General features: G+C 32.6%; 13 protein-coding genes and 15 non-coding genes across 35 annotated transcripts; 11 read left to right on the top strand and 17 right to left on the bottom strand.

Moving 5' to 3' along the window:
- Window positions 1–3,353: 3,353 nt before the first annotated feature.
- On the bottom strand, window positions 3,354–5,163 carry LOC140433299 (uncharacterized). The gene is made up of 3 exons (XM_072521330.1): window positions 4,897–5,163; window positions 4,250–4,662; window positions 3,354–4,192 (listed from the first exon to the last, which is right to left on the bottom strand). Exons 1-2 carry the CDS (start codon window positions 4,989–4,991, stop codon window positions 4,257–4,259), a joined length of 501 nt encoding a protein of 166 aa, XP_072377431.1. The 5' UTR covers window positions 4,992–5,163; the 3' UTR covers window positions 3,354–4,192; window positions 4,250–4,256.
- Window positions 5,164–10,479: 5,316 nt separating this feature from the next.
- On the top strand, window positions 10,480–22,847 carry LOC140433298 (uncharacterized). Its single transcript, XM_072521329.1, has 5 exons — window positions 10,480–10,614; window positions 13,695–13,845; window positions 13,940–14,168; window positions 16,512–16,743; window positions 22,652–22,847. Exons 1-4 carry the CDS (start codon window positions 10,598–10,600, stop codon window positions 16,736–16,738), a joined length of 624 nt encoding a protein of 207 aa, XP_072377430.1. The 5' UTR covers window positions 10,480–10,597; the 3' UTR covers window positions 16,739–16,743; window positions 22,652–22,847.
- An 8,614-nt stretch (window positions 22,848–31,461) lies between these two features.
- Window positions 31,462–62,573, top strand: LOC140434515 (uncharacterized). Of its 2 annotated transcripts, XM_072522842.1 has the most exons (5): window positions 31,462–31,656; window positions 33,347–33,518; window positions 50,043–50,267; window positions 55,782–56,076; window positions 62,358–62,573. In XM_072522842.1, exons 2-5 carry the CDS (start codon window positions 33,357–33,359, stop codon window positions 62,405–62,407), a joined length of 732 nt encoding a protein of 243 aa, XP_072378943.1. In that variant the 5' UTR covers window positions 31,462–31,656; window positions 33,347–33,356; the 3' UTR covers window positions 62,408–62,573. The 2 variants fall into 2 exon arrangements, with proteins under 2 accessions (XP_072378943.1, XP_072378944.1); XM_072522843.1 differs by lacking the exons at window positions 55,782–56,076; window positions 62,358–62,573 and adding an exon at window positions 40,035–40,431 and having other exon boundaries at window positions 31,466–31,656; window positions 50,043–50,179.
- Window positions 62,574–69,425: 6,852 nt separating this feature from the next.
- Window positions 69,426–100,185, bottom strand: LOC140434514 (uncharacterized). 2 transcript variants are annotated; one of them, XM_072522840.1, is made up of 5 exons: window positions 99,979–100,185; window positions 88,184–88,356; window positions 75,764–75,995; window positions 69,858–70,135; window positions 69,426–69,657 (listed from the first exon to the last, which is right to left on the bottom strand). In XM_072522840.1, exons 1-5 carry the CDS (start codon window positions 100,013–100,015, stop codon window positions 69,484–69,486), a joined length of 894 nt encoding a protein of 297 aa, XP_072378941.1. In that variant the 5' UTR covers window positions 100,016–100,185; the 3' UTR covers window positions 69,426–69,483. The 2 variants fall into 2 exon arrangements, with proteins under 2 accessions (XP_072378941.1, XP_072378942.1); XM_072522841.1 differs by having other exon boundaries at window positions 88,184–88,350.
- On the bottom strand, window positions 95,073–99,794 carry LOC140434513 (U3 small nucleolar ribonucleoprotein protein IMP4). The gene is made up of 2 exons (XM_072522839.1): window positions 98,940–99,794; window positions 95,073–95,361 (listed from the first exon to the last, which is right to left on the bottom strand). The coding sequence occupies exons 1-2, from the start codon at window positions 99,690–99,692 to the stop codon at window positions 95,179–95,181; spliced, it is 936 nt and encodes a 311-aa protein (XP_072378940.1). The 5' UTR covers window positions 99,693–99,794; the 3' UTR covers window positions 95,073–95,178.
- A 259-nt stretch (window positions 100,186–100,444) lies between the features above and the next one.
- l(3)72Dn (UTP4 small subunit processome component l(3)72Dn) lies at window positions 100,445–102,720 on the top strand. The gene has a single exon (XM_072522832.1). It carries the CDS (start codon window positions 100,591–100,593, stop codon window positions 102,667–102,669), a length of 2,079 nt encoding a protein of 692 aa, XP_072378933.1. The 5' UTR covers window positions 100,445–100,590; the 3' UTR covers window positions 102,670–102,720.
- A 553-nt stretch (window positions 102,721–103,273) lies between these two features.
- Window positions 103,274–107,846, bottom strand: Ciao1 (cytosolic iron-sulfur assembly component 1). The gene is made up of 2 exons (XM_072522838.1): window positions 107,282–107,846; window positions 103,274–105,721 (listed from the first exon to the last, which is right to left on the bottom strand). The coding sequence occupies exons 1-2, from the start codon at window positions 107,741–107,743 to the stop codon at window positions 105,173–105,175; spliced, it is 1,011 nt and encodes a 336-aa protein (XP_072378939.1). The 5' UTR covers window positions 107,744–107,846; the 3' UTR covers window positions 103,274–105,172.
- A 13,640-nt stretch (window positions 107,847–121,486) lies between these two features.
- LOC140434511 (peroxisomal acyl-coenzyme A oxidase 3-like) lies at window positions 121,487–250,984 on the bottom strand. Of its 4 annotated transcripts, none has more exons than XM_072522837.1 (11): window positions 250,960–250,984; window positions 166,161–166,310; window positions 155,000–155,161; window positions 153,432–153,581; window positions 132,575–132,722; window positions 132,267–132,438; window positions 129,781–130,075; window positions 127,284–127,406; window positions 126,501–126,855; window positions 122,037–122,476; window positions 121,487–121,766 (listed from the first exon to the last, which is right to left on the bottom strand). In XM_072522837.1, exons 2-11 carry the CDS (start codon window positions 166,293–166,295, stop codon window positions 121,647–121,649), a joined length of 2,100 nt encoding a protein of 699 aa, XP_072378938.1. In that variant the 5' UTR covers window positions 166,296–166,310; window positions 250,960–250,984; the 3' UTR covers window positions 121,487–121,646. The 4 variants fall into 4 exon arrangements, with proteins under 4 accessions (XP_072378938.1, XP_072378935.1, XP_072378937.1 ...); XM_072522834.1 differs by lacking the exon at window positions 250,960–250,984 and adding an exon at window positions 240,341–240,605; XM_072522836.1 differs by lacking the exon at window positions 250,960–250,984 and adding an exon at window positions 201,928–202,018.
- Window positions 220,007–220,438, top strand: LOC140433669 (uncharacterized). The gene has a single exon (XM_072521649.1). The coding sequence runs from the start codon at window positions 220,007–220,009 to the stop codon at window positions 220,436–220,438; it is 432 nt and encodes a 143-aa protein (XP_072377750.1).
- Window positions 250,985–251,481: 497 nt separating the features above from the next.
- TRNAF-GAA (transfer RNA phenylalanine (anticodon GAA)) lies at window positions 251,482–251,554 on the bottom strand. Its single transcript has one exon. It is a non-coding gene; the product is annotated as a tRNA-Phe (tRNA).
- A 26,981-nt stretch (window positions 251,555–278,535) lies between these two features.
- LOC140434510 (uncharacterized) lies at window positions 278,536–304,413 on the bottom strand. The gene is made up of 8 exons (XM_072522833.1): window positions 304,031–304,413; window positions 303,857–303,969; window positions 301,168–301,434; window positions 300,309–300,403; window positions 294,725–295,891; window positions 290,011–290,240; window positions 286,158–286,369; window positions 278,536–280,572 (listed from the first exon to the last, which is right to left on the bottom strand). Exons 1-8 carry the CDS (start codon window positions 304,193–304,195, stop codon window positions 280,422–280,424), a joined length of 2,400 nt encoding a protein of 799 aa, XP_072378934.1. The 5' UTR covers window positions 304,196–304,413; the 3' UTR covers window positions 278,536–280,421.
- Window positions 304,414–359,364: 54,951 nt separating this feature from the next.
- On the top strand, window positions 359,365–898,722 carry RhoGAP100F (Rho GTPase activating protein at 100F). Of its 2 annotated transcripts, XM_072522830.1 has the most exons (23): window positions 359,365–359,552; window positions 364,467–364,575; window positions 624,913–625,029; window positions 637,226–637,309; window positions 698,911–699,168; window positions 708,677–708,918; window positions 717,987–718,325; window positions 752,287–752,481; window positions 757,222–757,401; window positions 779,919–780,050; window positions 787,301–787,410; window positions 817,709–817,851; window positions 824,733–824,865; window positions 847,355–847,561; window positions 849,803–849,970; window positions 850,087–850,154; window positions 850,946–851,144; window positions 855,211–855,329; window positions 860,570–860,705; window positions 867,964–868,244; window positions 874,590–874,824; window positions 890,049–890,260; window positions 897,366–898,722. In XM_072522830.1, exons 2-23 carry the CDS (start codon window positions 364,492–364,494, stop codon window positions 898,398–898,400), a joined length of 4,677 nt encoding a protein of 1,558 aa, XP_072378931.1. In that variant the 5' UTR covers window positions 359,365–359,552; window positions 364,467–364,491; the 3' UTR covers window positions 898,401–898,722. The 2 variants fall into 2 exon arrangements, with proteins under 2 accessions (XP_072378931.1, XP_072378932.1); XM_072522831.1 differs by lacking the exons at window positions 890,049–890,260; window positions 897,366–898,722 and adding an exon at window positions 882,316–882,468.
- Window positions 898,723–959,617: 60,895 nt separating this feature from the next.
- On the top strand, window positions 959,618–1,078,287 carry LOC140434507 (pancreatic triacylglycerol lipase-like). The gene is made up of 9 exons (XM_072522829.1): window positions 959,618–959,874; window positions 987,695–987,963; window positions 1,012,942–1,013,182; window positions 1,015,167–1,015,279; window positions 1,016,745–1,016,865; window positions 1,059,759–1,060,058; window positions 1,065,082–1,065,196; window positions 1,067,741–1,067,941; window positions 1,078,173–1,078,287. Exons 1-9 carry the CDS (start codon window positions 959,679–959,681, stop codon window positions 1,078,267–1,078,269), a joined length of 1,653 nt encoding a protein of 550 aa, XP_072378930.1. The 5' UTR covers window positions 959,618–959,678; the 3' UTR covers window positions 1,078,270–1,078,287.
- Window positions 1,020,077–1,020,148, bottom strand: TRNAD-GUC (transfer RNA aspartic acid (anticodon GUC)). The gene has a single exon. It is a non-coding gene; the product is annotated as a tRNA-Asp (tRNA).
- On the bottom strand, window positions 1,021,071–1,021,142 carry TRNAD-GUC (transfer RNA aspartic acid (anticodon GUC)). The gene has a single exon. It is a non-coding gene; the product is annotated as a tRNA-Asp (tRNA).
- TRNAD-GUC (transfer RNA aspartic acid (anticodon GUC)) lies at window positions 1,027,921–1,027,992 on the bottom strand. The gene has a single exon. It is a non-coding gene; the product is annotated as a tRNA-Asp (tRNA).
- TRNAD-GUC (transfer RNA aspartic acid (anticodon GUC)) lies at window positions 1,032,896–1,032,967 on the top strand. The gene has a single exon. It is a non-coding gene; the product is annotated as a tRNA-Asp (tRNA).
- Window positions 1,039,140–1,039,211, top strand: TRNAD-GUC (transfer RNA aspartic acid (anticodon GUC)). The gene has a single exon. It is a non-coding gene; the product is annotated as a tRNA-Asp (tRNA).
- On the bottom strand, window positions 1,039,533–1,039,604 carry TRNAD-GUC (transfer RNA aspartic acid (anticodon GUC)). The gene has a single exon. It is a non-coding gene; the product is annotated as a tRNA-Asp (tRNA).
- TRNAD-GUC (transfer RNA aspartic acid (anticodon GUC)) lies at window positions 1,041,770–1,041,841 on the top strand. The gene has a single exon. It is a non-coding gene; the product is annotated as a tRNA-Asp (tRNA).
- On the top strand, window positions 1,042,393–1,042,464 carry TRNAD-GUC (transfer RNA aspartic acid (anticodon GUC)). The gene has a single exon. It is a non-coding gene; the product is annotated as a tRNA-Asp (tRNA).
- Window positions 1,047,485–1,047,556, top strand: TRNAD-GUC (transfer RNA aspartic acid (anticodon GUC)). The gene has a single exon. It is a non-coding gene; the product is annotated as a tRNA-Asp (tRNA).
- TRNAD-GUC (transfer RNA aspartic acid (anticodon GUC)) lies at window positions 1,048,172–1,048,243 on the bottom strand. The gene has a single exon. It is a non-coding gene; the product is annotated as a tRNA-Asp (tRNA).
- Window positions 1,071,569–1,071,640, bottom strand: TRNAE-CUC (transfer RNA glutamic acid (anticodon CUC)). Its single transcript has one exon. It is a non-coding gene; the product is annotated as a tRNA-Glu (tRNA).
- On the bottom strand, window positions 1,072,177–1,072,248 carry TRNAE-UUC (transfer RNA glutamic acid (anticodon UUC)). The gene has a single exon. It is a non-coding gene; the product is annotated as a tRNA-Glu (tRNA).
- Window positions 1,077,459–1,077,530, bottom strand: TRNAE-UUC (transfer RNA glutamic acid (anticodon UUC)). Its single transcript has one exon. It is a non-coding gene; the product is annotated as a tRNA-Glu (tRNA).
- TRNAI-AAU (transfer RNA isoleucine (anticodon AAU)) lies at window positions 1,077,967–1,078,040 on the bottom strand. Its single transcript has one exon. It is a non-coding gene; the product is annotated as a tRNA-Ile (tRNA).
- Window positions 1,078,288–1,088,690: 10,403 nt separating the features above from the next.
- On the bottom strand, window positions 1,088,691–1,095,356 carry U2A (small nuclear ribonucleoprotein polypeptide A'-like U2A). Of its 2 annotated transcripts, XM_072522828.1 has the most exons (6): window positions 1,095,060–1,095,356; window positions 1,094,214–1,094,334; window positions 1,094,015–1,094,162; window positions 1,093,603–1,093,955; window positions 1,091,392–1,091,523; window positions 1,088,691–1,089,333 (listed from the first exon to the last, which is right to left on the bottom strand). In XM_072522828.1, exons 2-6 carry the CDS (start codon window positions 1,094,293–1,094,295, stop codon window positions 1,089,302–1,089,304), a joined length of 747 nt encoding a protein of 248 aa, XP_072378929.1. In that variant the 5' UTR covers window positions 1,094,296–1,094,334; window positions 1,095,060–1,095,356; the 3' UTR covers window positions 1,088,691–1,089,301. The 2 variants fall into 2 exon arrangements, with proteins under 2 accessions (XP_072378929.1, XP_072378928.1); XM_072522827.1 differs by lacking the exon at window positions 1,095,060–1,095,356 and having other exon boundaries at window positions 1,094,214–1,094,418.
- Between the last annotated feature and the right edge of the window lie 58,077 nt (window positions 1,095,357–1,153,433).

Raw genomic sequence — 1,153,433 nt, 5'->3', positions numbered from 1 at the left:
TGCTCCGATATTTGTTATTGATTGCAGCAGACAAAATGAATCAATTAAATCAGGAAGTGTCGATATGAGAATAGAAATAGAAACTAATAAGAATATACCAGCTAACACAACTGCTTATTGTATAATTATACATGACCGTATTGTTAAATATAATCCTCTAACCAATGTAGTTCAAATGTTTTAACTGTAGTTCATCTAATGAAGCAAATCTGTACTTTGGGTTTTTAAGTATAAATAAAAAGTTAAAAAAAAAAGTTTACTCTTATTTAACACCCTGTACACAATAAATATTTTCATAACCTTGTTGACATAAGTGTCTAATTGGGGGCTAGACTAGTACCAAATCTGAAAGCTGTTCAAGACCTGTTCGAGACCTGTTCAAGACCTGTTCAAGACCTGTTCAAGACCTGTTCAAAGCTGTTCAAGACCTGTTCAAGACCTGTTCAAGACCTGTTTAAAGCTGTTCAAGACCTGTTCAAGACCTGTTCGAGACCTGTTCGAGACCTGTTCAAGACCTGTTCAAGACCTGTTCAAGACCTGTTCAAGACCTGTTCGAGACCTGTTCAAGACCTGTTCAAACCTGTTCAAGACCTGTTCAAAGCTGTTCAAGACCTGTTCAAGACCTGTTCAAAGTTGTTCAAGACCTGTTCAAGACCTGTTCAAGACCTGTTCGAGACCTGTTCAAGACCTGTTCAAGACCTGTTCAAGACCTGTTCGAGACCTGTTCGAGACCTGTTCAAGACCTGTTCAAGACCTGTTCAAGACCTGTTCGAGACCTGTTCAAAGCTGATCAGGACCTGTTCGGGACCTGATCCAGAGCTGTTCAGAAGTTAAGCGAATACCTACATTTTACGATGAATAAAGATTTGAAAAGACAACTTATAACTAAACGGAGAAACATCCAAAGTAAATTAAGACAATTAAAACAAGGACAAATAATCCAAGAAGATTTATTTAATCCAATTACAAAACACTTGAAAAATATCGAGAACAAGTTAAATAGTTCACAAAATTCCAGTCCAGAAAATGAAACACAAAACGATGAACCTTTAAGGTACATTAAAAACGATGATGACGATAATGAAACTACTGACTTTGAAACAAGTGAAATTAAACAATCGATATTGGACAACATTGAAGTGGATGATATAAAAGAACAGATTAAAAATGATAAACACTCTGAAAATCGATTTGAAGATATTGCTAACCAGGCGCGTGTAGACTACTGGGATCAATATGATCCATTGCCTAGGAAATATATTACAAATATGCACGCTGATGTTCTAAACAAAGAATTTGATCATAAATATGGAATTCGATTTGATGAAACATCTGAAAAGCTACTGATTGGGAATTCTGAAATAGATTTAGATGGTGCTGATATTCTTTTAAAAAAGAAAAGGTACAGGGGAACACCCGGTTTATATGAGCTTTTGTTTAAGAAATATCCAGCTAGTTTTACAGATGAAGATGAGAATAACTATAAAAAGATAGTTGTAGCGACGAATGCTCACAGAAGGCATTACAGATCAAGTAAACAGATAGATGGTAGTAGATTAGAAAAATATAAAAAAATAATTGCACCAATAACAGAAGGTAAAGGATTGGTTATGGAAGTAAACAACAATAAAATCGATTACGTCCACTGGGATGATCCAAATGAACTTGTAGAGCGATTACGTTTATTACTATCTTCACAGCTAGCTGGCCATACAGGACATACAAATGAAATAAATTCAATTATTGAAGAACTAAAAGAGGCAAACATTATAGAATAAATATCATGTCTGTTAAAAGAGATATCGTTAATGAGTTACACAAACCTGCAAGAATTAACTTTAAAAGACGAAGAATTATTATAAAATCTCTTAATGATTTGTTCCAAGCCGACTTGATTGATATGCAAAAATATTCAAATACAAACAGAAATTTCAAATATATTTTGGTTGTAATAAATTGTTTTTCAAAATTTTTATGGGCTTTACCACTAAAAAATAAATCAGGTGTTGAAGTAGCCAAATGTATGGAGTATGTGTTTAAACAGCAAAAACCAAATAATCTTCAAACAGATATGGGAACTGAATTTTTTAATCCACATATGAAAAAATTGATGAAAAAATATAATATAAATCATTACAATGTATACAGTGAGAAAAAGGCTGCGATTGCTGAGCGAGTTATTCGCACGATTAAATCAATGATTTGGAAACAGTTTAGTTTCAACGGTACCTACAAATGGATTGATAATTTACAACAAGTTGTTAATGAATACAACAATAAAGTTCACAGAACAATAGGAATGAAACCAGTGGATGTTAAGAAGAAGCATGAAAAACTATTGTTAAACACTGTATACAATCATATTAAAATTGTCGATTTGGAAAGTCAAAAATTTCATATTGGTGATCATGTACGCATTTCAAAACATCGAGGAGTTTTTGACAAAAAATACAATCCAAATTGGTCTAATGAAATTTTCACTGTTTATAAAATAAAACTGGGAAACCCTATTACATATTATTTAAAAGACCATAAAGGTGAAGAAATTCTTGGGGGATTTTATAAGGACCAGTTACAAAAAGTTAAACATAAAGACAGTTATTTAGTTGAAAAGGTATTAAAGAGAAAAGGGAATAAAATTTTTGTCAAGTGGTTAGGTTTTGATAGTTCTCACAACTCATGGATAGATAAAAGTGACGCAATATAATAAAGAGGGGATAGAAAAATATGTAAAAGACGTTCCACTTGCAAGATTTTGTTTGTTGTTAGAGAATATCGAGAGAGTGAAAACATGTTCATTGTGGATATCCAAGGTTTCTCTTTTCCTGGGGAAGATGTATTTCTTTGTAGGGAAATTGCTATTTTAGATCCTACTACAGAAAACATTATACACAGAATGGTTGTTTTACCAGTAACAGAAGCAATGATAAATAAGTCATATATAAAATGTATCGAACAACAATGTGTTCAAAACCATGGTTTAAATTGGCAATCTTGGCATTTTTGTGATACTCATCTAAAATATGAAGAAATTTCAAAATTTTTACACGACAACGTATTAGACGAAACAATATTGGTAAGAAATCATGAAACAAAAAAATATTTGGAAAAATTCATGGAAAATCGCATTGATTGTGTAGAAGATGAACCTAATATACTTTCCGATGAGACTATGAATCATATTTTTAAATCACATCCATGTTTTCAACATAATAATGAAAATTTACAATGTGCTCTAAACAATGTATTTAATATTCATTATTGGTATAAATATTGTAGAAAGTGTTGACAATAAAAAAATAAAAATTAAAAATAGTCTTTTATTAATAGATACACACAAGACATTTATTTTTAAATTGATACCAGACATGAAGCTTGTAAAACAAAAGACTACGCTTGATGTGGAGAATAATTTATTGGAACCAATTGAGAATAAGTTTAAAAAGCATGGAGTTTTGTTCCCTTCAACTATTCGATGTCTTATAGTTGGCCCTTCAAATTGTGGTAAGACCAATGTGATGATAAGTCTATTGGAACATGCTAATGGATTAAAATTTGAAAATGTGTATATTTACTCAAAATCATTAATGCAACCAAAGTACAAATATTTAGAAACTTTGCTAGAACCAATTAAAGGAATAGGATATTATACTTACAGTGGAAGTACGGATATAATGCACCCATCTGAAGCGAAGCCCAATTCAATTTTTATCTTTGATGATGTTGCTTGTGACAACCAAGATGTTATTCGAGAATACTTTAGCATGTCTCGACATTCTCAGGTGGATCCATTTTATTTGAGTCAGAGTTATGCAAAAATACCTAAACACCTTATAAGAGACAATGCAAATATTTTAATTGTATTCAAACAAGACGATTTAAACCTAAAACACATTTACAATGACCACGTCGGAACAGATATGACTTTTGAAGATTTAAAAAAAATATGTTCGATATGCTGGAAAGAGAATTATGGATTCTTATCAATTTTTAAAGACAGTGAAATAAAGAATGGTCGATATAGAAAAAAAATTGATCAATATTTTTTATTAGAATAAAAGTTGTAAGTAATAAATAAATAAAGAGATATTATTAAAAAGTATTTTATTATAATCTATAAAAATATATACACAGATATACATACAAAAATATTTTCCTCTCGCTCAATCTTCATTCCAATACCAACACATATCTGAAATAAAATATATACTAGTTACCTTTTTTCTAGTGGGAAGCAGAAAGCACTTACTTGTTTATTATGTCCTTTGACTTAGAAAATGATCTATATTCAGATCATTCTCATCACATTCTTCTTCTATATGTACTATTGTACTTGGAGGAACCGTTCTTTGCTTCTTGCTTGATGTTGAGGCAAGAGCCTCATCCGGTGCCTCTTGTATGTATAGTGGTCTCTTCAACCCAAGTTGCTTTTGGACTTGTTGATGTCGCTCAAACTCTTCCAATTCATCGTCCAACAAGTTAAATCTGTATCGTTTTACGACATTCTCTAAAATTTGGAATTCTTGCTCTGTCTTTACTTTGGTCCTCATATACCGAACCGGAAGATTCCCAAATTTCTTTTTAAGACTTTTGCTATTGGGTGTATAGCTGAGACTCACAAATATTTTACTTCCCTTAAGAGACACCTCTTTGACACCATATCTAAAATTTAACGAAATTAAACAATCATAAATAAAAATGTTATTAAAATACGATCATTAGAATAAAAAATACATAGATAGAATATAGAAAACAGAAATTAGATACATTAGTAAAATATCAAGAGGTAAAACAAAATAAAATTATTATAAATATTTAGATAAACAATAAAATCAAATGCAAATATGGTGAAATAAACAAGGAAAAAAGTGTATAAATAATAAACTCAATACTTACACAAACAATTCCTTTATAATAAGGAAAGCCGTTTCAATAGGAAAATGAAGCGGATCTTCAGTTAAAATTACCAACTGACAGGGTACTGTTGCCATTCTTGATGTTGTTTGTTCACTGCTTGCTACTTACAATTGGATTAGTCTTAAACGACTGTCTGTATTTATAACAAGAAACTGAGAAAAAAAACAATTTAACATTAAACTGACTTTGTAATTTTAAAACATTGCAAATAACTTATTTACATCAGAGTTAACCCTTTTGACCCATAAAAATGCAGTCACGTTGAACAACATCTTATTTGCGTCAGATTTAATCTTTTGACCCATAAAAATGCAGTCACATTGAATAACAACTTATCTGCATCAGATTTGATCTTTCTGACCTTTAAAAATACAATCACGTTTAATAACAACTAGTTTGCAGAATTATTGATAAATTTAAACTTTTTGATCCTAAAATATAATCACGTTGAATAACAAGTTACAGAAATACGTCAATTGATTTTTTTTTACTGGATAAGTATAAATTGGAGAGCATCCTAATATTTGGGTTTTATTTGTGCATTCGAAAGTTACCAAGTTAAGTTGAACCAGTTACTAGTGAAAAAAAAATGAGTCAGCAAGTAGTCGATGAACTTTCCAACCAGATTGTAGAGAAGATGGAATCGGTAAGTAGATTAATTAAGAGAAAATCTGATTTACGAAACGTAATAAGATATTTGAAAAAACAAATTTTTATTTTGAATAAATGTTTAAAGAATAGGGTTTCTTGTGTTAAAAATTTTCACTGTATAGAAGCAAATTTAACTATTCTTAAAACATATCTTGAAAACTTTAAGAACAGACTAAATGCTAGAAAAACTCTTAAAAGGTGTTTATTGTGGCAGGATGTGGAATCTTGTTTTAATAGTAGAATAAAAACAGGGCTAATAGTCAATTTAAAATATAAAGAACCCAAAATATTTTTGGAAAAAGCTTTTAGGAGTTTTTCAATTCAAATTAGAAAAAGTTTGTTGTCGTGTCTTTTAAAAGTTAATTTGATTTTATATGGTGTTTTTATCAAACCACAAAATGGTGAAACCTCTATTAAACATTTTTCAACCAAAAATGTAACAATTGACCAAAATACAGACCTCAAGGATTGGTATAAAATTAATTGTATTAATGTGATTTTAAAAAAATTTGAGGAATTTCAAGAAAGAGATAGTGGTTGGGCACTATCACAGATTCTACATTTAAAAGTTAATATAAATAGGTATAATCCAATACTGAGTGGTATTTCCACCTATGTTAAATTACCTAAATATATAAGCAATACAAAGAGTGTAATTAACATTAAAAATTCTGATCCTTATTGTTTTCTCTGGTCAATTGTTGCAGCGTTACATCCTGCTAAAATCAATGTTACACGAACCTCATCTTATCCTCATTTTAGTAAGATATTAAAGTATCATAATATCAGTTTTCCCATTGACATAAAAGATATCCCTAAATTTGAAAATTTAAATAAACTTTCAATAAATGTTTTTACAACAAAAGGAACAGGAAAGGAAATTTTACCTTTGCTATTAAGTAAGACTAGTTTTTCTCCTCGTATTAATTTACTTTTAATTCATTCTCAAGATAATAGTACAAATAATAATAGTAGTGATGAGGATGATGGTCCTTTGTGTAGAAAAGATCTATTTCATTTTGCTTATATTAAAAATTTTTCAAGATTAGTAAATCAACAAGTTAAAAATGTTAGAAACAAAAAATGGTTTTGTGAAAGATGTTTTAATCATTTTAGTAATGATGCACTCTTACAAAATCATTTAGAGGACTGTATTAATTCAAATTCAGTTAAGATGGTTTTACCAACAGAAAAGAATAATATTATGAAATTTAAAAATTTTAAACATAAAGAACTTGTTCCTTTTGTTATTTATGCTGATCTAGAAAGTATTCTTATAAAATGCATTGACAATAACAATGATCCTAATATAAAAACTTATTTGTCTCAAAAGCATGAAGCTTTTAGTATAGCTTATTATTTTAAATCTTCTTATAATGATTCCTTATCATACTATAAATCATTTACCGGTCACGACTGTCTTGTGTGGTTTGTAAGAGAACTTGAAAAGATAGCAAAGAGAATAACTAGAGAAAATTTATTGCAAAAATTCAACAAGTTAGGTCCATTAACTGATAAAGAAAGACATGATTTTAATTTGAGTTTTGTTTGTCATATTTGCACTAAACCTATAGTCGATCCATTGGATAAAGTTAGAGATCATTGTCATATTACAGGAAAATTTCGAGGAGCTGCTCATAGATCTTGTAATGCTAATTATCAAAATACACATACAATTCCCATTGCATTTCATAATCTCTCTGGCTATGACGCACATTTTTTAATTAAAAGCCTTAATAATAACGTTAAAGGTAATATATCACTACTTCCTCTAAACAAAGAGAGGTATATATCATTTACCAAATACATTCAAAATACAAATATTAATTTTAGGTTTATAGATTCGTTTCGATTTATGTCTGATTCATTAGATAAACTTTCCTGTAATCTAGATGATGATCAAAAACAAATAACGAGAAGGTACTTTGAAGATGATTTTAAATTTAATTTAGTTAAACGAAAAGGTGTTTTCCCATATGAATACCTCGATAATTGGGAAAAGTTGCAAGATACTTGCTTGCCACCTATTGATAGTTTCTTTAGTAAAATTAATAATGAAGGAATAACTCATGAGGATTATCAACACGCATGCACTGTTTGGAACACGTTTGAGATAAAAAACTTGCAAGAGTACGCGGAATTATATTTAAAAACTGACGTATTACTTTTAAGTGATATTTTTGAAAACTTTAGACTGATGTGTTTAAAAACATACGGTTTAGATAGTTTGCATTATTTTACTTTACCAGGGTTAGCATTTGATGCCATGTTAAAAGTAACAAATGTAGAATTAGAGCTTTTAACAGATATCGAAATGGTTTTGTTCTTTGAAAAAGCAAAACGAGGAGGAGTGTCACAATGTAGTAACAGATATGCAGAAGCGAACAATAAGTACATGGGTGATAAATATAATCCTTGTAAAGAGACCTCTTATACAATGTACTTTGATGTGAACACTCCAAGAGGGACGAGCCACTTTTGTCATTTTCAGAGTACTTTCACATCTCATGGTGACTGTTAAAATGTCCTACGTATATGGCTGGGTGTTTGTATATATGTGTAGAACAAGTGAGAGCATGGGGTTTGCAAATATTAGCTAATGTGATATCACCGATTTTCACAGTTACCTTGTAGATGTTTTTCTAGTTTTTCTAGGTAGAAGTGGAAATTAAGGCTGCATTTTCTATGTTTATGCACACATATGTTGTGACACCGTAGACTCCATCGCAGATAGCACTTAGTAAATCATAGCATTGAATTTTTTCTCTTGAGCCCAATTGGATTTTATTTCCTGTATGCGTTTCTTGTATTGCAACCAGGTAAATATAATTTTCTTTTAATAATCTGTGCAGAATTTGACAACATTTTGCAGTGCTTATGCCTTCTATATTATGTTGATAAACTACTACACTGTGGCTGAGTTCTTTTGTCAATTGGTCCTTAGAACGTTCATTTGTTGGCAATATTATCTTTAATAACTTTGAAACCTGTGATTCTTTTCTGCCAGGAGATCTTGTGAAGGATTGTTTGGCGCCTCTTGCTATGAACTGGAGGCTATGATTTTGGTTTTTGTCATTATTGTTTTCCTGGAGAATAATTAATGCAGTAGTTTCTCCTTGTTTTCCACATCACAGTATTGTGGCTGGATGAATCAATATGTGCTCTCGAATATGTGTTAAGACAGTTGAATATAGGAAGAGCTAATCTCCTAACAAATAAATGAAAATATATTGCCGCCTATGCCGATGACATCAGCATTATATCTCGCAGAACGGAAAAGGTGGCCGAAATATATTCACAGTTAAAAACAGGGGCTAAAGCGGCCAGATTTGAAATAAATATTCAACAGACAAAAACTAACACGGGCAACAGCTAGGGGAAACAGACGCACAGTTAAGTTAAAGGGCAATATTGAAAGTTTCACATATCCAGGAGTTGCATTAAACGCGGATGAAACAGAAGAACCAGAAATTTAAAGAAGAATAGTAAAGGGAAACAAAGCTTACTTTTCACTTGCCCATGTGTTCAGCTCTAAAAACACACAGTGAAGATCGAAAATCAGTGTCTACAAAACTATTATCAGACCAATAATACGATATGAATGTGAGACATGGGTGGTGACATAAAATACAAAAATAAAGATAAAAGTCTTTGAGATAAAATCCTAAAGACTAAGGAGATCTGCGCCTATTAACGAAAACGGAGTATGAAAATCCATCCATAGGTATAACCATAAACTCTACCAACTGTTCAAAGAGGCACCGATCTCAGAATTCGTTAAAGTTCAGAGACTTCGACGGGCTGGTTATGTAATGAGATTCTTAGTATATGACCATAAGCGGAAAGATTGTCGAAAAGAGCCTTAGATAGTAAAATGCAGAGTGCAATACCAAAAGGAAGGCGCGGAACGGGCGCGTGAGTGTCTGATGTCAAATCTGCTATAGATCGTTATGAGTAATATAATATAATAAACTAAATTTGTAAACTATTTCTTACAAATTGATCAATACTTCATAATACCTACTTCTTCTGCCTCTATATAAGAAATTTGGTTGTTCATTGGCTAGTTGTTGCCTTTATCGAAGATTGTCACTCCAACTCTTGCGCGGTTGAATATACTTCTTATACCACGTGGTGATTTGTCTCTTGCTATTTTAATACCTCTTGTTCTAAATTCTACTAATATGATTCTTCCATTCTTTTTTTTTTGGTTCTGATCTCGTCACTCCTTATTCGGTCTCTCAGTGTATTTCCTGTAATTCTTCTGAATATTCTTATTTCTGCTGTTTCCAGCATTCTCCTTGTTTTGGCTATGTCGGGTCTTATTTCTGATTCATACGTCATTATTGGTCTTATACTGGCCTTATAGGTTCTTGATTGCATGTTACAGTTAATGTGTCTGTTTGGCCATATAGTATTATTAAGGCATCCTGCTAATCTATTTGCTCTTTATATTTGATCTCTTACTTCCTTTTTAAACTTCTCCATAGCTGGCCAGTGTAATCCCTAGGTACTTTATTTATTTCCATGCTTTGTTGAATGCTAACTCCATCGACTTCAAGTATGCATCTCATTGGTTCTTTACTGATTACTATTGTTCTAATTTTCTGAGTTGAGATCATCATGCTATGTGCCCCTGTATTAAATCTATGTACTTGATTTTAAAGGCTATCTTCATCTTGGGAATAATAATTCTATTAGCTTTATAATTAGCACTTGTGAGATCAATACATTTTATATTTCTAAAATAGTATCTTTAACTAGAACATAATGATAATAAAAATATATTATAATAAAATTAAAGAATCTCCGGAACTTATTTCGATTATTTATCTACATATCCTGATAGTTGCATTATTAGTTAGTATTCCATATCAGACTTAAAATATCCACAGGAATACCATAGAAACATATTTGACATTTTTTAACATAAATTAAATGTAATACTTCAGAATAAATTTTTTTTGTATGTTTAGGTCAATTTACAAAATTTTTATGTGTATTTCTATTTAAATTTTTAGCTAGAAAAATGGCTTGTGGTGACTGGTAAATAACACTTTTCATATTTATTATTTATTACTTTCGTTTTACTAAGGAATAAAAACGTATAATAGTGGTATATACCATGGTATTACTCCAGTTAGTAGTACCCAACTACAAAACAACTGGTTTTCACTTTTATACAGAATAAAATATTTCGTCCAAGGTGATTTACTTATAAATTAGAGTTTATTTTAAGTAGCCAATTATATTTAGTCCTGGGTATCCTGAAAGTCAATTTTTGGCCAGGTATGTCCACTATCTTACGTTTTTTATTAAAAAGCGTTGTTTCCTTGAAGTAGTATAGTTCTTTACCCAATAAATATGCCATAGGAAAAGACTTGTAGAGTCTTACGTTGCCATGTTATCAATTCCACTGGTAACTTTAACATCTTTACATATAAGATCGAATAATGTAACCTTTTAAACTAATAATATTTAACGGGTCTTTACCCAAATATTTAGTGGCTCAAAACATGTACACCTAGACACACTGATGATGGAATATAGATTCCGAAAACGTTTTGTGATATAGCCCGATTGAGTGTTTTAATTATATACCTTTTATAAAGGATTTTAAATAAAAAAAATTTTAAACAGAATGATAGTAGCCACCGCGAACTAAACATTCTACAAAGCGCTAGCGTTTTGTGTAGACCACGAAGTTTTAAAAGGAACTCTGATCGTTATTTCCCCTGGGCTCGCGACCTTCATCTTTTTCCACCTTGCATTCAATCTTCTGACGTTTTTTTAAGACAATTCTCATCGTTATTTCCCCTTGCCCTTACACAGGCTGATAGTACTCGTTTCAAGCCGACAGATGGCGCAAGAAGATTAAAATGACCAAAAAATTGACATTCATCGGTTGTCCCCCTGACCCTTCGTATTGTTTTCATATTACATTTTTAATCTTATTACGGCCATAATTAGGTTTTAATTAAGTTTTCCAGATGTATTTTTTATATCTCTTTATTCTTCGATTTTATGTTGTCATTGTTTGAAGATGGCTCTTTTCTTTTCAACTTATTGTCTTATAAATTTAGAGATATTATTTTTTTTTTATCTTTGTCGGATGCTTCAATTTCCTTTAGTATTTTTACCAGCACTATTTAGCTAACTTCGTACCAAGTTGTCTAAGTTAAGTTTTTCGTACAAAATTGTTAAGTCTTGAGTCTATTATTTGTAGCGTCTCCAAATTTTTTTTTTTTCAATATCCCCTGCTATTCTTCTTTTGTATTAATGATTCTTTCTCAATTTTCTTTATTTTTTATTCTAAACACATTTTTCCCAATTTTCTATTTATTTATATTTTTGCTTTAACTAGGCATTGGGCTCTTCCTGTATTAACCATTTTGAAAGATGATTTTTCGTAGTCACTGGCGATTTTGTTCTGTTTTTTTTTATGTAGAAAAATAAATTCATTGCATATATTTTTATGTAAATTACGTTTAAAAAAAACTTCATCTATCTTTTAGAGAGAATAAAAGAATATATCGATAAATCTTTTAGAACATAGACATGGACATAAAGGTCTACATTCTTTCAGATAACCAAGCTGATTGAAATATTCTGAAGTCTTTTACTCGTGAGTTAAAGTTCATTCCAGAATAAAAATAATATCTTATTAAATGAACCGTAACAGTCAAGGCCACTTTGATATCAAGTTATAAAAGTATCCGAAAAAATAAGGACGTTAATAAATGGATAAAATAAGAAGCAAACCCACATTTTTTAGTCACGAATTAATTTTGTGGACAAAGTAGACAGATACTTGTGTCTACGACTAATGTGTCTGCGACTAATGTGTCTATGATAATACTAAGAGTATAACATTCCATTACTAGTGTGAAATTTGCCTGATCGAGACCTGAGTTTTCCTGGATGGAGTGTGTATACTTTTAATATTCCACGTAGAAACTTTCATGGCTAACCCGGAGCTTCTTAGCACGCTCTGACCAACTAAGGCCTGTCGGCAACTGAAGGCTTGTGTAAAAGTTTGATTAGTTATGATTAATTTGACAAGGAAAAAATAATGAAATGATTTCCGTTGCTTTCGTTGATTTCTTCATCGCAGTACCATAACTCGTTATGCTATATCTGCTAGAGTCACACTCATAACTCTCCAATAATGAACCGGTCCAGAAATAAGTTCTTTATACTTCACCTTGTAAATAAAAATAGCTGGTGCTCTATTTAATTTTCTTCTAATCAACCCTAAAAGCACAAAAGATGGAAGCGGGCTGCCACTTCCGTCATTGACGCTGAACCAAAGATTTTTCTTTTTCCATCGCCGTCGTTATGGTCTTCACTCATAACCCTGAGTAGAGATCCATGTTACATCCCCCGAAGCTGGACCCCAATCTGAACGTAGCCATCTCTTCACGCTGACTAACTAGAATAAAAGAAGCCCACTCCCGCGTCGTGGATTGTCTATACTGGAATTACCAGTATTAGCAACAGAGGAGGTGACTCTGTGCTCCGTGAGCCGGGTTAATTAGCATGTGTAATACCATGCCTATAGGCAATTTTATTTGCTAAAATCTAAAAGTGTCTTCTCGAAATAAGCAAAAAGATATTAAATTAGCAAAAAGTGGACACTGAACTTTGAAATGCCACCTGAATAAGCCGGTGCTCTACTGCAAAACTAATAGCAAGAGCTGTCCTTTATGTGCAAATTAAAAGGAACAACAGACCATATTTATATTAGTGACTGTTTTTTCTATATCTGGCATTACTATCAAAATATTTACTTAGTATTTGTCTCTAGACATTTCATTAATATGTTCTTTTTATTTTTTCTTTTATGTATATTAAGATATTACATCTTTGCTTTCAACAAATGTCGAGTAACTCGTTTTGTTTTATCTGTTGTTTTAACTTCTGTAGAAACATTTAATAAATATATACATAATACTAGTATTCTCCTTTTTGACATTATAAGTTAAGTTTAAAAGAAAGTGCAAGATTTTCTGCTTATTGAACAACTTACTTAAGCGTATTTTTAATCTAATTAAAATAAATCGGCAATATCCATAGTTATGCATGACGTAAAGGAAAATAATCATTAAATATAAATATGCTTACAGCGGCTCGTGCGGACCATGTTTCACTTCTCCATGTTCTCCACCAATATATCCCCATGCTATATGTTGTATGTCATGTCCTCCACCAATTCTTCTTCCGACTAAACCAGAGCCAGTAGAACCTCTTCAAATGCCGTGTCCTATAATTAAAGATGTAAGTACTCTTAATCTATTATATCGTTTTCCCAAACAAAAATAAATTGTATATATTTATGATACTAATAATTAAATATTTTAACAATGTTTAGGAATGTATACCGGAAGAGGTGGCATTACAAAAGCGTTACCACAATTTTTACAATGCATATAACGAAGATTGGCATTGCATAACACCTTCAAATCGTGGTCCAAAGCAAATTCCAGAAAGAGGAAAAAAGCCTCGAACTAACTGTGAAGATTATTTAAGAAGACGTAAAAGCCCTACAAGGGGATGTCCGACTGGTTTTCAACCATGTTACATGAAGTTATCACCACCATGTAAGATTATATTCTTAGAATATTACTAAAACACGAATTCTTTTCTGACTAAATTCCTTTTTATGATGTTCATCATGATTATAAATGCTTACTCTGTAGAAAGCTGTAGAATTGAGCCCTTCTCTGAATGCTTTTAAGTTTCTGTTTCTTATGCAGTTGCAATCCAGTTTTCTGTTATTCTGTCTCTCTGGAAGGTGATCACACTTAGTTCCTCCCTAATTTCTATTTTTCAAAGTGCGTTTTGACTAGCGCATGTCCACTAAGGAAGCCTATTAGGACTCTGAGCTGGTTGCTACTTATTTTCCTCAGCACTTCGTGTTTGATGTGTTTGATCGGATATTTTTTCCAATCAGAGGTATGTCCACGGGAGATGCTTTCTGGCACTCTTAAAGCCGGCTCTAGATCAAAGAATATTGTAGCTGATGCTCTTCCAATAAGTTCATCAGTTTTTTAATTTAATTATTAAGAAACCGATATGGGCCCCCCAAGTTCCTAAAAACCCCTTTAGTGCTTACAAGGGCCCCCATGGCTGCTTGTCATCTGTACATATATTGTACAGAAACTCTATATGAAATATAGAGGAATATTTTCCAAGTGGAAATGTTGAAATTTTCACCACTAATGAATATTTCTACACCTGATCTCTCTGCAATTTTAGACCTGTCTATGTATAAGGAATAACTCTGGGAGAGAGGTCAAGTAGGACCTAAATAGCTGCCATTGTTATGCTTTTCATAGCGCCTGTGTTTCCAAGACAAGCAAGTATTTTCACCTTGCTTAGATTAGAGATGGCATTTGTTTTGCTGCATTTTGATGCCTGTCATTAACGTAGTTACCACTTTCTCAGATATTCGTTCTATCTTCTGATCCCAAGAAAGCCTTGAGTTTAGTATTGTCCCAAGATACTTCACTTACCAGATTTAGGTGTGTGCCATTTAGACTTAGAGAATCCAATCTCTCTAAATTCCTTTTTCTTGTAAATTTCATGATTTTGGACTTCTATTGGCTTATGTTAAGTCCTACATTTGAAGTCCATTCTGCGAACAGCCTTTGGCTACTTGTGCTGATTCTATATCCCCAGTGACGTTGCATATATCACACAGCTCCTCAATCTATCCATCTACAGCTTGCTTCATCTATTCCTGAAGTCCTAAGTGCAGCTGAAAGGTTTTTTCAGCGACTCTTAACCATTCTTAGACCTAAATGCTTTTAGAATGGCAGAATACCTACCCGAGGTTCCTTTGGGAGAACTTTATGGAGCCTTGACATTTCTGCAGTCTGTTTTATCACCTCGTAATGCTTTCTTTAAGATTTTCTTTTTCTCCTTCTCAGTTTCTTATTATAATCAGCCAGAGCTTTGCAATCGCCCCACTCACCTGATCTTCTGGAGAAAACCAATTTCCGTCTGACTTCTGTCCTTTGATTTGTAAGGTTGTCATTCCACCAGGGTACCTTCCTATTGGAATTCTTTTCTCCAGATAATTGTCTTCGAACGCTGACGTAAAAACTTCTTAAAATTGTTCTGCGGCCATAATCATCTCATTAATTCTGCCTAAACAATATTTTAGATGTGTTTGATATGCTTACTAGTTTGTTTTACGAAGATTACAATAAGTTTTCTTGATAGACGCATTACCTGTTATTCCAAAACAGATGTGCCAATGTATCTGAATAAGGATGATCGTCTGACATGTGCCATGTTTTATATATATATATATATATATATATATATATATATATATATATATATATATATCACCTCCTTTCGTCGTGAAGTTACGAAAGTTGGCGTATTCTCTACGTATAGTATTTCTAAATCACGTTTCAAGACAAACTGTACTTCTCTGTGACACCTCTTTTATTGGTGTTTATACTGTCCTAAGTAAAATGGCACGCATTCGCATCACAGCCGATGATCAAATGCAGTCCATTTTGAGGTATGCGTATCCGAAATTTCCTCCGACCTTAGTTTCACTATTATTTTTTTTTTCTGGTTGTACAAACTTCTTATTTCCTTTGGAATATGTAAAGGAGTTTCTCCAATCTATGAGTTTCCGTATCTTTGAGATTTCGAATTCTAGTAATTTCTTTGGAATCTTTTGATTGTGTAGACATAAAATGAATAGTTTTGGTATTCGACTTAATAATGCTACTCTTTCAAGTTCTATGTCTATGATTTATTCTGGTATATTAAGTATCTGCATGATTTATTATCCCTTTAAAATTCTACGTTTATTTGCCATCTCATCCTTAATTTTCGTAATTTATCTTTGTAATTTTTAAGTTTTTGAAAATTTATATTTTACATTTTTTTTGTTTGTTTAAAAATGTTTGATATTTTAGGTAACAATCACCCTTGTGGAATTTGGGTTGCTGAAATTCAAAAATGTCTCCCAAAACCATTAAAATCTAATGAATACGTGCCCGGTCCGTGTACAAGGCCTTGTTGTATACACAAACCATGTTCGGAACAATGTTGCTGTTATGATTTTCCATGTAAAGCTCATTGCTATGATCACCCTGTGGGAATTAAACCAAAACACCCGTTAAATGCTTATTGTCCTAGATAGTTTTAGTAAGTTTTATTCGAATTTACTATATATTAAGTACCTACCATGTTTTAAGTACAAGTTGTAAAGTGATTAGCTAATTTAATTAGAAAAAATCAATCGGTTACTGCCACAGCTTTTCAAAATTATGTATTAAGTCTGAATTTAGCTATAGTTAAACTCACACTGAGAGTGCAGTACGGTTAAAATAAACATGCGCATTTGCAGGATTTCACGCCATGTGCTTGACTGCAAGCAAGTTCAAGTAGTGGTCACGTACAGAACCATCCAAAGATCTTTACGAGGCTCTATTACGAGTAAAAGTACCTTATTGGATTTTAATTTATAATGCAAATTAGAATAAAAGAGAAAGAATTTTAGATATTTATTATAAAATACATATATTTGGAAATAATTGTTTTTAAGTAGTCAAATATGAGGCATACATGTTAATATAAAGACTTAAGTTTTTAGCGGGAATTTTATTTTAAAATTGTATACTTTATTAAACTAAAAAACATATTTTAAATTACATTTTTTGATAGCTCTACAGGGTGGGACCACCGGGAATTGCATCAATCGGTTATGGAAAAACTATAGTTCGTAAAATTTTCGATAACTAATAAATTTCGTGTATCATATCCTAAAGCTAAGTTCAATTGTTTTTTACTTATTGACGTTTGAATTGTGGCCATTTTTATATTATGGACAGTTGTGACATCCAAACGGTTTGACTTAAAGCGAAGCAATTTGCACACTCCTATTCCAACTTTTCATAAACTATCGAAAAGCTTTCCAACGGAAAAATACCCAAAAATACTCGATTTCTGTGCATTCAGCCCAATACCCGAAAAACTTGTACTCTGATTGGATTGATAAGTACGTTTCATTGGTTATAAGAATAATCAAGATTACTCACAGATATTCAATTATACTAATGGCGCCCTCTACATCCAAGATGTCGGATTCGCTTTCGCTACTCTCTCCTGCGTTCGTGTATATAATTAATTTGTCTACGTCATCTTGCAGGTTGTCCGCGGTCCACATTTCAGTTTTCGTTTTCTCAATGTCACAAGTGACATAATTGCGCCAATTTTGCTTTGTTACGCGTGCGAAACGGCGAAACCATCGTCGATCAACTGGCGCACCTCTTCGTTTTTAATAGTGGTATTATGGGTAACTACATATCGCTTAACTTGGTTCCACACCATTTCCATAGAATTTAATTCGCAATGATATAGAGGAAGCCTTAAAATAGAAACATTATATTGTGTAACATATTCAGCAAGATTATACTTACTGTATTGATCTTAAAAGTACGCGCTGTTTCTAATAGCTCGGATTTCAAATAGCACTTCTCGAAAAAAAAAAATTCTTTCCACTAGACATCCCTTGATTGCAGCTTTATTCCAGGAATTGTTACGGCGTCTCTCTTTACGGGAGTTAAACGATACATTGTCCACTACAAGGACATTGTTGCGACCATTATTTAACGTCTCTTTAAACCAGGACTCATAATATGCGACATCAATTTTATCGTGATAGTCTTCATCATTTTGCCAGAAAGGAAACCTCCTGAAAAACCTGCAAGCAATAAAACAGATCGTGGACCTCGTTTGGTAGGTGCTTTTACACCAGTATCAAACCTTTGAAGCATCGCGACTGTTTTGTATAGTAGCATCGCACCATTCGTAATTAACAAATTGTCCAACAATAACCCAAGATTCGTTCAAATATATTGCACTGCAGTATCTCTTTGAAAATGTCGTATAGTTCTCAAATAATTATGGCACCAATAAATAATATCCTCTCACTCCACCATGAAGCTTCTTTAGTCACGTTTCTTATAAACAAATCAGATTTCTTTCAGAATCCCGATAATGTAGCAAGAGACAACGACGGTATATTCTCAGTACCTTGTATAAAGTTATGTATACGCTTTAAGTATTTAAGTTTATTTTTTGATATTGTAAGTGTTTCTTTCGCTAACACACATCATTAACGAAGTACACCTTACAGCAATACCCACATTAAGTTGCTCCGTATTTTATAAACAAAAAAGACAAAATATTCAACACTACCAGTTTAGCGCAACTATTTAATGATTCACCGGATTTACATTTATTAAATGTAAAAGTAAATGTAATGACTCTGCTCAAAGTCAACCTAAATACTAAAATGTCGTTTCGTTTTCCAAAGACGCTTTCGACCATACCCATCCGTAATCTGGCCGATATTATGGTGGTATTTACTTTGTTATCAGATCTTCCGTTTTTCTGAAAATCTAATGAACTTTCTTATTGCAAATGGATCACCCTGTATATTTTTTGCCTTTTAACGTTCTTAAGAAATACTAGTTATTTTTTATGTAATATTCCCTATACCTAAATGCACAATAACAACTTTGACGTTTCAATAAATAAGTATTGTTGGTGTTGATTTAAAGTCACAACAGATCGTAAATCTGAAAACGAATGAATTGAGATTTCAATGATATTAGTATATGGTGATATGTGTGAAAGTCAACGAGAAACGTGTAATATCTTTAATAATTTATATCCTTACCGAAATTCTATAACAAGATACTTGTCAGTAAATTAGTAAAAAAGATTAACGAAACTGGTTCAGTAAAAGATTTATCCAAATCAGGGAGCAGAAAAATTGCATTCACTGAAAACAAATCTTTGGATGTTTAGACGATCCACACTTGAGTACTAGACAAGTATCTAGGGAACTTGAGATTGTACAAACATCAGTAATGAAAATGTTGCTATTTGGATAGAAAATAAATTTCATCCATACAAAATAGGATTAGTTCAGAGCTATCAGATGATGATTTCGATTGACGTGAAGAGTTTGCAGACATAATGATAAAAAATGTTACAATAAAAACGATCCAATTTTTTTAAGTAATGTTAACTTTTGGGATTAGGCATAATATTGTAGATACTGCTCACGTAAAAATCCTCGTTGGATGCGTAAATACCACATACAGTATCCAGAAAAACTTAATTTATGGGCTGGAATAATAAACGACAAAATATTTGGTGCCTTCTTCGTTCACGGAAACTTAATTGTTCCGGCGTATTTAGATTTATTGGTACCTAAATTGGCTCAGTTATTTTCAAATGCAAGTAAGAATTTTCAATTATATTTTAATGTAAAAATTTCATTATTCGAAAAATTCAGACAACAATATCCCAAACGACAATATTTGGCTGCAAGAAGATTGTGCTAGATGGTACTCCACCTCATAATGTGTTTCCCAGAAGATGGATTGGAAGGTGTGGTTTTATTGAATGGCCCCTCGATCATCCTTCATGAATCCTTTAGATTATTTCCTGTGGGGTCACTTAAAAAACATCGTTTATAAAACAAAACCTGCCAATATTCAGAAATTAAAAAATAGGATTACGGTAGAGTAAGAAGAATTGAGCAGTCAAGAATGTTGCAAAATATATGCAAAATTTTAAAAATCGCATGATTTGTAAACGGACAACATTTTGAGAATCTGCTGTAATCGCCTTTACTGGTTTTCTAAAATTCCTAATTTTTTTACTACTCACGTATTGATATACATGAATTGGTAATTTGGCAAACAAAAGAGTTTGCTTTACAACACTGTTCATTATTTATACCGGTGTTTGAATGGCGCGGGAATATAGCCAAAACTGATGCACTTTCCTCTGCATTTGGCTAGCAACTTAAGACCACACACTCGGTCGACATGTAACGCCCTTATAAGGCACTTATGAGACAAATGCGGAAACGTTGACCATGACAAGGAGAACAGTTCAAAAGATCCGTGTGTGTCAGAGGGCGATGGAGCGTGCTTTGTTGGGCGTTTCACTACGAGACAAGATCCCAAATCGACAGCTACGACAAAGAACAGGAGTGGCTGATGCAGTAGAGAGAGTAGCAACACTGAAATGGAACTAGGCAGGTCACGTGCCTCGAATGACAGATAGATGGACAAAGCGGATACTGGAATGGAGACCAGAAGAGATGATACCTACCGAAGCAGAGGTCGTCCACCAACACGTTGGACTGACGATCTAAAACGTTGTCATAGGAATTGGATGCAAGAGGCACAAGATCGAAATAGATGGAAAATTATGAGGGAGATCTATGTCCAGCAGAGGATAAGCGAAGATTGAATGATGAGACAAATATTGTGTGGCAAGAAATACAGTCTGTCACATAAGATTCAAGCCAATATTTGTGAAAACGAAAAATCAACTAATATTAATAACTTGTTGTTTTACAACACTAGGATTAGGTTAAAACTTTTACTGCACGTTTTATTAAACTTCTTACTAATTTATTGACAATAAACCTTGTCACACAAGAACTAATATTTAACTTGACAGTATTTCGGGTTGAACCGCGTCGATTATCATTGACAGGAGAACCATCCACATCAATGTTCAAACCCACATGTTGGGCTACGATATGTTGACGATACATTCGTCATTTGACTCCATGGCAAGGATGCTTTGGTGTCTTTTCAAGACCATCTGAATTGTATACATCCAGTTCACGATGAAGGTGGAAATTGATTCATCTCTACCGTTTCTCGAAGTTATCATAAAGAAAACTCAATTCTAAGGTTTTCATCACTCTGTTTATCGACGACCCACCCATACCAATCGTTACTTGCATGCTAACTCCCATCAACCACCTTCACAAATTAATTCAGTCATCAATACCCTTGTCTCCAGATCAAGACGCCTTTGCAATGCAAGTTGACCCGCTAAGCTCTCTAGTTTAAAATTAGCCCTCACCCAAAACGGTTATCGCGAAAATCACTTTAATAGGAGCATCCACAGACATCAATTTCCTACTCAATCTCAATCCAAAGATTCAGACTCTCATCATATGAAAGCTTTTCTTTCTAACATCAAAGGTGTCACTGACAAAATCGACAAAATTCTTAAACCAAGAGGAATAAAGATAATATTTAACCCCCAACAAAAACTTTCATCTTTGTCCGATCAATCAAAGACAACATTTCAAATGAAAAACACGGAGCTTATGAAATTTCTTGTGTAAACTGCCCCCAATCTTATATAGGCCAAACAAATCGTAGAATCCAAAATAGAATTTATGAACATTCCATTTCTGTTCGTAATTCCGACTCAATTTTAGCTCTAGGTTAACACCATCTTCATACAGGTCACAAAATTGATTTTGAAAACTCAAGAACCATAGCCCCCATTCGCTTCTATAAACCAAGAATTATCCGAGAAGCCATAGAAATTGAAAAAATGCCAAATTTTTCCAATAAAAGAGATGACGTCATACGGTTACCTTTGACATGGAGACCTCTTATAAAGAAAATATCGTCCACTCCACTCGCCAATCAAAATCCTACTCTGTCAGACATTCGCGTCAACTCCCACGCCAATCTCCGCACCAATCCCCATGCTTACTCCCACGCCAACCTCCATCCAAACCACGTCACCATCGACGGTATAAATGAACCGTCCTCTGTTCTCAGTAGCAGTAATGCATTGGTTATTGATCGGTTTACTGGTGTCTGGCGGCTTGGGAGACTGAGACCTCGGAAGCACTAAAGAAGACATCAAAGAGGATGTCGAAAGCTCGGCGCATTGATAATCGACGCGGTTTAACCCGAAAGACTGTTGAATTTATTATTACTTCTTGTAATAGTATTAAACTTAGCTCTAGGTTTAACTAACCACGGAAATCGTTCGGAACATTATATATATATATATATATATATATATATATATATATATATATATATATATATATATATATATATATATATATATATATATATATATATATATATATATATATATATATATATATTACATTATTTTTAATCCAAAAATCAGATTTTTTAGAAGACTTTTTCTTTGTTATAAGAATTTTTTATCATAAAATTTCAGTTGTAATATTTTTTAGGACGCTTTTTCAAGAGCACGGTAACTGAAAGTTACATAATGAGAGTTGCAGATTCCTAGTCAAAAATAATAATCACATCATCATGGAGAACTTGTAAAATAAACGTTTTTTTTTTTTTTAATTTTGAAAAATTACTTTGGTATAACCCTATATATGTATTTACAAGTTTTAAATAAATAATTTTTTGTTTTGTAAATTCAGTAATGTTAATAATAAATTTCAAACCAAAATGGATCCTTCCATGCTTCCATACTGCCCATGGTACTAGATCAGCAGTCTTTAAGCAGACATATAATTATAATAAATCTTACAGCCTAGGTCAATATACAACTGATGAGTAATTATCAAAAGAAATGAATAGTCACTAAAGGACAAATCCAGACTAAGAAATTAATCAAGAATATTAATAAAAAACTCTTGGACAATTTGATGAACCTCAATAAACGAGAGATCAAAATATGAAAATTGTCGTTTAAGAAAACACATATACAAACTACGTAAGGTGAATGAAATATGGTGCAAAAAATGCTAAATGGAAGATAAGACTGCCATACACATCATATGTTATTGCAATGTGCTAAGCGATATGAGACAAGAACTCACTGGTCAACTGGGGATTGAACCAGAAGAGATTCTAAAACTACCAAAAATGAAACTGGTGGCCACATGACTTATTAGAGTTTAATGGAAAAAACAAGATATGGTACAAATGTCTTACGATCAAGTGCCAGAGATGAACGAGTTTCGCCTGAACTAAGAAGAAGACAACTATTAAACATACTATAGGTACATTATATTAGATTCATCATCATCATCAACTAGCCTCTAACGTCGACTGCTGAACATAGGCTTCTCGCATGCTTTTCCACTTAGTCCGATTTTGCGCCATATGAATCCAATTTGTAGTCACTTTTTTCTATGTCATCTGTCCATCTCTTTGGGGGTCGACCTCTATTTCTGTTAGCTTGTATTCGGGGTCTCCATTCGAAAATTCTTTTTGTCCACCGGTCATCAACTGATCTTGCTACATGACCTGCCCAGTTCCACTTTAGTGTTGTTATCCTTTCAATAACGTCTGCTACTCCTGATCTTTTGCGTATAGTAGCATTGGGTATTCTATCAAGTAGAGAAATCCCTAACATTATTCTCTCCATTGCCCTTTCCGCAACTTGTAGTTTACTCACTGTTGTTCTTGTGAGTGTTTATGCGCCGTAGGTCATCACTGGCATATTAGATTATATTATATTAAATAATATATACTGAACTACTACTACTATATTAATATATAAAATATACAACAAAAAAAACTATGCTGGTAAAACCTCATACAAAGAATGAGAGACCATCGATTACCAAAAAAAAATGGAATAGAAGCCTCCTGAAAGAGTAAAGAAGGTGAGATCTAAAACGTTGTGAACTAGTGGAATCAAAAAGGCCATGTCGGAGAAAAATTTAGTTTCAGAGATGACAGAGTATAGATTAATTGTAAATAATTTTGTTAAAAACTATTAAAAAATTGAATTTTTTGAGTTATTTATTGCTAACAGGGACATGAGATTAAAAGCTGGTAACGCATTTACTTTAATTAAGTTCCAATATAACTCATTACTTAAACCTTAACACTTTGAACTTTGAACAAACACGCAGTTTTCTTTTGGGACAATTTTCATTTGGCTTTAATGTTGAGGCTAACAAACATGTCTAAACTCCTTACTATAACAATATATTTACGTTGAAAATTAAAATCAGTATACCAATATGGCTGGGAATACTTGTTTAAAGCAGTGTATACCTCGACAGATTAATAAGGTAAGACTCCTTCCAGTAATAATTCCATCTATTTTTTTTCTTTTTTTTTTATTATACCTAATAAGTTAACAATCAGAATAAAACAATGTATTCTATAAGTTAATGTGATGAGTTTAGGTCCAGTCCCTTGTTTCTGGCTTGATGTGGTTCCCTCCAGTGAGAGAATCACGGGTCCATGTTACTGGTCTGTTGGCCAAGGTAGCTTTAGTCTTCTGATAACTCGATGTTGAGCTATTGCGGAAATTAATGGATTGGAGAGTGTGTCCACTTTTTGAATGTATTGTAATTTCTTTTGCTGGTATACTTCTTTCACTGTTGAGATATTGAGATCCTCATAGATTCTTTGGTTGGTTACGTACCAGGTGCATCAAAAATTCCTCATAAGATTTTTGATTGGCATCTTTCCATAATAGCAATATTAGATTTACTACTACAGCCCCACAGCTCTATGCCATATGTCCATATTGGTTTGATAACTGTTTTATAAATTAGAATTTTATTATTTATTGACAGCTTGGAGTTTTTTCCAATTAACCAATTGATTTCTTTTTGTCTTAGTTGTATTTGTTTTCTTTTTTTGGTGATGTGTTCTTTCCAACACAGGGTTTGGTCCAGGTGTAGCCCTAGGCATTTGGTTGTTTTAGTCCTGGGTATTTCCTCATTGTTGATATATATTGGTGGTGGTGTTTCTCGTCGTAAAGTGAAAGTTACGTGGGTTGACTTGTTTTCATTAATTTTTATTTTCCATTGTTTTAGCCAATTTTCAAGCTCACACAAATAGTCTTGGAGTTGTTGTGTAGCTATGTTAATGTGTTTATGACTTGTAAGTGCTACTGTGTCATCTGCAAATGTGCCAATTGTTACGTTATGATAAGTTGGTAGATCAGACGTATATAATATATATATATATATATATATATATATATATATATATATATATATATATAATAAAGGTCCCAGGACGCTGCCCTGTGGAATTCCCGCCTTAATGGGATGCATTTTGGATATTTCTCCATTTACTTTTGTTCTAAACTGTCGGTTTTCCAAGTGTGATGTAAGTATTCGAAAGAATGGTGGTAATATTTGTTTAATTTTATAAAGAAGTCCTTTATGCCAAACCTTATCAAAAGCTTGACGTACATCTAGTGATACCATTGGGCAATATTCGTTTTCTTCTAATGTGGAATTGATTTTATGGGTTATTCGGTGGCATTGCGGATAGTTGAGTGTTCTCGTCGAAATCCAAACTGATAATTTGGTATCCAATCTGCGCCTTTAAAGTCTGGATCTATTCTTTTTATTAAAAGTTTTTCTAGTAATTTGGAGACTGTTGATAACAGACTGATAGGTCGATAGGATGATTCACTTGGATCCTTTCCTGATTTTGGGAATAAAAATATTACTGCAATTCTTAGATTGTTAGGCCAATAATTACATCTTAATATTGCGTTAAATATATATGTAAGGATTACTATACCCTTTTTTGGTAATTCTTTTAGCATTTTTGGTGTTATTAGGTCAATTCCTGGTGACTTTTTGATATTTTTAGTCTTAAGATTTCTTCTTTAAGTTCTTTGGGCGTTTTTAATTTTATTGGATTTACTGATGGTTGTTTTGAGTTTAAATAATTAATAATTTCTTGATCTTCTTTATTGTTGTGTGGTTGGAATACTGTTGCTAAATCTTCAGCAAATAATTCTGATTTTTCTTTATCGCTTCTTGCCCATTGGTTCTGTGTGTCTGTGGTTTTTCTTACTGGTGGCAATATTGCTTGAGGATTCCATCTATGAGTTTGAGTTGAACCTCATCACCAGAGAGTGTTTGCTGATAGGTGCGTAAGCCTGGATAATTTTTGGGGAATATTTTTTATTCAGTTTGTAAATTAGATATACGACTCTTGTGCTAATATTCTTAATACTGACAATATTTTCGATATGTTAATTGTTCATTAAAACCTCTACACCTTTTATAAATGTATCTTCTTCTATTTAGTATATGAGTTTTCCGTAATTTAATATTAGTTGGTTTTCCCCTTTACTTCAGACTTCGCTTATACCTATTATGTCTCATGTAATTTTCTTTATTTTCTCTTCTAATTTTATTAGTTTTTCATCTGTTGATAGTGTTCTTATATTGTATGATAAAATACATACTGCTAGGCATCCACGCTTGCGTGGTTTGTTTCTGTTCTTTGGCAGACAAGAAGAATTATTTTAGGGACGGGGTAAGGGATATGTTTTTTAAGTAGGAACATAGGAAATATTATGTCTACCTATGGTGAAGGGATTAGAAAGAAAGGCATGGATCGCGTGGAGGGGGTCGCATCCTTGAAGTAGAGTTGACCTCTATCGGGATCATAAAGAATTGTCTACCAGCTACCACAGCTGGTACCCAGGCTATCATATATTAAATATATACTAAAGTAATTAAAGCTTATAATAAATGGATAACTATGAAGTGTCATAGAAAGCATATAATAACAATAGTTTCTGGGTAATTAATCGAAGTGTGGTTTCTAGTGCACTTGGATAGAGTATATTCAAATATTTTTCCGTATTGTTTTTAAAATAATAAAGATCTACTATAGGCATGTACGTATGTTCTGCTTTAAGCTTTTCAATTAGTATGGTTAAGTGGACTATTAACGACAATATGCTACAAGAAAATAGCTTCAGAACAATATAAAGAACGACATAACCGCAGTATTTAGGGGACGAGTACTTAGATGGATGGATATAAGAGAGCGATTAGAAAAATAGATTGCTAATTTAAAAACTTATTCTCATATATATGCAGGCTGAGATATCTATTTTACATCGCACGATTTGCGTAGTAGATGATTCAACACAACTTAAACTCAGGGAACCAGAAATATCAGGCTGGTGAGGTTTGAGTATTATGTATGTATGTACAGCGTTAACAGGCCTTTTCGGCCCCTTGCTGGATGGATAATTTCCATCGTTTTCTATTCTTAGCTAACAGCTTCCAATCTCTGATTCCCATCTCTCTGACATCTTCCATCACTGCATCTCTCCATTTCTTTCTTGGTCTTCCTCTCTTTTTTTGCCCTCAGGTACTCTCCAAGCAATATTCTTGACTAGTATATTACCTTGCATTCTTTCTAGATGGCCGAGCCATTCTAGTCTACGTTTTTTCACCACATTTGTTATTGTAGGGTTAGCATACAACTGATACACTTCTGAATTAGTTCGTCTTTTCCATTCTCCTTCTACTACTTTTCCACCAAATATTCTGAGAAGTATCTTTCTTTTCCATGCTTCCAATGTGTTCTGTACGGTTTTGTTCATAGTCCATGTCTCGGCAGCGTATAGCATTGTGGGTCTAATTATAGTTTTGTATACTCTTATTTTTGTATTACGAGATATATCTTTGGCCTTAATTATTTTGCTCATGGCTCCAGCACACCTGTTGCTCTTGGTCAGTCTCAGGTTGATTTCAGTTTCTTCTTTACATGTCTGATCAATAAGAGTACCTAAGTACATATATTCATCCACCTTCTCGAATTCTACAACTGATCCATTCTCCACCTCCAATTTAAAACTCCACTTTAAAAGCAAACTCAGATTTCTTACTGGAGAAAAGACCTTCATCAACGATGACATGACCGAAAAAGAAAGACACATGAGGAAGGAAATCGTAAATAAAAGCAAGGAATTAAGAGCTGAAGGTAGAAATGTAAAGATAGGGTACAGAAAACTAACTGTGGATGGTATAAATTGGGTATGGGCCGGAAATGGTACTTAGAAACGAGAAAAATCTAGAAATATGGACCCAAAAAACGGCATATAGTAGTGGAAAAAGAAAAAGATGGCCCATTATGCCAACGGACCCTAGCGATGAACAGGAAAATGAGTTTGAACATAAATAGCAAAATAAAAAATAAGAATATGTACCTAAATATTGCGACATGGAATGTTCGAGGAGTATACGAGGAGGGAGCATTAATTAACCTAATAGAAGAACTAAAAAAATATAAAATACACATCTTAGCAATACAGGAAACACATTTAACTGGAAACAACGTCGAAAAGATTGGCCCATACACGTTTTATACAAGTGGAGGCAATAATAGGAATTTTGGAGTGGGTTTTCTGGTACATGAAGACGTGGAGCAGGTAAAACGATTCGTAGTAAAATCTGACAGAATGTGTGCAATTAGAATTAAAGGAAAACAGAACATGATATCGTTGATAAATATACATGCTCCAACAGAAGAAAAAGAAGAAGAAGTGAAAGATGAATTCTATGAAGAATTAGAGTCATTGTGTGAAGAAATGCCCAGACAAGACACTAAAATTATTATAGGCGACGCCAATGCAAAGGTCGGAAGAGAAGATATATATAAAAACATAACAGGGGGTGAAAGTAAACATTTGAATACAAATGATAATGGACAGAGATTAATCACATTCGCAATTGAAAACAGGATGAAGATAATGAGTACCCATTTTAGGAGAAAAAATATATATAAAGGAACGTGGAAAATTCCGGGGTCAAATGGAGCTAATCAAATAGACCACATCTTAATACAAGAGAAGTTTGCGAATTTAATAACAAATGTGAAAACGTGCAGAGGGGCTGACGTAGACTCAGATCATTTTTTGGTTAGAATTAATATGAGAGAAGCAATAATTAAAAACCATAAACGGAAAAAGAAAGTGCAACGTAAATTTAACTTTGAAAAACTGCGAAAATTTGAGGTAAAGCAGGACTATCAAAAGGATATACAAGAAACCTACGCTAAACAAGATAGTACTACTGTGAGTAACATACAACAAAAGTTCTTGAAAATGACAAACACTATAAAGGAAGCTACGTCGAAGAACATACCAAGAGCAAAAAGATTTAGAAAAAACCACTGGTTCAATGACGAATGCAGAACAGAGTTAAAAAAAGATCAGATTTGAGATTAAAAAGTTTACGTTCGCAAAAACAAGACGACCTAGAAAGGTATGCCGTACAACGAAAAAAAGTAAAGAGAATCCTAAGGGAGCGGAAACGAAAGTATATGGAGAATAAAATTAAGCGCATTGAAGAAAATTACAAGAAAAATGAAATAAAAATTTTTTATAAAGAAGTAAAATACATTAAAACTGGGTACCAGGGAAGAACGATGAATGTAAAAGATAAGCAAGGAAACCTGATAGTGGATGAAGACCAAATATGTGAAAGGTGGAAAGAATATTTCGAAGAGATACTAAATGACGAAGTGACTACTGAAGAAAATTGTTATGTTCCTAGACCTCAAATAGTAATAGAAGAAATACCAAAGCCCACAAGAGAAGAAATTGAAGAAATAATAAAAGATAAAAAACCAAAAAAGTCCCGGGGAGAGCGGCATTGTGGCAGAGAACATAAAATATGGAGGAGAGGTCTTAATAAACAAACTTGGTGAGCTAATACTAGAAGTATGGGATGCCGAAGAAATGCCTCAAGAATGGAATAAGTCGATTATAATTCCTATACACAAAAAGGGAGATAGAACTGAATGCACAAACTATAGAGGAATATCCTTATTAGAAGTAATGTATAAAGTACTCGCCATACTAATTAAAAAACGATTAGAAATATATATATATATATATATATATATATATATATATATATATATATATATATATATATATAGAGAAGAATCTAGGAGAATACCAGGGATGATTTCGGAAAGGAAGATCAACAACCGATCAAATTTTTATGCTTAAATAAATCCTGACCAATTGCTATGAATACAACATTTCAGCACAAGTACTTTTCATTGATTACAAAGCTGCCTACGATACAATAAACAGAAACAAGTTAATAGAAACACTAAAAGAATTCCAAGTGCCAGAAAAAATAATAAGATTGGTAAAAATGACAATTAGACAAACCATTTGTGCTGTGAGATGCAACGGTACAGTCTCAGAAGAATTCGAAGTGAAAAAAGGTGTTCGCCAAGGAGACCCGTTGTCTACATTGCTATTCAATATAGTTCTAGAAAAAATTGTAAGGATTAGTGGGATAAATAGGTCCGGTACTATTTTATACAAGGAGCACCAATGCTTAGCATACGCTGATGATGTGGTTCTCATTGCAAGAAATGGAAAAGAACTATCAAATATAACAAAAAGACTGATTCGGGAAAGCTCTAAAATGGGACTGAAAGTTAATATTAATAAATCGAAGTACATGGAGATTTCGAGCAAAAAAGGAATTAGCACCAGGGGATCCTTTAAATTGGAGGTTTGAGTATTATACGGTATTTTATTACTGGTTACAATATAGTTGTGATTGTAGTTGCTGTTAATTTAGAGCAGGTCGCAGTTGTGTTTGACAGTACAGTCGGTTCCATGTTCAGTCTCTGTAGGAAATAGTCTCCTGGTCGAAATTCTTTAATTTATTGTTTTTGTAAACAGTAAAGACTCATTTCGTATCATATTACAATTTAGCCGTTATTGTTTCAAAAAGAAATACATATATTTTAAATACGTCCGCTTTCAAACGATGTTCGAATAAGATTTATATTTTATTTTTCCTTATAGTATAACCACAGAATATAACAACAGAATGCCCACTCTCAGATGCCGCCTTTGAAGTGTGTCAGCACGCGGTCGCCATATTTTAAACGGAAACATGGACTCGAATTGAGAAATTTGTGACAAGCTACGACACAACTGTAATTTAAATTTTTAGAGATTAATAATTTAGTACATTTGAAATAATTTAATCGATTCTTCAACTAAAAGTACGAATAAAATAGTGCATATTATGTCTATGGTTGCCGTAAAAAAATTAAACCGGGTTAATTTTTCTATGCACAACAGATCAAATTTCACTGAACAGCACTGGTTCCGACTAAAACATGGCTGATTTCGTCTACGCGAACGAGATACGCGTACTTATTTTTTCAAGCAGAGGGCCATTCTGATTGTTTATTATTCTGTGGTATAACATAAGATAAGCACTATACCTTGGACCAGACAGGGCCAAATAAAAACAAAAATATCGAAATTGTTGACAGTAAACAAAACTGTCAACAATTTTTAATTGAACATCAAAACTTTTAGGCATGCATTTTAAATTTTAGTTCAAGTCCTTATAAAATTTGCAAAATTTTAAATTTTTGTGAAGATATCTTGCTGTGACGCTACCTTAATAAAGCAACTCCAAGGTATTTTAAAAGGAATAGAAGGACTGTAAGTATTTACCACTTTTACGTATTTAAATGGTGCTAATACTAATTCATCCTTTTTCCTATTTTATTTTTTATCCTATTTTTCTATTTCTAGTTATAGTTTGTTTCTAACTTTATCTCGACAGTACCGTATAGCCACATTTCGAAAGCCTCCAATTTTTTACAGATTCTGCTTTCATAGTCCAAGCCTCTAACCCATATAGCAGTTGCGACCATACATAATATTCGATGAACCTCAATCTGATAGCCATACTCAATTACTTAGTTGTAAACATTGACTTGTATTTTATAAATCCTTTTCGAGCTATTTCAATTCTGGTCTTTATCTCCTCATCTTGATCTAACTGTGAGTTTATAATTGCTTCGAGGTATTTATACTTCCCGACCCTCTCTAACGGTTTATATTCCAATGCCAGAAGTATGTTGTCAACAGGGGTTTTCGAGATCACCATGTATTTGTATTTATCTATATTCATTGTTAGTCCCATCTTTTTGCTTTCTCTGTTAATTAGTACTAGAAGAATTATAATTTGCCTATAAGAATTTGAAAAGATAGCAGCGGAGGAAATACCAAACTACAATTTAAAACAATAAAAAGTCACAGAAAACCACTACAAGAAGATCAGGAGGTATTGAGAATGAAAACGATAATATTTTATTTCCTAGCACATAAGTTATTAGTAGATATATTAAATAGTACTTTCTAGATATATTAAATGATGAAAACGAGGAAACTACAGTTGATAATATAAATAATAATGCTGCAACGGCAGAAACGGCCAAAACACAGATAGGTAATTAAATGGGAAGGATATTAAAAAGCAATAGGAAACTTGAAGAATAACAGGGTTGCAGGACATGACGGCATTAAAGCATGAGTAAGTAATGGAAGAAAAATCAAGTTATGTTTTATTTAATATTTTGATGGACGAAATTGCTAAGATATGCAAAAATACAGTCAATGAAACTACAGTTGGATGTAGATTTCTAAGCTCATAATATATGCATATGACTTATTAATGGTTACATATTCGGAAAAAGTTATACAGAAAAATCTACGAAAAAATTTCAGTAAGATCAAAAATGCTAAAAAACTGAAGTTCTAATGGTGTCAAACAATATAAAGAAGTGATATATGGTTGAATGCTCGAATAAATGAATTTTAATCAAATAAAAGGCAGATATCGAGTACAGATTTTTATTAAATCTTGCCTAAGTACTTTCGCTCCTAGAATATTTTCAGGGGCATCTGAAATAAACCGAGAAACGTTTTTTCAACTGAAGGAAAATTAATTAACTTCAAAAAAAACTCGAAGTTGATGGTTGATAAAAAATTTGTAATGTAACGTTTTAGACTTACTTCGTCAAAATTAGACTATCCAACAATTTTGAATGTCATAAACATTAACTGATACATTTACACAACACGAGACAAAGGACAAACAATTTAAAAATTATTTTAAAGTTGAAGAAGCTAAATATTGGGTGACAGTATGACAGGAGGAGAGAGAATAGCTCCTGGTCTTAACATACTGGTGTTATTGTTACTTGGGTGTTTCTTATGGTCAGCTCCATTATTCTTGTTAGTTACTTTTACTTGTTTTCATTCAAACCATTTAAGATTTTACATTGTTCTGTCGAGTAACCTTTATTAAATTTCACATATACCGAAAACGTATTTGTATTTTTAGTAGTATAAATATGACTGGCAGTCAAGCGTGCTGCCCTGCGGCATGTCAACCATGTGCCGATTGCCCAATGCCGCCTCATCCCGTCTGTTGTATGTCTTGTCCGCCACCGATTGTGTTGCCCACTGTTCCGGAACCTGTCAAACCGTTAATGATGCCAGTTGAAAAATGTGAGGTAAGAGTGATCAAATTTTCTGAGTTCGTGCTGACCTGACGTTATTTCATCAGATTGTATTATTTATAAATATGTAATTATAAAAATATTTTACTTTTAATTCATATAATTAGTTAACGCATAGTTATGACCAGACAAATGGTATTAAATGTCGTGGTATTTTCAAAACTTATTTTATAGCCCTAGAACGTCAACGTTAATACTAAATTACGGAAATTTACTTTTTGCTTTTTGAAGATAACATTTATCAATAAATCAACTAAATTTTTTTGGGCGTTATTAAGGTACTGTCTTCGCTTAAAGTTTAGTGATGATCTTGATTGTTTATATTCACTTACTGCTGCTTTAAAAGGTCGGCTGGACGAGTTATTAAACCACCATCTAAGATTGCGTAGCAATAAAATTTATCTGTCTCCAAAGCTACGTTTACCTAGAGCCTTTTCCTGCATGATAATTTACAGAAGCTGGAATTTTATCTTTTCTATTGCGTAACCATTCCATTATCAGATTAAATATTAATAGGCTTAGCGAATCTCCTTGTCTAATTCCTGTTTCATACTTTACAGATTGCGAAACTTTTCCTTCGAACCTTACCATCTCAATTCTTACCACCGAATCTTACCATCGCAATTCCATCAATTATCTCGTGCATCATGCATTAAGTGATCAAGTAGTTTGGTGGGTCATGTTGCCGGTCCCACGCCAGGATAAAGGAGGAGGGTTGTAGGGTTAGATTAGCAGTCTGCCATACATAAAGAATTAAAAAACGCTTAAAGGACCGATGAACAGCCTCGAATTGGGACGGAAAACATCGTAACAACAACGGCGAGAAAAAGGATGACAAACTGGCAAACGAAAAATATAATGAGAGTGGCTAATTTGGAACATTTATTATATTATATATATTATATATATATATATATATATATATATATATATATATATATATATATTATATATATATATATATATATATATATATATATATATATATATAATCGAACACCTCTCTACCCTAAGGTATAAGGTAATTTTTTGGAACATAAAAAGCATTAATAGCAGATATCAGGAAATAGAAAAGGAGTTAAGAGAAAACATCAAATAGACGTTTCGAAATGCCGAAATCAGGAAAGGTAAAGGACAAATGATGATGAGAGAATATTTACTAATATACAGTGAGGTTCTAAAACAAGAGAGAGCAAAGAAAGGTGTAGCAAGAATAACGTTTCCAAAGTTGAGGTTCTAATGACCGATCGTTAAACTTCCAAGAGATTTTTAACACCTTCTACAGGAAACTGAAAGCCTTTTGTTTTTGTTTCAGTTCCCATAAGTACCTTTTTATGGTTACCACTCTGCCGTTTGTTGTCTGATTTACAAGCAGTGCTAGTTTTAGTCTACCCTCGGTACTACTCATATATTAATGAGATTTCCCTATCCACCACTCACGGACTAGCAATCCTGCACTGATATGTTCTTATAACATAATTAAAAACTTTAGTTTGTTTATAATTTGTCAATAACTGTTCAGTTGCGTTTTTCTTGAAACGGCAAAAACAATGTTTACGTGATACGTTCCAATAATTAAAATAAGTAAAAAGTTTCATTGAAAAAAGTTTCGACTCAATTTCATCCTCAGGAATTATGTAAGTGGTGTTCCCTATAACAAAATGTAAAATAACACATGAAATAATACTTCTTGTCTAAAACTATGTCTTTGTGTCGATTTTAGTACCAATTTATAGATATACAATGAAATTTTTATCAAAAAATGAAAAAAAATTAACTTTCTTAAAATTTAACTTAACAAACTGTATTTTTTTCACAATAAACAATATAATATTAATGTAAAATTTACATACGTTTACCTCCTGAGGCTACACATTTTTATTATACAAGGTGTCCAGAAACTTTCGTGACAAACGAAGTCCGCAGAATCCTCAGGTAATTTTAAGACAATTTAACCCAATTCACTTAGTCCGAAAATGCTCCCTAAGGGAACTAAAGCTAATGATGGCGCCTTGTAATTAGTTTTTTTTTTTAAATACCTCCAGAACGCTTATATTTACAAAAACGAAAACTGGTTGAATTATTTATCCTCCAGAGTTGATTCGATTCCGTTAATTGCAAATGTCTAGTACCTGTCATAGGCTTCCGCTTTCGGTAGGTCTCAACTTTTTTGTCTTTAACTATTAAGCATTTGTTATACTAGATTATTTTTTCAGATATTTTAGTATTAAAAGGTATTCTTATTCACATTTTTCGTTTTTTCGTCATGAAAGTTAAATTATTAGGTATCTTAATTAATTTTATAAATTATCTTTTGTTTCAATAAATGCAGCAAACACTTCGTAAAAAAGTTTGGGAAGAGAAGCAATAAAATCAAATTGAAACCAAATTTTATTTAAAGGTTTTTAAAAACAAACTATTTATTACGATGGAACGAACCTAACACAAAAGAACAAGTATCAAAGTATGATTTTGTTCTTATGATCGCAATACACACATCAACCATGTTCTTAGAAGGTGGGTATGTGTGTGAGTGAAAGATATGGCACGGAAACAAGTTCATCAGCCACAGAATGTTTTATTTATGTTTAAAGATATTTTTTTGTTCTTGTTTGTTATTTTTTTACACATATGTATAAATCACTGAAGTTATACTAATTTATATTTCTACTTTTACATCTTTAATAAAATTGATTAGCAATTCTAAGGTTTCTCTATTAGCAATTGCCACAATGTGTGATAGACTTAATGGAAGCAAATATTTCATTTCAATAAGAGTTTGAATTAGTTTATTACATTTTTCTAAATATTTGTTGCATTCAAAGAAAATGTGGTTAAGATCTCCGTAAGAACTTATATCACAACTGCAGGATGGTGCAGTTATTATTCCAAGCTTAAATAAATGCGACAGGAATCGACCATGATTCGTTTTACACTTGCCGAGAAGAATTTGTTACTTAAGGAATTGAATATGTATTGGGCAGGTAGTGGTAAAGTGGGGTGTATCTGGAAATATGTATTTTGCGAGTTTTTGACCATATTCTCCCATGGTTGTTCCCGTTTCAGCCTTGTTTTATTTTTTATTGAGTTAAATATTTCCCTTACTGTATAAATATTGCAAAAAACTCCATTGTGCAATTGCTTCCTTAGCTAGAGTATCAGCTTTTTCATTCCCTGGTATACCTACATGGCCTCTAACCCAAATAAATGTTATATTTAAATTTGCAATTATGTTTTTTAAACAACATAACATAGGACACTTCATTCCTTCAAATTTTGTATTTTTTATGGTTTCTTTTGCTTAGAGAACGCCAAATTCTTGCAAAAATTCCAAAGTTATTTCTTAATTCGTGCAAGCATTTTGTACCCTTAGCCATAGTTGTGCACGATTTTGTATCGGAATAGAATAAACAAATGCTTTTATGTATCCCCAAACACAATATCGTAAGAATTAATCCTAAGTAACTGGACCACCTCTTCCAATCCAGTGGTCTTGTAGGTTCCTGCTAAATTGGACCGGACAGCCGTCATGTAGAAACCATAAGTTTTGCCAAATATTTAAAGACACATTATCTAAAAAATCAGGTAAAACATTTTGCAGGAAATGTAAGTAATCAGCACCATTTAAACGAGCAGGCAATTCCACAGGTCCAAGTAGATAATCATCAACTACTTCTATCCAAAGGCTTATGATAAACCTATGTCGATGCATAAATTCTTGAACAACCAACGTGGGGATTGTAACCAATGTACGAATAATATTGCATTACGAATAATAGTACATTATCTTCATTAATTCCATTTTTTTTAATGTAGCTTCGTCGCAAAACAAAATGTATCTGAAAAAATCTTAATTTTGATTTTTCTAATTTTGTAACCATCTAGCGAATCCTTCACGAGCCGGAAAATCTCCTTGTAGCAGTGCTTGTACCTTTGTAAAATGAAAAAGATATAAATTTCCGTGGTATAAGATATTTCCAACGGAAGATTTTGAAATTTTGGGATACGTGGCAGATAGGCATATTAATAGTTGATGAAGAGCTGTAAATGTTGAGTGAGTGGGATGCTCACGAATGTGAAATTTTTCAGCGTATCTACGTTGTGCTGCTCGAGCGTTACACCTTATTTCGCTATAAACTAAATGCGTATCAGCGTATTCCCCATTAGTAAAAATCATTTTTGATAAATTGAAATTGTTGTGTTTGAATGCCACAAAGTAAAAAACTAAAAGATAAACTTCGCGAACTGACAACAATTTGATAAACTGTCTTGACGAAAAAACGAATAATTTTTAAATCGATTTTTCTAGAAAACTGTGTATTCTACTGACTTAAAGTAAAAGTACCATAATTTGCAATTAATGGAATCAATTCAATTCTGAGGGCCATCTTCAAAGAGCTTTAGCTCCCTTTTTTCGGACTAGGTGAATTGCATCAAATTGTCATAAAATTATCTGAGGAATCTCCGGTCTTCTAATGTCAGGAAAATTCCTGGACACCCTGTATATTGTTTTAAAAAGCCTCAACAAAGTACTAAGAAGAATTAATCCAAATAAAGTATTACATAATATATTATTAAATAGATCACTTTTGAAATCAGTTAGAGATTAATATAAGGTAAGTGCGCCAAATATTGCCATGCTCCTAATATTGCCACTCCCCATAAATTTAATAATTTGTCCCTTGAATCACAGATGGTCATGTAAGCTCAAATATCGAATTAAATCAACCACTCTAAAAACGTTATAGGTGGAACCAGTTAGTATTGGTGTTCACGGCAAAGCAGCGTGTATTTCGTGCGATTTGTTTATAAAAACGTGGGTAAACTGTAATGATTGTTATAAGCTATGATAAGCTATGATAAGTTCATAGCTAATACCGACTATAGAAGGGTGAGAACGTTATCAGGTAGGTACATTCAAGTACTTTATTAATCCATATTGTGTGTAATTAATATAAAAGAGAATAAAACATAAATCGCCATTTTTTCCGCAGTAGTAATGATCCTAATATTGCCACATGATATTGAATATTGCTATGGCAATATTTGGAACCTAACATGAAAATTGACTTTTTATTAATAAAAACTTTCAAACAGAATGCCGAATAGAAAGAGAGCCCTGTGGTCTGAGGCGAATCTCATTGCAGCGTTAGAAGAAATAAGAGCTGAAAGCAGTATAAGCCAAGCTTCATTACGATATGAAATATCTAGAACAACACTTGGACTACATTATCGCAGCCAAAATTCGGTTAAACGACTTGGAAAAAAAAAGTATTTTAAATTTTGAACAAGAAAGAGACCTAGTTCGCAGAATTCATAAACTAGCAGAGGTGGGCATGCCAATAACTAGTAAAATAGTAAGAAGAAGTGTATTTTCGTATGCGATGATAATGAATATTCCTAATCCTTTTTCTGATATATTTAAATTAGCAGGAAGGAAATGGCTGAAATTATTCTTTGCAAGACATCCCGATGTGGCTAGAATGAAGGCTCAGCAAATGAATCCAGCAAGAGCAGAGACACAGAAAATGAATCCATTTATTGTAAAGGATTATTTTAAGAAATTGGAGGAAGTATTCATTAAGTTGGAATTGTTTGATAAACCTGGAAACGTGTACAATATGGATGAGAAAGGTTGCCGTCTAACGATCCATAAACAGCAAACTGTATTGGCCAAGAAAGGTGCTAAACGTATCCACTTGACAGCGCCTGAACATGGTGAAAATGTTAGTATTGTGGGTTGTGGAAATGCCCTGGGGCAAGCCATCCCACCGTTCATTTTTTTCAGAGGGAAGAGATTGAAGCCTGAATTGAATGATCATCTACCACCAGAATCAACTGTAATGTTGACACAGAAAGGGAGCATGACAAATGAGGCATTTATTTAATATTACGGTAATGAAGACCGCCAGCCTGACATAAGATTATGTCTTGCATGTGGCCAATACGTACATGAAGAGTGTGTGGGTCTTACTAAACATGATAAGCATAAATTCATATGCCCCAATTGTTCTCAAAAATAGTAAATGTCTCACATTAGTTTTTTTAAATGTTAAGGTTCAATATTATTACTTATTTTTATTAACAAAATACTTGTTCCTTTTATTACCAGTACTGTGGCAATATTAAGGGTATAGGTTCCAAATATTGCCAGTTGGCAATTGTTTAAAAAAAAAAGAAGAATTTACATTTTTTTGATTGTTTTATTTTTATAATTGTTTAGAAATTAGACTATAAACATGTTTGTTACTTGTTTAATAAATTTACAGGATATTTCAAATAAATTTGTATTTAATAAAAAATAATAAGTCTTAGCATGGCAATATTTAGCTCACTTACCTTATAAGAAAGAAAAAAGTAAACATAAGGAAAAAATAATCAATCACTCGTAAAACTTCCCCAAAACAGAGCTCACTTTTCAAACTGTTATCTTGTCTACAAAATAGGACGATATACTTCTAACCTATCAATAGTAACTATTAAATTTAAAAGAGCTTTTCTGTTTTTTAGAATCGTATGACAGATGAAGAACAATTTCTGTACCGATTTGCCAATTTCTACAACAACTACAACATCGATTGGAGGACAGAAGCACTGAAATGCAATGGTCCTCCAGCTCCAGATCCAAGAGCAAGTGTAAAGTGTAAATACGGTGTAACCGTCGACGGAAAGAGTCCTTACGTCCCTCGAATACACAGAAACGAAAACTGTTGTACAGATAAAGGCTGTCCGACTGGTTTTAAACCGTGTGTAGTGAAAATGTGTCCGCAACATAACGGACATCCCTGTGGATTGTGGTGTGCTGAAGTACAAGAATGTGCACCAAAACCTGTGTGTAAAACGAACGCTCAGCGACCCTCTGCTAGAGGATGCACCATTTGTAGAATCCATTGTAATCCTAAAAAGTGTACGGCTTTATGTTTTAATCGGTAACGAAGTTACCAATAGCTCCATGCTAAGTGTGAATGTCCAAATAAAAATATTACATTTTATTATATTTTTTATCATTTTTAAAATAATTAAGATCAAATAACGTCAGGCCCTTAATCATCAGCATGTGATTTCATTCTCCATCCTGCTATTTTTTTTTTTTTTCAAAAATGTTTACAAAATTGAAATTTTTATCCGAACAGTATTATAAACATCTCTGAATTAGGAATTCACAATTTGGCATAACAAGTATCATAAAAGTTTTAAATTTAAAGCAAACTACTTTAAATTTGAACACTACCATACGAATACATCATTGCTGATTTCGAAATGCTCCAATATAAAAGTTACCATTAAATTTACACATACTTAAATATTACAACAATCGCTCGTGAATATCTTCTTAGAGCTCTCTTATTGTATTATTAAACAATAATGAGTATATGGGCTTACCTTAAAATTATTTTCTCCTTTCAAATAGAATTTGGTAATCTACCCTTTATACAGGCAATTGTAAATTATCTTTTTAGAATTTATTTCTTAGATAACGCTCACCACATTCCTCTAAAGAATTTAACATGTGTTTTGAAAACACAGATAATTACCTTAGATATAACAAAGATCATTTTTGATGTGTTTTAAACCGTGTAATTTAAACCACTTATTTAAACAGAATTTGTTAAGATAATCGTTGCAATTAAGCAGTAGCGAACGTAAGTTTGAATAACCATCTAGATGACAACTTTAATACCGAGGTACTATCAATCATAATGGGAGACCTGAATGCAAGATTCCTAAATTGGAACGACGGAATAACCAACCGAAATGTAAAGTTCCTCAATTATCTTGATAATTAAGATAAGATAAAAGACCAGAATCAATTGTTATGGGACCCGCAGATTTTTTTTTCTGATGAGACAGACTACCGCATTTTTTTAGGAGACAAACTACCCACATATCTAGATATAGCCATAATAATAATAAAAAAATGGAACTTTAAACGAAAATCCAAAATGTGGATGAAGAAGAAGGTGACCACAACCCAATAATACTAGAAAAAAGGGACTGGAATATAGAAAATTCAAAAGTACACTACAAAAATAGAACAAAATGTTGCACTTTTAGAAATCATTCAGTAAATATTCCAGAAATAAACAATGAAAACGAATTTCACCGAAAAGTTCAGCAATTTGAGCAGGCAATAACTAATACATTACAAATTACTACTACAACTCAACAGACAAAACCTTCAAAGAAATATTTAACACATTGCGTGCCGCGTCGTTCATATATGAGATTCACAAATATTGTGCCAGGGACCACGTCGCTTATTTTTAATATACAACCGTAGATATCAAATATGAAACCCGGCAGGGTGTATTTTAAATGACGAATCGTGAGCGTGACCCCCGGGGAAAGTTATGTGAATCTCGGTTTGAACAAAATTGGAAAAATAAATTTTGTAGACCAAAAAATTTGAAATATTTATTTTACCGAAAATAAATTTATTTTTAGATTTCTAACATAATAGCAACTAAAAGTTTATTATAAAAAGCTCATTTTAAGAACTTAAAATATTTCCGAACATAAAGTTTTTTCGAAATGCAACAGAAAAAAAAACATGGAAAGTTTATTTTTTTCTTTTTCATTGAAACATGTAATACACATTTGTGGCTCTTCCGGACACTTGTTGCAATAATTGTATGTTAATTTTGCTTTAGATTTAGCATCTACAAGTCCTTATTCTTTTTTAATTTTTGCGTAGCAGATCGAACACCTACGGCGGATTTTTTCCATTTTCCCGACTCTCACAAGTAAATGGTGGTGATCTTTGGGTTTCTCTGGCAACCGCTCTTTTGCCAAACCTTCGATATCAAGTAGCTCTGCTGTTAAGATGTCACGAGAAGCACGGATTTGGATTTTCTTTTTGGTGACCCGTTGGTATAAAACCCATGCATTTACTACCGATATTCCCAGAAGCATATCCATTCCTAGCTTCTTATACTATTTCACGCTCTTTCGAAGCGTAGAAGCATAAGATGCCATCTAATCTGACAAGTCGTTCCCAGCTTTTTCTTTATTGTAAGCCAGAATTGCAAGTAGCTTGTCTTCTGCCTTTTGGATTTTCTTTTTTTCTTCACTGGAACTGGTTCTTCTATGTTAGTGGTTCCTTTTAGGAGGTCTTCGGAATTTTTCAACGGGATAAGGCAAATCATTACCACTTGTTGATGCTTGTACATGATGTTCGGGTCCTTGGTTTCACCTGACGGTTCCCTTGTAATCCTGGGGCGAACTGGCTTCATAATTAGGGCATGCTTTGTTGACAGCAACCTAACGTCTCACGTGTCTCTCCATTTCACAATTACTGTTCCGTTTTCTTCCTCGCGGGACACCATCTCTCCCTTTTTTATCTTTCCCTGAAGGACATATTTTGGAACATTTTTCTTATTTGCTCTCAGGGTTCCTAAAACATGTGTTTGTTTTTCAAGCATGATTTTAGCTAACTTATAGGTCGTATAGAAATTATCTATGTATAGAGTTCGTTCTTGATAGAGAAGCTTTTCACATAATCTCAAACACACATTAGTTGCTAGTACAACTTCCCGTTCCCCTGTTGCTGTCTTTTCCGCGTATACTTCAAGAGCCCTTCGGGGGAGGATCCTTCGGTTGAATACAGCTTAAATAACTTAATAACATACTTGTGGGCCTTATTTGGTATATATTGCCTAAAGATTAGGCGGCCTTTTGGTTTATGACTATGTCTTCGTCAGGATATATTACAGATTGAAACTTATTTTGAAGCATCTCTAAAAGAGGTTTAATTTTTCGGATACTTTCATCTTGTTGAATTGTTTCATTATTATTGAAATATAAGTGACTTACCAGCACTTGATATCTGTTCCGCGACATAGTTGACCCGGGAATATTTTGACGATAAATCCCCTTTGTCGCCCAATAATTTGATAATGAACCTAGTCATACCAAACCCTTTCAAAGGCTTAACCCCAGAAACTTTTTCATTTTTTCCGGATTCGTCGGTTTCGATTTTTTTATTCGCGCATTTTTTTTGCTTTTGTTGCAGGCCATTGGGACCAGTAAACTGGAAATCTTTGTGTCGGCCAACATATTTGGTTAAACAGTCGAAGACCCTGGCGTTTTGTCATCTTCTTCATTTTGGTCACTCTCTTTATTTGGAGTCTCTTTCGTCAAGAAATCTAGAAGAGCGTCTTTAAGATCTGTGGTGTCTTTGTTATTCTTTTCATCAGATGACTGGAATCGGTTCTGTATAATTTCAGGGTTATGGTCAAAATCCGGATCATTAATAGAGTCATCGAAATTAAAGTTACTCTCGTTACCGATTGCAGAGTCAATCTTGTTAGCGATTCCAGAGTCAATCTTGTTAGCGATTGCAGATACTGCTTCTTCCAGTTCGGTCTGTTTTAGACGTCGATGATGATTAACCATAGTTTCTAATGCAGATAGTTCAATTTCAAATCCTTAAACCTCCAACAAAGGAGAGAAAATATTTGTCGATCATATTTGAGAGGCGTGGCCACCAACCACCAACTCTTTTTCATTAGTAGGCCACGTCACTGATATATGAGAGACACAAAAAAAATAAAATCTAATAACTAAAAACTACTAAAAAGCACAACATATCCAAAGAGTTTTTATTTTACTAAAAAAATACAAATATCACAAACATATAGTTTGACCCCTGAGGCTATTATCCCGATTAAAGCGTGGCCCATAATGTGTTTTAAGATATTAGTGAAGAACTAAAAGAGAAGTAAAAAAATAAGAGAAAAACCGAATAACACGAAGAACTAACAAAACCGTCAACAACTAAACATAAACAAAATAACATAAAAGAACAATCAGAAATAGCACACACAACACTACAAAAAGTCAAGGAAACAATTCGTAACAAATCAACAAAAAGGTACCAGTACGAGACCTAATAACAAACAAAACCCTGAAACATCCCAGCAAGAGCAGTAGTACACTTAACACATCTAATCTACACCATGTTATGATACATAATATTCTCAGAACGATGGATAATGATGCACATATGATAATGAATATGAAACCAGAAAAGGATGCAATCTTTCCACAAAATTATAAACCGATTAACGTACTATCAGCCATAAGCAAGATTGCTGAACGAGTAACACTAAGTACATTAAAGGTAGAGACAGAAACATTAGGAACACTTGCGAAATCGTAATTTGAATTAAGATCCAGAAACTGGCTCTTAAAACTGAGACTAGCGGAATATATTCCCAAAGATTTCACTAACAAAAACTGACAAAAATTTACTACAAAAAAAAACATCATCATCGTATTTCGAGTCCTGAAAGAGGACTTCATCCAAAGTCACGGCTCAACGTACTAACACACACACACACAACGCGACTTCATGAAGATAGAGCAAAGGCAGAAAAGGGTCTCAGGCTACTCCAAACGAACAAGGAGATACAAGAACAAGAATGTGTCATTGCCAAAGTAGAAGTCCTCCACGGTAACACCGTACGTGTGGTGGAAAGGATTTATCTCTGGCTAACACAGGTATCAACCTTCCTCACAGGTAATGAATATCCGAATGATTAAAAATAAAATAAAATAAAATAAAATAAAATAAAGTAAAATAAAATAAATTAGAATAAAATGGAATAAAATAGATCAAAATAAAATAATATTAAATACAATTAAAACAAAATAACATTAAATAGAGTAAAATAGAATAAAATAGAATGAAATAAAATTAAATTAACTTAATGTAATATAATATAAAACGAAATAAAATAGAATAAAATAAAATGAAATAAATAAAATTAAAATAAAATAAAATTAATTAGAATAAAATAGATTAAAATAAAAGAAAATTCAATTCAATTAAATTAAATTAAAATAAAATAAAATAAAGGAGATAAAAGGTCTTCTACGATCTTGCGCTTCCATTAATTTTCCATTGTTGTACCCTAATCCTAGATAAATCCTTTGGAAGAATATGTGGTACCTTATATGCATTTTCTGGACGAAAATTTTCTCCTGATGCAGGATAATACTCGGCCACACGTAACCAGAGTTACAATGCAATATTTTACAGATGTTGGTATTCGGGTACTAGCGTGGTCTCCTAGAAATCCAGACTTTAACCCCACAGAGCATTTGTCGGTCAACTTTGAATTTTGCAGTTAGGTAGTAAAAGTTATTTTGAAACTGTGGCAAGTTTGAAATTGTGGTAGCGTTAGGACAGGCGTTGTTAAATCAGTATTAACAAATACCGCAAAACAAGATTGCGGTTTGCATCCAGTCTATGCTAGAAAAAATGAAAGATATTATTCATATTTTAGAATTATTTTATGTTTCTGATTTGAAAAAGTCTTATTTTGGAATATAAAAAAATTGAAAACTTTTATTTGTTGTATTTTGTAACATTTTTTTTATTTATGGTTTGTTCTTAAATATAAAAAAAATATTGTGATTTGTATTTCTAATACTTTTTAATTTTATTTAAAATAAACTGACAGGTTAATATTGTGGGGCAGTGTATTTATATTATGATCATCATCATCTTTCAGCCTTCTGCGTCCAAAGTTTAACATAGGCCTCGCCTAATTTCTTCCAGCTCTGTCGGTCTTGAGCTTCCTGCAGCCAAGTCCTAGCGATTTTTTACGTCGTCCGTTCATCGTGTAGGTGGTCTACCTCTGCCTCTTCTGTTTGCTCGTGGTCTCTGTAACACTTTAATTTTTTGGGTCCATCGCCCGTCGTTCATTCTGGTCACATAACCCACCCAGTTTCACTTCAGTCATACTATGCGCTGTCCTTCTTATTTCTTCGTTTCTAAACCTGTTTCGGCGCCGTAAGTCATGACTGGAAGAACACATTGGTCGAACGTCTTCTTTTTTAAAAAATTGGCGTCTTGTTCTTGAAGATGTCTAATAAAGCTCCATATGTGGCCGATGCTAAAGTGATTCTTCTTTGGAGAGAGAGCATTTCGCCGTCGACCTTAATTCCTTTGGCTTAGCACTTCAATTTTTTGAAAACATATTCCAGAACTGCCGTAAGGAGTTTGGGAGATAATGTGTCTCCTTGTCTGATTCCTCTTTTGATTTTTACACAGTTTGTATCTTTATGTAATCTTGCGGTCATGATTGCATTATTGTATATATTTGCGATTTGGAGTACCAATAATCTATACGACTTCCCTCCAACGCTCTCATTACGCTGTTAATATTTCTATTGTATCGAATGCTATGCGAAAGTCTACTAAAGCCAATGATCGGTTGTATTCGATTGATTTTTCTATAATCCCTTTTATGCAGTGAAGGTGGTCGTTGGTGCCAAAGTTGTTCCTAAAACCTGCCTGTTCCCTAGGTTGGTAACATCTAATTTTGTTTTCAGTCTATTTGTTTTTATTCTCGTGAACAACTTATAGAGGTGGTTTAACAGGCTTATGGGTCAGTAATTCTTGAGGTCTGTTGGATTGCTTTTGTGTAATAAAATAGTAAGTGCACTATGCCATCTTGTAGGTGTTTCACTTTGGTGCACGCATAAGTTAAACAATTTCTTTATATTCTCTAAAAGTCTGTCTCCTCTAATAATTGGGGCTTCCATAATGATATTATCTTCTTCTGGGGCTTTATTTCTTCTCATTTTATTCAGTGTGTATCTTATTTCATTTATGTGTTGATATATCAGTCATAAATTTTGATCCTTGAGTGACTAATCTCTTTCCTAAATTTTTTAATTTTTCCGTTAGTTGCTAATCACGGTTTTGCTGGCTTCTATATAATTCTATATAGAAATTTTCTATTATCTTTATTCATCTCTGTTGGTGATATGTCCATCTTTTAATTTCATTACTTCTTTTTTTGGCCATTATCAATTTTCTCCTTAGAACTTTGAGACTTTTGTTATTTTCAATCGTTTGTTGGATTTGTTTACTTTTATGCTTTCGATTGTCCATCCTAATAGCTTTTTGTATTCTTTTACTTATCTCTTTAAATTAATGATGTTCTTTGCTTCTATTACTTTGCATTTTTCTCGGCTCTTCCATTAATGCTTGTGATTGGGGAATTCTTTCGTTATATGATTTCTTTTGGCAGTGTATCTTCTGGCTTTCCTTTAAAGCTTCTTTCATAATGTCATTCAGAGTGTTGACATTTGGGTATGTGGAAAGGTTCGAACGTAGATTTGAGGTTCGAATCGGTTTGTAAATGCCCCTTTGTCCGCTTCTTGTCGATCGACGATGATAGGTATAATAAAAGGTTGAAGTTGTGGAGTAAAAGTGTTGATTTATTGACAGCTACTGGTAATTACACAATATGATGTTCGTTAGGTAACTACTTATGATTGACTGTACTCAAATGAGCTCAAATCCCCAATTTATAATCTCACAAATATTTCATACCTAAGCACAGAGGTTATTGCTTCCTATCATACCATACCAACAAACTTTGCTTACATTACAATTTAATCTAGACCATCATTGCAACACTTAGGAAGTTCAATTAGAAACTATATTATTCGGCAATTTATTTTGTTGTAGGTAAATGAACTAATTTTTAAAATATTATACGATATGGTTTTACAATGTCACTTATAATAGATTAAGAAGTTAAGAATAATGTGAGATTACAAATTAAGGGGTTAATTTGTGATTGAACATATGTATTCTTATTGCTTTCGAGAAGGCTGTTGATATGTTCTTCAAATGCATTTTAATTATTAGGCTCTGTCCATGTATGTGTAGACTTTTTTTAATCATGTGGTATCTCTCTTTTCCAAGGTCTATTTCTATCGACGCTTTCACCATTCTGTGGTTGCTACCTGTTAAAAACTGGTTCAGGACTGTAACATATTTAAAGATATGTCTCTTGTCAGTGATGATAAAATCGATCTCGTTTCTAGTTTTTCGATTCGCTCTCTGCCATGTCAATCTTGATGTTTTTTTTTTGTAGAAGCTGCTCATTTTGAATAGATTTTTTTCCAGCAGGAAACTTTTACCGCGCTCTTTCCTATTTCCCAAATAAAATTTTCCCAGTGATGTTTTTGTCTCCTCTGAATTTCTCCCAGTTTTAGCGTTGAAGTCGCCACATATATGATAAACAATGCTTTTGTATCGTTTAGGGCTAAAGTAATGTCATCGTAGAATTCTTCTATTTCGTGGTCCACAGGGCCACTTGTTGGGGCATATACTTGTACGATTTTTAAACTATGTATTTCACTTAGTCGTAAGGTTAAAGAAGCTACTCTAGTAGAAAAACTTTTTACGGATATAATGCTATTTTCTTTGTACAAAGAAGCCAATGGCTCCCGTTGTTTCAGTTTCACTGCCGATCGATCAAACAAGTGACCTGATTTTAGTTTTTTCAAACTTTCAGGCAGTACTTATATGCTTTAATATTTATTACATTAAAAAAACTCCTAGCACCACTAAACTGTGGTATGTGCTATTCGCTCCGTGCGTGACCATGGTAGGGGTACCTTAAAACGATGCCAGCGTGCGTAGCGGCGAAATATGACAAATTTGGATCTTTTGGATCCATAGATAAATAATATAGTATATAGAAATTTTTTTGTTTTGGATCTTTTTAGGCATAAATTTTATCAAAAATGGGTGCAAATACATGTTGCGTATTTAATTGTGCTAATAATAGTAAAAATAGTGAGTGTAGCTTTTATAGGTTTCCAAAGATTACATATAAATTAGAGAAAAGAAAAAGATGAATTCGTGCTATTAATATGAAAAAGTAAATATCATATAATTTCATTTTTATCCAACTGAAATAGGAAAAATTTAAATAATTTACCTTAAATGATATTTCATTAGGCTTCGAGCTAACTGCAGCCTGCCAGATGACTTTAGCTTTTATATCATCTTCTTCTTCTTAAAGTGCCTATCCGTTCCGGACGTTGGCGATCATCACGGCTATCTTCACTTTGCTTATTGCAGCGCGGAACAGTTCAGTGGTAGTCGTGTTATACCACTTTCGCAAATTTTGAAGCCAGGAAATGCGTCTTCTTCCCGGTCCTCTCTTACCATTTACTTTCCCTTGGAGAATTAGCTGGAGAAGGCCGTAACGTTCTTGATTTCTCATTACATGACCTAGATATTCCAACTTTTTAGTTTTGACGGTCATGAGAATTTCACATTCTTTCCCCATTCTACGCAGGACCTCCACATTAGTAACTCTGTCAACCCAGGATATACGTAAGATGCGCCCTTTTATATCATAATTTTTATTATTATTGTTTTTAATTACAGGCTCTTCCACATGCAAAAACTGGATTTGCCAGTACTAGATTTTCCCTTTCTTTTCCGTTTGGGGTTGAAAAGATAAAGTTGATGAATTTTTAGAAACCCAGTTTTTAATACTAAATTTATTTTGTACATAAACTGCAAAAATATAATTCAAAAACTAATTATTAATACTTGTCAATTTCGTATGTATTTAACATATGTTTAACCTCAAATTGGGAGGTCCAAAACTGTCAGATGAAGGTGGTAGATGTATGAATAACATAATATGCTTAACTTTATTTTTTCATTATTCAAATACCTACTATTGTTTTCAGTGTAAATGTTCAAATATCGAAGCATTTAACGACAAACAGACGAAAGAAGAATACGATAGAGGTAACTTTTATAATAATTGGAATATCGACTATCGGAGCCAAGTCAGAAAACAATATGGACACTACAAAGAACAAAGGTGTTGTTCTAATGATATCACACTTAACGGTCAGCGTGCATGCTGTGGTTGTGAATATAAGTCTAGATCTGAAGACAAACAAAACGAGGTAGGTACATTATTGTTTCAACAGTATTTAGTAAAATATGTATATGTATATACAAAAATATGTATAACAGATTATTCGTTTTTTACTATTAAACAACACACACGAAACAACACTTCTCAATACGTCAACAAACTGCAGTTTTTATAGGTTGACAGATAAACTATTTAGAACATGGCGGATTGTCACAGAAATTTGGATTGCGAAAAAGCCCTTCGTTTCGCTTCATGTTGGATGATGTATTCTGTGGAAAAAGAAATGAAAAGCAGAATCATCAAACTAATAAATCCTTCATTCCATAACAACAACCTTAAAATGCTAAACAACTTATTTATCACCAATTCTTACTTAAGCACATTAATTAATAAGATGTTGTTTAACACAGTCCATAATGAAGACTTAACACCCTCCCTGCGATTAACACTGATGAACCTGATGGCTCCAGCAATGACAGAGTCTCTAATATTCCAACTTTAAACAGATATTTCTCAATACCTTATATCAAAGATATTACTCCAGGGTTGACTAGAGTACTGAATAATTTATAAATTAACACTAATAATCTTAGCTTCAGGACAATATGAAGTATTAACACTGTAAAAAAAAGGTGTGTGGAACTCTGAAAGTTACCGACAGAAGCAACGCTTTGTCTTTACCGAAGAAAAGTGATTAAAAAAAAAAAAGATTGTAAAGTCGGTTCGCTAATCCCAGTCTCAACAGTCTAGTGAATTTATTAAATTTTTTTTTGCTAAAGTTCATTCGTTTACCAAATTCCCATCAGTAAACATGAGCACGTGTTGATATTCGCCGTCTCATTCGTGAAGAGGATATTAAATATAATTTATTACCTTAAGCGAGACAGTTTCTCATATTACAGATCCCAACTTGCCAGCATTTTAAATTCAAATTGTATCGTGTTGATTTTTAAGTTAATATATTGTGTTATATTTATGTTATAGTTATTGTTAAGTTATTTACTGGTCGTGTTATTTTTAGAGTTTAGTTTAATTGTGATACAATGATTAAATTTCAAGAAATTCTTACACTAACAGTTTCAAAAGTAAATATTTTTAAAAATCATATGATACATAGGTCGTACATCAGTACGACCCTGTTTGGCTTACACGTGGTTCTATTGACGATTGGGAATTTGTAAAATGAATAGGGTTTAAGTTAGTTATATTTTCACAGACTAGAAGTGGATAGCTGGAAATTACTACCCAAATCAAGCATACGTGCTCATAGCCAATATATTTATTGTTAAGGAACATTAATTCACATGCAACTTATTAACAAAACAAAGCTGTATAAATTAAAACAATAAATCAAAGGCTTAATGTTTTATTTTTAAGATTGTATAATCGTTTATAGATTTGTATATACAAATTGAAAAATTACTATTTCGAAAATAGTTTTCGTACCATCACCATTTTTGTTTTGTGTAAATATAATAAAAAAATAATAAATAAGATAAAATTTTAACAATAATTAACTCCATTCAATATTTATTTATTTACAAAATATTTTGACGAAATAAATTCCACAAAATTAGCAGTCAATCAGAAAAGGTAAGACAATGTCACATACTTCATTAAGTATTTTTAACATTTGTGTATGATAGAACTAACATAAACTTTGGTTTTTTTATCTTACAAAATAAGTATAATTCGTATGGGTCTAGTATACACTCCCACTATTTAATAATTTAACTAAAATATTTAACTAATATATTTAATTAACTACACATATGTCCAAAAGTTTGGAATATTGGAATATTTCATCTTTTTATCGATTTTTATATATAAACTCTTCTGAATAGTTAAACATCATTTTGTTTTAATTCTCAACAATACTAAATAAATCTTTAAACCAGATAAACGATAAGCAAAAAAATTATTTATTCTCTTGGAGTGAAAAACTTACAATGTACAACTTACATTTAAAAATAAATTAGTATAAAAAAAAATAATTTTTAATAAAACTAATAATTAATATTTCCTCCATTGGCCTGTATTCATTCCTGTAGGCGATTTGGCATGCTGCCGATTAACTGGTCGAGCTGTGCTTGCGAAATTCTCTCCCATTCTTCACGTGCAGCTTCTTTTATTTCTCGAAGTGTAATAGGGGGATTATTTCGCTTCTTAATGCGTGTTTTGAGAATGTCCCAAGCATGTTCAATAAGTTTCATGTCGGGGGAATTCGAGGGCCACTGTAATGTAGGTATTCCTTCTTCTTCCAGATAATTTTGTACTGCTGCTGTTCGATGAGGAGGTACGTTGTCATGTATAAACACAAATTCATCACCTACTGTCCCTCGGAATAGACGTACGACAGGATTTAAAACTTCCTCGATGTACACAGCACCATTGGCTCTTCTCTCCAGAACCAGCAGTGGCGTCCGTGTACCACTCATAATACCACCCCAAACCATAATACTGCCACCTTCAAATGGGACACGCGGTTGGGCTGTTTCTAGTCAGGCTTGTCTTTCTGGGGCACTCCAAACCAGTATTTTTCGCGAATCAGATAGCAAGCTAATTTTTGACCCGTCAGAGAACATCACGTTATTCCAGTTAGGACCATGATACACCATTTCTATAGCTCATTGCAACCTTACTATTTTGTGTTGGTAGGTTAGTTTAGGAACACGTAGCGGTCTTCTACAATACAAATTTACCGCATTTAGTCTGCGTGTTATTGTTTGCCGTGAAATATTCAGTCTTTGAAGCCTAGAAAGTTCTCTGGATATATTCCTTGTAGATTCCAGACGATTTCTGCGATCTATCAATGTTATTTGCCCGTCTTGAGATGATGTTGTACATCGACTTCTACCACTTCTGGGACAATCCTTTACGTCATTTGAATCTTGGAATTTTTTTTTAATTTTCGATGCAGCACTCTTAGTAACATCAACAATATTCGCGATATAATTTTGACTCAAGCCTTGTTGTAACCAAGCAATTACTCTAGATCTGTCAAAATGAGATATCACGTTTCTAGGCATTTTTAAACGGCTCAATTAAAATTTAAACAAATACTGAAATAATGCGTAAATACGCTAATCAGTTAAATGTGACCAAAATCATACAAAAGCGATTCAAATTTTTTATCATTTTCATTCAAAAACGCTCTAGAATGAATATCAACAACACTTTTAAAACAACTATACGCGTAGATACATTATTTGTACATATTCCAAACTTTTGGACATGTGTGTATATATAATATATTATATATTTAATTAACCATAAGTTTGTTTGAGCTGTTAATAGTGTGAGGTAGGAATTTTTGTGTTGTATGTTTCCGAATATGAATCTGTCAAAATATTCCCGAGCTGAGCGAAGAAATATATATATGTAGGTATGTTATAAGTTGTTTGTGAATTCTCCAAAGGGAAATCAGGTCTTTTAAGAGCGAAGTAAATCAGTAACTACAGTCGTTATATTATTATAGTGGATTACTACGTTATACTTGCTCTCATGTTTCATGCCGAACATATAAACCGAAAGTTTATTACCGGGACCACCAATCAATTCAGCACTTGTTTTGATGTGATTACAGCATGGCACAGAATATATGAACCATCACCTAAAAGGAACTTGGTAACTACTATGCTTTATGCTATTTACTTTGTCAACAGTTGATTACTGCCCAGGCAAAGGCCTAATTTTCTTGTTTTAACCGCCACAAACTACGTCTTATTTTTAGGGCATTTTTTGTACCCTTTAAAATAACCCGTCCGTAGAATGTGATTAGTTCATCATACAAACAACAGAAAGTGCGAAACAATCATCGGAGACGATCAGTTTGGATTCAGAGCCGGCATGGGAACGAGAGAAGCCCTGTTCAGTTTACTAGTTCTCGCACAAAAATGCTACGACCAACAGAAAGATATATTTATATGCTTTATAGACTTCGAAAAAGCATTTGATAGAGTAAGACACGACCTACTATTAGAACGTTTGCAAGAAGTCGGTTTAGATGGAAAAGACATCAAATTCTTAAAAAACTTGTACTGGAACCAAAACGCCAGAGTTAGGATCGAAGGTTCCACATCCGCAGAAGTAGAAATTAGGAGGGGAGTTAGACAAGGATGTGTTCTGTCGCCTCTGCTGTTTAATCTTTACTCCGAGTTTCTATTTAAAGAAGCATTGGAGGATTCCAAGGATGGAGTCAAGGTGAATGGCGTAAATATCAACAGTATCAGATACGCCGATGATACAGTGTTAATTGCGGATTCCGACGTAGGTCTACAACGACTCATCGACAAGACCAACTCGACCTGTGAGCAATTTGGTATGAAAATAAACATTAAAAAAACCAAAGTGATGTCAATCCGAAAAAATCAAAACGTACCTCAACCTTGCACAATAAATGGGCACATTTTAGAACAGGTCAATAGATTTAAGTACCTGGGATGTTGGATCGATAGCAGCCTAAATCCTGATCTAGAAATAAGATCGAGAATAGAACAGGCCAGAAAATCTTTCGAAAAAATAAAAAAACTGCTTTGTGATTCTCGAATAAAACTCGAAATTCGACTACGTTTATCAAAATGCTACGTCTGGTCGACTCTTCTATATGCAGTTGAAACGTGGACCCTAAAAACATCAACCGTAAATAAATTGGAGGCCTTTGAAATGTGGATCTACCGGAGAATGCTCAAAATTTCATGGACATCGCATACCTCAAACGAAGAAGTGCTGCATAGAATAGGCAAGGAAAGAGAACTTTTTAACACAGTAAAAGTTAGAAAAACATCATACCTAGGCCACATACTGAGAAATAATAAGTACCAATATGCCCAACTTATAGTGAAAGGAAAAATCGAGGGAAAGAGAGGCCTAGGAAGGAAAAGACTATCGTGGCTCAGAAACATCCGACAATGGACAGGGCTAAATTTTGAACAGCTAATAAGAACAGCTGAAGATAGAGAAGATTTTAAAATTGTAGTAGCCAACCTCCATTGAGGAGAGGGCACTTTAAGAAGGAGACATCATACAAAACTCTACTTGATTCATAACAATCTATAAAAACGTGAGATTGTTTTGCTGTTCCTCTTGAGGGTTGGTGTATAGACATACTTTGTTATGCCATTTTAGTGCACTTAACGCTCTTTTTTCCAAAAAATGCCCCAGTCTTTGGGACCAACACTTCATACTTACAATAGTCACTGCGAGGAATATAGTAGATCCAATGCACTTAGATTCCACCATTTGCACTCTTTATGATTCGACCCAAGATTGTATTAGATCACTTGGAAGTTCTTGATTATTTTTTATCTTTGCAAAGAATCGGAGTCAAACATTCTAAGTACTAGGTAAATATTATACAATTTAAGCTACTAGGTCAGAATTTTCTTCTTTCCGTCTTTATATTAATGCTTTTAGCCAATGTTTTTTCTTTAATTCCTTATAATTCTTGAGAAGCTTCATGTTGTTCAATTGTTGGTGTTTGGTTTAAGATATATATCCTAATTTTTATTCTATCATAATTATATTTTTATAAATATTTAAGATACCTAACGTAACGGGATGTTGTTTTGGATACCAGCCATGCATATTAAAACTGATTCCTCCTGCAGATGAAAATCCATGCGGCCCCTGGTGCGCCGAGTTAAAATTACCGAGGCCAGGTAGTACCGTTCGCAAAGATAGAAAAAAAGAAAATAAAACTGAATCAAAAACTTGTCTAAGACCATGTTGCAAACATTGGAAACCTAAAGAGGGGGAATGCAAATATGATTTACCTTGCAAAGCTCACTGTTTTAACCACCCAGTAGGAATGAAACCAAAATACCACGTACCAACAAGTAAGCTTTACAATCATTATTAGTTATAAGTTATAAAAAAAAAGAGTAACTTTAACCTCCTGGGGCCTAGGGTGATATATATACAACATAAAAATCAAACATTTCTAGTGACGTCATCTAGAAAAAAAACTACTTCACTTTCTTAGGGTTGGGAACCTGTATAAGTAACTGTGAAATATAATAGGTTAAAACAGTGTATAACAATCATCGAGCAAAAAGACAAAAGAGGGAATGTAAAGGTAGTAGGGGCAAAAATATTGTTAGACAGGAAGTGCCATCTTGAGAGGCCAAATTAAACAAGGAAAGAGAGTCTTTCCTTGTTTAAGAAATCAAATAGTTGGGTTATGTTATTATTTGTCCCAACTGTCACATGAAATCTTATTTATATTGAAGTTTTTTAACAATTGTTTCACATTTTAGACTGTTATCGTTAATATTTAATTAAAATTTTCTCGTCTAAGACACATTCTGAAAACTATTTTATAGCTACTGTTAATAAGTGTCGGAAAATTTAAATTTGGCGCATTCGCATTTCCGGATATGTCCGCCATCAGAGGCCACTTTTTTGGTCGCCTTTTCATAACGATTAGATTCCCTCTTTTGTCTTTTTGCTCAATGATAACAATATAACAAATGAAGCATGAAAGATGGCCTACCGTCCTCATGTTCACGACGTAAGTATTCATAAAATATTAATGTCATCATATACTTTTTATACATATTTTTATATGTGTTGTGTATCTAGATGATCAGTTTTTGCTACCCGATCTTTATTTTGTAAATTCATGAGGACATATTTTGAATGTGGCAGGTAATAGTTTTATGTGATATAGGTGTTACGTGGGGCCTCAACCTTTATTGTTAATTTTATTTTGTCATATAAGTATTACATAGGGTCTTATTGTATACTAACAATTTTGTACGATTTTCAACACCGTAACAAATGTTTCATTTGTTACGTTGTTGAAACAAGAACAAGAAGAGACTTGACAAGACTCAACAAGAACTTGAAGAGCTTTTTTACGAATCGGATCTAAACCTTTCCGATGAAGAAGATTTGTACTTATTTGTCCTTATTTGTACTATTAGACGTAGATCTATCAGAGTAAGTTGTAGTCGTGGTGTCAGAACAAGAGTAAGACGTAGTGGAGGTCGCCGTAATGATACTCCAGTACCACTACCTGTTTTAACTGATGCATGGATCGGTAATTTCTCTCCCCTAGAAAGACCCCTTTACCAGCCAAGGGTATAAAGATGTGGATTGTCAGTTATGGACTCCTGAAAATTTTTTTAAGCAATATAGTGATGACCGCATATTGGAAACCATGACTGTAGCAACAAATAGAACATACCTTGAAAGAAAAGGAACAGAGTTGAAATTGACAAGTAGAGTTAAAAACATTTATTGGTGTCCTATTCGTTATGAGTGCTATAGAGCTCCCAAAAATTAGAATGTATTGGTCGAGAAATTATGGTGTCCCAATCTTCAAACGACTGGGTAAGATCCAAAACAAAAGTCGAGGACATAGCAACAAAAATTGCCAAACTTACATGGAGCTTCGCGGGCCACACTGCTAGACAAAAAGACCAACGTTGGAATACTACAATACAACATTGGAGACCTTACGAAAGTAAACGACCAAGAGGAAGACCACAGATGAGATGGGTTGATGACATTAAAAGAATAGCCCGAACAAATTGGAAATATGTTTCTCAGGATAGACACCGATGGAAGGAGTTGGGAGAGGCCTATGTCCAAACATGGACGACAGAAGGCTAAGAAGAAGAATCGTCAAAAATGCTATGACGCGAACCCGATTTTTTAAAATCAGAACATCTCTAAAGGTTGTTTTTGATGATATCGATAAACAACAAAAAGTAAACAAAATTTGGAAAGTCTTACCTCTGTTCAACAGTATATTAAATGGTTATCATGCTCAAATAAGATCTGATAATATAAGTATAGATGAAATGATAATACCTTTCACCGGTAATTGAGGAATTCGTCAATTCAAGGAATACGAAATGGTTAATAGATCTGAGGTGATCACGAACTACAATCAGTTCATGGGTGGAGTTGACCTTGTTGACAGAATGTTGGCAGTCAATACAGAGCAGTACAAAAGGAAAAACATATACCAGCCAAAAACATTCCTCAACTGAGATTATTCGAGTTAGAAATGGGGAATAAATGATTTTGGACAACACTCAGTCTTCCGATTCTGAGACCTGTGGCGACTACGAAGACCTGAAGCCAAAACATAAAAAATGAAGAGTCTAAATTCAACCTATACCTGCCGAAGTCAAACAGAAAAGGCGATGGATAGGAACGACTGGAGAAAAATTCTTGGGGAGGCTAAGACTCACACAGGGTTGTAAAGCCAAAATGATGATGATGAAGGTCAACTGCATTTTATATAAAATGTAAGATATTTTTATGTAGTACACGGAAACGAAATTGTTTTTTGCAGTTTCTTACCAAAGACTAAGTTCTAATACATTGTTCTGTGTATAAAAATAATGAATAATAAAAGATTGCTTAAATTTGAGTATTTATTGTACTGTTTCTTTCTTATGTTTAAGTTTATTTTGGTAACAGATAGACCCAATATATATGACATTGAGAAAAGCCAGATTTTCCATTGCATATTTTTTTTTTCTAAGTAGGAATCAACTAAAAGGGTAAAAAAACAAAATAGTTTGAAAATATTTAAAAAAATACTCTGGGTCTTAGGAGGTTATCCCTATTTTTTGGAATATACTTAGAGTATTTAAACGTATTTAAAGGATGCGCGTGCATTACTACTACGTACACTATTTAGGTACATGAGTCAACTTAACATAACAGCGCAGTAGTAATAAATTGTCTTAATAAATACGTTGCGCAATTTTTGAAGTGTATAATTGGAATTATTCAAAATAAAATAAGATATAAACAATAATTATTTAAAATTATATTTTATAAATAAGGCTGACTCAACACCTAAGAAATTTAAAAAATAAAATTCAATATTGTATCATAAAGAGAAATATTGAAAAAATATGTCATACTTAAATTCTATCAATTTGATTTTTTTAAAACAGCAAAAATATCGCAGATTTCATTGGTGAAACGTCCGTTCAAAATCTCATGGAACTTTCATTGCTTCTTAAGACTGTCTATACCCCTCTAAACATGCTTAAAACTAGTGATCGTATGAACTGTCCAAATCTTGCCAATCTTACGTGCCTCTAGCTGAGAATCACTAAAATTAAGTTATGGTTTAAGACGATCCCAAATTTGTCAGATTCTATTAGTCTACTTAACAACACCTAGCCACTCCACTACTGCTCAGAATTAGACAAAGAGATTTCAAAAGATCCAGATCAGTCTCAGAATACAAGAAACAGACAATTATATATGCAGAAATAATGATTTTACGAGCAGAAGTAGAGAAGGCTCTCAACCAACTAAGAAACAAAAAAACGGGTGTGGCAGTCCAGTGGGACTGCCGGTGGAAGTTACACTTCTACACACGCATTCGCCGTTACAAATTTATTTGGGAGTCAATCTGCACAATCATTACATATGTAATGCTATAGGTAAGACATAGCAAAAAGAGAAACAAAATTAATAACAACTTACTAACAATTAATAAACAACTTTTGACCTGTAATAGGAGTATAGTAAATGAAGGATTGAATCAACATTTTGATGAAAATGTATATTTTTATTTTCATATATGTATGAAAGGAGTTGAATGCAAAATTTTTTACACATACTCTGCAGTAAAATTAATTGTTTATTTTGTTATTAATATAATAATACAATACAAATTAAAATGCAATATTCATAAGTATTTAAAAATGACAATAATATACATAAAAAAATACACTACAATACAGTGCAACATAATTCCATATAATAATACAATACAAATTAAAATGCAATATTCATAAGTATTTAAAAATGACAATAAAATACATAACTTTTCTACTTACGCATATATGTTTAATTTACCATGTAATAATATTAATAAAAAAGTCCTCCCCGACTGGGAATCGAACCCCGGTCTCCCGCGTGACAGGCGGGGATACTGACTACTATACTACCGAGGACATGACACAAACAAATTTCAAAATTGATAGTTTTGGATCATACAGTGATTTATTGAGGTTATTATTTTGAAATACAAAAGACTAATATAATTATGAACATTTAATAAATAATACAAAACATATCACATAAATAATAATATTAATAAATATTATATATAAATATTATATGTATATATCTTTATATAATATATATAATATTAAATTATATATACAAAAGGAACATTTTTATATTCGAGAGGAAGAGAGAGAAAATATATCTTCTGTCTCTCTCTTACTCATTATCTTACATATGTAATGATTTCACAGATTCACTCCCATACAAATTTCCAACGTGGAGCGCGCGTATAGAAGTATAACTTCAAAAACTCCAGGGATAGATGGCATAGCTGCGAAAAGCAATGGGCGAGATTGTCATAGATGTAATACTGGATATGTTCAACATGATATGGATCACAGATGAATGGCCTGATGAGTGATGCGAATCAACCTTTATCCCTATCCATAAAAAAGGATCACTAACCTATGAAGCAATTAATAATCATTACCATTATTTCGAATGTAAACAAAATCCTGTTACAGATAATCGATGAATGGCTGAAGAACTTTCTACTTCTAGAGATAGCCGAAGAACAATGCGAATTCATACCAGGAAAAGGAACGCGTGAGCAGATATTGAACACCAGACAGATAATATAAAAAGCGAGGTAACACAGTGTACCAATGACCACCTAGTTAACCTAATAAGAAATCTGTATGATAAAAACTCAGCCAAAGTTAAAGTATACAGAATAAATTCAAATAATTCAAAACAAAGAAGGGAACTAGACAGGGCTACATACTATCACCATTATTATACAACACAAATGAGGAAAGTACTACACGAATGGGATGTAGGAATCACTACAGGAGGCAGATAAATCAGTAACCTGCGATACGCGGATGACACACTTATACTAGCAGCGAACGAAGTCGAAATGATTTATCATCACCGAACGACTAAGCCGGATAAGTAAAGAATTCAGACTTAGATCAACACCGGAAAAACAAATAATGATCGTAGACAGGGCAAATATTAATCTACTGCACATACACCAAGCGGCGAATTTCGAAGTAATATACAGATTTGTATCTGCTAACCAACAATGGGGACAGCTCCTCAGAAATCAAGTGTATACTAGCAATGGCCCGAACCGCAACAGCTAAATTAATTAAAATATGAAAAGACCGACCAATAACAAAGGATATTAAGCTCAGGTTGGTCAATTTCCCTATTTTTCCTATTGCTACATACGCCGCTGAAACATGGACTCTCAAAAAAAAAATTATAGAAGATCAAAGCCTTCGAAATGTGGGCCTACAGAAGCATTTATTGTGTATCCTAGACAAAGCACAGGGCCAACCTGTCAGTTCATAGACATTGTCCTTGAATAGCCTCATATAAAAACAGGCTATTAAAAAAAGTAAACCCAGCATACCTAAATTACTTCGGCTACACAGCCAGAAGAATGGGAACTATGGAACTCTTGGTAGTAGAAGGAAAGGTAGAAGGCCGAAGACCAAGAGGAAGAGCTCCGACACGATGGGCAGACCAAATAAAGACTCTGGTGGGAAAATCCGTACATGAAGCCGTTCATCTGGTACAGGATTGTATCCAATGAGGACAGCAACCTAACAATATTTAGACCATGCACCATGTAATGACAAAAGCTCAAGGAATTGTGAGAAGCCACTCTATAAGAGTTCCCCTAGCACATTGTCCATAAAGGAACGTTTCCTTTATGTTAATTATGAATAGTGGTCAATTCGGAGGACAAAACAGGGATATTAAAATGTCTCTATTCTGTACTTACATTATACAAACAAGATATCAAAAGTGAAGCAAATTGACCATAAATTTTTGGTATTGGGGCATTCACATTTAGCCTGTGACCGTGACTTGTGAGATCATAAAGAAGAACAAAAAAACTTTTAATGATATAAAATATATTTTATGCAAAAACGCATTTTTTTTATTTATATAATGTTGTGCAATACTGGCCTACAATTTTTTCCAAAAAGATTTTGAAAATTTTACTTTTGTGTGATGTTAATGTGAAATAAAAGTTACTTACTTAATTTAAGGTGCAATAAATCAAATATTTAATATAATTTATAATTTAACAATAACTTTATTTTTATTACAGTTGATTACGACCTTTTAAGAGACCTTGGAGAATGCATGGATTTAAAATAACACAAGCTTATATATAATAGAGGAAACAAAGAAACACTTATTACTTGAAGCAGTTATTCTATAATTTTTATAATTAAAAACACTACCAAATTTCCTAAAACTTTAACCAGTACTTAAAATATTAAAGAAAAAATTATATAATTGAAACTATTTTCGTCTATTGTTTTGATTTATATAGACTGTTGAAAAATCAACCAAACACATTGAGCACGGCGTGAGACCATACAGATGCCACACAGATTTTCCATGTGGTCGGCGTAACACCATTGGAATGTCACACGACATGAATGGAATTGTCTACTCTATAGTGTACACTAAATTTTCACCCAGATGAAGATATAGACTTCATAGGAGTCGAAGCACAACGAGAAAGGCCCGAGGAACCTAACGAAATCATCCCTACAACATCACCGGAGGAGATAAACGAACTACTCAAAAACAGTTCATCAAGGAAAGCACCTGGACCAGAGCAGATCACAAATAGGGTTCTGAAAAACTTACCGACGGGAGCCATATTATTTCTAACACACATAGTCAATGCGATGCTAAGATATAAGCTCTTCCCAAATCGATGGAAGGAGGCCCATGTCATTGTGATACCAAAACCAGGAAAGGAAAACACGTTCCCACAAAACTACAGGCCGATAAGCTTACTCCCGGCAATTAACAAGATTGTAGAGAGTCATCCTCAGCAGACTCCAAGCAGAAACTGGCAGGCGAGGAATAATACCAGAGGCACCATTTGGATTCCGGTCAGAATACTCCAGGTTATCAGAGTACATAGCAGCTGGATTTACCGACAAACAATACACGGGAGCAGCTTTCCTGGACGGAAGTAAAGCTTTCGATAGAGTCTGGCATAAAGGGCTAATCTACAAAATGAGAGAATATGGATACAATGGAGCAATGACAAGACTAATATCTTCGTACTTAAGCAACCGGAGCTTCAGAGTTCGGATAGGACAAGTCCTCAACAGACAATCACCATCAGTCTTTGATCAGCATGACCAAAGCTACCTCTCGGCAAATTTCTGTCAATTTAACTAAACCACTTTTACATAATAAGTATGAAATACACCAGGAATATGGGCACGAATACGACAACTATTGAGGCTTATAGTTGAATCTTAAGTCACGTTTTATGGTGTCATTTTGAACATTTTTTGTAGCTTTGTGCCTCAGTTTTTGAGAAAAATTTTAACACCCAGTATCTCCGAAAACGAAGTATTTGCGGAATACATTTATATAGCAAACTGTCATTATTTTTTCATGCACAATTACTCCTTGAAGTTTGTTGTACTTATTTACTAACACTTTATATATTATACAAATATGTATTATTCAAATGGAGAACCTCTGTAACTGGAAACAATTGATTTCTGAGTCTTGGGACACTGAGAACTTTTGATCAGCATGGTCGAAGATACGTATCTGCGCAAAGTTTCAGCCAATTTAACTGAAACCACTTTTACATTGCCAGGGTACAAAATTATCTTTATTTTCTGGTAAAAATATGATAACCTTTTCCATTTTTTAATGTTTTTGAACAATCTTATAATTTAAATACGTAATGAATGCATAATAATTATTTATTTTCCTTATCCGCTTGTCTGTAAACATTATTTACCTATTTGTTTTTTTCTCACTCTTTTATTGCAATCCGTGTCATATTAGGAGTAATATTTTAGTATTCTATAGAAATAATCCTTTCTAAATGGTCTACATCATCGAATGGTTCTCGCTGATAAACCTGCCGTTTTAAGTAATCCCATAACAAAAAGTCCAGGGGAGTTAAATTAGGAGACCTGAGAGGCCAAAAATATCTGATTACCTGTAAATCACCTTTCCATTACACATATATTCAAGGAGTACTCTAACGTTTACGGTTATATGAATGGAGGCACTATCTAGTTAAAATTGACTTTTCATACGTTCATGTAACGAAAGTTCGTGCAAAAAATCAAAAAACAATGTGCGGCATTTAAGGAATGTCGAAAAAATGGGTACAATTAATTTATTTGTGTAATCATACGTTTATTACTTACAAAATTTGGATTACTCTTGAACCATTGGCGACAATTTTGAAATGAGACGGTTCCGTTAGAACAAAATGTTGCTTCATCGGAAAAAATTGTCTTATTTTAACTCTCCTTGGATCAAAGCGCAGAATTCAAATCGAATATTGTAATCCCTCGGTAGCTATGTGTGTCCGAACTGCGGTTTGTATGCATATTTATTAAGTTTTCAAATATTTGCAAGCGTATCTGTATTTAGCGAAGTATTTGTGATTAAAGAAACTCTTTCGCGTAAAGACATTTTTACACTTTACTCTTGAATAAAATTGATATTTTTTAACAAATCTCGTAAACGGCTTAAAAAATTAATATCCCATGGTTGCATTTTAAGTTTTGGACCATGCACAACTTTTATAAAGAAAAAATGTTCATAAAAGCGATATTAAAAAAGTTTTCCATATGGTGCTAACTTAAGTAGACATACTGTATATATGAAAAAACTTTTGATACAATTATAGAATATTAAAACCAATAAAAATCTCTATATGTCTAGCCAAGATGGAGCAAAAATAAATGTAAGATTCACTGAGTCGAATGAGTAAATGATGGCATCCGACAAGGCACGCCTTACAAGGTAAAAATGACTGGTATATCATGGTGGTAAATGGTAGATGTGTCTTGTACTATCATGCTCCTTCTCCGCTGTGTGAGTGTGTACTGCGTGTGACCCTCTATTCAACTATATTATACAGTATATGTATTTAAAGCTTTCATCGCTTTTATATACAGTAACTTTCGTTTTAATATTATTGTTTAAAATTGATCATTAGGACAATGTTTCATATACTAGGTGACTAGTGACTGTCCCAATATTTTTAAAACATCACAGATAAATAACAGAAGGTGTTTCTATAAAGTACCTTTAATGATCCTTAAATGTACTATACATTTGGCAATTGGACTAAAACCATTTCCTCCATAACATAACTCATACACTGACATACATAAAATTCACATAAAAACTTATATAAAGGACTTAAAAACTAAAACTCCAATCAATGGTAGGTCGCTTAGGTCATAAAAAATAAATTTATATACAAACAGTTTTTCGTACATTTAACAGTCTGCGTTGCTTTTAAAATTTTAATACTAACACTTTAAACTACATCTTTACACCTCTTCATTCTTATTTTTAATACAATCTTAATAAGGAAAAATAATTTTAAATAGGTACACCATTGCTATTTAAACGATAGGCTCCACCCCATTACAGAAGAATATGTAGATTCTTTCAGAACTACAAAGGGCGCATTATGATCAGGTAAGCTCATACTGGAAAAAATACAAAATTGTTTTTCGTGTTAACCACAACGAAACGTACAAGATCGTATGTAGCTTGTATTGTTTCGTACTAAGAAACGTCACTAGTACGGAATATAATCCCAAGATCATTGCTGTCTACATTGAAACCATGAGCGTCTTACCGTTGAGAACATCATGAATGTTTTAACTTAGGACATCTCTGTGTTATGCATTAAAGTTATAAATGTCATAACGCTGGGAATATTATACGGATTTCAATCCAAGAGTTTATGACCGAAATTGAAAACCGAATAAGAAAACTTATCTTTTGAATTCGCGCTGGTTCGAACATAAATCGTTTACGTGACATTGATTGAAACCGTAAGTTCTTTAAGCCGAGAACATTCTGTGGATTAGAACCCCAGATATCTGAAGGAATTAAATTGAATTGGATTCGAAGCCAACTGCGTCTTGGTAACGATTGCTATATAATGCAATACTTGTATAATGCGTTTTGTATTTTACAGTCAATTACAGTCAATTATATCCGACTGACTGACATTTTTTAACCTTGTTTAAGCTTTGTGCTTCTTCAAGGATGGTTTTTAATATATTTATTAATTGGTGCTTATAGCTTGGTTGGTTCGTGCGAGGACTAAGACCGGGTGCCGCCGCTGTAGGCAGGAGTGTCAGAAGAATTGTATCCGCGACCGACAAGAAAAAGCAGCTGGGAGCCGTGTGGACCAAGCCCGCCACTAAGTACAAGTTAATGGAAAACGGTTCTTTTCAGATTGTTTGGCCTTTATTGGTTTGTTTGGAAATCGCGTGGAGGATAGCTGTGGCTGTGTCCTCACCTAGGATCAGGTATCATTGTGCAGATTGGGAAACCACAGAAAACCAATCTCCCCCTGTCCTTGTTATTTTATTCGACTCTTAAGGAGTGAGTGTGGTGCTCACTTGTGTGGTGTATGTGTTTGGTTTGTGTATAGTATGTTGGATGAGTTTCTATGTTTGTGAATTGTGTTGGTGTGAGCGTGTTGGTAAAGTGTAATGTGTAAATGATAAGTGTATGTATTTCTGTTTGTGTGTATAGGTGTGTGCATGTGTATTTAGGTGCGGAGTTGGGAAAATGTTTGGTTTATGCGATTATTGTAGTGGGAAGTGGTAATGGCATATACATATAGTGAATTGGAAATTTGGTTAATAACTCGGATGGTTACGCTTCTCTTTTCAGGGAAGACGTTGAATAGGGTCATGGATATAAAGTGAATTAGGGATTTCATATCAGAGGAAAGGTCGTATGAAGGGATTTGTTTAGCAGTATATACTGGTTGGGTTTGATCGTAGTTGTTGGGAAATATGTTTCGGTGTGGGCATCTTGGTGAGAAGGCGGGTGGGAGCCGCTACAGTTCGGGCATTTAGGTTCGGATATCTTGGGGCATGCAGATGACCTGTGATTTTGTCCGCAATATGGACATGTATAGGATTTTTCGGGGCATTCGTTGTTGAAATGTTCTCTTTTACAACATTTCGAGCAGTATTTCGACCGAATCGGGACGGAGTTGCCAGATCTTGGGATCTCGCAATTTAACCGTTCACCCTCGATCTTAATAACGCTCGAAAGTGCTTCGGCGAACTTAAGTTCAGAGTTTGTGAAAACTTTGATATAGGAGGTGGGTTGGTTGGTAGAGCGGGCTATTATGCGAATTATTTTTGTGTAAGGAAATTGAAGTTCGGATAGATTATCCTCGATGTTTTCTAGAGATAGGTTTTTCCGACGCCGGCTATTATGAATTGATAGATCTCAAAATTTTTTGGAGCGGGAGGTGGATTTTGGGATTTGCTGAATTGACGAGCAGTGAGTAAGATGGTGTCATCTCGAGTGGCTTTTCGGAGTTTTGCTGGATCGGATGATGTCGTGGATGTTAAGGAGCTTAGTGGTTCGCAGGGCGGCTGTCTTTTGGGAAGGGAGTACTTTCATTGAATCCAAATTGGGAATGAGATTTTGTTCTTTGATAAGTCGGTAGAAAGGTCTCTGCTGGCAGATATCCGAGGGGATTTCCTCGATTCTGTAGCTATAGGTGGATGGTGGTTGTTGTGTGTTCGGGGTATGGGATTGAGGGATTGTAGTTTGCTGGGATGTGGTGGGTGATTGTGCGGGTGTGTGTATAGGTGGTGGTGTTTGTGCTGTCGTGATTGTGTTTTGTGGTGGTGTAGGGGTGTGTTCGGTGAGGTTGAAGGTAGGTGGATTGTAGTGTGGGATGTCTGCTTTGGATGTGGAAGGGGTAGGGTGGTATTGCTCTGTGTGTGTGTTCTTTGGTGTTTTCTCTGGGGCTGCGAATGTTCTTGGTGTGGTTTTGTTTGTGTCAGGCCCGTTGTGTATAGGATGGCCTGGTTTTCGGATGCTTCAGTTTCCAGGTCGAATGGGATATCTTCGAGGAGATTTTGGAATTTGAGGGTTCTAAGAAGTTTTCTCTGACTAGAAGAACTGACTGAACTGACTAGAAAACTTCCTAGGGATTAGTGTGATGTAGTATCTGTGTGTGTGTTATGTTTGTTTGGGAGTAGGGTGTTTTGGTTTGGGTGTGGGTGGTCTGGAAGGGGGTGGAGGGGAGGGAGGAGGTATAGGTTTGGATGGTTTAGGAGGAGAAGGGATGGTGGGACGGGTGGTAGGTTCATGGTATCAGGGGTAAGCGGACATGAAGGCGTTTAGGATAATTTTTTTGATGGCTTCAGGAGGGGATGTTTTTTCGGTTTGTTGGTTTATGTTTTGGACTATTGGTGTTCGGAGGCCGCCTCAGGATTTTGGGTGCAGACCACTTCGATGGCCTGTTTCCATTCCTGTGGGATTAGTAAATGTGTGTATGTGTTGGTGTGTGTGCTTTTAGTAAGGTTGTGTATTGTTGATTGGTAAGTGTAGGGATTGTGTTGGGTGTGTGTGTTGATTAGTAAGTGTAGGAATTGGAATATGTGTGTGTGTTCTGATGTTTCTACTCACATTCAACCGTAGAATCGGTGTGCGGTAGCAGTGACCTTTTCTTCTTGAATGTCTCGAGCAGAGTGTAATTGTGGTGTGTGATTGATATGATTGATGTGTGTGTGTATTGCTTTTGTGTGTGTGTGTGTGTGTGTTAACTTTACCTGGGTGTCACTTTCGGATTCGGTGGGGCTCTACGGCGATGAGCTCCAGGACAGCACCAGTGTCAATATCTCATTGCCCCCTTATTTTCCAATAACCGGTTTGCAAGTATTTATCGACCGGCTGGCACCACACCCGTATTCGGTTGATGCTAGATTGCCAGTTTTGGTACCTTACATGCACAATTTGTACCTCCACGTGGCAATTTCGCATTTATTGTTTGTTTCTGGTGGTCCAAGTTACCAGAACGCGTCCCGTCGGCACCGTGGTTCCGTTCACGGGTTCACTAGGATATCGCGACCGTTGGCACACGCGGTTGCCGTTTTCGCGCTCTTTTTAACGGTTGAACCTTGTTTCTGGAACTTCATTTCACTGGTATACGTTCACGTTAAAGGTTTGTACGAGACTATTCGAATTATATCCAAAAAAAATGAAACAAGACAATTTAATGGATGCGTCACAAGAAGTGTGACAAAAGAATAGATTTAACATCAGCGACAAGAAGATAACCTATTTTGTTATCTTATTTTTCCAAAAGAAAAAGAAGGTATATAAACATATATTTCTAATATTACCAATAAACTGTACAATTTTGTGTATCAAAACTATTCAACGTCCCACTAAAGTCCCGGCATGATAAACGCAACATTATCGAGAGTGCTCATTAACTCTTCTGGAGTACAACAATTTTCCTGCAGCTCGGGGATCTGTTGTGTGAGACAAAGTAGAGGTCCCAATGCGCACAAAAGGGAATCTAAGAGAACTGATAAACTTCCTGATACAGCAATTTGTCCCTAAAAGCAAGCAAATAAATCATTAGACAGTTTTTTTACTATTTTAAAATAATATATTAATACATAATACTTTCAAGTAGACTTATTTATTGTTTAAACTTGTCGCTGAATCTTTTAACAATTAGTAAATTTATGACGAGTTAAGTTAAGGAGATTGGTTTATAAAATTATATAAAGTGTTTTGGGTATAAAGAGTTTACCTCATGCTCTTTGAGACGCTCTCCTATAATCGTCAAACTTTCACCTAGAAGCTTCAAATGGGCAGCAACGTCTATAGGCTTAATACCGTTTACTTTAAATGGTGAATCCTTTCCTCGGGGACTAGGTGGTGAAACGTTGATATTTTCATAGTTCGGTAATCCAAGCTGAAAAGGTTGTAGAGGACCAGGAGGAGTTTTGTTCGGCACTGTCTTCTTACTGAAAGTTTTCATGGGAGTCTTCGACGATGCTAGTGACTTAGTGAAATTTGAAAATGTATCTATAAAAAAGACAGTATTATGTGTCAATATTTTAACAAATATCTTATATTTTTCCTTTTTTCAATTGTTCAAAAGTATGGATCATTTATCGGTCTGGAAATATTCTCTAATATACAGTATCGGAAAGAATTTAAGGTGGGTATGTACTTTAAACGGTAGGAAGTTTGAGAAACATATTTAAAACGATATAGCGATACTAGTAGGCGGGGCCACCAAACCAATTCGTTCCTAATGTTTCTGTAACGCAGCGTTGCCAGGTCATCGAAGTCAGAAAATCGTATGCCGTTGTTAAAATTATCGCCTTTTATAGAACATATTATCCTATGTACTTATATTCTTTCTATGTACTTATATGAATCTTTCAAGTAATCCCCATTCTTTTTGGAGGTATGTTAGTGCTACACGTGGGTCTAGTGCTTATCCTAATGTAATGTCTAATAAAGGTGGGGATGTAATAGCTCAGAATGGTGATGAAATAGTCAACCTATTTGCCAGTTATTTTTCAGGTACATATAATGATAGTGAGTATAATGTACCTAATTTTAAATTGGACTATAGTGTGGATTTCCAGATTCTGAAGTTTAGTCTGACTGATGTTTTCGAGGGGATTATGAGTTTAAAAACTACATATTCTTCAGGGCCTGATGGTATATCTGCAGCACTTATTAAGAACTGTATTTTTCCCTTTGTAAACCTTTACAACAAATTTTCAATTTATCATTGTCATCATCTGTGTTTCCACAATATTGGAAAAATAGTTTTCTTACACCTATCTATAAATCTGGCAATCGTGAGTGTGTTAACAATTACAGAGGTATAACTATTCAATCAGCACCCCGAAACTTCTTGATAAATTGGTATCGATAAATCTCACCTGGGCTTGCAGAAACATAATTATTGATGAACAACATGGATTTTCTAATGGGAATTCAACAGTAACAAACTTTGTCAATTACCAAAAATACTTGTTGGGTGCATTCGAGAATAAAATTCAGGTCGACAGCATTTACACTGATTTCTCAAAGGCCTTTGACGAGGTTAATCATAATCTTTTGGTCCACAAACTTCATGCATCTGGCTTTGGTGACCCCATTGTTAATTGGATTAAAAGTTTTCTGATGGGACGTACACAGCAACTTCGTATTAACAATTATATTTCAAAAGAATTCCATTGTTATTCTGGTGTACCACAAGGGTCTCATTGTGGTCCCTTGTTTTTTAACTTGTTCATTAACGATATTGGTAAGGCTATCAAAAACTGACACTTCCTGCTATTTGCTGATGATTTCAAGTTATTTCGTTGTACACATAATAAATCGGATAGTGATCTCGTGCAAGATGATGTAAATAATATATGTTTATGGTCAAAACAAAATGGTTTAAGCTTAAATCCAACTAAATGTTCTTGTATTTCATTTGGTCGTATAAATAATCTAATAGCTAATAGATATGTTCTTAATGATGTACTCTTGGATTCAGTTACTGAGATTAGAGATTTGGTTGTATTATTGGATTGTGCATTGACATTTAGAAGCCATTTTCTTAAAATTAAGGAAACAGGATTTCGTAATCTTGGTTTTATTTATCGTAACAGTCCTGATCTCTCACCTATTGTATTCAAATTATTGTATTGCTCTCTGGAACGCTCAGGTCTTGAATACTGCTCTGTTGTTTGGTCTCCATTTCATCGAGTATACATTGATGGATTGGAGAGCGTTCAGAGTTCATATTAATCTATTAATATAATATTAGTATAATAATATATTAAGATTATTCTATAATAATGTCTCAATTTAACATTGCTACATTGAAGAACCGCAGGTTGAGAGCTGATATATTATTTTTCTTTAAAATATTAAACAACGTTATTAATTGTCCCTCGTTATTAGCCAATGTACACTTAAACACAATACATAGAACTCGACACACTGCACTCTTTTATGTTCCTTTTCATAGCACTGATTATGCTCGTCATTTTCCCTTGTCGAGAATGCTCAGCTGTTCCAATGACCTCCTATTGGATCCTTTCTGACCAAACATTAACGCTTTCAAAAGGCAACTTAAGAATCTAATTATTAATCTAGATATGTGATATATTTTTTTTTTTAACTTTTGTGATTTGATATACTGTTTTAATGTACAAATTTTAACACTTTACTTGTTTCTAACACTTTGTTACTGTTTTGATGTTTGTTGTACATGATCTTTACTTTTTACTATTTTTTGTATTTTATTGTAAATGGTTCTACCGTTGAAATAAATAAATAAATTTAAACCAATTTTTAAAAAATTTAATGAAGTTTCACCTTTTACATTTTCTACACTGAGTCTATATCCAGTAAGAGTTTTATTTATTTCATACTTTAATTAAATATTAACATTTAAATCATCAACAATTTGATAAACAAGTTTGTTCGTGGTCAATTGATTTACAGTTAGCGTAAATTACATTCTACATATCTTTTTGTAATTTAGATATACCATTTCCATAGTTGTATATTTTACCATCTCCCACTGTTGCTTCATTGGTCTTGAGTAATGCTATGATATTTTCAATTTTATAGATTTCCCATTGACTTTAAGTTTGACTGAACCGGTGGTATAACACTTCAGTTTGCACACTTAGTTTTCAACTTTAATCTTTATTAATCTAAGTATTTCTTGCATTCAAACTCTGTATCCACTATATTTGCCCCCAAACTAATCTTTATTTCTAGGTATTTCAATATCTTCTTTTCTATAGTATTTCTTGCATTCACACTCTGTATCCACTATATTTGCCCCCAAACTAACACCTCGGTTATTCTTAACAGGTTTTTTGAGTGTGAGATCTGGATTATACAGTCTACATCTAGTAATCAATATAATTTCATAATTCATCTGGTGGCTTCTCCTATATTACTGGTCGGTTGTACTTGTGGTCGATGTTAACTTTACCATAGAGTTTTTGAAATGTTTGTCCTTTTGTCTAGTGTTCGTTATTTGTATAAGTGTACTTAAATGTCTATAACATTCATTAATGTGCTGGATAGCTAAATTGTTGACGAAGTAAGTCTAAAACGTTATATATTTTTTATCAACCATCGAGTTTTTTTTAAGTTCGCTACTTTTCTTTCACTTGAAAAACTTCTTTTGGTTTATTTCAGATGTTCCTGAAGATGTTCTGAGAGCGAAAGTACTTGGACAAGATTTAATAAAAGAACTATGCTTGATATCTTCCTTGTATTTGAAAATTTCATATACTCAGGCGGCCCAGTAAGTACCTAGCCTACAAAAGAAAAATGAATCTTTGGAAAAGTGGAGATTTATTTCTTAGCATAGTCTTCTTTTAGCTCGACACACGACCCAGCGATACTTTAACTTCTTCAACCCGTCTAAAAAATAAGTTTTCTCGAGGTCTGCAAAGTAGGCTTTCGTGGCGACGATGACCTCATCATTATATTTAAATTTCTACCCGGCGAGTGCCCTTTTCAAGTTTAGAAACAAAAAAAAGTCACACGGATGGGGCAACAGTTCGCAGCCCAATTCGACCAATTTAGTCATATAGAAGTCTGCAATTCTTTGTCGAATCGGCCCAATAATTCGGCGTAGTAGAACCCTGTGACCGTTTTGCCCATCTCTAGGTAGTCGATGTAGATCACTTCTTGTGAATCCCAGAAAATGGTGGCCATCACGTTTCCGGTCGATAGGATAGTCTTCGTATTCTTCGGAGCAGGTCGCCGGCTGCCATCCACTGTTTCGACTTTTCTTTGATCTACGGTGTCCAGAAGATCTATGTTTCATCCACGGTTAGGAGACGACGTAGAAAATCCTTTGGATTACCCTTAAATATAGTCAAGCACTGCTCTGAAGTGGTTGCGCTTGTTCTCCGGAGAGCGCAAACGCGGCACCCATCGCGCGGACCGCTTTCTCATGACCAAAATTTCATGCAGGATATTACATACGCGGTAATTTGAGATGCCTCCTGTCTGTCATCTGGCGCACCATCAGTCGGCGATATGCCAATACCAGATCCTAGATTTTTGTCACGTTACTAGTTTTGTCCGTGGTAGCCATTTTCGGGGCACCAAGGCGTCGCTCATCAAAAACCAAGGTGCAGCCACGTCGAAACTCGTTAAACCAAATTTTGACGTTTGCCATCGATGGAGGATAGTCACAGTACACAGCGTCAAAGCGCTCTTTGATTTCCCTTCCAAAAACAAAAATCGATTCACCGACCGATATTGCTCGTTTTCCATTTTTCTAAAATCCGCGGAATACCCCGCTTTCACACGTTGTCAAAACAAAACTACGAGTCCGATTCGGTTGAAATTTTGATATTATTTTTAAGAGAAATCTATTTTGTTAATAGATTTCTCTTGAAATAGTGGCGCCATCGTGCGGTGAGGCTAAGAACTTATCGGACCGCCTTATATATATATATATATATATATATATATATATATATATATATATATATATATATATATATATATATATATATATATAATTTGGATTTAGAAATGGATTGCTAACGCCAGAAGCTCTGTTTTCTTAAACGTACTTGCGCAACCAACGATACAGAAATATGATTGTAGATATATACGCTTGTTTGATTGACTATCGGAAGGCATTTTATCGCGTTGGCCATCAAATGATAATTAACACATTGAATGGCGTTATCAGAGTACTCTACTGGCAATAGATGGCAACACTCCAAATAAAACAAATATCACCGGAACATATGGGTGAGCCCAAAGTGTAATCAAAATCCGCTGGACTACGATAAACAACATCAGGAACGCGGACGATACCGTCCTAATAGCAAACAGTGTCCAGAGCTACAAAACAAAACATTCCGGAGTCCATTGTAGCGAAATGTTCGACTTACATCAAAACATATCCAAACCCTAAATGCTAGTCTTTTCAAAGATGCCAATAAACACATATCTACATGACAAGTGTCAAAAAGTAAAACAAATAACCTTTATAAACCAAAATAGACTTGATATCAAGAATTGAACAAGCGAGGAAAATATCCATGAGCATGAAGTAATTTTTTACAAGATCAAACCTTAGTCTAAAGCTTAAAACTCGAATGATCGCACGCCACATTTTTTCTGCCTTACTCTATGGATGCAAAAGTTGGACAATGGACTCAGGAAAAAGAGTAGAGGCCTTCGAAATGTATGTATACAGAAGGATACTGCAAATTGTGTGGATAGAAAACATCACCAACGACGAGGGTCTCCAGCACATGAGTAAACAAAAATAACTATTTAACACCACCAAAGAAAGAAAAATGCAGTACTTGGGTCATGTATTAAGAGATGAAAGATACGAGCTACTTTGACTCATAATACAGAGTAAAATACAGGATAAAAGATCAGTAGGAAGACGTCAGAATTAATTTTTAAAGGACCTATAAGTGGTTTGACCGTTTATCTGCAAGAATATTTCGTGTTGCAGTTTCCAAAACTACAATTAGCATATGGATCGGCATCCTTCGGAAGAAGATGGCGTAATAAAAAGAAGATTACGCGTAGAATACTAAAAAATAAGGAAAAGCAAAGATAAAATTTTCTCGAGGAATAGAGGTATAAATCAATTCAAAAAATACAAAATAAATCTACCAAACAAAAACGTACCTTTGTCCTTTCCTTTTAGTTTGTCTGGCTTGATTATTTTACCATCTTTGATGACAAGCTTCTTCTTTGAAGAATTCGCATCTAATCTTCTGAAACCTTCATTATCTTCGTAATCACTATCAGATTCCACTGATTCGTCGATGCTGGATTCAGTAGCATTTGCATTCGGCTCGTACTCACTGGTATCAGAGCGACTATCATCCATATCGTAATTATCATCTTTCTGGTACATCTATATTATTAAAACAAAAGTATTTTTACCAAGAAGCGATAGTGCTTGTAAAAAATAAATATATCTGTACAGGGATACGGATATTTTAACTGATTGCGCTTATTGCTGCGCCCGCCCTGTTCAGGGTTGTACTCTGACGCGACTAACATGTTTTTTAAATAATACTTAAAACTACGTAAAATTTTTAGCTTAAGCAATGTACTGAGCAGTGGCGGTTTTTGGGGGTGGGCAGGATAGACCGGGCCTACCCAATAATTTTAAGAGCTTTAAAATTGAAAAACATATATTCAAAAATTATGTTAATGCATATAAATAACTTTTAAATGTACTAAATCACTCAATACATTAGCGTCCGTTAAAACAACTATGTTATTATATTACCACATAAAGCATCGAATCGTATTCAGGCATTTTAAATATCATTAATAGGCCCGATCGAAACTGGCCTACCCAGCTCACATAAGATCCCCGTACAAAAAGCGTTTGAAGTTAAGCAGCTTGCCGGACAACGATTTATATTGTCGTGTTTATGCTTGCTGTTTAGGCACCAGACGATCGGGCCTGAGCCGACCATCGTTATCACTTGCAACGTAATAATCGAATTATAATATAAATTTTCTTTTAAATTATGATAAAAAAATATGTAACATAATCTATAATTGTAACATATTTTTAAACAAACAACACAATTGCAAACAAATGCACGGTTGCCCAAATAAATTTTAAAAAATTCGTAAAATTCGAAAAAAAAAAAAAGATTCCCATTCTCACACAAAAAAAATATGCATTAGACACACTGGCGGCTACAGAAATTTTTTTGGGGAGGTCATGGATCTTGAGGGTGATTACTTTTCTCTGATGCAAGGTCACCTTTAGTCTTACCACCAATAGGATAAGTGGGTTTTCAAATATTTTTAAGGGGGGTCATGACCCACCCCGTGACTCCTCCCTCTGGATCCGCCACTGATTACACATAGCTATATGTAATTTGCTGGCTTGGCCTACCCAAAATTTTACCACACCAGCCGCCACTGGTACTGAGACGGATTTTTGGTAGTTTTGTAAAGTTTAAAGTTTTAATTATTAAAATTAAATTTATTGTTATTCTAAAAATATCACATAATATGAAATTTAGTTGATTAAACATTTTAATTGTACGAAAATTATACAATTTTTGATTGTGATTGACTTTGAAACTTTCATGTTGAAAATGAAAGATGAATTTAAAGATTTATTGATAAAATAATAATAAACAGAGATATTTATTAACATATTCAAAGAAAATTATAATGATATTATAAATAAGGATTTGTTTGTAAATGAAAAATGTTTAGTGAGCAACATTTATGTGACAGAACCTTTAAAATACAAAAGAAATTCAAGTGAGGAGAAAAGAGGGGCGTTCAGGTTGTCATAAAAATTTTAGAATCAATTTAAAATCAGAGAATAATCGAAAATCACGCAGTTTGAGATGTGTAAAATGTACCCAGATCAAAATAAAAGAAAAGCGTAAATTCAGGTCGTATAAAATTTTACAGATTATTAATAAAATTTCCATGGAGATGTCAAGTAATAATTTGAAGCTGCTGCAATAAAATTTATAAATTTTAGAATGCTGGTGCGAAATTATTGACTGTAATTATAAAAAAGTTTATATTATTGTAAAGACAAAATTTGGAATTGTGGAGTAAAATAATCGTATAAATACACAGCTTTACACAAGGCTGATTATAATGTAGAAAACATTATATATATATATATATATATATATATATATATATATATATATATATATATATATATATATATATATAAATATATATATATATATATATATATATATATATATATATATATATAAATATATATAAATATATATATATATATATATATATATGTATATATAAAGAGCGTCTATATTATCCATTTTAGAGTTAACAATTTGTTAGAGTGTGTGAATTAAATAAAATCTGTTTTAACATTTAAAAATATTCATTTTTCCTAAACAAGTTTCTAAAGTTATATATTTATTAAAGCTAAAAGGAAAATTCATTCCATAGTTTTAAGTGATCTTAAATATCTCAATTTCAGAAGAATAAATCAAAATGTCATCCTAAATTTATCTCAGTGCTTAATGTATAGTATTTTTCATATAAAAATGCGTGCACGTCACAATTTATATAAAGTGACGTCACTTAGATTTAAAATTTCCAGAACGTCAACCTTAGAGTTCAAATTTTCCTAACACGGCTAATAATACGAATGCTCTAAATAGAGGTAAGTTTAAATTTTAGAATATATAATTTTGTATTAAAATGTTTTCTTATGTATTTTAGTGTGTTGCAGTAGTCTTAAAACTAAGTGTATTTATTGTTATATAATAGTTTGAAAATAGTTGCCATTTTAAAAATTCCTCACTTACTATTCTGATGTTTTGGCAACGCTGTGGGGTTCTGACGTCGTAAATCTTGAGTGACGTGCACGCATTTTTATATGAAAAATACTATATATACCATTTTTCATATAAAAAGGCTTGCACGTCACAATTTATATAAAGTGACGTCACTTATATTTAAAATTTCTAGAACGTCAACCTTGGAGTTCAAATTTTACCTAACACAGCTAATAATACGAAACCCATACGGAACTGCTCGATCTTTCATAGGCGTCAACATGGTGTAATAATAAGAAAAATAAAATCATCATTATATTGGAAATTTTAGAATTATGTTGATTAAATAACCAAAAACATTTGTTATTATTAATAATATAAACTTTATGAAATAAGTCTTTAAGTCTAATATTCCACAAAATAATAATTTTAATTAAATAGATTAGACAATTGTACGCAACTGATACAGGAATACTTCAAATTTTATACACAGTTCAGCGTGTGGCAAAAGTGTATAAAGTGTTGGCGCTTTTTTAGAGTAAGAATTTTGTTTATGTTTTGATTTCTTGCACAATTTGATCTTAATATAATATATATTAATAAATTGTATTTATTATAAATACATATTAAATTTAGATTAATAGTTTTAAAAACTAATTATTGTTGTGTATTGTGATTGTGCTATGCCAAAACAAATAAATAGTCTGTAGAAAGCTGATAAGCTTTCATATAAGATAGATTATTTTAAACAAGAAATAAAGACGGGACGTTTTTACTATTAAAGCCCTAAAAGAGGCAAGTTTAAAATTCAGAATATATAATTTTGTATTAAAATGTTTTCTAATGGATTTTAGTGTGTTGCAGTAGTCTTAAAACTAAGTGTATTTACTGTTAATATAATAGTTTGACAAATAGTTGACATTTTAAAAATTCCTCACTTTCTAACTATTCTGATGTTTTGGCAACGCTGTGGGGTTCTGACGTCATAAATCTTGAATGACGTGCAAGCATTTTTATATGAAAAATGCTATATAGTTAATTCTTCAATGTTGATAAGTTCTTAGTCTTAGAAAAATACAAACAGTTTAAAGTATTCTTACAAGGATGAGGAATAACTGCAACTGACATTTTCACTATTAGTACCAATTTTTATAATCAGTGGTTCCGCTATGACCTCCATAATATTATCGAGTTTCCAGAACTTGTGTTTTCCGTATTTTTAACATACTCCACACACTTTTTCCATTTTTCCGGGGTAATGTTGGTTAGGGCTTCATCGAAGAGGTTCTTTACATCTGCGAATTTAAAAATTTTGTTGCCAGCAATGGGGCCACTAATTGTAAAAGTTCCACTTTTAACATATCGTCATTGAAATGAATATCTTTTGAGAGTTGTTCCATGATGTAGTAGGTACTTTTTCAATTTTTCGAGAATGTTAACATGCATTATCAACAACTGTCACACAGTCATCTTCTAAACGGGGCAATGTACTTGCAAACCACCTTTCGAAACTCTCAGCGTCCATCTCTTGTGTTTCACTCCCAATGTGTGTAATAATAAGTCATTTACCTTTGGTCGATGGATTTTTAAGACCTGTTGAAAGATCAGATAAAAACGCCTGCCTTGAAGATTTGACCGTTTCGTCAACCCACACATGGGATTTTATATGTTCTGAATTTACTCATGTTTCGTCTAAATAATAAATTTTTTATCATCTCGATCTAACAAAGCACTATTTCTACCCCCTCCATACGTATTTACAATCAAGTGATTCGACAAGCTTTTACGTTCGTTAACAGCTAAAAGAACTTTATGTATAGTGGGTATTTCGTTTGTGCAATGGACAGATTTATCGGTATCATCAATTTTGTCTAATATAGTTTTCCTGGGTTTAGTTTTTATCGAAGAAGAAAATGTTCCTCTGCTCTCTAACAATTCTGTACACAGAAGCTTCACCTATTCCACAAGAAAAAGCTGTCTGTTTCACTATTTCCGAAACCAAAGCTTTCGCATGCGATTCTATTGTCGATGTATAAACATTATAAATAACACTTTTTTCCGTACTACTAAAAGAAAGTATTTTTGACCCTTTTTTGGGGTAATTTCTTCCGCAGAATCTGTAGAACTGGGAATTTTAAATTACAAATTAGAACTCACAACCTTGAAAAATTTTAATAAAACTAAAAAAATTCTAATTTAAATTACTAAAAACTAAAAAAAACTAAAAAACTACTACATACACTTTAAATTAACAAACAAATAATTATACACGCAAATAGAATATCATTCATTAGAACGAAATGCCATCTTAATGCAGAAAGAAACGTTAAGAAAAAGTTATACGCGGCTACTCGACTGATACTGAACAAAACAAGTCCGGTCCTGAGACAATAGACCACGTCTTTTTGTTCACATGGACTATCGCTTCTCAATAAAAATATGAGTAAACTGTTTATGACTATTCAGAACTATGAGTCGTGATTCATAGTATAAAATCAATAATAACTTGGTTTGGTGCTAAACCCACACTGGTACTTTTTATTTATTTATGAGCACTTTCATAGCTAAATTTTTAGATGCCAATTGCGTGATAAAGTATTTTCCACCTAAGAAGACCGCTTTGCAATTAAATGCTGGTAACTTTATTACTAGCGGACCAGATAAGTGGCGATATATTTTACACTACCTTTATGAATAACATTTTACTGCTCTGTTATTTCAATCAGCACTGCTCAACAAGTTATCGATTATTGGTTTTAACATTTTATTGCGATAGTACGAGTACGGAATATTTAATTACTATTTAAATGGGAATAAGCCACAATTAAAGGTTAAAGTACGTTTATTGACGTTTCAATTTCCACTTCGGAAATTGAAACGTCAATACACGTACTTTAACCTTTAATAGTGGCTTATTCCCATTTAAATAGTAATTACTTTAAAATGCCACAAGAAAATAGCTTCAGAACAATATACGGAATATTTATTTAAACAGTAAATTTATTACATGTTAATTTTTTTTTAAATTTCTTCTGACGTATCGTATAATGTAGGTTTACCCAATAATCAAAATTATGCCTTTACAAGAACATATTATTTGAAAACTAAGGAGTACCATGTGTCATAATAATTGTAATCTCCTTTATACACACTTTAAAAATTTGTTTAGTAATGTATTTCTTAAATCCACACAATCATTGAAAAATAATTCATGCTATTTAAAAATATCTTTCTGTTAACGACACTGTTAGCGACAAAGTAGATCAAATTCAAACTTGTCATCGTATTACACTTCTGTTTATCGTTAAAAATTAATTGATGGTCGTGGATTGTATTGGTGTTATTTAATAATTTAGCAAAATACATAATCAGCAAAAATCTTATTTAAAACATGCAAATGGTTTTTGCAATCACAATCAATGCAGTGTTTATGCTTGTTTAGCATTGGCTGTTAAATAATTTGTGTTCGATTGTTTCGTCTGTTGTACAATCCTCGTCCTTTTTAGGGTGTAGTAGTTGTATATAAGTACCTATTTTTTTATAGTAGTGTAGTGAAGCAGTGCTTTAAAGTAAAATGAGTAATTTGGAAGAAAATAAAATACAGTCGAAACGTAGAGTGTTATCTCCAGAAGACCGGCGTTTAGTTCTGAAAGTCGAAAGTTATTTCAATTTGGAAAAAAATAATATGGGTCCATTGACATCTGTTATGGCAGTTCAGGAACGCACATGCGATGCTTGTGGTATCTCAAAGAGGACATTCCGAAGAATTAATAACATGAGTGAGGATGAAATAAATAAAGTAAGCAAGAGAAATCGTAGACATCCAAAAACTTTAGATTTGCACCAGTCAATTAAACTTGCAATTAAAATTATATATAATATATATAAAGCCAAAGAACATGTAACAATTAGTGTTGTCTAACAAAAAAAAAAACAAGGAACTGTGTGATATTAGTTTAACAAGTTTGTGGAGAGTGCTGAAACATTTAGGTTTTCTATATAAAAAGACAAATAATAGACAAGTATTGTGTGGACTCTCTAATGTTGTTTCAAAACGGTGGCATTTTTAAAGAAAATACATGAACAATAAAACGTGTGATAGTCCGAGGTAAGTTATATTTTTAGATGAAACTTGGATTTTCGCTAAAGAAAATATGTCAAAATCATCATGGCAAGATGGCACCACGAAATGTTATTCTTCTAGTCGTTCCGGTAATGGTAAACGTTACATCATACTTCATGCTAGAAATGATGAGGGTTTTATTCCTAACGCTAGTTTAATTTTTTCGTCCACAAAGAATACATGTGAACATAACAACTAACAAAGGTAAGACAGGGATTTTTCAAATAGAAATTATTCTTCAAGAAGCTTCTTCCCTAGTTATTCCAACGTTTAAATATAACATTTATACAGTGCTTCTAAAAGTCCCCGCTAAAATCCAAGTTAGATTAGCGCAGACTGATTAGAGAGTATAGAATACTCTGAGATCCTCTCGACAACAAAATATAATATAACCACCTGTCGTCTTCGATCAGACTGGAGATCCACACGCTGAACTAACAGCAGTGGATGCAAGTAACCTCTCTCCTGGACTACCGTGATGGTGGCAAATTCTGGAACAAATTCAAAGTCCTAATCAGACAAAAGTTCATTCCCGTTCACATATTCTAGTAAATAACAATATCTTGAGCACGAACACATAATGTAGACCGAACACCGAGCAGATAGTTAGTAGTACGAAATATTCCTTATTGACTGAGCAGCAAACTTCATTTCACAATCCATCAGCGAATTAACATACTCGCTATCGGCATCTTCCTCGATGTCCACAAAGTTTTAGACCGGGTCTAGCACTCCCTGATCGAGAAACATCACCAGGCTGTATTGTCTGAGAATCATCAATTTCTACCTCTCTGACCGGATAGTTTGCGTCCAAGTCGCTCACAAACTTTTAAAATCCTTAACTCCCCAAGCAGGAGTCATACGAGATTCAATACTTGCACCGATTTGATACACAATATACTATAACAACCTTCCCAAGCCGAATATCAAATCGGACAACACACTCCTATAAGCTGATGACACTGCCCTGTTCTCTAAAGTAACTCCTTATCGCACTACAGACAGCGATATGTATTTGATAAAGCTCGCATGCACCGAACAGTTCTTTCTATCTTTATCTTTTTCTACCTTTCTATCCTGCCATTCTCCATCTATAAGGTCTCGTTTTTCGATGGTTGTGTCCACTTCATCCCTTTCATGATCTTCGGGACTACCTCTTTATCTCTATTCTATTGGGCTTCAATCCGAAATATTTGATATCCACTTTGTATGATCTGCTCTTCTCACATGTACATACCAAATAAAACGTTTTTCTACAATTTATTATAGGATGTTTTGTTCTACTGTGTCCTTTTTATATTATCATTTCTAATAAGGGTCAGTCTTGTTACTCTACAGTTTCTTCTCATGAACTCTATTTTGGTTGGTGCAATTTTGAACTTGTGTCGTTTGTTTATTACCCAATTCTCTGCTCCGTAAGTGAATACATTACGTATGTATTAAGGTATGATATATCCTCTTCTTTGTATTTCTGGTAATCTGTCTATCACATAGTATCCTGTTCATTTGTTTGATACATGTTCTTGTCTGTGCTAATCTGCTGATCATCTCTTGCTCAGTGGTTCCATTCTTTGAGATTAGGAATCCTAAGTATTTGAATTTTTCAGTGCCTTTAATTTCCCTATCTTGGTTAATTTCCAAGTTTTTACTTGTTCTTATTCTTTTGTTAATATTCAGTATTTTCTAGGATTAAGTCTTCACGTATTCCCATACCATCACATTTCCCTTTCTATGGCTTTAATATTTGTTCTATATAGCTTCGGTGACTTTAATATGGCGTCAGAGCTGTAGACCATCTCTGCAGTAAGCCTTTCATGGTCTTAAATTCGTTCGAGTATTTATTGCCAATTTTAACTCTTAGCCTGTTTTTGTTGTATAGGTTTTTACAGCTTCGATTAAACTGAGCGATCCCGATTTACATCGTTTTCCCTAGTTTCACCGACCTAGTTGTGCGTTGAATTTTCTAAGACGCTCAACTAGAATACTGCTATCAAAAACACCTTAGGGTGAGACGAGGAGCCAATCTGCTAGGAGCACTAAAAGGTAAATTAAGCAATACTTACCATATCAACAAAATGTACATAAGACCTATGATCAACTACAGACGCAGTGGTAAACAAACGCCAGATTATCACGCTTATGGTAGAAGAAAGAAAAAAAAAATGGAGAGAAAAGACGCCAGGATTATCTCTCAGCATGCATCCACCTATTGGCTCTAACATCTCGACAATTTAAAGTCGAATCTAGTCTCTCGGCAAACGATACGTCCTGAGAGTCATCTCATGAAGTCTCAAACATCTGAGCAAAAGAGGTTTTTCTTAAGACGTTCCGACATTCAAATCGGAAGCACTTGTCAAAATATTCATGATCAAAAATTAATTCCATTAAGTTAAAATAGACGTAAGGACAAACAGGGTATGGGACTTAAAAGTAGAAATGACTAAAAATAATTGCAAAAGAAAACAAGTTACATAAACCAAAGCTTTCTCTCTTCAGCGTTTTAACCTCTTCGGTGATTGTACTGGGCTAAATAAAGACGTCGAATCTATAAAAAAAAGAAGAGTACGTGGCTAGACCTTTATAGGAAGTTGTACCAAAGACACTACTGTGAGAGTATAATTTGGATGTCAAGACTCTCTAGTGCAGACACGAATGAAGGAGCCGATGTCCTTGCTGGGCCTTTTCTTTGACTATCGTTATATAGACCTACTCTCGAATATAATACGAAAAGGCAACAACATCTCTCAAACAAATGCAATTGACTAAGTACATTAAAATAAACCGTATAATCAGACATTAAGATATCATACCGCCAAAACAATTTAACATATCGTTAAAAGCTAAACTAGAACATCCTAAGTATTAACAAAAACGGATAAGCGTATACTATCTAAACCACTTGCGACATTCTAGTTACGCGTAAATTATGCAACTACATTCATTCTACTTATATCTTATATTATTTCAAGAATTTCAAAAAATGGCTGAGGATTTGAATAAAAAATAAAAAAAAGTGGTATTAGGTAATTTTATAGGGCAATTCATAACTCATCAAAGCAAATCAGAATGAAGAAATAAAAAAAAGAGAAGACTAAATAGGACGGCATTTTTTATGGTACAACGATCGTTTTCTTTAACGAGGTATTAAAGGAAGAGCATTATTTAATTTTATAAATGTACAGATGTATATACAGGGTGGTCCTTAAGTAATTGTACAAAAAGAAACAGTAGATTCTACATTTTAAAATATTATGATTTAAGCCAAATTGCTTAAATAAAATGTTGATTATTAAGAAAGATACAGGGTGTCAAAGTGCAAATTTAAAATTTTATTTTTCGCCATAACTTTCGTGTTTGTAAATATTTATGCATAAAAATTTACAACTGTGTACTTTTAAATATGAGAAATTATAATTTGATGCAAACTTTAATGTAGCTGATAGAGGGCGCCACATATGCCACATATGCTGCATAAATTTGCACTTTGTTTTTTTGCTCTTTGAGTTATCTGTATTTGTGACTAAAAATATTAAAGATACATTATTTTAACAAAAGAAAGGTATATTTGTTAATAACTTCAAAACTCAACAGTTTTCGAGATAATCGCATTTTACAAATCAACTGCATAATTCTGATTTAAGGCAATTACTCCAGGAAAAGAAGGAAAAATAGACAAAAACATTAATAAATCTAAATTTTGGTATAAAATACCTTTAACTAAAGTTAACAGTTAACGAAATATTAAATAAAATAAATATATCAGCAGGATAACTAATAATAGGATTTGACAAAAAACAGAATAATAGGATTTTACATCAAACATTTTACGTTTTTTGTTAAATTAAAGTCATAATCAAAACATTTTGTTTACAAACCATATTAAGAAATAGTTAAACTAAATAACATAACTTTTTGTCAAAGTAAGTGTTCGATATGTCCGCCATTTTCTTTAAATCATTTGTCAATATATTCCATAAAAGATCGTCTCATATTAAATAGCATCATTGGTTCTAAAGAAACTGCTGCAGTATTTATTTCTTCCCATAGTGGAATGCGAATGTTTATGGAATTGTTTTAGATACGTTGTTTTAATACGCCCCATACACCAAAATCAAGCGGAATAAATTCTGGGGTACGAGATGGCTATAATGTATAATGGATGAATATATTCTTTTGGATATATATCCAAATCTTATGGTATATTATGGAACTACACCTTATTTTTCACTGAGATTAAATAATGTATTAAACTGTGATGTATCTCATGCATTGGTTACTTATATACACACGGAATAACCTATCGATGACATTACTTATTTATATTACGTTACAGCTTACGACTAACTATAATTACATCTCGAACAAATAGACTAGTATGATTCACTAACGAACTAATATTATGCTGAACTAAATTACCTGTGTGTTTACTATATTTATAACAATATCGGTTATTCTAATATAAATGCTGAGTCTTTAAGGTTAGATTTGTAGCAAAAGTATTATGAAACAAGACACATGTGTTATTCAATACCTGTGCTTTAGTTTCTAATTGTCCTAATAAAAATGGGTAAACAATGTACGTAATGAATAATAATAGTATTAAGTAAAATAATAAATATTATTTTGGGATTTTTCATAAATTAAATAATTATATCAATATCTCACCACCTTGCCAAGGAATATGACTGCCACGACCAATCCAACGTTCAGAAAAGTTATATTTAAGTATGTTCTCACTGCCTTCTCTCTAGAATGTGGTGGTGTACCATCTTACATAAACCACATATTTTGGGTTTTTAGCATTTTACAATAGGGAAAAAGTAATACAATGCCAGTAGGTATAGAAACTTAAGAAGCGATATAAAAGGGAAATTGTAAACATGATGACGGCCAACGTCTGAAAACGGAGACGGCACCTAAAGAAGAAGACGAAGAATATTTTCTCCAATAAGACATTTAACAGCCATAGCAAAAATTTTGTAATGTTACATTATCATCTATAAGGTGTTTTAATAAGAATAAACTATGAATTATGCCTATCTATATGTATTCAGTGCTTTACCGCACAAATATCACAACTAAGAATTATTATGCAGCTGACTTATAAAATGCGATTATCTCGAAAACGGTTAAATTTTGAGGTTACTAGCAAGTATACCTTTTCTTTGTAAAAATAATGTATCTTTAATAATTTTTAATAAAAATAGAGTTAACTTAAAGAGCAAAAAAGTTAAGCGCAAATCTATGCCATACATGTGGCGCCCTCTATCAGTTACATTAAACGATATATAAAATTATAATTTATCCTACTTAAAAACATCTAATTATAAATTTTTGTCCAAAAATATTTACAAACGTAAAAGTTATAGCGAAAAATAAAATTTTAAATTTCCACTTTAACACCCTGTATCTTTCTTAATATCAACATTTTATTAAAGCAAATTGAATTAAATCGTAATATTTTAAAGTGCAAAATCTACGGTTTCTGTTTGTACAATTACTTAAGGACCACCCTGTGTATTACGTAGGCAAATAAGTTTAATTCTAATGAATTACTGACAAAAATTTTTTCTTGAAAAATAGTTATCCTCTATTATAAATTTAGTTATTTAACCGTCAATAACAAATCAAAATATTTGTAACAAGTATTTAAAAATATAACTATTACCTTACCTCATCATATTTTTGTTTCTTAGGTAAACCCTCAAAATTTTCCTGTTTTCTCTGTATAACTGGTGACTTTTTATTAAAATTTCTTTCTATTTCATCTGGAGATTCGAAGTCCATTAACTTTGAAGATTTTTTCCTGACTCTTCCACTTCTAGATATTCCTGTTACTTCTAGATCTAAAACAATAGTTTCTGTTTAAACATGATAAAATAGTATTAATATACTTTTAGTGATTCTTGTGTTATATGATCACGTTAACAACTTGAATGGATGAAGCAAGTGAACAATCCGTGAAACAAACGCATACATTTTCAGTCTTTCAGTCAGATTTAATAGACTGTTTGATTTGACTGATTCGAAGGAATTCTACTTACTTTTCGGCACCTTTGTAAATAGTACATTAACAAATATAGAATAGGAGGGACTATTTTTTCTGCAGTGGCCGGCCTGTCTACAAATAGTTTGACTTTCGATTAGATGAAAAGACTAGGTGCTGGATTGGCAGTAGATGTAATTTTTGTGTGGTTTGTTTGTTTTTTAATAGATTGTAAAAAGGCCAGACTTAACGCATATTTGATGCTCTCTTTTGTACTGATATAAGCGCTTATGAACAGCATCTTTAGAGGCAATTTTATGTCCCCCTCACCGCTTCATTTGCTAAGATTTAAGGCTAACAATATGTGGAGACTTCCTAATGATCTATCGAATAACCACACAAATATTACTGAAATTGTTCTTTAGAAATCTATCTTGCAGATAAACTTAGAGATGATGGCGCCAGAAATTATTTTTGTCCAAAAGTTTAATGGGGTTTTACCAAAAAAAATTTACAGCATTGGTCAACACACTACAATGTTCAAGGTTGAAGTTATTACGTTAGTAGCCTGTACCGATGAGAAGGGAGGCTACAAAGTGAAAATAATTAATCTTTTTGGTGATGGTTGCAAGATGTTGGACGTTGCAAGATAAGAGTTCAAAAATAGCTGGATAGGAGTCATTTAAACAAACGGGGGGACAAATCCATACAAGGAAACTAATAAATAGTATCGATAGAAGACTCTCCAGTAGCCTGACAAACCTCAGTAAATGGCAGTTAAAAACAGACACAGAAGCAGTGACTGGGGCACTGTCGACTGAGAAAGCATTTATACAACATAGGTATTTAGCTGAATGAACCATGACATGCTGCTCAAAATGCAAATAGGAAGAATAAACTACCATTCACATCATTTGCAAATGTAAATTGCTTAGTGATCTGAGGCTGGCATAATCAGCCAACCAAGAATTGAATTTGAAGAGATCCTTAAACACCCAGTAAGTATGTTGATGGTTTTCATTGAAGTCTCAATATTTTTTGGTATAGTTGGAAGGATATAGTGCGGTAAAATGGTCTTAGTGTGCCATGTGCCAATTACCACCAAAAAAGAACCGTAGCAATACATTTTTGAGCGACAGAAAATATTTGGACATTTTTCTTGATAGATGAAAAAACATGACTTCTTTGCAATGGATTTCCTTATTTATAACAATTTTAATATATAGGTACTGTGTCTCAAAAATTTTTATACAAATGGAGGAAAAGCTTATCAAAAGGTCACAAAAAAATATTCTTTATAAAATGCTCTGCTTGACCTGGAAATCTATAATCAAGTATGAACATTTCAAAGCATTGGCTGGAATATAGTGAAAATAAACAACAATGATTTGTAAATATGTGAAAGTAAGTGAAAATAATGTTTAAATTCAAATGAAGAGAAAAATGTTCATTGAAATTGTTATATACCTACGTTCAAATTCTAGGTGTTTCACGATCATGAGATTTAGAATTTTCCCATATATATCCATATATAATGGATACTTGGATAAATGTAACATGGCACTAGGTGTTTTTTAAATCATAAACAGTTTTTGCTGTACAGTAAGTTCTGCATTAAACAATTTCATAGAATTTACAAGAAACACAAAATTTAAAGAAACTATGATTTGCACAAGAATTCTATGATTATAAGTATTTTGAATTGTGATTTAGCTTCAAAAATTAAACAATCTGAAATAGATGAAACTTCTTTGGTTTGTGGTGCTATAAAGAGAATGCACAAAATATCATGGAATAGAACAACGAATGTAAGATCATAAAACTGATTAAAATTAAAAAACTTTAATATTTGTTTCATATAGTGGAACGGGAGAAATATGCATTACTTAGATTGATTATGCATGGGAAGATACAAGGAACGGGAAACCCGGGCAGCTGTAGAATGTGTTAGCTGAGATATCTAAGAGTGATTTGGTTGCAGCTCATTCGAACTCTTTGGTAATGCAGCTAATAAGGTTAAGACAGTGATGATAGTTTCCAAACTTTGATAGGAAGACTCAGGTTCTTTTTATTTTTCAATTTATTTGCTAATTAATCGCTTTATTCAATGTACAGCTTATATTTGTACTGGCTCTATAACCTGGTTATTTGTTCTTAAATTCTTATTTAGTGCAGTGTATTGGATATTCGATTTGATTATAGCCATATATGTTTAAATATTTAACATGAATCTGTGTTCTTGGCTCTCTTACCAAAGTTAAATAAGTGAATAAACAAAGCATTTTTTTAATTTATAATATTACTTATTACTTGTATAAGATATTGATATTTTAGAGATTTATCATAGAGAGTAACAGTTAGACAGGTAATGACATGATATCAAAAAGAAACTGTGGTTCATTAATAAGTACAATAGCTTAAAGCAAAATGATGATCTTCATACTAAGAATTTTTTCATAACCCACTATACCACATCTGTATTTCAAGCAAAATATATTTTTACTCATTGAATATTCGATATGTTATATTTCTTGTATATTGCCAATATTATAGTCTCTCTCTGAACTAATTTTTTTTCAATGTTCTATATTTTTACTATGTCAATAATGTTTCCTGGATTACAATATATAACCATTTGTAAAAATAAAGTGATTATTTCAATTGGCCATTTATTGTAGTACGAGGGGTAACCAAAAAGTTACATGGCTGTTGAAAAACTATTAATTAGAAATATTATAAATCATTCAACATGATCCCCTTCTAATTACTTCCCTTGTCAGCATATATAATTCTCCACTAATTATGAAATTAAATAAGAATTGTTTTTGTGTAACTTCGTTTAGCCTCTCCAACCATATGTCTTTAATTTAATTAAATGAGTCAAAACCCTGTATTTCAAAAATCTCTTGAGTTTAATACAGTAAAAAAAAGTTAGTTTGATAAGGTTTGATCACCATTTAGCATTTCAAGAAGTTTCTGACACTAAGATTATTTTTGTTCTTCAGTAAACAACCAGATGGTGCATGTTCAGTTTTTGGATTAAAAGTCTTGGCATGTACCAAACACATAAAATGTTACATTCTTCAGCCATCTCACCATTAGTTAGGCAGTGGTTGGACCACAAGACACTCTTCGCTACTTTTGAAGATATATTGCCTGCTGAAAAGATTCACCCTTCTTTAAACCACCTGAATCACTAATAATACTGTAACTAACTTGAACATTCATTCCCAAATAACGCTTGTAGCAATTGAAAACTTTTTGGTAGATGTTTTAAGCAGTTTAATGACAAAACTTGATATAAATAGTTATAGAATTTAAAAATGCAAAACATGTTTAACAGAAACAGCTGTAACTTCTGGAAAATTAATACAATTAAGCATCAGAAAAACAACTGGGCTGAGTCATAGTAAACATTGCTACCAACCACACTTTGCTCTGTTGCGACTTTATTAAGGCATTTAAAAATTCCTGGAACCTAATGATCAGTCCTTGAACGTCCATAAGTGATATAATTAATTCAGTATTCTTTTCGAAGAAATGTTAAATCTTCCAAAAACCAATTCAGAACAACACATGACCAGGACAGTTATCTTATATGTATGTGCATTAAGTTGGGAGCAAATTTGTTAAAAAAAATATAATTTGAAATCTGCTTATCAAACAGCATTACTAACAAGATGAAATTAAGACATCAGTTAGACCAAGTCTAAATAGACATATATACATGTATGCTACAACTGCAAATAAATTAGTATATTATGACTTTAGCTGTGGAACTTTATTTCACAATGTTCTCCTATGTGCAGGAGACTTTTGATAGCATATGCAATACACTGATAGCATATGCTAATACCAACCAGATATAAAAAGAAGCAATGGATGACGGAAGAAATTTTAGATTTAATGGAAGAAAGACGTCAATAAAAAAACAATGATAATCAGATGTAAAAAAAGTGGATAAACAAATAAAATACAGAATTAAGAAAGCGAAAGAACAATGCGCAGAAATAGAAGAATACCAGAAAAGACATGATAGTTTTAACACACATAAAAAAATTAAAGAAAATTAACTCACAACAATAGAACAAGAAAACCGGGAATACTGAAAGGAAAAAAACCGGAAAATACAGATGGAGATAGAATTAGAAGATAAGAGGATATGGTTTTAAAGATATTAAAAGAGGAAATTAAAATGGCATTAAAAAACAGCAAAAATGGTAAAGCAGTAGGTCCAGACCAAATCCCTATAGAAACCTTAAAATGCATAAATGATGAAACCTTAGACATTATAGTAGACTTATTTAACTCAGTATACAAAACAGGACACATACCGAAACAATGGTTACTCTCCACCTTTTGTGCTATACCTAAAATTACAAACTCTAAATATTGCAGTGAATACAAAACAATATCACCAATAAGTCACATTCTCAAAATATTCCTGAAAATAATACATGTTCGTATAAATAAAAGACTGGAAGAAGGAATAGATGATAGTCAGTTTGGGTTCAGAAACAAACTAGGAACCAGAGAAGCGTTATTTGCTTTTAATGTGTTAGCTCAAAGATGCATGGATATGAATGTTGATGTGCATGTTTGTTACGTTGATTTTGAAAAAGCATTTGACAAAGTCTTCTTCTTCTACTTCTTGGAGATCTTTCAATCTGTTTAATTCTGAAGCTGCATCTGGTTAATTTCCTGGGAGGTAGATTGCCAACTATCCCTCCATCTTTTAGGTGGTCTTCCTGGAGGTGTTGAACCGGTCGGGTTGTTTTCTAGGCCAATTTTTGGGAGTCTATTCTCATCCATTCGTCTTATATGACTGTACCACATCCTTTTATGCTGCCTTCCCCATCTTACAATATCTTAAATTTTGCACTGCTCTCTAACGTTTGTATTTCTCACCCTGTCCTGTTCTCTTCTTGTTTTGTCCACTATTGTTCTTAGGGTTTTCATCTCGGCAACCCTTAGCATCTGTTTCGTTTTGTTGGTATCTTCGCGCACTTCTATGCCATATGTCATGAGCGGTCGTATGCATGTCTTGTAGATTCTAATTTTACTATCTGTGCGCATATACGGATTTGACCAGACTATCTCCCGCAGACATCCCGACAATGCGGATGCTTTGTTGATCTGACTTCTTAGGTCCTTTACTGGGTCGTGTCTGCTTGATATATCTATGCCCAGATATCTGAATTGCATCACCTGTTTGACAAAGTAAGACATGAAAAATTAGTCCAAATTCTAAAGACAAAAAACATAGACCATAGGGACTTACGTATAATAACAAACCTCTACTGGAATCAAAGAACACAAATCATAATAGATAACGAACCCAGTCCAGAAATTGAAATCAGGAGAGGAGTTAGGCAGGGATGTATTATGTCCCCATTATTATTTAATGTATATAGTGAAGTCATTACTATCTCAAAGTGAAGGAATAATAATTAACGGAAGATCTATTAACAACATAAGATATGCAGATGACACCGTGATTATGGCGAGCTCTGCTGAACAACTCCAATTACTGCTAAACAAAACAGTTTCTGTGAAAAATATTGACTAAAAATGAATATAAAAAAGACCAAATACATGATAATAACAAAGAAAACAAATATACCAACAAACATACATTTGGGAAATGTACCGATAGAAAGGGTTAATAAATACAAATACCTAGGAACCTGGATTTCAGACAATAATGATCAAACAACAAAAATAAGAGCCAGGATAGAAATAGCAAGAAATGCGTTTGTAAAAATGAAAACAATTCTCTGCAACAAAGACCTTAGATTAGAACTGAGAGTAAGAGCACTGAGATGCTCCATGTTTTCGATACTGCAATATGGACTTGAAAGCTGGACATAAAAGCAAGAACACATAAATAAGTTACAGTCCTTTGAAATGTGGTGTTACAGGAGGATGCTTAGAATAACATGGACACAGAAGAAAACTGACACGGAAGTATTGCGAGAAATGGGCAAAGAATGCGAAATAATAAACACAATAAAAATAAGAAAGTTACAATATCTGGCACACGTAATGAGGGGACAGCGATATGAACTGCTAAGGCTGATAATACAGGGAAAGATAAGAGGAGGAAGGAGTATAGGAAGAAGGAGAGTGTCATGGTTGAAGAATTTAAGGGACTGGTTTAAACGCAGTTCTATAGAACTCTTCAGAGCAGTAGTAGATAGAGTAAAGATAGTGATGATGATATCCAATCTCCGATCGGGAGACGGCACTTAAAGAAGGAGATGCAATACACAGAAATGAACTTTTGATAGCATATACAAGACACAGATAATGCCAAATAGTCCCGTCCGCAGATACTGAGAAATAAGAAAATTGTTATTGTGTGTTAAATGTAGATTATTGCTAAATGTAAATAATATAAAAATTAAAGTTTTTTAGTAAATACTTGTTAGTATTATTAAATATATGAAAGTGATAATTTTATCAATAAGAAGCCATTACACATTTGGAGGCATTTGGAGATGCATGAAACAATGCATGCAAAGTAATGATTTACCAAAGCCTAAATGGTCAGATTGTCAAAAATGATAAAACAAATTCATACAAAACATTTATTTTGTAATAAATTAACCTACAAAAAACAGTAGACAATATCAAAGTCTTATTTATAAAAAAATTATTTAACAATAAAAATTAAAACATTTTATTCTACGTCATCATCTTGTTTCCAACCATCTTCATCACTAAAGAAACGCCTTTTAACTGTAGTATTCATATAGGGCCTTAGTGCCCATTCTGTATCTGCAGAGTCAATAGTATCCAATGTTCCTAATTTAATCTCATAAAGCCTTAATTGGAATCGAGGTCCTATTTCACTTAGTTCCAGCTAGAAAATGGTAGATTTATTTAATAATTTTATATTAGTTTTACCTAAAATTTATAATTTTAATCTTTAAAGTTACGATATTATATGGGCAAGAACTGGAAGAGTTGGTTTTATTAATTATATTTCCCTATGTTTCTCACATCACATCAATATTATTGTGACATTGACGCCAATATTATCAGTAAGTAATTCTCAAATATAAAATAGTTATTTCTCTTATTTCCTTTTAACTGCCCAAAAATTCAGTGCCACACATCACACAGGTATATCATTAACCTTATAGATTTTTCCTTTATGATCCATTTATTTTAATAGGACCCAATATATCACCCACTTTCTCATAGCAACCTAATAGTCATCCAAAGTGCTTAAGACTACTGTATACAAAGTGGGTTTGCGAGACAAAACTCCATCTTCAGAAGAATATTATTATTTGATCTATATTTAATTTTATTGTCATGAATAACTCTTATATCAGTTATTTTTGTTTTATAATAAATTTATATGGTTTTGATTTTATATAAATATGTTCATTTATTTTATAAGCTCCATCAATATAATCAAAGGGATAAATCAGGAAGTATATAATTATAGAAAACATCTTGAATTATTAACGTTGTTTCCTTAGTATCAAGAAAAACAACTATACTAATACAAAAATGATGTATGTCACTACATCTACATAAAATAAGCATAAGTACTCAGGTAGACTTTAGTGGATACAAAAAATATTGTAATAGAAAAATAGCAGGTTGTTTCAAAGATTCAATATGACCTACTACATATATGGTATTACAGTGGAACCTGCTTAGTTCGAACTTCGCTAATTCGAAATCTTCTTTAATTCGAATATTTATTGTGATCCCTAGCAATTCCTATATAAGTAATGGTAAAAAATAGTGAATAATTCGAACCTTTCTACGAAATAAAAATTGACAATTTCATGCTTGGAATTTCCGCGAAAAGAGGTAGTATTCTTTCCTGTCCTAACGTGCCACTTGTTTCAAGGCATTCAAGGCCATTGTACATTGTACCCGTACCTGGCACTTAAATTCTCCCCCACTTCATATTGAGCGAATAAATGTTGAATATACAAAACTTTGACGTTATCGGAAAAAATAGCGGCAATTAAAGAAGTGAAAAGGGGATGAAGAAAAAATCTGAGATTGCCAAGGACTTTGGAATTCCTCCTAACACATTATCCACTTACTTGAAGAATAAAGAAAAAATTCTCAACAGTGAAAGTGAGTACGGTAAAGATCGAAAAAGGTTAAGGGAGCCAGAAAATCCAAATTTAGACAGTTGTGTATTAAAATAGTTCAAATGAGCCAGGGATAAGAAGATTCCTGTGGTCCCCTTATAAGAAGCAAAGCTGAACAATTTGCTATTAAAATTAAGAAAAACAATTTTAAGGCGAGTACAGGGTGGCTTGACGGCTTCAAAGAAAGCAACAAAATTTTGTTCAAATTTGTGGAGAAAGTGGGGCCGCTAATCAGCAAAAAGCCAACCAATGAAAAAAAAAAATTCGAGGAGATGATTCAGGATATAGATGAAAGAGATATCTTTAATGTCGACGAGACGGGTCTTTTTTTAAAATGCACTCCTGACAAAACACTGGCATTTAAAAATGAAAAATGTCACGGAGGAAAACTAAGACGGATCAGAAAGACTGCATCTACTGACGATTGGCAAGTTTGCTAATCTGCGTTATTTTAAGAACGTCAAGTCAAAACCAATAAAATATGTAAGCAGCGCAAGAGCTTGGATAACTAGTGATCTTTTCGAGAAAAGGCTGAAAAAATTAGACAAGAAGTTCATAAAAGAAAAAAGAAAAGTTATTTTGTTTATTGACGACTGTATGGCACACAACACTATCCCACTGATGAAAAATGTAAAAGTTTTTTTTTCCTGCTAACATGAGTTCAGTTCTCCAGCCTATGGACCAGGGTGTCATAAAAAATCTTTTTGCAGACATTTTTACAGACTTTTTTGGTTGAAAACATATTGACGGAAGATTGCAACTCCTTTAAAATAAAGTTAGACATTCTATAAGCATCTCGAATGTGTAAGAAAGCTTGGAACAAAGTAACACCTGAAACGATCAAACACTGTTTCAAAAAAACTGGTTTCATAAAAAAAGAGATCGCAGATAACACTTTAACAGAAGAGCTGCTTTCAGTTGACTGCGGGTACGTCATTTCTGATCCTGCCATCTCTTATGAAGAATGTGTCAACGTGGATGAAGATGTTGCAGTATGTGGTTAAATAACCAATGCAGAGATCATCGCTGAAGAGCTTAAGGACAACGATGAAAAACAAGAGATTGATGAAGACGATGTATCATCAGTTGCGGGAGAAATACATGTTCCGAGTGGGGCCAAAGCAACAAACCATATTCTTTTGTCATTGCCGAGAAGCTAAATTCTAAAAAGCAGCTAAAAACCAGATTTTTTAGAAAAAATTAGTCTTTTTTTTTTTTTTCATTAATTGTAATCAATATGTCTTTTTATTTTCAATACATTCTTTGATGTCACATTTTCAATAAAATTTTTTATTGTTTTAATGATGCATTCTCACTGGGCATTTTTTATCAGCCGATTGTTTTGGCCAAAATTTGGTCGAAAATACCAATGATAAAAATCGACAATAATTATCATTTTTTATAGCTTGCAAATGTTTTAATTGGTATTCTAGGCCAAATTTTGTTGGCCCATTTTTTTCTGTTGGCAAAATTCATGCAAGAATAGAAACGAAAACACCTGCAAGCGATAAAAATGATCAACTATTGTTGACCATGTTTTGAGCAGATGTTTTTATAGGCATCTTTGTTTTTTGTGGATATATTTTTAATTCGAATTTTTGGATAATTCTGCATGCAATAAAATATTTCTGCATAATATATTTCTGCAGAAATCATCCGCAAGCGATAAAAATGGTCAACTATTGTTGATTTTTATGGTTTTCATATGTTTTTGTAGGCATCTTTGTTTTTTGTGGATATATTTTTAATTCGAATTTTTTGATAATTCTGCAAGCCATAAAATATTTCGATATTTCTGCAGAAATCATTGGCAAGCGATAAAAATGGTCAACTATTGTTGATTTTTATGGTTTTCATATGTTTTTGTAGGCATCTTTGTTTTTTGTGGATATATTTCTAATTCAAATTTTTTTAACAGTCCCCTTAGATTCGAATTATCCAAGTTTCACTGTATTTTAAAATTTTATAGTTTGTAAATGCACTTTGAAAACAACAATGTTAAAAAAAGTACATAAGTAAAGCAATAGAAGAACTAATAATAGAACAATAAGGCCTGATAATACATATACTTCTGAAGGCAGCCCAGGCACATCCAAGACCTAATAGCTTTTAGAAAACATAGAAAACAAAAGTCCTAGATCAATAAAGTATAAAGACAAAAATAAGCTTGTAATAGTCACAAGAGAAACTATCACTTTGAATTTATTAAAAAACAACAAAAACTAATAAGTGTTAAATAACTTAACACTAAAACCAGAATATCAACCCACTTCCACTCTTGCCTTTTACTCAATTGATAAAAATAAAAAAAACTCACCTGTCTGTCCACAGTTTTGTATGTGTGATGTCTAAAACTGATATAATCATCATGATTAGCAAAAGTTATAACTCGTTTAGAATCCTCCTTTGGCACTGGGAATAAATATTTCAAAATATTTCCTGTTCGTTCTGCTAATTTTGTTTTGAAGTTATGAAATATCAGATGTGGATACTGTTCAGATACAGTTCCAAGATCAGGTATATCATGCCTCATTACTACATCTGACATATTAAAATATGCTGTGGGGCCATAAGGTAAATGACAAATAACTAGACTATCAGGTACACCCCTATGTTCATGAACTACAATAAAGTCTGTAACATCATTAGCTCTACATGCCTGAATCAATTGCTTCATTTCATAATTACCGCGATTCATTCTTTGAGCATTAGGAAATAATAACCTAAGTTCTTTTGCAAACATTTTCAATCTAGAACTGGGATCTCTTGAAGTAGTAATTACAATTTTTGGGTCTTCTACACCTGCATATCTATATTCATCATCCTGTGAATTGGCTACAGCACCACCACTTTCACCCCCAAGGAGAGTTGCAGCTTGTGGTCCTGAATCTTCCCATTCTATTTTCTTGGCATAATGAAGTGCTTTCTTTTGTAGATCCCCATGAATGATGGTGTGTTGATCAATGCTATTTTTTATTCGGTCTTTTTTATCCTGAATTGACTTTTGCCTATCTTCAATCGTTTTTCTATATAAATATTCCCTTCTTAAACGGGCCTGCCTTCGAATCATTTTTATATTGTTGAATAATTTGATTTAGTTTTAAAAATACAATCAAATCAACCACATGGGACACAAACAGTTATTTAACCTCAAAATTAAAATTCATTGTCAACTGTCAAATTATTTCATTTTGACATTTAAGCAATATATAAATAAATAACAAATTTATTTTTAGAAGCCGTATACATAATAATGCATATATTTTTATACATTTCCATTTCAATGTACTACAACAATACATAGATGTGCATATAAAATTAAAAAGTCATAATAAACAGGATTATATAATATTTACCTTCAGTTTTTGGCTTTTTCGACGAAAAGTTATCCATTACTGCAAAGCCTCACTAAAGCCAGTTAATAAAATATTACTATTAAAAACTGAAAATATTAAATAACACTAAGAAATAAAGAAAGTATTTAATGTATGCTTTTTGAACAAATTAATGCATTCATCCTTCAGAAAACGCGGTTATATATTTAGGTGTGAAGTTAGAAGCATTACGAGTTACGAGCATTACATTACATTTCTTCTATTCCCAAGATAATAAATTACTGCGTTCAGACACTTTCTATATGGTTATCTTTTTTGAATCATTTTGAATACATCACAAATTTCAATGGTTTTTTTAAATATATATAACACCTTGTCTCGATTTTGCTTTAATAGGAAAATATAATACATGCTATTGACTATTACTTCGTTTTTTCGTTTAGAGGTAAACTATTTAACCATAAATGTAACGCCCAGCTGCGGATTGTCCATTTTAGAAAAAAGTAGATTGTGAAGAAGAAAATAAAATAAGCATGTGCTAATTTGAGGTTAAATAAAATATTCATAATAATCAAATGCTAAAAGATTAAATATAAAGAAGCAATACTTTCAGTGATACTAAAAATAATTAGAATGGCACACTGTAAAATCCATAATATTAGATTCTATAATCCAGAACCACAAGCAATTCGATGTATGAAGATTCACAATTCCACTAAAAAACTAGCATTATGTAGAACAGACGCAACAATAGAAATATGGAACCTACAGAATACGTGGTTTTTAGAAAGAACTATAGCACCTAGTACGGAGAATTTTAGTATAGAAGATGTTGTGTGGTGTGATAATCGACTTTTTAGTGTAGGACTACATGGACTGTTAATTGAATACAATTTGTCTAAACTTTGTATAGAAAATCGATGGGCAGTTACAGGTGAGGCAGCGTTTTGCTTAGATATCAATAAAACTGGTTCCAAAATTGCTATAGGAACAGAACAAGGATATTTGAATATATTTACTGTAAATAAAGATGGTGTATATTTTGAAAAATTCTTAGACAAACAAGAGGGACGAATAATGTGTCTTAAATTTGATGCCACTGGTGATTTTATTGCAAGTGGAAGTATTGATGCTATTAGAATATGGAATGTACAGTCTGGCCATGCCATTCACAAAATGACAACAGGAAGAGCAGAAAACAATAAGCCAACTATTGTGTGGTGCATAGATATAACTGATGACTTTACAGTGATTACGGGAGACTCTAGGGGAAAACTGTCATTTTGGGATGGTAAAGTTGGCTCTCAAATAGAAAGTTATCAGTCACATAAGGCTGATATTTTAACAATTACGTTATCTAGTGACCAAAGTTCTTTATACTGTGCAGGAGTTGATCCAAACATTACCAGTTATCAAAAAGTCACTATCAAGGGTGGTACACAAAAGTGGGTTAGAAGTATCCAAAGAAAAATTCATGAACATGATGTGAATTCACTTGTTTTGTTGGATAACAAACTCTATTCTGGAGGAGCAGATAGCTACTTAGCATGTAGTTATCATCCTCCCAAGACTCTCCTTAAACTACCACCATTACTTCAAAATCCTTGTGCTCAGGTTGCATCTTCTTCAAATTATTTATTACTAAAGTTTTCTAAGCATATTGAAATATGGAGTCTTGGTAAGAGCAAAAATGTTGATGTCAGTTTTAGGGGATTAATTCCTTTGAAAGAAGAACCAAAAAAACTGTTAGAATTGAAAAGAGTAACAAAGAATTATGATGGTGATGAAGATAAAGAAGGTATAATCTCGTGTGCTATATCTAATAATGGAAAATGGATAATATATAGTACTGCAAAAGGTGTAAATCTATTCCAATTTATACATGACGAAGAAACACCAAATCTTATAAAAGTAGATGATCTTGAAAATAAAAATATCCCATGTTTATTAGTAGCCTTTGCCCCAAACAATTCACAACTAATTGCATGTCAAAACACAGGAAATATTGTTATTTATAGGCTTTTAGATCAGAGAGTTTCCATATCCCAAGTGATTCAATGTGAAGAGATATTTACATGTATAACATTTCTACTTATTAGTTCATGTAGTAAATATATAGTTGTTGGTGATGTTGAGAGTAATATAGTAGTTTTTCAATGGAATGCAAAGAAACAAGAATGGATGCATCACTGTAAACTTCCGAAATACAGATGTCCTCCTACTGCTATGGCCATTCATCCCTCATCTACAAATTTAGTGGTAGTTTATTCAGACTGTAAATTAATAGAGTATAGCATTGTTAAAAAACATTTTACATCATTTTCAAAAGATTTTGAAAACAGTGAGTGGAAATCTAGGCATTACCCAATCAGAAATGTTGCTTTTGATCCTAGAAGAGAAAATATTATCATACTACAAGATGACAGTAATATAATAATCATCAATAAACAAAAAGAGACTACTGAAAAGAAACAGAAGGAAACTACTGAAAAGAAATCCAAAGTTTCAAAAAAATATTTTGCAGATATTAAAAGAAATGGTAGTCTTGATGTGTCCAAAGAATTTAATTTTAATTCAATTAAAAAGTACAAGCATTTGGCATATCTTGAATGGCTTCATGAAGATGAGTTGGTGGTTATTGAAGTACATCCTTTGAATATAATAACACAACTGCTACCAGCATTTGAGCAACATAAATTTGGAAAGAAATAAGTATTGTATTAGGATTTTTTATTAAATATTTTTAATAAATTATTGTTTTAGTTTTTGAATTTTTGTAATATATATATATATATATATATATATATATATATATATATATATATATATATATATATATATATATATACATATATATATATATATATATATATATATATATATATATATATATATATATATATATATATATATATATATATATATTATATATATACCAGGACCCTAAATGTTCAAGTTTAACACTTGTGGGAAATTGTAGTTGAAAGTTTTAATTGAAATAAACTAGGGGCTTAACTTAGCAGTTGTGAACATTTTTCTCGTAGTGTGAGTTAGAGGATTTTAGGAAAATAAAAGCTTGTTCTTAAAGTTCTGTTTTATCAATGGTTGGATTGCTTCCTCTATCTCCTTTGCCTTCCATAATCAACTGTAGCAGTCTGTAACTTGATCCTCTCAAGCTATGTCCAAAATATTCAAGTTTTTGCTTTTTAACAGTTTTAACAACTTTGTCACTTTTATTAACTCTTCTTTGGACTTCAATATTAACTTTGTCCACTATATATGCAGCATTCTACAATAGCAGCAGCGTTCAAATGCCTCTAACTTTCAAAAGGGTTTCAATCAGGCCATGGAAAAAATGACCATGTGCAGTGTCTTAAAGTTGAAACTTAAAGTCTTAAAACTCTAGTTGAAAAGTATTGAATAAAATAGACCCATGTATCTTATTTTTGTTGATTTCCACAAAAATTTGACAGATTGGAAAGAGTCACTGTTTTAAAAGGAGTATCAGAATGCAGAATAGATCACAGGTATACAGATATTATTTGAAATATATATGAAAATGCAACCAACTGTAAACCTTCATTGCATAACAGAAGATAAAAATTAGTAGAGGAGTGTGGCAGAGAGATACTTTGCCACCAAATCTATAACAGCCATTATAAATTTAATCAATTAGAGTGGAACTCAAAGGGTGTTAACATCAATGGAAATCATTTCCAAAAAGCTGATGACATTGTTCTTATAACATACGAGTTAGGAAAAGCCAGATTTGTGCTACAACAACTACAGCAAGTAATACAGAGTCAGTTTAAAGATTTACTATGGGAAAATAAAAATGATGATGAATTTCATCAATGAGCTAATACAAATGGAGAAATCGCCTATAGAAGTTGTGGAAAAATGTGTAGTTAGACCACGAATAAGATTAACACGAAATTACCAGACATGTGAGCTACTCAGAAGAGTAAGTTAGGTTGGGCTGCATTCAGAGAAATGAGTGATATATTTATAACAAATGTTCCAATCCATTTATAAAGGAAAGATTTTAGAACAGTGTGTTCTACCCGTCCTCACATAAAGACCAGAAACCTTATGTGAGGCCACAGGCAGACAAGTGAAGACCCTCCAATGTGGTGGAGTGACGACTTCAAAAGAATTGTGAGCAATTCGATTGCAGAGGGGCAGAACAGAAATACCTAGAGGAGATGTATGTTCAACAATGGAAAAATCAGGGCTCATTGATGATGTTGAATACTTTCTTCATATTTACAAATTTGACTAGCAATTTCCATACCTTTAATTATTGGATCTACATTATGAGATATCCAAGTTCCCAAGAACTTGTATCTGTTTACTCTTTCTATTCTACTACTGTTGCTATGTAATGTTTTGTTATCTCATAGATGTTTTGTGATAACCTTGAATTTTTCTCTTCATTGGGTTCATTCTGATGTCATATTTGTGAAAGTTTTCATTAGGAAATAATATATCTGTTAAGCCTGTAAGGTCCAAGTGAATTTGACTGTCATCTACATGCCTCAGTTTGTTGTATTCTGGGTGTCACATGACAATAACATATGCCGCAATTATGTAGGCATTCACTGATGTTTTGCTGACTACCATATATTTAGTTTTTAAAGGAGTTCTTCCGCAAAACTCACAAACAACACATTATTAGACTGTAGATCATTACATCAACATCAACCCTGGAAAGTGCCACTTTAAGAATATGCTTGGAGTTCAGATTAAAAAGCAATTGTGATAGATGTATGACTATCTAATCCCATGGAGAATATCAATTGATTCAGAAGTATCTAGGCCAATTCTGATATTTGCTAGCTGGTAAAGTTATAGATAATGTATACTATGTATGTATGACTCTATGCTCTTCGTATGTACTACAGTCCTAAGCTAGGCTGTAGTTTTAAATTTTTAAATATATTTGCAGTACAATTATTATATTTGGCGTACAAAATACGCCAGCATGTGTAGTTAAAGGTTAAGAAGAAAATAAAATGGTTAATTATTTCTGTTATTATGAAATGATATAATGTATATTAGATTTAAAAGATAAATGAAAGGAATTGAGAAGCAGCCAGCTTCTGGTTTAGTGGTTTTGTCTAATGTTTTTGTTTGTGCATTATTTAATAAAAAAAAAAACACTTTTATAACATATTTTTTATACTTAATATTTATAAACTATCACAAAATCATATCATTCCCTAAATTCCCATATTTTAATTTCTCCATCATCACTACAAGACGCTAATAATCCAGGCACTACAGGATTCCAAGTTACACAATTAACATCTTGATTATGTGCATTATCAACCACACAAACTAAATTAAAATTGGGACTATTAGGATCACATCCTTCATCTTCTTTGAAAATTCTAATTGCATCATCTCCAGATGCTGTAACTATAAAACCTGTTAAATGGCACCAATGTATATCATATATTGTTCTCTCATGATGTCCTGACAATGTACAAACACACTTCCATGTGGAATCCCCATCCTGTGTAGGAATACCTTCTGGATTACCTGGTGGGTATTCCTTCCATATTTTAACTGTATTATCATCACTGCAGGAGGCTAATCTAGAACCAGTTTTATCAAAACTTATACTCCAAACTGTTGATTCATGACCTGATAGAGTTCCACAGCAAACCCAATCACCATCATTGGGATCATCGCGGAAGAGCTTGATTGTATCGTCATAAGATGCTGATGCTAGTAGATCTTTTTCAGGATGAAAAATTACCTAAAAGTACAACAGATATTGAATTGTGAATTTAGAGGTCTATTATAAAACATTTTTTTATGGTTATGAAAAATATATACTTAAAATATCTTTATTATAATCTCAAAGAAAATAACAATAGAAATTATCAAATTAAGCTTGTCACCAATATACTGATAACATATTTATGTTAACTCTAATAAATCCATAAAGTGTTAATATCTAGTATTCAGATATGGCAGTAAAAAACAAATAACTGGGTTTGTAGCTACAGGGATACCTCTTTGCCCTCCAAAGTCTGTTAAACACAGTAGAACTCAAAACATAATACCAAATCAGCAGCATCACAAGATACAAAGGATTAAGAATAAATACACAATAAAATAATTCTCTAGCTGGACTCAGAACTAGTGTGACTACATATGTCTTGTGCAGCAATTTAATTAACAGTAACAATAATGCTAAAATTATAAAATATGGGATATTAAGCAAGTTGACAAAATAATGTATTTGAAATTCTAGAATAATAGCCATAGAGCAAGATTGATTACAGTGGAACCTCGATTATCCGTCTCTCTATTAACTGTCAGCGTTCATACATAAGTTATATTGTCTATATACCGTCTGAAGCCGGTATGCTGCGAAGTGACGATGGAAATATCACATGCTCTTTTCTGCCTTCGAATACAGCATCATTGATACAGCCAATGGATCAATCGGTCATTAAAACATTCAAAAAAAGATACAGAAAAAAATTTATTCAAAACCTAGTTATAGAAGAGGAATATTCTTTGCCAGAACACTGGAAAGCATACAATTTAAAACATGCAGTCGACAATGCTGTGGATGCTTGGGCTGATGTTTCGAGAGTAACGCTGAAAAGAGTGTGGAATAAATTATAGCCTGAATCAACTCCAGATGAAAATGCTCCCGTGACAGCCGAGCGTGATGCGGTAACAAATGAAGTTATGGTTGGATCAAATGTTTTGTTTTCGTTGCTTAAAGATGACATAAACCAATGACAATGGATGAAATCGTTGAAATGGCAATAGAGGCGGACGAAACATAGAATCTGACACAGACTTTGACGGTGGTGATGTTGATGATGTTGTTGCAACTCATAAAGATTTGCGTAAAGAAGCTAGAAAAGCTGTATCGCACATACAAGAATTCATCAAGTGGTATTCTCGGCAAGAAGAAGCATATAAGGTAGGTTTGATGATTTTACGTCGATTAAGAAATCCATCCGTTGCAAAATGTGAAGTAACAATAAAACAAAGATTTCGGAATATTTTAAATCAAATTGAGTCGACTGTACTAACATAAATCCCACTTATATTTTGTCAAATAAAACATACAAATAAAATTTGAGAGTTATACTATGATTTTTTCTAATGTTCTGTTAATCGTCTTTTCGATTATCCGTCATACCCTCGGTCCGGTGCCCTGACGGATAATCAAGGTTCCACTGTATTATGAAAGTGATCAATAATTAAAAGTCATAATACCAATAGTAATATAATAATTTGGATCATACTCTCCAAACTATCATTTTTATTCCTGAATGAACCAATTATTTACCTTCTTAACATCTTGGGAATGGGCATTTAATACAGCCGCACAGTCATATTCATCTTCATCTGCTACTTCCCAAACCCAGACAGATTTGTCTCTGCTGCATGTAGCTAATAAATGTCCCGATTTCGACCAAGCTATACTTTTAACTTCATTCTCATGTCCTTCTAATGTTGCATTACATTCAAATTCACCACTTTTCTTATCCCATATACAGGTTGTTGCATCAAAACTTCCAGAGGCTAAGTAATTGCCGCAGGGTGACCAAGAGACCTGCCTTATTGTACGTTTGTGGCCATCTGTTAGGACTACCCTATTGGACCACTTACCAGTCAAATCTTTGGTCCATATTCTGATGGATTTTTCTTCACCACAGGAGGCTAGACTGTCTCCTTTAGGATGCCAGTCGAGATTCCACACTCTACCGTTATCTTTTTTTAGAGTTTGTACTAATTCTAATTTACCCATAACTGATTCTAATTTATTCTTATTTCCATATAAAACATAATATTTTAGGTTATATCAGGTTAATTAGGTTGGTTATTTCAAACATGACAAATGACAAGGATGAAAATCTCATGTCATGACAATTATTTTTCTGTTCACGATTCATCCATATTATATTATTATTCGCGATTGAAACTGAATGTAGAGGGCAGCTCGATTGCAGTGTCATGGCCGATATAAATGGTATAAACAAACATAACAGTCTAATGTTTACCATTGCTTTTGGATGTTTAGTTTGGTTTAAGACGAGTTATTTTTATTATTTAAAAATGGAAATTAGCCTAATGATATCGTTGAGTATTGTGGTGAAGCAAAGAGACCATTGGTTGAAGGGGAAGCAGTTTTCAAGTGATGAATTCTTAAATTTTAACTTTAATGGTTGGAACTGGCTTGTGTATTGGTGAATTTGTATATTTTTTGTATAAATATTTTGTGTATACCTGGGAACCCATAGTATAATGTTCTGTGTAATGTTTGTCTTATTAATATATGCATTATAAAATTATGCCTAATGTTTTTTATATGTTAATTTTTATTTTATACTATTTTTTGACATATGTAAGGACTTTATTGTATATTAACATAAATAAATAACTTGAACTTGACTTTATTTACTTTATTTAGTTATTTATAACTTTATTTATTTATTGACTTTATTGTAAGATAGTTCATTTGATTACACGAAATCAACCTTAACTTAAGATCACCTGTCAGAAAAGATCATAGCACATGATTTGTCTTTAAAAGATTCCATAATAAATCATGAGGAAAAAACCTCATGATACTATCCCAACATGGTAAGTATTTGTATTTCTGTTATTTAAGAAAATAAATTATGTATTCTCAATATGTTATTGACTAAATGATAGCGGTATTTTCTTTTTATTGATTTTCTCAAGTTTTCCAGTTTCTGCTATTTGTGTGATATTAGTTTGTATTCAAGTTAATTATTAGTTTTTTGCTAAACTTTACTAATTATTTTCCAATGTTATGCTTACTTTGAAAATTTTTATATATATTTTGTTTCAATGTAAATGGTATACCCGTTAATAAATAAATAAAAGTTTAGGAAAGAGAAATAGGGACATATCTTTCCCTATTTCGCAATAGGGGAGGAACAGAACAATATCGATTTGATTTAAAATACTTTAACGTAGTCATAATGCTGAAATTTACTAAAAAATTTAATATTTCTATTCAAATCAATTGCTGTCTGGTTTGTTTATACCACTTTTAGTAGTTTAAATTTATTCCGCCAGAGGTCAGATACTTTGTTTTCAATCGCGAATTATATCGATGGTTGACATACTAGATGTACGCAACCAATTATACTCTCAATGCTAAATATTGTATCTATGCATCCCGAATACAAAATTATTTGTTGTTTTAAATAGTTCTGTTCTACTCTGTTCCCTATGCTGTGTCGTGTAGGGAGAATATTCATATTTTTAATTCTGAGTATTTAAATGACTCGGACAGAGGACCATATAGTCATATAGAAATGATTCCAGATTTTAATGGGAATCATGAATTACTTTCTAGATTTTTAGAAATTTGCGAAAAATTAGAGACGTAACAGGAGCCCCCGCTGCATGAAGCTTGCGGGTGGCCCCTAATATATTAGAGGCCTCATCTTGTCGTCTGATATATGTAAAAATGTGTTATTGTTTTATTATTTTACGCATGTATACGCAAAGTTTTTGGACAGAATATACCAGGAACCTGATATCGTAAAACATATTAAGATAGGACGTCTGAGGTGGGTAGGGCATGTAATGTGGGTGGAACAAAATGACCCAGCTAGAAAAACGCTCCTTGATAGACCCATTGAAGAGAAGAGAAGGGAGACCCAGAACAAGGTTCCTTGATAACATCGATGAAGACATGAGAAATATGGGAATACGTGTTTGGCGGAGGAAAGCGGTGGATAGGGACGACTGTAGAGAAATTCTTAAGGAGGTTAAGACCCACACAGGGTTGTAAAGCCAGAATGATGATGATGATGTTGATGACGAAACGTGTTTTAAACAGTGCATGGAAATCTTCAAAAATTTCCCTCGATTTAGCAAAAACGCGGCCCGTTCTGGTAACAGTAAATATTCGGCAGTAGTTTCTTATATCCTTACATTGTTTGGTTGTTTGCATTTTGTGTTGTTTTACGGTTATACAGTATTACAGTTTTATTGTAGTATTGTAGTTGCATCAATTTGGTACGCACTTGTTTATCAATTATCGACGACTTTTCTTGTGTAATTATTGGACAATCTCTTAACAGATAAACGGTAAGATAAGAAAAAATTATAACACTTACACTTGTACACAACAACGCTCTCATTGTAATATATCTGTAGGAGACAGAATGAGTTCTAAAAGGAGGTAAAACAATGGTTCAGAAAAGCGAAAGATACGTGCTCAAAAATCCGAACAAAACCAAAATTACCAAAAATTTCTTCATTTTTTGTGACAACTGGTGAATTAAAACAGCAGCCTAGTGAAGCTGGTGAAGCATCAATAGATCCAGTTAGTCTAAGCCAGGAAACAATAATTACTAATCTTACTCAAAATGAAATGACAACCCAGAAGTAGAGTTGGACGTCGAGCAGATTAATTACGCTCATTGTAGTTCCAGGTAACTTTTTATTTGGGTAGATAGACTAATTAAAAAAATGCTTTTTAGTTCCCATGAAGTTAATCACTGTTCCAATAAGGGGTTTTATAATGACAATATTGAAGATTTTGCTGTAAAAAAACAAATGCTACATCAGGGGCCATCTAAAGCTAGGGCCATTCCCAAACGACGCCAATAACCGTTCTTTTTCGAAAAACTTTTATATTTTAAATCTCCTGCTTGAACTGAATTACCGCGTTACCTACTCGTTGTGCTACTCTCGAAAAACCGATGTTGCATATTAACCTTGCTGGATTTTTGCCGATAGAACAGCAAAGTCATACAATTCCGCATGGATTAAAGGAATGAAAGATTGACACGGTATTTCAAAAAAATTAAGGTTAATTAAAAATCTTTAATTCACCTCCACGCCTCGGTTGCTTATGACATGAACAAAAATAGATTGGAATGCGAAAATTGGGAAAGGAGAATGTGGCAAATGGGTTGGAAAATATGGTCTCGGCCAAAGAAATGAAAGAGGCGATCGGCTGTTGCAATTTTGCCAGGAAAATAATTTTATAATTAAAAACACATTTTATCAACTACCAAGAAGACGAATATACACGTGGAAATCTCCTGGAGACACTAAAGACATATTATACGAAATCAAATAAATTATATAACCATAAACAACAGATATAAAAACACAATCGAATCAGTGAAAACGTATCCAGGAGCAGATATAGGGCCAGACCACAATCCAGTAGTGGCACAATTCCGAATAAAACTTAAAAGAGTACAAATACCTAAGCCCAAACAAGTAATAGATATCAATCGTTTAAGTGATGAAACAAACATCAGGTGGAAACAAGCATTCAGGCAAATCTTGAAAAACTTGAAACGTCAGAGAAGATCAGAACTAGACATTAATAAACACTGGGCCATTATTAAAAAGAACTTGCTGGAGCCCGCTAAAAATATTCTAAAGAGAGAAAAACCAAAGAAACAGAAAGAATGGATGAGTGACGAAATTTTGTTATTAATGAATTCTCGAAGACTATCGAAAGGAAAAATGAAGAACAGTATAAGCAAATTAACACAGAGATCAAAAGAAAAATCCGCGACGCTAAAAACCAATGGTTACAAGACATGTAAGCAGATTGAAAAATTGGAAGCCAAATATGATTCGTTCTATCTTCACAAGAAACTTAAAGAAATGATCAACAATAGAAACAGGAAGCAGACAGTACTTATAGACCAACAAGGGAACATGATAATGGAAACAGAGGAGAAACTAAAACATTGGCAGAAATACATAGAAGAACTGTTTGACGATCAAAGGCAGCATCCTTGTAATAATTTTCCAGAGGAGACAGGTCCAGAAATAGGCAAAGAAGAAGTAATGCAAGCGGTGAAGTCATCAAAGAATAGCAAAGCTCCAGGACCAGACGAGCTACCAGCGGATATACTAAAGTTGATAGACGAAGATCGAATCCACTTGTTAGTAGACTTATTTAACAAGATTTATGAAAACAGTATAATTCCCGAAGAATGGCTAAGATCAACGTTTGTCCCTCTACCCAGAAGGCACATGCTAAGCAGCGCAGTGATCATCGCACGATCAGTCTGATGAGCCACACCTTAAAAATATTCCTCAAAATAATTCATAATAGAATTTACAGAAAATAGGAAGAAGATATCGGAGAAACTCTGTTTGGATTCCGGGAGGGATATGGAACTCGCGAAGCATTATTTGCCTTTAACATCTTGACACAGAGGTGTTTGGATGTGAATCAACATGTATTTGCTTGTTTCATTGATTACAACAAGGCGTTTGATAACGTAAAGCATTACCAACTTTTAGAGATCTTGGAAGCTAAACAGTTAGACATTCGCGATATAAGAATAATATTTACTCTGTATTATAATCAGAAAGCAGTCGCACGCATCGAAAATAGCACAACAAATGAAATTCAAATTAAAAAAGGAGTTAGACAAGGGTGTATTCGGAAGAAATTATGAAGAAAGCATTGGAGGAAGAAGAGATTGGGATAAAAGTTAACGGCCAACCAATTAATAATATTAGATACGCAGATGATACGGTTTTAATGGCGGAGACAGTAGAAGATCTGCAAGCCATTTTAAACAAGGTAGTCACAGCTAGTGAAGAGAAAGGGTTAACAATGAACGTTATGAAGACGAAATTCATGATTATTTCAAAAAAACAAAGATTTAATACAAACCTGTACATCCACAATAACGAAATCGAACGGGTGCACAAATATAAATATTTGGGAACAAGCCTTAATAACAACAATGACATCACAGAAGAAATAAAAACTAGAATTGGAAAGGCTTGAGCTGCTTTTGTTAATATGAAGGACATTCTGGGAAGTCATGATATTAACTTAAACCTGAAAATGAGATTGGTTAGATGCTACATCTTCTCGATACCGCTGTACGGAGTAGGGACTTGGACTTTAAACAAGAGCAATATTGATAAACTAGAGGCCTTCGAAATGTGGATATACAGAAGAATTTTGAACATACTTTGGACAAAGTAACAAATAGTGAAGTTCTTCGAAGAATGAACAAAGAACGGGAGCTGTTGATCACCATCAAGAGAAGAAATTTGGAATATTTTGGTCATGTGATGAGAGGGAAAAAGTACCTATTGCTCCAGTTAATTATCCAAGGAAAGATTCAGGGCAAACGAAGCGTGAGGAGACGACGTATATCTTGGCTGCGCAATTTAAGAGACTGGTTCCAGTGCACATCTAACCAATTATTTAGAGCAACAGCTTCAAAGATACGAATATCAATGATGATTGCCAAACTCCGTAGCGGAGAGAGCACTTGAAGAAGGAGAAAGGAGAGGGAATTTAGAAGAGAATCTTTTTGGAGAAACATTTTAATTAGGATAGTAGGTAGATATAATTTTAAATTTATGAATATACAATAGAGGACATAGTAAAATAGTTATTGATGCAAAAGTGGCAATTTTCTATGAATATTTAATTTATTGGCTAAATACGACCAATTTCTTAGGCGAACTAATACAAAAACCGAAATATCAAACAATACATTTAAGTCCAAAAATTCAAAATGAATTATTAAGTTTATTAGGAAATATTACGTTATTAATTAAGTTTTTGTTACACAAGTCTCAATTAGTAATTTTTTAAAGACGGCCCAATTTCCAATTCTGCAGGGGGGCATGACAAAGTTTGTTACGCCACTGTACAGATGTAAATGATTTTCACGATGAATGATTTAATGTACAGCATAACAGCAAAAATAAAAAGCAAAGGTTTAAATTAATATTCACTTTTAACATCTCAAAACTTGGCAAGACTTAAAAGATACCGTCAAACGGGGAAACATTGGCCCAATTTTTTAATTTTTTTGGTAATTTTGGCTTGTACTAAAGCACCTGGTAATCTCTATGGTGCGTAATTTTTATTTATGCATGATAGTGGATGTTTCCTAAGATTTTGTACTTTAGATTGTCTGTATAATATATTATTTGTCAAAAAAAAATTTCAAGTGGGTCAAAGGTTCAAAGTACCTTGAACCCGGGAAACATTGTCCCGTACATGTTAATTAGGTCTTGGGTTAAAGTTACACTGAAACATAGTGGGTTAAATTGATTGCAGGTAACTCGAAGCTGAAAAAAATACTGGCGGTATTTCAAGTAGACAATTAACTGAAAAAATGCAAAATTTACAATAAAAAAATTATTTCAACGAAATCTATTGCAAATAATCTTGTCCACTCATAACCAGGCAGATTAGCTTTGAACAATGAAATACGTGATCCTTTTTTGTCTAAGTAGTCCATTGCAACTACAGGAAAACCGAAATCTGCCGACTTGATAAGATGTTGTTCAAAATCATCTTCTTGCGCATCCGAAAAAACTCGAGATCGGTCAATATTTTTTGAGTCTTTACCCTTTAATTTATTTTTTGATTGTAGACCTAGAAATCCCATAAGTTGCGGCAGCAATTCGGTGAGACATCCGACCTGATCTAATTTCTTGTAAGCATTCTTCCAATTTTTCAGATGTATAATTTGCATAGGGTCTTGATCCAAGGCGTTTTTTTTTGGGTGTCGAGGCATTATTAATCACCAAGAAAAAAATATGAATGTAAAATATTTGTTAGTACTTGTTGGGATAACATTGGCCCGGGCCAATGTTGCCCCCAAATATGGGACAAAGTTACCCTAAATCATATTTTGCCGCCCAACAACAAAAAAAGAGTAAATATTATAACTAAAAAATATGTTATAGACATATAGATATGTAGGTAGAACTCTATTGGTTTGTGGTCTGTAAGTTTTGCAATTTCTTCGTGAAGTTAAGGATAGTTCGAACTTATTGAGATCGTTTGGATTTGGCACAAAGCAAAAAAAAGTAAACTACAAACAGAAATTGTGCATTCCTAAATAACTTACCTATCCTTCTTGTATCAGGCTTCTTTTGGTTAGAACTAGGACCTACAGTAAATTCTTTGCAATTTTGTGTTTGTTTGCAAATTTTACCTTTTTTTCTACGAGACTCATATTCACTACTGCATGAGTCTGAAGAACCATCAGTAACATTTTCATTGTACACTGGATCGGCCTCGGAATCATAAAACGTACTTTCAGGCATACTAATATCACTAAAGTCACTCTCCTCAGCAATTCTGCGAAGTTCGTCTTCCGATATTCGTTTATGGAAGATTATCTTCTTTTTAGTTCCACTTTTTAACAAAAAACTGAAGAGAAAATAGTCTTAGCCTCGTTAGACCTTCAAACCGATACTGACTGAAGTCTGTTAGAAATTATAACCTAACCTGTTTGTGAACACGTGGTTTAACTCTGATTTAGTTTACCACAGACCGTTTACACAAATTTATACATAAGAAAGCACGGCAAATGACTTCGAAGACTCGATCCTCTACGAGCCACAGCTTTAGGAACACGACATTTCGCTGTGGCCTGATAGGTACACACGGTCCCAGATAAAACTAGAGTGTGTGCCAGTGTGGCATACATGGGGCTTAACGTGTTAATTTTAATGTCCAGGCTTCAACTTCATACAGTTACTTAGTTTTCGGTTATAGATAATTTACTTCTATTTATTGTACATGTTCCTAGCCTGTTCTATTCGTATTTTTATTTCTATATCTGGATCCCACTTATCATTTAGTACTACTCCTAAGTATCTGAATTTGTGAAATTGTTCTAATTGAGTGTTATTTAGCTCAATTTGACAATTTTCATCGGTTTTGCTAATCACCATTACTTTAGTTTTTTGAAGATTTATTGTCAGTCCCATTGCTTTACTTGTATTATTAACAAGTTATTATTTTGTAAGTCTTTTTTTTTTCTGCTATCAGAACGGTATCGTGTGCATACCTGATATTGTTACATGGAAAGAATACTCCAGTCGCAGTCGTCAGAGACTAAACTGCCACTCAAACCCCTAAAAATCATGCAAATAAGCTGAATTTTAATGAAAATGTCAGTTTTAAGAGCTCAAAAGAGATTGAAAAAAGTTTGCCACTCCTACTCCCGAGCTTCCTCCTAAACCGACACCTCACAGGGGGGGGGGAACATGCATTTACCAAGAATCTGTACAATGTTTCAAGAAATGTAGCTGCGATAATGAACAAAAATAGTTATGACTTTTCCGTAGAATGAACCTTCTCTCTATGAAATTCCGTAGAATGAACACGCGTGTTACGCGTGTGAAATAAAGTTTTTAAATAAAATTTGTATCAATCTTACGGTAAAAATTTGATAACTTTTGATTAGAGTGTCCTATCGATAAAAATTAAAATGGATTTTAAAGGTAAATGGTGCAGCTTTTGTATGCAATTTTTGCGTTAACAGTAGAAAACTTTGAAAAACCATATCTTGCTTAAAATTAGTCCTAGAGGTCTGCACAGTAGACCATTTTTAAGGAAATTATTTTTTCTTTCTATATAATGTACCATTGCATTAACCTAAAACGGCTTAGAAAAGATTTATAGAACAATTTGTGAGAAAAAATAGGGAAAATTGCCCAAAAATGGTGTGAGTTGTAAACTTTGAAAAATCGTATCTTTGATACTGTGGAAGACTTATATTAAATGTCATTTTAAATACGAAGGATAATAATTTTTTTGTGTGAAGCAATGCCTATAGCCTTGGACTCCGTCACTGGTACACGAACGAGAAAGACGTGGTTAAAACGGCTCCGATATTTAATTCGAAAATTCGGGTAATATCGAGTTTATTTATCCACAAAGTGTTTTTCCTGCGAAATAGTGTCTGTGTGAATCGAGTGTCATTAGAAAATTGTGAACTAAATCGAGATTTTTAAAAAATCATAACAAATAAACTAAATAAACAATCAGTGCTACAAGCTCCGATCGGTTGAAGAGGCGAGTAGCGCGGTGCGGGGAACCTTCACGATAAGGACAATAATTAGTGATTATTTACAAAACAATACATTGGCGTGTAAGTGAGAATTATAACGTCAAAACACTGTTCGGAATAAGGTAAGAGATTTATAATATTTTTAACAATATGGCCGCGAGAAGAGGATTAAATCAATGGGATAGTGAAGAATCTGACGATGGTAAGAGAAAGAGGGAGGAAAAAAAAGAAGACGACCAAGATGAAAACCCTTTCATGAAAAGCAGAAAGTTAACTAGGTCTCCACCTAAGAAAGATTGTGATAACACCGAATTGAAAGAAATGATGATCGCTCTTATGAACGAAGTTAAAGGAGTACGAAAAGACCAGCAGATCTTTCAAGAAGAAATTTGCAATTTAAAAAAAGAAAATCGTGAGTTGAAGGGAAAGATAAATTTCCTGGAAAGCAGGATCGAAAAGATGGATAAACAAATTCGGAAACAAAACATTGTGATCAAAGGACACGATTTCAAAGAAAATGAGGAACTGGAAGATGCCACCAACTTTATAGCAAATCAATTGAATTTGAATGTGAAAATAAAAGATGTGCAGAAAATAAGAACCTCTCAAGGGAAACCACCAGTGGCGATAGTAAAAGTAGATACAATGAAGGATAAAGGACTTATTATGAAGAATAAGAGTAAATTAAGAGGAACGCGGTATTTCATTGAAAACGATCTAACCCAAGCCGAAGCCAAACTACAGAAAGAGCTAAGAGATATGGCGAAAGAAGAAAAAGGAAAAGGTAATGAAACAAAAGTCGGCTATCAGAAAATATGTATAAACGATGAATGGTGGAAATGGAACCATAGTACCGAAAAACTAGAGAAAATGAAAAAAAACTGAGTCTACACAGGCACAGTGGTCAGGAAAATATGGAAACGAATAAAGCGCGGAATAGGATGATGATAGGACAATGGAATGTTAGAGGGACTTTTGAAGTAGGAGCACTAAAGAACTTATCAGATACGTTAGAGAAATATGAGATAGATATTGCAGCTATACAAGAAACTAAACAAAAAGGAAATTTTACCATGGATGTGGGAAACTACGTGTTTTTCAACAGTGGAGACAATGAACGTGTATTTGGGGTGGGATTTTTTATAAAGAAAACATTTGCCAATCTGGTGATAGATTTTGAGGCAGTCACAAGCAGATTATGTAAAATAAGAATAAGAGGAAAATATAGAAAAGTAACCCTTATAAATGTGCATGCACCAACAGAAAATACAGATGAAGACGTTAAAGATAGCTTTTATGAACAATTAGAACATATGTTTTACAAAATACCATCATATGACATAAAAATAATTGTAGGAGATTTGAATGCCAAGATTGGCAGGGAGGATATATACAAACAAATAACAGGGGGAAAAAGTAATCATAGAGACAGTAATCTGAATGGAAAAAGAGTAATAGAATTTGCTTTCGAACATAATATGCGAATTATGAGCACTTATTTTGATCACAAAGAAATTCATAAAGGTACCTGGGTATCACCAGATGGACAAACAGTAAACCAAATAGATCATTTACTAATAGAAGCCAAACATATGAGAGCCATAAAAGATAGCCGAAGTTACAGAGGTGCTGATGCAAATTCGGACCACTTTTTGGTCAAAGTTAAAATGGAGCAAATAATACCCACAATTAATAACACTAGCTGTAAAAAAATAAAAAGATATAACGGTGCACTACTTCAGGAGGGAGAAGTTAAGAAAAAATTCAGGCAGCAAATTGAAGAGAAACTGAAAAGCCAGACAACAGTAAATGATATAGAAAGCAGATGGGTACAACTAGAAGAAAAAATTCAAGAAGCAGCCGACTCAGTATTAACAGGAAACAGACAATGTAAACAAACGGATTGGTATGATGAGGACTGTAAGAAAGCCATTAATGACCGAAATAAAGCTAGAATAAATAGTATAATAAGAAATAATGAAGAGAATAAAAAAGCTTATGCCGCAAAAAGACGGGAAGCAAAGAAGATTTGTAGAAGGAAGAAGCGGTCAAGTTTAGAGCAGAAACTAGTTCGTATTGAAGAAGATTTTTTACATAAACAAGTAAGGAATTTCTACCAAGAAATAAAACGAGACCGAACCCAATACAAAACCACATCAAGATATTATAAAGATGAAGAGGGGAATCTGTTAGGTGGAACAGATGAAAAATTAAGAAGGTGGGCCAATTATTTCGAGAACATATTATGTACGGACGACCAAGATGAAAGAGAACAAACGCAACTACAACATGAAGAAGTAAGGGACCCAGATGTAAATGAAGAAGTACCTACCAAGGAAGAAATTATAGAGATCATAAAAAACTTAAAAAACAACAAAGCACCTGGTGAAAATGGTATCATTGCTGAGTTTCTAAAAGAAGGTGGCGAAATGGTGCAAAAAGAAATCGCTGAGTTAATACGCGAAGTGTGGATCAGAGAAAAAATACCCAATCAGTGGAAAGAAGCAATCTTATGTCCAGTGCATAAAAAAGGAGACGTTACAGAATGTAAAAATTACAGGGGAATAGCTCTACAAGATACAGTGTATAAGATTCTGGCCATATCAATTAGAAATAAAATTAAAACAAAAGTTGAAAATTGTCTAGGTGAATATCAAGCAGGTTTCAGAGCAAACAGATCGGTAATAGACCAAATTTTTACAATGAAACAAATTTTAGCTAGCTCATATGAATTCAACCTAACATTACACATGCTGTTTATTGATTTTAGACAGGCATATGATACTATAAAAAGAAATAGAGTATTCGAAGCACTGGAATATTTTAAATTTCCACCAAAAATAGTAAGACTGACTAAATGCATACTCAATGATACTAAAAGTAAAGTCATGTTAGAAGGACGGGTTTCGGATAGCTTTATCACTAATAGAGGTCTGCGACAAGGTGACCCGTTATCAACAGATTTTTTCAATTTGATCTTAGAGAAGATTTTACGAGAGTGTAACATCTACACTAGAGGCACAATATATCATCACAGGCATCAATGCGTAGCATATGCAGATGATGTTACCTTAATAACAAGGAGACCTGCAGAATTAAGAGAAATCTTTACTAGAATAGAGAGAAAGGCCAGGGAATATGGTTTAGAAATAAACGAAGAAAAAACAAAATATATGGTGATGAGGGGAAACGAAAATCATCAAGGACAGTTCTTTAAGATACAAAGCCCAAGTAAAGAATATAACTTTGAAGTTGTTAGCCAATTCGATTACTTGGGAGTGACACTAACAAATAGGAACGAAGAGAACCAAGAAATCATAAAAAGAATGGCCAAAGGTAGTAAGAGTGCTGGGAGCCTGACTAAGATACTGAGGTCGAATATAATATCCAGAACAGCAAAAAAACGAATATATACAACAGTTATCCGACCTACAGTACTCTATGCTAGCGAGACCTGGACACTAAATAAAGATATGGAAGTAAAATTAGATAGATGGGAACGAAAAATTCTTAGAAGGATATACGGAGGTGTAAAAGAAGGGAACATCTGGCGAAGAAGAACGAATGAAGAAATAATGCAAATATATGGGCAACCAAAAATAACAAGACTTGCTAAAATTCAAAGATTAAGATGGCTCGGACATATAGCAAGAATGAAGGAAGGAAGAGTTCCCAATGAATTAATAAACACGGAGGCTGGTACAAAAAGAAAAAGAGGCCGCCCCCGAAGAAAATGGCTGGAGTCGGCAAAAGAAGATCTGAAGTCGCTGCGGGTACAAGATTGGAAAAACTTAGCACAAGATAGAAAGAACTGGAAGAAAACCGTTGAAGCCTTGGGCCTTTGAGGCCTGTTGAGCTGAACTATATATATAATGCCTATAGCTATAACCCCGTAGAAATTAGTTGTGGGTCAAAAAAGAAAAAGCGCGTGTTTTTCAATTTTTTTTTACTTTAAATGGTGATATATTGATAGGAAATTTAATTTTGAACAACTTTTCTGTAGATATTGTACGAAATCTGCATAGAATTTACCCAATGCACCATAGTTTATAGGGCCAAATTCACTCCTTTCTCAAAAACTCACCCCTTTAAATGGTAGCCCTCCACGGTTTTTTCATATCAAACCCCTTTAACGTTGTAGTTCCTTTCTAAAGTACACAATCAATAGCCTATGTGCTCAATACATTTAAACATTATCAAATCGAGCCCTACGACTTCGTAGAAGTGTTACCTAATGCCATAATAGACACTGTTAAAACCATAGACATATAATACAAGGTAGACTGATCGTTGCAATACCAGCCCGTCCCCCAGTGCGATAGAGAAAACTGACGCACAGCAGTCCCTGCATCTCTGTCTAATGGCCTGGGTTTATCGACCACGTGATCTCCTCATAGGTCATTTAGGCTTTGCGTCAGTTTTCTCTGTCGGACTAGGGGAACGAGCTGGTATTGAAACGATCAGTCTACCTTGCCATGTCTATGGTTAAAACGGTTAAAGCGCCCACTCATAATGAACCTAACCTAATCTAATTACTTATGGGTCTGCTAATTTTTTCATTTTTGATATACTTTACTTATACATTACTTGCTTTTTTATACAGAAATATCGATTTATCGATTTAATAGTCATTTCACATTAGGATTTTTTTTTGACATATAATTCCGTGCATCAAATAAAAACACAAATAAATGGAGACTATTTTATTTATATTTTCTCATGTACATAATACAAAATATAATTACAAAAATATGTATATATTTCGATCTATGAAATAAATGCTTTTGTAAATATAAAGTTTCAATGTGCAGCAATAACGAAGACATTTTTATTCACGATTTGATATTTTTACAATTTGCTATGGAATTGCGATAAATTCGAATGTTCGTAAGCAATTTCTTGCCACCAAGATGGTCTGGACAGTGATTGTGGATTACCCATTAACAGTTTTTGGAGATTTTGGTATAACTAAAAAGAGAGTAAAAGATTTTTAGATATAAAAAGTCCTTAAGAAAAGTTAAAATATAATGTATACATAATACGCTAAACTCCCGTTCATTATATATATATATATATATATATATATATATATATATATATACACATCTATCATAAGGAGGAAAAAATCTGTGACGCAGTCCCTTTCTGAAAGATAACATTTGTAACACGGACTTTCGTGCAGATTTTTTAATTAACAATGGATATTATTTATTTAACAACCAAATAATATCTACTTACTTTTCCGTCAGATGTGGCTAAAACAGAATGCACTACATAATCTGGTGGAGCAAGTCCATCAATAACAGTCAAAGCATCAGGTTTTAAGTGCTTGCATAGATCTAATATTGCCTCTTTTATGTTCTGAGAAAATTCAGATTCTTTTGTATATTCGCCTTGATAAAAGTAAACTAGATTTTTATCTAAACATGATAGACCATATAAAAGTCCAAGGTTATGTAACACAGCCTGCAAACTCTTGTCAGCCTTGGAAACTTTTTCCCAAAAATAGCTGAGAGCTGTATATTCACCGTAAGCTTTAGAAAGCAACGCTGCTTTGTAAACTTGCGATTCGTTACGTGCCGTGAATTTGTCCAGACCTCTACGAAGAATTTCCTCTTGTTTCTTGTGAGTTTCATTAACTAGGTATATGATAAGCCATTGATAAGAAGTCATTACAACTGAAAACAAAAATAAAATCAATAAATTACAATGCTTGTTAAAGAAAGCACATTTTATATTCAAGTTACTATATATACTACATTATGTAAACTAAAAATTATGATCTCTCATCCGATACGAATATTATGTGTCACTTCCACTTCCCCTAGGAGAATGCCACCGAGTAACAAGTAGATTATATCTGTGATATGTGCTGATAGATAGGTTAAACCACCTGAACCAGTAAGGTTACTAGCTGTTACTATGGATACATTGGATATATTCGAACAACATTGAAGGATTGTGTAAGAAACTCTCCTCACAGATTTTTACCATGCGCAGGTTGGCTACTTTTATGAGTCGAGATATTCTTAAGTCAATTTATTTTGGAATGGTTCATATACACTCGCGATCATAAAATCCGGGTCACCTTGAAAATCACCGATATTTCATTTTTAACGAGCTTTATCGTTAATAATAATAACACAAATACAAACTAATGCATTTTTCTGAAAATTGTTGCGGTTTCCTTTGTAACAAAAAATTTCAATAGTGCCGATTTCGCGGTAAAGTGCACACTTCCTAAAATGAACGCTACCTGTAACTCCGCTTGTTTTAAATGTCTCGTTTGTACTTCGACTTTCTGTTCAAATGCAACGGACAAGCGTTTATTATTGCCACCATTAGTGTTTATTAGTGCCATTATTAGTGTTTATTCTTTGACAAAAATGCCTTTGACTTGTTGAAACGGCACAAATTGTTGCACTTGTGGAAGACGGTCACACTCAACGGCAAGTCGCAAAAACTGTTGGCGTAAGCCTTTCTACGGTTCAACGAGTGCTTCAACGCTTTCAGAAGGCAAGTTTTCTAACCAGGCGACCTGGCTCTGAACGAAGAAGAACGCCCAAGGCACAAGATGACTGTTTCCTTGTGTTTCAGGCTTTACGAAACCGGACCTCAACTGCGGTTATGCATCAAAATCGTCTAGATGAAGTACGAAATCGCAATTTTATTGTTGCAACAGTCAGAAGAAGACTTCGTTCTTCTTGACTATCTTCTCGGGTAATGGCTAGAGGACCGCCACTTCGCCGGGTGCCTCGAGTTGCACGACTAGCTTTTCCTCGACAATACGCGCATTGGGGAATTAACGATTCTAGCAAAGTGTTATTCTCAGATGAATCCCGTTTCTGCCTAACTAGATCCGATGGACGTGTAAGAGTTTGGAGGAGAACCGGTGAACGATTTTCACAAGCTTGCATTGCTCCAAGAATGCCATTTGGTGGAGGCTCGGTCATGGCTTGGGGAGGTATATCTTCCGACTTCCACACAGAGTTACCCTTCATTGAAAATGGGCCCCTAACTGCACGAAGGTACATTACGGAGATTCCGGAAAAACATGTTATGCCCAACATGGCAGGGCTTGGAGAAAACGCCGTTTTTATGCAGGACAACGTGCGACCACACGTTGCCAGGATCAGTATGTAATACTTGGACGAAGTTGGAATTACCAGCCAGCTAGGTCTCCGGACCTGAATCCCATCGAACATCTCTGGGACGATTTGAAAAAACGTATTCAAATCCATACACCTCCTCCTAACAACGGACAGGAGCTTAAGGATCTGTTAGTGAGAGAGTGGAATAACATACCACAACATCTAATCCGGAGAAAAATTGAGAGTATGCCCCGTCGTCCGCAAGAGGTTATTAGAGCAAGGGGAGGCAATACACGATATTGATCATTGAAATTTCACGGATTTTTTACCACGTTCTGTATTTTCCATTTTTTTCGTATGCCTGTTTTATCAACAATTTGATTTGTTTTCTGTTTTTTTTTTTCAATAAAAACAATAAAAAACCATTTTTTTCTTTCAAGACAAACATTGATGACAAATAAAAAATACATTAGCCAAAAAAAGGTTATTACTGCACCAGAGGCAAAAATATTTAAGAAACTTGAAATTTTCAAGATGACCCGGATTTTATGATCGCGAGTGTATTATAGTATCATAATTGTAGTGAATGACTCATATTTTCAATGTAGACCTTTTAGGGTCTGAGGAGAAAGGAAATCGACGAGTCGTAGGCGTGCGGTTATTCTTAAAAAAAATCAGGATTTTAGAACGAATTGGTAGTAATAAAAATTATTTTCTTATTTTATACATGCCTTAGGACCCTGTTATACGTCTCGTTACCAGTCGCGTGAACGTCGGCCCAATCGGACAATGGCACTATTACGGAGTAAATTATACGAACGACATTGCCATACACACAAATTTTGGGAAAATACTACATAATGTACATTCAAAAACATTTCCGATCATGGTTTTTTCTTCGCGTGTTAAATTGTGACGTGTCTTAGTGATTCACGGTTCACTATTATTACTGTCGTCATATTTATTATTTGTCATCAAATTGAATTAAACTAAATTACTCATAATTCTCAAACAGTAAACGTAAAAGCGCCTTCCAGTAATAACACTACAAACAATTCTGTTCTCTGCTTTATGAAACTCCTGTCAATGCGCTTATGAAACTGACTTACAATAAAAGAACTACCCGAACTATGGCGTTGTTGCCAGTTACATCGCTTTAATCTGCGACAAAATTGTTGATCTCGGACCTTATCTACCGTCAGAGAGATATAAACTACAACATTGCAAATAACTTTAAGTTGAATCATACACGCTGACAACGTTACATTTTCCCTAAAACCCAAATCTTTGCGAAAATATTTGAACAGTTTAAAAATAGACCAGTCAAATTATTAAAATGTATTTAATATAAAATGAGTTCTCTTCTATCTGAACGTATATTCTTTGAACAGCCAGAAAAAGAAGGTTTTTGTCAATTTTTAAGAGATTAAACAGATTTTGCAATAATCCACTAATTTGTTTATTAAATAATAGTTACATTTTCTCCTTTTGTCGGAACAAAAATAATTTTTTCCAAAAGGGTAAGCGTACATTTTTACTGGCCTATAAAAAACTAATAAAACATGAGTCACTCGCTACAAATGTGGTACTTTACTATAGTATACTGAAATATTGCATAATCCTTCGGGGAAACTTGTTCTATGCATACAAAGTTTTCACTCTTGAAAAACCAGCAATTTCAATGATTGATTCAGCAAAATATCACGCCAGCTTCAAACCTTTTTATTAAATTACTAAATTACCTTATATAATATATTTGAAAGTTTATTAGTTATTCATAACAATATGCAAAAACTAACAACATATGCTGATCAACACCAGTATAATATAAGGAACAAAAGTCATATCATATCATTATGCCATGCCATATTATAGATTGTATGTTAAACAGCTTAATAAAATAAACTATGTACAATTGTTTTTTAAACCTAAACAAAAATATTGATATTAAGGCAATGAATTGTAAACAATTTTATAAAGTAACGAAACACTTCTTGTAGGAAGACCGTTTCTATAGTATCCAGGAATTTCTTTGTTTGAGCTCCTAGTGTAGTCGTTTTTATGAGAACTGTTTTTAAACCTAACTGTTAATTGTTTTTATTCTTTATTTTTCATTGTATCCGTAATATTATATGTTCTTGTATTATTTCTTAATTACTTTCAATGTATATCCGAGTCACTTATTTGTATATGGAGAACGTTGCACTTACTGAGTTATCAGCCAATAGATTAAGAACAACACAGAGGGTCATCGAAAGAACTATGTTAGGAGCTTCCCTGAGAGAACATATACGAAATGAGGCCTGCGAAGCAGGTGGAATTATACAAATGAAATGAAGCTGGGTACGACACGTAGCACGACAAAACGACAAAACAGCGAAAGATGGATGAGAAACGTTGTACGCTGGAGACCACTAGAGCACAGTCATAGTAGAGGAAGAGCTCAAAAATAGAGGCCAGATGACATAAAGTAAAAGTGGGGAAAAACTGGCACCAAATAGCACAAAGCAGAGAATAGTAGAGAATTCATGGGGAAGCATTAAAAAAAGAGTTAAGAGTTCTTGTAATGTTATTTGTTTACATTGAAACTTAATTCCAATTAAATACTTACATTCTTTGGTTTGTACTTCAGATATACTCCTAGCAATACATTTTGTACTCATAATTTTCTTATGATCAAGGAAAAATTTACAACTTTCTAGAGGTGTAGACAATCTATCACCAGAGAGAATCGCCTGCCATTGTCTCAACAACCAATTGCTGGTTTGTTGCACTAGTACATTGTTGTCTCCCTCGTAAGTTACACATGGATCTATGATACTTCTTAGTTCTCCTAAGCGCGAAGCTTTTAAGAAACCATGTCCTCCGCAGGCTTCTCTGCATTCTTGCGTTGCATCCCGACAAGTCCACGTCATTAATGGTTTTGCGCTTGATACGAGAGCATGGATTTCAGATACCATTTCACTCTAAAAAATGAAAAGCAAAGTAAATCAAACAACGAATACAATTTTCTGTACAGTGTGCTGGCCAGTCATTACTTAACATGTCTAAACTATAATTTGGAGATTTCAATGAGGCTATTATTATTGTTTAGGGTAAATTTAAGATCGGAAACACAGTGAATTGTTTCCATTATACAATTAAACAAATAGCTGTTGTGAAACATAAAATGTCCATTGAATTATCTAAATAATTTAAGTGTATTTGTCTCCTATAATTAGGCCTTGATGGTCGACCTAAAGATAGACCGCTATATGATTTCTGTTCGCTTCACGTGATCTCGTCACTGTCAAAATTTTTATTCTCTTCACTTTACAGCACATCTTTCACTTATTATCTTTTTATTTAAATTTTTTAATGCAATTATTTTTTGTTAATAATTTGCTATACTTACTAAGTTTTCTAATTCGATTGAGGTTGCAGATTTTTCTACTACAGTTAAGTAAGTCTCTGTAAAGCCGCTGACAAATACTCTTAACACAGCTGCTGCTGCCATGTATGGGAAGAGTCTCCATTGCTACAAACATAAAAATTAAAATATAATTTACTATTGTTCTATGGGTTGAAAAATATCCAATTTAGTGGAATAAACATTTTTGAGAAACATAACCTGTAACCTGTTTGTATATAGACATATAACACAAATAGACTGACTGTTGCAATACAGGCCAGTTCTCCCAGTGCGACAGAGAAAACTGATGCAAAGCAGTCCCTGCAACTCTTTCTAATGGACCGTGGTTTATCGACCACGTGACCTTACCATTGGTCACTCTGTCGTTTTCTCTGTCGCACTGAAGGAACGGACCTGTATTGCAACAATCAGTCTATTTGTATTATATGTCTCTGGTGCGTAACGGTACTCTGATAGACATAATACAAGATAGACAGATCCTTACAATATCAGCCCGTTTCCCCAGTGCGACAGATAAATCTGACGCAAAGCAGTCCCTGCATTTCTTTATAATTTGCCAGATTTATCGATCACGTGACCTAAATGACCAATGAGAAGGTCACGTAGTCGATAAATTGAGTCTCTGAGAGAGGATTCTCTCTCCTGTTGCCGACAAGAATGTAGCGTAGAATCTTTTTAAATAATTTTAAACTGTTTGTCCTTGTTCTAGTGTAGTGTTATGTACAATTTATGTTTCAATTTCATGTTTATTACATTCTGCGCTTGCTGGATAGCCCAAATTTGACGAAATGCCCCTAATGATGCTGTAGAAAGCGAAAGTACTTGGGCAAGATTTGATTATTACAATTGTGCTCGATATTTGCCTTTAATTTTTCAAAGTTCTTAATATTTGTTGTCGCCAGAGTGGCCAATCAGAGCAAACATTGTTGAGTTGCAAACAAGATATTCATAAAAAGGCAGTGAATCTTCCGATCGGGATCAAGTCGGTCTACATCTGGACTTCAGCTAAACCTTATTGGCCGAGTGCCTTAACTATTTCTGCGTTTATTATTACCCAAGAGTGAACACTTTTTCAATCAAGAAGACTTCGCTTGAAGAAGAGTCCGAACACCTTTTTAGTGTGTAAATACAAAGCCTTTATGATTCGTCGGCTACGAATTATTTAAACCAACAAAAGGGTATAGGAACCGGTGTTCTATCTTTGTTGGTCTATCTTTTGTCGAGGTGAAGACAAGTCCGCTAATCGAACTTATAATCACCTCACGAAAGCAACTAACAGCTCGGAGAGAATGCTCCCTGTTCGGATAGACATTGATCCTCGAAATAGCAAAAGGTCCACTCGGTGGCCGAGCTGAGGTAGCATTTCGTCGCTAAAATGTTTCGACGGAAATAATCAAAGTCCTTACGGAACTTAACGTTGTTTCCACGAGAGGTGGCGGTACGGCGTGAAGGACCAACGAACAGTCAACACTACGCCGCTGTTCCTATTCACCTTGTGGAGTGTGTACTTGACCACACGTTGAAGCGTGAAGGGCCAGCATCTCTATGAGATCCAAGGTATACACCGTGATCAGAATACCAAACATTTTGTAGATGTAAGTTAAAATTATTTATTATTCACGTAAGAAACATTCGAACTGCATTGCCGGTGGGCCCTTGTTGACTACAGAGCCACCGGTGAGCTTCTCGCCGAGTGTGGAACATGAGCACGCAAATTCCACGAGGAAGAGGATGGAAGAGAAAAACCTTCGCTCCACCTCCCGAGCGGCGGTCGAGATGCATCCAGAAGCATCGAATACCTCGGATGATGCTCCGACCGTACGACATTCTGTATATTTACAGTGTGTCGTGGAGGACTGAACAATGCACTATCTGAAAGAGAACCATTTCAGTCTTCTATGCTAACACTAGTTGCTTGTATGTAGTGTTTTCTAAATTCATTTGGCTGAAGGTGTCTTATTGATGATCTAATTATAATGCAGCTCCTCCGTGTACAATGCTGACCGGATGTTCGGTATTCTGTATGAGATAGTTTGGAATTTTGGGATAACTTCGATTTTTATATGTTAAAACATTATGTCAATGTTGTGAATTGATATAATTGCTGTTACGTTCTGAGTATTTCATGAAATTATGGTAACTCTAGTAGTGAGAAGATTTTAGCATTGTTCCCATTTGTTTCATTAATGTTTTTAACATACTTTTTTTATAACGATAGAGATATAAAGAATATAAAGGATATAAAGAATAAGACTAAGTCGAAAATATAGAGAAAAAAGCTTCGAAGAGGACACGTGGATGATAGAGGAGAGTGTCGATGGCATGTCGGTCGACTTGTAGGACGTAAATGTTACTGACATAAACAATACTTCCTAAATGTTCTAGAATTTTTTTTGAGTATATTGTATTTAATTATATATGCAAAATATTTAAATATTACGTTTGCTATTAAAACTTTTTTATAAATGCATTAACTTACATGTAAGGGATATTCAATAATAGGTAACTCGTTCATATTATTATTGCCTTCCCCATTTGGAGCAAATTGTTTCCTAACGGCCGCATACCTTAATGCTATAGTAATAGCACAAATGAGATTATTCGAGCTTTCTTGCATAATTCCCACTCGCCCCATGGACAAATTTTCTAAAGCTGCTCCCAGAATTTTTCCGGGATCAGTAAATGAGCTTTCATAGTCTCCACTAGGCGTTACGTCTGCCGTTCTGTTAAGTAAGTTTTCTCTTGGTATCCTGAAGTTCTTGAACATTATAAATCTAAAAAAGGTAATAGATATTAATGTGTGGATATAATTTTTACTAAATAACGTGTGCAACTCAAACCTTCAAACTACAATACTTATGTTATTGTTTAATGAATATGACAGACGCGAGGGCAACAAGACCGTTTTTTTAAATTTTCTCCACATGGTTATCGTTGAAAGCTGGCAGTTATTGTTGGGATTTTAAATCTCACATGCTGTATAAGTATTTTCCTACTTATTAGAAGCTTGCATAAGGAGTTCCATGAAAACGCGGTTGGCAGAATGGATTGTCGTCACTTACTGTCAATTGTCTAAGATGGCATGCGAAAAATAAAATAATAAATTAATTATTCTTGGCACGTTTTTAGTTTAATACTAATTAAATGCTATTCAATGCAGTAATTCTAAACAATCAAATTGGTATTTCTTATGGAAACTCTTAGGGTATTCGGCGAAATATCAAGAACGCTGAACTTACTACAGTATAAATATAGAAGTGTAGTTATTCTTCTTGTGACCTGCTCGATTGGCGTTCGTTGGCTATCAAATTATGAGATATTATGAGATATATGAGATATTAAGGCTCATAATGCAAGGTAAAATCAAGGGTAAAAGATCCATAGGAAGACGAAGAATTTCCTGGCTGAGAAACCTAAGAGATTGGTATAGTTGCAGCTTAGTAGATCTTTTTAGAGCAGCCGCCAATAAGGTACATGTGATGATAGCCAACCTCCGATAGGAGAAGGAACTACAAGAAGAAGGCTATCAAATTGGTTATACTAATTTTGTTGACGGCAGCTCGGAAAAGGGATGCCGAGGATCTCTTAAAGTCTCATATTTATTCGAAACTAATTTCTTAAAGGATATCATATTCAATATTTACATGTCCGATAGCCAAGCGGGCCACATGCGGTCAAATCGCATTCACTTCACTATAAAAGATCTAGCAGACGATGGTTCAGGCTCTGGCCAGAAAATAACAAGGCTAACGTACTAATTTAAAATTCTACATGAATTTGTACTTATACTGGAATACTGTCTACTAGAGATTACAATTTAAGAATTAGTCGATAATATAAATTTGTACGTTTAAGTAAATAAGTGTTTTAAATTAATTGTGTTTTTAGTGTTTTAAAAGACTGTAAATAAATTAAAATAAACATAGCAATACGCTGGTGTATCGGATTGAAATATGGATGAACAGTACGTAAAGAGATTCCTTTAAGAGTATATATAATAGAATTACAATAATAAATATAGATTTGTCGTATTTCTTAGACCTCAACAAGCTGATATAGATGATGATATAATCGTTTAGTAGTGGCAAATCAATAGATCCGCATTATTGTAATATATTTTTCATTGTAGACAAAGACATAGTTTGTCTAGTCTTGGACATATGCTTGTAGGGGCATCATATATACACGATATGACCTCCAGCTTTTTTTGGACTCAATGTGGGATATGTTGATTAACTCTTACCATATTAATATTATTATCGAAGAATAAAAGGTGGCATTACGAGGTAAACAAGAAATGAATTCAACAAAATGAGCTTAAATAGCAAGAACAGCAAGATATTACAGACATATTTGTAGCCTTTGAACTATAGGATTCAAAAAGAATACTGGTGCATCAGAAGGCCCCAGTATTCTATAGATGAGAATAATCTGGGTTAATTGAGTCACAAATGTTGAGGTATTTAGAACAATGAAAAAAGAACAAGAAGTTCTGTACGCCATTAAAATTAGAAGTATACAGTAAATATAGGCAAGAATACGTATTGCCGTGATGATCGCCAATCTTCTTAGACGAGATGGCACCTAAAGAAGAATTGTAAGTCTTAATAAAATACGGAGATCTGAAGTTATCCCCACACCTTATATTCTGAAGCATAAAACTAAAATTAACAATTTTCTAGATAACTAAACTAAGTACCCTAAATTTAAATTATTTTTACGATGCTTCAGTGATGTAACCATTTTGTAAGATAACTTCGAAAGGAATCAAAAATTTTAAATCATGTACGTGTCGTTGAATAGGAATTAAAACGAGCTTTCAACTAAGATATCTGCCATATGATCCCATTAACAATAATGATAAGGTGCTTTATTGACATACCTAGATATTTAGTAATTTAAGTTCAAAGTTATGGTTAAAAAAATAGTTAATTAACAGTTCAGTAAAAAATTTAGAAAACTTACCCATTATCAATACCATTCAATCCAATCTTTTCACCCATATCTCCTACTGTAATACCCGGATATGGACTCATTGTTTTAGGATTTCTAATTGGAACTATAAATGCATGTAACCCATGACATTCCCCTTTGGTATACAGTTGGGCAAAAAGTAGTGCGTGCGTGCATTGTTTACCTGAAAATTGAATTATTAAACATCTGTACTAAAAACATAACAGTTTGTAGTATGTGTAGCTGAACGTTTTAAAATAATTAATAATTTAAATTTCCAATTTTTTTAAACATACAATTTCCCTTGAACTTTATTTTACCTAAATTTCCTACCCAGCACTTTGCAGCTTCAAAATCTGGCGTGTTTATTACAAATTCTTGTGTTTGTGGGTCGTATGTTGCAGCTGTTCGCATCTGTTTCGTGTTGCTTCCATGTGAGATTTCTGTTAGCGCTAGACATGACAACATCTAAAAATAAATAAAAAACATTAAATGAATTTATAATACCAACGCAGCATTTGGTTCAAAATATCCTAGTCATAAAATAAACAGCACTGAAAAAAAATTGAATCTTCACAGTTTTTTTTTCTGGTTCATGAACATTTGTTTACTTGCACTAATAAAAAAGAAGAATGCACAACAATGAGAAAAATTGTCTAAGAAATGGAACACGATTTATTACCAAAAGATGAATGGACAAAAGATGAACCTAAATCACAACTCCAAAATCAAAAACTACAACTCCGGAAAAAAATTTAAGAGTTACCGAAGTACTGATACATCAATGATACAACACTCTTAAGAAGTACAATTAAAATCCAACCAGCGAAACCCTGTAGAAAAATGGGGGACCACACCGAAAACCCAGAACAAATAATTGTTTTCTGTTCTGTGCGAAGATGAGAAAATGACTAATGGTAGGAAGGTGTATTCAGTAATTAGTATGGGAACAAAATAATTTAAAATGGCTTCAAATTAGAGAAAATGGGAATAGTGTATAATAAAACAGGTAGAAATATGAATTAAACAGAGAGCAAAACACAAATCAATATGGAGCCGACAGAAATGGACCAATTGAAGAAACATGTCCAGAATCTAGCAACAGAAGAACGACCTGAATTAAACATCACCAACAGGATAAGTATAAACATAAGTATAAGACAGTGTAAGCTACAAGAAGTTTTAAAATAGGTACAAAGAATGAAAAACAATCAAGCATCGAATCCAGTGAGGATATCCGCCGTCGTGCATATTAAGTATTCTCCATTTGTGGTAATAGATATATTGACTGAAATTTCTCGTAACTGCCTCCTAAAAGAGATCTCTTAAAAGAGATTTAGTCCCAATCCCAATAGATATATTGACTGATATTTCTCGTAACTGCCTCCTAAAAGCGATCTCTTAAATGAGATCTAGTCTCAGCTTCTTCTTTTAGTATCATGCACAGTGATCCCTCTTCCTATTTTCCAATTACAGTGCTGACATCAAATAAGCCAAATAAGCCACATCAGTTTCTTATCAGTTTCTAAAACATGAATGTTGCTTATTCATGTTTTATAAAAAAAAACTATGGTAGTCGCTAGAATTGTGGATTTTAAGACAAAAATGTTCTTTAGAGTTTTTTCGAAGTCAATATTTTTTGAGTTATTCGTGACTGAATGTTCACAAATTACACGTCAAAAAAACATGTTTTTAAACGGGTTTTTGTTTAGATTTTATCGCGAAAACGGTTTGGATAAAAAATAAAGCTTATAAAACAAAGACATTTATTACCATAAATTTAATATCAATAAAGTTATGGCTGTTCGAATTAGTGGCGCATCCAGAATTTTTCTGAGGTGGGGTTTTGAAATTTTTTTATGCTACCTCGATTTTGAGTCCCGAAAATTTGGGTTTTAGTTAAATTAAAGTACCAAAGATATAGCAGTGCCAAAGATTCAGTGTACTTGTAAATAAAATACATTTTGGAGAAGGCTATCGCCGTATTCCCGTTCTCCTCCGCCAATCCTTCCGGTCCAAGGAGTGCTCCTCCTCCAAACCTCTCGATTTCATTGCTCTTTTAATTCCTTCATTCTATGAGTGTCAGGGTCTACCTCTTTTTTTTCTTCCAGGGGCTTCCATTTATGAAGTTTTTGGGGCCAACGTTCGTCAGGCATTCTCAATGTGTCCAAACTATTTTGAACCTCTTCTTTCTATTCTGTCAGCATTCATGTTAATTCTTAAAGATTCGTTCCATAACAAAGAACTGGTTCAACCATGGTTAGCACTATTCTTTTTTTGTTCCTTTTGTTCCTAATGTTGCGATCCTACCATAAGGAGTTCAGACATTCTACAATTTTACGTCCCTGATTAATTCGGTGTTTAATTTCGGTTTCTCCCAAGCCGTTCTTAGCAATGAATGCACCTAAATATTTAAATTTGTCCACTTGTTTGATTTCCACATCCTCGTCTATCAACACTTTAAACTTTGCATCTGAATTGATAACTAAATATTTTGTTTTCTTCGTGCTGACTTGTAACCCCCATTTTACATATTCTCTGTTTAGACGCTTTATCATAAATTCTAGGTCATAAGAATCTTGAGCTAGGACGACTTTTGGATGGCTGCCTCAATATATACTCAGTGACATTAGAAGTGTTACACCCAGAAGGAATAATTTCTTGAACTTAATTTTTTGACAACATGGTAGATTTACATCAAGAATGAAACGATAACGTTGTCAAGAATTTTTATTAACAAGTAATCAAAAAAAGTTAATAATGTGTTTGGCGACCCCGTAGCTGAATACACTCCTGTATACGTCTAGGCATTGAAAAAATGAGATGATCAATGTCTGCTTGTGGCACCTCGTTCCAAGCAACTTGAACTTCATGTATTAACTGTGCCAGAGTCTGTGGAGGATGGTGCAAAGTGGACAGTCTCCTTCCCATCATACCCCATACATGTTCGATAGGATTTAAATCCGGAGCACGGGATGGCCACGGCAAAACATTAACGCCAGCTTCTTGGAGAAAGTCCATAGTTTGACGAGCAATATGGGGACGCGCGCTGTCTTGCTGAAAAAGGACATCTCGACGGCCGTCGAGATAAGGCAGTAAAATGGTTTGTAAGATGTCATTAACATAACGCGCAGCTGTGATATTGCCTCGAATAAACACAAGTGTTGATCGGCTACCATATGCAATACCCCTTCAAACCATTACTTAAACTGTCCTGTGTACATGTCTCTCAACAGCAAACCCGATATCTCGTCGCTCTCCACGGCGGCGTCTTACCATCCTACGACCATCATGCATTCCTAAACACAATCTTGATACATCGCTGAATGCTACATTATGCCATTCTGCCACCCAATGGTGCCGTTCTCTGCACCAATTCAAACGTTGATGATAGTGATCCGCAGTCAAAGGAAGCACTAGTCGTGGGCGAAATGAAACCAGTCCAAAGGCTCGAATGCGACGATATAGTGTACGCATACGAACAGGTCTACCTACTACTCCAAACCATTGGTCAGCAATTTGACGCGTAGTAGCAAAACGGTCTCGCAGAGCAAGTAATCTAAGGCGCCTCTCTTGACGCTCTGTGGTACGCCTCGGTTGACCAGTAGGTCTTCTTCGTCTTCCTCTACCTTCGTTTGTCTACACACGACAGACACGCATAACCGTCATTGCCGTACAATTAACACGACGGCCTATTTCGCGATACGTCAAACCCATATCTCTATACGCAATAATTCTGCCCCTGTCAAAATCGCTTACATGGTGGTCATTTTGATGTCTTCGAACTCGAGGTATTTTCTTACACTGAATACAATTAGACTGAGGAATAATAACTAAAAATTTCTATACAAACCGGTTTTTACAAATCGGTATCTTCACAAAAAAATTTAAAGGTAAAACTTTATTTTTACAAAAAGTAGAAAAGATAAAACATTGATATTGTTATCATAGCATGTTTTAAATGTTGTCATTCTGTTGCCAAAAAATTAAGTGTAAGAATTTATTCTCTCTAGGTGTAACACTTCTAATGTCATTGAGTATATAAATTAAACAGTAAGGGTGACATACTGCATCCTTGTTTTAGTCCTTTCTTCTTCTTCAGGTGGCATCTCCGCTACGGAAGTTGGCAATCATCATAGCTACTTTAATTTTTGAGGCAGTAGCTCTAAATAGTTGTTTTGAGCTGCATCCAAATCATTCTTTCAGGTTCTTAAGCCATGAAATTCGTCTTCATCCGATGCTTCTTCTGCCATCTATCTTTCCTTGCATTATGAGTCGCAGGATGCCATACTTCTCGCCCCGCATCACATGTCCGAGATACTATAGCTTTCTTTCTTTAATTGTAAGTTCAACTTCCTTCTCTTTACCTATTCTTCTCAGTACTTTATTGTTCGTAACTCTATCTACCCAGGAAACCCTCAAAATTCTTCTATAGGTCCACATTTCAAAGGCGTTAAGTCGTCTCATTGTGTCTAGATTTAACGTCCATGATTCCACTCCATAGTATAGTACACTGTATACGTAACATTTTGTTATGCGTACTTTAAGAGATACGTCTTTGCCACATAGGACCTTTTTCATTTTCATAAAATTAGAACGTGCTTTTTCGATTCTGATTTTGATTTCTGCAGTGTAGTCATTATTTTCTGTTATAAGTGTTCCTAGGTAAGTGTACTTTTTTACTCTTTCGATCTGCTGTCCCTCTACTATTAAGATTTCGTTAGTATTATGGTTGTTTTTACAAATTTTCATAAACTTCGTCTTTTTGATATTGAGCGAGAGTCCGTACTCCCTACTACACATTACTATTTTACTTATGAGTCTTTCTAGATCTTGTAAATTATCGGCTCTTATTACTGTATCATCTGCATATCTGATGTTAACTAAGACTCCATTTACTCTTATGCCGACTGTTTCATTTTCCAGAGTTTCTTGAATTACCTCTTCAGAATAAACGTTAAATAATAGAGGTGATAGTATGCAGCCTTGCCTGACTCCTCTCTTTATTTCCATTTCTTCAGATGTCTCTTTTTCAATTCGTACTATTGCTCGCAGATTGTAATAAAGGTTTGTTATTAGCCTTAAATCTCTTTCATCTAGGTTTGTATTTTTTAGAATTTCCATGAGTCGGTCATGTTTTACTTTATGAAACGCTTTATTGTAGTCTATAAAACAGACGTAAAGAGGACGGTTAACATCCAAACATCTCTGCGTTAGCACGTTGAAGGAGAATAGTGCCCCTCTGGTACCCATACCATTGCGGAACCCATATTGTGTGTCACTAATATCCAGGTCCAGTTTAGAGTGAATTCTGACATGGATAATTTTCAACAGAATTTTCCCACAGGTTCGAATGTAGACTTTTATTCATCGAATACAAATATACAAACATATGATGTTGAATAACCGGAAAACGTTAAGTTTTTCATCGAAAACTTTTTAAAACTTTTTTTAAAGATCTTAAAAAAACTTTTAAAATGACCACTGGAAAAACTAATTTGCATAAAAATTAAGGTAAGTTATAGCTAAAATAAAGAGCCCTTATATTTTTTGTAACGCAGAATGTAACAAACTCACCTCCGTCAAAACTAAAAAAGAAAATGGTCTGAAAAGGAGAGTGCTAGAATTCATGGAGTTATACGAAGCTGAATAAGCATTATGGAATGTACGGATAAAGGAATATAAAAATAAGATGCTAGACGTGCGGCATTTTTTTTCTGTTCCTTTTTTCTGGATCTCAAGCTCATGTATCAACATATCAGAACACCTTCCACAATCATTTCCCCTATCTTTACAATGGTTATTTGACATCCAAGTCATTTATCCGTGGCAAACAACTTGGTACAAGTCCACTGGGTCCAAGTTGGAATCCAAGCATTTTTGAATCCCCCGCCTTTAGGACCTTAAACGTTGACTGTAGCACAAAAATCAAAATTATATAAAATATAAATTCTCTCAATTTTTGTAATGTACTTTTATGTCGTAAAGTAAATAATAAACAAGTTAATTAATAATTTTACTTAGTCACTATTTTTCCACATACCTCGGAAAATATCGACCGCACGAAAAAATTTACAAGAAAGAAATTGTAGGAAATCGTTATTACAACAATTTAAGTTTGTACGATATTGTCTTGAAAATAGTTGAAAATGGCCGAGATGTTGAATAAAAACAATTCCTATAAAACCAATGCAAGGTCCGACGTTAGCGCCTTTACTGACTGCATACGTACGACCACAAATATATTTCAGCAAAAAAATGAAAGAAATCAAAATTGTATAAAATATAATTCTCTCAATGTTTGTTTATATACATTCATGACTTAATAAGCGATATAATTCAATAATTATGCTTCCCGTCCTCCTTCAACTATTTCCTCCTTAACTTGGAAAATATGGAGCTTAGGAAAAAATTTGTAAAAAAGAAATTATAGGAAATTGCATTTGTAACAATTTCATTCCGTACTATTTTTGACGAAAAGTTGAAAATGGCGCAGATATTAAGCAAAAACAGTTCTCCTTTTTAATTTTCAAATTTAAGATGGCGGCTAACGCAACAGTTTGATTCAGTGACGATTTTAAATTTATGCTTGATCCTTCCCCTTTTTTCATCTAAACCGACTGGACTATATGTCAGTATCTGATATTCTAACAACGCAACAATTAATGATAATTTAATTTACATGCCATTTTGACATTATTCACATTTAAATTAGTGAACATATCGCTTTTTGGCAATAGACCTTTAAACTTATTTTATCAAAAATTGGGTGAAAGCAAGCTAAAAATACTTTTTAAACCAACAATTTATATGGAGGATTATAAAGAGTTTACTATATACACTAGTTGGAATATAACATCAAAATTATTAATTGATCATAAATGAATATAATATTAAGGGCCGATTGTGTAACACTAATCAAAACCTAATTGTAATCAAATATTTAATTAAAATCAAATACGTCACATTTTGTGGTTATGTTGACTGATTTACTTTATTCAATCTTATTATTTTGCGTTTTAAGTTAAAATAAACCATAATTAAACTCTTTCTGATGTTAATTTCATGTTTTTATTTACAAATCAATAATAATAATAAGCAATTTTTAATAATTTTGACAGCTGCTGTGACGTACTTGATTGTAATTAAATATTTGATTACAATTAGGTTTTGATTAGCGTTCGAACAATCGGCCCTTAATTTAATAACTTTAATAATGTAATGTATAAATCTGCTAATTTTTTATTTTAGAATATTATCAGTAAAAACGCATTCGGTTAGTTTCATATTTTGTTTGAGGAGCTTTTTGGTCAAAATATGAAAGCAAAATTTTTAGACAAAATTCTTAAAATTAATTAGAATTATTTTAATGGTTTGTCTGATAAGTAAATTTTGGAAATGATAAGAATGCTATAAAATTTGTATACACTAAATTTTAATTTGTTTTACATTTGTTAAATTAATTAAAACTGTAATTAAATTATGATAACAATGATGCGTGGGCTAATTAGTAGATAACTAATTTGTGTTTTAAAACTTTAGTCAAATTATGCAAGACCATAAATTTGGTGATAACATTATCTTATCTACGATGTAACCGAATAATTTGTTCTAAAATTACTGGAATTCTTGGTTTAACGAAAAGAATACGAGGGATGCTCTGGAAATTTACATAATAAGCCATATATATATATATATATATATATATATATATATATTGTTATGATGTGTTTTTTGTTTGAATGATGAGCAATGAGTATTTTTAATAATATAGGGTTTTTATCGCGGTTCTCAAAGAATTAGTTTGTAAGTACTTTTTTAAATTATCTTTATTGTAACTATTATGAAACACACATATATATATATCTAACCTAGCCAATGTAAATTTAAAATAAACTATCTTTAAATTGATATTCTTACAAAACTAATTAAATTCTATAGACAATCTAAAATTTAAACAAACTATCTTCAAAATTGAAATTGTTATGACACTAACTAAATTATATTAACAAATTTTTGTACCTTTCTTTCACTGAATGCCTAAATGAACTGTTTTCTACTATATAGCTTCTAATCACCACTGAATGTCTTCGTACTTCAGTTATCCTTGTTTTTTTGTGAAATTACTTTTTTCAATTATCAGCTTCTACCAATTTAAGATATATTTTTCTTCACCAGCATCTATACACCACCAACCAAACCAGCAAACAGCATTTATATTTATTCTTCTTTTCAATATACCAATATCCAATTATTATAAGTTGATTTATACTAATCTCCAACCATAATATAATTTAATTTCTTCCAATATACCTTTTTTTATCTTCAATAATTATTTGTGTATAATTATAAATGTGCATTAAATTATATGCATAATTTTTAATCTTCATTTAACTCACTATATTAAACATTTTGACTATTTGTACTTGATTCACTGACTCCAACTAACTTTCATAATAAACTGCTTGACTTCTGACTAAAAACTTCAAAAACTGCCTTCTTGAATCCAAATCACGGGTATTTATATGTTTTTGGATTTCTAGAACCATCTCGTAAGATATCATGTTCCAATTTGTTCTATTTCTACTTGTCTGAATTTTCTGGAACAAACCATTTCGCAAACATGGCCATCTCTGGAGATCCAGAGAATTCCATTCTTTTCTATTAATAATTTTGTTTACATTTAGGCTTTTCAGATCAGAATATATAATTAAATTAGTAACTAACACTCTAATTTAATAAAATACACATTTCAAACAATATATTATATAACCCCACTTTTATTCGTAATTATGATTCTTAATTTGACACTTGGAGTATGTATAGTTGGTTGCCTAGGCACATGGCTCACTTAAATCTATTTACAACATTAAAATTACTAAATACAACTTTTTACAATTATTATATGCTAATTTATTAAAAATGCCCTCACATAAATATATTTTTATAAAATTCTCTAGTATATAACTTATTTAAAACAACCAAATATCTAATATTATGTAGTATATAACTTATAAATTATTTTCTATAAACCCTAATCGTATCAATACCCCAAAAATAATATTTAAAATAAATAATTTACTTATTATTTTTTTAAATATTAATTTTCTCATACCTTATTAAATTTAATAAATCAATTTTTTTTTTTTTTTTTTATTATTTAAAATGTGTTAAATACATCCCTGTTCGCTGTCTATGTCAAAGCAGAGAACAACGGATCACAGTTCGGCTATTCTATGGTCAAACTGTCATGTCAAATGGAGAATGGATTTTATCAGAGAATAAAATATAACCTTAATTAAAAATATAATCTATATTGTGTTCTGTTTATTTATAGACAAAATCTAGGAATTATTTCCATTCAAAATAACTTCATCAATATAAATTGGTAAGTTTTACACTTTTTATAAAGACATTTACACAATCAATTCTGTATCTAACCCCAAATTATGATTTTTAGGGTACCAAACAATTTCCATATGTACAAAATTCAACAAGTATGATGTCAAATTTATTCACAACAAAGAAATCTACCATCTATCTATGAAATGGATCTATCAGTAAGTTTTTTTTTTTTTTTTTTTTTTTTTTTTTTTTTTTGAAATTCTTTTCTTTGTTTAGTTGACATATTGGGCATTGATTAGTAATTTCTTTTGCTATACTTATGTCATTCTTTGCAAAATAATTGTCCCTAAATAGCATCCATAGCTTTCTTGAACCAATATGCATATAATTGTTATGTAAATTTTTCAATATTTTCTTTGCTAAAGTTCTAGTTATTACATATACTTCTATGCCATTTATTATTTTATAATAAACTCCATCTTTCCTAAGGACTTTTTGTTTTTCACTCAAATTGATCTGATCTCTTATAATTTCTTCTTTAGAATATAATCCAGTACTTTCTACTAATTGATTTAATCCAATTTTTATTGTTCGCTGCCCTTTTTGTGGTGTATTTTCTAACCTTGATAAAGCATCTGCCACTATATTGGATTTTCCAGAAATGTATTTGATTTCAAAGCAGTATTCACTAAGTATTAGACTCCACCGATGTATTCTACTGTTTCCATATTTGTTATTTAATATAGACGTTAAAGCTTGGTGATCTGTTTCTATTGTAAATTCATTACCCAACAAATAAAATCTTAATTTTGTGACACAGTGTATTATACTTGCTAGTTCTAATTCTGAAACTGAGTAACCCTTTTCATGTGGCTTTGTAATTCTTGAAATGAATTGTATTGGGTATTCGACCCCATCATGTATTTGTAATAATACCCCTGATAATCTCTCTATTGATGCATCTGTTCTTAATATGAATGGCTGTGTGTAGTCAGGATAGTATATTTTCAAATTTGACAGAAAAATGTTTTTAATTTCTTGGAATGCTAGTTCTCTTCTCTGATCCCATCTCCATTTTACACCTTTTCTCAGTAGTTCAAGTAATGGAATTTCTTTTATACTTAGATCTGGTATCATCCTTTTATAATAATTAATTATTCCAATAAATCCTCTTACAGTTCTTAAATTGTGTGGTGTTTTATATTCCTGAATGACTTGTGTCCGTTCTGGATCCATTTCGATTCCCTTAGTGTTAAGTTTATAACCTAGATATATTACTTCTTTTTGAAAAAATGTACATTTTTCTTGATTTATTTTTAGTCCAACTTTGTCTAATCTATTTATTATAATTTTTAGGTGTTTCTCATGATCTTCAGCCGTTTTAGAAAAAATTAAGATATCATCAATGTAGTGAATTACAAAATGTTCATATTGATCCAAAATATCATGAAGACATCTACATAGAGCACTGCAAGATGATTGAAGTCCAAATGGTACTACTTTGAATTGATATACTACTCCATCTATCTGAAATCCTGTATACTGTCTACTTTTTCTTTCTAGAGGTATTAACCAGAAACTATGCTGTAAATCGATTTTAGTAAAAAATGACATTCCTGTAATTCTTCCTAATATTCCATCTATACTCATTGGTGCTTCAAATTGCTTTTCAGTGATCTTGTTAATATTCCTTGCATCCAAACATAACCTGATTTCACCTGATCTTTTTCGTACTACTACTATGGGGTTGATAAAACGTGTATCTGCCTTCTCAATGATTCCATCTTCTAACATATTATTAATTGTTTTGTTTACTTCTTCTCTGTATTTATATGGTATTGGGTATGATTTTGTTTTAAAATCTTTTTCTTCTTTAACTTTTATACTATGGATATAATTTTGTGCAATTCTATTTTCTTTATTGACAAGTCCCTTGTGTTGCTGCAATATGGAAATGACTATTGATTTATATTCTTCAGGGCAATTTAAAACTTTTATCATATCTTCTTCTTTACAAATAAAATTATTCTTCATTATGTACTCATTATTCCTTGCTTCCAATTTTACGCACTCCGCCTCGTAGGCATCCATCTGCTTAAAATTTCCATTCCTTAAATATTCACTACAATACTTATTCTTTACATTCTTTTGGGACATTTCCCTATCATCAAAATACATTTCTTCTTCATAAACATCATTATTTTCTTTTAATAATATCCTATCAACTCTTATTCCTTCTTCTACCTCATCTTTCTGCATAAATTTAATTATTTGCCCTTCCAAAGTTACCATTTTTTTTTCAAAATCTATCTTTACTTTCTTCTTTTCCAATTCATCATTTCCCATTAATATATCAACACATAAATCCTTGACAATAAATCCTTGCATATTAATTTCTTTATTAAGAATATTAATTTTAAAATTGGCTAGTTTATCAATTTCACCCAACTTCTTATTATTTGCACCAATAATTTTAATTTTTGGAATCTTTATTATATCTGATAGTTTTAATGTATTAAAAATAAAATTCTCCGAGACTAAAGTACTTTCTGAACCAGTATCTATCATAATCTTAATCATTTTATTTTTGGCCAAAGCATTTATATAAATTAAATTAATAGATTCAATAATTTTATCTTCATCTAAAGAAATAAATTCAGAAGGTTTTTCATAATAGCAATGGCCTAACTTGTAATTCAGAAAGTTTACTGCACAAAATTTTGATTATTAGAATTGTCAGATTGTATCTGACCACTTGAATCTGATGTCCTATGTCCTTCCCTACTATGACTTCTACTCACATTTTCTTGCCTTGTACTATTTCGTTCCCTGTCTTCGCAGCTTCTATTCCTTCGAACACAATTTACCTGTCTGTTATAGTTAGGTCGCTCTGTATTTCTTCTATTGTTAAAATCTTGTCTATTATTATTAGTACTGTTATTAAAATGTTGTCTATTATAATTAGTATTATTATTAAAATTTTGTCTATTATAACTAGTATTATTATTAAAGTTCTGTCTATTTGGATTACTGTTAGTATTATTAAAATTTTGTAAACTATCACCATATCTATTATTATTGTTTTTCTTGTTGTTATTATTACTTGTCATATTGCCTCTTTGTATTCTTTGAATAAAATTAATAAAACTATCTATTGTTTGAATATTTTGTACAGTTACGGTTTGCACAACATCAGCATCAAAATGTCTAGATACATTTAAGACTGTTTCATCCTCTCTAAGTGGTGGTTCTAAATATTTTGCAACTGTTATCAATTTCAATGCATAATCTACCATATTTGATTTTAAATTTTGATTATACTTTCCAAAATATAGAATTTCTCTAAACTTGGCTTGCTCTAATTCACCCCAATAATAATTTAAAAATTTATTTTCAAATGTTTGAAAATTATCTAAATCATTCTCAATACTAGCAAACCAAGTTGCTGCATTGTCATTTAATGTCATTCTAATATAATCTTTAATATCATTAATATTATTCACAAATCTTAATTTATGTTTTAAACTATTTATGTATACTCTAGGATGCAAATTTTTTATATTACCAGAGAATTTAATCCCAGTCTCATTTGTTAAATTTAAGTAAGGTCTCCCTATGTCTCTCATTTGTGAAATATCATCTATTCTCTGTTCCACATTTCTTATTTGATTACTATTTATTTGGATATTTTGTTGTATATCGTCTAATTTTTCTTCTGTGTTTCTCCTGTCTTCGTTAATTTTTACTTCTAAGTTACATTTCTGTAACTCTATTTTCTGTTCTATATCTATCTTATTATCTTGAATAATCCTCTTTACTTCTGTCCTCTCATTGTCTATCCTTTTCTTGTAGTCATTCCGTATACTTTTTATTTCATTTGCTACTTTTTTCTCTGCAGCTTCAAGTTTTTTATCCATTTGTTTTACAATTTTATTATTATTATCTTCTATTTTCTTTTCTAATTTTCTATAATTCTCTTCCAATTTCTGTTCCATTTTTTTCATGTCTTCTTTGACTTGTTTTGAATTCTCTTCCAATTTTTTTATGTCTTCTTTGATTTCTTTTGAATTCTCTTCCATTTTTTTCGTATTCTCTTCCATTTTCTGTTCCATTTTTTTCATGTCTTCTTTGATTTCTTTTGAATTCTCTTCCATTGTCTTGTTCATCTGCATCATTAATGACATCAAAGCTGCCATATTGACATTTTCCTCTCTTTCTGGATTCATTTCTGCAGTATCTTGTGGAACTTGAACTAAACTCTCCTCTTGTATAGGTTGTGTTTCTACTTCCACATCTTCTTCATTCTTTTTGCTTCTTGTACCTTTCTTTCCTTGAGACATTTTGAGACTTTACTTGTTCAAATATAATTAAAATTAAAATCTATACTTTTTTCTTTCTACTGATAATTAATTTAATTATATGAGAGCACTTATCTTCCCAAACTAATTCTTTTAAATAGAGAGCCACCGCGTTGGGTGCCAAATTGTTCTGATGTGTTTTTTGTTTGAATGATGAGCAATGAGTATTTTTAATAATATAGGGTTTTTATCGCGGTTCTCAAAGAATTAGTTTGTAAGTACTTTTTTAAATTATCTTTATTGTAACTATTATGAAACACACATATATATATATCTAACCTAGCCAATGTAAATTTAAAATAAACTATCTTTAAATTGATATTCTTACAAAACTAATTAAATTCTATAGACAATCTAAAATTTAAACAAACTATCTTCAAAATTGAAATTGTTATGACACTAACTAAATTATATTAACAAATTTTTGTACCTTTCTTTCACTGAATGCCTAAATGAACTGTTTTCTACTATATAGCTTCTAATCACCACTGAATGTCTTCGTACTTCAGTTATCCTTGTTTTTTTGTGAAATTACTTTTTTCAATTATCAGCTTCTACCAATTTAAGATATATTTTTCTTCACCAGCATCTATACACCACCAACCAAACCAGCAAACAGCATTTATATTTATTCTTCTTTTCAATATACCAATATCCAATTATTATAAGTTGATTTATACTAATCTCCAACCATAATATAATTTAATTTCTTCCAATATACCTTTTTTTATCTTCAATAATTATTTGTGTATAATTATAAATGTGCATTAAATTATATGCATAATTTTTAATCTTCATTTAACTCACTATATTAAACATTTTGACTATTTGTACTTGATTCACTGACTCCAACTAACTTTCATAATAAACTGCTTGACTTCTGACTAAAAACTTCAAAAACTGCCTTCTTGAATCCAAATCACGGGTATTTATATGTTTTTGGATTTCTAGAACCATCTCGTAAGATATCATGTTCCAATTTGTTCTATTTCTACTTGTCTGAATTTTCTGGAACAAACCATTTCGCAAACATGGCCATCTCTGGAGATCCAGAGAATTCCATTCTTTTCTATTAATAATTTTGTTTACATTTAGGCTTTTCAGATCAGAATATATAATTAAATTAGTAACTAACACTCTAATTTAATAAAATACACATTTCAAACAATATATTATATAACCCCACTTTTATTCGTAATTATGATTCTTAATTTGACACTTGGAGTATGTATAGTTGGTTGCCTAGGCACATGGCTCACTTAAATCTATTTACAACATTAAAATTACTAAATACAACTTTTTACAATTATTATATGCTAATTTATTAAAAATGCCCTCACATAAATATATTTTTATAAAATTCTCTAGTATATAACTTATTTAAAACAACCAAATATCTAATATTATGTAGTATATAACTTATAAATTATTTTCTATAAACCCTAATCGTATCAATATATATATATATATATATATATATTGGAATGACAATAACCGATACTCCCTAATATTATTCAAAGTTTGTAGTATAATTTGACCAACTATCTAAGGTACTTTATATAAATAGGGAAATTTTACAAAAAATGTAATCACACGTGTAAAAGGTATTTTTTTAGAAAAGGGGGCTCCTTTTTTAAGTGTTTTCTGTGTGTTTTCTGTGTGTCTTAAAGTGTCCTCAATTCTAATTTTAATCTTTTAACTTTAATTATTGGACTTTACAACTATTTGCCACATATTACAGCAATACTTTATCAAAGAAATTTGATATTTACAAGTTAATAGAATTGCACACCCACACAATTTGTACATCTAATCTCATTCATTGTCTCACAACAGTCACCTTCTAAAATAAAATCTCAATAAATAACACATATTTCATAAATATATCTCTAGAATAAATATAAATAACTTTTAAACAACTCAATGGTATAGAACATTACTTTCATCAAACAAACAATTACATTACACCTATCTCTACTTCATTGGATAAAATCTGTCTCCTCAAGAACTTCCCCGTTTACTGTCAAACAATTACAATAGCAGACTTGAGTTCTCCAAACAACAATAGAGGATAGTTTGAACCATGTTCTTTCAACCATCAATTAATAGAGTACCGGCATGTAAGTAATGTTTTATTTATTTATTCATTTATTAATTCATTACAGTTTAATAGACTATTTTACCAATTTGTGGGTCTTACCTTGTCTGCTTAAACATTTTATTCATTTTGATAAACCACAGACATGTAATATTGGCATAATTACTGTAATTTATATAATTTATATCATCTATCTTTGTTTATCTTTATTAGACAACACCCTAATATGGGTTTATTATTTCAGCATTTATTTAACTTTGTATCGAGACCTGAAGATGCTTTGCATATTTTAGAAAGCGAAACCGGTCGTCTGGATAGTTAAATTAAATTGATTGTGAGTAAGTCTAATTTATTATTTCTTTTACCTTTTGAAATGGACTCACACAAGCAACACATTCATGATATAAATACCTTTCTTGGAGATAAGATTAGTTTCATTTAATGTGGTTTTAATCGTTAGGTATATATGCCAATCATACTTTTCGTGGACCCTGAACGTCATATAAAGAATTGCGGAATAACCATGTAGGTTTTAACTATAATTATCGTGATGTCATTGTAAGTTAATATTGCTGATATACTTCATTATTGTCGCTGTTGAAGCATCGCAACGTTCGTCTTCAACAAAACATTTCGATATAATAGTGCATGCCACGCATAGTGGAAGACTAAGAAACTGATCAATATGAATTTGATGCCGATGAGTTTAGTCATCATATGTTTGTAATTCGCTACACTTTATTTCTATATTTCTCTCGTTATTTACTTTCACATCCGTCTGTTTTTAATTAATTTTTTGCCTTTTGTCAATTTAAAAAACACACATTTCCTAAACCCCTTTCACGTTACATAGTATGCAACTTTCTCTAAATGTCGAGTTTCTAAAAAAAAGAAAGTCCCTTTGACTCAAAATGGTCCCCTGGGCATTTAGGTCTATTCTTGCATACATCCGAAAATCCCCCTTCTTAATCGAAAATCTAAGCCCTAATAAGAATATACACTTCTCCAAGAAATTAACGCACCACTTCAATAAATCAATTTTATTTGTAAACAGGCAAAGAATAAAAAATAAAACTTCACCAGATTTATTCTACATTTTATTAGTAATTATAACAATGTGTCTAATCATCAGAAAAGTACAGGAGAAAAAAAAATAAAACGGAAAATTCTAAAAAAATAATGATAAGTAAACTAAAATATGAAAAAAGTCTTAATAACGAGTGTTTCCACCTCTACTACGTATAACAGCCTCACATCGTTGGCCCATACTTAAAATTAATTGCCGTATTTCATTTTGGTCTAGTTCTCTCAAAATCTGGATCAGCCTCTCTCCCACTTCCTGTAAGTTGTTTGGTTGGATCGGTGTCGCTCTTAATCGCCTACCAAGGATATCCCAGAGATTTTTAATGGGATTTAAATCCGGACTATGTGCTGGCCATTCCATAGTGTTAATTTCCACCTCTTCTAGATAATTTCTGACGATCTGTGCAGCGTGAGGTCTGGCATTATCTTGCATTAGTAAGAAATTTTCACCGATATAAGGAGCGAATGGTACTACATGTTGCTCCAGGATCTCCAATATGTACCTTTCAGCTGTAACAATACCATTTTGTATGACCACTAGGTCCGTATATACGGTCAAAGAAATACTACCCCACACCATAACGGATCCTTCAACAAAAAATGTGGTGTGAGAAGATACACTGAGCATATCGTTCGTTAGGTCGTCGCAACACACGAACACGTCTGTCGTTATTGTACAAACAAAATCGGGATTCATCAGTAAATAGCACTCGTTCACAGTCAGCCTCTAACCAATTAACGTGTTCTCTGGCAAAATGTAGTCTCCCCCTTCGATGCTCTGCAGTTAATAGATGACCTCGGGCGGCAATCCTAGGTGTTAAGTTGTATACCCTAAGTCGATGGCGAACAGTTTCAGTAGTAATTTGTATAGAATGCACATCTCGAAGCTGAATTTGTAGACTTCGATGTGTTAGAAAACGTTGTCGAAGAGCAGGAATTCTTAAAAATCGATCTTGAATAGGGGTAGTTGCCCGGTTTCGTCCTTGCCCTGGTCTGCGAGTATGATCCCCTGTTTCGAGGAATCTTTCTAACACCCGTGAGACGGATGTGTGGGACACATTAAACCGACGACCACTTCTTCGATAACTCCAACCTTCTTCCGACAGTATCACTGCTTGGGCACATTCATCTCGGGTTAAATTACGTGATTGACGCTCCATAATAAACACAATTAACAATAATCAACAATTAAACAGTAGCCGAATAAAATTCGTGAACACTTTTTTTTGCTTCTTTTTGTTTTGTTGCAAAAAAATATAGCGATAAAACACAGTCAATAAATATAGTGTACGAATAGCATACACAAGGGGCTTGCAAAATATAACATTACAGTGGAAATTTTTATTAACGCTAATAAAATATTTTAATATTTCAAAGTGGTGCGTTAATTTCTTGGAGATGTGTATTAAAGTTTACTTCACTTGTGTAACAGTTCCCGTATGAGTCAGTTCAACTTGGCCGGTAAGTGATTTACTCAATATCATTTATATTGTAACTGCCCAGCTAATTTCAAATATGTATTATTAATTAATTACTGCAATTGTGTACCGTCTACGGCGCCTATTTGCAGTACCGAGAAATTATCTACCTCCAGCCAACACGCTCCTTGTATATTTGTACGCTCAGTCAAGTGTTTTATGATTGAAACACTACCGTTTAACGGATGTATTAAAGTTTTCGGAAAAAATAAATATGTATTTTCTAATTGCAAAATAGAAAAAGTTTATTTTATTAACTAAATACAGGAAATTAAATCTACATATTTAAGGTTTATAATGTTTTTTTTATGGAACAGAAAGAGGTCCATGATCTTCGATGGCACGTAAATTTGGTCTTGCATGTGCAATAAACCTTTGGATTGTTTCTAAGTCGACCTCACGAAATTTTTGCAAACTTCTTCGCCTAAGCTGACCTACAGTGATCAGTATTTATAAATTGAACAAGCTTTGTAAGACACTTGTCAACGTAATTCTCAGCGTTGAGAGCTTCACCGCGAACACGCCCAACAAACGGCTGTGAAACACCAGCTTCTGAGATGCACACCATACCAAAATTTTATCGGCAAATTTCACTTTTCTCTTAAAACTAACTTCGTCTGGTGTATCTTGTACATTGCGTGTATAAAATCCGTCGTTGCCCTTCATTTGGGAATTGGATAAAGTAAAATACTTTTCATCATCAATAATGAGAATATTACCAGGAAAATGAATATGTCTCAATGCACGGCAACATCTAGGAATTTTTTCTAACTGGGCTGGTGTGTACTTAGGAGATTTTTTTTTCTTTTAAGTATATCGTTTTAAATTATTTCTAGAAATTGTTCTACTTACAGTCATTCGTGAAACATTATATCTTCGGCCAACATTTCGCAAAGATTTTCTTAATTGGTTCTCCATACTCTGAATTAACCTCTGTTCCCGAACAGGAGTTAAAACTCTTGTCCAAATTAAGACATGGTATACAATTTTCGCACTCTTTAATTGTCTGGTAAATCGTTGACACAGAAATATTTTGAGCACTAAAAATTCTTACAAAATCATGTTTTGGTACATGTCTAACTAAACGATAAATACTTTGACGAATATTAAGTTTGAACGACATCTTAACGAACTGTATTTGTCAAAAGTGACATATATCGTTTAAGTTGTTTACTAACTTTGGTTTCCAATGGCAACTTGATCCAATGCTTCCTACCAATAATACTTTTAAATCTAAAATTTTCCGAAAACTTTAGGGACATACGTTATAAAGATACAAATGATACCGTTCTTACAGACTTCACTCAGAACGCTATTTATGTATAAATAACTCCAGAAACTTATGGACACAAATTCAGTGAGTTTTATTTTTGAAGCGAAGCTTCTATACTGGCACTGTATTAGTTTTTTCTCTATCGTAAAATGTTGAGACGAGCGTTACACAACTAGCACCACGAAGAGAAGGCGTCACGGGTAGCGTCACAAAATAGCGGTTCTTCACATCGATTCTCTAGTCTCAATTAATTCGTTTCTAGTCATCAAATATTTATTCTAAGTAGGTTTAAATTATAAACAGCATGAAAAATGAAAAATAACTAATAAAATACAGACACTAAATGAAAAGTATAAAATTAAAAGATATATCAATGAAAGATTCCATCCAATTAATTAACAATAGTGAATTCCCTGTTAAATTTTTTAAGACGCTTCTCGTTTTAAAATATTTTCATGTAAATATAATTATTCTTTTTAAACATCTTATTTAGTTTATGTAATAATTAAATTTACTATTAAATGATATTTTATTATTAATTTAATATCTCGTCTGAATTTGACAGGTCTGCCAGAAGTAAACAACGGGTGCTTTGTTAATACGTTATCAGGTGGCGTTAGGAGCAAGCATAAAAATTTATTCAAATATTTTAATATAATATAATTTGTTTAAAATATAAATAATAAAATAAATAATAAAGTTACTGTATTTAATTTTAAAAATATTTATATTTTTATAAATATAATATATAAAGCTTCGCTTTACATTATGTAAATTTTAGAATCATTTTAAATTTATTAACCCTCAACTTAATCAACTTCCGAGATATAGTTTCCTACATTTTCTTGAGAATACTAACCTTCGTATTACCTTTAAATATGTAAAATTCTAATAGTAAATACGTGAACATAATTTTTTTTGTATCCCTATTGTGACATTCGGCAGTGTTATTAGACTTTATTAATTGATCTTTTTATGTATATTGTATACATGTCGTATTTTTAGTGTTTACCGCGGGATATAATTACTTACTCCTCCCTACTCTTTTGTTACCGTGTAGTAATCATCTGATATCGTTCCCGTTATAGTTCTATCGTTCAAAATAGGTGGTACCCAAAAATTTTCTTCTCTTTCGTGTTCTCTATTTTTTTGTGTTCTTTTTCTTCTTTTTGTTGATGTGACTCGCGAATCTTGTTGTAGTCAAGATCTTCACTTCACTTCTCCACAGCCCAAATATGGTAGCTATTTCCATATTACATAATTAAGTAGTATTTATGTGTTACTCGTCCTAGGACGAAACCGGTATTTATGCCCGCAATATTATATATTGTGAATGTTATATTCGCTAGTATTGTGTGTATGATTATAATGAAAAACGGAAAAATGAATCGCCTAGAGATTATAGAGAATACAAAGAAGTTATTTTACTGCTCAAATCTAAATATTTTTTGTTAAAAAAAATCTATTAAAATAAATTTTAAAAATCTTTAGATAAGAACAATAAAAATGAGCGCAGCGATTTCTAAATGTAGTGCTACCCACCTTATTACCTGCATAAGCATATTTGAAATGTCTCTCTGTTCCTAATGTGACTATTGTATTAGTAAATAGACCTTGGCCTAGGGCTAATTTGATAGAGACATCTGGAAACGTTACAGCTATTGCCTGATTGCACGCCAGTTGTATTCGAGTCTGCAACAGATAAAATAAATTTTAAAATAATAATAAAAAGAGTTAATACAGTTAATTTAAATTACAGGATCACAACGCTCCTTAGAATAAATTATAAATTAATTTCATTTTTGTGGCGGTTTTTAAATGGAACAGTGCAATTAGTTTCTTGCAACACTACTAAGAGATATATTATCCAGGAGTCGTGATATGACATTTTTTGGTTAGTATAGAAACAAATAGACAGAAGTCAACAATGGACCAGATATTTGTTCTGCGACAGATCCTCGAGAAAACAAGTGAATATAACATCGACACACATCATCTCTTTATAGACTTTGAAAGCGCATATGACAATATAAACCGAGAATTCCTAATAAAAGCAATGAAAGAATTTAATATACCAACACAACTAATAGAACTGATAAAAGGATCTCTAAAAGTAGAAAGTAGAATCCGGATACAAAATGAATTAACGGAAACAATAGATGTGAAAAAGGGATTACGCCAGGGAGACGCTCTATCATGCATCTTGTTCAACATCGTACTCGAGAAAATACTGAGGGACATAACAGTCAATACACGAGGAACAATCATTAATAAAAGCGTGCAAATAGCATTTGCAGATGATGTTGACATAATCGCAAAATCAAAAAGAGAAATGATAGAGGCATACAACCAAATAGAACGAGCTGCACAAAATAGTGGTCTTAAAATCAATCAGACCAAAACAAAATATATGCAGGTAAGTAAAAACGCAGAAATAAGGCAGCCACAAAATATAACAATAGAAGAATACAACATTGAGGGGGTAAAAACTTTATATACTTGGGATCCCTAGTCACGTCTGATAATAACGTTACCGAGGAAGCGAAGAAGCGAAGATTTATTGCAAATAAATGTTACCATGGCTTCATTAGACAACTAAGATCAGAAAACGTCGCAAGAAAAACAAAATGCCAAATATATAAAACCCAAATAAGACCGGTACTCACATACGGCTTAGAAACCTGGACACTCACTAGAAGAGAGGAAACGTTGTTAGCCACCTTCGAAAGAAAAATCTTGCGACACATATATAAGGGCACAAAAGAAAACGGAATATGGCGAAGAAGATACAACTCTGAACTATACAAAATATATGTATATTTTTTGTTTTATCTAGAAATATATATGTTTGTTTACTTAATTACGCCTAATAATGTTGTTTTCTATATTACACATTTTGTTTTATGTAAGTATTATGTATGAATAAGTTTTTTTGCTCGTTTATACCTAATAAACCCTTTAATATTTTGCTTTTCTCTTCAAATGCTACATTTGTTTTTCATTTATTTAAATTTTTACCTATACTGGTCCAATAGACCATGTTTCGCATTAGCAATAAAAGTACTATGTTTCGGGTTAAGGGTTAACAAAATTATCTCGTAGTTACTTACCCTTTTTTTATATGGTACTTTATTTATATCTGGGTTTACAAAATTATAATCTATATATTTCTTCAGCTGCAACGCTGCCATCCTTTGCTTTTCGTCTGTACTTATTTCAACCTGAGGTCTTTGGAATAGTGGATCTGCTTCTAGCGTCTTCCATACTTGAATCTGAAATAAATCATATTTTATGTACAAGGTTGGAACTCCAATAATTTAACATACAGATACATCTTGCAACGCCGCAAAATATTAAACGTAGAATATTTACAGTAAATATTCGAACAATGTAAAAAAATCGGTAGACGTAGTAGTAGTATCACAGCTGACACAATTCAATGAAGATCGTTGTTTTTAAGAAACCAAGACCAAACATTCCGCTTCCGATTCACTTTCCATTCACCAGACAGTCCTACGAAACAGCTTTAGAGGTGAAAATTACTCTGTCAAAACTACCGAGAAAAAGGATGTCCCTTTAAACAAAAATCGACGGTTCCGTTTTTCCAGGACGGTGTGTTTTTAAAACAGTTCCAGATTAAAACTGTTTGTTTTCGTTTGGCTACCCAGTATATTAAATGTTGCCTAAATTTTTAGATACTTGCCAATATCATCTATGGATGAAAACAAATGATGTAAAATTTAATTTCAGAAATAAACTCAAATTCAGTTATTTATTTATTAAGCTTTAGCATGATCTGTTGTTTTGCTTCTTTTCCTTTGCACTATTGTTTGTTCAAGTATTCAGCATCGTTGTGGAACATATTGGTATTTCATAAATCCTAGTTTCTAATTATTTTTATATTTTGCAATATGATAATTTTCATACATGTTTATATACCATATCTATTTGAATATTTCGAGAAATATGCATAAATGAAATGCTAAATCATGCTAAATGTTTTTGTCGCACGATTAATTAGCATTTACATTAGCTTTTATATTCCATGATCATTGTCACTTAGTACAATATTATTAAAAAAAGTTATTTTCTTGTTATAAGGCTGCAACATCTCATACTATCATTTCTAAGCATTTGCCCCTAATATGCTGTTTTTCTCCATTAAATAGTCTCCAAAAGTTCTCTGTCTCTTTCCATTCTGTGCAACACCATTTTGTTCGTAATATGATCATGGCCATAGTATTTTCAAAATTTGATATGTTTTCTGACGTTGTAACGTTCGTCATTTTTTAATTATAATTTAAACATCAATAATTACTATTTAAATGGGAATAAGCCACAATTAAAGGTTAAAATACGTTTATTGACGTTTCAATTTCCACTTCGGAAATCGTTCTCAAAATACAAACATTAGTAAATTAAACAAATTTTGTTTTTTGTTACTTAGTGAAAAATTCTTCTAATAATTTAATTTTATCTGACTATATTGACAATTCAGACATATCTTATACATTTTAAAGTAGACGACTTTAAAATGATATTGCCAATATTGTTGAGTTGCGTTCCTGGAACGACTTTACTTATAAGATAGTTCATTCGATTACATGAAATCAACTTTAACTTGAGAATATCCGTCAGAAAAGATCATAACATGTAATTCGTCTTTAAAAAGACAAATACATACCATGATGATAGTAAAATTCTCCTGTTAGTGATTCCATAGTAAATTATGAGGGAAAAACCAGAAAAAAACCTCATAATACTATCCCGACATGGTAAGTATTTGATCGTTCATTTAGTTTACCTTCAATAAACACCAAATTCCGATTTTATATGTTTGTTATTTAAAAAACATAAATGATGTATTCTCTATATGTTACTGACTTACCAATACTGGTATTTTCCTTTTAATAACTTCCTCTTTCAATATGGGTAACCAGATCCTACTACATTCTGCCGAGGAATTCGCGACACAATTGGTCTCATTTAGCATAATTAGAGCCGCTTCTTTGATTTTTCTCTTTTTACCATCCGTTTCTTTTAGGACTATATTTGAATCATTCCATTGAACCCTATGTTCATTATCCCATGCGTGTTTACAGATTTGAGATCTATCAAATTCTTTATTTTTAATATAGGATTGATGTTCACTTATTCTAACATTTAATGGTCTTGATGTTTCACCTAAATAAAACTGATCGCATTCACAAGGTATTTTATAAATGCAATTCTTTGCCCTTTCTTGTTCATTGTTAGGTTTGGTTTTGGACAAAATAGATCTCAACGTGTTTGTTGTTTTGAATGCTGTTGAAATGTTAAATTTATTTCCTATCCTTTTAAGCTTTTCCGATAATCCTTTTATGTATGGTATTGTTATTTTCCTGGTATTATTCCTTGCATATGCTGTAGGTTCTCGTTCTAAGTTGTTTTGTTCTATTCGATCGATTGTTGAAAATTCCTTATTTATAAACGATAAAGGATAATCATTTTTTAATAAAACAGATGTTAATAAATGTTTTTCCTCCAAGAACGAATTTTCGTTAGAACAAGTAATTTTGGCTTTATCGTATAAGGATTTAATAATTCCCTTTTTTGATTTGATTTGAAATTTAAATATCTGTTGGTGTGTGTTGGTTTTCTATACACCTGAGTTTCGTATCCAGTATCGTTCTTAGAGATTAAAACATCCAGAAAAGGTAATGTGTTATTATATTCTTTTTCCATGGTAAATGTTATTGTCTCTTCATTATCGTTTATATCATTAAGGAATGTGTCCAACAACTCTGATCCATGAGGCCATATTGAGAATACATCATCTACATATCTCCACCATACTGAGGGTTTAAATTTTGTTTAGAAATAATATTTGTTTCAAAATCTTCCATAAATATATCGGCTAATAATGGAGATAAACTAGAGCCCATTGCTAGTCCAAAACTTTGTTTATAGAATTCATTATTTAGTTGAAAGTATGTATTATCAGTACATAATGTTATTAACTCCATTATAGCTGATATATTTAGTCTTGTTCTAGTTGCCAATGTATCATCACTTTCTAATTTTGTCTTGACTATATTTAAAGTCTTATCTAATGGCACATTCGTAAATAAACTATTTATGTCAAAACTTACTAAAGTATTATTTGAATTAAATTCAATATTTGATAATTTATTTAAAAAATGTTGTGTATTTTTTATAAATGTGTCATTTTTATTTGCAATTGGTTTTAACATATTTAATAAAAATTTTGATAGTTCACTACAAGGAGAATTCATGGTACTACAAATGGGTCTAAGTGGTATATTCGTTTTATGAATTTTCGGTACTCCATAAAAAGTATTTTAACCTTTAATTGTGGCTTATTTCCATTTAAATAGTAATTAATTTAAAATGCCACAAGAAAATAGCTTCAGAACAATATTAAACATCAATAGTCTTTTATAAGCGCCAATAGTTAGACAAACAATATTACAATAGGAATTTCAATTTCATAAATATTGTAGAGTATGGCATGTGTGGAGCGAAAGATTAGTAGCTGCCTAGGATCAGGGCCCTGATTCTAATTGAGATTTCGACTCGAAACATGTCGAAATTAATATGGCGACGTCGAAATGCGACTTTGCGAGCCTTGCGGATTTCAGCTGAACTAACCAAACGACGTCACTAATTTTCGATTTATCGAAATTAATTTCAACTTCAAGAAAGTGGGTGAAATTTCATTTTGAGTCGAAATTAATCTGACATGACTGGCTGGACTGGGAGAAGTGAACTTAAGGTCGTATGACACTATGCATTTTCTTGTATCATTTCTTATATCGTTTCTGATATAGAAAGTTATTTCTGTTTTCTTGTATCGTTTCTTGCACGTACATTTTGTGCTCTGTATGACACTATGCAAGTTCTTTTACTGGATATTGTATGTGATTCGTCACATGATTGGTTGAAATTTTGACATCTATAAAAATAGGACTGCAGTACCTGAGGACCCCAAGACTGATGCTACTGATTATTCTTTAAAATACTGTGGTGCAAAAATGAAAGAAATAAAATGTCCCAATATTAAAAAAATCGGAAACCACAATTTTTGAAGATATTCAACAGGCTGTAATGGAAGACAGAAAGAATAAATAATTTGGTTGTAATAATTTGTTTTTTTTTAAATTATGTGTTGGAATGGCATGCTCTTGAAATTATACTCTCTTATTTGGAGATATAAAATAATCTTTAAACTCATCACGAATGTTTAGAGCGGCTATGTATTGTTTTTAGTAATACATCTCCTCCTACTTTCAGTACCGATGCTATTTGATCCAATCCCTGTGATTTATTGTTTTTCAATTTGGCTACTGCTGTTCTAATCTTGGTTATTGTTGGTGGGCACTTTTCTCTAATGTTTGCTTGGTCTAATTGTATATCAAAGTTCTCCTCCAGCCGCCATTACGACAGAAGTTTTACGCTTTTGCTTTTGCGGCTTTGCGCACAAATTAGTGCATTTCTTGTACAAGAAACTGCAGTGGACACAAATTCTTGTATTGTTTCTGATATAAGAACTATACGCTTCTATGACACTATCCATTTTTTTGTTATATCAGAAACGATATAAGAAATGATACAAGAAAATAAATAGTGTCATACGGCCTTTAGGTTCAGTTTAGGTAGGCGGTGTTGTGTTTTGATTCTTGCAAGGAAAACTGAGGCAAAAAGTATTAATATGGCTGCGTTTTACGGACATTTGCTGGTTTTGGAGGAATTAGAGAGGATAGATATCCGACGCTCACAACGGAGGATAAGAAGAATGTTACGGGATACTCAAAATCCTTTTTCACTAAGTGATGCTCAATTTAGGCAGCAATTCCGGCTTAATAAACAAGCTGCAAATTATTCGATAAGGGTATTAAAACCATATTTGGAGGAGGGTGTTTATGCCTCTAGGATCTTCTTCATCCTATGCCGCCCCCATTAACGGAGGTTGGCGACCACATTTTTAAAAGCTTCTCTGTCTTTTGCAACGTGGAATAATTCGTCTACAGTCATGTTTGTCCAGTCTCGAATATTTCGCAGCCATGACTTCCTCTTTCTACCTATTCCCTTTTTGCCATCGACTCTACCCTGCATGATGACCTGCAGAAGACTATATTTATTATTTCTTAGTATGTGTCCAAGGTATGCAGTCTTGCGTACTTTTATCGTTCTCAACAATTTTTTGTCTCGACCCATCCTTCTCAGCACTTCCTCATTGGTGACCCTGGCAGTCCATGGAATTCTCAACATTCTCCGGTATATCCAAAGTTCAAAGGCTTCAATCTTTTTAACTATTTGCGCTTTTAGTGTCCATGTTTCTACCCCGTACAATAGTTGCGACCAGACGTAACATTCAACAAACCTCAGTCTCAGCGCAGTATTCAGATTTTTGTCACAGAACAATTGTTTGAATTTTAAGAACGCTGCCCTTGCCATTTCTATTCGTACCCGGATCTCTTGGTCTGGATCTAATTCTGTGTTGATGTAAGCTCCCAGATATTTATATTTTGTCACTCTCTCTATTTGCTGTCCACCAAGAGTTAGTTGTTCATTATTTATTGGACTCCTTGATACTATCATAATGAATGCATTCCCATTTGAATGCATTCACTATTTATTGCATCTAGTAAAGTTTGTAGTTCTTCTATACTCTCAGCCATAATTACCGTGTCATCTGCAAATCTCATGGTGTTTATGATTTCTCCACCAATTCTTATTCCCTCTTTTCTTTCCCATAAGGCTTTTCTGAATATGACCTGTGAGTACTCGTTGAAAAGCGTCGGAGACAAGACGCATCCTTGCCTAACCCCTCTCGCAATCTGTATATTATTTGTTTCTATATCGTTCACCTTTACTACTGCTTTCTGGTTCCAGTATATAGCCTTAATAAACTCAATGTCTTTTTTGTCTAAATTGATGTTTTTCAATTCAACTATTAACTTCATATGCTGCACTCGGTCAAAGGCCTTCCTAAAGTCTATGAACCATACATATGCACTCTTGTTATATTCCCGACATTTCTGCAAGAGTACAGTCAACGCAAATAATGCCTCTCTTGTACCCATGCCTCCTCTGAAGCCAAACTGAGTTTCATCTATCTGCTCCTCACATTTCTTATAAATTCGGTTTTGAACAATTTTCAAGAGAATCTTTAAAGGGTGGCACATTAGACTTATCAATCTATAGTCATTACATGATTTGGGATTGTTGTTTTTTGGTAGAGGTAAAAATATCGATTTAAGCCATTCTTCCGGGATGTTGCCCTCTACATATATGTGGTTGAGAATTCGGGTGAGTCTCTTTATATTACCGTCATCTAAGGCTTTTAACAGTTCAACTGGGATTTGATCAGGACCCGGTACTTTTCCTTGTTTTGCATTCTGTAGGGCATTCTTTACTTCTGAGGGTAAAATTTGTAGGTATTGTTTTTCTTTACCTATATCTTGTTCATTTTCTCTCTCGTCATGGAACAGATGGATTATATATTGTTCCCATACTTCCTTTATTTTGCTCTCTTCAGTAAGTATTTCTCCATTATTATCTCTTGTTATGAGTGTTTTTCTTTGTCTGGTGTTGCCTGTAAGTTCTTTTATTTTTTTATGTAAGTTTGAGATGTCATGTTTGTTGCTGAGTTCTTCCAATTCCTGGCTTTTAGTTCATCTATTCCTCCTTAGCCTTTCTGATTTCATATTTGATTTTATTCTTGATGGTTTTATATTTATTTTCATCTTTATTTTTGTATTTTCTTTTTTCAGTTATTAGCTCAACTATTTCCGGTGCCATCCAGTCTTTTTTAGTGGTTTTCTCTTCTTCGCCTAGGACCTCCTTTCCCGCTTTTAGTATGGCTTTTTTCATATCTGCCCATTCAACGCTTCCTTCAGTTAATTTATTTATCTCTGCGTTTAGTTGCTGTTGGCAGTTGTCGTCTTTTAGGTTTTTGATGTTAATTTTGGTGGTTTTAACTTTTTTCTCCGGTTTCCTGAGTTTAATGTTGACGTTTGCTAGTAATAGATTATGATCCGTATCTGCATCTGCGCTTGGATAGGTTTTTGCACTTTGTACTCCATTACGAAACCTTTTGTTAATAGTTATAAAATCTATTTGTATCTATTTTGCCTCTAGGATACCCAAAATGTTTAGGGTAAGTATTACTAAGCTGCAGTAAATTTAAAAATATATTAGAATATAACCACTAAGTCAAATCTTAGTGGTTATATTAACCTTAGACTATGGCTCCATGAGCGACAGATTGTCGCTAGCAGTAGCAGTAAAATGTAGCTTGATAAATGAAAACAACAGCAGTGATACTGAGTGGCTCCAAGTCCACGCGCTGTAGATTGTCGCTTCGTTTCGAGACCGAGGCGCGTCGTCAAGGTCGTGTCGCGTTCGAATAGATCCGGACCATTTTTTTTTAAAGTAATTTGCAGCGCCTTTGTGGCTCCACTAGCAGTAATTTGTCACTTGTAGGTAATTGCCATTTAATCGGATATTTTTGTTCTTGTTTGTTTATTTTTCTGTGTTTGTTAAGTTGTTTCTTTGTTTTTATAAATTCTTTAAAGTTTTTTCATACAATTTTGTGTCTCAAATCATAACAAAAAATTATAAGTTCTAAGAAAGAAATAAATCCAATATTTTCTTATCGGTATTCTAGATAATAAAAATCAATGGATGGTTTTTTTTTAATCCCAATTAACCGTATCAAACTGTACTTTATAATAGATGTCATTATTAAACAAGAACAAGTTGAATAGAGAGAATAAACAGTTTTTATTGATTTCCCGAAAATCTATTTTTTGGATTTCCTTCTTCGAACTGGTGATTCCTTTCTATATAAGTGGTTGTCTAATCATGTCATATAAATAAAATTTTAATAATTAATGTTTATAGTAAAATTTTATTATCCTTCAATACTAATGTTTCGTTCTCGATAGCTCGGCGTAAAATTAATAAATAAAAGAATGCAACAAAGCAGATTTTAGGTCGCATCAGAATTTTTTAAATTATTGTAACATAAAAAAGCAAGTTAGATATTGGAAAAGGAAGATTCATTACATCAACCCAATATGATAAATAGAGAATAAATAAGAAAAATACAGAATACGCAGTGGCGGCCCCTTTTTATTCTAATGAAAGTTAAATAGTTAGGCTATCACGCATTGATGTATCCTGTTTTCGTATAACATCTTCTATTTCACATAATAAAAAATTAAAAGAAGACACTGACATCCTGTAATATTCAAAAAACTTGTCAGGATATTCTTTTAATTTGTTGTGTAAAAGAAAAAATTTTCCCTCTGTCTGTCTAGGCACTAGAACAGGGTGAATCCACCATTTCCGTTGTTTTTTGACCCTACGTCGACGGCGCAATGCCAATATTAAAGCAATTTTTTGTTGAAATGATAGATTATCCATACTATATTATTGTATTATCGGTGTGAATTTATTTTACTTATTTATTTATTTATTTTATCTGCTATATAAGTACACGGACATTATATAAACGGACAAGATACCACTGATTGTAGCTGCGTCATATTAACGCTCATGGAGCCACTACAAGACCAAAACTCGGCGATATGTGCGCTGTAAACTGTCGCTCGTGGAGCCATGATTTTACTGCTTTACTGCCGCCGTAATTTTACTGCTACTGCTAGCGACAATCTGTCGCTCGTGGAGCCATAGCCTTAGTGGTTATAACTTAAGGATCTCTCACATCACATTTTTTCTCTCCTTGCCATCTTTTCTTTCAATTCAAAATATAGTTAAGAATGGCCACTATTTATGATTTAACAACTCAAACAAGAAAAAAAGACGTTCACGTAACGTAAAGAAAACAAACATTCAACAAGCGTAGTGCAGTGTGCAGCCAATAAACAAGAGGGCCAACCCAAATTTTCAACAGTGTCAAAATGATAAAGTAAATATCCCCAGTTTTAACTACAATCGAAATGAATGAGAATCGCTAGCGATTGCGACTGTCATGGCGTAGTCGATTTTAAATTTCGACATCAAATTATACGGATGGCGGGTCAGCTTGTGACGAAAAGTTTTTGTTAAGAATTTATTTTAATTTAAGAAGATTTATTAAGTTGGAGAATATTGTTTTTTTTATTTATTAGAAGGGCGAAAGAGTGTATTTTGGTTTGGTTTTTCTTGGTGAAGTCTATAAGTAACCCGGTAAGATATAATTTTAATATTTAATATGCAGCCAGTTTAAAATCTCCTTTTATAAAATCTATGCAACAGCCAAAAATTAAAATGTTTTATTATATCATGTTTTTTGTTTATTTCACGGATAATCTATTAATTTCCTATTTATTAAATTCATTGAATGTTCCATGCAGAAACTCAGATAAGTGTTTGAATTTATCCAAGGTCTCAGTAAATTTCAATAACCATTAACGTTTTTACTTGACTAAATCAATTTTTTGTCCAAGCCTTATCTTTATACAAGATTAAAAACCTTGGGTTTTTCTTTTTCTCACTTTCTTCTTTCTTTCTAACGAAAACACAAAATAATAGGGTCTATATTTTTTTAGCCATCCTCCAATATAAATAATTTCTACATACTGGAACAATTAGAAGTCACAGGGGCTAGAAGCTTTATTGAGTTTATGGGTTGGTCTTTTTTTGGATTCATTTGGGATTGGAATAGTTGAGAACTACACCAGTGCCGTACATACCATAGGATTGGAACCAGTCGTTGGACCCCAACCTCATTATGTGTTGTTTAAATATTACTTTTTATTTTTGATTAATTTTCATATTTTAAATTTTAGTAAATGACTTCCTCTTCAAGGCATCAATATTTTTTTAATATTAATTAATTAATTTCTTCTAATAATCATTTATTTATACATTTAACTATTTATAAGTGGATGCTGTAATACCCCCATAATCTCTCAAATTGTCAGGTATTTGTGTACACATATAACCGGAGAGTTAGTAACATTTTTTTCTTCATAACATAGATATACCTTTGACATTTATCCCGTCAGGAAAATGTCAACTTGTTTAGACATTTTAATCGAAAGCCGAAGTGCAGAAATACTCTTTCTATAGGCGAGTAAATTACCTTTTTTTAAATAATTATTCAATTTAGTATTAGGGTATACAAATTAGTTGACCGGGTTATTTTTTTTAGTCAGGTATTCTACAAATTGTAAATAATAGGTGAAGGGTAATATAGGTTAAATTTATTGTAAATTGTATATTTTCTATAACAAAGTACGGACTAAATTGGGTTGTACATAATATGTTTTATTAGTATATTTTTTCCCTCTTATTTTCATAAATTAATTAAAACAACTCTTACAGCAATAAAATGTACTTTGGGAAGTAACCTTGATACTTTCCTGGCACCAACAATTTTCTTTTTAGTTCGTTCTTTATTTCAGTACTCTTTTCTTGTCCAATTATCCTTAATTCTATCAGTTGGTCATATTCATTTCCAGGTAACTATATTTTAGAGGCATGCAAATTGGCGGAATCCTTTCTGAGTTTAATTGGTCATCCTTTGGCACAGCCTGCTAGCCAAGCTGCATTCCCACAATACTGTGTTGTGAGCACATCTCTTCCATTTTTGTTACATTGGCCACTACATCCACCAATCCCCTATTCTTGTTAAATTGGTGTTTACATTAAGACCACATATACAATTTTTGTTATAACGTATTTTTTATGTCTTTGAGAGAAATGTTAATCTAATGTTTAATTTAGTTAATCGTAAATTCCTTCATGAGTTTCAAGTTAAAACTCATTGGCGCCCATTTTGTTTTGCAGTTTAGCTGTATTTATCGTTTCTAATTTTTCTTTTGTCAAACTGTTTTCTAATTATTATCTACCTTTAGTTATGTACCTGTCTTTGATCTGTTATTTTTCTATTATCTATATCCTTAAACACCCTCAATGAAGCTCCCAAACTGAGCAACGTGGTCTTCGTTAATTCTTGGTAAACGATCAGCTTGTGGTTCATCTACTTTTGTGAGCTTTTTCGTTACACCACGACATTAAAAAGAAGGGAAGGAATTCATCACAGAAGCTGTAGTAGATAAATTTATTACATGAATTTATCACACCCACAAAGTATTGAAGAGTAAAGAAGTTAGTTTTGGATAATGTTATTTAAAATAGTTTTATATATTTTTATGTGTATTTAAGGAGTTTAATTACTGTCCCTGCTGGAAGTTAAATAATAAGTTGGAAGTACAATAATTTAAACCAGTTTAAATATTGTATACCGTTACTTACTTGCACTTTTAACATTTCTGCATCTTCAAAGAATAACTTCAATTTTCTCCAATCGAATTTAGATAATTTTCTATAAGGGGTAAGTGGTCCTACGGGCAATTCTCTGAATACCAATTTGTTATCTTCGACATCCATTGCTTATAAAGTTTTCTGAAAAAAAAGGAAACAATTAAAATAATAGTTCTGAAACCATTTTATTGTGGCATTTTCAAAGAGGGCATCGAAATCTCAAAAGAAGCATATTTTCAATTAAAATTGTTGTTATGTATCATTAAAAATAGTAGATAACATTCAAATTATATATGAAAATTTGTAATATCAGCGTTTAGTAAATAAAAAACCTGTGCAACATGTTCAACGTTTTAATGCGTCCTACAACCCGTGTCACCAATATACCGTATTGGCAACCAAATTCATAGAGTATTGTATACTTTTGTGGGTTGAGTATTAGAAGGTAAATTTGTAGAAGGGATAGTGCCGAAATGGCGAGCGCTTTAAAAAAGTAATGTGCATTTTAGTGTCTCATATAATTTACCTAGTTACATCGGTTGATCCCAATTATAACCTAGAGAAAATAAAAAGGCGGATTATAATGGCAAATTAGCATTATCATGGTTTATCAAAGTACTTAGCTAACACACTTTTATCTTAAAAAACTCGTATAAGACTGTATAGAACACTGATAATCCCCATTAATAGGTACATGTGGATCAGACGCATGGACCCTAACCCAAACCGACGAATTATCTCTATCGATTTTTGAAATTTGAAAGGTACGACGCAAAATATTCGAAACGGTCTGTAAAAACATAATAGGGAGGCGTAAATATAACTTTGAATTATAAAATATACTCATTCAATAACCTGGTAAAGATCCAAAAGATGTCAACTCCTACCGACCGATTAGTTTACTCCCAGTCATTTCAAAGGTTTTTGAAAAACTTCTGTTGAGAAAAATCAAACCAATATTGGACAAAAAGGGTCTTATACCTAACCATCAATTCGGATTTCGTAACCAACACGCTACAATAGAACAAGTTCACAGATTATACATAATAAGAACTAGTCTCGAAAACAAGAAATACTGTGCTGCAGCCTTTTTAGATGCCTCTCAAGCTTTTAACAAGGCGTGGCACACGAGACTTCTGTACAAGTTAAAGAAAAACCTACCCTACACTTACTTCAAACTACGTAAATCATACCTTAAAGAAAGAAGATATCTAGTAAGGTATAGTGAAGCGCACACAAAACTCTGCCCCATCAAATCTGGTGTACCTCAGGGTAGTGTGCTTGAACCGATCTTGTAGCTGTTATATACGGCTGACTTACCAAGAAGCAATAACCTTACGCTTGCAACTTTTGCAGATAATACTGCTTTCCTAACATCTCGTAGTAATCCACTAATAGCATCAGAGATACTGCAACTACATCTAAACAAAACTAATGAATGGTTTAAACTCTGAAGAACTAAAGTTAATTCCTTAAAGTCCACACACATTACATTTAGTCTAAGAAGAGGTATATGTCCACAAGTTAATCTCGATGGATATTCTTTACTCCAAAAGGATGACGTAAAATATCTAGGTATTCATCTGGACAAAAGTAACATGGGCCAAACATATAGGGAAGAAAATACTACAACTAGGAATTTTATATAGAAAAATTTACAGGATGCTGGAAAAAAACTCACACCTATCGATCAACAAGCTGCTGATATACAAAGTTAATAACAAAACCTGTTTGGTCATATGGTTCGCAGCTCTGAGGATCTGCTAGTAAATCTAATGTTATGAAGATACAAAGATTTCAATCCAAAACTCTAAGAACAATCGCTAATGCCCCTTGGTATATCTAGAACGACGCCTTACATAGAGATCTCCAGGTACTAACAGTCTCTGAAGATTGCAAAAGAATTTCTGAACAATATCAAAACAGGTTGGGCGTGCATTCTAACACCCTGGCATACAATCTTCTCCACAACCAACAAGCGAAGAGATTAAAGCGGTATGATCCCTTGGACCTACCAAACCGTTCCTGACAACGATAGAAGGATGATGTCGAAGCATATTTGTTCAGCGAAGCATATATCGTAAAAGATGGAGAGCGATGATGCGACTAAGAGACTCGCCCTAAGTTATGAGGCCAGAAAAGAAGAAGTTAGTTTCCGTTAACAAAGATTATTATTATTCAATGTTAGTCTTGGATAACTCTCAAACTTAACGTCATCTATCAGTTTAGTATTGTTGTACGGTCATAGCATCCACAGAGGTATTTTCTGTATCTGGATGTAATTCGGCCTGCGTTCGTGAGGCGGAGCCAAGGTTCTTTGCGTCCATCCTCGACCTCGTGGTTACTTGTGTGTACCACGTGAAGTTCACCGGCGTCTCTGTAGTCCCCGAAGGCCCACCAACGATTTAGAATACTTTAACAGTTCGAAGGTTCTTACTTGACAGTGGTTTATTTTCTTAAACGAATATGATTATTCTAATTGCGGTGTGTGCCCTGGATTTACAGAGATGTCGGCCCTTCATGTTTCAACGTGTGGTCTAGCACACACCCCACGAAGTGTATAAGAACGCCGTTGACGTTGGTGCTACGCTTTAAGTCTTGTAAATGCGTTGATTATTTCCGTCGAGAAGTTTTTCTAATAGCGAAGCGCGACTTCAGCTAGGCCACCGAGTAAGGGGCGATTCTAAGTCCAGCTGGGACTTTTATTCACTTCTATCTGTCGGTGGTCCAGTGGAACATTGTGCCAGTTCGGCTCGATCTGAGATAGGTATAAGGCACACTGTCTTTCCTATTTCAAAGATCGATGCCTACCCAGGCAGGGAATGTTCACTCCGAGTTGATAGTTTCTTTCGTGAGGTGACAAGTTTAATACTAAACTTTTCTTCACCTCAACGAAAGAATAACCAATAGTCACTACTCCGGTTCCTATACCTTCTTATAGGCCTGAATAATGTCGTAGCCCACGACTTCGTATTTATTCAAACACTAAGGAGCTTTTGTAATCTTCTTCGAAGTCTTCTCCTTAAGTCGAAGAAATGTTCACTCAGGTAATAAGAAAACGCTGAATGGTAGAAAATGCACTTGGTCAACAAGGTCTAGCAGGGACTAGATCGGGTATTCGACAATAGGCACTGATTCCTTTGTTACTAGGAAAGGTTTCTATTTAGCAAATGATAGATAAAAAGAGCAGGAAACATTTGGCGAAATATTTCATTGTTAAAAAAAGCGTGACAAATCGCTCGTTGCTTTTGGGTTAATTTTAAGGCTTTTAACAAAATATATAGACATAGGAGGCGTGAAAGTAATTTCCTAAGGAGAATAATTTAAAGAAATTCTAAACATGCTTCAATTCATAAGCCAGCAGGATGCATGCGGGTCAGCAAATGCAAGAAGTTTAGTTGCTAGTTTGTTACTATACAAGCGGAAATCATTGTCGTAGCTTAGTTAAGCTGTGTATTAGCCTTGAAGAATAAAGTGTTCAAACCTTGCGGTACAAAATAAATTTCGATTTATTTCTTATCTTCTCTTTGATATTGGTTGAGTTACCCTCCTAATAAAAAAGGTAAATTGGAATGAGTTAATCCAACATCACACTCTATACAAGCCTTGGATGAAGAAGTAATAATCCACTGTTTTTGAAGGGCACGATCTTTTCGAATTTAAAAAACATATTGGTATTCTGTACGATAGTCTCCCGAAAAATCACTCAACCGCACTGTGCATGATCTTCCAATCCAGGTTTTCTTTCTAGTACGACATAGTACTAGGTGAAATGGCACACCTCACTATTTTTGAAATAACCTTTTTTGAAAAGGTTTATTTATTACAATCAATTATGGCTTAACCCCATATAAACATACTAATTAACTTACATATTCCACAAGAAAACAGTTTCAGAACCTTTTTGGAGGCATAGCTTTCTTATCGAGGGCTACGGACGGAATGCAATGGATCGCGCAGAAGTGTGAAAAAATAAAAACAGAAGAAACTCGATGAAACGACAGATCATGCAACCACAAACTACGTGGAGTAGTAAATGCAGTCCCATGTGTATTTCTTAATAAAATAAACTAAACTGAAATAAAATAAAATTAAAATTAAAATTAAAATTAAAATTAAATTAAATCGAACCGAATCGAATCAAAGGGAATCGAATGGAATCTAATAGCATCGAATCGAATGGAATCCAATGAAATCGAATTGAATCTAATTGAATCGAATTAATTCAAAATAAATTAAAAACCATCGCTCCGTTCGTACACGATAAGAAAGCTATGCTTCCCCTCCTCGGTCACTGCCGGAGTGCCATATCCCCTATTAAAATCAAACAGTGCCTTATCTTTTTATCATTTTTAAGAATATGTCTTATCTTATTAAAGTACTTATGTTACATTACCAAATGATTATCCAAATATGCTCTTATACTTTCAATGGCACTTAATAATAATAGGAATTGTTTACTTTTTAAAGATATCTATTTTTTCAATCACTTTTTTAAGTATCATCAAACACCTGATAGACCGTAAAAGAAAATTTCATGAGTATCCAATTCATTGTACCGTGTATACACTAAACAATCTTGATAGGAGATGGTGTAGTGCGATAACCCATTGATTTACTATTCTGTGAATCTTTAAGAGATCTATTTTAATTCGAGCAGAGATGCTCTTACAAACCATTGAAAAAAGACGTAACAGGAGAAAACTGCAAAAAACTTCGTCGGTTACAATGTTAGTCACTCCTCATAATTTATAAGATATATATAGCCATAGACATCATTATAATACAAATATATTGACTGCTGCCATACAGTCGCGTTCGCCCAGTGCGACTGAAGCAAAGCAGTCCCTTCATCTCTTAATGGGCCAGGTTTATCGACCACATGACCTTCTCATTGGTCATTGTGGTCACATGGTCGATAAACCTGGCCAAATTAGAAAGAGATGCAGGGACTGCTTTGCGTCAGCTTTCTCTGTCGCACTGGGGGAACGCGACTTTATGACAGCAAATGTTTTGCACGGGTTCGAAATCCTTTTTAGTGTGACTCGAAAAATCAAGACTCGTGTAGTAACCTTGCGGTATACCGTAAAATACATAATATACATACATTATACGCTTATTATAATTTTATATAATATATTTTTTTATAACAACTCGAGGACGGTTTGGCTAATTTTGATTTTAAAATATTTGTATTAAATAAAATAAAATAAATAAAATAAAATTAAACAAAATTATTAAAAATTAAATGAAATTATAAATTTTCATGTGATCTTTTATAATAACATGGATAAGAAATTATAAAAAAATGAATGAAATAAAATAAAAAAATTATAAAAAATTAAATAAAATTAAATAGAATTAAATAAAATTAAATAAAATTCAATAAAAATAAATAAAATTTTATAAACAAATAAAATTATAAAAAGTTTTAAAAATTTATAAATTTTTTTTAAAAATTACATAATATTAAACAAAATTAAACAAGATTAAGTAAAATTAAATAAAATTTATTAAAATTATGTAAAATTATATAAATTTAAATAAAAATAAATAAAATTACATAAACTTATTATAAAAACTTAAAATATATATATTAAAACTATAAAAAAATACAATTAAATTAAATAAAATTATAAAAAATTATAAAAATCATAAAAAATATAAAAGGTTATAAAAATTAAATAAAGTTAAATATAATTATATAAAATTAAAGTGGGTGGCCAAATTATTAGGGACACTACATAATAAAAATTGGCAACACCTGTAGACTGCTTATGTATGAAATAATAATTTCTGTTACATCTCAGTTCTCCTCCTCGTTCTCAGTTGGCCATCGGCTGTTATCGCAGCTTAAAAATATTTGCAAGTTGTTTAAAACTTATTTAAAGTGTTTCTGTTAGGTTGTCGTGTCAGATATATTTAACAGGTAAGTAATATTTGTTATTTAGTCATTTTTGCTGGCTTTAATGACACGATTTTATTTAAAAACATTGTTCAAATCAAAATTATTTTTATGTTACTGCACTCTACACTTTCTCAAAGAGTAATATCAACTACTGCAGGTGTTTCAAAGTCTGTAGTAAATCGAATTAAAATAAAAATTGATTCAACCGAGGCATTGGAACCAGACAGTGTTGGAAAATGTGACAGAAAAAGGATCACTACTCCTCGCACTGATCGTAAAATCAGGGACATTTGTCTCAAAAATCGTAAAAAGACTGTGGCACATCTGACTACGATGATAAATACCGAAGAAATTAATGTTTCCAGAAGAACAGTCTGACGAAGACTGGCCAAAGAGAATCTGATATGTCGCCGCCTATGAAAAAACTACGGCTCACCGAAGCCATGAAGAGAAAGAGACTCCAATGGGCCAAGCAGCACCGAAGTATGACCGTTAAAGAGTGGAGTCGAGTAATTACAACTTTTTTTTAACGAATGGTGTTCTTGAACAGCGAATATTTAAATTTTTTCAGGTAGGTATGCTGCTCCGACGAATAAACATTCCAGATTTTGGTGGACAAAAGTGCGTCCGTCCGACGACGTCCTGGAGAGCAGTTCCATCCAGATTGCATTGTGGAGAGGGTTAAACATCCGGTTAGTATCATGGTGTGGTCTGTAATCTCGGCCAAAGGTATGGGACGCTTGAAACAGGATCAGTATAAGCGAATACTTAAAACTCGGCTACTTCTCCAGCTCAAAGAATGGTTCCCTGGTCAAAACAATTACATTTTTATGCACGATTCTGCACCGTGCCACAAAGCTAGAAGTGTAATTGCATTTCTGTCTAAAGAAAATATTGCAGTTCTACCCTGGCCCGGGAAAATCACCCGACATGAACCCCATAGAGAGTATGTGGGAGTTAACCGGTGATCCTTGCCAGTACCATAGACGAATTACAGCAGGTAATGGAAAGAGTTTATTCAGTTAGTGAGGAATACGGCCTGAGCCTCAACTTCAAGAAGACAAAGTGGATGCTAATAAGCATGAAGCAACAGCCTGCTCGACAGTTACGGATAAGTAACATACTAATTGACCATGTAGAATCTTATGTGTACCTTGGCACCAACGTAAATGCAAAATGGGAACAGGCCACAGAAATTAAGGCGAGAATAGAACGAGCTAGAGCAGCATTTAGCAATATGAAAAAGCTCCTCATAAGCAGGGATTTGTCTCTTCCCCTAAAACTACGTCTAGTTAAATGCTACATTTTCCGATCTTACTGTATGGTGTGGAGGCCTGGACGCTGACGGAGACGCTCACGAGAAAACTAGAAGCATTCGAAATGTGGGTGTACCGACGCATTCTTCGTATATTATTGACCGAACATGTCACCAACATAGAGGTAATCCAAAGAATCGGAAAGGAGAAATAAATCGTGAATACAATTAAACAAAGAAAGCTTGAATATCTAGGCCACATATTGAGACACGATAAGTACCGTCTACTGCATTTGATTGTCCAGGGAAAAATAGACAGTAAGCGAGGGTCAGGCAGGAGAAGACACTCATGGCTCCAAAATCTGAGGAAGTGGTTCGGGCTCACATGGGTCGAACTATTCAGAAGCGCCGCAAACAAGATCAGAATTGCCATGTTAATAGCCAACGTTCGCAACGGACAGGGCACTTGAAGAAAAAGAAGGGAGTTAACCAAACGGGAGATCGCCAAAGATGTTATTACAAGGAAGCGGCAGTCGATTGAAGCTCTTATTAAAGAATGGCTTCTTCTTCTTCTTCTTAGTCGTTGACCTGATGCAGGTATCGTGATATCATGAAGCTATTAGCTAAATTTTCCAATGTTCCTCCACGTTTTTCTATCTTCTGCCATTCTAGCACATTCTGACAATGGAGCGCCAATGGTAGCAACAATATGGTCAGTGTATCGTGTGGGAGATCTAACTCTATTTCTTTTGCCTTCTACTTTTCCCTGGATGGTAAGTTTTTCAAGACCATTTCTTCGAAGCATATGTCCAAAATAGCTTATTATTTGTTCTGATATTTGTGTTCTTAGTCTTTTCTTTATGTTTAGCTGGTCCAGTATGGATTCATTTGTTCTTCGGGCCACCCATGGTATCTCAGCATTCGTCTCCAGCAGTACATCTCAAATACATATATGTTCTTTTTGTCTTTCTCAGTAAGGGTCCAGCATTCCGATGCATAAGTAAAAACTGGAAAAACTAGACTTCTTATTAGTCTCATTTTTGTATCGGTAGTTATTTCATGGCTTTTCCAAATTTTTGTTAATTTTGCCATAGCGCTTTTTGCGAGTGCTGACCTCCGCTTTATTTCTTTAGTACAGCCTCCTTTGTTGGTTATTAATGAGCCCAGATACACAAATTTATCTACAACAGCGATATTGTTTATCATGACCAGATGATTTTGATTGTTGTTAGCTCTGTCAATTATCATGATTCTCGTTTTATCTCTGTTTATTTTAAGGCCCATTGTTAAGCTTACGTCTTCTATCCGTTGTAGCAGGTGAATCAATTCAGCTTCAGAACTAGCGAGGATAGTAGTATCATCTGCATATCTAAAGTTGCAAATCTTCTTCCCGCCAATGGTGATGCCACCCTTCCAGTCCTCAGTAGCTTTCCGCATTATCCATTCACCATAGATGTTAAATAGAATTGGGCTTAGTATGCAGCCTTGTCTCACGCCCTTTGTGACCCTGAAACTATCGGTTAGTTCCCCATTTATTCTAACTCTGGCATAATTGTTATTGTACAGGCTCTTAATTAGCAGTATCAGATGATTGGGGACTCCCATTTCAGACAAAAACTGCCACATTTTACTCCAGTTGACCAAATCGAAAGCTTTACTATAATCTATGAAGCACAAATATGTTGTGATGTTGAATTCTCTGGATTTTTCTACAATCTGCCGTACGTTTAAAATTTGTTCTCTAGTACTTCTGCTAATCTGCTTTATTTTTTTAAACATGTCTCTGGTCTCAGTTTTGGTTTTATGCCCTTCTATTTCCATGCAGATTTTGTTCAAGTGTGTGTTCTTGTCCTTTTTGCAGAGTCGTTTTATTTGACCGTTCAGCGCTTTATAGGTCTCTTTATCACTTTCACTGTTCAGTCCTGTGGCTTTTAAGCACTTCCTCTCCTGTATTTTAGTCCACGTGGAGTCTGTTATCCATTGTTTCCTTCTTCTTCTCTATCACTCTTAATGTTTTTCGCAGCATTATGCAATATGGATTTAATGATTGTTTGAGGTCACATAGCTTTTGCATTGCGGCTTTTTTGTACGGATCGTTATATCTTAGATGCCATTTAGTTGTTGTATTTCGTGTTTTTGGACTGTTTCTTAACTTCATGCGGAATTCAGGTGATAAAAATTGATGGTCGCTATTACAATCTTTTCCTGGATAGGTCTTAACATCCTTAACAGCGCTCCTCCAACGGGTTTTTACCAGTATAAAATCTATCTGATTTCTGTATCTATTTCCTGGTGATATCCAAGTGTATAGTCGTCTTGGGTGATGTTGAAAGCCTGTATTAGTAACAAACAGGTTGTTGTCTATACAAAAGCGTAGCAATCGTTCTTGAGAAATGGCAATCATAAAGCCATTGAGCAGTAAAGAATGGCATCATAACCCAAAATTAAAACACAATGCAGAAGTTTGTATTCAGAGCATGCTTCGACGTGTTGAAGCTGTAATTTCAGCAAAGGGTGGCATCACTAAATATTGAAATTAGTGATTTTATTTTTGCGAAAAAAATAAATGGTTTTACTAACAGAACTCATTGTTTCTGTGACCTTAATACCACACTCTTTTATAAAAAACAATTGATGTAAGCCTTAAAGGCAACAACTTGCTAAAAAAATTAAACAGTTAAACTAGAAAATTAAGAAATCATCTTACTGTCCTAGTAATTTGTCCACCCACTGTATATTTAACAAATGTTAAAAATTACTAAAAGCATTAAACAAAATTTTTAAAGAAAAAATTAGAATTTTTAAAATTTTAAAGAACTTAAATATGTAGTGTTATTAAAAAAATATTAACAATTCAGTAATAAGCAAATATAAAATTTCACTAGCCTGCATATAGTAATAACACGTTATAAGAAGTATTCACTTCTGCCGTCACTTCCCAAGTGCCATGCTCTTTTTTTATTTTGTGTATTTTACCAAAAACCTATACCTATATTTACTTATATTTCTGATTTCTCCAGATTTTTCCGTAAAGTACACCACCTTCAAACTTTGAAAATCCCGAAAAACTGGGTTTTTAGGGGGTTTTGCGTATTTCCCCCATTTTATGCGCTTCAAAATAGATCAAATCAAGGTTTTTTTATATAGGTATATATAATTTCCCGTAAAAAACAATGAGTACTTTCGGACATTTAAAAATTGAACGATACACGTTGAAACCCCAAAAAGTACGTTTTTCAGGGTTTTTTCAATTTCAATTTTTTTTTTTACAAAATTTGGTGAAAACTTGCCTTAGTATCATGAACCAAACACACTGTAATTTTTTGGAATTGAAAAATTTATTTTTTTACCTGATATTAATTTAATATCGAACAAGCACCCTAATTTTCAATCGAAAATTCATGCGTCAAAATATCAGCTTTTTTAAAAAGGTCGGTGGGCTTTTTGTTTGTTGAAATCTCTACTTTCCGATAGTGTAAAAAATATATACATTACTATGGCAAACATTGCGTTTTTTGAGAACATTTCCCATAGTAATGTATATATGTTTTTACACTATCGGAAAGAAGAGATTTCAACGAACAAAAAGCCCACCGATTTTTTTAAAAAAGCTGATATTTTGACGCGTGAATTTTCGATTGAAAATTAGGGTGCTTTTTCGATATTAAATCAATATCAGGTAAAAAAATTAATTTTTCAATTCCAAAAAATTACAGTGTGTTTGGTACATACTAAGGCAAGTTTTCACCAAATTTCGTAAAAAAAAATTTTTTTTGTAAAAGATAAAAATAAAAAATCAAAAACTTAGTTTTTCGAATTTTCCACAAAAATTTTGAGGTTATGTGAAAAAAGTGTAAATGCAAAAGTTGTAGATCTTTTTGTTACCTACAACTTGGCCATTTAACTTTTTTCCATAGCACTTGTAGTTTCGCCGAAAATCGCGATAAACCGATTTTTACCCTTAAAAACTCACCTCCTCCCACTTCCCGACCTCGAATGGAGTGGAATTTATTTTTCTTCCATTTTTAGCATATTTCCTTTTCCAATAGGTTTCATTCTACTATAATTTTGTTTGACTTTTTACCTTTTTTAAAGGCTTCGACACTGGTCTATTAGAGTTTTTTGTGCATTTGTAGAAAAGATATTATTAATTTTCAAAAAATTGACTTTTTAAGCTATTTTTGCATTGATTAAGCAAGAAATTAACAAAAATAACTTAACAAACTCTCATTTTAAAGGATTTTCTATGCTTTTTCAGTAAAATTGTGTCACTTTACCATATAATTTTTATAATTTTACCGGCCTTTCAGTATTTAAATTCAAATAACATATATATATATATATATATATATATATATATATATATATATATATATATATATATATATATATATATATATATATATATTATATTTAAAAGTAAAAAATGACGTTTAATCTTTTGCATATATTGTTATCACCAAATTGATCAAAAGCCGTTGTTAGATATCTGTATCAAAGAGTGTCACGAAAAAGGCCTTTTATTTGCTAATTTCTGTGGTCAAATTTTACTTTTATAGTAGAGGATTGCAGTATTTATGTATTAAATATTAAAATAAAATAATAACTTACCTAAAATATAACTAATTCTCTAAACGGATATTCCAGCGATTTTGTCAGTTTTATATAACAAGAATATTTACGAGAAATAAGAAACCTCAAATTCTTTTGGAATCACTCAGTATTAGTAGTTTCACTTAAGTAACTAATGCGAAAACTTCTTTCCGTACACTTGTGTAAAAATCGATAATCTTAAAGCTATTAAATGCGAACTATAACAAAATATATTATCTTTTATGGAATTTTTATATTACAAATTCCGTATTGTATGAGCTGACTCAACGTTCTATTAGATTATGTCATTTGGCAAATAAAGAGTAATACTTACTTATCAGGTGCAACGTAATATGATGATTGCTTATAGTGATAAACAATATAAAATTAACCTAGATGATAACAATAGTTAGATTTAAATATAATATATGCAAAACAATTAAAGACAGACAAACTAGTAAAAACGTCATTAAAATACAAAAAAATGTGAACTTTTTAACGAAGAAAACAATGCATTTTATTCATGATGTCCCAAAGACGAATATATTCTTTTGACATCGTTGACTACATATCTTTGTAGGGAGTTATTTTAAAGATCTTACTTATAGGGTGATCAACTTTTGTGACTAAGTACATTATAGGAGATATAGGCGATTGATTATGTTCAAAAAATTAGGGCTAACTACAACGTTAAACGAGTTTTGTTCTTTTATATGGCCAATGGACCCCCAAGTATGAAAAAATGAGAACTGGGTAAATTAATGACTTTGCACTAGGATGTATTTGGGCTAATTTTATGCAGTTTCGTACAGATACATCTACAGAAAAGTTGTTCAAAATTAAATTTCCTATCAAAATGTCATCTTTTAAAGTCAAAAATAATTTTGTTTAACAAAGATATATTTGAAAAAGAAGCAACAAAAAACAGGAACACGCCCGATTTTTCTTTTTTGTTCCATAACTTTCTTTAACGAGGGTATACGGTACATTCAATCAACCTACACCTCTAAACGATTAACGGAATTCGCAGAAAACCTTTCGTTGTAATAAAAGGCACGGTAAACTGCACTGGAGTTCTCCATAATGTTTAACACTTTGCTAAATTTTAGGTATAAAATAAATATATTATGTGTCATTAACCCGTTGTTCATAGTTTTGCTTATTTTGTTTAATTTTTTTTAATAACTAGTATTCTTGCAAATGTTATTTAACGTAAATTTCTTTCATCTACTTTTTTAATAATTTTTTTCTGAAACAAATACTACCGTGGTAAGGATAATTTATTTTCAAAGTAGTAATACAAAGTACTAAAATATCACTTTTAATTTTTGTTAAAAAATACTTCGGAGTAAACTCGAACATTTTGTCAATTTAAATAGTGGTGGTTAGATTGACCATATGTCTGTTACGAGTCTACCGTTTTTGAGACGTCTGCGATTACGGGTTAAAGTTACGGTTTTGGTAAACACATTTAACTTTTTATTTTCAAAAGAAAATCCTTTACTACTAAAAATAAAATAATTGTAGGAAACATTTTAATTTGTTTATGTATGGTTTCCAACCATTTCTAAACTTTTTATCAAACATAATTAAATTACAATAAGCATTCCTAATGATCATTAGGCTAATTTGTTTAATGTGTTTAGGATCTTTGTAAGCGGTTATATTATATTTTACCTCTCAAGCACAACAGTTAGAAAGTTTCTGTCATATTGATCTAAATTCAATATATTGTAATTCAAACGTGCAGTTTCAACTGACAATCATGCTTAGACTTAAGTTGGATATTGATGGATTGATTGCAAATGTGCATAAATACTTTACCATGGAAAGAAGCAATGGTCGACCTTTAAAGTTATTATTATGTATAAATCAACGCGTTTGTGACGCACTTTGCAAAAGCAAAACTCAACCCACTCAGATAAAAATAGCTGCCTCGAATGTGAGAAGTATGTATCAGTCGGGAAAACTACATAACGTTATCAAAGAGCAAGATATGCTATATATAGACATACTTGGTGTTAGCGATGCACAATGATCAGGCAATGCAGAAATATCAATAAATAACCAAGATTGTATTACACTGGAGGAGACAAAACTGATCATCGATACGGAGTAGCGTTCATCAAAAGCAGCACAATTAGAAAATCAGTAGTAGGTATGGTTCAAATCTCAGAAAAAAAATAATGCTAAAAATTCAATCACGGAATTGCAGTATTAATATGATCCAACTATATTCTCCCAAAGCTGATAAGACCGAATATGAGATCGAAAAGTTTTTTTCAGAATTGCACAATACACTGAAGTCTAAGATATTACGTACATTTTAGGAAACTAATGCAAAAATTGGAGCAGGTATAGTTGAAAATATAGTAGGACAGTTAGGATTAGGAACTTTCATGAGAGTTATGCCAAGAAAAGAATATGGTAAATGCCAATTCTTTTTTTCAGCTTTCTAAGAGAACTACACCACTGTATAGATGGACGTCACCTTCACATACAGAAAACCACATTGTCAGAAATCAAATAGATTTTATACTCGTAAACAACAGCTATATAAAAACTCTATAACCTCAGTTAAAACTTATCCTGAACCAGATGTTAACACACCACAATCTCTTTTTATTTTCACGACAAGAACCAAAAATTAACATAAGAACTGACACTAACTGACAAACAAATCATCGACGTAAACAAAAAGTGGAATAATATAAAAAACATATTACTGAAACAAGCTCAAGAAAGATTGACAAAACACAGGTCGGAGACTAAAAAACAATGGATGACAGAAAAAATACTACTACACATGGAAGAAAAAAGGGAATATAAAGGAAAAGATCTACAAAAGTATAGAGAGGTACAAAGAATAATTAAGGAGAGGATCAAAACAGCTAAAGAAATGTATTTGATGAAACAATGTAAAGAGATAAAAGAACTAGAAACAAAAGAAACACAAAACAAAAAAACAAAGATTTTTTGAGACTCGTAATACAAGGAAAGATTCAAGAAAAAAAATCTGTTGGCAGAAGGCAGAATTCTTGGTTGAAGAATCTACGTGAATGGTATCAATGCAGATCGATTGATTTGTTTAGCGTAGCAAGTTCAAAAATAAAAATAGCCATTGTGATTGCCGACTTCCGTAGGGAGCGGCACTCTAAGAAGACGGCACTCTAGAAGGTGATGTAAAATACAGTTATGTATTTAAATATACCGATCAAATAATGAATTTGTATTTTGAATGACCCTGTATTAGATTTAAGATTTTAGAGTAATTTAAGATTTTGGAGTATTAAAGAGTTTATTTGCTATTAAAGTAAAATCAGACATTTTTATATTATATTTATCATTTAAAAATTATGGCTACAACAGGTCGTTGCTTTTTTTACCTCTTTTGGTTAATACGGTGTTATGAAGCTATAAGCTTCATATTTTACAGTTAGGTAACTAACTGTAAAATATGAAGCTTAAGGCGGGGTCCCACCAGTCGCGCTATTCTGCGCTGCTCTGCTTCGAGCAGCGCGGAGCAGAACTACACAGAGCGGCGCAACTTTGCGCATGTGATTCTAGAGGAACAAATAAGTTCCAGTTTTTATTTACGCGCGCACGATGGAAACAAAATTAGCAATAGCATGTGCTGCTGTTATAGTAATTAACCATTTTTTATAAGAAAAACAAAAGACCCAGAGGAAACGTCGTTATTGGGTTACACCAGTATTTAAAAGTAGACAAGTTTATAATGGAAATAATCTTTTAAGTAATTTAGTTGCAGGACAGTTTCAAAATTTTTTTTCGTATGTCGTTACACGATTTCGAGTACCTGTTTACAATGATTGAACCAGTAATAAGAAAGAGATGAAACAAAGCATTTATCAATGTCTACTGAAATTAAAATGTAAAATTAGCTTTGCCTGTGTCCATTGACTTTTTCATTTTCACCTTTTCTCTTTTATATGAAGACAACAAAGACGTCATCTTTGTTTTAGCTTCAGCGACGGAACAACCGATATTGTCTGCAATAAATACCCATGCATCATATTTCTTACTTTTTATATGATAATTATTGCTTTTCGGATTCCACAATTCCGGTTTGTCTCTGTATGCCTCAATAAGTTTTTCAACTTCTTCATGATTCCACTCAAAACTCATTGCGGAGATAGTACAGAAACACAATAATCTGTAAAAATGGTCTTCAATCACAAACACCGTTCCAACTAAACGCGCACTTTTCTTTGATCTACACTACTTTACCGACAACCAACGGATAATGTTCGTTCTTGTTTGAACTTGCACGGCGCAGCGCTACTTGTCGTTCCCACTAGTCGCTCAAGCTCGCTCCGCGCACAAATAAACCAAAACAAACAGCGCGGCGCAGCACAGCGCGACTGGTGGGACCCCGCCTTTTTACAGCTGCCTCCTTTTTTTGTAAATAAGTTTTTGGTATCTCCTATAATAAAAGATATAACGGACTTTGTTACAAAAGTTGATCACCCTATATATCGAACAACTTAAGGGGGATATCAGTCTAAAGGCCATGATCGACGAGCGAGTAAAACTGCGGTTTTGTGGATCGTCGGTAAAGCTCGTCAGTGTATCATTGCAATACCGCGGTTTTATATACCTACGAGCCTGGCTCGCGGCTCGTCAGTTTGTTTTATTTTTTACTTGGCTCCTCATTTAAAACCGCGCGTGTATCACTACTGGTGAGCAAAACCGGCAGTTTTCAGCGACGGTTGAAGTGAAAAGATCAGTTTTTAATCATGGATATGCGTACTCTCAGCCACGACTTTTTATTAGAATTTATATATTGTTTACGAGAATGTGTTTGTTTATGGAAATGTACATCGCCACAATACAAAAACAAAACAACTCGACTTAACGCATGTTAAACTTTTAAATACCCAACGTCTAGGACGTCTCCGCTTTTTTTTGTTGTAATTTCGTAGTATGCTATAGCGAGGTAACATAAAACTTCACTTTCAGTTGAACACGACATGTTAGCTGTGGACGGTTGACAATGACTGTTTTGCTCGCTAGTCGATCAGCGATATTATGGCTCGCTCGTCGATCACCCACTTAAAAAGAGACCCGTTATTTTTGTAACTAACTGTAAAATATGATGCCTCCTTTTTTTGTAAATAAGTTTTTGGTATCTCCTATAATAAAAGATATAACGGACTTTGTTACAAAAGTTGATCACCCTGTACATCGAACACCTTAAGGGGGATATCAGTCTAAAAAGATAAAGTTAGATAGAATTGAAAATAAAATTTGTCATATTTTTATTTTTCTTATGTAGCACAGTCTGTCCATTTTAATGATTGCCTCTAGTAGCTTCTTCCGCAGTGCTTATCTCTTTGGATTTTGAAGATCAATACGAAAATTAATCTTATTTGCAGCTACTGTAAATAGTTCGTTTGTTGTAAGGGTAAATCAATCTGTTTTTTATTCCAAAAGTAATTTTGCTTTGCTATCTGCAGACTTTTTATTTTGATTTATTGAGCTATCCTTTCGGCAATCCAGCTGTCCAAATATTTATATTTACTTACTCTCCTGATACGTGTATTGATTATTGCAACATTTCCTTGAACATTATATTTTTTTTTTGTGTTTATCGTGAATTTATTTTTTTCGACGTTATTTTTTAAAGCGTATCCTTTACAATTATTATTTAGTCCAGTGTACTCTAAAAGATTTATGGGTATTTAAGATTATCTGGGTTACGAAACTTTTAACATAAATTAAAAAAATAATTACGCCGTGCATGGTATAGAAATTCACGCAACCATGGGTTTTATCTTTGTTTCACTAAAATTTTCCATTCGACGTTTGTTATAAATTCTAAGAAATATCAAAAATACCGTAGTCTCGCGGGCAATGGTGTCATGGTGCCGGAACGCGCCGGAAAACCGTTCCGGCACAAGAAAAGAAAAAAAATAAATAGAGAATTTAGGTTTTGTAAATAAAACACGGATTATAGAAAACGCTCCCTATATTTCGACATAGTACAACTGCTTTTAGTTTGCATTTGCAATTGCACAGTAATGCAACCAACGAGGTTTTAGTCTCATGAAGCATATAATGACTGATTTGTGAACTAGACTCTTAACCAGACATGTTTCAAGCCTTATGTTTATAAAACAACATGGACCAAGTATAAACGAGTGGAATGTGGAACTCTATGTGAACATCTGGTTGAGGAGACACCACACAGCAGACGACACTAGGACACGCACGGCAAAACCTTGAAGAAAATCCATTTGTTCAGTTTTTGTAAATTGATTAACTTTTTAAACCCAATTTCTTAAAGTTAAAGAAAATTAATATGTTCAGATATTGTAATTTTGAATGAATGTAAAACACTTTCCTTTGTATGCTAAACACCACCTTTCGTTCCTATGTTATATTGTTATGTAAATAATAAAACTGTTCTATTATCATTGTGTGGTTTAATTTTACAATAAATGGTTACGTTTGTGTCTCCAAAACATTTAAATTAGGTTATGTTGTCTTCTTTTCTAACAATTAAATAAAATAAAAAAGCAACAATTCCAGAATTTAAATATTTTTGAATTAAGCAAATGCATGTACTTTTTAAAATATGCAGACGTAACTTGTATTAAAAAACATAGACTAATATTTTACTTGTAAAAAAGTTAAGGAAAGTGCGTTCCGGCACTGCTAATTTTGCCATGACACCACTGCTCGCGGGGGCGAGTAAGCAGAACATAGGATTTTCCAAGCAAAGTGAAAGAAAGAAGGAATTTTAACTCGAGAAAGAACAGTCAACAACTACCCTTCGCATTATGTGGTTAGTCAGCAGTCCAAATTTAAAATGAAACCGATCACGTTTTCATTGTAGCATGTGAAAGAAAACGACGGAAAGAACCGAACATTTTTTTCGAAGTCGCCTGTTGTAAATCGGTTGTACTGTAGCCAAGTGACTCATTGTAAATCTTCCATTCTTTTATGATACCCATTCCAGAATTCTGGTACCCTACACCAGTCTGTCTAGACTGCAGAGACCGAAGTATTATAAACAATATTTATTGCAAACAAATTGCAGCTGTTAGAATTGGGGATCATTTAACAGACGACATAAAGATAAAAAGAGGTGTGCGACAGGGATGTATACTGTCCCCAATATTATTCAACATAAATTCAGAGCACATTATGAAAATAGCACAAACTGATATAGACGAGGGAATACTTATAAATGGAGAATGACTGAACAACATTAGATACGCTGATCACACTGTCATTTTTGCAGACAGTCTGGAAGGTCTACAGACGCTTCTCTCCGGAGTAGCAGAAATAAGTAGCAGGTTTGGACTTGATTTTAACATAAAAAACGAAATACATATATCACAAATCACCAACTTTTACTATTTGGGTGCAAATTTGAACAAACAGTGAGAAAATAATCGGAAATTAAGATAAGGATCGAGAAGGCAAGATCAGCTTTTGTCAAAATGAAATCTTTAACAGTCACGATATAAAATTGGAAATAAAACTTCGTTTATTAAAATGATACGTATACTCCGTTCTTCTATAAGAAGTGAAGTCTAAACTTTAACTAAAGCATCACTGAAGATACTAGAAGCATTTGAAATGTGGTGCTCTAGATGCATGTTGAGGATTTCCTGAATAGACAAAGTTACCAACGAAGAAGTTCTATACAGAATGGGTAAGAGCACGAACTAGTCATAACCATAAAACGTCGCAAACTAAAATATATGGGCCATATAATGCGTAATGAACAACCACACGATCTACTTCGGAGCATACTTAAGGTAAGGTTCATGGAAAAATAGGTCCAGAAAGAGGATGAATATCCCGGCATCATAACCTATGAAAATGGTTTAACTTGACCACTTAAGGACTTTTTAGGGCAGCAGTAATCAAAGTCAAAAACAGCCACGTTAGTGTCCAACAGATAGGCGATATAAGAAGAAGAAGATACCAGACTGTATAGATGTAGTGGAAGGGTACCAAGTCACTTGGTAGTCTCCAAAAAGTGTTTGCCACCTGCAATCTAATGGTTGACTGTTTCAGGTTGTCTAGTGCAGAATACTTCTAATCCTGCAAGTTACTTTAACCCTATTAGAGCATGTCCATTCAATATACATTTTGCCATGTCGGGTGTACTTTCCAGTAAGAGTCACAATGTGTTCTGATCCAGACTTTTTTCGGTCACGAACAGTGCTTTGTGACAGTCCAGACCGAAGTCTTTTGTAGCTGATACTCCTCTGGCAAATTCATCAGCTCTTTCATTGTCGTGTATTTCCCAGTAAAATGGAACCCATACCAGTGTGATACTATTATGTTCCGCCAGTCTGGCGAGTTCTTCTCGATATTCCCAGACCAGCCTAGAATCTACCTTAGAGCTCCCAAGATCCATTTTTGCTATGCCTTTGGCCACCATACCACTGCACTGTAATTTTTGGTTTAACCACCATGTTATAAATCCAATATAATCCCTTTGTATGGGGTCTTGTTTTGTTCGGTTTCTGTATTCTGTTCTGGGCAGTAGAATTACTTTTATAATTTCCTCCGTATCCTGCTCCTTTCTGGTTTTCGATTCTATTCTTTCGGTTCGGTCTAGTTTTTCTTTCATACATCTCATCTCCCTATTCGATATATTTCAATAACTCATTCTATTTTGTCCTACTTTGTTCTTCAGTTTTTTTTGATAATCTTATTAATTTTGGGATAATCTACTGACTCCCTTTTTCGTTGCTCATAAGTCATCTTTTTTTTTAGTGAGTACTTTTGTATTACGTGATATAAATATATTGTAGGCGGTCATTTCTTCCCCATGATTTAAGACATCCAATGGATACCCTAAATAAACAACGTTAAAATTTCCGTGATAGCATTAATCAAATTTAGAACATAACGATGTATCATAATTTTAGTATTTATTTTAACCAGTTCTGAGTTCTAAATATTTATATAGTTTAATTTCTACTGCTTAGTTTATATACACAGGGTGTTCCAAAATGTTTTTAACAGTATATAATTCAGGAAGTAATGAATATTTTTATTTCAAAATTGGGAAATGTCAATTCGACCTAGAATACTATCAATATTGATGTATACAAGATATCTGTGACGTCATAAGGGGCGCTCTGACGTCATTACGATGGAAAAAATTAATCGGATCAGGGCGATGAAGGTTAGCTCTGATTAAAGGGCTTTTTATCCCAAATTCAACGGCGCATCACAATGAGGGTCTTAATTTAAATAAGTACGTTAAATTTTCAACAATAATCAATAACATTCAAAGTGTGAAATAATTTTATAAGACATGATTAAAATGACGTGCTTCTGCTTCTATACAAGCGTCTAAGCATTTTTTTTACGTGTACATGCCGCATCTATCATCTTTGGCGTAATCAGGGTACACTCTTGCCTAATTTTAGTTTTTAAATCGTCTGTATCTGTAGGTTCTTCGTTATAAACGATTGTAAATAGCCCCATACAAGGGTTATAGCACTGGCGATTTTGGAGACCATCGGACGGGTCCGTAAGTTCCAATCCATTTATTTGGAAATTTGGAACTATTAAGGTAATTGATTACAATGCCACTGTTATGTGGGGGTGCGCCATCTTGTTGCCATACCATAACTCCTCTTTCGCGTACAGGAATATTATCCAGAAATAAAGGTGTAGGTAGCACATTTTTCAGAAAATTCAGATATCTCTGACCATTTAAATATTGATCAAAAAAATAGGGATCTATTAAACGCCCATTAAATAAACCACACCAAACATTAATTCCCCATCTAGTTTGAAGGCGAGTTTCCCTTAACCAGCGTGTATTTTCCAATGACGAATAATGGGAGTTATGGCGATTTACAATCCCATTATTATGGAAACGAGCTACATCACTCCACAAAATTCTATTTAAAAAGTCATGAGTGTTTTGCATCATCACTTGCATTATGGCGATTGCAGTCACACTATTATCCTAATACGCTGATCAGCTTAAGTCACTAACTTCCTAATGTCCTAATCAGCTTAAGATGGAATACTGGTAGTTCTGTTATGACATTGTGAAGTCACACTCAACTTCTAATACGGTGATTGGCTTGGGTCACTAATTGCCTTATATGGCCACGAGTAGTTCGGTGATGACAAATAAACACAGCGGAACGAGAGATAATAATTTGGTGTGATTTAATTATGACCGTTGTGAACGAGTTTGATTTAATTTAATAAAATAGCTATATTTACGTAAATACGTGTTTTAACTATTTTAATAGACGCTACTATTTTAATAGACGATATCAGAAGTGTGTTAAAGAACCTACGGTAGAATTTAGTGAACTGTTTTTAATGTTAAGTGATTGAAAGTGTCCAAAATGCCGAAAAGGAAAAAGTCCAAGCGAAATAGTAGTTCCAGTAGTGAAACCACAACAATTTCGTCTACCGATTCTTCGCCGAGAAGGGAGTCAAGGTATACGAAAACGAAAAGAACACGTAAGTCAAGAAAAAGATCTAAACATTCAAAAATAAATAGAACCTATACGTCTTCGCCTTTGCTTCAAATTAGAGAAAATGCCACAAAAATAAATTCACCATCTGCATCTTATAATTGTACGAATAGAAACATTGAATCCGTCAGTTTTATTCCTGAATTTGATCCACTAATTGGAGAAATAGATCGATGAATTGAAATAATAGAGCACAATGCTAAGACGTATAGTTGGTCTGATAACTACATTATATGTCAAGCGATTTCTAAGCTTAGAGGTACCGCTAAAACATGGTACGCTAGTTTTATTGAAAATGAAGTTGCATGGTCTCAATTTTCTTGGGCAGAATGGAGATCAGTGTTAGAAAATACTTTTCAAAGTACACGAAATACTTATGATCTTTTTATGGACGTAGCCCATCATAAACCAACAGAGGGTTCTTCATTATATGAATTTTATTTTCAACATTTAGCAAAAATTAATAAACTTAAAGTAAATTTTTCCGAGTCAGATAAGATTTCTTTAATAATTGGTGCTATTGGAGACGAACATAATATTAAATCTGCTATTGAAGTTGCTCAAATCAAAGATTTCAATTTATTGGCAGTTTATTTAAGAAATAAGCTTTATCACAAAAGTCCAGAAAAATTGCCTGATTTAACAAATCCAACTGTTTTTTTTCCAAATCAAAATTTGTACATAATAACAAATTTGTTAATAACAAATTTAACAAGAATAAACCTTGTATGTGCTGTGGAATTCAGGGTCATTTAAAAAAAAAGATTGTCACCACAGAAAGCAAATATGCAGGTTTTGTAAAATTAAAGGTCATATTGAACAATACTGTTTTAAAAAGAACAAAGAATGTCAAGAGACAAAAGTAAATAAAACGAACAAAAATTTAGAAAAAAATAAATCTGTTAAACAAATACAGTTTGATTCTTCCGAAAATAAATTTAATAAAATTATTTTCTTAAATGAGCACAGCCATACTGCATTCATTGATTTTGGCAGCGATTGTTCGCTAATTTCAAAAGAATTGGCAGATAAGTTTAAATTAGAAATAAAATCATTAACTAAAGATGTAAAACTTTCTGGATTTTTGGGAAATTCTTTTTCAGTTGAATATTATGTATTTGCTAAAAGAAAAATCGATTTTGTAGAACCTTCTAATAGGAAGAAATTTTACAGAAGATGTAAATATTATGTATTATAGGATAGATAATAGTTTGTTTTAACATTTAAATATAAGAAAGGCTTAGATAAATAAATAAGTACAGGAAATATATCTAAATACGAGAAAATGATGTTGGAAAATATTTTGCTAAATCACGAGGACTGTTTTTATACAAATTTGAAAGCTCTAAAAAAATCGCATTCTGTTGTTATGAGAATCGATATTACAAGTTCAGATGTAGTTAAGTTTCGTCCCTACAGAACACCTGCAGCTGACAAAGAAATTTTACAAAAAACAGTACAAGAATTATTGGATGCAAATATTATTCGAAAGAGTAATTCATCGTTCGCAAGCCCTTCTTTTCTTATTGATAAAAAAAAGATGTAAATTGGACATGGACATAAGAAGAAACAAAAATTGTTAAAGAAATAAAGAAAGTTATAGTCTCAGAACCAATTTTAACAATATTTAATCCGAAACATGACATAATAGTTTACACGGATGCAAGTAGAGAAGGATTTGGAGGCATAATAACTCAAATTGTTGATGGTCGTGAAAAGTCAATTGCCTATTTTAGCAAGCAAACCACAAAAGAAGAAAAGAAATATCATTCTTTTGAATTAGAGCTTTTGGCTATTGTCAAAACCTTAGAAATATATAGATAATATTTAGCAGGAAGATCTTTTACTGTAATAACAGACTGCAATTCCGTTAAAAATGCATTAGTAAAACAAACAATAATCCCAAGAACAGCAAGATGGTTTTGTGTTTACAAAATTTTTGTTTTGAAATAAAACATAAATCAGGAGTACAACTACAACATGTAGATGCCTTAAGTAGGAACTTTGAAAGAACTGAAGCAGGGGAAAGTCTTGAAATTAAAGTGATGCTCATCAAAGAAGACGACTATCTAAGAGAAGCACAGGATACAGATACGGAAATAAATAAAAAAAAGATTATTCTTTTGTCAGGAGATCAGGAAAATCATAAGGATACTTTCAAGAAATATGATTTAAGAGGAAACAAAATTTATAAAATAACGGAATATGGTAGAAGATGATATGTGCCTAAAAATTGTCGTTGGCAAATTGTCAAAATGAATCATGACGATATTGGACATTTTGCGTTGGATAAAACAATTAAAAGAATAAAAGAACGGTATTGGTTTCCACGAATGCGAAGATTTATTAAGAAATACATTTCGGCTTGTCTTGCCTGTTTATACCATAAATAACCGGGAGGAAAAAAGCCTGGCTATCTACATTCCATTCGAAAATATGCTAGACCGTTTCATACACTCCATGCCGATCATTTAGGGCCATTTGTGTTAACGAAATCTCAAAATAAATACGTCTTGGTTTTGATTGATGCCTTTTCTAAATTTGTGTTTGTTGAAGCTGTCCCAGATACATCAAGTAAACATGTTATTTGTGCTTTAGAAGAAATTTTTAAAATATTTGGTAACACCAAACGAATGATATCAGATGCAGGATCAGCTTTTGTTTCAAAAGAATTTTTGAATTATATGGAAGAGAGAGGAATTAGAGTGTTTACAACTGCAGTAGGAATGGCAAGAGGCAACGGCCAAGTAGAAAGGGCAAATAAAACATTACTGGATACCATGGCCACAATGGGTGCAAAGTTTGAGTCCGATATGTGGGATAAGAATTTAAAAAACATTCAACAAGGAATAAACGGAACAAAACACCGAATAACTAAATCTTCTCCCAGTGAAGTGTTTTTCGGGTACAAATTAAGAGTTGATGGAGACAAATACATAGATGATAATGATATGGACATTATTGGTGTAACGTCATTGAGAAAGGATGTAGCTAAACGATTAGAAGAAAACAGAATCAAACAGAATAACGAATTTAATAAAAAAAAAAGATGCTCTCCAGTGAAATATGCTGTTGGTGACCTGGTATTGACAAAAGTTACAAGTTTTCCAGCAAACAATGAAAGTAAGAAGCTTTTAGAAAAGTATAGAGGGCCATTCAGGATTGTTGATGTTCTACCAAATGATAGATATCGTGTAAAATAAGATGTACATTCATCAAGAACAAGGCGTCCTTATGAAGGAGTTGTTGGTGGAGAAAACATCAAGAGATTTAAGATTCAAAGATCTTAAAATTATTCAGGTTAGTTACATGATAGTGTAGTCATTTTGTAGAATGACATAAAGATATTCTATTGTTTAAAAGGAATTTGTTTGAATAGCTGGAACTAAAAAAAAAATATATTTTAATTGTCATTCTGAAAAATGACAACAAAGTGTTTCAATGATCTGAATGGGTTTATTTGAGTAGTTCTGACTATTTGAAGCAAATTTATTTTATTCGTCATTCTGAAAAATGACAAATAAATGTTCTAATGTTCTGAATGGATTTTCAGTTCGTCATTCTGAAAAATGACAAATAAATGTTTTAATGTTCTGAATGGATTTTCAGTTCGTCATTCTACAAAATGACAAATAAATGTTTTAATGTTCTGAATGGATTTTCAGTTCGTCATTCTGCAAAATGACAAATAAATGTTCTAATATTCTGAATGGATTTTCAGTTCGTCATTCTGCAAAATGACAAATAAATGTTTTAATGTTCTGAATGGATTTTCAGTTCGTCATTCTGCAAAATGACAAATAAATGTTTTAATGTTCTGAATGGATTTTCAGTTCGTCATTCTGCAAAATGACAAATAAATGTTTTAATGTTCTGAATGGATTTTCAGTTCGTCATTCTGCAAAATGACGAATAAATGTTTTAATGTTCTGAATGGATTTTCAGTTCGTCATTCTGCAAAATGACAAATAAATGTTTTAATGTTCTGAATGAATTTTCAGTTCGTCATTCTGCAAAATGACAAATAAATGTTCTAATGTTCTGAATGGATTTTCAGTTCGTCATTCTGAAAATGACAAATAAATGTTTTAATGTTCTGAATGGATTTTCAGTTCGTCATTCTGCAAAATGACAAATAAATGTTTTAATGTTCTGAATGGATTTTCAGTTCGTCATTCTGCAAAATAACAAATAAATGTTCTAATGTTCTGAATGGATTTTCAGTTCGTCATTCTGAAAAATGACAAATAAATGTTATAGTGTTCTGAATGGATTTTCAGTTCGTCATTCTGAAAAATGACCAATAAATGTTTTAATGTTCTGAATTTATTTTCAGTTCGTCATTCTGAAAAATGACAAATAAATGTTCTAATGTTCTGAATGGATTTTCAGTTCGTCATTCTGAAAAATGACAAATAAATGTTTTAATGTTCTGAATGGATATTCAGTTCATCATTCTGCAAAATGACACCCAAATATTTTAATGTCTTGAATGAGTTTGTTTGAATAGCCGTAGCTATTCGAAACAGATTTATTCACATTGTCATTCTGAAAAATGACAGCCATATGTTTTAATGTTTAAAAATGAGCTTGTATGGATAGTTGTAGCTATCTGAAACGAATTGATTTAGACTATGTCATTCTGCAGAATGATGGAGCCTTTCTATAAATTGGCATTCTTAATAATAAAGAACATATTATTTTTTTTAATAGGTGTTGTACGATCGAGGACGATCGTGACGTCAGGATGGTCGAATGCAGTCACACTATTATCCTAATACGCTGATCAGCTTAAGTCACTAACTTCCTAATGTCCTAATCAGCTTAAGATGGAATACTGGTAGTTCTGTTATGACATTGTGAAGTCACACTCAACTTCTAATACGGTGATTGGCTTGGGTCACTAATTGCCTTATATGGCCACGAGTAGTTCGGTGATGACAAATAAACACAGCGGAACGAGAGATAATAATTTGGTGTGATTTAATTATGACCGTTGTGAACGAGTTTGATTTAATTTAATAAAATAGCTATATTTACGTAAATACGTGTTTTAACTATTTTAATAGACGCTACTATTTTAATAGACGATACGATGAAGATTAGTTTTCGATCCAAATCGATGGATCATTATTCATGAGCCAAACCCAGTTTAAATGGATGGTAATAATGGTGTTTTTTTTTTAAATCCTTTGAACTCCAGTTTCTGTAGCAATTAACCTTATGGAGACATCTGGATTAATCGTTACATATTCACCAAGTTTTGTTCGGTCTGTACCGTCCGAAAATGAACCTTGCCGCATCTTTCTTTCAACCATAGCAAAAGTTACATAGGATGGTGTTCTTCTTTCGGGAAAGTTTTCATTAGGTATGAATAGGAAAGGCATTTATCCTACTGGATGAACTCACGATATTTCAAAATTCTGTTTTAAAATCACAATGAACATATTAGTGAGTGAACACAAGAAATGACATTAGATGTTACTATTTGTAGTTATCCAAAAACGATTTGAATAAAATTTCAAGGTCAATTTGCTTTTTTTGTGAATTTGTAAAAACTATAAAAATATGCTAGTTTCAGGTTAACTCTGACATGATAAATGCACCATTGAATTGGAAATGTAGCGAATTTATTAACATTAATACCCTCATTGAGGTACACCGTTGACTTTGGGATAAAAAAGACTTTCGTTTGACATAACCTTCACCCTCATGATCCATTAAATTTTTCTCGTTATAATGACGTCACAGCGGCAGTGATGACGTCGCAGATCTCGTGTATATATCAACTGATAGTACGGTAGGTCTAATTGACATTTCCCACTTTTCAAATAAAAACATTCATTACTTCCTTAATTATTATAGGCTGTTAAAAACATCTCGGAACACTCTGTATAGTAAAATCCATTATTCGCGTTTGGCATGACTAAAATATATTAACGAATATTCGTAGAACATTTATCAAAGATTATTATCAACATTATAAATACCTTGATGAGTAATTACGGAAGAGATAACAAAGATGCTAAATACGGGTATTTTTGGATAAAATTATGTGGTTATGGAAAAATCATGTATATTATGGATATGGGTAGTAATAAAAAAAAACTAACGACACCAGGCGGAAATAAAATTATACCAAATAATTATATAAAAAAGTAATAAATAAAATTTAACTTTCTGAAACTTTTTTAAGTGAGTATTTGTGAGAATTATCAGATAAATTATAATGTAGAACTATTTAACCGTACGATATTTTTCCTAGAAGATATTAAAAAAAATACATTTAACGGATAAACAACTTTGGAACAAGGTTGAAATAATTTCTGGAGTATCTAAATTTTGCCAGTAACCGCTTTATTTTTAGTTTCTTTAAATTTTGCATATGTAAGAGGTTATTTTAACAAAACAAAAAATGTTTAATAGAGAACAAGAGTCTTCTTTTTTAAGTGAAGAAAACGAATATGATGTAGGTACTGTTAGCTACTACTGAGGAATCCCACATCAGCACTTACGAAATTTCACGTCAAATTAGCTTTTTGCCAATGGTCTCAACAGCAACGTGCATAGCGATCGATTTTTTTTTTCGATTATGTGCTTTTTGGAGATAAGCCTACATTTCACAAAAATGGAACAGTGAATCGGCATATTTTTAATTTCTATAGGTACATCTAGCATCCCTACTTTATTAACAGTCATAGCCAAACTAGGTGGTCTATAAATGTTTGGGGAGGTATTGTTGGGGACTATATGATTGGCAAACATTTTTTTGACGGCTGTGTTACTGGGGCTATCTATATTAGATTTTCTGAATGTTCATTTGCCATTACTACTGAAAATGTTCCACTTAATATTCGACAAAAATGTGGATTTTACACTACTGTGCTTCAGTTCATTCATCACATTGCTTTTATTCGCAATCATCTAAATAATAACTTTCCTGCGATGTGGATGGGCACAGGAGGACCACCGTGATCATTGCAATTGTCAAAAATTGATTTTTTCATGTGGCGCTATATAAAAAAAGAGAAGCTTTTAATAATATTGACGTTTATATTTTGTATTATTTATTTATTGAATAAAAATAATTTTGTTATATTATTCCACAAGCCTAAGTTATTTCTACTTACAAAAATTGAAGGTACCTATTCCCAAAATTTGAGGAAAACTAAAACTATATTGGAAAGTCATGTCAATGCAATGCTTCATAAAATGAAAGAATATTATGAATGAAATATTTTGAAAAAAATAAAATATAGGGTTGTACATTTAAAAATATGAGAAAATGGTAATTTTTGTACTAAGTACATATTGTTTACCTTGTTATGTAAAATTAATAATTATTCATATATCCCTTCTTTATATACAGGATGTTTATTTCATTGTGATATCGAAATAAAAATGGTCATAACTCGTTAAATACCCTGTATAGTAGTGTGCAACTTAATATTGTGAACATTTCCCTTCTTCTTGATGTGCCTATCCGTAACAAATGTTAACAATTATCATTGCATCTTTATCTTGTCGGCAGCAGAGCGGAAAAGCTGCACAGATGTTGTGGTGAACCAGGTTCTGAGGTTCTTTAACCAAGATGTTCTTCTTCTTCCTGGACCTGGCTTTCCAGATATTTTTCGTTGCAGGATGATTTGTAGGAGGGCATATCCGGATGCATTTCGCATAATGGGCAAGAGGGGCAATTTGTCGGTGGTAGTCAATTTGTTACTACAAATAATTGTAATTCTATTCATTCATTGTCTCCCCTTTTTCTACTGACAAAACAGTTTTTTTTTCGTCCGAGAAAACCGTTTTGATCCGAGAACCTTTACGTTTCTTTTATTTGTAGTTTGTAGTGTTATATGGTTTTGTATTTATAATGGTGGACCTAGTTTTCATCAACCGTTATGACACAGCGCAAAAAGTACTTTCAATTGTGGCGGAAATGCATCAAAAAGTACCCAGAAATTCTCAAGCTCTCAGTTTTTGTTCTGGTGTGGATAATCTCCACACCTAACTTGCCCAGTAGTAGTCCATTACGAATTATGCAATTAAAATGTTGCACACATGATCATTTCCTATGCCCAATATCCCATATAAAGTGTCTCATCTTAAACGATATATCCAGGACAGCAGTAGTTACTGCGAAATCCAATGATTTTGTATGGAACTCGGCTGATTTTCAAACTAGCGTACTTTATCACTCATATCAATTAACTTTATACTACTGTTAAAAAAATACGAGGGTATTAAATTTTGAGTAACCTCATTTTATAGAATAATAGGAAAATAAAGTTTCTCTGAATTCGGGACAAATATGTGTTAAACCACGCTGCTATTGAACTCTCTTCGCATAATAGGGCAAAAAACACATAAAAGAAAAGTGAAATATATTATATATACATATATATTAAACAATAATTACAGCTACAACATGACCAAAAACTTTAAGAATGAAAATTTATCACAATGAAAATAACAATAATACGCTAAGTTGAGGCCTGTACTTTGAAAGCGACGAGCGGCATGTAGTACAGAGCTCAAACCTTAGGAGAGTAAAATGGACCACCAGAAGATTTTCCTCTTCTCAGGTTCAATGAACCGGCCAACCTCTAGACTTTCATAATCATCATTATGGTGTTACAGCCCTTAAAAGGCCTCGATCTTCTCAAGCTTTCTGCATCATTCTGATCTGTCCCTTGCTTGGATTTTCCAGTTGGCAACGGCATGGAACTTTAAAACGTGGAAAACTATGAATAGCATAAGAACGGCGGAAGCTCCAATAAAATCAAACGTAGCACAATGAGAGAAAATAGACCAAGATGATGTAAACTGTGACTGTAGAGAAATAAAAAATATGGGATATTTTCTGAATACAGAAACTGTTCCAATCGGTGTACTCTAGAAAACTTGTGGCTCGCCAACAAAGATGGAATCGACGTAGCCCGATACTGGGCCGAAATTATATAAATGACATGTGCGGAAACGATAAAGTAAAGTGTACTTAGAAAAGCAAGTATTGAAGAATATCATCAGAACGAAGCAATGGGAAGATGCGAACTAATTGAGACTACAGTTAAAACATGACAGTTACAAAGTACACAAGCAAATTAAAGAAGTCACAATTGTATGTCACGAATGTACTTTAATAAAGTACATTCATTTAGCAAATTCCCATCAGTAAATATGAGCACGTGTTGATATTTGCCGTCTCATTCGTCAACAGGCTATTAAATATAATTTATTACCTTAAGCCAGACAGATTCTCATGTTACAGATCCAAACTTGCCAGAATTTTAAATTCAAATTGTATCGTGTTGATTTTTAAGTTAATATATTGTGTTATATTTATGTTATTAGTTATTGTTACGTTATTTACTGGTCGTGTTATTTTTTAGAGTTTAGTTTAATTGTGATATAATGATTAAATTTCAAGAAATTCTTACACTAACAGTTTCAAAAGTAAATATTTTTAAAAATCATATGATACACATCAGTACGACCCTGTTTGGCTGTCACGTGCTTCTATTGACAATTGGGAATTTTTAAAATGAATAGGGTTTAGCGCTCTTTGTATATTATAATTTAGAACAATTAATATTGGCATCTAATTTACATAACTCATAAATGTTAAGGTAGTTATAATTCAAAAATAGTAAATTGTCATTAAGAGAAAAAACGACAATAAGAAATATAATTAAACTACTTTTTATTTCAAAAATTTTCTCAGCTACATTTTAAATAATTACCTGCTGTTTTATAAGCCTGCATTACTTAAGGAAGATATAAAAGTACTCTAATGAGGAAGAGAAGATACCGAAGTATATAACTATTATAATGAATTGGTTTTTTGAGTAGAATTTAACAAGGATGTATTTTATCACCTTTACTATTTACTTTATAACTGAAAATTATATTTAAAACTGTAATTAATCTCTTACCAACGTTTTAATGCGAAAAGCAATCAACATCTAGCCAAACAATGTCATGAAATTGAAGAACTCGAAAATAGGTACCACAAGTTTAACATGTATAAAAAAAGTAAAAGAAATGGTTAGTATCTTCAATAAAAGACAAGCTGTATTGTTAAAATGAACATGGTAAAGTAATATTATGTTTGGTAAGATAGTTTCGAAACAAATTCAGATTTCTGCTTTAATCTGAACCTTCTATAAATGCAAGGTATAACAGACGTTGATAAAGATGTTAATAGAGACATGGGGAATCTAAAATTTGCATTCCACGACATGTCTATCAACTAAGCAGAAATCCGTAACGAATTTGTTTCTTGTACTCATACCGAGTAGATCCGAATAAAATGAAAAAGACAGCAAAGATTTGAATTTCACGTTCAAAGCGTCTATGTATCTGTTGATACGTATTTCGACTTAATAAGTCTCATCAGAACAGTTATTCATAGCCATTCTTAACGTGAAAAATAATCTTCTCTGTCTTTTAGGAAGCAACAATAAAATGGCTTCGTTATGGACGCAATAGCGACATCTGATAGAAAAATCGGTAAGATAGTTTCGAAACAAATTCAGATTTCTGCTTTAATCTGAACCTTCTATAAATGCAAGGTATAACAGACGTTGAAAAAGATGTTAATAGAGACATGGGGAATCTAAAATTTGCATTCCACGACATGTCTATCAACTAAGCAGAAATCCATAACGAATTTGTTTCTTGTACTCATACAGAGTAGATCCGAATAAAATGAAAAAGACAGCAAAGATTTGATTTCATGTTCAAAGCGTCTATGTATCTGTTGATACGTATTTCGACTTAATAAGTCTCATCAGAACAGTTATTCATAGCCGTTCTTAACGTGAAAAATAATCTTCTCTGTCTTTTAGGAAGCAACAATAAAATGGCTTCGTTATGGACGCAATAGCGACATCTGATAGAAAAATCGGTAAGATAGTTTCGAAACAAATTCAGATTTCTGCTTTAATCTGAACCTTCTATAAATGCAAGGTATAACAGACGTTGATAAAGATGTTAATAGAGACATGGGGAATCTAAAATTTGCATTCCACGACATGTCTATCAACTAAGCAGAAATCCATAACGAATTTGTTTCTTGTACTCATACAGAGTAGATCCGAATAAAATGAAAAAGACAGCAAAGATTTGATTTCACGTTCAAAGCGTCTATGTATCTGTTGATACGTATTTCGACTTAATAAGTCTCATCAGAACAGTTATTCATAGCCGTTCCTAACGTGAAAAATAATCTCTGTCTTTTAGGAAGCAACAATAAAATGGCTTCGTTATGGACGCAATATCGAAACTATCTTACCGATTTTTCTATCAGATGTCGCTATTGCGTCCATAACGAAGCCATTTTATTGTTGCTTCCTAAAAGACAGAGAAGATTATTTTTCACGTTAAGAACGGCTATGAGTAACTGTTCTGATGAGACTTATTAAGTCGAAATACGTATCAACAGATACATAGACGCTTTGAACGTGAAATCAAATCTTTGCTGTCTTTTTCATTTCATTTCATAATATTATGTTATGTGAGTGTAAGTACGGTCCTGTAATATCTCGAAAATTCTACCTGGTGTTCTATTAATGGTTTATTCGCGGTATCTTCCTGGAATTTCGGTTGAAAGTGCTGACTCGACTATCAGTGTGATAGTCGCGCAAAATGTAGAAGTTTTTCACGTGACTTAGTTTTTCAAGTGAGTTAAATCAAAATATTGAAGAGGATAACTAAAAATCAAGTGATAGATCTTACAAGAAGAAGGAAGAAAGAAATCAAGAAAGAAGGGCAAAAAAGAGTAAAAAAAAATGTGTTTACAAAGTCCAAAAAATAAAGAAAGATAAAGCAGTTGGGCCAGATGATATACCTGGGAAGTGTGGACAACATTAGGAGAGACAGAAACAAGTTGGCTAATCATCATCATTCTCTTTGCCTTTATCTTTATTCCCTAATTACATTTCTCCATAAGTTTTTATATTGGGTCATCAATATTAATAGCCTTTACCGACATGTTCTGCCTAAGCGTCTCCTCCCAGGTCTTTTTTGTCTTCCCCTCCTACTACTTCCAGAAACCCGCAGATCAGCAATTTTTCGTATTGAGTGATTAAGGTCTCAACGTTGAACATGGCCAAACCATCTTAACCTATGCTCTCTCATTTTGGCAACAATTGTTGCCATCCCTACACATCTCCTAATATACTCATTGTTAATTTCATCTTTTTTTGGTCACTCCACTCATCCATCTAAGCATTCTCATTTCCAGGTTTATTTAATAGAATTATGGAAGTGGGACAAATGACAGACGTGTGGAGAAGCAGTATATTAGTATCTGTTTACAAAAACAAGGGAGGTTATAAAACAATGTACACACTATAGGGCCATTAAACTTCTTCGTCACACCATGAAAATTTGAGAAAAAGCAATTGATAGACAGATACGTGATGAGATCAAAATATCCAATAATCAGTTTGGTTTTATGCAAGGCAGATCAACAACAGTTGGAATTTTAATTATAAGGCAGTTGATGGAAAAATACAGAAATCAAGAAACAAACGCTCACATGGTATTAATTGATCTTGAGAAACCATATGATAGTTCCTCGAGAGATTCTATGGTGGGCACTCAATAAGAAATAAGTCCCCGGTGAATATGTAAAGATTGCGATAAACAACGTATGAGGGACTAACAACAAGTGTTAGGACAGGTGTTTCGACTGATTGTCGGTAAATTAGAACTATTTTCATTAATAAAACCTCTTTCCATGATAAGAAAAAAAAGCTTCCTAAAATCGGTATTAAAGAGGTCTTAATAGTAGACTAAAGGTAGACTTCGAGGTAATTGCACAAAAATTAGTACAATATTAGCCGAACAACGTACAGCATAGTCACTGACAGCGATGATGGTTGTGAACAAGTGACGTTAAGCAATTTGATCTGTGTTCGTTGTCACGCGAAAAATAAAAAATACATTCTTTAAAAATAACGAAAAATATTGTTTTTGTTTTATTATTAACGGAACTACCGTTTTGGGAGAAAATTATATTTTTAGTTAAGAGTTAATCAAAGTGGCAGAAAAGTTTTAAAAAATCGCATATATTTTAGAAATAAGAGGGAAGCTGAAACTTAGATAAATGGACAGAATTTTTATTATTACCATTATTTTTCTTTGTTTTTAACACTGCTTTATTATGAGTTCTTTTAAACTATGGTATACAGCCAACCACTGGGAATTTCCCTTTTAAATTTTATATAGAAAATAATATTCCAAGACAAACATATTTAAATAAGACAATGTCTTATGCTGGTGTACAAATTCAAACGATTAAAGAGCGGTAAATGTTAAAATAAATTAATATTCAGTAATTAATATGACAGCATCAAAAGATAAAGGCATGTAAAAATATCAAAGATCTATAATAGAAAGATCATATTAAAAAAAAAAAAGAAATCAAAGCAAATCTGTTTTTGTATAAAAATATAACTTACATCAAAATAAAGCAACGTAACACTATTGTCTACTTACTTTATTCAGAAATAACTCGAACAATGGCTTTATGCCCTGCACTATGACGTGTACGTGTTTATATTTTCATATTTGTCAAACTTCCTACTTATTTTTCAATCAATTATAATTGTTTTTACGAGCGTTTTTCAATGTATACTTCATACAAAAAATTACGATTTGTTTGTGACCAAAGCAGGGTCTGACTAAGGGTAAAGAAAAATATTTTATAGGAAGAAATTTACCACATATTTTATATTCCAAATAAATAATGCATTGAAGAAAACGATTTTCTACAGGAAGCAGTTCATACCATAAGTATTAGGAATATTTTTTTCTCATTGGTCATTTAGATCACTTGGTTGATGGGTTTAAAAAGACACCAAAGCATCCCTGCCATGGGGCGAAATGACGAATGCATCGTCAACATATCGTAGCCAACATGTGGGTTTGAGCATTGATTTGGATAGTGCTCGGGTCTCGAAGTCTTTCATAAAGATATTGTCAATTACTGGAGATAGTGGGGAGCCCACTGGGGCAATTTATTTGTCTTCTCTACATTGTCTCCATTTGTTTTCTTCCAAAATCAACTCTGCAGACAAACAAATGGTGCCCCAATGGGCTCCCCACTATCTCCAGTAATTGCCTATATCTTTATGGAAGACTTCGAGACCCGAGCACTATCCACATCAATGCTTAAACCCACATGTTGGCTACGATATGTTGACGATGCAATAGTCATTTCGCCCCATGGCAGGGATGCTTTGGTGTCTTTTGAAACCCATCTGAACGCTATACATCCCAGTATCCAGTTCACGATCGAGGTGAAAACTGATTCATCCCTACCGTTTCTCAACGTTATCATAAAGAAAAACCAATCCCATGGTCTTCATGACTATGTTTATGGAAAACCCACTCATACCAATCGTTACTTGCATGCCAACTCTCATCATCCACCTTCACAAATTAATTAAATCATTAATACCCTTGTCTCCAGATCAATACGCCTTTACGATGATGCAAGTAGACCCGCTGAGGTCTCTAGTTTAAAACAAGCCCTCATCCGATACGGTAACCGCGAAAATCACTACAATAGGAGCATCCACAGACATCAATATCTCACTCAATCTCAACCAAAGACTCAGACCTTTATCATATGAAAGCTTTCCTTTCTCGCATCAAAGGTGTCACTGACAAAATCTACAAAATACTTAACGGAGTTTATAGAATTCCTTGTGCAGACTGCCCCCGATCCTATATTCGCCAAAAATGCCGATTCAATTTCAGTTCTAGGTCAACACTATCTTCTTACAGGTCACAAAATTGATTTTGAAAACTCCAGAACCATAGCCCCCATCTGCTTCTATAAAACAAGAAATATCGTCCGCTTCATCCGCCAATCAAAATCCTACTGTCAGAAATGTTCGCGACAATCTCCACGCCTACCTCCACCCAAACCTCTTCACCATCGACGGTATAAGTGAGCCGTCCTCTGTTCCCAGTAGCAGTAATATATTGGTTAGTGATCATTGTAGTAGTGTCTGGCGGCTTTCGAGTCTGAGACTTCGGATTGAAATGCGTCGAGCTTGCGACATTCTCTCTGATGTCTTCTTCAGGGCTATGGATACGAAAATATGTGCTGCGGCGGCGACATCTGTGAAGATCATTTTTTTTTATTATTTATTTAATTAACAATGCCCCTGATCGTAAAACTAACCTGCATTTTAAATTTAACCTAATCTGCTACTTTACTGTCCTAAGTATTCACAATGGTTCACCTTGGAATCTAATAATTATTGTTCACCTCACTGTTGTGGCTCGAAGTTCACTGCCCGAATGTAAACTGATATTTATATATTTATCACTATCACACAGGTTCAAAAGGTTTGGTGCGTTTGAGCCTGTGAACTAGGTCTTGATTATCTAAAAGTTTTAACACTCCCCTGTTTGTATGTGTAGCCTCGGTTTTCATGACCCTTGGCAATCATCTTTACTTCTTCTTTAATTGTTGTTCCCATGTAGGTCTTTGTTACGGATATGCCACGGAGCGTTGTCTGTTTCTTAGTATTCGGTTTTGGACTCTTTGAAGGCAAGCATAGTTACTCTCACTAGTACAGCCCCATAACTGTAAACCATAGGACCTTACTGGCGTGAGTAATAGATTTATTTTCACAGGTGCTCGACGTTTTAATGCGTTCATGTTCGCTTTTTACTATTTTCATCGAGATTTTTAAACAGTAAGTGAATATTTTTCTGCATTTATATCAGTGATATACCATATTCTAATATAGTATAGTATTTTGATAGAAATATTCCTGATTTTCTAGTAATAACCCTAGTGGGACAATAATGTCACAGTGGTGTTTTTAAGCTGGATATAACCTATTGGTTTTTTTGCCAATTTAGCCAATAACCTTTCAGACATTGAAAGTGAGCCGGACCCTTTTGAGACTGATGACACTATGAGACAGAGACATCTTCTGTTTCGGATGATCAAGAAGACGAAGAAGTCAACAAGGAAAATGAAAAACTTTCTGGAAATGAAGCTGAAGATCTCGTAGATGATCAAGTGCCGGAGCCGATAACAAGTCAGGATCGGGGCACCAACGAGGAAAATATAATATGCCGACAGCTGACAGCTTTCCAGATTCCTCCAATAAACATCCGTGAGGTAGATAACGAGGTAAAAATATCTTTGAAACCAATAGATATTAAAAAAATGTTTTCTCCCAGTTTGTTTATTTTTATACATCTGCCAATGTCAAAATTAAGAAAAAAATCGTATGCAAACCAGTTTGCGTAACTTAATTACATACAAAAATCATGAATGTGTTGCTTGTGTGAGTTCATTTCAAATAGGTAATCATCATCATCATCATCTTGGTGCTACAGCCCTTAGAGGGCCTCGACCTTCTCAAGCTTTCTACGCCATTCTATTCTGTCCCTCGCTTGCATTTTCCAGTTGCCAACTCCGATCTTCTCGGAATCTTGTGTTACCCCGTCCATCCACCTCAGCTTTGGTCTACCCCGTCTTCTCATTCCCACGGGTTGCGCTGTTAGAATCTTTTTTATCATGTTTGACTCAGGGGCCCGGGCTACATGTCCTGCCCACTGCAGGCGGTTTCGCTTAATTATAGTGGTAATATCTTTACCACCAAACGTATGCTTGTAGATATTCTGCAGTTCAAAGTTATATCTACGCCTCCATATTCCGTTATCACAGACCGCTCCGAATATCTTGCGTAGCACCTTTCTTTCAAAAATGGATAGAGCGGATTCATCTGTTTTCGTTAGCGTCCATGCCTCTGATCCATATGTGAGAACGGGGACTATCAGTGTTCTATACAGCCTTATACGAGTTTTTTGAGACAGACGTTTGTTAGCTAAGTACTTTGATAGACCATGATAACACCTGTTTGCAATTATTATTCGCCTTTTTATTTCCTCAGATGTGTTATTAATGGGGTTAACCGATGTCCCTAGATATATGAACTCTTTGACTGCTTCGAAGTTTTGGTCATTGATGATTAAATTTGTGTCAAAATTTCCAGCTCTTGTGTTTGTGTTAGTCGCCATGAATTTGGTTTTATTTTAATTTATCTGTAACCCCATTTGTTCTGCTGCTGCTACTAGCTCGGTTAGGATTTCCGCAGTTCTCGCCCTAGTTCTTGTTATAATGTCCACGTCGTCTGCATATGCTAGAATTTGGACTGATCTATTAAATATTGTTCCCCTGCTATCTAAATTAGCGTCTCGTACAACTTTTTCTAAGGCGACATTAAAAAGCTGACACGTCAGCGCATCTCCCTGCCTTAACCCCCTATGTATTTGAAATATGAGTGACGAGTCGTTTTGAATTTTTACTGCTGATAGCATCTTCGCCATTGTCACTTTTATCAAACATATGAGTTTTTTTGGAATTCCTAACTCATTCATAGCGTTGTAAAGACTTGGTCTTAAGACACTGTCATATGCCGCTTTAAAATCGACAAAAATATGATATATATCTATGTTAAACTTTTACGCTTTTTCGAGGATATGTCGTAGTGTAAAGATCTGGTTAATGGTTGAACGTCCACGCCTGAATCCTGCCTGATATTTTCCTAGAAACATTTCAGTATAAGGCTTTAATCTATCGTGCAAAATAAATCAAATAGGTAAAAGAAATAAAATTAGACTTACTCACAATCCATTTAATTTTACTACCAAAACGACCGGTTTCGCTTTCTACACTTTGCAAAGCATCTTCAGGTCAAACGGTACAAAGTAAATTAAACGATGCCGGTACAAGAATTTTTAGATAATGATTCGTGATACCGTGATTTGTACCGTTTGACCCGAAGATGCTTTGCAAAGTGTAGAAAGCGAAACCGGTCGTTTTGGTCGTAAAATTAAATTGATTGTGAGTAAATCTAATTTTATTTCTTTTACCTATTTTACATACAAAAAGTTTAGAAATTACGATTTCAACTCCGTTTATTTAAGTAACAAAAGTGGGGCTGAAAGAGTTAAGTTAGATATCGCATCTCGCTCCTACGTCGCTCGAACTTCAAATGTGCTCGTTATGATATTCCAAATGTTGGATCACTTGTAAGTAAATATCTATTATATTATTTTTTAAATAAATAAATTTATAGACAGTTCTTTACTGTGTAATTTTTATTTTTGCTTTTTACTATTTTTTTTAATTTGCAATAAATTTATATATTCTTGTATGAAAAGGCATCAACTATTGTTTTGCAAGTCGCTCAAAATCCTAGAACCGACCCTGAACATGAAAGCTATTAAACAATCAGCATCAGCTTGACCGGAAGTCAACGACGAAATATATGTAAGATTTGTTACAAAAAAAAGTGAGGTACACGGTCGTCAGTAAGCTATGAACAAAAGTAAAAAGGTAAATACATTTTGCAAACGCTATGAAAAGAAATATTTTCTATGCATGTATTATTTTATTGAATTAAATAGATTTTAAATTACTTTTTTATTAGTTGTTCTACATGAATTCATTTTTCTGTTGTGTATAAATAGGCCTATACTTTAGTAAACATTATCTCACAGTAATAAATGCATGTTTTTGTTTAATATGGACCACATTCGTCGTACTCCATAAATGGTATAATTACTTATTACTAAATAAGCATCAACGGCTCGGTGCATTTCAGAATAAATGTTAGTCTCCTAGACACAGCCTATTATTGAAAAACTTTTATTGTTCCCATTGAACTGAAGTACTGAAGTAGCTTGTTTAATCAACATCAGTGATGGTAATTCACATTTAATTAAAGTGGCAGGTAACCTGTTAAAATTTTGAGAAATAGAATAGACGTTTATTTCTCATTATCTATTAAAAAACCTGAATATGATAACTTAAAATCTTTTAATACATGTAAACGATCTTTTTAATCAAGGCACGTTAATTTAAACAAAAATCCACCTACACATAATCGCGTCAGTTTCGTTGTAGGTCATAGATATAAAATTTTTATCTTTATTATGTTGGTTCCAAAACTCCAGATGTTCGCGTTGTTATGCAATTTGTTATCGTACGTTATCCGAATAACTACTAAGTCGTATAATTGGTCTAATTACTCTACTATATTATTCAGCATCGTTCAATAGGAGGGAATCTGCTCCTCTGACCTATGGAGATCAATTAGCGAGACATTCCGATCATTTGTGTAATTTATTCCATTCATTACATAAACCGTTTAGATTACGATGTGTGAAGGTTATAGTATTAGCTAAAGAGCCGACGCATAGTTCTTAACACTCTTCATTCAAATTATGGTTCGATAGGACTAATAAATTTGTGTAAATCGCTATACTATTATTTAATGAGTAATTTATTTTTTGAGAATCACCGTATTTACGTCTTATTTATAGATCTTATATATAGATTTTATATATAGATATATAGATTTGTAGATCTTTATATATATATATATATATATATATATATATATATATATATATATATATATATATATATAATATATATATATATATATATATATATAATATATATATATATATATATATATATATATATATATATATTATATATATATATATATATATATATAATATATATATATATAATATATATATATATATATATATATATATTATATATATATATATATATATATATATATATATATATATATATATATATATATATATATATATATATATATTGTTATGATATGTAAAATCGAGAAAAATATTGGTTTGTTTAAAATATTTCAAAATTCAATAACATTAAAATAATTCAGATAAGTAGGATAATATCCAACAAACATTTCGAAGAAGGAGAGTTATTAATTTCTTGAATTACCTGTACTAAACAAAATGTAAGCTTTGCATAAATTATTTCTTTGTTATACTTGAGTGACCCGCATAATTTTAAGTGAAAACAAAAAGACAATTGAACGGGGTTTTCCAAAATACATTAATGCAGTGATTAGAGACAAATAGAAGAGATTTTAGAAAGAGGTTTTTGTTAGTTTTTAAGAATTATAGAAAATATTATTTGTAAATAAGTTTTAGGAAATTTTATAATTATAGGTAAAAATTTGTTTGTTATCGAAATGAAAAAATGGGGGAATTGTGACGAGTTTTGATTGGCGGAGATTGAAAAAGGTGGGATAAGTATGTAGGAAAAAGTTTAGCGAGATGGAGGAGAGAGAAAAGATCAGTTGGTTTCCAAGTCTGGGAGAGGAACGGTGATTGTTCTCTGGCGGTTCCTGAAATGTAGCAAGCAGTAGTGGAATGTTAGTGAGTTTTTGTGGAGTTAGTGTATCTGACAGAGCTGAAGCAGCAAAATATTGTAAGTCATATTTCTCTACTTATATTCCAAGAGTCACTGTTCAGGCCAACGAGAGATTCAGTTTATCGAGAGGAGAAAGGCTATCATAATTTGAATGATTTGTGCTTTTGAAGGAGATCATTAAGGACGATATACTTGCAACAATCTGTGTAAGATTGCTGTTTACATAGGGAGCGGTTGAGAGGAGATAATATAGTCTACAAGGAACAAGGATTTGGACCACTCATCATCAGAGAGAGAGATATTTTTGTTTCTGCAGTTTTTTTTCTTTTATTGATAACACAATTTTTACACGTAATTTAGAAAGGATATAAATATTTTTATTAGGAGAGTTAGAATAGTTTGGGATTTTGAGTTTTCAATTAATATTGTTTGTACCATAAATTTTGATTGTTCACGTACGGAGAACAAAATTTTGAGAATCCTTATATGAGATTTGTTTATTGAAAACTTTTGAGTGTGAATTATTTCATTATTTTTATTTCAATATATAGTGTTAGATCATATGTGTTTTTTATTATTCCGGTATTCTCTGGACCTTACCTTTCACATGTAATAGCATAGATATTGAAGCACGAATTTAACCCTGAGATAAAAGAATTAAAAATTGTGATAGAGTCATAATCATATCATTTAAATAATTTTAATTAATCAAAAAAATTAATTAGCTAATTATTGCTTGGCGCACCAAGACTTTAAATATCACAATAATATATATATATATATATATATATATATATATATATATATATATATATATATATATATATATATTATATATATATATATATATATATATATATATATATATAGATTTATAGATAGTATTATTTATACGAGGCCCTTCCCATATCTGTTGGCTCACCTATGGAATTTGCAGTTAAAGTCGATTACCATAAACAAATTATACTTTGTATGTTTTTATAAGTTCCCATATTAATTAATATGGCATTTTTATTAATATCTATTAAAAAATGATTCTTATGATTTTTTATTTATTTTCTACAATAAAAAAATCAAATCAAAACAAGAATATTGTCAGTTAATGTCAAATGTATTTTGTAGTATTGTAAAGCTTTTTGCCGTTTATGGATTGTACAATGGGTCGAGGTAAAGTTATCGATGAGAAAATGTGTTCAATCATTATTAGATTTGTTAATTCTGGAAAATCCAATTCGGAAATCGCGAATATGTTGGAATTGTCAGACTATAGTGTAAGAAATATACTCAGAAGATACAAAACTACAGGTTCGGTCGTCACAAAACCTAAAAATGTACGAAAAAGTAAAATAACCGAAGCAGATCGGAGGGAATTAAGACGCATTATAGTGAAAAATCGATGAGCAAATTATATGGAGTTAAGCGTTTTATGGAGTGACGTTATTGCAAGACACGTTTTTAGATCAACATTTTACCGAGAGACCCGCAAAGTAGGATTTGGTACTTACAAAGTAAGTTTTATAGTTGAAAAAATTAGTACGAATTGTTTTTAATAAATTTCCTTTTATTTTAGGCTAATGAAACGCCACTTTTAACATTACAACAACAAAAGAAAAATAGACTAAGATGGTCAAAAGAGCATAAAGATTGGACTCAGTCGTAATGGGATTCAATATAATGGAGTGATAAGTCCAGATGGAGACAGTAGGAGTCGCGTCATCCGTAGGAAAAATGAAGCTTTCCATCCCGACTATCTGAAGAGAAAAGTCAAATTTCCTGCATCTGTCATGATCTAGGGTAGCATGTCGTCTAAAGGTGTCAGAAAGTTACATTTTATAGATGGGATTGTAAACACGGACAAATATTTGAATATTTTAGAAGAATCTCTTTTACCGATTATCTTCTTCTTCTTCTCATTGCGCCGTCTCCTTTCGAAGGTTGGCGATCCAAATGGCAATTGTAGTTTTGGAAACTGCTGCGCGAAAGATCTCTGCGGATGAGCGGTCGAACCATCTCCTCAGGTCTTTCAGCCACGAGTTCTAGCGTCTTCCTACTGATCTTTTGCCCTGTACTTTTCCTTCCAGTATAACTTGAAGTAATTCATATCTTTCGCCTCTCAGCACATGACCCAAGTATTGCATTTTCCTCTCTTTGATTACTCTTAGTAATTCTTTTTGTTTACACATGCGACGAAGTACCTCAACATTAGTAACTCTTTGTACCCATGGAATCCTCAACATTCGTCTGTATATATACATCTCAAAGGCATCTATTCTTTTTTCTATTTCAGAGTCCATTGTCCAACTTTCACAGCCATACAGTAAGACAGAAAAAACGTAACATCTGATCATTCGGATTCTAAGCTGTAGACTAAGGTCTGATCTTGTAAAAAATGTTTAAATGCTCATGAATGTTTTCCTTGCGTGTTCTATTCTTGATAGGATTTCTTTTTTTGGATTACACTGACTATTGATATTTATTCCCAAATATTTTATGGAATTTACCTGTTCTATTATTTGACCCTTGGCATACACCTGTACGTTTATTGGTGTCTTTGAAAATACTAAAGGTTTAGTTTTGGAAACGTTTAGATGTAAACCGAACATTTCGCTGTGGTGAACTCCCGCATTTATTATGTTTTGTAGTTCTTGTGCCTTGCTTGCTATTAAGACGGTATCATCAGCATATCTGATGTTGTCTATGCTGATCCCGTTAATCTTAATTCCGCCTTGGACCTCGTCTAATGCTTCTCTGAATATAGACTCCGAATACAAATTAAAGAGTAGCGGTGATAAGACGCAACCCTGTCTCACTCCTCGTCGGATTTGTATGTCTTCAGATGTTGTGTGCTCTATTTCAATTGTTGCCGTTTGGTGCCAGTATAGTTCTGAGATAATTCGCAAGTCTTGTTCGTCAACTCCAGTTGTTCTCAGAATTTCGATCATCTTTTGATGGTTAACGCAGTCAAATGCTTTTCGATAGTCAATAAAACATGCATAGACATCTACATTCATGTCTCTGCATCGTTGCGTTAACACATTTAAAGCAAAAAGAGCCTCTCGTGTTCCCAATCCGTTTCGAAATCCGAATTGAGTGTCACTCATCTGGATTATTGAACATCGTATAACATCAGCCGAAGATTTTGTCTTCCAACAGGACAGCGTAGATTGTCATACCTCAAAAAAGAGTTTAAAATATATTGAAGACCATGGCACGCCACTTCTGGAATGGGTTTCTAACAATCCCGACTTGTCCCCGATAGAGACTTTGTGGCGCGAAATGAACAAAGCTTTGAGAAAACATCCTGCTAGGTCCGTCAACGAATTGAAGGAAAAATTGCAGGAAATATGGGATTCTTTACATTAGAATGTCTGAACTTGGTAAAAACTATGCCTCGAAGAATTGTGGATGTTATTAAAAATAAAAGGGATGTAACTTCACATTTTTTTTTCGTTAATATTACATATTCCATGTGTTTTTTTTTTAATTTATTATTATTCTGTTTAATCAATAGTTTTCATTACGTTATAAAATATTTTATATAATATATATATATATATATATATATATATATATATATATATTTTATAAAATAATTAGTAAATTCAAAAATGTTGTTCGATGCATTAAAACTTCTAAAATTAACGCTGCGCTTTTATTTTTGTTCTCTAAAATTTAATTTTCTTATCAATCTAACGTTGGGCCAACTGATATGGGAAGGGGCTCGTATACCTTAATTTCTCTATATAAAATCTACCGATTGCGTGGTGTAGTGTGTTATGCAACACGACTAATAGTTCCTGCCGTTCCAGGACGCTTTTTAAAAACGATTTATTTCAATTAAAATTACTAATTTCATATTGCGAGAATTAAATTATTTATTTGACTTTCTTAGACAAAGATTAATATCAGACTGACTAAAAAATATAAAAAGGTTATTATTACAATTTGGAAAAATATGCAACGCCAGTAGCTAGACACAGGTCGATCAAGAGTTCAAAGATAATGTTGCGGAAATGGTGTCACGAGCGTAGTTGCGACAGTATATATTACTCATGTCAAAATGCCTTTAGATCCAATTGTTATGGAAACCTACGCAATGTTGTTTGACTAAAGTTGAGAACAACGCGAAATTAAAGGAATTCTTGGTTAAAGCCTATAAGCTGTATAAAATATGTATTGACTCTTTAAGCAAACCTGCCTGATAACCACAAGTCTATAGTCGATCCAGAATAGATCATATGCATATAGGAGGCGCTGGCGTCGGGGTTAGGTATTAAAACATAACCGTATTTTATTTTGCCATTTATTTACATTGTTTGGTACTCGTTTCCTAATTGTTTTGCAATGTTGTGAGTGATTTAAGTTTTAATAAGTTATTTGGGACATTTTAATTGTTCGACACTTTTACTAAAACTTTACAGTATGCCTTACAATTATTTTTGTGTGCCACAATGCAGTTCAGTTTCCAATAAAACTGACAATGTTAAGTTTCATAAAATCCCCTTGAATAAAGCTTTACAAAAGCGATGGTTGATTGCTATCAGGTCTGAAAAAAGTATCAGCAAGCACTTTTCAGATGAGAATTATATCGTTACAAGTTTGGGTAAGTTTTGTTTTTCTAGGACAATGGAGGATCCTTGAAAAAGATGCAGTACCTTAATTAAATTTACCAAAAAGAAAGTTAAAGACTCCAGTGAAGGACTCTGGGAGAAGTGATAGATATAGAAAAAGACTTTGTGCAGCAGTATTGCCACCAAACAAACAAAAAGGTCAAACAGAAACCGAATTACTACAAACAATTAAGAATGATACACAAAAGTGTGGTTCAACAGAGACACATGCTAATGAAAATAAATCAAAGAGTTCAAAAACATGTATTACAACTCAAACCGTGATAACATGGAATAGAAGTCATTTAGTGTCTTATGAATTTTTGTCAGAAGGACAGTTGAAACATTTTATTGGTGTTTCAAGAAAATTATTTACATTTTTTTTTGAAGAGTTTGAGACAGAAAATAAAAAACTATGGCTAAAAATCCGTAAAAATTAATTGAAATGTATGTGTGAATCTGAGGAATAGTATGAGGTTATGATTTAATACCAAACCTCGACGTAAGCGCCCCTTACGAATATTATTTTAACTGACTTATGGCATGTGATCTATTCAGACAATCAAACCACTCATAACTAACGAAGTCTCATTCTTTGACGACTTTATGTACAAGGCAATATCCTCGTACACATACTTTAATCAAGGCTCTTAGCGATACTCGTAGTGGAGTTTACGTCGATCGAAGTTTCTTGATTGATTGATTCTAACAACTTATCTGCTTACGTCTTATGAGTACTTACGTTTTTACATTCAAAAGATTTACACATTTATTTTTATTTCACTGTCCCTTTGTATATTTCCTTTCGAAAGTTACTGATGTCCATTGTTATAATATAACCCCGCTTTTTCTGTTCTTTGAAACAAACACAGTTTGTTACCTTCGAGATATGTTCTCTTTGTTTCATTCCTTTTTTTTATTCTTCAGATGACACTCGTTCAACTTTTCTTCTTATGTAGCTACCATTTTCTGTTACACTTTAATTTACTTAACTATTCCCTACTTAACTTCTTCTTTTTAATACTTACTTAACTTTTTCTTATTTACTTATTCCATAATTAATTTCTACCTAACTATATACTTAATTATTTACAATAATTACTTGGAAACGTCATGTAAGGTTTACATGGTTTGGTAGGATCGGCATGTAAGGTGCCAAAGGCATGTTCTTTTCAATGTTAAATAGTTAAGGTTGAATAAGAATCCACATCTTCACTGGAGTCAGCATACGTTTATTCTTTGTATTTGTATTTGTAAAACGAATGTAAAGTAGTGTTACGATAAATATGACTCATGTTTGGCCTGTAAACATTTTGTTATTCTAACTTGTGTTTTCTAGTATATTCTCCTACCCGCTAGAAACCTGTCAGGCGTTCCCTTCCGTTCGAGACAGTTCAGGGGTCAGCACAGGTCAACATTCCTCCGCTTCGAAGGGATCCCAGAACAACGGTTAATAAATATATATAGAGGAATTCTCATTGTGTGGGTTAGTCTGAATAATAATATCGAGTCGAGTTTTGAAATGTAACGCGCGTATTGTCGGGAATATAAATTGTAATAAATGTTAATTGTTGTAGTAAATAAATTATATAATTATAGTGTGAAATAAATTAGTGTAATACTGTACAAATAAAGACTTCAATAAACTAAGTGTTGGAACATTTTTATAATAAATAAAGTTAATAAATTAGATTAATAAACTCAGTTTAGTAGACTATTCAAATCACCCTATGGCTTACTCAGCATAATCTTAATTTGGATAATCAGTACATTTTACATTTAGGAATAGAAACAATAGGTTGATATTTGTATAACACAAAATTTTGACCTAATTTAAGCATAAGTATTAAATAGTATGCAAAATATATATAAAAACAAAGGAGATGTTCAACAATGTACAAACTACATAGCTGATGGAGGTATATATATAAGAATAAATAAACCAACGCTCGTTGTGGTATTCGTTGACCTTTGGAAAGCATATGATACGGTACCTCGGGAAGTTCTGTGATGGACATTAAATAAGAAAGAGGTTACTGCTGAGTATGTGAAGATTATGAGAGATATTTCTGGTGGAGTAACCAGTAGTATTAGAGCAGGTGTTGTAGAGACTGATAAATTTCATATGAACACAGGATGGCATCAGAACTCAAAGCTGAGTCCTTATTTGTTCTCGTTAGTGTTACATCAGATAAAACTTAAATTTCGAAGTGACCTTCCTTGCTGTTTAATGCTGATATGTCGTTGGTAGTACTGAAAGGAAATTAAAATAAAGGCTGTACAGTGGAGGCTGTAAAAGCGCTCGAAGAAAAAGGTTTAAGTTTAGTAAGATAAAAACAAAATACCTAGAATTCTCGTTCAAGAATGAAGTTATTACTACAAATAATATGTTCTTGTTGAAACTATTGTGTTAAGTATCTAGGCAGTCCGTAGCGTTAGAGCGGGATTAAAAATGGAAGAATTCCGTTGTTATATTATATTGTAATAGAAATAAAACTCAAGAGCAACTTCTATAAAACTGCCATAGGACCAACTATGATGTACGGTATTAAATATTGAGAAGCTGAAATGAAAAGGTAACAACTAATGCATGTTGCAGAAATAAGAGTGCTTAGATATATGAAATAGTGAAAAAAAATGATAGAATTAAGAATGAATTTTATGGGAGAATATAGATGTGGCATAATTGATGCGAAAATGACAAACCTTAGGTTCAGATGGTTAGGGCATGGTCACGCGGAAATACTCGCTGAAAAACAAACGTTTCTGGAAAGAGTAGGAGAGGAAAGAGTAGAAGACCAAAGAAGACTTGGTGCAATAGTCTTATGGCGGTTTTCCACTAAACGGACAGTTGAGTTTATGTTTTGTTTATGTTTTCTAAAACTTAAAAAAAAAACAGATCAAACTGAAACAACCCCAAAACTCTTGTTTCCATAGCGGACTACATTTTGTTCGAGTTTTGTTTTCGGTCTTTTTCCACTGGTTATCACGGGGAAGTCAAAGTACACTTTTTTCTTCAATAACCAACTAACATGTTTAGGAAAGAAGAATTTTTTTATTCTTAGTTGTGTCTCGTCGATCATGTAGCCCTTGGAAAAGGGCTTATTTCTGTCATGCATAAAACTCATTGCATTATAACCAAACCTCGGGAATGTAACATGTTGTCCAGTGCCAGATTTTTAAATTTTTTAATTCTTTCTTTCACGTTGATATTGTAAAATTATGTTTTTAATTTTGTGCAAAATAATTATGTGTCAAACAATTAGGCAATTTCTTTGTAGGGTATTGTAGGGTTTGTCCATTTTTTTTGGGTACCACAAATTTCTATTTTCCCGGAAGGCATCTATTAAGGTACATATTTCTTCAATAGTTCACTGAAAAACTTTATCAAATTGTACCACTTTCAGGCATGATCTATTAAGTTTCACTATAACGTGTGACGTGTGAGTGATGTGGATATATCCCTCGAACCAATACCATAATTAATTTGGTACAAAATTCGTATTCAGACTAGTAAGGCAATAACAAACACAACATGACTGTTTTAAAAAAAACAGACTCGAGTTTCAAAACATGTCGAAACCCTTTGATGTTACCGCTTCCGAGTTGGACCGGAAAAACAAGCAAAACATGCCAGTCTTCAAAAATTTTGCGGAAAGTTGCAGTTTTGTTTTATTCGATACGAGTTTGTGTTTTGTTTTTGTTTTATCCGCCTAGTGAAAAACCAACATTAGACACGCCTGAAGGGTTTATGACCCCCTTCTAGATCATTCGTATAGAAAAATATGGAGACTTGTAATTAGAGAAGCCAAGCTCGCATGGGGTCAAGGCAAAGGTAATAATGACAACTAACGATATAATTTCAAACATTTTACTAAAAGTACATATTATTGAAACTGAGAACCTGACACTACGAGTATTATATATACCATAATTATTATTAGGTTATTTCAATTTAAACGTTTTAGTTCCGCCTCCCGTATTATAGACTTCAAAATGAAGTCTAAAAATAACCAATTCGATAATTCAGATGAATATGGGAAGTGGTTGAATATCAATCCGTAATTTCAGGTTTTACACACCACTGACATAATTTTAGATAAAGTGCACTAAATTTAGTTTATTATGAACATTTGTAATGTAATAAAAAAATAATATCATATTCATGTCCATTATTTTCTATAATTAAGTTATTATAGTTATATTGAGCAATTTAAAACTATTGATATTTTTAATTTTAGGGTGTAAAGTATAGAAAACATAACAAATTATAGTTTATTAAATTTAAAATGACAGTGACACTGTATTCTGACAAATTGCATGAATGTATTTTTTATTTCAGATAAATTGAGGTTATAGTAGAAATATATTTTGACATTTTAAAAAAAATCGATCCTTGAGTTTTGTGCGGTCTATCTGTCCATCCAGTATTAGTGCAGCCAAAACTGTAACATTCACAGAAATATTGAAAAAGTTATGTATGGGAAAAATATGAAACTAGAAGTTTTTACTTGCGATTTCGAGAAAGAAAATACAAATTTACTCGAAAACTGTGATAGCTAGCATAAACTTTGGTAAAAGTTAATATTGTCGCTCTTTTATTTTTATGTTACGTGAGATTTGTTTACATTTGAGATATTAAAAAGAATTTGAGCTCCAAAGAGAGGGCAGTCGAAAATTATCATCAATTGAGTTGTCTATTATTGAGTGAATTAAAGTTGATTCACACCAACAGTCACGGGATCATCAGACAGATCACAGTCAAATACACTACAGTCAAGATTGCTTTTGTGTTTTTTAATGATGTAATTCCCGTAGTCACGTTCACGATACAGTCAAGATCACTGTCCGTCCGATCAAAATTGACTTGATTTTGACTGGACCTGACTGCCGGGGTGGTGTGAATAAGATACAGTTAGTCAGTATAATTATACCATATATATTATACCACATTTTCGTTATTTGCTTCATCGCTTTCGTTTAGATTTTCAATGGAGGACGAAAAATTAATTGAGTGCGTTTGTAAATAAAGACTACTACTCTACGATTTATCGCATCCGTTGTACTCTGATTCTAAGCGAAAATTAAAAACAGCAAGAAAATACTAAAATAATATAACTATTAATATGTTTATTAATATTTATTGATATGAAAGAAGGCAATAAAAAATAATTCCAAGTAAAAGAATCGTTTTACATTACAAATGAAAAATGTGTTACATTACAGGTTCACGTTCTTTAGAAAACTCGAACGGAACAGCATACTCTTCTATTGCGATTCCAATGTGGAAAACATTCAACTCTAAACGTATACGAGGACATAAAACTGTTGAAAGTGCTAATGCAGTTATGATGAAACACCTTTTGAAAGAAGAGAAGAATGAAAAAGAAGACATTGACTTTTTCTTTGACAAAATGAAGGCTATAGTGAAAAAAATTTTTGCAGGAAATAAACTTTTCGGTATACAAAGAGTTTTTGGTGTAATCAGCGAACTGGAAGAGTTTAATTTGAATAAATTTAACTTGAATCATCATTTTTATACAATAGAAAATTTTGAATCATGCACATAATTTTATTTTTTTACCTCAAATTTACAGCAAGCTTTTTGGCTGGAGTTACTGCTCTTTTTTAGGGAGTGTCCATCTTCGTTATATTGTCTTTAATCAGACACAGCAAATTAAGGAAATCGCATTGCGACATGCCAAAGTATGTACCTACTTTTCGAGACTCCAGGTACATATTATGTGTACCACTATGTTTGCATACGAGTCTAAAATAATTTTTTGCCGTTAAATTATAATTTAAAAATGCTCCAGTCAGTTGTCTATGGTATCGTTTGCGTCACGTACACGTGTAGCCTCGTAAAATATTTTAGTTAACCTCAAATTTGCAAGTTTTAGATGTGTTGGTTGGTGCAGTCGGCATAAATATATTGTTTTTTGATAAAAATAATAGTTAAATTGAATTATATCATTTCACAAACTGTTTGTTTTTGTGTCTTTTTATAGTAAGTATATTTAGATTGTTATTTATTTATAGAAAAATAAACATTTGACTGTTTATAAAGTCTATGGTACTAATAAGTACCAATAGTCTTATAGTGCGGTATGTAAGTGTACCATTAGTCTTATTTATGTCATTTTTAGATATGGATAAGAAAAGACCAAGTAGCGATGAGATGTATAAACCTTCTGATGATGAATTGGAATCAAACGAGGACTGCCAAGATAACTTTCACAAAACTTCTGATGAATAATCAGAATCAGAGAGCCAGTTAGAAGTTCGAGATACACAGGAAACTTTAGAAATAACTGCCACACCTAGTAGTTCTTTTGTGTTGTGGTCAACACCAAATAAAAGTTTTGCTCCGAAAAAATAAATTTCAAGTCAACGTAGTTGTACACTGGATGCTGGCATACAATCTAACTTGTCGCCATATCAATATTTCAAAAAGTTGCTTCTACGTTCTTTGTATACGTATATTGCTCAATGTACTAATGAAAGGATTGAAATATATAAGTAGCAGTCAAGAAGAAACGCTCGCCTGAAAGAAACTGACTTAGGAGAAATTCAAATAGTTCTTGGTTGCATGCTAGTTATGTGCTACAACCGTGTACCAAAAATCAGTAAATATTGGTCAACACATCCTTCACTTGGAAACGTCTCGATTCAAAAGGCAATATCCCGTGACAGATTCAAAGTTATATCTTCAAAAATGTATTTTGCATCACCAAGAAAACCAACAGAAGCTTTAAAAACGTATTACATTGATGACGTTGTACAATGCTTGAAAGGTATCTTTCAAAAATATCGACAAGACAACAGTTTTCAAAGTATCGACGAGTCCATGACGAAATTCAAAGATCGATCGTCACTCAAGCAGTATATGCCGCTAAAACCAGTAAAAAGGGGAATCAAAATGTGGCTTAGGTCAGATTCGTTTACTAGAGATACCTACGACTTCAACATTTACACAAGTCGTGACACTGAATATGTAGAAGTAACTCTTGGGGAACGTGTAGTGAACAAACTTATTTCCACAGCAAAAGAAAGAGATATAACCTTTTGCTTTGATCGCTTTTTTACTTCGGTTTGTCTGTTGGAAAATCTACAGTACGCAGCAATAGGTATCTGTAACCAGAATTGAAAAAACTTACCAAAAATAAAAGATAAATTGCGATGAGGTGAATGCTTATTTCAGTGCAATGAAAATGGACTAATGTTTGTGAAATGGCAAGACACCAAGGAAGTCTTGATGCTGAGTAAATGGCCATAATGACAATGTTTCATCTATCAATAAAACCATGAGAGATGGCTCGAAAGTAAATGTGCCTTGCCCAGAAATGATAGCGTGCTACAGGAAAATTATGGGTGGGGTTGATCTAACGAACTAAACGGTAGGATTGTACGATTTAGATCGTAAATCAAACAAATGGTGGAAAAAAGTATTCCATCGTTTACTTATGATGTCAGTTGTAAACTCATAGATTATTTGTAATGAAAAAAATAAGAAAAAATTTCCTCTGATACAATTGCTGGTACCTCTGGCAGAAGAAATGATTGCTGAAGGACAAAAAATTTCTGCTATACGACGTTTATCTAAGAAGGGAAGAATATCTATAAAAAGAAAACGTTTCGAGAGTGTGTCATTAGATCTTCCAATTGAAGGAAACACAAGAAGACGATGTAAAAGTTGCACTGATAATAAAACACAAACACGTACAAAAACCATTTGCGAAGAATGTGACATTATTTTAATTGTTTTATATTTTTGAGTAATAAAGTAATAAAAATATATTAATATTTTTATGTAGGACTGTTGGTACACATACATACCATTACACAAGACTAATGGTACGTATATATACCACCACCCCCACTAACACCCTAACGTTTTTATTAACATGTTTTGTCAAAAAACGATATAATTGTGTATATAAAAATAAAAAACCACAAAAATATGTTTTTAAAACCCGTTAAAGAAAACCGCCTCGAAAGGATTAAGTAATTTTGTCTCGTCGTCCAATAGTTGTGAGTACAATTTTGCGGAATTTACTTCTCTCTTCAATAAAAATATGTTGTGTACCCACTCTCGATAAGACCTCACTTCTTCCAAAAGTAACGCTATTTTGTGATTATTTTTCTCTTAGACATGAGTGTTGATTTAGACCTATATGCTGAAGTAAATTGACGGTGATCTGCCCGGACGTTTTCGTTTTATAGTTTTGCCCGGACTGTGCGTAAATGGGTTGCAATTGACTTGACATGACAGGGATTTGACTGTAATCTGATCGTCTAGTGACTCTTAGTTTGAATCAACCTTTAGTTATAATGAAAAACTAGCGCACTAATGTTTTTAATAGTAACTTTCTTTTTACTACTTGGCAAATTTCACTTTGTCTCTGAGATGCGCAAATTAAGAACGGCTTGTGAGTGAGCGAAATAGCAAAAAGTGAAATTCATTTACCAAATTTTTTATATCAATACAGTACAATTTCTCTTCACCGGCAGACGAACTAATCGATCTGTAGATCCTGGGAGATCCCGAACCGAACTATAAACGATCGTTGATAGCTAGGCTTATTTTGTCGTTTTGATCAGTTTAGTTTATTTTTGTTACAATTTCAATAATGAGTATAAAACGCAAACGAATTGTGGTTTCGATGGATACACGTTTAAAAGTGCTAAAGGATTGATAATGGTGAATCCTAGGCAAAAATTTGTAGCGAATTTAATATTAGAAAAGCACTGTAAATGATTGGCAAAGAGATAGGCATTCGATTTATTGATTAGTTTTGCTCTAAAATGGAATCTGATAAAAATCTGAGTAGCCGTTACGAGAAAACCGATTTGCGAGGTCGTCGATGAAGCTTTCTCGATCTGGTTTTTTCATTAACGTCGATTCGGTACACCGATTGTCGGCCCAATTTTGATAGAAAAAGTTTTGGCTATCTACCATAAAATTAAGAATGTAGGCGAATATGTGTCAAGTTATGGTTGGCTTAATCGATGGAAGAAGTGACACGGAACTCATTTAGCACACATATAAATGGAGAAAATATATGCTGATACTTCTGGTGCAACATAATTTAAGACTGAGTTTGGTAAAATGGTTAAAATACAGGAATTATCCCTTGAAAAAGTTTATAAAATAGTTAAGACGGGGCTAAACATTAAAATGTTGCCAAAACCAACTTTTCTAGACAGTCATGAACAGTCTGCCTCTGACTTGAAAAATAACAAAGAACGTATTACGTTGGTCATTTATGTGAATGTAACGGAGACTCATAAAATGCCGTTTTTCTTGATGGACAAGACTGCTAAACCACGGGCGCTCAAAAACATAAATTCTTTCTACCTTCTGGTCTATTATCACTAACAAAAATCTGCGTGGATGAATTCAGACTTTTTTCAGTAGTGGTTTAATTTAGAGTTTGTTCCCAACAGTTCTAGTGTTAGATAATGCTGCAACACATCCTCATGGCTGCGATGTAGATGACATGAAATTAGATAATCACTAAGCTGCTCATTAATCTGGTGAGCTTAGTGCAACCGATGAACCAAGGAGTGATCGAAAGCTTAAAAAGACCATACAGGCATAAACTTGTTTCTAAAATTCTGCAGCATTTGTAGAGTGAAGACAAAGGTCTTTTAAAAGTCATCAAAAAGATGAATATCAAGTACGTTATCTATCTTGGCTAAAGCGTTTCAAGAAATGCCCTCTTCAATGTTTGTTAAATCTTGGAGAAAACTTTGGCCAGATGTTGAGAATCTAATTCTGATCTCGAATATTGCAGAGACTAAATAAGACGAAAACAAAACAATTCTACAATATCTGCAAAAGTTTTTGAGCAATGAAGCATTACAGCCATATGATGTGGAAATGTGGATGATAAGATGTGACGATCACCTTAAAAATGAATTTTAGAATGACGGCAATGACGGTAGATTTGGCAACCAAAAAACCAGGTAAAAATGAGGAAAGTAGTGACGGTGAGAAAACGGTTTCTCATGAAGGAGGAAGCGAAAAATGCAATGGAAATTTCATTACAATACATTGAGCAGTAACATGAGTAAAAAGCATTAGACATTTTTGTGGTGAGAAAATAGAGGGATATCGCACTCAGAAATTTGCTAAAGGTGTAAAAACAGAAGATCACAGAATTTTTTTAAAAATAATTCAACTTATTATATATGTATACAAAAATTTTTATACACATAAAGGGTGTTTTTTTAGATAGAGATGTAAGTTGGTAACACTTTTTTAACTGTCTGCCATTTTGGCAAGCAAATAATTCGATTAACCATGGAAGGTTTTTACCACGTTTGCTCTAACTGATAATATACATCCACAGATACGTCGTACAGTGCGTACAGAAGAAATTGTTGCTGCTCTAGAGCGTAGCATAAAAGTAGAACCGAATCAGTCTATCTGCCGTAGTAGCAGCTGGATACGTGTCCATCCACTTTATAGAAGATTTTGCGAAAGATCTTGCTTTGCGTGCTTATAAAATCCATCTCATGCAAGAATTGAAGGTATATCATCACCTAGCAAGGCGTAGATTCGGTGAGTGCGTGAGATTGCCGCTGATTTCGATTTTCATAAGCGAATTTGGTTTAGCGATGAAGCTCACTTTTGGTTGAATGGCTACGCCAACAAACAAAAACTGCCCTATTTGGAGTTAAGATAAACCTTAAATGTATGTTGAGAAACTATTACATCCAGAAAAACTGACTGTTTGGTATGCTTTATGGTCTGGTGGAATCATTGGACCGTACTTCTGCAAAAACGATGCTGACCAGAACGTTACAGCGAATGGTGACCGCTATAGAGCCATAATTAGTGCCATTTTCATTCTCCAACTGAACAACCATGATGTGCTTGAGTTGTCGTTTCAATAAGGCGGCACAACATGTCACACAGCTCTTGCCACCAATGAGTTATTAAAGGAAACGTTTTGGTAACCGCAAAGTTTTACGTTTCGGACTTTGAATTGGCCTCCAAGATCGTGCGATTTAACACTGCTAGACTATTTTATGTGAGGAAATGTGAAGCTACGCCGATAAGCATGAAACGATTGACCACTTGGAGGACAATATTCGCCGCGTTATTGCCGATATACGGCGAGAAGTATTGGAAAAAGTGATCGAAAATTGAATCTCCAGATTAGACTACGTCAAAGCCACCCATGGCGGTCAAATGCCAGAAATCATATTTATATTGTAATGCCAAAAGATCATCTTCAAAGTTCTATACCGCTGAAAAAAACCCTTTACATACATAGGCTATGTAATACTCTTTACAATAGTATTAACCTCAGACATATCTTTTCCATCCTAAAATCAAAACATACATATACATGTAAATATTCACATAATGAATATGTTATGTTATACATATTGTAAGTACAAGTCGGATTAACCGGCCAGACATGCAGTCCCGAGGTGACCGGTTAAGAGGAATTGTACTGTATTTATGTATTAAAAGGATACGGAAATATTTAAGAATATAATAAATAAACAATTTTAATTACATTTAGAATGTACACAGACAGTATTTGATGAATGTTGATTTCGAAATAAAAACAAATAATGCCTATTCACTAATTAAAAATGCAGTAAGAATTGACACAAATAATATCAGGTATATTTTAAGTCTACATGACATATCTACAATTGCTTCCGTAGTACAATATCAACAATAAAATACTGTTTTTAAATTATCGGAAATAAATTTACCGAGTTAAAGTCCTATACCAAAATAATTGATTTTTCACTTTGGTGAGCTAAAATATTTGTTTATAATCGACTGCTATGAATCGCTATCATCGAAATCAATATTTTTACTTTCAGAACTAATAATAAAATCATCGTCTGAATAGTCATTTTCAAGACTCATAATTCCTTGAACAAGGATAGGAATAGCAATAGTATCTATCGTTGGTTGCAAATCAAAAAGTTCTTTTTCAAATTTGAGTATATGTTGGTAGCGATTGTGCCAATCATTGTGGTGAAAAATTAATTTCACAAATTTTCAACACCTGATAATAAAAAAGTGGTGTTCTGACTTCCGACATATTGTTTAGGAGAAGCCTAATCAAGGTCAGGATTAACATCCGATTGATAAGATGTAACCTCAAAGTGTTGTAATCATGTTCTAGGATTCTATCAACTTCATATGTTTCAAAATTCAGTGTTTGGAAAAGTATTTAGTATTTATTTAAATATTTTGTTTTTATCTCTAATTATTTTCTTATTTAATTATATATTCTAATCACTTATTTCATTTAAAAAGCTATTTTCATATTTTTAATTTCTCACATTCAAACTGGCTAACGTTAGTATGTCGTCATATTCTGCGAAACCACTTGTCTAAATCCGCACACATTTTCGGGACGCAAACTATTAATTTTAACCCCTAAAGCACAAAACTCAGGAGTATAGAACTTCAGTGAAAACGCTCTATCGGGTTCTATTTTGCGCTAAGGCCTTCACCTCATTCCAAGACTTTCCTTGACCTCTTATCTCGTCCATGATGGATCTTCTCCAAGTTTGTACTGGGCGACCTCTTTTTCTTCTTCCTTGGGGATTCCACTCCAGGGCAATCTTTGCAAAACTGGAATTATTTTTTCTGAGTGTGTGACCAATCCTACATACAGACAAACAGGGAAGTACGCAGTAGTTAACACGAGCTGGAGATGTTCACATCTAGCGTCGAAGATGCCACTTCTCCACATTTAACGCATCTACAGCGGTCATGATCTTCTTACAGCATCGCGACGCCGAAACGTTGACCATAATCTGTCTTTCATCTTTCTGCCATATACCACATTCAAAAGGTAAGTGAGTTTTTCTGAATTAATAGCGATTTATGAGTTACGCCAAGTTTTTTCTTATTTTCAAGCATATATTTTATTTCCTTATTTATTATTTCAATTAATAAACCAGCTAATTTTTAATACGTCCTACTCTCAAGAGGTTTATACATTTTTATAATGGTGTACAAATCAATGTACGTTATCAATAACAACCACACTTCGTGGTGGAAATTTAAGTCTGCCGATATTTCTTGTAGTTGTCATGTCCACGTCAACATGAAAATCACCTGACTCGGAATCACGGTTTTCATAACCCTTCGTTAAGCCGCGTTTACACGATGACAATTGGCGAGACAATTGTCATTGGACAATTGTCATCACGTGGTTACGGATTGTCGGAGGCCAGTCCAGTTGAACGAAAATATGTTTATACGGGGCCAACTATTGCCATTGCAGTAGACAGCTAAAAAATGGCCGACTGCTCGTCATCTGTGGTGTCCGGTGAGGGAACTGGCAAAAAAACAAGACAGCACTACTGGCCTACACCGTTCACACTGCGCCAATTGTCGCGACAATTGAGATTTCGAGTAGTGCGGGGGCTCACTGAACGCAGCTCATTGTCCTCAGTCTACTCCCGGAGACAACTGAATTTTGGGCCAATTGTGAGGGCAGTTGGCAAGGCAATTGGCCTGAAGTATTTGGACGAAGACAATAATTTCATGCCAGTCACTTGTCTTCTGATAATGGTCTCGCCATTGTCATCGTGTAAACGCGGCTTTACTGCTATCAGGCCAAGCTTTTTGAATATGGAAGGAATGAATATACGTTTTGTCCATACAGATAATTGGTTGACTAGCCCTTCGCATTGTTTTCTTTCTTCTTCTCCTTCTAAATGTGCCTATCTTCTAGAGATGTTGTCGACCACATTGACCCATCTTATTCTATTCACAGCAGCTCGAAATAGATCAGTTGACGTTAGACCAGTCCATTTCCTAAGATTGTCCAGCCAGGATATACGTCTACGTCCAGGGCCTCTCTTATCTATCTAATCAAATTTATTCTAAATCTAATGTAATAAATATATCTATCAAAATAAATCTAATCTATTCTAAACAATAGAATATCCTCTACGTATATATGCCAATAAAGGAAGTTCTTGTTATAATAATACGATATCAAAAAACTTCTCTTCTAAAACCTACTCCTCTGAGAAAGGAAGTATTGGTTTAATATTTCTTACAATATCTAATCTGTTGATAATTATAATTATTGCCGACGGGATTTTTATGAAGAACACCCTCCTCTTCGGGATGTGACAATCTGAATAATTGAATAAATCATAAATATCTTTTAAAATTCGTAAACATTCACTCGATATTTTTATCTAGTGTGTTTTCAGTGATATTGTGATGTTTATTTTTAGTTTTTTATTTACCGTCTTCTGACACTTATGTATTTTAATTTATTTACAGTCTTGTAACACTAAAAACACAATTAATTTATAACATTTATTTACTTCACGCTAAAAATATATTTATGGAATAACTCTAATTGTAATTTCTCTATATATTGGTGCGCCTATGCTTCCAGAAATCTCTGGATAGTTCGACCGATTTCTACACTGTAGTTGAATTCTCACGTCAGGGCACGTGCACTCGAAATCGTCGAATTAAGTACATTTCATCATGGGCGTAGCAATGGCGGGCGTAACAATATACTCAAGTTAAAATTGGACAGAAAATACAACTAACAGAAATACAACATAAAATGCAAATGAGCAAGCCTTAAGACTTAAGAGAAATATAAAAATGTTAATAAGCACATACCTCTATTTATTATATAGGTACCTAAATCAATATATAATTCTCGTCTGAATTGACAGGATTATCATTACTACATTCGTCATTGATTGAAGAAATTGGCTCTATTATTTGTTCTATAACTGTAAAATTAAGGTACTTCTAAAGCAGCCAACCTTTGAGTAACCTCAAAAAGCAAAGTATGTCTTAAACGTTGGATCAGAAGAGATTCTTGAAATCGCCGATGACAAAATAAAAGTCAGTGAAAATTCTGTTTAACAAATACTTGTACGAATGGGCAATACCATCAACATGGTGCAACTCTGAAGTAATTGTGATCTTCAAAAAAGGTGACAATACAAATATCGAAAACTATAAAAAAAATATCTCTTTTATCCCACCTCTATAGAAACTATTTATGAAAATGTTCTCACATCATTTAACCAAAAAACTAGACTTCTACCAACCGGAAGAACTGGCTGGTTTTAGGAAAAGATTCAGTACAATCGACCACCCACTGTACGTGTACGAATACTAATCGAGAGATGTAACCGTTTCAAAAGTTTCAAATTATTTTCAAAGTTTCAAAAATTTATTAGTATAATTTCTAGTAAATATTTAATTTATTGTTGCTCACTCCACCTATCCGCCGAGTGCGGAATCATCTAAATTACCTCTCAAAGATCCAACTGTGGTTCATATTAGTTCCGATTTTGGCCTCAAAAATCTGAGCGCTGGTCTTCTTCTTGCAGTACCGTCTCCTATCGGAGGTTGGCTACCATCACAGCAATCTTTACTTTGTTGGCTGCAGCTCTGAGCAACTGTATTGAACTGCACCCACACCACCCTTAAATTTCGCAACCAGGAAATCCTCCTACGTCCCACATTTCTCTTTCCCGAGATTTTTCCTTGGATTATGAGTCTAAGCAGAGAGTACTTTTCTCCTCTCATTATGTGGCCCAGATATTCCAGTTTTTTCGTTTGTATGGTTTTTATGACTTCGCATTCCTTCCCCATCTTCAGCAGAACATCTTGATTTGTTACTCTTTCTGTGCATGGTATTTTCCACATTCTCCTGTAACACCACATGTCGAATGCCTCAATGTTTTTGATGTTTATCTTTTTCAGTGTCCAGGCTTCCATGCTGTACATCAGAACGGAGAAAACATAGCACATTAACATTCTCGTTCTTAAGTTTATATTTATGTCCCGGCTGCATAGGAACTTTTTCATTTTGACAAACGATTGTCTCGCTATCTCTATTCGCCTCTTGATTTCTCTTGTCTGGTCATTAGTATCAGTGAAGCAAACCCCTAAATATTTGTAGGACGTAACTCTTTCAACTGGCTGATTATTTATGGTTAAATTCACATTGGTGTATAGCTTCTTTGTTACAATCACGAATTTAGTCTTTTTGATGTTCAGTTTTAGACCATACTTTTTGGTATGGGTGTTTATGTTTTCCATCAAAAACTGTAAACTTGCTAGGTTATCTGTTACTATTAGCGTGTCATCAGCGTATCGTATATTGTTAATTAACTCTCCGTTAATGTTCATACCAATGTTTTGCTCTAGGAGCGCTTCCTGACATATTGTTTCGCTATATATATTGAATAATAGTGAAGAAAGCATACAAACCTGACGCACACCTCGACGAATCTCAATTTCTTCGGTTAACTCATTATCAACTTTGATTTTTGCTGTTTGTCCCCAGTACAACCTGGATATGATGTTAATGTCGCGACTGTCGATGTTTTTGCTTCTTAGGATTTCATACAGCTTTTGGTGTCTGACTTTATCGAAGGCCTTCTCAAAATCTATGAAACCTACGTAGAGGTCTTGGTTTACATCCAAACATCTTTGCATTAACACACTCAGACCAAACAAAGCTTCCCGTGTTGCCAGTCCACCTCTGAATCCAAACTGTGTGGCGCTTATGTCCTCTTCTAATTTATTAAATATTCTTTTGTGAATTATTTTTAAAAATAATTTTAGTGTGTGGCTCATCAATGCTATAGTTCTGTGGTCTGAACACTCTCTGGCGTTATTCGTCTTCGGGATTGTGACAAAAGTAGAGGAGAGCCATTTCTTTGGTATGATGCCTGTTGTATAAATTGTGTTAAAGAGGTTCACCATTATTTCAAGTGCGTCGTCGTCTATTAGTTTCAACAATTCTACAGGAATTTCATCTGGTCCTGCAGCTTTTACCCCCTTTTGTATTCCTTATAGCATATTCTACCTCGCTTTTTAGGATTTCAGGCCCTGTTGTGTCGTCTGTAGGTTCTGCCAATGCTATTTCTGGTCTTTCGTCTGCAAAAAGTTCTTCAATGTATTCTGTCCATCTTGCCAGTTTTTCACTTAAATCTGTAATTATTTTACCTTTTTTGTCCTTATGTGAGCGCTGGTCATCTTCCTGCAATTCTTCTCTTTTCTCTCTCTGAACGTCCAACCTACAGGACGAAATTGTTTTGAGTGGTCTCTTGACGAGGTAAGCCGAAAAATTCTTTTTTTTCTTTTATATTTCAAATAAATATTTATTTTAGACCCTTACCGGGAGTACTAATGGTTGCCAGAACTGTTTATTGGCCCGATGTTATCTTAATAGCTATGGATTTATGGTATGTGTTGTCAAGCCAGAATGTACAGTTGGCCGCCATTAATGACATCCTCAACAATTTGTAGGATAACCGTTATTTGGTATAAGTGCCTTTTGTGGAATATCCCGTTTGCTTAGCCGCCCAATCCTATTGAATACCTAGTTGGTAAAAATTATATCCTTTCTACAAGCCACACAATCGTTTGGATAATTCAGGATACAACAATTTTATACTTTTTTTTTATTGAACAGTGAGTATTATCTATGAACTAAATAACAGTGATTTGATTTATTATTGGTGTTTTAATGACAAAAATATCTATATAATATTTAAATATCTTCTATATAATAGAAGTTTTTTTTATGTGAACGCATTTCGAAATTTGGGATAAAGTATGATTTTATTTTGATATAAGTATTTCTCATTCATAATTTAATGCCGAGATCTAAAATGTTTATTTTCTTTCTATATAATTTTAATTTTAGTTTCGTATAAGGACTTCTCATTTGTAATATAATATATAAACAAATAATGTTATATTTCTTTTCCAAGATGATGTAATTCTCCTAGAATCTTTTAATAACTTTTTGTTCGTTACAAAATAATAAAGGTTAGCTTTGTTTTAAAATTTTCATTTTATTTCTCTGTCTGAGCTCGTTTTCTTACGAGAGTAAATCACGATTGACGCCGAATTCATTTTAATTTTAAAGATAATACAAACAGATTGTATATGAATTTTGAAAGAACCACACTCAATCTCTTCCCGACACGAGCAACGGGGCCTAGAATGTTTATGTAAGTAAATAGTTTGCCTATGTTACAATGTACCGAATACAACTTACCGCTACACTTGACTTATAGATTCTCAAAAAGCCTTCGATTCTATTCAAACCTGATCAGTTATAAGATCCCTAGAAAATGCAGGAATCATCCCTAGGTACATACGGCTAATAAAAAATATAAACAATTCCTCAATGCTTGTTGCAATAGATGAAAAAACCAAAATTAATAAACTAACAGTAAATCGGGGAGTTAAACAAGGAGATACTATATCGCTTAGATTATTCACGGTAGCACTCGAATATGGCTTTAATAAACTAGAGTGGCACATGAAAGGATCATACTTGAACCACCTGAGGTTTGCAGATGCCATAGTTCTGATGGCAAGAAATGTAGAAGATCTATCTGAAATGATAAAAGAATCTCCATAGATAATATCCTATTGGAAAAGTCAGCAAATACATATATCTAGGCCACATCAAATTTCTGAATTAAAGTAGGAAGGAAAAAACACAAATCAGAAATTACAAAACTTGTAATAATATACTTGTATTCTATCATAACAACTATCTCTCAAAACAACAAAAAAAGCTACCAAACGAACAAAGCTTAATATCTTCATTGAGAAAAGAATTAGGAACGAGGAAATCGAATCGAAGAAGAACAAGTTACATATAATGTAAAAGAAATAGGTAGGATGAAGTGGCAGTGGACAAGTACACAGAACAAAGGTGGACTAAGAAAATCACAGAATGGAGACTAAGCGCGACGAAAAGAATTGTAGGGCTCAAAATCGAGAAACGATATAAGAGAAATAGAAGGTAAACGTGAATATGAATCGCGTAAGATAGAAATCAATATAAGGAATGGAAGAGGTCTATGTCCAGAAATGGGTAGATACAGAATGAAGAAGAAGGAGATTTCTTCTATTATAATCGTGTTTCCAAAATTTTTCTTCCTCTACTGTAACATGTCTTATAGCTTTTTGCCAATTTCCAGGTGTAATTTTTGGTGTTGAGTCATTTAGTATCAAGTTTAAATGTGGTATTGCTTCTCGCGACATATTCCTTCATTTGAGCCTAAATTAGTTTGATGGGATTAAGTTATTGTTAGTTAAGTGATTAAAGCTTAAAAGCAAGTAAAGCAGCGGAATCTCTTAATGACACAATCTAGAAGAACAAACACCTAAGACAAGACACAAAAACAAGAATATATAAAGCAGCAATTAGATCTATATTAACATACACGGCGGAGACAAGACCTGACACATCTAAAACGAGACGACTACTAGAAACAACAGAGATGAAAATACTCCGACGAATATCAGGGAAAGTCTGTTGGATAGGGAGAGAAGCGAAAACATAAGATGAGCATTCAATATAGAAGACATAAATGGATGGGTGACAAAACGAAAACAGGAGTGGGACAAACACATTAGTAGAATGGCAGATAATAGGATAGTACGAATAGCACGAGATAAGTCACCAAATGGACGAAAAAGTATTTGCAAGCCAAGAAAAAGATAATGCGATAATTTAAACAATTTAGCAGGCTAATATTGAAGAAGAAACAGGCTTTAAAACCTACATACAAGAAGGAAGAAGAAGATGAAGAAGAAGAATTTTGCAATTGATAATGTGGTAATCGCAACACCGTAACTCCACGTTCTTTTGCTACTTCATCTACAGCATATTTCTTAAATTTTGGTATAATCAATTTCTTCGCGGTTATTTAGTCGGATGTCAAATAACCGTCCTTGGCCGTTCTAGTAGTGCCTAAAGCACGACCGTTCTGTGTTAAAAATCAATTTATTAGAAGTAAATATAGGCGTGGCAGAGATTGATGCCTTAATAAAAAATATTAATGAAGAGCATGGTTTAAGCTTTTAACCCCGAATTCATATTCCCCTCGTACAAAGATTGGCCATGTCTCTAATAACATCTTTATCAACGTCTATTTTGCCTTGCAATTCTTAGAAGGCACAGATTAAAGCAGAATTCTGAATTTGGTTTCGAAAATTAGTTTACGGATTTTATTATCAGATATTCGCGTCTATACGAAGCCATGTTAGAGTTGCTTCCTAAGACAGAAAAGATTTATTTTCACGTTTAGAGCGACTGCCAAAGCCGTTGTGATGAGGCCTATTAGGCCGAAATACGTATAAGCGGATGCGCAGGCGCCCTGTACGTGAAATCAAATCTTAACTGTCTTTTTCTTTTTATTCCGATATACTCTGTACGAAACCAATTCGCTAAGAATTTTGCTTAGTTGAGGAGATATGTTGTGGAATGCAATTTTTAGAAGGCAAAGATTAAAGCAGAATTCTGAATTTGGTTTAGTTTACGGATTTTGTTGAAATTTTTTGCGACATTACCTTTGAGTGCATTTAGTGCTGAATGCATTCTCTACTTGGAGGAGACATAAAATTTGGCTACGGTCAACTATGGCTGAAGAGAGACTTGGTTGGCTTGACACTGATGAATATTCATTATGATAATTCATATGGATCTCGATAAAGTCATCGATCACATTTTGTACCAAATAAATACTACTTTTTTATTTTTTTATCTATTATCAATATGTTATTATAAATTAATTAGATAAAATATGAAATGATTTAATTTTTGTATGTAAAATTTAAAAAAATTAAATATGAATGCTTGTGTACTGCCTACATTTTTACGTATATTTCAAATGTATGAATATATTTGTGGATGATGCAATATCTTGGTTTTCTTCGAGAAATAATCACGAACTCACAAATTTTTTGTCGGTATCTACTACATGAAATACAAAAAAATGGAGCACTGTGAAAGCCTGTAAAAAGAACCACACCGGACCTGTTGATGATCCATAAAGTTAATGAATATTTAACGAATGACAATATCACATTTCTTCAGTATTGATTTGATAATGGAAATGAAAAACTTTTTAATAATACAATTTTTCCATTGTTGGTTAGTACATCCGCCCTATCACGATTATCAATTCAATCTATAATAGTTAAAAATATTTGAAGAAAATACACAACATTACCAATTCAATTTAGTTGAATAAATTAGAAGTAAATATACACCGTTACGACAACCATATTTTACACAAGGGTTATAGTAAAGCGACAGTTTAGAAAACATAGCAACAAGTATTTAATCCGGTCACTCCTACTGATATTTAGTAAAAAAGTTTATAATAATCTCGTCTCTTTGACGAGGGACAATTAATAATATAAGTACGGTGATAATTAGCCGATAATGCCGTTAATTAACCGATATATATTTCGATTACGACTAAACTATGGAGTATATAAAAAATGTTTCAATCAAAACTGATATAAATCAAAGACGTCTACGATTTAAAATTATTTTCGATTATAGAGGGTCAGTCAGAACAACGGAATGAACCAAACTCTTTTTTTTAAATATGAATAAATTATACAAAGTTATTAATTTTCGAAATATTTACACTTTTCTTAAGAAAAATTGTAACACTTAAAGGGCTGCGGATTACGTTTCCTAGGCAATAAAAATGTAAATGGTATGCCAAAAATTTTCTAGTGTAGTGTTATTTTTAAATAGGTAATTTAATATCCTTGAAATTCAGCTATACAACAAGTATACAGTGTGATGACTATTTTCAAATGCAAAATTTTCTAATATTTTTTTAATGGAGCACTCTGTATATTAGTATTGTATTTTTGTAGAAAATAGCACAACCTTTCTTTTGGTTTCAGGTTTTACATACCTATAATCTATTTCTAATGAGTGTAGAGTAATAAAATCTCATGAAGTATTCAAAAGCGCTACAGGGTAATCCGTCAATAATCCGTCAATAAATTCCGTCCGCATTGCAAAATTCTGTCGTTTCATAAAGAGCAGGTAGGTATCACCCTGTTTTAAGGGATTAGTCCATTGTTATCGACAGATAAACACTGAGCCAGAGGCGCGCTAGTGGGTTAATTGACAAAAGAATATGCATTCTTAAAAATCATATTAAAGGAAATAAAAATGTAATACAGCAGAACAGTGTTATTAAAAAAATATAAAATGTAACAATAAAATATATACGAACCGAAATCGGGAAATACTCACAAACACACACGAATGAACTTTACATATTGAAACACTTGTGGGGAGTTTAAATCAATTTATTCACAAAAACTACAAAAACTTTACTGGATACGTTATTACAATTCTATATCACTATAGTCTTCATCCGAAGAACTGTCATCATCCCCTGGTGTTATAATTATAGGGTCAACCACCTGATCGACCAAGTTGTCCAGTTCCCACATTTTATCTTCCTCTTTTAAAACATGCTGGATTGCTTTTTGCCAGTTTTCTGATGTGATTTCCATAATGGCTTGATCAAACAATACCTTGACATCTTTCATTTTAAATGTGGTATTGTGCCTTGCAACATATCCTTTAACTTGTGCCCATATAAGTTCTATGGGATTTAATTCGCAATGATATGGCGGTAGGCGTAGCACAGTTACTTTATACTTTTCTGCTACATCTTCTACGGCATATTTTATGAAGCGAGATTTATGTTGTTTTACTACGGCTAGTAGTTCCTTCTTTATTGAATTCGTCTCAAACTGAATACCTTTATTTGACAGCCAGTTAATAATTTCTTGCTTTCTCCAAGCTGAAGTTGGTACCTTCTCTATGCGCCTTGAATGGTAGCTTGCATTATCCATAACCACGACCGAATCAGCTGGAAGAAATTTTAACATTTCCCCGAAGTAGTCTTCGAAGACATCCGAATTCATGTCCTCATGATAATCTCCCGTCCGACACGACTCAAAGCTTAACAAACCTTCTTTTAAAAATCCTTCTTCGCTTCCAATGTGAGCAATTATAAGCCTCTTCCCTTTTACTTGCCACATTTTTTGGACTATATAACCTTCGTTTATCCACGTCTCATCAAGATAAAAAATTTTCTTGTGCTCTCTGCGGTACTGTTTTATAGTTCTCAAATATTTTCGTCTCCAGCAAATGATTTCATCACTTTCCAGTAATAGTGCCTTTCGATTGTGCTTTTCCCAGGAAAAATTCATACTTTTTAAAGTTTTCCATAAAAGTTTTCTGGATATCAAAGGAATATCGTTATCTTGGCTTATCTCCATTAGTATTTTGTCAAGGGTGGGTATTTCCTTTTTAAAATAAAACGAATGAACTTTTCTTCGAATGTCACGTTTGGTGTCTTCACCTAAGATTTTTATTGGTCTTCCTGATTTTCTCTTGCATGGACTTAACTGGCCTGATATCTTTCTTTCTCGCAATAATTTAAAAATCGTGGACTGTCCAATTCCAGTCATTCGGGCACATCGCTCAACACTTTCTTGCACAGACAAACTAGGGTGATCGTGTTTTATGCAATCATATACATTTAAAATTATAACTTTTTAACTAACAGATAGCGGAGAATTTTTTACACCTCTTTTCTTTGGAGTAAATGTCGCCATTTTATAACTTTTTCACTATTTCTATATCACAATATTACTGTACGTTTAATTGGTGTAGTAACAATTACTAACTCGAACGTCGAATGTCGAATGATAATAATAAAATAAAAGAGGGATTATAATGAAAGTGTAAGTAAAACCTCATTACGCGTTATTAGTCTTCATGTTGAGTTATTTTAGTTCTTAGTAATATTAGGAGGTGCGTCATACCCTTATCAGTTTCTTCTAATGCTTTTATTCGTTCAGTAAGGAAGTGAATTTGTTTTTATAAATAAAAATGTAATTAGCTTTAATGACCATATAATGGAATACGAGTTTGAAGAATAAGTTAATCGAAAAATTAAATAAAATTGGTTATCACAAAATATCCAAAATATGATATTTTGAGGTACATCAATTTTTGACGACGAAGTTGACATCCGTCCATTTGCCTACGCCCATGACGACACCGAAATTCAGGCAAATTTTATGACACTTCATGATTTATTACTCTACACTCATTTGAAACCAATTATAGCATGTTTCGCTTTGTAGATGTTTAGCGCAGAACTATAGATTTTATGTTTCGGCAGATTTATTATTAATAAGTTTTGTGTTCCTACTGAAAGATAACAAACAAAAATTATAAAAATATAATTTTATAAACATAAATCCAAATATCAAAATTAAAAAAAAAACACGTATGCTAGTAAAAATTAGTGGAATTCATCACTCACAAACCTCATAATGTTGCAAAATAATACACTGACCGTCAAAAAAAGTGGCCACCCTAAAAATTTCTGAAAATAAAAATTCATTGGAAGTTTTATGCACCGTTTCCATGATGTTCCATGATATTTGCAGACGAAAAGTCAGGAAGAGATAATTCCAGATCACGGCTTTATAAACCCGGAATACAATGTACTAGCAGAATAATACAGGAAAGTAATTTCTTGATGATTCGCATGAGGATTTTTACGACAGTTATTGTGACTCTAAGATGCAGTTTACTTATTATTTTGTATTAAATACGTAAAACAATGTAGGAATTTTTATTTTGTTCTATTTTACTATACTTGCTAATTTTATATTCTACCAAATAAAGATGAGTAGTAGTATGTATATGGTATTTTTTGAAGCAAAGTTAGAATGGTGAATTTGTCAAAATCGCATCGACGCAATTATTTAATCCTGTATTCTGTTTACAACAGTTATGAATAAGGATAGTGACGACAGTAAATGTAACTGTCGATATTATGATCTACAATATCGTTAACCTTCGAGCTATGTAGAATATAATGGTTTTCCTTATTAGAAAAAAAGGAAAATTAAGTTATTTCGTCGTAAATAGGTACTATTATAATAATTGATAAAAAATTGAGGAATTTGTACTATTGTTCTAGTTTGGTGCTACTAATTGTATATCCCATTACTTAAATAAGTAGGTATAGAGCAGTGGCGGCTGGTGTGGTAAAATTTTGAGTAGGCCAAGCCAGCAAATTACATATAGCTATGTGTAATCAGTGGCGGATCCAGAGGGAGGGTTAACGGGGTCATGACCCCCCCCTTAAAAATATTTTAAAACCCACTTATCCTATTGGTGGTATGACTAAAAGTGACCTTGCATCAGAGAAAATTAATCACCCTCAAGATCCATGAGCTCTCCAAAAAAATTTCTGTAGCCGCCAGTGTGTGTAATACATATTTTTTTGTGTGAGAGTGGGAATCTTCTAAAGACCGTACCAGATGAATCGTACCTGGCGTGTGTTGGATTCAGAGTAAACGGAGTACATCTGAACGCAGTTCCCCCTGGGTGCCTTGCCTTCGGATACATCCGTGTTACAATGCCTACCAACTAAACTTCAGTTCTTCTAGATAATGACGATTCCAATAGTGAAACAACAATGTCCAAATACTCACTATCAACATTACTATTACTGCAACCTGGTAAAGCGTCAGAAAAACTCATTTTTATGTATCACTTATAAAACGATCTCACTATTACAAGAAAAATTTTAAAAAATCAACCTCAATCGGCCAAACAACTAGTGCAATAATAACAGATAACAGTGAAAATTGAACTAATGCTCGGCGACAATGTTGCCATATATAAGTTGGATACAATCAGGCGACATAGAAATCATGCAAATGTGATTTCTTTTTCGAATTTTACGAATTTTTTAAAATTTATTTGGGCAACCGTGCACTTGTTTGCAATTGTGTTGTTTGTTTAAAAATATATTACAATTACAGATTATGTTACATATTTTTTATCATAATTTAAAACAAAAATTTATATTACAATTCGATAATTACGTTACAAGTGACAACGATATAGCATAAGCACGACAATATAAATCGTTGTCCGCCAAGCTGCTTAACTTCAAACGCTTTTTGTACGGGGATCTTATGTGAGCTGGGTCGGCCAGTTCCGATCGGGCCTATTAATGATATTTAAAATGCCTGAATACGATTCGATACTTTCTGTGGTAATATAAACATAGTTGCTTTAACGGACGCTAATGTATTGAGTGATTTAGTACATTGAAAAGTTATTTACATGCAGTAACATAATTTTTGAATATATGTTTTTCAATGTTAAAGCTCTTAAAATTATTGGGTAGGCCCGGGCTATCCTGCCTACCCCCAAAAGCCGCCACTGGTATAGAGTGCTTCAAATATTGAAGAAATTTACTATTATCCTTATCAGGATATAATACTCGATGCACACATTTAAGCTCTAAACAAAACATTGAAATGAAGGTCTGATATAAATTCATGTTTTTTAGTTGCCACCTTTTTATTTGATCGAAAGCTCGTTTGAAGTATTAATACTCTACTGATAGGATATCCGTAATGAGAAGTACCTAAAGTCTAAATTACGCAGAATAATAAATCACCAATAAGGATCCGAAGCATATCCAAAATTCCAATTAAAATTTCCATAGAATAAATTATAAAATATAAATTTTTCGAGTTGGACACCTAAATGTTAATAATAAAGTATTATTATTAATACATAATTTGCGGTTTGTTCTCATGGAATATTGTACTTAATATATTATATAAAGATTTGTTACCATTAGGCCAAATACTTGACTAAAGCTTTATTCATTTCTTGTTTATTATTATCTTTATGTATAAAAATATATCTTTATTTTTACAAACCATGACTTACACACGATACTTTACTACACGATAAAAATAGACAATTTTTATTGTGTAGTAAAAACTACAATAAAAACTAATAAAAAATAAGCATGTGACAAAAATGCTCCTTTATTGCAAAATTGTGATAGTGTGGTATTTTTTTTAAATTACTGAATTCCACATGTTTTGAATAAAATACTTCCGGCGTCCAATTATTTATTTGCGATATTTTACATAATTTTACTCACAATAATGTGTAGCTAAAAATAACCATAAAATGAGAACCAAATAAATTCTACTACATTTAGATAGAATGAATGAATTAGAAATCATCTTTATTTTTAGCCTAAATCAGCTTTGCATTCCGATAGATAACAAACAAACTGTGATTCTCCTCAGTTTACCATCCCTCCCTCCAAAACCAAGTGCACAATAAAATACCAGACCAGACAGACTCACCTGATTTTTCCTTCGCATGAATCACAAATACCACGTGTTGAAACGAGCTGTTACAAAATGTAACTTGTTGCCTTTTAAATTCACAAAAAAAATCACAACACGTTACTTCCCCGAAATGACCAATTAGGATATTTAGCGAGTAGGTATGACACACTACACAACGCACTATTAGTTACCTACTGAATAAAAACCAGATAAAAACTAGTGTAGTGATTATTTGTACGAAACACGAAACGCAACGGGATAGAGTGACATAATGGAACCATGCATTGAGCTTGCGGCTTGCCGGCTTTCAGTCGGCGAAGAGAGGTTATTTAACGTTGCCGCAGGGCCGGCTTTGAACCGTTCTTTTTACTATTGGAATATAACGAAAATGACTCATGGAAAAACCGAATAATCTAGTATTCTCATGTTGTGCAGTATTGACTGTTGTTGAAAAGCTAAATTCCTTAATTCGGTCACGTCTCGAAATAATATTACAAAATGAAATAATGCCTACTCAGTTTGTTTTAAAAAAGTCGCTGCCATTTCCTTCCTGCTATACTTTTATGTCATGTATACATACGAGTATCTAGTCGTTTAGAACCAGCTGCAGACTGTGGTTCCGACCACAAAATGTTACAAGCAGAATTTCGCATTAAGTTACACAGTAAAACAATTAAAAATAAAAGACAAAAATTGTTTCCAAAACAACCGGAAAAGTTTAGAGAAGCATTAGCAGAAGTACCAGTGACTCGGAGACCCTGACAAAACGTGGGAATACACAAAGAAATGGATCACTGAAGTCATCAACAATACTAATCCCAAAGACAAAACAGCTAGGAAAAAACATTGGATAACTGAAGACTCTCAATCTTGTAGAAGAAAGACGAAACGGTACATCAAATTCAAAACAAAAAAGAAATAGAGATACGCACCATAAATACAACTATAAAACACTTGTGCAGAAGGGACAAAAATAGTTATATTAAAAACATATGTGTACAACTAGCGGAACATGCTGACCGCCAAGAAGCTAGAGAACTTTTCTTAAAAGTCAAGTATCTAGCGAGAGAATTCAAACCGCAGACACAGATCATCAAAGATAATAGTGGAAATACCATAACAAACCCAGAGGGCATCGCAGAGGTGTGGAAACAATATTGCGAAATACTATTCTCTAACAACGACCCAGACAATAATACAGACAAAAGAAGTTATGAAAAAGAACCTCCAATATTGAAATCAGAAATTGAGGCGGCAATGAAAAAGCTAAAATTCAGAAAAGCAGGAAAAGATGAAATAACAGCTGAAACACTCAAAGAAATGGGATAATTAGGGACGGAAGTAATGCTTAGAATTTGCAATGAAATCTGTAATACCGGAAAATGGCCAAATGACTGGGGTAAACTCACGTTTATTCACATATATAAAAAAAGGTTAACCGACAGATTGCAGTAATTACCGTACAGTAGCATTGATATCACACGCGAGCACAGTACTTCTAACCATCATCAATGAAAGACTAAAATCAATTCTCTTACCATAAATTCCATAAGATCAATGCGAATTCGTCTAAGGTAGAGGAACAAGAGTACATATTCTTAATATTCGTCAAATTATCGACGAATATAGAAACATATTTATGCTGTGTTGACTACTCCAAGGCCTTCGATGTCGTAAAATGGGATAAAATGTGGCATATACTTAGAGAAATGGGTACGCCAGAACATCTAATCAATTTATTATAAAAACTATATGTAAATAATACTGCTAATGTAAGAGTTAATAATGTGATTTCGAAAACCTTCAAATTAAAATCTGGAGTTCGACAGGGATACATAATATCCCCTATTCTATTCAATATATATAGTGAACATATTATGCGTCAAGTTTTTGATGAATGGCAAGGTGGAGCAACGATAGGAGGAAGAAAATTAAAAAACCTACGTTATGCTGATGACACTGTTATATTGGCGTTATCACCAGAAGAACTTAAACAAATTATGAATAGGCTAGGCACGGTGAGTACGGAATATGGTTTGAAAATAAATATGCAGAAAACCAAAGTGATGATCATCGATAGAATCAGAAACAAACAGGCAGAGATAAGAATCATGGCAAGTTATGAAATGGTCAGGCAATTTAATTACATAGGCTCCGTTATTACTAATAGTGGAGGATGCGAAGACGAGATCCGTCGAAGCATTACAATGGCCAGATCGGCAACAGCCAAACTCACAAAAATTTGGAAGGACACTGACATCACAAAAAACACAAAATTACGCCTTGTTCGAGCATTGATATTTCCTATCGCCACCTATGCTTCATAAACTTGGACAATAAAAAAAGCCGATTCAAAGCGTATAATGGCATTTGAAATGTGTGTCTACCGTAGAATGTTGCACATACCCATGCCCATCGCACAAATAACTCAATTCTAGCAGAACTTAACATAAAAACTAGACTCATCACAACTATCAACCAAAATATACTAAGATATTTGAGATAGAGACAAAGATTCTGAGGCATGCAGCGAATGATAGTTGAAAGTAATTTAGCGGGTAAAAGATCCAGAGAAAGATCTCCAGTACGATGGTAGGACCAAATAAAGGAGATGACTGGTTACTCATTCTCCGAAGCAAAACAACTCCCACAGGAGAGAGATAATTTTACAGAAATAGTCAAACAAATTACATGACGCCACTACATCCTTACGTAGGACAAAATATTGAGGAGGAGGAGTCGTTTAAAATCAACATGGAATACACATTCCATGTGCATATATTGAAAGGCTTAGTCCGGCTTGTATGATACATATCTATTAATATTTTCATCGGTGAGAAATCATACACTATTTATAATGCTCGTTAAAAGCAAAAAAGCATCCAATTATGTAGAAATCTGGCCGTAATACATGCGTTACAAAACGATCTAATTAATTAGAGATACAGAAAACATATAAAGAAATCAAAGGATGGAAAAGGGAAGTATTTTTGAAGTATGTAAAAGATTTTAATTCCTAGCTGATCGCAGATATACTCTATCTGCTGCTTCAACTCCAGTAAAAAATGGTCGTGTTCCGACGTAGATTTCTCTCTAACGACGTAGATTCTTCCGTAAGTTCCTTCGAAGATGATAAAATCTTTTACACATTTCAAAAATACTTCCCCTTTCCATTCTTTGATTTTTGATTTGTATACTGTCTTGTTGTTTAACTACAACAAAAGTATATGCAGGAACCAATAATAACCAATGTAATACGAAACTTAACAAGAAAAATATTTCCTTTTTTCACTAGTGTTTTACAAGTCTGGACACTTACAAAGGTAAACATTGATAAAATAAAAGTCCAAATAGCATTGGAAAGAAAAATTTTGCATTGAAATGTTAAAGCTTGAAAAAGAATGAATTAATTAGAAAACTATCCAAACTGAGATACGTTATAGAGCAAGTAGTAAAATTTAAATAAAAATTTAGAGAAGATGCCGTTCAAAATGATGATAGATGAAATATTCACATAATATACTGTCGATTATGGAAATATAAGGCAGAAAGAGATAAACTTTAAATGAGATGAAGCGATCTTAAGAAACAAGCCAAAACAAGACGGGTGATAACTGTATAGAGGTTAGTGACAGAGGTTAGTAGCGACAAAGGGAAGGTTTATATCCAAAAATAATTAATAACTTTACCGAATATTGGCCTTATCGCAATATTTACACACGGACATAACAATGATAAGCGCTAGGCGAACTACAAGAAGGCGTATTAGGCGTATTAGTCAACGGAATACGTCTAAACAACATTAGATATGCCGACGACGCAGTAGTTTTGGCAGATAATCTGGACGGTTTGCAAAGAATAATGTCGCGTATATCAGATATAACTAGAGAACACGGACTTGATCTTAATACGAAGAAAACAAAGTACATGGTAATCAGTAAGCGCGAAATATTAAATACACAGCTTTTGGTTAACCAACATCCAATTGACAGAGTGGACAGCTACACATACCTTGGTACCAACATTAACAGCCAATGGGATCACTCCAGTGAAATAAAACAACGCATAGGAAAAGCGAGATCGGCGTTCATAATGATGAAGTCTCTTTTCAGAAGTCACGATTTACCACTTGCTACCAAAATCTCTCTCATTAGATGCTATGTATTTTCTACGTTATTATACGGAGTAGAGGCCTGGACACTTTCCGAAGCTTCTTTAAGAAAACTCGAGGCATTCGAGATGTGGTGTTACAGACGTATTTTAAGAATTTCATGGGTGGATCGTGTGACTAATGTTGAGGTCCTACGTAGAATAGGCAAGTAATGCGATATTATTAACACCATCAAAGAGCGCAAACTAGAATATCTTGGCCATGTTATGAGGAATGAACAGAGATACGGCTTGTTGCAACTCATTCTTCAGGGCAAGGTATTTGGAAAGAGAGGACCAGGGAGAAGAAGAATATCTTGGCTTCAAAACCTGAGAAAGTGGTTTAATACATCGACAACCGGACTATTCAGAATAGCAGCAAACAAAGTTAGGATAGCCATGTTGATCGCCAACATCCGGAACGGATAGGCATCGTAAGAAGAAGAAGATAACAATGATATGTTTCATGTTTCCTTTTTTTAAAAAATATATATTAAGTGCACAGTCTTCCACTCCAATGACCTACATCTCTTGACCGAAGGTTTACATCAGCTCTGTTATTCTGTTGCAAAGATAAGAGCTCCTGCCATTAGTAATTCTATAGGAATATTTTTAGGACTTGAGGCTCAGCCTTCTTTTATTCTGAATGGTCCGATTTTAGCTTTCTCTATACTTATATTTGCATTACTATAATGCTACTTCGTTAATAGGTGATTAATATTTGGATGTGTACGCCGGTCTGTTTTCGATTACCAGATAATTATAACATGGTTCTGAAGCTCTTGTCTGCTATTTGGTTGTGTATTTGCTAACAAAGATAACAGATGATGTTCACAATGTTTTTTCCATTGTGGCAAAGGAATTAGATCAGAAACGACGTATTCAGATGGACAGATAAGTTATATTCAACATCAACCAAAAATGGAAAAACACGAATATAAGGAAAAATACTAAGATGAACCTCATACGAATACTTGTTTACAAATCAGTATTCAGTTATGTCTCCTAAACTTGGATCACTAGAACAGATAGGGAAAAAATGGGCGCATATAAGATATAATGATTGAGAAGACGCAGAAAATGCTTCGAATTCCTGGGACAGCCGATAGGACAAACGTATCAGCCTTTAAGGTGGTCAACAACCCAAAGCGTCTCTTTAGCTTTGTACAAGGATATTAACTTTCCTTGCTCATATAATCAGAGTCAACAATATAGAGAGGCTAATGGTGTGTGAAAAACCGGAGGGAAAGAGAAGTAGGAGGCGATCATCAACCAAATGAACACTATTCCAGTAGACAGGAAGATAAAGTCACAGCGTAAAAAGAGCAATAAGACTCATGGAGGAACATCCTACAAATTGAATTCACAAATATTATCGAAGATATATGTACTACATGAATTTTCTTCTCTAGGATGTGAGGTTGTTTAATTAATTTTTTAATTCGTAGACACTTCTCATATTTTTAAAGGCATCAAAATTCTAATACATGCACCTTGTATTCTACAGTCGATTCTGAATTTTCAAATATTAGGATAAAATATTTTAAGCCTCCTCTGATAACCCCAAATTTGCACGTGTTTATTTAAGTCACGTGCTTTATATACAATGCAGGACGTATCGGCATCTTCCTTCTACTCATCTGCTTCTCCGTTTCCCGTTAAACCAGGAAATCTTCTCCACAGTGTTGCCAACTTCCACATTTATTCAACTTTAAATAATTGTAGGAAAAATCGCCATAGTACAGGGGATTATTATTCGTTCGCCGTCAATTCCTAAGCAAGAATTTTTATGATTTTCACGAAAAGAATGAAGTTTAAATACCTTATGAATCACACGTAGAGGTGTATTTAAGTCAATAATATTAACAAAAAAAGTTGCTAATTTTTAATATATTCAAAGTAACTACTTGTAAGTAATAGGACTAAAAAATCTATTGTAAAATGTAACTCAATCCAAGTAAAGAAATTTAAATAAAAAGATGCAAGAATACAAATCATTAATACAAAAACTGATACACTTAAGTGTTGTTTCATTCATGCAAGAGCTCAAACAACACAGCCTAATGAAATCATTTGTGAAAATAAAGTCACCTGACGAACGGTAGTGCTCTAATTGTTTTTCTTCTCGTTGAGTTTGTTGTGTTTTAATGTTAGTAATCCAGTTGTTGCTAAAATTAGTATTATATTGAAAAAAATCAAGACCAAGAAAATCTACGAAAAATTGGATATCCACAAATTAAAAGCTGAAAACATATGTCGAAAAACAAAAGAGCAGATTAATTATAACTTACTACAAATCAAAGGAAATAACGATAATATAGACAAACGATGGAACACAATTCAACAAGCCATTTTATCTACAACCAGAGAAAATTTATAACCGATGAAAACAACGAAAAAGAAATGGATGACAATGACAGACCAATTATTGACTCTAATAAATAAAGAAATAAAAAACAAAATAAGAGAAGCAAAAAAGCCAAGGTAAAAGAACAATGTGAGGAAAAATGAAAATATATGAGAGGAAATACGATAGCCTTAACGTACAAAGAAAAGTTAAAGAAATAACTGAAATAAGGAAAAACCAACAGATCAGTACCATACATGATGCAGATGCAAATATTCTTACAAATGCCAGAAAATTATACAAAACCTGATATGTAAAAAATTAGATATAGAAATAAGCGAGACTCAACTGAGATTCAGAAATCGAACGAACACAAGAGAGGCGTTGTATGTTATAAATGTGCTAATGCAGAGATGTATGGATGTGCATCAAGATATATATACATGCTTTATTGTTTTTGAGAAAGCACTTGATAAGGTTAAACATGACAAATTTATTGGCTTTAAGACGGAAAGATATTGATAAACAGGATATCAGAATAATTACGCATTTATACTGGAACCAAAAAGCCAAAATAAAAATGGATAATAAACTATCAGAAGAAGTAAAAATGTTAAAAGGAGTTAGACAGGGCTGGATATTGTCTCCCATATTGTTTAATATATATAGTAGTACGTATACGAAACACGCAGAACAAGCAAAAGAGATAAGATGCTGTATACAAATAGCAAGAACCACCTTCTTGAAAATGAAAAAGCTGCTAAACAATAGAGACACAGCATTAGAATTAAGAACGAGGACATAACAAGGCCATGCATTCTCCATATCCATATATGTATATCCAACAGCATGGCTGTTGGAAAAGCGAACCTATATAAATTAGATGTATTCGAAAAATAGTACTACAGTAGAATGCTACATATACTGTGAATAGACTATATTTAATGAAAAAGTGTTGCGAAGAATGAAAAAAGAACAGGGAATAAATAATACGAAGAGTGAAAAAGAGAAAACAGGAGTATTAGTCACATAATTGGGAAACCAGGGAAACCATGGGGAAATAATATAATTAAGAGAAACAGCAAAACTATAATTTAACATAATTAAGAAGCAAAAAATTGATACTATGTAACTAAGTATTTATAATCAAAACATAATAAGCTATAATTCAAAATAGTAGATACACACAACCAAACTTATATGGAATCGCCATGTATTTCAGACCAATATTATTTATTTCTTTTGAAAAAACTTGTTATTGTTGCAAAGAATAAAAGTTTTTGTTGAAAATAAATAAACATATAAAACAATCAGATAAGACATCACCGTGTAAACAGTTACAAGTTCCCGAGTTATCCAGGCAGCACAAGATTGATTGCATAAATTTACTGCAGATTAGTCCAGTCGTCAGAGTGTTGACCCCTAAAAATCATACGAACAAGCTGAATTTTGCAGATGATATTAATTTTGGGACCCCAAAAAGGATAAAAAAAAGTTTACCTCTTTTACCACCGGGCTTTCCTCTAAAACCCTTCTCACAGGGGGGTGAAAACGTGAAAAAATCGATTTACCAAGAATCTGTAGATCGTAGAAAAAAATGTTTCAAATAAAAAATGTAGCTAAGATCATGTTAAATAAAAATGGTTATAAGCTTTTTTTGTGTAGAATGAACCGACCGTCGATTTTACATGTTAGTTACGCGCGCGTGAAATCAATATTCAATAAAATTTGTATCGGCTGGATGGTAAAAATTCGATATCTTTTGATCCAAACGTCCTATTGACAAAAATCAAGATGCGTTGTAAAGGCAAAGAGTGCAGCTTTCCTATGCTGTTTTTGTATTTTGCCAATTCCAAAGTTTTTTAAACATACTTTAAATGCCTCATATTTTTTGTTAAAACGTAAAACTAAAATTTCATGCTATAGCTTTTAAAGGATAGCCTCTAGTAATCAAAACTTCATGGTAGCCAGTCAATGAAAGGGATATATTGTATTGATCTCGTGAGAATCATAAAAAATGGCAAAAATCGCGCCACGTTTATTTATTTAACACCTGTATAAAATCTGAGTTTATTTTCGGCAAAATACAAAAACTGCATACAACAGCTAAACTCTCACCTTTAAAAAGCATCTTGATTTTTGTCGATAGGTCACTTGAATCAAAAGATATCGAATTTTTACCGTCGAGCTGATACAAATTTTATATTGATTTCGCGCGCGTAACTGACATGCAAAATCAACGGTCGCTTCAAGCGTTGTTTCTAAGAGAACGGTTCATCCTACAAAAAAAAATGGTTATAAATATTTTATTTAAAATTCTCTCAGCTACATTTTTTATTTGAAACATTCTTTTCTACCGTGTACACATTCTGTATAAATCGATTTTTTTGCGTTTTTACCCCCCTATGAGGGGGGTTTTATGGAGAAGCCCGGGGGTAAAAGTGCTAAACTTTTTTGCATATTTTTTGGGGTACCAAAATTAATATTCTCGGCCAAATTCAGCTTGTTCGTATGATTTGGAGAGGTTCAGTGGCATTTTCGTCTCTGACGACTGGAGTAGATCTGTTCAGATATAAAGGAGCAAGTGTCATGTTCTGGTGAGGCATTATGATCGGTCAAAAAAACTCTGGAGAGGTGCACTGAAAAAAAAATTATTTTCATGCATGATAATGCACCTCAACATAACAGTAGAGTGACTACGAACTTCCTTGAAGCAGAAGATATCAATGTTCTGGAGTCTCCTGCTTGCTCATCCTACCTTAACCGTATACAGTATACTTGTGAGATATGCTTAAAAGAAGAATTAGAGCTCGCCGGGATAATCCACAAAACTCCGCACACCTAGTACAAGTTGTTCTTGAAGAATGGTACAATCTACCACAACAAAATTTTGACAATTTAATTAGGAGCATGCCCACGGAAATTGAAGCTTGCTTAAGGGCTAGGGGTGGTAACACTGACTACTAAAGAAAATCATCAAACAAATAATAATAAAATTGAATTTTTTTATGCTATTGACTTTGAAACAAATAGTTTCAATTTGTTATTTCAAGAATTTAATTTTTTCTTTAATCTTTATGTATTGGTGATTAAATTTCTTTAAAATTAATATTGCTTGACCTCGTATGTTGTGTTTTTTAAATTTGCTGGAAATAATAAGAAATATGAGCTGATTCCTTGTAAGTTTTGTTGTGTATATATCGATTTCAATATCTATAATATGTACATGATTTTAACGCTAAGCATAAGCGTAGCACATAGAGGTGCGTGCTGTTACGATAAGTAGATACATAGGAATAATTATTGAACGATTAATTGAAATTAAAAGAAGCGCATTTTTCAAACTTAATTTCCAGCCTTCTAGCATAGATCTTGAACTAAGAACACGGTAGCAAGCTTGTTCTTGTTATGTTCTTCCAGACTTCTAGATAGCATCGAATAGGGATCTTTAATAATGCAAAAGAAATGGAGACGATTTTCAAATAAATATATTCTAAATATTGAACATTCAGTGGTCTATATTATATTTAGGAGTGAAACATATTCGTTATCATGGACGGCAAGAAGAAAAGACAAGAAATCGTTAGAAAAATGTTTGGTAAAGGTGCGAAAATTAAACCCATGGTTTGTGAATATTGAAAACTTCCAGATAATGTTTTAGGAGTTAAGTACAAAAATTTAATAATTGGACATTGTTCATTACGTTTAGCTTTCTGGATAGGAAATCGTATTTTTTTACACCTGGAAATCTAAACAGCATATAAACTATTTCCAATTACATTTCCGGATAATTCTTAAAATATCAAATCATTTAAAAAGCAAAATAAAACAGGAAAATATGTTCAGAATCATTTTTCAGATAAAGGATTCGAATTTTCATTGATAAGAATGTGCACGGCGGAAGTTGTTTACTATATAGTGCAATAGAATACAGTTAGATAGAATATTTATTAAATATTTTGTTAGAAATAGGTCTAATTCTAGGTCAATTTTTATTTAGATTCAGCTGGCAACACCACATGCCTCCACTTCTCCTTTTGGAATGGCCCATATTAAGGTTATGGTGCGGTATTTAAAATTCTATCTTGGAATTTATATATATGGTCTTAAATTACAAGACTGGATTGTTGATACTTACTGTAATTAAATACCATCATCAACGTAATTCTCTTGCAAATGTTTTTACACTCCACCGTGTGACACAATTTAATCAACTTTGTATCTAGTTTAAGTCTCACATAATACCAACTACCAAAATAATTGGTTGCTAACGTAAAAATAACATTTTTAACGCGTTTCCAATGATTTAGATATACTTAAATAAAATGGATTCACTGACAGTTTACGCCCATAAGAATATTTTCCAACTGAACTTAATATTAACCCCAATGTCCAAAATTAGGTCAATTTTCACCCCCTATTGTATGGGTGTGGTGCGGAGCCGTGTCGGTGGCGACTTTTTAAGGGTTAGGTCAGGTTGTTTTTGTGCAGAGACGTATTGGGACATCTCTATACCTATTTGTTACATCTAATATTTTCCTAAATGAATTAAATGAGTATGTAAGAGAACAAGAGAAGTAAAAAATAAAATTAAAATATAAATTTAACGTACGTAATTGATTACAAATTTGATTAAAGAAAATAAAAAATTTAAAAAGATTGCCGAAACCCGGGATCGAACCAGGGACCTTTAGATCTTCAGTCTAACGCTCTCCCAACTGAGCTATTTCGGCTGATAATGAGTTTAAGTTACCATAATAAAAATCGTAAGTATTGGTTTTTATTTTAATATATTTTTAAATATATCTCATTAAATTTTGATGTAAAAGTTAACCAGTACGTTAAAATATTAAATTATATGCTTCATTTCAGTGTAATTTTTATTAAAATAAACCCTCTACCTACAAAATTGTTTAATATTTTGCACCGTAGATTAGGCAATCATTATTACACTAACAAATCTAAAGACATCATCAAACATTAATTTTATTTGGCACTAAGATTCGGAATGGGTCATAAAGTACATACACAACTACAATGGTAAATTTTTCTCTTTTTGAGATCAAAAAATGTTTCATCTTAAATCGGCACTTCTTCCCATACCGTTTTTGTTGCTTCATGAACTTTTAAGTTTGAAATAAATAGGAAGTAATCCACATTATTAGTAGGTACAAGACCTGCCAGACCTGAATCCTCTTTGTTCTTTATCCTGGTAACTTCAGTATTCTCTTTCCATATAAACGACTAAATGTACTAGTTTCTGAGATGCCACGATAATTATTAGGGTCTTTTTTAGAACCTTTTGTGCATTGAGGAGTTGTATGTCTCTTTCCATTGCTTGGGAAGGGATATCCATTTATAGGTACACATATAAATTTTTGTGTTATTATACACATATTATAACTTAAACCACATTTGAGGAGTTCGGCATTTATCGCTTCAGGACCATTTGCTCTGTTATTTTTATAACATTGCGCTTTTCTTAGTATGTTTTTGGTCATGCCTGCTTCTTCCTCTTGTATGTAGATGTATTCTTCGGTTGCCATCTTATATTCTCTTTTCTTTCTGTTGTTTTTGACTCAAAACATTTCCCCACTTCTGTGTCTCTTCGACGCCCTATTTAGATATTGATTTACAGACATTTTCTATCCCACAATTTATTTTTCTACCCTCTAACTGTTCTTCTGACATCATTTTCTTTTCGATATATCTCCTTCTGTCTCCTTCTGATTTTCTGAGCCTCAAGTAGATACAATGTATTTTTTTGAATAGCTGTTCTCTATTGCCTGTCCACAATTCATTCTTGCTTTTTTGTTTATATTTTTTACCCAGTGCTTCTTCCGTTTCTTCATTAATACTCTTCATTATATTAATATATCTACCTGAAAAAATTTATTTGGATCCTCTATACGCTTTTCATCTAGTTTTTTTATGGTAAAGTAGACATATTTATGTAATGGCGAAAAACTTTCTCTTTGAAAAATCAAAGATCCCTCATTGATTTTTCCCTCATAAAATTTTCTTTTAATTAATTCTTTAATCGTCGAGTTTATGTCATTATTTTTTAATTAATTAATTAAGACTTAATATGTAAATTAAAGGTTTTTAACCTCTTTATTATATGGCTGCACGCATGACATATTCAAAACTGACAGTCGATTGTCCGATAGAATTATTCATGACTTCATCGTTCATCTGATCGTTCATCAACGTTGTGAACTTTCTGGATTTTTTTTTATATTTAAACATACAGCCATTAAAAAAAGGAAGCTTTTATATTTTTTAGTTGTTTATCATCGAGTTACTTGTTTATATATTATGGTTATACAGCAATCCTCTGAAAATTTTCCCATATAGGTGAGGCAATGAAGCAGTAAAAAGACTAAAACCTAGCAAATTTTTGCTATTGAATGGATCTCAATGAAACTTTTTGCATCCGATTCGGAAAATTTTCAGTAAATTTATTGAATAAAAATAATGGTGTAGAAATGAAAATTGCATTATTGAACAAGGAAAATGCATTTTCCAAAGTACATTTCAAAGTGTAGAAAAATGAAGTTTGTAATTCCGAAAGAATTAACGGAAATGAGTTCAATATTACTACTCGGTGGTTTTTTGGAGTCACTGAATACGAATATAATGACGGCGATGGTACCTGAGGCACTTGGTGCACCTGGGCCTCGTCTCCTGAAGTTTTGTAAAAATTAGGTACAAAATCAGTGCAAACTTTTTACTAAGGGCGTTGTGGGGTCGTTGAACATTAATGTTATGTCAGCGATGATGTGCGAAGAACTTGGTGCCCAGGACGAGCCTTGTGAGCTGGAGTTTTGTGAAAATTAGACACACTATCAATCTCCAATACAGCCCGATGCACAACATCCAGGAGACGAGGCCTATCCTGGGCACCAAGTGCCTCGGAGACCATCTCTGACATATTTCTGTTTAGCGGCCTCAAAAAACCCTGAGTAACGAATTTGCACTGATTTTGTATCGAATTTCCACAAAACTCTGGGAGAGAGGACCGTCCTGGGTACCAGGAGACGAAACCCATCTGCACCAGGTGTCTCGGAGAACATCAAATCACATAGAAACAAAAAAAAAACGTAAAGATACCGACTTGATAAGTCGAAAAGTCTATACCATGTAAGAAGAGCAACGCATACCTACATTAAGAGCTCTGAAGCAACGGCATAATGTTGACGAAACCCAAATAAGCTGTAGCCTCACCAGCATATGGAAAATTTTGAAAAGTATGGGCTTTTGATATCGTATAATTGACAAAAGACAAGTAATAATGGAATCTCATAGATTACAAAAATGGCGCTATGAGTATATATCTTTGATAAGAAAATTCAGTTCTAAAAATCGTCCGATAATTTACCTCGACGGGACATGGTTTGAGACACATTCAACGCGACCTAAAGAATTTCCCGACTGCTCCGGTAAATGTAAGACAAAAGCTCCGTCAAATAAAGGAAAAAGAATAACGATATTACATGCTGGATCAGAAAATGGTTGGGTTCCAAATGCCCTGTGGCTTTCTGCAAAGAATATTAAAGACTCCTGCGTCTACTACCATAAAGATATAACGGCAGAACTTTTTGTAGAACGGTTCAAAAATAATCTTATGCCAAACATTCCTCAGAATAGAGTGATAGTAATGGACAATGCAAGCTATCACAGTCGCCAACTAAGTAAGGCTCCAAACTCGAATAATACTAAATTGGAAATTCAAAATTACATGGAGACGGATGCTATGTATTTTGAAGAATGTTACACCAAATAAGAGCTTTTAGAAGTTTTAAAGGCATTTTCTATAAAAAAAGTATATGTTTGTAATACATTGGCAGAGGAAATGGGACATACAGTGCTGCGGCTTCCATCATAATATTGTATGTTTAATCTCAGTGACACATATGGCACGAATTAAAGTCTAACGTGAGGTCACAAAATATTTCTCCAACGTTAAATAGTACTGTTGTAGAGTTAATAAAAAAATATGTCAATGATATTCTTCCAAGTAGTTGGAGAAATCCAGTCCGACACGTAATAAGTAAAGAAAATTCATATGTTCATGTAGATCATAATATAATTGAATCGATCATAATTAATTTAGATGAGGATAGCGAAAGCGAAACAGAACTATGTGTGGAGTGATACTGTCGTCAAATCTACAAATGTTACGATTAAAAAACGGTTCTTTTCAGAACCACAAATTATTATTAATGTATGTTTTTCTATAATCTTAGCAATTAAAATATATTTAACTTATTTTAAAACTCATTTGAAAACATTAATTTCAGGTATATATTAAGGCAAAGCAATATATTTTACATCCGTTTTTTTTTTTGTTTTTGTCGTCGTAATTATTGTAAATTTTGTGGATCCTTTGCTTTATTATAGGAGTACCATCTAGTCAGTGTTAGTTATTGTCAAAAGACCAACTCTGTCTACCTCGTTTGCTTATCGCTCCGGACCGGTCTTAACAATGGGCCTATTTAATATATAATAATATTTACGATCCCACTAAGTGAAGTCAACATTTTTTGCTAAACAAACTTTACCTAATAAATATAAATCTTTTAATCTTATAACACTAGGTGCGCAAGGTGTCTCGACCCTCCTTTACAATTAGGTAATTAATGTAATAGACATAATAAAATTATTTCAATTTAAATATTGCTTACCTGGTAATTATTCTGTGAAATATAGTAATTTCATTCTATTTACTAAAACTCAACTTGATTTCAGTTATTTAATATAAAATATATAAATATTAGTTAGCAAAGAGTAACATTTCAGAATGTACCCGAGTAAAGGTCCCGTCATTTCGGAAGGCATCTAATTTGAATATTATCGCACTCGGCAGAGGTCAAAATTTGAAATTTCTACCTAAGCCACGCCTTAGCAGTAAATCATTTCAATACTCAGTAGCGCAGCAGTGCAGTTGAGAACAAGTTGTGTGTGTTAAATATTAGATAATTTTCTTTTCAAACACTTTTTACTTTTAATTCTCAATGTTACTTATTTGTCAATCTTTTATACTCTGCTCTTGTACCCCATTTTGCCTACCTTCGCTTCTCTTTTGTATTAGGTGTGTCGAGAATACCATTTTCGACATATTTCTTTTTTCATTTCTTCGATGTGTCCTAAATATCGTATTCTCTGCACTTTCGTTACAGTCGTTATTTTTAGCTATTATTACGTTTACTTCGTTATTTTGTTTACTACTTCTTGGTCTGTAGATAGTTCTATTACTATGTGATCATCTACAATTCCATGATGTGTTTCCATTACTACTTCATTTTTATTTATTATAATTTTTTGTAAAATAATAACCACATTTACTGTAAAATAATTTTATCAAATTATCATTATTCCCCTAGCTAGTTCATTTAGTAATAGATCGTCATCATTTTTCATATGTGAAGAAAGAGTTCATAGGCTCTTGTTTTCGTAGAAAGCTATTATTTATTTATTTTTTAATTTTCTACTATCACTTTGAGTTACTTCTCAATTTACTTTTTTGTTTCTTTATGTGGTATGTTTAAAATTTGAAGAATTATTCCTGCAACATACCAATCATTTTGAATTATTATTTACTTCATCATCATCATTATCAATGGCGTTACAACTCTTCGTGAGTATTTGCCGCGTTTACTGCCTTCCATGTTTGTCGGTCCTGTGCCCCTATTTTGTTGTTCTTCTTTGAAACATTCACATTAGTTATATGAATTTTTAAATAGTATGTATATGGAGTTAATTTTATATCTTTAAAGTTTTCATTTACAATTTTAATGTGCATATATTTTAGAAGGACAGCAATATTGACGGTAGTCTTTATTATATCGTTAATATATATATAAAGATCGTCTTTGGAGCTGGACCTACCCAGTCTTAAATCGGGTAGGTTCATGAAATTAGGCCTTTCCCAAAGACAGGAATATTTATGTTTACATGACTTTATTATATCACTAAAAGGCTTCCAGGAAAATAATTAAATCAGGTAGAAGTTCTAGGTACATGTAATTGGGACCATGCATTAGCATATAATTATCCTCACTCTTTAATATTTTGGTATTGTATTGGTATTTGATATTTTGGAAAGTACGCTTGACAATTAATTGCTATTTTAAAAATCCATTTTGTTAAACTCATCAATATTCAGAATTTAATAATTCTTTTGTACAATAAAAATAGTTTGTTTGTTCAGGTAAAACGTATTTCGAAGGTATTATTGTTTTTGTCCCATCACACTGATAATTTTTCAAATGTTGGCTATATGTTCAAAATTATTGAAAACTAAAAAAATCGCCTTTATTCAGTATAACATGTTTTAGCTGTATCTACTAAATAGTGTGCGCCACTGTAGTTTAGTTAAAATTTCAATAACCAATCACCAACTTCAAAGGCGGTTCTTATACAATTTCGACATGCCTCATAATATGCAAATTAGATGTCTTCCGAAATGACGGGACCTCTACTTATATTGAACTCATTTCTGTCAATTATTTCCGAATTACAAATTTATTATTTTTCATCACATCGAAATACACTTTGGAAAATTTGCATTTTCCTTCTTCAATAATGCAATTTTTTACTTTCACATCATCATTTTTGTTGACAAAATTTCCCGATACTCTTACGACTCAAATGCAATGAGTTTCATTAATCAAGACCCGTCCAAATGAAAAATTTGGTTGTTTTATTGCTTCAGTGCCTCGTATAATAGTGATATTATGAACTTTTTAAGTGTTTTTGGTAGAATCCTTAAGTATGATTCAGAGTAGATATAATTAACATCAACTATTTTGAAAAATTTAAAAACAATAGGTGCCGATAATTTATTACTCTACATGTTTTTCGCAAAATCATGCTGTGGTATTTCGAAATTTGCAGATATAAATACTCATAACTATTAACGATTACTACAGATAATATAATTCGATATTTAAAATGTTTGATGATTAACTAACCGAAATTTTGAATTGATAAAAGCTTCACTTGGTAACTAATGTCTGGATATAATACCAGGAACCCAGTGGCGCACCGAGGGGGGGTTTGGGGGCTAAAACCCCCCTCATGACCCTATTCCGACACTGTTACTTACACATAATATTCCGACACTGTTACTTACACATTTTAAGGACTCAAAATGGAGGTAACATCATAAAAAAAAATTTGGTGACCAACCAAAACCCCCCCCCCCCAGAGGCAAATTCTAGGTGCGCTACTGCAGGAACCAACGCTTCCTTGGGAGAACAGTGAGACAACAGTATCTTTTTGATTTATTATTGTTCAAACTAATAGACAGTCTTCTTAAATCGAAAGTTTATTGCTGTTTTTTAAGACTTGTTACAAAAAGAGAAGAAACACATTTTGGATCACTTATACATACTTTAAGAAATAGTATCAGTTACTAAATTAACAAAAAAATGACGCCCTCTGGTAAAATGCGGTTCTTTTAATATTTTAACAATTTGACATGCAGAAATAGTACAAATGTCCGTGACATTAAGAAATACAAAAAATTTATTGTTTTTTGAATTTTTTCTCATAAAGTTAACTTCGACAGCCATAATATTGTGTTTTACAACTTGCCCCACAAAATACTTTTTCACTGTTTTATTTTTGGCATCATAATCAAGTCTAACCAATATGAAATCTTTGACTTGAATCCTTGAAACTATGACTGGGTCAACTGTTAAATTGGTAAAATCTTCTTCGTCATCATCTGAATTTTCAAGGCCCATTGAACTATCTGAATTATGAACTGAAAATTTTGAAGAAAAAGAGTCATCATTTTTTCCTCTTTGGAATCATTAACAGTTGACAATATATTTATCTTTTTCAATGGCCGTCTTCTTTATTCTAATTTTTTGTAGCTCGTCTTTCTCTGGTGTATCTGTAGCGATTATTGTCCTTCCCTTTTTTCTTGTTTTACGTATTGCTGGTACGTTGGCTTTCTTTGGATATCCTCGTATTTCCACAGGACTCACAAATTGTAGTTTCATATCTTTTTCTGGTACCTTTTTCCTTTGTTCGTCAAGTTGATGAAGCTGAAGTTCACTAGTAAAAGTAAAAGGTAATTCTTCCAACGATTCTGGGGGAGATGGTCTATCCGTCACATGACTCGCCAGAAAATCTCCTTTGTTAAAGACATGCCGATCAAATGGAAAAATAGCTGTCTTCTTGAAAGCTGCAGCTATGTTTACAGGGGTCATTGCTCGGGGATAGGCCACTCCTACAAATAATGCTACATTATATATAGTTGCTGGTGTTGCTAAATTAGCTTTATGCCACGAACGTAAGGCGTCATTGTAAAAGATATGAAAAGGTTTTAGAAGACCTACATCAAGCGGCTGTAATTTGTGTGTACAATGAGGAGGAACTGTCAGGATTGTAACACCATTCTCTTTGCACAAATTAACTCCTTCTATTGAGATGTGACTCTCATGATTGTCCATTATTAAGAGCGGGTTTTCTTTTGAACTTAAGGTGTGTTTGATAAAATTCTTCAATACTTCTATAAAGCACTGCGTGTTCATCCAGCCGGCTTTCGTAGTCAGTCCTAAGGTACCCGGAGGAGCTCCTACCAAACATATGACTTTAAAATGCACCCGTGGAAATACCGTCACAGGTGGCACTGCACTACCACAGGCGTTTACGATGCAGCACGTTGTAATTAATGTTCCTCGTTCGCCACTTTAAATTGTCGAAAATTGCTTGACGCCCTTTTGGGCTAGAACCTTAGTTGCCGTTTTCGAAATCCTTTGTAACAATCTATTGATGCTTGGCCTGACTGTTTCCAAATGTCCGGTGTCCATAATATTATTAGCTTTGGCCAAATCATAGGTTAATTTGCGACAGTCGGTTACAGTTAGCCCATAAAACATCTTTGAGGAAGTCACAATGTATTAAACAAGAACTTCTTCTTCTTTTACATATCTGCTTAAAGTTTGGAAGCTTAAGTTTGTTTCCCTGGCAGCACAGCGCATTTTTATACCATTTGTAACTAAAAGTACCGCCATTACTTTGACAATAACTGAACACCTGACATCGACTAAGAACAAAATGCTGCAAACTGTCACTGCTTCTAAAAGATCAATGTCGTAGTCATACCGCCAACTTAGTTTTTTTTTTAGTGGTGCCAACATTCGAAATCCATTTTACCTGTTCCCTCTGTCTCACTGCACCCTCTTTTCCCCTACATAAGATCGCTACTTGATTTTAAATACTAAAGGTGAAGACCGAAAGGAAACTTATATAAAAAAGTTACACAATTTTACTAAAAAAGTATAGAAAATCCTATAAAAGGAGGATTTGTGAAGTTATTTTTGTTAATTTGTTGTTTATTAATTGTAAAAGTAGCTTCAAAAGTAGCTTTTGAAGATTATTAATAACTTTACTAAAATACACAAAAAAACTTTTTCTTTTTGCATTTAAATATGTACGGACTTATTCACGTTATAACTCTTCTAAGTTGTTGTGCTAAATTCATGGCAACTAATATTTTGATTAATTTTAAATCGTTCTGTAGCTTTATTACATGATGAAAATTTACTATAAATAAATGTAGCTTCTATAAATCCAGGCTTAGTACTACCGTTCATGCCATAATATCTGCACGAAAAGCATAAAGCTGCATCTTTTGTTGGACTATATTCCAACCAGAAGTTTGAATACCAAGTGAGTAAAAATGACCGACTTCTCATGTTTTTCCCTTTGCCTGTTATTTTGGTTGGAAACTGTTCTAGTTTTGGTTGGTTAGGACCTCTTACTATTCTAGAAGATCTTTCTAATCTTTCTTTTGGCCATTCTAAGCAAGATTCATCGGGCACAGTATTATTGTTTCCTATCATGTTTGAAGGATATTTTCTATCCTTTCTTAACTTACGTACGCCTATCTAATAGAGATATCTGATTTTAAAATAGTAAATTATAAATAAATCCCCAATAAAAACATTTAAAATTATGAATGGAGGTCTCCTGCATTATGTATACAGCCGGAAAAATGAAAAATTACCCATGAAGGATCATATCAATCACTTATTTTGTATTTGCTGTCTTTTTCTCTAAATAACAAATGTTTGTTATAGAAAAAGACAGCAAATACAAAATAAGTGATTGATATGATCGTTTATGGGTAATCTTTCATTTTTCTGACTGTAATTAATTTCAGTAATAAGGGGATAAAATCTATTATAAAATTAATTATGAACAAAATGAAAACTGATTAAATAGCTGAAACAAAAACGAGTTGAACACTATAAATAATATAATTACTTTTGATTAGCTTCATTTTAATATAAATATTATTTACCTTCGAGGTGTAAAAAATTATTAAAAGGCCTCTGGTAAATTCATATGTATATTTTTTAATTGTTTCGCGTTTATGAAAATTTCTTAATCTATCGCTCTCAATATTTTCTTCGACCAAAATTTTGTATCCCCGCGTTTAATTTTAAAATACCAACGGTGGCCCGTATTAGATATATCTACCTTTCTAATTGGTTAGACGAATGGATCTAGTATCTGTATCTGTAGAGTAGGGAGGGCGAGTTAAGTTCCACTGCACTTAGACCATAATTGACCCATTGTGCAGCCTCCCAGGGAGGTGTCGTCCTTAACTCATTGTCCATCCTGCCATTTCTAGGAAGGTGGACAACTCACCAGGAGACATCTCCCTTATGTGGGCAGGTGTGGGCCAGGACTCGCCGAACACGTACTTTCGTATTAACGATAACTCCGGGCATTCACATAAGACATGCTCTACAGTTTCGTCTTCTCGCTCACACTTCCTACATAGAGTGTGTCTACTAGCCCCAGTGTGTGGAGGTGTTTGCTTAGTTGATAATGACCAGTTAAAAAACCAACTGTCAAGCGTAGTATTTTCCAGGTCATTCCCAAGTACTTCTTTGATGCTGACTTGTCAAGGTTACTTAGTGTTACCCTGGCAAGTCTACATCCTTGCCCTTCTTCCCATCTTTTTACGATTTGCGTATGGGAGTGACATTTGACGATTTCCGCGATTGTTGTAGTTGACCAACCAAAAAGATCCCCAGGTCCAAAGAGTCCTAGACCTGCCGCCTTCCTAGCCAATTGGTCATATTCCTATCGTGTCCTTTAACCCACCTCAGGATGATGGTATTACCATCCGAAGCTTGAGTTAGTGACTCGTGACACTCCATTACTAACCTTGATGTGACACGTGGTCTATTCAAAGTTAGTAGCACTTGTCTGCTATCTGTGCAGATTATTATAGTTTTCCCTGCTATACATTTTTGGGTTATCTCTTTTGTGTCTATAAAAATATCAGCCAGTTCTGTCTGAACTACGCTGGCATTTTTGTCCATACCCCACTTTATTCTTAGGTTCAGTGATCTGGAGTATATCCCACATCTTGAGCCTTCTTCCATTTTGGAGCCATCGGTGTATGTGCGATAGGTATTTGCCACGTCTTGTTCCCCTGTCTTGTTTCGATTTTGTAGGGTTTGTCAAAGACAAACTTTAGTTCAATTAAGTCGCAACCTGCCTGTAGTAGGGGTAGCGCATCCAGCTCTCCCCGCCAGAAACGAGTTCTTAATTGTCCCATTCCTACATCAAGCTTTGCACCAGCTGAGCGCAGTCGCATTGTCGTTGGTGTTGTTTTTATGGCACCTGTTATATTTATGGAAGCCATCCGTTGAATATGGTTTAGTTTGTTAATCGCTGTTGCCTGTAGCACTTTTGGTACCCAAGCAATAGCTCTGTAAGTTAGCATTAGCCTAATGACAGCAGTGTAGACCCAAATAGCTCTTTTAGCTCTACCATCGAAGTGTGAGTTCCATGTTAACTTCCTGTCAAAGGTAATACCAAGGTACTTCACCTCGTCAGAAAAATTTAGGCTGTAGTTTAGAATCCTTGGGGGTATTAAGCACGTGATTCTTCTTTTCCTGGTAAAAAGGACCATATCTGTCTTCATATAATTTATAGATAGTGAGTGTCCCTTGCACCATATGCGCAGTCATATTTCCAACCACACACACACATGTAACTTTATATAATTGTTAACTAATTCTTTACATAAGTTTTACTTTTTAGAACGATACCAACGTTTGCGCCCCTAGTGTATAGGCTAGTATATTATTGTAGCTGAATATTATCAAACTTGATACCTACTTAATACTTACAAATACCTTACGCAAAATTATAAAATTTAAACCAATATATTCAAAATATTTATTTATTATCAAGAACACATTACATTAGGACTTCTATTTTTTTTAACAGCAACCTGAAGTTCCGCAAGGTCCACAACAAAGTCCCGGTGGACAACAACCGGGAATTACGGGAGGGGGACATGGACATGGTATTTGAGGATAAATCGGAATGGGTCTTATAATTTTTGTAGGACAAGATGGTTGGCCTAGTGGAACACAAGGTACTGGCAATGGAGGTGCGCATGGACAACTTGCTATACATGGAATGGAGCAGCAGCCTGTTGAGCATGGATTTGGACAACAATTAGCCATCTTTTATAGGTTTACGATTAATTTTCTTTGATTTAAGTACCTAATTCAGTTACTAACGATTTAAACTTTGATGTTTGTATTTAGACCTTTTACTGATATTTTGTTTCTATGTTCACAGTTGCCATAGATACTGAAAATTGTCTTCTTCATTTTTCTGCGAACGCCTGTCTTCCACATACAACTATGATAACTGAAAACATAACATTTTAAGATTTGTCAAATTCTTCTATCAATATTAGTTACAGTTCGTTTCATTCTTTTTGGTCAATTTTATATTGAAAACCACTGAAGTAAGATGAAACTGTCAATCAAAATAACCAATGGCGAAGAGAAATATATTCTTTATGCTAAAAATGCAAGACTAGAGCCTGGAGAAAGAATAGTTCTTACTGACTAGTTCATAAAAACACTAATGTTGGGCCAAAATTGTGGAGGGCCTTTTTAGTAAAAAATACACTCTTTTTTGTAAACTAAACTTTGGGAAAATTTATTTCTTTTAACAGAACATCAAAACAAGATTATAAATTAGTTATAACATCAATAATTGGAAAAACATAAAAACAAGATAAAAATTTACATGCTGATCGCCAATATTCGTCACTGATAGGCACATAAAGAAGAATGCAGAAAATGCAGTTCTATTCAGATACATCAGCGAATTGCGGACGCTTTAAAAGTCATTGTTATCTTTAAACAAACGCCCGAAGTATCAAATACTGTACCGAAAATAACAGCTCAAGACGTCAGGGATGCTGTAAAAGGAACAATTAGAAACGTTGTTATGATATGAAAGTAAAGGCCATACGTTACAATTCCATCGGTTAAAGTAGACCTGAAAAATGAGCAAATATAAAACGCTTCTAATACAAATTTGTACCGATCTTTAAAACACTGTGACCTTGTACCCAAATGGCGAATCTCCAATGCATATTGGATTGGCTTCTGCTCGTATCTCGAAAAAGAACTTCCAGTCCTTCCTCTGTCTGATGACGTAGACGAATCTCCGAACTTTCTTATATATTGCATCACCTCTGCAGCTGAACTACATATTAGCAATACTTCCGTATAAAGGTTTTAGAACCTATATTCTTCCGTATATAGGTTGTAGAAGTTTTGCCAATATAAAGTTCAGCTGTAGAGGTGATGTAATATATAAGAAGGTTCGTAGATTCGTCTACGTCATCAGAAAAAGGAAGGACTGAAAGTTCTTTTTCTAGATACGAGCAGAAGCCAATCCAATATGCATTGGAGATTCGCCGTTTGTGTACAAGGTCACAGTGTTTCAAAAGTCGCCACAAACTTATATTAGAAGCATTTTATATTTGCTCATTTTTCAGGTCTACATTAACCGATGGAATTGTAACGTATTGCCTTTACTTTCATATCATATACAATGTTTCTAATCGCTCCTTTTACAGCATCCCCGACGTCTTGAGTTTTTATTTTCGCTTTAGAAGACTCGCTATCGTCTTCTAAATTTATGATAAATTCATGCGCTTTATCCATAATGAATTCTCGGCTGTAATACTCTTCTTCAGTTTTTACAACATGCTTGCAAGTATTTACCCATATCTCAGGTGATTTTATTTGGCTTTTTACAAGTGGCCAAGTAATTTGGGAAGAACTTTTCCTTTCAATCATTTCATAAAATTCTGGTGATTCATGTCATCATGATAATCACCAGTTTTTAGTCTGAACTTGAAAATGAGAACAGCGTTTTCAACAAATCCATTTTTAACACCACAACGTAAAATAATCTGTCGTTGCTCTTTAGATACAGGGATTTTAAGCACATATTCCGCCCATCATCCCAACCTTTTGGAACTATGTATGTAAGTCTCATCACTATAAAATATTTCTATCTAGAAAAATTGTGAAATACTTTACAATTGTTTAATAATGTTAATGAATAAATCTCTTACTTTTAAATTTGTATTTTTTAAGATTTGTTAGAAATTCTGTTCTTTTGGCCCTTATGTCAATTTTTCCATAATAATTCCTCTGTTGAGTCCAACTTTTTTTCATCTAAATGCCAATTTCTTCACAATTTTTCTAAAAGAAGAGTTAATCAGTTACAATTCCTTTTTTTCTAACAGATTCGTAAACAACGTTCATGGTACGTCTTATTGTGTGGATATTAGCAAAGATATAAATGGTATTTCTTATAATGTATTCCTCAAGTGGATTAACCGATGACTTGGGATTGCAAATGCTTCTTTTGGGTGAAGCAAATTTTGAAGTTTATGGTTTGTTTTCACCTTCCTTAACACATTCGCGACCAACCTATTTTTAGATCTGTCCAGTCAAACTGATTTTGGTTAAACATGAAAGAAACATGCCAAATCCACCATTTTTGGGGAGGAGTATTATAATTGAACAAGGATTATAAAAAAAATGTTTTGGATAATGTCACACATATGTGACACTGGTCTATAGTAATAAAAATTTGAGCATAACCCAAGTGTCACAAGTATGTGACATAAACATTTTTAGCTACTACTTATAAAAAATCATTTATTTATTCAATATTAACAAAACTAAAAATTACTTCAAATAAAAAATAAAACATATTGTATAAGTTTAATTGTCTTTTCTGTGCCACTCAGCAAAACAGGGTGTAACACATAACCCAATGGGCTGTCCATCACTCTTCTTACATTCCTGGCATGTGTACCAGGTGACAGCCCTTTTCTTGGTTTCACTGCACTGCCAACATCTTTTCCGCTTATTTTCTTTTTTCAAGTTGTGTGCCGCAACAACGTTTTTTCTGCTTGGCCGTTCTGTTTGTCCCAGTAAATGTTTGATCACTTCCTCTCTAAACTGAAGGTACGACATTCTTGTTTTCTTTGACGTGTTCCTATTTTTATTCAACAACCAGTTGCCATTCCACATGCAAATATCTAGTAAGTGAAAGAAAACTTTCATGTACCATCTCAGAGTTTTTCGTGGTGTGCCATAATATAAAGTCATCTGGTCAATTCTGTCAATTCTCGACATAAAGGAATTGTAGTCACGAATCATTACTGGCTTCAACTTTTTCTGGCCTCTACGATTTTCAACTTCAACCATTTCGGAACCATGCTTGGATGAAATCATTATTACATTTCTCTTATCTTTCCATTTTAATACTATGATTGGACCTCTTCTTTGCCATACGACTTCTCTTTTCTTTAATTTTTTTGTAATAACACTCTTTGGGTTACTTTTTCTATTTTTTCTTAATGTTCCACAAACGTAGGTCTTCTTTTCATGTAAAAACTTGGCAACCTCATAACTGTTGTAATAATTGTCCATGTAGATAGTGTGCCCCTTCTCTAAATATTCAGTAACAAGTCTGTGAACTACTTCAAACGCATGCCCATTTTCATTTACTACTGTCCCCTTGCCGCTGTAGATTAGGAAATTTAGTAAAAATCCATCAGAGCTAGTAATCTCATAAATTTTTATTCCATATTTACTAGTTTTTTTTTGGCATATACTGTCGGAATATTAACCGCCCTCTCCACAGTAAGAGGGCTTCGTCAAGACTTAAATTCTCTCCTGGATAGTAAACTTTAGAGATATTATTTAATAATATGACTCGTAACGTTTTTAATTTTCTAAAGTCGATCTTGAACTTCTACGTCTTCCGGCTTGTAAAAACAAATATTTTGAAGAATAGCTTCAAACTTTGATCTGGGTATAGTTTTTCCAAATATTGAAAAGTGATATAGTGGATCTGTGCTCCAGTATAAACGTAAGGAGGGGAGTTTAATGTTTCCCATTAATATGCACAGACCCAAAATTTTTTTTAAGTCGTCAATATTTATATCCATCCAGCGTCTTAAAAAGGAATATTTGTTTAAAGTAGGGTTTTCTTTGCGCGAAGCAGCTCTGTGATTTGTCCACTCTACGATTTTTATCAAAAGCTCTTCATCAAATAGTAATTAAAAATATTGTATAGGTGTTGCATCAACAGGAATTTCTACTTTTATATTTTCTTGTTCAGTAAACTGATTTATCTCAATATTTTCCTCTACATCAAGCCAGCCCGTCTCATCATTTTCTTGTACCACATTTTGTGATATACCACTGTGATAAACCGTGGTAAAATTATTTTACATTTCATCACGTAAGTTCGGTGTCACACATATGTGTCAGCAGTCCTTACGAAAACTTCACCGTCACACATGTGTGACGGTTGGTCGCGAATGTGTTAATTAACATCTTTACCGTCCTTTCTGGGACATCAGTTGCTTGAGTTAATCGCTCTATTAGAGACACATATTTTAACTTACATTCTTAGCATCTCAATATAGAAATTACTGTTAGCAGAAAAACAATAAATACATCAACTATTTTACTAATACAAAAACTCTGTCTTGCTGTGAAAACGTACCGCAGTAATGTAAGATTTCATCGTTTTGTTCTAGATTGACGTCACCAAGTCAGTGAGTCAGATTCACGAGACTTTGTACGTATTCTACTTTTCTCTTGTACATTAGATGTATCTTTTCTAATATTTAGTCAGGTTGGTTTTTTAATTTTCTATAGATTTCTTCACTTACCTGACTAAAAATAAGGCATTGTCACAGGATTGCACTGATGAATCCTTGTGCGTTTGATATATTGAGTCTTTTTGTAAATTTGCTATTACTTATTTACTCTTTAATATTCTTCGAATCTCTGAGGTTATTTTTCAATGTATAAGGATATAATTAGGGACATAAATAAATTTAAACCAGTGACAGTAGTATTATTCTCCTTTTTATTTTAAAACTTCAAATGGTAAAATCACAGTCAACTTATTACTATTCAGTAGCTTAACTTAGAAATACATAAATGTACTTTCGAAAAAAATTACATTTTTAAATCGATATAAAAATGACCTAACGAAACTTTAGAATTAAAAAATATCAAATAAATAAACTTCAACTAATCGATCTTAAAAAATACCAGAAATATCACCGAATTAAAGCTTTAGTTATAATCATGTTCAAATATTGAACTTTAAAGAAAATGAACAATGTCTTTTTATGAAAAATCTGAGTTAGTGCCTGAATACCATCTTGAACAAAATTAAAAGCAAAATCGTTTTGGAAATTGCTGTTTTTGTTTCTAAATGGGCTTAAGTTACTAATAAGCTTTGTAGTATAAGGTTGTAGATAAGTAATTCCGTCGAAAAAAAGTCAATAATAACAGAAAAATATGACAGGGGGCATAAGAAGGAATAACCAGTTAAAAAATATTAAAGTTTCGAGAGGAATAGCATAATTCATATGGAGGAAATTTACTATACCAGAAGTGGGCAAACTTTTTACGAGGAGGGCCAGAAAATTTTATAAGCGAAAATTTATTTTTGATTGTAACAACATATCTATCTATATGAAATGCTCGGACAAGTCACGCTGTGTCCGGTAGGGTAACTACGCCACCTAGGAAAGAAATCTGAACGACCAACTGACATTTCAATCTACTCAGTCAATCATTTAGTTCTTGAAACAATACGTTTAATTAACAGTTGATTCTATAAGGCAAGATTGAGGGCAAGAGAGGCTCTGGACGTTGACGTATATCGTGGCTGGTCAATATTAGGAAATGGACTGGTCTAACGTCAACTGATCTGCTGTGAATAGAATAAGATGAGTCAATATGATCACCAACATCATAAGAAGATAGGCACCTTTAGAAGAAGAGAAATTTAATTGTAGATAGTCTGAAATATTATGTCGTGAAGTAATAAACAAATTGTATTATAAATTAAGTAGTTGCGTTTTAGTATTAGTGTACATAAATTAAAGAGTCTTAAATTAACTGCAAAATAAAGACTGTAAACACAAGATAATAAAAAAAATTAACATGTTAGACATAATGTTGTCAACAATAAAAGGAGTTTTTGCCGACAATTTTACCTATCGACATACAAGAAATAAGTTAGGTATGCTAATTAATGTTTATAATTAATTTTTATTCTAGCATAATTCGCTCGAAATGCTAAGAGAAGGGGTCAACAACAATACAAGTGTTTTTTTTCTTCTGTTCTGGCCCTAGCCAGAAAAAGTCCTGAGTTGAAACCCAATGACAATCTACAGGTCCTCATAGTTAAAAAGATATATCAAAGATTCTTTAGATCGGCAAACCGAAGTGAACCATGAAAAGTTGTTGAGAACGCTTGGAAAGAGCTCATAGATTAGTACATCATACGACATTTAATTTTGTCCGTGATAAGAACATTGGAAAGTGTTCTGTCTGCCAATGGCACTACAATAAAATATTAATAAGACTGACAAAGCTGGGATATTGTTATTTTCAATATTCTCCTTTCCATTGGCTAATAACAGGCTTAGAAGAACTCAGTAAAAATCTCATGAAACCAAAGTGTACATATTTGTGTTGTGCCGGCTAAGTTCTATACTATACAATACTTACTAAGTTCTAAAATTTCTAAATTTTGTTTGTTTTAAACGAAAAAGTAATTGATGTCCACTCAACAAAAAAAAAACGAGATACTACAATTCCCATATATTCACAATGTTGGTGAATGAAATTTGCAAGTTTTTATAACAAAAAAAATTGATAATGATTATAATAAATAAATAAATATATCAATATACCACGCCCGGTATGATCATTTCCACTTTTTGACATATAAACTATCATGATACATAAAAGTTGTAGTCTAATATAATCTGTAAAAATAAAAAAATACATTGAGGATCCACTTCTGAGAACTAATTTCCAAGAAAAAGCCTATTGTAATCCATAATTTTACATATTCAACCTAATTTACTTTAACTGATAGTTTTAGCCTGAAGAAACTTTTTTGCCTCATAAAAAATGTCATCCCCGAGTCATTGTATTGCATAAAGAAAAAGAAACACGTTTTGTTTTGAATTAATCATCATGATATAGACACGGGTGATAAATTGGGATCAATCCCGATTGGGGGCGTCTTTTAATAATAATTTTATTTTGATCTGCCAATACATTCTTTATTTTTATCGCTACTACAATCAACTAACTATTATTTTTCCACTGTCGATCAAAAACAAGATAAAGGGCACTGAAATTGTAGAATCAGAACTTAGAAACCTCAGAAAAGCAATCAATAGTCCCTGCACCACTGTTTTTGACCTTTATATTGCATGCCAGATCAACTAAGTTTGGCTACGTCGCCGACTAGACCACTCAACTCAAGAAAATCGTAGATGAAGCTGAAGTATTCTGACTAAAGATCTAGAAGTTATAGGAAGTTACTTTCAAAATTAAATACTTCAACCTAACCCCTCCAAAAACCGGGTCAAACAATACTCAACGTCTACTTTAAAAATACGCAACGTAACCATAATACGTAGGTGTGATTTAAGATAGAACATACTTTAGGAAGCGTTTAATATAAAAGTTGCTGAGAAATTAAACACGAGAAACTCTGTCCTTCGACATGGACAGCATCGGCGTCCTCATTCAGGTCTTCAGCATTAGTCCAGTATGGCTTAATAAGGTTCATGTACAAAAGGTTAATCGCAAATTGAATAACACCATCAGAATTATTATCGTAGTAATTAAATCTACTCCAACATAATGGCTTCCAGTGCTAAGCAACCATCCACCACACCGTCAGCTTAAATTTGCTTGCAAACATATCAATTGCGACAGTAAAATTTTATTCTCTAATGGCAGCCGAATCAGAGAGCGATTCGTCAGAAATCACATGGAGATTGTATTAAAATGCAGATGTGGAAACACACAGAATTATTTTGTAAGCAATGTATTTTTTGTCCATCAATTTACTTTTCTGTTTTCTCCATAACTTCCTTTCGTTGCATAATTTCTCAAATTGGTCTTAGGTTACATTTTTTAGGGGTTTTAAGTTCCTAACAGCAAAGTAACCTAAGGTGCAAACAGAAAGAGGACAGACAAAATACGAAACGAAACAATCAGACAAAACCTAAAACTAGAACCAATAAACGAAAAACTAGTAGCGGGGGAACTAAGATGGTTCGGGCACGTGTGTAGAATGTCGAATGAAAGATTAACAAAACGAGTATTTGAAACGAGGGTGCAAGGGAAAAACAAACGAGGAAGACCAAGAGTTAGGTGGGTAGACGAAATCAGAAAAGAAGTTGAGAAGAAAGGATTGACATGGGAAAGTGCACGAAATCTAACACAAGACCGGAAAGCATGAAGACAACAGTGCAAAACTTAACTCCACCAGCCTTACACCTAACGGTAGAAAGGCTTAGGACTAAGTAAGTAAAGTAAGTAAGTTCCTAACTTTAACAATAACGATTTGATTTTGATAAAATTTACTGAAAAAGAGGCTGGAACAATTTTATTATCAGTTTCTGCCGTTCGTGAAGTAAGTTTTAAATTATTCTAAAAAGAATAGTATTCTAAATATCATATATTTTAGCGTGTTGCCGAGGCGTTAGGAGTATCTGTACCAATGGTAAAAAGATTATCAAATGAAGGTATTCAAACAGATGTGGCAATGAGTAATTCTGATTCTGGTGAATGATTCTGTGGCAATGAGTAATTCAGTACTAATCTTGGAACTACATTAACCAATAAAAATATGAACATATCATCAAAACTTTAATTTAATTTTGAAGAAAAGTACTTAGTTCAATTTATAGAAGTATATATGTTTGGTAACAATACAAGTTTGTATGTTCCTTACAGGAACATTTGCTGTGGACAATTCTATTAATGACAGCTTATTGCATGCTTAAAATAATTGTTCCTTGAGGTTCATTTTCTGATATTGTGAATTCACCAGCTATACTGCATATTGTGAAACAAATAATCTTTCGTACAATGTTTAACTATGTAATTGTTTTATACTCTGAAAAAGCAGATAACATGTTTTGCCACAACACTACTGAAGTATCACTAGTGTTTTTACATTTTTTAACTGAAAGATATAGACGAATTTACCATTTCTACCACTTCAATGGGTAGGGTTTTAAATGGGTATGAAATTCAGATGGTTAAATTGCAACTGGAACAGTCACATGTAGAATATCAACGATTGCAATTTTTAAAATTCAAAAAAAGATGAAAATGATTTTGAGCCGGTACAACCAGGTTTCTTAGATGAGACCTGGATATTCAGCAAAGGAGGATTCCGCAACAGCTGTCAAGATGACAGTGTTAATGCTGTTAGAAAAAGGAACGGAGAAGGTGTACGATATATTGCCCTACATGCGGGTCCTGAAAATTACTGCCTAATTTTAAAAAGTGGAAAAAAACTGGTGACTACAGAAAATTTTGAAAAATTTTCGGTTTGAGTATAAACTTTTGTAAAATTTAGAAGAAAAGTGGAAAAAATACCAAATTAAAGTTAGACCAAACACTCTTTAATAGAATGGTTATAAAAGAGGCATATATATGTTTCAACAACAATGATGAAACTTGAATTAATGAAGATTTTAAAGAAATATCTACCAGATAAAATTGTTAAAAAGTATGTATTAAGACATCTTTAATAAATGGGGTTATATTTGTTTTATTTTCCAAATTGTCTATCGAGTGTTGAGATTGCCTCCATATCATTGCCAGTTTAATTCAATCAAGAATGTTTGGTCCGATTCTAAAAGCTAAAATGACTTCTGCAGGTACTGTACGCTATTCAGTATTTGGAAAGAAGCATTACAATAGGTAATTCAAGAGTACTAAAATTCTTAGATAATAATTATGGTTAAATTTAAGATTACCACAGAAAAATGGAAGAAATATGTAAGGCATGCAGAAAATATTATAAATGAATACTGGGAGACAGCCAAAATAAATGATGCGAGTCACATATCACCCGTAATCATTGATTTAAATCAGATCATTGTGAATTCAGGAATGATATGAAGGAAATACCTTAAAATATTTCTGCTAATAGATGTTGTATATGTATTAAAATGGTTCTCATCACAACCACAACATTTTCTTTGAATATGCGATTGTTATATGATGAAACATTAAAATTTATTTTTTTCAAAATACCTGTTCAATCTGTCCAATTGTGTGTGTAACGCTTTATATAAGAAATCACTGCTGCTCAATCCCTCCTAGAACATAACTTTTTATAAATACAATAAACACTATCGATTTGTTTTTGTTCCAAATTGCAATAAAAGTGTTAAAAAGCATTAAACTTTTCATTATTACGATTCTGGCAAATGTCAAATTTAACTAAAATATGCAATATGCTAAAAATATTTAACAATTATTCAGGCAATTCTTAAAATCCTATATGACGTCAAAATTAATGACGAGCTGAAAGAAGGGTTTAGTTAGAACTATATTTACATATTTTCAAAATGATATATTTCAAGGTCATGCGTATATAGCATATTTTTCTTCAGAATAATGTTTTGCTATTTTTTCTACGCAAACAGGTAAGATTTCAGAAATGTTGTTGCATATGATACGCTATAATGTTTGAGTATAATAAATGGAAATGACCATACGCGCTGCAGAGCGTAATGACCGCGGGTAAATTTTAACTCTTAAAATCAAGCATTTTAGTACGCAACCTTATAAACTTACTTAAATACTAATATAACACCTACTTGATAATAAGTAGATATTTACGTTTTCGAGATTTCGGTGATATTTCTTCAGAAATTGCGAAATTAAGTGCTGGATGATCTGAAAGTACTGATATGCCAACATAAACTTATTTTTTTTATTTCAGGTAAATACCTTAAATGTACTACTATAATAAGAAATGATTAACAATCGACTTCTTTCTTTATTTTATCGACTTATTTCAAAAAGTCATAAAAATAATAGTCCTTCTAATTTAAAATTTTTGAACATATAGCAGGGTAAAAGTAACTTTACACCAAGACAATGTAATGCAATAATTCTTATACATTCATTAATGCCAGTCACTTGACAATGAACAATGCGACGCTATAAAACTTTCTATAATAAAATATCAGTGTCACTTTTCACAAAAGTGAAAAGTTACCTAATGACAGCATTTAGTTTGCTTTGTTTGCAAATTATTTTAAAAATATATTTTTATATCAGAACTAGTTTCACTAAGTGATTAATTTTTAAATAAAATATCAATAACTGAAAACAAAACTTTAGTAATATTACAATTTGATACTGCAAACAAATCAAAATCAATGATAAATGTCAAAACAAGAATAGAATTATATATAAACCACAAAACTTCAAATGAAATATTAAAAAGAAATTTATTGCCACAATGCAAAACAAATTTTCTTTCAAGAATTGTCGCACTATTAAAATATAGTAGTGTCGTATATTGTATTGCCGCAGTGTAGAGTGGCTTTAAGAAAAAAATACAGAAACCGCTTTGTAAGTGAATTCTCTTTTGAATGGATATTAAAAAACCGTGGGGGAAACGATAATTATAAATAAAATAAATTACATTTGGAATTAGTGAGTAAATTTTTTTATTCGTGATTATCCAGGGTTAATAGGTGTCTACCTAAATTCCCATTTGGATAATTTCCTTAACATAACGGCTGATTTTCAACGTTTCAACCACATTTCCTGTTTTTAATTTGCACATACTTATATTTGCACAACGTGACAGCTTCTTCAGAAGAATGATAACGTTAACTATGTCTGTTTTGTTTGATAATTTATTCTACATCGCCAAAGATGACGAAAATATATGTTTTGACAACATTTTGTGTGCAAGGGACATAACATTAAGACTACCACCTGGCAACATGATGTATTTACTAAAGTGGAAGAAGAGGAATATAAGGAAACAATATTCTTTTTTTAGGAATACAATTTAATTTAATTTAATTCAGTTCATTTCAATTCGAATAATTCGATTTGATTCCATTCGGTTCAATTAAATTCGATTTGATTATTTTATTTTAATTTATTTTATTTTACTTTAGTTTATTTTATTAAGAAATATGCATGGGACCGCCTTTACTATTCCACGTAGTGTCTGGTCACGCGATCTGTCGTTACATTGCGTATCTTTTGTTTCTATTTTTTTCACACCTCGTTGTGATGCATTGCATCAAGCAATGCATTCTGTCCGTAGCCCGCGATAAGAAAACTATGACGATTTTTCCTTGCATAACTAATTAAAGCACATATCATCTTTCGCTCGTGTAATATGTCCCAAGTATTGCATATCTACTTTTCTTTTTGACTAGCTTTTCAACTCGGGGTGAGTCTTCGCCGCATCCATCATAGCCTTACATCTTATACGATTTTGCGCCTCTATTTCCCATTGTTGTACCCCAATCCTAGATAAATCAGCTTCAACATCATCCTTCCATCTTTTTCTGGGCGGCCTACTGATTTTCTACCGTCCGGTCTCTCAAAAACACTGTCTTTAACACTCTGTCTTCCTCTGATTAGGTTTTCTACGTTTGACAAGTAGAGTTACCAATTCAGCATTGTGGCGCCTTCTCCACTCTCCTGTCAATTCGTCTCTGTGAGGTCCAAATATCATTGTGACAACCTTTTTTTTCCAATACGAGCAGATTATTTATTTCCCGCTGATTTAGAGTCCATGTTTCACTTTCATATTTAACAACTGGACGAATAATTGGCTTGGACAGTCTTAATTTAGATTCTATGCTTTTTCTATGTGCACTTTAATTTCTTTGGAGCAATCATTCCTGTGATTGATTATGGTGCCATGATAGTTGCAATTTTCTTCTTGTTCAAGAGTTTTTTACGCTAACTGTTAACATTCATTATTATTTTGTGATGATTTTGAAATATTCATAAATTTTGTTTTCTTCTGTCAAAATAACAATATCGTCCGCATACCTAATGTTGTTAATTGGTGTTTCATTGATCTTTATTCCAGCCGTTTCTCCCTCAAGAGCCCTTTTAAAAATTTCTTTAGAGTATGCATTGAAGAGAAGTCGTGAAGCGCACACAGCCCTGTCTCACCTCTCTTTTAATTTCAATTTCTTCTGTGTTTTCATTGATTCGTACTATTGCTAGTTGTTTAAAATATAGATTTTTTATGATCTGAAGGTCATTGCAGTCCATTTGTTTTGCTTTTAAGACTTCTATAAGCTGTTTGTGACGAACTTTATCAAACGCCTTAATGAAGTTATACGCGTTCGACGTTGGAAATTTGTACGGGAATGAATCGGCAAAATCATTACATATGTAAGATATAGGTCAGAGAGAGACAGAATATATATTTTCTCTCTCTTTCTCTCTCGAGAATAAAAATGTTCCTTTTGTAAATATATTTAATATTCGCCCATTTTACCTGCTGCTTTTCTGTTCTTCATTTTTTCAAGTATTTTACGTGTACATTTATATTAACTTTAGTAAGGGAGTAACTCCCCGTATATTTATATTAAGTTCTTCAATTGTGGTAATTTTTGATATTTCTGGTTCTAGCGTAGTTTCTTATTCCTCTGAATATAGCTTTTTTAGGTAGCCAATGCATGTACCCTTTTCTTGTGTTTTGATTCTATTAGTTACATTACCTCCGTTCTTTGACCTCTTATAAAGCGCCATATTTCCTTTTGTAGACCATAAAAATCATGTTCAAGTTCTGTCGAAAAGCGTTTCCAGCGATCCTTTTTTATTTTTATTATAAGTGCATATGTTTCGTTTATTATTATTTTGTAATTATGGTATGCCTCGTGTGTTTTGGTTGACATATATTTCAGGTAAACTTTTTGAAGTTATACTTCTATACGCGCGTTCGACGTTGGAAATTTGTACGGGAGTGAATCGGCAAAATCATTACATATGTAAGATATAGGTAAGAGAGAGACAGAAGATATATTTTTTCTCTCAAGAATAAAAATGTTCCTTTTGTAAATATATTTAATATATATAGATGGCAGAAGAAGCATCGGAAGAAGACGAATTTCATGGCTTAAAAACCTGAGAGAATGGTTTGGATGCAGCTCAAAACAACTATTTAGAGCTACTGTCTCAAAAATTAAAATAGCTATGATGATTGCCAACCTCCGTAGCGGAGATGGCACCTGAAGAAGAAGAATATTATTATTATTGTTTTATTAATATTATTATCATGGCAAATTAAACATATGCGTAAGTAAGTTATGTATATTGACATTTTTGAATACTTATGATTATTGCATTTTAATTTGTATTGTATTATTATATTGAATTATGTTGCAGTGTATTGTATTGTATTTTTTTATTAATTACAAAATAAACAATGAATTTAACTGCAGTGTATGTGTAAAAAAAATTTTTGCATTCAACTCCTTTCATAAATATATGAAAATAAAAATATACATTTTCATCAAAAATATATATTGATTCAATCCTTCATTTACTATACTCTTATTAAAGGTCAAATGATGTTTATATACAGCAAACTATGCACCATATACCTATATACCTAATTCTGTTTCTCTTTCTGCTATCTCTTACCTATAGCATTACATATGTAATGATTGTGCAGATTGACTCCCATATAAATTTGTAACGGCGAACGCGTGTATAGAAGTGTAACTTCTACCGGCAGTCCCACTGGACTGCCACACCAGTTTTTATAATGTATAAAACAGACGGTACATATCTTGGTTAACATCCAAGCATCCCTGGATTAAAACAGTGAATGTAAAAAGAGCATCTCGTGTAAGCTTTTACGAAATCCAAACAGCGTTTCCTTCCTCTCTCTCTCTCTCTCTCTCTCTCTATATATATATATACATATATATATATATATATATATATATATATATATATATATATATATATATATATATATATATATATATATATATATATATGTTAGTTTTGATATTTCCGCGGGAGCTGTATGTTATATCAATGGTATTCCGGGTTTAACTCCGCGTTAAATGTTGTTGGTTTTGATAAAAACCATTTTGACGACGTTTCGGCACGATCTCACTTGCCATTTTCAAGTCTCTCTGGATGGTCTGCCTCTTGTCGATGTTCGAGTGGAAGTGACGCTACGGGTGTTAGGCAGCTGGCTTTTGTAGTTACTGCGTGTTGCGCGCGCTCTTGTAATTGGTCCGGTGCGCAGGTCAGTGGGCGGGGTCTTGGTCGATTCCGTTCTTGCGTTATTCTTCGGGATAATTGTTTTCCATGTTTTGCCAAACATATATATATATATATATATATATATATATATATATGTATATATATATGTATATATATATATATATATATGTATATATATATATATATATATATATATATATATATATATATATATATATATATTGTGTAAGGTAATAAACGCCACATGTTTGTTATTTTTCTTCCAATAATTATTTGATTTCAATTTTTTTGAGTTTATTCATTTAATAACTTTCTCTTTTATTTGACTATTTTTCTTCTAAAAATAGTTGACGCTCAACTCTTCAATCAACTAAATATTCTGTTTAATCTTTCACTTATTTCGATTCTATTCGTCTTATAGGACCCCATATCTACTACATTGTATTCTATGTCACAGACATATATAAAATGTCTATGCCCTACCTCAAGTCGACAAAATATGTTTATCAGTTGGCAACTCCGTACTGTCATGTCAGTTTTCGCACCAATAAAAAGGGGAACTTGTTTTTATAACATTTTTCATCTACTTAACTGATGTCTTAGTGCATAAATTCATTTATATATTACATTTCTTATCTGGGGTGTGTACAACTCTTTCATATTTGTAGTTGATCATTTTTTTTACATATCTGCCTTTTTATAATTTTCTGTTTTTGACTTGTTTTATACATAATCTAATTTCCAAACCAAGCTTTTCTTTATAGTGATCTTTATTTAAATCATTTTAACTAATTATATTCATATCCTTGACATCAGCTACGTCCTTTCAGAACAATTGTTTTTTCTATGGCAAAGAAATACTTAAAACATATGCAGTCGCTAACACAAGGTTTCTCATTTTAGTTTTTTACACTAAATAAATTTTTCTTGTTCCCCTTTGTTGGGTGGAACTTTCTGAAGCATCGTAGTGCACCACACATTGGGTGACAAGTGCAGCAGCATAGCAGATACCATGCCAAACTCAATAGCTGCTTGAAACTACAACGGGTTCAGCTAAAATCCATCCAACCAGCATCTGCAGCCATCAGCAAGTTATCCTGTCAACTACATGAAGCCATAAGCATTAATTTCAAATTTGTGCAAAGCTATAGGCAGGATTTGCTTTGTTTTTATTTAATATTAAAACTTCATTTTATTTTTTAAAGTGCAATAAATATGATTAGTTAATATTATGTTTTATTTGTCCCAGTCAAGCTCATTTTTCAAATTTGTATTTACGATAAGACGTTCTCACACCTGAGAGACCGAGCTAGATGGAGCGAAAACAATTGGCTCCCAACTTTCAAAGGGTGGTTTTTAATGTATAGGAATATTGCAATTAAAATGTTACTAACATGATCCATCAAAAGAAAATGGAAAAAAAGAGTAATATAAAATTCTCGGAAAAACTGCAAAAAGATATATAAAAACATTGACAATCTAGTTGTTGACAAAATTGGTACAACGTTGGAGCTAATATATGAAATACCTAATCTCCATTAAAGATCGCCAAAAGAAATAGAAGCCCCGATCTTGTTCAGGGCAATAAACAATATATATATATATATATATATATATATATATATATATATATATATATATATATATATATATATATATATATATATTAAACTTATAAACCATTTTTAACTCATTTCTTCCTTTTTTCGACCGATTCATTATTAATTCTTAAAAATGTATCAACAAGACGATCTACATAGTCTTATTAATCGAACCATCGAGGAAAATCGTAACTAGAGTATATTCTGGACTTTGTATGTACTAATCTTGGTTGGAAATTAAACTACTTTATAAATCATAAATATTAGTGCTAGATTTTTTGACATTACGTATATAAAAGTTATATACTTAATGTGTATATAAAGGTTATTTGTAGACACACATTGTTGAAAATAAAATGGTAAACAACAATATTTTTCGCTGGAAGTAGCTAAAATCCCAAACCACGTCATTTTTATTCCCTAGACTGCTCTAAGTAGATTTTTTTTCGATGGCTTTATATTTATCTAAAAAGTACTATGTATGTTGGCATATCTAGTAATTCAATGTTTTTACCTATACTTATTTAATCACTATCACTAGAGCTTGAGTATTCTTGTATTACGAAAATCGAAATATTAGCCGGGCCCAAACAGATTTCGTAATAATTGTTAAAGTCCCTGAGATTTGTCTTCGATGTAGTGTAACAGTAATCCATAACAAGAACTTCTTTACACCTATTAAAAATAAGTTGATTAGTACACTAAAAAACATATGTATGATCGAAGTAAATAAATAACATTTTTTTACAAATATATATATATATATTATTTTTTGCCTCTTTTTGAAAATTATAAAAGAAGGCAAAAACGTTTTGAAAAATTGTAATTTTGTTGGATAAATTTTTAATAAAATAGTATACCATCATACACCAGAAGTTTTTACTTCTTTGCAAGTTTTTTAAAACTATGATATAGAGCCAACTACTGGGATTTTCATCTTTTGCTTTGAAAATAATATCAGCGGATTGACATAAAGCCAGAGACACATTATCTACAATTATATATACACATACATCACCGACACTTATACATAATATATACAACACACAATACATGAACAGAAAAACATTAACACGTAATTAATAAACACAAAATATATAAACAGACAAAAGAATCTGAATTTCATATCATCCTGAAGGTACAGGCATCACTCTCAGAATTGTCAACTAGAAGCATGGCTTATATGCCTAAACGATCGAGGCCAAGTAAGTTAACCGTCAGTTGTTAGAAAACAATAATAATCACCAAACAATTTTTGGAAGCGTAGATAGAAGAGATATTAGAATAATAAATAACTTATACAATGGTCAGGAAGCCGTAATATGTGTGGACAAACTGAAAACGGAAAAAATTAAAATCAGACGAGGAGTTAGACAGGGGTGTGTTTTATCACCATCCTTGTTTAATCCATATTCCAAAAATATATTCTTCTTCTTATGGTGCTCTATCCAATTAGTGGATATTGGCGACAATTCTGGCATACTCCTCTCGGTGTTGTATGGCTCTAAAGAGTGCATGGGCACCGAGGTTTATCCAATCCCTTATGTTTTTAAGCCATGAGTATTTCTTTCTTCCGATGCCCCGTTTTCCTTCTATCTTCCCTTCCATAATACGCTTTAAGAACTGGTACTTGGGATTTCGAAATATATGACCCTGATAAGCAGTTTTTCTTCTTTTTATTATTGGCAGCAATTCTCGTTCTCTGCCCATTCGATTTAATACTTCGACATTTGTTGTGTGATCTGCCCAGGGAATTTTAAGTAGTCTTCTAAATACCCACATTTCAAAGGTCTCCAATCGGTTCATCACATTGGCCTTTATGGTCCAGGTTTCTACACCATATAGCAGTATGGAGTAAATGTAACATTTTACAAAGCGATATCAAAGCGTTAAGTTAAGGCTGCTGTTGCTTAGCAAGGTTCTCATATTAGTAAATGCTGTTCTGGCTTGCTCAATCCTGCTACGTATCTCTATGTCTGAATCTAGATCTTCAGTTATCCAACTACCGAGATATCTGAACTTGGAGACCTTTTGGATGTTCTTCAAGCCCAGTCGTTCTCCTTCAGTGTTTATTCTACCTATTAGTCGTTGTAGCGCTTCTTGGCTATCAGCTATTATGACTGTATCATCAGCATAGCGAAGATTACTAATAGTCTGTCCGTTGATTTTGATTCCATCTTCAGTGTCACTTAAGGCTCTATCGAAAATTATTTCAGAGTAAAGATTAAAAAGGAGGGGTGACAGAACACAACCCTGTCGTACACCTTTTTCGATTGATGACATCAGTCCTACTCTCACAGATGCCACTTGATTCATATAAAGGTTCTTTATGATTTTAAGGTCATTGTCATTAATCGAACGTTCCTGGAGCAATCTTACTAATTCTGAATGATTAACACAATCGAACGCTTTCTTGTAATCTATAAAGCATAGGAAGACATCTTTTTGCTGATCTCTGCATTTCTGAAGTACGACAGTTAAGCTATAAAGTGCTTCTCTTGTGTCAAATCCTTGTCTGAAACCGAACTGTGTGGGGCTAATGTCTCTTTCACATCTGTTGTATATTCTTGTGTGAATTATCTTTAAGAATAGTTTTAGGACCTGGCTCCTATATATACTCCTCAATAATATATTCAGAAAAGCACTTTTAGATGAAATGATTGGTATAAAAATCAATGGTGAACCCGTATGTGATATCCGATATGCGGATAATACAATAGTAATAGCAGGGACAATCACTGATCTTCAAAGAATTTTGGATAAGGTTGTTGCAAAAAGTGAGGAGCTCGATCTGTCATTTCATAATATAAAGAAAACTAAGTTCATGTAATTACAAAGAAATATATTCCAAATATTAATCTCCGTATGAAGAAAGAAGTTATAGAACGAATACAAAACTATAGCTATTTGGAGACAAACATAAATGAATCAGTGTGACTATTCAAGCGAAACAAGAATAAGGACCGAAACAGCAAGAAGCGCATTCACACACATCAAACGAATACAATGTAGTGGAGACCTAAGCCTGTACGAAATAAAGAGTATGAATTTTGTGGTGTTATATCTTTCCGGTTCTGTTGTATGGTGCAGTCATGGACTCTTAATAAACGTTATCTGAATAAATTGGAAGCCTTTTAAATGTGGACAAACCGAAGAATTTTAAAAATATCTTGTACAGCAGTGAACAATGAAGTTATGCGCAAAATAAACAAAGGCAATGAAATATTGTATGTCAAAGTGAGAAAACTTCAATATTTGGAACATACAACATGCAATGAAAAAATGCAATGTAATGAAAAAATACAACATCCTGCAGTTGATAATGCAGAGCAAGATTCAAGGTAAATGCAGCATACGACGAAGAAGAATATCCTGGTTAAGAAATCTCAGAAAATAGTTCGGATGCAATTCAATACAATTTTTCCGTGCAGAAATCTTCAAAGATAAGGAGAGCAATGATGATCGCCAATCTCCGTGACGTAGAAGACACGTGAAGAAGATTAAGCATAAATAAATAAATATATACTATGATTGCATATAGTACATGTGCATTACCTAATTCAAGTTCATTATTCTGTTAGATCGTTTAATTATATGAAAAGAATAATCACGCCAGTCTTCACCTCTTCGGGTACAGTCGGCTCATGTCACTGAAGAGCTGCGACTGTTGTTTAATCACACCTCCAAATCTATGGTAAGATGTTTTTTTTTCTAAATATCGTAGGCCCGACCACCTACATACATTAGATCATCTATATGGACAAAAAGAGAAAATTCTGACCCATCAGTAAACAGAAAATTTCGCTAGTTTTCTAGAGATCATTGTAATTTGTTCCTGTAATCATGTTCTCTTGCTTAGTTTCGTCTTTAAACTTTATGCAGCATCGTTTACCTCGGATGTCTCGTAGATCCTTTACTTCTCAAATTAAAATAATGGTGGCACTTCTTAATCGCGGAGTAAAGTGAAACACTATTTCTTATTTTTGGACACTTTATTTTTGGTGCTATCAAAATTCGACGATTACCTCTAGCCGCCACATTCATGACGCCTACTGATATTTACTGTCGATGTAAAATGTGCAACAGTTCTATTGTCTACACTTGAGGAAACCGTAGGGATATTAGACATAGATCTCTGCGATTATTTATTTGTATGCATTTACAAATCATCCACAAATGGGGTAGCTCCCTTTAATCCATACTATGGTTTTTACTACAATTAATGCATGTTTTTACATTTTTATACAAAATACCTTCACTATGACTCCAAATCATACTTATTGGTTCAAGATGATAAAGATGTACCTGGTGGTCCAATAAGCCGATCTCCCGGCTATATATCAGAAACTATTCATGTTATAACTTTAGAAGAAAAAATTCCTTAGTAAAAGAGGCCAAGAGAAATCGCTGGAAATAACTTTCAAGTTTCTGGGTTAACCGCTAGGGGGCGTAACCTGTGAAGAAAAATTTGAAAACCAGTTTTTTGTGAAATATGCCCAGTTATACCAAGTGTTAAATAAGTAAACTAGAAAGAGGCCTAAATTCCGCACAAAGTTGTTCAATTACTTTTTTTTTATTTTTTCAAATAAAGGGTGCGAGAGAGTGGGAAGTATTTGTGGATAAATACCTATAACTTTGGTTTGGATCAACCGATTTTAACGAAATTAGTGTCATTAGAAAGAGTGTGGATGATTTAATTTACATCTACTATAAAACAATTGCATTTAGTTTTAATTGTCATGGGCAGAGGGTTCTTTTCGAATAGAAAAAATTAAAATTTGTTTTTCTTCAAAATGTTTAATGAAAACACCTTTTTATTGTAAATTATAATGGAACTGGATTAAATTCGTAACAAAATGGCGCAAACTGCATGTTGATAGCTTCTGTCGAACTCGAGATATGAATAAAAACGCATAGACATAAGTAAGTATAGTATTGACTCACCCTTTATTATAACTTAAAATTAAATATGTGAAAGATCATACAAATATATATATATATATATATATATATATATATATATATATATATATATATATATATATATATATACTCTACTACGTCGTTTAAAACAAGGACGATGAAAACTCCAATCATATCATACAATCTGCATTTGATAGGTATACTCATCACGAATTATTAGTACTGATAATTAATTACTAATACTACCAATATTAATATCTATTGAAAAAAGTGTAATCTTCAATTCGAATTATAATATAACACTTCTTAACAATGTTTTGACTACTGTCAATAAATAAACAATATGAACTCCCCGTCAAATTCATTGTCGTAGCCTACTTAGTTTCGAAAAACTATTTTTAATCATATGAAATAACAATGGTCAAAATAGGTATCCACATTAAGATTCTTCTGCTATAAAAAAATTGAAAGTACCTACTGACTTATTTTTTAATTTAATTTATAATACAGGGTGAGTCAATACTATACTTACTTATGTCATATCTCGAGTTCGACAAAAGCTATTAACATGCGGTTTGCGCCATTTTGTTACGAATTTAATCCAGTTCCATTATAATTTACAATAAATAGGTGTTTCCATTAAACATTTTGAAGAAAAACAAATTTTAATTTTTTCTATTCGAAAGTACCCTCTACCTATGACAATAAAAACTAAATGCAATTATTTTATAGTAGTTGTAAATTAATTCATCCACACTCTTTCTAATGACACTAATTTCGTTAAAATCGGTTGATCCAAACCAAAGTTATAGGTATTTATCCACAAATGCTTTCCCACTCTCCCCCACCCTTTATTTAAAAAAATAAAAAAAAGTATTTGAACAACTTTGTGCAGAATTTAGGCCTCTTTCTAGTTTACTTATTTAACACTTGATATAATTGGGCATATTTCCCAAAAAACTGGTTTTCAAGTTTTCTTCACCGGTTACGCCTTCTAGCGGTTAACCCAGAAACTTGAAAGTTATTTCCAGCGAATTCTCTTGGCCACTTTTACAAAGGAATTTTTTCTCCAGAAGTTATAACATGAATAGATTCTGATATATAGCCGTGAGATCGGCTTATTGGACCACCCGGTACATACGAACATTTCAATATTGCAGTATTAATCTTTAAAATCATGAATTTAATAAAATTTGAAACAAATCTCATATACTTATCCTAATGTACCACTTCAATTGATGCACATAATAAAATCATTAAATTGAACTAATATATTCCTCAAATATGTTAGAAGAATGTTAGAATTCTGTTACAATGCATTCATAATCATTTCTTACCTAGGAATATCATATTCTGGAATATCAACCTTCTCGTGAGCAGGTACCAGCCTGGTCTGTTCTTTGCTCTCTATGACGTCGAATGCGTCACTCTCAATACTCCACGTGAACAGAAAGTGGGCTGAAAAATGCTCGACAGTGGGATAAGGATTTTTTAAAGCACCTATTTTTATAATGGCACGGCAAATTATATGGCCGTTAATTGGACAAATCTGAAAAAAAAAAAATTAATAAAAATTGGTCCGCTAACAAATATTTTGATTGAACACTAAAATATTATCCTTACAATACACACGTAAATATAAGATAATGTAGTTACATTTGCAATCCTTTATTACTGTTATAGTCTTAACATATGTCACCAATAATCGCTCATTATTTTGTTACTATTATTAATAAAACACGAAAATATATTCTATTATTTTCGATATATCTCAGCTCAAACAAAAGGAGTTTTTTACCTCGTTCGTTTTTCCGTTAAGACGCCTGTTAGAAAAGCTTTTTCTTTCAGTATCTAAACACTCTTCGATATTACGTTACCGCCAATTCTCCTCTTCTCAATTTAAAAGTTATCATTTTTACGACCACAACTGGTCATGAATGTTTTGTTCTAGTACCAACCGCTTCGTTAATTCATTTCAAAAAACAAGTTTTTTGTCTACCAAGAATTAGGTTAGCATGTTTATTTGTTTTGGGAACTCGTAAAAGGACAATAAATCTTTTAGTTTTATTCTTTTATTATTCTGCAGTTTCTTCGTAAATGTATAGAAAAAGTGGCTTATTATAATCCACCGTTGAAACGTTTAAAGTTCTTTGAAGACGGTTGAAATTTGGCGGGTCGTTCTTTCCTATAAAACGTTGTATTGGAGCGACATTCAAAGACCCCCTTCTTAGTGTCTGTACCTGACAGTAGATACATACCGGCCTCTCAAAACTCCTTTCTAGGTTCTCATAAGAGACAGTCATCCCAGCGGCATTTAAGGACTACTTTTTCGGTTCCCGTGCCGGACAGTAAAATTTCAATTCACTTCGCGAATACACGCGCTCTACGTAAATTTTCGCACAGCAGAAAAATTAAAATTTTTAAATTAAAATATCTTTTGTAACAATGCAAAGTAAAATAAAATGCCTTTAAATTCACCAAGCATTATTATTACCATTTAGACTTAAAAAATTGTTTCGACGAAGGATTATTTAATCAAAGTCTACATACTTAGCCAGTTTCAACGTCTGGCCCGTTATTTGTGTTGTAGAAAGGAGACAATTCACAACAAATATATTTGTAGATCTTATTAGCTGTTTTTAGCATTTAGCAATATGAAAAAGCTCCTCATAAGCAGGGATTTGTCTCTTCCCCTAAAACTACGTCTAGTTAAGTGCTACATTTTTCCGATCTTACTGTATGGTGTGGAGGCCTGGACGCTGACGGAGACGCTCACGAGAAAACTAGAAGCATTGGAAATGTGGGTGTACCGACGCATTCTTCGTATATCCTGGACCGAACATGTCACCAACACAGAGGTAATCCAAAGAATCGGAAAGGAGAAAGAAATCGTGAATACAATTAAACAAAGAAAGCTTGAATATCTAGGCCACATATTGAGACACGATAAGTACCGTCTACTGTAATTGATTGTCCAGGGAAAAATAGACAGTAAGCGAGGGCCAGGCAGGAGAAGACACTCGTGGCTCCAAAATCTGAGGAAGTGGTTCGGGCTCACATCGGTCGAACTATTCAGAAGCGCCGCAAATAAGATCAGAATTGCCATGTTAATAGCCAACGTTCGCAACGGACAGGGCACTTGAAGAAGAAGAATTAGCTGTTTCCAGTTAGCATTCTCTAGCCTCTCCTACTCAATTCCTATCCTCATCTCCACGAAGTGCGGCTTGGGCTGCACAGGTGAACCCTGGAAAACCTGAGCAACCTTGCTGGAGATTGGGTAACCAACCCCAGTGGAAGGTAGGGTCAGGGCTGACGAGGAAGGGAGAAATGGTCCTCCGAAAAGGGGGTTGATGAGCAAGGTTAGCAGCCTACCTACTGTCAAAAAAAATCAATGCTCAGAGAACCGAAGAGAAGCCTGGAATTGCTCGGATACATAGATGACGAACCACGCAAGAAAAAGGACAAAGAGACCAAATAATCTACGAATTGGCACTTGGAACATCGCATCGTGGAACAAACGGGAACAGGAAGTTGTGCAGGAATTGGAGCTCCATAAAATTGATATATGTGCCCTGAACGAAACAAGGAAGTGCCAATAGAAACAAATTTATATCCCTGTACAGCGGAGTAGATAAAAGCAAACTGGCTCAGGCAGGAGTAGGCCTCTTAATGCACAATAAATATAGTAACAATATTCAAGAAATAAGATACATCAACGAACACATGATTCTGGTTTGCCTTAAACTTCACCAGACGATACTTAATATTATCACTGTATATGCACCGGATAACAGCAAAATCAAGGAAGACAAAGATGCTTTTATGAACAGCTGCAAGATCTACTGGACACCACAATAGCCGGTAGTAAAACAATAATTATCGGCGACCTAAACGCCAGAGTAGGCAACATACCTGTGGCTGGAGTTACACAAAGATTTAACGAAGAAACGCTCAAGTCAACGGAGAAAGACTTCCTTCCGCCAATGTAGGATCCGACCATGGCCTGGTACTAGGAAAAATAAATATAGCAATCACCACACAGGGCAAGCGAAATACAAAAGTAGAAGAAAAGTTAAACATAGAAAGCATAGAAGAAGAAGGGACACAAAACTTGTATAGAAACAGACTAACAGAAAAGCTAAACAGCCATAACCTAGAGACTAAAAAGAATATAGAAGAAACCTGGAAAATTATTAAAAAATGTATCCTACAAGCAGCAAAAGAAGCTTTAGGTAAACGAAAAGTTAAGAGAAATAAACGGGAATACAAAACTCTATGGTACGACGAAAGGGTGAAAGCACTAGCAAATGAAAAGAAACAAGCTTTCCTAACATACAAAGGAGTGAAGGCACCGGAGAAACGAGAAGACTACGTAAGAATCAGAAATAGAGTAAACCAAGAAATAGATAACATCAAAAAAGAACACTGGGAGAAATTTAACAAAGATATGAAATACGACCTCTATGGTTCCCAGAAAAAGGTGTGGAAGATATTAAGGAGACAAAAAACAGAAAAGAATGAATTTGTACGCATAGATAACATTACGGAGGAACAATGGACTGAGCATTTCACGAAATTAAAAGGAAAAGGAGAAGAAGAGAACAGAGAAAGAATCATTAACGAAACTCACAAGAGAGTACTAATATCAGAAGAAGAGCTACAAGAACGAATAAAAAAATTAAAAAACAGAAAAGCACCTGGTCCTGATAAGATAAACAATGAACTGCTAAAATATGGAGGAACAACACTACGCAAATGGCTCCTAAAATTATTCGTCGGTATAACAAATACCGGAGTAGTACCAGCGGAATGGAAGGAAAGTCTCCTGCTACCGATACTTAAAAAGGGAAACTCGAGAAATCCTGAAAATTATAGAGGCTGATGGTACATTAAAATTGTTAACGGCAGTCATAAAAGATAAAATCGAGGAAAAAGCGAACATGGCAGATGAACAGCAAGGCTTCCGGAAGAACCGCAGCACAATAGACGCAATTTTTATTATCAGACAAATAATAGAGAAGTCTATTGAATATGGAAAACCAGCATACATGTGCTTTGTAGATTTAAAAAGTGCTTTTTAGCCGTACGAAGAATAAGAAGATCTTATTAGAGTGTATTGCGGTTGTATAGTTAGTATCAACAAATTTGTGCATAATCTACAATGTGATATAAAAATTTAATTATACTTACATGTATAATTTTAATATCATAATCTTCACAGTGCATAAATTCCAACTGTGCTTCGGAACAAAGTTTCTGAGCCCTACGCTGAACGAATTGTTCACAGTCAAAAGATCTCTGTGTCACAATCAGGTGTATTTCGTTTACTTGATCTACTTTGAAGTCCGGTACGACATCTAAATGTTGATCGGTGAGATTTTGCGCCAACAGAGGTATTTCTATAGGGATATTATAATCATCTAAAAGAAAAAAAGAACATTACCAATTTTCCGAACAACATAATTTATTTAACAAGGAAAGTGAATTCCTGGGCTGGCTCTATACCAGGAATAACAAAAAAATTTTATCTAAAAAAATTTCTTTATAAAAGGTTCTTATTATTAGTATTCTCTTAGTGGCTAAGCGCATGTACTAGGGAGCCAATTTTACCATACCGTCAAATTAAATATATCAATATTAATTCTTAAATTATTAAATTAAACATATCAATTATAGCTTTTATAAAGGAATTATTTTAATAAATATTTTTTATAATTTATCTGGTTACGTTTATGTTGAAATTGTGGGATAAAATATAAAATTGCGTAACATAATCCTGGTGACACGTAAATATTAATTAATTAATCACGCAGGATCTGTCGAAAAGCAGACCATAATCTACATTTTCCATAGGAGTCTATTTTTTTTTGCTGGATTCATTTCAGGATGTACCTTGTATCAATAATCACGATATGCGCCAGTCAAAGACCTTGTGCTTAATTTTTTATTTAACACAAACTGAAAAAATCGAAAATTTTTGTCTTTTGCGGCCATATTTTTAGGTTATAAAAGGTAAAGGTTTCGTTTTTCAATTTTACATATTTAACTAAATAGAAATTGAAAATTTAATGTTTATTGTTTAAAAAATAGTATTAATTGGGAAAAAAAAAGTGCAACAAATTGAGTTTTTCCTATTAACTTAAAGTCCAAATGTTTTCGGACCCTTAAACATAATTTACAGCCTTCATATTCTAAAACGTATGCTAAATTTTGTTAGGATCGGTTTAATAGTTTTTGAATAATACTTTTTCAATCCAGGGCCAGCAAAAATATTGCAAATTTTCAAAATTATGCTGTACCCAAAATAAACACTTTAAACAGTCAGTCGAATTCTTTTTACATACAAAAAAAGGATTATTCTTTCAAACGCACTTTAAAAAATTAAAATCAGGAAACTAATAGAAAACTCTCTTCTCAACATCTCTTCATTATGTAATTTGCAAGTTTAGAAACAACAACTGCATACAAAGAAAATGCGATTATTGAAAATATCATATTTGAAATTCTTGTCTTCTGGGAAATTTTTATGAAATTTTACATATTATTATATTCGGTAGGTCTGGAAATAGGTCATAATATATTTTTCATACCCCTAGACCGAATTTTATGAAATTTTATATGTATATCCCATAGGTCTGAGAATCGGTTTTAATCTATTTGTCATACCCCTAAGGGGTAAGGGTGGTTCACTCCAAACATTTGTTTTCTAATTTTTGGACAATATTTTTGTTTTTATTTTTTTTATGATGTGGCATTCAAAAATACATACAGCCCTTAATTTTCTCCCTTTTATCACTAACCCCTATTTTTAATAGCTATATTAGTATCGCAGAGTTAGTTGCCATACTTATCCAAAACCAATTTATCGATTTTTATGAAATTTTACATATATATTCGGAACTCTTAAGAATAGATCGTAATATATTTTTCATACCCCTAAGTGATAAGGGTGGTCCAACCTTAACATTTTTTAAAAATATTTTGGATAACATTTTTATTTTTTTATGATGTGGTATTAAACAATACATACGCCCTTAATGTTTACCCTTCTATCACTAACACCATTTTTTAATAGCCATGTTAGTTAGTTGCCATACTCCTTGGAAACGGCTTGACCGATTTGAAAATTGAAATTGAATATACAAATCTTAATTTTCTTCCAAGCAAGTTGTTTTCCTTCAAATCAGTTGACACAGTCATAAATAAGAATGACGTAGTCAACTATCGTACAGAGTTTTTGTTGAACACAAAAACTTGTTTGCAGAATTAACTTAAAGTTTCCGTGTTTCGTGCACAGAAAATTATTAAAATTATTAATTTATTATTTAAAATTAAGCACAAAGTTTGCTACTGGTGCGTATCGTGATTATTGATACAAGGTACATCCTGAAGTGATTGTCCTGAAATGTCCAATTCAAAACAAATCCCGTCTGGTAGTCCAGTCGTCTGACTTTTGAACTTTAAAAATCATACGAACAAGCTGAATTTTGATGAGAATGTCAATTTTGGGACACCAAAAAAAGTTTACCACTTTTACTCCAAGGCTTCCTCCTAAAACCTCCACTCGTAGGTGGAAAAAAACAGAAAAAATCGATTTACCAAGAATCTGTACTCCTTAGAAAAAATGTTTCAAATACAGAATGTAGCTGAGATAATTTTGAACAAAAACGTTTATTAGAATTTTTTTGTAGAATTAATCGTTCTCTCAGAAACGACACTTGAAGCGACCGGTGATTCTCAATGTCAGGCACGCTCGTGAAATCAATTTTAAATAAAATTTGTATCAATTTGACGGTCAACATTCGATATCTTTTGATAAGATTGTCCTATGGACAAAAATTAAAATGCGTTTTAAAGGTGAAAAGTGTAGCTTTCTTATAAAATTTTTGTATATTGCCGCAAATGAAGTAAGTTCCTAGAAAGGTGTTAAATAAATAAATGTTTAGCGATTTTTACCATTTTTTATGATTTTTATGAGATCAAAAATATTTAGTAATTCCATTGACCGGTGCCTATGGAATTTTTATTATTAGAGGCCAGTCTTCAAAACATATAGCCTGAAATTTCGATTTTGAGTTATTGAGATCGCATATCACAGGAAATGCTTCCACGAAAAGAATATTAGGTGGAATTTGTAGCTGAAGTTGTGTCCTTACGAAAAACGTACTTGTGTAATCAAAAGAAGCAGTTAAACGTTTGTAATGTGAAAGTTTAAATTTAGAATTTTTAGGCATATTTCAAATGCCTCACATTTGCAGCTAAATCTCAAAACCAAAATTTCAAGCTATATGTTTTGAAGAATGACATCTAATAATGACAATTCCATAGTGACCGATCAATAGAAATGATAAATATTATTGATCCCATGAGAATAGCAAAAAATGGTAAAAATCGCTAAACGTTTATTTATTTAACACCTTTATAGAAACTGTCTTCATTTGCAGCAAAATCCAAAAATTGCATACAAAAACTGCTTTCTTCAGCTTTAAAACGCATTTTGATTTTTGTCAATAGGAAACTCAGGTCAAAAGAGTTGATACAAAATTTTATTTAAAATTGATTTCGCGCGCGTACCTGACTTTGAAAATCACCTGTTGCTTTAAGCGTTGTTTTTAAGAGAACCGTTCATTCTACAGCTAATAAACATTTTTGTTCAAAATTATCTTAGCTACATTTTTTATTCGAAAATTTTTTTTCTATGGCGTACACATTCTTGGTAAAACGGCTTTTTCTGTTTTTTCTCCATTAACATTATTAACAAAATTCAGCTTGTTCGTACGATTTTTAGAGGTTCAGTGGTATTTTCATCTCTGACGACTGGAATATGGACTAAGAATAAAATATAGTCATTTGATCCTGTTTTAGGGAAAAAAGATTAACGGCAGTTAATCAGTTACAGAAAACATCAACTTTGGCGAGGTTGCAGCTGATTTCGCGAATGACGTGTTTTGGCATCGAGTCACATTGGCGCAACGATGGGAAACTCGGCATTCATAAATTGGCGAGTCTGTAAGGCGTTCTTCATTATTAACTGCTATTCAGACAGACTTGTGTTCACCATAGTTTCGTTGCCGTAAATTACTCTAAAGATAAAATAACTACATTTTAAAATTGTTTTAAAACCTGAACTACCAAACTTCTCCATAATTGTTGTTTGCTGTAATATAATCATTGTTTCTCATAGGGGGTATGACCGAGACTAAAAATATTTAACTGTGAGCAAATATTATTTAAAGCATAACTTTCTCATCACACGCTACGGAACGGTGGATCGCACTGAGGTGTAAAAAAATTAAAACCGACTCTAAAAACTGTCGCAAGTTTCACTGGCTTTATTGGCGTTACACAACGCGCGACCACACACTACATGGAGTAGTAAACACAGTGTCATACGTGTTTATTAATAAAATAAATTACTATTTACTATTTTTGATGGGAATAAGTCACAATTTAAATTTAAAATAAGTTTGTTTTTATATATTTTATAAAATAAAATACAATCGAATTCAATACTATCGAATCGATTATCGAATTCAATCGATTATTGAATCTAATTGATTATCGAATCGAAATTGAATCAAATATCGAAACAAATAGATTATCGAATTGAATCGATTATAGAATCGATTATCGAATCAAACCGAATCTAATCGATTATCGAATCTAATCGGATTGAATCGAATGGATTATCCAATCAAATCGAAGCTATTATCAAATCGAATCGATTATTGGATGAAGTCGATTATCGAATCGAATAGAAGTAAAATAGAATAAAATAAAACCATCGCTCATCGCTTAGAAGATAACAGTACTATGCTTCCTCTCCTCGGTCACCCCCGGAGTGCCACATCCCGTTTTTTATGTACTATTAATTAAACAAAAGTAAAATATATATTTTGCTTACCTCTACTCTGTCCTGACACCAGAGATCCATTTTCAAAATCACCATTTGAATATCTCCGGACAACTTTCTTTATCCATTTGGGTGTCTCAGATTTCGGATCTACTATTAACAGTCCTGAATTATTAAACCTATTATCACCTGAGGTAGACAAATTACTGGACGTTCTCATAATCAGCCTTGAATCAGAATCCGAGCAGTCACTGTCCAAACTAGGAGAATAAACGTAAAATTTCCTAGCAGATTCTTTAGGACTTATGGGAGACTTGGAATGGTGTGGGGAATTGCGCAAAGAAGGACAGTATAGATTTCGAGCACCACTGGGGGAGAACTGACCATTCTTAGATTTGGGTGATTGCATGGGAGATCTTAAGCCACTAGATCTGGGACTCAAGAAAATGGAATTGAAATCCGGCGATTTTATACAACGATTTTGTGATCTGTACAGATACCTACGTTCGCGGCGTAATGAGTTAAATGGTACAATATTTTCACTATTGTCTTCTGAGAACTCATATTTCTTTTCCGCCAATCGCTTTTTTCTGAACGAACTAATTTTTTCATATTTCTCATTCTCTTCAATAAACTCATATGCTTTCTCTGCGATTTTCTTATCTATTTTTGATTTTTCTAAAGATTTCTGAGTAGTTGAACTTTGAGGTACTGAGAATAAGTACTCTTTACTATTGGTTTGTAACCTTTTTACTCTGGGATCTACAATATTTTGAACTAAAGTATTATGATAGCTTTTACCGGTAACATTCAAAGGTTCACAACTTATGTTTAGTTCGTGAAAAGGTTTGTTACATTCGTTGGATTCCAAGTCATATTCACTAAAGTCTTCTAGTATGGCATCTACTACACTACTTGTACCGAAATGTTCACTAGGGGTTTCTGATACCTCACTTAAGGTGTCGTTAAATGTATGTGTGGGAGTATTTGTTAAGAGTTTGTCATCGTCTTTTGTTAAATTAAGTAATGAAACAGTTAGCTGAGGGGGTTCTGAGGTTGAAACGTTTAATATATGTATATGGTGACCAGTATTAATAACCAAGTGATTAGGATAGGCTAAGGAAATGCTGGGATCAAAAATGGGCGTTGGCTGGGACATGGAAAACATGTAATGTACTATGAATCCGTGTTTGATGCACCAACCTTGATTTATCGATTCTGAAAAGAAAAACAATCTAATGAAATTGTTAATGGATTTAAAATGTTATAACTATGTAGATACACTTAACCGCAAAAGTTTGGCATTACCAAAAATTTTGCTCATTTTGATAGTTGATTTTTTCGTGAACAGATTATCGGATTCCGCCATTTTTTTATTATTTTAGATTTTTTCTTTGGTATTTACATTGTTGGGTAAATGTTTTCCTAAAACTTTTTTGGGTTTATACTGGGTGGAAGAAAAAAAAGGTTGTACAGTAGGCGGTACTGTAGTAGATCAGTGCGAAGCTTTATACTTTGTTTTCTGTATTTTTAAATAATATTTTTAAAATTAAATAAAATAATTGTATTATTTACTTATTATTTTAATTACACGTGTAATTTTAATAAACACGTGGTGAACCTTTAGATGATTAAAATAAACATATGATTCAAATAAAGAAAAAAACTATGAAACATTTCGAAAATCAAAAGAACAAATTATGGTCAGTTTTGATTTATAATATTTTGCACATGAATTATTGATGAAATATTGATTTATAATATTTAGGGGAGCTTCTCTATCATACAGAAGATGTATTACATCTTTGAGTCTTACTCTGTCAAACGCTTTCTTTAGGTCAATCAGACACACTCTAGTGATTTCTCAGTAATTTGATTTATAACGAATATTACATCTGTACACGATCTACCACCACGAAAACCGTGTTGTTCATCTGCTAAACTTATCCTCTGATTTATTAGCACTTGTAAAATTTTAGCTGTAAGCTTTAGCGTAGTATTTAACAAGTTTATACCTCTGTAGTTTTCTGGCTGTGTTTTATCTCCTTTTTTGAATAGTAGAATTAGTTTCCTGGTTCTCCATTCTTCCGGTATTTTATTGTGTTTTATTATTTTATTAATTAATGTTGTTAATTGTTCTGTCATTGCTGCTCCACAATATTTTAGTAATTCGTTTGGTATCTCGTCTTGACCTGCTGCTTTTCTGTTCTTCAGGATCTGTTCTATTAGGTTCTATTAATTCCTTTACCTCCGATCTTTGACCTCGTGTGAAGCGCCATATTTCCTTTTGCAGACAGTAAAATCATGTTCCATTTCTTTCGGTTCTCCATAAATCCAAGGTCCAGAAGGAGATTCAATTTCTGGGAATTTTGTAATGGGCGGGAGCCATTTCATGTATGGATTTTGGAGCCAATTCGTGTAGGATTAAAGTGGTTTTATAGAGTTCGGGAGCCAGTTAAGGTGCGTCGCTGTATAATAGAGAAGTTCCCCTAAATATTATAAAAACTATCGAAAACATCTACCAAAACAACAAAATGGAAGTCGGAATAGATGGACAACTTAAAGAACCTATGCTCTTCAATTTGATCACGGATGAAATCATCAAAAGCGTTAACAAAGGAAGAGGATACAGAATGGGAAACAAAGAAATAAAAATAGTCTGTTACGTAGATGACGCAATATTAATAGCCCAAGACGAAGATAGTCTGCAACGACTGGTCCACAGATTTAACATAAGAGCAAAAGAATTTAATATGACAATCTCATCTCAGAAAACTAAACCAATAGTAGTCAGCAAAGAACCAACCAGATGTAAAATAGAAATTAATGGCATCAGTATTGTTCAAGTAATGGAAATAAAATACCTGGGAATTACACTGTCTAGCTATAGACATGAACAAAGAAGTGAGAGATCAAGTAAAAAAAGCAAATAGACTGGCAAGATGCCTTAATAACACTATATGGCGAAACAGACACATAAATACTGAGATCAAGTCAAGAATTTATAAAGCCAGTGTAAGACCAATAATAACATATGCCTCAGAATCAAGACCCGACACAGCCACAACAAAAGGCTACTGGAAACGGCAGAGATGCGAGTACTGAGAAGAATTACAGGAAATACGCTAAGAGATCGGAAGAGAAGTGAAGACATTAGAAGAAAATGTAACGTACAGTGTATAAATGAATGGACACAAAATAGAAAAAAAGAATGGAATAACCACATAAGCTGAATGGAGGAGACCCGTGTCGTCAATATATATATATATATATATATATATATATATATATATATATATATATATATATATATATATATATATATATATTATATATCGTGGCTTAACACCCCACACGGGGTTACGCCGCTTAAGCTCTCTAGATCTAAATTTTTCCTGTTATTTTTCTCCACTGTTTCCTATCTCTGGTTTTTCTCTCCATTGCCGTACGCCCGCCCTGTTGAGATCATTTGTTATTTGTGTCGTCAAAATAGCAAGAGATAAGTCACCAATCGACAGAAGAAGTATCGGAAGACCGCGCAAAATATGGAGTGACAACCTTCCATAGAGGTATTAATCCGCCCATGAACAAGCAGAATTGCTTTTAAAGAGGAGGAAGAAGAAGAAGATAAGGTGCGAAAGGAACGAAGTATTCAAAGAAACAAAATTTCTGTAATGTACCTTTCGGTCTTTAAAAAGTCTCCACGTAAAAACACCAAATCTGTTCTTGCTGCCCAGGAAATTCCACGTATCTCTTTTGTTGCACGGTGTATACTGCTTATCTGGTCGATGATTGACTCTTAAGCGTCGATCAGAACTATTATTAGAAGTAGAGGAGGAAACACGCGATATTAGTTTACGTTTTTTCTATCTGTTTTTAAAGTTTTGTTACTTGTTGTTATTTTTATTGTTAGTTTAGTATTGTTTCAGTTAAAATACATGTTAAAGAATACAACCCTCTATTTGCTTTGTTTTTAAAGATATCAGGAAAATTAAAAAAAAAACAAAATGTTCACAAAACATGAGACTACAACCCTTATACCTTGTCTTTCCTATAGGGTGTCTCAAACTTGCATACGAAAAACATTTTTTTCTTCTATCCGGTATACGCCCGAAAGAGAAGTTTGAGTATACCTTTGCCAAACGGTGTAAATACTAAAGAAAAAGTGTAAAGTAATAATAAAATAAAATTAGCGGAACTGTTAATCCGTTTACGAGAAAATCAACTATCCAAATGAGCATAATTTTTGGTGGTGTAATACTTTTGCGGTTAAGTTTATTTTATATATGATGTCGCTGGTATATCACATAGTGTAGGTAATGATTTATTAATGAAAAGTAGGACAACGATATAATTCCAGTAAATTGTGAATGTAAATAACTAACAGTACACAATACTCAGCTGAATCAATAATATACTATAATATACTATTACCACTTTTAAAACTACAAAACTACAATTATTAAAACATTGAGACCTGTGTACTTATATTTTACCATGTCATATAATGGGTGCATATGCAGAGGAACTGAGGAAATTAATAAGATATACTACCTGACATTCAAAATGCAACACTCAATAAACATTATAATAAAATGCGTACATATAGTGTATCCATTGATTAAAATTTTCGTGACAATTGAAGTAGTCCATAACCTTAAATTCAGTAATAAATTTGAGCTCCCATTTGGTAATGCACTCCTCTACTATGTGATACATGCTTAGAATGAAGTGATTGATGTCTTCCTGCGGTATAGAAGACCACACATACTGAATCTCATTCCGAAGGTGCAGTATGTAAACTCAGAGTTATGGAAGTACCATTAAATGACCATTGACAGAGAAATACTAAAATGACAGCATGGCCAAAATGGAGTTTAATAGTTTTCACAGATAGGGCATTATAACAGGTTCAGAGATAATATGAATGTAATGCCGGGCCTTCATGTTTCTTTTAAAAAATGTCCTGTTACTGATTCCAGTCATCCCATTCTCAACACCACTGCAGCCTTGCTTCCATATCTCTTTGGTTAATGGCAAGTTGATGAGTGGTCAGTAGGACTGAAAATCAAAAGACCTTATTTGCCTGGTCTCATACTGAGTTGTTATCCTGTAGCAGCCAGTCATTCATTGCAAATTGATCTAGTGATGTTGAAGAGGTCCTTAAGAGCATTTGTTCTTATTAGGCGTTCTTCACGGTAACTGGTTTTGTGAACTGCTCCATTACCTCAATGATGTCGATGTCTGTGTTGTTCTGTCCAAGTATTCCAAAATTGAATTACAGTAGCCACATTCTTACTAACTCCATTATCGATTTCCCAAAGAGCCATTCCAGCTCCTCCCATCCCTTTTATTTTCCTTTTAAATTTACCTAATTGAACAATGTTTTGAGGGCAGTATCAAGAAGAAAACTCACTAAAAGTCAAACTGTCAAAGAATAGCAATGCCAAAAAGTGTGATCTTTTTAAGTTACAAGCAACAGCTACTAGATTCCTTTTCAGATTATTACGAAACTTTAATCCTTTAATGCACCCTATGAAGTCAGTTATAGGTATTGCTATACTCGTTAAAACATTAATACTTCAGATATAAATGAAATGTGGTGGTCGATTGGTATTTTAAAATATGAACTTACCATCTGTCTGTGAGAAATTCTTGGAGCAATGTCTACAATTTTTTGGTGCTGGCAAGGTTAATATTGATATATGAACTAGATCTGGATTTGTAGCTCTGAAAGACCAAGAAAAAAATTTAGATTAGATCATACTAGAGACTAATATATTAGTTCAGATATATGTATAATTTTCATTTTCTGTATTATGTTATATTTACTATCCAGTTGAACTGCATCAAATTTGGGTACACCAAGCTCTTGACTTCCTCTATGAAGTTGTATGAGTTTTAATGAGGTTTGTCTCCTGAACCCCCAAATCTGCTGCTTATAATTGGAGGCGTTCATCAAGATTGGTGATGTGGTTCACTGACGTGGTATTTTTGTGTGAGTTAGTGCTAAGAAGGTGGGAACTGGATTTGTGGATGGAGCGGATATTTTATTATTATTGAGAAGAGGTTTCTATGTGGAAAGCAACTGGATGCTGTCATGTTTTATTGGGACAATTTTGACATGTTTAGATCTCAATGGATTCTCTGATAATTCTTCGTTTATAGAAACGGATGAGGAGAATCTTCAAAATCAATCTTATGAACTTTATGGAGATAATGCTGGCCTCGGGCTGAATTGTCTTTGTAAAAAATGACACCAACATTGCATGATAGCATTAAAAATCGCAAAAAAGCGTTGATCAAAGCTACATTTCTGTAGTACCCCCTACTGTACCGTTTATAATAGACTCCACATTAAAGAGCTTAATAATCATCTTCTTTTAATGCACTTTGGCTTGTTATACAACACTGTTTTGGTAGAGCTATCAAATCAGCGAAGTTAATTTTAAAATATAGAACTATTTAAAATTTGAACACAATGTTATACTTACGTTAGTCCATAACACACAAGTTTATACAAATCTCTTGGGAATTGCATAAACATTACTTTATCTAGTACGTCAGATGAGCCTTTAAGGTGCTTAAAAATTTTATGTTTTGATATAAAGTGAAGCTTCTGCCCAGGAACAAATCTCCATATATATAAATCATATTCATAATTCGTATTAAAACTAAGAGGGCCCAAATCCTCACACATCTTTTCAGTGTAGCTTACAAAGTACTGACCACACATTGTAAATCCCATATATATGTGGTTGCTGAAAGATAATAAATTTATGACATTGGTGTAAACAATACTATACTCATTTAAGAACTAGCATATCTATAAAAAACAAATCAAAATTATTACTAAACTAACCATTGCATACAATTGATTTTTGAAAACAAGTATTAATCCTCTGTATGTTGTAAAGGTACATTGTCAACAGTGGAAGTATAGATTGATTATTGTTTCGTGGAGTATAACCATTGTAACTCAATACTTTTCATAGATGTTTCAATTCTTCTCCAAAATATTTACAGTGCAGATTCTAAATGTGCCGGTGGGAGATGGCTTCTATGCGCTGTATTATAGTTGATTTATGAGAGAAAGTTTTCAAAATAATGAAATAACAAATAATAATATAAAATTTGTTATTTCATTATTTCGAAAACTTTTTCTCTCATACACCAACTATAATACAACGCATAAAAGCCATCTCCCACCGGCATGTTTAGAATCTGTGCACTGTAGGTACACATATTCGGGTAGCACAATATATTAAGGTATTTACTCTTTTGTTTAAGATGGTGATTAGAGTTGTTCAAATAAGGAGTGTTTTGTGAGTTCTCGGTATACTCTCTGTCCAAGTTTTCCAGAAAAAGCTTGTAATGTATTCTAGGAACTAATGTATTATAATGTCTCATCAACAAGACCATAGTAAATAATGAAACCATGTCGAAATTTGTTTAAATATCATTCAGTCATAGTGTAATCTCCAATTTTTCAATAAAATCTGTAGAATCTTTGACACAGGTATTAGACAAGCTGATAGATATTTCGCAACACCAGAAGTGAATTTTAATGTTATAGTTCTTAGATTTAAGAATGAAAATGACATTCTCGTTATCAACAGATTAAATTAAAATCATTTTGTCAGCATTTATCTGCTCTTTTTTCCAGACTTAAATCTGGAATGGTTACAGATTTCCGAAGTCATTGAGCAGGTTGCTATAGCAATTGATACTGATATAAACTGCTCTTTGTTGGAATCAAAACTTTAGTATAAGTACACTTAACTTTCTCAGAAACATTAGACAACCTTGCCTTAAGTCTGTCCAATTTTCTACTGCATATTATTCATGACTTATATTGGAGCCATTCCATGTGACAGTATAGGGCAGTTAATGCCACACTAACAGCCTGCGTTCAGATCTTGTATATCTGCAGCTTTTTTAACTGGTTCCAACAGAATCACTTCCTAATTGCAGACAATAGTTTTATGAATTTAGTTTTAAAAAAAAGATTCTGAAACAAGTGATGCCCCAATATTATTTAGTACCAACAATTGTACACCCACCTATTTGCATCACCCTTAGACAAGATCTAACTGTTAAGACTTTCTTAACTTTTAAGGAATTTTAAATTTGCAAGTTATGACAAAATTGAACTATTTCAAGATCAGTTTAATTGGGATCTTTTATTTAAGGATAGAACACTTTAAAACAAACACAAAATAAGTTATTATAGGTGTAAAAAAGAAAAACAGTGCAGGATATGATGGCATCCCTATCAATATATTTTTGTCTTCCTGATAATGTTCTCACAATCTTGGCCGAAGCTACATACCAATCTTTTAAATCAGGAGTTTTCAGTGACTGCAGGAAATTAGCTACACAAATTATCTGCATAAATAAAAAATAAATTAACTTTGAAGACCAAATGACTTCTATACTTTTCATTGTAAAAAATAATTGAAAAACTGTATAAAAATAAAACATTGTTTCTCCTTAATAAACATGATTTACTCTTGATAAGTCAGTTTGAATTACATGAAAAATAAAACTCCAATGACATAATTTTCAACCTCCTATAATAATTCTACTTAGCTATATGAGAAAAATATGGCAACAGTTATATTTTGCAATATAAAGAAAGCATTTGCGTATGTAAATCATGAAATTTTCCCAAAAAATTAGAAATATATGGATATTCCTCTAGATTCTTTAAGGATCTGTTATAATTTTTTTTATTAACTTTATTAAGTATTAACCAGTATTTTATTGCTTAACTTGCTGATTATTTCTAGTTATTTAAAACTTTTATCAGTTGCTTATAGTTCATCAGCAATTTAATGATGCTTTCTGTGTGTTCTTGGACTCATGGCTATTTTGTTTTATTGGTATTTAACCTCATTAAATTTTTGTTGTATCTGTGTATGTAAACATATAAATTATTTGGCAGATTATATCTGCATACTCTTAGAAAAAAAATTTATTCAATATGAGAGAGTAATAAAGAATAAATTGAATGAAAAAACATCAGTAAATAATTGGAAGATATAGGTATTTAATCTAATAATCATTATTAGCAAGAAATGGTCAGGAAATTCTTCATATCACACGGTTACTTCATTTCTTAGGGCAGTTTATTAGACTACAACTACACTTATTAATGCTGGAAAGAATGTCAATACTTACAAATATTCTGGATCATTTAATAATGAGCTTAGTGCAAATCTACATTTGGGATGAATATCATTTAACACCCTTTCAGTCTTAGCTTTGGGATTATTGGCAAACCGACCATATAACTAAAACATAATAAACATTATTATGTACATAAGTAATTTGGAGGTTAAGAATTGTTTCTACCTGTCTATTAAATACATTATTAACTAAATTCCTGGTTTTTTCCTGTTTAATTGTAGGGGTAAGGGTATTATCCCTTTTTTCACTAAAACAATCATCCCATGCTATTGAAAATTGGGAATCATCAGAAAAATTATCAACTAAATCTTCTGACAGCACTGACGCCATGTTGTTTACTTTTCCATCTTTATTTCCATTATAATGGGCACAGATTATACATGTCTAAAACACAGGATCCAAATCTGAAAAAAATTTATATAATGCCTGGACAGGTACACTACAAAAGGAAAGTGAGAAACATGATTGGTCCATTTCAATTGTCAAATAAAAGAATATCACCAATATTAGCTACGAAAGATGGAAACGAATAAAATATTTTAAGTAGCCGAAATTTCATTATATAAAAAAATGTAAATAAGTAATTGGTATAAAAAATTTAAATGTTTTTAAAATTTATTTCTAAATATACAACTTTTAGTTCAGCGGCATCAAACGAGTTGCCTATTTTGACACAAATACGAAAAATGCAATTTAAAAAAACCTTAAAAAATTTATATCATAAAAACATTACCTGTAGTCAGTTATTGTGTTTAAAATATGAATTTAATTTTTTTTGGTCTTGCATGAATATTCATTAGTTGTTAGTTAATTAATATGAGCATGATATTATTATTATACAGGGTGTTGCAAAAAGGTAGGTCATAAACTAAACGACATACACATTTTGAGGCCAAAGATAGCTCGATTAAATTCAACTTATTTTAATACTAATGTGCCCATAGATGAAAATGGATTTTCTTCCAATATCCCGTGAACAGTTTAACATTTTGTAGTGAAATGGACACATGGCTTAATTATGGTACGAACATCTTTGAAAAAATAGCGAATCTGTTTAGGTACAGTAAAATAACTATCAAATTTTATACATAAAAAAAAATTAAATTTGGCAACAGTTTTCGCACAAAAATGCATTGCATTTTCTTTCAAATCCAGCACAACGTTCATTCACAAAATTTTTTCTCAGCCGTATAATGCATCTCTGTCCTAATTGGAGCCTTCAAACCGAATTCTTTTAGCACGGCTGAACCGAGATTTCTTCGCAGTTTTATTTCGATTTTTACCTAATATACCTAGGTAGGTACATAGAATTGTTTTATCTTCAGTTATTTTTCCTTTCATAAATTTCTCTCTTCCTTTGGCTTCCTTAAAACCTTCATTTTCGACTTCCTTATAACAAAGCTGTATAACCTCCCTTCTTCCTTCCATTATTCCTATGATTACCTATAGATATACGAGAATTGGGGTTAATCTTTGTAGGGCTGAAGAAAAATGCTCTGTTTGTGGATAATACCTTTTATATAGTTTCGTAACTTTACTACTCGACGGTCCACCTTACAGGGAACGGGGAATGGTAACCGTATCTGTTGTGGCAACTCTATAGTATTTGCTTATACCTATTGCTGACATGGTATGTGATGAAAATTGCATTCGTTACCTCTGCTGAAGCAAAATGTTCTTTTAAGCAAATGCTTTCAATTGAGTGGTTGAATGACTATTAATTGTGTTAAGAGAAAAAGTAGTTTTAGTTTTCATGTAGGCTTCCCCAAAAAGACGACTTAGCTGAAGCTCGGTTACTATTTTACGTGGGTAATTTCGTGTTAAGTAATTTTTCGACTCTATCCTCCCGTGGAGTTGGTGATCGTCCTTGACTTCTTCTTCCTCGGATTTTCCTTGGACTACTAGCCTCTCAATATATTGGTAAACGTTATGTATAAAAATAATGTTAATATTTTTGAAAAAACGATACTGGAGGAACGTTGTGGATTATTTATCTCTGCAATAAGCGATGTATTTATGTTTCTGGCTATCTCATAATATATTCGAAGAATTCTTCTCCAATATCATATCGATTTGGGTGCAAATGCATCTGTTGTTCGGATGGTCCACGTTTCAGAGGCATAGCTATATGTTGCAAAACCTTGTTGATTGATCTTAGTGTTTCTTTATGTGTGTTTTTTCCATATTTTCGTGAGGTTGGATATAGCGGTAGATAACAACTTCCATTGATATTGACGGTTCTGCCTGAAATATGGGAATACGTGCTTGACGGAGAAAGGCGATGGATAGGGACGACTGGAGAGAAATTCTTGAGTGTAGGACCCACGTAGGGTTGTAAAGCCAGAATGATGATGATGATAAGGAATATCTGTTTTCCAAACTTATGACTGATTCATTGTTTACGCATATACTTTGTAGTAATTTATTCAGATGATTTTGGATGTTCACATTAACATGGATTGGTCAAAGAAAATGCTATTTACGAAACCGAGATACATGGGGACGTTGTATTCTCTTGATTCTTCGATGAGTTGTGGTAGATTCACAATTTTTTCTTGTGTTACCCTTCTGTTTGGCGGGTTGGAAATTGAACTAGGGAAAGTGGGGGTAAAGTGGAATAGCTAAACTTTGAAATTAAATAAATTTTACAATTTTCGAAATTAATTTTGTACAAAACATATTTTATTCATATTACCCCCACCGACTATTTCACTTTGTGTGTTTGTGAGATGTAGCTAGCATATTCAAAAAATCTTTATAATGAAAATGTAATTAGGAAAAATAACACAAAAAGTGTCTATTCTAATATTGGTTACAAATGATAATTTAAAAATAATAAAAACAATTATGAAAATTGAATTATTCCATGGCGAAGTGAAGAATAATTGATGAGAACTCCTACAATTTCAGTTTTTAAAAGAACACTGTCGTCAGGTATATCTGGAAACATGAATGAGTCCTGGTGGTTTCTTTAGTTTCTCAGGTAAGTTATATCATATGCTTCTTCCTCGTTAATATTCTCTAAACACTGTCCTTTAATTTTTCCAACAAATTTCATTACTGTTTCCTTTCTTATCACTGTTAAAGTTACCACGACAAAATCGTCTTTTTCAATATTCTCCTGTATTAAAGTAAATTGCTTTTCTTTTCGACGAAGTAACTCTGTTGTTTCGATTTCATCATCTAGTAAAATAAGTTCTTCTGAATCAGAATCCTTAAATCCTGGCATACGCTTTCGATTTTCCGTCGATGTTTATCAGGACTTCCTTATCTTTTTAGCTTTACTTTTAACATTTTCTTGACTCAAATTTCGTGCGCGTTTCGTAAAAAACATTTTTTACGGCTTTTGGATTTGGTTTTTCGAAACTCTGCTTTAGGTCTAACAAATATGGGGAATATGTTATAATATATACCAGTTTTACTATGACTACGTTTTCCACCCCTTTTTGTCGGTTTTGGATTGCCTTTAGCAATGGAAGAATATCACCAGAAGATCTTAATTCTTTTAAAGAAGATCTGTGTGAGCTATCGAAAGTGTCGACTCTTATCTCTTTGTTTTGTCTTGTGTCTTCTTTTTTTTTTCGTTATAACCTTTATTGTGGAAAATAAATACGTAGTGTGCTTTTCATACGTCTTTAAATCTTCTCTCTCTCCTAAGGCGTTACAGCTCAAATCGAGCTTTGGCCTCCTCCTAACTAAGCCTCCAACCTCGCCGGTTCCGCGCCTGTCTTCTCGAGGTTCTCACGTCTAGCAAATTTTGCGTCCTCTGCCACTTCATCGTTCTACCCTATCCGTGGCCTTTCTTCTGTTCCATTATAGTGCTATTATAATAGAGACATAATGCTATTGTCATCGGCATAGGCGGCAATCTGTATTGATTTATTTGTTAGGAGATTACCTCTTCCTATATTCAGCTGTCCTGTCACATATTCGAGAGTCAGGTTAAATAGGGTCGGTGCCAGCTCGTCTCTCTGCTTTAATCCTTTGATTATTAAAAAGTTTTCAGTGAGTTCATTGTGTACTTTGGCAGTTGCTATTGATGAGTCCATTGTTGCTTTTACTAGTCGGATGTACTTTTTGGGATGTTAAGGCTGTGCAAGCTGTTTGAACTAGGACTATGTTGTGGACGTCAATGTCGTATTCCAACGATTCGTTTAGAATTTGTATCACTGTGGATAGCTGATCAGTTGAAGATCTTTCTTGTCAAAAACCGGTTTGGTATTCCCCGACAATATTTTCAGTTAGTTGTTGGAGATAGTTTGTAAGTAATAACTTTGTACGCTATTGAGCATATAATCCCGATTTTCCAGTCGCTAAGGATCTTTTCATCATTGCAAATCGTGTTCATAAGCATATGCATTTGTCCTACTAGGTGTTCCTAGTAGGACACCTAGTAGGACACCTAGAAGCCACCTAATTTATATAACTCATAGTGGATGTTGTCAATACCTGGAGTCTTGTTATTCTTTTGTACTCGTATTGCTTGTTTTACCTGTTCCATCGTCGGGGGTTCTATATTTTCAGTATCCCCCTCAATGTGATGCATGTTCATATGCTCTTCATTTTCTTGCGTCCATAGGAGAGTTTGGAAATAAGTTTTCCAGACTGATTTTATTTCTTTTGGATCACTGGATATTTGCTCTTCTTGATTTCTGCATTGATTTGTTCGTCGTTTGTACCCTTCTCTTAAATTTCGTAGATATCTATACGCTTCTTTTGTATCGTTGCTTTGGAGATTATCTTCCATTTTCTGTATATTACCGTTTTCGTATTTTCTTTTATCGGTTCGGCATATTTGATCGACCCTTCGTCCTGCATTTTCGAAGCATGCTCTTCTTTTTCTGATTCTTCTTTTCATATATTTCTTGTGTTCTTCACCTCTTTTCTGTATGGCCTTTTTACACTCGTCATTGAACAATTCTCTTTTTGTTTGTTTCTTTTTTTGCCTATGATCTTGCCAATTTTCTTCGGAACATATACTTCCTGTATTTGTCAGTGTTTGTGTTATTTCTGTCTCACAGTTTTGTTGGATATCTTGTCTTAATTGTTTTTAGTTGTTCTGTTATTTGTACCTGCCTGTCCCTCTTGGTTATTCTGAATTCTGCATCTGTATTTTATCTGTACTAGGAGATGGTCAGATCCGCAGCATACTCCTCTTCGGCTCTTCACATTTTGTATGTTTGTTGAGACCCTTTTATTTATCAAGACATGATCAATTTGGTTGACGGTAGTTCCAGGCATAATCTATGTCGATTTGTGTATGTCGTATTGTGGTAAAAAAAGTCTAGTTTATGATCATTTTTTTTTTTTGACTGGCAAAGTTGATAAGTAATTTTCCATTTTCATTGGTGTTTTGATGGAGTGAATGTTTACCAATGGTTCCTAAGAAAAAATCTTCTTTGCCTATTTGAGTATTCATATCTCCTAGGACGATCTTTATGTAATTTCTCGGCGAGCTGTCGTATAGTTCCTCTACCTTTTCGTAAAAATCTTCTTTTATTTCCATGATATATCTTTCCGTTGGGCAATGTATGTTAATGATTGAGAGTTTAAAGAATTTTATTTTTATTCTTAGTTTACATATTCTCTCGTTCACTGCTTTAAAATTTAATATAGCAGGTTTCATCTTATTGTCAACTATGAAGGCTACTCCGAACTCTTTTTTCCAACATTGTATTGTATGCGTTTTTGTGTCTTTTATTCTGCGCCCTAGTCGTTTAGTTTCTTATATTACTGCTATTTTTATGTTGTCTTTTCTGAGCTCGTTAAGTAGTGATGCACGTGCTGCTAGTTTATTGAATGTCAGGACGTTCCAGGTACCAAGTGCATACCTAGTCCAACCCCCAATCTGGAAGACCAGAATTTTCTGTTAGGGTTTACTTTCTTAGCCAATATGTTCCAGTTTTTAGGCGCCACATACTGGCCTTTAACCCCCTCGTGTCTGCTACATGACGTAAACTCATTGTTGGTAGAAGCTGAATTCTATTTCTAGAACCCCCGACTCTTTTGTCCCAAACAGTGCACATTACTCGGAGTTTTGTTACAGTATGAGCATCAGCAAGCGTATTTCCTCCAAGATTCTTTACCAGCCTTAAACCACCTTCTCTAAATCTTAAAAGACGTTTAATGTAGATAATTCAGTATACGGAGTAGTTCTATGCACTTTTTTTTTGCATTTACACAAATCTCCAATTTTCTTTGGTTCTTTTCCTGCAATATTTTAAATTTAAATAGTCATATCCCAAGTTTCGACGTTTCTTTGCTTTTGTTTTCTTTCTTTCTTCAATGTTAACTTTTCTCAACCGACTTGGCGGAAGTTGTCTGGGGTCAAGATAATTGTACCTCTGTTGCCTTTTACTTTTACTTTACAGCAATTCCACTGTGATATTGTCGACTCCTCTAAAAAAAGATACCCAAGTATTTTAGTCAAAAAGGTGACAAGGTAAGACCCATGTGGGTCTTACCTTGTCTGCTTAAACATTTTATTCATTTATAAAACCACAGACATGTAATATTGGCATAATTACTGTAATTTATATAATTTATATCACCTACCTATGTTTTATCTTTATTAGACAACACCCTAATATGATTATTATTTTCAGCATTTTAACTTTGTATCGTGACCTGAAGATGCTTTGCATATTATAGAAAGCGAAACCGGTCGTCCGATTAGTTAAATTAAATTGATTGTGAGTAAGTCTAACTTATTATTTCTTTTATCTTTTTTAATAAAATACATATTTATTGTCGTATTCTGTTTTTAAGTTTTTCTTTCCTTTTTATCTATTTCCATATTTAATAATTTTTACATTTCCATAATATATATTTCCATACTGAATAATTCTAAGTAACCCTTAACTTTTATTTAAACCTTCTTTATTATTTTAGGATATATCTTTATGTGTTTCCAACGTTAACCCATTAAGCTAACACGAAAACATATAAATAACTTCTTTCTATTCCCACCTGTTCTAAAATGTCACATTTTGTATCTTTAAAATAATTTCTCCATTCGCAGGCACTTCATGAAACCCTAGGGAGGAGACGAGTGGCCAAAAATATTTTGTGATATATGACAGTACTAGAGTCCATCCCACGTAATGTTTTTGCTCCAGAAGACTAATCCCTCACCGTTTAATGATCATTCCTGTCGCACTTTTCATTTCTGACAAAAATGTATTTGATGTTGGCTGTGTAGCCAAGCGTAATTGAGGGTGTCCGAGGTGGGTAATACGAGATGTTAAAATATGGATTAAAATATTTGCCCTTTTATTCTCCTACACAGACAAACTTAATTATTATAATTACCAGGTTTTTGTATATTTTTTATCTAATAGCTAATAAAAAAATAAAAATTGAGAAACGAGAAACCATGAAGTCAATATAAGGTAAACCGACCTAATAACGGACCAGTTAAGGAATATTTGACGTAAATATAAAGGAAACGAAATAATAGAGAAAATGGATTTAAAGTATATTTAATAGCTTGATGTTTTCTTTATCAAATAATCAAATAATTAATAAAAAATAATAAATGTATTTTTATTAGCCAAATAACAATTTTTTTTCATTAAAATGCAAATAAATTTAATTCCGGCCTATGTTGACAAATTAGTGGTAATTCCGGCCTGTATATCAAAAGAATTGTCTTTTTTTTTTGTTTTCAACTGTACACACAATTTTTTGTAAATATGTATTTTAATATTTTCAAAGTACGTATAAAAAATACAGAAGCATAAAAACATCATCTTTATATAGAAGAGGCATAAAAAAAACTAAATAAAATAAAACGGTGTACATACGTAATGCATTTTGAACCTAAATTACTTGTTCTCGAAATAAAAAAAAAAAAACAACAAATACCTACAAATTATTTATCTCAGGTACAGAAAAAAGACCCCTTTTATTAATGTGCTGAGGCGGTGCAATTAAACAAACAATTTCCACTAGATCATACCAAATAATATCATCTGTCCATGGCCATCTTCAATGGTATACTATTTTTCCATAGTTTTGATTTTGAATTTATCTTCTGTTATTTCTTCTACTACTCTTGGAAAATGTTTCTCCTCGTAAACTATAATGACGTAGTGACCTAGCTCGTAGTCGCCCACCTCTAAATCCATAGAATTGTTAGCTTTCGGCTTTCTAGTTGTTTCACCTGTTTTTCTGTCAGAACCAACATTTTTTTAATTTAATCTCTTTTTTATTTGCTCCATCTATCTCTCCTCTTTGTTTTTCTTCATTCTCAATATTTAGGTTTAATTTGACAGCTTTCAACATATTAATTTTTTCTGTTTTCTTCTCTTCGTAATGTTAGGTGTTTTTTTCTTCTTCTTTAAGATTTTTTTTTTAAATGAAAAAGACAGTCAAGATTTGATTTCACGTACAAAGCGTCTATGTATCTGTTTATAAGTATTTCGCCTTAATAAGGCTCATCAGAACAGATATTCATAGGCGTTCTCAACGTAAAAAATAAATCTTTCCTGTCTTTAAGAAGCAACACTAAAATGGCTTCGAAACGGACGCAATAGCGACATCTGCTAATAAATCCGTAAAATAGTTTCGAAACACAATTCAGATTTCTGCCTTAATCTGAGTCTTCTAAAAATTGCAAGACAAAGCAGACGTCGATGAAGATGTTAATAGAGACATGGGGAATCTAAAATTTGGATTCCACGACAGGTCTCCTCAACTAAGCAGAAATCATTAGCGAATTGGTTTCTTGTACTCATACAGAGTAGATCCGAATGAAATGAAAAATACAGTCAAGATTTGATTTCACGTACAAAGCGTCTATGTATCTGTTTATACGTATTTCGCCTTAATAAGGCTCATCAGAACAGATATTCATAGGCGTTCTCAACGTGAAAAATAAATCTTTCCTGTCTTTAAAAAGCAACACTAAAATGGCTTCGAAACGGACGCAATAGCGACATCTGATAATAAATCCGTAAAATAGTTTCGAAACACAATTCAGATTTCTGCCTTAATCTGAGCCTTCTAAAAATTGCAAGGCAAAGCAGACGTTGATTAAGATGTTAATATCTATTTATGTGATATTAAAAGTCAGAGGTGCGCCAAGCAATTAATTAGCTAATTAATTAATTAATTAAACTTACTTAAATGATGCAATTATGATTTTATCACACTATTTAATTCTCTTATCTCAGGGTTATATTCGTGCTTCAATATCTATGCTTTACATGTGATAGGTAAGGTCCAAAGAATACCGGAATAATAAAAAACATATATGATACAACATTATATATTGAAATAAAATTCACACTCAAATATCTTCAACAAAAATATCTCAAATAATGATTATCAAAATTTTGTTCTACGTACGTGAACCTTCAAAAAATAATGTTATATACAATATAAATTAAAATTTCAAATCAAAATTGTTGTTCTAAATCTCCTGATCAAAATATTTCTATCTTTTCTAAAGCAATTAAAAAAACTTTGTTAATAAAGAAAAACTGACGAATGGTAAAAAACTATCTCTCTGATGATGAGTTGTCCAAATCCTTGTTCCTTGTAGCATACACTATCTATTCTTAGCAGTTCCCTAGGTAATCAGCAATCTTACAACAAATTATTGCGGAGCCTCTCGTCTTTAATGATCTCCTTCAAATGCACGTATCGTTCAAAAGATGCTAGCCTCTGGATCAGCTTCCGTCAGATACACTTACTCCAAGAAAACTCACAAACATTCACTTCTAATGCTTACTATCACTTGGGAAACCACGAGAGAACAACGACTGTTCGCCTTGCACCCTTGGATACAACTCATTATCTTTTTCCCTCAAAAATCTCGCTAAACTCTCATTCCTACATACCTATCCCACTTTTTTTAATCTCCTCCAATCAGAGTTCGTCACACTTATTCCCATCTACCATTTAGATAACAAACAACAATTTTACCTGCAATTATAAATTTCCTAAAAACTATTAACATATTAATCGGTTTCTACAAATTCTTAAGAACTAACGGAGAAATATAATTTCTAAATATTCTATTCTATTATCTTATTCACTGTACAAGTCCATTTGGAAAACCCGCTCGCATTGTTCATGACTTCACTTAAGCTCACTCACGTCACTCGAATATATTTTAAAAAGAAAATAATTTATGAATATCTTAAATTTTGTTTACTACAGGTCATCCAGGATAATGGATTTTCCTTTCTTCGAAATATCTTTTATAGTTTATTAGTTGAATTACTTGAATTATTATATTTTGTACTTTGAAATATATTAAGAGCAAACCAATATTATTTTCTATTTTTTATATAGCATAACACTATATAATAATTTTGTTTTTTCCTTGCTTCCTTTTCATTTTTTTCAACTTCTACTCTTCGCTGGTACTCCATGAAATCATCAGCAATTGCTACTACAGGTGTTAATTTTTTTGTAGGCTTTATTTGAACGCTTGAGATGTTTTCTGGGGAAATAAAATGCATTTTCAAATGGCGTTGGAAATTTTGGGGGAGTGACAAAATAGGATTCAGCAGAATTTATGGGAGACTGATTTTGCGTCAGCTCTACTGTAGATGTTTTTGATGGTAAGTTCTACTTAAGATACGAAGTAATAAACATTTTTTCAAAATCTGGAGTTATAGAAGGAATATTATTTTCTTTTGGTTGAAGCCAAATTGTAATTTTTTTCAAAATTGTTGGAAGTTGATATGTAAATTTTAGCGGGAGAAGTTTCTTCACCATATATATTTTCAAAATTAGATAGATGTAGCAATTTATCCGGGATATTTTCTTTATTGCTAACTGCATCTTCTACATGCCAGGTGTTTGTTTTAACATTCAAATGTTCAATTTTCAATATTTTCACGTTGCGAGTGTTTTCCGCCACATTGAAACTTGTCAATATTTAATATGTCTTTCTTATATAAATCCAAGATAGTGAAATTTTCGTTAAGCTTCATTGGAAGTGGAAGCACTCCCTGACTGAATTTTAAGTGGAATTGAATTGTTATTTTCAAATTTTTCAATTGGGCATTTTTTTTCCGGAAATCATACAGTTTGTGATATTTTGAATCTTCTTGCCACGATGGAGCTGTATTAGAACTAAATGCTTTAATTGTCCCCGGAGGCAGTTTATCTTCAAATTACTTCATAAAATGTTCCTAAGTTTCTGTTTTAGTTTCTGGTTTCATCTTGTTTTTCCTTTTCACTAGTTTTTGAAATGGCACGTTTTCCTCATTTACATTTAAAAGATTTTTTTATTGTTTCAATCTCAAGTAGTTTCAAGAGTAGAATCAAAGAATTTGACTAATGGGGCAAAATCAGTGCGCTTAAATTTTTCGTTATTGTTTTTTGTTTTGAAATCATGAACTGTTTTGTGTCATGTCCATCCAAAAATAACACGACAGGTCGCTTAATATTTTTTTGTTCAACCATAAAAAACAGTTTGCAACATACTCATAAAACGTGTCTGTATTCATCCATCCACTTTAATTGTATTCGATACCCCAGCCTATTGGCATAGTATCGGGAAACAAAATCAGTGGTTGTGGCATATCTCCACTAGCAGATATTGTTGCTAATACAGTCAGACATTCTTTTTCGTCGTTAGCAGTTCTGTTATATACAGTTTTAGACCCTCTTTTAACTAACACCTGTTTGTCCTGTAGAGCCATGAAAAGGCTGTCTCGTCTCAGTTGAATATTCGGTTTGGATCTGTGGAATATATTTGTGATGCCATTTTGACTAAAATAATCATATACTTCCTTAAATCAATTTCTTATCATTTTCTCTGAAATGGAGGAACGGCTAACTGTTAGATTTTGCTATACACGAGGTTACTTCCGGATGCCGGGTTAGGAAACATTCGTACCATCTTTTTCCAGGAATTTCATTCTTAGATTGGCTCTCTTTAAATTTTTAATGAGCACTGCGATGGTGTTAATTATCTGATTGCGTGCCACGGGAAAACCCGCGTCAGCCAAAAAAAATATCCATCAGTATTTTCTCTTAATATTCCTCTCAAAAGCTTTTAGTTGCTCTTTTTCTCTTGCTGTTAATATAAATGTCTTATTGGTCTACTACAACTATTGCTCTTATGGTCGTTTTCTAGATTTTTATTTTTGTGTTTCGACTTATCGTCTTATCTCTAAACATTTTTTTATTTCTACGATATCTACACTTTCATTTCTTCTGTTGAATAGTATTCCCAAATATTTAAACGTTTCAAAATCTTCGAAACTGTGTACATCTATTGTCAATTCTGTCATTTGTGTCTTCTTTTCTTACTTACTTTAATGCGTTTTGTTTTCGCTTCGTTTTGGCTTCGTTTTCTATTTCTTGGAAAATTTCTTTTCTTTAATGCCCTTTTATCTATTGCTAATATGATTATATCGTCCGCATATCATATTATTTGTACTAAATTTTTACTTATAGTTCACACGTTTGACAGCTTTTTTATTACCTTGTCTAGTAATAGAATAAATAATACCGTTGAGAGCGCATCTCCTTGTCTTAGTCCAGTTTTTATTTTTATTTGTGTTCTTTCTCTTCCGGTGTCTATTGTTGCTTGGGATTCTCTCATTGTCATTTCTATCATTCTTATAATTTTATTTGGTATATTACCCTCTTGAACGTCTTAGATCGTTTGTCTTCTGTTTTCTCTCTCACTTATTTTAGCGTATGTATAGCGTCTATCGTGGATCTTCCTTTTCTGAAACCGTACTGGTAATCTCATATGCATTTTTCTGTGTATATTATTAGTCTGTCATTACTTTATATGTTATATTCAGTAAATAAATTACTCGTTAGTTTTTATATATTCTACGGTCTCCTTGTTTTGAGATTGTAACTATAATTCCCTTCTTCCATTCTTCGGGCATTATTTCCTTACTCCATATATTCTGTATTAGTTCCTAAATATTTCTGTATAGTGCATCCTCACTGTATTATATAGGTTCTGCACATATTCCGTCTTCTCCCTCTGTTTTTCCATTTTTAAGTTTGCATATTTTCTCTTCCACTTCTGTATAGGTAAATTCTTCTTCTCCATCTTGTTCCGTGGTCATTATTGTTTTTCTTTCTTCTTCTATATCCGTTTCTTCATATATTTCTTTGAAATACTTCTACCATTTTTCTGCTTCTATAGCATATTAGCTATCCGTTTTCGGTTACCTAGTTTTAAGTATTGGTACAATGGTTTTGAGTTGTGTCTTTTATTTTCTGTTTCTATTTCGTTTATAATATCTATTACTTTTAATTTTTTCTAGATTTAAACAATTTCTTTGTTTTTGCCTTTGATCTTTGTATTTTTCTCTTTCCTATTCTTTCTTTGTGCTGAACGATTTCAATCTTCTTTTATTTTTTTCTTTCACAGCTAATTTGCACTCATCGGCAAACCAATTATTTCTTCTTCCGTTTTACATTTTGCCAACCACTTTTTTTGCCGCTTTGGTTATTCCTTGTTTGATTTTTTTCCAACATTCCTTCATTTTTTGTTGTTTATACTGCATCTGTGCATTTATTTCTTTTACAACTCTTCTTTTTGCTTCAGAGTATAACTAGCCATAATTCTCGCTGGAATTTCTTATTTTTATTTTGACTAAAATAAGAATTTCTTATTTTGGTTTCCTGGTGAATGTCGCTTCTAGTTATTGGAACCTTTCTACTTCGAATTTATATATTTTTCCTTTTGTGATTATTGTCAGGTGTTGGCTTTGTATATATTCTCGTTCCGTCTATTCCATATATTTGGTCTTTTCTTCGTTTATGTATATCCCTTTCTTCCTCTCTGTCGCTTATAGTCTTTTTAGTATTTCTTTTATTTCTGACTTTTACTTCAGCTGGAAAAACCATCTTTCCTCAATTGCTAACAAATCTAATAGACGCGATTGAACCAAATTTTCAAAAAAATTTTCAAAGTTCATTTCGCGCAACTGGAATTTGTCATTTTGACCTACATGAAGTGCTAAAAAAGATGCCAAATAAGAGATTTGCGAAAAGAGTAAGCTTTGAAATTATTAATGCATTATTAAATTTTTTACAACAAAAAAAAGGGATATCATTAAAAAAGGTAAGAAAAAGTTGGTTAATACTGAACACGCTCAATCAGTTCAACTTATCGAATTTGATCAGAATCATGAGGGAAGTGGGAACGAGGATTTAGGAGATGAGATGGATATGAATAACAGTGACGATAATAATGGTGAGAAGGTAGGTGAATTACATGAAGAAGAGCAGGATAAAATTGTTGAAAGTATCGAGTCTGATGAAAATATCAAAGTAGATAGAAATAATGGTACTTTTATTGTGGTCCAATTTCTTACAAAAAAAAACAGTTAAACATTTCATCCGACAATACGACGACAATACATACTTCACCGTAAACTTTTTAAGAAAAAATATAAATGGTTTTGGCAAGTGAATTAAAAGTAGGTGAGCAATGTTTAACTTTTCTGGGGCAACTTTGCCCACCTTGAATATATATTTTTTTCTCAGCTGTGTTAAAGATTGTGATTAAAAATAATAAGTATATTTTCTGTTAATACCTCGCAAGTTCTCAAAGTAATTTTTGTATTTATTTATTTATAGTATTTATACAGAAAAAAATATTTAAACACAATTGAAATATCCTGGGCAAAGTAGGCCATGTATACGGTATGTGTTCTTGTTCTCATATTTCCTTCAGCAAATTTTCCAAATGTTTAATTAGTACTGGTTCTCTATATTTGAATATTTCAGCTGTTACCTCATTCTTTTCTGTGCTCTTATTTTTCTTTGGTATTAAATTAATAAAGGTATAGTATCGTATATTCAATTAACGTCGATGATGAGAATAAAGTCCTGCAAAAGACAAATATAAACCAGAGATTATTTAAAGATATTTAAAATGTATATGACCAATCAAAAACTTATATAAAAGTTTGAAAAAAAAATACCAGAACGTTTTACGACAACCAAAGAATTTAAACAAGGATATTATTACATGACACACACTTTTTTAAATCTACACCACAAAAGCGCAACTGTTATAAAACAGCGGTTGAAAACTAGTCCCATCTGCAATCGGTTTACAACCAGTTTACAACCTAAATGATAGTGATAGTGACATCAAATGCTTGCCGTACTGTTCCAAACATGATAATTGAATAAGAATTATATAAGAAGAGTATAAACTCCGACTCAAATGACTTTCCTAAGAGTAGGTGTTACGTCCCTCCACACATATTCTTAGTTTTTATTAATAATTTTTATTATTTTATTTTTATATTTAATTCTTTAATTAACGCGTGTGTATGTCTTATAATCGTGAATTAATACGGCCCTGTACAGTCCGCCCCTAACAGTCTTAAGAGAAGCGAAGCTACAAGACACTCCAGTATTTTTTGTGTAAACCTGACGACGCGGCTTTAAGAAGATTCTGGCCCCCTGAGTGCCCCCCAGTGCACTGTGGAAGAAGAAGAAGTGTTAGATCAACATCACAGGTACCGTAATTTGATTGCATACACACACAATATTTATATTAATTGGTAAATGTACATATAACATATAACTTATTTTCGCATAAAAATAATACCAGCACCTAAATAAACAATTATGAGCGAGTGTTTCTCTTATAGAATTTACAGTTGTTCAGTAGGTATGCCTGAAAGCGAATACAGCCGTGTCTTAAGTGTTAGAAGGCAAATATTTATCACACTTAGAAAATATGTCTATTTCTAATTCTTTCATCATCTGTCATGACAATACCAATTATCAATTATACCTTTCTATATAAGGATTTAACTGTACAAAATGCAAGACTATTGGTCACCAGGAAGCTGAATGCTCTGACCAAGCTAATCCCACTACGTTTATTGCACACCCAGAAACTTCCCAAAACATATTAATTACAGTAAATGCATCTAATAACCAAACAGAATAAATTATAGTAACTGACGACAACCTGGCAGGATGAATAAATAATAGACGTAAACTATCCTCCTTAAAAACCCCAACATCATGAATCTCAAACAAAGCACGTGGTGTTCGTGTGTATTAAGGTATAAAAATGCTTATTAAAAGCTTAAAATTTTTTTATTTTAAAGAAGATCTTTTCAGAATTAAATCATTCCATCATCAGTTTAATAAAAAGTTGTTAAAAACATTGTATGGCCACATAAAAAACACAGTGGAAGGACATCCGTATTAAAATATAATCCTCATGGTATTTATCAAGGTAAATGCAATAGACTGTTAAATTTTTGATTATTAAAAACTGAAAATGGGGGCATCTTACATGACCCCCTGTAGCTGGTGAGGTTTTATCGACTTACATTACCTCTGATCTGTTCTGGAGTCTTGGGCTAACTCAAACAACATCAGCAATCCTACTCTAATAGAAACAACGATATCTCCAATTATTACAAACGTCTCTAATCAACTAAAAAGTTTCTTGTCTTTTCCAAATATTAACGAAAATACTCCAAAGACCGATTCACAGATATTAACTCCTGCTGTTGTAAACAAACCAACGAAAAAGTCAAAGACGTCTACCAGAAATTCACGCGAAGAATATTTATTTTCTCTAAAGTGAATTAAAGACAAAATAGGAAACAGATCACCACCATTTATCCTAAACTATAATAAAATATGTGACTTTCTGGAAAACACACTATTTGCTAAACATACTAAAATAATTTCAAAAGCTGCTGAGCTAATTGAGTTCTTTAATTTTGTTCACGCTTATACGAGCACCCAAAATTTAAAATTAAAAAAGGTAAAAAAAACTAGACCCCAATAATCTCTCTTCCACAGAAGAAACAGATGAACCACTATCTCAGGTAGAATTTTAACATGTCCAATTCCTTTATTTTACAGTAAAATCTTAAGAAACTCATTTTAAACAATCTAATATAAATCTTCGAAATTATCAATGTTTTTCAAAAAATAGAATAGCACACAGTCCAGTAGCTATCTGCGTAAGAACAGACCTAGAAGCTAAGCAAATTGCGTAAGTACTAGCAAAGAATGAAGGAGTTTAAGGGAGGCCTATGTCCAGCAGTGGATGTGACAAATGAAAGCCGGATGATGATGATGATGATGACTATCACGAAGCTGTAGCAAAAAGATATTAATATATCCAACATTTACTTACCACATCCTAGTGAGCTACACCTACAAGAACTAGATAACTTGCTTGATCAAAATCCACACTCAAAAATAATTTTAGAGGATATGAAATGTCATCATCCTGCATCGGGAAGTCCTAAAACAGACAAATACGGCAATTTAATAAAACATTTCATTGACTCTGCTGATCTACTATTACTTAATACAGGGGAACCTACAAGATTGAACTCCTATAACGGCTCTTTTTCCGCTATAGATTTATCACTATGTAGTCAATCCTTATCAACGTTTCTCACGTGGAATACTTTAAAATTGTTATATGACAGTGATCACTTTCCTATCTGTATATCTTGAAATTAAATTCAATCTCCTAACTTTCCAATCTATGAATCCTGGCAATTAAGACTGCAACCTAGTTATCTTATCAAGTCGACGTTTAAAGGAAAATTAAAACTACCATCCAAGTAATAATATAAACTAAAATATTACGTCCTTAAACCACAAAATTATAGAACCAGCTCTAAAAAATATGGGTAAAACGAAGCTTTGCAAAATATCACCAGTACCTTGGTGGAACAACGAAGTAGCACGTGCTCTATCTTCTAGCAACCATGCTTTTAATGTACTAATGTATATATATATATATATATATATATATATATATATATATATATATATATATACCTTAACACAATAATAAATTAATTACTTGCAAAAATACAATCGTAGAACCTGTCTATCAACAAAATTCTAGCGATAAAAATATTTCTTACGAATCTCTAACATACAAGAAAAACACAGAAGCTTCTACAATCCTTATTAACAACTCAGACAGCCCCTCAAATGCTCCTATAATTCTTCAAGAGTTTTTTCTCTTCTTCTTCTTCATGTACCATATTACGAGTATTTTGGAGTACTTTGGATTTCCGTATGTTCAGATCCAGACCTGCCTCCCTACAACTCTCAACGACACTATCAAGTAGTGTTTGCAGATCTTCTTGACTAGAAGCTAGGAGTACTGTATCGTCCGCATATCGCAAATTATTAATGACTTCACCGTTCACAAGTATTCCTTCTTCTTTTTCAGAAAGTGCTTTTCTGAAAATTCTTTCGGAGTAAACGTTGAAAAGCAGGGGTGACAAGAGGCATCCCTGCCGTACTCCTCTTTTAATATTAAGAGCCTGTGATTCCACACCATCTACTAAAACTGATGTTGTTTGATTCCAATATAAATTTGCAATTATCTCTGCCGTCCAAGCCAATGTCTTTTAGAGCTTTTTTTTTTCTCGCAAATCTAAAAATTACATCTGCAGGACCATCTGCAGGACTAGTCTTCATAGAAAACGTACCATTCGGAGCCTAATTAATTTTGTTAGATTTATTTAATACATGTTTCCTTAAGCATGAATTCCTAGAGCTCTGGTCTCAAGCATTAATCATTCTCATCATTAACCTTAACAAACCAAAAGAAAACGTTACCTCTTACTGACCTATCTCTCTTATAAATATATTGCATGTGCCAGTTACTAGAAAAAATTTTAAACCTCCGCCTTATATGGTACTTAAAAAATAATAGTTTTCTTACTCCCTTTTAAAGTGGTTTTCGAAGAGGTAGATCACGTTGCATTACAGACTTCAATTAATAAAACTTTTGCAAATAACCTAAAACTAAGCAATATTTTTTGATATAACCGAAGCCTAGGATAGAGCATGTAGGCACTGTATTCTACAAACATTGACAGACAATGGAATTCAAGGTTACATACTCGAATTTATAAAAAACTTCTTAAAAATCGCTCATTTCAAGTTAAAATAAATGTTGTTACAAGGTAGCCCAACCAAGATATTAGACAATGGAATCACGCAAGGTTCAATTCTTAGACCAACTCTATTTTTATTCGCTTTAAATGGTATTGTGGATGTAATTAAAGCACTTATTAAAGCTAGTATTTACGCAGATGACATTCTTCTTCCTACTTTATAAATAGGCAAAATGTCTGTTTTACTTCGGTTTTTAGCCTCAATTGACGTTGTCTGACCTTCTTTTCCTCGGTCGTCCCAATGATCTTCTTCCATTTGGCGATTTGTCTCTTGCTATTCGTACTATTCCATTTTCTGTCATTCTTTCGATGTGTTGATTCCATTCCACTTTTCTTCTTTTGGTCCACGCATTTATTTCCTCTATACCACATCTCGCTCGTATTTCCTCACTTCTTACTCTGTCTTTTAGAGTTTGGTTTGTTATTTTTCGCAAGACTTTCATTTCTGTTGTTTCCAGTAGTCTTTGTGTTTTCGCCGTATCTGCTCTTGTTTCCGCTGTGTACGTCATTATCGGTCCTATTGTTGATTTATATATCCCGGTTTTAGTTTCTCCAGATTGTGTTGTTGAGACATCCTGCTGCTCTGTTTGCCATGTTCACTTGTTTTTGTACTTCTTCTTCCACTTGTTCTATTATTTTGTTATTTACGACTAGTTTACATCGTCTCGGTTCCGCTGATATCACTATCGCTTTAGTTTTCTCTGTTGAGATCTCCATGTTGTATATGAGCGCTGTATCTTCGAATTCTTTAATTAATCTTTGTAGGTCATCTTTATTTTCGGCTGTTATTATGGCGTCGTCGGCGTAGCATAATAACCTTATTTCCTTTTCTCCCATTCTATATCCTCTTCTTTTTTAACTTTCTTTATGATTTCATCCATTATCAGATTAAATATTAATGGGCTCAGCGAATGTCCTTGTCTAATGCCAGTTTCATATTTGATAGGTTGCGATAGTTTTCCTTTACATCTTACCATAGCTATGTTATGTTTATATATATTCTCAATGGCTTTTACTAAATCCAGTGATATTCCCTTTTCATATAATAAATGTATCGCGTCCCAAATTCTCACTCTATCAAACGCTTTCTTCAAATCTATCAGACACATATATGCTGGTTTGTTGTATTCCAGCGACTTTTCTTTTATTTGTCTTATTACAAAAACTGCATCCGTGCATCATCTTCCTGTCCGAAATCCTTGCAGATGACATTCTTGTTTATAGTTAATCAAATAACGCAATGACAGCAACTAAAATTATACAAAGTTTCCTAAACCTGCTTCAAAATTGACAGCCTCAACGGCTACAAGACGCTCAAGCAGATGATCCATGTATAAAAAGAGTATTGGCATGGATGCCTCGAAGTAAAAGACCTTCTTGGCAAGACATTAGTGCATGTAGTCCAGAAGTCCAGTGTTACTGGAGCCAATGGAATTGCCTGGTGCTAGAAGATGATCTTCTGTATAGAACCTTTGAGAACGATGATGGTACATAATCTAAGCTCCAGTTGATAGTGTCAGAAGTATTGCGTCAGTTGCATAACCGTGCATCAGGTAGACACTTTGGTATTACGAAGACTCTGCAAAAGGTTCAAGAACAGTTCTATTGGGTGATCTGTAGAGATGATGTAAGAAGATGGTGGACACGTGAAGTGTGTGCAACCAGTAATGATTCAGTTAGTAAAAAGGGGGCACCCATGAACCAGTACAATGTTGGTAGTCCTATGGAAAGACTAGCAATCGACATTGCAGGTCCACTTCCAGAGACGAATGATGGAAATAAGTATATTCTGGGAGCCATGGATTATTTTACGAGATGGACTGAGGTCTATGCGATACCAAATCAAGAAGCTGCTATCGTTGTAGAGGTACTTGGAATCAGATGGAATGGTCGAGAGGATGAACCGAATGATAGGTAAACAATTGTCTAAAGTTGTATCAGGACATCAAAGAGATTGGGATCAGCACATTCATTTATTCTTAATGGCCTACCACTTAGCCGTGAATCAAACTACAGGCCAGACTCCAACCTGCCTGATGTTAGGTCGTGAAGTTCGTTTGCCCTGTGGCATAGAGTTTGACTGCAGATCTTCCGAAGAACATGTTGCAAGCGAATATTATGTCGACCGCCTGAAGTTAAGAATGAACAACATTCATGAACTTGCCCGACAACACACCCAGTTAGCCAGTGACAGAATGAAATATCAATATGATTCACGATGCAAGAATGAAAGCTATGAAGTAGGTGATCTTGTTTGGCTTTATAACCTACAACGTCGTCCAGGCTTGTCTCCTAAACTGCAAAGACAATGGGAAGGTCCGTATGAAATTAAAAAAGAAAATAAATGATGTAGTATACCGAATTAAGAAGTTGCCGAAAGGTAAACCAAAAGTAGTTCACATAAATCGTCTTGCACCATATGCTAGCTCAAATGAAACAGAAGAAGCACGAACCCTTCAACATGAGATCAAAGATGACCAGTGACCGGCAAATTACGCAGAGAGAAAGGGTGATAGATTCAGCGTGACCACAGAAGTTCAGGAGGCTCTTTTTAGTGTTCTGCATAACGTCTCTCTAGCCCACTGTGTTGCTCAAGATCTTGAGGTGACTAAAGGAATCTCATCCGTATTTTCTAAGAAGTTCGATCGTTTGGACGAGTTAAAAAATCAGCAGCCTTAAGTTGGAAGAGTATTGAGATTAGAAGATGGTCCTCGATCTTTGCTGTATATGGTGACCAGGACGTCGTATACAGACAGGGCAAGCTACGAGGGTATATGGCGTGCTCTAACTAATTTGAAGGAAATCGTGCGCAATTATGACATCAAGAATTTGGCCTTACCCAAGATAGGCCATGACTAGAAAATCTGGATTGAAAGATTGTCAGAAGCATGCTTGAAGTGATCTTCCGAGAGACCAGCGTAGGAATTACTGGGTGTTGCATTAATCGGAAGAGATCGTGTCCTTCAAAGATAGTAGACTTTTATTTCTTTCTGAGGGTTTCATGCAGAGCTGGAAAGTCCTGTAGATTCCGCCATCCTGGGCCTACATAAAGAGTTGCTGATCGGAAAGCTCAGATCTAAGAGGGGAGCAGTGTCACGAACATGCATTCGACGTAGCCCATATAACGGTTGCATCTCTTGAGATGACGATAAGCTTCCAGAGTTTACTCCAGATGATTCTAGAATAATACTTTTGGTATATATATGTAACGATGTTATAAATTGAGTTAGTTGATAAGATATTTTCGTAACACTGCTCCCCTCTTAGATTTGAGCGTCCCGATCAGCAACTCTATATGTACGCACAGGATGGCGGAATCTACAGGACTCTCCAGCTCTGCATGAACCCCTCAGAAAGAAATAACAGTCTACTGTCTTTAAAGGGCACAATCTCTTATTTAAATACGCTACCGTATTATTAATACATAAATGCAAACTTTCCCTTCGGACAAGCCGCCAATTAACTATTGACTTAACTATTCAATGGAATTATAGACCACTAACCTAACTATTTAAAAATCTTTACCGAGTCCTCTAAAATTCCTAATGGTCACGCTGCTGCCTACTACTGTACAATGTAATGTAGTAATGAAAACTCGTATAGCATATCGATAGCTACTTACTTCAGTATACCCATATGCTAGGCCACCACTATTTTGGAAGCCCTAATCTTCTCTTTACAAAGAGTAGAACGATGAAGTGCATTATCATAACGGACTCACTAAATACATTACTGGGATTGAAACACATAAATACCAACAATCCTATTTGATAGACTATGAAAAACGAACTGGAATCATTAGGAAAGAAAGCGGCTTTTATTTGGGTACCTTCACATACAGGTATCTACGGAAATAAAAAAGCAGATTAACTGACAAATAAAAGTCGAACGAGCTCAGACCACACTGCAAAGTTGAAAGCATATCCTTCTACCGATCTAAAGAACCTGGTTAAAATCCACTGTACTAATACATGGCAAAATCATTGTGAAAAACTAGGTACAAAATTTAGTGTAATCTGCCCAAAAATAAATTCTGTCCTGGAGAATCCTTCAAACAGAACAAAACGTTATTATTAACCGTCTACGAATTGGTTATACTTCATTAATACACAAATATTTAATAACAAAAGATTCACTACCAATCTGCTCAGTTACTCTAATCCACTGACCGTTAAACATATCCTGCTTGATTGTTCGCAAATAATGGAAGAAAGAAGATTCCACGGAAGATTCCAAGTTATACAATTCTATTGAACGTAATCTTTTTTGTGTTTGTATTATTCACTAATAATTCTGGGCGGGTAATGTGGTTTTTGTATTTTGTATAAAAAGTTTTTTCTGGTTAAACAATTTGATGATCTGGTTTAAATGTAGTTCCTTTGATTTGTTTAGAGCAGCGGCATCAAGCATACAAATTACCCTGATGATTGCCAACATTCTTAGAGAAGATGGTACATAAAGAAGAAAAACTATACATCTCAATATTTATAATTCATTGAAAATCTTGTTTTCACTACGATTATATTAATTTCTCATTTTTTAAGTTTTTATTTGCTAATTTTCTTTGATTTTTTGCCATATCTCTTTATCTATAATTTTTGACGTATTCGCTTTCCTTTATTAAATGTGAGTATATATACTTTTTACAATTTGTTCAATAAAAATACAGTAAATAACCTGTTGTATCCCTTTCGACAAATGTACCACACAATATATTGTATTATAGAAATTACAACATAACTAAGGTCTCGCGATATGACCACTCTGTATGGCTGCTGATAAGAAAGAGCGAAGTCGCCGTCTCTTCCAGTCGACCTCCATCGCTCCCCTAAAGAAAAACCTCGCCAACGCTCGAACTCCAACCCCCGCAGCTTGTACGCACGCATCGCGCAAGCCCTCGCGCTTTTCCCGATTTTCCCCGCCGCCTCGGTATCTTCCGGCAGAACTCGTGCAGGGAGGGGGCCGAACAGTCAAGCCATCGGGGCTGCTCCAAATTTAAACTAGACGTTTTAAACGCATTCGACTTAATTATTAACTAATTAGATGGTGATTAGAGAGTCATGAGTGTTTGTAAGCTTCGTTTAACCCGTCCATGTTCGAATAAAGTTGTTACAGCGCTTTCCGCGATACACCTTCGGGCTTTTTAACGCCATTTTCCATCTCAGGAATTAATTTTTCTCCCCTTTAATCGACATTTTGTAGCTGAAGGAGGTGATTGTGACAATAACCCAAAGAACTCGAGGCTTGCTAATTACTTTACAATTCGACGGACTCTTTGAATAGCTCCTTGGGCTGCTGAATGTCGTAAAAAGTCCTGACTGGAAATATTGATTGGTTAGTGTGTACAACCTACTACTACGGGACCGTTGATAAAATTCGGCGAAAATGCAGCGAATTCGGTTTAATGTAAGATACGGAAAATTTCTTAACAAAATATTCAAGAATAGGTGATTATGAATATACACAGGTAAGTTTTTTCAACAATTATTCCTTTCTCCTTGAATTAAATATGCGTAGTGTTTCATTCAATTCAAGGTTTGCTTTAAGAGGAAGTGTAGTAACCTGGTGTAAGGTTCAACGGGGATCATATCGATTTTTGGTTATCATTAAGTATATAATGTTAGTATTAAACATAAATCCAGACCTCTGATAAGAATCTCATGCCAATAACTGTATGTAGGGAACAATTATACAGGTGGCGGAAAATTAAGCTGAAAACCAGGTAACTACACTTTTTTTTAATATTAAATTAAACGAAATATTTATATTGGGTGTATTTTATGTACTTATGTTAAATTGGGTCAGATAAATTTTGCTGCAACATTTGACGCTTTGTCTAAATATTATTAAAAAAGCGTTAAAAAATATTTAATTTAACCATACTGTGTAAGTATACTTATATCACATAAAACATTAATAGTTTTTTTTACAAAAATGGAAGATGATTAGATAAGTTTGGTTTAAGATCGCTTTTAGTGAATCTACTACCATAATTGCATTTAAAAAGAAACTTGAAAGTATTAATACAATTAAGAAGGATTACTAATGTTCCATTTTAATGTGTCTCTAAATAACAAATAACAAGTAGTGCTCTAAGTTCATTTCCTTCATGTATCGTTAAATTTATATTTGGCCAGCACATTCAGATAAATTAACATATATATTTCTTCTCATTGACATTGCACTATTGCATTATTTTTTTCGTAGTTTAAACATTTATGACATGTTGTTATAATATGCTCATTTGGAATATAATATAGATGATTAGCAATGTACCTTAAAACACGGGCACAGACTAGTTCGTTCCGGCGGCCCGATTTTAATACCATGCAGAAAAGAGTCACAGGTAAATTCTCTCTGGTCATATATTTCTTTGAAAAGCTAGTTTAAAAATGCCTTTAGTAGGTATACAATGAATAATAATGAATAGCCAGGATCAGCGTAAATAGAGAATGTTGTCTTCATAAAGCAAGTACTTTGATACATTTTATTAATAAAATTTTTAATAATTATTTCTCAAACTTTGTAGTTACTTAAATACAAAACTCCCAAAGTTACTTCTTACTTAAAATTTTGGCACTGGCACTAAAACTCACTGCAGAAGATGTACATTTGATTAGAAAAATATTTATGGCAGAAAATAAGTTATTCCCAAAATCCCGAATTGCGTGTACTAAGTTCATGACTCATTGAACTCTGTGTAAGTGAAAACCAATCAAAAGAAACAATTTTTATTTAAAAAGTGTTTCAGTACAAAAATTTATTGCTTTTCTTGTGTCTCTAATTTAACATTTTAAGCAAATTAGAAGCAATTTATCTTGATGGAACATTTACTGCAAACAATTTTTCACTTAACTATTTACAGTTTTCGTACTCGAAAATGGACACTTGTTAGCAAATTCATATGTGACTCCCTTAAAGTGCTTAAACTAGGAGAGTTAAAAATTGAACCTAAATTTTGGTCCTAAGATTTTGTAAAAAGTGATGCATGCAGCAGTAATTGAAGTGTTTCCATCTGCGAAAATAAGACGATGTAGATTTTATCTCGGACAATCATGGCGAAGAAAAATTCAAAAATTTAGACTGGCTACTGAGTATTGAAAGGACAATGAAAATTTATTAGTTCTTTAAGCGCACCTTCATATAAGGTTCCTCTAACATCCCATGTTACTAACTGTATTTTATCCTTCTTCCGCTTTTCTCTTTTATTCCTGTCTTGTTTTATTTCGTTTCAATAGTTCACAATCTTTTTCTTCCCATTGTTTGTCGTTATTTGTTTTCTTTTCCTGCTGGTGCTTAGTTTTTTGCTTTGGTTCTTCCCGCCAATGTTTGTTTCATGTCATCCCAGCGCCATCTTTCATGATCGCGGTATATTATCTTCTACCCTACTTTCACTTTTCTTCCTTTCTTTCTTAGTTCTTGCCTTTTCTGTCTGTACAATTCGGTCTTTTTTTGATAAGTTGTCGTTGATATAAACTAGGTCATCTCTTCGATTTCTCAAATTACTTTCGATTTGCATGATTTTTCTTTTATCCTGTATCTTGTCGACTTCAGACAGACTCTTTCTCTTAACTTCATAGCCTTCCCTATTTAAACATCTACTGCTAATTCTATCCGCATAAAATTTTTCATTGCATTTTTTAGAGTATCTACATCGACATTAATTTGTGTTCACGTACAATCCCTGTATAACTATATTTTTTAAACTTTTTCCATTTTCCAAACTTTCAAGCATTTCTCCTATTAGAAAAACTACCTATTTTAAAAGAAAAGACAGTTAAGATTTGATTTCACGTATAGTGCCTCTGTATATTTGCTTATATGTATTTAATTCTACCAGCAATCATCAGAGCAACTAGTACAGAAGCTCTAAACGTGAAAACAAATCTTTTCCGTCAAAAGAAGCAATAATAAAATGGTTTCTATATGAACGCTATAGCGATATCTGATAAAAATCACGAAAGTACAAATGCGAAGATTTCTTTTGACGAAACCAAAATTCAGATTTTTGCTTTAATCTGTACCTTCTATAAATTGCATGGCAAAACAGACGATGCTAAAGATATAAGAGAGAGATATGGAGAACTTAACAGTTACATTCCACAACATATCTCCTCATCTAAGCAAAAATGTTTGGCGAATTGGTTTCCTGTACTCATAAAAAGTAAACCGAAATTAAAGAAAAGACAGTTAAGATTTGATTTCACGTATCGTCCCTCTGTATATTCCCTTTAGTTTAGCAGTAAAGTCTATGCAAAATAATAAAGCTGCTGGTCCAGTTGAAATACCAAGTGAATTGCTAAAATTGGTCAATGAAAAAAAAACATAGATCTTTTAGTCGAACTACTGAACACAATCTATTTCACAGGAATCATTCCACGCGAAATGCTGACATCAACATTTATTTAAACGATCAGTCTAATGTCACATACCTTAAAAACCCCGCTAAAAATCATCCATAAAAGAATACACGCTAAGCAGGAGATGGATATTAGTGATTCCCAGTTTGGATCTCGGAATGGAGTGGGCACAAGAGACGCACTATTTTCTTTTAACTTGCTGACCCAAAGATGTTTGGATGTTAATCGAGATCTTTATGTATGCTTTATAGACTACAACAAGGCATTCGATAAGGTAAAACATGACCGACTTATAGAAGTACTCAAAAACAAGAATCTGGATGTGAGGGATGTAACATTGATATCAAATTTATACTACAGCCAACGATCAAATGTGAAAATTGAAAGAGAAGTGCCAGAAGAAGTGGAGATAAGGAGAGGGGTCAGACAAGGTTGCGTACTGTCGCCGTTATTGCTTAATGCTTATTCTGAAGAAATCATACAAGAAGCTTTGGTAAACGAGACAGTCAGCATAAAAGTGAACGGAAGTTTAATTAGCAATATTAGGTATGCCGACGATACAGTCATAATAGCCGACAACTTGGAAGACTTAGAAAGAATAATGAACAAAACATTAAGATATAGTGGACAATACGGACCCTCTCTTAACATCAAAAAAACCAAATTCATGAAAATTAGCAAGAACAACAATACAAACAAAATATTAACGGTAGGCGGCCAGCAGATTGAGAGAGTAAAAAGATATACTTACTTGGAAACGATTATCACAGAAAATAACGATTATACTGCAGAAATAAGAGTCAGAGTTGAAAAAGCACGTGCCAACTTCGTGAAAATGAAAAAGATTTTATACAGCAAAGATCTGACATTGGCCCTCAAAATAAGGCTAATTAAATGCTATGTACACGGTGTACTCTACTATGGAGCTGAATCATGGACATTAAACCGGAATACAATAAATCGACTTAACACGTTTGAAATGTGGACATTTAGAAGATTGTTAAGGATTCCATGGGTAGATAGAGTCACGTATACAAAAGTGTTAAGGAGAATAGGCAGAGAGAGGGAAATGGAAAATACAATAAAAGAAAGGAAATTGCAATATCTCGGACATGTGATGAGAGACGAAAGATACATCTCGAGACTCATAATTCAAGGAAAGTAGAGGGTAGGAGAAGCGTAGGAAGAAAACGCGTTTCCTGGTTGAAGAACCTGGGAGAGTGGTTTGGTTGCAGCTCAAGGCAATTGTTTAGAGCAGCTGCCTAGAAGGTCAGAATAGCCATGATGATTGCCAACCTTCGTCGCGGAAATGGCACTTAAAGAAGAAGAATATTCCCTTATACGTATTTCATCCTAGCAGAAATCATCAGAGCAGCTATTAAAGAAGCTCAAAACGTGAAAACAAATCTTTTCCGTCAAAAGAAGCAACAATAAAATGGCTTCAATATAGACGCTATAGCGACATCTGATAATAAATCACGAAAGTAGAAACGCGAAGATTTCTAACGACTAGACGAAAATTCAGATTTTTGCTTCAATCTGTGCTTTCTAAAAATTGCAAAATAAAACAGATGCTAAAGATGTAAGAGAAATTTTGACGGAAAACATTTGTTTTCACGTTTAGGGCTTCTGTATAATCGGTTCGCTATTCCCAGTCCGAACTGTCTAGTAAATTTAGTAATTATTTTTTGCGAAGTTAGTTACTTTTTGACAGATCAGAAGTAGCTAGAAATTACTGTACAACCAAGCACATATGCTCATAGCCAATATTAATAGTAAACAAACGTAAATAAAATAAGACTTTACGGATTACCGAAAATTAATATTTATTTATTTACACCATATAATGTATTGATAACAAATATTGTACAAAATAATAATATTTTGAGGACATAAATTCCACAAAATTAAGCAGTCACCAGTCAATCATAAAAGGTCTTATGGCATACTTAAGTGTTGTTGACGTTTTACTAGGATGAAATTAACATAAACTTTGGTTTTATTATCTTACAAAATAAGTATACCTCCCTATGCAAAGAGGATTTAGCAAAGCAAATACATAATATATTTACTATAACAAACAAAGCAAAGATCAGTCTCCAACCAACCCTCAAAAATAACAGCATCCATTTCTCCATGATATTATCTTTTTTGGAGCCCAATTGATCCCTTTATAAATCCATTGTCTGAGCTTGTATGTAAAATTATGTACCTACAACACAAATAATTCGATCTAATAAAAACAAATTCTTTATATGCAATGAAAATAATATGCCCTCTGCAAAAAAATACAGTTTGTAAGTTATTTAGAGACCTGGAATAGAAAAAAACCACTTAAATCAGCTAATCCAATTAATTCGCCTTGTAATTTAAGTGCATCCTTCCTCCTCCTTAGTCCTGATCCCTTTTGGGATGTGGTGACACCATCAGGTCTTTACAGTTTTTTCACAATTTCCCTCCATCCTTCCCTGTCCTGGGCTAGTTGTTCGGCTTCATGTAACCCTTGGTTAATCAATATTTTTGTTTGATCTACCCAACGGCTTGGAGATCTTCCCCTAGGTCTCTTTCCTTCAATAATAACTGTTCTAGCAATAGTCAACCTTCTACGTATCTTTCTGTCAAACCCTCCGTCATTTGTTATTAGGGACCCCAGGTATATGAAACTATTTAATGCCATAGATCTTGACAATATTTTCTCCATACCTAATACGAATTTCTTTAATGTGTTGAAGATTATTCCGAGCTCTGTCTACTGTCATGATCTTTGTCTTACTCCTATTTAGCTTTAGTCCATATGTTTTGATTTCTCCTCCAGACATCTCATTATGTCTTCCATTCCTTCTTGATTTGCCGCGATTATTAAAGTGACATCAGCATATCTCAAGTTACTGATTTTTTGACCTCCTACTGATATTCCACCCTTCCATCCGTCTAGTATCTTTCGCATAATGTGTTCGCTGTAGATATTAAACAGAGTTGGCGAGATCATGCATCCCCGTCTGACACTTGCCTCTGTTCTGAAATAATCGGAATGGGTGTTGTTTATTTTTACTGTGCACTTATTATTTTCATATAGACTTCTAATTAGTTGAATTAAGTGGTGGGGTGTTCCCATTTCCGCTAGTATGGACCATAGCTGCTGCCATTTGACTTTATCAAACGCCTTTCTGTAATCTACAAAGCACATAAGCATAGGAGTATTGAATTCACGAATTTTTTTCGATTAGCTTTCTGACATTAAGGATGTGTTCTCTTGTGCCTTTTCCTGGGACAAATCTCGCTTGTTCTTCTGATATCCGAGGCAATAGAAAAGCTTTTATGTATTACATGAAGTAGAACCTTGCTTGCATGGGATATTAGGATTACCGTTCTGTAGTTGCTGCAATGTAGCGGAGTTCCTTTTTTGAATATAGGGATGAAAGTGGATCTTGTCCAGTCGTTGGGCCACTTTCCGGTTTCCCAAATCTTTTTGCAGATCATCTATGCATAACATTTACTCCGACATCTCCAGTCTCTTTTAAAACTTCTGAGGTGATCTGGTCTGCGCCAGGAGATTTTCTATTTTTTAACTTTTTGATTGCTTTTTCTACGTCTGACTTTAGAATTTTTGGTTCTCTCTCTGCAGTGAACTCGTCGTGATTTGCATTCTGGGGATCATATGAATATAGACTTTGACAATATTTTCTCCATACCTCCGCAATCCCTTTCTCGTCATTTATAATACTCATTAGATGAGTAAGTGCATCCTTACTCATCTAATAAATATTAACTCTTAAAGAACATTTATTATACTTATTAAAGAAAAACTTACTAACGTATTAGTTGATGGAACAAATAGAACTAGCAAACAATGACACAACAATAAAACAAACAGTCTGATTAATATAAATATTTACGGGAATATGTTAAATTATAACAACTGAAATATATTTTTTAAATATATATATATATATATATATATATACAGGGTGGTCCTTAAGTAATTGTACAAACGAAAACCGTAAATTCTACACTTTAAAATATTACTTATTGATTTAAGCCAAATTGCTTTAATAAAATGTTGATATTAAGAAAGATACAGGGTGTTAAAGTGCAAATTTAAAATTCTATTTTTTGCTATAACTTTCATGTTTGTAAAGATTTATGCATAAAAATTTACAACTGGGTACTTTTAAATATGAGAAATTATAATTTGCTACACACTTTGATGTAGCTGATAGAGGGCGCCACATATGCCACATATGTGGCATAAATTTGCACTTAACTTTTTTGCTGTTTGAGTTACCTGCATTTTTGATAAAAAATCTTAAAGATACATTATTTAAACAAAAAAAAGGTATACTTCTTAATAACTTCAAAACTTAACAGTTTTCGTGATAATCGCATTTTACAAATCAGCTGCATAATTCTGATTTAAGGCAATTACTCCAGGTAACGAAGGAAAAATAGCAAAAAACATTAATAAATCTAAATTTTGGTATAAAATTCCTTTAAGTAAAGTTAATAGTTAACGAAATATTAAATAAAATAAATATATCAGCAGGATAATTAATAATAGGATTTGACAAGAACAGAATAATAGGATTTTACATCAAACATTTTACGTTTTATGTTAAATTAAAGTCATAATCAAAACATTTTGTTTACAAACCAAATTAAGAAATAGTTAAACTAAATAACATAACTTTTTGTCAAAGTAAGTGTTCCATATGTCCACCATTTTCTTTAATTCATTTGTCAATATATTACATAAAAGATCGTCTCATGTTAAATAGCATCATTGGTTCTAAAGAAACTGCTGCAGTATTTATTTCTTCCCATAGTTGGTTGAGAATGTTTATGGGATTCTTATAGACACGTTGTTTTAATACGCCCCATACACCAAAATCAAGCGGATTAAATTCTGGGCTACGTGGTGGCTATAATCTATAATGGATGAATATATTCTTTTGGATACATATCCAAACCTTATGGTATATTATGGAACTACATCTTATTTGTGGCAGAGGTTAAATAATGTGTTAAACTCTGATGTATTTGATTCATGGGTTACTTATATAAACACGGAATAACCTATCGATGTCATTACTTATTTATATGATTACGTTACAGCTTACGAGTAACTATAATTACATCTCGAACAAATGGTCTGTTATGATTAACTAACGAACTAATATAATGCTGAACTAAATTACCTGTGTGTTTACTATATTTATAACAATATCGGTTATGAGGCCAACGATGATGTTTTTGTAAAAATGCTGAGTCTTTAAGGTTAGATTGGTAGAAAAAGTATTATGAAACAAGACACATATGTGTTATTAAATCCCTGGCTTTAGTTTCTAATTGTCCTAATAAAAATGGTTAAATAATTTACGTAATGAATGATAAGTATTCTTTTGGAATTTTTTATAAATTAAATAATTATATCAATATCTCACCACATTGCAAAGGAATATGAGTGTCACGATCATTCCAACGTTCAGAACAGTTATATTTAAGTATGTTCTCACTGCCTTCTCTCTAGAATGTGGTGGTGTACCATCTTACATAAACCACATATTTTGTGTTTTCAGCATTTTACAATAGGGAAAAAGTAATACAACTCCAGTAGCGATAGAAAAGGGAAATTGTAAACATGATGACGGCCAACGTCTGAATACGGACACGGCACCTAAAGAAGAAGATGAAGAATATTTTCTTCAATAAGACATTTAGCAGCCATAACAAATTTTTTGTAATGTTACATTATCATCTTTGAGTTGTTGTAATAAGAATAAACTGTGAATTATGCTTATCTACAGGTATTCACTGCTTCACCGCACAAATATTTCAACTAAGAATTATTATGCAACTGACTTATAAAATGCGAATATCTCGAAATCGGTTAAACTTTGAGGTTGTCAACAGGTATACCTTTTCCTTGTAAAAATAATGTATTTATTATTTTTTAACACAAATAGAGCTAACTTTAAGAGCAAAAAAGTTAAGCGCAAATATATGTCACACATGTGGCATATGTGGCGCCCCCTATCAGTTACATTAAAGTTTGTATAAAATTATAATTTATCCTACTTTGAAGCATCCAATTATAAATTTTTGTCCAAAAATATTTACAAACGTAAAAGTTATAGCGAAAAATAAAATTTTAAATTTCCACTTTAACACCCTGTATCTTTCTTAATATCAACATTTTATTAAAGCAAGTTGGCTTAAATCGTAATATTTTAAAGTGTAGAATTTACGGTTTTCGTTTGTACAATTACTTAAGGACCACCCTGTATATATATATATATATATACATATATATATATATATATATATATATATATATATATATATATATATATATAATATATATATATATATATATATATATATATATATATATATATATATATATATATATATATATATATATATATAATACCCAAAATTTTATGGGTTTAGTATACACTTCCACTATTTCTAATAATTCTTCTTTCTTCAATGAAAGAAGTCTGTAATGAAACTTTATTTAAACCGTTAATACTGTGAGATTGGAACTTTTGTGTTGTAGGTTTCTAGCTATGAATCTGTCAAAATATGCCCGAGCTGAGTGAATGGACCTTACCAGTAGCTCTGTTGATTCCTGCTAGGATGAAAGACGTATATAAGCTAATATACAGGGGGACTATACCTGAAGGATTTTTGCTTAGTTGAATAGATATGTTGTGGAATGCCACTTTCAGATTCTCAATATCTTTTTCTTTCATCTTTAGCATCATCTGTTTTGGATTATAATTTATAGAAGGCACAGACTAAAGCAAAAATCTGAATTTTGGTTTCGTCAATAGAAATCTTCGCATTTCTACTTTCGTAATTTACCTATTTTAACTTTGTGTTTTCTTCTCGTAACGTTACATTCTCTTGTGTTAACTTCAGTATTTCTTCTCTATATTATTTTTGCTATCCACGGATGTCGCTGAGTTTATTTGATTCTTCATCGATCTTTTTACTCACTCCTGCCAACATTTCCGTAATATTTTATACGTTTTGCTCTATTTTCTCCGTTTTATATATAGGGGATCTGTCTATTGATCGAGTTTTGCTAAGAGCACAGAAAAAATGTTTTCATTATAGTGTTAATATATTTCTAAAACAATGTGTATTTAAACAGTTTAATAGTAATAGCTTATTCCTGTTATATGTACCGGGTTTCTCATTATATTTTAACCTCCACTTATTTTCCTTAATTTCGGGAATACAAAAAAAGTTTTAAATAAAAGTTGTATTATTTTATCTGTACCGACCAACAATGTAGCAACAGACCAAATTTTGTATACAGGGAGTGCCCAATAAAATGCATCTTCAATATTTCAGATGGGACACCCTGTATTTTTTATAGTTTTGAGTAACCCTGCATTTCCTCATTACCAATATATAATATTGTGTAGCATTAGTTTTGTTCTATAATGGCATATTACTACAAACGGGTAACCATAGGTGGCTATGCAACTGACATTTCAAAATGAAACAATTATTAATTTATTATAAACTGTCAGTCTTCATACCGAAATGGGTCATACTGCAGATGGAAAAGTAGATATATTCTCAATTTATGTAAAAAATAATAAAAACAAGCAAGCAGCCAGAAGAGAATATAGGCTGATTTATCCAGATCGACAGACTCCTTCTGCAAATACATTTTTATATAATTATCGTCATGTCATAAATGAAAAAATGTGTGAACGGAAGAAACGTGCTATCGTAGGAAATGATGATGAAGATCTTAATACTTCGCTTTACTTTGAAGGTAAAAATTAAATACTTAAATAATAGATTAAATCCATAATAACATTTTTATTTTAGAAAATTCCGAAACTAGTCTAAACAATGCTACTAATGCATTAGAGAAAAGCCGTGCGACGATACATAGAGTTTAAAAAAAGCACAACTATTCGCTCCGTGCGTGATCATGGTAGGGGTACCTTGAAACGATGCCAGCGTGCGTAGCGGCGAAATATGACAAAATTGGAGTCTTTCTACGCATAAATTTTATCAAAAATGTGTGCCAATACATGTTGCGTATTTAATTGTGCTAATAAAAGCAAAAATAGTAAGTGTAGTTTTTATAGGTTCCCAAAGATTACATATAAATTAGAGAAAAGAAAAAGATGGATCCGTGCTATTAATATGAAAAAGTAAATATCACATAACATCATTTTTATTGAATTAAAATAGGAACTATTTAAATAATTTACCTTAAATGATATTTTATAAGGCTTCAAGCTAACTGCAGAGTGCCTGATGACTTGAGCTTTTATATGATAACTTTTACTATTACTGTTTTTAATTATATGCTCTTTCACGTGAAAAACTTGATTTGTCAGTACTAGATTTCTCCCTTTCCTTACCGTTTGGGATTAAAAAGATATGATGAATTTTGAGAAACCCAGTTTTTAATACTACATTTATTTTGTACATAAACTGAAAAAATATAATTAAAAAGTTAATTATTAATAATTGTCATTTTCGCCTGTATTTAACAATGTCAAACATATGTCATATGTTTAACCTGAAAATTGGTAGGTCCAAAACTATCAGATGAATGCAGTAGGTGTCGCGTCAGTCACGCACGGAGCGAATAAGCCGTACAAAATATTACCGGTACTAGAACTTATCGATGTTCATAAGAGAAAGCGTTTACAGTCAAGACATGTTTACAAATTTGAACAATGATCCTAATTATTTTTATAACATTTTATGGACAGATGAATCAAATTTTTCAACTTCAGGCATTTTTAATAGAAGAAATATGTATTCGTGGGAACAGAAAAATAATAGAAAAAGAAAAAATAAGCAAATAAAAAAGTCAGGAAGAAAATCAATAAATGTGTGGTGCGGAATATTTCAAAACAAAATAGTTGGACCATTGTTTTATGACTATAAATTAACTGGGGAATCATATTTGGACACAGTCATTACAGAAGTGGATGAGTTATTAAATCAAAATTATACACAAAATCAATTAAGTAGTATGATATGGCAACAAGATGGAGCACCGCCACATAATGTCGTAGCCGTTTAAGAACATTTAAATAATCAATTTAATGTGTGAATCGGCAATAAGGGTACCAGTACATGGCCACCAAATAGTCCCGACTTAACACCATGTGATAGCTTTTTATGGGGGCTTTTAAAAGAAAAAGTGTATTTTGATTCAAATACAAATATTAACACTATCACGGCAAAGGTTCGCACGGAACTTGAAAATTTAAATGGTTATAATAACACAATATCTGACGTATTAGAAAATTTGAGACGAAGATATTACTTGTGCATTGATAAATGGAGGACACTTTAAGCATCTATTGTAATCTTAAATGTAGTATTGTATCTTAAATGTAGTATTGTAAGTTATTAATTTTGTTGACTTTCTAAATATATTTTTTTCTTATCTTAGTATAGTATAGATACCATATGCCATTATAGAACAAAACTAATGCTACACTATGTTATATATTTGTAATCAGGAAATGCAGGGCTACTCAAAACTATAAAAAAATACAGGGTGTCTCATTTGAAATATTGAAGATGCATTTTATTGCGCACTCCCTGTATACAAAATTTGGTCTGTTGCTACATTGTTGGTCGGTACAGATAAAATAATATAACTTTTATTTATTTGAAACTTTTTTTTGTATTCCCAAAATTAAGGAAAATAAGTGAGGAGTGAAAATATAATGAGAAATGTATATGCATATTTAAGTGCATATTATTTTCATGCTTTTTAATGTATATCTGCATGCATATTTTATCAATATTAAATGCAGAATTATCCGGACACTAATACTGATAATTACAAAAATGTCAGCCTTTTCTTATTTAATATTTTTTTCTTAATTTCTTATCTTGACTATTCTAATTTACCTACTCCAATATATTTAACAGGGTAACATTATTTATTATAAGTAATTTCTCATTTCCCTTTCAAAGAACCCGATTTTCACAAACTTCCAAATCTCCAGCCCCGCAATAAAAGAAACCTAATTTTCTTTTAGTATTGTTCTCCCCTCATTCATCCATTTTAAAAACCCCTTACCTTTTTGTTTTCAAGCCGTATAATAGGTGTTACTTTAAATGAGCTATTATGTTGCATTATACACGGTAGGGGAAGTAATTAGATGCTTTTTGGAAATTTTGTTTGATGGCAATACTATAAAAATTATATCTAGCTAATTAAAACAATCATTATCTCTAAAAGACTGGACTAAAGATTGATTAGAAGGATTCTTTATATCTATTGAGTAATGTTTGTGTGAATAAGAATTATATCTTGTTATAGGGTGGCTACCTTTTGTTTTCATTATACAATAATAATAACACCAACATACAGTAAAGCTGGTAAAATTTTGTTATTATATTTTCTGACAAAATTTATTAAAATATACGAAATATAGGTGTATTACACACGGCAATAACTAATTTTGAGCAGAGATCGGATCGTATAGTAAGGCAAAATAAGCATTTTTTTAAGCACAAAAAGATTGTGCAAAAATAAGCAAGTTTCCAGAAAAAAATTGCTGTAGCCAAATAAACATCGATATAAATCTGGGTATACAACAATTATACACACTTCTTCTTCTTAAAGTTCCATCTCCTATCGGAGGTTGGATATCATAACGGCTATGGTCACTTTGTTGGCTGCTGCTCTGAAAAGTTGTAGTGAACTACAGTTCTACAGTCTCTAAGGTTCTTCAGCCAGGAGATGCGTCTTCTTCCTATGCTTCTTCCTTGGATCCTTCCTTGCATAATAATTCTCAGCAGCTCATATTTTTCTCCTCTGGTTATGTGACCCAAATATTCTAGTTTTCTTCTTTTTATGCTGTTCATAATTTCTAACTCCTTATTTAGACGTCGTAGTACCTCAGCATTGGTAATCCTTTGACCCGACTAAATTTTTAATATTCTTCTGTAACACCACATTTCTATTTTCCTTATGTGTTGTTTCTTCAATGTCCAAGCTTCCATTCCGTATAGTAAGATAGAAAATATGTAACATCTTAGAGCCCTCAATCTGAGATGCAACTGAAGGTCTCTGTTGGTAAGCATTGTCTTCATTTTCACAAATGCTTGCCTTGCAGTTTCAATTCGGACTTTGATTTCTCTGCTTTGGTCATTTTTGTCATCAACCCAGGTTCCCAGATATTTATATGTCTCTACTTTTTCTATTTGGGTTTGCTCTATCATTAATCTTTCATTTCCATGTTGCGTTTTTGAGAAAATCATAAATTTAGTTTTTCTCTTATTTATTTTTAGTCCGTATCTAATGCAATAATCGTTAATTCTATTTACCAATTCTTGTAGCGATTCCAGGGTGTCTACCATTATAACGGTGTCATCAGCGAATCTTATGTTATTTACTATTCTTCCGTTTACAGAGATTCCATCACCCAGATCCGCTATCGCTTTCTGGAATATGGCTTCACTGTACACGTTAAACAGTAATGGTGACAGAACACAGCCCTGTCTTACTCCTCTCTTTATATCTACATTTTCGTACTTTTGTTCTTCTATCTTTATATTGGCCTTTTGATTCCAATACAGATTGATAATGATTCGTAAGTCTCGTCTGTCTATATCTTTGTTTCTCAGTATTTCTATTAGTTTTTCATGTCGGACCCTGTCGAATGCCTTCTCGAAGTCGATGAAACAGGAATAAATATCTAGGTTCATATCTAAGCATCTTTGAGAGAGGACATTAAAAGCAAACAATGCCTCTCTTGTTCCCAAACCCTTGCGGAACCCAAACTGAGTATCATCCATATCATCTTCTAGTTTTCTATATAATCTTCCATGAATCACCTTTAAAAATATTTTGAGGGTATGGCTTATTAGTGATATTGTCCTATAGTCTGAACAATCTTTGGCATATACTGTTTTTGGTATTGCTACAAAGGTGGACACCAACCATTCCTGTGGGATTTTTCCAGTTTTATATACTTCATTAAATAGGTCCAGAAGTACAGAAGGACTTCTGGACCTAATTATACACACGCATAATAACAATTATTAACAATAACATGTTTCTCAAAATTTTCCTAGAAGAAATTAAATCTCCTAACTGTAACTGAACTGTCTTCTTTTTTTTATATAGACATGACTTTGTCTGTTTTTCTAAGTGCCTCCAGTAAGTTGTCGTTCCATCGTTTTCGTGATCTTCCTACTGATCGTCTTCCTATTGGGGAACCGTCTCTTGCCATCTTTACTGCTCTATTTGTTGTCATTTGGCTTATATGATCGTTCCATTCTACTCTTCTTTTCTTACCCAGTTCTTGATGTTCTCTACCTTGCATCTACGTCGTATATCTGTACTTCTAGCTCTGTCCCATAGTGTCTTACCATCAATTTTTCTAGGTGTTTTCATCTCTGCTGTTTCTAACATCCTTTTTGTCCTATCTGTGTCAGGTCTTGTTTCTGACGCGTATGTCATTATTGGTCTGATGACTGTTTTGTAAATTCTGCCTTTCGTTTCTTTCCCGATATTTTTATTTCTCAATATTGTTTCATTTAGGCAGCCTGCGGCTCTGTTTGCTCTATTTACTTGATCTTCCACTTCGGTTTCGAGCTTTCCGTAGCTAGATAATGTGATGCCTTTTTGCATAATAATATATGTATGTGCATAACAATTCGTAGCAAAAGCGAAATGATTTTACGTAGATCGTGGTGATTGTCGTGGAACTTGATGTTGTATGGTCAGATTTCTGACTGATAGTTGGAGACTGTCCCACTCGGGACGTGAGAACGATGCCTTGTTACCGCTCAGAAGCAGCAATTTATAGGGAATTGTAGCAAGTCTGTAACGGTTAAACGTGTAAACGGTTTTTACCGAATCTTTAACGGTCCGTTTAAAAAGCTTTTTAGTTTATAAATTTAAAGCAATAACTCGTTTTTATAATCGACTTTTTAGAAACCTTGTAGAATTACACAAAATACAGATGAGTGATTTATGGCTTCAAGTTGCACATTAAAAGACAGGTGTCATATCAGGTTACAATGCAGGCGTCAAGGATCGGATCAAATAACTTGTGTTTTTTGGGGCGATTCAATTTTTTGTAGAGCTTGACCTAAATCAATTGACGATTCAAATATCTTCAAAAAGGATTTTGAGTTGCAGGTGTATATTGAAAACAATTACAGATATTTACGAGACATTTAACGATCTATTTGTTGACCTTTTTTTATAGTAAAAGAAAATGCAATCAGTCCAGTATGGGAGCTGATAGACCTGAGATATAAAAACTGAAGAGAACAGTTTGGTGTTGATAATTAATAGAGGAATCTAACTTGAAAACAGAATAAAGGCCGATAACCCGCTGAAACACACGAGAGCTCTCAGCATGTGGTGAGATTTGTAAACGACATAGTAAACGGCATTTGAGAGATAACTTTGACAGAATGGACCAAGAGTGATATAATTTCAATTAGAATCGTCAGAGATTAAATATAACAGAAAAAATTGAAAATATATAAATGAAAGGACTTTAAAAAATTCCATGTTTGTTAGACTTTTTGATGTTTCTAATTTTCTTAGTTTAAACAACATGACGACATTTTGGACATTCTTAAATCTTATAATAGTATATATTAACGAAAATAGAGACAATTCGAAAATTTAATACCTAACAATTTTTTTATAATTAATTATAAGAGTAGACAAAGTTTTTTAAAGCAGTCCAGTTTTTGCTGGGTATAAATCCGAACATGGACGTTTTAGTCTCTAGGGTTGACGGCTTTGAAAAGAGCAGCTACAGCAGAGCATTGTTAATTAAAACAAAACACTGGACAAGCTTGTTCTTTGTTGAATTAATCTGTGGATGTCGGAGCAGGCTTGTTTGTCATCTGTCTCATTTTTTAATAATTTTCGCAGTGCTGGACGTGTACTGATTGCAGAAATTGTTTGTGTATTGTACACGTATATGGTAGATGGCGCGATGAAAAACTGTTTGAATGACTAAAATTTCAATAAGAACCTAATTCTAAAATATTTTCCTCCAGAGTCGTGACGGGAAAGTGTGATAGTATATCAGTATTAATGTATGTAGATAGGCAACGATCTCCTAATCTAGTTTGTTTAGGAAGAGCTTGTTTATTCGATTGTTATCTTTATTATAGCCATTATTTATCAAGCAGAGCAATTTATCCCGTCAAACAGAATTTATTTAATAATTTCTAACATCATTTCGACATTTAGTTATAGCAGTTGTAACTTTTAATGTTAAATTTTAAAGTCGTTATCTAGCTTATGACTATTCTAAAGTAGAATAGAGCAGACATACATACATAGACCCCTTTTTAAGAAAATTTATATAAAAATCCAATAAACTTACGTATTATACATTCTTATACTCTTTATTTTTCATTCTACAGGGTGTCCCAGAAATAGTGCGTTCCTTTAATTATTGTTTTCCATATACCTAAATTTTTATTTTCAGAAAATTAAATAATCTGGCAACGTCATACGCAGTGAAAGCGCTTCTATTCTCCGTTCACAAATTGTTGAGAGCACGAAATGTGCCTTAAAGTCATAAAACGGTCGTAAAATTTGTATCATCATAGGCGTTCCTAAGGTGTTTATTCATTAAATAAAAATATGTTGTTAAAATACTGTTACTATACTATAATATTAATACTATAATATTAATAATGTTTTAATACTAAAATATTTAGTAAAAAACAATTAAATACCGTATAATATAATATAGGACAATATACCTACGAACATATACGCACCTTTCGCTCGTGATCGTTTTGTTGTTGCTTGTTTTATATATAACAATAATGTTCTATACTCGGAACATGATGTTTTCTAGAATATTCCCATAAGTCTGCCCAACAAACCTGTCATTAATACACCATACTATTCCCATTCCTCTAGATGAAATCCATCCCTATACAATGGCGATACAATGACCAGCTGCTCGATATCTATCAACATATAGAAGATTAAATCTATTATTATCTGGTCTATACACCCCAATTTTCCCCTTTTTAGAAGATTGAAAAATTTTCTTATCTGTAAATATTACCCTGTCCCTAAAATCTTGATTTTGTAGCTGATGGCTTAAAGCAAATATGTCTTGATTGCTTCTGTTGTGATGTAAGAGCTTGCTACTTTGCTGCAGTTCGGTACCTAAGCCGCGGTGCTTTAATTCTGTGAAAAGTTGTTGTGTTTCGTCCCGGAAGCTGTGACATAATTCTTGCAGTTTTCGCATCTTCAAAAGGATTCTCTTCTAATCTCTCCAAAAGCGTATAATCTTTATGAGCTGTCTTCCAGAACCAGGTCTTTCTTTCGAGAGATTCTTGTTCTCTCCATCTCTTATTAATATTAAAAACTGTTGTTCTGCTTACGTTAAAATGGTTCGCTACGTCTGATAGTGATTAAGATTTGGCAGTGACAGTATGTAAATAATAAGTATTTATCAAAATACACTGCTCAATTTTCTACAAAATACGCTTTAAGAGTCGTATCAGTTTTTTTAGGAACCAGCTATACCTTTGTATCCGTAGGTCGCTAGTTCACATCCGGCTCAAAGGACCAATGTATAAACTAGAATATAATATAATTCGAATATAAGTTCGAATACTCTATGTCCAAAATTCTCAATTGACGATGTGAAATAATTCGAAGTCATTGAGTAAATAATTGATTGGTAGCTAATAAATACATACACTCGACGTAACTTTAAAATGACCTATCGTTCTTTATTGCGGTAAATATTCTTTAGACTACTAACTCACAAACGTACAACCCCAATTTATAAGCTGACAAATAGAACTACAATTCATCAAAGTACAAGGTACATTGCCTTGTACCATGTAATTTGTACCTTTGTATCCAGATGCTTTAAAAAATAATACACACACACACACACACACATATATATATATATATATATATATATATATATATATATATATATATATATATAAAGGTTAAATACAAGTTAAGGGTTTAATTTTTGATTGAACGATCAATCAAATTTCAATTGAACGAAGAATAAAAAACTTTTCAGTCCATCACTGTATTATGCATAAGAGTTTGTCGCCTTATAACAGTTTTAGTCCCTTATTTTATTTTAAAACATGTACCCCTAAAATTTACACCATCAGTCAACATTCCGTGTTTTTAAAATACAAAATTCGGTATAAAATTTGACATCTATCGACCGACCCCGCCTAAATTTGTTTCAGATACACCCTTGTCTGTTTCGGCTGACATCAATCATCCAGATAGAAGCGTATATTTCACATGCAACAATAAATTAATACACCAGTGTATAATTATTTATCGCTTCTACGTAACAGAAAACATCATGAAGGTAAATTGCATCGCATAATATTTTGCATAAAAAGAAGCAAAATGGTATGCCGAGGACCGAATAAAATTACCTGAATAAAAGGGTTAAATATTAAGGCGAATGATCCAATTAAAAATCAACTGTGGAAAACTTATTCCTTTTTTAGTGAACTGCAAACGCTTGTGGGCTTAAATCACAATTGAATTATTTTAACCGCTCAACTGTTATTTAATAAACGTTATTCATTCTAGATTATCATCGTTACCGAGTGGTTTATTTCGATTCTTCTTCGTCTCGGTTTCGACAATCTGTGGCGCACCCCTGGGGGGGTTTTGGGGATTAAAACCCCTCCCCCCCAGGACATATAAAGTAAACAATATAAAAAAAATAGTAGGAAAATGTAACTTGTCTTTCTCACATAATACAAAAAATCCAAACCGCTGATTGAATAATTAAATTACCACTTTAAATATGTAGAACACAATAATTATTGTATAAATACAATAAAAAAGATGGTAAGAAGAGTGGAACAACAGGGAAGATGTTGCTCGGTGAACAAAGATGCCGATCCCGAGCCTAAGGGACTGGGTAGATTATCTGTTTTGGGGCGTATTTTCATAGGTTCAGAAAGACAGATACAGATAAATGCCTGTACTGCGAATATTCCGACATTTTTACTCACACAATGCTGGAGTGTTAGATGTACAGTGAAGAGAAACAGAATGTATAAAGAAATAGGTATGAACCCTGTGAATGTAAGAGAAATGATCGTGAAGATGACGGGAAATACGAAGGGATGGAATAGTGTTCACGATTACATCCAAGCAGTCATTAAAAGAAAGAAGAAGAAGAGAAATACCAATCGAGCTAACTACAGAGATAAGATCTAATTACTATTTTAATGGGAATAAGTCGCAATTGAAAGTTAAAATAAGTTTATTGACGTTTGAATTTTTGATCTTTGATCTTGCACTGATAACTTGTTTATACTCCAACAATTAATAGAAAAAAGAATAGCGGTTGGTATCGAAGTATATCTAGCCTTCATCGACCTAGAAAAGGCGTATGATACAGTTCCAAGACTTAAATTGTGGCAAGCTTAACAACAACTCGACATTAGTCCATACCTTTTAAGAATAATCACAGAAGTATACAGGGATAACACTACTTACCTAAAAATCGGATATATCAGAGCCAATAAAAGTAACTAAAGAACTAAAACAAAGATGTAGTATGTCACCCTTACTGTTTAATTTATATATTGAGACAGCCCTCCAAAATTGAAAAAACCCCCAGGGAATCGGAATCCCCATATGAACAGACGTACTGTTCTCCCCGAACTTAGCGGATGACCAAGTCATCCTAACTCAAGATTCTTATGATCTAGAATTTATCATAAAAAACAGAATATTTACTTAGTTATCAATTCAGATGCAAGGTTTGAAGTGTTGATAGACGAGGACGTGGAGAGCAAACAAGTGGAACAATTTAAATATTTAGGTCCACTCACATTGCTAAGAACGGCTTGGGAGAAACCAAAATTAAACACGAATTAATCAGGGACGTAAAATTGTAGGATGTCTGAACTCCTTATGGTGGGATCACAACATTTCCAAAAGAAACAAAAAAAGAATAGGGCAAACCATTGTTAAATTAGTTCTTTGTTATGGCTCTGAAGTATGGACAATTAATGCAGACCTGAAGAGAAGATTGTTGGCAGTTGAAATGGATTATTTGAGAAGAAGTGCTAGAACATCAAGGCAGGAAAGGAAGACCAACGAATCTATAAGAAATGACATGAATGCTACAAAAACGGTCATTAACAGAATAGAAAGAAGAGGTTCAAAATGGTTTAGACATCTATTGAGAATGCCTGACGAACGTTGGCCCCAAAAACTTCACAAATGGAGGCCCCCTGGAAGAAGAAAAAGAGGTAGACCTCGACGCTCATGGAATGAAGGAATTAGAAGAGCGATGGAATCGAGAGGTTTGGAGGAGGAGCATGCTTTGGACTGGGAGGATTGGCGAAGGAGAACGGGAATACGGCGATAGCCTTCTCCAAAATGTATTGTATTTACAAGTTGGATTAATGTCAAACGTCAATAACCTTATTTTAACCTTCAATTGTGGCTTATTCCCATTAAAATAGTAATTACTTTAAAATGTCACAAGAAAATAGCTTCAGAACAATAGATAAGATCTAGATAAGAGAAGGGAGTGTTCCAAAAATGTCGTCAGCTTTACAGTGGCCACCCCACTTTCGGAGTACGGTAACCTACTCAACAATACTTTGCAGAAGAATATATCGTCCGATCTTTACAGAAACATTGCAATAAAAAAACTACCATTTCCTGAGCGAATAAACGTATTGGTCTTAATTTAGAACAGTTTAGTCTTACTATGCATATTCATGTAAATTTTCCTCCTTGGATGATTAAACCTCCAAAAATAGACACGTCTCTAAAAGAACTCCCGAAAAATTCTACACATCCTTTCCTTATACAGCAAGCTTATAAAAATGTAATATCCAAATACCCAACAACCCATCAAATCTTTACTGATGCTTCCAAATGTGATGAAGGACATGCTGCAGCTTACATCTACGAAAACGTCAAGTCTACCATACGAATCCCAACAAGTTGTTATATATATACCGGAGAACTTACGGTAATTCACCAGGCCATGAAAAAATGTGGTTCTATCAATGAAAGCAAATTTGTTATCATCACCGATTCAATGAGCGCATTACTTGGAATAAAACAGCTATATACAACTCACGCCATACTTCTCAAGATCAAAGAAGAGTTATCTTATTTACAGACTCAACAAAAAGATATTTCCTTCATCTGGGTACCTTCCCATATGGGAATAAGTGGTAATGAGGAAGTGGACTCTCTGGCAAGCAATGCAACAACCGACCAAAGTATTGCTATCATAAATCAAATGCCTTGGACTGATCACAAAGTAAATATCAAAGCCCACATGTACACAGCGTGGCAAACTACTTGGGATCACACTGCCAACAAACTCAAGGAATGTATAAGTCAAGTAGGAACCAAACTCATCTTACCAAGTAATAGAAAAGACCAAGCCATCATCAACCGACTCCAAATAGGACATACTTTCCCTACCCACAAGCATATCTTCAACCAGGAGGCTGCTCCGATGTGTACCAAGTGCAACACTCAGTTGTCAGTGAAACATTATAATTGTCGAGTGTCCAGTGCTTCTTCTCTTAAAGTGCCGTCTCCTCAATGGAGGTTGGCTACTACAATTTTAAAATCTTCTCTATCTTCAGCTGTTCTTATTAGCTGTTCAAAATTTAGCCCTGTCCATTGTCGGATGTTTCTGAGCCACGATAGTCTTTTCCTTCCTAGGCCTCTCTTTCCCTCGATTTTTTCTTTCACTATAAGTTGGGCATATTGGTACTTATTATTTCTCAGTATGTGGCCTAGGTATGATATTTTTCTAACTTTTACTGTGTTAAAAAGTTCTCTTTCCTTGCCTATTCTATGCAGCACTTCTTCGTTTGAGGTATGCGATGTCCATGAAATTTTAAGCATTCTCCGGTAGATCCACATTTCAAAGGCCTCCAATTTATTTACGGTTGATGTTTTTAGGGTCCACGTTTCAACTGCATATAGAAGAGTCGACCAGACGTAGCATTTTGATAAACGTAGTCGAATTTCGAGTTTTATTCGAGAATCACAAAGCAGTTTTTTTATTTTTTCGAAAGATTTTCTGGCCTGTTCTATTCTTGATCTTATTTCTAGATCAGGATTTAGGCTGCTATCGATCCAACATCCCAGGTACTTAAATCTATTGACCTGTTCTAAAATGTGCCCATTTATTGTGCAAGGTTGAGGTACGTTTTGATTTTTTCGGATTGACATCACTTTGGTTTTTTTAATGTTTATTTTCATACCAAATTGCTCACAGGTCGAGTTGGTCTTGTCGATGAGTCGTTGTAGACCTACGTCGGAATCCGCAATTAACACTGTATCATCGGCGTATCTGATACTGTTGATATTTACGCCATTCACCTTGACTCCATCCTTGGAATCCTCCAATGCTTCTTTAAATAGAAACTCGGAGTAAAGATTAAACAGCAGAGGCGACAGAACACATCCTTGTCTAACTCCCCTCCTAATTTCTACTTCTGCGGATGTGGAACCTTCGATCCTAACTCTGGCGTTTTGCTTCCAGTACAAGTTTTTTAAGAATTTGATGTCTTTTCCATCTAAACCGACTTCTTGCAAACGTTCTAATAGTAGATCGTGTCTTACTCTATCAAATGCTTTTTCGAAGTCTATAAAGCATATAAATATATCTTTCTGTTGGTCGTAGCATTTTTGGGCGAGAACTACTAAACTGAACAGGGCTTCTCTCGTTCCCATGCCGGCTCTGAATCCAAACTGATCGTCTCCGATGATTGTTTCGCACTTTCTATAGATACGATTATGTACGATTTTTAGTAGGACTTTTACTGCATAACTCATAAGGCTTATCAGACGGAACTCATTGCAGTGTTGTGGGTTTGGCTTTTTTGGTAGTGGGATGAATATTGACTCAAGCCAATCTTGGGGTATTTTACCTGTATCATAAATGCGATTGAATAACAGGACAAATATTTCGATATTTTCTTCGAGGATTAATTTTAACGTCTCTGGGTATATTCCGTCTGGACCTGGGCTTTTATTTGTGTTAAGATGATTAATTGCATTTATGATTTCAGATTTCAGAATTGTTGGCCCTTCGTTGTTATTTTCCAATCTTGGTTCTTCTCGTATGTCGTGAAAAAGAATTTTAATATAGTTTTCCTATTCTTTCAGTTTGTCTTCCATTGATTCTAGCAGTTTGCCATCCGTGTTCAGCATGGTGTGAAAAGTCGTTCTCTTGGTAGTCGATGTCAACTCTTTTACCTTTTTATGTAAATTAAAAAAATCGTGCCTTTGTTGTAGTTCTTCTATTTCCACGCATTTTGTTTCCAGCCATTTATCTTTTGCTTCGGTTATTTTTTTTCGAATTATTCTATTTAGTCTTTTGTATTCTCTGTCCTTGTCATTTTTTCCTTTAGATTCTCTTCGTTTGTTCATTAATTGTAAAATCTCTTCTGTCATCCATTCCTGTTTGTTATTTCTAGGTGTTACTTTTAGATGTTTTTCTGTTACATTGTTCATTTGTTCTTTAATAGTTTTCCACAGAACGTTTATGTCACCGTACTCGCTAATTATATTGTGGTCGATATTTCCTAAATTTTTGTTTAATTCTTTATTTACTGTCTGATGTATGGTGTCGTTTTTAAATAATTGGATGTCTAATAGTTGGTGTTGAGGTTTTTGTTATATATATATGTATATATATATATATATATATATATATATATATATATATGTTATATATATGTTATATATATGTTATATATATATGTTATATATATATATATATATATATATATATATATATATGTTATATATATATTTATATATATATATATATATATATATATATATATATATATATATATATATATATATATATATATATATATATATATATATATATACTCAAACCAGAGTTTCACAGATTGTCGAGTTAATTTTGTCTTTGGACTTATTTAAAATCTTCCTTTAATCTATTCATCTCGATATCACGTATCATTAAACTTACATGGTATGTACTAAAATCCAAACTCTATTTGAACTACCAATAATCAGTTATATAAAACCAGAAATTTTGTTAATTTTAATTTGTGTAAATGGAGAAAAGTCCTACTAATATTCTCTGCATGTATTTTCCCACAATATAATCAAAAGCTCGATTACCCACAAAGGAATATCGAACAACAGACTTTTTGATTTTTAACAACAGAGTAATTTTGTTTTATTATTCAACAGCAATTGTGTTTTATACAACAACACCCTTTATGTGTGTTTATATATTTTTGGGATACTTGTATATTTCTGTTCCCACATAAAATCGAATTCTCATCAATCATCTAGTTCAGCTTTTGTAGAAAAAATTTATATAAGGTAAAATCGACAGCATGTGATGTACCTTTTAATCGCAGATTTTAATGGAATCTGTAATAATTAATTTTTTTTTTGGCTTTCGAGAATTAACAAATATAAAAAATTATTAACTGAATTTATTTTCGCAACATCTTCTTGTTTTAGTAACCTGTCCGATTATCGAACGGTGGCGATCATATTGGCAATAATAACTTTGTTTACGGAAATCAGATTAGCAGATGTCTTTTAATATCACTCTCGGCGATTTCGGAGCCAGTATGTTTTTCTTTGGATGTCTCATTAGTTGGCCCAATTATTGTAACTTTCGAATTTTTATTGTTTTTGTTATTTCTGTGCTCTTCTTCATTCGGTGTAAAACTATTTCATTTGTTATTCGATCAACCCAACTTATCTGTAATATTCGCCGGTAAAGCCACATCTCAAACGCCTTATGTTTTTTCATTATTATTTCTGTAAGAGTCCAGCTCCCTATAATATATAGCAATGTGAAGAATTACATATTTTCACAGAGTATTAATCTGATTTTAAGGTTTAATGTAATATCTCTATTAATCAGAATTTTTTTTTAGTTTATAGAAGGCAGCTATGGCTTTTTCAATGCGAATTCTTATTTCGTTACTTATATCCCAGTTATCGTTAACGATGGTGCCTAAATAGGTAATATTGTGGATTCTTTCTTATTCTAGTCCATGCACTCTGATGTTCATTGGTTGTAACTCACTGTTTTGCTGACAACTATAAATTAGAAGTGTTTGGCTTTAGCCCATATTCAACACATGTTTCGGTTACCCTGTCGCAACTCTTTTTCATTGGATGCAATCAGTACCGTATCGCCTGCGTATCTGAGATTATTAACATTAATCCCGTTGATTTTAATACCTGCATCTTCATCTAAAGCTTCTTTGAAAATAAATTAGGAGTACATATTAAAAAGTAGGGGCGATGGAATACATCCTTGCCTCACTCCACGTCGTATTTCCACTGCTGTGTTGTGTCCAGATCGTATGTTTGCACATTGATGCCAATACAAATTTTTGATAATACGGAGGTCTCGGTCATCAATTCCCACCTGTTGCAAGACTCCTATAAGTTTGTCATGGTTTACTTGGTCAAAGGCCTTTTCGAAGTCGATAAAACACATATATTTTGATTGTTCTATATCCCTATATCTTTGAACCATGACCTGCAAACTAAAGAGTGCTTATCTGGTTCCGAGGTTGTTTCTGAAACCAAATTGTGTTTCACTTAGTTGTACTTCTATTTTGTTGTAAATTCTCGACTGCAGTAGTCCTAAGAAAATTTTAAGTACATGGCTCATTAGGCTGATAGTGCGATGATCCCTACATTGTTTAGCGTTTATTTTTTTCAGTATAATTACAAGTGTTGACAGTAGTCAGTCTGTTGGTATATGTCCTGTTTCGTATATTTTATTAAAGAGGTTTAAAAGAGAATGTTTGCCTTTATCGTCGGGTAGATTGATTATTTCGCTGGGAATTTGATCTGGACCGGTTGCTTTCCTATTCTTTGATAGTTGTATAGCTCTTTCCATTTCATTGAAGGTTATGTTTGGACTAGTAGATACATTTTTAATTTGTACTTCTGTTCTTTCGTCATCAAACAGTTCGTCAATATATTCCCACGACGGCTCCAGTTTTTCTTGTTCATTGACTATGATATTTTCTTGTTTATTAAGTAAACTACATGAAGTTGACTTATATGGTCCAGTTATTTCTTACACCTTTTTGTATATATTAAACGTTTCATTCTTCTTCTGCAGTTCTTCTACGTATTTCAATATATTTGCTGCTACACCATTTTTCTTTTGCATCCCGGATTTTCCTTCTGGTTTCGTTATTGATTTTGTTGTATTCTTCAGTATTTTTATTTTTCGGTTTTCGTCTGTTTTTCATTAGTCTCAATCAGTCATCCATTGTTGTTTGCATTTATTAATAGTTTTATACTTTTTGGTTGTTTCCTGCATGATGGTTCTGATCTGATTTCAGTGGTCTTCGATGTTATGTGTTTCTTTCGATTTTTCGAACTTTTTTTTTATCTCGTGTATTACTGCTATGTTATGATCTGAGGGGATATCTGCCCCAGGTAGTGTTTTAGTTATATTGATTGAATTTCGATATCTTTCAGTAATTGTTATATAATCGATATGATTTTATCTTCAGTATCTGTTGGTGACTTCCAAGTGCATAAACGACGCTTGAGTAGTTTGAAGAATGTATTTGTCGATCTCCTCTGTCATTACGTTGTCCAAGTCCGAAATTGCCTACCATGTTTTCTTGTCTACCTTTTCCTACTTTGGCATTGAAGTCCCCCCATTATTAAAAAAGGTAATGTTTTTATTTTTAAGATGACTTATTACTATCATCTTTATATTATCATAAAATTTCTCTATGTCATCTTCACTACTGCTCGCTGTGGGAGCATAAACTTGGACCAGAATAATATCCATCGGCTGTGAGTTTAAATGCATCATGATGACTTTGTCCGAAATGTAACTTACAGATTTAATACAACTAGAGAGGGTTTTTTTATGTGCAATGAATACCATGCTATTTCGGTGGTTATTGCCTTCTTTTTCGGAGTAGAATACGTCGTGGTCGTCTAACTCCTCTCCTAATTTCTACTTCTGCGGATGTGGAACCTTCGATCCTAACTCTGGCGTTTTGGTTCCAGTACAAGTTTTTTAAGAATTTGATGTCTTTTCCATTTAAACCGACTTCTTGCAAACGTTCTAATAGTAGGTCGTGTCTTACTCTATCAAATGCTTTTTCGAAGTCTATAAAGCATATAAATATATCTTTTTGTTGGTCGTAGCATTTTTGGGCGAGAACTAGTAAACTGAACAGGGCTTCTCTCGTTCCCATGCCGGCTCTGAATCCAAACTGATCGTCTCCGATGATTGTTTCGCACTTTCTATAGATACGATTATGTACGATTTTTAGTAGGACTTTTACTGCATGACTCATAAGGCTTATCAGACGGAACTCATTGCAGTGTTGTGGGTTTGGCTTTTTTGGTAGTGGGATGAATATTGACTCCAGCCAATCTTGGGGTATTTTACCTGTATCATAAATGCGATTGAATAAAAGGACAAATATTTCGATATTTTCTTCGCTGATTAATTTTAACGTTTCTGGGTATATTCCGTCTGGACCTGGGCTTTTATTTGTTTTAAGATGATTAATTGCATTTATGATTTCAGTGTCCAGTGCACCAGAACGAAAGAATCTCGTGTGCCCTTAATGACAATTTAAAAAGTGTACTAACGTCAAACTTACAGTCTTTATTAAGTAATCTTAAAATGACTAAACTATATACCAGATTGTAAAAAAAAGCATTTTTCTTTTATCTAACAATATGTATCTTACTGTTTGTGTATGTCTCCCCGCTAATAACACTTAGTGGTTGATGCGGGTATATTTGTTTAAATAAGAAAAAATTAAAATAAGTAATTACCTTACAAAAAGAACAGAAATCTAATCACTTTATCTAGTAGAAACTTATTCAATTCTTGTGTATTTACACCTGATGGTTCCTTAGGACCCAGTTAAACATAAAATTCACACCACGTCGATATAGACAACACTGAATTACTAGACAGTACCGGCGAAATGAAGCACATTGTATTGCAAAAGACTACCGAAACGGGGAGTATCCAGTGTTCTTAATAACGAAAATAAGGAAGTAAAAATATCCATTTTTACAACAGTAACACAATTAATATTAATGGAAGCCCCATTATTATTAATTCAACATTACAATCTTCTGTTCATAGATAGCAACAATGTCCTCATGTTAAATTCAATAAGTTTCTCCCATGCCTGCCCAATTGCTTATAGTTTAAGTCTATTCCGTGGCCTAAGATTTCTTTCATTAAATTCCTTTGTCAACTTTGTCCACCCATCTTCGATGGGGTTAAGGGTCTGGACTCCGGGAAGGCCACGGAAGAACATTAATAGTTTCTTCCAACCATTATCAAACAATTCTACTAGTGTGCACCGGGCAATTGTAATGTTGGAAGATGAAGTTATTATTGGGGAATCTCTGGATCACTGATGGCAACATTATGTTCTCAAGAATATGTTTGTAATATAATCCTGTTAATTTTCTTCAAACGCCCGGGTATTAAGCACTCATCTATTCCCATACATTGATCGAGAATCTTCCACTATTTCTCGTCTTATAATCTCTTATTCGACCATTACTAGGTTGATTTGACTTTTTTGACTCCATTTGACTTTTCCCGACTGTCTGAAGGGAAAAGTCAAATTTCCTGCATCTGTCATGATCTGGGGCAGCATGTCATCTAAAAGTGTGGAAATGTTACATTTTATCGATGGGATTGTAAACACGGACAAATATTTGAATATTTTAGAAGAATCTCTTTTACCGATTACGGAACACCGTTTAACGGTGAAACACCGATTAACATAAGCGGGAGATTTTGTCTTTCAACAGGACGGCGTAGGTTGTCATACCTCAAAAAAGAGTTTAAAAGGGATCGAAGACCATGGCATAACACTTCTGGAATGGGTTTCTAATAGTCCCCACTTGTCTTCGGCGCGAAATGAATAAGGCTTTGAGAAAACATCTTGCCAGGCCCGTGAACTAATTGAAGGAAAAATTGCAAGAAATATGGGGTCCGTTTACATTAGAATTTTGTCAGAACTTGGTAAAAATTATGCCTTGAAGAATTGTGGATGTCTTTAAAAATAAAAAGGAATGTAACTCAGTGGTAAACTTTCACAGTTGTTTTTTGTTAATATTAACATATTCTTTGCGTTTTTTTAAATTTATTATTATTCTGTTTATTCAATAGTTCTCATTACGTTATAAAATATTTTCTATAATTCATCATCATTGGCTCCACAACCCATGGTGGATCTTGGCCTGCTCAAGGATGTCTCCATTCTCTCCTATTCTTCGCCTTGGCTTTCCAGTTTCGTACTCCAAACATTTTCAAGTCTTCCTCCACCTGATCCTTAAATCGTGCTCTGGGTCTGCCTCTCCTTCCCATTCCACTATTATTTGGTTATAAACATGTTTTGGCGGCTCCATATCATTCATTCTCTCTATGTGACCTAACCACCGCAGCCGGTTTATTTTGATGGACCTAATAATATCAAGTCTGTCATATAGGCGGTAAAGTTCGAAATTATAGCGTCTACGCCATAAATACGTTGCGATTAATAATAATTCCTCTGGTTGTTATTCCAGATTCTCTTATCGCTTTCTCTAGTACAGTTCTATAATTAGGAAGTTTAAAAATGTTTGATGTATTAATACTTCTAAAATTTACGCTGCGCTTTTATTTTTGTTCTCTAAAATTTAATTTTCTTATCAATCTAACTATGGGCCAACTGATATGGGAATGGGCTCGTATACATAAACTCGAAAAGCATTACTCCTTGCTGGTTTAGTCCGGTAAAAAATATATAATTTTTTCTATGTACTTTTTCCCAGACAAGGGGGTTTAATTTCACCTCTTTGCACCCCGATGCCGTCGCCCATGTAATAAATACAAAATAGAGTGGCATAGACAATTTCATTACAATTAAAGACTCTTTCTGGTTATCAAATTTTTTAAAACTTAATATTTTATAGGTACATGTAATAAGTACTATTTAAAATAGGTCAAGTTAAATAATGTGTGTTTGTTTACACTGAAGTGAGTTAAACATATCAATAATAAATAAGCAAAATGTCAGTATGAGTATTATTGTCATTTTGCTTATTGCTTATGTTACACAAAACCTTGATAAATGTAAACACTGGCAATAAAAATTTTTACTATAATAATTTATCCATTCTATTGCGGTAGATCTAGTTTTATTTTAGAAATTTTATTCGTTAGTCTAACATTTGAAATTTTTTATTACAAACACAATTTTTACCAATAGACAATGTGCGGGGTGACCTTAAATGTATGTAGTGGTCGTTTTTATTTTGTGTAAATTTGTAATGAAAATTAAAGAAATGAGAAAATTAGGTGAATATTTGAAAATGATTAAAGGGAGTTTGTAAGTATATTTGTAATAATAATTTAGCTTCACGAATCAAGTAGGCTCATAAGTCATAAATCAGTTTTCGCTTTTTTACTTATCTTTATTTATTGCAATATTTTTTCTTCTTCTCTTTACTCTTGTATTTTTAATAGAACCTAATTCTGATTAATATGATACCTAGCTCTTTTTTTTAAGCCCTTTTCTCTATTCGGATTGCCGAATATAGGCCTCTCCTCGCCATTCATCTCTATTGTTTGTAAGACGTTTCCACATTGGCTCTGCAGTTCTTTTAATATCGTCGCTCCATCGCATTTGCGGTCTTCCTCGTGGTCTTTTGGCTTCATATGGCCGCCAATTCCCGATTTCTTTATTCCATCGGCCATCCGTAAGACGTTCGTTATGTCCAGCCCATTTCCATTTTAGTTTAACCGCTAGTTCGACAGCATCTTTTACTTTTGTTCTATTACGAATGATTTTATTGGTTTTATGGTCTTTGAGTGAGATACACAGCATCTGTCGTTCCATAGCTCTCTGAGTTTTTCTGATCTTCTCCATATTTATTTTAGTGAATGTCCAGGTTTGAGCTCCATATGTAAGTACAGGTAGGATACAGGAATTAAATACTTTGGTTCGCAGTCTTTGAGGTATATTTTTATTTTTAAGTATGTATGAGAGTCTTCCGAATGCTGCCCATTCCATTTTTACACGTCTGCTTATTTCGGTAGTCTGATTTTCTTTGTTTACCTTGACATTTTAACCCAGATATGTATATTCATCTACGTGTTCTATCTCTGTCCCTTCGATGTTTATCATAGGTTTGTCATCTTTGTTTGACATTAGTTTAGTTTTGCTGAAATTCATTTTCAGTCCTTTTTTTAGGGATTCTATGATAATATTCAGTTTTTATGTTATCTAGTTCAGTTTTCTACATAATGATCTTTTATCTATTCGTTTCACATTTATGTATTTTTATAATTTAGTTGTTTACTCTTTCTTCCGCGTCTGTTCTTGGATATTCTCGTTGCTTATTCTATCTCTAAGAGAAATGTAATAGAAAGACCATTCATTCGTATAAAAATTACCATTTACCATAAGTTCGCTCTGATGAAGCCATGAGGCAGAAATATGCATATTCGCGAATGGTGGTACGCTGTGACGAAATAAAATCTTAACTGTAACTTAAAATAAAAATTTTATTTTTATTTACCTACCATTTACTTCCGATTTATAGTGGATACTTTAAGGGCCGATTGTTCGAACGCTAATCGAAACTTAATTGTAATCAAATATTTAATTAAAACCAAATACGTCACATTTTAAGGTTATGTTGTCTGATTTATTTTATTCAATTTTATTATTTTACGTTTTAATTTAAAATAAACCATAATTAAACTCTTTCTGATGTTAATTTCATGTTTTTATTTACAAATCAATAATAATAATAATAAGCAATTTTTAATAATTTTGACAGCTGCTGTGACGTATTTGACTGCAATGAAATATTTGATTACAATCAAGTTTTGATTAGCGTTCGAACAATCGGCCCTTAGATTTCCAGGTTTCAGTACCCAACGATATAGGAAATATATTCAGGCCCTCATTTTTGTTTTATAGGATAACAATTTTAATTTTTTACCAATTTCTTTATATTTTTGTGAAGACCTTGCAAACCTTATTGCATTACATAGTGCATTCTGTTTAAAAAAAAATTAAGTTCAAAAATAATATTTAATAATATACAAAACGTCGTGCTTTTAAGGACTTTTACCACAATGCTCTAAATATGGCCCCCTTCTGTCCCCTAACTAAATACAAAATAAATATTTTACAGATACCATTTATTGGCAAAAATACACATTTTATAACATTTATTTCCAAAAATCACAAATATAATTGTCCTGTTCTGCGCCAGAACATTGTTCATGTGCCATAATCGGCATATGAGACAATAAATCCACAGCTCTCCTCCTTTGTCTTCTGAAAATAAACCATCACAAAACATGCACTCTATGTCATTGTTTTCTGGAATGGGACCTATTTCTTCTAAATCATCGTCTTTGTCAGCTGGTACTAAATCTTCATCTTCTTCTGAATCACTTTCAGGTTTTTTTTTTGTGTATTTCCTGACTATTTGTTTGCTAATTCAGAAGTGGAAATGATCTTTCTTTTTCGTTTTCCATCGTTTAATCCGAGAGCTCTAGCAAACGAAGTTTCAGTTGGCATACATATTGACAAAATTGTTTTATGCCTCATCAAAAACGAGTGTATCTAAGTAGATAGATAGAGTTCCTACTGTTTCGTTTTTAAAAGGATGTCTTATTCTATTTCTCACAGCTAATAAGTATGCCATAGTACATATGTACTTTTTGGTCAAGCCATAAAAGACTGTTTATTTTGTTTGTCCATATCGGCTATAGGATTGGTTTTTAAATTTGGAAGTTACTCTTTATTCTAGATTTCCTGTCGATTGACCAGTAGATTCGGTGCAGTTTTAATCCCAATTGTTTGCGTTTTGTTAAGATATGTGTTCTCCATGTTATTCGTCGATCTAAATGCACATCAAGGTACTTTACGCCATTGGTTTGTTGAAGCTGTATACCATTCATTGTGACTGATGAGCACGTATCCTTTTCATTGTGAAGGTTATGTGTTTGGATGTGGCTTCATTTGCTTTCATTTTCCCTTTGTTTAGTTAACGTTTGATCTTGTTGAGATTGACTAATGAAAAATGAGTAAAAATTGTAAGATTGGCGAATGGATTTAGTGTCCGCATATAAACCCAAACAAACAGCAACAATCTTGTTGAGACAATTTTGCAGGTTTTTCTTAGCAGTGCCTGTATTTTGATGTGATGCTAAAATTACAGTATTATCCGCGAATGTACCTACTGTCATTGAGTGTGTTGCTGGGAAATTCATGGTGTATAGTAGGTAAAGCACAGGTCCAAGAATACTAACTTGCGGTACAACTGATTCAACTGGGTACAAGTCAGTGCATTCCTCTAAGTGTCTAGCTAGGAAGTATGTGTTAGTTAGATAAGATTCCAGCATACCATACAATCTATGCGGTAAATGATTTTTGATTTTATAAATTAAAGTATTATCTTTATTATAAAATAAAGATTATCATATAAAATAATAGTATGATCTCTACATCTGATATTATTGATCAGATTCTTGTATACTTTTATGCCACAAGTTTGGTCTTCTGGAGCTTCTTTAATTTTGGTAGAATATAGGTCTGAGTCCTGAATAAAAGTCTGAGCGTTCTCCATTTTACATTACCTTCTTATTTGTATCCTAAGATCTCTGTATTTGATTTAGCCATACGTCTCTCACTTCCTCTAAGGAACAAAAGTACTTATTTCAGATATCTACGACATCAAAAGGATTTAGATTTGGAGGCCTTTTTCCGTGTTATCAAGCCCCTATTCATTCGAATAACTTTAGTAGTAGTATGTCTAGATATCTGTACTTGGCGATTTTTCAGTTTTATTCAACACGCAGACTATTTTTGTTAGGTGTCGACATATCAATTACAAGTGTTGCTTGTCTAGTTAGTTTATTAACTAGTATCGGATCTGGCCTGTATCACATGCCACTGGTTAGCCTGTGATGAAGGTGTGGTTCCAGTATAATTTTCTTCAGTGGTCGTTCTTAAGTCTCCATTAGATATTCTCAAGCATACTTATGCTTGATAGCATATATACAAAGGAGATGTTTATTTTGGAAAACTCAGAGTTTGTTAGCTATCTCTTGTGATGAAGGTGGAGTTCCAGTATAATTTTCTTCAGTGGTCATTCTTAAGTCTCCATTAGATATTCTCAAGCATACTTATGCTTGATAGCATATATACAAAGGAGATGTTTATTTTGGAAAACTCAGAGTTTGTTAGCTATCTCTTCATGAAGAATCTTGCCTACTAAGTTATGCCGTTCCTTATATTGAGTTGGACTTATCCACACAAATATATCGTCATTTGTCATTTTGGACTTAAGGGTCTTTATCGATATGTTTAAGGTAATTTTTGGTTAGTATAACTTGAACCTGAATGGCGAGTAGAGAGTATTGTCTATAAACCAAATTTAAGTCTCACAAAACTCACTTATATAACCAGACACGTGGTGTACTGTGTAAAGACTGCTAAAATTCCTTTGAATTTTCAGAACGATCCATCTGTTTAATGTTTTATCAATTTTCATTTAATCCATTACATTAATAAATACGCAACTAACGAAACTTATAGTAAACACATTAGAGATTGGTTACGTGGAGATGGTGTAAATATGGTCAGCGTTTTTCAGATACACAAGTCAGTTTAGTGCGACTGGTATATTGAATACACTATAGCCTTTATTAAAGTTAGGCATCTTATTTTATATGAATCTTATTCAGACCATATCGGATTTACGTTACAGGATACTGACAGTACACACACATTTTTGGATTTACTGTACCTATAAGTATAAAATATCTGCATTGTCCAAACTATTACTATTTTTCCTACTGCCTTTCACTCCTCCACATATTCTCTTCCCTTTTTGTAAGAAACAAACTGCTTCGTGTTGTTATTTTATAGTTTAATATTATTCTGAAGCTATTTTCTTGTGGCATTTTAAAGTAATTATTATTTAAATAGGAATAAGCCACAATTAAAGATTAAAGTAAGTTTATTGACGTTCAATTTCCACTTCGGTTTAATTTACTAATGTTTGTATTTTGAGAACGATTTCCGAAGTGGAAATTGAAACATCAATAAACTTACTTTAACCTTTAATTGTGGCTTATTCCCATTTAAATAATAATTGCTTTATAGTTTAAAGTTTAAATCTGCGTAAACTACTTCTACCACCTGTGAATTGCACATAATGCACTGACGTGTACACATCATTCAAACCTAATAATGTAATAATGCTTGCTTTAATTTCAGAGAGAAAACCCAGCGCTGATCTGGTATGCAGTGGCGGAAATTGGCGCGCTCGAAGATCTCATCCGGTCGGTCACGCACGCGCAACATGCTCTGCTGTGGCCGCAGAAAGGTAAGTCAAAATTAAGAAAGTCATTAAATAAATTAATGTTTGCGTCGTTAGTCATTCGACTAATTATGTATATACTTAACCCTATGTTGAATATAGGTTATTTTCTACCATTTGTGCAAAATGGTCAACTTATTTTAATATCTAAACCCAACAATGACGTTTCCAAGTCATCATCTTATCATCTAATAAGCTTTTTACCATCATTTAAAGTTATTTGAACTGATTTTATTACAAAGAATTAATTTTATGATCGATAAAAAAGTCCTGATATAAGTTTGGCTTCAGGAAACAGGACGGAAAAATTAAAGGATCGGTCAAGGAGCAAGAGGTACACTTCAGGAAAGAAAGAAAAAACAGCAGAAAAGGTTCAGCCTTAATATATTGATAGTTGTTCTTCGTAATAATCAGATCGATCCTATTGCCCAATCGTTTAAATAGTCAGAATAAATATCACGTCTTTTTACAAAGTACTTTACCGGGTTTATTGGATGATCTATGGTTTTTGCATGATGGCTACCTATCCCATTATAGTAGAATTGTTCGTACTTTTTTAGATAATAATTACCGTGACTGATGGATCAGAAAATGTGGTCCAGTAACTTGGCGAGCAAGGTCTCCTGATTTAAATCTTTGTGCTTTTTGTGTGCGTGGATACCTAAAATCAATGATTTATACACAACCAATAAAAATACGATTTTTTTATTTGTACGGAACTCTGTTTTATTTGTATAAATGCTTTAGAGATTTAAGAATAAGCTTCTCCAGCTTTTGACTGTACTTTGACTTGTACTGCTCCTAGGGCTTTTATTATGTATTGTTCCGGGCATAATTTTGTTAATGACCCCATTAGAGTATTAATATCTGCTACCTTATCTATGTATATAGGAGGTTTGGAATAATTTGTTTTCTCAGTGGTCGTATCACTGAGATTGTTTTTATCTTCAGAATTAAGATTTTTAAAAATGTTGCCGTCTTTTTTGTTGGTACCTTGCAGATAATCTTTAATTTTAGGTTGTCTTTGGAGTTTGATGTTTTTTCCGGGCTTTTTAATCTTTAATTGCCAATTTGCCATTGATAGTTAGCTTGTGTGGAATATTTTGTTTCGCTAGTAGATGGAATAAATACTGGATGTATAATTGTGTGATGTGTTTCTTCACCTGATATTGGTTGGAGGTTTGATGTAAATGTTTGCCGTTATTGGCACGGTAGCATGGAGGGGATTGGATCGATATTTGTTGATATTTGCTGTTGATAAGAAGTCAGCGTTTGATTTATCATCAATTGCCCGTTTTGGTCATAGCATATAGCGGGATTGGTTTGTATAAATTGAACTCCAGTTTCATTGATCATATTTTCCATGTACACAAATTATTATATATAAGTAAAATAATACTTTTTTTAACTAACATAACAAAATATGTATTTTTAAAATTTACTCCTAATAATGCTGTATTATACTAGTTACAGGAAATATTTTAAAGTAGGGGAAACGTTTGTATTGACTATCTATAATTAAGTTCTTTAAAAAATGCTTGCACTATATCAACACCTGACCTACCGATTAACAAATCAACAAAACAACAGTTTTACACAACTAACTACTGTGACTCGACATTCGACGGAGCGAAAAAACAAAGTGCGTGCCTATTAGGCCAACCTACATGCTGTTCGTTACGTGCACACTCGAATATCACGCGGTGACTTCTGTTTATTCTGTCAGCTTGGGGTTGAATTTACTGTAGTTCCTCCCCAAATAGTTTCTTCAGTCCAGTAAGCTTACTTTTACTAGTGAAGGTTACTAATTTATTTTTGGAAGGTCCACAGAGAGGTTCTCTTTTAGACACCCATTTTCCATGTAATGAAGAGCATATCGCATCCGATTCGAAAGAGTACTAGAAAATTTTCCCCTACTTCCTATTACAATGTCATCTGCGAAACCCTGGACCCAGATTCCTTGGCTGCTAAGCACTTAATTCAGGTCATCAACGATTATATTCCATAAGGTTGGACATAATACACCCCCTTGAGGACACCTTTTAGTTTATGGCCCCTTTATACATACCTGCGGATATTATTTTGCTCTGAAACATCTGAATATTCTACTTGTTGATTTCTTTCTTTACCAATGCACTAGGTATTGACGCGATGAAGGTATTACCAAATGCACTTTATAGTCTAAAAATGCAAAAAGGGCGACTTCTTTCTGGTGTAAACTCCCTTCGAGTTTCGACACCAGATTGTGCAGGGCAGCTTCACTTGATCTCGCTGTTTGATACGCCCATTGCCACTGGTTCAGTGGGCTTATATTAAGAATATATTTTTTGATCTATTCATTTAAGATTTTATCCATGGTTGTCAATGAATGAAGTCAGACTTATAGGCCTGTATGATTTTGCTAAGGTGTAATCAGTTTTTCAGAAATCTAAGCTAAAAAGCCAAAAAAACCAAATTAACAATATATAAATCAATTATCGTACAGTGCTGATATATGGATATAGAAACATGGACCATCTCCGAAACAAATACAAACCGTCTGCTCGTCTTCGAGAGGAAGATACTACACAGAATCATGGGCGCAATCTGTGAGAATGGTATTTGGGGAAGGCGATATAATTTTGAATTCTACGAGTAGTATAAAGAAACAGTTAATGAAAGATATGTAATATCTTTCATAAAAATAGGTAGGCTTAGATGGGCTAGACATGTGTTGAGATCAAATGAAAATTATCCCCCAGACCAACACTATTAGCGGCACTAGTAGGAAATAAGAGTAGAGGTAATATGTTTTTTCTAGTTTGGCAATAAACGTCACACTCACTCTTCTCCAAACTTTGGGAATGTATCCCAGATCATGGCTAGGTCTAAATATTGTAGTCTACGAATCTATAATTATTTCCAGTCCTTCTTGGAGCAGCCTAGGAAATATGTCATCGTTGTGAAAACCAACGATCACATCAGAGGTCAGCCAGTCACTTATGATTGGGCTAAAGTTTGATTAATAATTATTAAAAGGAATCAAGTACGTCTATCCTAGGAAGTGAACACTTAAAAACCTCCTTTTCTTTGTCCGTATACTTCCCATTGGCAATTTAACTGACATGATCAGCGTTATAACTTATCTTTCATATTCGGTGAACATAATGAAGTTTTAAGTGAAACTACATAAAACCGTTTGAAATAATATTCTTTTATTCTATTTTATATTTTATATTGTAGTGTTTTTTATTTCTTTTTTTCTCAATGTAGGTTCCCTAATGTTATCCCCACTTTTTGAATACACACACATCTTTTTGTCTACTGAATATTTTTTAAAATGAGGTTACTATAGAAAAATGGCAAATAAAAAATCTTTTTACCAAAACCCAAGTTTGAGAACAATTATGGAAATACGAGTATAGACCTCAGTTAAAATATTATCTCGTTTCAACAGTGTGCCGTTTCAAATTTAATTACCTTCGAATCTGTCAATATACCTTGTTTACATACACATGCATTACAATACAAGCGATTAGTCACTTTATTGCTAATTTTGATTGTTTGACAAGTAACTGAACATTGCACCTGTTTATCAAACTTGTTGTCTGTGTACAATAGTTACAGGAATACTAAACGTCAGCGTAAATTAAAAAAAGTTAATACTGCACTAATATAAAAAAGGGTCTGAAACTTTTTTTTGTGGCATGCCTAAGTTAAATATTATGTTTATGTGAGAGTAAGCCATAACTAATTGCAATGAAAATTACATTTTTAAATAATGTTGAACGTTTCCATTTCCAATACGGAAACCGTTTTCGAAAAAGATTATTTAACACATTGAGCTAAAAGTTAAAGTTGTTAAGTTGGGTTATGTTTTTCAAAATTGACAATTGACTTACTTGGCCTCGATCTTGTAGGCAATATCCTTCTTTTGGTCGACAAAAAATCAGAGGGTGGTATTTTTACTCTCGGAATATCAAATTCTGACTGTTTTGTCTATTAAATTTGAGTCGCCTATTATCAAAGTCGCCAATCGCCACCTTGACCAATTTTAGAGGAACCGCAAAATTCTGTAGTAGCTTTATTTCGGTTACGTTTTGCCTAATTGTTATAATTTGTTGTAAATATGTAATGAGGATTTTGTTTTTATAGACTTTCCAGTATCTACTGAAAAAATTCAAAAAAAAATGTACATTGGCGATTGTGATACTAATACTGTAACTTTGGTAACTTTGATACAAATTTCGCTGCCTCCAAGTCATTTGAGATGGGTCTAGTTAAATCAAAAGTCATTATTGTCAAAATGCATCATAATTTTATTTTAACGAAATTTTAATGAAATTACACAGATAGTGCTATATTTTCTTCACTTTGTGGACCACTGAGAGTCTTCGTGGTTAGGTACCTACGCTTGGTAGATCCATGTTCTGTAAAGGTGCTTTGTAGTATTTCAACCTTAGGTTTTGGAGCCAAGTATCTCCAAAGTACATTTTAAGCAAATTCTTGACGTCTTTTAACTTCTCCCGACTGACATTTTGTATATTGTTGGCTTCAAGTATGGTAAGATTGATACGAGATAACCTTTCTTTATTCTTGGTTAAGCTTCGAAACACTCCAGTTCCAACGTTGAAATTTGGATCACCCTTCACCAAAATATCTTTAGGTTTTCTAATGAATCGCTTCAGATAAAGTCGGTTAAAAGTTTAAAATGCCACTGTAGCTTTAATGAAGCTATCAGCTTTAGTCTTCCAGTCGAAAAAGTTAAAATCGTGGTCAGCTAACAAAACAGTGGTATAATCTTTCATTTCATTGTAATATTCTGCAGAATTTGCTACAACTTCAAGTTTTTTATTTCTCTTTCAATCAGCCCAAATATTCTATCGGGAGGGATGAATAAGTGCCCACTAATAGAGAATAATAGCACCATTGTCTTTATATTCACTGCAGTCCGCTTTCGTATCCATGTCAAGCACAATCCTGTTCTTATTTTGACCGCCACATCAGTCACACACAAGTTTCACAGTAGTGACCTTTGACATATCTGTTTGGCATAAACGATGCCAGATTGCAGAGGCTACATGATTTAAAAAGATTTCCCGTATTGGTCCTTGGTCCAGCAATAGCTGAATGAGTTCTGAGGCCCCAGTGCAACCTTTTAGTATCCCTGAACGACAGTGAGAATATGTAAATAAAGCTGCCTGCTGTAATATGCTTGCAAGTCTGGTACTTGTGGTAAGGACAGGTTTTTCTAAAGGTCGAAGGAGAAAGTGTTGGTATTTTCTTCCTTCACTATATTATAGAATGTCCTGGCTCGTAGCTTATGGATTCTTATTTGACATATTAAATTAGCTTTCTCTCCTCCGTCAGATCGTTTAATTTTTTCCTCTAGTGATAAACATGTGGAACACATATCTGTCCGTGACAGGTTCTCTTGACAGGTTCATTTGACGGATCACTTGAGTAAAAACGGTAGAACTTAGTAATATTTAAGTTTCAGACAGATATCTCCGTTCGAATTTGCCACGGCAATAACGTGAATCAATACATTTTAGCTTTATTATAAAAGTCATAACACTTTGCTTCTTAGTTAGAAATTGTATTGTCTTTCTATCTATACCCCTTATTTCAATAGGTACATTATTGTCCTTTTTATAATTTTCAATGATTGTTCTCTTTGTCGTGTAATACGAAATATATTCATAAATACCTTTAGGCAGACATTTACAACCGTATTATCACCTAAATTAATAAGTATTTGCACGACTTTGTTTTCCTCCCTTCTTGCAATTCTTGCTGCTTAACGTCGTCTTTTTACATCCCCTATTTCAATAATATTTAATATAAATGCATCTTGTGCAATCTTTGTTGAATCGGAGTAGATTTGTTTGTTGACTTTTGCAAGTTTACTTAGTTTTAATTTTCTGTACTCAAAAGCTGTTGATTTATGCTGGCACTGCGGTAGTTTTGGTACTTTTCCGATGTATCTGAAATATTTAAATTCAAATAGAGGTTTAAGCCATACTGTTACAAATAGTACACTTACCTGAGACATTACTTAATATTACATTGGCATTTTTCAGGTTGTCTCATTCTTTTTCTGCATTTAGTTGGTGTTACTGGCACGGGTAAAATATCCATTTTTATGTATTAAGTTCTTAAATTACGATTAATGTGCTATTAAATGCTAAAAATTTGTAAATAACCACGCACTAATTAAAGTGAATCGGCCATGTTTCTTGTTTACGATATTCAGGTTACGTGAATGAAAGAAAGTGTCTTGATTTGAATACTTTGAGTTTGATTTGAAGGCAAACTTTGTAATTTTTTTAGGCAAAATTTTGGCTGGCGTTTTTGGCAATTTTGATACTAGGCGACTCATTTGTCTGTATAATGTATGTTTAACGTAGATTATATATTTGTGTATTGTGTATTTCATATTCATTGTGTATAATTATAGATGGTATCTGTGACTTTGTTCCATTTAGATATTGTGGTATGTAATTGCTTCGTCATGTTGACTTTCTGATAAAATTTGTAGATAAGTGTTTCTTGTTACGTTTTCTATTTTTACAGTATGTCTCCTCTTTCTCCCAATATCCCAATCGCAATTCCCAATCTAGTATTATTGCCCTTTCTTTCTTCTTAGCCTTCTATCGACCATTTTTGAATATAGGCCTCTCCCAACTCTTTCTATCGATCTCTATGCTGAGCAACATACTTCCAATTTGTTCCGGCTATTCTTTTTATGTCGTCTAGCCATCTCATCTGTGGTCTTTCTCTTGGTCGTCTACCTTTGTAAGGTCTCTAATGTTATATTGTTGTGTTCCAACGTTGGTCTTTTTATCTAGCAGTATGACCTGCGAAGCTCCATTTGAGTTTGGCAATTTCTGTTGTGATATCCTTAACTTTTGTTTTTGATCTTACCCAGTCGTTCGTCTTTTAATCTAATAGTCGTATACCTAACATTGCTCTTTCTGTTGTGGCTAGTTTATTCACATTTGCCTTGGTTATGATCCCAGCTTGACATCCATATGTCATGATAGGAAGGATAAACTGGTTGAACACTTTGCTTCTCAAGTATTGAGGAATTTTGCGGTTTTTAAGTATCCAACTTAAGTTTTCCAAATCCTGCACATGCCAGTCTTGCCCTTCTAGTGATTTCCGTACTTTGGTTTGTCAAGTTTTAGAATTTGGCCTAGGTAGATATATTCCTGGACTTGTTTTATCTCACTGCCATTTATAGTTATACGTCTGGGGTCGTCATTGTTTTTGTTTTTGTCATATTCATTTTTAGGCCGACGTATCGGGACCTGTCTGCAAGTTCCTTCATCATAATTTGTAATTCCTAGAATGTGCTCGCTATAATCACGATGAGGTCAGCGGCGAATATAAGGTGGTCTAACTTGTTGCCATAAACTTTGATGCTATATGTCAACCAATTTGTAGTTTTGAACACGTCTTCTAGGGCTAGATTAAAAAGCTTTGGAGATATTACGTCGCCTTGTCTAACTCCTCTCTTAATGGGGATGAGATTCGTATTTTTGTCGTGTACTTGCAATTATAAAGACATCTATTAAATAGCTCTGTTAGTATAGAGCTCGGTAATTATACCGTCGTGTCCTGGAGCTTTATTATTTCTTAGTTTTTTAAAGCTCTTTCTATTTCGAATCTCTCTACATTTGGTAGTACCTCTGATCTCACTTTTTTTATTTTTATTTTGACGTTTTCCTTTTGATTAGACTAGCTTTGCAAGCTGTACAAGGTTTTGTAGAATTCTTCAACTATCTTTGTAATTGTAGATTTGTCCTCTTCTTTATTCTTGGTGTCTTTATTTTTGATAATTTGTTGGACACCCAGTGTTGTTCTTATACATTTTAGGCCTCTGTACTACTACATTGTAGTATCCTATGTACCTTCAGTATCATTGCCTAGCAATCTAATTTTCTATGGACACACTACTCGTATGCTTAGTATTTAGTTGCCGAATATGGTTATGTTTATGGTTAGGAATATGGAATATGGTCTTAACTCCACCTGTCTATTTAATGTTAGTATATACCATGTACCCAATTGCATCGTCGGTTTCGGCTTCTTTAACTTTCGTAACAAAAATTGTCTATAGGTTTGATTTGTTAGCACAAAGCCAAACTTGCAACTTGCAGTCCCACTCATTTCGAGGTTATTACACCTTGCTAGAAAGGTTCCAGTTTTATGGTGCCGAAACTCTCCTTTTGCCACTTGAAGACGATAAGGAGGTGATAGGAATATGACTTACAGGCACCTCCCTCTGGCTAACAAGTTAGTGTTCACACACTGTTCTATTAGGTGTTTCTTAGTTTTTGTGCAGCAATCAAGAGCAGAATTTTTGATGATGAGGAAGTTTCTGAGTATCTAAAGACTTAACCTGCAAATCCGATATCGGATGGTAAAATATGATATCTACTCTATTCTTATTTGTGGCGGCGAAGCTTAAACCATTAATCTTAACTTATTGAGAAAGTTGGAAGCCATTAAGATATGACTTTTTACGAACAAAATAATGTTGCACAGAGTGGAAAGCATTTGATTGCTATTAGAGGAGAAATACATCATATTTAGGGCATATACATATACATGAAAGTACGAGTTCTTGCAGCTAGTTACTAAGGGTGAAGCCGAAGCAAAACGGAGTCCTGGTAGACGAAAACTATCGCGGCTGAAAAGGGTTAAACACACATACACTTTTAAGTGAAGTAGAAGAGACGAAGTTGCAATGGTTACAGCCAACTTTGATTAGTGGAGTCGGTACTAGAAGAAGAAGAGTTTTGGTACACTTTACGCATCAACAAAGGTGTATAACACCTGAGAGCTGTTTTCTTCTTCTTCCTGTGCCCTGCTCGATTATCGTGCGTTGGCTATACTAATTTTGTTGACGGCAGTTCGGAAAAGGGACGCAGAGTTTTTAAGCTAGGACTTCGACCTGGTCCCCATCTTCCATCTATTTATTAAATGTAGTATATTATATCTCTCTGAGTGATGCATATCATGGCCAAAATATTCTAGAACTTTTCTTGCATCCACTGCAAAATAACCTAGTTACGAACTCTGAGAGCTGTGCTAAACATTTACTCTTAACCATTAAGTATTAGTCCCTTGTCTCACTCATTTAACTGAATGGTTGGGTGTCACATTTAATCCTTGGTAATTATCTTTGATTTATGGATGTAAACTATTTGAATTTTATTTGAAACTTATACTAAACTTTATGGAGTGAGCTTACATATGTATGTTATTTGATTATAACTGATTTTATCATTTTTATCGGAAGTAGCATGAATTCAATTTTGTTTAATACTACTGTTAAATATTGGACATTTTAATTTTTAAACGAAACCTGGCCACGCCCAATATTTTTAATGTCTTTCCAGCTCAAGACGAGGGTGAACGCAGACAGTGGTAGTGAAAAAATAGACGCTTACAGACTTTCCATTTAACCATGTGTAATTTTAAGCTTGTCATTTTGTATTGTAAGGTCAAAATAAAGTTTACAGTTCTTGTGTGAATATAATTGCTAAATTAATAGGCCTTAAGTGGCAACAGAAACAACTAAGTATTATAAATAATATTTATTAGTGGTGAAAGACTCTGTAATCATTTTACATGATTCTACACGATGTTGTTACATGTTTGATTGTTTGTTATTTCGATATAACGCACCTTCAGAACTATAGAGCATTAACTGCAAATAATATCTTTGTGAGATAATGGGAATTTAAAAATATTTTAACACTAAAAAATTTTTTACTCTTAAGATATTAAATGTTAAACCAAAATTTTTGGAAATAAAAATGATCAATTTTAAGGAGCTTTAATTCCCAAATAATACGTATTAAAAAAATGTTTGATTTTTGGTAGATTTTACAAATAATTACTTATAGCTCTGAACTGAAATAATAAAATTGCACATAATCAAATCAATGGTAACTTTATTACAGACAAAAAATCAGTATGTAATAAAAATTACAAGCTACACAGAAAATGAAAACGTATCTTCAGACAATACAATAATATATTATACATACTTATATCGCAAGTATCATTAATATTATGGTGAATCATTTCCAACTACTAAATTATTAAAAAGAATCATGGTATTGGGGTTTAATTGCATTTGTTTCGCATAAAGATAAGAGCTCTCTCTTTTTAACTGCAGTGATACCTGGTGCAGTATCATATGCTGTCTTTAGTTCTAAGTTTTCTAGTTCAGTTTTCAAATGAACCCTTAATCGGCGACGCAGGTTTATTGTTTTGAAGGGTCCTTCAAAACTAGTCTTCACTTTGAAGGAAAATGGCCTGTTCTTTTCTACCTCCAAAACTTTAATATCATTCCATGTGATTTTGTTTCCGTCTTCATCAATGTTGAAATTGTTGCCAATCATTGAACATAAGTGTTTAAGGTCATAAAATCCATCAGTGCACATTTCATTTATTTTGAATGGTGGTCCATTTTTCTTAGCTGACTGGATAACGGTCACCCATTGGGCTGGTACATAAATAGGACCTCCTTTAAGAACTCGCTTTCGTTGTTTTTCAATGAGGGAATTCATGTTATCTCCCTCGTTCTGAGAATGTCCAGTAATCAGAAATTTATGTGTTATTTTAGGTATATTAAATGTATGCACTGCGTATACGTATAAGACGAGTATAAACTTATTTTTGTTCTGTCCGGAACAATTATCTGAATAGAACACCACGTTGGTGCCGTTTCCTATGTCTTGCAGGTATTGAAAAAGGCATGTTCCAATTTCATTGGGATCACGATGAGCAATGCCCTCATACCAAATAAAACAATGTCCCAGTCCTTTTCCGATATCGAAAATTGTGAAATTAAATGTAGAAAGTCGTCGCTTATAATAAAAGCTTGATATTTCACCACACGGAGTAGGCAACACAGCTTGTAAATCGAAGCATGCTGTTATGCATTCTTCAGATTTTGCTAATGCGGCGTCTTTGGTCTTTTCCTTTCTACTTAATTCAACTTCGTGACGATGTTTCTCAAATTCAGATCTGAGAACTTCTTTGTCGCTTGCATTTTTGTATGACTCACAAAGTGAACACTGATCCTTTTTCGGTGTGAAGAATCCTATATTAACTCTGTATTAAATATATCTCTAAAGATGTGGTAATTTCCATACTTACGTTCTTGTGCGATTGATTGAGAAACATAGTCTCTGTGAAGGTCTGCTAACGTTTTTTCGCCACTTATAAATATTCTGCTTGTCTGGTTTCTTAAGTAATGCGATTCAACTTTTGGAATTTCAGTGAAATAAGTTCGAATCCTTTGCTTGATTTCGTGCCCTACTTGCTTATGATTTTGGTGAAAGCCTCTTTGGTATTTCTGTATCAAATTATCCTGTGTTTTTAACTGAATGTTTCTGATAAATTTATCACTTATGCTGAGAGTTGACATAAAAAATGTTTTGCATACTCCGTACTTGTTATCTTCAATCTCAAACTCATATTCATAGTTTGGTGCTCTTGGACGATTTCCTACATTCACTCTACGGTATTTAATGTTAGTTTGTTTCATGCATTTTAAAACAAAATTTCTTTGCAACATGAGGTCTCCAAAGCTCCAATATTTTGTAAACAGCTGGATTCTCTGTTCATCTGTTATTTTATTGCATTAAAATTTACATTTATTTTCATTGCACCTATTTTTCATACCTCTAGCAGGAACTTGAACATTTTTGGCATTCGTATAAGCCTGTCCTAAATTTGTGTCTTCCTCAAATTTTTCTTTCATTTTTCTGGCTGGCGCTTCCTTTTCCTTGTATTTTTTTTTTCCTCTTCATCCATTGCATTGACTGACATATTATTTTCTGCATTTAAATCTTCATTCACTACGCTTGCTCCAACTTGTAAGTTTTTATCAACATTTTTTTCGATGATGGCATCTTCTTCGGTAATATTTTCACCGCTTGATTCATGTGGCAGTACCGGCCACCATGTTGGATCATCAATGCTGTCATCGCTGAATGCTGATAATAGTGAAGATTCATCCTGTAAACTAAAATAATTGTAAAAAGCGAATATTACTGTGGTTAGTACTGGCAACATAGGTACTAAGAATGATAATGAATGACTTAGGTATTTACAATTGTTTGATAATCACTGCCAGTTCGATGGTCTTGATCTAGGTTCACACCACTACAGCCAGCAAAACTACTGGTGATCTGAAATAAAACAAAAAGTTTAATATCCCGTAACTACAAATAAAATTAATTGTAAACATCATATCATGGCACTAGTTTTATTAATTTAATTTTAATTAGATATTATTCCCATTTAGTAGCACAGGCTTCTCGCAATCATTGGGGCAGATGATCGATTATGAAATTATGCTTCTACAACAATAATCAACTGGAGTAAAAAAACTAATATAGAGAGGCCATCAATCCAGTTATTTAAGTAGGAACAAATATTGAATTCTAATAAAAAAGAATGCGCTACGAACATACCTCAGAGGCTATTTTTGCTTGGAACAGCTCTTCTCCACGACTTGCAGCTTTGTCAGTTAACATTGTTGATGGATTTCCATTCTTCCACTCTTCCTCTCTCTGAGATTATTTCTGTAGGACTATCTTCTTGGCCAACTCTTTCAAACTCTGAAATTTCTGTTTGAATTTCATTTTCTCTTGAGAATAAAGTCCCTTCTTTTAGCAAGGGTGGTAACTGAATTAAAATTTAAACTAATTAATTATCAATTTAAACTACCTATATAACTGTGCATTCATTGAAACTTGACATACTTAATTATTTAAATTTGTGTTGCTAAATACCCAAATAATAAATAAATAAATAAAAAACACTCAGTATTAGTCGTTCCTAGGAAGGCCACCCATCAGAGGAACAGTAAGTAATTATAGGTTATAATATTGGTAATAATAATCATACTTACACGTTCAGTACACTTATTTCGGAGATCTTCTAAAAATTGCAGTCTTCTAGCACACATTTTTCATCAATATCAAACTTTTGCTACAGATTACTCAAAAATAAAAGCTACACCAAACGAAATCAAGATGTAAATCAATAACGAAGGCACAACAACAGATTAGTCGGTACTAACGTACTTTACTTAAAGACAAAACACGCCTTTATTGGCAGCTCTTGATTGATGCATGTGTAACAGTGTTGCCAACTTTACAAACTGTAGGCAATTATGTGCAAATAATGCCTTATAGTTTTGACTACGTGAAAATAGTTTAAGTAAAATAAAGAATTATTTGCAAATAATCCTTTACAGTTCCCAATTATTTTTTTTAATTAACCAATGACATACAGCATTTAGGGGTATAGAGTGCAAGTATTAACTAATGCCTTATAGCCCCAAAAAGAGAATTTTTTTTTAATAATTCCTCATAGTTAACTCAGTTTAGGATTTTTTTAGCAGTTAATGCCCTATAGTTCTCAAGGTGCGAATTAATACTGTCGAATTTGATGCTACTATGACCATGCCGCGTCGCGTAGGTATTTTAATCTTCTTAATAATACAGAATAATTAAACGAACAAACATTAGGTTATTTGATGTTTCCACGGTTCTATAAATTTTAAATTTTAGCGTTCGCTGCATTCATTCAAAACTAATTTTAAAACAACATATTTTACTTCCATCATGTTCTATTTAAAATGAAACGTGAAATAAAATATCAGGCCATTCATATTTCGCTAGTTGAGTTTTGTCATATCTGTCGGTTGTAAGCAAATATTCATATCGATCAGTATGAAGTGGCTATTATATCTGTAAATAGAATAATAAAACAGGAACAAAGTGACAACAGTGCAAAAAGTTTCATGTAAATAACTCTACGGCTAATGTGCAATCAACAAATGGGAGTGAATAAACACGGAAAGGTGCAATATTATACCATTCACTGGTACCCTTTTTTCCGACTTTATTATGAATGTATAACCGTCACGTGAAGCGAGTCGCGTACACATGTCACAGTAATTAAAATAAAACTTTACAACTCTTAATTGCGACATTGCCAAGTTATCTAGATGTCTGAGTTATCTCAATTAAACTAATTTAGCATTGCATCCATGATCTAAATAACTTTTTTAATAAATTGGAAAAATAATATTAAAAGATTATTAATACAAATTAAAAAAATTCAAAAAACGAATCAAGTCACGTAAAGGAAGGTACTACAGTTTCGCAGAGCTCTAATGTTACAGAGTCTGACAAGGTTGTCGTCTTGTACCCTCTTTATAAACAAATGGGAGGTTTACACAAAGAACGATATTAAAGTCAGGGATTCATTCTGTTAGAGGTATCTTAGTCGGGGTTCGACAGGACTAGACTACAGAAGATAAACGAGTGAGATGGGGAAATAAACACCAAAGAGAATAGAATTTTGGGCACTACCCTATTTTTGAAAGGAATAGGGAAACTTAATAAATACAGGAGCTAAAAAAAAAGAAAACCAGAACGATAACGAGAAAGATAAGGTGTGATTATTACACTACACTACACAGTATCTTCATTATTAATAAAAGTATACCGACATACGAGGTATCATAGGGCACTATAGATAAAAATAGATTTACTGTAGAAAAATTTTTATTTATTGACTTACAAAAGGCCTCTGGCTAAGTACAAAATAAACAACTAAACAAATCCTAACATGCGACATAGCAAATGAAAGAGGAGGATATAGCGAATATATTCAGATAGAAAAAACAAACAAGGGGACTACCAAAAGGGCACTACACAGTAACTTCAGTATTAATGAACATAAAGCGACATACGGGGTATCATAGGGCACTATAGATTTACTATAAGACAAATTTTAATTTATTGACTTAAAGAAGTCCTCTGGCTGAATACAAAATAAAAAACTCATCGAATCCTAACATGTGACGTAGCAAATGAAAGAAGATGATATAACGAATATATTCAGATAGAAAAAAGCAAACAAGACGACTACCAAAAGGTTACTACACTGTATCTTCATTATTAATGAACGTATAGCAACATACGAGATATCGTAGGTCACTATAGATAAAAATAAATTTGCTATAAGACAAATTTTGATTTATTGACTTAAAGAAGACCTCTGACTGTAAACAAAATAAACAACCAATCGAATCCTAACATGGTAAAAAAACAAACAAGGCAACGACCAAAAGGACACAACACAGTATCTTCAATATTATTGAGTGTATAGCGACATATTACATATCATAGGACACTATGGATAAACATAGATTTACCATAAAACAAATTTTGATTTATTGACAGAAGGACTCAGGCTGAGTACAAAATAAACAACTGATCGAATCCTAACATGCGACATAGCAAATGAAAGGAAAGAAGATAACAAATATATTTAGATAGAAAAAACAAACAAAGAGACTACCAAAAGGACACTAGATATCGTGTTCGTTATTATTGAACGTATAGCGACATACGACATATCACATGGCACTACGGATGATAATAGACATGTTGACAACAATAGAAAAGGTAAATATAAGATAAATTCGCTTTATTGACCTCAAAAGGGCCTCTGACTGATTACAAAATAAACAACTAGCCCAATACTAGCATATGATACATCAAATCAAATTAAATCAAATCAAATCAAACGACGTGAGACCTATAGTACATTATAATATATATATATATATATATATATATATATATATATATATATATATATATATATATATATATATATATATATATACATATGTAAAATTAAATTAAATTAAAACAATAAATATTAATTGTTATTGTAATAAAAAAGTTTAATTAATATAGGAAAATGACAAAGGAACAGGAAGCGAAATAGATACAGATGAAGAAACTAAACGCAAGAGAAGAGACCAGAATGAATATTTTAGAAGAAGTAAAATGACAAAGCGTACACCTTCTAAAAGTGACACGGAGAGAAAGGAAGAGAAAGAGGATCTCATGATTAAAATGATGCAACAACTAATGGCAAGAATTAAGAAATGATGAATGAAACAAAGCAAATAAGAAAAGAACGAATGGAAAATAATAAACAACTACAAGAGATAAAGGAGGAAAACAAAATAAAAAACGACGTGAAACAGTTACAAGCCAGAATGTAACAACTGGAGAAAACAAGTAAAAAGAAAAGTTTGATTATATTGGGTTTAAAAATAGATACAAATGATGATAAGAAACTAAAAGAAAGTATGGAAGCATTCATATCACAAGAACTGCAGGCGCAAATAAAACAGAGGAACGCAACAAAAATAGGAGAAACAGTCTATGTCATAGAAACAGAAACTTTCACAGATACAATTGAGATACTAAATAGGAAAAGTAAGTTGAAGTATCATAAAGATCGCATCTACATAAATAATGATCTGACAGCAAAAGAAATATAAATAGCAAAGGAAGAAAAAAGTAAAGAAAAACAGACAAAAATAGGCTATAAGAAGTTGTTCGTGAATGGGAAAGAATGGATATGGAATAAAGAAAAAGAACAACTAAAAGAAAATATCAAAGAAAAATTGTTAAAAAACTAGTAGAAGAAAAACAACCGAGGAGATATGATACCGAAACAGCAAGGCAAAGGAATACGACCATGGAAAAGGAAAAATAAACACAAAAGAAAGGCAACACTCCAAGGATATAATGAAAATTGGGACTTGGAATGTGAGAGGTACTTATGAGCAGGGAGCTTTAAGAAACTTGGACCAAATTATGGAAAAATATAAAATAGATATCCTTGCCCCGCAAAAAACGAACCAACTGGGAAATGAAATAATAAAAATAGGAAAGAGCACACTGTGCAAGAGTGGGGGAACCTAGAGATATTTTAGAGTGGGATTCATGGTGAAGGAGAAAGTAAACACAGCAGTTGTAAATTTTCAACCAATATCAGACAGAAAATGATACTTACGAGTAAGGGGAAAGTATAGGAAGATAAGCATCATTAATGTACATGCGCCCACTGAAGATAAAGACTTAGAAACCAAAACAGAGTTCTACGAAAAGCTAAAAACTCTAATAGGGAATATACAGAAATACGAATTTGCTCCAGAAAACAAAATGAAGATAGCTAGCACAAGGTTTGATCACAAAGACATTCATAAGGTAACATGGACTTCTCCCGATGGAAAAAAAATCAGATAGATCAAGTCCTCATTGAAAGCAAACATGATAAGGCAATAATCGATTGCATAACATTTAGAATAGAGCTATAGTACTCAAACTTTGTTACGTGACTTTTAATGTTCTAACAATATTTTAAAAGTGTATTATTATAGATTATTCAAATAATGTGAATTCATGTTCATACTAATCTGAATAATCATTCGAACAACTAGTAGAATTTTATTTAAATTTAGCTACACTGATATTATTTAATGCGATTTAATCAGAGTTTGATAAAAGTGGAAACATGGTTACAGCAAATTTCATTAAACAAGCACAAACATTTTCTATAACCGCCATTAAGTTTTCAAAAAGCTTTTAATTTGAAATACATCCGTTTCATTAAGGCTGTGTGAAACTCACATTCATTAAATTAAAACCAGCCATGGGTATAATTTAATAGCACTAGTTTTTATACGAAAAGGTATTTTGCGTTTTTATTTCGTTGGATAGATATTGATGTAAAATATCATTATATTATATATAGTTATGTGACGTATACTAGAAAACGGAAATTAATTATAATACTAATGAGTAGTGAATGGTTAGTGAATGGTCTTCTATGTTGGGTATTGTTTTTACAGTTTTTGACAGTTTTACATGATTTAACATAAGGAGAATACCATCCATGACTATATTCGTGTATCCTTTCTTCTGTAGATAACCCTCCTCATTTGTTCTGATTCTGACAGACTAATAATACCTAAAATCTGAAATCTTGTTGTGCTGGGATATAAGTTCTTCATATTTAGTTTAAAGTTATTTTGTTAAATGTTGCAAAATGTACTCAGTATATCTCAGAATCTGCAATTCATAAGAGTGTTCAATTCTGAATATAAAAAGGCATACGTAAGGAATCGCAATCCTCTCGTTTCTTTATTCACTCTTATTAAATGTAGATATTTCAACTAACAGTTGAAGCAAGCTTTTATGCTTTATTTATATTTTTTTATTAACTCCAATTAAAATTACAAGCTATTCAAGAATAAAGAATAATAAGCAATTTGTTTGTTTACATAACGTGTGGAAGCCTCTTCCAGTGGAGAGTTTCTTTTCTTTATTTAGTAACCTGTACATGTCACTAATTTATTTTGAATAGTTTAAAGTATGTAAGTTAAAAGTAATAAAATAATAAAACACAATCACAACTACATATCACATAATTAAACATTAAATGGTTTTGCTTAAACATTAAATCTTGTGGCATGTTAAAGTAATTACTATTTAAATGGGAATAAGCCATAATTAAAGGTTAAAATACGTTTATTGACGTTTCAATTTCCACTTCGGAAATCGTTCTCAAAATACAAACATTAATGTTTGTATTTTGAGAATGATTTCCGAATCATCTATTAAGATCTATAAATCAAATACCCTTTGAATGCAACAATTTTTATGTTGGAGAAACTGCAAAACCACTAAGTGTCAGGATAAATGAACATGAAACATCAAAAACAGAGATTTTAAAAGGTCGCATATATACAAACTGCCTGGGTCAAAGAGCGCAGAGTACAACAAAGAGATGCGTTAATAGTCATGAAAGAAACAGAGACGAAAAATAAAAAAATCAAAGAAGCAGCTCTCGTCTTACTTAATGAAGAAAAATGTTTTACAACCCCATCAGCAGAATGTAGCAGGCTCTGGTTTCCAATACTAAAAGAAGAAGTCCGGCATAAAAGAATATACCGGCAATAATAGGTCAGAGATACTTCATCTATATACAGTGCTAGTCAAAAGTCCGTTCCGCCCTCGTATCTTTTGAACAGTTAATAAACAGACGTAGGCTTCTCAGCTGGTCATAACAGGTGACGTAATAGTGACAGATGACGTTACAGCGCCACCATGACAGATAATTTTAATTAAAACTTTATGGCAAGTGATAACTCGTTTGAAAGGTATTGAAAATAACTATTCAGTCATAATAATTTTGTTTGAGTTTAATCTCATTTAGATGAACAAATTAAATAAATACTAAAATTGTAGCTTCTCATTTCATTAATAAACAGTTAACAACCAGTTCTTATAGTAAGTGTTCAAAATGTGCTCCATCTACTTCCTGACAGTAATGCATCCTATTTCTAAACTCTTGCCGTACTCGTTCAAATGTGTCGGGGGAAGTTTCCTAACATTCTTCAACAATTCCTTGTTTTAAAATGTCAATATTGTCGGGTGCTGTAGCGTAAACTTTAGGGTTCAAGTATCCTTACGGAAAAAATTCTAATGGTGTGAAGTCCGGTGACCGTACTGGCCATTCTACCGTACCTCGTCGTCCAATCCATCTACCACGATATTACTCATCTAGGTAACGTCTTACTGCAGCACAATGGTGTACAGGAGCACCATCTTGTTGAAACGTTATTTCCAAGTTGCCGGATTCATCTGGAAAACGGCGTATCTAGGTCACATCATGCGAAATGAAAAATACCAGTTCCTCCAACTTATAATCGAGGGTAAAATTGAAGGCAAGAGAGGAATGGGACGCAAGAAAATGTCCTGGCTCCGAAACATAAGGCAATGGACAGGGATTAACGACATACAATCTCTGATACATATTGCAAGAAATAGAGAATTAATGGAAAATGTGATCGCTAACATCCATTAGTGGATTTGCATCTAAAGAAGAAGAAGAATTCATCTGGGTTATCCTCCAGAATTTCCAGTATTAACGGTTCAATTGCATTTTGTGACACCTCCAGATACACTTCAAAGGTTAACTTAGTATTTAGAAAAACAGGCGCAACTATGTGGTTTCCCAAAATACCTGCCAAACATTTATTTTTTTTTGGAAATTGAGTATGTGTTTCACGAATAACGTGAGGATTTGTGTCACACCAATACCTCACATTCTGTGTGTTAACATTTCCATTGAGAGAAAAAGTAATTTTGTCACTAAAACAAATTGTTTTTACGTCATCGGGCTGTTGGTTAATTTTATTTGACATATTTTCACAGAATTATAGTCTTCGATCGGGGTCATCATCTGAAAGTTGGTATACAATTTTTAATTTGTATGGATCAAATTTGTGTTTAGCCAACATTCGGTGTACTGTCTATTGACTAATTCCATAGATAGATGCAACTTGGGCTGTAGAAGAAGTGGGGTTCACTACCATTTCTGAAATTATGTCATTTTTTTTGTCATCATTAATTGTTGGTCGACCAGATCGTTTGACATCTTGAACACTATCTGTTTGTTTAAACTTCCGAAGAAGCTTCCTCAAATAAGCTCTCGGTGTAGGGCGATTGGAGTACCTCTCATTAAAAAGACGTTCCGCTTCATGGAAATTATTTCCACATTCCCCAATTAATAACACAGCTGCTACTTTATCGGCTACAGTACGTACCATTCTGCAATTTGTAAAAACAAACGTCTCGTTAAACAATAATTAAACTAAATATTAACTAAAAACAACTTGACTAAACTTGAATTGACTAAACTAAACAACAACAGAAACTAAATATTCAGGTATAAACTAGTTTGCAAACTAAAAATAACTAGAGAATTGACTAAACTAAGCAGAAATATAATCTAAATATTGAGCTATAAACGTTTTTGCCAACTGAAAACAACTAAAGAATTGACAAACATTAACTTTTTTGACAAATAACCAAAGGCGGACGTTAGAATTTTTATTAATTAAATGTCAAACCAGAATTTTAATGTTTATTTTCTTTATTTATTCGTCAAAATCATCTTAAATAAAAACAAAATTAAAATGATTGAATAGGTATATTAAAATAATTGTAGTTTCGCATTTAATTAATAAATATTCTAACGTTCTCTAGTTACTTGTCAAAAAAGTTGTTGTTGACGTACAAACAATTAGAGAATTGAAAAATATCAACTTTTTGACAAATAACCAGTGGCAGAGGTTTTAATATTTATTATTTATTCATTAAAATGAGCTTAAACTTAAATAAAATTAGTATGGTTGAATAGGTATTTTCAATACCTTTCAAACGAGGTATCACTTGCCATAAGGTACTATTTAAAATTATCTGTCACAGTGGCGCTATAACGTCATCTGTCACTGTTACGTCACTTGTTATGACTAGTTAAGAAGCCTACGTCTATTTATTACCTCCCTCCAAATTTTACTATTATAAGTAAAACCATTGTTTAAATAGGACTAGTTAGACAATCCTTATGAAACAAACGTTTGACTTTTAGTCTGCCGTCATGTGGCGGCCTCTAGTCATAAATTTAAAAAACTATTAACAGAAACTTAATTCTCTGTAGGATTCTATTCGAGTATATTTTTACCTGTCTCATAATTAATGCAAACCTGTACACGGATGCCAGATTGTGAAGAAAATATAAGACTTTAATAAAATTCTTATTGTTATTATCATTGTATGCGTCTAGTGAAAGATAACTTGACTATTTCGAGCAAATATTTCAAATTGTTTTTATACTTTGAGACTTGCTAAATCTAAATCGGTTAGTAATCTATTTAAATGAAGTAGGTAAATGCTGCCTTTTTTAAATTTTTATTAGTTTACCAGATATTTAATTTGGTTATATGATTTGCTAGAAAAGGATTAAATATTTAATTGAAATAGACTCGATTGCTATCGTCTTAGAACACTAATGCGGAGGTTTATTTTTTAGTCAAGACGTAAGTTTTATCATTGTTAAAAAAAAATCTTTTTAAACAATGGTTTTATGTATGTTGTGAGAAAATTAAATTCTCAATCTTTTAATCTTTAAAATGACGTTTGAAAATATAGTAAATTTATGGGTATGGTTTTTTGATAATGTTTTTGATACAAATAAACACATCGATATGCCACAACAAGAGGCAACACATATTTAGGGAAAAATTAATCTATGTGTTGGGATAAAAGGAATAATAATTAACAACACTTTAATAAATAGTATCCTTTATTTTATTTATTTATGTATTTTACCATTTTTGTATTTCTGTTTACATAAATGAGAATGTTTTTTTCAATCAACTCGCTCGATTTGAGCTGTTTATTAATGAAATAATTTTAAATGACAAAGTGATAGATATTGCAAAAATTAAATTCGCATTATTTTAATAGTTATATACCACTTATCAAAATTCTAATATCTACACATAGACAATATTAACGAAATAATAATTCAAGGTAAAAAAAACAAAACAAAATTGTTTACATTAATAATTATAGAAATTGATTGTAACATTGTGTTCATGAACTAAAATAAGCAATGTATGTAGTGCGAAACACTATTTTCACTGGTTGAGGTTGTTTTGCTATCGAATACGTATGAAAAACGCGTGGTGTCGTTTACAAACCTTCCTCTTCTACCTCACTATATTTTTTTGGTTTGCATTTAGATATTTTTGGACAAAATGCTTACTGCATAGAATTTTTTTTTTAAATCGGGTAGCTCCAGACTTTCCAATGCAGCATTACCTACAACAATATTATTATTAACACAACTGAAAAAAAGCAACTTTCTGCACAATAAAGTAAAAAAACAATTTAAGTTCTGTATTCAAAATATAAATAACTTGGCAGTTATGCCAATATATGTTTATATATATATATATATATATATATATATATATATATATATATATATATTGTTATGATGTGTTTTTTGTTTGAATGATGAGCAATGAGTATTTTTAATAATATATAGGGTTTTTATCGCGGTTCTCAAAGAATTAGCTTGGAAGTACTTTTTTAAATTATCTTTATTATAACTATTATGAAACACACATATATATCTAACCTAGTCAATGTAAATTTAAAATAAACTATCTTTAAACTGATATTCTTATAAAACTAATTAAATTCTATAGACAATCTAAAATTTAAACAAACTATCTTCAAATTTGAAATTGTTATGACACTAACTAAATTATATTAACAAAATTTTGTACCTTTCTTTCACTGAATGCCTAAATGAACTATTTTCCACTAAGTATATAGATTCTAATCACCACTGAATGTCTTCGTACTTCAGTTATCCTTGTTTTTTTGTGAAATTACTTTTTTCAATTATCAGCTTCTACCAATTTAAGATATATTTTTCTTCACCAGCATCTATACACCACCAACCAAACCAGCAAACAGCATTTATATTTATTCTTCTTTTCAATATACCAATATCCAATTATTATAAGTTGATTTATACTAATCTCCAACCATAATATAATTTAATTTCTTCCAATATACCTTTTTTTATCTTCAATAATTATTTGTGTATAATTATAAATGTGCATTAAATTATATGCATAATTTTTAATCTTCATTTAACTCACTATATTAAACTATTGGACTATTTGTACTTGATTCACTGACTCTAACTAACTTTCATAATAAACTGCTTGACTTCTGACTAAAAAACTTAAAAACTGCCCTCTTGAATCCAAATCACGGGTATTTATATGTTTTTGGATTTCTAGAACCATCTCGTAAGATATCATGTTCTATTCAGTTCTATTTAATACATGTCTGAATTTTCTGGAACAAACCATTTCGCAAACATGGCCATCTCCGGAGATCCAGAGAATTCCATTCTTTTCTATTAATAATTTTGTTGACATTTAGGCTTTTCAGATCAGAACAAACATTCAAATTAGTAACTAACACTCTAATTTAATAAAATACACATTTCAAACAATATAACCCCACTTATATTCGTAATTATGATTTTTAATTTGACACTTGGAGTATGTATAGTTGGTTGCCTAGGCACATGGCTCACTTATATATATTTACAATATTAAAATACAACTTTTTACAATTATTATATGCTAATTTATTAAAAATGCCCTCACATAAATATATTTTTATAAATTTCTCTAGTATATAACTTATTTAAAATAATCAAATACTTTTTTATATCTAATATTATGTAGTATATAACTTATAAATTATTTTCTATAAACTCTAATCGTATCATATATATATATATATATATATATATATATATATATATATATATATATATATATATATATATATATATATATATATGTATAAGAGTAAGAAAAAAGAAATTTTTAGATAGGAAAAAAAAAGATCCCATAGGACTACCAGAAACAAGTTTTTGGTAGTCCTATGGGATCTAGTCTTTCACCCATTCTAAATAGCTATGTCATGGATGATGTTATCAGTGATTGTATCAACAATTGCACTTTTTTCATTCCTACAGGTGAGAAAGAGGTAGACAATTCTCTAGTTCCTTAGAGTAGGTTTGAAGGCAAACTAGAATTTTAGTATTTATTTAATTTATTCGTCAAAATCTCTTAAATCTAAACAAAATTGGTATCATTAAATAGGTATATTAAAATAATTGTAGTTTCGTATTTAATTATTAAATATTCTAACGTTCGCCTCTGGTTGATTGCCAAAAAAGTTGACGTTGACGTAAAAAGAATTAGAAAATTGAAAAACGTCAACTTTTGACAGGTAACCAGAGGCGGAGGTTTTATTATTCATTAATTAAATGCGAAATTTATTTCATTTATTCATCAAAATAAGCTTAAACTCAAGTAAAATTAGTATGATTGAATAGGTATTTTCAATACCTTTCAAACCAGGTATCACTTGCCATAAGGTACTATTTAAAATTATCTGTCACAGTGGCGCTATAACGTCATCTGTCACTGTTACGTCACTTGTTATGACTAGTTAAGAAGCCTACGTCTGTTTATTATCTCCCTCCAAATTTCACTATTATAAGTATAAACGTTCAAAAGATTCGAGGGGGAACGGACTTTTGACTAGCACCGTATAAATAATAATACTTAGGCCACCTGATGAGAGTACAAAAGTACACATTCCTACAAAATATAATGCAAGGAAAAATCCAAGGACGCAGAAATCCATGCCGTAGAAGAATGCCCTGGATGAGAAATTTAAGAGAGTGGTTTGGCTGTACCACTAACGAATTATTCAATACAGCAGTAAATAAAATTAGAATCGCCCTAATGATATCCAATCTCCGATAGGAGAGACACTCAAAGAAGAAGAAGAAGTATAAATAATACACGGTATATAAACACATAACACATAAATATACAACAAATCATAATTTTATATCAACTCTAAGGTAAAACAACTTAAAACATGGCTCCCTGCAATATCGGGGCCGGATGAGTCACCTGTCAAATTTGGTCAAAGCGCGAACTAATATACAGCAGGTGTAATAACCTCCTTATTTAATTTTAAAAGTTTTTTCTTTTTTGAAAATGATTTCCGGAGTGGAAGTCGAAACGTCAAAAACGTATATAAATTCTTTGATATAAAATAAATATATTTTCTGCTTCTTATTAAAATCAATTATGGCATACTCCCATATAGCTCGCAAAAGGGAAAAAATAATAAAATATGTATATAAGATGGAAGGAACGTATTTCTGACTATTTGGGCGACAAAATATTTATTAGTACTTTTTTCTGTAGAATAAACAATTTTCTCGGAAACAATGCTTAAAGCGACTGGCGATTTTGAACGTCAGTTAGGCGCGTGAAAATTTTTTAAATAAAATTTGTATCAACTCAAAAATTTCTTGGTCAGAGTATCGTATCTACAAAAATTAAAATAGGTTTTACAGACGAATAGTGCACAATAAGTACCGATATGTTTAACTACTAAAGAAAGGAAGGATCATGGGAAAGAGAGAACTAGGAAGGAAAATACTATTATGGCTAAGAAACATTTGACAAGGGACAGGGTAAATTTTGAACAGCTAATAAAGACAGATGAAGACAAAGAGGAACATGCAATTGTAGTTGTCAACCCCCATTGAGGAGAGGGTACTTAAGAAAAAGATAGGATATTACTAAAGCGTTTCATTACTCATTATTTGCGGAATCATTGGATTTTAGAATAAAGAAGTCACTTTTCAATGAAAAAGACAGCAACGATTTGATTTCACGCACAAAGCGTCTATGTATCTGTTGATACGTATTTCGACTTAATAGGTCTCATCAGAACAGTTATTCATAGGCGTTCTCAACGTGAAAAATAAATCTTCTCTGTCTTTAAGAAGCAACAATAAAATGGCTTCGTTATGGACGCAATAGCGACATCTGATAGAAAAATCCGTAAAATAGTTTCGAAACAAATTCAGATTTCTGCTTTAATCTGAACCTTCTAAAAATTTCAGGGTAAAACAGAGGTTGATAAAGTAACTTTTCATTGATATTGATAATCAATTTGTCGGCCAAGATTTTGAATAATTTTTTTCTGTTTTTTTTATTATATATCATTGTTTCCTGTTTGTGACCTTTATTAAGAGTGGATGTCACTAATACACTATCACGAATGTGTTATTTATTATAAAACAAACATCATTTGGTTCTAAAGAGACAAATCACAATTATGTACATTTTTCAGTTGTAGCTATAAATGTTTACATTTTCCAACATCAAAAACCCGATCGATATTTTTTATATTTTGCTTCTTCATAATTTATTCAACTTATTCCTCTGAAACAAAAGGTCAAACGAAAATCCGGGAGAGATAAAAGGTCGACTAATGAAGATGGAAGGGGATCATTTCTCATGATATCCCGGAGGACGTGTAGGTGGCGAGAAATTTTAAGAGGTCATGATGTCAGTTTAACCAATTTGTGGATAAAGTTTAAACGTTTCAAATATTTGCGAATATTTTTCAAACTTAAAGTATATTTGTTTTTTTTTTAATTTGTATATATTTGTATATACAGTGTGTAAAAGCCAAATGGAATAAATTCATTATTTAGGTTACTGTACATATTTATAAAAAATCCCGAAACACGTCAAATTTAAATTATAACTTGACATTCTTTAACGTGAAAATGCAACCCTTACCTTCAACCCACGTAGAATGACAGGTACAACCTCCTTCTTCTTCTTCTTCTAATAGCGCTACAACCCTTTGTGAGTCTTGGCCTGCTTAACAATGTTCTTCCATTCTGCCCTGTCGGATACTTTCCTTCGCCACTGCCTGATGTTCATGGTTTTAAGATCCCTCTCTACGTCGTCTATCCATCTTTTACGGGGCCTTCCTCTTGTTCTGTTTCCTTGGGGCTTCCATCTCTGGACTACTTTTACAGCTCGATTATCTGGCATTCTTTCTAGGTGACCAAGCCAGTTTAGTCTTTGTGATTTTACAAATCTGACAATATCTGCGCTCTGCATTAGTTCATCCAGCTCGTGGTTCATTTTAATTCTCCACGAACTATCGCTGCATTGGGTTGGTCTAAATATCTTCCTTAGTATTTTGCGCTCAAATATTCTTAGTTGATTTTCATCAGTGGTTGAGAGGGTCCACGTTTCACATCCATATGTGACCACTGGTCTAATTACTGTTTTATAGATTCTCAGCTTAGACTCACGATTCAGTAACTTACTTTTCATTAAGTCTTTGTATGCATAAAAGCACTTATTACCGCTAAGAATCCGTGCTTGTATTTCTTGACTAATGTTGTTGTTGTCATTTATTATTGAGCCTAGGTAGGGAAAAGTGGAGGCATATTTGTAGGTATGGTTGTCTACCTTCAGATTCTCATGTTCATTCGATTTTGTGCACTCCATATATTTTGTTTTGTTTTCATTTATATATAGACCAAACGTAGCAGCTTCTCGTTTCAGTTCTATGACTTTTTCGCTCAATACCCTTTTGTTGCGGCTTATTATGGCAACATCATCCGCATATGCGCATATTTGCATAGATCTTGTATTAATACAGCCGTTTACATCCAGTTTTCTAACAACAGCTTCTAAAGTTAGATTAAAAAGTGTTGTTGATAAGGCATCCCCTTGTCTAACTCCATTTTCAATATCAAAGGCCTGCGTCATATCTCCATCTATTCTCACCATAGCTTTGGAACCCTCCAGAGTCATTCGTATAAGTTTAACCAACTTATTGGGTATCCCTAACATAGATAGTTGATTTAACATCTTTTGTCGATCTACTCATCAAACGCCTGTTTGAAATCGATATACAAGTTGTAAATAGGTATGTTATATTCAACACATTTTTCATGTATACCTCTTAACATATGTATTTGGTCTATAGTTGACCTCTTTGGTCTGAAGCCACATTGGTATTCACCAATAATCTCCTCCGAAAACGATTCCAGGCGGCTATATATAATTCCTGATAATAGGTACAACCCCCAATTTTTAAAATAGGAAGTATAGGCTTGTGATATATCGTTTGAAAGGTCTTTTCATTCTCCATTCAAAAATGTTGTCGCTTTCAAGTTTATTAAGATTAATTAAGATAAAATAAATTAAAATCATGTGGTTACCGAAATTCGCTACAATACAATCAAAAACTAAAATGTAGAACACGAAAAAGAACTATGAATGATAATGAAGTACGCGAACGTTCCCCATAAAAAAAATCTAATAATGTAAGATCAGGTGATCGCGCTGGCCATTCAGTCGATCCTCGCCTCCCTATCCACCGATTTGGAAATATTGTATCGATGTACTGCCGGACATTAAGTTGGTAATGTGTTGGTGCTCCATCCTGCTAAACATATCGTATTCGCTGGAACTTGAGGGTTTCCTGGATCAGGATATAAATTTGCCAACGTTGGAATGACATCATTTTGAAGTAGTGCCAAATAATTGTTGCCATTCAAGTTGCCCTCAATGAAAAAGGGACCCATGATATTCCCAGCCCAAACATTAACCTTGAGGGTATTGAGTGTGTTCTTCTCTCATCCAGTGAGGATTTTCCGTGGCTTAGTAGCAACAATTTTGCCGATTAGCATGACCGTTAAGTGAAAAAGTACACTCATCAGAAAACATAACGTCTTCTAATTGGATAATATTGTTATCCAACATGTCCATCATTTGCTCACAAAAAAAAGTTCTCCTACCAAAATCGTCTTCCATGAGCTCCTGAGTAGGTATCATCTTATAGGGATGCAATTTATTTTCTTTTAATATGTTTACTATCGATGTATGGCTAGCATTGAATGTAGTGGATGCCTGTCTACTCGATGTATGTGGATTTTCCTGAAACTCAAGCAACACATCTAATTTGAGTTCATCACTCAGTGCATTGGCAGCTGCTTCTTTTATGTGCCTTACATGACCAAACTCGCGAAACTGCTTCTCTATTTTACTTATTGTTCCTTGGGATATAGGCGGTAAATTAGGAAATTTCTCATGAAATAGGCGAGTTACTTCCTGTTGTGTTCGGGTGTTATCTCCGTAACCAATACTCCGTAAAACTATTATTTTATGCATTTCCGTTAATCTAACCATTTTTAAGAATTGAATTGAACGAACTTTTTACTTAAATTAAAATACTGACAACTTAAATAAAACAATTTACTAATGCGTGTTAAAATAACGTTGCCACGGAAATTCTTTAAAGTTTTTTAATGGTTACCATCTAAAAACCACATTGCTATGGTTTTTGTTCACTTTCTCATTATCAAGACCTAGACGGGAAATAAGTTTTGAGTATATTTTAGCGAATTTCGGTAACCACATGATTTTAATTTATTTTATCTTAATTAATGTTAATAAACTTGAAAGCGACAACATTTTTGAATGGAGAATGAAAAGACCTTTCAAACGATATATCACAAGCCTATACTTCCTATTTTAAAAATTGGAGGTTGTATCCGTCATTCTAAGGAGGTTGAAGGTAGGGGTTGCATTTTCACGTTAAAGAATGTCAAGTTATAATTTAAATTTGACGTGTTTCGGGATTTTTTATAAATATGTACAGTAACCTAAATAATGAATTTATTCCATTTGGCTTTTACACACTGTATGTAGATTACTGGTAATGCTTAATACGCTAAATATGTACGTAGTTAAATTGTTTCTTAAATGAATTTCAATAAAAGGATACAAGTCCTTTTATTAGTTGTTATAAGATTTTATTCTACTTTAATTTATATTAATTCGATTCTTGATGTTTCATCCGCTTGCATCCTTTTTAATAATTCTTGTTGATTTGGAATTTATTCATCATTTTGGCTTTACAACCATGTGGCGCCTAGCCTCCCCAAGAATTTTTCTCCAGTCGTCCCTATCCATCGCCTTCCTCCGCCAAGCACGTATTTCCATATTTCTCATGTCTTCATCGATGTTATCTAGGAATCTTGTTCTGGGTATTCCTCTTCTTCTTTGACCAATAGGTCTATCAAGGAGCGTTTTTCTAGCTGGGTCGGATTGCTCCATCCGCATTACATGGCCTACCCACCTAAGACGTCCTATTTTTATGTGTTTTACGATATCTGGTTCGTGGTATATCCTATAGAGTTCGAAGTTGTAACGTCTTCTCCAGACACCATTTTCATTTACCGCTCCATAAATGCGCCTTAGGATTTTTCTTTCGAAACATCCTAACATGTTTTCATTGCTTTTTGTTAAAGTCCAGGTTTCTGAACCATATGTTAGGACTGGGCGTATTATTGTTTTGTAGAGTTTTACTTTTGTATTTCTTGATATAACTGTAGATTTAAAAAGGAGATTAAGCCCAAAATAGCATCTATTAGCCGTGCAAATTCTGCGGTTTATCTCTGCGGTAGTGTCATTTATTACAGAATAATAATTTCTCAATTTTTCTTAAACTCTAAACTTCTTTTTGAACATCTTTTAAAAAACTTAGAATATGATTTATATGTAAGTTCAACTAATGAAACAATTATAAACAATTTGGGGTACGCTGACGATATCATTTTAGTCGCAAGACTGTAGAAAATCCTCAGACTTGTTTAGCCCGTCCGCACACAGACAGCGATCAGGCGTTCCGAGTTCTGCGTTCAGAGTTCTGCGTTCTTTTTTTGGAGTTCCGAGCGCACACATGCGGCGGACAATTAACATCGTTCCAGTTTTTTTCAAGCATTGAACCCAAAAAACGTTCTCAGATAGCTCTTCTTCCGATGAAGAACCATTTCTTTTGTTGAGCTTGGAGGCGTCCAAGCAAAAAAAGGAAATGCTGGGTACACTGAATTAACAGCAAGCGAAACGATCAGGCGTTCCGAGTTCTGCGTTCTTTTTTTGGAGTTCCGAGCGCACACATGCGGCGAACAATTAACATCGTTCCAGTTTTTTTCAAGCATTGAACCCAAAAGACGTTCTCAGATAGCTCTTCTTCCGATGAAGAACCATTTCTATTGTTGAGCTTGGAGGCGTCCAAGCAAAAAAAGGAAATGCTGGGTACACTGAATTAACAGCAAGCGAAAAGATCAGGAAGTTAATTTTTCAATATAATATTTATATTAAATAAATATTATTTTTTACTTATTTTTGTATGTCAATAAATACCTTCAATAAATTGTATAATTTAAAAAGGCATGATATAGCAAAATAAGATACCAACTGGAGGAAGTCCATTTTTCGAATAGTAATTCTTTATTTTAAAGGATATACATTAAGAAATTAAATTACATAAATATAAATATATATTTCTAAAAAAAATTTAATTAAACACTATTTTTAAAAAAATTACCACTAAAAAAATATTACTTAATTTGGTAAGTAGGTAAAAGAATCATATAATCTGTACCTAAATTTGAAATGTATGTACATGCTACGATCACATCATAGAAATTGTCGAAAACCCGCAGAATGTAACTTGCGTATATCTTGCGAGGCCCCTTCCAAAACGGAGATAATAACAGCTATCAAATCTCTGAGAAATAACAAGTCTCCGGGAATTGATAACATTGCTGCTGAAATACTTAAAACTGATCCGCATCTAACTGCTGAAGTTTTGCTCCCCATAATCCAAAAGGTATGGGAAACAAACCGCATTCCAGCGGGCTGAAAAAGGGGTAAATTATTAAGCTTACAAAAAAGGGTAATGTTACATTTCCTTGCTTTTCTTAGATACATCTTAATAAGATATTATAATAATAATACATAAACAATATAATATTTAAAACATTTTTTTAAGTAATTAAGAAAAATCTTAAATAATAATATTACCCTAAACTGGGAATTACCTTCATTTTGTTACACCAATGAACCTTAATGACATTATAAGGAATCATAAGAACTACTTTGACTTGCGTATGCGTTCTGGTAAAACTGAACCTCACATGTGAACTTTCCTACAATCAGAAATTTATTTATTGACGACAACTTAAAGAATTAAGTCTTTTCTCTTAAATGTAGTTGCATTAGTTTTTTCGGTTCAACCTTGGGTATACCTTTGCGTTTCAAGTTCATAGCTACCATACATTTTCAACGATAACTTTTTTCACATAGTAACAAAAAATGTTGTTACTAGTTAAGTTTTTTTTTTTTAACATCCTAACTCTACAATTCTAAGTTACGGTAAGATCTCCAGTGTTTTTTAAATAGATATATATATATATATATATATATATATATATATATATATATATATATATATATATGGTAACTAATTATAATTTCTTTTCCTTCAGCCCTGAAGAAGCCAAATTAATTATCTTTGGCGAAAACGTTCGACGAAACAATTGATACTTATTAGAGTCTTTCTTGCAGATTTCCCCAATATTTAAGAGTTTACTATATATATATATATATATATATATATATATATATATATATATATATATATATATATATAAGTCGCAATTAACACTGTATCATCGGCGTATCTGATACTGTTGATATTTACGCCATTCACCTTGACTCCAACCTTGGAATCCTCCAATGCTTCTTTAAATAGAAACTCGGAGTAATGATTAAACAGCAGAGGCGACAGAACACATCCTTGTCTAACTCCCCTCCTAATTTCTACTTCTGCGGATGTGGAACCTTCGATCCTAACTCTGGCGTTTTGGTTCCAGTACAAGTTTTTTAAGAATTTGATGTCTTTTCCATCTAAACCGACTTCTTGCAAACGTTCTAATAGTAGATCGTGTCTTACTCTATCAAATGCTTTTTCGAAGTCTATAAAGCATATAAATATATCTTTCTGTTGGTCGTAGCATTTTTGGGCGAGAACTAGTAAACTGAACAGGGCTTCTCTCGTTCCCATGCCGGCTCTGAATCCAAACTGATCGTCTCCGATGATTGTTTCGCACTTTCTATAGATACGATTATGTACGATTTTTAGTAGGACTTTTACTGCATGACTCATAAGGCTTATCAGACGGAACTCATTGCAGTGTTGTGGGTTTGGCTTTTTTGGTAGTGGGATGAATATTGACTCAAGCCAATCTTGGGGTATTTTACCTGTATCATAAATACGATTGAATAAAAGGACAAATATTTCGATATTTTCTTCGCTGATTAATTTTAACGTCTCTCGGTATATTCCGTCTGGACCTGGGCTTTTATTTGTTTTAAGATGATTAGTTGCATTTATGATTTCAGATTTCAGAATTGTTGGCCCTTCGTTGTTATTTTCCAATCTTGGTTCTTCTCGTATGTCATGAAAAAGAATTTTAATATAGTTTTCCCATTCTTTCAGTTTGTCTTCCGTTGATTCTAGCAGTTTGCCATCCGTGTTCAGCATGGTGTGAAAAGTTGCTCTTGTTGGTGTAGTTTTGGAAACTCTTTTATGTAAATTTAAAAAATCGTGCCTTTGTTGTAGTTCTTCTATTTCCACGCATTTTGTTTCCAGCCATTTCTCTTTTGCTTCGGTTATTTTTTTTCGAATTATTCTATTTAGTCTTTTGTATTCTCCGTCCTTGTCATTTTTTCCTTTAGATTCTCTTCGTTTGTTCATTAATTGTAAAATCTCTTCTGTCATCCATTCCTGTTTATTATTTCTAGGTGTTACTTTTAGATGTTTTTCCTTTACATTGTTCATTTGTTCTTTAATAGTTTTCCACCGAACGTTTATGTCATCGTATTCGCTAATTATATTGTGGTCGATATTTCCTAAATTTTTGTTTAATTCTTTATTTACTGTCTGATGTATGGTGTCGTTTTTCAATAATTGGATGTCTAATAGTTGGTGTTGAGGTTTTTGTTATATATATATATATATATATATATATATATATATATATATATATATATATATATATATATACTCAAACCAGAGTTTCACAGATTGTCGAGTTAATTTTGTCTTTGGACTTATTTAAAATCTTCCTTTAATCTATTCATCTCGATATCACGTAGCATTAAACTTACATGGTATGTACTAAAATCCAAACTCTATTTGAACTGCCAATAATCAGTTATATAAAACCAGAAATTTTGTTAATTTTAATTTGTGTAAATGGAGAAAAGTCCTACTAATATTCTCTGCATGTATTTTCCCACAATATAATCAAAAGCTCGATTACCCACAAAGGAATATCGAACAACAGACTTTTTGATTTTTAACAACAGAGTAATTTTGTTTTATTATTCAACAGCAATTGTGTTTTATACAACAACACCCTTTATGTGTGTTTATATATTTTTGGGATACTTGTATATTTCTGTTCCCACATAAAATCGAATTCTCATCAATCATCTAGTTCAGCTTTTGTAGAAAAAATTTATATAAGGTAAAATCGACAGCATGTGATGTACCTTTTAATCGCGGATTTCAATGGAATCTGTAATAATTAATTTTTTTTTGGCTTTCGAAAATTAACAAATATAAAAAATTATTAACTGAATTTATTTTCGCAACATCTTCTTGTTTTAGTAGCCTGTCCGATTATCGAACGATGGCGATCATATTGGCAATAATAACTTTGTTTACGGTAACTCGAAACAGGTTAGCAGATGTCTTTTAATATCACTCTTGGCGATTTCGGAGCCAGTATGTTTTTCTTTGGATGTCTCATTAGTTGGCCCAAATATTGTAACTTTTGAATTTTTATTGTTTTTGTTATTTCTGTGCTCTTCTTCATTCAGTGTAAAACTGTTTCATTTGTTATTCGATCAACCCAACTTATATCTGCAATATTCGCCGGTAAAGCCACATCTCAAACACCTTATGTTTTTTCATTAGTATTGCTGTAAGAGTCCAGCTCTCTATAATATACAGCAATGTGAAGAATTACATATTTTCAGCACCGTATTAATCTCATTTTAAGGTTTAATGTAATATCTCTATTAATCAGATTTTTTTTTTTAGTTTATAGAAGGCAGCTCTGGCTTTTTCAATGAGAATTCTTATTTCGTTACTTATATCCCAGTTATCGTTAACAATGGTGCCTAAATAGGTAATATTGTGGATTCTTTCTAACTCTATTCCATGCGCTCTGATGTTCATTGGTTGTAACTCACTGTTTTGCTGACAACCATAACTTAGAAGTGTTTGGCTTTAGCCCATATTCAACACATGTTTCGGTCACCCTGTTTATAAGTACTTGCAACTCTTTTTCATTAAATGCAATCAGTACCGTATCGCCTGCGTATCTGAGATTATTAACATTAATCCCGTTGATTTTAATGCCTGCATCTTCATCTAAAGCTTCTTTGAAAATAAATTAAGAGTACATATTAAAAAGTAGGGGCGATAGAATACATCCTTGCCTCACTCCACGTGGTATTTCCACTGCTTCCGTCGTGTTGTGTCTAGCTCGTATGTTTGCACATTGATCTCAATACAAATTTTTGATAATACGGAGGTCTCGGTCATCAATTCCCACCTGTTGCAAGACACCTATAAGTTTGTCATGGTTTACTCAGTCAAAGGCGTTTTCGAAGTCGATAAAACACATATATACTGATTGTTCTATATCCCTACCACTTTGAACAAGGACCTGCAAACTGAATATTGCTTTTCTGATTCCAAGGTTGTTTCTACAACCAAACTGTGTTCCGCTTAGTTTTACTTCTATTTTGTCTCAGTATTCTTAAAAAAAATTTTCAGTATATGGCTCATTACGCTGATAGTACGATGATCCCTACATTGTTTAGCGTTTATTTTTTTTAGTATAATTACAAGTGTTGACAGTAGTCCGTCTGTTGGTATATGTCCTGTTTCGTATATTTTATTGAAGAGGTTTAAAAGATAATGTTTGCCTTTATCGTCGGTTAGTTTGATTATTTCGCTGGGAATTTCATCTGGACCGGTTGCTTTCCTATTCTTCTTAGTGGATACATTTTTAATTTGTACTTCTGTTCTTTCGTCATAAAACAGTTCGTCAATATATTCCCTTCACCGCTCAAGTTTTTCTTGTTCATTGACTATGATATTTTCTTGTTTATCAAGTAAACTACTTGAAGTTGACCTATATGATCCAGTTATTTCTTACACCTTTTTGTATATATTAAACGTGTCATTCTTTTTCTGCAGTTCTTCTATTTAAATACATTTGCTGCTACACCATTTTTCTTTTGCATCCCAGATTTTCCTTCTGGTTTATTTATTGATTTTGTTGTATTCTTCAGTGTTTTTATTTTTTGGTTTTCGTCTGTTTTTCATTAGTCTCAATCAGTCATCCATTGTTGTTTGAATTTATTAATAGTTTTATACTTTTTGGTTGTATCCTGCGTAATGGTTTTGATCTGATTTCAGTGATCTTCGCTGTTATGTATTTCTTCCGATTTTTCGAACTTCTTTTCTATCTCGTGTATTATTGCTTGTAGTCTAGGCGGGATCTGTTTTGGATTGGACATTTTCCATAGGAAGCTATTTTTTTGCTGGAATCCCTTCAGGATGTGGCCAATATCGATAATCACGATATGCGCCAGTCGCAAACCCCGTGCTACATTTTTTATTTAACAAAATCTGAAAACAATTGAAAATTTCTCATTTTTTTGCTCCTATTTTCGTTTATAATTCGGAAAATATTGATCCTAGAGAAAAAATTATAAGACGTTAAAAGTTTCGTTATTCAATTTTACACAATATTTCGTTAGCTAAAAATTGAAAATTTAATGTTTATTGTTGAAAATACAGCAATAATTGGAAAAAACAGTACAAAAAAATGAAGTTAATCCTTTAAATGTTTTCGACTTTCTAAACTTGACATACAAGCTCCATATTCCGCCTAGAAAAACCTTTTAATATGTTTAAAACGTGTGCTAAATTTTGTTAAGATCGGTCGAATAGGTTTTGCATAATAATTTTGCAATCCAGCCTACTGGAAAAAAATCCTGGTGTCTGGTCTGATAGCCTGTCCGAGAGCCTTACTGGAGAGCCGTTTGTTGATCTTTAGCTCATTTAAAATTGCATTATTTGTTTTGTGGTCCGTCCACGGAATTGTAATATTCGTCGCCAAAAGAACACTTTAGTGGCTTCTATCATTCTTCTTTCTGCTTTTCATAGTGTTCCAGATTCACATCCGTTTGTCAGTATTGGAAATATAAAGCATGATCAATTTTTAGAGTTCGTAAAATTTAAGAGACCTTTCATAATTTTTTCATCTTTTCTACAGCGACTTCTGCTAGATCACTTCTACTTTTGTCCATGGATGTTTGTTTTAAGTATGTGATTCCCTCAACAACAAAAAAAAATTTAAAATTAACATATTATACACATTATATGCAATATTTATATTATTTAAATATTTATTTATTAATAAACTATATCTGCCATTGTTTATAAGTTAACTAGGCTGCAATTTTAACATAAATTACAATTAAATTAACGATAGAACTTAATAATGTTGTCTATATATAAGTTGTACATCCCTAGCGGCTTCCAGCTAATATTAAAGAGCTATATTTAACAAAAAATGATAATGTTTAGCAAACACCAATATTGAGCTATCAGACGAGTGTATTTTCTGCTTTAATACTGAAAATTTCAAACGTATAAATAAGCCGTTGGCTAGAAATACAAACTAGCATTAGTAGTTAACCAACTGTGAGTATCAGCTTGATTTTACACATACAGCGACATTATGGTTGCAGTACTACAAACGTAATATCATTTCGAAAACTTTTAAACTTTAGACAACAAACAAAACAGAATTACCAACTGTTTGTGCTAAAATTTTGTCAATAGTAGCCTAATTTTCTACTTGCTTTATATAGCAGCATTAAAATACAGGATGTTTATTTGATTTTGGTTCAAAGGACTGACTTCTTATTTATTAAAACTAACAATAGGGACATTTTTATTTATTGTTTTTCTTCTTGCACATTTTTTATTGTGGTTCTTTGTGTTTTGGTATGACAAAACAAAAGCATTTTAGTAGAACATTCTAGTTTTTTAATAAAACAGATGTTAACAAATGTATTTCTTCCAAGAACGATTTTATGTTTCAACAGGTAACTTTGGTTCTATCATATAAGGATTTAATGATTCCTTTTTCAACAGTGATGTGTAATTTAGATATCTGGTAGTGTGTGTTGGTTTTCTATACACCTAAGTCTTATAGTCAGTATCCTCCTTTGAGATCAAAACTTCGATTAAAGGCAGTGTGTTATTATATTCCTTTTCCATGGTAAATGTTACTGTTTCTTTTTTATCGTTTATATTATTTAGGAATGTGTCCCACAACTCTGATCCATAAGGTCATATTGAGAACACATCATCTAGATACCTCCACTATACTGTGGATTTTAAATTTTGTTTAGAAATAATATTTGTATAGATATCTTCCATAAATATAATAATAATAATGGGGATAAATAATAATTTGGTCTAGCAATGGGCTCTGCTTTATGCCATGCTATGATTTTTCTGGCGGATATTCTTAAGTTAAAGATTTCATGTAATCCAATGAACTATCTTACAATGAAGTGGTTCCAGGAACGCAACCCAAAAATATGTGTATAATGATTTTAAAAACATTTATTTTAAAATGTTATACATATGTCAGAATTGACAATATAAATGAGTCAGATAAAATCAGATTATTAAAATAATTTTTTACCAAGCAACAAAAATAAAATTTGTTTAATTTATTACTGTTTTGTGTTTTGAAAACGATTTTCGAAGTGGAAATCGAAACTTCAAGTAAAATTGTGGCTTATTCCCAACAAAAATAGTATAATCCATAAAATAATGTTTAGTGCAGGGATGAGTATACAAAAAAAATGGACTACTGATATGGTGAGGACTGGAGGGCCAAGGACTGATGAACCAATTATAATGACCTGGAAAAAATCAAGACATTAAGACCAAAGACGGGTTTTAGAGATTTATAGAGTTAGAAAAAGAGAGTTATTATTATAGACTAAAGATTGAAAAAATTGGAAGATCGGGGGGAACGGCAAATCCTAGTCTTCTTGATAGACAAGGTTACTGACAAAGCAGTAAGGGCTGCTCTTTTTAAGACATATCACTTAAAAAGTATCTTTTAAACCAATCAGAGGACCCGCCAAATCTGAGTCCTGCAGGCGATTCCCCAACATAGTCAGGTAGCTTCGCCAGAACTTACTCTTGCTATGTTCAATATAGCTTTGATATAAGAGGGTCAAATAAGAGGCCTATCATATATTGGTGGAGAGCTTGTACAGTTCATCCCAAACCCTTCTTTCAGTGCGTCACAGTTGATCGAATTCTCTCTTACGCATTAAGCTAGAGGTGACAGAAAAAAACGTGAGTCTGTGATTATTATACATAGAACTTGGAAAATTATGTATCGTTCAAGGGTATTTGCATATTAAAGCGAATTCTACTTACGAATATATAATTGGTTGGAGTTTAGAATACGCTAAATAGATATCCAATCAATGATGCGAATAAATATAATTTGACGCAGATGGTCTCGATAGTGACAGTACTTTGACAATATCAACTGATAAAATGATAATTGTCATTCCAGGTTAGTATTTTCAGACATTTTACAGTAAAAATTTAATTTTGTATTTATTGTCATAAAAATATTTTAAATATGCCGAGATATACCGAGAATGAACAAAGACTAATATTAAAATTATTAAATTATTTTCAATTAGAAAAAGAGGCTGGGACAACTTTATTACCAGTTTCTGCCGTTCGTGAAGTAAGTTTTAAATTATTCTAAAAAATAATCATATTAGTAGTTTAAATACTATACATTTTAGCCATAGTGTTTGTAATAAATAATAATAAATACATAAATAAATCTTAGCTAATTAAGCACTTTCCTTGGAATGTATAGAATAGGAATTATGACAAACTGCCGTTTCAATATAATGCGCAATAAAAATTTTTATACAGGACGGGACCTCTAATATGTAAATTAAAAAAAAATTGAATTGTTAAAGTTTTTACTACACATTTTTAAAAAATAACCTTTTCACATTAAGCGCATTTAGCCGATTACGATCCTTCAACTGTCAGATTTAACTAAAATGTCATGCAATAATTCTCGACATTCTTAAAATCCTATATTACGTCAAAATTTGTGACGCACTGAAAGAAGGGTTTGGGACATACTGTATATAGCCGGTCTGCCAAAATGACCTATATAATAGTCAAATAACATATTAAAATACTGCCGTTGATGAATTTCTGTTCTTGTGATTTACTGACGGTAAAGATGAAAATCACACAGGAAGTGAGTATAAGGAGATAATTCTTGGATCAGCGTACGTCCCATACGATGATCCTGAACAACCAACAGCAAGTGAGGTAAAACAGCTAGTAAGAGGTGGCAGAAAAAATGGACTACAATTGCCAATTAATATAACAGTGTTGTAATTACAACTATTAAAAATGCATCATATTTGTTTTGGAACAGGTTGTAACAGGTGATGAGCCTATCAAGCAAACTTATTGAAATCCTCGTAAAATGGATAGCATTATAATTTGCAGAATTGACTAGTGTTGACGATGATTAATACAAAAATTTAAAACAGTTTGAATCTGTCTTTCTTGTGCTAACCATATATTATATTTTAAAAAATTGAAGTATTTGCTTTTCAACTAAAAAACTTTTTATGGAAAAACGTCTATGGTACCCTACGCCAACAATCATTCACATTAGATTAAAATAAATAGATCATCTTCTTCTAGTTCAATGACCGTTATTGATCGTTGGATATCATGTTGGCTACCATATTCGCTATCGTGACTTAATTAACAGCAGCTCTAAATAATAATGTAGTCATAAAGGGCCACGTTTACCTTAGATCTTCCCCTTAATAATTAGATGTAAAAGTTAATATTTTTTAGGGTTTTCTATAATGTGAACGAAGTATTCCTGCTTGTGTCTCTTTATTATATTGACCAGTTGTGTTGTTTAGTTCACGCGTCTGAGGACCTCGTCATTTCTCATTCTGTTGACCGCGCTTATTCGTAGTAGTCATCTATATAACCACATCTCAAAGGCTACCAAGCGTTTAAGAATCACCTCACTTAGGATGCACGCTTCCACTCCATACAGATCATATAAAATATAATGTAACCCACTTGATATTTCAAAAATGAGATATCCGAGAAAAGAAATAAGTATTATAAATTTCTAGCATCGCATCGTGCCAAAAAACTAGTAGGAGAGAAAATTTAAAGGATATATTTCGTAGGGCAGTATATATATATATATATATATATATATATATTAGATTCCAAAATAGGTAGCATAAATTTGAAAAACATAATAAAAAAGTATCAAAAATTATCTCTCCCTAGCATCAGCATGTCATTACCAAAGTAACTAAAAAAGAATTTTCCATCGTATTCGTTTCCAGACGTATAACTATAAATGGCAATGAGAGAGAACAAGTTCAAGAATATATTCGTCTAGGCCAAATTCCGAAATTTGACAAAGAGGACCAAAGTGTGAAAATCACAAGAAGAGCAAGATTAGCATAGACAGAATTTGGATAAAAAGTTGGATACTGAAAAACGACAAAATACCTCAATACTTGAGGATCAAAGTACTCAAACAGTGCACCCTTCCCCTTATGACATATTTATGTTAAATCTAGACCCTAACTAAGGCAAATATAATCAAACTAGCCACAACAGAAAGAGTAAGGGAAAGGGCAATGCTAGGTATACGACCATCAAATAGGAAAAAGAAAGGTACAAAATAAAAGTCGATGATATCAAATAAAGCTTCACAGGCTACTCTGCTAGACAAAATGATCAACGTTGGAAAGCTACAGTATAACATTGGAAACTCTACAAAGTTAGAAGATTAAGAGGAAGACCACATATGATATTGGATAGATGATATAAATAAAAATAGCCCAAACAAATTGGAAGTATGTTGCACGAAAGAGATCGATAAAAGGAGTTGGGAGAAGCGATAAAAATTAAGAAAAATAAAAAGAATAATCAAGGATTCGCAACCAGGGCGGATTGGTATAAACATTTTTAATTAGGAAGGATTATTGTAATTTTCTGAAACATTAACGAAACAAGAAAATAGTAGTTGCCGCTATCTTACAAATGGAATGGTTTTACAGGATTTTTTTTATTGGCATAGACTAGGTGTCAATAAGCCAGTTAGCTACAACATGACTAATACCTTAAACATATAAATTTTACGACCGTAAAGTCCATAAAATTGCTTTAAGAACTAAAATTAAAATAAGATACAAGTTAAATATAGCATCTTTTCAACATCATCAGTGTGTTCAAAAAAACGGTACACATAATATGATTCAAAACACTTTTTTTGTATTATCTCCCTTTTATCTATATTTACATACAAACAAGATGATGAGGTTCTCAGAGTTCCACAGCAAACTCTTGAGTAGCTATCTACTCAATCCGACAGCTGCTTTGCTATGGACTGTCCAAGTTGCTTACCACAATTTTGCATATACATATATTTGTTTGATAGTAGATACTACAAGACTATTTTGGTACTTGACAGAAATTTTACTAATGCATTATAAATTATCTCATTTCCATTAGCTAAGAGACTAAGGATATTACACGGGGCCTGTGCAATAAGATCCTGTAATTGTTGGACATTTAAACTTTATAAAATAGAGTATCTTAAGGTATATTCTTTGGGACCTGTTTAGGATAATGTCCAATGACTTTTGTATATTATATATATATACATAATATATATATATATATATATATATATATATATATATATATATATATATATATATTGTTATGAAATTAAAGCTCCTAAACAGTTTTTTTTTTATGAATAGTATGAACATAAAACAAAATGACAATATTGAATATACCACATATATATTTAACTCAAACAATTGTATTATTGTTGTTAATTTAATAGTTGAAACTAGATTCAACAATAAGAAAGAAACTAAAAGCAAAAATAAGCAGAATTCACAGACATGTAACAAACCAATAAGGACTATATTGTATCACCAGATTTAATTAATGTTTTCAAAATAATTTTATTATTATTATAATTAAAACCAGTTGGTTTATTATAAACAAATTTAGCATAATAGAAATAAGATTCTTTTAATACGTGAGTTATTATAGCCACTGAGTTATAGTTGGTTGATAAACACTTTTCAATTAAAAAAAAAAAAAAAATATATATATAAAAAAATTAAACCAAAAACAATTGTTGATCATGAAATTGATTATGATTTAAACTTAAGTTATTGTTCGTTATATATATATTATATTATTTATGTAAGAGATACTTACAGAATAAGCCAATATAGCCACAACATAAAGATACAAAAAGCAAATATCAAACCACTTCGGATCGAGTGGAAATAAAAACCATAAATTTGTATTTATTAATTAATTACAATTTTTATTATAATCCAAATTCTAATATATACAAGTCAATAGAATCTTCAACAGTCCTAAAACAGATAAAATATTTAAGTCATTTATTCACAAAGTAAGAAGTTTCAATTTGTTAGTAAACATACAGTTAACATGGATAGAGCTCGGAAAATAAAACGTGTTAGGAGGTGAAATAGGATATATCTCATAAATAAGAGTTCAGAATGATATAATCTTTAATGGACAGGTAATCTGAAGACAATTCTCAGTGATTCAATATCAAAAATGCTTTCAGATAGCTTTAAAATTAAATAAAAGCAAAATAAAAGCAACTAATTCATGTTAAAATTGGTGTATGTCAAATTTGTTAGTAAAAATTTTAATATTTAAATTATAATTTGTTGTAGAAATTATATGTCAAAAGAATGCTTAAATTCTCTAGTATTTGTTTCAATTCATTTCAAAAGTCAATATAGTTCTCAAGATTTAACAATTTATGAAAATTTAAAATATTTTTTATTTTAATCATAAATGTCAAAAATATACAAAAATCCTGTCAGATCTTAAAAAACATTGTCAAAATGCTTGGAGATCTGGTAAGCAATGAAAAATAAAAGATAGAAAATCAATAGTTACGAAGGGGCAGAAAAATTTTTGATTATTTTTCAGCAGTCACAATTTTTCAAAAGTATTTTAAAAAACCTTAAAAAAGTCCTGAATTATAACAAAGTATATTCAAATTACCTTGCCGATAAGAAACCATCGTTTCTGATTAAATTTTAGCAAAGCCTGCAGATTAACAGTATATTTTCCGATAAGGGAATTGTTAGCAGTCATCATAAAGAGGTCCACAGCTACCAGAAAGGTGAGTTTTTACACTCATTTGAATTCTCGCTGAATAAAGAGACCGTTTGGTGTTTATTTTTGACTGAAGATCATTTAAAATTCATTTTGGGTACTTATAAATATTTCTCAACCATTGGAGAGATAATTCTGATAGTTTTGCGGCCCTAATCCATTAGAAGACGTCACTGAAAGATGCAATCTTTGTTATTGAAGATTTCCATAAAATTTTTAGAGAAGGGATTATCTGAAAGACGAAAGTGAACTTTAATAAAGTTAAACGCAAGTTTTGAAATTTCTTTAGAAATAATCTTACCTTTTTTTTTAAACAGCCTATATCATTCTAAATCATCTTTGTGTTAAAAAAACAAAATAATTTGAAGTCAAGTTCACAAAAATTTTATTATCGCTTTTGTAATATTAACCAAATATAATTCACCGTTTCTTGTGCTTACTAAAATCATTAAACAAAACAGTTAAACTAAAAAAATTGAAGGATTATAAACCTTTGTTTTCGCTCTAAAAAGATAGTAAGTGAGGTTATAAATACTTTGACAGGCAAACGCGTATTAGATCTTAGATCAAGTATTTCTTGTTGCAACTTCACAAAACACTAATTTCATATACTTACTTCAATATTGTATTACGTCATAAATCTAAATCCATTCATATTAGTATTAAACGGTTAAGTATTGGCTTATTTATTGGAAGAATCTTAAATAATTTTTTTATATATTATACAAGATATCGTTGTGTAATATTTAATTGATCACTTGTGAATAATTGCACAGTACATTAAAAATAAAACTTCTTGTGTGGTGATTTTTGCTTTATATAATTTTATATAGCTTTATCAAGCAGTACAGGTCACAGAACTCGCTTGAGTTAAGAGTCTGCATGTTCTAAGACAAATAAGTAAAAAAAATTTAAATTCAAAATACAGATTTAGAGAATACAAGGTGAGTAGAATAAATGTTTGTCAAATTTTTTTTATTTTCAGGCGTTCAATAATTTTTATTAAAAGCATTTCTAAATTTAACAATATTACAAATTAATCAACTTAAAAAAAATTATTTTTATCTTCATAAAGCTAGCCGGTAAATAAGAGCAACTTGTAGTTTTCTTGCATCGAATTCACATATCATAACAATTTGGCGCCCAACGTGGGGCTGTGTATTTGGACGGTGACAGGTAGTGCATTATAACAAAGTATTAACCAGTGGTGTACCTTAAACATTTAATAACATAATATACAGGGTGTTAAGAGTATAATTTGTGTAGATAATAAGTTTATTGAGTGAATTGAAATTAAATAAAAATAAACATGGACAAAAGAAAGACTAGATCACATAAGAACGTAGAAGAAGAACAGGAAGTGACAGACAGAACCGAAGAACAAATTAAAGAGACTGAAGAAGTACAGGAGACAATGGAGGAGAAAAGACAGCCAGAAGAAGCACAAATGGAAAGGCAAATGGCAAGTGGAGACCAAGCTCAGTCCGTAAAGAAGGATGAATTGGACTTTCACAAGATGATGGCAATTTTGTTACAGGAAATAAAAAAAACTGAGCAAAATATAAACCAGAAAGCAGAAGAAAATAAACAACATATGACAAAAGAACTTGAAGATACAAAAAAAGAAATAAAACGGGAAATAACACAAAATTTTGATGACAAAATACAACAGATGGCACAACAGGTTGAGGATAAGTTGGGAAAGAAGATAGAAGAAGTAAAAGAAGAGTTAACCCTAGAAATGGCCAAGATGGAAGAGCAGTGCAAAGAACAAATGGAAGTGTTATCGGCACAGCTGGAAAAGAATAATGAAACTCAAAATAAAAAGATTGAATTAATGGAACAAAATTTGAAGCTAGAACAACAAAATAACAAAAAAAAGTTCGAAGATATTGACGAACAAATGGGAGTGTTGGCAGTACAGCTGGAGCATCATATTGAGCAGAAGGAAGAGATATTTCGACGAGACATTAATGAACAGTGGAAGAAAAAAGAAGATGAAATAGATGAAAATATGAATAAGACCAAAGAGATAATGGAGAAAGAAATTGGGAGAGTACAAGAGTCTCTTAAAGAAGTGACACAGAAGGAATTGGATGCAAGGCCGGTTGTACAAACGGTCGAAAGAGATTGTAAAATCTATTTTAGTGGAAGAATAAAACAGCAGCATCCAGTACCTTTCATGAAATTCCTTAGGTACAGATATGCATCTTACAGAAATTTCGAAGACTTTAAAGAATTCATCAGAAACCAGATGACGGATGAGGCGTTACTATGGTTTTCGAACAAAGAAAATGAGTTGGTGGATCTGGAAGACTTTGCGACCAAATTCAGTGAATATTTCTGGGGTCAAGCACAACAGCGTTCAATCAAAAACGAGCTGTTAAGTGGCAAATACAACCCAAATCGTAGCATGTCATACCACCGGTACGCCATGCAAATTTACAGCACAGCTCAATACTTAGACTGTGGTTTTAACGAAGAATACATTGTGGGTTGTATCGTGCAACACTTTGATCGGACATTGGAAGATATCATGATGTTATACAACTTTAAAGAAATAGACAAACTGTGCCAATTTTTGATGATGCATGAGCAACGAAACCCCATGTATCAAAACAATGACCAAGCAAATAATAATAATAATAACAACTTCAATGGGAGCAATAACTACAGCAGAAACAATAATCAGAACGGCAATAATTTCAATAATCATCGTAATTTTAACAATAACTATAGACAAAATAATGGTAACAACAACTATAATAACTCGAACTTTAGGAATAATAATAATAACTACCGCAACCAAAATAATCAGAACTTTAATCGCCAAAACTATAATCGTAACAATCAAACTAACAACAATAACTATGGAAATAATGGACGGTATCAAAACGGTAATTACAATAATCAAAACAACGGAAATTTTAACAGAAATAATTACAATAATAACAACAGAAACTTTAACTCCAATGGCAATATGAATCATGCATTTTCAAACAGTGCCATTCAACAGAATCAGACAAACAATTCACAACAACAGTCAAATCAAAACTACACAAACAATCGAAACCATAACACTAGAAGTCTAGAAGATATAAATAGAAATAACCAAAAAAGACAAGTGAATTTTCTAAGTCACCATCAATCATACACCGACGTCAGTCAACAAGAGTCACCAATTGAAACACTCAACACATCATCACCATCACAACCCTTTGACACACAATACACAACAGATTCACAATCACCAAATTTTCAATAAAGCACCTGCTAAATGCGGCCGTATGTCACTATGAGCATCCAAGGGAGTTCATAACATTTGGGGAAGAAAAGAAAAATCAAAATTTGCAAGGGTTAATTTTAATTCAGGGTAAATTCTTTCAAAAACAAGTTAAAATTTTAATAGACACGGGTTCTGAAGTTTCACTAATTGACAATAAAGTTATTAATGAATTAAATTTTCAAAAATATTGTTATTCAATTCCAAAGGTTAATCTAGTGGGTGCAAACAACAAAAAACTATATGAAGCAAAGAAGGGAATAGTGGGAAAAGTATTATTTGATACAACCGAATATAGTATGCAATTCATAATAGTAGAAAACATGAGACATGATATTTTGATTGGGACAGACGAAATGGACAGAAATGGAATGGTCATCGATTATGTAAACAAAACTTTACAAATTCAAGAAGAAGTACTGAAATTTGGAAATACAGAAGACGAGGAATCAAAACAAGAGGAATTAAAGATAAAGGAAATTAACAATATTCAAAATCATACAAACTACAATTTTATAAATAATGAACCAGAAGAAAGTAAAATGGAATTGGAAGAAAATTTAGTATGTGCAGAAGAATGGAAAGAAGATGTAGGAAGATTGTTGCAAAAATATGATGGTTTGATAAAATCCGAAAACCGAGTGGCTGAAAAGTACATGCATAAAATTGAGGTAAAAGGAATAGAAAATTTTAAATCGAAGACATATCCAATTCCTTATAAATACCGGAAAGAAGTTTCAAAGGAGATAGAGAAGATGTTACAAAACGGAATAATTGAAAACAGCAATTCAAAGTACATAAACCCTATAGTGGTAGTGAAGAAGAGCAATGGTGAGTTAAGATTATGCCTCGATGCCAGGAACATTAACAAATATTCAACACCACAATATGAAGCACCACAAAGTGTAGATGCAATCTTTGGAAAAATAACTAAATCAAATTATTTTACAAAAATTGACCTGAAGCATAGCTTTTGGTTGATACCATTGCATAAAGATAGTAGGGATTTTACAGCCTTTTCGATAGATGGGGTAATATATAGATTTAAAGTAGTTCCATACGGTTTGCAAAGTGCATGTTCAGCTCTTGTACGTGCTTTACATCAAATTCTGGATCAATACGAAGACTTTATTATACACTACATTGACGATATTCTCATTTATTCTCACACATCACACGAACATTTAACACACATAAATATTTTGTTGAATGCATTGAATGAAGCAGGATTAAAAATTAACTTAAACAAATGCCAGTTTTATCAACAAGAGGTCACGTATTTAGGATATAAATTAGACAGAAGTGGTATTTCTATGGACGAAGAAAGAATTGAGAAAATAATGAACTATCCAGCACCGAAAAATTTGAAAAATTTACGAGGATTTATAGGCCTAATCAACTACTTTAAACGATTAATTCCAGACTTGAGTGAGAAAGAATTACCATTAATTCAACTATTGAAGAAGGATCAAAAATGGAAATGGAAAGAAGAACAAAACCAGGCCTTTCAAAATTTAAAGGACATATTTCGGACTAATCTAAGAATTTATCACCCCAGGTACGATTTGCCATTCATTCTACAGACAGATGCTTCCATGCACAAATTTGCAGGAGTGTTGTTACAAGTCCAGGACAATGAAGAAGTTCCTATTTCATTTGTGTCACGTGTAACCAGAAATTACGAGAAGAGGTATAGTGTCACCGAATTGGAATTTGCTAGCATACTATTTTGTGTAACAAAATTTCGGTATTATTTATTAGGATCAAAATTTTATATTGAAACTGACCATTTATCGTTAATAAATATCATGAATAACAAATTGCTTAATAATAGAATACATCGTGGGACTTTACTACTTCAAGAATATAACTTCGAAATTAGACATATAAAAGGAAGAGATAATGTCATTGCAGATGCCTTGACAAGGATCGAAGAGGAAGGAACAAGAGAAGAGAGAAAAATTCAAATCGGATTAAATATATTAAAAGAACAGGAGGGAATGTACTCAAAACAAGCCATTAGAGAAGATCAGCAAAATTTAACACAGAAAGAAAAGGAAAGATGTATACTGAAAGATCAAATTTACATTAAAAGAATTGGAGAGCAAGAGTTATATTACATCAGCAAAAATTTAGCCGAAGAAATACTGAAGGATTTACATGAAAAGAATGGACACGCGAGTAGTAAGAAAATATGGTTAATGTTTCGAGAAAACTATATCACCAAGAAGGATACAAGCATAATCAAAAACTTGACTAGAAAATGTCATACTTGTCAAAGACAAAAATCGAAGAATTTTTCAAATTGGAATACTCCCAAAAATATAATAGCACAAGAGCCCTTAGATATAATAGCTATAGATTTTTTGAGTGACTTGATACAAACGGAAGGAAATGGACATAAACATATCATGGTAATCGTAGATTTATTTTCAAAATTCATCAAACTTTATTCCAGTAAAAATACAAAAGTCAACACTATCATAAATAATTTAAACAATTATTTTGAAGAAATAGGAAAACCTAAACAATGCATACTGGATAATGCCACATATTTCCAAAACGACCGATTCACAATTTTATGACAAGAAATGGAACCAAATTAAGTTTTACAAGCATCAGACATCCTCAATCAAATCCTTCGGAAAGATATATTCAAGAAGTGATAAAATTTTTAAGAATATCAATAGAAAACAAACACACTGTATGGGATCAACATTTATTAAGGATAGAACAATACATAAATCAGTTACCAAACACTGTGACTAATGAGATACCACTATTTCTAATGAAAAGGATAAGACCAGAAAGACCTTGGATTATAGAAATAGAACCTGAATATGACCAAATTTGTCAAGATGTAAAACTAAGAATCATCAAGAATGGAGAGAAATATTTGAAAAGACAAAACAAAAGGAAGATGAGAACAAACCAAAAATTTCAAAAAGGAGAACTAGTATTAATTAGAGCACATAGGGTAAGCAATTATAGAGATAACATTTGTAACAAACTTTTACCACCATTGGAGGGACCTTATGAAGTTGAAACAGAAGATGGAGAAAATAGTTATTTATTGAAATATCCTGAGAGTGGGTATCTTAGAGGAGTTTTTAACATAAAAGACATTTACAAATATGAACAATAAGTGAAGAAATAAGAAGACATTATTAATTTTAAGTTATATTTATAAAATGAAACATTTTTTTTTTAAGTAAAGGACATGAATGGGATACAGAAGATGGAATAATAATAATAATAATGCTGCTATTTATGAAAAATGATGAAATATGAATTATTGCGGATATTATGATTATGAATATGATATATAATATAATATGAATTATGATGAATTATGAAAGATTATAATGATATAATTATGCAGTATAATAATAAAACTTGGAATGGAATTACAGAAGAAGGATTGGAGAGGAAAAATTTGAAACGAAGATGACAGAACTCTAAGAAACCAAGGAAGAGAAACAACTATAAAATGGATTCAAAAGTAGAATATAAACTCAACCCTCAACGAAAACTTATTAAAAATAACCGAATGATAATAAAGTCACATTCAAACTAGCTTACACTCTAACCACAAAATGCAGCTCACACGGGCTTAAATAAAACTTAAACTCTATATTTTTTTTATATATTCAAAATAAAACATGCATTAATAAAACAAACTAAAGCAACTTAAGCTTACACATGCAAAATTAAAAGAACAAAACTAATTATTATTTTTTTTCAAAGAGAGCATTCAAACTATCTGCAGCATAATTGTATACCATATATATGCAACTGAATCAAAAATTTAATTGTTTTTAACCATCACACATTCATAAAATCACTGAAACATACACTTGTGTCGACGTTCAGAGAAACAATCACACAACTTGAAAAAAACCAGTCAAAGAAAAATGAATATTTGATATTTGCCAAAAAAATTGTCAAATATGAAATATTAATTTTTGGAGAATTGTTATGAAATTAAAGCTCCTAAACAGTTTTTTTTTTATGAATAGTATGAACATAAAACAAAATGACAATATTGAATATACCACATATATATTTAACTCAAACAATTGTATTATTGTTGTTAATTTAATAGTTGAAACTAGATTCAACAATAAGAAAGAAACTAAAAGCAAAAATAAGCAGAATTCACAGACATGTAACAAACCAATAAGGACTATATTGTATCACCAGATTTAATTAATGTTTTCAAAATAATTTTATTATTATTATAATTAAAACCAGTTGGTTTATTATAAACAAATTTAGCATAATAGAAATAAGATTCTTTTAATACGTGAGTTATTATAGCCACTGAGTTATAGTTGGTTGATAAACACTTTTCAATTAAAAAAAAAAAAAAAATATATATATAAAAAAATTAAACCAAAAACAATTGTTGATCATGAAATTGATTATGATTTAAACTTAAGTTATTGTTCGTTATATATATATTATATTATTTATGTAAGAGATACTTACAGAATAAGCCAATATAGCCACAACATAAAGATACAAAAAGCAAATATCAAACCACTTCGGATCGAGTGGAAATAAAAACCATAAATTTGTATTTATTAATTAATTACAATTTTTATTATAATCCAAATTCTAATATATACAAGTCAATAGAATCTTCAACAGTCCTAAAACAGATAAAATATTTAAGTCATTTATTCACAAAGTAAGAAGTTTCAATTTGTTAGTAAACATACAGTTAACATGGATAGAGCTCGGAAAATAAAACGTGTTAGGAGGTGAAATAGGATATATCTCATAAATAAGAGTTCAGAATGATATAATCTTTAATGGACAGGTAATCTGAAGACAATTCTCAGTGATTCAATATCAAAAATGCTTTCAGATAGCTTTAAAATTAAATAAAAGCAAAATAAAAGCAACTAATTCATGTTAAAATTGGTGTATGTCAAATTTGTTAGTAAAAATTTTAATATTTAAATTATAATTTGTTGTAGAAATTATATGTCAAAAGAATGCTTAAATTCTCTAGTATTTGTTTCAATTCATTTCAAAAGTCAATATAGTTCTCAAGATTTAACAATTTATGAAAATTTAAAATATTTTTTATTTTAATCATAAATGTCAAAAATATACAAAAATCCTGTCAGATCTTAAAAAACATTGTCAAAATGCTTGGAGATCTGGTAAGCAATGAAAAATAAAAGATAGAAAATCAATAGTTACGAAGGGGCAGAAAAATTTTTGATTATTTTTCAGCAGTCACAATTTTTCAAAAGTATTTTAAAAAACCTTAAAAAAGTCCTGAATTATAACAAAGTATATTCAAATTACCTTGCCGATAAGAAACCATCGTTTCTGATTAAATTTTAGCAAAGCCTGCAGATTAACAGTATATTTTCCGATAAGGGAATTGTTAGCAGTCATCATAAAGAGGTCCACAGCTACCAGAAAGGTGAGTTTTTACACTCATTTGAATTCTCGCTGAATAAAGAGACCGTTTGGTGTTTATTTTTGACTGAAGATCATTTAAAATTCATTTTGGGTACTTATAAATATTTCTCAACCATTGGAGAGATAATTCTGATAGTTTTGCGGCCCTAATCCATTAGAAGACGTCACTGAAAGATGCAATCTTTGTTATTGAAGATTTCCATAAAATTTTTAGAGAAGGGATTATCTGAAAGACGAAAGTGAACTTTAATAAAGTTAAACGCAAGTTTTGAAATTTCTTTAGAAATAATCTTACCTTTTTTTTTAAACAGCCTATATCATTCTAAATCATCTTTGTGTTAAAAAAACAAAATAATTTGAAGTCAAGTTCACAAAAATTTTATTATCGCTTTTGTAATATTAACCAAATATAATTCACCGTTTCTTGTGCTTACTAAAATCATTAAACAAAACAGTTAAACTAAAAAAATTGAAGGATTATAAACCTTTGTTTTCGCTCTAAAAAGATAGTAAGTGAGGTTATAAATACTTTGACAGGCAAACGCGTATTAGATCTTAGATCAAGTATTTCTTGTTGCAACTTCACAAAACACTAATTTCATATACTTACTTCAATATTGTATTACGTCATAAATCTAAATCCATTCATATTAGTATTAAACGGTTAAGTATTGGCTTATTTATTGGAAGAATCTTAAATAATTTTTTTATATATTATACAAGATATCGTTGTGTAATATTTAATTGATCACTTGTGAATAATTGCACAGTACATTAAAAATAAAACTTCTTGTGTGGTGATTTTTGCTTTATATAATTTTATATAGCTTTATCAAGCAGTACAGGTCACAGAACTCGCTTGAGTTAAGAGTCTGCATGTTCTAAGACAAATAAGTAAAAAAAATTTAAATTCAAAATACAGATTTAGAGAATACAAGGTGAGTAGAATAAATGTTTGTCAAATTTTTTTATTTTCAGGCGTTCAATAATTTTTATTAAAAGCATTTCTAAATTTAACAATATTACAAATTAATCAACTTAAAAAAAATTATTTTTATCTTCATAAAGCTAGCCGGTAAATAAGAGCAACTTGTAGTTTTCTTGCATCGAATTCACATATCATAACAATATATATATATATATATATATATATATATATATATATATATATATATATAAATATATATATATATATATATATATATATATATATATATATATATATATATTGTGACGATTAGGGTTTATAGAAAATAATTTATAAGTTATATACTACATAATATTAGATATAAAAAAGTATTTGATTAATTTAAGAAGTTATATATTAGAGAATTTAATAAAAATATATTTATGTGAGGGCATTTTTAATAAATTAGCATATAATAATTGTAAAAAGTTGTATTTTAGTAATTATAATGTGGTAGATACAGTTAAGTGAGCCATGTGCCTAGGCAACCAACTATACAGTAAATATTTGACAGATAGAAATTAATCATAAGGGAATATAAGTGGGGTTATATTGTTTGAAATGTGTATTTTATTAAATTAGAGTGTTAGTTACTAATTTGAATGTTTATTCTGATCTGAAATGCCTAAATGTCAACAAAATTATCAATGGAACAGTAACGAATTCTCCAGAGTGCAGAATTTGACCTTTGTTGACGGTCGAACATTCTGGAATAATGATTATGTCGGTGGATCAAACAGATATTTTTCGAGAACATCTATATAGAAGTTAATAGAACACAATGGAACATGATCTCTTACCAGATGGTTCTGGAATGTCAAGAAGGATATAAATACCCGTGATTTGGATTCAAGATGGCAGTTTTTGGAAGTTTTTAGTCAGAAGTCAAGCAGTTTATTATGAAAGTTAGTAGAAGATAGACACAATTAATTAGTGAAGTCAATTGTTCACAGTTTTAGTAAGTCAGTCAAGCAGTTTTATAAGAAATATGAAAGTTAGTTGGAGATAGTCCAATTGTTTAATATAGTGAGTTAAATGAAGATTAAAAATTATGCATATATTTAATGCACATTTATAATTATACACAAATAATTATTGAAGATTAAAAAAAAGTATATTGGAAGAAATTAAATTATATTATGGTTGGAGATTAGTATAAATCAACTTATAATAATTGGATATTGGTATATTGAAAAGAAGAATAAATATAAATGCTGTTTGCTGGTTTGGTTGGTGGTGTATAAAGGCTGGTGAAGAAAACTATATCTTAAATTGGTAGAAGCTGATAATTGGAAAAAGTAATTTCACAAAAAACTGGATAACTGAAGTACGAAGACTTTCAGTGGTGATTAGAATCTATATAGTAGAAAACAGTTCATTTAGGCATTCAGTGAAAGAAAGGTACAAAATTTTGTTAATATAATTTAGTTAGTGTCATAACAATTTCAATTTTGAAGATAGTTTGTTTAAATTTTACATTGTCTATAGAATTTAATTAGTTTTATAAGAATATCAATTTAAAGATAGTTTATTTTAAATTTACATAGGCTAGGTTAGATATATATGTGTGTTTCATAATAGTTATAATAAAGATAATTTAAAAAAGTACTTACAAGCTAATTCTTTGAGAACCGCGATAAAAACCCTATATATTATATTATTAAAAATACTCATTGCTCATCATTCAAACAAAAAACACATCATAACAATTTTGGCGCCCAACGTGGGGCTCTCTATTTAAAAGAATTAGTTTGGGAAGATAAGTGCTCTCATATAATTAAATTAATTATCAGTAGAAAGAAAAGATTATAGATTTTATTTTTAATTATATTTGAACAAGTAAAGTCTCAAAATGTCTCAAGGAAAGAAAGGTACAAGAAGCAAAAAGAATGAAGAAGATGTGGAAGTAGAAACACAACCTATACAAGAGGAGAGTTTAGTTCAAGTTCCACAAGATACTGCAGAAATGAATCCAGAAAGAGAGGAAAATGTCAATATGGCAGCTTTGATGTCATTAATGATGCAGATGAACAAGACAATGGAAGAGAATACGAAAAAAATGGAAGAGAATACGAAAAAAATGGAAGAGAATTCAAAAGAAGTCAAAGAAGACATAAAAAAAATAGAACAGAAAATGGAAGAGAATACGAAAAAAATGGAAGAGAATTCAAAAGAAGTCAAAGAGGACATGAAAAAAATGGAACAGAAATTGGAAGAGAATTATAGAAAATTAGAAAAGAAAATAGAAGATAATAATAATAAAATTGTAAAGCAAATAGAAAAACAAATGGATAAAAAACTTGAAACTGCAGAGAAAAAAGTAGCAAATGAAATAAAAAGTATACGGAATGACTACAAGAAAAGGATAGACAATGAGAGGACAGAAGTAAAGAGGATTATTCAAGATAATAAGATAGATATAGAACAGAAAATAGAGTTACAGAAATGTAACTTAGAAATAAAAATTAACGAAGACAGGAGAAACACAGAAGAAAAATTAGACGATATACAACAAAATATCCAAATAAATTGTAATCAAATAAGAAATGTGGAACAGAGAATAGATGATATTTCACAAATGAGAGACATAGGGAGACCTTACTTAAATTTAACAAATGAGACTGGGATTAAATTCTCTGGTAGTATAAAAAATTTGCATCCTAGAGTATACATAAATAGTTTAAAACATAAATTAAGATTGGTGAATAATATTAATGATATTAAAGATTATATTAGAATGACATTAAATGACAATGCAGCAACTTGGTTTGCTAGTATTGAGAATGATTTAGATAATTTTCAAACATTTGAAAATAAATTTTTAAATTATTATTGGGGTGAATTAGAGCAAGCCAAGTTTAGAGAAATTCTATATTTTGGAAAGTATAATCAAAATTTAAAATCAAATATGGTAGATTATGCATTGAAATTGATAACAGTTGCAAAATATTTAGAACCACCACTTAGAGAGGATGAAACAGTCTTAAATGTATCTAGACATTTTGATGCTGATGTTGTGCAAACCGTAACTGTACAAAATATTCAAACAATAGATAGTTTTATTAATTTTATTCAAAGAATACAAAGAGGCAATATGACAAGTAATAATAACAACAGAAAAAACAATAATAACTTTCAATATAATAAAAATGATAATCAACAATCTAGACAATCATATAACAATAATACTAGGTATGGTAATAATTTACAAAATTTTAATAATAATAACAGTAATCAAATTAGACAAAATTGTAATAATAATACTAGTTATAATAGACAAAATTTTAATAATAATACTAATAATAATAGACAAGATTTTAACAATAGAAGAAATACAGAACGACCTAATTATAACAGACAGATAAATTGTGTTCGAAGGAATCGGAGCTGCGAAGACAGGGAACGAAATCGTACAAGGCAAGAAAATGTGAGTAGAAGTCATAGTAGGGAAAGACATAGTACATCAGATCCAAGTGGTCAGATACAATCTGACAATTCTAATAATCAAAATTTTGTGCAGTAAACTTTCTGAATTACAAGTTAGGCCATTGCTATTATGAAAAACCTTCTGAATTTATTTCTTTAGATGAAGATAAAATTATTGAATCTATTAATTTAATTTATATAAATGCTTTGGCAAAAAATAAAATGATTAAGATTATGATAGATACTGGTTCAGAAAGTACTTTAGTCTCGGAGAATTTTATTTTTAATACATTAAAATTATCAGATATAATAAAGATTCCAAAAATTAAAATTATTGGTGCAAATAATAAGAAGTTGGGTGAAATTGATAAACTAGCCAATTTTAAAATTAATATTCTTAATAAAGAAATTAATATGCAAGGATTTATTGTCAAGGATTTATGTGTTGATATATTAATGGGAAATGATGAATTGGAAAAGAAGAAAGTAAAGATAGATTTTGAAGAAAAAATGGTAACTTTGGAAGGGCAAATAATTAAATTTATGCAGAAAGATGAGGTGGAAGAAGGAATAAGAATTGATAGGATATTATTAAAAGAAAATAATGATGTTTATGAAGAAGAAATGTATTTTGATGATAGGGAAATGTCCCAAAAGAATGTAAAGAATAATTATTGTAGTGAATATTTAAGGAATGGAAATTTTAAGCAGATGGATGCCTACGAGGCGGAGTGCGTAAAATTGGAAGCAAGGAATAATGAGTACATAATGAAGAATAATTTTATTTGTAAAGAAGAAGATATGATGAAAGTTTTAAATTGCCCTGAAGAATATAAATCAATAGTCATTTCCATATTGCAGCAACACAAGGGACTTGTCAATAAAGAAAATAGAATTGCACAAAATTATATCCATAGTATAAAAGTTAAAGAAGAAAAAGATTTTAAAACAAAATCATACCCAATACCATATAAATACAGAGAAGAAGTAAACAAAACAATTAATAATATGTTAGAAGATGGGATCATTGAGAAGGCAGACACACGTTTTATTAACCCCATAGTAGTAGTACGAAAAAGATCAGGTGAAATCAGGTTATGTTTGGATGCAAGGAATATTAACAAGATTACTGAAAAGCAATTTGAAGCACCAATGAGTATAGATGGAATATTAGGAAGAATTACAGGAATGTCATTTTTCACTAAAATCGATTTACAGCATAGTTTCTGGTTAATACCTCTAGAAAGAAAAAGTAGACAGTATACAGGATTTCAGATAGATGGAGTAGTATATCAATTCAAAGTAGTACCATTTGGACTTCAATCATCTTGCAGTGCTCTATGTAGATGTCTTCATGATATTTTGGATCAATATGAACATTTTGTAATTCACTACATTGATGATATATTAATTTTTTCTAAAACGGCTGAAGATCATGAGAAACACCTAAAAATTATAATAAATAGATTAGACAAAGTTGGACTAAAAATAAATCAAGAAAAATGTACATTTTTTCAAAAAGAAGTCATATATCTAGGTTATAAACTTAACACTAAGGGAATCGAAATGGATCCAGAACGGACACAAGTCATTCAGGAATATAAAACACCACACAATTTAAGAACTTTAAGAGGATTTATTGGAATAATTAATTATTATAAAAGGATGATACCAGATCTAAGTATAAAAGAAATTCCATTACTTGAACTACTGAGAAAAGGTGTAAAATGGAGATGGGATCAGAGAAGAGAACTAGCATTCCAAGAAATTAAAAACATTTTTCTGTCAAATTTGAAAATATACTATGCTGACTACACACAGCCATTCATATTAAGAACAGATGCATCAATAGAGAGATTATCAGGGGTATTATTACAAACACATGATGGGGTCGAATACCCAATACAATTCATTTCAAGAATCACAAAGCCACATGAAAAGGGTTACTCAGTTTCAGAATTAGAACTAGCAAGTATAATACACTGTGTTACAAAATTAAGATTTTATTTGTTGGGTAATGAATTTACAATAGAAACAGATCACCAAGCTTTAACGTCTATATTAAATAACAAATATGGAAACAGTAGAATACATCGGTGGAGTCTAATACTTAGTGAATACTGCTTTGAAATCAAATACATTTCTGGAAAATCCAATATAGTGGCAGATGCTTTATCAAGGTTAGAAAATACACCACAAAAAGGGCAGCGAACAATAAAAATTGGATTAAATCAATTAGTAGAAAGTACTGAATTATATTCTAAAGAAGAAATTATAAGAGATCAGATCAATTTGAGTGGAAAACAAAAAGTCCTTAGGAAAGATGGGGTATATTATAAAATAATAAATGGCATAGAAGTATATGTAATAACTAGAACTTTAGCAAAGAAAATATTGAAAAATTTACATAACAATTATATTCATATTGGTTCAAGAAAGCTATGGATGCTATTTAGGAACAATTATTTTGCAAAGAATGACATAAGTATAGCAAAAGAAATTACTACCCAATGCCCAATATGTCAACTAAACAAAGAAAAGAATTTAAAAAAAAAAACTTACTGATAGATCCATTTCATAGATAGATGGTAGATTTCTTTGTTGTGAATAAATTTGACATCATACTTGTTGAATTTTGTACATATGGAAATTGTTTGGTACCCTAAAAATCATAATTTGGGGTTAGATACAGAATTGATTGTGTAAATGTCTTTATAAAAAGTGTAAAACTTACCAATTTATATTGATGAAAGTTATTTTGAATGGAAATAATTCCTAGATTTTGTCTATAAATAAACAGAACACAATATAGATTATATTTTTAATTAAGGTTATATTTTATTCTCTGATATAGCATCCATTGCTTCATTTGACATGACAGTTTGACCATAGAATAGCCGAACTGTGCTCCGTTGTTCTCTGTTTTGACATAGACAGCGAACAGGGATGTATTTAACACATTTTAAATAAAAAAAAAATTTTTGATTTATTAAATTTAATAAGGTATGAGAAAATTAATATTTAAAAAAATAATAAGTAAATTATTTATTTTAAATATTATTTTGGGGTATTGTGACGATTAGGGTTTATAGAAAATAATTTATAAGTTATATACTACATAATATTAGATATAAAAAAGTATTTGATTAATTTAAGAAGTTATATATTAGAGAATTTAATAAAAATATATATATGTGAGGGCATTTTTAATAAATTAGCATATAATAATTGTAAAAAGTTGTATTTTAGTAATTATAATGTGGTAGATACAGTTAAGTGAGCCATGTGCCTAGGCAACCAACTATACAGTAAATATTTGACAGATAGAAATTAATCATAAGGGAATATAAGTGGGGTTATATTGTTTGAAATGTGTATTTTATTAAATTAGAGTGTTAGTTACTAATTTGAATGTTTATTCTGATCTGAAAAGCCTAAATGTCAACAAAATTATCAATGGAACAGTAACGAATTCTCCAGAGTGCAGAATTTGACCTTTGTTGACGGTCGAACATTCTGGAATAATGATTATGTCGGTGGATCAAACAGATATTTTTCGAGAACATCTATATAGAAGTTAATAGAACACAATGGAACATGATCTCTTACCAGATGGTTCTGGAATGTCAAGAAGGATATAAATACCCGTGATTTGGATTCAAGATGGCAGTTTTTGGAAGTTTTTAGTCAGAAGTCAAGCAGTTTATTATGAAAGTTAGTAGAAGATAGACACAATTAATTAGTGAAGTCAATTGTTCACAGTTTTAGTAAGTCAGTCAAGCAGTTTTATAAGAAATATGAAAGTTAGTTGGAGATAGTCCAATTGTTTAATATAGTGAGTTAAATGAAGATTAAAAATTATGCATATATTTAATGCACATTTATAATTATACACAAATAATTATTGAAGATTAAAAAAAAGTATATTGGAAGAAATTAAATTATATTATGGTTGGAGATTAGTATAAATCAACTTATAATAATTGGATATTGGTATATTGAAAAGAAGAATAAATATAAATGCTGTTTGCTGGTTTGGTTGGTGGTGTATAAAGGCTGGTGAAGAAAACTATATCTTAAATTGGTAGAAGCTGATAATTGGAAAAAGTAATTTCACAAAAAACTGGATAACTGAAGTACGAAGACTTTCAGTGGTGATTAGAATCTATATAGTAGAAAACAGTTCATTTAGGCATTCAGTGAAAGAAAGGTACAAAATTTTGTTAATATAATTTAGTTAGTGTCATAACAATTTCAATTTTGAAGATAGTTTGTTTAAATTTTACATTGTCTATAGAATTTAATTAGTTTTATAAGAATATCAATTTAAAGATAGTTTATTTTAAATTTACATAGGCTAGGTTAGATATATATGTGTGTTTCATAATAGTTATAATAAAGATACTTTAAAAAAGTACTTACAAGCTAATTCTTTGAGAACCGCGATAAAAACCCTATATATTATATTATTAAAAATACTCATTGCTCATCATTCAAACAAAAAACACATCATAACAATATATATATATATATATAATATATATACTTTAATTGTTTCTAGATATGTAATCAGTATGCCATTATCAAACTAACTAAAGAAGAATTTTCTATCTTTACATAATACCGTATTTATCATAGATCCGTATCACAAAATGGTCTGCCATTCCGCAACGTATCTCAATTAACGATCATTTGAGCTGTCACTGCAGATAATACATTATGGTTTACCTCGCAATTTCTTAATTATATCTAAGTAATCTTAAGGTTCGTATCAACGACGAGTACTTTGTCTTTCTGGAAGGGGTTGATTGAAAGTTTTCGTCAGGGTTAAAGATTTATTTCTCTGGGCGTTTGCACTTTTTACACTTCGTTACGCTCTATGAGGCATGGCGATGATTTGAGCAAAATAAGGGCAATGGACTGAAGGGCACACGTATATAGAAAAATAAATTTTACTAAACAATTTATACGATTGACCTATGCAGATAAAATAATTTTAGTTTTGTATTAGATCATTATCTTTTATATAGTTTGTATGCCTTATTCTTTTTTTTGATATTCTTTTATATTTGCATCTTCACATGCAAAACAATTCTGTTAAATTTATTTAATTTGATTCTTATCGTATTCATAGGGAGTGTGTGTTGTCTCAATTGCACTAGTGCAAAAGTTAAGTAGAGATGGACGCACGTACCGAAATATATTTTATCAATTATTGTATTGTTGACAGTTAACAGTTTTGTTTCTAAATTAAAGGGAATTTTCTTTAATAAAGATATATTCTCTCATTACTATATGAAGTGTAAAGTTAGATTTTTATGGAGACATTTATAAAAAACTTGAAAATATGAACTTCTAGATAAGAGTGATACAAACACACAAGACAAAAGTGAGAATGTTTAAAATATCATACTGGCCCAACGGTCACTTGGGTCACATTTCCATAAGTAAATCATATGAAATGTTTACGTATCCTAACTGTACAACTCGCGCCCTATTGGTATACAGTGAAACGTTAGTTGAGCCACCTTAAAGGATATGATAAAATGCCACCTATTGTACTACCTATCTGAATTATACAAAAAAATCAGTTGGGCCACTCTGCTTCTGAGAGACCCATATATGAACTAGTTTTACACAAAATGAAAAAGAACACACAAACTAAAACGTAATATTATTCGAAAGTTGGAATATCTCAAACATGTGATGCACCTCAAAAGAAATATAACCCTCTACACTAGTGATGTCAAACTCGCGACCCGAGATAAGCATGCTTGCGACCCAATCAAAATATAACAGAAATGTGAATTAGAAACGAAACCAGGGTATCAAATTACAATATACTTTATTTATAAAATATATGGATCATTTTAAATTGTCGCGCGAAAATGTAAGATTCTAATTGCCTGAAATTGAGTCCGTTTCACTCTAAGCTTTCAACCATAGACGTAATATATTAGCATATATTAATATAATACATCTATGCTATCAACACCAAACTGCTACGCATGAGCTGTTGTAACAAACCTAATAAGACGTAGTGAAACAAATATTACAAGTGGTTATGATAATTTTTTAATTTATATTAAGATAAGTTTTCGCGCTCATGCCATTTGTGCAAATTTATGCATGCCAATTTGTGCAAATGAAACTGAACGATTGCGTCCATTTTCACGGTCAAGTCTCGTGCACAAATTTGTCTACACTACAAGTACAGTTCAGATTGTCATTGAGCAACGATGGACAGCGAAGACGAATTTTTATCAGCATTACCTGTTGTTTGTTTAATTAAAAAGTTAAAAGTGGTAAAAGACAAAGAACCAAGAAGAGTTGGATTAAAAAAAGAGCCACTTACTCTCATATTAATGTAATAAAAGAATAGTCATTTATTAGATTTAGTTACACCATTAATAAAAAAATACTGATACTGTTCTGAAGTATTCAATTACACATACATACAACACAACATAAACACATTTATACACATAAGCCATTATCTGAAACTTTGAGGTTTTTAGCGACGGGGAGAACATATGAAGATCTCAAGTTTTCTACGTGTATTTCCAAATCTGCTCTCTGTCCTATGATTCCTGAAACGTGTACTGCCATTTATAGTATATTAAGGAAAGAATATTTAAGAGTAAGCAAAATGTATATTAACTATTTTAGAACCATGCTTCAATCAGTGGTATTAAAGTTTGGTTAATACGTAAATATTGTTTGCGAGTCACTATCAGTTAGCCTACATAAACAACCTATAAAGGCGTTGTAAAGCGTTTCTGAATTACATCCAGAACTTCGTCACATCTGTCGATACGCCTTTTTGCTGTTTTAGATGAAGCTTGTGATATTGGCCAAAATGTAAGTGATTCAGATATAACTGAATGTGGGGTGGCTGGTTGAGACTCATTATCTACTTCGGACTGAAGTTCATGCGTCCCAGAATTCTAAAAAAAAACTAGTAAATTATCCGCATACTATATATAAAAAATGTAATTAATAGCTGTGCACATCAAATTAATTTATTTTATAGTTTCCGAAAATTACAATTGAATGGAAGAAAATATAATTTGATTTTCAAGAAAGATGGAATTTTCCACATTGTTTAGGCGCTGTGTACGGAAAAAATGTGCAGATTACAGCTCCCCCAAGAAGTGGATCATATTATTTTAATTATAAGAAAACCTTCAGCATAGTTTTAATGGGAATTGCGAGTGCTAATTATGAGTTCATATATATATTGTGATATTGGTACAAACGTTCGAGTATATGATGGAGGAGTCATTGAAAACAAACACCAAATTCATGAAGTATTTGGTAGCGAATGAACTTAATTTGCCAGCACCAGAGATAATTGTACCCGGTGAAGCACCATTGTATTACGTATTTGTAGGAGACGAAGCATTCGCAATGCGACAGGATTTTTTAAAACCGTATAATGAAAGAGAGCTGGACTATCAAGAAAAGAATATTTAATTACCGTTTGTGTAGAGCTAGACGAATAATAGGAAACACTTTTGGCATTCTGGCTAATCGTTTTAGAGTATTCCATACATGTATCAATTTTAAAGTTGATAACATTGACATGGTTGTTTTGGCGTGCTGTGAATTTGGCGAATTCATATACACCTACTGACGTATTTGACGTTAAAGATACATCTACTGGTGTCGTTACAACGGGACTGAAAACAGAATTACAGTTTGTTTGATCTTTCAAGCAGCCACAATCGCCATCAAAGTACCGAAGCAAAATATGTGAGGAAAAATTATGAAATTTATTTTAATAATTCTGGTAGTGTTCCAAGGCAACATAAAGTGATTTCTAACCGACGTAATTAACGACACTATTACTAATGAATTAATTAATTATTATAAGGTAAACAAATAAATAAATATATGACTAAATAAATTTAATTTACCTGCTATTCGTTGTCCTTGTCCATATTTTTCACAGTAGTTCTTGATAATTCCTGGTCCCGTAAAAAGCTCATTAAATCAAAGTACCACAAATATGATATATATACATCGTCTGCACCGGACTTCTCAGAAGCGAGAACTTTTTTTAGTTCTTTTCTGTATGTAGTTCTATGGGAATTTATTTTCTTTACACCAGTTTCTCTATTTGCACTCTCTTCAACTTTGCGCATCTTTTCAACCAGAATATCATACGCCTGTTTGGATGTAAACTTCCAAAGACAAGGAAAGGATTTATAAAGCTCAATCAACTGAACTATAAACTAATTTTCTTTGATTGACATTATTACTACAAACAAAAAACACAAAATAACGTACAATACAGCCTATCTATGCAGGCAGTTCTCTGCACAAATTATTAGTGACTAAAAACCCGAAAATTAAAGCAACGTGCACATCAGAACAATAATTATGTTTACTATTATTCACCCACTACGCATGCGTGGAATTGGTGTGGCATTTACAGGTTCATGCATTTGCGCCAACCACATGCAAATTATTTAACCATCCAGATTTTCCCCAAGAAAAGGTTTGTGGCTTGCGCAAGTGAACAGTTTCTGTTTTCATGCACCAATTGGCATGCACAAGTCAATTTGCGCAAATTGCATGAGTGTGAAAACGTACTTTTACGCTTGATTTTGTGCAGTTATTTTGTGTTTGAAAAGTCGAAGATAAGTGGTAGTATACTAAACGAAAAATCGCCGATGGACATCGAATATTCCAATTAAAATGTCATAAAATTAATAAAATATTAATTACTATAAATTAAAATATTATTTAGTAAAGTATCGCAAGAAAATAAAAAAAGGCGGTAACTGCAATTTACGTCTTGTCCGAGTTGATAGCTAAACACTAGAAGCCTTTAACGAAAGTTGATTTCACCAAGAAATGTCTAATTAAAGCTGCAGAAAATTTTGAAGTTATACTTCTATACGCGCGTTTGACGTTGGAAATTTGTACGGGAGTGAATCGGCAAAATCATTACATATGTAAGATATAGGTAAGACAGAGATAGAAGATACATTTTCTCTCTCTTTCTCCCTCGAGAATAAAAATGTTCCTTTTGTACATATATTTAATATTTATTAATATTATTATTTTTCCCTTCTGTTCAGATTTGTCTTGAGCCTCGTTAGGCATGTTAAATTATAAATTAAAACTTGTAAATATCTCAAGAAAGTTCAAATATGTACTTACACAACAAACAACAATTATATTTTATATCTGTCAATGTCAGACAAATTGACAGTTGTATCACGAAACCATATTTTTTATTTTATTAATATTATTATCATGGTAAATAAAACATAAATACGTAAGTAAGTTATGTATATTGTCATTTTTAAATACTTATGAATATTGCATTTTAATGTGTATTGTATTATTGTATTGAATTATGTCAGTGTATAGTATTGTATTTTTATATTAGTAACAAAATAAACAGTGAATTTTACTGCAGAGTATGTGTAAAAAAATTTTTGTATTCAACTCCTTTCATACATATATGAAAATAAATATATACATTTTCATTAAAATATTGATTCAATCCTTTATTTACTATACTCCTATTACAGGTCAAATGTTGTTTATATACAGCAAACGATGCACCATATACCTATATACCTAATTTTGTTTCTCTTTCTGCTCTCTCTTACCTATAGCATTACATATGTAATGATTGTGCAGATTGACTCCCATATAAATTTGTAACAGCGAACGCGTGTATAGAAGTATAACTTCTACCGGCAGTCCCACTGGACTGCCACACCCGTTTTTTTTTCCTGAAAACTCGAAGACTTTTCAAACAATTTTATTGTCTCGTAATAGAGTTGTGGAAAGACTTACCGATTTGGCCGCCAATTTAAGTGATCAGATCAAAGCAAAAATCGTCTAGTTTTAACAGGTTTTTATGGCCAGTGATGACAGTGCGAATATTGGGGACATAGCTCAATCAGCTGTGTTTCTTCGTGTAAGGATTTAACCATTTTTGAGGAATTATTGGAACTAATACCGACGCATGGTACTACTACAGAATACGATATATTTAATAGTGTTTTTCAACTTTTGCAAAAATACAATCTGCCACTTTAAAAACTTTAATAATACGTTAATTTCTGAGGTTTCGCAATTTTTCTTTTCATTCTCTCATCGTACTGGATGAGGCTATGCAATTTTTTATATTCGATTGAAAGACTTCTTGGTGTGCCTTTATAATACACACGATAAGTTCGTAAGTAAGTCTATATGTCCGTAAGTATATATTCTGTATTAAGATACGACATTTAAAAAAACTGATAATTTCTGAAATTTTGTTGATGGTACGTATTCCCTGGTATACTGATGCGAAATACAGCGTGACACAAAATGGGATCAACAGTGACGAATTCGACGTACTTACTGTAGTTAGACAGGGATGTCTATGTTCTCTCCAAACTAGACTCCGACACAAGAGGGATACAATGGACGTTAACCACACGCCTAAGCAATCTAGAATACGCGGACGATATCTGCCTATTAGGTCAAAGGTTCCCAGATCTGGCTTACCAATTGGAAACACTTTCCACTGAAGCCAATAAAATAGGTTTGAAAATAAATATTAGTAAAACCAAGTCCATGAGAATTAATGCAAGGAACAACACGCTATTTACTATCGACAATATGCAGATTGAAAATGTGGAAAACTTTACGTATCTTGGAAGTGTCATAACAGAAAACGGAGGTACAGAAGACGATATTCGTATGAAGATACGAAAAGCCCAACAAGCTTTCAGCACGCTCAACCCTGTTTGGAGATCTGGCGAGTATACTACAAGGACAAAAATCCGCATATTCCGATCAAATGTCATGTCTGTTCTACTCTACGGATGTGAAACCTGGAAGGTTACAAACACCCTCACAGACAAACTGCAGGTCTTTGTTAATAAATGTTTACGAAGAATTGTTCGTATATTCTGGCCTAACACCATCAGAAACGAAGATCTGCTACACCTGACCGAACAAAAGAGGGTACAAAATGAAATTAAGTCCAGAAAGTGGGGTTGGATCGGTCACACACTCCGAAAAAATAGTTCCAGTATGGCAAAGACTGCCCTAGAGTGGAATCCCCAAGGGAAAAAAAAGAGGTCGCCCAGTACAAACTTGGAGAAGATCCATCATGGACGAGATAAGAGGCCAAGGAAAGTCTTGGAATGAGGTAAAGGCCTTAGCGCAAAATAGAACCCGATGGCGCGTTTTCACTGAAGCTCTATGCTCTACTTAGGAGTTCAAGAACCTTGTATATATATATATATATATATATATATATATATATATATATATACGTATTCCCTGACACAAAGATAATTCCTGTTAACCTAACATTCCATCCTGTTTTCTGATTTGTAATATTACTACTGTTATAAGCAAATCTAAAGCAATACTGAAGCACAAATTAGGTGTAGAGATTGCGATTAAGTCATTAGCATATAAAGCGTATGTCAATAGGTTACATTTGATGGCACTCATTAAATTAATAACATCTCACATTGTAATCTATGGTTATCGGTAATTTTAGTATAATATTAAGTTTAATAAATGGGTACTATATTTTAACACTTATTTAATTACCATTTTATTTATTTTATTAACCGCCACCTAAATGCCATTGTAACCGTTGGGTCTCTCAATATTGTAAATAATTTAAATAGATAGGCGAATCATCCGCAGATTTCAGAAGCTATTTAAATGGTAATACTGTTTTAGCCGCTTTATCTATGTCAAAAATTATGCATAGATTAATCGATTTTGAATAAATCAAGAGAACATTTATCGAGGAAAGTGAATTTAGAATGAAGCGTTAATGCATTCTCTATAAACTGAATAATTTTACAGTGAGTAAAATGGAAATGTGAAATGAGCAGGGAAAAACCAATAACAGGTATGTGAGTAGAAAATTAACATAAAAAAATTGAATCATCTGATTTCTGATAAAAATTGTTATTTATTTTTATGTACAAATCCTTTTAAATTAAGGTTTATTATATATATATATATATATATATATATATATATATATATATATATATATATATATATATATATATATATATATATATATATATATATATATATATATATAACAAGAAAAAGGATAATGCGAGTTAATAGTAAAATAAAGGTAAAAGATATCGGCATAGCTCGCAATAAAAAGAGAAAAATATATTAAAATATGTGTATAAGATGGAAGGCAACCGTATATACGTATTTCTGACTATTGGTCGTCTTCAGTACGGTGCAGCCAAGTTAGAAAAGGAGCATATTAACTTGGGAAAGGATCACTACAGGAGCAATGCGACCAATTTGTGGCAATAATGTTAGAAGACTCTGAGGTTTCCAGAGCAACAACCAACACATCCACGGAGGAAGCTAAGCTACCTGAAGAAAGAAATGCCAAACGTTTAAAACGTTTCAAACAACAAGAAAAAGGATAATGCGAGTTAATAGTAAAATAAAGGTAGAAGATATCGACATATCTTTCTTCAGGTAGCTTAGCTTCCTCCGTGGATGTGTTGGTTGTTGCTCTGGAAACCTCAGAGTCTTCTAACACTATTGCCACAAATTGGTCGCATTGCTCCTGTAGTGATCCTTTCCCAAGTTAATATGCTCCTTTTCTAACTTGGCTGCACCGTACTGAAGACGACCAATAGTCAGAAATACGTATATACGGTTGCCTTCCATCTTATACACATATTTTATTATATTTTTCTCTTTTTATTGCGAGCTATACCGATATCTTTTACCTTTATTTTATATATATATATATATATATATATATATATATATATATATATATGTATATATATATTATATCTAATTTTCGATAGAGAATTATTAGGTGAATGTCAAATTTAAAGATTATTAATGGAGGCTATTGAACGCTGCTAGGAATAACCTTTTATGGACACACAACCGACATGCATCTACAGTTCACTCTTTATCTTTTTCATTATTTAAAGACATTAAAATGAAAGTAAAATATTGCATTTCATTTCAATTTGTTCACGAAGGAGATGAAAACTAAATCATATCTAGCATTCCTCGACATTCTTAAAACAATCCTAAATTTATCATCACTCTGTATACTGAAAACCCACCCATACCAACTGCTACTTGCATGCCAACTCTCATCATACCATTCGCAAGAACAATACGCATTTGCGATGATTTAAGTGGATCCACTGACCTTTCTTCTTTAAAACGCGCTCTCAGTCAAAATTTTTACCACGAAAACCATATCAATAGGAGAATTCGCAAGCATCAATTTCCCACTTAGTCAGAATCCAAAGAAGCCGATTCTCATTATACGAAAGCTTTTCTTCCTTACATCAAATGTGTAACTGACAATATCAACAAAAATCTTAAATCAAAGGAAATAAAGACAATATTTACCCCTTACCAAAAACTTTTCTGTCTTTTCCAATTTGCCAAAGACAACAACCAAATAAACAACACGGAGTTTATGAAATTCCCTGCACAGATAGCGTATAACATAGGTACATAAGCCAAACCGATTGTAGACTCCAAAATAGGATTTATGAACATTCAATTATGAAAGCCGCAGAGATCGAAAAATGCCCGAATTGTCTCAACGAAACTCGGAGGTTCCGTTGCTTAATTGTTGTAGATGATGGAAAAAGTCATTTGGTGAGGTGAAAAACACGCGAAAGACATACATAAAATAACACAAAAGAAAAGAGAAAAAACAATTCTTTACAAAAAATATATTTGAAATAAAATATAAAAAATATTTGAATGAAAAAAATCAAAATTTATACAAAATAAAGACAAAATAAAAGGGCCACAATAAATGACAAAAATAATTGAAAATATTAGCAATATATGGACAGATTTAAATAAATCTTTTATAGCATTTTCACTTTCATTAGAATTGAAGAGTGGAAGTTTCAAAAATGATAAGTATACTCGGCGAGGCTGTTGGACGGATGAAGATCCAAAAGGTACCTTGCATAGATGGAGTCATGCCGGAGACAGTAAGACTCGCAGCACTAAGATACCCGAAGGTTTTCCTAAGATTGCTAAACAAACTGCTTGAACAACAGCTGTTTTCAACAATGTTGAAAGAAGCTAAGGTTGTCCTTATCCCGAAAGATAGAGGTGAAGAGGAAGACGTGCGATTTCGGCCAATTTGCCTTCTTAATTCGATAGCTAAATTGTACGAGCAGCTTGCAAAAGGCCGCCTTGAGCGAGAGCTAGAAGAAAAGCATGCGCTGAGCGACCGCCAATATGGTTTTAGGGCCAAAAGGCCCATCATAGATGCGGTCACAGAAGTAACCTCTTTAGTTACGAAGGATACAAAGAGATGGGTGGCTCTCATCCTACTTGACGTCAAGAATGCTTTTAACACGGCATCATAGGAAAAAATCATGTCCAGGCTGAGAGAATTGGGCGTTAGTGAGTACCTGGTCAATGTAATTAACAGATACTTTACTGACAGATCCATAAGAGAAAAAGATACCAGCATCAGTTTGCACAGTCCCATCCTGTGGAATGTCCTGTACGACGAAGTGTTGAGGCTACAGATGCCAAGTGGATGCACTCTTGTAGCTTATTCCGATGATCTTGCATTGGTTGCAAAGGCGAGTCAGAAAACGGACATGGCTAATGCGGCTAACACAGCCCTGCGTCGCATTAGTAGGTGGATCAAAGAGAACGATCTACAGCTAGCGCCTCAAAAAACGGAGGTGTTAGTTCTCAAAGGAAGCCGGGAAAAATCCTCTCTTCGCTTCGTGGAAGGTGTGGAGGTTGCACCGGTTAAACCGATTAAGTATCTGGGAATCTAGTTGTCGGAAGGACTAAGGTTCTGAGTACACAACCAAAAGACGGTAGAGAAGGCGAACCGAAATCTGAAGGCGTTGATACGGCTGACGCCAAACATTGGAGGCCCAGGTAGCACCAAAAGAAAGGTGCTAAATGGTGCTTTCCAGTCGGTGGTAACCTACGCTGCCCCCGTGAGGTGCAGTGTACTGAATACTGCGAAAAACGCTAAGCTGATGGATGGTAAAGGCGATGCTCGTCAGGGTATCTAGCGCATATAGGACGGTTTCAAATGAGGCTCTATATGTCGTTGGAGCGGTGATACCGATCGTTTTGTTGTGCAAAGAGCGAGGGAGGGTGAATACGAGGAAGATTGATGGAAATATAGATTAGAATGAGAAAGAAAGAACGATAGTAGAGTGGCAGAGAGAATGGGCGAATGATAGCGGAAGGACAAGGTGGACGAAGGAGCTTATTCCCGATCTGGGGCGGGAATGTAAGTTCAGGAAACTAGACTACTTCCTGACGAAGTTTCTGACCGAACGGAGTAGTTTTAGCACCTTCGCAAATAGAATAGAGAAATCTGACTCGGCAGACTGTACTGTTTGTGGGGTACCGGACGCTCCCGTCCACATTTTTAACTGCCAGAGATGGGAAAATGAGAGGGGAGATTTCGAGAGGCGAATGGGTTTCGGACTGGATGAAAGAAATATGGTAAACATAATATTGAGAGGAGAGAAAGAATGGAGAAAAGTACACTGTCTGATTTCTGGGTGATGAAGAAAAAGGAGAAGGAGGACAGGGGAGGAAATTAAACCAGGGATTTGAAATTTATGGTTAATATTATTTATTAGTTTATGGCCTAACGTCTGAAATATTTTTTAATTTACAGTAATAGGTATGGGTATTTATAAATTTTTAGTTTTTTATTTTTGTTGTTTATTTTTAGTTTTAGTTGTTTAGTTGTTTAGGAACACGGTTAATCCGGCACTACCCTGGGATCTTCTGGCCTAGTATCTTACTCGGCCGAAAAATGCCAGGGTGTCTTGTTCCGTGACGTAGATGTCCAAAAAAGATTTCCCCTACCGTTGTCTGCCAGAATTCAATGGATACCTTCTTAGGCTCTTACTGGAATCTTACAATATGGCAATTAAAAAAAGTGCTAAAACTTTTGATTTTGAATTTTTGCCATAGAAAGGTTTTATGTGCCATGCTCTACGTACTAACAAAGGCGCTAGGTGCCCTTTCTAATATTAAACTTTTTATATTGACTGTAAGATGGCGCCAGCGGTATGTGCTTGATATGTGCCAGATATATGGTTATGTGCCAGACTGTCAAATTTCTGATTAAAGGGTACAGTTTGTTGCAATGAGTAAAGTGAAAACTCAAAAAAGTAATGCTACTGGCAGTTTTCGCAAGGAAAAACACAACTTAGGGAGGCTGGCAAACATATAAAACTAGAAAACGTAAAAATATAGTTGCAAAAACGTTGCCAACGCAGGAGGTTTGTAACATATCCTATCATGTTTAGGTGATTTGTAAGTGCAAATTTAATTGTACAATTATCATTTATCTATTAGGTTCTGAAAGATAGTAGACGTCAAACAACAGTTAGCTACACCCTACCCAATAAAGATGGAGCCTTTGCTCAAGTGTGTAAAAATGTATTCATGAATACCTTAAGAAAAACGCTGAAGGTTCTTGTAAATAAAAAAACTTAAAGAAACTTCTTTCTCAGATAATAGAACGTCTTATAATAAATCGCTATATTCTGAAGATGATCGCTGTGATATGAAAGAGCACATTAGTTCAATACCTCGCGATGTTGGTAATTATACGAGGGAAAACTCCAGTAAAGAATACCTAAGCCCGGACTTGAATATTAATATACTGTTCAGAGCTTATCAAGAGCGATATCCAGATACTAAAGTAACTTATAAATTTTGTAGATCTGTTTTCAAACGCGAATTTCCAAATTTGTCTTTTAGACGACCTCGAATGGATACATGTCACACCTGTGATAGATTGTACTGTATGTAAATCCATATAAACAAAGGTAGTAGCCATCAGTCAAAATATAAGCCAGAACTTTACCAAAGAAAAGCCGAAAAATCAAGAGAACTATTCAAGCAAGATACAATAGATTCACAACAACCTGGTAGCAAGGTTTGCTGCTTATCCATGGATCTGGAACAGGTCACGTTTGTGCCAGCGTTAGTTCGCTCAGATATGTACTTCTTGTCACAGCTTTCCTGTTTAAACTTTGGAATACATATAGAGGACACAAATAATGCCTCCATGTTCCTGTGGCACGAAGGATTCTCGGGACGTGGCGTAAATGAAATTGCGTCGTGCCTGCTACGTTTCTTAAATAGTGACTTTACTAACAAGAAGGACATCATTATTTGGGGCGACAACTGTGGTGGCCAAAATAAAAATAAATTTATTTTGTTTGTGTTAATGTTTTTGGTTTCTAATGGCATTACGATTCTATACACCAAAGATTTTTTTTTAGTGGCCACAGTTTCACGCTTTATGACAGGGATTTTGCCCTAATAGAAAAACGGAAAAAAAACTATGAAATAATAACGTTTTGTCGTAACGATCATAGTCGTATTGTGCGAAAGGAGTCTAACGAAAACGTGCCGTGGTAGACGTAGTCTGCAATGTGAAAATTAATTGGCCGGAATTCAATAGCCGACCTTCTTGTAGACAACTTGCTAGTAAAAAATCTCTATAAACAACTTTGTTCCCGGGACTTTTGGCACATTTTCAACAGTTCGTCCCACTGTGTGCTTGGGTTTTTGACCCTTGGTGGTCAATAATGATATTTTGCCGGAATATAGCGGTGTTTTTTAAATTTTATCAAGAGTGGTCCAAAATAAATATTCAACGGGATTTCTCTAATATTCCAGAACTAATATCGTGAGAAATATTCCAAGAGAAATTAATGGTTATATTGGGTGATTTACAAAATTTAGAAAAATAAAAAGAAAATAAAGAAAAAACAAGTGATCATATTTTTTATGACGTTATAGTGATGTAGACAATATCCATCTTTATTAATTATTTTAATGAAAAGGTATTCTTCTTTATTTACTGAATAATTTATTAACCTGATCAGAAAACTTGTCTGAGGGGATAGTTAGGCTGATTGAATAGGTTAAAGACACATCTCAAAACATTAATAATAATTATAATTAAACTAGTAATTATTATAAACATACTAGTCACCAACAATCTAGTTGAACAAGTGAAAAGTTTAAGTATCTAGGCTGTTGGATACATGAAACCTTAGACCAAGAACAAGAGGTTAAATGTAGAATAGAACAGGTAAGAAACACCTTCTTAAAGATGCGACAGTTACTCACTACCCGTAATCTTGATTTGTCCCTACGATACCGTATGATAAAGTGTTATGTATATAGTGTACTATTACATGGCGTGGAAGCTTGGACGTTAACAGTCAGCTCGTTACGACGTTTAGAGAGCTTTGAGATGTGGGTATTTCGTCGTATGCTGAAAATTCCATGGACCGACCGCGTTAGAAATGAAGAAGTTTTAAGGCGTATGCATAGAGAACGTGTACTCACAGAAATTGTCAAAAAGCGTAAAACGTCTTATCTTGGACACATATTTAGACACGACAGGTATAACTTCCTTCAGCTTATTATAGAAGGGAAAATAGAAGGCAGACGCGGCCCGGGTAGACGACAAATGACCTGGCTGTACAACATCAAAGATTGGACAGGATTAGACTTTCAAAGTTTAATAAGGAAAGCCCAAAATAGGGAAGACTTTGCAGAGGTCATCGCCAACCTTCGCTAACAAGACGGCACCTAAAGAAGAATAATTAAACTGAATTTAAGATAACTATTTGATAACATTTGAGCATTTGATTAAATGAATTAAATGAATTAAACTGAATTTAAGATAACTATTTGATAACATTTGAGCATTTTGAGCATTTAAATATCCTTATCTAATTAAAGGTTATTATCCGAATACTTTGTATATTTTTTAAATATTTCTTTACGAAAGAAACCACTCAAATGTAGCATAAACCACAGCGATATAATTAATAGTGCGGTTTTCGAACACATCTAAATCCCAAACATCGCAAAACTAAGTAATTAATATCCTTCTATTTCAACGAATCTTTAGTATCACCGCAAAACTTCAAAACATTTCAGCATTAAATTCATAACGTAAGAAAGTCTCGTCGACATCAAATAGATGACCCTTTTGTATAAGCCCACACTAAACTCAAACTCTGAGTTCTGAGCCTTTGAAACTGTGGTTATTATTTATTTTTGAAGCATTAATATGGGCGCATTCGAGTTGGTTTGATATATGAGTTGCTAGGGTCTGTTTTCGGTATAAATGTATGCGCCGCTTTACTGTTCTTAATATCGATTTCGTGTCAAGAAAAATGTTCACCAAGACGATTAACTCAACATAATTCATTTTTTTGTTACATATTTCGACAGATGGTAAAACCACTTTGTAAATATCTGCTAAAGCCGAAATTTTTACGCATTTTACTTTTTATCAAAGAATAGACGAAAAAGATCTTTTATGCTTTTACATTTGTGATGAAATCCAGATCTTTCTTGACCAAATAATAAACAAGATGTGGGTAGCAGAAAGAGATATAATATGTACAATATTTCTTTCTAACTGATAAAATATATATCAAATATAAAAAGTGAATAGTATTTAAATAAAAAAAAAATATAAATAAATAGAAAATAAGTTTTAAAACAAGTACAGTTCGTTCGCTGTATCTTTGCACATGTATGAAATTATTCAAGAACTATTTTTAAATTTTGTCTCATTTCTACTCACAGAATATAAAAGGTTGAAATTAAGCCGCTTGTCCAACATTTAATAATACATCAGACAAAGATAGTAATATAACAACAGTCTGTGATAAATTCTCATCATTGAACCTGCTTATTGTCAACTTCACAGCGTTGTGGTGTTTACAAAAATTTAATTCATATTGTTTAATTTTCCATTACATTTTCGTGCCTTGAGTTTCTAAATTTTCTCAAAAGAGTTGTTATAATGACTAACTGTTCACGTAGTGTTGGATTTCTTGATGTAAGTATAAATTTTGCAGGGAAATATAAAACATTATTTGTTGTCATAAATATCAAACAAATATCAAACAGAATATTTTTTCAAGGTTTTTATTTTTAGAATATGCCAACTCGTGCTGAATTTGTATAAATATTTTGAGTTGGAAAAAAGGAACGGCCTTATTGGCATTTTTGGCTTGTGTTCAAGAAGTATTGTAATGAATTGTATGTTGTTTAATAATTTATTTATCATGACATTGTTTTTAATTAAAGAGGGTAGTTATTGTCTTGAAAATATCACGGCGTACAGTATGTACAATTAAAAAACGAAAAGAAAGCAATCCTGTCCTTTCAAGTCCAGGCAAAAGTAGACGTCGTCGTAAAAGCAAGACAACTGATCTGCCTGAAGGAACTAAAATGGCAATACGAAACACTGTGTACAATATGTACCTGCAAATTAAGTATACGTTGATATTGTACAAAATAAAAACGATCTGGTTTATGCCCCAGCCAATAGATGTTTCACATCAAAATTAACACTTCTAAAATAAAGTTTCACTATTATTACTAGTTTTTATTTTTGTTTTAGAAAAGCATGTTAATCTACAAAGTTTGAAATATGAATTGGAGGAAAAAGAAGTTGTTACTATGGGAAAACATCCTTGAGCATTGTACTAAGAGATATAGGATTTAAATATAAAAAGGATGACAATCAAAGATCAATATTCGAACGAACCAATATTGCTGCTTTAAGAGCAAAATTCTTTCGTAAGTACTTTGAAAACCTGGAAAGTGTGCATCCAAGAGAACTTGTTTTTTTGGATGAAACATGGATTTATTCAAAAAGAAATAAAACAACTGCCTGGCAATACACTAGTAGCAAAAGTACGTAAACCAGAAGGTTTTGATGGTAAACGTTTCATAATTGTTCACGCTGGTTCTTCTAAAGGATTTGTTTCTGAAGCAAGTTTTTTGTTTTGTTCTAAGTCTAAACCTATTGATTACCATGGAGATATAAACAACGACATTTTTACACAAGTAATTCCCAATTTAGAAGAACCATCGTTGATTGTAATGGATAATGCTCCATATCATAGTGTTCTTTTAGAAAAGCAACCTACCACTGCTTCAACGAAAGATGAAATTGTTACCTGGCTGACAAAAAATAACATCCAATTTGACCCAAAATTTACAAAACCTGAATTATTACAAGTTGCAAAAATGAATAAAAAAGAAAATGTGTATGTTATTGATGAGTTACTAAGAGAGCATGGTCATGAAGTGTTGAGACTACCTCCTTATCATTGCGAATTCAACGCTATTGAATTAATTTGGGCAAATTGCAAGTCATATTACAATAAGCATATTGGTAGGGACAGCTATTCTGATAGTGCTGTTATAAATATGTGGAAAGAGGCGCTTAATCAATGTAATGGAGACATTTGGGAAAACTGTGTAAGACGTACTCATAAAATTATTCAAAAGTGGTATGTCCGAGAGCAAAATATAAATCCTGGAGATAGCTTGGATTCTAAATGTGAAGGAAATATATAATTTTGACATTTTGTTTTTTTTTTCAATTTATTTTAATAATTTAGTCATTTAGTCAAATTTGTGAAAATAGGTTGTAACAAAGTGATTGATCCATTCTTTAGGCTAAAACAATGAAACCTTTTACACATAACTTTCCAGACTTTATTTTGGAAACTACAGAGAAGTTCGATACAAAAGTAAAAAAAAAATTGATAAAAACCAGCTAGTATAAAAAATAAATACTAAGTCTCTAGGTATGCGACATAAGGAAAGTCGTATTATTTTAGCCTAACAGATTGAGCACTAATTTGTAACACCCTTAAGTTTTCTACAAATTAATGTATTTTCGAAATTTTTCTTTTTCCATTGTTTTGTTTTGTAGAGTTTAATTAATTTTTTTGTGTTAGTAACTTAGTTCGAAAAGCATGCACAAGAGTTTTTTATCTTTTAAGGCATTTTCTTATGCTTAAGCTTATAAATTGAATGTCATATGTATACCATATAAATGTTTAATATTGTATTTTGGATGAAAACTTTTTTTTCATCCAGTAACTAGCTCCGGCTGTTGGATGCTTTGGTGTATAAATAAATGAATAAATATGAGAATTTAAGCTGTTTGATCTTGGGTCCATATCTCTCTACTACAGAATTTCAAATAGAGCATTTCTTCCAATAATCATAATAACGTTGAATATGTAGAAAACTCAAAATTACGTTCAAAACAATTCTATAATGAGTTTTTAACATCCAGTACAATAAATAAACAAAAACAATCAGTATAAATACGTTTAATGGGATATTAAACATTTTCTAATTATTTCATGAATCTAGAAAAGACTTACGTTTGATTTAAACGCTTTGATTTAATTCGTACAACTATGATGTGCAAAGATACAGCGAACCGAGTTTACCACAGGAGTTTACCTACCATAAGTAAATTATTCCAACCAATACTTTATATTAGTAAATTTCTGAGCATATTTAGGTAACAAAATATTTCTTGTTAACCGGTTAACCTTTAAAAATTATAGTTTTCCAACTGTTTACAGTTAAACAATACTTCAACCAATGTTTTGTTTAACGGCTTGCAGATATTATATATATATATATATATATATATATATATATATATATATATATATATATATATAAAGTGATAATTTCGACCAAAACATAACTTATAAATACGTTCGAATTATCGAGTAAAGTGGTCTGTAATGAAAATCTTTCTTTTTTCTAAGATACTCAATATTTCGCTATTTATTTAATAGCTTCCTCAGGAGTAAACTAAAACAATTTGAACATTACAAAAAATGGCGTACAAATACATTTTTAAAATGTATTTGTACGCCATTTTTTGTAAGGGTTTGCTGGTGTGTTCCTATAAGACGCCAAAACCCACCTTTCACCCTCCTCCTGTTGCTATATAATGTACTCCCATAATACAAAATATATTGCTGGGGACAATGCGACTTATGTCTTCATGGAGGTAGGTGTTCGTTGCAATACTGGCTGAAGCTTTAAATCATCTGTAACCCATTCATCACTATCAGTTAGGAATTTACCGGAGATTTTAATGGTTTGCTCTTACCAACAAAAGAATAACCTCTATAAAAAATACCAACTTTCAATCTCCAACGTTTATATATCTATATACATATATACATATATAGTTTTCTAAAAACATATATATGAGGAGACGAATATAAAATAATTAAAATTTCCCGTTAGAGGGTAAAAACGTTTAATAGTTGTTTACGATGAGAGCAGGAATATAAATAATCCAAATACATTTATATTTCATTTCATGTGATTCACACTTTAACATAACGAATAATCAAAATATATTGCCTTTCTACAACTCTATAGACAGCTGTCAATATATTTTAACTCTTAGAATATTTAAAAACTAATAGAAAAATATTATAAAATAATTTTTTAAATATTAACATGCACGCCTCAACATGCATTGACATCCATCTCAAGATAATCAGATGTAAATACATATCGTCGCTAGTATCTGAAGGAATCAACAATATTATTATTTACATGGTTAATCTATAATCCTAGAACTAACGTATGGTATACGTAGACTAACTTTTGTGTTGACGTGTAGTTAGTGTTATATTATAAGGAAATATCAGATAATCTAGACTAGTATTTCAAAACAACACCTTAACTTTTTCTTCGATTTTGTGAATAACCTGTTATTAAATCAATTGGTACAATATAGTCTAGTCTAGTAGTGTATACATAATCTCGTCAAAAAGTGCTGTGATAACTATAATGCGAAAAATCGCAATACGTTGTGTGAATTGTATGAAAACTAGATACCATGAAAGATGCATCCAATACAATTAGTATGGACACTATGTACCTACTAAAAAAATAAATACAGACAAACATGTTTAAGTAAATTTAATATAAATAAAAATGAACAAATGTCTTAAAGCATGTTTTGCCAGTATTTAAAATTCATATTTCAACTTTGGCTATTTTCATTAATTGAGTTGCATGAGTTTATTTCCTGGCTCTTGTGTTGTTGACTTTAATTTCAAATAGTACTTAAGTTATCATGACCAATAGCTTATCTTTATCCTGAACCACAAGTTCACCTACGGCAACAAGAGATGGCTGGTATCTGCAGATCAACCCCCAAATGTAGCTCTAGTTCCGAGTAGGATTCCTGAAAAGTTAATTCTTTAATAATTAAAAATAGGTCGTTGCTTTTCATACCTTTAAGTATCTAATATATAATTTAAACACACCCACTGCTTGGTGATGGGGTTATTTAGCAAGTACTTCAAAGTTCACTAAAGATGAACCGATAAAACCGAAAACGTTCGTCCTGAAAAATTTGAACAATTGTAATCCATTTGGATTTTTAATATAATATTTAATTCAATATCTACTAATTATCCTATTCTAAATGTGTCTATCTTCTAGAGATGTTGGCGACCACATTAACCCATCTGATTCTATTCACAGCAGCTCGAAATAGATCAGTTGACGTTAGACCAGTCCATTTCCTAAGATTGGCCAGCCAGGATATACGTCTAAGTCCAGGGCCTCTCTTACCCTCAATCTTGCCCTGTAGAATCAACTGTGGCAGTTGGTATTTATCATTACGCATGATGTGGCTGAAGTAAGCCAATTTTCTGTTTTTTATCATGTTAATAATTTCTTTGTATTTTCTTTCTGGAGAATAGTAATGTTATTTGTGTGGTGTATATATGAGACCCTCAACATACGTTGGTAGCACCACATTTCAAATGCCTCCAATCGTTTTATGACATCTTCTGTAAGGCTCCAGCTTTCTACTCCATAGAGGAGGACACTAAAGACGTAACATCTAAGAATAATTCTTATGCGTATATTAATACTTAAAGATAAGTTGCAGATAATCTTCCTAAGGCTGTTGAAAGAGCTTCTGGCTTTTTCAATACGAGTTTTTATTTCGTAGCTGTGATCCCAAGTATCCTCAATATTGCAGCCCAAATAGCATATTTTTTCCACTCTTTCTAACGGTATATCGTTAATTGTAATTTGGACGTTAATGCCGATGTTCTTACTAATGATCATTATTTTTGTCTTCTTGCAATTTAGTTTTAGGCCGTATTTGTTACATGCTTACAACGTTATCCATCATCCTTTGGAGCACCTGCGCACTATCTGCCATCAACAATGTATCGTCTGCATATCTAATGTTGTTTATAGGTTGGCCATTTACAGCAATCCCATCTTCTGATTCGTCCAAGGCCTCTCTAGAGACGTTTTCAGAGTATATGTTAAATAATGTCTGTGACAATATGCAACCATGTCTAACTCCTTTTTCTACTGTGAAGATCTCGGACAGTTCATTTTCTAATCGTACCTACCAATTATACTAAAAGTTTTTACTTCATTATAAGCTTTTTCAAGCTCATAATGCTTAGTGCTTTTAATGTCATCGAATTTAATGATTCCACTTAATCTATTCTTCGTCGCGATAATGATTGGACTAAAAATAAATTTAGCATTTTTTGCAAATAATGATGTTTTCTTGGACTTTTTCCCTCACTACGCTACTGTAAAAACTCCGAGACCAACTCATACACACTCTGCAACTCACGAACTACCAACAAATAAAAGGAAAATACAAATGACTGTCGGGCAAGAACTTCTCTCTAGCTGCCAACGAAACCGTTTGCGTTTTCCAACATCAAAGTGGTCACCATGACATTCTATTTATTTTTCCGCCGCGTGTGTGACGCTCACGTTTGCGGGATACGAAAGCTTGTTAGAAGACTTTTAAAATGCTACTGAAATTCGACGGTTATTTCTTTTAAAACGTTGTCTCGATAAATTATATAAGAAACGAGATCTTATTTAATTGCAAAACTTTTTTTCTTGTTATTAGGGTTCAATGGAAATCGACTGAATGTTGTATCATTTCGCCTTTCTGCTACGTCGTCATAAATTTCTTTGGTCAAATTCTTATTTTTCTTTGAATTGACCATAATAGGCTTGAGAAATATAAGCTTTGTTTATAACACTCAGATACTTATTATGTTTATTTTAGTTTGTATTTGTTTATAATAATTTAAACTACCTAAGTGGTACAAAAATCGATGCAAGAACTTTGAATATAAAGCAGAAGAATTTGTCATAATATTAAACTTCTCAAATAACTTCTAATTTTGGAAAAGTAATTTGAAAAAATAATAGGCATAATTCAAGAAAAATTAACACGCATAGATTTGATTTTCAAATAAAAAGTTATTTTTTTGCAAAATTTATTGATAAAACATGTTATTTATAACTATAATACATAAATATTTAGGTTTCGTATTACTTTATCACCTTTTCTACTAGTAATAAAAGAAAAGTAAATTTTTCCAAAATAAATATTTATATTAAATTGCTTAATAGACTACTCGGTTAAATAAACAACTCACAAATTAGTTGCAAAATAAGAAATTTTTATAACCAATGCCACAAGGTACCTTAAATAAAAAACATCAATTTTCGTTGGCTAGAACCGGAGATATTGCGACTTATATAAATTTGAATTTATGAATTCAGTTTTTGGAATATTAAAATTGCTTTACTTTATCTTTGGCGCATGGGCGGCTTATTTTTAAAGGAATCCTTTTTAAATTTTTTGTCTAATTTTAAACTTCTAATCTTTAAAATAAGTTTTTTTAGATTGCTTATTGTTTATCGACAAAGTCTCGGTGAATTTTTGGAAAAAGGGCTAAATAAGGTTTTAAACCATTCATGGGCGTGAGCAAATTAAAAAGTTTTAAACAATTTTCTTTGACTGGTTAACAATTATATAACTACTCCCAATGATTAATAGTATCAAAAAACATTTTGCCCCTTCCACTATTTTATTAGGATGGTGGGAATAATACTTACTAGTGCCCATAAGCAAAAAATGTAAATACAACAAATAGAACATTTTAAACTAACTTTATTTAGAACCCATAAAATACTCAATATGTATGCATAAACAAGTAAATACATCTCATTAACACGATATTTCTTAAAACAGGGTGTTATGCATAATGGAAGATTGCAGTAGGTGCAGATATACCGAGTCGTTTTCTCATTTTGCTTAGTAATGCACATCTTACATCGCCTGTAATTTTTCTCCTTGTTTGGCATATGACTACCAACTTCCGCTAATCTCACTTCATTTGGAACTAAAGATTTATTAGCTAAAAATTTATTTCTACGTTTCCGTGAAGTAAAGTCCGAAATTACTGTCTTGCTAAATTTACGCGAAATGATAGTTGGTCGAGTTTCTTCTCTCTACTTATCTTCATTAGTATGAACAAATTGATTATATCCATATCAACTAAATAGTAGAAAATCCTGAACCACCAGATGGCAGATCTTTGTCCAAAGGAATATCTTTCGTAATATTGGTCAAACAACTTTTCGACACCGTCCATTGCCTGATTATAAACGCATACAGCTTTAGGGTATGACACATTTTTGTTGTGGAGCCATTTTCATTTTTAAGAGTGACAAAATCTGTATCTAGTGGAGAGAAACAGTTGCTCAAGATTTTGACTGGTTTATTATTCATCCACTTTATTGCAGCTAGTTTTTGTTGTGTAAAAAACATAAATTCTCCACAGCAGATCTTCGTTTTACTTTTATAGATATCTGGTAATCCCTTTCTCTGTGATCTCATAGTACCAACAGCATATATCTTATCACTCAATAACTTTTTCATAAGAGGAAAGGATGTAAAGAAATTATCAAATGCTATCAAATATCCCTTGTTTTTTAGACAACTTGCAAGGTTTATAACAACCTGTTGACTTAGGTTTTTTGTTCCGTCAACGTCTGCCGACTTTCCAGTGTAAATATGGAATTTTTATATACTGGGTGTTTCAAAACGATATGTCATAAATTAAATCACGCATTCCGGGGACAAAAATAAATTGACTGAATTCAACTTACCTTTGTACAAAAGTGTACACAAAAAAAGTTACAGCCCTTTGAAGTTACAAAATAAACATTGTTTTTTTGCATTATCTCCTAAACTACTTGATATTTTATAATAAAAATGGATACGTTACATTCTTGTTCTGAAAGCATTTTTCATAAAAAAGAAACAACAAAATCTAAGCGCACAGAAAATTTTTAGGGAAGTTGTGCTGCCCTAAATCCCCCCAAACTTTTGAGTACGTTCAAATAAAATAAATTTTGTGGCATCATGAGTTTAACACATTATTTTTAAAATTTTTTTGCCTCATCACTTTTTTCAAAAAACAGTTTTTATTGAGTTACGGCCCTTTTCATCAACCTTTCAAAAATTACGTGCAACTAAATAAATGGCTTAAATGAATTAACAAGTACAAAAAATGTCTATAACCTCTATAAATATAATATTAGAATAAATGTTCAAAATGACCGCCATTTTCTTCAATACACATTCGGTATCGTTTTCATAAGAAAAACCGAATGCGCTGAAAAATCATATTTTTCTGAGAATTGCAGCTTTAATTATTCTAACCCTTAATTGTTGTTCGTCCTCTATTGTTACAGAATACACTTTTTTTAATAAACCCCCAAAAGCAAAAGTCTATAGGGTTAAGTCCTGGACTTCTGGGTGGCTAAGAAATAGGTGCGTCACGTCCCCTTCCTATCCATCGACCAGGATACTGCCTGAAAAGGTATTTTCAGACTTCATTACTGTAATGCGGTGGAGCGTCATCTTGTAGAAACCACATATTTTGCCTTATTGCAATATTCACTTCTTCCAAATACTCGTGTAAATCGTTTGCCAATAACTGAAAATAATTATCACCATTTAAATTGTTGGGAAGAAATACTGGGCCTATTAGATTGTTATCCATAATTCTTGCCCAAACATTAACTTTGAAAGTACTTTGGTAATGAGTCGTTTTTTTTTTGAAATGAAGATTTTCGAAGGTAGCCTCGTCGGTAAACAAAATATTTCTAATAAAATTAACATTTCGAGTGTTTTCCATTAATAACCAATCGCAAAATCCAATCCTTATAGAATAATCTTCAACCAATAAAGCTAGATTTATAGTTTTACGGACTGTAGACGTAGACGCACTGGAGACGTAACAAACGGACTGTAAATATTATTTCAATTTATAAATCGACGGAGTGGAATTTTTGCGCATGAGTAGAAACAGTTTCTAAAGTTGGTGACCATGATACTATAATATCCTTTTATTATTTATTGTTATTATTTTATAAATTCTTAACGTCCATTGTAACAAATAATCAACAAAATCAAAATTCGAATATGTTGATAAACAACTTTACAAAATGGTGGAAGGGCCAGACATTTCACCAGACAGTTTACTTTGATTGGCAGCACAAAATTCTTCCTTTTGATTGGCCAGACGCAAGTAACGCACTTTAAAAGATGAAAGTTGGCCAACTCTTCCGTTGTAGTGCGTTTCACATACGTTCCGTCATGCGTTTACGTTCATGTTTAGGAACATTGAGTTGAGCAGCTATTACCCTTGTACTTGCTCCAGGGACTTCTTCAATGATTTCTAAAATGTCTTCAGCAGTTGAATCCATTATAGGACGACCACTATTGCCAGCAACTTGCGGTTGGAATGTACCCGTTTCCCGTAAACGACGATCAATGGTCAGAAATAATCGTCTATCGGGTGTATTTCGATTAGGGTATTTTACTGCATAACGCCTTGCAGCTGCTGCACTATTTCCTTAACATTCACGTACGATAATCCCGATAGTTTATTAAAATCATAATTTAATTTGATCCAACTTACCCAAAGTTAAATGGATATATGCCATCTCCTGAAATGTATAGGCCATTGTAATATCAAAATTTTTAATATTAATCTTATTCACACAATAAATGATAGCTTCAAATTATTGATTATTATTGATGGAACTGTAATTATTGTATCCATAGAAACTAATTGTAATTGGCCAACTAGGAAAAAACTAGTTTTTCGAAAAAGTGATAAGAGGCAAAAACTTTTAAAAATAATGTGTCAAACTAATGATGCCACAAAATTCATTTGATTTGAATGTACTCAAAAGTTTGGGGGAGTTTAGGGCTGCACACACCCCTTAAAATTTTTCTGAGCGCTTAGATTTTATTGTTTCTTTTGTATGAAAAATGCTTTCAGAACAAGAAAGTAAAGTGTCCATTTTTATTACAAAATGTCAAGTAGTTTAGAAGATAATGCAAAAAACCTATTTTTATTTTGTAACTTCAAAGGGCTGTAATTTTTTTTTGTGTACACTTTTGTACTAAGGTAAGTTGGATTCAATCAATTTATTTTTGTTCCCGGAATGAATGATTTAATTTATGACATACCTTTTTGAAACACTCTGTATAGCCTGTAATTGAGACTGCCAAAGATTATACTTTATAGCCTCGTTTGACAGACTTCATGGGTATAAATTGTTTGAGTGATGATCTGCCCTTGAAGGCTATCATCGATTCATAAACAACTAAGTAGATGAGTGGTTATACGTAGATTGGATTGTACTGTTTAGTTTTTCCCATCGAGCAAAAAGACAAAAGAGGGAATCTAATCGTTATGAAAAGGAGACCAAAAAAGTGGCCTCTGATGGCGGACATATGCGGAAATGCGAATGCGCCAAATTTAAATTTTCCGACACTTATTAACAGTAGCTATAAAATAGTGTTTAGAATGTGTCTTAGACGAGAAAATTTTAATTAAATATTAACGATAACAGTCTAAAATGTGAAACAATTGTTAAAAAACTTCAATATAAATAAGATTTCATGTGACAGTTGGGACAAATAATAACATAACCCAACTAAATTTGATTTCTTAAACAAGGAAAGACTCTCTTTCCTTGTTTAATTTGGCCTCTCAAGATGGCACTTCCTGTCTAACAATATTTTTGCCCCCACTACCTTTACATTCCCTCTTTTGTCTTTTTGCTCGATGGTTTTTCCACAAGTGGTCTCACCTCATGTAATTGGTCATATCCATGTTTTCCTCGAGGCACTGCATTTTCATTGTTGTTTAGGTGTAAATTTTTAATTAGTTTATTATATCTGTTAAATTAAAATACTTGCGAAACTACTGATACGTCTCAATATGGATAAGTGGACCAGTAATTGGAAAGCTGAGGAAGTGTATGTGTTTCCATTATAATCATTACTCCAACTAGGGCCTTCATTTTCTCTTGATTTGTATCTTGCCAATTATTAGATGGACCCGGTTGATTTGTCTTATTAACCCTTCTAGGCCAATTCTGCTTTGCACATAGATTAGTCTGATAAATTATTAAATCAAGAATATCTAAATAAAAAAAAAATCAATTTTTTGTGTTCAATATTAAAACTTTATGCAAGAAAAAACATCAAGTGCAAGGTTGTAAAGGGAATATGTGTTTTGATTTCATTTCTCTTTATTATCTTCATATTTACTACCGATGGTTAAAAATGTAACGAAGATATAGGAAGAGAAAAATTACATGAATATTGAGCATGTGAAGATTCCAAACAAGCTGTATTCACACCAGAAGAATCTGAACAATTATCTTCTAAATTTTCAAGTTCTTCAAAAGCACCTTCATATGATTCTTCTTCAGAATATTCCTCATTGTCATGTAAAGAATATTAATAAGCTAATGCAGCCTCAGCATCTCTGGGGTTATCTAGATAAAACGTTTCTAAAATAAAATAATAAAGATGAACAACGAGGATGGGCGCTGGAAACCATATATTCCACTTACAAATATAGATTAAGCATATGTCAAATACGTTCAATTACCATTGTTTTTATATGAATGTCTGTATAAAAGTCAAAAGAATTCAAAAATTTAAGTGCTTAACAGTTAACATAATTTTCGTGTAAAGAATTATTATTTATTCTATAGGTATACTTATATCACTACTAGGTGGCAGCAGCCTCAAACGGTGGGAAAATCTGCCTATACTGGTACACTGCCTATAGACGTGATATTATATAGTGGGAATTATACTTCCCACTGTCTATGAGAGTGTTAAGGGTTGTAGGACATTATAATTTTTCTAAATCCGTGTAAAAGAGAACTTAGAGGTAAAAAGAAAAAGACAGTCAACATTTGATTTCACGTACAGTGCGTCTGTATATCCGCTTATATGTATTTCACCCTAAAAGGGATCATCAGAACGGCTATTCACAGTCGCTCTGAACGTGAAAATAAATCTTCTCTCTTTAAGGAAGCAACTCTAACATGGCTTCGTATAGACGCAAATAGCGACATCTGATATTAAAATCCGTAAACTAATTTTCTTTCTAATTTAGTTAAAGTTATTTTAATTATTTATAAGCTTAAAATCTCATTTTTTTGCAAACCTATTTTACAATATTTAACATAATTAATTTTTTAATCGAAAATAATTGATTTTGATAAAATAAGCCCTTTTCTTCAATTTGGTGCCGTAGACATCTAAAATATGTAGACTCAATAGTTTACGCATACTAACGTTATAAATAAATGCTTATTGAGATGAACAATTTTAATTTTGCAATAATTATTAAGTAAAACTTCTTGAAAATTATAAAACTGAATATTTGTGATACTGACCGCGAGATTAAAGGTTTTTTATGCATTTTTAGAAAATATGTTTATCATTTTCAATAAAATTTTTCTTCTGAAGCTATTTTTGCAATATTTAAGCAAAAATTTACAAAAATAACTTTACAAACCCCTTATTTTAAAGGATTCTATCCTTGTTATTCAGTAAAATTGTGTCAGTTTTTCATATAATTTACCGGTCTTCACTTTTAATATTAAAAATCAAATAGCGATCTTAGATTGTTTTTATATTGTTTATAAGTAAAAAATAACCTTTAATCATTCACACATCTTGTTTATTACATATTGTTATTATTAAATTTATTAAAGGCAGTTGTTAGTTTGTCCAGGCAGTTTGTTCCTATAATTGTCTATAAAGACAATTATAGGAATTTTTTCCTAAAAGATCAGACGTATTTAAAAAAATTGTTAAAAAAGAGTCTGCCAGGAGTGTTATTCTAAAAATAAAGTATAAAAATCTTTTAAATTATGTAAAATTAGAACTACAACTTTAATGCCTTAGTTATGTTGTAAACTTTGTTCTATAATATTATAATTCCAGAACTTATTTTGCAAAACCTTTTTGAATTTATATGTCCACGTCCGCGTTGTGCGGTTTTTCAGAGCTCTGGAAAACTTTTAATTATTTGGATTCTCACGGACTCGCTCGCCTTTTGTGACCGCTCGCTGAAACAAAACCTCATTAAAATTATTATAAAAAATAGGTAGAGAGATTACAAAATGAAAAGGTTTATGAAATAAATCGGTTTTGTCAAATTTTCATAAAAAGAGATATAGTGAAAAACCAGGCATACATCCATTTAAACTACGAATCATACAAAGCATTTTAAAATTATTTTATTTCCCAATATGGTCTTCTTCTTCTTTAAGTTCCATCTTCTATCGAAGGTTGGAAATCATCATGGCTATGTTGACTACCGCTCTAAAAAGTTCTCCACTACTGCATTCAAACCATTCCCTTAAGTGCTTAAGCCAAGATATTCTTCGTCTTCCCACATTTCGCTCGGATTTTGCCCTGCATAATACGTTGTAATAATGCGTATTTTTGTCCTCTCATCACATGTCCTAAGTACTCAAGTTTTTGTCTTTTGATAGTTAATATTATTTCCGCCTCATTTCCTATCCTTCTAGTTACTTCCACATTTGAAATTCTTTGAATCCATGATATTCGTAGGATTCTTCTGTAACACCAAAATTCAAAAGCGACCAACTTATTCGGATGGACTTGTTTTAGTATACACGCTTCCAAGCCATAAAGAGTAGAGAACACGTAACATTGAAGCATTCTCAGGTGTAGTTCTAACCTTATATCCCGACAACAAAGAAACTTTTTAAGTTTAATGAATGATGCACGTGCTATTTCAATGCGTGTCCTAGTTTCTTTAGTTTGGTCTACATCTGATGTTATCCATGTTCCTAAGTAGTTATAGTTATTAACACTCTCAATTGCAATATCTTCAATAGTCGATTGGATATTTGCATGTGCAGATTTAGTACATATGGTCTAAATCGTACATTATACAGACATGCATGTGTACTATAGAGAATCTGGTTCAAAAAGAGATACTTTGTTTTCCTTACATGACGCATCAACCATGCAGGGTTATTACTGTGTATGAATTGTGATACAGAATTCATCATCATCATTTAGCCTATATTTGTCCACTGCTGAACGTAGGCCTCCCGTAAAATTTTCCACCTATTTCTATCTTGAGCTTCTTGCATCCAGTTTGTGGTGATGCGCTTGATATCATCCGTCCATCTAGTCGGTGGTCGTCCTCTGCTTCGATATGCCTCTTGCCTTGGTCGCCATTCCAGAATCTTTCTGGTCCATCTATCATCCGTTAATCTGGCAATATGTCCGGCCCAAGCCCATTTAGCCATGGCTATTTTTTCAACTGCATCTGTGACTCCTGTACTTCTTCTTATTTCTAGGTTTGGTACTTTATCTCTGATGGTAATACCTAATATTGATCTTTCCATAGCGCGTTCTGTAACTTTTATTTTTTATTTTATTTTATCTATTGTTATTTTTGTCAGAGTCAGTGTTTCTGCACCATATGTAAGAACCGGTAAAACGCACTTGTTAAAAACCTTTCTTTTTAAATTAACTGGGATAATAAACTTGAAAATGTTATTTAATCTACCAAAGACAGCCCATGTGAGACCTATCCTTCTTTGTATTTCAGTTGTCTGATTATCTCGGCCTAAGCGAATCTCATGCCCTAGATATTTGTAAGCTATTACTTGGTCGATGCTATGGCTCTCAATCAGAATTTTACCGCTGACTACAAGGTTGGTCATAAATTTTGTCTTTAATTTTAAGACCAATTGTTTTTGACACATTATAGAGCGTTTTCAGCATTTTTGTAGCTTTATCAACTCTATCAGATATTAAAACGATGTCATCGGCAAATATTAGGTGGTTTAGAAGGCTACTTAGGGTTCTCTCACAGAATTAGAACTTAATAATAAAATACTTACCATAGCAATACATAATTAGAAATAGCCCTAAATCGATACAAAGTAAAATATTAGGTTAAGCATATATTTAATGTTGGTGGTATTTTATACATTTTGCGTTGCACATCATACTTGGGATACTGCAGTAAACAATGTTTGGCCGTTCAGACACTTTTACATACGTCAAACACAGGTTTATCAGCACGTTTTATTAGGTAGTCGTGTGTTAACTGAGTATGACCAAGCCGAAGGCGAGTGAAGGTTACTTGTTCTCTTCTTTTGGTTAATTTTAGGATTTTATGATGGGTAATATTAACTTCGTACAGCTTGGTTGGGAAATTCTTCCATGTATCCTGCTATATTGTATTAATCTTTTCTTAAAAATATGCATTCAGGTTGGCTGGTAGAGATTTCATATTCTCTTCTGCGTTTGGGTTAGTAAGTGAATTTTTTACTATTTTGTCGTTAACCTTGTTACCTTCGATTCCAGTACGTGACGGTACCCAGATAAAATTAACTTTAATATTTATATTTTCTGCATGCTTTAGTTCCTTTTTACGAAAAGGAGAAGTGGATGATCGCATTAGAGCTGGTTTAATGTCATTATTGAGCTGAGAGGATCTGTAATATTGACATTTTTTTAAAATTTTGTTAACTCTTAGAACTATTGCTTTTGAAGCACAATTTTTTTCTTTAAATATCGAATATTAAATATATAAAAATTTATTTGATACGGCAATGGGTGATACTGTTTACTTGCCGAATCGTCTAAAAACAAATATTAATTGTAATTGGCGTAATTGTCAAATTTGACCTCGCCTAATTGCGTTTTAATTTAAATAAGTTCCCACAAAAATTAAAAGACCCAGAGCTTTAAGGTTCAATTTCATATCCAAGGCATCGCAGAAGAGGGATCCGATTGGCCACGATTTGAAATCTGGTACGACAATAAACGATTTTAACATAAGAAAAAAAAAAGAGCAATGGAAGCGACTGAGTAGTAAGGTTCGTTTTCGTAAAGTTTTGAAAAACCGGCAAAGTTTCCCTTAATTCCATGAGTTTTAGTGAGAAGAAGATGAATTAAGCTTAAAATGTAGTATGGAAATTTTTGTAATGTAAGTTAATCACTGTTTGTTGGGAGCTGTGTCCGGTGGGAAGGGATTTGATAACAGCGTCCTGAGGGCTAAGTAGGCCGACATGGTTTTAAGGGGAAAATAAGCAGCCCAGTTAAAAGAATCACATATTGTTATCATCCAGGATAACCTGAATCCCAGTATTGGTATTTCATTTGATTTCTCCCAGGATTTTTCCAACCTCCATTTTGTGTCTTTTAAAGGTCAGATTTTAATTGTGGGACAATCTTTCTTGTTCAAATCTAAGGAAAGATAAACACTAAACCTTTCTGTCTAACCAGCAAGAGGATTTTTTTAAACGGAGTCTAATTTTAAATAGTTTAGATATCTACTTGTATAGTGTTGCCCAGGACATCTCTTTTAAGTAAGTATTTCTTAATTTCTTTTTCGTAGTTAGTTCTTCTAGTATCAAAAAAGAATCCTTATTCACGACCTGACTCTTTAACCAAAACACAAGTAGCTGTTCGCAAATCTTTCAATTTTTTTGCTTACCCTATCTCCAAGTCCAGTAATTGTTCAGTCCCCCTTCTAGCCCCCTATAAGCAAATTCTATTGTTACACTTTTAGTATGGCAAATAGTTCTACAGAGAACGTTGTTGTATATGAAGGTAATTTGTAAACTTCTCTGTAATCTGGTGAGTGGATTGTTGCCCCGTTTTCTTTTTTCGTTTTTGGAAGAATCGGTGCAAACTTTCAAACAGTAATTTAAAAAATTCTTGATTAATTTGACTTGATAGCGTTTCTAATTTGTTTAGGCGCAATAAGCTGATATCAGTAGAGGGAAGGCGAATTGTCCAAGGGGAGGGATTTAAATTGTGGAGATATCGTAGGTGTCTGAAAAATGGATAAAAAGTAGGTTTGTAGGCGGTAATGGAAAGGGTGATCAATTCATTTTAAATTTTGAGTGGTCAGCGAATATGTTGTGTATAACTGCATTATCAGAATTAGATGATACTGCAGCGGCATACGAAAGACTTAGATATTCTCTTCTAAACGCCAGTGAGATCCCTCTAGGCTTCCAGTATAGGAAATTCCTTAAGGAAATTCGAAGATCCGTATTTTTAATCACATCTATTGTTTTTAAGTAGGTTTTTTTGAAGGAGTTGTTAACGATTGAGCCGTAATCAAATTTGAAACATACTAGGGCTCTGTAGATATTTAGTAATGTAAAAGAGTCGGCACCTCATTTTTTGTTGTTTGCCAGTGATCGTAGCAAATTTATTTTGGTCTGACATGTCTCTTTTAAATATTCTAAATGTATCTTCCAAGTTAGTTTTTGTTCAAAGATTATACCAAGGAGTCTAACTTCGTCTACATATTTAAGTAGAAATTCTTTGGTTGTATTTGGTGTTTTTTCGTAAAACACACTGCTTTGGTTATGAGGCTATTGAAATAAACTCCTCTTGTGAATGACTATTCTTCAATATGATTTATGGCTTTCTCGACATGGTTATGGATGGCTGTTAGGTTCTTCGCTCTAAAACTATAACTAAATCATTTGCATATAGCCTAGCTTTTACAGATTAAGTAGTGTTTAGTTTAGTAGTGTTCATAGCTACAAGAAACAGAGTAGTACTAAGAGCTCTGTAATATACCATTTTCTTAATTTCTTATTGAGGAATATACGTCGTCTACTCTGATTTAAAACTGTCTATTTTTTAATAAGTTTAATATGTATCTGAGTATGTTACCTCTAATTTTCCATTCGCTAAGTGTTTTTAACATTAAATATTTCTAATACTGAATCAAAGGCTTACTATAATATTAAACTAATATACTAATGTCGAAAAATATTTCGATACAGTGTTGTTTAATTGCTAGATATTTCTCATATATTTGTCCATAGTAGAACAATGTTTTCGGAAGCTACTTTGTTCTGGTATAATTAATTTCTTTAATTCCAAATAATACATGAGTCTGTTATGTAATATTTTTGCTAGCATTTTGCCCATACTACAAGTAAGAGATATTGGCTTATATATTTGGGGATCTGATTTTGATTTACTTTGTTTAGGAATAGAATAATTATTGAATTTCTCTAGGATTTTGGAATAAATTTTTTTGAGAAGATTAGGTTGTAGATGCTGAGTAAGTATTGGCTTCATTTGCGGCAAAATACAAAAATTGTATACGAAAGCTGCTCTCTTTGTCTTTAAAACGCATTTTAATTTTTGTCAATAGGATACTCTGATCAAAAGATATCGAATTTCTACCGACGAGATGATACACATTTTATTTAAAATTTATTTCGCGCTCGCAACTGACATTCAAAATCGCTGGTCGCTTCAAGCGTTGTTTCTGAGAGAACGGTTCTGTCTAGACAAATTTGATATTCTCAACAAAATTCAGTTTGTTTATATGATTTTTAGAGGTTTAGTAGCATTTTCGTCTTTGACGACTAGAGTAAAACTGTTTGTGTTACTTTAAAACGCAAAAAACTTTCATACATTTTTTTTATTAAACAGTTATCAACGAAATATTTGTGGTAATTTTTTTATTTTTACGAGTGAATCCATACCAATATAAGTTAAAAAAATCCATATGACTCAATAACAAAATAAATAGAACATATATTTTGTTAACGATAACGGGGATAAACGAGCAAAAGCTATACAGCTATAAAAATACTAAATGCCTCATATAAAATACTGGCAAACCTCATCAACCAGAAAATGAAAGTCGACAGAGAAAAGATCCTGGTAGATTATCAAAATGGCTTTAGGCCAGAAAGGTCAACAAACGATGCTATAGTTACACTGAAATAAGTTATCCAGAAAGGAGAGAAATATAACAGAGTCGTTACACAAGACTTATTTATTAACTCAAAAAGATTGTTTAAACAGATTTGTTGTATAAGGTTTATAACAAATTATTAAAATAGTCAATTAGGTGAAATATTGATGTATAAATAAATTAACTTAATTTGAAATAGTGGTACAAATAAATTATATTTAGATATTGTTTTTTACTTCTTTAAAAATCTAGCAAATAAAAAGCTAGCAAAAATGTCTTAAGAGAAATGAGGTTATAACAAATACTGAGAGACTTAACTTAGTACTAATTGATGTAGATCACATATGATTCGACATCTACAACCACAATTTGAAATCAATAAATAAAACAAATTAAGATCAACAAACCATTCACTAAACAATATAATAATAAATTTTCCAACAAGAGAATTACCAACGACTTTTGGATCACAACAATCTTTTTTGATTTAACATCAAAGCTTATAAAATTGTTTAAGGACCAACGCTTTAAAAAATTGCTATAAAAAGACAATCTTTAACTTATACACTAAAACTATGGATCCTTGCACATAAAAAGCTTTTGTGTTTGTTATTTTGGTGACCATTACTGTTGCTGTGCCTGTTCGCTCAACTAGCTTTCTGTCAAAATATTCATTCAACAAACTTACTTTTAACCATCAATTCACAATTACTTTTAAGATCGTTTTTTGCCATCCTTTTCGTGAACTAATATGTTATTACATTTATCTCCGATACATCTAATCTGATTAAAATCTTTTGCTTTCTTTGCTGAATGTTTGGCTATTTTATATATCTTTGCTTCACCTTCTCTGGTATTAAGTTGACCGTGTAGATTTGTATAAGTTTTTGCTTTAGCTTTTACTACGAATAACTTTGGTTTCTTTTTGTTCATCTCATAATTTTGATTACATGAAACCTAAAGGACGTAAGGGATAGTGATGCGCAACATACAGCCCCTCTCATCCAAATGTCCACCTCATCTGCCCGTGTGATGATCTTGATTTTGATCATCCACTGCATGGTGCCAGATAACAAACGAGGCTCTAATGTCCGTCTGTGTAATTGCTGATATAGCCAATTCCCCACTTACTGAACAACGGCTTTGAGCGTATGAGTTGGTAAGTGATAGGACACTATTTTGACCCGAGGTTGAGACATCGGTCCCTAAGGTGGATAAATAAACAAATGGTTAACGGCATAAGAATGCAGAATGCTAAGGAAAACTTTCTTCTTTATGTGCCGTATTCAACCGAAGGTTGGCGACCATCAAACGATAGGTTTCTCTGTTTTGTGCCAAATGTATTATGTTCGTAGCTTCTGGGATTTGAAACCATTCTTTTAAGTTTCTCAGCCAAGATTTCTTCTTTTTGCCCAAACCTCTTCTACCTTCAATCTTGCCTTCCACGATAAGCTATAGCAGACTGTACTTATCATTACGGAACACATGGACCCGGTATGACACTTTCATCCTTTTAATAGTTGTTAACAATTCCACCTCTTTACCCATTCGTCTTAATACCTCTGTGTTGGTCACTTTGTCTGTCCAAGGTACCCTCAGTATGCGTGATACAGCCACATTTTTAGAGCCGCTAACTTCTTTATAGTTGCTGCTGTTAACGTCCACCCTTCAACTCCGTAAAGTAGCGTAGAGAGTACGTAGCATTTCGTGGCGAGTCATCGGAGGTTAACGCTTAGGTGACGGTTGCTTAAGAGCTTTCTCATTTTGATGAATTTGGATCTTGCTATTTTAATTTGGATCTTATTCTCTACGTCTGCGTTCCACTTATCATTTACTGTATATCCCAGATATTTAAATCGGTGTACTCTTTCAATACGTTCGGCTTCAATATTCAGGTCGATATGCTGAATGTTATTTTTACTGATCATCATAAATTTAGTTTTCTTTCTATTGATCTTCAGTCCAAATTGGTTACCAGTTGTATTTACTCTATTTAGCGTCATCTGTAAATCTTCGATGTTAAGGGGAACCACTGCATTAAAAAGATTCATAGAGTACCCTAAGGATAATTACCATAGAATTGATACCAACATACAAAAACTTCAACGTTTCCAATCGAAAGTTCTGCGCCGCATCTGCAATGCCCCTTGGTATATCACGAATCACAGATTACACCACGATTTACAGCTACCAACAGTTTGCGAAGCAATATCTGCTGTAAAGTCTGTATACAAGACCAGACTATCCTGCCATCCAAATCCGCTGGCCACGGATCTACTCCACATTTCACACGTAAGAAGATTAAAACGACCAGACCCTTTGGACCTCTAGTAAACCAGGTGTCATGGTGCGGTGAAATAACAAGTTTCTATTCTGGTGTTTTCTAAATCGTTTCTTAATTTGTTTTTTTTAGCCTTGTAAGACTCATATGTGTGTCAGTGATGTTTATCTGTATTAATCTTTGTTTGTTAAGTGAAAGTTTAAATTAATTGTTATATCATAGATTATATTTATATTATGTCTTACCTGGGTGCTCGCCACTGGGCAGCTTCCCAGTATGTTATTGTACATCAATTATACATATTGGTTATTGTTTGTAATGAGACAGATTGCAATAAATATTGGATGTTAAATAAAAAAAAGGTCTTTTAACAATTCGTATACTGTAATCTTAAGTGGTACATTTGACACAGTTAACCTTACAAAAATATGCATTTAAAAAAATATATTCTTTTCATGAAACAAAATACCGGTAGCGTTATTTTTATAAGATAAGGTAAGGGTAAAAATACATAGAATTTTAAAATGTAGAAAACTAAAATACAAAATCAACCCTTTCCATCTTTACCTCCGAAAATAATTAACTTACCTATACGATAATGGGACGTTTTCAATTTGAGTCTCATCATTTCCCTAAATATATTTGATGGTTTTACAATCATCATAAGGACGTTGTGAGACTCGAAGTAAAATTAATTTAAATTAATTAATCTCTTAAAACTAAACTAATAAAGAAAGATGAATTTAAAAGACTATTCATCAATGGCGATTAAAGTTAATTGCAAAATACGAGTTTGCTTAAAGCTATAAGACGATGTTAGGAATACCTTTATACCGATATTATATCAGCAGTTTACCCATGCAAATTGCCACTATAAGAAATGATAAGAATTGTGAAATGATTAAAACATAAAACATATATTTAATTAAGAAGATGAGTTGTTGCATTTTATCAGATATAGGATAAAACTGTATGATATAAATAATATCCCATAGTTCAAGTTGATGAATTTTGCTGTCTATATACGATTCCTTAATTATCCTGGCTGTCCATCAAAAACAGAGTAGATCAATCATACCTTAGATAGTTTGGTCATGTAACAACAAGAATAGAAGTATTGGAAAAACTGATTATAAAAGGGAAAATCAATGGAGCGTACGTACGTATAGCTTTTTTAAGCTTTAAGAAAGTATTTGGCGTAATAATTTTTGGTGAATGCACTCATTTTATACAAAAGTTTTTCGCCAATTATGAGATTCGGAACTGGATAGAATTTGAGTGTGGAAAATTTGAGGACCTTTTCTTAATTATTGTTATAAGCTGAAATATTAATATTCTGGATGTTGCCGAAAACTCTATTTTTTTGTAAACAACACATACACTCATAGCACTTTTAATAACAAAGTGGCAAAACTCAAATTCTTAAATTTTGAGTTTTAGTCATAAAACGATCCCTCTACATATCATACATATCTACGATCAACATTGTGCCCTCTATTAATTTAATACTAACGTACCTTAAAATTGTAGTAACACTCTTATGCCTAGATTTCTAAGTTGGTCAGTTTAATACCGAACTGTTTCATTTGGCGGTTTAATTATAAACTAAACCGTTTTAATGTTATTGAAAGGAATAGGGTTGTCGTTAGTTGAAACCTTTAGGATTATGTCAGTTTATTACTTAAGAGCGTAGGCGCAAAATTTCGGGCCAATGATTTTTAAATGCATTCTTTTTTTTCGAATCCTGAGAAAACTAATAAATATTTTTGAAAAATTTAAACGCAAAATGAAAGGATACATTATTAACGAGGGCGGAAAGTCCCTGAAAACTTCTATAATGTTTATTTTAATAAGTTACAGGGGTGAAAAAAAAGGAGAAAATTTAGTGTGATTTTTAATTTCAAATATGTCATTCAAAAAAACTTTTTATTTATTCTAAGGGACTTTAGGCCCTCGGTAATAATGTAGTCTTTCATTCTGCGTTTAAATTTTATAAAAATATTTGTTAGTTTTCTCAGGATTTAAAAAAAATGAATGACATGTTTGAAGTTGTGTCATTTTATTGTTTAAAATCCTTTATATGTGGTACATCTTTTGTGAGTTGTGTCCGTATATTATCAAGTATTGAGATAGTTTGTTTAAATTATTTCGATAGACATCTTTGTTGTAGAAGTCAGAATATTGCTGACATTTGATTAAAGATTAACCTGGCAACATCACATTAAAGAACTTAAAGGAGTTTGTGAAGAAGAAGTTAAAGAACTTAAAGTAAAAAGGTTAGATGTAATATAATTAATCTCACATTATCATTAGAGTGCGAAAGAAACTACGTTACTTAAAGTTTACAGATCACTTATCCGTTCAAAGCTCGACTATGGATGTTTTATCTATATGTCTGCAACTAGATTAACTATGTGTCTTAAATTTATTAAATACAGTACACAACACGACAATCCGCCTGTGTCTGGGAGCATTCTAGTCTGACAGAAAGGCTTTACTGTGAAGCTAATGGACTTCCTGTATGGCTTAGGCGAGAAAACATTCTTCTCTTTAATGCTGCTGCAATTTCTTCCAATTCCAATTTTTACAACTGTAATTAAAAGATATAAATTTGTCTGAAACCAAAACTCTACCATTCTCCAATAATCCCTATTTTACTAACACACTCTGACATCATGATATTTCTTTCAACAAATTTAACAAGGAAGATACCACTATTAATAGATTAAGATTTTTCTTTCTAGAACTTATAAACAAAAATACATTTAACATAGTTCTTTGCGCTGACGCACCAAAGATAAAGTGGTAGATATTCTGTAATCACTGTACAACATCCTATCGAACTTTATAAAATTTCTCCTTGGTGTAGTATCTCCGCTGGTTAACTCTAGCTATCTCACGTGCTTTAAAATATGCCCAACAATATCCAAATACACATAGCCATATGCACTCATTTACTTTCCTCTATACACTCCATTAATGCTATATCCATCAACCATCCTCTCGTCCAAGATATTTATGATACATATCAGCTTTTTATAAACTAAAATAAAAGTCACTTTAATATGGACACCATCCCAGTTCGGGATTTGTGGTAACGAAAAAGCCGCGTCATCCATGGACACCAATATCAATATACAAATCTGCAACGATGAAAAAGCTAGACTAAAAAGCTTGATCTATCCACCTGACAGATTCACTGAAATTAAGTTACTTCAGAGCATCATGAAATTAAACCCTCAGTGAACCTACTTACCTACTCTAGTTTATTTAGAAAAAATATGACAATCATACGGAGATTGCGTATAGATACCCGTCTAACACATGACTATCTGATGACATCATCTCAACAACCAAAATGTCAGCCCTGTAATACGACTCTCTGAATAAGACATATACTTATCGAATGTCATTTTTATACAAAAATACGCCAACAGCTAGGCATCAGTGCTATCTTCCAAGAGGTCCTAAACAGTACTAACCAAATCAACAGGGTTATTAAATTCCTCGAGAAAAGTCAAGTGTTAAAAAAAATATAAATATTTTGTAACGTTTTTATTTGCTTTCTTTATGTTAAATGATAACTATATTATTTTGTATTTTATATCATATTACCAAGTAATCCGTAAATTTTAACTCGTGTTTATGATCATAGGTGCCACATACACGTTAATTTAAATGAAAAAAACATTACCATCCTAAGAATAACTTAGTACTGAAATTATATTTAAACCACCGAAACTATTTAAAAATACTTTTTGTCAATACCAGTGATTAAATTTTTTTTAACGAACTAGGATTGCATGATTGTCACATTGTCACATAGCTGTCTTCTTCTTTGAGTACCGTGTCCAAGTTTTAGGCGTGGGTAGCTTCCATGATGATTTGCCGATATCGTTCTCGATCTTGCGCGGCATGTAATAATTTATCTGCTGATAGGCCAGTCCATTGACGAAGGTTTTGGAGCCATGAGTATTTCTTCCTACCAATTCCTCTTTTTCCATCGATCTCTCCGTTGAGCATCAACTGCATTATCCTGTATCTGCTTCCTCTCATAATATGCCCCAGATATTCGAGTTTTCTCTTTTTTACCATCTTTATTAAGTAGCCTTCACCATGACCTACTCTGTTTAAGACTTCTCTGTTTAAAATGTGTTGAACCCATGATATTCTGAGCATTCTACAATATAACCACATCTCGAAGGCTTCTAATTTGTTCATCATGTTAACCTTCATAATCCAGGTTTTACATCCATACAGTAATACAGGATACACCTAAAATTTTAGGAACTTAATTCTCAGCTGTAAGTTCAGCTGAGAATTGCTCAGAATAGACCTAAGTTTCATAAATGCTCCTCTTGCAATTTCTATACGAGTTTTAATTTTTTTATCCGGATTTAGTGTCTCGTTTATCCCACATCCTAGATATTTAAAATGGTTAACTTTTGTTATCGGTTCATTATTGACAATTAGTTGTATAGCGCCGAGGTCTTGTTTACTAATCACAAGTAACTTTGTCTTTGTTGTATTTATGCTTAATTCGTTATTAGAGCATTCTCTAGTGACTCGATCTATAAGGAATTGAAGATCTTCGATACTTTCAGCCATAAGCGCGGTGTCAGCTGTAATCCATAATAATTACTAAGACCTATACAGCTTTATTTAAATTCGAAGGGAGAATATTAATTATATCAACAATTAGAGCAAGTTGGAGATGTAGTATGACCATGATTTATGGAGTTGTTATTTTACCGAATTAAATTATCGCAACAAGATGGCTACTACGGACTTAAGAATAACGATCTCAAATCATAGCATTAGATAAACGAATCACAATTAAGTATTGGAGAGGCGAAATATTAAATACAAGTATACTCTAATAAATTTTTGTATAAACTATAGTACCAATATGGGATTGTCTCTTTTTAAATTTTTATAGGATTAGTAATATCTATTTTGTAATTATTGAACATATAACTTTAACAGTTAAGATCAAATCTTTAAAATAAAATATTTATTTGTGAAAGAAACCTAGAAACATTCATTATTCTCTTATACCTTGTATATTTGCTATTGCAATTTTAATTTAAATTATTATTTTGACTTAAATATCATTTAAAATTCCTTGGCTATAATGAATTGTACAGTTGTTCTAGTTTGTCGGGTAAGCATCTTTCTGTAGGCTTTATTTTTTTTTTGTTACATTATTGCATTCATCGTCAAACCAATGATTTTTACGGGCGAAAATTTCTGTTCCTATTTTTTCTTTCGCTGCTGCTTCAATGTTTTCCTTTATTCTGGTCCAGTAAAAGTCTTTATCTGCCTGGTCCTCCTCATTAACATTTTGATTCCTTAGCCTGTTGGTAATGTTTTCCAAGTACCGTGTTGCAATTGTCGTATCTCTCAGCTTTTGCACATTCCATTTCTTTGTATCCATGTATTTTCTTTACTGGTGTTGGAAATTCTAGCCCTTCATGTTGAGATCACTAGGCAATGATCTGAGTCTATGTTTGCGCCTCTATTACTTCCGCAGTTTATTACATATGTTCCATGTCTTGACTCTATTAAGATGTGATCAATCTGACTCGTTGTTCTTCCATCAGGAGAGGTCCAGGTTACCTTGTGTATGTTCTTGTGTTCAAAATAGGTGCTAGTGACTGTCATATTGAGTGCTGCTGGTCTCAATAGGCTTATCAGTCGTAATCCATTATGGCTACTTATGTTATGTAGGCTATGCTTTCCTATCGTGGGCATGAAAACTCTCTCGTCTTATGCTTGCATTTATGTCACCTAATACAATCTTAATGTCATTTCTAAGACATCTTCTGTAGGCTTGCTCTAGGTCTTCGAAGATCTGTTCTTTTATTTTCTCTGGTTTTCATCAGTTGGTGGCATGTGCATTAATCAAACTGTAATTAGAGAATTTTCTTTTTAAGCGCAAATAGCACATTATTTGACCATAGGCTTTAAAGTTAATAATAAGGTCTTTTGTTCTTCGGATTACAATAAAACCCACCCCATGTATGTGTTGGCTTTCAGTGCAGCTATAATATATGGACTGGGTTCTCTTGTCAAGAGTGCCAGTTCCCGTTCACCGCATTTTCTTCAGTGCTAAAACATCTACTTTGTACGTGTTCACTATGTCTAGTAAAGATGTGAGTGCTTTAATTCGGCACAGAGTTCGGGTATTCCATGTTCCTAATCTCAATTACATTTTTCGTTTGTAGAGTCGTCGTCGTGAGTTACGTCCAGCTAATAGTTCCCAAGGTTTAGTAACATTTGTTTTTTACAGTGTTTTACTGTGTTTTACAGGAAGAGGAAGTCAGCCTCTAGCCCAACCCCCAACCTGAAGGACCAGGGACTCTTCTGTTAAGGTTGCCATACCTTAGTCTTACCTTACCTTACCGTAGTCTGTTTTGGTTCGCGGTTGGTATTTTTATATCCCAACTACCCACAGGTCCTATAAACGGTTAGGGCGTTCCCCTATCCAACACCTGGGGACGCGTCCGATGGAAGACAGACTCCCCACGTATAAATTAAATATTACATCCTATATATTTCCATTCATGAAAAATATTGTTGGCGTCATCTATTTGACAGATCTCTATAAAAAAAGCCAAGGAATCTTTTCACTTTGTAGGCTGTGAATATTGAACGGTCGCTGTTTTCAAACTGCATTTTATAATATTTTAGGAATATACATAATATATAATCCCATTTAAACAGTACTTTAATATATTTTGTACTATATAATTAAATAAAAACAAAGTAAAATATTTTTTATCTAAGAATTTATCGTCCTATATTGATTATTAAAATGCCCTAGGTCACTTGCAAAGCAATTTAAAGATATTACTAATTGACGCTCAACAAAATAATAAAATACTGAGAAAAATAAAACAACCTATTTTATTCCTAAGCTTTACTTATTTTATAGGTTTCCATTTTCCTCTTCGTTCAGCGAATAAGATACATAAACTTATTTTTGCAAGCTACATATATAATAAGAAATAGAAAACTCACTACAAGCTTTCAGCTTTCTCATATTTTAAAGCTAGTAGCAATTTGCAGAAATACTAAGAAAACCAAAACCAATATTTTATAAACTTTATTTGTATATGTTAAAATAGATAAATAGATTGAATTTATATATATATATATATATATATATATATATATATATATATATATATATATATATATATATATATATATATATATATATATATATATATATATATTGTTATGATGTGTTGTTTGTTTGAATGATGAGCAATGAATATTTTTAATAATATAATATATAGGGTTTTTATCGCGGTTCTCAAAGAATTAGCTTGTAAGTACTTTTTTAAATTATCTTTATTATAACTATTATGAAACACACATATATATCTAACATAGTCAATGTAAATTTAAAATAAACTATCTTTAAACTGATATTCTTATAAAACTAATTAAATTCTATAGACAATCTAAAATTTAAACAAACTATCTTCAAAATTGAAATTGTTATGACACTAACTAAATTATATTAACAAAATTTTGTACCTTTCTTTCACTGAATGCCTAAATGAACTGTTTTCCACTAAGTATATAGATTCTAATCACCACTGAATGTCTTCGCCCTTTAGTTATCCTTGTTTTTTGTGAAATTACTTTTTTCAATTATCAGCTTCTACCAATTTAAGATATAGTTTTCTTCACCAGCATTTATACACCACCAACCAAACCAGCAAACAGCATTTATATTTATTCTTCTTTTCAATATACCAATATCCAATTATTATAAGTTGATTTATACTAATCTCCAACCATAATATAATTTAATTTCTTCCAATATACCTTTTTTTATCTTCAATAATTATTTGTGTATAATTATAAATGTGCATTAAATTATATGCATAATTTTTAATCTTCATTTAACTCACTATATTAAACTATTGGACTATTTGTACTTGATTCTAACTAACTTTCATAATAAACTGCTTGACTTCTGACTAAAAAACTTAAAAACTGCCCTCTTGATTCCAAATCACGGGTATTTATATGTTTTTGGATTTCTAGAACCATCTCGTAAGATATCATGTTCCAATTTGTTCTATTTAATACTTGTCTGAATTTTCTGGAACAAACCATTTCGCAAACATGGCCATCTCCGGAGATCCAGAGAATTCCATTCTTTTCTATTAATAATTTTGTTTACATTTAGGCTTTTCAGATCAGAATATATAATTAAATTAGTAACTTACACTCTAATTTAATAAAATACACATTTCAAACAATATATTATTATAATAACCCCACTTATATTCGTATTATGATTCTTAATTTGACACTTGGAGTATGTATAGTTGGTTGCCTAGGCACATGGCTCACTTAAATCTATTTACAACATTAAAATTACTAAATACAACTTTTTACAATTATTATATGCTAATTTATTAAAAATGCCCTCACATAAATATATTTTTATTAAATTCTCTAGTATATAACTTATTTAAAACAACCAAATATCTAATATTATGTAGTATATAACTTATAAATTATTTTCTATAAACCCTAATCGTATCAATACCCCAAAATAATATTTAAAATAAATAATTTACTTATTATTTTTTTAAATATTAATTTTCTCATACTTTTCTCATAATTTAATAAATCAATTTTTTTTATTTAAAATGTGTTAAATACATCCCTGTTCGCTGTCTATGTCAAAACAGAGAACAACGGAGCACAGTTCGGCTATTCTATGGTCAAACTGTCATGTCAAATGGAGCAATGGATGCGATATCAGAGAATAAAATATAACCTTAATTAAAAATATAATAGATATGGTGTTCTGTTTATTTATAGACAAAATCTAGGAATTATTTCCATTCAAAATAACTTCATCAATATAAATTGGTAAGTTTTTCCACTTTATTATATTAGAAAGACATTTTTATAGCAATTATAGTATCTAACCCCAAATTATGATTTTTAGGGTACCAAACAATTTCCATATGTACAAAATTCAACAAGTATGATGTCAAATTTATTCACAACAAAGAAATCTACCATCTATCTATGAAATGGATCTATCAGTAAGTTATTAGTGTTATTATATTTGTGTTAAAGGTATAGAAATCATTATTCAATCTCTTCATGATATTGAAAAATGTCGTTGATATGAAATATGCCTCTTAGTCTGTTCTCTGCATCTATTAACACATAACTATTTAGTCCATTCTGATTTTCAATTGTATATGGACCTTCAAACATTGGTTGTAATTTCTTACAACGGTTTTCTTTAACATTACTTTTTCTAAGTGAACGAATTAACACTAGGTCTCCTTTTTGAAATGTGATTGGTTTTTTTATATTTCGATTTTGTCTTCTGATATATTTTTCAGCTTTCCTCCTAATTCGGTTATTCACTTTCTGCATTACTTGTTCTAACATATCCTGATTATATTCACTAATCCACTTTCTGTTTCCTATATGGCCAAACATTAAATATTCTGGTACTTCCTCTGTATTCAAATTATGTGTATTATTTAAAAAATACTCTACTTGTGGTATATGTTGCTGCCAAGTTTCGTGTTGATTTTGGCACAGTATCCTTAAATATTTTATAACTTCTTTAATATATCTTTCTGCAGGATTTGCCTGAGGATGTCTGATACTTGTAAAATGAATGTTGATTCCCTTTTTCTCACAAAATGTCCGAAATTTTTGGTTGTTAAAATATGTAGCATTATCTATTATGCAATTTCTAAATGGTCCTATTTCTTCGAAAAATTGATTAATATATAATTTTAATGTTTTAACATTTGTTCTAGAGCAGGGATATAGTTTAATAAATTTTGTATATAAATCAACTATCACTAGTATATGCTTTTTTTCTGTTGGACTGAGAACTAAATTTGAAATAAAATCCATGGAAACTGTATTTAGTTTTTCATATACAACATTAGATTTATATGTGTTCTGGTTTTTGAAATTCTTTTCTTTGTTTAGTTGACATATTGGGCATTGGGTAGTAATTTCTTTTGCTATACTTATGTCATTCTTTGCAAAATAATTGTCCCTAAATAGCATCCATAGCTTTCTTGAACCAATATGCATATAATTGTTATGTAAATTTTTCAATATTTTCTTTGCTAAAGTTCTAGTTATTACATATACTTCTATGCCATTTATTATTTTATAATATACCCCATCTTTCCTAAGGACTTTTTGTTTTTCACTCAAATTGATCTGATCTCTTATAATTTCTTCTTTAGAATATAATCCAGTACTTTCTACTAATTGATTTAATCCAATTTTTATTGTTCGCTGCCCTTTTTGTGATGTATTTTCTAACCTTGATAAAGCATCTGCCACTATATTGGATTTTCCAGAAATGTATTTGATTTCAAATGAGTATTCACTCAATATTAGACTCCACCGATGTATTCTACTGTTTCCATATTTGTTATTTAATATAGATGTTAAAGCTTGGTGATCTGTTTCTATAGTAAATTCATTACCCAACAAATAAAATCTTAATTTTGTGACACAGTGTATTATACTTGCTAGTTCTAATTCTGAAACTGAGTAACCCTTTTCATGTGGCTTTGTAATTCTTGAAATGAATTGTATTGGGTATTCGACCCCATCATATATTTGTAATAATACCCCTGATAATCTCTCTATTGATGCATCTGTTCTTAGTATGAATGGCTGTGTATAGTCAGGATAGTATATTTTCAAATTTGACAGAAAAATGTTTTTAATTTCTTGGAATGCTAGTTCTCTTCTCTGATCCCATCTCCATTTTACACCTTTTCTCAGTAGTTCAAGTAATGGAATTTCTTTTATACTTAGATCTGGTATCATCCTTTTATAATAATTAATTATTCCAATAAATCCTCTTAAAGTTCTTAAATTGTGTGGTGTTTTATATTTCTGAATGACTTGTGTCCGTTCTGGATCCATTTCGATTTCCTTAGTGTTAAGTTTATAACCTAGATATATGACTTCTTTTTGAAAAAATGTACATTTTTCTTGATTTATTTTTAGTCCAACTTTGTCTAATCTATTTATTATAATTTTTAGGTGTTTCTCATGATCTTCATCCGTTTTAGAAAAATTTAATATATCATCAATGTAGTGAATTACAAAATGTTCATATTGATCCAAAATATCATGAAGACATCTACATAGAGCACTGCAAGATGATTGAAATCCAAATGGTACTACTTTGAATTGATATACTACTCCATCTATCTGAAATCCTGTATACTGTCTACTTTTTCTTTCTAGAGGTATTAACCAGAAACTATGCTGTAAATCGATTTTAGTGAAAAATGACATTCCTGTAATTCTTCCTAATATTCCATCTATACTCATTGGTGCTTCAAATTGCTTTTCAGTAATCTTGTTAATATTCCTTGCATCCAAACATAACCTGATTTCACCTGATCTTTTTCGTACTACTACTATGGGGTTAATAAAGCGTGTGTCTGCCTTCTCAATGATCCCATCTTCTAACATATTATTAATTGTTTTGTTTACTTCTTCTCTGTATTTATATGGTATTGGGTATGATTTTGTTTTAAAATCTTTTTCTTCTTTAACTTTTATACTATGGATATAATTCTGTGCAATTCTATTTTCTTTATTGACAAGTCCCTTGTGTTGCTGCAATATGGAAATGACTATTGATTTATATTCTTCAGGGCAATTTAAAACTTTTATCATATCTTCTTCTTTACAAATAAAATTATTCTTCATTATGTACTCATTATTCCTTGCTTCCAATTTTCCGCACTCCGCCTCGTAGGCATCCATCTGCTTAAAATTTCCATTCCTTAAATATTCACTACAATAATTATTTTTTACATTCTTTTGGGACATTTCCCTATCATCAAAATACATTTCTTCTTCATAAACATCATTATTTTCTTTTAATAATATCCTATCAACTCTTATTCCTTCTTCTACCTCATCTTTCTGCATAAATTTAATTATTTGCCCTTCCAAAGTTACTATTTTTTCTTCAAAATCTATCTTTACTTTCTTCTTTTCCAATTCATCATTTCCCATTAATATATCAACACATAAATCCTTGACAATAAATCCTTGCATATTAATTTCTTTATTAAGAATATTAATTTTAAAATTGGCTAGTTTATCAATTTCACCCAACTTCTTATTATTTGCACCAACAATTTTAATTTTTGGAATCTTTATTATATCTGATAATTTTAATGTATTAAAAATAAAATTCTCCGAGACTAAAGTACTTTCTGAACCAGTATCTATCATAATTTTAATCATTTTATTTTTGGCCAAAGCATTTATGTAAATTAAATTAATAGATTCAATAATTTTCTCTTCATCTAAAGAAATAAATTCAGAAGGTTTTTCATAATAGCAATGGCCTAACTTGTAATTCAGAAAGTTTACTGCACAAAAATTTGATTATTAGAATTGTCAGATTGTATCTGACCACTTGGATCTGATGTACTATGTCTTTCCCTACTATGACTTCTACTCACATTTTCTTGCCTTGTACGATTTCGTTCCCTGTCTTCGCAGCTCCTATTCCTTCGAACACCATTTACCTGTCTGTTATAGTTAGGTCGCTCTGTATTTCTTCTATTATTAAAATCTTGTCTATTATTATTAGTACTGTTATTAAAATGTTGTCTATTATAATTAGTATTATTATTAAAATTCTGTCTATTTGGATTACTGTTATTATTATTAAAATTTTGTAAATTATTACCATACCTAGTATTAATGTTATATGATTGTCTATATTGTTGAATATCATTTTTATTATATTGAAAGTTATTATTGTTTTTTCTGTTGTTATTATTACTTGTCATATTGCCTCTTTGTATTCTTTGAATAAAATTAATAAAACTATCTATTGTTTGAATATTTTGTACAGTTACTGTTTGGACAACATCAGCATCAAAATGTCTAGATACATTTAAGACTGTTTCATCCTCTCTAAGTGGTGGTTCTAAATATTTTGCAACTGTTATCAATTTCAATGCATAATCTACCATATTTGATTTTAAATTTTGATTATACTTTCCAAAATATAGAATTTCTCTAAACTTTGCTTGCTCTAATTCACCCCAATAATAATTTAAAAATTTATTTTCAAATGTTTGAAAATTATCTAAATCATTCTCAATACTAGCAAACCAAGTTGCTGCATTGTCATTTAATGTCATTCTAATATAATCTTTAATATCATTAATATTATTCACAAATCTTAATTTATGTTTTAAACTATTTATGTATACTCTAGGATGCAAATTTTTTATATTACCAGAGAATTTAATCCCAGTCTCATTTGTTAAATTTAAATAAGGTCTCCCTATGTCTCTCATTTGTGAAATATCATCTATTCTCTGTTCCACATTTCTTATTTGATTACTATTTATTTGGATATTTTGTTGTATATCGTCTAATTTTTCTTCTGTGTTTCTCCTGTCTTCGTTAATTTTTACTTCTAAGTTACATTTCTGTAACTCTATTTTCTGTTCTATATCTATCTTATTATCTTGAATAATCCTCTTTACTTCTGTCCTCTCATTGTCTATCCTTTTCTTGTAGTCATTCCGTATACTTTTTATTTCATTTGCAACTTTTTTCTCTGCAGCTTCAAGTTTTTTATCCATTTGTTTTTCCATTTGTTTTACAATTTTATTATTATTATCTTCTATTTTCTTTTCTAATTTTCTATAATTCTCTTCCAATTTTTGTTCCATTTTTTTCATGTCTTCTTTGACTTCTTTTGAATTCTCTTCCAATTTTTTTATGTCTTCTTTGATTTCTTTTGAATTCTCTTCTATTGTCTTGTTCATCTGCATCATTAATGACATCAAAGCTGCCATATTGACATTTTCCTCTCTTTCTGGATTCATTTCTGCAGTATCTTGTGGAACTTGAACTAAACTCTCCTCTTGTATAGGTTGTGTTTCTACTTCCACATCTTCTTCATTCTTTTTGCTTCTTGTACCTTTTTTTCCTTGAGACATTTTGAGACTTTACTTGTTCAAATATAATTAAAATTAAAATCTATACTTTTTCTTTCTACTGATAATTAATTTAATTATATGAGAGCACTTATCTTCCCAAACTAATTCTTTTAAATAGAGAGCCACCGCGTTGGGTGCCAAATTGTTATGATGTGTTGTTTGTTTGAATGATGAGCAATGAGTATTTTTAATAATATAATATATAGGGTTTTTATCGCGGTTCTCAAAGAATTAGCTTGTAAGTACTTTTTTAAATTATCTTTATTATAACTATTATGAAACACACATATATATCTAACATAGTCAATGTAAATTTAAAATAAACTATCTTTAAACTGATATTCTTATAAAACTAATTAAATTCTATAGACAATCTAAAATTTAAACAAACTATCTTCAAAATTGAAATTGTTATGACACTAACTAAATTATATTAACAAAATTTTGTACCTTTCTTTCACTGAATGCCTAAATGAACTGTTTTCCACTAAGTATATAGATTCTAATCACCACTGAATGTCTTCGTCCTTTAGTTATCCTTGTTTTTTGTGAAATTACTTTTTTCAATTATCAGCTTCTACCAATTTAAGATATAGTTTTCTTCACCAGCATTTATACACCACCAACCAAACCAGCAAACAGCATTTATATTTATTCTTCTTTTCAATATACCAATATCCAATTATTATAAGTTGATTTATACTAATCTCCAACCATAATATAATTTAATTTCTTCCAATATACCTTTTTTTATCTTCAATAATTATTTGTGTATAATTATATATATATATATATATATATATATATATATATATATATATATATATATATATATATATATATATATATATGTTTGTTTTGAGGTTTCCGCGGGAGCTATATGTGCTGTCACTATTTTTCCGGGTTTGACTCCGCGTTGTAAAATGCTGGTTTTCTTGAAAACCATTGTTTTGGCGACGTTTCGGCAAGGTCTCACTTGCCATTCTCAAGCCTGGTGGATCTACTTCTCGTCGTTACTCGACAGTACTAATCGAGTATTGAAGTGAATACTTCTTATTGCTAGGTATGATGTTTTTGCACGGATCCGAAATTATATTTAGCGTGACTCGAAAAATCGAAACGAGAGCAGTAACCTTGCAGTATACCGCAAAATAATAATATACTTACATATTATACACTTGACGTTATTTTAATTTTTTTATAACTTTTTTTTTTTATTTTTATTTTTTTATAACTTTTTTATAAGAAGTCGAGAACGACTAGATCGATTTGGCTAAATTTGATTTAAAAATATTTGTATAAAATAAAATAAACTAAAATAAAATAAATAAAATGAAATAAAGTTAAACACAATTAGATAAAATTAAATAACATTAAATTAATTTAAATAAAATGACATTAAATGAAATAAAATTAAATAAAATAAATAAAATTAAATAAAATTTAAAAAAATTTAATGAAATTAAATAAAATTAAATATAAATAAATAAAATTAAATAAAAGTAAATAAAATTTAAAAAATTATATAAAATTAGAACGAATGAGATTAAATTAAATGAAATCAAATAAAATTAAATAAAATCCAATCGTATCGAATCGAATAAAATAAAATGAAATAAATTAAAAACCATCGCTTTATGCGATGACCATAAGAAAGCTAAGCTTTAACTCCTTGGCCACTTCCAGAGAACCACATCCCGTTTTTTGTTTTTTTAAATATATAGTGATAAGCAAAATGAAGTATTTAAACATAATAGATAAATAATAATGAAATTATAAATATTAAATAAATTCTATATTATATCGTAACAAATTCTAAAAATTACAAAAATTATTAAACAACATTTTCAAAGTAAAAAATTAAGATTCTTTTAATTTTTGCTTTTGCCTTTGCCCTGGTGTATTAAACCAGTGTAATCTTAGTTGATTGAGTTCCCAGATCCAGAGTTTTTCTCTGATGTGGCTTTTGGATAGTCCACAGAAGGGGTCTGGACCTTGGTAGGGAGTATTAGCTCCTTCTTTTGCGAGACTGTCAGACTCATCATTTCCTGCAATTCCCTTGTGACCTAGCACCCACATCAAGGTTACTTTGTTACATTCCGCCCGCTTTTTGAGGGATCGTTTACAGTCCCAAACCAATTTGGACTTACAAGTAAATAACTTTAGAGATTTCAAGGCGGCTTGGATGTCTTACAAAAAAAAAAAAATACTTTTGACCTACGAGTGTCCCATTTGAGACATTTTTGGGCACTAATGTCTATAGCATGTATTTCTGCCTCAAAGATAGTTGGGGAGTTTTCCAAGAGATTTGGATAGCATGAAATTGGGCCAGTAACTTACACTCCTACCCTTTCATCTTAGATCCATCCGCATGTTATACGAGTGAACCTTCTTCCAGTTTTGGTTCAACTTCTTTACCCATTTGGTGGTTTTTTATGACAAATTCAATGGGTATTTCGAAATTGAATTTAACTGGTATGGCATCTGTCGGCCTGTTCTTGGAATCCAATGGAATTTTTTCCAAGATTTTAAGGTAGCCAACTAGATTTCCAGGTTTTATTATTTGTGTCTGTCCAATTTTTAAGATAGTAGTTACTGCCTTCCTCATTATGAAGAAACGCAAAAGAGGAGAGTTCAGCATCACCTCTAGAATTGCAGTGGGGCATGTTGACATTGTCCTTGTGATTTGCAGACTAGCTAGCCGCTGCACTTTTTGCTGCTTGGCGTTAGTTAGTGTTTGTTATGTCTTTGGCCACAAAAACGAGTGATGATTATGCGACCATGGGCCTAATATCTAATCGTTTTTTATTTGACAAGAGGGTTGTTTTCAGGATTAGGCCCAGGTCTTTCTTTTTAAATGCCTTGCGCCAGGTTCAACTTGCCACCAAAGCTCTGGATTTTTTCAATATGAGGTGAGTCTCCACGTAAGTTTTTAATCTATGGTTACCCCCAGATATTTTACTTGTTTGAAATAGTCTATATTGATGCCATCCATAATTGGAGCCTGTAAATTATATTTACGTCACCTTGTGAAATGTATCAAAGTCATTTTGCTAGGTTTGAAATTAATAAAATAATTGTGGATAATTTCGAGTTGTGGACATAGGGACGAATGAAGCAGTTTTACAGAGTCTAAACAAAGAAATAGAGTTTCTGAATACCATACAAAGGAAAAAATTGGAGTACTTTACCGAGGTGATGAAAAATCCTGAATATAAATTACAACATGTTATCCAAATTTAGGGAAAAATAGAAGAGAACCATAATCCTGGACGACGAAGACTGTCCCGGCTCAAGAACCTCCGCCAGTCGTATGAAGTCCACACCACGACACTATTTATCATCATCGTTAATACAAATAGTTTTCTGTAAGTTCTTTTTGTTTATAAATATATAATCTATATTTATGTTAACATATACTATTGATGAATATTCGAGAGATAATATGTACATATTCTGAATTAACATATCTTAATATTAAAATAATCAATCAGATATTAAACAAATAGCAAATGTATATAGTTTTTTACACATATGCATCAAAAGATCCTTATGGCACAGGTACGGCTTTGATTGCCCCACTGCAAGTTCAACGCACATTTAAATTGAGTAAGAAAATATCCATTTTTACAGCAAAAGCTTTGGCCATTATAAAAGCTATAGAATTTATAATAGAGAATAATACTACATACTCCATAATATTTAATGATTTCCTTTCAGTTTTAAATGTAATTGATTCTACAATCACATTTACAAATCAACTTCACATATAACCATCTTTACATAGCCAAAATAAAAACGTTGCTCTCGTAAACTCAAGAAACTAAAAAACTGATTTTTGTTTGGGTAAAAGCACACTCAGGCATCACATATAATGAACAAGTTGACAAAGTAGCTAAAGATAGCATACAGTTGGGAGAAAAAGTTACACCCTTATTAACATTGAATGAGAGAATAAATATAGCCAAGGATAATTTAGATTAAAAATGGTCTAAAGAATACAGATATTTCTGTTTGATAAAATGCATATTGCTAGAACCCGACATTTAAAAAGCTACTGGTCTGCAAATTAAAACTATCCGAGAAGTTTTATCACAACCATATCTCAAATGAAGTTCGGACATGCTTGCCATCTGGCACATTTATACAAAATAAATATAATTGACAACAATCTTTGTGATATTTGCAAAGAAACGGTAGATTTGGATTATATATTTTTTAATTGTAGTAAGTATACACATTAGTCAGACATCCTTAGAACAAATCTAAGGAGTTTAAACTTTTACGGTGCTTACAATGTTATGAATCGTTTGGCACTAAATGATAAACGTGTTTTAGATTTTATTTTATTTTTCATATTTCAATCTAAAATTAAATTATAGAATAACTATGTAGTTTAGGCTTGTAACATTAAATGTCTTTCCTTTTGTTTATATACCTCTCTTGCCGTGGTCTACCTAGTATTTGTTAAAAAAAATGGTCAGAACGTCCCTTGGGCGAGCAAAGTGTGACCCTTGTCCTAATACCAAGGTGTTTATTGCGATTAATCTTCCCAAATGAAAATAAATTTTTGATGAAAAAAATCTTTGTTTTAATCATAAAAAATTGGTCTGTTAGACTGAGATAACCTAAAAACAAAAAGCTGGTAAAAAACTTAATACTAACTTCGTTTCTAATTGCAAAGACTAATCCTTAAGCCAAAAAAGACTATATGTAAAAATTCCACATATTTGTAACAGAAAATTGTTATAAAAACATAAAATAAAATCGTTAAAAAATATCCGTTCTCTGGAATATAGGTTTTATATGAAAATATTAGGTTCTCAAAGTGACGTTTGAATGTGAAGTTTGTGTTAGGTTGGCAATCTTATTGGGTATTATTGTGTTGGTGACAGTTTTATTCACTCAATAATTTCTGGGCTTAGCTACTAAAACAAATTTTATACAAAACTCGACATTATTCATGAAAGTTCAGGCTACTGTTTACTTGATCGACTACGAATTTGATTTCGGAGTGAAATTGTAGATCCAAATTTCATTTTCTGTCAAATACCGATGCAAAAATTCCTGTTTATTGCACTAAAACAGTTGCAAACACCGATTTTAATTGTCGACTCATAAATATTTTTACGAATTGTGAGCAAATGCGGCACTCGATTTGAATACAGTTTTTCAGTGGCAAATATTCATACAAAATAATAAATACTTTCCGTATGATATTTTTAACTCTTTTATTATATCAAGCAACTTTAATTTACGGTCGGCTTAAATCATTTTTTTAGTTTTTATGCCCAACTGCAGAATTTGGGCAACCAGAGCGTCCAGCATCGATTAAGTTTGTACGATCGCATTTAAGGTCATCATACTACTTCTTTGTTAACCAATGTTTCAACAGGAAGAGACTAACACAAAATTGATATACTTTAACAATAAATTTTTATAATAAAATAAAAGTTGTTGTTTACATAAAATATAAAAACTAATTTCCTAAATTTACTTTTACCTGTCATATCGAAATTATATGAAAATGTACTCAATCAGACTAAAACTGATTATAGAGGAACAAAATCCAATTCCTAAGAAAGCTACTTAACGATAGATCAGATGCAGAGGTTAACGAATATTATAGAAAAAGCTCCAGAAGGGGGAAAGTCTGTTCAGCAATTTTCCTCGATATAGAGCAGTTTGTTGACAAAATGTGCTGATGGATTATATTACAAAATGAGATGCTGCTTACCAAAACAAAATTCTGAACTACTAGAATCAATATATATATATATATATATATATATATATATATATATATATATATATATATATATATCTTCTTCTTCTTCTCATAGCACTACAACCCGGGGTGGGTTTTGGCTGACTGCACAACTTGCTTCCATCTTGAACGGTCGTCCATAATAGTTGGGTCAGTGGGCAGCCCCATTGTTCTTAGATCTGACCATATATTGTCTCTCCATCGCATTCGTGGACATCCTAAGGGTCTTCTTCCTGTGGGGGCTTCCTCCCATATTAATTTGGTAAGGCGGTTATTAGGGAGTCTATGGGCATGGCCAGCCCATCTAAGACGTTGGGATTTAATCTCTTGGACTATAATATATATATATATATATATATATATATATATATATATATATATATTTTCATTTCGCAAAATGCGAAAAGCATTTCCTTTTTTTTAATTGTATATATGCTTCTTAATATTTAACTCGACAGTATATGACGTATATATATATATATATATATATATATATATATATATATATATATATATATATACGTCATATACTGTCGAGTTAAATATTAAGAAGCATATATACAATTAAAAAAAAAGGAAATGCTCTAGTTCCACAAGAAAGTGTCCTGGAACCAGTACTATAATTTCTCTATACCAGCGAGATTCCAACACAATTGCGACATTTGCATGAGATGCATGCATTTTAACAATCGGAAAAATCAATAGAAGGAAGCAACCAAACTACAAACTTCTGTTGAATAAATTAATATCTGGATCATACCATGTGTGTGTGTGTGTGTGTGAAAGATATGGCATGGAAACAAGTCTATCAGCCACATAATGTTTTATTTATGTTTAAAGATATGGCGTATCAAATTGAATGAAAAAAATCTAAAAAATTACTAACAGAAGGGAACAACATATTCTAGTCAGTATAGCAAATAACTTATGCAAATACGAGAAAATATTTGGGTATGACACAAAAAAGAAGAATTACTTCGAAAAGTAGAACTAATTCTAAAACACTTTGATATTGTTGCGAAAACATTGGCAGTAATTTTTGTCAATGTTTTGTGTTTGTTTCGAAGCATCTTTATGTACAGCAAAAAAACTGAATAATTTTCATTGATATTGATTTTCATAAGGGAATAATTAATTGATTTTCATCAGGGAATAATTAAAAGAGTCCGACGAAAATCACCTGGCAACAGAATCCCATAGTTTGCTACACCAAAAATGCATTGGTTGTCATGAATATCTTGCAAAATTTTGTCTAGTGCCTCAAATGACCTCTTATGGGCCATCGCACATTGGTACCAAACGATTGATTTGTATACATGTACAATTTTAGCAATTGCTCTATAGTTGCCGATATTGCAAACTGGTGGTAATTTTAAGATAGAATGTGTAGTTTGTCCGCCTTCTAATAAAGCAGCTATTCCAGATGAAACCCACACAAAGCTACTTGATTTTGTGCTAATGACAATAAACTTGGGAATGTTTTTTCTACCCTTTCTCTGTATAACGCAGAGAGCCACGGTTAAATTAGATCCAAAAGTGAGCAGGCGAGAGCCGCTTTTAAAAGCCTACACCAGAGTGTTTTCTTACTTTATGGTGTCAAGTCTAGGACTGTAAATAAAAATGATCTAAATCGCCTTGAGGCTTTCGAAATGTGGTGCTATAGAAGAATTTTAAAAGTTTCTTGGGTGGAGAAGATTCAAAACTCCAATAATACGGAAACGTCTCAATAAGACTACTGAGATTATAAAAAGCATCAAGAAAAGAAAGCTGGAGTACTTCGGACATCTAATGAGAGGTCCCAAATATAGATTGGGACTACAATATTATGCAAGGGAAAATAGCAGGCAAATGCAGTCCATGACGAAGTAAGAGATTGGTATGTTATTGATAAAAGCATGCTATTTCGGGTGGCAGTGAATAAAATAAGATAGCTGTGATAGTAACCATTGTTCTGAAAGGATATATATATATATATATATATATATATATATATATATATATATATATATATATATATATATATATATATATATATATATATATATATATATATATATATATATACATATAAATAGGTAAAGATATACAAGCTTCATAAAAATCTCACAAAATTTATGTGCTTTATCAGGATATGCTAAAGTTTAAAATTATTTTTCCAGTAAAGGCTATTCTATAAAATTATAAAAACTTGCAACATGAACTTGGTCCATAAAATTTTTATCACAAAACATTAAAATTGTTAGTCTACCAACAATAATAATGTTTAACTTTTATTAATTTGAAAAAGTACGTTGATAAATAATTTATTTTGAAATTTAATTTATGTCGGGACAAAAAAACATACATTGCTAAGAAGGCATTACATCATATCTCATTTGTTATTGGTCCGATTGGAGCATGTGATACGTTAAATGAAAGGGAAGGGTATCACAAATATATTAAAATAGAAAAAACACACAAGGCAACTACCTACAAATTGTTTTGTAAGTATGAACCCTGTTCGTTTTTACTTATATTCTAATATCATTATTTTTTTCTAGAGAACTGAGGATGCTTTAAAAAAATAATAAAAGCGAAACGTATTCTAGTTAATCAATGAAGTAGTTGACGTCTATACCATTATATATATATATTTATTATATATATATATTTATTATATATATATATTTATTATATATATATATATTTATTATATATATATATTTATTATATATATATTTATTATATATATATATATATATATATATATATATATATATATATATATATATATATATATATATATATATATTGTTATGATGTATTATTTGTGAATGATGAGCAATGAGTATTTTTTAATAATATAGGGTTTTTATCGCGGTTCTCAAAGAATTAGTTTGTAAGTACTTTTTTAAATTATCTTTATTATATCTATTATGAAACACACATATATATCTAACCTAGCCAATGTAAATTTAAAATAAACTATCTTTAAATTGAAATTCTTATGAAACTAATTAAATTCTATAGACAATGTAAAATTTAAACAAACTATCTTCAAAATTGAAATTGTTATGACACTAACTAAATTATATTAACAAAATTTTGTACCTTTCTGTCACTGAATGCCTAAATGAACTGTTTTCCACTATATAGATTCTAATCACCACTCAATGTCTTCGTGCTTCGGTTATCCTTGTTTTTGTGAAATTACTTTTTCCAATTATCAGCTTCCACCAATTTAAAATATATTTCTTCTTAAGCATTTATAAACCACCAAGCAAACCAGCAAACAGCATTTATATTTATTCTTCTTTTCAGTATACCAATATCCAATCATCAAATATATTATATAAATTTAATTTTCAATTAATACTTCTTGCATTATCCAATCACCATTTATACATAACATAATTTTTAATCTTCAATAATATTTTCTTTATACTGTTTCTTAATCTTCATTTAACTCACTATATTGAACAATTGGACCTTCTGTCTGACTATAATTGATCTGACTTCTATTTCATGCTAACTCTAATTAACTTTCATACTAAACTGGACATCTAGTAACTGTAACTCATAACTGATTGACTGACTCTAACTAACTTTCATACTAAAACTGGCCTCATAGTAACTGTAACTCATAACTGATGCCTTGAATCCAAATCACCGGGTATTTATATCTTTTTCCATGTTCCAGAATCATCTGGCAATAAATCATATTCGATTTTGTTCTATATATGAATGTTTGAATTTTCTGGAACAATCCATTTCGCAACAAGGCCATCTTTGGTGATCTAGAGAATTCCTTACTTTTTTATCGAGAATTTTGTCGACATTTAGGCTTTTCAGATCAGAATATACACTTAAATCAGTAACTTAACATTCTAATTTAATAAACTACACATTTTAAACAACATATTATTATAACCCCACTTTATATTCGTAATAATTATTAATTTCTGTCTGTCACTTACTGTATAGTTGGTTGCCTATGCACATGGCTCACTTAAATATATCTTCAATATTATATTTAATAAAATACAACTTTTTACAATTATTATATGCTAATTTCTTAAAAATGCCCTCACATAAAAATTTTTATAAATATTCTCTACTATATAACTTATTAAAATAACTAAATACTTTTAATATCTAATATTATCTAGTATATAATTTATAAATTATTTTCTTTAAACACCAATCATCTCAATATATATATATATATATATATATATATATATATATATATATATATATATATATATATATATATATATATATATATATATATATATATATATATATATATATATAAATTAAGGATCACTCAGACGAGTGGTGGGTTTTTTCGGTCAAAAGGTGGAGAAAAAAGACAAAGTTGATGGCTACTTCATCTATTTATTGAAGACGTTTCGCTTTCTTAATCAGAAAGCATCATAGGTTCATCTAAAAAGAACAATATGAAAAAATCACACAAGCATGGAAAAGTTGTTACATGTGTTACCTTAAAAAGATATGTAGCAGTCAGTGATATTAAAGTTGTAAAGACGCTTAAGTAAATGGACATTATATACGATTACGATGTATAAACAATAAATTGAACTAAATAAAGTTAATAATTTGTTCAAACTAAGCACAGCAAAAAGAACATGTGGTTATATATATATATATATATATATATATATATATATATATATATATATATATATATATATATATATATATATATATATATATATATATATATATAAAATGGTATCACGAACTTTCCAATCGATGTGTCGTGAAACAGTAAAACCAATTATTAAATCGTAAATTATTCCTATTACTCCGGAATAGTCCCGTTCTAGGAAAGTGTAAAGATTTTCTATCGCTCGAAATCGAAAACGGCTATCAATATTGTAGGAAGTAAGAAAATAAAGTGGGGAAATGCGTGACCGTCGTAAAGATAAAGTCTTGGCCCGGCATCAAGATTACCGTAGACAAGGGGAGATTCGAAGCTGGCGTTATAGAAACTAGTTACTATTTAAAGGGACAATGGATTATTTTTATTATTCATTAAAACAATTAGCCTAACGTGAGTATCACGGTATTCAAAAGTAAATAGCTCCAAAAAATAATAAGTGCTGTTATTAGTTCCATTGGAGGCGGATAAATTACTAAGAAAGTCTATACCTTCATAAAAATAATAAAAACATAGTTGAAATCTTTATTTATACCTATAATCTATTTATTCTTCGGAATATGCTTTCCTACGATGTATATTTGCACTTCCATCTCTCAATGTTTTAAGAAATGTTTCTGACGGTCTACGAGCGGGTTTGTCTTTAAAACTACCTGCAAAAATTGTTTTTTCTTATCCATTTTATACGTTTATACTTAAAACAACGTTACCTGCTCTCGCTAACTATGTTTTCCATTTCACACCTAATTTATTGTTTCTTACTTATAACTGATAGTCTTTACTAGTATTTATAGCTCTCAAAGTTTAATTTTAATCAATCTCAATATTCTTTTCGTTCGTTTCGTACCTAATATGGACTATCGTATATCATATCTAATATGTAATAATATACTCACGAAAGGCATCGAAACCCCCTGTGTCATATCTGTATTTCTTTAGACAACTTCTCTCAGACATCTCACAGTAGCTGCAGATTTGTTTATTTTGTGTTTTATTTTGCTTACAGGATCATTTCGGTTTTATATGCAAAAAATCTTTAGCAAATGTCGTTGAATTTTGTCTTTATTTATGATTATGAATTATGATTATGTGTTATTGTCCCGCTATTCGGTAAAATCGATTAACTTGCCGTTGATGGTCATGTTCGGTTCCGTGGTGCTTTATCTGTTAGCAAATCATGTTCACCGAATTTGTCTAGTTTATATTCCATATTAAGGAAGGTAACTTCTGTTATTTTATTAATAATTAAATTAACTAAGAATGAGCTAAGGTTCTCTTTTATGCCAGTCATCAGAGATTATCGTCAAACTTAATATTTCGTTGTAGAATATTGTGAGTTTTGTATTAAGTTCTTATCCATCATATCCTAAAAACTCATAAGGTGTGTCATCTAAAGAAAATAAAGGACTTTTCGCTTTAACTTCTTTAGTTTTTGCGTAATATCTAAGGTTTAAAACTATAAGCATTTATCAAATTCTTCTTCAAAATTAATTTTAGATTATGTTATGTGTTATACAGAGCTCTAAAATATTCTTTCAAAGTGTTCATGGAGATTATATTTGTAAAAATTCATTGATTATGGCAAAAAAATAAAAAAGATCAAAATTGTATAAAATATAATTCTTTTCATTTTGGCTTGTTGTAAGGTTAATAGTATATGAGATACTTCGATAATTATGCTTCCCCTTCTTTCACAATTTTTCTCCTTAACTCGGAAAATATCGATCACACCAAAAAATTAAACAAAAAAAAATTAATTATAGGAAATTTTATTTGTATTAATTTCAGTCGGTACCATTTTTGTCGAAATGTTGAAAATGGCTGAGATATTGACGGTTGTTCTTGTCCAACGGTTAGATTCAGTCACGATTTTAAATTTACACTACTATTGACCCCTCCTAAGGGTTAGAATAATAAATTTGGGGCAGCTCGTCATGCAAGGTTAGGCCTTTTTTGTCTAACCCTACTGGACTAGAGATACATGGCAACACATCACAGCGTTTTGTAGTAAATTATACAATAACATTTTAAAGTCACTTTCTTATTTAAATTTAGTACTTAATGTCATTTACGTTAGTTTGACGTTTAGTTTGCGGTTATTGACGAATTTTTTTAATCTTTAGTAAAATTACCGACAAAAACTATACAAGATAATTAAGTTAGTGTAGTTAACTGGTATTGAATATTGAAAAGTACAGCAATGATTTCGGACAGGAAAATCATGCACGGATGGAATTTTTGTAATAAGACAAATAAAAGAAAAGTCGCTGGAATACAACAAACCAGCATTTATCTGCCTGATAGATTTGAAGAAAGCGTTTGATAGAGTGAGAATTCGGGACGCGATACATTTATTATATGAAAAGGGAATATCACTGGATTTAGTAAAAACCATTGAGAATATATATAAAGATAATATAGCCATGGTAAGATGTAAAGGAAAACTATCGCAACCTATCAAATATGAAACAGGTATTAGACAAGGAGATTTGCTGAGCCCATTAATATTTAATCTGATAATGGATGAAATCATAAAGAAAGTTAAAAAAAGAAGAGGAAATAGAATGGGAGAAAAGGAAATAAGGATAATATGCTACGCCGACGACGTCATAATCACAGCCGAAAATGAAGATGACCTACAAAGATTAATTAACGAATTCGAAGATACGGCGCCCATATCCAACATGGAAATCTCAACAGAGAAAACTAAAGCGATAGTGATATCAGCGGAACCGAGACGATGTAAACTAGTCGTAAATAACAAAATAGAACAAGTGGTAGAAACTGAATACTTGGGAATAAAATTGTCAAGCTACGGAAAAGTGGAAGAAGAAGTACAAAAACAAGTGAACATGGCAAACAGAGCAGCAGGATGTCTCAACAACACAATCTGGAGAAACAAATACCTCACAACGGAAACGAAAACCAGGATATATAAATCAACAATAAGACCGATAATGACGTACACAGCGGAAACAAGAGCAGATAAGACGAAAACACAAAGACTACTGGAAACAACAGAAATGAAAGTTTTACGAAAAATAACAAACCAAACTCTAAGAGACAGAGTAAGAAGTGAGGAAATACGAGCGAGATGTGGTATACAGGAAGTAAACGCGTGGACCAAAAGAAGAAAAGTGTAATGGAATCAACACATCGAAACAATGACAGAAAATAAAAAAGTACGAATAGCAAAAGACAAATCGCCAAATGGAAGAAGATCGTTGGGACGACCGAGGAAAAGATGGTCAGACAACGTCAATTGAGGCTAAAATCCGGAGTAAAACAGGCATTTTGTCTATTTATAAAGTAGGAAGAAGAAGAAGAAGAATATTGAAAAGACTTTGTTTAATTTCATAGGTAAGTTAAATTCTAATATCTTTATAAATATGTATAGCGTGGAACGTTTTAAATTCTATTTATTTTTAAATGGAATATTCCAGTCGTCAGACAATTGACCTCTAAAAATCATACGAACAAGCTGAATTTGGCCGATAAGGTCAATTTTGGGATCCCAAAAAAGTTTAAAAAAGGTTTACTACTTTTACCTCAAGGCTTCCCCCTAAAACTCCCCATCGTAGGAAAAAATCGATTTACCAAGAATCTGTTCGCCGTAGAAAAAAAAAACATTTCAAATAAAAAATGTAGCTGAGATAATTTTGAATAGAAATGTTTATTAGCACTTTTTTCGTAGAATGAAGCATTCCCTCAGAAACAACGCTTAAAATTACCGGCGAGGAATCAACTTTAAATAAAATTTGTATCGACTCGATGGTAAAAATTCGATATCTTTTGATAAGATTGTCCTATCGATATGTGTTTTAAAGGTAAATAGTGCAGTTTTCTTATAAATTTTTTGTTTATTGCCACAAATGAAGTCAGTTTTTATAAAAGTGTTAAACAAATAAACGTTGCGCGATTTGTGCTAATTTTTAATAATCCTTATAAGCTCACTAAAATCTATTACTTTTATTAACCGGTTAGTATGGAATTTTAATAACAAGAGCCCAATCTTCAAAATTTAAAGTTGAAATTTCAATTTTGAGATGAAGCAACAAATGTGAGGTATTTGAAATATGCCCAAAAATCGCTGAATTTAAACATTCACATCACAAACAATCGCACGTCACTGGAAATGCTTCTACGCAAACCAATGTATTTTTTGCAATGCAAAATTTATCACACAATATATAAATTTTAAACTTGAAGCCTTGGTTTTGATGAGAGCTTGTAGTCCTCCATACTGTCCAGACATCGCTCGGGCACCATCCGTCACACACTTACACAGTTATCCCAGTTAATATTATTTTCAGCCATATATGAGTTTAATGGGTTTAAATCTCGAATAAATCAATAGCTTTACAACTGTCACATATTTTTCTGCAAAATAACAAATCCTCACATATATTTGTTTCTTGTATGTACCGTACATAACATATCAATTGAGCATCATCATTACTATCAGTCGCCTCGTCCAGTTGAATGGCAAATAAACCTGAAAGTTTCCCCACAATTTGTTCATTAATATAAATATGAAAGAGGTACATTTTTATTATGTGGTATATGGTTTTATATTTGGCAACATGAAAGAGGCGAGCAATGCTTTGATAGGAATGGATGCTCTTGAAACCAAAGCCGTGGTCTGATGTTTTAGCATTCGCAATTTTCTTACAAAAAAGTCTCTTGGCTTACCTTGTAAATGACTGTGAGTTGATTCCAAATGCCGTTTTAGTTTATTATGAAGCATACTTTCAGCCGCAACACTTTGTGACAAACAACACATTGTGGAAGTTTTACATTCCCTTTAGTAACGCAGGTAAATCCAAAATCCAAATATTGGTCGTCATATTTCCTATATTTCTTCTTTTTAGTTAAATTAACATTACTGCTCTAGCCTGATTCTTCACTTTGTTTTTTATCTATATTAGTCGGCACTCACTCGACTCCAGTGTTGCCATTTTCCGGATAATCATCCGATTTTCGGGTAATTTCGTGGACCATCGGATAATTTCCCGATTGAACAATTTTTTGAATAATTTCGGATAATTCAAGGGTCTATCGACGTGATGTTATATTTTTTATTTGATTTATTTATTAATACATATATTTTATACTCACTTAAAATCAAATAAATATATTTTCTGTATTAAAAGTCCACATTGACACGCGACACCCCAGGGCGTCGCGACGCACAGTTTGAGAAGCCCTGATTTAACTGATGGATTCGACCGTTACTTGATGGAAATTCATTTTATATAACAATAAAACACTGAAACTTTGTTTTCAAAACTTCCACAAAATTTATTATAATAATTGATCACTACAGCTGTTTCGGCAGAGTGTGTTTCTCAAGTGATCTATTTTTGGATGTGTCTACAATTTTAAGTCTTTAACGAAATAGGTTGAGGAGGAAAGAACTGTTTGTCTTAAGTTGGTCATTCAGAATTATATTACATACGCACTTCACCTTCAAGATCATAATCATTCTTTTAATGATGAATTTCAAATTCTTCACATCCAAAATAAAGGACTTAAGCCAACTTTATTAGAATCTATGGAAATTAACAAATTAAAAAACACAGACATAATTCTGAATGACCAACTTGAGATAAACAGTTCTGCCCTCCTCAACCTATTTCGTTAAAGACTTTAAATTGTAAACACATCCAAAAATATATCACTTGAGAAAGGCACCTACCGAAACAGCTTTAGTGATAAAATATTATAATAAATAAACTCGGAAAGTAGTAACCCACCCGTTTGCCAAACCAACCTAGTAACTCCAGACCAAATAGCTACGCACATAGTGTCAACCTCTAGGGCACCTCAAAATCGTTTACATACAATTAAAGTTAAAAAAGACCTTAAAACCATAAAATCTAGTCTTGCACACTCAACAGAATATTCCAACCCATTTACGAATGAAGAAATATCGCAAGCCCTAAATGAAATAAAAACAGGAAAAGCGCCGGGTTTCGACGCCATTCACACTCAGTTCCTCAAACATAGCGGCAGATTCACTAGGCAATGGCTCGCAGAAATCTTTTCTGACATCCTTCAAACGGGAAACGTCCCCCACCAACTCAAAAATGCAAAAATCGTCGCCATTTTAAAACCAGGGAAAATTAGTAATTCACCGAAAAACTACCGCCCCATCGCACTCTTAAGTATGGTGTACAAATTGTTCGAAAGACTGTTGTATAATAGGATCAGCAAAACCATATTCCAACACTTACCAGTGGAACAGGCAGGATTTCGGCCAAACCGCAGCTGCACAGACCAGGTACTCGCCCTGACCAATTATGTGGAATCAAACTTTTAAAAGCAATTAAAAACAACCGCTGTCTTCATCGATCTATCTGCTGCTTACGACACTGTGTGGCGACAAGGGGCAATATATAAATTAATGCGAATAATCCCATGCAGAAAGACCACTGAAGTTATTAACGCCATGCTATCCAACAGATGTTTTAAAGTTATAAAGACAGAACGCTAAACTTTAAAGAGCATCTTACTAAGACTGCTGCAAAACTCCGAACTCGTAACAACATCCTGCAAAAGCTCTGCGGCACTACATGGGGCTCCTCAGCAGCCACACTTAGATCGACAGCATTAGGACTGGTATACCCCGTAGCGGAATACTGTGCACCCGTATGGATAAACAGTCCACATACTCACCGTGTTGATGTCCAACTGAACCAAGCCATGTAAACTATATCGGGCACAATCAAGGCCACGCCCACTTACTGGTTACCAGCTTTGAGTCATATAGCTCCACCACCCATCCGCTGGGAACATGCACTTGTCAGAGAATTTACAAAAATCAATACTGATCCTGAGCTCCGCTCCCATGTCGAAACTTCCGCCAGAGACATAAATAGGCTCTGTTCAATACACCCGCCTCTAAAAACAGCAAAAAGGCTAGTAGATCAAAACTTTAATGTAACTGAACGGTGGAGAGAACAATGGGAGAATAACGCTGCACCAGCTAACTGGAACATGCCATGTATTACAAGCAAACCTGAGGGCTTCAACCAACCGAGACAAATTTGGACCACACTCAATAGAATAAGGACGAACTATGGAAGATGTTCCGACTCACTTTTTAGATGGGGAAAAATACAATCACCAAATTGCGACTGCGGCGCCGAAAGGCAAACAGTAAAACACATGGTAGAGGAATGCCCGATTAGATCCTATAACGGCAACCCTTCTGATTTCCTGGCTGCTACAAAAGAGTAAATCGAATATATTTATAATCTAGATGTTTGTTTGTAGAATAATATTTTTGTATTTACTGTTGTTTGTAATTTATATAATTTATATATATGTATATATATGAACCTGTGATGTAGCCATACGCCAAATAAATAAATAATTATAATAAATTTTCAGGAAGTTTTGAAAACCAAGTTTTCATTGTTTTATTGTTATATAACGTATTCTTTGGTTTCGATACCTCATAGTATAAACGCCAGTATATCATGAGTTAAAATACACCAATGCCTATATTTTCTCTGCAAAAGTCTGTCGTCGTTCATTCTATGACATAAAATATCTCGTGTTTGTTTGAGAACTTATTACCTAAATATAAAACTCTCGCTCCTGCTCCCGCTCCCACTTAGTAGTATCATTTAATTTAGACGACAGAAAATATAAACCACTCTCAGACTTTAAACTCTCTTGAGGCCATATTAAATATTTGAAAAATAACCGAAACAAAGTTCTGAAATTAATTTTATAGACAGCAGCATATTATGCGCTGAAATAAATCCTTCTCTTCTTCCCTTGCACTCAATTACTAGAGATTTGCGATCACTAGATCAAAATCATTTATATTTTGCGGTACACTTAGTAATTGGTGAACGTTCATGCCTGCGTTCTAAGCTCTGACATTTCAAAGCCATGACATTGTTCTTCTGTCTACAGTAAAACCTCGATATACTCGGACTACTTGAAAGGATGTTTAAAATATGTTTAAAATAAATAAAAAAACTTTTGAAAATATATATGTACACTGTATTTAGATATATATATATATATATATATATATATATATATATATATATATATATATATATAATACAAAATACAAACAAAATTCTATTTAATTGTCTGCGGACATTCGTCGTGAAGTGACGTTGCTGTAGATATCGACGCGCTTGCTGTCGGTAATCCTGTTTTTAAAAAGGAATTAAGTTTCGTTTGCACTTTTGATGTTTGCTGTATTTTATAAGAAACTTCGAAGGTAAAATTATTCTCGACTTAAGCGAAAAAAAGGAAGAATGGACCAACTACATAAAAGAGCTTTTCCTGGATACGAGGTCACCACTTAACACCACAAAGTATACGAATACTGGGCCTAGTATTTTAAAAGCAGAAGTAGAGAAAGCCATCAAACAAAGCAAAAATGGAAAATCTCCAGGCCATGACCAAATACCATCAGACTGGTTCAAACTTCTAGACGACGACAATGTCTCAGAACTAACAAACATTTATAACCACATATACGAAACTGGAACACTGCCACGAATATGATTGGAGTCTACATTTATCCCACTTCCAAAAAAACCTAATAGACACAAGGAAATAAACAATTCGGTTTCAGAGAAGGATTGGGAACAAGAGAAGCTTTGTTCTCAATAATAACACTACTTCAGCGATCACGGGAAGTACAGAAACCAATTTACGTCTGTTTTATAGATTTTGAGAAGGCTTTTGATAGGGTTCAACATGGTAGGCTGTTCGAATATCTAGAAATGATTGGAATAGATGATAAAGATCTGAGACTTTTACAACATCTATATTGAAATCAAGAAGCTTCTATTCTGGTAGACGGCAAAAAAACAGACAAAATTTGTATTCAAGGAGGTAAAATTATTTACTCAGAAATAATTTTTAACGAAGCCTTGGAAGGGCAATGGGGGGAGAAACTATTAACAACATCAGATATGTAGATGATACAGCGATCATGGCTGAAAGTATCAAAGATCTTTAATTCCTTATAGATCGAGTTACTAGAGAATGCTCTAATAACGGACTAAGCATAAATACAACAAAGACAAAGTTACTTGTGGTTAGTAAACAAGACCTTGGCGCTATACAACTAATTGTCAATAATAAACCGATAACAAAAGTTAACCATTTTAAATATCTTGGATAAACGAGACACTAAATCCGAAAAAAGAAATTAAAACTCGTATAGAAATTTCAAGAGATGCATTTATGAAACTTAGGTCTATTCTGAGCAATTCTCAGCTGAACTTACAGCTGAGAATTAAGTTCCTAAAATGTTATGTGTATCCTGTATTACTGTATGGATGTGAAACCTGGATTATGAAGGTTAACATGATGAACAAATTAGAAGCCTTCGAGATGTGGTTATATCGTAGAATGCTCAGAATATCATGGGTTCAACACATTTCAAACAGAGAAGTCTTGAACAGAGTAGGTCACGGTGAAGGCGACTTAATAAAGATGATAAAAAAGAGAAAACTTGAATATCTGGGGCATATAATGAGAGAAAGAAGATACAGGATAATGCAGTTGATACTCAACGGATAGATCGACGGAAAAAGGGGAATTGGTAGGAAGAAATACTCATGGCTCCGAAACCTTCGTCAATGCTTATCAGAAGATGAATTATTACATGCCGCGCAAGATCAAGAACGATATCGGCAAATCGTCATGGAAGGTACCCACGCCTAAAACTTGGGCACGGTACTCAAAGAAGAAGTTTTTAATGATCAACTATATAAAATTTCGAAAATGTGTAGAATACAGTTGAACCTACAATAAACGTTATTAGATAGTCGAGATGTGATTCTACTTGATTACTTCATCTTTGGGCAGTGTTGTTTTGTCGCCTTCTTCGCTATCTTAACTTCCATCTTTATTTTTTAGGTTCATAACTACATCTGCTATTTCACCTTTAGTCATGATGTTACAACCAGAGTCACCTTGATTTACTTCTAGCCATTGTAAAACATCTTCCTTAGCTACATGTTCTCCGGCATTTTTATGTATTATCCTACATAAATCAGTAACATTCAACCCTTCTAAATCTATGTCTGGCATCTTGGCCATCAAACAAATTCTTCCAAACATTTTTTAATGTTTGCTCTTTTACCTGGTACGTTGCCTTCTTGTATCTTATTCATTATCTCCATCCTGCATTACAACCATTACTTCATCTAAAAATTTTCTGCGATATATTCGTTTGGTTGCCAAAATTATTCCCTGATCGATGGGTTGAATAAACGATGTTATATTTTTTGACAAAAACATAAAGCTAAAGTTGTCATCATCTGAACGTAGAATATTTTCACAGGAGTGAGCAGAAGCATTGTCTAAAAGCATTAAAGATTTCAGCTCTTCTGGCGGTATTCACAATTTGTTCTCTTGAAATTTTCTCACTGAAAATACAATTTTTTTGAAAAACCAATTTTTGAAAATATCTGAGGTGAACCATGGCTTCTTAGAGCTACAATATGAAACGTGCAGATGATGCATTATATCTTTTAAAACTCTAGGTTTACGAGATTTGCCAACCATTACAGAAGTCAATCTATGCGATCCATCGGCGTTAGCACAAAGCAGTGCCGAAATCCTGTCCTTGCTGATTTTTCTTCCAGAATTCGATTTTTCATATTTGGAGACCTGTGTTTCAGGCAAAGTACGCCATAATAAACCAGTTTTGTCAGCATTGTAACTCTGAGATTCTAATAGCATTTCGTTACTTATATGTTCTACTAATTTTTGCCTAAAAGGTTCTATTTTTTCTTTTGGTGCACTTGAAGCTTCGCTGTAAATTCTTTTATTTATGATTCTGCGCCTATTGCGAAAGCGCCAGAGCCATCCATCACTTGCTGTGAATGGTATGTCAAAATGGTGGCAGATTTCAATTCGACCGCCCAACCACTAGAACGTTGTTGGCCGTGCCATAATATGATTGCTTCTTCCAGTGAAGTTTCAGGAGCCAATTTCATTCATTTTCTGAGATCGCTGTTTGCTCCTACGTCACACATTAATTATAAATTTATTTAATATGTTTTTGTTTTTTTTCTTCTGTCCGAAACAGTTTGATTTTTTATGCCATATTGATCACATATATGAGACACAGACGTTCCAGACTCCTAATTTTTGTCTAATCTCTAGTTTTTGATTGATCGTTAGATTGATTCTTGTCCATTTGTCCATATTTAAAGTGTGGGATTGCGAAAATTTTAACTTGCTCGCTGGTGTACACTGAATGTGTCCATTCACAATAAATAAATAAGTCAAACTGCTGTAGAGTTGCGTGAATCCTCGGCCAGCGTGGTAAACACTCATATAATTATATAAACCTATGCGTAATTATATCAGGGAATCTCCTAATAATATGTGATGTTCTCACTTTCCGTCTCTTGCTTACAAATGTGTAAATTTATATTTTATGTGTTTAGATTCATTATAATGTTTATGATAAAATAGTATGTTTCTCTTACAAATGTTTAATTTATTTATTCTTTAGCAAATATATATATATATATATATATATATATAAATATATATATATATATATATATATATATATATATATATATATATATATATATATATTATATTACTATTAGAAATGTGTCCTCTTTTGCTAAGTTTTATTGAAATTCTTTGTAAAATAAAGTGGTATGGGATGAGTTAAGCATGTATAATATAAACAGTAAAAAACAAAAAAAACAAAATTTGTTTAATTTACTAATGATTGTATTTTGAGAACGATTTCCGAAGTAGACATCAAAACGTCAATAAATTTATTTTAACCTTTAATTGTGGCTTATTCCCATTTAAATAGTAATTACTGTAAAATGCCATAAGAAAATAGCTTCAGACCAATATTTTATTTTTAATGGTAAATTTGCAATATCAGCATCTAATGGATCGATTTTAATTTTCCAAGTTTGTTTGGTTTGTTCTGTTTTAAGAAGAAAAACGTCATGTCACAAAATGGTATATTTTTATTAGTTTATTATTTATAATCATTTAACAATTAAATTGTTAATAACAAATTCCTGCTCAATAATTCAGATTATCATGTTCTTGAGCAGAGAACTATCTCATCAGCAGAGTATGGGCTACTTGGGCCAGACGGTCAAAGTCCAGATCTGATCAAGAGGCTCACGATTCAGTACCAGGTAGTCATAATCGAAACCACAGATACTTTCCCTCTGACGTCAGCTGCTTGATGTTCTGTTAAGTCTTCTTGTTTTACGTATGCTATTCGTTGAGCCCTGGCGTGAATGTTGGTAAACATTTGATTTGACTAATCTGCGACGGTTAACTTGGCACGGTTCAGGACCCGTTAGAATTGAAACCATAGACGATGACCACATTATCACTTAAAGAATCAAAAAGCATAGAGTATAAAGTCGAAAAAGTGTAAGGCCTTAAGATTATACTGAGTAAAAGCGCAATGTGCGTAACGAACAATATTATCTCTCCAGTAGAATTTTCAGGTTTTTGCTCCTACACTAGAGCTATATGATTTCTTTTATTCTGCCAACTTTTTATGATTTTTAAGTATAATTTCTCAAATGAAATCATCTTAAGCCCCGACCAGTGCATCATAATTCAGATCATATGCAGTTGTTAGTTTATGTTCTCTCATTTTCTCAATTTTATTTTTATCGGCCTCTTACTGATTATGGATTTCTGTGAGCATATATTCTGTTAAATAGTTCATAAATGACCTCGTGTATTTTTCGGCTTAATATTTGTATGTTCCAAGTTCTAAAATTTATATTCGTCTTTTAGGACGGTTTAATATGATTTTTAAATAGTGTTTTGTCGCATTTTAAATACCTGTCACTAATTTGTTTTTATTTTTAAAATACTGATCATTCTTTTTAATCATTAAGTTTAAACATAGTTTTTACAGGTCCTCCCTATATGATTTTGTCACTCGTTTTAAAACGTGAAGTTGAACATGCAGAATACTCTTTTATTTGTTTCTAAAACGAATCCTGAAAATTAATTTTTGATGATTGTTACAAAAAGCGTATAAAAACTGTTTTAAAAATGTTATTTCAAACATTTAAACAACGTATAGCGTATAGCACTGCTTGAAGACCCTTTTAATGTAATATAAACGATCGCTCATTCGTTTTGACAACTGACATGACGTGCCGGTGCTCTTTATGACACAGTTTTCAATGAAAATGGATCGTGTACACAAAAATAAATTCGCAACAGAAATCATTAAAAAAATTCACAGGAGTTAAATTAATTGAAATGTTTATTTAAAAAAACCGTTTGAGCCGCCTTTGGAGTTATGTAACGTAGCAAAATAACAAAAATGGATATAAATAGAGAACGAAAAAAATAAAATGAAAAATTATTAAATGGCATTTAGTATTTTTTTAACACTAGATATTTATCAAACTTAACGTCTAAATAAAAATAACATCTGTTTTGACCTGTAACTTGTAATTTTTCTAGTTTTAAATTGTTAAGTACGGTAGATGTATATATATATATATATATATATATATATATATATATATATATATATATATATATATATATATATACACTCATGGACAAAAATATCGAATATTTTAAAATTTTCTAATTTTTGTTTTTTCAAAATAAATTTCGGTCAATCAAGTCGTTTATTGTAAAATAGAGTTTATTTTAACAATGTTTAATGAACAATTTTAAGTTTTTGTGCGGAGAAAATTGCGAAAAAAGTAAATGTTTAATATTAGGTAAATAAGGTTATTTTACTTTAAACTTAAATGATAATTTAAATTGCTTAAACAAGTCGTTTTAACTTAAAGAAGTGCATGATCAGTAACGAGTATTCCCCCCTCTAGCTCTTATTACTGCTTGCAACTTTCTCGCCATGCTTGCAAGTAAATTTTGGACATATCCTTGGGAAATTTCATTCCATTCATCCTGTGCAGCAAGCCGAAGCTGCTCTATCGTATTTGGAACGGGATTTCTTTGTCGTATGCTGCGTTTAAGATGATCCCACATGTGCTCTATTGGATTTAAATCCGGGCTTAACGGTGGCCAATCCAATCTTCGAATTTGAAACTCATCAAGATAATTACTCACTATGGCAGCAGCATGTTGTCGAGCATTATCGTGCATTAACGTGAATCTTTTATATCCAATGTAACCAACATATGACAAAACATGATCTTACACGATGTTTTAAACGTAAGAATCACCAGTCATTTGTCCAATCATTTTCACAAGTACAGTACGTACCTCCCAACTAATACCTTCCCAAAGAATTATGCCATCAACTCCAAAACTAACAGTCTGGGTGAGACTGCAGCTGGCGAATTGTTCTCCGACTCTTCTGTAGAGGTAGATTTGACCATCTGGCTTCCATAATAGGATTCTGGTCTCATCAGTAAAAAGAACGTTTTTCCGGTTGTCGATATTCCACTGAATATGTGTTCTTACAAATTCTAAACGACGAGCTTTATTATTTTGGAGGAGACGTGAAACTTTGGCGGGGCGTCTGGGCTTTAAGTTTGCTTCTGTTGATCTTCGTCTAACTGTTTGTGAACTCACATTACCTTGTCTAACATTTAAGCTTATTTCTCAGGTGCATCGATGTAAATGAACTATTTCGTGTAGAATTAAAAACCAAAAAAACGGTCATCAATTGCGCTTTCTGTGCATATCCTTTCTCGTACAAAATTATAATATGTGCTACTTGGGCTTCATCGCAGTGTCGAATTGATGGGATACTTGTTTTAAACTTAGTTAAATCAAGACAATATTTAATTAAACTTAATAAATTAAACTAAAAATAACCGAATTAGTATGATTTTTCTTTTATGTGAAGAAGGTTTTTTACGATGAAATGTACGAATGACACTAACCACTGAATAAACGTCATAATAAACATCAAAATATCTCAAACCAATTGAGTACATAACCAGTAATCTAAAATTATTTTAAAATAATAGTGACTAAAAAAAAATTGAAAATTCCAAAATATTCGATATTTTTGTCCATGAGGGTATATATATATATATATATATATATATATATATATATATATATATATAAATATATATAAAAGTGAAAAACGCATGGCTCGCAAAACTGGAAAACAAAAAACAACAAAATAGATATATCGATGGAAGGCAGATATATCGGTGCAGCCAAATTAGAAAAGAAGCATGTTAACTTGGAAAAGGATCGCTACAGGAGCAATGCGACCAATTTGTGGCAATAAAGTTAGAGGACCCTGATGGTTTCCAGGGTAACAACTAACAATAACCACGGAGGAAGCTACAGCTACTTAAGAAAAGGAATTCCAAACGTTGAAATGTTTGAAATAAAAAGAAATTGTTAATAGTAACAAGTAGTAATGATAACGGTACGGTGCATGCAAGTTAGAAAAGGAGCCTTTTAACTTGGGAATGGATCACTACAGGAGCAATGCGACCATTTGTGTCATTGAAGGTAGAAGATCCTGATAGTTTTCAACACAACAACTAACAATAACCACAGAGGAAACTGCAACTACCTGAGGAAAGGAATTCTAAACTTTACAACGTTTAAAACAAATAGAAAAGGTTAATGCGAGTGAATAATAAAAGTAAAATATAATGACATGTCTAGCAAAACAGGAATTAATAATGGCATTCCTTTCCTCAGGTAACTGTAGCTCCGTGGTTATTGTTAGTTGTTGTCCTGGACACCATCAAGGTCTTCTAACTCTAATGCCACAAATTGGTTGCATTGCTTATGTACGCAATGTTACAAAACCAAACTGGGACGCATAAATTACAATATCTTTACTAGAATGAATATTCTTTAGGGACATATTTTAGCAAGTTTCTATTTTATTACTTCCACTGCATTATTCTGAACTCCAAGCCACTGAAAAGTAACATTATTCTTTTTTAGTAATTGATATAGTAGGCTTGCAATCTCTCCTAATTTCTGAACAAACTTTCTTACATAATTTACCACACCCAGCAGTTTTTAAAGCTCTTTCTTGTTTGACTGGTATTTTCATACCATCTTCACTAAAAATGTGTCCCATATATTTCACTATCAGCTGTCTAAACTAAAATTTTAATTTTTTAAACTTTATATCCTTTTCCCGCACTTTTTTAAGTGTTTTGTCATGCTCCTCCATGAAATCAGATGCAATTAATAGATCGTCAAAATATATAAAAACATTTTCAATGTCTCCAAAATTTTTACAATTTAATTTTTAAAAATATTCTGAAGACAGGTTTGGACCGAACGGTAGGTAATCTAAGAAATTTGTAACACCCAAATGTAGTTGCAAATATCGTTAACGAACTAGACTTTTCATTTAACTTAACAAAAGGCGTCTTTAAAGTGTAATACTAAAAAATATTTATTTGCTGATAGTTTGAAACTTATTTCCTCTTAAACTAGGGATCTCGAAATATTCCCGAACAATCTTGAATTCTTGAAGGTCAGACACAGACGCAGTGAACCATCTGGCTCTTAACTATAACTATATTATCAACCCATTTTATGCTTTTGTTACTTTGTTTATAATATTTTCTACTTTATAATTTACCTAATTTCTCTTTTAACCTATTTTTTTTATAGTTAATGGTACTCTTCTAGCTGGTCTAGCTACCGAAACACTATTATTTTATAATTGTATTTTATTCCAAATGTTATTCCAAAAACCCGTAAATATGCCCATTCCCTCAAATACATCATTCATGCTCTAGTAATAATTATTGTTCCTTATTATTGTGTTCCTCATCAACATTCACACTCGGTGTTTCTTTAATTTAGTCAAAAGAATAACATGTTTTTAAACCCAAAATTGGCTGACTTTTAAATCTACAATGTAAAACAAAAATTACAAAGTGTAAAAATTCACGATTTGAAATAACAAAAATTGGTTAGGCGAAGGGATCTAGTAATCCGCAGTCATATTTTCAACCACACACACACAACTAAACATTCTAAATTATAATTCCTATTTATTCTCTTACAATTTAGAGTAATTTTCACTACAGTTATCAATCGTGTACCTCGATAGGCTTCTAACACAGTACCACACTTTTTAACTTTGTACTTACTATTTCTGAATAAAAAATTTAAAATACTCCTAGCTAATATATTTCTTTCCTATCTTGTGTCCATCTTGAATATAATGTCTTGGTTGTGTATGTTGACTAATTCAACCCATTGAATTCAATTTGTACTATTGATTGCCCCAATTTCTTTTACTGAATGTACATATACATACATATAGAACATACATAATATGAATGTATGTTCTTGTTATGTCTTCTAATTTCTTTAACTTTTTTAACATTTTGCCTTTTTTATCTTTTGCCAGTTTTTTCACACAAGATTTAACTCACTTTTTGTTTTATCACTTTCTTGTCTATTTTTTAATGTATTTACTTCAAAACTTTCATTGTTTCTTTCAGATTTTAATTGCCTTTTTATTATTTCAGGATTTCTGCACATATCTATTGCTGTTTCAAGTGTTAACTTTTGAGTATTTAACAATTTTTCTTAAACTGATGCATTACTTGTTCCTAAAACTAACATATCTGTCAAAATGCTTTCCTCCCGAGTTTCATATTCACAGCTTTGTATCAACCTTTTTCTATTACTAAAATAACTATTATAGGGTTATATGCTCCTTGAATTCTGTTATTAAATACAAAACGTTCATATGTTTTATTTTTTCTGGGTGTACATTACCTACTTTTTAAATTCTGATATAACACTATCAATTTTTATTTGGTTTTGGTATTTTGAGAATGTTATATTTATCAACTCCTTCAGATCCAATTATATTTAAAAACAAAGCAATTTCTACTCTGGCCGCTTTGTCATCTTTCTCAGTTGCGATGAGGTACACTTAAAACTTTTGGTATAACTGTACTTTTGACTCTTGTACTGACTGCGCCATTTAATAGTACTCATTTATTGTTAAATATTATATTTAATAAATATACACAAAGTAAAATCTACATGATAGGTTCTAATCTCGTGCTAACTCACGCTTCTTCTTTTTCTTTCTAATGGCCTATTACTACAGCAGGCTCTGGTTGCCAATACTAAAAGAAGAAGTTAGCAACTAGGGTATATCAACATTAGCGGAATAATAAAAAAGTCAAAGGCAGATCATCATTTATAATTATGCATAATATATAAACAACACACAATACATATCTAAACATATAATACATAAACGCAAAATACATAAACATACAAAACAATCAGAATTTGATATTATCCTGAGGGTACAAAACACCATCAACAAAATTTTTAACTGGAAGCATGGCTATTTGCCTACAATATCAAAGTCAACTAAGTCAGCTGTCAATTTGGCAAACAATCAGTTATAATAACAATAGTATTTTAAAAAAATTTATAAATAATCCTTTTTGACAATGATTTCCACTCTTGAAATCATAACACCAAATATTAATTATAAAACGCAATTTTCATTAAAATCAACTGTGTTAAACAGTTTCTTTTAAATATGCCGATTTGCCGTTTTGTACTGCTCATTATGCCCGAGGACTCATTTCTTTCTTTTAAAATTTCCCATGAATGTCTAATCCACGTCCAGACTATCATATCCCTATAACCCCCACTCTCACCCGTACGTTACAAACACACATACGCCCGCATAAAATATCCCCATCAATTAAATTTTCCACGGTGATCCATCAGACTCGCATGTCCACGCTATATCGCCGTATGTACCGCGAATCCACTACCCAACTTGAATTGACATAAGAGATTTGGCGCGTACACTTTTCGGCCAATAGTACGGCGTATAGTAAGTGCGCACGCAGTGCTACTCGCATCCTACGTCATTCGAGATCAATAACCGAGTAGCAAATCCAAGTTGGCGCCGACCAATTTCACGATTTTAGTTTTATGTGTGATAAAAATGGTAAAGGGTGCTTTTTCTCAAGAAAGGTAAATGAAATGCATGCTAAAATAAGCTTCAACGTGTAGTTATCGCTTTGATTTTTTAAATTTCCTGTGTTTAATTAAGTGGAAGAGGGTGATTGTGGTTGACGTTGCCAAGCACCCGATTTATGCCTTCCGAAACGTCTATTAGACCGATTGGGGTAATTTATTAAGTTAAAAGTTTGCCAGAAACTGCTTTTTATTGCTTTATTTATAACCGTATTTTTAAACGATTTTGCACTGTTGTAATATCAGGGTGAGATCGTATTTTTTTGAACTTGACCTGGTAATCACCTTTCGTGTCGCAAATGAATGAAAGTACTTATGTGCAATCAATGTGTAATGAGGTAGAAAATAATTTATGTGTTTTAACAGTCAACGTTATATATTATTTTGTTATTCCGTTGTCACATTATTAATGTTGCATAAAGTTAAATTTTGTTATAATTTTTCACATGACTTTAAAATTGTATGTCTAAAACGCTTCTAATAATGCTGTAGTTCTAAGTTCATTCATTTTGGTAATTACTCCTTTCTATTTATGCATCGTATACCTACATATTTTCTTATTATTTGTAAACTGAAGTAAGAATTAAAAGTGTATTGTCTATACGAGTACCCAACATGTTCCACATTAGAAAACCTTTTAAATCATTATGTTATTCCTCCTAAGTGTTGTTATAAAAAATTCCTCAGCTTGTTATCAATTGTAGTCCAAATTTTGTGTTAACACAAAATATGTTATATGTCAAAAATATCATTTTGACGTTTACCTGGCGTGTCTATTCCAAAGACCAAATAAGTCATGCTGATGTGTATTGTTAATCAGTGTTTACAATTTTCATTTATTTTTGCCTTTTCCTTGGCAGTGATTTCATTCAGGTACTTCTGTTTTTGATAACAAAAATTGTTTGTGCTTTTTTCGTTCAATTTTTTTCACATTGCTATCATTCGTTTAACCTTAAATTTAGTTTTTATTAAATTTAACACATTTTTATATATGTGGACATGTTTTATTCTAGTCTACACTTTTTAAGAACTTTAAAGTAGTAAATCAATTTGATTTTATCGATCTCCGATCAGATTATTTGGCTTAAACCATGGCTTTTGGACCAAATATGACCATAAGATGTTGCCGTTGAAAAAACAGAGTGCGTGAAATCCTTTTTTTTCGTTTTTGATAATTATAACACTTTTAACTTGTTATCAAAATTGGCAGAATAGAATACTATTTAATTTATTATTGAAGCGAAGCTTATATGCTGGCGTGGTATTACTTTTTTCTCTATAGTAAAATACTAAGGCAAGCGTCACGAAACTAGCATCACGAGAAGGCGTTACGGCTAGCGTCAGGAAATAGCGGTTCTTCACATTAATTCACTACTCTCGATTAATTCGTTTCTAGTCATCATATATTCATTCTTAGAAAGTTTAATTTAAAATACAGACATACAGATTAAATGCGAAGTAAAAAATTAAAAGAATATGTTAATAAAAGATTCGATTTGCAACGATTGTAAAAATTTAAAGGTCATAATGTTATGCAATTGATAAACATATTGAATCATCTGTTGATTTTATGACACTTCTCGTGTTAAAATATTTTTCATATAAATACAATTATTATTTTTAAACATTTTATTTGGTTTATTAGTTAATTATTTAATAACTAGAGTTACTATTAAAGAATATTTATTTATATTTTATTATTAATTTAGTATTTTATCTGAATTTGACAGGTCTTTCAGAAGTAAACAACGTATGCTTTATTAATACTTTAACAGGTGGCGTTATGAGCAAACACAATAATTTATTGAATTTATTTAAAATATAAAAGAATACATAAATAATAAAATTACTTATAATAGTAAAATTTGGAGGGAGGAAATCAACGGATGTACTTGTAGGCTTCTCAACTAATCATAACAGGTGACCTAATAGTCATAGATGACGTTACAGAGACACTGTGACTGATACATTTAAATAGAAATTAGTATTTATTTAATTTATTCAATAAAATCAGCTTAGAAACAAAATTAGTATGATTGAATAGGTATGTGTAATATCTTTCAAACGAGATATCATTGGCCAGAATGTTCTTGTAGGGGAGAGAATGAGGTATCTGGTTCGATGATTTCAAAGAAAATAGTTTAAAAACTTTATTCTCACCTTCCTACATTTGGTAGATAAAAAATAAATACAGCTCTCGAAGGACCAGCGACCAATATTTAGCAAAATTTCAGATTAATTATAGTATAGTAAATAGTAAAATTGAATAGAATTGAATTGAATAGAATAATTAAAATGAGGTTTCCGGTAGAAATATTTTTATTTTATTATTTACATAAATAAATAGCAGTATCGGAATGGCGATTAAATCACCCTTTTGAATAATATTGGAATATATAAATGTTCTTAGAATACACAAATGTTAACATTAACCTTCATAGGACGTGCCTCAAAATATTACACAAAAGACACCAGTAACACAAAATTTTTATAGTATTGAACATTTATTCGACTAAAGCATACACATTACTACAAAATACATTCTACTGCTGACGCTAACAGACTAGAAACAACTTCATACTATTTGTACAATGTACACAAACTATCTCTGATTTTGCGTGTTCTAGACATACAAAATTGTTACATTTTACACATATTTTACTAATAGGTCATAAGTTTCCGGAATTCTGTATAAAATTTGTCAGGCCCTACAGTTTTACCATCTTTAGTTTTTCTAATAGCTGCCGTGACGTCTTCAATGGTAATCGGGGGTCCTGTTTGGCATTCTATGTCTTCAATGGCAATCTGCCTTTCATCTGCAATTGTTACTTTCACATATTTCTTCCAAGTTTCTAGTCTCTCTTTCACACTTAGTAGTGGGTTACCTTGGTTGAGTGCCAAACATCCAACTCTAGGCTTGTATAAGCCTGCAGCTTCTTTAACTTTTTTGTGAATGAATCGTGTTTCTGTTGTAATAGCTGTATTTCTGCACATTGTTCTCTCAGCTGTGTGTCCTTAGCCATTCTGATTGCTTTTTTGACCTCTTTGTCTAATCTTTTGCATAATGTCTTGTCCTGATCTTCGACCTTTCGTCTCTCTTCTATCATATCTAGAATCTCATTTGTCATCTACGATTTTTTTCTAATTTTTGATGGTTTGAGGAATTTTTCTTGTATGTCTTGTGAAACTTTATGAAATTTGAAAGTTTGACATCAGTAAATGAAATCAATGATTAGAGTCGTATGTTTACCGTTCAAATTTAAATCGAGATTATTATTTCATTTGCTAAATACTCGTTAATTATATTTTGGATAATCTATCACTACAATGTAAGAAGAAAAATGGGTGGATGAAGAATGAATCTCCAGTGTATTTCTCATTCTTCTTCTTAATGCTTCGGGGTATAAAATTGAATCTTAATAATTATTCATTTACTAAAGGTTAGCGAAAATTCTGGCGTACTAGTTTCGATCTTGCATTAACTAATATGTATACAGCCAACTGCCGGAAATTATATCATTTTAATTTACATTATATTCCAATTAGGATGTTTTTATTGGCTCTATAAAATCAAAAGTATTTGTCATCCTATCAATATAGTAGCATGAGAGTTGGTAAATTTTTTTAATGTTTTTAATTCACTCGGCTTTATACTTTTTTGTTAGTAAAAACTTCAAAATTAAGATATTCCTTGACTATAAGGCACAATTTGTTGCTCCTCAATAAAATGAACCATCAACAACAGATGCTGCGTCATTAATTATATAAAATCTTATCTCCGACAACCTAGAATGAGAAAGAAGTCATAAAGAAACAAGAAAGTTGTAGACATTGTGAAAGTCTGTCGTTTAGTTTTAAACGAGTGTCTACTAAGGTTTTTAAAAATATGATGAGATTGATTTTGCTGAAAAACAGTTAAAATGGTTTAAAGCTTTTGGAATGGTAATGAAAACTCTACAATTGATTTTAATTTTTGATTGCAGCTACGACAATCAATCTATTCAAAATTATTACAGACTTTACTAAAGATATAAAGAGATAAAGATTTGCAATAAATGTTTAATAAAATACTAAATACGATTATGACTAATAAGATCAAAAGAAACAATATTTCATCAATTATGGAGAAATTATGGTAGTTTAATTAAATTGTTCTTTTGATTTTAGAAAGTAAATAACAAACATTTATTTTTGTTATTATCGGTAAAAGCTTTCAATTACGTAGAAATTGTTTTAAATAATTACGACATAATGTCCTAAATAAAAAGGATGACTTGTTTCTTTATTTTATATTTATATATGATATTATTACGTTCTTCTATGGGTTCAGGAATTAAGTAAAGTAAACGTAGTTTAACTAATATTATTTAACTCACTTAACTACAAAAATCTCACTAAATGACAAATATATCATTAAAAATCATAAATACACTTCGCCGACAATAATATGGATATCACTTAGAAGAAAAATTGATATAGCCGAGCAGTTTATATTTTTATATACATGAACATCTGTTTTAGCGTTCCATCGAAGGTATGCCAAATCAGCACTTTAACATGATATTCTAGAAAAATATAGATAAAGACTTCAAGAACTTTGATAAAGTGGTTGATTTGACTTCGTGGCGGCATTTAAAGCATTGTACCCTATAAAATCTCTCCCTTATTTCAGGTACTTCGCCCCGAACAGTATCTAAGCGAACTTGGTCAGTGGATTTTGTCCTTCATAAGGACACAGTCTCTCCAGGTGGACAACCTTCGGCTTACTTTGTGGCGTCAGTTGCACCCTATATACAAGGTTGTTTATCTTCTTAGTAACCAGGTAACCCTCCCAGGGACGCTGCAACTTGGGACTTAGACCTTTCCTTATGGTTGCTTGTTAAAGCCAAACTTCATCACTTTCTTTAAATCTAAGGAGAGTGGATTTCTGATCGAATCTAACTTTCATCCGGTCACTGGTAAGTTGTAGCCTATTACTGGTGAAATCGTGGACTTTAACCAGTCGATCTTTAATTAAGGTCGCTGACATACTTGGAGAGTGTCTTTTGCTCGGCCTCTCAGCATTTTAGATTAGATGGCCATATATGAGATTGATAAGAAGCTTTATCTCTCGACCAGTTATTAACATTGTTGGAGTGTAACAAGTTGCTTCATGATGGGAGCTTCGGTAGGCTAGTAGAAACAGAGACACCAGGTTGTCCCAGTCTCTCTGATTTGCATGTGCAAACAGGGACAGGTAGTTGTTGATAGCCCGGATATATATTTCTACCATGCCGTCAGACTGAGGATGAAGGTTCTGGTCTTCTTAATTCCGAGCAAAGCCATCGTGATCTTCCAAGCTTCCGATTCGAAGATGCGCCTCTAGTCAAAATAAAGCAAAAGTGGAACCATATCGGGAAACGACATTTCAAGCAGGGCCTCACCAACTGTGATTGCTTCTTGGTTGGCTAGTGCAACTTCTTCTGGCTATTTGGAAAAATAGTCCATAGCAACCATCAAATAGTTTCCTGATGTTACTGAATATGGTCTCAGAATGTTAAAAGCAACTCGTTCCTATAATACCTCTCACAGACTCCACCCAGAGTCCTATTTATCCCAAAATGTCCCCTGGAGCGGCTATCATGGAGTTCTGCAGGCACGTTGTTAACACATGACCTTGGGAGAACAACTTGGGGTACTGCCTACTGGCTGGGTTACTACTATAGGATACTACGTCATCACTCGTAAATGGAAGAGTCCATCTAGACTCTCCCATTTAGGAGTGATGACGTCATCTCGCAAACACAAGGAGTCCCACTGAAGCCAGTAGTCCTTCACTGCTTGCGCATATTTGGCAATCTCCTGACACTGTAGCCTAGCTTCACTTTTCAGCTACCCACGGACTATCTTTAGATCTTAATCTTTTTTCTGCTCATGGTCTAGCTTTAGATCTAAATCTTTCGTCGGCTCAAGTACCAACTTTACATATATCTGGATTTTTCTTCTGCTCACGGATTAGCTGTAGATCTGGATCTTTCTTCCACTCACAGACTAGCTTTAGATCTGCGTCTTTTTTCTGCTTACAGACTAGATTTGGATCTGAATCTGTATTCTGGTCAGCTTGACGACGTTTCTCTTCAACTTTCTTTTCTTCCTGACGACATCTCTCTTCAGCTTTTTTTTCTTTCTGACGACGTTTCTCTTCAACTTTCTTTTGTTTCAGACGACATTTTTCTTCAGCTTCCTTTTCTTCTTATTACATCTCTCTTCAGTTTGTTTTTTTTCTGACGACGGTTCGCTTTAACTTTTTTTCTTCCTGGCGACGTTTCTCTTTAACTTCTGTTTCTTCCTGACGACGTTTCTCTTCAGCTTTTTTTCTTCCTAACGACGTTTCTCTACAGCTTATTTTTCTTCTCTTCGACGTTGTTCCATTGCGGCAATCATATCTAAAATTTTCTTTATCTTTGTCTCACTTCTTGGTTTGACCATAAAAATTCTTGACAATAACTTCTTTTTTTGCCGATTTGCTAAAAGGGTCAAAAATCAATGTTTTTTTCAATAATCTTTTTCAGGTATTTAAAAGCCAGTTGTAATCTTAAAAATTTACGCAGAATTTTTTTTAAAATAAGAAAACACTACACAAAATTTCAGCAAAATCGATCAAGTAATTTTTGCAAGATATTTTGCAATCCAAATTTTTGAAAAAAGTTTTTAATTTTTAATATTTTGCAGAGCCGACACAAAAGTTTTAAATAATAGAAATTAAAAAAAATTGTAAAGTATTTTTTATATTAAAAAGACTTTCTGGATTAATGTTGAAGGTTCTATGTGACCTTTAAATACCTGAAAATTATTATTGAGAAAACATTGATTTTTGACCTTTGTTAATGATTTTTGCTAATTTCACAATAATAATCATTTTTTCAATTTGAAATTATTTTTGCCTTGAAGGAAATTTAATTGCAAAATTCTTTTGTCACAAAATTTTTCTAAAATACTGGGCTGCCGAGAGATATCAATGAAAAGAGAAAAAAATAAATTTTTTTCCCAAATTGTTTAATAAAACATTTAGAGCAGCTTTTTGAAGTGTCCCCATACTGAAATTTTTATTTCTACCTCAACTCAAAACTGATACCACCTGGTCTATAATTATTTGTTTGTGTTATAGTTTATATTTTAAAGTCGTATTACCTGTTGATAAGCAGTACTAACTTGTATTTAATTGATTAGTTAATTTGTTTGGGTGACTTATAGCATATCCTAACTACTTTTATTAATTGTGTTGTATATGCTATTATTCACGGTTATTCTATGAAATACTCAGATATGAAAGCAATTGTTTTGTTTTTTATGCTGTATATATTTTTATAAAGAAATATATCTACTTTCATGAAGGATATAAAAAAAAACGGGTGTGGCAGTCCAGTGGGACTGTCGGTAGAAGTTATACTTCTATATACGCTTTCGTCGTTACAAATTTATATGGGAGTCAATCTACACAATCATTACATATGTAATGCTATAGGTAAGAGAGAGCAGAAAGAGAAAAAGAATTAGGTATACAGGTATATGGTGCATCGTTTGCTGTATATAAACATTTGACCTGTAATAGGAGTATAGTAAGTAAATTAAGGATTGAATCAATATTTTAATGAAAATATATATTTTTATTTTCATATACGAGTATGTATAAAAGGAGTTAAATGCAAAAAAATTAAATTTTTTACACATACTCTGCAGTAAAATTTATTGTTAATATTGTTATTAATATAAAAATACAATACAATACACTGAGACATAATTCAATGTTATAATACAAAACAAATTAAAATGCAATGTTCATAAGTATTTTAAAATGACAATATACGTAACTTACGCATATGTTTAATTTACCATGATAATAATATTAATAAAAAAATAATAATATTATATATATAAAAGAGTATGTATAAAAGGAGTTAAATGCAAAAAAATTAAATTTTTTACACATACTCTGCAGTAAAATTTATTGTTAATATTGTTATTAATATAAAAATAAAATACAATACACTGAGACATAATTCAATGTTATAATACAAAACAAATTAAAATGCAATGTTCATAAGTATTTTAAAATGACAATATACGTAACTTACGCATATGTTTAATTTACCATGATAATAATATTAACAAAAAAATAATAATATTAATAAGTATTAAATATGTTTACAAAAGGAACATTTTTATTCTCGAGAGAGAAAGAGAGAGAAAATATATCTTCTGTCTCTCTCTCTCTCTTACCTATATCTTACATATGTAATGATTTTGCCGATTCACTCAATATGTACGAATACACACAAATTTCCAACGTCGAACGCGCGTATAGAAGTATAACTTCAAAAAATGTTTGTGTAAAAATAAAAAACCAACAACTTGGATTATGTTGTAAATTTTCATTTTATTTTAAAATTTAGCATTTTTGCGTATATAACATATATTTAATAAGACTAAAGTGGGGTTTTTAAATATTTCAAAAATAAAAAGGAAATTCATATTGGGATTCGAACTCACATATACCAGCGTATAAACCAAACACGTAAGAAATTTGCTAATTAGACATGACACTAACTGATTTCAAAATTGACAGTTGTCGGTCATATAGTGATTTATTGTAATTATTATTTTGAAATACAAAAGCCTAAAATAATTATGAACATTTAATAAATAATACAAAACATATTACATAAATAATAATATTAATATATATTATATTATATATATATATATATATATATATATAATATATATATATATATATATACATATATATATATATATATATATATATATATATATATATATATATATATATATATATATATATATATATATTAATATATATACAAAAGGAACATTTTTATTCCCGATAGAGAAAGAGAGAGAAAATATATTTTCTGCCTCTCTCTAACTCATATCTTACATATGTAATGATTTCACCGATTCACTTCCGTGCAAATTTCCAACGTCGACCGCGCGTATAGAAGTATAAGTTCAAAAACAATTACCATTAAAATTGTATCGCAGGATTAGAAACGACTTATATGCTTTACTGAGATTACTATCAATTATTTTAATTAATTTTTAAAAGTCTCTTCAGGATAAAATAAATTCTTTGTTGCAAAAACTTTATATCAAAAAAATATTCAAATAGCTTTCTTATACAAAAATAAACTTTAATAGGTTTCATTATAGATTCTGGTTATCGCGAGTGCCCTATATCGATATCCAATCTCTTCCTTTGAAGATTAGGAAAACTTCTCGAGTGAAATTCTTTGGAATTTTTTAAAAGTTGTAAAAACGTCGTTTGTCAAGTATCGGAACTTTCCGAAAGTTAATTACGTGTAAATGAAGCGATAATTAAGAATTTTCATTTAAATTTAAGCATTGGAAATTTCACATTTCCTTTTCGAATATAACATTCCTTAAACGAGTTCGATAGGAAAACGGTTTCATAACTTTAAATTGTTTTGGGATTTCCTAATTTATTAATATAAAAAGCTGTTTCAACGATGTTTAATAAACACTGTATCCAGTAGCATGTTTGTTTTTTTTTATTAAATTTGCAAATTTACAATCTGCTATTACAAGCTATTAGTAAATGTGAGTATTGAAAATACATGAGAGGAGAAATTATCCACTGATAACACTCCCAACACTAACCTCTTCAATCGTCGTCTGACTTCTGGTTGGAGGTGTAGTTGTGTTGCTTCCTCGTTGGGGTGGCTGGCTGATGTTCTAAATAATTTTTTGTTAGTCTGCTGATTTCGTCTTTAACGAACGGTATAACAGAGTCATCATGCAGTGGTTTGTTATTAATGTATCACGGCGCGTTGAAAATCATTCTGATTATTTTGGATTGGATCGTCTGAATGATTTTGGTATTAGAAGGCTTTGCACAGCCCCATAGTTGCACTCCATATGTCCATATAGGCTTTATTATGCACTTATACAATAGAAGTTTATTATCTGTTGATAACTGTGATTTTTGGCCTATTAGTCAATTCATTTGACGTATTTTTATGTTGATTTGGATTTTTTTTGCCAAGATGTGTGCTTTCCAAGTGAGCTTTTGATCAAGTGTCATTCCCAGGTATTTGACTTCCATTTTTACTGCTAGTAATATGTTGTTTAGTCTGATTCTCGGACATATGATGTTCCTGTTGGTGAATATAATTTGATTAGACTTAGTATGGTTAACTTTGATTTTCCATCTATTCATCCAGTCTTGTAGTAGGTTCATGTGTATTTGAAGGTTTCCTGATGCTACTTGGGGATTATCATCGATAGATATTATGGCGGTGTCATCTGCGAACATGGCTACTGTGGTCGTATTTGTTGTTGGGATAGCAGCAGTGTATATGAGGTACAGGAGGGGACCCAGGACACTTTCTTGAGGGACATCGAATTTTATGGGATAGTAATGAGAGGTTTCTGTAAGGAATATGACTTAAAAGTGACGTTCTGTGAGGTATGATTTTAAGAGTAGATAGTGAGGAGTGGGAAAGGATGACTTAAGTTTATACATGAGACCGTCAAACACGGTTGAAGGCTTGTTCTATATCCAGGAAGGCAGCAGTGCAATTTTTTTTCTCTTCGAGGCATATATTATTGTTTTTAACAATCCTATGACACTGTTGTAGAGTTGAATGGGCTTCGCGGAAACCAAACTGGTGTGTTGGGATCACTGAATTAATTTCGATGTCTTCTGAGAATCTTTAGAGCAGAAGTCTTTTTAAGATTTTTGACATTATTGGAAGTAGGCTGATTGGTCTTTATGAAGTAGTAATATTTGGTGGTTTATTTGGTTTACTAATCATAATTATTTGTGCGAACTTCCAATTAATCGGGTAGTAGACTAATCTTATGATACTATTATATATCATTGTTAGTAGGACAATTGCTTTTCTCGGTAATTTTTTAAATATTAGCCCAGTAATCATGTCATGTTTGATTGCAGTAGCTAAGTTTGTATTCCGTAGTTTATTTAAAGTCTTCGTTCATCTAGTTGGTAATTGTCCTATCTTCCATACTTTTAATACTTTCCGCACTACTGATATAATTTAAGAATATCAGTATCCTTGTAAAATACAGAGCTAGAGAGAGATTTCTTATTTTTTTGAATCTCTAAGGTATTTAAAGTATCCATCCCAATATAAAAAGTGTACAATTTTCTTTAATTTGGTGTTCTATAAATGCTATAAACACGTTTTTTGACAATAATATAACAGAAAATAATACCCCAGTAACCAAGATTAAAAGACCAAGAACGGGATGGAGTTTATAATAAGCAGTAGAAAAGGTAATGTTCGGAATGTAGATCTTCTAAAGAGATTCTTTACCGGAAGTGACCATTGGATGGTAGGAGTAAAAGTGTAGATAAACATAGAAAAAAAAATGAAATATGATGATTCTTAAAAAACACCTTTGTCAGAGAAAGAATGAAATAAAAAGGACTGACTCTATAACTGAACTTTGATGAGCTATAATGATTATGATATAATAGTATCCCATAAATACTATCGCTGAAAAGAGCGATTGAAGGATGGGCATCTCAATAAGTGGCCGAAAAATAAACAAACTACGTTTTGCAGACGACACAGCTCTTTTTGCAAATAGACAAGAAGAGTTAAATAATAGTATGTGACTGGTTAAAAACAAAAGTCCAATTTTTGGCATGCAGTCAAACATATCAAAGACAAAGATCATGATAATAGATAGATTACATAACAATCATCCACACATAACCACGATTGGTTTGAGGATGTGAGCTTATATTTATATCTGGGATCATTGATCACAAACACAGGGTCACTACAGGAAGATCTAAAACGTAGATATGATCTAGCAAATGAGATTAATCAACTGCTTAATATTACCAATACTGACATACAATAAGGAGATAACGAAAAAAAATTAGATAACAAAAAGACAACAGAATGCGATTGCGATTAAAAATGCAATGAAAGAAAATAAGACTTTAATGGTTCTACACATAACAATGTAAATAGGACGAAACACGTGCAAAAACATTCCGAAGAGAATATTGTGACAAACAGAAATAATAGACTAGGGAAATAAGCAAAAAAAAATACCCTGTTTGTGACACTCGTCCGGCCAGGCAACCGCCAGTTGTTTTGAGTAGTATGGACCATTGTAACAAGAACCTATATGTTTCCTGCAGTGGATTTTTTGGGCTTAATTAATTATTAACAAATTACGGTCAAAAAACGGGGAAAAAAAAACTTATAAGTCATATAAAAACCTTCACGATGCCGTTTTCTTAATATTCTTATTTGTTGCTCAGAAAGTTGGAAAATCATTCAAAAATTTCGGTTTTCTTTTCACAATGTTGGGTCTTGTGATGCTTAAAATAAGTTCAAAATTTCAAGTTGATTGGTCATTGAGTTTAAAAGTTATTTCATTTGTTTATCCCAAATTAAATTTTTTTGCAACAATATAAGTCAGAAAATTAAACAGGTATATTAAATATACGGATAGATTTTAAAAGAAGAAGATTTATTTTATTAATATTATTTAAAAAAAATATTTGACAAATATTTGGCAAAACCATGCCAATTTTCTGCTTATAAACAAATAGAATAATTTTTTAAACATTGACTGCAAAATACTGATTTTTTCATATTTTGATAAACGAAAAAAATTTACCATTTTTTGACCTTAATTCGTTATTAATTAATTCAGTCCAAAAAATCGATTGAAGGAAATATATAGGTTCTTGTTATAGATGTCCACACTACTCAAAACATCTGTCGGTTTTCACGAAAAAAAGCTTATTTCCCTGGGCTTTAAGTTCTTACAGAAAATGGAGTTCTTCTACAGAAATGTTTTTCATACGTAATAAAAATTACGTATGAGAAACTTTTAAACCAAAGATCAGAAGATACCAGATAAAATTTTAGTCTTAGGTAAAAGAATAACATGTGCTGTTTCCATTGTGGGAAACATTGAATTTGTTAAGCAAAAGTTAATGATATAATTATGTGTGATATAAAGTAAAAGAAATGGTAAGATTTTATAATAAATTTTGTGGAAGTTTTGAAAACAAAGGTTTCAGTGTTTTATTGTTACATAAAAGAAATGGAATACACAGTTGCGGCGTTAATATGTTAATACCATCATCACCAATAGCTTTACTTTTTATATTATTAATAGTATGAAAATATTAATTTCAGATACTGGTATAAACGTAAGAAAATAACTGAGGAAATACTTACATATATAACATAATGACGGTATTAGATTTTTGTTTTGATACAGGACAGCGACAGCCGCTTATACATATTTCGACCTCTTTAGGTCTCCTCAGAGCGGTATAGCCACTACTCTGAACCAAAACAAAAATCTTTCCCGTTCTAGACAATAGTTATCAAAATAACTATATACGGACGTAACTACGCCATCTAAAAACAAAAAGAGAAATCAAACGATCTCTACCTGGCGAAACCGAATTCAAATTTTTTTTTTGAAAAATAGGGTTAGGTTTATCAAGGTAGAAATCGTTTGATTTCCCTTTTTGTTACTTACATATATTTTCATAGCATATTTGTGTATCAATGGTAGTATATAATATATCAGTAACAAAAAAAAACAAAATTTGTTTAATTTACTAATGTTTGTATTTTGAGAACGATTTCCGAATTGGAAATTGAAACGTCAATTAACGTACTTTAACCTTTAATTGTGGTTTATTCTCATTTAAACAGTAATTACTTTAAAATGCCACAAGAAACAAGCTTCAGAACAATGTCTGCTTTGATGTGTGGTATAACTTCAATAAAGTGTTTATTTATCTCATTTGCATTTCACACGTTTTTTATTTCGAAGTTATTTTTGGTTTTGCAATCATTTACCAAATATTTGAAGGTATTCTACATATCTTGAGAAAATTGAGCATGTATATTTTTAAAATACGATTTTTTCTACCTCATAGTCATGGCTGTTACTAAGTTACGTAATACTTTATAGTCATTCCATTGATTTATATTTTTAGTGAACTTATAAGCAGTAATATCATCCAAGTTTATGCTCCCACTGCTGACGCAGATGACCAGAATATTGAAGAATTCTACCATCAAATAGAAGAAGTGCTAAAAATAACAAAGAAACACGAAGCAATAATAATTATGGGTGACTTTAACGCTAAAGTTGGACAGAAGATGACGCAGGGCATCACCGGAAAGTTTGGCTTGGGAGAGAGAAATCAAAGAGGTGAACGTCTAATAGAATTCTGCCAAGAAAATGACTTCGCCATTACAAATACCTGGTTTCAACTTCCAGAAAGGCGTCTCTACACGTGGAAATCCCCTCAAGATGGACATCAAGACAGAATAGTACGGAACCAAATATACTACATCCTATTGTACACCTAAAATACAAATTAAATTAAAGAAATTAACAAAGCTAACTAAGCCTTGTAAGATATATCTCGACCCCCTGAAAAACCCTCAAACGCGCGAACACATATCACAGCAGATAAATAGTAAAATACACAGAATATCAAATATACCAAACGAAAACAGAACCGTTAACGAATGCTGGTATGATATTCAAAACTCGATTTTAGAGAACGTTCAAGAGTCTTTGAAAATACCTACCATGTTGGCAAAAAATGAGTGGATGACACAAGAAATTCTAGACCTGATGGAAGTTCGACGGCAACACAAAAATAGAAATATTATCGAATACCGTGAAATCAATAAACGCATAAAAAGAAAAATTAAGCAAGCCAAAGAATCCTGGCTTGAGAATTTATGTAAAGAAATAGAACACCTCCAAAAAAAGCATGACAGTTTCAACCTCCACAAGAAACCTAAATATACTGCCGGAATTAGAAAACAGAAAAATGCTCACATACTTAAAAGCGCGGACGGAAAAATTTGTGATCACGAACAACAGTGCAAAGAATGGGAGAGATACATCACTGACCTTTTTGACGATGCTTCTAGAGAAAATGCTCCAAATACTGCCTGTGACAACCAGTTAGACAGAGGTCCCAGTATACTGAATTCGGAAGTCAAAAAGGCAATACAGCAAGCCAAAAACAATAAAGCACCTGGACCAGATCAAATCCCTGCTGAGCTACTTAAACTTTTGGATGATGAAAGCATTGCCTGCTTAAACACTTTCTTCAACAAAATTTACAACGAAGGAAAAATACCAGATGATTGGTTAGAGTCACTGTTTATAACATTACCAAAGAAAAGCAGGCCCACCAAATGCAGCGATTTTAGACTAATCAGTTTGATGAGTCACACACTGAAGATACTCTTACGAATTATACAAAACCGAGTATTCCTTCTATGCGAAAGTAGGATGGGTAATAAGCAATTTGGATTTAGAAACGGTCTAGGAACTAGAGAGGCACTATTCTGTATGCGCGTTCTATTACAAAAAAGTTGTGAATTCCGAAAGAATGTTTATGTTTGTTTCATCGACTTCGACAAGGCGTTCGACAGAGTACAACACGATACACTCTTCGATTGCCTACGGGCAGCAGGACTTGATTACTATGATATAAGACTGCTGAAATACTTATATTACAATCAAGTAGCCTCTATCCAAATTGAAGACAGTCCCACTGAAACATATCCATCAAACGTGGAGTACCGCAGGGTTGTGTTTTGTCACCTACTCTTTTTAATCTGTACTCTGAAGAAAACTTTTGGGAGGCTTTGGATGACAGACAAGAGGGAGTAAGACTAGGTGGAGAAGTAATCAACAATAATAGATACGCTGACGATACAGCCATTCTTGCAGAAAATTTACAAGATCTCCAAACATTACTAAATCTAGTCAGTGAAGCAAGTTATCAGAGAGGCCTAAAAATCAACATTTCAAAGACAAAGTGGATGGCAGTGCGAAAGATCAATATAGATCAAGGTCTGATTTCTCTTAATGGAGAGGAGATCGAAAGGGTGAATCATTTCAAATACCTTGGCAGCTGGTTAAATGTAAATTGTGACTCTGATGAAGAGATAATAACCAGGATCGAAATATCACGTAAGGCTTTTATGACCTGAAAACCAGTTTTATGCAACAGAAACCTGTCGATAAATATTCGTAAGAAGGTCCTGAAATGTTATGTGTGGTCCATCCTATTGTATGGTTGTGAGACATGGACGTTAAAAACCACAATGCTAAACAAGTTAGAAGCATTCGAATTGTGATGCTATAGACGAATCCTAAAGATATCGTGGGCTTCGCACACTTCCAATGAAGATGTTCTTCAAATGATCAATTCAGAACGTCTGCTCATAAATACCCTAAAGAGGAGAAAAACAGAATACTTCGGCCATATAATTAGAGGACCTAAATACCATCTACTTCGCCTTATAATACAAGGAAAAGTGGAAGGAAAGAGATGGATTGGTCGAAAGAAACTTTCATGGCTGCGTAATATTAGACAATGGTGCGGTTCCACAGTAGAAGAATTATTTCGCGCAGCAGCCAACAGAGAAAGGTTTCAGGAAATTGTAAACATGATGACGGCTAACGTCTGAATACGGACACGGCACCCAAAGAAGAAAATAAGCAGTAATCCCTATCTAAAATTAATTGTCTAATGGTATCAGTTAATCATGGAGAATATTTACTTGAGATTTTAAAAGTCTGATGTAGAACATAATTGTCAAGTAGAGTAATAATATTTTTAGAGAGAAAATCGACTTTACTATCTATATCTGGTAATTCATATATTATTCTCCATGGTATATATTCTAGATTTGATTTAAACTGACTGTAAGTTTTTGACAATTTATTAATACAAATAAATTTATTACTAGTGGTAATAAATTTATTTGTATTAATTTATTTTGACATCACAAGCAAATTTTAAAACAACCATTTCATGATCGCTTAGTTCTGATATATGTTTTACTTCAAAATTTTATCCTCAGTAGATGTGATTACATAATTAAGCAGAGTCGATGTGAACTGCGTTCATGATTTACCATCTGCTTTAGTCCACGACCATCTAATATATCTGTAATGAACTGTGAAATAATTATTGGTATTTAACAGATCACCATTAAGTCTCTCAAACAGAGGAAATGATCTACACTTGGCAGTACTGATGATAAAACTGTCCAAAACTCCAAAGAAAGTTTTTTAAAATGCTCCATAAGGATTATATAAAAACACCAACAGCTAATGCGTCATATCGAAGAGAGTGTTTTAATCATATCTGTTCAATTTCATTCGATGACTTAATCAGCACATAATTTATATTTTATGTAAAGACCTACACCTCCACCTGCGCCATTTTTATTCCTGTCGAATCACTCAAAATTATAACCAGGTATATGTTCTTACTGGATATTGATTCCTTTAATCATGTTTTACTTATACCTAAAATATCTAAATCATTTTACAGAATAAGCTCTTTTACATCATTAAAATACTCAACTAGCAATCTAGAGTTTATATGAGCTCACTTTAAACTACTTATGTTATGCTTAAATTAGATCCCTACTAAATTACTGCAAACGATTATGTACATAATTAAGCATAGGTTGAAGATGATTATTATTTACATAAACAGTATTTCTCATGTAATGTGTCAACAGTTAAAAAAATAAATTAAAATTACCTTTGAAATCAAAACACGATATAAACTGAGGATTACTTATTACTAAATAAATTAAGATGCACAGTTGAATTTTAATTTAAGCATAAAGAAAATATCCTTCGCCAAGTTCAAACAATTAAAGCAATATTTGAAAAAAACACATTCCTAGACCCATTTCGCGATACATATATTTTACCTTGATATGTCCAGCAGTTCTTGGCATTTATAGATGTCCTCAATTTTTTTAATAATTTCTGAAAATCAGAAGAGAGCATTTCACTAATCACGATAGTACTTCTTTTAAGTTTTTTCTTCCTATTAAATACTTTTGTTTTCATCCATTTGGTCACAAACACACCGGCTACCGGTCTTGGCATTCTATCATAGTCCGGTTTTTTATCTAGTCCATAGCAATAAACTAAATTGGGTGGCAAGATCGGTATATTAAGTTTATTCTTGATTTGATTTGTAAAAATACCTAGTCGGTCTTTCTCTTTCTCATCAATACCAATAATAATAAGGGATTTAAGACGTTTGTCTTGTTTTAAATGAGTTGCTTATTATCAAAGTCACCAATCTCCACCTTGACAATTTTACAGGAATCGCGAAATTTTATGGTAGCTTTATTTCTGTTACGATTTACCTAATTAGTATAATTTGTTGTAAATATGTAATGCATACTTTGTTTCGCACACTTTTTTTATAGTCTATCAAGTATCTACTGAGAAAATTAAAAAAGAAAAATAAACATTGGTGATTGTGATACTAATACTGTAACTTTGGTTACTTTGATACAAACTCCGCTGCCTCCAAGTCATTTGAAGTAGGTCTAGTTAAATCAGAAGTCATTCTTGTCAAAATTAATTTTATTTAAATGAAATTTTAATGAAATTACACAGATAGTGCTATATTTTCTTCACTGTGTGGACCATAGAATGAATCTTGGTTAGGTACGCTGGGTAGATCCATGTTCTGTAAAGGTGTTTAAAGGTGGAATTTCAAGCAAATTCCTGACGTCTTTTAACTTCTCTTGACTGACATTTTGTATATTGTTGGCTTCACGTATGGTAGAATCGATACGAGATAACTTTTATTTAATCTTCATTAAGCTTTGAAACACTGCAGTTGAAACTTTAAAATTTGGATCTCCCTTCACCAAAATGTCTCCAGGTTTTTTTATGGATCGCTTGAGATAAAGTCGTTTACATTTAATAAGTTTAAAAGACACTGCCTTGTAGCTTTAATGAAGCTATCAGCGTCGGTCTTAAAATCGAAACGTTCAAATCTTGGTAAGCTAACAAAACAGTGGTATAATCTTTCAGTTCTTTGTAATATTCTGTAGAATTTGCTACAATTTCAAGTTTTTTTTTTATTTCTCCTTGAATCAGCCGAAATATCCTTCTGGGAGGAATAAATGAGAGTCTTCGTACAGGGAGTGATAGCTCCATTGTCTTTATATTCACTAGAGCTCGCTTGCATAACCATGTCAAGCACATAGTAAGCACAATCGTATTCTTATTTTGACCGCCACATCCGTCACACACAAGTCTCACAGTAGTAACCTTTGACATATCTGTTTGGCATAAACGATGCCAGATTGCAGAGGCTATATGATTGGAAGATTTCCCGTATTGGTCCAGCAATAGCTGAATCAGTGAGGACCAAGTGCAGCCTTTGACTATCCCTGAACGACAGTGAGATTATGTAAATAAAGCTTCATGCTGTATTAGGCCTACTGGTCTGGCACTTTTGGTAAGGACAGGTTTTTCAGAACATTAAAGGAGAGAGTGATTATGTTGGTATTTTTTTCCTTTAGTAAATTATAGAATGCTTTGGTGTCATTATAGCTTGTGGATTCTTTTTTGACATATTAAATTAGCTTTCTCACCTTCTTCAGATCGTTAAATGTTTTCCTCTAGTCATAAACGTGTAAAACACATATCTGTACGTGGTGTACGAAAGCTTAAATTGAAATTTTTGTTGAACACTACTCTCTTGACAGGTTTATTTGACAGATCACTTAAGTAAAAACGGTACAGCTTAGTAATGGTTAAGTTTTCGGACAGTTATGTTCGTTCGGATTTGCCACGGCAATAATGTAACTCAATACTTTTAAGCTTTATTATAACACCCAGAACACTTTGCTTCTTAGCTAAAAATTTTGTTATCTTTCTGTCAACACCACTTCCTTTAATAGGTACATTATTGTCCATTTTATAATTTTTACTAATTGTTTTAACTCTGTCGTGTAATACGAAATATTTTTAGAAATGCCTTTAGGCAGATATTTACAACCGTATTACCACTTAAATTAATAAGATATTTGCACCTTGTTGTTCTCGCTGATCTCATGGACCTCCCTTCTTGCAATTCTTGCTGCTTACGTCGTCCTTTTACATGTATTAATGAGACCCAATCCAGGGGAGTACATATCTTAAAACTGGAAAAGGGCGTTTTGGCGATATTGATACTAGGCGACTTAAATATTCAATACTATTTTGGTTTTGTAGTAGTTTTAGTACCTTAATTAATTTTTCTTTGACGGAATTAAATAATTGTAATATATTTTTCTCAAAATTATTTGTAGAATCTATTTTGGTATCTGATACATTACTGGGTACTTAAGATCTTAGATCCTTCATACCTTGTTGTAGAGCTTATTCAAGTTTATCAACACACACCTTAGTGTTATATTTTAGTTATAAACTAACTTACCGTAATTTTCACACAACTCACTTTTACCAGTGGTCATTTTAAAGGTTTTTAAAGATCTTTAAAACAGTTTTTATAAGTTTTCCATGAAAAATTTACCGTTTTCCGGTTATTAAACATCATATGTTTGGATTTTTGTATTCGATGAATAAAAGTTTACTTTAGAACAGCCATATTTGTTAATATTAAGCTCGCGGTAATAATAAAAAGCAAATCTTTTTATTTTATTAGCTTCACTTTATATTCAAGCAGTTTTCCAGACAAATCTAAACTTTTGGAGTTGTTCGCGCAAGATCAACCATGCTTTTTTGACATGTAATTTAAGAACTTTCAGTCACGAATAACTCTTATTTCGAATATTGAATTCTCGGAAAGATCTCTAAAGCACATTTTTTCCTAATATTTACTATTCTACCGACTACGATAGTTTATTTTTGATAAACTTGAGTTGGGAGGTTAAGGAAGGAAAAGCACACACACACACACACACACACATATGTATATATATATATATATATATATATATATATATATATATATTTTTATATATATATATATATATATATATATATATATATATATATATATAAACTAAGGTACACTCGAAGAGTGGTGGGTTTTTCGGTCAAAGTGGAGAAATAAAAGACAAAGAAGGTGGCTACTTCATCTATTTATTGAAGACGTTTCGCTTTCTGCTCAGAAAGCATCATCAGTTCATCTAAAAAGAACAATATGAAACCAAACATCCATAGAGAAGTTACAACAAAAGTGTGTTACCTTACAAAGACATGTAGCAGTCAATGATGTTAAAAATATGAAAAAACTTACGAAACTGGACATTCAGAGTTAACGTTGTATAAAATAATTAATTGAAACTAGGTATAGTTTGCAATTTAACAAAATTAGCACAGCAAAAGAACATGTGATAAAAATACATGTATAAAAAAGTTATTATAAAAACTTAAGTAAAAAACATTAAGGTTTATTTTAAAGTGTAAAGAACTAAAAAGATCATACGAATGCACTTCCAACAAATTTATTTAATAAATTAGATTTTAATTTTAACTTTAGGTAACATTATAAGTTATTTAGATTAATAGTAATAAGATAAAATGAAGTTACCAGTCTTTAGCTTACTGAGTCTTGCCGATAAATGAATTTACAGGTTTAACACCCACGAAAACACGTGAAAATAGGTGGCCTTGAGGTCAAAGTGACATAAACAGCAAGGCAACCTACCAACCTCTATATATAAGGCGGTATATTCAAAAATTGTGATAAATTTGGTTGACAGCTTGTCGTTAAAAAACCAAACAATGAAAGGAAAAGGTGGTTAAAATCACCACTCACCCTAACAGTGATTGATCTGTCAACAAAGAACAAAGCATCCGAAGTCAATCCAAAATATCATATATTATAATATTATGACGTCACTAGTTAGCCAGCTAACAGGTGAAGATTAATACAACTTCCACAGTCCAAAGGTTCAAACATTTAGGACCGTAATGAGAAAGATTCTATGAATCAATTTCAGTTTAAGTTTATCAAACAAGTTTATCAAAAAGAACAATTACTTAATTATGTAAAAGTGATATTGACAAATATTAATAAAATATAAGTTGATAAATCTAAGTTAAGGAAGGAATAATTTATTTTATTTTATTTTTATTTAAATTTATTATATGAAAATGTAATAACAAAACCCCAATGTGGGACAAAATTTAAGTAAACAACATATCAAGCCTAATTCTGTAAAATTAATGCATGATAAATTTGACTCAAATTACTAATGTCGGTTCTCTTATTAAGGGTATTAGGATGTTTTAATATTGAACACATTTCTAAAAACTGTCTTTTTACGAGATTGCGTTAAGTGCCAAGAATTTTAACTTCATTAAAGTTTACTTCGTGCTTAGTGTCGATAGCATGTTGGGCAAGAGCACAAGTATGCTTAGATAAATTAAAATCACTGCGGTGAGTCGTAAGACGCCCTCTCAGTGATCTCCCTGTCTTACCGATGTAACATGAGTCACACTCAGCACAAGGTATATGATATATTACATTAACTTGTTCCAGAAGGGACAGAGGTGTTTTAGTTTTAGAAAACAAATTCCTGACAGTCCTGAATGAGAAGAATCAACAATGCAAAATTTTTAACTGACAGCTTATCTAAATCTTATAAATATAATAACAACTTTAATATTGTTGATTCTTTTCATTTTAGTGAATTTATTAATAATTTTGAACTTCCACAAGGTTACATTTTAGTGAGTTTTGATCTGGTATCTCTTTTCACTAATTTACCTCTTTCTAGCGGTATTACCTCCTTAAGAAATCACTGGAACTCCATCCACCCTAACTGTCCTGTATCCTGGGATGTATTTGCAGACCTTTTACAATTAATATTCGACACTAATTTTTTGGTCTTCAATGACAAATATTACCTTCAAATTTTTGGGACACCTATGGGTTCCTAAATCTCTCCCATCCTGGTTAATTATGTACTGGATGATTTAGTATCTGACCGGCTTGGTCGTTTAGATTTCCAAATCCCTTTTATTAAACGGTATGTTGATGACTTATTACTAGCCTTACCTCCAGACAAGATTCAGGCCACCTTGTCTTTATTCAATGAGTTTGATCCTCATTTACAGTTCACTGTTGAACTTGAGGACTCCAACACAAATAGTATTCCCTTCTTAGACATGCGTGTCATTAGAATGGGAGATAACACCCTTACTACAAGTTGGTACAGGAAACCAATTGCCTCTAATAGGTTTCTCAACTACCACTCTTGTCATCCCTTTAAATATAAATTAAACCTTATTAAAGCTTTAAGCTGCAGGCTAAATAGACTGATACATCCGATTAATCGAAGGGAATCCTTTCAATTACTTAAAAATATTCTGATTGAGAATTCCTATCCATCCTCCCTTATTAATAAATACCTTTATACTCAAAGTTATGGTTCTTCTTTAAATGACATACCCAATGGTGACCAACTCAGAACAATATCAAATAATTCAGTTAATAACACTGTTCTGCCTAATACTGTACTTGGAAATCCAACTACCCATTACTCATCTTTACCTTATTTTCCTCAAGTTACTGAGAAACTCGTTAAACTGTACAAACATAACAACGTACCGGTTAAAATTGCTATTAAGAATGCTAAGACTGTCAGGAATTTGTTTTCTAAAACTAAAACACCTCTGTCCCTTCTGGAACAAGTTAATGTAATATATCATATACCTTGTGCTGAGTGTGACTCATGTTACATCGGTCAGACAGGGAGATCACTGAGAGGGCGTCTTACGACTCACCGCAGTGATATTAATTTATCTAAGCATACTTGTGCTCTTGCCCAACATGCTATCAACACTAAGCACGAAGTAAACTTTAATGAAGTTAAAATTCTTGGCACTGAACGCAATCTCGTAAAAAGACAGTTTTTAGAAATGTGTTCAATATTAAAACATCCTAATACCCTTAATAAGAGAACCGACATTAGTAATTTGAGTCAAATTTATCATGCATTAATTTTACAGAATTAGGCTTGATATGTTGTTTACTTAAATTTTGTCCCACATTGGGGTTTTGTTATTACATTTTCATATAATAAATTTAAATAAAAATAAAATAAAATAAATTATTCCTTCCTTAACTTAGATTTATCAACTTATATTTTATTAATATTTGTCAATATCATTTTTACATAATTAAGTAATTGTTCTTTTTGATAAACTTGTTTGATAAACTTAAACTGAAATTGATTCATAGAATCTTTCTCATTACGGTCCTAAATGTTTGAACCTTTGGACTGTGAAAGTTGTATTAATCTTCACCTGTTAGCTGGCTAACTAGTGACGTCATAATATTATAATATATGATATTTTGGATTGACTTCGCATGCTTTGTTCTTTGTTGACAGATCAATCACTGTTAGGGTGAGTGGTGATTTTAACCACCTTTTCCTTTCATTGTTTGGTTTTTTAACGACAAGCTGTCAACCAAATTTATCACAATTTTTGAATATACCGCCTTATATATAGAGGTTGGTAAGTTGCCTTACTGTTTATGTCACTTTGACCTCAAGGCCACCTATTTTCACGTGTTTTCGTGGGTGTTAAACCTGTAAATTCATTTATCGGCGAGACTCAGTAAGCTAAAGACTGGTAACTTAATTTTATCTTATTACTATTAATCTAAATAACTTATAATGTTACCTAAAGTTAAAATTAAAATCTAATTTATTAAATAAATTTGTTGGAAGTGCATTCGTATGATCTTTTTAGTTCTTTACACTTTAAAATAAACCTTAATGTTTTTTACTTAAGTTTTTATAATAACTTTTTTATACATGTATTTTTATCACATGTTCTTTTGCTGTGCTAATTTTGTTAAATTGCAAACTATACCTAGTTTCAATTAATTATTTTATACAACGTTAACTCTGAATGTCCAGTTTCGTAAGTTTTTTTATATTTTTAACATCATTGACTGCTACATGTCTTTGTAAGGTAACACACTTTTGTTGTAACTTCTCTATGGATGTTTGGTTTCATATTGTTCTTTTTAGATGAACTGATGATGCTTTCTGAGCAGAAAGCGAAACGTCTTCAATAAATAGATGAAGTAGCCACCTTCTTTGTCTTTTATTTCTCCACTTTGACCGAAAAACCCACCACTCTTCGAGTGTACCTTAGTTTATTTTGGATTGACGGTCGTACTCCTTTTCTCTCTCTCTCTCTCTATATATATATATATATATATATATATATATATATATATATATATATATATATATATATATATATATATATATATATATATATATATATACTTCTTTGGCAGGTAACCTTCGGGAAAGCGTCAGGTGAAGGATTGGCTAAAGATGGTATAAGTTCGTTTGGTGATAAAGTTTATTCTAAATGTGAAATTTTCGGTGATAGGCTGATAGGCTTTCGGTGATAGTGATAGTCATCAGCACCTAAATGGAAAACTTATTTAGTACAAGTGGTGGAAGTTAACACCTAAAACTTACATTGAAAATGTTCAGTTAGTCCTTGTTTCTATTACAAATTTCTATTCTTATCTACACTAAATCTTATCTTAAATTACCATATACATTTTGTTTATAATGATATCTTAAAATTTTATTCCGATGGATCTTTTTATTTATTTTTTTCTTTGGTTGGGAAAGAAAAAGTATGACAATATATATATATATATATATATATATATATATATATATATATATATATATATATATATATATATTGTCAAAATTTTAAGCCTATACATGCATATAAAAATAATTTTGAGCAGAAATCCTAGTTAAATCCTAGACTATAAAAAACTCGGTGAAATGGAGTGGAAGGATTCTATCTATGGATCATTATATTTAAAATACAGAAGTTTTAGTCAAGTTTTGCTATAACCGGCAGTGATAGAAGGTTTAAACTATTTTAGAATACTTGGGCATATTTAGAAACTTCTCATTCTAAATTTTCAGATATTAATTGTGTCAAATTTTTCTAAAACATCTAATTGAACTCCCAAAAATCACATTGATCTCAAAAACACGACGACTATGTTTTGTTGTCCATTAAAACAGGGGTGTTGAAAGGGAATAGCTATCTCCCTACAGATGGTCTATTGTGGTCAATACATGTATGGTAGGTTCGGGATATGTTTTGTTACATTTTATTCTGGAAATTGTGTAAAATAAAATAAATTATTCCATTATCGGGATTATTCTGTGTGTGTAAAATTTCGGGCATAGCAGGCTTGATAAAAAATAGATATAGTGAAAATCCATGTCAGCTTAGTGAGCCAAGTGGTCATCTGATATATTTTTGTAAACTATTCTCTTTTATACATGAAAAATCTTTTAGTTAATTACTGCTTATAATTTCGGTGAAAAGTTATATGCTTAACAAATTTTTCATTTTGAAGATTTTAATACATTTAACCGGTTTGAATTATTTGGTCAATTTATTAATACGTTTCTTTTTTTTTCAGGTAAATTACATTGATTTAGTCAACAAAATTTCAGTTGTAAGTAGAAACAGGTATATTAATAATATTTTCGTACATAATAATGTCAAATTTGGGATTTGCTGGAAACATTTTAAAGTTACTTGAAAGGTATTTAATAGGTAGGAACCAATTTGTATGCTATAATGGTTTCATATCAGAATTAATCTTTACTACATCCGGTGTTCCACAGGGATCAAATTTAGGTCCATTGTTGTTCCTATTATATATCAATGATTTATTTTTAGATATCAATATCTAACAGAAAATTGTGTTTTGCGGATGATCTTAAAATATACTGTGAAATTAAAACAATTGCTAACTGTATATATTTACAGAACGATTTAAATTATATAGATACTTGGTGTGTAAAAAACAAACTTTTTCTTAATGTCAATAAGTGTAAAGTAGTAAGTTACTCCAGAAGGGAAAATAAGTTTGATTTGAATTATGTAATTCAGGGGTCAGATCTTGAAAAATGTAATAGCATTAAAGATTTAGGAGTTATATTTGATTCAAAATTAACCTTTAGCAACCATATTGAGCAGTAAGTATCCGATGCTATGAAAATTTACGTTTTTATCATCAGAAACTGTAGAAATTTTAGCGATATAAGACCGATTAAACTGCTGTATCTATCGCTGGTGCGAACAAAACTAGAATATTGTAGCTTAATTTGGTATCCCATTTATAAATGTTATATGCAACAGATTAAAAAGGTACAACGGAAACTTTTAAAATATTTAGCTTTTAAGGTTGATGGAGTATATCCTGTCCATGGTTATGATTACGATTTGTTATGTAACAGGTTTAATATTGTAAGTTTAGAGTTAAGAAGAATTATATTTTCGGTTTTATATAAGTTGTTACACAACTGTATTGACTGCAGTGATATATTAGGTCAAATTAGATTTAATGTGCCAAGAATTACTTCCAGGTCGGCTATCGTGTTTACTTGTCCACGTGCGAGAACAAATATGTTACTGAAGTCACCCATTTATATTATATGCAATAATTATAACAAAATATGCAACCATTGTGATATTTTCTCATGCTCAAGATGCTTTCTAGATTGTTATTTTTTTTTGTGTATTTTTTTTTATTTCTTATATACTTAGTGATTTGTTTGATTATATTGTTCTCACTCTTTATTTGTTTTCACCTACTTATTTTTGCACTTATTTTTTTTTACTTGATATTTTTGTATCACCTACTAATGATTGTATACTAATTAAAATGTATCTTAAATTTTTACCCTAGAAATGGGAAACTGTTATGTAATAAAGCTATTATTTATTTATTTATTTATTTATAAGAGAGAAAATTTTGCCCGCAATATTTTCGACTGGTATGAAAGTTTGTGGCCTCGCAATTTTGTCGAATTAAATTTTGACAGTTAAATCTCGAGACGTTAGTCAAGTGATTTTGTCAAAATTTCATCAGCGAAAATTGCCAAAAGGTAACAAACTTAAATAAAACCAGAAAAAAATTTAGCCGGTAAATAACTTTCTCTCGAATGATATTCGGTAAGACTATTTCACCGGACAATTAATGCACCATGTCAATGAAACATAATCTTTATTTATTTGATAACAATATTAAATGTACAATTATTATAAGCTATAGTAGTTTGCCCATTATTTTCTACCAAAGCATGATTTTGTGTATTATTGACCTGTAGCATTTGAGAACTCGAAGGATGAGCTTCATTTGTTGTTCTAAGATTTTCGATCAACTTCTAGTGGTGACTGGAATCCAGCTGCAGATATGGTTTTAGAGAGCTTGCATTTGAGTGACCCTTTAATTTAATTAACTCCTATTCAGAAACACCTTGCTTAAACAAGGTTGACACAGCTGAAGATCGATGAGAATGGTTTGTAATTTTATGTTATTTTGTGTCTATTCCATTTTTTTCAGCTGACATTTATGTCCTCCTAGATACGGTGTTGATTCCAAGTGGACAGTTTTTGAACCAAGATCCATTCTTCCAGTTGGCGTGAACGGTAAGAAAAAGTGTGTCCAATAAAATCTTTTGTCCCCTTTTTTCCATTAATTTCAAAATAATCTCCTTCTACTTAGGGTGCCTGTCCGAAATTCCGAACGTTGGCGATCATTCTGGCTATGATGACTTTGTTGGTTGCTATACGAAATAGCTGTGTTGAGGTATTTCTATACCATGCTCTCCCGCCGCACAACCGTCGGGCGAAAGGGAATCCGGTTCCTATTCCGGAACCCGGCAGCGGAACTGTCAAAAAGTCGGGCCCTCGCAAGAGAGTTCGTCGGAGTTGCAGCGGTGTCCGGATCTTCCCCTCGGACCTTGAAAATCCAGGAGAGGGCCACGTGGAGGCTCGCGCCGGTTCGTACCCATATCCGCAGCAGGTCTCCAAGGTGAAGAGCCTCTAGTCGATAGAATAATGTAGGTAAGGGAAGTCGGCAAATTGGATCCGTAACTTCGGGATAAGGATTGGCTCTGAGGATCGGGGCGTGTCGGGCTTGGCGAGGAAGCGGGTCACGGCTGACGTGCCGGGCCTGGGCGAGGTGAAGTGAGCCTAATTCTTACGAGTTGGGTTTCATGGATCCGAGTTCGGTCCCGTGCCTTGGCCTCCCGCGGAACCGTCTTGCTGCGAGGCTCCGAGTTACTTTCGGGTGCTTGGATGTCCTCTTCGGCCGCCATTCAACGGTCAGCGGAACTGGTTAGCAAGCCAGGATATTTTCCTCGTCCTGGGGCCCTTTTTCCTTTAATTTTACCTTGCAAAATGCATTGAAGTAGCTCGAATTGCCTTGATTTCTCATAATCTAACTGGCCATAAATTTTCGTTTGATAAATTTCTTACTAGCCATTTGCTGCTTAATAAACTTCTCGAACCGGCTTGATTTGTTTTGGAAAAAATGCTGTTGAATTTAATTCGGCCCATACGTTTCCCCATAACATCAAATTCATTCTGAAAAAAATAAATCTTGCAGTTTACGGCCTTATTGCCTCTCCAACCACGTTCAAATAAGCAAAGGTGAAAAAACTTTTTTTGTCCTCCATCGGGGGTTTCCTCGTCGTAGCTTTGGACGATTTTTAATAGTTCTTCAGTGGATAATGCTTTTGAACTGAGTTTTCTTTTTTCTTGAACACTTTCAAGCTGCCTCCGCTTGGTATCTCTGGCCAATCTTGCACATTTGAAAGATATAGTGAAAGGGTCGATTTTTGATTTCGTACTCTGTAAAATATTTTTCTTTCACCATTTTTGCTGTAGTATTCCACATTGACTTTACAGACGACTTTTTATAGTCTTCGCTATTGTCTTTATAGGCATAGTCCTCGAGAATTTTTATTAGTTTCGTTATGGTAGTATATCTTTCAAGCGTAAAGTTTCTCACCCGTAGGAACGCTGAAAATTGGGTCCAAATAGAGCTTCTGGGCCTCTGCGTGTATAATGGGACATTTTCCGAAATCAATTTTTTTATTTCTTCACCTGCCTACATCCAAATCTTGATTTTTCGTTTAGATCATCGAGTTAGAATCTATGGAGAAGCTATGAGCATATTAACGTGTGTATTAAAAACGGCGTAGGTAGGCGTGGCTAACGATGATACCAATAAGGCGGTGGGATCATGGGCGGACTCAATAATATTTAAACTACTATAAAAATATGACTAGTTATTCAGAAGATTTAATCATAATCTAAAAAAGTGCAATACATTTTTAATAAACTATGATTTATTTATCCCGCGGTAAACACTAAAAACACGATATATTATACATAAAGATAAATTAATACAGTCAAATACTATTAATTTATTCTCTGAAGTACGGGCCATTACTTTGTTTACATATTTGTATACTAACCTGTAGAACGTTATTCCTGAAGATTTTTTCTTAACATTGCTTCTGCTACTGCAACTACGTTGAGAACAAGAAACCATTATTATGCATTATATTATAACATCACAATATATTATTACAGTTTCTATAAAAGTATTATAAAACTAAAAATATTCGAAAAACAACAAACGTAGACAAACATATACGATCTGTCAAACGTGTCAAAACAATCTTAACAATATGGCTAAAGTGAGGTCGTTTTTAGTTACGTGATGCCCTCTTCATAGATTCTAACTCGATGGTTTAGATTCATTATATCTGTCTAAAATTGATTAAGCCTCAATGACGTCAAACTGACAAAACTTAAATTATCAGACACCTTCGTGATGGATCTGTCATAATTTTGTCGCTGAGAAATCACGGGCAGGAAGGAGTTTTGTCAGTAGGAAATGTGGCGTTGCTATGACGTTTTATCAGTTAAAAATAGACTAGTGAAATAGTCGAAATAAAGCACTAATAACATTAGAGAATATAATCAGTAGACTTCGGCAAATATGCATATTGCATATTTTGCATATTGTGCATATTTTATGCAAATATTTCATATTTTGGCATATTTGTATAAAAGTTTGCATAAAGTGCATAAAAGTTCAGATTTTTATACTGTATTTGAAAATTTTTAAACATACCAATTTATTTCAATTCTTTTATAAAATTTTGTAGTCATTTTAATCAAGAAATGATCTAAGTACGTAATCTCTACAGGTACAAAACATTTACAATTTCAAAGAAGATCAATTTAAGTAGCCCTCAACATTCTTAGAAAGTCTCGGTCACTGAGGCATTCAGTTATTGGATAATCGCTAAGGGTTCGCTCATTTGCATTTTATGATCTAATCCCCAAATCTATCTACAATTTATTGTATCTTAACAGCAGGTAAACGGCTAATAGTTTTGTTCCTAATTTAGGGATTTTCCAAAATCTCCCAGTTTATTGAATTAGGTACCTAAACATTTCTAATTTGATGCTCAGATTTGTAAATCATTTTTGTTTTGATATTCAAAGCGTAAACACTCGTTGTGCATAATAAAAAGGAAGATTGTGATTTTATAATGCCTAAAACAACCAGTGCTCAACTTGGATTAAACCTTATAAAGAGCTGTCTATGGATATGGGAAAAATCTACTGTTCAGTCTGTGGCAAAATTGTAAGTATCTAATATTTTCTATTAAATATCTAATATTTCATACATACAGGGTGTTTCCAAATGACACATACAACGTTTGACTGTAGATACTTTTCGAAAAATTGAACAAAACGATATAGTTAATGAGGGGTCAAACTTATTTACTTTTCGAGATACAAGGTGTTAAAATTAAAAAAAAACTAAATTCTTTTAGTTAATAACAACAATAACTTTAAAACCAATAAACGTATTTACTTGAAATTTAGTACTCGTAGGTTGTTTTTAAATGAAAAATAGCTTCCTTTAGTGAGAAAAAATTGTCCATGGTACAATACAATGGTGTGTATTTAGAAAAATTTTTCACCTTTACTTTTTTTTATGAAGTCAGCTATTCTAAAACACAATTATTTTTATTGTAATTGAAATACCAAAAAAAAACTTTTGTTGAATTTTAAAATAAGTTATATGATGTACTAATGGTTAGTAACAAAAAGTAATTTGTGGATTAATACTGCATTTAAAACACTTAGCGAGTGTTTTTTTTTCCAAACCAGTTATTTGATTAACCAAAAACACCTTGTATATTTTTATATTTTAAAGGTTGGGTTAAAATAAAGGTTTTTATTTTTATTTATAGATAGCATGTGAGAAGAAATTTCAGATAGACCAACATGTGAGAACTGCTTCACACATTGCAAAAAAAGGAAAAATAGGAGGAAAACCTCAAACTTCAATGGCTAAATGTTTCCAATCTACTTCAAAAAAATTAGATGAGCAAGAAACTTTTAATGAAGACTTGTGTCGCGCATTAGTGTCTGCAAACATACCGCTTTCAAAATTAGCAAATGTAAATTTTAGTTCCTTTCTAAAAAAATATTGCAAACTTAATGTTCCAAGTGATCGGTCTCTAAGAAGAAATAATGTGAACGGGCTATACTCGTGGGTGTTAATTAATATTAAGGAAGAAATTGCAGATAATTATTTTTACATATCTGTAGACGAAACCACTGATTCCTCAGGAAAGTATATTGCTCACTTATTGATTGGTATTCTTAAAGAAGATACCTTACCAAAATCTCATCTTATTTCATGCCAGCAACTTGAGAAAACAAATGCTTTAACAATTTCGCGTTTTATACAAGAAACATTAGCAACTTTTTTTCTTCCGACAACTATTCCTTCTAATAAATTACTGCTTATTTTATCGGATGCTGCTCCTTATATGGTGAAAGCAGGACAAAATTTAAAAATATTTTTCCCAGATTTAATACATGTTACTTGTGTAGCGCCTGGATTAAACAGAGTTGCAGAGGAAATACGAAAAAAGTTTCCTCTTGTAAATACCATTATATCCAGTGTCAAAAAAGTATTTCTTAAATCTCCTATAAGAATTCAACTTTATAAAGAAATGCTACCTAACATTCCTCTTCCACCACAACCTATTTTAACGCGATGGGGAACATGGTTAGAAGCAGCTAATTTTTATGCAGATCATTTTGATAAAATAAAGAATATAATTGATACGTTAACAGATGAAAGTTCCCAATCTCTTTTGGATTCTAAACAAACTTTTCAGAGTAACTTGCTTCAACAAGAACTTTCATTTATAAAATCAAATTTTAGTTTTGTTCAAAAAACAATTACTCAGTTAGAATCACCAAAACTGTCATTGTTTAAAAGTACAGCATTAATAAAAGAATTTGCGTCATGTTGTCGGAACGTTAGAGGTAATATTGGAAAAGATATTTTAAAAAAATTTGAAGCTACTATGGAAAAAAATAAAGGTTACCATATTCTTTCTGAAGTAGTCAGTGTTCTAGCTGGAAATATTTCGGAAACAATTAATTTAGAACCAAATGTTTTGGTTAGTTTGAAAAATGCTCCCGTTACATCAGTTGATGTTGAACGAAGTTTTTCCATATATAAATATATGTACTCAGACAGAAGCCACAAGTTTTTGTTAGAAAATTTTGAACACCACTTGGTCATTTATTGTTACCATAATTCTAAATAAGTTTATTCATACTTAAAAATGATGTAGTTACTTAAAATAAATGTAAATCTTAATGAATAGTAGGAAATATTTAGTTATGTACACTTTTTTTTTAAATAAAATTGTTACTATTTTACGATTTTTTTATTTATTTGTATGCATATTTTGTAAAATATTTGCATATTTTCGGGTAAACACGTGCATATTTATGCGCATATTTTCTACATTTTTATTTGCATATTTGCCGAAGTCTAATAATCAGTAACATTATAATTATTAGTTACATAAAGTTCGTGTAGGTAATACACTACCAAGCATAAAATTAGGGTCACCCCGTAATTTGAATTTATTTTAGAAATTATTATTCTGTTTTAACTATTTTCAGTTGTAACATAGTTTACTAATGGATTTCTTGAAAAAAAAAATTGTTGTCGTTGTTGTTTCGACAAGCGTTTGAGATAAAAAGGGCCCCTTCGCCTAATTCCTAAAAACCATTATCAGCACAGTTTTTGTTTCTATGGTTTTAACGTCAATTGTAAATTGTTTGTGTACTGTTATCACTGTCAGTGTATTGCAATGAGCATAAATTCTGTTGTGGCGGCAAGAATTGTGGCGGCGTTAGAAGATGGCCACGGTCAGCGCGAAACTGCGAGAAACGTTGGTGTAAGTCTCTCGAGTGTGCAACGAGTATGGCAAGTACGAAGAGACCGGTCGGCTTACTCGAAGACCTGGTTCAGGTCGAAGCAGGATTACAACAGCTAGAGATGACCGCTTTGTCGTTTCTAGTACTTTGAGAAACCGAACGGTCACGGCAGTTTCTCTTCGAAATCGTCTGCAAGAACTGAGAAATGTAAACATAAGTGAATGGACAGTTAGGAGACGACTTCATGCTGCTGGTTTATCTTCTCGAACTAAAGTAACTGGACCGCCGCTTTCCCATGAACACCGAATTGTTAGATTGCATTTTGCACGAGAACACTTGGCTTGGACAATGCAGGATTGGAGTCGTGTATTGTTTTCCGATGAATCGAGATTCTATCTTACGGGCTCAGACAAACGTGTAAGAGTGTGGCGACGTCCAAGCGAGAGATATGCTCAAGCATGTGTTGCCGAGCGTCTTCCATTTGGTGGAGGGTCAGTTATGGCATGGGAAGGCATATCGTTTGATGCTTGCACGAAGTTAGTCTTTATCGAGAATGGGACATTGACAGCGCATAGGTACCTGACACAGATTCTGGAAGACCATGTTTTACCGTTTATGGTTATTCTTGGAGACGACGCAACATTTATACATGATAATGCACGGCCTCACACTGCTAGGATAGTTACTGAGTATCTTGACGAGGTTCAAATCACACGATTTGTTTGGTCTGCTCGCAGTCCAGATATCAATTCCATAGAACATGTTTGGGATGAGATGAAGAGACGTTTACGGAGTCATGTACCGGCCCCCAGAAATTCGAGAGAGCTTCGCGACATATTGGTGCAAGAATGGAATAATCTTCCGCAGAATGTGATCCAAAATCTGATCCAAAGCATGCCCCGTCGTTTGCAAGCTGTTATCACTGCCAGAGGAGGGAATACTCGCTACTGAAGTTCTTAAAATTTCTTTTTTTTCAACAAAAAGCACATCAAATTAAAATTGTCCCTTTTCAATATTCTTCATTTCCATTATTTTTATTAAACCATAAACGACAAAAACGTTGTTTTCTTTAAGCAATCCGTTAGTAAACTATGTTACAACCGAAAATAGTTAAAACAGAATAATAATTTCTAAAATAAATTCAAATTACGGGGTGACTCTAATTTTATGCTCGGTAGTGTATATTGCTGTAGTTAAAAAAGTAAAACAAGACAATAAAATTCAAAAATAATTTAATTCCTTTAAAGGGGTAACCTTATAAATTGATTTATATTTAGGAGAAACCAAGTTAAATTAGTCTTACAGCCTACACAGCAACCTTCTATGAGCCACTAATCACCCCCTTATTAGATGTCCTTAGAATTGGCAAACGGTCTTTAGCGTAACAACTAAGAGGCATTATCTGATGGACTTGTATAAACAGAGTTCTTCAAACAAAATTAAGGGGCTACGCTTGCAGCCTGATTCCCATTATGAACCATGAAAGGGTTCATCAATTTTGTAAACACCTCTGCAATATTACGTAATCCTGATGGACCTAGAAGATCGGGGTATAGTTTCAGTGTTAGGTTCATGGGCGTACATGTGTACGAACTTCTTTTTGTAAAAATGAATGTTACTAATTAATTAAGTATAATAACTTTCTTATATGTATTATAACAACATCAAAAATAATTTAAAAAATTCAAAAAATTATATTTTTGCACTAGGTAAAATTGCACTAGGTAGTAAAAATTATTGATAGCAATTGAAGACCTTATTGCAACATGATGGTGAGCCACAAAATAGGAAATCTGAGATATTAAGGTTATAAGGGTATACAGGTAAAAAAAAAAAAAAGAAAAATACTGGTTTAACTTTAAAAAACCCTAGCTCAGATATTTTGTTGTGTTAATCATCAAAATAATTTTTTACAGAAAAAAAAATATATATTTATAAAAAAATGGGATTTAAAAAAAAAATCGGTTGCCTGTAAAGTCGGTTTTACGGGCGAAGATTTTACGTGACAACGTCTTTTTCTCGGTAGAATATTTATTGATATGAATATTATTAAATTGCACAATAAGAACAAGGAATTGCCGCTATAAACTCAGTTTCTCAACTTTTGTGTCAATCTAACAATTAATCAATCAATCATAGTTTACGATAATGAAATATTAGTGTACAATTATTTACCTTTATTGTTGTAGTTGTTGTAAATGACGAATCTACTCACGAATTGAAGACAAATCTCACGATCTCACGATTAAGGTCTTACATCTTACGATTTTTAAATTTTTTTTAAATTTCAAGTGTTTCTAATAAAATGCATGGGAGGAAATCAGCTTTTTTTAGATTGTCACCTTGAAATATCCATAAATTGACTGTATTTTTGTATCAAAGTGGGCTACTCCAATTAACTCAATTAATATACACAAAATAATATAAACAAAGCTTAAAAGGTTCTTTATGCTTTGAAAGTGGTTTATAAACAACTGAATTGTAATGTATATTTTACCGCCTTTAATAAATATGAAGTATAGACTAAATTTTGTGTAAAGAACAAACATTCAACAGACCTAATAGTAAAAACATATTGATTTAAGTGTGAATTTGAGATAATGTGCTGACAAAATGTTAAATCCTAAGAAAACAAAATTATGTTTTTATGTATATTCATTATACTTAATACTCTTGGGTAAAATACCTCATATCATATATGTCTTTAGACACAGTTAATAATTTTCATTGAAGTTTAAACTATAAAGAATGTTTACAATCATTGCTCAATATTAAATGGATAAATCCATAGCAATATTATAAAAGAATATAGGTCCCTAGGTAATTTCCTAAAATTATATCTGATACTGGTGGTTCCCCCTAAAATAGGACACTGTAAGCACTCCACATTTTCCCTACAGACACAGCTGACGATACTTTCAACGATTTTCAACTTTAGCGATTCAACACGCCTAATTCTCTAGTGCCGCGCGCAGCGGACCGATCATGTTTGAGTGGGAGAGAGACGCAAGGCATTCGCCGGTCCGGCGGGCCTCTCTCTCGTTCGGTGACTCACTGTAACAGACGTGAGCGGGCGTTACACTTTTTCTTAAATGACTCCGAGCCACAACCTAATTTAAGACGTTGTCACGTCAAAAAATAAAAAATTATGTTACTATAATTTCCACTTCTTCATTAACATTGTCAGAAGCTTCTTTTTAGCTGATTATCAAAAGGGCTTACAAAAAATGTAGTTGTACTTTTTGTGAATGTTTGATAATTCTATTTTAACAGGTTTGCCTTTTCTTAAGTCATTATCTTCTTAACATCTTCATAATCTTCATTGACACTATTTTTAACAAAAAATTATTTTGTATTATCTGAGTAACAATAAAAGATTAATTTAATTTGCTTTTTTAATAATATCTATCCAACCTGTTGCCAAATAAATAACTGCTGCACGGTTTCTCCGGCGCTTCTCAATATGAGTAAAATCTCGGTCTCATGGCATAACAGAATGACCACTAACAAGAAAATGATGTGTTATTTATTTAAATTTCTTTTCCTTGACTAACTGCAACCAAAAAGCCATTCAATGTAAGTTCTTGTTCCGATCTGGATAGTTACAGGTAAAAACCACGAGCTCTTCATCACCTGACTTGTTCCCTAAAAATTTCATCTTAACAAAAGTAATATCATCCACTCAACGCTTAGCTTGATCTTCGGTTCATATGTACATGTATTTCTTATCATTGGTACGGTCCTGAATCCATAAGATATAAAGCCAAATTGGTCTACAGTAAAATGTAGGACCAGTGGCTATTATTGGCAGAGGCATACTCTGCTTTAAGTCAAAGTAGATAACTAATTTTAACTTGTTTGTAATATATTTGTTTTATTCTATTTTTTTAGCAAAGTTTTAGCGTCAGCTCGAGCTAAGTGTAGAGTCAATGTAGTTAACTTGTTTACTTGATCTGCGTTTTAACGTCTTTCACTTCTTTAATAAGGATGAACGGCAAATAGCGAATACAAATACTTGGAAACCCTCATCAATGAAACAGGTGACTAAAATCACTAGATAAAAAGACGTATTGAAATTGCCAGGTCTACCTTTATAAAAATGAAAAAATTATTTTGTAATCGTGATATTAGTATTCAACTACGAACTAAAATGTTAAAATGCTATGTATTCAGTACTTTGCTTTACGGTGTTGAGGCATGGACTCTTAAACAGAGGAATGTTAAAAATCTTGAAAGCTTTGAGATATGGTGCTACCGCCGTATACCAAAAATAAGTTGGGTGAATAAAATTACAAATTAAGAGGTAATACGCAGAATAAATAACGATCCAGAAGTTATACTGAATATAAAAAAGAGAAAACTTGAATACTTAGGCCACCTGATGAGAGGACAAAAGTACACATTTCTGCAAAATATAATGCAAGGAAAAATCCAAGGATGCAGAAATCCAGGCCGTAGAAAAATGTCCTGGATGGGAAATTTAAGAGAGTGTTTTGGCTGCACCACTAACGAATTATTCAAAACAGCAGTAAATAAAGTTAGAATCGCCCTAATGATATCCAATCTCCGGTAGGAGAGGCACTCAAAGAAGAAGAACTACTTTAATCTTAATAATCGTCTTATCATAAGTCTTGCAAGTATCAGGCCGAGTAGTGGTCGTCTAAACCCTATGTTAAATTTAGTATCAATTATTTTTCTATTGGCACTTTCTTTAACTGTCGTAATATTCAGTTCTCTACACCAAGGCACATAAAAATATGTATACGGTCCTGTAGTTGTTATATCGCAGTTTAGATATTCCTTCTTTATATCTTTGGCTCTGCTGTACTGACTTTGGTATTTAGTAATATGTACATTTATTTTTACAACTTGTAACGCTATCAACGTCACATGCTTGTTATTTTTCTTTAAATAATAATTTTATATTAATTTTTTCAATTTTATTCATTTATTTTACTATTTTTATTCTAAAAATAGTTGGCGCTTAACTCTTCGATCAACTTTCAATTTACTAAATCTTCTCTTATAATCTAGATTCCAATTTTAATTTTCACTTAACATTCTAATTCCTTTATTCAGATCGTTTTTGTTCTACACTTTATAACAGCATACATTATTTCTCACTTCAGTTGACAAAGTATATCTGTCAGTTGGCAACTCTGCCGTGTCATGTCAGTTTTATTTAATGTGGAAGTGGAATATTTTGTAAAACATCTTTTGTCTATTTAAGCTGTATTTCCTACTAATAAATTCATTTATATAGTTAAATCTTTTCCTGGGGTAAGTACATTTCATATTTATCGTTGCTCAATTTTTTATATCCTTCTGTTTATGATTTCATATTTGACTTTTTATACATAACCTCCAACCCACGTGTATCTTTCAAACCATGTGCAGTTAGTATTTTTCATATAATTTAACTAATTCATTTTAATAATAACTATATTTATTTAGTCCTTGCCAATTTGCTATTTTCTATTTCTTTATATATATAATATTGTAATTATTTGCAATGCCCGTATGGCATGGAAATATTTTAAAACGTATGCAGTGGGAAATTCAAGCTTTATTATTTTAGTTTTTGCTTTAAAATGGATTTTTCTTGTTCTTGCCTGTTAGATGGAACTTCCTAAAGCCTTGTGGTGCACCACCCATAGGAATAACAACTGTAGCAGCATAGCAGATAGTCAGAAGTCAATAACTGCCTAGAATCAGAACGGGCTCGATCTCGGCATCACTACCAACTTGAAAACTAGCTCAAACATCCAGCATCAGAAGCCATCAGCAAGTTATCCTGTGACGCCATAAGTATCAATTTAAAATTTATGTAAAGCTATAGACAAGATTTGTCCTGTTTTTAATTTAATATAAAAATTTCAATTTTATATTTTTTATGTATAATAAATATGATTAGTTAATATCTTAGTATATTTGCTCCAGCCAAATTCATTTTTCAGATTTATTTCTAAAATAAGACGTCCGCACACCCGAGAGACTGAGCTAGACGAGGCCTAACAATTGGCTCTCAAAGAAAGTTGTGAGTTTCATTGTTACACATTACCTCCCTATTTTCAGAGGTAGATATATTGTTACCCATTTGCCACTCACCGTTTCTGATAGGTGGTTCGAAGGATACAAACTACAAGGCTCGCCAATTTCACGTAAAATAAAAATCGTCTTAGTTTTTTTCGCAGAATATTGCTCTCCGGAATTACGGCTTCTTTTTCTTTCATTTTGATAAACGTTTTCCTCATTCATTGTTTACTTACTACATCTGGTTGGTTTTTTCTCCTCTGGATTTACCTCGTTACTTCCGGAAAGCCTAGGTATTTATTCCTATAACATTTTTATACCAATAACTCTATAAACTACATAACATATCATATTTTTCCATATAATATAAATGAAATAAATTTATACAAAATTTGGTAAGCCAAAAAAATAAGGAAAAATGCCTACCTCACTAGACTTGGACGAAAAATCATGGCTACTAGATCTACAGTCTTTTTTTTTTATTTTCAAAAAGCCGCATCAACCGTAAAAAGTTATTAGCGGAAGTTTATTACAATATATATATATATATATATATGGTAGTGTACATATTATAAGGTTAGGTAACATAAAAATTTATCAACTAAAAGAAAAATTACATTTTTTGAAATAGGTTAATGTCCTTAAGATATTTGATCGTATTGGTTAAGTTACAGTTTATTATATTTTTAAGTTGACCTGGTTCTCCAGAAATGTTGTTGGTGCTTCGTTCATATGAGTAAAATGGACAGTCTGTAAGTATGTGTTGGACTGTTTTTTGGCATCTACAGTATGAGCATTCTGGTGGTAGCTGCTTCGTTAATAAGTGTTGATGGGTAAATGTTGTATGACCAATTCTAAGGCGATTTATAACCACCTTGTCTCTTCTTTTTTCTGGAAGTTGGAGCCGGACACCGATAGAGGGTTTAATTACTTTAAAATTTGAGTTATTTGAATCCCAGCATCGCTGCCAAACTTCTGTACAGTATTGTTTGATATTAAGGTAGATATCTGTGACTGGAATCTGTTTAATAATATCGATGCTTTCATTTGAGGTTGCTTTAACAGGCGTCAACAGCTAAGGCGTCAACCTTTTCATTACCTGAAATACCTATATGTGATGTTATCCAGAGGAAGTGAATGTTTACATTTTTGTTTTGTAAGTAATGAAGCATAGATTTTATGTTTTGGATGATTTTATGTGTTGGATAGACTTGTTTGATGCTTTGGAGTACAGATAATGAATCTGAGATAAACAGAAGATTAGTATCTGTATATTTTTGACAAAATTCAAGTGCTTTTAAAATTGCAATAGCTTCACCAGTAAATACGCTGCAAAAAGTAGGTATTCGTATAGCATATTCGATATCATCTGTTAAAAAGGCTGCGGCACAGCCATTTTTGGTTTTTGATGCGTCGGTGAAAATCTTAACATAATTGTCATATTTTGATAGAAATTCTTTATATAATGTACGAACGAGGGTAAGATTTGTGGCATTCTTTGGGTCAGCTACTAGAGATGTATTAATAGTAGGAGTATTAATTGTCCAGGGGGGTTCAGTTGGGTATGAAGATAGCGAGTATGTCAACAAATTGGTATTATATCCACAATTCATTACAAGTTCTTTAAATGTTAAATATCTTGATTGTGTGTTACTTTTGTGAGTGGTGTTATTTGTATGTAGAAGTAGGTAGTTAGGGTTGTTAATATTGCTATATAGTTTAGCAGCATATCTTAGTGTGGTATATTGTCTTCTTATAAACAAAGGTGGTTCATTTAGTGCAGCTTGAAGACTTGCCACCGGACTAGTACGGAAGGCACCCAGCACAAGTCTCAAAGATGCACTTTGGATAACGTCTAAGACTTTAAGAATTTTTTTACTAGCAGTGGAATAGCACATTGCACCGTAATCTAATTTACTACGGATGAGTGATTTATATAAATATAGCAGAGTAGTTGTATCAGCACCCCAATTTCTGTTAGAAAGTATTTTAAGGAGGTTTATTTTTGGCTGACAGGATAAGGCTAATTTTTTAATATGGTCTGTCCATTTCAAATGACTGTCGAATCTCAACCCTAGAAAGTCTGTTGAATCTACTTGTTTTATGTTAATATCATTTAGTAGGTTTGCTATTGTTTTTATTTTTACTAAAGATAATAAAATAGATCATTTCACTTGAAAAGGTAAAACTACTTTTGTGGGACGATATTTCCAGTTTGTGAAGAAATGCCTGAAGGATTTTTGTCGCGAGAGAGATATTACAACTTCTAGTGTAAACTATTAGATCGTCAGCATACAAATTTGCTTTTAATGGTAACTCTATTTCTTGTGCAATATTATTAATGGCTAATAATAAAAGTGTAGGGCTTAGAGTGGAACCTTGTGGAATTCCATTTTGTAAGTGCTCAGTCTTTGAATTGATGCCATTAACACGAACTTGAAATGTTCTGTTACTCATAAAATTTTTAACAAAGGCTAGAAAGTTTCCTTGTATGCCGCAGCTAACCATTATTTTCAGAATGCGATGTCGCCATGCAGTATCAAAGGTTTTTTTTTATATCGAAAAATATGGAAATTACTTGTTGATTGTTTCTACAGTCTTTGTTTGCTACACTGGCATAACTACCAGCAATACAAATTATATTTAAACTGCTGTTTTTAGTTAAAACCTTTGTCAATTCAGCACATGTACGTGAAGTCGGCGCAATTTTGATAAGGCTTACCACGTTTTACATGAAAAAGTGAACAGAAACGGGTGATTGCAATAACACGATACAGCAATAATTATGGCATACAGCAAAAATTATAATTATTTTATTGTATTCCGACCTTGTCAGGGTGGTCGTAGTGTGCTATTTCAAATCTAGTGTTTATATATTTGTCAAATCGATATAACTAAATTTAACTAGTCAATATTTTAACAAAAAATCAAATTAATAAAAACTAGAAGAATTGATTTATGGTAAAACATTCAAAAAATGGTAAAAAATTTATAAATAATACTTACGTATATCTTCGGTAGCTTGGGTAGTCGGTAGTTTGTTTTAAAGCATCGTGATTTTGTGAAATCTCTTGTATCGTCAGATTACATTTGCCTCGATCTCCGCTTCTTTTATCGATTGTCGTAAAGTTTTGGCTGTGATTTTCGTAATAAGATCTGTATATGTGGTTAGCAATCTTCCTTAGATTTATTTCCTGGGAACCGTACTGTAAGTCTATCCAAACCATTTCTTCTAATAATGTTGCAGAAAAACTTGAAAATTATTTTAGTTACAATGGTACGTAGTCTCTTCTTCATTTGGATATGTTTTAGGATTGATAAATTAGTTCTTTTCTCAGTCCAAGATACTCAATAAATTCACTTTCCACCTTGACGTGACCACTGTTATTGTTATACAGATTTTGCGTTAGTAGATCAAATGATGGAGCACACCTAATGCTAGGAGGATGCTCCACAGTTGGTGCAGAGCAGTCGAACGTCAAATGACGAAGTTTTATGACGAATAAGAAAAATCAACGGGAAACTACTTAATGTAATTAGATATGCGGACGATACAGTAATTTTATCAGAAAGTACTGAAGGTCTTCAAATTCAGCTTGATCATATTACGAAGTAGGAGAGGAAATGGCCATTAAAATAAACTTAAACGAAACTAAATTTCTAGTCTTTAGTCGTAACCTACATCCAGATGCAGAGCTTTAATTAAATGAAGTCCAAGTTAAAAAATTCACAAAATTACATTATTTGGGAACTGCCATAATGGTCTAACTAGATCCAGACATATAAATAAAACGCAGAATAGCAATTACTAAAACTACTTTTATGAAAATGAAGACATCTCTTTGCAACAATCATCTCAGTTTAGAACTAAGACAAATTATGATTAAGTGCAATGTTTGGTCTGTACTTTTGTATGGAGCAGTGGTGTGGACACTTATAGTACCAAGCACGAACAAAATTAAAGCATTGGAAATTTGGATTTATCTACAAGTGCTAAGGGGGCATTAAACAGCAAGAAAAACTAATGAGGAAGTAAGTAAGGAGGGTAACAAAGACAGAGAATGGCTAAAGTTTGTTAAACACCGGAAAATATCCAATCTGAGATATATAGTAATATAGGGAGAAATTGATATAGAATATTATAATTAATTTTGATTGAAAATTTGATAAAATTGAAGACTGTAGAGGTATAGGAAGAAAACAGATTTCTTGGTTAAAAAATATTCGCGAATGACTTCAGATATTAAATGTAGGACAATTATTCCATGTGACAGAAGATTGAGAACCCTAAGATTAGCAAGACCGGATACAACAGATTGCTGGCCGTAGCAATGCTCCTCGGTGAAGAACATCCGTGATTGGACATGATTCAATTCACATACACTCCTAAGAACAGCGCAAAACCACACACAGTTCACCGAAATTGTTGCCATACCCTACTGATGGAGACGGCACTCGAAAAAGAAGTAAAATATTTGATAATTAAGTAAGAATAATATAAACAAAACAAATGAGTTTTTAACGTTTTTTTAAGAAAATATAAGGAACTTTCTAAAGAAAAATGTGCGACTCAATATATTACTAATATCTCTTTGACTTTGACTTTGTACAAAAAAGAAAAACAAATATAATATGTAGTAAAAAATTCTTGGTTTTCTTTATAAACATAAACAGGTAAAATATATAATTTGATTTTATAAAATTTAACTTTTTACAAACTCTCAAGGTTTCTAAAAACAAAAACAAAAAATAAATTATAAAGTCTGAAGTGATATTAGAAATTAAGTTTCATAAAATGAAATACCCTTAGACAAGACAAACGTAACAATTCAAAAGTTTTAATTCAAGTCTACAAAATTAAGTCCTAAATCTGTTCTTAAGAAGCTTACTTCTTGTTACTTTTCTTAAATATATAGTCAATGTTTTATTGAAAAATATTTAGAAGCTCTTGTTTTGAGATTGTTTACTAACCAAAATTCTCCAGATAGTCCAGTCGTCAGAGACGAAAATGCCTCTGAATCTCGAGCAAGCTGAATTTAGCTAAGAATGTCAATTTTGGGACCCCAAAAGACATGCAAAAAAGTTTGCCACTCCTACCTTCGGCCTCCCCATAACCCGACCTCGTATGGGAGAGGGAGAGGTACATAGATTTACCAAGAACTTCTACACCGTAGAAAAAAATACTTCAAACAAGAAATATAGAGATTATTTTAAACAAAAATATTTATTAGCAATTTTTCTGTAGAATGAACTGTTCTCTCAGAAACAACGCTTCAAGCGACCGGCGATTATTAATGTTTTTTCAATTCTGTGTCAATGTCAATTTTTTAAATAACATTTGTATCAGCTCGACGGTAAAAACTCAATATCTTTTGATTTTAGTGATATCCTACCGATAAAAACCAAAATGGGTTTTAAAGACGAAAAGTATAGTATTTTTATGACACACAACACATCGCCCTTGATAAGTGCCTTTTTTTTTTTTTTTTTTTTTTTTTTTTTTTTTTTTTTGTGGCATTGACTTTCGTCATTCAGCCAGTCTCGAAAGGTTATAATATATTCCTTAAAAAAGTATAGACAGATAAGTGCAGATTATTTCTCTCAGACAAATGCACAGCGATATCCCTAAATCGAAATAGACGAATAATTAATAGAGGAACACGTCGAAGGAAAATACAAGGACACTCGCTTCTCGTCTAGGGGTCCGTCAAGACATTTATTTTAACAGACAAACAATACTGGACCACGGATAAGGTATTGTTACATATAGGATAAACAAAGGGTACAAGTCTAATCCTATACACGCTCATGAAAATTTTCATGAACGAGTACCAGATTTATAAATCTATGCATGTGTCTGACAAAAATTCTATAATTAAATTATATATTGTTACAGAACCTATGGCTAACAAAGACTGTATATTATATGGAGCGTATGTATTGCATTTAGTTAATTTTGTATACAGGGAGTTTGAATGCTGAATAAATTTAGGACATTCAAAGAAGATGTGATCGAGGTCACCTAGCTTGCCGCAATGTTTGCAACTATCATCATCGATGACTTTAATTTTAAATAAATGGCATGGATAGCATGCATGTCCAAAGCGTATTCGATTTATAGTAGTAATATATTTACGAGGAGCTTTGAAATTCTGAAACCAGGTTGTTTGAGGTAGAGTTGGTTGTAAAGAGGTATACCTTTTAGAGTTTGTAGAACAGTAATGTTTCCATTGCTCTTTCCATCTAAGTTGCTGATTTTTTTTGAAAATCGTAGTAACATCTGATGTGTTAAGCATATATTTCAACGTAGAGCCAGTTGTTACACTCATTTTAGCCAAGTGATCTACATATTCATTGTGTTTGAGACCAATATGTGCTTTGACCCAAATAAATTTTATGTTGACTCCAGTCGATGATAAATGATACAATCGGTCTTTTATTTCAAATATGTAGGGGTTGCTAAATGTTGAGGGTAATTCAATGTTTTTTATGCTCTGCAAAACTGAAAGGCAATCTGACAGAATTAAGATATGTCTATTACAGGTGTTTTTAACATATTTTAGAGCTTCAAGTATAGCTATTGATTCCGCTGAAAAGATTGAAAATTCATAGGGTAGTTTATACTTGAAATCTACGTTTGTAGCAGGTAAAAAGTATGCGCATCCCGTCCCTTCTGTTGTTTTTGATGCGTCCGTGTATATTACTGTGGCTTCCCTATAATCCTGCAATAGAGATATTAGAAGATTGCTACTCATAATGGTGTTCTCACTATAAGTGGGTATTATAACCTGAGTTCTGTGGAATAAAGAATAGTAGTCTAAGCTTCTGTCAACCGTGTCAAATTTCTTGAAAAAAATAGGATTATTTTGTAATGCCATGCATAAAGGCGGGGAAGGTTTTTTCTCCCAATATTTGTTTGTAAGATCTGACTCGTTAAGTTGACGGACGCTTGAGAATAACTGGGAGTTAGTTAATAGAATTTTAAGAAGGCTTTTTTCACTTAAAAAATTTCTTCTATTTTCCAGGGGTAGCTCAGCGGCTTCAACATATAAGGGTTGTATAGGGGTTGATCTCATAGCACCCAAACATATCCTCATAATAGAATTTTGAAACGTGTCGATTTTTCTTAAAAGGTTCTTAGAGGCGGAACCATAAAGAGTAGCACCGTAATCTAGAATAGATCGTATATACGCGCGATAAAACAACAAGGATGTTTCTACATCGCAACCCCACCACGTTTTAGTTGTCATTCTGAGGAAATTGCTGCCTTTTTTACATCTATCAAGCATGTACTCTATGTGTTGTCTCCAAGTTAACTTCTTATCCAAAATAAGGCCTAGATATTTGACATGATTTTGAAGCTTAAAACATTGATCGTTCAGAATGATATTTTCATTTGTAGGAATGTTGTGTCTTGTGAAGATAGATACTACTGATTTTTCTATAGATAAATTGAGACCATTCTCTAAGAACCATGAAAAAAGGGATTCACATACTTTGCTAAGGCTTTGTATACAGGTTTCATATTTTTTGTTTTCTGTATAGATGCAGAAATCGTCGGCATACTGTACGATTTTGAATGAACTGTTATTTATTTGGATGTTATGTATGTCAGAGCTGTATATATTGAATAAGATTGGAGATAAAACTGAGCCTTGTGGTATACCTTGATAATTATATCGCGGTCCAATTAGCTTTGTGTAAAATCCAATTATTGTATCCACGAATGCGATTGGCATATGGAATACATTAACCATTTTATTTCTTAAAGTTGACAAGCAAACTGATTCGTATGCTCCCTCAATATCCAAGAATAGTCCTGTTAAATAGTTGTTTCTGGTTAAGGTATTTTGTACATCTACCACAATGGTTGTTAGAGCATCTAGTGTTCCAAAGCTTCTTTTATAACCAAACTGATTTTCTGGTAGCAAATTATTTTTTTGTAACCACCAATCCAGTTTAAATTTTATGAGTCTCTCTAGAGTTTTAAAAACACAGGAAAGTAACGATATTGGTCTGTATGAATTTGCAATATTTGGATCTTTACCAGACTTTAGGATAGGAACCACAATGGCGTTTTTAAATGAATCAATAACGATGTTATTTTGAATGATGTCATTAAATACCTGCAACAGCAGATCTTTAGCGGCTCTTGGTAGGTTGATTAACATAGGGTATTTGATTTGATCAATCCCTGGGGAGGTATTATTGCAATTTTTGAGAGCGAAATCTAATTCAGATTTAGTGAAAGGTTTCAACAAAAAGTGATTGGATTGGTGACTTTGTTCGGATTGGTTAGAGAAATATTGAACCCAGGGAGGAGAAACTTTATTAAAGAAGTCATCTAAAACTTCATTGCTGAAAGGTTTTATACTATTCTGCGGTTTTCGATTCATTTTGTTGGCCTGTGACCATATTTGCTTAGCAGAGGTATTTTTGTTTAAATTGGAGCACCATTTGATCCAACTGGATTTAGCTTTTTGCTTCAACTGCTTTTTTGTTCGAGCAGTAACTTCCTGACATTTTAAGTAGTTATCAAAACTCGATGAATGTTTGTAAGCTTTTAAAGCCTTTTTTCTTTCATTAATTATAATATCACATTCAGGGTCCCACCATGGTGGTGGGGGACGATTTTTGAGTTTAAGAATTTTATATTGAGGGATAGATTTTGAAGCAGATTCATTAATACAATTAATAAGAAAATTATAATTTTCGTAAGTGTTTAAAGAGAACATGTTTTCTATTAAGGATGTATAAAGTGACCAATTGGCTTTATTGATATTCCATTTGCTTTTTGGATAAATTGTTTCATGTGATGTGTTAGTTGTGGAAAGGTTCATGGTTATAGCAAAATGATTTGACCCTAAGGTATCTGAAGATACGGACCAGGAAACTTTACTGGCTAGATTAGCTGTACAGAGAGAAATGTCAATCATAGATTTCTAAGTACCATATTTGGAAAGATATGTGGGTTCCCCATTATTCAAAATAATAAGATCTAGGTCCTCGACACTGCTGACGATTTGATGACCTGCAGCATCATTGTGCAGTGAGCCCCATAAAGAGTTATGAGCATTCATATCCCCTCCAATTATACAAGGTGATGTAACTTGAGAAAAGATATTTTTCCAATCATCTTTAGAAGTATGGACTTTAGGAGGCCTATACACAGACAAGAAACTTAATTCTAAATTGTTAAATTTAACGGAGATGCCACAAACTAAAATTTTATCATTGAAATTTTTAGTAATATTCACTTGACAGAATGAGATAGAAGTTTTAATCAAAATTGCTACACCGGCATATCCATCGTATCTATCCTGGCGGATTATATTATAACCTTTAAATATATAGTTTTGATTTGGTTTGAACCATGTTTCACTTAACAACGCTATATCAATGTTTTCAGCTGTTAAAAAATGAACTAAACTATTTTTATTGGATGCAACGGACCTTCCGTTCCATTGTAAAATTCTCAGAGTTGTTTGTCCTTGGAAAACCTTATTTACTGAAGATGTCCTCCAACATCTGATTCTAACGAATAAGTAAAAAGTTGTATAATAAAATAAGTGAAAACATTCATATTTGTTTTTTTAATAGTGCATTTTGATCTTGGATTAATGTTTAAATAAGAAATACTGCCAGAAAAAAGTTCCATTTGAATTACATAATTTAGATAAATAATTTTGATTTTGATATATGCTAAGAATTTTATTTCAATGTTTTAGTACCCTCCAATACTGAAAATATTTTTTGATTTATGCTCTCATTATCTACAGATTTTAAATCCTCAAGTGTGTGAATATTTTTAAAAAAATTAATGACACACTCCGTCACTGCCTGAGCAATATCTTTATTATCACCTTCTGTGGGTTGAAAGGTAGATTGCTTTGGATACTGGGGAAGAGGATGTGATGGTCCAAAACGGAAGTTAAACATGGGAGGGTTCTGTAAGTTTGGGGATGAGGGAGAAGTAGTGGCTTTACGTTTTTTGTTGTTATGGGTTAGTGCCATAGGTCTGCTACTATCCGAACGTTGAGAATTTGTAGGTTGTGGCTGCTGGAAAGCATGTTTATTACCAGAACTATGAGGTAGTTTCGGGAAATCTGCCTCGTAGTTTGTTAAGGCAGAAAAGCGATTGTTCGTTGTTATTTCTGAATATGAAGATTGAAAAAGCTTTTTGGCTTCTAAAAAGGATACTTTCTGTTCTATCATCAAATTTTTAATACGTTTCTGTTCCTCGTAAATTGGGCATAGTTTGGAAATCGATGTATGCTGTGTACTCTTGCAATGTATACATGATTTATTAAATTCAGAACAGTTATGTTCTTCGGTTTTGACAGATCCACATAAAATACAATGTTCTTGGCTGCTTTTGCACTGTTTTGATATGTGTCCGAATCTCAAACATCTATAGCATTGTGTGACCCTGCCTATAAACTTTTCCACATTAAAATAAACAAAATTAACGGATATATGGCTGGGTAATATGTTTCCTTCAAAGCTGACTACAATAGTCTTCTTAGGTACATACTCAGCTGTACCATCTTTTTCAATTTTCCTGTGCATTCGTCTGATGTCTACAACCCTTGAGTTTGAATTTATGTTTTGTTTTAAATAATCAACGTCGTAACTTGTGTCAACGTCTCGGATCAGACCCTTGACCTCTAAAAGGTGATTAGGTATGAAAGCTTTTAAGTTTAATTCTTTTAAATTTTTATTTGTGACCAACTTATTAGCTTCTGCTATTGAATTTAATATTACTTTAACGCGATTTCTACCTATTCCCTTAATTTCCTGAATGTTTTGTACTTTTAGATTTTTGTGTAAAATATGTCCTACAAACATAGGATGCAAACGACCTAAACTTTGCTGATTAGTTTTTTCAACATATACGCAATAATTATTTAACAAGTACTTATCTGGATTTATCGAGTCAAATAGTTTTGGTTCGTCCTCCTTAGCACCTATTGTTCCCGTTTCCATGACGGCAGCAGTACTTTCCATATTGGAAAAACTATCACTTTCACAAATTACTCCACTATCACCATCTGGCGTCTATTTTTTACGCTCCCCATGGCGGGGGCGAAGTTTTTAAAATCTAACTTATTTAAATTGTTTTGATAAATTTAGCAACACGAAAAAACAAAAACTTGAACACTAATTAATAACAAATCGGTAAGCCGGTTATTGTTGTTTGACTTCTCTCTTCGAAGGTTCAAACGAAACTGGATAAGTGCCTTCGGAAATGTGATTTATACCGTCAAATTTTATGTCGCTTAGAACAGGGACAGATGGACCGCCTTTTCTTTTTCTTTGACCTGATCCTTCTTTTAAAATGTGCTAGGGCAACGTTTCTGCAAAATTCAAGGTGCGTTATATTAGTTGCTGCATTCACGTGTTGAAAAAAGTGAAAAGATGCCATAACAGCCAAATTTAAAGCTTGAGCAAACAAGGTTCACCACCACTTTTTTGATCTAAGTCGGGAACGATAAGAAACAGCTAAATGATCAAAAAGGTCAACACTACCCATTCTAATGTTATACTGTCTTATCAAATTTGATTGAGTTACATCTTTTTTATGTTCAGACTTAACTCTTCTGGTTATATTTTAAACAGGGGTTACTACAAAATGATTGCATGCCACTATAATTGAAGCATTTTCATTCCATTTGACACAAATAATATCGACATTTGATTTGTAATCATAGATCCCTCCATCTTGTTTTTTGCTGGTTGGTGATGAAACTTAAGGTCATGTGCTGGTCCTATTTTCTCGAACTGTACCGTCCGTCCGTCCAAAAGTCCGTATACCTTTTTGTGATAAGAATTTTAGAAGAGAGTAGCTGATAAACAAAATATTAAAATATACAGCATGCCTGTTCGTATTTTGTAAAATCTGTAACATATTATTTACGACTCAAGTTCCTAAGAGAGTTACTTTACGAGTTTCCGCAGTAAATGTCAAAGTTATATAGATATTTGTCATTTCCACAGAGAATCCATAGTTTGAGTCCAAATCTAATTGGTTTATTTTTGATAAACATTTTTTCTGAGTGATGACCATGACGTGGAACCATTGATTCATCAATACTTACAGGTCTATAAAAAACTCCAAAGTGCAGATTATTAATTTTCAATTTTTCGAAAACTGGTTAAACTTTAGCTACTTTGGAGTTTGCTAAATTAGAGTTGTTACAAACGTGAAAATACCTTTTTACTGTTTTGAATTTTTCACGGCTTATTGTTTTCGTAAAGATCGGAGCCTGCATGTCATCCGCCTTTGACCAGTAGTCATTTTTAGAGGAAAGTTATGGTATCCTACAGGACTGTATCTGCGGCGGATTTGTAGACTATCACGGGTTGTATTCCTCTGCATGTGTTAACATTAGAAAGGAGACATCTCTATGAGAGAAGAGAATATTTATCAGCAGAAATAAAAAAAAGCAAGAAGAAAGAGAAAATCAATAAAAAAAATGGCAAGAAGAATGGAACAACACGGAAGATGTTGCTCAGTGGACTAAGATGCTAATCCTGAGTCTAGAGGACTGGGTGGACTGTGATCACAGACAACTGGATTACTTCCTGACGGAAGTGCTCACAGGACATGGGTGTTTTAGGATATATCTTTATAGATTCAGAAAGACAGATACAGATAAATGCCTATACTGTGAATACTCTGACAGTGTTACTTACACAATTCTGGACTGCTGGTGTACTAGATGGACTATGGAGAGAAACAGAATGTATAGAGAAATAGGTATGAACCCTGTTACTGTGAGAGAAAAGATCGTAAAGATGACGAGGAGTAAGGAGGGATAAAATATTGTACATAATTACATTCTAACAGTAATTAAAAAGAAACAAGAAGAAAATAAACACCAGCCGAAACAACGATAGAGATAAGATATAGATAAGAAAAGGTAGTGCTCCGAAACTGTTGTCAGCCCTACAGCAGCCATCCCACTTTCGAAGTACGGTACGTGCGACAGTCAACTGCTCACAAGTAGGAGAAGGTTTCGGGTACTCTTCTACCCTGAATCCAACACACGCCAGCTATCCCTAGGGATGGGTTAACCTGGTACGGTTTTTTTTATAAATTTCTACTCTCAGAAAAAAAAAGTTATGGTATCCGCCAATCTGGAGCAAGCCAATAAGCTAACAAATATCTTTATCAGAAACCGTAAAATTATGAAAATTTTCATCCATGTGAGCGTAAGTTTCGCTTTGATTACGTATAAAAGTAATAATTTCTGGAGTAAAAAACAAAGATAATATTTCGTACTCCGTTTTACCTATATGTTCGGCTCCTACTTTAGTAGATCTTGAGTTTCTTCACCATCATGAATTTTTACCTCTCCAGAAACCTCTATTGGCATATCAATCACATGAAAAATCTGGTTCTCAAGAGTGTCCTCGTTTCTACCAATACTTCGGTCTTCTGAAGTGGGAGGAAGTCTTACAACATTAATGTTTGAAGGAAGGATATTGAGGATTCCACATCTTCCGAAGCCTCCCGTTATAGTATGTGTTGACGTACGGATTTCTTTAAACAATGCAATATCTAAGAAAAATTGTTTCTAATTGTAATTGAAAAATAATTTGTATAAACATTCTGATTTTCTCAGCGTAAATGCAGATAGAAGCAAACCACGTCCATATGTGTCGTTATTCAACAGCTCTGATCGACCGTTTGTTATTCTTATTATCACTTGACCATTGTCTTAATTGTTATTTCCCTTGAAAACTTATGAGCTTACAGAGACGACATTATAATATTGTATATTTTTCTTCCTCTATCTTTTCTCCTTCTTAAGGATGTACGGATGGCGTCATGTACTTTGTTTGACTATTTCTGTCCAATTGTCTCTCTCCTGTGCGTCTTGTTTTGCTTCGGAGAATAAGTAACCAGTCATGTCCTTTATTTGGTCCGACCATCATACTGGAGATCTTCCTCTGGATCTTTTATTCGCTATGTTACCTATGTGTAAAATATCTCAGTATATTTTGGTTGATAGATGTGACGCCTTTAGTTTTTATGTTAAGTTTTGCTAGAATTATTTATGCGATGGGCGGTTCATGGAATGCGCAACATTCTACGGTAAAACCACAATTCAATTGCCATTATACGCTTTGAATCAGCTTTTTTTATTGTCCAAGTTTCTGAAGAATATGTGGCGATAGGAGATATCAATGCTCGAACAATGCGTAATTTTGTATTTTTTGTAATGTCAGTGTTCTTCCAAATTTTTTTGAGGTTGGCTGTTGCCGATCTGGCCATTGTAATGCGTCAACGGACCTCGTCTGCGCATCCTCCACTTGTATATTAGGCACTCAATATTCCGACGACAATTTTTTTTAAAAAGTAGTAAAATAATTCAAGCGCTCTATATACTATTTACTAGGGTAGTCAATTGGCTATCTTACTTGAAAAAATATTAGTATTAGAATAATTTTTGCCGAATTGATGACAAAAAATGCATAATGAAACATAAAATTGATTTTTTGTGCTTTTTACTTTTTTTTAAGAAAATGAACCCACATCTAAGTAAAATTTTTTGATAAACTAGCAAGCTCCTAACCTTTACAAAACATATGTAGTGTGATTTAAAAAAATAATTGAATACATTACCCTAAAAAAAAATATAATTTTAATAAGTATTCCCAGAATGAGAACGTTGGCAGTTAAAAGGATATAATTTACTTCTGATCGAAATAAATATTGTTTGTATAAAAAACCAGACCGTAGATAAACAAGAAGTAGCAAAAGCTATTAACGTGATAATTATTTAAGTAACTAAAACTGAAGCAACTTTACTGAAAAATAAAAGATGAAAAATACTTTATTTCTTTAAAATAAACGTTTCTTTTGAAATGCAACGCCTACAAGATACCCAGTAATAAATATTTAAGGAAACAATCTGCATAAAGCTTTCTTGGTTTTATATAAGAGAGTTCGCATTTTGGAGTTGTGACATCAACCCTAATATTCATTCTTCTTTATGAATCGTAATAAGTTTCTACCATTCCGATGTCAAATAAAATTTTGGATTTAAAATGAATTTCTTAAGACGCCGCAAGGATACGGAAGTCTATTTTCAACTCCCTTTTGGGCAGAGTAGGGCTGGGAATGTAATTGTTGAATATGAGTTGATGTTACTATTTATTTCATGCATTTTGTTTATATATTATTTATATTTAAATATTCCTATATCCCGTATCGTAATATTATTTGATGATTCTGTCTTACTTATTATTATTTAATAAATTCAAAATACCTCTGGTATAAGTATTTATAGATTTTCACAATTCGTTTGACTTGGTAGAACTAAATGGAGCAATTGAGGCATTAAATGAAAGTCGTGTTGATAGCCGTTATTCCAGATTACTATTCAATATTTATAGAAATGCGACAAACGTATTAGAATTGCACAAAAACAGTAACAAAATAAAAATTCAAAGACGTGTCAGATAGCGTGATACACTATCAACAAAGCTTTTTAAAACTGCCCTAGAACGTGTTTTAAAACCTTTGATTGGGATTATAAGGCATAAGTATCGACTTATGCTGCGTAATTAACGCCAGTAACTAAGACTGCGCCACCTAATTTATGCTGATAATATAGTTTTGATAGGAGATGACCTAGGCGAATTCAACACCATGTTAGAAGAACTGGAAAGAGTACTAAATCAATTTAAAAATAAATATCCCCAAAATAAAATACATGATGAACGTCGTATCCAGAAACAAGTCAGAAAAGCGATGTAGAACTTAATAAATACATATACCTTAAAGTTAAAATTAGAATAGGCAAAGGCAACCAAACAGGTGAGGGATACTGTTGCCGAGAGGGGGCATTTGGGCCTGTAGGACCCATCGCCGGCTCTTCGGACTTTTTCCTGTCTCCGGAATTGGAACGGGTGTTTACCATCTTCGTTTGTCGCTAGTGAAATGGGTCAGTACTGTTGCCGTTACAGAATAACCGTTACAGCGACAAGTATCTGTTACAGGTAACGGTTCCAAGGAACAGTTACAAAATAACAGATCAAAAATGGAAAACAGAACAGGTAAAATAATCTAAGTATTCCTTGACTTACGGAAGGTATAACTTGGTAAACAATAAAATAAAATGGTATGATAAATGTAGTGCAAAGAATGTGTTTCTAAGTGTTTCTTGACTTACGGAAGAAACAACTTAGAATGAAAAGTAAAAATTTACAAGATCAAAGAATAGAAAAATGCAGAAATATGAGTAAAAATACACAAGGTAAAAGAATGCAGAAATGTTCTTAAGTGTTTCTTGACTTACGGAAGAAACAACTTAAGAGAGGAATATAAACAAATGAAATAATTAAATATAAAACAATATGTGAAAATATGTCTAAGTGTTTCTTGACTTACGGAAGAAACAACTTAGAACAGAAAAACAACAAGAGAATCAAATATGCAATAGAAGAATATAAATATTTACAAGTGTTTCTTGACTTACGGAAGAAACGACTTGTAATATAGAATAGACAAAAATAAAATGCAAAAATAAAAATACAAATATTTACAAGTGTTTCTTGACTTACAGAAGAAACAACTTGTAATAGAAAATAAGAAAATAAAATGCGGAAAAGATATAGAAATATAGCTAAGTGTTTCTTGACTTACGGAAGAAACGACTTAGCGTGAAAATGAAAATAACAGAGACAAGTATACGAAATATCAGAAATAAGAGTGCGAATATGGAAATACTTCTAAGTGTTCTTTTGACTTACCGGAAAAGAACGACTTAGACACACAATGAAACACAAGTGAAATATCAGAAAAATATTTCTAAGAGTTCTTTAACTTACCGGAAAGAACTACTTAGACACAAATACAAGAAATATAAACAATCAAAAATAATCAAATAAAATAGTAAATAAATCAATACATGAACAATAGTAATATTCTAACCTGAAAAGGTCTGAATATACGACAAATGCTAAAATAAAAAGGTACACAGGAAATCAGACATAAAACAATAGCTCAAGTTGATACAATAAAGCACCGACTAGGTCTACAGTAAGAAGAGGCAAGCTCGACTGACTGATGAGAGAAATTCCATCTGCTTTTATATAAAACAAATCCTTTGTTTTACGTAGCAAAAGTGGAATTTCTCTGCATCGAGTCAATTAGAAATTCGGATTTGCCCAAACTTGGAATTTCCAAGTATTTCTCCGAATTTCTAAATGCGTCCGGCACGGTTGTCAGCTTCTGCCTGACACGCCCCCGGAGACAATACCTCACCTGTTTGGCATCTTTAAAAACATTTTTAAGAGCTGCATATGGAAACCCATATGCAGCTTAAAAATGTTTTTAAAGATGCCAACCTATCGATTAATCTGAATTGTTAAGTCTTCGATTAGTGTCTTCTGTCAGTAATACCAACGGTACGGAAACATTGTCCCTAACAAAAACAGTGCTTTAAAACTAAGAATAACACAAAGAAGGATTTAGCGTTTAATGATAGAAGTAACAATAAAAGAAAACATCACAACCCAAGACCTACTAAACGGAACCAGACTTACAGATGTTGTAAAAAGAGCTTGCAGATTGAAATGGAGATGGACTGGTCACGTCTTAAGAATGAATTATGCAAGTGGACACGCAAGTTAACTGACTGGAGACCAAGAATAAATAAACGAAACACAGGAAGATCCCCTACACGAGGGTAAGATGATCTGCGAAAGATGACGAAAAATTGCATCGATACTGCAAAAGACCGTGCACTGTGGATACAAACAGGGGAAGCTTTTGTCCTCCAGTGGACCTAAAAAGAGCTAATCTGATGGCACAAAAAAACCTATTATATTTTTAAGTTTTAAAAAAATTATTACTAAACTAACTAAAACACTAATTTGTTGATTTTGAGTGGCGAAATTAGCACTAAATTTTTAAATCATTGATATAATCTAAACAACTAATTTTTTGAATGTTTAAAATTTAGCAAATTCTTACCAAAATATTCATAAGCAAAATCTGCACAAATTTTTTGAAATAGAAAATATTTAAACCGCTCTAAGACGTCGTGAGTTAAATATATAATTTCATTAAAATTACAAAATCAGACTTTTTTACTTTTTTAATATTTATTTATATGTTCATTGGCGGATTGATACCTCTATATACCTCTATATAGTTCTCGTCCGATACTTCTGTCGATTATGGTGCATCCTGGCGATCCTGGTTATTCCATTCTTTTTTTTTGTTTAGTGTCTATTCGCTAATACACTGTACGTTAGATTTTCTTCTGTCTTTCATGTCCAGTAGTCTTTGTGTTGTGGCTGTGTCGGGTCTTGTTTCTAATGCATATGTTATTATTGGTCTCACACTAACTTTATAAATTCTTGACTTCTATTGTTGACTTCATCTTAGTATTGATATATCGGTTTTTCCATATATGTTATTTATGCATCCTGCCAGTCTATTTGCTTTTTGTACTTGATCTCTCACTTCTTTGTCCAGGTCTTCATAGCTGGACAAAGTAATTCCAAGGTATTTTATTTTCATTACTTATTAAATACTGATGCCATCGATTTCTATTTTACATCTAAATGGTTCTTTGCTGATAACTACTGTTTTAGTTTTCTGTGTTGAGATTGTCATATTAAATTCTTTTGCTCTTATGTTGAATCTGTGGACCAGTCTTTGCAGACTATCTTTACCTTGGGCTATCTGTGTATGTAAATACTCTGTGTAACAATGTCAATAAGTTTTATAAGTTGACCATCTATTCTGACTTCCATTTTGTTGTTTCCGTAGATGTTTTCAATAATTTTTATGATATCTAGGGTAACTAGTTTATTATACAGAATACGGATTAAAGATGTAACGAACATCTATCTTAAATTGTTGCGAACTTGTGTAAATTATCCAAACAATGTTTGTTATTTATGTCGAACTAAATTTTGAAATCACAAAGAAAGAATATTTCTCCTTTGGAAAAAGGTATGTAAACATTATTTTGTTTGAGTAATCGATGGATTATATTGGGATCAAATGGCGTCGACCAAAATAGACCATCGTCTGACAGCAGAATGGTCAATAAAAAGAGTAGTTCGTCAGGGCTGTGTACTTTCTCCACTGTTATTCAATATATATTCCGAAAAGATCTTTTAAAATGCCCTCGAAAATATTGAAGAAGGAATAAAAATCAACGGAGAACACGTAAACAACTTAAGATACGCAGACGACACCGTCATTATTGCTGACAGTGCTGAGGGTTTACAACGACTTTTGAATGTCATAACCAAAGAGGGAGATAGCTTGGGACTAAATATAAACACAAATAAAACAAAAGTAATTGCTGTTACACGTGCACCAAATGTCGATTAATATTTGTATCTATAACAAACATATAGAACCAGTACAAAGATTTCAGTATCTAAGTTGCTGGATAACAAACGATCTTGACCACGAGGTCGAAATACGTGCTCGTATAAAATATGCTAGGTCCGCATTTCAACGAATGAAAAAATTCCTAATAAACTCTACATTATCGTTGGATATCCTATACCAATTTGTAAAAATGTTTATTTATTCCATATTGCTATACGAAGTGGAAACATGGACTCTCTGAATTACAAGTATGAGGCGTATAGAAGCCTTTTTTATGTGGATTTTTCGAGGGATGCTGAAGATCTCTTGGACAGAGCACGTGGCCAACAACGAGGTACTAAGAAGAATTGGTATTGAGAGAGAACTCCCAAATATTGTAAAAAACAGAAAAACGAGTTATCTAGGACATACTGACAGAGGAGAAAAACACAACTTTCTACGATTTATAATGGAAGGGAGAGTGGAAGGAAGAAGAGGTCCAGGAAGAAGAAAATGCTCCTGGTTGAAGAATCTAAGAGACTGGACAGGCATGGACACACATTCGATACTAAGAACAGCTCAAGATAGAGAGCAATTTGCTGTAGTTATAGCCAATCTTCAGTAATGGAGAAGGCACCTTAATAAGAAGAATCGGTGGACAGAACAAATCTTGGGCCCTTATATTTCCCGTAAATCTTATATAATATTATTTAATGTTTGACTAATATTTCGCATTTACAAAAATGCTAGAGTATCAAGCAAGACCAAGAAAGCCGTTAAATATCCTAACTTGCTTTCCTATAGACCATTTACTCACAATGATGAACTTCCAATCCCAGTCCTACGTGAGAATTAGAATTTACAGACAGAAATCATCATAATCATCATCTTGGTGCTACAGCCCTTAGAGGGCCTCGACCTTCTCAAGCTTTCTACGCCATTCTATTCTGTCCCTCGCTTGCATTTTCCAGTTGCCGAGTCCGATCTTCTCGGCATCTTGTGTTACCCCGTCCATCCACCTCAGCTTTGGTCTACCCCGTCTTCTCATTCCCACGGGTTGCGCTGTTAGAATCTTTTTTATCATGTTTGACTCAGGGGCCCGGGCTACATGTCCTGCCCACTGCAGGCGGTTTCGCTTAACTATAGTGGTAATATCTTTACCACCAAACGTATGCTTGTAGATATTCTGCAGTTCAAAGTTATATCTACGCCTCCATATTCCGTTCTCACAGACCGCTTTGAATATCTTGCGTAGCACCTTTCTTTCAAAAATGGATAGAGCGGATTCATCTGTTTTCGTTAGCGTCCATGCCTCTAATCCATATGTGAGAACGGGGACTATCAGTGTTCTATACAGCCTTATACGAGTTTTTTGAGACAGACGTTTGTTAGCTAAGTACTTTGATAGACCATGATAACACCTGTTTGCAATTATTATTCGCCTTTTTATTTCCTCAGATGTATTATTATTGGGGTTAACCGATGTCCCTAGATATATGAACTCTTTGACTGCTTCGAAGTTTGACAGAAAGCATCCAAGGATGAAAATATTCAATTAAATATTTTTAAAAGTATAAATCTTTAATTTCGTTGTACAAGCAAACTACGCCTGTTACAAAAAAAATTGCTTCAAACCTAAAGTCGGAAGACAGTATTTCATAACCACAGCAACTTTATTTAAAGTAACAAATAACAAATTAAATTTTATCTGTCAGTTAAATCTTTACGATAACTCGAGACACAATGTGATACTCGTAATCATGCACTCGATTGTATGTTGGAGAAAGACAATAAAACTTAGTTCGTCTCTGCTTCGTCCGAAGCTTTTATTATTCAGCTAAGGGGACTTTGCAAGAACACCAGACATATAAATTCATTAAGAAAGATGCGGAAGAATGGAGATAGACCTTTAGAGCAGAAATAAAACTAAATTCATTTTTTTTTAATATTTTAATTTTTCTTGTTTTGCGCAAGATTTAGAAAGTGTGACTAATGGATGTGCGGAAGTTTTCAGTCGAGAAAATCTACTTTATTTCAATATTATGTTTTACATGGGAGTAAGCCACAATTGATAGTAATTAAAATAATATTTTTAACTAAATAAACTTTGGCGTTTAGATTTACACTTCAGAAATCACTTTCGAAAAAAATTATTTTTTGGAAAGAATTTGGAAAGAAAAGTTTAACCCCCAAATTTACCCAGAGCCACTGGGTAAATGGTTAATCGGTAAAAATGTTATTTAAAACATGCGAACAGTTTTTGCAATCTTTGTGCTTAAGTTGTCGTTGTTATACGATATATTTAATAACGGCTGTTTATGTTCAATTGCCTTGTCTGTGTGTCTTTGAATTTGTTATTGTTAAATTAAAAAGAATTTAAAATATTAAAATGATAGTAAAAATCATATAGTTATTGCCTTATTTAAACATTTATGTTAAAACTTGAAATACTTACCAGAGAAACAATGAAACAATGAAGTTTTCCAAATAGGATATTTGAAAATGAAAGTACAATAAAACCTCGATATAACGGACCTCTATTTAACGGACTTCGGATATAACGGACAAAAAATCCGGTCAAAAATAAAAACATACTATTAATATTACACATGCGTCTCATATATGTAATCAATATGGCATAAAAAAGCAAACTTTCGGACATAAAAAAAAACAAAAACAAAATAAATAAGTTTGCATTCACGTGTGATGTAGGTCAGCATAGAAATCTTGGAAAACGAATGAAATTAGCTCGTGAAACTTCACTGGAAGAAGCAATCTTAAAATGGTATGGCCAACAACGTTCTAGTGGGATCCTGGTCCGAGCAGTCGAATTGAAATTTGCTGCAATTAAATTAGCAAATCATATGGACATACCAGAGCAAGTGATGGATGGCTCTGACGCTTTCGTAAAAGGCACGAAATCATGAATAAAAGCATTTACGGAGAAGCTTCAACTGCACCTAAAGAACAAACAGAACCTTTTAGGCAAAAATTAGTAGCACATATAGCAAGTAAGTAACGAAATGCTATAAGAATCTTAGATTTACAATGTTGACGAAACTAGTTTGTTATGGCGTACTTTGCCTGAAAGCGCACAAGCCTCCAAATATGAAAAATCGGATTCTGAAAGAAAAAACAGCAAGGACAGGATCTTGGCACTGCTTTGTGCTAACGCTGATGGATCGCATATATTGATACCTGTAGTGGTTGGCAAATCTCGTAAACCTAGGGTTTTAAAAGACATAATGCATCATATGCCCCTTTCATATTATAGCTCTAAGAAGGCATGGTTCACCTCAGATATTTTCAAAAATTGGTTTTTCAAAGAAATTGTACCTTCAGTGAGAAAATTTCAAGAGGAGAAATTGGGAATACCGTCAGAAGAGGTGAAATGTTTATTGCTTTTAGACAACGCTCCTGATCACGCCTCTGAAAATATTCTACGTTAAGAAGATGGAAACTTCAGGTGTATGTTTTTGTCAAAAAATACAACATCGCTTATTTAACCCATGGATCAGGGAATAATTTTGGCCGTCAAACGAATATATCGCAGAAAGTTCTTAGACGAAGTAATGGTTGTATTGTACGATGGAGATAATGCAGAAGATACAAGAGCGCAACGTACCTTGCAAAACTTAAGGTCTTACAATTTAAAATCAACAATTTTTAATTTTGCTGCAGCATGGGAGGAGGTGAAAGAACAAACATTAAAAAATGGTTGGAAGGATTTGTTTGATGGCCAAGATGCAGACATAGATTTAGAAGGGTTGAAAGTTACTAATTTCTGTAGGACAATACGTAATAATGCCGGAGAACATGTAGCTGAGGAAGGTGTTTTACAATCGCTAGAAGTAGATGAAGGTGACCCTGGGTATAACATCATGACTGAAAGTGAAATAGCAGATGAAGTTATGAACCTTAAAAATGAGGCCGGAAGTAAAGATAGCAAACAAGACGACAAAACAAGACTGTTAAAAATGAAGTTATCAGAGGTAAGATCGCATCTCGACGATCTAACAACATTTATTGATTATTAAATTAAACTGTATTTAGGGAGTTGATCATAGAAAAACAGCAAACATGGAAAGAGCAAACGAAACTTTTTCAAAACGGGATTACCGACAGCAAGCGCGTCGATATCCACAGCAACGTCACTTCACGACGAATGTCCGAAGACAATTATTTAAATAGAATTTTGTTTGTATTTTGTATTTTTTATATATATCTAATTACAGTGTACATATATATATATTTCCAAAAAAAAGTATTTTGATTTATTTTAACCATATTTTTATATAACGGACTTTCGGCTTTAACGGACACCCCCTCCCCCCAAGTAGTCCGTTATATCGAGGTTTTACTGTATTTTAATCGTATTGTAATCTTAATTATCTATTGTTTGGTAAATATTATATTTCAATTAAATCATTGATTTTGTTATCCTTCTATGCTAAGCTTTTTATCAAGGAAATTTTTTTTTTTGTAAAATATAAGATAAACTTTTTTATCATTTGTATAAAATTTTTTGGGACACACTATATATCATACCTTAACAAAAATCATTCTATCATCCTTTAAGACATTTAATTGTTGTGTAAATTATTTAAAACTCATGTTTTTAGATATCATACTAAAAATACCTAATATTACTGTGATCATCCACATATTGACAACATTATAAATTTTGTAATATCTAACGAGTGTCTATCAAGCTGTACAATGTTTGTAGATGTGCGAGTAAATTCCATCCTTTTCTGGCCGAATTCTTTCTCTCTCTGCGCACTGGAAGCTCCGCCTTGTCACGAGATTCCTGTTTTACAGTACCTTAAGGCGGGTTGACACGATCCAAGAATGCTTGGATTCCAACTTGGACCAAGTGGACTTGTACATGTGTACTTGTACCAAGTAGGTTGCCACGGTTGAATGACTTGTATGTCGAATAACCATTATAAAGATGTTTTCTTAATGTTTCCTATTCCAAAAATAAACACTTTGAAAAATAAGTACTTTGAACTTACAGATCATTTAAACAATACATAATTAAAGTAAATTGTATAGCGGTACCGATTAATTTCATTTGAGGTGCTGATTAGGGGGTGATTTTCTCGATTTTATTACCAAAAAGGGACCAACTTAATTTTGAGCGTAACTGGCTTAGTTTTTTTTTTGTTATTTCGTGATGAAGTATTCTATTTGGAATTTAATAAATAAGAAACCACTTTTATGAGCTACAACTTCGTTTCTACTGGGTCTACAAACTTTAGAAATACACCGTTTTTAAATTTTATTTACAAGCTACATTTTGCCAAGAATATTTTCTTATAAAATACTTACTTTTTGAGATATTACTGCAAAACCGTCAAAAAACGTGTTTTTTTTTAATTAACATTTTTACTCGCAAATAATTTATAAAGTAATAACTTGAGAAACTCACTTAGTAAAAAAACTCTATAAAACAAGAGTTGCTTAAAATTAGTCAGTTTATCTATATTCAGTCTTATTTTGAACGAAATTTTTTCACCCCTAAGAAAGGGTAACTTTTACCCCCAAGTAAAAGCAACCCTAGGCTCAAATCTAAAAGTAAAGTAGAGGGTAAGAGGAGCCAAAATCCAAATTTTCAAGCAAAACTGTAGTGACGTGGAAAATTACACACCAAAACGGTCATTTACTGGCGTACAACGAGTTGTTGATCGGTTGATACCTCTCAATAACTCGTTGTTGGTTATTCCCACAGACTGCGCCATGGAGCCTGTTGTTCATCTAGTTAAGACACGAGTTCACGTTTTTACTCTTATTAGGCTAGTAAATAAATTAATAGGCATAGGCATTGTGAGGATGTGAACTTTTGCGAGCATTTTGGATATTTAAAGTGATTATTTTAAATCATTATTCTCAATGGTCTAAATTTACATATTCTTTACATGTAAAGTGATTTATTTCTCGTTTTAACACATTTTTCTACTCAACTTAATATGTATGAGTTAAAAATAATAAGTTCTTTTAAAATTTGCAAAAATGTACGCGGTGTCCCAATTAAATTAAATAAGTTTAGGGTATTTTCGGTGAAACCAGAAGGAGAGTATTAACAAAAATATGGCGTCAGATGCGTTATGTGTACTTGCATATGTAAAGTTTCATGAATGACGTCATTTTTGTTTAAAAGATTTACGTTTATTTCATACTTTATTCTTCATAAAACATACTTTAAAAGTACCTACTGCGTGAAGTAATACATTAGGAGTTATTATAAAAAGTTAAAGGAGGATATTAGTGAGACGTGGTTCCGGTTTCAAAACGGAACAGATACTATTTGCCATCAACATACTGATTCAGCGATGTCGGGATGTAAACGCTGACCTTCTTCTTCTTTTAATACCCTGTCCGATTATCGAACGTTGGCGATCATATTGACAATAATAACTGTTTACGGCAACTCGAAACAGATTAGCGGATGTCTCTTGATACCACTATCGGAGTTTTGTAGCCAGGATATTCTTCTTCCGGCGATCTTGCCCTGTATTATTAGTTATAGAAGGTTATACCTCTCTGGATGTCTCATTACATTGCCTAAATATTGTAACTTTCGAATGTTTATTGTTTTTGTTATTTTTGTGCTCTTTTTCATTCGATGTTAAACTATTTTATTTGTTAACACGTTGACCTACACTTGTGTGCTTTGTTGACTACAAAAAAGCTTTCGATAGAGTTAGATATGTGGAAAACTACTTAATACCTATGAATAAGCATATTGACAGTAAAATCTTAAAGATAATTAAAACATTATATTGGAATCAAAGTACCGTAGTTATAATTGATAAACAACTGACGAGATGTTAGATACAGATACGTTTTATCGCCAATTTTGTTTAATCTATATTCTAAAGATATTTTCAAAAAAAAATTAATAATATCAAAGAGAGAGTTAACCGTTAACGGAAAAGTAATTAACAACTTACGAGATGCAAATGACACTGTGGTCATTACAACGAGCATAGAGAACCTATATCTAATCGAAAGCTTAGGTAGGAATAGTGTTGAGATGGGAATACAAAATACCACAAAATACACAACAATACATATTGACAAATAATGGTAAAGTGATAGAACAAATTTGAAAAATACCAATACTTGGAAACTTTGATCAATGAGACTAATGATCATACTACAGAAATTAACAGGCGGATAAAGATTTTCACATCAGCATTTATACGAATAAAGCCACTCCTAACGTACAAAAATGTTAATTTGGAAATCAGATTATTTACCATTTGATGTTATATATTTTCAATACTTTTAAATGGAGCTGAGACATAAACATTAAAAAATGCAATTTAAAAAGAATCGATACTTTCGAACTCTGATTACACCCCAGAGGAATAAAAATATCATGGACCTATAGAATTACAAATCAAGACGTACTGGAAACGGTTGTTACAAAACAGAATCAATAACCACAATACAAACAAGAAAACTGAAATACCTAGTCCACGAGATGATGGGACCAAAGTATGACATTTTGAGTCTCCTAATACAGGAAAAGATTCAAGGAAGTTCTGCTGGCCGAAGGCATAATTCCTAAATAAAGAGTCTACGTGTTTGGTATCAATGCAGATTAATTGATTTGTTTATAGCACCAAGTTCAAAAACAAAAATAGCCATTATAATTGCCAACCTCCGTAGGGAGACGGCACTATAAAAAGATGATACTCTATCCCAACCCCGTATATTTAACTTATACTTTTATGAAATATTCATACAACTCCTGCTTACTTTTTGTTTTTCAAAACCATTCCGACTTTCCCTTTCAGAGTTATACATTTTAATTTATACAATTTTTCCTTTTTTCCTTTAGGCAACTTTTGTAACGGTAAAATGACAGTGTAGCAAAAGTAAACGAACAGAAATTATGCTTAAAGCAACCACTCCGTACGTGGGTTGATGCGTACTTAATCATATAAAATAAATAATTCGTTAATTAGCAACTGAACTCCTGAGGAGTTTTGTAACAAAGTGTAGGCATTAGGCCTAAAACCGACAAAGAGAATTTATAAAGTTTCAACGTATTTTAAATTATCTGAAGAGAAAAAGTTAAATTATATTATGAAATAATATTGACATTTGAAGTAAGTTGAAAAAATTTGAATATTAAGGAATAAAAATTTTTGGCTTATTGGGGAAAAATAAACATAAAGTTTAAAAATGTCTTTACAAAAAATATTTCAACATTATTAACCAAGATTATTGACACTAATTTTGCTATTTACATTCACTGGTAGACTGCAAAAACAACACATTCAAAGAAATAAGAAAAATAATGTAAGGTAAGTGTACCCATAATGGGAACCTTAAGTAAACAAACTTATTTTTCTCACCTCTAGGTATTGTTGAAGCCATGATTTTTTTTTATTTATTAGATTATCTTTATTTTAAAATATAATGTGACTTTAGTGGTAAAATATTCCTCGATATATTTTAGAAGAGGAATTATATATGTTGCCCGTCTTGCTTCAATAATAGACACCCAATTTTTAACTATGTTGGGCACCCCTATATTGGGCACCCAAATATTGGCACCTATAAAATGTAATTTAAGGTGGAAATTATCTTATATTTTAATAATACCAAGGGATATAAAGTATTAAAACAGAAATATGTCTAGCTTAATCATAAAACAATGATTTATTTTTAACTACTTCTTAAGTATTCAAGTAAGTAATATTGTTAAACAGAATCACAAACTTTGCGATGTCTAAGAACAAGGTAATAGCTGGAACAAAATTTCCCCATAAAGATATACATAAGGGAACTTAAAAATCTCCTGATAATTAAACGATTAACCAAATAGATCATAATAATCATTTATTAGATGTTAGGTCTTTTAGAGGAGCAAACATAGATAGTGATCATTATTTAGTTAAAGCACGATTTAAAGAGAGAATATGCAATTAAAATAGGAGATCGAGGGAAGGAGAGAAAAAATCGACATTAATAAACTAAAAGATCCCAACATTGCAAATGTATACAGACAGCAAATAGAAGATTAAATAAGGATAAAAAACTAAGAAGAAGAAGAAGATATTAACCAACTATGTGAAAATATACGTGATATTGTGTTACAGATATCCGTTGAATTATTGGGCAAAACCAAGTCAGAAAAAAGAAATCATTGGTTTGATCATGAGTGCGAAATGGCCACAAATAGAAAGAACGCAGCATATCAAAAAACCATTGACGCAGTTTGTACACGGAAAAAAAAGAAGAGTATAGACGTCTTAGAAGAGAGGAAAAACGTATCCATCGGCGTAAGAAGAAGGAATACGAAGAGAACACTCTCAGTAAAATACAAAGTTTATTCGATATAAATGAAACGAGGAAATACTACAAACCCTTAAATACTAGTCGTCGAGAATTTACACCACGATTAAAAATTTGTTAAGACACCAACAATGAAATTCTACATGATAAAAACTCAGTTCTTAACAGATTGGCACAACATTTTAGCGAACATCTAAATATAAACGATATTGAAGGAAGTTACAACATAGAAATTTAACAAAATCTACAACGTCAACTACACAGTGAAGACCCAACAAGAGAAGAAGTGTCAAATGCGATCCTAAAACTCAAAGACAATAAAGCCCCAGGAATCGATGAAATCTGTTCGGAAATGTATAAAAAAGGTGGTGATCAACTTTTTGCAGCAATCCATAAACTAATAGTGCTTATATCGCAGAATGAATGGGTACCAGAAGAGTGGCTGAAGGGAATAATATGTCCGCTGCATAAAAAGGGTGATCAACTGTAGTGTAAGAACTATAGAGGCATTACTCTAGTAGCATCTGCGTATAAATTCCTTGGCAATGTATTATTTGAAAGACCTAAACAACTTACAAAGGACATTGTTGGTCAATATCAATGCGGATTTACTGCTGGAAAGTCAACTACACATTAAATTCAAGCACATAGGCAGATTCTAGAAAAGTCACTAGAATATATCATAGATACACTCCATCTCTTTATTGACTTCAAAGCAGTCTATGACAGTGTGAAAAGAACTGCATTATATAATGCAATGATAGACTTTGGGATCCCATCTAAGTTAGTTAAGTTGACTCAACTAACAACGCAAAACGTAAGCTCATGCTTTAGAATTGAAGGAGAAAACTCTACGTTCTTTAACATTAATAATGGTTTATGACAGGGGAACGCATTGGCGTGTCTCCTCTTCGATATTGCCTTTGAAAAGGCAATCGGACAATTAAATATTAGAACATTAATAATGGTCTAAGACAGGGGGATGCGTTGGCCTGTCTCCTCTTTCATATTGACTTGGAAAAGGCAATCAGACAATTAAATATTAGAATGAATGGAACTATTTTTAATAGATTGACGCAAATTCTTGCATTCGCTGACGATATAGTTATAGTAGGCAGAAGTATGAGAGACATGGTGCAGTGTTTTTCAAGGCTTGCTGACGCAGCTAGTAAATTAGGACTTGTAAACGAGGAAAAAACCAAATATATGTTATTTTCTAAAAACCCTCGAAATATCTAACAGAGAATTCAAATTAACAACCATACGTTTAAGCAAGTCAAAGAATTTACATATCTTGGGTCGCTAGTAAACGGAACAAATAAGACAAGCGACAAAATAAAAAGACGCATAGCAATAGCAAACAGAATTGTTCACGGTCTCCAGAAACATTTAAAAAATAAAAATATAAAACGTGCAGTAAAGCTTAATATATACAAGACCTTAATAAGATCGGTTTTGATATATGGAGCTAAAACGTGGACCTTATCTCAAAATTATGAAAGACTTTTTGGTATTTTTGAGAGGAAAATTCTTAGAAAGGTTTTTGGGGCCGTAAATGAAAATGGGCTATGGCGTCGAAGATACAACTTTGAACTATATCAGTTATACACCGATCCAGATATTGTGAAATTCGTTAAAGTGCAAAGACTTAGATGGGCTGGACACATTTCTATGATATCAGATCAAGAATACACGAAGAGATTAAAATTTTCAAAACCAGAGGGCACAAGAAGCAGAGGACGACCACGAATGAGATGGATTGATGATGTGGAAGAAGACCTACAGATTCTGTTGAGGGGTTAGAAGATGGAGGGAAGTTGCCAGTAATCGACAGGAGTGGCGACTTCTTTGTGAGTAGGCCAAGATCCACAACATATTGTCAAGCCACTTATGATGAATATTGTTAAACAATAATAAAAAAACCTATTCACAAAGCTATTTTTTCAATACACTTGTCTTTTCAACCACCTTTTTCACTTTTCAATATACAGTTGTCTTTCTCCACAACCTTAAAAAGTTGTTTGGTTTCGTCTACAGATCTTAAGTCTTGAACAACAAACTTCTTTTTAATTCATAAAACTTTTCAGCTTTCCGTAAGGGGAGTTCTTTTTCAATATTTATTTTCCGCACATCTTCTGGATCGTTACAACTAGCTAATAAAAATCATGAATGTGTTGATTATGTGAGTCCATTTTAAAAAAGGTAAAAAAGAAATAATTAGACTTACTCACAATCAGTTTAATTTTACTACCTAAGACGACCGGTTTCGCTTTCTAAAATTTGCAAAGCATCATCAGGTCGGTGATACAAAGTAAATTTAATGCTGAAATTATAAAAAGCCCATATTAGGGTGCTAGCTTATAAGGATATAGATAAAAAAGTTATAGATCAAAAAAAGTTTTAGTAATTATGCCAATATTACATGTCTGTGTTAATTAATATGCATAAATTGCATTAGCAGACAGAGTAACAACCCACAAATTGGTAATAGAAAAAGTCTATTGAATTGTGATACATTAGAAATAAACAAAATACTACTTACATTCCGGCACAAGAATTACTGTATAGTGATTGGTGATTCATAGTCCGAAGATCACTCATTATCAGTAAAAAGGAATAGTTTTTTTACCTTTTTTAACTAGCTAATACTTTACTTTGATACCGATGGCAAGCACCACATGTATCACTTCTCGGTAAGCCAAATTTAAGGTTAAATTTGGTATGGAATATAAAGAAGACTTTACACCAGGATGTTCTACTACGAATATTTTATACATCTTTTTCACAGATAGCGTCTCAGGATGGTAGTAGGTATTTGGATTTTTTGTTCTTGAATAGTGAGACTGTCGATTTTTAAAATATTTGATATGGCTCTTAATCAAAGCCAATGTATTTTCTGCCGTTTTAGTTAGTCGGTTTGAATGCTTGCCTCATTTATCCTTTGGTGCTGATCCACCAATAAAGACATGTTTTTGTAGCCTTCGAACCCTTTCGTATGTTATTCCATGAAGATCGCAAAAAGCCTTTACACATACTGGTTCTTTTTTTTCCAACCTTATTTTATAATTATAGGCAGCAGAATGTTGGTCTTTGAGCGTTTGCCGAACATTACCTTGGCTTGGCGCATCATTTTCTACTTTTGTTAGTAAAACATCCCTAATTTCAGCGTTTTTTCGGCTTCTTTTTTGCTTTGGAATGTAATAAGATATTAGCCCTACAATGAAATATACTTGTTAATATTTTAATTGTTTAAATAAAGCGATTAATTTTACCTGCCAAATAACTATCTTGCTCGTTTTTAGTTTACAAACCATAAAAGTGATCGAAAACTCGAGATTTCTCTTCATCAATAATTTTAGAATAACATTGAAACGTGAACACCTAAAAGGAATATAAACGTTTCACTCATCATTTTACAATTAATATGTGTAACGTACCTGCAATTGGGACCCATTTGTACTTGTGCTTTTTCTGTGCCCTTATAATTGATATAAAGATGTTTTTGTCCCTTCACTCTTGCCTGTTTTATCTCTGTACGTCTCAGCACCTTTCGCGTCTTTCAGCGTCTCACACAACACAACAATTCGAAGGAACGTTAACCTATAAAACCCTACTGACACCCAAGCGATAAAGTTTCCTGCAAAAACATCAATAGTCATTAACAACTGTGGTTTTTGCAGGAAATTGCGCTTGATATGTGGGGTTTATGCGGAATCGCCTATATTTTGGTAGCTTATATTTTGGACTACTGTGGTTTTAATGGAATTTTCTTACAAAAGAAACGTAGGTAATTAGTCCTTCAATTTATAGATGGCGTAAGTCCATTTCCGAAAAAAACTGACATATGGGGTTTTTGCAAAGAAAGCCTCATTTTTAACATAACTGTATCCGCCATTACTTTTAATCAAAACTTGTCGCGCCACACCCTGTATAGCACGTGGAGATAATATGTCATACTAGCTTAACAGAAAAGTAATTCCTTCCGGTTTCTTTGTTATACTTTTTGTATCTGTTGATAATTATTGTAAAGTGTAAACAAATCTGTTTTTCGTTAATATTTAATAAAATTATCTTGAAATAAGTTTTTTTACAAAGGTCGTTACAAAAGCATTGTACTCACAAATCGTTGATAAAAGTTACAATAAAAAATAGAAAATTTATATGACTTTATTAAAAATAAAAGCAATACCTACCTGTTTTTAATTTAAATAATTTTTACTACCTCTTCATTTGATTTAGTTTTATTTACAGCCAAATATTTCGAAAACGCCTTGAATAAAATAGTACTTTTGACGGCTGTTTGTAAAATGTAGAATTTTTAATAATAAAAAAAGTAAACAAAAACAATCATGTAGACTAATTAAAGTTCGCATTCAGCAATTTATTTTGCACGAATATCACAGAAAATGTCAAAACACAATTCATATTTGTTTTTCTCCGTTCCTAGCCGCAAATTCTGCGAAATGCATTAATTAAACTTCATTTGTTGTTTTGCTTCGTGTTGTTACGTATAGTAAATAGTTGATACTGGGTCCAATGCGAGCAATAAAAATTCATGAAGTTTTATTTAGTTAACAGAATTGACGAAACATATTTACCAATATCACTTTTTAATTCAGGGTACGCAACGTGTTATAATTTTTAATCTAAATTAATATGGCTACAAATTTAAATATTTATTATAACAAATGGAATTTCATAAGACTTTTCATAAAGACCAATATACTTTTTAATCATTTGAACCAATTTTCGGAAAGCTTGTTACCATGAACCATTAAATCCAAAACGTGACTTTGAGATTACAAATCATGTTTATTTTTAAATATACTAATATCTAATGTCACTACGTCTATCTACAATAGCATATATTTTTATAAAAGATAATTATTTCAGTTCTGCAGTAAGTCTGACTAAATTATCTGTATACTTCTAGTGATCTAAATACTTTTTGCACCACTATAATAACAAGCCCACTCATAGCAAACCATCATTACAATATAGATTTACGTTTTTCATATTACAACATATTATATCTAGAGCTCTGTGATTCGCTAATCGCGATGAATCACAGCAGGTTCTTCTTGTGTATTGTCACATTTTGTTGTATAACATTTTTCTTTCACTCATTTTGATCTGTTTATAGGTCCCTCTAGTTTTTTACTTTCAGGATTAATATGTCTCTCATTACCAAGTACTTTTATCTACCTCTAGGTCGTTTTTCATTTTCTCTATGTGTTTCAGCCATTTTAGTCTCAGCGTTTTAATAAATCTTACTACGTATTTTCTGCCTTCATTATGTCTCTTATTTTATGGTTTATTTATCTTTTTATTTCCTTATTTTCTATTCTTATTGTGTCCATAATTCTTCTTAGGATTTTCCTTTCAAATATTGTTAAAATTGTTTCATCTTTATCTGTTGTTCATATCGCGACTCCAAACCGAGCGGATGAATGTCGCCTTTTCACCGTGCGACCGGTTCTCGAATTGAACAGATAAATGTTAATGTGAAGTGATTAAAAAGCAATCAATAAATAATGGACTTGAAAACAATCTATAATACTCATCAAATTTTTATAAATTTAAAAATAATTCACTTAATTATTGGACCAACTATATAGTTAGTCAAAAAATGCAAAAGGTAAACAGCCAGCCAATGCCAATCCAGTATCCATTAAACTAAATAAATTGTTACCCACTAATGTAGATCTTAAACAACACACAGGGTTATCCTCAAATCTCCTCACAAACGCCATTCATGTACAATATGCAAATAAACCAACCTACAACATCTTCCACCAATATTATATTTCCCCCAAATCAGGAACAATATATAGATTAACAAAACGCGCCACACAACACCAATATAAATAACAGAAATAGCCAGCAATATTACAGATTGTCATAAACAAGCGATGACGAACCAGAGACTGCGAATATGTCAACATTGGTATTATATTGGTATATATATACATATTGGCATCAAAAAGAAAATACCAATATTGATAAGTCAGTAACATATGGAGAATACATCATTTATATTTTTTAAATAACAAACATATAAAATCGGAATTTGGTATTTATTGAAGGTAAACTAAATGCAAGATCAAATACTTACCATGTCGGGATAGTATTATGAGGTTTTTTTTTCCTGATTTTTCCCTCATAATTTACTATGGAATCACTAACAGGAGAATTTTACTGTCATCATGGCATGTATTTGTCTTTTTAAAGACGAATTACATGGTGTGATCTTTTCTGACGGATATTCTCAAGTTAAAGTTGATTTCATGTAATCGAATGAACTATCTTATAAGTAAAGTCGTCCCAGGAACGCAACTCAACAATATTGGCAATATCATTTTAAAGTCGTCTACTTTAAAATGTATAATGTATGTCTGAATTGTCAATATAGATGAGTCAGATCAAATTAAATTATTAGAAGAATTTTTCACTAAGTAACAAAAACAAAATTTGTTTAATTTACTAATGTTTGTATTTTGAGAACGATTTCCGAAGTGGAAATTGAAACGTCAATAAACGTATTTTAACCTTTTATTGTGGCTTATTCCCATTTAAATAGTAATTAATTTAAAATGCCACAAGAAAATAGCTTCAGAACAATATTAAGATATATGAAAGGGAAGAACTTTATTTATCACCCGTATCAACCAAAAGAAGAAAGATAGACTCGTAATTAAGTATCTTCACCATTCAGATGCAACAGAAGATATCAAAGAAAAACTGACAAAATTGGGTCATAAGGTAAGAAACACCATTAATGCTGAACACAGAATTACAAAAGAGCCAGTAAATATGTTCTTTGTTGACCTTGAACCGACAGACAATAACCAAAATATTTATAAAATTCAAAAAATTACACTGTAATATACAAATTGAACCAATAATGTATTTAATATGTATTTAACACTATGTATAACGTAACAGTATGTATTCGTGAAATGTGGGGGGCAGCTAATTATAAAATATGCAACTATTATCGAAATTTAAATAGAAATAAAAATAACGCACAAACTAAGTTTAATAAGCATTTAAATATGTCACGTAATATAAACTTTATACCTAATATAGTAAACCCAATGTAAGCTATGTTAATGTAGCAAATAATAGACAACCTCCTGCTGCTTATAGATAACTTGTAAAAACATTATTCCAATATAAAGTTTGGCTTTGTCGATAACTGTGCTTAATAAATGTAAAATAGAAGAAGCTAAAGAGATTCTGACGAAAGACCTAGAAGTTATGAGAAGTTACTTTCAAAAATGGAGACTTTGCCCCAACGCTTCTAAAACCAAAGTAACCTGCTTTCACCTAAACAATAAATTGGCGCCAAGAACACTGAACGTTCACTTTAATAATAACGACTTAACCACAATAAACATTCAAAATACCTAGGCGTGACTTTAGACAAAACGTTAAGCTTCATTCAGAAGCTCTGCAACATAGCATGGGGGACATCGTTATCCACACCAGGTCTTCAGGCTTAGCTCTTGTTTATTCTGTAGCTGAATATTGCGCACCAATAGGAGTTAACCGTGCTCACTATCAAAAGATTAATGTCCAGCTAAATAACACCATGAGAATGATTGCTGGATTTATCAAATCCACACCAAACCATTGGCTACCAGTGCTGAGCGACATTTCACCACATCTTCGTCGACTAAATTTTCTAACCAAAGAATATAAAAGGATCCTTAATAACAGGATGTTGCCAATTCAGAAATATATAAAAGATACAACCAAAAGTCGACTGCGCTTCAGAAAATCTCCCATACAAGACCAGAAACGACCGCAATCACCAGGTTCAACTCAACCACCAAATGGACTTATGAATGGTTGGAAGCTTAACTGAATACAAGACACTTCCTAGATTTGACCTACTACGTAAGACGTGGTGCACACTTAACCGTATCAGAACTCTACATGGTCGATGTGCGTATATGTTGCACAAATGGAATAAGCTACCATCTCCGTCATGCAGCTGCGGCGAGGTCCAATCTGTCAAGAAACTAACAGAGGAGTGTCACCAGCGATCCTACGGGGGCAGTTTCTAAGATTTCCTGTTTGTGATGCCCGAGTCGATTAACTACGTAAAGAATATCCATGTTTGACTATAAATTGGATGTAATTAAATATTTTTATCTATAATCAATTTTAATTTAACTTGTTTATTGTTTATTGTAATTTCATAAACATGTGTCGAAATAACATCATATAAATAAATCTGATATAAAATTATCTCATAGTTATTTCAGAAAAATTTATTGAGGTTTGGAATAAGAATATTTGGACAATTTTTTATTGGGATAAAAATCTAATATGTTATTAATCTTATTTTTTCATTGGGTGAATTTTTACTAAAAAACCAGACATTGTATCATGCTCAAGTGACTATATAATATCTATATTATTAACTATTTCTTTGCTTTAAGTTTCGGAAACAACTTAAATCGGGCTATTTGATATAGTTTATTTACCATTTCATGGGAAGCGTTTCTTCTCTTCAATCTTTCTTTGGCTGGCCTGTTAAATTGGTGCAATAGTCTTTGCAGAAGTCAAATAAAACATAAGGATGGTTTATTTGGCACAATAAATTTTTCATTAATACTGTTATGTTTTTATTAATTCCAATTTATTGTTTTTATTGAAGGTTCTATTTATAACACTTACAAATTTATTAAAGCCTTTATTATTAATTTATCTTACACTAATAATTATATAATTTATTATAATACTTGCCTTACCTTTTAAAACGCGGCGCGATCTTCAAAAACTAACCGTTCTGTTTACAATAAAATTCCTCCTTAAATATAAAATCCCGTTATTCGAGAATTGCCGCGATTTCCCATCGAAGACCCCAGAAGGTCGCTCAGACTGGTTTTATTTGGCCTGGAAATTTCAAGTCGTGGGTGACTCATCATAATTCAGGTGAACAGGTCTTTTAACTGAGCGCCGAAATAACTAGAACAGAAAAGATATTAGCAATAAATATGTTTACATAGTAATATGACACGTCATTATTTATCGTAACAATACATATGAGGACAAATGTGGTATCCGTACATGTCCTATCTAATATTAACCAGTATTATTGTTCATTTTCGAAAGGTACTAATTTCATTGTTATAGTATTAGTTGTGAATTTTAATTTAGTGCTTAGTTAGTTGATCCTCTGTAATTTTTGGTCATTTTCTTATGACTTTTTGTAAATATAAAAATAATCATATTTCTCCTCCATTCATCTGAACTAATATTGTCGACTGTTGAAATAACCTTTGTCTCCAGTATTTCAGTAATTCTTCTCCCATTATTTTAATTCTGTATGCATAATTTTATGTTAGAATTTAGATATTTTAAATAAATAAGATTTTAGGTATATTTCTTATTTCTTCTATCATCTCTCTTATGTCAGTAACTTAACGTGTATAAAATTAATCAAGTCATCCTTAACCCTTTCCCTGTCCTGTGCATTGCATGTGATACACAGGGATTATTTTTAAAACGTCTGTGCATCGTATGTGATGCTCAATCAATAGCTGATTTATAGTGAAATATTTCTTCAAAGCGCATGAAATATATTTATTCGGCTCTGGTAATCGTATCATTTAAAAGTATATTTACGACATCCCTTATGATATTGGCTGTACAGGTTATGTATAAGAGAGGAAACTCGATATCCATATTACCTCCTGAATATAAAGATATTTATAATGTGTGCTGTTATTTTAGATTACTATTGAAAAGAAAATCAACAATGATTGATATTTATTGATTAAAAAAATGTATATAAATTCCAAATTTTTCATCACAAAAAAAACTTAAAAATGACTAAAAAATAAAAAGCAAAAATTCAAATTATTTTCGTGAGTTCCATTGAAACATGGTAGCCAAATGGTTTCTCGCAAATCATACATTCCATAGATACTTGTTTTGCTTCTTTCAGAGCTCTTTTACGATTGTGTTCCAGACTTATTTTTTTATAACAACCATTGCAGCGTCTGCGTTGAATTTTTCCATTTTCTTTGCGTACAATGTTTGTTAGTTCATGAACTTTTCGAATGGGCTTTTCTATTTTCTGCTTGGTATCGATTTAAAGTAAAGATTCCGCCAAACATGTGGTAAATGAAGCTAGTGGCATTGTTTTATTACTATAAAATTTTCTATATAAGACCCAACTATTAACAACTGCAATACTAATACATTTAAAAATGACTTTCCTATACCATTTGACACTTTTATGAGCAGGACTGTAGTAAGAAATCATTTGATCTGAAAAGTGTATACCACCTTTAATCCTATTATAGTCCAAAACTGAAGTAGGTTTTCTAATTATTTCACTTTTGCGATTTCTTCTCTCAGTTTCCTTCTCAGATCCATGGAATGTTGAAACCATGTAAATTGTTTTCTTATCTTGATACTTGAATAGTCGAATTTCGTTAGTATTTATTGCACCTATAATTTGCCCTTTGTCTAGTTTCTCTGTTTTGACTTCATTTGGGATACCACTTCGATTAACCCTCACTCTTCCACAGTATTCTGTACCAGTTGTTTGCTACAAGAGTGCGACCTTTGTCAAGTATTGGCTCAGATAAAGAAACAACAACAGACCCGGGGTGGTCTAATCCAGGTAATATTGTAGAGGTACCATGGTCGCAGTATATGGAGAAATTCTATATATATCCTGAAATCTCGCATAGCTTAAATATTTATTTCATATTTATGAGACTTACCGGGATTATATTGTCGAAATAGTAGTCTTCCTCGGTGAGAAATCATAGTTTCATCGACACTTATTTCTTCCCCGGGGGTATAGATCTTTTGAATTTTTTAAATAAACAACTTGATGAAAGCATCTATTTTGTATAATCTATTGTTAGGTTAGGCCGCTCGGTGGCGGTCTTAGCTTGCGTGGAGGAGGAGCTCTGAACTGAGTAGGGGTTCTTCTGTACTTCACGGAAGACAGACTGGGTGGGGGATGTCCTCAACCTCGACACGGCGCGTCCCATATGGCTGATAGGGAAAGTTCCTACAGATATGCAGGACAGGTACGACTAAGGAATTGCCAAATAAGTACCAGCGGATCAACTGAGGATATGACCTTAGGTAGCAGTAATGTCATTACTGAATTAAGGCTATGGAAAGTAAAAATTCTGTAGGCTTAATTCCAGATACTCACAGGCGTCACTCACATTATGAGTTAAGCGGCTATGATACTGCGACAACAGCAGCGTCTGATCCAGAGTGGGCGGCTGCAAACAGCGTCTGTTCCTAGAGTGGGCGGCTGAAACACACTTACCAACCCGTCTGGCCAGCGTGGTGAGTTCACGGCCAATCTACCCCCCCTTCTTATGACAAATACACGTAAGAATTGGCCCTCAGTCCCCAGCAGCTCCGGAGTCACCTTCCAAGGCAATTGTAGGATCGAGGAAAGAGCAGAGGGTGCTAAGAATCCCTGGGTTTTAGAAGATTGCCAGAAACAACGAAACTGGATATTGCAACTTATCATGTCAGATCACTGATGAGAGACGAAAAGCTAGCTGAACTTGAAGAAGAAGTAAAAAAGATGAAATGGGATATACTAAGATTAAGTGAGATAAAAAGAGAAGATGAAGCCTGTATGAAGTTGGAATCCAAGAACGTACTATACTATAAAGGAACTGAAGAAGAATCATTAGCTGGTGTCGGTTTCCTTATTTCTAATCAGCACGTCCATAAGATTAGACAATATATTGGAATTTCAGAAAGGATCGCGGCTCTAATAATGGACATAAATAAAAATATATAAGTTTAAAGATCATACAAATTTACGCCCCTACATCATCACATACGGATGAAGAAGTGGAGATATTCTACGAATCATTGACACAAACAGTGAACAAATACAAAAGCACCTACACAATCATTATAGGCGACTTCAATGCCAAATTAGGGAGAAAACTAAAAGAATCAGAAAATAAAATCGGCAACTTTGGATATGGAACACGAAACGAAAGAGGAGAAACATTGATGAACTATATGGAAACGAACGGTCTATATGCGATGAATACCTTTTTCAATAAAAAACCACAGAGAAAATGGACGTGGATCGCACCCAATGGTTCAACAAAAAATGAGATTGATTACATCCTATCCAAAGAAAAGAACATAGTACAAGACGTTACAGTCATAAACATGATTTCCATAGGAAGTGATCACAAAATTGTTAGAGCCAAAATCAAAATTAACGCCACAACAGACAGACAAAAATTTAAAACATCTAAAAAAGAGATAGATACAGAACTTCTTAAAGAACGCAAAGAGCAATACATAAACCAGCTAAAAAGAAGTGACATATCACAGCTAAAGGGTTTGCAACTAGACGAATTAAACGATAAAATAACAACAGAACTACTAGAAGCAGGCCTGAAGATTGCTAATAAACAAAAGCGAAAACAACAAAAAATTAGCACTAAATCACAAGATATGCTAAAAAACGACGACAGCTCCTGAATGATAAAATAGAAAAAGAAATACAGTGGAGTTTACCGAACTGAACAAAACCATCAGAAAATAGATAAAGAAAGATTTAAAGAAATACCAAGAAGATCGCATTAATAAAATCATAGAGAAGAACAAAAGTTTAAAAACAATGAAGACAAATATAGGAAAAAGAAAACTAATCATGCTTAAAGCTGAGAACAATGAAGAAAGAGATCTAGGAGAAATAATAAAAATCACAGAAAGATATTACACAGACCTATACAGTTCTAAAAATGACCCACCACTATCATCTAAACAGAATCTCTCGAGGAAAATACAAAATGTTGGCTCAGAGATATTACCAGAAATAACTAAAGATGAAATCGAAAAATCCATAAACGACATAAAAAAAAATAAAGCTGCCGGTGAGGACAAAATACTGGCGGAACTGCTAAAAGAAGGAGGAGACACGATAAAAAAAAATGCTAAAAATACTGTTCAACAAATGTCTGTTTGAAGGTAAAATACCTAAACAATGGAGAAATGCCAACACAATCTTAATACATAAGAAAGGAGACCGAACAGACCTAAACAACTACCGTCCTATTTCCCTTTTGTCACAACTATATAAAACCTTCACAAGAATAATAAACAACCGACTAACCGATAAACTTGATAACTACCAACCAGTGGAACAGGCCGGATTCAGGAAAGGATACAGCACAATCGACCATCTACATGCGCTTAAAATTATAATTTAGAAAACCAAAGAATACAACCTTCCGCTTTACTTAGCATTTGTAGATTATGAAAAGGCTTTCGACAGTTTTGAACACTGGGTGGTGGCAGAAGCTCTGGTCAATAGTAGCATAGATTTAAGATACCGACAATTGATACATGATATTTACCAAAACGCAACCATGACCCTAATTCTGGACGACAAATTAATAACGGATAATATAAAAGTTAAACGAGGAGTCCGACAAGGCGATATAATTTCACCTAAACTGTTTACCTTGACCCTCGGAGATATAATAAAATCAACAGATTGGGAAAACAGAGGAATATGTATTAACGGAAATTACCTAAATCACCTTAGATATGCCGATGATATACTCCTGATCTCCTCGGAACGACAAGAACTAGAATTAATGCTGAATGAACTTCATGGAAAATCACTGCAAAAAGGCCTAAAAATTAACTTCAACAAAACAAAAGTAATGACAAACACGGAAGACCAAGAGGCAATAAAAATACAAACAGAATAAATAGAACAGGTAAATGAGTATATCTATCTAGGACAAGCAATCAGAGCTAACAGAGAAAATCAAACAGCCGAAATATCGAGACGAGTAAGAATGGGATGGGCAGCGTTCGGCAAACTTTCTTACGTTCTAAAAAATCAAACAATCCCTCTATACTTACGAAGCAAGGTATATAACTCCTGTATAATACCGGTGCTTACCTACGGAGCACAGACATGGACATTTACACAGGCCAATTTGGATAGGATAAGGAAGGCACAAAGAGCGATGGAGAGACAAATGTTGGGTATATCACTTAAAGATAGAAAACGTAACCAGTGGATCAGAACCAGAACAAAGACAGCAGACGCGATAGAACAAGCAGCAAAACTGAAATGGAAATGGGCTGGACACAATGAACGTCTCCAAGACGGACGATGGAACAATATCATCGGAAAGTGGCGTCCATACAATGCAAAGAGAGGCAGACCACAGATGAGGTGGAAAGATGACATCAGGAAACAAGGAGGTTCCACATGGCAGAGAACAGCTCAAGATAGGGAAAGATGGAGAGAACTGGGGGAGACCTACATCCAACAATGGAAGGATAGAGAATAGGTTCAAAAAAAATTGTTAGGTTGAGCTGTTAAATTATCACAAACGTGCCAGTTTTTCAGTATCAAAGAGAATTTATTGTAGCTCATTCCAATTTGGTGAAACATTGGATGGTAAAATAAACTGTCTCGTCGCCAATAATCTTCTATGTTCGGGTATTGGATAAGTCCAGTTACAAGCAGAATACCTAAAAATTTTTTTATCTCGCATAATGTTACATCGACCCATTTCTTCATTCTAGAGGACCTTCTTAGTGTAGTAAATCACATATGATACTCACATCGTATGAGAAAGAAACAATTATAAAATTGCTTTGCGTATCACATGTAATGCACGTGGTTTTTGTGCTTAGTATCGCACCGAAAATCGGTTAGACTGGCAATGGGTTTAGTATATTTGTGTTAGTTAACTTATTAATTTCTTTTTATTGCAATTCAATAATTTTCAATATTTGTTTTTAAAAGCCATAAAGATATTTTTCCATTATTTTTAAGAAGGTTTGTAAATACTGACTTTTCTCGTAAGTATTTGTAAGATCAACTTCTTAAAAAATTAATAAATGACATTACTTCTTTTGTTATGTTTAAAATTCGTTTCATGTAACTTAACCCTTTAAACCCATATTCCATATAATTAAATTTCTCACAAAACAATCGTAAAACACCTTATCTAAACTGAATAAAACTTCAACAAACTTTTGTTAAATAAAAGATCTTCTCCATAACAGCAATAGATTTCAGAAGCCGACAGTGAAACGTATTCAAATATTTAATTAACTAAAACAAAAACTGACTAAAGCTACTAGCCAAAAGGTCTCATTCAACGTGACTTTTTCTTGTTTTGTGCCAAGTTGAAAACTCTGCGGAACGTAAACTTTCTTACTTACGATCTTATTTTCTATGAAAGCACAGCTTCTTTGAACAAAACTTTTTCTAGGAGTTTGCAACTTGGGAATTTTAATTTTAATATATAATCACCAATAAACATAATAATCTTGCATACTTTTTACTCCCTAAACAATACCATGCGACGGGAATCCAATAAATTTACATCTACAGTCAGTCATTAAATTTTTAAAATAATAAACTTTTTGCATATAATCCAAGTATTACGGACATATAGTATACATTATATATACTATACGTCTCGCGTTGTTTGAATTGATGTATCATATGCTAGTTGTTTATTTTGTCAGAGGTTTTTTTCAGGTCAATAAAGCTAATTTACCTTATATATACCTAATGCTTTATATATAAAACAAATGTGCCTATTATCATCTATAGTATCATGTGATATGTCGTATGTCGCTATACGTTCATTAATAACGAAGATGATGTGTATTGCCCTTTCAGTAGTCTCTTTGTTTTTGTTTCTATTTAAATATATTCGTTACATCCTTCTCTTCTTTTATTTGCTATGTCGGTTGTTAGGATTCGATCAGCTGTTTATTTTTTACTCAGCATGACGCCTTCTGTAAGTCAATAAATTAAAAATTGGCTTCTGGTAAATCTATTTTTATCCATAGTGCCCTATGATATCTCGTATGTCACTATATGTTCATTAATATTGAAGATACTGTGTAGTGCCCTTTTAGTAGTTGCCTTGTTTGTTTTTTTCATATAAATATATCCGCTATATTCTTCCCATTTATTCAACGTATCACACGCTCCAATCGGACCAATAATAAAGGAGATATAATGTAATACCCTCTTAGCAATGCCGCAATGGGTTTTTGCTGTCTCAACATATTCCCTACCCCCTCTCCTTTCCAATAATGTATCATTCGTCACGATTCGACGAACTATTCTAAACCCACCATAAAACGCTCAAAAATGAAGCAGAAACGGTATAGCAGCGTTTTGACAGGTATATTTTTTACTTAATTGTATTGAATTTTACTTAATTTTATTTAACTGTTATTTAATTCTACGTAATTCTGTTTAAACTGATTTAATTTTATTTAATTCTATTTATCTTTATTTAATTTTATTTAATCTTATGTTCTATAACATAGTGCTATATGTTCAGTTGTTCTAATATTGCCACATTTGTTTTGTTGGTAGTCCAAGGAATTCTCAGCACACGCCTCGAGTGGAACATCTTAAACGCATCTATTCCCTTTTTGTCGATTTTCTTAAGGATCCGATGTATATAGGAAAACTGAAAAGACTAGGTGTCTGACTAGTCAGATTTTAGTCCCTACACTGATTTCGTAGCTTCTCCAGATTTTAGACAATTTTTTAATTCACAAAAGCCATAGAAAGCTTTTGCTTTTCTGAGAGATATAAACTTTTGCACATTTTGTACAGCCCAAAGGACATAAAAAGAGATTATTAAATTGTCTTTGTTTAAAGATATGACATCTTTAAAGAGTAGCATCTAAAATGTAACCATAAATATGGCATCTTTGTAAGCTAACCCCTTAATGTGGAAAATTAGCAAAAAGACATTCTTTGGCCTTTACTTGTTTGATTTTGTATCGGCCCGAGTGTCTGACGAAGCTTGGATGCTGAAATTACGCCATTACACTTTATCGATACCGATTCAAATATGGGAAGTTTGACGATTTGTCCTCCCTGCGTCATATATTTGACTTTTTAATTCTATATATAGAATTCTATATATAATTCTATATATAATTCTATATTTAATTCTATATGTATATATATATATATATATACAGGGTGAGTCATGAGGAACTTTACATACTTCTACCATATGTAGAGTCCCTCAGGGAGCATATCATGTGGCCACTAAAAAATGTCAACTCCTCTTCTTTATTAATTAACAGGGTGATTTGTGTAATTGACCATTTATTTCATTTTACTGTAGTGTTTATACGGCTCATTTGATTTTTTAAATTTTTGCATGATACAGTACACTACTATCAAGCATTCGACTGGTATTAGCTAAACTAAAAAATTCCAGGACTGGCTTTGGAAAAATTAATTTAGGGATTCGTATTAAATATTACACCCTGTATAAATTTTTTTTTTAAATGCAATAAGTGATTTTCAAACTACATAAATAGTCAATGAAAACGACATATGCGACAATGTTGTCGCACTTTTATTAAATTTTTAGTGAACGATCAAATCTTACCAAAAATAGAACAACCATAATGAAGTATCAAATTATAAGGTATTAATTTAAACAAATGTTATAAATTTCAAAAATTTTTAATTAAAATGAGTTCCTACAACATAATCTAATACGTAGAAAATTAACATCTTTACTGTCACTTTCTATTATCTCTACGATAGAATCAATTGTTTTTCAATTTTAAATTTTTACTCATAGATCGTATTGGGGCATTATTTTCGATAAATAATAAATTAAATTGATTAAAAAGTCAAACCTCTTGTATGTGTTAGTTTTTGTTGATTGTAAATGATTAAAATTTTATGTCAAATAATATTACATTGCATCAACTGTACTAAATAAAAATAAATCTAAAAAAGTTTAAAATGAAGGTTGGCGTTGACTGTTTGACGTTTCTTGATATTTTATACCCATTGTCATTATTGTCATTATCAATTGGTATTTATGTGTACAAGAATACATATTTCTTCTGACATATCTACGTTAAGTACATTGTGTTAGTTTTGGTAGAGCTTTTGTTACTTTCGTTCAAAATGCCACATCAGTTTTCGACCACAGAATATGTAGACATAATATTTATTTATGGATTCTGTAATGGGAATGATAGGGCTGCTAGTAGAGAATATCGCAGGAGATTTCCTAATCGTCGAACTCCCAGTCATCCAACATTTGGGTCAGTTTTTCATTATTTGCGAGAAAATGGCACTTTTCCTAGTGGAACAACAGAGCAACATGTAGATGAAGCGCAGGAAGATGACATTATGGACGCCGTTACTATGAACCCTACAATAAGCACTAGACAAGTAAGTCGAGAACTCAATGTTACTCAATCAAAAGTAAGTAGAGTCTTACAAAAAAATAATCTATACCCATATCACATTCAAATGGTTCAGCGACTACATGCTGGAGATGAGATCGATAGGTTGGAATTTTGTAGATGGATTAACAATAATCGACCAACGCTATACAAGACACTATTTACAGATGAAGCCTAATTTACCAGAGTCGGGATAAATAATTCACGAAATTCACATGTGTGGGCAGAAGAAAATCCCCATGCTATTCAAGAACGTCGTTCTTAGTTAAGGTTTTCGGTTAACGTGTGGATTGGTGTCATAAATAACCAATTAGTAGGTCCTCACTTTTTTGATGGTCCTTTAACAGGGCAGGTCTATTTGAACTTTCTACAAAATATTTTGCCGAATTTAAAAAGGTAAAAGAAATAATAAATTAGAATTACTCACAATCAATTTAATTTAACTATCAGACGACCGGTTTCGCTTTCTACAATATGCAAAGCATCTTCAGGTCACGATACAAAGTTAAATTAGAAGATGCTTTGCATATTGTAGAAAGCGAAACCGGTCGTCTGATAGTTAAATTAAATTGATTGTGAGTAAGTCTAATTTATTATTTCTTTCACCTTTTGAAATGGACTCGCACAAGCAACACATTCATGATTTGCCGAATTTGCTTGCCAACGCGAACGTTGCTATCCGAGGGATGTATTTTCAGCATGATGGGGCACCCCCACACTTTTTACTGGCAGTGAGACAACATCTCAATAATGTTTATGGCAACAGATGGATAGGACGTGCAGGTCCTATTTCGTGGCCTTCAAGATCCCCTGATTTCAATCCCGTTGATTACCATATTTGGGGACGATTGAAGCAACTAGTTTACGCAGTGAATATTAATAACCGACAACAATTAATTGATAGAATTATACATTGTTGTAATACTATTAGAAACGATCCCCAGAGTATCCGTAATTCAATACGTCAATTAACAATTCGGCAACAAAAATGTGTACAGGCTGCAGGCTATTTTTAGTTTTTTTTTAAATTGTTCTTCGTTATTGTTAGTAGTTACTGTTTTTTGTTGTGCAGTGACTCAGTTTATCATTTCAAATAAAATGTTTGAAATTTATAACATTTGTTTAAATTAATTACCTTATTATTTGATACTTCATTATGGTTGTTCTATTTTTGGTAAGATTTGATCGTTCACTAAAAATTTAATAAAAGTGCGATAACATTGTCGCATATGTCATTTTCATTGGCTATTTATGTAGTTTAAAAATCACTTATTGATTTTCCAAAGCCAGTCCTGGAATTTTTTAGTTTAGCTAATACCAGTCGAATGCTTGATAGTAGTGTACTGTATCATGCAAAAATTAAAAAAATCAAATGAGCCGTATAAACACTACAGTAAAATGAAATAAATGGTCAATTACACAAATCACCCTGTTAATTAATAAAGAAGAGGAGTTGACATTTTTTAGTGGCCACATGATATGCTCCCTGAGAGACTCTACATATGGTAGAAGTATGTAAAGTTCCTCATGACTCACCCTGTATATATATATATATACATATAGAATATATATATATATATATATAGATATATATATATATATATATATATATATATATATATATATATATATATATATATATATATATATATATATATCTTGGATCCCTGGATCACTAAACTAACCATAAAACATATTAACATTAATTTTTAATATCCCTATATGACGCCGGTATAAATACAAAATGGTTAACACGGAGAAATAAAAAAGCAAACACAAAAAGAAACTTATACGCCTTTTATTTCTCTGAAAAAAATTAATTTGCTGTCTTCCATCGAATGAGCGAACATTTGTAATATGTTTTTTCGATTACTTCTGCGTCTTGTTTCCGGCTGAAAGGATTAATGGGAGAAACAAGTGGACATTGGTGGTCTGTTTTAGGGGTAAGAAATTGAGAAGATAAATAAAATGTAAGTGTATTAAACGTTCCCAGGAAAAAATATTGTAAATAAAAGCTACATTAATATAGAATAAAAAATGCTTGGTTCAACGGTAAAATTAAAATAATAACAAAATTTAACACACGAGGCAATTTTTTTTTAAAATCAGTCAAAAACAATAAAAGCAATTAAATGTTCGTCCTAGATCACTCTTAGATTACAGAAAGGTGGGAAAGATATAAATATGAGTAAATATATTTAATTGATCAATCGTATTGTGTAAATAATAGTGAATAAAAATGAAAAAGTATTAGAAGAAATGAATCTACAGCAACCATCGCTAATTGATGGATACCAAACACATGCACAGAAGTAGACAAAAATATATTTTTTTCAAACGTCACAAAAGTATTCATTTTTGTACCGTATTGACAATATAAAAATAGGCGTTACTTTTACGCCTAGATACAAAAGTGAAGCAGTTTTAAGCCTACGTACAAAAGTGTAAAAGTCAGAAGCTCAAAAGCTTCGTAAACCGCAAAGGATTAGGTAGGCAACAATGCTTCGTTTACAGTCTTTGAAGTACATAAAATATCTGGAGATTTACAAAACCGAAATTTTTGGAAAAGTGGAGAATTATTTCTCAACATAGTCTCCTTTTAGCTTGATACACTTGAACCGGCAAAAAAAAGTTACACGGGTTCAAATCTGAAAAATACAGTGGATATGACAACAGTTCGCAGCCCAGTTCGACCAATTTAGCCATATCGAAGGTTGAGGTATGAGCCAATGTGTTGTCATTGTGGAAGAATACTTTTTGCTTCGCAAATGGGGTCATTTTTTCTGCAATTCTTAGTCGAATCGGCCCCATTATTCGGCGTAGTACGGCCCTGAGACCGTTTTACCCTTCTTTAGGTAGTCGATGAAGATCACTTCTTGTGAATCACAAAAAATGGTGATCATCACCTTTCCGGCCGATAGGACAGTCTTCGCATTCTTCGGAGCGCACGTTGTCGGGTGCCAGCCACTGTTTGGACTGCTCTTTGATCTCTGGTGTAGACTAGTGGATCTGTTTCATCAACGGTTAGAAAACGACGTAGATAATCCTTCAGATTACGCTTAAATATAGTCAAACACTGCTCTGAAGTGGTCTTACGATTGCGCTTGTTATCCGGAGTGCGTAAACGCGACACTCATCGCTCGGACCGCTCCCTCCTGCTCAATATTTCATGCAGAATATGACATACGCAGTCTTTTGAGATGCCTACTGTCTCATTTGTTTCGCGCACCATCACTTGGCGGTCTGTCAATACCAGATCTTAGATTTTTGTCACGTTATCCTCCGTGGTAGCCATTTTCGGGGCATTTTCCTTCTAAAAACAAGCTCGATTTCCGAGCAAGACTGATATTGCTCATTTTCCATTATTATGCCCGCTTTCACACGCTGTCAAAACAAAACTACGAGTCTGATTCGGTTGAAATTGTATCATTAGTTGTTTATGATAATGTATTATACGAGAGTAGATTTCTCTTAAGATAGTGGCGCCATTGGGAGGTGAGGCTAAGTACTTATCGGACCGCCCACGTATGTATTTTTAATCAAGGAGACATTAAAGTGTTTTTCTCCGAGGATTTTAATATGCAATTCGAATGTTTAGAAAAAACTCTCTTTCGAATATTTGTAAGAAGCAATTAAAAAGACCAATATTAGAACCGGATTCATTTGTGGAAACTTTTGTTTCTATTGTCTGAAAATAATTTACTAATTATGTGCACACACTCTGTTTTTCTTGTTAACTTTGGTTATACTCTTCTTGTCCAGTTTATATCGTCGTATTTATACAATTTAACTCTTTATCTATGTTAGTTGTGTTGTTTATCTGATGTTTTATATTACTGAGATATTCGTTAATTTTTTTCTACACCTCATGTAAACTTGTTTTTAATTCACCTTAACAAAGTTAATACAATTTTAGATACCACATAAAATAGCCTTAGAACAACACATCCAACAAATTAAATCCTGTTTGGCTTAAAAAAGTATGCAGTATAAAATTCTAAAAGTGTACCCTACAATTCTTTTCTGGTTTAATGTTTTTATGTACAGTCAACCTTAAATATATGCTGACAAGTGGATCTTTTGTTTTCTATTGTAGGCGTGTTTACAAATTTATGATCGTTATAAATTTGCTTTAAAGACACCATTTTATATTTTTTAAAATGGGTTGAACTTTGTGTTTAAATTGATATTTTTAGAATCTATTTAAATATACATCTTTACTATATGGAGCAAATTTATGAAACGTTTGAATTTGAACCTGCTAATTAGAAGTGATTATTAGGATAATTAATAAATTTCGATTGTTTAGTATCAAACAACGTTAACTTAAAAAACATGAAGTGGCAGAAAATGCGAAAAACTATTTTCCAAACGTAATACTGGCTCACAAATTTGGAATTACGGTGGCAAAATACATTACAATAGAAATCTGTAAGTTTATATATTATTATTAAAGTTCTATTGACATATTCTAACAATTATTACAAGTTGTTGTTATGCTACAGAGAAAAAAAAAGGACTTTGTTTTTATTAATGGCCCAATAACGTTTTTTGATATTACCGACACATGTTTTTTGTAATCGTTAACGTCGCACCTGATAATACAAGTTTTACTACATTGTTAGTCCTGTTACTTAGTACAAAATGTAATTTCCCTAAAATGTTGCGAAACATTTCCTAATATTTCCCTTGACAGTTCTGCTTTATCTTAAAGTCGCTTATATTTTTTAAATTTTCTAGGATATCCAGTGCAGCACTACCCCTGTTTTATTAAAAATGTATGTTGTGTATTTAAATAAAAAAACTATATTTTTTTAGTAACATACACATATTAAACTTATGGAATGGCTAAATACTTATACCATCTTTAAACGTCTTTATCTTCTAAAATATTTTTATTATGATGATCACTTCTTCCTTGAAGATTGTAGTTAAAGAAGTGATATTGTTCTTAAATTATATTTTGCTCACAGGGTTCTACTAAACCTTTAAACTTTTTATCATCAATTGTTAAAGGCTTGTATAATTTTCTTCGTGGCATAAATGTGTTATTTGAAAATGTTTGACAAAATTGCCTCCTTTGTATTTTAAATCTCGTACAGTTGACTAATTTAAAATTATATTTAAAATAAATATGTTCGGTGTCTTCTTCTCTATATTGTAGCCAAACTTTGTTCAACTATTTGACAACATTTCCTTCCGTTTCAGTTTTTGTATTTTTTATTATCATCATTCTGGCTTTACAACTCTGCTTCGTTCCTAGCCTCCTCAAGAATTTTTCTACAGTCTTCCCGAAGACTCCATCGCCTTCCTTCGCAAAGTACGTATTCCTATATTTCTCATGTCTTCATCGATGTTATCAAGGAACCTTGTTCTTGGTTTTCCTCGTCTTTTCTGACCAATGGGTCTATCTAGGAGCGTTTTTCTAGCTGGGTTATTTTGTTCCATCCACATTACATGCCCTATCCACCTCAGACGTCATATCTTAATATGTTTTACGATATATCAGGTTGTTCAATAACAAATTAATCCCTTAATTTGTAATCTCACATTATTCTTAACTTCTTAACCTTTTATAGTTTCACCGTGTATAATTGAAACATTGTGGAACATATCGAGTAACATTTTAATAAATTGCCAAATAATATATTTTCTAATTGAACTACCTAAGAGTTGCAATAACGGCCTAGATTAAATTGTATTGTAAGATCATAGTTTGTTAGTATGATAAAAGCATTAACCTCTGTGCTGAGGTATAAATTATTTGTGAAATTATAAATGGGGAATTTGAGCTCATTTGAGCGCAATCTATTCTAGATAGTTACCTAACTAACATCTATAGTGTAAGTATCAGTAGCTGTCAATAAAACTATAATTTTTACTCCACGTCTTCAACATTCTATCGTATTACCATCGTCGATCGAGAAGAATCTGAAAAAGGGGCATTACAAAACAATTCGATCCTGATATTTACGTCGAATCTGTCCACAGGTTGCTGGTATATTCTATATAGTTCGAAGTTGTATCGTCTTTTCCGCACTCCATTGTCATTCACTGCTCCATAGATTCACCTTATTACTTTTCTTTTGAAACATCCTAACATGTTTTCATTACTCTTTGTTCGAGTCCAGTGTTAGAGTCCAGATCTCTAAACCATATGTTAGGACTGGGCGTATTATTGTTTTGTAGAGTTTTATTTTTCTATAGGTAAAAGAAATAAGAATAAGACTTACAATCTATTAGTCTTAATCTTATTTCTTTTACCTATTTTAAATGGACGCACACAGGCAATATATTCAAGATTTATATTTTTGTATTTCTCGATATAATTGTGGATTTAAGGAGAAGATTAAGCCCAAAATAGCATCTGTTGGCCATGCAAATTCTGCGGTTTATCTTTGCGGTAGTATTATTTTTAGTTTTCAGAAGCGCTGCCAGGTATAAAAATTCGTCCACTGCTTTAATGACGTCGTTTTCTATAACAAGTGGTCGTAGGATTTGTGGTTGTGTGCTGATTTTCATATACTCCGTTTTTTGTATTTATTATTATACCCAGTTTTGTACCGGGTTGGTTCTATTAAGGATACATACGTTTCTCGTACAGCGTTTTCCATTCTCCCAACAATATTGATATCAGCATAGGCAAGGATTTGCACTGATTTATTATATTTTGAAGAAGAGGTGTGTGACAGGGATGTATATTTGTTTAAAAAAAAATGTGCGACAGGGATGTATATTGTCCCCATTATTGTTCAATACATATTCAGAGCACATTATGAACCTAGCGCCAACGGACATAGACGAGGGAATACTTACAAACGGAAAACGATTGAACAACATAAGATACGCTGATAATACTGTCATTTTTGCAGACAGTTTTAAAGGTCTGCAGACACTTGTCTCCAGGGTGGCAGAAGTAAGTAGCAGGTTTGGGCTTGATTTTAACATCAAAAAAACTAAATACATGGTTTGCAAACTTAAATGAACAGTGGAACCAATCGGCGGAAATTAAGATAAGGATCGAGAAGGCAAGATCAGCTTTCGTCAAAATGAAAAAAATCTTTACAGCCATGATATAAAATTGGAAATAAAAGTTCGTTTACTAAAATGCTACGTATTCTCCGTTCTTTTATATGGCGTGGAGTCATGGACCTTAACTGAAGCATCACTGAAGAGACTCGAAGTATTTGAGATGTGGTGCTATAGAAGCATGTTGAGGATTTCTTGGATAGACAGAGTTACCAACGAAGAAGTACTACACAAATTGGGTTAAGAGCGCGAACTAGTCATAACTATATAACATCGCAAACTAGAATTCCTGGGCCATTTAATGCGCAATGAACAACCTACTTCGGACCATCCTTCAAGGTAAAGTGCATGGGAAAAGAGGTCCAGGACGAAGAAAAATATCCTGGCTGCATAACCTGCGAAAATGGTTTAACTTAACCACTACCGGACTTTTCAGGGCAGCAGTCAACAAAGTCAGAATAGCCATGTTAGTGTCCAACATCCGTAACGGATAGGCACCATAAGAAGATTATATTTTGAATCAATGGTTGTAATTTGTAACATACGTATTACTGTTTCCAGAGCCAGATTGAACAGTATACAGAAGAGAGGGTCTCCCTGGTGCAGCTCGTTATTTGTTTTAAAAGGTTCAAATAGTTCCCTCTGACTTCGTACTTTACATTCAACTTTTTAAAGAGTTAATTTTGTTAAAATTACCAACTGATTTGATATTCCTAGCTCTTAAATTGCTTTGAACATTTATTTTTTATTCACAGAGTCGTAGGCTGTAGTCTATAAATATGTGATTAGTATTAGTGCCATGTTCCAGTGTTTTACCTAACATTTGTTTCAAGGTTACAATGTGATTAATTGTCGATTTACCATCTCTGAAACCAGCCTGGTATTTTCCTACCATCTGTTCTGCATATGGTGCTATACGGTGACATAGTACTGTGAAAAATATTTTATATGCTGCATTTAGAAGCGTAATTCCTCTATGGTTAAAGCATTTAAAGATAACTCAGTTTTTGTGTATGGTGCAAAGTATTCCAATATTCCAATCATTAGGGAGGGATTTCTGTGTCTATATTACTTTTATAAGCTGCTATAATGCCATTATGGTATCGTGGTCACCTTCTTTATATAGTTCAGCTGGGAGATTTTCTATTTCGGATCATTTGTTTCTAGCTAGTTTTTTAACTGCATTTTTAACTTTAAGAATCATTGGTGATTCATCTTCTCTCTTGTCTATTACCCTCACCTCATCTTTTTCTTCTTCCAGATTTTCTTCTTCTGCTTCTATATTAAGGGACTAATTAATGTATTCCACCCATCTATTTGTCTCTCAATGTCTCATTTAAAATTTCTGCAATTTCTGCTTCAATTACTGCAAATAATCTTTCTACTCCCGCTTGGGCTCTTCGTTGTTGGGTTATTTCACTTGATATTATCACATTCTTCTCTGTCATACCTTTTAAGTTTTTTCTTGGTTTCAGTTAGCACTAGGAAATTTCTTTATTTTCTTTTAATTCTTTTTATAAGACGTATTTTATATTTATATATAGTTCATTTGGATCTTTGTTATCAAGATAAATAACTTACAGGATAAAGTGTCAAAAACTTCATTCAAAAATTTAATTTCTTTTATCTAGTCTACAAAAAAAATAAGGTTTATTATTTTATTTTCTATAATACTGGCCCACACATTTCATGTTTCTCCACTCGGTTAATGGCACTTTTATAGATCATTGGAGTTCAATACGAAGTTCGACCACGATTTTATCTCTAGTGCCTTTTTTTGTACTGAAAATGTCACATAAAATGAGGATATTTAGAGTTGAATCAGTTAAATTTTCCCAATATTCCGCAACTTTTGCAAGGTAAAATTTTTCGTTCTAACGATCTGCCGGTATGCCTTTTTTGCAGGTTCCTTATCTTGAAAACTAACAAACTTTCAACTGGAATGAAGGAAAAAATCAAAGATATTGTCTTAAAAACATTACATGTTTAGGTCATAATTACCATCCTTAGGGCATCAGTAGCCGTTATGTTAACATTTTTAAAAATAAAATAAATTTTCCTCAATCGATTCGTAAAATGACGTAAGGGAGAATTTTTCTTTACAAAACATAATTTATTTTTTAAAAGAAAATTAATTTTCACGAACAGTTTCCCAGGAAACCACACAGTTTTAACATATTTTAATCTCCTTGATTTAATCTTACAGTAGATATAAAATTGTGGACCAACTTCGTCGGAAAATGGACGGTCTATTAAGTGAAACGGTGCTGCGTGCGAGAGAAATGTGTGTTTTAGATATTTAATATTATTAAATAATTCATATACCTTCTTATGCATTCGTGTTTTATTGCCACAACCAAGCATTATTAAAACTTATATTCTAGGTTTTCCGATAAATGCTTCATAATGACTGTTCATAAAATGGAAGTAATAAAATAGTAATTTGTGACAGGTACAGCTTGTCGGCTATTTGATTTTATGCATTAAATATGTTAACAATTAGGTTTCTTGATTTTAATGCTGTAAAAAAATACCAAAGTTTTTTTCTGCTAAAAAAATCTAAAGTAGTTCTGCGCTTTAAATTTTTTAATACCACAAAACATGTAGTATTAATCATATATTAGGACAAAAGCTAGTAAAAAACTGAATCCTTGCAACAATCCAATCAGCACTATAAATATTCTTAATACATTTCCTTTCACACTTATTTTATTTAGGGTTATCTAAAATAATGGTATTAGTTTTTTCTGTGCTTAGTACAATTAAACCTAGAGCTCAGATTAATACTATTACAAGAATTACTATTAAACTCAACAGTGTTCAAGGCAAGTTCTCAGACACTACTGCACTGATCACTAACATGCATTACTGCTACTGAGATCAGAGAATGGTTCATTTATACCGTCGATGATGACGTGGTTTGCGTGGAGGTTGGCGTAGGGATTAGTGTGGAGATTGACGCGAACATTTCTGACAGTAGGACTTTGATTGGCGGATGGAGCGGACGATATATGAGAGGTCTCCATGTCGAAGGTAACTGTATGCCATCATCTTTATTATTGAGACAATTTGACATTTTTTAAATTTCTGTGATTGTCTTTGATTGATCGGACAAGAGATGACAGTTTTTGTTGGGGGGTAAATATTGTCTTTATTCCTCTTGATTCAAGAATTTTGTCGATTTTGTTAGGGACACTTTTGATGTAAAGAAGAAATGGTTTTTGCATGATAAGGGATTGAGTCTTTGGGTTGAGGTTCAGTGGAGATTAATGTCTGTGAATGGGCTTGTTAATGATAAGGGCTTATTTTAAACTAAAGAACTCAGCGGGTCTACTTGCATCATCGAAAAGGTATATTGATCTGGAGACATGGGTATTAATGACGAAATTAATTTGTAGAGGTAAATAATGAGAGTTTTCATGCAAGTAACGATTTGTATGGGTGAGTTTTCGATAAAAAAAGTAATAAAAACCTTGTGATTGGATTTTTTATGATAACATCGAGAAACGGTAGGGATGAATCAGTTTTCACCTCCATATTTCGGATCCATCTTCCATGAAATATCTACTTGCACTGACTAAGCCAACGTGGTTTTGCCGGTGAATGCGCGTTAGGCATTTAATTCCTGGCTGTAGCGGTTTGTTCCGTTACCAGCCGGTTCGGTCAAGTAACCGCGTACCTTTAATCGATATTGCTTGAAATATAAAATATCTGAAACTATATATAACTATTATAATATATATATATATATATATATATATATATATATATATATATATATATATATATATATTACTATTACTAATACTAACGTTACAAGTTATATTACTCTTTAAAACACGCGACCGCAATAATTATGAAAACTATCGAAGTATCATCAGTTTATTGAAAAAAATTTACAAAATACACTTTTCTTTATTAAAATAATAAAAGATGCGAACCGCAGATAAATAAAACAACAGGACAAGTTTTATTATCTAGACTAAGTTAAAACAGATAAATAATTGCTTTGCTAATTGTTTGCATAAGGTTTAAAATGAACTCCGATGTAAATAGTAGAGGTAACTGTTTACCTATTTGTTTGCTTTGTTTTGAATCAGGATAACATCAAAAGGTTTTACATGCTAATACCAGTGGCTACGTTCATTAAAACGCAATATGTTTCTCGTTTTATAAATGTTTTATTCAGAGAATAGATTGTATACTATATTGGATTATATATATATATATATATATATATATATATATATATATATATATACATAGAAGGCTGGCTGTTCAATAAGTTTTGCGGTTTGTTAATAGAAGGAGATGGTACTAGTCTAATATTTTTTTTGTTATGTTAATTCGCTCTTTGTATGATCATATATAAAGTTTTATTTCAATCTGCTAATTATTCACAATACACACAATATTAAGAAAATTTGAAATACCGTTAAAACTAGTTAGGTTTATCTGAATGAGGATGACTGACACAGTGCCTCAGAGACAGATACAGTATGATATGACAGACCGATTTAAAATAACACAAGAATTAAAAGAGAATGATGGGCTAGCACCAAGATTGTTTAATTTAGCACTGGAATACGTAGTTAGAAAAACATCAGAAGGTAAAAACAACACATTTATCAATAAATCAAAGCAACAAGTGAGAATACGTATATGGATCTTATATCACATACTAAATAAATAGGTCTGTCAACAAAAAAAAAATGGAAGTGGATAGCTTTATCTAATCAGGATTGAACATCATAAAGGACAACATTGACGATGCAGGGAGGAACACCATAAGATGGTAAAACACACACTTAAGTAAAACTGTTAAATGCAAGAATGCAGTTAAAGAGACTTATTGAAAGACCAAGAAAGTGATAGAAGGATGATGTGGATGAGGACTTAAGAGATCTCCTTGGCATTGCTGTAACTTTGTGCCCTCCAAATGAAAATTTGGCTGGACCTTGGTCTACCTGGTCTTTTGGCATACGAACGTAAGCGCCTCCACTGCCCCTACGAGTTCGACACCAGAATGAAGGTACACGACGCATACACATACGCGTACACATCGTGAGGCTCCACCTCCACCATAGTATCTGTGTTGCAATTACCTCATTTATCCGTTATCCCCTCCTATGGGCGGACAGGTGACGCAGGCAGAGGAATTTCCACCTCGCACGTAGACAGGTCGCCGCCGAGGATCTCTCCTCTACCACTCTTAAATCTCCCGGCGGGTACGTGCCGGGACACCCACACCACGATTGGTGGTGTAAGGCCAAAAGAGGTGTGTACGGAATAAGAGGAGAGCGGTCCCCGAGAGTCTCGTCTCGGATACTAGGAATGTAGACCGGTGACCATGACGTCTAAACGTCTCGAGTGCGTTTCTACAAACCCGACACCTCAAGCGACGGCTCTCCACCTCTCGATTTCTACCCATTAGTCGCCTCTTACGACAGGCAGAGCCTTCTTGCCTCGGCCGTATTCTTATCTCCGCGAGCCGAACGGAGGATGTCCTTGACAGTCGATCGTGGTGAAGCATGCCAACAGATCGTGAAGATCGATGGAGAGGTATGCCGAGGGAGGCCAGGGCCAGAACTCGAATTGGGCTGTAGAACTATAGGATGGATAGAGTTAAATTAAAATTTATTGTTATTTTAAATTAAGTAAAGCTCATCAAATAATATTTAAATAAAAAAGGAAATTGGATATTTTGAAATTAGGAAGCACATAAGTATAATATTTTTTGTATTTTGGTAACAGGTGAATTTTCTCAATATTAAAATCACACAGGTTTCTTCAGCGGTAGCAATTTTCCTCTGTTTCAGCGCTTAAATTTTATTATTAATAGTTGAACGTAATAAGATCAGCGTTTAAGAGTCTTTATAAATGTTTTGGTGGATGCGCTTAGTTTTGGTGAAAAATGAAACGGAAAATAACCGAAATTTCATATAAACAATTTGGTTCAAATTTAAATTAATAGTCAGTAGTATCCATTACAGGATACTTTTAAACAATCACAGTAAATACAGAAAGCTTAAAATCATTAGAAATTTTTCTAAAAATAACTAGTTTCAAAAAAAGAAGGAGAAATTAAGTTATTTGGGAGTCATAATAAAAAAAAATCATTAAAATTAACAATATAATAAACTGAATAAAGTAATGAGAAAGTTGATCAAATAAAGAAATAAAAATTATGCAAGATTATGTAAAAATAATAAGTTTTTAAAGAAATGTTAAAAGGTAATAATAGGTTGGATAAAAATAATTAAATTTGAAAAACTCAGAAATAAGTGCCAAATAAACAGTGCAAAAGAGCAGAAAAGGAAGACCACAACAAATATGACATTATATTTTTTGATAATTTTTTTGATTAATATTTAAAAATAATAAACAAGAAAGATAAAATAAACGATGTAAAGAATAAAAGAAAATAGAAACAAGTAATACATAAATAGAGGTTAGATATTTTGTGTAGAATAAGGTCTAAAAACAAAACAATAATTTTTGCTTTGTGCTTTATAATATATTTTATTTGAATTGATGGATTCGACCGTTTCTTGATGAAAATTTATTTTATGTCACTATAAAACACTGAAAACTTTGTTTTCAAAACTTCCACTAAATTTATTTTAAAATCTGAACACTACAGCTGTTTCGGCTGATTGCCTTTCTCAAGTGATCTATTTTTGGCATGCGTTTACACTTTATAGTCTTTAATGACAGGAAGGGAGAACTCTCTGTCTCGAGTTGTTTATTCAGAATTATATCTGTGTTTTTTAATTTGTTGATTTCCATAGATTCTAACAAAGATAGCTTAAGGCCTTTATTTTGAATGTGATAAATCTGAAATTTGTCATTAAAAGAATGATTATGATCTAGAAGGTGAAGTGCGTATGTAGAATCTGTTTTTCTATTATTAAAAGCCCTTTTATGTTCTGCTATTCGTTTATTAAAATTTCTACCAGTTTGACCGATGTAAGTTTTTGGGCAGTCGCCACATTTAAGTTTGTATACACCACTGTGTAAGTGCTTTTTATTTTGGTACTTGTTGTTTTTAATATATTTGCCTAAGTTGTTATTTCTTCTAAAAGCTGGTGTTATTACTTTCTTTTTTATGTGTTTGGCTATTTTTGTTGATATTTTGCCTGTATATGTAATCGTGCAGAAGGTAATGTAATCGTGCAGAAGGTATTGGTTTTTTTCCCTGGTGGTGGGAATACTAATTTCGGGGCTTTCTTGTGTAGTTTTTGATTTAAAATTTTATTAATGCTATTTGCTTAATAATATTTAATTCTATCTCAAAGTTGTATTTTGACCTCGGAATTTCTGTTAATCTATGTAACATACTATGATAGGCTGCCAGTTTATGTTGTGTAGGATGGGATGATGAATTGTGTATAGTAGTGTCAGTATGAGTAAGTTTATGAAATATGGAGAAGTCATGTTTGTATTTAGGTCTGATAATTTTTAAATCTAAAAAATTTATGTACTGATTTTGTTCTGTTTCTATTGTAAATTCAATATGGCTATGAAGTACAGTAATATACGATAAAACTTGGTCGAGTTGCCTGTTAGTTCCTGTAAAACATACCAGTACATCGTCTACGTATCTCCACCAATATACAAACTGTTTGAATATGGGATGTTTGTCTAGAGACAAAGATTTCAAAACATCTTATATTGCTGCTGACTTGAGCAACGTGGTCTTCGTTAATTATTGATAAAAGAGAAGCTTTTTATTATCTACTTTGGTCAGCTTTTTCGTCACAACATAACAAATTTAAAAAAAGCTTTTTTCACTTGCTAGCATTGTATATTTGTTCTAAGAAGAAATAAAATACCACAACTGATATGTGCTCTATTAGGGGTATTGTTTTGTATAAGGTGCATGTATAATATAAAATGTTTTAGTTTTAATTCTATTAAAAATGCTACTTGTATACATGTTTTCTAAGTTAGAAAAGTTAAAAGTAACTCAATTTAAAACTTTATAATGACAATATTCTCCTTAACGGCACTATATACCTAGTCTCTTGGGGTTTATATTTTGTGTTTGGTAATTATATTTGATTTACGGTTGTAAAATATTAAATATTTTAGAAATTTTGCAACTTTTTAAAGTTTGCTTTTACAGTCATCCTAATTAGTTATTAAATTTGATTAACAAATAATTTTTCTAGATTTTACGACATAAGATGACTCTATAACTATAGAACTATCTATTAGAAAGTTGGGAGACAATGTCTAATATTAAAACTCCAACTTACGTTGGGAGCCAATTGTTTAAGGTTTTTGGATTCTCTCAAAAATGAGTTTTTTTCCTTTTCCTGACGGTATTTTTAGTACCATACAGAGACACTTATTTCAGCATAGGAGCCTTCTTCACTTTCCTGTCAATTTATCCCTTTGAGGGCCAAATATTATTCTGAAAACCTTTCTTTGAAATAGTCACAACTTATTTATTTCCCTTTGATGTAGAGTCCCTGTTTCACTTCGATATGTAACAACTCTTCAAGTCATTGACATGAACAGTCTTAATTTAGATTGTCTTTTTAGCAGCTTAGATCTGAATCATAATGATAGGGAGTAATGTTCTATTTTCTGCAGCTATCGTTGTTGCTATTGCTGAGACCTCTTTTTCTATATAGTTGTCATTTTTGATTATCACCTCCAGATATTTAATTTATGTTGTGCCTAACATTTGGCAGAACTGGACTTTTGGTCCAAAAATATTGGTCTTGGATTTTTAGTTACTAGCATGTGTTTCGTCTTCTCTTCGTTTATTTAAAGACTTAGATTACCTGTTTCCTTCTATAGTTATGAAACCCTCTCTTATGTCTCTTGTAGAACAAACAACTGCATCTAGATCATCAGCAAATGCATATTCAAGGCAAAATTGAATAGAAACAGTGAGGGATCTCCTTGTTGAAATCCTGATGTTTTACTAAATGGCATTAATGTTCTGTTTCCAATCTTAATCTGTGCATATGAGTCTGTCACGCACATTTGAGTTAGCTAAAATAATTTTCTTTGTATTTATGGCATTTTTAGCAATGGTGTGCTTCTTTTTATCGAATCATAATGCTTCCTGAAAATCTACTAAAATTTGGTGTACATCTCGGTTGAATTCTCAGTTTTTTTCCAATATTTGTCGGATCGTAAACATTAGATCTATTGTTGATCTTCCAGTACAAATCAGCATTTATAGTCGCCTAGAATATCTTCCGAATACGGAGTAAGCCTCTTTAGCAGGATAATTGATAGAACTTTTTATAAGCGTTATCCCTCCATCTTTATATATTAAAAATGAGTTTGACAGAGACAAATTAAAGAGGGTATTACTTAATCATAATTTATTATACAGAAAATAAATATAATATTAAGAGAAAAACAAATCAAATCCTGCCTAAAGCTTTATAAAAAAAGTGAAAATAATACCTATGGCATTTTTGTTGCATATTGTTGTTGTATATGTTGGCTTCATACAGATAAATAACTTGTTGAATATAGTTAGTGTGGTTATTGGCTTCAGATAATTGAATCTCTTGAATGTAAACTGAATGTGTAGGTGGATTGTAATTTCAGGCAGATGTTTTTCATATTTGCGGTCATGCTACTCCAGTTTATTCCCTACGGTCGACCATGTGGTTGGGAAAATCCATTCCGAACAAGTAATTAATTAAGGCAAAAACCTAATATAAGAAAGCTTGTGGTAGTAACAGCATATATTTTAAACATTTCTTTGCCAAAAAATATTAACATATATATAAAAAATATATAGCAAATGGCAAAGATTAAATACATATAATAATTATTGAACAAATTGGTTAAATTAAATGAAGATCCTACATGCATATATGATTCATAAATTTCAAAAACACATGATTTCGAGATCAAGCATAAAAATGAAGTTAAAAATAGAACATTATACAAGGTCACTGAATATTGGTGAAATATTAAATATAAAGAAATTATCAACTACAAATAGGAAATGATATCAATATGTACTCACCCCAAAAGAGATTTAAAGAAGAAAAATTTATTTTGGAATTGAAACATTTTAAATAGATAAAAGGTATAAATAAAAATAATTTCCCACTTCTTTATTAAAGTAAAACTGACATGGCAGAAGTTAAGAATTGCCAACAGATAAATAAACTGTAGATAAATAGACTTGGAGTAGAGAATAGACATTTTGTATACAGGGTGATTGATTTGTGTGATAAAGCTCAGTAGATCCGCTATAATAATAGATAGCAATAAAAGTCAAGTTAGTTTCGCAAAGTAGGAAATTTTAGGATTCCTAGTGTTATTATTAGATGGCGTTGTAACGAAATTAAATCTAATTTCTTCTTTCTGTTTTAGTTCTTTTCTCGGTCTCGAGTACCAAAAACTAAATTCACTAAAAATTTTTAGCGTGATGAACGGCATGTTTAATGCAAATTATAGATTCCCTTGCCGACTAATTTATTAAGCTGTCTGCTAAGCACACTGGTAAAGATTTAAATTTAGTTTTGCCAGGTAGAAAATCTTAGGATTCCTAGTATTGTTATTAGATGGAGTTGTAACGTATGTAAATAATTATTTTTATAATTATTGTCCTATGACGGAAGATATTTTGTTTCGATTTAGAGCAACTGCATATGTCGCTCTGCTGAGACATAAAGAGGTTGAAATACTGTTCGGATTTGATCCAAACTGACAACAGCGCTCCCGCGTCCTACCCCTGACCACTCTTTGGTATAGACCAAAATTTGACCTGCGAAAGATTGTACAGATCTCGCCCTCTTTTACGTTCAACTGCCTAAAAAGACAGACGGCTCTTAATTTTTAACTGCCGCATTTTGTGAATCATCCGATCACGTGTTAACAATTGTAAGTGATAATATTTCTTATATAAGGCAGACCAAATAAATGGTAACTGTATTATCTATTGAATGATTTAAAAGTATACTGGTTATAATTGAAAAAATACATTTCTACTGAGTAAGAAGTACTTTATTTAAATACACACAACAAAAGAACCACCGCTCAATGGAAACACACCAAAGTCGAAGGATAATCCGAAGTAATTTAACTTAATTACTTGTACCCGGCCGATACATTTATTCGGCTACACTTGGACGGTGCAGAGGAGTCCTGCCCGTGCAAATAATTATGAGCGGCTTGAAGATGTCCTATATCGAAATTAAATCTAATACCGTCTTTTTGTTAAAAAAAAAAAAGATTTAATATTGTATATAAATAAAATTAGACTATTTCTCTACATCTGTGTACTTTATTATACAAAACTGGTTAACAACATTCTACAACAAAATCTCGATATACCCTTTGCTCTAATTTTATTTTAGAAGAGGAAGTTGACATAACCATATAACTAAATATTACACATCACCCAAAAACTAACATTTTAGTGTAATATGCCAACAATAAATCGTATTATAAATTTTTCCTACTTAACCCTTTGATGACTGTCGGTATGCTGAGATGACCACCTTTACAAACATTTCTTTTAAAATCCACAAGGAAAATAATTCCTGCAGCTGGCTGTATACCACGTGTCACAAAAAGGGGTTAATCTTTGTATATGGGCATATTTTATAAAAACCATTAAAAGGGCTACATTAAAAACACGAACGTTTTCGGAACTAACTAGTTACCAGCTGAAGTCCGTTTGAAGAGGTTTACTCTCCAGACACTGGAACTCACTTAAAGCATGGGTGTATGTTACCTGAAGTAAAATTTAATTAAAATATTAAACATCAAATAATATTAACAACATCATGTACAATCTTTGGTAACATAATATATTTTAAAGGGTTTTTACCCAAATATTTTGGTGGCTCAGGCATGGTAACCTGTATTTTTAACCTGATGATGGAACTGTTGTTCGGAAAACGTTCGTGTTTTTAATGTAGCCCTTTTAAGAGTTTTTATAAAATATACCCATATACAAAGATTAACCTCTTTTTATTTCTTTTAAACTTCCCAGCGGTTTTACAGTTATAGCAGTATGTAATTTTGGTTGCTTATATTATATCCTAAGTGTCCAATCAGTTAAGAACCGATTTTATTGAATCACATTGACTGGATAACCTAATTAGTCAAGCACACATTTAAAGCGGACGTTCGGTGTTGACAGAGCTACATATTTCAATTGTTTTCTTGTTTTATTATTTATTTATTATTTTATTATATTAAAATATTACTAATTTCAAAAATTAAGGATAAGTAATATTTTTAAAGTCTGTTTCATACTAAGTACTGTTATTTGCATGAATACATTTCAATTTTTTTGTAAATCACTCTCTTTTATGTGGTATTCTGGTACAATCACAGGGAACTGTTTATATGAATTCTGCCAATATGCAAAATCAAAAGTAAAGCTTTAGGCTTTTGGAAAATATGTCCAAAAATGAGGTTGATGCCTTATTGGATGAAATTCTAAGTGACCAGGAGTCAATTGTCTCTGATATTGAAAGCGTTTTGGGAGATGAATTGGATGTTGATGAATTTCGGCGACCAAATAATGGAGATATCTTTGATATTGAAAATCTGGACATCGTGTTTGAAGACCCAATTAACAATCAACATGAAACAACCAATATTTCACATTATCAAATATCGGAATCGGATAGTGAAGACGATATACCGCAGGCAGTACGGCTAGCAAAGCGAGATAACTCTATATTTTAGTCCCAAAATGAAAGTTATATAACACAAACTAATCAATGAGACATTATGAGCCATTTACTTAAAACATTTCTAAAGGTCATTCACAAAAGAATATATAAAAATGTGAGGAACAACTAACAAGAACACAATTCGGATTAATGCTCTGGGAACACGGGAGGCCCTTTTTGCTGTACAGGTGCTTTTTCAGAGATGCAGGGATGTGAATTGTGACATATACGTACGCTTTATAGATTACCAGAAGGCATTTGACAGAGTAAAACATGACAAATTAATGACTCTAATGCAAGAAATTGGAATTGACAACAAAGATCTTAGAATTATCAGAAACATTTACTACAATCAAACGGCCAAAATCAAAATAGAAGACCAGTTAACTGATAAAATTGCAATAGAACGTGGAGTACGACAGGGCTGTATTTTGTCTCCATTGTTGTTCAATATTTGAATGGTTGAATAACATTAGATATGCAGATGACACTATAGTTTTTGCCGATAATCTGAATGACTTACAGATATTAACAAATCGCATAACAGAAGTCAGCAACAGATACGGGCTAGCTCTTAACATAAAGAAAACCAAATTTATGACAATTAGGAAAAAACCAATAGGTACTAAACGCTCAACTTACAATCAATCAACAGAATATCGAAAGAGTCGAGCAATATACATATCTAGGCACCAATTTATATAGCCAATGGGACCACTCAACAGAAATTAAACAGCGAATAATAAAAGCAAAAGCAGCATTCGTTAGAATAAGAACCATTTTCAACAGTCGAGACATATAATTAAAAACAAAATGCTGTCTATTGAACTGCTACATATTCACAGTTCTGCTCTACGGAATGGAAGCATGGACACTGACTGTTGCATCTATGAATCGGCTCGAAGCTTTCGAAATGTGGTGTTATAGGCGCATCTTACGTATATCCTGGGTTGACAGAGTTACTAATGTGGAGGTCCTGCGTAGAACGGGGAAAAAATGTGAAATTCTCATGACCGTCAAAACTAAAAAGTTGGAATATCTAGGACATGTAATGAGAAATCAAGAACGTTACGGCCTTCTCCAGCTGATTCTCCAAGGGAAAGTAAATGGTAAGAGAGGACCGGGAAGAAGACGCATTTCCTGGTTTCAAAATTTACGAAAGTGGTATAACACGACTACCACTAAACTGTTCCGCGATGCAATAAACAAAGTAAAGATAGATGTGATGATCGCCAACATCCGGAACGGATAGGCACTTTAAGAAGAAGAATCAATTTATTAAAACTACAGACCCAAACATTCCAAATTCCCCAGAAAACCCCACAGATGTGTTTTTGGAACTATTTTCTGAGGATCTAATTCACCTAATTGTATTTAAAATCAATCTATATTACGTTTAAAAACACGGAGGAGGAAATGGATTTACACCTACCATAGAAGACGAAGTCAAAACATTTCTTGGAGTAAATTTATTAATGGGTATAAAGGAAATGCCCAGTTACAGAGATTATTGGTCGTCACGTCCTTTCATCAGTTCGGCTATGTCACGTAACAGATTCGCTTGGTTATTAGGCAATTTACATCTGGTTGATAATACAGTGCAGCCAAAAAAAAAAACTGATCCCGGATTTGACAAACTTTACAAAGTGCGATCTCTATTGGCCATTCTCACGGAAATGTTTCTTGCAGCACTGAATCCACATGAGTTTCAAGCGATTGATGAGTCTATGATACGATTCAAAGGTCAAAACAGTATCCTATAGTACATGCCCAATAAACCTATAAAACGTGGTTACAAAGTATGGCTTAGAGCAGATTCAAGCGGATTCATGTGCGAGTCAGATATATACCGGTAAAACAGGAAATTACACCGAAAAAAACTTAGGACAACGAGTCGTACAGGGTTTAACAAGGGTCTTAGTAAATAAACACCACCAAGTGTTCTTTGACAACTATTTCATCTGTATTGATCTTCAGAGGTCTTTATTGTCGGACTGAATTTACGCAAGTGGAACCGTTCAAAAAAAGGAAAGGATTTACCAGAGTTCAAAACTGACAAATAAACGAATTAAGGATATTCAGATTACCGTATTTCAACAAATGAATTATCTGAGTTGAAGTGGATGGATCACAGAAGTGTGATTATTTTAGCAAATCACCAAAATCCAGCAACAAACGAAGTTGTAAAGTGGAGACAAAAAGACGGTTCTCTAAATGAGGTTTCATGTCCACAAATTGTAGTGATCTACAGCTAACATATGGGATATGTTGACATACTGAAAAGTCTTTATGAGGTGAAACGTAAATCACATAAGTCGTGGCATAGAATATTTTTTTATTTTGTGGATGCTTGCGTCGTAAATGTATTCATTCTATTTCAACTTAGAAGTCAATCCAAAAGTATGTCTTTAGAAGAATTCCGGCTCTCTGTGATAAGAGGCTTTATTGGAGCTCCAGAATAATTGAAAAGAGAAAGACCATCAGCAGAAAAATCAGTGAGTAAATTCAAAAGACATATTTCCTTGGTACTGCGCCATTCAAAGTATTCTCATATGCCACACAGAACTACTTCTTTGAGATGTGCCAATTGCAGCACGACAGCAAATGTTAGCAGAACACAGTGGAAATGTTTATCTTGCAATGTCGGGCTTTGTCTCAAATACGACAAAAATTGTTTTGCAGAAGACTAGAAAGAAAGAAGTGCTACCTGGTTTTTATTTCTCATTTAATTTTTTGTTACGCTCCGTCCCTGCTGGTATCTTGAGAATACCACATTTTGCAGGATAAACTTCAGGATCAGCATTGTTTATTTTGACTGAATTTGTTTTAAGAATATACTAAAATAAATAATTTTGACAAAAATCCTGTTTTTTTAAATTTAATAAAAATCCGACTTCAAAGCATTAAACAACTTCTCACAAATATTCTTAATCGAGAATTATTTCGCTTACGAAAGGAAATAGAGCATCTCCTTCTTATTTTACTCTATAAAAAAAAGCATATAATTTTAAAATAAATAAAACGATTCGCAACTCCACCACTGTCCATCAAATATTACGTACGCTCTTTCGGCTACGGAATATAAAAACTTAGGACTTCCTTCCCTGAATAATAATTAAATAGAACATGATGCCGACGTCGAAGCGTTCCTACAGTTTTATCGATTACCATAAAAATGTCCTGGAAATTTTGTTTTATGGAGATGATACCCGAATTCTTGTCTCGGCTTATACAATTTTTTGTTTGTTCGAAAATTTTATTGCTGGAGGGAATGCTGTGCAGTAAAAGTTCGTAAAAAATGTATACGATAATAGAAAAATATAAAACTAATAACTAAAAGATTTTAAACTAAAAAAAAGAGAAACAAAATCTATAGAGTTCATGTACAACAAAATAATATCGAGCCATTAAAAAAACTTATTGTATGGTCATGAACCTACTCATGAAATAACGTGACTTTTTTATGGTTTGACACACAGAGTTCTATTAAATAACCTATAGATCGAACTCCCTATGATCTTATTAACCCTTTAAGGGCACTAGTCCATTACAATAGACATACTCTTAGTCACCTTTTATGTCTCAGTTAAGAAATGGTGGTTACCTAGAGATTATTTCTGTATATTGCTTGATCTTCACGCAATGATTTACTGAACACATATGTGTCATTTGCTACTTTTAGTTAATATCATTGGTTTAATTTTTTTAATTATCAAAGCTGCAATACGCCATAAACGAGGTATGTATAATTGATTGTTTTAGAGAACAATAAATAAAAATTTGTAAACCAATCATTATAATAGCAACAACATTGTCATAAACCGACCATTGTAATGATGCAAAACTGGATAATTACCATAATATGCATAGATTCTCTAAATGCAATTTACGTGTTTACTGAAATGAGCAATTGGTCTCAATTATAAAATCTTATCTGGTTATCACATAGGTGATCTAGTTAACCAAGAGAAAGTGAAAATGAGCAACAGGATGAAGTGCAAAAAAGTAGAGAATAAGCTGAATCAACAAAGGTGAAAAATACATATTTATACCCAATTTTTGGTGACTTATTGTCTTTTAGATACAGCAACTGGTGACACAAAATATTTGAGAAATCAAAACAAACAAGAAAAAATAGTATTCAGTGAAAAAAAAATTGTTAAAAGTTAAAAAACGAAAATTACCCATAGATTGGCAAAAACGGAGATACGCTGCCCAGCATAGTAGAAAACGTTGTCAGACTTTTCGGAAAATACTTGAAAACCTGGAAAACAGAAAAGCAGCAGGTAAAGACGGGATACCAAACGAATTATTGAAATATTGTGGAGCAGCAATGACAGAACAATTAATCACATTAATTAATACAATAATTGTAAAACACAATAAAATACTGGAAGAATGGAGAAAGAGCGAACTAATTTTATTATTTAAAAAGGAAGATATAAAACAGCCAGAAAACTATAGAGATATAATCTTATTAAATACTACGCTAAAATTTTAGTGCTAAAATAGCACTAAAAAGTGCTAATAAATCAGAGGATAAGTTTAGCAGATAAACAACAGGGTTTTCGTAGTGGAATATCGTGTACATATGCAATATTCGTTATAAAGAAAATTACTGAGAAATCACTAGAGTATAAAAGACGAGCATTTATGTGTCTGATTGACCTAAAGAAAGCGTTTGACAGAGTAAGACTCAAAGATGTTATCCATCTTCTGTATAATAGAGAAGTTCTAAATATTATAAAAACTATCGAAAACATCTACCAAAACAATAAAATGAAAGTCAGAACTTACAGAACATATACAAATAGGCAGCGAAATAAGACAAGAGGATTTATTGAGTCCCATGATCTTCCATTTAATCATGGATGAAATTATCAAAAGCGTTAACAAACGAAGAGAATACAGAATGGGAACCAAGAAATAAAATTACCCAGACGACGCAATATTGATAGCCCAAGATGAAGATAGTCTGCAAAGACTGGTCCACAGATTTAACATAAGAGCAAAAGACTTTAATATAATAATCTCATCTCAGGAAACTAAAACAATAGTAGTGAGCAAAGAACCAACCAGATGTAAAATAGAAATTGATGGCGTCAGTATTGAACAACTAATGAAAATAAAGTACCTGGGAATTACACTGAGTTGAAGTCAAGAATTTATAAAGCCAGTGTAGTACTCAGAAACAAGACCCGACACAGCCACAATCTAAAGGCTACTAGAAACTGCAGAGATGAGAGTATTGAGAAGAAGTACAAGAAATACGCTGAGAGATCGAAATAAAAGTGAAGACATTAGAAGAAAATGTAACGTGCAGTATATAAATGAATGGGCACAAAATAAAAAAAAAAAGAATGAAATAGCCACATAACCAGAATGGAGGAGGCTCGGTTCGTCAAAATGGCAAGAGATAAGTCACCAATCGGCGGTAGAAGTATCGGACGACCGCGCAAAAGATGGAGTGACAACCTTCCATAGAGGTATTAATCCGCCAATAAACAAGAAGAATGGCTTATAAAGAGGAAGAAGAAGAAGAAGACTTATCTATTGTCCATTGGTAGTAAGTCAGGTACTAGATATTTGCATGAAAAAAAAATGGATTATTTTTTTATATTAAATTAGAAATAAATGTGTGCATTAAGTGATTAAACAATATGAAAATAACTAATACATGTTTAAATGTAGCAAATATGTATTTGATTTTTTACAAAGACACTATTTTTGTTTTTGGTTTTTTGTCTTTTGACAGTTTCAAAACTTTATAAAATGTATCAAAATGCAATAAAATTCGTTTGATATTACTTTTATCATCTTCTTATAAAATTTTGTTTACAGAAAATCTAGTTTTAAAATGTTCAACTTTAATATTTTTTATAAAAATAATTAATTAAAAAATAATTCTTTTAGTATTATTTTCAGTTCTGTGACGAAATCATATAGGCAAAAATAAAAAGTTTTAATTACATAATAAAGCTTGCATATACCATGCACGGTTTTCTGTAATCAATTTTCCAAGAAAAAGTTTTCATGTTGATGTTCATTTATTTTATATTTGTGTGGGGGATGTAATGCGTGCATTGAACCGACTAGCTGCAATAATGACGTAATAAACAAGATTATGTAAGGATCGGGTAGTTTGAATAACAGCTAATGGTGTTTGTAAGAAACAATAATCCTGACATTTGTAATAAAACTTGTAATATAAAAAGTAGTAAAAATTAAGTTTTAAGTGTACGAAAGGAATTGCAATCAAAAAAATATATACTATTTTTTTAGTAATACAGATGATGCTTATTAATTTACAATTAATAAGCCCCGTTGAGGTTTGAAATAATAATTGACTTTAAAGAGATCAGTGCAATGATTGGACCTCTGGTATATAGCAAACATAACATGCTCACAATATGCTATGTACATACACTTCACATTTACAAATTTTTTTAATATATACACAATTACCGTGATTTAGAACACTTATTTAGAAATCATGTATAATGAATTTTTAGTTTCAGTCTTGAAGTTTATTGACTGTTATCAAGCAAGTTTTCTAGACATTTTAGGTACCGAGTACTACCCTGAACTATCACGTCACTGGTCGTAGATGTTTCTAGATCACAATCAATATCTTTAGTAGGACACGAACCATGGGGCGTCTGTTATGGAGCGTAACATTTTGGATTGGAATCTTTTCATTACAGATAAGTTGGATTTTGCTGCTGTATTCCATAGCTAGATTCCACGGGCCAAGACCGGTTTGAGTATTGTATATCAACAGTTTGTTACGAATGGGCAAGTTCGATGTTCTGCCCAGTATCCAATAACGTTTACGAAATTTTAAGTTCAACTGTTATTTTTTTCCATTTATGGGTTCACCATGTCAAAGTTTTGTCCAGGTGCATTCCAAGGTATTTAACGCTTTCAACTTGTGTAAGTGCTTTGTTATTTATTTCTATACTAGGCGGTATTTTGCGACATTTTGTAAAGATGATATATGTTGTGATTTAGATTCGTTGATCTTTATGCACAATCTCTTTGTTTACTTTTCATTGTCCCTAATATGCCTTTGAAGAGATTCGGTAGCTGTTGCAGGATTATTATCTGTGAATAACATAGCAGTGTCGTCTGCGAATGTTGTAATTGTTACATTTGAACTCAGAGCACTACCTTAAGAGACTCTGGATCGTATGGGGTAGATTTTTGATGTTTTTTATTCATACTTAACACGGTAGTATCTTCCTTCTAAGTATGATTTTAGTAAAGTAGACATTGACTCTGAAACGTTACTTTTTATTTTGAAAAACAACCCTTCATGCCAGATTTTATCAAAAGCCTAACTGCCATCAAGAAAGAGTGCAGACCAATATTCTCAAAAGTTTTACTCACTATATCAATGACTATATGTACTTATTCTATTGTTAATTACTTCTTCATAATCTTCATAAGTCTTGTTGCTATAAGCTTCTCAAATAGTTTAGTAATTACCGGTAAAATACTAATAAGCTGGAGATACGCATGCCTGTTACTAGCACAATGGCATACCAGTACCTAAGAATTTGATTTTTCTTGCTAATAGCTTACTGTGAGATGCAAGATGCGTGGGGAGTGTCCCTGGCATGTGTGAACGCGCGCTACCTCTACGGGCATGCCAGTAGCTAGCAGAGAATTGTCAGATTTGTTGTGTTGGTGATAAAAAATTAATCCTTTTATTTTTAAACTTGTTAATTTAAAAAATGTTTCGTTGGGTTGGGGTGATGAACAAACCATCAAATTTATTGCTATATATAGAGAATTGGAATGTATTTTAAATTCTTAATCATCCCCATATAAAAATACCATAGCTCGTGACAATGCACAAAAATTCAAGAGGAAATGGGTGAAAGTATGACTATAAAAGAGATAAAGGCAAAAATAAAAAATTGCTCCAAGATTTTCCCGCTTAACAATCTAATTTCTCACCCAAATTTTTTCTTTTTTGAGTTCCGCTTCGGATTCATTATTAAATTTCTAACAATATCTGTGGCCATCAGCAATATTTGCTGGATGAATTGATTCCGAATACCTTCATTGGATATTTTTTTTTGATGAAAACTCAAAAACTTTTAATTACAAAACAAGTACATTAGTTTCAGATGAAAACCACTCGATTGTTTACTAGCACTAGCATATGTAAAAATCTACCCTGCTTTTTCACCTTGCCAGTGTAGGCAAGCGAGCTACTGGCATGCCAGTTACTAGCAAATATGTTTTGTGCTTGCGAGTTACTGGCCCATGCTAGCAACTGGCATGCCAGCTACTTTCCCAATTTACTGGAATGTGCGTACCCGGCTATAAGGACGATAATAGGTATGTTTGTGAGGCGGTTTACCAGGTTTGTGGATCATTATTATATCAGCAATCTTCCATTGAGTTGGTAAAATTTTGAGCCATAGTGAGGCATTGAAAATTTGTGTTATTCCTTTATCTGGTAACTATTTTAAGACAGTTTCTGTTATAAGGTCAAAGCCTGCAGCTATTGGAACTTTTTGGATTTTATCTATATTTAATAGAACTTTTTACTTCTATTTTTGATACTAGTTTAAATTTCTTACCTGTTGGATTGCTTCTAGACTTTTGTAAGTATCTTCATCCTGTTTAGCACTGACAGAAGGTAGAGGTTGAAACAGTTCGTCAAGATATTTTTAAAATGTCGCTCCTTTTTCTTGATCTGTTCTCGCCCATGAACCATCTGGGTTTATTAATGCTAGGATAAGTTAACAGGGTTGTTTTAATTTCCTGGTAGCGTTTTAAAGTGAATAATCGGTATCTGCTGATGGTGTTAATTTTAGAAGATAATTTTCAACGTAGGAGTTTTTGTGATTACTATTATATTTTTTTAGCTGCCTAGCCTCCAATGTAATTAGTTAAAAACACATAATTAACATTTTTTATGTGGCTTGGCATACTATGACAAAAAGAAAAAAACACTTTTTGATATACATGAAAAAACTAGAATGATGTTATTCCAGCAATTCTCCTTCACCTTCTTCATTTTGGTTAGGCTGAAGGGATTTATAATAATGGTGATATAGGGGTGGTATATATGGCAATAAAGTTTTTATGTTGTTTACCTTTTTTTTCTCGAAATTTTGACAGGCTCTTTGTATTTAAGTGTTGACAACTTGAGCATTAACAGTGCCGGCCCTCCTTTTTTTAATAAATTAACTTCCTGGTATGCACCATTAACAGCGTCCTTAACATAACAAGCATTGGGAGTATTAATGTTGAACATAAATGAAAACACCCCTGAAAAATCAAGTTTGTACCGTCGTCAGTTTTGGTCACTTTTTTGGCATTCTGTTAGTTATGTTAATAATGTGTTTCATTTTGTTCCATTATTGTGAACTCAAAAGGATTTTTTTATTCGATTTTTTAATAATATACCAGTTTAATGGGGAATATGTATTAATGGAGCATATTTTCGATGGTGTTTTTCTATGAGAGCAAAGTCCAGATTTGAAGGTAAGTACGTGTGGCAGTTAACCAGGCAGTGGTGGGTAATTTTTTAAAATTTTCTTTCTTTAACCATTTGCAACCAGAAGGCAATTAACGTCCTGTTTATATTTTGTTCCGGACAGTTGTCAGCGAACAACACCAGTTCATCAATGCCTGACTTATTAGATAAAAACTTTAAAACAGCGCTTCCAATTTCATCACTACCTCTTTTAGCTGTGTCTTCCGTCGATACAAACATGTGCCCCCTTCCCAAACCACAGTCATGTATACCAACATCAAAGCCATACTTTTCTGCAGTAAAAAGCTACTCCTGTAGTAATTTTCGGTACTGGCAGGGCATTTTGTAAATCAAATGTTACAACTAATTTTTTATCATTGGTTTTTGCATTAGCAGTTTAAGTTTTCAGCAAGTCTTGCATTGCTTTTGCCCGTGCTTTGTAAACATTTGTATTTTGCTGCTTTTATTTTATTCAGCTGCTATTTTATTTTTCTATATGTCGATGCAGAAGCAGATGGTATACCCTTACGTTTACACTATGGAACATAAAACTCTTTATATAAACGAGTTACTGACATATCACTAATTAAATAAGTCTTTCCCAGATTATCAGATCGACAATAGTGACTCTAATGCTTAGGAATAAGGTTAATATGGTCTTGAACATACTGAATAGCTTCATCGCTTATTCTGTTTGATTTATTATTATGTTTTTCATGACCATCCATTTTGGGCACAGGAGTACCTAAAGCTAAAACTATTTTCTCGATTTTCGTTGTTTTGTTGCACATTGTCTAAGGTAGTCCAATTTCTCGATCTCCCATCACTTTGTTTGTACTTTCACTATAACATTCCTGTCGCTTAATACTATTTACTTTACTTTGGGTTCTTTTGTATTTAGATGATTTTCTTCTTCGCCAACGGAATCATTTTTTTTTTCATTTTCGCCTATTACGTTTTCTAGATTATAGCCTTTGGAAATGTTGTCACTCGAAACATTTTCCAAATCATCCTGAAAAAAAAAAAGATTATTTTCAATATGCTATATATACACGATAAGGTTAACAAAGAAAAATGTACTACAAACATAAGTAAAAATCATAATAATAACTTATTAGAATAATGGTTTTCGTCATTCTTATTATTTTTACTATGTTTATCATTATTGCTGTTTTTGCTATCTACTTGCTCAATATTTTCACAAAAGACACCGTTTTTATCATCATAGGTTGTCAAAGGCGAGTAGGCGGCGGCCATATTAGAAATTGGCTTGTCATTATCTGCATAAAATATTTTACAGCAACACCACTGTGCAATATAATGATACGCTTCCTGTACTGTATCTGTGGTTTGATTTCATTTGATGTCTTAGCAATATATTTGTTAACAGAATAATTTAAATATCCAGAAAATGAACAAATGTAGCTTGTCAATATATAGCAATAAGCCCTTTAATTAGGTAAAATATTTAGGTACTTTTCTCCAAAGCCTTTGTTTACAAAGAAATCAAGACAGTCAGAAAGTTTACTGTGGTCAGTTGGCCAGCAGGTAGGTGTGTAATTAGATAAGTATTTGAGCTGTAGTTTCGGCATCAGTTGAAAAAGATTCTTCGTCTTCCATGTGAGGATAGCCGAGGACCCCAACTTACATGTTTTGCATTATAGCCAGCGCCGGCAAGATATCTTTTACCAGTCAAAAAAACTAGATACCAATTAGGTATTAAACTTTGATACAGATATTAATCAAAGCGTTACTGCTAAATAAATTAAAGTAGATAAAAATGTTATAAATAACGACTCTGTATATATTTAATGTGTAATATAAGTTTCCAAACTTTCAATAAAAAAATTAATAATTATTTTTATCCAATAATTAATTCCTTCACAAAAAATGCAAATAAGGTTTTAAAGGAAATGTCAAAACCAGTAAGCGTACAAAAAGAATAAAACATGTTTACAAAAGATGATAGTATTTACATCATACTGTACTTATAATAATTGTCCAATATGACAACTGATTAAATAACTAAGGATTTTACAAAAATATTACTACTTGAAATAATAAAATGTTTCTTTTATCTTTAATTAAATCAAATTTTGTTAATATCTAATATTAACCAATTTTTTTTTATTTTTTCAGGATAATGGGCGTGAGGCTTTGGATCTCACTGCGTCTCCACTGCGAGCTCCAGCGGCAGCTCCTAATTCAAGAACCTCACACCCTCCGCCAATGGTCATACAGGGAGATTTTAGAAAGGTATACTAGAAAAACTACTTATGTACTCTTTTAAATTCGTGAAATTTAACTTCCTTAATCAAGGAATGTTGTAGCCAAAGGATTTCTAATAATAAATTAATCAAAACAAAAAAAATACTATATCCCATTACAATGAATGACTATATTATTCTAAAGCTAAAATGATGTATGTTTAATAGATATGTTATTTGGTTACTAATGTTGGTATGTTATTTTAATAAACTTTTCTTTTGAATACCGGTTACTATGGTTACAAATCCTACTACGTTCTACCGAAAAATTTTAATTAGCAAAATAATCTTCTTTAATATTTGTCTTCTTACCATCTGTTTCTGTTAGGAATATAGATAATTCGTACTACTGAATTATATATTTACTTTCCCATTCATATTTATATATCTGAAATATATCAAATTCTTTATAATAAATACAAGATTGGCGTTCACTTATTCTAACATCTAAAAGTCTTAAAGTTTCACATAAATAAAAGTTTCAGGAGGTTCTCAAACTGTTTTCTTGTGGCATGTTTAAGTTAAATATTGTATATTATATGATATTTAGAGAACAACACTTACAGCTTTAGAAGATTTGCGTCAACGAAAGCCGACGAATTACTCCGCAAATGCTTCGGAATCTCAGAAAACGTTTCGAACAAAATCTTTATCATTGTATTGACGCTGGAGATCATCAGTTTCAATATTTGGTAAACTAAGAAGCAAGTATCGAGTTAAAAATATTATTTTTAAAATTTTCTCTTTTTCTTTTTTCTAATCAAATAAAAGACCGAATTTTAAAATTTAAAAAGTGCTTTAAAACGATATCTTATTTGACGCCGATCTTATATACTAAAACGCTAAGCCCTTTTCTTGTCCACCACTTTACTCAAAAACCATATTAGATAATTAAAATATTTTTTCGGAATATTATTAGTATTACGTATGAGATTGTCAAGATATACTTTTGGTACAAAAATTCACTTCCGGTTTTGAGATGACCGGAAGTTAAAATTTACTTTAAGTTTTAGATCCCACAATGTATATATGGATCGAAAGGTTTCGTCGAGACGAATCTAGATATGTACTTCCGGTTGCGATCCGACACCGGAAGTGACCCGAAACGCGCATAAAACGTCAAGATAGAGCAAATCTGACATCGGATTCGTGATCAGCATGCAAAATTAACTGCTAAATGATATCCATGTCGACATTTGATGAACTAAAAATTGCATTCAGGTTTTGAGGTCGACTTCCATAATCACTTTTTTTTTACTTGTATTATTATTGATGAATGTTATGTATATTCTTGCTTATATTGTTTGTATTAATCTCTTAATTTTTCTCGCAAAATAAAAATTTCATTTAAAAAACTCGATGTCGAGTTGGTCCGCTAGTTACTATTAAAACATTAAAGAAGCCATAGATATGTTAAATGAATTGTACTTTGCATGTTCGAAGATGGAAATCAGAATGAACTTGACCAAAACTAAGTTTATGACAAATATGGTCCCCAATAACCATTTAACTATTCAAGACAAAATGGTAGAACAGGTGGAGAAACATACGTATTTGAGCTATGAAATGAGAATCAGCAGGGATAACCAAATATGCGAAATCCAAAGACGAATTACTTTAGCGTGAACAGCCTTTGGAAAACTGCGAGACACACTTGGGGCCAATATACCAATTAGCCTCAAAAGAAAAGTATTTGACCAATGTATATTACCGGTCATGACCTATGGGGCGGAAACTGTCACTAACCAAGACCACGGCTTCCAAATTGAGAGTGGCATAGAGAATCGGTCTATGCTGGAAGTCACGTTGCGGGACCGAATAAGAAATGAAGATCTGCGAAGAAGGACAAGTATTGCTGATGTTGTGGAACGCATACCGGAACTAAAATGGAACTGGGAAGGCCATGTAGCGAGAATGCACGACTCACGATAGACGAGCAAAATTACAAATTGGAGGCCAGGAGCAAACAAAGGTAGTAGATGAGGACCACCTACAAGTTGGACTGACGACATCAGGCGTATCACCAAAAATTGGCAACAAAGAGCACACAATCGTAAAGAATTGAGAAGTTTAAGGGGGGCCTACGTCCAGTAGTGGACGTGATAAATGAAGGCTGGGTGATGATGGTGATGACTATTAAAACAATGTTGTGGTGGATCTTACCCTGGCTTATGAGTCAAAGTAAAAAGTCATCTCAGGAACGCTACTCAAAAATATTAACAATATCTACATATATTATATATGTAGATATATTATATATATCTACTTTAAAATGTATAGTATATGTCTAAATTTTCAATCTGAACTAGTCCGATAAAATTAAATTTTAAGAAGAATTTTTTTATCAAGTAACGAAAACAAAATTTGTTTAATTTATTAATGTTATGAATTCTGAGAACGATTTCCGAAGTGAAAATCGAAATGTCAAATTATTAAGTAAAATTCTGGCTTATTTCCAACAAAAATAATAAATTGCAATAAAATGTCACAAGATTTTGAACAAAGTAAAATAATCGAGATTACCGGAAACGTGACCTTCTTTAATTAAAAATCCGCGTGTACCTAGTTTTTTCAAAAATGTCGCAGTTTCCGATAATGGCGCTTTTTGTTTTTGTCCTGTTACTCTGTATAAGATACTAAGCCGATCATTGGTGACATAAAGGTGGGAAACATAGATTATTTATTAAACAGATGCAAATCATCTATTTATCTTCGAACGAAAACTTTTAATACTAATATTTATTTTTTAAGAAAGAAGATTTGCTATCATTAACTGCATGATAGTAGATATGCATCTACTGCCGTACATAGATCTTCATTAGCTCTTTTATCTGTTTCTGTTTTGTGGAGCTTGAATTGAGTTACTGCTAATACGCTTCAGATCGTAAGTACATCTGGTTGGTGGGCAGCCTTTGCTCCATAGTGATTCTTGTCTTGGTGTCCACTGGCCAATATGTCCTCTCCATCGATTATTAGATAATCTGGCGACGTGTCCTACTCAATTCCATTTTATCGACGTGATTCTGGCGATAGCGTCTATTGCTTTTATTCTACGATGTATTTCTTCGTTTGAGATTCGGTGAGATACCCAATATTTGGGGCTCCGTAGCCTTCCGAGTCACGCGAATCTTTTTTACTATCTTTTTTGTGAGTGTTAATGTTTCCGTTCTGCAAGTGAGTACTGGTAGCACACACTGGTCAAATATTTTTCCTTTGAGGCAGGTAGGTAGGCCTATTGGGTATTTGTACGACGCAGTTTGCTCAATATTCTTTCCATTAACAGCAATATTACGATTTAGCACCAAATTAATTATTATTTACGTCTTGATTATGTTGATATTTAGTCCGACCGCCAAGAAAGTATAATATAATTTTCCAACATTATTATTGCATAATCCATACGATGGGCTATAAGGACGATATCGTTTGCAAATGTCAAATGACTGAGCTTCTGTTCATTTAGGTTTATACCAAACTCGTTCAAATCTGCTTTCTTAGAAATATGTTCTAAATAGCTTTAGACTATATTCAATCTGTGAAAAGACATCCAGAGAGGACAATATAACTTTAAGCCCTACAACAAATATAAAGAAATAGTCGATGGCAGGGGTGTTATTCTCATAAAGTAGTTATTGAAGACAGAATGATTATAATTATTAAAATTTATTTTTTGAGCGCACATTTTTAAAATTCTGTTCAGTAGACCCTCAGTATACTTCTTTGTAAAACTTGAAGATATGTTTTAAAGATAAAGAGTGCAGCTTTCGTATAAAGTTTTTGTATTCTGCCGAGAATAAACGCAGTTTTTGAAGGTTTTAAATAAATAAACGTGGAGCGATTTTTGCCAGTTTTTAGGATTATCGTGAGATCAATAAAATTGATCACTTTCATTGATTAGTCGTAGTAAAATTTTTATTTTTAGAGATCAATCTTTAAAACTTATGACATGAAATTTCAAATTTAAGTTGTAACAACAAATATAAGGATGCATGGATGGCCGATGAAATAAAGAAATCGGGAATTGGCTGCCATATGAAGCCAAAAGACCACGAGGAAGACCGCAAATGCGCTGGACCGACGATATTAAAAGAACTGCAGGACCAATGTGAAAATGTTTTACAAACAACAGAGATGAATGGCGACAATTAGAAGAGGCCTATATTTGGCAATCCGAATACAGAGAAGGGCTTAAAAAAACAAATATGATGCATTTGAAATATGAAAAAAAAAACAGAATTTCATGTTTTACATTACAAACGAGCGCACGTCATGAGAAATGCATTCAAGAAGACGGTTTTGGGTGTAGTTTATAGCATAAGTTTGGTTCTTTTAAAAAACGTACTACTGTAATTGAAAAAAAAAGTTTTAAGTGTTTTAGATCGTTTATCATGTGAAAGTTTAAATCCAGCCCTTTTAAAGCATATTTTAAATGCCTCACGTTTATTGCCAAAACTCAATACTAAAATTTGATGTTATAGGTTTTAAAGGTTTAGTAATCGAAACTTTACAGTGACCATTCAATGAAAGGCACATATTATATTAATCTTATAAGAATCCTAAAAAATGGCAAAAATTGCGCCACGTTTATTTATTTAACACCTTTATAAAAACTGAGTTTATTTTTGGCAAAATACAAAAATTGCATACGAAAGCTGTACTCTTTTTTTAGCTGATTTTTGTCGACAGTATACCTGAATCAAAAGATATCGAATTTGTACCGTCGAGCTGATACACATTTTATTGAACATTGATTTCGCGCGCGTAACTGACATTCAAAATCGACGGTCGCTTCAAGCGTTGTTTTTAAGAGAAAGGTTCATTCTACACAAAAAGTGCATATAAACATTTTTGTTTAAAATTAACTCAGCCACATTTTTTATTTGAAACATTTTTTTTAGGGTGTACAAATTCTTGGTAAATCGATTTTTTTTCGATTTACCCCCCTAGGAGGGGGGTTTTAGGAGGAAGCCCAGGAATGAAAGTAGTAAACTTTTTTGCATCTTTTTGAGGGTTTAAAGTGAATATTCTCGACAAAATTCAGCTTGTTCGTATGACTTTTAGGGATTCAGTGGTATTTTCGTCTTTGACGGCTGGCGTATTATTTGTTTGTGTAATGTGTGTTTATGTTGATTATATATTTGTGCATTGTTTATTATATATTTATTATATATAATTGTAGATAGTATGTCTGCGACTTAATTAATCCTCTGTTGTTGGCATGTTCTTGTTGTTGACCTATTCTTTTAGCATTGGCAACCAAACCTTGATACATTCTGCTGATGAGTATTCTACACACCTCTATTCATTAAGTAGAATGAGAGCTGCTTCTTGTAAAATTCTGCGAAAATGTATAACCGACAAGTTGTTAATAGCCTACTTGGCCTTAATCTTGTAGGCAATAGTCTGCCTTTGATTGAAAAAATTTGAGGGTTGTTTTTTTGCCTCGGAATATCAAATTCTGACCGTTTTGTGACTTTTTTTGTATTATCTGTTTGTTTCATGGGTGTTTACATAGCTTATATATTTGTTTATTGTGTGTTGCATATGAATGGTGTATAATTAAAAATTGTACATAGTTGCGTATAATTTTTCACATATGTATATACCGTTAAACTAGTACATATCGTATAACTTTTTTAAAACAAGAGTCTTTTCATTATTATACTTGTTGTCGGAATGGTAATTGCACAACAGAATAGTTAACATGGAATCACTTAAAATAATCATACACTTAATTTATTTTCTTTCTTTTCCGTAATTACTATTTTAATGGGAATAAGCCACAACTAAAGGTTAAATTACGTTTATTGACGTTTAAATTTCCACTTCGGAAATCGTTCTCAAAATACAAACATTAGTAAATTGAACAAGATATTGTAAGTATTGAAATTTACTAATGTTTATATTTTGAGAATGATTTCAGAAGTGGAAATTAAAACGTCAATAAACGTAATTTAACCTTTAATTGTGGCTTATTCCAATTTAAAAAGTAATTACTTTAAAATGCCACAAGAAAATAGCTTCAGAACAATATTTCTCTTCCGTAATTACTATTTAATTTATTTATTATTTCTCTTCCATATTGCATATCCATATTTCTATTCCATATTACAGAAGATCGAGAAGCCTTTGCAATGGTGATCGCCAACATCGGATGATTCTGATATGGCACGCGAAGAAGAAGATTATTTCTCTTCCGTATTTTCTGCGTCAATATCATCATTCAATTCAATCAAATTTATTTGCACCATTGATGTGGAAGTGCCCAATCTTCTTATAGTTCTTCTTCTTCAACTTTGATCACTTTGGCAATTCTTTTCTGACAGTCTTCTTTTTTTGTAATTAGATATTTCTTTTTTATTGACCTTAATTAAAAATTTCTTTTTATCAAATTTAAGAAATGTATTTGCACGAAATATTAATTATTATTATATAATATTTATATAATTATTATATAATATAATCCTAAACCCATTTACCGTAAGGTGTCGGGTGTGGTGTCTTTAGTTAGTTGCATGTACAATTTTTCTCTAATCTTCTGTCTAACCTGGTTATACCCATTATTCTTCTAAGAAACTTCATTTCTATGCTCTGTATTTTAGATTTTAATTTATCGATAAGCGTCCAACTTTCACTACCAAAGGTTAAAATCGGCACAAACACCGTCTTGTATATGGTCACTGTGGCTTTTTGGCTTCTGTGGCTTCTTTTTTCGACAAAAATGTACTTTTAATTGCGTGGTACATCCGAGCAGCACTTTCTATTCTGGAACTTATTTCAGTTTCTTCAGTTACTCTGTTCACTATTTGTACTCCCAAGTATTTGTAAGTATCGACTTGTTCAAGTGTATTTCCGTTAAGTGTTATCTTCGTTTGTTTTCTATTTTTTCACATACCATTACTTTCGTCTTCTCATTATTGATCCTCAAATTTCATTTAATTAGTGCAGCGTTTTATACTTGTAAATTTCAATTGAGTGCCTCTTCATTTATCCCAAATATCACTAGATCATATGCGTATGCACACTCTGACATCCACACTGCATCTAGATTTCTATGTCAGGCATATAATTTCAATGTTTCAGCTCTAGTTTCTTTAATTATGTCATCCAAGACAATGTTAAACAGTATGGGGCCTAGGACTCCTCCTTGACGTAGACCCTCATTTACTATGAACTCTTCGGATTCCATATTATCGATTCTGATTCTGTTCCTTGTATGTCTATATATACTCATGATGGCTTGCCTGAGTTTGATTTTCACACCTTTCTTTTTTAAACATATGTCAATCACCTTCCTTGGAGTAATATCAAATGCCTTTTCTAAGTCTATAAAGGCTTGGTATAGCTCAGTGCTTGAGTTCCGTGCGTTTTGTATTAGTTTCTTGATAGTAAAAATGTGATCTTGGATACTTCTGCCTTTTTCTAAATCCACTCTGTGGTTGTTCCATTTTAGAATCAACTTCTTGTAAAAGACGTTTTTCTGGTATTCTCTCATACACTTTGGATGGGATGCTTAGTAGTGTTATTCTTTTGTAGTTACTACATTCGCGTCTGTCTCCCTTTTTGAAAATTGGTAGAATAACTCCCACTTCCCAATCTTTTGGTATTTGGCTCTCACCAATTAATTTGGCGAGAGCCAAATTAATAATTATTACCAACAAAAAAGACGCTGTTCAAGAAAGACAATATTTGTAGACTTTGAAAAAGCATTTGATTGATTAAGTCCAGTATAGCTTTATGTTAAGAGTTCTTACGGAGTATAGTAATGATCATATATACACAACTCTTCTTCAGAATATAATAGTGCAACAGCTGCAGTGAGAATGTACTATGACGACACAAACACATTTCCCTTGGATATAAGTATTAGGCAAGAAGACATCATCTCTCCTAAACTATTGAAAACAGTTTTTTACTGAAGCCGAATTAGGTAATTATGTAGATTTTTGTACACATTAAAACATACGTATTTCAGCATTTAAATGCATTCGAATCTTCTTTATGGGTACTTTTTTTAGGAGATATATTCACACGTTACACAATATTATCGTATGCAATATTTTTAACCACATTGTTTCACGAACGCCACATCAGTATTCAAAATAATTAAATTACAGCAAATAACACTCTATATTCTACTAAAGAACTGCTACATATCTATTCAAAATAATTGAATTACGGAAAACTACACTCAACAAAAACGATTATCTGACTTAAACTGCATCAGGTCGGTTGTAATAAAGAAGGGCGATATCAAACGTTGCCGCATTTAAAGCGTTCTGAAGTATATGTTATTGCTAACAAACTCTATAAGCTTTAATAGATACATATTTAAAATACATCTCAAAAATCTCTACAACTTTGATTAGTATTCTCCGTAAATTTCCGTATATTTCATCTAAGAAGTAGAAAGTTCCACACATTTTTGAGAGTTCTGTAACGTCTAAATTGCTTGTTTATAATTAAACTAAAAAAGTTTTTAACACTTTTGTTTTAAAAGTATTTCACAAACACAATTTTAAAGTTAGATGAACATACTCGGTATTTTCAGTAAATGAACATACTCGGTATTTTCAGTAAATGAACATATTTCAAATAGTTGTTTGGTGTAATTCTTGCATATTACCTACATACAATCGGCGAGTAACACTGACGTTTAAAAGCTATTGCCGTATTTTTATTTCTTTATTTCGTGCAAGTTCCAGAAATAACAAATTTACATACATAAACGTGTTAAAGTAACAATTCCAAACATTAATGATAAAACTTTAGAAACGGAAATAGTTTGCCGACATGATTTGGAGAGCTCACAGCTCGTTAACGGTTTGTAACTGTTTTCGCTGGTGGTGCCGCCCTTTGTTCAATAATTAAATTGTAGTAATGGACGTCCGCAAATTTCTCGGCTCAAAACACTCTTCGCGAACTTCGATGCTACAAGGTATCTTAATGGATTGAAAAAAGGAACTGTTTACGCGATAATGGAAAAAGCATCATGGTAAATTTGGGTTTTATAAATTTCGATACACTTTAAAATCCCTTTTTCAAGGGCTGGTCGGCTGCGAAATAATAATATTATAAAATATGTGTAATTCTTCAGGCATTTTGTGGTAAAAACTCACACCCTTGTAAACTTTTCAAATTATTTAATAAATAAACAAGACACTTAAAGTTAAGCTACTATTTTACTCTTATTTACGCCGTACTATAAAATTCACTTATCCTATATACCTACGGAATTAAAAGGATTGACTTATGCTGGGGATTTTCCCGTATTATTTAGTTCTAGGATATGCCGGACTATCTCCGAAAACATTTCTTACACATCTGGATGTTAAGAGCAATACCGCTTTCTGCATGGTCTTATTGAGACGTTCACTTAGACGTTTGGTATGTTTTATAGGATTTTTTTCGGAACGACTCCAGTAGTGGTGACAATAATAGATATCATCTGGGTACTTCCGATCCTCCATTGTATTTGAATTTAAATTTCTAGACTACTTGGCGATGTTTTCATTATACAGTGATGAGTGTCTTACCACCCGGCAAAATAGCGGAAAGGATAAAAGACAGATTAAGTTGTGAGATAGTACGAGATAAGGCTAGTTATTAGACGTGTCTATTTGACTTCAGTCATAATTATACGGATGACCTCGAAAATATTTTATTTTAATAATTTCTGATGTTAGAATAAATGATTAAATATATTAAGATATATTATAGTAAAAAACATTAATTAGTAGCGATTTTAAATTATAAATCTTTAAGTTTATTTAATAATAAAAATAACTCAAATACTTGACTAAACTAAATAGGTATGATCAGTCCGAAAACAATTGTTGTATGAGGAGTTGGCGTAATAGTTAGAGACGTTGTCTATTGATAAGAAGACTGGGGTTCAATTCACCCCAAGGGAAAAATTTTTGTTTTACTCAATCAAAAATAATAGAAAATATGATACATATTAGGTAACAAGTTTTCGAAAAACTCATTATTTACAATTTATTCTTATTCCAATGTTATAAAATAGAAATACAAAATATTTCAAATTCAATTCCAGTTTTACAGTCTTCAGTTGTGAATGAAAAATAATCCATTGAAGACTGTTTAAATGTCAAATCCATTACTAAATTCTCAGTGTTAATATCAATTCCTCTGTACAGGTAATGATTTTCAAAACAATTGATGACATTGGAATGGATGCGCGCGAACAGCTACCTGCTTTATAGCTAACCAAATCATCAAGCCTTCAAGTTATCAAATAATAACACATCTAGAAGTTTTTTTTACGGTAAACAGAAACTTTTTATTGAAAAAACAATTTGTGAAAAGGATTTTAACACTCGAGGAAAAAGTGCAAATTGTTGTCTGGCATGTGAATGGATTATCAGACAACATAATTAGACAACAATTTGTAAATATGTTTCCAATAGGCCGGCTCCAGCACGATCAACAATTCAGTCTATTATATGTAATTTTTTTACTTATGGATCCGTGTTTGATCCAAGAGGAGTTCGCAGACGAAGGGAGGTAAATCCAGATTTGGAACTAAGGGACACTTTGATTTGTGCAAGTATTGAGCAAAATCCTACCCAATCAACACCTCGTCTCGGAGAACAATGTGGAATTCCAAGATTTAGAGTAGGTGAAATTTTGTAGAGACATCGATACCGTCCCTATAAACTTCATAAATCCAACGAACAATTCCCTTGGGATCAATATAGACGTTTAGAATTTTGTCAAACTGCAATGGAAATGTCACATCAAGATGAACGTTTTGTTCACCGATGAATGTACGTTTTCATTGCATGGCCGTCACAATTCAATCAATGCTAGGTATTGATCTCGAGGAAATCCTCGTCAGATTTATGTCGCTCGTACTCAGCGTCTTCGAAAAGTAAATGTTTGGGGAGGCATAATAGGGAATCATGTCATTGGTCCATTTTTTATAGACGGTATGTTGACTGGGCGGAAATACTTGGAACTTCTGCAAAATGAAATTGTCCCAGCCCTTTCTAAAGTTTTTACTTTATTTTCAAAAGTACGACGATACTGTTTTGTCAATAAGATTTTTTGTTTTAACTTTAGTTTTTGTTTAGTTTTGTTTAGTGATCCCGACTCTGAATGGCAAGTATAGAAAATTTTGTTTCAGGGAACATATTTCCTGATGTCAACGAATAGTTCGACACTGTATTGTTGTTTTTTACCTTAGAAAAGTTGTTTATTCTCATTTCCCATTCCTCAGTTTAAGCGGAGTTGTGTCATCCAATGTCTCAGTGCAAGCAACGACAACTAGTTAAGGGAAAAATTAAAGAAAAACATTTTTTCTTCAAACGTCAAATAATGATGACATTACTTATCTAACTTGATCCTGTCAAAGTTTGATGTCTCCGCCGGCAGCAGTTTTTTTTCCCATTTCTTTACGGCGGAGGAAAAAATGTTGTCATGGCAACAATATGAAACATGTCACAAAGCAACAATACAAATGTCATTACCAACAATTAAACATCATTTTTATTTATAGTAATATTAAAAGTACAATTAGTTAATGAGGCATTTTCAAAATTGAAACCGTGCAAAAATGTTCCCGACTCTTGATACGCATTGGTAATTGTTGATGATACTGATGGTCGAGAACAACTTTCAGCAATCATTCCCGATGTTGGCGAATCATGAGGGTTTAAAATTTTTTGAGCATTATCGTTGCATTGCAACAACAACTTCCAGAAATTTCCGGACAACACAAGTCCAGAATTTTTTAATTCTTTAAATACATTAAATCTACTATGCCCTTGCATCTCTTTCCAATAAGGGTGTACCCAAAACTGACGTTGCGGAGGAGTTTTGTTCATATTGTTGACGTTTAAAAGCGTTAGCATAACTTCATCCTCAGAGGGCGATATTTTGAATTTAAATATTATGCTACTGATAGTAGCATGCTGCTAGTCCTTTTAATATCATGTTACATTTGTGTGCGCTACCTACCATGCTAGTGCCGTGCCAGTGCTATGTCACTGCTCTCTTATATGTCACACCAGTTTGGTGGGCGCTATCGCTAAGACAAAATTTGTGATACTATTTTTTTATTTTAACAATCAGAGGATTTAAAAAATATTATGATTTCTTTTTATAGTTTTTTACCTTTTTTCTTTTTTTTACAGTACTTTATTATTATATTTTGTTTGCAGGTGTCAGGAATCAGCAGTGAAATTTTTAAGCAGATAGAAACAGTAGAAAACGACCACGATGCGTCAACGGCTGCCGCCTTGGACGTAAGTTATACCATTATATCAATAATCTTTGTCAAATTGTGGTTTTGAACAAAATTAGAATAAGCAGTTATAACAATAATTATCTTGACAAAACAAGTAAACAAATATATTTAACTTCAACTTCGACCAGGCAATGTTAGGAAAATTGGAAATAATAGAATAAGAAAAATATTTTATATATACATATATACATATACATATACATTACATATTATTATCATTACTCTCATCGTATTTTTCTCCACGATTGTCTAATATTCGTTTTTCTGTACCATATGTACCGGCTTGTTTTCCTATTTTAAAGTTCCATCAAATTGGACGTCTTGTTCGTCTCTTTACGCCTCTTGGACACCACAGTATAATTCTAGTGGACCACCTATTGTCAGTTCTTCTTGCTAATTGTCCCGCCCACTGTCATTTTAAAGATTTAATTCTGTGGATTACATCAGTGAACTTAGTTTTCTGTCTCATTGATTCTATTTTTTTTTCAATCTCTTTTGGTTATACCTAACATGCATCGCTCCATTGACCTTTAAAGTGACTTTGAGTTTCGCTATTATATCTTTCTTTAGGGCCACTGTTTCGCAACCGTACGTCATAATTGGTAGAATACACTGATCGAATGCTTTTTTCTGCTTTGCCGTGTGAAGTGGCAGCCTGCATATGAATATAACTGCATTTTTACCAAAAGATGCCAACCCAATCTCATTCTTCTGTTGATTTAATAAAGTATGGAGCCAGATTTATGTATTAATTTTTATGAAATTTATGTATTAATTAATTCTTAGATAGCTGAGCCTATCGATGGATGGGCCTTTGTTCTGCCAGTTTATATTGCTGAATATATTTTTTAGAGTTAATTAAGAGCTTTGGTGATATTGCGTCTCCTTCTCGGATGCCTCTGGTAGTGGCAAAATGTGGAGTTTTCATAAATTTTTACCTTAGATTTTGCTTGTCTGTATACAATTGCTAAATTTTCTATGTACGGTTTGTCAATGCCTTGATTGGTCAAAGCTTCTATTACTGGCTTAGGATGTATAAAGTCGAAAGCCTTTTTAAAATTTATAAAGGTTATTGCTAGCGGTATTTTATATCCTTTAGCTATACTCATTAATTCTCGTAGCATATGAAAATGATGCAGGGTACTGAATCCACTTCTGAAGCCAGCTTGATCTCGCTATGCAGCATATAATACATTCGTTAATCTATTGTTAGTGATCTTTGTGAATCTCTTGTATACGATTGGTAGTAGACTTATAGGTCTGTAATTTCTGATATCCTCTTTGTTACATTTTTTATGAATTACAATTGTTTTCTGTATTCCAGTTGGTTCCTGGTATGCATGTTGATCTTTGGCATTTCGTAAATATGTCTGCTAAGATTTTTCAGAATATTTTGGCAGCGTATTTAAGCAGTTCCACTGTTATGACATCTCTTTCAGCTGCTTTGCCTATTTTATTTTTGTAATTGTCCATTCTATTTCTTCCGAAAGGACTTCTAGTATATCTTCTTGGTTACTAATTGCTTCGTTAAGTGTTTCAGGGGCTTTGTATAGTTCGCTGTAGAATTTAGTCACGAGTTACATTATTTCATTTCTGTCTATAATTCTGGTGTTTTTGTTTCTTAGAGAAATTTGTTTGTTTACAATATATAATGCATTTTTTTTTGGGTTTTTCTGTTTTCGATTGCATTTTCTACCAATCTTGCATTGCATGTTTTCCTTAATACTTTTCCATATTGTCTTACAAAGTTCTGTGTATTGTATTCTCTGTATGTTGCTACTTAATTTCATATCTGTTCTCCGTTTTAGTGTTATTTTGGTTTTATTAGACAATTTACCTTCTTCTTCTTCTTCGTGCGACTAGGATTACTCCCGTTTGTCTGCCTCTTATTCTGTTTCAGTTGTTGTTGACTGTACATTATCTTTCTACCTTTTTGGCGGCCTTCCAACGGGTCTTCTGCTATACGGCTTGTTGTTTTTACAGATGTTCACTAATTTATCTGGTCCCATTCGGTTTACATGTTCGTTCTAGTTTTTTTTCTTGTTTTTATCTACCTGTTAATATTTTGAATTTTGCATTGTTCGTGTACACTTCTGTTGGTTTGTCTGTCTCTTAATGATATGCCCGCTATTAATCTTAATACTTTCATTTCGATATTGTTGATTTGTTGTTTCGCCTTTCTTGTATCGGTCCTTGTCTCCGCTGCATATGCTAGAATTAGTCTTACTGTTGTCTTGTATGATTTCATTTTGCTTTCCGTGGTCAGATATTTGTTTCTCCATATCGTTTCTCGAAGGCAACCACTTACTCTTGCCGCTTTTGATGCTTGCCTTGTGGTCTCTGTTCTTATATCCCTGTCACCAGTAATCTCTACTCCTAGGTAATTGAATTTTACAATTTACCTACTATGTTTATTAGCGGGCTTCCAATTTCTTTGGCACTATTAAGGATAATTTCAATCAATTGAGAGCTGTCGATTTGATTATGTAATCTTTTATCAATTGTCCCATGGGTAGTGATCAAAGTTTTCTTTTAGATTGTTAATATCTGTACTAGTTATTTTTGCTTTTGCGATTAATTTTATTCTTTCTAGTTTCAAATCTAGAACATTTTTATTCTGATTAATCCATGGTCGCTGCCTGTTTATAATTAATTTATTACACTGGCATCTTTTATTGTATCAATTTTGCTGCTTAGAATGAAGTTAATTTCGTTCTAACTGGTTCCATTTGTTGCTACCCAAGTCCTTTTTTTGTTCGATTTTTTCTTAAACAATGTATTTGCAGTAGACATGTTTTGGTAGTGTCCAAACTGAATCAGTCGTTCTCCCCTGTCATGTCTCTCATTGACTCTATACTTTAACATGACTTGTTCCTTGTCATTTTTCTTTCCCATTTTGGCATTAAAGTCACCAATTATATACTTGAAGTAACTTTTATTCTAATTTAATGCTTCAGTTTTATTACTGTGAAGTTCCTCTATTTCTATTATATACAGAGTGGTCCGTAAGTAATTGTACAAAAGAAACAGTATATTCTACACTTTAAAATATTACGATTTAAGCCAAATTGCTATAATAAAATGTTGATATTAAGAAAGATACAGGGTGTTAAAGTGCAAATTTAAAATTTTATTTTTCGCTATAACTTTCATGTTTGTAAACATTTATGTATAAAAATTTACAACTGGGTACTTTTAAATATGAGAAATTATAATTTGATGCATACTTTGATGTAACTGATAGAGGGCGCCACATATGCTACATATGTGGTATACATTTTCACTTAACTTTTTTGCTCTTTAAGATACCTGCATTTGGGATAAAAAATATTAAAGATACATTATTTTAACAAAAAAAAAGGTATACCTGTTAATAACTTCAAAACTCAACAGTTTTCGAGATAATCGCATTTTACAAATCAGCTGCATAATTCTGATTTAAGTCAATTATTTCAGGCAACGAAGAAAAAATAGACAAAACATTAATACTTCTGAATTTTGGTATAAAACACATTTAACTAAATTTAATAGTTAATGAAATATTAAATAAAATAAATGTATCAGCAGGATAAATAATAATAGGATTTGACAAAATAACAGAATAATAGGATTTTACATCAAACATTTTACGTTTTATGTTAAATTAAAGTCATAATCAAAACATTTTGTTTACAAACCAAATTAAGCAATAGTTAAACTAAATAAAAAAACTTTTGGACAAAGTAAGTGTTCGATATGTCCACTATTTTTTTTAATTCATTTGTCAATATATTCCATAAAAGATCGTCTCATATTAAATAGCATAATTCGTCCTAAAGAAACAGCTGCAGTATTTATTTCTTTCGATAGTTGGTTGTGAATGTTTATGGGATTCTTTTAGACAAGTTGTTTTAATGCGCCCCATACACCAATATCAAGCGGATTAAATTCGGGGCTACGTGGTGGCTATAATGTTTAATGGATGAATATATTATTTTGGATACATATCCAAATCTTATGGTATATTAGGGAACTACATCTTATTTGTCGCAGAAGTTAAATAATTTATTAAACTGTGATGTATCTCGTTCATTGGTTACTTATATACACACGGAATAACCTATCGATGACATTACTTATTTATATGATTACGATTACGTTACAGCTTACGAGTAACCATAATTACATCTGGAACAAATGGACTATTATGATTTACTAACGAACTAATATTATGCTAAACTTAATTGCCTTTGTGTTTACTATATTTATAACAATATCGGTTATTAGGACAACGATGATGTATTGTAAAAATGCTGAGTTTTTCAGGTTAGATTTGTAGCAAAAGTATTATGAAACAGGACACATATGTGTTATTCAATAGCTGTGCTCTAGTTTCTATTTGTCCTAATAAAAATGGGTAAACAATTTACTAATGAACAATAAGTATTCTTTTCGGATTTTTTATAAATTAAATAATTATATCAATATCTCACCACATTGCCAAGGAATATGACTACCACGACCAATCCAATGTTCAAGTTGTATTAAAGTATGTTTTAACTGCCTTCTCTCTAGAATGTGGTGGTGTACCATCTTGCATAAACCACATATTTTGGATTTTCAGCATTTTACAATAGAGAAAAAGTAATACAACGCCATTATAGAAACGTAAGAAGCGATAGAAAAGGGAAATTGTAAATATGATGACGGCCAACGTCTGAATACGGACACGGCACCTAAAGAAGAAGATGAAGAATCTTTTCTCCAATAAGACATTTAGCACCCATAACAAAGCATTGTGTGATGTTACGTTATCATCTTTGAGTTGTTTTAATAAGAGTAAACTCTGAATTATGCTTATCTACAGGTATTCAGTGCTTTACCGCACAAATATCAAACTAAGAATTATTATGCAGCTGACTTATAAAATGCGATTATCTTGAAAATGGTTGAATTTTCAGGTTACTAACAAGTATACCTTTTCTTTGTAAAAATAATGTATCTTTAATATTATTTAACACAAATAGACCTATCTTAAAGAGCAAAAAAGTGAAGCGCAAATTTATGCTACGCATATAGCATATGTGACGCCCTCTATTAGTTACATTAAAGTATGTATAAAATTAAAATTTATCCTACTCAAAAGCATCCAACTGTAAATGTTTGTCCAAAAATATTTACAAACCTAAAAGTTATAGCGAATAATAAAATTTTAAATTTCCACTTTAACACCCTGTATCTTTCTTAATGTCAACATTCTGTAAAAGCAAGTTGGCTTAAATCGTAATATTTTAAAGTGCAGAATCTACGTTTTCTGTTTGTACAATTACTTAAGGACCACCCTGTATATTTATATATTAGCGAAATTGGTCGGTGCGTCAAATCAAAATAAAAAAGGATCAAATATGAATCAGATCTTATACTTGTTTTCATTCTCTTGTTATAGAACCCTTTTAAAATACCTAACATTTCATATTCTTTAAAAAAATCTATATTATTTACAAAAATTCTTACTCCAATATCCAATTTAAAATTATTTATCAAAATTGTAAAGAGGTAAAGGTAAAAATTTGAAAGAATTCCGAGAATATAAAGAAAAGACACACGATATGAACAAACTCCACCATCCGAAGAAACACAATAATGCTCGACGAGCAGTGACTTAATAAAAGTCATATTAAATAATTTCTTCATCATCATCATCATCACTGGCTCGACAACCCTTTTTGGGTCTTGGCCTGTTCTAGGATTCTTCTCCATTCCGATCTGTTTCGTGCTTTTTTTCTCCAGTTTTTTATTTTTAAGGTTGTTATATCATTTTCTATTTGTTCTAAGTACCTATCTCAGTTTCGGTCTTCCTCTTGTTCTTTTTCCTACTGGCATCTGTTTGAATATTTTGTTTGGTATTTCGCCTTCTTCCATTCTTTCTACATGTCCTATCCAACGCAGCCGTCCTATTTTGATGAATGTTATAATATCCGGATATATTTTGTATAGTTCAGAGTTGTATCGTCTTCGCCATATTCCGTTTTCTTTTGTGCCCTTATATATGTGTCGCAAGATTTTTCTTTCGAAGGTGGCTAACAACGTTTCCTCTCTTTTAGTAAGTGTCCAGGTTTCTGAGCCATATGTGAGTACCGATCTTATTAGGGTTTTATATATTTGTCATTTTGTCTTTCTTGCGACGTTATCTGATCTTAGGTGTCTAATTAAATAATTTCTTAGCAATATACTATTGACCAAAATGCTTCTTAATCATTTTTCATAGCTTTTCATTGTTAATCAGATGTATTTTCTATATCCCTATAAGAAATATATTAATTTGGGGAACATCCTTCAGTATTTACCATTGGTTTTAAACTTGGGATCGGGACCGCAAGTATTTTAAGACAAATTAATAATTAGAACGATTTCCGAAATGGAAATCAAAACGTCAAATAAACTTAATAATTTTAAAGTAAAATTATGGCTTATTTCGATCAAAACAAGTAGATTAGTAAAGAAATTCAAAAAGACCAAAATTAAAAAATATTAAAAAATATTATTATCAACCAAACGCTTTCAAGACACCTTCCAAAAATAAAATATCTGCTAGATGTGATTTGCATACCTATTTAACCTTATTTTAGGTTTTTTTTTGATGAAAAATAGACCTTGAGCTTCCTAGTATATTTTAATAATTCATATTTTCATTAAAATTATGTGTATTCTCCTTATAATTATGCATTAAGTTTAATAGATTTTCTTCTTTAGCTCACCACAACCCGAAGAACATCTTATACTCCACTTTGACGTTTCTCTTTAATAGTTAATTATATACAAATTCCTTCATAAACTAACTTTGTAAGTTTTATCATATTTTCCCAACGTCTTTGATTCAGATTTACTTTGTAGATACTTTTTGTAAAGTTTAAAACTGCCGGAGTCATTGCCTTTATCCGTCTTGTTAGGGATTTCACCGTGTTTATATGGACATCATAAAGCTCCGAGTAATTGATTAGCAGGCAATGAGAACGAGGGAAACCTGAGCAGCTTGAGATATTAATTCCGGCACAGGAGCGGTTTTACGAGATTTGTATGTCAAAGACTATTTCAAGTATTTGATTTTAAGATTATTAATTTAGGTAAACGATAAAATCATTTGTATTGTACTTATGATCATTAAAAAAGGATTAACTATTATTTTAATTAATTTTAAATTATCATCAAATTAACGAATGTACTAAATGACTTCCCTACTAGACAAATCCTATTATTCATTCCTGTGACAAATCAAATTCTTTAAAAAACTTGTAATCTGACTGCACTACATAAAATCATATTCTTTAAACTATACTTAAAAATTTACAAGATCTTAATAAAAATATTAAATACTTCTGGGTCAAGTTACACGAATGTATAGCACACAATGAAGTAGCAGATAAAATTGTCAAATTTTGTAATTAAAATTAGAGAAATTATAAAAATGGGGGAACAAATAAACTGCGAATTAACAAGAGAAAAGCATATAAATTTATCAAAACAAAAAAATGTTGAAGAAGTAGACATACTTATGGCAAGAATACTGTTTTACAAATTTAACTCATTTTTTTTCCTCCTTATAAGCAATTCTGGTTGTTCATTGGCGGATTAATATCTCCATGGAAGGTTGTCTTTTCCAGTCTGCTTATGTGGTTATTCCATTCTTTTTTTCTATTTAGTTTACATTCGTTTATATACTGTACGTTACATTTTCTTCTAATGTCTTCACTTCTCTCTCGATCTCTCAGCGTATTTCCTGTAATTCTTCTCGTTTCTCTCATCCCTGCCGTTTCCAGTAGCCTTTGTGTTGTCGCTGTGTCGGGTCCTGTTTCTGTGAGGCATATGTCATTATTGGTCTTACACTGGCTTTATAAATTCTAGACTTTATCTCAGTTTGAATGTGTCTGTTTCGCCATACAGCGTTATTAAGGCATCCTGTCAGTCTATTTGCTTTTCGTACTTAATATCTCACTTTTTTTTCAAGATCTCCGTAGCTGCACAGTATAATTCCAAGGTATTTTATTGCCATTACTTGTTTAATACTCATGCCGTCAATTTTTATTTTACATCTTGTTGGTTCTTTTATGATTACTATTGTTTTAGTTTTCTGAGATGAAATTGTCATATTAAATTTTTTGCTCTTATGTTAAATCTGTAGACCAGTCTTTCTAGACTATCTTATCCTTTGGCTAATAATATTGCATCGTCTGCATAACAGAGAATTTTATTTCTTTGTTTCTGATTTTGTATCCTTTTCCTTTGTTAACGCTTTTGATGATTTCATCTATAATTAAATTTAATAGCATAGGGATCGATAAGTCTTATTCCGCTGCCTATTTCTATAATTTCTGTAAGTTGTCCATCTCTTCTGACTTCCATTTTATTATTTTGGTAGACGTTTTTAATTGTTTTTATAATATTTATGGGAATTTCTCTATTATACAGAAGATGGATTACACCTTTGAGCCTTATCCTGTCAAATTCTACATTAAGTCAATCAGACACATAAATGTCTATTAGACTCTAGTGATTTCTCAGTAATTTGTTGTATAAGGAATATTGCATCCGTACATGATTTTCCACTACTCTACTTCCACTGTTGTTCATCTGCTAAACTTATCCTCTGATTCATTATTTCTTGTAAAATTTTAGTTTTAAGTATTAGAGTAGTATATAACAAGTATATACCTCTGTAGTTTTCTGGCTTTGTTGATCTCCTTTTTTAAATAGAAGAATTAGTTTGCTTGTTCTTCATTTTTCCGGTATTTTATTGTATTTTCTAATTTTGTTAAATAATATTGTTAATTTTTTCTGTCATTGCTGCTGTACTATATTTCAGTGATTAGTTTAGTATCACGTCTTTACCTGCTGCTTTTTTTTGTTTTTCTGCTTTTTGTGTATTTTACAAACTCCCTGTATATTTATATTACGTTTTTCATTTGTGGTAATTACTCCCTGTATATCTATATTAAGTTTTTCATTTGTGGTAATATCTGGTGTTTTCGGTTCTAGCGTCGTTTGTTCTTCCTTTGTATAGAGCTTTTTTATGTAGTCAATCCATGTATAATTTTCTTTGTGTTTTACTTCTATTAGTTTCTTTACCTTTGTTCTTTGACCTCTTACAAAGCGCCATATTCCTTTTAGCTGATCATTAAAATCATGCTTCATTTTATTCGAAAAGCATTTCCAGTGATCATTTTTTATTTTTCTTACAATAGCATGTCTTATAATTGTGGTATGTTTTTCGCCTTGGGACCGATTTATTTTTATTTATATTTCTTTTACCAAGAACTTTCTTGGCCGAGGTTAAGATATTAGACTTAATTTTTGCCCAGCTGTCTTCGACTCCATCACTTTCTGTAATACATGTGTTTCTGCTTTTTTATCATGTAGAGTCATCCTGTAAGCTTTCGACTTTTATCTTTATTGTATACACTGGTGTTTTGTTATCACACATATTATGTGTTTTCATTCCAATTTTGCATATTTATGATCGCTCCCTATTTCTGCTAATGTTAGTGCACTTACATCCAAGCTTTGAGAGGGAGGAAACTGTTTATTTGACCGAATATAGCCTATCATAGATCTTTCGTTTAGCCTCAAGCAATCAGAAAACCATTTTACGATCAATTACAACAAGTAGTAGATCAAGTCAGAGGAAAGATGATAATATTGGGGGATTTTAACGCTCGAATAGGCAATCAAGTAATATCCGGAATTAACCAAAAACTTGATGATAAACTGAGAACTGATGATAAACTTCTGCACTAATAACGAACTTAAAATAAACAACACATTTTTGACCACAAAGACCAACATAAATATACATTCAATAACACCCGTGGACAAAGATCTATGATAGAATATGTTATAACCATCAGAGATGTACATCCATCGAAAATAATCGACGTAAGATGCCTTAACTCAGCAGACGTAGGTAGTCATTGTTGCTGAGAAGGGGCATTTGGGCCTGTAGGACTCATCGCCGGCTCTTCGGGCTTCTTCCTATCCCTGGAATTGGATCGGGTATTCACCATCTTTGGTTTGTCGCTGGTAGAAAGGTTAAATACTACCGCTCTTATAAATAACAGTTCCAGTGACAAATATCTGTTATAGGTAACGGTTCCAAGGAACAGAACAAAAATGGAAAAGAGATAGGTAAAAATGATCTAAGGATTCCTTGACTTACGGAAGGAATAACTTAGTAAACAAGTAAATTAAATGGTATAAAAATATAATGCAAAGTTTCTAATATATAATGTTTCTAAGTGTTTCTTGACTTACGGAAGAAACAACTTAGGACAGAAATATAGATAAATGAAATATGTAAATGTGAGAGTAAAATATGGAAATATTTTTAAGTGTTTCTTGACTTACGGAAGAAACGACTTAGAGTGGAAAAATAAAATACTCAAAATATAAAACGAGAAATGCAAAAATGAAACAGATTATAGAAATATGTCTGTGTTTCTTGACTTACGGAACAAACATTTAGAACAGAAAATAAACAAGAGAATCAAATATAGTAAAATAAATGCACAAATATTTATAAGTGTTTCTTGACTTATGGAAGAAACGACTTATAATAGAAAATAAGAGAAATCAAATATAGAAATGATGTGAAAATATTGCTAAGTGTTTCTTGACTTACGGAAGAAACAGCTTAGCAAAAAATGGAAAAATGAAATAGACAAATATATAAGTATTTTCTTAACTTACGGAAGAAAATATCTTAGATAAAATATCAGAAATAATAATGCGATATGAAAATATTTCTAAGGGTTCTTTTGAATTACCGGAAAAGAACGACTTATACACACAATAAAATAACAAGTCAGATATCAGAGAAATACTTCTAAGACCTCTTTGACTTACTGAAAAGAACTACTTAGATACAAAGTACAAAATCAAATATATAAAATAGAAAAGGCAAGATAAATATTCCTAAGTGTTCTTAACTTACGGAAGAACAGCTTAGATACAAATACAAGAAAATAAACAATCAAAAATAATCAAATAAAATAGCAAACAATCAGTACATGAACAAATATGTAATATTCTAACCTGACAAGGTCTGGATATACAATAATGCTAAAATAAAAAGGTATACAGGAAATCAGAAATAAAACAATAACTTAGTTGGAACAATAATAGCACCGACTAGGTCTACAGTAGAAGAGGCAAGCTCGACTGACCGATGAGAGAAAATCTACCTGCTTTTATGTAAAACAAATCCTTTGTTTTACGTAGCAAAAGTGGAGTTTCCCTGCATCGAGTCAATTAGAAATTTGGATTTGACCAAACTTGGAATTCCCAAGTATTTTGACCAATATCCAAATTCCTTGATGCGTCCGGCACGGCTGTCAGCTCCCGGCTGACACGCCTCCGGAGGACACCATAGCCTAGTATTATATAAAATAAGAATTATCTTGAAATACTTCACAGCCAAGAGAGCGGCGCCAACACAAACAAAAATCAAAGTCGAAGGACTAAATACGGAGTCCACGGAATACTTATAGAGAAAAAGAATATCAGAGAAGATTGCTGGGAATGAAATATTAGATCACGATAACATCGAGGAAAGCTGATAAAAACTCAAAAATAACATAATTAACGCAGCAACAGAATTACTTGAAGAAAAGAAAGTAACAAACACTTACATATGAAAAAAGAAATTACCATGGTTTAGAGAGGAAGTAAAGACAAAATGTGAAGAAAAGAAGACAGCCTTTTTACAATAAAGAACATATCAAACACAACAGGCATATAATTATTATAAACGAATCGGAAATAAAACGAATACTTAGTTAAACAAATAAAAAGGGAATACTGACAGAGCTTCTCAAAACAGATGGAACATGACTCTTCTGGAATACAAAAAAAAAATGGGGAATTATCAAAAAACAAAGAAACTCATAAAAACGAAACACATTCAGAAGAAAACATGGGTAGACTACTTTCAATCCGTATTTGCTAAAGGCGACGATGAACCACCAACACCAGAGGTGACGACAAACGAAGAAATAAATATTTAGGAGGAAGAGGTAAAGGAAGCATTAAGGAAATTAAAGAATAGAATATCACCAGGAGAGAACAGACTACAGACAACTATTAAAACTAATCCAAAAAATAATAGAACAAAACAAAATTTTTCAAGAATGAAGATCAACTATCCTAATACCTCTCTCCAAAAAGGAACAAAAAGTGATTAGTGACAAATTAAAGTGAATAAAATTTTAACACTAGCAGAAGAACAACAAGGTTTCAGGTCGGGAAGATCATGCACCGAAGCTATATTTATAATGAGGCAAGTGCAAGAGAAATCATTAGAATACAACAAACTAGCATATCTATGTTTCGTGGACCTAAGAACACAGGGAGATTCCCTGACTCCTCTATTGTTCAACCTGATTATGGATAAAATAATAAAAAAAGTAACAACTAAAAAAGAATGTCAAATGGGAGAAAAACAACTTAAAATAATCTGCTATGCAGACGACGCAATACTACTCACTCAAAGTAAACATGATTTACAACGTATGTATGTTACACCAATTTAATATAACCGCCAGAAAATTTAACATGTTAATTTCCCCAAAAAAGATAAAATGCATGGTTACAACAGCAAATTTACTAAGATGTAAATTGGAGCTGGAAGGTCAGCTAATAGAACAAGTGATGGAGTTTAAATATCTATGCATCACATTATCTAGATACGGAAAGTCGAAACTAAAGTGGAAAATCAAGTGAATAGAGCAAACAGAGCCGCAGGTTGCATGAATGAATCAACAGGGAAAGAAATGAAAGGCAGAATTTACAAAACAGTCATCAGGTCAATAATGACATACGCGGCAGAAACACAACCTGACACAAAAAGGACAAAAAAGATGTTTTTGGACAGCAGAGATGAAAACACTTAGAAAAATTGATGGCACGACACTATGGGCTAGAGCTAGAAGTACAGATATACGACGTAGATGCAAGGTTGAGAACATCAAGAATTGGGTAAGAAATAGAAGGGTAGAATGGAACGACCATATACGCCGAATGACAACAAATAGAATAGTAGAGACGGCAAGAGACGGTTCCCCAATAGGAAGACGATTAGTAGGAAGACCACAAAAACGATGGAACGACAACTTACTGGAGGCACACTCAAAAACAGACAGAGTCATGTCTACATAAAAAGAAGAAGAAGAAGAAGAAGAAGATTTACATGTTCCTCCACCCCACTCAAAAAGTTTTATTGAAAAATGTTGTACAGATATTTATTTCGAAGATTTTGGTACCAAATTTACTTGGTTGCTAACCAGTTATAATTCAATAGGTCAACTTTTGGGGGATTCGCCGCTTGCTCCTCGAACAAATGAGTTTAAATTCTAGTCCTCTCATATATAATCAAAATAAATCTATACTCTATTTGTTGAAACTTAAGCTCTCTCTTAAATAAATATAAAATTTGTTGCTTGACTTTATTCAGTAAACCTATCTTTGATAATCTTGGAAAAACATTATTAGTGATTTGTAGCCACTTTAACTCTCGTAAACGTCTCGATAATAAATGTGTCGAAGCCGCTCCTGAGCTTTACAGTTAAGGACCTACGATACTTTGGAGTATCTATATTTTCTCACTACGTGATCCCAATTTCAATTAAACTTTTTTTTTCTCTTTTAGACTTTTTAAAGCTCCCAATTTAAGCTCCGTCGTTTTTGCGAGATAATTGTCGCCGTGAAATGTTACTTCGGTAACGAGTTTCGCACTGATTTGTTACTTTTATTTTTTAAATTAAGAAAATTTTATAAGTGTTATTTTTCATCATTAAAATAAGCATGATTATTCGGATAAAGAATTGAGGTATCATAAATATTGTTAAATTAATTCGGAAACTATCTACAGTATTCGCTCCATGCGTGACCATGGTAGGGGTACCTTGAAACGATGCCAGTGTGCGTAGCGGCGAAATAGCGAAATATGACAAAATTGGAATCATGGAATCTTTTTACGCATGAATTTTATCAAAAATGTGTGCAAATACATGTTGCGTATTTAATTGTGCTAATAATAGCAAAAATAGGAAGTGTAGTTTTTATAGGTTCCCAAAGATTGCATATAAATTAGAGAAAAGAAAAAGATGGATCTGTGCTATTAATATGAAAAAGTAAATATCACATAATCTCATTTTTATGCAATTGAAATAGGAAATATTTAAATAATTTACCTTAAATGATATTTTATAAGGCTTCAAGCTAATTGCAGAGTGCCTGATGACTTTAGCTTTTATATTATACCTTTTACTATCACTGTTTTTAATTATATGCTCTTTCACGTGAAAAACTTGATTTGCCAGTACTAGATTTTTCCCTTTCTTTTCCGTTTGAGGTTAAAAAGATATATTATGATGAATTTTGAGAAACCCAGTTTTTAATACTACATTTATTTTGTACTAAACTGAAAAAATATAATTAAAAAGTTAATTATTAATAATTGTCAATTTCGCCTGTATTTAACAATGTCAAACATATGTCATATGTTTAACCTGGTGCATATGATGAAGGCGGTAGGTGTCGCGTCAGTCATGCACGGAGCGAATAATAAACTAAAAAAATATGTAAAAGCTTTAATTTACGACCAGTATATTAGGTATATTATAGTTGCAATTTTTGTAGTAAAATCGTATTACCTATCGCATTCCAATAACAAAATAAATTTCTCAAATGAAATATATTATAATGTAAACAAGATCACTAAACGACAAAAAATATTTTTTTTCTACAACCACTACTCAATAAGCACTTCCACAAAGTTTTATTTTACCAAACTTGATGTTTTCTCACAATAATTGAAATATGACACATGATATTTTACGGAATGAGTATCCTGCAAAAACCGTAAAATCTCTTTTGTTACGTATAATATTTTTTCTGTAGGCGTTTATTATATTAAAAAGAAATTGAATAAGTATATTACTTATGAACTTTTTGTTACAAATTACATTTACAACAATTACTACTCTCAAGAATACATCACTAATAAATAATAAATATAATAACAATTACTTATATTAAACCCGGCATTGGACAGCTAAAATTTTGTAACACTGTTTGAGACGTGGGATGTGACAAACCCCAAGTTGAAAATATGCTCATTCTTTTATCTCGTAGATTTTCATAATAAAATGTAATACTATAGGTTTAGGATACATCACAATAATGAATTCCAGAAGAACATTAGCTAATAGTAGTTTACTATTGAATATATAGCCAATTATATGAAATAAAAATTTGACTCATCCAGCGAAGACTGAACTCATTTTTTGAAGTTTTCGAATAAAGCAAGATAAAGTTTTGTTAATGCAAAAAATCGGGGGTTCTTATTTACTACACTGTTTTTATATTTATCTATTATGTTTACCGTATTGCTCCATTTGTGCTTTTAAATATATCAATTTTGTTTCTTTATCTGGTTTTTGAATGAGTTAATAAAATATTCGCTGGAAAAAAATCGGGAATTTAAATAATACATACCATCGTTCTGTGAAACTGTATTTATGATACATACAGTGAACGGCTAAATTATGGAAAATTACCATTATTTCAAGAACCGTCGAGTTTTGAGGGAAATCCCGAAACAGGTCGATTTTTGTTATAAAATACCCATCTTATAACGTACATGCAGTAGGGATGACGTCACCGGTGTAGCTGTAGTGACATAATCGTTAATTTTTTTATAAATAGAAATCGGTATAATGTGACACCTCATTTAAACGAGAATTTAATTCTCTATTTAACGACATTACATTTTTAACCAAAATATTTTTTTAAGGGTACAAAAACAATTTTTTTAATTTAAATTCAACTAAATTACAACTAATGATTTAATTCATAATGTACTTTAAATTAACCAAATTATGCATAATAATTATTTTAAATTAAATGTTCGAAATGCCATCCATCGGTTTCTTGACAATATGCGAATCTACGGACACATTCATCAAATACATTGCGGATGACTTCTGGAGTAATTAGACTCATTTCATGCCTAATTTTATCTTTCAAGTCCTGTAAGTTTTGGGGTCTATAGACATAAACGTTTGATTTTATGTAACCTCACAGGAAAAAGTTAAGACCTTGCTGGCCACTCTATAAAACCTCGTCTTCCGATCCACCTCCTGAGAAAGTAATGATTTAAAAATTGACGTACTTCACGTGCGTAATGCAAAGGGGCTCCATCTTGTTGAAACCAGATATTTTCACTAGGTAAATTTGGATTATTGGCATTTGGATACATGTTAGAAAGGGAAGGTGTAAGTTTATTTCTTAAAAAAGTTAAATAACGTTCTCCTGTTAGATTTTCTTAAAAAAAGGGCCAATGATTCTGTCATTAACGATCCCTGCCCATAAATTTACTTTCTGAGGATATTGCGTGTGTGACTCAGTCATCCAATGTGGGTTTTCTTGACTCCAATATCTGCAATTTTGACGATTCACGGTACCATGTATAAAACATGTGGCCTCATCGGAAAAAAGGATTTGATTGATGAAATGTGGATTGCGGATACATATATCCTGCATAACTTCAGAAAATTGAAGCCGGCGATCAGGATTGTCGTCGTTTAATTCCTGATGTAGTTGAATTTTGTAGGAATGGTATTTTTCTTTTTTAAATACGTAATACCGATCGTTGGGAAACTCCAGCATATTCACCCATTTGTGTTGAACTACTGTGAGGATTATCATGTACATTTAATAAAATATAAAGTTGCACATTTCAATATGTTACATGTGCCCAGTTTCTTCAAATTTACTATTTTACTTACTGTTCACAACACACACTTATTTTTGCTTTTTTAAGTATTTACTTCAGAAAGTAATGGCAGGAACAGATGGATGGCATTTCGAACATTTAATTTAAAATAATTTTTATGCATAATTTGGTTACTTTAAAGTACACCTACACCGGTGACGTCATCCCTACTCCATGTACGTTATAAGATGGGTGTTTTATAACAAAAATCGACCTGTTTCGGCATTTCCCTCAAAACTCGACGATTCTCGAAATAATGATAATATTTCATTATTTAGCCGTTCACTGTATGTGTCTACAGAGAAGTTAAAATACAAGATATTATAAACAAACATTATTGCAGTTCTTCGTCGTCACTGCTTGCAGTGATTTCATATTGTTATGATGTATCAGAATGTAGAGTTCTATAGAAGCCATGGTACATAGTAGGAATTTTTACACTATCGCAAAGAAATAATAACCCAGTTTACTTCTTCTTATCTATTCACAAAAGATTTGTGTATACTTTAGATGGAAATTTGTCAATACGAGACGGGCGTCCCCTTTTTGCTTTTGTTAGATCACACCTGTTAGAATAGAAAATTAAGTCATACTTAAAAAAAAACAACATTTGGTGTGTTATATGAAGTACTGATTTCCTTTATTTCACTGATTTTGATTATTTCTTTGCCATTGTGAGGTTTTCAATTGCCAACAAGGCTTTTAAAATCTACGAAGTCTTCTTGTGACATTTCGGCTACAATATATACTTTTTTGATAGTTTTGGCCATTTTTATCAAAAAAATCCATTGTTCAGGAATATACAAGACCAATTGACTGTTAATATTACTGATTACAATAATACTAACTTGGAAATGGATTGCTGCATAAGCAAACATTGAAAATATGGTGTGGTTTCTGTTTTGCCCACCACAGTTATCCGAATAGAAGATAAGTGATTTAATTCCCTTCTGTTTTGAGTCTCTATAAACTTCTACAAACAACTAGCAAATTCGTTTGAACCTGGCAATTTTGCCTGTATCAAATATGGTGAAGTTGTATGTGGCATACTTAGTTTTATAATAAAAATCGCTTACGTTTCATTGGGGAGCCGCTAAAAGCCCTTTTTGGAGATCTAAACATGCAAACGCAGATGGTCTTATCAGTCAAGGCGAGTTTTTTGTCACTGTTTTTCATATTAGCTACTGTTTTATTGGCCAAGCGACGTTCATAGTTCTACTATAAGTCGACCTTCCCAGTTTTATCAGCTAGGTTAAATACTGAGCAAACATCGCACTGATCTTTTTTTGGTCTAAGGAAATTGATATTAAATTCAATGTTAAAAATGTCTCTATACTGGCGATGCGTAGCAAGTTGTCCAATACTGTTTTCATCGCCATAAAATTCCGTACATAGTTTATACATTTTTTGAATGCTTAAACCCTTCTCAAGATACATCCTCTTAGAATCCTACCAAATATAATGTGAGGGTTCTAACAAAAATAATTTTATGTGATTTCTGCAATATTTGGAGTAAGTCTATGCTGTCGTACTTTATGTTTTCCACGTTAATCTGATTGTAAAACTCCAGTTTCCTTTCTTTTAGCCAATGCTATATTTACCCAAGTTTGTAAAATACCAAGAGTTTTTGAAAACATATTTTTACAAATTTGGTTTTGTTCACCGTCAAGCTAAAAATTATATTGCCGAGAAAAATTCCTACGACAGTCTATACCATCAGAAACTCTAATTTCAGCAAGCTTATTATAAGTATCTGTTACTGTTATGGTGGAGAGAAGATATAAGTAAAACAACTGTTCCTTTCTTTGGTACATACCAGAGAATAGTGTATTCGTTCTCAAATCCAAATGTACTGGTTAAAAATTCTCTTCCTTTCCCTTGCAGGAATTCTATGGGCAAATTAGGCTTATTTTTTCTGATAGTACCTACTGCAGTTAAATTATGAGTCTGACGCAACTTTATTAAGAGATCAGTACTGATACTAGTGTACCAGTTATCAAACGTTATATTGCGTTTAGTCCCAGACACGGGAGCAACCAATCTTTCTACTATGTCTTTCGGGGAATTGCTAACTCGGAATGGACCTTCCGCCTATTGTCTTACATACGCCTTCATATTAAGTAGGTAGTTCGTAGGTGCCTTAACTAATGTATTTACCTTGATTCCATATTTCGATTGCTTATTTGGCATATATTTGGCATCTTCCTCTGAAGGATTCAAGCTTATCGTCAATTGTCAAAAACTCAGAGGGAGAATATGCAGATTTGCAATTTTCCACAAACCCGTCGAAGAAAGCCTGATATGAGCTAGTTTATATAACTTGACACTTTCTTCACGGTTTTGTTTGTTATTGAATCTTGGAAATGGAATTAAAATTTCAAATCGACGTTGGTTCATTGTGCAACGAAAACCGTCCATTCCTGTTCCGTCAGTGTTTCACAATTCATATAAATGACAATGGTTATTTCTAAATGAACCAGACAGGTAAAGGAGTTCCAACACAGCTTTGATTTCTATCACAGATGTATTCCCATAATGTGAAGAGTTCTTACAACTTTTAGATTTTTCTGCAATTCATTGGTTAGTATGCTTAATCAAGTTAGCAATCATTTGTCCATCAATAAATAGCAGGAAGCACTTAATTGGTGTCTTGGCATACTTTGCGTGATTTTTGACTTCCGGTAAATGTGTTCTTTACTCCATTTTATTTCATCCTTTACGGAGTAATAACCACCTTATCTGATACTTTCTACAACAGCTTGCTGATTTCCATTCTCTTCTTCGGGTTCTTGCTCCATATCGGGATAATCGCTGTTCGTACTTACATTGTTAATATTGTCTTCTGTCTCTGAATCATCTTGATCAATAAATTCGTCTTTATTTTCACACACTCCCCGCATACGCATGAGATGAGCCTGTTCTTTTTCATAGTTGCCTATTATTTCCAAATCTATGAGAGTAAAATTATGAATAACTCAATATCAATAGTATATATAAGATGGTTTACCTCTAAAATTTACGTCGAAGTACGAAATAAAAACGGAAAAAATAAACTTGTGAGTTCCGACACGTGGGGTATGACAAACCCTAGACAACTTGCAAGTGCGCCACTTGAGCTACACCACTCACGGTATATCTAGTTGCCGACTGACCTTACTGTATCAGATTGAAAGATTGTAGACAAATGTATTCGAAAGCTACTGAAGCGCTGTTGGCGTTTGGAGTGAAATTTGAACTTAGAACGGTTACCCTCTGAACTCTGGAGTTTCTCACACCACACGTGTCGGATGCCGGGTTAATATTATAAGAGGTATTAACATAAGTGGCAGTATTAAAATTAGTTGGTATTATTAGACTTATGAATATTTGTCCTACGCACAATCATCTACTTAATATATTTAATATTATTTAGATAGAACAGAAATTTTTAACAGCGTGCAGAAAATCTATTATAGTACCAATATTAAATATGGTATCTCGAATACAATACTTTCTCACCTATAACTATACCTATACCTATAACTTATGCTACTCAATATGGTTTTAGGAAGAGATATGTCAAGTATCTTGCGTGAATATTTCTTGATATAAAAGGGGCTTATGATTCTAAACATTAACCTAAATATACTTAAACAAAAAATTGTTGATATTAGTTTGAATGAAATGACTGTTCCAAATATATTACATTATAATTACATTTCTCTCTCTCTCTCTCTCTCTATATATATATATATATATATATATATATATATATATATATATATATATATATATATATATATATATATATAAGACCATTGCACGGTACAAGAATTATTTATCATGGATTACCTCAGGGATCGGTACTTAATCCTACATTCTAATATATTCTTCCAATATTCATTCGTCTTCCATATCAATTCATCTCCTTTGGACACTTAAGGTCGAAATAATATTATTCCAAAAAAAAAAAGTAGTTTAAAACAAAATAGATCAACTCTAGACAATATTATAGACACATAAAGGCGTGTAGATGATAATCAAAAATAAATTGCCATATTCTTCGATATTGAAAGAGTCTTTGACATAGCCTGACGCTACTTTATCATCAGATTACTGTGCGATTTTAAAATTAAAGTACACGCATTTATGTAAAACTTCTTACATAAAAGGTATATGCAAGTTCGAGTAAATGGTAACTTGTCAAAAGTGAAATAGGAAAAAGGGATTTTTCAGCGATCTGTTATAAGTCCTACGCTATTTATAATTGCCATAAATGATGTTCTACAAAATCTAAAACACTCACTTTAAGATCAATTATATGCTGACGATCTCGTAATATTTAGCTAAAGCAAAAACTTAACCAACCTCTCACAACGTGCACAGAATTTCTTGTAAGATATTGAAAAATAGTCAAAAAAAAAACTGGATTCATCTATTCAACAACAAAAACTAAATATATATTATTCCCTAAAAACAAAGTCAGTACACCAATTTCATTACATCTATACAAGCAAACACTATAACAACAAGATTCACTAAAATTGCTGGAAGTCACTTTTGACCGAACGTTGAATTGGAAAGAACATATCAATAAAACCTAACGTAAACATTTTTTAGAAGATTGAATTTACTAAAAATTTTAGCACAAAAAAATAGAAGTTAAAACAGGAATACATTTTTAATGATATACAAAACTATTCTAAGATTACATCTAGACTACGCGGCTATAATTCATCTTTCATATGGAACTTGCCAGCGTATTCTTAAGCAAGATTTACATTTTCATCCGTATTGTTTACAAGCCTTCCATCAAATCATCCTAAACGACTATCCCCAATGATTAGCCTTCTGTAATTGGTTTCTGAACAATCTCAATATTAAGGATGATGTATTAGGAAAAATCTTTTAACCGACAAATGTTGGTTTCATCTTTCTGGGTACACACATTCTCAGAATATGAGGATGTGGAGTGCAGATAACCCGCATTATTTTATTGAAACGCGTTTATATCCACAGAAACTTGGAGTTTGGGCTACTATAAGAAAGCGACGTATTGTAGGACCCATAGATTGCGAAGGGATTCTAAATGTTAAAAGATACCGTCAAGAAATTTTAACTCCATTTATAAATCAATTGATGGATGATGAATTAATAGAAGAATATTTTCAGCAAGACGGGGCTCGAATTGATACAACGCTGCAAAATTTGAATGTTGTTATAAACTTTTTCGACAATAGGGTCATAAGTGTAAATACGCCTATTATATTCCTCCCTCGATCCTGTCATTTGACTCCCTGTAATTTCTTTCTGTGGCCATTGAAAAAATTCGATTTTTAAAACTGCTGTAACGGATTTGAAAGATCATAAACAAAGGATAGAGAATCATATTGAAGAATTAAATAATACTGCGTAGGTCCTTGAGGAAATGGTTTAAATGCAGTAGTGCAGAACTAGTTAGAGCAGCAGTCAACAGATTTCGCATAGCCATGATGATTTCCAACCTTCAATAGAAGATGGAACTTAAAGAACAAGAAGAAGAAGAAGAAGAAGAAGCGTGGTTCCTAAACAATGTTATAGATCAATGAGAAGAAGAGTAAGAAGGTTATTTAGAGATGTTGGTAATGGACATATACAGCATTTTCTTTGATTTTATTTATTATTGTTACTTATAATTTTGTTAATTCTTTTGATTTTGAATTAAAGTTCTGCGTTATGGCTGATTTTTTTATGTTTTACAATGTTAATCAAAATTAATTTATAAACCAATGATACAAATTTAGATTAAAACAAGACATACATAATTTTTTGCTCGTATAGCTTAGATAAAAATAATTGTGGATTGCTTGTTATCTATACAAGCAATACAGAACACATAATACAATTTAAAAATGATAAATAATACATTATTTTATACACCCGAACTTTCATCGTCGGCAATAAAATACATTTTCATTCATCTGACATAAGTCATAAAATTGACCGAACATAAAACTTTGTGAGACAATTTCAGACGAATATACAAGCATGTAACATTTTGTAGGAGAAGAATGTACCCATAAAATATTTGTAGATGTAATTTGTAGCTCACTTTCATGTATGTTATCTCGTTAGAGTCGGGGGTAAACATATTTTGTCTGACACGAAAGAACATTTGGTTACATTGTAATGAAACAAAATTTTGTACAAAATGAAAATTTTATAAAATAAACTTCATTAAGTCGTATGGTTAAAGTAACTCAAGCAGAGCATTATAAATATTATGATATCAAGATGAGTATTTTATGTACTGATATCTTAGATCCTAAATATTAAAAATTAGTATCTAATTAACAAGATTAAACATACATGTTCAGATCAGTTTTTCTGCGATATAGTTTTGGACTGCAATTTCGATTTTGAATAAGTAAATATTGTTGTCTATAAAATTAAATATTATTATACGTAACATAAAATGGTGACCATCATAATCACAGCTACTCAATCCTCTTAGATTATAGAAATGCTAAGGGGACGGTAGTAATCCTTTTGTTAATCTTAGAACAGCACAGTGCGTTCATCTATCGTACATATACTGCACAGTAGGATCTCGAAAACCCTAAGTGTTTTTTTTTAGTAATAGATGTTATTAATTTTTTTTATGCCGTATGTATTACAAAGCAACAAGCAATAATGTCTTATTTTTAAAATATGTTTATTTAACCCTTATCCGGGAAACACATTTTACTTACGTAACCAAGCAACTCGGGTCCGTTGGGCCCACCAGTGATCTTGAATGTACTATTCATATTTACCTATATATTTTTAATATTCTTTTTTTTTTGATTTTTTATTAAAGTTAAATTTAAATTATCTATTTATTATTCTTAATTATTTAAATTGTCTATAATTAAAAAAAAGGTGTTACTATAGTATGCGGTCTACCTCGAGGGTACGATCTACCTGAAGGATTTGCACAAAATAATGAAATTCGAGAAAACTTTTGCAGAAAAAATACTTATTCACAAGTAATAATCATTTGGAGCCAAATAAAGACTTATATAAAACAAATAAACAAACTTAATAAACAAAATAAAAACTTTTGTAAATCTACCAGGCCATTTTATTTGAAAACAGGGGTTGATTTTTACGCATACCCTGGAAAAAGATTACGGTGTTGTTGCCTTTTATTATTGTGTGAAAACCCTTCTGAAAAAAGATTATGGTAATTATCAGCTCATGTACAAAGTACCGACAAAACCGATCTTTACAAAATGAATAAAATGCATAACTTAGAAGACTATTATTCTTTTACTTTTACAAATACTTTGTCATATCAATTTACTATTTTAGTTGGGACTAAGCCCAACAAGATTAGCTTATTCCCAAATGGAATAGCAAATTGATATGACAAATTAAATTAATATTAAGTATTAGATTAAAAAAAAACAATAAAAATAAAAAACCATAGAATAGTCATTTATTTTTTTTTTGTTGCAATACTTACAATTTTTTTTAATTATTCAGTGATCGTTACACATTTCTATTGCATATTTCACAAATTTGTTTTTGTTTCCTGTCCTTTTTTGTTGTGACACCTTTTCCTTGTTAAAACTGGAGGTTTTTCTAGTTTTTGATTTTTATTGTGAGGTTCAACTTCCTACAAGCATTTTTCAATACACTGTTTTGTTTCCCATTGTAGTCTCCTTGATTTTCTTCTCAAAATTTGAGGCAACACTAGTTGTTCTGCTGTCTTTGTAAGAAACAATCTTCGCTTTTCATTTTTGTTTTCGTTTCATTTTGCATGCAAATTTGTACAAGTAATAAATGAGGTTAACCCAGCCACGTCTAAAATATTCATAGAAAATGCAAAAGGCCAACGGTTAGTTCGCGTTTTGCACATTTTATGATGATGAAATTTGGTGTAGCGTATCGACACCACTTTTGGTACTATTATAATAGAGTATCTTATCTGGTTTTTTGTCAACATTATCTGCACAGTAAGTATTGTAATGCGTGGTAAACAGAACAAGGACAGTTCTTTGTTTTTTCGTAATGTAAGAAATAAGAGATGCTTCTGGAGTGAACCCGAAAATTGAAGATTTCTCTAAACCATTCTTGTTTGGTAGAAATTTCCGAGGAACAAATCTATTATTTTCTTTCACTGTGCTCAGAAAAGTAAGTGAATTTGCCAGTAATTAATGTGCAAGAGCAAGATAAGCAAAATAGTTATCGCAAGTCACATTTCTCTTGAAATTATAATAAGGCTCAACGAGTTGCTTTACGACTTGAGATGCAAGACATTTGGCTACTGTGCTTCCGTTTTTCCTGTATGTGGTATTTCACCTTAAGGGCTATGTTTCCGAGTCACAGGCCCACCATATTTTCATGCCATACTTATCTGGCTTTGAAGGCATATACTGCTTGAAAGGACACCTACCTCGATACGGAACAAGTTGCTCAACTACCTTTATGTTTTTTCCTGGTAAATAGTATTTCTGAAAGTTTTGGTTGACTTGATTCCACACATCGCGTATTGCTGTTAATTTGTCGTTCCTTCTTCGTTCAGACCTCGTCAAATCGAACATATCTTTAAATCGTTTTGAGCCTATGGTAGCTTTAAATATAGTAGGTCCATAAAACTTACTGTAGTTAGTTTGTAGATAAGTAAGTGATGGAATTTAAATATCTAGGCATCACATAATCTCGCTACGGAAAGCTCTAAACTGAAGTGAAAGATCAAGTGAATAGAGCAAACAGAGCCGCAGGCTGCCTGAACGAAACAATATGGAAAAATAAAAATATCTGAAAAGAAATGACAGGCAGAATTTACAAAATAGTCATCAGACTAATAATGACATACGCGGCAGAAACACGACCTGCCACAGAGAGGACAAAAAGGATGTTAGAAACAGCAAAGGTAAAAACACTTAGAAAAAATTGATTGCAAGACACTATGGGATAGAGCTAGAAGTACAGAAATACGACGTAGATTCAAGAATCATAGAAGTCGAAAGACAACAAATAGAGTAGTAAAGACGGCAAGAGACGGTTCCCCAATAGGAAAACGATTAGTAGGTAGATCACGAAAACGATGGAATAACAACTTACTGGAGGCACATTGTAGCACTTTTAAATTCCTTGATATATATTGAAATCCCCTCGTATATATATTAAAACACCGAAGAGTAATTTCAGTGTATTTCTCTATCCTTTCATACAAGTTAAAATACCGAAAAATATTTTCAATTCCTCTTAGCGTCGCCGAGTTAAAATAAACCATTTAAGAGTTTGTTTATTATTCCACAGATGGGTATTCTTTGATTGTTAAGCCGCTTGATACTGAGTTTTAAATAAATATATCCGTTTGGTGTTTTGTTATACCAAGTTAAGCGAAGAATGTTTAAGAATTTACTCACTTTCGCTGAGGCGTTGTCAGAGACAACTGCTTCCAGCGTTTAGTCCGAATTTTCTTCAAATTCGTAAATGTTTTATATTTGTTTCTTTGTTATGGAAAATGTGTAGCAGTGTAAAGTTAATTGTAAAGTTCAATGTGTAGTCGCAGTCTAATTCTACCTGTTCCTGTTGTTTAAGAAGCCCACTCCAAAGTTTGTTTTCCAAATTTTCAACCTCAAGTTTGTATTTGTCGTAAGAATCCGTCTCAGAGCATCTTTCACAGTTTGGAGATGGATTTGACAGGGTGGCAGAAAAGGTAACCCCAGAAATATTTTAAAGTACAATTTACTACAAATCAAGGTAAAAAAAACAGAATCGTGTCTACGTAAAAAAAAGATGATGAAGAAGAAGAAATGGAAACGTATAGAAAATAAGTAAAAACTGACAAAAAAATAAAACAAATAATAACTGAAACAACTGATCAATAAAATTTTATTTTTCCGTACCACTTCCAAGTTTTACTTTTTTTAAAATTTAGGTTTTTATTAAAAATATCATTCATAAGTAACTGCCCACCTCAAAAGTTTCTTTTATATAAGCAATAACCATTTTAGAAACAGCAGATGCCAGGCAAAGCACCCTTACGACCTTTATTGTCACGGATTGCATTAGTAGTCACTTTTCAGATGAAAAAATAATGAGTTATAAAGCTGAGGGAATCGTAGTGGAGTTTTAGTGAAAAGTAGCTTTTTGTATTTTTGTTTTGTGCCGAGAAAAATGTTTATTAATTGAGTTTTCTTACTTTTTGCACATAAAAAGAATTTTTGCTTTTAAAACCTCTAAAAGAGGATCTTAAAACATAATGTATTAAAGTTTGAATGTTTTATACAAAATAATGTTGCGCCAAGAGAAATTATTTACACAAATTTTAAATAATTTCTCAAAAGATATGTTTAATTCTATTAATAATACTTAATCATCTTACTTTAGTAATATATAAAAAAAAAAAAAAAGAAACTATAAATTAGTATATTACATACAATTCAAAAATAAAGCAGAAAGCAAGGTTTAGATTTCTGGGAATAGATATAATTAGTTACGGAAATGTTGAAAAATAAGTACGACAACGGAGCTTAAGAACAAGTAAAGCGGCAGGATCTCTTAATGACACAATCTGGACGAACAAACACCTAAGACAAGACACAAAAACAAGAATCTATAAAGCAGCAATTAGACCTATATTAAAATACACGGCGGAGACATGACCTGACTCATCTAAAACATGACGACTACTAGAAACAAGTGAGATGAAAATACTCCGACGAATATCAGGGAAAAGTCTGTTGGATAGGGAGAGAAGCGAAAAGATAAGAAGAGCATGCAATATGGAAGACATAAATGGATGGGTGATAAAACGAAAACAGGAGTGGAACGAACACATTAGTAGAATTGCAAAGGATAGGATAGTACGAATAGCACGAGATAAGTCACCAAATGGACCAAGTATTGGCAGACCAAGAAAAAGATGGTGCGATAATTTAAACAATTTAGGAGGTTAATATTGAAGAAGAAACAGGCTTTAAAGCCTACATACAAGAAGGAAGAAGAAGAAGGCATACAAATTCGTATTTTTATTCCAATTCAACATGAATTCTTTATCCATCTTAATTTTTAGAGTTTAAGGGTAGTTTTCTCTTGCAATAATTTGTTTACAATGTAAAGTTATCTTATTCTAGCTGACATGTCGTTACGTGATTTAAAATTATAGTCAACGAATTTAAATTTTTGCCTTGCTTTTTGCTTTAAAATTTACAAAACTATTACTTTTCACAGTCATTTTGTCAAAGTTAAAAAAGAATTGTTTTTGCTCAATATATACGTTATTTTCAACTCTTTGACAAATGTTGTATGAACTGAAATTATTGCAAATGCGATTTCCTACAATTTTCTTTCTACAATTTTTTTTAGCGCGGTTGATATTCTCCGAGTTAAGGGGGAAAAAGTGGAAGGGGGGAAAGCATAATAATATATAAATATATATAAGGAATGTATGTAAAGAAAACTGAAGAAAATTACATTTTATACCTACAATTTTGGTCTCTCTCATTTTTTTTGCTAAAATCAATATTGAAGGGCTTAAGCCTGTTTATGGCTTGCTGCTGATGACGTAAGCATATAGGGTTCGTTAATGGCTTATGTCTCGTTTGGCTTGTCATAGGCTTAGGACTTAACTTAAATGTTGATGGTAGCATAAAAATCAAAGAAATAAAAATTGTATAATATATATTTTCCTCCATTTTCCGAGTTAAAGTCCAATATTTTTTGATAAATTGTAGGAAATCGTATTAGTAACACTTTCAGTTTGAGTATTTGATAGTGAGCAAAAACGGTTCTCTTTAAATTCAATATGACTGATAACGCAACGGTTGGATTCAGTAGCGATTTTAAATTTACACTACTATTAACCACTTCTTAAGGTTAGAACAATTAAATTTGAGATAGTTCGCCATGCAAGGTTAAATGACATGTCGACTGGACTAAGAATAAATTACAATTAGTATGTATTAAGCAACAAGGATATTTATAATACTACAATTTCCGTATTTTCTGATCTATTGAGAATAAATAAGCATTTCAGTGCCTTCTATGGTTTGTAAATATATCCTAACATTAGCTGTTACTCCATCATACATTTATTTACATACTCATCAAGAAGTCGTTTCTTCTTTTTTTTTCTTTTGCTGTTTGTTGTATAATTAAGATTATAAACGTATATGTTGTATAATAAAATTCATTTGTTGATGTCTTGCATACATTCAAAACGATTTTCGAATATTTCTAATCTTTCCCACTCTTATTTAGAATAGTTTTTAATTAAGGTGAGTTTTGTTGTTGTTCTAACTACATATAATAAGTTTCTTTGATCATGAATCTTGAATCATTGATTTCAAAGACTTCCCGTGCACTTAATCTGATTTATAGTGCTGTAAGTTTGAATCACTCGAAGTTACTTTTGAGGTTATACTTCTATACGCACGGTCGGCGTTGGAAATTTGCATGAGAGTGAATCTGTGAAACCATTACATATGTAAGATAATGAGTAAGAGAGAGACAGAAAATATATTTTCTCTCTCTTCCTCTCTCGAGAATAAAAATGTTCCTTTTGTATATATATTTAATATTATATATATTATATATAATATTGTATATATATAAATATATATATAATATTATATATAACATAATATGTATTAATATTATTATTTATGTGATATGTTTTGTATTATTTAAAATTAAACGTTTATAATTATTTTAGGCTTTTGTATTTCAAAATAATCACTGTTTTACCGAGAACTGGCAATTTTGAAATCCGTTAGTGTCATGTCTAATTGGCAAATCCTTTACGTGTTTGGTTCATACGCTGGTGGTTGTGAGTTCGTATCCCAATTGTGAATTCCCTTTTTTATTTTTGAAATATTTAAAAACCTCACGTTAATCTTATTAAATATATGTAATATACGCAAAAAACATAAATTTTAAAATAAAATGAAAATTTACAACATAATCCGAGTTGTTGGTTTTTTATTTTTATCTTTGTAAAGTAAGTTATGTATATTGACACTTTTAAATACTTATGAATATTACATTTTAATTTATATTGTATTATTATATTGAATTATGTTGCAGTGTATTTATTGTATTGTAATTTTTATATGAATAACAAAATAAACAATGAATTTTACTGCAGAGTATGTGTAAATTTTTTCTTTTGCATTCAACTCATTTTATACATATATACAAATAAAAATATATAATTTCATTAAAATATTGATACAATCCTTCATTTACTATACTCCTATTACAGGTCAATTGTTTGTATACAGCAAACGATGCACCATATACCTATATAACTAATTCTTTTTCTCTTTCTGCTCTCTCTTACCTATAGCATTACATATGTAATGATTGTGCAGATTGACTCCTATATATATATTTAACGGCGAACGCGTGTATAGAAGTATAACTTCTACCGGCAGTCCTACTGGACTGCCACACCCGTTTTTTTTTAATGACGAGATTACCCTTTTCTGCTGTATTTTTGTAGTCTACATTCTCCTAAAAATCATTCTACCTGAAAAATCGACTCAAAAGTTAAATTTCTTTACTACGCTGTTTGGCCATTGTATATCGACATATAATGTAAAATTAAAAGTAAAATATCGTGAACAGAAGTAATTTTCATTGCAATGACACCAATATTTATAAAGTTAGTAAGTAACAAACATTACAAAGATAAATTGATATTGTATGTGAGAAAAATGTTAAGAATGAAAGTCATTATGTAATGAATATAAAAGTAAATTAACATGAATAATCAAAATTAATACGTGATAAGTATTTCCTCCTCAGTATTAAACAAAGAAAGAGTTGTATTACACTTTCGATGTGATCTCTTAAGGTCCTTATTAAGTTTTTGACTGATTCCTGAGGAATCGCTTTCCATTCTTCATCTAATGCAGTTTTTAGCATTGGCACTGCTGCTGGTGCTGGATTATGGACCCCCCAAACCCTGTCTTTAAGTTCATTCCATAGGTGCTCAATGGGATTCATATCCGGACTCAATGGAGGCCAGTCCATTGTTGTTATATTGGTGTTGGCCATGTAATCTTTCGTAATCCGCGCTGTATGACATCGAGCATTTCATGCTTTAGCATGAAGCCGTCGCCTACGTAGCAGGCGTAAGGAGCAACATGCTCTTGGAGAATATCCGTAATGTAACGATCCGCTGTCAAAACCCCTCCGAGACCATCACCGAGCACAAGTTCTGTTTTTAGTTCTAAAGATATACCACCCCAAAATATACACGAACCACCTCCATAGCTCACTGTTTCGACACTGCAGCACTAAGCAAATTGTTTTCCGGGCCTACGATAGAGGCGTCGTCTTCTGTCATTGTTATACAAGCACATTTGACCCTCATCAGAGAATAAAACTCTGCTTCAGTGGCCAAAGTCCCAATTAACGTATTCTTGGGCAAACTAGCAGTCTTCTTTCAACTGTCGACTGAGTGACAGTGACACCTCGTACATTCATCAAGGATTGTTGAAGCTTAACTCATGTCGCGTGCCGATTCCGAAAGGCGCTCAGGACAACAAATTGGTCATCCCTCTCTGTCGTTACACGTCGCCGACTCGAATTTGGTCGTCGACTGTAGCTACTGGTTTACTGGTATGGACAGTAAGCCTCTGAGACTGCGTCATAAGTAGGAGACCGGCGACAGTCTTTTGACTATAGCCCTCTCGTAATAATATAATTACCTGGGCCGCCTTCACTGGTAACAGGAGTAGGCAAATTTTACAACACGTTGCCAATTTGCATAAAACAATTATTTTTGGCAGCTCTATAATAGACAATATTTTTTTGCATTAGTTGTGTTAATTCAAAGTAGCACAACAAAATTACTAAGCATAAAATCCAATTTATCAATTGAGTCGATTTTTTTGTTTGTAATTGTAGATATAAATTAAAAAGGATGGTAGTATAAGGCTCCACTTACTTCGTCATTGTTTAGTTCCATAGCTATCTAAGAGTTTACCTTTATATTTAAGCTAATGCTTACGTTAGTAGTTGCCATTTTTACTAGAGTTCTGATTTTCATATTAGGTAGGTTTTCATGACATCGATGATTTTTTCACTACGTAGATACTTATTTGGATTTTGTGAAATTTCGAAGTTTGTAAAAATATTGTCACTCTTAATTTAATGATTATTTCTAGGTTTAAAATAAAGTCCATTGTTTTCTGCGTAAATAGTTAGTTGACATTATTAAATATATTCTATTGTATTGTACAGTTTTCTTTCTTCCTTTGTGTTTAAATATGCATACAATCTAAATGAAGTAATCAAGAATCACTTTAGTAGTTTGTAAATGTAATATTCAGAGTTGATTGCATTTTGCTGCGGTACTAATGGTAGATTTTTGTTCAATAATTACAATCTACATAGATAATCCATACGGACTCGCTTATCACTAACACGCACAATTAGGATAATGGAGTGTCTATTAGTTCGCCGTCAGCGATTTTATCCTCAGCTTTTATTTCATTTAATTACTTTTAGTCGGATTTATTGATTTATAAATAAAGTTAAGGACACTTCATATACCAACATTTACCTTATGTAAAATAATACCGAGCCCTGAGGTACATAAAAAATATGTGAAAAAAAAAAAAGGAAAGAGTAGCCTTTTCAGCGACGTAACAACTTTAATTAAAATCGTACTTTAATTGCTAAGTTAAATAAAATTTTTAATCTTTTAAAAAGACGAGAACAACCGTTGTCTGAAATAAATAAAAGTACAATAATAGCTCGTAATACTAAACTGCGAGGCATAAGTTAGGGATATAGCTAAACATTAAATAAACAATATTACAACAATAATTATACAAGTGTATAAATAAATTAAGTAATTTATCTACATTAACAATGAATACTAGTTAGTTTTTTTTTATTCATAAATAATTAAATTAAATTAAATTTATAAATTGATATAAGGTTGAATACGAATAAATGAACTTTGATCAAATAAAAGGCAGATATCGAGCACAGTTTATTAAAATTAAATCTTGCCCAAGTACTTTCGCTTCCTAGAGCATCTTCAGGGGCATCTTCAGGGGCATCTGGCAATCAAGTCAAGAAACGTTTTTTTAACTAAAGAAAAATTAATTAACGATAAAAAACTCGAAGTTGATGGGTGATAAAATTTTTTATGTGATTAACGTTTTAGACTTACTTGTCAATTTTGGCCTATCCAACAATCATGGAATGTTATAAACATAAAATTGTACATTACACTACACTACACAAGGACAATTTTGTTCCAAAACTACAAAACTGTTATCTGAAATGAAAGATTCTACTTTCTCTATATATTATCTGAAAGGAAAGTAGAATCTTTCCTTTCAGATAACAGTTTTGTAGTTTTGGAAAAAAATCCACTTTACACATTTATTAATAAAACAAAAGCAATGGTTAAATTGTTTAATGATACTATTACTAAATATAACAACAGAAAGTTAACTGTATCTAATCCTATAACACCTAGGTTATATGGACCTCATTAAATCCATAAACACAATTGTCCCATAAGGCCTGTTGTAAGTTTTTGTAACACTCCAGTTTCTATATTATCAGAGTTTATTTACAACACAATTCAGTTTATCACTAATTTTAAACCTAAGTTCTTCATTACAAATTCTTTAGATCTAATAGAACGTTTAAATAACATTAAAATAGAAGAGAGTTTTTTATTTAGTTTCTTTTGATGTTTCCAATTTGTTTACTTCTGTACCAAGAGATGAAACATTACCTTTAGTACACAACCTTCTAAACAATTGCAACATACCAGCGAAAGACAAACATCGAGAAAAAGAGCAGACATCGAGAATTATCGACCAATATCATTGCTATCACATCTGTATAAATTACTAACTAAAATCATAACCAACCGCCTAACACATAAGCTCGATTTTTATCAACCAAGCGAGCAGCCTGGATTCAGAAAATATTTTAGTACAATACACCATTTGCATACCGTAAAAACACTGATAGAAAAATGCACCGAGTATAATGTTCCAATTCATATGGCGTTCGTCGATTTCCATAAAGCATTCGATTCCATCGAATTATGGGCACTGCTTGAACCTCTAGCAAATGTACGTATAGATTCAAGATACACTTACATAATTAAAAACATATATGAAAATGTCACCATGCAGATAAATCTGGACGAAAGCACAAAAACTAATCCCATAAGACTACAACGGGGAGTAAGACAAGGAGACACCATCTCTTCCAAACTATTTACTCTTGCTCTAGAAGACATTTTTAAGAAACTAGAATGGAACAACAAGGGTATCAACGTCGACGGATCATACTTAAACCACTTGAGATTCGCAGATGGCATAGTTTTAATAGCCGATAATATCCAGAAACTATAAGATATGTTACAACAATTGAATGCCATTTCAGGAGCGGTAGGCTTACAAATGAACTACAAGAAAACAAAAATACTGAGCCGAGACCAGACAAATATAACAATACAAAATCATACCATAGAAAATGTTGAATATTATGTATATCTAGGTCATGTCATCAAACTGGAAAAACAAAATCAAGATGCTGAAATTAAAAGAAGAACACAACTGGCATGGGGCGCTTTCGGCAAACTAGCATATATCTTAAAAAACACCTCCATTCCTGTAAACTTAAATAAAAAGGTGTATAACACATGCATACTACCAGTTTGTACCTACGGCTTAGAGACAGTAGCCCTTACCAAAAAATCTGCTAAAAAATTAGAAACAACGCAAAGAGCAATGGAACGAATCATGCTTGGAATATCACTGAGAGAAAAGATTAGAAACACCGAGATAAGACGTAGAACGAAGATTAGGGATATTGTGGAAGAAGTAACAAAAATGAAATGGCGCCGGGCAGGTCACGTAGAACGATATAATGACAACAGGTGGACATGGAGAATTTTAGAGTGGAGACCAAGGACGACAACAAGAATCATGGGAAGACCTAAAAAAAATGGATAGATGACCTAAGAGCAGTGGCAGGCAAACAGTGGATTAGATCGGCGCAAGATAGAGAAAGATAAAAGCAATTGGGAGAGACCTACATTCAGGAGTGGATGGAAAACGGTTGATAAAGAGCAGAAGACAAAGATGCTATCTTAACTATGCTTAAATTTTGTCTTGATCAGGACGTCTTTCAATTTAATCAAAAAACAATATAAACAACCAACAGTTTTAGCAATGGGATCTCCATTATCAGTTTTTCTAGCTGATATTTTCTTAGACAGCTTAGAACAGAAATTTGTTCATAACAACAGCAAAATAGTTTTTTGGTCAAGATATGTTGATGATTTTATAGCTCTCATACAGGAAACCCAAGATGATGCTATACAGATTCTGGATGATCTTAATAACCTCCATCCTAACATCTCTTTTACACTGGAACCAGAATCTGACAATAAGTTGAACTTCTTGGATATGACTATATCTCGTAATAAAGATTCTCTAGTGTACTATATTTACAGAAAACCTACCCAAACAGATCATGTTATACATGAAACATCTAATCATCCAACCCAACATAAAATGGCTGCTTTTAACAGTTACATTCACAGGTTACTCAAATTTTCACTTTCTAAGGATAACTTCAATTTAGAACTTAATATTCTCAAGCAAATTTATTTTAATAATGGTTATGATCCCAACATTATCCATAAGCTTCTAAATAGAGCTAAACTCAAAATTGCAGAAAAGCTTGCATATTCATCACAATGTTTTCTTCAACGTAATGTTTGAAAAAACATCAGATATTTCTTCTTTACTTATATTAGCAACATTTCCAATAAAATATCTAAACTTTTTACTTCTACAATAAATTGAAAACATCAAAATTTCCTTCAAGTCACACAACACTTTAGGTTTCTTTTTAATCAACACCAAAGATAGAATGAAGACACTTGACAAAATTGGTATTTATAAATTAAAATGTGATGATTGTGATGCCTCTTATGTAGGAAGAACTATTAGAAAGTTATCTACTAGAATTTCAGAACATTTGAAAAGACCAAACTCTTCTTTTGAAAAAGTTTTGGTCAACACTTATTATCCAGTAACCACAATTTTAACATCAATATTGATTCATCTATTTTACATGACATTAGTAGAAAGAAAAACATGTTGTAGATAAGGTTAAGGTTGAAGATCTTTATACTTGTTTAATCACTGCTATGTTAGTTTTTAGTTTGCTATTCATTTTTTATTTTTATTTTCTTCATTGGCAAGTTTGACAATTAGTTTGACTAATCGGCTTTTTTTTTTAATAAAAACAGATCTTTTGTTTATGCCAATGCGATATATTTCAAATGTTGAAATGATGGAATACAAACTGTACTTACAATTCCTTCTAGTTATAAAATTATTTTAATTTCACTCTTAGTAACAAAACTGTTTTAATAGTTAGGCATAAACCAACAAAAAACACTTTTATTCGGAGCTGAAATTATTGACAGTTCTCTCAATAAAATATTTTGACAGTCCCTCTACCCTGTTTTACTTATACATATTTTAGTATTTTTTTAAATATAAACAAATACATGTTATTGTATATTTAATAGGTACGTTAAAATATCACAACTTTAATACTAATTACTTATTTAAGTTTCTTACTACTAACTATTACTAACAAAAAAAAATAAATCTATAAAAAAATGTATAAAAATATCCTTAGGCTTATCCAATGTATATAAATTTTAGAGTTTTCACTCATTTACCTCAAATACAAATAAAAACAGTATTTGGAAAAAAAGGCACTCCGTCACAACCGACGTAATAAATCAATATAATATACATTTAACGGTGAATAACATGGTAGCTACAAATAAATTGTCAACAAAAACGTTATTAAACCAAAGAAATACACTCTTTGTTATTTTCTTTATACGTTATCGAAAAAAAAGAAAAACACATCGTTTATGAATATTTCATGAACACAAATACAATGAAAGTTACGTTTTTCTATAATAAGCGTTACCAAATTAGATTTTTATTGTTATACAATGATAGAAGTTATTCATGATCATTATTTAACAAGCAAAAGTCTTTACTTAAAAATTAAGGATATTAAATATAAATAAATACTAAATATTCCCTAAGGAAATTAGCTCTTAGAAGCAATCCAAAGTCAATAAAAAAAAGATTAAAAATATCGCTAATGTTGGTTGATCTATTTGGAGTATTTCCCAAGATAAGTGTTTTCTAGTGGCAGAATAAAGAGCAACAGTTTACTTACTAGTTCTGCTGAGAAAGCAGTTCCCAAAGTAGAGATGCTGAGTAGAGAGAGAGAGAGAGAGAAAATGGCTAAGAAGCAGGTCCGTTATCCACAGATTTTTATTTGATATTTTTTATAATGATATATTAGTAGTTTTGTTATATCTATAACTGTTTTATTTAAATGACAATGTTTATTTCTTTTAAATCGTCAATTAATAAGTTAATTATTCTCATCTCATGAAAACTCAAATACTCTATGTATACTACACTGTAATTGAAAACCACATTTGTTCTTGTTGTATATATATATTTCGTTAATTTTGCATTCCAGGAAAATATGAAGTCGAGACAAAATGTAAAGAAAATGAAAAAGCCATTTTACCATACAGAACACAACAAACACAACAGGCATACAACCATTATAACCGAATCAGAAATGAAACGAATACTTTAGTTAGACAAACAAAAAGGGAACACAGAGATGTTTCATGTGTTTTGAGAAGATCTGCTTCTATGGAACACAAAAAGAAATATGGAGAATGATCAGAGGACCAAGAAAAGAGATGAATAAACTAATAAAAACGAAACACATTTAGAAGGAAGCATGGGTAGACTACTTTCGATCCCTATTTGTTAAAGGTGACGATAATGAACCACCAACACCAGAGGTGACGACGAAGAAATCAAATATTAAGGAGGAAGAGGTAAAGGAAGGATTAAGAAAATTAAAAATCGAAATCATACAGGAGAGGACAACAGACCTAACGAATTCTTAAAGTAAGGAGGACAAAATCTGAATAAACAACTATTAACACTAATCCACAAAATAATAGAACAAAAAAGAATTGCTCAAAAATGGAGATCAAGCATCCTAATACCTCTCTTCAAAAAGGAAGACAAATCGGACACTGACAGAGAATTAATTTATTAAATACAACACTAAAATTAGGCGAGCGGTTTACCCCTATAAGCAGAGCATCAACCGAATAAAATTCTTTTTGCATTTCTAATGCACCAAACCTTTTTATTCGATTCTATATATTTTTCCAAGATGAAATGTATTTTTTTTTTTAATTTTTACAAGTGGGCCGGCAATTGTTATTAACAAATAACTTGTACAAAAAAGCAATTTCACCGAATTGTTTCGGAATCAATTTCTTTAGGTGTATCTCATCAAAATAAACACTTTATTTCGTGATAATTTTTTCGAAAAATGTTTCCTTTTCGAGTTATTTGCATTTTTTTGTTGAAAAAATGCCGTAATTAGTGATTTTTTGGATTTTTTTTTTCTAAAAAACTACTAAATGAATTGCAATTTTACAGATAGCTTTATAATCTTTAAACCGTCGAGTACAAGTTAGAATATTTTGACAAGGATAAACGGTTTCTATCTCGCTAAAAACGTGGACCCAAATATTTCGAATATGCCTTTCGAGAGTATCCTGCTAAGCGTGTACAGCGGTTGAGGTGCTGTAGGCGCTAAAAAAAATGCATCTAATGAAAAATTATCACCTTCGAAACCAGCATTATTACAACATTATTTAAGAGCAAAGTGGCAAATAAATGAATGGATTCAAGCAAAAAACAATTTTATTTCATCTCTTGATCCATTAACCCATGGTTGGACAATTGAAAATAATTGTTTCGATTTTAATTATTTTCAAGGTGAAACTAGTTTAGATATGTTACAAAAGTATTTCTGTTCATGTACCGGAAAATGTTCTACGAAAAATTGTAATTGTATTTCCTATAATTTAGAATGCTGCGCAGTATGTGCATGTACACTAGAGAATTGTAAAAATGTTAAAGACGACTTTATTAAAGACAATAAAATCAGCTTATTAGATGGAAATCCTGTTACTGTTGACGAAAATTTTCAAATTATTGAGAATGAAAACGATGTATAATTAATATTAAATTTAAATTTTATTATATTTTTCAATGAAAATTAATTATATATTGCTTAATGTATTTCACTGTAATAAAACATTCAATAATATAGTCACCATGTATATTAAAAGAAAAATTACATTATTATAGCATTGTAAAAAATTAATTTTAATTGTTTTAATTATAATATGTCTATATAAAAATAATTAGAAATATCTTTTTTTTTAATAAATTGTACGTAATATTTGTATTAAATTAATTTTTTAAATTTAAACAAATATTTCTACGTGCCGCACGCCTGTATCGCCGCAACCGCTGTACACACTTAGCGGTAGACTGGTCGAAAGGCATATTCGAAATATTTGGGTCCACGTTTTTAGCAAGAGAGAAAAAAATTATCCTTGTCAAAATATTCTAACTTGTACTCGATGGTTTAAAGATTATAAAGCTATTTGTAGAATTGCAATTCATTTAGTAGTTTTTTAGAAAAAAGATCGCAAAAATCACTAATCAGGGCATTTTTTTCAACAAAAAAATGCAAATAACTCAAAAAGGAAGCATTTTTCGAAAATTATCAAGAGAGAAAAAGTGTTTATTTTGATGAGATACACCTAAAAAAATTGATTCCGAAGCAATTCGGTGAAATTGCTTTTTTGTATTAATTATTTGTTAATAACAATTGCCGGCCCACTTGCAAAAATTAAAAAAAAATACATTTCATCTTGGAAAAATATATAGAATCGAATAAAAAACGTTTGGTGAATTAGAAATGCAAAAAGAATTTTAGTCGGTATATTATGTTTCTAAGCGTCTTTTGAGGGGTAAACCGCTGGCTTAAATTAAAAACCAAAGTGATAACAAATAAACTGAGTGTAATTATAACACTAGCAGAAGACCAATAAGGTTTTAAAGTAATATATGGTTGAATGCTCGACAAAATTAGCTTTAATTAAATAAAAGTCTTGCCCAAGTACTTTCGCTCTCAGAGCATCTTCAGAGCCTTTTGTCAAAATTGTTCATTCCCATTCTCCTCTTAATCTCCATGTTATTTATTCTATCTCTTCTTGTTACTCTGCAGCTTCTCCTTAGGAATTCCATCTCTGTTGCTCTTATTTTGTTTTTGGTTTTCTTATTTATTGTCCAATTTTCACACCCATAAGTGAGAATACTTTTTGTCATGGTATTATATATTTTTTTCTTTGTTTTCATGCTGATGTTCTTATCCCATAGTACCGGGTTCAATTTTCGTATGCAGTCTCTTGTTTGTCCTAGTCTATTTTTTATATCTTCCTCCGTTGTTCCTTTGTTTGATATTATGAAGCCTAAATACTTATACTTGTCTGTTCCTTTGATTTGTTTACCTTCGTCTATTTGCAGCTGTTTTATTTCTGTATTCTCCGTTGTTAGGTATTCAGTTTTCTTTAGGTTTATTTCCATCCCATTCATTGTATATTCCTGCTCCAGTTTTCTCATCATAAAACTGAGGTCATCCTCGTCTTGTGCGATCACTATTTGGTCGTCGGCAAAACTTAGCGTATATAGATATTCGTTCCTTACTGGTATAGCCATTCCTTCGCACTTTTTTTCCATGGTTTCAGGGTTTTTTTCCAGGAATATTTTGAACAGGGTGGGGGATGTTGAGCAACCCTGTATTAGTCCCTTTGTCGTCTTAAATGGACTGCATATTCTATTGTCCGTTTTGATAGCTACTTCGTTATTCTTGTAGAGTGCTTTTACCGCGTTTATTAATCTTCGTGGAACTTCGATGTCTTCCATTGCTTCCCATAGCTTGGTTCTAGGTATTGAGTCATATGCCTTCTTAAGATCAACAAAAGCCAGATGGACGGATCTATTTTTGGCCATTCTTTTTTCTATTAGTTGTTCGACCGTGTAAATGTGATCTAAGCATGCTTTCCCTGCTGTGAAACCTGCCTGGTCTTCTCCGATTTTATCTTGTATATATATTTCTAATTTTTCCTTTATGATCTTTCCATACAGTCTGCCTATAGACGATATAATGCTGATTTTCCGATAGTTTTCGCAGTTTTTTCTATTTCCTTTCTTGTATATTGATGTCATATATGCTTGGGTCTATTCTGCCGGTAAGTCTTCTCCATTCAGTGCTCTCTCAAACATTTTATGTATCATACGGAATAACTTTTTCGATCCGTTTTTTATCAGTTCATTTGGTATTCCGCCGGGACCTTCTGCTTTTTTGTTCTTTAGAGTTTTGATCGTTCTTTTTACCTCAGCTAGGCTTAATTCGATTTCGTCATGTGTGTAGATTTCTATTCCGTCCATTTCTGATTCTTTGAATTCGGGGCGGTCTTCGGTTAGCAATTTTTTATAGTATATATATATATATATATATATATATATATATATATATATATATATATATATATATATATATATATATATATATATATATATATATATATATATATATATATATATAATATACACTTCAAAGGCTTCTTCTTCTAATGGCGTTACAACCCTTTGTGAATCTTGGCCTGCTTAACAATGTTCTTCCATTCTGCCCTGTCGGATATTTTCCTTCGCCACTGCCTGATGTTCATGGTTTCCGTAGCTTTGGTCGTTGTCTGTTGGTCCGTCCGGTTAGTTCATTGTTCACAGCATTCGTGATAGCTGAGTTTAAGGTGAACAGGTTATCGGCCTATTGCACCCGAGACTAGTGCCAGGGCTGCTGGCTATAGCTTCTGAACAAGCTATGCTTTCTCCCTTCCTCGCCCGCCCTGACCCTACCTTCCATTGGGGTTGGTTACCCAATCTCCAATAGGGTTGCTCAGGTTTACCGGGATTCATCCGCGTGATCAAGATCACACTTTTTGGAGGTGAGGATAGGAATTGAGTAGGACAAAACTAGAGATGTTATCTGGAAACAACTACTTGTATTGCGCCTTACTACTCCTTTGAACCCCACACTTCAAAGGCATATAGTCTTTTTTCAGTTTCAGTGTCCATTGTCCAACGTTCACAGGCATACAGGAAAACAGAGGAAACGCAACATATGATCATTCGAATTCTGAGTTCTAGACTAAGGTCTGATCTTGTAAAAAATATTTTCATGCTCATAAGTGTTTTACTGGCTTGTTCGATTCCTGATAGGATTTCTTTTTTCTGTTACACTGGCTGTTGATATTTGCTCCATAATATTTTATGGAAGTTAACTGTTCTATTATTTGTCCCTTGGCATACATATGTAAGTTTGTTGGTATCTTTGAAAATACTAGAATTTTAGTTATGTAAATACTAGATTTTATAGTTCTTGTGCAATGGTTGCTATTAGGACGGTATCATTAGCGTACCTAATGTTATCCATGCTGATTCCGAGAATGTTGATTCTACCTTGAACCTCGTTTTATGCTTTTCTGAATATAAATTCCGAATACAGAATAAATAATAGCGTTGATAAGACGCAACCATGTTAGACTTGTTCGGATGTTGTGTGCTTTATTTTAATATATTCTATATTTCAATATATTCTATTTTAATAGAGTACATCACATCTCAATAGAGCTCTATTTCAATTCCTTTGTGAATACAAAACTGTTATATATAAACTTTTTAAGAATAAACACAGCGTTACGGCTTCTAATCTGGAAGTCAAAAAATCAAATAAGAAGTTTAATTTCTACCTAACGAAATGATTAATAAATCTAATTAGGTATATGAAACATAAAAAAAATCAGATGTAAACTATGATTTGGTCCTTCCTAAATCTCTTTTTTTTTTAATACTGTATCTCAATTTTTTCATTAAATCCTCGGGAATTATTATTTCTGGCCGAAACTGGTCCAAAAGTAGGCCAAGACTTAATATTTTATTCGTAATAAAAAATTCAACCGCATCGAGCCATTTTCAATTATATTCTGTGGCCTTCAGCATTTAATCCAGGCTTAAAATTGCGGTTGAGCTATTAAAATAGCCGCAGTACATTACTTTTTACTTATGAATAACACTTTACAAGACTCGTTAATTTTTATGCTTAAATATTATATTTTTAATTGTTAAAGCAATAAAAATATTAAACTATATAATAAACATGTTTTGTTCTATTATACATATATCAAATGGTTCTTTTTTACCAATTACCAAATTTCCAAGCTATTCACAAAAAAAACAAAACAGATAACAAATAGATTAGAAACAAAATTAGATTTTTATCAACTTAGGAATAAGGCAGGTTTTGAAAAACCTAACCTAACCTTTGGCCCTAACGACCACCTCCACTGCACAAAAGGTATTATAGAAACTTCCATCGAATACAACTGACTAATGATTGGTCCTAGCTCTGGTAGACTTTTGCAAAGCGATGATGCGTAATAAAAGCTTTGAAGGAAAGTCGTATAGCTTATCGGTACTGATTGGAAAAATAAACAGTAATGCAATTATGATTGTAATATTACACATAGATACAAAATGTATAAAAATCAAACGCGGAGTGAGACAAGGAGACACGTTATATCCAAAACTCTTTACGGCTGTCCTGGAACATGCTTTCAAACAGTTGGAGCAGAACACCAAGGGAATCAATGTCGAAGGCGAAATGCTTTCCCACCTGCGATTTGCAGACAACATAATTCGGATAACTAATATCTTAAAATAGATTGAAACTATGCTTACTGAGTTAGATGCCTCTTCTAAGGAAGTTGGTTTGAACATAAGTTTTTGATAGACACATCACATTACAAATTTAGTACCAAGCAAAACTCCAAAAGTCAGCTGCAATAAGATAGTATAAGTTTATAAATAAAAATATTTAAGTCATTAAATCCAAATTGCCGCAGCGAAGACTAAATTACTAAACAGCAAAGAAGAATCCCTTTAGCATAGCTCGCATATAGAGCTCTTTCAGGCATCTTCAAGACCAACATACCAAATTATTTGAAAATAACACGTTGGACAAACGTGTAGTACCAGTCATGACTTAAAGCGGCTTCACACACGCCCGATCGCCAGTTACACGGCACCGTGTAAACTGTTAAAAGGTGTACATTTTAATCAAAGCTTTCAGCATACCGAGCTCGTTTAAACGGCGCCCTGATAACGTGTTCATATCTAATGCAATCTTTGTAGGCTTCCCGTGTAATAAAGTACGCGTTTTACTTAAAAGTAGAAGGATGTTAAATTTTTTGTTGTGGTTAACTTATGACAAATGGCTAATGTAAAAATTGATCCAGATCATTTAATAAGTTTGATTCATGGAAGATTCATGGAAGGTTTTGAGACATGGTAGAAGCAAAGTTTCTTATTGTGGAAATGCCAAGTCGATAACTGTAGTGTAGATCCGTGAAAGTATAACCACTTTCGAGATACCTACAAAAAACAGTATATTGTACTAAATCTTTGTAGTAGTAATACTCAGGTTCTTGTTGTTGTTACAAAAGGATGGAAAATGGGCAAATATCCGTGATTGATTTAGAAAATCTTGTGAAAAATTAAATTAGCTACAAGATTGGAAGCTGGAGCAGTAGCTCATAAAAAGTGTATTTTCAACGAGCAGGTGCAATTCTTAAAATAGTTTATTGAGAAACGCCAAATAAAAGATAGTTTAAGTATCAATGGGGCTATCAAAAACCGCTACATTTGACATTAGTTTCACAGAATGAAGTTTGCAAAGAAAATACTACTGTCAATGTAAGACTATTATTCAAAATACTTAGAAATGTTTCAAAACGCCAACAGAAAGAAAACGTATAGCAGATCGTGATGAATTGCAAATAATTAAAGCTCTAAAGAAGAACGCTGATCGTCTCATGTTTTTTTTGCTAGTATAATTTATTCGTTGCGAAGTTTCAATAAATCTGAGATATTAGAAATTCAGACGGGGGTACGCCCTATATGCCGTGATGTGCTACCAATCCCTCAGTTCTCACCCACACCATCCTCTTCGTATCACTCGCAGCATCCTCCTTTTTCAACAGTACTTCCATTATCACCTGTCATAGTTTAGTAAATCTCAAAATTAATTAGATTCATTTGATTTCACTTAATAATAATTATCATTAACATTGTAAATATCATGTAGTTCAATCTGATATATTGTAATACTAATATAATAATAAACAATTAAAAATTACTTACCTAACTACGAGTATAACTGCGTACTTACACTGGGTTAATGCATTGTCTTATAAATGCGTTTTGCTGTTAAAGAGAATCCTTTAACCGATGACGTAGTTTATCAAACGTGGAGATATTTTCATCCTAAAAAAATTAAACAAAATTTTTCTCATCTTCCGCAGTTCCAAGAAAGGAGTATAAAATACACAAAACTCTTTCCTTCTCATATTAACGGGATGAATCCACACATTCCGAGTTCTCTTTCTTCTCTTTATACGCCAACACAAAACCATTATGACAACGATGTGTTTGCGATTCATGGTGAAGATCGAAAGCTCCAGTCCACGTGAACAGTGCCGTGAAACCGGCAACCGGGTGTATGTGAAGCTGCTCTTAAGCATCGTAACACTTTCCTTAACCCAGGCCACAGCAATAAAACTCAATGTAGCCCAACTAAGAATAGAACTGTCGTTACGTGGACTATCTTTCAAATATAGGGTTAGAAACGAGGAAATAAAAAGTACTACGGGCATCACAGATGTTACAGAGCGCATAGCACTGAACTGGAACTTGACTGGCCAAGTGGCTAGAATGAATAACGGGTAGTAGATCAGAAAAATTAGGGAGAGTAGAAGTAGACCACCTACACGATGGATGAACGACGTCAAAATAATCGTTCTGAACTGGCAGCAGCAAGCTTAATACCGACAGAACTAGAAGTAATTAGGGGAGACATTTATCCAACTTTAAACACAAAATGTCCGATGATAGAATGATCTGAATTATAAGACACTTTTTATTTTTATTAACCACATAAACTCATAATGATATTAACACGTTAATAATTTTTGCGTCATGTTTGTGTTGGTACTAGGGAAAGTCAATTTCATTGCCTTTAACACAGAATTGTTCATTCTATCCAAACCGCCACAGCACCTCGGGCGAGTAAGGATCCGGCAAAAATGAAATTTATGAATTTATAATGTTTTATTAAAAATTCACCACTTTGACCAAATTTCAAATATCGACCCCTCCCAGCTAAAAAGAATGACATCTGATTCCAAATGGGCGCTTTTTTTAGTTTAATTTCTTATTTTTTGGGTTATGTTTGTGACGCTATTGCACCTTTAAAAGATGACGTTATATACACGCTTTTTAGACATCAGAATGAGTGGAGGAGGGTGGCGCTTGTAGTCTCGGTGCACAACAGTTAAAAGTAGCTAATTTATAACAGTTTGTTAAATTAACAGGTAGATTGTCAGCTTCTCCGATCGAAGTATATCGGCTTCAATCGGCGTTGCCACCCACTCTGATCGGAGGATTGTGTATACATATTTTATTTGTAAGAGCCAGTATTCTGTGGGCATTATCGAGAGAAAGTTGTAGCTGTTCTGGCGTCCTTCTAAAAATATTTTTTGACCCCGTGTTATAGTTAGTTTCGCGATTTTAATTTTGTGGATATAAACCTGGTCCTTCTGGATTGCAGAAAAACCAAGTGATTTACCTGGGTGTAACAGAAAATCATTAACATATGTAGAACTAATGCAGCTTTTAGAAGATAGCAGTGGTGACGAATATTTACCTGAGCCCGAAGAAGAATATCCCTCCGATTCAGAAACACAAAGTGATTCAGATGCACATGATGATGATAAATCACTAGGAAATCTTTCAAGTTTGTTTGTAAATTCCAATCCCGTTTCGACTAATCAGCAAGTGAAATTTTAGTGAACAAAAACAGATATATTGAAACAGTTTACATAAAAAAAACAAGAGCTTTTAGTGTCAGTTCCGGACAGGGGCAGATCTATAGATTATTTTAACCTTATTATTGACGACACATTTTTATCCCAGATTGCAGACCAGACAAATGATTATGCTATTTTAGTTTTTCTTAAAGATGGAATATCTACATGGTCACACATCACAAATTGGAAGAACTTAACTGTTAATCAAAATTAAAATTTTTTAAAGGTCTCCTTTTTCATACCGATACCATTCAACTTTCACGTGTAACTGATTACTGGAAAACTGACCCGCTGTTCAGTATACCCATTTTTTGAGAATATAATATGTCAAGAAATAGATTTCTTTTTATCTTAAGGTATCTACACTTTACTTCTGCCAACACAAGAGATAGTGATTGTTTAGCCAAATTAAGATCTGTGGTCGACCTTTTCAATGCGAAGATGAACAACCTTTATTATTTAGGAAAATAATTGTCATTAGATGAATCTATGATGTGGTGGCGGTGACGTTTACAGTTTAAACAAAATATACAAAACAAACGCCACAAGTATGGAATCAAGCTTTACATGCTCACAGAACCAAATGGATTGGTGCTGAAGTTTTGCGTATATGAGGGTTCATCAGATGAATATGGCGAGCCTGGAGATACAATCAAAGTAGTTTTGCAGTTACTTAAAGAAAAGTTAGGTCAAAGACATGCAGTATATCTCGACAGCTTCTACAACAGTGTTGACTTAACTACAAGGTTGCTAGAAAATAACACCTACTGTACCGGAACCCCAAGAAATGACCGTAAGTGCAACCCACAGGAAGTCGTGAAGGCGAAATTAAAATGGTGATAAAATGAATCTAGATTCTCTAATATAATCTATATTGGAAAATGGAAGAATAAACGGGATGTCAGTTATATTGAATTTGGAAATAAAATAAAAATAGGACGTGCTGAAACCAAACGTGTGTCTAGAAAGAAATGTAAAACTTGATAACAAAACAAAGTATGGAAACAGACGACGTTTAATTGCAAACAATGTCCTGGAAGTCGTGGTTTTTGTGTAAAGTGCTTCAAAGCATCTCATAAAAAATGAGTTTTTGTTAGTCTGGTATTTTTAAAAATATCTTGGGCGTTTCTTATAATTTTTGCTTTGCATAAATTTTTTTAATGTTAATGCATAAAATGCATAACATTGCGTTTACATCGAAATTATTTACAAAATATACGTTTGAAAAGGGGGTATGTTTTTTACTTATAAACAATTGTATTACTAAAAAACTCACAATTAAAAAAAAACCTCTATGACCAATAGGAACGAAGTTAGGGACTATTCTGATAAAATTTTGGAGCGTGGCAGCTGCTACTCATCCCGCTTTTTTTACGCATACTAAGATATATTACCGGTTTTCTATTATATAGATGACCTTTCTCCTATTCACATGAATACATATAAAATGTAGGGACACGAGGACGGTATACTCTGTGATCTTTGGAGATATTCAGATCTAGAAACATAAATAAATGTCTTTACCGTCCTCGTACTGTACATCTGCCTATACACATATATAAACATATAGATCGTCAAAATAGCAAATAATTATAATTAGTATAAGGAATATGGCGAAATAATGTGTAAAAAATTACCTAAAATTTAATTTATAAAATATATAAATAATATTATTCCGAGATTTCCGGGGGGAGGGGGGTCGCGGAGGTTGAAAATTATGTCATCATTATTTATACTGCGACAGAATATTCCAGCCAAATTAAAAAAAAGATTTTACGGTGAATTTCAAATGGACTCAATTTTTTCGAGGTTTCCCATATTTCTCGACCAGCGAAAACTATGTAGTTATTCATATTGCGACGAGCTACCTCAGATTACAAAAAAACAAGAGATTTCTAGCTGCGATGGAAGCCGAGATAATGTAAATTTTTCCTACGTGTTTCAATTTGAAGTTCCGATCTCGAAAAAAAAAACGGAGCTGAAACAGTTATCCCCTCAACTTTCCTATGTCGATATTTCAAAAGTACCTTGGTTTCGAAGGGCTGTAAGTTTTAAAAAATTGGATTAATTTTATAGCTATAAGTTTTAATATAAAGTTTAGATTTTCATTTAAAATTTGTGCAAATTTTACTTCTTAATGTTTATAAGCAATGGAGATATGATTTTTTTAATAATAGTCCCTAACTTCGTTCCTATTGGTCATAGAAGGTTTTTTTAATGTGAGTTTATTTACCAGCTATCCATTGGTTGTATGTGCAAGTCTGTAGCTTGAAAAATATAGAAGTTATTACAATTGTTTATAACTAAAAAACATACCCCTTTTTCAAACGTTTATTTTGTAAATAATTTCCATGAAAACGCAATATGCATTTAACTTATCAGATAGTTTGTTTTAAAGAATCCTACGAAATTTGCCAAATATGTCTAGCATCTTTATTAGAACAAGTTGAATAGTTTAAATATTTAGCCTCAGGGATAAATAAATTAAATAACCTTTAAACTATTTGACCGATCGGGGGGAAATTTCGCAGAAATTTAAAAGACGGTAATTCCTCGATGTTTAAATGTAATATTAATATTTTGTTTTGTTAATAAAAAATTAATAAAATTTATAAATTAGTAAAAAAAAACTGCTTTTTGCAAATATCTCCGTGCATTATTTATCAATTTTAATTTAAAAAACGGGAAAATAAAGATTTTCTTGATATAAAAAAAAAGGAAAAAAGTAATAGACAAAAAATTAAATTGTGACCATAAATTATTGTTTAAAAAAAACGCAAGGTAAAATACGAGTACTTTTTCATATATTCGTCATCTAGTAACCCCCGCCTATGTCTTAAAAGATTTAGATATCTGCGAAAAATTTTGCCGTGAAATCGATGATTTTTGCATAACCAGACTGTGCTAATTATTTATTTTGCTTCACGGTTTGGCATTTCAATCTAATCAATAATAAATATATTTACAAAATAACAAGAAAAACTTAAAACTTATTTTACAGCTCTAGTTATATTCCGTTCCACTAAAATAATTCATTCCCATTCGTAATTTCTCAGACGTCTATCAGACGTCCAGTTGAAGTCTAATTATGGTCCACTACACAAATTGCATGTCTATCCAAAGTACATAATGGCGTCTTTTGGACGACCAACAGACGTCTTAAACTACCTGAACTGACTCTTACGCTTATTATGTTGCTCTTAACATTGTGCAACCGAGGCGTTTACTATAAAATTTTTTATTTTGTATTGTTAATAGCAATTTTTTTGTTGTGTCACGTATTCTTTGAGTTATTATATATTTGTATGATTCTTTACAAAGTTTTTCACAAGATAGTTTCTTTGTTCGAAAAAATTGTGATTTAAATTTTATTTAATTAATTAAATTGAAGACATTTAGTATTTTATAATGCTTTATTTTTGTTACCTTTAAAAAAATCAGAAAGCGTTAAGTTTGATAAAAAATCTGTTATATTGGAATATAACCACTGGTATTTTTCTCTGTGAATCACCAGTTTAAAACTAAGTTTAAAATTAGGGACACATTAAGTCGCTCAATATGTACCATTAGAGTCTGTATACAGTGTGTAAAAGCCAAATGGAATAAATTCATTATTTAGGTTAATGTACATATTTATAAAAAATTCCGAAACACGTCAAATTTAAATTTTAACTTGACATTCTTTAACGTGAAAATGCAACCCCTACCTTCAACCCCTTTAGAATGACAGGTACAACCCCCAATTTTTAAAATAGGAAGTATAGGCTTGTGATATATCGTTTGAATGGTCTTTTCATTCTCCATTCAAAAATGTTGTCGCTTTCAAGTTTATTAAGATTAATTAAGATAAAATAAATTAAAATCATGTGGTTACCGAAATTCGCTTCAATACAATCAAAAACTAAAATTTAATGCAAAACGTAATGAAATGTAGAACACGAAAAAGAACTATGAATGTTAATGAAGTAGATGTTCAAAATGTTCACCGCGAACGTCTTGGCAACATCCTAATCTCAAATAAAACTGTCTTCTAACATTATTTAACATAATAGGCGTAATCGACCTAATCGCAAGCGTTATTCGTTCTTTTAAGTCATTTAAATCAAAAGGTTTAGTTTTGTACTAGAGCAACAGAAATGGACTTCTGGCGCCGCTCGGCGGGAATCTCCAGACGCGACAGAATAACAAACGAGAGAGTCCAAGAAATCATTTGGGGTTACACATAATATTGTTGATGACATCAAAACGACACAACTCAGATGGTACGGACACGTAAGGAGAATGCCGGCGAATAGAATACCAAAACAAATTCTTGAATGGCAACCAAGAGGTAGGCGAAGACCAGGAAGGCCTAGAAGAAGTTGGAGAGAAGGAGTTGATAAAGAAATCAGAGAAAGAGAACTGGAGGACGATCTATGGAACGATAGAATGAGATCGAAATTGGAAATCGGAAGACGTCGAAGAACGTTGTAAACCGAAATTATATATATATATATATATATATATATATATATATATATATATATATATATATATATATATATATATAGATATATATATATATATATATATATATATATATATATATATATATATATATATATATATATATATATATATATATATATATATATATATATATATATATATATATATATATATAGTTTTGTACACATGGCTCTACACATATTCCCATAAAAAGAAATCTAATAATGTAAGATCAGGTGATCGCGCTGGCCATTCAATCGATCCTCGCCTCCCTATCCACCGATTGGGAAATATTGTATCGAGGTACTGCCGGACATTAAGTTGGTAATGTGGTGGTGCTCCATCCTGCTGAAACCATATCGTATTCGCTGGAACTTGAGGGTTTCCTGGATCAGGATATAAATTTGCCAACGTTGGAATGACATCATTTTGAAGTAGTGCCAAATAATTGTTGCCATTCAAGTTGCCCTCAATGAAAAAGGGACCAATGATATTGTTTCCTACAATCCCTGCCCAAACATGAACCTTTTGAGGGTATTGAGTGTGTTCTTCTCTAATCCAGTAAGGATTTTCCGTGGCCCAGTAGCGGCAATTTTGTCGATTAGCATGACCGTTAAGTGAAAAAGTATACTCATCAAAACATAACGTCTTCTAATTGGATAATATTCCAACATGTCCATCATTTGCTCACAAAAAAAAGTTCTCCTATCAAAATCATCTTCCATGAGCTCCTGAGTAGGTATCATCTTATAGGGATACAATTTATTTTCTTTTAATATGTTTACTATCGATGTATGGCTAGCATTGAATGTAGTGGATGTCTGTCTACTCGATGTATGTAGATTTTGAGTTTTTGACATGAAATAGGCGAGTTACTTCCTGTTGTATTTGGGTGTTATCTCCGTAACTAATCATTTGTAAAACTGTTATTTTATGCATTTCCGTTAATCTAACCATTTTTCAGAATTGAATTGAACGAACTTTTTACTTAAATTAAAATACTGACAACTTATATAAAACAATTTACTAATGCGTGTTAAACCATATTAAATAAAAAATCGGTTGCCTGTAAAGTCGGTTTTACGGGCGAAGATTTAACGTGACAACGTCTTTTTCTCGGTAGAATATTTATTGATATGAATATTATTAAATTGCACAATAGGAACAAGGAATTGAATGAAAATAAGAATTGCACAAATTTTAACTATAGAAATATATTTTGTTTACTAAAACATTGTACATGTAAACTTAAACTTAACTAATTTCTATTTGAGTGATTTTGTTGAGGATAGGACGATGATAGGAGAAATATGAAATGAAAGGAAGTGTTTCTGCTGTAATGTGTCTTGAACGCCAAGAACGCTCGAGAAAGACAGAGACACAAGCACGGAAGCACGCACCGATTCAACGCGCCTAATTCTCTAGTGCTGCGCGCGCAGCGGACCGATCATGTTTGAGTGGGAGAGAGACGCAAGGCATTTGCCGGTCCGGCGGGCCTCTCTCTCGTTCGGTGACTCACTGTAACAGACGTGAGCGGGCGTTACACTTTTTCATGAATGACTCCGAGCCACAACCTAATTTAAGACGTTGTCACGTCAAAAACCACATTGCTATGGTTTTTGTTCACTTTCTCATTATCAAGACCTAAACGGGAAATAAGTTTTGAGTATATTTTAGCCAATTTTGGGTAACCACATGATTTTAATTTATTTTATCTTAATTAATCTTAATAAACTTGAAAGCGGCAACATTTTTGAATGGAGAATGAAAAGACCTTTCAAACGATATATCACAAGCCTATACTTCCTATTTTAAAAATTGGGGGTTGTACCTGTCATCCTAAGGGGGTTGAAGGTAGGGGTTGCATTTTCACGTTAAAGAATGTCAAGTTATAATTTAAATTTGACGTGGGGATTTTTTATAAATATGTACAGTAACCTAAATAATGAATTTATTCAATTTGGCTTTTACACACTGTATAATTATAGATACATATGTAAGTCTGCATTGTAATTTTTTTGGATGAGTGATTAAACATTTTGAATATTTCAGATAATAATTTTATAACAATTATAATTTGCTTATTGGGGGCTTAAAGGAGATTGAACAATCACTGGGCTTGAAGATAGGGTAAGCAAATAAATTGAAACGTTGCGAATAGCTACTTGTGTTTTGGTTGAAGAGCAAGGTCGTGGGTAAGGATACCTTTTTTTGGGGACTGCGAGAACTAACTACAAAAAACAAATAAAAAAAATACTTACAGAGATATTCTGGGCAACACTAAATAAGAAGATGTTTTAATTATTTAAAATTAGGACGCCATTTAAAAAAATCGTCTTGCAGATTAGAAAGCAAGGACTTTTTTGCTAAAAAATTTTAAGGGTGAAAACCTTTTTAAAAGAAATAGTTTTTCTAACGCCTAGTTTAAGAAAAAAATTACATATTTATTTTTATTGTACATAATAAATAATATAAAATTTTTAAATTTATTAACAAACATTACATTGAGTTGAACACCTTCTAACAAAACAGAATTAAAACTATGGTTATGTACCAAATGGCAAAAAAGGATGTACTAAATGTCATATGTCGAAATTAAATACCAAACTGAATTATTAATTAATTATCAAAGGTTAATTTTATTTAAAAGAAAACTAAAATAGGACAATTGGCTGATCCATAAAACTTATATTTATTTATAAACTTTTAAAATGACATCAGAGTAAATCATGATAAATGTTTATTTAGAAAAAATTAACAAGACTACTTGTTTCACAGGCTAATTATTTCTTTTTAAATTACTAAAAAAATTTGTTACCTTAGGATTTAAATACAAAAAACAAATTCTGGGAGAAATCAAATCAAAAATTAAAACTGGACTTCAGGTTATCCTGGACGATCTTCTACTTAAAACCATGTCGGCTTACTTAGCCCTCAGACGCTGTTATCAAATCCCTTGTCACAGGATACAGCTTACAACAAAACGGTGATTAACTCACTTTGCCAAGATTGCCGCATATTGAGGGAAATAAGGGATTAAGGGAAAATTTTGCCGGTTTTCAAAACTCTACCAAGACGAACCCTTTCCGTTTAGACTCTAAATTGTTCTCCTCTCACCGCCAACTCTCTTGTGCCAAACTCGTATTTTTTCGTACCAGATTTTACTCGCAGCCAATCGGGTCTCTCTTCTGTGGTATTGCTAGAAAAAAATCATGCTACAATCTTTTATTTCTGATTTAACAAAGTTTATATGAAGGTCTTATCCAATGATGAGGTTTAGAATAAACTGAGGAGCGTTAGTCATCAGTCGCAATACCTTGCGACTCTATATTAAATTAAATCTCTACATATATTGTAGATAGATGCCATTCTACATAACTGGAATCCATAACTTCATATAGGTTTATATATAACTTTGTAGTCGTCAGTTTGGTTTTGCAGATTTAATTTATATTTGCTCCCAGTCAGCCAGTAAAGCTGTCTGAGTCTGTAGTCCAGTTAGCTTCTCTTAGAGAATGTCTTTTCTTGATGTAAGACGTATTTCGAGATATATTCCTAGGTATTTTACTTCATTTTAGTGTGATAATTAAAGTTTGTATAGTGTTATTGGGAGACAAATTTTGTTATGGTTTCTGAAAATCCCTTGAGCGGATTTTATTGAGATTGGTTTAATGCGCCACTTATTAAGTCAATGAATTATATTTTTTGAATGTGCTCTTCTTGTATGGGTGAAGGGATATTTATATCCTTATGGTATACCTATCATAAAAAAATAAAATAATTTTTAATTGAAGGTAATTAATTAGCACCATCGCATCATATTCCACTTATCAACTTTGCAGAGGCGTACAAAAATATTATTTTAATTATTTATTTAAATACATAAGTAATTACGTAAAAATTAAATCTAAGATCGATATAATTATTCAATTATCATGTGTGTTTTGACAGGTATTATTATAGAGTGTTATTATAAGATGCCTAACACAGTACTTCAAGATACAGAAAACTTTGCAAAATACTTATTTCTTCATTAGACTAAACAATCTAAATCAAACTAAAAATGTTAACATAAGATCGCGTCATTACACTTCATTCTCTATTTATAGAATTACTGTGTGCTGTAAATGTTATATTTGTTTTTTTACGTTAATTTAAAAGTTTCCTTGTGTTTGTTTGTTGTATATTCCATATAAATAAATGAGGTAAGCTAGACTATTATCATGTGATTGCTCGTATACAGTAGTGCATTTTTTTTTGTTTATTTTACTACTAAATTCTATGAAATAAAGGGGGAACTAACTACTAAAGAGTTAATGGCTTTGCTAGAAGAAGACTCAGATTGTGAAAATGCTGACTCACTTGATGTGGTTTATGTGAATAAAAGAAGAAGGAAGAATGAATAAAATCGGATATTGTAGGTACATATGAAATACAAGTAAATGGGAATTCTGACGATTCTGATTATGATATTCGGATATTCCTCTAAACCACAGATCAAAACGTCCAAGAAAATACCAGGCAAAAATAGTAAATGATCAGATCAGGAAACTCTGTTGAGAATATATAAAACACTAATTAGATCTAAATTAGATTATGGATCAATTGCATATGCATCTGCTTCAAAAACACTACTTAAAAAACTTGACAGCATACACAACGCTGGTATTAGAATTGCACTCGGAGCCTTCCGGACAACTCCCTCCGAAAGCATACTGAGCGAAGCCGGCGAGCCACCTCTAAATTACCGAAGAATATACTTAGCTCTAGCGCATGCTACATCTATAGCCTCAAATATAAAAAAACCCCTCTACTTTAATACTTTTAATAACAAATATATTAATTATTACAATAATAAGCCCCGTGACCCCAAACCTTATTACGAGAGAATCCGATTATATAGCTCCAGACTGAATATTCAATTCCCAACAGTATTTCAAACAAATACCAATAACTATCTACCTTGGACTATCGAACAGCCCAAAGTTATTACAGCGTTAAGTATATATAATAAACATGAAACTAGTCCTATTATTTTTAAAGTTAAACTAAATTCAATCCTAGATCAACAATACAATGAGTGGATTAAAATTTATACAGATGCATCCAAAGGTGAACTTGGCGTTGGAGTAGCAGTGGTAACACCAAATGAAACTTTTCAATTTAAACTTCCTCTAAATTCCAGCATCTATACTGCAGAACTATTTGGTTTGCTCAAAGCTATCAAGCAAGTAAATCTTAAAAACATCTCTTGTTGTCTAGTCCTTTCTGACTCTCTCAGCGCAGTCAAAGCTATGCAAAATGTATACCCTAAACACCCCATTGAGAAAATTATCAGGGCCGAATTAATGAAAGCTCAAGAAAATTTCAGAAGAGTCCACTTCCTATGGATACCATCTCATATAGGCATAGAAGGGAATGAAGAAGCAGATACTAGTGCACGTAACGCTATCACCAGTAACGTATCAGAAACAGAGTGTCGGAGTATCGCAGGCGATCTAAAAGTTTATTTCAAAAATAAGGTGTTAAGTGCGTGGAATCGGGAGTGGAATGACTCTAGTTCGAAACTCAGAACCATCAAAAGTGATATTTTTTCATGGAAGTCCACAGCCAAAAGTAGAAGATGCCAAACTATTATTACACGTCTACGACTTGGACACTGTAGGTATACTCATGCCTATCTCTTCTCAAATAGTGAACCTCCAAAATGCGAAACCTGCAATACAGTAGACAGTATAAAGCACTTCTTGATAGACTGTCCTAAATATGTAAATCAAAGACAGTCTTACAATTTGCCGAATAACCTGAAAGCACTCCTCAACAAAAGTTTAGTTCCGAACAATTTATTAGGTTACTTAAAATCTATAAATATGTTACACAAAATTTAACTTAATTAATTGCTAAAAATGTTCAATTGTGCACAAATTGTAATTAATTGTAACAATGATTGATTGTTACAATGTTAATTTAATATTATTACAAATGTTACAGGAATGTCGCTAATAACCTTTGGGTGGATGCGACTTTGTTTCTTTAAATAAAAAAAAAAAAAAATAGTAAATCCAAATTTACTCCTTCGTACTCAGTAGTAACTTAACAACAGTCTGATTGGTATTTAGACAATATAAAAGCCAACCATGGAGGCAAGTCACATATGGAAGTTTTTTCACAAGTTTTAAGATACAATATGTTCCTTTATTAAAAATTGTGCTGTTTTACCTTGCAAATGAGAAAAAATATCTTTTCGGTTATAAATTAGTCTTCATTTATGTGTTTTTAATCCAATCTAATAAATTAATTGTTAAATTTCTCTTTGTTTATTGTATCCACCGTTAATGAGTTAATACTATAAAAAGAATAAACGTACCTCAAATTTACTTAAATTACCTTAAAACTATTGTAAAGGTAATAATAAAGTCTATTTAATAAATATATTCTTAAGAAATAGAACACACCACGCCGATGCACGTATAGAATCTGGAACGAATAAACTATTTCTCTGATTCACATTCTTTCCAAAAACGTAAATATATAGACTAACGAAATGTTAATAAGTTTACCGATGTTTCAATGAACTTCTCTAATTATACGCTCGTGAATCGCAATAATTTATATTGTTACGGGCGCAAATTTTATGAAACTATTATACTTTTCACTTATTTATATTAGCGAACCATACACAATAAAAATGACCCCGGTAAGAATTTACTTCTAATATTAACATTGTTGCCGTTAGCTCTTAGTTCAATTTGTGGATGAGTTACCTTTAATTAAAAATTGTCCTACTACAACTATAGAACAACAGTATTATCTGCGAATGTTGCTTGTATAACAAGTATAATTGTGATGGCAGAATCCTGCCTTGTAGTACTCCAAATTTAACAATAGATATGTATTCACAATGATAATGATTTTTATTGTTTAAAAGTTCAGGACGCCAGGAAGTATCAAAGGCTTGTTTGCATCCAAGAAATGTCCCAGCGCAATATACATTTTGTATGAAATCTACATTGATAGTTTATTTTAATTGACCCTATGTATATGGTAGTGTTGCAAATTCTTGTAGAAAACAAATTTGTGAGTTAAGTTTAAGCTATTTTTTTTTCAATGATTGCTTTTAATTTATCTCACACTAGTTATACAAGGTGAGTCATATGGAAATGTACGTACACCTACCTCTTATTGAGGCCTCTTTGGGAAATATCAAATGACCACTAAAAAGTGTCCACTCCCATTGTTTAATAATACACAGGGCGAGTTTTGAATTTTGTCTAAATTTTCTATTCGTCATAACTTTCGAACCATAAGCTTGATGTGTCTTATATTTTGTTCAAGGGTTACATTTCTACAACTTAATCAAGTGATTTATTTAAACTAAAAAAAAATCCAGTCCGGTTTCAAAAAATTTGTTTTGTTCATAGAAAAAATTTCACCCTATATACGATTATTAAAATCTCAATAAGAATTTTACAAATTGGATAAATAGTTAATTAAAATGGTATGTTCATTTTTTCCCACATAATTACTGTATTGTTATTAAAAACAATTGACCATGAATTAAAAATTTGGCAAAGTGGACCTTAGATTTAAACAAAATTAAATTTTTTTAAACAAATATTTAATGTATAAGTATTAACAATATCACAGTTTGTGTTATACATTTTAAATAAACCCTTTAACCAATTTCCAGAATTTCATAAGATAGAAGTTGTTATGAGAGATTTGTGAATCGTATGGGGATTTTATTATTTCTTAATACTCTCTCAACTTTTGACTGAGAAAGACCTAATTGTCTGCTTACTTGCCTGGTACTTATTTTAGAATCTGCTTCGACTGTATCAAGGATGTGGTCTCTTTGTAAACGATCTAATGCTCGTTAAGATTTTGATTTAAGAAATGTTCCATTTTCTTTTAAATAATTAAACACTGATCCAAACGTTTAACACTAGAAAGTCGGGCTTAGCATACCTACCTAGAAAGCCCGAAGGGATCATTTTGGCCCCAAGTTCCTAAATCAATAAAAACCAAGTTTAGAATTAACTATTTATTTGGGAATAAACAAAAAATAAAAATAAACAGTTTTAAGAAATTATATAAACTTTTGACGATACAATTTGATTTAATTTTTTAGTTTCATTTTAAACATTTGGAACACCATACAGTTTGTAGTTTTTGGCATTTGCCACACATTACCTTGTTACAGTCGTGGCACTCATTGGAAGTATGATTTCCTTTACAAAACATTTGCAATGCCTTGGCCAATTTTAACGATGTAAAGTAGTTATCTGTCGTAACATTTTTGCCCTTTCCCAGTTGATTTTCCATTAACCGCAAAACAACATGTTCATCAACACTTTTGTATCTTTCTTCCGTAGATGATCAGTGCCAGTATAAGGGTAACCATTTACAATATATTTTGATTCCACGCATGTCAAAAGTCAAAATTTTATGCCAAACTTATCCGGCTTATTTGATATGTACTGTGTGAACGGGCACCTGGCTTTAGAAGGCAGTAGTTGTTCGTCCACAGTAAGGTTTATTCCCGGTTTGTAACATGCACCACTATTTTCTATAAATCCATTCCAAACCGCAGAGGCTAGAGAAAATTTGTCGGTTTTTAATCGTTCAGATCTCGTTTGCTTTATGTCAAATCTAAGATATTTTATAATATCCTTGAATCTGTCTCGTGGCATAGTTTGCCTAAAAAACTGAGGACCCCATACTGTTGACCACAAGCTGTTGGTTGGGAAATTTTTGGCGCCGTATACTCCTCTTGCGTACATAATAGCAAGGGCAGCCTCCAGTTCTTCCAAAGTTATAGTCCATGTGTCATTTTTCAAACATCGATATGCTTCTGCAATAGTGCATTCTTTTATATGACGTAACATACTGTCGTTGGTTTCACGTTCACGTTTCTTTTTGCATACGACGTAGGACCTGATTCCTCTCGATAAATGTTGTGCTGAGCGCGGCGTCCTTTAATGAGCAAACATTCAATGAATATAAAGATACTAAAAATCATAATCTTACCAGGTACTGATCCAGAATCAATAACTTTCCACGTTGTTCCGTCTTTCGATTGTTCGGTGTCTCCGATTGAAATAGTTTTTCCTTGTTGACCTCTTTTTCTCTTTTGACTTGGTTTAGATGCACTTGGATTCACGATAAAATTAGCTGACTCGTGCTGTTGAGTTGTAGAAGCAGTGTTTACATAAATCGGTGAGTCTTGTACAATAAAACTTTCTAACTGCTCTGAAGCATCAGAGTCACTTGAATCATTATTTTGTGGTAGTACGTATTGTTCATCGTCTGACTCATTATTTTCTGCAGATTCAGATTCACCTCCCGAAACATCTTCTTGTATTTTTCGTATTTCTTCAAGAAGTTCAAGCTCTGATAGTCCACGACTAGACATCTTTACAGTCGTCTTGAATTTTCACAATTGAACGAATGTTTCAATATTCTAGAAACGAGAGTAAGCAGAACCTAATAAACCGCACAATAAACAAAATACTTTCAAGGAACAAACAGTATATAACAAAATACCTTCTAGGAATAAACGTACATAAACATAATTTTATCTATCCGACAGAAAGTTAAAAGAAATCGTCAAATTTCCGTGAAAACGATAATAATTAATAAAGGGCCAGTTTGGCCCCTTCAGACTTGGTAGGTTTGTTAGAAAATCCATTTAATAAATTTAGTAAACAATATTTTTTTGCGTTAAATAAGACTTTGTATCAAAATATTAAAAGTCATAAAATATGAAATTATTATTGTGTTAAATAAAAGAACTACAATAACTTCAAATCGCAACAGGGGCCAAATTGGCCCCTCCGACTTTCTAGTGTTAATGATTTGAAACTCGACGTTTTGGAAATCGTTTTTTGTATTCTCTGCTGGCAGCTCTGCTGTTTCCGCCACAAAACCTGTAAACAAAAATAATATCTGCATAATGTTGCTATTGAAAATTGATGTGGCATTTTGAGAATTATGTGTGATTGTTGACTTTGAATAAAAAAACAAACCATCATAAATTCGTTTATGGTGATTACATCTAAACCATCATGAATTCGTATACGCTTTTAATCGGCCTCAATTGGTCATAAATGTTCTTAGGCTCATTTGTTTTATTCCTATTTCTATTTAAGTTACAAATCTGCCATTTTTTCAAAAATTTTTAATATTTACTCATAGAGACCACAAATACTGTATAAAATCACCTGTAAGTACATTATTGTTGTGATTACTATTATGGTCTCGATAATCTTGATAATGGTACAAACACGAAATCGAAACATATAATATAAAGCATAATTTTACGATCATAATGACGACTAAAGCTAATATCTAATTTATCTTTTTAAATTATTTTCAGCACGTGGAAAGACGCGGTGAGATGATAGTCCGCATATTGGAGGCTCGACACCTTAGTAGAACCGCCAATGAAGCCGTGAAGAGATTCACAGCTATGCAAGATGCCAAACACACGGTACAGTTCGTGGAAATCGTTAAGAGGCCCGGCCAAACACTGGGCCTCTATATCAGAGAAGGTAATGGAATTGACAGGAACGACGGGGTGTTCATATCAAGAATAGCGCTGGAATCTGCAGTGTATAATAGTGGATGCTTAAAGGTAATGTACAATTACAAAGCAGTATCTTATTTAACTTTTGGTTTATTGTACGGATAGATTTGTATTAATTATTTAACAAAGACGATTCGTAAAACATAATAATCATAAGAATTCCAGCACGATAGATTAAAAAATAAATATAAAAATTTGAATTTATAATAGTAATTAGATATTATTCTTAAAAAATGTTAAATATATTTCTTGTATATGTATACCATGTGTATATATATCAAACAAACGACAAGGAACAAGTTGTCGGAAAATATGAAGTCGGGGAGAAAGAGTGGCACACTACCAAAATATGCCAATTGCAAATACATTCTTTAAAAAAAAATTAACCAGAAAATGGACTTGGTTAGCACAAAATGGAATCACTAAGAACGAAATTGACTTCATTCTAATTAACAAGACTGCCACAATAAAAGATGTTAATGTAATAAATAAATATCAAAGGAGCGACCATAGACTAATCAGAGCAAATATTTTTCTAGACCTGAAAATAGAAAGATCAAAATTATTCACAAAACTAAGAGTAACCGGTATAAATATTATCTAAAAGAAAACTCAGATCACCAACAAAGTCAATTGATGAAAGATTACATGACCAAATCGACAGCTCTCAATTAATGGAGATCGAAAGTTGCCTTGATAGTGCCAAAGAAATCGAAGGCCAGCAATAACAAAATGAACAACATAGTATACTATCTGATAAAACTAAAATAATGCTAAAACAAAGAAGGGAAACGAAAGTAAGTTGTAACATACAGAGGATACAATACACAGAACTTTGTAAGACTATATGGAAAAGCATTAAGGAAGACATAAAAAAATACAATAAAAGACTGGTAGAAAATGCAATCGAAAAAAATTAGAAAACAAGAAAAGCATTAATCATTTAGAAGAAGCAAATCGTTGTTTTAACAAACGAAAACACCAGAATTACAGACAAAAATGAAATAATACAACTCGTGACTAAATTCTACAGGGAACTATACATAGCCCCTGACACACTTGAAGAAATAATCAGTAACCAAAAAGATATACCAGAAGTCCTTCCGAAAGAAGTACAATCGACAATTATTACAAAATTGAAAGGCGGTAAAGCAGCTGGAATAGATGGTATAACAGTGGAACTGCTTAAATATGCTGGCAATAAATCCTGAAAAATTTTAGCAGGCATATCTGCCTAAGATCGAGTTGCATATCAGACCACTGGAATAGAGCAAACATAATTCTCATTCGTAAGAAAGGTAGCAAAGGGGATATCAAAAACTAGAGACCGATAAGTCTACTACCAAAGATATATAAGATATTTACAGACATCATCAACAACAGATTACCAAACGCATTTGATGTTGCACAGCCGAGAGCAAGCTGGCTTCACAAGTAGATTCAGTATCATGGATCATATTCATACACTTCGAGAACTAATGAGTAGAGCTAAAGAATATGAAATACCGCAAACTTTAGCAAATATATAGACAAGCAAAAGATGAGGTAAATATGTATAAAAAACTCCAGAATTTCCCACTATCAGAGGCGCCCGACAAGGAGACGCAATATCACCAAAGCTCTTCACTGCAACTCTAGGAAATATATTCAACAAAATAAACTGCCAGAACTAAGGAATATACATTGATGGAAAATACCTTAGCCATCTAAGGTTTGCAGATGACATCGTTCTGATTTCTAATAATCCTGCAAAACTACAAGAGCTTATAAGCGACTTAAATGCAGTTAGCAATGACGTTGGCCTAAAAATGAACTTGACAAAAACAAAAACCATGTACAACGAGCTAGTGGATGTCCAAGATGTAATAATAAACAACACTGCACTTGAGACAGTAGACGAATATGTATACCTGGGATAATTAATACATAAATCTGGTTCCTTACTCACAGCAATCAACAGAAGAATGAAACTGGCTTGGGCATATTTTGGTAGAAATGCAGTTATATTCAAATCGAAGATGCCAATTCACCTGAAGAAAAAAACATTCTATCAGTGTACACTACCAATCATGACATACGGCTGCGAAACTTAAACACTAAAGAAAGAGATAATATCGAAACTCAAAGGTCAATGGAGCGAGGTATAATAACGAGAGATCGAAAAGGAATAGAATCAATCAGACAAAAAACCAAGGTTACTGATGTTCTCCATAGAATTAAATCTTTAAAATGGCAGTAATCGGGACATTTAGCGAGAAGAACTGACAATAGGTGGTCCACTAGAATTACACTGTGGTATCCAAGAGGCGTCAAGAGACCAAGAAGATGTCCAAATTTAAGATGGGACTATAACATAAGGAAACAAGCCGGTACAACATGGCACAGAAAAGCGGATTTTTAGACAATCGTGAGCAGAAATAAAGAATGAATATGTCACCATTTGAAATATAAGATTTAGTTCACAAAGTTGCTTAAGGGAGGTTATTAGACAAAGTGGAGAAAGAAATAAAGGATCTTGTTACTTTATGCTTTAATAAAAATGTTTCGTATATAAATCCATACACATAGGAAAATATTTGTACATTCCGTAGTAATTAGCTGCTTTGTTTTGGATAATTTTGCAATGAAAATATGATAAGAAATAGCAAATTTGGTCCAGTATACCCGAGGAATTTAATTTTTTTCGGAGCGCTGTATCTTGAAACTGTGTTGGATTTTTTAAAGCGAGCGCGGCTGTCCCTTTTTTCGGCTAGCCCTACTTATTTTACTCTAGTACGAACGAAAAGCACTTTTTGTTTACGACAATCCTGTTTAAACAATCTTTAATAATTTGGTTTGCTAAAACTTTTGTTAAAAACTTTGTCTTTTCTTATAACAGATTGGTTAAATTTAGCCCTTAATATTGTTAATTAACATAACAGTGATTTTAAAAAAAGGCCATCTGGACGTTTTTCAAATATTATTTAACCACTTAATTTGAACTAAATTCTACGGAGGTATTGCAAATGTTTATAAGTTTAAAAAGTGTTATTTATTATTAAATCATTTTGTGTACATAAATGTAATTTTTTTTTAAACTTTTTTTTTCATAGTTTACTAGTACACGTCTTAAAGAAGAAAATAAGCCCCCGATTATTAAGATCGATTCAGTCAAATTACCGGAAAAGCTCATTTTTCAAAAAATCTTTTAAAAAAATCGAGATAAATTAAATTTCGCAAAAACTATTTAACCGATCTGGCCTATCTTTTGTACACAATTCAAATACAATCAAAATACACAAAACAAAATCAAACACAAGACTCTCAAGTTCAGGTACATTTAAACACATTTTAATTAATAATGAGAAAGTTATTCACAATATTCAAAAACAACGATTTCGTTGTTCATTTTGCAATAACTTTTTTGTTTATTATTAGACTTTAAATTAGCATATCTCATTTTGTGTATCTTTTGTTTTTCTAAAAAAGTTGCCTGGATGTTAAATCTCTATTATAGACAAGTTTTTAAGTTATGAGCAAAATAATTAGTTTGACGTTTTGATTGTGTATTTAAAAATATTTCAACTAAATTGATAAATCCCTAGATGAGAGTCTTTTTGTAATATCTCATTCCACAGATTTTAACTGTCAAATCCGTCTATATAGTTGTATCGAGTAAAAAACTAACTTAATTGGCATATTTGTAATATGTACCGCATTCGCAGACTCAAACATCAGGAAGATAGATCGCGGCATAATAATCCGGAAACCCGTATATAATAGCAGTGTGTAGTTCGTTCACGAGAGTTAGCAAAAGTCTTTATTACTTTATAAATAGTAAAAACTTTAATCATTCATTCTAAGCTTCTTTCTAAAATTTTTGTTCACTACATTTTATTGAATCTTAAATATTAATTTCCACTTTTACTTCAATATTTTTACTGTTCTAATATCTTTGTTTGTCCATATACCATTAACATACCGATCTGTAACGCGTAAAAACATTTTGAGTTTAATTTTCCGGCGAAAGGAATTGCGTGTTCAAATATGCAACACTACAATGACTTCCTCATTTGAAATCATCCTAGGCACGTCCACAAAATTTCATCACCAATGTAGAATTTACAAATATGTGCACCACAATTCTATGTTCGAGCGTGTTGAAGAGAAGCACATCGTTTTGAATTCAGATGAGGGCATATATGTAGGGAGAGGTTTAAAGTATACGGGATTTGTTACTTAATAGGTTTATGACGATAAGTTAGCTTGTATAAATGGGCAAAATATCCAAAAACAGCCCTAATAAAACAAACAAAAAGAAATTTAAAATTCAAGATAAAAAGTTTATTATTATCACTAATTAGGTAACCTCGACTTACACCTTAAATTGAAAATTAAATATATTGTAACGTTGTTCCGTGGGTTCAGAGATTAAATAAAGGGCGATGTGGTCTGACAACTCTGAAAACTTACGTAAGAACAAATAATATAATTACTAATTACATTAATAATTATCGCTTAGAATAATTCACACTCAAGCGTAGAATCGCCAATACTAATCATAGAGCCCACGGCTACTGGCTTGTACAGGGTGCCCAGAAACTCTCCTGATAAACGAAGACCAGAGATTTCTTAAATAATCTAACCCAATTTACCTAATCCTAAAATGTTTCCTAAGGGAGCTAGAGCTCTTTGAAGATGGCGCCCTGTAATTTTGGCATTTTTGTTAAATACCTCCAGAATGCTTTTATTTAAAAAAACGAAAACTGGTACGATTATTCATCCTCCAGAGTTAAATCGATTTCATTAATTGCGAATTTTTAGTACCGATCATGGGCGTCCATTTTGGGTAGGTCAACGATTATTTTAACCCATAACTTTTTTGTCTTTACATTTTAAGCATTCGCGACACTAGATTACTAACTTTTTAGGTATTCTAGTACTAAAAGGTGCTCTTACTCTACGTCGGTAGGATACACCGTTTTCTACAAAAATCGATTTGAAAATTTTTCGTAGTAAGAGTAACTTTAAGTACTAGAATACCTAAAAATTGAGTATTCTAGTATAACGAATGCTTAAAAGATAAAGACAAAAAAGTTATGCGTTAAAATAACCGTTGATCTATCCAAAGCGGAGGCCTATGACCGGTACCAGAAATTCGCAATTAATGGAATAGATTCAACTCTGGGTGAAAGTTGTATAGAGTGGTAAATAATCGTACCAGTTTTCGTTTTTATAACCAGAAGCATTCTGGAGTTATTAAGAAAAACTAATTACAAGGCACCTTCTTCAAAGAGCTGTAGCTCCCTTAGAAAGTATTTTAGGACTGGGTGAATTGGGTTAAATTGTCTTAAAATTATCAGAGAAATCTCCGGTCTTCATTTGGCAGGAGAGTGGACACCCTGTATAATGAAAATGAAAAATCATGAATGTGTTGCTTGTGTGAGTCCATTTCAAAAGGTAAAAGAAATAATAAATTAGACTTACTCACAATCAATTTAATTTAACTATCCAGACGACCGGTTTCGCTTTCTACAATATGCAAAGCATCTTCAGGTCTCGATACAAAGTTAAATAAATGCTGAAATAATAAACCCATATTAGGGTGTTGTCTAATAAAGATAAACAAAGATAGATGATATAAATTACAGTAATTATGCCAATATTACATGTCTGTGGTTTTTCAAAATATATAAAATGTTTAAGCAGACAAGGTAAGACCCACAAATTGGTAAAATAGTCTATTAAATTGTAATAAATTAATAAATGAACAAATAAATAAAACATTACTTACATGCCGGTACTCTATTAATTGATGGTTGAAAGAACATGGTTCAAACTATCCTGTATTGTTCTCCATTCAAGTGAAGATATTAGAAGAAAATGTAACTTACAGTGTATAAATGAATGGACACAAAGTAGAAAAAAAGAATGGAATAACCACATAAGCAGAATGGGGGAAACCCATGTCGTCAAAATAGCAAGAGATAAGTCACCAATCGACAGTATCGGACGACCGCGCAAGAGATGGAGTGACAACCTTTAATAGAGATATTAATCCACCAATCAACAAGCAGAATTGCTTATAAATAGGAAGAAGAAGAAAAAGAAGAATAATTTGGTAATCTCTTGCATATATGGAAAATACTAAAACATGTCTATTTTTTTCAGTATACATATACGGATAGAAGCTTTTTGTTTTTTTATTGAATTTATTCAACAAATTACGTCATCGATATTTCTCTTAAATATTAAAAATGTAATAACACATATAACATAGTTATAGCATTTAAGTTGGTCTCAAGAAAGTTTAAAACTCAAAGTATTTAATTATTCAATATACTCTTTGCTTAATTGAATACATTTATTATAGTAAACTTGCGATGCCTCAAGCCATTAAAAAAATGGCACGTGTTAGTTGGAGACATAAGTAATACTTCTTATAGCGCGTTATTAGTATCTGGGTTAATGAAATTTTATGTCTGCTTATTACTAAATTGTAAAATTTTTTTATCACCACACTAAGTTCAAAAAATCTTAATTTTCTTCTTTAAAAATTTTGTTTGTTGATTTTAGTAATTTTGAAAATTTGTTAAATATAGTCTAGAAATCAAGATTTTATTCATCATTTACATTTTTATTATTGCCTTGGATTTATGTTTAATTACTTCATTTTGATTATCATTATAATTTCATTATAATGGATTTAAAAAAAAAACAAAAAATTTCTCCTCGGCACGGAATCAATCTCCAGTCATTCAGTAAAGAAAGTAAATCCAAAGGAGTACAATTATTACAGATCATAATCAAATCAAATCATAAAAAATGGAAAAATCGCGCCACGTTTATTTATTTAACATCTTTATAAAATATGAGTTTATTTGCGGCCAAATACAAAAATTGCATACAAAAGCTGGACTCTTTAACTTTACAACGCATCTTGATTTTTGTCGATGGGACACTTACATCAAAGAATATAAAATTTTTACCTTCGAGCTGATACAAATTTTATTGAACATTGATTTCGCGCGTGTAACTGACAGTTAAAGGAAACAATATTAGAGGTTTCTACCTATTAAAACATCAACTTTTATTATAATTCCAAAACCAATTGCTTTTATATTAATTTTATAATGTAACTTATTGTGGCATATGTATTATTGAATTGTAAATAAAAACTCTTTTATTTAACTTTTTTAAATATTTTAAAGGTAGGTATATCAAGTTATACCATAACGTCAATAATAACGTCACTGCTGAAGTTTACCTCTAATTATACATTGTGTAACAAAAAAGTAGGTCATAAATTAAATCACGTATTCTGGGACCAAAAATAGTTCGATTGAACCTAACTTACCTTAGTACAAAATGTGCACATTAGAAAAGTTACAGCCCTTTGAAGTTACAAAATGAAAATCGATTTTTTCTAATATGTGGAAAACCGTTAAAGATTTTTTATTGAAAACAGACATGTGGCTTTCTCATGTCAGGATTATCTTAAAAAAAAATAACAGTGAAATTTGTACACCCCATAAAAATTGTATGGAGTTTTGTTCGCTTAAACGACTTCAAATATAATATACGTTCCAATTAAATTATTATTGTAATACCATTAGTTAAACACAATGTTTTTTAAACTTTTTTGCCTTCTAGTTCTTTTTCGATAAGCCAGTTTTTATCGAGATGCGGCTTCTTCTTTATTCTTTTTCAAAATTTCTGAGTACCTAACAAAATGTAAAATATAAATAAATTTTTCTATTATTACCAGGTCTCTATATTCTTACTTAACAATTTACAAATATGTGGTAGATTTTACTAAATGTTCAAAATTATCTCCATTTTCTTGAATACACATTCGACTCCATTTTAAAAAGGAAAATTGAATATTTTGGAAAATCATGGGCTTCTGACGAAATCGATTTGCAGCTTTCATGATTCTATTCCTTATTTGTTGTTCGTTCATGATTTGTATTGGTACGGAATATACGTACCCTTTCATAAAACCCCAGAAGCAAAAGTCAATTGGGTTAGGATCTGGGGCGCATTAGAGCTCTTTCCAATCCAACGTCTAGGATACTGATCGAAAAGACGTTCTCTTATTTCATTTTCGTAATGCGCTATCCTCTAAAAACCACATATTTGGCTTGACTGCGAGATTGACCTCGTCTATCTACTCTGGTAACACGTTTTATAGAAAGTGTAAAAAATTTTTAGCGTTTAAATTGTTTGTAAGACTGGCCCTATTAGGTTATTATCCACAATTCATGCCCAAACATGATTACCAAAATGATTAATAAAATTGACATTTTGTGTGTTTTCCGTTAAAAACCAATCGCAAAACTCCATTCTTTTAGGATAATCTTCCGCCAGTAATTCATGAACGGGTATTAAGTGATAAGGATAAAACTGCTATTCCTTGAATCTTCTCCAAATTTTTAAATTTGAGAAACATCTAATTGAGCCACTGCTACTCTTGTACTGCTTCCAAGAATTTCTTTAATTGCTTCCAAAATCTCTTTATCGTTTTTATCTACTTTTGGTTGACCGGTATTACCAACAAGGGGCTGTCTCTCGTAAAAGTCAATCAATGGAAAGATATAATCGTCTGCCTGGTGTATTTCGATTAGGATATTTTTCTGCATAACGCCTTGCAGCTGCTGCACTTGGCATTCACCTGTAGTTACCAAATTAGCAATAATGATCTAAAACTCTAATTTAGCCTGCCCAAACCTACCCAGAATTAAATACATATTTGCATTTCTGAAATCGTGTACACAATTGTAATAGAAAATTTAGTTTTTCTTAATAATCTTAAATGCACAATAATTGAAATATTAATTACTGGCAATATGTATTGTTGACGGTACTATTTAATATAGTAATCATAGCAACAAGTGTTATACAGCCGACTAGAGAATTTTTAAAACATAATAAAAAAGTAACCCCATCTCGATAAAAACTGGCTTATCGAAAAAGTACTAGGAGGCAAAATTTTTTTAAAAACATTGTGTTTAACTAATGGTACCACATTAATAATTTAATTGGAACGTATACAAACATTTGGGGGGTTTAAGGGAACAAACCCCATAAAATTTTTATTGGGTGTACAAATTTCACTGTTATTTTTTTTTAAGATATTCCTGCCATAAGAAAGCCACATGTTTATTTTCAATAAAAAAATCTTTAACGGTTTTCCATATATTGGAAAAAATCGATTTTTATTTTGTAACTTCAAAGGGCTGTAACTTTTGTTATGTGCACATTTGTACTAAGGTAAGTTAGGTTCAATCTAACTATTTTTGGTCCCAGAATACGTGATTTAATTTATAACCTACCTTTTTGTTACACCCCGTAGTCTAAAAGCCTAATTAACATTGTCCAATTATAGTTTAAAAATATTTAATACTGAAATATACTAGAAACTAAAGGTTTATTGAATACTTTATTGAATGAACCAAATCGTTTTTTGTGCTTTTAGATTTCTCTTGAATATGAATCTAATGGTTCTAGATGAATGTTTTTTTTATATAATTCAGTAAATGTATCTATTTATTAACTTCATTTTTAAAATTTTCAGGTGGGCGATGAAATTCTAGCGGTGAACCTGGTGGACGTGACTCGGATGAGTTTGGACGACGTTGTCATCATAATGTCGATTCCGCGACGTTTAGTATTGGCGACGAGGCAGCGAAAAGCGAGCAAGGGTGGCCAAAGTTCGCCGAGCGTGCAGCCCCGAGCAGAGCACAAACCCCCTCCCGTCGTCGTTATCAAAAGAGAACTAAGGGAAGACGAGACTGATGACGGAGATCTCGATCACAGGTATGGCCTTTTATTTATATGCAGATTAGATGCTAATATCTCTCCGGTTTCAAGTGTTCTTCCAAACTTAGAACTTAGAAAAAGCTTGAAACGACGAAACTTTGTCATTAAATGTTTGTGTAAACTGAAAAAGTTCTTTATTCTCTTTTTCTTAGCAAATAATATAGTTTAATAACTTTCTCGATTTATTCCACCAAACTTAAAATGGTACTTTTTGTCATATTCTTGTTTTGTAGTTCTTTTCCTTTAAACATGCACTTGAACGTTTTATATGCTACAAACATATTAGCACCTAACAGGAAAATTTTACTGTCATCATGGAATGTGGTTATCTTTTTAAAGACAATTAATATAATGTAGTATAATTGAAGTGTTCTTAAACTGTCTTTTTCCTCAACTGTATATAACAAATTAAAACCCATTGGGGTACATTGGGGTACCCGAGATGAATGTGCCCAAGCAGTGATACTGTCGGAAGAAGGTTGGAGTTATTGAAGAAGTGGTCGTCGGTTTAATGTGTCCCACACATCCGTCTCACGGGTGTTAGAAAGATTCCTCGAAACAGGGGATCATACTCGCAGACCAGGGCAAGGACGAAACCGGGTAACTACCCCTATTTAAGATCGAATTTTAAGAATTTCTGCTCTTCGACAACGTTTTCTAACACATCGAAGTCTACAAATTCAGCTTCGAGATGTGCATTCTATACAAATTAGTACTGAAACTGTTCGTCAGCGACTTAGGGAATACAACTTAACACCTAGGATTGCCGCCCGAGGTCCTCTATTAACTGCAGAGCATCGAATTGGAAGACTACATTTTGCCAGAGAACACGTTAATTGGTTAGAGGCTGACTGGGAACGAGTGCTATTAACTGATGAATCCTGATTTTGTTTGTACAATAACGACAGACGTGTTCGTGTGTTGCGACGACCCAACGAACGATATGCTCAGTGTAACTTCTCACACACCACATTTTTTGGTGGAGGATCCGTTATGGTGTGGGGTGGTATTTCTTTGACCGCATGTACGGATCTAGTGGTCATACAAAATGGAACTGTTACAGCCGAAAGGTACATATTGGAGATCCTGGAGCAATATGTAGTACCATTCGCTCCTTATATCGGTGAAAATTTCTTACTAATGCAAGATAATGCCAGACCTCACGCTGCACAGATCGTCAGAAATTATTTAGAAGAGGTAGAAATTAACACTATGGAACGGCCAGCACATAGTCCAGATTAAAATCCGATTGAAAATCTCTGGGATATTCTTGGTAGGCGATTAAGAGCGATACCGATGCAATCAAACAACTTACAGGAAGTGGGAGGTAAGGCTGATCCAGATTTCGAGAGAACTAGACCAAAATGAAATACTGCAATTAATTTTAAGTATGGGCCAACGATGTGAGGCTGTTATACGTAGTAAAGGTGGAAACACCCGTTATTAAGACTTTTTCATATTTTAGTTTACTTTTCTTATCATTATTTTTTTAGAATTTTCCGTTTTATTTTTTTTTCTCCTGTACTTCAACATTTTCCGATGATTACACAAATTGTTATAAGTACTAATAAAGTGTAGAATAAATCTGATAAAGTTTTATTTTTTATTCTTTGCCTGTTTACAAATAAAATTGATTTATTGAAGTTGTGCGTTAATTTCTTGGAGAAGTGTATAAGAATGATAATAATAATGGTGGTACAAAAAAAATTACAATTGATAAAATTAGAAAAAAAAGGATAATTGAAAATATTCTTCCTTCACTTTGTGAAGAAATTATGTTTCATGTTCGATACAATTGCTTGAAAATTGGGAATTTTTGGTATAAGAGCAATTTGAATACAGTCTTCTGCGTTTGATCGATTTTTGTTCTTCGTTTTTTGTTCATTAGAGTAGGAAAGCCCTGTTTGCACAAATATGTTGTTCCAAATGGTAACAATTTTTTAACCGCCTCTTAATGTGCAATTTTGAAAGTCTTTGCAGCTTTTGACATAAAAAATGACGACAGTCATTTGGTTTACTCTCAAACTGAATACGTGCTTCAATAATAGATCGAAGTTCAAGAATTGCTTCTGCTAAACCTGAAGGTTCTTCTGGTATCACAGCAATTTCACATTTAAGAGGATCTACAAACCATCTGACAGTACGTGTATTAAGATCTGGAAGCCAATGTGAAAACTGCTTTCTGTTTGATAATATGTCTTACAATTGTATTCTTGATGTCAGCAAAAGTAATATTTTCGCAATCTTACTGCGAATCAGTACAAATATTGCAGATACAAATCTATTTGCAATAATAGCGATGTCATCTGCATAGCGGATGTTGTTTACGCGTTCTCCATTTAAAAGGATTCCATATCCGCAATTTTCTAACGCTTTACTAAATATTTTCTCTGAATATAGGCTGAATAATATAGGTGAAAGTATACATCCTTGTCTAACGATTCGCAGAATCTGGATCGCTTCCGTCGGTTTATCTCTAAGATTTGTTTTTATTGTGGCTGATTGGTTCCAGTATAAATTTTGTATCATACGCCACTCTTTATCATCTATTTGGGCTTTTGTTAGAATATTCATCATTTTTCAGTGTTGAACTGTGTCAAATGCTTTTTGGTAGTCCACAAAGCAGGTGTAGATATCGCAAATCATATCTCTGCATCTTTGGAATAATACCTGTAGAGTAAATAGTACATCCCTCGTATCTACGCCTTTCATGAATCCAAACTGTGTGTCTTGTATTCTTTGCAGTACTAATTGTTGTTTATTTCTAATGCCTTCAGCATTACTGTTTAACCTAAACTTTGTATATTATTTATTCATACAAGTAAGTATATATTGATGAATTGCAAATAATAGTTTCTTTAGAACTTAAGAAAAAGTTTTTTCTAAAGCTCTAACAGATTTAAGTAAAAATATTTACAGTTTTTTATGTTGTTCACGTTTATAAAATAAAGTTAGCCATCGAGTTCGGTTCAGTTTAAATTAGATTTAACGTTGAGGATAAAGTTGCGACAGAAACTTGTGAATTATTGAATTTGGGGCTGAACGTCATGGGGTAAACTAACTTGTCGCATATTATATTCGTTATTATATTTACTCGTTAACGACAGCTTAGTATGCTTGAATATTTAATAGCTTGACAAATGCGCTTTGTACAATAATTTTCTGTTCTAAGGGAGTAAAGATTACCGAGAAGATTTGCAAATATACTACTACTTTGTCTTGTGGAAAAAATCCAGAAAATCGTGTTATGGTTGTTAGCTATTAATTTAGATACATGCTTTAGGATCAACAATTTCGATATTAGTGCACAAGAAAACCAAATACATACTGACTGTAGTTATAATCTGAATAGAACATACACACTCACACACAACTAGGAAAAAACCAAAAATATATATGATGTATTCTGGATATGTTATTGACTTAATAACAGTGATATTTTATTTCTATTAATTTCCTCTTTTATATTGGTAACTAGATCTTACTGCATTTTTCCAGTGAATCTGCGACGCAATTGATTTCATTTGACATAATAATTGCCGCTTCTTTGATTTTTCCATTTTTGCCATTTGTTTCTTTCAGGACTATATTTACATATTTTAACTAAACTCTTTGGTTTTTTCCAATTCGTGTTTACATATTTGAGATCTATCAAATTCTCTATTTTTTATATAAGACTTATTCTAACATTTATTGATCTTGAAGTTTCACCTAAATAAAAATGTTCGTATTCACAAGGTATTTTATAAATACAATTCTTTGCTCTTTCTTGTTCATTGTTCCTTCCTTACAAATTTAAATTACTTTAAACATTTTTAATACTTTTAATAAACACTCAAATCATCTAAATTTTATTATGTGTTAAATGTGTTACTTGTCTTTAGGTTTGATTTTTTTGTTTTAAATCACCAAATATATACCACGTGATATTGTGACTACTGTTTTGAACGAACATGCAAATTTTCGAAGACTTTTTACTCTAATTCTGTAAGTTATATGAAATATTAACTTAAATTATAATTAAGTAATAATCTTCTGAATTAGCTAAATATTGAGCACGAAAGATTTAATTCCAAAATAGTTTTTTTCCAAATAACGGACCGCATACCTGATAATCAACTACAATTATTTTTGTTTACGTTTTCAGTTTACGTTTTTATACAGTGATTTTCAGATAAAACTATCCACTTTAAATACCTTTTAAAGTTCTAATTTTTAGGAAAAGCGCAAGAACAATTAATATTTGAAGAAGAAGACATTATATCCTAGTTAAGCTTGCTGGGAAAGACATCCTCTTGTATCATCACTTAATTTTATTTTGATAACTTCCACCTTTTTTATTTGATATTTGGATTTTCCTCTTTGTACTGATTTCAAAAATGATGCTTAAAGTGATCAGTTTATAAGGAAAATAAATACAAAACGGTTGATTGAAAAAAAAATATTTTTTTAACAATTTTATTACAAACATTTAGAATAAACATTTGTCTACCAAACATTTTTACAATAATTGTTAAAAATTACTGCCATTCACTTCTATACAATGATACAATCTATTTTGAAATTATTCTCTGACATACCTTAACACGTCTGCATTTAATTGACGACATTTGTCTTCTATTTTTGGTTGTGAGTCTCCAGAGATTCTGGTTGAGTAGCATACATTATTGTTGTTAAATACTCTCATAAAAAAAGTCGAGGGGTGTTAAATCCGGTGACCTATGTTGCCAATCCATCATCTGTCCTCTTATACCTATCCAACGAGCGGAAAAAAATTCGTTTAAAAATTGTCTCACACGTAGAGCAAAGTGTGGAGGAGCTCCATCATGTTGAAATACAATCAAATCTTCGGAAATGATAGCATCATTTTCCACTGTTGTTCTAATACGATCAACCACTTGCCTAAGTAACTCAAGATACGCTGCACCATGTATGTTTCCAGTGATAAAGAAAGATCCGATAATGTGATCACCTAGGATACCACACCATACGTTTAACCTTGTGGGGAGGATGTACGAGGATGCTGTGTGTGAAATACAAGCACCATATGTTGATGACTCTCAGCCCAGTATCGACAATTCTATCTGTTCAATAAGCCATTAAATGAAAATAAACATTCATCCGCAAAGCAAAGATTGCTTAACAATTGTAAATTGTTAATGATGCATTGTGTCATTAATTCGCAAAATTCGAGAAGACAATCCAAATCTTCTTTATTTAACACTTGTACCAATTTAGCTTTGTATAAATCGAACTTAAATTTATGGAGAATTCAGAAGACTGTAGAAGGTGAAACACTGATTGCTCTGCTTATTGTTGACAGTGACTGTGATTACTCAGCCCCTAAGTTAACTTGCTCTAAAACGGCTACTTGGATTGCTTCGTTATTTACGAATCCCTGTCGATTTCTTTGAAAGAATTTAGATTCTTTCTTTTAAAATGTAATGGCGCTACAACCCTTTGTGAGTCTTGGCCTGCTTAACAATGTTCTTCCATTCTGCATCTTTTACGGGGCCTTCTTCTTGTTCTGTTTCCTTGGGGCTTCCATCTCTGGACTACTTTTACAGCTCGATTATCTGGCATTCTTTCTAGGTGACCAAGCCAGTTTAGTCTTTGTGACTTAAAAAATCTTAGAATATCTGCGCTCTGCATTAGTTCATCCAGCTCGTGGTTCATTTTAATTCTCCACGAACCATCACTGCATTGTGTTGGTCCAAATATCTTCCACTGGTTGTGAGGGTCCACGTTTTACATCCATATGTGACCACTGGTCTAATTACTGTTGTATAGATTCTAAGGTTATACTCACGATTCAGTAACTTACTTTTCATTAAGTCTTCGTATGCATAAAAGCACTTATTACCGCTAAGAATCCGTGCTTGTATTTCTTGACTGTTGTTGTTGTTGTCATTTATTATTGAGCCTAGCTAGGGAAAAGTGGAGGCATATTTGTAGCTGTGGTTGTCTACCTTTAGATTCTCATATTCATTCAATTTTGTTCACTTCATATATTTTGTTTTGCTTTCATTTATATATAGACCAAATGTAGATGCATTTTTCGCTTAATACCCTTTTGTTGCGGCTTATTATGGCAACATCATCCGCATATGCGCATATTTGCATTGATCTTGTATTAATACCTAAGTACATACTAAAGTAGATATTTTTCCACGAGTGGGATGAGGCAGAGCAAACACTCAACATAGATTGCAAAGTTATAACTAGTGTACAGGTGGTTCGAAAACTGAAGAAAGGTTGTAACGAAAATCAGCTCAGGTGGTTAAAAATAGAAGACCAGGTGGTAAAAAGCTGATCGTCTACAAAGTCCCTACTAAGGCCTGTTGCTCAATTAGGAAGCTTTACGGTGGTGGATAAAGATATAATGCAAAACTATTACATAAAGATATTTATCTATAGACAAAAAAGTTATATCGTCAATAAGATAAATTATCTAAATAAAATAGTCTCAAAAAATGTATTTTTTAATCAAAAAATAAAAATATATAAACTGACAAATATCGTTTATAAACTAATAGCTAAAGCACGTTGCGATCTTTAAATAACTTGAAATACAACTTAAAACGCAAATTAATTTAATTAGTTCTTAAAATTTCGCGCCACAAAAAATGATATATAAAAGGTATGAGACTGCAACTGGAACCGAATAGAAATGCCTTAATTTCGTTTATCTTAAAAATTAAGCTACAAAAAATAGAAATGTTCCTAATTCTATTTTTATTATAAATGAATAAAGATAATTCAAAACAAAAATTATACTCCTTAAAAAAGGTCTAAAAAGTAAAATTAATTAACTGCAAAGAAGCACATATTGTTAAGATAGTTTATGGTACTCACTTTAAATGTTTGTTCGTTGACTTCTGCGTGACTCCGTAAGCAGAAGCCAAAGGAAGAAACAGGTAGATACGTAGATGAATCAAAAAAGAGGATAGGGGTTTAATACCTTCAAATCCCTTCATATCTCTTCGGCAGAAATCAGATGTTAGAACAGACAGCAAAAAAAGTTGACAGCCGTTATCGGTTCCGGGTAAGAACCCTATATGAAAATAAGAAAAATACTTCTTTATACGGAATGTACATAGATAGACAAAGAATTAATATTACCGCATGTTTTGCGTTCACTACAACAAAATCACTAATAATTAAATCGACGTCAGAGGTCATTTAGATGACAAACTAGGAACTACTGAAATCGAGTCGTATTTTTGGACCAAACCAAAGACGCTCTTAATGGATGCTTAAAGAAAGAATGTACAGCTATGTTCATAATTTCAGTTGGTTTTGTGAGAAAATGCTAACACTTCCAACTTAATTACGCTCAGAACTAATATATTAAGAAAAGGGGAACTCAAGTACTACAAGTTTAAGGACGACGTGGTTTGGTACAATTTCTTTAAAATTTTAAATTATAAAAATCGACATTCCACAAGGTCAAGTAAACTTAAAAGCGGATTAATATATACACCAATAGCCCAGCAGCCATTATAAGCCCTAAGGTGTACTCAAGCTTGGTAAGAATGTCGAGTGGAATTCGAATGATGTATATAATAGTGTTACACAAGTATGGGTTCCAGATCACCAGAATCTCTCTTCAATCCTGACCACCCCCGGATAAAATGTAGTAGTCATCGTGATGTCGTGTATTGTCGGTCTCAAAGGTCTCTGTCTGTTGTCATTTTTTTTGACTCATGCATATATCTTTTGCATATGTCTGTAATTTGATCGATATATCTTGTTGGGGAACTTCCTCGCGATTTTCGACCTTTCAGATATTCTCTTTTTGCTCTCATAACATTTTAAAGTATTTTAATTATTGGAGATTAAATTGCTGGATAGCCGTTTGCTGACTTTGAGCTCACTTAGAATTGACTTATTTGTCCTGTGGTCGGTCCACCGAATTCGTAATATAATTCTTCAACAGAACATTTAAGTATCGTCTTTCTTCTTTCCGCATCTGTAGAGTTCAAGATTCACATCCGTATGTCACTATTGGAATTATTAAGCAGTTGATCAACCTTATTTTAAAATTCGTGAAATTTGAGAGGCCTTCCATATTTTGGCCATCTTTTCTACAACGACTTTTGCTAGATCACATCTACGTTTTATTTCTTCCTGTAGTGATCCTGTGTTTGTTATCAATGTTCCCAGATATAAATATAAGATCACAAACTTAAACCAGTCAATCGTGGTTATTTGTGGATGATTGTTATGTAGTATATTCACTATCATGATCTTTGTCTTTTATATGTTTAACTGCAGATCAAATATTTGACTTTCGTTTTTAACCAATCGTATGAGATCTATTAAATATTATGAACTATTTGCAAGAAAGGAGTGTGTCATTTGTAAAATGTAGGTTGTTAATTTTTTGGCCATTTGTTGATCAGACACGTCAATAAAAGAGCTGATAAACTTGCCAGAAGGGCATTGTATACAAAATATTTCGGTCAGTAACTGGCCGTGGTAGTGCCAAATGGTATCGTCCGCGACCGCAAATAAGCATTGTCTGTGACCAGGAAAAGCCTGGATCCGAAGACAACATAACCATCACTGGAAAAATCTCTAGGTCAAGTACATGTCAAAATGTATAGTATATGGACATGTTCTTATACGGCTAAAGTATCACGGAAAATCAGCAGAAATCAGCTCAGAGCCACTACAGACTTTTATAGTGGACGTGCGCCAATCAAGAGACACCTACATACAATGGAACTCTTTCGTGGAAACATACAGACTCTGTAACAGAGAATCTAAAATAATCACCAATATCTTGCATGACTGCGAAGCATTACATCGCAGAGGTCAAACACTTTTGGAAAACTAACGAATAACTTTAAAACAATATGGTACTAACCGGCTAGACCAATACAAGCTAGTACAGTATGCCAGAAACCTGGAGTAGGTATCATAAGTGAATGGAAGATGCACAATAAGCCAACTACCTATACAAGTAACTACTATGAAGATTTTTAATGCTTTTATTTATAATTACTAACAAATAATGAATAACATATCATTGTATCCTTATACTTTTATTTTGTTTATAGGGAAACGATTCGACAGAGACACACGGGAGACGGCCGAGAGATGTCCGAATCGAGATCCAGGCTAGGCTTGGGATTGTCTTCTTTGGATTCGCGTCACTCTGGACAACAATCTGTTGATTCTAACGGGTTGGACTTATACTACAATAGCCGACCGCCCGATGCTAACTGGGGCTATCAGCCCCCTCCACCGGTCATTACCGAACAACCAAAGTCCAGTATGCAGCACTTCCAGCCGTACGAACGAAATTATCCCAATACGCTAGAGAGTCTCGCTGAAAAGGTACATTCGTTCGGGATGAGCAGAAGAATGTCCGCTGGGGGACAACCTCTTGGAACTAGGTAGGTGTGCTTTTGAGTAACAAAATATCGTTTTTAATACTTGTTTAATACAGGATTGCATGTTAATGCTGACGAATCATGCAATTAATTTAAGTTATAGAAATTAATCTAAAAATATCTATAAACTTGATTATTTAAATTAAAATGCCTCGACTTATTACGGTTATTGACATTAGAACAATATAAAATTGCCGTATACGTGTCGTCAAAATCAAAGATTTAGGTTACACTAAAAACTTATTTGAATAAAGAAAAATCTCGACAAAATAATTCAATTTTTCAAATAACTTAAATTAAGAAACAAATTGTTAAGTACTTTCTTTAAAATGTAATGCTAAACGTCTTTGGAATGGAAAACAGACTCGTTTAAAGAATTAAAGGAGGAAGGACCACCAGCACAAGGGCTGGAATGAAAAACAGATTAAACACTAACTTATATTTATTGCTAAGATTAAATAGAAATTTCTGTTAGCCGTCCAAAAACACTGTGATATGGGATACTTCACTACACTTTTCACTGACGCTATTTTCACTATTATATATAATTACAAGTAGAGTTTCTTAGCGGAATGTCGTTTCTATGTTTAAAGCGAACTACTGGCAACACTGCTGGTTTGAATAGATTAACTGTTTATATGAAAACTATAACTGCGGTTTTAGAAAACACTGGTTACTATAAATGATTGGCTTGATAATTTTTATGAATATTGCGATGCGAGTATAACTACTTAGTTACAAATACCTATGATATATTAATAAGCTAAGAGAGTATTTGCGAGCTATATATAGCGAGTTTAGCTTACGGTATTTTGCGACCGACTTTTGTAATAGCTTGTTCTGAACTGGTTGATAATATCCAAATTATGTAGGCAGGTAGCGCAGGGCTCCTGCCCCTAAAAGTACCGTTAAATATCTTTCTTTATTCCTTCTAAGAATTTCAATATCGTCATGGTTAAAAATTAATATCAAGTGGAATGGAATTTCAGCAGTCTTGACAAGATCCCACTATATAATCATAACGTATCTTCATAACGTACTTGATCAAACTCACATTTTACGTACATTTAACTAAAATACATTAATAATAGGTTGCCAGTCAAAAAATGGCCGTATATATTTTTAATTCAATTAATAATAATTAATTTTTTCAAAGAGTTAAATAAAGACTTTCATTTACAAAATATTTTAAAAAGGAATTCTTTTTCTTTATATCATATTATAGTTATTACGTCCAAAACAGTAATGATTAATATAATAATGAATTTTTAAATTAAATATGCATCAGATTACTATCGAACCCAACAAATAAATTGCAATTTAAATAATCTAAAAACTTTTTAAAAAAATATGAATATCTTCGAGACTTTTTTACAATGTAAGGCATTTCATCAAAATTTGACATTAAATGTTGTAGAAGGCAGTTCAATTTCTTTTTAATCATTCTACCCATGTTTTTCTAGAACTGGAGTCGTCAGTTTTTGAATGTGTACAAGGCTTTTTCTTACGTCATCTATTAATTTCAACTGCTGTTCGTAATTAATAGCCTTCCAAAAGAACAAAGCAACGAAAACATTCTTTCTAATGGGTCGCCAAGCACTCTGCACTTCTCTCTTGCAGTCATAATCTTAACAATGCATTCTCTGCCAGAGAATTTCAGTTATTAGGTGAAATTTAGTTAAAATGGGAGCGCAAATTTATGGCTTAACATATTCAATATATATGTGTATAAATATATACATATACATATTATATCTGCACTCTATATATAAATATATATTATGACATATATTATTATGATTTGCAAATTTTTACCTTTTATATGTTTAATTGATTTAATATGCCTTAGGGTTAATTTTACAAAAAACAAATAAATTAATTTTAATTAAAATTTGTTCTCAGGGCTTCTTTTATCGTTAATTATAATAAGTGGCTTCAAAGTATTCTTTAAGCTGTTGCCTTTGAGGAAAGGATGGACAGTAATGTCATATATTAATCAAAATCATACATCATATGCGCCAATCCCTATAATTAACACCTTAAACGCCACAATGCATATTAAAAAAAAAGAGTTATGTGGGCCAAACAATTAAATACATTTACAGTATTAGTTTATGCATTTTAAATAGTTATACTTTAGTTTAAGTACAAAATGTTACATTTTGTACACACTTGCTTCTCGTATAAGGCAAGAATAAACCTTCGTAACTTGTTTATTTTATACGTTACATTCGCTAGACAAATGCATTTCGTGTTAGTTATTAGTTGGTTGTCGATAGGCGAGGTTGTAGTGTGTATTATCAGTTTCAATATTATGTCATATTAAATGGAGCAAAAGCGTTTGCAAAACCTAGTGGAAGAGTTTTTTTCAGATGAGGAGAGTGATGACACTGTTCGTGATAAAAATTTTTAATTGGGTAGTTATGACGAAATAAGTAGTTCTTCGTCAAATCAAGGTGTTTCGGAGAGCAAGAGACAAAAAATGCAAGATAATTTACAAGATTTACCCTCAACATTGCAAAACTTAAAAACAGTAGACGATACCATTGACAATGTTATTTCCGAATATCGACTGCCAGATGATGAAAACTCTTCAGAAGACGAAGACATTGTGATTGATCATAACTAGCTCTTGTTATGGAACATGGCAGATGGTCAGAACTTAACAAACATTACATTTAGTGTTCAAGACTCGGGTATTAAAGCGGAATTTTTTGAGATGTATGATAAAACTCCCCTTGACTTTTTTCAACTATTTGTGAATGACGACATTATTGATTGGATTGTGCAAGAAACTAATGGATATGCACATCAAAAGATGAATATAGGTGGTCACGGTCCAAAAGCTAGAAATCATAAGTGGGTAGATACAAATACCGAAAAAATAAGGACATTTTTGGTCAGTCTTGTCTGGAGGGGATTGCAAAGATTGCCAAAATTGTGTTCATATTGGTCAAAAAATACATTATACGAAAGCAAAGTAAAGTGTCTTATGTCGCGTAATCGGTTTGAATTATTACTTGCCAATTTACATTTTATTGACAATAAAAATATTGATAAAGAACTTCTACTGTATAAACTATCACCCCTATTGGAGAAATCGGTATCAAATTTTCAGAGTGGTAGTGTAGGGGGAAGAACTCTGCATTGATGAAACTGTAGTTCCCTTTAGGGGCCGACTGTCATTTCGGCAGTATATTAAAAACAAGAGACATAAATTTGGGGTGAAGATATACAAACTCTGTTTGGATGGAAGTTATACTAATGATCTACAAATTTATTGTGGTAATAATAAAATTAAAAATATGTCAGTTTCGGATAGTGTTGTGTTTAGTTTAGCTAAAAACTTATTAAATGTTGGACGTACTATATACACAGATAATTTTTATACTAGCGTTTCATTAGCACATAGGTTGCTAAAAAAAATACAAATTTTTTTGGGAACTTTGAGGCAAAACAGGAAACAATCCTAAAGAAGTGACAGGTGCAAAATTAAAGAATAGGGAGATTATTGGAATGGAAAGTAACACACGTGTAGTAGTAACTAAGTGGAAGGACAAACACGAAGTGCTTGTCCGAGTACAAAGCATATTGCTGAAATGGTAGATGTCCATCAAAGGGGAGGTATTGTTGAGAAGCCAGTTTCTGTTGTTGACTACAATAAGAGCAAAGGATTTATAGATATATCCGACCAACTAAATTCTTACTTTACAGCATTACGAAAATCAGTAAAATGGTATCGTAAAATAGAAATTAAGCTCCTTCTAGGGTCAGCTATTGTCAACGCCTATATAATTTACTAAAAAGTAACCGACAGTAACGTGTCCATCACATCTTTCAAGGAAGAATTGGTTTGTCAACTGGTAGATTTCACTAGACTAACTAATCCAGAGCAACGTATGCCACATGCTCGTGAAGGTCACCATATGGAGGAAATGCAAAGTTCGGCCAGAAGAAGATGTGTCACATGTACGCAAAAAATTCAGCAGATAATGGTAGAAAATTTGCACATACTAAAACTCCCTTTTCTCGTTTCAGGTGCATTCAGTGCAATAAATTTTATTGTATCACATGTTTTTGCGAGGTCATGTAATCTATAGACAATTGTATATGCGCAAATATTATTTTTTTCATTTATTTCTTAACTAGAAACATGTATTGCTAATTTTTAAGAAACATTTACTGATCTTTTGCATTAAAAATAGTTGTTTACGTTATATATAAATAAAAATTAGTTTCAAGCTACATAATAACATATTGTTTTATTGCCAGACACTAGTATCCTAAAAATACAGGCTAAATATATAAAAGAGTTCACCAAGCCACTGTATTCCAAATAAATGAATCGGTACTGTGAAGCACGGATGTACCACGTAGCCTGAAATACACTAAAGGTATGAGATGCAAAGGTGCTTCTCATGGCATCCGTAAGTTCAGTGACTGAGATGCACACTTGCTTCTCATTGCGTCTAACGTGTTAAAATTACAAATTCAATAAAATTCCTATACAAATTATTAATAATTGTTTGACTTGTATTCAAATTAAAGAACTCTTCTCTGTGTTTTCCTTTTTAAATGGAAAAGAATTTTCTTTTAAGAAATATTACTTCTTTTAATTTCTTTATATTTGAATTAAAAGATTATATTTATTGTAAAATAAAATCACTGAATAAAATATTAAAAAACTTAAAAAGTTAATTATGATCTAGTTATGATCGTGGTTGAAAGTCTTTGTTGATTATATGGCAAACTAACCTTTTATTTCCAAGAATTCTTTACTGGTTCCTTTTGTTCTTACGACTGTGATCTGCTCACCTTTTGCTCGTATTCACAGTTGCTCTATACACGCCTGCTATCTCAACGTTTGTTTGTTTGTCAACGTCTCTCGCGCATACTATCGCCGCAACAGTCTTTCCAAAAGCTCCTGGACCAAACTCCTACCTGACATGAACCCAATTTCTTTTTAGTCGAAAGGATTTTCACTTAATCGACTAGTACCAAATATACTTCACACCTTATTTTGTTTATTACAGGATGTATTTTTGTTGTCCACTGCTACCATTCCTTGGGGCTCGTTCCATAGACACAAAACACCTTTCGCAATGATTATTTGTCGAGAACTCTGCTAACTTTCACTGCAGCATATGGTGATACATATCTTCCTTTTTCCTAACAACATGACTTCCTTCACTCCAATCCCTCCTTCTCCTTTTCACCAATCAGAAACACACATCCTACATACCACGCCATCCTTTTTGACCAATCAAATGCTGTGACTTGTTAAACACCAGCTCAATGCTATTATGATATCACATAACCTTGATATTTCCAAATTTTACATAAATAAGATATTTTCTTTGTTTCTAAGTTTCTAGAGATAATACAGCGAATACTACTTCGGTTATTGTATACTTATCCCTGACCACAAAACTTTTTAATTCTTTGTCCAATTTCTTTGTAAACATTCAATTGGCTGCAATTCTGTACCAGATGGACAACTTTATGACGGGACTTTTCCACCAATCTTCATTTAATCTTCCCATTGTGTTGGAGATTTTCTTTTTGACATACAAATATAGATACCTCTATTTAGTAGTACTAGTTTGTTGTAAGTTTCATTTACTTTCTAAAATACTCTGCCTTAAAGGACCATCTGTAGATAATAAAGTGTAAAGTCTAGCATTTCTGCGATCTTGCTCTTCAGGATCATCACAAATTAGCATGTAACTCCATGTAACTATTGCTCAGAAGTAAAAGATCCATGAAAATCTAAAATAATGAAATATTATTCAAATTAAGAATTTATGACTTTTTTTTATAAAATAAGGAACATTTTAGGAATGAAATTATAAGAGTTTTAAAAATGCAATGATAAGGGTTAAGAGTTTTAATGATTTTAAAATATATATAGTATATAAATATAAGATTAATTTTGGTTAAGATTTAAAGGTAATTCAACTACAAAAACAAAATGTACAAAATAGTATCGAGTTTGTATTTACTAAAAAAGTTTGGTATAATTTGATGCTGTTCTTACTTGGAGCTTGTAAAAATAAACTCCTAATCCTCAGAATGTTTAATAGCCATTTGTCCAACTTTAACTTTAACCTTATATTATAAAATTGCTATCTTTGGGCTATTAAAATTAATCGTTTATGAGAAGGCCTCTATTGTTATCATATAATCGTACAAATATCTATTCTCCTATTTGATTTGCCTACTTTCTACTAAATTATAAAAGCCATTACTCATTCAAATATTTTAATCTTATAAATCTAACATTCCTATTTATAGTGTGAAACGACTATACCGGTCGTTGAATTTAATTTTTTTTTTAATTTTAATAAATTTAAACCATAACAATATATTTAAAAGGTTTCCACGGTTAGTACAATTAAACCTAGAGCTAAGATTAATAATATTACAGAAATTAATATTAAACTCAGCAATCTTCCGGGTTGAACCGCGCCGATTATCACTGCGCCGAGCTTTCTGGCAGTAGGGTTTTGATTGACGGGTGGAGCGGACGGTACATTCTTTAAGAGAGGTCTCCAAGTTGAAGGTAACCGAATGTCGTCCTCTCTTTTATTAAGACAATTTTTTTAATTTATATTTCTTCTCGGATAATTCTTGGTTTATAGAAGCGGATAGGGGCTATGGTTCTGGAGTTTTCAAAATCAATTTTGTGACCTCTATCAAAATGGTATTGACCTAGAGCTGAAATTGAGTTAGAATTGCGAACAGAAATGGAATGTTCTTGAATCCTATTTTGTATTCTACGATTTGTTTGGCCTATATAGGATCGGAGGCAGTCTGCCCAAGGAATTTCATAAACTTCGTGTTGTTCATTTGGAATGTTGCCTTTGATTGAACGGACAAGAGATAAAAGTTTTTGTTGGGGGGTAGATATTTTCTTCCTTCCTCTTGATATTAGAATTTTCTCGATTTTGTCAGTGACACCTTTGATGTAAGAAAGAAAAGCTTTCGTATGTTAAGGATCTTAGTCTTCGGGTTGAGACTGAGTGGGAGATTAATGTCTATGGAGGCTCCTATTAATATGATTTTATCGAAAACCGTTTTAGATAAGAAGTTGTTTTAAACTAGAGACCTCAGTGGGTCTACTTGCATCATCGCAAAGGCGTATTGATTTAGATATAAGCTTATTAATAACTAAATTAATTTATGAAGGGGTATGATGAGAGTTGGCATGCAAGTAACGATAGGTTATATGTATATATATATATATACGTGTATGAAAACTACCAAGTTCTCAGGAAGATTTATTTATGTCCTCGACACACATTTTTTACAACTCTTACGTGACGAAAAATAGGAAAAAAAATAGAAAAATGCTAAATAGAAAATAATAAACAAACATTGAGTTATCTAAATATTGATTGCCTCCGTCCATGCCGATAAAAGCCTTTTGTTTTCTTCAAATTTCACCAACGTGATTGTTGAAAATTCCCCGTTGTCCAAAATATTTCGTTTGTTCTTGGGAATAAATTCGACGAGTCGATAAATTACGAAACGATTTTAACTTGAATGCACCATGAGCCCTTCCTTCTTCGAGCACTCGTTAGCGTTTTGTTTTGTTTTAAACACTCGAATTATTTGCTTTAGCGATTAGGAGCCCTTTAAAGGTATTGTTCAAAAATAAAGTTGACTGCTTAAATTTTTCATGTTTTACTGTAAAATAGGAAATTTTAAATCATTTATTTTAACCTTAGATATAAGGTATTAAGAAATAATTAACTAGGCTCATTCTTCAAACTAGAATTGTATAACCATTTTACAAAGTGGTCACTTTAATTGGACTAATTTTAGTTTATATTAAAACTTGCATTAATAATAAATAATAACTTTTTTTGAAAAATTCCTGAGATACATCGCTTTTTATTTAAATTCGATCACATTTTATGACTTTGTATTTTTGATCCTTTAGGGCAGCGTTTCACAAACTCTGAGCTACAAAGATGTAGGTGTTTGTCCTTACACCTTTGTCCTGATGGCTTTGTTTCACGCACCAGTAATAGGTCGCTGGTTTTTTCCCTTGGGGAACAAGGTTTTTCCTTAGGGAAATAGGTTCACTTTATATATATTTCTTTGAAGGACCACCCAGAAAACTGGGAAAAATGAAGATTCGAAAAGAACGTTTGAACAAATATATTTAAACAAATACAATGTATTTTAAACGCCGATAACTTGCATATGATACACACTTGTCGGTGATACAATATTGACACGAACTTAATAATATACCGACTGGTTTAAAACACTAATATGCCGCTGGGGCGAGTAGAGCCTGACGCTCCTTCAGTGCTGGAATTTGAACTGATACTGGTGTCCACTCTCTCCCCTCAATAACAAACATTCCGAAATCTCCCCCCTAACCCCTCGACGTATTAAAAGATATGTTTATTTTTCAAATACCTTTAACTTTCAAATCATTGATAAAAACTACCTGATAAGGGTATTTGTCTCAACTTGCGGAATTTTGGAATGCGTCAGAGGGTAATTTCGAAAATACTAATCCTTTCATTGTTACGATTCTATGAAGGTTTTAGAAACTTGTGTAGAAAGTTGTTTAAATGCAAGATAACGGCGCTTTACAGATTATTAGTTAGTACAAAGAAATTTTATATATCTAAACTAATATACAGTATGATACAAAAATAAACTAAATAATATGATACAAAAATAGACTAAAAATATTAAGTATTGTTGTTACGCAACATAGTCCCCCCGTTGATGTGACCACCATCTAAATGAGTATGGGGTAAAGGACATACTTTAAAAACAGATCTTATAAATGTTCCGTCTTTAGTTCTTAGTTTTACAGTTCTAACCCTGCCGTCTTTACCTGGCAGTGTTTCGATTACTCTTGCCAGTGGCCATTTTAGAGGAGGGGCGTTATCATCGATTAGGAGTACAAGATCATCGACTTTAATGTTTTCTTGGGGCAGAAACCATTTGGGCTTATTTTGGAGGCGATTTAAATAATCCCTAGACCAACATTTCCAGAAATGCTGCTGAATTTTGCTGCATTTCTGCCACAGTGATAAACTATTTTCGGATTTTGTCGAGATATCTTTTTCTGGATAGGAAGTCATGCTGCTTCCAATGAGAAAATGAGCGGGGGTTAGAAAAGAAAAATCATTTGGACTGTCTGACAATGGACAGAGGGGTCGTGAATTTAAAACAGCTTCTATTTGAGCCAAAATAGTGGTTAATTCCTCAAATGTAAAAATATTATTGCCCATCAGCCTTACTAAATGATACTTGCAGATTTTTATAGCTGCTTCCCAAATTCCACCCTGATGTGGAGATCGAGGTGCAATGAACTTCCACTCAATTAATATTGAGGCTGCGAATTCTTTTATGGTAGCTAGAACATCCGTTCCCGTAAAAAAGTCATAAAGCTCTTTTAACTGATTACGAGCTCCAAGAAAGTTGGACGCATTGTCCGAATAAATGGTTTTAGGAATACCTCTGCGTGAAATGAGTCTTTTTAACGTTAGTAGGAATGCTTCGGTGCTAAGACTGGACACTAGCTCTATATGGACTGCCTTAATGACGAGGCATACGAATACTGCTATATAAGCCTTACAAATGGGAGCACGTCGCAGTTTTGAAGATTTTATTTGAAATGGGCTCCCGTAGTCGATGCCGACATTTGTGAATGGTCGAGAGACCTGAAACCGTTCTTTGGGTAGATCGGCCATTATTTGATGAGCTGGTCTTGCGTTAAATCTGTAACAGTTCTTACATTTGTAGATGATCCTCTTGATTTCTCTCAGTCCATCAAGAGGCCAATAAGTGAGTCTAATATTTGACAATGTATTTTGAGGGCCTGTGTGCAATAGGCGAATGTGTTCTCTTTCAAGTAACGATCTAACTACCTGGCATTTTGTAGGAAGAAGAAGTGGAAATTTTTAATTATACGAAACATTTGCATTGCGAAGTCGTCCACCAACTCTTATTAAATCAGATGCGTCTATAAATGGATTCAATTTTAAGATAGCCTTATTTTTTATTGTTTTTTGATGCTTTAAGTCTTTAAATTCTGATTGAAAGAATGTTAGTTGAATGATTTTAACTATTCTCTGCTCGGCTTCTATTAATTCGGAAGCCGAAAGTACACCATTTCTTTTGTTCTCTTTATTTTTAAGATTGTAAATATACCTATTGCAATATGCAATTACTCTTTGTAACCGAGTGAAAGATGAGAATTTACAAAAAGTTGTATATAGAGTAGGTTTCGAATTATTTACAGCGTGTAAAGTGGCTTTTATTTCAGGGATATCTGTTATATCAATATTTGGAACAAATTCATTAAATTTAGTGGTTGCGTTCATTAGAAAATGGGGCCCATGCCACCATAATGTATTGTCTACCAGCAGGGCCGGTGTGGTACCGCGAGACAGAATATCTGCTGGGTTATCTTTAGAACTTACGTGATTCCATAAATAAGTTCGCGTTAACTCCTGTATTTGAGTTATACGGTTTGCTACGAAGATTGACCAACGAGAAGGGTGAGAATTTATCCATGCAAGTACAATTTGGGAGTCTGTCCAGAGCCTAACCGAAGCTATGGAAGAAACCTTTGGTGAAATAATAAGAAAGATATTTAAAATCAGGGTAGAAAGCAAAACAGCCTCTAATAATTCAAGTCTGGGTAGGGAAATGGTTTTTAGCGGAGCTACACGACTCTTTGAAGTAATTAAGTTGCATGAAACGATTCCATTTTCATGTAAAACCCGTAAATAAATACAAGCGCCATATGCCTTCATACTTGCATCGCAGAAACCATGGATTTCAATTCGAGAAATATTGAGCAGATTGAGCAGAGGTCTAGAGATTGTGAGTTTTGCAAGATCAGGAATGTGAGCTAGAAAATTCAACCATTCTGATGAAATTTCTCCTGTGAGTTTGTCATCCCAATTTAAGTTACATATCCAAATTTTTTGCATTAACAACTTGGCAGATACAGTAATCGGATTTATTAGACCAAGAGGATCAAAAATAGAAGAGATAATTGATAGAACTTCTCTTTTTGTGTATTTTGGTTTACTAGAAATGTCAGGAAGAGAGATAGAGAACATGTCAGACTGCGAATTCCAACATATTCCAAGAACTTTATTTGACGAATTGTCGGGTTTTATTACATAATTAGATTTTTGAGATTCAGAGGAAATAGAGTCGAGAAACTCGGAAGAATTAGGACTCCATTTATGGAGTGGTATCCCAGCGGAATTTAGACTCGTAGAAAGTTGCTTATAAGTGTTGTACAAAGTCTCGATATCATTTGCACCATGTAAAATATCATCTACATAACAAGAATTTTCTAGAGCATCAGCAGCTAATGGGTATTTTTCTTTATTTCGAACTGCCAACTCTTTAAGACACCTAGTACTTAAAAAACTAGCTGAGTTTTACTAGACATTATAATTCTTCTTGCGGGGAATTGCGCCACAGAATGTTTAGTAGAAATGTCTGTTTTGGGTTAATTCTTATTTGCCCAAACATCTTTTCGATGTCGGCGATAAGAGTATATTTGTAAAGTCTAAAGCGAATTAGAATTTCAAACAAATCAGGTTGTACAGTATAACCTTTGAGCATAATATCGTTGAGAGACACATTTGAGGTTGATTTCATTGATCCATCAAATACAACCCTGAGTCGAGTAGTTAAGCTATCATGCTTGAAAACACAATGATGTGGGAGAAAAAACTTATGTTCGGACGATTCATTAAGCTTAGAAAGGGGAACGTATTTACAATGCCCTAAAGAAACATATTCTGATATGAATTCTGTGTACAGATGCCGTAACTCGTCTGATTTGTTAAGCCTTTTTTCAAGATTGAAAAAACGTCTTTTTGCCAAATGAAATGATTCACCTAATTTTTGATATTCATTAGGAGTCTTCAGAGGTAGGTCTACTTGAAATCTGCCACTAGGAAGAATTGTTAGTGAAGATTTGAATATGTCCTCAGCTCGCTGTTCTGAGGGAGTTAATGTTTTTGCATGAATAGAAGTGAGTGGTTTAGTCTCTTCTATTTCCCAAAAATTCTTTAAAAGAGAATCAAGATCAGCAGTTTGTACGTGTAACGAAATATTTGAATAATGTGAGTGAGCATTGTTCTTTGAAGGAGTCGCGTTTGATCCTAACATTGTATAACGAGAGTATGGGATATTTCCACCTACAATATAACCCAAATGAGTGTTTTGAAGAATAGGAAGGTTGGGGCCTAATTTTATTAAGCCGTAAGTAACTAGGTCAAAATAAATATCAGCTCCTAAAAGCATGTCCGACGGGGTACAGAAATGTGGGTCTGCAAGTTTTATATTTTTTGGTATTTTTAATAAATTTAAATCCAGCGCGACTTGTGGATGCTGGCACGTAATGCTTTCGAGGACAGCACATGACAGATTAAAGTTTTTACCAGGATATGTGTTTGAATAGATTTTAAGGTCTACCATCTTGTTTGAAACAGAAGAAGTTTGAGCTATACCTGATATTTGAAGATTTCTGGTATAGGGTGAATAACAAATTCTTTTGGCTAACCTGTCTGTTATGAACCAAACTTGGCTACCGGAGTCTGTTAAACAACGAACAGAGATGGGATTGTTTTCAACATCGTAAACAGTTACCAAAGCAGTTGCGAGTAAAATTTGCAGATTGTTCGAATATACAGAGTGGGACGAAATATTGTTCGGCCCTGGAAGATTTTGCGTATCTGGTAAACCTTGCGGAATTGCATTTGGAACAGAGTTGTTCTGCGAATTTGCATGAATATTCTCCGAAGTGAATTGAGACGAATGCTGATTTGGACGTTGATGAAGTGAATTCCAACCAAATTGATTTTGGGCGGGTTGACTTTCAGAATTCGATCTATACGAACTTTGCCGTGAAATATTTTCCGACGGGTGCGAAATGTGAAGCAAAGAGTGATGTCTTTTATTGCAGGTTTTGCAATTCGAAGATGAGGAACAAGAATTAGACATATGACCACTAGCAAGGCAATTGAGACAAAAACCTTTGTTTTTTACTTTTTGCATACGCTCTTGAGCGGACAAATTTAAAAATTGTTGGCAAGAGTATACTTTATGTGAGTTAGAATTGCATATGAAACATTTAAAAGATGTATCTCTATTATTTATAGAAATATGAAGAGACGGTTTTGATTTATAAACTGTTTTCTCTTCAAAGATCAAATTTTCCAATATCTTACATTTCTTTTCAATAAAATTCAAAAACTCATCTATTGTAGGAAGTTCGTTGAAATCTCTTTCGGATTCAAAGGATCGTTTCATATTAAAATCTAATTTTTGTGTGAATATATGAATTAAAATTAAATCTGCAAGATTGTCGGAGATATTTAAATTATTTAGCGCACTTAAATTCTTTTTTATGTGAGTTAAGAATTCTCGCAAGTTTTGAGCAGTATTTTTTGTTAATGAAGGAACGTTCAAAAGTTGTTTTAAATAAGTGTTAATTATTAAACATTTGTTTTCAAATCTATTCTTAAGTGTATCGAGCGCAACGGAAAAATTTGAGCCTACAACTTCCAAATTTTCAATTAGTTGTAGAGGCTCGTTCTTGAGAATTGATTTTAAATAAATTAGTTTTTCAATATCTGAAAGATTTAAATTATCTACGATAATGATGGTTATTTGAATGATTTTGTTGAGCTGAGGTGCTCACAACAGAATTTACTAAAATTGTATCAATTTTATTCTTTAGAGCTGATCCTAACGTTAAAAATCTGTCTTCTACGTCTGCCATGTCAACAGAAAATTCATCATCTATTGTCTCTAATTCATTTTGAACCTCGAGATATTTGTCAAAAACTTTTGATAGATAGTCTTTTCTAAAAATTAATTCATTTTTTGAAATATTACTTTTTTCATTTTCTTTAAACCAATTCTCCAATCTAACTAAAATTAAAAAACTTACAGTTTGTTGAGTGTGATGCTAGGCGTTAAATCAGCTACCAGGATGAAGGAGTCTGGAGGCGTCCTACTGGAAGATGCTGCAGATGCTGCGTTGATGTCTAACTTGAAGATGAGACATGCGAAGATCTCTGATTCGAAGTTGAAATGTGAAGAAGTCCGGTTCGAAGGAACATGAGCGAAGATGTAGGTGTTTGTCCTTACACCTTTGTCCTGATGGCTTTGTTTCACGCACCAGTAATAGGTCGCTGGTTTTTTCCCTTGGGAAACAAGGTTTTCTCTTAGGGAAATAGGTTCACTTTATATATATATATTTCTTTGAAGGACCACCCAGAAAACTGGGAAAAACGAAGATTCGAAAAGAACGTTTGAACAAATATATTTAAACAAATACAATGTATTTTAAACGCCGATAACTTGCATATGATACACACTTGTCGGTGATACAATATTGACACGAACTTATTAATATACCGACTGGTTTAAAACACTAATATGCCGCTGGGGCGAGTAGAGCCTGACGCTCCTTCAGTGCTGGAATTTGAACTGATACTGATGTCCACTCTCTCCCCTCAATCACAAACATTCCGAAATCTCCCCCCTGACCCCTCGACGTATTAAAAGATATGTTTATCTTTCAAATACCTTTAACTTTCAAATCATTAATAAAAACTACCTGATAAGGGTATTTGTCTCAACTTGCGGAATTTTGGAATGCGTCAGAGGGTAATTTGGAAAATACTAATCCTTTCATTGTTACGATTCTATGAAGGTTTTAGAAACTTGTGTAGAAAGTTATTTAAATGCAAGATAACGGCGCTTTACAGATTATTAATTGGTACAAAGAAATTTTATATATCTAAACTAATATACAGTATGATACAAAAATAAACTAAATAATATGATACAAAAATAGACTAAAAATATTAAGTATTGTTGTTACGCAACAAACTCATAAACCTTTATATTGTTAGAATTTTCATTACTTCATTTACATGACCTAAAAAGGACAGCCTCAAATCACCATGTGATAGATCCCAAAACACCTACTCCAAAACACCAAAAATGATCCAGAAATGCTGACAAGGAGGTATTTGAAGATAACAATAATGCCATGTTATGTAAAAGGTTTATCAGAAAAGTTTAAAAGGACAGAAAAAAAATACATCACGACCACATTTAAAATAACCAACATACTGAGATCTATTCTGTCAAAAACCAAACCCACAGGAGAGATACAAGAATTGCATTTATAAAAAACTTTGTGATTACAACAATTTTTTCCTAGGAGAAACCTTAAGACCACTAAGTGTTAGGATTAAGCAATAATCATACATCAAAAACAGAGACCTTAACGGATCCCAGGTATAAAAACATGCATGGGAAAATAAGCACAGATTACAATGGAAAGATGCAACAATAGTCGTGAAAGAAGTAGACTGCTGAAGGAAGAAGTTAGTATTAAGAATATACCAACATTAGTGAGTCAGTAGAAGGTCAGAGATGCATCATCTATAATTAACTACATAAGTACAGGAAGATAAGACTTTGATATTTTGACACTTTTAGAATTTCACTCAAAGTATAGCTATTTTTATGGCAAATTAGTTGTCACAAAGCACCAAATCCCCAACTCAGCACATGTAGGTAGCGACCATAGCCTTATATTATGTAAAATAAGAAACATCATGAAATACTTTACACCCAAGAGCGGCACCAACACAAACAAAAATCAGAGTCGAAGGACTAAATACGGAATTCACGGAATACTTATATACAGAAAAAAATATTAAAGAATATTGCTGCGAATAAAATATTAGAAAATGATAACATCGAGAAAAGCTTGAAAAAACTCAAAAATAATATAATTAATGCTGCAACAGAATCACTTGGAGATAGGAAAGTAACGATCACTAACATATTAAAAACGAAAATCTTATGATTTAAAGAGAAAGTGAAAACATATTGTGAAAACAAGAAGAAAGTATTTTTATAATACTAAACACAACAAACACAACAAGCATAAAACCACTATAAACGAATTAGAAATAAAACGAATACTTTGGCCAAACAAATAAAAAGTGAACACTGGCAGAGCTTTTCAATACAGATGAAACACGACTACTACGAAACACAAAGAAAATGGAAAATGATCAGAGGACAAAGAAAAGAAATAACAAACTAATAAAAACGAAACACATTAAGAAGGAAATATGGACAGACTACTTTCGATCCCTATTTGCCAAAGGTGGCGATAATGAACCACCAACACCAGAAGTAACAACAAACGAAGAAATAAACATTGAGCAGGAAGAGATAAAGGAAGCATTACGGAAATTAAAAACATAGAAAATCACCAGATGAGGACAGAATACCGAATGAAATCCTAAAGTACGGATCAATTATTAAAGGTAATCAAAAAATAATAGAACAAAACAAAATGCCACAAGAAAGGATATCAAGCATCCTAATAACAACTATCTTTAAAAAGTGAAACAAATTAGACCCCGAGAATTATAGAGAAATTATTTTATTAAATACAACACTAAAGTTAACAACCGAACATAACAAATAATAACACTAGCAGAAGAACAACAAAGTTGTAGGTATGGATTATCATGCACCGACGCTATAATTATGATGAGGCAACCTTTCCATAAGATACAATAAATGGCTCCAATAAAGTTTTTTTAAATTTTTTCCTAATAAAGATATATTATAACCTTATCGTTAGTATTTCGCTAATGTGGGGAGCTATTGATGATTTGATTGATCAATCGTTCATCATCATCATGCAACCGCTTCTGTCCACTGCTGCACATAGGTCTCTCCCATTTGTTGCCACTCTTCACGGTTCTGTGCGTCTTGTTGCCATTTTTTGGATATTCGTTTAATGTCGTCCATTAAGCGTGTTAGTGGTCTTCCTCTGCTGCGTTTGTCTTCTCTTGGGTGCCAGTCAATTAGTTTTCTGGTCCATCTTGAGTCTTTTAGTCTCATTATGTAACCTGCCCAATTCCATATCAGCTTGGCTATACGTTCGACGATATCAGTGATACTTGTTCTTTTCTTTAGGTCTTGGTTACTTATTTTGTCTTTTTTTGTCACGCCGAGAATCGATTTTCCATGAGCCTTTGTGCCACTCGCATTTTTAGTGCTGTTGTCTTTTTAAGAGTAAGAGTTTCTGTTTCGCATGTCATAATGGGAAGAACGCATTGGTCAAATGTCTTCCGTTCCATAGCTATCGGGATGTTGCTCTTAAAGATGTCTCTTAGTGAACCACACGCCGCCCAAGCAAGCGTTATTCGTAGTTGAAATTCACAGGTCTGATTATCCTTGCTTATTCCGAATTTATGATCGAGATATATGTACTTTTATGTCAATTCTACCACTTGATTTTGGATGGTTAGATGTTCGCTAGGAACCAAATTTGTCATAAATTTGGTCTTACTGATGTTCATTTTTCGACCTATTGTTGAAGATACGTTTTCTAATTCTTGTAGCATTTGTTGTACTTCACGCAGATCTTTGGTAATAAGTACTATATCGTCGGCAAAACCCAGATTATTCAGCATTTCCCTGTCTCTTTTTATTCCTCAATTTTACTTTAGCATTTTAAAGGCGTATTCGAGGACTGCTATAAATAATTTAGGTGACTGCCTCACACATCTCTTTATATAAATTTCTCTGGTGGTATTACGTAGTTTTCCATGCATTGTGGCGTTTTGGTACAATGTTTGTACTAACTTTTTAAGCCGGCAGTCTATTCTACTATTATTCAGAGCAGTTATAATGCTGTCTAATTCCGCGGTATCGAAAGTATACGAAGATAAGTACCAGTGATCTGTTATATTTTATCGATTTTTCTATTAAGGTTTTTACTGTTTGTGGGTGATCGTTTGTTCCAAATTTTGAGTGGAAGCCAGCTTGTTCTCGGGGCTGATAGAAATCCAACTTTTTTTCTAGTCTAAATATTTTGTAGATGTTATTTAATAAGCTGATTGGTCTATAGTTTTCTAGATGCGCCTTTTCTCCTTTCTTGTATAGTAAAATTGTTACGCCATTATTCCATGTTTCTGGTATGCAACAATCTGTTAGACAAAGGTTAAACACAATTTTTGTTTGGTTGCGAAGTTCACGTCCGCCCTTCTTTATAGCTTCTATTACGACTCCATCTTTTCCTGGAGCTTTGTTGTTTTTCATCTTTTTCATTGCGTCTTGGATTTCGCTTAGTGTGATCTCTGGCATGAGCTCTGAACCCTGGCTGATGATTTTGCGTGATGCGGCGGCTTGCAAGTTTGTTTGGTCTTCTCTTTGACTTGTGTATAGTTCTTGATAGAAGTCTTTAACTATGTGTAGTAGTTCTTCTTTATTTGATATGGGGACTCCTCTTTGATCTTTAGTTTGTGTATTTCACAATTTCCATTATTTACCCGTCTTCTCAGGACTTTCAGACTTTTATTCTCTTCTATAGTTCGGTGGACCTTATCAGTCTAAAACTTTCTCAAATCTTTCCTTATAGTTTTTGATACTTCTTTATTTATTTTTCGTAGTTTTTCTTCGTCTATGCTTTCGTTTTATTTGATTTCTCTTCTAGTTTCCATTACTTGCTTTGTTTCAATGGTTATTTTTTCGTCTTGGCGTCTTTTAGAGCAGCATTTTACTTGTGCCTCTCGAATAGCTTCTACGATATTTTCGTTTAGGGTATATACATTATTTATGCATTTATTTTGTTGTAGGATTTTATTGATATTGTCTTCATTGGTATTCTGGTATTCATTTAAAATTGTTGGATCGTTTCATATTCTTAATCATTTTGGATCTCTCGGTTATTAAGTCTAATTTTAGTTTGGCTCTACCATTCTATGATCGCTGCCTGTGGTAAAGCTATTAAGGACTGTTACATCGTTGAATATAATATGTTTTTTGTCACTGATTATGTAGTCTATCTCGTTTCTGATCTTGCCACCTGGGCTTTTCCACATCCATCTTCTGTGATCTTCTTTAGAGAAGAAACTATTCATCTGGTATAGATTTTTTTGTAATAGAATTTCCTGCTTTAGACCGATCTTTGCCTTAAAGTCGCCGCATATAATCGTGTGGTGTGTTAGTGTTTCTGTGTGTGGAGCAATCTTTACTTTAACGAAAAAAGTCATGCCATCTTAACTATTTTTTTATTTCCTCTAGTTTTCGGTATACCCTGCAAAACATACCAATTTGGGACACCCTATACATCATTTTTCGTAGAGCTGGGCCTCTCCCTCACCGGCCGCCACTAATTCTTTGTTAATTCTCTAATTTTTCCTGTGTGAGTTTATTTTCATTCATATTTAAGCAATTTATGCCGTTGGCATAATTGTTCTTTCGTGTACCTACTGATCTTTTTTTCTTATTTCATTTGTATTTTTCATATTCAATCACTCAATTTATTATAGTTTTATTATATTACTTGTTTTTACACCTTCTCTTAACTATATTCTCATTTTCTGTCGCACTATTTTTTATTGTTTATTTTTTCTTTATCCGTTTGTCAGGGTTTTTTTTTGTTCATAAATAATATTCACTTTTGGGCTAAAAATAAATTCCGTTCCTACCGCAAATGGTACTGACCTTTTTTATGCAAAATAAACCGATTTGTTACATATTTTGCCGTGCATATTCGCTCCTAGTAGTGTGACAAATGTTACAAGGAAAAGGAGATACACACACACACACACACATCTCCAAATGTTTTATATTCTTGGAGGGTGTTCGAGAAAAGATAAATCGAGGAGTCTCGAAAGCAATTTCGAAGATGTTATCGGATCCATCTTCGAATAATTTTAGGGCCCATTTGTAAAGCGCGATTGCTTTTTTCATTCTAGGACGGAAATTATCTGAAAAGAAAAACCAGCGTGATTAATATCTTTGTTTAAAAAACTTTTCAGGAATTTATTTGGCAGGGTTTTTATGTTTTTATATATTTTTATTATTCATTATGATTTCTTATCTTGTTTACACTACTTATAATTTATGAACATTCTCTACTTTATGTTCTTTTCGTAAAATGCCATTCCGGTAGTTATAATTAGAACATATTTAAATTTTCTACTAACAAATATTAGCGAAAATATATTAGAGGACAAAAAAAGAACTAACAGTTTTTACGTTAAATAAAAATATTTTTTCCTAGTTCCAACCTTCGAACCGTAAACACGTATCGAAGACGAACTCCTTATCAAATAGTAATTAGTATAAGGAAATCGCTAATAAATAAATGTAAGTAAAAAGTTTCTTTACATTTAAGTTGAGTTTAACAATATCTTTAAATAAGTTTACTGTGGTTTGTTAAGTGCCGTAAGTACTTCTTTCCAATTAATCATAGTTTGATTAGAAATATCACTTTTAAACATCAACAACATATTCTCATCAATAATTGTATAGTATATTTGAAGAATAAGCTGGAGTAAATTCTCAGAATACTAATCTTCGCACCTCGAAATACATAGGCGTGCACATCTTCTAACTAAAACGTAATCTTAAAAGAAAAATTTGGGTTAAATTTATTTGGATATTTAGAACAAAGTAATTAATCCAATTCAATACTGGTTTAAAATAAAAAGATATACATAAAAAGAATAAAAATTCTATTATTTGTGAAACATACAGTTAATATAAAATAATAAAATACATTATTATATACATTTATTAATAATAAATTATACTGAAACGTAAAATACATACACAAAAACTGTAAGTTTTTATATATTCCTATTAATAAATAATAATATTCTTAATACTAATAATATTGGAAATAAGAATAAAAATTATATTAGCAATAAAAAATAAATAAAAAATAAACAATAGGATTTAATAAATAATGTACTTAACAAAAAATTAATTGAAATTAAAAGTTTTGAAACAGTATCTCTCAATACAAAGGGTTATACTACACTTTTCACAACTCCATCTGGCTCTTTGATGATACTGAGCACACCTTAATTGTTTAATAATTGATTTCGTATACATTGATTTAGCATTACAACCTAAATAATGTCTTTTTTTTTGTACAAGTACTCTTTGAAAATCAAGAAGACTAGTTTGTTGACCTTTAGCCAGCTGATACAATCTCCAACTATTTACAACAGTCATGTTTATAAGATTAGTAAAAAGCATCCACCACCATTTTTCCCTCTTATTCCGATGCGGTAACAGTTTAGTTGCTGATCATGTAAGTCCACACCACCCATGGACTTATTATAATTTTTATATAAAGCAGGTTGAGAAACATTCACTTTGGCCTTAGCAGTGGTTGACCATCGTTTTACTTGTGCTACAAGTTCCATAGAGTCGTACTTTGTAACCATAGTTACTATGTTATTATCTTTCCATCTAACAAATAATATACCTTGAGCCTTGTCATATTGATGTTCAAAATAACCTCTGTCTTCATTTTTTAATTGTTTCACATTTTGATAGGGGACATTTTTTTGTTCTATTGTCTCTTACAGTTCCAGTAGCTCTAATTATTCCTATTTTTTTTTAATTTTTCCAACAGATCGTAACTTGTAAAAAAGTTATCAAAAAATAATATAAGTATGGTCAGATGGGCAAGCGATGTGGTCTACCATATCCAGAACTACCTGTGATCCTAATGGTAGGCTATTTTCCTTATCAATATTTTTGGCTCCACAATAAATATCTACGGCATAACAATAACCATTGGCACTACATAACAACCAATTTTTGTAGCCGAATCAAATAGGTTTACTTTTTATAAATTGTTTACTGGTATGTCTCCCAAAAAGTTTAACCATAGATTCATCAACACATAAATATTCATGAAAAATACCCCACTATCTGTAATTCTGATTCAGCTTTGTTAGCAGAGGTCGAACTTTTGCCATTTTATCATGTGCTGGTAATGATGTATTGTCGGCAAGGTGAATGTAACGCTTTATATCTAGAAATCTATTTCTAGACATAGATGCACAAACAAACGGCACATTTAAATCTTCGGAAAGACTCCAGTACATTCTTTCACTGGGTAGTTGGTAATAACCTGTTAATAATAATACACCGAAAAACGTTTGTATATCTGCCTTGGCCACAAAGAAACTATGGTTGTTGCATTGAGAAGAATATAAATTAGTTTGTGTAACTATGTTATCAAATATGTCGTCAGTGAATAATTTTTCAAATATCTCAAATTCATTTAAGTCTTGTAATTCATGTTTAACGAACGATTTCAAACCGCTCATTCCACCCTGATGTTCCTACCATACTATTATTTGTACAAGTTTTTGTCCATTGAGGACCTAAACTCTTTTGTTCTCGTACTCTTTTTAACTGCAGTGCCAAAGGGACATCCTCTAAGTCTTCGTCTTCATCTGAAGAGCAATGCATTTCAATTTCTCCTACAACATCTTTAGGTAGTGTCAAATTTCCTTCTATAAGGTTAACATCCTCAATGTCTTCCTCATCAGTAAGCATATCTGGGTCTGGAGGAATAATAACCATATCCACTTCATACCGCGAATTAGAAGCATGAATATCTTCTAAAGCAGAAGGTAAACCTTCGTATCTCTTTCCATAAAAAATTCGAACACTAATACCTCTCAAAATCGTCTACAGATGCCATATCTGTAACAGAATTGCAAAATATCAAACATACTCCCAAACGCCCATTGTACTCATATGAGTACACTTAATTTTAACAACAAATAAATCACGTTATAATTAAAATTACGAAAAATTAATCACTTAAGCACTTTACTAAACTTAGTATGAACTAACGTAAACCTGTTGATAGTAAAACGAAGTAAATGAAAAAAACTTACTGTAAATTTACAACGTCGATGTCGAGAAAATAAACAACTCACGTGTTGACCTCATAAACAATAAATCAAAACTAACAAACCAAGCTGAATCATTCAACAAAATCTGTTAAAGTTGTCATCTTAGGGGTATTTAGTTTCCTGTAATTACTAAGAATGGTAACTATTTTATTGTAGATGGCACTAGTATGTCAAAATAGCAGCTGTACTTAAATGAGTACAGTGGGCGCTAATGGGTTAAAGTTAAGCTTCCTCATATTCTGTTTTAGACGAAGTGTTATCCGATCCGGGATGAATTATTATAGGTTCTATACTGCTATCTATTATGTATATGATCAAGCTCCCACATATTTTTCTCAATATCCCTAACGTGATTAATACATTTTTGCCAATGTTCAGTCGTTACTTCGGATATAAATTTATGAAAAAGAATAGTTACATCTGGCAATTTAAAAGTTGTAATATTTCGAGCAACGTTACTTTTAACTTCGGCCCATAGTAATTCAATCGGATTTAGCTCGCAATGATACGGTGGTAGGCGAAGTATTTCAATTCCTCGTTTTTCGGCTATGTCCTCAATGACATATTTTTTCTAATTTTGTTTATTAATTCTAGCAAGCTCTAATAATTCTGCTTTTGTCATTGTATCGCCAAAGATTAAATTCTTAGAAGTTAACCACATTGCAATTTCATCTTTCCTCCATTGAGTAGTTGGTAAACGTTCAACTAATCTAGAGTGGTGACTTGCATTGTCCATTACAATAACTGAATTTTTAGGTATGAATTCAATCATCTGTTCGAAATATTCTTCAAACACGTCTCCGTTCATCTCTTCGTGATAATCACAGGTCTTTTTTGATTCAAACAAAAGTAAACCCTCCTTAAGAAATCCATTCATACTACCTATATGGGTAACAATTATTCGTCGACCTTTACCTGTTGGTTCCTTGAAACCATGTGAATATCCTTCCAGAAATGCTTGTCGACATGTTTTTATAGTTGTGTCTTTCCAAACTCTCCCTACAGTATGCCCCTCATTAACCCACGTTTCATGTAAATAATAAATGTTCTTATTTTCTGTCCTCATTTTTTTTATTTTTCTGAGGTAGTCTCGTGTAAAACACACAATTTCTTCGGAATCGATAAGCATTGACTGTCTGCCCACTTTTTCATACTTAAAGTTTAACTCATGCAAAACTCTCCAAAGTTTGTCTCTACTTATTGTGGATAAATCGGGATCGTCGGTAATGGCTTGTAAAACTTTATCAAAAGTTGGTATTTGTTTGTTAAAAAAAAAAATAAGTGGACCATTCTACGAATTGCATTTTTAAAAAATTCATCCACATTCATTTTTGACAATTTTGGTTTTCCTGCCTGGTCTCGGTTTGGGTGGCGTTATCCCAGCTGATTTTTCCTCTTTTAAAACGTTATATACAGTTGATTTTGAATATCCCATTACTTTAGACGAAATTTCAACTATAGTATCAACAGTATTGGAAGGATTATGTTGCTTAAAATAATTGTAGACGTTAAGAATAACACTCTTTTCGTTAAGTGATAAATGATTCAACTTTAATTTTTTTACTGGTGTATAATCACACGTTAATTCCATATTCTATAAACTCACTATTCACTCTTGCAAAAAACAACTGTGTCAGATCTCTTCACTCGCTTATAATCGACTAAACAAAAATTTTCTGATACTAATGAATGGCTATTTAAAGACTATTAACCATTTTATTAATCATTGGTTTTCGAAACAAAATCGAAATTTATACTATTTATAAACGTGATAGCGTTCACATTTATCAGAAACCATATTTCGCTAATCGACTTTTTCTATCTAAACTATCAAAAGACCATTAACTAAATACCTATGTATTTTAAGAGTTTCTTTATATCTTGTTATTTAATGGGTCATTATCATAACGACAAAAATAACCATAAATAACGTTACTAAAATAAACAGATTTATATAAATATAATATGCTTTGAAAATGGTTTAAATATCTAACAAACCGAAACCAATAATGTAATTCCCCTTAAAGTACGTATATGACCAGCTGAAAAAACCCTAGCCTACACAGTTCTAACAATAGCAGGTATTTAAATTTTACGATAGTCCATGTGTCATGGAAAAATTTCTATCTAAATAGTCAAACCCAACGTAAAATAAGCTAAAATATTGACGTTGTACGAAAAGCACACGTACTAAAATATGCTTAACAATTTAGTTTTTTTTCTGAAAATTTACTCCAGCTTATTCTTCAAATATAATATAGTTACAAATTAACCAAAAAACTAATTGTACTCTTATCGTTATTCAGCTAATTTGGTAATTACCAGACCGATCAACAAATTTTAAAATAAACAGAGTCGGCCTTTATTTGATTTAATCTATATATAAAATAAAGTCCTGTTAAGATCCCATATGGAGGATTCATCATGTCCGTAACATCAGATGGAAGTTCCAACGTAATTAGCTCTGTACCACAACATACCAACACAGTTGAATCCTACTTAAAAGTTCTAAGCCAACATACATACCCTAGCCCTAAACAAATCGTTTTCTCTTCAAAGGATGGATTACGCATACAGGACTACCTCATACCACTAGGAGCACTACAGCCCAAAAACATCTCATTTTTTTCAAGACCGTCCAATTGTCAAGAAATTGTGGATAACTTTGTGCAGGTGCATGATGATGTAATACTAATAAATGATGAACCAGTTCAAGCTAGAAAATATATTACTCCAGCGGATAGGTTGGTTCTATCAAATGTATGCCCCTCAATCCCCCATGATATTCTTATTCACGAATTAGAAAACCTGTCTCAAGCTAATGGCATCAATGACCTTTCTTCGTATTAGCTCTACCTTACCGGAATTCAATCATATTTACAGTTTTAGAAGACAAGTTTTTATCAACTTTGTTATAAATCCTTTACCAGAATCTTTTATGATTAATTACAATAACAAATCCTATCGAATTTTCTTATCCCAAAATAATCAGTTGTGCTTTAACTGCAAACAGCAAGGGGATAATGCTAATAATTGTAAAAATCCTACAAACTCTCAACAATCCCCCACACCTGCAACTATTTCAAGATCGTTAAACACTCCTTCACAAATTTACACTATAGAAAAACTTCCCAATCGGCAATCTACTTCCTTTACAAACAGTACAAATCCTGAACATGCCTAACCAAAAGAATTCTCAGTTACCAATACCATTACACCTCCAGAAAATAACAGCGCTATATCACTAGATATTACTCAACAGACAAGCCGTAAACGTGACGTAGATGAAATTCTATCACCTTTACCAACATAATATACCAGCTCTGTCAGAAAAAGGCAAACAAACAGAAATAAATTTTAGGAAACCTATACAAAAATCCAACAAAAAACCCTAAAAAAGTTCTGATACTGACCTAAAAACAATAATAAATGAACATTCACCACCATATATCCTTAATTACGACCAATTTATAGATCTGTTAGAAAACGCACCAGGTTCTCCAAATATTATCACCACTATAACTAATTATACACATGATTTTACTAGATAACTAGCAATGATTAGTAACTTACATGCTCACATAAAATATAGATTTCTTAAAATAAAATATACCAAACTTAGAAAAAAAATCACAAAACACCTAAATGAGGAACTCTCTTCTACCGACAACGAAAATGATCTTTTACTTGACACAGACCCAGAGTCTTAATAAAATTAAAACTTTTTTACAACTAGAAAGTAAAAATAGCATCGTTTAATTCAATTATTCAGTGGAATATAAACGGATATTATAATAACTTACCGATGTTAAAAATTCTACAATCAGAGTATCTACCAGATATTATTTGTCTTCAAGAAACGAATCTTAAGAGCAACCAAGAATCTTGTTTACATAATTATCAAAGTTTTTCAAAAAATAGAGTAAACTAAAGAATAGCAAGCGATGTAGTGGCAATTCTTGTAATTAACAAATTAACCGCAAGTAGGTTACCCCTACAAACACATTTAAAAGCTGTAGCTATCTCTCTAGAAGGGACCACAAAAATAAATATTTGCACGATTTACTTACCCCTAGGACAACTAATTGATAAACAGGACCTTTTTAACCTCGTAAGACAAGTACCTTCTCCGCATATTTTAACAGGTGATTTTAATGCTTACAACAGTATTTGGGGTTCTACAATAATGACAAAAGAGGACTTATTATTGAAGAATTAATAGATCAGTATAACTTATCACAGTTGAATGATAGAAGCCCTACAAGATTCAATATACAAACAGACGAATCAACGCCCTTGGACTAAACGATAGCGCATAATAACTTCTCTACATTAACGACATGGGACAGATTAGACTACACTTATAACAGTGATCATTACCCAATAATAATCACCAATAACTTGTTAGGACTTGTTTCCAAGCCCAAAAATGGAAAGCACACCCCTAAGTGGAAAACGAAGGAAGCAAATTGGAAATTATTTGAAGATATCATAAAAAACATGTCACAAACTGTAAAATATTCAATAATATTGACACAGACATTGAAACCTTCTTCAGCATCATCTTAGATGCAGCCGAAGTAACCATTAAAAAACTGCACTTGTTACAAAACATAAACCAATTCCTTGGTGGAACGAACAATGTAATGCATCGATCGAAGCTTCCAAAGAAGCCTTTAACAAATACAAAAGACATAATAAAACACTTAACAATAAAATAGAATTTCAAAAACTTAAAGCCACAGCTCAGTTAACAATAAAAACTTTAAAAAGAAATTCGTGGGTTTAATTTGTGTCCAGTATAAACAGTAGGATCCTATGTCTGAAATGTGGAAGAATGTCAAAAAATATCTGGAATACCGGCTTATAACAAAATCGCTCAACTAAAGAAAGATAATAAAATAATCACAGATGACCTAGAAATAGCAGAAGAATTTGCTAATACATATAAAAATAGATCTAATACAAGCAAATATAATAATAATTTTATCAACTTTAAACGGAACGAAGAATGCAATATAATTATACCGTTTGTAGATGACACAGATGCTTTAAACTCCAAATTTAATATAAATGAATACAAAGATGCATTAAACTCATTTAAAGAGACTAGTGAGGGTCCAGATAATATTCCAATGGTTTTTCTTAAGCATTTACCTGGGAATGCACACAATCATCTTCTTAACATATTTAATATTATTTGGACAGAACAGAAATGTCCAACAGCGTGGAGAGATTCTATTATAATACCAATATTAAAACCAAAATGTTTCAAAACAGATCCTGAGTCTTATAGACCAATTGTACTAACATGTACTGCATGCAAATTGTTAGAAAAAATGGTCAACCGTCGTCTCCTCTGGACACTTGAAGATCAAAATATTATTATTCCAGAACAAAGTGGTTTCCGTCAAAATAGACCAACTCTAGACAATATTATAGACCTAGGAAGCAGTGTACATAAAGCTTTCTCCCTTAATCAAAAATGTACTGAAATAATCTTCGACATTCAAAGAGCCTTTGATACAGCTTGGCGCCACCGTATGATCAACTGCCTTGCATTTATAAAAAACTTCTTATAAAGGTATATGCAAGTTAGAGTATATGGTAACTTGTCGTCAAAAGTGGAATTAGAAAATGGAATTCCTCAGGGATCTGTTATACGTTATAAGTCCTACGCTATTTATAATTGCCATAAATGATACAATGATAGAATTCTTTCTACGAAATTTAAAACTTCCACTTAAAGGCCGCTTATATGCTGACAATCTCGTAATATTTGGTCAAAGCAAATCTTAAACAACCTCTCACAACTTGCACAGAGTTTCTTGTTAGATATTGAAAAATGGTTACACGAAACTGGATTTATCTTTTCAACAACTAAAACTAAATATATGGTATTTTCTAAAAACAAAGCCATTACATCAATCTCATTATATCTATACAAGCAATCCCTACAACAAAAATATTCGCTAAAATTGCTAGGAGTTACTTTTGACAGAAAGTTGAATTGGAAAGAACATATCAATATTCTAACATGTAAATGTTACAGAAGATTGAATTTACTAAAAATTCTAGCCCACAAGAATTGGAGTTCAGACAGGAGTACATTGTTAATTATATACAGAACTATTATACGATCACATCTAGACTACGCGGCTATAGCTTACGACTCAGCATCGAAATCAGTACTTAAAAAGCTCCACACTATTCACAACACAGCACTCAGAATATGTCTGGGAGCCTTTTGTACAACACCGATTGAAAGTTTACTTTGCGAAGCAAATGAATTGTCGTTAAATGATAGAAGAGCTTACCTTAGTCTAACGTATGAAACAAAAATTAAGAATAATGCAAAAAATCCTGTATATAGAAATACTTTTACTGATAATTTCCTAAACCTCAATGGAAATCACCGTTCTGTTAAACCTTTCTATAAAAGAATAAAAGACCATTTGCATCTGTTTGATATTGTCATACCTGAATGTCTTTCATACACATATGACCATAATCCATCTTGGATTCAAAACATACCAACATATAAATTTGAATTTACGTCATTTCACAAAAACTCCACTAATCATGATTTAATTATTTCCCATTTTAAAAAATCCTTAGTCGTTATAAAAATCATACCCAGATATACACTGATGGTTCAAAATCATCCAAAGTGTGGAAGCGTCTGTAGTAACTCCAGAGAAGATTCTTAAATTCAAACTATCTAATGTTAGTACTATCTATACAGCTAAACTGTATGCTCTCTATCGCGCCATGGAACTAATAAATCTGACAACAAACTGCAAATATATTATCTTAACAGACTCACTTAGTGCCATACAAAGCATCCGACAACTGTATCCAAAAACCCGCTTTAAAAAAAAAAATTAAAACGGTCCTTCTTCAGGCTTATATCAATCATAATGAGATAAATTTCATCTGGATCCCATCCCATATAGGAATAAAGGACAACGAAACTGCTGACCATAGTGCGAAAGACGCGATAGTGAGTGACGTTTCCGAAATTGTAAACATATCGGTATGAACGGATATAAAAGCTTATATAAAAAAATCAATCTTAAGTGCATCGAAAAATAAATGGAATGTGTCGAACTCAAAATTAAAACAAGTGAAACCCAGCGTGGAGACATGGAATGTGACCTACGTCAAGAAGCCAAGAAATAATAGTAACGTGCCTCAGAATCGGACATACTAGGTTAACGCATGATTATATATAATAACGGATTTATTTCGGCTGTCGCCGCTTCTCCGCCCCCAATTTCCATCTTTTTCTGTCATATGCAGTTGCCTCTTCTAAGTCTCTTGCCGCCATTGCTTCATCAATATCGTTGCGCCAACTTCTCCGTGGTCGTCCTCTCTTTCTTCTTTCAGGAGGGATCCATTCCAGTACTCTCCTAGGCCATCTGTACTCTGGCATTCTTTTAACATGTCCGAACCAGATTAATTGTTTTCTGTCTATGTCATCATTGATATTTCTCTCCATTTTCATTTCGTTTCTTATTTGTTCGTTTCTAACTCTCTCCAGTTTCGATCTACCGCAGCTTCGTCTCAGATAATCCATTTCTGTCGTCAAAAGTTTGTTTCTATTAGCTTTGGTGACGTCCCATACTTCCGAACCGTAAAGTGTAATACTTTGGACTATACTACCGTAAATGTGTTTTTTGGTTTCTCGTCGAATTGTTTTTTGCCAGAGAAGAGAGTTTAAGGCACGGGTCGCTGCTCTGCCCTTGTTTATTCTTTCCCTGATTTCCCTGATTTAACGCATGATTACTTAATTAAAATGTGCGAACCGCCGCGATTGGAAATATGTAATACGACACTAACAATAATGCACATACTATGTGAATGTCCCCTCTATAATCAACAACGAAGTAACAAGATACCAGTCATTTTTAATTTTTATTATATACAGGCTGATCAACTTTTGTGGCAAAGTCCGTTATATCTGTTATTTTAGAAGATATCAAAATTTTTTTTTACAAAAATACGAGCTAATTGTAAGCTTCACATTTAAAAATTAGTTATACAAGGTCTTCCATAACACATGTAGCGTGTCAAAGATGTTTTTGAAGCGAAGCTTCTATACTGGCGTTGTATTAATTTTTTCCCTACAGTAAAATGCTGAGGCGAGCGTCACGGAACTAGCGTCACGATAAGGAGTCGTCACGGGTAGCGTCATAGAATAGCGATTCACTGCTCTGATCAATTCGTTTCTAGTCACCATATATTTACTATAAGCAGGTTTAAATTAAAAAATGCATGGAAAATAACTAACAAAATAGACATTTAATGAGAAGTAAATAATTAAAAGAATATCGGTGACTACAAGGTTCAATTCATAACGATTGTCAAAATTTAATAAAATTATAAATGTCATCCGATTAATAACAACATTGAATCATCTGTTTAAATTTGTATAATATTTCTAGTTTTAAAATAATTTCATATAAATACAATTAATATTTTTAAACATATTTAGTTTATATAATAATTAAATTTACTATATCTATTTATATTTTATTATTAATATTTGATCTGAATTTGACAGGTTTGTCATAAGTAAACAACGTATACTTCTAAGCTTTGTTAATACGCAAACATAATAATTTATTGAATTTGCTTAAAATAAAATAAAAAAATTACTTTATCAATTTTAAACATATTATTTAAATTTTAAAAATACAGAAAACGTAGGATGAAGCTTCGCGCTAGTTTACAGTAGTTTCTCCTGTTCCACTTTTTTTTAATGTAACTTGTTACTTTTAAACATTTTATTAAGTTTTTATAATAATTAAATTTTCTGTCAAATAATATTTTTTTATATTTTCATAATTCTATATAAATATAATTTCTTGTAAACACAATTAGTAAAACATATTAAAAAATTTTATATTTATGCAGTCACAGCGGATGAGACCATTTGTGTACCTAACTAGGGGTGGCCGTTAGGTATACAAAATGTCAAAACTGACCAAAATTTGTTATTTTGATTTCTGAAATGTTTGATATTTTTTTTAAATTCAAAAATACAGACATAGTATGAAGCTTCGCGCTAGTGGACAGTATTGCCTACTATTCAGTTTCTACTTGCCTACTGTACTACAGATTCTTTGCTTCTTTTTGGAAGTCCCAAAATTAACTTCTTCTTCTTCATGTGCCGAGCTCGATTATCGAGCGTTGGCTATCAAATTGGCTATAGTAATTTTGTTGACGGCAGCTCGGAAAGAGATGCAGAGGATCTGTTAAACCAATCTCTCAGGTTTCTAAGCCATGACGTTCTTCTTCGACCTGGCCCTCTTCTTCCGTCTACTTTGCCTTGTATTATTAAATGGAGTATATTATATCTTTCTGGGTGGCGCATAACATGACCAAAAACTTTTCCCATCCGATGCAAAACAACTTCGTTACGAACTCTATCCACCCAACCTATTCGTAGGATTCTCCGATACACCCAGATTTCAAAGGCTTCCAGTTTCTTGAGAAGTGTATCCGTCAAAGTCCAACCTTCGACACCATACAAAAGAGTAAAGAACACATAACATCTCACTAATCTAATTTTCAGACTTAAAGTAATATTGTTTCCACATAACAGTTTCTTCATCTTAAAGAATGCAGCTCTGGCCTTCTCTGTCCGTATTCTAATTTCTTTGCTCATGTCCCAGTTCTCATTTAGATTACAACCAAGGTAAGTGATACTGTTAGTTCTCTCCAGTTGTTCACCATAAGCTGTTACCACTTTCGGTTGTATTGGCGTTTTACTGACGACTATCACCTTTGTCTTTGCGGTGTTTAGCTTAAGGCCATATTCATCACACGTTGTGGTAATCCTATTAATTAGATGTTGAAGATCTTAATAATTGCTTGCAATTAACACTGTGTCATCCGCATATCTCAAATTATTAATATTGACGCCATTCATTTTTATACCACTTTGAACATTATCCACTGCTGTATTGAAAACGAACTCAGAATAGATGTTAAATAGTAGCGGGGACAAAATGCAGCCCTGCCTTACTCCTCTTCGTATTTGAAGCTCTTCAGAAGTGTCCCGGCCAATCCTGATGTTTGCACGTTGATGCCAGTAAAGATTTTTAATAATGCGTAGGTCTTCATCATCAATACCTACCTGCTAAAGAATGGCTATCATTTCAGTATGTTTTACTCGATCAAAGGCCTTCTCAAAGTCAATAAAACACATATAAACTGGATGTCCGACATCTCTGCATCTCTGTACCATAACCTGAATACTAAATAGTGCTTCTCTTGTTCCAAGGTTATTGCGGAATCCAAACTGTATGTCACCAAGTTGTTGTTCTATTTTTTGGTACATCCTAGAGTGCAAAATTCGTAGAAATATCTTTAAAACATGACTCGTCAAGCTGATGGTTCGGTAGTCACTACATCTTTTTGCATTTGCTTTTTTAGGTATCGTCACAAAAGTCGACAGCCGCCAATCCGTTGGTATATAGCCAGTTTCATAAATTTTATTCAACATATGAAGGAGAGATATTTTACCTGAACTTTCGAAGAGCTTTACTATTTCACTCAATATTTCATCTGGTCCCGTCGCTTTTCGGTTCTTTGCTAATCGTATTGCTTGTTCAATTCGTCCATAGTTATATCAGGTCCTGTAATTACTTCGGTAATTTCAAGCTCGGGCCTTTCATCACTAAACAGTTCCTCAATATACTCTTTCCATCTGTCTATTTTATGCAAATTAGTGATAATCAGTTTTCCGTCTCTATCAACGATGTTATTAGCCTGTTTTTTGTTCTGACCTGTCAGTTCTTTTATTTTTTTATACATATTAAATGAATCATGTTTTCCCTGTAATTCTTCAATTTCTAAACATTTGTTTTCGAAGTATGTTTGTTTTGCAGCTCTTATTTTAAAAAATTAACATTCTCAGCAAAATTCAGCTTATTCGTATAATTTTTGGAGGTTCTGTGACATTTTTTTCTCTGCAGTATATATTTGCTTTATACTATGGTATAACCTAAAGCGACACTGCATATGTGCAGTGTCGCTCTAGATTATAATACTAAAAAACATAGTATAAAAACATGAAAAAAAAAATGAACAATTAAATGATTTATGATTTAATACGTTTTATTAGAAATATAATCATTAACTCGATTTTTTTATCTTGTTTACAGAATATCTTCCCAACAAAGTCCTTCTTCCCATTATTATGTTCAGCACGCGGGTACTGGCTCCCGGAGAATCATGCCCCGGTCCGGTTCGGATCAGCATCTTCCTCAAACAGAGTATTCTGATTACACCAGCATAACGCAAGCTGGCAGGCATAGTTTACTTCGAAGCAGCCTGAAGTCAGGATCTACACTTAGCAGGTGAATAACATACTGTTTACATAAATCTTTTTTTTAGGTACAATGTCCGTATTCAGCTTAATATTACTAATGTTAATCTAATAGTATTACTAATACCTAATGAGTGCCTTTCGGCCTTTCCTTTCCATCTTTTTCTTTTAACTGTTCTTAGTATTATAAGGTGAATAACATGGTATTTAGGTCTTCTACCTATGTGACCGAACTATTCTGTTTTCATTCTTTTCCTAATTTTCTTTATAATAATCGTTATTTTAACCTGTAGTTTTTTTTTAAATTTGAGCTTTATTCAGCCAATTTAACAGGTGAATTACTTCGCCCTGATCTCGTAGGCAAATAGCCATGATTGAGGACAAGTAAGTTACATGTTAAATTGGCTGAACAAAGCGCCAATTAATAAAGTACACTAGGTACAGGTTAAAATAACTCCTTAATTTTTTAAAATATTATTTTTAAAAAACCGTTTCTACAGTAGAAATTGAAATGTAAAAAACAAACGTAAAATGTAATTCTTTTTATTTATAAACTAATTGGAGTTTAATCCCATATAAACACAATATTTAATTAAAAATGTCACAAAAAAACAGTTTCAAACTTTATTTCAATTCTGGTTATTGTCTTTGGACAAACTTATCTAGAACTAGAAAAAAACCTGAGAACATAAGCATATTAAAAAAACTTTTTTGAGTAAGGTCTCCTAAAATCGATGAAAATATTAGATTGGACCTTTGAAGAAATTTCTGTTTTTCCATTCGGCCAAATTGCTTGTGAGAATTCTATATGTAAAAAATCTTTTCCGAAAATAATGTGTGCATCAAAAAAACTTACAAAATTCTGGGAATTGAAGATGATTCAGGTTGAAGTTGAGTTTTTCACAGTAGAAATCCGAAGATTTCTTACTTGGCTAAACTAAAATTCAGATAATTGCCTACTGCTCTTTCTACAATATACAAAGCAGACATATTGATAAATTAGCTGATATGGAGAATCTATAATTTGGATGTTACTACGGCAAATATTCTTCGTGAATTCGTTTTAAGTACTCACGAAAATGAGTAAATAAATAAAGCGGAAAGACGTTTAAGATTTAATTTCAGTGCAGGGCTCCTGCCATCCGTTTAAAAGTATTTTGACCTTATTAGGTCTCCTCAGAGCGACTTATGTATAATAAAATCGAAATAAATATAAAAGGATGTCAGCCCTGCATTGAAATTAAATCTCAAACGTCTTTCTGCTTAAGTTTTGTGATTTTTCCGGAATAGAAATTTTTTCTGATAAAGCTATATGGTGACAACATTAACGTTAGGGCTGATATAATTACCAGTCAAGTGGTATTATTTTATCACAACTTAACTGAAGGAAGTTATATGCAGTTTCTTCAACAGGTTTAACGAATTAGGCACATCTGCCTTATACCCAAGTCATTTAAATTTAGATATTCCTGACAAAAGGGCGGCGCCATCATACTATTCTCGTAATTTGCGTCAATATTTGAAAATTTTACAAATGGATTAGCAAACGAGATGCAATTTAGTGACCTTCTTTACTTTTTCATAAGGATTCTTAGAAAAGAAAGTTTATGTAAAGAAAGAAGAAAAACTGAATTACAAAATGCAAGAACTCTATTTTACCATCGCCTTGGATTAAGCATGGATATTTTACAATATAGCTTATATCTGAATTATTGGTTTTTATTTTTTTATATAATCACAAAAAAGCCTTGTTGGAGCAATAGTTAAAAAATTACTATTTAAATAGGAATAAGCCACAATTAAAGGTTAAAGTACATTAATTGAATGGGTCCCTCCAGTAACGTTCCAAGCGCCAGTTTAAAAAATTTTCAGGAAGTGAAAAAAACATTTTTAGCGATAAAAAATAAGTTAATACCTTAAAATATTATAGCAATATTATTGTAAACGTTTTTGTAAAACATCAGTGGTAAAATCTTTAAGTTACACAAAGTAGTAATAAAGTTATAAGCAAAATAGTAAATTTTTAATTGCAACAAAGTTCTAAGCGACTGAAAAATATACACATTATTATACAAAATAATACCTGTCAAAATTATGAAAATAATAGAATTTAAAGAGTTAGAGTAAAACAAAATATCAATACAAAAACAGCTTGCTTTTAAATATTTTAGTTTAGTCTAGTCCTGGTCATAAACAGATATATTTTCATAAAATTCCCAGAATTCCTCAGGCACATATGGCATCATTGACATGAGATCCTTCTTTTTCTCTTTTTTTATTGGAAGTTGTCCTTCATAAAGTCTGCGAAATGTTGCGACTTTTACTGGAGGGAGATTGACGTTCCTCTTTCCTGCTGCTTTCTTTGCAAGGCATTGAGTATGCCATGGCTGAAGGATGTTGTGGGAGATTCTGGCTTGCAATGAAGTTGGATCATCATGTGTCAGTTTGAACCACACAAAATGAGTTTACTGTTCTCAGAGAATTTTCAATAATGCTAAAATCTTTAAAGTTTTCGGTAGGCATTAAATAGACAGAAAACTTTATTGAAGCAGCTGTAATTACTTCTACCTACTGGAAAGGAACATAAATTATTGCAGATTTCTTATGACGCTCAATCAGGGCAAAGTCCGTATCACAGGGTAAAAAGCTGTGTCCTGTTATTAAGAATTTCTGTTCCACAGTAGTGAAAAATGTATTTACAACAAAATGTTGCATAAAAGCTACCATTTTCCAGTTATTATTCTGCCCTGTACAACAATCTGCCCATATGATTAAGTTACGGGTCATGTTTTATTCTAAGGGGGCAAAATGATGGGTGACATATGCAAGGATGCATGAGGCAATTTCTGCAGAGCCTCGTTTTCATTTAGTTTCGTCCCAAAGAAACATCATTGCTTTGTTGTTGCCCTGGTCATGGACACATAGGTTGTAGCACGATAGCTGTCTTTGGTAAAAGACATCTCCATGATTTAGAGTTGGGCAATACAGCACCTGTTGCTAGTCAACATAAAGTACAATTGTGTCTTTGTTAAGTTCACCTGTCTTTTTGTCATTTGCTAGAGTCTTGTATGCACCGCCAGCTCTAGCATGATGCAATTGACTCTCTATCTCTATATGATTAAACAAAGCATTTTTATGAAAAAAGAGTCGCATTGTTTACAAGTATCTGTGCGCGGGACACCAAATCTTAAATTAAATTTTGTTTTAAACATGTTCCGATAGTAGTGTAAATTAACTCTTGTACCAGGGTATTTTTCCTTAAAAAGGTTCCACATTTTATATACACTTAAATCAGGTGACAAACACTGTTTGCTACTTTAATGTCTAGAATAATAATTCTCTTGTAAAGGAAATGAAGCTACATGGCTCATAAAAAGATCCCTATTTTCATCGGAAATGCGGTTTGGTCGATTACCATGGGTCCCACGACCATCATTCAGTGGTTTCCTGAACTTAACTTTTTCTACCAACATCTGAACTCTAGGAGAAGTAATTTGAAAAATGTGACATAGAGTTTTTCTACAAATTCTAAGTGAAGACCCATTAGTTTTAATGTAATACTCTACACTACACTGTCTCTTAGAAACATCTTAACTCACCCGTCGCCGCTTCACTTCACCAATCTTAATGCAAACCTCATTTAGATACGATGACTGACCGTTGTAGTCGAGTTTGTAAAATTCCTGGAACAAAACTACTTTGTCTTCATCCAGAATGTCCCCACAATGGTTTTGGCAGCTGCAGACTCTACCCTAAAACCCAAACAAATTATGACATATTGGTCCCAAAAAAGGTTATTTATTGGTTAAAATTGAAAATGCCTATAACTGTTTCAGTGTTTTGACTTGAGTTGTAAAGCTTAAGTTAAATAACGCTGTTTTAAAAGCGAAAACTGAAAACTTAAAAACTGCACAATATTATGAAACATGGCGCTTATAACGTTACTGCACTCACCTCATGTGGAGAAAGTTTTCCTGGCTTAGCCTTCCTCTTCTCAGTTAAATAAGGTTCCCCTGCATTTCTAAAAACCTTACGCACATTTCTAGACCAGTAAGCGATGTTAAGTTTCCTGCTTTTACTTCGGTTTAACCGATTTATATCAGATGGTGTTAAACTGACACACGGCGATGTAGACATCTTCGGGCGCTTGGAACGTTACTGACGACAAGGTCCGAAAAGTGGCGGGCAACGCTAGTCACAGTGCTGACAACCTCTATGATAACAACATGAAAACACCTTTGCCATGTCTGGGATATCGTATAGAACGTTTCTGAACAGAAAACCCGATTTTAAACATTATGTCGCTTAGAACGTTACTGGCGGGAGCCATTCAATTGGCGTTTCAATTTCCACTTCGGAAATCGTTCTCCAAATACAAACATTAGTAAATTGTACTTTAACCTTTAATTGTGGCTTATTCCCATTTAAATAGTAATTACTTTAAAATGCCGCAAAAAACTAGCTTCAGAACAATAATAGTTAAAACGTCAACTTATTAAGAGAAAAACTCAGGGGTCATGAGTTCTAATCCTGTTCAGATAAAAATTTCTTTTTTTCTCAGATCGGTACACTTAAGCTAGGGCAACCATTCGAATATAACAAGCGATTTTTTGTAAATACAATAAAATTGTCTCTACTTCATAACAAAGTAATTACATACTTGAAATTTGATATTTTTGTAAGAGCAAATAATTTTACAATAATTGTTACACAATATGTTTTGAAAATATTTCATCTTTTAATTGGTTGCCTTTATTATTTTTTTCTATAGATATAATCAGCGTTTTGTGGATCAGGCGGCAGTAGCAGCTCAAATAGCCCAAGCAAAATATGGTACAAGCGGGTCACAATATTCCACGGCAGGCACGATGCGAAGAACCAGGGGTAGTTTGGACTATTCCAGTGATACAGAAGCCACCTCTGGATCCAGGGCCGGTTATTATTATTATGGGTAAGTTTTCGAAAATATTACAAATAATTACAAATATTTTAAAATAATTTGAACATTCCTATTGATATTATTTACACTCGGTCCTTGAATACTTAATTCACATACAGTCCTTTCTCTCTATAAAGATATGCAAGGGACCTTAAATTTTCATCGTTATAGGGCGAGATCATTTTACAGAGAGAGATAAAAATCGTTACTGAAATAATATTACTGTACTAAATAACCTATTGTAATTTAAAAAAATGATTAAAACGATTATAAATGAATTAACAATTTATATCCTTCACACAACATAGATTTATTAAAAAATTATATAAGTAATACAGTTTAAAAAAATGACTGTACAATTAAACAATGTATACTGTACAGTAACAAAATAATATGGTACTATACAGTATTTTCATGAAGGTATGAAAAAATATTTCATCCTATATTTAGTCTACATCAACAAAAAAGTCTGTCACCTTGGTCTGTTTCATTTTCTTTTTTCACAGAACTGACCTGACCTTGTCCTGAGATGCATAGAATGTTCCAGCATCTTCCTTTTGCCGCATCCAATGCATGCTGAGGGATCAGAGCTGGTTTTGGTTATGCCTCCACTTTCGGGTCACTGTTTGCTTCTTCTTCTTCTACACGAACTGCTTGTAGGATGCGGTCGTCAGAAAGTTCAGATATTTTAGCTACATTTTTATCAACTTTTTCGAAATCTGTCAGCTCTTCCGGTCCGTAAGTGATAGGAAGTTTAAACTCTCTGGTCCAAACAGTTAACGGCAGGTCATCTTCATCCTTAGCCAATCCTTGATCTTTCAGCCATCCTGCGTGTTTGATGGAATGTGTTATCGTATGGCTCGGCACCTCGTCCCAGGATTTACTAATGCTTGGGATGGCGTCAAGAACGTTTAGTTTGAGATCGCCATTGTTCTCAACTAATTCCATCAAAATTGGACAATGAGCTTGCTATGCTTAACTCAAGTAGTCTGGCTTTAAACACAATAACACATTTGCCATCGACTATTGAACGCTGAAAAGTTATCGCTGTAAACAGAAAACGATATCGGTATAGAGAAAGAAATAATGCATTGCCATTATGACGAACCAAACAACGTTTACTATTTTCATCGTTATAGGGGAATTATCGTTATATAGATAATCGTTATAAAGAGAAACTTTTGTATAAGTACTAACCGTACTAACTAAAATGCATAGTAAAGAGGTAGAGGTAAAACAATACAAGCAACATATTACATTTGACTTTAGTGAGCTTTACGCTTAAAATCGTCCGTCATATTAATTCTAACTATTTTTTTAACTACGTAATCTTAAGCGACTCTCTTAGCTCTCCAAACCCTACGACATAACGATATCAATTAATGTCCTCTGCAAAAACACTTCTACACAAATCTGAACTCGTGTGGACCCAAGCAAATTGTAGGCGAATCACCTTTATATAAACGTTATTCCATATTCCCATTGAAGGCAATGAAAAAACTAACCAGTGACCACATCATTCCATTACTTCAATCTCCTTTAAATCACTGTGCACATCGTCCAGATATTTGAGTTTAGGTCGCCCGGGTTAAAAAAATCAACAGGGTAATTAAAAAGGATCTTTTCTCACACTTTTTTTGAATAAAAAAATCTCCGAGCTACCGGTTTCGGAGTCTACTAAATGCACCCCATTATCAGGCAGAAACTACCAAGCTTAAAATCTAATATATTATTAAAAACTATGCCATTTGTTAAAGTCTTTAGGTAGAGCTTGGTTTGAATGGGTTTAATAGTGCCCTATAGTTGGTTTCAAACGTTAGATTTAGTGTGTTTTTAAATTACAAGCAAGTTTGTCATATTTCGCCCATTCTGTGAATTAACATAAATAAATCCTCCTTTTGCATTTAACAGCAGTTATAACAGCGAGAATCCTCTATACTGCAAGTACCTGCTTAATACTTTCATTTGTTTATTTTTCTCAGCAGTCATCAAACGATTAATAATTTTCTGACGGTATTGAATATTTACTTTTTTTTTCAATTCACTCGTGAATGGTAAACAAAAAAATATGTTAATAAAAACATTTATAGTGTTGATGTTTCAGACTATTTTATGTTAGGCCATTTTGAAAACAATAATTTAAGATGCAAAAATCTTAACCATACAAAAATATTTTTATTAAACCCATTGCCCACAGCCGTGAAGTAAAAAAGGCAACGCCGCAACATATGATTAAAGTAGTCCTATGAAGGAGAAATGGTGGTCCGTTTCGTAACCCGAAATATTTTAAATAATAATTCATGGATCTGTTTTTAACATTGCACAAATGAGAGAAATATGCCATTTTTGCAGATGATTGACACAGATCTTATTGCAAAGCAAGCGGATACTAGTTTCGTACTTCAGGTATCAGTACGGAAGGACCATTTACAATAATTACTATCGCTAAGAATACCTAGTAAATGTTACAGAATTAACGATATTGATTAGGCTGTCATTTAAAAACAGGAGCTGAGTGGCTCCTTAGCTAGTATCTTATCCACGTTAAAGTAAGGAAAGAGTTGGAGGCAGACTAAACCTATATAAACAAATTTGTACCTGTATATACAGTAACTTTTAAATTTTAAGACTACTTAATATCTTTAGACCAATGTCATATGAGTCACTACATTCTTGAATGTTTCAAAAATAAAAATATACACTGTCATTCGTCACTTTTTGATTCCAATCATTTAAAGTAATCTGCATGCTCACAGTGATAGGGCGGAAGGCGGAGAAACCACAACTATTTTTTCTAGCAAATTAAGAATTGGGTTATCTTTGAACCAATTTTCAAAGAGTGGACCTTCCACTTCCTCATGGTAATCTTGGGTATTTTTCTTTAAGATAAAAGTCAGTTCTGCTTAATTAACAAAGCATTTTCACATCCTGCATGTAGGATGGTAAAACGAGGACTACTAACTTCTGATACGCTGTGGGCTACGTTTACCCATGACTTATCTAAATAGACGATGCTGTAACCTTCTTCGCGGTATCGACGAATGAATTGTAGGTAAAGAGGACGCCATGAAATTATCTCCTGGTTCTCAATTAAAATTGACTTTCTACAGCGTTTTATAAACTCAAACTCGATATCACACAACAAACGATATAGTATGCTTCTTGAAAAACAGGGCAAATTCTCTGCAGCGTTTACTATAGCCAAAACAGAGTGGTCCATTTTCCGAAATAATTGGTGTACTATTCTGCAGATACCAATTTTTTCTGTATATTTTTTCATCATATTTATTTTCACGAGATGATAAAATTTTACCGATTTCAGGCTTTTTCTTCGGTTGTTGGAAACCAGCAGGTGATGCATACTCCTGTCGCACTTTGTAAATACTTGTATTAGAAACACCACTCATTCAATAATGATTGGCATGGTGTCCTTAAAAAAATATTTCCAAATCTAGTACATCTTTTAAATTCTTGGTAACTTCTTCAGCACCTGGCAAATGCGTAATTAAGTTTTCTGAACGTGTTATAATATTTCTTGGAGGAATATGTTTCAATCATTTAATAAGTAGTTGTATCTTTACCAAGAAAGAAAGGCCCAGCAGAAACCTCCATTTCAGCACCTTTAGTATCAGAAATTTATTTTTCTGTATTTTTATCCATTTGCTCTGTTATTTTCTTCTTTGTCATCGTCGTACTCAATATTTTCATTCTCATCGTCGTCTAGAAGGCGTCCGTTATACGTTACAAACGTTCTTGTTCTGCCTTATACATATACATTTTAAAATTTACATTACCTGACAAACGTTCAAAATTTCAAAACGACACGGTTGGCGTGCGAAGAATTTGTCCGCAATCACTAATACCTTTACGTCAAAGAACAGGATGCGACTGACACTTCGTGTAAAGAAATCAATTAACAAAAAGAGAAATCAAACGATTTCTACCTTCTTCTTCTTCTTTGTGTGCCGTGCTTGTATTCAAGCGTTGGCTATCGTCATATTGACAAGCTGATGAAATGATTGTCGGTCGGCAGCTAGATGAAACAGTTCCTCGACCGTTCGACCTGTCCATTGTCTAATGTTACGCAGCCAGGACAGTTGTTTTCTTCCGAAACTGGCGCCAAGTAGAAACTTTCTACCTGGCGAAACCGAATTCAAATTTTTACTACTGTGCTTTCTAAAACTTGCAAGGCAAACAGCTTGATAAATAGCAGTGGATATACCATTCTGAGGAGACCTAAAGAGGTCGAAATACGTATAAGCGGCTTGTCGCTGCCCTGTATCGAAACAAAATTCTAATACCGTCATTATGTTTTAAATCAATTAACATTTGTGGGAGGTAGATGAGCGCTTCCGAAATAAACGGTGGGTAGTTTTGAAAAATTGAGAAGTTTAGAACGATGCGGAGATTTTTTTTGCAGCCGTAGAAGTTTAAGAGAAAAATTGTTAGGAAAAAATGTCTTAGTATCAAAAAAAATTTTAAATTCGGTTAACAGTTAACTTAAAAGTTTATTTTCATTATTTTTCATAAATAGCATACGCCAAGAAAATTTCTATAATTTCGGTTCCAAATTAATTAATTTTTGCTTGAAGTAAACATAAAGTTTTCAAATTAACACCATCCTGTTGCTTTCTCGCCACTAGTAAAAATGTAGACGTGCGACGTCGGCAGAGATTAATCATTGCTGTTTTTGCAGCTTTTTTGTTTTTTTCACGCTCAATTTTATATACGAAATCTGAATTGTGGCGTTCACTTCGCGCCTTTCATTGAGATAAACGCTTTTCCGGAGAAAAATATGTGACAGAATATTAGGTTTCATTACTTTGTGAAAATTTATGAAAATTACCTCGTGTTCGCGTGGACTGCAGTGATAATATAACAGACATAAACGGAGTCGAGTAATTTTGACTGCAGGTTACGCCTGGATTTTACGCAAAGTAATTTCAGCTATGTGTTTTATTAATCGTTTTTTATTGTCATTTATTTATCGCCTGAGATAATTTGAACTGTTGTCTGAAATTGTAGTATTTGCTCAATACTATTTGCTTTACTAGTCTGTCCCAGTTATTGATCCATCAATGGACCATATTTAGTATTCAGTACTATATAATATAATTTGTTTTCTGAATGGTATGATGGCGATATTGTTTCAGTAAAAAAAAATTAAAGCAGTGGTAACAATAAATAATGTAAAATATGAGATTTTCAGGTTAGTCCAGGCAGGATCTGTTTTGAATTGGATATTTTCCATAGGAGTCTAGTTTTTTGCTAAACTTCTGGATGTACCTTCTGGTATACGTAATTATTGATAGTTGCAAGCCTTGTAGTTAGTTTTTTATTTAACAAAATCTGAAAAAAATCGAAAATTTTTGCTTTTTGATCCCATATTTTTGCCTATTACTCGAGAGATATTGCTCCCACAAAGAAATTATAGAGGGTAAAAGTTGTGTTTACAAGGTAAACGAAGTTGGGAAAAAGTGCAAAAAATTGAGAATTTCTCAATCTTTTATATATCGCACTAATAATACAATAGTGTCGTAACTCAAAAAAGATGATTTTTCAGAATCAACGAAAAACTCATTTATCATTTCCTATTGCAGTTAAAAAAAATTAATGCGTACTATGTTTCTAATTAATATTAAAGGAAGTTTCTTTGTACTCTTAGCTAAATAAAAATACGGACAGTGAAGTTATTTAAAAATTTTGAGTTAACACTATATTGTTCTAAGCAAAAAGTTCGAAATGAAATATTATTTTTAGTTATGACTTTATTTATGAAATATTTTGTGTTACTACAATTTGATTTACTATTTTTTTGTCTGCGGTTTACGTTAGTTTTTGGACTTAACAACAATTTTGGGAACTAATTCTTGGTATTTGTTAACATTGGATCTAAAGAGATTGTATACACGTTAACAATTACCTAGGACTATTGTTTTTGATATTAATAAATAAATCAAGACTTTTTAATTAAGTTTATATTATAATCAAACAAATTCAGATACCGATAACAAAATACAGTATTCTTGAACATTTTGTACTTTATCTATATATTTAACAAAATAAACCTTCCAGAAAAAGAACACGAAATCTAGTCATATTTAAGTAATTTGTAATCAATTAAAAAGACATACTTAAAAAAAAACAAATTATTTAAACTTAGTTTGAATCACTCTAAAAATAAATTATTACTGATTACAATTCAATACAATTTTAATGTTTAATCGGTCAAAGCCTTATAGCAAGTTTTAAGATAACTTCTGGGTATTACATTTTTGTCAAGTAATTCCTTTAAGTGCCTTTTCTTATTTTGAGTTAAAGGTATTTTGCTTGTGTACTCTCGTGTCAAACCATTAGCAAATAACGAATTCAGTTCAAAACTTTTTGGTAGTCTTCATCTTCGTAAGAGTTTTTATAAAAGAAAGAAAATGGATGTTCGTTTTTAACACGAAACACCTTAATGTCATGCCATTTTATTTTGTCTTTCTCCTCATTTAATGCCATATATTGTTGTGGGACATACAATGGACCAGATGTTACGATACACTTTACTTGCTTCTCTATGACGCTATGCACATTGTCACCCTCGTTTTGACAGTGACCACAAATCAGAAATTTATGGGTTATGCTTTTGACATTCATTTTCTGTACTGCGTTCGCATATGCTGTAAGGACGTATTCATTTTTTTGCTGCCCACAACAATTACTAGAATAAAATATAAAGTCCGGTTCTCTACCAGGATTAGCCTGTATAATTTTTTCTATACATTACAGAGTACAACTCACAATCTCATTCTATGTTTCACTGTTTGCGTCAATTTCTTGTAGTACTTGATGACTCGTAAATGGTGAAGGTATAGGTGGTGGTTGTACTTTTCCAAAGTCACTGTTTTCTATTTGGGCACCAGGTTCATTATTTGTACTCTCCAGTAACAATAACGACGGTGAAGAGATTTCTTGCTCGCAATCCTCAGTATTTGTTGCCATAGCAACAAGTAATCGCCCACGACTTAGGTATTAAACCTAAACATGGATCAAGTAATATTATTAGATTAAGTATAAAGGTAATTTATGCAAGAATATCACAAAGAGTGTAGTAACTCTAAATTTATAAAATAAAGTTGTTGGTAAGCTTTCTAAATAACACTGCTACATATTTTAAATGAGTTATTAAATGTAAATATTTATTGGAATTACTGGTGTAAAGAACTAGAAAAATAACAATGTTATGGTTAGGTTTAAATCAACAAGAATGTAATAACTCAAAATATAGCTATGAAAATTACATACCTGATTCAGCAATACTGTGGAAACTCGAAATGATGAGCAAAGCAATACGTGCGCTCCCGATCACTGTTGGTCGCAACTCGCAACTAAAGATAACGCGATATTGTGAGGAGGGTGACCACAGTCGGTCAGTCATACATACCATCTTATGGTGCCATCTCTTATTCATTTATTGCACTATTAAAACGACAGTTTTATTGACTTATAGGGAATTGAATTTTACGTGTGAATGTAGTGTTATGTCAATTTCGAAACATTTTGAGTTGCGACACTATTGTATTATAAGTGCGATATCTTGTACAGCCTTCATATTCCGCCTAGAACTTTATAATACGATTGAAACGTGTGCTTAATTTACCTAGAATCGATTTAATAGTTTTTGCATAATTATTTTGCAATCTGGTGTGACCAAAATTAGCCCAAAATAATAAAAAATTGACATATAAAGAAAGGCAAGTTTTTAAATGCAATTTCAAAAATTGAAATTGGTCAGCAAGAAGAGCCAAGGGAATTTTTTAAAGTTATAAATAATTTTTTGGCTTATAATAAATAAAATAACTCAGAGAGTTTTACACACTTCAATTTTAAAATTGGTACACTTATAGAACTTTGAAAAGACGCTTCTTAAAAAACAATACATTTGGTTTATGTGTTACCGAGATTGGTTGCCGAGATGGTCGACGCGGCGCGCCGAGCAAAAAGTAAATCGGCTGGTTCATAATCTCAACGCGCTCCAAAAATTGGATTTTGCTCGTCTTTCTGCCATTTGATTTTGATGGTTTTTTAATCGATGTCTCGGATGACAAGGATTTCAAATATCTAACAATAAAATACTGAAAGCTTTTGTTTACAAAACTTCCACAAAATTTATTTTAAATTATTATTACTACAGCTGTTGAATGATTATGGTATAGAAGGTGAAGTACGTACGTTGAGTCTGTTTTTCTATTATTGAAAGCTCTTTTATGCTCTTCTATTGGTTTGATAAAAGTTCTATCAGTTTGACCGATGTAAATTTTTGGAGAGTCGCCACATTTAAGTTTGTATACACCGCTGTGTAATTGCTTTTTTTTTGCTCTTCTTGTTATATATTTGCTTAAGTTGTTGTTTGTTCTAAAAGCTGGTGTTATTCCTTTTTTTATGTGTTTGGCTATTTTTGTTGATATTTTGCCTGTATAGGCAATATATCAACTTTAAGATTTATATCTCTGCAGCTCTGAAACAATGGAAAAGGAAAGTCAAAGGAATGGGTATACAATTGAACGATCAGGATTACATATATACTTTACAGTTTGCAGATGATCAGGTGGTGATCTCAAATGACAAAGATGACATGGAATACATGCTTAGAAAACTAATTGAAGAATACCAGAAATGGGGATTAAATATCAATTTAGAAAAGACAAAATACCTCTCAATTGGAGCTGAAGCAGAACAACTTGATATCGATGACAATCAAAAAATAAATCCATGCAACGAATATAAATACCTGGGCGTCATCTTCGACCGTAGTGGAAAAGACGAACGAGAAATAGAACATCGAATTGTACAAGCACGAAGAGCTATAGCATGTTTGAACGGAATTCTATGGAGTAAAGAAATATCAAAGAAAAGAAAATGGAACATCTATGAGACAATGGTTAAAACTAGCCTACTTTATGGAGCTGAGACATGGAGAATAACCGAAAAATATAAGAAAAAGGTCGAAGCCACGGAAATGAATGCCATCAGAACATCGATGAGAATATCAAGAGCCGACAGAATACGAAATGAAGTGATAAAACAACAAATGGGTATAGAGGGCACTATAGTTGAGGATATTGAGAGAAAACAGCTCATATGGTATGGGCATGTGAGCCGAATGGGGGACGAAAGATTGCCTAAAAAAACGATGATGTGGCAACCCCCAGAGAAGAGGAAACGAGGAAGACCACCACAGAGCTGGAACCTGGGAGTTAGGAAAGCGATTAGCGCTCGAAATCTGGACGAAAACCTAACTCAAGACAGAATACAGTGGCGTTTGGGAGTCGGACAACGTCGTAAGACGTTATAAAAAACCGAATATATATATATATATATATATATATATATATATATATATATATATATATTGCCTGTATATGTAATCGAGCAGAAGGTACGATGTGTTTTCTCTGGTAGTGGAAATACTAATTTTAGGGCTTTCTTATGTAGTTTTTGATTTAAAATTTTGTTTATTGTGTGTTCGTACCCATTATTTACTGATATTTGCTTAACGATATTCAGTTCTATCTGGAAGTTATTTTTTGACATGGGAATTTCTATCAGTCTGTAATTAATGTAACATGCTATGGTAAGCAGCCAATTTATGTTGTGTACAATGGGATGATGAATTGTGTATAGTCGTGTCAGTATGAATAGGTTTATGAAATACGAAGAACTCATGTTTGTTTTTAAGTCTACAAAATTTTAAATCTAGAAAATTTATGGATTGATTCTATTCTGTTTCTATTGTGAATTCAATATAACTATGGAGTAAATTAATATACGATAAGAATTGGTCAAGTTGTCTGTTCTTCTTCTTTTTCTTAGCCTTCTGTCGTCCATATTATTTGGACATAGGCCTCTCCCAACTCCTTCCATCGGTCTTTATCCTGAACAACATATTTCCAATTTGTTCCCTCTATTCTTTTAATATCATCAACCCATCTCATCTGTGGTCTTCCTCTTGGTCGTTTACTTTCGTAAGGTTTCCAATATTGTATTGTAATATTCCAACGTTGGTCTTTTTGTCTAGCAGTGTGGCCCGTAAAGCTCCATTTAAGTTTGGCAATTTTTGTTGCTATGTCTTCGACTTTTGTTTTGGATCTTACCCAGTCGTTCCTCTTTTTATCTGACAGCCGTATACCTAACATTTCTCTTTCCATTGTCCTTTCTGTTGTGGCTAGTTTATTCATGTTTGCCTTGGTTAGGGTCCAGATTTGACATCCAAATGTCATGATAGGAAGGATGCATTGGTTGAACACTTTGCTCCTCAAGTATTGGGGTATTTTGCGATTCTTAAGTATCCAACTAAGTTTTCCAAATCCTGCTCACGCTAGTCTTGCTCTTCTAGTAATTTCCGCACTTTGGTTCTCTTTGTCAATTCTCAGGATTTGGCCTAGGTAGATATATTCCTGGATTTGTCCTATCTCACTGCCATTTATAGTTATACGTCTGAGGTCATCTGTGTTTGTCATTATTTTTGTTTTTTTATATTCATTTTTAGGCCGACGTATTAGGAGCTGACTGCTAGTTCCCCCATCATAATTTGCAGTTCCTTAAATGTGCTCGCCATAATCACTATGTCGTCAGCGAATCTGAGGTGGCTTAACTTGTTGCCATTAACGTTAATTCCATAGGTTGATCAATTTGTAGTTTTGAAGACGTCTTTTAGGGCTATCATAGTTGCAAATTCATATATATTATGTATTAGTTGCCTATATCTCGAATCTTTTCTACAATTATTAATAGCTTGTTCTATTCATTTGCCTTCTCTATCAATGTTCTCATTGTCAGCAGATGGTCTGATGTACTATATCCTTTGCGGAAGCCAGCCTGTTTAACCGGTTGATTTTGTAGGTTAACCGGTTGTTAATAATATTGTCATAAATAGTTTATATACTTGACTGAGCAATGATATAGGTCTATAATTCTGTAGATCACATTTGTCCCCTTTTTTGAGTAAGAGTATTACTAGACTCTCGTTCCAGTCTTTAGGGATATTGGTAGTATGGAGACATCTATTAAATAGCTCTGTTAGCACAGGGATTGTTACTGTCTTGCTTGTTTTCAAGAGCTCGGCAATTATACCGTCGTGTCCTGGAGCTTTATTATTTTTTAGCTCTTTTAGCTTTTTCTATTTCGAATCCCTTTATATTTGGTACTACTACCAAAGTTGTCTGTTAGTTCATGTAAAACATACCAGTACATCGTCTACGTATCTCCACCAATACAAAAACTGTTTGAATATATGTTTTGAAATCTTTGTTTCTAGATGGTCCATAAAAATATCTGATAACAATGGGCTTAGAGGATTACCCATTATAAGTCCTGCACTGTTATATTGTTCACACACACTTATAAAGTTAGTTTTTGTTTTTAAACTTACAAATTACGCAATGAAGTGAATTATTTACTTTTAGTAAACATATATATTGTGTAACCATTGTATTTTTTTGTCGATTTTATGCATGTTCTTACGAGACGCATCACGCACAATTTTTTATATAAAAAGAAAGACAATGCTATTTGTTTAAAAACGATATTTCGGCAAACAATAAACTAAATGCATTGTATTTTTTTAAAGAAGCCTATTTCAAAATTCTATAAGTATTCAAAGTATGAAATTGGCATGTGTGAAACTAGCTTAGTTATTTTGTTTATTTATAACACACAAAATTTTTTATATCTGAAAAATTTCCCATGCTCTTCTAGTTAACCGATTTCAATTTTTCGATCGAAGTATTTTTTATATGCTTTTTTATATTTTGAACCCAGCATAATTGTGCAAATTTGCAATTTTTTGCCGATCATCGATTGCAAAATTATTATCCAAAAACTATTAAACCGATCCTAACGAAATTGAGCACATATTTTATTCGTGTTATAAAGTTTTTCTAGGCGAAATATAAAAGCTGTAAGTTATGTTGAAGAGGCCGAAAAACTTTAAAGGATAAATTTTTTCCACCTTTTACTTTTTTAAGAAACGAAACTTTTACTTTTTATATTTTTTTTGTAGGACATTATCTCTCAAGTTATATGCGAAACTTATATTGGCGCAAACTGCAAAAATTTTTCCATTTTTTCAGATTTTGTTAAAGCATACGGTTTGCGACTGGCGCATATCGTGATTTTTGATACAAGGTACATCCTGAAGTGACCTAATATACCAATAATGTGTGTGACTGAACCATGTGATTGTATTTCCGTGTATTGTTTGATTTTATTTTCAGCATGATAAATATGTTACCGGCCAAATGTGTAGTTCCAGCGGGGCATACCTGTTCTTTTTGAGAGTAGCATATTCCTAGGAAACTTCGGCGACAACCATCCTCATAATATTCTTATATTAATCTTATGCTTGGACTATGTGTACCAATTGGCCTTCTGTTAAATCTATTGACTGTCGCAAATTTCATAACCAGGAGAGTTTTTACGTACTACCTATTTCATTTTTTAATTCTACAGTGGTAGTTCAGTCGGTTTGGACAAAAAAAAGTCTTCAACTTGGTTTAAAAAACATTACATGACGAGCTGCCTTAAATTTTAATGATTTAACCTTTATGGAAGGGGTCAAGTAGTGTAAATTCAAAATCGCGACTGAATCCAACCGTTGCATTAGCCGCCATTTTGAATTTAAAGGAGAACTTTTTTGCTTAATATCTCTGCCCTTTTCTACTTTTCGACAAAAAATTGTAGTTACTGAAATTGTTGCACATGCGATTTCCTACAATTTCTTTTTTACAAATTTTTTCGTACGGTCGATATTTTTCGAGTTAATGGGAAAATAATAAAAAGGGGGAAGCATAGAAGCATATTTATCGAATTATCTTGTTTATTCTTAACTTAACGACAATAATGTACATAAACAAAAATGGTGATAACTATATTTTATACAGTTTTGATCTCGCATATTTTTTGGCATAAATCAATATTTGTGATCGTACGTATGCGGTACAGGCGCGAGCATTAGACATTGCGGGAATTGGTTATATAAGAAAAACAGGAAATCAAAACATCAAAATAAACTTATTTTAAAATAAAATTGTAGCTTGTTTTCGATAAAAATAGTAAATTGCATTGCTGGTAGAGAAATAAAAGAGAATACAGTAAAAGTATGTGATAAAATAATGTCATCGAAATTTGTACTTGATAAAGAAGTATTGTATGTCTGTGACTGTCTCTGTCTGTAGTATTATCTTATAATACTCTATCTGAAGTAATAAAATGGACAATAAAAATTGATCATTTCTAGAATTTCTTTGAGATGTGGTGCTACAGAAAAATCCTCAGAATATCGTGGACTGAAAAGTATCTAATATAGAGGTGTTACAAAGAATGAAGAAATAATGTGAAGTCATAAAAACTGTTAAAATTAGAAAGATTCAATATCTGGGTCATATAATGAGGGGCGAGAAGTACGTATTACTTAGATTATTTAGCAAGGGAAAATACAAGGAAAGAGAAACCTAGGACGACGCAATATCCTGGCTAAGAAATTTGAGTGAGTGGTTCGGTTGCAGCTCATTAGAATTATTCAGAAAAGGAACCTGAAGAAGGATTAATTTGGCGAAATACTTGTAAATTATCCACCAGAGCAGAGATAGTCATAATAGAATGCGATGATAATTTTAAGTTAGTATTGAAAGGCTAAGCTTTGTAAAACAAAAAGAGAAATCAAACGATTTCTACTTGGCGAAACCGAATTCAAATCTTAACCACTGTGTTTCCTAAAATTTGCGAAACAAACAGCTGGATGAATTACTCGGCAAGGGAATCTAAAATTGCATTCCACAAGCCGTCCATCCTAGTCAAAATTCGTAGTGAATTCAGTTTCTCGTACTTCCAACGAAGTAAATAACAAAACAGAATGACGGTATTAGATTTTTGTTTTGATAAAGTGCAGCAACAACCGTTGATACGTATTTCGACCTCCTTAAGTCTCTTCAGAACGGTATAGCCACTGCTTCTCTGTGTTTAGAGCAGTGGCTATACCGTTCTGAAGAGACTTAAGGAGGTCGAAATACGTATCAACGGTTGTTGCTGCACTTTATCAAAACAAAAATCTAATACCGTCATTCTGCTAAGCTTTGTATCTAGAAGTAATGCCAAAATAGAATATTTCATGAAATCTAAAGAGTATATACGTGAATATAATCACGAGAAGTCAGTAGGACTATAATTTAGCGACATTAGTTTCTTCTACTGAACATTGAAATATGGATCGAAATCAAACAAAAATATCGAGGAGGACAATAAAAAAACAATACCGAAAACTAATATTAAAAGACGAAAAACATGGATAATTTTGGACAAAAATAGTGAAAATATTTACCTGGGACATAAAAGGAAATCATAATACAATGTTGACAAATATTTTAGGTCTACCAGGTATATGAATAAATAAGTCTCTTGTTTTTGTAACGCTGTAACCTTTGAAGGTGGTTTTTTATTCTTTTACTTTTGCAACAATATTTTTTAATATACATCCGGCTATTGATTTTTTATATTTTAGTAATATAATTTTTTCATTAAAAAATGTTTTCCAATTTTGTTCGAAACGTCTATGGTGTTAAAGATGGCAATGCTTATAACTTAATTTGTTTCGGAAGTGTTTAAGAAGTTGCTACCCTCAAACCGGTCATGAAAATATCACTTTTTTCTTATTTCCTCCACAAACTTTGTGTAGTGGTAAACTAAGTACTGAAATATATCTTGTAAGAAGAACGCCCTCACGAAGCCGAGATACGTCTCAAAGATTTTATTAAGGATATTTATCTCGAGTAGTTTGCGAGACAGAGAGTCTTAAATAAACACATCAGATTTTATTTCATTTTAAAGATGGAACAGTCCTTAAAAATAGAGATAAATGTGATCTTAAAGTCTTAAAAAATTTTACAGCAACAAGTTTTAAAAATCTTACCTTTTATTAAGTAATAAACTTAGACAAAAGAAAGCTCAAGACAAAAGTAGATAAGAATACAAACAAAATCAGAATTTAATATGACTAAATTCATAATAGGAAAATAAACCAAAAAGAGAATAAATCTATGAATTCTAGTAATATAAGGAACATATTGAAGGTCGTAATCACGAAGTGACAGAGAAAATGGGCTATAAAATAAACTCAAACAACACTAAATTTTCAGTCCTTAGTCGTAACCCATATGACAACCTTCTTCTTCTTCTTCTTCTTCTTTCAGTACATTACCCGATTATCGAACGTTGGCGATCATATGGGCAATAATAACGTTGTTTACGGCGGCTCTAAATAAATTAGCGGTGGTCTCTTGATACCACTCTCGGAGATTTTGGAGCCAGGATGTTCTTCTTCGGCCTGGGCCTCTCCTTCCGGCGATCTTACCCTGTGTTATGAGGTGTAGAAGGTTATACCTCTCTGGATGTCTCATTACATGACCGAAATATTGTAACTTTCGAATTTTTATCATTTTTGTTATTTCTGTGCTCTTTTTCATTCGATGTAAAACTATTTCATTTCTTATTCGATCAACCCAACTTATCCGCAATACTCTTCGATAAATTCACATCTCAAAGGACCCCAATTTTTTCATTAATGTCTCTGTAAGGGTCCAGCCCTCCATAAAATACAGCAATGTGGAGAATATGTAGCAGCGTATTATTCTGATTTTAAGATTTTAATTTATAGAAGGCGGCTCTGGCTTTTTCAATGCGTATTTATATTTCTTTATTTATATCCCAGTTATCGTTAACGTTTGCGCTCAAGTAGGTAATATTGTGGACTCTTTCTAACTCTATTCCATACGCTCTGATGTTCGTTGGTTGTAACTCCGTTTTGCTGACAACCAAGTTTTGTCTTAGAAGTATTAAGTTTTAGCCCATATTCATCACATGCTTCGGTTACCCTGTTAATAAGTCGTGGTACTGATGATCGCTGCTGCCTTTCACCACATATAGTGATTCTTTATAATCCCTAAAATCAAGGGATTGCCACTTCCGCCATCCACACCGTACCAAAGGAATTCTTCCCCGCCGTGGCTGCCGTTATGGACTTCCATGACCCTAAATAAGGGACCCTAAGCAGGTACTAGTTTCCCGGGTTAGGAAACACCTGGAATATGCGGAGGGCAGAGATTGATTCATTTTCCCTGATAGGACTATCCAGAGAAGTGCCTACCCGCTACCATATCTAGATGTAGAGCTTTAATTGAATGAAATTAAAGTGGAAAAAGTACATAAAATTACATATTTTGGAACTGTTATAACGGACCAACTAGATCCAGACATAGAAATAAAATGCAGAATAGCAATCACTAAAACTGTTTTCATTAAAATAGACATTTATTTACAATAATCATTTCAGTTTTGAACTAAGACAAAGAAGGGTTAGTTAAGTTCTATATATGGTCTGTACTTTTGTATAGAAAAGAAGTGTGGACACTAAATCGATATAGAATATTACATCTGATCCTTAAACGCAAAACAGTGGAGGTATTGGAAGAAAACAGGTTTTTGGTTAAAAAAGATTCGTGAGCGGACTCAGATTTCAATTGCAATACAATTATTTCATATGGAAGAAGATCAAGAAGCCTTCGCAATGGTGATCACCAATGTCGGATAATATGGTACGTGAAGAAGAAAAAAGGAACATATGAATGTGTATGTTTTAATAAAATAAATGAATATACAAAGTATACTACGTGCCATTTTGCTCTATACAAAAAGTAAAACAAACGACAAGTTTAAGCAAAGAAAAAAGAAAGAGGTAGTGGTACCTATATTCACAAAAAGTATTTATAAATTAATAACAACTGAATAAAAACAAAAGGTTCTTTTATTAAAGCTCTCATCCTGTATAACTTACATTACATAAGGGCCATACATATTTTGCTCAGCTTCCGAAAAATTACTCTCCAGGAAGTTGAGCTAAAGATGTTTTTGAATCATATATTACCAGAGGAATGTTGTACATTACTGGTGAACTTCCTTGGAGTCAGGAAAAAGCTAAATGTTAAGTCTCTGGAACAACTTTGTTCATCTACACTGGTTTGCAGTTTTCCGAAACACCTTTTATATATGAAATGTTAGTTCCATATGTCACAAATGTGTTTAAATGGAAGATGAATGTCAAGAGTAAGTATTGCGATATATTTTTATTTTAAATTTACAAAATTTTCTATATTTTGGCAATTTTAGCCTTTCAAAAAGAAAGCAGCTTCAAAGAAAGCCTTTTCCCCCTAGCGTCCCTTTTCCGCCAATGAAAATTAAACAAAATAAAAAATTCTTGCTTTGAAATTTTAAATGGACCAATCGAAAATAGTAACACTTTTGACATTTAGAATAAATCTACTTTTGATATAAAATTTCGAAATACATATATGCCTAAATTGTGTTTTAATGTTATTATTTGAGTAAAATTAAATATTGGAATTTTATTTAATAAATTCTCTACATTAATTTTCTATATGTCTCATTTTTGAGGATGCTTTCTTTAAAATTTTACAGACGTTTAAAGTTCATCATTTCACCAAAATTTATATTTTTTATTCATACTTCTGCAATTTAAAATTCAGATATTTAAACAATTAGTATAAATTGAGTATTAAAATAACTTTTACGTTGTTTATAAAGATTTTACCAATTGATTTTGCATTAATTATTTACCTGAAACTTTATTTTTAAAAGTTCAAACTTGTATATACTTTTTAACATTAACCCAAAATTATGACTTTAACAAATCATTTGATGATGCTTTCTTAAATTTTATCTAATTATTTCTAATTTGAATCTAACTATTGTTTTTATTATAAGATTGAAGTCTGGTATAACTTAATTTTATATATTTACAAACTAAATTCAAAAATATAGGATGTATACTGCCAATGAAAATGTCTCTCCAAACTACATAAAGAAACTTTGAATGTTTGAACAATCATCTTTCAAAGATATAACTTTTATGCATTAAATTGAAAAGAAACTTCTTGATATTGCTCAAATTTTAAATAAAGATACATATTCATCTTTTTAAATCATGATATGTCTTGAACACCAACAATTATTAAGATATTTTTATATATCTCAGAGTTTGCAATTGTTTTAAAAGAATTCCTGATTTCCTGACTGCTTAAAATATTTGGAAAATACTTTTTGAAGTAATATCTTGACAAACATTATAGATCGCATCTTCATTATATTTCATGATAATTGTTTTGCTACCTTTTTGAGACTAGATCTCGTGTTCGCGCTTCCAGTTTACCCAAAAACTTCTGAGATATTCCCTGTAATACTTATTAACGCGTAAGTTGTAATCTTCGCAGTAAATTTATACCAACTACTCAAAATGCTATCAAACTCTTTAACCTCATATCTGCATCAATTTTAAAAAATTCGTCATATATAAGCTTCGAGCGGATAACCGCTAGTTTTCTCCACCATTTATAAATCTTAATTGAGTTTATCATTAGATCTTTTCCTTTGGTTTCTTTATAGTCTAGTAAACGTATGCCTACTAAAGAAAGATCGTTTAGCTTATTAGAATTCCTTTTATTTGTTTGTAGATAATACATCAAATCTGTCATAGCGTCTTGTCGTACAGATATCAGAAGAGTAAATAGAAGATCCAAATCGATGAATTTAACAGAAATAACTGCGTACATAATTTGCGGGAGAAATCATGTCCGAATTGTAGTATGTCCGGGCTTTATGATCGCTTTTTCTGTCACCGGTTGTAAATACAAAATATTTGAACGTCCTTAACAAGAAAAACGCTATGAGATGTTGGCCTTCTCTACAAAAAAAAATCGATCGCCGATGTAACTTTTGATATTTCATAAACCAATGGCTCCGTTCGTATATGACTTCTTGTTTATTGTAAACACATAAGCTTCAGAACAGTTTCTCATTGTAGATAGAACAGTGGTGCTCGCTAGATTCTCTTCTGGATAATACACATTTTTATAAAGCCTATCATGCAAAGTACTATCTTGCCACGTCAGGTAGTAACAACTATTGATCCAGTACTATATTGTATTAATTTTTAAGAGGTCAGAAGGATGCGCTTTCTACAACTGAGTTTGTGGTATTAGCTTTTCGGCTAATTTTAAGCTATTCACAAAAATATCATTCTACAAGGGTCATCTTCTTACTTCAAATTGTTAAATGTCGGTAAAGTGTGATCGCAATCATTTTATAACCGAGAAGTATCGAATTCGGGTAAATTCTGGGATCCCAAATATTTTAGAGCAGAGTTTCCCAAACTTATCTAAACCACGACCATTTTTTGCTAAAAGATTTGTTCGCGACCCCCCAATTTCCCCCCACTCATTTATTTAATATTATTTGACAGAAATAGCGTGCCTAATTTACAATTATCTGATGGTTTCTCAAATTTAATTTTACTTTACTGTTTAAGTTTAAATCAAAAACAATTATTTTATTTTAATACAATTATTGCGATCTGTCCCACTAGTTATTAGTAGTAGGTACTTCTGCCAGAATAGCATTTACAATAAAAATAAATAATAAGAAGTCGACTGCACATTGTACACCGCGACATATTAGCTTGTGTCTACATCGCAAAACTCTTCCATGATAATCGCGAAAGCACTCGCTCTTAGATGGCACTCTGGAACGTTCCCGTAGCCTCATTTTGGCTTTATATAAGCGGCGATGCCCAACGAAACCTCTGTTTGAATCCAAACAGCCTATGGTGGCGAACGCGGTTTTGAGTAATGAGTAAATATTTTACGACTTACGTATTCCCGTTTACGTATTTACGTCTACGATAAATTATAAATTATGGATAAGTTTTTAAAAAGAAGTGCAGAACCATCTACGTCTGAAAGTGGCAGTAGCAGCAATAAAAAGAAAAACAGATTCTAAATTGATGAATATCTTAAATATGGTTTTACCGTTATTTCCAATAAACCACAATGTGTTATTTGTAGACAAGTCTTGTCAAAAGAAAGCATGAAGCCATCAAAGTTACTTCGACATTTAAATAGCAAACATCCAGATAAAAAAGACAAGCCCGTAGAATTCTTTGAAAGAAAGCTGAACGTCCTTCACAAACAGCAAGACAGTTTTCCCTTGGCAACCACTACTAATGAAAAAACATTATTAGCAAGTTACAAAGTTGCTTATCGTGTTGCCAAAACTAGTAATCCGCACACAATTGCTGAAAATCTGATTTTTCCAGCAGCTGTTGAAATGGTACATATTATAATGTGTGAGGAAAGAGAGGCTGCAAAATTAAATACAATACCTCTGTCAAATAATACTATCCAAAGAAGAATTAGTGATATGGCAAAAGATATTCAAGCGCAAGTTGTGGAAAATCTTAATAAATGCACGTACTTCTCTCTTCAAATGGACGAATCCACAGATATATCTAACTGTGACCAATTCATTACGTTTGTAAGATATGATACAAATAATGGCATTCAAGAAGATATTTTATTTTGTTCCCCATTGGAGACCAATACCACTGGAAAATGTTTACTCGACACTTTTGTGAAACGTACAAGTAAATATGATATTGAGTGGGGTAAATGTAGTGCTATATGCACAGATGGCGCTAAAGCTATGACAGGACATAAATCTGGTCTTGTCGTCAAATTACAAGAAATAATGCCAAATGGAGACATTGTTTTTTACATCGAGAAGCTCTTGCGTCCAAAGCTTTACCTCCTGAAATGGACTTTGTTATGAAAACCATCATTAAAGTTGTAAATTCCATTAAAGAAAAAGCTTTGCAGACCCGTATTTTTAGAAAAATTTGCAAAGACATTGGTGCTTTATTTGAAAATCTTCTCTATCACACCGAAGTAGGATGGCTTTCAAGGGGCAACGTCTTATAAAGAGTATTTCACTTAAGAGCAGAGCTTTTAATGTATTTGAAAGATGAGAAGTCCCCATATGAAAATCAATTTTCCGATCCTATTTGGCTTCTGAAACTAGGTTTCCTTGCTGATATTTTCGGGCAATTAAATATTTTGAACAGTAATTTACAAGGTCGCGACATTAATATAATTACAGCCACAGATAAAATTAAGGCGTTTCTAAGAAAAATCGATTTATGGTCACTCATGGTACCTCACTTGGCAAAAAACAACTCGATTCATTCCAGTGCCTTCAAAAAATTATGGAAAATGTATCCAATTACAGTGCTACAAATTTTGAACAAGGTTTTGCTGACATGCATGTTACTTTGCTCAATTTAAAACAACAGCTCTGTGATTATTTCCCCGAAGAAATTCAAAACAGTTACGACAGTTGCAGATGGATACTAAATCCGTTTTTAGCCGATTCCTTTCAGCATGTTGAAATACTAATAAACATGAAAGAAAAACTTATTGAAATATCAAGTGATGGAATGTTGAAGCTCCAATTTTTTTCCCAGAACTCGGACCAATTTTGGACCGAAAAATGCAGGAATACCCCCAGTTGGCGAGTGAAGCTGTAAAATGTTTGGTTCCATTTGTAACATCATATTTGTGTGAGTTAAGTTTCTCGTCTATGACTGCCATTAAAACAAGAGTTAAAAATCGTCTCGTACTTGAAAATGATATAATTGTGTGTGTCTCAAATACACAGCCTAGATTTGAAAGATTAGTTTCACAGAAACATTCGCATAGCTCTCAATAAGATTATACTATTCGACTTTGTTTTACTCTTTTATTTTTACGAACTTTAATATTTAGTTTTATATTTCGTCTGATAAGTAATTGTTTATTTCTATTTACGGCGTTGTTAAAATAAAAATACATGATCTAACAAAGTGGTGCTTTTGTCTTATTTTGGAAATGTTCGGCGACCCCCCTAGTACCTCATGGCGACCCCCTAGGGGGTCGCGACCCCCACTTTGGGAAACACTGTTTTAGAATAATAGGAGATAGTTAAAAAAAATACTTTTTTAATTCTCATAGTACCAGAGGATTTACCATATTCCATACTGTTTAATAATATCCTACACGTGATTATAATGATTGGCTCTAGTCAATACTGAATTGTTTTAAAATTACTGAAATTTAATTTTTGTTAATTTCTTTAAAAATATTACCAATAATTACCTTTTGTATAAATAACCTAATTATTGCTCTAAGTAGGGTTACCCACGAGATATTTGTATTGCACATAGTACTCTAATTATGATTCTGCTCGATGACTCGATGACTCGATGAGTATAAAAGATGCAATTGTGAACACCAAAAATCCGATTCAATAAAAGAAGCAAAACTATCAAGGAAAGTTAAATTGAGTTGATAAATTGCAGTGGTGTTATATATTGGAAACTTGACTTTTATCTACAAATGAGATTCCAGATCCTAAGTCTTACTTTTTCTTTTTGTAAGACAAACTTCTTACTATAATTAGTTTTCTTCTCTTTATTTGTGTAACTATAATGAATGTACATACACTTACACATATTGTTTAAAACATTAAAACTTTTGAATATGATAATGAAAATTAAACCGTTTGAAACTCGTACAACTCCATTTATAATCATGTCGTTGTTGTTACAGTCGCAGTCAAGGAGCTGCAGGCGGCATTCCTCATAGCACCATTCCCACTTTGGGCCGTCAAAACTCGTTGACAAGTCAAGACATTACCACCAAGTTTAACTCTCTGCCCCGAGACACTAGAGCGGCGACAAGGTATATATAACACGCTATTAATTTAATTTTAATTAAGAATATTGTTAGAATATGTCAACTCGTTTAACTTGCAGTGTTGAACTATTTTATATAGTTCAGGAGCATTTTAATTTAATAATTCACGTTCGTTAATTATCCATATTCAGTGCACGGAATAATTGCTGTCTTCACTATTAACCCTTAACTGTGCTGGTGAAATAATGCACATAGTTGCTGGCAGGGTCCTCAAAGGCCCCAAATTTTTTAACAGTAAAAATACAGTTCTCAAAAATTATAATTTTATTCATAAGTAAGAGTAAGAACAGTACTTTCCTTTTATAATATACTAATCATAAACAATTTTCAATTATATTGGCAGTGTGATCTAGAGATAGGACGTCTGAGGTGGATAGTGGACGTCAAGGTTCCTTGATACCATCGATGAAGACATAAGAAATATGGGAATACGTGCTTGGCGGAGAAAGGTGATGGATAGGGATAACTGGAGAGAAATTTTTAAGGAGGCTAGCACCCACGCAGGGTTGTAAAGCCAGAATAATAATGATGATCTGGGCAAATATATTTCTTGCATCTTTTACACACTGTTTTACCTTTTCTAACCTTACTTCCAGGGCAGAAAGAACAACAAGATTTTCGGATTGGTTACTCATTCTGAAATGTCATCGGTATTTTCTGGCCCAATTATTATCTAATGATGCCTTAAAGTTCACGTGGTAACCTGTCCAGTTTCCTTTGTCACGAATGAAGTATCACCAGTGATTTTTCTAGTGTAAGAAGACGATTTATTCTCCTCTATTCTTTGTCAATTTGACATTTTAGCAATATCTGGCTGTTAGCGACAGCTTTATTTAGAATTTGCTAAAAAATCACCATTATCCAGCGCCTTGTTCGCGGTTTAACAGAATGATTAGTACAAAATTAATGTAATATTCTGATTCAATTTTTGCATTAGTCTGTGTGAGAATGATTTGCAGCATTGCATCGGTCACGAACAAATTGCATGCTTGCAAAAAGTTATTATGATCTATATTTCTTGCTAGTCCTTTTGGCCCCGGTAAATGAACTACCAAATTATACTTACGCGTACGGATGTTTCTGTCAGACTGTTTATGCCATTTATAATTACGGTTTTTGCCGTAGAAAAAATTATTTTTATTTTGATCCAATTTGTTTTGGACATCAGAGTCTCCTAAATATCCTTCTTTTTCGTCACATTATACTTCACATTTTGTTTGTTTGTTTTTTAAAATAAGAAATTGTAACTCCACTTAACATGGTAATATGTTTGTTTTTTTCTTCGAAGACTTATTTACATACGATTTCAATCTAATGGCCGCAATCTCAAATTTGAACGTTAAATCTTTGCTTATATATTATAATGTAACTCATCATAAACTTTTAAGCAATCACTGATGATTGTATGAAGCATACCGAAATATATTTGATTACTGAAAAAAAGAGTAGGTACTCTTGGCTTTATCAATTCAGCTGCATATCCAATAACCCCTTCTTTTGTATCTAACTGATTAGCTGTGATCATAAGTGCATTATATATATATATATATATATATATATATATATATATATATATATATATATATATATATATATATATATATATATATAAAGGTAAACGGTATCGGCATAGCTCGCAACAAAGGAAAAGAATATAATAAAATATGTGTATAAGATGGATATATGTGTATATATCTGAAGACGACCAATAGTCAGAAATACGTATATATGGTTGCCTTCCATCTTATACATATATTTTATTATATTTTTTTTCTTTGTTGGAAGCTATGCCTATGTTACGTGTTCTATACTCTTCTTTATGGCTTGGAAGCGTGGACACTAAAACAAGTCCATCTGAATCAGTTGGCCGCCTTTGAATTTTGGTGTTACAGAAGAATCCTATGAATATCATGGATTCAAAGAATGTCAAACGTGGAAGTAACTAGAAGGATAGGAAATGAGGCGGAAATAATATTAGCTATCAAAAGAAGAAAACTTAAGTACTTAGGACATGTGATGAGAGGGCAAAAATACGCAATATTACAACTTATTATGCAAGACAAAATCCGAGACAAGCGAAATGTGGGAAGACGAAGAATATCCTGGCTTAAGAACTTAAGGGAATGGTTTGAGTGCAGTAGTGCAGAAATTTTTAGAGCGGCAGTCAACAGAGTCCGCATAGCCATGATGATTTCCAACCTTCGATAGAAGATGGAACTTAAAGAAGAAGTTGCCTATACCGTTTACCTTAAAAATGTTAAATTTTTTTGAGAATGTCAATATTGGGACGCCAAAATATGCAAAAAGTTTACCTCTTTTATTCTCGGTTTTTCTCTAAAACTCCCTCCTGTAGAGGGGTGAGTTGAAAGGTAAAAATCGGTTTACTAAGAATCTGTACCATGTATATATAGTAAAATAACCATGTGAATAATTATACATTAGTTAATAACGTAACCTTTGTCTCTAACCCAATTGTTTAAATTCCTTTCTTACCGTGGCCTAGTGTTGTATGTAAAAAAATGCCTTGATGGGCCCCTAGGCGAGAAGAGAGTGACCCTGTTTACCTGTTTTGTATATTTATTTTAATATAAACTCAGACAATCTTTTTTTTACCATGTTGAGTCTGGCTGAATGACTAAAAGTCTATGCCAAAAAAAAAAAAAAAAAAAAAAAGAATCTGTACGCTATAGAAAAAAAAGTTTCAAATAAAAAATGTAGCTAAGATAATTCTAAACAAAAATGTTTATAAGCACTGTTTGTATAGAATTAACCGTTCTCTCACACACAAAGCTTGAAGTGACTGGCGATTCGGATCGGAGTGTCTTATTGGCCAAAATCAAAATGCGTTTTAAAGGTGAAGTGTGCAGCTTTTATATGCAATTTTTATATTTTGCCGCAAATGAATTCAGTTTTTATAGAGGTGTTAAATATATAAATGTTTTTTTATATAAAGAATTTTTATTTAAAAAAAATTATATAAAGCGATTTTTGCTATTTTTTATTATTCTCATAAGATCAATAAAATTTATTACTTTCACGATATCTCATTTTCAATCACTATAGAATTTCTATTTCTAGAGCCTAGTCTTTAAAATATATAGCATAAAATTTCGGATCTGAAATTTAGCAAAAAATGTGAGGCATTTGAAATTGCCTATAAAACGCTTAATTTAAACTTTCACTTTTACAAATAATCTAAAATATTTAAAACTGCTTCTTTGAAATTACGCAAGTACGTTATTTAAAACAACATGACCTAGTCTACAAATTTCGTTTAATACGGTCTTCGTAGAGGCATTTACCGTGACATGCGATTGTTTAAACTCAAAAGCAAAATGTTATTATATAGGTTTATGTTATCGGAAGAATGGAGAACGAGCGAACTAATTTTACTATTTAAAAAAGGAGATAAAAACAGCCAGAAAACAGATGCAATATTCGTTATAAAGCAAATTACTGAGAAATCACTGGAGTATAATAGACCAGCATTTGTGTGTCTGATTGACTTAAAGAGAGCGTTTGACACAGTAAGACTCAAAGATGTAATCCATCTTTTGTATAATAGAGAAGCTTTTCTAAATATTATAAAAACTATCGAAAACATCTACCAAAACAACAAAATAGAAGTCAGAATAGATGGACAACTTACAGAACCTATAGAAATAGGCAGCGGAATAAGATAAGGGCCATTGGGAAATTGAACCCCATGCTCTTTATTTTGATCATGTATGAAATCATCAAAGAAATCAAAATACTCTGTTACGCAGACGACCCAATATTGATAGCCCAAGATGAAGATAGTCTGCAAACTCTGGTTTACAAATTTGACATAGTAGCAAAAGAATTTAATATGACAATCTCATCTTAGAAAACTTAAACAAGAGTAGTCAGCAAAGAACCAGCCATATGTAAAATAGAAATTGATGGCGTCAGGCTGATACAATTTAAGAAACGTGAGGAAAAGCAAACAATGTTCCAATATTTAGTTGTCAGCAGTTTTTGATTATCAAATAATTAATTAGATAGTAATCAATATAAAATATACAATTAAGCAGCAAAAATTATTTCATACATCATAAAAAATGTTTTTAATTTCATATTATTTCATATTATAACAATTAAAAAAAATAAACAAAAGAATTTCGGTAAATTGGTATTATATTCGCAAAATAACTGCACGTTCCAACATATAGTTGTTAGGGCTCGTATTTAGGCAAAATACAAAAATTTTATACGAAAGCTGCACTTTTTACCTTTAAAATAATTTTTGATTTTTGTCGATAGGGTACTTTGATCAAAAGATATCGAATTTTTACCGTCGAGCTGATACACATTTTGATTTCATTGATTTCGCGAGCCTAACTGACATTCAAAATCGCCGATCGCTTTAAGCGTTACTTCTGAGAGAACAATTCATTTTACACAAAAAATACTAACAAACATTTTTCTTCAAAACTATCTTAGCTACATTTTTTAGTTAAAACATTTTTTCCTGCGGGGTACAGATTCTTCTTCTTCTTTCAGTGCCTATTCGTTCCGAATATTGGCAATCATTCTGGCTATAATTATTTTATTGACTGATGCTTTAAATAGATTCGTTGTTGTTGTGGAGAACCATTTCCTCAGGTTCTTCAACCATGATATTCTCCTTCTCCCAATTCCTCGCTTTCCGAATACTTTACCCTGTAGGATTACCTTCAGTAATCTGTATTTAGTGCTGTTTCTCATTATATGTCCGAGATATTCCAACTTTCTCGTTTTAATGGTATACATCACCTCTCTTTCTTTGCCCACTCTTCGTAATACGGTCTCGTTGGTTATCTTGTCTGTCCATGATATCCTTAGAATTCGCCTGTATAGCCACATCTCGAAGGCTTCAAGTTTTTTCTCCATTGCTTCAGTTAGTGTCCAGGATTCAACTCCGTAATACAATATTGAGAAGATATAACATCGTAGGAGCCTTACTTTTATCTCCAGATTAAGATTGTGGCTTTTAAAGAGTTTGGCCATGTTATTGAATGCACTCCTAGCCTTCTCTATTCTACATTTTATTTCCTGTGAGTGATCCCATTGTTCATTTACTGTTGTTCCAAGATAGTTATACTGTTTTACTCGGTCCACTGGTGTATTATTGATAAGTAGTTGAGCGTCTCTAACTTTATTTTTGCTGATGATCATAAATTTAGTTTTTGTTATATTTACTTGAAGTCCAAATCTTTCACTTACTTCATTTACTTTGTTTATCAGTTGCTGTAAACTGTTCAAACTGTCTGCAAAAATAACGGTGTCGTCTGCATAACGGATGTTGTTTAGGCGTTCTCCATTTAGAAGTATTCCATGTTCGCATTTTTCCAAGGCTTTACTAAATATTTCCTCTGAATATAGATTAAATAATATAGGTGAAAGTATACAACCTTGTCTAACGCCTCGTAGAATCTGGATCATTTCCGTTGGTTCACCTCCAAAATTCGTTCTTATTGTGGCTGATTGGTTCCAGTATAAATTTTGTATTATACGCCGATCTTTATCATCCATTTGGGCTTTTGTCAGAATATCCATCATTTTTTGGTGTTGAACTGTATCAAATGCTTTTTGGTAGTCCACAAAGCAGGTGTAAATATCGCAAGTCATATCTCTGCATCTTTAAAATAATACTTGTAGACTAAACAGTGCATCTCTTGTACCTACGCCCTTCATGAATCCAAACTGTGTGTCTTGTTTTCTCTCTTCGCATAGCTTGTATATTCTACGATGTATAATTTTAAGAAAAAGTTTTAATGTATGGCTCATTAGACTTATTAGCCTATATTCTCCGCACTTTTTTGCTCCCTGTTTCTTTGGTAAGGTAATAAATTCTGAAAGTAGCCAATCTTTTGGGATATTGCCTGTGTCATAGATATTATTGAAGATTTTACATAGTACTCTTAAAGATTCATCATCAAGAAGTTTAAGAAATTCAGATTGTACTCCGTCTGGTCCTGGAGCTCTACCTTCTTTTAGTGATATTATGGCTGCTCTTATTTCTGCCACTAGTATAGGTGGTCCTGTTTCCGTAGGTATTGGGGGCTGGTTCTCTCTCTCATCAAAAAATAAATTTCTTATGTAATTTTTCCAGGTATCATTGATACTCTCTTTGTCCACGATTATCTCTCCATTGTCATTAACAAGTTTACTTATTCTTCTGTTTTTACATTTACCTGTAATTTCTCTTACCTTCTTATGCACGTTGAAGTCGTCGTATTTACTTTGGAGAAACAGATTCTTGGTAAATCGATTGTTTCATTTTTACCCTTACGATGGGGCATTTTAGAAAAATGTCAGGTGTAGCTGTGACAAAGTTTTTTGCATCTTTTTTGGGATCCTAAAATTGACATTATCAGCAAAACTCAGCTTGTCCGTATGATTTTTAGAGGTTAAATCTCTGACGACTGGACTATAAAGAAATGAAAAATACGCCTCACATAATAAAAACAAGAACATTTTTATCTCAAATTAAACGAAGAATTCAAAAATAATTTATTATATAAATTATCTCAGTGGTGTACCATTTTTTTCCTTAAATAAGTTGAGACCATTACCCGTATGCACGCAAACGATGAATATAACCTCTTAAAATCCACCATATTTCACTTGAATGTCTTAACAAGTTTCAGAGTAATAAATAAAACCTCAGTTTGTAAGAAAATTTCAGCAACACGTATCTCTGAAAGACAATCATTTGTGGACATACTTTTGTATATTATTTTTTATGCAGAATTACCTCCCAAAGTTTATTGCACTTATTTACTAACACCCTGTATATTATGCAAATATGTGTTATTTAAATGGACTAAAAATCGACATTTTGAACCTCTGTAACTCAGAAATAGTTGATTTCTGAGTCTTAGGACAATAAGAACGTTTGCTTAACATCGCCCAATCTACCTGTTTGCACAAAGTTTCAGCCAATTTAACTAAAACAAATAACAAAAAAATTGTAAATTAGTACCCTCTGTATAACCTTCTTATTGATTAAAATATGGTAGTATAATTTACATCCATGAATACTCTATTTACATAATCAACCAAACAATACTTGATTTAACTTCATAGCAGGACGCCTAATGCAATTTATTACAAAAAATGATCCTTGAGAGCCCCAAGAAAAAATATCAGAGGTGAAATTACAGTATTCCGTGTAAAAACTCTTCTATCTTTTTGCCTTTTATCATGTAATTCTTTCTCTTTTCCCTTAGATTGGCTATGAATAAAAGATTCGGAGATAGAAGCGTGTCCCTTATTCAGGACGAGGCGGACGGAGCCCTTTCAGCACCTGAAATGCCTTCCTCCATACGAAGGGATCGAGGTAAGTGAAAAAAAGGAGACATAAGAATGGGCGGTTACTCGAGATTTTTTCAGGTTATAATAATAAACATAAGCTTGATCTACTTGAACTACTAAATAAACTTTGAAAAATATTTACACAATATGGGAATATTCAAATAAAAATCTCGCTTTTGTTGCTTTATTTTTAGTTAAATTGACAAATTAAGTGTTAACTTCTAGTATAAAAGTGTAAAAAAAAATAAACTGATTATTAAACTAATTCAGATTTCTTTTTTTTTTTAATATGATAGCAGAAGATAAACATCCCATTCATGTTTGTTCATGAATTTCTTTTCTCTAAAAGTAGCTATTTTTGTATACTTTTATCTTATTTTATTAAAAAGTGTAGATATTAATAAAGAGTTATAGACACAGGTATATTGTCGTCAAAAAATTGTTTTTAAAAACAAAAATTTAATGTGTTAAAACTTTGATTTCACAGAAGAGAGCGGCTAAGTTAAATATTTAAATATATAAATAAAAATAACAAAACGTAAAAATATTGAAGAACTGGATCTAATTAGATTAGAATAGATTAAGAGAGGTGGCCTTTCGGCCTATTCCACTGCGACCTTTTCAGATTTATTGTGGTCCTCTAGTCCTAGATAGCATTCTCTAGCCTGACACTTTTTATAAAGTCTAGTAGCTTCGAGACTGTACCTTCTATGTAGCTATTTGCCGGTGGATTTTCTTCTCCTAATGCAAAGAACAGCACATTTGCCAGACTGTCACACTGACATAAAATGTGCTCTGCTGTTTCTTCTTCAAGGTGACAGAATCTGCACAGGTCATCATCTGATAATCACATCAGCTTCAAGTGCCTATTCAGCTTACAGTGCCCTGTTAGAAGACCTACTATGGCCTTGACTGTTTTCCTGTCTTTGCTTATTAGGTCTGCCGTAAATTTTGGCAAATGTTCTCTAATGAACTGTTTCGCCTGTTTTTGTCCAGGTGAATTCCTCCACCATTCCAGAGATTTGTGAGCTACCCATTTCCTTGTAGCCGTTCTTGTTACTGATTTTGCAACTCCGCAGAAGGGTTCCGGTCCAATGAATGGCAATGATGAGCCTTGTTTGGCCATTTCATCTGCTTTTTCATTGCCCTTATGACCCTCGTGCCCCGGTACCGAGGCTACCGTAACATTGCTACGGTCTCTTAGTTTATTAAGGGCACACGTGCAATCCCATACCAGCTTAGAATTGTCCTTTACAGAATTGAGTGCCTTAAGCGCTGCCTGACTATCTGTGAAGACAGATAGTCAGGCAACTGAACAGAACGTTCTTTCCTGCCTTTCTATTTCTTCCACGCAGTGAAGGATTGCAGTTAAATATTTAAATATATAAACAAATAACGAAACGTAAAAATATTGAAGAACTGGAATTAATAATAAATAACAAAGCTACACAGTGTAGAAACAACGTCTTTCTCTTTTTCTTCTTTCTTGGTACTACAACTCTAAGTGAGTCTTGGCCTTGTTTACTATTTTCCTCTACTCTTGATGGTCTTGTGCAGCAATCTCCCGTTGTTGCACCCTCTTCTTATGTACATAAATTACTCGTTACTACATCTGTTTATCTTTTTCTTGAACGAACAACTAACCTTCTGCCATCGGCAGATCCCTTAATGTATCGTACGACGTTTTCTTCTCCGTAGAGTACTTGGAGTTCCTGGTTACGTCTTCGTCACCACTTTCCTTGTATCTCGTCGTCGTCTTAAAGATCTTCTAAGGATTTTCCGTTCTAAGACTAATAATTTTGTTATTTTTTTTGTTCTCTATGTGTCAGAGTTAAAACACACCAGTAAAAGATGACAAACTAAGTTTTACTATCTGTACCTAAATTTTAAAAATTTTAGAATGTATTTGTCCATTATTTTATATTTTATAATATGTGTGTTATTAATGTTGAATGTCAATGCTTTTACAAATAATCTCAACGACTATGTCTCTTGAAGAAGGGATAAAACCATTCCGAAAGCTAGACAAAAAGTCAAAAGAGTGTTTCATTAACATCCCGGCCAATTTTCTGACTGCAACCCTAATAACATGTGTTGTTTGTTTATATCGACAGTCACTAATATCCTGTAATTCTTATATATATTCATATATATATATATATATATATATATATATATATATATATATATATATATATATATATACAAGAAATACTGGATATTATTGACTGTCGATATAAATAAACAACACAGTTTATTAGGGCTGCAGTCAGTAGGTTTGGCCGGGATGTTATAGAAACACTCTTTTGACTTTTGGTCGAGCTTTCGGAATTCTTTTATTCCTTCTTCAAGACACTGTAATTAGAAGAAAGTGTAAATATTTACAACATATCTCAAATTGTCATTACAACTTACTAGTCGTTGAGATTATTTTTCTAAAGCTACGACACTCAACATTAAAAACACACATATAAAATATAACATTTAAAATAATGGACAATATACATTTTATAATTTAGTTGAAAAGTTAAAATTTTAAAATTTTGTTAGTGACATCTTTTCATGGTGTGTTTTGACTGATCCATAGAGAACAGAAAAAAAAACAAAAATAGTGTAATTAAAAAGTAATTAGGAGTTCTTGCTATTATATTAATGGAGGTAGTATCTTAAACCTGTCTTGATAGTATGCAACATGTTTTGTATGCAGGTGTATTACGGTGTGTATATGTAAAAGTAAATCTTTATTTTATTTTTGATGTTTTGTTAGTAAGTAACAATAAATGTTGCTCAATTTATCTATGTCTGACTTTTTATTTTTATACAAGACGTATTAGATTTTATGAAACACATTGAATGAGGTCCGACAACTGACACAGCCATTGACACAGAACACATCAGAGCTACCACAATCTAAAATAACGTATGGTTGCCTACACTATATTCCAGTTCTCACACCTAAGCTATTGAACATTTTCAAAAATGTAAGTGGCTTAAAAATTGCTACTAAGAATGTGAACGGTATCCAAGTTGTACACAAAGACAAAGGATCCTTTCACAATACAGGAGTCATCGAATGTTGTTTATTCTATACCGTGTGCCAATTGTAAAAACGTGCTCATCAATCAGCTCATTATCAACCTGATCTCAATAAAGTATATTACGTAGAGTCTATTATGATACTTCTAAAAACTGTGAGTCTTGGCGTGCTTAACAACATTTCTCTATTCTGCCTTGTCGGATACTTTCCTTCGCCACTGCCAGGTGTTCATGGTTTTAAGATCTGCCTTCCTCTACATCATTTATCCATCTTTTACGGGGCCTTCTTCTTGTCTTAATTACTTTTCCATCTCTGGATTACTTTTACAGCTCGATTATCGTATTTCTAAGTGGACAAGCTAGTTTAGTCTTTGTGACTTTACAAAGCTAACGATATTTACTCGTTGCATTAATTCATCCAGCTCATAGTTTATTTTTACTTTTCACGAACCGTCGCTACAATAGGTTAGTCCAAATATCTTTCTCAATATTTTGCGAATATTTTGGGAATATTGATACCTAATTTAATAAATGGATGTCTGTATTTAGGTAATTTAAAAACAAAGTAATCTAATTTAAATCGTGATAAATTATTAATTTCAAAATTGTATGTATTTAATGTATTAACAAACATTATATAAAATTTTAAAATTTTACCTTGTATCATTCATAATATACTTCTTTGAGATGGGGCTATTTAGTAGCTTCTAAAAATATAATAATATACAGGGCGTTGCAATAAAAATAAAGATTATGGACAATGCTGGGTTTGCATTCGTCACTCTGTATATTTAAATTTATATTTCATAAGCGGTCCATTTTCATTTAAAAAAAAAAATAATGCAAAAGTACGCAAAATATCTATTTATTTATCTATCCTTAAATAACCATAATTCGATTACTAAACCAGTTGTGATAAAAAAAGTTCGTCTCAAAAAATGCGAAAAAATTATTGGTAATTATTATAATTAAATTAAATCAATAATTCTTCTTCTTCTTCCCCTTTCTAAGCAATTCGTCTTGTTGATTGGCAGATTAATACATCTATATACGTTATATTTTCTTCTAATGTCTTCACTTCTATTTTGATCTCTCAGTGTATTTCCTGTAATTCTTCTCAGTAGTCTCATCTCTTCCGTTTCTAGTAGCCTTTGTGAGGTGGCTGTGTCAGGTCTTGTTTCTAATGCATATATCATTATTGGATTTGCACTGGCTTTATAAATACTTGATTTCATCTCAGTGTTAATGTGTTTGTTTCGCCATATGGTCTTATTAAGACATTCTGCCAGTCTATTTGCTTTTTGTACTTGACCATGGTCATCATAGCCGGACAGTGTAATTCCAAGGTTTTTTTATTTCCATTACTTGTTTAATACTAATTCCGTCAATTTTTATTTTACATCTAGTTGGTTCTTTGCTGATAACTATTGTTTTAGTTTTCTGAGATGAGATTGTCATATTAAATTATTTTGCTCTTAACATGAATCTATGGACCTTTCTTTGTTATTGGCTATCAATATTGCTTTGTCTGCATAACAGAGTATTTTTACATCTTTCTTTCCCATACTTTATCCTTTTTGTTTGTTATGATTTCATCCATAATTAGATTGAAGAGCTTAGAGCTCAATGAGTCCCCTTGTCTTATTCTGCTGCCTATATCTATAGGTTCTGTAAGTTCTCCATCTATTCTGACTTCCATTTGGTTGTTTTGGTAAATGTTTTGGTTTTTGAATAGTAGAAATAGTTAGTTTTTCATTCTTTCCGGCATATTGTGTTTTATATTTGTATTAATTATTGTTGTTAATTTAGTTCAAGAGATAGAGCCGAAATTTTGAACTTATCAGTAATATGACATTTCTCTATTGGAATATATTCATTGTAACTGGGTTAAGACTTTACCTTACAGGCGGACGACCCTCGTGGTACAGGGGGTGGCTATACAGGGATGATGTTGTCATTTTTTTCGGAAAAATTAACGATCGATAATATGGCTGAAAATTTGCCAAGAGTAAGATCTTGGTATAACTAGACGAAATCCCAAAGGGAGGACGCAAGAGTGGATACATAAAGGGTGGCGGACAGGGGTGAAGTTGCAATTTTTTGGGGAAAAATTAACGATAAGTAATATCTCCGCTATTTTCATGGGTCATTATTTAGCCCCTAAAAACTCTAAATTCAAAAGGGCGGACAGCTGGGTTGGTACAGAGAGCCAAAAAACGGGTTCAAATGTACCACTTGCCTGCGCATTTTAGGTCTCGGTAAGAATTTTCAAACTGATTTTATTATGATATTTTTATACCGATTGATTTAAAAATTTGTATGCTTACTTCTGTTAAATTCTGAAAAGCGTCAAGTAGAGTTTTCCTCAAAATTTTCTAAAAAATTTCGGTAAATGAAAATTTTCGTATTTTTTTGAGGAAAAATCTAATTTGTAGAATCCTTTCGATTTTCTGTAAGTTCTACCATGATTTTTTTCCAAAAATTTTCAAATGATTTTTCCGATAAGAAAAAAAAATTTAGAAAAACTTTTCTAAAACATTTGATAAAACTCTACGTCATCGTCTGAATCTTTTATAGAATATTTTGTAGTTTTAAAATGATCTTATCATAATGTTTTTTTTTCAAACTAAAGTCATATTTACTTTACAACTCACATTTTTTTCTTAAATATAAATATTTTACGAATTTATTTTTAATTGAATAAATGTTTGATATTAGAATGAAAAACAAAAAAAAATATTTTCAATATAATAATCAATTGAAATTATCTGACGATTGATAAAAATTAATTATAAAACCGGTTAAGTAATTTTATTAAATTAAAGTAATTTTATAATGTTAACTATTGCATATTTTCGGTATAACAAATAGTAATTTTACTTATTTTTTATTACAATAAAAAGGTTTTTAAATTTATATTGCATAAATAATAGTTGTTCAGATATAAGAAAAATTTAATGTGTTATTACATTAATATATTATTATTATTACAAAATATACTATTTCTATTTATCAATAGGTAAAATTCAATTTGTAGAATTTCTTTAACATTTTAAACATAATTATTAATACAAATCAATTTAATAGTGGAATTATTAATTTTCTAAGTTTTGAAATTTACTTTGAAGATATTTTCTATATAAGTAAAATTACTATTTGTTATACCGAAAATATTCAATAGTTAACATTATAAAATTACTTTAATTTAATAAGATTACTTAACCGGTTTCATAATTAATTTTTATCAATTATCACATAATTTCAATTGATTATTATATTGAAAATATTTTTTTTTTGTTTTTCATTCTAATATCAAACATTTATTCAATTAAAAATTAATTCGTAAAATATTTATATTTCAGAAAAAAATGTGATTTGTAAAGTAAATATGACTTTAGTTTAAAAAAAAACATTATCATAATATCATTTTAAAACTACAAAATATTCTATGAAAGATTCAGACGATGACGTAGCGTTTTATCAAATGTTTTAGAAAAGTTTTTCTAAATTTTTTTTCTTATCGGAAAATCGTTTGAAAATTTTTGGAAAAAAATCATGGTATAACTTACAGAAAATCGAAAGGATTCTACAAATTAGATTTTACCTCAAAAAATTACGATAATTTTCATTTACCGAAATTTTTTTAGAAAATTTTGAGGAAAACTCTACTTGACGCTTTTCAGAATAGTAACAGAAGTGAGCATATAAATTTTCAAATCAATCGGTATAAAAATATCATAAGTAAATCAGTTTGAAAATTGTTACCGAGACCTAAAATGCGCAGGCAAGTGGTACATTTGACCCCGTTTTATGGCTCTCTGTACCAACCCAGCTTTCCCCCCTTTTGGATTTAGAGTTTTTAGGGGCTAAATATTGAGCCAGGAAAATGGCGGACATATTACTTATCGTTAATTTCCCCAAAAAAATTGCAACTTCACCCCTGTCCGCCACCCCTTATGTATCCACTCTCGCTTCCGCCCTTTGGGATTTCGTCTAGTTATACCAAGATCTTACTCTGGGCAAATTTTCAGCCATATTATCGATCGTTAATTTTTCCGAAAAAAAATGACAACTTCATCCCTATATAGCCACCCCCTGGACCACGAGGGGCGTCCATCTGTAAAGTCTTAACCCAGTTACAATGAATATATTCCAATAGAGAAATGTCATATTACTGATCAGTTCAAAATTTCGGCTCTATCTCTCCGACTAATTGTTCTGTCATTGCTGCTTTACAATATTTCAGTAATTTATTTGTTATCCCATCTTTACCTGTAGCTTTTCAAGTATTTTACGAACTCTCTGTATATTTATATTAAGTTTTTCATTTATAGTCATTTCTGGTGTTTCCGGTTCTAGCGTCGTTTATTGATATATTATGTTTGTAATAAAAATCATGCTCCATTTTTTTCGAAAAGCGTTCCCAGGTATCATTTTTTATTTTTATTAAAAGTGCATGTGTTGCATTTCTTATTGTCTTGTAATTACGGTATGCCTCTTGTGTTTTGGTTGACATGTATTTCAGGTAAGTTTTTTTCTTTTCTTTACACTTTCCTTCACTTCTGTACAAGACCACGGAGTTCTTCGGCTTGGAAATGATTTATTTTTATTTATATTACTTTCACCAACTTCTTTGGTTAAGGCTAAGATATTAGACTTAATTTTTGGTCAGTTTTCTTCGACCCCATCACTTTCTGTGATATTATGTGTTTTTGCTTTTTTAAGCAGAAATCAATAATTAAATCAAATATATTATAAAACATATTAATAAAAACCGAATTAACTATAAAATAAATGTAATATTTATTGCCTATAGCCAAAAATATACTAAGTCTACGTGCAAGTCGAGTATTAGCAAAGCCCTTATCATCAACGTATCTGCTCGTTTCCAACGTGGAATTCACCCCGGCTGCATTTTTTGGTTACATCAAAAAAAGTATCGAGGGGTTCGGTATAAAGGCCCATTCTGAAAGTCTTTCTTTTATGTTTTTTATGGTAATTTGAACTCCGGTGTTGCATGGTGTTTGAGAACATAAAAGCGTTTTCCTTTCCTTTTCGTTATTTTATAAGCCGTCGTTTTTGACGCAATAAGTCTATAAAGCGTTGCCGGCGACAAACTTCTATTTTTTGTTTATTCACTTTGAGAGTTTATTAAAATTATGATGTTTTCAAAAGTGAAATAAACAGAATTAATTTCTTTTAAAATAAGCCGAATATACAGCGCCATCTTTAAGATTTTTTGTTTATAAACTTTAATTAGACAGTGTAGACAGTATTAGAGTGTATTTATTAAGTGTGGAAACGGTCTACTATTATGATTTAATTATTTTAATTTTAATTTAAAGTAAAAGCTTTGACAGGTCGATTTTTATTTTTGTTTTTTAACCTTTTTGTAAAGAAAATAACTTTTACACCCAGTGTCTTAGCAGACGTGGCGTTATCTATAATTTTTTGTAAATAGAAAGCATATCATAAATGTAAATCATAAATGCAGACAACAAAGAATAGTAGACAACAAAAAAATTCAATTTTTACCCGTTCCTCCCCTTCCAAGCGATGTAGTGCCAATAAGCCCCCTTTTTTTAAAGTTTTATGTCTGTTTTGTCCTTTTAATTGTGTTCTGTTTGGCCCTCATTGTGTTTTAGTTTTATAATTTTAATATTTGACATCACAATTGAAATTAAATGCTTTTTATCCAAAACATTTGGTAATTACAAGTCAAAGAAATTGCACACCCACAAAATAGTACAACTAATTTCATTCATTGTCATATAACTGTCCTCTTTCTGTAAAAAAAATTCAATAAATTAACACACATTTCTAAAATATGTCTGTGTGTAAAAGTAAGATATATGTAAAGACAATAAAATTCTCGAACAGAGAATTCGTACTGAAATGCAACAACATACACCAATGATGTTGTCAAACATTACCCAAGAATTTGGGTACTTTTTTAATAATTTTTTTTGTAAAATAATTTTGAATTAAATTTTAAGAAATTCGAGCACTGGTTTCCTCTACACTCTCTATACTGAAGTTTGAATGCGATTTTGGTTTGAGTTTGGTACGGTTGTACTAAAAAAAATATGAGCTTTTAATTTTTAAGATAAAAATATGCACTTTCTACCTGCTAAGGTAGTGGAGGTAACAGTTTTTTTCCAAAAAGGTTAAAAATCAAAACTAAAATTCGATATGTCAGAGCTTTAACTTTGAAAATAATTAAGTCATGAGATAATACACCGTTTCCACACTTTATGAATTCAATTATATTAATGTGATATCTAGAATTTTAATTTTGAAACTTTACAAAAAATTTATATAAAACAATATTAAAATTTTTGATTTATGATTTATATCACACCTTTCAATTTTGTTATCTCAGGTTTTAATCGTGCTTCAATATCTATACTTTACAGCTGATGGGTTAGGTCCAAAGAATAACGGAATAAAACAACATAATATGATATGAAAATAATGTTATAAAATAAACTGATTAAAATACCTCCAAAAATTATTAGCATACAATGTTTATCAAATAAAATTCGTTCTACGTACGTGAACCTTCAATAATGCATGGATAATATAATACAATTACAATCTAAAATACAGCTTATTATTCTACATAAACAAATCAAATAATATTCAGTGTCCTTCCTAATGCAATTTTGATATAACGATTGTACCAAGAAACATTTGTATGAATTATCTAATTCTCTCCACAGCTCCGTGTCCCCTGTCAGAACAAATTTGATCTTCTTCGACTATCGACAACTTATTCACACGTTACTAATATGATATAATATTTTTTAACCCAAAGTTCTCAAATTTAATATATTATGAATGTTTCTCCCGTTGAAACGCTTCCTCTGCCTTGAGTTTTCCAATTTCTTGTTTTATGCAAAATTAACTATCAGTTCTCAGCAGCCTCCTATGTAATTAGCAATATTAAACAAGATATTGCAATTTAGTGTCTTCAATGCTCTCCTTCGAATGCACGTACCTTTCCAATAATGCCAGCCTCTTTTCCTCTCGCCAAACTTAATCTCTCGTTCCGAAATAAACAGCGATACGTAGAATACAAGTAGGAAAAGTTTACTTACAAATTTGTACCAGATCAGCTACCGTCGGACACAATTGCTTCACCAACTCACAACTTATTCTTTATCACTTACTACCCTTGGATACCACCTCGAAAACCAACCATTCACTTTAAGAAACTGGAACTAACTGACTCTCTCATCTCCTCTATCCATTCATCCAACCTCTCATTATACACACCCATCACCACTTTCCAAATTCTCGGCCAATCAGAAATTAGCATACCACTCCCACATAAAATCAGAAATACCTACAAACTTTCCTAATTCATATTAATTCTACAAGGACAACGTAACAATCAAAGGAAAGAATAAATTCAAATACCTGGGGTTTATAATCACGAAAAAGGCAACAACAGAGGAAGAAATTACACAAAGATTAGGACAAACAAGAACAGCAATCCGACAGCTTAACTCAGTATGGTGGGATAGACACCTAAATATGAAGACAAAAACGCAGATTTATAAAACATTAGTGCGAAGTATTATGACATATGGGGCTGAAAATTGGATCATGAACAAGAAAAACAGCAGTAAGATAGTAGCAACAGAGATGGAATGCCTGCGAAGATGCTGCAGAGTAACAAGAATGGATAGGAGAAGTAATGACGAAATAAAGCAAAGAACATCAATAGAAACAGACATACTAACATATATAGAACAAAAAAGACTAAAGTGGTATGGACATGTAAGAAGAACTAGCGACAGCAGATGGATAAAGAGAATAACCGAATGGAGCCCCATAGGAAGGAGGAAAAGAGGACGACCCCGAAAATCCTGGAGGAACGAAGTAGACGACGCCATGAATAAGAGAGGACTAAACGATGGAGAATGGAACAACAGAGAGAGATGGAAACGGTTGAGCGAGGGAAGGCAGTGAATACTGTAGAATCCCTAAATATATATATCTACAAGGACACTTAATTTCTACTGGGTATTTACATATTCCGAACAATCATTTATTTATTAACTATTTTTATTGTCCTTTTCATGGCGCAAATCCGGCTTACGGAACACTTTATGGCTTATGGGGAAAAACCATCGTTAACTTCTATTCATTGTTATATTTATACAAAAGATTATTTATGACTAAGATTACCTTTGGTTAATTCCAGGCAGCTCGGAGTATTTTTTTATTTTCTATAATCTCTGAAATATTGATTTCATCGTACATTTAATATTTTTACTCTTCAATTTTGAATACCACAACAATATATATATATATATATATATATATATATATATATATATATCTTTAAGGAATATGACCGTTTAATTTAATATAAAAAAATGTGCACTCGTAAGTGAAAGGGATATTTTCGGTCAAATTTGGAGATAAAAAAAGAAAAGAGTTGTGCTACTTTATCTTTTATTGAATACGTTTCACCCACTGTTCAATGGGCATCATCAGTTTGTCTAAAAGAGTGGTATTAGCGATACATCTAATATAAAAAACAATTAAGTAAACGATCTTACCTTTAAAAGATCTGTAGCATTAAGATATTAGTATGGCGAAGACACATCAAATATTAATTTACTAAATAAATCAGCAAAAACACAGAATGCCGGAAGATTCCCAATTTAAGTAATTTTATATTAATTTGTTTTATAATTTAACTTCTGAAAAAATTGACGGATTCTTAAATCTATCAAAAAAATGTAATTGTCAATTTTGAAATGTTATATTAACAACGACAAGGCTAGGGATCTTGACTGTCAAAACGTATTCAATATCACTGGGCAAAACGTATTCAATAAAAGATAAAGTAGCACAACTCTTTTCTTTTTTTATCTCCAAATTTGACCGAAAATATCCCTTTCACTTACGAGTGCACATTTATATATATATATATATATATATATATATATATATATATATATATATATATAATATAAAATTAGTATTTATTGGGGTTTAGGTTCAATAAGTATATTACATTTGGAACTAGATTTTATTGTCCATTGAAATCAAAATATATAAAAAAACTTACCAAAACGTAAAACGGGACACTGACATTAATTAATTGACTGAAGTAAAGTTGATATCTGATATCTCATGGTTAACTGTCATTAGTATATAATTATTTTTGTATGGGCGTATCGTTGGTGTTTTCGAAAAAGGTAAAGTGGAGATATAAATCAGATTAGAATATATTTTATTTAGATTCTGTGTATCTTTTTTGTCATTGATTGCGTCGATATTTCTTTTTATTTCTATTGATTCGAATATCTCGAATAACTAACTTTTTTTTTGTTTTCTTCGGTTTTTAAAATTTTGATGTATTCGAAATCAAATTTATGCTTCTTCTCATTTTCATGTTTTGTGAGCACAGTGACATTCTTCTTGTCATATTTGTGAGAACGAATTCTGGATTGAAGCAGTTGACTGGTTTGCCCGATATAGACACCTTCACAGTTAATACCAAGGTATCTCGTAAACAACATGTGATTTTTTGAGTTTTGGAGTTTGTGTTTTTCGTTTAGTGAAATAGTTTTTATTTAAAAGGTTGTTGCCTTTGTCAGCCACTGTTTAACATAACAGAAATCCTCATCGACAGGTCTAACACGTGGTTCATTACCTTCATGACACTTTTTAAAACTGTTTACACATCCCGAAGTTTGAAAATGTTTATTGGTATTTTTAACTGCTGTAACACTTGGTGGGGATCTATTTTCACAGGCAACAATAAATAAATCAATTACTTTGCGTATCGAATGACTCTGAAAGTACCATGTTACAAGTTGCAATTTTTCTTGGACGGTATACAATGGCATTTTAATATTTAATCTTTCAAAACTTCGTTTAAAATTTTTAATGTCAATGTGACAATTACGACAATCCGTACCTACTGTGAAATAAATATAGACGTGGAAACGTGTAACATGTCACAGCGATTGCCATTGTGTTGTATGGTCAATAAAACAATGTCGTGATCTGTATATATATATATATATATATATATATATATATATATATATATACAGATCTACATAGAATAAAAAGAAAAGGAATACATCAAGCGGCCAAAGAAGCATTATATTATATTATATATATATATATATATATATATATATATATATATATATATATATATATATATATATATATATATTTATATATATATATATATATATATATTTATATATATATATATATATATATATATATATATATATATATAATGCTTCTTTGGCCGCTTGATGTATTCCTTTTCTTTTTATTCTATGTAAATCTTCTGTTGTTTTATGTTTGAATTCCTGTGGTAGTTGGTTAAACTGGTTTTTTTATTTAAACTGATTTTATTATTTAGTACCTTAGTTTATAGTACTTATCTTAGAGTACTTTACTTTATATAAGTTTTTACAATACATATAGTATATATTTTATGTATTATATTTTGATATATAAAATATTTTAAAACAAACAACTCCACACATCTAAAGAATAAAATCATTTCGTTATTGGTACTTCTTCTTTAATTATTTCCCTTTGTAAACTTTTTACATTTGTACATTTTTATTAAACAATAATCGATACAATAAGTACTTAAGTCTATTAGCTAATGCTACTATAACACAAAACACACTAGTAGATATCTATCAAAAATGGTTATTTATCCGAACATACAACGTAATACATTGGATGTACTCAATTCTCTCATTCCACTTACAACCCCTTGTAAAGTCTTTGAGGGTCGAACGGATCATTAAATCTTAAAGGCCTATATATCGTTCACAGTAGCGGGACATTGTCATTCCGTAAAAAAATAATAAAAAGCAATGTGTCTAATTTTTTAAAAATTTTTAATCCAAGTCAATACCAATGTTATAGTTTATTACGATTAAAGCTTAATTCTTTTGAATTTAGACAATATGTGATTTAATGTATACAAGCAGTTAGTTTGTACACTTAGTACCTTAAGTATTTTTTTCCTGGATATAGGTCTCTTTAGGGTTTTTTGATTGTATGTCTTTATATTTTGTTTATGATCTTCCTTGTTTTTTTTTGTAAGCTGTAGACTCTAATAATTTATTTATTTAGCGAGTGGCATACAATAAGAATACATAATTAATTAAAAACAATAGACAACGTTAAATGGTGTATTACAAACGAACATCTAATGAACATTCCTGAATACGAACATTTTCGGTCGCATTCAGGAACTCATCAAAAACTCCAGTGAAGCGTCTTCGGGGGTATTCTTCAACAATGTGATAGACAATGTGTCATTGCGCACCACAGTCACACTTAGGAGTAAGGGCTTTTCCCCATCTATGTAAAATACGTGGGAATTACACTGTCTAGCTATGGAGACCTGGACAAAGAAATGAGAGATTAAGTACAAAAAGCAAATAGACTTGCAGCATGCCTTAATAACACTATATGGCGAAACAGACACATTAACACTGAGATGAAGTCAAGAATTTATAAAGCCAGTGTAAGACCAATAATGACATATACCTTCGAAACAAGATCCGATGCAGCCACAATGATGAGAGTACTGGGAAGAATTATAGGAAATGCGCTCAGGGATCGAAAGAGAAGTAAAGACGTTAGCAGAAAATGTAACATACAGTGTATAAATGCATGGACATAGAATAGAAAAAAAGAATGGAATAGCCACATAAGCAGAATGTAGACCCGTGTCGTCAAAATAGTAAGAGGTAAGTCACCAATCGGCAGAAGAAGTTTCAGATGACAGCGCAAAAGATGGAGTGACAACCAAAGCGGTATTTATCCGCCAATAAACAAGCAGAATTGCTTGTTCATTGTTGAAATATAGAGAGGAAGAAGAAGAAGATGAAGAAGGTGTAAGCTGTCAGCATATATAACGCTACTTGTAATTATTTTATTCAGTTTTGTCCATGTATTGCGAGCAGTTTAAATCCTGCTGGTTTATGATCGATATAGACCATTTGGTGTCCTTCCTATAGTGAGTCGCTCTCCCAGTGTCTTTTCCAGACGTCGGCTAGGCTGGAATCTTCCTGATATAACGAGGTGTCCTTTAATATTGCAAGATATCTGGAGCGCAGTCTCTGCATTTCGATATCAAGCTTGTCATGGTGAATAAGCAATTTATGGTTATCCTGAGATTTTATGTATTCTCTTAAAATAAAATGACTTCTTTCTTATTTCTTCGTACGAATTCTTCGTACTTTCGGCGGTGGAATGTGACTTAGAATGGGAAACCAATAGTTCGGTGTTGGTCTAATTTTATCTGAGATCATTCGCATTGTCTGGTTTAATTGGACGTCAGTCTTCGTGTGTTTGATTTTGAGCCATACTGGGAAAGCGTAGCTTCTCAACTGCCGAATATACAAGTTCGAGAGCGGATGTTCTGAGTACGGGTGTTGAGAAACCCCATATGGTGCCACACAGCTTTTGGATTGGCCACAACTTAAGGTTCTGTCAAGAGTTACTTCAAGTTACTCTTTAGAGCTTTTATAAACCCTAAAAACAAGTTCGTTAATGCCCTCTTGAACGGTATCAAGATTGAAGGAGAACGTTAAATTGTGAGATTCCAAGATTAAGCAGTTCCGTTTCACTTCATCTATCAGCAACGAATGACCCAAAAAATCAAGCATTTGTCCATACTACCGACAACAACACAGGTCTACTGCATACCCCATGACAAATGCTTCCAAATGTCCCAGCTGTAACGGAAACCACCCGGCATTTTCACAAAAAACCACACCTAACAACACGAAACAAATACAAATCCTACACACTCCTTAACAAATCCCCTCCCACGACCTCTTCTCGGACTTGAAATCCCTAATCCACTTCATGTCTATGATTTTCTTTAATGTCTTCCCTGAAAAGAGTAACGACATAGTCCGATATATAGACCAAATGTTCAACTTATTATATGGGTATGCCGTTACTTTTATATTCTGGATACTTTTAAAATTCCCTATTGTGACTTGAAGTCTATCAATAAGTTTAGTTATTTTTTGACACAGAATGGCACGGAGTTATTTGCAAATTAGTCCCTCTCTCCAGAGGTACTGTATGCAGCAGATAGGTCAATAAAAGCAATGGTTGTTTTTTGCTTTCTTTGAAAACCTGCTTCAATGTGTTGGTATGGAAACGATCTGATCTGCGCAATTGCGGTTAGATCTGAACCCTGCTTGATCAATGGGTATTAATTTTATTCTGTTTATAATAATTCTTTTGTAGATTAACCGTTCCAATTCTTCAAAGATAGAGCTTATTATATAAGTTACCTTTCCTGGTTGTAATATGGCTGAAAAGAAGGCCTTTTGTTCTGGAGAATAAAGTAAAAACTCTTGGATGAATTTTGTCGGAGTGGGGTGCCTTTCCAGACCTAATTTCTGATATGGCTGAGGTAATTTCTTCTGGAGTGCACTCGTTAGAGTATTTAGATGTATATAGGTAGGCATGCAGACTTCAGTATTTTTAGTTCTTGTTTTACTTTTGCGGTGTGGTGACTGTCTCTAGGTGCTCTTAAAGTTGCTACAATTTGGAAAGCCACTCTGTTGGAAACTATTGGTACTTTGTCTTTAGTTGGATGTCTGTTGCTAAAAAAATTTTAAATAAGAATCATGCTTTTCTACTTGATTTACTAAAGTCATTTTTGTCTGGCTGGATTCCTCGGCAGAATGTCTGCCGACATTCTAGTCTAAATTACTAGTATTAGTAATTCGGTAACATATAGAGGATGCATCATTTATGTTTCTTAAAACAAACATATAAAATCAGAATTTGGTGTTTATTGAAAGTAGACTAAATGCACGACCAAATACTTACCATGTGGGGATAGTATTATGAGGTTTTTCCCCATAATTTACTATGGAATCACTAACAGGAGATTTTTACTGTCATCATGGCATGTGTTTGTCTTTTTAAAGACGAATTACATGCTATGATTTTTTCTGACGGATATTCTCAAGTTAAAGTTGATTTTATGTAATCGAATGAACTATCTTACAAGCAAAGTCGCCCCAGGAACGCAACTCAACACTATTGGCAATATCATTTTAAAGTAGTCTACTTTAAAATTGATAATGTATGTCTCAATTGTCAATATAAATGGGTCGGATAAAATTAAATTATTAGAAGAATTTTTCACCAATTAAACAAAATTTGTTTAATTTACTAATGTTTGTATTTTGAGAACTATTTCCGAAGTGGAAATTAAAACGTCAATAAACTTACTTTAACCTTTAATTGTGGATTATTCCCATTTAAATAGTAATTGCTTTAACATGCCTAAGGAGAATAGCTTCAGAACAATAGTCTCTCTAGAGGTATTCTATAATTTGCAGTCGAATCTTTAGGGCTTTCTTTTTAATGTATATGCAAGAAACTTCAACATTTTATTAACTTCGTTACTAAAAACCGGTTTAAAAAATGGCTGACTTTTTAGCTTATACATTTATAACAACTTTGATATTTTTTATGTCTAGTTGTAAGTAGGCTCAATGAAAAGCTGATGAAAAAACACTCTCTTCAAAGAACAAAACCTTCTATTATCAATAACAAGAAACAATCTGAGATATTGCAGCAGACAGTTCTCCCCTCTACTTTTCCGTGGCGGTATTTTACGAGTTCTATCCATTTAACGGGTTACACCTTTCTATGTTGTCACTGCTTATGCCATCTATAAGTTGGATCATAGAATTTAGACTTTCATTTACAATCCGTTCAAGTTGTTTGTAGCTCTTAATGTTAATGTAGTAAACAACGCAAATATAATGAAAAACAGCTATCTTGTTTCTTATTGATCAAAAAAGGTTCTTTTTTGTTATTATAATTATTTACAAACTAAAAACTCAGCCCTTTTCAAACTGTTTTTTAATAATAAATTTAATATTTTAAATTTAATGTAATTAAAAAGTAAAGCCTCAAAAGAATCGATTGCGATTTACAGAATACCTCTAGAGTGATTGTTTGGGCAAGTACTGTTGTTTAAATAATCGCTCCCCAGGATAAACAAATTGAATAACTTATAAACTATTTGGTCGATCTGTTTGAAATTTAGCACATTTTAATAACTCACCAACTGCCACAATTATTATGAGTAGTTATATTACATGTTTTATTATATGTATTATGGAAAAAGCCAAGTTATTAAAATTTACAAATTATTGCAAAAATAAGGATATTTTCAAAATTATCTCGGTCAATTCTTTATCTCTTTTAATTTTGAAACTCTCAGTATCAAGAGCTTTTTATGATCTACAATTTTTATTTCAACAATTTTTTACGGATTTTTCATCATCTACTCTTCATTTACCTTTTAAAACCTTCAAATATCTTATGTATAAGATTTTTACGTAACATCAATAATTTTTTCAGAGATAGACTGGTGTAATTACCTAGGCGACCGTAACCGGTTTGGTATCCATATAAAAAATACGACTGCAAATAAGGGGCATAAACTTTTGATAAACTTACCTACAATATTAAAGGGATGTCATTTATAATTTACTATTATTTATCATTTATTATTGGGACTATAGAATGATCAAAGAAGTATCAAAAACAAGTATCTGCAGTTATCAAAGACGCCAATATTTAAACAAAACTGAACTTTACCGGAATATAATGTAATATTTTCTTGTAAGAGCATTAACGAATAAAAAAAAAAGGATAAGGAAAAATTACAAAAAGGATTTCCTTCCAATTAACATCCCCATTAGCGCTATGCAATTCTCCGCCCCAGGCTAGCAAGTCGTAATCAAGGGGTTAATCAAAGTGATGTATATCTGTCTGCACCACGCGTGTCTTTAGAGGGCTACAGGGGATTTCGGGACAAATTGAGCCAATTTTATTCCCGTACGGGAATATACGTCGATAGATTCGAATTGGAAAAACCTTTTGAGGGATATGGGATAGCTCACAAATTAGTTTTTGATCGGTTTGTGTCTACTCAATAATGGTAACATATGAAAGCCTTGCCTAAGCAATAAAGTTTTTCTTTTTTGATTGCTTTATTTATTTATTGTGAGTATAACTGAAAACATGATATTTTTGGGTGGTCATCACAAATATAAAATTCAAAAATAGGTTACTTATTTGTTGTTAATTTAAATAAATTTAAAATATTATTTTTGTACTTATAATTAAAGCTTATAGAAAGCTTTTAATGTGTAAAAATGCAAAAAAATTTAGAAGAAATAAGCAATAATAACAATATGTTCCAAAATATATACGAAACACAATATGTTACTTTTCCTATATACGAAACAAGATATATTTTTACCCCACAAAACAAAAACAACCTGCTATAGCAATGTAAGTGGGCGAATTATTATTATGCCTTAATAAAGTCACTCTTAGTCCGTTTTGGAAAAATATTTATGTATTCCAAAAGTAACAGGCCCAAATTACCGCTTTTTGAAAACTCTTATCTGATGAAGGGCAGCAGATATCATCAGTACCATCTTAAAGCGCAGAGGAAATGATCCTGGAACTGTTTGAAACTGGACTGCCACAAGCATGATTGGAGCAGTTTGAATGGTTGTGGTACTGTGGTGCAGAATGCAAATGCAAACCACTGCACTATATATTCTTAAGAAAATCTCTCCCAATATGACAGTAACACAAAGTAAAGATGTGTATTGGTGGGATGGTGTGAAATATGCTTCTTGCTGCTAGGTGTGGGGGATCAGCATCTTACAGAAACTATGCAACTGAATCCAAATCTAAACTAAATTTAAGAAAGTGTCAAAGATTATAAAATATTTAAGGTTTAACTCAAAACCCAGGAAAGTTACAAATAATTAAAAAAAAAATAGAAAACCACATTATTTCAGAATTGGTCTCAGAAACTCACTGGAGTGATAAAGGTCATTTGAAAACAAGTAATGATAACGTGGTGTACTTTTCAGGCTCAGATAATGCAAGTACAAATGAAGTCACAATAATTGTACCCTCCTAACTGAACGACTGCATGATTGGATATGATTCTGTCAACGACAGAATAAAGTCCTTAAAAATGCGAATATTTACCAATACTCTACATCTTATACATATGCTCCTACAAGAGCTGCACAAGATAAAGACATTGTCAGATTCTATGGCCATCTAAAAAAAACAGCTAGCGGTTTTCCCAATTGTAAACCAGTCATAATCCTAAATGATTTTTACGCTAAAGTAGGGTCATCACACCAAAATATTGAAGAAGTATTGGACAGCAATGGACTGGGGCAGAGAAATGAGAGAGGATTGATGTCAGCACCACACACGTAGATTGTATACATAGAGTAGTCCAGATGGACAAACAAGAAATCAAATAGATTACATTCTAATAAGATCAAGAAGACTCAGCAGTTAAATGTCCTCCAAAAGGTTTTTTGGGAATAACATTTATAGTAGAGAGTTTAATACCTACAATACGTTTTGCTACTTTCAAATCTCCATTGCCTTTTTATTTGCAGAAATTATTTAGGTCTGTTTTCTTGTTACCGAACCCTACGTGGCATGCTACATTGAAATATCTCCCAAAAAATTTTCGTACGTATCTGGATGTTGGCAGCAGTACCGATTTCTGCATGATCTTATAGAGATGTTTACTGGCGTAGTTAGTATTGTTATCCACGGAATTAAGCCATACGCCTTTAAGTTCCTCCTTTTTTTTTCTTTGTATAAGCATTTTTTTTGTTCATTAGCAGATTGTTGTATCTATGAAAGAGTCCACTCAATTTCCTGCGCGGTCGGTCAATATTCCTTTTACCAGTTGGTAGTTTATTCCTACTAATGTGATTGACCCATTTTTTTTTCTGTTTAGTGTCCACTTATTTATATCCTGTACATTACATTTTGTTTTGATTTTGTCATTTCTTATTCGGTTTTTCAGCGTTTTTTCTGTTATTTCTCTGAGTATTCTCATTTCTGCCTTTTCGAGCTTTCTTTTTGTTTTGGCTGTGTCGTTACTTGTTTCTGCTACATACATTATTATTGGTCTTCTACTGACCTGCATTATAGATTCTTTATTTTATCTGAACGTTAATGTATCGATTACTTCATATAGTGTTACTAAGGCATCCTTTCTAAGAATCTGTTCGCCATTGTACTGGATCTCTAACTTCTTGTTTAACGTCTCCATATCTAGACATTGTTATTCCTAGTTATCTTATTTTCATCACTTGTTTGATGCTCACTTCATTGACTTCCAATTTACATCGTATTGGTTCTTTGCTAATTATTCTGGTTTTAGTTTTTCTGATTTTAAATCGTCATGATAAATTCTTTTGCCATTGTGTTAAATATGTGAACTAGTCTGTCTTTAAAGACTATATTTATTGTGTTATTAATATTTCATCTTCTGCGAACCAAAAAATTTAATTTCATTTTGCCCCATTATTTATCTCCTTTCATTGTTTACTTTTTATGACTTCATCCATGATTAGATTGAATAGCATAGGCCTTAGTAAATCCCTCTGTCTTACTCCATTGCCTGTATCTATAGGCTTCGTAAGTTTTCCATCTATTCTTCTGATATCTTCTGTATCTTCTTCTATATCTTCTGTATCTATAGACTTCCGTATTGTTGTTATGATAGTTTTTAATTATTTTTATAATCCATAAGGATCTCTCTACTATACCAAAAGATGTATCTATTAAATCTTTAAATCTTACTATGCCAAATGTGTTCTTTAAGTAAATCAAGCGTTCTATGCGGGTCTGTTGTATTTTAATATTTTTTCTATAATTTACTGCATGACAAATATTGCATCTATACACGACCATCCCTTACGGTAACCTTGTTACTCCTCTGCTAAGTTTATGATCTGATTATTCGTTTTTGCAAAATTTTAGTTGTAAATTTCAGTTTAGTATTTAGCAAATTGGTATCACTGTCGTTTTCTGATTGTTTCTTATTGCCCTTTCTGAATAATAAGATTAGCTCGCTTCATTTCTCCATTCCTGTCCTCCATGCTTCTGTGTTATTTTATTGTGACTTCGAATCTTGTTAATTAATACCCTGCCACCGATGTACCGCATATTTCCATGCCAAGCGCCGGTTACAGATATTCCCTAGAGATCTCCAAGCGACGACCCTAAACATAAATTATTATTCAACATTTTCATGGGTATGCATTTTATGCCTATTTCCAGGTATGTGTTTTTGTTCCACGGCAGGTACTACTGCTACCCTCCTGGTATCGGTGCTATGAATATCCCCACTTACAGAGATGTACAACTGAAAGAAGTACTAACTAAAACCCCCTCAGGCTCAAGTTATTATTATCCATATTTAGCCATACATCTCACACTCCCTCTGAGGGGAAAATTAACTCATCCCATATATCTACCATATCTAAAGGATTGAGCTCTGGTGAGGCTCTTTTCTTGTTATCGAGCCCTAGGTGACTTGGTATGCTGAAGTATCTCTCAAAAATTTTCGGACACGTCTGGACGTCGCGAGGAGTATAGTTTACTGCATGACCTTATAAAGATATTCATTTAGACCCAGCTATTTTATGTTCGCTAGGAGGTTTTTGGGAATATCACCAGTAGTAGGTAGAATAATAGGTACTGTCTGGGTACTTTCCATTCTTCATTGTCTCCTGATCTGTATTTCTAGATCTCTGTACTCGGCGATCTTTTCCTTGTATTTAACACGCAAATTATTGGTGTTAGCTATCGCCACATCAAGTGTTGTTTGCCTAGTTTATTAACTTTTTAGTCGTAGCTCTGTATTTCTATATTAACAATTTTTTTTTAATAATTTTTTTTTATTATTTATAATGGTCGAACAGGAACTCAATATCTCCTCCTATTTACGCATTAATTTGCTGTCAAAAACGTCATCACTTATTTTTTTGCATTTATATTCAGCTTTAAATTTTAAGAAATATATATAACACTTTCAGTATAACTTTCAAATATTTTTTTAAACTGTTTTCTGATTGCGGTATCTTTCAAATTCTCTGATCCGTAATAAACACAACGACTATTCGCTCAAAATAATCACGTAAATGCTAAATAAAAACACAAAACTGTGGATTTAACGGGCGGTAAATTATTGTGGGATTATTTAAAGCCGGAGGCAACTTTTAGAATTCATGAATGTTGATTGCAGATTCTAATGGTTCATATGCACACAATAAAAATGAAAACCAAAAATCCGTTTAGACAAATGCAACCGTTTGTACGGGAGATCTATTTAAACAGTATGTATTTTTCATTTTGTTTTATAAGTGGAAATTTATGAGAATATAATCTGGTATCAAGCATTTGTATATTTATAAAATTGGTGCCAAAGGAATAGTCCAATAAATATTGAATATAAAGTTATCTTTATTTAATCATTTAATGCATAACACATGAAGACTACAGGAAAAAAAACAGATCTTTTTAGGCAGCTCAGATTAGTAAGCTCTACAGATGCAAAAGTTGAATACGAATAAAATGGACATTTTATTCGTAAACATAAAAACCAATACACTAATGACGAGGTTGACACCAGCGTATAGCGACAAAAAGAACTATTAAACATCACAGTGGCGGATCCAAAAGGGGCCAGGGGTTGATGACCACCCCCAAAACAAAATTAAATATCAATCAAATAATCCTAAAAAATATAATTTAAAACCCATCAACTTATTAAATCAAATCAATTATTATTATCAAATTATTTAAACTCATTTATTCTAGGGGTAACTGTAGAATTATACGGAAGCCTTTTTAAATTGCTCTTTAAAAAATCAACAAAATTCTAAATACAGTAATACCTCGACTAAGACTTCTACGAATTAAGAGTTACGCGATTTTCAGATTTTGTCAATTCGTCATTTGAGTGCCAGAGAATCGTTCGATTATCGATGAGGTAGAATTACCACCCACTATTGTTCATTCAATGTACATGACATGACTTTTCGCACGAAATCAGCACATTTTTATATTGTATTAGGTATTTCTTATCTTCAGTTTTGTCTACGAATTGGTTGTTTGTAATTTGAATATGTATTATAATTGTTGAGACTGTGTGCTACATTTTATAATTTATCTATAATAAATATCAAAGTGAATATTGTTGTTTAATTAACTCTGTCTGATACGTTAGTGAATACAAATTAAGGAACTGGGGGCTGCTGTCCAAGGTATTTGTGAAACTGTGAAACAGTAGTTTGTCTTATTTTGTTTTAGGTACAACTGGATCACTTAGTCGTCTTCTTCAGTCACCAAAATTAGATTTTAAGTAGGTTACTGAGGTCATAGAGGACACTAAATGCATTCTTCAAAATAAAAGATCAAATGTTGAATCTGTTTCAAAGAACGACTTTCACCGAAAGTTATGAATCTATTTAATCTTCGAGTTGTTTTACCTAAAACTACTAACACACCAGAAGATAAAGTTGCATTAAAAAAATTGTTGACACCTTCCAGGATATTACTGGACTTACTACTTACTGCATATTCCACAGTAGAACAAGAGTTTTCACTGTGGATTCAAAAGTGGAAAAGAGTCGTGCAAAATATTGGAAAACTTCCTGATTGTATTTTAGAAGTATTAGAAAACCTGCGATATTCATATGTATCCAAATATCAGAATATTTCTGCAAATAATAATTACACTGCCAGTCAGTGCAGCAACAGCAGAGCGTAGTTTTTCTACGCTTAAGCGTCTAAAGACTTATATAAAAATAGAACTTCTGCGGAAAGGTTAACTGATTAAGCACTCATCAATGTGCATCCTGAATATATCTAGATGTTGATGTAATCATAGAGCGATTTGCTAAATCGGATAGGCGAAAAGAATACATTTTTATAAAATTAATCAAACTAATTTTCGAAACCAAATTCAGATTTCTGCTTTAATCTGTGCCTTCTAAGAATTGCAAGGCAAAGCAGACGTTGATAAAGATGAAATTAGCGACATGGGAAATCTAAAATTGCATTCAACAACATATCTCCTCAACTAAGCAAAAATCCTTAGCTAATTGGTTTCACGTACTCATAAAGAGTATATTGAAATAAAAGGAAAAACAAATAAAAGGAAATTTTAGATTCCCCATATCTGTAATTACATCTTTATCAACATCTGTTTTGCATTGCAATTCTTAGAAGGCACAGATAAAAGCAGAAATATGCATTTGGTTTAGACAATTAGTTTACGGATTTATTTATCAGATCTCGCTATTCCGTCCAGATCGAAGCCATTTTAGTGTTGCTTCTACTATGGGTGAAATACGTATAAGCGGATACATAGACGCATTATACGTAAAATCAAATCTTTCACCAAGTAACGAAAAAACAAAATTTGTTTATTTTACTAATTTTGAGACCAATTTCCGAAGTGGAAATTGAAACGTCAATAAACTTACTTTTACCTTTAATTGTGGCTTATTCCCATTTAAATAGTAATTACTTTAAAATTCCACAAGAAAATAGCTTCAGAACTAAGTATATCTTATAATATTATTTTTTTGTTTGTTTGAATCATCTGTAGAATAACCACGTGTTTACTTATTTACACGTTGAAATAATAAATAAATAATACAATTACTTTATTCAATTTTAAAAATGTTATTTAAAATTTAAAAATACAGAAAATATAGTACGAAGTATCGCATTAGTCTACAGTACCGTCTACCTACAATACCACTTCTTTTTTAAATTGATCTTTTATTTATTTTTCATTATTTTAAATCTTGGCCTGATACAATTGCCATTTAATTACTAACCATTGGAAGGAGACGGCGGTATAAGAAGATTCTAGTGATTCAAAAATTTGATCTTTTTAACATATCTATCTTTTTATTATCTATTGTCCTCTATCTTTGTAGATTGGGTTTTGAGTTTTACCGGACGGAGCTAAGTATGTTCTATGATGTGTTTTTCAGCACCATTACTTGGTTTGTAGCAATTTGATTTAGGTATGTAATATTTTATCTAGAATCTCCAAGGGTGTTTAGTAATTGTTTTTTTTTCTATTAAATTTTTTGTTGATCTCTATCTCCACTAGGCCTAGGAGGTCACTATTTGTATTAACGTGATTTAGGACTATAACATATTTTTTGTGTCTTTGTGGTTTGCGAGTTTTTGACTATTTGTCTATAATTATTTTAGATAAATATATGTATAATCAGTGTTGCAAGTGTCCTTCTTTAAAGAATTTTATGTTTAAAGAAAAGATTCCAATAAAAGCAATTAATTAAATTTTTCAAATTCTAAAAGCTTGCACACAAATATTTTTAAATAAAAACTTACTATTTTAAACAAAAAAGTTTATTTTCACTTATGGCAGTACGTGGGCGAAATCAATTTTAAATAAAAGAAATATCAACTCGACTGTAAAAATCCGATATCTTTTGATTAGAGTGTCCTATCGACAAAAATCAAGATGCGTTTTAACAGGTTGACTGCGTTACCGGTCCCCTGGGACCGGTGTTCGTTATTATTAAAGTGCGGCGTGTGAAAACTGCAAACTTTTTAAAATTGCGAAAGGCATATCTTCGTTAATATTCGTTTGTTTTAAATGCTAAAAACAGCATTATACTTGTCTTAAGATTCTACACATTTTTAAAAGAAAAAAATGTACCGGGCTTTGGGAGCCGGTAACGCACAGATATTACAATTTGTTACTCGGGTGCGAGACCGGTCTTGCGGGACCGGTGCATATTTATATATCTGCATGCTTGCGCAGTCAAACGACATTTAGTATCGTTTGTATTTCAATAGCAGGTGTGTTTACGTCCGTGTTTTACTAGTCTGAAAATGTCATCTCGCGTTAAAAAGATTTTGATTTTAGCTCAAACAGCTGATACAAACAAAACAAAAACTGTAGAGTGTAACGAACCAAGTACTTCAGTTGAAAATAAAAAATATGACGAAGATAACCTAAGTATTGTAAATTCGCGCCAAAGTCCAACTGATTTAAGAGACCATGTGTTTGCAGAGTTGCCAAATAGTGTCAGTGAAAATGAACAGGACGATCCTTTTGATTCTGTAATCGACAAAAACTATGTTCTTTCTTCAGATGAATCGTACAGTGATGTAAGTGAGAGTGATTTATTCGACGATGATAATGAGACAAAAATTGATAACGAAAAAATCTCCGAATCTGAAAATGATGATGAAAACAAGTAGCATGATATAGGTAAGAGTGACAATGAAACTGGTGAGTTGAATCAATATCAAAATATGCCTATATTATATTTTAACGTTAACGAAATAAAAAATCCTATAGACGCTTACAAGTTATTTGTAACCGATGATCTTTTACAGAATACTGTCACTGAAACAAATAGATTTGCTCGGGAAATGTTGCTAAATATACATCGATCAAAATTACGTATACGTTACTGGGTTGACTGCGATATAGCCGAACTGAATGTTTTTTTTTAATATGTATAGTTATGGGATTAGTTGATGGTCCCGCAATAAATTTATATTGGTCGAAAGATCCCATGTTCAGGAATGAGTTTATTACGACTACCATGAGACGAAACAGGTTCCTTTTACTGATGCGTTGCATTCATTTTTGTAATAATCAGCAGTGTAATAAAGATGATCGGCTCTATAAGTTAGGAGATGTTTTAAAAGTACTGAATAAAATTTTTCAAGCTGCATTAACTCCAGAACGGATTTTGGTAGTCGATAAAAGTATAGTACCTTATCAAGGAAGACTGCAAATAAAGCAATATCTGCCAAATAAAACACACCCGTATGGAATTAAATTATATAAGTTATGTACAGTGAATGGTTATACTAACAACATAATCGTTTATCGTGGTAAAAATACGACTACCAATGCAAATACTGCTCAGAGTGAGCAGATAGTGTATGATCTTTTTGAACATGTTGAATTCGAAAATGGCTACTATGGCTACTTGTATGCTGATAATTATTACTCGAGTTTACCTTTAGCCAAATCATTATTCAAAAAACAAATAATTTAATTTGTGGAACCCTGAGGTCCAACAGAAGAGGTATTCCCAAAACGGTACCTAAAAAAATGAAAAAGGGAGAAAGTTGGGGTACATAGAACAACTCCTTACGTATTATAAAATGGATGGACAAACGGCCAGTTGTGATGTTAAGCACTGATCCAACCCATACAACTACCTTAGAACCAACAGGAAAGTGAAACTGGCAACGTGAGTTTGTATTGAAACCAAAGGCAATTATTGATTACAATCAAGCAAAAAAAGGAGTAGACTTTAGTGATCACATGAGTTCTTATCATTCGATTTTAAGAAAAAGTTTAAAATGGTACCGTAAACTAGCCTTCGAATTTTTGCTTGGAACATCTATTGTAAATGCCTGGTTGTAACAAGAAACTTGACGCAGGAGTTACTTGTTACTACAGCTGCACACGAAAACACCACTACTCCCAAAAGAGTTCCACATACTTTTGTTAAACCGTCAGGACCTGGAAAGAAAAGGAGAAGACAATGCCAAGGATGCTATCATAAATTAAGAGAAACACATTCAAGCAAACAGGCAAGTAATATGGTGACAAAAGTAACAAGTTACTGCAATGAATGTCCTGGACAACCAGGAATGTGTTTATCTTGCTTTAATAGCATTCATAAAAAATAATCTATTTTTCTGAAACTTGATTGTTTTTTTAATAACTACGAAAAAATCTTTTATTTTCCTGAAAATTTTTGTTTTTTTTTTGTTTAATAACTAAGGACACAAATATTATTTAGTCTACATGTTTTTTTGTTTTCAAATATCATTTACACTAATAAAATATTAAGAAGTTTTGATCTTTTAATCTAGATCTGTAAAAAATAGTAAGCTGTCTTAATACTTTAAAATATTCTTAACAGGAAACCTGATCAAAAAACGAATGACAATGGTAAGTTTTAAAATGTTTTTACTGTTAAAAACTGATCTTAAATCTCGTATAATTTATATTATAAAACTGTAAAAATATAAAAACTAATTACGTCACTACCGGTCCCCGACGGTCGGTAATGCACCGTGTTGGCGTCAAGCCACCGGTCCCGAGGGACCGGTAACGCACTTTTCTTGGGTTGACATATTTTGGGAACGCAGTCAACCTGTTAAAGGTGAAGAGCAGCTTTCGTATGCAATCTTTGCATTTTGACGCAAATGAAATCAGTTTCTATAAAGGTGTTACATAAATAAATTCACCATTTTTTACGATTCTCATGAGATCAATTTATTACTTTCATTGACGGGTCACTATGGAATTTTTATTATTAAAGGCCAGTATTCAAAACATATAGCCTGAAATTTCGGTTTTTAAGTTTTATCACAAAATGTGAGGCATTTGAAATATGCAATTTAAACTTTCACATTATAAACGATCTAAAACGGTAAAACTGCTCCTTTTTGGTTATATAAGTATGTTTTTTAGAACGACACAAATTCAGCTCCAAATTTAACCTAATACCGTTTTTGTGAAAGCATTTCATGAAAGCATTTTGGGCATATTTTAAATGCCTTACATTTGTTGCTAAAAGTCTAAACCAAAATTTCAGGCAATATATTCTGGCTCAAATATCAGGCTCTAATAATGAAAATTCTATAGTGATCGGTCAATAAAGTTGATACATTTGATTGATCTCATGAGAATTTTAAAAAGTGGTAAAAATCGCTAAACGTTTATTTATTTAACACCTTTATAGAAACTGACTTTCATTGGCGGCAATATAAAAAAAAATTATAAGCAAGCTGCACTTTTCACCTTTAAAACGCATTTTGATTTTTGTCGATAGGACACTTTGATCAAAAGATATCGAATTTTTGTGGTCGAGTTGATATAGATTTTATTTAAAATTGATTTTGCGCATGTACTTGACATTGAAAATCACCGGTCGCTTCATGGAAAAGCAAGAGGGTAAAATTGTGAAACTTTTTTGCATCTTTTTAGAAGTCCAAGAAATAATATTCTCAGGAAAATTCAGCTTTTTTGTATGATTTTTAGAGATCAAATCTTTGACGAATGGACTAATAATTATACCACCCTTCAATAGCATATTGATGTAAATTTCAAATGATTTATGTGAGATCCATCCATATTTACTAGTCAATATATTTCTTTTACTTTTTAAAAGATTATATTTGTTTTTCACGTTAGATGTATTGAATTTCACAGATAAAATACCTACGTAGTAATAAAATTTTCTACATTTTAAATCAGTAGATACATCATGATACGTACATCCAAAAACAAATATTATTATTTTCATACACTAAAGGAAGAATACCTTCGTCAACTAGTGTGTTCTCTTCAGATGAGTACAGGCAATGGTTGAGCAGAACTCCTTCGACATCAGCCATCTACGAGCAGATACGAGCGTCGAGGGATGTCCTGAATCAACAGCGCGCCGCGAGGTTTACCTACAGCGCAGAAAATATCCACGATGCTTTAAAAAATGTAAGTAGCTTATAATCAATTATTTTTTTAAAAATCTTTTAAAATATGATAAATTGTGCATTTTATTGGATTTCACAAAGCAAATATCCACCATAGCTTATTGGATACCTTTAGAGATTATAGATTTATTATTTACAGATTATAGATAGGTTCTTTTCAATATTAAGTAGCTAAAGACACATATTTATTTTATGGAGGCCCGGTTTATTCTAGTTTTTCAATTGAATGTAGAAGTACATTCTTGCAATTACACGCGAATTGCAACTCAGCACTCGTGCCTCAGAATTAATACACAAAACTATTATTAAACAATACATTAAACAATAATTAATATTATATAATATTGATTAATCTTTTTTTTTAATTGCCGAACTGCCAAATTCCAGTAAGAGCCTAAGAAGGTATTAATTGAATTCTGAGAGGCAACGGTGGGGGAAATCTTTTTTGGACATCTACGTCACTCAACAAGACACCCTGGTATCTTTCGGCCGAGTAGGATACTAGGCCAGAAGACCCCAGGGTAGTGCCGGATTAACAATGTTCCGGCTAAAACCTTAACCACCGTTCCAGAGAGGTGGTCTTGCCACTCAAGAACAACTAAAATAAAAAACTAAAAATTTATAAATAACCATACCTATTACCGTAAATCAGAAAATGTTTCAGACGTTAGGCCATAAACTAATAAATAATATTAACCATAAATTTCAGATCCCTGGCTCAATTTCCTCCTTTGTCCTCCTGCTCCTTTTCTTCATCACCCCAGAAATCAGACAGTGTACTTCTCTCCATTCTTTCTCTCCTCTCAACATTATGTTTACAATGTTTCTTTTATCCAGCCCGAAACCCATTCGAATCTCGAAATCTCCCCTCTCATTTGCCCCTCTCTATGTGGGCCTAAGCGTCCGGTACCCCCCAAACAGTACAGTCTGCCAAGGAAGATTTGCCGATTCTATTTGTGAAGTTGCCAAAACTACCATGTCCGGCCAGGAAGTAGTCTAGTTTCCTGGATTTACATTCCCACCACGGCCTCACATCGGAAATAAGCTCCTTCGTCCACCTTGCCTTTTCGCTATCATTCGCCCATTCTCTCTGCCACTCTACTATCGCTCTTTCCCTCTCATTCTCATCTATATTTACATCCATTCTCCTCGCATACACCTCCGCTCGCTCTTTGTACAACAAAACGATCGGTATCACCGCTCCAATGACATATAGAGCCCCATTTGAATATATGCACTAGATACCCTGAGGAGCATTCGCCTTTGCGAAGTCTCTATCAGCTTAGCGTATTTCGCAGTGTTTAGTACGCTACACCACACGGGGGCAGCGTAGGTTACCACCGACTGGAAAACTCCATTTAGCACCTTTCTTTTGGTGCTACCTGGAGCTCCAATGTTTGGCATCAGCAGTATCAACGCCTCCAAATTTCGGTTCGCCTTCTCTACCATCTTTTGGATGTTTACTCCGAACCTTAGTCCTTCCGACAACCAGACTCCCAGACATTTAATCGATTTGACCGGTGCAACCTCCACACCTTCCACTATAAAGCGAAGAAAGGATTTTTCCCGGCTCTGTTTGTGAACTAACACCTCAGTAACATCGTTAATAATTTGCTTTGTGAAGTTCATATAAAATGTTCTATAATTTCAAACGGCGTATGTGTTTAAATACATAAGGGTAAAGGTCGTGGCATATTATCGTGCATGTTGCGTTTCCAGCACACAGCGTTTAGTTTCCGAAAAATATAATTTAAATGGTTTTAAATATGAACAACGCACACTGTCCGGAACATAGCGTTTCAGACACTTAACGTTTCCGTTCAGTATATTCGAAAACAATATTTTACCGTAGTAACCGAGTCGTAACCGGTTTGTAAGGATAATGTTAATTAGATATCCGTCGTCTTCCCCTAGTTGTTTATTTAGGTCTATGTTTGATTTTGATACAGGGTATTTAAAAAAATAATTTTCGAGACTATTTTGTCATTTATGCATGTGTTTTTATTGCTTTGTGACAATTAATCACGGAAGTGATAAACAATTAAGAATTTAATAATAATTAATAGGTTTATCAATTTTTTAAAATGAATAGGATTCAATATCAAACCAAAAAGTAGTTTTAAAAAGAAGAGGTATCACTTCCGTGATTAATTGTCACAAAGCAATAAAAACACATGTATAAATGACAAAATAGCCTCGAAAATTATTTTTTTAAATACTCTGTATCAAAATCAAACAAATACCTAAATAAACAAGGAGAAAATGACGGACATCTAATTTACATTATCCTTACCAACCGGTTACGGCTCGTTACAGAGCCGTCGACATCAGTAAAATATTGTTTTCAAATATACTGAACGGAACCGTTAAGTGTCTGAAACGCTATGTTCCGGACAGTGTGCGTTGTTCATATTTAAAACCATTTAAATTATATTTTTCGGAAACTAACCGCTATATGCTGGAAACGCAACGTGCACGATAATATGCTACGACCTTTAAAGCTTATTTTATCTGTAAGGGAAACTTCTATTACAACCCTTAATATTATCAATATTTTCCTAAAAGTTCAAAAGTTGCATTAAGATATTTTTCCCTTCTTCTGTAAATAGAAAAATTAAAATATATTGAGTTTGGAAAAGTTCTAAATGAAATATTATCCTTTACTAAATGCAGCTGTTATCATAACTCGAAAAACTCTGGACTGAATATCGTATCGCGTGTTAATCCCAAATATAAACAAACTTGATTTGAACGTTTCGGTATAAAACTGTTTAAAAAGTAAACAACAAACATGAACTGTCATTATATGAGATAGGTTAGTTATAGCCGGCAAAACAACGATAGAGGCGATTAAAAATTCAAGCAACTTTTTCTATACTTCCTGATCAAATAATACTTTGTGTGTTATAGTTGACATTTTGTTTACAATGTTTAGAAACATTGTAAAAATAAAAATATTAAAATAACGGTAATGGAAATTAACAAAATAATTTATTAAGAATATTGTAAATAAATTTTATTTTCAAGTAACAAAATACAATAATTGTTATAACTTTTATTTTATCTGTAACTACTTGCTAAAAGTACACGCGTGGCGTACTTTATACGCCACAAGAGAATACACTTAAAAACAGTAGTTTTGTTTATTTTTTATTTTTTTTTTGAAAAAATACACTTAGTTGTTTGTTATAAACCTTATTTATTAATATATTAATAATATTGAACATTTAGAGTAAGTCAGATAGAATGCAATTGTTATCAACAAATTTTTTGAAACCAAAGAGACATAATATTAATACTAAAATATAAAAAATAACAGTTAAAATGATAAATATTTATTGCACATCCTCTGAGCTGTCATCTTTATTTTATCATTGTGTGCAAGTAACAACAGCAACAGAATGATCCTTGCAGACTGATCTGAGACAAATGCTGCATGTCATCGTTGTAGTCCGGTTTTTCTGTCTACCAAAATAAAAACACCTCTCTCGTACTTTTGCTGATGGTTCTTCATTTCGTTGAGCTATTTAAGGCCGCTTATATGTGTTTAGAACTAAGATAATGGCATCAACACCCAACAATAGAGCCAGAAACATCGGCCACCAATTCACGGTTGATAATTCTACCTTTGAAGTGGTGGACAAATTCACATACTTAGGCTCCCTGATCACCAAGGAGAACGTCATGACGGAAGAAAGCAAGCGAAGAATAATCCTAGCAAATAAATGCTATTTTGTACTGAGTAGACATATGAGAAGCAGAAACTTAAGCCAAAAAACAAAAATAACCATATGCAAAACCCTTATACAACCAGTGTTGACATATGGGTCGGAGGCATGGACCATTTCCAAGGCAGATGAAAATCTCCTGCTTATATTTGAACGAAGGATCCTGAGAAGAATATTTGGTGGCATCTGTGAAAATGGTGTTTGGAGAAGGAGGTACAACTAGGAGATATATCACAGATATAAACATATATTTGGTGGTAGAAATAGATAGACATAGTATCCTATGATAGTTATAAGATGAGACGTAGTATCCTTTATAAAAATAGGAAGACTAAGATGGGCAGGACATCTGGCAAGATCACAGCAGAACAACCCTCCTAGAAGAATCCTTATGTCACAACCTGTGGGAAGTAGAAAAATGGGTAGACCAAAACTCAGATGGAGGGATGGTGTAGATGAGGATGATAGACAAATAGGCGCAGCAAACTGGCAACAGTTGGCAATGGATAGAACTGACTGGCGTAATAGACTTGGGAAGGTCGAGGCTCTTTTATAGGGCTGTAGCACCAATGATGATGATGATATGTGTTTAGAAAAAGTCTTATGTTCGTATTCGTATAAGTTTTATTATACGAACTTTTCTTTTCCCGATAAATAAAGTACTTGGAAGCGAAGAAGTGTCCCTTTGTGGAGAAGGTCTTTGTTCATGGATGGTATAACTTGTTTCATTTTTTACTATAGATCGATCAGTTGTAAACGATAGTTTAAATTTCTAATCTGGGATTTATGGTGGGATTAAAAGGACAGATGTTGACTGTTGTCTCGAATTCACTAAGTCTATTATTAAGTTCTTCGATATGCTTTTGCGAACAAGCAGTCTATGTTATATGGAGTTACCAGCTTATACAGCAGCATATAATTCCATTTTCTCTATAGCCTTCGTCAGACTTGTAGCTTGAATGACCATCAAGCAATAAGAGGACGTTATTTTTAACTGCGCATTGTTTATGTTGTTGGAAATACTTTCTTCTTCTTCAAGTGCCATCTCCGCGGCGGAGGTCGGCAATCATCATAGCTATTTGGACGTTTGAGACGGCTGCTCTGAAAAGTTCATTTGATGTACATCCGTACCACTCTCTTAGGTTGAGCAGCCATGACATTCTACGCCTCCCCATGCTTCTCTTTCCTTGGATCTTCCTCTGTATAATCAGTTGGAGCAAGGTGTATTTCTCTCTACGTGTAATATGTCCGAGATATTCCAATTTTCTTGTTTTAATTGTATTTAAAATTTCTATTTCTTTATTCATCCTTCTCAGAACCTCTTTGTTTGTGACGTGTTCTGTCCACGATATTTTCAGAATTTTTCTATACACCCACAGCTCGAATGATTCTAGTTTTTTTCATTGATGTTGCATTCAAGGTCCAAGATTCCATTCCATAAAATAAAGTCGAAAAAACATAGCACCCCGCCAACCTAACTTTTAGTTCCAATTTTAAATCCCTTGTACATAGCACTCTTCTCATTTTGTTAAAATTTGCTTTAGCCTTTTCTATTCTGATTTTCATCTCCTGAATGTAATAATTTGTGGAGTTAATCATTGTTCCCAGATATGCAGATTTGTCCACTTGTTCGACGTAGGTTCAGTTTATTAGAAGATTCTCGTTATTTCTTTGACTTTTCAAAATTCTCATAAATTTCGTCTTCTTGACATTCATTGTTAGACCATACTCTTTTCCATACTCCGCTATTCTGATCACCAGTCCCTGAAGATCTTCAATATTTTCGGATAAGATCACAGTGTCGTCCGCATATCTAATGCTGTTAATGGGAACTCAATTTACCTTTATTCCAGCTGTTTTACCCCCAAGAGCGTTTTTCAGGATCTCTTCGGAGTAGGCATTAAAAATAATTGGCGACAATACGCATCCCTGTCTCACTCCACATCTTATTTCAATTTCTTCTGACAGCTGTTCGTTAACACGTACTTTTGCTCGCTGTTTATAGTAGAAATTTAATATGATCCTGAGGTCGTTGTAGTCAATCTTCTTTGATTTCAGGACATTCATTAATTGTTTATGTCGTACTTTATCGAATGCTTTATTATAATCAATAGTTAATATTCCAGATTCGTAGCAAGAACAAAATGTTCCATATGGGGCACGTTGAAATAATCATTTATTTGTTTTTTCCGAAAGAATATTATTGCTTAAGAAATAAATTAACCCGCAGCATTTACACAAGGAACAACGATGATACTTTGTCTCTTTTCAGCGCTTGTTAGGAAACGAACCGGTTTCTACACTTTATGTGCTAAGATTTTGGCCATCTTGCTAGAGACCATCCGGATACCAGACTCATTTATGTTATATTATATTCTCATAGGATGGTATTTTTATTTGCTATTTTTTTTAAACTTGGGAAAACTTAACAATTGCCTCTTTATTAAAACCTCTCACTCTAGCAGGTCAGATAGCTTCAGCAGTTTAAAAAAAAAAGCTCTGGGTGCCTCTTTAGAAAATCTCTAGGTCAAGCCATTTCAACTGACTTTTGGTTTTTAGAAAACCCGTGTTTAATACCGTTCCGTTCATTAAGCTCGTAGGTCATTTCACCAATCTTTTTCGTCGGCATGCCAAAAAATCTATCTTTCATCACCAAAGCATACTTCTTTAAGTAAGTCTCCAATTCTTTAGGCAATTTTGTAGTGAATTGACTAAGGCTTTTCGAATAAACTGTTATCTAAAAGAAAGTATCAATAATTTTCTGACATTTCTCGTATGAAGTGGTGGTAAAAGTGGTCTACTTTTAGTTCACTTACCAATACATTTTTATTTTTGGCCCTTACTTTTAAAATACTCAAGGGCATCATTTTACCTGAAGGGACCTATTCATTGCGTTCTGACTTTTGTTGTGGTATTTAAACAATTTATTGCTTTTATAACATAAGTATATAGTTACATAAAATAGTATATTTAAGAATACAATGCATTTTAGTACCCACTATATTCCTTAAATTACCAATTAGACTAAAATAAATCAATTACTAATAATATTATTCTACAACAAATATTTTTCTTCCTCCAAATTTTAACGGGCTTAACATCTTGTAATTTAGAGAAATTTATATTCATTTATTAACAAAACAATATTATTTAGATGGAAAGTGGTCTGTATAGCGGATACGGTCGTCCAGGAGCTACTTCAACTCTAGACAGACATTTCACTAGGTCGCAAACGGCGAATATTCCTGCGAGATCATTATCAACTCAACATATCACATCATCATCAGGTAAGTTACAATATTTTTCTTATAATAAACACTTATAATTAAATTTTTCTTTGGAAATAAACAAGAATTATATAATTAACTATTTATTTGTTTGTTAAACAATGTCTCAGAATCGAAATTAAATAGCAGACAAAAAAACAGATATGCAAAAAATCACATGTTTTCTAATTCAAATGAGCTGGTAAATTTTCCTAAAATCTTTTTTTTTTTTCTTCACTGTGACCTCTATGTACATTTAAGCTTATAAGTACTATCTGGAATGTCACCGTATATTATCCAGCAGCAGTTTGTTACACAGCCTTCTTACAGAACATTTACAAGATCTCTAACCATTAGTAAGTCTATTCAGTAAAGCAAGTTATCAGAGAGGGCTTAAATTTAATAAAATTAATATTTCAAAGACAAAGTGGATGGAAGTTGGACAGAATAATACAGATCAAGGTTTGCTTTCGCTTGTTAGAAAGAAATATCTCGGCAGTTGGTTAACTGTAAATTGTGACTCTGGTGAAGAGATAATAACCAGTATCGAAATAGCACGTGAGGCTTTTATGACCTGGAAAGAAGTTTCATGTAACAGAAACCTGTCGATACATATTCATAAGAAGGTACTGAAATGGTATATGTGATCTATCCTATTATATGGTTGTGAGACATGGACAATAAAAACCACATTGCTTAACAATATAGAAGCATTCGAATTGTGGTGCTATCGACGGATCCTAAAATATCATGGGTTTTGCACACTTCTAATAAAGATATTTTGAAAATAGTAAATTCAGAATGCTTGCTCACAAACACCATAAAGAGAAGAAAAACAGAATACTTTAAACATAGAATTAAATGGGCTAGTACCACAGTAGAAGAATTATTGATATTGTATTATATGATATTGGCCATCGTCTGAATAGGGATACAACACCTAAAGAAGAAGAAGTCTGTTATGATTGTTGTGTTTCATTTTGCTTGATTTCTTCTTTCGTGCAGGCAGATCCTGTATAGACAGCATATTTGCTCTTAAGCAAGTTATTGAATAAAGATTAGCCAACAACTTTTCAACTCATGTAGTCTTTATAGATATGACAAATGCATACGATAGTGTACCACTGTCAATGTTATTGGTAGCAATGGAAAAACAAGGAATAAATAAAAAAAATATAAAAGCAGTACAACAGCTTTACAAAAATATGGCGGCGTTTAACATTAAAACTGAAAACAAATTAACTAAAGAAACTCGTATTAGTAAGTGTCTCAAGCAAGGCTGCTGCATAGCACCTACACTCTTCAAAATATATCTGAATGAGTCGCTCTCAGTGTGGAGAAGAAAATGCTGCAATATTGGCATTCCAATCGAAGACGAGAGATTGTACACGATACACTTTGCTGACGACCAAGCCATTCTAGCTGAAGACAAGAGCGATATAGACTATATGCTTAGAAAACTGGAGGAGGAGTACGCCAACTGGGGCCTGACAATATACAAAAAACCGAGTATTTAGTTACAGGAGAAAAATCAGAAAACCTACAAATGGAAATAGGAACTATAAAATCAACTGAAACCTTTAAATACTTGGGAGTCCAAATAACATCAAAAGCAGTGAGTAACGAAGAAATACATTCTAGGATTGGCAAAACAAGATAGCCATTACACAGCTACACAGACTAATGTGAAATAATAAAATAACAAAAGAAAATAAAGGGCCTTTTTTTTTCAGAATTGATTTTTCTTTCATCCGGATAGAGTGTTTCGAGCTCTAGGTTAGCAGCGTCTTGAGAATTCCTTTTACTGAAGTTAACTTTAGTAAAAAGGACTTCTGGATTATTCGAATATTTAAAATACATGGAGAATGGATGCATCCTACTATACAGCATAGACTGCATTTTTAGCCACTCTACTTTAGACCTATCAACGCTTGTCTTTATGTTCGTAATGTTACTTTCTAAGGCTTTCGTCGTTATGAAATCGTCTCGTTTCATCTGTACTACCTTGAATGGATTATTTTTTCTCGCTACTGTTATCACGGTGTTCCAATGCTACGGAATGTATATGTTTGAGAAATACCTCTTCTGCTTTTCTATGAAGCCGAAAGCTCGGTCACAAGATGAGTAGGAATGGCCACTCACTGTAAATTTGTGATCAATCTTTTCCACAGTATAAGCTGCAGTTGATACAATGTACATACACAACACCGCAATTTTTATATTGCGGTTCTGACCACTACATTGGTTTAAGTACATTATTAGTTTCTTTGTACGTACATTATCTCTAATAAATTTTAATAAATATTAACCTATTTAGCAGCATTGTGAATCCCTAAACAGTAAGTCCATAACTGCCGTTTATAATAGCATATTTCAGTTGGAAATTACCAGAGTTGGAAGAGTCTTCACTAGATCAAATATAATTACTGTGGTGTCATTGTTTTCTTTTGCATACTGTATATCAATTTTCATATTATTCATGGCACTTTCCGCTTTTCTTAAATGAATCTCCTTGGCAGTAGTAAGTTCAGCCTCCTTGTAATGTTCACTATTTTCACAAGCCTTTATATTTACTTTGAAATTATAGCATTTCTTACATGAATCTGTTATAGGAGCATGGAATAATAAGTTGAACTTCTCAGTGAATATGTTCTTTCTATATTAGGAATACATTATTGTCAAATTCAAATCAGGTGGCAAATACTGTCTTGTCTCACTTTTGTGTCTGGTGTAGTGTGAATCGTATTTTGGAAAAGTAATAATGAACTCCTTTACTGCATTTTCTTTCAGCTCAGGGGTTTTGTTTTTTGGGACATATTTACCTCGCTTGTCAATAGGGGGTGTATCACCAACTGTTTTATTTTTCAAAACCCTTGTGAGACGTCCATCTGATACTTGAAGGACATGTTTGAAAAATAACTTGCAAGCACAAATTTGTTTTCCGTTCACTTGTAAATGATACAGTCTGGAAAATTCTCTGGGCTTTGTTGTGGCATCGTTTGCATTTTGTTTACATGATCTTGCTTTAATTACGACATTTACGAGTGAACACAGGTATGAGCTTTGCAAATTGAAATTTGATAATTCATAAAATTTGGAAAATAGTACTCTTTGTCTTTCAGGGTCGATCTTCTCGTGACATTTTTCTTTACAGGGACATTGATATTGTGTATTTATCGTCTTAGCGAGAACGAGAACGCCTTTAGTGTTAGTGTTTTCCTCACCTTTAGCTCGTTTGTTTTTTCTCACATTTTTCCTTGTCGTCTTTGTAGAAACTGACGACTGGTCTTCTTCATTAGACAAATCTTCAATAATATGTTGCAAATTTGGAGAAGAGCTCCTGCTGCGATGATCTGGAACTCGGAACCTGAATCCTGATAGGTCTCCTCTGGGCTTGATTCAAGTATATCTCGTAATTCATTTTCGATGTTATCGGTAGTTTCAGCCCCACTCCCTCCATCATGTGCAGTTGCTACAACTCCAGGAACATCTGCAGCAAACAAACACAACAATAATTACTATTTATGTAAGATGTAAGCTTTGAAAAAATTAAAGCAATACAATTAATGTTTTTTTGTAGGTTATGTTGACTTGACAAAGGTTATAACAGTTGAATTATTGGTTAAATAATAGAGAACTCACCTTTTACGTTTCATGCAGTGCCTTCCGCGCCTTCGTCCTCACTTTTATTAATGTTTTTATTGATTTTCTAATTAAAACACTGTTATAAAATGAGAAACACTCAAATAACCTCTCAATAATAATCACAATGACAGTTAAGCGTTGCCAATGCCACAGTATCCCAAGTCACCTGGTTCACTATGATTTTTAAAATGGAGTATAAAATTATAATACCAAAACAATACTAGTGTCGCCATCTGTTATTCTCGGAGAAAACTAATCTTGGGCCACTATGGCTTTGAAAATATTATTATTTCACCCACCGTTTTTGTGATAAAGTCTAAATATGAAAAAATATCACTTGGGCCACTCTGGTTCTTGTGGCCTCATATATTGTGGAGTGATTCTTCTGGATTAAATGTTTGCTCCATGTTACTTAGCTTTTCTGAAAGAATCCATGCGACTGTCTTCTTTATTTCCCTATGTTTTAATCTTCTCATATCAAATTTTTGTAGTTATTCTTTTTTGTAACCTTTTTAAATCTAAACCTAAATTCACCAATAACAGGAATATGATCTGACGATACGTCAGCATCGGGGTAACTTTTAACTGATAGGCAGTCATTACGGAATCTCTTGTTCATCATTATGTAATCAATTTGATTCCTTATTGTGTTTCCTGGTTGATCTTGCAGAGAGATCTAAGTATACAAACCTCTTGGTGGTAGAAGCGTAGAAACCCCTATTATGGAGTAAAACTGCTTTTTAAGCTGCGCTTTGATGAGTCGTTAAAGAGTGGATGCTTAGTGCATTTTGAATTGAATCATCAAGCCTTTATTATCACTACAGTAAACTAGATTTCTTTCTTTAATGAACTAAGGCACACAATTTTTTGCACGAGTACGTGAAAAGAATTTTTATTTTTATTTTTGCTTTAAACAAAGTTTTTGCTTCAAACAAAAGAGTTTTCGTTGTATCGCATGCCTTTTTCCTGCTAAAAGGAAAGTTGAGGAGTAATACACAAGGCCTCTGCGAAAAACTATTTATGTAAGATTATACTTTATATACAAAAATATTACCTTTTAATCACCTAAGGCTGTCTTTATAATTGCTATTTCGGCTTAAAATAAGATAAACAATAAACCAAATGTTATTTCTTCATTAACCTTACCTTACTATCTCTATTCAATACCGAGGGCACTATGACTTTATAATTATTCACTTGTATGGAGAAACAGTAGATTCAATTCAAGGCAGAAATTAATTTCGGATATAGAATATCAAATGTCAAAGTTTACAAATCTCTTTTGAATGTCTACCAAACATCAGTGCTGGTAGGGTGGAAACTAGTGTTTCCCGCAAATTTGCTAACAATGAGAGCGCGTTCGGGTTTAATCAATCTCAGTGGAATTCTGGGGTGTGACGGTATTTGAAAGTTGGTATTTTGGAACTAAGTTATTAGAATGCATATGTTACTTTAGCTTTATATTATTAAAACAGAAAATAAATGAAAAGAGTGTATGGTTTGACTGAAAACTCTAATGGCAGACACTTCTTAAACATACGATCAAGTGAGTAATAGAGGACTTGTGATTTGTAAGATCAAAGTCCAAATTTTTTAAATGTAGTGAAATTTGTACACATATTTTGGTAATTTGTTTACAAAACTCACTTAAGTTGGAGGTTCGGTATAAAACGATACACCTTACTGTAAATTACTCCTGAGTAATTATAGACAAGGCGAAAAGCTCAGGTGCGTTCAGAAAAATATTCCAATGAGATTTTTTTTCACTTTCATGAGATACCCCAAAATAAGGTTGAAGTGGTCGTTCAGACGAAAAGTTATTCAAATTTTTTAAACATTTTTTTTTAAACAAAATGTAAGTATCATTTTTTTATCCGACCAAAGGGTTTTTGAACTTTTTGTTTTCACTTGATCGTTTTCTAGATATAAATAATTTAAAACTGAAAAAAATAACGAAAAATTACGGTTTTCAAGACACAAAAACTCAACTACAAAATATTATTTTTAAATTCACCAAGGACCTAAATTCAAGTTCAAACCTTGTAGTCTAGGCGGGATCTGTTTTGGATTGGACATTTTCCATAGGAAGCTATTTTTTTGCTGGAATCCCTTCAGGATGTGCCAAATATCGATAATCACGATATGCGCCAGTCGCAAACCCTGTGCAAACAAAATCTGAAAACAATTAAAAATTTCTCATTTTTTTGCTCCTATTTTCGTTTATAATTCGGAAAATATTGATCCTAGAGAAAAAATTATAATAAGTTAAAAGTTTCGTTATTCAATTTTACACAATATTTCATTAGCTAGCAATTGAAAATTTAATGATTATTGTTGAAAAAATAGCAATAATTGGAAAAAAAGTACAAAAAAATGAAGTTAATCCTTTAAATGTTGTCGACTTTCTAAACTTGACTTACAAGCTCCATATTCCGCCTAGAAAAATCTTTTAATATGTTTAAAACGTGTGCTAAATTTTGTTAAGATCGGTCGGATAGGTTTTGCATAATAATTTTGCAACCCAGCCTACTGGAGAAAATCGCAAATTTTCAAATTTATAGTAGGCCCTAAATAAGGCGCTCAGATAGTTGCAAATTTTTTTACACATAAAGAAAGGCTCAAACTTTCAAACGATTTTTGTAAAGTTCAAATCGGTTCACTAAAAGAGCCTAGAAATTTTTTTAAAGTTTTAAACATTTTTATATATATATATATATATATATATATATATATATATATATATATATTAGGCTTATAAACAAATTGAATAACTTTACGAGCTTTAAACATATTAATTTCAAAATTTATACACTTAAAGAACATTAAAAGACGCTTCTTTAAAAAAAAAAAGATATATTCGGCTTACTGGTTGCCGAGATATTGAAGGTCAAAGTTGGCATACATTTGCCGTGTAACCATAAGTGATAGAGGGCTCGTTTTTAAACAAATACCCTCGTATTGTCAGGTACTTTTTATATGAAAAGTTTTACGTAATGCGCTTCATGGCAACATCCATAAAAAAGACAAATAAAAAACCGTTTTGGCGTAAAATGTCGCTCGGAATGCATGAGAGGTGGTGATGGGGGACATTCATTCGAAATGTGAATCGGCGAGTTCAAAATCATAGCGCGCGTTAAAAATTGCATTATCTCGGCTTCTTGTTAACCAATTTTGCTCTTTTTTTTAATCGATGTCTCGGACGACAAGGATTTCAAATATCATATTTTCAAATACCATTTTTAATTGCAAATTTCGAAATTTGCAATAAACAATTGTATGTTAAACAAGTAATTGCATTTTTCTTCATGCATTTTTTTTGAGCTTGCAATTTATACATTGAAGTAAATTGTTACTTTTAGTAAACAAATATGTATTTATAAATTATTAATAAATAATTTAAATTGTTAAAACAAAGGCGAACGAAAATTTTTTTTTTTTCATAAATAAACTTTATTTTGACTCAATCTTCAATAATATTTTTTAAAGTCTTTTTCTTTTTTTGGAGGGATATGTTGAAAGCTCGTAAAATTATTCAATTTGTTTATAAGCCTAAAAATGTTTAAAAAATTTTCTAGGCTCTCCTAGTGAACCGATTTAAATTTTACAAAAAGCGTTTGAAAGTTTGAGCCTTCCTTTATATGTAAAAAAATTTGCAACTATCTGAGAGCCTTATTTAGCGCCTACTATAAATTTGAAAATTTGCGATTTTTTTCCAGTAGGCTGGATTGCAAAATTATTATACAAAACCTATCCGACCGATCTTAACAAAATTTAGCACACGTTTTAAACATATTAAAAAGTTTTTCTAGGCAGAATATGGAGCTTGTAAGTCAAGTTTAGAAAGTCGAAAACATTTAAAGGATTAACTTCAATTAAAGGATTCAAGGATTAACTTGTTGCTATTTTTTCAACAATAAACATTAAATTTTAAATTTCTAGCTAACGAAATATTGTGTAAAATTGAATAATGAAATTTTAACTTCTTATAATTTTTTCTCTAGGATCAATATTTTCCGAAATTATAAACGAAAATAGGAGCAAAAAATGAGAAATTTTCAATTGTTTTCAGATTTTGTTAAATAAAAAATTTAGCACAGGGTTTGCGACTGGCGCATATTGTGATTATCGATATTGGGCACATCCTGAAGAGATTTCAGCAAAAAATAGCTTCCTATGGAAAATGTCCAATATGGTCTGAATTTCTACAGATTCCGCCTAGTCTATTGTTCTAACATTTCCGAATAAGTACTTTGGTCTTATTTAATTTTAAAATATCGCTTTTTAATCGTTAATGAAGCGCTTATGACAGGACCGGCGCTAGGTATGCAGGGTTTATAAGAGAGAGAAATAAGATCTTTAGCATAAATCTTTGCTGGTTTTAATTTTCATTGTATAAATGAACGCTTGCCCTGCCATGCGCGGTTTTTTAGATCATTATAAAAAATCTGTTAAAAGTTTTCTCCAAAGTTGATCATTTTCGAGTTATAAATAATCTAAAGCTGAAAAAGACGCAAAATTAGTTGCGTTTTTTCTGTTTTCAATTGTTTATATTATCTCGAATACGATCAAGTTTACAGAAAAATTACAAGAGACCTATTTTGTTTAGAATGGCCCAAAAAATAAAAAAAAAATACGTTCCATTTATGATCTTGGGTTGTCATCCTTTTTATATTTAAATTCCAATTTCTTGTGACGTTAACATGCTTTTCTAAAAAATTGAACATGTAGTTAGTACTTTATAAAAAAGAAATTCAAATCAAATATTTTACACAAAATTTATAAATTGTTTGGCATTTTGTAATTATAAATATTATTTGGCTACAGAAAAAGTATTATTGTTTTAAAATTGATTTCATTATGCATTTGGTTTCATTAGTAGTCAATTAATATAATCAATAAGAAGAGATTTTACAGGAACTGTTGAAAATAATGTATTTGATCGGTAAGACAGTTTCTCTTTCTAAAACAAAGAACTTGTTCCATCTTATTTATTGTTAACGAACGTGCTCAAAGATATTTAATATCTTTGATATTTATTAAGATAATTAAGAATGTTATTTTAATGTTTCAATTTTATTTATGTGTATAATCTTTTAATTTCTTTACTCCCGATGAAGCTATTAAATAAATTGCGAAATATTGAGCTTTAGAGAAAACAAAGATTTTTATTTAATATAAACCACATACCGTATATTTCCAACATATTTATATGTATAAATATATATATATATATATATATATATATATATATATATATATATATATATATATATATATAGTAAACTCTTAAATATTGGGGAAATCTGCAAGAAAAACTCTAATGAGTATCAATTTTTTCGTCGAACGTTTTCGCCAAAGAGAATTAATTTGGCTTCTTCAGGGCTGAAAGAGAATAAATTATAATTAGCTACCATATATTACCTATTAAAACATTATTGATCTTACCGTAACTTAGAATTGTAGAGTTAGAATATTAAGAAACTTTGCTAGTAACATAGTGGTTGTTTTTTGGTACTATGTGCAAAAAAAGTTTTTTTAAGGTTTGAAATGTATGGTAGCTTTGAACTTAACACGCAAAGGTTTACCCAAGGTTAATCGAAAAACCCAATGTAACTACATTTAAAAGGAGGTAATTCTTTGAATTGTCGGCAATAACTAAATTTTTGATTTTTAGAACGTTTAAAAGTGAGGTTCTGTTTTAGCCAGAACGCATCCGCTGACAATTTCAAGTAGTTCTTATGAATCTTTATGTCGTTAAGGTTCATTGGTAAAAACGAATGAAATTAAATCCCAGTATAGGGAAATATTATTTTGATTTACTTTATTTAATTATATTCTATTGTTCATGTATTATTATATCTTATTGAGATGTATCTAAGAAAAGCAAGGGAATGTTATCTTTTTTAGTTAATGAAAATTAATTACAAAGGTAGGTTAGTTGTTAATGAATATATCAGTCAAGTTAGTTATCTGTGATGTTGTATTGTTCTTGGTATCTGATTTAAGTAAGAAGTGGTATATATCGCTTAGATTCTTAATGTCACTCTTAACATTAATGGAGAAATCGTTAAGGAAAATCTAAGACATTTCAATGAACTCTCTTTTAGATTTATTGTTCTCACGGTGGAGAATTGTAGTGTTCGTATAGTCCATGAGATGACCAGTGGAATGGACATGTTTGGCTAATGCACAACGGTCAGGGTGAAGTAGAGAATCACTTTTGTGTCATGTAATACGTGATTTCAATAATTGAGATGTTTGACCGATGTAGGAATTGTTGCAAGAGAGACATGGAATGTTGTAGACAATGTTACTAAGCCTATCTATGGGAGTGTTATCTTTTATCTTAGAATACAGATTATTAATTGTTAGGGCTGATCTACAAGCTACATTAAGTTTAATGTTATTATTATTATTACCAAAGCTATTTTCAACACTTTTCAGAATCCCTGTTAACCCCGGAGTGATATCTCTGAAATATGGTAATGAAAAATATTTGTTGATAGGAGTATCCGAGACTGGGTTCCCACTTAAGACATCAGGATCAGCATTGTTAGTCGCGAAGGAAGGTGAAATATCGTCGTTATGGATAGTATTAAACAAAATCTTATTCACTAGTGTTAGATAAGCGTTTGAAATAAAAAAAAAATATTTTTCATCTGTTTGATTAAGTTGACTTTTGTAGAATTATTATGGTATGAGTGGTAGTTAAGGTATCTACCAGAATGGGTCGGTTTTTCTGGTAGATACCTTAACTACCACTCATACCATAATAATTCATTATCACAACACCATTAGTGAATAAGATTTTGTTTAATACTATCCATAACGAAGATATTTCACCTTCCTTCGCGACTAGCAATGCTGATCCTGATGTCTTAAGTGGGAACCCAGTCTCGGATACTCCTATCTACAAATATTTTTCATTACCATATTTCAGAGATATCACTCCGGGGTTAACAAAGATTCTGAAAAGTGTTGAAAATAGCTTTGGTAATAATAATAACAACATTAAACTTAATGTGGCTTGTAGATCAGCCCTAACAATTAATAATCTTTATTCTAAGATAAAAGATAAGACTCCCATAGATAGGCTTAGTAACATTGTCTACAACATTCCATGTCTCTCTTGCAACAATTCCTACATCGGTCAAACATCTCAATTATTGAAATCACGTATTACACTACACAAAAGTGATTCTCGACTTCACCCTGACCGTTGTGCATTAGCCAAACATGTCCATTCTACTGGTCATTTCATGGACTATACGAACACTACAATTCTCCACCGTGAGAACAATAAATCTAAAAGAGAGTTCATTGAAATGTTTTATATTTTCCTTAACGATTTCTCCATTAATGTTAAGAGTGACATTAAGAATCTAAGCGATATATACCACTTCTTACTTAAATCAGATACCAAGAACAATACAACATCACAGATAACTAACTTGACTGATATATCCATTAACAACTAACCTACCTTTGTAATTATTTTCATTAACTAAAAAAGATTTGCTTGCTTTTCTTAGATACATAAGGAGATACATAGAAGATAAGGAAACCGAGTGTACGTGAGTACGTACAGGGATAAAGTGTAAGAAGAACGATAATGTGATAATGATATTGAATATATCCAAGTTGACCTTTGTTTCCAAACACTCTGAAACTCAGAAATATGTCCATTACAATAAGTAACAATGAGTAACATTTCCACCTCGAAGAGTAACACAGCTGTTATTTATGTGCAGAGTAACCCCCGAAAATTCTATGCCCGCACGCAACTTTAGTAATTGAGCTATTATTACCAGAAAATGGAAAATTATTATAGAAATTGATGTCACGGCGTGTTCAGCAAACATTACGGGTTTGGTGTGGTTGTATTCTTGTTTATGTCATTCACGTAACTTTTGTTTACGCTGATATTTATTATTCATACAGCAATTTAAAATGTTGTTGATGGATTAGTGAAAATAAATATTAGTAGAACTGTTGATGTATTAGTGAATATAAATATTCCTAGTATCGCCCTGAATGATTGAATTAAGTTTGGGTTTACAGTTTACTTTAATCCATATCGACACTAACTACAGCTTTTCTCGTTAGACCTTGCTAAATGCATATTTTGCTATATTATTTTACTATGATAGATTACAAGATACAAAAATCATAAACAAAATTAAATGAAATTAAAGAAACGTCATTTTATCACTATCACAATGTTGAACATTCCTAACCACAAAATAAATTCTCACAGGTTTGTAAATTTAAAGATGACAGAAGTGTCTGTGGTTAATGTTTCAGCTAATGTGCTCGGTAGATCGCGGCAATATTTGAATGATGGAATTATAGTTTCTTAGGTACTATTTGTTAATACAACTTTATGCAACTGTTAAATAAAAACGAAGAAGAAACGGAAACGATCCATGAAATTGAAAATGATCACATAGTAGTAGAAATGCCCGCAAAGCAAGAAGTAGAAAACAAAATAAATGGACTAAAAAACAATAAAAGCCCAGAAATGACAGAAATATCGGCGGAAATTAAAAAAACAGCAAGGAAAGGATAGATAAAGAGATAAATTATTTAAGAGAGTAGGCCATAGCAAGAATATGCCCAATACACAAAAAAAGGTGACAAAATGAGATGTGAAAACTATAGATCATCGCGTTGCCAGAAGCAGTTTAGAAAATCTTAACACAAATCATAACGAAAAAGCTAAATTAATACACAAAAAAGATATTGGGCGAATATTAAGCAGGATTTGGAACCAATAGGTCGACGACAGTTCAAATATTTTTGCTAAAAGAAATACAGACCACGCGTTACGAACATCAAACAGCAGTATATGTCGTGTTCTTGGACTTTACGCAAGCATACGATAGGGTAAAGAGACAACAGTTGTAAAAACTAATGAAATAGTTGGCCTACCAAGTAAAATCTTCAGGGGTGTAAAAACAACTATGAATAACACAACAAATGAAATAGCATGGAAAAGTCATAAATCAAATAATTTTGAAACAAAGAAAGGATTACGACAGGGAGACCCACTATCAACGACTCGCTTTGATCTTATACTAAAAGGAATAATCAGAAAAAGCAAAATAAATATGCAGGAAACAATCTTTAAAAATGGTCAACAATTTAAAGCATTCGCAATGATCAATATAATAAAGGAGGAAAAACAATAAGGGCTTCTAATAAACAAGGAAAAGACAAAATTCATAATAATGGAAGAAACAGATAATTAAAAAAGACAATGTTACATTGGATATTAAAGGAGAAAATACATGCATAATCAAAGGAGCTTTAGAATTTACTTACATGGATGTAAAGTTAGATGAAAGGGGCATAAGAAAGGGGAAATAAAAGCAAGAATAGCAAAATAAAACAAAAATTAAAAGAAATATAAAAATTAGAATCTAAAAAACAGCTATCAGGCCTACAGCTACATACGCATGCGAAACGTGGGTGCTTAAAAAATTAGAAGCTGACCTTTTAGGGATATGGAAGAGGAAAATACAAAAATCTATGTATGGTAGTGTGAAAATAGATGGTCAGTGAAGAAGAAGGAATAATAAAAAACTTAAAGAACTACATAGTGAACCAAAAATAACAATAATAAAAAATTCCCAGAAATAATGGGAAAGAAAAAACTTCCGAAAATGGTACTCGACATCACGAAAACCAATACAAAAGAGAATTGCTGGACTCTCAAAAAATCGATAGCTGTAAGATCGAAGCCTTCGAAATGTGGGTCTATAGAAGATATTTACGTGAGACAGAACATAGAATCAACCTGTCAATTCTGGAATAGCTACATATAAAAGACAGGTTATTGAAAAAAGTAAAACGAGCATATCTAATTTACTTCGGACACATACCTAGAAGAACGGGGATCATGGAACTATTGGTAGTAGAAGGAAAGGTAGAAGATGGAAGACTAAGACGAAGATCTCCAGCACAATGGGCAGATCAAATGAAGACTTTTGTGGAAAACCCTACATTAAGCCATCCATATAGCACAGGGTCTAAGCCGAGACAGGAAGCTAACAATATTTAGAGTGTCACCACATCCTGACCAGGGCTCAAGGAATAAGGAGGGGGATTATTCACATATCAGACAATAAATAATGAAGTGTGGCTCTCTCTCTCTATCTCTCTCTCTCTCTCTTGCTTTCTGTTTTTTTTTCTCAATGACTTTTAGGGCAAATCAAAGAAAACATAATAGTTTGACTAACAAAATTTTCTCGTTTCCAATTAAAAAACACATATGCATTAAGATGAATTGATTTATTATGATGAATTAAGGTATTGATTTATATTATTTAGTGAAAGTATCGAAATATTTTTTTTTATGTTTATTTGGTTTAAAATAATTATTTAAATTAAATTAACATATCAACGAATGAACAAAATAACTGATTTCAATCAATTTATTAATAAAATAAAACCATATAAAGCAAATTAGAACATAAAAATCCACAAGGAAACTAAGTTCCTGTAGTTGGCTGTATACCATATATTAAAAAAAAATTTCAATAAAATCCTTTATAAAAAGGTATATAAAAAACCCAGTTGGGCTATGTTAAATTGACAAAACGTTTTCAGAATAAGTATTCCATCATCAGTGTCAGGTTAATACATGAATGTAGCCACTAAATATGGGGGTAAAAACCCTTTAAAAATTACTAAATGAAATTTAGTTTACATTATGTCTAGTTTAAAATTAAGATGGTAAAGTTACCGTTGGATTGGTAACATGGCGACATATGACTCTACATTAAGTTGCAAGTCCTGAGACGGTATGTCTACGAGGACTTTATTAAAGCAACTGTAAGCAACTGTATAAAAATATCAAAACATTCACCGTACTAATTAGATAATTAGGACTTTCTTTGACTAATACAAAATGAAACTACACATAGTTTCAAAAGTTATGCATCTCGCCTCGTATTTACGATTGTTACAATTTGATAAATTCTTATCCTTATCACATATTTATTAAGACTTTTCATATTAAATATACCTTTTTTGATTTTTTTTATTTTATTTAAATACCCATTTAATTGATTTGTTTTTGCGAAGGAGTAAACATTTGAAATAATTATTCTGGTAAGATTTGTAAAAACGTAATTCATAATGAACCCAAGAAGACCATTTACAACGGATCGTGGCGTGGTGGAAAGAGTGGGTGTTTTTCAGGGTGATGTCTCACGCATACGGAATCGGTGTCTGGAGTCAAATTCGATACAGAATAGAACTCGCTCTAGTAGACCCCAAGTTACCAATACGCAACAGAATAGATATATCAGAATTTTCATTCGGAGAAATTCTTCTATGTTTGTACCAGCCCTTCAAAGAGACTTTAGGCATGCTTCATCAGTGTATAGTTGGCTACAATAAGAAGAAGATTTTTAGAGTCAGGTTTGAGGAGTCGTCAACCAATAAGAGTTTCTCAGCTACAACCTAGACATGTTTTGCACCGCTTCCAGTGGGTTCAAAGCACATACAGCTTTCTCAACACTTTTGCAACTTTTGTGCTTTACTTAACGCAAGGAATTGGTGGTTACCAAAGTTTATCACACAGATTTAAGAACATCTTGTAAGATTATGGCAAGCAGTTGTGGGTGACAATTTTGTATTCATGGGTGATAATGCCCGCTTACATAAGACCCAAGTTATTAATGACTATTCTAAGACAAAAGGTATTCGCCTTTTGGAGTGGCTTGCGATGTCTCCAGACATGAACCCCATTAAACATGCATGGGATGTCTCTTCAGTGCTGTTCATGCTCTAAGGAATCTTTTTAGAACCCATCATGAACTTACAATTGCCTGTAGAGAAGAATGGGAGAATCTGCCTCAGAACATGACATACCGACTTATTAGAGCTATTATTAAAGCCCAACTCTAGGCGTGCATCGATGCTCATGGTGAAATTACACGATTTAAAAATTGTTGAATTCATCTTAATTAGAAATACATTGATAAATTGCGTTAGGCTTTCACGGCCATCGTCTAACTTATTAAACTGTTTATTCGGGCTGTTGGGCCGTTGTCTTCTGTTGAGATTTGTTCTCGACGTTTCGCCAACACTAGGGGTTGGCATCTTCTGGAGATGTTGATGCTTCGCTTGTAAGCAGAAACTGACGACGCGTTGTACTACGGAGGCAATATTTATAATTCCCACTCGCCTCCCCTCCACTGGTTTCGGCTTGAGGGGGCGTGTCGTTGTTTATAGTAGCTTTTCTATCTCCGTGTTTGGCGGGAAGGGCGTTTGTGGATTTTAATACTGGTATCCATGTTTTGTTGATTTTTAGTCCTTCTTCTATCCTATTGAAATTGTTTGGGTGCTTGTATATTTCCACCGCTTCCCGATATAACCGTGGGTAGTACTGTGAAGTTTTGTCCAGCATCTGTGTTTCTTCAAATAGTATTCGATGTTCTCCGCTTCCCAAAGCGTGTTCGGCAACGGCAGATTTGTCGATATGTCCTAAACGACAATGGCTTTTATGTTCATTTATCCTGGTGTTGGTGTGTCTTTTTGTGGTTCCCACATATACCATTCCACATGTGCATGGTATTCGGTATACTCCGGCCGTTGCTAATGGGTCGCGTTTGTCTTTTACCGATCTTAAACAATCCTTGATCTTCTTTGTAGGTCTGAAGATGGTCTTTATGTTGGCTTTCTTGAGTATTCGCCCAATTCTGTCCGTTACCCCCGATATATAGGGCAAGAACGCTTTCCCTTTACATTCTGTTTCTTCGTCCCTTCTTCTAGATACGTTGTTCATCGCCTTCTGTATTTCTCTTCTGGTGTACCCATTAGAGGTGAGCGCTTTTTCAATATAAAGAAGTTCACTTTGGAGATGTTGTGGTTCACAAATTCTCTTCGCCCTCTCTGCCAAAGTTTTGATGACACCTTGTTTTTGGCTAGGATGATGATTTGAGTTCCTGTTTAGGTATCTGTCTGTGTGTGTAGGTTTTCGATACACTTTATGTCCTAAGTGACCTTCCTTTCGATTTACTAATACATCCAGGAACGCTAGTTGTTGAGCTTTTTCTGTTTCCATCGTAAATTGAATATTTGGATGTAGTGTATTTATATAAGCCAGGAAATCGTTTAGTTTTTCTGCTCCGTGACCCCAAATCACAAAGGTGTCATCAACGTATCTGAACCATACCCTAGGCTTGTATGCTGAGTCCATTATCTTCTTCTCTAAATGCTCCATGAAAAGGTTGGCTACGACCGGGCTTAGTGGGCTTCCCATTGCTACTCCATCCATCTGTTCATAAATTTGGTCTTCCCATGAAAAGTATGTGGTAGTTAGGCAAATACGGTATAATTCCACCATATCCTTGGAAACTAGTCCCTCAATTAAGTTCAGAACGTCTTCTAGGGGGACTCTTGTAAATAGGGAAACCACATCAAAACTAACAAGAATGTCAGATTCCTGCAAAGTTATTCCTTTGATCTTCTCAATAAAATGGGCGGAGTCTTTTACAAAGGCATCGTTTTTTCCTATATGTGGTTGTAAAATATCGGCCAGATGTTTTGCAAGGCTGTAAGACGGAGATCCTATGGAGCTCACAATAGGGCGGAGAGGTACATCGTCTTTGTGTATTTTCGGCAAACCATACAAGCGTGGTGGGACTGCTTCGCTGTTGCATATTCTTGACTTTATCTCCTCTGGTATGGACGAAGATTTAATAAGTCTGTTGATTTTCCGTAGGGTGACTGCTGTGGGATCTTTTTTAAGTTTCTTATAAACCGTAGGATCTAGAAGATTTTGTATTTTCGTTTTGTAGTCGGCTGTCTTCATTACGATCGTGGCGTTTCCCTTGTCTGCTGGTAAAATTACAACATCTTTGTCTGCGTTTAACGATTTTATGGCACGTATTTCTTGGTGGCTCAAATTATTTTTCGGTGTCTTAGCTTTATGCAAAATTCTTGCTGATTCTGTCCTTATTTCTTCAGCTGCTTCGATTGGTAAGTTGCGGATCGCAGACTCTATATTAGCGATGATGTCTTCTTTGGGTATAACTTTAGGCACAATCGCAAAATTTCCCCCTTTGGCTAACAATGATGTTTCAGCTGAAGTTAAAACTTTATCTGAAAGATTGACCACTGTTCTTTCTGTGTTTTGTTTTGATTCTACCTCCTTATGTTTGGTTAAGCGTTCGTATTTGTTTTTCTGGCGTTCAGTGTTCCTTTCTAGTTCATTTTCCATTTTTCTGTAACAAATGGATTCAATTTTATTCCAATCTTCATATTTCAACCTGCTGCTCAAAACGTAAAACAAATCTAGAAGCTCCTTGTCAACCTTCGCCAAATTTCGTCTGGTGTCATGTATTCGTTCTCGTAATAGTGTTGGCGAAACGTCGAGAACAAATCTCAACAGAAGACAACGGCCCAACAGCCCGAATAAACAGTTTAATAAGTTAGAAATACATTTTTTAATTTTTGAGTTTTAATTTATTAAAAAAAACAGTACCTATTTAAAACAAAAAGTATCTATTAACGTTATGATATTGTTTTATAAACGATCTATACTAGTAGTTTCTTAAAATAGTTAATAATAGCGAACATTTTGTGTGATGCAGAACTTTTGAAACTATGTGTACTTGAGACACAAGATCGGCTAGGTTTACTTAGTCCCAAGGCTTATGAAATTGTATATAAACTAACTAACTACGTGACAATGTCCCTAATTTGTAGTTCAAGCTTAAACTAAACCCCCTAAGGAGTGCAACACAACAGTATTACTTCACTCTATCCCTTTACATACTTCATCGTCTTGGTGAGCAAATAAGTTGTCTAAAATATTCTTACTAAACAATGTGGAAAATAATACCTCCTTTTGCGAGTTTATTCTGTAGATTTATGGCCAAATCTTATGAAATTAACACTACTTATATCCTCCTGAGACCTGACCTGATCTTTTTTTTGTGATTTTTGTTTTTTTAATTAAATAATAGAATTCATATAATTTTTAGTATAAAAATACATGTAAATTTTTCTAAATTTTTATTTTTTTGCTAAATGTGAAAAAAAATATGTCCATTCAAAGGACATCAGGATCGCATCAATACAAAATTATTGTAAATGAAATTGTTTAAAGCAATTGGTATTTTCCGTTAAACATAAAAATACGTCACAAGATTCATAATAAAATTTTGTTTTACCCTTACAACCTGGAAGCTTACATTTAATAGAATTTTTTAACGCGGATGCCATTGCAGGAATGTGTTGTATCTTTATCTTAGTAGACTTTTGAAGTGATGGCCTAGGTTTGTAACTGTTTCTAGATACCAGTATTGAAATGTTACCAAAATCAGAATTTTCAGTAATATTATCTTTAAGGAGCAACTCAGAAAAAGCTATTTTAAACTCCAGGAACTTTATAACGGTTTTATTTGCATCATTAAGTTGCTTATAGTCATTTCTGTATAGAATCCAGAAATTGGTAATCGCAAGGTTAAATAAGTGAAAAATGGTTTTGACTGTTTATTTTTTACTTCTAGCTCCCATTCGTTGTACTTTTTAACAATGTTTGGTCTAGGTACCTAAACATATCCGGAGTCTTTTTTTGACCATCGCATACATTCATCTGAAGGTTCTATTTGCAACGCAGTTGATACTAGCATAACTGATTTTATATCATGCCATTGGACTATATAATTTTTTCTATTAGATCTTACATCTTGCTTAGAAGAACCACGACCTAATCGACTCATCACCTTATCCGATGTTACATGAACTGCTTTGGTTATTTTGGATCTCATTATTGTACCAGTTTAAAAATATTTTTGTTTAACATCTACTCAAGTAAAGGTACGTTGGTGAAATATCTATCAATGAATACATGTATTCCTTCTCATAATGTTGTAGATAACTTAATATCTACGGATGAACAAGCACTTAACTTCTTAACATTATCACCATTCTGCAGAAATGTATTTTTCCTATAATACAAAATTTTTGAATCCTTCTGGATTAGGTTTACCTCGAACAAATTGTTTATTTATTTGTCTTAGTCCAAAACATTCTAGTTTGTGGATGCTTTAGACAAGACATTAGAATAGACATTCCAAAAATTTTTTCATCTTAATTAGAGTAACGTTTAAAAGTTTTTCTTCTTCTTGCGAACAGTAAATATTTGTACAATTACAAATATTCTCAAAATCTGAACCATTAAAATACATACCGACGTCGTTTTTAACTTTCCTATTTTGGTCTTTCGTGGACTGTATCGACAATTCCAGTAAAGTCTTCATGCTGAGGGACAATATATAAGGTTCTTGAACTCCTAAGTGGAGCATAGAGCTTCAGTGAAAACGCGCCATCGGGTTCTATTTTGCGCTAAGGCCTTCACCTCATTCCAAGACTTTCCTTGGCCTCTTATCTCGTCCATGATGGATCTTCTCCAAGTTTGTACTGGGCGACCTATTTTTCTTTTCCCTTGGGGATTCCACTCTAGGACAGTCTTTGCGATACTGGAACTATTTTTTCGGAGTGTGTGACCGATCCAACCCCACTTTCTGGACTTAATTTCATTTTGTACCCTCTTTTGTTCGGTCAGGTGTAGCAGATCTTCTTTTCTGATGGTGTTAGACCAGAATATACGAACAATTATTCGTAGATATTTGTTAACAAAGACCTGCAGTTTGTCTGTGAGGGTGTTTGTCACTTTCCAGGTTTCACAACCGTAGAGTAGAACAGACATGACATTTGATCAGAATATTCGGATCTTTGTCCTTGTAGTATACTCGCCAGATCTCCAAACAGGGTTGAGCGTGCTGAAAGCTTGTTGGGCTTTTCGTATCCTCATACGAATATCGTCTTCTGTACCTCCGTTTTCTGTTATGACACTTCCAAGATACGTAAATTTTTCCACATTTTTAATCTGCATATTGTCGATAGTAAATAGCGAGTTCCTTGCATTTATTCTCATGGACTTGGTTTTACTAATATTGATTTTCAAACCTATTTTATTGGCTTCAGTGGAAAATGTTTCCAATTGGTAAGCCAGATCTTGGAACCTTTGACCTAATAGGCAGATATCGTCCACGTATTCTAGATCGCTTAGGCGTGTTGTTAACGTCCATTGTATCCCTCTTATGTCGGAATCTAGTTTGGAGAGAACATAGTCTATAGCTATGTTAAAAAGAAACGGAGAAAGCACGCATCCCTGTCTAACTCCAGTAAGTACGTCGAATTCGTCACTGTTGGTCCCATTGTGTGTCACGCTGCATTTCGCATCAGTATATAGTGACTTTATAATAGAAATTATTTTTTGCGGGATGTTTCTTAGCTCTAAAATTTTCCATAAAGCAGCGTGAGACAAGCTATCAAAAGCACTTTCAAAATCAACAAAAACCATGTATAGTGGTGTGTTCCATTCAACCGATTGTTTTATTATTACCCTCACAGTATTAATGTCGTCTATGCAGGAGGATTCTGGTCTAAAGCCTGCTTGATTAGCTCGAAACTCAACCTTGTTTGTTATTCTTTTCAGTATGATGGTCGTGAAAATTTTATTTATGACAGTAAGCAAGGTTATTCCTCTCCAATTTTTGCACAGTGTGAGGTTGCCTTTTTTTGGAAGCTTGATAATGTTGCTGATGGATAAAAACACCCATTTTTGTCCATGTATTTCGGTTCTCAAGCCTTTTTTTTTCGTTATTGAGTGGCACATTATCTATTTCATCTTCGGATGGTATTTCTGTGTCTTGTTCATCACCTTTATATTGAGCCAAATCTGATTGCTGAGCCTGATACAATTCTTCATTTAGATTAAAGTCGTCATTAGTGTTTTCAGAATCTGAAACGTCTATATCCGAATTTTTCAGACATTCAAGAAATCTTTTATGGTCAACTTGGGGTCTTAAATATTTTTTATTACCAAAGATAGCTGAAACAAAAAAGTTTAATATAATATTTTATATAATTCTTCGTTCATTGTGTGGCATGTTAGAGATAGTGCAAACACTCCTGACCATGGAGCCGTGCGAAGACGAAGTCAAAATTCACGTAAAGGCAGAAAGGTTCTATTGTAAACCAAATTTCGTCTACTGCGCCGTGGTCAGTAGTTTTTGCACTATCTCTATCTAATTCATCTTTGGATGGTATTTCTGTGTCTTGTTCATCATCTTTATATTGAGCCAAATCTGATTGCTGAGCCTGATACAATTCTTTATTTGGATCAAAGTCGTCATTGGAGTTTTCAGAATCTGAAGCGTATATATCCGAATTTTCCAGACATTCAAGAAACCTTTCATGGTCAACTTCGGGTCTTAAATATTTTTTATTGCCAAAGACAGCCGAAAAAAAAGTCTTTTATAATATTTTTTATAATTTACTGTTTTATTTAGGAATTAAAGCTACAATTTGTCAGCTAAAGATAGCTTTGTTTAAAGCTACCTGTTGTTGGGTTCACTAGTTTGTACAATACGATGGACCGTGGGACTAGGCGCTGTAAATTTAGTTCCTATCAAAAAATATATGATATGTAAATGTCCATTTAACTGGACATCAAGTGTCAGGAGGATATCCATACATAACCCTTCAAATTAATGAGTGAATACGCGCAAATATCATTTGAAAGCAATTGAGAGAACATGTTCTTTCAACTGATTCCCCTTTCTCTTTTTTATTTGCATTTAACCACATATTATAAAGGAGTATAAGTTTTAAATTTAAATTCCTTCACAACAGATTTTCGGTGAAATTCTTTATGAACATTTCTATAGTACAATGTAGCGTATTGAGAGTTTAGCTGATTTCTATTTAGAAATTATTTTTTAAATATATTTTATAAAGTTTTGCATAAAAAATAAATTAATATAAAGAAATATTTTAGGTCTAAGTAGTTCGAGATCTCCATCTATGCGGCGAATGAGACAGCTCCTCGACCTGGATTCCGTAAGAACTGGCGCCCCGAGTCCAGTGCCGACTCCTAGTGGCACACTTCCGCGAGGTCAAAGACAACTTGACATCAACCCCGCTGAATTCCTAAAATACAAGCTCGACAAGCCCGCTGGATTAGTGGGAGGGACCTCGATAACAGGTTGGTATAGCTGGTCGCATATCTAGGTCAAGATTTTTTGTTTGATCTTGTATTGTCTTTTTTAAAAGAAATTTTCAGAAAGAAAGTCTCAGAAATAACCGTAACCCGGATATCATTTAATTCACTTTATGCAGCTGAATATATCTGTAAATCGAAGTCGCCGAGGGATCAATAAATACATTATTTTATTTTATAGGACATTCTCGAAATATTCGTGTAATTTAATTACATTTTCCTGTTACTGAAAGCAAAATCGATGTGTGTCTGATTAAAATATATAACAAAACTAATTTTATAAAAGCATTATAATGAGTTTTGTAACGGCATAAAAAATGGTTTGTTCACATAGTAGTGCATAAAATTCTCGAATATTTCGCTCGAAAGCAGCTAATAAAAATAAAAAAATTACACACAAACTTATATTTGCTTGCAACACACATAATACTTAATAATAATAATGTGGCCTTAGGATGCATGCCTATAAACAGAAAAACAGCATTTATTTATATTTTAGGTCTAAGTCCTAAGACTTCTTTTGCTCGATTCGAAATTATCTAGACTCTCACAACGCCTCCTTAAGTGTATATATTAAATAGAGCTAATATGCAAATACCCTGATATCTATTGGCTACCCTGAGTTAGTCTTTTTTTCTTCTTCTTCTTCTTCTTCCTTTTTATAAGCAGTTCTGATTGTTCATTGGCGGATTAATACCTCTATGGAAGGTTGTTACTCCATCTTTTGCGCGGTCGTCCGATACTTCTTCTGCCGATTGGTGACATCTCTTGCTCTTTTGACGAACCGGGCCTCCTCCATTCTGGTTATTTGGCTATTCCATCCTTTTTTCCTATTTTCTGTCCATTCATTTATGCACTGTACGTTACATTTTCTTCTAATTTCTTCACTTCTCTTTCGATCTCTCAGCGTATTTATTGTAATTCTTCTCAGTACTCTCATCTCTGCCGTTTCCAGTAGCTTTTGCGTTGTGGCTGTGTCGGGCCTTGTTTATGAGGCATATGTCATTATTGGTCTTACATTTGCTTTATAAATTCTTGACTTAATCTCAGTGTTAATGTCTGTTTCGCCATATAGTGTTATTAAGGCATCCTGCCAGTCTATTTTCTTTTTGTACTTAATCTCCCACTTCTTTGTCCAGGTCTCCATATCTAGACAGTGTAATTCCCAGGTATTTTATTTCCGTTACTTGTTTAATACTGATGCCATCAATTTATATTTTGCATCTGGTTGGTTCTTTGCTGACTACTATTGTTTAGTTTTCTGAGATGACATTGTCGAATTAAATTGTTTTGCTGTTATGTTAAATCTGTGGACCAGTCTTTGTAGACTATCTTCATCTTGGGCTATTAATATTGCGTCGTCTGTGTAACAGAGTATTTTGACTTCTTTGTTTCCTATTATGTATCCTCTTCATTTGTTAACGGTTTTGATGATTTCATTCATAATCAAATTGAAGAACATGGGGCTTAATGAATCCCCTTGCCTTACTCCGCTGCTCATTTGTATAGGTTCTGTAAGTTGTCCATCTATTCTGACTTCCATTTTGTTGTTTTGGTAGATGTTTTCGATACTATTTATAATATTTAGGGAAACTTCTCTATTATACAGAAGATATATTACATCTTTGAGTCTTAGTCTGTCAAACGCTTTCTTTAAGTCAACAAAACACAGAAATAGAACCTTTTTTTCTATTACTTGGAAATATAAGCTGGCTATTCTTCTGGATGCATTCGTTCACAAAACCTGACCAATCAGTTTTTGTTCGAGTGGTAAGAAAGCTTTAGAGCCAGGTTTTTTTATTTTTATGCTTTAGCAATTTGTTTAATTTTGTTGATAGCTTTTCAGTCCGAACATTTTTATAGTTACTTCTATAACTTATGAATAAAATGCATGGCTATAATTAAAATATTGGGCTAAATATTATTTTTTTAATCCAAGTTATTGAAACAATTTTAACATTTTAATATGTTTATTAAAGATCCATAGTTTTTATATTATTTTCGTTATCTACTACTTATCTATTAATATGCATTCTTCTTCATTTTAATTTAGTCCTGTTCATTGTTAAAATTAAGTCTTCAGGCTCCGATGTCCGGCTATCGTAAATTGTATGCTCATTATTCATTTGAAGTTTGAATAAAAAACAATGAGAAATATTATTTCTTATTGTTTTAGCAGATTTGATTTTCATTGGTGTTACTAATCAGAGATCATCTTGCTTTTAGGTTTATCACAACTAGCAGCAGGTCCTGGAGGAATGCCTTCCGATGAACCTATCAGCGGTATGCTCTGGGTCCATTTACTTGCTGGCAGAGGTTTAAGACCTTCCACTGGAACATCTGCTGCAACTACTCCCGTTACTCCTAGTGGAGGAGCACCAGCAGCTATTGCAGGTAAAGGTTCAATTTTAACATTAACCGAAGAAATATTTTTAATGAGTTTTGAATATGTTTAGTTTGTATTTCCTATTTTATATCTAATATATAATTTTAATGGTATTCGTTTTTAGGTCCAACAGCCGTACGTGATCTTTACTGCGTCCTAGAATGTGATCGTGTACATAAAGCTAGAACAGTGGTAAGTCTATCTTTACAGGTGGATTTAGTCAATCAATCAATTTTTAAAATAAAAAAGCTACAGGTTTTATAACGGAAAATTTAAATAATTGATTAAGGGAAAGGAGTATATCTCAATTATCTTACACGCCAGCAAGATATTACCACATATAATCAATGAGAGACTAAAAACTTGCCTTCAAAGAAAAATACGCCAAGAGCAAACCGGATTTACCAAAGGTAGAGGCACTTAAGAACGCCTTCCGAATACTTAATACAAACAATAAAAAACTCAACGATATATTCTATCTCCAAAATTATTTAGAATATATGGGGAGCATATTATGAGAACATCGCTTGAAGTATGGACAAAGGGCATCTTAATAAATGGCCGAAAAAGAAACAACCTACGTTTTACAGATGACACAGCCATTTTTGCAAATAATCAAGAAGAGTTAACTAATCTCATCCGACTGGTTGAAAACGAAAATTAAATAGTGGATCTGTAGTTAAACTTATCAAAGACAAAGAAAATGATAGTGGATAGACTACATAACAATCTTCCACACATAACCATGATTGACCGGTTTGAGGTGGTAAGCTCACACTTATATATGGGATAATTGTTTAAAAACACAGGATTACTACATAAAGAATTAAAACGTAAATGTTATCTAGCAAAGTCGCCGTAGGAAACATGGCCAAAATATTAAAGGACTCTCAAATTTCACGAACTCTATGAAAAATTTATATCTTTCTATATCTATATCTGTTCTAAACATTTTAAATTTTTAATCATAACTATATTTTCAGGTAAGAACAGGAGACCTAGTTTTCGACTGGGACGAGAGCTTCGAGCTTGACTTAGTTAACAATAGAGAGCTGGATTTGTTGATTTACTCTTGGGATCCTCAATACAGGCACAAGTTGTGCTACAAAGGTTCCGTTTATTTGCCCACTCTGCTCAAGTCCGGTCCTATACACCAGTTAGCACTTAAAATTGAACCGAGAGGTTAGTAAAACAGTTTATTTTAGTACATTTATCTAAATATTTTTTCTAAATACAGAAGTAATGTTTTTTAATCTTATACTACGAATACTAAATATAGACAATGAAATTAACAACTTATTCCATTTTATGTTTTGTATGTCTGTATTACAATCATAGCGTGCCCGGTCTTGGCTTACCGGGCCAAGAATTAAGTCCCCGACACGCCGAGTCCCAATCGCTAACAGTGAAGATTGCTGCATATATTGTGGCGAAAAATCTTACAAAAGTAGATAATAAAAAGCTTCTCGTTCACCAATACTTAACGAAGACCGCGTTGCTCGAGTCAGGGGCTTCATTGGGGAGGGGTAAGGACTTAAATGGTAGAAAAGTACAGATTAAAGACAGATAGATAAACGATAAATAATAATTGGATAACAAAATATAACAATTTGACAAAGAAAAACAAGAAACACAAAATACATCTTAACTGTAAAACAAAATGGGCTCCGATGAGTTTGAACCTGAAACTCATGAAGGAACTTAAGATTAAATAAACTAAATAAGCATTTCTCTCAACGACGTTAGAAAAACGTACGCCAGAAAACATATCAGCAAATTATCAACAGAAATCACAAAAATCGACATATTTACCCATAAGCAGAAATAGATTATAATATATTCTAGAAAATATCATATACATCACAATAAAAAATTATGTCTATTCAAACTTTAATATATAAACAAACATGCATTTATTAAATACTTAAAAATAACAATAAAAATTAAAAAAAACATAAGTTAATTTTATCATCTCTTAAAATGTCTTAAAAATTAATCAATGAAAATATATGGAATATGAGTTATAATCTCATAAAAAAGTAAAGCTTTTCGTTTCTGCCTAAAAAATGGTACATGAAAAAATGACACAACATTCTCTTCGTCGTCGAAAAAACATTACTTTTAATAATAAAATTAAATATGAATTAATAAAAAAAAAACTTTAAAACATAAATGATCAAAAGAAATTAGTTAACATTCACATATAGCTCGACGACATTCGTAGAGAACATCTGATACGACCAAAACAGATAGGTAGTATTTAAAAGTGCCGAAAGTTGGTGTTTTCAAAAATTCCTTTATGCCTCATTGGCAAATTACCAGATGTAAATAAGAAGGGTATTGCCTTCTTATTTACATCTGGTATATATATTTACATATAGTAAAAAAAGGTTTGGAAGTGCGTAGTGGCAAAAAGTGAATTGCCAGTCGGACTCACAAAATACGTGAGTTACTCGATCACAACTGAACTATATAATCCACCTCTGAATGCATATTGATTGGAGACAAAAACAAACTGGGCCAAAATCGGGTCTTAAGACTATTTTTATAACGTTTTCTTACCAAACATATTTCTTAGGTGCTGAGACCTTATTTAAAGTGGATCCCTCACACCCAGAACTAATTTATTATTTAAAAGGGACCTTTAAGTACTTTCACTTATACGTATTCGAAACGATAAAATTACTTATTTTTAGACAGAATCAACTGCAAATACAGTCTCGTCAAAAGTTTTAAATTCAAGAAATTCAAGAGAAATTAATATGCTACAAAATGTAGGATATGTACAGATAAGGCATAGCTAAATAGGTACTCGCAGATCAACTGAGGGTATGACATTAAGCAGCATTAATGTCATTACTAGATTAAAAATACTTTAAGATTAATTCTAGATATTCACATAAGCCAGCCTTGCCTTATGAGTCAACTGGCTATAGCACTACGATAGGAATCTTCCAAGCCGTCTGGCCCACAATAAAGCCGCTTGAAAAACGCAACATGGAAGATCATGGCTAAGAAGAGAACTCCCTTCCAAATGCGTAATGGCAAGTACTGAAACACAAAAAAATATGAAACCAGGTGCATAGAGCATCTGTTGCCAACTCCCTCACCTCGAAGAAGGTATGTCTCATGGGTTCAGGGAGAGATAAGAACTAACGTATGAAAGCCAATCGAAACAAAATCGATCAATTCAATGTAGACATATACAATATACGATATATAAATGAACATCAAATGAGTAAAAATTATAGCTGAGATAATTTTGAATAAAAATATTGATAAGCACTTTTTGTGTAGAATGAACCGTTCTCTCATAAACAACGCTTGAAGCGACCAGCGCTATTAAATGTCAGTTGAGGCATTTTAAAAATGCTTAAAAACGCTAAATTTAAACTTTCATATTTCAAACGATCTTAAACGTTTAAAACTCCTTATTTTTGATTAAACACACGTTTATCAAAACTGCACAACTTCAGCTACAAATTCCATCTAATTTCGTCTTAATGGAAGCATTTACTGTGACGTGAGATCGTTTGTAATGTAAAAGTTTAAATTCAACGTTTTTTAAGCATATTTCAAATGCCTCAAATATATTGCCAAAAATCAAACCCCTTCTGGGGTTCGAAGATTATGCTCTAATAATAGAAATTTTACTACGACTGGTCAATACAAGTGATTTTATTGATCTCATGAAAATCGTAAAAAATAGCAAAAATCGCGCACTGTTTATTTGTTAAATAGTTTTATAAAAACTTACTTTATTTGCGTGTTTGCCAAAGAAAGTGAATGCCAAAGAGTGCAGTGACTATCGAACCATAAGCTTAATGTCACATACCTTGAAAATTCTGTTGAAAATTATCCACGCCAGAATTCACACTAAACTGGAGCTGGATATTAGTGACACACAATATGGGTTCCTCAATGCTATGGGTACCAGAAAGGCACTATTCTCCTTCAACGTGCTGACGCAGAGATGTTTGGATGTTAACCGTCCTCTTTACGTCTGTTTTATAGACTACAATAAAGCGTTTGATAAAGTAAAACATGACCGGCTCATGGAAATTCTAAAAAATAAAAACCTAGATGAAAGAGATTTAAGGCTAATAACAAACCTTTATTACAATCAGCGAGCAATAGTACGAATTGAGAAAGAGACATCTGAAGAAATGGAAATAAAGAGAGGAGTCAGACAAGGCTGCATACTATCACCTCTATTATTTAACGCTTATTCTGAAGAGGTAATTCGAGAAACTCTGAAAGATGAAACAGTCGGCATAAGAGTAAATGGAGTCTTAGTTAACAACATCAGATATGCAGATGATACAGTAATAATAGCCGATAGTTTACAAGACCTGGAAAGACTCATAAGTAAAATAGTAATGTGTAGTAGGGAGTACGGACTCTCGCTTAATATCAAAAAGACGAAGTTTATGAAAATTTGTAAAAACAACCATAATACTAACGAAATCTTGACAGTAGAAGGCCAGCAGATCGAAAGAGTAAAAAAGTACACTTACCTAGGAACACTTATAACAGAAAATAATGACTACACTGCAGAAATCAAAGTCAGAATCGAAAAAGCACGTTCTAATTTTATAAAAATGAAAAAGGTCCTAACTATGTGGCAAAGATTTAACATTAGCTCTTAAAGTACGCCTAACATAATGTTACGTATACAGTGTACTATACCATGGAGTGGAATCATGGACATTAAATCTAGACACAATGAGACGACTTAACGCCTTTGAAATGTGGACCTATTGAAGAATTATGAGGGTTTCCTGGGTAGATAGAGTTACGAACAATGAAGTACTGAGAAGAATAGGTAAAGAGAAGGAAGTTGAACTTACAATTAAAGAAAGAAAGCTACAGTATCTCGGACATGTGATGCGGAGCGAGAAATATAGCATCCTGCGACTTATAATGTAAGGAAAGATGGATGGCAGAAGAAGCATCGGAAGAAGACGAATTTCATGGCTCAAGAACCTGAGAGAATGGTTTGGATGCAGCTCAAAACAACTTTTTAGAGCTACTGCCTCAAAAATTAAAATAGCTATGATGATTGCCAACCTCCATAGCGGAGACGGTACCTGAAGAAGAAGAAGACTTTATTTGCAGCTAAATACAAAAATTGCATATAAAATCTGCACTTTTCAACTTTAAAATGCATTTTGACTTTTGTCGATAGTGTCTATAGTCGATATGTTTGTGTGACTTAACCACTAATTTTCTTCTATACATTTTTTAGGCACACTATATTTGAGACTGAGACATACTGATTCCCAAAATCTATACCGAAGAAGACCTCTTTCTACATTAACTTTATCTAGGACCACACCGCTTTTTGGTGTGGATTTAGAAACTGTGGTAAGTATTATTATTTCGAAATGAATTTTTATTTTTAATTATAAAATTTATAATTTCGAAATTTTGTGTACTAGAACTAGGCCTTTGTTAAAAAATGAGATTGTTTCAAAAAAGTACACATTATTTTTATGTAAACTATTATTTTTTATTAGAAGTAGGTAACCTAGATCCGGAAATTAAAAATTTAAGATTAAAAATCAGCGACTAAAATTCTTTTAAATAAAACCAAATCCTAAATATGTCATTAAAACAATAACAGTAATGAAAAATCGTTTTCTTAATTAAAACAAATAGAATAACCGCTAGATATCATTATGTAAAAAAAGAGAACCAGAGAGATATATACAGGAAGTTTCGTTAAGAATTATCCATGTAGTAACTGGAGAAACCTAACACAAAATACGAATATTTAACCTAAAACACTTGTTTGTTATATTACAAATATTCCTAATTGATATTAGCACATTGTTTTAACATCTTTCAATATTTTTTGTGTTAAGTTTACGAAACAGTTTAAACATGTGTGCTGTAGGGATAGATATCTCCTTTTTCCCTCCACAACCTACGTAATATGTAATTATTTCAGACAAAATTATTATGACTAAAAAGTTTTATTGCCCTGTAGTTTGTACATTGTTGGTTATCTCCTTTGTTTTTTAAACAGGTACTAATATACTGCTTCTCCATCGTCTGGTATTTGTCCAACTTCCATAATTCTGTTCAATAAATCTGTTAGCCTATTTGTTCCTGTTGCTCCTAATCCTCTCCACACTTCCCCAGGAATATCATCTGGTCCAACTGCTTTACCCTTCTTTATTTTTTAGAATGCCAGAACCACTTCCTCGTTTGTTATTTTGGTAACCATCGCTGTTACTGTCTCCATTAACTTAACTGGTTTTCTGTCAAAGTACTTTTTTTATCTCTATTTGACATCTTTTTCATGAATTAGTATTTTATTATTGTCATCTCGGATATATCTAATCTAATGTATCTTCCGCTTTTTTTGCTCTATGTTTGGCTATTTTATATATTTTTGTTTCGCCTTTTCTAATATCTAAATTACGAAATATTTTGCCTACCACATAAAGTATTACTATATGGGGTTGAAAATTGGGACAGAAATTATTGGGGTAAAGATAGGGCAAACAAAATAAATCGAAACTTGTGCGAACGGCACTCAGGGTTTATTTGGTGTAGCTAGGTCGTGGATAAGTGAATGAAACTATGGGATTATATTGGGTCAACTATAAAAAAATTAAACAAAGGGATACTTACATGAATCTCGTAGACAAATGGGCTACAAAAAACAACAAGAAAGGCCTCTAGCTATTTAAAATAAGGACGCCGCTTCGAAGCATCCTAGTCTTGCTGGATAAAGAAAAAAAAGTCACTTTCTTCCTAAAAAAAACTGAACACAACAGGGGTTAGGAGACTTTCCTAAAATAAAAAGGCAAAATGGTTCAGAGAAATAAATTAAACATTTATTACTGTCTCAACACAAACAGTTACAAAATACAGATGGCACAAAAAATACTATATTAATAGTTACAGAGATTTATATCAAAATAATAAAGAAAAAAAAAACTTACATATGTCCTATTTGTTTACCAAATCCGTTGCTACAAAACTTACAAATGTTACTGGGCTATAAACTGTGGCAAAAAAAATATTACAAATAAAGATATCTTTTTAGACAAACTATGTATAGAGGTTAACATTCTTTTAAAAACAAAACGAACCAATGTTAAAAATAATAAAGCCAGCTGTCATATGTCAACATAAAATCTTACAAAGGAGAACAAATATAATGACAGCAGTGGCCACATCCTAAAATTTACAATATTAATTATTAAAACTTTTAAATTGTGTGAAAGCAATTATTACTTAAAAAAATGTCTATCTTTACTTTAAAATTTGATCACAAAAAAGTTACCTGGATTTCACTGTATAACTTTAAATTTCTGAGGTTGGGAACTGGAATTTAAACTCCCTGCCACACGAACAAATTCATCTGCACTGGAAAGTATTCTGACTATTTGAGGTTGAAATTGTGACACTGCACACCTTGGAAACGGCTTCTTAAGGAACTGGACAATGGAACATGTAGAGATTTATTGGGAACGCCGTTTTTCAAATATCTCACGATGAAAGATGGCTTACAATTAAAAAAACAGTGATTACCCCTATCAGAGTTGACACATTACTTTGGGTGTACATCACTTATTCTTCGACAAATTTGCCGGTTTTTCGCATAACTGCATAACGACCATTCCCTTTGACCAAATCTTTTAACCTGACTTGAATTCATTGGACCCTCGATATCGGCTGGGGCCAGTTTTGCGTCTCACCTCTCTAACTGTTTCTTCAAACATCAAACAACCCAAAATTCCTGTTAAACCGCTATCACATCGCAAAAAGACCTTGAATCAAACAACTTTTCAAATTGTAGAAACAACATGTACAAATCAATAAAATAATCATATTTAACTTCATCGCCGAATTCTTTCTTGGGGAGTTTGAAGGTAAACAAAGAACACCACAATTTATATATAGCCCAGGAGTGTACTACAAAATTTTTATACTTATTGAATATCGATATATTTTTTAAAGGAATTTATTACATATTACAAAGTTGATCGTATAAATTTGTATACGCTTCTGCTTTAGTTTTTGCTACTGCTACTTTCGCTTCCTTTTTGACAACTGTGAGGTTTTGAAGATTTGTGTCCAACCTATTTTCTTGCCACTGTTTATATAATTTTCTCTTCCCTTTTATTTTTTCTTGTACTTTTAACACCACCAAATATCTTTATTTTCTGTATGTTTTTCTGTAATTTTTTATGTATTAATAGACCTATTTCTCCAGTTGTCCATTCTGTTTCCTTCTTTCAGTGGAATATGTTGTCTAATTTTATTTTGACTTGATCTTCACCTCTTTTTTTGACTTGGATGATTCCTATAATTATCCTATTTGACATGTTTGAGTTCATCCTCCAGTTCCGTCATTTTCTCATCTTTCGATAAGGTTGTTTATTTTTAGGACATTATCTGTAATAACGGACAGCGTTTGTCGTTGTTGGTAACCTCCTGTTCGTCTTCTTACGGTGCCTAGTTATTCCGGATGTTGGCGATCAGCATGGCTATCTTAACTTTGCTTGCAGTTATTCGGTATAGTCCGGTCTTAGACGTACTGAATCACTTTCCCAGGTTTTGAAGCCAAGCTATTATTCTTTTCCATGGTCCTTTCGTTACAAATACCTTGCCCTGTAAAATGAGTTGCAACAAGCCATATCTCTGTTCATTCCTCACGGAATGGCCAATTCCTCTTTGATTGTGTTAATAATATCGCATTCCTTGCCCATTCTATGCAGAACCTCAACATTAGTTACACGATCCACCGAACAAATTCTTAAGATGCGTCTGTAATACCACATCTCGAAGGTCTCGAGCTTTTAAGAAGCTTCAGAAAGTGTCCAGGCTTCTACTCCATATAATAACGTAAAGAATACATAGCATCTGATAATAAAGATTTTGGTGCCAAATGGTAAATCGTGACTTCTGAAAATCGAGACTTCATCTGTACGAACTCTAATCTTGTTTTTCCTATGCGTTGTTTTATTTCAGTTAAGTGGTCCCATTGGCATGTTGGTACCAAACTATGTGTAGCTGTTTACCCGGTCAATTGGATATTGGTTAACCAAAAGCTGTGTATTTATTATTTTATTCTTACTGAATACCATGTATTTTTTTGTATTAAGATTAAGTCAGTGTTCTCTACTTATATCTTATATGCGCAACTTTATTTTCTAAGCTATCTAAGCTATCTGCAAAATCTACTTCATCGTAGGTATATCTAATGTTTAGACGCAATTTGTTGACTAATACGCCTTCCTGTAGTCCTTTCAGTGCTTGCTCAAAGATATGTTCAGAGTACATGTTAAATAATACCGGGGACAGGATGCACCCTTATCTCAGTCCTCTATCTATGAGGATTGCCTCCTTCAACTGATCATCTATTTCAATGTTGGAAGTTTGAAGACTTGAGAAAGTCTTTATTATCTAAGCTCGCCTCTTTCACGATAGTTATGAGCTTATCATGTTTTCCTGTATCAAATGCCTTTTTGTCATTTGATACATGTGCCAGCGTGGGAAGTTGCGCGGGGATTGACACGGGAGTTGGCGCGAACATTTCTGATAGTAGGATTTTGATTGGTGGGTGGAGCGGACGGTATTTTCTTTATGAGAGGTCTCCAAGTCGAAGTTAACCGTATGCCGTCATCTCTTTTACTTAGACAATTTGGCCTTTTTTTAATATATGATCTGTTAGTTGAATATAAGTTGTCTGGTATCAATCATTTGGACAACGTTTCGAAAGAGGATCTGTATGTTCCCTTAAAAATGATATCCTTTAACATTGACCTAGTGTCAGAATAGTTTTAAAATTTAATACTTTAAAAACGTAATATAAGGGTCATTTGATCTCAATATGCGGCTAGTTTCAACTGTGCAATCATGATGGTCCGATAGGACAGAAAACGTTCTGAAACTTTTAATCCTTTTTGGAGAATTTTTTTTTTTTTAATAAATATATACTATTTTACACCAAAGTTTTTACTTCTTTGTAAATTTTTTTAAACGATGGTATATAGCTAACCACTGCGAGTTTTCCTTTTAATTTTTAAAAATTATATATTCGTAAACGTTTTAGATCCAAATATATTTTTCCTTTTTATTATAAACTTTTAACTCATATTTCTTAGCAACTTAGCTTCTAGAAAGTTTATGTTTTTTATATCAAAATTAATTCATTAGCAAGAACTTCCTGTAGAGTTTCCTGTGTAAAGTTTTGTAAATCTAGTATACAAAAACCGTTTGCAATTTAAATATAAGTACTAATTCACAGAGACAAAGCTATTATAATTGCGTAAATCATAAAGCCTCTAATATTATAAGTAAAAATGAAATAACCGACAAGAATGAAAAAAGCCGTACAAAAGAAATTCAGTTGATAACACAAAAAAATTAACTTAGAGGAGAATATACGGATATTTTTAATAGAACAAAGAATATAACAACGATATCGTAAAACAATTAAAATACCGCGTGTTGTGCATAATCCATCTAAACTATAATCAAGTTATAAAATAAAAAAAAGATACACGAATAATAAAAAATAAAAAAATCAAGTATTGAATTGGTTTCAAACAATTTTATGGGTTAATTTTTCAACATTTGTTTAGGTAAATCGAGAAAGTAAGACTGGTGGAGTACCTGGAGGAGTAGCAACAGGGTTAGTAGCCAGTAGTCAACACAATATTCCTATTATAATAAGAAGGTGTGTTGAAGAAGTTGAACGGAGAGGACTAGATATTATTGGTAAGTTTCAAATTTAATAATATAGCATATTAATTTAGCTTGTAAAAGATAGTAAAGAAAAAATTAAAATGGAGATAATAAACAAACAACTAACATATACACAACAATTATAGCCATAATGTATGAACGACAAAATTCTGCATAAATATAGTGAAAATATTAAAAGTCTAAAGAGAGAAAAAATGTCTTCAATTTAAACACAAAACGGCCGGCATAATAAAAACCAGTATCAATTTAAATCGGTTCAAAGATCACAATCATATCAATAAAAAGGCTAAACAAGTAAAGTCGACTTTACACTACATGATTTATCATGTGATTTGTCATATGATTTGGTCATAAGTGAAATTTACATGTTTATACTATGTGATTTATCATATGATTTTATCATAAGCACTGTCATGCGGCTCGTCATAGCTTGTCACAGGAGAATAGGACGGTTCACGGTACCTATGCCGCATGATAAAATCATATGATTTTCGGTAATAATACGGGTAACACCCACGGTTCGAAGACTTACTACGGTTGCCTCTTCCGCCTAACCAATGAACATTAAGCCCGAAACTGTACTCTCGTGACGTAATTCTTCCCCTTCAATCAATCAACACTGCAATCGACCTGCCCTCTACATTCAGTTTCAATCGCGAATAAATGGGTTTTGTATTCTTGTGTACTCTGGTGACGTAACTCAAGCATCCCCACCCCAGTCGGAAGAGGCAACCGTAGTAAGTCTACGAACCGTGGGTAACACCAACATATTTAAATATCGCGCCTTATTCTTATGTCAATTCAGCAACATTCTCTTACCGAGAGACATTCTTTATTTATTGTTTGTTGCATTGATATTGAACCTATTATCTAATGTGTGCTATTGTGTCGTATTTTTCTTTTATTATTTATTTAGTTTATTTTATTCTTAGTTTAGTATTTTATAGTCTTTTTAGTCATAATTTTAGTTTAGTTTCTTTATTAATTATTTTTAATTTGGTATAATATCAACACTAAATTTGATATACCCTGTCCACGATTTCTTCGTAAGAGCCACCTGCAAGCCCAAAGGCGTCTGATATTTTTCTTCTTACTGCTGTACGATGTACTCAGTTGTCGCCGGCGTTTTATTATTAAAAGTCGGGAAGCCAATGCAATCAAAGATTTATTTTCCATTATAATGGTTTAAAAATCTAATAGTTCAGCCTGTACTGTGTCTAATATCTCTATGACCATAAACAAAAAGAAAAATCAATAAAACCTCACTCATTGTCACTCATATCATAAGTCATAACTTATCATGCAGTGTAAACACGATTTTTTAAAACATCATAGCAACGAGGAATCATAACAAATCTCATATGATATTGTCATATGATAAAATCATGTAGTGTAAAGTGTAGTTAAGAACATATGGAACAGCTTGTCGATGATGATCAAGAACAAGAAGACTTCTTGGCCATATATATCGGTCCGTAACATATGAAAAAATTTCATGAAATAAAAATACTGAAAATATTTAAGTAAGAAAAATACTAGTAGACAACAAAAAAGACTTAATTTTTACCAGTTCCTCTCCTACCAAGTGATGTAGTGCCAATAAGCCCCCTTTTTAAAAGTTTTATGTCTGTTTTGTCCTTTTAATTGTGTTCTGTTTGTCACTGTGATAATTACAAGTCAAAGAAATTGCACACCCACAAAATAGTACAACTAATTTCATTCACTGTCATATACACACATTTCAATTAACACACATTTCTAAAATATATCTCTTGAATAAATATAAATAACTTTATTAATTTAAATAATACAAAACACCACTATTTCATTTAACAAACAATCACATATACCTTACTCCTATTTCATTTGTTAACATCTCTCCCCTCAAGAAACTTCCTCGTTAATTGTCAGACAGTTACAACATTGACCGAAGATCACCCATTATCAGCAATACAGGATAGTTTGAACTATGTATCACGAATCATTATATAAAAATTCTTGTACCGGCATCATTTAATTTACTTTGACCTGAAGATGCTTTGCAAATTTTAGAAAGCGAAACCGGTCGTTTTTTGGTAGTAAAATTAAATTGATTGTGAGTAAGTCTAATTATTTCTTTTACCTATTTGAAATATACTCACACAAGCAACACATTCATGAATTAAAATATTCAAGCTTTAAAAGGGAACCGACAATTAATTTTAGATATGCATATATGCAGATATGCATATGTTTTGTAAACTGGGCAAAGTGGACAGAACAATATATCGATTATGTGAAACAGCAGGAAAAATAACCGAACATGTCACAAATATCTCTCCTAAACTAATAACAGGCTTTTTTAGAAGTCTTAATCTGTTGGGCAAATATAGATGTACCTAAGAGAATAAACTAAGACTTTGGTCACCTTACAATATATTTTAAAGTAGGTTGGATTTCAAATGGTCATTATTGATAATACTACATAAAAAATCAGGTGAAACCAGAACATTTCACATCTTGTTGGTCAATTGTTTGTTTAGCGTTACAAAAACCATTGAGAAAAATCATAATTGAAGTAAACTATGCAATAAAATTTTCTTTGGTTTAGATTTTACGACGTCCAAATAGTCTTTTAGCTAATGCCGCGGACGCTTTTAAGCACCCCATCATTTCTATATTCCAATTGAAGGTTACTTAGTCTAGCCAGCATTGCAGTTCTAACTACTGTAGAGTTGTCACCGAGTTGTGTAATCACTGCATACAATAAAGGTACGACTAACTATCTACCACGTGCGATTCTTTATTTTTCCTCTGTACAGTAGTTCAGTTGGTGTAACAAAATGAACGATTTAAATGAACATTTATGTCGAAAAAACAAAAAATTTTAACAAATCGAAAGATATAGTGAAGAGAAACTTTTGAAAATATCACAAGAAAGTTATTCTGATTTGGATTATAATATAGACAATGAAGCTGCTGCTGATGGTTGGGGAGCTTTTGATAAAAGTACTGACGGTGATTGCAAAATGAAAGTTAATACAAGCCAAGTTAATAATACACTAGAAAATTAAAGCACTTATAATACATTATATTTTATAAAAGAAAATATTAATTGGCCGCCTATCCTATCTAACATGACTTTTTATCCTTTTAAAACAGCCAGAATGTTTGTTTATTTAACATGGTGGTAATTACCCTACATATTTTTTCAAAAAATTGTTGACTAATCGAATTCCTATGCATTTGAATTATTTCTATTTAAAGGTATTACCTATTTAAACAATGGTATTACAGAAAAATCAAGAATAACTGCATGCAAGCATTTGACAATTGATACATTTTTATTTTTTGTATATGGGGATGGTGACAATAAAAAAAATTGAGATGACGAGAAGAAAGATTCCTTATTGTATCATCGAATGCGATAGTCTGTGGACTAGTACGCATTTCGATGCGCATCGCCCCGCCTCGAATTTTCCCATTGGCTCTTGTCCTGGAAATCCCTATTTATCGCTCGAACAGCGCATATAAATATTGGCGATTTTCAGGTCAGCCAGGTCAGTCCCTCACGGGCTCTCCGAGAGCTTAGTGCTCTCGGGGCTCTGCTCCTGTTCTATTTTCCATACTCTGTGGCTAAGAATTGTTTCAACTTTAACTTGGTGTTTTTATTTCGACAATCCTTTGTCATGTAAGAAAATATCTTGTCTTTCTCAAGACAAGCCATCGGAAGACCACAACCTAATGTACCATTTTCGACGAGGAATATATTGTGTAAGAAATATCTTGCCTTTTTCAAGGCAAGACACCGAAGATATAAATATTTTCCAAGTCCATAACCCGAAAATGGACTTAAGTAGAGGAGCTCTCGACAGTATATTCGAAGCCCTCTATAGAGCACCCGGAGACAACAGAAGGTGGTAGACCCTTATTTGTTCCCCCGAGGTGACAATTGCATAACAGCGGTACTGCCAGAATCATGAGACGAAACAGGTTCCTCATTATTCTAAGGTCCTGGCATTTTTCAAAAAATACAGAAGCATTTTCTTCTATATTTTTCATTGTATAATAACAACCAACAGAAGGGTTATATAAAATAAGATCGGTAGTTGATTATTTTAATCATAAAATATCCGTGGTATTTTATCCAGGTCATAAGTTATTTTTACATGAATGAAGCCTACAGAAAGATGCTTACCGGACGAACTAGAAGAACTGTAGAGAATTACCAGACAAAGAGAAGTGAAGAAAAGAAAAGAGGATACACAAAAGAAAAGAACATGAGAAACTTAAATATACAGTGAACGGCTAAATTATGGAATATTATCATTATTTCGAGAACCGTCGAGTTTTGAGGGAAATCCCGAAACAGGTCGATTTTTGTTATAAAATACCCATCTTATAACGTACATAGAGTAGGGATGACGTCACCGGTGTGGGTGTAGTGACATAATCGTTAATTTTTTTTAAATAAAAATTGGTATAATGCGACACCTCATTTGAAGGAGAATTTAATTCTCTATTTAACGATATTACATTTTTAACTAAAATATTTTTTTAAGGGTACAAAAACAATTTTTTTTTAATTTAAATTCAACTAAATTAAAACGAATGATTTAATTCATACATGTATCTTTAAGTAATCAAATTATGCATAAGAATTATTTTAAATTAAATGTTCTAAATGCCAAAATGTAATATACGAAAATTCCTACCGTCCTATTTCACTGACATGCACCTTGTGTAAGCTGCTAGAAAAACTAATAAACAAAAGAATTATGTGGTATCTAGAAAAGCACAACATTTTAGACTCAATCCGGATTCCGTCCATCACGAAGCATGGCTGACAACTTAGTAATGTTACGAACAGAGATTACAACCGCCATTCAAAATAAGCAAGATTTAATAGCAACATCATTTGACATCAAAAGCACCTTCGACACTCTATTACGTTCTGTATTGAACAAATTAAAAGAATACAATATTACGGGAAATACATTATCTTTTATCGAACAGTTTCTTTCTAATCGCCGCTTCAAAGTATTAGTTAACGGAAAAGCTTCCTTAACCTACGTTCGGGAAAATATGGTACCCCAAGGATCAGTTCTAAGTTTCACTTTATTTATAATAGCTATTAATGATATTTACAAGAATATTCACAACCCAGTGAACTACAACTTATATGCTGACGACCTGATTTTATATTGCCGCAGTAAAGATACGTTCACAACTACAAACTTAATCCAAAAAGTAGTAAATGAACTAACTTGTTGGTCTATAAGCTTTGGTTTTAATTTCTTTGCTGAAAAATCAAAAGTACTGAAATTCAGTCAAAGAACACGTAGCATAGTATTTCCTTAAATTACATTAAATGGGACTTCGCTCACAGTAGCTAATAAACACAAGATACTGGGTTTAATTTTTGATAGTCGACTAATATGGAAACCACAGATTACAAACGTCAAAGTTAATTGCTTAACCAAATTAAATCTATTAAAATCTATAACAAAAAGATTATGGATGCTTTGTATATATACATGTCAGCATCAAAGACTTATTTAAGGACTTTTGACATTATTCAGAATACCACATTACGAATATGTCTCGGAGCCTTCAGATCCAGTCCCGTCGAAAGTCCTGGCTGTGAAACGGGTGAACTTCCCCTTTTGCTTCGCAGGCAACAACTTCTTCTGACATACTTTGCTAGAGTGTCTTCGAATTAAATCAACCCTATATATAAGCTAATATACAAACCCTATAATTGTGAGCCTAACAATAAATACCAGACATTACCTTAAATTTTACTTCCCCTTTCACGACCTGTGGATTTTTTAATAACAGATATTCATATACTATCATCAACTGCTCCTTGGATTAATAATATACAAAATATTAACTTTTCGCTTAATAATTATCACAAAAATAAAATTAACACCCAAATTCTGAGGCAATCTTTCCTAGAGCTGGTCAACACAAATTCACATGATGTGATTATCTACAAAGATGCATCTAAAACTTAGACAGGTGTCGGATATTCTGTAACAACTTCAAATAGTATCATTCAGAAGTTCTACCTTCTACAATCCATCTCTATCCATACAGGTGAGCTGTACGCCATCCTAAAAGCATTAAAAGGCTTATGTAACCAAACAAAAGCCAAGAACACTGCAATATGTACAGATTCGATGTCCTCGACATCGACTCGAAAAAAAAATATATATTTCGAACATCTATTAGTTCATGCCATACATGAAGCAACAAACTATCTCACTTCTTCTGGAACAAACATAATATTAATCTGGACTCTTTCACACGTTTGCATTTTATGTAATTAGACTGCTGATACTCCTGCAAAAGAAGCAATTACAACCAAATAAGGCATCAAATATGTTCAACTAGCATCAGATCTGAAACTACTTTTCAGGTCCCAAATTAAAAAGTCCTGGCAAAACCAATAAGAGAAATTAACCTTGAAATTACACAAAATACAACATACCATCAAAATCTTTTAGGTACCTAACTTAAGTAGAAGCGACAATTAAATCGTTCGCAGGCTAAGAATTGGACATACACGGCTGACACATGGACACCTGATGGCGTCGGAGAAATCACCTGTTTGTGAAAAATGTAGTGAATCATTAACAGTTCAACATATTCTTACACAGTGTGTCAAATACAAAAAAATACTCTATACAAGGTCTTACAAATGCCTTAGCCAATTAGAACTTGTTCAGAATGTACTAGATTTCCTTCGAGAAGCGAACTTTTATTACAAAATTTAGTGTATTATTTTTAATTACTTTCTCTTTCACATATTCTCTTTATTGTAAATTATACCTAATGTAATGTAAAATATATATTATCAAAATTAACCCGGTGTCAATAACCTTGTAGTTGAGACACAATAAATTAAATAAAAAAATATATATTTGAAAATTTTTTATGTTTGCTGTGTTCCTTACAAAAATTCTTACAAAGTATATCTACCTAATCAACCTTTATTTGAGAATATCAAATCATAAAGGTCTTTATTAAATGGCTAAATTGTCGACTTCTTTATTTAAAGATCAAAGTTATATCCAACTCAAATTACTTTTTTTCGGCGGCTATATAATTATATATCGGCCTCTCTACACCTTCCAGACAAATAATATATGAAGTAGTAAAGAAATTTTATGAGAGTGGTAATTTTTAATGATTTATCCAATATCGTCAAACACCTATTACAATAAAGTGTTATCAGGTATTCATAATGTTTATTTACTTATTAACTAATAAAATAACTCTTTAGGTTTGTATCGATTGTGTGGCTCCGCGACCAAGAAGCGCATTCTCAGAGAAGCCTTCGAAAGAAACAGCAGATCCGTTGATCTAAGTCCGGACAACGTGCCGGACATTAATGTTATTACAGGAGTTTTGAAAGATTATCTCAGAGAACTTCCAGAACCCCTCTTCACGAAATGCCTCTATCAGATGATGGTAGATGCGCTTGGTGTTTGTTTGCCCGATGATCCAGAGGGAAATGCTAAATTAATGTTCTCCATTTTGGATTGTTTACCTAGGATTAATAGGGTAAGTCTATGTTTATATACTATACAAATCAACATGCCTAGAAGGTCTAGAGCGCTAGCTTGAATTACTATTTAAGAGTCCCACCATTCCCTGTTGCGACTCTGTCACATTCTTTCCTGTGGGTTTTTTTGTATCGCAGGTCCATTCGGTATACTCGTAGGTTCCTACTCTTTCCGTCTTTACCTCGTAGATCCCTTTTTCGTATAAAAGTTTGTGCCATTGTCGGACAGAGTAGTGCTGACACAGTTGACAATTAAGCCTCTAACTATAAACATTATTTAGGACTACGGTTCCACTGCTAACCATGACACCGAGAATGACATGAGATTGAATAATTAGTATTCTTCCAAAAAATGAAAAACATAATGCAAGCGACAAAAAAACAAAAATAAATCTTTTTATGGGAAACACTTTAATTATAGGAGATTGGAATGCGAAAGTCTAGGTACATGTAATGACAAAGGAAAACGTTTTATGCAGTTTTGGCAGGTTTTCATAATCACAAATACTTGGTATGTACAGCCATACAGAAGATTATACACGTGCACGTTCCCCAATATACGCAAGAAAATACAGTAAGAAAATAGATTGACTTCATCCTAATTAATCGACGTTTCCGCAACTGTAATATGTAAACGAAAACCTATCCTGGTCAGATGTGCACTCTGATTGCAATTTTCTCTATTTAGTACCAAACGCAAATCTTTAGAGGAATAAGAAACCAGAGAAATTACTACGAATACAACAACAGATATTGAAGGAACCTAAAGTCGTAAATTAACTATCACAGACCATAAATTGTAATATACATACCATTATGCCATCATCCCTTGGAAACAAAAGCATCGAAGAAAACTGTAGTGATACCGAAGAGCTAATTAACAATAAAAGAGCAGAAGGAATATTAAAGCCTAAAGAAGCAAATCCAAAGAAAAATGGCTGACACAAGACATATTAATTTTCATGGAGAAAAGACGAAATCTCAAGAACAACAATTAGAGCACCTTCAAATCGTTCATTTTTGTTAATATACATAAAAAACTAAAACAATACTCTAGTTTATACCGGAGGAGAAATTTATCGACGCTACGTAACGAAAAACGGAGATTTGTTAACATTGTTAACAAAATGAGGAACAGTTATTTGATAACAATAATCGTGAGCACCGGAGACACTTATAACTGGTTATAAGGAAGAAGATGGTCCAAGTATTCTAAAATCATAAGTTCAAAAAGATATAGTAGTCAAAGGCAAGCAAAATTGCCGGACTCGATGACATTCTGGTTGAACTAATAAAACTATTGGACGACGAAAGCATATCTGTTTGATTAGCATTCGTCAATCAGGTGTACCAAAGCAAAGAATTGCCGTGGGACTAGTAGAGATCGATAGTCTGTGCTTATTAAAAAAAACAACAGGGATAGTAGAAATGATGACTTCCGTTGAATTCGTTTAATGTGCTACACTTTAAAAAGGCTTAAAAGAAAAATATATAAAAAGGGTGCATTTTCCAAGCCAAGGGAGACTAGTCTTGCTCCGGCTCCCATACAGTCTCTCCTATACGTAGTCTCCTATAGTCTCTCTCGTACTTAGACACTATTTCTAGAACCATTTTATCACTAAACTGTGTTTTACTGTAAGAAATTATTAGGTTAGCCAACCAAACCATCAGCAAAAGGTACCTCCAAGGTTACCAGCAATATAAAGGAATGGCTCTTGAATCAACGTTTTTGACGTGCAGCGATTGTATCTGCCAGATTTGAGGGGGGTTGTTTCTAAGACGTCGTAATACTTATCAGGAAGTTCGTTACCAGCGAAGTGTAGAAGTCTAGATGGAGCGAATGGAACTTTTATTTTGGTAAGCCTGGTGACAACATGTCCTAGGCGATGTCAAGGATCTTTAGAGTCTGCTTCGCTCTGTTGTTGGAGAAGCTATTGCGCTTCTCCAACAACAGGACGTATCTTTGGCTGAGAGAACGGACTCTGTCCTTTATTGATGGAATGCTAATGGATAATCCGCACGTTCCCTCGTGCACTTTTTGAGGATTTTCCTTTCTTTTGCCAGAATGGGGTTGGTTTGGCGATTGTTTAATGACCGTAGAAACGTTCCTTATATTCGATGATGGGTCTAGTAAAAGTCATGTAGATGTTCAAAAAAGCTTTCCAGATAACGCACCTAAAAGATTAGGTCTTTTCTTCTTTACCTGTCTAGGGTGTTTTTGATGTTAATACCTCAGTTGAGAGTCCTGATAAAATAAATTCCCAAATAGGACACCGAGGTTCTGAATTCGAGATTTTATTCAAGGAGAACTATCTGGTTCCTCCGAGTGTCTCGGCTGCGAGGAGATTTGAATAGAGGTAAAATGAGATTTGAATAGAGATTTTAATTTGTCAGGTGTACGATAATTAGCGTTTTATACGTTCAATGAATGATTATCGTTTTATCGTTATACGATTTAATTATCATTTTGTCAATATTAACAACAACTTAAAAAATATTAACACCAAAATAAATATGACTATAGGTAAAAGAAATATAAAATCGATCCCAATAACAACCATTAATCAAAGGTTGCAACATTGAGGTTATGTCATGCTTTAGATATTTGGGAAGTAGGTTAAGTAATGAAAGTATATACAATAAAGAGGTAATTGTGGAGATTGAAATGGTACTTGGAACATTTCGCAAATGGATACGTACGAATGGATAGCGAATAATCTGATGTTATAAAAGGATCATTCTTTTGTAACATCAGATCACATCCAATTCTCAAAATTTTCTGGACGATCCAACGAGTAATGAAAAAATCCTCAGACAGCTAAACAGAAATCGAGAACTACTGAATATTGTCAAAACCAGAAAAGTTATTTAAGCTACTTCAGTCATATATTAACAAGGGAATGAATTTTATGTCCCCGCCTGATTATCCAATGTAAAGTTGAACGTAAAAGACAATAGGCCATAAAAAATAGTGAACAGGATCCAATTTAACGAATTTATCATAAAGAAAGCTCACGCCTGAAAACAGGCATGGCGCTATAAGAAGAAGAAGGTTATTCGAATAAGCCACAAACCACAGTTACCTCAAAAGCCAACATAACCCATGCCGCCGGTAAAATTCTGTCTGATTTATACGTTAGAGTCATGGAAAATTGGACATCTGAAATGTATTCTATCCAGCGAAGCAGCAGCGGATAATTGGACGATGGTAAATTCCATATAGCATAGAGGTATTTTAGCGAGATGTCATTTAAACGAATAAAAAACTTCAATAATATCTCACACCTATATTGTTGTATTTGGGCAAATCCCCATTATTTTCCATTTTCAAAAAAAAACTTTGGGATTTTTAAAATAACGGCACACCTTTTAAACGGGTTTTATTACTTATATTGTTACTTGATAATGAGGGAAAACCGTGCTTGATAAAATTTAACGAAACGCTGAACGCTGTAAAAAAAAATGTATAAATTTATTGAAAAAAAAATTCTGGATCTTCTGAAATATATACTTATGCATATGACTCCTAGACTAATATCTTAATCAATATATTACAATGTACAAAATCTTATTTTTTTGGTTTCCGATGCAGTTGGTGCACTCATAAAAAAATCAAAACCTCCACCAATACAATTATTCATATTTTTTCAGCATTTAAGTATACGATTTAGCTTTTCGGGATATTGTTGTATAACACAAATACTAATAATCACGCCAAGTTTTGAAGGTGTGCATATGATATCCATAGTGTGTTTAAAAAATGGATCTTAACATAATTAATCACGAATCAGGCTGCAACGAAAACAGTGTTATATAGGGTTTATTTTTGATATCACAGATTTCTACAAACCATAGATTTGTTTGATTTTGAATAAAATGTTGTGTGCAAAATTTTTATATCATAAACGCTGAAAAAGTTATAAAGCAAAAACTTAAAAATTTTGAAATTGATAAAATGTTTGCTACGCTTATTAGTTTTATTATAAGTCTGTTATCCTTAATAGCACACCTTTCATACTAATTACTATTTAAATGGGAATAAGCCACAATTAAAGGTTAAAGTACGTTTATTGACGTTTAACGTCGTTTATTACGTTTATTGAATTTCCACTTCGGAAATCATACTCCAAATTCAAACATTAGTAAATTAAACCAATTTTGTTTTTTTGTTACTTAGTGAAAAATTTTTCTAATAAATTAGTTTTATCTGACTCATTTATATTGACAATTCAGACATACATTATACATTCATACATCCATTGAACCCTATGTTCATTATCCCATGCGTTTTTATATATATATTTTATGATAATGAACATAGGGTTTAATGGAATAATTCAAATATAGTTCTAAAAGAAACGGATGGTAAAAAGAGAAAAATTAAAAAAGCGGCTCTTCTTCTTCTTCTGGTTCCTATCCGTTTCGGATGTTGGAAATCATATTGGCAATCATGACCTTGCTCGCTGCAGCTCCGTTGAGGTTTTCTTAAACCATGTTCTTAAATTCCGCAGCCATGATATTCTCCTTCTACCGGGTCCTCGCTTAATGAACCGCTTCTAGCGGCTCTAATTATGCTAAATGAGACCAATTGTGCCGAAAATTCCTCAGCAGAATGTAGTAGGATCTGGTTACCCATATTAAAACAGAAAGTTATTAAAAGGAAAATACCAGTATTAGTAAGTCAGTAACATAAAAAAGCATACATAATTTATGTTTTTTAAATAATAAACATATAAAATCAGAATTTGGTGTTTATTAAAGGTAAACTAAATGAACGACCAAATACTTACCATGTCAGCATAGTTTTTTTCCTGGTTTTTCCTCATAATTTACTATGAAATTACTAACAGCAGAATTTTACTGCCATCATGACATGTATTTATCTTTTTAAAGACGAATTACATTCTATGATCTCTTCTGATGGATATTCTCAAGTTAAAGTTGATTTCATGTAATCGAGTGAACTATATTATAGTTCGTCCCAGGAGCGCAACTCAACAATATTGACAATATCATTTTAAAGTCGTCCACTTTAAAATGTATAACGTATGTCTGAATTGTCAATATAAATGAGTCAGATAAAACTAAATTATTTTTCACTAAGTAACAAAAAAACAAAATTTGTTTAATTTACTAATGTTTGTATTTTGAGAACGATTTCCGAAGTGGAAATTGAAACGTCAATAAACGTACTTTAAGCTTTAATTGTGGCTTATTCCCATTTAAATAGTAATTACTTTGAAATGCCACAAGAAAATAGCTTCAGAACAATATTAAGAAACCTTTCATACTCATAGGTTACAGTCATCTATATAAAAAGCAACTTCGGTAAACATTTCAGGACGACCGGCTGAATGCTAAAAAAGTTATGTAGGGAAATGTAACGCAATAAATTCTGCGATTTTTAATTGAAATTAACAATTATTCGTCTTACAAACTATTAATTAATTGAAAAAATAGCCCGAGGACATTCTAATATACTGGAAAATAGTATATTTATTGAAAACAATTTCAAAAAATCATTTAGAAGTCATCTAAAGAGTAATAAGTCGAGGCATCTATGAAGTTAAAAATAATGGGGATTTGCCCATTTATATTTAAAGTTACTAAGTTTTTATTAAAGACCCCTTTGTTTAGTAAGTGCTTTGGTTGACCCACATGCTAGCTTGACCTTATAAAATCCCGGAAAAGGTGAAAAAGTTGATACTTTGTTTGTCCCCCATCGGTATATTTTACATTTTTGTTATGCTTTTTTCCATTGTCTACATTAAATTGTGTTGTAGAGGGGGGTAGTACCTATCTCCCAGTAACGTTGCATATATCACACGGCTCCTCAGCATGCATTCTATTCATCTGCAGCTTATTTCGTACCATCTTAATGACCAAAAATTATATTTCTTTATACTTGCTAACAGTTTTTTTAATTTACTACTAATTTTACCCTTTTATATATTTAATATTTATCATTAGTTTTGAGTCTCGTGTTTGTATGATTATTTGATTTACTTTTAAATATTTTTTTTAAGTTATTATTATTTTGTTTTATTATTTTATTTCCTTTTTTATTTATAGTTCCTTTAATTTTTAATATTTTTGAGGAATAGCCGTTGAGAGATATAAATTCGAACTAGTTTATAAACAACTGCAGCTCAAACAAAATTAGGAAATAGGTAAGACAAAGGGAACATTCTTTAAAAAGATATTTTTTAATTATATCAAGATTTATATTGCCTTTACTTTATTACAAGAACCACATATTTATATGGTCAATATATGCAAAATTATTTGTATTTTATACAGTTTTTATACTAATTTCTTTAAGTAATATATGTGATCTTTTTCAGGCTACTTTAATATTCCTTATGGATCACCTAGCTTTAGTCGTATCTGCGTCAGATCGTAACAAAATGTCTGCCCAAAATTTAGCAACTGCCCTAGCTCCCCCATTAATGTTGCAAACAAGTGATTCTATAACCCCAACAACTGCCACCAAATCGCACGATATCGATTACCAGCAACCAATCAGCGTTCTCAAGTATCTTCTGCAAATTTGGCCTACACCGAAACATCATCACTCAGGTAATGTGTAGTTGTCTTCCTCTTACACACGTAGAGTGCATCGCTAGTCTGTTAAATAAATATGTTAAAATATAAAAGCATTTTAGACAATTTTGATGGTTTAACAATCTAATAAAGATAATCTAAAAGTTAGCTTATTTTTAATGCAACTTCTTTCTTTAAATAATAACTACCGGACAAAATAATACAAGATATTTATATAAGATATAAGAAATATTTTGAAAAATAGTAAAAAAAAGTACTAAAAAAACTCTATAATCACTTATATAATCTCTTATATAAAAATAACAAATAGGCCATCAGAAGAGTGTCTATCATTCATCAAGAACATTATTGTTTTGAAAATAATGAAATATGAAACATAATTAATATAAACAAAAAATTTTTTGCACTAAAAAGTATTTTACCACACAACTTAAATAAAGTATGAAATGAAATATAATCTGATATCGATGTTAGGAGCAAACAAGTAATTAAAATAATTCTTTCTAGGTAAAGCTGGTATTAGGGGATTCTCACTGATTTCTCAGATTTTCAATAGAATTATTAATGTATGATTAAATATGGCTTAATTTATGACAATAAGAAAAGTTATTCACGTACTATATTCGTCTCCTTGCTGTAAAATTAATCATCAAATAATTTAAAAAACTGTCTTCAAGAAAAGTCTAATCATGAAATTACTTCTATATATGTATATTAAATGCCAATTCATAGTTAATGTATATTTGGCAGTTCTCTTACTGGTGCATGTCCGGTCAACATTTCTGTTTTGTTTTTGCTCATATGGGACAGTTTCTCTGTTCTTTTTGTACAGGATTCACCAATAAAGATTTTCCATGTGTTAGTTTGGAATTCTCTCCCAATATCGCTCATTACTTACTCGGACTCATTCCTCTACAGCCCTAAGTACTTCAGTCTTTGATACTTTCAGTGTTACAACCAATCCGTTTGATCCGTTGGATCCTCTTAGTTGATCTGCTTTTAACTCTGATATCCAGACCAGCTCAATCTTGTTTCAGTCTCCCAGTTTATTCAGTTCTCTGATGCAGTCCCACAGCAGCCTGAACGTCACTTTCTGAGGCGTTAGTGCCGCTTAACTGTCAAACATGATATGGATCTGTTCTTTTTAAAGTGCTCTCTAATTATTTTCATTTACACTTTGCAGTATCTCATAAATCTCCGCTTGAAAACGGTGTAGTTCCTATCCAAGGCAAAGCTTTCGCTAATTCTTGGATTTTTGAAGTTTATTCCTGCTCCCATACCCTCTTTAGTCTTAAATCCATCTTGTTTTTCTATAAATTTATGTCTGGAATAGATACCCTGTATGAATTCTTTAAACTGTAATATTTTTGTCATGTGATCCGGTTTCGCATTAAAGATGTCTGTCGTCACAATCCTTGTGATAGTTATATGCCCTGTCCTTTCATTGCAAAAATTTGGTGATTGCTTTATTCTGTAGGCCCCAACCTTACCTCTTCTTGTATTATCAAATGCAAGGAAGACAAGCCTAGTACAGCCTACATAGCTGCAGTTAAAATAGTGCGAATGACACCAGTTAGCCCCATATACACAATTTTTTCCTTCTGCTGAGTTTAGATTTTGCAGCTGTTTGAAGTATGTAGTCCACCACATCATCGCTGTATATGCAATTGAGGGTTTGATCGCCATGGTGTACACCCAGTAAGTTATGTCTAGTTTCCATCCCCATTCCTTCCTCTATATGCGTCTGACCCACATAAGAGTTTTCACTGCACTGTTTGTTATTTTTTCTAAAGTATGACCCCGTGATACTTTACCTCTGCCTTTCTTCTTCTTCTTCTTCAGTACCTTATCCGGTCCGGATGTTGGCGATCATCAAGGCTATCATGGTTTTGTTGACTGCTCTGCGAAACAGCTCCGCTGAGGTCATCCCAAACCATTTTCGGAGATTTTTCAACCACGAGATACGACGGCGTCCCGGTCCACTTGTGCCAAATACTTTACCCTGCATAACGAGTTGAAGAATTCGATATTTTTCTTCGTTCCGCATAACGTGGCCGAGGTACTCAAGCTTACGTTGTTTAATTAAATTAAGCACTTCTTTTTCTTTTGTCATACGCTGTAGGACCTCAACGTTGGTGACATGGTCCACATGTCCACATATTTTTAGTATCCTTCTGTATATCCACATCTCGAAGGCTTCGATTCGTTTTTCAGTGGCTTGCGTCAGTGTTCAGGCTTCAACTCCATATAGTAACACTGGAAGAACGTAGCACCTCACTAATCGCATCTTGGTTCCCAAACTGAGATCACTGCAGCACAGCAAGGATCTTAACTTAATAAATGTAGACCGTGCCATTTCAATTCTGGATCTAATCTCTTGAGCGTAGTCTCATTGTACGTTGAGGGTAGTTCCAAGGTAAGTGAATCTGTCGACTCTCTGGATCTGTTCGCTATCTGCCATTAGTGCCCCTTGATCTAAATTTGTACGGCTGACAACCATGAATTTAGTTTTCTTAATATTAAGGCATAGAAAAACCGAACACACGTGTTCGGTTGTTCCCTGATTAAGGTTCAGTCCGTATGTTACGCTCACAGTTCGCACTCGGTCTAGTAAGGCCTGCAGATCGTTTAGGTTGGTTGCTAGTAACACAGTGTCATCGGCGTAGCGGATAATTGATGTATTCACCGTTCACTCGGATTCCCATGTCTAGGTTTGTGAGGGCTTCATTAAAAATCTCCTTAGAGTATATATTGAAAAGAGTCGGCGATAGCACACATCCTTGCCTTACTCCTCGCATGATCTTCACTTGGTCGGTCAGCTGGTCTTCGACCTTGACTTGAGCACGCTGGTTCCAGTATAAATTCATGATGATCCGAATGCCCTTCTCATCCAATCCTACTCTCCCTTTAGCGGAATTTATTGCCCTGTAGCTTTAAAGGACCTAATCTCTGTAATTTTCGTCTTCGTGTGAAAGCGACTATGGTGGATTTAAATGGACTTATATTTATTTAGCTCCTTAAAATAAGTCTATTGTTTCAATAACTCTAGGACCTCGTTCACAGCAGTAAGGATAGAACGAACCCTGTGGGCATCCTCTGTCGACCCAAGTCAACACTGTGTCTCTAAAGATGGTGGTATTTACAACTCTATTGCTGGAGATAGATTCTATCCAGTTAAGACAAATATCCTTGATTCCTTCACGTCTTAAGGCATTGGTTATGAATATTATCGAAGTGTTGTCGAAACCCGCTCTATATCCAAAAAGGCTCCCAGCATTACATCTTTATTTGCAATTGTGTTTTCTTTTTCTATAAGTCTGCGAAGTGCTGGAAAATAGCCAGATATAGAACAAAGAAAGCAAAAGGTTTTTAATGATATTAGATATATCCGAGATAAAAATTATAAAATCACAAAAAGTATGTCAAAAATATATGAAAAAAATATTTTGATGGTTAATTACATGAAGAATTTTAACGGAAAACCATTTCAGCTAATGGACACAGTAAAAACATTGGTCACCAGAATATCAAATGAGGAGGTTGCTTAAATACAAAAAATAAATAAATGTAAAGCCATTGGACCAGATGACATCCTTAAGGAAGTGTGAAGAGTTTTAAGAGAGAGAGGAACAAGTTGGCTAATTGGTTTTTTAATAGAATTGTGGAAGTATGGCAAATGCCAGACGAATGGAGAAGCAGTATATTGGAACCTGTTTACACAAACCTGTCTATTACTGTCTATAAAAAGAAACGAAAACAATGCACAAATTGTAGAATTATAAAACTACCTAAACATACTATAAAAATAGTATGAAGAATAGTATGAAACCTGAAGAAACCGAAATATCCGAAAATCAGCAAAATCAGGCAGATCAGGCAGATGGCATGCATTGAACTTAAGAAAGCATAAGATAAAATTTATTGAGAGGTTCTGTAGTTGGCGCAAAGTAAAAAAGGCAAGTATTTGAAGATTGTGAAAGACATATATGAGAGAGTAACAACCAGTGTTAAGACAGGTGTAGGAGAGACTGATAAATTTCTTTTGAAAATAGGATTGCATTTGGATTTAGGTTTGTTGTTTTAGTACTCTTCTATACAAATGGTATTTATACAAGGTGGTCCTTAACTAATTGTACAAACAGAAACCGTAGATTCTGCACTTTAAAATATTACGATTTAAGCCAACTTGTTTTAATAAAATGTTGATATTAAGAAAGATACAGAGTGTTAAAGTGGAAATTTAAAATTTAATTTTTCGCTATAACTTTTACGTTTGTAAATATTTTTGGACAAAAATTTACAGTTGGATGCTTTTGAGTAGGATAAATTATAATTTTATACTTACATTAATAAAACTAATAGAGGGCGCCACAAATGCCACACGTGTGGCATACATTTGCGCTTAACTTTTTTGCTCTTTAAGTTAGCTCTATTTGTGTTAAAAAATATTAAGGATACATTATTTTTACAAAGAAAAGGTATACTTGTTAGTAACCTGAAAATTCAACCGTTTTCGAGATAAATGCATTTTATAAGTCAGCTGCACAATAATTCTTAGTTTGATATTTGTGCGGTAAAGCACTAAATACCTGTAGATAAGCATAATTCATAGTTTATTCTTATTAAAACAACTCAAAGATGATAATGTAACATCACAAAATGCTTTGTTATGGGTGCTAAATGTCATATTAGAGAAAAGATATTTCATCTCCTTCTTTAGGTGCCGTGTCCGTATTCAGACGTTGGCCGTCATCATGTTTACAATTTCCCTTTGCTATCGCTTCTTAAGTTTCTATAATGGCGTTGTATTACTTTTTCTATATTGTAAAATGCTAAAAATCCAAAATATGTGGTTTATGCAAGATGGTACACCACCACATTCTAGAGAGAAGGCAGTTAGAATATACTTAAATACAACTTTTCTGAACGTTGGATTGGTCGTGGTAGTCATATTCCTTGGCAATGTGGTGAAATATTAATATAATTATTTAATTCATAAAAAATCTGAAAAGAATACTTATTGTTCATTACGTAAATTGTTTACCAATTTTTATTAGGACAAATAGAAACTAGAGCACAGGTATTGAATAACACATATGTGTCCAGTTTCATAATACTTTTGATACAAATCTAACCTGAAAGACTCAGCATTTTTACAAAAACATCATCGTTGTCATAATAACCGATATTGTTATAAATATAGTAAACACACAGGCAATTTAGTTCGGCATAATATTAGTTCGTTAGTAAATCATAATAGTCCATTTGTTCGAGATGTAATTATAGTTACTCGTAAGCTGTAACGTAATCATATTAATAAGTAATGTCATCGATAGGTTATTCCGTCGTGTGTATATAAGTAACCAATGAACGAGATACCTCACAGTTTAATACATTATTTAACTTCTGCGACAAATAAAATGTAGTTCCATAATATACCATAAGATTTGGATATGTATCCAAAATAATATATTCATCCATTATACATTATAGCCACCACGTAGCCCCGAATTTAATCCGCTTGATTTTGATGTATAGGGCGCATTAAAACAACGTGTCTATAAGAATTCCATAAACATTCGCAACCAACTATGGGAAGAAATAAATACTACAGCAGTTTTTTAGAACCAATGATGCTATTTATTATGAGACCATCTTTTATAGAATATATTGACAAATGAATTAAAGAAAATGGTGGACATATCGAACAGTTACTTTGACAAAAAGTTATGTTATTTAGTTTAACTATTTTTTAATTTGGTTTGTAAACCAAATGTTTTAATTATGACTTTAATTTAACATAAAACGTAAAATGTTTGATGTAAAATCCTAGTATTCTGTAATTTTGTCAAATCCTATTATTAATTATCCTGCTGATATATTTATTTTATTTAATATTTCGTTAAATATTAACTTTAGTTAAAGGTATTTATACCAAAATTCAGAAGTATTAATGTTTTTTTCTATTTTTTCTTCGTTGCCTGGAGTAATTGCCTTAGATCAGAATTATGCAGCTGATTTTTAAAATGCGATTATCTCAAAAACTGTTGAGTTTTGGAGTTATTAACAAGTATACCTTTTTTTTTGTTAAAATAATGTATCTTTAATATTCTTTATCCCAAATACAGGTAACTTAAAGAGCAAAAAAGTTAGGTACAAATTTATACCACATATATAGCATAAGTGGCGCCCTCTATCAGTTACATTAAAGTCTGCATCAAATTATAATTTACTATATTTAGAAGTATTCAGTTGTAAATTTTTATACATAAATGTTTACAAACATGAAAGTTATAGCGAAAAATAAAATTTTAATTTTGCACTTTAACAGCCTGTATCTTTCTTAATGTCAACATTTTATTTAAGCAATTTGACTTAAATCGTAATATTTTAAGGTGTAGAATCTACTGTTTCTTTTTGTACAATTACTTAAGGACCACCCTGTATAGTTCGTTTTACTCTTCTTTAAATCACAGCGTATTGTTTTTGCACAGGTCGAAAATAAGTTTCGTAATAGGAGACATATTTCGAGACTGGCCAAATTTGTAGTTGGTACAGAATTTTAATTGGAAGTGGTAATTAATTACAATTAATTATTACAATACTCGAGAATGGAATAAAACTAGCGGCAGTAAACTTAATGGAAGAAACCGGAATAAAATTGCTTCACTGGTTCTTTAACAAAATATGACATTCCAAGCAATGGCCTGACGATTGGACAAAATCTACAATAACGACAATACATAAAAAAGGACGATCAAAGACAGAAAGAGAGCTTGAGATATTTAAAACCCAAAGAAGGAGTAAGTTTCAACTAAGTTTGGGGTAGTTACAATTTCCCTAGTAGAGATTAGCAATCTATAACTAGGTACATAATATTTAAACATCATAATTTCTAAACAAATTCTTTCGATTCTTCAGCATTGACCTATTTTATTTCTTATCATAGCACTTGTGTAAAAGTAAAAATAAATACGGTAGGGTCCCAAGATAACCAAAACAATAAATTAAAAAATTAAACAAACAGTATACCAAAAGTATCTGAATAAAGTTATACTTAAAAATTTTTTAAAACCAATTGGGTCTGAGGAAGCAAACGTTACAAGTGATAGTAATATTTAGTTTGAATAACTTATAATTTATATTGACAGGGATTTTGTAAAACAATAATTTTTAGTTCTCCTGTATTTTGTAAATGACACTTAAAGTTGAACATTTAAAAACGAAATTTTAACATATTTATTTTTAAAGTTAGTCACCTACATGTGTAATAATCCACCATGATTATCTTTTATCGATTTTTTGGTACGGAAATTAACACATATTGATGTTTTAGATGGCTTTACATGTTGTCTGTAACAATATATAATTATACAACACCCACATATTATCAGATACAAAATATTATATTACCATGTACCAAATGTCCACAGTTACTTTTGATTTTTTTATAAATCATTTATTTTGTTTATTTTATTTTTTCTTTAATGTTTGTTTTTGTTTTAGAAGTACATGTCATAACCGAAAATGTTTTTCCACAAACCCAATAGTCCATATCACACCCATACCACCATCACCTACCGAATTTTGGTCATGGTAGTTGTGTCTTTAGTAAAAGTAGAAAACGTACTATAGTTAAGGTGACCTGACAAGACATATAGATTTCAAAGGCAATATTTAAAAAAATTCCAATATATTCGTTTTTTATATAGTTTTATGTAACTTTTTTACAACTAATATTATAATATTCAAAATAAATTTCACTATTTTATTTATCAGATTACGTCAAAAGATGTCAAAAACATTTAAATATCAACATAGACAACATAGAGAACATAACAGTAAATACAACAAAACCCTTAAGCCATCGATAAAAAAAGTTATGTAAAAGCCAAACTACAATTACTATACAGTGATGAGTGTCTTACCACCCGGCTTTTTAACGTAAGAGATAGAAAACACAGTTACCTTGTAAAATAAAAAGAGATGGAATTCGTAGAGGTGAGCAATAATCGGAGGAACCTATAATTTATATTACATTACATTATCACTAGCGATAGTCTCACACCTTTAGACGTTAGCTTCGAGCTAAATCACCTCGGTCATAATTATTATGAGTAACGTCGAATGTGTAACGTATTTCCATTTTTTAATTTCGCATAAAGTAAAAACTGATTGACCACAATAAAGCAAAAATGTGAATAATATAATTTAATTAATAGTGATTATTTAATCTAAAGTTTTAAATTATTAACCAAGAATAATTTCTACTATGATTTGAGGAGTTTCATACACTCTTGTGACAGAATAATTATAAATCCTTCGTAGATTAGTGGTAAGAATTCGACATTGCGACACAGACATCGCAGACGATTAGAGTTCAAAACCCACATGTGATTTTCTTTTTTTTTTAATAATTTGAAATTATGCAAAGATCGCTTTGCTTTGAATCATTTAACATTTATGTCAGTCGTTACTAGTATTAGAAGTGTTTAAAGTTAAAACTTATTGAATAAACAATATCGTCGTACTTTCGAAAATAAAGTAAAAATTCTTCAAAATTAAAAGAACTTTTAAAGAATGTTTAAATAAGTAAAAATTCTACAAAAATAAAAAAATGTTTTAAATAAACGTATTTACAATATGTTCAAATAAGCCTTCATTAGCAGCAGAACAATAACCCAAACTGTCACTAAAGAATTATAAAAGTCTGATGGATTAGAGTTCAAGGCACGATGTTCTCATCGTTATATCTCTCATATAGATTGGACTTGATATATCCCCAAATACAAAAATCACAAGGTGCAAGATCGCAGGCCAAAAAATATCTCCGTGGCCACTAATCAATCTATTAGGAAAAGTCGCACTGAGATATTCACTGACGATGCGAGAATTATGTGCAGGACAACCATCGTGTTGAACCCATATGGAATCGAAAGTTATTGGTAAATTACGAAGGGCTGGGACAATTTCATTTTGCAGAATTTCCAAGTATTTCCGCCCAGTCAACATACCGTCTATAAAAAATGGACCAATGACATGATTCCCTATTATGCCTCCCCAAACATTTACTTTTCGAAGACACTGGGTACGAGTGACATAAATCTGATGAGGATTTCCTCGAGACCAATACCTAGCATTGATTGAATTGTGACGGCCATGCAATGAAAACGTACATTCATCGGTGAACAAAACGTTCTGTAAAAAATGTTCATCTTGATGTGACATTTACATTGCAGTTTGACAAATTTCTAAACGGCCATATTGATCCCCAGGGAATTGTTCTTTGGATTTATGAAGTTTATAGGGACGGTATCGATGTCTTTAAAAAATTTCACCTACTCTAAATCTTGGAATTCCATATTGTTCTCCAAGACGAGATGTTGATTGGGTAGGATTTTGCTCAATACTTGCACAAATCAAAGTGTCCCTTAGTTCCAAATCTGGATTTACCTCCCTTCGTCTGCGAACTCCTCTTGGAGCGAACACGGATCCATAAGTAAAAAAATTACGTATAATAGACTGAATTGTTGATCTTGATGGAGCCGGCCTATTTGGAAACAAATTTACAAATTGTTGTCCAATCATGTTGTCTGATAATCCATTCACATGCCAGACAACAATTTGCACTTTTTCCTCGACCGTTAAAATCCTTTTCACGAATTGTTTTTTCAATAAAAAGTTTCTGTTTACCGTAAATAACACTTTTCGGTGTGTTATTATTTGATAACTTGAAGGCTTGATGATTTGGTTAGCTATAAAGCAGGTAGCTGTTCGCTCGCATCCATTCCAATGTCGTCAATTGTTTTGAAAATCATTACCTGTACAGAGAAATTGATATTAATACTGAGAATTTAGTGATGGACTTTACATGGACTTCACTGCATTCACTTCACTTCAATGGATTATTTTCCATTCACAACTGAAGACTGTAAAACTGGAATTGAATGTGAAATATTGTGTATTTCTATTTTATAATATTGGAATAAGACTAAATTGTAAATAATGAGTTTTTCGAAAACTTGTTACCTAATATGTATTATATTTTCTATTATTTTTTATTGAGTAAAACAAAAATTTTACCCTTGGTGTGAATTGAACCCCAGTCTTCTTGTCAATTGACAACGTCTCTAACTATTACTCCAATTTTACATACAATAATTGTTTTCGGACAAAACATACCTACCTTTAGTTTAGTCAAATATTTCAGTTGAGTTATTTTTATTATTAAATAAACTTAAAGATTTATAATTTAAAATCGCTACTAATTAATGTTTTTTACTATAATATATCTTAATATATTTAATCATTTATTCTAACATCAGAAATTATTAAAATAAAATATTTTAGAGGTCATCCGTATAATTATGACTAAAGTCAAACAGACACGTCTGATACTAGCCCTATCTCCTACTATCTCACAACTTAATCTGTCTTCTATCCTTTCCGCTATTTTGCCGGGTGGTAAGACACTCATCACTGTATTTTCAAAATTAAAACTAAAGACTATGAAATTTGTAGAACAATAAAAATGATGACCTAAATCGTATACTAAAAGAGGACGTCATAAAAAATACAAATTTATAAATGATAATACACGTAACAAGTTCATAAGAAGAGACTCTCCTACGAAATGTGATTAAAGCGTAGATATGCAAATACATATACGTAAGAACATAATATATAAGAAAAGGTTAATGCGAGTTAATAGCAAAATTAAGTTAGTAGGCAACAGCATAGCTCGCAACAAAGGAAAAAAAAATATTATAATATGTGTATAAGATGAAAGCAACCGTATATACCTAGTTCTAACTATTGGTCGTCTTCAGTACGGTGCAGTCAATTTAGAAAATAAACATATTAACTTGAGAAAGGATCACTACAAGACAATACAAGAGCAATACGACCAATTTGTGGCAATAATGTTAGAAGACTCTGAAAGATGTGTTAGTTGTTGCTCTGGAATCCTCCTCTGAAACATCAACTTCTCTTCCAATATAAAAATGTAAAAATCCTGTATCATAATATAATAACACAAACTTGTGAAATATATGAATTACAAGCCTTATGAATTAAACAAAATAGAAAACAATAAAAAATGCAGCAAATTTTCAGGAGATCAGTAGTTTGGATCCAGTAAAGATATTGGAACTACTAGAGCTGTGTTGTTGTTCTGTCAAATAATAACACAAAAATATTTGGACCAAAAAACCTATAGAAAAATGTAGAAAAAAAAAACTAAACACGCCCCGACAAAACTACCTAACTGTCGTGACCGACAACGATGGGCCCGACTGTTGGCGTGTGTGTGTAGGCTTGTTTACCGATAAAAATAGTTGTATCCGACGGTCAACCGCTTTGGTTGTACAACCGCGACATCCCGACTGCCGACTTTCCCATAGACAACCTGTCGAGTCGGGACATGACAACTATTTTTGTCGACCAACAAGTTCACACACACCAACCGTCGGGCCCAACGTTGTCGGTCAAGACAATTGAGTGGTCTTATCGGGAAGAGAGTAGGCCGTTTAAAACTAAGATAAAAATATTGAACAATTTAAGCATAGGTCAATAGTCAACATAAGAAAAGGTGTTTTGTTTAAAGATTCTGAAGTACAAAAAGGAGTATGATAAGTTTACTTCCTTTCTCTCCTCTTTAATTCAACGTATTTTCTGAAATACAGTTAAGTCCATGGTTCTTTACCGGTGTGATATCATTTAAAGCATGCATTTAAAGTGGCTACTGCTCCGATCACGGATTTTATTATAAAATTTGACGTTATCAAATAAATATAATATAATATAGTCCTGTTGTCAGAGAGTTGACCCCTAAAAATCATACGAACAAGCTGAATTTTGCCGAGAATATTGATTTTGAAACCCCAAAAAAGTTACAAAAAGTTTACCACATTTACCCCCAAACTTCCCACTAAAACCTCCCGGTAGGGGGATAAAAACGCAAAAAAAATCGAGTTACCAAGAATCTGTACACCCTTGGAATTCAAATGGGAAAAACATGTTTTTCTAAGGCGTGTAGATTCTTGGTAAATCGATTTTTTTTGCGTTTTTACCCAACTACGAGTTGAGTTTTAGGAGGAAGCCCGGGGGTAAAAGTGGTAAACTTTTTTGCATGTTGTTTGGGGTTCCAAAATTAATATTATCGGCAAAATTCTGCTTGTTCGTATGATTTTTAGAGGTTGAATGGCATTTTCGCCTCTGATGACTGGAGTAAAATGTTAGGTTTGTTTTAAAGTTTTGGTGCAGAATTACACCTACATTTGAAGTAGCTTTATAAATTATTTTTTCGTCAACCGTCCATTTATGATTAATTTTAACACCCTCAAAATCATTGATTAATGACCCCTATTAATGAATAATTTTTTATTAATGAACGATTTCATTATAGGCAATACAACATACATTGCTTGTATAAATTAATTTAACCACATTTAACGCTCTGTGATTGGCAGTTACCTGTGGTGTAGGCAACCAAACATACCAATTTATATTCCCACTAAAAATTATTTAAAATGAAGTAGCCGCTGTAAGTACTGTCTGTCATTGTATGTCATTATTTATCGTTAAGTAAATAAAAATTTAAACTAAGATATTTTTATTTCTGAAAAGTACGGTCGACGGAAAAGTTTTGTAACGAACTCGTGAATTAAAATGACGATTAACAATCTCGAACATTAACGCACTTGCTTCGCTCGCGCGTTTATATATCTCAATTGTTAATCGCCCTTATTAATACACTTGTTGGTTAAATAACTATTAATATCATTAGTGATTAATAAATAACTAAACAATTTATAAAAAAAAACTAAATTAAATATACAATAAAATTTACACTGTGTTGATGGTATAGGTAACAGTAAAATTATTTAAAGAATGAAACCTGATTTAGTTCAAAGAATATTGATCAAGATTTTGAACGTATTTCTCATATTTCATTTTCATTATCTTCAGTATCTGAACTGTTGTCTTCAATGTTAGTAATTACGTTCTACACACTTTGTCTGGGCGACATCCTTACCCGTTTGGATTGCTTCCTTCCACAACTTTTGATTTTTTTTTAATACAACTTTTCGTGGATATCTATTTCTGTTTTTTGTGTATTTCCGTAAGAAACACGCTCGTTGTGCTGCGATATGAGTTCTTTCAATTAAAGCTCTTCGATGTTAATCTTTTTTAAATTTAAAGCCCAAATCTTTTAGTATTCTACCCATGTATGTTTTACTTGTAGAAACAATTTCTTTAGCCTGCATCTCGTTGATTAACGCTTCATGGGTTACATGTTTCTTTAAAAAGTTATTTATTTTAATATACTATAACTATATAATTTTAATATACTATAACATGTTAAGTTCTACTCGTAATTCTCAACAGAAAGTTTTTGTTAAAAGTTATTGCCCTTAGGTAAATCAGTAGTTTTCGTTTTTAAACGAGGTCTGCTTTTTCCCGGAGAAAATAAAACAGGATTTGTTTTTTTTGTATATTGTATACTGTTTTTTTTGCCAATTTACTACTACCCTCTAAAACAAAGTTAAAATATTATCAATATTTTTAATTGAAACTAAAACAAAAACCAAAAATAAAAATTTTCTAATTATAAATATTTTTTTATGTAATAAAGTTGGCAAATAAATAATATTAATAATATATATGCTTGGCATCATTCAAGCTTTGTACTTTTTGTACCTCTTAAACAGATGACAACGGTTCCAGCGGTCCTTCATTCCTTTTTTTCTAATTAAAAGATTTCGATTAAATTTAATCTTGTGCTTATGAGGTAAGAATTTTTCCAGGCATAATCTAAAAAATTAAATAAAATATTTTCTTTTTGTCATTTCTTTCACTTTTGCGGAAACTTAAACAAAACTATTCCTTAACTTTGTGAATGAGCGAATGAGTAATGGCAAAATAAAATACACTTGCCATAAAATTTCAAACTCTAATATAAAATTAGGTCTGAAAACAATAAAAAAGTTAATTGCGTAATATAAATAACTTCTAAATGCAAAAACAGAACAAAAAACAGCAGAAAATACAACAAACTTACTTACAATCTGAAAACGTTCCCAATCGTTTTTTTTTGTACCTATTTCTTTTCATTGTACTGAATCTAGAGCGTTCATAAAAATAACATATGTATTTACTTAACAACAGGCGACGACATACCTTTAGTTCCATGCGGTGAAGAAAATGATGCTAGATACAAAGTATGTGTTTTATCTCGCTAGATATTAATGACGCACGGGTAAAAAACCATGGACTTAACTGTATGTAATATTCTCGGCGGTCTTTGAAGGACATAAAATAGGAAATAAAATAAGTGGACTGAAAGTGAATAATATTCGTTATGTTGATGGTACAGTTCTTGTTACAGACACGGATAAAGAAACTTTAAATCTAAATGAAAACTGTAACTACTGCTGTGAGGAATCTTGCATGTGAGAATACCAACACAGAGTTATAAATTGTGGATACATAAAATTTGGGGAATATTATAGGCAGAAAATTGAAGAAATCTAAAGACGCATTAAGATAGCTAGAGGTGCATTTGATAACAAGTTTTAAAAGAATAGGAAAAATGATTAAAAAGTTGGTCGTTTTTGTTAAATGGCGCCGAAAATAAATGCTCAGTACTTCATTGGCGAATAAATCGTAAAGCGAGGCAGCATTCGAGATATGAATAATTTGCGGTATGTTAGAATGATAATAAATCTAATAAATCAATATCGGATCTAGATGTAACCATAAAGTACAGCAAAGTTTAACTCATATTTTTTGGAAATATAATGAGTAATCGGAAGTGTGAGTTATTATTAAGTTATTATAATTAATATTGAAAAAATTAGACCTTCGTCATAAGACGGCACTGCAAGAAAAATACAACAATGAAATTGTTATGCATCCTATGTTGCGTTTATGTTAGACTATTTTTATCTATATGTAATATCCTAATATCCGGTAGTTTTATGTTATATTGCTTGATTACTGTTAGGCCATATTTCCAGATTACTAAAGTGACACTACCCTTAAATAAAATTGGCAAATATCTAAAAAGGATTTGATATTTTATTGTTATGATCTGTGATCGCCAATCGATTAGGAAAATTGATTATTGCGTGGGTTATTTACTGAAATCTATATAATATATTGTCACGTAGCCTAAGTAGTTAGTTTATCGATGTGTGAGGGTGTTGTTGGTATTTAGAGGGGGCCTTTCCAGACAGGTCGGCGCGGCAGGCCATCCGGGCCGCGTGGAGACAGTCGCAGTGCGTGTCCTCCTCAGGGAGCGGTGGTGGTGGCTCTTCAATCCTCGGTGGGGCCGGCGGGGGCCCGAGAGCAGTCTCGGCTCTCAGCGGCTCCGTTTCCTCCTCCTCCTCGCTCAGCAGTCTCGGGCCCGCGAGGCCCACAGCCACAGGTCCCATTACACCAGATACTAGTAAGTATAGATATATCGAGAGAAATGACAAAAAATAAAGTTTTATGTGTAAATAAAATCCTAATATTATTGAAATTTAAACAATTAATTGGTATTATAAATGCTAATATTCTTAAGATTTTTATATACAGATAACCATACTTTTAAGATCTAGGTGGTAAAATCCTATATAAGGAAACAAATTTATCTAAAAGCGTGTAAACACCAGAACAAAACAACAAGATAAGTAAGTAGATTGAGAATATGCAGCAATAGAAGAGCATTAGACTTAGTTTTAACACTTACTTACTTTTTTGAGTCCGTATCCGACTAGAATTTTTCTGCCCAGTGTCGAGATACGTCTACCCCTTTTGTATTTGCAAGCCATAAATCAATCAGTGTCTGCATACTCCAGTGTGTTCCAGATTTTGTATTGATTTAATGAGGTTTTGTTTTACATGAGCAACGCCGATTAGTATGCAGTTAAGTGTCCGCCAAGTTCTCCAGTAAAGTTCATTCCGTGTGGCTCTCAGTGTATATATATATATAGTTCAGCTCAACAGGCCTCAAAGGCCCAAGGCTTCAACGGTTTTCTTCCAGTTCTTTCTATCTTGTGCTAAGTTTTTCCAATCTTGTACCCGCAGCGACTTCAGATCTTCTTTTGCCGACTCCAGCCATTTTCTTCGGGGGCGGCCTCTTTTTCTTTTTGTACCAGCCTCCGTGTTTATTAATTCATTGGGAACTCTTCCTTCCTTCATCATTGCTATATGTCCGAGCCATCTTAATCTTTGAATTTTAGCAAGTCTTGTTATTTTTGGTTGCCCATATATTTGCATTATTTCTTCATTCGTTCTTCTTCGCCAGATGTTCCCTTCTTTTACACCTCCGTATATCCTTCTAAGAATTTTTCGTTCCCATCTATCTAATTTTACTTCCATATCTTTATTTAGTGTCCAGGTCTCGCTAGCATAGAGTACTGTAGGTCGGATAACTGTTGTATATATTCGTTTTTTTGCTGTTCTGGATATTATATTCGACCTCACTATCTTAGTCAGGCTCCCAGCACTCTTACTACCTTTGGCCATTCTTTTTATGATTTCTTGGTTCTCTTCGTTCCTATTTGTTAGTGTCACTCCCAAGTAATCGAATTGGCTAACAACTTCAAAGTTATATTCTTTACTTGGGCTTTGTATCTTAAAGAACTGTCCTTGATGATTTTCGTTTCCCCTCATCACCATATATTTTGTTTTTTCTTCGTTTATTTCTAAACCATATTCCCTGGCCATTCTCTCTATTCTAGTAAAGATTTCTCTTAATTCTGCAGGTCTCCTTGTTATTAAGGTAACATCATCTGCATATGCTACGCATTGATGCCTGTGATGATATATTGTGCCTCTAATGTAGATGTTACACTCTCGTAAAATCTTCTCTAAGATCAAATTGAAAAAATCTGTTGATAACGGGTCACCTTGTCGCAGACCTCTATTAGTGATAAAGCTATCCGAAACCCGTCCTTTTAACATGACTTTACTTTTAGTATCATTGAGTATGCATTTAGTCAGTCTTACTATTTTTGGTGGAAATTTAAAATATTCCAGTGCTTCGAATACTCTATTTCTTTTTATAGTATCATATGCCTGTCTAAAATCAATAAACAGCATGTGTAATGTTAGGTTGAATTCATATGAGCTAGCTAAAATTTGTTTCATTGTAAAAATTTGGTCTATTACCGATCTGTTTGCTCTGAAACCTGCTTGATATTCACCTAGACAATTTTCAACTTTTGTTTTAATTTTATTTCTAATTGATATGGCCAGAATCTTATACACTGTATCTTGTAGAGCTATTCCCCTGTAATTTTTACATTATGTAACGTCTCCTTTTTTATGCACTGGACATAAGATTGCTTCTTTCCACTGATTGGGTATTTTTTCTCTGATCCACACTTCGCGTATTAACTCAGCGATTTCTTTTTGCACCATTTCGCCACCTTCTTTTAGAAACTCAGCAATGATACCATTTTCACCAGGTGCTTTGTTGTTTTTTAAGTTTTTTATGATCTCTATAATTTCTTCCTTGGTAGGTACTTCTTCATTTACATCTGGGTCCCTTACTTCTTCATGTTGTAGTTGCGTTTGTTCTCTTTCATCTTGGTCGTCCGTACATAATATGTTCTCGAAATAATTGGCCCACCTTCTTAATTTTTCATCTGTTCCACCTAACAGATTCCCCTCTTCATCTTTATAATATCTTGATGTGGTTTTGTATTGGGTTCGGTCTCGTTTTATTTCTTGGTAGAAATTCCTGACTTGTTTATGTAAAAAATCTTCTTCAATACGAACTAGTTTCTGCTCTAAACTTGACCGCTTCTTCCTTCTACAAATCTTCTTTGCTTCCCGTCTTTTTGCGGCATAAGCTTTTTTACTCTCTTCATTATTTCTTATTATACTATTTATTCTAGCTTTATTTCGGTCATTAATGGCATTCTTACAGTCCTCATCATACCAATCCGTTTGTTTACATTGTCTGTTTCCTGTTAATACTGAGTCGGCTGCTTCTTGAATTTTTTCTTCTAGTTGTACCCATCTGCTTTCTATATCATTTACTGTTGTCTGGCTTTTCAGTTTCTCTTCAATTTGCTGCCTGAATTTTTTCTTAACTTCTCCCTCCTGAAGTAGTGCACCGTTATATCTTTTTATTTTTTTACAGCTAGTGTTATTAATTGTGGGTATTATTTGCTCCATTTTAACTTTGACCAAAAAGTGGTCCGAATTTGCATCAGCACCTCTTTAACTTCGGCTATCTTTTATGGCTCTCATATGTTTGGCTTCTATTAGTAAATGATCTATTTGGTTTACTGTTTGTCCATCTGGTGATACCCAGGTACCTTTATGAATTTCTTTGTGATCAAAATAAGTGCTCATAATTCGCATATTATGTTCGAAAGCAAATTCTATTACTCTTTTTCCATTCAGATTACTGTCTCTATGATTACTTTTTCCCCCTGTTATTTGTTTGTATATATCCTCCCTGCCAATCTTGGCATTCAAATCTCCTACAATTATTTTTATGTCATATGATGGTATTTTGTAAAACATATGTTCTAATTGTTCATAAAAGCTATCTTTAACGTCTTCATCTGTATTTTCTGTTGGTGCATGCACATTTATAAGGGTTACTTTTCTATATTTTCCTCTTATTCTTATTTTACATAATCTGCTTGTGACTGCCTCAAAATCTATCACCAGATTGGCAAATGTTTTCTTTATAAAAAATCCCACCCCAAATATACGTTCATTGTCTCCACTGTTGAAAAACACGTAATTTCCCACATCTATGGTAAAATTTCCTTTTTGTTTAGTTTCTTGTATAGCTGCAATATCTATCTCATATTTCTCTAACGTATCTGATAAGTTCTTTAGTGCTCCTACTTCAAAAGTCCCTCTAACATTCCATTGTCCTATCATCATCCTATTCCGCGCTTTATTCGTTTCCATATTTTCCTGACCACTGTGCCTGTGTAGACTCAGTTTTTTTTTCATTTTCTCTAGTTTTTCGGTACTATGGTTCCATTTCCACCATTCATCGTTTATACATATTTTCTGATAGCCGACTTTTGTTTCATTACCTTTTCCTTTTTCTTCTTTCGCCATATCTCTTAGCTCTTTCTGTAGTTTGGCTTCGGCTTGGGTTAGATCGTTTTCAATGAAATACCGCGTTCCTCTTAATTTACTCTTATTCTTCATAATAAGTTCTTTATCCTTCATTGTATCTACTTTTACTATCGCCACTGGTGGTTTCCCTTGAGAGGTTCTTATTTTCTGCACATCTTTTATTTTCACATTCAAATTCAATTGATTTGCTATAAAGTTGGTGGCATCTTCCAGTTCCTCATTTTCTTTGAAATCGTGTCCTTTGATCACAATGTTTTGTTTCCGAATTTGTTTATCCATCTTTTCGATCCTGCTTTCCAGGAAATTTATCTTTCCCTTCAACTCACGATTTTCTTTTTTTAAATTGCAAATTTCTTCTTGAAAGATCTGCTGGTCTTTTCGTACTCCTTTAACTTCGTTCATAAGAGCGATCATCATTTCTTTCAATTCGGTGTTATCACAATCTTTCTTAGGTGGAGACCTAGTTAACTTTTTGCTTTTCATGAAAGGGTTTTCACCTTGGTCGTCTTCTTTTTTTTCCTCCCTCTTTCTCTTACCATCGTCAGATTCTTCACTATCCCATTGATTTAATCCTCTTCTCGCGGCCATATTGTTAAAAATATTATAAATCTCTTACCTTATTCCGTACAGTGTTTTGACGTTATAATTCTCACTTACACGCCAATGTATTGTTTTGTAAATAATCACTAATTATTGTCCAGTGTAGCTCCAGTGGCTCTCAGTGTAGCTGTAACAATTCGGGGGGTTCGACGCTAACACTTCTCATAAACCCTTTTCTTGCTTCAATGCGGCTGATTCCTGACAGTTACTTGAACTCATATAATTGGTGTCTTTGATTGAATGTTTGCCTGAACTTCTCCATATATTAAGAGACACATCTATGGTCTTCTGGTGATACGAAATCAGCTGCCCGATACAGTAGGGACGGGAGGTATATTTCATACAGCCGTTAGTTATTCTACATGTTTCATTTAATGAAGTGGTGACTTATTAGGCGTACCTAGATTTACTCTATACTGCTGAAAAACACAAGTCATCGGCTGTTGACTTTAAGACCTAAAATTTTAGACCCCATGTGCTTTCTAAAAATTTTCGGAGAAGGTTGTTACTCATAGCAACGTTTTGTCTTGTACTCTGATAGTGGTATTTATATGTTAGTGAGCGGTTTAATATCTTCAGGATACCTGGGATCACAAACACAGGGTTACTACAGGAAAAAATTAAACTTCTGAAAAATGGCCTAAATATGAAAGGACTCTCAAATTTCACGAACTCTAAAAATGAGGTTGATCAATTTTGGACCCTACGGTAAGCGGAAAGAAGAAAGATATACGCCACTAAAATGTTCTGTTGGAGAAGAATGTTACGAATTTCGTGGACAGACCAGAGAACAAATAATTCAATTTTAAATGAGGTAAAGTCAACAAACGGCTGTTCAGCAAAATCCATCCCTAATAAATAAAACAATTTGGACGTGTTATCAAAGTACAGGAAACATGGAAAGACTTATTATCCAAGGAAAGGTAGAAGGCCAATGATCATGAGAAAGATCCCCAACAAGATGAATCGACCAAATTACACTAATATGCAAAAGACCTATGCATGAGTTTAAAGAAATGACCAGAGACAGAAATGTTTGAAGACGGGCAATGCACGACATTATGATGACCACTACACTTTTTCCGGGGGTCAGGACTGAAGAGAGAGAGAGAGAGAGAGAGAGACCTGAAATCATCACTTCGAAGCCCATTAAACCGTTTTAGGAAGATTCTCTGCAACTTATTTTTAAGTATCAATATACGTATAAGAATTCTTAGATGTTTTTAACTTTAATCTCTTCCTCTTTGGAGTAGAAAGCTGGAGTTTTATAGACGATGCCATAAAATGGTTAGAGCCATTTAAAATATGGTGCTAGTCTATATATATACCACATAACTAACATAACCATTTTTTAGAGGCTAAGAAAGAAATTTCAGAGGCTAAAAAAGAAACAAAAATTATTAACACCATAAAAAAAACAGAAAATTGGCTTATTTCGGCCACATTATGCGTAATAGTAAATACCGACTGCTATAGTCCTGGATGTAGACGTATATCCTGGCTGGCCAATCTAAGGAAACGGACTGGTCTAAAGTTAACTGATTTATTTCAAGCTCCTATGAATAAAATAAGATTGGTTAATGTGGTCGCTAACATCACCCAGGACACATTCAGTTTAGATACTTTAAATGGGTGTTAAGATGAAATGCACTCACTTGGATTTTAGCAGAGTTTCGTTTTAGTGAGTTTTGTTTGTAATAGGTTGACATCATGTTTAAAGCCTCTTCCATTATCGACTAGACTCTATTACACTATGTGGCACTTACATTAGTACAAAGGTTTTTCCTTTTACAGCAATACCTAAATCGTCAGCGTATACAAAGCTCTCAGCTTGAGAGTGCATTGGCTAGTCGTTCGTGACTGGGGCCAGAACGCTATTTTTTGAGTTCATCATCTGTTCTTTTTTCCATTTAGCCCAACGTACAAGCGAATATTATTTAACAATGACCTAATGACCTATCGTAGTTAAGCACGATCTTAGATCCTAGTTAGCAGGGTTCTATGGTTCTACTCTTACTATCTCTGATCAAATTTCTCCTCTATATACTCTGTTAGATTCAGTACTTGCTTGTGCAGGATTTGCCTGATCAGAAAGCCTGCTTGTTTGTGGAATTAAATTTGCATCTAACTGTTTCTAGATGCAATTAAAAATTCATAAAAAGGGATTCATATAATTTATAAAGGCGACATGGCAGTGATGTCGGACGGTAGCTACTCGATAGTTTGGGGTCTTTCCTGGGTTTCAAAAGAGATATCACTTTGGAATATATGCTAATATTAGAGCCAACATTGGCAATGATGACCAGAAACATCGATTAAATTACTTGCAATAAGCAAAAAAATTTATCGAAACTGTTTAAAATCTACAAATGTGATATACAAGAAACTTACCATGATATATCAGCACATAGACCTAACGCGGAGGGAATGCATCGTATCATAGAACACCCAAGTGCACTCTTTGGTAAGGAGAAAAATTGCTGTAAGATTAGCTGAAAATACATGCTACAACTATATTAAAATCCTGATTGTTGTCAGCTGACAAAAATGGATATATTGTGGAAGGATATTACAATAAATAAATAAATTCAATAGTCAATATATCCCAATGGATATAATGGCTATTAAAATCCCAAAGATTGGGTTATACGGTTACTTTCGTATTTAAAATTGTAGTAAATCAAAAATTAAATATAAAATAAGTACACTTTAATACAGTTTAGACATAAATATAAAGATAAAACATTTTTTGTTTAATAAAAAAAAATAAATATTTAAAAAAACGGCGAATAAAAGATGACAAATAATAAATTTAATATCTCTAAATATATTTTTTTTTTGTTAAATTTCAGGGCCCATCATCAGTAAGCAAAGGTCCTTACCGTCCACTATCCCCTCGGGTAGGACCACAAGCCACCTCATCGGCCGGAGTGCTTCGACCGCGGCAAGTGATAGTCTCTTCGCCAGGCTCTCCAAGCAGCAGTAGTGACTCGCAATCGGGATCAGAATCCGTTAAACACTGCCTGCCCAGCCGCGTCAGTTCTCCCGTCATACGCGCTTCTCCTTCCTCTCAGACGATCCTGCGGTCTTCTCCTTCAGTGACTATTAACTCACCTGGACTGAGACACTCCCCATCCATCACCAGTGCCGTCTCCGGAAGCTCGCCAGGGCCCAGAAACTCACCTTCGATTTCTAGTTTAAGTAGAGCATCTCCTTCTATTTTAGGTCAAGTATCAAGGTCTAGCTCCCCGGCGATGCAAGCTAGTTCAGCAGGACTGAACGTAACTTTGGGAACTACGACTCCTTCCTTCACTTCAACTTTTACTAATTTACAGAGCTCTATGGCCATGACTTCTACTGGAGGCTATGGCTGGAACTACGCCCAGGCTTCTACTTATACGCAACCTACTACTTACGCTAGCACTAATCCGTTCCTAACTGGTTCATATATGAGCTACACTCCAGGAGATTCTACTTTTTCTGAGAAATTCAATACAATTGGTCCATCAAAAGAAGTAAAATCGTTCTTTGACTCCTATACCAGTGATACTAACAAGTATTCAACGTTGAACACTAAAAGCACATCTTACGATTCTGAATATCTTTATTCTTCTCCTGATGTTAAAACCAATGGTGTAAGTAGTCGATATTTAGAAAAAAGCTATTTAAACAGTACTTACTCAACTGACCTGAACAAGTATAGTCCTGCTAAAAACGCTATGTACGACACAAGTCCAAACGTCACACAATCTACTAGTAGTTCAACTTCCGGTTTACTGAACGTCGAAGAGACTCCAACTCCGACCAGCAGTATAGAAACTGAAGATAGTAATACCAGGGAAGTGGGAGAGAAAGACGTAGAAGGTGACGGAGAACAAAGTGACTGAATATACGCGGCGAGGGCCCAATAACCAATCACTTTTTAATTGTGGCAGCACAAATAAGACGTAGGTTTAGGATTTCTAATTAGAGAATCACTCATCATCGATGTATTTACCATTACACTGTCTTCGTCATCAACTTTTGATAACCGTGCGAGGAACGTATTATTTATTATACATATTGTTCTAAAGAGGTAAATTGGTTGTTGGTTTTATCGAATACTGCCAATATAGGCAATAATTTTTTTGCTCACATCAGATAAACACTAATAGATTAAAAATGTCAAGATTTAAGCGGGAATTTTGAGTTCATTACTGGGCCAACTGCAATTGACGAAAGGATACAAAAAAAATTTATAGCTAACTTTATATTTTGTATTTGTTCCCAAAAATATTTATTTTATTTAATATAATAACTTTAAAAGAGCTTAAATCAAAAAATATTTATGTTTTCATTAATGTTTATTAATATCTTTATTATTGTTTTATTAAATTGATATAAAAGAAATATATTTAGAAAAAAAGTTTTTACTTTAATTATATTAACATTAAATGAAGTATTGATATCCAAAAATGTTATCAATATTAACTTATTTTAAAAAATAGTCATTTAAGACTAAACTGAACAAACGTTTTTAAAAAATATTTGTTGTAATTTTATTATTAATGAAATATTATTTATAATATGGCAAATGAATATTTTACATATATATTTTTAGTGTAATAAGATTGGTCAGTTTTAGTGATTTAAATTAACAATTTAATACCATTTAATCCTTTTGTTGTTTAGTGACTTGGGCAAATTGTTATGCTGTATCAAAATACAGTCCAAAAGTCAATTCCAACATTGCAATTTTCCTTGTTAGAACAGAATAATTAATGTATTTGCTTACTAGAAATCAAACTAAATCAATAGAATCATTGTTATCTAATATTTAAATTTATATAATTTTAGTTGGTAGATAAATCAATATTTATTGAAATGATAGAGTATTATCTAAATGGAATTTAGAATATAATTGTTGCGTGTTGCACAACTTCTATTTATTTTTTCTGTTGTGTTTATTCAAAGTGTGATATTCACTCGATGTTATAATCTACATAAACCCCTTAACGTCCCATGCCAACATGCTGAACAAACTCTACTTATAGTAAACACAGGGTATGTGCGGTAAAGTCATAAATACTGATTTTATATTGACAGCTTTCTAAAGAGTTTCTTGTTTAAATTACAAAAGTTCAATACCTTTTTATATATTTTTCCGAATGGTATGAGTAAAATCTTTTAAAATTTGTGTATTTGCCAATCATAAATGAATGTAGAACTTACAGAAACAAGAGAGTCAAATTGTACATTGTGTGTAATTTTTTTTAATCAAAAAATACAATACGTAGAAATTAGAGAGCAATAAAAAATGTTACAAAAAGACGGATCACACATAAAACACTGATTTAAAAATTCAATACAAATTTAGGTATATTTTAAACTCCTGGTCAAAGTTAACTTGATAGCTACAGTAACTGACCAAATTCACCAAAATTAGTGATTTTTCCTTCGGACTTAAAATAGATTATTCTGAAAATAGAATTATTTGCCATACTCAAAGTACATAAAGAAAAATCCTATATTACTCGTAAATACTTTTCATGTCGATTCCCTACCAGCGCGTTCACCTCCATCCAAGATGTTTCTATTATTCTATGATTGCATTGAATTAGGAAAACTGGAGTTGGAAGATAATGAAAGAAAGCAGTCTTTATTAAAATATGAAATTCTTAAACTTTATTTAACGACAACTAAATAAAGGTAGACGAATAATGAACGAATATAATACAATTTAGTTAAAACAGTGGAGATCTGACATATTCTACCAGACCATAGTAGAAATATCTAAGTAGATTACCAGATCAATATGAGAACAAAGCTCTAACATTTTCTTTGGGTGTCCCCTTCATTGGGTGCAGTTCTTGTTACTTGTGATTATTGTGCACTTGTAAATATGTCCCTGTGACTTTCCAAGCTTTTACTGATTTAAGCAATAAGTATTTTCTTCTTTCCAAACCACTTGTTTTTCCTACATCTTGATCGAGTAGAAAACAATGGAGGTTATGTCTTTTTCTACGTGATGTATGATATTTTAACAAAACTTCGAAGTTCTGTGTTGGTCTGTGTTCTTCGAAGTATTGTGTGTTTCGGCTGCCAACATTTGTAACACACTAGAGTCCGTACTGTATTCTTTTTTGAGATATTTACGCTCGGCGTACATTTCGCCGTACAATATCTCGGTTCTAGATAAAATTAAACCCAATCAGTGTCTCTTTAGTACTGTTTACTCTAAAAGTTTTTTGGTGATATCCATCAAAGTGATCACAAAATGTAGCGGCTAGTGGTTCAAGGAAGGCCTCAGCGTCAACGCCATCGCAGCAGATGTCTACAGCAGATATTACGAAAAAGCTCCTCAACAAGCAGTATACTGAGGCAGTACATTTAACAGATGAGCGCGACTATTGGATTCTTCTTTTCATTGTGCCGTCTTCTAACGAAGGTTGGCGAACACTTCTTTAGACATTTCCCTATCTGTTGCAACGTGAAATATCTGTTCAATACTGAGGTTAGTCCAATCTCTGATATTCCTCAGCCAAAATTTCTTCTTTCTTACCAAGCCTTTTTTTCCCTTTATATTCCCTTGCATGATCACATGTAGAAGAGAGTATTCACCGTTTCGAAGTATATGGCCCAGTTACGATGTTTTTCTTATTTTAAATGTGTTCATAAGCTTTCTGCCATGTTCAATTCGTTTTAACACTTCGTTTGAGACACATTTCAAATGCTACCAATTTTTATATGGATTGTGATTTCAGAGTCAAAGCTTCTACCCCATATAGCAGTTGTGACCATATATAACGTTCGATGAACCTCAATCTGATAGCCATACTCAATTTCTTATTTGTTAACATTGAGTTGTATTTTATAGATACTTTTTGAGCTATTTCAATTCTAACCTTTATCTTCTCATCTTAATCTAACTGTGAGTTTATAATTGCTCCGAGGTATTTATACTTGACGTTCCTCTCTAGTGGTTTACTCTTAAATGTCAGATGTATGTCATTAGCAAGGGTTTTTGAAATCACCATGTATTTGGTTTTATCTATATTCATTGTTAGTCGCATCTTTTTGCTTTCGCTGTTAATGATAATAGATAAATTTCCCAGCTATTGAAGCTCAACGATGAATCAGAACACATCTGCTAAAATGTTAATGACTGTGATGATAAGTTGTATCATACTATTTACCCAAAGGGTCCATGTTTCGAATCTATACACTAATATGGACCAAATATACATTTTTACAAACGTTTATTGAACATATAATGATAAGGTGGGTTTTTCAAGAAGTTTTTTCATTCTTTGAAAGGATGATGTGGCATTTTCTGTTCGCTCCAATGTTGCAATCTCATAATCAAATTCGGTTAGTATTTAGTAGCCAAGGTACTAAAATTTGCAAACTGTATTTTCTTGTTTTATTCAAAGATATTATTCTGATGATTTGGGTTACGTATAAGGGCAATTATTTTATATTTTTTTTATTTATTTTGGTCCCGTTTTGAAGGCTACTCCTTCTTTTCTTATTGCATTCAGTACTTCTTAAAAATCTTCAATATTATGAACTATAGTATATGTAGCAACAACTTCCGATCAACGACATGTATTTTTTGCCTATAAAAGCCAAACCTGACATACAGGTTCTGCTCTACTACCAGAATACAAATGGGTCACTCAATCTCGGCAGCAAAGTATACTGCAGGTAAAGAGTGAGTGCATTTGGTCAAACACTTTGAATATGTGTTTCCAGGGAACCTAAACTTGAATCTCTGGTCACCAACTCCAGGTCGTGTGAAGACCAAAAAGTGTTTGATTTTAAACCCACTTTGGCCCCTTTAGTCTGAAAAGAGCAGGAAGGAGAAAGTGCACAGCAGAGGGTTTTTACAAGATAGTTGCAAGTTTTTGGCATATCCTTTCTGCTGCATTATATTCTGGAAAGAGGTTTTTAACGACTTTTGGATGATGGACACAACGGAGATAACAAAGTTAGTAGTAATGTACTGGGAACATAAGGTCTCAGTTGTGGCCTCATATAAAGACAATAAAATGCTTACAATTTCATTGATTAATTCTATGTCTGCACCACAAATCATTCTCAATGCTTTTTTAACTGAGGTATCTGCCAATATTCCAGCTACATAATGGCGATATTAATGCGAATCTTTGGAGCATATAGAAATGGAATTCCATCCAGTTGATATGGATTGTACCATAAGTTGTTCCATAAGATTTTTCCATTTACATGTTGCTACGTTTAGCAAAAGTGACCATGGTTTTAACTTCGGTTATTATTTTTTTTAATACAACATTGTTTACATCCTGTGGGATATCTGTAACAACTAAATTTAGTATGTGTGCAAAACAATGCAGTTTTTTGCCCTTTCCGAGCAACTTCCTTACTTCAACCACCACGTTGTTTTACTATCCGTGCAGGCACCGACAGCTCTAGCCAGAGGAATGCCGAATTCTTCAAAAAGCCCCTTTATGGTTTGGCAGATACAATCCCCAGTATGACTTTCCCGAAGGCGTCGAACCACCATCATTGTGTCAAGACTGCTATTTCCTTAAGGAACTGTTCTCTGGTTTCTCACCGGTTATTACTTTAAAAGGAAAAACCGGTTATAACCGAAAAAAAAACAACCGGAAAAATTGATTTGCTATTGCAAATCTGTTGATTGCAAAAACTTATTTACTATTGCGTAGTAAAAAGCCGGTTTTAGGTTATAACCGGTAGGTTTTTCCCACCCTTAAGATACAGTTGGTTCCCAGTGCAGATTATAAAGTTTTCACATATACAAAAAATATTACTATTATAGGATAAATTAAGAAAATTAATGAATATTTGGACATTGGACACGATTTAATGATAAGTTTTATGTGATATCTGGCTGATTTGTTTTATTATCCTCTGGTTGTAATACACATAAAAATATGCAACATAAAAAAATAAAAAGGATATCTATAGAATAGCCATAACAAAATATTTTGATACTTTTTAAAATTCTCCATTATTACAAACACTATATTTTAATTTAGCACAGTAATTTGTACAAGCAAAATTAAAATGAGTTAATATTTATTCTATTTATGACTGTACCAATCCATTCTTGCTTTTGTTTTTAAATAAAACAGGTTACATATTTGCCAAAATAGTCTGGAATATTTATATAATATAAAATATTTTCTGAACATGTTGGTTTTTGTTTGGGATGAAAAGTTTTTTTAGTTTTATTCCATGTATTACGATATTAATAAGATCGACCAAGTAAAAATGTAGCCAAATATTTAGTTCAAGGGTACCGAATATACAAATATTATAAATAATATAATAATATATAATGACAATAAGATTAGAACTTAAATAACTTTAAAAAACTTTGGTTATTACTATTTATTAAAGGTTCAAGAAAATAGAAAACATATTGTTTAAAGTCAAATCAAAATTTGTATAAACCAAAGATAAATGTTTTTAATTTTAAGGTTTTGATATATGAGTTTAACACTTATACAGAAATACATCCAGAATGTGTGTTGTAATATATTGCACCTTAATTGAATGAACTTTATAATTGTCCATTCAGTCAAAGGTAATTATGCCATTAAGTCAATTCATTATATTTTATGTTAATGAAACAAACATACAAAAACTTATGCAGCGAAGATGGTAAACCAAAGTCAGAAACACATTCAATATTGGATACGTTAACTTTAAAAAATGAACTGAGTTAATACATATAGACTTGCTTCAATTGTTATAAGTTTATTCTTTATAGGGTGCTATGTTTCTAGGAAACGTCGGCGACTATCATGCTTATAATATATCACCTATATTAGTGTTGGTCTTGAGCTACGTGTAACAATTGGTCTGTTGTTAAACCACTCCACTGCTGCAAAGTTCTATATCTCCGTCCGGCTCGCGGAGATAAGAATACGGCCGGGGTCAGAAAGCCCTGCCTGTCGTAAGAGGCGACTAATGGATAGGAATCGGGAGGTGGAGAGCCGTCGCTTGAGGTGTCGGGTTGGTAGAAACGCACACGGTCGCTTCGGCGACACGGTCACCGGTCTACATTCCTAGTATCCGAGACGAGACTCTCGTGGGACCACTCTACTCTCATTCCAAAAGAGCCTGGTGAGGTTGAACGAGCTGGGCCCGTACATGCCTCTCCTGACCTTGGTCAGGTGTGGTATGGGTGCCCCGGCACGTACCCACCGGGAGATTCAAGAGTGGTAGAGGAGAGATCCTCGGCGGCGACCTGTCTACGCGTGAGGTGGAAATTCCTCCGCCTGCCGAACCTATCCGCCCGTGGTGTGGGAATAACGGGTAGGCAAGGTACTCACAACACAGGTACTACGGGGAAGGTGGAGCCCCACGGGACGTTTATGGTATACGTGGCGTGGTAAACCCACGAAACGTTTCGGTATACGTGGCGTGGCACCTTCACTTTGGTGTCGGACTCGTAGGGGCAGAGGTTTCGTTATGGGCGTATGCCGAAAGGCCAGGTAGCCCAGGGTCCTGCCAGATTTTAAATTTGGAGGGCACAAAGCATTGCAATGCTGCAAAGTTGTCAATCAGAAGAGTTTGTTTTGCCCTATTCATTTCTTTTCTTAAATTTTACTGTTGCGAATTAGTCCTTTGATTATATGTCCAAAATATTTTATCTTACGTCTCATTCTAGTTAAAATTTTAAAACTGTTGAAATAACTTGTTTCTGCCTCTATTGTTATCTATCGATAATTATGAGTTTTAGAAATTGGGTTTTGTGTGTTTATATAGCTTAACTATATCATAAGTATATAATCAACTATTAATATACTTACAGGTCTTTATCGATGGCATACGCTACTTAAATGGCTAAATTTTGAATTCTTATTGTACACAGGCTATGTATATGCAATTTAAAATACCTCTCTGTCGCCATCTCTCTCTCTCTCTCTCTCTGTCGCTCTTTCTGTCTCTCACTCTCTCTCTCGCTCTATATATATATATATATATATATATATATATATATATATATATATATATATATATATAAATAAAAAACTTCTCTTCGATAGCAAATTAGGTGAACTGCGGATCGAAGCTTACTGGAAACTATTGGACGATATTAGAAATAACCCTTTATTATACAATACATTTAGAGATTACCTTTGCAAAACACTGTCTCTGGCACTCTTTACATAGAGATAAAGCGTTAAAATAAAAGTAGACGATTGCATTTATTTTCAATTCGAGCTCCACCATTCTCCTACACGTGTTTTGAGGTTTCATCTCCAGTCACCAGAGACGTTGTACTTTGACTAGAAGTAAAACTTTCGTAAAGAGTAGAAAAGATGCTGTTTTTTCCGGATAAACTGAAAATATTGGAATAAAAGAATATTCTGGTAAACCAGTGAACCATGAAAGTTCAAATCCACTTTCAGTAATTTTTTTAGGTTAATGGGCTAAGTCTTTTCTTTTTAATTTTTTCTCTTGAGGTAAATTTGTTCACAAATTTCTATTCCTGCAATAAAAGTATTCACTTATTTCAGTTCGTTTAGATCTTATACGTCTATATTTTTATTTTGTCTTGTTACATAGTTTATTTTATCTATACTTGCTTACTCTTACTCTACATGTACAATTAGCTCCTTATTTTTTATTCATTATAGCTAGATTCCATCGTTTTTTTTTTGTTGCATAGTATTTGAGATATTATAATGTACATTAGCTAGTTATGCAATGGCAAAACTATTAAAGAGAAAAAATTATCTAATTGTTCAAATGTTAATTGATTACCTTGTATCTCAGTTTCATTGACGATCTTTTAATAACCATATAAAAGTAACAACTGATTGGCAATCCCTTGCCAATCTTAAAAATTTTGTGAAGGTTGTAGAAACGATATTAATTAAATTAAGTACAGGGGATTCTCCTGTGGTAATTTTGTGGGTTTTTACTATTTAATGACTAAAATATACGTTTCGTCGAAATTGGTAATGAACTTAAACGATAATTGTGAAATTACAAATATTTGAAATTATTGACATTTTTAAAATAGTTATCCCTTTTTAAATATTTTCAGTTTTCTTCAATGCTTTGGAACAAATTTTAAATCACGTAAAATTTACTATAAAGTACAAAACTAAGAGTGACATATGTTTGTTCAATAATTTTAAGTAAATAAATTATAATTTATTCAAATTCAAATCATTTTATGTACAAGTATTTCCACACTCCGCAGTAAGCAATATTAGATAAATAAAGCTGCAGTTGCATAGCTAAATAAAGTTGCAATTGTTAAATGCGGCCTCGATACCTCATAAATCCTGACTGTGTGATTCAATAATGTTAATTCAATTTTCACTATACGCATAAAACCAAAAAGTATTAACCAAATCGTATCTTAAAAGGCAATCGGTAAACCACCCAATAGTAATTTATCTAATACACCTCCTCTATTTATACTTGTCGTTCGGAACCAATATTAAAATTTAGATCCCATACATCTGTATAGTACAGAGTTCACGATACACGCTATAGATATATGCAGAGGGCCTGCCACAAATCTCCAATTATTTCATTATTGTCTATCTGAGGGATCAGCTCTCCATGCCATACATCAATGTGGAGAATACGTAGCAGCATATTAATCTGATTTTAACGTTTAATTTCACATCTTCACTAATTAGAATTTTCATTAGTTTTTAGAAAGCTGCTCTTACTTTTTTAATCATCATCATTATCATCAACATGTATCCGTCCACTGCTGGACATAGGTCACCCTCAGCTCTTTCCATCAGCCTTTTTCTTGTGCTATTTACATCCAGTTATTGCTACCACGCTTCAGGTCGTCAGTCCATCTAGTTGGTGGGAGTCCTCTGCTCCGTATTGCTTCTTGTCTTGGTCTCCACTCGACAATACGTTTCGTCCATCGGTTGTCTGATAATCTGGCGACGTGTCCTGTCCAATTCCATACAAGCGACGCGATTTTTTCGATGACGTGTGTTGTTTTTGTTCCCAACATCTGGCGCTCCATAGACCTCTGAGTCACGCGAATCTTATTCACTACCTTTTTTGTAAGTTTTACTGTTTCCGCTCCATAAGTGAGTACAGGTAATACACATTGGTCAAAAATTTTCCTTTTGAGGCGTATGGGTAGATCTGATTTAAATACATAGTTTAATTTACCAAACGCTGCCCAGGCTAATCCTATGCGACGTTGGAGCTCACATATCTGATTATCTCTACCCAACCAAATTTCATGTCCTAAGTATCTATACGATATAGTCTGCACACTATCCCTTCCACCAACAGCAATATTTTGAGTTAGCACCAAGTTAGTCATTATTTACGACCGGCTATAAGGACGATGTCATCTGCAAATCTCAAATGACTGAGCTTTTTTCCATTTATGTTGATACCATGCTCGCTCAGATGTGCCTCCTTACAAGTATGTTCTAAAAGCCTCGTGAATAGCTTTAGAGAGACGGTGTCGAATTGCCGTACTCCTCGCTGTAATTTATTTGTTTCTTGTTCGGATAGTCTTACGCTAACTGTGGAATTTTGGTAGACATATTTGATTATGTTAGTGTAGCGATGGTCTATTCAGCATTCTGTCAATGCTTTTAACATTTTCTAATGGCTTATGGTATCGACTGCTTTCTCGTAGTCGACAAATATCAATGCCAATGGTTTGTTGTATTCTTCAGACTTCTCTCTCAGGCTCTTTATCACTAGTAAGTGGTCGTTAGTGCTGTATCCCGATCTAAATCCAGCTTGTTCTCTAGGCTGATATAAGTCTAATTTAGCGTCCAGTCTCTTTTTGATAATTTTTGTGAAAATTTATATATGTGTGAAAGCAAACTGATAGGACTCTAGTTTTTTAGATCTGCTATGTCTCCTTGCTTGTGTAATAAAATAATGACTGCATTGTTCCATTGAGGAGTTTTTCCTTGGTAAATGCATTCAGTGAAAAGCTTGGCTAAAGCCTGGATAATTTTATTTCCACTTAGTCCATTGTTAACGTTGGCGTTACGACGATATTGGTTATAACTCCGTTTTGCTAACAATAATAAGTTTTGTCTTAGAAGTAGTCTTTTCTCTAAGAATTTAAGATTAAAAACTTTTGTTTTCCAAACTTCCACAAAATTTAGTATAATGTTTTGGCAGAGTATCTTTCTCAATGATCTATTTTTGGTGTACGTTTACACTACTTACTTTTTAACTGAATAAATTAAGGAAGGAAGAACTGTTGGGCTCCAGTTAGTCATTCAGAATTTTATCTGAATTTTTTAATTCGTTAATTTTCATAGATTCTAATAAAGATAGCTTAAGACCTTTATTTTGAATGTTAAAATTGGTCAATTAAAGAATGATTATGGTCTAGAAGGTGAAGTGTGTACGTAGAATCTGTTTTTCTATTATTGAAAGCCTTTTATGTTCTGCCATACGTTCGTTCAAAGTTCTACCAGTTTGACCGATGTAAATAAAGTGCTTTTTCTTTTGACTCTTCTTATTCTTAGTATATTTGATCAAGTTGTTTGTTCTAGAAGTTGGTGTTATTTCTTTCTTTTTTATGTGTTTGGTTATTTTTGTTGATATCTTGCCTATATATGAAATTGAGCAGAAGTTACTGGGTTTTTTCTCTGGTAAGGGTGGTTTTGAATACAAAAGTTTTCAGTAATTTATTGTTAGATAAAATGAACTTCCATCAAAAGTCGAATCTATCACTTATGTGGTCTTTTGTCTTTTAGTCCCTATTCATGACATGTTTCTGTCACTCTGTTTATAAGTCGGTGCAATTTCATTTTATTGAAACCAATGTGTACACTGTTGTCTACCTATCTCAGATTGGTGACATGTATTCCGATAATTTTAATGCCTGCCTGTTCATCTAAGGCTTTCTTACTTCACTCTATGTCGTATCATCTGCTTTCGTCGTATTATTATTATTATTTTCGCAGTATACCACACACATAGTAAAATAAATAATTGACAAAGAAAAAAAATATTTAAAGTATCTCAACCAAGTTTGGCCGAGATAAATACTTTAGGAATAATAGGAAATTTTAGAGAAGAGATAAGGACGTGATATTAGGTACAACCATATAAAAAAAAGTATATTATCTTCATTTTACAAATGTAGATAAAATATACATCTTTTTTTTTATTTAATATTAATCTAGTTCCATTCTATTGACGGTTTCGTTATAATGGTTTATATAAATTTTTTTCTTTTTATAAATATGTACGTGTATTTGGCTTATTCTGATATATTATGTACAGTTTTGATAAATTTTTTTTTCTTAAAATCCTGTCAGAGAAGACTTTAATGTTATTGTTTTAAAAAGAAAAATAATAACATTAAGATTCTCTGGCATAATATATTTAAGAATAGTAATAGCCAATTTTTTTGGTTATTCCGTTATGATAAATTAAAACATATTATAAAGTCTATCTTATTAACATCGATGATACACGACTACTTTTGATGATTTAAGAAATATGCACAAATAATACTAATGTATAAAAAACGTCACTGCCATATAACGTATTGTAGGCAGATTTCCATCTAGTATCTATAGCGAAAAATTTGTACGCGATTTGAGTAAGACATATTTGTAGAGTTTGTGATTTATTCTTTTCTAGGATTTGTAATTTTTCATAAATATCCTAATCGCTTAAGATGGTCTGATCTCTGTACATTTTAAGATATGTATATAGTAGTACGATATAAAATCAACTGAAGAACGTTACCGTAATATGTTTTTAAATATAATTCTTTATTATAGACTAAGAGCTCATGACAGCCAGACATATGTTATAGTATGAAATTCTAGATTTTGTATAAGTGTGTATATTCTGAATAATAAAACTGTTTTTAGACTATAAATGTTGATTAAAGATGGTAGTGGAAAACAAACAGGTGACTGACGTATCCAAAAATTTTCGTGTAATTCAGATTTTCACAAGAAATGCCTTATTCAAGGTATGGAAATAATTATCAATCATCTTCTTTGATAAAAAAAAAGGTGTTAAATATTGCAAAAATTAGAGATAACAAATCAAATTGGTAGATTCGTAAAAAAAAGTACTTTTTCTACGAAAAACTTACTAAAAATATTTTAATGTTATATTAAGAGGGCAGAATAAGTTGGAATGGTAATTAGTTCCAAAAAATGGAATTAGTTAAGTGTTAATTGAATGTATCATACGATATTTTACGGGGTTAACACAATAAATTTATTTTTTATTAAAAATGTCAAGCATATTCAAAGGAAAGCTTTAATAAGATTAGAATCCATGGTAATTACGTTCGGCGGTCTGCGTTCAAGTTTTTCCTGTACAATTCATGTCTTCTATAAAGCAATTTCATCTTCTGTGAACAAAACTTTTGAATTTGAAATTTTGAATCCTCATTTCCGTTACGTTCCTTTTTGATAAATCAATTTTACGTTTCTTATTTTTGGTATGTATATTGTTTTTAAAATCTAAACCTTGAATTATTTGTTTAATTCTGATCTTATCACATTCCTCGATTGTAACTTTTTTCTACCTCCAGATTATGTTTTTTTTTTCTTAGTTTTTTTCTGCCCAAATGAGTATGTTATATATTGATTTACCATATCAGATGTTACTTTTAAAAACTTTCGTATAGGTAACTTAGTAATCTATGGTTCATGATATTTACATGTTTTCGAGGTACTTACATTAAGTACCTTATTAATCTCAAGAATATTTTAGTCAGCTTTCAAAAAATTGTTTCTTCACATCAAATGACGTTCCTGGCCACTATTTCATATCGTCAGTTTAATATGATTAAGAAAAATGATTAATCCACGTTTAACGAAACTCTTTAATGATAAAAACTTCATTTAAAGTTACACATAAAATCCCATAGCAGTCGAAAGAATCGCATTTCTGCTTAAGTTTAAATAATAAATAGAAACTTTTGTATTGTTTGAAACTAATATTTATTGATATTTGAAGTGTTATACATCGCTATCAGATATTTGTTAATGGCAGAATAACAAGTTTCACATAGTTTTATCATGTGTTCTTTGCATATACATTTTTCCCAATAAATACGTTGAGATTTTGTTTTTCTATTTTTTTGTTTTTAGATGGTGTAGTTACGTCCGTATATAGTTATTTTGATAACTATTGTCTAGGACGGGAAAGATTTTTGTTTTGGTTCAGAGTAGTGGCTATACCGCTCTGAGGAGACCTAAAGAGGTCGAAATACGTATAAGCGGCTGTCGCTGCTCTGTATCAAAACAAAAATCTAGTACCGTCATTATGTTTTATTACTTTACTTCGGTTGGAGTACCAGAAACTGAATTCACTACGAATTTTGACCATGACGAACGGCATGTGGAATTCAATTTTAGATTCCCTTGCCGAGTTATTTATCAAGCTGTTTGCTTCGCAAGTTTTAGGAAGCACAGTGGTAAAAATTGTAATTCGGTTTCGCCAGGTAGAAATCGTTTGATTTCTCTTTTTGTTTTTAGATGGCGTAGTTACGTCCGTATATAGTTATTTTGATAACTATTGTCTAGGACGGGAAAGATTTTTGTTTTGGTTCAGAGTAGTGGCTATACCGCTCTGAGGAGACCTAAGGAGGTCGAAATACGTATAAGCGGCTGTCGCTGCTCTGTATCAAAACAAAAATCTAGTACCGTCATTATGTTTTATTACTTTACTTCGGTTGGAGTACCAGAAACTGAATTCACTACGAATTTTGACCATGACGAACGGCATGTGGAATTCAATTTTAGATTCCCTTGCCGAGTTATTTATCAAGCTGTTTGCTTCGCAAGTTTTAGGAAGCACAGTCGTAAAAATTGTAATTCGGTTTCGCCAGGTAGAAATCGTTTGATTTCTCTTTTTGTTTTTAGATGGCGTAGTTACGTCCGTATATAGTTATTTTGATAACTATTGTCTAGGACGGGAAAGATTTTTGTTTTGGTTCAGAGTAGTGGCTATACCGCTCTGAGGAGACCTAAAGAGGTCGAAATACGTATAAGCGGCTGTCGCTGCCCTATATCAAAAAATCTAATACCGTCTTTATGTTGCATTTAGCATCAATTTATAGCAAAATTATTATGCGTTTAGCAATCAAAATATCATATCCGGCATTTTGTAATTTGTTATTTTTTTGGTTAAAATAATCTTAAATAGAACTATTTATGACCTTATTGGAAATATTTGCGAAAAGAAAGAACGTTGTATCGGTACACGCACATTTCAATTTTTCCTGTTGAAAACAGACACCTTATATAATGCAAAATGTCCTATCTAACGTCTATTCTAATTTACATAAAGTGGCTGTGAACAGTGTGCTGAATATTTTGATATAAGCACTGTAAATAGTCACCTGTGTTACTAGAAAAATGTGTGTGTTGAATCTTAAATTATGTAGGTGTTTAGGATATTATTCACACTGCTAAAACTTTAAAACTGTGTACAAAACCAATGATTTTTTGCACTTAAACAATATTTCAGGATCAAAGCCCGAAAATTACACCGGAAATAACACAGACCTATTCCTCAAAAAAGCTTATTTCATGAATACTATATTCAAAACCATAATGAACATTCCGATTCAGATACAACCAAGAGTTCGTCAAAGGAAGTGTCTAATGAATATTGACGGCGACAAGCTGATTCCTCCTCCAAGCTGTAAGAACAATGCATTATTTGTGCTAATTTGCCCTGCCCCTTTCTTTCCTCGTGTGTAGTTACGTCATCAAAACGAAAAATCGTAATAAAAATAAAAATCTCTTCCCTCCTATCGTTAAATAGCAGAACTTAATTACTTTGTCATTCGTTGCCCATAATTTTTGACCGCAAGAATGCCGATCTCAGCAAATCTATTAGAGCCTTTAGTTCTGCGAGATTTGTTTTCCTGGCATCTCCCCACCTGAATTTTGTTTTATTCAAGTTATGTGTCCAGTATTATTGTAGTGTACATAATAATATCTTCTAACATTTTACGATTTTTGTTTGGAATAAACCACAATTTTACTTTAAAATAAGTTTATTTTGACGTTGCAATTGTCTCAAAATACAAAATATTTTTAATGTATTTAATAATTCTTAGAATGATGTATTCGATAAAGTACTTAGACATTCTTTCTAGAACAAGATGTTAAACTTTATATTATTTCATAAATATAAATTATCTTTAAGACATGTTATAAAGGAATGAATAAGACGTCGTTAGACTACTAGTAGTACAACCAATGAAATCGTCATTTATCTTCACAACTTTTATTCTTTTTTCCATAGCTAATGTTAAAGTGTTGCTATAACAACTGTTTTGAGTAGATAAAGTATCACTTTAACCGCAAGGGTAGATAAAGTGACACTTTAACAGCAAGAGTAGATAAAATGTAAGTTTTTTTTATTATAGATTTTTGTGGCAACAATAAACTTTCTGCTTCCAAGGCTGCATTTTCTACATCTGATGACAGGTTTTTCTTTTCTTGTGTCAATTCTTTTCCGTCCATTTCGTATTTATTCACTTTGTACACAAAACGCAACAATATTCTCCGCAAAAACCAAAACGTAACATTTGTTTGACATTTGTTGACAGAGTAATTCATATCCCTAACAACGGAGCAACACAATTGCGATTTTTGTGCTAAAAATTACAATTTTCTTTGAAATTTTATTTTTCACCCACACTTGAAGTCTTGCTATAGAAAAAAATGTTGTATTGCACACCACAATAAAATCGCATTATCTTCTTGAGCATAATTAGCCTCGAATATAAAGTACAATTTTATCGTCTTGTACAATAAATAACTATTAAATCCATCTTTATTTAACATTTATAGTACCCAAACGTACGTATCATTACAGTTTAAAAACACATCCAAAATCTTCGGTTTCGTGAGCTGACTTTTATCCGGCTTTCGTTTGCTCTAGGTCTATTATTTTCTCACTTAATTGTTGGTATTTGTATTTAATATATGTACAGTATTTATTTTATTTTTGTTGATTGCCATGCAAAAATTTAAAAAGGATGTATTTGATGGCGTATATATAATGTTTTTGTTACTAATAAAATGTTTATTATAAATATTATTCAATGTTCTCTGTGTACATATATTATTAACAATGATCGGTGGGAGTTTTGCTGTCTAAATATTTGTATGGCAATAAAAATATCTTCGAAACATAAATGTACTTAACGAGGGACGTTCCAAACGCATACAAATGCTTCTTCCAAATACTTACCTCTAGTGACACATTCAGAAAAGCTGGGTATTATTTCCTTAACGAAATGTTTAATTAAGAACATACACAATTTTTAGTTTATAAATTATATTTGCAAGTAAAATCTAAAATATGATTTATATATGACAGATCATAGCTTTTTAAGACCGATAAGTTTATTTAACCAAAAGACAACCAAAAATTCTTAAGTGTAATAAACATTGATCTTGTAAGGCATTGGCCATTCTACAGAATTATTGGTAATATTAAACAGAAAATAGTTATCAAGGAACGCAAAGAAAACTAATAAACAAAGCAAAAACGCAATAAATGCCTAAAGTATTTTTCTAAGAAGTTCATTCAAGGCACTCATTGTTTTATGCAAAGAAGCAGCCATGTTTAAAAAACATTATAAGTTATGTAAGTTTTATTCACATACGCTGATTGCTGGTTTATAAATAATTAAAACATTACTGTTAATATAGGAAAATAAAATAACCATAGAGGGAAAAATATTTCCTTTTGTTTTTTACTTCATCATCATCAACCTGTATGAGTCCACTGCTGGACATAGGTCTCCCTCAGCTCTTTCCATCTGTCTCTGTCTCATGCAGCTTGCATTCAGTTATTGCTAACAAGCTTCAGGTCGTCAGTCTATCTAGTTGGTGGACGTCCTCTGCTCTGTATTGCTTCTTTTCTTGGTCTCCACTCTAAAATACGTTGGGTCCATCGATTGTCTGACAATCTGGCGACGTGTCCTGCCCAATTCCATTTTATTGACGTGATTTTATCTATGGCGTTTGTTGTTTTTGTTCTACGCTCTATACGTGAGTACAGGTAACACACATTGGTCAAAGATTTTCCTTTTGAGGCATATGGGTAGATCCGATTTAAATACATAGTTTAATTTACCAAACGCTGACCAGGCTAATTATATGCGACGTGGGAGCTCACATGTCTGGTTATCTCTGCCCAACCGAATTTCATGTTCTAAGTACTTATACGATGTAGTCTGCACAATATCTCTTCCAGTAATAGCAATATATCGATTTAGCATTTTAGATTAGTCATTACCAGTTTTACTTCATCAATATCCATAAAATTTACTTCTAATATACCTTTATTTCTTAATATCTAAAGATAGTAAAAGGAGTATTTTCTCTTTCATCCTGATCCCAATAAGTTGACAACTAAATACCTAAGTTCTCATTCCAAAGCAGTAATATTTCTCTATTTTCTGACATATCTATCTTCCCGTTTAAGTCCAAATTAGAATTTAGTATAGTTGTCCCCCAGTTGGAAAAAAAGAGTGCAGATTCTCATTTTCGTAGCGTCCCAATGCGAAGATTTTGACACCGATCACTTCACGACAGTGTGTAAGTTTATTAAGAATACCACCTATCAATGGCTTTAAATAATTGAAAATACAGTCGACGCCGCCTAATACAATAGCAGTTATAGGGATATCCCGATTTAGGAATAAAAATTTGAGGTCCCGAAACATTTCCATTTACTCCTTAATAAAGTTATCCGATTATGGGATTACATTTTAATAACATAATCCACTTAACAGAATATGTTCAGGTAAAAGAATAACTGTATATTATCAACAATATCGGTAAAATATAAATGATATCTGGTTTATAAGGGTCTGTCAGGTAAAATAATAAATACTTTGTTATCAGTACTAATTCGATGCTTCTCGAAATATTCACAGGTTATACACAAGTACTTCTTCATCTATCTAAAAATTTCTATTGACATCCAGTTCATTGGCAGTTAAAATTTTTTTAGAGATAGTTAATTTAGAATTCACCCAGAGACCTATATGTTTTTAAGGCGTTTGTATAGCATCATTAAATTCGAAGAGAAGGAATCCCGCTTTAAAAGAAAAGCTTAATGTAATTAAATAATCGAAACAGTCCAAGTACAGTCACATCCAAATTATAAAAAAGTTTAGAAATTTCACAAGCTCTGGTGAGCAAACTTTGAAAAACCAAGACAGTTTCATCAACGAGTGTCCAGCTAATTTAAAATCAACCCAAAATTAAAACGCAGTCGAAAATATTCAAACGTCAAACAAGAATTAGCCGAGTAGTTTAGTGAAAAGGGAATCTAAAATGTTCAAAAATGCTGAAAAAATAGCCAAAAATTTGGATAATGCCAACCTTAAAGACGACAAATGGATTGATGCAATGCATATTCAGAAATCCAATTACTGCGATTCTTATATTATGACATTATAGGATATCTATAAGGGAGCGTACACTAAAGTAATGATTTGATTGACCGAAAGTTTACCAGTGATGGTTGGTTTGCGTCAGTCTCTTTACTGATTCCCTACCTGTTTAACCTTATTATGGATGTACTCACACAGAAAGTAAGGGAAGGGCTCTTGGGTTAATCCTCTTTGCTGATGATATGTTAGTAGAGGAGAGCAAATATATGTTGAAGGAGAAGTTGGAAGGTGGTAGAAGGGCTATTGAAGAGGGAGGACTTAAGATTAGCAGGTTGAAAACGAAGTATATGTGGTTAGGAGGTAGAGGAATGGCTGGGACATAAAATTGGTTGGAGAAAACTAGGAAGAATAGAAGAATTTAAATACCTTGGCTCCTACACAACGGAAAATGAGATACAAGATTGAGAAATTGCACACAGGATACAGGTTTACTGGAATGAGCGGGGTACTTTGTGATCGAGCAATTAGGAAAGGTCTAAAAAGAAAGATATACAAGAGTTTGCATTGGTGTACGGCGGTCAAGTGCGGCCTGTAAAGAAGATTCAGAAAAATAATATAAAAGAAGCTGAAATGAAAATGTTACGGTGGATGTTTGGTAAGACTAATAGTGAGACTTAATTATGGAAAGAGCCCATGGTGACTAGATTTTAAAAAAGATTCAAGAACAAAGACTGCAATGGTTTGGTCAGGTCAGACGTAGAAATGAAAACTATGTGGAACGTAGGCTAGAGCTGTTGATGAAAGGAGATGTAGAGATAAATCGAGGAGAAGATGAATGTGTGGCAGAAGACATTAGAGAGAAAGATTTAGGTGAAGAACATCCGATGGGCAGAAATGTACAAAAGCTGAGGAAAAAAAAGATAAATTGCATCATGATGTTGCCAGGGGCTAACGCCTTTGGGCAAATAAGCATTGAATAGTGTTTTAAAAACATTAATCAATGTTTTCCCTCCTTCTTTGATTTGTTCAATGTCATTTTTTCAGGTAATTTTTTATTTTCCTTGTTGTGATATCTGATATGTTTTTTGAGTCTACAGTAATTTTTTTCATGTTTTGTGAGTAATTTTTAAAATATTTTCCTTATTTGTTATAAGTGTCCCTCAAATCCCTTCCCTTACAAGTTTGCAAATATTTTTCCAATCGTCAGTCATTTTTCGGTGCCGGATTTTTTAACTTTTTATTTTTATTATTGAGCTGAGCTATGTATTCCTTTTAATTTCTGACATCTTTTCGAATCGATTTTGAGACATCTTTACGTAACTGTCTAAGCACCACAATTTTTTTTGTGAACTTATATTTCAGTTCTTTTCTTTTACTTATAAGATCTTTCTTAACTTAGGTAAGTTTATTCTAGTTGGTCTCTTCTTCCGTATATTTTCTATAAGCGTTTTTAAAAGCATTACTGTTTATTTACATGTTTTTCACGTCAGAATATTTTTATTTAGATACCCTAGTTCTTAAGTTTATGTCTATTTATTAAAACGTTTTTCTGTCATTATTGATTTCCTCTCTCTTCTAATTTACTTCAACAGTGACAACACTTTATTAATTACTGTGATTCCTTTTAAGATTATGAAATCAATTTCTTTTTTCATTGTGTCACCTGGACTAGCCGACGTCCACTTATATTGTTGGTTCTATTTGAAAAATAAGTTCATTACATAGAGCCCAAGATGCAATAAAAATTTGGTAACATGACATCCTCTATCCTGTATCCGTATCCAAATGAACCCATAGCGGCTTCTGCGTTACCTTCTTTATATCCAAGTTTAGCTTCAAAATACTAAGCTGATAAAATAAGCTAAAAATACTAGAAACAAGTTAACTCTCCTTTAGTTCAATGCTCAACTTTGATAAATGGAAGTAGTTGATGCTGCATTTGTTCATGTGCAAAATCAGTTATATTACAAATGTAATGTACAGGCATCTAAAAAAAATTTAAATCCTGTTAAAATACATTATGTATGTTTTTCCTATAATAATCACTTCTGTAAGATACTTATTAGTCTCATAATCTAATTAATGATCATTAATTAGTAGTTTTATTTTAACATTATTTACTACGATAAAAACTATGCTCAATATAAACACTTTTGTTAAGATATTTCAGAATATTGATCATTTGAAGCATTTTTTTCTTTCTGTTAAAAGAAACTGAATAAGCATCAATCATATTTCTTTATATTTGTTGTGAAAAAGAACATGATTACTGCTCTAGCTAGCAAAAAGTTGTAAGCCAAAGGGTTGTTTCTTTGACAAACAAAATAAAAGAGGCCTGTTTTTGTCTCTGGTGAGTAGTTTCTTCCTAGCAACTAATGCATTTTATAGGTAATGTTTTACAGGAAATGTTTCTTAATATGACTGTTATCGCGAAACCAAGTGTCACGTCTAGATTCTTATAGTAATTCAGATATCATTTGTTCTGAGTTTTAAAAACTGTAAACCTGAATAGATTTGTTTTCTTTTAAGTTTATACTCAAACGAACAGATTATTAAATAGGCTGTTAAGCAGTTAAGCAGAAGTTTGAAATATTTTTTAAATTTAACTTGTAAGTTATCTTTCTAGACGTTTCAGAATTTAATATCATTTTGTGTTGTATAATTGGTTCAGTTCAGTGGTTCCCACTAAACGCCGTACGCTGCGTATAGCGTTACGCCACACGTCGCGTCTGTGTACTTGTACATCAGTTGCACGTTGCGTTCAGCGTACAATAAGAGACCTCATTCATTATTTATTATATAAAACATACTGACGCAACGTATGGCGTAACGCTAAATGCGGGGTATAGCGATTATTGGAGACCGCCATCTAAAAGAATATGAAATTAGATTTAAACAATTATTTTAAAATACAATGTGGGTATGTTCTTAATTAAATATTTAAACATATGTATATATAATGAAATACATGGAACGTCTGTTTAGCGCTATAAGGAACTTTGCATCTTTCAGATCTGCAAAGCAAGCTAAATAAAGTATGATCAAAATATATTGACATTAATAATTCGGTTTAAATTATTGACGCTTCTTACTAAGACCTATGGAAGATAAATTATTTTTAAAAATATATTATTAGGTTATCCACTATCTGAAAGGTCTTATATTCAAAAAGCTTCGCTTATTCAATCGGGTCTTTTAGCGTCGACTTAAATATTCGTGCATCTGTGAAACTTGGTAATCATCTATAAAAAAAAACCGAAATTAAAAAAACCAAACTTATTTTACACTTAACAGATATTTTTCATTTGTTGAACATAACCTTATGTTTTATTTAGCTTGCCTTCAGGATCTCTGGAACCATGCGAACATAAATGTGAAACCCAAATTCCATAATCTTTTGCATTTTTGTACTTACTTTGCGGTGCTAGGGAGCAGTCATTAGGTTTTGATGTTGAATGCATACACAAATAAAAAAGGTACTAGGTCATATCAATAAATTGAACAAGGATGTGATGATTAAACTAAGTAATTATTGAGAAAAAAAAATATTTAAAAATTAATTTCATGGACATTTGTTTTCTATTTAAAATTTGTTCGGACAAAGAAAACTATCTGAAGTCTATTTGTATGGAACTAATTTTACAAGAAAAGTTATATTTTGTAAAAGGAACCAAATTTTGTTGCCTTTATATCCTCATATAGGTCTATCCCTAGATAGTTTTATGAAAGTGTCTCTATGGAGTATTCTAAAAATCTGTTTCCTCAAGTGTAGATCAGGTTTAGAGAAGTAGTGTCAATTTTTTTATACTATTTATTAATAATATTTTCCTTTTTGTTTTCTTTACAGTTTACCACTTTTACCCCCTGGCTTTTCCCTAAAACCCGGAAAACAAAAAATGGAAATAATCTATTTACTAAGAATCTGTACGCCAAAGAAACAATATTTTAACTAAAAAATGTAGCTCAGATCATTTTTAACAAAAATGTTTATTCATACTTTTTGTGTAAAACAAATCGTTCTCTCGGAAACAACGCTTGAAGCCACAAATGATTTTCAATGGTTTCAAACCAGTCACCAATGACAAATGATTTTCAACCAATTTCGTTGGCTAAAATTAAGATTGTCCTATCGACAAAAATCAAAAGGTGTTTTAAAGGTAAAAAGTGCAGCTTTCTTTCAAAATTTTGGAATATTGCCGCAAATGAAGCCACTTTCTATAAAGATGTTAAATAAATAAACATTTACTGATTTTTAACATTTTCTACGATTCTCCTGAGATTAATAAAATTTATCACTTCCATTGACCAATCACTATGAAATTTTTATTATTAGAGCCCAATCTTCAAAATATAGAGCCTGAAATTTCGGTTTTGAGTTTCGGCAACAAATGTGAGGCATTTGAAATATGTCCAAAAAACGCTTAATTTAAACATTCGCATCATAAACGATCGCACGTCATGGGAAATACTTGCACCAAAACTGTATTAGGTGGATTTTATAGCAGATGTTGGGTCGTTTCAAAAAACGTACTTGTGTAATCAAAAAGAAGCAGTTTTAAAAGTTTTAGATCGTTTGTAATGTGAAAGTTTAAATTTAGCGATTTTGGACATATTTCAAATGACTCTCATTTGTTGCCAAAACTCAAAATCAAAATTTCAGGCTATGTTTTAAAGATGGTCATCTAAGTAAATGGTAAAAATGGCTAAACTTTTATTAATTTAACACCAACTTTATATGCAGCAAAATGCAAAAATTGCATACGAAACTGCTCTCTTCAACTTTAAAATGCATTTTGATGTTTGTCGATAAGACACTCTGATCAAAAGATATCGAATTTTTACAGTCAAGTCCAAATCTAAATTTTATTTAAAATTTATTTTTCCTGCGTACCTGACATTGAAAATCACCGGTCGCTTCAAGCGTTGTTTCAAAGAGAACGGTTCATTCTACAGAAAAAGTACTAATAAATATTTTTGTTTAATATTATCTCAGCTACATTTTTTATTTGGAATATTTTTTTCTACGGGTCACAGATTCGTGATAAATCGATTTTTTTTCGTTTACCTCCCTTTGGAGAGGTGTTTTAGGGCGAAGCAGTTAAAAGTGGTAAACTTTTTGCACTTTTTTGGGGTCCTAAAATTGACATTGTCAACAAAATTCAGCTTGTTCGTATGATTTGTAGAGGTTTAGTAGCATTTTCGTCTCTGACAACTGAAGTAAAAGTGATCCTAGAAATTTCGATGTATTTTATTACATCGTTCTGGTTACCTCTTTCGTTCATTGCAGTCCCCAAACACCGAAAACTTGCTACTTTTTGGATTGGATTGCCATTTATATTAATATATGTGGATTATATTGTATCAATATTAAACATATTATCTTTACATATATTTTTTGATAACAGTGAAAAATCATCGAATTTTCTTTTTAAACCAAACTATTTCACAGGTCAATTTAGGTTTTCCCTCTTGTGTATCAAAAGGTACAACCCACAGCCTACTACACGTTTAAATTTTATTGAATATTTTAAAGAATATATTTTAAAGAGTGATATATACACTTGGTATAGCCAATTCTTCCAAGTATGTAGGAGTTAACTCCAACCCCAAGTATGTGGGAAAGCCTCTTTATTCTGCCTCATAGACATACATTAAGTGAAGTACTATTTTAATTTAAGCAGTAAATTATAATTATACAAGCAATTCTATATATTTAGATCATCTCTTCCTTGTTCCAATAACTCTTGGTCAGTACCTTCTCGCCTAAGTAGTAAATGTGGCTAAAAAATAAATAAAATGTATATTTATTATGTTAGAGACTGTGTGCTGTGGAGAGAGATACTCTAGTCAATTTTAAGTTTAGTCAATTTTAGGAATGAGTAGTTGAATTTATTATTATTAGATTATTGCAAGCACTGGGTAAATACAATGAATTTTCGAGCATTGAAGAATAACTAAAAAATCGAAAAACGTCTCAGAAAACAAATTAACTTTCAAACTACAATAATTTTAATCAATCATATTAATTTTTAGTTAGTCAGAAATTTATTTGTAAATAATAATAGATATTTTTGTTTGAGAACCTTTAATTATCTTTATAACTAAAAATGTACGAGTTAGTTGATTTCGAAATCAGTTATCTAGCCAGTTTATAGTAAAAGAGATTTTAGATATATTACATCCAATAAATATTATAATAAAAGATTTTCACCAGCTATTATTACTATATACTATACTATTACTATTATTATTACTGTAGAATATTAACCAAAATGCCCAAAAAATATTTTGCTGCATATTGTGTCATATAAATATTATGTCTTGAAAGAAGATTAAGAAGCAAGCAGCGATAGTATTTTATTGACTAAAAGATAATAGTTAATAAAATAGGATTGGCGTCTATGTGGATATGATGTAATAAACTTGTCCATATTCACTATATAAGTAGACTACACATATCGAATTGAAATGTTAAAGTCTGAAAAGATATCATTGGTAGATAGAAATCATAGGAAATGGATAGAAATAAATTTTTATAGGAGGAACTGATCGATTATAGATTGTTATTTAAGTAAAACCTTAATAAGATAACGAAAGCAAGAAGTAACAATAATGATATTACTGCAATACCTCTTTTTTTGCCTAATTGTTTAACAATTGAAGAAACAGGATCTTATTAGACAAGACCTGATACATCATATTATTTTAATTTTATTGCTATACCTTGAAATCAATCGTTTGAATGATATTGTCAATGATTTATGTTAAAAAATTTTATTACATTTCTATAAATTAAAATTTTTAAAAGCTTAAATGATAATAAGACAATTATGTTATTTGATTTTTTGTTTAATTTAGTTATTGCAAGAAATATTGTTTAATCTTTGGTCATGCGCGTCTTAACTAATTATAATAGCGGTCGCGCGGCAGCAATTTGCTGCCATGTAGTTCCCTAATTATTTTCGACACTTTTTTAATCATTGATTAATTGTATCGTTATTTGTTTTGTTAAAAAATAAAAAGCTTTATTAATTTAACTAATTTTTATAAATTTTATAAAAAAAACTTTTATTTATTTGATCATTACAATTTGTACATACAATATTAGATTTAGAATGTTGTTAAGTGGATTTTAAGTAACTTAGGATTTTCGTCTTCTTGATGAGTGACTGGTTGCTTCTTCTGAAATATCTCAAATATCCTGAACTCGGCTATATCACGTGGAAGGTGGAAGTGTTTTGATTTGTGATCGTGTGTGAAGGTATTCTTTCATAATGCCTCCTTTTAAGTAATTTTTCAGAATTTGGCATTTATCTCGCCAATAGTCATTAAATTATAGAATATAACACAAGGCCAACTTTTTTGTAATTCATGAAACACTGTAGGATAAACATAATTTATCCAAATTATCAACCCCTCCTTTTGTTTGGTTGTAGTCTAAAATCAACTGTGGTTTTTTCCGTGTCAACTTTACTTTCATAGACCATAATAATATGACTGACTTACATTTACGGGGTGCATAAGAGGTAACCATATAATCTTTTTGAAATCCAAATATGTTAATTTAAACTGATCTTGATTTATATGGAAGAAATTCTTGAGGAATTTCTCTCTTATTTTTCTCCAGCGTCTCAAGCAAAGTAACTTTCTCCTTCAATAAATATCTAACTAATGGAATGCTGGTTGTTATGGGTTGTTATGTTTCTTCCCATCATTTCTTGGAATATATTAGACATTTTTCAACATCAAAGGGCGGATTTGATACGTTGTATGGGCCACTTTCTGCTTACTGCCATATATCTCTAAATTTGCGGTATAAAATGTTCGGGCATCACATAACGCATACATTTTTATCCCGTACTTAGCAGGTTTGTTGGGTATACATTGTATTGTACACTTATCTATAAAGGGATGGAGCATTTCATCAATTGCTGTATACTATGACAAATTGTGTAAGTTTTGACAATTATTTATAAATTGATCAAAAAACAATCTAATGGCCGACAGCTTATTTTACACTCTCTTTTACATCTTTCGCCGCTTGTGTATTTATCATCAAATCTCTACGAAGGTGCAATGAATAGGAAACGTTTATATCTCATAACTACTTAACAAATTTCAATCCCAGTGCCATCTATTTTCCAAAGTTAAATCACATTTGTGTGATTGCCGTGCTTTATGCCAATTAAATAGATAAGTCCGAAGAATGCCAAGAACTCACCCCTGTCCACACTCCTGCAATCTCTGTCTCTCAAATATTGCTTTTTATTTCTATGTTCATTTATATATAAATTGGTAAAAATTGGAACGTCATCAACCATATCAATATTGACAATAGTAAAAAACGCATCGATTTCTGTTTTTATTTGACGTGCAGTTTCTTTCAATGCAGGTGGTACTCTTATTATGTTTTGTTGCTTTGTCTTAGACGTGACAAGAGAAGTTTTATACCACTTACTTGTTTTATCCTGGCCAATGAATGCATCTTCAATGTTTTCGTAAAACACGTCTGACGTAATATGTTATTAAGTTAAGTTATACATGCTCTGAACATGTATCGTCTTGGTTCTCCTCAATTTGTTGCTCATCCAAATCACTATCACTGTCCAATATCGTATCCATTTCGTCTTCAATATCTGTCATTTATCTGTAAAATATCGGAGCATTAAGACCAAAAATCTAAATCTGGTTTTTTATTCTTTTTAAAATAATTAAATGTTGTGACTAGTTTTATCTAGTGATTATAGTTATTCTAATTTAAATACAATAAAATATCGTAATAAATAAGAAATGCCTTTTAAACATGTGATTGACGCTGGAGATACCTCAACTTTTCACTTTTTATTTTGTTTTTGCTCTAGTCTAAAGGAAGAAAATACTGAAAAGATCATACGCCTTATCATCATACAATCCATAGTGAATCTTGGTCTGCTTCAGGATCAGCTTCCATTTTATCCCATTCTTTGTCTTGGTTTTCCAATTTGGTACTCTTGACATTCTTTTTTTTTCACCTGGTTCTTCAATAGTGCTTTGAACCTCCCTCTCCTTCTAACTCTATCTGTTCTTTGGTTATAAACGTAATCTGGTGGCTACATCTCGTTCGTTCTCTCTATGTGATCTAGCCACCGAAACCTGTTGATTTTGAAGGACCCAGTAACATCAAGTTCACTATAAAGGCGATACAGGCCAAAATTATAGCTCCAGCGCCATAATCCGTTTTATTACATGCCTTTATAAATATGTCTGAGGATTTTACGTTCCAAACATCCTAAACATTCTTCATCGCTTTTTGGCATTATCCTATTTCTGACGCGTAGGTTAGGATATAAATATTTTCATTCTTTTTTAATAATGCTTGTTAAAAGTTTCTTTAATCCAAAATATGCTCTATTTGTGAGATAAATTCTCACTCTGTTAATTTCTGCACTTAGTACATTAGTCTGGTTTATTTTTGTACCCAGATATATGTACTCTTTTACACCATTAAGAGTATATGTTTAAATCGTTAGATCTGCTTTGTTACTTGCCAATTTCATATACCTACTTCGTTTTACTAGTATTAACCTGTATAAACCATTATTTTTGTTGCTGCTTTTAAAGTTTTGAACAATTGGACCAGGTCCACCTTTATTCTAGCTATGATGTCGATCTCATCGACGTACGCTATTATTTGTACACTTCGATTAATAATGGTTTCTCTTGTTGTTATCGTATATTCTCTAATAGCTTTTTTCTATTAGCAGTATCAATGCACGGCAATTACATGGTCACGGCTTATTATTTGTCTGCTCTCTTCCACTCTTACATTTTCGACACCATTCCTAACAGTTGGATACGCTAAACATACGTTTCCATACACTTTTTGCATTCGCGTATGAATTTGCAATTGTTACAAACCATCAGCATACAAACAATGAATGATCGCAATCTGATTATATTTGGACGGATTGTTTGACACGCAATCAAATAAAAATGATAGGAACTGATCAGTATGAGGTTTACAAACGTCACTAACATTGCAAAACGTCAGTTGAATGATTACAATTGTTTCCAAAGCTACCAAGGCTAACCTGACCCAAGATGGGTTTTAATTGAACAATCGTATAATTTTCATTGGCAAAAATATTACACAGATAGTTTATAATAGTCGAATATTGTTCATTTAATAAAATATCGTTAACAATATCATTCACTTAAAGATTTTAATTAATTTCTTTGTCAGTTACTTTGAATTCATATAATTTTCTGGTGAAAATCCTTAGCAGGAACTAATATATCTTTACCATTATTTTTATACGTAATATACTATAATCAAATTATAATCTTGATTCGTATAATCAAAGATAGTACGTTAGGTAACAGCAATAAATAATCTAATTCATCTAATTTATATTACTACCTATATTGGTACATATTCCACAAAATATAGTAATTTTTATGTTAATTTTTGGTTATTCTTAAATGATCGTGTTCCATAAGACAATTTAATCATTAAAATGGCGTATGTAAGAATGTTGTATGCACATATCATAATAGAATTTATACTTTCCTATACATAACGGCTGAAGTGTGTACAATAATAAAGTAAAACCTCGACCATTTACATCCCTTATCTAGCTGACAAATGGTTTGTAGAATATTGTATATCGTCTGAACAGTAATTTGTTCTATTTCGTTTTAGAATTGCTTTTAGCAATAAAGAAATTATGATTTAAGTTTAAATTGTTTATTAGTAAATGTCTTAAAAATTATATTTTTGGTTTCATTTAAATCTGGTAGGGCGTTTTGTCAACAATAAGATATAGTTAAAGTATATTCTTCCTTTTCTACTGGTATAAATCTGTCGATCTGTTGATTTCGATAGTGATATTATAAAGATAAAATTTTCATTTTTTTTTCGAAAAAATTTTCCTCTCGAATTTTTTCTTCGTTTATTTTTTTTTTTTTACTTAACAATATTCTAACGTAGTTTTTAGAGTTTCTTTTTAAATTATCTCTTGACTTTACGGTTACCATTATTAAAATACATATACATACAAGCATAAAATACAATAAAATGACTAGATAATCATCAGTCCATCAGTGACCGTTATAAAAATGCAGTTAAATCTGTAAAAACTTTGCTTGGGGCCGACGTTTCGTCTGACTACAGTGTATTGTTGGCCGAATGAAAATTAAAACTTAAACGAATAAAAGAACAGCGATCTTCTAACAAACTGTATATTGATTGTATCAGAAACATCAGACAGGTGATTGCATACAATTTAGATGGCAATTTTGATAATCACGAACAAGAATCTATTTGGGGTCATCAAAACGATTATAAACAGCCCAAATCCAAACTTAAGATAACAATCGAAAAAAGCAATAGTGGATGAACGATAAGATTTTAAATCTAATGGACCAAATAACATTTATCAAGTTGCGATCCTTGCTGGGCTGCAGTGATCTCAGTTTGGAAACCAAGATGCGGATATTGAGATGCTACATTCTTCCAGTGTTACTATATGGAGTTGAGGCCTGGACACTGACGCAAGCCACAGAAAAGCGGATTGAAGCCTTCGAGATGTGGATCTACAGGAGGATACTAAAAATATCGTATGTGGACCATGTCACCAACGTTGAGGTCCTACAGCGCATGACAAAAGAAAAAGAAATGCTTAATTTAGTGAAAGAACGTAAGCTTAAGTACCTCGGAATTCTTCAACTCGTTATGCAGGGTAAAAGATTTGGCAGGAGAAGACTGGGACACCCTCGTATCTCGTGGTTGAAAAACCTGCGACAATGGTTTGGGATGACCTCCTCGGAGCTGTTTCGCAGAGCAGTCAACAAAACCATGATAGCCTTGGTGATCGCCAACATCCGGACCGGATAAGTCACTAAAGAAGAAGAATGACCAAAGACGCAAATTTTATAATCAAAACGTCGAAATATATAAACAAATTAATAAGGAGATAAGGACCAAAATACGAGCTTCAAAATAAGCATACTTCGAAAAAAAATGTTTGGAAATTAAAGAGATGCAGTAAATAAAGTAGTTGGTCAGTATTATCACAGTACAAAAGTCAGTAAAAAATATACAAATAACATCGTTGATAGAGACAGTTAACTGATTATCACTGATCTGGATAAAATAGACAGATGGAAAGAGTATATTGAGGAACTGTTTAATGATGAAAGATCCATTCTTGAAAAAAGAAGTAGTGGCAGAACCTGACATAACTATGGATAAAACTGAACGATCAATAGGATTAGCAAAGACCAGAAAAGCGACTGGACCAAATGAAATACCACGATAAATATTAAAGCTCTTTAAAAGTTCAGGTAAAAGATCTCTTATTTATCTTGTTAATAAAATTTATGAAACTGGCAAAATACCAACGGAATGGACGTGTCAACTTTTGTGGCGATACCTATAAAGCAAATACGAAAAAATGTAGTAACTACCGAACCATCAGCTTGGTGAGCCTTGTTGTAAAAATATTTCTCGATTTTTTTTACTCAACGATGTATCAAAAAATAGAAGAACAACTAAGTGACTCAGTTTGGGTTCCAAAATAAACTTGGATCTAAAGAAGCACTATTTAGTATTTAGGTTATGGTACAGAGATGCAGAGAGGTCGGTCATCCAGTTTATATGTATTTTATTGACTTTGATAAGGCCTTTGTAAAAGAATAACACATACTGAAATGAAAGCCATTCTTCAGCAGGTAGATAGTGATGATAAAGATCTACGTATCATTAAAAATTTTTACTAGAATCATAAGGATTGGCCGGGATAATTCTGAAGAGCTTTAAATACAAAGAGGAGTAAGACAGAGCTGCATTTTGGCTCCACTGATATTTAACATCTACTCGGAGTTCCTTTTCAATAAACTATTGAAAATTGTTCATTGTGGTATCAAAATTAATGGCGTCAGTATTTACAATTTGAGGTATGCGGACAATACGGTGTTAATTGCAAATAATAATGAAGAAGTTAAACATCTGAATAATAGAATTACCACAACGTGTGATGAATATTGACTGAAGCTAAACATTACAAAGAGAAAGGTAAAACATCAATAAAACCAGAAGGGGTAACAGTTTATGGAGAATAACTGGAGAGAACCAATAGTATCAGTTACTTTGGTTGTAATCGATATGAGAACTATGATACGAGCAAATAATATAAAATACGTATAGAAAAGGCCAGAGCTGCATTTTTTTAGATGAAGAAATATGCTTATGTGGAAACAATATCACTGTGTTCTCTGTTCTTTTATATGGGGTCGAATGTTGGATCTTAACGAATACACTTTTCAGAAAACTGGAAGCCTTTGAAATCTGGGTGTATTGGATAAACCGACGAATAAGTTGGGTAGATAGAGTTAATAAGTGGTCAAAATAGTTAAAAATCGCAAACTGGAATATTTTGGCCATGTTACGCATCACCCAGAGAGGTATAATATACTTCATTTAATCATAAAAGGCAGAAGATAGTCGGAAGAAAAGGGCCAGGTCGAAGAAAAATGCCATGGCTTAGAAATTTAAGGGAATTTGAAGGCAACATTGCTATGCAGATAATATTATTTTGAAATAACAATTAAACAAATAAAAATAAGGATTATATTAAGCTAGACTATGACTATATGAAACATAAACTAAGAAGATGAGAAAATTACATACAAACAATTTTTTAACTAAGATATATTGGCGATATAAGAAAGAAAACCTGGTTAAAAAGAATTGGAAATAGACCAGATGGCCAAAATATAATTTCACACCAGACAAAGTATACACAGAAATTATAAAACTAACAAAAAAACTTCAATATGTTGGTCACCCTCTAAAACCAAATTTATTACACCGAACAAATTCAACAATAATGGCTGGATTATATTTCCATACCAATATCAAAACAACCAAAATTAAGAAAATGTAGTGAATACAGATTAGTGAGTCAGAAAGAATAACAAGAATAATAATAAAAAAAAATAGTGAAAAAACTAGAAGCACTAGAAGAAGATCAGCAAGGATTTAGAACAGGTAAATCTTCTACAGATCCAGTGTTCACAGTTAGGCAAGTAAAAGGAAAATCCCGGGAATAATAAACTAGCATTTATATGCCTTATCGACTTAAACAAAGCATTCGACCGAGTACAAATACAAGATGTAATATATCTAATAAATGAGCAGCATACCAGTAGACATCATTAAGACTGTGTAAAATGTATAAAAAGGCAGCAAAATAATTGGAAAGCTAGGGGCGAAATAACAGAACCAATTGCATGAAAAAAGGTATAAGGCCTCCATAGAATTTAAAAAAGAAATTAAATTAACTCAAAAATAGAAGAAGAGGTAAGGCAACAAATAACTAAAGCAAATAGAATATCTGGATTATTGGGGAACCCTTTTTTGAGGAATATGGTAATGGTAACGGTATAAATTCAGGCTGATACCAATATAACATAAAGACCATTGGAAACAACAAAAAATAGTTTGTAAATAGCAAATAAAATATTAGTAGATAGAGCTACATGATGAAGAAACTACAAGAAGAATATACCAAGGCTGGCCTAGATATTAACCTCGCGAAAACAGAGTACCTATCTACAAGTGAAGAAGACATAGAAGATCTACAGATTGATGACAACGTAACAATCAAAGGAAAGGATAAATTCAAATACTTGGGGTCTATAATCACGAAAAAGGCAACAACAGAGGAAGAAATTACACAAAGATTAGGACAAACAAGAACAGCAATCCGACAACTTAACTCAGTATGGTGGGATAGACACCTAAATATGAAGACAAAAACGCAGATTTATAAAACATTAGTGCGAAGTATTATGACATATGGGGCTGAAAATTGGATCATAAACAAGAAAAACAGCAATAAGATAGTAGCAACAGAGATGGAATGCCTGCGAAAATGCTGCAGAGTAACAAGAATGGATAGGAGAAGTAATAACGAAATAAACCAAAGAACATCAATAGAAACAGACATACTAACATATATAGAACAAAAAAGACTAAAGTGGTATGGACATGTAAGAAGAACTAGCGACAGCAGATGGATAAAAAGAATAACCGAATGGAGCCCCATAAGAAGGAGGAAAAGAGGACGACTCCGAAAATCCTGGAGGAACGAAGTAGACGACGCCATGAGTAAGAGAGGACTAAACGATGGAGAATGGAACAACAGAGAGAGATCGAAACGGTTGAGCGAGGAAAGGCAGTGAATACTGTAGAATCCCTAAATATATATAGATAGAGTACCATATAAATATGTAAATCATACATACAAATTCGAAGTTATAAACGGATGAATCAAGAAAAGGAAGACTGAATGGAACCAACGGATAAATAGGATGACAGATAATAAAAAGATAATAAGAATAGTGAAAATAGCGAAAAGTAAGTTACCTAATGAAAGCCAATCGGGATAACTAAAAAAATGGTGGTCATACAATCTATGAAACCGAGTGGGAGGCGAAACGAGAAGTAGGAGTGGGAAGAAGGAGAAGATAAGTCAGGCTCTTAAATTTTTAGATCCATCACAATAGACTATATAACAAGTGTAAAAAATAAAAATTGATCGGTTTTTACTTCGAAACATTATAGAGACTAAGGAAGTCTGTCTTCTCACTGTAAGTACTATGCTGCTAAAAGAGCTGAGATCAACAAATAAGTATGTTATATTGAACTTATAATACTGACAACAAAACAATATTAGTAGAAGTAACAATTAAGTCTTCAACAGTATTAACATAAACAGAGGAGTAAGACAAGGTTGCTTGTTCTGTTCTGTTGCAATTTTCAATAGAGGAGTAAGACAAACCTCTCTTGAGAATTACTAATCAGAAGAATAATCGAAAAGTAAGTGCAAGAATAAAAATTAATAGCATCCAAATATCAGCAATTAGATAGACAAATACACCTTCATTGTAGACTCAGTCGTCAGATTAAAAAACAAAGTATTCCAGTTAAATGAGGCATGTTACAAAATTGGAATAAAGATAAAAAAATAATGGTAATCAACAATTAACAAAATATTTCGTTACTGCTAAGGATACATGAAAAAAGTCTGAAACAAGTAATTCATTACAAGCACTTGAGATGTTAAATTAACAACAACTAGATCCTGAATAACAAATAAAAAAGACGATTTCTCAAGCCATGACTCAATCGGCTCCTTCCCGATTCACAACAATCTACTGTTAAAACTAAAACTTGTGGGTTATTATAATGATCAATTTTATTTTACGATGTTGAGACATGGTTACTAGAAACTATGAGTTTAAATAAACTAGAAGCCTTCAAGATGTAATTTTATCGTCGAATCTGGAAGATATATTGGACAGCAGAAGACAATATGATACACGCCGGCAACAGATGTCTTTATACCCTTTAAAATATTTTAAAATCAAAACAAATAACAAGACAGATAAAGATACAACTATATAAAACAATCACACGACCTGTAGTGATGTATGGCAGCGAAACATGGACGATAACAAAAGCACATGAAGAGCGACTACGTTTTTGAAAAAGAAAAATCCTAATGAAGATCTTTGAGCCTGTGCTTGATGGAGCAACAGGGCAATATAGGATAATAACTAATAAAGAGCTCAAAAAACTATATCCAGACGATAAAATAATAAAAGAAATAAAGTCCAAAAGACCCCAATGGGCAGGACACCTCAGAAGACATTCTGAAGAAAAAGTAGTAAGGTTGCTATGGGAAGAAGTCTCAACTGGAAGAAGACCACATGAACGACCTCCACTACGGTGACGAGTTAATATACCAGGGGACTTTAAATCTATAAGCGTGCAGAATTGGATGGAGATTGCTAAAGAAAGAGAGAAATGGAGACATGTTGTCAAATCGGCTAAAACCCACGAAGGGTTGTAACGCCACAGAGTAAGTAAGAAGTGGCCAATTAAGAAGTTCTACAATAAATACATAATAATTGTTTGTAATACAATTGGCCTTATGAGACTAAGTAAGAGTGAGAGAGAAAGAGGAAAATAACTTTAGAACATAAATACATTTTAGATTATAAAAATAAAATCAACATTTTTTAATGCTATGCTATTCTGAGCATACAGCAAGTAAATCTTAAACTAATTCTTAATAAAAAAAATTATTGCTAAGAAAATTATTACAATACTATGCGTTTTCCAGTGTGAGACTTTATTGTATATAAAAAACTTCCAACAAAGTAATTATGCTAAAAATCTTTGTTAACAGGCAAAAACAAATTTATAACACATGTATTACTCTTCGAAAATATATCAAGTCTGGTAATGGTAATATATTACAAGCATTTCCTTTTAGTTTTTCTATAAGTCGAAGGTTGCTAATCTTTTAATTGCATTTAATAAGGTCAATGACTTCGTTAGTCTATGTAACATATATTTATAAGGTAATTTCAAAACTTTCAATAATTTTTGTAATTAATATATTATTATCAATGCGAAGACCCGTATGTAAAAGTTTGCAGATATATATTTTGGCAATGAATGAAAGCAATTATGTATAATTAATAATTCATATGCAGTAATATAATCGAAGATACAATTTCTGTTAAATATAGTAACAAAAAAGGTATATATAAAACGCAGATCTTACAGCAGTGTCAAACCAAAAACTTTTTTAATACATTATTACGTATTAAGATACAGAATTATCAATCTAATGTTCTGTCCCTGACACTATTCCTAATCATAAAGGATTTGATCATATTCAGAAAATAAACGATAAAAAAAAACAGATATTAGGTGGAGCTTGCAAAACTAGTTAGAGGACTTGGAGTTCGCAGGCGACAATTATCTCTTAACCGAACATAGCAACCATATGCAAAAGAAAGTCAACAAACTTGCAAAATACTTAGATGTAATGGGTCTTAGGATAAATACAGAAAAAACGAAACCCTTAAAAAATAGCAGTCAAGAAACTAAAACTAAAATAAATGGAAGACAAATAAAAGAAGATAACTTTACATATCTGGGATCAATCATGGAAAAGGCGGTAGTAGATCAGATGTAGAAAAAATAATAGTAAAATCACAACACGCATATAACTCATTAATCCATAATTAATCAAAATCAAAATAGTTAATAACTGTATTAAAAATATCCTTGTATGGCGCAGAATCTTGGAGACAGAAAAAAACAACTTTAAAAAAATTACGAACATTTATAAAAAAATCGTTGGGAAAAATCCTTAAAAAAGTTAGATTGACCTGATAAGATAAACTCAGAACTATAGAGAAAAACAAAACAAGAGAAAATACCAGATACGATTAAAAAAGAAAATGGAAATGGATTGGACATACACTAAGGAAAGACCAAAAGAATAAAACCAGACAGGCACTCGAATACCAACCAGAAGGAAGAAGTAGAAGAGTAAGACCAGATAAGAGCTAGAGATGAACTGTAACAAGAGATCATAAAGGAATTGGTCTGAGATGGAAGAAGGTCAAACAGAGAGCGAGAAATAGAGAGGAATGGAAAATACTTGTAGAAGCAAGCTGCTAAACCAATCAATCAATCTTTTACTTCTGTAGAGAGAGATAATATAATCGAAGAGACATATAATTGCTGTTGGATATAATAACAAAAAATGAGCAAGAAATAATTTACCCATTAATTTATAAAACGCAAATCTCACAGTAGTGTCAACCAAAAAACTTTTTCAACTCATCAGTCCATGTTAGGATATAGAAGTTTAAATACATGAATTTTTTTTATTAAAAACAAACTTTGTGCCCCAAGTGAATTAGAGATAAAATTTAATAATGTGACAGTCGAAGCCTAATTAACATTGGGATATAAAACCCAACGGAGGCTTTATTCAAATTGCGAAAACTAAACATTTAAATAATGTAATAACGAATATTGACAATTTAATTATTTTGTGGCGTATAAGATACCATACCCGTCACGTAAAGTTCCTAATAGAAGAAAAATCAGTAAGCAAAATAAAAGTTAACTACAGAAAACTGTCATTGCTGAACATTTTAGCATTGATTATAAACCACCCGTGGGTGGTTTATAATCAATGATTTTAGTAAATAGTATTCAATGATCCCTGTCCCCCGACCTCGTCGACACTTATCCCTTTATGATCCCAACGGTATCATAAAGCGGAAAGACCTCCTGAGGTATGCTGCTGACATAGTTTTGATAGGAGATGACCAAAGCTAAATCAACATCATGTTCGAAGAACTGGAAAGAGCCTGCAGAAAAATCGTTTCAAAAATAAATATCCAAAAGAAAATACATGACGGACCTCGTGCCAGTAACAATTTAAAAATTTATAAAGATGAAGTAGAACTTGTTGATAAATACATATATCTTGGATATGAAATTAGAATAGGCAAAGACAACCAAATAGATGAAGTATCAAGCAAAATAGCATATGAATGGACAGCATATGGAGCTTATAAAAACTTATTTAAAGATGGCAACATACCGATTAATTTGAAGCAGAAAGTCTTTGATACGTGTCTCTGTCAGTAATGACCTAGGGTGCGGAAACACTAACCTAACACTAAACCACACACCTAACAAAAGAAAAATAATGCTTTAAAACTTTTCAATGATTTTTTAAATTCAATTTTCAAATTTCAATGATTTTCAATGGAGTAAAAATAAAAGACAAGATCAGAAACGAAGATCTACGAAAAATATTCAGAGTTAAGACCAACTACACGATGGCAAGATGATTTGCGAAAGATGACGAAAAATTTTATCCATACTGCACATGATCATGACTCATGTTCATTTTGCACATCACAAAACGAGTTGATGATGATGATGGTGATTTAATGATATTATAACTTTCTAGCAATTTACAGTAGTAAGTAATCAGTAAACGCCATCAAGTCGTAAATCTATATCTTCCATCGTACCAGTTACGTATTGTGCGACGTTATTCTTTTACTAAATTGCAATTTAAAGTCAAGGATATAATTTAAATATTATACTAGTTTTTGCTCAGACAATACACACTTGTCTTTAGTGCTTGGTACTACCAGCATTGTACCAAACTATGTTCTTTAAACTTCCCTTGAAGTGCCTGCTGTAAATAAAAACCATTTCCTAACGAGGAGTTGGCGGATATCTCCTGGCTGTGTAGATTAGATCAACAATGGATATAGGTCCCAACTTTAATGTCGGTATACACATAATTATCTAGCATTCCCTAAATTTTGATTCATTTATTCTTTAGATATTATTCTAATTGTCCCTAAAATGTTTTCCTTCTACATATCTGTATGCATGTAACATCTCCAGCATACGTAGATATCTTCGTATTTAACTGTAGGTATAATTAAACTAGCACGGTGAAGTTGGCAATAGATCTTTTAGAGCTGCCTTTCAATACTTTTTCAGACTACTTTCTCAGAGATTTACATGTAGTTCTCTATCATCAATCGACTTAGAACCCAATATTGCTAAATACTCTAACCTGAATTCAATAATGTTTTGCTTAACAAGACGTACCAATTAGTTTCAAATACTCATGTCTTAGGACTATTTGCTAGCAAACGTTTGGATTTAGGCAGGTTTTCAGCTTTTACGCCTTTCAACTTCATTTTTTTCTTCAAAGAAGGCTTTTATAATATCAGTGAATTCTTCCATAATCTAATCTAAATGTTGATGTTCCTAATATTGAGGAGCACAGGGAGCTTCATTTATGTTTCATATTAAGGAATCGGGTATGAGGCCTATTTCGTTACCAAAAACCGTTTTATCCAAGTTATGGGAGTGTTTCTCTTTGTAAGTTTCCCCTTAGGAGTAATTCTAGTAAACAAAATCTGATTATCGTCTTGTTACTTCTCTCTTTTTATCTCCCTCTCTCTAATCTATCTGTATATCTATCTCTACCTATCAAGGTTTTAATGGTATGCTGACCTTGGTGGTGTTAATACCCTGCTTCTTCATGTTTCTGAGATTTTTTCTTTAAGCTCCGGATTAGTATTGCAAGCTACATAAAGCGACTTAATATTTCTTGTAAAAGAACTTAACCGTTCTCAAATGTTGATTTCTCTCCCAATGTTGTTGAAAGTGGTAGCTTCTTCTTAGTCTGCAGGTCATTATTGCAGGATATACTTTTTTTATTTGTTTTTTTTTTAATTAGTTTGGTTCCTTCTGGGCCGGTAAGTATGAGAGAATAGGGACCCTGGCCAAGGTAGCCTCTTGTCATGAAGTCTTCCCGTGGATTGTTTATAACAATTCTTTCTAAAAACTAACTGCTGCGCATGTTTGTGAAATACCTTCATATCTTGCGTGTTGTAGATTTCTTGGTCGACTTGAAGCTGTCTTCCGGCTCAATCTCATCTTACATCGAGATAACAACAGCGCGATAGAGTATATTTTGTACTGTGTTTAAAAAATAATTGAATAAATAAATTTTAAATTGTGATTAAAACATTTTATTTGAGTATAAATCACTAAAACGAATCAAAAGATCGCGTATCGAATTATAATATTTTGCAAACCATCTTATATCAATTCCTTTCCCTATATAGACTATTAAATTGTTATGTATACATACATTTTTTTTTCAAATATTGTCACAAAATTTTATCACTTCTGTATCATTGCGTCATCATCTTTGTAGGATGTTCCAGTGATAATTAAATATAGGATACTATTGCATTACCTACTAAAGTTCAAAATTGATGCATGACAAGGCTTAATAAAATATTGAAATTAAAAAGATAGTGCTACTTTACATAGAATTCTTCTGTTTTCAATAATTTAGTTACTGCTTCTAATATTTACTAATTTCTGGACATTTTAAGGAAATTTGAGAAACTGATTCTCTCCCGATAGATTATAACTTGATTCAAACGTACATTTAAATGGTTAAAGGTGTAGTAAAGAATAGTTGTTACTGATGAAGATAAATTGTTTATATAGGTTTTGCCTACCATATCCAGATAATCATTACTAGCCCAGGTGAAAAGAAAAAATCTACTTAATAATAAATTTGTGCGTAAATAGCCGCAATATCAATGGAATTAAATTAACTATATTAACTAGGAAACACATGTAGCATAAAGAAGACACGGTGAACTAGAAAAGTAATAGAACACGAAGAATCAGACACGCCTTGTAAGAGTGTATAACACATTTTTAAAATAATGTGAAGCATATCACTAAAAACTAAACAATTACACAAAATTCTAGCTAGTAGAAGCAAATAATATATAATTACCTCAACTGATGATCCATCGAGTCATGGATGAGGTGATGCAATAGGTATTAAATAATTATAATAATAACAGCTTTGAAGTGGCAACTAAATTATTTAAAAAATAAGATTTTGGATAAAATCTACGCACGGATAAAACAAATCATAAATGTCTGTTTAATTATCAATGCAACATCCTGTACAAATCCATTTTACTGGGCTTTTGCAATGGGCTTCTTGACGCTTTTGCTTAAAACATCTACTATCTACTATAATATCAGAAATTAATGGTTATGCAAGACAATTTTAACTATGCAAACCACAATATTATTTGGTTAAGGAAATTACAGCTAACGTTCATTATTGGAACTATCAATCAGTACCAAAAATTCCAAGGTGGTTACATTGACCCACATAATAAAAAATTATTAATTGTAGTTCATATTAAAGGATAAAAAACATAACATTTAAAAATAATACAAAGATATTTTTAATTTTAAATTGTTTTGTTAAAACTTTCCTAATTTTTAAATAAGATTTACTACCACATCGTTCATCTGTTTCTACTTTAGATGCCCTCTTTTAGGGAAGGTTGGCGATGACTGCAAATTCTTCTCTATCTTAAACTTTTCTTATTAGTGATTGCAAGTCTAACCCAGCCCATTGTTTTATGTTTCTTAGACACGTCATTTGTCGTCTACCAAGGCCCCGCCTGTCCTCATTCTTGCCTTTCATTATGAGTTGTAAGAGGTTATATATATCGTGCCCAATATAAGTTATTTTTTGCTTTGTTCTGTATTTAAATGTCCATATTTTTATGCCATATAGTAGAATACTATAGACATAACATTTCACTATGCGTTATCGCAGTGTTTAAAAATCATTTACAAAGAACGGTCGCATCTTTATGGTGCGATCTGATTGAACGTGAAGTGGCGATCTTCATCGGCGAAGAGGAATAGAAAATACATAATATAAAAAGACAAAATAAAAAAAACGTAGACCAACCCAACTTGGAATACCGTTTTTTCTCACAATATTTGTGGTTTACGATCACTGAAATAGGGCAAAACTGTCTATTTATGGCCAGCACTTTCACTCCCGTTGTTTGTTGGTAAATTAGCATAGTTCATATGAATTGTCAAGCTGATTTATAGTACGTACTTACCCCATCAAATCTTCAGACATGTCCAGGGAAAGGTATGGTCAGTGTCGTGGTAATGTTACTATTAAGTGGTCTAACGAAGTTGTCTTGGAATTTTTATCATTGTATGAAATACCCAACTTACTAAAATTTTTACCGGCAACACTGGTGGACAAAACTTACCTAAACTCTGATCTCAATAGGACACGCTTCATTAGGGTAGTTATCAAAAAGTAAATATGTATCAACAAATTTTATAACATGAGGTGCCAACCGTGTTGTTTCTTTTTTTCACTCTATATATTTTTTGTTCCTCATCACTTTCTTAGTTTGTCAATACTTCCATGTCATCCAACTTCCTGACGGCACTAACGGCAGCGTTTGTTCAAGTATGTCTTTTGCCATCGGGGGCACAGCAACTGACGTTCTGCTGGGCACCAGTTGCAGTCAGATGTCGGAATCAGTCTCATACAAATTAATACTGCCAAGTAATGACGTGTGCCGTCTGCAGTTGCTGTCTGCCGTCTGCAGTTGCTGTCTGCCGTCTGCAGTCGTTATCGGAATCGTACCTTAAGAGACATACAAATCAAGAATACTGATAGCAATAAATAACTCGGTGTAAGCATTACAAATGATGGTCGCAATACAAAAATATTAGCTACTAGAATTGGTCGAAGCTACTAGAATTGGCCAAGGTAATTCAGAAATACGTCAATTGAATAGTATACTCTAGAATAACATCACTCGAAACACATAAATTTGGATAGGAAAAGTATCATAGAAAGTATTGCTATACATGGTTTAGAGCTATGGGTAATAAATAAAACAAGCGTAACTCAAAATAAAAGCAATGGAAATGAATTATTGACGTAGATGTTGCCAAATCGCTAGAAAAGATAAAGTTAGGAATACTAAAATCAAAGGGCGTAGACATTGACATCCTGGAACCTATGGAATGCAAAAGGCTGAAATAGTATGGCCATGTTAAAAGTATAAATGACCAAAGATTGCCAAAAAAAATGTTACACTGGATCTGCAATAAGCGCAGAAAAAAAAAGAAGACCAAGAAGATCGTGGAGACAAGAAGTAAATAGTGCAAGAGTCTACAAGCAGATGACTGGAATGACCGCAGGCTTTGGAAACTTGGATGCGAGAAATACACACTGTTGTAATACACTCGTTATATATAAGAGAATAGAAATATGTGGCATAAAAGATCGATATTATAATTTTTTAAAGAGTATTACACTTTTCAATTTAATTTAGAAGAAGACACAAACCTAAACTTAAATGGCACATCAAGCTCAATAGAAGAAGATAATAAGACATGCAGATAGTGACAGAAGATGTCATATAAGCAACAAAAAAATTTAAAATACAAAAACTAGAGGGATACATGAAATAGAACCAGAAATGGATAGATGAGAAAGCCATAGGCTAATTCTAAATCATATATAATATAATGAAGCGTTAATATAAAACAAAATACCAAAAAATTGGGAAATAATCTTATTCTACCAATTTATTAGGAAGGGGCAAAATCAATGGGGAGAAATATAGATCGATTTGATAAGTATATATTAAAATAATAAAGGATAGATTTAGAGCCGAAATTAAAAGAAAATCTAGAAAAAGAATAAGTGGCCTTCAGACAACAAAGACAGACAACAAATAATATTTTTTACAGAAAAACGTAACAGAAATAAAAATGGAGAGAGGGACTAACTAGTACATATCTTCGTAGAATCGAAGTCTGTATTTGACACAGTTGATAGAAAATTACTTGATAACTGTTTAAAACAGCTAAAAACTCTAACAAAACTAATGTACAAGTAGTAGTAAAATCAAAATACGAAATTACTACAGCGAAAATACAAATTAATGAAAAGAGATCATAAGATTTTCTCCTAGTAACAGGTGTGAAATCATTTATGATAATCATGAGTGAACTACTAGAAAATACGAGATCTAGAACAAGTAACCTTCAGACAAAAAGAAACAACAAATTGAAACATTACTCTAGGCAGACGACATAGTCTTCATAGCGGACAATTACAACAAAATGCAAAAATTAGTAAACATGAGGATAGACGAGATATAGATACAAGTAAAAGATGATATACATAGAATAGAAACAAGCCATCAAAATCTGCTATGTGTATGCTAAATAAAACAATATACAGAAAGGAGAAAATAAAAAAAATTTAAGTTATTATAATAAGATTAGACAGTATATAATAAGATTAACATACCAATATTCAACTGAAAGCTGGACATGAAAGTAATATTAATACTATTGTAATGAAAGTATTGAGCAAAATAATACACAACACCGGGAAAGACAGAATCGGAAATGTTTAAATATGAAACCAACCGAAGCAAAAATCTATAATAACAAAAATAACTAAAAAATAAATGGAATGGTTTGGGTGTACAGAGAATAGGAGACAAAAGATGGCCAAAAAAAAAGAAAGAGTAGAATATAAAAAAAGAAAGAACTAGAAACTAAAAGAGTAAAGAACCGAGAGAAAGAACGATTCCTTTCAGGACTGGATACATTCCGCAGATATCCAAAACTTTTCAAACAAAAAAATATGATTGATATTCTTGTAATAGTACGCAAACTGATCTATTTTTTTAAATACCCTTAAATCCTTTGCTAACAGATGAGACAACTATGCCCCAGTAGTGTTGTATATTGGGACCAATGTGTTTCATTAGTAATACACGAATAAATTATGAAGGTAATTATATTGAACAAAATATAAAACCACATAAAACAAATAAACAATTATGTGGAAAAAACACTTCTTATAAAGTTGCAAATCACAGGCGATACAAATTATTTTGGTTCTTATCTCTTTCTTACTGAGAGAATATCTATGGCATTTCCTTTTGATAGAAATTTGCTTTGGCAAATGTTCCCCGACATTCACCATACTCTTTTGGCGTATGGAAATTCATCCAGAGCGACCACTTATGCGTCTCTTCACTTTGGCTTTGTATCTGCCATCTTCCATAAGCTGCTCTGCCAAACAAACTGAAAAACTGACTTGGAATATCATGTTTTGGTTTGAACTTCGTGTATGGTTGTTTCCATATTGCAAGATCAGACTAGTCGTTATCTGGATCTGACTTCTCCACTTATTCTTCTTCAGAATATATCCTTTGGAGATTTTTTTTTTAATCTGACTCTTGCGAAGGTAGATATTTATCAGAATCTGAGCCAGGAAAAGGTTTCTCTGGTCTAACAAGTCACTTAACTCTTCAGCGATGTCTTCCAATCCTTTTTGTGTTAAAATTGTCTGGCCAAAATTCAGGAACTACAAAGTGTAGAACATTTGTCACTATTTAGAGTTGATATAAAAAACTGATGGAAGAATAATGACCCAAGCAAAAAGACTACTGCCACATCCATGTCCCATTACATAAATTGTGCGAGAACAATGACGGAAAAATGGATGTTATTAAAAATTTTACTTACTTTCAACAACAAACCCTTTCAGGATTGTTTTTTAGTAACAAAAATACGGAACACAAAAACACTAAATATGTATTACAGTAACGAAACACAGAACCACGTTGTACAAAAGACCTATTTCTACAAAATTTTAAGTTACATAATCGAATTGTTGGTTGCATAACATAACGAAATGTTTAGTAATACGGTTATATTTGATTTAAGTGAATTTAGGGGACAAATGGACACCATTTGAACTTTTTTTAAATTTCGTGGGACATATAAGTCCCCGCAGTACTGAAAGGGGTAAACAAAAAAACACTAAAGATTGTTATGAAAAGATTGCTAAAAATATAGATATACATAGATATAACATTAAATAAAAGAGAACATATTAATATGTTTTCCGGGGTAGTATGACTTACACAGGGGTAGATCGACAACACACGTAGAGATATAAAGACAGGCTTCCCCAAATTTCTCACTAAGTGGTGATTACAATAAGTAGGCGCCACTTACTTTATGAGAATATACAGATTACATCAATGCAGATGGATAGAAGAATATAACAAAATAGATATCCGTAAGTGGAAGGACGGGAAGTGCAAATGATTAGAAACATTCTACTTCTGCCACGAATTTTGTTTGATTTCAATTTGAAATTAACTGTCATAAAAAAAAGTAAAAAGAATTTGCTTATTTTGACAAACTGGAGTTAATGTGGTATTTAATAATACGGTTATTCCAAGGTTATAGTCTGCCCCTCCTATTTGATTCTGAAATTACCCTAAGAGCTCTTGTTAACGACAACGGTCAACGGGTCGAATTTGAAACCGTTCCGTTAGCCGTTGCTCAGTTTCAGATTCCTATGAATGTTCATTCACGCAACGGCAACCAATCCGTTTGTTAACTTTTCACCGTCTACGTATTCAGTCTCCTCGGCAAGACATTCGTTGGACCGGTGCAGTGAACCATCAGTGAACCATTTTAGTTTATGCAAGTGTGTTGACGGCGTTGGACGAGCATCCGTTGTTTCAATAAATTTCTTTCTTTGTTGCCGCTAAAATATGAATTTTCTTGATATGGAGATTTTAATAAGTGCGGTCGAAAATCGACCTGTGTTGTGGGATAAAAACACGGAAAGCTATAAAAATAAGCAGCTCATGTTTTAATTTAATTTAATCAGCGTTTTAATTTAACATGTACTATACCTAACAATTTGCGGAAAGTTTCCTGACCCATTCGGAAGTAATTGAAGAATTTTGTGTCGTCTTTTTTCAATTCTTCGTAAAGTGGAAAGCACCATACTTTTCTCTTTCTAACAAAATAGGATGTATCCATATTTTTCTTTTACGTTTCTCTCGTTTCTTCTGTATTTATGCATTTCTGCGTTTGTTATACAAATAATACGCTAGTATAACTTTTTGCTTTGAGGACAACATGATATAACATATATTGCGTTCACTTGTTACTTTAAAACTGACGATATTTCGGAGATTCCATACTGTCAACGGACGCATATCGCTTGAAATTTATGAACCGTCGACAAGCGTACCCGTTAAGTATCGGCCCGTTACCCGTTAAAAAAAACGTTCGTTAACAAGAGCCCTAATACGACTGGGGTTAGGTAGGGTACTAGAATGATGGGATTTATATTTCAGCATTCTTTTAAAAAAATCACTTCTTCCTATTTCCCTAGTGGTTTAATAATTTTTTATTTGATATCAGCTTTATATGTTATAAATTCTTCTGTTGATATATTATTTCGGATGTCAATTTTCGAATATTTTTTCAGTAATTCGAAAAAATTTAGGTATATTCAAATCTTTTCCTTTTTTAAATTTCTGGTCAAAACCACAAAAATTTAAAATTATAAATTGTAAATTTAAATAATAGCGTAATAATTTTTATTTTAAATCTATAAATAATTGTTTGATCCAAACATTTAAGTACACAGCAAATAAATATTGAAGTTGCATAGTTTAATTGTTTGTGCAATTGTTTATCAAACTATTAAAAGGAAAAAAAGCCTCACCTACACTACACTTTGTTATTTCATCATGTCAAATCTGCATAGAAATGTCTTAACACTAAAAATAAACATAGTAATAAAAGATCTTCTATAAATTTTAACAATGTACATAAATATTTCACAAGTAAAAAAAATAAAATTTGTTGTTATCATTTCGGCATATTCAACATTTTTACAAGACAATAATCCCGCACGTGGTATATTTATGGTGTACGTACGATGATGTAATTTGTTCGTTTGTGTGTGTTCCAATAAAATTTTGTGAGAATATTTTTTGAAAATATGAAAAGATATAGATGTTAAAAATAAACTATAAATTATCAGTATTTAAGATAGCTTTTCAAATGGCTAGACCCTCCTAATATGTACTTAACAAAATAAACGAATAAATCATTCAGTTAAGCAATATTTTTATTTTCATTTTCGTTCCATCTTTATCCTGTATCAAATTGGCATTTCCGAATTTTTTTAGATAGTGAAATGATATTCAAAATAGCAAAAATGCCTGGAAATACTACTTCTGGAGAAAATCGACAATTCGTTTTTAATTTATATTATAGTATTTTAAGAAAGAGAAAGAAAACGATAAATATTTACTACCGTTATCACAAGGTTAGCAGAACACGAAATATGCAATTAAATATAAGAGTAAACAATAAGAACATCCAAAAGGTCCCCAAGTTCAGATATCTCGGTAGTTGGATAACTGAAGATCTAGATCCAGACATAGAGATACGTAGCAGGATTAAGCAAGCCAGAACAGCATTTACTAATATAATAACCTTGCTAAGCAACAGCAGCTTTAACTTAACGCTTTGATATCGCTTTGTAAAATGCTACATTTACTCCATACTGCTATATGTTGTAGAAACCTGGACCGTAAAGGCCAATGTGATGAACCGATTGGAGCCCTTTAAAATGTGGGTATTTAGAAGACTACTTAAAATTCCCTGGACAGATCAGACAACAAATGTCGAAGTATTAAATCGAATGGGCAGAGAACCTGAATTGCTGCCAATAATAAAAAGAAAAAAACTGCTTATCTGGGTCATATATTTCAAAATTCCAAGTACCAGTTCTTAAAGCTTATTATGGAGGGGAAGATAGAAGGAAATCGGGGGATTGGAAGAAATAAATACACATGGCTTAAAAACATAAAGGATTGGACAAACCTCGATGCCCATGAACTCTTTAGAGCACACAAGACCAAGAGGAGTATACCAGAATTGTCGCCAACATCCACTAATTGGATAGGGCACCATAAGAAGAAGATCACAAGGGCATTAGCGAGTTGCGGACACTTTAAAAATCAGTGTTTGTAGTGTGACATGAATAAAAATTGAAAATAATGAGAAATATTTAAACAATTTTACTAGAACGTCTGTAGTAGCACATACTGTACCGAAAATAAAAACTCAACACGACGTTAGAGATGCTACAAAAGGAGTAATTAGAAACGTTGTAGGTATATGATATAAAAGTAAAAGGGCAATACGTTACAACACCATTGCTTAAATTAGACATAAAAATAAGCAAATATACAAGGCTTCCTATACAAATTTGTGGCGTCTTTTAAATCACTTTGAACTTGGACAAGCAAGTTGTTCTTCATTTGTAAATACAGGTAAAGAATTTGTTCTTATATAAAGTGGTTTAAGTTACGGTTTAAGATGGATTAAGACTCAAAGATGTAATCCATCTTCTGTATAATAGAGAAGTTCCCTAAATATTATAAAAACTATCAAAAACATCTACCAAAACAACAAAATGGAAGTCAGAATAGATGGACAAGTTACAGAACCTATAGAAATAGGCAGCGCAATAAGACACGGAGATTTATTGAGCCAGATGCTCTTCAATTTGATCATGGATGAAATCATTAAAAGCGTTAACAAAGAAAGAGGATACCGAATGGGAAACAAAGAAATAAAAATACTCTGTTTATGCAGACGGCGCAATATTGATAGCCCAAGATAAAGATAGTCTACAAAGACTGGTCCACAGATTTAACATGAGAGCAAAAAAATTTAATATGAGAATCTCATCCCAGAAAATTAAAACAATAGTAGTCAGCAAAGGAACAATCAGATGTAAAATAAAAATTGATGGCATCAGTATTGAACAAGTAATGAAAATAAAATTCCTGGGAATTACACTGTCTAGCTATGGAGACCTGGACAAAGAAGTAAGAAATCAAGTACAAAAGCAAATAGAGTGGCAGGATGCCTTAATAACACTATATGGCGAAACAGACGCATTAACATTGAGATGAAGTTAAAAATTTATAAAGACAGTGTAAGACCAATAATGACATGCCTCATAAAAAAAACCGGACACAGCCACAACGCAAAGGCTACTGGAAACGGCAGAGATGAGAGTACTGAGAAGAATTTACAGGAAATACGCTGAGAGATCGAAAAAAAAGTGAGGACATTAGAAGAAAATGTAACGTACAGTGTATAAATGAATCGACACAAAATGGAAAAACAGAATGGAATAACCACATAAGCAGAATGGAGGAGACCCGTGTTGTCAAAATAGCAAAAGATAAGTCACCACTCGGCAGAAGAAGTATCGGACGACAGTGTAAAAGATGGACTGCCAACCTTCCATTGAGGTAATAATCCGCCAATGAACAAGCAGAATTTCTTATAAAGAGGAAGAAAAAGATCAATTAACATCTCAATCTGTAATAATAAAGAATTCAGCATCTTGCACATATCTGCTTTCCAAATTATAGGCATCTAATGTTAATAAAGACATTTAGAGCTTTATTATTTAATTTTTTTGCTCATCACCCTTGAATCAGATATATGTATAGATGGTTGCCTAACTACAATAAAAACTTTTACTTAACTTTAATCCACCCACAAAAATATTTATTCTACAATTCTTCCAGCAAACTTTCAGGGTATAACACACTTTAAACTCCAACATATTGATGGTTGCTACTGTTATAATTAATTAAATTTTAACATATTTAATTATACAAAATTTTGGCTATAGTCACATTTAGACACATACCTCTGGTTACATTAATTGCTTTGTTCAGACTTCCGTTCTAATAATAGAGAGTTTTGTGCAAGCAAATACGTAAAATATATACCTAATGTATCTTTTTGACATATAAGCATGCGCATTAATGGTTGAACTAACGTATGTACGTATGTAGATACGTATTACCTAACGTAACGGGCTGGTACGTTACGTTCATACGCATCCATATCGAGTCGAAGGTAACCGAATGCACAAGGGGATCTTACCCGATTACCAAAATTTCAATTTCAACAACATCCACATTTCACACGTGATACGTGTTTTTTCACATTTGTGGTTAAGTATATTTGTTTTGATTTTTATAAATAATCGAAAGCAGTAGAAAACGACTTCACTTCAGCAATGAAGATGATTTGTTCTTGTCGAAGAAAGTCGTAGGCAAGAACCCTTACGACCATTAAGAAAGGTGGAATTTAATCCAAAAGCGAAAAATATTTTTACATTTTATATCAGACATGGTATCAAAATTAAAGCGGCCGTATAATCGTGCAAGATGCGGAGAAGAAGGGCATCTTCTATGTCTTCGTCTTCTTCATCATCAATAAAGGCACCTACATTTAATATCGCGTCCATCTCAAAAATTAAAAATTGTTCAAAAAAATATTTGTTATTTATTTTCAATATCCAAAATAGGGTTAAATGACAAGGACAAAACTGGCACTGACAATTTATTAGTTAATTACTAATTCGATGAGGGCAACACCATCGTTGCGTTGCGTGCAGAACTTCAATGTGCTTTAACTCTCAATTAACGTCCATCTTCTTCGATACGTTAGTTCTTTACGTATAGGAAGATACGTTACGTTAGGTAGTTACAAAAACTCCCTAATGTTATTGTCATCAGTTGCTATCAATAAGTCCTCAGAGTCACTTCGCCTAAGGGTTAACAACACCAGTGAAGTCGTACGTTGCCATGAACTTAATTACGTTTATAACTTAACCATCCTAGTTTTTTATCATTAAAAATAATATTTAAAATTAATTTAACTATATTTAAAGGGTTTTTATCAATGTATTTAGTGGCTTCAAACTGTAAATCTAGTAAACCACATTTTTGTTATAACCGTAGTCAAATTTTAACGTTTTTGTTTGCTTTAATTAAAGTGGTTATACTTATTTTAGACCCATTGGTCAGCAAAGAAGAGGTAGAACCAGAAGAAAGTTCTTTGATAACATCGATGAAGACATGAGAAATATGGGAATACGTGCTTGGCGGAGAAAGGCGATGGATAGGGACGACTGGAGAGAAATTCTTGAGGAGGTTAGGACCCACGCAGTGTTGTAAAGCCAGAATGATGATGATACTTATTTTAGAATAGCACTAATGATGGAATATCCATTCAGAAAACGTTCTGTGATGTAGCCCGATATGGATTTTATATTATTGTACCTTTTATAAAGGTTTTGTTTAAATAAACGTAAATGTGTTCATTGTTAAATTTAATTCGTATTTTTATTTAGTTTTTAATAAAACTTGTATTTTAAAAACTATCTACTGTAATTATACCTTAACCTACGACGAGTTATTTGAAATATATATTAACCTTTCCAATAACTAGATTGTAAGCACAGTTACAAGACTATTCGATGAAACAATATATTTATATCAGAAATTGTAACAGAAGCAGTTTAAAAAGCTACCTTCTAATCAAAAACAGAAGCCCTTATTCTGAGAGAGGGGTTCAACATTTATCTACTAACTTACTTCTTACACGGAAAAAATGTCATGCATATAAAAAGTTAAATCAAATAAATTGATATCTTTTTTATCATTTCTGAAGAATATTGTAAAATCTGGTTACAAGTTTATTTGGAACGTTGTGTGTTTTTGTCTATTGCCTAATATAAACTGTGTCACTGTATTCATTAGAGGATATTAAAATTGGTTGCACGAATTTGTTTGTTAACTTGTTTACTAATTTCTGTAATAGACATGTGTATGGTTAATAGAGAAAGTACGTAAAATTAATATTGCTCCAAAATGCGTTAATAGGCATAATTGCAAATGTTTACCGGATAAGTGCGTTATGTATATCATACCATGTGGTTAAAAATATAATCTCTTTTTTTTTCAGTCAATTCTGATAATATATATATATATATATATATATATATATATATATATATATATATATATATATATATATATATATTTCAATTATTGAACAGAAATTATTCAACAACAGAAAGAACAATGGAAAGAGCAATGTTAGGTATACGACTGTCAGATAAAAAGTGGAACAACTGGGTAAGATCCAAAATAAAAGTCGAAGACATAGCAACAAAAATTGCCAAACTTAAATGCTTAAATGGAGCTTCGCGGGCCACACTGCTAGACAAAAAGACCAACGTTGGAATAATACAATACAACATTGGAGACCTTACGAAAGTAAACGACCAAGAGGAAGACCACAGATGAGATGGGTTGATGATATTAAAAGAATAGCCGGAACAAATTGGAAATATGTTGCTCAGGATAGAGACCGATGGAAGGAGTTGGGAGAGGCCTATGTCCAAATATGGACGACAGAAGGCTAAGAAGAAGAAGAAGAACTGAATTAGATTAGGCGTTTGTGATTTCTTGATTTCTTTAATGATGCGAAACTAATAATTATTTATTAGTTATTGTTCACCTAGCGATATGAAGATCCATAAATACTTTACTGGGTCTAGTCATTGATTTGAGGATTTTTTATATTACTAAGAAAATTCTTGATGGATCCGCTGTTGATTAAATTCTATTATTAATTCAACCTGATGTTTTTTAAAATACTACGAGTATCTGTGCTGAGATGTGCATCAAACATGTGAGTTTTCAATGTTATCCAATAGCTCTTAAATTATTAAAGTTGATTTCGTCCTTTGTCTTCACAATATTCTTAGTAAAATCATTAACATTTATATCTTCCAGCAATCCTTAATGCAAACTAACTAAAGTAAACCGCACTCTCTCTTTAGTTCTGACCATCCGGAGGGAGTGTAGTGTTCATCGTGATGTCGTGTATTGTCCGTCTCCATAAATCTTTGTCTCTGGTCATTTCTTTTATCTCATCTATATATATGGTCATTTATATATGGTCATCTTGCTTCTTTCTACTTATCGCAGGTGTTCCAAGATTCATATCCGTATGTCAGTATTGGGAATATTTAGCAGTTGATCAAATCACACTATAATTACTATAGTTATATATACATTATTACTATAGTTAATACATTTTTTTAATGCCTAATAACGTTCTTTCTGGTGTTTTTAAGCCAAAATCTACTAAAACGCTCGAAAATATTAAAGTAACAAATTAAGTTTAATAGTAAAAATACTATTTTTTAGGTACAGGTCATAAAAATTGTACTAAATCTATTTCCTTATTATGATAAGATCCATGTTATTTTGTAGTTTTCTTTATTTTGATTGCTTCAGTTGGAGTTGCCTGGTAAATCGACCAACAGACAAGAGATCTGGGGAACAATTTGAAACTCAATTTCTGTTGAGTTAGATTTTTTAGCTGTTTTCTATAGAATTAGGCGTGCTGATTTCAAAACTGTTTTTCATCTCACGTCACGTTCGTTTTCTATGTGGGTGGGGCGCATGTTAGTGGGGGAATGACGAGCTGATAACTGCAACTGGTCTAGACTTGACTTTTTACGTGTTCACTTCAGTTACGCCTGTTACCGTGGTGAAACGTTGTGTGTTGGTTATCAACATTTAGTATTTCGTTACTTAAGTATCTAGAACTACTTAGTGAACTTATTAAGTGACCTACTTAGTGTGTTTGAACTGAAACGTTTTCTTATGGCTACCTCTGCTCCTACACGTCGTAAGTACGAAAATAGCCCCGATTCGTTTTGTTATATATGTGGCAGTTTTACCATTCCCTATCAAAGGACAAACATCAGTACATTCGTCAGACAAGCATATTTTGCCTATTTTAAAGTGAGACTTGGTGATCAAGATAAAGCATGGGCACCTCATAAAGTGTGTAAACTGTGTGTTGAAAGTTTACGGATGTGGACCAAAGGAACACGTGCTAAACGTACTTGGTATGCGTATGATTTGGCGTGAGCCCAAAGATCATTCAAGTGATTATTACTTTTGTATAGTGAAAATATCAGGATATAACAAGAAAAACAAATTTAAGATAGAGTATCCTAGTTTACCGTCAGCTATACGCCTAATGCCGCATTCAGCCAAAATCCCCGTGCCAGTTTTCAATGAATTTCCCTCTTTGGAAGAAGGGAAATGCGGATATGGTATAGACGAAAGCGACTCCAACGATGAAAATTTTTAAATTGGAGATGACTTCGTACGTAAGGGATTCGAGCAGCAAGAGCTAAATGATTTGGTACGAGATTTGGAACTATCCAAAAAAGCTTTAGAGCTCTTAGCATCACGACTCAATGAGAAAAACTTGCTTGAAAAGGGAGCCAAGGTATCCTATTCTCGAACACGAGAAAGGGCATTTCTGCAATACTTTCAAAGTGATGGCGGATTTGTGTTTTGCCATAATGTAAGTGGTTTAATGGAAGAATTGGGAATTTCAAACTATAACGCAACTGACTGGCAAGTGTTTATAAATAGCTCAAAGCGGAGCTTGAAGTGTGTTCTCCTCTACAATGGAAATTTATTTGGTTCAGTTCCAATTGGCCATTCAGTTTGTTTGCGTGAAGAATATGACGACATAAAGAAAGTCATTGATCTGTTGCAATATCACATGCACCAATGGATCATTTGTGTTGACCTTAAAATGGTCTGCTTTTTACTTGGTCAACAACGTGGATATACAAAGTATCCCTGCTTTCTGTGTATGTAGCACAGCAGAGCTTGTGCGGAACATTGGGTGCAGTCGAATTGGCCGCCAAGACCGGACCTGAGATCTAGTGATCCAAACATTGTACATCAGCCACTTGTCGACAGAAAGAATATTATATTTCCACCTCTGCATATAAAATTAGGTCTTATGAAGCAATTTGTTAAAGCTTTGCCAACTGAAGGAGACTGTTTCAAGTATCTCGTATCGAAATTTCCTAGCCTGTCATTTGAAAAGATAAAGACCGGTGTTTTTGATGGTCCACAGATTCGGCAGCTTCTTACAGATGAACATTTAGTGGTAACAATGTCAGAAATTAAAAAGAATGCGTGGTTGGCATTCAAAAACATTGTTAAAAACTTTCTTGGAAATACACCAGCATTGAATTACGCCGACATTGTCCAGCAACTCTTGGATAGCTTCCAAAAGCTAGGGTGCAACATGAGCACTAAAGTGCATTTTTTACATAGCCACCTTGCTAATTTCCCGGACAATCTTGGTGCGGTGAGTGATGAGCAGGGTGAGCGTTTCCATTAAGATTTGAAGGTCATGGAAGCACGATATCAAGGTAGATGGGACGTACATATGGTGGCTGACTATTATTGGAGCATCTAGTGCGAATGTACACAAACTGAACACTCCATAAAAAGCTATAAATGCAAACTTTCGTCTTAATTTGTAAGTACTCTTTACTATTCAAATAATTTTAATTATACGAACTTGATTTAACTTGCAATAAATGTTTTGTAAACTGTAGATTTGGTACGTTTTATTGTATGTTCTTTTATATGCATGATTTTTGAGGATACCCTGTAGATTAAAAAGTTGACGTGATAGACAAGATCTGAGGTTATTTTCAGATTCAGAGATTTTTCAGAGGCATTTTCAGAAAAATGCGTTCCCCAGTGAATCGATCAACAGCATTGTTACTTGCCATTTCCCATTGTAGCCATTTCCATCGTGTAATCTATCCGAATGAAATTTTTCACCATGCTTATCTTATAGGGCACCAAGATTTTTAGGGAAAAAATTTAAGTACGAATCTAAAAAATAAATCTTGAGTAACATGCTGTATCCTAGATCTTCATTAACACAAAGAAGCTCTTGAATCTTTTGAATGATTTTCTTGGTGGTTTTCAGCTTTCGTAATGCAAAGAAGTGATACACTTCTATTAGAGCTGCACAAGCTCGTTTTTTGCTCGGTTTTACTTCAAATTAAAACCTACATATGTGCTAAGCTTTCGTATTTGTGGACCAACAAAAAATCCTTCTTTCAACTTTGCATCACTGATTCGGAGAAATTTAGTTTTAAATAACTAAAATCCATAGCTATTTTTGTTCATAGCTTTCACAAAATTTTTCATGAATTCCTACATTGTGTGAGATGGTGGTAGGGAAACTAGTGGTGACATTGAGATACCATGATTAACTTAAGGTGTTAAACTTCTTTTTTGGCCAATTTTTCACTACGGAATGTTTATTTTTTGCACATTTGACTCATACATACAAAAAACAGCAAAACTTAGTGTATCCTCCCTGTACCCCAGTAAGTATAGCTACAATTTTGATATCAGCAGATATACTCCACAGGTATTAAGAATATTTTATTTTCTCAGGTGATACCTCCAAATTTGTAGAAAATGTCCTTTCATGTTTGTTGCATGTGCGCAGGGCCCTGAAGGGTATTTATTACCATTCTTAAGTAAGATGGCTTTTAAAATAATATTAACAGCTTCAACAAAAAGTCTTCATTCTTCATATTCTTTAGAGAAATTTAGTTCTTGAAAAATCCCTACAGCATCATTACAATACACCAAATCATCCTCTTTGGAAAGGTAACTCGTAAATTTTTTTTGTCTTGTGCGAAAATATGAGATTTTCGTATTATTTTTTACCAAATTCCACTGTTTTAATTTTAATTCAAGTAACTGAGCCTTAGATTTTGATAGCACTAAATCTCTAACAAGGTTATTTATATCAGATTGCTTTAGAAAGTAAGTTTCTTTTGACGGGCGGACGTAATTTCGGCCGGAAAAAGAGCAGGTACTAAAAGCCGGTAGGTAAATTCGGCTGGAGGTTTTAAGTTGCTTCCTTATCTCATAGGTATTTTCGGCCGCAAATCAAATAAAATAACAGAATGCTTTATATTAAAATATTTCTTTATTTCAATAAAATTATTACATCAACTTATTTCTATAAATTAAGTAAACTATAAATTTTTAAAAAACGTTTTGATGTGATACAGATTTAACGAAATTAATTCTAGAAATATTGTCAGATCGAAGCATATTTACCATGTTTTCGATAAATTTTAGTTTGTTTTTTACTTGTTTGTCTTTAATTTTTGCTGGAATATTTAAATTTTTTATTTTTAAATATGCATCGATCTGACAATCTTTTAATTTTTCTATAAAAATAAATATAGAAGGGTGACTTGAATAAAAACTAGAATTAAAGTGCGAATGGAATGATTCGCAGGCATTTGTGGTTCTTTTAATTGATGGGTTTTCATATGCCCATATATTTGGTGGAAAATGAGATTCTGGCGCTATGTAGTTTTCTAATAAATAGTCTGCGTATTTATCTATAAGTTTATGGTCCGGTTTGTATGACATGAGATCAAATATGAAACAATCTTCAACTTCAGAGGGGTCTAAATAAGTTAGCCCAAAAGTATGAGTAAGCCATTTGCTTTCCTCGCAGTTTTTATCTTTATACATTTGGGTTAACCCTAATGATTGTATTTTCCTATACCACGCCTGGTGCAAGTGGAATCTACAACCATTTAGTTTGGTTTTGGGAAAGACAACTTTTAATGCGTTATGAATTGCGATTTCAAAATCCACAAATACCTCCTTCGGTCAAAAACAATATTATAAAGTTCAAAAATTTAGATTTTACCAACAGAAAAGTCTCATATATGTGTCACTGGTCTTATTGGGCAACAGACAATACAAAAGAGGAACATAATGCCCATTTTCCAGTCCATGGATGGTAAATAACTGATAAAAATATTTTGTACAATAAGAAAATGTGCCATCCATGTAAAAATCTTTCATTTTACATAAACTTATTATATTTGTATGGCAAGAAAAAACAATGATATTATCAGCTGTGCTGTTAATAAACAAAAAATTTCACCTGTTGTGGTTTTCGGTCCATAACTATCGAGTACAGAATGTACATCGTGAATATCCTTAGGCAGGGCTGGTAAGAGCTTACGGCGGCTGTTGTACAAATTTCTTCTTATTAGACTGACATCTATCGATGACAAATTCTCTGGCAAATGATTTGAAAGAACGCTTTTAATAATTTTTGAAGGTTTCTCCGATATGTCTTCCTCAGCTTTGCGCTTGCATGAAGTCGTCACTATTTTTCTCTCCAACGTAGTTTCATCGGACTCGTGGTTGTGGATTAATTCACTTCTAGTAACTGTGTATTCCGCACCAACAGTGTACAGTTTGGCTAAACATCTTAAATTTTTCTTTATACACCTCCAACGTACTTCACCACTTTTTAATACGTCCTGTTTACAAAACTGAAACTTTTCTACAACTAGTAAGTCACACCGCGTGAACTCTTAATTACTGAAACAGATGCCATCGTATACAAATAATATATTTTATGCTTTCTATCGACTAGTAGCTTCAGATAAGTTATAATACTGACTAGCTATAATAATTTTATACCTGTTATTGTGAATTTTATACATTTAAAGGAATAATCTTAAGTAGGTACAACATAGTTATTAGAATAAAGAGATAAGTAAATTAAAGGTATTTCCGACAGGTACACAGGATTAGGTATTTCCGACAGGTACACAGGATTAGGTATTTCCAAATAAATACACAATTAATATTTTACAGAAACTATGAAGCGTAATTACCAATATTTTAATCTCATCGTAAACATCAACCCCTCGGCCGAAATTACCCCTGTCATAAATGGTACCCCTTGATTTATGCAGGTAGGCCAAGGGATTACCGGCCGAAATTACGCCCGCCGCTTTTGACAGAAGTACATTTAGAAAGGAAACTTGATTAATCTGGAGACCAAAATATTTTACCATCCTTTTTCTAGTTATTATTTAGAGATACTGAAACTAAATTGCCTTTATCATGAGGAAGTGGTTTTTTACAGATGTGATGTTCGCATATATAATTTTATCTATAATAAAATATACAGATATTATGTAAATTCCAAATGAAAAACTTCTTAATATTACCGTCATATCGTGTATTTGCTTTTAGAAAAAACAGGAGCACGCTTGATGAGGTGATAAAACTCCTTGCTTTCGTGAGTTGTGCAGTGTTGGAACTGAGCAAAAATGGACAATCCTACTCCTGTTTGATGCTCGGATTGCTTTTAATACCTTAAAATAGAAGAAATTAATCAGAACTATATAAACGACAATTTGTCTGGGTTACTAGTTGATATTACTCGCGAATTATCTGTCAGAAAGAAAAAAGTGGTAAAAGAAGGAGTGGTGATCGATATGACGGCTGAAGTACTAAAGGGATCACGCTAAGACATACGCAGTGGAACTTAGCATGTGACGTGATCATGACCGAACAACACAAAGACCGTGTAACTCTTGCATTTGCGGATATCCTCACTATGATGGTGATGAGACAGAACAAATAGGTTCTTATTTTCAATGGACAGTGGACATGCAGCCACGTCGTGAAATGGATGAGAATGTACAACTAAAGCAGTATGTAGGTAAAACCGAGGCGATAGTCCTCAATCTTCTTCTTAAGGTACCTATCTTTTAGTGATGTTGCCAATAGAATAATAACATAAGCGCAGAATGGAGGAGACCCGTGTCGTCAAAATAGCAAGAGATAAGTCACCAATCGACAGAAGAAGTATCGAAGACCGCATAAAAGATGTAGTGACAACCTTCCATAGAGGTATTAATCCGCCAATGAACAAACAGAATTGCTTATAAGGGGAAGAAGAAGAAGAAGAAGAAGAAATGAATGTCAAACTATATATTTTTTTACCAAATATTTTGGTAAGAGGAATGGGGATGGTGGAAGAGGAATGAAGGTCGCTTATTCCGAATCTGAAATTCGAAAAGAAAGGCTATTTATATTTTGGCAAGAGAAGTGGGAAGGGTGGAAGAGGAATGGAGGTCGCTTATTCCAGAATTGTCAGCCACTATGTGACACAATCTATTGGCATTTATAGATTGGTAGCTACTAGGAGCCTGCTTTAGAGAGAGCTGGGAAGCAAGCAATCAATCAAGGAAATGGTGTAGGAGACGCTGAAATCACCTGATTGGTGACTACAGTTAATAGAAAAAGCAATGAAGAGTGTAAGAGAAGAATTAGGCAGTCTCCAGTACAAAACTGCGATAATGCGCAAATGAGATTTAGATGAATGTGCGGTCTTGGCTACCATCAGGACAAGTAAAAGGAATCTGGATAACTAAGGCTATGTGGCGATTTTACCCATCTTCTAAAAAAAATCTAAAAAAATGAAAAGGAACTTCTCATACCAAATTAGGAAAATAGCTAGTTTATTACACTTTTAGTGCATCTTTGTAAAAAATTAATATAATATAATATAATAAACTAAACTATAAACAAATAAATAGCTACCCGTAATAAATGACCATTTGACAGTGATTTATTTCAATAACAGATTAAGTTTAGTAGATTGTAAGTAATCAGTAATGAAGAATAAAAGTAAGAGGGCATAAATATCAACACTTAGTAGTGGAGGAACAGGCAGAACTTCGAACGAGTAGATCTTCAGTCTGCCACGCTTCCTTTGTCACAAATAATTAAAAAGAAGATAGCAAAAATGTATAATAAAATTCATGCAATGCATTTGTACTTTATATTTGTTTGAAATTAAGAGCGATGATTATTATACGATATATTACAAGACGGTAAATAAGACCAAATGAAAAAAATACACATTTATCGCCCAGTTTAAGAATATTTTTCGGCGTCTTATTTACCAACATATATACCATGAAAAGTGAAAGTGGAAGGAGGAGTATTCTTTTTCTACCGGCACGCAAACATGAACTGCATTCAGATGCACACGCGAATCAACACGGAATTAAGTGTGTGAATAAAAAAGTTAAACGTCTACATGAATATGAGGCTTTTACAAAGTGTTGTGATTTTAATTTTATTGGAGAGTGTAACTTGGGGACAGCATTGGTCTAAAGCGCGACTACGACGACAACAACAAATGCTGCAGTTAAGGACCGCTTTGAACTTGAAAAATAGGATAAAGGAAAAAATAGAGCACTATCGAGAAAGAAATACGCAGTCTATTTGTTACGGTTAGTAGAAGTGTTATTTTGATATGTATAAAATTTTATAGAGAGGTTAAAATAACAAGCTTTTTTAAGAATTGATGGACTAGGCCGACTCTTTATAAAATTTATTTCAAATTAAAAAATGATCAATTATAAATTACTAGTGATTTTGCCCGTGATTATACAAGGGGGGTCCAATTAATTGAATCTACAATCACTCCACTTAATTTTTTCTGTCTTCCTTCTATTTAAGGCTAGACGACAACAGAATAATATTTTAATCTATTGTACAACTTTCATAACAAATAAGTCACTTTTGGAGAGTCGCTGAACTTTTTGCGTAAACTCGTCTTATAAAATCGACCTACGTATAAAACCAGCGTAATTCTAGTTTGGCAATGTATTGTTGGGAAAGCTCGAGTTTTGTATTATATTTTTTACCGATTACCAAATTCGCAGCCAATTTTTTAGGATCAAAAAAATTTTCAAAAGAATTAAAAATTAAATTTTAAATAATAAAATTCTTGTATGAAAGGGCGGTCTTTTCACCTCCCTTTTCAGGTTTCTTCTCAGGTTTTTCCATAACACTAAAATATTATATAAGGTTAGCTCAAAACATATTCAACTTCAAAAATTTCAGTAATGTCTTCATTTAGCAATTCATCTTCAAAAGTATGTTAATTTTGATCTCTCGCTAGGTTATACTGTAGAATGTTGCTGTAAATTAAAACGGCTAAATCTTTTCAACCTTACAGCTACTTTCACTGGATGAAATTGTACCTAAACCTTCTCTTCCATACGTAAAAAGTTATGTTGCATATCTGATTCTAACATGAAATTAAATCTTTTAATATCCATGTCTGTAACCTATACTAAACAACAATATTTAGGTTATATTTTTAATTTCGCGATAACCTACAACATAATAACGAACTACAATAGACACAATTTATTTCCAGATAACTTTTTATTCAGTACTTTATTTGACAAATAAATATTTTATATGTCACATAATTTTAATTTATTTTATCTGTGAGTTTATCTGTTTAGATTTCTTTCTTAGGTGACGCTAGAATTTTAAATCTAAACTAATATAAAACTTTAATTATTTTGTGTAAAATTCTACCGTAAAAATATTATTAAAATGAATTATTAATTATATTAATATGTAATTAATACAGTATTATTAATTAAACTTATCGTTTCAATAACAAAATACGATTGAAATGTCAAATGGTGGTAGTTCAGATTTCTTTCTTAGATGGCGTCGTTGTCGTTACCTTACTGGACAAACGGTGTTACTTGTCATCACAGCCTTTTATATAGATAGATACTTAATTCAGTTAGGTAATTCTATTCCATATTTTTTTATTTTCAGAAATAATTTTTAAAAATGTTTTGTTTAAAAAACGCATATCTTAAGTAAAACATTTAACTGTAAAGATATTTAGGGAATACAAATTTATAATTTTATCACTCTTTAGGGGAATACAAATTTATAATTTTATCACTCCTTTAATAAGTAGTCCCAGCCGTTAGAGATTTGACTTCTAAAAACCATACGAACAAGCTGAATTTTCACTCCTACCCCTGGGTTTCGACTTAAACCCCCCACTCGTAGAAGAGAAAACGATAAAAAATTATTTAGCAAAAATTTGTACCCCGTAAAAAATGTTTCAAATGAAAAATGTAGCTGAGATAATTTTCACAAAAATGTTTCAAATGAAAAATGTAGCTGAGATAATTTTCAACAAAAATGTTTATTAGCACTTTTTGTATAAAATTAACCGTTCCCTCAGGAATAACGCTTGAAGCAACCGGCGATTTTGAATGTCAGTTACGCGCGCGAAATCAATTTTAAATAAAATTTGTATCAACTCGCCGGTAAAGATTCGATATCTTTTGATCAGAGTATCTTGTCGACCAAAAATTAAAATTGTTTTTAAAGACGAATAGTGCAGCCTTTGTACGCATTTTTGAATTTTGTCGCAAATAGTCGGCTTTTATAAAAATGTTTTTTGTGAATTTGTGAAAAGTAAATTTTTTACAATTCTCATAGAATCATAAACTGTGTCCGCTTCCATTGACCGATCGCAGTGGAATTTCCACTTCTAGAGCATAATCTTTACAACTTACGACATGAAATTTCGATTTTAAGTTTGGGCAACAAATATAAGTCATTTGAAATACACCTAACAAAGTCTGCATTTAAACTTTCACATTACAAACGATCGCACGTCAGAGAATAAGCTTTCATGAGTACAGTATTTTCTAAAATTTGCAATTAAAGCTGTCTAGATTCCAAAAATATCATAATTAAATCAAATCATCATATCTAGGACACATAATGCGCCATAGGGAATTTGAACAGCTCCAGGTAATATTAGAGGGCAAGATTAAAGGTAAAAGGGGCATAGGACGAAAGGAAAAATTCTTGGCTACGAAACATCAGAGATTGGACCCAAACAAGAGGAAATGAATTAATTCTACAAGCCCAGAGAAAAATTTGCCTATTGATCGCCAACCTCAACAGAGAAGGCACTTAGGAGGAGGGAGGAGTTTCCAAAAACGTCGTGTAATCGGAAAAGAAGCAGTTTTAGTTGTTTTCAATTGTTTGTGATGTGAAAGTTTAAATTCAGCGTTTTTTTTTAGGCATATTACAAATATCTCAAATTTGTTGCCAAAAGTCAAAACAGAAATTTCATGCTACAAGTTGTGAAGATTAAGTTCATAGTGACCGGTCAATAGAAATGATAAATTTTATGTCTCATAACAATCATAAAAAAGTGCAAAAATCTCGCAACGTTTATTTATTTAACATCTTTTATGGAAAACTGAACTTTATTCGCGGCAACATGCCAAAATTATATACGAAACCTTCAGACTCTTTGTTTTTAAAACACATTTTGATTTTTGTCAATCGAACAGTTTTTATCAAAAGATATCGGATTTTTACCGTCGACTTAATACAAATTTGATTTAAAATTGATTTCGCTTGCGTAACTGACATTAAAAATCGCCGATCTCTTAAGGCGTTGTTTCTGAGAGAACGATTAATTCTACACAAAAAGTGGCAATAAAAATTTTGGTAAAAAATAATCCCGGCTACATTTTTATTTAAAAGATTTGTTCTACAGAGTAGAATTCTTGGTAAATCGATTTTCTCCGTTTCTTTCTTACGAGGGGAGTCTTAGGGGGAACCGGGGGTAGTCTGTGGTAAACTTTTTTGCATATTTGTTAGCGTCCCAAAATTATATTATCAGCAAAATTCACGTTATTGACAAGGTCCTTCATCTTCATCTGAATTAGCTTTTGGTTCTATATTGTTCTCCAGTGCTATATTAATTGCTACAGATCATTTCTCGCAGGCATCCAGCCACATCTGCAGCTCCCATTTAATACTTTCTTGGCTACGAATATTGGAAATATTTTTGTCTTCAGCTGAATAATTAAGTGTTTTTTTTAAGGTACTATCTCTTATATTACGCAACTAGGATGATATATTAAAAATATTTTTAAACGCAAAAGCCCATCTGCATTAATACAGTGAAACAAACTTATCCTTTTTATAAAGGAACACTTTGTAAATTTTTACATTTTTGGACACATCTAATGTAATTTTCATTAATTTCGTAGCAAAATTAACACTCTGTAGAATTGTAGAGTTGTATTGTATTGAAGTTTATGTATACAGGGTTGATCGAAACTCAGAATGAGTATTTTCTTAAATAGAACACCCTATGTTTTATTATTGTAACGAAATGTTATTTTATGATACTTTATTATTTATTAAGCATTCATTATGCTTAACTGCTTTGATTTGTGAGTAATTCATCATTTTTTGAGCCAAAAATGTTTCCTCTTCTTATTCCTCAGCTTTTACCTTTTCAGGAGTCGCTGTTCTTTACTCTTCGACGCTACTTATTTCTGTCCATCGCACCTTTTTCAACTAAACCTTTCTCTCTTTAGTCTTCTGCCACGCAGTCCTGTCATCTTCTCCTCGGTTTTTCTCTACCTCTTCTTCCATCAACATCTAACAGCTCTATCCTTCGTCCCACATAGTTTTCATTTCTACGTTTGACATGTCCAAACCATTGCAGTATTTGTTATTGAATATTTTTTGATACTGTAGTCACCCCAGCTCTTTCCCTAATCAAGTCGTTCGTGATCCTGTCGCTTCTAGTCTTACCCAACATCCACCTTAACATTTATATTTCAGCAGCCTCCACCTTATTTTACTGAATCGTCATTATAGGCACACTTCACTGCCATACACCAACGCACACTCTTGTATATTGTTGCTTTCGGTTGTTCCCCGATTTTTTGATTACAAAATATCCCGCTCACTCGCTTCTAGTTAAATCAACCTGTGGGCAATTTCTTGATCCTGGGGCTCATTTTCCGTTAAGCCTCCTGTAGAAGCCAAAGAATTTAAGTTCTCCTACTTTTCCTAGTTTTTCTTTGGCCTCCTCCCTGGCATAACTGTTTTTCTCCTATCGATGTCTCTCACCTTAATCTTCGCTCTACGATTCTCTCCCAAATTTGCATTGTGTGTGACATTAACTTTATCCGTTTATAGTTCCTACAGTCCTTAATATCCCCTTTATCTTTATACAATGATGCCGTCACACTCTCTCTCCATGCATTGGACAGTCTTTCTTCCACATTAATTACCAAAGATTAATTGCAACAAAAATTAGGTGGAATTTTATCAGGTTGACCTTAAAAACATTCAATCAAAAATAATTTAAAAAAAATACATAATCATCTAGACTGATTCTTAATTTGTTATTATTGGATAAGATATCAAAATACCTAAGTAGTTAAAATTGTTGGTGTGTAAAATATTATTCAAAACTCAATATTCTAGCTAGCTGGCTATGACGTTGTCACTAAACTTGCTTAAAAGTTTAATATTGGACAGGGAAAATTGGAAGGGAAAATGCACATTCTTTTAAAATTAGTGGTCGTAGTGGAGAAAGAATTTAAAAACCAACGTGATCATAAAATGTTTGGGCTAAAATTCCTGGAAATTATGTCATAGGACACTTCTATTTCAAGGATCACGTAAACAGAAAAATGTATCTACATTTTTTGGACAACGAATTGCCGGAATTATTTTAGTAGTACCGTTGAACATACGTGGAAAAATGTGGATATGGAAGGAAAGGGGTGAGAAGATGGCTTCCATAATCTCTAGAGTCAAACAAGCTAGATATTTTTTTCTGGGACTAAATAAAATATAAGCTGAATAAAGGACCAGCTACAACTAAAGAAGATATAAATGAGAGAATTAGAAATGAATTTATGAGATTAAACAGAAATGTATTAATTATTGTCTCTTTTGAACATCCTTTGCAATTATGTATTGACGTCGACGGACGCCTTTTTGAACATTTATTAAAAATACAACGATTTTTTTGTAATTTTTGTTAAGTGAATATTTTGTTTTACATTTCATTTTATTTGTATATTAAACGTCACTTCACTTTTAACTACCAAGGTATTTTAACATTTTATGATTTCCTATTTCAGAAACAGACAACTCAAAAAAACTAATTTAAAACACGTAAATTTTAATTTTTGAATATCCATCAATTGCTATATATATGCCACATCACTAGAAATTCTAAATTCAAATTATAAAATTGAAAAAAAAAAACGTCAAAAAACTGTCAAAGTGTTTAGACGCATTTCAAAGTTTCTCTTAAAACTTTAAATATTTAAACGATTATTTCTTCAGTTCTGAACGTTTTTACTTACAAAGTGAATCTAAGTGATTTTTTTCACCACAAGTATAAAATCTGTGAGTACAAATGTTTATTTAATCTAAATAATTAACATTTAAGTTAAATCCACGTAAACAAGAATCAATTTTTGGTTATAAAGCAACAACTTTTTACTGCTACCGTTTATCAGTTCTGATATCGAGGAAACAGGACTCAGAGTTATCGATGATAATAATCAAAAATGGATAATTTTCCGCCTCTTGGGGCCCCTGAACAAGAACTGGAGCAACGTTCATCAAATACAAATATAAAACAATCTTTTGCAACTGTCACAAATCAAAATGTACTTAAATTTCCATCCAAAACACAAGCAATATTTTTTCCTGCGCTGGAAAATACAAAGTTGGAAGACTATCTATTTGCAGTTGGTGATTTAATTCATCCAAAAAATATTATTTTCTCCTCTAGAATGTCAAGTGGTCGAATTTGCATTTATCTAACAAGCGAAACTTTGTTAACCATTTTCTACAAATTAACTAAGGGATAATTACTGTAAACCACCAAAAAATTCAGGCTCGTAAATTAATGTCACCAAATGAAAGATTATTAATATCAAATGTTTGTCCTTCAATCCCACATTTAATTATTGCAAATGCACTTTCTAATTTGGGATTATCTTTGGTAATCCCAATAGATTTTTTAAACATTGGTAGGTACATCAAATCCTAATTACAAACACATTTTCAGTTTCAGAAGTCTTTTATTTCTCCCCCACTCTCATCAATACCCAACTCAATAATTGTGAATTACGAAATAACATCATATCGTATATTTCTTGTAATGGAGAAGGATCTATGTACTAATTGCAGGCAAGCGGGACATTCGGCTGAAAATTGCCCAACTACTAAGGAAACTGATCTAGGGAAACTACTTCAACTGATCCAATAGACAATGAATACATTCCCCTAACGCAAAAAAAATATCTTCCTCGGCTCCTACACTATCAACTAAACGGGATATCCATATTTTATCATCTACTCATGTTACAGAAAGCAATAATTTCCAACAAATGTCCGACGATCCTCCCTCAAACAAACGAAATCGCTCTGAAATTATAACCCCTCCACCAAATGATACTCCAGTAAATAACCCCTTTCCAAACCCTAAATTAAAAAAGCAAAAGTCTTCAATCACAGGCATAGGAACCATTAAAGTAACTGACAATATAAAAAATTCAGCTAGACGAATATATGAAGATACTTCAGTAAATCATTCAATATCTTATGAAACATTAGTAGATATACTGGAAAATGCTCATGGTACCCCTGACTCAGTAAGCTTAATAAAAACTTATACAAATGATCTAGAAAACCTATTGAAACTATTAAATCAACTACATGAAAATTTATCAAATAGGAAATCAAAAAATAGATGCACTAGACTTCGAAACAAAATACTTAAATCCATACAATCAGAAACTAACACCGAATCAGATAATGAAATTGTATAAGGTATATTATAATGGCTTTCTCAATTATCCAGTGGAACTTACGAGGGTATTACACTCGCCTTGAGATATTACAACAAATGATTAAAAAACTTAATCCATCCATACTTTGTTTACAGGAAACTCATTTTAAAAATACTAAACTTCATAATTTAAAACACTTCACATGCACATATAAAAATAGAGAAAATGTAGACCATGCTAGTGGTGGCGTAGCAATTTACACTCATTCATCCATCGATGTAGAAATTCTTAAAATCAATGAACAACTTGAAGCAGTCGCAATTACTATCAAAGAGCCTTTAAAAATGAACATATGTAATACATACATTCCACCTACACAAAACCCAAGCACTAATGAAATCTCAGATTTGATTAAACAAATACCTTCACCTCGTCTAATAGTTGGTGATTTTAATGAACATAATTACATATGGGGATCAAATAAAATTACTCCATTACGTCGTAGAATCTAAATAATGTTGGACAATTTTCAGTTAAACCTACTAAACGATGGAAGAAATATTCATTTTGACATTTCTACTGGTAAATCCTCTGCCATACACCTTTCAATAGGTGATCCAGCATTATCAGTTACCTTATATTGGGATGTACTTTCTGATTTAAATGATAATGACCACTTTCCGACTGTAATAACGAATCCTGACAGTATACAATACTCTTGTAATGTTGAATTCCAAACAATTAAATTCGTCAGTCCCTTGGTGGAATTCTGAATGTCAAAAAGCTATTAAACTTTCAAAAACAGCAATAATCGATTCAGGAAATATAATATACTTGAAAATTAAATTAGAATTCAAACGACTAAAAGCACGAGCTAGATTCATCATTAAAAGAAGTAAACATGAATCATGGAAAAAGTTTGTTTCAGAATTAAATTCTTCTACACCAATTAATAAAGTGTGGCAAATGGTACGAAAGATATCCGGGAAAAATATCCCAAACCACATTAACTTCTTAGAAGAAAAACAAAAAATATACACGTTCCGTCACTTAATATTGCCTTACAGACATCATACTTACATTCCATAAATGTACTAAATAAACTGTAAAACTCTAAATTGTACAACGCCAATGACCCTATGAGGTTGAGGCATAAATAAATTAAAAAAAATTATAAAATTATTTTTTTAATTCATCCAATTTTTTATAGTAATTAATAAAATATTTCTTTATTTGTAGATAAAATTGAAATACATAAAAAATTTACTTAAACCTACTTAACTTAATTAACAATATTAAGTTCAACGTAGCGCTTTCGACGTAGCGATTGTAACATTTGACTGCTATTTTTCTCCTTGGCCTTTCTTATGCTTCTCCTACGCTGCGACCTTCAGACTTCAATTTTATTTGGCTAATTGGCCTGTAATTAGACAGTAAGAGTCAAACTTGATAATCTGCCTAATCTATAGATGTCCTTTACTATTTCTGAATGTATTTAGGATATAATATATAATTATTATAGATATATTATATCTATAATAATAAGAATAATTTCCTTTTAGGCAAATACAATTTGTATAGGATTAGTCAAAAACGTTAAAACAAGATCTAAAACTTAAACTACAAAATATGAGGAGTACAAACAAAAGTAATAACACGAAACATAGCAACGAGTGAAATATTAGACAATACTTATATAAATACTTATTAATTATTTAAATTTTCCTGTACTGAATAAAATATGTTATAGTTTATTTTTATGAACGAGAGAGTAATTAGCATAATTTTAACTGGTACCTCCGACCACTCCAGGGGCGTGCTCAAGATTAATTGAAAAATTACTTTGAATAATTGTAAAAAATAAATGAATTATTTCAGTGTTATAAAGTGTTATGTGTATGTAAACAAAAGTGAACTCTTTTATCACACACTATATTAGAACTGACTAGCCTACATTAAAAAGGGTTTTAAAAAATTCACATTTTTTTTAATTTTTAAAAATTAAAAAGAGAAAAAGTGTTTTTAAAACCGTCTAAGGTATGTTAAATAGATGAATAAAAATATTAATATAAAACTTACAGCTACTTGTTACAAATCCAAATCAGATTCAGAAGATGAACTTTCAGAACCAAGATTTATAATAACTGGCTCGATCATTTTATCAGTAATATTGTCCAGCTTCCACATTTTTTCCCCTTCTTTAATAGTGTGATTTACTGCCTTTTCCCAGTTTTCAGGTTTTACATTATTTACGGCCTCCAAAAACAACTGTTTAACATCATGAATTTTAAAAGTGGTATTTTTTCTTGAAACTTCACTCTTTATCTGTGCCCATAAGAGTTCAATCGGGTTTAATTCACAATGATATGGTGGGGATCTAAGTACTGTCATTCCACGATTTTAGGCAATTTCATCAATTTCGTATTTTTTAAATTTTTCTTTATGAAGGGCACACAACGAATAAAGTTCCTTTCTTATAGATCCGGGATGGTACGTAATATTTTTTGAACTCAGCCAATTCTGCAAGTCTTTTTTTAATCACTTGGTTGTGGGCAGTCCTTCTATAAGTCTGGAGTGATAACTTGCATTATCCATTACTATTACACAGTTCTTAGGAAGAAGATCTATCATTTGTTCGAACCATTCTTGAAAGACATCAGCGTTCATGTCTTCATGGTAGTCACCGGTACGAGTTGATTCAAAAGTTAATAAACCACCTTCAACAAAACCGTCCGAACTGCCAATGTGTACTATTATCAGCCTGCGTCCCTTTCCTGATGGTGGGTTTAAACCAGTAGATAAGTTATTTACAAAAGCGTGCCTTTGACTTGTAACAGTTTCATCCTGCCAAAATTTATTTGGTGTATGACCCTCGTTGATCCATGTTTCATCAAGATAAAATATTTTTCTTTTCTGGTTTCTCATTTCCTTTATGGTTCTTAGAAAATGTCTTCTCCATATGACAATATCGCTTCTTTCTAATAAAATAGACTTTCTGGGATTCTTTTTCCAGCGGAAGCCTATTTCTTATAAAAGTTTCCATAACGTACTTCGACTCATTTCTGGGTAATCCTTATCATCTCGAACTGAGACAAGAACTTTATCCAATGTTGGAAATTCTTGTCTAAAGAAGAATTCATGCACTTTCCGTCGAAGTCCTTCTTTAAAATGATATTCTATTTGAAATTTTGGTTTCCCTGGAGCATTACGTGGCATTTGAAAACTACCACATTTCTCTTCTTTAATAACTCTGTAAATCGTAGATTTCCCAACACCAAGTGTACTGCTTCAACGGTCTCATCAACACTTTCACATAAACGTTTGTCTGTAAATGATTTAAAACAATTAATATTAATGTTTTTTCATTAACTGTTAGAGGACCAATTTTTCGGGCGTTTACACGGCACTTCCAAATTTTCCATAACACTAGTATACACAATAAACTGCACCTTGCAACTGAAGTACCTACTTTCAGTGAACTGTTAAGAATTTTGAATACGCCACTTGGACCTTTCTATATACAAAATGGAAAAACCCACTATCACATTTTCTGTGGAATAAGTTTAGAAGGTAATTATTTAGTCAATTACTGTCGTAGATTCCTGAATTAAAGAATTAAATGTTTGATTGTTGAAACCCTTACTTCGTGGAATGCACTCATTTCAATAAAATAAAACGTTTTATTTTATCTAAAGAATTAAACTTTATTTTGCAAATAGGTAGGTACTTATTAAACTTTTATTGGTTATATATAACCTATAATATAAACATCTTACATTTCTTGCAAATTCATTAGTACCTGTTAACCTCCATCACTCCGACACTGGCAACCTTATTTAGGGATTAGTAACCCTCACAACTATTGTATTCTATTCTGCTCCAACCTTTATACCTGGTGGTCATAGTCAATTTAAAATTGTTTTCCTATATACTTCTGTAAACTTGTTGACAAATATCTGTTTTTCATTGAGTCACCCGTATCAACAGTTAGGGATTTGCATACATAATTTATTGTTTTATTACTCTCTCATACATAAAAATACACTATAGGGTATTACCAAATGGTAACTTATTTTAAATCCTTGACCGTTTCAGGAGAATAAAATAATATATTATCTTTATTTTAAATATTAAATCTATATTAATCCTGAACTACTAGCGTGGACTAGTCACTTATAGTGACTCTAATAACAGTGATACTGACAGTGAAAATGAATACTCGGATCACGACACAGATTAAAAAATTGCGTCTAATAATGCAACAAATTTTTACTATGGACGGAAGAGATATAAGTGGGCTAAATCTGCACCAGCACCATTAAAAACTCGCGTACACAACATTATTACACACCTTCCTGGTCTTCGTGGACCTGCCTTAAAAACAATACCATCCACTTGAATCTTGGTAATTTTTTATAACTTCTGAAATGGTTGTAGTACACAAATAAAAAAATTACCGAGCTCAGTGTGAATTATGGTGACACCTGTACATTTGTCGATCGTCTAAACTAAGGTAAACTTAAAGCTTTTTTGGATCTTTTATACATTTCAGGTGTACTAAAGTCTAATCATGAGAATATCCATTTATTATTTTCAACAAGTGTTTAAGTAGGCCAATTTTTCGTGCTACAATGTCAAAAGAACGCTTTTTATTTCTTCTCACAGCAATAAGATTTATTAATAATGAAATAAGAGAGCTAAAGAAGGCCAATGGAGATCGACTTGCAGCAGTGTTCTATTTAATTAACTGTTTCGTATTTAACTGTATAGCAAACTACACCTGTTCCGAATATGTTCAGCAAAGAACCAACCAGATGTAAAATATAAATCGATGGCATCAGTATTGAACAAGTAATGGAAACAAAATACCTTGGAATTACACTCTCCAGCTATGGAGACCTGGACAAAAAAGTGAGAGATCAAGTACATAATGCAAATAGACTGGCATGATGCCTTATAACACTATATGGCGAAACAGATACATTAACACTCAGATGAAGTCAAGAATTTATAAAGCTAGTATAAAACCAATAATGATATATGCCTTAGAAACAAGACCCGACACAGTCACAACACAAAGGCGAACTGGAAACGGCAGAGATGAGAGTACTGAGAAGAATTACATGAAATACGCTGAGAGATAGAAAAAAAAACATTAGAAGAAAATTTAACGTACAGTGTATAAATGAATTGACACAAAGTAGAAAAAAAGAATGTTATAGAAGAGATAAGTCACCAATCGGCAGAAGAAGTATCGGAAGACCGCGCAAAAGATGGCGTGACAACCTTCCATAGAGATATTAATCCGCCAATGAACAAACAGAATTGCTTATAAAGAGGACGAAGAAGAAGATGAATTTTATTGATGATTCTCAAAATAAAACTATTTAAACAATAATCGTAATATTAACTTATACAACTGGTTTAATTTGTATTTTTTATTAAACTGTATTATATTTTTTGTTTATAGGAAGAGTCAATACATGTTTGGTTTACTTAAGGATCGTTTTATTTCTTGTCAGCAAGCAAGCAAGCAATTTGATTAAACCCAGCCTGTGAGAAATGTTTACCCCTAAGAATTACGTTCGGGTGTAACAATTCATTGGAGCGAGGTGTGTTAACTCGAGTAAAAACAGGAGTCACCCCACCGCGCTCCAATGCTCCAGACCATAACTTTCCCCCCTATAGCACTCTGATACACAACTATTAGCCAAATGCTCTTCATGTGGAGGTCCTGGGTAAAAGAACCCCAACATGGTTTCCTAACCGATTGAAAAACTCAGGACAGCGCATTGTCGCTATGATCCTGTTATCATGATGTGGCTTATCCGCGAACTAAAATTGCTTACTTGGGCCTCAAGTCTCCGCTCTGAGCCTAGGCTCAGTTCGGCGACTTGGTACTCAAGGGGTTGGGCCCTACGTGCCCGGGTTTTGGGGTTTTTGTTAATTTTTTTTGGTGGCTTGCGCCGGTTTTTGTTAGTATTTTTTAAATTTTTTTGGTGGCCGAAGCCGGTTTTTTGTGTTTTTTTTGTGATTTTTTTTGTAGGTGGCCCTGAAACAAAAAATCAGAATTAGTGTAAAGTCTATACTATGACATTGAAAAATATATAAATATAAAACAATATAACAATATAGATTTTATCTTCTTTAGGCAACCGGGCCCACTTTATGTTTGGCGATAGTCCTTGAGTGTTTTGAGCTACGAACTGTCTTCTAAGTGCGTTGTTGTTATTTTGAAGTATTTTCTCTCTAGTGTTTTATTTTCTCTCTAGTGTTTTATTTTCTCTCTGGTACTTTTCTTGTCTGTTTCGAAAATATAACATTCTTAGCCGAGGGGTAGTTCGTTGGAATGGACCGGAGCCCATTTTTACACCTGTTTTGGTCAAGAGAACTCCTACTCACTCTGCTACCTGACAGGGTACAGTTAGCCGGGCATACCCTGTGTCATCCCTTTTTCTTGCTATTATAAAATTAGTGGTATAATATAGATACATGTGTTATAATACCGTATTTTTGGTTAATAGATTACAATATTTATCTAAATCTAAATCGCAAAAATTATGGAATTTCAAAGAATGAAAGTATTGCTATCGATTTACATTCCCTATTGTAAAGATAAAATCAATAAATTGTTTTGCATGGTATGAACTAAATACGTAGTAACGGATATATTCTAACATTAATTCTAAATGTATTAATTATGTACTGTAATTTCATAACGTATATGAAAGTATAGTATTAGTTGATTATATGCGTAACGAATTGATCGTTTTTAAAAATGCATTTTTGTGATAAAATCTATTTAATGACCTCTTGGTTTAAAACTTTCCCCTAATTTACTCTACAAACTGAAAAACGTTTTCACAACACATAAAGAACTTGAAGTTCATTTTATTATTTTGTATTAAACATAACACATTAACTACTAAAGATATTATTATAACTTGGAACTGAGTTGTTTGAACTGATCTCTTAAAAATGGACAAATAAAAATTTCGTGCGAGTATTTATTGGTTCACCAATTAAAGTGTTTAATCATTTTCTTGTAAATGTAAAATCAGTTTTGGCTGTTGATCAGCTTTGACTATAACGCTCCGTTAGAAACCACAAACAAAACTTTGCTAGTGGAAACCGACATGGAAGAACAAAGTTGTTTCGTAGATAGTTTTACCTTTTTCTTAAGTAAGAACTAATTTTGGAATAATGTAGATGCAGGAGATTACTAACTAGCTTTTTATTTTGGACATTGTGTAAATATTTAGAACTTTGTTTTACGTTTTGGATTAGTGAACTGTTTGTGCGCCAAGCAAGTAATTAGATAATTAATTAATTGAACTTATTTAAATGATGCAATTATGATTTTATCACATTATTTAATTCTCTTATCTCAGGGTTATATTTGTGCTTCAATATCTATGCTTTACATATGATAGGTAAGGTCCAAAGAATACCGGAATAATAAAAACATATATGATACAACATTATATATTGAAATAAAATTCACACTCAAATATCTTCAACAAAAAATATCTCATATAATGATTATCAAAATTGTTGTTCTAAATCTCCTGATCAAAATATTTCTATCTTTTCTAAAGCAATTAAAAAAACTTTGTTAATAAAGAAAAACTGACGAATGGTAAAAAACTATCTCTCTGATGATGAGTTGTTCAAATCCTTGTTCCTTGTAGCCTACACTATCTATTCTTAGCAGTTCCCTAGGTAATCAGCAATCTTACAACAAATTATTGCGAGCCTCTCGTCTTTAATGATCTCCTTCAAATGCACGTATCGTTCAAAAGATACTAGGCTCTTCTTCTCTCGATATACTGAATCTCTTGTTCTGGCCTGAACAGTGGCTCTTGGAATATATAAGTAGAAAAGTATAACTTACAATATTTTACTGGATCAGCTTCCGTCAGATACACTTACTCCAAGAAAACTCACAAACATTCACTTCTAATGCTTACTATCACTTGGGAACCACCAGAGAACAACGACCGTTCACCTTGCACCCTTGGAAAACAACTGATTATCTTTTCTCCCTCAAAAATCTAGCTAAACGCTCATTCCTACATACCTATCCCACTTTTTTCAATCTCCTCCAATCAGAGTTCGTCACACTTATCCCCATCTACCATTTAGATAACAAACAACAATTTTACCTGCAATTATAAATTTCCTAAAAACTATTAACATGCTAATCGGTTTCTACAAATTCTTAAGAACTAATGGAGAATTATAATTTCTAAATATTCTATTCTATTGTCTTATTCACTGTACAAGTCCATTTGGAAAACCCGCTCGCATTGTTCATGACTTCAATTAAGCTCACTCACGTCACTTGAATATATTTTACAAAGAAAATAATTTATGCATATCTTAAATTTTGTTTACTACAGGTCATCCAGGATAATGGATTTTCATTTCTTCGAAATAACTTTTATAGTTTATTAGTTAAATTACTTGAATTACTATATTTTGTACTTTGAAATATATTAAGAGCAAACCAATATTATTTTCAATTTTACATAGCATAACAATATATATATATATATATATATATATATATATATATATATATATATATATATATATAATATATTCAAGCACAAATTAGTTAAACTATTTACGTCTGAATCGCAATCAATACAACAATATAACAGTTATTTCAGTATCTCTACTTCGTCAGCCGTTCGAGCTGATTCCGAGATTTAAACAGAAAAGTCCAACTAATGCTTCCAAAATCTTCCCACTTTCAGTGGTTCGATCACAAATATTCCACCTATTTTGGTGAAGAAGAACTCAACAATTTAATATGGTTTTCGAAATCTGCAAATATTGGTAGCTTTTAGCAAAAGCTTGGCTATTGCTCTGATGAAATCTGCCCTTGAGCACAGTGTGAGACAAAGTAGAGATACTGAAATAACTGTTATATTGTTATATTGATTCCGATTCAGACGTAAGAATTTGACTAATTTGTGCTCCAATGCCATAATATATGGCTTTTATTTTACCAGAGCAATAGAAAGCTTTATCCGGTATCCAACCCGGGCGGAAAGTTGGGTCGGAAACTGACGAGAGCGGGTGAACTGGTCCTCCAGGTTAAAGGTTGGGCGTAGGGTTAACACCCCGACACCGTAAAAAACAGCATATTACGAGAATTCAAGGTAAAGTTTCCGGGCTGAAATATAGACGACGACTCGGCGCGAAAAAGGACAATCATGTAGGATTATTCTCGTGGAATTTAAGATCTCTATACAGGCCAGGAGCCTTGCAGTCTCTCATTAATAGTGTAGAAGTATATAAGAGCGATATAATTGCACTTCAGGAAGTGAGATGGTTGGGAAATAAAACATTAGAGAAGAAGAATTATACGATATATTAAAGCTGTCATCCAACGGAATACAAATTAGGAACGGGATTCATAGTCAATAAAAGAGTAAAGCACCTTATAATAGACTTCCAACCTCTCCACGAAAGATTATACACACTAAGAATCAGAGGTAAATTCTTTCAATATTCAATAATAAATGCCCATGCACCAACTGAGGATAAGCCGGATAAAGAAAAAGAACAATTTTATGAACAACTGGAAAATATCATACAACATTGCCCTAGAAATGACGTAAAGGTCTTAATAGGAGATTTTAATGCAAAGATAGGTATGGAGAGGGAATACATGCCAACCATTGGAATTCACAGTTTACATGATGAGTCAAACAACAACGGAACTCGACTAATATACTTAGCCTCCTCAATGAACATGGTGATTGCCAGCACATGCTTCACCACAAAGATATACATAAGGGAACATGGAAAAGTCTAGATTGGAATACAGTAAACATAATCGACCATGTGGTGGTTGACGCAAGACACTTTAGCGATGTGATAGACGTACGTGCAAAACGCGGGGCGAACATAGACACGGACCATTACCTACTACAAGCTAAACTAAGAGCTAGAATCTCCAATGCAAAGAAAGAAAAATGAGTTAAAGAGGAAAGGTTTAAAGTAGAAGCGTTGAAGAACCCTGAGATAGCTAAGAGAATCGAGGAGTCTCGAAAGCAAGCTGGAAGGCTGCACGGATGTTACAGTTGAAGATATTAATTAAACTATTGGAGGCGATGTAGAGCCATATTGAAAGAAGTGACAACTGAAGTTATCGGAAAGCAAAAACGTAAGAAATTAAGGTCAGAATGGTACGATGAGGAATGTGCACAAGCAACGAAAAACAAAGAAAAAATCAGGCATATAAAAGACTCCAAGGGCGAAGAACAAGACAAGCAGAGGAAGAGTATAGGCAGCTGAGACGAGAAGAAAAACTAATATTTAAAAAAAAAGAAGAAAGAGCATATAGAGAGCCAACTAAAAGAACTAGAGAATTATAAGGCACAAGCAGAAACGCAAAAGTTCTACAAGAGGATTATCCAGAACAGGAAAGAATTCAAACCTAGATTATCATTCGTTAGAAATAGAACAGGGGAGATCATTGGTGACCAGGACCAGATACTAGAAAGATGGGCAGAAAACTTCGAGGAAATGCTAAATATAAGAGGTGAGACAGGGCTCTACGAATCAAAAATCCAACTCGAGGACATTGACGATGAAAGAGAGAAAGTTAACATCCCAACAGAGGTAGAAGTCATCCAACCTATACAAAAATTGAAAGAAAACAAAGCTCCTGGGGCAGATGGCATTCCTTTAGAACTTTTAAAGCATGGCAAAAAAAAACCTAACATATTGTGGATGTAGACTGGTAGAACTCATCTGGAAGCAAATAAAGTTGCCAGAAGACTGGAATGTATGTATAATTGTACCTATCCACAAGAAAGGAGATCAAACAATATGTGACAACTACAGAGGAATAACCCTCCTAAACGTAACATACAAAATATTGGAATATATTCTTTACGACCGAATATCGGGATATTGTGAAAACATAATAGGTAAATATATCAGTGTGGGTTTCGTAAAGAAAGATCAACGACCGATCAAATATTCCTTCTAAGGCAAGCTCTGGAAAAAACGAAGGTCTTCCTATGCGAAGAATAGGAGAGAATGGAGACTTATCCTTGAGCAGGCCAAGACCTACCATGGGTTGTGAAGCTAATGATGATGATGAATACAAAGCTTTTGCTAAAAGCTACTAAGTTTTGCACATTTCCACAGCCCAGAGTCACTGAAAGTATTTTTGTTTGAGTTTATTTTAATGTCCATTTTCTCTCCTACTTCGTGAATCAGAATTACATTAATTTAACTACAAAGTTGTACCAATATATCTACTCGTTCGTTACTTTATTCCAAGTCAAAAGGTCCCTTGACTTCTTCTACTGCTCACTTTCCTACCTTAGCATTATCTAAAGTCACCAATAATAATTTTTATTTCATTAGATTTTATGGCATTCCGTAGTTGTTCATAGAACTGTGATTATGACGAATTACCCTTTTATTATCGGAAAATAATTAAACTAACACTAAATAGCACTTTCTCATAGATTATCAATATAGAACAAATCTATAATATTTAATGAACTTAGAAATAATTGCTTCCTACTTATAAAATCACTCTTTTTTTTTTAAATAGTCCCTTATCTATCATATATCAACTACACAGTAGAATCAATTAGATGTTTCCATATATTATTGAAATTCAAGAAGTTTCTAAAACATCCGCAAGCCTTAAGCAATTTTCAAGTTCATCAATGACATCTATTGCTTTTTAATAATATAATTAATTTAGTTAAAACACCTTTCTTTTTTCGTTTTCTTTTATTTTATTGCTTAAATGTTTGAAATTTTTGTATTTCTTATAATAATTTAAATTACTTTGTTGGGTTTTTGTACCAAGAATATTTTAATGGCTTGTCGTTATACCAAAAATAGAGAAAATTTTACCTGTTGCGGATAGAATTGAACATTTGTTCTAAAAAATCACTTTAAAAACTACAATACTGTTACAAGGAACTACAATGCTACTACATTAGAACTACAATGCCAAAACTAACGAAAGACAATTACAATGCTTCACAATACTATTTTTTGAAAAGTTGTAATTTTTTTAAAGAATACTATGCAAATGAGTTCAAGCAATTTTATTTAGCACATATTTTAGTTACTCTAGTAGCAACTATGTCCCTAATCTTAAAACTCAATCTTACATTATCTTTCATGACGTTAACTTAATATAAAGTAATTAAATAGAATACTGTCATCTATGCTGTGGAATTTATCAAACTAAAAAACAAATATTTATAAACGTCAAAATAAAACTACAATTTGTTAAGCTTAATCTGCCATTGACCTTATTGAAAGAGGTAAACCTTTTATTTTTTTGCCTTAGATCTTAAATCATAGTTACAGGCGCGTTTTAAGAGAACTATGCGATACTACACAGGGAAAGCCAGACAATGTCGCAAAAACAAACGACTCCACAGAAGGACAAATTTTTTGTTCTTTTAGTTCTTAGGTACTTTACAATAACCGCCAGAAAATTATTTAATATTCCTAAAACAGCAAACTAAATTGAATAGTTATGACTAGGCTGAGCCGGTATTGATGTCAGTATTGATCTTTAAAATTATGTCGATAAGGTTTTAAATAAAAAAAACTTTATATTTAACAATACTACAATATATTGTACCGTTTTTAAATAAAACGAGCGGTTCTCAATTTATATAAATATATTTATTTATAAGTTTACAACACGAAAATATCTTATCAACTGACTTAGCTAATATCGGAGCTACTTATATATAAAAGTTATTATGTACTAGAATATTCTGGAGTAGTTCACTTCTAATTCGTTTGTTTGACGCGTCAATCTCCCCCGTGCTCGATACATCTCTGAAAGCTTCTCGTCGTCTCTAGAGATGCAACCGTTATATGGTCTACGTCGAATGCATGTTCGTAACACTGCTCCCCTCTTAGATCTGAGCGTCCCGATCAGCAACTCTATATGTAGGCCCAGGATGGCGGAATCTACAGGACTCTCCAGCTCTGCATGAACCTCTCAGAAATAAATAACAGTCTACTCTCTTTGAAGGAGACGATCTCTTCGAACTCATGTAACACACAGTAATTCGTACGCCGGTTTCTCGGAAGATCACTTCAAGCATGCTTCTGACAATCTTCCAATCCAGATTTTCTAGTGCATGGCCTATCTTGGGTAAGGTCAAATTCTCTTGATGTCATAATTGCACACGATTTTCTTCAAATTAGTTAGAGCCCGCCACATATCCTCGTAGCTTGCCCTGTCTGTATACGATTTTCTGATCATCATATACAGCAAAGATCGAGGACCATCTTCTAATCTCAGTACTCTTCCAACTTTAGACTGCTGATTTTTTAACTCGTCCAAACGACCGAACTTCTTATAAAATACGGATGAGATTCCTTTAGTCATCTCATGATCTTGGGCAACACAGTGGGCTAGAGAGACGTTATGCGAAACACTAAAAGGATTCTACTGAACTTCTGTGGTCACGCCGAATCTAGCACTCTTTCTCTCTGCGTAATTTGACATAAATTCATTAAAGCTTGGTCGCCGGTCATCTTTAATCTCATGTTGAAAGGTTCGTGCTTCTTCTGTTTTATTTGAGCCAGCATATGGTGCAAGACGGTGTATGTGAGCTATTTTTGGTTTATCTTTCGGCAACTTCTTAATTCGGTATATTACGTCATTTATTCTCTTTTTAATTTCATATGGACCTTCCCATTGTCTTTCCAGTTTAGGAGACAAGCCTCGACGACGTTGTGGATTATAAAGCCAAACAAGATCACCTACTTCAAAGCTTTCATTGCTGCATCGAGAATCATATTGATCTTTCATTCTGTCACTGTCACTTCATTTTTAACTTTAGGTGGTCGACATATTCTTCGCTTGCATGTTCTTTGGAAGGTCTGCAGCCAAACTCTTGGAGTCTGGCCTGAAGTTTCATTCACGGCAATAGAAACCATTCCGTCAATTCTTATCGGTACAGGTGAGTCACAAGTAAGATAGACTTACCACTTAATGAGGGGAGTTTTGTCCAAACATATTTGTACGGCATAATGCCGTATAAAAATATTAATACCCGGAGCAGGAAATTTTTTTTAATTTTCGCTAATGTTTGTATTTTGAGAATGATTTCCGAAGTGGGAATTGAAACGTCAATAAACTTACTTTAACCCTTAATTGTGGCTTATTCCCAATTAAATAGTAATTCCAGTTTTTTGGTTTCTGCTGGAGCGGATCTTCGTATCGCTCACAACTCTTGCAAGCTGTGGTTCGCAGTTTCTTCCTTTTCTGAATCCGAATTGGTCTTCTTGGACGATTCTTCCTCTTTCTGCATGTTTTGTCAGTCTTTTGTAGATGATCTTCTCCAATATTTTTCCTAATGACTCCAGTAGGGATATTGGCCTGTAGTTTTCCGGTCTTCTTCCATCTTTTCTTGGTTTTAGTAGAGGGATGATTTTTGCATGTTTCGGAAAATGCGCTTTTTCTAGGCAAAATCTGAAAATGTAGTGTAGTTGCACTATCATTTACTTCGGCAGTTCCTTGAGTGCGATGTTGTGGATGACTTCCGATCCTGGTGCTCTGTTTCTTTTTAGTCTTCAGATGATTTTAGCAACTTCCATGTTGGATTTAGGTGGTCTTCCTTTGGATCTTTTGTTGATAACCATTTTAAGTGCACTTTTTACTTTTCGTCTACTAACTGTCATTAGTCATAATTATTCGTTACCGTATCGCGTGAACGTTTCTTCAAGACAATCTAGAATATACTGCGGTTCCAGATGGACGCTGTCTAAGGCTATGGCTCCACGAGCGACAGATTGTCGCTAGCAGTAGCAGTAAAATTACGGCGGCAGTGAAGCAGTAAAATCATGGCTCCACGAGCGACAGTTTACAGCGCGCATATCGCCGCGTCTTGGTCTTGTAGTGGCTCCATGAGCGTTAATATGACGCAGCTACAATCAGTGGTATCTTGTCCGTTTATATAATGTCCGTGTATATAGCAGACAAAAAAAATAAATAAATAAGTAAAATAAATTCACACCGATAACACAATAATATAGTATGGATAATCTATCATTTCAACAAAAACTTGCTTTAATATTGGCATTGTGTCGTCGACGTAGGGTTAAAAAACAACGGAAATGGTAGATTCACCCTGTTCTATTGCCTAGACAGACAGTGGAAAAATTTTTTCTTTTACACAACAAATTAAAAGAATATCCTAACAAGATTTTTGAATATTACAGGATGTCAGTGTCTTCTTTTAATTTTTAATTATGTGAAATAGAAGATGTCATACGAAAACAGGATACATCAATGCGTGATAGCCTAAGCCCAGAAGAAAAATTAGCATTTACCTACCTTAAAGTAAGATTTCAAATTACATATTTTATAATCCTATACATGTATCTCCCTAAAAATAAAAAAAAACAAAATATTTAACTATTTAATTTTCATTAGAATAAAAAGGGGCCGCCACCACTTCTTACCTCTGCGTATTCTGTAATTAGCTACTGCCTTATCAAGTAGATCGACGGCTCCCATATGTCGATTATATTCAGTTATCATATTGGGTTGATGTAATGAATCTTCCTTTTCCAATATCTAACTTGCTTTTTTATGTTACAATAATTTAAAAAATTCTGATGCGATATAAAATCTGCTTTGTTGCAATCTTTTATATATGAATCACGCCAAGCTATCGAAAACGAAACATTAGTACTGAAGGATAATAAAATTTTACTATAAACAATAATTATTAAAATTTGATTTATACGACATGATTAGACAACCACTTATATAGAAATGAATCACCAGTTCGAAGAAGGAAATCCAAAAAATAGATTTTCGGGTAATCAATAAAAACTGTTTATTTTCTCTATTCAACTTTTTCTTGTTTAATAATGGCATCTATTATAAAGTACAGTTTGATACGGTTAATTGGGATTGAAAAAAAGAACCATCCATTGATTTTTGTTATCTAGAATACCGATAAAGAAAATATTGGATTTATTTCTTTCTAGAACTTATAATTTTTTGTTATGATTTGAGACAAAAAATTGTATGAAAAAACTTTAAAGTAATTTATAAAAACAAAGTAACAACTTAACAAACATAGAGAAATAAAAAAAAAACAAGAACAAAAATATCCGATTAAATGGCAATTACCGCTACAAACGACAAATTACTGCTAGTTGAGTCAAAAACCCGCTGCAAATTACTGGTAAAAAATAGGTCCGGATCTATTCGAACGCGACATGACCTTGACGACGCGTCTCGGTCTCGAAACGAAGCGACAATCTACAGCGCGTGGAGTCACCCAGTATCACTGCTGTTGTTTTCATTTATCAAGCTACATTTTACTGCTACTGCTAGCGACAATCTATCGCTCGTGGAGCCATGGCCTAAGACGAAATCCTGATTTCTATTTGCAAAAAAACTCGAGTAGAATATAGCTTTTCTTCTAACCAATCAATGATTTTTCGATGTAAGGTTTCACGGTTTAGTTTTAAATCATTCCATTTGATTTCTGTGATCTGTTTAATGACATCTTACATCATTATTTACTTTTTCAAATGTAAAAAAAAAATTAAAAAGCAAAACAATACAATTTTGTATCTAATTTTAAAATTTAACATAATTCAAACTTTTTTCTTATATTTTATAATTGTATTGCTTATTGCTTAGGTTAAGGTCGAGTAACGGATATTAATAACTATACGATGTTGTAAATTCTTGTGCATGGTCAGTTTTGTAATTTTATTTTCAACTTACGTAATATAGAAACACTAAAATGTAAAAACCTACTAAATTAATTACTAGTTATTATTTACAAAGCAAAGCGAATTCAGCATGATATCATTAATGATGCTTATTCATAAATGATTAATGAATGTAAGTAATTAGTGCTTTTAACGTTGATATTATGTTATTGTCTTTTTCACTTCATATTATATTCTTTACTGAAAATTTATTCTTTTCTGGTACTATTTAATAGACAGTACTATCAGATTTTCATTTTTTATCACAACTTTGTTGCAATAATGTTTCAATACTTCTGCCATTACGATGGTTAGATACCATTAATTATTAACCCTTTTAGTTTCAGACTATTTTCCTCAAAATGTCAAACAATTTCATATTTCTTATTTTGTAACAGAACTAGTAGATCATAATATTTCTGGTAGAAGAAGTTACACGTGTAGAAATATTGACTGATTAAGGAAACTTAATGTTCAATTATTTGGAAATCACTAAAGTGAATATCGAAGTTTAATACCATTGTCTGTCTGACATGTACTTGTCTGGAATAAAATTGTCATTATTAATTGGTATTAGAATGGTTTTCCAATAAGTTTCCAAATTGTTAAATTTTTTCTGGTTGATGTCAACTATCGTGGTGTACTTTGGAATGCTGCAATTGAACTCATCATTTCTATTAGTGCCTTTTCTTATAGATATCGAAATATTTGCAAACATTTGGTCCGATTTAACCACCACAAGTCAATGTGCAGTGCCAAATCTGGGCCCTTATCATCTAGTTTCTGTTAAAAGGGCTGCCTTTCAAGAAAGTTTACTTTTTGGGCATATCTTACTTACTTACTTAATAAGTAGACCCATTTGTACCTTTCGAACTAGCTCTTAACGAACTTTCTCCATTCCTTCCTACTGGATGCCATCTGTATTGCTTTCTGCCAAGACTTACCCTTACTCTGCAGTATCTGCGAGATGTCACTGTTCCATTCTTTAATGGGTCTTCCTCTTCTATTCTTCCCTATTGGTTTGGCGTCCCACACTCTTTTTACTTGTCTATTCTTGTCTATTTGGGTTAGATGTCCGAACCATGCCAATTTTTCTCCTTGATTGAGTCGAGTATTGGTTTGATTTTGAGTCTTTCTCTTATTTCTTCATTTCTGATTCTATCAGTTCTTTTTATTCCGATCGTTCTTCTGAGGTATTTTATCTCTGCTTGCCTGAATTTTACTCTGATGTATTTTGTTTAATATCCAATTTTCTGCTTCATATGTCACTGTAGGTCTATATATTGTTTTGTATATTGTCATCTTGGTCTTTATTGATATTTCTTTGTTATTAAGGAAACCTCTATTTAGTGCTTGGAATAGTTTTCCTGTGTATTCCATTCTGTTGTTAAGATCGTCCCCGGTGTCTCCTTTGTTGTTGAATATTGTTCCTAAGTATTTATATGAATTGGTCTGTATTATTTTTTCTTGGTCTATCATTACTTCTATTTGATCTTTCATCCCTTTTTTCCTTAATATTTTCATGATCTGAGTCTTCTCTTTGTTAACGTTTAAGTTATATTTGCTTGCTTCTAGGAATAGGGCATATCTTTTAGGGCATATACGATCTTAAAAGAAATATCCATCACATGCTTTGTGTTTAGTCTCTTACAAGCAAACAATTGTTGATAAAATATGTAGCGTTAGCTAATGAAATCTGGAAAATATTCGTCTTTGTAAAAAAAAAGGTAATAAAACCATTATAAATAGCTGTCATGACAGAAGCCACATCAGTTTTCATTGTCATTGTCACACTAATTTATACAAACGTAGCTTAATATTGCTTATTAATATTTCCTGTTAAGAAAATCATACTTAGTAGTTCTTCTTTCGTCTAGAAATATTTAAAATCCATCTGAATAAAACTAAGTATATGTGCAGTCAGTGATGTCTGACGACTCTTCAAATTGGAGAGAAAAACAACGAGGCGAACGACACATTGTAGTTTTTTGTTTATGTTTTCACTCATCCTTTCTATACGGCGCATCACAGTATACGTACATGTATACAGATGAAGTGAAAATGTGAAAATAAAACAAAACATATAAATTTCATGTATTCGTTCTCGACTTTGTTCCAGGCAGTTGGCCAAAAAAAAATTTTAAAGAATTATAAAAATCAAATACTCGAATGAACTGCTGGATTCTGAACTATATCTACGCAAATAGGTTGTCTCTCCCATATCACATTTAACAGAGAACGATATCGGCAGTCCCAACTTGCGTAAAGGAGGGAATCTGAACTAAATAGGGGTCCTTCAGTACTCTGCGCATGACAGACTCGGCGGGGGAGTCCTCAACCCCGGCACGGTGCATCCCAACGGCTGATAGGGAAATTCCTGTAGATGTGCAGGACCGGTACGAATAAAGCTTAGCCAAATAAGTACTCGTGGATCAACTGAGGATATGACACAGGTCAGCAGCGGTCACAGTGTTACTAGTGGTCCGTGGCTGAGGAATACAATTCCTGGCAGGTGCGGTACCACAAAGTCGCAGGCGGCCATGAAGTTGATTTAACCGGCTGTGATACTGCGAACACTCACCAACTCGTCTGGAGACATCGGTTTCTTTGTCCATAAAAATCACGCGATTAGGATAATAAACCTCCAAAGTATATCATCTAGAGTGGCATATCCTATTCTGAAGTTAAACAGTATATCAACTTAAAATTATCCAAGTATACGGTCCAACAACAGACCACACAGACGAAGAAATCGAAATATTTTATGACGATATATCTACTGCCTGTACCTGATAATAGTCTCGATAAAGTATCGTGGATTTTATTGATCATGTGTGAACTGGTTTTATTAACAAGTTTGTGTTTACCTTTCTGATCACTTTTGCATGTATTTTGTATAGCATGTTTTATTGCATATCCCATAACCGCTGGCGGGATATCTAGCGTCTGTAATAAAAACTTAGGGGACACTGCAAGTATTTTATTGTCAAAACTTATAAAGTACGTATCGGAATTGTGTCATCTGCTATACTCTGCTTCTGTTTTTCCTCGCAGTATACCTACCTTTTTGACAAACGATAATAATCGATTTCTCTGCTTTACATAATTACCAAGCCCCAGTAAAAATTCTTTTTATAGGGATCTTCTTTTACTGATCTAACTTTGCCGAAGTTGTACTCTCATTTTTTAGTTTCTCTTTTGTTGGGTTTTTTCTTTTTCCTCATTCCTGATTTTCCAACAAAGAGACAGGTTCATCGGGATGGTTTGTATCTGTGTCCAAATTAGATGAGGAGTAATATTCTGGGTCACTATAAAAGGATTTGTCGGAATTGAATTTGTTTGGCATGCCTTTTCGAATTAATATTTTTGTTTTATTTTGCTTTTGCAATGCGTCCCTTTTTTTGGTAAGTTCAAGTGTGTCCTCATTTTCTGATGAAGTCTAGTCATAATCTACGGGTTTTGGAAATACGTACATTACACATTTTTATTTTATTAATCGACTGATTGACTAATTGTTCAGTAATTAACAGATGAATTTTTTGTTAAACCACATTCCTTTCGAATTGAACACCCGCTGTCCCATTTGTGCTGTCAGGTTTTATTGGTACATTTGTTTCGTCTTGCATAATATGGTTACGATCATTTTCACAAGGACTCGAATTGTTAGAAGATAATAAATCAGATTGATCTATTTGGATTACTTCTTCATTTACTAGAAATAATGGATATGGACCCATATTATTCTTTAAAAACTTTTGGGAACGACTCTGCCGATTTGTAAAATAAAGTATGTACTAGACACATACTATTTAATAATGAAACAAAATAAATATTTAAAACAATAAAGAGTATTAAATTTTAGTAAATCCTCTTTTTATTATTACAGATGTAGTGGGCTGTTTCAATTTACCCCACAAAAATTCGCCACTGCAGAAAACACCAGAAAGTCCAGAACTTCTTAAAACTAAGTTTTATCTGTATACTAGAAGCACAGATTTTACTGAGCCAGAAGTTCTATATTACGATGATAATGACCAATCCCTAAATGGTTCAACCTTTAGAATATCTGGTCCGTTAAAGGTGGTTGTTCATGGATACATGAGTAAGTGGAATGAAAAAGCTGCAATGATTATTACGAATTCATATTTAAAAATGGTAAGTTTTAAAATTTGTTTTTGGTATACGTTCCTGAGAAATATAAATACGTAAACATTTTCGTAGCTTCTGATACATATTTTTGTAATGTATTTTGAAGAAGCATATCACAAAATTTACGACTTATATTATTTCCGCATCCACAAGTGTAAACACAATACATTTAATGAAAATTTTATATAATTTTTCTCATTCTAGGTGTACTAATGACCTGATACTACTCTTATTTTTAATACCTCGAATTGATTAAAATCGAAAATATGTTGATCACTAAAACACGGATTTATAGGCAACAAAAATTGAAGAAAAAGCCGCCTATATAGGCAAAGATTTTTATTAAAAAAGGCAGAAATATTAACATTTAGGCAAAATATAGGCAATAAAGAAATATAACTTATTATTTATTGTACAAAGTGAATTAACGTAATAGTAACTTAAGGCAGGTATATTTACACATCATAATCATAACATTAGTATAAATAAACTAGTAACTAAATAACTGTAAATTAATAATTAAACATTGTAATTACTTAAAATTTTATCATTAATAGAAACAACTAAATGTTTTTCAATATTTTCGGTCTTAAAACTATGTCTTCGATCACTTAAAATTAATTTGTACATTGAAAACGAACGTTCGACATCGACAGATGTAATTGGAGCATATTTCAGAGCGGATAATAAATGTGGCATAATTTGAAATTCCTCGGAAAATGTCCCATTCAAAACTTTAGCAACATTAGATAAAAACGAAAAACCTTCATTTTTGTCGAAAACATATTTCATTTTTTTTGACCGTTACTTCCAGGTGCCGATTTAATTTTCGTCTTTAAATTATCTATTAATTTTACTGACTTACATAAATTTATTTCTTGTTTTTCTAATAAGGTAATTGTGGTAACTATTAATTTATAATTGTCATTGATATAAGCGAGTTCCTGTTTCAATTTTGGATTTTTAAATATTTTTTTTGCTTCTCGAATGGCGGAAATATCATCATCAAATTCTGACATTACTAATTCTATTTCATTGTAGTGTTCAAAGTAAAAAAACTGCTTCGGGCAAGGTTCCCCACCTTGTAATTGCTGGTTTAGGTGGCAAAGGGACACCGGGAAGTCTTTCTTTATATATTTGCACCCTCAACGGAGCCTTTACAAAAACTTTTTTCATAAAATTTATAAAATTATTTACCAGCGGAAACAGATTTCTTATTTCTTCAGCAATTCTATTAACCCCGTGAGCTACACAAGTGCAATGAATTAAATTAGGATAAAAAATCTTTAAATTAACAAATCTTTTAACATATCTTTAAATTAACATTAAAATTAAAATTAAAATTAAAATTAAAATTAAAATTAAAATTAAAATTAGAATTAAAATTAAAATTAAAATTAAAATTAAAATTAAAATTAAAATTAAAATTAAAATTAAAATTAAAATTAAAATTAAAATTAAAATTAAAATTAAAATTAAAATTAAAATTAAAATTAAAATTAAAATTAAAATTAAAATTAAAATTAAAATTAAAATTAAAATTAAAATTAAAATTAAAATTAAAATTAAAATTAAAATTAAAATTAAAATTAAAATTAAAATTAAAATTAAAATTAAAATTAAAATTAAAATTAAATTAAAATTAAAATTAAAATTAAAATTAAAATTAAAATTAAAATTAAAATTAAAATTAAAATTAAAATTAAAATTAAAATTAAAATTAAAATTAAAATTAAAATTAAAATTAAAATTAAAATTAAAATTAAAATTAAAATTAAAATTAAAATTAAAATTAAAATTAAAATTAAAATTAACATTAACTTTAAAATCTTTAAATTAACAGCAGCTTTTAACATATATGCCGCAGCATCTGAAAGCATTAAAACTATTATATTTACTGGTATAGCGTTGGGTAAAAAGAGGTTTGTTAAACTATCTTGTATAAATCGACTTATTGTTAAATTGTTTGTTTTTTCCAACTCTTTAACGGCAACTAAATAAGGTTTTCTCGCAAAGTTTTCGTTCAAAATTCCATTCATTAAGTTAGCTATATACCTGCCGCATACATCTGTCGTTTTTTGTCACATAACATTTTTCCACAGTATGTTTTCTCAATGTACTCTCGTCCGGTACCTAAGGATTTATTAAGATATTTTTCGAAAAAGCATTTAAAACTAGGGTTATTAACTTTATATAGAGGAATGTTGGATGCAATCATCATCTGGCATAAATCAAATTTAAATCTTCCTCCTTTTTTTTGAACTGCTTAAACTGCAGAGATATTTGGGCTAACTTAGAGGAATTTAATTTTTCCAAATTACGTTTATGAAGTGATGTTCCACAATGCTGGTCAATAACGTACTTTTTTCTACTTGAAATCTGAGAATTAAAAAAAAAATAATTAGAATTCTAAAACGCTTTAGAATTTAGTTATGTTGTGGGACGAGAAAAAAAGAGAAGAAATAAAACTTACCGATTTGCCGCATGGTTTACAAAATGCTCCATCTCCTTCTAGAGAAAGTTCCGAATAAGGTGCGATCCATAGCCTTAATTTAGATGTCATCTTTTCAGACAAATGTCTAAAACGTTTTAAAACGTGTTCTTTGCTTTTCGGTTTACGCAACAAAATTAAACTAGGATATAGCAATTTGTGACTAAACTCTGATACAGTAACTGACTGTACAACTGATAATAAACTAATAAAGCTTAGGGATTTCCAAATAGTTAACCCTCAAGTCTCGATCAGGTACATTTTCCTAGAAATCTGTTATATAAACAAACCATTGATATTTTATTATTGACCCAAAATTTTATTATAGAATGGTTTAGTAATAGAATAATATCATGGGTAGTACCATGAAATTTTAAAAAGGCACAAATAGGCGGAATTTACGAAAAAAGGCAAAAGGTGCAAAAAAACAATTATAATAGGCAAAATAGGCAAAAAAGGCATTTTGCCTATAATCCGAGCTTTATTGATCACATCCAAAATAATTATTAAAAACAATATAAAAATAGTAAAATCAAAAATATATCTAACAGTCGCTTGTCTCGATCGCGTACTCATTTTAAGGAACGACAGTGTATTTGCTGTCTCGGTCTCGCCTATCTGTCACCTGTCTCGGTCGCTTATTGCGAAATGCTGCCTTAAGAAACACACTATAAGCTGCATAGAGGTCCATTGTTAGTGAGTTAGTGGGGCTGCACATTATTATAAAGAAAAAGTGAGAATCATATAATAAAAACTACGAGAAACATGAATAACATAATGGTTAGATCAAAATATAGCAACGTCATAAATGCAATTAGGCGTTAATGAACAAAAAGAACACAAAACTTTGGCTACAAAGTGTACAGACCAAATCATACGAAACCTGGAACAGAGACGGATCTAAAATTGCAGAAGTGTCAACTCCAGGAATTTACAGTAGTGACAAAACTATTAATATTTTTATAACAGTAAGAGAAACGGCCTCAATATAAAGAGGGTTCACAAATATAGTGCCTCCATTATCCGAACGGCCTTTTTAAAATGATACAGTAATAAAAATAATCCCCTCTTATAAACCTTCTACTATTGAAAATTTTTAAATTATCAAAGGTTCTAAATTCTAAGAACTAATTGAAAATTAACAGATTGAAGATGAGCATATATATCAAAGGTGGAGTTGAAAGAAATACTAGGGGGAGACGGGTGGAGAATAAAAGTTTAACGAACTGTTGTAACCTCGGAAACCAGGCTAGAGAGGTCACCAATAGAGACACTACGAACGGGCTAGATGGTTGGTGAAGAGCGAGTCGAGGGTGCGAAACTAGCTTTTGGAACCGCGAATGAATCGAACAGAAGAAATAATAAAGATAAGACAAGATAAGATAGATTAGAAAAGAGACAGAGAAATAGATAACAACAGAGATAGGTCAAATTACCAAAGATAAGAGAAGATAAGTTAAAGGGCGCCACTTAACTTTTTAAGGTTAGAAGATGGAAATTAAGAAACCTTAGAAATGAAAAAAGAGAGAGATAATTAGGATCTGAGAGCAAATACAAGAAGATCAAACTACTTGAGATACAATAGAAGTATATATATATATATATATATATATATATATATATATATATATATATATATATATATAAATATATATATATATATATATATATATATATACACTTATAGATAAATTCCCAGAGAAAGAAATACGTCCAAACTCTTAGACGATACAACCAAAAGTCCGTCTAATCTCTTAGACTACCCAACGAAAAGTGATCCTCTCTTTCTCAAATTGGACAAATTATCCCCTAGAACAGAATCATCCCGACTTAAAGAACTCCCTCTGAACAAGAACCGACTCATTTTCATTTTCGGCGTAAACACATAAACGTAACGGTATTTATAAAAAAGGAAGCAAAAAGGCAAATAACAGTACCATAATGAGGGAAAGGGTCTCTTCGAAGTAAAGCTATTTGTAAGAAATTTAACAAATTATATTACTCTCTTCCTAGCGCTATAAAAAAAGGAGCCTAAATATTCTTTGTTCCTAAAAAATGTCGATTGCTCTTAAATTTCTAACAAAGCAGCCATCAAGTAATCTGCATGTTTCGGTACTTCTTTTAAGGAATAAAAAAGCTGAAAGATATAGGAAGAATAAGGTCTATAAAGAAACAAAATTCTAAAGTACCGTTACCTTCTCATAAAAGATTATATCGGCACCTCTCATTCGATTCGGCGAGGTGCAAAAGGTAGATTTTTTAATACATCCATTGGCGTATCTGGGGTAATTGCAAAGGGGTTTTAAAATTAATCTTAAAGTAATATATAGATCACGACATTGTTTTATTGACCATACAACACAATAGCAATCGCTATGATATGTTTCCACCTCTATATTCATTTCACAGTAGGTACGAATTGTCGTAATTGTAACATTGACATTAAAAATTTCAAACGAAGTTCTGAAAAAATAAACAAATAATTATTAAAATGCCTATTACGTTGTATACCGTCCAAGAAAAAGTGCAACCTGTAACATGGTATTTTCAGGGTCATTCGATACGCGAAGTAATTGATTTATTTATTGTTGCCTTCGAAAATAAAACCTCACCAAGTGTTACAACAGTTAAAAATACCATTAAACATTTTCAAACTTCGGGATGTGTAAACAGTTGTAAAAAGTGTCACGAAGGTAATGAACCACGTGTTAGATCTGTCGATGAGGAGCGTTAAAACAGGGATATTGATATTTGTGCTTTTGTGAACTTTGCAATAGTGTACAAATTGCTAGGGAAGTTAACGTGAATGCCCGAACTCTCCAGCGAGTTCTCAAAATGAATGGGTATCACTGTTTTAAGATACAACCAACACAAGAATTGTTTCCGGAAGATAACTTTAGGCGGATGGAGTTTTGTGAATTTAGGTTAGATAAACAAAATGAAAATGTACACTTTTTAAAAAATATTTTATTTTCTGACGAATCTTCATTTTCATTACATAAAAACACAATCCATTCGTTGCAAGGTATTATAACGAGTTCTTTTTTTCTCAAAGAAAACATTTATAGGCATCAGTTTGAAATGGCCACAAACCTAGTCGAATTAAGGGCAAAAATATTACATTTTTCTGCAAGCATTACACCAGCCCTACTCCAAAATATAAGACGAAATCTATATGACAGATTTGGTTACTGTTTAACACAAGAAGGTGGAATATTTGAGCCCTTAATTCATTAATCTACTTTCCTAATTTTTATTTTTTGTTAGGTATATTTTACGAAGTTTGTAGGTTCTTAATTAGGTAGTTCTTTTATGTTTAAGTTTGGAAGAATTTTATTGTTTTTGTTTTATTTAAAAGAACAAACGATTCTTATTCTGATTTTTTTCTTCTTTCTTGTCTTATTGTTATAAGCTTTGTCCATAAAATTTGTACAATTTTCAGTGACAATAAAGCATATTACTTATTTACTTACTTATTTATTTGTATTGTTATTAAAGCTAAAAAATAACCAAAAAATAAGTTTTAGAGCATTATAATAAATATACTCTAGAGATGGGATTGCAATAAATCTTAATTCCTATGGTCAACAAAACAATGTCCTTATCTGTATATTAATTAGTTACTAATCTATTTATAAAAAAATGTGTATATTATTTCACAAACGAATACGTTTCCTTTTAAAACACTCCATTCAAGTACTAATTATATATATAATACCTCTTAAAATGTTATTGGTTTTAGTTAAAAGCGTTCTAAAGCATATTATTTTCCCATGGGAACACATATTTCGAAGCAAAGTATACATCCCCTTCCCAAAAATGAATTAGCTAAGGCCGAATTTATATAAAGGCACTATCTCTTTTAATTTGTCAGTTGCCAGTTAATATTTGAATGTAAATATTCATTCAGACGTAAATATTTTTTTACTAAAAAAAAAGAAACTTACTATTTTGTGGTAAGTGGTTTACTGTTTGGTGTTAATTAATTGCGATGGTAAGAGATTCTTTTTTCGTTATTTATAGAGTCCCTCCCTCTGGCAATTCACTTGTTGCCGTTACTATTCACTCACAAGCTCCTGTTATCACGCCGAGGCCCTTTGTAATATTTTTGCCGAAGAGGAAAAATATCATATTTCAACCTCTTAAAGACCATCCTGTTTATTTCCAGGCCTACCCCTATCATCACAGTTCAACAAACTATAGTGAGCGAATATTTTATGATGATAATGCTTTTTTGTTAGGGACAGTAACTTTTTAAATTTTTTGTTTAGAGTTTATTTTGAGTATTTTGAGTATGTTACCAAATTAAGTAACATAATTTTGTAACGTAAACTCTAATTTCACTATTTGGGAGAGTGAGTCATCGTTTGAAGTCGTAGAAGTGGGGAAAGTCGTATGAAAATCCAGTGGCGTACACTCACTTTTATTTTAACGTTAATTATATTATATTGTTTACATATTATTGTTCAAAATAGGCCACAATATATTTATCTGCAGGTTTTTACTGAAGTTTCCATCTCTATATCCAAAGACCGTTTTCAAAGATATAAATTATAGTTATATTTATTTTATTTGTTTATTATTTTATATTTATATATTCTTATATTATTTTCTTTTCTTAACTTTAAAAACGGTCTCTGTACTAGAGATCGAAACGTCAGTAAAATAAACATGTAAACAGATGTATTGTGGCTTATTTCCAACATTCTCCCTAAAAATACGGAATGCCACAAGCAAAAATCCACAGAAAAATAAATATTGCTATCATTTGTATATTTGAAAACGATCTCTTTATATAGAGATCGAAACGTCAGTAAATTAAACATTTCAATTAAATATATTGTTACTTATTCCCAACATTATTTCTAAATATACAGAACGGCAAGCAAAAAGCCATAGAAAAATAAATAAAACTATCACTTGTATATTTGAAAACGATGTCTTTATATAGAGATCGAAAAATCAGTAAATTAAACCTATAAATAAATATTTTGTGGCTTATTCCATACAGTCTCCTAAAAATACAGAATGCCACAAACAAAAAGCTATAAAAAACAAGTAATTTTGCAGAAAGCTTACTGATGCCACCAGGCTGTCGCGGAAGTTACGCTAAAACGTCTTTTGACGTGACCCGTCCTTAAAGAGTTACACAATGAAATTTTTTTAAAACAAATTTTAAGACAGTTTCCACACCACCCGAGAGGTATGTCTTGTGGGGCGTCACTTCTTTTTAAATGGATGTTCGCCAAGAGCCATATTGTCCCATTAAATAAAATAAACAAAACACTTAAACAGTATAAAACAAAACAAAATAAAATCCTATAAAATAAAATAAAATTCTATAAAAACAAAATAAAAATAATTTTGGATGTAACAAAACATTGTACTATTCTATTTAAACACAAACACTATACACACTTACTATGTTCTTCTCGTTTTTTTTGTTTTTGGTTTTTTTATGCTGATGCCTACTAAACTATTAGAAAATATTATTCGCTGTCTAAATCTGAAGATGCAGTGCTGCTATCGCTGTCGATATCTTCACCTGGTGTAATTATAATTGGCTCTAGTAAAACTTTGACATGAGTGTCAAGTTCCCACATACGATATTCTTCTTTAATTATGTGGCCTATACATTTAGCCCATTTCTCTGGAGTTACATGGATAATTGCTTGAATCAAAAATTCCTTAACTTCGTTTAATTTGAGCGTTTTGTTATTGCGTGCTACTTTTCCTTTCACTTGCGCCCAGATAAGTTCAACGGGATTAAGTTCGCAATGATAAGGTGGTAGACGTAGAACTTTGACACCATAATCTTTTGCAGTTTCATCCACAACATATTTAAGATATTCACTTTTCCTTAACCGTGCAATGTCAAGTAGTTGAATTTTGAGCATTGATTCTTCGTATGCAATCCCCTTTTCTGTAAGCCATTCTTGAATTCTCCCTTTCCGCCATGCCGTCGTCGGTAATTGTTCTAGTCTGCGGCTATGATATGGCGCATTGTCCATAACAACCACAAACCCAGATTCCAATTTTGGTAAGATTCTCTTAAACCAGCGCTCAAATACTTCGGAAGTCATTTCTATATGATAATCACCTGTTTTTTTCGACTCAAATTGAAGCAAACCATCATCAAAGAACCCTGTACCACTTCCTATATGGGTGATGATTAAACGCCGTCCCTTTCCTGATGGAGCTTTTAATACTGTAGACCAGCCTTCTATAAATGCTTCGCGTTTACTCTTGACATTTAAATTTTGCCAAACTTTTCTAACTGTATGACCTTCGTTAATCCAGGTTTCATCCAAATAATATATTTTGCATCCAGTGCTGCGAATTTTTCGTATTTCTTCTAAATATTTTCTTCTCCATAGAATAATTTCATTTTTTTCTAATAGCATACTTTTTCTGTTGCGTTTTACATATCGAAAGTTCATTTCGCGCATGGTTCTGATTAAGACCCTATGAGATATCTTGGGTAAAGAGTCATCTTTTTTGAGCTCTTGAGAATTTTTTTTCAGTGTTGGAATTTCACTCCGAAAATAAAATGAATGAATTTTTCAACGTATAATATTCCTTGTCTCGTCATCGAAAACAATGCTTTTCCTACCTCTAGTTTTACCTTTTTCTTGCTTTTTATTTTCGGTTGTATTTTTAAGTACACGATAAATACAGCTAACGGATACTTTTGTTAAACTGCTACAAATGTCGACCGCTTAGCTAACATTTAATGCCATTTTTCTGCCGAAAATTCCTTCATAAACGTTTCGTATCATTACCTTCTCTTCGGACGTTAACATTTTCCGTCTCTTTTGCGGCTTTTCATTTTTGGAATCAACATCAGAATTTTGCTGTCTTCTCTTGGAACAACTCGGTTTTTCGTCCAACTCCAATAAAACTCAAACCAAATAATCACAGAATATAACTAAAAATTTACTATAAAATGACAAACTATAACACTCGTATTATCAATAACAAATTTTATCAATAACACAAACTTATCGCATAAAATATATTCACAAAATGCAACACATGCCCTACCCTTAGAAACGCCTATGTAAATGAACTATTGTTACTGGGCACTTGCTCGACAAAAACTAGTTTTACGGATTTCTGCGGGTCGGAATTCCGTCGATAATTCCAAAGTTGCCAAACGATTGAAAAATATTGTTTTAAAATATCGATTTTTATTTTATAATTTTAAATATGTAACGAAACGAAACATATAAATAAAATTTATTTAATTACAATTTTGTACTTAATTTTTACTATTGAAAAAATAATATTTTTTGGTATTTTTATGACGGTAATAATCGCTGCGTGGAAGAATACAGGTTTTGTATGACCATAATTACTACTTGTGAACAAGAATGGGCTACACTGTACGACAACTCCTGGTCAGTTTTTCTATAGAGAAGCACAAATAAATATACTACTTTAAAAATATTCTGTAATTTCTTATGAGGAAACGCAAATTGCAATCGAGAAAACAGGCAGTTTTCGAGGGCCGCTGTGTACATTTAAATTTGAGGATATTCTGCGTTTAAACTATGATATCACTCTTCTGAATTGAGGGTTTCTACTATAACTGTAAGTAAACGGAACAATGGCCATAATTCTCGTTCAGGTTGTAGTTAAAGATTCATTTGATTTTTATTTATTTTTTTTTAGAGATATTAAAGTATTGATTAAAGTATTTCCATATTGTCTATTATTTAAAGTATATAAATGACTACAATCTCTTTTAAAGTTTAAGATTTTTAATGACAATAGTGTGTCATTATGTTTTTATTAATAAAACTGTCTGAGCATTAATAAACAATTTTTATTGATTATTTTTTTACAAGTCGTGTCTTTTTTAAAGTTAAATAAACATTATTTTTTGAACGTATCATTTTATTTTTGAGTATAGACGATATAACGAGTAGATATAAATTATTTTAATTTTGTTGTAGAAGATATTATAATAATTTATTCTTACTCTACTCTATATACTCTAAATACTCAAAGTATTTTATTGAATATATAACCTTTTCTTGTAGCTTATGGTTAGATGTCAATTTTTATAGTTTTTTTGTCGATAATTTGATGATATGTTTTCGGACGTGTTTTTTGTATTTTTTTTGAGTTTTTGAGACAAATATTTATTTTGATTTATTTATTCTTGAGTTCCTTCAAAAGTTTCCGGTTACAACTTATCGCCGCCCATTTTGTTTTACAGTTTAGCTGCATTTAGTGCCTTTCTTTGTAAAACTGTTATATTTTGTTATCTAATTATTATCTATCGTTTATCTATCTATTTTAATCTACAATTTTTTTCCATCTATATCCTTACCCACCCCAATAAAGTTCCCTGACTAGAGCAACGTGGTCTTCGTTCAGTTTTATGTAAGAAAAGCTTTTTATTATTAACCTATTTTACATTACAATATGGTAATGGCCAAAAAAGGCTAGAACAGAAAATACAAATGAAGAATATCGAAAATGAAGGCAATGTAGAGACTAGCTGGAGAAAATTCATGAAAGATATTCTGGATGCTGCCCGAGAAGCACTTGGAACGAAAATAATAAACAAAAAGTGGTCAACGAAAACACCATGGTTTACACTAGAGGTTAAATAAAAATGTCACCAAAAAAAGAAAGCTTTCCTAAAATATAAGTCTGAAAAAACGAATGAATCAGAACAGAATGACAACAGAAACAAGTATGGCTCTTCATAAGACAACAAAGAAGCGAACTGAAAGAACTAGTTGAAATAGAACACATACAAGAGGATACATGGGTAGTAGATGAACAACACGGCCATGACTATCAGCATAGGGAAAACAATGTGTTAGAGAGAGACGTCAGTTCGTGACGGCCATGACTATCAGCATAGGGAAAGCAATGTGTTAGAGAGAGACGTCGCATTTCGTGACGTCCGAGCGCGGTGCGCGATCCTATTTTTAGGTGGGTCGTACGGTGCGCGAACCAGATGTGCGGTCGGTACCTTAATTTTTCACGCGTTGCATTGGGATCTCGTAGATATGAAGGGCGCGGCTGTTTAACAGACGTCAATGAAAGCGTTGGTGGCACAGAGAATTCTTCTGCCAAAGTTTAATAGTAACTTGCAATTCGTCTTCTTTCCCGTATAGTGCCTAACAGAACATGACATTCGACGCAGGACGTGACAGTCGACGCAGAATGTGACATTCGGCGTAAAATGTCACGTGAAATGACGTGACATTCCACGTGAAATAACGTGAATGGCCTGACATTCGACGTGAAATGTCAAATTCGACGCAGGACATGGCAACGCAAGGCGTCGCTTGACATAAAACGTGATATTCGACATAGGACATATTCAGTAGTAATATGAATCCCCTCGAAATTCATCTTGATGCTAATGAACGGTGGTATGTAGGAAATGGTAGAGCTCCTGATGGTGAAGTCAATTTTTTGGCTGTCCTAATGCATGAAATTGGTCATTCCCTCGGACTGGAACATAGTAATAGTGATTCGTCTATTATGTATGCTTGGTATCAACAAGATGTGCCAAGTTTTGGTGATGATGATAAAAAGGCAATGAGCATACTATATGGACAAACAGAACAACATTCGATACCAACAACAACACCAGTCACGCAAGCGCAAACAATTTCGCAAACCAGGAGCTATGTACCGAATACACCTGAACTAAAAAACGGGACCTATTTGCCGAAAACACCTGCAATAAAAAACATATGTCTAATTCAGTATCCCGATTTTATGTTTCTAGCCACATCTCCACAGTTTCCAAATTATCGAATGTACGTTGGGTCTGACAAATATTTATGGAAGTTTGATTTAAATGAAATGCGTCTTCCAAAACATCCAGAATTAATTACCGATTATCTCCCTAAGGAGTTGAGGTCTACGCAAGTTTCACATGTTTTTCAGAATTCCGAGGGACACTTAATAACTGTAAGCAATAATAGGTATTACGCTGCATCTTTCCCCAATTTAAAACTTCAAAAAAGTTTTACTTTTCCTTCTATACCTGCGAGAACCAAAATAAATGCCTTATTTCAAACAAACAGCGGTCAAACATATTTATTGTACAATGATAATTCATTCACTGAATTTAATGAAGCTGGAGATGTCTTAAACCGTGGTCCAATAAATTATCTATTCCCCGGAATACCTGATAAAATAACATCAGCATTCAGGTACACGGATGGGTTTATTTACTTTTTTCAAAACAATACCTATTATAAGTACAGCGAATACATACGTAAAGTTGTAGCAGCAGGAACGTTTAGTTGGGAACTTTTTGGAATACCCTGCCCTGAAGACGGTCTATTAAAACAATTAAAAACTTTGTTAAACAAAATTGTAATTATATACGAATAAAGAATGCTGTGTTCTTTCTTAGTGATAGTTCTTTTAATAAAAAATTATATTGTTTATCTTGTTTTATTTAAATTCCAAAATTCAAGTTAAACAAAATTGTAATTATATACGAATAAAGAATGCTGTGTTCTTTCTTAGTGATAGTTCTTTTAATAAAAAAATTATATTGTTTATCTTGTTTTATTTAAATTCCAAAATTCAAATGGTCTGCCGCGCCCTTCATATCTACGAGATCCCAATGCAACGCTTGAAAAATTAAGGTACCGACCGCACATCTGGTTCGCGCACCGTACGACGTGAAAAATTAAGGTACCGACCGCACATCTGGTTCGCGCACCGTACGACCCACCTAAAAATAGGATCGCGCACCGCGCTCGGACGTCGCCAGTACGTCACGAAATGTGACGTCTCTCTCTAACACATTGCTTTCCCTATGCTGATAGTCATGGCCGTCACGAACTGACGTCTCTCTCTAACACATTGTTTTCCCTATGCTGATAGTCATGGCCGTGTTGTTCATCTACTATGGGTGGCCTTCTTGACAGAAATGTTTAAAAAACAAAACGAAGAACCTTTACCAGAAACGTCAAATATAATAACTAAGGAAAATGCCGAAATCTCCCAAAACGATGTGAAAGAAGGAATAAAAAACAGAAAGTCACCAGGAGAAGATCAAATACCAAATGAACTCTTAAAATATGGAGGTGATCACCTTGTACAACAACTGCAACTTCTTATTAATAAAATAATCACCACAAACAGAATACCAGATGAATGGAGGAGAGCGATCATGGTGATGTTCTTCAAAAAAGGAGATAAGAAAGACCCCAATAATTATCGAGCAATAAATCTATTAAATACAACACTCAAATTGACAACAAGAATAATAGCGACAAAAATAAACGAACGAATATCTCTGCAATAGGAACAGCAAGGATTTCGGACAGGAAGATCATGCACGTATGCAGTTTTTGTAATAAGACAAATAAAAGAAAAGTCGCTGGAATACAACAAACCAGCATATATGTGTCTGATAGATTTGAAGAAAGCGTTTGATATAGTGAGAATTTGGGACGCGATACATTTATTATATGAAAAGGGAATATCACTGGATTTAGTAAAAACCATTGAGAATATATATATATATATATATATATATATATATATATATATATATATATATATATATATATATATATATATATATATATATATAGAGAGAAAAGGAGTACGACCGTCAATCCAATATAAACTAAGGTACACTCGAAGAGTGGTGGGTTTTTCGGTCAAAGTGGAGAAATAAAAGACAAAGACGATGGCTACTTCATCTATTTATTGAAGACGTTTCGCTTTCTGCTCAGAAAGCATCATCAGTTCATCTAAAAAGAACAATATGAAACCAAACATCCATAGAGAAGTTATAACCAAAGTGTGTTACCTTACAAAGACATGTAGCAGTCAGTGATGTTAAAAATATGAAAAAGCTTACAAAGCTGGACATTCAGAGTTAACGTTGTATATAACAATTAATTGAAACTAGGTAAAGTTTGCAATTTGACAAAATTAGCACAGCAAAAGAACATGTGATAAAAATACATGTATATATAAAAAAAAATTTTATAAAAACTTAGTAAAAAACATTAAGGTTTATTTTAAAGTGTAAAGAACTAGAAAGATCATTAGATTGCACTTCCAACAAATTTATTTAAAAATTATATTTTAATTTTAACTTTAGGTAACATTATAAGTTATTAAAGATTAATAGTAATAAAGAAAAAAAATGAAGTTACCAGTCTTTAGCTTACTGAGGCTCGTTGGTAAATGAATTTAAAGGTTTGACACCCACGCACAACAGTAAGCTAAAGACTGGTAACTTCATTTTTTTCTTTATTACTATTAATCTTTAATAACTTATAATGTTACCTAAAGTTAAAATTAAAATATAATTTTTAAATAAATTTGTTGGAAGTGCAATCTAATGATCTTTCTAGTTCTTTACACTTTAAAATAAACCTTAATGTTTTTTACTAAGTTTTTATAAAATTTTTTTTTATATATACATGTATTTTTATCACATGTTCTTTTGCTGTGCTAATTTTGTCAAATTGCAAACTTTACCTAGTTTCAATTAATTGTTATATACAACGTTAACTCTGAATGTCCAGCTTTGTAAGCTTTTTCATATTTTTAACATCACTGACTGCTACATGTCTTTGTAAGGTAACACACTTTGGTTATAACTTCTCTATGGATGTTTGGTTTCATATTGTTCTTTTTAGATGAACTGATGATGCTTTCTGAGCAGAAAGCGAAACGTCTTCAATAAATAGATGAAGTAGCCATCGTCTTTGTCTTTTATTTCTCCACTTTGACCGAAAAACCCACCACTCTTCGAGTGTACCTTAGTTTATATATATATATATATATATATATATATATATATATATATATATATATATATAAAGATAACATAGCTATGGTAAGCTGTAAAGGAAAACTATCGCAACCTATCAAATATGAAAATGGCATTAGACAAGGAGATTCGCTGAGCCCATTAATATTTAATCTGATAATGGATGAAATCATAAGGAAAGTTAAAAAAAGAAGAGGATATAGAATGGAAGAAAAGGAAATAAGGATAATATGCTACGCCGACGACGCCATAATAACAGCCGAAAATGAAGATGACCTACAAAAATTAATTAAAGAATTCGAAGATACGGCGCACATATACAACATGGAGATCTCAACAGAAAAAAAAAAACTAAAGCGATAGTGATATCAGCGGAACCGAGACGATGTAAACTAGTTGTAAATAACAAAATAATAGAACAAGTGATGGAAACTGAATACTTGGGAATAAAACGGTCAAGCTAAAGAAAAGTGGAAGAAGAAGTACAAAAACAAGTGAACATGGCAAACAGAGCATCAGGATGTCTCAACAACACAATCTGGAGAAACAAATACCTCACAACGGAAACGAAAACCAGGATATATAAATCAACAATAAGACCGATAATGACGTACACAGCGGAAACAAGAGCAGATACGGCGAAAACACAAAGACTACTGGAAACAACACAAATGAAAGTCTTACGAAAAATAACAAACCAAACTCTAAGAGACAAAGTAAGAAGTGAGGAAATACGAGCGAGATGTGGTAGAGAGGAAATAAACGCGTGGACAGAAAGAATAAAAGTGGAATGAAATCAACACATCGAAAGAATGACAGAAAATAGAATAGTAGGAATATCAAGAGACAAATCGCCAAATGGAAGAAGATCATTGGGACAACCGAGGAAAATATGGTCAGACAACGTCAATTGAGGCTAAAAACTGAAGTAAAACAGGCATTTTGCCTATTTATAAAGTAGGAAGACAATATGGTAAATGCAAATGGTTATTTCATCCCCCATAATCTCATCGGTATCTCCGTCATAGAGGGTACGGTTTGTTACAATGTTTAAGGTTGATCTTCACCCTCGATTAATTTGTTTCTGATCCTAGAGATGGCTCTACTGCGGCATACTACTGTGGTAATTTTTTTAACTTAATCGTAGATTTCTACATGATGACTCTGTGATATTTTCAAACCCTAATATAAATTACAGTTTTCTATCATTATATCCATTAGCTGAGTTGCCAAGTTGTCTAGACATTAATTTTATCAAATACCTAGTAGACCAAGTAAGCAAAGATATCTTTAACAACATCTTTATGTATAATATTTTACTACTCCGCTGTGTCAATCGGATTATATTAAAGTTACGCATTTGCAAGAACATAATCCACACATATCATTGAAAAATGACACATATTTATTATGTAAACATTTTTTATCGACAAAGAGGTACTTAGCGGCGCTATCTATGAATATCATATTACCATTAAATTTATACATGCAATCATATATTAGATTTTTGTTGATAGTTAAAAAGTAAATTATCTGGTATTATTAAATATTTTAGTGGGATTTATATGAAAAATGGTCAATCGTCAAAAATGTTATTTAAAACATGCGAACATGTCTTTCTTTTGGTCTGTTTATTACTGGTTTCAGGTTTGTTATCTTACTTATTAGTTCGTCTTTTTCTCTTCTTTGTATGTGTCCAAACCATCTCAGTCTGTGTGGATTAATAAATTTCACTATGTCTTCCCCTTAGGTTATATTTCTATTTCTTATTTCATGCTTCATTAGTCTTCTATATTCTCCTTGTTCGGGCTTTATTGGGCTGTTTATTCTTATCATTTTGCTTTTAATAATTCTTACTTTTTGTTTATATTTTACTTTTTATTTATATTTTTATTTTCTTTATATCTATTTTCGTAAGACATATTACTTTTGCTACGTATGCTATCGCCGGTCTAATTGCTGCTCTATATATTTTTGTCTTTGTTTTTTGCTGTTTTTTATCTTTAAGTAGTGAATGATCTTTCCAAAACACGATGTTTTTCTCTCACCTTGTGTGCATGGTAGTGTCATGCGTTGGATGTACGATTTGGGGTAGTTGATGCCTATTTAGATATCACGGTTCTATTTGGTCTAATTAGTTCTTCAGTTTCCGTATTCGACCATTTTATAAAGCCAAATGAGTATGTGAAAAGTGGTATTGCATATGTGTTTATTGCTTTTACTATGTGCTTGGAATTAAGTTTGCTTTTGAGTATTAGTATCCCAGATTTAGTCATACGGCTCACACTCCATCTAAGGGGAAAATTCACTCATCCCAGATACCTACGGTATCAAAAGGATTGAGCTCTGGTGGGACTCTTTTCGTGTTATCGAGCCCTAGGTGGCTTGGTATGTTGGAGTATCTCCCAAAAATTTTCGTACACATCTGGACGTTGAGAGTACTACAGCTTTCTGCATAGTCTTGTAGAGATGTTCATTCAGACCTAGCTTTTTTATGTTTTCTAGGAGTTTCTTTGGAATGACTCCAGTAGTGGAGAGAATAATAGGTATTGTCTGGGTACTTTCCATTCTCCACTGTCTTCGTATTTGAATTTCCAGATCCCTGTACTTGGCGATTTTTTCGTTCTGTTTAACATGAAGATTATTGTTGTTGGGTATCGCCACATCAATTAATGTTGTTTGTCTCTTTAGTTAATTAACCAGTATGAGATCTGGTCTATTATGTGCCACTGTTTGTTCTGTGAGCACAGTGCGGTCCCAGTATAGCTTGTAGTTGTCATTGTCAAGTATACTCTCAGGAACGTATTGATAATATGGAAGATAGTTTGTTTGAAGAAGTCCCAGTTTGATAGCTATCTCTTGATGAATGATCTTTCTTACTGAGTCGTGCCGTTCCTTATATTCAGTTGCAGCAAATGCCTGACAGCCCCGGTAAGATGTTGGATGGTTTCCTGAGCTTAACATTCATATCGGCATTTGTCATTCTGGACCTGAGGGTCTTTGACGATATATTTCAGGTAATTTTTGGTTGGTATAACCTGATCCTGAATGGCCAGTAGTGAATCTTCTGTTTCAGGGAACATCTTTCCTGATGTCAGCCAATAGTTCGACGCTATATTGTCGACATGGTCTTGACTGACCTCAATGGGATGTCGCCCGTGCAGAGGTTTACCCATCCAGGTGCGCATTTTTTCGTCCTTAATAAGATGGTTTATGCGCATTTCTGGTTCCCTCAGTTAGATCGGTGTTGTGATCTACTGCACAAATCGCGCAATGTAAACTAGATGTCTCAGCTTGCATCTGAAAATAAGTTCTTAAATTAGTAATTTGTTTTTCGAGTTGCTCACTTATATCCATAAGTCCTCGTCCTCCGAAATACCGCGGTAATGTCGTTCTTTCTACTGCACTTCGAGGATGGTGTTTTTGTGCCTTGGTGAGGTATGTTCGTACTTTTCGCTGAAGATTTTCTATATCAAAAAGAGGTTTAATCTTTGTATGTAGGTATATTTAAAAAAATATACCTATATACCTACATACAAAGATTAAACCTCTTTTTGTGTTACATGGTATACAGCCAGCTACAGGAATTTATTTTCCTTGTGGATTTTCTATATCCGTTTTTGTCCACTTAACAATACCAAATGAATAGCTAAGTGCGGAACATGCGTAGATGTTTAGTGCCTTAAACAAATTTTTACTGTTAAGGTGTAAACGAAGCAGCTGTTTTACCTTTCGTATAAACTCAGTAGTTATCTCAGTTTTTATTTGCTTATGGTCAATCTTCCGCGCTTGCTTTATTCCTAGGTATTTATACATATCATTTTCACTGATGGCCTCGATGTTCTGGCCGTTTTGCATATCTAATCAGCCGGGCTGAACCTTTCCTTTGATTATACGGCACTTGTCAAGACCGAAGTGCATACTAATATCATTAGAGAAATTTTCTACTGTTTTTAGCATCTGATCCAGGTGGCTTCGAGTGGAAGCTAATAGTTTTAAATCATCCATATACAATAGATGATTAAGGTTGATACGCCGGGCTACACAGGATGTGACCAATTTATACAGAGTTGGAAGACAAGTAATTGGGCGGTACTTGGTTGGATCTTGAGTGTTACTTTAATCTTTGGGAATTAAATAAGTTATTCCCTGGGTTAGGAAAGATATAAATAGAAAAAAATACAAACAATATAGTTAACATAAGGCTAGGTACAATATTCTGTTCGTTTTCATCAAACTTGTTTTTGAAACTATTTAAACTAGTAGCTTCTACTATAAAAACAAGTCCGGAGACATGATCTAGAATTTATGATAAAGCGTCTATACAGAGAATATGTAAAATGTGGGTTACAAGTCAACATGAAGAAAACAGAATATTTAGTTATCAATTCAGATGCAAGGTTTGAAGTGTTGATCGACGAGGACGTGGAAATCAAACAAGTGGAAAAATTTAAATATTTAAGTGCACTCATTGCTAAGAACGGCTTGGGACAAACCGAAATTAAACACCGAATTACTCAGAGACGTAAAATTGTAGGATGTTTGAACTCCTTATGGTGGGATCGCAACATTTCCAAAAGGAACAAAAAAAGAATAGGGCAAACCATGGTTGAATCAGTTCTTTGTTATGGCTCTGAAGTATGGACAATTGTCAATGCAGACCTGAAGAGAAGATTGTTAGCAGTTGAAATGGATTATTTGAGAAGAAGTGCTAGAACATCAAGCCAGGAAAGGAAGACCACCGCTACAGAAACGGTCATTTGCAGAATAGAAAAAAAGAGGTTCAAAATGGTTTGGACACCTATTGAGAATGCCTGACGAACGTTGGCCCCAAAAACTTCACAAATGGATGCCCCCTGGAAGAAGAAAAAGAGGTAGAACTTGACGCTCATGGAATGAAGGAATTAGAAGAGCGATGGAATCGAAAGGTTTGGAGGAGGAGCATGCCTTAAACCGGCAGGATTGGTGGAGAAGAACGGGAATACGGCGATAGCCCTCTCCAAAATGTATTGTATTTACAAGTTGGCTTATTCCCATTAAAATAGTAATTACCTTAAAAGCCACAAGAAAATAGTTTCAGAACAATAGATAAGATTTAGATAAGAGAAGGGAGTGTTCCAAAAATGTCTTCACCCCACTTTCGGAGTACGGTACGTGCGACAGTCAAATGCACACAAGTAAGAGAGGGTGGTTTTAGTTGGTAGGCAGGATAATAGATACCTGAATCTTTGGCACTGCTATCTTTAGTACTTTAAATTAAACTTAAACCCAAATTTTAGGGACTCAAAATGGAGGTAGCATAAAAAAATTTCAAACCCCCCCTCAGACAAATTCTGTGTACGCCACTGGTTATGCAAGAAACACTATTTTTATAAATACTAAAATAATTAACTAAAAACGTTTAAATAGGTTTTTAAAACTAAATAGGTTTTTTGTAGATATATTACTTATAGAGTGTAAATTTTATGATATAATACTCTCAAAATAAAAGTTGCAGTATCTACTATTCTGTAACTCTGTAAGTTTCAGCATGACCGGTTCAAAGGTCAAACCGATAACATTCCTATTAAATTTTGTTATCTGCCAAAGTGTTGTACAAAGTAATTGATATGGCAACCCTGTTAGTGTGACGTTTCGCTTGAAGCGTTTCGAAGCCGAACGTAATGCTATCTATCGATGATAAATACTACCATTGCTTCAGATGGAGCCATCTCCCTACATTACAATTTGAAGGCGGCAGTTCAAGACATAATTCTTGTTTAACGAGATTTTTCATATGTTTAGGAAAAAATATTTAAATTTTTGTTGCAAATATTATCCACTTTTACAGTTTTATATATGTTGTTATTAAAAAATCTTTCGGTTTCTTACCGATAACTTTATTATAAGCCGAAACATATTATTTTTTCCTATTGGGACAAAACTGTAAATTCAAAAACTTTCAAAAAATTCATAATTATTTCTTATAATCATATCTTGATGCTGTAAAAAAATTAAACAAAATGCTATGTTTGGTTTTCCCGCTTTATACTTGGAAAAAAGTAGTTTTTTTGAGTTTTTTCAAAAACGAAAACATGAAGTTTGTTTAAAAGTTGTCAAAATACTTCTAGTCATCACATATACCTTCTCAAATTTTTTCAAATTTTTTGAATTTGGGGTTTGTCTTTTGGGGGGTGCAGATCAACCTTAATTTTTTTTTTCGTCTTGTAATGTCTGGTAATATATAATTTATGTTTGGCGTAAGTATATTTATCTATTATCTATTGTTTTCATTTAATTATATTCGTATGATGGAGTATTGCATTTTTAGGTCGTTTTCTTCAGTAGTCGATTCTGACATTTTAATCATTTTGAGGACAAAATGTAGTAAATTTAATTTTTTGTTGTTCTACTAGACATTTATTCAATTAGACCACATTTTCTTTGCTGAAGGAGTAATATAATGTATGTAATTGAATAAACTAAACCAAATTATTTGAATACAACAAATTTTTATACTGAAAGTAATTGCATTACGATATTTGGTAATATGTCAAATTTGAAGGTTGGGCAATTAAACAAATACAAAACTCTTCAAAAGAGATCGTATCGTAACCATGAAACATCAGTTTGCCGGTTTTTGCTTAACCTAGACCAGAAATTCAAGCACAACAAAATTATGTAAGCTCGTATTCTCGATGAGTTTAAGGTTACTAAATATATAATGGTAATAACAAACAAAACTTTCTCTTTATGCAATGAGATAAGAAATTACGGCAAATGATATAAAAAAATAAATATAAGATATGATAATACAATTAACCTCATTATTCGTAAGGCGCTGGCACTTACTTACCTTGAGGATGTAAGTTACATGGATAGCTGGTGTAAACAACAAATAATGCATCATTTATTAAAGGTTATAATTGAATAATATGCCAGTCGATGTTACGATAGAATGTCCATTACAAGATAAAATATGTAAAAAGTTAAAACTACAATTTTTAACTAGAAGTGCTACTGCTTATTTAATTTTAATGTTAAACAGATAAAACCAAAATTTAAATAAATCTGAGAAAAAATACTAATTATTGTTGAACAGAATTATTGGAATCTAGAGATAATAATGCACTAAGATTGTTGTCGGTGCTCCTTTCCTCTAACATAAGACGAGAAATAAAACTTCTCTATTTGATGATTATACTGCCCTATTAAGAAAGAACCCCGTATCTCCACTATAGCGAGTTTTGAGAAAAACGCGATTAAAGATTTTTGTTTAATCCCTTGTGCTTTTGGTACAATAATAACACAAAATTATTTAGGGTAGAGTGTGTAGCATAGTAGTTAACTTTTTTCAAAAAAAAAATGCAAAATTACTATATGGACATTAGTTATGCGACATACGGGATACCAAAGCAAAGAATTATGTCAAGTTTACTTAGCTATTACGTACACGTAATATCCAAACGTATTATCCAAATTTGTCTTAAGTTTGGTTTTAACTATGTAATTATTATAAAATTTATATAACTGCCTCGAAAGGCAAAATATTTAAATATTTTAATAATATTTTTTATGAACATTTGTTGAATAAAACATAAGTCTTTACGAAAAACGTTTATTTAAAAATACAAAATGAAAATTATTATTAATCAGAAGTTGGTAACTCTTCCCAAAATTGATGGCGGTTCGCCGGTATAATTTGACCTCAATTTTTTAATATTTATTGTTCTTTTCTCTTCTTAGAAATCCCAGAAGGTTTCGTCACAGGTGTGGGGCCCTTTATCCCAGATTTTACACTCTGACCTTCAAAAAGTCCATCTCTATCAACTCCTCGCTATCGTCAATCTTAACGTGTAAAATGTTGCTCTCTCTCTCTCTCTCTTCACAATTACTATAACAATTTGTGATAAGGTAAATACGTGACTCTGTTTTCTTTAATTTTGACTGTGATGATAAGTCTTTCTAGATAAGAAAATCGGAAACCTCCATTTCTTTCGCCACCACACGATTCAAATTACACGTGTTAACGGCCTCGACGAAATCATGATAATCATAAACTTTCTTCTTTTTCTTTAACGATAGTTCCACTTGGTGGTGGAAACTATTAGCGGTGTTGCTCTATTCCTTAGAAAAAACCTCGCATATCGTTTTATCCTACGTTAAAAACCCGTATCTGCTGAGCATATACCAGGTTTTTACTACGAAGCGTTAAATGTCAGGTTTATACTAAGCATAATAGTCATTTTTGGCGTTTACGGGGAAACTATTTTCTTTCATAAAATATTTAGAAATGTAAAATACGGGTTTTTGTCTATGTGAATATGTTGTATAAATCATAATTATTCATATGGTGCAAATATCCCAATTTTTCAAATTTTGGAGATACGGGGTTCTTTCTTAGTAGGGCAGTATAATGGTCTCTGATTAATTAATGATACATATATCATTATGTATATTGGTCTCTGATACATATTGCAAGAAATAGAGAATCAATGGAAAATGTGATCGCTAACATCCATTAGTGGATTGGCATCTGAAGAAGAAGAAGATTAATTAATATTCGCCGAAACAAGTTCAAGTTATAGTTCTATGTTGAAGAAATATTGTACACTACGAGTTAAATATTTTATTTTATTTGAGCACAGTTGATTTTATAAATAGTTTTATTATATGTAATGTTTCTTAAAAACTGAGTTTAAATATTATTTGGCTTTGTCGGCGAGTAATGAATTGTGTGTCTTAACTGAAAAGACAAGATAATATGCGTAGAAAGCGTCGAGTGATATGTCCTACTGAGGACAAAATACCTATAATTCTCATCGTATCTGGTGGAAAACGAGCCTTTTATAGTAATTTTAAACATGGGGAGATTTTTTATGGCTTTGCATTTTTGTAAATTCGAAAAACAATAAAATGTGTTACAGTAATTTTAAGCAAGAGAAGTTTTTATTATCTATTTATGGCTTTGCATTTTTTAAATTCGAAAAACTATAAAATGTTTTACGACCGACTTTAAAAAACCCTTTTAACAAGAAGTCAAAAAATAGGATTATAAATCAGGCAGGTGGGCAGAAAAGGTCGCTTAAATATTTAGGCATCACATTATCTAGCTACGGAAAGATCAGAACGGAAGTGGAAGATCAATCAAATAGAGCAAACAGAGTCGCAGGTTGTCTGAAAAAAAAATGAAAGGCTGGATTTGCAAAACAGTCATCAGACCAGTAATGACATACGCGGCAGAAACACGGCCTGGCACAAAGAGGACAAAAAGGACGTTAGAAACAGCAGAGATGAAAATACTTAGAAAAATTGATGGTAAGACACTATGGGACAGAGCTAGAAGTACAGATATACGACATATATGCAAGGTGGAGAACATCAAAAACTGGGTAAGAAATAGAAGAGTAGAATGGAACGATCATATAAGCCGAATGACAACAAATAGAGTAGTAAAGACGGCAAGAGACAGTTCCCCAATAGGAATACGATCAGTAGGAAGACCACGAAAACGATGGAACGACAACTTACTCGAGACACATTGAAAAACAGACAGAGTGATGTCTACATAAAACGAAGAAGAAGAAGAATTATATTTTATGTTTGCACTCTTTAAAAGTTTAAGGTAGAATTCCATGTATGTTTGTGTGTTGGTATATACTTATATAAATTATTTACCTATAATTTTATTTATATTTTAATAAAAAGTTTTTATTGTTTATTATAGTACGACTGCAACGTTATTTTGATGGACTGGCATATGGGCGCCCGAGGACCACATTATCCCGTAGCTGCAGCAAATACAGAATTAGTGGGGCGGCAACTTGGCATACTATTAACAAACATGGTAAAAAAAGGTTTGGATCCACGTAACATTCATCTCATTGGATTTTCTCTAGGAGCTCATGTCTCAGGCACTGCTTCAGAAAGTTTAAAAGATAAAGGATACTTGCTAGGAAGAATTACTGGTAAGTGAGAAGAATTACTGAGCCATATTGTAAGAATTGAAAGGTTAAACTAGTTTCTAGTGCATTTTTTTTTCTTTCTAGTAACTAAAATTTAAATTAAATTAAAATTTAAGCCCAACCGCATAGTCTGGGTACATTTCATGTCTCTCTACATATAATAATAATAATAATAATACTTTATTTCCTTTTTGAAAAATACAATTTGAATAGGATCTGTCACAGTTTAGATAACAAAATTAGTAAAGATAAATGTAAATCTTAAATTACGCTAAACCTAAGATTACAAGACAAACACAAATAGAAAATGTAAAATTACTAGCATATACTTAAAATAATATCAACTACTAAAATATTCATCAACAGAATAAAACGCAAACTTCAAAAATATATAAGCACGGCACAGTTAAAAGTTTATATCTAGTAAAATAACTCTTACAGCTAGTTATTCGACAAATACCAGCAATACAACGGACTATTCTCTTTTGAGATTATTTACATCTCCACACGGAGATCAGTAGCGATTCAATATGTAAAAGATATTATTGTTTTTATCCGTAATTCAGCAGATTCAGCACCAGTTCCAACAACTAACTGTCTTCTTCTTTTGTTTTTGTCCTGAACTTTCTGCCATGGAGCTTCGTCATTTGTGGCTTCTTTCGTAAGGTTTATTACAGGATGACATAATACTTTCTTGGGTCTATGATACTCATTACTTCCTAAATCAACTGAAGCTGGAAGTACTGCTTCCACAGTAGACGTGGATTGACTTTTACTACGACTACGACTACTACTATTAACTACAGCATTTGAATTTTCAGGTGATTTAAGTCCCCGGTTAGTAGGATTGGCAACGTTGGACGTAGTCCGTTTATGTTCAATATTTTTATTTGAATTCATTTTTAATAAAGAAATAATTCAATCTTGACGTTCATTACCTTTTATTGAGTGAGTTCTAACCTCAAATCACTATTGTACAGTTTCACATCAGAACAAGAAGATCCACTGGTCTCCAAAACATTTTTGACACTTTCACTAATTTTTATTCCTTTTTGTGAATCTGTTGAAAACTCATCAGTCTTCTGGGTTAAACCGCGTCGATTATATTATCATTGCGCCGAGCTTTAGACATCCTCTTCGATGTATTTTTCAGGGCTTCTGAGGTCTCAGTCTTCCGAGCCCCCAGATACTACTACAATGATCACTAATCAAAGCATTACTGGTGCTGGGAATAGAGGAAGGATCATTTATACCATCAATGGTGACGTGGCTTAGCGCGAACATTTCTGACAGTAGGATTTTGATTGACGGGTGGAGCGGACAGTATTTTCTCTATGAGAGGTTTCCAAGTCAACAGTAACCGTATGTCGTCATCTCTTTTATTGAGACAATTTGGCCTTTTTTTAAGTTCTATGGCTTCTCGGATAATTCTTAGTTTATAGAAGCGGACAGGGGCTATAGTTCTGAAGGCAAGGAATTTCATTAACTCCGTGTTGTTAATTTGGAATGTTGTCTTTGATGGATCGAACAAGAGATGAAAGTTTTTGTTGGGGGTAAATATTGTCGTTATTCCTCTTAATTTAAGAATTTTGTCGTTTTTGTCAGTGCCACCTTTGATGTAAAGAAGAAAAGCTTTCATATGATAAGGTTCTGTGTCTTTGGGTTGAAATTGAGTGGGAGATTGACGTCTGTGAATGCTTATATTGATATGATTTTTGCAGTAACCGTTTTGGATGAGGGCTTGTTTTAAACTAAAGAGCTCAACGGGTCTACTTAAATCATCGCAGAGAGGTATTGATCTGGAGACAAGCGTATTAATAACTGAATTGATTTATGAAGGGGGATGATGAGAGTTGGCATCCATGTATGCTAACTAGCAACAAGGACCATGTGCTTTCACTTATCTTTTTTATTATATCTCAACTTGACTCTTTATTAAAAAACAGTATCGTCATTTTATAATAATTAATTTGATTATTTGTTTTAGGTCTGGATCCAGCAAGTCCACTTTTTAGGAATAACTATTTACGAGAAAATTACAAAAAATTAGACAGAAGCGATGCCAAATTTGTAGACGTAATTCATACGGATTCCAGTCCAGTAAGTATCAAAAATAACTATATATGTGTGCATTTATTCAGTGAAATCTTATGAAATAGGGTCGTTTAGAATTGCATATCTAATGAAATCCTTACTGTATTCTATTCTAGCATAACTTAAAAATCCTTTAGAAAATTTCAAATATTTTTTTATTATTGCTGAAACTACAGAGATGTTGTCTTCGTAAAAACGATTGAAACAATAATTCTGGATATTCTTATAAATATTGCTATTTTATATATTGAAATTCAATGCTTCCGATTTACTTTCATACCTGTACGAAAATGAAATAATCTTTAGTTATCATTTTTGATCTCTGTAGAAGACTTACTTAAGTTTTTAAATTTTTTTTTATAATATATTTGATTGTGGTCTAGAATAGATTATGTCATGATATAAAAAAAAGATAAGTGAGTATAAAGACATTAAGTAAATAGTAAGTAAAACTGTAAGCTAACAACATAATATACGTTTGCTGAACTTTGAAGTAAAAAGCGAAACGAAACCAAAATATCAAAGGGGACCACAAAAACCAAATGGTGAATGTTAAAACATTAGAAAGAAGTGTTGTTGAAAGTATCAACAAAGTATTTATTTGCCAAACTATAAAACTTCTAATTATCTTCTTCTTGTAGTGCCTATCCGTTTCGGATGTTGGCGACCATTATGACAATCTGTATTTTGCAAACTGCGGCTCTGAAAAGATTTGTGGTTTTTGTGTTGAACCACGTACATAGATTTTTTAGCCAGGACATCCTTCGTCTTCCTGGTCCTCGTTTCTTTACTAGAAGTTTTCAATGTGCTTTATGTGCATATAAACAGAGAGCGGTTGTAACGGGATTTAATTAAGCATCAGATCTAAGTAACCCAATTCAGTTTAAAAATTTAAAACCCTTTTAATAATATTAATAATTGCTTAGTGCTTAACGCGATTGTTTGTTTATGCCATTGAAAATATCAGTGTAACTGGAACACGCGCTGACCTAGTGAAATTTGCAATGTAATCAAAAACTTGTTTGATATTGTGTACAAATTATATTAGTAAAACATTATTATATAAACAAACGCACGTGAGTCAAATAGCTGGAAAATAACGAGAGTAGATCTTTATGATTATTATTAAGAATTAAGAGTGAACAGTCGAAGCTAGTGTTGTCATCCGTCAACTAAGTACTCTCTCTCTCTATTATTGTACTTAGAGAACCAATAAAGTAATTATGAGTATCCAGTGAGTTCGAGTTAATCAACCACATGCAGGGGGTAAACTACTCCTATAGTTCTACTATATGGAACTCTAGATGGAAGCAATCCCATAAACATTATAAGAACATACAACATTATTATACGGTTAGTTTTATAGGCAGTCTTTATTTAAGAGTTAAGTAAAGCACTTGTAAAAATAAATAAAAGGGTAAAAAATCGTCAATTTAAATCCCTTTATAATGCTATCACTGATATTTTTTAGTTTGTAACTGACGGTTTTGGATTATGGGATCCCATAGGACATGTTGACTTTTTTCCTAATGGAGGCCAGGATCAACCAGGATGTAATGATGTAAAAGATTCCATCGTTGTCTCACATTTTGGTACGTAATCTTAAAAATTAAATTTTAGACGAAAAGTTATAGTCAATGGATTATTATAGATTATTCATTCAAAAGCAGATTTATATTACTAAATCATAAAATATTTTTGTGTTGTTTTTCATCTGCTTTTTGCGAAGGCTGACGAGCTAGTAATGGATAACTAATGTCTGTATAAATTTTCGCAAACTACATTGTAAAGACAAAAGTTGATGTTTAACCTATTAAGACACTACTGTTCTGACCAACGATTAGTTTATTGTGAAATATAGTTGCTATAAAATACTATTTTATCAAATTAATAGTATATTACTTTATGAGGCGGAGAAGCATGACTTTTCTTGACGCGCCCGATATTACGCGCCGAACGAAGTGAGGCGCGTAATAGAGGGCAAGTCAAGAAAAGTCGCTTCTTTGTCGAATAAAGTATACTATTATTTCTTCAAACGTAGCAATTTTCAACCATAAATAGTACAATTCATACGCTATTTTTACTCGAAATTAACTGTGACAACTATCAAAGTCGTCTAGATGTTAGAAATTAAAATAATTAAGTCGTCGGTGGGATTTGCATCTCCCTGGTTACAGTTGTTTGACAGTTGTTTGCAATTATTAAGACAGCTTTTTGTTGTTGCAACCACAAGCGCAAATTTAGTGCGAAAATGGAAAACCTAAACGAAATTGAGTCCGCGGCTAATGATGCAGTAGCACGTTTGGGGCCCTCCAAGTCCGGAATAAAGTATCGGTTAGCGTACAAGCACTTCCAAGAGTGGTGCGATACAAGAGGAGTACGGCAAGTTACCGAAGACGTTTTACTGGCATATTTTATATATATATATATATATATATATATATATAATGGAAAATGAAAATAAATGGAAATCTTCTACAATGTGGTCACGATACTCTATGATAAAATCCGAGTTAGTTATTAGAAAAAATGTGGATATAAGCAAATTTTTAAAGTTACGTGCCTTTCTGAAAAAAAAAACAAGCGAAGGATATACTGCAAAGAAGTCTAAAGTTTTCACTAAAGACGAGTTTGATAAATTTTTGTTTGAAGCGCCAGATAAGTTGTATTTAGGATTAAAGGTAAAAAAAATTGTTTCAATTTTGAAAATGCCTCATTAACTAATTGTACTTTTAATATTACTATAAATAAAAATGATGTTTAATTGTTGTTCATGACATTTGTATTGTTGCTTTGTGACATGTTTCATATTGTTGCCATGACAACATTTTTCCCTCCGCCGTAAAGAAATGGGAAAAAAACTGCTGCCGGCGGAGACATCAAACTTTGACAGGATCAAGTTAGATAAGTAATGTCATCATTATTTGACGTTTGAAGAAAAAAGATTATACCACGACAATTTCCATACAACTTTTTATTTCTTACTATACGTGTTTACAGAGCTAAATTTCGCTGGCTGCTAACTACAAAAATACATTAAAGCTACAAAAATGCACAATAGAATTCCCTAGTGGAGGGGAATTCGTTTCTAAAAACTATAAAATTTTATCTTGGGGAACAACTTAAATTACACAAAATCGTTCATATTGTCGTTCTCAGAAACACATAAATACGTGGCGAACAATAACCGCTAACTTCGACTACCTGTAAATGTTAAAATACCTTTTTTCTAAAGATAGGAATTATAATAGACAAACTTTTTCCAGAAATATGTAAAAATAAATGAATTTTAATAAAATAATAAAATAAAATTGAAAAACAAAATTAACTAAACTATAAGGAGCCGGAACTGCTTTTTTTATATACCTATATGTGACAAAATAAGAGACAAAGATTAAATATTAATCATGGAAATGCATAATTGGCCAAGGGGAAACATTACAAACGATAGTAAGAAACGGTAAAGTTACCATACACCAAAAAACAAATGACAGTGGGTACAGAATGTGTTAGTTTGCAGAAATAATAAACCTTCGACTATTGACAACAAAACTTGAATACAAATACACTCGGGTATATATAAAACCAAATAGATCACATATAGTTTTAAATAAAATATATAACGAGACGATGGACACAAGAACGTGTAGGAGATGGAACGCAGATGAGGACCACTACATGGCGGTAGCAACAATGAAGAATTTGACAAGAGCAAAATTTTACAATGGGGGATAAAGCAAACGACAGTTGAATCTAAAAGCTCTGGATAAGAGAGAGATTAAAAATATTTCTGAAGCTATTTTCTTGTGACCTGATAATTTTTTTATTAATAAAACATCCCTTAAGATGTGCCTTTTACACTGTAATCTGATCAGAAAGATCAATTAGCAGTTCTGTTCCGTCCTAAATTAATACTAATAAATACTCAAAACTATAGTTACAATAATGTTTCTACAGGGTATTTCTTACTTACAGTAATTATTTATACAACCACTCGTGTACACTTTTTCCTGACATTTTTGATACAGGTATCGAACAACTGCTTTTTATAAATTTGGTGGTAACAATACAGGGTGTTTCAAAAAGGTATGTCATAAATTAAATCACGCATTCCTGGAACAAAAATAAATTGATTGAATCCATCTTACCTTAATACAAAAGTGTACACAAGTGTAACAAAAGTTCCCTTTGAAGTTACAAAATAAAAATTGTTTTTTTGCGTTATCTCCTAAACTACTTGACATTTTGTAATAAAAATGAACACGTTACTTTCTTGTTCTTAAAGCTTTTTTCATACAAAAAACAGCAAAATCTAAGCGCACATAAAACTTTTAAGGGGGATGTGCAGTCCTAAATCCCCCCAAACTGTTGAGTACGTTCAAATCAAATGAATTTTGTGGCATCATTAGTTTAACACATTATTTTTAAATTTTTTTTATTTTTTAAAGTCGTTTTTCTAGAACTTTTCTAGAACTACACAAAAAACTATAATTTCGCGAGATCATAGGGACATTTCCATATGTACCACATACCACATAAAAATTTCAAGAAGTTTCACGTAACAATTATTGCAAAATTGAAATTGTTTATCCCAGAAACAACGATATTATGCGTAAACTAATAATTATATGCCTAATTAGTAATAATGCGTAAATATGCGTAAATTAGTAATTATAATAATAAATTCATATAAATAATACATAAATTTCAGTCTACATAAATTCTGAAAGAATTAAATTTGAAATTGAAATTGTAGAAATGGGATTCTTTCTAAAAAAGCGTTTATAAAAAAAATAAAAAGTCCTCCCCGGCGGGGAATCGAACCCCGGTCTCCCGCGTGACAGGCGGGGATACTTACCACTATACTACCGAGGACTACGTACTTAGCTTTTAAATAATGATATTTACAGAAACCAAATTTATAGAATTTTTCACTTTCATTAATTCCATTTTTATTATCGATTAGTCATCGTTAAGTTCGGTTATGCGTCATCGTTGCCCTGAAAATCAACGGTTAGGAGGTATATGGGGTACATCTTGTTGTCTCTAAATTATTAACTTGTTCGTTACAATAGGTAAATAGGTACTATAATAATATTAAACTTTATTTTTTTATATGATAATGTATATCTATTAACATAAGGAATTATTAGAGACAGTGAGGAAAACTAACAAGAAAAGAAAAAGTAAAACTGTTACAACCCAAGACAGATATAGAATACATGATTTCATGTACCTAAAGAGACAATAAGTATCCTTAATTTTATAGGAAAAATGTTCGATTCAGTCATAATTAAAGTGTATGCAATAAATAAAATAAAATGAAATGAAATCGAAGGCAATGCCGCTGATAACAAGATCATTGATTTATCAGAAATACGTAAACTTATTTAAAAAGTATCTCAATTTTTATATATAACTGAAATAGTTTACGTCTTTAAATCCAATGAGCCAGTTAAATGATGATGATGAGTATAAGTAACTAATAGTTACTAGTAATCTTATATTGGGTTATTAAAAATTTATCAAACATACCATCAATAAAGATACTTTTTATTAGAATAATCACTGAACAAGTTTCACACTAAAACTTGTTATATTACTAATATTTTGCAAAAGGATACTTCGGGTAGAATCCATACCGGACTGTGCTATTCCAATTCCGACTAACAGATATTTGAAATTGATATTAAACCTTAGTATTTACTATCTAATCAAGTATATAGTATAATGAATAACAAAAATTTATATAAAATTTGTAACTTCCAGGAATTTTAACAAAAAAAAACAAAAATTCCTCCCCGGCGGGGAATCGAACCCCGGTCTCCCGCGTGACAGGCGGGGATACTTACCACTATACTACCGAGGAATATATCAAAGCTATTCGAAAGATAAGTGCCGTCACAATCCAACGATTACATACAATCAAAGCAAATGTAGCATTATTTCCTTCATACTTCAGTCACTCAGTCCAATTTTTGTCAGACTGAACCTATTCTCTTGAAATTTGGTGAGTTGATGGAAAAGTGCTCAAATAAAAATTATATAACGCCGATTTGTGCTTCCGTCCCAAGGGTAGTTGCCACCCCTTCTCAGAGGTGTAAATTGTTTTGCTCAAAATAATCTAAAATTCTAAGCAACTTTTGTTCTATAGACTTTTTTCAGAAAGTCAAAATGAGTACTACAAAAAGTCATTTGCATGTAAACTGAGTAAGTAACAGCTCGTTAGCGATTGAGTCTTCGAATATTTTAAGGAAAAAAGGGCAGTATAATTAACCTAATATCCATCAGAATCAAAATTAATCGTTTTCCTGCTACTCTTCATTTTATTTTAGTGTCCTTCATTAGATCCATTAGAGGTTGATTAATTTAAAATGCATTAATTTTGAAAAAAGTAATATTAAATTATATCGTCTATTTTGAAAATTTCTTAAAAATTGTTCTTTTTTTCAAAATATTAAAAACTATAATATAATACGTAAACAATAGTAGAGTATACAAACGTAACGCTATTCTCAGTAAATATACTCGTTTTCTATAACTTCTGTACCGTAAAAAACAATGGGGATATCACCGAATAAAATGTATGTCTTGGTGTGACCACCCCCTGTTTCAAACGTTAATGTGTGCTTCAAACGTTAATCTTTCAAAATTGAAGGATATTTTGGCTTTTTAATGAACTTAGTCTTATAGCCCTTGACATTGCCTTTCAATGGCTATATATACATATATTAAATCTTGAAAATTAACTGACTTATTGAAGAAAAACCAATGATACTTTTGGGAGATAATTTTGGAGCTTCAAAAATATCCGTATTTCGATGTTCTCACATATCTAAAGTATGCATAATAGTTTTGTAGATGAATATCTCGGCAGAAACAAAAACATTTTTATTCCTAAAAGTAATACGAGCCCTTCATCGTGCTTCGGATGGCGTCGATCCTCGCGGGTTGGTGTACATCGACGCTATCTCCTGGAAACAGGGCTAAAAATGCAATTGGAACCGGAAACTATCCGAAAGAATCTCCCCGGCAAAATGACGTACGATTATTATTATAGATGAATAGTCCAACCACAAAAATTCAACAGCTATAGCTGTAATATGTACATGTATATAACAATATAAATATATATATTGATTTAGAGTATCAGCAATCGGTCAGGAAATAAAACTCTATTTGTTCAGTCTCAATATTTCGTCACGATTTTATGACTTCTTCAGGAGAAAACTGTAAATTTATTAGAATAATTAATGATTATATGTAAACAAAATGAATATTTTAATACTTACAACTATAAGAATGAAAATTTAAATTTTTCTGGCATATCTAAATAAATGACATATTTTTGTTTGATTTTATTAAGGAGTTATGGTAACCGCAATATGTTATAGAGTGAATTCCCGTTGTACAATTTTCAGCGAGTAGGTTAAAATAAACAATTACTATGACAGTATTATTCATTTTGTAAAGTGGAAAGATGGAATTAATAAAATTGAGAAAGAATCAGGAACACGATAAATTGATCTATAAAATGTAATTGATGGTATGTAGTCAGTTACTGCAATACTGATATTTAGGAATGTAATAAAATTATAGGTACAGTTACTAGAGAATTACTATAATAAGTATGTGTTTAAAGGTTAAGATCTATCATATTATATATTGTTTAGTATGTTGCAGTAGATATTACTTAAATGATTGGTGTCTGTCTTATAATTGATAGATTCAGGAGTTTTATTAATGTGTACCATTTCAAGGAAAAGCCGATTTTTATAATTATCAACTTGTTCCAAGATTTTTACATTATTAAAGTCAAATTTATGTCCTGTCTTCAAGTGGTGGTCCACTAAGGCACAAGAGTATATATAATTTTATATATACTATAATTTTATTACATTCCTAAATATCAGTATTGCAGTAACTGACTACATACCATCAATTACATTTTATAGATCAATTTATCGTGTTCCTGATTCTTTCTCAATTTTATTAATTCCATCTTTCCACTTTATAAAATGAATAATACTGTCATAGTAATTGTTTATTTTAACCTACTCGCTGAAAATTGTACAACGGGAATTCACTCTATAACATATTGCGGTTACCATAACTCCTTAATAAAATCAAACAAAAATATGTCATTTATTTAGATATGCCAGAAAAATTTAAATTTTCATTCTTATAGTTGTAAGTATTAAAATATTCATTTTGTTTACATATAATCATTAATTATTCTAATAAATTTACAGTTTTCTCCTGAAGAAGTCACAAAATCGTGACGAAATATTGAGACTGAACAAATAGAGTTTTATTTCCTGACCGATTGCTGATACTCTAAATCAATATTTAAAACAGTACGGTCGAAAAAATCATTTGAAATATATATATATATATATATATATATATATATATATATATATATATATATATATATATATATATATATATATATATAGTATAGTCATATATAAAAGGCGCAATAAATGATACTGCTGTGAAATTATCTTCGCTTGTGCCAACAGTTGATGCTTCCAACGAGCACATTAAGAGTATACTTACAAACCCAGTTGTGTCTGGAAAATAAGAATATAAATATAATTAATTAAGGATGGTTTAAAGATGCAGAATCTCTGCAGGGCATAAGGTTCCCTTTTTCGAGCTGCTCAACTGTATGTTTCCTTAAAACATGCAATCCTGTATCATCGACCTAATGTCTTAATAATTATAATGTTCGTTACTCAAATTATGTAATTTTATGGTAATCTGACCTCATTATGTGGCTAGTTCTAACTACTTTATAGACGTTTTTCACTGATGATGATCTGATAGGATCGAAAATGTTCAAAAAGTTTATAAATCCATTTTATGTCATACTAGTTTATTATTGTGTTTTTATTGCTTAGTTACCAACTACGTAATAGTGTACTTTATGCCCGCGCGGGCATAAAGTATACTCTATGGCCCGCACGGGTGTAAATATACAAACAAAAAGATAATAAGATTTCCGTCGCGTAGCAACATAACACGAATGATAGAATCTCTACTAGTAAATATATTGTCAACATGAAATCAAATTTTCGGATTTTTTAGAACATATTTATTTGTAGATGCAATATTGAACTAGTATGACATAAAAGTTTGTATGCAGCGCGGGTATTAATAGATGTATATGCCCTCGGGCGACTTACAAACCATCGCCCTCTAGGCATAAACATCTATTTAATACCCTTGGTACATAAATAACTATTTTATCTTCATTGAAAGTTTTTAAACTATAGTGTAGCCAACCACTGTACTGTTACTTTAAAACAACTTCCAGCCTCTCTTCTGCAGGGATAGACTTACTGCAGTTGGTATCTATTTTTCTTTATCATATCTTATTAAATTGTACAATTCATTGAAGCTATTTATTAACAAAAATAGCTACAAATAGGGTACAAAATGAAATTAAGTCCAGAAAGTGGGGTTGGATCGGTCACACACTCCGAAAAAATAGTTCCAGTATCGCAAAGACTGAACTAGAGTGGAATCCCCAAGGGAAAAGAAAAAGAGGTCGCCCAGTACAAACTTGGAGAAGATCCATCATGGACGAGATAAGAGGCCAAGGAAAGTCTTGGAATGAGGTGAAGGCCTTAGCGCAAAATAGAACCCGATGGCGCGTTTTCACTGAAGCTCTATGCTCCACTTAGGAGTTCAAGAACCCTATATATTAACAAACGAAAATAAATAAGAAAGCGTTCTTTATCTTCAAGCAATTCAGCAAAAATGGTATTAAATTATCCTTTATCATCTATTGTCGGTTGCTGTTAATTGGGCGCTTCCAGCATTCTCTTTTCTTCTTTCTCTTGGACGCCTCGGGCTCAGCAAAAGTAATGTTTCTTGTTCATCTGAAGAAGAACTGGTTCTAGAGCAAATGATAAGAATATATGATACTGCTATGTAGTGTGTAAATTGCTTTTATATATGGGATGCGCCGTTTATACAAGAGAAGTCTGTCAGAGATAATATACTACTTATATTTTCGACGGACGTAGCAGCAAAATGGATGCTGTGGCAGGGGGCAGCAAGTTCCAAGTTGTGTTTAAATCTTCAGGTGATATAAACGAAAGTATCTCACCCCTAAATTACTCGACGTATGAGAAAGAATTCCCGAATATGAACAGTAACCCAAAAGATGATGAATAATGTCTTTTCTGTTCATAAATATAGGTACAGTAGCAGGAAGCAGGATTGCTATATTTGCGATTTTTGTCGTTAAAAGAATATTTCATAGTATTTCATATTACCTCATTTAAGTATTTCATATTACACCACCATTTTTTCGCTAAACAATAATGTATTTTTTTTTTTCAAAAACACAAAATATATTTTTACGCATGTATTTTTTTTTAAGTTTGTTACAAAAATTCGGTATAATTAACCTTTTGACCACGTCTTTACCACTTTTTTAGTTATATTTATTTCAATACTTATCGTAATAATTCGATAAATAAAAATGGTATTCCATAATCCCTGACTTTACTATACACTTTGACCTTGTCAATTTCACGACTTGAATGTTTTTCTTTGTTTTAAGGAAATTTGTATATTTCATTTATGTATATTATTTCCAAAAAATATTGTCATTTAAGGTAAATGATGAGTGAAAAATAAATGAGAATAATATAGGTACATTTGCCGACATTTTCACTTGTATAAGCAAATATGTTTTTATGTATACTAAATTTTCATAATTATCCCAGTATAGTGTTAATATTTCTGAGTTTTAGATTAGTTTTTATTATAGAACCAAGAAATGCGTAAAGTTTCCTCCTCGTTTGTTAAGGGTTATCGTGCCTGGGATTGTCTGGCTGAAAAATCTACGTATTATTTTGTACTTCGTTTAACATCAACACTTCTTCTTCTTCAGCCTTAATTAATCCAACTTTTGACATAGGCTTCCCCCAAATCAATCCAGAGTCTTCTATTTTGCGCCACTTGCTTCCAGTTGTGTCCTCCGATCTTCTTAATATCATCAGCCCATCTCATTTGTGGTCTTCCTCTGCTTCTCTTTCCTAACCATGGCCTCTACTGTTGTATTTCGTGGTTCCATCTCTTATCCTTCAGTCGGGCATTGTGTTCTGCGAAGCTCCATTTTAATTTGGCAGCATGTTCTCCTGCGTCTTTTACTTTCATTTTGCTTCTAATCCATTTGTTAATTTTTTTGTCTATAAGTATCACCCCGAGCATTGATCTTTCCATCGCTCTTTGTGATGTTACTATTTTATCCATATTGGACTTGGTGAGTGTCCACGTCTGTGAACCATACGTGAGTATAGGGAGGATACACTGATCGTAAATTCTAGTTTTCAAATATTGTTCTATTTTAGTGCTTTTCAAATCCAACTCAGTTTTCCAAATCCTGCCCACGCCAACCTTATTCTTCTGGTAATTTCGGCAGTTTGATTTTCTTTGTTAATTTTCATTATCTGTCCCAGGTAGATGTATTCGCTTACTGTTTCTAAATTTATGTCGTTCAATGTTATTTCTGAAATGTTCGGTCTATTTGTTTATATTTTTGTTTTTTCCAAGTTCATCTTAAGACCTACTTTTTCCGAAGCTTGAAATAGTTGAGTCATCATGGTCTGTAGTTCTTCGAAACTTGTAGCGAATATTACAATGTCATCAGCGTATCTTAAATGACTCAGTTTTCTTCCATTAACATTTACTCCCTTATCTGCCCAGTTAATGTCTTTGAACACGTCTTCAAGTCCAAGTGTGAATAGCTTTGGTGAGATAACATCTCCCTGGCGAACTCCTCTGTTGATTGGTATAGCTTTGGTTTTCGCATCAATTTGTATTTTCATTGTAGCTTTCTTGTAAATATTGTGTATGAGCATTCTGTATCGCGAGTCTATCCTGCAGTTGTTCATAGCTCTCTCTATTGCCCAAAGTTCTATGGAGTCGAATGCCTTTTCATAATCAACGAAGCCAATATATAAGTTCAAGTGATATTCATTGGCTTTCTCTATTAGAGTTCTGACTGTAAGAAGATGATCCGCTGTACTGTAACCTTTTCGGAATCCTGCCTGCTCTACCGGTTGATAGCTATCGAGCTTCGACGTTAACCTGTTAGTTATTACTCTCATAAACAGTTTGTACATTTGGGACAGCAGGGAGATTGGCCTATAGTTCTTCAGATCTCTCCTGTCTCACTTTTTGAAGAGTATTGTCAAACTTTCATTCCAATCGTCTGGGACTTCTCCTCTGTGAAGACATTATTTGTTGAAAAGTTTTTTCAATTCTTCGAGAATAATCAACACAACATCAACACAAAAACACTACAACACAACAACCACAAATATTTTCAAAGCAACAGTGTGCAACATACAGATTGCCATGATAGTCAGCAACATTCGAAATGGATAGGCACAAAAAGAAGAAGAAGATATGGAACTTTGGTGACATTTAACTTATTTATTCCGGATAAGGGTCAATACTATTTTTTGTACTGATAGGAAAATTTACTTTAAAGTTAAACAGTAAACACAGTGGGATTATGATTACGTGAATTAATAAAAAATCGATTTCGTATTTAATCAAACGATATGGGTAATATTAATATAGGTGATCTTGATCCTAGAATTACTGGTCACAAAAAAGTTCTCCACGGCGGGGAATCGAACCCCGGTCTCCCGCGTGACAGGCGGGGATACTGACCACTATACTACCGAGGAATATATCATGTATTTCCCATAAAGGTCGAAGGTGGTTTGGTTTGGCTATTTTGCGAATACTATTATAATAAGTGTGAAATTATAATAATTATTGATATAAATGCTCAAAAGTGGATAATCTCTATGAGAAAGTTCTACAGAAATTTAATATTTTACTTATAATTCATAATAGTCTACAACCCCACTGCAGGATGATTACGTTCATGACATAGATAATTCATAAACTTACATTTGTAGGTACCTACATTTAAAATTAGGAGAATACATAGCTAATAAGTTGCCAGTCAAAAAGTGGCCGCACATATTTTTAATTAAATTAATAGTAATTAATTTTGTCACAAATATTTTATTTCGCTCATTTATTTTTTATATAAAATAGGCTGCCCATGACTTACCTATATGCATGTTTTTTATCTCAAATTAAAGCAAATTTTTTTCTTAAATATGGTGGTATAAGTTTGTCTGAGAAAAACAAGTCACCAATTAGGATTGCCAGCTGTTAAAAACGCGAGGTATTAAAGATAAAGTAAAATAATGCTAGCAACGATACTGGTTAATACGTATGTTCTTATTATAATATATCTATCGACGCGACTTATGCTTTAAAAACTTATATAACTGTCTTTTGCTATCTAGCTGTCTTTTATTTTATCTTTGTTTTACCTCGCGTTTTTAACAGCTGGCAGCACCATTTTTTCCCAGACAACCCAATCAATATTACATTTCTATTAAATTACAGCTCATAAAATAAAAAAAAAAAGTATTAAAAATGTATCACAAAAGATTTATCGTATAACTTTGACACGTTGACAATAGAACTATACCTTAAATAACAAAAATTTTACCAAAAAGTTCTCCACGGCGGGGAATCGAACCCCGGTCTCCCGGGGGGCGTGACAGGCGGGGATACTGACCACTATACTACCGAGGAATATATCAAATTGATCCGAAATATAAGTGCCGTCACAATCGACCGGTTACAATTAAAGCGACTTGTTTTTATTCTCCTTCAGGGCTATTGTGATGTTGATATTATGTATCGATCGTTCCTTTAGAAAAGAAATCACGCTTACAGTACCAGAAATCTACCTGGAAAAATAATAGAAGATCTCGAATCTCGAACTATAAAATTATCATGTTCATAGCAAATATCTGAAAGATAAATTCTCAATATACCTTTTAGTGTCTGTATCGTTTGAATTAAAACCGTTGTTATAGTATAAGGAAAGAATATAGACGCATAGTGCATACCTATATACGCCTATATTCTTTGGTACAAGATCACACTACAGGAACACTATATACTACGTTCATAACGTAGTTAATCAAACGCACATGTTTACATACGTTTAAAAATAGGAGAATGATTTGAGAAATATTTTTTTAAATTTATAATAGTAATTAATTGTCGAACAAAAATTTTATTTCAACTCTGCCGACAGATCAACTCTGCCTACAGACTTTCAGGATCAGCCAAGAATATGTCGACAATACAGCGTCGAACTATTGGTTGACATCAGGAAAGATGTTTCCCGAGACTGAGGGTTTCCTACTTGCCATTCAGGATCAAGTTATTCCATCAAGATTATCCACCAAGAACTAGCTGACAAACTGGGACTTCTCCAAACCGACCATCTTCCTTATTATCAATACGTCCCTGACAGAATGCTTGAAAATGACTACACTTGAACTACAAGCTATACTGGGACCGCTCTGTGCTTACAGACCAACCAGTGGCGCATAATAGACCTGATCTCATACTAGTTAATAAAATTACTAGGCAAACAACACTTATTGATGTCGCGATACCTACCCAACACCAATCATTTATGTGTTAAATATAACGGAAAGATCGCCAAGTACAGATATCTAGAAATACAAATCAGGAGACAATGGAGAATGTAAAGTACCTAGACGGTACCTATTATTCTATCTACTACTGGTGTTATTCCCCAAAACCTCCTAGAGAACATAAAACAGCTGGGTCTAAATGAACATCACTATAAGGCCATGCAGAAAGCTGTACTCCTCGCGACGTCCAGATGTATACGAAAATTTTTGGGAGATACTCCAACATACCAAGTCACCTAGGGCTCGATAACACGAAAAGAGTCCCACCAGAGCTCAATCCTTTTGATATCGTAGGTATCTGGGATGAGTGAATTTTCCCCTTAGAGGGAGTGTGAGCCGGATGGCTAAATCTGGATAAAATACGCTGCTAGTTAGGTATATACATGTTTTTATCTCAAATTCAAGCTATTTATTTTTCTTAATATGATGATATAAGGTTGCCTAAGAAAAAATGTTCGTAAATTAGTGTTGACAGCTGTTAAAAACGCGAGGTATCAAAGATAAAGTAGAAGACGGCTAGCGCACAACGCTACTGGTTTCAAGAAGTGTCAGTTATGTGAGTTTTTAAAGCATGATAAATATATAATAATAAGAATATACATATTATCACTTGTCAACCAGTGTTGCGCGCTAACTTTATTTGTACTTTATCTTTGATACCTCGCATGTTTAACAGCTGGAAACCCTAATTTGTGACCAGGTTTTCTCACGCAAACTTATACTATCATCAGGGCCGCCGCTAAGGTATTGGCCGCCTGTGTGCAACTTAATATTTGCCGCCCCCCTTCCAACACTTTAGACATACATACTATTATTTAAAGAAATGTGCAGAAGATGCATAATATAAAAATAATAATTTGTACATAGATAAAAACATTTAGACTAATCTCCATGATCCACCGTCCATATATTATCCTAATGTATATCCTAATATCCTAATTTAAACGTCCTTTATCCTAATTTAATAACCATGATCCAACGTCCAGAATATGTATATCCTAATATCCTAATTTAAACGTCCATTTAAGTAAAATAAACCGTGAGTAGAAACATAAACACATAAAAAAACTAAAAACGCACTTTTCGGGCTTTCGTCTCGGAAAACTTTTTGACAATATCTTTAATGTCCAATTTCGCACACACTTCATGTTATATAGATAACATTGCTAAAGCAGAAAGTCTATCTTTCTTCATTGAGGGTCGCAAATAGTTTTTAATAATCTTAAGTTTTAAAAACGACCAATCACCCGTAGCTACAGTAACAGGTAGAGTTAGGAATATACGTACTATTATAGTTAAGTTGGGAAATGTTGATACAAGATTATTTTCATAAATATATTCAAGAATATCACTAGGACTTTTTTCTGCGTAAAAAAATGGTTGAATAGCTTTAATTTCTTCATATAAATCGGTTGCACTAATCTCGGTCAGTCTCTGAGCTGTTTATGTCTGTAAGGGCTTGGTTCACTTTCTCACAATTGGTTTTAACTTCATCATCGTTTTTAACTTTGGTTATGCCATATATTACACTAAAAATGTCTGTGTGCTGTTGAATTATGTAATTGGAACCGTTCTTCAATTGCTGTTATGGCAGTATCCAAAATCTTAAAAAAAAATTATTTTAAATGACAATTCCGGAGATAATATAGGTTCATCAGCTCCTTCATACTCAAAATGCACTTTTCTTCTTCCAATTTATTCGGTAGAGGAGCTAGGGAAATCTTCTTCTATGTTAGCTTTTGTAGATATCTCTCTGGAATCGGTTACAAAATTTTGAAAATGTTCATCAGAACGTTTGGTTATGAAATATTGGTTATGAAATTAAATATTTAAATTATCAAGTGCATCAAGTGAAGATTTTATATCAAATTTTGTACTTTTTTGCTAGGAAGCATTTTGCTAACGACGTTTATTTTACTTAAAATATCTTGCCACACTACAACAGAATACACGAATTTGAATTTCCAAATTTTATTTTTAAGGGATTTTGCTAAAGACCTAGTATTCATATCCCTTATGTTATCATTTTGCAATTCTTCTAAAGCATCATATATTTCACTAATCTGGGTTTTTAATGGTGCGATTGCATCGATCTGACTCTCCCTTCGCGTGTCCGACAATGCTTTTAATATCAACTTTGGAAGGTGCTTTAATAAAATGTTCCATCTAATATTGAAAGAAGAAAAAATACATATAGTTCCTGTACAGTATTAAAAAATTCCACTGACTCAAAACTTATTTTTACTGCATGTTACTGGTTTCAGGTTCAGGCGTTTCAGCATCAGCACTCGCACTATCGCTATTACTGTCATCAAATCCTCCGTCTCTATCCGCAGGAATATTCAATTGTTTGGTACTTTTTTCTATGATTTAAACTTCGCTTGAAGTTGAAGGTCCTAAATTTAAATAATTATTATTGTTTGGAATATAAGAGTTCATATAATTATCTGAATCATTACTATTAATTATTTAAATTTATTTTTGTTTTAAAGAAGTTTTATCATCAGTGGACTGCTTTTGGATGCCTCTATTGTTGGCCGCCCGTGTGCAATGCACACTTGGCACACATGGTAGCGGCGGCCCTGACTATCATATCAAGAAAAAAAAATGATCTTTAATTTAATATACCGGCATAATATAAAAAAACCAGTACGCCATGAGCAGAGTATTTTATTTAAAAAATAAATGGACGAAATAATATTTTTGTTCAAAAATTAATTATTAATAATTGAATTAAAAATATTTGCGGCCACTTTTTGACTGGTATCCTATCATTAATGTATTCTCCTAATTTTAAATGTATGTAGAAATGTGAGTTTACAGTTTACCTAATTAACTACGTTAAGAACGTAGTGATCCTGCAGTGGGATCATAGACTATTATGAATTCTAAGTAAAATATCAAATTTCTGTAGAACTTTCTCATATTGATTATCGACTTTTGAGCATTTAAATCAATAATTATTATAATTTCACACATATTATAATAGTATTCGCAAAATAGCCAAACCAAACCACCTTCGACCTTTATGGTCGGGAAATATATGATATATTCCTCGGTAGTATAGTGGTCAGTATCCCCGCCTGTCACGCGGGAGACCGGGGTTCGATTCCCCGCCGTGGAGAATTTTTTTGTAGACTTTTAAGATAAATAATTCTAGGATCAAGATCACCTATGTTGATATTACCCATATCGTTTGAATAAATACGAAATAAACTTTATATTAATTCACGTAAATCATAATCCCACTGTGTTTAGTTTTGAAGTCTAGTATATATTTTCCTATTATTACAAAAAATAGTATTTACCCCTATCCGGAATAAAAAAAAGTCATATGTCACCAAAGTTCCAGATCTTCTTCTTATTGTTGAAGTGCCTATCGGTTTGGAAAGTTGGCAACCATCATGGCAATCTGTATGTTGCACACTGTCGCTTTGAAAAGATTTGTAGTTGTTGTGTTGATTTTGAACGACGTACATACGTAGATTTTTCAGCCAGCAATCCTTTGCATTCCTGGGCCTCGTTTTCCTTCTACAGGGTCACAATTGGCAATAGGACGATTTTGAACTAAATGGTACACAAGGAATTTGCAAGAAAATACTATTTTATTAATATTAAAATGAAGCTTATGTTATGCCATTTACAATTTAATTAAGTATGGAACATAATGTCATCAAGATGGTGACCAAAACGTTGGATGCAGTTTTCAATCTTCTTTATGAAATCCTCCATAACACGCTCTAACATCGCTCGATCAATAGTCAGGATTTCCTGACGAATTGCGTTCTTCAACTCGATTAAATTACGAGGCTTGCTAGCATATACACGACTTTTTAAATACCCTGATAAAAAAAATGTTGACAAGATTGACAGGTTTGGAGACCTTGGAGGCCACGGCAAATCTCCGAAACGTGAAATGAGTTGTCTTGAGAACAGGAACAAAAGGTTCCAGGTGCTGGAACCAAAAAATTTTGGATCATATCAACGTAGCGAATAGAATTAACAGTGGCGGTATGGCTAACCTCTTCGAAAAAATATGGCCCAATAATGCCAGTCGGACAAATGGCACACCACACTGTCACTTTTTGAGAATGTAGAGAACGTCCAGTACCTGTAATTCTGTTTATGCATCGACTAATGAGCTTCGTCGCTCATTAGAAGATGCTGGCCTAAGTTATCCTCCAAAAGAACTTGCATTCTCGTAGCGAAATCCTCACGTTGTTTAACATCTCTTTCCATTTATTTCTGGATAATCTGCAATTTGTAGGGGTGAAATTTTAGGTCCTTATACAACATTTTTCTAAACGATTCCCGATTTATGTTTAGCTAAATTGCATGTTTTTGGGCGGACCGTGTAGGGCTTCTGATGACGGCATCTCTCACTCGCTGTATGTTTACAGGAGTTCTTACTGTTCTGTTAGGACCTTAGTGCTTTTTTTCCTTCTTATCTTAAAGTGAGTGCGAAAAAGCCGCTTCGTAGTAATTCGTTCGACAAGCCGCGCTTGTCCCACCCTCATCCCCTCAACCTTCGTACTATGCGTTCTAAAAACATCCTGCTCCCTATTGTCACCCTGTATTTTTCTCTGTAGAATTAATTGCAAAAATCCATATCTTTCGCTGTTTCTTATGATGTGACCAAGGTATTCGTTTTGGCTGTTTTTATTGTGGTTAACAGTTTTTTTTCTTTTTGTATTCTTAATAAAATGTTCTGATGAGTAACGTGGTCGGTATAGAATATCTTTAGGATTCGACGATAAAGCCACATTTCGAAATCCTCACTTTAAGCGTTTGTGAGAGTCCACGACTCAACTCCGTACAACAGTACAGGAAAGATATAAGATTGTAGTAACCTAATTTTTATGGATACTGATAAATCATGGGCTTTGAATAACTTAGTCATTGTTTGAAATGCAGATCTTTCTCTGTTCTACATTTGATTTTTAGGGAATGGTCCCAATTTTCATTGACGTTCGTACTAAGGTAGGTGTATAGGTCCTTCTTATAGATCAACATAAGTACAATTTGTTTTCATTATGTTTAGTGAAAGTCCATATATCTCTGACTAACTTCTGTCATTCCATTCATTAACTCCTGGAGATCTTCATGTCAGCGAATACCACCGTGTCATCCATGTATCTGATGTTATTGATACATTCTCCGTTAATTCGAATTCCGGCTTCAACATCATCTACTGCTTCTTGACAGATTTACTTATAGTTACAGATAATTCTGAATAAACTTAACGTCTTTAAACTTAATACAAACTTCAATAAGGGTGGGTCAAATGAATTTACAACAATATTCATCCGATATCATCATCAATTGCATCAGGTACGTTGACGTGCAGATTCTGTAGGTTATATCAACTTGGTTCAAGCTGAATTGGATATCTGATGCAACGAACAATAATTAATTGTCTTATTACAAAAAAAGGTTTCTTTTCGCCTTGTCACAAACACAACAGAAAATCAGTTCTTTTATTATTTTTTATTTATCTTATTTAAATTCTGGTCAACATCTGTTGTAATTACAATAAAGAAAATGTTATTACCCAGATCTATCGTCATGTAGTTCTTGGCTTCAGTAACTTTGTTACTAAACGAACAAAATAGCCGCCCTTAAGCAACCAAAATTTCTTAAAACGAGGAAGAAGAAGAACTGTTTTCCGGAAGTCAAGTCTAGAAAAAACACAACCAGTTTTTGAAGAGAAAATAAACGATTTCTTGATTATCTGAAGTATTTTTCATATCAACTTACTTACTGGCACTCCTTTTATAGGGAATGTGTTTTATCTGGAAATGGTGTTTAACTTGAACAGTAAATAATTTAAACAGTAAAGTCTGTCAGTGTTCTTGAATTATATTATATTGGTACAATACATCTCGGTAGTCCTGTCTCTTTTACAAAAATATACTTTCTCTTATCAACACAGTCTCGTGCGAACATTCAAAGCGAACGCATACCAAAAGTAAAGTTCCAGAGAAAAACCGCAAAAACTAAGGTCCAGACGTTAAAAAGAGCGCGAAAGCGACAACCACGTGTGTCAACGGTCGCGATATCCTAGAAATAGCGAACACGCGAACGGTACCACGGGAAACTGGACGCGTTCTGGTAACCAGGACCACCAGAAAGAAGAAAATGCAAAGCTGTCACGTGGAGGTATAGTGTAAGATACCAAAACTGACAGTCTAGCATCCACCGAAACAGGCGTGGCACTAGCCGGTCTATAAATCCTAGCAAACCTATTATTGAAAAATAACGGGGCAACCTATTATTGAAAAATGAGGGGGCAGGGAGATATAGACACTAGTGCTAACCTGGAGCTCATCGCCGTAGAGCCCCATCGAACCTACACGAAAGTGAACACCCAGGTAAAGTTACACACATACACACACAAACAATTCATACACACATCAATCACACATCATTACACATATTACACATAACACACATCACAACATATTCTACTCAAGACATTCAAGAGGAAAAAGTCACTGCTATTGCATACTAATTCTATGGTTGAATGTGAGTAGAAACAGAACACACACACACACACCCGATTCCTATACTTACAAATTACACACACATCACCTAAATCCCTACACTTACAAACAAAATTTCATACACTTACTAATCATATATACCTACTAACACAAATACACACATTTACTAATTCACACACACAACTATGCCACGACGACGAAAACAACCCGCACCTGTCCAACCTCCTACCGATGACGGATGGTACACAGACACAGACTCCCAATCCGTCTCCTCCCACACATCCCAAGTGTCTGTCACAATTGACGGACATGAACCACAGACGCCACAGGAGTGGAAGCAGGCCATTCAGGTGGTCTGTTCCCAAAATCCTGAGGCGGCTTCCGAACACCTCACTCCAATTCTACAAAATGTCAATCAAAAATCTCAAAATAACAGTCCAGAAGCTATCAAAAACCTCATCCAAAATGCCATTATGTCTGCCTTTCCCGGATACCAACCTTCCCCCTCACCCACCCCACCTACCCCTCCTACCCCTTCTCCACCCAAACCAACCAAACCTATACCTCGTCCGACCCCTCCTACCCCATCCATACCACCCAAATCCAAAACTAAACATCCTACACCTAAACCAACACAACACACACACAGATACTACCTAACATTAATTCCTATTAAATTTTCTAGCCAAAGAAAACTCCATAGAATCCTTAAATTCCAAAAACTCCTAGATAACATTCCATTTGACCTGGAAACGGAAGCATCCGAAAACCAGGCCATCCTTTACACCACGGGTCCGATTCCCAACTTGAAAAACTGGGAAAAGGACCTAAGAGCCCTCACAGACTACAGTCACATTTCCATATCCTTAGACAAACCTTCAGAGTACATAGAAACAAACAAAATCACACCTAGAATACTCACTACCCCGCAAAAAACACAAAAAGACACACACACAGATCAATACCAATCCACACCTTCCACTTCTAAAGCAGACATCCCACATCACAATCCATCCACCCTCAATCTCACCTACACCGAACACACTCAACACACTCCTACATCAACACAAGACATAATCACGACAGCACCAACTCCACCTACACCACCACCTATACACACACCCGTACAATCACCCGTCACATCCCAGCAAACTATCCCTCAATTCCACACTCCCATTACACAACAACTTCCTTCCACCTACAACTACAGAATCGAGGAAATCCCCTCGGATATCTGTCAGCAGAGATCATTCTTCCGATTAATTAAAGACCTTAACCTCATCCCAAGTTTGGACTCAATAAAAGTCCTCCCGTCACAACAGGCAGCCTCCCTGCGAACCACTAAAATCCTTGATATTCACGACATCACGGCAAAACTCCGTAAAGCCACTAAAGATGACAAAATCTTACTTACTGCTCGCCTAGTCAGCAAAACCCAAAATCCTCCACCCGCTCCTAAAAATTCGTCTATTTACCAATTCATAATAGCCGGCGTCGGAAAAAACCTTTCAATTAAAAACATCGAGGATAATTTATCCGAAACCAACTTCCCTTTTACTAAAGTGATTCGCATCATTGCCCGCTCTACTAATTAACCTACCTCCTATATCAGAGTTTTTACCAACTCTGAAGTCAAGTTCGCCGATGCACTTTCGAGTGGTATCAAGATCGAGGGCGAACGATTAAATTGCGAGATTCCAAGATCTGGCAACTCCGTTCCGATTCGATCTAAGTATTGCTCGAAATGTTGCAAAAGCGGACACTTCCATAATAAATGCCCTGAAAAATCAAACACATGTCCATATTGCGGACAAAATCACAGATCCTCTGCTTGCCCCAAGATATCCGCCCCCAAATGCCCGAACTGTAGTGGCCCTCATCCCGCCTTCTCACCCAGATGTCCACACAGAAATGCTTTTCCTAATATCTATGATCAAACCCAACCATTGTATACTCCGAAACAAATTCCTTCTTATGACTTATCCTCCGACATGAAATCCATCATTCACTTTGTATCCATGACCCTGTTTAACGTCTTCCCTGAAAAGAGAAGCGCGACCATCCGTACAATTAACCAAATTTCCAATGCCCTATACGGATACGCCATAACAACATCCCACTTCAACAACCGAATCAATCAAACCTTCACACAACTCCGAAACTAAACACATCCACACTTATACATACAAACACAAATACATATACTTACTAATTACACAACACTTTACCAATAAGCTCACACTCAAACATTTCAAACAAAATTCACCCTACATATCATCTAACTACACACACACCATACAAGTGAGCACCACACACACTCCTTCAGAGTCGTTTAAATACAACAAGGACAGGGGGAGATTGGTTTTCTGTGGTTTCCCAATCTCATTGCACAATGATACCTGATCCTAGGTGAGGACACAGCCACAGCTATCCTCCACGCGATTTCCAAACAACCTTAAAAAAAAGCCAAACGTTCTGAAAAGAACCGTTTTTCCATGGAGCTTGTGCTTAGTGACGGGCTTGGATCCAGACGGCGGACAGCAGCTTCAGCGGCCCCACCAGTTTCTTTTTTTCTCGTCGGTCGTGGACGTGTTCTTCTGATGTGTCACCTCTGACGCTCCTGCCTTTAGCGGCGGCACCCAGTCTAGGTCCTCACTTGATCCTATCATGCTGAAAAGCACCAATTTTTATATACGTATTAACCACCCTTGAAGAAGCACAAAGCTTAAACAAAGTTAAAACGTGCAGTCAGTCAGTCTTATCAACAAATTTTTCCAGAAAACTTTGATATATTCCTCGGTAGTATAGTGGTCAGTATCCCCGCCTGTCACGCGGGAGACCGGGGTTCGATTCCCCGCCGTGGAGAAGTTTTTTGTATATTTTTTGTATATTTATAATTATAATCCTATGTGTTTTAGTTAATATTATGTTAATATTAAACATACCGCTTGATTAAATACGAAATATATATATATATATATATATATATATATATATATATATATATATATATATTTATTGCAAATTTATCTTTATACTGATAGAAAAATATATAAAAGACTAAACACACGTTTATATGAAATAATACAAATCTAAAATTTCGTATTTAATCAAGCCGTATGGGTAATATTAACATAATATTAACTTAAACACATAGGATTATAATTATAAATATACAAAAAACATCTCCACGGCGGGGAATCGAACCCCGGTCTCCCGCGTGACAGGCGGGGATACTGACCACTATACTACCGAGGAATATATCATGTATTTCCCGACCATAAAGGTCGAAGGTGGTTTGGTTTGGCTATTTTGCGAATACTATTATAATAAGTGTAAAATTATAATAATAATTATTGATATAAATGCTCAAAAGTCGATAATCTATATGAGAAAGTTCTACAGAAATTTGATATTTTACTTAGAATTCATAATAGTCGATGATCCCACTGCAGGATCACTACGTTCTTAACGTAGTTAATTAGGTAAACTGTAAACTCACATTTCTACATACAATTAAAATTAGGAGAATACATTAATGATAGGATACCAGTCAAAAAGTGGCCGCAAATATTTTTAATTCAATTAGTTGTAATTAAGTTTTGACAAATATTTTACTTCGTTCATTTATTTTTTAAATAAAATACTCTGCTCATGGCGTACTGGCATGCATGTTTTTATATTATGCTGGTATATTAAATTAAAGATAATTTTTTTCTTGATATGATGGTATAAGTTTGCGTGAGAAAACCTGGTCACAAATTAGGGTTGCCGGCTGTTAAAAACGCGAGGTATCAAAGATAAAAGTTACTAGACGACCCTTTTTCTAATCCCATGTCATTAAATCTCATTAGACAATAGACATTAAATTTAATCCTTGAATCAGTCATGTTTATTAATTTAAACGGATAAAGGGCTTTTCTCAAAAAATATATTAAACAAGGACTAGTTTTCTTCATCTAAGGCATCATTAAAATAAGAAAATAATTTTTATGACAATCAATTCTTTCTAAAATCTTGATTATTTTTGTAATAAAAACCACACGCCTTTGACTCGTCGATTTCCTTTATGCTCAAACCCGCAAAGGTCTACATTGAAAATATGAGTCACTTTCTACAATTTTGGTACTGTGCTAGTCTTTCCTCGATCGATCCAATGTTTTTATCTGGTTTAGGCTCAGTGCCTCTTCAAGGAAAGGGTACTCCTTCCTTGAAAATATAACTAAATAATGTTTTAGATGACGTCCTGCCCATTTTACCGGACAGCGCTACCAGGAGTTTAAACCTTTTTCTCACCTTGTCTAGGGTATCTTGAATGTCGGTTTTCCAGTTGAAAGTCTTGCTAAAATGAACTCCCAAATAGGAAACCTTATCTGAAAATAAGGTCCTCTCCTAACAAGGTTATCCAAGTTGTGGTTTGGAGGCGTTTATGGTCACTCTTTATTTATTGCACCACCTAATAACTCGATCTCAATAGTGTTGTGCTCTTTAGAATACAGACAATTGTCCACGCTCTCTATGTGGCCCTTACGTGGGGAGTGCAGTGTCATCCGCATACAGAAAAAGGGTTTCCGATCTATATTGCGGGCGGGAGATGTAGACTGTGTAAAATATTGGAGCAAGAATTGAGCCCTGGGGTACTCCAGCTTGTGAAGTAAAGGGTGTGGATAAAATGTCGCCAACTTTAATTCTGATCATCCGATTGGAGAGATAGGAATTTATTAGCTTAACGAAAGGTGTGTGCCAGACCTGATCGAATGCCTTCTGAGCATCTGGGAATATGTCTAGGCCATGTTTCCTTTCGTTAATTGATTGTGAAATGAAAGTTGTTGTTTCAACCAATGCATTTTGCGTGGAATGTCTAGCCTTGAATCCGAGCTTGGAATGGCGAGGTGAGTGTCTAGGAGTCTCTCCTTAAGGATCCTCTCGTAGACTTTACCTAAGGTGCTCAGTAGAGAAATGGGTCTATTCGATTCAGAGTTGGTTAGGGGTTTCCCTTGTTTGGGAATCATGACTGTGCTGGCCACTTTCCATGGAATTGGAAAATAGCTCAGCGTAAGACATGCATTGATTATATTGGTGAGTAACGGGATTATATTCTCTGGAAGATTTGTAAGGCTTCTTTTATGAATGCCATCTGGGCCAGAAGATGTGTTTTTACCAATGTTACACATCTGCCTGACGGTGTCCTTAGTCACAGGGGTCATTATCGGGTGAGGATGAGGCCCCAAATGTGCCTGAGGGTAATATGATATATCTGCCACTCTCCGTTCGGCTTCCCTTTTGGATCTTTAATTGAAATTGGGATTATTGGGGGAAACGAGTGCGACCTGGAGTGTATGTCTTTCCTCGGTAGTCCTATTTCATTCATAGAAATATGCTTTTTCTAATCGATCTAATTTTCCCGAAAAATGTTGATGTAATCCTCGGTAGTATAGTGGTCAGTATCCCCGCCTGTCACGCGGGAGACCGGGGTTCGATTCCCCGCCGTGGAGAAATTTTTGGTACAAATTTCATTATTTACCTAATGTTGCACTGCTTATATAAACTATTTGTGACGAATTTTAAATTCATTACAACTTATACAGCTTTCGCAGTAGAAATAATGAGGATAAAGAAGTTAAAGAATTTAAAAATCGTACTTAGATATACCATATATCAAACCATTTATTACATTTAATTAACACTGCGCACTGGTTGGTAATCCAGTCATTTCACAATTCATAAATTTTAGTACATGGTATTTATGATCTGTCTTTATCCAATATAAAGATTTTCTGAAAGCATATAACATTTTTTAAAATTTTGTTAAAAAAATTATAAGTAAGAGTAAATATAGTAATGCACTAGTCTGGAAGTTATTTGCTACAACTGCAACGGACATTAACAAAGGCTATTCAGGAGCTGGCGTAAATGAGAATGTAATCTGTAAATTAAAAATTATGGATTAAAATGGTTATTGATAATAATTTTCTGGGTAATCCCGTTTCTTTTACAGAAATATCTTTTCTAATCGACCACATTTTCCCGGAAAATTTTGATATAGTCCTCGGTAGTATAGTGGTCAGTATCCCCGCCTGTCACGCGGGAGACCGGGGTTCGATTCCCCGCCGTGGAGAAATTTTTTGTAGACTTGAAAATAATGAATGTGATTGTGTGTGGAGATAGGTTCGTCTTCGAGCTGAAATGAAAATAAATCAATTATGAACTTTGCCTTAGTATGCAAAATCTCAGTTTAGGTAACTTTAAAAGGAAAGTTGAAATATTTTTTTTGGCCCATGTCACAAAGACAACAGAAAATCATTTGTTTCATTACCAGTGAGACGCATGTAAGGTTCAGATTTGTTTAAATTATGATTATCATCTATTCGTATTATCATAAAGAATATGTGTCTATCCTATGGTGGAAGGTCTACCCAGATTTCACGTCATGCATACCTTTTACCTTCAGTAACTTTGTTACTGAAGAAGAATGATAAACATAATCTACTAGTAAAAGGAGGAGGAGAAAGAAGGACTCTAAATATTTATTTGTAATACACTGTGTTTTCCGGAAGTCGAGTATAGCAAGCGCAAAACGAATATTTGAAGAGAAAATAAAATTTTTCGTATATTTTAAGTATTTTTTTCATATCAACTTGTTTTTACATAACCCTTAAACTGGCAAAGAAAGGAATAGAACTCTAGAAATAAATTTCAACGCACATCTCTTATATATTTATTTAGAAACACAAGGAAACAACGTTTTTTTTATTTAAATACACGCAAAAAAAACTTACGAGTGTTTTATCTTACAAGATACATTGTCCATTAAATCATTTGTCTATTTCCAGTGTGCAACTTTTGCCAAGACTCGCCAACTATTTCTCTTTCTTTAGGCATTCTATTAGTTCCAAAGAGCAGAAAAAGTTGTCGAAATAAACTACAGATTCGTTCGGCTTTGTGATTGTTCTACATAAATATATAACTACTTGAGCACCGATCCCCAAAGATTCTTCATAACTTAAAAATGGTATATTCTTGAAAGTGCTCGAACCTGTGTACACTAAAAAGTTGTAAACAATGCCTGACACTCCTGTGCGAACAAAAATTTTAAGTCCTGATTTTTTAGGCTTCTTGGGCATATATTGACGTAAGTTACTTGCGTCAGTGCCCTTATATGCTATCATCATTTCTCCAATAGAAAACAGTGTCTCTTGTTTCAAAGACAAATAGTTTTGACATATGTTTTCTAGTATGGGCCGTATTTTGAACAATATGTCGCCATTTGCATCGATGTTGATATCTCGAAAGTTTATGAGTCGTCTAAGTTTCTTGAATCTCTTTACTGGAATTACTTCACCGATTGTTTCTTGTCGAATTTTAAAACTCCAATACACTTTAAAAGCAGGCATTTGTACCACACCCACTAGCATCTTTATGCCCACAAAAGCTTTTAGTTCCAATAGGTTTGTGTTAATAGATATGCCTGTTGCTACTGTGGAGTAGTTTAATTTGATATATATACATATATATATATATATAATATGTAATCAAACATCAAGCAAGCAAGCAATTTAATTTAACTCAGCCTGTGAGACTTGTACACCCTTTAAAAATGACACTCGTGTGATACAATTCATTGGGGCGAGGAGGATTAACTCTTGTATTCAGGTGTCACTCCACTGCGCCCCAATACTCCAGACCATCCCTTTCCTCCCTATAGCACTCTGATGAGCGATAGGGGCACAACTATCAGCAAAGTGCTTGTCGTGTGGAAGTTCTGAGTACAAGAACTCCAACACGATATCCTATCCCGATCAAAGCAGGTTATCGTAAGGCGCTCTTTTCCTGTCATCTCTGGTGACTTATCAACGAATCTGAAATTGCTTGTTCGGGCCCCAAGTCTCGTTAGGTCAAATCGTTGAAAATATGTTAGAGATGCATAGTCGTCATCGGGTGCATAGAAAGACCATTCTATTGGAAATTTAATGTGCTGAAAGTCAGTTTATTTCCACCTTTACTGTTCAGATCTCCGTTCGCAGTTTTAGATCGTGAAGGCAGCGTTTGGTTATTTATGTTCTGATTTAGAATAAGAATGTTCATAGTCGGGATTAACATCATCAGCATTATTAACAAAACTTTCCTTTTCGTCTGATGGACTCTTCTATATCAGATATATATTGATTATCAGGAGAAAGTACCGCAATTATGCAATGCTACTACAAAAAAAAACAGTAATTTATCAAAATCGCATCTTACCCTAACTTGATTCACCTAGAAACAATTTTCGAATAACTATTTGCTTGAACAAAATAAAATTTGCCAATATGTAAAAAGAATCATATCAGTTGGCCTAACGTTAGATTAATAAGAAAATTAAATTTTGGAGAACATAAATTTTAGAAGTTTTAATGCATCGAACAACATATAAAAAATAGTTTATGACGTAACAAAAACTATTGATTACACAAAATAATAATAAATTTAAAAAACGCATAGAATATGTAATATTAACAAAAAAAAAATGTAAAAGTTTAATACTGAGTTACATCCCCTTTATTTTTAATGACATCCACAATTATTCGAGGCATAGTTTTTACCAAGTTCTGACAAAATTCTAATGTAAACGAATCCCATATTTCTTGCAATTTTTCCTTCAATTCGTTGACGGACCTGGAAGGATTTTTCTCAAAGCTTTTTTTATTTCGCATCTGTCATGATCGCCGGATCATGACAGATGCAGGAAATTTGACTTTTCTCTCTAGGCAGTCGGGATCACAGACCGAGGTAGGTGATCTGTGGTCGGGATGGAAAGCTCCATTTTTTCTGCGAATGACGCGACTCCTACTGTATCCAACACACACTTCAAATCTGAATTCATCACTCCATTCTATTGAATTCCATTGCGAGTGAGTTCCATCTTTATACTCTTTTGGCGATCTTAGTCTATTTTTTTGTCTATTATATCTTTTTTTGTAATGTTAAAAGTGGCTTTTCCTTAGCCTAAAATAAAATGAAATGTATTAAAAACAATTCATACTAATTTTTTCAACTATGAAACTTACTTTGTAAGTACCAAATCCTAATTTGTGGGCCTCTCGGTGACATGTTGATCTAGAAACGTGTCTACCAATAACGTCACTCCATAAAACGTATAATTTGCTCGGCTCCGATTTTTTACTATAATGCGTCTTTATGCCCTTCGATCTGCTTGGATTATTTTACTTTGTCGTACATTTCTAGGTTTTGTGACGACTGGACCTGTAGTTTTGTATCTTCTGACTATATTTCTTACACTATAGCGTGACAATTGCAACATATTCGCGATTTTAGAATTGGATTTTGCAGAATTCAAAAATCTAATAATGATTGAACAAATTTTCTCATCAATAACTTTACCTCGACCCATTGTACAATCCACAAACGGCAAAAAGCTTTACAATACTACAAAATACATTTGACATTAACTGACAGTATTATTGTTTTGATGTCATTTTTTCATAGCTACCTCTGAATTTAACGTAATTATGAAAAAATCAACTTATGTTGACATAATTGAATGCATAGCCAGGGTTTAGTGAAATTTTGTTTATTATTGAAAATAAATAAAAAAACATAAGGGTGATGTTTTTAATAAATAATAATAAAAATGCCATATTAATTAATATGGGAACGTATAAAAACATGCAGAGGATAATTTGTTTATGGTAATTGACAAATTCCATAGGTGGGCCAACTGATATGGGAAGGGGCTCGTACAAGACATTTATTGTTTTACCACTTGAAAATAAAATTACCGCATCAAAATAAGTCCTTTATATTGACATTACTATTTACCTACTAACATAGTTTGAAATAACAAAACAAAAATTCATAATGAAAACAAAAATATATTTATTTTTTGACTAACTTTATCAATAGACTGTGTATCCGCATGTCACTAACGACACTATCTACACTGACTTGGTATTACTTGAATATTAACTGGTTTTTCTCGCGCTACCTGTTTTTATTCGTAAAGAGCCTAAACAGCACAGTACGTTTTGAGTACGTACAATTTTGGTACTGTACGTACATGATGTAAAATGTACGTTTTAAGTACGTACACTGCTGTACATACCAGTACGTACAGAAGAGTACGTACTATTACGTCTTAAGTACGTACCATGAGAAAGAAGAGCTAAACATATTTATTATGTTAGGTTATGTTAACCTAACGTAATTTGTTTGGTTAGAAATTTTCCACCTCGAGTACAGTTTTGATGTTATAATTCATTGCAAGACAGTTTCATTTAGATTTTTTTTACTTATTTTTAGTGTCGGTGCTTATAGTGTGGTTTCCTGTTATCATATTCAGTCGAGTGTTTTTTAACTTATATAGTCATACTGAAAAATGTATTTTGTAGGTGAGGAAGTATATTTAAAAGAAAACCATTTGGTTAACTTTAAGATTTATAAGTTTTGTTTGTTTTTGTACTTCAAATATGAATAATAAAGATATATTCACCTATATTTACTTTTATTTACATAAATCATCATAAGTGTGTATAGTATGTACATATTATGTATATATAGTATGTACTAGGTACATACCTTCAATATGTATTAGGTACGTACCTTCAGTACGTACTAGGTATGTACCTTCAGTACGTACTAGGTATGTACCATAAATTGGAAAATGTAAGTCTTATGTACGTATTAAATACATACTTCGTACAGCAAAGTACGTACATTGTACATACTTTATGTCACATTAGTACGTACTTAGTTTGTCTTATGTACGTACTTGTGCTTACTGGGAGTGAATGTATCTTTCAGTACACATTGCCCTCTACTCGTTTAACCGCATATATTTTCTGTTATAACTTTCTTTACTAGTGTATCTCTGGGTATACAAAGGCCGTTAAATAAAGAGTGGTACCTAACTCCGGTAAAATAGAAATTCATTCTATTTTATCCGAAAATTGTGCTTCACTTGAGTATTAATATATATCTAAGGTTTCTTAATTTTCTTGAATTTATAGTCAATAATGAGTTAAAATATGTACGTCCCTGAATACGATTTTGGTCGTTTCTTCGGTTGTATTTCTATTTATTTTGTTGTATAGAGATGCTTTTTCTAACTAACGTAATTTTCCCTGAAAACCTTGATATATTCCTCGGTAGTATAGTGGTCAGTATCCCCGCCTGTCACGCGGGAGACCGGGGTTCGATTCCCCGCCGTGGAGAAACTTTTTTTAATCTTTAAGTAGGTACAGGTAAATTATAAGCATATAAAAGTTACAATACTTTTATTATCATTTTAAATACATTAGATCTTATACCCTTTTCCTGTAAAACTAATATGAATAAAGAAGGTACCTAAATATATATTACATATCGAACCGTCGGTCGAGTCCAATCCAACTATTCCAGAAATCATAAAATTTTAGTAGGTACATGAAAGTTGTGATCATTTGTGATAGTTTAAAAGTTTGTAGGTAGGTATTCTCGTTGATTGAATAACCCAGTATTCTGTACAAACACATAATTCATTCTGCTAACTTAAATATTTAAAATATTAAAAAAAGCTTCTGATTTGGAGAACGAAACGTCAGAATAAAGTATTTACAATATTACGTATTCAATTACAAATAATAAAATTTATTTTATAAATTTTAACTCTTTGAAACCCTTTTTGGCAGTAATATAACTGCCAGTAATATAAGAGTATAATAAATAACTGTCAAGTAATACATTACTGGCAGTTTTCTTACATAATGTAACAAACTTTTAAAATTTGTCTTTTGTTTCGAAAAGATTCAATATTCATCATCGTAAAAAGATTATAAAAACAAAAAAGCCTCCCCGGCGGGGAATCGAACCCCGGTCTCCCGCGTGACAGGCGGGGATACTTACCACTATACTACCGAGGACTTACAATTGTTTTGTTTGTATTAGATATATGAACAGAGGCTATGTAAGAGCAAACATTTAAATTTTTTATTTATTTACTTTTGTAATGACAAAGTATTTCTTTTCACCATTTTTCGTGACACCAAGGTGGTTTTTTACCGTCATTAGTCCATTCCGTAATTGTTCCACCTGCGAAATCCACTTGGTGCCAGTTGATTAAATAGCAAAATTATCATTTTAATGCTTTGTTCATCCATTTAAACTTCAGATCATTTATTTCAGGTATGAGTATAGTCTGCCACGTTTATTATTATGAAGCTGTGAGAGTAGGTTCCGATACATTATTAACTTCCATAACTCTTTTTGTACTTCATTCAATCTCTTTAATTCCTTTTTGAAAAATATTAAATTGGTTATGGATCAATTATAGGTATGCCTCACTTAAAGGATTATTACAAAATGTTAACTAACTGTTTAAAGCTTTTTTCTAGTTTAAAAAGAAATCTTTTAGAGCATCGAACAGTTTTAATATTTGTTCTATTGTAGGCATCAAAGACAGCCAACAAGTTTTTGAATGTGCTAAGATAGTATCATATTCGATGTCGACTATTTCACAGAAAAGAGGATTTATTTATCTCTTCGATACTAATTTTTAAGGTGAATCGAGCTAAAACACCAGTTATCTGCTTTGTTCTTGCAGAGCTAAACTTAGACGCACTTGCAGAGTCACTAACCATAATGATATTTAACTTACTGATACAGTAGACGCGAGTTACGAAGATCCGGCGCAAATCCTTATTTTCGTACCGATTCGATCCGAGCGCCTTGCTTACATATTTATCCACGTTGTCAGTAGCGCAGCGGTAACTATTCGGTGCCGTTAATTATATAAAAAGCATAATAACGCCACTGTCCACCCCTTTCGATACAGTCGGCACACGCCACATGCGCGAAGTTTTTCTATGAGGCGTTTGCAGTAGTAAGTTCATTTAATCTGAACCTGTGGTGGTGTTAGATTGTATGAAAGACCTGAGTAAGCTCAGCAGCTCTAACTGTCATTTCTTCATCTGAATCATATTTAATAAAATCATTTTTAATAAGAGACTTACTAACTATAAATACGTTGTTTTTCTATTCTCCCAATGATCTTCCTGTCGTTCAAGATTTCTTTACTTTTTACTTACTGTACCAATAATTTTTACTGTTGGTTGTTTCACGTCCATGTTTATATTATATTATATTTACTTAGTATATTTCTATAGTTCGCTCCTCAAATATTGGTTTATGTGTTTCGAAGTTTTTCTCTATTTTAATTTTAGGTTCCTCTTTCTTGTGGCTTTTCCCCGAAAATCTTAATATTCTATCTGTTTATATTTTTCTGGTATCGTTTTAGTTTTCCCTAAAATTAAGTTTCGTGTTAGATGATTGTGGTCTGAACTGATGTCAGGTTAGTCTGAAAGTGTGTAGTTGATTATAAAATAATCAATTTGATTTCTTATTATCTATGGAAAGGTACCTTGGGGAGATTTCCATATGTAGAGACCTCTTGGATGCAAATCGTAATAGGTACTCTGAATGGTTAGATCATCTTTTATACAAAACCTATCAACCTTTTTCTCCGTTCACTCCTTTTACCTAGGCACAACCAATCTGCGACACCTTGAATTGCTTCTCTCGATCTTACTGTAGCGTTGAGATCGCCTATTATTATATGTGTCCCTGTGATTTAAGTAATCGAAGAACTTTTTGCAGATGTTCGTACAATTTTACCTCTCCTCTCTGTTTTGTCTGATGGCGCATAAACTTGGATGTTGGTTATGTTAAGTAATGTTAACCGCCAGTTGCATCCCACGATGATTTCTCCCCAACACAATTTTAGTGATTTCTTTATTTTATTTCCTATTAATAATCCGACAACGTGTTCGTATTGTGGATCGTTGTTTGTAGATCCCGCATAATATGACGTTTTTTTTTGCTGGCATTTCTCCATCTCGTCGAGCATAATATGGATATGCAGTAACTTTACGACATTACCAAGTTTTTCAGTTGTATGTAGAGCTACTTCTTAATTCTGTTATATCAAGCCGGCGGATTTTTCGCACTATTTCGCATAATTTACCTGACCACAATTACAGTACACCACTATTTATTTGTTTAAGGTCGAATACTGTAAAAAGCGTCTAAATCATCTTAGTTGTTGATTGTCGCTTCTTGATCGATGCAAACTGCTATAAAATTTGAAAATCATTGGAAAAACTTCTAGATGAGTTATTATATCGTAATATTTCTAAATAAACAAATGAAGAACAAAATCAAATTAATTGGTAGCATTATCTGCGGCTTGTTCGTTTTTGCAATATTTACATGTCATAACGGAATGCGGATTACATATTGTTTTTTACATTCAACACAAAAATATTGCCATTTTCTATCCGATCTTCGTGGGCACATTTCGTATCGTCGTTTCTTAGGTTTTTCTTCACTGTTTACAGGCGCACTCCTACTGGTGGTAAGTTTACGTAGTGAACGAGGCAGGGTAAGGGAAATCGAAATCTATATAATGCCATGGTCTTAAAAATCATAACTCCTGTGTCCTCAGTTGCCTAAATTTTGTCGACCAGAAAAATAAAAACCAATTAAATAAAGAAGGCCAAATAAAGAACGTAGTTCTTGACGATTTGTTTCTATATTTATTGTTTTCCGAGTATTCTAAGGACTTTTCCTGAATCTTTTTGTTGGTGTAAACGACAATTATTTCACTGATCATATTATCAGTTATAAAATACTTCCAGCACTCTATTGTTGAGTTCTTATTGGAGTTTTGTACCGCTTGGTCTTATTGTCTCTTCCATGATAATATAAAGAACAATGCGCATCCTCTTCAACGGATCCATCACCATTAGGTTCATCTATCTGTGAGCTTTCTATATTATCCGGTTGAGAATCCAGGCCATTTTCTCCGGCTTCTAATAGGTCGTTTTCAAATTCAGAATCATAAGCTTCAGATCCTGAGCTTATTATATCAGCATCAGAGTCACATTCTTCATAGAGAACTAAAAGCCTACCTAGTTCTTTTTCCCAATCTTTCATTTTGTACATGTAATATAATTTTTGTTATAGTAGTATTAATTATTAAATAAAAATTAAAAGACTAAGGGCCATATTTACCAACAACAAATAAATCTACAAATAGTTATTCGACGAATAAAAGACGAATAAGACTATTAATTTGTAGTTGGTAAAACGAAATTGATAGAATTTATTCTAAGCATAAAGTTAATCTTTTGATAGCGGTTTATTGGTTGTTGGTGAATACGGGCCTAAGTAATAATAATTTGTTTTATTTATTCATACATATTAGACATAAGTTAATAAATTATTCAAAAATCAAAAGAAATTAACTTACCTGTCTTTACAAAAAATATATATCTCTTGTTCGGTTTGGTGGAGTCTGAGAACCCAGGCGTTGCTCGACGGTTAAAATTGCACTGACTGACTACGGATGTCTCGACTCAAAGCAGGCAGATACTCTATTAGACCCCACCATACTAACGCAGGGTTAAATATATATCTTAAGCCTGTAACTCGACCACGTCTTACGCGTCCTAATAAATATTATTTAATGTACATGTACAAAAAGGGTGTACATATGTGAAATTATAAATATAATTTCAGTAAATGAGGACTGTATTACATAGGGCTGGTTCAAATAAATTAGGATATGTGGTAAAAGGTTATACAGATTATAGCAAATAAAAAGTTTATATAAAGTCTTACCAATTCTTCTGCTGCACATACACACACTCGCGGTATTTAGAGGCTTTCAGTCGCGGTTGTTCTTCATACGGGGAAACTGTCCGGTTACCGGTTTTTGAAGACGTGTTTCGCGGTACTAACACTTAGATCACACGAGATATAGCACATTTGCGTCTGTACACGATTTAAAATAGTACTTGCGGTATTTTTCGCGTAACTATAAGCGAGGGAGATAATTAGAGTAGAGAAAAAGCGTGGTAAGTCTGTACCAAGCGATAGGTAGCGATTGATAGAGAGATAATACGTCTGCCTAGTAGGACTCAGCAGACGAAAGAGAGGACGACTGTCTCTAGCAACAGTCAGCAGTCAAGAGAGAATGTCTGTTATCATCGAGAGACAACAGGCAAGAGAGTGTGTCTTTCTTTGCTATCTTACAACTGTCTGTATTTCTAATGGAGTGGGGTTAAAATGTGAGTAGGAAGGGTTGGAGAACGGGAAATAATTGTAAAATTGTGGTAGAATGGTAGCTAGTAATACAGCGAAAAAATGACATGATTTTTCGCATGTGAAAAAATTGAACATACTGGGGGCGGGCGAGAAAAGTTACGCCACTGGGATAGGGTATCAAATAGTTACTTCGAGAACGAGGGTAAACCAGTATACATTAGGGGTACTGTTGTAATGAACTAAGATAACTAAAAACTATTTAAAATCTAGAGAAACTAAAGTCTAGAGAAACTATATACGTGTTTGGCAGAAAGTACCACTATTGGTTAAAGGGTAACCTAGCTACTTTCTTTATTGACCTAAGATATTCGCCATTAGGTGTGGATACCCTAACAGTTCGAACAAGAGAGTCTTTGCCTGGGAGCACTTCGATAATCTTTGCCAGAGGCCAGAGGAGTGGGGGAGTCTCTTCATCTTTAATTAGTACAACATCACCTATCTTTAAAGGATCAGTAGCGATGTTCCACTTACTCCTACTTTGGGTCATATGCAAATATTCCACCGACCACCTTTTCCAAAAGGTTTGATGAATTTTCGAGATATGCTGAAAGAGGGAAAGACGGTTCTGTGGTATTTCTGAGAGATCTGGTTCTGGTGGACTTGTGAGGCTTTTTCCTACAAGGAAGTGTCCGGGCGTTAAGACTGAGAGATCGTTTGGATCATTTGAGAGCTGAGTGATAGGTCTTGAGTTTAAAATGGCTTCGATTTGACAAATTATTGTATAAAAAACTTCAAAGGTAAAACGAAGATTTCCTACAAGACGATAAAGATGGTATTTGGCACCTTTAATCCCTACCTCATGCAACCCAAATTGAGAAGGGTTACGAGGCACTCCAAATTTAAAACGAATAGAGTTTTCAGAGCAGAAATTAGTAATCCTCTGCGAGAAGTTCTTACTTTTAAAGAGTTCGTTTAACTCAAGAAGCTGATTGCGGGCACCATAGAAATTAGTAGCATTGTCTGACCATATAATCTCGGGAGCACTCCGCCTTGCAATAAATCTTTTAAGGGTGAGAATAAAAGCATCAGCTGTTAAGCCGGTGACAAGTTCGATATGAACACATTTGGTGGTCATACATATGAAGAAGGCTATGTATGCTTTGTATAATGGAGCCTTTCTAAGATGAGAGGATCGGATTATGAAAAAACCTCCGTAATCTACTGAGACCTTTTGGAAAGGTCTTGTCGAGAGAACACGATCGGGATGGAGATCTGCCATAAGTTGTGTTGACTTGGGTGTCATGAAACGGAAACATTTCACACAGTCGTGTATTATCTTCTTTGTTTGTCTTAGTCCAGAGATAGGCCAATATTTCGAACGAAAATTTGACAACGTGGTCAAGGCACCTGCATGTCCCAATTTAACATGCATTTGTTTTATCATTAATTTGACAACTGAATGATTAGATGGTAGTAGCAAGGGATGTTTCTGTTCGAAAGAGATAGGGGCAAATTCTAATCTACCACCTACATGAAGAAGTCCAGTTTTCTCAGAGAGGAAGGGGTTTAGTGCCCTGATAGTTTTATCAGAGATTATTTTCCGATGTTTTAACTCATGAAATTCTTTAGGAAAGGCCTGTGATTGTATGTACTTAACAATCACAGTGGTGGAGGAGCTTATTTCACAAACCTGCAGTGGTCCTAATTCTAAAGGTGAATTAGTATGTCTTTTTCTTAGATTTGAGAGAAAACGAAAAACATATGCCAGAGTTCTCTGAATTTTTGAAAATGACAAACATTTATTAAAAAGGGTTTCAAGCGTATTATTCACTTGAGATATGTCAGAGGTTGTGCTTAAAGTAACCTGAGTGTGTCTGAGTTCCAGTAAATCTCCCGTCCATTCTTTTACCCTGAATTGAGAGTAGTCTATTACACTGGAAACTAAAAAGGGGGGACCTTCGGTCCAAAATTTTTTTAAATTTGACTGAGTGATATCTGAGGCTCTAGAGGGCAAATCTGCTACGTTTAAAGAGGAACTTACATGATGAAATAAAAAGGATTTACTTAATTCTTTGATTTGACTGACACGATGAAGTACAAATGGATTCCATGTAAATTTAGTTGTTAAAATCCATGTTAAAGCGATGAGGCTGTCTGAGAATATGTGAACTTCAGATATTGTGACGTTTTTTGAAAGAACCTCAAGTACCTTTCTAGTAAGAGTGACACCTAATAAGATACCAGACAATTCTAACCGAGGAATAGTTAGTTTATTTTTTAGTGGAGCTATTCTAGTTTTCGATGCTATGAGGCGAGACGTGACTGTGTTGTCACTATACACGACTCTAAGATAGACACAAGCAGCATAAATGTCCTGAGAGGCATCGGTGAAACAATGTAATTGCATATCCGATTTAGGCAGTGGAAGTGTCAGGCATCTGGGAAATGTAATTTTAGATATTGATTGGAATGTATCCAATAATGATTTCCAATCTAAGATCAATAGGTCATCCAGTATCTCACTGTCCCAGTCTAAGGGTAATGACCAGAGACGTTGTAAGAACCGTTTAGAGTGTACTATAATGGGTGAGAGTAATCCTAAGGGGTCATACATTCGTGACACATATGACAATACTTTTCTTTTTGTTAGGGGAGGGGCCCCTTCATAAACTGGCGGCTTAAAAGAGAAATCATCTAGATCAGGTGACCAGTTAATACCTAGAACCTTAGTGGAACCGTTAACTAAGTTAAGATTGACTTCTGAAGTGGAGGCCATGTTACATTCTCTTGAAAAATCACGAGAATTTGAATGTATTTTATGGAGTTGGAAACCATGAGTGTTTAGAAGCGAGCATAGTTGAGAATAAAGTGTATGTAAGCCTTCTAAGTTATTGGCGCCTGACAAGATGTCGTCAATATATGTCGAATTCCTTAGAGTGTGAGAGGCTACTGGGTGCGTGGTTTGATTAGAATCAGCAATATGTTTTAACACACGTGTAGCGAGAAAGGGGGATGAAGAGAGTCCAAATGGAAGACGTTTTAGTTGATAAGCGCGAATGGGTTCATCAGGATGATCTCTCCAAAGGAAATTTAACAGAAAGGTTTCCTCGGGATTTATCATAATTTGCATATATATATTGGAGATATCGGCAGTTAATACAAAGGTATATTGCCTAAAGGTTAGGAGAATATCAAATAATTCAGGTTGGCATGTGTACCCAGGGTCTAAGACCTCATTAAGAGATTGTCGACCTGCTACTTTATTATTTGGGTCAAACACAATTCGAATCCCTGAAGAACCTGCTTTTTTAACTGGGAAATGAGGCAAGAAATAATTAAATTGATGCTGTGAGTTTTGGATTTTTAACGGAATTTGTGTAATCTTGTCGTCAACTGCATAATCCTGTATGATTTTTGAATAATTGTGTAGCAACTGTGGAGATGCATGAAGTTTTTTTTCTAGATTGAGAAAACGCTTCTTAGCTGATAAGAAAGTGTTGCCTAAATTAAGCTGATTCCTATTAGTTTTAAGACCTATGTTAACCTGATATCTGTTTGTGTTTAAGATTGTTACAGATTTAATAAACTGTATCTCAGCAGGGTGTTGTGACACAGATACTTTACGGTCCAAGGGAATGTCTTCGATTTCCCAGAAGCGTTGGACGATTTGAGTGAGGTGTAAATCAACGCTATCAGCTAATTTCATATCAAACGACTGAGCAACACAAGTGACTAAATTATTTACGTACTGAGACTTAGAGCACCTTCCTCGAATAAAAGAATCGGGAATTCTTCCACTTACAATGTGTCCAAATGAGCTGCCTTGAAGAATTGGAAGGCCAGGGCCAAGTTGTATGATATTACCTGTCAATATGTCTGCGCATATGTCAGCGGCAAGCAATATATCTACTTCAGAAGGAGAGTAGAAGTTTGGATCGGCTAAGACCACTTCTGTTGGCAAGTTAAGCTTATTAATAGAAATTGGGACTTGGGGTAGTTTAGTAGTGATACTGTCTAGTACTGAACATTTGATTTTAATGCAAGTGTCCGTAGCAGCAGAGAAGATAGTCAGATCAGACAAAAGGGTTGAATTTGAAATAGATTGGGCGATACCATGAATCTTAAAATGATTTTTATAAGTGGGTGCCGCAATCTTCTTTAACAAGTTTTTAGAGACAAAACTAAGTTGTGATGCTGGGTCCAATAAGACCTTAACATATTCTCTTTTTCCATTTGGGGCTATGAGATATGCCTGTACAGTGCCTAATAAAACCATAGGGGCCGACGTAGAGACTGCTGAAACAGCATGAGTGGATGGAGATGTCGATCGAACGACTACATCGTGAGAAGAACTAGACGTTGAAGCATGAGGTTCAATTCTATTCCTTGTTGAAACGTGAGCATCGACTGTTTGAGAAGATCTATATGAATTTGAGTGCTCACGATGTGTGGACGTGGCTTCGCGATTTCTCGAGTCACTGTGAAGCAAAGAGTGATGCCTTCTGTTGCAATTAGAGCATGAATACCTGGAGGTACAATCAATCGCGCGATGTCTGGTTCCAAGGCAGTTGGAACAAAGAGAATTTTGTTGAACAAAATTACGCCTAGAGGAAGCGGATAGAGATTTGAAATCTTGACAAAGATATATAGAATGGTTATCCAACTTACAATAGCTGCATACTTTAGCTTTCATTATTTGAGATGGGGGTTTGTTTTTATCTGTGCTTATGTGAAAAGAGGACCTTGTCTCTTTTGAGGGTTGATGTTTCGCTTTAGAGTTTGCATAGAGATTTTCTAGATGTTTTGCTCTGTCATCTACCATCGTTAGAAATTGGTTAAAATCTTTGATTTTATTCGATTCAGTTGAAAATTCAATGGATCTGAGAGTGGCATGGTCGAGCTTTGAGGACGTAATATGAATTAAAATCAAATTAAGAAGTTCTTTGGATGACAAGTCGAGATTGTTTAAAGCTCTATAAGAATTTGTTATAGCGAGAGTGAAGTCTTTTAGTTGTGAATATGAGGCGTTATTTTGAAGACTTTTAGTATCTACAATATTAGTTATCAATTGCTTTACTATAAGATTATGGTCTGTATATCTTTTTTCCAAAGTCTCACGTACCAAACTATAATTTTCACCAGAGAGGGGAATATTATCAACAACCTTTAATGCATCATGTGTCAAAAGGCTTTTGAGATATATAAATTTTTCAATGTCGGTGAGAGAGTCATCAGCGTCTATAATGCTATTAAAAGTTTGAAAGAATGACGGAAACTCATGTAAATTTCCGCTAAATTTATTTATTTTTAGTTCTGGAAGCCTGATTGTTCTTTGTCGAGAGTTGGCGGCAGTGCTAGTGCTATGACTTGATCCTTGCCCCGATAGTGAGTTAGAAGAGAGTGAATCTTCTATACGCTCCAATTTTTCTTCTAAGTAACATAAGGCATCCATATATTTTTCATATGTAACATCTTCGTTTTCTAGAGCACTATCATCGTCAGCTAGATTTTCCATAGCTTCTGAATACGATTGAAAAGCAGCCTTAAGTTGAATAATATTTTCTCTGATTCTAAATTTAGTGAGATCTCGTTCATTAGAGCTCATAATGTTCGCAATCCTTATAATGTTTGTTTTCGCTGCACGCTTTGCGCGTAAATATTTTGCAGTTTCTGCCATTTCTAATCAGACTATGTTATAGTTAGATAAGGTATAATAAGAGTGTACCAGACAGAGATGAATGATAAAGAGAATAAAACCTAGCGACCCTTGGAAAGGGTACAAAGAGAAGAGAAAAAATATGTATATATAAGAGTGTAATGAGATTATCAACTTCTTGTTTTTTCTGTGTGTGAAAATTATATTTGGTATCGTGAATTTAATTTAAATTGACACTAATAGAGATTATTTTCATTGATTTAATAAAGCAATTAATACGCAAATACTTTCTAAGTTGTAAAAATTTAGTTTGTATCATCAAGCGATTTGAATAAAGCGATTATTATAATAGGGATTAATGACAATAACAGCGGAGAATTCTTGTAAAAATTTATTATTCAGAACAATAGGACAAAATCCCAAATTATTTACCTAGATATGTACCTCTGGCAAAACGTGTCAGAGAACAATACAATTAGTTGGGATTATAATGAGTATTTTTGTTGACAAAGGCAGGGGTTTTTACTACGTCACAGGTATCTATCAATGGGTAATTCTACCTGACTTTCTAACGTCCTTTAACAATAGAATCATAAAATTGGAATTTACACAGATAAGAATTATTAAACAACGATCTATCAATATATCGATTTATCAATACATACGTATATACATATATATCAAAGAACATATACACATATATAGAAATACATAATTTCGAAGGACCAAAACTAATGAGATTTACAGCAGAGATAAGATTTATCTGAACCGAATTAGATCAAAATATGTTCAATCGAGCATGAGATAAAACAGAGAGAATGAGGATTTACATATGACTCAAAAGTGTACCAAACTATGTAGAATCAAGATGTGAGACAGAGAGATAGAGAGTGAGAGAGAGATTATGATTTATATCCGACTCGAATAGACCACAATATGTACAAAAAGGGTGTACATATGTGAAATTATAAATATAATTTCAGTAAATGAGGACTGTATTACATAGGGCTGGTTCAAATAAATTAGGATATGTGGTAAAAGGTTATACAGATTATAGCAAATAAAAAGTTTATATAAAGTCTTACCAATTCTTCTGCTGCACATACACACACTCGCGGTATTTAGAGGCTTTCAGTCGCGGTTGTTCTTCATACGGGGAAACTGTCCGGTTACCGGTTTTTGAAGACGTGTTTCGCGGTACTAACACTTAGATCACACGAGATATAGCACATTTGCGTCTGTACACGATTTAAAATAGTACTTGCGGTATTTTTCGCGTAACTATAAGCGAGAGAGATAATTAGAGTAGAGAAAAAGCGTGGTAAGTCTGTACCAAGCGATAGGTAGCGATTGATAGAGAGATAATACGTCTGCCTAGTAGGACTCAGCAGACGAAAGAGAGGACGACTGTCTCTAGCAACAGTCAGCAGTCAAGAGAGAATGTCCGTTATCATCGAGAGACAACAGGCAAGAGCGAGACTTTCTTTGCTATCTTACAACTGTCTGTATTTCTAATGGAGTGGGGTTAAAATGTGAGTAGGAAGGGTTGGAGAACGGGAAATAATTGTAAAATTGTGGTAGAATGGTAGCTAGTAATACAGCGAAAAAATGACATGATTTTTCGCATGTGAAAAAATTGAACAGTACACTGTGGTCATTTTTTAAATTATTTTCAGAGAAAGGTCTATCAAAAGAACTAGTATGCAGTCACGTACGTTCCTTTCTTCTTTATAGAGAAGCTCTTCAGAACCAATTGGAAAGAAAAAATGGGAACACTAAAGCCTGCGAATTTATAGCTTATAACTGTCCAAGAGGACGAGCAGCTTTTGAAGAAGGAAGTTGCTTTCCTCAACTTCACCATCAGAATTATTCCATTGTGGAACCAGATTTCGGAACGGAACTTGGTCGTATTGGAGAAAGTGTCAAGGGGGAAGGTGTTATGTTTTTCTCTACAAGAGGTGAAAGCTTGTATTGTGGTAAGTTAAAAATAGTTTTGACTATTACTGAATACTTTGTAAATTACTGTATCCTCTTGTCTTTTCGGCTGTTTGCTCTCTATTATTGTTTACATCCATATTGTACATCATAGTACCGAACTACTGGGAAGTAGGTTCAGGATATTGATATACTTTGTATCCCGAATGCACCGGTGCATAAGTCGTTGGAGGTAATGGGAGGAGTTGTTAGTAAAATATTAGGAACACTCAAAAGATATAGATAAAAAAAGTAGAAAAATTAAAAAACAATTATCAAAAAATGTAAAAAGAAACGAAAATATCTGCATATAAGAACAGATCTAGAATACCTCTAAGAAGGTGTAAAAAGAACTCAAATAATTATAAAATAAAAAAATGTAATTTTCTATTTAAAAAAATATATTTATTAAAGATAAATACTCTGTGAAAATTAATATATAAATAAAAATAAAAGAAATCCGAATATAATCATAATTCCTATTCGGAACGAAATAATTGTATTCCAAGTAAACGAAAAATGAACGTAACAAATTATTCTATGTAGGAACCAAAAATTAATATAAAGTTTACACAAAAATGTAAAATTAAGATTTGGTTAATCCTATTCAGCTTTAACCATGATTAAAATAAGGACTACACAAAAAATGTTGATAACATCAAATAATAATAATTACTTATTTAGTAATGAAGTCTATAGTAGAAGCCACAGTTTGATTGCAGTGTTGGTCTTACGACGCGCAGCAATGCCTCATGTCGGCACAGTGGTAGGTGTATGGTAGTTTGGCGATAGACTGAGAAATCAGGACCGTACGCGGTTCGTTTCAAAAATCTTTACTCATACATTTAACTGAGTTAAATAAGAAAATAAACAAAAAAAACAAATTAATTCTATAAAAAATGACTGTATACATAAAATTAATATCTAATACCTCGTAAATACTTGTATATATAAAAACAACAAAAATGGAAGTGGTTTACCCTATACGACAGGATAAATATATATACATAAAATACACAAGAAGATCATAACTAAAATGTACTGTACGTACAGTACTTAAAAAACAAATGAGCATTAAATCTGAGATAGTTCTCGTTAATTAATACTAAGCGCAATCCATATCTAAATCGTCCTTATTTTCTAAATCATATCCCATATTAATTATCACCACAAACAATTTTTCTTCTACTTTCTTGACGTGGTTCACATAATTGTTCCACTGCTTTAGATAGGCGTTGGTAAGCTTCTATCAACCGTTCTACCGTTTTTTCTCGACTTTTCGCTTGACTCCACACCATCTCAATCGGGTTCATCTGGCAATGTTAAGGAAGTAGTCTCAAAATCTTAACGCCATATTTTTCCGCAATTGTTTCAATTTTGTACTTGTCATACTCGTCTCTAAATGCGGCCGCGGTATCCAGTAATTTACTTTTTAGGTAATCTTTCTCGAAGAAAATGTTTTTTTTTCGATTAGCCAATCTTTGATTTGTCTTTTGTTTCACACTTTTTTCGGGAAATGAAATTTGCGGGAGTGGTGTGACGCGTTATCCAAAACGACAACATTTTCTTTGTCTTTCGAAAGTTTGGTCTTCTTAAACCATTCTTTATATAGATTACCGTCCATTTCGTCGTGGTAATCAGCGGTTCCCTTCTTGGCCAAGAAAATTAATTCGACCTATACTACAAAACCAGTTTCGCTTCCAGCATGAAGAAGAACAAACCGAGGAACTCTTTGGGTTAGAGCTTTCAGTCCAGTAGAGAGCCCTTTTTTCTTTCCATCATTATCGAATCTCGACTTCTTTTACCATATTCAAAACCTATGTTATTTAGTAGCCTACGAAATGTTATTTTTGAGAAAGCTGGTAGGTCCTTAGCATACTTCACTCTGTTGGTGGTACGTTTTCCAAAAAAAAAACAAAAAAAATCATAGACAATTTTTCTTATTCGAGATTTCACTCCCTCATCGTAAGTATTCTCATGTAAATTTGACTGGAAAATATTTTTCTTTCTTTTTCGTACCGGTTTCAATTCGCCTTGCTGGACCTCTTCGCCGAAGTCATAAATTTTACGAACACTCACACCGCACATTTTCGAAACTTTTTCACAGTAATAGTCGAGCTGTCACGATTTTTTAAATTCAGATGATAGTTCATACCCTGTTTAAAATTTACGACAGATACTGAGAACGGCTCCATGATGTAGTCCGTGAAGTACTTTCATCTTCTTGCGAAAATGAAATAGAACTGAGTTTTTAAAGTTTTTGGTCTAATGGCCAGTACCAAAATCGACAGAGACATGTTTGTTTTGCGTGGACAATGGGGATTAAAACTGATTCGCTTCTCCTAATGACTTTTTAATGATCTTTATTTCCCAAAGAATGTGTTCACCAAAGAATGTGTTGAAAATTGATAAATATAGATAAGCTATCGATAATGAGTTTGTTTTTTTAAGTAAGTACCGTTTTGGAATTAAAAAAAGACGTGCAAAGATATGGCAATAATTTTATTTTTACATGATAGCCTGTACCTTAATCTACTTTTCTACATAATTTCCGTGAATATTGAGGCACTTGTCATAACGTGGCACCAGTTTTTGAATACCCTCCTGATAAAATTCTGCCGCCTGACTTGTTAACCACTGCATCACAAATGTTTTGACTTCGTTATCGTCTTGAAGACGCTGACCGCCCAGGTGTTTCTTCAAGTGCTGGAACAAATGGTAGTCGCTGGGCGCCAGATCAGGGCTGTATAGAGGATGATCTAGAGTTTCCCATTTAAATGATTTGATGAGATCTTTGGTCTAATTAGCCACATGTGGACGGGCATTTTCATGCAGTAAAACGATACCCTTACCCAACTTGTCACGTCTTTTGTTCTGGATTGCACGACGCAGATTTTTCAATGTCTCACAATAAGACGCTGCATTGATTGTCTCATTACGAGGCAGAAACTCCACTAGCAATACTCCTTTTCTGTCCCAAAAAACTGTGCACATGATTTTCCGGGCAGTAATTGTTTGCTTAAACTTCACTCTTTTGGGTGATGATGAATGTCGCCATTTCATGGATTGTCGTTTCAATTCTGATGTGACGTAGGCCACCCACGTTTCGTCACCAGTAACAGTTTGGTCTAAAAAATCTTCACCTTCACTGTGGTACCGCTCAAGGAAAGTCAATGCACTGCCTAAACGTTGGGTTTTGTGCAAATCCGTCAATATTTTTGGAACCCAACGTGAACACAATTTCCGGTAATTCAAGTTCTCGGTTACAATGCGATACAAAACACTACGAGAATACCGAGGAAAGTAATCGGACAATGATGAAATTGTAAAGCGTCTGTTTTCTCTCACCTTTTCGTCCACTTTCTGCACCAAATTTTCATTAACGACCGAAGGACGCCCACTCCGTTCTTCATCATGCACATTTGTGCGGCCATCTTTAAATGTTCTCACCCATTTCCTTACCATTCCATCACTCATAATGTTTTGTCCGTAAACTACAACGATCTCACGATGAATATCGATCGGTTTTACGCCTTTAGCACTAAGAAATCGTATAACAGCCCGTACTTCACAATCAGCGTGACTTAGGATTGTTGGAGGCATCTTAAACACTGAAGTAAACAAGTATACAATGAAGAATCAGACTGTAATGGCGTCAGTGCGTAGACAAGAGATGTAGGTAACCAGCGCTCATGCGCGGAACGCCGACCGTAGCGCTGCGGCGGCGGAATCGTAAAACGGTACTTACTTAAAAAACATGCCTCGTATTTTAATTTTATTCTTCATGTTATTGTTTAGTTCGACAATGTAACTCTCTAATCTATACATCGATGATTGAATCATGCTTTAGTTGAAACAATAATATAATAATAATAATCTGGGACTTCTCCAAACCGATCATCTTCCTTATTATCAATACGTCCCTGACAGAATGCTTGAAAATGACAACTATAAGCTATACTGGGACCGCACTGTGCTCACAGACCAACCAGTGGCACATAATAGACCGGATCTCATACTAGTTAATAAACTTACTAGGAAAACAACACTTATTGATGTGGCGATACCCAACACCAATAATTTACGTGTTAAATACAACGAAAAGATCGCCAAGTACAGAGATCTAAAAATACAAATCAGGAGACAATGGAGAATGGAAAGTACCCAGACAGTACCTATTATTCTATCTACTACTGGTGTTATTCCCAAAAACCTCCTAGAGAACATGAAACAGCTGGGTCTAAACGAACATCTCTATGAGGCCATACAGAAAGCTGTACTCCTTGCGACGTCCAGATGTGTACGAAAATTTTTGGGAGATACTCCAACATACCAAGTCACCTAGGGATCGATAACACAGAAAGAGTCCCACCAGAGCTCAATCCTTTTGATACCGTAGGTATCTGGGATGAGTGAATTTTCCCCTTAAAGGGAGTGTTAGCCGTATGGCTAAATCTGGATAATAATAATAATGATGATCTTTTATAGAACTGTAGGCAATTGTTGTGTGCGCATATAATCCAGTGCTATGATTCTTAAATTCGGTCCTGATGCGCCGCTCGGGGCAAACCAGTAACATGTTCACATCCGTTCTCTTGTAAGAAATAAATTGCCTATCTTACCTGCACTGCATTCTGACTGTGGCTTTAACTATAGTCTCTTGAAACATAGTGGTCAATTTGATACAACATAAATTAAAGGGTGAAAGGTACTTGTTTACAATCTTAATATTATTGTCTTAGAATAAGTGAAAGTTGTCCAGTTGTAGTATTTTCCATAAGTATTGCGAACCACCTGTAAATAAAATCAATCGTAAATAAAACCCTTTAAGTATGAGTAATAAGATACCTAATAGATGAAGAAAACGGGAAATAAAGAAAATAAGACATAAAAATGAAAAAAATAAAAGGTGTAAAATATTGATGATCATATACATAAATATTTTAAGGAAGCACATACAAAAATCGAAGCAATGCATGCAAAATAATTTGTAGAAAATTTTGTTTTTAATAAAATATTTTCAAGGTACCCAATTGCAAGCAATAATTGAATTGTCAGATAAAAATGGACCTTTAAAAGGAATCTTAAAACTGCAATTAACCTCCAAAAATATTTCTTGGGACTTCCAGACCAATTTTGAGTAAGTAAAATATTTGCTATTTTGACTTATCTAGTGTCATATTCGTCAAAGCTAACATATGCTAACATACTAAACGTCTTCCATTTTTATTCCATACAGTGAGAGGATAAAGTCTAACCCCCTCATAAACTCGTTTATTTTAAAAATAAAATATAACCTCTCGACACGCCGATTTTTAGATCTGTAATATTAACGGTATTAAAGTTTCGATATTTCAATAAACTCCCATCAGGTGAACACTCTAAATTTTTAAAATTTTAAAAGGGGTCATGTGACACTTTATTGAAAAGATCATCAAAATTTAATTTTAAAATTATATAACATTAATGTTATTTATATTTAATTTTGTAACATTATTGCTATTCGCGATAGCCAATTCCGACATGGGGCGCTCAATATTTCAAAGATGGACGATAACTTCGGGAAAACAAATAATTTTGTCATTCGATCTCGAAGCTATAAAACGTTTAGTATAAATTATTTACAAGTGTGTTTTGCCAAAGTAAAAGTTGGAGTAGGTTCTTCAAAGTTTATTTGTTTGTGATTCGAGTTTATACATACGGCAATTGACTCCCAAACCTGAATAAAAATAAAATTAAATGTTTGTTTTTCTACAGTATGTCTGAAACACGGAAAGTAAAATTTACATTGTCTCAATTATTTTTATGGTTTATTTTTAGGTCGACAGAGATCTTTAGTTGAGGGCGAGGCAGTTTTTGGAGCTGACCACGTTATATTTTGTAAATTACGCCTTACGTTTTCTACTAATAACTTCATGAGACCTTTGGGGCAATTTAGCTGATGGAACAGCATATTTCTTCGGTCTTCTCAATTTAGTTTCAGGTGTTACTATAAAATAAATTAAATATAAATATATTAAAATATAAATAATATTTTAATCAACACTTACTTGGAAACTAATCGTTCTCAGTAAAATGTAAACTGGACACAGTCATGTACTTGGTTATAGGTTTGCCAATTCGCAAAATGCATTGCCAAACTCTTATGTATGGAATTTTTTTTGTGAATTATAATAATAGGATGAACATGGAGGAACATTGCAATAGTTTTTTGAAGTCGAAGTCATTGTTAATTACAATATAAACCGGTCGCTAATATGTATACAAATTAATGACAATTTTTTCAATTTTTCCCGAAGTGGATGCTTTTGAAATCTACCACCAGGCGTCGCCCACTTTGCGGTTCCTTGCGATTAGAATTTTTCATGTAAAAAGGAGTGCATGTCATTCAATATTTACGACGTCAGAACCCCACAGCGTTGCCGAAACATCAGAATACCGAGATATACAGAATAATGCAGAATATGTCAGGATTTTTTAAAATGTCAACCATTTAAGAATACAATACACTAGTCAATTGGATTTTTAAAATGTACTAAAATAAGTAAAAAAACTGAAAGGTTTTATAAACTTAAGAAACCCAATGCTAATAATAATAATAATATATAATTAACGAATTGACTAATGTGACTAGCCTTTTACCACCTCTTTTTGTGGTTCTGACACTTCATTTGTATTCATTTTGCCATGAACAACGTATTTTTCCATTTTGGAAGATCTATCTTTCATGAAAAAAAACTTATATACAAAATTTTCTTAAAATAAAGTTCTCTTTATTGCAATATTAACAGACGGATATATCTGGCAAATAGAGCCTATTATGGATTAAAAAAAATTTTAACAACAAGCCTAGTTACAAACAGAACGAAACTAGTGATATACAGAACTCTTATCAAGCCCATCCTCACCTACGCGTAGGAAACATGGACGATGACAAAGAGCGATGAAGAACGTTTAAGATGCTTTGAACGTAAAATCCTCCAGCATATCTATGGAGGAGTACAGGAGGGCGGATTATGGCGTAGACGCTATAATTTCGAACTTTACCGCCTGTCTGACAAACCTGATATTATTAGGTCCATCAAAATAAACCGGCTGCGGTGGTTAGGTCACATAGAGAGAATGAATGAGATGGAGCCGCCAAAATAGAAGAGTTATGATACGTAATAGTAATAAAGTCACTTTTATTGCTAATTTTTCCTTAAAAAAATTATGAGGTGTATTTTATTTTCATCAAAACGTTTTCAATTTTTTTCCTAAAATCTTTGGTGAAATCTTGAAGTAAGAAATTTCATTGTTTTTTAGGAATGATATTGTTTATAGAAATTTTTGTCCATACAAGCTATCGTAAGTTTTTTTAGTAATTCACAAAAAAAAACATTACTCGAAGAGTATTGGGGTAATCAAAAACTTCATAAAAAACTTTTTACTTCAAATTTGGTTATCTATCGACTTCTTCCAAAGAAATTTAACGTTTTAAATTTACACTCCTAAGAAACAGTGACATTCATACACGGAGCAAAAATTTATGCGGTTTCAAAAGAATTAATAGCGGAAATTGTTCATTCACTGGACTAGATCACAGTATTAAAATCTTGTTTTGAAACCTAAAAATGATCTGAATATTTTCTAAACATAGATCTATTTTATTGTTTTATGGCTTTGTAATTAAATTTGTTTTTAGGTTTAAAATTACAGAAATTACCGGCAAAACAATATACGCTTTAGGGGCAGCCAATTACAACAATATCGCCAATAATATAAACTCACTAGAAGCTAAATTTAGCTATGTCGACTTGGCAGGTGAAGAAAAGAGATTTGATCGCAGCTACATACCAGTTGTATATTTCAATAAACTACTAGTGAGAAATATGTTTGGAAATAGGTAAGAATTGATTAAGAGTATAAAATATATTTTTTAGTTTTTATATACTGTTATGCTATGTAAAATTGAAAATAATATTGGTTTGCTCTTAATATATTTCAAAGTACAAAATATAATAATTCAAGTAATTCAACTAATAAACTATAACCGATTAGCATGTTAATAGTTTTTAGGAAATTTATAATTGTAGGTAAAATTGTTGTTTGTTATCTAAATGGTAGATGGGGATAAGTGTGACGAACTCTGATTGAAGGAGATTTAAAAAAAGTGGGATAGGTATATAGGAATGAGAGTTTAGCTAGATTTTTGAGGGAGAAAAGATAATCAGTTGTTTTCCAAGGGTGCAAGGCGAACAGTCGTTGTTCTTTGGTGGTTCCCAAGTGATAATAAGCATTAGAAGTGAATGTTTGTGAGTTTTCTTGGAGTAAGTGTATCTGACGGAAGCTGATCCAGTAAAATATTGTAAGTTATACTTTTCTACTTATATATTCCAAGAGTCACTGTTCAGGCCGGAACAAGAGATTCGGTTTATCGAGAGAAGAAGAGGCTAGCATCTTTTGAACGATACGTGCATCTGGAGGAGATCATTAAAGACGAGAGGCTCGCAATAATTGTTGTAAGATTGCTGATTACCTAGGGAATTGCTAAGAATAGATAGTGTAGGCTACAAGGAACAAGGATTTGGACAACTCATCATCAGAAAGATAGTTTTTTTACCATTCGTCAGTTTTTCTTTATTAACAAAGTTTTTTTTTAATTGCTTCAGAAAAGATATAAGACCAAACGCAACATGTCATACACATTCTTGTACCTCGTGTGGCCTGAATTTAAGGGGTGGCCTGAAAAATGTATTATATTTTTACAAAATTTTGGAATACATTTAATTCGTAGAACAATTTTAATATTTGTTTTTAATACATATTTGAGTCCTCTGCAAATAGTTTCTTATGACTTTTGATGTAAAATAATTAGGGAAGCAGGAATTCAACAATTCAAAATTTCCCATTGAATTTCCTATGGCCCGTTTGACGATTCACCACCCTGTATATATATATATATATATATATATATATATATATATATATATATATATATATATATATATATATATATATATATATATATGCATAATTTCCTGCAAAGAAATCGGGAATATTCTTCCGAAGGATCCGAGCTTTTGCCTTGTCTAGTGGGAATATCCAATTCAAAACTTTGTGAAATTAAACCGCATTGAACCGCGGCATTAAGCCATAAAAGAAAATATCAAATTAAAATCATTAGATTCCGATTAGTATACTCATAAATCGGTAAAAAACAAATAGAAGATAAGCCCATCTCAACTATTATGTACTACCGATTTAAAGCTTAAAACTTATTTGTAACTATTCAAATTATCTAGAACCTCGCCAACAATATGTTATATAGTAAATTTAAATCTATATTAGAGAAAGAATTTAATTAAATTCCTCAAAAATAGTAAAACTGTAATATTAAAAATTTTAAACCCTTGTGTTGAAATAAAACAATCGGAATGTTGCACTCCACGAGTGACCGAGGAGGGGAGACATAACTTTCTTATCGTCTAAGCAAAGAGCGATGGTTTTAATTTACTTTAATTTATTTTATTCTACTCTATTCTATTTTATTTTATTTTTATTCGATTCGATAATTGACTCGAGTCCATTCCATAATCGATTTGAAGATCGATTCGATTCGATTCATTCGAGTTAAGAAGCATTTCGATGAATTATTACAAGATCAACACATCTCAAACCCTGAAGAAAGATATAGATTATAGAATAGGCGTGTTTTTCGGAAATCTGGATGTAGTCATTCAACAAATTCAAGCTAGGTTTTTAAGTATGTACAAAGTAAACGACGATTTTAAAGTCTTAGATCCTAGAAGTGGATAACTTTTCAAATCGGATCCAGAATTTTTTGCCGAAGTCGGTAAATTAGTTGCTGCGTACCCGTCAGATTTAAGCAACTGCAGATTTGTTAGAAAATAAATAAGGACACAGTTGGAATCGACAAACTTTATTTATGATGCAGCCAAAATTATTCTCATAGATCTTCATTGCACTAGTGCTTGCATACAGTCATGATGGTGTTGGTTTTACAAAAACTGTAAAGACCTGATGGTATCACTACATCCCAAAAGGGATTAGGACTGAGGAGGAGGAGTGCTTGCATACCAGAAGTGTGTCATGCGTACATCTTATTTTTAACTTTACCCGTCACGACCGCTAGTTCAGAGAGATCTTTTTCTAAACTTAAATTAATAAAATCATATACATATTCGTAGTACAAATCCAGAAGCACGGTTATCTTCTCTAGCGCTTATAAGTATCGAAAATAAGGTTGCCCATCAGATAGATATTAATAAAATTGTAGATATATTCGCTGATAGTAGTGCACGAAGAAAGTTGTTCATCTCATAGAATAATATTATGTAATAATGTAATAATTTATTAATTTTTGTTCTATTTTATTCTATACCAATCAAGATGAAAAATGTTAGTTATTATAAACAGTGCATCAATACACTAACAAATAATTATAAGTTTTTGTTACACAAGTCGCATTTAGTAATTTTTTAAAAGGTGTCCCATTTATAATTTTGGGGGGGGGGGGCACGTGCGCTACCTGAGTATATCTTAAAAATTATCTTTCATATTGATAGTTTAATTCTTAAGCTTTCATTTAGTATGCGTAGAATTACCGTATGTTCATTATTTTCTGACTAATGTTATTGCAAAAAGGATCTCTGGGATAAACAAATAGAATAATTTTTAAACTAATTGATGGATCGATCTGGAATTGGGGGTTTGTTAAATACCACAATACCCAACTTTGGCGCAATATCAAATATCTAGGTTGATTTTTAAAATATTTATAAACACTTAAGGATTTTGCCTTATTTTGCAGTTTTAGAAGCAACAGATTAATTTTACAACTTTTAGCAATCGATATTTTAAAGATTTGTTTGTGATTTAAAAGAAGTTTTGTAATTGTACCTACTTAAAATATTAACCTTTTTAATGGTAAGAAAAAACTGGTATTTTTTACACTAAGTTGTTAATAATTAAAAAAAGGCGCCTAAATATCTGCAGAAAACGTATAGGTTTTGTTTAGATAGGCTAAAAAATTTAGATACCTGTATTTGTCACAGTCCCGGGAAAAATCTTGCCCCGAGCTAGTATAGATATGAAGATTGTAAGTACCTACCTAATATTACAAACTAAATATTTTGTAACTGCATAACCCATATCAATCAAATTAAAAATATTAAACATTTAATAATTAATATTTATGAAGATTTACCTACTTTAAAAAAAGAAATTTTGCAAATTTATTCAAAAACTTCTTAATCTTGAATAAACCGTGCCACAGAATAATAATTCTGAGAAAAACATGCCAAAAATAAAATGCGAACTCAATAAAACACTTCCTACATAATTACAGATATTTTCCATCTATTAACAGATTGCAAATACCAATAATGGATTCAAGGTAGGATAATGCACTCAGAAACTGCAAATTCGTGTTAAAATATTGTGATACTGTTCATTTTACAGAATGTACAAAGATAAAAAAATAAATATAAAAAATAAAAAATAAAAAAGATTCCGGTACCGGGAATCGAACCCGAGCCTCCTGGGTGAGAGCCAGGTATCCTAGCCACTAGACCATACCGGATTGATACATGATTGCTTTTTAAGTTTAAAATGTTAGGGCAATCGGGCAATCGTAATTTAATGACATATTTATTGAAAATATATTAATATCATTTAATCTATTACAACCGACACTATCATCATAATTCACTTTAAAAGTTAATCAACAAGAATAATGATTTCTATATTTTAAGTATCTAGTAAAGTTCCTATTAGGTAACTTATGATTAACATTTAATATTTTTAAATCTACTCATATTGATAGTGATACATTTTACTTTTTAATTTTAATTTTCTTTTTAACATACTGTTAATATTTAACGAAGGTAAAGTAGTAGTATTTTTGATGTGTGTTAACCTTAACATAAATGGCAGCATAAGGTCGAAAGTGTTTAACTAGAAATTTTTTCGACTTCAAAAATACATTTTTTTATTTCGTTACTACATTATATAATACTTCTTTGTGTGTACAAAATATATTAGACTTTTAAATCAACAAAATACTTAAACTCATAATGAATAAAGTTGAATTTATTTTGTGGAAAGTTTTAAAAAAAATTCCGATACCGGGAATCGAACCCGAGCCTCCTGGGTGAAAGCCAGGTATCCTAGCCACTAGACCATATCGGATATGTACAGACTTTGCGAGATTAACTAGGAACCACCTTGGCCGTGCTAAATTTATAATTTTAACGAATTATAACTGAATCCCTATCAAAAAATGTTATTTAGAAGTGAGAGAGAAAAACTAATTAAATTTATACCAAAGAATATAGAGCGTCTATATTCTTTGTTTATACATTCTGGCATAATCCTACTAATACCAGGGGGCGAATTTTCTGTTTATTATTTCTAAAAATAAAGAAATTACTATAAAAAAACGGTAGGAGTATTGCATGTCACCCCTCGCATTGCATCGAGGGGTCCAAAAATTGGGATCGTTCAATTGTAGAGACTACTAATCTGTGAACATTTTGAGTAACATTAAATAAACGAGAAATTAAACTAAAAAGTAAAACTTTTGTAATAAATAGGTATGTTAAAACTTATAAATAAAGCAGATTTATCTAATACGGGCCACCATTGGTATTTTAAAATTGAATGCGGGGATACAAAATTTTGCTCGAAGCAAATATTAAGAGGGAAAAATTAAAAAGTTTTGATAAATGCCTACCGGTTAAAAAACCTCTATGCATTTACCGAAGAACTTTTAATATATTTTTTTAGAACAAAATAATCAAAAGTAATTATACTTACTTTAGAGTGTTTCATTCATTTTGTTTCAGCTTTTTAATCGTTTTTTATTTTTTTCATAATGAATTTTTTAATAGATTTTTTCCATAGCTAATGTTAAAGTGTTGCTATAACAACTGTTTGAGTAGATAAAGTATCACTTTAACCGCAAGGGTAGATAAAGTGACACTTTAACAGCAAGAGTAGATAAAATGTTTTAACTTTTTTTTATTCGATAAAATTTACAAATTCAAACACATTAAGGATTAAAAACAACTGAAATTTTACAATTAACATTATTAGAAATATCTATTTTTGGAGCATCACAACTTGTACTCGTTTGCTTAAACACTTGATTCGAGGTACTGGATTGATTTTCTGGTCCGACAAGTATACACTTGGATACAGCAATCTTATTGCTTATTGACTCTTCAATGTAAGATTCTGCAACAGATGACGATTTCCATCCACCTAAACGTTTAACTTTTACTAGATCAGCTCCAGAATTTGCGTAGCTGAAGAACGACGGAAACAATGCCTCGTGTACATTTCTGAATTTGCAAGTTTCAAAAAATCTGCAATCTTCTTGGGGATATTATATATAGTGTTAATCCCCTCCGGTTGAGTAGTGGACTTTTGCTGTCGGTAATTTACAAAAAAACTTACTGTGAGGTATGTTTTTGGGGCGCAAGGCAATATACTTTCTCACAATTTCCAAAGAAACTCAGTCGACTTTTCTTGTCAGTAATACAAAACGACCTTTCCTGCTTGGTTTTAGTATCAGATAATGAAACGATTATCACCGATTTTCTGTCGTCCACGTTAAACACTTCTAACTTGTACAATTCATCGGACCTAGTCGCTCCATGCACACCAAAAATAGCAATAACCTTCATCAACAAATAGACGTCATCAGGAGCTTCTGTCAGAAATTTAATAATGTCATCTGACTTTGGACTTTTTAGCTTTGTATCCTCCACTCAGGTTTTTTAGTAAGGTGGTTAACTTGCTGAATTTAGGAATGTCACAATTTTCATTCACCAACAACTTACGCTTCAGCATCGAATAATACGACCATAATGACGATGGCATCGCTTTCTTTGACTTTTCAGAAAAATACGCCAGAAGTATTTTTTCACTCACGCCATTAATATTCTTAATGTTTTTCCACTTTTTAAAAGACTGGTATTCTTTCTCATACATCATCCTAGATTTTTGTGGCAACAATAAACTTTCTGCTTCCAACGCTGCATTTTCTACATCTGGTGGCAGGTTTTCCTTTTCTTGTGTCAATTCTTTTCCGCCCATTTCGTATTTATTCACTTTGTACACAAAACTCAACAATATTCTCCGCAAAAACCAAAACGTAACATTTGTTTGACATTTGTTGACAGAGTAATTCATATCCCTAGCAACGGAGCAACACAATTGTGATTTTTGTGCCAAAAATTACAATTTTCTCTGAAATTCTATTTTTCACCTGAACTTGAAGTCTTGCTATAGAAAAAAAATGTTGTATTGCACACGACAATAAAATCGCATTACCTTCTCGAGCATAATTAGCGCCTCGATTGACGTCTCGACGATAAAAAACGCTCTCGAAGATAAAGTACAATTTTATCGTCTTGTACAATAAATACCTATTATTCTCCGATATTAAAAACATTAGAGGTTGGTAGTTTTTACCCACTTGGTATTCCAATTTCAAAGGGTTTCAAAATATTTGATATAATAGTTCTAGTAAAAGGTGGAAAACCATCTCGTGGTCATAATGAAACGGAAAAAAGTAATGAAAGAAGATTGAAATTGTACAATTTATTAATCCTAAATATTACCTTAGATTTAAGACATTCTTCTAAACGGAAACAAACAACTACACTTCTTATCTTAGCATCTACGCATCTACACATCTTAGCATCTACGTATCTTAGCATCTACGTTCAAGATATTTTATGTTCTCTCAAATATGTAAGAGATATTCAGAAGGAAGTGAAAGAGCAGCCTCTTTCTGTGATTGCACATATTTTGCGCCACGAGCAGATTGATATTGTTTTTAGATATATCCCCAAAGGTAGTGCTTGCTCAATGGCTAGTAACATTGTCCCTGAAGTCCCTAGAAAAATGGTTCCGTTCAAAAATTTTTAGAATTTTGAGACATATTTACCCCACAACTATAAAAGTTCTTTGTAATTGCCGCAAATAATGGGATTACCACTTGTTTTGTGTAAAACTTAAGAGGTCGCTGGTTAAATGAAATTAAAATAATAATGCAGAAAAAATGTGATATTTTGACTATAAATAAAAGTAGCGAAAATAGCAAATATTTAATTGTGAATAAATTACGAGAATTAACTAGCTTTAACTTATACTGTTATCTGTACAAAGAACATGGACTTACCCTTTGAAATATTGGTGTATTCGTAGCCAGTGGATTAGCGTTAAAGATTCGTATCTCGATAGGACGAGAACCGATAAAACTGGGTGCGTTTCGTTCGCTCGCTAGTCTCGTGACGAAGTGTCTTTGAGATGGTCAAAAAGAACACTCTGACCATTAGGCGGTTCATGTGCATCCCATAAATCATCCCTATTGTAGGGCGCTTCTGAATAGCGACAATCTAATTCAATGGCCACAGTAATATGATACACGTTTTGTGTATATTGGCGACACAAAAATAACAAAAGAGAAAGTCAAATTCTCTGAACTTAAAACAGAATAAATGATCTAGCCAGTTTAACAATGCGATTTTACTGAATAACAGGAAACAATATATTTTAAAGCAAATACGTAAGTTAGGATATACCATTAAATTAGATCATATTATAGTACAGTAAAATAAAGTAAAAAAATGTCAAATATTAAATAAATACTAAAAGTGTAATCACATATGGCAGTAAAGTTTGGCCAATGAAACAAAGAACAGAGAAACTGTTACTAGCAACAGAAATGGACTTCTGGAGAAGAGCAGCAGGCAAATCAAGAAGAGATCGGATGCCAAATAAGAGAATACGAGAAATGATGGGAGTCAAGCATACAATAGTTGATGACATAAAAACAAAACAGTTAATATGGTACGGCATGTACAGAGAATGCCAGATGACAGGATTCCGAAACAGATTTTGAGGTGAATACCACAAGGAAGAAGAAAAAGAGGAAGGCCGAAAAGAAGCTGGAGAGAGGGAATTGAAAAAGAACTAGAGGAAAGAGAAATCCCTACAGGCCTATGGTTAAATAGAGAAGAATGGCGGTTAGAAGTCGGAAGGCGTCGGAGAACGCTGTGAACCGATAGTAGTACCTAGTAGTAGTACTACATACTTTCCCAAACACCACTTATATCTTCTTACATTCTTGCGAAGCCAAATATATTGTTATATCAATAAGCCTTTTTAATTTATCCTATTCTCCAAAACCTGATTATTGTAATTATGGCCTCTTTTTGAACTGTACCCAAAGCAGTTACTATATTTTGTTTCCCAGATAGTTTTTATTTACACAACGAAAATATGTGATCTTTAGATATGCAATGTCTTTCAGTTAAACGAGGTAATTTTTTTAAATCTGAACATCCTATTTTAGACCACGTTGTATATTCGGTTTGTGTTCAAAATAATAAACAAGGCCAGCAAAAATTTTTTTCCCTTCTAATAGACCCGGTTAACCAGTCACATTTATTGTACTAATTTACATTAAATCCAAGATTTTGACGATTATCTGACGATTTAATAGAAGATAAATCTGGCTGTGGTCAAACCCAGGGGGGGGGTTTGGGTATTAACACCCCCCTCCAAGGCATTATTCCGACACTATAACTCACAAATTTTAAGGACTCAAAAAAGAGGTGTTAGCATAAAAAAAAATTCGGTGTCCAACCAAACCACAGGAAAATTCTAGGTGTGCCACTGTATCTTCACAGTTTTGATTTCGATTAACGTATCCAATTTATATAACCAACCAACAGTGGTACATAAATTGTAAAAATATTCTTACCAAACCAAGAAACAATACAAATACAAATATACGAAATACAAATTAACCAAACCCTAATTAAATAAAAGCATAAAATCGCACCAAAAACAAGCGAGGGTGCTCTCCCTTGTCTGCATATTTCAAGGGAATTATGAAGTGAAACGACAAAAATTATGTTTATCTATCGAGTGTATTGTTCGTATTGGGAAACTATATTGCTGCCTTCGTGAGTTCCAATGCTAATGCTCCCTGCGTACGGATAGTGCCCAAATTTACACTTTGTATAATAGTAAGAGCGCTTGTTGTTTCTCGCTATTCAAAATCAACAAAACAGTGGAGCGCGTGTAAAAAAGGCTAAGCCTTCATTGCCTCCTCTGACGAGCCGCCACTGGTCATATGCGAAGTTATATTCTCAATGCTGTAATACAGTATCAAAAACTATAGAACAGTTTACAGGAATATGATATTACGTATTTGTGCTGATACATGATTGAAAATAAACAAAAAAAATGACTTAAAAGTGCAAATACGAAGCTTTAACAAAAAAATTCAAAGGTATACTTAATTGTTTGAAAAAATTAATTTGTTGGTAAGACTGTGACAACTAATTTTGCAATTTTGTTGCAAAAAAATTTAAAAAATTTTCCGATACCGGGAATCGAACCCGAGCCTCCTGGGTGAAAGCCAGGTATCCTAGCCACTAGACCATATCGGAATTATAAAATTGTGGAAGAATAACCAATTTATTCAATTACATGGAAAGTCGGTATTCTAAAACAAGGTTTGAAATAATTTTTTAATGATTACATTATTTTTCATTTTTAAATTTGAATTTTTGAACATTAAAATTGATCTTATATTTTTCGGAATAAACAAAATTATGCTAATCATGTGTGATCAGTAAATAGAAAGTAGAGTACAATAATTCACCTTTGAAAATATTTTCTTTTCTCATTTTACACATTTTGATCTAATCTAATCACTAAAATAAGAAAATATTAATTGAAGAGAAAAATAAAGGCGGCATAAGGTTTTCAATAATAATTGTCTCCGTCCGGAGTGGTAATTCTATTTTTATATGTCTTGTAAACAAATTATATTTATAAAATGTCTAAAAACCGTGTTTTTAGAGACAACAGATGAAAAAAGATTGGCCCATGGGGGGATCGAACCCACGACCTTCGCGTTATTAGCACGACGCTCTAACCAACTGAGCTAATGGGCCATACACAGTTCCAACTTGATTACAAGATTTAAACACATTACATGATTATATTTATTACATAACAATATTAATTAATATTTCTTTTTTTAGATCCATTCTATTATTAGTATTAACGCTTTATGTTTATTTTAGTTGGCAGTATTGCAAGCGAGGTACAAAAACTGGAAATTTTGATGACAAAATGTATGAGCTGCTGTTATTAACACGAAGTAAAATGGCATGTACTTAATAAAAAAAACTAAAAAATTATTTTGTTTTACTTAAAGAAAATTGCCAGTGTAGCGAAGTGCGTATTCGTATAGCCATATTTGTTTATCAAATAATTAAGATTACACAGATCACAGTGAGAGTTCCTGCATATTGGTACTCTAATGATCTCTCTTCATTTTCAGTAAATTTCCTCTTTAGTTCTTCTTCAAATTTCTTTTGAGTTTTGGCTCTTTTAGTTTACCCAGATCTAGAATTTTCTTTCTTGGTTGACTTTTTTTTGCCTGTCAGCTGATCCTCCAGCTGAAGTGTACCTGAACCACACCATAACCTGAACTAGTAGGTGGTTCAAGCCGCAGCATACACCTCGTCTACTTTTTACATGCAGAATGCTTGTAGCTGATCGCTTTTCTATCAAGATGTGGTGTATTTGGTTCACAACATCCCCTCCAGGGGGTATGCAGGTGCCTTTGAATATATTGACCGTTTTCATTCGTAGATATCTCTATGTAGGCTATTCTTCTTCTTCTTAGAGTGCCGTCACCCTACGGAGGTTGGCAATCATAATAGCTATTTTTATTTTGCTGCTCTAAACAAATCAATCGATCTGCATTGATACCAATCACGTAGATTCTTCAACCATGAGTTCTGCCAACAGATCTTCTTCCTTGAATCTTTCCCTGTACTATGAGTCTCAAAATTTCATACTTTGGTCCCCTCATCACGTGGCCTAGGTATTCCAGTTTTCTGGTTTGTATAGTGGTGATTAGTTCTGTTTCTTTACCAACCCTCTCCAGTAGGTACTTCTTTATTTTTAATTCTATCACTCTAAGATATTTTTAATACTCTGCGGTATAACCAGAGTTCGAAAGCCTCGATTCTTTTTAAATTGCATTTTTTAATGTCCAAGTCTCAGCTCCATATAATAATATTGAAAATATATAACAGCGAATGGTACGTAGTCTGATCTCCAAATTTAGATTTTTGCACGTTAGGAGCGTGTAAATGCTCATCTGGCAATATTTATTCACCTGTTTATTTCTGGAGTATGATCATTGATTTCATTGATCAAAGTTCCCAAGTACTGATATTTTTCTACTTGTTCTATCACGTTACCATTTATTGTCAATAGGTGATGTATATTTTGTAGGTCTTTTTGTAATTAGCATATACTTCGTTTTTTTAGCGTTTATAGTAATTCCCATCTCACAACTATTCATACTTAAGCTTTCGATAAGATGTTGTAGATCTTCTATACTCGTTGCTATGATCACAGTGTCGTCTACATGTCGTAAGTTGTTAATAAATTTTCCATTAACGGTAACTTCAGCTTTGATATTATTGAGCGTGTTTTGGAAAATTATTTCAGAATATAAGTTAAACAAACGTGGCGATAAAACACATCCCTGTCTAACTCCTCTACAGATCTTTATTTCTTCTGAGTGTTGCCCATCAATTTGAACTATGGCACTTTGGCTCCAATATAATGTTTGCACTATATTTATGATTTTACTGTCAATGTGCTTGTTCATAAGTATTGATATTAGTTGTTCATGTCTTACTTTATCGAAAGCTTTTTCGTAGTCAACAAAACACAAGTGTAGATCTACGTTTACATCCTGACACCGCTAAATCAATATGTTGATGGCAAATAGTCCTTCTGAAGTACCCATTCCATTTCGGAACCCGAACTGCGTCTCGCTAATATCCTCCTCTAGTTTTTCGTATATTCTCTTATGTATTACTTTCAGCAGTACTTTTAAAGTATGACTCATGAGGCTCAGTGTTCGATAATCAGAGCACTCTTTTGCTGCTTGTTTTTTAGGGATGGTTATAAATGCTGACTTCAGCCACTCTTATGGTATTATTCCCGTATCGTACACCGTGTTGAATAAATCTGCCAATACTTCTAAGTTATCCTCTTCCACTAGTTTTAACAGTTCTACTGGTATTTCATTTAATCCAGCTGCCTTATTTTCTTTAGAATTTTTGATAGCATATTTGATTTCATCTATCGTGATCTTCTAAGGATTTAATTCTTGTATTTTCTGCATTTCACCTCTTTCATCTTGGAAAAGTTCTCTAACGTACTCCTCCAATCGTCTTAATTTCTCTGGTAAATCTATTAGTAGTACTCCTTTTTTGTCTTTTATGTGTCCTTGCTGTCTATTTCGACCCATTCCAGTCACTTCTCTTATTTTTTGTGCATATTTCTCATATCATATTTTGTTTCTAGTTCTTCTATCTCTTTACATTGTTTCATCAAATAGATTTCCTTAGCTGTTTTGATTTTTTTCCCTAATTATTCGTTGTATTTCTTTATACTTCTGTAGATCTTTTCCTTTATATTTCCTTCTGTAATAGTATTTCTTCTGTCATCCACTTTTTTTTAGTCTCTGACCTATGTTGTATCAAACTTTCTTGAGTTGGTTTCAGTATTGTATTTTTTATTTTATACCACTTTTTATTTACATCCATAATTTGTTGGTTGCCAGTTAGTGTTTTTTGCATATTAACATTCACATTATTTTTTAATTCGTTTTTTAGCATTCTTACATTAATTTTTGGTTGTTGTTTTCTGAGTTGTTCTTTTTAATTTTATTGTCACGTCAGCAACTAACGGATTGTGGTCTGAGTTAACATCTGCTCCAGGATAAGTTTTAACTGAGGTTATAGAGTTTTTATATCTGCTATTTACGAGTATAAAGTCTATCTGGTTTTCTGTATGTGAAGGAGACTTCCATGTATATAGTCTGCTCTTAGGAAGCTGAAACCAAGTATTGGCAATTACCATATCCTTTTCTTGGCAGAATTCTATGAACCTTTCTCCTCTCTCGCTTCTAGTTCCTAATCCGAACTGTCCAACTATATTTTCAACTGTACCTACTCCAACTTTTGCATTAAAGTCTCCTAAAAAGCAAGTAATATCTCTAGATTTTGTTAACTTGATTGTATTGTGTAATTCTGAATAAAACTTTTCGATCTCATCTTCGGTCTTATCAGCTGTGGGAGCATAGACTTGGATCATATTAATTTTACAGTTCCGTGCTTGAATTTTTAGCATTATTATTCTTTCTGAGATTTAAATCACACCTAGCACTGATTTTCTAATACAGTTTGCTTATGATGAAAGCTATTCCGTATCGATGATCAGTTTTGGCTCCTCCAGTGTAATAAATATTGTGGTTATTTATTGATATCTCTCCATTTCCTGACCATTGTACATCGCTAACCCCAAGTATATCTATATTTAGCCTCTGTTTCAAAAATATTTTCAGTGATTCTCACTAACCTCTTTGTTTCATTGCGGTTTCTAATTTTAAAATATTGGGATCAATAGGAAAGCCAAGCAAAACATCTTAGGGTTCAAATAAAACTACAGTTTTTACTGAAAAAATATTTATTTTCGTAAATGGTAGTATTTTTTGCAGAATATAAGATCATATATGTAATGTCATATTTTTCTTATATTAATTATATTTGAAAAATGGATCAGCACCTCGAAAAAAATTATCATCCATATTATGTGCCAATATATTTATTTATAAATATGTTTAAGTAAGAAAACTTTTACTTTCAAAGTATGGTCTTACCCAATGCACATATAACTTGATATCAAACCGTTTTAAAGCATCGCTTGATATACTGATACAAGATTCACTTTCGACCACTATTATCCCAAACTTTGTAGTTTTAAAGCACTGTCAGCCAAAACATAACAACAAAATGGAACAATACCAAGGTTTTCTCAGATGATTAGGTAATAGATATATAGCTGATGGAGATTCTAAAGCTAAACATACATAATGGGGCTGATAAGTAATAACAACTAAGGGTAAGGAATTACTTGCAGCCAGATCAAATAACAAGTCAACATACTTAAGTCCTGGCTAACCAACCTTTTAGTCCAGCGATCCAAGAAAACTGCTCGATCTACTAAATTTTTGGATCATACAAGTAATTAGTAAAAATTATTTTCAGGTTGAGTCTTCTCTAGATTTAATATCGGATTACTCGCCAATCATAACCTCACTGTTCAATAAAATTATTGAAAAACCAAGGCAAACAACTCTATATAACCATAAAACAAACTGGGTAGAATTTAGGGAACACTTCAATCGCAAATCAATCTGCAAATTCCATTAAAAACAAAAATCTAACAAAGTAGTAAACCATATCAAGAACAAAGGTATCTAGGTTTACTTAAGTTCTCTTGCAGCCTCTGAAGATACAGACTACTCACTTTAGAAGACAACAAAAAAGTTAAAACAACCACAACAATATTGTCCTCCAATAAGAGACATGCAGGGTAAATGGGCCAGAGATAAAAGAGAAAAAGCCACAGTGCTGAACACCTAGTAAAAGTTTTTGAATCAAAGGAACCAGATCATAACAACAATTATAGCAAGATTCATAACCTCTTAGAAGACCCCCTTTAACTGGACTTATCGATTAAAGATTTCACGCTTACCGAAATGAGAAATACAATTATGAAAAATATAAAACTAAAAAAGGCCTAGGGTTTGAAATGATTACAGGCAAGTTATTGAAAGAATATACAATAAAAGGGTACAACTATCTGAAGCGCATTTTCAACGCCATCATAAAAACAGGCTACTTTCTGAGTCAGTAGAAAATTTCACAGATTATCCTGACACCAAAACCTGGAAAAAAACCAGAAGACCTATAAGTTTGCTGCCGATTCTATCAAAGGTATTCGAAAAGCTTCTATTGATAAGATTGATTTCAATCTTAGAAAAAACTAAACTTATTCCGGACCACCAATTCGGCTTCAGGTTAAGCATGGGACAATCGAACAGAACCCTTTAGTATTAAAACGCAAAAGACTTGATTCACTTTCGACCACTATTATCCCAAACTTTGTAGTTCTAAAGCACTGTCCGCCAAAACATAACAACAAAATGGAAGATTTGAAGTAGTTTGAAAGATTTCTGAGTTACACAATGCTATCTGGATGGAGCAATGTTCTCTGGGGGATTTGGAGTGAAATTTTATTAATTATAGGAATTAGAATATGTTGTGATTTTGTCCCTGTTTAGGCAATGCATAGTAATGTATTTAATATTTTCATTTTATTCTTAGTACTGATTAAATAGGTAATAGACCAATTCAATTTTTTTGTACTTATTAGATTACATATTATATCCAACTGCATAATTGAATAACTAGTTTCTACTGCAATATGTGGTCTATAAAGTTGGTATCTGCATATTCGTCTCATTGTAACCTATTATTATAGAATCTTCTAATATAGAACAAGTTCATAGAATAACCGATATGATACAGAAATAGAAAAAAATTTTCTATGAAGGTTTTAACAAAGGCTTCTTGCCTAAACAGCAGAAATTTTCGAATCATACATTTTGGATAGATATTTTAGCATAGAGCAAGAAGAGGTGTGGAAAGCCAAGAAAGCGCTGGGAAGACACAGTAAGCAGCGACGCACAAGCACTTTTAGGAGTCCGTGTATGGAGAAGAGCAGCCACAGACAGACAAGGGTGGAGGCAAAAAATAAAGGAGGCCAAGGCTCATTTTGGGCTGTAGTGCCGTAGGAGAAGAGAAGAAGAGGTGTTGACAACTATGGGGGCTGAAGTAGATACAATAATGTGACGCTGTTTACGTGCAACATTTTAGCTTTATAACAAAACATTAGGTACTGCTACCTTCGCAAATGTCACAGCTATTCTTATAGATACTAGTGAAGAAGCGACTGATAAGCTGCAAACGCCACTAAATAAAATCCATCCATAGTCACAAAAATGCCGAATCAAATTAAATGAAACCTAATACATCCATACCATCTTTACATATAAAATAATTTGAAATATACTAGTTAAAACAAATTATACAAAGTTCTATAAGAAACTTCAGCAAAGTATTGGAGCATCACCATGGACGCAAGAGTGCGTTGAAAAGTCCACGTTAAAAAGCAAAGAAACTTGATATTAAACACAAAAAATGTTTTGGATGATTGGAAGAAAGTTAAAATGGTACATAATTATAAATTACTATTCTATAAACAAATAAGACCAGTTTAAGTAAATGGTAGTCAACTCTGAGGTCAAGTAAGGAAATCCTTTAGGGAAGAGAAGACAGTCAGACAAGGTGGAACTGTTGGGTTAACACAAGCTATGAGAAATGAAGCAGATGAACTAATAATAGTAGAAACAAATCGTCAAACGATGGAAGGAATACTTTCGGAATTTACCAAATATTGAAAGTGAGATGGAGGAAGCAGATATTACATTCTGTAGATGTGTAAATACGAGCACCAACACTTCAAGAAGTAAAGAATGCGATTGCATATTTTAAATATCACAAAACGAAAGGAAATGATGGTATAAATGGAGAATTGATAAAAAACGGAGGAATCGTTTTACATCAAAAATTGTATGACACTAATCTGAGAGTATGGCAACAACAGAAAATGCGTAGGAAATGGAATGGAAGCGTTATAATTAATACACATACACAAGAAGGAAGATGAAAAACAATTTCGAAACTTTAAAGGTAAATCGCTTATTATCATAGAATATAAATAATAGATCAAATATTTACGATCCCACAAATATAGGAAGAAAACTGGAAATTCAACCGAGATGCATACATTTTTGTAGATTTGCAGCAAGCATATAAATATGATTAGTATGATAGCTACGATGGTATAGTTTATTTCAGGAAAAATGGTGCTTAATGATTGCAATAAAACCCGACTGCAAGTACCCCATCTTAGTCAACATTAGTTGAACAGGTAAGTATTCAGGTAAAATTGAAGCTACTGTGGAGTGTCGTTATCTTGTTTGTATAACAAATTCCTGGTAATACAAAAACGATTAAAAAATCGTATAAAATTATAAAAACGATTAGAATACATTTTATTTCATAAAGTTGTAAACATTTTAACAGTGAGTTTCACTATCAATGGTTGATCTTTTAATGACCACAATAAATTTGTTGATCGTTAAGTATTTCCTGGAATAATTATACAGGTTCCCTCTATTCTGTATAATTTGTAAAAGTATATAAAACCGATGAGAAATTTTTAAATATACATTTTGTTTCATTTAGTTGAAAGTGTTACAAGTGTTACCAGTGTTATACCTATTTATACCTATAAAACAGCATTATGTGGCGTCCGTGGAAAAACATTGATGGTGCTTCTTCCAGTGTTCCAGCAAAGAAAAAGCATTTATCTGCTGACGCTAGGGAAATCGTAAAAACAATATATAGTTCTTTACTTACAAGAGGACTTACTGCTAATACTGCTGCCAGTGAAATATCTGATTTACCGAAAATACCTCCAAACACAGTGAAAAGAATTACATCAAATCCCATTAAGTCAAGAAGGAAACGTAAGGATGCCGGTTCTACCAAATGTATGACGAAAGTGATAAGTACTTAATAAGACGAAAAATTTACAAAATGTACGAAGAGCAACTGATACCTACATTAGATGTTTTAAAACAACGGCTTACTAATGATGATACACAAATAAACTGTAGTCGCATTAGTCTTTGGAGCATTTTGTATAAAATGGACTTCAGATATCGTACAATTGACAAAAGGCAAGTGCTTATGGAGTCCCATCGTTTACAAAAGTGGTGTACTGAATATATAACTTCCATAAGAAAGTACCGTACAGAAGATCGACCAATAATTTATCTGGACGAGACATGGTTTGACACTCATGAAACACCATTCAAAGGATGGTCCGATTCTTCCAACAGGTGTCAAATAAAAGCTCCATCAAACAAAGGGAAAAGAATAACAATTTTACATGCAGGATCAGAAAATGGTTGGGTCCCAAATGCCTTATGGCTTTCTGCAAAGAACATTAAAGACAATGCAAGTTACCACAGTCGTCAATTACATAAGTCTCCAAGTATAAATAACACGAAAATTGAAATTCAAAACTACCTGTTAGAAAACGATATATATTTTTAAGAAAGTTATTTAAAAAATGAACTGTTAGAAGTGTTAAAATCATTTTCTATTAAAAAAGTACATGTTTGTGACGCATTGGCCGAGGACATGGGACATACAGTGTTACAGCTTCCGCTCTACTATTGTTTATTTAATCCCATATAGCATATGTGGCACCAACTAAAGTCAAATGTTAGGGCACAAAATGTTTCTCCGACTTTAAGTGGTAGTGTAGTCGAATTAATAAGGAAATGTGTTGATGATATCTCCCCAGAAAGTTGGAAAAATTCAGTACGCCATGTAATGAACGTAGAAAATTCATATGTTACTTTGAATCACATAATTAAAACAATTGTTATTAATCTTGAAGAGGATAGCGACAGCGAAACAGAATTAGGTATTTAGGAATTCATAAATATATTTTGGTTATTTTGGGTATTTTTTTTTGTATATATTTTTCTATATTTTTTTTCAATTCATCTATTTTTTGTACATTATGTATTCGTTTGTATGTATATACTGTAAATAGAACTATTATTACTGTACTTTCTTCATGTTAAAAATTGTTCAATTATCAAGTATATTCACTTAAACAACCTGAAAATACCATATGAAATAATTTAATAAATTTTTATAATTGTGTATTACACAGCTACCAATGAAATATATTAAATAACAAACTTTCTGAAGTGCGACCCTGTGTTCTTCGGTAGTTTATTGAGAGACTCTTGTATACACAATAGGATCAATTCAGGTAACCATTAAGCACTCAACTATTTTTCGTGAAACAAACTTTAACCAACGTTCTACAAGGACATGGTACATGAATAAGAAGATATTCGATAAAAAAAGCAGGCTATAGCTAGCAATGCTAGAAATGAGAATATCAAGAAAATTAGTGGAGCTAACTCAAATGTGCGTAACAGACTCATTTGCACAGGTAAAGATAGGATAGGAAACACAACATCGATGTCATTTAGTATAATATCAGTACTTAGAAAAGAAGACCCCTTATCACTGTTGCTATTCAATTTGGCTTTATAATAGGCAATAAGTATTGTTGGCCTTTGCTGACGATCTAGATAAAGCTAATTCTACAAGAGACGTGAGACAGGTGTTTTCACAACTCGAGGAGGAAACAGGCAGTCTGGGTCTTCGAATAAATGAAGAGAAGACGAAATACATGCTAGTAACCAAAAATCCAAGAAGAAGAGTTAGACAGAACATAACTATTAATGACCACAACTTCGAAGTAGTAAAAGAGTTTAAACATCTGGGGGCGGTAATCACAGATGACAACCACATACAAAAAGAAGTCTCAGCAAGGATAGCTGCGGGGAATAGAGCATTATACTTCCTATCACCATTATTAAGACCTAAGCTGCCAAAAAGACAATCTAAATTAAGACTGTACATGTCTTATTCGCCCAATTGTTAAATATGGAAGTGAAACATGAATTCTACATCAGCAAGAAATAAATAAGCTGCTGGTATTTGAAAGGCAGGTTTTCAGAATGATATCTGGCCGTCAAAGAGATGAATAGACAGGAGAGTAGAGAAGGCGCCGCAATGCTGAATTGGTGACTCTCTATGGTACTGAAAAGATCGTCAGACATATAAAAGCTAACCGGATAAGATGGGCAGGTCATGTGGTAAGATCAGAGAAAGACAGAGTGCCAAAAACAGTGTTTTTTGAGAGACCAGACGGTAGAAGGTCAGTAGGCCGTCCCAGAAAAAGATGGAAGAATGATGTTAAAGCCGATTTATCTAGGATTGTGTAAAACAATGGGAAATGGAAGCGCAAGATCGTAGAATATGGAGGGCTATAGTCGATGCGGCGAAGACTCACCCCGAGTTGTAAAGCCAGTCAAGAAGAAGAATTCTGAAGCTATGCTAAAGCTAGTAATGTAGGTGCCATCTAAAGATTTTAGAAACAAAAGCTAAGCAATATTGTTAATATTCCGTGGTATATATGTAATATTGATACTTCATCGGGACATGGGCTTAAAAAAACACAACCTTTGGAGTTGGTTTAAGTGTTTAGTATGACAGCAGAGTACAGCGACGACACTTGGGCCTGGGTAAATTGCCTTGATACTTTGGTACCGCCAGGTGGGCAGGTGTGATACGTGAACAGGTTGTGGGAAAGGGGATGGGATCGTGAATATGTTCAGACAGAAGACTAAGACATAAAAAACAAACACGGTGGCATTGCCAAAAGGACATTACATCATATCTTTGTTGTTATTGGTCCGATTGCAGCGTGTGATGTGTTATTAAAGGAAAGTAAATAACGAATATATTAAGATAGGAAACACAAACAAGTCCTTAACGAGATTTGCTGTCGATAGCAAAACCGTGATATTTATTTTTTATTTTTATTATAAAAGTTTTTCATGTAATTGATTCAATGATTCAATTTTAATGATTAAAATTTTATGGTAGTAGTAAAAATATCGCTTTTCAACCTTTTGTACAAAAATTTATTGTGTCATATCATGTTCTTATCAACTAATCACAAAAATACAATTAAATTAAGAGAATGAATTAAAAGTTAAACTAACATTAATTTTTTAAAAATACTTTACCAAACGGCTCGATGATTTATCTTCTGAATTTGGACCATATAACTTGTTTCATTTTAAGTTTTATTTGTGAAACCAAAGAGAAAATCAATCAACTGGAAAAATACTTATGCATGTTTGTTTCAAAAACTTAATAAATTATAATGATACATTGTTTGCTGCCTTGTACAAAGTGGTGTGAAATTATTTCTTCCTGATGTTTTGCCTGTAATTGTGACAGACATTATCAAAGGCGATATGGCAATAATAGGAGCTATTTTCCTGACTGATGCTACTGTTAGCTCCGACATTTGCCGCAATCGCAAATGATATGGCTGGATGAAATAATTCCAGAGAATGGCTATTAAGGCCAACATTATTCAATCAATTCAGTTTGAGACATGGCTAACACTGTTATATGTTTAAAATTTTCCAGGTGAGAGAAAATATCTTATCGTTTATAATCATAACTTACTTTTAAGGATCACAAATGACACAATCCAAATCTGAAAGATAAATTATTCTGAAACTGATACCTTTTATTTTTCAATCATAATCCATTGTTCCGTTGGTTTGACCTAAAAGAATATAAAATTAATAAAATCAATTGCATTTCATTCACATACATCAACTCAGTCAAAATTGATTAAAACAATATAAAGGGAGAGTCATAACTATTGAAACATGGACTAGGCCCAAGTTATTTGGATCAAAATATGGGTGTTGGACCTAATAATGATAACTAACCTAATATGCATTAAAACGTTGAATGCACATGGCACGGATCCGTTTTCAGACAGTGCGTGTGACACGGATCTATGACATGTGCACAGGTACATTGACAAGCATATAGCGAACATATCGGGAGAAGTTTGTTCGTTTCGTATTGTGTTTTTGATAGATAGGTTAATATGGATGATGATAATAAGGCTGGGCCGTCGGGCATTAAAAAACTTAAATTGTTGGGTATAAATCCAAAAAAACCTAACTGATGTGGAAATATTACAAATCCTGAAAGAAACGAGTAATATTTTAGTGAGAATGACGACAATTTTGATGACAATTAATGAGGATGACTTGATGATGAGTGAAGCAGTGATGGGATAGATGATGGCGATGTTGAAGCAGGTAGGATTACATTTGTTTTCATTTTTATTTGTGTAATAAAATTCATAATGTTAGTTAGTTCTAAAAGGGGCCACCGTAGTATTAACACACATTTGTTGCCAAAAATCAAAACAGAAAATTCATACCATAGATTTTGAAGATTGGGCTTTAAAAATGGAAATTCTATAGTGGCCACTTAGTGGAAAAGTGATAAATTTTAATGATCTTATAAGAACAGTAAAAAATGGCAAAAATCGCTCCACATTTATTTATTTAACACATTTATATAAACTGACAAAGTGCAAAAATTGCATAAGAAAGCTGCACTCTTCACCTAAAACGCTTTTTATTTTTGTCGATAGGACACACTGAACAAAAGATATCGAATTTTTACTGTCAAATTAATACAAATTTTATTTAAAATTAATTTTGGGGCGAGTAGCCGCTTCACTTCAAGCAATATTTTTAAGAGAACGGTTCATTTTACAAAAAAAAAAATGCTAATAAACATTTTTATTCAGAATTCTTTCAGCTACATTGTTTAATCGAAATATTTTTTCTATGATGCACAGATTCTTGGTAAATCGATTTTTTTCTGTTTTTTCTATCTATCTATAATTCTGATTAAAATATTCATTGTATTTGATTTTACGAAACACTTATTTCTGTATAGGTTTTAAGTTTCTAAAAGTTTTCCTTATTTCTCCTCAAAGAAAAGTATAAATGTTCGATTACATTTTCTGTTTTCCTTCAAAGAAGTTTCCAATGCGAATACTTCCAACTTTTACAGTTAAACGATAATCACAATAATGTTTAAAGACTCATTGTTGTCCTTGGCTTTATCTCCATGTGAGGTCATCTTCACTAATTACAGTTATATAGAAGTATCTTTGGTCATTTTAATAGCAATCCACCTCCCAGACATGTCCTGCCTGAGCATCTCTCAAATGGTTTTCTTTGATATTCCTCTCCTACTCTTTGCCGAAACTCACAACATATATTTGTTTTTATCAATTTTTTTGTTTCATTGGAATCTTTCATCACACAAAATGCTACCCGCCTGATTCTATCCTCTATCACCTCCAACAGTGTTCCTATTGCTCTGTCATACAGAAACTGTTTCATAATTTTCTTCATTATACAAACCTCTGTTTTATGTATTGTTTCTCTGAGCTTTTGTTTAACTTTTTGTAAAAGTGGTCTACATTTTGCATTAAGTTAATATATATCTCCACATTGTTTAAAATGTTTTAAATTTAACAGCAATTGTTAAAATATAAAATAAATACATCCATCATTTGGATGTATTCATTTTTATGTAAATTTCAATACTCATATTGAAGTAGGTACACATGCTGGCTGCATGGCTGTGAATCCTGCTGTTACTTATATGTATCTAGGTTACTATTTGTTTGAGTCTTATGACTTTTTCTGTTATCATATATTTTTAAAGCTATAATTTCAAACAAATAGAGAAAACTAAAATATAACACTATAACTAAATGGAGAATTTAAAAAGATCTACTTACGAGAATTTGAAACAAATTCATTTCCAGGTATCTGTCCTGACTGTAATATTTTCTGCAACCTTTCAACTTCTTGCAATGAATTTGCTTTGTTGATCGCCTCCCTGATCTTTTTGATTTCATCATCAGTCAGTCCTAAATAAAATATTTGCTTATATAATGTATATAATGTAAAATTGGTTAATATTTAAGAATATTTCGTTTAACATTTTGGCCAGATGAAACTCAATCTTCACATTGTGTCAATGAGCAAAAAAAAACAAATTTGAGGAATCATTCTTTAAGTGAAATCTTTGGCATAAACTGCTAGTCACAAAGCCAGTTATAAGTGGGATATTAACCTAAACATATAACAACTACAGTAATATATTTATAGAAAAGAATCCTAATAACAGAGAATGAATACAGATTCATGACAAGGGACTGTTTAAGACATTTAGGTGAACACTTACAAAATGTATCCACAGCACAGAGTTAAAAACAAATGAGTAAAAACATAGACAACAAAATTTATGACTAACACAACAAATGATTAAAACTTACTTTTAAAATAGATAGAGTGAAAATATTGCTTGCTACATACATACTGGAATCAATTTTGTATTAGATACTGAATGGAAAAGCTAAATAAGTCTAATATCATAATAGATCAAAAATAATTATTAAAATTGACCTCAAAACTTTTAAGCTATGCTACTGAATAATAAGTAAGCAATGCTAGTTAGTGATATTTTCTCTTTACCTTATAGAAATATTGATCTACTGTTCTTTCTTACTCTCAAGAACCAACCTGTCTGTAATGTCACTTATGACTTAAAAGACAAAATATTATTGTATATGTATTCAGTTCTTTAACTTTTAATCTTCCAAAAACAAATGTCTGTAATTCACCTTATATAGGATGACATATAATAAACACTTTTAGACACAGTATATAGTACATAATTATAAAGAGCATTTTAGTTATTTAAAAACATTCTTTATTCAAAATTCAAAAAAAACTTTATTTTGATTTGCAGTAACATATTTTATTTCTTTGTACTAGTGATGGTTGCTTTTAAAACATAAAAAAACTAAATTTTAAAATTTTTAACTATATTTTATAGTTAATTCAGGAAAAAAGTTTTATGCCCAGTTACACCAACAGACTGTAAATCAACTGATTTGCTAACCGTCAATTCGACGATTTAAATCAACGAGCAATGGTTATTTTTCAAACGAGTTGCACCATTCTAAAAAACAATTGGTTTACAAACCGACAATTTATATGTGACAACATTGCACGAGTACAGATTAATTTGATTATTTCATTCGAACCGCAGTGTGATCTGTCAAAAAGATTGTCAACAAATAAAGTTTTGTAAGGTTATGCCAATCCAATTGAACATTGAACCAAAGAATATAGATGTTTATCTATCATATCTTATATTTGGTAACATATGCATTATATCTTCCAAATCGTCAGAAGATGAACTCGACGATGACAATAATTCCATTTTTTAAAATTATAATCTATAATACTTTAAACAAAATCTTTGCTAAAAACACTTTAATAATATAAACAGTGTAAAAGTGAGGTTAAAAACAGTCGATTTTTTAAATAACCGTAAAAAATCGGTTGGTTACTTTTGACAGATCAAAAACAGTGAGTTCCAATCGAGTAATGCTTGGTGCAACATATTCTAAAATAAACAGGCAATCCAAATAAAAAAATCAATCGTTTATTTGTTGGTGTAACTGGACATTAATATTAAACTAATAAAAATAGCTTAGAAGTGGCTTTGTGCAATGCAGTAAAATGTTTATTAAAAATTAAATAAAAAACCAATGTAGGTTATCAAATACTTCCGATCTTGTTCTGAAATGATTCTTTCTAGAGCTCAAAATTTGAGGATCATGTTTAAAAACGTTAAATGAGTTGTAATTTCTTTTTATAATTAATGAGAAAAATAAACCACCTTTAGCAACATAAATGAACAAAAAATTTAGTGTAATGTAACAGTTACTTTGTTTCCTTTTGTACATTACATAGAATGAAACCCATAAACAGAACTGCTAGGTTTTCCCATTGCAGGGATTTCAGATAGAATATGGAGATATACATGTAGATACTATATGAATATGTCACTTTTATAGAATTTACTGAATCTTTAATTATAAGGAATCTTTTTGATTCTTTGATATTGTTTCTTAGTTCTATTTAAACTAACTTACCTCTACTCTTTGCAATACTATTTGAGGTACCACCAGGTACAAACGTCTTGGCTCTCTTTACAATTTCTTTCTGTATATCCTTTCCTTTTTTGCTCTTGAATAACCTTTCTGCCTCTTCTCTCTCTTTCATCTTAATTTTACGGAAGTCAAGCAATTTTAGTTGGGGTAATTTATATATCAAGTATAATCTATAATGCTGTTTTGCGGTGATAGGATTATACATTAAACTTAAGGTACTGAGTTTTTCTAAAGGAACTAATGGATCAATATCACTGAGCTCAGCTAAATAATTTCCAGTCAATACAAGGGTTTCTAAATTGGGAATATATTCTTCTAACTGTTCTCCGATACGTCTACAACATGAACACATTATTTAAATATATAATTTACAATTATAAGAGGTACTACATACACTATGCGATTATTATTCATCAGTAAACATTTTATCCGAGGTAAATAAGGAAATCCATCTAATTTTCTGACATCATTTTCTGAAAAATCAATTGTATCAAACTGATCTCCTGTAGCTCCTAGGTTTTCAATCTCAGGTATCCGATAGCCTAAAACGCAAATAAATGTGGAAAAAGTTAACCTTAAAATGGATACCTTACCTCTCAAATCCAGTTCTCTGTCTTTTACTGGATTAATGTATTGCATGGAGTTTTGAATTATTTCTGCAGTTAGTTTCACCATCTTTACAAATATGAATATGTTTTAAATCATCTATAAAATCTACAAAAGAGTATTTTTTATAAAAACAAAATTTAACCATCAAAATTTATATTTGACAAATATGTAGCAAACTTCATTACATTCGCACATGCGCATTCCAATATCTTCTTTTACAACTGTTATTTATGACTTACAAATTGTCCCGTTTGGAATAGCATCTAAAACCTAAAAGTCTGAAAATCTAACTAGAAGATGAAATCAAGGAGAGTAAAATATGTAAAAACTGTGGTTTCCTGGAAAACTTTTCGTAAAAATTAAATTTTCTTTTGCAAAAGTTAATTATGACCTAAACATGTAATGTTTTTAAGTCAATACCCATGATTTTCTCCTTCATGTCTATTGAAAGTTTGTTAATTTTCACCATAAGGAACTTGCAAAAAAAGATATATGGGTAGATCGTGAAAACGAAAAACTTTACGTTGGAAAAGTTTCAGAAAATTCGATTTTAAGAAAAACGCACACTGGTTCAACTCCAAATTTACATTTTTTTTGCTTATCTCATATTACATCTTCAGTGAACAAAAAACATAAGGGATAATATTGTGGTCGAACTTCATATTGAAATCCGACGGTCTATAACTAACATGAACTCCTAGGCAATAATACTAACTTGGTTAACTAAATTCTTATGTTTTAATTTGTAGGTATGTATATAAACATGTATTAATTTTTAATTAATACATGTTTAATTATTTTAATTCTATTTTTATTTAATAGGTACCTACCTATGTAGTGTTTTTTATATCGCCAAAGCACCTTACGTAAGACACTAGGGACACAAAATAAATAACAATCAGAATGCCCACTCTCAGATGCCGCCTTTGAATTGTGTCAGCACGCGATCGCCATATTTTAAACGAAAACACAGACTCGGATTGAGAAATTTGTGACAAGCTACGACAGAACCATAATTTAATCTATTCTTTAACTAAAAGTACGACATAAAATATTGCATATTAAGTCTATGGTTGCCGTAAATCAATTACAATCAATTAAATTATCAATTTCTATGCACACCAGATAAAATTTCACTGAACAGCATTGGTTCTGTTTAAAACATGGCTGATTTTGTCTGCACTAACGAGATGCGCATACTTATCTTGACAAGCAGAGTGGGCATTCTGATTGTTATTTATTCTGTGCTCTGAGAGTAAAGAAATAAAACACAACGAATTTTAGTATCTGCGATAGAAAATAAGAGTAGAAGGTATAGGGAGACAGAAAAACGTATTTTAGTGGAAAATGAGTTTAACCTTCCGGTTAACCGGAACCTGAACCGGTTAACCTTCGGGTTTAACCGCCGGTCTAGTGGGACAAATTGGCGGTTTAAATCAGGTTGGGTTTATGTGACCCCATATTTAGATGTGCATTTTATGTACTAAGTATAATATTAATTAATCGTCACAAAGTTTTATTTTTTATATATAGATAAACACAATAATATGTGAAAAACATTTATTAGCGTCTAATGGCGACTAAGTTATCGAATTTTTGATGCTCAGGTAGAGTTCTTGAATCATCAAATCAAATACTGTCAAAACATGTGACTGTTTCTAAAGCATGTGATATATTAAGAGAGTTACTTTTCAATATACCGTGTGAACATCCATTGCCGGTGTAAGTGTTTTACACAGAAACTGTTTTCTTTCCTTGTTTTCTTTCCCTTTGTAATAAGTAAAGATTCGTTGCTTAGTTAACTTGAACACTAATTTTTTTAACATTTTGCAGGCCAAAGTTTTGTAGTCGGTGACAATTTTACGCGATCAGTGATCAGTCGGCATAAAACTGTAGCCTCTTATTGGCAATATGTGCTGAATTTTCTTAATTATGCTATTTTGTACATAACATAATAGCATAAATATAACTGCAGAATTTTTATTCTGAACAGGACAAGAATCAGAATACAACTTTAAGATTTGGGGTTTTTCATCTGGGTTTAAAGAAAGGTATTTTGCTTCTGCCGTGACTTTCATTTTCAGCCCAAGTGTAAACAAAACAATTTTCCCTGTTCTGATTTGTGTCTAGTATCGCAAAAGTAAGATTATATATCCACAACTGCCGCATATAATAAACATCAAAAATGCTTAATTTTGCTAAAGGTTGATTTTGTTGCATATGAAAATATTTAACCACTTTGCTGCTTGCAAAACTTTTTCGCACGTAGAACTTTTTCGCACGTAGCTTATGCGAATAAAGTTTGGTTGATATATTGTTCTTAACACCCATGTTATCCTATCTTTTTCAATTTACAAAAAGAACATACGTCTGTCCCTGGATGACCAAATAAAAGTAAAATTTTTTGGCAAATATTTTATAATACTTGGAGTACGAAATTATTGGAGCTTTTATTACGTTTCTAATGTTACATCACATATTATATTGCACAGTTAAATCAGTAAAACAGTAAAAGTACACAGTTGCAATCATAGCGCATGCCCAGAGGACTTAAAGTAATTAAATTTTGAAATATATGTGTTTTGGACTTCAAGTTTATTTTGGAAACATACTTAAAAGCATGCATTAATTTTGACTAGGAGTTAGCCATCATTTTGTAGAACATGAATGATCATATCGTTACAAGCGAGTCTTGGTTATACGATGCAGTTAAAATTTCAATTTATGATTTTTTGGTCGTAGTAAGTTACGAAATAACGCTCTTCAATTGTACAAATCTAAAACACTGTAGGGACAAATAAATGCAAGTAAATTTTTTTTTTGAGAAACTTGATATAATTGTACACACATAAAAACTATAATTGAACAACTAATTAGTAACATCCACGAGTAAACTAAGTTCCTAAGTAACGTTATTTTAATTATATATTAATAATAATTATCAATAACAAAAATAGCAATTAAATTTTTAATTCTGTACTTATGTAATCTAGACCTAAGTACTTACTGCACTAAAACACGTGGTAACCTAAATGAAAAATTGCTTATACAACACATATAACATATTACTGGGTCTAGAGGACAAACTAGTAAGAAACTGTCTCATAATAAGGTCTTTTGAATACTTTTAAAAATATTCCGTTTATGTTAGACCATTCTATTTCTTAATACTGGCCAGCCAGGATATAGGTCTACGTCCAGAGCCTCTCCGTCAATCTTGCCTTGCAGAATTAACTGTAAAAGGTGGTATTTATTATTACGTACAATATAACTACGAGTATATTAAGCTAATTTTCTGTTTTTTACGGTGTTAATAATTTTTTTTTGTCTTGACTTAGCCTCTCTTAGCCTTTACTCGCATATACATATGGAAGTCGAAATGTTTGCAAACCGTTTGCGAACGCTATATTCGTATAATTTGTATGGCGGAACGAACCGCTTGCGAGCTGTTCGTTCGTCGCTGGCCAGGAACCACGGTCTGTAGGTTTTTGGTACGAACACAAAGGTTATTCGTAGTTCAATTTGGAGGGTGTTCGCAGTGATATTGTCTGTTCGTGCCGTCGCATCGAGATTGTGTGACTCGTTCCTAGTTTGAATTTAGTGTAGGTATATTTTTCGACGTAAATCCTTATGATAGCACAGTGGTTTAAGAATACATGTATTGAACTTTCTGACTTATATCAGAACAAGGGGATACTCTGTGATCCGCAAGACTGATCATTTACGAAAAAACTTAAAATATGATGCATGGCGCGAAATAGGTGAGACTATGGATATGCCACCAGAAGATTGTAAACGAAAAATGGTAACACCATTAGCATCCTTTGGCGCGAAAAGAAAAAGGTCTCCACAGGGACCAGGGGGGGGGAGGGTGTACAAACAGCAAAGGGTGAGTTGAATAAAACAGAAACTCTGAAAGCATGAATTATATTATTATATTTCACCAAATTCTGTTTATTAAAAATTAATCAAATAAATTATATGTTTTTGGGCAAAGACGAAGTGTATGAAAGTAAATGGTTTGCTTATGCTACCGTGCGATTTATTGAAGATCGGGATACTAAGCGACAAATACACAACACGTTTCCACTTCTATACAAACAAAACTATTACTTCCCACAAGTTGGTTCGTAGTTGGTTCGTCGCTTTCCATGGATTGTGAGTTTGCGATGAGTTCGCTGTAAACATTTTCAACGAACCTTTCGCGAACAGCTTGCGAGCAGTTCGCGAACAGTTCGACTCGCATATGTGTACCAAAGGTGCATTTAAATCAAGGCGGACACAAACGAACGAACGAAAAAACGAATTCATAGGTGTTCGATTGGTCATTTGTTCTCTACAAAGTAGCACAATTTATATTGTAGCGAACGTTCGCATTCGTTGATGTATCCACATTGTCGGATACAAGTACAGATGTAATACTAGTCTTACGGTTATTGCAGAACTTTCCGAAAAAAAAAGGAAGAAGAGAGTGTGGTGTTTAAATTTGCCACAAAAGAGAAAAAAAAAAAGAGATTATGCCTTGTTAATTGATTTACCGACTGACAATTTAGGTCGTTACAAATTTCTGTAGAATGTCTATGGATGATTTTGAAATAAAATTTAAAAGGAAACCACGTAGAATTATAAATTGCGTCAGCCTTTACTTCACAAAGAAACAGTACTTTCCAACGAATTCATTCACTACATTCTATCCACTGTTCACACTGAACCCTCATTTCTTTTGAAGATTCGCTGATTTACCGTCGTCGGTTGGAACATGTCCGAACTCGAACGAATTCGTTCATTCGTTTGTGTTTAGATGTTTATCTGAATTGGGGCGTTTTTTGTGGATGAGTTTGTTGATGATGTTGTGATCATATTCGTTGTTGACTGCTATTTGTCTGAGTATATTTAGTTCTTTTTTGTAGTTTGAATCTGACAGTGGAATGCTTTCTAGGCGATGGATGTAACTATGAAAAGCTGCGTATTTATGTGACATGGGATGGTTGGATGAAAATGGAATTACGTGGTCAGTCTGTGTGGGTTTCCTATAGATACTGAAGTCGAAGTGGTCATTTAATCTGGAATCTTGGTTGCCTAACTATAATCACATAATTTTCTCACCACAATTTCATTTCACATACATAATTTATAACAATAACATTGATGGTTGATACTGTTATAATTTTATTTTATTTCAACTTTCACAAGTTTAAACAACGTTGGCTTCTGTCTTAAATAGACATATACAGTTACACTGACTGCTCTGTCATAACTTCCGTCATAACCTGCCAAGATTGTCATTTCAATCAGTTGCTTTGACAAAGTCCTCGTAGACATCACAGATCACCTAACCTCTAGACATACCGTCTCAGGACTTGCAACTTAATGTAGAGTCATATGTCGCCATGTTACCAATCCAACGGTAACTTTAACATCTTAACTGTAAATTTTATGTTTCACATAAAATCTCAATAAATAACACACATTTCATAAATATATCTCCAGAATAAATATAAATAACTTTAAAGAACTTAATGGTATAGAACATTACTTTCATCAAACAAACAATACATTTCACCTATCTCTACTTCATTGGATAAAATCTGTCTCCTCAAGAACTTCCCCGTTTACTGTTAAACAATTACAATAGTTGACCTGAGTTCTCCAATCAACAATCCAAGATAGTTTGAACCATGTTCTTTCAACCTTCAATTAATAGAGTACCGGCATGTAAGTAATGTTTATTTATTGGTTTATTTATTAATTCATTACAGTTTAATAGACTATGTTACCAATTTGTGGGTCTTACCTTGTCTGCTTAAACATTTTATTCATTTATAAAACCACAGACATGTAATATTGGCATAATTGCTGTAATTTATATAATTTATATCACCTACCTATGTTTTATCTTTATTAGACAACACCCTAATATGGGATTATTATTTTCAGCATTTTAACTTTGTATCGTGACCTGAAGATGCTTTGCATATTATAGAAAGCGAAACCGGTCGTCCGATTAGTTAAATTAAATTGATTGTGAGTAAGTCTAACTTATTATTTCTTTTACCTTTTGAAATGGACTCACACAAGCAACACATTCATGATTTAGATAATGTAAACTAAATTTCATTTAATAATTTTTAAAGGGTTTTTACCCACATATTTAGTGGCTACATCCATGTATTAACTAGTAAGTATTAACCACATTTTACATTTACCTTAGTCAAAACTTAAATTATTTCATGTTCTTTTTAATTAAGTGGTTAAATACTATTTTAGGACACTGATGATGGAATACTTATTCCGAAAACGTTTTGTCAATTCAACATAGCCCAACTGGGTTTTTTATATACCTTTTTATAAAGGATTTTATTCAAAATTTTTTTAATATATGGTATACAGCCAAATACAGGAACTTTGTTTCCTTGTGAATTCTACCTAATATATTGGAAGAATTTGACATACCATCAAAATTAATACGACTAGTGCAAATGCCAATGACAGAAACAGAAGCACAGGTATGTATTCAGGGACAGATCACTGATGCGTTTACGATAACGCAAGGACTGAAACAAGACGACGGACTAGCTACAACGCTCTTTAATCTTGTTCTTGAATATGTAATTAGAGAGCGAAAAAAACATACTTACAAACAAGTCTACCCAATTAGCAGCATACGCAGATGATATAAACATAATGAGCAGAACAGTGAATGCAGCGGAAGAAACCTACGTTGAATTGAAACAGAGTGCAGAAGCAGTAGGGCTAGCAATAAATACAAATAAAACAAAACTACTCATACAAACCAGATCAAATAGACCGGTGCAACAACACTTTATTGACGATATAGAACATGTAAATAGATTCACATACCTAGGAATGGATCTGGTCGCAAGCAATGAAGAAGAATCGGAAATAAATAGAAGGGCCACATATTCAAATCGCGAGACGTACACCGGAAAACAAAACTCCGGGTCTATAAAACAATAATCAGGCCCATAGTAAGTTATGGTTGTGAAACATAGGTGGTGACACAGAAATCTGCCAATGCATTATATGTGTTTGAAAGAAAAATATTACGTAGGATCCTGGGCTCAATAAGTGAAAACAACAACTGGCGAATTAGGTATAATAGAGAAATATACGAGCAATATAGCGAACCAACTCTAGCACAACACACTAAACTGCAGAGATTACGGTGGGCAGGGCACGTGGTCCGCATGCGTGAGAATAGAATCCCCAGAAAATTATTAAATGCAAGAATGTAGGGAAAAAGACCTGTTAGAAGACCTAAAAAGAGATGGGAAGACGAAGTCGATGAGGATGCCAGGAACTGCCTGGGAATGCGTTCATGGAAAAGAACAGCGGTAAATCGAGATAGTTGGAGAAGCCTGTTGAAGAAGGCCAAGGCTCGATTTGGGCTGTAGTGCCCAAATGGAAAAAAAAATCATAAAAAAAATTTTCGTTAAATATTTTTTTTGCGATTTTTATTATTTTTTAACTAATAATAATAATAATAAGTTTTAATATTTGAAACAACATTTACCTTATGTAAAATTTAATTACAAAACTGTTAGTCCCCATGAAAATTGTTCTAAAACCAATAGTTGATGAGTTATACGAGAAAAAACGAGAAAAAAACTGAATTTTTTGAATTTTCAATTATAAGATAATATAGATTAATAAGATATTGTTTAATAAAAAGTTAATTTTACTTTTGAGAACTTATGCATAGCGAAATTATGATTTCTAGTGATATTTGGAAGCGATTTATGCAAAAGGCTATGAAAAACTACGTTTATATACTTACTTCGCACCCAATTCAAAAACATGTACTGCCTGATCTACTTAGGGAGACATCAAGCTAGTTTCTGCATGTATGATAATTAAGTCTAATTTGTTCTACGTTAAATAAATGCTCTTAAACGGTCTTACCCCATCATTTACCTACACTAGTAAAGCACCTTGTATAATGAACTATGGTCTAATGTTAAAGGTAATAATTATTATTTACATATCTAATTATAAAATATAATTAAAAATTCTTCAAGGAAATCAAAATTAGTTCTGTAAAGAAAATTATGCACAATTCACTGTAGAAACTTATAAGTTGTTTATTGGAAGTATATTTTAATTCGAAAATATTACCATCTATTTTATTTAATGTTTATTATTACGATGTAAAATTGACACCTAATTACTTTGTTCTAAGAAGAGTAAAAAATAATTCCTTTTTATGCACCTTTACACTTACATACAAGTAAATTATTTATAATAAATAAATCATTTAAATATTAACTAAAAATCTAACAAAATAAATCATTTTAATTCTAAGTAACGTACAAACAATTATAAACTCTACGGATACTTCATTTAATAAACCCTAGTGCTAATTAAATAACTTTTTAAAAATGAAAAGACTGATATGAAGACTAAAGCAATAGTGGTAGCAGCAATAGTGGCTATAGATAAAATAAAGTATAATAACAAAACAATAGAATTTTTAAATAATCAAAATATTGAAATGTTACACAAAGATCCGACAGAAAAGTATCAAAAACAAGTTAAACTAGCGTTAGAAAATTCAAAATCAATAGTAAATCCAATAGAACAAAAATACCTCAATATCATGAACCCACAGCCTCCTTAATTATACTCTTTTACTAACTATACAAACCGGATAACCCAATAAGACCTTTAGTTTCTTTTTATACAGCTCCGTCATATAAACTTTCAAAAAAACGGTTAGAAATTATTTTAGAACACACTAAATTTTCACCTGAATTTACCGTAAAAAATACAATAGAACTAGTTAATAAAATATAACATTTTCAATTACCTAAAAACTCCAGAATCATTTCATTTGACGTAAAAAATCTTTTTCCTAGTATTCCTCCTACAGAAACTTTTGTTCTAGTAAAAAACGTTTTAGACCATAATATTACAAATTAAAATCATTACATCTGAAATCTTACATCTTCTTGAAATTTGCATAAACCAGGACTACTTTGAATTTAATAATCAAATATATACAAATAACAGTGCAGGACTTATAATGGGTAATCCTCTAAGCTAATTGCTATCAGATATTTTTATGGATCATCTAAAGACAAATATTTTAAAATATCCCGTATTCAAACAGTTTTTGTATTGGTGGATATACGTAGACGATGTACTGGTATGTTTTATAGGAACTAACAGGCAACTTTACCAATTTTTATCGTATATTAATTCACTACATAGTCGTATTGAATTTGCAATAGAAACTAAACAAAAACAATCTATAACTTTTTTAGATTTAAAAATTATCAGACTTACATACGTATTTCATAAATCGATCCATACTGTATGGCTATATGGCTATATACAGTTGATCATCCCATCCTACACAATATAAACTGGCAGTCTATCATAGCATGTTACATAGATTAACAGAAATTCCGATGTCAAAATATAACTTTAAGACAGAATTAAATATCATTGAGCAAATAGCAGTAAACAATGGGTACGACGAACAAAATTTCAATATAAAACTAGACAAGAAAGCCCTGAAATTAGTATTTACATAACCAGAGAATAAACCCAGTACCTTCTGTTCTGAAGATACCTTCTGAAGATACAGCCTCGGATACCGGACGGAACTGTCAGATGACGACACGCTCTATGACAGTGGAGAAACGAATTGGTAAACGAAAACCTTAAACACCCCATCACAAGAATCGCGTGCTGGAACATAACGTCGTGGAACGGAAGAGACCAGGAGATCATAATAGAAATAAAAAAACACAATATTGACATCTGAGAAATCTCCGAAACAAAGAAAAAAGGCCAAGGAACATAAAAATACGGAGAGTTTATACCCATATATGCGGAAAAGCTTAACAAGAAAGAGCACATTCAGGAGTCGGAATTTTGCTGCACGATAAATACACGCAAAGCATTGAAGATATCGAATACATCAACGATAGGTTATTAAGAATCTCTATAAAAATGCGTAACATCACAACACACCTGATAAGCACATATGCCCCAGACATATCTAAACCCACAGCAGAAACTGAAAATTTCTATCAGCACTTATAAAACACCGTAGATAACATAAATGCTAAACATAAAATTATCGTATTCGGGGATCTTAATACACGGATCGGAAACGATGTCATACCAAGTATAAAACAAACGTACAACGGTGAAATAATTAATGAAAACGGCGAAGCACTAATAGACTTTTGCGCTAGAAATGAAATGAGAATCAACAACACATACTTTCCTCATAAAGACCAACATAAATACACTTTTAACATTAATCGAGGCTAGCGATCAATGATAGATTTTATAATCACAAATCGAGTGTCACAAGTCACAAACACCGCCACAAGTACTTGATGTCAGAGCCCTAACATCTGCCTAGCACCTGGGGACCGATCACAACCTTGTTTTATGCAAATTGCTACTAAAACGTCCGCAACGAAACATAAAACTCCCAATGCTCATCGAAAAATACAATATAGAGTCGCTAGCAACAGAGAGTACAAAACTCCTTTATGAAAACAGGATTACCAGCAGACTAAAAGAGTTACCACCAGAATGGGGAGTAGAAGATACTTGGCAAAAAATCAGGAAATGCATCAACCAAGCAGCAGAAGAAGCAATTGGAAAGCGGAAAATTCACACGAGGGCGATAAATCACACCAAACCGTGGTTTTGTCAAGAGGTAAAAGAACTCTCTAAATTAAAACGCAAATGCGACCTGAGATATAAAAACACACAATCGGAAGAAGCTCTCGCAGAATATGTCAAAGTAAGAAACGAAGTAAACGCAAGAATAAAATCAATCAAAAGAGAACATTGGGCTAAATTCACCATTGACTACGACCTACGTAGCATGGTGCCCGAAAGAAAGTATAAAAATGCTTCGAAACAGGAGAAAACCAGGAGACAACCAGGAGTTCGTGCAGACCAAGGGAGTACCTATAGAGACATGGCAACAGCATTTTAATGAGCTATATGATGCTGAAGAAACGCTGAATATAAACGAATAAGAAGCAGATATAAGTGCTCCAATCAATGATGAAGAGGTAGAAGCAAAGATCAAGAAGCTAAAAAACAGAAAATCACCTGGAACAGATGGTATACCCAATGAACTCTTAAAATATGCAAGCCCTAAACTTGCAAGTAGACTGTCACAACTATTTAACAAAATCTTGAACTTGACACAGAAACACCAGAGAAATGGCATAAGAGCATCACAATCCCCATATTTAAAAAAAGACAAAAAACTTGCCCACAAAACTACAGAGGAATAACCTTCTTAAATACAACGATGGAACTTTTCACGAGTAAATATTTCAAAAGAAACTTGGTCAATAATAAACGATTTTCGAAATAAAACCAGTGCAGCGAATCAAACCTTTTCTTTTCCTAACCCCGAAAATCTAAATGATTACTTTGTTAATGTGAGTAAAAATATAAGCTCAACTATTTCGCCACAAGAAGATCCAGTTTCCTATCTCCCTAATTCGAAAAAAATTGCTGATACCTTCTTTTTAAGACCAGTTGATAAGACTGAACTCATTCGAACAATTCGTAGTATAAAAAAGCAAATCGTCCTGTAGTACAGATGGATTATCTATTAAAATTTTCTCAAATCTTCCGCATAATGTATTGGAGGTCATGGTCTCGCTAGTAAATGATTCCCTTGAGAAAGGTATATTCCCTAACTGCCTAAAGACTGTCATCGTTATTCCTCTTCATAAAGGTGGAGACAAATCTGATGCCTGCAACTATAGACTTATTGCCTTGTTACCAGCACTATCAAAAATTATTGAAAATCTTATAAAAGTTCGACTTATGCCCTTTCTCCTTAAACATAATATTTCATCGCAAAATCAGTTCGGCCTCTTGTCTAATAAATGTACTAGTGATGCCATGTTTTCTGTGTTATATGAGGTATATCTATCACTAAATAGTAACCTCTCCTCCGCCACCGTTTTCTGCGACTATTCCAAAGCCTTTGACTGCGTGAATCACGACATTCTATTAAAAAAATTAACTTTCTATGGAATTCGGGGTGTGTCTTTGAATTGGTTCAAAACTTACTTGGTAGGTAGGAAACAATTGGTTAGAATAAAAGACCCCGACTCTAGTTGTAAAGACATTGAGTGTGGAGTACCGCAAGGTTCAGTATTAGGTCCCATTCTTTTTTTTCTTTTCATTAATGACATCACTTACTTGAAAATTAAAGGGAACATTTTTCTATTTGCTGATGATACCCGTATTACTTGGAGCAGCTCTAATATTTCAACGCTTCATTCAATTATAACTGCTGATTTGTTTATAATCAAGGCTTGGTCAGCAAGATCTTTCCGAAAAATCTTCCATAAAGTGGATGGATACGTATTCAACTGCTGTGCACGATATCGGATAAACTTCGGGTCTTCCTGTATGCTACCCTCTACATCAGCAACGACTGTACTCTTCTTCTGTACACACTGTATGATTTTTTCTGTGGATGCGTATTATCATTTAGAGTAAACGTGGTGCGAATATATATATATATATATATATATATATATATATATATATATATATATATATATATATATATTTATATATATAGTTGGGAATAATAAAAAAAAGAGGTGTTCATAATTTTTATATATACCGGTGGTAGAAGCACTTGTTCATTATTTATGTCCCTAACTCAATTGGTCACAAAAGTCGTAATATTCTCGTACGTAATATAGAAGAATGCTGCTATCGTTTTATAAAATGGACTTTTTAAAGAATCTTTAAGGAAAGGTATTAATTTTATCTTCGACATCAATAAAATTCAAAATAAACATTATATTATATGATTTCATTATATTTAAATACTTGGGTTTTATAGATGTGGACTTCGTATTTAAAATTGTCTATAATATAAAAGAACTATACAATCATATATATATATATATATATATATATATATATATATATATATATATATATATATATATATATATATACAGGGTGGTCCTTAACTAATTGTACAAACGTAAACCGTAAATTCTACACTTTAAAATATTACGATTTAAGCCAACTTGCTTTAATAAAATGTTGATATTAAGAAAGATACAGGGTGTTAAAGTGGAAATTTAAAATTCTATTTTTCGCTATAACTTTTACGTTTGTAACTATTTTTGGACAAAAATTTATAATTGGATGCTTTAAAGCAGGATAAATTATAATTTTATACAAACTTTAATGAAACTGATAGAGGGCGCCACATATGCCACATGTGTGGCATATATTTGCGGTTAACTTTTTTGCTCTTTAAGTTAGCTCTATTTGTGTTAAAAAATATTAAAGATACATTATTTTTACAAGGAAACGGTATACTTATTAGTAACCTCAAAATTTAACCGTTTTCGCATTTTATAAGTCAGCTGCATAATAATTCTTAGCTGTAATATTTGTGCGGTAAAGCACTGAATACCTGTAGATAAGCATAATTCACAGTTTATTCTTATTACAACAACTCAAAGATGATAATGTAACATTACAAAATTTTTGTTATGGCTGCTAAATGTCTTATTGTAGAAAATATTCTTCATCTTCTTTTTTGGGTGCCGTGTCCGTATTCAGACGTTGGCCGTCATCATGTTTACAATTTCCCTTTTCTATCGCTTCTTAAGTTTCTATACCTACTAGTATTGTATTACTTTTTCCCTATTGTAAAATGCTGAAAACCCAAAATATGTGGTTTATATAAGACGGTACACCACCACATTCTATAGAGAAGGCAGTGAGAACATACTTAAATTTAACTGTCCTGAACGTTGGATTGATCGTGGCAGTCATATTCCTTAGCAATGTGGTGAGATATTGATATAATTATTTAATTTATAAAAAATCCCAAAAGAATACTTATTATTCATTACGTAAATTGTTTACCAATTTTGATTAGAAATTAGAAACTAAAGCACAGGTATTGAATAACACATATGTGTCTTGTTTCATAATACTTTTGCTACCAACCTAACCTTAAAGACTCAGCATTTTTACAAAAACATCATCGTTGGCCTGATAACCGATATTGTTATAAATATAGTAAACACACAGGTTATTTAGTTCAGCATAATATTAGTTCGTTAGTTAATCATAATGGACCATTTGTTCGCGATGTAATTATAGTTACTCGTAAGCTGTAACGTAATCATATAAATAAGTAATGTCATCGATAGATTATTCCGTGTTTATATAAGTAACCAATGAATCAGATACATCACAGTTTAATACATTATTTAAGCTGTGCGACAAATAAGATGTAGTTCCATAATATACCATAAGGTTTGGATATGTATCCAAAAGAATATATTCATCCATTATACATTATAGCCACCACGTAGCCCAGAATTTAATCCGCTTGATTTTGGTGTATGGGGCGTATTAAAACAACGTGTCTATAAGAATCCCATAAACATTCGCAACCAACTATGGGAAGACATAAATACTGCAGCAGTTTCTTTAGAACCAATGATGCTATTTAATATGAGACGATCTTTTATGTAATATATTCACAAATGAATTAAAGAAAATGGTGGACATATCGAACACTTACTTTGGCAAAAAGTTATGTTATTTAGTTTAACTATTTCTTAATTTAGTTTGTAAACAAAATGTTTTGATTATGACTTTAATTTAACATAAAACGTAAAATGTTTGATGTAAAATCCTATTATTCTGTTTTTGTCAAATCCTATTATTAATTATCCTGCTGATATATTTATTTTATTTAATATTTCGTTAACTATTAACTTTAGTTAAATGTATTTTATACCAAAATTTAGATTTATTAATGTTTTTATCTATTTTTCCTTCGTTGCCTGGAGTAATTGCCTTAAATCAGAATTATGCAGCTGATTTGTAAAATGCGATTATTACGAAAACTGTTAAGTTTTGAAGTTATTAAGAAGTATACCTTTTTTTTGTTAAAATAATGTATCTTTAATATTTTTTATCACAAATACAGGTAACTCAAAGAGCAAAAAAGTTAAGTGCAAATTTATGCCACATATGTGGCATATGTGGCGCCCTCTATCAGCTACATCAAAGTTTGCATCAAATTATAATTTCTTATATTTAAAAGTACCCAGTTGTAAATTTTTATGCATAAATCTTTACAAACATGAAAGTTATAGTGAAAAATAGAATTTTAAATTTTAACTTTAACACCCTGTATCTTTTTTAATATCAACATTTTATTAAAGAAAGTTGACTTAAACCGTAATATTTTAAAGTGTAGAATTTACGGTTTTCGTTTGTACAATTACTTAAGGACCACCCTGTATATATATACATATATATATATATATATATATATATATATATATATATATATATATATATATATATATATATATATATATATATATATATAAGTATATATATATATAAGTATATTAAAATAATTAATAATAAAATAAGTTTTGAAAAGAATGATTGCATAACGCACACTGACATAAATTATTAAAATGATTGACACAATAAATCATAATTATTAACGTAGCAGCACATAAAAAAATTAGAATTTAATTTAAAAAAAATACATCTTCCTTTTGTTACGTTTGCTGCATCTTAGACACACTTGATTAAAATGTAAATAGCAAAGCATAATAGCACAATAATTCACAGATGCCTTTTTTTTATTTTAATGAAACAGCATCAACCACTTTGGGTTATTAGCTGTACTATAATTATACATAGTAGTTTAGTACATAGATACTTAAATCTAAAACAGTATTTCTGATTATTTGCTAGGTTTACGATAAGGTTAGAATGTCATATTTTACAATTTGTAATTAGGGTTTACAAAACATATTTGTAAATTTGCAATGTACTCCTAAGACTACTTTTATATTGTTAGGTAGTGGGTGTTTTTGTCTTTCTCTGATATATTTAGGACACTCTCTTAAGATATGTTCTACATTAATGTCGGAGTTACATAAGTCACAAATAGTGTGATTTGATTTGGAGATAAGGTAGCTGTGAGTTAGTCTGCTATGACCTATACGTAAACGGGTTAGCTTAACAAACAGCTGGCGATTTAAATTTATCTCGCACCAAGATTCGGTTGAAGGCTTTACGATGTGTAGAGTCGATTGTGAAAGATTCCATTGGTTTTTCCATTAATTTGTCACTTTTTCTTCAAGGAACGATTTGTAATCGGAAACTGACACTAAGTTCACTAACACTGAAGAGGCATTGCGTATTGCTTCCCTGGCATGAAAATCTGCTTGTTCGTTTTCTTGAAGTCTAATATGTAATGGAACCCATATAAAGCGTACTTGCTGCCTCACCTTGTCTAGCAAATGTAGTTCTTGTTTTAATAAAATACCTATGGGATTACTTCGAAGAAAGTCAGCAATTATGACAGAATTTGTTATTTTTTGGGTGCCTATATAAATGAGGGCTTGCAGAATTAAGTATAGTTCTCCAGAGTAAATACTGCAACTGGAAGATAATTGAAACTGTAATACAATGTTCGGAGTTATAACTGCTGATCCCACACCATTAATAGTTTTGGATGAATCTGTATAGATATGACAATGATCTGGGAAAGAAGCAAGTATGTTGTAAAATGATTGAATAATTGTTGCATGGGGTGTCTCAAGCTTATTGTGTTTAGAAAGAGTTAGATCACATATTGCAGGAGGAAAGTTCCAGGGGGGAGGTGTAACTGTATTTGTCTGATTAAAACATTTTGGGAATTGAATATTATGGAGAGAGAGAGAGAGAGAGATACCTTCTGATTCTCTCGTAAAATGGAGGGTTTGTCCTTTTTTGTTTATATAAGTTTCTTTGAAACGTTCAGCGATAGTATGATGGAAAGTGGGATGCGATCATATCGTACATATGGATGATGCGTATGTTAATGATAAGTACATTCTTCTAAAATTTAAAGGTGGTTAAACATTGTAGACTTTTAATGAGGCTAGTACAAAATGCTCCTGTAGCTACTCTTTGTGCTGTATTTTGCATGACTTCTAGTTGCGCAAGAAGAGTCTTCTTTGCAGATGAGTCTACAACTGATCCATAATCGAGTTTTGATCGTACTAGTGATTTGTAATTTGTGATAAATAAATAAATGTACAGGCGGGATTCAGGCGTGGACGTTCAACCATTAACCAGATCTTTACACTACGACAGATCCTCGAAAAAGCGCAAGAGTTTAACATAGACATGTATCATATTTTTGTCGATTTTAAAGCGGCATATGACAGTGTCTTAAGACCAAGTCTTTACAACGCTATGAATGAGTTGGGAATTCCAAAAAAACTCATATGTTTGATAAAAGTCACAATGGCGAAGATGCTATCAGCAGTTAAAATTCAAAACGACCCGTCAACCCCATTTCAAATACATAGGGGGTTAAGGCAGGGAGATGCGCTGGCGTGTCAGCTTTTTAATGTCGCCTTAGAAAAAGTTGTACGAGACGCTAATTTAGATAGCAGGGAACAATATTTAATAGATCAGTCCAAATTCTAGCATATGCAGACGACGTGGACATTATAACAAGAACTAGGGCGAGAACTGCGGAAATCCTAACCGAGTTAGTAGCAGCAGCAGAACGAATGGGGTTACAGATAAATCAAAATAAAACTAAATTCATGGCGACTAACACAAACACAAGAGCTGGAAATGTTGACACAAATTTAATCATCAATGACCAAAACTTCGAAGTAGTCAAAGAGTTCATATATCTAGGGACATCGGTTAACCCCAATAATAACACATCTGAGGAAATAAAAAGGCGAATAATAATTGCAAACAGGTGTTATCATGGTCTATCAAAGTACTTAGCTAACAAACGTCTGTCTCAAAAAACTCGTATAAGGCTGTATAGAACACTGATGGTCCCCGTTCTCACATATGGATCAGAGGCATGGACGCTAACGAAAACAGATGAATCCGCTCTATCCATTTTTGAAAGAAAGGTGCTACGCAAGATATTCGGAGCGGTCTGTGAGAACGGAGTATGGAGGCGTAGATATAACTTTGAACTGCAGAATATCTACAAGCATACGTTTGGTGGTAAAGATATTACCACTATAATTAAGCGAAACCGCCTGCAGTGGGCAGGACATGTAGCCCGGGCCCCTGAATCAAACATGATAAAAAAGATTCTAACAGCGCAACCCGTGGGAACGAGAAGACGGGGTAGATCAAAGCTAAGGTGGATGGACGGGGTAACACAAGATGCCGAGAAGATCGGAGTCGGCAACTGGAAAATGCAAGCGAGGGATAGAATAGAATGGCGTAGAAAGCTTGAGAAGGTCGAGGCCCTCTGGCCCTACATTTATCTTAACTTTAAATTGTCTCTTGTTAAGAAAATTATGATTAAAATATAATAGCATGTTACCTTTGACACCCCAATGACTAAGTGTGTTAAGAATGTCGTATCTCCAAGCCATGTCAAACGCTTTTGTACAGATGTCTTTCTTGGTTTGATGTATAAATTTTCTGCTATTATTATTCCTTGATTTATATAGAGCCACCAAAAAATACGGGATTCGTTTTGTCACAGTAAGTGACCAAATAAGTGAAGGTCTCAGCCAAAAAATTCTAAAAAAATTGGACAAATATGGTCTTAGAGCAGGATATAGGTTGCCTGAAAGTTCTTTGTCTTTTATGTCAAATAATAATTTTTCTCTCTATCTTAATAATAAAGACATAATTATTCAATCCAAGGCATAAATCTAATCTAATCATATTTAAGTAATATGTATAATATACTAAAATTTATGTGTGATAGGAGTAAAATGGGAAATGCAAAAAGAAGTATTTACATTTTTGATAAATAAATTTCTGCTCCTATTTTCTGCAATAATTTAACTTGTGTAAAGTACCCGCAAACTGATCTAATCTTCATTCTATTTGAAGTCATTCTATTTTAGCTGTCTGTTATTAACCCCTTAGCCAGTTCACTAAAAATGTATTATATGAAATAAATACTAAAACACTATAGAAAAAAAACAAATCTCAGTATAATTTTTCTATGAAAAAACATATTACTTATAATTATATACATTTATTGCGCAATTAAACAAAAATTACTGACGGTATTTTAATTGTCTGTTAATAATAATTATCAATTACAAAAACAGCAATAAACGTGAGTACTTTACTACACGCACATGAAAACACGTCGTAAACAAAAGCAAAAAATAGGTTTTACACATTAAAGTATATATGGGTAACACTCATTATACACTTATCATCATCATCTTTGGGTCGAAAATCCTCTGTGGATCCTAGCCTTAGGGATGAATCGATACCGCTCGGCATTCGATACCAAGTACTTAGGTCGGTATCGAATTAAGGTATCGATACCCCATTCGATACCGGGTTCTGGTATCGATACTTATGAGTACTCATTACTCGTATGTGACGTGACGTAATATAACCACAGATTACCACTTGTATGATGTAACAGTACTCACAAGTACAGATACAGTTTAGCCACAGTTTTTCTTTTTTATACTATTACAGGACTTCTACTATTACTTTATTAACAGGACAGATACAGATGACGGAAAATAAACAATGAAATTTGTGGAATGGACAGCCGGAGTGTGACGTCACGGCGGCCATATTGTTATTATTACTTTCCAAACAAAAGTTGAACTGCCCAATCTCAAGACTTTTTAATTTCTATAAAGTTAACATTTTGCTTCCTCTGCTGCTTTTTCTTTTAGTATAGTATTTTTTACGATAATACCATAATAACTCAGTGTTCTATTTGTATGAAATATAGTTTAAAAGTTTAAATTAAAGAAATTCTAACCTTACTTTATTGATACATGCATTTTATTGCTATTTTTATAAAACAACATGATTTATTATTTACACAACCTTGTAAAATTGTTGTAGTAACTATTAGAATACTTAGATATTGCAAAAAGCAGAAAGATTCTGTAAAAAAAAATGAAAAAACAACGAAAAATACAAATTATCCATACTAAACAAGGTGTTTGGAAAGTGAAGCTGACAGATGTCAATAAAATCTACGTCATCACTCGGACAGTCCCTTTGAATCAACTTTATTTTAATTATACGTACATAATGATCATAGTATATAAAGGATATCAACAGTATATAAAGGATAAAACGAAGAAAAATAACTTTATTAACAAATCAATATACAAACTAATTTGTATAGTGTTTCGATACTAGTATTTTTATTCGATACTAGTACTCGGTATCGAATACGGTTTCATTCGATACCGAGTACTCAGTATCGAATGAAGGTATCGATACCATATGAGTACTTAGTAATATCGAATCATCCCTACCTAGCCTGCTCTAAGATTAGTCATCATTCTGTTCGGTTTCTGGCAACGTGTTGTCATCTTCTGATCTCTCAAGTCGGTCTCAACTCCATCTAACCACCTAATTCGCCGTCGGCTTCTGCTTCTTCTTCCTATAGGTGTTCCTGACGTTAGCTTTCTAGCAATCACGTTGTCATGCACACGTATTATGTGTCCGGCCCAACTAAGTCGCTGTGTTTTAATGAACGTTATGACATCTGATTTATTAAAGAGTTAGCATAATTCGAAATTAAATCTTTTGCGCCACTGCCCTTAATTATTTATAGCTCCAAATATTTTGAGGAGTATTTTACGCTCGAATATTTCCAGAAATATTTCATCCTTCTGCGTTAAGCTTTGGTTTCCTGGAATTGGCAAATTGCGACCGTAATATTGCGATGAATGACGTTAGATTGCGGTGAAAAAATCATGTTCCTTTATTGCGGCAATGAAATGTGTAAACTCAGAAAGCGTCGTCTGTACTGTTTTGCGTTGAAAACGAGCGACCATGGACGACCTCGATGTTGCTCTTTTAGTAGTGCTAGATGATGAGGAATCAGAAAAAGAGAATAATAGAAAAAGTAAATCTGACCTTTTTATAAATAGAACTGTAGAGGGTGCATACCAAATTTTGATTTGTCGCCATTTACATACTAACGAAAATAAGTTCAGAGAATATTTTCAGTTGACGTCGGTCTTATTTGATTACGTCCTAGGATATATAAAAGACGATTTTTGTGCAATACCAACAAACCGTGTTCCAAATCCATTCACTCCTGAGCAGAAATTATGCCTGTTTTTAAGGTATGTATTTCCATTACTACTGACTATATGAAACACAAAAGTAACGCATAGTCTTACATATACTTTTATTTTAAAGAAATGTACATTTATTTGATAAATTTACATACAAGTATTTATCAAGTATTTTAGTCCAGGCTCCGCCATTACTGAAGTAGCAGATGGTCTCATTGCAGTTACATCATCGGTAGCAAATATAATGTTTAATGTGGAGCTACCTGCTGATGATGGTCTACACTCACAGTCAAAACTTGTCAATGGTGATAATTATTGTTCAATTTCTGCATTTCCTACTAAATTTCCAATTTGCATTCGAAGCCTAGCCTAAACTAATTTTGGCAACTAATTTTACCATTGATGCAAAGAATAAATCATTTTCATCTTGCTTTTCCATATTTTTTAGGTCTTGTCTTTCGGCTATTTGTTTTAATATTTTCAAACGTTCATCTGCAGATGTGGATGTAGTTTGCGATGGATATTTGCGTTTATTAACTCTTGGGGTTTTTACAATTTCAGCTTCGGCTTCTTGGATATTTAAAATGTTTAGTTTCATCTGCGACAAGTAGTTCAGACGGTTATTGCTCCATGTAGTCGTCTTCATTTCTACAATGAACTGTGCTATTTTCCACACTGTGTTGAGATTCAGACTGTTCTATATTGCTGAGAGTACTAAAAATAAAATAAAAATATTTTATTATCAGTAAAATAAGGAAATGTAAATTTACCTTCTCTTGACTGAAGAGATATTATCTAAGAATGATAGCTGGACCGATCTTTTCTTCGCTACTTCCCCAGATGAACCCGTGCTAGGCTTGCCTCGTCTTTTTATGTAATAATCTCTTACATATCTCCACCTCTTGCTGCAATCATTATCTATAAATATAAAAACAAAAACAATTAAAGAGTTAGGTGTCATGAATTACTAGATGTTATTTTTTAGGTTTTTGGCTACAGGAGCATCTTTTAGATCTCTATGACGTCATTCGCCGCAATATTGCGATCGCAATTTTCCGACACCGCATTCGAGGAAACCAAAGTTTTAGAGTCCATGTGTTCGCCACGTATGTGAGGACCGTTTTCAGCAGTTTTTTGTATATAATAATTTTATTTTTTCTTTAGATATTTCTTAAGTGGAATTGTTTTTGGAGTCCATAGTATGCCCTGTTTGTAAGGTTTATTCGTCTTTTAATTTCTTCGTTTTTGTTTATTGGTAGTAATCACTAGCGAGCCAAGATATGTGAAGCTGTCAACACGTTCAAATATATGTTCTTCTAACACGTTCCTCGTTTGCTATAGGATCATTAGTAATCAACATGTACTTGATTTTGTCTTCGTTGATGACTAGCCCGACCTGTTTCGCCGCCGTTTCTAATTCTAGGCAATATTGCTCAACATCTCGCTTGCTACGCCCTATTATGTCATTGTTATCAGCGTATGCTAAGATTTGTGTCGATCTATTGTAAATAGTACCGCCGTCTCTAATTAGTATATCTCAGACTGCCTTTTCCAAGGCAATGTTAAATAGGAGGCAAGCCAGGGCATCCACTTGTCTGAGTCCATACTTAATCTCAGAGGATCGAGAATTTTCTTCCTGTATCTTAACGCTACTGGCTTCCAATTTAGACATTGTCATTCTTGTTAATCAGATAAGGTTTTCTGGTATACCAAACTCACTCACGCATGAACTTGTATAGTACTGTTCTCTTGACACTGTCGCATGCGGCCTGGAAGTCTACACATATACATTACTGGACCTAAAATACAAAGTATAAGTCGAATGACCCAATTCCAATGTTTTTAAATACATTTATAAACATTTAGTACTATGAAAATATATTTTAGAACGTATCGGAAGTACATACAGCATAGAAAGGGTTAAAAATTAAAGGAACCGTTACTTTACATGTTTAAATGTGTAGTTTAAATATTAAATCAAGGGATCCTGAGCACCATCTAATGATTGAGTCCCAAACTGAGGGCCGCGTCTTGTCATTGTAAACAGTTGGTTCAATAAATACTACAAATAACAATCAAGTGACTGTCAGCTGTTAGTATCTAAATCACTCTTTCAAAGTTCTTCAAAAACTTTGACTGAAGTTATGTTATCGTTCATATCTTATGTCCTCCATTTATTTTCGGTACTTGTTTAATTAAAACTCATTACCACATTTCTACAAGTCTGTAGGAGGTTCCTTGTCAACCGAAATGCTACATGTTAAGTTTAAAGCTACTTATTGGTGGTTTTTGGTTCACATTTAAACCACCATACTAGTGCTCCATACGTAATCATGTCTGACCACAGCCATATATAGCCAGTACAGATAAGTTCCAGCTTCTTCTTCACTTGCCATATCAGAATTATCTGACATTGACGATCACCATTACGAAGATTTCTCGATCTTCTGCCACATGAAATAATTGTGCTGCATTTGATATCTGAATCCATTCACGAATGTTTTTTAAACAAGAAATCTGTTCTTCTTACCCCACTATAACCTTATATTTGGTTTTAAGGATTCGTTGTAGTATTCTTTATCAATTTTCCCTCACTAGTATGTCCCAGATAAGACATTATGCGGTGTTTAACAGTCTTTATCAATTCTCTTTTTTGACCCTTTTTAGTACTTCTTGCTTTTAGTTTTTCTTGCTTTCCATACCTCATGATTATTTACATATTCTTTGACATGTTCAAAAGGGAAGCTACACTTTGTTGGATATTCTTTTGAGATAAGCGATCTATGTGATCCGCTTATATAGTATTACTCCTAGATATTTGACCCCATTCGCCTCTTAAGAGTTTCTTTATGCAGAGCATTGAGATTTTATCTAGGTTTCGTCCCCTTGTAAAAGTGACTACTATTGTTTTGCTAGGATTGACAAATAGTTTTTCCTTGTCGCACCACCTAGTAAAAATATTTAATGTTTATTCTTTTTCTTCTTAGCCTTCTGTCGTCCATGTTTGGACATAGGCCTTTCCCAACTCCTTCCATCGGTCTTTATCCTGAGCAACATATTTCCAATTTGTTCCGGCTATTCTTTTAATATCATCAACCCATCTCATCTGTGGTCTTCCTCTTGGTCGCTTACTTTCGTAAGGTCTCCAATGTTGCATTGTAGTATTCCAACATTGGTCTTTTTGTCTAGCAGTGTGGCCCGCGAAGCTCCATTTAAGTTTGGCAATTTTTGTTGTTATGTCCTCGACTTTTGTTTTGGATCTAACATAGTCGTTCATCTTTTTATCTGACAGTCGTATACCTAACATTGCTCTTTCCATTGTTCTTTCTGTTGTGACTAGTTTATTCATGTTTGCCTTGGTTAGGGTCCAGGTTTGACATCCATACGTCATGATAGCAAGGATGCATTGGTTAAACACTTTGCTCCTCAAGTATTGGGGTATTTTGCGGTTCTTAAGTATCGAACTAAATTTTCCAAATCCTGCCTATGCTAGTCTTACTCTTCTAGTAATTTCTGTACTTTTTTTCTCTTTGTCAAGTCTCAGAATTTGGCCTAGGTAGATATATTCCTGGATTTGTTCTATCTCACTGACATTTATAGTTATACGCCTGGGGTCATCTGTGTTTGTCATTATTTTTGTTTTTTTTTCATATTCATTTTTAGGCCGACGTCTTGGGAACTGGCTGCTAGTTTCCCCATCATAATTTGCAGTTCCTCGAATGTGCTCGCTATAATCAATGTTTATTAAGGTATGCTGAATAGAATATTTCGGTATTTTCTATTCCCGTAATTAGTAGGTTATCTGCATAGGCCTGCACGTCTACCCCCTGTATGTCAAAGAGCAAGATCACATCATTCACGACGACTGACTACAGGCATGAGCACCTCTTAGTTGTTTTGGCCACAATCCCCTCTTCTTGCCGGTCTTTTGGAATCAGCCTATTTTCCAACATTACTTTAATCTAGTTCCCTACAGTGGTGGATAACCCTTTTGATGGTGTTGCAACATAAAGAGAGTTTGGAAGTGGATCATTAAATGTAGCTTCTATATCAAAAAAGGCGGAGACTCAATTTCTTCATAGGAAAAAGGGAAAGTACCAGTGGTTAGATGTATACCATAGTTTAAAAAAGCTTACATAAAAAGAAGAACTTCTTGTGTATAATGGTATATTTTTTGTTAAAAAATAATTTAACAATTTATCCAAAATGATTACAAATCTTCAAAACGTTTTAAAATGATAAAAAACATGGGTACAATTTTGACTGGTAAATTATAAAATATGTGGAAAATACTTACATTAAAAGTTTTTAGTAAACTAAGCAAACAGATGTAGAAACCCTTATCTTACATGAAAATCATGGTGATTTTTAATATTTTAATGAGGCTAGGTTGAAGATTTAATATGAAGAGAGCATACACATTCCCTGCTCGAAAGGGGGTACAATTTTGTCGAATTATTGGAAACAGACGACTGTTTAGGCCAGGGCGAAAGTAAACATTTCTTTAAAACTAACAGGCCCTCAAGACAACGGAGAATGAATTTTTGGCGACCATTCAAATAATAATCCAATTTTTTTAAAGCAATATATTTTTGTAATTAAAATTTAAAAAAGAAAATTAGGATAATAAGGTGAATTAAATAAATTTAATTATATTATATAAGTTAAATTATTAGTTAACAAAAACAAGTTAATTGCATGAATAGAGTCAATATTTGATCCTGCATTTGAGCAATGACGTTACCAACTTGGGCATGAGTGTGTAATGTGATAAAAGTGATGGTAGGTAAACTGTTACCTATCAATCATATTTATATTTGTATGCTAATAAATTAAGAAGATTGAATAAATGAAATTCAGTAAATAATATTTCTCGTGAGGTTGGTTGCCTATGTGGGTGGCTATTACCTAGTTTAAAGAGGATATTGTAAATTGGATTAAAATAAATAAAATCTCAATATGACAAAAGTTATATAGTAAAGAAATTTTTGAAAAACATGAATCTGTATGTCAAACCACACTGATTGGGAATCAATAGTCAGTGTGAAAAAAATGATACAACTATGATAGTAATTTTTTCCACACTGTGTATTGATTCTCAATCAGTCTGGTTTTATTGACCATAAATTTTTTTACTAGAAATTAATTTATAATAAACATTTTTATGATTTGTGCGAATTTTTAATTTCTTCTTCTTCTTCTTCTTTTTCTTCTATTGGGGAACCGTCTCTTGCCGTCTTTACTACTCTATTTGCTGTCATTCGGCTTATATGATCGTTCCATTCTACTCTTCTATTTCTTGCCCAGTTCTTGATGTTCTCCATCTTGTAACTTTTAATTTAGGGAGAATAAACCGCATTTGCAATAATTAAACAATGTTACAGCCATTTTTTATATTACAGATGCTACGTCTTGCTCTTCTAATCCAGAAGGCGACAGACAAGAAGTCTCGAACCGCTAAGCATAGTGAGCATGTCTTAAATCTTAAAAACTCGCGTGAAAATACTAGTTTAGAATTTCAAACAAAAATAATATCACCTATATGATTTACGACAGAACTAACATCTACTTCTACTGATAAAAATAAGGTACCTACCAAATGTTCACAGTGGATTACACATTCAAGATACATCGACAGCGGTAACTTCTAGTTGCACCAAAGGTACAAGTTCATCATTAGATACGTCTGCTAAGAAAAAACAATACACAAAGAAGAAAAATCTTGGAAGAAAGAGACTAAAGGATCCAAGTGTTTGTAAAATGATGTTTTAAAAAAACTAAAAAACTCTGGCCAAGAATATATGTATAAGAAAATCTGGAAAACTAACGAAAATGAGAGAACTGGGACCTGAACGTAACGAAAAATGTAACAAAAAATGTAAATCGAAATTAACTTAAAATGATAGACTTAATTTATTTAATAACTTTTGAGAAAAAGCTGATCATGACAGGGAGAAAATTTATGAATTATGTTCGCAGACAAGATAGAAAGGTTGCAAAGTTAAAAGGGTCCAGAGGAAACTGGAGATATGAAATTAATTTGCAATTAGCAGAACACCGACTCCAAATTTTAAAGAAAACATTTTTTGGCAATTTTAGCATAACACATATTATGTGGTTAACTGGACAATTTTAGCATACACATATTATGAAGTTAAATGCATATTGCGTTTTCATCGAAACTATTTACAAATGAAACATTTGAAAAGGTGTGTTTTTTACTGATAAACAATAACTTATATATTTTTCAAGCTACAGACTTGTACCTACAACCATTGGATAGCTGGTTTAAAAACTTACATTAAAAAAAACTGACCATTAGGAACGAAGTTAGGGAATATTTAAAAAAAAATCATATCTCTATTGCTTATAAACATTAATAAGTAAAATTTGCAAAAATTTTGAATGAAAATCTAAACTTTATATTGAAACTTATAGCTATAAAATTCATCAAATTTTTCGAAACTTATAGCCTTTCGAAACGAAGGTACTTTCGAAAAATCGACATAGGAAAGTGGAGGGGATAATTGTTTCAGCTCCGTTTTGTTTTTCGAGATCGGAACTTTAAATTGAAACACGTAGGAAAAATTTACATTATCTCGGCTTTCATTGCAGCTAGAAGCCTCTTTTTTTAATCTGGGGTAGCTCGTCGAAATATGAATAACTACATAGTTTTTACTGGCCGGGAAATATGGGATACCTCGGAAAAATTGAGTCCATTTGAAATTCATCGTATAAAGTATTTTTTTTTGTAACATGGCTGGAATAATCTGGTCGCAGTACTAATAATGATGATTTTCACCCTCCCCCCCCCCCCGGAAATCTCGGAAAATCCCGGAACATTAACATATCTTTTTTTTCATTTTATATCAATGGTGTAATAATACTTATAAATATATTTTATAAATTAAATTTCATGTAATTTTTTACACATTATATACATACATAGGACTAAGATTAATTATAATTATGTTTATTTTCCGGGATTTTCCAAGATATCTGAGGGGGGGATAAAATTATGTCATTGGTATTAATACTGCGATAGACTATTCCAGCCAAATTAAAAAAAGTAAGTTTTTACGGTTAATTTCAAATGGACTCAATTTTTCCTAGGTTTCCCATATTTCCCGGCCAGTGAAACGAGCTACCCCAGATTAAAATAAAAGAGGCTTTTAGCTGCAATGGAAGCCGAGATAATGTAAATTTTCTTAAACGTGTTTCAATTTGAAGTTCCAAACTTGAAAAAAATCATAGCTGAAACAATTTTCCCCTTCACTTTCCTATGTCGATCTGTCGAAAGTACCTTCGTTTCGAAGGGCTGTAAGTTTCGAAAAATTGTATGGATTTTGATAGCCATAAGTTTCAATATAAAGTTTAGATTTTGTGCAAATTTTACTTCTTAATGTTTATAAACAATGGAGACATGATTTTTTTAAAAATAGTCCCTAACTTCGTTCCTATTGGTCATAGAAGGTTTTTATTAAATACAAGTTTTTTAAACCAGCTATCCAATGGTTGTACGTACAAGTCTGTAGCTTGAAAAATATAGACGTTATTACAATTGTTTATAAGCAAAAAACATACACCTTTTTCAAATGTTTATTTTGTAAATAATTTAATTTAAAACGAAATATGCATTTAACTTCTGAGATAGTTTAAGTCTTAAATAATCCTATGAAATTTGCTAAATGTGTCTAGCGTCATTAATAGAGCAAGTTCAATAGTTTAAATATTTAGCCTCAGGGATAAATAAATTAAATAACTTTTAAACTATTTGACCGATCGGGGGGAAATTTCGCACAAATTTAAAAGACAGTAATTCTTCGATGTTCAAATGTATTAATAACATTTTGTTTTGTTAATAAAAAAATTAATATAATCTATAAATTAGAGCAAAAAAACTGTTTTTTTGCAAATATCTCCGTAAATTATTTATCAATTTTTATTCAAAAAACGGAAAAATAAAGATATGCTTGATATAAAAAAATGATATAAATATTGTTTATGTAAAATATAAGGAAAAAAACTTATAGACAAAAAATCAAATTCTGACCATAAATTATTGTTAAAAAAAACACAAGGTAAAAATATGAGTAATTTTTCACCTATTCGTCATCTAGTAACCTCCACCTATGTCTTCAAAGCTTCAAATATCTGCGAAAAATTTTTCGACCTTTTTTTTTATCAGACTGGGCTTTAAACTTTAAAGTGAACTTTATATTATTGAAATTTACACTTAAAGTGATTAAAATTTAGTAGTTAAAATTTAATGTTCAGACTTTTCAGACTTATTACGAAATCGGGCATAAGAATGCAGTTACAAGAAGGAGAAAGTTACAAGATTTTACCGCTGCACGCGCAAGATCGTTTCTCGTATCCCCTCCAAGTACTTGCACACGAGTGCCCGTTCGGCCAGTGTATTGTTGCCCGTATCCCGACAATAGAAGTGTACTGTACTGGATACAACGAATAACCATCGGTAAAACAAAAAAAGTTGAGAAATAAGTGCCAATTGTGAAGTAACGACTATACAATAAATAATAAAAAGAATATTTGTTTATTAAAATTACGGCTAAAGGTTCATTAGGTCAAATTTTAAATATCTCTTTGTTAGCTAATTTATTTTGTGCTTCTATTATTGCGCACGTTGCTAGTTATATTCCCGCGAATAAAAATATTGCAAATTTAAAGTCTGTGATTATATAATAATTATAAATTAATCAAGTGTAATCGTTTGCATAATGCAACAAAAGGTCATTCAGAGTTCAATAACAATTCCGATCTTGACATAGTCTATACTGGATGCACCAAAGATGTTTCAAAAGAGTATCTATCGGTTTATAAGATTATATTTATCTGGTTATAAGCAGTGGCGGCTGGTGATCATTATTTCATACAAGCACTGATTCGAGAATACAAAAAAATAGAAAGATACTTACCAAAAGCCCACTTCATACAATAAATCTCAATCCGTTTTTATCGAAGATGAACCTTTTCATAATTTTTCGTTGAAGTTAGAAAATTGTCCAACTAAAGTCTTTTTTATTGACAACCTCTCAAGCGCCGCACACATGTCGATTTAATGGATTTACGTGGCCAAAATTATGTTACAGCATACTTCTACTCAAATTGGTACATATTAACGAAAATATTGTTTTTTAAATATTGGCATCTATTTTTTATGGAACAAATTAAAATCAAATTTTAAAACGAACAAAAAATATATGTTTTTGTTTTACCTCACATATCAGTGTCTGACATATCGGGCTCAGTATTCGGGTCACCTGGTAAAAGCATTTGAGTTGTTTCAGGGCAAAATGACCCTGGTTTGAACCTTTTCTGTATACGTTTCTTGCTGATTAAAATGGTTAATAGTGGGTCAGAAGTTAGAAGAAGTCTGTTGAATATATCTAGGTTGCATTCCTCCCTCGAGAACTTTCGTACATAGTTCTCGCGGTATATTCGAAAATCGCCATAGGCAGCAGAAGCTAAGAATAGCTGTCCTATGGGTAATAAGGCATTTTCGATTAGTTCCGCACCGTGAACTAATATTTCATGCATGGTCGATGTCATAGGGTGCCATCCATACAGATCGACATACAGTTTCGCTGTTGCTTTGGAATAATCATCAAATTGTTGGACGTGAATTTTATGACCGCTTGAAATTGTTTTCAATATAATCTTAAATCTATAAATCAATTCAAAATTAACTTTTGTTATATCGGCAGCTATTTGAGCATTTTAAAAAAAATCTTCTGCTAGTATTGCCGTCATTAATAATAATAATAAATGTCTTTATTAACAACAGATGAAATTTTCTTTACAATGAAATATAATATAAGTAGGGCGAGATTCAGTTTGTGTACCACTGTGCAACAGCGGCACACTACTGCTCTTCCACCTAACCCCCCATTAGTGTTCTCGAAATTGGTTTTTGGCATGTCGATTAACAATCCAGTTTCTTTTCTAAATCTTTCTGAATATATTTTTTTGTGAGCACTTCTATCTTCTTTTATTCGTCAGTTCTCTTTTATCCATACTTTTTTATTGGTAATTTGTATGCCAAACGGTAAACGCCTTTAAGCATTTGGATTCTGGCATGTAATACCGAGAGACCAAATTCAATAGCCATAGAACTCGTACTTAATTTTTTATTCAGATTGTTAAAGTCTTTAGATGTCGCTCCGCATATATAACACCGACTTGTAGATTTTATATTAGTTACAGCATTACAACACTTGCCATCAATTATGATCGTCTTAAAATCATGATCAAACATGAATGTGCTACCGTTCAAAACAACTTCAGTACGTGTTAAGTTCTTGGCAGATTCTTCAACGTAACTGATCTCCTCGTTCGTTACATCAACTGTTTCTTTCACAAAGCTTAATCGTATACGTCTACAATATCTAGGCGAGGACGGTATTGGGTTTTGTGAAATTACTTTTTTACCTTGTTTGCCACATATTATCCGAAGTGGAACAAAAAAAGTTAAAAATATATGCGCATCCGATCAGCATCATCGTCAAATTTGTGTCTGTATCTGGCTTGTTGAGATCCGTCACAACCCCATTTACAAATAATTTTTAAAGACTTCCTTTCATTGTTATTTAGAGAACAAAGGATTTATTTTAACCCCACTGATAAGCGGTGTTATCTATTAAACTTTGTAAACTGCTTTCTGCCTTGAAACTATACTTGAAACCTTTATGCAATCCGTTGGCGAGTAGCATTTTTTTTTTCCTTTAACAATAAATAATAGGATGGATAACAAGATTTATTTGTATTTCTAATGATTTCATACTGTTGCTTGGTTAAATCAGCTTCAACAAACATTGCTAGGGCTTGCAACGGTGTAAGAGCAGTAATGTCTTCTTTATCTAATGTCCTGAACGCATCTCTATATTTATCTGCACGAGTTGCAGAGTTTGTAATCTCTTTTAATATTTTTGAAGCATTTCTTTTTCCTCAAGCCTGTAATATTAATTGTACTGCATGAACGATAACTTCCCCATCAAGCAAAGAACTCATTTCTTCTGTTTTTCTTCTTTTCGTTCTTTCACTTGAGTCATCAAATGATTTAGATGGCCGACCTGGTCGCATTTTTTCGTTTTCTATCAGTATAAATGTTCCATCTAACCAAACTTTATTTGTTTGTAGAAATATAGTCTCTTTTCGGTGGGCCTTTAACCATTTCTCTTTCATGATCGTTTTAAAATGCCGAAATCTTTGCTTTTAACTGGTTAAATTGTCAGATGTGTCACCATTACAGGCCAGTAAGTGATTTTCCAAATATTTTAATTTATCATCTAAATTAGGCAAACCTTGAAGCTTCAGTTGGTCGTAAAGATATTTGCGGGTGACATATTTTTTGTGGGATATTTTTATGCTGGAGGCACCAGATGTAGCTAAAACAAAGAAAATCGTAACTTGTTACAGTTAATACAATTTAGTACTTTAATTTTTGTGACGTCATCAATATAACAAAATAAACAAAAACACCCGTATTTCGGTCATCCGCATCTAAATCGTACGGCATTAATTAACCAGATATGTGCAGTATACTATAAATAAACAGCATTGCCGGATTTGGGACGATAATATAACTTAATGTCTTATAAACATAAAAATTAAACAAAAAATTCACTACAAAACAGCTTGCCTTTGATTTTGTAAAAATAATATAAGATAACAGTAAACATTCTTTAAATATTTTAAGAAAAATGCATTCTTACCTGAAGTATTCGATTCCATCACAATTACTTTAAAAAATAAGCTGAATATCCCAAAATATCACGATATTTGAAAAGTGTATTACTGGGCGTAGACAATAAAACGTTATTGACAAGTTACCTGCCGAGCGCCTGCGTCTGCGCACGCGCATGATGAACAGTTCAAGAGTTGGGACAGTGAGTTTTTGTTAATTCAAACCATAATGTATCTCTAGGAGGCTTCTTAAATTTTTAAAGTCACTTTTGAAATTTGACTTTTGGCCGGCTAATTATTTAAAATCAACGTGTGTGCGCCGTCAGTATTTCTTCCGACATTGCATTCCTTAAAAACATCTTGATTAATTTCAAAATTTCTTTGAGAAATATTTTTCAGTTTCTACAAGTTGTATTTGGTATTTTTATTAAAGTAATCAAAACTTTACTTATTTCACAAAATGCTGAATCCAAACCATATGACACTATTTAATATAACGTACATAAGCAACCAATTACATTTTCGTTTTCTGGTGTTATTTCTGGCTGCGAGTAAAATGTTGTCAATTCCAGTTTCAAGGTATATTTTTTCAACAATTAGAAATGCATTGCAGATATCAATATCTTCTAAAGGTAGATCATATCTATAAGGTTTGTAAATGGCCGTATGACACTACACATTTTTTTCCGTAAAATTTCTTGTATCATTTCTTATATAAGAAATTGTATAGGATGTTAATTACATTTTATTGTATAAGTTCTTGCATTTAATTTTTTAGCTGTATGAGACTATGCAATTTCTTGTATCAGAAATTGAATATAGCGAGCGTTGTGATTGGTAAAAATTTATTGTGGCTACACTGCATTCCTCTGCACGTCACATGTCAAATTGATTATAATTTGTATTATAACCATAACCACAAACCACATTTTTACTTTTTTGGTGAGTTGTAAACAGTTATACAGCTATTTCTTATTTTTAATTAATAAATTTCCTATTTGTAAAATGTCGTGGACAAGAGACCAAGTGCTAATGCTAATTGAATATTATGGCAAGCATAAAAAATTGTACAATATAAAATCAGCATTATATAAAAACAAACACGCTCGACAAACTGCCCTGGAAGTTGTTGATAAAGAGATGTTTTAAACGAAGCCATTTTATTGTTGCTTCTTAAAAGACAGAAAAGATTCATTTTTCACGTTGAGAACGCCTATGAATGACTGTTCTGATGAGACTTATTAAGTCGAAATACGTATCAACAGATACATAGACGCTTTGTACATGAAATCAAATCTTTGCTGTCTTTTTCATTTTAAAATACCTTGGAATTACACTGTCCAGCTATGGAGACCTGGACAAAGAAGTGAGAGATCAAGTACAAATGCAAATAGACTGGCAGGATGCCTTAATAACACTATAACACTATATGGCGAAACAGGCACATTAACACTGAGATGAAGTCAAGAATTTATAAAGCCAGTGTAAGCCAGTGTATGACATATGCCTCAGAAACAAGACCCGACACAGCCACAACACAAAGGCTACTGGAAACGACAGAGATGAGAGTACTGAGAAGAATAACAGGAAACACGCTGAGAGATCGAATGAGAAGTGAAGATATTAGAAAAAAATATAACGTACAGTGTATAAATGAATAGACACAAAATATAAGAAAATAATGGAATAACCACATAAGCAGAATGGGGGAGACCGTCTCGTCAAAATAGCAAGAGATAAGTCACCAATTGGCAGAAGAAGTATCGGACGACCGCGCAAAAGATGGACTGACAACCTTCCATGGAGGTATTAATCCGCCAATAAACAAGCAGAATTGAACAAGAAGAAGAAGATCATTTAAAATCGAAATGAAGACACCGACGACGGTGATTTTGAGATGGAGCTAATTATTGATTACAGTGTAAGGTACATTGTTTTGAATTCCCTATTTATCAGTAAATAATTACCACCACAATTTAGAAGCAACACAATTGTTTTTTCTATTTTACAATAATAATTGTATAGGGTAAAGGGTGGAGGGATGGACGAGGAAGATAGTCGGTCCGCTAAGTATACATGACTAAGCTTGGCAACAGGGCCAATCTATCCTACTCTGTTGTATCGTTTAACGTTAGTTGCTTAAGAGACGCCAGTTGTAACGCATCGGTGCGTACTTGTAGGAGTGTTATTTACGATAATTGAAACTGCCACGTGTGATAATTTTATTTGATTTTTTTAAATTTCATTTTTTGTAAAAACAGGTGAGTTTGACCGATTATTTGTTAGTTTATTATTGAACTATATTTAAAATGTGTATTATAGAGTCAAAACTACTGCTGTAGTCTGCTTATTTTAAACAATACGGGCTGATCCATCTGTCCTCCTATTTGAGGAGGAGGAGAGTTGGACCAGTATGTTTTGTTTTAGGATTATGCCCAATAAATATATTCGCAAACAAGATACACCTAAGAGATGTAATTGGACCTCTAGGGAGTTAAGTGATGCTGTAGATGCTCTAAAGAATGGTGATATGGGTATTAATGAAGCCGCCAAAGCATTTGGAATTCCCATAACGACTTTTAAACGTCGAATAAAAACAAACAATATAGATAAGATGAACCGATTGGGTCCAGATTTTTCTTTAGGAACTGCTGTTGAAGTTTGCACCAATCAGAACTGAAGTAAGAATCATGGCCTTTAATTTAGCTCAGCGATCAGGAATCCCAAATAAATTTAATGTTGAAGAAGATAAATTTTTAAATTCATAAATCTGATACAAGAGTTACTTATTGTCTGCTTTTAGGTAAAGCTGGTAAAAAATGGTTAGAACTCTTTTTGAAATTTCAATTAGAAAAGCCGAGAACACCTCAATTGCACGAGCTTTAGGAATGTCCAAAGAAACAGTCGATAACTACTTCTCTGATCTCGAGAGAATTATGACCGAATATAATTTTTATGATAAACCCGGACGCATATTTAAAAGAGACGAAACAGGTTTACAACTAAATACTAGAGCCGGTCAAGTTCTAGCAGAAAAAGGTTCAAAATGTGTTACTAGCGTAAGCCCTGGGAAAAAAGGTGAAACGATCAGTGTAATAGCTTGCTGTAGTGCAGAAGGGATTTTCTTGCCCCCATATTGCATTTTTAAGGGGAAAAATAAAAAAAACGAGTGACATTATGGTATGCCACCGGGTTCCAAGATTAGGATGTCGGAAAAATCAGCATACGTTTAATAGTGAAATTTTCTTAGAATGGTTACAAACACACTTTTTGCCGAGAGAGCATGTAAAACCTTATTAATATTAGATGGCTACACATCCCATACGACCAACCTGGATCTACTAGAATTTGCAGAACAAAACAGAATAATTTTATTTTGTTTGCCATCCCACACAACACATTACCTACAGCCTCTGGATTGTGCTTTTTTTTAAGTCACTTAAAAGCAACTTTTATGCTGAATTCCGTTTTATAGTATAGAATAATACAAACAGGGTTCTTTCTAAAACGCATTCAGTTTAGTAAACTCTTAGGTCGAGCATGGGGAAACTCAGCAACTATCCAAAATGCGGCTTCTGCCTTTACATTAGGGATGGGAAAAACCTACCGGTTTTAACCGAAAACCGGTTTTTTACTTCGCAATAACCGGCTTTATCGGTTGCTTTTTTGTCCCAGTTATAACCGGTTTTTTATTTTTAAAGTAAAAACCGGTTATTAGGTTTTTACGGTGATTAGGATTAGGTTAGGTATTATTTTAGATCAAAATCATAATTATTATTCTCAAGTAATTATTCCAAACACAACCATAATTTAAATTTTATTTTATTTTATAAATACAGAAGCAAACTGAAAGTGCAAACTTCTAACCTATTGGATTAAAAAAACCAAAAACTGGTTTTTGGAAAAACCGGTTTTTTTGGCCGGTTATAACCGCCAGGTTAAACCGTAAGCAAAAAAACCGGTATAACCGAAAACCGGTGTTTTGTCAAAAACCGGCATCCCTACTTTAAATCCACGGGAATTTATCCATTTAATCCATTAATAATCTCAGAATATGCATTTTTGACACACATCCCATCAGAAACAGAAACAATGAATTTTTCAGTTACATCAGAATCTCCTCAACTAGGTCCCTCTGGAATAAGTGGTAAAATATCCTTGCACGGTAGCCCAAATAAGTCACCAAGTACAGATGAAGATATAACTCCCGGAAAGGCTCTTGATTAGGTAACGCCCCTGCCTGTATTGGCAGCAGCAGTAAAGAGAGTTCGTAAAAATAACAGGGGAGATTACTGCTCAAGACTTTATTAAAATGAAGAAGGACGCCCTGATTAAAAAAAGCTAAAAACCTATAAAAAACAAAAATGTAAGAGAAAGCCAAGCGAATCGTCACTATATGAAGATGTTACTCTAAACGACACTAGTGGTGATGAAAACATAAGTGATATTGAAAATGAGTGTGTGGGGTGCAACGAGGACTATCGCCAAACATGTAAAAAAGATGACTGGTTACAATGTATTTTTTGTAAGCGCTGATTACATGAAACTTGTACTGGCTTCGCTAATCTCTGTAACAAGTGCGGAAAGTCTCTTGCTATTAAAAAGAAAAAGGTTTAGCTTGGTCCACTTCTCCTACTCCTAGTGGCCCATCTCACCTCCACAGTTAAGGAGACGTGCCAGTGCATTATATTTTTTTTTAGGTTTAAGAATTATAATTTCTAGTTTTTACTTATACTAAAACAAATACCAATGTTAAGTTATGTTATACATTTTTTTTCTATTCTGACGTTTATTTAATAAAGAAACAGGCCTCAGTTTTCCAAAAGGTGGTCCATCTCTCCACCCTTTACTCTAATTCTCTAAATTAATGTAAACTACATTATTAGTTAAAACCGTATTTTTATTTGTCTTCGACAGTGCTTAAAATATTGGGAGAATTTATTACCTTTCTCGGCACAGCGGATTAATATTAAAAATTATTATTCTTACTAAAATATTTCTATTTTAAAAGAAAAAATATATACAATAGCCTATGTAGTTTGTTTATTTTTTTTTATTGTATTCTGTTGCAGTCTAATAGCAGGAAATATTTGCTGATTCGAATGTATTTTGCATTGTTAACACTAGAATTTTTTTAAACAAACCTTTTTAAATTGGAAAAATCGGTGTGTTTTATGTTAATTTTTATTGCAGTATGTATAATCAAAAAGTGCATATTTCTATTTTAATGGTTTATATAAGATAGACAAAATGTATTTGATTTCTAAGCAAACTTTTGTTCAACGTATACGTGTATTACTAAATTTAAATAATTGAAGGGCCAAATGGAAGAAGGTGTTAAGTTATAATAAAATATTTCTAAGGCAATCACCTTTTAGTAAAGAATACTGGCACTTTTTTATTAAAAACACTGGAACTATTACATTAAAGTGTTTATGTTAGGACATAAGTAATAAGTTTTTTTGGCATATATATCAAGCAAAGTGGCGTTGGTGAATAAATATCGTTTTAATTTTCGGCTGTAAGAAAACTCGGAAAACGGGACTTACAACGAAAAGTAACTCGGTAAAAGTGACCCACATATAAACACCGATAAGGGTCGGAGATTCGACGGGTTGACTGGTCGACGACTCTTTTCGTTGTGTAGAACAGGGAAGGAGATAAACAGCGAAATAATAAGAAAAGGCCAAGGAAAATATTGTAAGAATGGACAGCGACCAATACTCTACAGATGAAGGAAGAAAAAGGAAAGAAGAAAATATAGATTTTTTTGTAAACAGCAAAAAAACACCAAGAACTCCTACAAAACGCCAAACAACTGAATCTGAGAAATTAGACCAGTTATTAGTAATGATGAAAGAAATGAACACAACTCAAAAAGATATGAAGCAAGAACAGAAAGAAATAAAAACTGAAATAAGAGAAATTAAAGACCAACAAAACAAAACAAACGAAGCTCTACTAAAACTGACAGTAGAAAACGAACAATTAAAAAAAGAAAATCAGGATATAAGGAAAGAGAATTCAGAAATAAGGAGAGAGTTACAAGAAATGAAAAAAGAAAAAAGGAAAAAGAAAGAATAAAAGGACTTTTTAATAAACATCTTCAAATTGATATTACACTTACAACGGTAAAAAAAATAGGCGAGAATACATGCGTAATAAAACTAAGAAATGAAGAGGAAAAACACGAGATTATGGCAAAAAAATATAAACTAAAAAACGTCGTAGGAGAGAAAGTATTCATCAATGATGACTTGACTAGAGAAGAGAAAGAAAAGCAGAAACACCTAAGAAATTTTGCAAAAAACGAAAAAGAAAAAGACAAAGACGTCAAAATTGGTTACAACAAGGTGTTAGTAAACCAAGAAGAATGGAGATGGAACAAAATAAAAAAGAAACTTGAAAAACATCCAAAAAACTAGAAAACTACACCCACACGAGGAATATTGATAACGACCAAAGCAACGGAAAGGATCTGACAATGACGACCAGGGCGACGAATAGGAATAACGATAGGAAAAAGCACGATGCAAAGGTAAACAAGGATGAGAATAGAAAGAAGATGAAAGATATACCGCAGAAAAAAGGAGAGATAAAAATGGGAACATGGAACGTAAGAAGCATCAATGGAAAAGAGGTAGAACTTGTAGAAGAAATGATCAGACAAAAAATAGAAATATTAGGAATAACGGAAACGAAAATGAAAGAAAGAAGTTTTAAGAAGATACACAAAGGATATTGGTTATTTTGGGTAGGAGCTGATGCAAAGGAGAGAGTAAAAGAAGGCGTAGGGATAATAATTGCACCGAATAGACTACAATACGTTATAGAAGAAATATATGTTAACCAGAGAATATTATCGCTGAAAATGAAACTGATAGACGAGGAAATATGGACAATAATAACAGCCTACGGAGTAAATGAAGATGCAAAAAAAGAAGAGAAGGATACATTTTTCGAGGAGCTCCAAATGCAAATTGACAATGGGAAAGAAAATATAATTGTAATGGGAGATCTAAACGGTAGAGTCGGAAATAATAACAATGGAATTGAGGAATGCATGGAAAAAGAAGGAGAAGAAATACTAAACAAAAATGGTGAAAGAATAATAGAAACATGTATGGAGAATAAACTTGTTATAACAAATAAAAAATTTAAACATAAAAAAGTACACAAAGAGTACAAGAAAGTAGAAATGAAAAATCAATCATAGATTACTTTTTGGTAAGTAGCAACAAATGAAAAAGAGTGCAAGACACGAAAGTGAAAAGATTGGCAGTAATCATCATCTAGTAATAATGGGAATGAGAACAGCAAAAGAAAATGAAGAGAGGAGAAAGGTAGTAAATAAAAAAGTAAAAAGCTACAAATTAAAAGAAGAAAGATATAAGAAGATATTCCAAGAAAAATTAGACAATATTTTGAAAGGTAGGGCAAAAACTGCAAGTATAGAAGAAAAGTGTGAAAATCTCAGGACCAGCTTAATCATAGCTGCTGAGAAAACTTGCGGGAAGACAAAAATAGCAAATAATAGCATGAGGAGAACTGAATGGTGGACGGACGAAATACGAAGGAAAGTAAAGAACAAAAAAGAAAAATGGAAGAGATATCTAAGTACAAAGCGCCCTGAAGATTATGAGGCATATAAAGAAAAAAGAAAAGAGGTTAAAATAGCTGTGAAAGCAGAAAAAGAAAGGTCATGGGAAAAGTTTGGACTAAAAATGACAAATAATTATAGAGAAAACCAAAAACTCTTTTATGGCGCATTAAAACAGCTCAGACAAAAGAAAGAACACATGATGCCGAATATAAAAGATAAGAATGGAAAGGTAATAACAGAAGAAAACCAAATAATGGAAAGATGGAGAGAACATTTCAAAGAGCTAACTCATACAGACGTAGACAACATAGTGGAGATACAAGAAATTAATGAAGAACAAAAAGTAGAACCCATAACAACAAAGGAACTAGAAAAGGCAATTGAAAGAGTTAAATTGGGCAAAGCACCAGGCAAGGATGATATCACCCCGGAAATGATAAAATTCATGGGAATAAAGGGAGTGGACAGCATGAAAGAACTAATGAATGATATCATAAAGAGAGCAGAAATACCACAGGACTGGAAGAAAGACATTATACTACCAATACACAAAAAGGGCGACAAGAGAAACTGTAATAATTACCGAGGTATTACTATATCAAGTATTCCTGGGAAGGTTTTCGCAAGAATAATAGAAACAAGAATAAAAACCCAAATAGAACCAACTATGGAAGATACACAATGTGGATTCAGGAAGGACAGAAGCACGCAAGACCACATATTCACAATAAGACAAATAAGTGAGAAAGTAATCAATAAAAATAGAGAAAAACATATATGCTTTATTGATCTGGAAAAGGCGTTTGACAGAATACAAAGAAAGGACGTATGGAGGACATTAAAGGAAAGAGGAGTTGACAGGATAACAATTGATGTAATAAAGGATATGTACAATAATAATACAAATACGGTGAGAACCAACAACGAGGAATCCGAAGAATTTACTACAAGTCAAGGCGTCAAACAGGGATGCGTGTTGAGCCCACTGCTGTTCTCAGTGGTACTGGATGAAGCAATAAAAAAAGCCAAGAGAAGAATGAGAAAACTAACATTAGGATACTGGCAAATGAAACAGACTCAACTATCAGAGCTTCCATTTGCAGACGACATGGTTTTGATAGCAGAAAACAGAGAAGACTTACAGAACAACCTTGAAATCTTAGAAGAAGAACTGTCAAACATAAATATGAAAATAAATACAGAGAAAACAAAAACAATGTTAATTTCAAATAAGAGAAAGACACACGCAATACAATTAAACGGAAAACAACTAGAACAAGTGGAACATTTTAAATACCTAGGAGCAATAATTGAATCAAACGGTAAACAAGACATGGAAATAAATGAGAGAATGGGACGAACAGGAAGCTTATTTAACACAATGAAAACAACATTTTTGGGGAAAAAAGAAATACCGGAGAAGGTAAAAACGGCAGTCGTTAAATCAGTAGTTAGACCTACAATCATCTATAATAGCGAGTCATGGACATTGACTGGGAGACAAAAATCTCGAGTCAATGCTATGGAAATGAGGTTCCTGAGGAAAATAGCAAGGAGAAAGAGGACAGACAAAATACGAAACGAAACAATCAGACAAAACCTAAAACTAGAACCAATAAACGAAAAAATAGTAGAATGGCAACTAAGATGGTTCGGGCACGTGTATAGAATGTCGAATGAAAGATTAACAAAACGAGTGTTTGAAACGAGAATGCAAGAAAAAACAAACGAGGAAGACCAAGAGTTAGGTGGGTAGACGAAATCAGAAAAGAAGTTGAGAAGAAAGGATCGACATGGGAAAGTGCATGAAATCTAACACAAGACCGGATAGCATGGAGACAACAGTGCAAATCTTAACCCCACCAGCCTTACACCTAACGGTAGAAAGGCTTAGGACTAAGTAAGTAAGTATATCAAGCCTTTTAATAGATACTATTATTTTTCCCTTATTTTTTAACGATAATGTACACCTTATTTTATTATTACCAAGTACCAAAAGGAATAGATTATTTACCAAAATAAAGAGTTAACTACAAAAAAATCATTTATTTATTTACAAAAGCAGTAACAGGTTGAGATTATTGTTAAAATAATTTAAAAAGTGTTTGCGATATTGGAGCATCTTTGTGTTGTTCATTTTCACGATTCACACGTTCGTAATTTCCACGATATTCTTCTAAAATATATGACAACTGAGTAACAATATAAGCAATTTTTTTGTCTGGTTATATTTCCAGTCTTTATAAAATTCTAGAAAAGTGGATATTTTTTGTGGGTGCCTTTGGTTTATTCCTAAATATTGAAACCTTATGAAATGGAGTATATTCATCATACGACTCTTTGTATAGGTACCTTCAAATTTATCGATTCGAATTCTGTTAATGTCATCTCTGAACTGTTAACCATTTATCTCAGTACCTAATTTATCAAGATCACGAAAAAAGATTTCCATATCATTAACCACAGAATTCCTACCGATGGCAAATTTAATTATTTCGCGGTACTGTTGTAGTGTCATTATAGGTCCGTGTCTTCTAAGAACTTTTTTAATTCTTCCAAAACCTCGATCAGAGTCCAAATAAGTGTGGCCGACTTTAGGAAATTTTTTATTTATTTTGTGATAATAACCTCGAACTATCATTAACTGGTATAAAATAAACTTTGAAAAATAAAGGCAGATATCGAGCACAGTTTTATTAATTAAATCTTGCCCAAGTACTTTCGCTCACTAGAGCATTTCGTCAGTTTCGGGCTATCCAACAATCCCAGAATGTCATAAACATAAAATTAACAATAAAGTTGAACATAACACTACACTTAACAAAGACAAACAGTTTAAAATTATTTAAAATAGTCGAAGCTACATTTTTGTCGGCAACAGGAGAGAGAATGTCATTCTCAAATTAACAATTTTACGCACAAATTCACATACAACAAGAATAATACGGTAACTTCGACAAAAATAAAGCAAAGTTGATAGAAACATAATTACCAACTTACTAATTTAAACACCTAAGTTTACTTTTAATAATAAAAAGAGCTTTAGGTATTACATTAGGTAGAACACTAAAGTGTACTTTAGTATAAAGTTAGCATTAGTTAAGGTTGAGTTTAGATTGTCATGAAATCGGGCTTTAATTTTTATTCTATATGCTTCTCATTTTAAAATAATTTCATATAAATATAATGCCGGATTTTTACAATTTTTAGTTCAAAAATTGTATAGTGTGACAGAAAGAGTTATTAGTAAAACGTTTTAAGTTGAACTTGGAAGAGATTTCTAAAACAGTACATATTAAATAAAACTTATAGTCGAAAACGAAAAAAACGAAATAGCAGTCACTGTAAACAATCCATTCACAATGAATAAAAATTTAAAAATACAAAAAACTGTATGAAACTTCGCGCTGGTCTACAGTACCGTCTACTGTACCACTTTTTTTAGTTTTAATCGATAAAAACGTGGAATTTATCTGTGGCACATACTTTTAAATGGCTCATTCAGACAATTCGATCGTATCCGGTACGTCTCAATTTACATTAGATTTTGTCGTATATAATATCCTAAGACTGTAATGAAAGTTTGTTGCCTGGCAATTTTCGCGAATTAAATTGTGACAGTTAAATCACGAGAAGTCGTCAGAAGAAAATTTTGCCGGTAAATAATTTTCTCTCGCATGATATTAAACAGTTGGTGGAAAGTTGGGTTGGGAACTGATGATAGCGGGTGAAATGGTCCTCCGAAAAGGGAGTTTGGCGTTGGGTTAACTACCGAACCCGGTAAACTCCATAGTTACGAAATCGAAAGTCAAAAATGCCGGACGGAAATCTCGACGACGACCTATGCAACGAAATAAGGACCTGAATAATGGAAATAAAGATCTTAATGTATTTACCTGGAACGTTCGCACACTTAACGAACCTGGAAACATCTGCAAACTGTGTGACATATTAGCACAATATAATGCTGATATTACTGCAATACAAGGAATACGATGGACAGGCCATGGCATAATCCAAAAAGCCAACTACAATATATACTATAGTTGCCATAGAACCAGACATGAATTTGGGATAGTCTTTATAGTCAATAATAAAGTCAAGCACTTGGTTATAGATTTTAAGCCGATAAATCCGCGAATGAGCTGCTTAAGGAACAGGGCAAGTTTTTTAATATTAGCCTGATTAATGTACATGTCCCAACAGAGGACAAGGAAGACGAAGAAAAAGACAATTTCTATGATGAATTAGAAAGAACATATGAGAATTGTCCCAGAAATGACATTAAAATAGTAATCGGTGATATGAACGCAAAAATCGGAAGGGAAGAAATATATCTATCGCACATTGGTAAATATAGTCTCCATAATAATACTAATTCGAATGGACACCCAACAGTAACCTTCGCAGCCTCAAAGAACATGATCGTAGGAAGCACATGTTTTCTACACAAAAAATACATATGGGGACTTGGACCTCGCCTGATGGATTAACGAACAACCAAATTAATCATGTGATCATAGATGCTAAACACTTCTCCAACCTTATGGATGTCCGCACCTATCGAGGCGCCAATATTGATTCAGATCATTTTCTAGTTGGCACAAGAATTCGGGCTAGAATCTCAAATGCGAAGAAGGAGAGAAGTACCAAAACAAGGAGCCTTAATATTGAACTCCTCGAAAACCCGCAAACGGTAGAAAGGTTTTAAAACTATATCGAAACTAAATACATAACTAAAGAGAATCTAATAACTAGTGAATAATGGAAAATTAAATTATTGGTGTAAAAATTATATTAAAGACGCAGCAAATAACATTCTAGGGCCGCAAAGACCACCACCACGCAATGAGTCGTTCGATGCTGAGTGCGAAGACATTACAAGAAGAAAGAACAATGCATATAAACTGATGCAGCAAAGAAGAACCCGAGAAAAAGAACAAAAGTATAAAGATCTCAGAAGAGAAGAGAAGTACATCCATCGGAGAAAAAAGCGAACTTATAAAAATAGAATATTGAAAGAAATTGAGGCATTAAAGAAAATCAAATAAGAAAATTCTATAAAAATCTAAATAAAGCAAGAAAAGAGTTTAAACCAAGGATCGGACTATGTAATGATAAGGAGGGGTATATACTCAATACAAAAGAAGAAGTATTGAAAGGTGGGTGGAACACTATAAAGAACTACTTACTATCGAAGTAGAAGATCCAAATTAACCACATCCAGGAGCAAGCAACAATACACCATTGGAGACTCCTTCAATTCAAAAAGTACGGGATGCAACAAAACACCTAAAAAATAATAAATCTCCAGGAAGTGGATGATAGCGCGGGATGGTATAACCGCGGAACTTATTAAATGTGGAGGTGCTACTCTGACTAATCATATATAATAAAATCATACTAAGAGCCTGGAATGAGGAACAAATCACAGCTAAAGATCGATGAAAATGGTTTTTATTTAATGTTTTTTGTGTCAAGTCTAATTTTCTTAGTTGACATTTTTGCCCACTTAGATACGCTATTGGTTCCAAGTGCACAGTTTTTGAAACAAGATCCATCCTTCCAGTTGTGGTAAACGATAAGGAAAAGTCTGTCTGATAAAATCTTTGGTCCCCCTTTTTCCATCAATTTTAAAAATAATCTAACTGGGCATAAATTTTTGTTTGATGAATTTCTTACAAGCTATTTGCTTCTTACCAAACTTTTCAAACCGCCTTGGTTTGTTTTGGAAAAATGCTGTTATATTCAATTTGGCCCGTAAATTCTTCCATAACGTCAAATTTTTTTTGGAAAAAGTGAATCTTGCAGTTTGCGGCCTCATTGCCTCTCCAAGCAATTTCAAATGAGCAAAGGTGAAAAAACTTTTTTTGTGCTCCATCGTGGGTTTCCTCGTCGTAGCTTTAAAGGATTTTTAATAGTTCTTCGGTGGATGATGCTTTTGAACTGAGTTTTGTTTTTTCTTGAACACTTTGAAGCTGCCTCCGCTTGGTAGCTCTGGTTAATTAAAGGGTCGTAATTAAAGGGCTAATCGACCTCTAAAGGGTCGATTTTTATGCCGTACTCCGTAAAATATTTTTCCCGTACCATTTTTGCTGTAATATTCCACATTGACTTTACAGACGACTCTTTAAAGTCTTTGGCATTGCCTTAATTCATGTTTAAGGTATAATCCTCGAGAATTTTTGCTAGTTCCGTTATGGTAGTATATCTTTCAAGCGTAAAATTTCTCACCCGTAAGAACGCCAAAAATTGGTTCAAATAGAGCTTCTGGGCCTCTGCGTGTTCATTGGGACATTTTCCAAAACCAATTTTTTTATTTCTTCACTTGCCTTCATCCAAATCTTGATTTTTCGTCTGGATTCATTATATCTGCCCAAAATTTATTACGCCTTAATGACGTTTGTCAAACTGACAACAATAGAATTATCAGACACCTTCGTGACGGATCTGTCATAATTTTGTCGCTGAGAAATCTCGGGCAGAAAGGAGTTTTGTCAGTAGGAAACGTGGCGTTGCTATGACGTTTTATCAGTTAATAATTGTCTACACTTCATTTAATTTAGTTAACGATGTACGTCATCGGCGTCATAGCGTGTGACGTCACATGATACCAACACGAAATATTTAGGGTGTAGGTGTGTTCTTTTTTAGAATCACTTTACCGAGTACACTGGCATTACAGCCACTAGACATATTTTATTATATACGCGTAGAACTAATATTTAAAAGTTTCTATTAATGTTAACTTAAAGAAATACACAATAATATGTTTCATTTAAGTTGTATAAATGCATTATAAAGCGTTTTTATCAAGAACATTTGTTCGGAACACACTGTAACTCTAATTGAACGAAGGTAAAATTTTGGCATAAATTGGTAACACCTATTTGACAGTTGCGGTGTTGACACTTTTTGTACTTTATTATTTTAAATCTTAAAGTGAATACCTCTTGTTTTATATTTTTAACTATTTAATAAAATCTGTTCTTTTTAGAACAAAATTAGTGTGTTTTATTTCAAAAATGTCATGTAAGAATTTAAATAGTCGTTGTAAAGAGTATATTAATAATTATGTGACCTATTTGATTTAAAATGGATTCAGGATTTTTTTATACTTTGGCAACTATGTCAACTTCAATCTCTGACGTATATAATGACGTAAATCGTTATCTAAATTAGATGGACTGTAGTGAAATAGTCACTGATAACCGTATGCCGTGATGTAATAAAAAATTGAAGTCGAACGTCGGTGGCGCTTGTACGTTGTTTCAGACGATTCGAATTTTGTCGATCTAGTCAAACACCAAAATCGCATAGCTAGGTAATTTTTTAATTAGTTGTTTTCTATTTCTAAAGTAGTGTAGTACTAAATTGATTAGGTAGTAAATAAGTTTATAAGATAAATTATAATACAGTGCTTGTCGAATTCTTCTCGATTCGATTCGATTATAATATCGTTTCGAATAAATTATCGTATCGTGTTTACTGTCTGAACGGGCTGTACTTCCGCATTTTCTTATAAAGAGAATATAGAAACTTTAACAAAACAGAATAATGAAACGACCTTTGCCAAAGTATTTGAATGAGTTGTGTAAATGTACATATAAATCTTGAATAATGATTTGTAATTAAACAAAAAGATTAATTTAAATTGTATTACTTATGTTAATGTGTGTTAAATAGGTTACGAAAGTTTATGTTCTAACACATTTAACATAAATTAACTATGATAATTTAACAATGATTGTCAAAATAAAAAAAACAATCATATCTTATTTGAGTACCTATTAGAGGAAGTTATTATGCACTTATTATTATGCACTTATAAATCACAACAATAGAGCAATAATTGATAATAATAAGGATATGGATGACCAAATGCATTCACTTTATGGAAAATGTATTTGATAAATAACATGTAGTCGAAAAATAACAAAAATATATTTAATGATATATGTCATTATTAGGAGACAAGAAACCTGGCGAGTTATATGGAATAGAGTTAAATAGTAATACGAAATACGACAATACAAAACAAAAATTAAAAAGTTGTTTATATTTTATTTAAGAACTTAATGGACTACTTACAAAAGTCGCATATGTACATTTCGGACTCGTTCCCTGTACAGGCTTCATATGAAGGACCCTTAAGGTAGTGGGGACAAATGAGCGGAATCCAATTTAACCTTACGTAATATTTTTTCAATTTGATCGCGTTCAGCATACCAGACTAATTACCGCTTTACAGAGCATCCAACTAGATGAGAAAGACATCAAACTTATTGCCAAACTTTACTGGAACCAAACAGCCATTATTAATACCAACAATAGAGAATCAAAGCCAATCAGTATTGAACGAGGCGTAAGACCCTCCCACCGCGTCTCCCACCCTCTTTAACGTGTATTCTGAGAATCTATTTAGGAAAGCTTTAAAAGATCAAAAAGGAATTATCATAGAAGGAGAAATAATTACCAATATACGGTACGCCGACGATACTGTGATTCTAGCTGAAAACATCGACGATCTGCAGGAGCTAATCAATAGAGTTGACATGGAATGCAAAAATTGGGGACTGTCGATAAAACTAAATACATGGTGACCAGTAAAGTGGATATCGGCGCAACCCAACTGATATTAAACCAACAACCGCTGCAGAGAGTTCAGAGATTCAAATACCTTGGATGTTGGATTACCCAAAATCTGGAAAGAGGACGGTATTAATGTAATATTCAATTAAGACTGCAGCCCCTACTCCTCGATTGTCGGTACACTTCGCTCAGCTCTGAGTCAATGCATGTAAAGTTTGTTTAGCAGTAAATGATTAACTTCAATTATTACCAACTATAAACATCCTGGATTAACCGATAATAGTATAAAGGGCTCGGTTTCAGGTAAAATTTAAATATGTTTCCTGGTAAAATTTGTCAATCTTCATTTTTTAATGTTGATTTAATTGCGTACACTTAAAACTCATTATAATTTCAATAATACAAATAAGCTTTGCTAATCACCTTTTAAGTGGTTTTCAGGTATTTATATAATAAATTTATGGAACTGAACACCAACCAGTATTTAAATACAAGTTCTTGATAAAATTTGTTTGTCTTTATGTGTCACGGAAAGTGTTAAGTAGTATTATTCATTTTATTCGTTACGTTTTCTATCATTATGCGACGTCCGTGGGATAATAATAATGGGACTTCTTCTAGTGTTCCGGTAAAGAAGAAACATTTATCTGTAGATTTTAAGCAAATTGTAAAAACCATATTATACAGTACCTTAATTAAAAGAGGACTTGGCACAACTTCCGCTACGAGTGAAATATGCGATTTGACGAAAATACCTCTGACCACAGTAAAAAGAATTACTCAGAATCAAATTCCATAGAAACAAGAAAAAAATCGTAAAGATTCCAAATCCACCAAATGTATGGACGAAGCCGATAAGTACTTGATACGTCGAAAAGTCTATACCATGTAAGAAGGTGGGACGCATACCTACATTAAGAGCTCTGACGCAACGGCTCAATGTTGACAAAACCCAAATAAGCTATAGCCTCACCAGCTTATGAAAGATTTTGAAAAGTATGGGCTTTCGATATCGTATAATTGACAAAAGACAAGTAATTATGAAATCTCATAGATTACAAAAATTGCACTATGAGTATATAACTTTGATAAGAAAATTCTCCGTTAAAAGCTCCGTCAAATAAAGGAAAAAGAATAACGATATTACATGCTGGATCAGAAAATGGTTGGGTTCCAAATGCCCTGTGGCTTTCTGCATAGAATATTAAAGACTCCTGCTACTACTATCATGAAGATATAATAGCAGAACTTTTTGTAGAACGGTTCAAAAATAATCTTATGCCAAACATTCCTCAGAATAGCGTGATAATAATGGACAATGCAAGCTATCACAGTCGCCAACTAAGTAAGGCTCCAAACTCGAATTATACTAAATTGGAAATTCAAAATTACATTGAGACGAATGATATGTATATATTTTGAAGAATGTTACACCAAACAAGAGCTTTTACAAGTTTTAAAGGCGTTTTCTATAAAAAAAGTATATGTTTGTGATATATTGGCAGATGAAATGGGACATACAGTGCTGCGACTTCCATCCTATTATTGTATGTTTAATCTCAGTGGCACGTATGGCACGAATTGAAGTCTAACGTGAGGTCACAAAATATTTCTCCAACGTTAAGTAGTACTGTTGTAGAGTTAATAAAAAAATATGTCAATGATATTCGTCCAAGTAGTTGGAGAAATTCAGTCCGACACGTAATAAGCAAAGAAAATTCATATGTTCATGTAGATCATAATATAACCGAACCGATCATAATTAATTTAGATGAGAATAGCGATAGCGAAACAGAACTATGTGTGGAGGGATACTGTAATCAAATCTACAAATGTTACGATATATGCGAAGCTGGTAGAATTGGTAAAGTTAGTTTTACATTAATTTAGTAAAAAAACTTACCATAGCAGTTTCTTATTTTATTTATAAAAAGAATACAGTAAAATTATAAAAAAATACTTCTTCACCTTTAATATAAACCTAGCAGAACTATTGACTTCCCATAATGGGTTAGACGAGGGATAAAAAATTGCTAGAGTGGTAATAAAATCGTAAAAACCTAGCAGAGCACTGTGGTATATCATAAATATATTTTTTTTAATTCTACTAGCTTGAAAATGAAGCTAGCGGAATCGCTCCTATTAGGGGTAGGTTTGGGGGTGAAAAATTATCAGGTTAGTAATAAATTAGCGAAAAATGGGTGAAAAAATATGCCATAGGCAAAAAGTTTTTTTTTTAATTCTGTTAGCTTGAACCTTAAGCCAACAGAATCACTTCCCTTAAGGGTGGTTTGGTGGTAAAAAAATATTAGGGTGGTAATAACTTATTGAAAAATGGGTGAAAAATATGGCGTAGGTTAAATTTGTGTAAAAAATGTTCTATCGTCCACCAAGGCATTCCGTATTTTCCTGGGTTCTTGGCTATATACTGCCTAAATTTGTATCGACCAGAGAACGCTTCCAACATTTCATCAAGGGGCAAATAGAATCCAGGACTGTATGCTGATAAAAACTTAGTGACAAACATTTATTTAATGGGTGAAAGATTATTACCTGCCGAATTTTCTTGCCTCCTAGTGACATCTTCAAGTCTTAGAGCTTGAATTATTTGGTGAAATCTTTTCTTGGACATAGTAGCTGCAAAAATATCTGGAGATGTACTATCTAATTCGGAGTTCATCAGTATGTAATGTTGCTTTCTCTTTAACCCAGCAAGGAATCAAAGTTCAATAAATGCTTGCGTTTCCTCATAGTCAACAGCAGGACAATACCTAGGGCGAGTATAAAACACTCTCATCATATCTAGATTTGTATATTTTAAATTATTGATCATAGCATCCGAGGAAGATGAAACAATTTAATAATTATCAGAATAAACAAGTGCTGGTGTTATTTTTTTATGTCGAAATAGGTTAAATGTGATATATAGATTATGCAAAGAAAAAATTAGCCGTGAACAGTTTGGTTTTCGGAACGCAGTGGATACGAGAGAAGCTCTCTTTGGTATACAAGTGCTATATCAACGATGTAGAGATGTGAATTGCGATATTTATGCATGATTCATTGAATATTAACAAGCGTTAGATACAGTAAAGCACGACAAGCTGATAGAGATATTAACAAATATAGGAATAAACACCTGTGATCTTAGAATTATTAGCAATCTTATATAGAGGCAAATAGCGACATCTTTCTGTCCTTCCTAAGAAAGTTGTTCCTTAGAAGAACTGATTGCATCGGTAGTTAGTTTTAACCAATCAGGAAATTGTTGTTTTAGTTACCCCGTAGATTACTCTACTTGGAAGATAATTGGAGCTAATAATAATAGTAAGACCACTTACACTAACTCTTGATGATGTTGCCTCTTAAATCGCACTGAATTTAAGCTGTACTCAACTTTAATATTAAACACTGAAGGAAATTTATACTGTATATCTGATCTACTCGGGTGTTAGATCAAACTACTTGAGATACGATACAATCGAAGTGTATATATACACTTATAGATAAATTCCCAGAAAGAAATACGTCCAAACTCTTAGACGACAAAACGAAAAGTCCGTCTAATCTCTTAGACTACCCAACGAAGAAGTCCGTCTAAGCTCTTCGACTACCCAAAGAAAAGTGATTCTTTTTTTGCAAATTGGACAAACTATCCCCTAAAATAGAATAATTTCCACTTAAAGAACTCCTTTTTAACAAGAACCGACTTATTTTTATTTTTGGCGTAAACACAGAAACATAACGGTATTTTTTAAAAAAGGAAGCAGAAAGGCAAATAACTGTAAAATATTAAGGGAACGGTTCCCTTTGAAGTAAAGCTATTTGTAAGAAGTTTAACAAATTTTATTACTCTCTTCCTAGCGGTATAAAAAAAGTGGCCTAGATGTTCATTGTTCCCAAAGAAATGACGATTGCTCTTAAATTTCTAACAAAGCAGCCATCAAGTAATCTGCATGTTTCGGTACTTCTTTAATGGAATAAAAAAGCTATAAGATACAGGAACAAATAGGTCTATAAAGAAACAAAATTCTAAAGTACCGTTACCTTCTCATAAAAGACTATATCGGCACCTCTCGTACCAAACAGATTACAATATTACCTATATAAAATATGAGATTCTAGGTCTACTTTCAAAACATCGTTATTAGTTTCGGCGAGACGCAAAAGGAAGATTTTTGGATTCGGCCATTGGCGTAGCTGCAGTAATTGCAAAGGGTTTTTAAAATTAATCTTAACGTAATATATAATAATTAGTTACTAATCTAATTATATACACCCTGGGGATGTCCTCAACCCCGACACGGCGCGTCCCAATGACCGATAGGGAATGTTCCTGCAGATATGCAGGGCAGGTACGAATAAGGCGTAGCCAAATAAGTACCCGCGGATCAACTGAGGGCATGGCATTAGGCAGCAGTGATGCCATTACTGAATCAAGGCTGTTAGAACGACATCTAGCAGGTTTGACGACAGACACCCACAGGCGGCAATCCCATAATGATTTAACTGGCTGTGATACTGCGGTGCAGAAAGCAATGGGAAACTACTGCACTATATCTCCCAAGAAAAGCTCCATGACAAATACAAATCATACTACGGTCCCGAGTCTCCGGCGTCCCTTTAATGGGACAGGGGTGCTAAGAATCTCCAGAGGGAAAAATAAAAATAAAAATAGATCATTAATAAAACATATTGCTACGTGGAATGTTAGAACTTTATATCAATCAGGAAAGCTAAAAAAATGTACAACTCGAAATGAAACGTCTGGGCCTGCAAGTCCTTGGAATTAGCGAAGCTAGATGGACCGGATCGGGAACTGTAAAAAGTGGAGGTTATATTACTTATTACTCCGGAAAAACGGATGATGTTCATGAAAATGGTGTTGCTATAATTCTCGAGGAAAGACTTGAAAACCTGGTTGACAAATTTGTTCCTCTTTCAGAGCGAATAATGATGATAACTATTAAAAGTAAGATTAATATAAACTTAATACAAGTATACGCTCCTACAAGTAACAATACAGACAACGAAATTAATGAATTTTACCCTGTATTAAAGCAAGCACTAAATAACACAAAAATACACGAAATCTGTGTAATAATGGTAGACTTTAACGCTAAAGTAGGAGAAGACATAACTCCCGGAATTACTGGAGGATTCGGTCTTGGGGAAAGAAACGAAAGAGGTGATAGATTGGTGGAGTTCTGCCAAGAGGAAAACTTTGTTATCACCAACACATGTTTTAAACAACCAAAAAGACGTCTCTATACATGAATATCACCGAGAGATGGCCATGGTAGTGTAATGCGTAACCAAATAGATTATATCATGATTAACAATAGATTTCGAAACTCATGTAAATGTACTAAGACATATCCAAGTGCCGACGCAGCCACCGATCACAATTTACTGGCATCTAGAATCAACCTAAAATTAAAGACAATCAAAAAGCCTTCCATTACAAAGAAATACGATAGACAAAAACTAAAAGAAGAAGAATTTAAACATCACTTTGAGCAGACAATGAACGAAAAAATTCGAGACAACATCACACAAGTATACAATGTACCAACAGTCGAAGAAAGATGGGATAACATAAAGACTGGTATCATCGATACAGCAACGCAAAGTGGAACTGTCACCCATTATAAAAAGCAAGCGTGGATGAAAGATGAAATAATCAAAATGATGGACGAAAGAAGACAGCTTAAAAATAGAAATAACTCAGAGTATAAACGAAAGCATAATCTGATTCGAAGAAAAATCAGGGAAGCCAAAGAGTTATGGATGCGAGCAAAATGTGAGGAACTAGAAGAATTGCAACGAAAACATGACGAATTTAACACACATAAGAAAATAAAAGAAGTTACAGTACACAAAAGAAATACACCCATAACATTAACGAATAATGAAGGTCATGCACTATCCCTAGAAGACGAAGTAATGGAGGAATGGGAAAACTACATTAAAGCAATATTTAATTAAAAGCTGAAGTGGAAAAAGCCATACACCAAGCCAAAAACAACAAAGCCAGTGGACCAGATCAAATATACAGCGAATGGCTAAAATTACTCTCAAATGACAATATAAAAGAACTCACTGTACTTTTCAATCAAATATATGATATCAGTGAAATTCCATCGGACTGGTTAAAATCGATCTTTATTCCTCTACCTAAGAAACCAAACGTTAAGGAATGTAGCGATTGTAGACTCATTAGTTTAATGAGCCATGCCGTTAAAATACTGTTGCATATTCTTCTAAACCGAATTAACAACAAGTGCGAAGAAATAATTAGTCAAGAGTAGTTCGGGTTCCGGAGATGCCTTGGAACTAGAGAAGCACTATTTTCTATGCAAACACTCCTTCAACGATGTTGGGAGGTAAGAAAACCCGTATATATGTGCTTCATTGATTTCGAAAAGGCATTTGATCGCGTTCAGCATACCAGACTAATTACCGCCTTGCAGAGCATCCAACTAGATGAGAAAGACATCAAACTTATTGCCAAACTTTACTGGAACCAAACAGCCATTATTAATACCAACAACAGAGAATCAAAGCCAATCAGTATTGAACGAGGCGTAAGACAGGGCTGTGTACTGTCTCCCACCCTCTTTAACGTGTATTCTGAGAATCTATTTAGGGAAGGAATTTTAAAAGATCAAAAAGGAATTATCATAGGAGGAGAAATAATTAACAATATACGGTACGCCGACGATACTGTGATTCTAGCTGAAAACATCGACGATCTGCAGGAGCTAATCAATAGAGTTGACATGGAATGCACAAATTGGGGACTGTCGATAAATATCGATAAAACTAAATACATGGTGACCAGTAAAGTGGATATCGGCGCAACCCAACTGATATTAAACCAACAACCGCTGCAGAGAGTTCAGAGATTCAAATACCTTGGATGTTGGATTACCCAAAATCTGGATCCATCCTTCGAAATTCGATGTAGAATTGAACAGGCAAGAAACTCATTTCAAAAATTCAAGCCTCTATTATCCAATAACTCATTAAATTTGGAAATCCGTGAAAAGTTTACAAGATGTTACGTGTGGTCTGTACTTTTGTATGAATGTGAAACTTGGACTTTAAACGCCGATATAATGAATAAAATCGAGGCGTTTGAGATGTGGTTGTATCGAAGGATACTAAAAATTCCATGGACTAGCAGAACCAGAAACGAAGAAGTTCTTCGAAGAATGGGACATCAACGAACTCTATTAAATATTATTCAGAGGCGTAAACTGGAATATCTTGGACATATAATCAGAGGACCAAGATATGAGTTCCTTCAACTAATTCTCAACGGTAAAATCGAAGGAAAGAAATGGATATGACGGAAGAAACTCTCTTGGTTGAGGAATTTGCGGCAGTGGACAGGTTTGACAGCGGACTAATTGCTACACGTAATATGGTATTGACGCCTTTTGCTTTTGCTTTTACCCCAGGTAAGTTCGTAACAATATTACAGGCACTGGTCCTTGGCAGCTGTTTTCCATGATATCTCCATGATCATTCGGTAGATCTTGTGTGGACTGCTCACAATCTGTATTCTGGATACTGTGTTCAGAACGACCATGACGTAAGTCCTGATCGAAATCTAGTGGTGCCACATCGCACATTCTTGTCCATATTTACCTGCAATAAACCAAAAAAAGGTATAAAAATACCAAGCGATTATAATAACGTATGTTCAAAAATCTATATTTCACTAAAAATCTTACCTTTTATGTTAATATAATAACTTTATACAAGTGATCTGTCAAAAAGTCAACAAACGCTCTATTAAAATTATATAAACGAACAACTAACAACAACAGCCGCTGTCGGCTATAAGATAATAGATACTCTCACCACCATTTACCATAGTCCTACATAGGAGTATTCCTGGTTGCAGAACCCAAAAGAAGCAATATTTCAAAAATTATGACGACATAATTAAAAATTGTTAAATTTTTACTGAGTATTAGAGTCCCTATTGATTGAATGATTAAACCTATTAGTAAATAACTTATTACACAGTAATACATTTAAAAACTTTATTAACAAAAACAAACTGTCAACTATCCGAATTTTGCATGTACATATTTTAGTTTGTCCCATTATATAAATAGTTTTTAGCGATTATAAATTAAAATTACAAAAATTTCAGATTTTTTTAAATATTTCTTGTCTGTAAATATTTTACAAAAAAAATAACTTGAACTCGTAAATGAACAAGTAAACGTTTTCTATATTTAACTTGCCCTGTAATCTTCATTTCTAGAAATATTACCCATGCAATGCGGGAGGGGAATAAAACTAGTTTGCTAGGCTACTTGGGCTTGTACTAAAAGAAACGGTACTGATAATTGCATCCTTTTAAGAATTACCCATCAGCCGGTACTCCCCCTTAGCGCATATTTATGAAAACATCGAGAACCAAAATAAGATGCACAAGATCCTTTCCTATCGAGAAGAAAATAATTTGATATTCAAAAATGTTCATTCACTATTTAAGGAATCGATTTTTACATTAAGTAATTTGACTGTAATTGTCATTGACAAATGGATGATATCCAAATAATTTATTTAACCACAATCAAGATAAATCAGTTGCAGAACGAGTTATAAATAATTAAATACTCTGCCCGATGGTTCTTTGAACTATCTTTGACCCTTAAAGTTATTAGTCATAAATAGATAACCACAAAAATACTGCAAATATTTTTTATAGACAGACTTCGCACCAAAACAGCAAGATAACCAGACGTACTTAATACGAGTTCTTAAGTTATCGATTTTAAAAAAATAAAACGCATCTTAATTAATTAGTTTTCAGTGAATAAAAAGAATTGAGAGAATCCGTTTAGATATTAGATTGTTATTATTCAGAAGATATACTTATTTGATCGTAAAACTATTTATTACTATTCACAAACTTAATTACTAATTTAGTTGAATTTTTAACTTATTTTCAAATCAATTTACATCTTTTCATAACAAAAGAGATACTGTGATGGCTTCCGACTAGTATTGGATGATTTTCACGTATTATACTAACGTAAATATTCCCAAGTAGCTAATTCAAACAGCTTCAAAAAAAAAACAGAAAAACTACATCTCAATCTCAACTTCTTCTTCTTAGAGTGCCATATCCCTACGGAAGGTCGGCGACTACCACGCTTATAATATTGTTATACTGATCTCGGTCTTGCGCTACGTGTAGCAATTGGTCCGCTGTCAAACCTGTCCACTGCCGCAAATTCCTCAACCAAGAGAGTTTCTTCCGTCCTATCCATTTCTTTCCTTCGATTTTACCGTTGAGAATTAGCCGAAGGAACTCATATCTTGGTCCTCTGATTATGTGTCCAAGATATTCTAGTTTACGCCTCTTAATAATATTTAATAGAGTTCGTTGATGTCCCATTCTTCGAAGAACTTCTTCGTTTCTGGTTCTGCTAGTCCATGGAATTTTTAGTATCCTTCGATACAACCACGTCTCAAACGCCTCGATTTTATTCATGATATCGGCGTTTAAAGTCCAAGTTTCACATCCATACAAAAGTACAGACCACACGTAACATCTTGTAAACTTTTCACGGATTTCCAAATTTAATGAGTTTTTGGATAATAGAGGCTTGAATTTTGAAATGAGTTTCTTGCCTGTTCAATTCTACATCGAATTTCGAAGGATGGATCCAGATTTTGGGTAATCCAACATCCAAGGTATTTGAATCTCTGAACTCTCTGCAGCGGTTGTTTGTTTATTATCAGTTGGATTGCGCCGTTATCCACTTTACTGGTCACTATGTATTTAGTTTTATCGATATTTATCGACAGTCCCCAATTTGTGCATTCCATGTCAACTCTATTGATTAGCTCCTGCAGATCGTCGATGTTTTCAGCTAGAATCACAGTATCGTCAGCGTACCGTATATTGTTAATTATTTCTCCTCCTATGATAATTCCTTTTTGATCTTTTAAAGCTTCTCTAAATAGATTCTCAGAATACACGTTAAAGAGGGTGGGAGACAGTACACAGCCCTGTCTTACGCCTCGTTAAATACTGATTGGCTTTGATTCTCTGTTTTGGTATTAATAATGGCTGTTTGGTTCCAGTAAAGTTTGGCAATAAGTTTGATGTCTTTTTTATCTAGTTGGATGCTCTGCAAGGCGGTAATTAGTCTGGTATGCTGAACGAAATCAAA

Source organism: Diabrotica undecimpunctata, chromosome 2, assembly GCF_040954645.1.
Source record: "Diabrotica undecimpunctata isolate CICGRU chromosome 2, icDiaUnde3, whole genome shotgun sequence".
NCBI lineage: Eukaryota > Metazoa > Arthropoda > Insecta > Coleoptera > Chrysomelidae > Diabrotica > Diabrotica undecimpunctata.
The sequence above is the reverse complement of the archived record's forward strand: the minus strand, read 5'-3'. Positions and strand labels throughout refer to the sequence as shown.

Bases quoted from the DNA above. Each gene is read 5' to 3' on its own strand.
- LOC140434507 (XM_072522829.1), top strand. From the start codon at position 959,679: ATGAATATGAGGCTTTTACAAAGTGTTGTGATTTTAATTTTATTGGAG. The intron at 987,964-1,012,941 runs GTAAGTTTTAAA...TGTTTATTATAG, and splicing joins CGAATTCATATTTAAAAATG to TACGACTGCAACGTTATTTT. The intron at 1,065,197-1,067,740 runs GTAAGTAAAATA...ATTTGTTTTTAG, and splicing joins GACTTCCAGACCAATTTTGA to GTTTAAAATTACAGAAATTA.
- LOC140434515 (XM_072522842.1), top strand. From the start codon at position 33,357: ATGACTGGCAGTCAAGCGTGCTGCCCTGCGGCATGTCAACCATGTGCC. The intron at 50,268-55,781 runs GTAGGTACATTA...TAAATATTTAAG, and splicing joins CTGAAGACAAACAAAACGAG to ATACCTAACGTAACGGGATG. The intron at 56,077-62,357 runs GTAAGCTTTACA...TTTTTATTACAG, and splicing joins AAAATACCACGTACCAACAA to TTGATTACGACCTTTTAAGA.
- LOC140434513 (XM_072522839.1), bottom strand. From the start codon at position 99,692: ATGATTCGAAGGCAGGCCCGTTTAAGAAGGGAATATTTATATAGAAAA. The intron at 95,362-98,939 runs GTGAGTTTTTTT...ACCATTTTCTAG, and splicing joins ACAAAACTGTGGACAGACAG to CTGGAACTAAGTGAAATAGG.
- RhoGAP100F (XM_072522830.1), top strand. From the start codon at position 364,492: ATGCAGTGGCGGAAATTGGCGCGCTCGAAGATCTCATCCGGTCGGTCA. The intron at 637,310-698,910 runs GTAAGTTATACC...AATTATTTTCAG, and splicing joins CAACGGCTGCCGCCTTGGAC to CACGTGGAAAGACGCGGTGA. The intron at 849,971-850,086 runs GTAAAGGTTCAA...ATTCGTTTTTAG, and splicing joins AGCACCAGCAGCTATTGCAG to GTCCAACAGCCGTACGTGAT.
- LOC140434514 (XM_072522840.1), bottom strand. From the start codon at position 100,015: ATGGATAACTTTTCGTCGAAAAAGCCAAAAACTGAAG. The intron at 70,136-75,763 runs GTACGTTTTTGT...TCTTTTTTATAG, and splicing joins ACTAAAAGGAAAGGACAAAG to ATACATTTTCAAATTTCACT. The intron at 69,658-69,857 runs GTAAACTCTTTA...GCTTGCTTTTAG, and splicing joins AGCGTCTCAAAGAGCATGAG to GGACAAATTGCTGTATCAGG.
- LOC140434510 (XM_072522833.1), bottom strand. From the start codon at position 304,195: ATGGCGTCAGTGCTGTCAGAAGATTTAGTTGATAATTTTTCTGATGAT. The intron at 286,370-290,010 runs GTAAGTATAATT...TTTTTTTTTCAG, and splicing joins ATGATATTAAAATTATACAT to ATTTGTCCAATTAACGGCCA. The intron at 280,573-286,157 runs GTAAGAAATGAT...TATTTTTAATAG, and splicing joins CCAGAATATGATATTCCTAG to GTGTAAAGAAGTTCTTGTTA.
- LOC140433298 (XM_072521329.1), top strand. The intron at 13,846-13,939 runs GTAAGTACTCTT...AACAATGTTTAG, and splicing joins CGTGTCCTATAATTAAAGAT to GAATGTATACCGGAAGAGGT. The intron at 14,169-16,511 runs GTAAGATTATAT...TTGATATTTTAG, and splicing joins CATGAAGTTATCACCACCAT to GTAACAATCACCCTTGTGGA.
- LOC140434511 (XM_072522837.1), bottom strand. From the start codon at position 166,295: ATGGATGTCGAAGATAACAAATTGGTATTCAGAGAATTGCCCGTAGGA. The intron at 130,076-132,266 runs GTAAGTTTTCTA...TACCTTTTTTAG, and splicing joins TTGAATGGTATTGATAATGG to ATTTATAATGTTCAAGAACT. The intron at 122,477-126,500 runs GTAAGTATTTAA...TTTTGTTTTCAG, and splicing joins TGAAGTACAAACCAAAGAAT to TTGTAATGACTTCTTATCAA.
- LOC140433299 (XM_072521330.1), bottom strand. From the start codon at position 4,991: ATGGCAACAGTACCCTGTCAGTTGGTAATTTTAACTGAAGATCCGCTT. The intron at 4,663-4,896 runs GTAAGTATTGAG...GTTAAATTTTAG, and splicing joins ATTATAAAGGAATTGTTTGT to ATATGGTGTCAAAGAGGTGT.
- U2A (XM_072522828.1), bottom strand. From the start codon at position 1,094,295: ATGGTGAAACTAACTGCAGAAATAATTCAAAACTCCATGCAATACATT. The intron at 1,094,163-1,094,213 runs GTAAGGTATCCA...TTTGCGTTTTAG, and splicing joins CAGAGAACTGGATTTGAGAG to GCTATCGGATACCTGAGATT. The intron at 1,091,524-1,093,602 runs GTAAGTTAGTTT...TATTTTATTTAG, and splicing joins TAGTATTGCAAAGAGTAGAG to GACTGACTGATGATGAAATC.
- Ciao1 (XM_072522838.1), bottom strand. From the start codon at position 107,743: ATGGGTAAATTAGAATTAGTACAAACTCTAAAAAAAGATAACGGTAGA. The intron at 105,722-107,281 runs GTAAATAATTGG...TTGTACTTTTAG, and splicing joins ATTCCCAAGATGTTAAGAAG to GTAATTTTTCATCCTGAAAA.
- LOC140433669 (XM_072521649.1), top strand. From the start codon at position 220,007: ATGTATTTTGCATCACCAAGAAAACCAACAGAAGCTTTAAAAACGTAT.